The sequence below is a fragment of the Sarcophilus harrisii genome, chromosome 4 (assembly GCF_902635505.1).
Source record: "Sarcophilus harrisii chromosome 4, mSarHar1.11, whole genome shotgun sequence".
Classification (NCBI taxonomy): Eukaryota; Metazoa; Chordata; class Mammalia; order Dasyuromorphia; family Dasyuridae; genus Sarcophilus; species Sarcophilus harrisii.
This window is the reverse complement of record NC_045429.1, coordinates 133,922,963-135,076,395: the sequence shown is the minus strand read 5'-3', so window position 1 is coordinate 135,076,395 and position 1,153,433 is coordinate 133,922,963. Positions and strand designations below refer to the sequence as shown.

General features: G+C 34.7%; 3 protein-coding genes and 1 long non-coding RNA gene across 7 annotated transcripts; 3 read left to right on the top strand and 1 right to left on the bottom strand.

The window, feature by feature from the left end:
* Positions 1 to 276,856: 276,856 nt before the first annotated feature.
* On the top strand, positions 276,857 to 279,125 carry LOC116419130. Its single transcript, XR_004229397.1, has 3 exons — positions 276,857 to 276,983; positions 277,349 to 277,462; positions 278,429 to 279,125. It is a non-coding gene; the product is annotated as an uncharacterized LOC116419130 (long non-coding RNA).
* Positions 279,126 to 400,219: 121,094 nt separating this feature from the next.
* On the top strand, positions 400,220 to 402,498 carry LOC116423587 (AT-rich interactive domain-containing protein 1B-like). The gene is made up of 4 exons (XM_031968586.1): positions 400,220 to 400,493; positions 400,768 to 401,746; positions 401,777 to 402,171; positions 402,410 to 402,498. The coding sequence occupies exons 2-4, from the start codon at positions 400,887 to 400,889 to the stop codon at positions 402,496 to 402,498; spliced, it is 1,344 nt and encodes a 447-aa protein (XP_031824446.1). The 5' UTR covers positions 400,220 to 400,493; positions 400,768 to 400,886.
* Positions 402,499 to 402,761: 263 nt separating this feature from the next.
* On the top strand, positions 402,762 to 929,375 carry ARID1B (AT-rich interaction domain 1B). Of its 4 annotated transcripts, XM_031937579.1 has the most exons (22): positions 444,511 to 444,699; positions 463,324 to 463,518; positions 559,669 to 559,818; positions 605,358 to 605,468; positions 725,240 to 725,281; positions 803,117 to 803,360; positions 826,212 to 826,301; positions 843,230 to 843,406; positions 862,953 to 863,280; positions 865,157 to 865,285; positions 884,612 to 884,757; positions 893,033 to 893,142; positions 893,882 to 894,040; positions 899,589 to 899,798; positions 903,482 to 903,686; positions 910,006 to 910,144; positions 910,450 to 910,622; positions 915,599 to 915,746; positions 918,704 to 918,800; positions 920,963 to 921,746; positions 923,577 to 923,707; positions 926,253 to 929,375. In XM_031937579.1, the coding sequence occupies exons 2-22, from the start codon at positions 463,333 to 463,335 to the stop codon at positions 927,978 to 927,980; spliced, it is 5,487 nt and encodes a 1,828-aa protein (XP_031793439.1). In that variant the 5' UTR covers positions 444,511 to 444,699; positions 463,324 to 463,332; the 3' UTR covers positions 927,981 to 929,375. The 4 variants fall into 4 exon arrangements, with proteins under 4 accessions (XP_031793438.1, XP_031793442.1, XP_031793441.1 ...); XM_031937578.1 differs by lacking the exons at positions 444,511 to 444,699; positions 725,240 to 725,281 and adding an exon at positions 402,762 to 402,874; XM_031937582.1 differs by lacking the exons at positions 444,511 to 444,699; positions 893,882 to 894,040 and adding an exon at positions 402,762 to 402,874.
* A 171,978-nt stretch (positions 929,376 to 1,101,353) lies between these two features.
* Positions 1,101,354 to 1,152,636, bottom strand: TMEM242 (transmembrane protein 242). Its single transcript, XM_003769563.4, has 4 exons — positions 1,152,502 to 1,152,636; positions 1,151,615 to 1,151,715; positions 1,142,304 to 1,142,441; positions 1,101,354 to 1,102,907 (listed from the first exon to the last, which is right to left on the bottom strand). Exons 1-4 carry the CDS (start codon positions 1,152,575 to 1,152,577, stop codon positions 1,102,809 to 1,102,811), a joined length of 414 nt encoding a protein of 137 aa, XP_003769611.1. The 5' UTR covers positions 1,152,578 to 1,152,636; the 3' UTR covers positions 1,101,354 to 1,102,808.
* Between the last annotated feature and the right edge of the window lie 797 nt (positions 1,152,637 to 1,153,433).

Genomic DNA, 1,153,433 nt, shown 5'->3' with positions numbered 1-1,153,433 from the left:
TGTTTTCTTTCTATTCAAAAAGTTATTGAGGAGAGAAAAATAGTTAGAGGAAGCCTAGGGAGACAGACAGATTATTTGGGCCTGTGATCCACAAAGGAAAGTAGAAATGTGACAATTATCTATTCAATATGATCAATACAGAGTAAACCTAAATAATTCACACCAAATCAAAATCTACCACCCATTGTTTTATCCTCTTCAGAACAGAAATCTACAAGCTTGGGATCAATCATAAAAAGATGAAATTCTTTTGCCATCAAGAGTTAGTCTATACTAGAAGTGAAGAAAACTAGGGTTCAAATTAATCCTTTGATCCTCATTAGTTGCTTCATTATAAGCAAGTCATTTATCTTCCCAAGTTTCAGTTTCCTATTATAAACACAGGGACAATAATTGAACTTTTACTCCCTGTTTCTTGGGTTTTGAGATCAAATATTACAACATACAAAAAGTATTTGGCGAATATTGATTGCTGAACAAATTAGTAATTATTATCCTAATTTTTATATAGCATTCTTCCAAGGAATAATGAAAAGAATATTATAAGTAAAACTATAACTAGGACAGTGACATTGGAACTTTGTCCTAGAGCACTAAAACTTAGAGTGCAAAAAATTAATATATGCACTCCAATACTTGACTAAAAACTAATAAAAATGTTTTTAGTATTTTCAAACCATAAAATAAAAGTTGATTTGAGGATTTTTTTCATGTTTCTTGTCCTGGAACTTATAGTGCTTGCTCCAGAAAGTAAGACTGATAATTGAGCTTCTGACAAGCTCCAGGTAAGAACTCTATTTATGTATTCCAGGACAGCCACCCAAAGATCATCTGTTTTATGTCCAAGTCTGATAGTTCTTGAACCAATTTGGGACTAGGGGTAGGGAAGGAAGTGGAAAAAATTCTCTGGAAATGGAGAATGGTGGCAATCAACATAGAAATAACCAGAGGGATGATGTTGGGAATAAAACTGTCTAAGGTGATCAGAATTACTGTGGTGCTAACAAAATTAGCACTTTCCCTCAGAGAGGGAATAGAATCACCCTAAAACAAAGGTTCTTAACCTTTTTTTCTATAATAAAAATATTGTTACATAACTTTTATATAATAAGAATCACCCTAGACCAAGGGTTCTTAACCTATATGTGTGTGTGTTTGTGTGTGTGTGTGTACATAAAATGAATCCCTTTGCATTCTAGCAAAGTATATGTACTCTTTCTCAAAATAATGTTTTTAATCATCAAAAATATATAGAATTAGAATGGAAACATATTATGTTGAACTGTAGTTATTAAGATACTTTTAAAACAAATTCACTGACCCAAGTTAAGAATGGTTGATCTAATCTCAGAATAAAGTTTGCTCATTTTCTAACCCATAATCCTAAAATAGTCCTGAGGTTACCTAAAAACTCCATAACTACCCAGAGTTTCAACTTGAGTCAAGTATTATACCAGTGGAGTTGGCATTTAAAGGGCAATCACATGGATGAGGAATTATTCTTGGTTTTACTTGATCTACAGAAAAACAGATTTAGACCTTGCACAGGTCTAACAATTACAGCTATCCCAAAGTAGAATAGACTGCTTAAGGAAGCAGTGAGTTCTCCCTCCTTAAAGATCTTTAAGCAGAAGCTGAATGGCTTCTTCTAATATTCTGTTCTAAAATTGCTGAAGGGTTTTCTGGTCAGGTGCTAATAGGGCTACATGGGCCTCTAAGACGTCTTCCAATTCTGAAACTCTATGATGAAATTATTAATTTATTTTTCCACTTAAGCCTCATCAGATCTGTAAACTTAACAGGGAAAGGAAACAACAAATGATCAGAAGGATGCTGATAAACATTTAACAATCAGCTCCTTGGGAGGAGAAAAAGTATACATAATGAGCTTTCAGTTTTAGTCTACATTTATTAAAGTTTTCTCCCCCAATTTCTTAAGTCTAGACAATCAATAAAACACTCAATAAAGCCCTGAATTGTAGTATTTGTAGATGTCTCTGGCATAAGTGTTCACACTGAAAAGAATCATGAGAATCAAATGATAAAATAGAAATTAAAATACTTTGACAAGCATGAAGCACCATATTTATATGGAAAGTTAGTATTACTCCTTGGATAGCACAAGACTGGTCAAGTCAAATTAACTAGCTTTTCTTAAGTTCCTACTATATGCTAGGCACACTCCAGTGTTTATTCCATAGCAATTCTATTTCTACCAACTCTCTTAGGAGCCCTATAGAAGTAAACGGCCCCTAGCTTCTACTGATACTTTAAAATTTCCCTTCATCAAACACAATACTAACAACTGGCAAAGATTACAGTATATCATGAACTAGTGAACTTTGGGAGACCATTATGGCTTCAGACATCAATATCTACATCAATGAATAATAGCTGATGGTCACGTTTTGATAGGAGTCATGGCACAAAGGATCCGTGTGACTCAGATACAGGACAAGACTCATCCAAATACTATCATAATCCCTTAATTTGTACATACACTACTGCCTCAACTAATCACAAAAATTTGATTTTATTACATATTCTAGTGAATCTGCTGTGTGGGAGAAGTCAGAAGAAATACCCAATGTACCCAAGTTGAAGAAAAAGTCCTTCACACATTTCTTTTTTGATATATGATTTTGAAAATTTCACAAGCCAGGAAAATCACAAGAAAAAAGAAATTCATATCCTGTGGAGTAAACCTCAATACCTGGAAATTGCACCACAGGAAGCTGGATTTGACAGAAAGTGGCTAGACTAGTAACATGATATCACTTCACATACTCATGGATGAGATGATACTCTGAATGTCTTTTTCTCAAAAATTATGGTAGGGGTGGAAACTGAACTTTCAAGGACATTGAAGTCTTCCAGGCAAATCTCCTGCCTCTAGGCAAGTAAGCATCATTCTAAAATGTATGACATATATATGTGTATGTGTTAATATATGTGTGTTCCTCAAATTCCCTTTATGATCCTGGTAGTACTTTATCACTATTACCTTCATGAAGTTCCTTCTTAGGTTTGGTGGCACTCAGGGCCTTATATATTTGTCTTTTTCCTCTTTAATCTATTCCATCCTCCACACAGCTGCCAAAGTTACATGTCTAAGGCACAGATCTTACCATGTGGGTGGAATAATCTGAACCCTTCAAGATGTTGAAAGTTCATTCACATCTCTGGCAAAGATAATATGGCACTATTTTTTCAAATGGAAGTGGGGCTTTAGAGAGCCTGGTGAAAAATGAATTTTGGAAGGGAAAAAAAAGAGGAGGAAATGTTGGCTCCCTTTCCTTCCACAGCTGCACTTTTTGACAGCAATTTCAGTGGCTAAGATGCTCTTTTTCCTTCCTGGAAAAGGAGGGAAGAAATGAAAATAATGGAGATAAGCGGAGGTGTAGAATGAATGGGGTTTTTTTGGTTTGGGTTTGTTTTTTTTTTTTTCTTTTAGTAGCTCAACCCAGTGAGTTGGTGTGAATTCCAGTAAAAGGAGATACTTTAAGGGCAATATAAAAGAATTACCTGTTCATATTTCTCTCCTCTTTTCCCTCGTCAGCCAAATGTAACTACAGTCTGCTTCTGAGCTTTTTTCTTTAGAAATAATTTAGTTTTTTTTTTAAACAGCAACTTAGAGTACTTTGCCTAAATGTCTGCATGCAAATGACCCAGACACATGTATTTCCTTGTGTATATGTATTTGTGACATGCTTGTACAGTATGATAGCTCTTGCCACATAGGAGAAAAAATGGCTAGAAAACTATCTTCCTAATATAGGTCTGAAGACCCCTATTTAAAAAGGAAAAAAATCAAGAATACAGTTAGGCCTGTAATAGAGACTGTGGTCTTGCTTCCTAAGTTCCATTTTCTCTATCTGTTGTTCTTCTACTAAGGAGAATATGAACAGAAGAGACAGGTTTGAAAAACTAAGGAACCCCAAACTCCTCAGAGTTATTCAGTAGTACAAACAATAATTCTTAGGAATAATTGGCCTTCAGAGATGAAAGTTTTTGGAAACATGGAAAACTCACCTTAACCTAGAGTAAGGTCTCAGACGCAGGCAGATCTGGAAGGGTGAGACAAGAAGGACAGTCCCCAGTAAAAGGCTTAATCTGAGGTTATCTGCCAGGGGGGACTGCCTTATTCTATGTCGTAAAAAGCTGGGCACCCTTCTACTGAAAATCTCCTGCTAATGAGATCAAAGACTTTAGGAGCCAAAACTTCAAAGCAACAAAAGAGAGGAAATTTTTAGCTAGTTCCCAGGCAATGATTTTTGCATTTTTTTGCCCTAAAAAAGCTTGAGAAAGCCTATATGTTTTAAGCTCAGCAAGAATGGCAGCATTTCAAGGATGAAGAAGTAACCAAGGATTTTAGCTAAGCCAGAAGCTAGAGGGAATGGAAATTACAGAAGAGCTACCTATGTACAGAGTATAGGTTCCTACAGAGAAACATCTGGAAGTATTTGATTAAGTGATATGCAACAGATACTACATAGTAGATGACTACTAAATGCTTATTGATTGATCCAGTAGGGACAATGGAGACATCACCAAGATATCACAGTTGAACACATCAGTGGAGATTCATAAACTATAATTTTAGGAGATGGGATCCAAGTGGATACTTTGAACCTGGGGTCACTGTTTGCTATAAATGAAATAAAAATTTTATGATATATATTAAATTATTACATACTACCTCATGTAGCATGCTGCATCTGAGACTTGAGTTGCCTTTCCACATGAGACCACCCATGTTCTCTATGTGTGGCCCCCTCTACATGCTTGTTCTGACCACACATTCCCTATGTGGGTACCTCTCCACATGCGGGTCTTATTGTATCCCTCTTACTTTGTGTTTCCTATATACATCCACTCTTCCCACAGATGCTACATGTATGTGTGAGAAAGTGTGTTCCAGGGTTGCAGAACAATGGAACCAGAGCTAGAAACAACCTTGGAGGTCCTCCAATGCAAACCTCTGTTTTAGAGATGAGGAAATTCAGTCTCAGGGAAATTAAGTGACTTTCCATAGATGGTAAGCATCAGAGTAAAATTTGCATCCTCTGACATCGGCATTCTCTGTAATTTGGATGGTGAGGAGGTGGGAAGAGATAATTTTTGTTACCACTTTTCTTACTGCACTATTTCATGTCTTTTTTTAATCTAATTATGTCCTGTGGCTATCTATTAAAGTTGAACACGTCAGTGGAGATTCATAAACTATAATTTTAGGAGATTGAATCCAGGAAAATACCTTGAACCTGAGGTCATTGTCTGCTGGAGGACCATGAATGAAATAAAAATTTTATGATATATATTAAATTGTTATATGCTATGTTAATATATGTAATACACGTTAATATGATATATTTTAATATAATATGTAATAATACATGTAATATAATAGATACTTAATAATGTTCAATTACTAGAACACTAGAATAGGTGTTCTGCATCACCCCAAGTATGTATTGTTTTCCTAGAATTTAATTTCCTTGAGAACAAGAACTATTTCTTTCGTGTCTTTGTGTCCTTAGCACCTATAGCATAATTCCTAGTATATTGTAGGTCTTTAATAAATGCTTGTTGATGAATTGGTTACATGCAGGAATTAATTTATATCTTTATTTAGTGCATAATAAATGAAAATAAAAATAAATAATGATAAAAATAAATGATTGAAATTGAATAAATAAATTATCAAAAATGAAAATAAGTATATAATAAATCAGAGGTTCTGGAGATAGAAGAGATTTAGAAATCATTTAGACAAAACCCTTCAATTTGCAGATGAGGAAAATAAGTCCCAAAAATATTGACTTTTCCAAAGTCACACAAATAATAGTTGTCAGTCAGAATTTGTTCCCACATCTTGTGTTCTTTTAATCTTATGCTGAGGTCTCTTTCAGCAACATTGATTATAACTGCCCTAAAGCTTGGCCAAGGCTCCTTCAGGGTAGGTGGGACTAAAAAAAATTCAATTACAACAAAACCTCTGAAATGAATGAATCTTTCTAACTCAATTTTTTTTTCTTTTTTTTCCCCAATGATTACAATCCTCCTGATAAGCTAAAACTTTATCCTCTTAACACCCCCCAATCCACGTCCTGTTCTAAAAACACTGAAGAATTAATGGGCTTCTACTATTTTCTATCTTGTGCTTAGTTCATTCCCATCAACACATCTTCCCCTCTCTCTCTTGAAGTGAAGGATTTCTCATATACTTCAATCTAAATATCATAAAAACTTGGTTAAGTAAATATTCAAAGAATTTATGCGAATTTACCAAATTCCTCCATTCCCTTCCTGATCTCAGTGTTTTCTGTTCTGTGTTTTCCTTCTTTTCTTGCAGGTACCATTTAATTTTTTTTTTTTTTTTTTTTTTTTTGCTATCTAGAACCATTTTTTAAATTCAGAAAAATCTGTTCTTTTGTATACAAATCTAATCCAATGACTTTTAAACTTATAAATGTGCTTTGTTTCATTCCTTGGTCCTTGACAATAATAGATATGTAAATTTATACCCCCAAAAAAGTTAACATTTTCACATTTTCCATAAATGAAATAAATTATCTTTAATATCGTAACTACTCTATAAACTAATGGTACTAATGGTTCAAATTAAGATAAAGATGTAAAATAAAAGCAAAGACAACAGGAACCCACCAAGAAAAGGAGAGTTTGGGGATGAGAGTGGAAAACAGAATCCAGAGTCTCTAGCCAAAAAAGTTTTTGTTCTTTTGTCTATCCTAGGACATCTATGAAACTCGTGAAAACTACATCTTTATCTTAGAAGTCTAAAATCCCAATAGAGCTTCTACAATTTGTTACTGTGGAGGTCTCTTTCAGCAATATTATAATTGTTTTTTTAGCTTGGCCAAGACTCTAGAGTTCTAGAGCTAAAAAAAAATTCAATAACCTGCAGCCAACCCACTGATGAACTCTTACAAACTTAACTAAACTGGTTCCTGAACCACACATTTGAATTCAATGGCTAGGCCCATACTTTTAATTTCCCTCTATAAAATTTGAAGCCCTTGAGCATGGGGACTATTTCATTTGTCTTTTGTTTTTCCAGTGCCTGGCCTATTATATTAAGCACTTAACAAATGCTGATTGATTTTTTTTCCAAGTTAGTAAGACTATTAGAACTTTTGTCCAGTATCCTAGTCTCCTTTTCCCCCTTCTTTCTTCTTTCCTTCCTTCCTTCACTTTTTCCCTCCCTTCTCTCCTTCCTTCCTTTTCTTTCCAGAATAAAATTTTAGTAAACAGAAGATAAAACAGAAGTCTGTGTTCCTAACACAAAGTATTTCTCCTCTCTACTAAACTGTATCTTGTGCTGTCACCTTATTACCTGTAATGCTGCAAAGAACATTGAATATGTAAGTTAATTCAACAGCCAAGGAGAAAAATGAGAATCCCTTGGGACTGAATGAACAATTGGGCAAGGAAAAATCTAATCGCTCAAGTTGAATACATGTCTAGCCTTTATCAATCTAAATTTAGTATGGCTAAACTAAATTCCAATAGATTTAATAGTGCAAGTAGAAATTGTTAATTGGAAGAATATTTTTTAAAATACTTCATATTAATTTGAAGTGCCATCAATTTTAAAAACTAAGTATTTTCATTATGTTTGCCTATATTAAAAAATCTACAGTAATTATAATAACAAAATCTGGCCTATAGATATAAGTCCATACTGTTTTCTAGGATTTATATTTCTGAAATGAATTCTTCTGTCTAATAATCTTCATGTGTTTGGAATGCATGTATATAGATAGAAGAAAGAGAGACAACCAAATGACTTTATAAAAGAAAAAGAAAATACTAATTCTCCCCAGGTATCAAGCTAGTACTTTCTCATGGACCAGACTGCCTCCTCTAAACAAGTAGGAGTCAAAAAATAAAAAGGAAAAACTTTCCAACTTGGAAGTATAGAGAATGTAGTTAGTTATTGAAGAATTCTATCTATTGCCAATGTGACTTATTAGGCCTCCTTTGGTAAACTTGACCAGAACTTAAAATTTTTCCAATCACAACCCCTTTTTCACCCAAGAAATTTTTTTGCGATGCTATCTATAATTTTGAGCCGAGGTATTCCTGGTAGCATTTGTGCATGTGCAGTGCAAATTTAGCATATTGTGTTCAGAACCAAGCAAGGTTGCAGTGGAGGTAAGCACCTCTAGAAACACCTCAGAGTCATTACATGTTTGATTTTGAATTAACTTTTGGTTGTTGTGTTCAGAAGGCAATTTTTTACTGTTGCTAAATTTTTCATGAAACTCTAACAGGGAGCACAATCAACAGTTTAAGAAGCTGGGAACCACACCACTGTTCTCCATTCAATACACAATTATGGGAGGTAGAAAGATACATAAGTAAAAATATATGAGAGATGATACATTGCTTTGTAATTGGTAAAACATTTGACTGTGATGAATGAATTCTAGTATGTTTTTCTAGCCACTAGTAATCCTTACACAACAAATTTCATAAGTAAAATAAATAACAATAAATACCATTCAGTAATGCTATATAATGTTGTAGGATGAGTATAACAAGTAACTATCAAAGAATAACAAAATGAACAGAACACCTCCAGATGCAGAGTGACTTGCATTTGGTTTTTAAGGAAAAAAAGAAGTGACTCTTAGAAAGGGCACTCGTGTTGTCCTTTAGTACAAACACTGTCAGAGCACAAGCTCAAATATCATCCTTCACTTTCTGAAGACTTCCAATGACGGACAGTCCCCACCTTCTGAAGCACCCTATTCTATTTTTTAAAATCTCTAATTATTAGGAGCACTTTCTTTCCTTACATTAAATTTGTCCCTTTGTAATTTCCACCCATTGTTCCTGCTTCTATTTTCTAGGACTAAGACAAACAAGCATGACAAGCCTTTCAAATACTGAAAGAATAGTTATTATTCCTCTTAAGTCTTGCCTTTTCCAGAAAAAAAAAAATTCCCAGATCTTTTAACTGATTTTCATGTAAATCAAGACAAGTCTTTACCATTTTAGAGATCTCTGATAGAAATTTTCTGATTTGTCAATGTTCTCCCTAAAAAAAAAACTGAATACAATGTTCAAATATGGTCTAAGCAAGGAACAAATGAATAAATGAATGAATGAAAAGATATGTGGCTATATCTTATTAAGTAATTGTTATGTATCTTGATACCCAGGTACATAGATAATAATTAATTCAACAATAATATCAAATGCAAGGCTATAATCCATCTATATAAATTACTAATATATTATTAAATCATTGCTCTGTATCAAGTACTATGCTGTGCTACAAAAGGAAAGACAATATCTCCCATAAGAAGATTACATTCTCTTATAGGGACACAAGTAAAGTGGAGTAGGATCCAAAGAGAGGTAATATGGTTTTTAAAGTGTTAGGGATGATGGGTGAAAGCATATTGATTGACATATTCCTTCCATTAGCAATGGCAGTATTAATTTAATTATGGCTGCAAAACAGAAAAGCAGGAATGGGTATGAGTAGAAAGACAGAGCTAAGAATGTATGATCAGGGGCAAGGCAGCTGGTGAGAAGATGGCCAGAGAGTAAAGATGGCCAGGAATAAATGAGGTTAGACTGGCCTAAAATAGAGGGGTACATGGGATATTTACCACTCAGAGTACACACATAGAGAGGGAATTCAATAAATGAAAGGATTAGGACTTCTAGGACTTGAACTCTGGTCTATAATGGAAGAAAATTGTGGGACTTAGCTATCACTTCTTTATTTTTGGACTCTATCCTTCTTTAAATATTGCTCAAGATTACATTAATTTCCTGGGCATCTATAATACATTGTTGATGCTTGCAATCCATTCAAATTCCTAAATCTTTTGACAATGACCAAGCTTTTGGGAAGTTATTATTTAGATTTCAAGTATAAGATTTTATATTTATTCCTATTCAATTTCATCTTATTATATTTGGACTAGTATTTTCAATTGTAAACATCTTCTTGAAGACTTATTTTGTCATCAGTATAATACCTATACCTCTTCGAATTTTGCTGTTTGCAAATTTCAAAGGATGCTATCTAACCTTCTATCCAGGTAATTGATAGGAATAGTAAATGTCACACAATTGATCACAGATGCCTAAGGCAATCCACTGAAGTTCTCCTTTAAAGTTCACAGAGACTTGCCTCTTTGGGTACATCCATTCAACTAATTTCAAGTTTATTTAATTGAAGGAACATTTATCTTAGATCATTCCACCTTTTCTACAAAATAAATATTATGGGAATAAAAATAAATCAATTATGTTAAGTGCTTTAAAACCATAAGTTTTATATCATTATTTTGTTGTCAAGCTTGTTATTAAAGATTATTTAATCTCAAAGGTGGGCACCTAGAGTGCTGGGTCTTGAGTCAGGAGAACCAAAATTTAAAAATGATCTTGGAAGCTTACTAGCTGGATGATCCTAGATAAGCCACTTAACCTTGTTACCTCCTCTGTAAAATTAGCTGGAGAAATGGCAATCCATTCTAGTATCTTTGCTAGGAAAACCCCAAATGAGGTCACAAAGAGTTAGACATAACTAATCAACTAAACACCATCTTCACCAAAAGACATGAGAATTAGACCTTCCCCCTCCCTAAGGGGAAGAAAACCCTATCATAGACTGGTATAAATAGCATGAGAGAACTACAAAATCACAGCTATGGATTTTCTACAGTTTAAGTAAATTAAAATGTTTATCTTTTTTCTTAAAAAAAAGAAAAAAAAAACTTTCCCATGCCGGAAATTCTAAAAGCAATAGGTTTAGCTGTCCACAGCTAAACTTCATTCAGATGACGACTATAAAGAAGGCTTCACTTAAATGCTAGGGCTCAAAAAGAAATAAATATTTTTACCATGTTAAAAACTAGACTTATTGTTATACATATTTTCTTATACCCTTACTTGACTTGAAACCAATTTTTTTTTTTCTGTTTTGTCCTTTGGATACTAATAATGCTCCCTTGTCTCTATACTACCAAGTTTAAAACAAACCTCCCACCTCTGGTCATTTTTTTGTTACTTTTGTTACTTACTGATCCATTTGCCTAGAACAATTCACTGCTTATTTCTAGTCACTCATTACTAGAACTATTAATGGCATTCACTTCTCCAACCAGATTCAACTACATTGCCAGCATTATACCCTATTCCTTTGTCCATGGTCCCTAACTAACTACATCTGCCCCAAGGGCCAGTCCAGATAAAAACACAAGCTACATTCTATAATTTTGATTTCCCTTATCTGATCACTTGTGAGCACTCTCCATGTTAGCCAAGATATTGATCAGTCACAGTATAATGACAGAGTTGGGATAGTCCTAGCTTGAAATTTATTTGTCAAGTACTTCCTCAGTTTTCACATTAAGAAACTGCTGTTGGCAATGCTCCCCAGAAACTAAAATACTATTAGTGGACTTAGATTCACACATATACAGAAAGCAGTAGTATGCTATCCATAGAAAGGCTTTCAGATAATTAAATTGGACCAAACTGAAATATTACTGAGCAAGCATTTGCATTTGGGGTTGTAGATTTCAAAGGAAAAAAACTGATCTATTTTCATTAATTTAAGTATCAAATTAAGTGACCTGGATATGAACAGAGTATCTTTAAAGTCCAGCATTATAAGTGGTAAAATGAACATATTTAATGCACAAGTAAAGTTTATTTTAAGAGTATCTAAGAAACTCACCCAATTAAAACTACAAAATCTGAATGACATTGATGCGCACTGAACTTAATGTCAATCACTGAATGTGTGATTTGACATCTATTCTCCAGAGAAACACTTGGAGCTTGGAATTGCCCATTGTCCCCAGGTTTTCTCATATGAACCTATTGCCTCTAATTTGGGCTCCTTTTTATTGTAAGTATTTTTTAACCTGTTCTCTTTCTTTTTTTTTTTTTTTTCTTTTTTTGATTCATTGGTTTAGTTTTGTTAAAATGGTTTCTCCCATAGCTTCAATTGCTTTTATATACACAATCTAGCCGTTAAAAGGTACCTCAAAAGTGGGACTTTTTCTAAGAACAAAAGATGTGTCATCTGAATAGAGTTTAAATGCTAGTATTTCAGGAAAAAAGAAGGTAAGTGTTAAAGTGTATCACTTGTTAGATGTCATTTAGACAATTGGTCTGCTTCACATCTATATTCGGTTATAACCTTTGAGGAGGACTTATACAAAGGCAGGGACAAGAATTACAGAGGATAAGTGGACATGGATGAGATACAATCAGCACCACCAGAGTACCCATGCCCAATAATATCATAGCTATAGATAGAAAAAGCAGAAATTTCAGGGGCTAAGAGTTCCAACTACCTCATTTTACAGGGAAGGAAGTTGAGGCCTAGAAAGATAAAGTAACTGGCTTAATGTCAAACATAGTAAGCAGGATTTGCACTCCATAGTGCCCTTCTCTAGGGACAATCCCCTAACATTCAAGAATTCTGCTAAAGCCCAATATCAGTGTCTCACAATGATGTGAAGGTAATTCAAGATTTCAAAAACTAACAGAGTTAAGTCTCTAGAAAGGATTTGCAAATGGGAACTATGATGCCTATCTTTGATAATTAGCCACACATAATGCCAAAAGACCAAACACCAAAGAGTCAGTCATGTGGTAACCACATTTTCAGCTTTTTCAAACATTTTCAGATCAGCTTTTGAAATATAAAATAGTGGAGTACAGGGCCAAGATGGCAGAGTGAAGAAGGAGCCATCTGAAGCCCTCCCAGATTCCCATCCAAACAACTAGAAAACTGTCTCAGAAAAGATCTAAGATCAGGAAAACAGGTTTGTATCACTGGGATGGGGGGGGAAGCAAGGTCCAAAAGTATCAGCAACCACAGCAGCCAGCCTCACAGCCGGGGGTCTGCAACATGGCTCTGACACCAAGGCAACCCATCATAAAGGCTTCACCCTCCTATGCAGTTGAACTATAGCAGCCCAACCCATGAGCTACCCAACAGCAAGACCCTGCCATGGGGTCTACCAGCAAAAAGGTTGTGTTTCCATAGCAACCCAGAAGCAGGGCCCCATACCTAGGGAAAAACCAACAGAAAGACTGTGTTACCATAGCAACCCCTGAACCAGACCAACAGCTAACTCCCTACCTAGGGGAGACCCCACCACCTAGTACAAGCCACAAGAAAAGCCTATTCTTCAGAAGAATCCTGGAGCTAAGCCCTAAATTCCAGTGAAAATCAGCATAAGACTCAGAGCCCCAATTTAAAAAGCGTGGGACAGAGCCCAACTCTCATATAAAAACACCAAGTCACAAAAAAAGTCAAAAAATGAGAAGAAAAAAAAAGAGTTTGACTATAGAAAATTATTCTGATGTTGGGGAGGATCATAGGATAAGCTTAGAAAAGGATAATAGTATCAAAATAGCTTCATGTGAAGCCTCAAAGAAAAATGTAATTGTTCTCTAGTCCAAAAAGAATTTCTAGAAGGGCTTAAAATATTTTTAAAATATATTAGAGAAGTAGAAGAAAAATTGGGGTGGGGGGAATAAGAGTAATATAAGAGAATCATGAAAAAAGCAGTCAGTAGCATAGAAAAAGATATACAAAAATTTATCAAGGAAAATTACTCCCTATAAAATAAAATGCCCACATGAAAACATATGTGTGTGTGTGTGTGTGTGTGTGTGTGTGTGTGTGTATATATATATATATATATATATATATATATATATATATAAGCTCACTGTAGAAAATAATTCCTTAAAAATGAGAATTGAAGAAGTGAAAACTAATGGCTCTATAAGACATCAAAATAAACAAATTAAAAAGATAAAAGGAAGAAGAAAAAGAAGAAATAAGAAGAAAAATTATTTAATTATGTGAAAACCATAATTTTAAAAAAGCCTCCATGACATTTTTCCAAAATTTATTAAAAGTGCTTGATGAATCAGAGAGCAAAATAGAATTGAAAGAATTTACCAGTGGACCACTGCCTAAAAGAGATACCAAAATGAAAATTTCAGAAACATCATAGCCAAATTCCAGAGCTCATAGATTAAGGACAAAATATTGCAATCTGTCAAAAAGAAACAATTCAAATATGGAGCTACAGCAGAATTTCATAGTAGTTAGCAGGTTTAACATTGAAGAACTAGAAGCCGTGGAATATGATATACTGAAAGGCAAAGGAGTTGGGATTACAACAAAAAGTCACCTACCCAGGAAAATTGAACATAATTTTTCAAGGAACAAAATGGATAGGTAACAAAAAAAAAAAAAAAAAAAAAAAAAAAGAGGACTTCAAGCATTTCTAATAAAAGACAAGAATTAAATAAAAAATTTGACCTCTAAATGTAAGATTTGAGAAGATATAAAAAAGGTTCAAAAAAAGACAAGAAAGAGAAAACATAAGAAATTCAATAATGTTAAACTGTTTATATTTGTATATGGAAATATAATATTTGTAACTCTTAACAATTTGTTACTATAAGATCAATTAGAAGGACTATATATAGACAGAGGATGTGGCTACAAAATGACTTTGTTACGATGTCTGCCCCCCAAAAAATAAAGAGGTGAGAAAGAAAATTATACTGGAAGATGGGGGAGAATAAATGAGCTAAATTATCTCACATAAAAGAATTGTTGCAGTAGAGAAGAAAATGAGGAGGGAAGTGGCAGGCAAAGCTTGAATCTTATTCCCATCAAAATTGATTCAAAGAGAGAATAACATATACACTCAGTTGGATATAGAAATACCTTACACTATAAAGAAGTAAAAAGAAACAGGGATAATAGAGAGGGGGAACTGTTGAAAGGGAGAGTATATTGGGGAAAGTGATGATTAGAAGTAAAACACTTGTGAGGAGAGAAAAACTGAGGCGTAAGAAAGGACTGGAACAAGCAAAATAAGAATAGCGTGGAGAGAAATATATAGTTATCATAAATTTAAATGTGAATGAGATGAACTACCTCACAAAATGGAAGCACATAGCAGAATGGCTTAAAAACCAGAATCCCATAATATTTTATTTTCAAGAAACACATATAAAGCAAAGATGTATACATAATGATATAGGGTAATGATAAGGGGCTGGAACAGAAACTATTATGCTTCTACTGAAGCAAAGAAAACAGGAATAACAATCATGATCTCACATAGAACAAAAGCAAAAATGATACAATTACTAGAGATTAAGAAACTATATCTTCCTGAAAGATACCACAGACAATGAAGTCATATAAATACTATATAATATACATGCACCAAATGAAATAGCATCTAGATTTTTTAAGAAGTTGAATGAGTTACGGGGGGGGGAAGATAACAAAATTATACTAGTTGAGCACCTCGACATTCCCCTTCCAGAAGTAGATGAATCTAATCAAAATATAAACAAGAAAGAAATTAAGTAGGTGAATAAAATTCTGGGAAAATTAGATATGATAAATCTCTGGAGAAAACTGAATGGGAATAAAAAAGAATATACCTTTTTTTCCAACAGTACATGGCACCTACATAAAAATAGGTCTTCTAAGTATAACATCATATCATCTGCAAAGAATGATAGTTTTGTTTCTTTATTGCCTATTCCATTTCTTTAATTAAGGAGTCCTATTAAATGTGGGGCTGATGCCCAAACCAGAAAGAGCCAAAACAGAGAAAGAAAAGTATAGACCAATTGCCCTAATGAATATTGATGCAAAAAATGTTTAATAAAATACAAGCAAAGAGATAACAGCAACATATCATGAAGATCATATACTATGACCAGGTACAATTTATATCAGGAATACAGGCAGGCAAGGCTAGTTCAAGATTAGGAAAACTATCAGCATAATAGACTATCAATAACAAAACCAAGAGAAATCATTTCTCAATAAATGTAGAAAAAACCTTTCATAAAATACAGCACCCATTTCTATTTTTAAAAAAACACTAAGAAAGATAGAAATAAATAAAACTTTCCTTAAAATGTTAAGTATTATTTGTCTAAAAGCATTGTCTGGAATATGAATAAGCTAGAAACCCTCCCAATAAAATCAGGGGTGAAGCAAAGATGCCCATTATCATCTCTATTATTTAATATTGTACTAGAAATGTTAGCTACAGCAGTAAGAGAAAAAAAGAAATTAAAGGACTAGAATAGGCAGTAAGGAAATAAAACTATTACTCTTTGAAGGTAATATGATGTTTTACTTAGAAATCCTAGGAAATCAACTAAAAAACTATTTGAAATAATTAACAACTTTAGCAAAGTTGTAGCATATAAAATAAACCCAAAAAAATCATCAGTGCAACAACATATAACCCACAAAGCCCAGAAGCAGATAGAAAAAGAAATTCCATTTAAAATAACCGTAGAAAATATAATTGGGGTCTACTTGCCAAGACCAACCCAAGGACTATCTGAACATTATAAAACACTTCACACAAATAAAGTCAGATCTAAAGAATTGAAAAAATATGGGTAGGGCCTAACCAATATAAGATAAATATCTAAATCTGTCATCAGTGTCATACATATAAAACTATCAAAAATAATCTAATAGAACTAGAAAAAATAAAATTTATCTGGAAAAAATAAAAACTCAAGGATATCAAGGGAATTGATGAAAAATGCAAAAGACTGTAGTCTAGCCATACCAGATCTCAAACTGTATTATAAAAGTTTTAGAATATATATCAATACAATCTGGTGGTGGCTAAGAAATAGAATGATAAATCAGTGGAATAGATTAGGGACAAATTACATTACCAGTGTAAATAAAGTAGACAATGAACCCAAAGATCAAAGCTTTTTGTCATTTTTTGACAAAATTGCTGAGAAAAATAATAAACAGTATGACAGAAACTAGTATAGACCAACATCTCACACCAGATACCAAAATAAGGTTAAAATGGGTATACACATAAAGGATGATGCTATAAGCAAATTAAGAGAATGTGGAATGATTTATCTGTCAGATTTATGGATAAGAGAAGAATTTAGGATCAAAGAAGATATAGAAAGCATTACAAGATATAAATAATTTTGATTATATAGAAAAGTTTTGCACAAACAAAACTAATGCGAACAAAATTAGAAGAAAACCAGAAAATGGAGTAGGGATGGGGAATTCAAAATAAATGTTCCTGACAAAGGCCTCATTTCTAAACTATATAGAGAACCGAGTCAAATTTATTTTTTAACAAAGTCATTCCTCAATTGATAAATGACCCAAGAATATGAACAGGCAGTTTTCAAATGAAAAAAGCAAAGCTACTTATAGTCACATGGAAAAAAATGCTCTAAATTACTATTAGAGAAATGCAAATTAAAAAAAAAAAAAGCTCTGAGGGTACCACCTCACATCTATCAGAATGTCTAAAATGATAAAAAAAAGAAATTGATAAATGTTCCAAGGGACATGAAAAAATTGGGACACTAATGCAATGTTGATGGAGTTATAAATTAATCCAACTATTCTAGGGAGCAATACCCAAAGGGCAATCAAACTGTGCATAGCTTTTGATCCAGCAATACCACTATATAGTCTATATCCCAAGGAGATTTTTTTAAGGAGAAGGATTTATTTATACAAATATATTCATAGCAGTACTTTTTTTTGTGGTGGCAAAGAATTGGAAATCAAAAGTATGCCCAGGAAGTGGGGAATGGCTAAACAAGTTGCAATATATGATTGTAATGGAATATAATTATGCTATAAGAAATGATAAGCAGAATAATTTCAGAAAAACCTAGAAAGACATACATGAACCGATGCAAAGTGAAGTAAACAGAACCAAGAGGATATTGTACACAGTAACAACATTGTATGATGATCAACTGCAATGACTTAAGCTGAGAATCAGCAAAGATCCCAGAACATTGTAAATGACTCTTGATGAAAAATGCTATCCACCTCCAGAGAAAGAACAAATGGAGTTTGAATGAAGATCAAAGCATACTATTTTTCACTTTATTTTTGTCATGCTTTTTTTGGTATGTTTCTTCTTTTACAACATGATCAATATAGAAATATGTTTCATATGACTGTATATATATAACCTATATTATATTGTTTTTATATTAGGGAGAAATTGAGGAATACAGGGAGAAAACTTAGAACTAAAAATTTTAAAAATAATAATAATGAATATAAAACTTGGAATTGGGAAAAATAAAATACTATTTTTAAAAAGATAAGAAAAAATTAATTTGTATTTATGTAATGCTAAAACAACTGATTGAAAAGCTTAGGAAGCTAACTAACAACTAATTTTTTAACAATTGACTGAATTTTTATCACATTGATTGTTGTTGTTGTTGTTTAGTTCTGTTTGACTCTTTGTGACCCCATGGACAGTATCTATCCATGGAATTTTCTTGGTAAAAGTACTGGAATGATTTGTCATTTTTTTTCTCCAATGAAGTATCTGAGGCTGAATTTGAACTCAGACCCTCCTGACTACAGACCCAGTGATCTATCCACTGAACTACCAGCTTTCTCATCACATCCATTAGTCTCTTGCCAATAGCATCAGGCTCCTTGGCTTTGTTGGTCAGTAGTAATTTCTACTCAATAGCAGAATTCTCAACCAAATACAAAACCACTGACGTGATATTCTATGAATATAGGTACCACAAACAAACCAGTTTATCTCTGGCCACTTTACTTTCTTGACCAAGCAGAGAACTGATTGGCCTCTATGTGAATTGAAATGCCTTTTTGCATATATCAAAACCATAAGCAAGAATGCTATACATGACTTCCAAGAAGTAGAGAAAGTAGTTATAAAAATACTTAATATAACCAAAATCTGTTTTCTGAGCAAGTGGAAATTAAGAGTGAAAACTTAAGAAAGCCTATTAATGCATTGCTCCATACTTAAGCAGGGAAAGGTTTTTTATTGAGCCAAAAGTGCAACCCAATCTCCTGGAAGTGAGCTGGTACATTGTGGAAACTGACAGATAGATTTTTCAAACTCACTTACCCATTTTTACCTTCATATTTAGTGTGAAATTAATTTAAAGTCCAATGTGGACCCACCTATCAGGGATATTCTTATATATATCCCAATGTGGTTTCTCTGGCATATGTAGTGCTTACTTACAATGCAAACTGCTCTGTAAAATAGAGCGCACAAATGCAATCTTTCAGATGTGCAATCTAGTTTGTGCCATGCTATAATCATAGTACTTCTGAACTCATTTCACATGCTGAAGAAGTTAATTAGTCTCATTAAAAAGTGCATCCAGTCAAGTATGACTTGTGACCCAAATAAATAATTAAATGAACTTTTCTCCCCTCATGTTGACACCCTGCAAGGTTGTCCCTTTTCATCAGACGTACTCAACAATTGTTTGAAACATCTGACATTGACCACATGAGATGATTTTCATAAAGGTGTAAACCTACATGGCAGCCTAATAAACAACTTAAGTTCCACAGATGACATTGACTTATACATCTTCCAAAGAGATGATGCATGAAATGATCAGAACAGTCAATAATGCAAGCAAAATGTATGGGCTTGAGATAGAAGAAAAGAAAACAAAATCAATGCCTTCCAGCTATTAACAGCATGAAGTCGAGTTCATAATAGATAGCATTAAACTTGAACAAGTTGCATCATTCAAATACCTGGGAGAAGCTGTCATATTGAACAATTATTGCCAGGAGATTATTCACATATACAAGTGTATACAGCTTTAGCTTGGACAGTGAAGGCATTTGGCCAGCTACAAACACTCCAGACACATTATTTTAACCACATATATTGCCTAAAAAGAAGGGCATTCAATGTACTAATAACCAGCAGCAGATGCATACAATTAAGATAATGAAGAAAGACAAGTAAATATGAATATTTTCCTCTCTACCTCAAAACAATCTCATCCAAAGATCAGAGGAATCAAAAAGGAGTAACAGAGAAAATAAAAAAGAGAAGGTGGGGAAAGAAGAAAATGACCTGTGTATCACAATCCTAAAGCCAACATCATCAGAATTTATAATCTGTGGTACAAAACAACTGCCTGCCTGAGATCTGTGATAATATTATAATTTTAGAAAATACAACCTGCTTTGACCTTGTAACACATTCCGTAAGGTCTCCAAATTTATTATAGGGGCACCAAGGTAATGTAGCATCATGTTAGAAAGTATATATTTATTACTTATTAATTAAAATTAGGATATTAGATAATTAAACCACACATCTTAAGAAAGCTGAAGTTCACAACCAGCTTGTGTGTCTGTGTGTAATATTACACACAAAACATAAAAAGGCTCCTTATAATCCTTCCCTGCTCTACCTACCGTCTAGGTAAATGGGTATTTGCAGAATCTGTGACTCAAACTTTCAAGACGTGAAAGATTGGTGATTTCATTGGTAATCATTCCCTCCAACCACCAAAAATCTTTGACTTAATAGACAAGTCCTTGGGAATGGCAAGAGGTATGTAGAGTTTAATATGACTTATCCAGTGTCAAACAGATAGTAGGTATCACAGACAGAATTTGAACTCAGATCTTCCTGTTGCCAAACCCAGCACATTATCCATTAGGTCATAGGGGTCCTCACACTTTTTAAATAGGAGGCCAGTTCACTGTCCGTCAGACTGTTGGAGGGCCGGACTATAGTAAAAACAAAAACTTTGTTTTGTGGGCCTTTAAATAAAGAAACTTCATAGCTCTAGGTGAGGGGGATAATCGTTCTCAGCTGCCTCATCTGGCCCGGGCCATAGTTTGAGGAACCCTGGGACTGTCTCTCAGCTGATTACATAATCTCAAAATGGTCAGAAAGGATAGTGGTTTGGTTGCATATTCATACTTTAATATCTATACACAAATACCTTAGTCTCATTTTATTTCTATTACTACTACTACTACTAGTAGTGCTGCTAATATTTATAAAATGCTTTAAGATTGGCATTAAAAATATCATCTCATTCTTTCTTCACAAAACTGAGATCAACATGCTATTGTTATCCTCATAAAACAGTTGAGGAAACTGAGGCAGACAGGTTCAGGATCACACAGCTGAATTTGAATTTTAGTCTTCCTGATTCCAGACTCAGTGTTCCAAAGACAAAGACACCTAGTTCTAGTAAAACCAGTCACCTTAATAGCTCATACTTACATGGTACTTTGAGGTTTTCCAAAAGCTTTCTTCACAACCACCCTGAGAATCAAGTAGAGTAAGTATCATTATTCCCATTTTACTAGTTAGAAAATAGAGACGTGCAAATCCATTTACATTGGATGTGATTCCAGCATTTGGAATTTATACAGGTTTTGCCCATATTATAATTAGTGTCATCATATGACATGACACTAAGACCATAGACATACAAATTATCACATTTCTAGCTATATTTGTAAATGTTTTACACAGACATACAAATTATCACATTTCTAGCTATATTTGTAAATGTTTTACAATAGTCAAACTGTGTGCATATATTTTTTTGAAATACCATTCGTGAGAGAGAAAAGAAATGAGAAGATCATGGAGTTAACAATCCTTGTAACTCAACATCCAAGAACCACCAACTATACACTGGTTCTGTATCAGAGATCACCCATGAACCTGGTCCTTGGTCCTGATGAATTCCAGGGATTTACTATCCCGCAAGCAGAACTAGATAGTGACCTCCCTTTAAGCACATGCTTGATAATCCTGTTTCTTGTCTTATCCAAGTAATGAGGAGCAAAAATCCAGATGGGTAGCCCAAGGTGCCATGTTTGGTACATATAGAATATATATAGAACTGGTTACTGTCACAGCCCAAGATAGTTTTTCATTAAGAGGCTACCAGACCCTTCAGTAGAAAAAAACTTTTGAGCACATACAAGTTAAGAAAGATCTGACAGAGAATATAAACAGTAGATAGTCATTAAATTATCCAAAATGTTTTCACTAAAGACAAAGGACTCAAGCATTAATTGATTCAACAAGCATTTATTAAGCACTTACTATATTCCTGACACAGTACTATGCACTGGGTTGACAAAAAAAAAAAAAAAAAGTAGTTCATTGTCTAATGGGATAACTGAGCTGGGTTGACCATTTGCTTTGATTTTTTTAAAAAAACAAATATTTCTTATCTACCAACTAGGCATTCTAGGAGATACCACAAAATAGAATTTATTTATTATCTCTGACTTTAAGAAGCTACTGTTTTTGGAAGACAACATTCACAAAAATAAGATGGTAAGCCAACAACCACCACAAGGGTATACGACACACTGAGACAATGTGCTGCTGTGGAAAGAGCAAGTCCAAAGACTTGGCTTCAAATTCAGTTCTGAACCTTACTATCTACCTGATCTTCAGCAAATGCTCTATCTCTCTGGGCCTTGGTTTTTTCATCTGTAAAATAGAGGACTTCTCAAGTTCCTTCAAAGCTGTCAATCAATGATGCTCTGATTATAAAAACTAAATTATCTATTATACATTAATACAAAGAGGTCAGTGTGGGCTTGGATATTTGACCACATAGCACCAATGGGGGATTTTCTCCAGTGTGACTCCACCTTACTAATCCACTTTTACTTCTCAGAGTAGCTTTGCTTATTTTGGTAGGACTTAGTTGTGTCCACCAATGCTAAGTGACTCCACTTTTAAAAAGTCTCTGGTGAGAGCAAATGTAGCTTTATTATAAGATGTAGAACCACAAATTCACAGCTTGAAGGAACCAAGAGCAGATAATCAGTGAGCACTCTGGTCATTAGAACACCCAAGACAACGACATCACTATGTCCACATGGATAGATACCCCAGTATTTTGCACGAATTTCCAGTGCCCTCTCCCGATTCATTAGAGTATCAACCCACTTCAGAACAATGAGAAGTATTAAAAAAAATGTTCTGGTAAATGGCCATCTCTGTGTGCTTGGGTGATCTGTCTCTGCAAGCTAAGTAGGAAACTGTTGTGCCTGAAGTAAATGGCCATATCTATCACTTTATAACTAGACATCCAAAGAATCTCCCATCACTGGCTCTCCTGTTGCTGCTCCCCTCTGAAAACATTTGCTGCCTTTCTTCCCCAATGAACAAAAATCAAATGAAGTCAATAAGCATTTCTTTATTCGTTAAGTGCTTATTTATTAAGTGCTTCAATGAACCAATCAATTAACATTTATCGAGCACTTACTACGTGCCATGTGCTAAGCTAAGCACTGGGGACATTTTTTTTTGTTCAGTTGCTACTAGGGACATTAAGAGACACGAAATACTCCTTGCTCTCAAAGAAATCCTAATTTAATGGGACAAGGTGTAAACCATTATACACAAATGCTTTATATACAGGATAACTTGGAAGCAGTCTCAGAAAGAAGGCACTGGACTTTCAGTACTTCAAGGTCCAATACAAGTTCTAATTGCTCCATTAAGTTTTCCCAACTTTGGATGCTACTGAAAACACACTAAGAAACTAATAAAAGATCTAAGGCTAAAACTGAGAGAAGAGGAGAATAGGATGGGGGTAAGGGAAAGGAAAATTCTCCACGATTATTGTTTTCAAATAAACAACTGTTGATTGACTAATTGACTGACTTCAAATAACTGAAGAACCACCAGGAGGAAAAGGGGTTAGAATTATTCTGCCTAGTAGTTAGGATTTTCTGGGACGCTAAAAGGCAGAACTAGGTGAAAGTTACAGTTCAATACAAAGAAAAGCTTTCAAAAACAGAATAGAAATGAACAGCAGGAGGATTTTAGAGAGGCCTATAGAGATTGACATGAACTGATGCTGAGTGAAATGAGCATGACCAGGAGATCATTATATACTTCAACAACAATACTATATGATGATCAATTCTGATGGACATGGCCATCTTCAGCAATGAGATGAACCAAATCAGCTCCAATAGAGCAGTAATGAATTGAACCAGCTACATCCAGTGAAAGAACTCTGGGAGATGACTATGAACTATTCTATGTAATGGTTATTTTATTTCCTTCACAGGCTAATAGTACACTATTTCAAACTCCGATTCTTTTTGTACAGCAAAATAACTGTTAGGACATGTATGCTTATATTGTATTTAATTTATACTTTAATATACTTAACATGTATTGGTCAACCTGCCATCGGGGGGGGGGGGGGGGAAGATGAGGGGGAAGGAGGGGAAAAATTGGAACAAAAGGTTTGGCAATTGTCAATGCTGTAAAATTACCCATACATATATCTTATAAATAAAAAGTTATAATAAAAAAAGAAAAAAAAAACAGAAAAGAGGACCTTAAAAGGGAGAAAGGACCCTAGCACTGTCAAGGTTCAAGTAGGGACTGGGTTGATTATGGTCTTTCATTCTTGAAGAAGACCAAAATGACATCACTATGTCAGAGTCAAGATGTGTCCAATTATGACTGATCATCAGACCAACACAGGAACACTTGGGGTGAAATGTCTCTAAATTTGCATATCTCATTTTTCTTTTGAGTTATTGTGATTCTGCTTTGCTCACAGAACAGTGCCTTCCTTGATGTGGCAACTCAGGTGGGAAGGTCCTTTGCCAGTGTCTCTCATTATTAATTATGGAGATTGCAATAAAAGGAGATTCATCAAATGTTAGAGCTGGATGGAAACCTAGAGTTCATTTAATCCATTTCCTTCATTTTATTTTTTAATTAATTTTTTTTTATTTTCAAAACATATGCATGGACAATATTTCAACAGTGACCTTGTATTTCAGATTTTCCCCTCCTTCCTCCCATCCCCTCCCCTAAATGGCAAGCAATCCAATATATGTTATACATGTTAAAATATATGTTAAATCCAATATGTGTAAACATATGTATACAATTCTCTTGTTGCACAAGAAAAATCAGATCAAAAAGGAAAGAAAATGAGTAAGAAAACAAAATGCAAGAGAACAACATCAAAAAGAGTGAGAATGTTATGCTGTGATTCACATGTAGTTCCCATAGTCCCTTCTCTGGGTGTAGATGGCTCTCTCCATCACAAGACCATTGAACTAGTATCAGTCCATCTCATTATTGGAAAGAACCACATCCATCAGAATTGACAGTCATATAATATTGATGTTGCCATGTTCTGCTCATTTCAATCAGCATCAGTTCATGTAAGGACTCTCTGAAATCATCCTGCTGGTCATTTCTTTCAGAACAATAATATTCCATAATATTTATATACCACAATTTATTCAGCCATTCTCCAATTAATGGGCATTCACTCAGTTTTGTTTCTTGCCACCACAAAGAGACCTGCCACAAACATTTTTGCCCATGTGGGTCCTTTTCCCTTTTTTATAAATCTCTTTGGGATACAGGCCCAGTAGAAACACTGCTGGATCAAAGGATGTGCACAATTTGATAACTTCTTGAAATTCCTTTATTTTAAAAAAGAAGAAAGTAGGATCCAGAGATGTGAATTCATTTGCCCAGGGCCACCCATGAGGACATGGCAGAGCAAGGATTGCAACTTTGTTCTTCTCCATCTTGAGAACATTATTATTTCTACTGTACTACTCCATGTCTTTTCTTCCAGGGCAGGACCAGAGTTCGATTTCCTCTTTATAGCCACACAGTGGATACCTTTTTTGAGTCTAATTAAATTATTGAATCCAACCAGTTGGATTCATCCACATGATTTCAAGGTCCCACTGGACTGTAGGATGTTATGCTCCTCATGGAAATCTTCTTTCAAGATACAACAGAAGTGTCATTTTTCACAGGAAGTCTTTCCTGACCTACTCACACAGTACACACTCCCAAACTAACTAGTGCCTTTCCCTCCAAGGTCAACGTCCATCTCCTGTTTTCATCTCTTTTATAGAAGTATTTATATGCATGTCTCACTTCATTCTAATGTAAAATCTTTGAGGTCAGGGAATGTTTTTGCTTTTTCTCTATATCCCAGAACTTAATATAGTGCTTGGAATATAATATGTCCTTAATAAATGATTGTTAATTGATTGAAAAGCATCAGCTATGGGTCCTTTCACAGGGTGTGGCTCCGAATTTCAGTTCTGCTAGTTACCCCCCAGGTGACCTTCAGCCAGACAACATATTGGACAAATGAAAGGGTAGGATTTACTGATCTTGAATTTCTAAATCCTATGAAACCCATGATTCTACAACTACTGTAGTAGAAGTCAATTTGTAGGCAACTTTGCTGTAGGTAATTGTGGCGTACGATATGAACACACACTGTTCTGAATGCTGGAATTCGATATCAGTGTTTGTCTTCCACTAATCAGAGGTTTACTTCTGACCCCCTTAAACTTAGTTTTTAACTTCCCTGACTATCCCTAAAAAATACCCTTCCTCCTCCAATCCTCATGCACTTGTGACAGTAACATATAATGCTAGCAAAAGAGCTATGATTTTTTCCCTATTCAGTGAGCTGTTATCATCGGGTGTCCTGGGCTGGCCATGTAAGCCATTGCTTAAGCCCTTCCACTGCACTCCTCCTGATTTCCTTAAATCTTTTAACTTTTATCAACCACAGGGAATGGGGACACTTACAGGTAACAACTGACAATTTGAACCAAAAATACAGAGAAGAGCTGTGTAAAGCAAGTGGTTCAGATTATAGCTGTTGACTTCTAATATTATTTGATAGATGAGGCTGCTGCAATTATCTACTGCTCATGGGTTCCATTACTGGAACAAGAAGAGCACAAAATAAGGGCAATTTCCCAAACAATATATGGGACCACTTAACTTTGTCAAGAGCCATTTCTGCAAGTGAAGTCCTCCTTGGTTAAAGATCCAAAGATAATGTGCTGGCAACTTGACACAAGCATTTAGTGCATTCCACATTAGCTACCTTTTGTTATTCCCTCCATGCTCTGGTAGAGGCCAAATTGGATATTATTTTTAACTAGGCATTTGTTTAAAAATTCAGTCATGGATTCTACCATTTTCTTCCTATTTGCTTTTAAAAAAAAACTATCATTTTTTTTTTAAAAGCCTAAGCAATTGAATATACTTTTCATTTAGATTTTTGCACAAATCTTACCTTTTGGCAGCTCTGCAAGAAAAAAAAAAATGTGTCTGTTGTAGTACTTAAAAAAATTTACTCTGTAGTTTCACCTTATACTACTTTTTAAAGATCAAATGGAATTTCCATCTCCCAGGGGAGGAGGAGAAAAGCAACATATTCTTAAAAGAGGATGAAAAAATAAAATGACTAAGCAGTGAACTGAGTTTTTGTATAAATGTCACTTATTAATTCATTTCTGAATTTGGATTTGGATTGAACCAAGAGTAGAATAAATTTTTGACTTTCTAATTGTTTTATTAGACTGGTTTTGTATTTTGTCATTATATCCCCATTGTCTAACCTAATGCTGTGCATATTATAAATTCTTAATAAATGCTTATTAAATTACATTGGATTGGAGTGGACAAAATGATGAATAATGAGTCACACCTATTTTTATTATGCATCTCTCCTCATAATAATGCTCTTTCACCAATAAAAACAAAAAGAAAAAGTTGAGAGAGAGAGAGAGGAGAGAGAAAGGGAGGGAAGGAGGGAAGGAAGAAGAAAGGGAAGGAGAGAAAAAAGAGAAAGACAGAAACAGAGAGATAGACAGAAAAAAAAAGGTAAAAGACATATCTATATTTACACACATCTAGCCAGTCTCTGGCTAACAAACATGAGTCCACCGATCTTCTGATAAAGAAGGTACATACTAGCAGCAGCTCCATTATTTTTTTCCTGTCATATTTTATTATGGGATCACTGGCAGTGACCTAGGAAGGAAAAACTGCTTTTCTCACAACAAATGGACCCTGCTTTTCTTTTTAAAATTTGTACTGATCATGATAGAACTATCTCATTAGGTAGTTTGGCCCAGTTCACTCTCTTATTTTTCATCTTACCTTAAATTACCATACCCAAACAAAAGAGTCAGATTTTTTTCATTCTAAAGTCAAAGTTCCTTAAAGCTTGAGACCTAAATCCTGTTGATCTCTATGCAGCTTTTAGCTCTGGGAAAGGTGGTGAATTTGGAGTCAAAAGTTCCTGGTTTCAGATCCTGTTTGTCACTTCCTGCCAATGTAACTGTAGGGAGGTCTCAATCTCTCTAAACCTCAATATCCTGACCCATAAAATGAGAAAACTGGATTAAATGTCCTCTAAATTCCCTCCATCTCTAAACCTATGATATGTAGCCAGGCTACAAAGGTTCTCGTCTTCATCCCGTTAAGTGCCAAGAACAGCATAAGCCAAAGATACTTGCCTCATCTCCTAAATTAAAATAGTGTTCTATCTCTTAAATGAAAATTGCCTCAATGATTCTTCTTATCCTTCATGTTTGGAAGTTAATTCCAAGCCAGAATCTGAGACTGCTTCGGTGGTCAAAAAGTGGGGCACCCTCATTTCTGGTATAATACTCCCCTCTCAAACCTCTAGGGTTCCATTTCTTTTCCTAAAACTGGCCTCTTGCCTTAAAAGCAATAAGATAATTGTTCATTTATTAAGAGGACCAGTTTTCTCTCCCCTGTTTTTTTTTAACCAAATGCTTTTCAAAATCCTTCTAGATATTTGGCCCAGAAAGAAAGAATAAAGCCCCTTCTGAATCTGGGTCACAGGTAGCAAAAGGCCCTGAAGACAAGCCCACTGATATGGAGCTAGTCAAAAAAAAAAAAAAAACACCATTCCTTCTTTTGGTAATGTACTATAAGAACGATGGCTAAATCTGTACAGTTTAATTATAACATTCAGGTTTGGGGTTTGGGTGTTTTTTTTATTAATTCTTGCTCAAGCCCAGAAGTCTTTTAAGTCTCTTTAAAAAGGGGCTCCATACAAAAGGTAACTTCATCCTGGAGAGAAAGAAACTCAGACTTGGCCATACCACTTCCACTTGGGCATTGATTAGATGTCTTTTTTTTATAACAAATTCAAAAAGAAAGGGGACACGATTTAAAACTAAAATAGAACCAGGCACATTGCACAAAGGATTATTTCAAGTAATTCTCCTTGAAACTATAACAAAGGAATGTTTCCTGGGGATTAAATGGACTGTCAGGTAATCAGAAAAAAGTTCTTTTAGGTTTTTCCTCAGGAAGAAAAAGAGCACTTTGGATGGATTTTGTTTCTGGCATTTTGTGACACTTTACAGCTTATTCCCTGGTGTCACACCAATTTGTTTAATTATTCATGAGCACAGTGAAGGGAGGAATCATCTTAGAGGTCCCCAGCTGGACCATACTAATAGAACCTTTTCCATCCCTCCATCTCCTATTACTTTAATATGGATAAGATTGTTTTATTAATGAGAGCAAATGGGTTTTCTGAACATCAGTCCCTCTTTCTGGTCACTTTGGAATATGATACTTGTGATTAATTGATTTGAAACTTATTTCAGGGCCTGCCATATATTTGGCACTATACTACCAAAAACAAAAAGAAAGAAAAAAGAAGAAAAAAATAATAAAGCTCTGCCCTCCAGGAAGTTACATTCTAGGAAAATAGAACCAACCTCTGATGTGACCCCATCAAGCTACGGTACATTTTATGGATTATCTGTGCCCCTGCCAATCAAATGAATAATCTAAGACTTGACTAATTTCCCATTCTTCTCCATCATGTGTTCTATCTTCCAGCCAATTTGGACTAATGACTGTTCTTCATATTCAGCATTCCATCTCTCATGTCTATGAATTTCATAATCTATGCCTAGCATATACTTCCTCTTCATATCCATCTCTTAGAAGCCTTATTTTTTGGTAAAGGTTCAGTTTATGGGTTCCTTTCTCTATAATATCTTCCCTGATATGTCCAGTTGGTATCACACTGATGAATTATATTAAGTTTCAATAAAATAAGAACCCCAGATCTTTTTCAGAATGGTGGCTGTCTAACCATACCTTTAGCAATGTTGTACTTTGAATTTCAAACTGAAATGTACATGCTGTATCCTTTTTTCTCTTTTCCAGTTGAATGTAAACTCTTTGAAGATAAGAAATGTTTTTCTTTCTTTCTTTTTTTAACTTTATATCCTCAGCCACTTTATAGCCTGCAACATAGGAGGCACTTAATAAATGTCTCTTGAATTGAATTTACTAATTATAAAGTCAATTCCCATTTCCATATCTTTCTATTGGCTGTTGTCCATGCCTAGAATACAATCTTTCTACTTAACACAATCCCTTTTCTTCAAGGCTCATTTCAAATGGCACCATTACATGAAGTTTTCCCCCTATACCTTCCATTCAAAATTATCTTTATTATTTTTATATGCCTATGTAACTAGGGATCTAGACAATAAAGACTCAGACATCAGAGCATGCACACAGGGTTCTGCCTAAGGCTAATCCCTTTGAAGCCCCATATGGAGGGCCTGCTTCCAGAAATTTTCAATGACACAGAATGGAAAAATCTGGCTTCCCACTTCAGAGCATGCTCAGAAATACCCTAATGGTTTTTGGATGCTTACTGTGCAGTGAAGAAAAGTCCTGTGGCTGGTTGCTCAACTGAAACTGAGAGTGCTTCCTTACTGCTGAGTTCCAGAGGAACAGTCCTGGGGTTGGAGTCAAGAAGATGTGAGTTCAAATCCATCCTCAAACAGTTACAAGACTAAATGATGCTGGGCAAATCCCTTAACCCCAGTCTGCTTCAATTTCTTCAAGTAGAATCTGGGGATAATAATAATAATAATAATACCTCCACCACATGGCTATTGTGAGGGCTCAATTAGTCATTTGTAAAGCATTTAGTAGAAAATAGGTTCTTAATAAATATTTCCTCCCTTCTTTCCCTAAGTAAACCTGTGCCTCAAATTTCCTATATGTATCTTCTTTCCTCTCTATTTGTAAATTCTAGGAAAGTCTCATAAGAAATTGGAGGCTGGCATTGAAGTGAATGAGAAATCCAGTCCTGGGGAGTAGCCTACAGGACCCAGTAAATCTGATTATCACCATAACCCACTGTCCTGCAATCAGAGAAGCAACTCTATCAGCTATGCTAAATTTGGAAATGAAATTGGTGAAGTGAAGGCTTCATAACAATCATTTTAAGTTTAAGCACATTCTCTTTAGAATTAGAGGTGTAAAGGAGACAATGTTTCCCTGGGTCAGAGAGATACTTTGGGTCTTTCTGTATCTTTTTAGTATCCTGAGACAATATTGGAAAGACACTAATTACAATCATCAGTTTATATTAGGGAGAATTCCAGAAGTGAGGTGCTATTTTTTCAGGAGAACACGATAAGGAATACCCTAACAGAGGTCCTCAAACTACAGCCCACGGGCCAGATGCGGCAGCTGAGGACATTTAACCCCCTCACCCAGGGCTATGAAGTTTCTTTATTTAAAGGCCCACAAAACAAAGTTTTTGTTTTTACTATAGTCCGGCTCTCCAACAGTCTGAGGGACAGTGAACTGGCCCCCTATTTAAAAAGTTTGAGGACCCCTGTACTTTGAAGGGAAGATATAGCCAGCTATACTCTGAAGACCCAATTTGTCAGAGCAGATTTGAGATAAGGACCTCCCACTATCAGTCTATACTAATTGCACCTGTATGAGTTGTTTCTCCTAGATAAGTAACAAGATTCTTGAAAGGAGGGTCTGTTTTAAACCTATATGGTTATAGGTGCAGTAGGTATCTTGTACAATACCTTGCACACACACAAAAAATAAAATAAAATAAAATAAAATAAACATTTAAATGCTTGCTTGCCTAGTTGATTAACAAAGTAGGCAGCTCCTAATGCTATAGCTTAAGAGACATCATGGTATAGTAGGAAGAAGCCTTAAACTTCTTCCTTGTACTTAGAAGTCTTGAAGCCTTGAGCTCTAGGGTTAAATATTAGTTGTCTGGCTACAATCAAGATACCGAATTTTTGAATTGTCTGTAAAAGTGAAGGCTATTTGTATTTGCACAATCAACTATAAAGGAACATTGTTCCAGAACTGGAAGGAACCAGAGAGATAATTTAATCCAACTCCCCCATTCTGAGAGAAAAAGAAAATGAGGTACATGAAAATCATATGATTTGCCAAACATTACAGACAGTCATATAGAGCTGCGATTTGACCTGAGGTCTTTTATCAGAATTTATCAGGTCATTTCCAGAATTCATTCCATTACAAGGATCAGATGAGATTATATATGTAAAGCACTTTACAAATCTTTAAGTATTATCCAAGTATTAGTTACAATTTTTATCATTCTTATTATATTGGCTCTTCCAGTAGCCTTAGTGAAAACTTAAGAAAGGAACAGGTAGATTTTCATAAATCAATATCTACCTCAATAACAAAAATGCCTGAAAGAGGGTTACAAAAATACAAAATCCTACTAAGTTTACTATTTATGGATTTCAATAAGCCATTTGGGGTTGGCAAAAACAAAAAATATCCTTGAAGGCTCTCCTCACTCAAGGTGTCTGTCCCATACATTCTAAAATCATGCAAGATTCTTCAACTGATCTACAACAGCGCTTAATCAGAGACATATTTTGAGGAGATAGCTTACTAAAGTTTTTCAGTTTACAAACCTATCTTGCAAGTTCCCACTTAACCACCATTAGGACTTCTTGAATTAAGGTATTTTCTACAAGAAGTCTTTTATTAAAATAAATATTTTATACAGTAATAGAAATATTGTTTTAACAAAGTCATTTTGATTATTATAAATACCTAAATTAACTACAAAAGACATATAAAGGAAGATGCAATCTTCATCCAGAGAAAGAATTGATAAATTAAAATATGTGTAGAATGATTTTATATGTGTATGTATTTATATGTATATATAAACATATGTATATACAAATATATGTGTGTATATATAAACATATGTATATACAAACATATTTTTGTATGTATATATTCTGCATAATTGTAGATCTCTAGGGAGGAATGAGAATGGGGAAGAAAAAAAAGGAGAAAAAAATTTGCATGATATATTTATTATGTATCTAAAAGGAATCGCAAGTTGCACACACTAGATTTGCAGTTTCATGTGCAATCATCTTTTTTAAAATTATACTATGCTATGGAAATGTTTGCTTTATTCTATAAATTAAAATTTTAATAATTTTTAAAAAATAATAAAACTGAATGACCAATCCCTCAGCATCTCTGATATAGCAGTGCAAGGCAAGGGATGCAGAAAGAAGAAAGGTATAATACTACTGCAGGATTTTCCTCCCTTTCTGGGGATATTCCCCAACACACATTTGAATTGGTGAGCCATGTTGGCAGAGGATGACTGACTGACTGCCTCCCTAAAAGTTCTAGAGGAAACTATGAGGGTTTGGTATTTTTAGTATCATCACTCACCAGGGTGGTTTTCAGTTATTCTTACCCAGACTTTATTAGCTTTTAGAAAGGATATTTATTATGGAAATATATTTGAAAGGATTGCATATAAAATTGCTTTCTGTCTTGAGGAAGGGAAAGTTAGGGAAGGAAGGAGAAAAATTTAGATTTAAAACAAAGTTTTAAAAAAAATGAATGTGGAAAATATATTTGGAAAATAAATACCATTTTTAAAAAAAAAGAAAAGAAAGGGTATTTACTAAGCAAGTTCTGAATAGTACAGCCCACAATGGGGCCATCACACACCATCACTGGATGGTGGAGAGTAAAGGGTTAACAGACCACCCAGTGCTGAAATCTCTTTCCTGTATTGATAGAATCAGAAGGTGATTCAACAATAGGCCACTAGAGGCCAAGAATACAGTCCTTAGTGGAACCAAACTATGTCAGTGCAGATGCCAGAGGGACAAATGTCAAAGCCAGAGGAACAGAAAAATAACATAGTGACATATAAGCTGAAAGAGTAACCTAGGGATGGATGAGCACACATTGAAACTGAGCACCCGGCAAACAGACTGGGGATGCACAAAGCTCCATAGAACATGGGGAACCGAGACATGTTGCTATGCAACCAGTTGTGCCTCTCTGAGGATTTCTTTTGCTAGAGAATTGATCTAGGCTAATAAGCCTCCTTCTTGCCCCCTTACAGGGACTAGATTTCTAGAATTCAGCAAGTGGAAGAGAGAATAGAGGTCATATCCAGCTGACAAACTGGCTGTGTTCCAAAATTTTGTAAAATGGCTTTTTGAAATTGCAAATGCATTTCCTCATCAAAATGCTCCATGGTGGTTAGGTTTCCAGGATATCCCACCAAAATCTATTAAGTGCTTAATGTAGCTGAACATAGTGCTAAGGCTAGCCTAAATCCTGGGTCTTGAGACAAGGAAGCGAAATTTGGTGGGGGCGAAGAATAGGGGGAAGGAGGGATTCACAGCTTCTTTCCTAATACAATGACAGCCTTAGGTAAATTATTCTGAGAAAGTTTGTAATTAGTAGATTACTATATATCTCCTATTTTTTTTTGGTGCCATCTCCTTTTAATCTTCGCCTTTTCTTGTTGCTGTGCTGCTCACTCCCTCAACCCTACACACACACACACACACACACACACACACACACACACACACACACACACAATCTTCAGACTATCCGGAATTACTCACTTAAATCAAACTGCCCATTTCCCTCAGGAATACCTAAACTCCACTCGGTTGAGGAGAAAAGTAATGGAGTTCAATTAAGTCACACCTGAATTAAAAATGACTAATAACCCCTAATCTTTTTATCTATATGTGGTATTTTTTTAAAGTGCTTCTCAAACCCTAAACAAAACCTAGTTGATGGATTTTTTACATATTACTTTTTTTAAAAAGTGAAATGAACGCTTAGTGACAATATGTGAGGAAAATATTTGGGAGCAGGAGGAAAAAAGTGTAGGCAAGTGGACCATGCTAGATAGTCTATTCCTGGGCTGCTTTTTACCTAAAAATGAATATCTTAATATAGAGTGTCTCTGAATAGATTTCATGTAATCAATGATCTTGGCTGGGAAATATATTTGTTTGTTTGTTTGTTTATTTTTAATAATCTTTGCTTTCCTTTGTAGTTTTTTGTATTTCATTTTATGCACTGAAAAAATTTCTGAAAAAGGATCCATAGACTTGACTAGAATGTCAAATGGGCTAACAAATGCAAGAAAGGTTAAGAATCTGTTCTGTGGATAGTCCTGCTTTTCACAGTTTTATCTCTTCGCCTGCTTTCCTCTGCTTGGAGAAACTGCAGATCCTCTGGAAGTGCTGACCTTTTTTCATTGCAGCTCTCATACCAAAAGTGGAATATATGGGAACCTGGAGCAACCACAATTTGGATACTTCTATATATGCAGTCTAAGATTGTGCTCACTATTTAGATTTTTTTAATATACTACCATTAGGTCATATTGAATTTGTAATTAACTAAACTTCAACTTCTTTTTCATGTAAAATGCTCTTGAGTCAAATTTCTCTCATCTTGGACAGATATGATTGTTTTTTTTTTTTCATCTTATGACAAGATTTGACACTTATTTAGACTAAAGATAAAAAAAAATCTAAAAATTTAAGTGTACCTGGATTATTCAGGTTAGCTATTTACATTGCCCAGAGCATTAAATAATTAATGCTCTGAATGATCTTGGTTGCCAGATGTGAAAATCATGTATCATGAGTCATCACATAAAGAGATAGATGCAGCATTAGTTTTAAAATGGACATAAAGCAGAGGTTCCCATCTTAGAGCACATATAACTCCAGGAGGTCCATGAAGCTTTGTCAAAGGGGTATGGAAATAGTTGGCAAATAACTATATATTGAAATATTCCAAAATAGTAGTCACTGGCAAGGGTATGGGGGAAGTTTGAATTAGAAAAAGAATGTTGAGGAGGCAGAAGCAAGGTGGAAAAGGGAGGACAAGGATAACACATATGAAAAATCTGAAAGACAGTTGAAGGAATACTTCTTGGTGGGAAAAAAAAAACCTAGTGAATTAAGCTTGGTTATGAAACTATTATCATATTGAGGTAGAAAAAAATCAGCAACAGTGGCCCAGTAACAGATGAATTAAATGATCTCCTCATTAACCAGAATCTCCCAACTGATTTCCAATCAAAAAAGCCACAAAATTTTTGGCATATCCTTTGTAGAAGTTTATTCACTTGTTACTAAGGCTTTAATTCTGCTTACAATAACTTATCATTAGAGTCAGAATATTCTCAGTCCTGTTTTCAATCAAAACCAAAGCATGAAATAAACTGAAGATTGAATAGGATATTTCAAAAACTACACCAAAAACAAAATTGGATGGTTGATAAGAAACAGAATTAATGATCTCACTAATTTGATTGACTGTTCTGATTATCATTTAACAACATAAAACATTTTATGAATCCAACAAAGTTTTCCTTATGAAATATTTTGTCTCTTTTTTCTGTTTTCTTTCATATTATATAAGTCAAGAGAAACAGGGACACAAAGTGGTAGGGAACCCTTAACATAAAGTCTACTCCAGGGAAAATAAATGCAAAAAAGAATGCCCCGTGTATACACTAAATATTCTTTACAATAGAAAAAAAAATTCTTTACAATAGAAAAAAAACTTTGTTTTGGAAACAAAGTGGATGCACAGAAAATGAGACATGAATGAACAAATTATGGTGTATAGATCTAAAGGAACAATACTGCACTATGAGAAATGACATATAAGAGAAATTCTGAGAAACAGGAAGACATCAAATGATGTAGTTAGGTAAGAAGAAGCAAAACAACATGCACAATAACTACAATTTTATATGTGTGTACACATATATATGTATATATATATATATATATATATATATATATTAACAATAAAAATAATCAAATCTTGATTAACCTTGATCCTGGTGAGCTGATAGAAAAATATACCTCTCTATTCTCATTGGAGAGATTGGTAACTACAGATGTGGAATGTGATTCATTATCTAATACAATCACTATGTCTGTTGTTTTTGTTAAATTTGTTGTTTTTAGGAGGGAGGACTCCATGTGAGGATGGGGAGGGAAAGGAGGGGAAGTAACTGTGATATTAAAACAACAATCATCAATAACACTTTAAAAATAGACACATAAGCTCTGCAAGCTGTGGCATTAGCCAACTCTCTGCTAAATTTCATATTAATCAAGCCCAATTTAAATAATTCTAGATTTTAAAATGGTCTTTCACTGGAAAAATTAAAAAAAGATGACTGTGTAGACTTGGTCATAGTGTGGTTACTTGTATATCCCTGTACTGACCTTCAATACACCTACTATTCAGGGTTCCCCTAGGGAACAACAGCTTACTCTGCCAAGCTGGATCCCATCATGTGATAGTGAAAAATATTCCCTGTGAGCCAGGAGACCTTCAAATTAATTTTCTATGTAACCCTGGTTATTTGTGAACTAAGGTCTCTCTTAAAGTTAAAAATAAAACAGTGGCTAGTTCGGCAAGATAAATGCTTTTAAAAATCAACCATATATTTTGAGGTATTTAGAGAAGAGAGTTGTAAAATGCAGGTTATTTTGCCTCCTTTAAGAGGCTTTTCCTCAGTTTTTAGCATCCCCCAGTCTTTAGAAATCATTTTGTATTTATTTTGTACATACCTGTTTCAGGTTGAACTCAACCTTCCCACCCCATCCTCATTCCTAAATGAAAATAAGTGAATTCCTTGAAGTCAGAGTTTATCTCATTTATGCCTTTGAATTTCCAGCATCTTGCCTGATATATTAACTTCTTAATAAATGTTTATTAATGGAATGGTTGAATTCCTAATGACTCCTCAACTGTTGAGAAATGCCCATGTTTCAGGCATGAATGAGAGAGGGGGAAAAGGCATGTTTGCATTATTTTTAGGCTCCCTTATCCCTGAGGCTTGAATTTTACTTACAGATGCTGATTCAGGAAATCACACACCCTTCTTCTCTAAAGGTCTATTTTTCTTTCTTCCTCCTAAGCTCTCTCACTACCTCACACAGTGTAAAGTAATCCATGTTTATACGTTGAGTTGTTCACTAAAAGTCCTCCCCTAGCTTCTCCCATCTACTTTCTCTTAGCAGCAACTGCAGAAAAGTTTCTCCCTTTCCGGGTGGCCTTCTTGCCAGGGAGAGCTTCATTTTTCCAGAGAAAAACATCCCTTATCACCCTGACTACAATTCAATTTTCTCCCACGTCTAAACAGCAACATCCATCTCCTCATTGTTCAAAGGCTCAGTCATGCTAGACCCTCTGACAGTCTTGCCTACAGTCTACTTGCAGACTATGTTGTTGTCACTCCTCCCAAACATTTGTTCAGACAAAGGGAGATTAGGAAGAAAATTTCAGCATTATAGAACCCTATATCATATCTGAAAGGACCTTAAAAATCTGTCACTTTGTCAATAAATATCTACTGAGTGCCTACTATGTGACAGATACAATACTAACTCTAGGATACAAAAAAAAAAAAGGCAAGAGTCAGTCCTTGTTTTCAAAGAGCTCAAAATATAATGGGGAAAATGATAGATAAGCAGCTATATACAAACAAACTATAGAGAGGACAAATTGGGGAAAAGGACCAGAAAAAAACTCTTATAGAGAAGCTGATATTCCAATGGAGATTTAAGGGAACGACAAGTTCATTTAATCCAAACCCTTCACATTTCATTATCAGAGAAGAAAACAATGGATTCAGAGAGGTGAAGAAATGATTTTGCTTAAAGTCATAGGAGTAATTAGTAGCAGAGTTGGAGATCATCAAATATTTACATGACCTGTGAGATCTCATCAATTTGTTTTTCTTTGATGATTCCAAAAACAATCCGTCAGCCCATCCTATATAACACTTGTCCATTTCATTCGATAAGTACATCACAAGAGTATATCCAATGTCCTGGAGATTTTTCTTCTGACATTATGGGGTCACAGGGATATCAGTAAAACACTATGTGCCTGTCAACCCTTACCCTCACCACAGGACTAATGCATTTTCTCTACCTATCATATATTTCCCTCATGATATCTTTTATTCCTCTTTGAAACTTCAAAATCCTTCACAGATTATATATATATAATACATATTTTGTATATATGTATTATAAAAATTGTTATAGTTATATAGATGTGTATAAATATTTATATAGAGACATATAATCATCTATTTATATTTTTTAATTTTTAGTTTATGCTATAAAACAAACATTTATAAACCTGATATAATTTTATAAAAGATGATTGCACATGAAATTGCAAATCTATATGTACAACTTGCTATTCCTTTTAAATATATAATAAAGTTGTCATGTGATTTTTTTTTCTTTTTGTTCTTCCCTCTCCCCTCCCCTGGAGATGGCTACCATTGTTCTATAGATACTTCTATTTATCACTTCTTTCTCTGGATGCAGATAATATCTTCCTTCATATGTCCTTTGTAGTTCATATGAATATTTGTAATAGTCAAAATTACTTTAGTGCTCAAAGTTATTCTTAAAACAATATTGCTGTTACCATTTACCATGTGTCTCTCCATTGACCACTGAGAGATACTCATTTTCAGTTCTTTATAGATATTTATATTCTATGTCTCACAGCCCCACAGAAACACCAGATAATATTGGTATTAAAAAGATTGGTCTTTGTTTCCAGAAAAGTCGTCGACTCATTAAATTCCACCTCCTCCTCATATGGGGATATAGAAGTATTGGAGAACAAGGCATATCTACGTGTTCCTAAAAACAAATTAACCAATTTCTTCTACATGGAGAATTACAACAGCTTCCTTCTCCTCATTACAATTATAAAGGGAATATTTCCAAATAAATATAAAATGATTAAATATACACTGGAGTATTAGCAATTGAGAGAATTAGGGATGGTTTCATGGAGAAGGTAGTACTTGATCTGCAAAGGAAGAGAGGAATTCTCCTTGGTAGATGTGAGAAAAAGAATATATTCCAGGCTTGTAGAAAGGTATTAAAAAGGGGAAATGAAGTGTCATATATGAAGAATGGAGAGTTTGGCTGGATCATAGAATGAAGAGAGAATGAGATTGAAAAGATAGAATGGCAGCATGACTGTGAAGAGCTTTAAAAGTTAAATAGAAACAAAATTTTGTACTTGTTTCCAGAGATGACAAGGACCACTATAGTTTTGAGTAGGAAATTGACCTAGTTAATTCTATACTTAAGGATAATGATTTTAGGGAGAAATATGAAGGATGGATAGAAGGAAAGAGAGAATTGAAGCAGATCAATTAGGAGGCCATTGCAATTATCTGGGCAGAAGATGATGCTGACTGAAATCAATGTGTTAGCTGTTAAAAGCAAGAGAAAAGAGGACATGTGAGAGATATTAGAAATTTGTTGTGGAGGCAAGAATTGGCAACCAATTGGATATGTGGGGCAGGGAAAAGTGAGGAATCAAAGATAATGCTAAAGTTGCAAACTTGGAAGACTAAGAAAAATAGAGGTACTTTTGATAGGAAAAGAAAATATTGGAAGAGGGGGGAGGGTTGAGGAGGAAGAAATGGTGAATTCTATTTGGAACAGCTTTAGTTTGAGATATCACTGGAACCATCCAGTTTGAAATGTCCAAAAGATAATTGTAACATGAGATTGAAGTTCAGGGGAAGCATCAGACATGGTGGCACTAAATAAATCACCAAAAAATGAAATTATATTTTTAAAAAACAAAAGAGGATTCATTACCTATGTCAGAGTCATTCCCAAATCAGCTAAGTATAGTCTGAATAATGATTACTTAGAGAAAGAATCAAAATTAGTAAAGAAATATAACAAATAATAATCATGAGAAAAAATCTAGCACACAATTAGAACAAATCAGTTTGAAACTATTTAAATAACTGATCATGAAAAAAATAAATCATCAATATCAGAAATAGAGAGCAAATTATAAGAAAAGTATATTGAAGTTTAACCAATGTAAACCAATTGCCACAAGAAAACCAAAAAGCCCGGTAATGACCTTAGTCAGCATACATTTGATTTGCTTGCCAAGAGGGAAGTAATGGCCAAAAGCAATAGCAGTTCAGAATATAAACTCATTTGTAAAATATTACAAAAAAAGAATGGTAGATGAATATGAGTGATATCATCTCACAGAGCATACAGAAGCAGGAAAAGGTAAAACTAATTTTAAAAAATCTTGGCAAGAGATCCAACTAAGCTAAGTAATTCTGAGGGTGTATAAAGACAATAAAGGCATAGGTGGCACAGTGGAATAGAGTGCCAGACTTGGAGTCTAGAATTAAGTCCAAATCTGGCCTTGGACACTTACTAGCTGTGTGCCCCTTGGAAAGTCACTTAATTCGGTTTGCCTCAGTTTCCTCATTTGTAAAAATGAGCTAGAGAAGAAAAATCATTATTTTAAAAAATGGGGTCACAAAGACTCAAACTTGACTAAAAGGACTGAAATCCAAAATTAAGACAATATCAGAAGTAGTTGAGGATACAAAGACAAAAATTAAACAGTTCCCGCACTCAAGGAGCTTATATTCTATAAAGCGATCCAACACCCACATGAAAATAATGCAAAATAAATGTAAAATAATTTTGGGAGGTGAGCCTAGCAGTTGAAGGAATAAAGAAAGGCTTTATATATGGTTGAGGCAAACTTTGAAGGAAACTAAGGATTCTAAGGACATAGAAAGAAATTGTAGGTAAATGAAAGGACGTAATCAAAGGTCTCCTTTGGGCAGACAAAAAGATCCAAGAAACCACTTCAGTCAGCAAACACTTTAACTTCTTGCCAAGCAGATGTGGCATCTGAGGGCAGTGCTGATTTAGACTACCAGACCACTCACAAAACATTTTAGAGGCAGATAAAAGAAGACAAAATCATTAAAAGCAGGGGAGGAGAGAATGAATCTGCAGAGAACTTGGCAAAAGATCTAGCTAAGCCAAATCATTTTGGGATCATGGGTAGATAAAACAAGGGCAGCAGGCACAAAAGAGAATTGATCTACAATCATTTTTATTGTATCAAGAGTTCCCCAAAACCTCCCAGAAACTCTGTCTCTGGAACTTTTTGCTACTTTCTCAGGCTTAATATGGTATATCTTGATTAATCAATCATAAGTAACAGTAAGACCCTTAATCACAAACTAAAGAAACACAAACTCAATATCAAAATATTTAATTGGGGGAAAGGGTCTGTGAACCTCTCTGCGATTTCATAAGTTTAAAAAACTTCCCATATGAAAATTTCATTGGTTGTTAATTTATTTGTTTGTAGGGAGTTGCTTAGGAAGTTAATAGGGTTAAGTGACTTTTGCAGTCACAAAGCTAGTATGTATCAGAAGCAGGATCTGAATCTAACTCTTCTTAATATCAAAGCTAACCTTCCACTATATCATGATGTCTTTCTAAAGCATTTAAGACCTTAAAATAAATGTAAATAAGGACTACAACTTCCCTTCTCTCTCCTTTATATGCATTTAAAGTTATACTGGGAAACTACATTATAGATAAAGGCAATCCTTGCTCCTTAAATTAACTGTTCTAATGTCATTGTTGATCAGAGTAGTGCATTTTTATTCTACAATGCCTAGGCTTTATATATAATGTTAAGAAGAATTAATGATACCTAAAGGATATACTCAAAAATCAGAAATAGATTCTAGAAAATACATGTTTAAATACATCTATGCTAGAAAAAAATATGGTCTTGGGGATACATTTCCAAATCATTTTTAATAACTCTCCCTCCTACTTTCAACCCTTAAAAAATTCTTTGTAAGAAATATGAATAATAAAGCAAAATACATTGCCAAACTGGCCATGTCCAAAAATAAAGTCTTTCCCATTCTTCATATTTAAGCTTATCAGCTCTGTGTCAGGACATAGGTACTTATATTTTTGTCATTTATCCTCTGCAATGCTACTATGTTGGAAGAAATGATGAAATGGAAAGTTTTAGGGAAACATGGGAAGATTTATATGAACTGATGAAGACTGAAGTGAACAGAATCAAGAGAATTATTAATACTATGACATTTTTTAAATGAACAACTTTTGAAAGATTCAATGAAATAAGATTAACTTTCAGGATATTTCAAAGGGGAGAGGATCATAAAGCAGTGAAAACTCTAACATGCAACTATTAACCCCTGCCTAAAAAAAGAACCCAAAATTTGACCACTGCCAATTTGTTTTCTTATTTTTAAAAATCTTAATGAAGATGATGAAGGAAATAAAGAAATAGAAATAACTAGCAGGTGACAGGATGAAGAAAAGCCTTACATAGAAAATGGTGGTTGGGTTGAGCTTTGAAGGAAAACAAGAGTTCTAAGAACACAGAAAAAGTGTGTGTAAAGGAATGAGAAAAGAATAGCCAAGTTTTCACAGGTGATTTGTTTTTTATAGCAGACCATAAATTTTGCCAGCATACAGTACACTCAGAGGAGTAAAGGATATAAGAAACAAAACACAGTCTTGAAGGCTTCCCTCAAACAATGTCTGCTATGGATACATTAAAAATTAGGCTGGACTTTGACCACTGCAACTATGGAGATATTTTGTTTAGTGATCCACTAAGTACTGACCTCAAGTAATGTAAAAAACAGGAAAACATGATTTATAAAGTCTTCTCACTGATATCCACAGCAATATAAAAGCAAACAGTCCAGTCATCCACATTGGAAAAAAACAAAGTGAATGAAAACCACATGTTGTCCAGATAAATTCAAGTTACATGTAGTCTGTTGAAATAAATAGTACAGCAGTTTGCATATTAACAATCAAAACAGGGATACCAAGTTGAATTTGATTGTAGAAACTGTGGTGAGTTCAATGTTTCTGGCAATTCTATATTAGTAATGCAAAAATATGATAATACAATAATAACAAGAGCATAGACATAGTAGAAAAAGAACTAGCCTTGAGACCAAGAAGATCCAGGTTCAAGTTCTAGTTCTGACATATACTAGTTGTGTGACTCTGTTCAAATGACTTAATTTCTCAGTGCGCTAGACCAGAGCTGTCAAATTCATGGCCTGCATTATGGAACTGCATAATAAACTATATTAAATATGCAATTGTTAAATTTTTAACAAAAGAATTAAAAACATAATATAACTTAGACCAGTTTAATTTATGGCTTTGTGAGCCAATATGTGATTTACAGAAATCATTCCTATTTGAACTTGACATATGCTTTGGACAAATTATAAATTGCAGAAAAGTTACAAGTATACAATGATAAAGGGTATTTCCTCACCTAGAACTTCTCTGTACTACTGAAATTATAGCTCTAGTCTTCATAAAAGTAATAAGTATTAGTAGTAATAATAGTGGTGTTGTAGTAATGGTAGCTTTGTAATAGTAATAATAGTAGTTGTAATAGTAGGAGGAGTAATAATGTAATAAGAGTAAAGTAGTAGCAGTAATAGTAGGAATGTTAGTAGTTGTAGTAGTACTAGTAGTAGTGTTATAGGATTAATAGTAGTAGGAGTAAAGTAGTAGGAGTAGAAGAGCATACTAGTAGAAAACTGGCCTTAGAACTATGAAGACTCAAGTTCAAGTCTTACATCTGACTCAAATTAGCTATAAGAATTTAGTTAAATGATGATATGTACAGCCTATATCAAGTGGCTTACTGTCTAGGGAAGGGGAAGGGAAAAAAGGGGAGAAAAATATGGAACTTGAAATCTTATAAAAGTAAATGTTGAAAAATATTTTACATGTAATTGGAAAAAATAAAATAGTATTAATTTTTTTAAGAGTAAAAAAAAAAAAAGAATTTAGTTAAGTCACTTAAACTCTGTGCCCCAGGCAACAGGTACTAATCTGTATCCCTACGTTGATGAGATCACACATAAAATCAAAATAAATCCATATGTATCTAGATATGGACTGGAAATAGGATTTTATTAGCATAGGGAATTCCCAGGGAAGAGCCTCCTCAGTGTAAATTAGCACCTTCTCTGTAATTTATCATCTGAGAAAGTTGCCTGGGGCACTAAGAGATTGAGCCACTTGCCCAGGGTCACACAACCAGGATATGTGTTACAGATGGACTCAAACCTAGATCTTCTGGGCCCAGCTCTTGGTCCACTTCACTGTTATTACCTTTCCCTGAGGTATCTGCTACAACTATTAAATCCATTTTAAAGATGAGAAAACTCACAATCTGAGTAGTAAAATGCCTTGCCTATAGACACAGAAATGTTAAATTATAAAAATGTAATTTGGACCAAGTCCAATGTTCTTTCTGCTAAATTTTATTGATATAGGAAGATTCAAAGTGAAAAGAATTCAAAGGTCAAGAGAAAAAAATACACATGGGAAATAATAGGCTGCAGCATATTACCAATAATGGTTTGGGTATCAGAAATGGCATCAAAACATTGTCAAGGGGATGTAAGATCATAAAAGGAAGAGGTCAATCAGATAGGAAGAATGAGAGAAAACAGTCATTCCAGAACATTATCCCAGGAACATAGAGGATCTTAAAAGGTTGAATGAAACCTCTTTTGAAGGACTTCTAGAAAGATACAAATAAGAAACCCTGGAAAGGCTGTGATCTACATTAGAGAAAGAAGCACTCACACCAGCAGAAATCATGGACCTGCCAAAGTATCACTGTGTATGTACATACACCTACATTACATTTGTATATACATTTACATATGTATGTGCATATGCTTTAGTATTTTGTTAAATATACATATGCACATGTGAGCCTATATGTTTATATACTTTGTATCCCTGTTGATAGTCCAATAGCAATTCTAGCATCAGCTGAACATCAAGAACTTAATCTGAGAGACAAATCTGCTAAAAAATATATATAAATTTTGATATCTTGAAGGATCTGTAATTTCATTAGTCTGTGTATTCCCCTTCATCCATGCAAGGCATAAGTCATCCACACTTTCTCATTCTCAGCAATGCATGTCTATGTCTTTCCATAAATCCTGTATAGAAGAGATCTCTAGATGATTTCCTTTGGTTATTCAGAAAAATAAGCATAGATATAGGTATTAGACAGTATGGTCTATCACTTAGAGAGCTGGTGTTGAGATTCAAATTCCATCTCTCACTCTCCTATTCTCTTTCCTGTTCGTGTTCTCTTTCTCTCTCTCTCTCTCTCTCTCTCTCTCTCTCTCTCTCTCTCTCTCTCTCTCTCTCTCTCCCCCACTTCCTTTTTCCCTCCCTTCTCCTATCTTTCCCCCACCTCTCTTTCTCCCTGACTATTTCTTTCTATCTCAATCTATCTCAGTATTTCTCAATCTCTGTCTGTTGCTCTCTCTGTATCTCTCTCTCTCTTTCCCCCCCTCACTCTATCTTTCTGTCTGTCTTCTCTCTCTTTCTCTCTCTCTCCTCTATTTTGTCTACTCTCTTTTCTCTCTCTTTCTCTCTCTCTCTCTCTCTCTCTCTCTCTCTCTCTCTCTCTCTCACACACACACACACACACACACACAGAAAGAAAGAGAGAAACAGAGAGACAAAGACAAAAAGACAGAAACAGACATAGAGAGAGAGTTATCCATTATCCCAAAAGTTATCTCCAACGGATTTACAATGCTATTCTCCCCAATGATGCAGATCACAGCACATCCATATAAGTCTGTCTTACATGCTTCTCCATGTCATCCCATAAGGTCACCAAAGAGCGCACCAAACATTCTCAGGGCTCTTCTCAAGTTCTCTTGACATTTCTAGGGTAACACTGTATCATGCATGCTGTCCACGGGTTTATGTCTTACTCTTGCCATACAAACATTACCCCTCTTCATTTTCCACCATGAATTTCTTTTGTTCTGTTCTTCTGCGAATTTTTTACTCTGGGAATTGTTAGAGTCTGTTTCTAGAGTCACAAATTTGGATATACAATAAAGCCTCAGTTATCTGTAGATCAATCTGCCATAACCCTTAATATCCCAAAATGACTTCAGACACAGAAGTAACAATTCCCAGGACAGAAAGCTATACAGCAAAACAAGTATACATATTGAAGCCCCATGATAATGCTGTAGTAAAAAATGTGATTAGTCTGACACCAGGAAGATCTGCTTGTTTATTTTTCTCTTACAACTCCATGCTCCCGTTTGCATACCGCAGGTTGAATTTCCCTTGATTACAGTTGAGATACTGCAACTTTTTATTGTTCTTCATTCCCAGTAGAATATTCTGAAATCTTGGAGATGACATGACAGATAGCTCAGTTCTCTCTATATGATTATTACATCAATGTAAGCTTCAAAGTATGGACTCATAGAATATAGAAAAGTAGGAGAAATGTATTCCATAGTGAGGATATTTCAAAAAAAAATACCAAATAGAGGAAATTTAAACATATCCAATAAGGAAGGAAAAAATTGAAGTTTAGAAAGTAGTTTAAAGTTCAGCCAATCAATAGAAACACAAGAGAAGCAGCATAAAGATTTGCAAAGCACTTTACAAATAATGTCTCTTACAAAAACCTTAGAATCAGATAAGGAAACTAAGGGAGACAAAGGTTAAGGGATTGCCCAGAAGTTTTGTTGTTTTCAATCATTTAGTCACAACCAGCTCTTCATGACCCTATTTGGGGAGGTTGGGCAGGTTTACTGGAGTAGTTTGCCATTTCCTTCTCTAGATCATTCTGTGGATGAATATGCTGAGGTAAATAGGATTAAGTGACTTGACTAGGACCACACAACTGAGAAGTGTATGAGGCCAGATTAAACTCAACACTTTCTGATTCCAGGCCTGGCATTCCATATACTGCACCACTAAGCCGCCTAGAGAAGAATTATGGATTTGTAGTTAAAAGACCTTGGTTTGAAAAGTAATTCTGCTACTTATTCCATGCATTTATCCTCTCAGAGTCTCAGTTTTCTAAATTCTAAAATGATAGTTAGATTAGATGATCTTCCAGGCCTTTTTTTCTATTTCTTTCTGTTATTCCATTAGGGGAAAAAATACTCACTAAATGTTTATCCATTACACTGTACTTATTTGTCTAAGGACCTATTTCAGTTTAAAAAGATGCAGCAAAAAAAGAGTAGCCAACTGGTTAACAGGATCAGGAAGAGGAGAGGAGGGGAAAGAGCGCATTATTGTTTGGTTTGTAGAGATAGCACAATTAATGAGCACTATCCACTAAGGTCTTGAAAAGTAACAACATATATTAGTAGAACAAGCTGGGTTTTGAACCTGCTTCATTGTGGTCAGGCATATTTTGAAGCATTGCAATAAAAATTCATATGGATCCAATGTTCTTTTGCTTCCATTTCAACATAGCCTTATTATGGTCAACTTGATTGTTGGGGTGATTGATTCAGCAGCCTATTTCATTCTCTTTATCTTTTCAGTTAGTTCCCTTTTTACTACTCTTCTATTTAACATTACAAAAAAATGAATGTTTTAATAAACAAGAAATTAATCATTAGTGATTTAGAAGAATTCTTGAATCAGTTATCTATGTAGAGATGGACCAATGATTTCTGACAGCGAAGATCAAAACTGATCTGAAGCTAAAAGAAAGAATAAAAGAAAGAAAAAATAGGTATTTGAAGTTATTTTATTGAGGAGGGTGACAAGTGGTGTGTACACACCCTATTGCCTATTTCAATTAAGCTCTCTATTCTTAATTTACTACTAGGAGGGGAAAGAGAAAACATTCAATTAAAGCAACTCCATCTTGACCTATTTAACAAATTAGTGATACCCCCCAAAAGAGGGAAATGGATGGAGGAAAGGACATCAACACCAATTTCAGCAGTTTAACGTATATTTAACTGACATAAATCAACAGCCAACAAAAAGGATACCAAAAGAATCTGAAATCTGTCTCAATCAGTAAACACAATCTACTTGCCAAGCAGAAAGCTATGACAAGCAAGAACAGCACTTATTTAGAATAAAAATTCATAAAGCGACAAGAAGAAAAGGAGAGAAAAATAGTTCAGAGAAACTTGGGTGAGATACTCAACAAAGCAAAATCATCCTGAGAACATTTAATGATGAAACTGGAAGGATGATAGATGAAAGATGAAAATTAATCATTAGAATTTTTATAACAAATCTTTTTCACCATCAAGGCCGTACGATCTCTTGCCACATTTGAGCTTAAACATGACAATTCCAGTTGTGATTCTCAAGGAAGCTGGAGAGAAACTGAAGACAGCAAAAGTGAATTATATTAGCTATATTAAGATCAATTATACAGAGGAGAGATCTATGCTGGAGACCACAGAATGTTGGTGACATTGAAGAATTAATTCTTATAAAATATGTGGAGCAAATAAACTTACTAAAGAAGGTCCAAATAAGATTAGTTCCCTAAAAAGTGACCAATGTGCTTATTATTATTAGGGGGAACTAGGTAGAATAGTAGATAGAGCAATGGGCCTGGGGTCAAAAAGACCTGCCTCAGATCCTTACTAGTTATGTGACATTGGAAAGGTCACTTAAACTCTGTCTCAGTTTCCTCAAATGTAAAGTAGGGATAATAATAATAATAGCACCTTTCTCCTAGAGTTGTCAAGACCAATGAGATAATAATTATAAAACATTTAGCACAGTGCTTGGCATATGTAAGTGCTATATAAATGTTAGTTATGTTTTATTTATTATTATTTCATCTTTACAAAATTTGGAAGAATTCTTGTGAAGGGTATTTGAAAGGAATAGACAAGTGTCATTCCATATTTTTCCCAACCCACAATTGACTCAAAAATATAATATAAGATCCTATTGTACTTATTGCCTGTTAACTATTTTCTTTTAAAAGCCATTTTATTTGGTAGAACAAAATAGTACTTTGACATTTGTGTTCCAAAAAGGTATCTCCCACACTTACAAAAAAAATGATATTTCTTGAAAGATGTAGAAGGGATAACCTTGTTTGACTACCCTCAGATCATTAATGTCAGGCAAGAAATAAAACAAAGCAATATATGCTTACCAATGGCATCTTCTCCTCTCATACTGGGCCCAAGTCTTAGGGATGGTGAGATCTTCCAGATATTTGTGTTTGTAGACAGCATTGAATAATTAGATTAAACCCCAGAATTTTGCTTAGCCTCCTAAATGAGATCTATAATTAAAGAGTTTGGATTAACCAGCTGCCCAGGAAAAACCAAGAGAATAAAGAATGCTTATCAACCACATAAGAAAAAACAAGTTATAGAGAGATAGAAGGACAGAAAGACATATATCTAACATACATGTTTGTTCATGTACATAAACGTTTATAGATAAATGCGTATATGTATTTGCATTAACAATTTCTGAACTTATCAGTATATTGGACAAATGGAGAATGACAAGCCCAGAATGGAAAATAAGTTAGAAAATGAACTAGGCTATCTTTTGTAAAGTACAAAGTTCTTTTAATAACCCCATATTCTTCCCTGAAACAAAAAACCATTTTGTTATGTCACACAGCTGAGAATTACAAAATGCTATTCTCCAATGAACTGAAACTGAGATGCAATCAAACGACAAGAGGTACATGGTGGGCATGAGGAAGCTGTGATATCATACTTGGAGAATTACAAAGGAAAAGTGATATAAAAAATGTGATTTAGGGGTAGCTAGGTAGCCTAATGGATAGAGCACCAGCCCTGAAGTCAGGAGGATCTGAGTTCAAATCTGGATTCAGACACTGAACACTTCCTAGCTATGTGACCCTAGGCAAGTCACTTAACCCCAATTGCCTCAGGGAAAAAAAAAGAAGAAGAATGTAATCAAAGAAAGACCCACTCAAAAAAAAAAGTAGTGAGAACAAGGGACAATGTAGAGATAGTCTACAGACTCTTATCTTCCTTGAGATGCATAGATCCCCTATGGAAAAATTATTGAAGTATATGAACAATAGTCCTAAAGGATGGGCAGACATGAATAGGTTGCAATCTGTATTGCAGAAGGGAATACTTGCATTCAGGACACCACACATCTATTTAAGTATGTTACAGTATAAAATTACAGGTCCAGATCAACATATATTATTAATGTTGCTGTTGAGATTTTCTGATCATTAATATTATGACTGTGTATAATGGATCCATCTCATGAAGAGATTTAGGTAGGCTTCTCTTCAAACCAAATATAAAAACATAACTCTTATCCTTTGTAATGCTATGAAGGAATTCTCTTACAAGAGTAAGCTCTTTGAAAGAAGAGACTCAGAAAATGACAGGTAGTACACAAAAGAAGGAATACACAGAAATAGATAGGAGGTTCCTTTCAAAGAGTTATATAGTCTGTGAATCTAGCCCCAGATGTCTCATTTGGAAATTATGACATTTTTGCATCTACATGATACATAATCATATACAAAAGCATATAAACAGTCTTTAATCTATGTGTGTGCTGAGATCACACTGTGTACATAAGGACGGCATAAGAAAAATCTTCCACAATTGAATTAGAATATTTAACATGCTTATAAATCAAACATAATCTCTTTATGTATTGGTATCGTGGCGTGAATGTGCCCCAAAAAATAATTAAGCACATAGGAGGTGCTCAATAAACGCTTATCGTTGATGATGGCGATGATGACGGCCACACAGAGGGTCTCATTCATTCAGAGAGCAATGTTTCTAGAGATGGTTGATAACTCCTTTCAAACTCAATACTTACTGTATATACCTTTTACATGAATCACATTGAGTATAGGGCCATACTGAATCACTGTCACGAGCAACCTAAGAATAAAAAAAAATCAGAGTTGCAGTTTATTTTTCCTGCATCTTGTTAAAAACTTGTACCATGAATTTTGGAGAAATCTAATGCATAAATACATATTTTGTATGATTCAGTGCCAACATATCCAATTCAAATACCACCACGTTATAAAACCAACTGACTGCCATTATTCACTTATGCTTTAAATATCTGCAATTTATTTCATTTCCTTTTTCATTTTCCTTGGTGGGTCGAAACTGACAACCTAATAATCAATACTTACTCTTTCCCACCTTGAAGGAAAAATAATCAGAACCAATGACTTAAGAGCCACAAAAATTACCTGTTCTTTTTATTCATCTCATAGGCTCCTTAAAGCAGCCAGGTTCACACTGGCTTCCCATCAGCAACCTGAAGATCTACTGCAATTATCTGAAAATAATATGGGTCACTGATATGTTTAATTAGAAATGGCAGGAATTAGGTGTTTCTTTGTAATCTATTCATTATATACCCATCACTTCTGGCCCTTTTTGCTATGTTTATTTTACATTTAAGTATGGAACCTAGCAAAGTGGCTTCTCTTTTATTGACCATCAAAGAACTGCTCAAACATTCTTTTGTAGGTAGCGCGAAATGTCTACAACACAGAAAAAAAATCTTTTTCTTTTCTTTTTTTTTAGAAGGAATAAACAGTCATGGACAACAATGAATAAAAGAAGGAAGCACAAAATCTCTGCTTTAATTTAGTCCGATGCAGTTGGAATGACTGTGTGGTGACTTCAAACTAACTACAGATGTTTCAGAAAAGCTAGCCAAAGTTGGGTAGCTAATGTTGGCAGTGCTAGTATGCCTAAAATGTTATATGGGTCCAAACATTTCTGTTTGTTTCAGTTGTCTTAAAAAAGGAGTTCATTTGAGATACATTGCTGCCTACCTACTGTTGGGAAGGAGTAAGCAGAACACAGCCACCAAAACTTTCATGTTCAGGGCAGAATCAGGACATAGACAGAACTTTTGCAAGGAGGTAGGTTCCAATTCATCTCAAGAAAAAAAACTGTTATAACTATAACTATAACTTTATATATATGCTGTTTCTTCTTTTTCCTTATTCTAACACTTAAATAATTTCCTAAAGTCAGTTGTATTAAATTATATATATTAAGTATGTCTTTGGAAATTGAGTGAGGTCCATTTTTATTGTAGAATTGACAAAGATCCTTTCCTACTAATTTCCACTCGTCTAAATCCAATTCTTTTTCCAGAGAGAAACAAGGACATATGTTCTTAACAGTTTCTAAAAGTTCAGTGATCTGCTGTAAAATTATAATCAAACCTTGGCTTTCCATAACTTTGACAATACTCTCTAAACATTTTCCTTGAACAGAAACAGAAGGCTGTTTTCTAAACATCTGTCCCATCTTAGCTGAAATATATATATATATATATATATATATATATATATATATATATATATATAATTATAAATTCCCGATGTTGAGATAGACTCCTTCTCAAAGGGTTGCTATCTATCATGGGAGACTTTCAAGTGGAGGCTGTATAATCACTTGTGGAAGGTAGGGAGAAAAGGGCTAAGAACCTAGGTTACCCTCTTTCTTCCAATGAAATGCTGAGACTGATTCTAAAAAAGAATCATGAATTTAAGCTGAAAGAACCTCAGAAGTCATCTATTTCAACAGCTTCCTTTTTACAGAACTGAAACTCAGAACTGAATTGCCTACATCAAGTTTTCATAACATGGTAGCATTTGTATTGGAAATGTTGGCTCTGAATCGTACAGAATAAGTACTTATGTTGTTAGGTTTCTCCAAAATACATGGTATAGGTCGCACAAGTAGTAAATGTAGGAACTGGGTTTAGAGCTGAAGTACTCTGGATTCCAAATCCAACCTTCTTTCCACTGAACTGCACTGCCATTCATTCCTAACCCCTATCTTTAAGAAGTTCACATATCACTGTTATGTCAAAACAAGGAAAAAATTTCCAGCCAAAAGTCCCAGGAAAGCATTTGAAACATATAATCAAGCTGAGTTCTTCTACCTGCCTTAGAGCAAGCCTCCTGTGTGGGAAACGGTTCAAATAAGTCTTATCTAACAATCAAACAGAGCCAATTTGGAAAAGAAAGGACAAAAACAGGAAAACTGCCCACAGTTCATGATCTACATAAAGCCCTGATCTGAAAGCCTAAGGGTTTATGCCTCTAGGAGCCCTTTGGGACTGGCCTAAAGCCTGAAGAGTTCAGTGAGAGGGAACACATCCAGATAGAAAAATTGGGCAATCAGGCAAAATATTTTCCTAATAGATCTTCTATAGCAACATGTAAAAGGCAGAAATTATTCAGACCCTTGCCTTCTACTCCTTGTGCTACCTGGAATCTGCCCGTTTCACTCCTCATTAGTACTTCTATTTTTTGGCAGGATGAAACTCTTGATTTTATTGATGTAAGGAACTCCCAGTGAGGAAACTCCCTTTACTGAGACAGATCTACATCTATTCTGCAATGTTCTAACTGGGAGTTCTGAAAGGTTAAGTGATTTGCTTAGGGTCAGTACCTGTCAGAGATCCTTCTTCTTGAAGTTGTTTGTCCTTCTCTCTTTTTTTTTTTTTTCTCATTTTCCCTCCAAGGCAATTGGAGTTAAAGGACTTGGCCAGAGTCACACAGCTAGGAAGTGTTAAGTATCTGAGGCTGGATTTGAACTCCGTTGCTCCTAACTCCAGAGTCAGTATTCTATCCATTGTGACATCTATCCAGCTGCCCCTTTTTTACTTTTAAATTTTTTTTTGTCCTTTGTTCTCAAAAATGACCCTCACATTAGAGAGATGATTCCATAAGATGCAAGTGAATTGGATTTAAGTGAGGGAGGGCTGTGCAAATTCACTTGCCTAACTTTCTCCTCCAGAGCCATCTGGGTCTAGTGACCAGATAAGGATCAGGATGACTAGAGATGGCTCTGGGTGCAGTGAGAGACAACTTTTTAAGCTAAGGTCTTCAAGGGGTCTGCACCTATTCAGAGATGACACCCAATTAAGCCCAGATATTGTCTTTGAGCCCAGATTTCTGCTACTATGCTGTTTCTCAGCACTTCTACTAACAACTCGGAATGGAGAGAAAATTCCACCTGTCCATAATGCTATTGTGGGATAAGGGTTGGAGAGAGAACAAGTGAAAATTACTGGCTGACATGGTCATAAACAGCTATTTGCATAATCTAAAAGTGCCCATATTCATTTAAATAAGATGTCTCTACATTTGTAACTGTATTATACATAAGAGGGCACCTTCTAGAAAGGGGAAATCACAAATATTGGTATGGTATCAAAGATAAGATAGAAATAGAAAGAACAGAACATACAAGAAAGTCAATACAGAGTATATAGGATCAAACAAATCAACAAAATTTCTTAAGCACTTGCTAGATGCCAAATGCTAAAGTTATAAAGACATGCAAAAATATTTTTCCTATCCTCAAAGAGTTCACATTCCAATTAGGCAAAAGCATGCAAACAAGACATATACAATGTAAATGGCAGGTAATCCCAGAGGAAAGACACCAGAAATAAGGGATGAAAGAAAAGGCAAAAGTGTACAAAGGAAGACCTCTTGTAGAAAATGAAATTTAAGTTAAGTCTTGAAGGAAATCTACCCAAATCCCTTTCCCTAGACATCCTTTCTCCTTTTGTACATTTTATCCCTCTTTAAGTTATAAAGTCATAGTTCAGGGCAGGGATCGTCTTTCTTTTTATTAATTATTATCTCTAATGCTAGGTGGAGCTGGACCCTACATTGCATAGAGTTCAGAGCTTGAAGTCATGAGTACAAATCTGGCTTCAGACACTTACTAGCTGTGTGATCCTGGACAAGTCACTTTACCCTATTAGTTTCAGTTTCCTCATCTATAAAATGAGCTGGAAAAGGAAATGGCAAACCAATCTAGTACCTTTACCAAGAAAATCCCAAATGATGTCATAAAGAGTCATACATGACTTAAGTGACTAAACAACAACAATTTCTAATGTTTAGTACAGTGTCTGGCACTCTTTAGGCACTTAATAAATGTCTATTGAATTGAATTGGAAGCCAGAGCAGCCGGGAGATAAATGGGCAGAAGAGAGAGCATTCCAGGTGTGAGGAGGATAATAGAGTATGAGGTACAGAGAGGAGGAACACAGGTGTTGCTGGATAATGAAATAAATGAAGGAGAATAAAGTATATGAAAATTGGTAAGGTAAGAAGGGGCTAAATTACAAAAGGTTTTAAAAGCCAAATGGGATTTAATGTGTAATTTTATTTTATTTTATATTCAGTGGTTCCATTATACAATGTATATTATTTATATTATTATACTATATATAAAGTATTTTAAAATAAAATAGTACAAAGTAATTCCAACAAGCTAAGAGACCTGATGGAAGCAAATTACCTGAGCTCTGCTTTGAGGGAATCTAGAGATTTTATAAGGTCAAGGTGAGGAGAGCATGCATTTCCATACTCGGGTAGACCATTTTTGCAAAATCACAAATGTCAGAGAGTAGATGTTCTGTGCAAGGAGTAACTAGTAGACCAGTCTGGCTAAAACATAGAATGCATAAAGGGGAGCAAAAAAAAAGCCTGGAAAGGCAGATTAGAGCCAAATTGTGGAGGGTTTTAAATGGCAGTCTAAAGATTTAGTACTTTATTTTAGAGGCAATAGGGAGAGAGTCATTGGCAAATTTTGAATAGTAAGATGAAATGGTCAGATCTGAATTTTAAGACTATCAATTTGGTTACTATATTGAAGACAGATTAGATGAGTGAAAGCTTGGAAGTAGAGAGATTAATTTAGCAGTTATTTCAGTTGTCCAGTTACGAGAAAACAAGGGAACTTAAGTCAAGGCCATGTGAATAGAGAGAAAAGGATAAATGTGAAAGAAATTGTGATAGTAAATTGGCAAGGCTTTGCAGATGATTGATTGGTTTCTTCTCCATCCCATCGTGCACCACAAGCCTTTATCCCACTCTTACTTTTTATTTATTTACTTTCCAATTGCCATATGTTCATCTTAACAAACATTAAATCAAGCATGTACAGAATGTCCCAAAAGCTTTAGTGCAATTTTAGCTATTAAATTTAAGGTTCTTGGAAACTCTGCATTATGTGTAAGGCACTGGGGAAGATACTGAAAGACATAGTGCCTGCTCTACAGTCACATAGGGAAACAAGGAATAGATGTAGACAAATAATTATAATACATGGTATAGTGTGTGAGAGAGGTCCAAGAAATATTCTTATTTATTTGTCATTTCAAACATTTTCTTTATAATAAATCTACAAGGTTTGTAGTATAAGAATCTCTACTTAGCAAGGAAAAGAGCTAGACAGAATAAGTGACTTACCCAAGAAGACTTGGATGAATTGATGCAGAATTAATAGAGCAAAACCAGGAAATTTTTACAATAACCACAATGTAAGACAAATGGCTTTGAAAGTCTTAAGAACTCAGAGCAACACAATCTTCTATTCTAAAAGGCAATTCTAAAGGACAAAAGTATGAAATATACCATCCACCTCCTAGGGCAGTTAGGTGGGCCTGTAGTCGGGAATACTAATCTTCATGCATTCAAATCCAGCCTCAGAAACTTATTAATTGTGTGGTCCTGGGCAAGTCACTTAACCTGACTTACCTCAATTTCCTCATCTGTAAAATGATGGGGAGAAGGAAATGTCAAATCACTCCAGTATCTTTGCCAAGAAAATGCCAAAAATGGGGTCTTGAAGATATGACTGAACAATAACAACACCCTACTTCCTAATAGAGAGATGATGGACTCTGAAACCAGAGAGAGATATACTTTTCTTTTGGATGTGGCCAATGCAGGAATTTATTTGACTATAAATGTTCATAACAGGGGTTTTGTTTATCTTTCTTTCTCAAGTAAGAGAAGGGGAGGAAGTAGAAGGGAAAGAATATAGATCTAAAAATAAAACAAAAAATAATTTTTAAATGTCTTGCTCACAGTCACATAGCTAGTAGAAGTCAAAAGACAGGTCTCCTGATTTCAGATCCATGTTTTCCCTACTCTACCACAATAGCTCTTCAGAAAACAGAGATGTCACTTCTGGCTGGCAGAAATCAGAAAAGGATCATAGAAAGAAGTAATTGGGCTGATTTGGGCTGAGTCTTAAAAAAACAATAGCAATTACAAAAACTTTACTAGAGTCTTGATCATTTTTCTATATCATGCTATCATATATAGTCAGTCTCATTCATCAACAGATCCATTAAGATCCTTGATTCCTTCTATTTCCTCACTGCATAGGAAATACATTATATTTTATGAATAAAGTCTTCTAGTGGAGTTTCCATGCCAGACTGAGATATGCCTAAGCAAAAGAGAGGCATCCAGGTGCTATAATGTGATTTTTTTTATTGATAGGCTAAATGCCTTTTAAATAGAAAGTGCCATTAGGATAATGTTTCCATAACATTTCCAAATCTTGAGGGAAACGCATAAAGGTAACTCTATAGTAATTCAAGTATGTCAATCTTCTCATCTTCCTCATCACGATTATAATGTAGACATAACAATAATACAACAATTTGAGGCCTTACTACCAAAGTATTTCCATATCTTTCCACCTCATTTGACCCTTTTAACAAGCCTATGAGGTAAGTAGAATAGCCTCGTTCTCCAGAGATTTTTTTCTAAGATCTATATTCTTTCCCTTCTACCTACCTCATAGGGTTGTTTCAAGGGTAAAGAGAGATAAAAGACAAGAAGGGGAAAATGTGCTGAAACAGCATATTATCTCAAGGTCTGTCTGACAGTGTCACCTGTTGTTCACATCTTAGAATCTGCATGTGACCATCCCCTGAGAATCCTTGCTGCAGGACCATGTCACAGGTGAAATGAAGTTCCCTTAGGTATTCCCATTAATAAGCCCTCTCCTAGAGGTATCAGGCTGGACCTGCCTCACTCTGAATTCTGTGTGAGAGTGGGACTCCTCCATGGCAAGAATCCAGGAGAGTCAGAAAGTTATAATATCGAATTTAAATCTTTCTGCCAAAGTTTAAGTCCAAGTCCATCTTACGTTACCCTCAGTGGACACCAAAAATAGCTATTCACCAACACCCACCTTTTGTCCCTTCATATACCTGAAGACAATTATTAATTCTACCTTCAACATCCTCTCTTCCAAGCTATATAACTCCAAATTCCTTTAGTGTTTGCTCAGAAGCTTTATTTCCCAAACCTTTAATCATTTTCACTACCCTCCTTTGGATCCTCTCCAAGTTATCTAAATCTTGCTAAAGGTAGGTAGCAGTAGATTTACTCCAGCCTCATTTTTATCTGTTGTACAAAGATTTCTACCCTAAGCCTTTCTAGTTAGAGCTTAAATTCCTTTGTAACTCTAACACCTCCCACAAAGGAAAGAAGGGAGAAAAAAAAAAACAATAGGCTTTTTTTCCCCTATCTGTAGGATTTACATTTTTAGGTGTAATATTAGTTTTCTAGTATGAGTCCCTGTGGGTGAAATGTTTGAAATCAGGTTGTATTTCATCTAAAGTGGTTTTTTTTAATAGAAATCCTATTTATGGAATAAAATGAGTATCATTCAGCTTAAATTCTCATCCTTTAATTGCAAGGGGAGAGTAGGAGGGTAACATCTCTACCTTAAGAATTGCAAAGAAACATTCTGTCAAGAAATAAACAAGTGCCTAAGGATGTGAGCCATAATATTTACAGATATGGTTGTACCTACTAGATGAAAGAGTGAATTAAAGAAATTACCTCTTAGGATCATTACCTCTCCTTCCTTAAATTTTTACAGATAAATGAGGCAAAGAGAATTTTTTTATTTGTTGGTATTATTCAAGTTATTGCTTCAATTTTCTCTTTTATTTTATATGTATAGACTTAGATAATACCAATAAAATCAAGTAATCAGTCACTAAACATTTATTAAATATTTACTATACACCAGTCATTGTGCTTGACATGGGGATGCAAAGACAAAATTAAACAGTTATTGCCTTCACTGTGTTTATATTCTGTCTAGGGAGAAAATGTGCACAGTTTAACATTATCACAGAGTGGGATGGTATGGCAAAAATAGTAGTAAGATAATTTTTATTTTTTTCACAACTAATTATACAGTTCGTGGGCTCCAAGTAAACCAAATGATGACCAGAATAATCAAGCTGACCTTGCCATAATCTAATTATATTGATAGCCATAATATGTTGGGACAAATGCAGATCTTGCCTATAATATGAGATCTTCCTGAAAGGGGAAGAAACTGTAAACACACATTAATTATGAGTTACACTCAAGTTTTACATAAGCCAGATTCAGAGTACAAAGGAAAGTAAGTGAAGAGGTGAACAGAATGCAGATTACATTCAGAGCAATAGTGTTGTTCAGTAATATCTGACTCTTTGTGACCCCATTTGGGGTTTTCTTGGCAAAGTTAGTAGAACTGTTTGCTATTTCCTTCCTCAGTTCATTTTACAGATGAGAAAACTGAGGCCAACAGGCTAAGTGACTTGTCCAGGATTACACAGCTAGTAAGTGTCTGAAGCCAAATCTGAACTCAGGTAGATGAATTTTCCTGACTTCAGGGCCATTTCTCTACCCACTGCATCCCCTAGCTGCTCCACAGCAATACAGTATTTAGATATAAACAATCAAAGTCTAAAACACATACTCCATACAAACTGTCACAGAAGAATTTTCCTTAAGCCACCCCACAATCTGTAAGGTACTTAATAAAGTCAATTATTCATTGATTGATTATTATTTAATACAGTTGAACCTATTCATATCTCAATAAATGAAATCCCTATTAAGGAAAAAATTTGAGGCCACCAATGTCACAGGGGTCAAAGAACAGGACTTGGTACTGGGAAGACCTGTTTTGCAATTCTGCCTCAGATTCTAAGTGGCTGTATAATTCTGAGCAAGTCACTTTCATCTCCATTTGCCTCAACTTCCTTATCTGCAATATGGCTATAATAATAGCTCTCAGAATTATTGATAGAATAAAATAATGTTTGTAAAGTGCTGAGTAAACTTTAAAATATCATGTAAATGCTCACTGTTATTATAAAGTGAAAGTGCTTATTATATTGAAAGAGAAATTCAGTGTTTAATTGCCTTAATACCCTAAAATCTCTGACCTCTTAGGTTATCTGTTGTGAGATGATAGTTCTAAATTGCTTTGAGTCAGCATCTACAATCTCATCTGTACTCAGAGAAATGGATAAATTTAGACAAATCTTTTAACCACTCTGGACAGAGCTGTAACTAGGAATTATTGTACCTATAATAAGGACCACAAAAAAACCATCAAATGAGAAAAAGGGGTCTCAGGACACACATAGAAGGAAATTTCAGAATGGGAAAATAAGGTGAGCAAGGCAAAGGGAGGGAAGGAAGGAACTTTCCTTAGCTTACTATGTGGAAAATACTTCTAGTATCTTTGTCAAGAAAATCCCAAAGACAAAGACTTGGCCACAACTAAAACAACTGAAGGGAAGAAAGTGGCAAACTACTTCACTATCTTTGTCAAGAAAACCCCTGAAGAAGTCACAAAAAGTCTAACACAATTCTTATGACATATACATATATATATATATGCATCCATATGTATTTGTACATGTATACATTTAAATACACATATACACATTTTTAATTTTTATGTTTATATCTTTACAAGTAAAAAAACGACGTGAAATTGTCATTTTAAGATGTGCATTTACCATGAGAGCATGTCTATATATTTCTTCTCATTCAAATAAAGATGGGTTTTGATTTTTATTTTAACCATCACCTGTTCTCTTTTTACTCTTCACTTTTATTATCATTCTTTTGACAGAAGTCTGATTGAAGGTTACACTCAACTATTGTACAAGCCAGATCAAAGAAGAAATGTGTGGATCAATATAACTTGTCATTATATCAGTTCACTTCTGAGGAGCAGGTTTAACACACATGTTCCAACAACCATTTTGCTTTTGGAATATTTTCTTAGGTCTTATGAAATGTTCTGGAAAGGCTCAATGTAAATAAATACACAGGAACATGTTTCTTTTCTGCTTGTGACTAAATAGCCTTTCTTTGGTCCCAAAGCCTTGAGGAATTCATGATGACGGAAAGGCTGGATACTCTTGAATGCTCCTTGATGAGAGGCTTTTGCCAGTCCTCCCCTTAGTTTCCCTTGAACATCACATGCTTTTTAATCCAGACACAAGCTTTGGATTTGGTTCCCTTTTCTGGCTTTAGCAATCCTTGTAGCATCCTAGAATAAAAAAGCAACCATGACCTCTGCTAAGGTTGGGATATCAAATATCATCATTTTTAATGTCTACATAGTATTTGTGTGTTTACCTTGGAATATTGATTCACTGTCCTGAAATTCTGACAGCTCTTTTCCCTTACCCTTCTTGGCTTTTTTCTTGCCTCTCTGGGTTTTTCGGATTTGGTATGATTTGGTTTGGTTTTATTTCTTTTTTATTTAAATTCAACCTAACCCCACCCCACCCCCTTTTTTTCCCTTTCCTCTTTCATATTATATAATCACACTTCTGGGATTCAGTTTCAATTGCCTTTTGATCTTCTAGGCAGAAAGCCAGAATGTTTTCCTTGGTTTCTCTGGCATAGAATCAGGGCTCAGCCCTAGGCTAAGCCCTCAGATATGAGCCAGGACTACCTGTTAAACTGCTATAAGAAAGGCTCTAATGATAGAGTGGAAAAGAGCCCTGGTTCTGCAGTCAGAGAAGCTGGATTCATCTCCCAGTTCTGTGTGACTTTGATAAAGCACATAACTACTCTGAGTCTGCCTCCTCATCCTTTCATGGAGGTAGGTAACAGAGCAGAAGAGCCCATAAGCTCTATGTCCCTTTCCTGCTATAAGTCCTTTGAAGAAGAAGGGGGAAAAATGATTCTGAACATACATGAAGTTTTGAATTTCAGAGCCAAATGTTTATAATTATGCTAACTATAGATCTTTAATTTTCTGGGATAGTCTTAATTTTAAATATCTTTCCCATTGTCCCCATGAACTAAACAACAAAAATTGTTGTTGTTCTTCTTCTTTTCAAACCATGGCATCTCTATTTTTGTTTGAGGGAAATATGAGTACTTTATGCAAAATGTATATTTTTATTTATTCATAGAAACCTTGCTTCTAATAAGTCAAGATTCTTGCTACCACCAACAGAAAGTGAACAGAGCTACACATTCCCAAACCTGGTGATGATGCTTTTGCAATTAGTTAAAAAAAATAGCTACTATGTCAGTAAACACTACCTTTCTAAAGCCCCAATTTTGTAACTAGGGGATTGTAGATGAATTGATAAAGATAATAGGTAGCATCTTTAATGCATAATAGATTATTGGACTCAAAATCAGGAAGTCCCATGCTCATGTCCCACCTCTAACATTTATTAGTTTTGGGACCAGAGACAAGTCATTTTAGTTCTCTGAAACTCATTTTTCTCATCTCCAAAATGGAAATGACACTTAATAGAGTTTTTATGAGGCTCAGGCAAAATAATGTGCATAAGGCACTTTTCAAACTTTGAAGAGCTATATCAATCATTATTATGGAGTTAGAAATCCTAAACTTAACATCCATCATTTGGGGAATGGCTGAACAACATGTGGCATATGATTGTAATGGTATACTATTGTACTATAAGAAATGACAAACAAGATGATTTCAGAAAAAACCTGTAAAGACTTACACAAACAGATGCAAGATAAAGTGAGAGGAACCAGGAGAATATTGTATACAATTACATCTATACTTTACAATGATCAGTTGTGAGTCACTTAGATATTCTCAACAATAGGATGGTTTAAGACAATTCCAAAAGACTTATGATAAAAAATGCTAATGAACAAACTCTAGAGAAAGAACTGATGAAGTCTGAATGCAATTGAAGCATATGATTTTTCACTATGTTTTTGTGGGAGAAGGGGAGTTAGTCTGTGTCCTCTTTCATGACATGACTAATATGGAAATATATTTTGCATGATTGTAGATATATAATCTATATCAAATTGCTTACTGTCTCAGAGACAGAAGAAAGGAAGAGAGGGAAGAAATTTGGAACTCAAAAAGATTTTGAATGTTAAAAATTGTCTTACATGTAATTGGAGAAATAAAACATTTAAAAATAAAAAAGTAAATACAGTAATAAATAAATATCCTAAATTCAAATCTCACCTCTTTTACTTACTGGTCATGTAACTATGAGCAAGTTCTTCCATCAGCAAAATGGACATGATAATCCTCATATTTCCTACCTCAAAAGAGTTATTGTGGGGGAAAGAATTTTGTTAAAAATTAAAAATCAAAAACCTTTGAGGCACTACAATTCCAGAGTATTCATGGTAAAACATGTTGCCCATCTCCAGATGGAGAGATGATGGACTCAGAGTAAGAACAATAAAAAATTTTGTTTTTCTTTCTTTTTCAAAGGGACAGGGAAGTAGGAGAGAAAAAGATATTTTGTTCAAGAGTTTTTTTTTAATTTTGAGGCACTATATAAATGTGAGCTCTGATGATGATGATGATGATGACGACGACGACGACGACCTTGGGCAAGCAACTTAACTTCTCAAGAGCTCCATTTTATCCTATATAAACTGATGAATCGGGCTATACAATCTCTAAAATTCTCTCCAACTCTAATTGCCTCTTTGCTATGATCCCTTGCCTTGTTCCCCAACAGAGTCTCCCTACCTCACCATAGATATCTCAAGCTAAGCATCCTTCCATTATGAATTAAAATAGATCACTGAGTGAATTAACTTCATAAGCATCAATCCAGGCAGCTAAGCAGTAAAATAAACAGAGCTGAACTGAATCAGGAAAAACCAGATTCAAATCCAGTCTCAGGCACCTATGAGCTGTGTGAGCCTGGATAAGTCACTGAACCATTTTGACTGAGTTTCATCATCTATAAAAGGAGAGCATTGAACTTGATAATCTCAGAAGTTCCTTCTAACTCAAGATCTATAATCCTACAAGACTGTCTCTGAAACTGAACTACAGCATCAAGCCCAAGGTCTCAGACAAAAGTGGGAGCTAAAAGAGAGAAGAGAAAAAGAAAACTGTAACGTATGGATGGATATGTCTTTGACTGTGGGTGTCTGACTATGCTGCTGAATATCTGAGGGCATCAACTAGTCAACTCATAAGTAATCATTAAATACTTATAGTATACAAAACAGTGAGAATAGGAAAGAAAGGGATAAAAAATACAGGTCTTAATGGTTTCTCCTACAAAAAGCAAAATTATCTTTTATGGTAACATATATAATATATAAATGCATTTATATATCCTATCATGATAATTATAATACATAATAACATATTTTTAAACTCACCCTACTGATTTTATTAAGAATTTTTTTTAAAATCACACGATATGAGTATAGGTGCCCTTGTCTACAAGTATAACATGAAAACTATAACTGCTTGAAAATGTTTCCTTTTATAATTATGGGAGTCCAGAAAAAGAAAAAAAAACTCTTATTTCCCAGACCTAGACTTTTTGTGACAGGTTGTGTCTGTTTGAGATATATCCCTTTCTTCTTAGTTGGTTCCCTCACCCTACCTTAATTCTGGGGGTGGGAGAGGAACACTCACCTACTCTTTTCTGCTTCCCAGATGATGCATGCACTGTGACATCAGAGGCAGGAATCTAATCAGATATGTCTCAGTGAGGTCCTATTATCCCTTCCTGTTAAAAAAAAAAAAAAAAAAAAAAAAAACTTTCCTACTTTCACATCAGGAAAGAGCCTTATTATGTGGAAATTACTCTGACATGTCTATACTGAACTACAAAGTAAGCTTGAAAGTATGGCCTAGCCTGACTTCCAAGGCCAAAGGAAGCCATTCACTGGCTCATTTATTACCTGCCTCTCATTTTCTGTGACCTAAAGAACACCTAACCAAAGGAATAAGTGGCTAAGTTGAGGCTGTATCTGCCCTTCCAGAGATCCAGTTGTCTCTTGGCTATGATTCCTTCTCTTGTTCCCCACAGAAACTCCCCCATCTCCCATAGATGTCGAAAGCTAAGCACCCTCCCATGTCTGAGTTAAAGCAGGTCAAATAAACAGGTCTTTTGCTTTCAGCACGACTGACCAATTTGTTTTCTTTGTTTAAATCTCTAACCCCAACCCCACCCCACAAAAAAAAAAAAATTTTTTTTTTTAGTTGCAGTGAACTGAAACAATTATGCAATCCAGGTATTCATGTATCCCTGTGATGGTGTCATAGAATTTCCTCATAGGTACTTAAATTTTTAGAGAGTTTTACACTGAATCACCCAGATAATTGGGATGCTATCTTGAGATCTATTGCCGTATTAAAGGCAAAAGTCAGGAGGAAATTGCCAGCAGGTCCAATAAACCTCAAATGTACCCAAAAGTGACAAGGTTGGTAATGAATTCATGATAAATCATTTGATTCATCACAGTGCCTCACACACAGTAGGGTCTTTGTGGATTTGGAATAAAAAATGCTAATTAGCACTGGGAAGAACGTGAAGGAGACTAGGGCATAGTCTTTGCCCTCATGGGCCTTATAGTTGAGAAGGAAATGTTTACATGTGAAATTAGAAGCAACGATGATAAGTGATGAACAAAAGGCATTTAAGGCACTTAAGCATAGAAAATGTTATAATTTGTGTACTAAAACATAGATTCTACAAATGTGCACCATATTAATTGTAATATACATGATCACTGGTCCAGCATAGCCTATCCTAAATGAACAGTAAGACTGGTAGATATTAATTAAACTTATAGTTCTATTTATTGCAGGACTCTTGGGAATTAAACAGACAGCAAGTGGCAATAAGTGCTCCAGAATGTTCTCTTTGGTTTAATTACTGTTCTATAGTTAGTCCATCAAATTGATGTACAATCAACAGGGCTGTACTTACTGTACACTACACATTTAGAGCAAGAGTGCTCAAGAGTAACAAACATCTTTCCCATATTTCCTGTGTCTGCCAGAGATGCAGACAAGGCAAAGAAAATGAGGGGCCTTTAATCTAACATATCACAGCTGGGCACAGAGAGCAACTCTTCACTAGTCAGCATCTTTCTCTGTCACCAAAATCTCACTTGCCAACTGGATGCCTCTAGGCACAATATTGTATCAAGTGGACTCAACACCTGGTGAAATGCAGAATTAACAGGTGTCCCGTGAATCTGGACAGCAAACATGATTGAAGATAATTAGAAATACAAAGTCTGAGCACTCAGGGAGAGACCTTAGAAGCCTTCTAACCCAACCCTCTCTTTTTATAGATGAAAAAGCTGAGGCTCTGAGAAATATCTTGATCAAGGTCAAACAGCTAGTTAATGACAAACCCATTAATTAAGGATCTAATCCTGTTTTAAACAACTCACAAGCTGTGTAACCCTGGGAGAGCCACTTAAACTCTGAGTTTCAGTCTTCTCATCAGCAAAATGGTCATAAAGATACCTGTTGTTCCTCCCTTACTGGTTGGTGTAAGATCCAAATGAGATAATATACGTAAAGTATTTTGCGCACTTCAAAGAGTTACATAAATGGCAGTTACTCTCATTATTCATATTCCTTTCCTGACCTTCCTTTCATTCTGCATCTTTACATCCTCCTCATTCAAAGTAAAAGGCTTAAAACAATCATCCAGATAATTCAAGCAAAACATTTCCTGGCAAGGAAATTGGATTCATATCTTTGAAAAGAAAGTCGAGTTTCCACATGCCACCAAATTAAATTCATTGCTCTCTATCTCTTAAGCCTTGCTAGCCTTCATTGGTCATACATGCTCCCTAAGCTCCCCTTAGGTCAGGATCAGAAGGAATAAAATCATTGAACCTAAGAGCTAGGAGAAAACTTTAAAAATAATCCATTTCAACTACCTCATTTTAAAGACCAGGATATGGACTTCACACAACAGCAAACCAATTTGACCAAAGTCATTCAGGAGCCAAGTCAGCACTAAAGTACAGATCTCATGACAGTATGAGCACCTAGATATTGCTTTATTAGTAGAAATGACATTGGCTTTGCCTCCGCATCCTAAGAACCACAGGGCAATCTGACCTGTAGTTATATGTTATCAGATCCTTTTAGAAGGTGAACTTCTTGAGAACAAGACTGGGTTGCTTTTCTGTCTGTAACCCTACCACTTCATTCATAGGAAGCCGTTCATAAAGGTTTTTTCATTCATTCATCTTTCCATTACACAAAAAAATGGGCCTCGTGGACAATACTTACTTTGCTACAGTTATCTTCTTCCTAAGCCATTTCTGGTGAAAACCACTAATGACAAGGTGCTAATACCCAGAGAGGCAACCAGACTGCCTGATATAAAGCCACTCACTGTTGGCACTGGCATTTGTGGCTCGGATACTCTGTATTAAGAGGGCTTCCATGATATTGTCACAAAACTCCTTGCAGGCGTCTTCATTCTTAAAGAGCTTTATACTGAGCCACCTGGATGATTTGGACACTATCTCGAGATATATTGGTTGCAATCCGAGAAAGAGTTGGGAGTGAATTGGGTAGTATTGCTATTACAGAAAATAGTTTCATACCAGCCATGGTTTCATTTCAAGGGGCAGAGTGAAATGATTCTTATATGTGCTTCTAAAAGCACCATCAGCAGTCTACTGATTCCAGTTAATATGGGGAAAGAAAAACTACATTCACTTTTATTGGTTAGCACTGTATCTTGAGAAAATAACGGAAAGTTCATTTATAACCTATATCACCCAAGTCCTCAGATTTTTAAAAATAACTAGATAGTCATATCACATCCTATATATCATTTGTGTTGGGGGTGGAAGAGGAGGGGAGGCAATTTCTCAGGGCTATATAAAAATCAAGATTTTTTTTTTGCCAGCTTCAAACAAGCAGTGGGTGTCTGGGTGGGTGGGTTGAGTGACACATTAGTGAGAAAGCTTCCTCCCCTTGCAGAGCTCCTGGAAGGAGTCAGAAAGCCATCATCCGAGAAAGTGACAGGCAGATCATGTTGTACTAGCGCTGATGAAAAAAGGGTTTAAATCTGTCAGAATCCCGAATTCAGAACTGCACTTGTGCCCAGACAAGAGTGAACTGAACTTCACTAATCTCTCCCAACATTGCTTTTTAATTTCAGGCTCAGCCCCAGGAGAAGCATTTCAAAATGCATGCTCCTCTCTTTCAGCTTCTCACAACCAATCACACAGGTTGGCACAGCAAGAGAGAGGACATGCATCTTTTGTCCCCTCCCATTTGTTCCTGTGGAATTCTCCCCCTTTCTTTACCCTCCCCATATTGGCTCTGGAGGTCTTCCAATTATCTCCTTTACCTGCCACATGAGAAAGGAAAGTCTAGGAGGTGCCAGTCAGAAAGACTGAGGACATGCTACGGTGGTGCAGCCATGACATTCGAACAGATGGGAAACTTCTCAGGAACAAAATGTGAGCACAAAAATGGATCCTGGCTTTGAAGTGGGTATTCACGGTGCTGCTTTCAAGTCTTTTTGAAAAGCCCAAGCTCAAATCTGACCTACTTAGGCAAACGTTCTTATTTATGTCTCAAACTAAGAAGCTGTATATTTAGCAAACGAGAAAATTTCATCCACCACCATCACCACCCCCTCTACCACCTCCCGTCTTGTTTATAGAGCAAAGTCAAATTTGCTTTTTAATTCTTCAACAGATTTGTCTCTGTAAAAATGAATATATAAGCTACACACTTTTTTTTTTAATCTAGGAGTTCCAGGAACTCAGGATAAATGTATTCACATTTTTGTCTTAGTGTATATGTGTGGTGTTATTGTTTTAAAAAGAAATGTAAAGAATCAGACAACAGCTAACTAATGCTTGTTTATTTCCCCTTGGGTAGTAAGCTTGTGGCTGCTGTCTCCTAAGCTGGGGCCATTCAGATTTATCCAAAGTGCCCCAGACCTCTGACTGGGTAGGGTTGTGTCTGCACACGCCAAAAGAGAGAGAACAGATGAATCAAACCCAAAATAGACCCTTTTGTCTCAGTTATCTGGGTTTTTCAGGTGAAAATGCTTTTGATCTTCATCATCAGGATAATTGCCTAAAATCACTACATAGACAGAGGCAAAACCATGGGGTTTTAATCCCATGTGAGGGACGAGTCAGCTTCAAAAGAAATTCTGAATTCCTGTGACACAGTTTAAAGGATGGCCATGGAGAGGAAACATCCTCTAAGAAAGCAACCAAAGAAAAGGAGGCCAGAATATTGAACAAAGTCAAAACATTCTAGATCTCAGCAGAAACCAGCTAAGAATGCTTTCTTACTACTACTATTATTATTATTACTATTGTGTTTTGTCATTTTTTTTAAAAAATCACATTTGTTATCTCTTTTAATTCTCCCAATAGTCCCGTCAGACAAGTAGTATCAGTCAGCCAGTCATTATTAAGTGCCTGCTATGTGCCAGGTACAGTGCTGAGCACAAGGAAAGGAAAAAATACAATTCTTGCTCTCACACAGGCTAATAGGGGAGACTGCATACTAACAATTATATGCAAATAATTGCTGTAGGTTAAATGGAAATAATCAACAGCAAAGGCGCTTAGCACTGAGGGGACTGGGAAAGGCTTCTGATAAAAAGGGTGATTTGTTTTTAGCTGGGAAATGAAGGAAGCTGGAGTAGCCAGGAGGTGGAGATGAGCAGCAAGAGGATTTTAGGCATAGTGGGCAGTCAATGAAAACTCCTGGACTTGGAAAATTGGAGTGACTTCTTATTCAAGGAATAGCAGTAGGGTCAGTGTAAGTGGATAGAAACACAGGAGCGAGGAAGGAGACACAGGGAAAGAGGAGGAAAGAGTAAGATAAAAGAGGATTGGAAAAGTAAGGTGGGAGAAGGTCATGAAACTCTTTGAATGTCAAAGGGTTTTATATTTGATCCCGGCGATGATTGGGAACCACTGGAGTTTTTTGAATTGGGGGTTGAGAGGAGAGGGTGACACGTTCATACTATTCTTTAGGTAGATCGTTTTGACAGCGAGTATCATCAAGTTGCAGATGAGAAAACTGAAATTAATGGAGAAATTAATCGGGACTAAATAAATTGCCTAAGGCTACATATTAGCAAGCAAAAGAGTCCAGACTCAAATCCTAGTCCTTCTAGATAGAGCAAATCCACTAATTTTAATTTCCGTTTCCAGAGATATCCTCCAGTTATTTTCTTTGCACTATTCTCAAGTTGAATATGGAGGAGAGGCAAACTAACTGGTATGTAAAAGGATGAATAAAAAGTAGCTAAAAGAGTCATGCACTTTCTTTTCCAAATCTCAAAGCAAACTTGTGAGATTCTAGGCAGTCTTTTTTGTTCCAGCTCCCTTCTTTTCAATTAACCAATCAATTACAAAATATTGACTGAGCACTGAAGATGTGGTCAGCCTACATCTCCCAGAGCTCAGATAAAATTCAATTCGAGAAATATTCATTAAGTGCCTACTATGTGAAAAGGCACCAGAAATTCAAAGATGATTTTTAAATGGTTGAGACTTTAAAGGAATTGACATTATAGTATTGCAGGGGTTGGGGGGAGAAGAGGATGGAGAAGATGACATTTCCACACAAAAAAAAATAGATACAAAATAATTTTGAACAGAAAGTGTCTTGACAACTGCGCAGCTAGCCTATTATCTCAGACAAGTTCCTACCAGCCCCCTTTAACAAATTTTAAGTATCTCATTGCATAGATTTCTTGCACAAAAAATCATGGGTAAGGGGTGACAGAAAAAATAAAGGAATGCTACTCCAACCTAAACTCAGTGTCCACTCTTAGCTTTGTCCTGGGTCAAGTCCCTTTCTGCAAAGTTGATCCATTTCCTATTGAGATATAGACTCCTGACACCTCAGGATGGTTAACTGTCTGCTTTATTCCATGTGTTACTTAGGGCATTTTTGGCTATTTTATTTATATGAGTGGACAAAATCAGATATTTATGAAATAATTATCATGTATAAGTACTGTGCTCCAAATCAATCAGGCTCCACAAAATCCACAACACAGTACTTTTCTACTTGTCCCTTTCCCTCACATCCAATCAGTGGCCAATTCTGCTTCCATAATTTCTCTTGCATTTCTTTAAGTCCCATCACAATGACTTTAATGTTCATTATCTCATCACCTTTAACCTAGACCTAATAGATTCTAGCAGGTATTCTTACCTCTAATGTCTCTAGCTGCTAAAGTAATCTTAGAATCATAGACAGAATTGGAAGGGACTTTAGAGCCATCTCTTCAAACCCCATTATTTGGTGGAACAAGAAAATAAGTCCCAGAGAAGTTAAATTGTCCATGGTCAGATGGACAATAGTAGGGAAAAAATTTGAATCCAGGTCCTTTGGTACTACAATTCAGCTACAACAAACTTTCCAAATTTGTCACATCCTCTATTCTACAAAGAGAGAGATACACACCCTTACCATATAAACACACACACACACACACACACACACACACACACACACATACACACACAGCAACTATATAGCATCATGGTTTGAGTTCTAGGCTTAAAGTCAGGGAGACAGCTTTAAATCCCATTTCTGATGCTACTTGTATCATCTTGGGCTCTTGGATACTCTGTTCTCTTGTAGGTAAAAATCAGGATAACAATACCTGTAGAATCCATCCTTGTGCAATTGTGGTTCTAAGCCTAAAATGAGATAAGGCCCTCAAAGTGCTTTTCAACTTTAAAGCACTATCTGAATGTCTATTGTTATCATTAAAATCTTAGGAAATGTCCCTCAGATGATACTTTCTATTATTTTTCCTGAAACCCACCCTGAATATATTTGACAACAAGATAAAGAAAGCTATTTGAGGCCCCTTTTAGTTAAACAACTACTACGGCTATCTCTAGGAGCTGTTTATATTCCTTCGAACATCATCTATGATGCTGAGGTAAGGAGAGAGAAGTAAATGAAATACAGCTATGTTGGCTTCTGCTCCATTAGGAAAGGGAAAAAATCAATGTTTGCCAAATGTAGAAGGACAAAATCAATAAAGAAAGAAATTTTATTTTCAACCTTCTAAGAGCGTATTACAAAGAATAGAGAGTGAAAATTATTATTATTTATTGATGTATATAGCACCTTTTGAGAGTCTCAAAGTGTTTTATGGAATTACAAAGTGCCATTGTCCCATCCTGTGAGCAGATCATTTTGTTTCACTCATATTCAGCCCTAGGGTGGGCCAGTGGAGGAATGATGAGACCTGCAACATTAGACAACAGTCAGAGGATAATAGATGACTAAAGGATGCTTTATTCATGGAAAGTAAGAGAGAAATTCATATTACCAGAAAATACCTGACCAGGGCAATAAAAGAAGTCTCTTATATTCTTGTGGGAAGCGCTTGAGAAATAATTCCCTTCAAATTTGAGATAGCACTTCCTTGCATCCTTATCTAAGCAAAGCAAAAGAACACATTTGTGCCCTTTTAATGGTGATTTCCCACTGAAATATAACTAATGTTGAGGGAGAATGAACTCCCTATTGTTTTGAACCCATGGTGGTTTGGGGTGAAAGAATTTTTTGATGGATTAATTCTAAATCAGAGAGTCTTGACCTTTTTAAAAAAAATAATCATGTACCCTTTGGCTGTCTAGTGAGTTATATAGTTATTCCTCCAAAGAATATTTTAAATGAATAAAATAATATGCACAGAATCACAAAGGAAAATTAATTGTATTGAAACAAATTTTTTAAAATAAGTTTACAGCTACGAGATCAAGAACCAATGTTCTGAGCCATAACGCAAACCCACTGGTCATGTCTTTCAGGTGTATGACTCTTCTAGGCAGAGGTAGGGAATGGGGTGGGAGGAGAGTCAAGTTATTTATATCAGGACTTCTTAAACTTTTTCTACTGGTGATCACTTTTTGTCCAATAAAATTTTATATGATCTCAGGTATATAGGTATATAAAATAGGTACGCAAATCAAATATTTGCTCATAATAAATCATAAAGAAATTTATTTTAAAATAATTTTTGGTATACATGTAATTTTACCACTTATTAAAGATGCATACTAATGAGATAGATGAGCTTGTTTATTTTTACATAAAGAATTTAATCTTGATGGAATATTTGATATCTTTTACCACTGGCAAATTTTTAGGACCCCCACGTTCAGTTATATAATTCCACATAGGGTCGTGACAGTTTAAGAAGTTTTGATTTCTATAACAACTACTATATATCAGGCATGGTGCTTATTTTTTTACATATGTTGTCTCATTTGAGGCTCACATGAACTCTGATGTTATGTTACTATTATCCCCATTTTACATTTTAGGAAATTGTAGCAGAAGAATCCAAGATCTCAACAGCTAGGATCTGAAATAGAATTTGAACTCAAGTTTTTTTTTTTACTCTGGGCCCAATGCTCTATCTAATGAACTATCAGTTGCCTCTATTAGGGGAGGTAAGAAGATAGATAAGGGGAAGGAATGACAAGATGATAGATGTCACTGCCTCACACTTGTAGCATAATTTATGCGTCAGAAGTCCATTTTCTTTCTTTTTTACATTGGGTTCTTATAACAACTCTATGAGCTAAAGAAAGCAAGGAATTATGAACCCATTTTTTTAGATAGAGAAACTGAGGCTCAGATCATTTAAGCGATTTGTTCAAGCCACAAAATTATGTAGCAGAAGAGCAGATGAGTTCAATCCATATTCAGCAGGATAGATAGAAAATTAAAGGCATCCAACTGATACCTGTCCCAATTCCTCTAACAAAGTAAAAGCTAAACCCACAGGCCAATATCTAAATGTCTACTCTGATAATAAATACCCTGTGGAGATGGCAATGGGAGCTTTTGCATCAGGAAAATTGCTCCTTGTGATGCAGTTTCTGATTCTGATACACATGGTCTAACAAGAGTTACAATTTCTTGGTCACCCCAGTCAGTCAATCAGAAGCATTTAGTAAGCATCAACTATGTGCTGAACTCTGAATATATACAGAATGGAAAATTTGCTTTCAAGGAGCTTGATCTAATTCCCCGTTCCTATCTAGCACAGAGCCATGTAGTAAGTGCTTAATACAAGTTTATTGCATTAAATTGAATCATCCTGGATCACTCACAATCACCCACACCGACATGGACAAAAGAGTCTACTTTCTTTGAATCAATTTGTCTTATTCATGCTGAGAAAAGAAAGAGTAAGTTTCATTACCAGCAAATAGAATCATAAAGGCAATATGGTCTAGCAGAGAGAGAAGTGATGTAGAAATCAGGACACCCGTGCCTTAAATCTGATTGTGCCAGCATGCATAGACAGCCTTCTCTAAAGAACAGACTGTGAAAGGTCAAAGAGATATAGGCAATAATCTGAGGGGATGGTAGAGCCCCATAAAGATTTGCTAATGTAGGGAAGTGTTGTGCCCGATTCTTCATGACCCCTTTTGGGGTTTTCTTGGCAAAGATACTCGAGTGGTTTGCCATTTCCTTCCCAGATTCCTTCCCTGATGAGAAAATTGAGGCAAACAAGGTTAAGTGACTTGCCCAGAGTCATACAACTAGTAAGTTTATAAGGCAATATTTGAATTCAAGGCCTCCTAATTTCAGAACCAGTGCTCAACCCAGTGTGCCACCTAGGTGTCCTTAAATGTGTTTTTAAATCTTTAATTACAAGGGCAGGAATTGAGCTAAGGTAGAAAGGGAAACAGAGATCAATGCTAATTCCTTAAGCAAAATAATAATCTCAGCATCAACAAATCTGTCTCAGGAATCTGAATGAAATAGTATAGATAGGCAGAATGGATGACATAGCAAAAGAGGTTTCTGGGGGACAGTGGCAAAGGGCAATGAGGAGCATATCTACTCCTCTTGGCTCAGTGTATCCAGGGAACATAAGAGAAGAGACCCCTAGCACAAGGAGGGTACCCAGGGATGTAGTATGTCCTGGGAAGGACCCTGGTTCCCCATCAATTCAGAAAGATGGAAAATGCATAAAGTGAAGAAGTGCAAAGATCCAAGATGAAGGGGTGCTTGATAACTGTCTATGGTCCTACACTTGTCAAGGCTTTGTTTTCCTCTTTCCTATTAAGCAGAACACCTAGTATCAGCAAAGGCTCTTTTTTCGTTTTGTTTCAAGTATTTTTATTTTGGTTTTTGGCTTTTGTTTTTGCTTTTGTTTCTGGATGACCTCTGATCAAAGTCTATTCAATGGTTAAGAAAGCGTTAGTCAGAATCAGAGAATAACTCACAGTCCAAACTGATGGAATTGCATAGGCCAGGAGTGAACAATTTATAGTTTTTTAGGTTTGTTTGTTTGTTTTTAAGAAAGAAAAAAGGAAAGCATCAGAGTATATCTAATTATTGCAGTTGATTAGGGTCCGGGCTTTTCTACTTTATTTGCTCTTCAGAGCATGGCACGACCAATTCATGTGACTGTCACACTTCCTTCCATTTTTCTGCTCACATCCCACTCAGGTCTCTAGGTAGATACCTGTGACAATCACTTTGTTTCCAAAATCCGAGCCAAAATCAACTACAGCTCCCAAAGGATAGGAGAGAAAGCTCAGGTGAACTCCTCTTCACAGTCCTAAATTCAGTGATGCTCAACGAAACAGACCTAAAGCAGTTCTACCCGCATGGGGCTAAACTAAAAGCTCCTTGAATCTGTACTGAGAAGCCTACTTTCATCAGAGCCATTTGCTCTTGCTCCATATTCATCATTGCTAGACAACATTTACTGGCCACTACCAGATGGTAACCCTACTGGAATGAAAAAAGAACAATGTTCTTGATTCCACAGCACATTCCCAAAGATAATGTGTACCCAAAGGGTGATATAAAACATGTCACCCCACATATATACAACCCCAAAAGGAAGTGGATCAGTCATAATAATAGCTAACATTTATATGGTACTTAAAGTTTTGTCAAGTGCTTTGCTGAAATACTTCAGACCTTCTATGATCCTTCCTCTTGATGTTGCATCTTATGTAAATACCCTTTTATCAGAACAGGATGCTAGTACTGGCTCAGTCACAACAGGATGTGTGATTTTGGAAAAATCCACCTCTCTGGATTTCGGTTCCATTTTCAGATAAATGAAGATATTGAATTCAGTGATATCTAAAGCTTCCCAATTCTAAATGTGAAATATGACCTTATGATCATTGGTAACTTCAACACTATATGATTTATCTTATTCAAAAAACTATTAAAAAAGAAAAGGAATTACCCTATTAGTTCTAACAAAAGCCAATGGACCTGTCAAATATTTCTTCTGAAAAAAGGAAAAAAACACAATAGCCATATGTTGAAAAAATAACATTGCTTATAAGCCACAAACTGTTTTTGTTTGTTTTGATCAGGGAATTGGAGTTAAGTAACTTGCCCAGGGTCCTACAACTAAGAAGGGTTAAGTATCTGAGGCTGGATTTGAACTCATATTCTTCTGACTCCAAGGCCAATGATTTATCCACTGTGCCATCTAGGTATCCCCAAACCAGTTTTACACATCAAAATTTAGGGAGAGAGATAACCTATGTCTATAATAATGTTGTACATAGATGATTCTGCTTTCAGGTTGTTTACAATCTAAGAGTAGAGTTTTAATACCATGACATTCCAATGTATTCCTGTTCACATTAGTACTGATACTCCCACCATTGACATTTTTTAAATTAATCTTCACTTTAAAATGCTTAAAACAAGCCCTTTTGTGATGGCAAAGGAATTAAACATTGAATGGATGCCCATCAGTGGGGAATAGTTGAACAAGTTATGATATATAAATGTAATGGTGTTCTATAAGAAATGATGACAGGCTGATTTCAGAAAAGCCTGGGAAAATTTACATGAACTAATGCTGAGTGAAATAAGCAGAACCAGGAGAACTCTGTACAAAGTAAAAGCAAGACTGTGTGATGACCAACTATGACTAACTTAGCTCTTCTCAGCAATGAGGAGATCCAAAACAATTCCAATAGACTTGGGATGGAAAATGCCATCCACATTCAGAGAAAGAACCCTGAAAACTAAATGTAGATTAAAGCATACTATTTTCACCTTTTTTTCATTTTTTTTTCCTTTCTCGTGGTTAATTCCTGTTGTTCTGATTTTTCTTTCACAATATGATTAATATGGAAATATGTTTAGAATGGCTGGCATGTGTAACCTGTATCAGATTGCTTCCCCCTCTTGAAAAGAAGGAAGTGAGGGAAGGAGAGAGAAAATTAGAATTGAAAATTTTACAAAAATGAATGTTGATAACTATCTTTATATGTAATTGGAAAAAAATATCGTTAAAATAAAAAATAAATATTTTAAATGCTTACCACAGTTCTTAGCCCATAGTAGATGCTATGTAAATATTTATTCTCTTCCTCTTTTCTCTTATCCAGTGAAATTCTTGTCTAGGTATTTCCACAAAATCTCCATAAAGGATTTATCCAATATGCTGGAGGCCTTGCTCTGGTTCTTTTAATGTCTCATGGAAATTAGTCGAACACTTGAATGAGCTACTTGTTATCCTTTACCCAGATTACTGGCAACTCAGGGCCATAATGGACAGGATTCAGGTTTCAGATTAGGAAGACTTTCCAGTTATCTCTTTCACACTGCAACTTTCCCCATTGGGAGTTTTGTGGAAGCCACAGAAAATACAAGAAAAAAGGTTAGAAATTCAGAAATGCATTAAAAATATATTTATATTATTGAATAATATCAGATTCATAAGAAGAACCAGTTCCATAAAAACTGGTTGTTAAATAGTTATTAAAATGCCTCTGCAGAGACCCCTTCCTGCACTTATTTTTTTATCAATCAGTAGCAAGATCTTGAACTTGTAAAAAACAGAATAGTGGATGGAAAAAACTCATTCCATAGCAAATTATGGAAATATTTGAAAAGCACTTCTAAAAAATGGTTGCAAACTTCACCAAAGGTGGCCAAAAAAAAAAAAAAAAAACTCTAGGAATCCCATATATTAGCAACACAGAGAATGTCACGGGTTTCAGACACAAAAATATCAGTTCAGAGAAAATACTAAATTGGGGTAATGTCAAAAAGGGTTTTTTACTCTACAGTCTGGAGTAGAGGTGATTGAATAGGGCACTGAATTAGAAGTAAGGAAACTTGAGTCTGAAAATTTATTCACTGTTTGAATTTGGAAAAATCAGTTCATCTTGCTGAAACCCAGTTTCCTCATCCTTTAAATGGATATAATTATACCTGCATAACCTACAATCTCCTTCACATTTGTTGCTGTTAATCATAAATGCCTATATTAAGATGAGTCATTGTTATTATACATTATTAATTTGTGAGATGAAAACAGTTATTGGTCAGTATAAAACTGTGTGTCCCTTCATGAAGACTTGCTGTTCTTTTGTTATGTTCATCTAAACAAAAGATAAAGGAGTACATAGTATAACTTGACTGGTTGCATAATGCTCAAAGCCTCAGGTTTTAGGTTTGAGAATCCAGACCAGAACACCTTAGAATAACATACAACCTTTTTGAAGATCCTTATACAAGGTAGTATAGATGGACAGAGTGGATAACAAAGGAAAAAAGGGTCAGCTAGATGGTTCAGTGAATAGAGCACTGAGCTTGCAATCAGGAAGACTCATCTTCATGAATTCAAATCTAGCCTGAGACACTTCCTAGCTCTGTGATCCTGAGCAAGCCACTTGATCTCATGTCCCTCAGTTTCCTTATCCATAAAATAAGTTTGAGAAGGAAATGGCAAACCACTCCAATATCCTTACCAAGAAAATCCCAAATGAAGCCACAAAGAAGCAAACATGACTGAAATAACTTAATAAGAATTCTGTAACATAATAGGTTCAAGAAAAACCTAAATGAGATTCTGATGCCCTATCCCACCCTGCAATATTAAATATTTATGATGTTTAGTCAATGCTAATTTGGAAGAGAAAGTCTGCATAAATGAAGGCATGAAAGCAGATGAACATCAGACAGGATCTCTTGACTTCCCCTTAGCTGTCTGTTATTACTGAAATGTTAGTGCTGATGGGGCTGGAGAGAGAGCACCCCAAACTGTAATTCCTAGGAGCCTGGTCTTATAACTAGATTTTCATTCAATTACAATCTATATGCATTTTCATTCACCTCAACCTTGTATTTGACAGGATTTTGTCCAGCTAGTGGGCCTGCTGGGTTCTGTGATGTTGCATCCCTTGCTTACGTTACATAAAGAACACAACATATTGAAAAAATCCTGTCTTTATGAAGGATTCATGGAAGGATTTGTTAGAGAATTACACAGGATGAAAGAGCTAGGACAAGGTCTGATGCGTGCAGTGACAGAAACATACAGGCCAATGACATCACAGGTCCAGTTAAAGCATGTGCTGGCACACATTCTGTACCTATACTGCAAGAAACTTGGCATTTTGGTTCCGTGTTCTGACTCCCTGGAAGCACCAGCTTTACTCTTAGCTAAAGGTATGATATGCTTGATGTGAAAATAGAGGCAGTGTGGAATAATGGATGGGGTATAGGACTTGGAGTCAGGAAGAGTGGGGAGCCAATCAAGATTATTTCCATCCATTTGATCACCCAGATTTGCTTTGGCCCTCAGCTTCTCTGATTCCCTTTGAATCATGTGCCAGCCCCCACCCCTTGCACTATTGTGATTCCCCCTCCTGTCTCTCTCCCCACTTTCCCTACATCAGGAGCAAGGTCTGTGGAATGGTCCACTTGTAAAGCTAAAACTGTCAGTATTAACCACGTATTATTATTCAAGTAAAAACAAAAATAGAAAAATAATGCCTACTACCCTCAAGAAGCTTACAATCTAATAAGAGAAAACAATACAAAAGGAAGCTGAAAAGCAGGAATGAAGAGTTAGCAGGGAAAGTATCCAAGTAGGGCATGAAGGAAAAGGAAGAGAAGTATGTAGTATATGCATGTAAGAAATGAGATATTCTGAGATGAATTCTCTGATGAACTCGAGATATAGAATAAGACATATATTTTCAGACAAACATTAAATGGAGGTTTTCCACTTCATGACTCTACTCTCCAATCAGAGGGGATGGTGATAAGCTGGGAAACTAAAGCAATGGGTGAGGACATTTTCCAAAGAATGAGCTTCTTGCAGTATCATAAAGAAGCGAGAGAAGTCCCGACAGAGAGCAGCTAAGTGAGAATTGTTCTAGACACTATTGGGTCTTGGTGATACAATGGCCAAAAAGTAAAATAAAATGATAGATCCTGCTCTTAAGGAGATTACATTATTAATCAGAGGTTGAAGAACTCAAGATTTTCAATATGCCTCAAGAAGAGACAACTTAGGAAGGAATGCGATCATTGTGTTCAGGTACTTGAAAGGTTATTATGTGGAAGAAAGATTGGATTTATTCTGAAAAACCAGAGCAATGGATGAATCCAGTGCTCCTTCTGCATGGTCACTAAGTCCAAAAGGGCTAATAGTCTGGGGAGATAAGATCATTCTAAAATTTATCTAACAATCTTTGGGAACACATCTAGAAGAGAATTCTCAAGAGAGTGAGAGAACTGAAATTCATGCCATATTCATGAAATGAAGTAACAAGGATCTTGCAGGACAGTGAGTTACTATAGTATCAAGAATCTTGCAAGGTAATGAGTTATTTAGGTCATAGCAGAGAATACAGAGGAAGTCCCAAAGTAGAATAATTATGTAAGAAACAGTTCAAGGAACTGTTAGATAAGGGGATAAAAATGCCAAAAAAAATTTATCTACTCTTTCAAGAAGGTTATTTACATTCATTCTATTGAGCATAGGTAGAAATGAAGGAGTTTAGTTTAGAGAAATTATTTAGGAGGGGATGGATTGGAGTTGGGGGAGGAATGAGAGTATGTTATTGGAAAGCAAATTTAAGCTCATATAAGGTAAATTGTTCTTACAATGAGAACTACCAAAAAGTGAAAAGGATTATTTCAGGAAGCAGTGTATATATCCTTATGAGAGTTCATCAGTCCTCTAGGTGGTACATTAGATACAGTGCTGGGATCAGAGTCAGGAAGACCCAAGTTCAAATGTTCCCTTGATACTTAGTAGCAAGTCACTTAACCTTTGTTGTTGTTGTTGTTGAATCCCTGATCTAAAGTTTTCATAACAGTTACGAGGATCAAATGAGATAAATTTGTCAAGTGTTTTGATATAATGCCTATCACCCAGTAGGCAGTATATGAATGCTTGTTCCTTTTCTTCCTCTAAAGATTGAATGACCATTTATCAACTGTGAAAGCTATGAATCATCACAGATTTAATTTTAATCTTACACATAATCACTATGTGCCCATTCCAAACTGACAGACTTTGGTTTGGATCATATACACACGCTTTATATTGACATTGGAACAGAGTCAATGTTCTACAGGAATTTTATACTAATGAGATCCCAGGAATAGTTATAAGGCACAAGAAACTTTAAATAACTTGGGAAGGCTCTCAAAAAAATGAGCCATTCCCCCCAAATTCTCCAGTGTGATTATAGCCCTAGAAGCAGAAATTAGTATCGCGCCCAGCAGTACTACCTTAGACAGTAGTTCAATCCCTACATTTTACATTTGGGGAAACTGAGGTCCTGAGAAAGCTAAAGTGAAGTTAGTAAAGACATTTGAACCCAAATTATCTGACTCCAAAGCCAAGGCTTTTTCTACTAAACCATTACTAGCTCCTAAAATCCTCATGGTCATCCTCTTTGGGAGCCACCAGGGATGTTCTAGATCTCTCAGTAAGGTATTTAACCCAAGTGGTTATTCAACCTTTCCGTATCTTATTTTCTCTTATTTTTTTCATGTGTGTCTATGGACAAGGAAGGGTATTTCATCTCCCAGCCAATCAACAAGTTGTCTGGTGCTTGAAAAGATGACATCTAAAAATGAAAAGATAGCAAATAATATATATCCATAATTTGTGAGTGCCTAATGAGATATAGGCAAGCAGTGCTGGCAGAGTTCAGAGGAAGTAGAAGTCACTTTAGATGAGGTAAGATTTGCTTTAGTCCTAAGGAACCTGTTAGGCAAAAGAAAGGAGGAGCATCCCAGACCAGGGGACCAGACAAAGCAAAGATGTGAAGGTGAGAAAGTACTGAATGCTCATATTTTATGTTCATCAGATACATATATACCATTAAGCTCATTAAGTTCTCTTTTTTTGAGGGCATGTTATAAATTGTTTTCATTTTTATAATGTTTTACTTTTCCAAATACACGCAAAGATAGTTTTCAACATTCAACTTTGTAAAACCTTGTTGTGGTCTTCTCCTCTTTTTCTAAAATATATGATGGTTCTCTGTGAGCAGGTTTCTTGGGAAGGTTTCTGAAAGCAGCCTTAGTTTCAGTTCCAAGTAATAATCATCTCAAATACAGCCAGGAGTTAAAAATCCAGTTCTTTATTGTTTCTTCCAAAATAGCCCAGTTAGCTTTCTTTGGTTCCGAGAGCTCTCGTTGCTAGTCTTTTGCCTCTGCCAGAATCTACCTCTAACTCAACTCCAACTCCTGGCAATCTTCCGAACTGACTTCTGGCTCTGTCAATCTTCTGAACTGAACTCACCTTACTAACTCAGCTCTTTTTATGCTCTTTTAGAGGTGTAAAATCAAAGGTTGACTCCTCCTCCAAGAGTGGGATTATGGGAGGTGTGAATTCACAAAATGAGCTCTAATGTGTAAATTCTCCCAAAGGTGTGAACTCCAAAGGTGTAAACCCAAGCTCATAAGCATTGTTTCTATCAATTCCATTGAGTTAACACTAGGATTCTAACACCCTGTGTTCCAGATTTTTCTCCCTCTCTCTCCTCCTTCCCCTCTCCAAAACAGCAAGCAATCTGATATAGGTTAAACATGTGCAGTTCTTGTAAACATATTTCCATATTTGTTATATTATACAAGAAAAATCAGATCAAAAGGGAAAAAACACAAGATAGAAAAACAAAACAAATAAATAACAATAACAAAAGGTGAAAATGTTATGCTTTCATCCACATTTAATCTTCATCTGGATGCAGATGGCACTTTCCATCACAATTTCATTAGAACTGTTGTGAATCACCTCATTGCTGAAAAGAGTCAAGTCCATCGTAGTTGATCATCACATAATCTTGTTGTCACTGTGTACAATGTTCTCTTAGTTCTACTCACTTCACTTAGTATCACTTATAATTCTTTTCAGGCTTTTCAGAAATCAGCCTGCTTATCATTTCTTATTGAACAATAATATTCCATTATATATGAACATATTTACATTATATACACTACATCATTTATTTAGCCATTCCCTAACTTATAGGCATCCACTCAATTTCCTGTTTCTTGCCACTACAAAAAAAAAGGCTGCTAGAAACATTTTTGTAATATGGGTCCTTTTTCCTCTTTTATAATTTCTTTGGGCCTATTAGATTCTTAGAATCATGTATGCCTATTTAATCCCTAGTCCTAAAATATCCTGCTTATTAATCTAAAGTAGAGGGAGAAAATAACTGCATGGATATAAACACATTATAACAGACTTATTTAGCCTTCTTTAAAAAAAATTCAGGAGTATATCCCTGAGCAGATCACTCAAATACGCTGGACCTCATATTCCTCTCATCTCCTACAATGAGGGAGCTGAACTTAGATGATCTCTAATATTATTTCCAATTTCAAGATTCTATGATTCTATAGTTGAACTCACCCTTAGATGTACCTTTTATACATCTAATTTGATACCCTAAATCAACTTAAGAAACCAAAATACTCAGTATTTTTTAGACCTCCAATCAAATTGGTCTCATGACTGCCTCTCCAACCCTTGCTTTTTCAGTGTTTGTTGAAATTCCCAGTAGGAAAGAAAACATCTAACAAGAGTGGTCTGTCTTCCGCTCTATTCAGGACTTCATAGTAAAATAATACCATCTTTGCCCTTTGAAACAAACACCACTATCTCTCTCTCCCTCCTTACCAAGACAACTTCCATAACCCCCAGAGCATGCTAAACCTTTAAGGAAATAAAAATAACATGACCTCATAGAAAAGTAAGGAATGTCCTAGTTTAAATTAAGAGAATTTTCAAAAAGTAGCAAGATGATAGGAAAAATAACATAAAATAAGTAAGGGGAAAATCTCTTTTTTGATTGCTTGTCAAGAAAGGATCAGAGGCTTAAAATTAAAGTCATTCATAATATGAAAGTCCAATCACCTCAAAGTTTTGTCCAAGATCAAGTCCTCTGCAGCCACACCAATGGAAATGGATGGCTTCACCACCTGCTCACAGTAACTTATAAAAGGAAGGAGGTTGTCTTATAATAATAATAATAGAAATGAAAAAAATAACCTGCTCCTTCTTATTTTTGACCATCAGAGATAGCCTTCCTTATAATTACTTTGGCTATTGCTATTATTACCACAACTCTCACTATTTACTATTATGAGTATTTAGAGGCTCATAAAATGTGTGCTTACTCAACGCTTAACCAGCACGAGAGAGAAATCAGAGGCTCTCAGCATTGGCTGAAACGGGATGAAACCTGGCTGGGAACAGCTGGATTGCTCTCTTGACTAAATATTTACAAAAGCCATGATTATATCACTGAGTGACACTGAGAGAATATAACAATTTATCAATCATCTTGTTTAACTCTAATCCCTGCAGGAGGTATTGCATTCTCACTTAACAATGCGCATCTACTGTATGCTAATTAATTTACTTATTTTCACCTAAGGTTATTTCAGACTTGTATACCCTTGTGCTTTCTAACAGCACATTTCACATACAGATCAAACATTTTCTAATCAAAAAAATTTTTTCCACATTAATTGCAAACTTGGCACACACAAAATCTTCTGGGACTGGAATGAGGGATATTTCACATGTGGAGACATAGCTCAGTGATCTGGTTACAGTTTTTACACCTAATTTTGAAGGAAACTAAAAAATAGAAAATAAATGTGAAAATAAAATTGACTGGAAGATAAGGGGATAAAATATAGTGCTCAATCATTCAGAAGGCATTTATTAAACACTTACTATGTGCCAGCCACTGTGCTAAGACCAAGTAGCAAGAACGAAATAATTCTCTTCCCAAGGAGCATCTTTCAGTTTGGTGATAACAACATGTATACACATTTGGAATATAAAATATATACAAATTATAAAAAACAAAGTCACTTTGGGAAGGGGGGAGTCTTAACATCTGGGGAGAATCAAGAAGGAGCTTGAGATGAGTTTTGACAGAACCAACAATTCTAATAGAAGGAGAAGATACACATTCAGGCATGGGAAAAAGCTAGACACAAATATAGGAGATGGATTATGACTTTTCAAGAGACTTCATGAGAGCAGTATAGGTTACCAGTGGGACTGTAAGCCAATCAATTTAACTCAAGCAACCAATATTTATGTAACAATTTTTGCCTTAAGGGAAGAATATTATGCAATAGTGCAACCAGTTTAGACAACTTAACAAAGAAAATAGAAGATACTGGTAAAGGACAAAGTTCAGAAGCAAGCAATAGTACTGTGGTTCAGACTGCAGGAACAGAGCTGGGTCTCAGATTCATTGTCTAGACTAGGCCATCAAGGATTTATTAGGGCAAAAATCCCAGACCAAAAAAGTGCCTACAATTCTGCCACTCTGAACCAGACATACAAGTCAGGATGTCACTGGTCCCATTAAGAACAAAGGATGAACAACAGTAATGCTCTGAAGAGAGTTTTCTAACTGCCAAATAGGAGACTTACTCCAACAACATTTACTGTTACTCATATCAAAAGCCAGGTGAGGAATTTGTAAGGCAGAATAAGTGGAAGTAATCAGTTTTATGGTGTATTAAACTACGTTTGCACCACAAAGTTGCAGATCCCAAAACTATCCTTGAAATCCTGGAATGACAACTTTTAATACTGCTGACAAAGCAGCAAAAAATAAACCTAAAGCTTCCCTACAAAAATACTGAGGAACTCAGTCTTAATATCAAGTCAAAGTCAAGAAGTTGTCTAGAAAAATGAACAAACAAGAAAAAAAAATTCTACCATAAAGAGGTATCGTAGTGCCAGAGAAGCTTAAGACACAGACCCCAAAGAAAAGAATGACTTTACAACATCTACAAGCAAAGCCTCAGGAAAAAAAAACACAAAGCTTTTTCACAAATTTAACTAGGATTTCTGGAAGAGATAAAGCAAGGGTTGAGAGTTTTTTTAGAGTTATAATGAATATTTTTATAAATGAAGTGAGAGCATTGAGGAAAAATAGAAAAGAAGTAAATGTTATAGAAGCATAATAAATAGCTTGGCTAAAAGATACAAAAGATTTTACATAGATACTGCTAATCTTTTTAAGGAATACTCCCTTTATTCCTCTGCTCTCTAGTGTTTTTAATAGGAAATAGTGCTATATCTTCTCAAAAGCTTTTTAAATATCTGTTGAGATAATAATTTGATTTTCTTAGGTATTCTTATTGATATGGTAAATTATGCTGATGGTTTTCCTAACATTGAACCAACTGTGCTTTTCTGATATAAATCTCACTTGCTCATTATTCTTTAGAGGAAAATAACTAGTAAACAACTAGTAAAACTATGAACCCAAGGTCAAAGGAATAGCTAAAAATTGAGGTGACATATGAATGTAATGGAATGTTATTACTCCACAAGAAAGGACAAATATAAAGATTTCGAAGAAATATAGGAAAGTATATGAAGTGATGCAGTGACAAAAGCAGAATCAAAAGCATATAGATAACCACATAAATGAAAAGGATAAATTCATGTTAAATATACCAATGACTTTGTTACTATCATATAAAAGTTCATATACACATTATATGCCAAGCCTTATAATAAGCACAGAAGATATAAAAAGAAGCAAACAGAAAGATAGTTCCTCAAGGAACTTACATTCTGATTCGGGAAGATGTGCAATGCATAAAAGGTAGTTGAAATCAGTAAATAACAGAAGAGTGAAGTTGCATATACAATCATTTGCAATCACTTCTTTATTCCATTCATTTTTGCATTTTTGTTATTGCTTGTTTTGGTTTATTGGTTGTTACTGTTTATATATGTATCTTTATGCACGTATATAAATATACTTGTCAATGAAAATTAAAAATATATTAATTTAAAAAAAGAAAGAAAAGTGAGGAAATACAATCTCACCTGGTCATAGTATATAATCCTTGTGATATATTGCTATAATCACCTTGCTAGTATTTTGTTTTAAAAATTGCATCAATATTCATTAAGGATACTGTTCTATAATTTTGCGCTCCAGAATGGAGAAAGAATTTGGAAGTCTGAGCAAAGAGCAACCAAATTTTGCACACACTTTGACCTAGCAAAACCACTACTAGATCCATATCCCAGAGATCATAAAAAGGGGGAAAAGGAACTACATATGTAAAAATATTTATACCAGCCCTTTTTGTGCTGGAAAAATATTGGAAACTGAGGAGGTATCCATCAACTGGGGAACAGCTGAGCAACCTTTAGCATATGAATATAATGGAATAGTATTGTGCAATAAGAAATGAACAGGCAGATTTCAGAAAAATCTGGAAAGACATAAATTAACTCATACAAAGTAAAATGCATAGAACCAAGAAAATATTGTATACAATATTAGCAATACTGTGTGATAATCAACTATGATTGACTTAGCTCTTCTCAGCAACACAAAAAGTCCCAGATAAGTACAAAGATCTCATGAAGGAAAATACTACCCACAACCAGATAAAGAATTGATGGACTCAAAATGCAGATAAAAACATTTTTGTGCTTTTCCACTTATCTGTAATTGTTTGTGTTTTTTTTTCTTTTGATCTGTTTCTTCTTTCACATCTGTGACTACTCTGGAAATATATTTTACATGATAACACATGTGTAAACTATATCAAATTACCTACTATCTTCAGAAGAGGAGGATGGGGAAAGAGAGAGAAAAAATTTGAAATTCAAAATCTTGTAAAAATGAATGCTAAAAATCTTCTTGAGATGTAACTGGCAGGAGGGAATACTATTTTAAAAAAAAGAGAGTAACTGGATTATCTGAACACCATGACCAAAAAAAAATGGAGTCAACATATTATATTTCAAGACATCTTAAAAGAACCATCTTAGGAGCAGAGAGCAAAGTATAAATAAAAAGGATCCCTCCCCCTCGTTACCATCTGCAATAAACTTCAAGATAAAAATTCCTAAGAACATAATATTCAAAATTCAGAGTTTCCAGGTCAAAGAAAAAATTTTGCAAGCAGTCAGACAGAAGCAATGCAATGTAAATATCAAAGGATCATAGTCAGGATTACCCATGATATAGTAGCCTCCATAATAAAGGAGAAAAGAATTTGGAAAATGGTATTCTAAAAGGCAAAATATTTGAGAATAACATTCAAAAGTAACTCACCCAGAAAAAGTGAATAAAATGTTACAGGAAAAAAGTGGATTTTTGATGAAATAGAGGACTTCCAAACATCCCTGATGGAAAGATCAGGACTGTGTAAAAATTTTGAAGTTCAAAAACAAGAGTTAGAGAAATATTAAAAGTAAACACAGGTGAACAATGATAAAGTACCAAACAAGAACAAACTGCTGACATTTTAATATAAGGAGATTTTACTTGTGCCCCCTCTGAACTCTATCATCATTGGAGATCATAGAGGGAATCTAAATCACCAATACATGGGAGTAATTTCATTCTGGCTTAATTATTTCAAGACAATAATGAAGAAGGAGGAATATACTTGAAAGAAAGAGAGAAAAGTTAAAGAAAAAAATATTTCACATAGTCAATATATATAAATAAGCATCTATACAAAAAAGGGAGAAATTCTCAGCTGACAAAAACCTCTGATCTGAAATGGTTAAAAGATGGAAGACTACACACACAATGTTGGGTACAGAAATACATTTCATTCAAAAATAGAAGGGAAAGAGAAGAAGAGAGAGAGAATTAGAAAGAAGATAGCTTAAAGGAGAAATTAATTTTAAGCAGAAAAAACTCTCTAAGATATGCAAAAATATTTATAGCTTTTTTTAAGGTGGCAAAGAAGTAGCCACCCATCAATTAGGGAATGACTGAACAAGGTTTGGTATATAAATATGATGGCAAAGTATTGTGTAATAAGAAATGACTAAAAGGATAGTTTGAGAGAAATCTGGGACGACTGATGAAAGATTCTAATGCAAAGCAAAGTGAACAAAATTAGAATAATTTATACAATGAAAACAATATGGAAATAATATTAAATTAATTGCAAACTCTAATCAGTGTAATGACCAACCACAATTCCACAGGACTAATGATGAAATAATGAAATTACTACCTCCTATCACAGAGTCTTAAGTCTTTTACAACTAAAGGGGGAAAATTGGGTGGGGAAGGGAGGTGGGGGAGGAGTGAGGGAAGAAGGCAGAGGGGAAAACTTAGATATAGTCAAAATGGAAATTTGTTTTGATTGACCAACCATACATATTTGTAATAAGAGTTTTTTCTCCATGAGAGGGAGGACAGTTACAATGGAACGATAGTAAGGATTTTTAATGATTGAAACAAAAATTGACCCCAAAAGATGGAAAATAAAGGGTAACAAATTAGGGTCGTATGTTTTTGTCCAATTATATTGTGGGAAAGAAAAGACAGGACTCCTGACCAGAGAAATGGGGCAGTAATTAACTATAGACTACAAGTGCTTGATTCTTAATTATATTTTTTTTTTAGAAATGACAATGACTTTTTAGTTGGCATGGCTAAAATAAAAAAGAAAAGTAAATACCGTGTATAAATAATCCACAAATTGAGGCATTTATTAAGTGCTTATTATTGTGCCAAATACCATCCAAGATCCCAGGAATACAAATGCAAAAATGAGATAGTCTCCACCCTCAAGGAGCTTACATTCTACTAGGTCATACCACATGTTCACAGAGAAGTAATACACACAGGATGGATGCAATAAAAGCACAATGATTGGCTGGGAGAGGTGCAGTGTTAATAAGTGAAGCAATTAGGAAAGGTCTTTTGAAGAAGATGTCACTCTGAGTGTTCATTGAAATTTCTCGTGATGATCTTTTTTTGGGGTAGGTATAAAAATGAAGGATGGATGATAATACAATTAGGTAGATTATACAGGTTGAATGATTGAGAAGAAAGAGTAATCATTAATAGTCATATCAGTTTGGAAGGAAGTCTCCAGTACACTGTTCTATGGTCCCATGCAATTAATATTTTTATTAGTGATATGGAAAAAGGCAGAGGTGGCAGGTAGGATTAATGGACATAAATGGAAAGGGATGACTAACCTACAGGAGAGCAGTAAGGATTAAGAAATGCCATGATAAGTTATAATATTTGTCCAATTCTGGTGAGCTTTAAAGATAAAAATAAAGTCTTATCCTTGAGTTCAAAATTTCTACTTTGCAATAGTAAAGTCTAAATAGTGAGATGGATAAAGTTCTGGACCTGCAGTCATGAGGGGCTGAGTTCATATCTAAACTCAATAGCTATATGACCCTGGGCAAGTCATTTAACCTCTGCTTGCTTCAGTTTCCTCAATTATAAAATGGAGATAACATTACCTAACTTGCAGGGTTGCTATGAAAATAAAATAAAATAATACTTGTAGAAAAATACTTAGCACAGTGCCTAGTACCAATACAACTGGTACATAGGTGCTAAATAAATGTTAGCTATTATCAGCATTATCATCATCATAAAAATGGGGAAGGGTGGCTAAACAGCAGTTCATCTCAAAAATATCTGGAGGTTTTAGCTGAAGGCACTTTGAATATAAATCAACGGTTTCATTTAGCTGCCAAAAAACCAAGTGAATATCTGGTATTTGGAAGATGATCATCTCACTTTGCATTGCCCTGAACAGATCACATCTGGAGTATTGTGTTCAGTTAGAGGTACCATATTTTAAGAAGAATATTGATACGCTCAATGGCAGCTGGAAGAGGACAACTAAGATTGGGAGGGTTCTCAGTTTCATACAATGAGTTTGAAAGAACTCTTGTTTGTTTAGCTAAAAGAAGAGAAAATTTAGAAGGAAAAAAATAACTGTTTTCCAAGTATTTTATAGGCTGATACATAGAAAAGATAATAAATTTGATATTTTTGGTACCAAAGATGGAACAAAGTATAACATATAAAAGTTCAAAGAGAAAAAATTAGCTTTGATGCAAAGCAAGAGTTCTTTACCTGTAGTTCATGGATCCCCAAGAGGGCTACCTTGGATTTCAAAAGGTCCATGATCTCAGATTAGAAAAAAAAATTACATGTCTGATGTAAAGTATATGTTGCCCAGACAAGTATGTGTGTACGTATGTTTGCCTGGATATGGTTCACAGGAAAGCATGAATGTATTTCACTAGAGTATCTTCTGGCCTCCCTTCTCCAAAAAAGACATTGATTCCTGGCAAGAACTACTACATTAGCAACTCTTCTTTCCTCAGGTGGGAGGTTCTAGGCTAAAATTACATTTACCTGCCTTTTAAATACTGTAATTCTAGGGAAAATAATTTTTAGGTTCAAACTGTGCTCTTCATCATTATCCCTTTAATGAGAAAGAAGCATGTCAAGGCCATGTTCAAAGATTTGACTTCTTTCCCTCTAAATGTCAATTACACACTGACCATGACACAGAGCAAATAAATTCATTTATCCAACCTGATAGCAAACGGGAATCAAAAAAGTTATGCAGATCAGCAAATACAAGACAATACATAAAATGAGTTAGTTTTCCAAATGTCTGGGAGACATCTCAGCTCAACCAATAGAAAGAATATTTGACCTTATTCAAGAGGAAATTTCCCAAAGTGTCTAGGGTGATAGCCTAGGATTAGGATATTATTGAGGTGCCAGTTTTTCTATAAAGTGGTTTCCTCTGAGAATCTTTCTCTCCCTGCAATCATGTGTCCTTAAAGAGAACCTGGAACATTTTGTGCCCTCTCTCAAAGTTGAAATTCAGAAAAATCTAGAAGCTCTCCTCTAAATGTCCTTACCAACTCTGCCTTTCATGCATTAAATAATTGTTTTCCTAATGAAGAGAGTTTTGCATAAATGGTCAGATGATACTGAAATTCATCATTTCCTTCCATTAAAAATGTGGACAAGAAATCACAATAGTATGAGCCTCACCTGTGACTTTGTTATTCATAGAAATAACAGATACTTTTGTTCAAATCATGGTTGATATCTTAAAATTTAAGTTATGCTAATCATTACTTTGAAATTATTGTAGTGATTAGATAATCTATTATATCACACATTCTCACAAGCTTCCTGCCTGCAAATCATATTTCATTAAAATTGGTTTCTTTTGTAACCCTATAAATTTCATTCTGTACATTCAAAAATGTTCTTCCAAGAAGGGATCTTTAGGCTTCATCAGAATGCCAAAAGGATCCATGACATACATACCAAAAAAAAAAAAAAAAAGTTTAAGAAGCCCAAATATAAGGGCTTCTAATAAGTACAGATGTCCAAACATACAGTGGATTACATAAAGAAGTAGTAAGTAGGTCCTTCACTGGTCTTCAAGCAAAGACTAAATGACCACTTGTAGTATATGAAATAGAGAGGATTTTTGTTCTGTGAGGGGTTGGAGTAGAAGGATTCTGAGGTTCTTTCAAACACTAAGGTTTTTAGTTCTTTGTTTTGTTTTCAGGTTTGGTTTGGTTTGGTTTTTGTAGACTAGAGTGACATCAACAGTCAAGTAACAATTGAAACCATGTTGGGGATGATCTCTCCAAGGGAATCAATACATAGGAGAAAATTATGAGACTCAGGACAGCATTTTACACTGGTAGATAATGGAGCTGGAAAAGAAAAGAAATCAACCATATTGATAATGTATGATAAGATACATGAATTTAAATCTCCACAGAAAGAGATGCAGGAGTAATTCTTATGACTTTAATAGTGAAAAATAAGTGAGGTTTTATGAATCCTTTTTAATCTGTGTTCAGATATTGTTTCTCTGTGAAATGGAAACAAATTCATAACTTCAAGAATGTGTAGTTTACACTTCCATGATTCGTCTTTCAAATTCTTAGGGAAGAAAACATATAAAAATAGTACTGCACTATTATAAATGGAGGTTTTTTTATTCTAGAAATCTTTCTACTGGGAGGCCCTTCTTTGTCAAAGCTTTCTATTGATTAAGTAGTAGAAAACATACAACCAACCAACAAGCATTATTAAGCTCCTACTATGCTATAGGTACTTTATTAGAAGCTGGGGATATAAAGATAAAACAGTCCCTATTCCCAAATAGCTTACATTCTTAAATAACATTCTAAGAACTCTTAGCTTCAGCCAGTAATTTGTCACAGCATAAATGTCGTAAAAATCCTGATCCATAGCTACAAAGTAGCAAAACACAATAGAAAACTAAATATGTGATCTTTTATGGATATATTTATTCTTTAGGTCTTCGCAAGTTTGAATCAATGCATATTCTCAGTGGCATTGTCTTTGGGGGGTTGTTTGTTTTGTTTTAAAGGTTTTTTTTGCAAGGCAATTAGAGTCAAATGACTTGTCCAGGATCACACAGCTAGTAAGTGTTAAGTTTCTGAGGTGAGATTTGAACTCTGACTCTAGGACGAGTGCTCTATGCACTGTGCCATCTAGCTATCCCAGTGACATTGTCTTTTAGGAACATAGCTCTAGAATATAAATTGGCGTCCCACAAAACTTCATACACAATGAGGCAATAAACAAAATTTATATAATAGTAATAACATATTTGGGGACAGCTAGGTAGCATAAGGGCAAGTCACTTAACCCAGTTTGCCTCTATTTCCCCATCTGTAAAATGAGCTGAAGAGGGAAATGGCAAATCACTCCAGTATCTTTACCAAGAAAACCCCAAAGAGTTGAACACAACTGAAAACGACCAAACGACAACAAACAAAAGTTTATATTTATATATCCTCTTGAGATTTTTGTATTCCCTTCCTCACCCAAATAATAATAATAATAATAATAATAATAATAATAAAATGATAGGAAGTGAGATTTAGTGCAGAAATTCTTACCCCATTTCAGAGACTCGGGTCCCACAGCTTGGAAAAATCTAAGCTTAGATTTGAAGGCAAATTTTCTCATTCAAAGTCAAGGATTTTTCCACTAGATCAGGAAAACAACAAAAAATGTATAAAATCATCAGCTCAACATTTCTAGATGTTCTATCCAAACATTAAAGTGGCTACTTTCCAAACTACTTTATTATTGTTCAGTGTGATGTCTGATCTTTTGTGATTCTGTGAACCATAGGATGCCAATACTGTCCACGGGATTTTCTTGACAAAGATAGTAGTTTGCCATTTCCTTCTTCAGTGGATTAAGGCAAGCAGAGGCAAAGTGACACACCTAGAATCATATAGCTAATCACTGTCTGAGACTATTTTTGAACTCAGGTCTTTCTTACTTCAGACCCAGCACTCTGTCCACTAAGCCACCTAACTGACTCTAACTAGAATTTATACTCTATCAAATAAGAATGATTAAACATTTTTGTGATCATCAATTTCTGGTTAAGTGTCTATGGCTTTTTTTCCATGGATATCAACAGAACCCCAGATATGCTTGATGCATTATTTGAGAATACAAATTTTATAGTGTTTTCAGATTCATTCAAAAATCTACATGAATAGTTTTGAAGACAGTGAGAAAAAATAAGAGAGAGAGAGAGAGAGAGAGAGAGAGAGAGAGAGAGAGAGAGAGAGAAGAAAGAGAGAATGAGATAGAGAAAGGTAAAAAGAGAATGAGAAAAAGAGAAAGAGAGAATATGAGAGAGAGAATGTGAATAGTTTCCCTTTCTGAATTACTCATGCTTAGTAGAAGATATAGAGCATTATAAAGTCTCTTCTCTTCCTTGATTTTTCCCTTTGAAACAAGAGACAAAACTAATTCAAAAAGCATGTTCTTATTTCTAGAGAGGAATATTTTTAAATATATCCGCTGACTTCCTTTCTGTTTAGGATGGGTGAAAAAAATCAAGGAAAGCAAATAATTTCCTTCACTTTGCATAAGAAATACCAAATTAAGAGGAGAGGAGCAACAAGGATTAGAAACGATGTTTCACCTCCCTCTCCCTCCACAGGGTGCCAGCTTGGCTAGGATAACCCCATGATCAGCTGATACCATGACTCACACAGACCTGCTACTTCTAAAGATGAAGAATTCTTCAGATTTTATCATCTGAGAGGGAAAGAAACCTATTTGAAAGGGGGGAAATGTTAAATGTTGTTAAGGTGTCTCTCTGTTTTACCAAAAGCCCTTTTAGAAGGTTATTAACTTCAAAAGAAAACTAAATTTATCCTAACTTCTTTTTTCTCTCTGTGTCTCTCAAAGAGCACTTGCTGGGATTGTCTGAGCCATCAAGGGCTCCTGGAAGGATGGCAAAGTCCTTAGCTCCCATTGCTATATGCCTACCGATTTCTAAATCCACTCAAGAAGAAGGAAGGTGATTTTTCCCCCTTCAGAGGTACATGGGTTCCATAAGTTAAAGTGCAATTATTATTCCAAGTTCCTACAAAAAGGAAAAAGAATTATCACTGCAAGAACAATGCTGTCAACTTTTTAGCTTCTCGAGTCCTCAGATTTTTAAATTATTTTTTTCCTGTTTTGAGCAATTCTAAGTAGCACCCTCTCAAGACTCTCACTCTTCTAACACTGGATGAATTAATAGATTGGGTTATCAAAGGAAAAAGACTACTTCTCTCTTTGGCGTTTTAAGGGTAACTGTAAAGGGTTAGAATTTCTAATAGTATCACTCATGAGCCCCCCATCCAATGTGCTCTCCATTGTTTATTAGTCAATCAGGTTTAATTAATTTTTAGAAAGGGTATATATTTATGTGACTGTGTGGTACAGTATTAATGTGGCAGCTAGATAACACAGTGGATAGAGTATACTAGATTTACAATCTTCGTGACAAGCTAGGTGACTTGCTTTATGACTTACTTGGACTAGCTAGGTGAACCTAGGTAAGTCACTTAACCATGTTTGCCTCTGCTCCTCATTTGTAAAATGATTTGAAAAAAGAAATGATAAACTACTTCAGTAACTTTTCCAAGAACACCTCCAAAATGGGGTCACAAAAAGCCAGACACAACTGCAATGACAACCACAACCACAATGACAAACCACAAAATATCTCCCCAGAAGTCTGGGGCCTACTCTCCCTTGCACACTTAGAAAGCACATATGACTAAAAGATAAAAATCATTGCTGCTAGTTACTGAAATCTTCCTCTCTTTGTAGAGTCCTCATAAAATTCTCTATAGATGTAACTCTCTTCAATACTCCAAGAGTCTGTGCCTCACAGAGTCTGTGTTTATTTTCTCCTTCATATATCCATCTCCTTTGATTTGTAGTCTCCTACTGGTCCAACCTCACTAATACTGGAGTAGTTAGCCATTTCCTTCTCTAGTGGATTAAGGCAAGCAGAGGCAAAGTCAACTATATCCTATGTGTCATTATGTACTTTCATAAAATGATTAAAGCACTTCACTCTTCTCAAACTAAACTATTCAGATTCTAAAACTAAACACACAGTTACACCTATGATTGGTTGACTAATTTCAGAGAAATCTTGGCTGTATGTATTTAATTGGAGTAGAGTCAACCCCTGCCTTAATATATATATGAGAAGATTTGCTTGCAAGACATGACAATAGAAAGGACAAGCATGGGGATAAAGAAGGGTATAAAGCTATGTTGAATACAGTCTACCCAGAGTATCTTACAGAAGTATTTGCATTCCCCTGGAAAAGAAACATGAGAGCATGACACCTACCTTTATATGTCAGTCTCCTAGGACCAGTCCCTATTTGCCCCCATGTTAGTTAAGGTCCAATAAAGAAAAAACTTTGCAAAAGGTTCTCTTGTTCTCCTTCCATTTAACTGATGAAGAATGTTATTTGGCATTTAAAGTACTTTCAATAAAATTCCTCCAAGGTGGAGGAATAAGAGGTACTTGATGTTTGTTGAACTGAATCAGACTGAATAGGCTAAATAGAACACTATTTAGAGCACTTGAGGAGATAGGGGGGAGCCCATTGTCACAATATGCTTTACCTGAAGCACAGGTAGCAGCCACCAATACTATAACCATCCATCTTTCTTTGCTGGATAAGGATCATGCTTTAAAAAAAAAAAAAAAAAAAAAAGCAGAACTAGAAGGTGATAACGGGATAAAATTGCTACCATTCCTAGGGCTCAATTTGCATGTTGCCAACAATTGGCCAGTAGTTGTTGCTGCTGAGTGGGCCCACAGTCCCTTTCTCTACAATGATTCCTTCCTTCAATCATGTCTACCCCTTCCTGGGTGGATTTAGATGATACTGCTATTTCCAGGACTCTTGTGTTCAGACTCCTAGGTTATCTCCATCAGGGTCTGAGGAGGGATAGTTATAAAAGTGGTATTGATGTGTTTGAGATTCAGCACCAAATGATGAAATTTAAAAAGCAATTGGCATCAAATGTTGGGGTTTGGCACAAATGTTGAGGTTCAGTCATTTGACAAATTCACAAGAGCCATTATCTTTGGCAAAAGGTAGATTTATTTATGAGGAGAGAGAGATAAAATGAAGAGATAAAATAAGACACCAGGAATGGTAAATTTGAAATAGATTTAGTATAGTTAGACAGAAAAGTGGTTTTAACAATGGAAAAGACAAGTTTCCTGGTGGAACTCAATTAATTAGGAGAAAAGGAATATACCATGAGGTGGGAGTATTCCATTGACTAGCAGGCTAGTTTAACATTGAGGAGTTTAACACTCTAAAAGAGATAGTTACTATAAGATGGAGAAAGACAACATGAGGCATGAGGAAGGGGGAGAAGAAAGACACCAAGAGGCAAGCCAACCCAAAAGGATTCAGCAAAGATGCTGTGGGCCATGACAGATTTGTAGAGGAAATTTGACCTCAGGAGTTTAGCTTAACTTGGCTTTCTGCTTGAATACATTAAGGTGGGGTTACTCAAGACCTCCATAGGGGGTAGGACTATAAAGTTAAACTGATCCCCATTAGTACCCTTCCCTGTTTGCCTCGGGGACTAATTTTATCAATACTTCAGGCTTTTCCTGCCAACCCCAGGGACTCTGAACCTCATCAGTATTGGTGATTTGACTTGTCTCACATATGTTATCTCCTCTCTCTCCCTCATGATAACCATGACCTCTAAAGTCCCATTTGATTCTAAGCTCTATCAACCTAGGGACAACTTCTTTGGGTACTAATGATTATAGAAAACCATTCTTGAATTGTGTTAAACCTTTCTTGTGGTATTCATTCATATTCATGAATATTCATGTATAACATTATAGGCAGATTTACATTTAAATCCTGAAGAAAAATACAATTATAGCTCACTTTGATAACTACATGAGAAATACCTTAACTACAAAAAGGACTTCAGGGGAAATAAATACTCTTTGGAGAAAGAAAGAGGCAATATCATCAATCTGTTTGATATTGGAGTTATGTTTTACGTTTGGATAAGATTTGTATATGTAAGTGTGTATGTGTGTGTATATAGAGAGAGAGACACTTCAAAAATAGCCAAAAATAGTCTCAACTAAAGTGAAATTCTCTTCCTCTTTTTACCTTCAGTCTCTATTTATGTTGAGTATAGAAATACATTTATTAAAAGTTGTTAACATTAATATATTCTCCTCTATATGATTTCAAAATTTTAGGGGTTTTATCCCAATGTTACTATAATAAAACAAGAAAGAAGTTTTCTGAAAATCCTTCTATAATTAACATAGAAAAAGCTAATAGTTATAACAATAAAAATATTATAAATAAGCACCTATCTCGACATTTCCTCTAACATTTAACATTCTAAATATATTACATTTTTCTCTACCAGAGTGCAAAGAGATCTAGGAATTATTTTCCATTTATATTTCATCCACAGGGTTATATATGTAATAGCAATGCTGTCATTTATAATCTTGAAACAACAGTCTTAGAGCAGAAGCCTTTTCTTTTTTCTTTTTAAATTATTTTGCATTGTCTATTGATATCACTGACAAATTTTAATAACTGTATCTACATGAAGAAAAAGTTTCCAATCACAATGTATCATATAGTTAAAATAGTTTTACTACATTTGTCTATACATTGTTGGGAACGAGGAAAAAAACCTTATTTAACAAGAATTTATTGAGCACAATTTGAGATGTGAAAGAACATTTTAAGGCTGAAAGATTGGTGTATTAACATAGACCATGACTAGTTTTAATGTGCCAAGGAAAGGACAAATATTTCCTAGTCACAATACATTCAAAAGACGAACCATAATGAGTCCAGTGAACTGAATGTTTTGCCCCTCTTCCATATAATAGGGTTTATAAAATATTTTGCATTCTTTATGTACCACCATCTGGTGAGAGAAATAGAATAAGCATTATTTTCTCCATTTTATAGATGATGAATCTGATGATCACAAAAGCTACATAGCTTGCTATCATAACATAGCTACTATCAATCAATGATAGAATTTAAATCCAAATCTTCCTGCCTCCAGAGGAAGAAGAGGAGGAAGAGGAAGAGGAGAAAAAGGTTCTGCAAGCTGGTATAAATGAATTATAGGATCAAACCACCTCATTTTACAAATAAATTCCAAAAAAATTAAGTGTCTTTGTTGTAAGTACTTAATAAATATTTATGACATGACAAAGGGATCTACTTGTAGTTCCCTAAGACTCTCCTAAATAGAGAAAAACAGTCAAATTATTAAATACTTACTCTACACCAGAAACTTAGCTAAATACTGGGAATATAAATACAAGGAAACCAAATGCTTTTCCTTCCCTGGAGCTAGAACCCATTTCTTTCAGTCTTGTGTTTTCTGGACTAAATTCTCAGCCATCAAGCAAAAATTTCAGAAAGAATCCCTTTGGCCATTGCTAATCACAGAATAAATTGTACTAGAGAAGACCAATATTTCCTTCATTTTGTGGATCCATTTAAAATGTAACAACTGCCTTTAACAACTTTATAAGAGGTACAATGTCAAAATTATTAGGGTGGAGGACCCTGAATAAACAGAAGGATCAAAGGAATTTCTGGTGGACTCCATGCTTACAGAGATTTTTCTTCTGCTAGAATAGAAAGCAGAAAGTTTGGGAAACTTTTCCTTCTTTTCTGACACAGACAAGGTAAGCAGAATAAGTAAGTAATTTGAGAGAAAGAACAATTTATCTACAGCATATTTCTAACACTTCAAATACTCTGAGGTACTACCAAAGACTTTAAGAGTACTTAGAAGAACTTAGCAAATGCCTGAAGGCTGGTCAAGTAGACCTTGCCCTATTCTGAATATAACTAAGGCACTAAATTAAGCATCTTTAAATTAGAAGTTCAGTTTTTCTCTTGACACAGTCTTCATTATTGGATTTGATCCTGTGGTCAGCCAGGATAAATAAAATAATTTAAGACAGTAAAACAATCACCCATGAATTAATTAGTTCCAGCCATCACTCAGTAACCATTCTTCTAGTTAATATGACATGTTAATAAAAATTAATTTTTGTAGTCAACATATTGACATAAACTAACCAAATCATTATATTATAATCATTATTATAATGCCATTTTGTTCATTCTACTTCTGGCAAATGCTTCTTTTTTTAATTTTCTTTTTCCCTTCTTTTTATGCCTCATTGTAAGTAATAAAGAAAAGAAATCCTTAAAGGCCATTTATTTTTAACAAGGCATAACCACTTTCACTCCTTCCCTATGGATTGCCACATTGGAATTTCACTGTAACTCTGTCATCATTGGGTTGTCATCCCTAAACAAAGACATTTTGGGGTATTCTTAAAAATCAGGTCACCTTTGTCAACTACTGATTAGTCTTTTTGTCTTATATATATATATATATATATATATATATTATGAAGATATTTTCCTACATTTTAGAAGAGTGGATTATTTAATTTTTCTAGTCCTGATTTTACATCCTGGATGTGCCAGATTAGCTCCTCTGAGAAAATATATCTGTATTTATCCTTGTAAAATAGCCCTGTATATTCATATACTTAAATGTTGTCTCTCAACAAAAGGTAAACTCCTTATGGGCAGAAACTATTTTATTTTTTGCCATTTTTATTCCCGGTGGTCAATATATAGTAAGTGCTTAATAAATGCTTCTTGATTGATTGAAATTTATTTCTTATTTCTTAGCCTTTTACCAAAATAAATTCTAATTTTGGCATAGTGGGAGATAAAAATATATGATAGTAAATAACTTCTCTCTACCTTTCTCAAAAAAATAAAATGGATTTTTAAAAGCTTTCAAAAATCAATGTGCTTATTACTTTAGCAGTTCTTTAACTGCTCTTATTGCCTCTCAGAGGACCAGTTTTGAAAGGAAAAAAAAAACAATAGTCTGTGGGAGAAAGAGGAGAATTAGACTCTTGGCTAAAGTGCTGTCACCAGTATAATATTATCTTGTGTGGTCTCTGCTACTTCCAGTCAGCTGGTTAAAAAACCCAGCCAAAGTTCCATCAGATCTATGGCTTAAGATTCTTCATCCCAGCCTTAAATTCTGCTGCCTCTGTCCCATTAAGTATCTCTGAATAGTCAACTGTTCTTAATTCTGTGCAATACTCCCATGACTTTCAGAAGACACATGAACATAGCCATAAACATGCAACTATATTTCAAGTGCCAAAAGAGTCAAATAATGAAAACCTAGGCATGAATATTCTTGCTGAAGTACTTAGGAGATTTCCAATGGTATTAGAAGGAATGTTGAAAGTCATTTGTACTGATTCCTTTAAGTCCAGTCTCTTGAGAGTGTCAGAGTCAAAGTTATTAAGGACTTTAGGAACAGGGTATATGATATGAATGAAACCTCAGTTTGATAAATGGGGGAAATTGGTATGGGATGGAACAGATAGATCAATCAATCTAGATGGATTTTAAAAGATATAGATGTGTATATATACACATGTATATGGAGATTGGAACCATAACGTAAGCAAACTCTTTTACTATTTCATTGAGAAGAGATTCTAAAGCTTTCTTATATATGCAAATTAGGGAAACTGATACTCTTTCTGATGACATTGTTCTTTTGTGTCCTTTAGCACTTTGGATCTTTTGAATTACCATATTTAAAGGCTACTATGTGATTCTAAGATGAGATTTAATATATATTAATTTTTCAAATAATGAAGTAATAAAATTGAAGGTCATTTTGTCCCTTTCCTGTTTTAGATACTGAAACAATACCCCTTCTAGCAATAAAGAGAAAGAATAGTAAAACCCGATACTGAAGACCATACAGTAATATTCTAGCAAGCATTTGAATATGGCCTCTACCTTGGAACACAAGACCATTTCTTAGAATCACGATTAGGGGGCATAATTAGAAGCCTGATATTCTGATATAGAGAAATTATGCTTCTCTTCTCTCCTGACACAATCAAGTTCAAGGATAATAAACAGAAGTATAATATTCTTCTGACAGTAAATGGGACCTCCCACATGGAATAATAAGAGTCCTTATTGCTTCTATATCACCTAGAATGGTGTATATATAAATTAATTAGGATAAAGTAAAATAATTGTTTTCATATTTTAAAAATGTCTTTTAATATGTATGTCATTTTGCTATAATCAATTATTTTACAGAATTTGGCATGGGCATCATAGGTTTTATTACATTTTTTAAAATCATCATCATAGAAACCATACTCATCACTTTGGATATTAAACATGTCTTTCATGAATAGTCCATTTTCTCCAAGTCTAACACTGATTGTAACCTTCAAATTTTCAATGGGATTTAATTTAGATGAATTCTTGGCCACAGAAGCATGTTCAGCTTCATATTTTAGGTAAATTTCTTAACTTTTCATTTTGCATGACATTATACAAGTTTATATTCCATTTGGGATTATTTTTGTAATTCCATTTATACTTCTGCTCTTCAATGTATCAATACATTTAAAAGAGTTTATTATTCTCTCTCTGGGGATAATTAGAAAAATTTTAATCCCTCAAACATTTTTCATACTATAGTCTGATGATAAACAGGTCCAGATCTTTTAGACTCACCTGGTTTCCTTCTGACAATTTATTTATATTTTATATTGTTTAATATTATATGTAGTATTATATTTTATTGTATAATTATTTATATTATATAGTTCTACATACTATTTATATGTGTACTTATATTATTAAATAATATGCAATATTCTATATTGTATATATGTTGTTTTCAATAAGTATTAAATGACAAATTAATTTTGTGGATACTATTTTTCTAATTATCCAATATCTGTATTATCTTGATCATAACAATTGTTTTTTTCTTCTTGGCAGTGATTAATAGTTGTTTTGAGTTTTTTTTTTTTAACTGGTCTTCTCACTGTTCTTTAAACTTCAAGAAATCTCCACCATACTATAGATGAATCAGTAACACATTCTTTTACTTCCCAGTTCCCTCTGAAAACCATGGCTTCTTTTGGGGGGATTAATTAAACTGTTCTGCTACAACAATTTGTCAGTTCTTGGCACTATTTTTTTTACTATACTTCCTTTTGTGCTTTAGTATTCCTGATCCCATTTCATTTTACTAGCCTTCCCCATACCAACAGCAACTATAATATTTTTTTCTAATAATCACTGAAGTAACATATTTGCACATTTCCTAAAAATAGAATCTATTATTAAACAACATAAAATTAAAAACACAAGAGAAGAAGGCAATGTGACATGTATGACACAAAATAGAAGTCACTGAAGAATGAGAAACCAGCCCATTAGGTTGCATCTGGTCAAGAGCAGACATTTCAAGTCAATAGTGTCAACAGCAGCAAATGATCTCTTCCACAAAATGAAACCACATCAATATTTTGTTTGTTCTGGGTAATTTGCAACCCAGAGTAACAGCAAGAAATCTGATAAATTTTTGAGGTTATTAATATCATATTTTTTTAAATCAACAACATCAGGCGCTCTTCAACAATTTATATTTCAAACACTAGTTATTTCTTGCCTGGTGAGCAAATTATATAAGAAATTTCCTTCTTTTAGTTGTGAACATGAGTGGTACCTCAGAAGTAATGCTTATTACATGAGCCTGAGACTATAGTATTACATAGCAAGCAATGGCAGCAGCTTTTATCCTCCAATAATATGTCTCACTCAAGAACCATTCCCAGATCCTGTTAGGTATCCAAAGATGTCCAGAGAAGTGGGATCCCTACAAGAGAAGTCCACTTTCTCTGAGAACAAAGAAGATACTCTCTAAGGAAATAGAACATTCACTCAGAAAATAAGAAAAAGGAGAGGCTAGTCACCAAATGCTATGGAACCAACTTCTCCTATGATAAGAGTACATTCAAAATTATAGTAACAGTTCACTATTATCTAACTTTCTAACATTTACCTCAGTGTTACAGTCAATGAAATGAAAATTCCTAGTGATGGAATACCTTGTCCATAATCACACAGTTAATTAAGCATCATTAAGAAATTGAGTCTAGGTTCTTTCCACTAACACTTGCTATCAAAACCTAAAGTCACTACTTTGTGGAAAAATCTCCCCAAAAGGATCCAAGGTAGTGGTTGCCAAGATATGTATTTCCTTTCTGGTGCTATAGAAATATGTAAAATTGTTACTAGAAAGATGGGCCTCCAACTATGTGAACCGACCACAACTATCTACTGTGACAGATTTTGATTTCTCATTAGCAATATGTAGAGCTTTCAGATACTAGACAAAATTGTCCTTGCTTTGATATGTTCAAAACTCCAGATAGCACTAGAACATTGTCAGCTTGCCGCATATATTGCAATGACTGCACCATCCATTTCTGCACTGCCATGTTGGAGATAGTCTAAATAACATGTTATGGTATAGTATCATTTCACAAAGCCCTAAAATGACATCTTTAAACTGAACAACATTTGATGGCCAAAAACAAAATCCTCACCATTGTGACTAAATCACTGTACATCACAGAAATGAAAAGGACAATTTCTGATGTAAATGTTGTCCATGACACCCAGGCAGTGAGAGAGTTCTTGCCTACAAGGTAGTCAAGACACAGAAATTTATATGCTGCCCACTCCACTAATCAATTCAGACACGGCAAACCCTGCTCAGACTGCGGAAGGAAGGGCTCATTGACATACTGTTTGTAGATTCAAGAATGTAGAGTTCAGGTTTTGTAGTAATAAGGACCAAGTTAACAGAGTAGACCATTCAAAATCCATTGGAGGAAAGCCCAGGAACAATCAGAGTAGTTCATGTCAACTACCATTAAATAATCTTGATTTCTCATATGACGTTAAAACTTTGGCATTGTATCCTATGTTGAGGGCCAATGGCAAGATGCCTCAGAATACTGTAGCATTTACAATACCCCTCAAAGGCTGGGAGGGCAAGAAAGACACTGGATACAGTTGCAATATAAGACACTTTCTTAAAGATACTTTCTATGATTTTTCTTTTCACAAAACCAGTTGTCAAAAGCTTTGAAGTCACCATTCTTCAATATTCAACTCAGTTCAATAAACATATTAAGTACTAAATATGTACCAGTTAAGTGGTGCAGTGGATACAATGCTGAGCCTGAAGTCAAGAAGAATAATATTGCTGAGTTCAAATTCAATCTCAGGTACTTATTAGTTGTGTTACTTTAAGCAAGTCACTTTAATTCTGTCTGTCTCAGTTTCTCTGTAAGATGAGATGGAGAAAGAAATGCAAGCCATCCCAGTATCTCTGCTAAGAAAAAACTAAATGGAATCACAAAGAGTCATACCCTACAGAAAAATGATTGTTCGTGAACAACAATAAATGTAAACAGCACTGTGCTAGGACACCAAGAAAAGGATGAAATAATTAATCCCTGTTTTTAAGGAGAGTTCATTTTTCTGGATTATAATGATTACCCAGTTCATTGATGGAAACTGTATAGTAAATGTATGCTCTGGCTCCTTATATTATCTCAAAGGAATGGAGGAAAAATTCTCAGAGGAAAAAAGGTACTCCACCCATAGAAACTCAGCACACATGATATTGATGCCATTAGAACAACCAGACCATAATAAATTGTCAACAGATTTCTTAGGATTTAAAGACAGAGGACATTGGTTCAGATGCCATTTTCTTCAGGTATGATACTGGTTGAATCCCTTCAATTCTCAGCACTTCCCTTTTCTCTTCTGGAGTCTCTGAAGTCCATTATATATCTAAATCTCTGATTCTGTGAATAGGAGGCTGTGAATAGGATTGACTATGACAGGAAACAGTCAGGGATTAATCAGATTTTGAAAATCAAGAGAACCTAAGAATTCTACACTTATAAATTCTTTATTATGGCAAAGGTAACATTTCTCTTAAGCTACTCAGGTCTGAATGGGGTTCCAAATTGGTGGAAAGAGGTATATTTATGAGTGTAAAGTTTGCTAAAAGGTAAATGTGTATCTGTGTTAAGTCTCAGGGCCTGAGGGAGTAACTCTTGAATAGATCATATTACTGGAGAGTAGAAATTGTTGCTGATAACTGCTACATAATATATTCATCTTGGGCTCCTGGCTAAGCATCACACTTCAGGAGTTCTATCAAAAACTCATGAAAATCTGTGTCCTCTCCATTTTAGGGGAAAATGCCTAGACTATCTGCCAAGGGCAAGTTAGAGGTGAGGGCAAGGAAAAGGACAGGTGGTACAGTTTATTCTGGACAGAGTAGCACTCAAGTAAAAGATAACAAACGAAGGAACAACGTGTGCTCACTACCTTTATAGATGTAACTCTTAAGGAGCCTCAAGGTCTATTCTTTGGGCTGGATTCTGAGGAAGAAGTGTAACTGAAGAAGAACAGAACTAGGCTGCTTAAATCAAGAGAAAATAAGCCAACAGTCTTCTCTGGGTGCCACAACTAACTGTAACACAGACACTAAATTCCAAAAAAAACTTAAAATTATGTTATCTAGGTAAGGGTTGGGGGATCTACAGGGCAGAAAGGATTTTGTATATGTATAATAGGGATGCTATGATGCAATGCAGAGCAGCTAGATGGTGCAGTGAATAGTGCCAGGCCTGGAGTCAGGAAGAATTGTGTTCAAATTTCACTTCAGATGCTTCCAGCTGTGTGACATTAGACAAATCATTTAACTCAGTTTGCCTCAGTTTCTTCATCTATAAAGTGAGCTGAAGAAGGAAATGGCAACCACTGCAGTATTTTTGCCAAGAAAACCCCAAATGGGGACACAAAGTTTTGGCCACGACTGAAAATAATTGAACAACAATGATGCAATCCAATTAGATTGTTTTTATAGGATCAGAGACTTCAAATGGAAAAAGGTCACCTTATCCAGCCTCCTTCCACAGATGAAGCTATTACTTAGTTGGTGGTGGTGATGGTGGACTTTCATTTTTAAAGAAGACTAACTCAAACCCAGAGACAATATAATTTTTACCTGAAGTCACAGAGATAAGTGGTATAGCAGGATTAGAATACAGGTATGCCGATTCTTCTTAAATTCCTTGGTGCTTTCGAACCTTTTTGTTAACAATAGCTGAAAGCTGCTTTAGGATTCTAAGATGGGATTGTGAATACAGATTCCAGGTAATAATAAAGCTAAGCTACATGGAAGCCTACTGTTCAAGATTTGTCTCTTACTGATACTGACTTAACAAGCTCAGGAGGCCATTTGAAGTAGGCATGTGAACCCCTGAGGTTTTATTCCAATAGGCGTGAATCAACACAGAGCAGGCTGGCTAGATCACAGAGCCTGAAGTCACCAGGAGGAGATAAGTCACACCAGATGTTTATGTAATATAATGGCCATTACAGTAATAGGAATTGTATTTTCAGTGCCTGGTAAGACAGAAGATCGATCATAGCGATGATAAAATGATCTGATCATCAGCTGGTGCAGGGAAACGAGGCTGCCTTAGCCAACCTAGCTTCCCAGATCTGCAGCCTTTATTTGATTAAACCCTATCTGGGGACCATCACTATGTACAGACTCAAGAGTCTAGAGAACAAGGGCATGAGAGATTGAAAATAAGGCTAGGGAGGTCAGAAAACGTCCAAAGAGATAAAATAATAAACAAATAACACACTTAAAGAGCACGAGGGATGATAGAAGATTTTTTTCACACCAACCCCAAGATACAGATAGTATATCTTAATTTGCAGATAACAAAATTCAAGCCTATGTGACTATGCCCTGGTCAAAAAATAGATTAAGTAGGATTTGAATCCAGATGTCGACTTCAAACCCAGCCTTGTTTTCACTACAATATTCTGGTTTTCATCTCAGAATCCTTTTTCATTATTCAAGAAATTGGATAATCCATGTGAGCTCCTTAAAGACAAGAAGCTATCTTTTGTCCCTCTTTGTAATCCCAATGCTTGGCACAGTGCCTGACACAGAATAGGTACTTTAAAAAAATGTATGTATATGTATGTGTATATATGTGTATTTGTTTATATAATATATGTACGTATGGAGAGAGAAATTAATACATTCTTGGTGGAGCTATGGATTGGATCTGCCATTCTAAAATAATTTTCAATTCTGCAAGAAATGTGACTTGAATGATGAACCCCTTTAACCCATCATTATCATTAGTGAATATATCCCTTCATATATACATATATACACCAGGAATGTAGAGTATGTCCCAAAATATTCATAATAGCACTTTTTTCATAATAAAACGTTGAAAATGAAATGGCCATTTATTCATTGGGGAATAGGGAATATAATAAGATATATTGCATAATTAGAAATATTGAATATGAAAGATTCCAATAAATGTAGGAAGACCTGCGTGAATAATTGGTTTAAAGTGAAGAAAGCAGAACCAAGAAAAATCTATACTATGACAACAATAATGTAGGTAGGTCCAGATTAGTACAAATAATGAGTCTTGTGAAGTGGTGGCACATGTTATAATTCACACTCCTCAAAGTTATCATCATGTAAAATATTATAATTAGCTTCAACCCAATGGAACTATGCAATGAGAATTCAAAAAAAAAATGCAACCATTTCACAGACTTCATTATTCACACTAATATGTGCCTGGCGATAAAGGAAAGCAATACAAAAGACAATAGAATTTAGAAAAATGCAATGATCAGAGAGATTGTAGATTTGGAATGTTATTCATATTGTCACACGTGGTTGATATGTCAGTTTGTTTTAACTTTTCTTCCTTGATTACAGAGAAGGGTTCAGTGGAAAGTTTGTGATATTGGGAAATAAAAAGATCAATAAAAAAAATTTTTAAGAAATTTGGTGGGGGAAAAGGGAAAGGAGGCCAGTTCCCAGGTCCAAATTTTGAAGCCCTCAGTGTCTCCATTTTCACTGCCCCAGCTTTTAATATCCCTTAGAATCATTATTTAACAACAAGGAATAAGAGAAGAAATATAGAATCATTACCTATGCAGAAACTGCAAAATCTATCAAAAAGATTTTCCCCCCGGGTGACCTTTGTCAATTCCCTTTCCTAAAGTAAATTCCATCTCTGCTAATCTCATAGGCTAATATTAAAATTAAATATGGCATCCTGCTTAATATAACAGTTCTCTTTTATGCAGTGATCTTCAGGGTTGTATATTTACCTAAAGAATTCCCATTGGACTTTCAAAATTGGACCAGACCTGGCAGTCCAAGAAAACAGGATTACTGGTATTTACACATGATTTAATCACACTTGCAGCCCGACTGTCCTGTAGGTTACAACTCACTTCCAAGTAGATTGGTATAGAATGAAGTAGATTCCCTAGTGACTAAATAACATACTATCAGCAGCAACTTAGTAAATAATTCTTTAAAACTCAAAAGAAAAAAATGCATATTCTAAAGTCTCTTGATTTGCAGCTAAGGAGATACTAGTAGAATCTGGCTCAGCATGAGCTAAATATGAAATATAGTTGTAAAAACTATTTGAGATCTATTTCCTTACTTCTAAGAACTATAATTTAGATATAATTCAAACTGGGTAAGGATTGAAATTCTAAGAAAAAGTTTTCCTGGAGAAAATAGAACATTGTGATGGGTGGGAATAATTGGAATTTTTGCCAGTGTATCCATCTGCACTTTGATTTAAATAACTTAATTGGAAAAATACAAATATTTCTTAGAAAACTGAATGAAGGTGAAGGGAAGGATTATTAACTAAAGTGATGGATCTGATTATCAAAAATGATTTAATGGGAGGAGAAAGAAGGAAATAAGACAAACATGCAAACAAGAGGGACTAAAACTAAAAAAAAAAACAGAAAAAAAGAAAAAATAATATTATAAATTTACTGTTATTTTAGATATAAAAATGTTAGTGAAATGCAAAAAAGATTAGCAACTTTGTGAGTAACTCCCTGTGTATTATATTTAACCTCAAATTTAATGCACTGCCTCAGGGATACATATGTTCAAGATCATAGGAGACTGTGCCATTTTCCCCATATATCTTTTAATAGAGCAATAATGATTATCAGTGAGTACACCACAGAGAAGAGAAAGGGAAATTCTTGGCACTCCAAGGAAAGCAGAAAAGATCAAAGTTGATGACTCATTTTTTCACATCTAAACAATCTTTAAATTAAAAAAAAACTAAAGAAAAGACCTGTTATGAGACTGAAAAGGTATGATGTCACCTCATCTAGTCTGTCACTTTGCCTGCTACCCATTTTCTGGAATGCTAGGCTTTAAAGAAAGCAATTTCCCATCGGTGCTTAAACTTCAAAAAGTACAATCAACATCAAAATCGATTTATGGAACCAAATTCTCCTGGTGCCTAAACTACTCACTAATGATTAACTAGGTGTTTTGGAAGCTGTACTTAGTAATAACTATCTAAATAAGTATACAATAAACAAGCATTCCTCTGTTTTATTCCAACTTTAACATCTTTGTTTCATTCAGTACAGCGTTATTTTTTAAAGAACTCAGAGGGTTTTTGTTTTATCCAACATAATGAGCCTGTGCTATATATATATATATATATATATATATATATATATATATATAGTCCCTCACTATCATTTTATAGATAAGGAAAATAAGGGCCGGAAAAGTAAACAAAGCCACACAAGAATTAAATAATAGAGGCAAGATTTGAACTAAGGCTGTCTGATTCCAAAACTACTGCACATCCTACCATATTGTTCTTGGTTCACAAAATCACAAAATCTCAAAGCTGGAAGAAAACATCTAAGCAAACTTATATCTTGACCATCATATGACTTACAATTATCCAGCCTTTGCCTAAATTTATTTGCTGATGAAAAACACAATATGATCTTCCAAAGTTATCCATTCTTATGAACAAACAATTTTCAGAAGATGAAATTGGAACTATTACCACTCATATGAAAGTGTTCCAAATCACTATTAATCAGAGAATGCAAATTAAGACAACTCTGAGGTACCACTACACAACTGTCAGATTGGCTAAGATGACAGGAAAAAATAATGATGAATGTTGGAGGGGATGCGGGAAAAGTGGGGCACTGATGCATTGTTGGTGGAGTTGTGAACAAATCCAACCACTCTGGAGAGCAATCTGGAATTATGCCCAAAAAGTTATCAAACTGTGCATACCCTTTGACCCAGCAGTGCTACTACTGGGCTTATACTCCAAAGAGATACTAAAGAAGGGAAAGGGACCTGTATGTGCCAAAATGTTTGTGGCAGCCCTCTTTGTAGTGGCTAGAAACTGGAAAATGAATGGATGCCCATCAATTGGAGAATGGTTGGGTAAACTGTGGTATATGAATGTTATGGAATATTATTGTTCTGTAAGAAATGACCAGCAGGAAGAATACAGAGAGGCTTGGAGAGACTTAGATGAACTGATGCTGAGTGAAATGAGGAGAACCAGGAGATCGTTATATACATCAACAACAATACTGTATGAAGATGTTTTCTGATGGAAGTGGATTTCTTTGACAAAGAGACCTAACTCAGTTTCAATTGATCAATGATGGACAGAAGCAGCTACACCCAAAGAAAGAACACTGGGAAATGAATGTAAACTGTTTGCATTTTTGTTTTTCTTCCTGGGTTATTTTTACCTTATGAATACAATTCTCCCTGTGCAACAAGAGAACTGTTTGGTTCTGCACACATATATTGTATCTAGGATATACTGCGACATATTTAACATATATAGGACTGCTTGCCATCTAGGGGAGGGAGTGGAAGGAGATGGGGAAAAATTGGAAGAGAAGTGAGAGCAAGGGATAATGTTGTAAAACAGTGCCCTGCCAAAGTTATCCATTTTACTCTGGGAACATTCTGGTGATTAGGAATTTTTCCTTATGTCTAATTGAAGTTTTTGCTTGTTGTTCCTGTCCTACTCTCTGAAAAATGAGCAAAATACATAGAATCTTTTTCCACATGACAATCTTTCAAATACTTTAAGAAAGCTATCACTTTCCCCTAAGCCTTCTAAAAATCCCAAGTTTCTTTAACAGACCCTTGGCTGGCTCCAGTAGTCTTACCATTTATGTATTCCCACTTAGTTATTTTCTTAGCACCCAAAACTCAATGTGGTCTACATGTATTGCCACCAGAGCAGAACAGAGAAAATACAGAAGAATCATTGCTTTTCATGCTGTTACATATCATTTCCCTGTAACTATAGCTAAGAATAGCATTAACTTTTGGAGGGAGTCTCATATAACAATATATTGAATTCAGTCCTTCCTGACTCAAAGCCTAGCACTCTAACCACTGCACCACATGCCCCAATAATGAATATTTGTATAATTTGGTAGAACATGCAATACCCTTGGCATATAGTCTCATTTGATTCTCACAAAGAGCCTACAAAGCATGTGGAGCAGGTAATATTATCCCCATATCAAAGATGGGAAAAGCTGAAGTAACTCTAAATATACAGCTACTATGTCAGAAAAACAAGGAAGAGTAACAATAGGGAGTACACAGAAGACATTTCATTTTTAATTAAAACTTTTTATTTTCTAATCAATGACTATAGTAATCTAGTGTTTGACAAACACTATATTTTGGGATAAAAACTGCTGAGAAAATTGGAAACTAGTATGGCAGAAACTAGGCATTGACCCATACTTAATACCATACACCAAAATAAGGTCAAAAGGAGTTCATGATTTAGACATAAAGAGTGGTATTATAAACAAATTAGAAAAACAATAGTTTACCTCTCAGATCTGTGGAGAAGGAAGGAATTTGTGGCCAAAGAAGAACTGGAATTCATTACTTAACATAAAATAAATAATTTCAATTATAATTGGTTAAAAAGTTTTGTACAAACAAAACTAATGCAGACAAAATTAGAAGAGAAGCAATAAACTGGGAAAACATTTTTACATTCAAAAGTTCTGATAAATACCTCATTTCTAAAATATATAGAGAATTGACTTAAATTTATAAGAATTCAAGCCATTCTCCAGTTGATAAATGGTCAAAGGATCTGAACAGACAATTTTCAGGTGAAGAATTTAAGCCATTTTTAGTCATATGAAAAGGTGCTCTAAATCATTATTGATCAGAAAAATGCAAATTAAAACAACTCTGAGATATCAGATTGGCTAAGATGACAGGAAAAGATAATGATGAATGTTGGAGGGGATGTGGGAAAACTGGGACACTAATACATTGTCAGAGGAGTTGTAATCCACTGTAAGTAATCCACAGTAAGTAATCCAACCATTCTACAGAGCAATTTGGGCAACTATGCCCCAAAAGTTATCAAACTGTACATACCCTTTGATCCAGCGGTGTTTCTACTGGACTTATGTCTCAAAGAGATCTTAAAGGAGGGAAATGTTTGTAGCAACCCTTTCTGTAGTGGCAAGAAACTGGAAACTGAGTGGATGCCCATCAATTGGAGAACGGCTGAATAAGTTATGATATATGAATGTTATGGAATATTATTGTTCTGTATGACACGACCAGCAGGATAATTTCAGAGAGGCCTGGAGAGACTTACACGAACTGATGTTAAGTGAAATGAGCAGATCAGGCCAGTTCCAATGATCTTGTGATTAAGAGCGGCATCTACACCCAAGGAAATGACTGTGAGAACTGAGTGTGGAACACAATATAGCATTTTCACTCTTTTTGTTTTTGTTTGCTTGCATTTTATTTTTTCTCATTTTTTCTTTTTGATTTGATTTCCTTGTGCAGCAAGATAATTATGTATGTATGCATGTTAGATTTAACATATATTTTTACCATGTTTAACATATATTGGATTACTTGCCATCTAGGAAAGGGAGGGGGAAAAGGCCCATGAAAAAATTATCCATGCATATGTTTTGAAAATTAAAAAGCTTTAGCTTTTTTATTCTCAAAATATATGCATAAATAACTTTCAACATTCACCCTTAAAAAACCTTGTGTTTTAAAAGTTTTTTCCCCTCCCTTCTCTTCACCCCCTTCTGTAGATGGTAAGTAATCCAATATATGTTAACCGTGTACAATTCTTCCATACATATTTCCACAATTATCCTGCTGTACAAGAAAAATCAAATCAAAAAGGAAAAAAAAATTGAGAAAGAAAACAAAATGCAAGCAAACAACAAAAAAAGTGAAAATATATGTTTGTGATCCATACTCAGTCCCACAGTCTTCTCTCTGGGTACATATGGCTCTCTTCATTACAAGACCATTGGAACTGACCTAAATTACCTCACTGTTGAAAAGCTCTATTGCTGTGTAAAATGTTCTATTGGTTCTACTCAGGTCACTTAGCATCAGTTCATGTAAGTCTCTCCAGGAATCTCAAATCATCCTGCCAATTGTTCCAAAAGATATTTCATTCTCTTACTTACCCATCATTTATAACAGGATTCCAACATATTCCAATAAAATTGTTATTCTTGATTTGACTATACACTTTGTACTACAGAATTTAGAAAAGGGAAAGGAGATTATATTCGTTAAACCACAATGTCAGTCTCTTACTTACCCATTATTTATAACAGGATTCCAACATATTCCAATAAAGTTAAGTTGTTCTTTATTTGACTATACACTTTGTACTACAGAATTTAGAAAAGGGAAAGGAGATTGTATTCAGTTAAACCACAATGTCATTTCATGAGAGTAAGAAAGAGTATGTTTTCAGACCATTGACACAAATGGAAGCTGCCTTAGGAAGGGAGGCCATCTGAACCAAACTAAAACCTTGCCAGCATTTGCCATATCCCTCTATAGTGCTTTGATCCTCCCATATTTAGGCTGAGTTCATATGCTTTTGAAACCACCTGGTTTCTCTCTCCTCTCTCCTCTCACCTCACAGAACCCCAGAATTTGAGCATTGGAAGAGATCTCAGTCATCCTCTAGTCCAACCCATACTTGAAATCATATTATATCAAACAAATAAAAAGCCACTCTCTACTTGGAGACCTACTAGGAGGGGGAACCTAACACCTTTCAAAGCAACCCATTCCTTTACTGGATAGCTTTGAACTTTAGCACACAAATGCCTAAAATCATGTTTAAATGAGCCTTTTGCAACTTCCACCTGACTCCTGTTTCTGGAGGCACAACAGAAGAAGTCATTCAAACAGAAGTCTAATCTCTATTCTTTCTGAGAGCCCTTCCAACAGCTGACACCTAGCTATCATATCTACTGAGTTTTCTCAATTCTAGATTAGAAATTCCAATTTGCTTCAAATGATATCTGATACAATTTGGACTTTCACCAAGCTTCACTGTGTATTTCATGAACACAGACCTCTTGGGAACTCTATTGAAGACTCTCTATCAAACTGACATTGAAGTTTTAATGATTAGTTTCTGAGTCCAACCATTCTAGCAGTTCAGAATCCTTCTGCTTCTAACTTTCTAAGCTACATTTTTTCTTCTCCAGTTGGTCAACTAATTTATTAAATGCAATGCACTGTGCTAAGTCAAGGGCTACAATGAAAGACCAAAAAAGGTCTTTGTTCTTAAGGAGATCACAGTCTAATGGAGGAAATGTATGCAAACAACCATATCCAAACAATATAAATACAAGATAAATTAGGGTTAATCTCAGAGAGAAGGCACTAAAACCATGGTGGACTGAGAAAGGCTTCTAGAAGAAAGTGGGATTTTAGCTGAGACTTAAAGAAAGCCTGAGAAACTAAGAAGCAGCTATAAGAAGAGTCAGTGAAAACACTCAATGGAAAGATGGAGCATTACGCTGAAGGAAGACCAAAGAGGCCAGTGTCAATGATTTACAAAGTATGTGCAAAATATAAGAAGACTGGAAAGATATGAAGAGACTGGATGATAAAGAGCATTGAAAACCAAACTGAGGATATCATATTTGATCTTGGATGAAATAAAGAGCCACTAGAGTTTAGTGAAGAAGTAGCAACACGGGCAGACCTTTGTTTTAGGACAGCCGAATGGAGGGTAGATTACAGAGAAGAAGACTTCAATGAAGACCAATCAGAAAGTTATTGCAATAGTCCAGGCATGAAGTAATGAAAGTCTGCACAGAATGGTTGAAATGTCAGAGGACAGAAAGAGGTATATATAAGAAATATTGTAAAGGAAGAAACAACAGTACTTGACAAGTGCTTAGATGTGGGTAGAAATTGCAAAAGGCTAAATCTAGACTTGATGTCAGGATAGATGTCCTAACAATTAGATTACAGAGTTGAAGATGACACAGAGGTTATAAGCCTGAATGCCTGGGAGGATGAAAGGGACGTTAAGAAGAAAAAAAGGGTTCTCCCCAAGAACAGAATGAGATATTTTATCAAATACTTTACAATAATCTAATTAAATAATGTATACATTTCTCTGATCTACCTGTTTATCAACCCTATCAAAAAAGAAAAAAATAAAGAAATCTACTGAATCGATATGAATTGACAACCCAATGAACTTTTGGCTCAATCCTGACAGAACTCTTATTTTCTTTCTTGGAACATAACTCAAAACATCCCTTCTTTTCCCCAGAAGGGTCTTTGTTTCTTATTGACCTTGATTATCCACATCCATTGGCCTCATCACTTGTAGGGGGCAAAAATATGATCCAAGACCCCAGAGCAATAAGAACAAAGATTTATCTTTAGTGGAACAAATTTTGTCCATTTTCCCCTTGTAAGATGGTATAGACACATTAGACTAGGAACTATAAGGGATGAAAAAAATGTCCAAAAAATGTTTAATCACATCTTCTCCACCCTATTCTTACCCTTATCCCCTGAAATGTAGTTTCTGCTTCATCCCTGTGCTGAAATGTTACTCTTAGAAGTCAATGGATATTCCTTTATTACTAAACTCAGACATCTTTTTTTCCATTCCTATTATCGTAGATTTCTCTGTAATATTTACCAGTGTTGAAATCATTTGAAAATCATTTTCTCCTTCAGCTTTATTACAATTCTGAATTCTAGAACTCAAACAAACCAGCAGTTTTGGGCTCGTCAATAATAGGGAGTTTACAGTGTGTGCCACTATGTCAAGCAGAAAAACATCTGTTTTTAATCATGAGGTATATTTGTGAACAATATGATGTTTCATGCTTTCAAATAATATGAAGAACTTAAGAAGAAGTCTAGAAGAGTTCTCTTAGTCTTTTCATCAGTAAATTAAGGGGATTGGGCTACATGAATGGTTCTCAAACTTCTGTTCTCATTATCTTCACACTATTGAAAAATTATTGAGAATCTATTCAAAGACTTTTTGTTTATGTGGATTATATTTATAGATACTTAGCATGTTAGAAATAAAAACTAATTTTGAATTTGTAAGTCCTTTAAAAGGGTTTCAGAGACCTCCTAGGATCCTTAGAACCACCCTTTGAGAAGCACTGGACTCAGTCAACTATATGATACCTTCTCACTCTGGATCTGTGATCCTATAACAAAAGAGAATTAAAATAATTTGAGTAAAAGAATAAGAGCTATGAGGAAAAATTTTAAAGGAGAAAATTTTTTTTAAAATAAAACTGAAAAAGTATTTCAAAATGGCTTGAACATATACTTTGTGGTGAATGTTTTTAAAATTCTCCACTAAAGGGGAAGCTAGCTAGCACAGTAGATAGAGCACTGGCCCTGAAGTCAAAAGGATCTGATTTCAAATCCAGCCTCAGACACTTAATACTTCCTAGCTGTGTGACCCTGGGCAAGTCACTTAACCTCAATTGTCTCAGCAAAAAAATAAAATACAATTCCCCACTAAAATGGAACAAAGGGAAATGGAATTATGATGGACCTAGAAATGTACATTCTATTCTATGGATTATTATAGAGGTAATAAAATTTCTTTCCCTGAAGATCTTGAAAATAGAATGACTTTTTTTTTTGTCCCTGGATGGTTCAATTCCATCCTGCCTGAAGGCAAGGAATTGGACTAAATGATCTTTGAAGTCTCCTTATGATGAGTCTCTGAGATAAACCCAGTGAATTTCTCTAGAAACTAATTCTCAGGAAAGAATCTTGGAGTTTTTCGATTCCATTCCTTTCATTTTATATATGAACTGAGACCCAAAGAGGCTAAAAGACATCCACTTAATATTAAGTAGCAGACCATGAATTTGAACCTGCATCAAATGACTCCAAACACAGTGCTCTTTCCCTGTGCTTCTCTGTAGGCTTACTTCAGACTAGACTGGGTAGAACACATATCTTGTTGTTATTAATTTCTTTTCAGACATATACAATTCCTTGTGACCCTATTTGGGGTTTTCTTGGCAAAGACACTGGAATGGTTTACCATTTCCTTCTCTAGCTATTTTTACAGATGAGGGGACTGAGGCAAACAGGGTTAAGTGATGCCCAGGTTCATATAGCTAGTAAGCATGAGAGACCAGATTTGAATTTAGGAATGAGTTTCCCTGACTTCAAACCTGGTCTTTTATCCATTGTGCCACCTTGATGTCTCATATTAAACAAATATCTACATTTTTATCATTCCACTCAAAGTCTTTATTGATTAGAGGTCAACTTTAGCTTGTGCTACAATGAATTCCCTAAAAAATCAACTTCGAGTTGCATTCATTAATCCAGACCAAGCAGTGGATTTGCATGGAAGATGTTAGCTTTTCATTTTAATGTGTTACATTTACTGCTGATCCTAAAATCTGTCCTTTCAGAGGACAAGTTTGTCAACACATGCACACAAAAACATAGAATGCGTTTTGCTCTGGATGACCCAGTCTTATGAGGCAGATTTAAACTAGTAAAAAGCAACCAGCATGCCACATTGCATCAGAATGTCCCTGGGAGAAAAAAATGTTAACCAAAATGCATGACCATTCCAAGTAATGAGAGGCATCTAAGCAGCACAGAAATCTTTGGCAAGAAATCTATGATCTGATCAGAGTTTTTGCTCTTGCTGGTATATCTATTACAAATATACAAAACACTCCATCCTAAATAAAGATGATGTAGATTAAAAAAAACCTTTTTATAATATCCAAAGGCTACAACAAGAACATTCTTTTCCTTCTGTAAACTTTCAATTTGTTACTGAGGTAGGACTACTAACACTATTGCATGCCCCTTTTCTCCTTTGATCATTCAAACAGGAGTGGAAAAGGCTCTGTATTTGACTCAGGATTCAGACTTGAAACTGAATCTTGACTCTGCTACTGTTCTGCTATTTTTAAACTTTAAAGTACTCTATAAATGTTTGCTGATGTAATTATCACCATCATCATTATGTGCTGTGTGATGATTTCGGACAAGTCATTTCACTAACTGATTTCCTTTTCCTCCTCTATTAAATGACAGGGCTAGACTAGATTTGTTTTAAGGTCAATATAATTCAAAACCTTATAATCCTAACCTTACCTCTGATTGACAACTTAAGACAAGCCAAGAGATGGATTTACAAACCCCCAAGAAAGAATGCAAATTATCTTTTAGAACAATGAGCATTCTTCGACAATGTAATTTTAGTGACCAGTCAAATCATCATAGGTAAGATATACTGTTTCTATTTCTATTGGTCAAAACTGGGAAGGCACTTGATGATCTGGTCCAGAATTATCTGGAAGGAAAAGAATATAGTTTATGTATTCACTGAAATAGAAAAAAAATGAGTTTTCACCTGCAAATCTTGAAATGCTTTTTTGCCTAGTCTAAACCTGACAATTAATGTCTTTCTAGTATTCTTCAGAGCAACTGAGGCTTATAGGATATTACTCCTATAATATAGAATGTTTTAGTTCACATTCAATGTATTGATAATTGCTTTAAGAGGTTCCTGATCTATTGACATTTTTTATATAGAAGACTCAAACCACATATACACATAACCACCCAATTAACCTTGACACAATCAATCCAATTATTCCACCTCTCTTAGGAGAGAGAAGGACAGGGGAGGGGGGGAGGAAAAGAAAGAGAAGAAGAACAAAGAGAGAGAAAAAAAGAAAGAGAGGGAGAGGGAGAGAGAAGGAAGGAGGGAGGGAGAGAACAAAAGAAAGACAGACAATATGAAGTCCAAATGTGTGGTAATCCATATTGAGCATTAATTTGACTGTCATTACTAAATCATCCTTGATATGGTCAGGAATTTTGGTCATAGAAACATACTTTGATTCCCCCTATGAGTTCATTAATGAAATTTATATCAGTAAACACCATCTTTCACAGTGACCTCTTCATTGGAACTAGACATTAACAATGAGAATTTAGCTAGATTGTACTCAGGAAACGATAGAATCAATCCCTGGTCTATATATGAAGCATTCATGAGATCATTCACCTAAGTTTCACTTCTCCCTCCCAAAAAAATCCAAATAGTGCTTTTAGAACCCAAGCTAGTATGCAAAGAGTAAGTGGAGAACCACATCCCTGGTGTCATTGCTGACCTTCCTAACTGCTTGATGCAATATCTGTCTACACTGCAATGATAAAAGTCATCACAGGAAGATGTCACCTTTAGCCACAATTCTGCTTTAAGACTACACACATCAGGGTATATGAGAGCAAAAAGCCGGGCACTTCTTTCCAACGGCTGTATTATAGATTTTCTTTGTTCTCATATAAAATGATAAAGGCTGCACTCCTTCTGCCATTTTTTAATAAACCCAGTGTACAACCTATAGATCAGAGGACAAAGATCACCATCATTACTATTATACTACAGCTACACTCTGATCTCCACCTCCTGGCTTCCTTTGAGATTAAGCTCAAATTCTACTTTTCTAGGAAACCTTCCCAGTTCCCAATCCTTTTCCCCTTCTTTCTGGTGTTCCCTCCCGTTTTTACTGCATGTATATTACATGTACATAGTTGTTTGCATATTCTCTCTCCTAATAGAATGTAACCTCTTCAAGCTGTTTTTGTTTGCCTTCTTCTTCCTTCCTGTCACTTAGCAGAGTCTAGTACATAGTAAGCAGTTTATAAATGCTGTTGATATTAAGGTTGTTAGAGTGTAAGGATACCTGGATTGAAAATCAGAATAGCTGTTCTCTAGAGGTTGTGCTGAAATGCAATTTCCTGAGAATTTGCAGATGTATGGCAGTGATATCAGGATCTATCCTTGAAACCAACATTAGGTATTTGGGTCCTGAATTTTGTGGAAAGAGAATTAGCATGAGGTTGGTTGATTGGCAAATTAGCAGAAGGACTCAGAATAGAGGCTCAGAGTGTGGTCAAGTAGAGCAGAGTGTGTTTGAGAGAACTGATACATGTGGAAGACTAGCTAGAGAGACTTGGGTTCAATGTAATACAATGGCAGTCAGAAGCCTTCAATTTGCAACCTTGGCAGGGCATTAGAACTAAACACAAGGGAAAATGTGAAGGAAGGTTGTACCCTGTTGTTTATCCTTATTTGGTTCCCTACTCTAGTCCCCACTCCACCTCACCCCATCCTACACACACATTAATACTAGTGCTAAGGAAAAATGATGAAGAGATTGGTCAAGTTTTATACTGCACATTTCTGAATAGTAAATTCCTGAGATCCTACAGTCTCTATAAGGAAAGAAAAAGCTCTCTAAGGGGATCAATCCTATTCTGTGTACAAATCCTATGCTGAATGGATCGAGCACTGAGTCTGGAATCAGGAAGACCTGAGTTTAAATATAACCTCAGATTACTAGCTATTGCTGTTGTTACTGTTTTGTGACCACTTAACCTCTGTTTGTTTTAATCCACTAGAGAAGTGTCCTTGCCAAGAAATGCCCATGTACAATGCTGGCGTGCTATATGTAATAAGGTCACAAAGAGTTGGATATGATTAAACAACAATCTATACCCCAACTCACATTGACACATATATACAAAGACATAGTCAATCACAACTCAATAATAGATAGCACTAATTTCTAGAAGATGTCATAATCTCCTTTAATCTATTTATTTCAATACTCAATCACTTGAAAGGCTTAATATTTTATCAATGTTGGCTCATCCTCCACCGAAGCAGATAACAAACCCTCTACATCTTAGTAGATGGTCTTCATAAATTATTATGCCAAAAAAAATATTACCTGCCCAAACTTTTGATAAAGTCTCTTAGAACTTGGCTGGACTGATCCTCAGAAAACAGACAGAACCGATCCCTGGCCAATGCAGGAAGCTGACCAGCCTCATAACCTGTACTCAGCTAGCTGGTACAGCCTTTGAGAACCCAGGGTCATCTCCATGCTATGATGAGGCATCAGAGAATATTAGTAAAAATGTCCTAATTATAAAAATTGAAAAAGAAATAGTTGAAGTGAGGATCACAGTAACAGAGGAGACCAGGTCTGCTTAAATGGCTTTGAACAATACCTAGCAGCATTTCCTGTGCAGTTATAACCTTAAATATTGTGTGATGATTAAATAAGCTCATTATTATCATGTATGCATTCCTCTTGTCTTCCAAGCTATAACATAAATGCCTTATGGGCAAAAACTATGTCTTTGATTGCTCTTTTATCCCCCACAGTTTCTAGCACACTGCTAGCTCTCCATAGATATTTGATCAAGAATGGCCTGATTATAATAACAGCATCACTTGAACCATAATAGAGAGTAACAGACAGCAAGATGTGTCTCCATTTAAGCCAAAATGCTAATCTCAAAAGCAAAAGGACAGGCTCTCAGACCCACCAAAGTCCTTGAAGAACAACCCTGGATTCTAATCAGAAGAAAGATCATTCATGATCCCAGCAAGAAGATGACAGGTCACATATACTCTCTTAGCCATACTTCTAAACATGCCATGATCAGGTCAGATATATTCTTTTCAAATACATAATGAAATATACAAAGGGAGAAGGAAAGCTCACAATATAGGGTCCATATGTATACTAATCCTGTTCTTATCTAGGGGTTTTCTTGAGGTCACAGTGTAATTTGACTATCACAGAGTTTAAATATTACAGCAAACACCCTAGCCCGCAAGCAATGACAAAGCATTGTCAGTTCTTTCCCTGTTCACTGGGTGAGGAGAGATTTTTCATTTCATACATCATTTACAACTTGCTGCAGTGATTCCAAAAAATCAGTGGGCTTTATCAAGTTAATGAGCAAGAAAAACATATTTTGTGAGTGTGTTAATTTCTTGAAGGTTCTGCAGAGCCCAGGACATTAGGCAATGTGCATTGGGCAGTTGGGCACATTGGGGGGTAGTCCCAACCCCCAATTTCATTTTCATTGTATTGTTAGAAATAGCCATCTTATTTACTAATAAGTTAGGAAATCTATTTCTTTTAAATGGCTAACAAAAAAAAGAAAATAATATGGTTTTCTTTTATCACTTTGACTGTAGAATCATGACCAGAATAAAGATTATTTTCACTATTCTGATCCCTTCTTTTTTTGCTATATTCTTAGATTATTATTATTATTATTATTATTATTATTATTATTATATTATTGCTAATCATCTTGGTAGTGGGTAAAGTGTTGGATTTGAGTTTAAATCTCAGTTTCTTTACTTACCACCTATGTAATCTAAGTCCCTTTATTTCTTTGAACATCAATTTCCTCATCTGTAAAGTAAGGAGATAAGAATAGATGATCTCTTAAGATCCCTTAAGACTCTAATGATCCTATGATCCTATTATTGTTATTACTTTAATGAAAGATAGAGTAATACAATGAATAGAGAGCCAGCCTTATAACCAGAAAAATTAGAGTTCAACCACAGCCTCATACTGACTATGTGATACAGCAGGTCACTTAACTTCTCAGTCTTAATCAGTTATATAAGATTCTGAGCTATAGAAAAGGTGTTGATCTACATCAACAGAGGTAGTTCCCTTATTTGGTAGCTCCCTATGCCTATGAAATTGTGCATCCAGTCCCTGTATCTACCAATGTTCATCAACTGAATTCCTATACTTGCATTAAGTTTACAGAATGCTTTCAAAAACATATATATATATATATATATATATATATATATATATATATATATATATCCCCAAATAATCTTTGAGGTAGATAGAGCAGTTACTAATTATCAACATTTTACAGATAAAGAAACTAGAATTTGGAAAGGTAGATGATAAATCATCATCACTTATCTAATTAATGCAATATTAGGACATGAATCCCAGTTTTCTAATTCTAAGTCAATTAGAAATGTACTTTTCCCGCAACTTCTCTATTCACTTGTGTTCAAATATCAAATCATGTGCCATTTCCTAGGCAAGACAATATAATGTGAGATGAGTTTTAAAAAAATAAAACCACTTTATAAAACTATATATCCCTCCTTTCTAAAATCAACCTAAACACAGGTGGGCTTCTCCTTAAAAGAAGTCAGGAGTTGTAGAATAATAATTTATGTGGAATTCAACATACTATAGAGATTAATAGCAATTAAACACCAATGTGAAGTGAAATGTGACACCACAGGATTTCTTTCATTCACTCAACAACCATTTATTAAACATCTAATATGAGGCAAATACTGTGCTGGATACTGAGGACACAATGACGAAAATAAAGTCCTTGAACCCAAACAGCTTACCTTCTATTGGACCTCCATCCTTTATCTAATGTTTTTTCCTCAAAGCCAAAGTAAATATAGTTGGAGTCAATCCCTTCTACACTGACCCCTAAAAGAAAACTATAATTACCAAGTTAACAAAGGAACAAAGATGAAAGCCACAGAAACCTGGGTTAAAAAGAGATACCAAAATGTCTTGATTTATTAAAGAATACTTTTAAGATTACTTTTACCTAAAAAAAAACACTGAAATCTGAAGTTTGTTTTTAAAAAATATTTCATGCTAAATCTGTTCCTAAAATTCCTGGACCAGAAGCTACATGTTATATTTAAGAGAACACAACATGAATGGCTGAATATATTGTGTTACATGATTTTGATGGAATACTATCATACTATAAGAAATGACAAGAGAAATGGCTTCAGAAAAACCTGAGAAGACTTACATGAACTGATACAAAGTGAAGTGAGCAGAACCAGAAGATTATGTTTAGTAATAGCAGTATTGTAACAATGATCAACTGTGAAAGACTTGGTTACTTTGATCAATACAACAATCCAATTCTAACAGATCCCTGATAGAAAATGTTATCTATCCCCAGAGACAGAACTGATGAACTCTGAGTGCAGATTGAAGCATACTTTTTTCACTTTATTTTTCTTGCTTTCTAGAGGTCAATATGGCAAATATGAAAATGTTTTATATGATCTCAAATGTATAATTGATATCATTTTGCTTGCCTTCTTAATGGGTTGGGGAGGGGTTGGAGGAAGGGAAATAAAATAATTTAGAACTCACCATTTTTCTAAATGAATTTTTAAATAAATAAATAAAATTTTTAAAGTCCCTAACACTTGAATTACATGTTAAGTTGAGTTGGTGACCCCACATAGCAGAATCAAGTAAATTGGTATCAATTGCTTTAATGTTGCCATCCAAACTAACAAGTTCAGCCGGAATTCCCAGAACTCAAACATTCAGTCAATAAAGTGTTTTCTTTTCTCCCTTTGGTAGAAACATTCAGTTGGAGTGTGCTAACAGGGATTAGTGAATAGCACTGCTCTTACTGAAAGAAGCAAAATGAGAATTACTTCCCCAGGGCTCTCAATATTACCCTCCATCAGAACTGAACTGACAGTGGGTAGGAGGGACCACCATGCTGAACAGACAGTAATTTCAAATATGTTATGAAAACTAATTTTTAAGTGAGACCGTTTCTAGATTTCCATCTGTATAAAATATTACTACCTATTCAAAAAAAAAAAAAACGCACACAAATATTTCCCCCCTGGAGAGAGCAAATAGAGTAGATCATTTGGATTAAGGAAAAGCACAGAAGATAGAATGCCTTTTTTTTCTGTGAATTGTTGTGCTAAACTGGTTGTTTTCTAGATAAGACAAAATGCAAAGCAGCAAATTTGAGAAAGGAAACAAAATAAGCATCACTATTTTGGAGAAAAATATAATTATGTTTTCTTATGGAATATAAATCCAGGAAACACTTTTGCATTCTGATATTTAATGGTATTTTTTCTTCTTCCTTGCTGTGGGTTATGGTAAACCTTTATTTAACAAAGAGAAACAGTTTTCAGAAACTGAACTGTAAGACCTTTGCTAAGCTATTATCTCATGAAGATGGAGACTCATTGCACATACTACAAGAAGAAGACAACAAATAGGAAAGAAATACTTCATGAATTTTTAAGAATGTCATTGAAAAACACCTTTATTTAGGAATTAAAACTGCACTGAAATGGAGAAGAATACTAGAAAGGATTCAAACTAGCAAAAATGGGCCAGAGGGTAATATACAATCAGTTCAATTCTCTTAGATGCATTTTTTAAAATGTATAAGGAAGATGACATGCATTTACATAAGACTAAATTGTTGTAACTGCATTGTCTCAGCAATAACATCTTACCACAGTGGAGAATCCCCGAGGCCAGCAACAGCCAGGTAGATGAGCTGTTGTATCTTAGCATGGTGCCTAAAGAGGGTAGAGCAGACTAGAAAAGTTCTTCCTTCTTTTCCCAGTTATGCTTAAGCAGTAACAGTTGGGGGAACATCAGAGGTATTTTTTCAGACAAAAGCTGATTTATTCTGATCTGGGATCAAGTTCCATTAACGGCTTCTGCTAGTAATCTGACTGATGAAACTCCAGCCTTGAAGAGATGTTCATGAGGTAGTACACCAAAAGGTCCTGGGCGGCTCAAAAAAGAGAAGTATCAAACATGAAATCTTGTTGTACGAGATCAGAGTTCACCAGCCCCATTCCCTATACATCAGACCTCTGACCTATTTGCTGGTGTGTATTTGTCTTTGTTTTTCTTTCTTTATATCTTGTATGTCCTTACATGGATATGTATTATCACATTTTTGTCTTTTTCTCCTCTGTGACTTATTCATTGCTTGAGACAAAGGACATAGTAAATGCTTATTGACTGACTGAATAAGTATAATGAAGTCTCCTATTAATGACCATAGACTGTCCCTGGTTTTGTTTCAGATTTTTCCCAGTGTCTATATTGTTTCCTTCTAATATTCTTTTGATACCTTCCCACATATGTTTGAGTTTGTTTGATCTTTGATTCTAGCTTGATTGGTCCACCAGGTTCGGACTACAGACCACAAACTATGGACTACTAAGTCCCCTACTAAGGGAATTCCATTCTCTCAAGAAAACATAGACATGTTAGCTCTCTATGTCAACCCAAAATGAGAGACTCCAAGGAAGTTATACAAACTCTCACATATGAACAATAAACAATGATACACACCTATATGAACAATATGGCATGATACATCTATGGTCCCTAGTTTCTATAGTCCTGTAATGAACACCCTGCTTAATACCATAATAGTCAGTCTGGCTAAAGCAAAGCTAGGCCTGAAACAAATATTTTTGTCAGGGTTTTTCTAGTCACTGAACTTTACTGTTTCATATTATTGTGGGAAAGGGAAGGGGTATATAGGCCAAGGTATCAATAGTTATCAACTATAGCTTGTTCTTGGGGAGAAAAAAAAAACAGAAGATTTTTGAAGACTATGGATTTTGATGAAGGAATATCATATATGCATGTGTGGAAGACAATTCTTTTGTTTGTTTTGGTTTGGTTTTTTGTTTTGAGGCAATTGGGATTAAGCGATTACACAACTAGGGAGTGTTAAGTGTCTGAGACCAGCTTTGAACTCAGATCCTCCTGAATTCAGGACTTGTGTTCTATTCACAGTGCCATCTAGCTGCCCCAAAGACAATTCTTAAGATTGCATTTTGTTTTCCAAGTCAAACACTAAATTTTCATTATCAACAAATCTACATAAAGTAGGATCTTGTATTTTCTACAGCACTCAGGTAAAGTATATATATTGAAAACATGGGCTAGTATAGAGAAGCATATGTGAAAACTTGTCCAGTCACTTCTCATGTTTTCTTCAAAGATAACCTCAATGAAACATTTGACTACACTCAAAAATATTTTATAATAATAAGCAAGTGGGCATGCCATGCATTGGGGTATCTTTATGATATCTTATATCTTTATGGTAATCCTTTGTGGGGAGAAGAATTAATACTGTCTATGTCCTTTCCCATTCTTTTGGGATTTTCTTCTCTTTGAGATAATTTTAAAAGCACTCTGGAATCAGTTTTCAAGCTATGTCGTCTTCAAGGCAATTCCAATAGATTTGGAATGAAAAGAGTCATCCACATGCAAAAAGAGTACTATAAAGACTGAATGTGGATCAAAGCATAATATTTTCACATTTTTGTTGTTGTTTCCTTGTTTTGTTTTTCCTTTCTCATGTTTTTTTTCCCTTTTGATCTGATTTTTCTTGCACATTACAAATATGTTTAAAGAATTGCTCATGTTTAATTTATATCAGATTGCTTGCTGTTTTGAGGAGGGAGTGAAGGAAGGAAAGGAGAAAAAATGGAACACAAGGCTTTGTAAAGGTAAATGTTATGAATTATCTTTGCATGAATTTTAAAAAATAAAATACAATTGGGGGAAAAATAAAAAATAAATAAATAAAATTGTGTCACCTCCAACAAGTATATTCAGATCTGTCTGCTCTTCTTGACATGCCATTTTTCATGAATGTTATTTTTATTTCCTCCTATAGCACATAGGATATAATGGAATTAGAGCATAGATAGAGTAGCTCCATTCATAGTAATAAGCATGAAGCTTCTGATGAATCAAGACCTACAGCCTCTTTCCTAACTTAATCTCAAACCATATTTTCATGATTGTCCCTTCTCCCTACCTTCACATTGAAGTCCTCAAGTACAAAGTTCTGTGATTTAGTTTGGAAGATGACAAAGTAACAGAATACAATAGTTGGACCTCAATGACCAAATATTACAATTCATACTCAAGAAATAATCCTCACCACAGCACACCTGACAAATGGTCATTTCAACTTTTGCTTAAAGACCTTCAAGTGAGGGGAAACCCATTGAGGTAGCCCAGTCCTAATTTAGAGAGCTCTCTACTAGTTAAGCAGTTGTCTTCTTTGTTTTTTTTTTCCTTGAGATCAAACCAAAATTTGTTTCTTTATAAATTCTACCTATTTCTTCTAGTTCTGCTCTCTAAGGCAAAGGAGAAAAAAAATCTAATTCCTTTTTTACGTGACAAGTCTTTAAATTCTCTTACAAAGCTATGTCTTTAATAAAATTATGTCTCCCCGAACACTTCTTTTTTAAAAAATAAATTTTATTGATGTCTTTTTTATTACATCATCATAGTTTTTCCCAGTATCCTTCTCCTTTCCCCTCCTACAGAACCATTCCATATAATAAATAGTATTTTTGAAGGGAAAAGAAGAAAGGAAAAAAATTAGCACAACTAATCAATAAAGTGGGGAAAAATGATCCAAAAGTGTGTAATATAAGACTTGTTTTTTTCAAGATAAACATTTCCAATTCCTTTGACCAATTCTCATATGACACAGTCTCCAGCCCTGTCACCATTCTGGTCTTCTTCCTTGGGAAGTGCTCTAACTTACTAATGGTCTTTCCTAAAATGGGAGGCCCAAAATTGAACATAATATCCCCAATGCAGTCTACCCAGTGCAAATATAGAACAACACAATGACTACTCCAGAAGCCATATCACTTTGACTATGGCCTGGAATCAGATTCAGTTTGGGGACTTCTATGTCACCTGATTAACTAATACTGATCAAATAATCAACAAGCATGTGTTAAGCAACTACTATGTACTAAGCAGTTTTCTGAGGGCTAGAGGTATAAAGACAAAAGCAAAATTATCTTGCCCTTGAGGAGTTGACATTCATCAGAGGAAGCAACATTCATGAATCAAGATATATGCAAAACCACATAAAAGAAACCTTAAAAAGAAAGCACAAGATGTGAGGGAGATGATAAAAGATCTCTCACAGAAAGTGGTACCTGAGCTGACTCTTGATATTGACTCCTGAATCCACAGAAATGGTCAGATCTTTTTCACATGAACTGGTCTCAAGCCACATCTTTTCCATTTATACTTAACAAATATTGGTACAGTGAAGAGTGCTAGACCTAATTATGAAGACCTGAATTCAAACCCAGCCTCAGAGACTTACCTAAGCAAGCCACTTCATTTATATCTTTCTCAATTTACTTAAATCTAAAATTGCGATGATAATAACACCTATATCCCAGGGTTAAGACAGCAAAGTGGTACAGAAGGTAAAAGTACAGGCCTGAAGTCAGAAAGATTCATCTTCCTGTGTTTAAACCTGGCCTTGACACTTACAAGTTTGCATCAGTTTCTTATTTGTAAAATGATCTAGAGAAGGAAATGACCAAGCACTCCAGTATGTTTGCCAAGAAAACTCCAAATGGGGTCACAAAGAATCAGACATGACTGAAAAGAACAAACACTAAAATAAGATAATATTTTCAAAGTTCCTTGTAAACCTTAAGGTGCTTTAATAAATGCTAGCTAACTGTTAGTATTATGGACTTGGTATCTTTAAATCTGAGTTCAAATTCCACCTCAGACTCTGGTTGGACAACCTAATTAAATCCCTTGACCTTTCTCGGCTTTGCTTTCCTCATTTATAAAAGAGAGATAATAGTCTGAGTTGCTGTGAGAAGAGACCTACAAACCTTAAAATGCAATACAACAAGTTGATTTCTGAAACAATTTGAAACAAGTGTTATTCTTATTAAATTTCATCTTAATAAATTTGTCTTGGTCTATATTATTGTCTCCATTTTAGATCCCAACCCTGATATCCATTGCATTAGCTGTCCTTCTCAAACTGACATTAGTATATATGACCCTCAGCCAAAGCCATTGATCAAAATATTAAACAACAGAGAGCAAAGGATAAATCTCTGGGTTCTCTAACACTGATCTCAATACAAGTTAACATTAAGCCATGTAGATCTAGTTTAAAAGTCATCTAAGTTCAATACCATCTTTTCCACATCTTTCCATCTGCCTACAAGGAGAGATCTAAACTTTGCTGAAATCTTGATTAACTTTATTTCTCTTTTCTACAAGGATAGTAATGAAAGAGAGAGGGGGATGAAGGGAAGGGGGAAAGGACAGAGGTAAAGAGAGAAGAACAGTTAAGTAGAAAGGAAGGAAGAAAGAAAGGTAGGAAGGAAGGAAGAGAAAGGTAGGAAGGAAGGAAAGTAGAGAGGGAAGGAAGGAGGAAGGGAGGGAGGGAAAGAGAGAGGAAAGGAGGGAGATTCTCTGATCTTTCTTTTTCCTTTGTCCAACATAAATAAAATGTCTTCTTCTTGTCTTTAGGACAAATCAACATCTTTAAGAGAGTTTCTTTACTACCATCAGAATATTCATTCTCTATTCTCTGACTTTGCTTCCATATTCTATACATGTTTTCTTAAAATCAAAGTTTATCAATAACATATTATTGATATATATTAACATATATATAACATATACAACTGATTTTCTTAAAATCAAAGTTGATCAATAATATATTATTGCTATATATTAATAACAAATATATATTAAACATAAAGTCAAAAATGAAACAATTCCAGGCCCAGCAAACCTTTTATCTACTGGGAGTATAGAATAAAGTAGGCAAATTAGTATAGTAGAAGGTAAATTGGGGCATTAGAGAAGACTACCAAGTGGATGAATCAAGTAATGCTTTCACAGAGAAGACAATCTGAGCCTGGAAGAGAGACAGATTCTGAAAAATAGAGATAAGGATAGAAATCATTCTATGTATAGAACCTGGAATTCATATGTATACCCTCAAAATGTCAACTCATGTTCGAAGTCTGTTGTGGGTTTGAGCATCCACTAAAATCCATAGGTCAGTAGCCTCCACCAATGTTTTTCTTTTATTAGTCAACCAGAGGATACATTGTTCACATTAAGATATCCCTGCAATAGTGGTACCTTCTCATTTTAAAGGAAGAATATTCTTCCATGTATGACTCATAATTAGCAGAGGATGTCATTACATTCCAGTTATGTTCATAGATGAAACATACATGATGGGGATACATTTGTAACTAGTAAAACTCATGTCTCTGCTGTTGCTTGTTCCTTCCTACACCCCACCTCCTAACTGTTGATATATTCTGCTATTCTACTTTCTTTACTGAGGATTTCTGTTGCTGCTGCTTTCTGTTGGGTATCTCTTCTGAACTGTTTTGGGCTTTTTTTGTTTGTTTTTGCTGATGATCAGCTACTATGATCTTCACCCATAGAAGGAGATCTTCTTTTATAATTCTATGTGGATTCTCAAAATGTCAACAGTTGTTCAAAACATGTTGTACAATGTTTGCTTATAATTCAAGGGCTGTTGTGCTATTTCATAGTTTTGGATCCATCACTTCTACTCAGATAATAGAGAAGAAACTCTTAAGTATTTGTCTTTTAAACTACTTTTCTCCAGCTGCTGCTACAGCTATATGGATTCTCTCATTCTAACTTCTTATATGAGCAAAGGTCTGAAATTCCTTTTTACCTTTTAATATAGCCATAGGCTAATAGCCTGGGTTGACTTTAAATCTTTCCAGGCACTACATCTAGAAAATAAAGTGGAGCTGAAATGTAGGTGCCCATGGGGCATCCCCTTGAATGTCATGCAAATCAACTGAGGAAGAAGGCTGAAAGGGCCAGGTGGAGCTAGTAAAGTTGACAATTTTGCCCTACTGTCCCCAACAGTCAAAAGCATTGTACATTGCACAAACTAAGCCCTGAGGAAGTCTCCTTGCAAAAGTACAGAGGAAGGAAATAGAACAAGTTTGAAGAAGAGTCTATTGTCCATTGTGGTTGGGATATGATATTCATAAAGAAGACTGTGAAAGAAGGAGAGAAAGATAGTTAGAAGTCAGATTTGGGAGGGTTTGAAATAATAATTTTCTATTTTATCTGAAAGCCAATAGGAAAGATTTTAAGGTTTTGGAAGAAATGAGTGGTATGATTAGATCTTAGTCTTAGAAATATCATTTTGTCATCTGTGTGGAAGGTAGATCATAAAGTCATAAATTTAGAATGCTAAGACATCTCCAAGATAATTTAATCTGACCCGCTTTTTTACAGATGAGGAAAATGAATCCCAAAGAAGTTTCAGTCGCCGAATTGGGATCCTTTGATTCCAGATCTGGAACGTAGTTCACTGGATGTCTTAGAAAGGAGAAATTAAAAACAAAGAGACCAGTTGGGAAAGGCAAGAGAATATACCTTCTTCTCTGGGAAAAAAAAAGTTCTAAAAGAACTCCTAAAACACTTTGAACAAAGGCAAATGTTTGGATAGGCAGCTAGATGCCACGGTGGATATAATGTAATATTTGGAGTCTGGAAGACCTGAGTTCAAATGTAAACTCAGATAATACTAGCTGTGTGATTCTAGTCAAGTCACTTATCTTTTGTCTGCCTCAGTTTTCTAATCCATAAATTGGAGAATATATTATTATAACACCTACCTAGCTGAGTTCTTATAAGAACTAAAAAAAATGGCAAATGTAAAAGCATTTTTCAAATCTTGAAGGGCTACATAAATGATAGTTATTCTTTTTATTATAAGTTTTTACTCTCCCAAGGTAAGAACTTTAAAAGAGATAATACTTATCTTTATGTATTTTTCTGAAATGTTTGTTGAATTGTATGACATGATAAGGGCACTGAGTTTGGAAGCAGAGTGCCCAGAACTGGATACCAGTGTTACTTATTACCTAATCTTGGACTAAACATGTCATCTTTCAAGTCCCCATTTTTTTCATCTATAAAGAAGTCTAGAAGTTAAATTGGGCTGGATGATTCTGAAGTGTCCTTTTGTTTTAGAATGCTAGCCAGTTTTGTGAAACTGGATTCTATGTTATATGATCCAGTTAGATTCACACTATTTAAGTAATTTCTTCTTCATGTGCATATTTAAGTTATTATCCTACTGTCTACTGTCCCCATTCAAAATTCACACAAACTTATCTCAAAATGACTCTGGAAGGTTAAAGGGAAAAAATAGACATGGGTACTGAGTATGCAATTTTCTGACTCCCCAAACTTTGTTTTTTTTCAAAGGCAAATTCCTTCCAACAAAGTAAAACTGCTAGTCTTTAGTCAGTATGCCAAGTCTGAAGTCTAAAAACAAAGCTACCTTTAAGTTATCTAAACAAAAAAGGAAGGGAGATTTTTTTTTTTAATCTCCAAAGGACAGAAGAATTCTTTTTGTGTTCAAATGCAACCAAAAATAATTTAGGTAAACCATTCCCATGAATACTCCTCAGGGAATGAGACTAGGCAACAAAAAAATGTTAAATCTGAAAGTTGTCATTTTGACTTATACAAAAATTTTTTTTAAAAAAAGAAAAGTTGAAGGTGTCTTTTTGAAGAGTTTAAATGTGTTTAAAATCAACTATAAGTATCTGATATTAATTGTGCTTTCAAAATGAATTGTTCATAATTTCTTGTTAAATGTCACTTTGGGATCCATAAGATAATTGTAGGGGGAATCACTCATGTGTCCATGAAACATAAGTCACTAAATCTTTAACCCATTTCCATGTGAAAATGCATTATTCTGATGATTTTAGCACTTTGCCTTCCCATGGCATAATCTGGAGCCACTTCTTTCATCTCCCTGCAAGAGTCCCAAGTGTATTATTTCCTAATACCTATATGCAATTATCAGTGTTATTGTAATAATCAATTGCAATTTAGTGATAGGATTTGCTTCGGTTGCATTTAAATCATAATAAAGCTCAGTGAAGAGAAAATTAGAAAGAAGAAGGAAAAAAATAACAGTCAGAAGATTAACAAAACACTCAAACAAAGGGGGCCTTTTTAATTTTCATGACATGATAAAGTGATAGCCCTTTGAATAGACAATTAGGCTCATAAACCTGATACACCAAGGGCTTAATTCACAAACACACACACTGCGACTAATACATTTCCAGAGAAACTGTATGCTTAACAGGATTAGAATACAGCAAATCATTCATTATTAATGAAAAACTACAGCGCTTAGCTAGTCATCCCACAATACACCAGTGTTCACAACCAATAATTTGGTACAATTTGGAGGATTTAATTCTGTCCATATTTTGCTTCTGAGTGGGGACCTTTCCCTTTGGTAGGGAAGAGGATCTCCATTGGGGAGTTTGTTTCACTGCCCTTGTACCACTGGTACAATTCACACTTTTATAATCTAGAATTATTGCTCCAATACATGCCCTACTTCTGGGAGGGCAGCACATTCTAATCATAAATTTGATCAAAGTGGGGAGTTTGCAAAGAGGAAAACCCCTTTATTAATGCAGATTAGTGATTTTTATGATTTTTAAAGAATTAGAAACTTGCCTGGAGCACTTCAAGGTTAAGAGGCTTATCCAAGATCACATAGCCACTCATATCAGAGACAGGACTGGAACTCAGGTCTTTTCTTGTTAGACCACCACTTTGAATCTTTAAAAATACTATTATCAATGTAAATGAAGGAACTACATAATTTAATTACCAGGTATGGATGTCATGTTATTGCCTACACAAAGGCAAGCAGAAACAATTACCCGCGTGCTATAAAATGAGAATGACAGAAGAACAAAAATATCTCCTCCTCTAGTTTTTTCTGATACCTACAATTCATGTAGTAAACTGTACCCTTAAAGGTCCAGGATAAAAGATTTATCTGACTCTTTTTCTCCCCTACCCTACACTCCATTGGAAGTCTACTCCAACTCTAAATTTTCAAGGTACTTATAAGCTCTTTTGTATTATGCTTATATACATATATACATGTCATCTTCTCCATTTATCAAAGAACCTGACACATAGTAGGTGCCTAATAAATGTTAGTTGACTGACTGACCTAACAGATTACAAGTTTCTAGAGAGCAATGTGAATGATGATGTGTGTATGTGTGTGTATATGTGTGTGTGTGTGTGTACACATATGTAAGAGGGTATCCTGCCTGTATCCCAACAGTACCAACAGTATAACCCCTCACATGGGGGTATGATTCTCCCTCCTTCTCCTTCTTCTGATCTTCTTCCTCCTCCTTCCCCATCCCTGCTCTTCCTCTCTCTCTCTCTCTCTCTCTCTCTCTCTCTCTCCCCTCTCCCCCTCCCTCCTCTTCTCTTCTCTCCCTCTCTTCCTCTCTCCCCCTCCCTCCCTCTCTCCTCTTCTCTCCCTCCCTCCCTCTCTCCTCTTCTCTCCCTCCCTCCCTCTCTCCTCTTCTCTCCCTCCCTCCCTCTCTCCTCTTCTCTCCCTCCCTCCCTCTCTTCCTTTCTTCCTCTCTCCCTCTCCTCTCTCCCTTTCTTCCTCTCTCCTCCTCCTCTCTCCCTCTCCTCCTCCTCTCTCCCTCTCCTCTCTCTCTCTCCTCCTCCTCCTCCTCCTCTCTCTCTCTCTCTCTCTCTCTCTCTCTCTCTTACACACACACACACACACACACACACACACAGTAGATTTCAGTTCTCAAAGATGGACAGCACCACAGACAACCATACTCAAATTCTCTCCCTGTTCCAGGGAAAATATATTCCCCCATACTCACTATTATACTGAGCATCAATTGGTAAAATTCCATTTGCCCAAAATTCACAATGATAATGATACTATTAGATCTTAAACTTAACCATCTACTTAACAATAAGGCAAAAGTAATAACAATGAATCTATCACAAATTATCAATATAACCAAGTGTAGAAATAATCAGCATATCATAGTCTAAAATTAATTCTAACCAGAGTCACTTTTCTCTACTATTAGTACCTGTGGAGAAGAATAAGCACACATTTGCAGAAAGTAGCATGGAAACAGATAAGTGAGAAAAACCCACATAGTTTTAAGAGTAACTCACAATACTGGACCACAGATTTTAATAATGCTGGTCCATTCAGGAACATCTGTACCACATGAAACCAATTTTCTGCTAACTGCTGTCCTTGTGGTCCTCACTACTTTCCTGCCAGTCAATTCTCTTCTCTTCTGTTCTCAAATTGTTGAAGCATTGACAAGACCATTTAACTCACAGTTACCCTTAAAAGGACATTAAGAAAATATCATGATATTGTATTAGCTAGCAGTTCTCTTTAATGTAGAAAACTGAAAAGCTCAGTAAGCTGGTGCTCTCTAGGCAATGCATACAATTCTATTCAGTTCATTGCTCACCAGAAAAGGCAATGTGGTATGGTGGAAAGAATGGTTTAAAAAAAAAGAATACAGGACACTAGGATTGTTATAAGAGCTCTATGAACTAACTAATTTGCTATGTGACTTTGGGGAAATTACTTCACTTTTCTTGATGTCAATTTGCTCATTGGTAAAATGATAGGTATTAGAATAGAGGATTACTAATTCCTCTTCCACATCTGAAAATCTAGGAAAGTAAAATACCACTAAAAAAAGCAGTGTATTTATTATTATCATCATTTTCTCATTGATAATATAATTTTAAAAATCATGTGAACAAGATGAAGAACTAGATTATTTTCTTCAATCCTCAGAATTTCTGAAATTCCTTCAAAATAGAAATTATGTTCCAGAGATAAAGCAACTTCTGCTTTCTCCTCATTATGGGATACCAAAATCTCCAACACAGTTCAATGAATTAACAGCAGAGAAAGCTAATCCCTAAACTAACAGTTTATTCACTCAACATCATCTGTCTTACCACCACACCTAGAACCCTTAGGCTTCCAAAAGAATTAAAGTCTACATCCCATCTTTGTTTCTCAAAGAAAATTAAATGGCAGAAACTTATTCTGGCTGGGTCAGCACTGAGACAGCATTGTGCTACAAAAGAGTTCAGCCCAAAAAATGGAGGATCTAAGAAAACTGGAGTACAACATATGTGTTGTAACATGGCATTTCACTAAATCTAAAAGGAAGAGCTCAGTATCCAGTTAAGGACATGTCTGTCCCCATAAAAGACACATGGGGCAAAGTGTGAAGAAAGTGATCTGAAAATTGCCCAGAATTGGAAGAGATTGAGAGTTTTGAGGTCCAATCCCCAGGAAAACCACCCACGAGAAAGGAGTCAGAGAGTGAGTGATAGAAAAATCTGGGGCGGGGGGGGGGGAATGGGGGGAAGAGGGAAGAGAGAGACTGATACTACCAAAGATCTCAGGAGAAGAAATACTCAAAGTATTTAATTGAGTTAAGTAGAGAAGAAAAATATTAGTAACAAGAGAATATGGGCCATTGATCAACTAAAAGAGTCCAGATACTTAGGAATAAATGTTGCAAGTTAAAAGAAAATGAATCAACATCTGATGACACAGTTGCCCTATGGATTCCTAAGAGAACATGGAACTATAACAGAATATTCCTGAAAGGTTTAAAAGAAAAGAAACAAATTATTAAAGCAGATTTTATGGCTTGCAAAGGAAAAATAATTAGCAGAATGAAAATACTTGAATCCTGAGTTGCACCTCAAAAGAAAAAAGAAAGAAACAAAAAACAATAATTAATTGGGAATGCAAATACAAAGAAGTGAAGGACAATCTGGAAAAAGAAAAGCAAAAAAGAATAACATTGAAAGAAAACATGACCTTTCTGCAAACAAAATGCATTGATCTCAAAAACAGTATGCATAGTGACAACCTACCCAATGTAGTTCTCCCAGAAGAATATGACAAGTCAAAAAACCTGAACACAACCAGATAAGAAATAATACAAGAAAAATGCTTTGAACTTCTGAACATAGAAAACAAAGTGCCAATCAAAAGAATCCACAGGGCACCTCCACAGAAAATATCCTAAACTGCAAACTCCAAGACGCAGTGGTTGAATTTAACAATTCCAATGACAAACAAATTTTGCAAGGAACCAGGAGCAATGCCTTCAAATTTAAAGAAAAGGAAATTCAAATAAAATCAAACTATTCTGTATCCATCAGAAACTGTAGGAGGTAATGGAATAATGTATTCTGAAGATCAAAAAGTTTAAGATGAAACCCAAGGTGACATGCCTTGAAAATATAAGCCTAACTATTGATGAAAAATAAGATGGAAATTTTAATAAAAAGGGGGACATTCAAAGCTTCCCTAGAGAGAAAACCAGATCACAACCTGAAATTATTTGCTTTTCAAATACCCAAGACAAAAGAGTTACAAGAAAAATAAACAAATACACAGCAAGCAAGGACAACAACAAGAAAGATGAGATTTCTTCCAAGTACACAAGTAGATAGAGGTAAAAATAAAAGTTAAAAAAATAGTGATATTTGAAGAAACTGACAGCTATGACAATAATACAATTATAGCAGGAGATTTCAATGTCCCTCTCTCAGTTCTGAATAAGTCTAACAGGAAGATAGACAAAAGGAAAATATAGACTCAAATAAATTCCTGGAAAACCTACACCTAAAAGATTTTTGATATATTCTACATTATGACTGCTACCTTCCTGGGACGCAACTTCTCTTACTGATAAAATGAGAAAGTTGGACTAGAGGAATTCTAGGCTTCCTTCTAGCTCTAAATTTATAATTCTTGATTCTAATGGTTTTTTGTTTTTGTTTTTGGATTGGACCTGAAATTTGTTTGTAACAAGAACTCCTAGTGAAAAACTCCCTCAATTAAAACCAATGGACAACCAGTCTACAATTTCCTTTTACTCTTAGGACATTGACTGAAGCACTGACAGTTTACATAACTTGTTAGTCTCAATATATGTCTAAGGTAAAAATTGAATTCCCATATTCCTAGCTATAAAACCAGTTCTTTAATATCCATCATACAACCTCTCTATTAATTTATTAAAATAATAATTTGTTATGGTTTTAAAATGTACAACTTTTATGCTTTTAAAAGTTGTTGCTGTTCAGTCATTCAATCACACCCAACTCTTCATGACCACTTGAACCTTGCTATCCTGAGTGGTTTGCCTTTTCTTTCTTCAGTGGATGAAAGTAAACAGAGATTAAGTGACTTACCTAAGGGCACAAAGTAGGTATCTAAGGCCAGATTTGAAGTCAAATCTTTCTGACTCCAGACCAAGCTCCTTAGCCACTAAACTAACTGCCACTTTCCAAAGTAATCTCATATATATTAACTTGAGCTATATAATAACTCTGTGAGGTTAGTAGGGCAGCAACTTAACTATATTACAGGTCAGAGAACTTTGACCCAAAAAAAACATGGATTTATTAAAAATGGACGTGAAAAATGGACATTCAATGAACTTGAAAATTTTCAGGATTTTCTATCAACCAAACCTGAACTTACTAGAAAATTTAACATATAAGAGCCAATATCAAAGATCAGTTTTGAGAAATTTAACATGGACAAATGGTTTATGTTTTTTTTTTAACATGGGAAATATATAGCATATTTAAAATTGACAGCAATAGGGCAGTTCAAAAGATAGATTGGGGCACTTAAGATAAAAAAAATAGTAATTATGGCATACAAATGAGGGGCAGCAATATTAGAATTGAGAGGAGGGTTCATAATTCTGAAAATCCATTCACATTGGGAATGGGTTAAATAGGCAATACTACATATATACTATGAAGAGTATAGTACCTTCCAAAATCTATAAATAAGGGGGAAGGGATGGGTGGACAGTGAAGCAAAAGGTGCAGGAAAAAGACATAGGTGGGACCCATGGGTAGAGGAAGGCTAAGTAACAGCAAGGCAAGTTAGGAACAGAATTAAAGCTAAGAGTCAGAAGGCATGGGAAAGATGTGTGTGTCTGTATGTGTGGGGCTATGTGTGTCTGTATGTATGTGTGTGTATATATCTCCATATTATATATAAATAAATCCTTTCTTAATCATAGCCTGCTTAAGGGTAAGAGAGATAAAAGGAGGGGGGGGGAATAAAGTTTTTAAAAAGGTGCACAGCAGAGAACAAAAGAACAATTTACAAGGAAGTAAAGAAAAGATGGACATTCATGAATATAATTTATTTTACTATTACTTATGCTTTGTTGAACTGGTATTTGTTATTATATATTTTGAATCCTCCCTGATGTTCTGTTAGACATATGACAGTGTTCTTTTTTTGTTTTGTATTCTTTTTATGTTTTTTCCATATTCTGTTTCTTTAAATAAATTTGAAAGATGAGGGGGAAAAATGAATAGTTTTTAAAAAAATACAGTAAGCCAAATGCAAAAAATATCCACTGAGAAATCAATTCCTTAGAAAACACAATTGGCCAAATGCAAAAAAAAAAAAAAATTCTAGAAAGAAAACATCATCTTGGATAAAATTATTGTTTCTATGACTGTTGTTTGACTGACTTATCCTTTAGAATTAAATTATTTAATTTCCAGAATGACAATAATGAGACAATATATCAAAATTGTAACCAAAGCAATCCTTAGGGGAAATTTTTATAATTACATGTATAAAATAGAGAAAGAAGAGATGAATGAATTGGGTGTGCAACTAAAAAAAAAAAGCTAGAAAAAGAACAAATTAAAAATCCGCAATTAAATACCAAATCAGAAATTATGAAACTCAAAGGAGAGATTAATAAAATGGAAACAAAGAAAACTATTGAACTAATAAATTAAACTAAGAGTTGGTCTTGTGGGGAAAAAAAACAACAAAATGAATAAACCTTTGGTTAATTTGATCAGAAGAAAAAAGAAAGGAAAAAAATCAAATCACCAGCATCAAAAATGAAAAGGGTGAACTTACCACCAATGAAAAAGAAATTAAATCAATAATTAGGAGCTATTATGCCCAACTGTATGGCAGCAAGTTTGACAGTCTAACCAAAATGGATGAATATTTACAAAAATATAAAATTCCAGGGTTAACAGAAGACAAAATAAATAGTCCCATTTTAGAAAAAGAAATTGAACAAGTCATTCATGAATTCCCTAAGAAAAAATCTCCAGGCCAGATGGATTTACAAGTGAATTCTATCAAACATTAAACAACAATTAATTCCAATACTATGCAAACTATTCAGGAAAACAGGTAAAGAAGAAGTCCTGCCAAATTCCTCCTATGACACAAATATAGCATTGATACCTAAACCAGTAAGAGCCAAAACAGAGAAAGAAAATTACAGATCAATTTCCCTAATGAATATTGATGCAAAAAAATTTAAGTAAAATATTAGAAAGAGATTACAGCAACTTATCAGCAGGATAATACACTATGACTAAGTGTGATTTATACCAAGAATGCAGGGCTAGTTCAATATCAGGGAAACTATTACCATAATCGACCATATCATTAACAAAACCAACAGAAATCATATGATAATCTCAATAGAGGCAGAAAAAGCTTTTGAGAAAATACAGCACCCATTTAAGAGTACAGAGATAAAGAGAGCTTTCCTATTAGAGCAATAATTAGGAGTTATTTCCCCCAACTATATGCAAATAAATTTGATAATCTAAGTGAAATAGAGGAATATCTACAAAAATATAGATCACCCAGATTAACAGAAGAGGAAAAAAATAAATAGTCCCATTTTAGAAAAAGAAAGAATAAGCTATTAATCAACTCCCTAAGAAAAAATCTCCAGGACCAGATGGATTTACATGTGAATTCTACCAAAAACTTAAAAAACAGTTAATTCCAATATTATATAATATATTTGAAAAAATAGGGAAAGGACTCCTACCAAATTCCTTTTATGACACAGATATGGTACTGATACCTAAATCAGGTAGGGAGAAAACAGAAAAAGAGAATTATAGACCAATTTTCCTAATGAATATTGATGCAAAAATCTTAAATAAAATATTAGCAAAGAGATTAGACAGTCATCCCCAAGATAATATGATATGACCAAGTAGGATTTATACCAGGAATGCATGGCTAGTTCAATATTAGGAAAACTATTAGCATAACTGACTATATCAATAACAAAACTAACAAAAATCATATGATTATCTCAATAGATGCAGAAAAAGCATTTGATAAAGTCCAACAACCATTCATATTAAAAACACTAGAGAGTATAAGAATAAATGGACTTTTCCTTAAAGTAGCAAATAGCATCAACAAGCATCATATGAAACAGAGACAAACTAGAACCATTCCCAATAAGATCAGGGGTGAAATAAGATTGCCCACTATCACCATTACTATTCAGTATTGTATTAGAGATGTTAACTTTGGCAATAATAGAAAAAAAAAAAGAGAGATTAAAAGAATTAGAGTAGGTAATGAGAAAACCAAATTATCACTCTTTGCAGATGATACTATGATAACCCTAGAAAATGAACTAAAAATCTACTAGAAAAAATCCATAACTTTAATAAGGTAAGATACAAAATAAATTCACAGAAATCATCAGCATTTTTATATATTTCCAATAAAGTCCAGCAGCAAGAGATACAAAGAGAAATTCCATTTAAAATAATTATTGATAATATAAAATATTTGGGAGTCTACCTACCAAAGGAAAGTCAGTAACTGTATGAACACAACTACAAAACACTTTCTACACAAATAAAGTCAGATTTAAACAATTGGAAAAATACCAAGTATTCATGGATAGGCCAAGTGAATATAATAAAAATGACAATACTACCTACATTAATCTACTTATTGAGTGCTATACCAATCAAACTCCCAAGAAATTATTTTACAGATCTAAAAAAATAATAAAGTTTATCTGGAAGAACAAAAGATCAAGAATTTCAAGGGAACTAATGAAAAAAAAATGCCAATGAAGGTGGCTTAGTCAGACCTAAAACTATATTATAAAGCAGAGGTCATCAAAACCATTTGGTACTGGCCAAGAAACAGAGTAGTCAATCAGTGGAATAGGTTAGGTTCACATAACAAAATAGTCAATAACTATAGTAATCTAGTGTTTGACAAACCCAAATACCCCAGCTTTTAGGATAAGAACTCACTATTTGACAAAAACTGCTGGGAAAATAAAAAACTAGTATGGCAGAAACTAGGAATTGATTCATACCTAACATCATATACTAAGATAAGGTGAAAATGTGCTTATGATTTAGACATATCAGATGGAGAAGGAAGGAATTTGTGACCAAAAAAGAAATGGAACTCATTATTGAACACCAAAGAGATAATTTTGATCATTTAACTTAAAAAGGTTTTATAACAACAAAACTAATGCAGACAAGATTAGAAGGGAAGCAATAAAACGGGAAAACATTTTTACATTCAAAGATTCTGATAAAGGCATTTCTAAAATATATAGTGAATTGACTCAAATTTATAAGAATTCAAGCCATTCTCCAATTAATAAATGGTCAAAGGATATGAACAGACAATTTTCAGATGAAGAAATTAAAACCATTCCTGGTCATTTGAAAAGATGCTCTAAATTACTATTGATCAGAGAAATATAAATTAAGACAACTTTGGGAAACCACTACACATCAATCAGATTGGCTAAAATGTCAGGAAAAGATCATGATGAATGTTGGAGGGGATGTGAGAAAACTGGGACACTAATACATTGTTGATGGAATTGTGAACAGATACAGCCATTCTGGAGAGCAATTTAAAACTATGCTCAAAAAGTTATCAAACTGTGCAATACCCTTTGATCCCGCAATGTTTCTACTGAGCATATATCCCAGAGAGATTTTAAAGGAGGGAAAGGGACCCTTTTATGACAGCTCTTTTTGTAGTGGCAAGAAACTGGAAATTGAGTATATGTCCATAAGTTGGAGAATGGCTGAATAAGTTATTATATATGAATGTTATGGAATATTATTGTTCTATAAGAAACAACCAGCAGGATGATTTCAGAGAGACCAGGAGAGACTTACAAGAACTGATGCTAAGTGAAATGAGCAGAAGCAGGAGATCATTGTACACAGCAACTAGAAGATTATATGATGATCAATTCTGATGGACATGGCTCTTTTCAACAATGAGATGATTCAGATCAGTTCCAATAATCTTGTGATGAAGAGCGCTATCTGCACCAGAGGATTGTGGGAACCGAGTATGGACCACAACATTGTATTTTCATTCTTTTTGTTGTTTTCTCAGTTTTTTCCCTTCTTGATCTAATTTTTCTTGTGCAGCAAGATAACTATATAAATATATGCACATATGTTGAATTTAACATATATTTTAACATATTTACCATGTATGTGATTATCTATCATCTAGGGGAGGGGATGGGGGAAAAGGGGGAAATTTGGAACACAAGGTTTTGCAAGGGTCAAAGTTGAAAAATACTCCATGCATATGTTTTGTAAATTAAAAGTTTTAACAAAAGAATACAAAATTTTTAAAAGTTCAAAAGAAAAAAGAGAGAGCTTTCCTTAAAATAATAAGCAGTATTTATCTAAAACCTACAACAAGCATTATTTGTAATGAAGAGAAGCTAGACACATTCCCAAAAATATCAGGGGTGAAACAAGAAAAAAGATCCAACAAGAAAAAGAAATTAAAGGAATTAGAAAAGGCAATGAGGAAATAAAACTATCATTCTTTGCAGATAATATGATGATATACTTAGAGAATCCTAGAAATTAATTCAAAAACCTACTGGAAACAATTCACAGTTTTAGCAAAGTTTCAAGGTATAAAATAAACCCACACAAATCATTTGCATTTCTACATATTACTGGCAAAGCCCAGAAGCAAGAGATAGAAAGAGAAATTCCATTTAAAAATTACTGGAAACAAAATAAAATGTCTACCTGCCAAGACAAACCCAAGAATTATATGAAGACATCTAACAAAACACTTCTCACACAAATAAAGTCAGGTCTAAACTGGAAATTATTGGGAAAATATCGGTTGTTCATGGCTGGGCCAAGCTAATATAATAAAAATGATGTTTTTGCCTAAATTGGTCTACTTGTTCAGTGCCATATCAAACCACCAAAACATTATTTTATAGAATTAGAAAAAATAATAACAAAATTCATCTGGAAGAACAAAAAATCAAGAACATCAGGGGACTTAATGAAAAAAAAATACAAAGGTTGGTGGCTTAGCAATACCAAATGTAAAACTATATTACAAAGCAGCAGTCATCAAAACCATTTGCTTCCTACCTATTTGCAACAGAATACCTAAATTTAATAAAATGATCAAATGACTGACTAGGCTTTCCTGAGGTAATGTGATGATAGGGTGAGAGTATCAGTGTCAGAGTCAGCATGACTTGAACTGAAGTTCTATATTCACACATAGAGTATAGAACCCTGGTTAAGTCACTTAAATTGTAAATGCCTCAAATATTGTATAGCAGAGCAGCTATTGATATACATTGTTAGAAGGAATTCTCCATCCTAAATAAATCATATCCGGGCAAAAAAAAATTAAGATCTTTCCTACAGAAGCATGTGGCTCAGATCCAAAATAAGAGGATATGAAGGTAAAATATAAGGAAAATAACACTGGGTGGCCACCTAAATAAATGGGTATGTTCCCAAATATATCCCTTAGAGACAATTAAAAAAAAAAAAAAAGATCACTTTCATAGATATGCACAAAGGCCTTTTTTATACAGGGAGGGTTGTATAATCTAACCAGACATAGTCTTCTGGTTCAATAATGGAGCTTTTCACTGAATCTTAGCCTTTAAGAGTTTGGAAGCAACTCCTCAGCAGTCTTACTTTTCCCTTAACAAAAGCCATCCATGTCTGGCATGTTACAAAAGTTCAAGGCTGAGTTGTAAGAGCTAGTTCTCACTGGCAGAGAAAGGCCATTGTCTGCTCTTGCTGTCCTTTAGAGACGGGAAGCTTAAAGGACAGAAGGGGCAGGCACTGTGACATTACTAGGAGACACAGATGGCAAATCATGCAGTTGCTGCCCAAGCCTGTGAATCACTTGCACTCACCCCTCTGGAGTAAAGGGGGAACTAAGTCGTTTCCATAGTGCTGGTGGGATTGTAACATCTGAGGCTCTCAACCATGTACTGGAGGGGTGAGAGAATGTCAAGTCCATACCTTTAACATATATATAAGCCCAGGCTGCTTATGGACCACCAATATCATCACATACTCACCTTTGCAAGAAATTGGTCCCCTACCCTAGAGTGGGCAGCTTGGTACAATGGATGGAGCACTTTGGGACCTGAAATCAGCAAGACCTGGATTCTAATTCCACCTGACAAAAACTATCTGAGCAATTCATATAAATTCTTATAGACAGTTTCTCCTTTAAGTGAACTGACCAGGGTCCTAGAGTCCAGGACTTCAGTCCAGATCATGCTGCCTCAGAAATTAACATTCTCACCCTATTACACTGCTTCAGGGACACCTACTCGGTCATGTCTAAACTAGAAATAGTAATATCCCCACCACTGGGGATAGTGACTCCCTACCACCTCCAGGATCTAATACAAAATCCTCTGTTTGGCATTCAAAGTCCTTCATGACCCACCTTCCCATCTCTCCAATTTTCTTATACCTTACACCCCACAAGTGACACTGGCTTCTTCGCTGTCCCACAAATAAGACAGTTCAACTCTGCTTCCAGGCAGTTTATCTTTCTCCCATGCCTGAAATATCTTTCCTCCTTATCCTTCTCTAGGCTTCCCTGACTTCTTACATGTTCCAGCTAATGACTAAGACTTCTCAACAGGACATCTTACCCACTCCTCTTAATGCGATTTTCTTCCCTCTGTTAACCACCTCCTATTTGTTCTTTTATTATAAACAAATTTTATATAGATATAGATGTGTATATAAATATATCATACACACATACATATACACAAGTTTGTATTTATATATATATATTATGTTTTTATTATAAACAAATTATGTATCTATTATATGTAACAAACAATATCTATTATATATCATCATATATAACATTATATATATAAAACAAATATTATCAACAAATGGCTTATTTGTATATATTTGTTCGCTTATTATCGCTCCTATTAGAGCATGAACTCCCTAAAGGCCAGGTCTAGTGTCCTTTGCCTTTCTTTCTATCTCTGGCACTCAGCATAGTACATGGTACATAGTAGGTATTTAAAAAGTTCTTATTGACTAATTGACTTAGGGTTGTTGTGAGTCTCCAATAAGAACATACTCAAAAAATGTTTTTTACATGTTAAAAAATACCTGAAAAATAGATACAGGAAATGGGAGCGTTATTGATTGTGAAGAGCTTGGAACGATAAAGGAAGGGAAGAGGGAGAGAGGAGGAAAGGAGAGAAGAAGGGAAGGAAGGAAGAAGAGAGGAAGGGAGGGAGGGAAAGAAAGAGGGAAGGAGATCAGGTGGAAGGTACACACATGGACAAGCACTTTATGCACACACACACACACTAGCACCTCTGTGCATGCATGTGTACCATTTGCCTTTGTGGGCATCCAATACAGCAATAACACATGAAACACTTTTGTGGGAAAGGCACACAAATATACTGCAATTGCCCTCATGCTGCCTTCCCAAAGGGTAAGGGCATAGAAAATACCAACAAAGGGAACAGCTTTCTGCATTGCCCACACACCTTCCTTGGTTCTGATGATTCAAATCAGCTACAACCTCCATGGCTAAAATAATTCTACCCAAAAGCAATAGCCAGCAACAGAAACCTCCCTTTCTTGTCCATAATTGCCCCAGATAAATGCCACCTTTACAAACAAAAAGTTATACAACTTTTCACAATGTACCTTAGTTGCCTACACTGACTTTCAGTGTCCCATTGATTTTACCACTTACTATCCTAACAATATTTAGGTAAAATCTGGCAAAAGAGATTGTGGAAATTCTCAACTCAAAAATCATCACTGTCCCTATTGCCTTTAAAGGGAAGTTCCAATTCCTTTGCCTGGCTTTCAAGCTCCTCCATAATTCTGCCTTTTCAAACCTTTCTAGCCTGTTCTCATATTATCTCCTTTCTACCTACTAAACACCCCTTGTACCCTTCAATCTTTGTGTCTTTGTTTAATCTGTTTCCTATAAATGAACCATCCTTCCTACCCTTTACTTATTGAATTCCTGTCTACCCTTAAAGCCAATTCAAATATCACCGCCCCCAAGGTTTCACTGACCCCTTCCAGCTGGTAAAGACTTTTCCCATTAGGCCTCCTTTGGTTTCCTTTTCCTCACTGCTCTCTTATGAACTTATTATGTAATACTCTCTATCATAATCACCTTTGTTTTTATCTTATTTCTGTCCCTCCACTCACTAGACAAATTTCTATGACAGTATGGACAAAAAGTTTATTTAACCTTCATATCTCTGAGCAGACAGACAGAGAGACAGACAGAGTCAGAGGCAAAGAGAGACAGAGTCAGAGACAAAGAGAGACAGAGACAGTGCACCCAATAGTAGTAATTGTTGGGAGGGGAGGGTTAAGTCTATTAGTTGTGTGAAAAAAATGAAAAGAAGTGACAAAAGAACAGCTTTGGGAGAGATGGAATATACTTGAACAGGAAGAGGTTGGTTTGTTTGTTTTAATACCCAGCTGAAGGAGCTGCTTTCTTCTACATTGTCTGAATCCCCAGAAATTCATTCAATTGCCAGCAACTAAGAGTAGTTCCCTAAAACATGTTAACCTTCAATTTGCCCAAACTTATAAGTGATAACAATGGAAGGTAACCTATGATATCTTTCCTTGCACTGAGCTAATTTCATTCTTTCTTGCTTTCTCCAAACTGTACCTTTCTCTTTCTATCTCCCTAACATTTTTATTCTTTACCAGATTTTTTATCTGTTCCTATCTGCCTTTCACAGATATCTAAGCCTATCATAGAATCATAGATTTATCACTGAAAGAAAGCTCTCCTCAGAAGTCATCTGACCTAACCTCTCATTTTAGAAATTGAGAGCTAACTTAAACATCTTATCTAAAGATATTAAGGAACAGAGACAGGATTTAGAGTCTACTTCCTCGGTTACTAGGTAGCTCAATGGATAGAGCACCAGGGGTGGAGCAAGAAGACCTAAATTCATACTGAGATTATATCCCAAAGAGATTATAAAGAAGGGAAAGGGACCTGTATGTGCACGAATGTTTGTGGCAGCCCTTTTTGTAGTGGCTAAAAACTGGAAACTGAATGGATGTCCATCAGTTGGAGAATGGCTGAATTGTGGTATATGAATATTATGGAATATTACTGTTCTGTAAGAAATGACCAACAGGATAATTTCAGAAAGGCCTGGAGAGACTTACACGAACTGATGCTGAGTGAAATGAGCAGGACCAGGAGATCATTATATACTTCAACAACAATACTATACGATGACCAGTTCTGATGGACCAGGCCATCCTCAGCAACGAGATCAACCAAATCATTTCCAGTGGAGCAGTAATGAACTGAACCAGCTATGCCCAGAAAAAGAACTCTGGGAGATGACTAAAAACCATTACATTGAATTCCCAGTCCCTATATTTACGCCCACCTGCATTTTTGATTTCCTTCACAAGCTAATTGTACAATATTTCAGAGTCTGATTCTTTTTGTACAGCAAAATAATGTTTTGGTCATGTAAAAAAAAAAAAAAAAAAAAAAAAAAAAAAAAAGACCTAAGTTCAAATCTGATTTCAAACACTTACTTGTTTGATATGAGACTTTGGGCAAGTCACTTAACCCTGTTTGCCTCAGTTTCCTCATCTGTAAAATGAGTTAAAGAAAGAAACGTCAAACCATTCCCATAACTTTGCCAAGAAAACACCATGGACAATTTGATCATGAAGAGTCAGACATAAATGAACAACTGAACAACTACAGTTTCTGACTCCTCAAACTATTACTACACATCTTCAGGTGGCACCCAGAGACAAAAAAGATTTACTGATCTCTGTCTGAAACCATTTCTTCCCAAACCTAATATTCTCCCATTCAATATCTAATCCATTGTGGTTTTCACAGTAAAAACAAGATTACTTTCTGTAACCAAGTAAGTTGACAATCACGATGTTGCCATGAGTAGCATATGCATACTTTTCCAAATAACTTCATAATTTACATCACTTTGTCCAGCTCCTCTGAATATTATGTCACTTTATTCATTTTTCTCATTCCAACTAGAAAGTCATCGGTCCTCTCATCTCAAACAAGTCCTAAAATGATGCCTATAAGCATGAAAGAATCCTTTAGAGTCAACATCTCTACGAACAGCAACATCAGAACAAGTCACATAAATGCTGAACTGTCTCCCCGAATCAGGAATCAGGGAAATTGGTGGTCAAAACCAATATATATTGCCATTTCCAGTCAAGAAAGATACAGGGTCTATTGTAATGAGATTAGGAAATATTCCACCCTGTTGGTGGAAATCCTATTCCATAAGGAAATCCAGGTCTATATTTCTCCCCCCCTCCAATTTTTGAGTCTTTATTTCTCCCCCACCAAAATCATCTCATATCTATTTTGTTTGCTGCTTGTATGTACATAAATATGTGTATACATATGTACATGTTTTCACCTCTGATGGCATTCTTGCTGCCTGAGGGCAGGGTATGTTGCCTTTTTATTTGTCTATCCCCAGTACTCAGCACAATGGATGGCACGTAGCATATATTTAATAAATGCTTGTGAATTGATTGATAGGGGCTCAGGCTCCTCATCCACAAAATGAGAGTTAAGACTAAATGATCTCCAGCAGAACATGAAGGAAAGAGTACCACATTTAAAAACAGAAAGCTTGAGCTCTGGTTCTAGCTACTTTGAAATCTAGCCGTTCAATCTTGTCATTACACCAAGTCTCAATTTGTTTAATAATAGAATGGGAATGACACACTAGAATTATAGGATTATAGATTTTACAACTAAATGAAACTAAATTGTATCTAATACAACTCTCATTTTAGAGCCTACCTCTATTTTGTGAAAAGCATCTTATCAGAAAGTATATATAAACAGAAACTATCATTGTAATTATCATCATTGTTGTCATCTTGAGGGCTTCTTCAAGCTTTAAAAATTTATGATTCTACTCAAACTTCTTCCACCATCCCCTGTTCTTCCCCTTGACATATTCCCTATCTCTTCCTTTCAGAATTCCATAGGCTCCCAAGCAATTTCCAGCATCATTAGCTCTGGCAAACATTCAAAGAAAGAAAAATCAGAATTGTCTTTGGTATCATTATGGATGTTAGTCCACCGGCACAGGTGTGGCACTATGCTTAGTCAGCTCTCTGTAATGCGTGGCATTTCCTTGTCTTCTCAAAACGTGTGCAAAATGCGAGATAAAGCGGATGGGCTTGTAGACTTTCTTCAGTGATTCATTTCCTTATACTCTCTTGAGTTTCCTTATAGAATGATACTTATCAGAAGTGAAACATCTGTTCCACTTTCCTTTATCTCTAATTTATCTAATCTCCCTTTGTAAAAAGATATAGTCCTAATGAGTGAATTTCTGCCAAGAACAAAAAAAATTGTTTCAGTTTTCCAATTTACTTCACCTTCCATACTGCAATATCATATAACAGAATAAGTGAAATTCACACTTTACTCTGACACCTCCATCATTGGCTACTGCTAGTGATGGGATTCCAACATGGATGTTTTTTTGGCAATCCTCTTTACCTGATTCTGAATTTAATCATTTTGCTTAGCAGGTTCTTTCCCCAAACAATTGTCCTCATTCACCTCATCTTTAATTGAATGGCACTGCTATGAGCTTCTTGCTCCAAGGAGGTATATGAAAAAGTCTCCAACAAAGATGTTCTCATAAGCTGGTGACCATGACATTAAAAAGCCACCAGAGGGTGCAGATGAACAGTAGAGCCTCCCCCCTCCAAAGACTTACTGTTCTTGGATCTTTGCCAGGATGTACAACTGTGTTCTCTGTAAGTCCCTTGGCTAGACAAGTTTGTTTTTTCCTTAATGAAGAGAGATTCTCTCACACACTTCAACCATTTTTTTTTGTCATTGTTGCTGTCATTTTTAAATTAAGGAGGGTGAACATAATAATGGACTTGTTCACACATACTTGGTAAATATGATAGAAAATATAACTTGAATAAACTGTGTTGCATAAGTTATAAGAAAAGTTAAGAGAAACTTTGGAATATTCTATTTGGAAATGGGCTTTATGAGTTATATAATCCATGTCCAAAATTTTATAGATGAGAAAACTAAAGCCCAGTGAATCAAAATCACTAACTCAAGGTCATGTAACTAGGAAGGAGAAAGTCTCTTGATTCTCAATTCGTTGCTTTTTCCACTATCCCACACCACTCATAATGAATTGCCAATCCAAAAAGTTTCAAGTGATCAACTCAATGGTTTCAGTCATCTCTTTTACCCAGTCCTCCAATTTTTTGTCTCCAATTCAAAAAGAAAACATTTACATTTTAAGTTCATTTTTGCAACTCTACATTCATTTCATGACAATTTTCTGTCTATTTCTGAAGAAAATCTGGACCTACTCTACTATCTTCCCAGAATTCTAACACCATCTCTTTCCTTTATCTTTAAAAGATAAAGCCAATGCTTGGAGTAGATGGGACAATGATAACTAATACAGAGAGACAGTGAAGTTGCTTTACTCCTAGGATCCTTCCTTTCTGCCTGCCAAGGAATTATTTCTAACTTGGATAAGACATAACAAAATTTTCTAATAGGGAGTTGATTCTCAAACTAAGAGAGAGTAAGAAAGTGTTTAGCTACCTGATAAATTCAAATTACCAAGCCCAGATGAAATAAATGCTCAAATGCTAGAAGAACTAAAATACTGCTGAGCCACTGTCAATAATCTTTGAAAGATCATGGAGAATAGAGAAGAGCTACCAAATTGGTGAAGGACAAACATTGTCTCAATTGCTTAAAAAGAGAAAACAACTAGAGGTCAATGACTTTGCTTTGATTCTTGGCAAAATTCTAGAGTGAATTATTAAAGGGATGGTTAGTGAACATCTAAAAAAGGAAGTAATGATTACAAAGAACTATTATGGCTTCACAAGACCAAGTCACCATAGATTGATCTCATTTCCTTTTTTGGTCAGACTGGTAAATCATAGAAATAATAATTATCATAATTATATAGCTAACATTAATATGGTACTTTGAAGTTTGCAAAGCATGTCGCAGATATTATCTAATTATATCTTCACAACAATCCTGGAAGGTAAGTGCTATCATTATCTTTATTTGACAGAATAGGAAACTAAAACAGATAGAGGTTAAATGACTTATTCAGGATCACACAGTTAGCAAATATCAGAGAATGGATTTGAATTCAGGTTTTCCTTATCCCAAATCCAATGTTCTCTCTGTTGTGACACCTTGATGTCTGTAAAATATCATAGATATAGCTTACCTAGATTTTAGTGAAGCACTTGGTAAAATTCATCATTCTATTTTTGTGGACAAAATGAAAAGATATGTGGTAGACAATAGTACAAATAGGAGGATTAGGACTGATTGAATCAACATGCCCTAAGATTAGTCATTAATAGCTCAAAATCAGCTTGGAAAAGAGTCTCTAATGGAGTGTCCCAAATATGTATCCTTCACTCTGTTGTTTAATATTTTTATAACTGATTTGGTATAAATGGCAATGCTTATCAAATTTCAAGTTGACATAAGAAACAACTAAATTATTATAATACAGAATGAGGATCTTTAAAAAGATCAATAGGATTGGAGGTCTGCAAACTATGCCAATGAGCTAAGAATAATACTTACATTTTAAAATAATTTTTAGCATATAAAAATATAAAAAAGCATTCTTAGCTTATTGGCCTTTAAAAAAAAATAGAAGTAGATTTAGCCCTTGGTTTATAGTTTGCCCTAGGCTAAAATGTTGCATCAAATTTTATAAGATGGAATTAAATAAAGCTATCATAATTGGGTTCAAAATTTCACACATACAAAATTAGGTAGTCATTCTAGATATTATTTGTCTAAATGGGGCAGGTAGGTGAATAGAGTAGTGGGCTTGGACTCAAAAAGACTCCTCTTCCCAAGTTCAAATCTGGCCTCAGACATTTACTAGTAGTTGTGTGATCTTGAGCATATCACTTAACACTGTTTGCCTCAGTTTCCTCATTTGTAAAATGAGCTGAAGAAAAAAATGGCAAACCACTTCAGCGTCTTTGCTAAGAAAACCCCAAACAGGGTCACAAAGAGTTGAACACAACTGAAAATAACTGAACAACATTTGCCTAAATACAAAGCAGGAGTATGAATCAGTTATGGAAGCCAAACAAGCTGATTCAATCTTAGACTCTGTTGGATAGTATAGTGCTAGTCTTACTGTCTACCTTGGTCAACGCACATCTAAACGATTTAGTTTTGTTCTGTTTTTGTTGTTTAGTCATTCTCAGTTGTGTTGACTTTTCAATAATCCCTTTTTGAGGTTTTCTTGGCAAAGATACTAGAGTGGTTTGCTATTTCCTTTTCCAGCTCATTTTACAAATGAGCAAACTGAGGCAAATAGGGTCACAAAGTAAATGTCTGAGGTAAAATTTGAACTCGGGTCTTCCTGACTCCAGGTCTGGCAATCTATCTACTGCATCCACCAATGACAATTTTCCCCTTTCAGATGATCATTTAACATAGATGATGAGTGCTTCACTAGTATGTGAAGGGATGGGGGAATGAGAGGGGTGTGGTTTGCATGATAACTAAGCTAGAAAAAGAAAAATTACAAATTATTATCTTAGCTCATTCCCCAAACTGGTAAAAGACTCTATGAAACCCTGCTTTGCTATAAAGTTTTGGTCGGAATCTTCCTTAATCACTGGGTCCCATTTTTCAATCAAAGCTTTTTAAGTAAATAAATATTCATTGAAGAAATTCTATTGATAATTGCAAACCACTTTTTGAGATTACTATTTACTGTGCATATATTTTATAATTACTTATATGTATACACATTATTTTTTCCCTTAGAATATAAACTGCTTGAGGGTCAGGACTATTTCATTTTTGCTTTTGTTTCCCCAGCAATTTGCACAGTGGCATTCACATAATAGCTGTGCAATAAATGCTCATCAATTGACTGATTGGTAAGGTCCACATTATTCCTCAAATCTACTTATGCTTTAAAAATTGATACCTCTTTCAGTTGTTACATTCCTGTTAAATGTTTAATTCAGTTATTTCCTGGCATTTGAGGGAAAGTTGTCCTTGCAAAGGAGAAAGTATCAACTCCCCTTAAATCAGAGCTTAATCAATCGAATCAACAAATATTTAGTGAGCATCTACTATGCTTAATTGGAGGAATGTCATGGAATTGTAAATTTACATCCCTTTTGATAGATGGAGGAGGGGACTAGAAATGGGAAGTAAGAAGAAGTATAGAACTCTGAGACTTTTATGTTTACTTGTAAAGCTCTGCCAAGCTTAACAAACCTCCCTTAAAGTTACAGTGATATCTACCATTCCATAAGATTTCTAATCTTTAGCAATAACTCCAATAGCCCATTTTTTAAAAAAAAGATTGCATTGATTATAGCTATAACCTGGAACTAGGAGTTAAAAGCAAGGATTACTAAACTTATAGAGAAAATGTCTTTAAACAGCAAATGTTGATATGTTTACTGATGCTAAATTTACTAATGGAAAAGAAAAAGTGAGCTAGGAAGAGAGAAAAAAAATCCTGACCCATCATCCTGTCCCATATGATAAATATTAGGTCTTCTTGAACTGTAATCATTTACATAAGATGAAGCAATAAACAGAAAAGGTTGGCTGGTCCTAAAAGGATTAGAACATCCCTCAATGCTCCAAAAGCCCTTTGTAATTTCAGCTGCTCATCGTCCTTGACTATATTTGCCAATTTTCTGACATTAAAATACTGAAGGTATTCAGCAGTGTGCTTCAGTCCTGGAGGTAGACAGACAGCAGCAAGAGAGAGATGCTGTCTGATTTTTACACTTCAATTCCCTTGGCTCTCACCCTAACATGTTACCAAGGAAAAGAGGGAGTTTTCTCTAAGTTTGCAGTGAAGCAGGAACCATCATCCATTGTACAAATATGTCAGAAATATAAAGGTACAGTATTTCTCTTATACAAAGATACTTGTGTCCAAAGTAGGAATAATTGTTACCGATCACAGTCTGTCCTCTAAAGTTCATCTACTGGGGAGGGAAGAAAATGCTGATATTTTTCTAGCTTTCTCAGCTAAGAAAATCTATACTCATTCTAGCTCTTGGGGAGAATGCCAAAGGGAAAAGAAAATAATATATATATTATAAAAATATTACATATATAATATATATGTATATATAGAGAGAGACAGAGAGAGACAGAGAGAGACAGAGAGAGAGAGAGAGAGAGAGAGAGAGAGAGAGAGAGAGAGAGAAAGAGAAGCACCCAATGCCACCACTGACAAGTCTGTCAGTTAAGATAAATGATGAGAGTATGCTGAATTCTGTGACATTCTGAAAAAGTTGAATTTAGATAAAAAGAACAAAAACATGTCAGAGAACAAGGCTTTGGGTGCGACATTGGGAGGGAAAGACTAGGCCTTACTTCTTAAGAAGCTTCAAGCAAACACAGAAGGTGAGCCTTTGAGTATTTGTCTCATCAGTAACTGGTTCCCCTTGATGTTCATTGTACTAATCCTTTCACTCTGTACTTCCACGGCTCCAGAAAGAGGACATAAATGATGATTTTTTATCATGCTCTACTGAATACACACACATAAACCATTCTACAAAATGGCATACAAGATATTTTACTATTTCATGAGTTTCTTGCTGTTTAACATGTGACACATATGATATAATTGAGTAAAGGAAGAACAATGATCCCCTTACTTCTACACATGAAGAACTTAAATTCAACACATAAAAAGGGATTTTCAGAAAGATATTTTGAAGGAGGAAAGAAATAATGCAGGACAAGCAGGAGTCAAGGTCAAGTCTTATAAATGAACTTTGTTTTCCTTGCCTCCAATGGGCCTATTCCATGGTTTTTCCTCCCCTCTCTTCAATTACCAAATGTCCCTGTATTCTCTCTCTTCCCTCCTCCTTATTAGAAACAACTCTCAGATTCTTTATTCCCACTAGTATAGGTTAATGATGACAGCTTAAAGTGTTCTCCTCTCAGGATTAAGGGATAAAAGCCTTAAACTAATGGAATTCAGTTCTCAGGTAAATTTCAAGCAATAGACTTTAGGGGAATCTTCCAAGTCACTGAAAATCACATGACCTACATAGTTCCCCTATCTGTCTCAGAATAAGGCAAGATCTAAGAAGAAAGGAAGGGATATATGAGAAGGGGGAGTATCAGAAGATGTCACACACTGAAAAGAACACAACAGAATTTAGAGAAAAGGGACCCAGTTCTACCAATTACTAACTGTGTTACCTTTGGTAAGTCATAACCTCTCTGGGCCTGCTTCCTCATCTATAAACTAAAATATTTGAACTTGATTAGCTCTGCGATCCCTTCCAAATCTAAATCTATGATCTTACAAGGCAAGAAGAAAACAAAGAAAAATCAAAGATTCTTGAAAAGATTACAAGATCAAGGAGTCAGGTGGAGGACAAGGGAGTCCATACCCTGATTCTTTAAGGGAAAAACAAATGTTAAATCACATTACAGGATAGCTATAATGGCATCCTGTCTTGCTTTAGCCAGGGTTTCCAAAGTTGACATATTATCCCTGTCTCCCTGGCATTTGGATTCTTATTCCATTTCATCTGTTCTCTGTACAGGTATATACCTTGTTTTATTGTGCTTCACTTTATTGTGCTTCAAAACTATGGTGTTTTCTTACAAATTGAGGTTTTTGTCCATTGAGAGAGTCCATTGGCACAATTTTTCTAACAGCATGTGCTCACATTGTATTTCCATGATATATTTTGATAATTCTCATCATATTTCAAACTTTTTCCCACTATTATCATACATGTTATAGTTATCTGTGAGTGATCTTTAATGTTACTACCGTAATTATTTTGGGGTAGAATAAGCTGGGCCCATATCTGATAGTAAATAACCAATAAATGTTTTACATGTTCTGAGAGGTCCACCCACCAGCAGTTCCTTCATCTCTCTCCCTCTCCTCAGGCCTCTATACTCCTTAAGACACAACAATATTACATTTGGGCCAAATAATAACCCTCCAATGTTCTTTAAATGTTTGAGTTAAAGCAAGAGTCATGGCAAACTGGCAAACTTCATTGTTGTCTTATTTTAAGAAATTCTCACAGCTTCAGCCTTCAGCAAACATCACCACACTCAGCCAGCAGCCATTATTAAAAGGCAAGACCTTTCCCCAGCAAAAAAAAAAAAAAAGATTATAATTTGCTGAAGGCTCAGATGATAACAATAAAATGTTTTTAGCAATAAAATGTTTTAATTAAGGTGCATACATAACACACCTAGACTACAGTATAGTTTAAACACATAATATATAGTATAGTATAGTATAAACATAACTTTTATATCCACTGGGAAACCTAAAAATTCACATGTCTTAATTAGTTTTATTATGGCGGTCTGGAACTAAACCCACAATAACTCCAAGGTATGCTTTTCAACACCCTTTGGTGGATTTGACACTGGTGATAATCTCAACAATAGTTAGTTCCACTTCTGGCTTCCCATACCCACAATTCTCCACTCTGAGTATTTTTCAGAAATTCCAGAGCACTTACAACTCCTAGCCTAGTTGTAAATATTCAGTCAGTCTAGAGACATAGAATTTATTTATCTGCAATTTAGTCATTGTTGAAGTCTTTGAAAAGAAAGGGTTTCTTTTCTCTTGGGTGCAGTCAACCAATGTTATTATTCCAAAAATTCTTATTTATTTGACTAAGTCTGAAACCATGGAAAATGAAGATAATGAACTCACCTTTGATATCCTCTCTTTGGATGACTAACCCCTGACTTCTTACAGCTTAGTAGAGGGACATAATAGCCCAAGTCTAGGTAAGATCTTTACAGTATAACGACACAACTAGACAGGTAGCAAGGGTACAGAAAGTCATCACCTAAGTAAGAAAGTTGCCATATAGAAAAATATCAAGATAGTACTTTATCTCTGAAACCCAGAATTCAGGGCTTCTAAAGCAGGAACTCTTACCCCCAGGGTCCAGAGAACCCCCCCCAAGGAATTTGTAGATGTACTTGAATGATAAAAAAATTTTCATCATTATTTTCATTGACTTCTAGCTGACATTTAGCATTTTCTTCAACTATGAATATAAGAAGAAAAATGAGTAATGATGATGAAAATATAAAAGTATATATATGTATATGTGTGTATGCATATATATGCATATATACACCTATGTTTGTATACACACACACACACACACACACACAAAATATGCCAAACATTGTATTTAGTCCTTTACAAATATTACCTCATTTGATCCTCAGAACCCTGGGAAATAGGTACTATTACTAACCCCATTTTATGCTTGAGGAAACTGAGGCAAATAGATCTTAAATAATTTGTCAAGGTCACATAGCTAGTAAGTATCTGAGGCTAGACTTAAACTTGGGTTTTCCTGACTCAAGACACAATTCTCTAGATATTATACCACTTAACTGCCTGTCTAGTTCAAAGAAAGGACCTACACAAGGTTCAGCAAGCTGCCAAAAAGGTTCATGACACACACAAAAATTAAGAAGCTCTAATCTGACATAGAAGTAATGACTCTATACAACCTGTATCATATTGTTTACTATCCTAGGGAGGGGGAAAGTGAGGGAAAGCAGAAGAAAATTTGGAATTCAAAAATTTTAAATGAATATTAAAATTTACCTTTACATGTAATTAGAAAAAATAAAACCTTATTTTACAAAATAGTAATGATACACAAATGAATAGAGGATCAGTGTTTCAATATTGAAAGTTCCTGCATCCCTTGATTACTGAAACTTCTTATGGAAGTCTGAAACTGAACCTACAATATTTCCAAAGTGTATATCTATACTTGTAGTTCTCAACATCCTTTGGTGGGTTTGCCACCTGGTGATAATCTCAAAAATAGTTGGCTCTATCTCTGGCTTCCCATACCCACAATGTTCCACTTTAAGAATATTTTTCAGAAATCCCAGTATAACTTTCATCTTCTAGCTCAGTTATAAGTATCCAATCAGTCTTGGCTGAGCCATCCAAGAACAGGCAAACAATCAAAGACTACTATCCATAAGCCCTGACATCCTACTGTTTTTAAAAGACAATTATGTATGTATGCAAATATACATACATACATTATGTATATTAGATCTTACCTACAATTCCCTTCACACAGGTAGATGCTTCTATTGGTATCACAGCTCTGCAAATTTGAATGAGTACAACAAGATTCGAAGGACAGAGGAACTAAGGAGGGAGGGGCAGGGGGTAGGCAGCAATAGAGTGTCCTTTTGTAGAATTTGCAAATACTGCAGAAATTTCTCCCCTCCTATCAGAAGCTACTACAGTTTTGTGGAAGATGATGTGTTGCCATTGGATAGTTTGAAGAAAACATGAAAATTAGTCATAAGCAAGAGAGAATTTTTACAGATAATTTTCTGAATTAACAGTAAGGAAATGGTACAGAATAGAGGAGGAGGAGTAATCTAATTGGAAGTGAATAAGATATGAATCTGGAATTGGTGATGGATAAAAGAGAAAAGATTGGCCATGAGCATTGATCTGATATCAATACATTAAGCAACAAACATTTTAGGAAACTCAAAAGATTTTTATGTTCAAGAATATTTGATTAAGGAAATCCATTATATGGAAATCCTGTTCTAGGGAAATAAGCAAAAGGGAAAACAAATGGTTTGAATTTTGTTTGTTTGGGTGTGGTTTTGGTTTTGGGTTTTTTTTTGGGGGGGGGCGTAGGATATGAATACTCAATATCCTACCTTGCAGAAGTTATTTGACAAAAACATTTTATAAAAGATACCAGAAATAAATCAACAGAAAAAGCACAATCTAAAGTATTCTATAATAGAAAGTCTTGCTTAACAAGCAAACACTTAAGAAATACAAATAAGGAACAGTTTAAAATAAACTAATCCCCTTTAGAATAGACAGAACCTTGAAGAATTTCTTGCATTTGTCTGTCTCTGCCTTTAGCCCTCAGCTCCCTTCTCTCCAATCCACTCATTTTATCAGAAATAAATAGATCTAGTCTTCTTACCTGTTGTCCTCTCATATTCTTGTCCTTTTCATGCACTGCCCAGAACACTGAGAAAAGCTTCCCACTACCAATACATTTCATGATAACTTCATTCCTAAATTCAGAATTTTCCTTCTATAGGAAATATACTCAGAAGAGTTGAATTCAGTTCTGACTTCCCATTACTTTTATCAGAGGCTTATTTTTGTATGGTAACTGCATCTATTTGTATTTATCTGGACCTATTATTTCACTGCTGTAAGGAAGTCCCAGTGTGGAAATGACCTATGCCCATGAAAATCGCCAATGTAAAAACTCCTTAAAAAGTTGCCAATGTTTAGATACTTCAAAAATTCCTACAAATATACATTGGTAGAGGAAGCTCATCATTAGAATTCCTCATACTGATAAAATCTTGAGGAGAGGAAAAAGAAAGATAAAAAGAAAAGAAAAAGGAGGGGAAAATAGGGAAAGGGAGGAGCATTTGTGGTGATCATTTATAAATATTATGAGGTGCCTGGAGTAAGAGTTATTCAAAACTAAACATCCCAGATATGCTGTTTAAGACACATTCAGGGAAATTAGTTTGCCTCAAAACTAACTAGTTTTCTTTGAAAACCTCATGAGACCAAGTCTCTGAACAGACTCTGATGGAATGAAGCCGTTTTTCAGTTCAAGATAGATCTGACAAACTTCACAAAAGGTCAATCTCACTGGGGTGAAAAGGGTGTTCAGCCCAACTAGAGTCTGGGAAAGGCAGTGAGAGAGTCTTAATCACAGCAAATCAGTACCTGAGACCCACAATCCTGAGTTAGTAGAGCAGTAGATTAGCGGGGCAGCCTTCAATCTCAAATCAGAAGCCAAATTCTTAGAAACCAGGCTGTTTCCTGAAAATAGCAAATAAAATTAAAATTACTCCCTGTGAACACAAGAGACCCTGTGCTCAAAGCCAAAGTTTTGCTGCACAGAAAGCTGGGGGACAGCGTCACCTATAACCCAGGAACAAAGCTCAACTATAAAAGCTAAAAGAGAGGAAATACCAAAAGAAAAGGAAAAAAAATAGTAAAAAACAGAAAAGAACTTTGACCATGGACAGGGACCATGTGACAGGGAAGACCAAAACACCAGCTCAGACAAGGACAAAATGTCCACAGAAGAAATCTCAAAGAGTGATATGAATTGGTCTCATGCCCAAAGAAGCTTCTTGGAAGTGCTCATAAAAGATTTTAAAAGAGAAGTAAAAGAAAAAATGAAAAAAAAATGAGATGAAGGCAAGAGAGAGTCAACAGCTTGGAAAAGGAAAGAAATTCTTTTAAAAATACAATTGGCCAAATGCAAAAAAAAAAAAATCTACTGAAGAAAATAATACTTCAAAAAGTATATAATTAACCAAATGAAAAAGAGATACAAAAGCTACCTGAAGAAAATCACATGTTAAAAACTAGAATGGAGCAATGGAGCTAATGACTATGAGACATCAAGAATCAGTGAAACAAACTAAAAAGAATGAAAAATGGAAGAAAATGCAAAATACCTCATTGGAAAAACAGCCAATCTAGAAAATAGAGCCAGACGACCAGAACTAAACAGAAAATTTAATCTATAAACATAGGACTCAAGAGAAGCATAGAAAGATAAATAGAGGAAAATATATATGTATATTATTTAAAGGTTAAAATGTTTACATCCCTAGATGGGAAAATGATATCTATAACTTTTGAAAACAATATCTGTTCTGGGGTAGACAGAGGAAACCATCACACAGACAGAGGGTGCAGTTATGAATAGACTCTGGTGTGGTGATATCAAAGAAAAAAACATTAAGGGGTGGGAAAAGGTCTGTACTGGAAGAAGAGGAAAGGGGGAAGGTATAATGAGACAAATTAGATCACATATAGAAGTACAAAAGACCTATTAAGATTGAAGGGGAAAAGGAAGGAGGATGAACAATTTCTGACTCTCAATCTCATCAGTTTAGCTGTAAGGGGAAATAACTTAATCATTCAATTGGGTATAGAAATTTATCTAACTCTATAAAGAAGTAGAAGGAGAAAGAGGAAAGAAAAGAGAGGGGTTAGATAAAAGGGAGTGCAGAAATATTAGGAAAGGGGTAACAGAAGGGAAAATGGTGATAGAAGATAAAGTAGTGAATGGGGTAGGTCCAAAAAACAAAACAAAGTGTTACTAAAGAGAAAGAAAGTATATACAGGAGAGAAAATAGGATGGAGGGAAATACAGAGCTTCTGCTCATTACTGTGAATGTGAATGGGATGAACATTCAAAATAGAAGCGAATAGCAGAATGAATTAAAAAACAAAATCCTGCAATATATTGTTTATTAAAAAAACACATTTGACACAGAGAGACACATATATAGCAAAGATAAAAGGTTGGAATAGAATTGATTATGCTTCAGCTGAAATTTAAAAAAGCAGGGGTAGCAATTTTAATCTCAAAGCAAAAGTAAAAATAGATCTAATTAAAAGAGAAAAGGGGAAAAAATATCTTGATAAATGATATTGTAAACAATAAAGTATCAAAAATATTAAATGTATATGCACTAAGTGGTAGAGTATACAAATTCCCGGAGAAGGTATTAAGCCAGTTACAGGAAGAAATAGACAGCAAAACTATATTAGTGGAGGACTTCAACCTCAATCCCACAAATCTAACAACAAAATAAACAAAAAAGAAACTATGGAGGTTAATAGGATCCTAGAAACCTATATGTGATATCCCTTTGGGAAAAAAATGAATAAAGATAAAAAGCAATACACATTTTTCCTGGTAGTACATGGCAAATACACAAAAACTAACCATGTATTAGGGCATAAAAATCTCACAATCAAATGCAGAAAAGCAGGAATAATAAATGCTTCTTTTTCAGACCACAATGCAATAAAAATTACAGTTAATAAAGGAACAAGGAAGAATGGACAAAAACCAATTGGAAATTAAATAACAATTCTAAAAATTGAGAGGATCAAACAACAAATCACCAAAACAATCCATAATTTTATACAAGAGAATAACAATAATGAAACAATATATCAAAATTTATGAGATACAAAATTTCCCCTAAGAACTGCTTTGGTTGTATCTCTAAAATAGCTACATGGATAAAATAGAGAAAGATCAATGAATTGGGAATGCAACTATAAAAGCTTGAAAAAGAACAAATTAAAACCTCCCAATTAAATACCAAATTAGAAATCTGAAACTCAAAGAAGAGATTAATAAAATAAAAAGAAAACTATTAAACTAAGAAATAAAACAGAGTTGGTTTTATGAAAAAAAAAAAAAAACAAGAAAATAGATAAACCTTTGGTTAGCTTTTTTGGAAAAAGGAAAGAAAAACCAAATCACCAGCATCAACAATGAAAAGGTGAACTTACCACCAATGACAAAGAAATTAAAGCAACAATTAGAGCTCTTTTGTCCAATTATATGGCAGCAAATCTGACAATCTAACCAAAATGGATAAATATTTGCAAAAATATAAATTGCTCAGATAACAGAAGATGAAATAAATAACTTATATAGTCCCATTTTGAAAAAAGGAGTTGGACAAGCCATTAATGAAATTGCTAAGAAAAAATCTCCAGGGCCAGATGGATTTATGAGTGAATTATACCAAATATTTAAAGAAAAATTAATTCCAATATTAGGTAAGCTATTTGGAAAAATAAATAAAAAAGATGTGTGTACTGCCAAATTCTTTATATGACACAAATATAGAACTGATACCTAAACCAGGAAGAGCCAAAACAGAAAAAAAAATTACAGACCAATCTCTCTAAATGAATATTGATGCAAAAAATTTAAATAAAATATTAGCAAAGAGATTACAGCAATTTATCAGCAGGATAATACACTATGACCAAGTAGGATTTATACCAGGGAAGCAGGGCTGATTCAATATCCAGAAAACTGTTATCATAATTGACCATATCAATAACAAAGTCAACAGAAATCATCTGATAATCTCAATAGATGCAGAAAAAGCTTTTGACAAAATATAGCATCCATTCCTATTAAAAATAGTAGAGAACATAGCGATAAAGGGAACTTTCCTTAAAATAATAGACAGTAGCTAAAACAAACAGCAAGTATGATTTAAAATAGAGAGAAGTTGAATGCCTTCCCAGTAAAATCAGGGGGACAACAAGGATGCCCAATTATTCAATATTGTACTAGAAACATTGGCTTTAGCAATAAGAAAAGAAAAAGAAATCAAAGGAATTAGAATAAGCAATAAGGAAATAAAACTCTCACTCTTTGTAGATAATATGATGATATACTTAGATAATCCTAGAAAATCACCCAAAAAACTTACTCAAAACAATTAACAGCTTTTAGCAAAGTTACAGGATATAAAATAAATCCACAAAAATCATCAGCACAAGAGACAGAAAGAGAAATTCCATTTAAAATAACTATAGACAAAATTAAATACTTGGGGGTCTACTTGCCAAGACAGACCCAAGAACCATACTTATCATACAAATAAAGTCAAATCTAAACAATTGGGAAAATATCAATTGCATTTGAAAAATGCTCTAAATCACTACTGATTAGAGAAATGCAAATTAAAATAGCACTGAGGGACCACCTCATACCTCTCAGATTGGCTAAAATGACAGGAAAAGATAATAAGTGTTGGAGGGGATGTGGGAAAACTGGGACACTGATGCATTGTTGGTGGAGTTGTGAACGAATCCAACCATTCTGGAGAGCAATCTGGAATTATGCCCAAAGGGCTATCAAATGTGCATACCCTTTCACCCAGCAGTGCCACTACTGGGTCTGTATTCCAAAGAAATCATAAAAGAGAGAAAAACACTCACATGTGCAAAAATGTTTGTAGCAGCCCTTTTTGTGATGGCAAAGAATTGGAAAATGAGTAGATATCCATCAATTGGGGAATGGCTGAACAAGTTGTGCCATATGAAGGTAATAGAAGACTATTGTTCTTTGCTTTGTTTCCCCTTCCCCCCGCCCCCAGGCAACTGGGGTTAAGTAACTTAACAGCTAGGAAGTGATAAGTGTCTGAGACCAGATTTGAACTCAGGTCCTCCTGAACTCAGGGCTGGTGCTCTATCCACTGCACCACCTAGCTACCCCAAAACTATTGTTTTATAAAAAATGATGAACAAGCCGATTTTAGAAAGACCTGGAAAGATTTTCATGAACTGATGTTGAGCAAAACAAGCAGAACCAGGGATACATAGTACAGAATAACAACAAGAATGTGCAATGATCAACTATGTAAGATTTGATTCATCTCAGTGGTTCAGTGATCCAAGGCGAAACCAATAGACTTTGGATATAAAATGCCATCTGCATCCAGAAAAAGAACTATGAAGATTGAATGCAAAGCAACACATGCAATGTTCACTTCTTTTTTCTGTCTTTTTTCTTTCCCATGACTTTTCCCTTTTGTTCTGATTTTTCCCTCTCAACATGATTCATAAAGCAATATACATTAAAAATAAATTAACTTTTTAAAAAAGGAATAATAAAAAAGAGACTATGCTAAATTACATAGAGGATAAGATAAGAATGGATATAGTAACTGTTTAGCTTAAGCATATTCCAACCCAGGGGGGTGAACAATGTAGTAAATAGATATAAAATGGTAAGATGGAATAGAGTCAAGAGAAAAATCCAAACAAAGTGCTAAAAACAAGCAAACAAAAACCTGAGAAGGGAAAAGCCACTTCCATCTGGAACCATTAAAAATTGTTTCCTGGTGACACCTGAGCTAGACATTTAAGGAAAAAAGAAGTATCAATAGTACTATATTTTAATACAAGAAGCAGGGTCTATGTGAATTCATGAAGAAAGAAGACAGCAGGATAAAATGAGGGAACAGAGAGTTCCATTGAGCATAGTCTGTATGAAGGGTAATTCATGATGTCCAATACTGTAAATACTGCAAACATTAGGATAACTGAGGAAAAGTCAATCGATTTTTTTTTGCCAATTCAGAGATTTGGGGTAAAGAAAGAAAGAAGGAAGGAAGGGAGTGAGGAATTGAAGGAAGAATGGAAGAAAAATTTTAAAAAATTGAAAAATTATGTATTAAGAGCTTACTATGTAGAAAGCACTATACCAAGTCCTGCAAATTGTAAACAGTTCCTATTCTCAAAAGAAAAAGAGAGACATATTTACATATTTAGTCAGTCTAGAAATACTGTATATCTACTGTTCATTCATCCTTAGTCCCCTGTCCTTTCTTTTTTTTTTTTTTCAGGTGAAATCAGATCATATATTTTTGCTGCTCCAAAACTTCCTGATTTTTAGTACAAGCCACAAAACTCAGGAAGTGAAAGACAATCAACTCACCTTTGACTTATTCTCTTTTGACACATAATTTCTCCTTATCTGAAACCTTTATTAATGTCATTGGAAAGTCACCTATACATGTAGCAGACTGGAGAGAATTGTAGAGGAAAAGGGAGGGCCAAAGCAAAACATTTTTTTCCAAATTTAACCTTGCACAAAATTGACTTGAATCCCCCAAATGTAAGTTTCTCACTTAATCCCAATTCTTCACACTTGTTTTAGGATATGAATTAACATGAAATGTGAAATATTTACTTTGTGACACTTTGGTTCATTCTGTCCCTCAGTTTGGCTGTGTTAATCCCCTTGGAATTCTGCAATTTAATACTGTAGCTGGCAAAATGCACTTTCCTCCCTGGGGAATAGCAGCTCCTTCTCAGGAAAACCTGAGAGACTGCAGAAAGCAGGAAAGTGCAGTAATGAATGAGAGATAGCCAAACAGGACAGAATTCAAAGAAAAAGGATGTCTGAGAACTCCTGCCCACAGCCACCATTCAGTGTGGTGAACTTAAATTCAGAGTTCCCCATTTTATCACCAACTATCCTTCAGAGGTTTAAAAAATCTTTTCAGCATTCTTAGATAATATCCTAATATCCCTCCAGTTTAATGCAAATTATGCAAAATTATCTATCATTATGCTTATCCCCATTTTACAGATGAAGATGCTAAAATATATAAAAAAAAAGAAAGGTTCTTGATGAATAGAAAAATCAGTGGTAGGATTATAATTTTGTCTTCCACTTCACTGTTCACCAATACCAAATAAAAGTCACTTTTAGGAAATCCCCAGAGCTAAACTGAATAGAAGCATAACAGGAGCAGTAGTATGATAATAGCTAACATTTATATATTTTAAGGTTTACAAAGCACTTCACTATTATCTCATTTGATCCTTACAACAACCCTGAAAGGCAGTTGTTGTTCATCTTTTAATTTGGAAGAAGACCAATGACATCATAAGGGTAATGTCTTGACTGGCAAATGAATTGGATTTAAGTGAGGAAGAACTATGCAAAATCATCAGCCTCATTCTCTCCTCCAGAGTCCAGTGGCAAGACATAGATCAGGACGACTGGCAATGATCCAGGATGCAATGGGAGACCTTGGCCTTTTTAATATAAGGTCTTTTTTTGTTTTCATTTAACAGCATTTTATTTTTTTCTCAATTATATGTAAAGATAGTTTTCAACATTCATTTTTGGAAGATTTTCAGTTCCAAATTTTTTTCTCCCTTTCTCTTTATCTCTTCCCTCCCCAAGACAGCAAGAATATGATATGAGTCAGATATATACATATATATTCAATCATTTTAAACATATTTCCATATTAGTCATGTTGTGAAAGAAAAATCAGAACAAGGGAAAAAATCAAGAAAAAGGAAAAAAAAGTGAAATTAGTATGCTTTGACTGGCATTCAGTGTCCATTTCTTTCTCTGAAGTGGATGACATTTTCCATCCCAGGTCTATTGGAATTGTCCTGGATTACCGTATTGCTATGAAAAGCTAAGTCTATCATAGTTGATTATGATGATAAGGTCTTTCCCAGATCCCAGTTTGTCTGAGACAACACCCATTCAGTAGTTTCAATCTAGGTAAGAATGATATAAACAATGGTCTACTTGGTCTCCACAAAAGAATCAACAGCCAAGGGAAGACCCTCAGAATTTCTGGCCAGAAAAGAAACAATTGCTATTTACAATCACTCTGAGCTATCAAAACCCAAATAAAGAGCAAGTGAGGTTTGGGCTGGGACCTATTATTGGCAACCATTATCCACATTCTGTACAAGAGAAAACTGAGGCAGACAGGTTAAATGCTTTATCCAATATCATGCAGTTGATGTCTAAGGCCAGATTCATACTCAAGTTTTCCTGACTCCAAGTGGTTAAGTCCTGGGTTAGGTGGGATTAGCAGAGAGAGGGCCTGAAGTACTGATAAAATTATTCCCCGAGGCAAGCAGGGAAGGACACTGATGTGGATTGGTTCAATATTATAATCCATCTTCTGTGGAGATTGTGGGTTGCCTTACCTTGCTGTGTTCAGTCAGAAATCCAAGTTATGTCAAATACCTGAAGTTAAATTTCCCCTATAAATCTGTCTTTGGTCCATGCCATCTTTGCCAAATTCCTTTTGATTTAGTCCAACATGGGTTCTGCCTTATGGTGTCTTTCTCCTTCTTATAGCTAATTAACTCTTTTAGGGTACTAAATTCCTCTATGGATATAGCCTGCCAATCAATGGAGTACTCTCACTTCATGGCATATTCCTTCAATGGAATTTCTTTTCTTAGTAACACTATTGCACTCCCAAATCTCTTTCATATTTACCATTCCATTTCTTTTCCATGTCTATTGCATCCTTTTCTTTTAGTATAACCTTTTCTCCTAAATAAACCTGCCTTTTGGCAAAGAGAATAACCATTGTGAATTCTTCACATGACTGAACCCCAACATTTGGTGCCTACATCAATCACATCACAAGCATATCACTTTTTTCCTAGCATACAATCAAACATTTACCATGATACCCCTGCATATGCCCAATGATAAGACTGCGTGGTCAAAATATATGGACAATTTGATCACTTTTTTGCAAAATTACAAATGAATACAATAATAATAATAGCTAAAACATATAGCATCCATTGAGACAGTTAGCTGCTTTCATTTCTTAGTTCTTTATTTAACAAAGAAAAGGAGGTTAAACTAGATGCCCTCAAAGGTCCCTTAAAGTTTTCCACCTATGATTTATTGAAGATCTATTCAACTGAGCTAGTAAACTGGTTGGGAGTGACAAGGAGTATCAAAAATTAGAGACTGGTAAATTTCAGAACACTATTACTGAGATGACAGCTCTGGGTAGGAACATAAAAGGCCCCCCCTTCCTCTTCCTCTTTGTCTCTATAAAATGAAGAGGTTGGGTTTATTGGCTTCTGGAACCCCCTTCCAGCTCTAGATTTGTGATCTTTATGATCTTCATAAAATTTTCTATTACTCCAAGTTCAACTTCCTTTTAGTAAGCCTTTTATTTACATTGTTGCAACTATTGTTGTATTATTACCTCAATTTTATTCTGTTCTACATCAATTCACGTCTCTGATTTCCTGATATTCATAATTTATTACACAATAATACTCTGACACATTATTATAAGTTTTTATAGACATTCCCCAATCAGTCAGTTCCTACTTTGATTACAGTTCTTTGATATCACAAAGAGTGCTGCTATGAATATTTTGGTATATATTGGATCATTATTTTTGTTTTTGATTTCTTGAGGGGATATACCCAAGAGTGTGTTGTTCCAGTCAGCTCATATTAGCTCAGAAGAGCCAAATTGTTAAATTTTCAGTGAGAGCATTTACAACCCTAGAAACCAGCAAACACTAAAAAATCAGGGCTTGATTTATTGTTTTGTTGATTGACTAGATTTAAGAAAGTGATGAGAAAATGTTAATGCACATTAAATTTTCAAGTGTGTCATAGGTACATTTTCTTTTCCTTGCATACGGTCAAACATTTACCATCCTACTCTTGCATATGCTCAGTGATGAGATTGCCTGGTCAAAGTATATGGACAATTTAATCACTTTTTTGCAAAATTACAAATGAATGTAATGCTAATCATAGCTAAAACATATAGCAGGTATCTAGGTGGCACAGTGGATAGAGTATTAAGCCTGAAATCAGGAACATTCATCTTTGTGTCCTCAATTCTGACCTCAGACATTTATTAAATTTGTGACTGGGCAAGGGTTGACAACATCAACAAAAAAACATAGAGCATTTTAAAGTTTGCAAATATGAGCTTTATGCACATGTGTATATATGTTTATGTGTGTATATATCAAGTTCCTTAAGAAAGGGGTGAACCAGACCAGGTAGAAAATAGGAAGGTAGTCTAAGATCATCAGTAGTGAGATCAAACCCTCCACTTCCAACCTGGCCAAAATAGGGAAATCCAGGTTTGTATGTTTTCATTTTTTGAAAGAGGATAAAGAAGAAAACAGTGAGCAATTGTCAGAGTTGGGATACATAAAGGAATTGAATGTCTTGGAAATCAAGGGAGAAGAGAATATCTAGAAAAATGGAACTTTATCAATCAACTCTGTCAATAACTGGAGAGATACAGAAGGCAAAAACTGAAGGAAAAAAGATCATTGGACTTGGTCATCGGAAGGTCACCAGCAACTGTCAAGAAAACATTTTAGTAAAATGATGGCTTCAGATAATTATAGAATGAGTAGCTGGAAAGAAACAAAAGAAACTCAGTTGTCACAGGTTCAGAGAGATTTTCCTTAAGGCTTTCTGGGTGAAATGTTCAACACAGACACAACAAGAGAATGGGACACACTGGAACATATATTTCTCCCCCATGTTCTCCGTACCTAAAAGGATTCCTCTTTAAAGGGAAATGTGTTGGCATCCCTGTCACTAGGTGGTGAAAACAAAAGTGAACAGCTCACTGTTTGTAAGCAGGTAGCAGAGAGGCACTGTGAAAATGGATGGGCATTTATTTGGTTTCCAGTTATGAAACTCAAGTTGGAGAAATAAAACAAATTAGAAAACTGAAACACATAAGGACATCAAAAAAATAATCAAGGGTGGAGGTTACCTTCTCCCAAAAGAACGTAAGTTCTTTGGGGGAAAGGACCGACTTTTGTGATAAGGGATGATGGCCTGAGATTTGAAAAGAATCTTTTGTTCTTTCCCTTTAGCCCTCCTCTTTTAGCTTCTCCCTTCTAAAATGGAAGCCCCTTTGGGGCAAGAACTGGCTATGTAATGAGGAGTAAACTCACATCATGTAACTTTTGTAACATCCAATTAATGGGACATCAGGGGAAGGACTTGTACTTCAGGACAGGAAATAAAATGCTGCCTTTGGAGTTTCAAAGGTGTGTCTACTCACCTAGGCACCCATTCTTGCAAGAATGTAAAATCTTTCCTTCATTCATCAATGAGTTCTTGATAAGATATTTTGTTTCTTATAAGCACTAACTAGCTGTATAATTTATACTCTAAGCAAATTGAGTCAAAAGATAAAATTATTAGTCTTGATTCTGAAAACTTAATATAAATGGACTTTGGTAATGGTCGCATAGAGGAAGAAGAGTATGGTAGAAAGAGGCCTGGATTTGGAGTCTGCAATCTTTGAATTCATTAGGACCTTAAGTGCTTAAACCAATCATAAGAAGACCTGAAGTTAATCAATAGACATTGTATTTGTCATTAACTTCTCTCCCTGACTACTCTTACTGTGGAGAATGTCTCCATCACTTGCTCCAGATATAGAGATGGAGATGATGGAGGGAGATGATGATAATGGAAGGAGATGATGATAATGAAGGGAGATGATGATGATGGAGGGAGGGAGATGATGGAGGAAAGAGACAGACAGACAGATTCAGGAAACTTTCCTTCCTACTCAAGCATTACAGCTAATTTCATAAATGTTGACCCTTCATTAACACTACTCTGATTCAGCCAGGAGTGAGCTAGAATTAGTTCATGTTGGCTCCTGAGAGCTGATTGTTGAATGTTCTGTTTGAATATTGAGAAATAAGAAAATGCTAAAAATTGGAGCTTACTTTGTTATTTTATTGATTGTCTAGGCTTAAGAAAGTAATAGAGAAAATGTTAACATGCAAATTAAACTAAAAAGTGTATTTTTTTTTATTTGGGGGAGCCACTTGTTAAATATTTATCAGCACATCACTGCATATAATTAACTCATCTCCAATTTATCCATTTGATATCCTTTGACCATCAGTCTCTGCAGTTTCCTTTCCCCATATAACACAAGACTTTTCACCCATATAGTGAGAGATAATAAGGACATGAACAAAGACTTCATATATACTCTCTGTTCCATCGAATTGTCCATCTAGCTTTTGCAAGGGCTGCAACAATGACCTAAAGATTTATGGTACAACAGAACATCCAGATGGATTTCAATGAGACTTCCCTTTGGGCAGAGGAAATAGTTTGAAAAGTCAAGCTGGGAGTTGTAGTCCTGGAAGGCCTGTATTCCCTCTCAGTCCTGAGAGACTGGATCCTTCAGTCAAATTAGGAGCACAGGAATTGTTCCGCAAGAGAACAGGGAAGAAAGTCTGCCTTTAGGAGAGAATCAGAGAGGAGAGGAAAGTCAGTAGCAGTGGCAAAAGCACCTGGCATTTTACAGCGAGTGCTGCAGCATTAGAACAAAGTAGTTGTTGGAGAAAGGCAGAGTTTTCACTCTACAGAGCAAAAACTCAAGACTCCAAGCTGCCAATTATAATTCTCCCTTTAAGAACTAAAGAAAGCTCTAAAAGGTTTTAGTTTCTTCAATTCCCTCTCCCCCTCCCATTATGCCTATTTTCTAATGGATGCTTCTATAGGATTTTTCTCACTGTTTCTTTAAGCTATTTAAGCTGATTTTGTTTCATCTAAAAATCTAAGATTGGTTCTAAATGCCTTTCATTGAATGTCTCTCTATTTATTCTATCTGGGAAAGGGAAAAATTGAAAGATATCAGTATCCCTATCTTAATGGTGAGGATTTGATTCTAATTTGGGAACTCCAAAACTATATGTGTTAGAGAACCATGTAGCTATTGTTTTTACTAATAATTTTTAATATCTTTTCTTGAGGCAGCTTGGTAGTTCAGGGGATAGAGCCTGGAATCAGAAAGACTCATCTTCCTATGTTCATCTATAGCCTTAAACACTTAACTGAATGACCTTGAATGAATCACTTAACCTTATTGGGGGGAGGGAAGGAGGGAGAGAGGCAATTGGGATTAAAAGACTTGCCCAGAATCACACATCTAATAAGTGTCAAGTGTCTGAAGCCATATTTCAGGCCCTCCTGACTTCAGAGCCTGTGCTCTTTTTACTTTGATACCTAGCTGCCATACACTTAACTATATTTTGCCTCAATTTCCTAATCTGTAAAATGAGCTGGAAAAGGAAATGACAAATCACTGCAATATCTTTGCCAAGAAAACCCCAAATGGAATCATGGAGAATCTGACACAACTGGAAAATGACTGAACAACAAAAAATAGCTTTCTCAAGAGCCAGAATTTAAACTTGATCTGAGGCTTTCTTTTCACACTTGGGCTCAAAAAGACTGAGCCTTTGTTATAGCAAGTGTGGCTACTCAGACCAGAAACACCTAAAGCAAATCTCTAATTTCCAAGTGAAAGAAAGTCACATGCACAGAGCTACCCTATGAAAGAAGAAATGTGGGAAATGAGAGGAATCTTCTTTCCAAATTCCTATCAAAGGAGGGAGAAAAAATAAAAATAATTAAAAGAAAAGAAAAAGAATAAGTGTCCAGCCAAACTTTGTTCCATAGTGACACCTGTGGGTTACAATAAGACAGTATGAGATCAAACAAAAGTCCCCTGAGACTTTCTATTATTCATTCCATTTCCACTTCAATCTCCTGCCACTACTATAGTATTATTTTAGTGGCATGCCCTATCCAGGACTCAAATAAGTCTTCCCTAGGACTTATATTAGCAAGAAAAATGCATTGTGATATACTTCACTTCTACAACGGTAATTTTCTGATATCTTTGGATATATGGAATACAGATGAGAATCTAGAAATAACAACAAGAAGAAAAAAGAATTCTGTGACATCTCTTTGTATGCTCAAAATCTTTTTTGTGAAACTTCAAACATTTTATTCCTAGCTGGGTTTCTCAGGACCCCATCACAGATAGTCTAGTTACTTTTATTCTAGTTATAACTCTAAAAAACATGGTAACTGGGTTATCCAGACCACGTTAAAGAAAAAGATTAAATTAGGAAGAGGAAATGAGATTGATAGAGGTAAGCATATTGCGAGCGAGAACAATTAATAGCATATATATATAGTCACATAAAAATGCTCTAAATCATTGCTGATTAAAAATGCAAAATAAAAGAACTTTGAGATATCATCTTATACCTTTTATATTGGCTAAAATAATAGCTACCCTTCAGTTCGAGAATGGTTAACCAAGTTATGGTACATGACTATGATGGAATATAACTGTGCTATAAGAAATGATGAGTGGTTGATTTTAGAAAAACATAAAAAGATTTGCATGGAATAATAAAAAGTGAAATGAGCAGGATCAAAAGAATATCACACATAGTAACAGAAATATTGTCCTAAGAACAACTTTTAATAACTAATTCATCTTGAGTATCATAAATATTTAAGCCAATCACAAAGGATTTATGAAAGAAGATTCTATCTACCTTCAGAAAAGGAACTGATAAATAGAAATATGTACAGTATGGCTTTATGTATTATATTCATACACACAGACACATGAACGTGCATACATATTTGTGTTAAACTGTAACTTCTTCTAAGGTAGAGTAGGGAGGGAGGAGGAAAATTTAAAAATATACAGCATTGAACAAAAGAAAACAGAAGCACAGAAAAGCAGAGTAGTTTTGAAAACAATGTGTGGTCTTTATAACATAGGTTTGTTTGTTTGTTTGTTTGTTTTTAAGGAAACAATCTGATATAAAAATCCATAGTTTTATATTGAATTCTCCTCTTATGTTGCACTGTGTACAAAGAAATATTCTTTTTGGTTTTTTGTTAAAAATGATTTTTTAACTCTTAAAGAATAAGTGGTAAGTACAAATAAAAGAACATAGAACAATTATACAAAACAAACATAAGGATATCAATCTGGGATCATTTAATTTAGAGAAATAGTCTTATCTATAAACTGGGCTGTGTTGGAGCAAGAGCTGATTGATAAATATTCAGTGAGAGTATTTATACCTCAGACATGGGCAAATGCTACAAATCAGGCCTTGATTTATTGTTTGTGGATTGTCTGGACTTTAAGAAAATGATGAATCAGGTGCTACAAATGCAGATTCAATTTTAAAGTGTTTATTTGTAGATCTGGTTGTTAAATATTTGCCAGCCCACCTCTGTTCTTTTCATAATAATCTCAGAATACAGCAGAAGGTGATAGCCTACCACAATCACTAATTAACATTCATAATTATTTCCATTAACCATCAAGAAAATGTTCTATAATATTCATAATGCTCTTTTTAAAATAATAGCTTTTTATTTTCAAAATATATGCAAAGTTTTCAACATACACTCTTGCAAAACCTTGTATTCCAAATTTTTTCTCTCTCTTCTCCACACCCCTCCCCTAGACAGCAAGTAATCCAATATAAGTTCAATGTGTGCAATTCTTCTATACATATTTCCACAACATAATACTCTTTTTAAGAAGTCACAGTCTTAACATATTTTAGAAAATATTTCAGTCCTTAAAGGAGCAAACTTGATTCTTAGCTTGAAAACTTATTTATGGATACACTCCATTCCCAGCTGATTACAGAAAAATCAAGTGTTACTATCAAGCTAATATGGAACCAAAGAAAAATGCTTTAGGCCCAATACAACAAATCTTTTATTCCTCTAGTACTTTAAATTTAAACAAATGGGATTCTTTTTTAAATATCATAATTTTCAACCTTTTGAAATGAAGCATTTGCTTTTAAATTGAAAAATGTTCATTTCACTATAAAGATCAAATATAACATTGAATACTCAGTTTTTCTTCTGGTACATTTTTACATTATATGCTTAATATGAACCAATAATTAGGTACAATCTTAACAGGAAGATGGATTAGGTGATATGATTTTTAGGGTCACCCTTATCTCTTTAAAAATGTCTTTACCATTTGTTGCATGATATTTGAAATTTCACAATAAATTTCTTATTCATTCGATTAAATAACATAAATTTTCATCTCCCTTTGAAATGTAAATATTCCTGAGAATAGTGACACATTAAATCTTATCAGTTGCTTACTTATACTGCAGTACAGATGAGTTTGTTACCTCCTTTTCTAAGAACAGGTTTTAATACCAAAAAAATAGAGTATAAGCTTAACAAGTATCTAAATTAGTTGGAAATGAGAGTGTACCAATGTCTCCAACTAGGATCATAGCTAGGGTGAGATAACCAGATTTTGTGCTGCCATACCTAAATTTGGGGGGCAAAAAAATTTAAAGCATTCTCCTTCAGCAACTGACCTTAACATTAAGTATTAAGGGGGGGAATAGGATTTTAAAATTAGAATTTTAAGATTTTCAAAGCACAAATATTATTTTATCCTCATAGAAACTCTGGAACATAAATGCTATTATTACCCCCATTTTACAGATAAGGAAACTAAGCTGTGTACCTCAATATATAATAAGTTCACAGTAAGTGAATTGACTAAGGTCAAAAAGCTGTTAAGTGACTAAGGCAGATACTCCTACTAGGCAATTCCATACTCTAGCTACTATCCCGCCTAACTGACTAAGAATGGAACTGAATCTGTGGATTTATTCATATGGGGAACTCACTTTAGCAGTGAAAGTAACTACCTTTTTTAGGATACTAAGAGGTTGAGTGACTTACTGAAGAGGGTCAATATATTAGAAGCGAGCCTTGAATGCAGGTCATCTTGAAAAACAGCTCTCTATTTTGCCATGCTGCCTTCCTGATCATAATAGGAATAATTAGTTAAAATAAGAAACTACCAGGTGGTGTACATTATTGTTAATAAAACCCATCTGTGGGCCACTGTGGTACAACTAATTAGTCCCTCCCACTCAATTGAATTTGTCTATATGATTTCTTGTATAATTTTCACAATCTGAATTACAAAGTAGATTTAAGGGTCTATTTTTGCTACTTGCCCTGAGACTACAGCTTGCCGCCAGAGTCAAAATTTCTAGTTACAGACCTGCCAAGAAAGAATGGAAAAAAAGATTTTTAAAAAAGGATCAGACTTGCAACTCCAAAGAAATACGGCCCAAATCACAATTTTGTTATAGGCAGGCCATGGTAAAGATACAGATGGGACCAAAATGATTGCAAGAAGAATAGACTAGATGTAAGCAAACCACATCTAAATCATCCCCAAAGCCTGTTTTTGTGTGCCCCCAAACTAAGAATACAATAAAACTTTATTTTAGAACATGAGACCATGCAAAAACAGGCAGTGAGCTGAATTTGATTTTTGGTCCATAGTTAGCTGACCGTGGCATAGGCTACAGTCATGTCCTCATGTAAAAAGTGCTAGACTTGGAATCAAGAGAGATCTGAGTGCAAATTCTACTTTAGACACTTACATAGGCAGTCAACTCATTTAACCCCCTTAGAATATCAGTTTCGTTTTTCTGCAAAATAGACATAATATGACTTATGTTGCCTATATCATAGGGTTGTTGTGAAAAACACTAGAAAAATATTATTCAAAAAATGAAGATTCTCAGTAGAAATAACATCAGATAATGGTCTGCTATATTGGTTCATTTACAACAATGATCCAAGGCATTCACACTAGAAACTCTTCTATGGCACATTAAGCAATAAATAACTGCCCTGTTTGCCAGAAATATATATAATTTTCCTCTGACAACAAGCATGTGAATGTTTATAGCATTATAGGTTTGTTTATTTAGCAATTCAAAACCATCAGGGGCTTTTAAGGGAGAAAGTTATCATTGTAGTTATTATAATTGATAAATAAACAACCGATATATTGTAAATAAATTAAATAATAAATTATATTAGTACTAATCATTAAAATGATCTTAACAAATAAATAAATCTAAAAGTATTATGAGTAGTCTATTATATTTCCTGGGGGTTCACAATACACTCTGTTGTTGTAAAGAGGACTTGACCAAAAAAAAAAAAAAAAGAAATGCTGGAAAACAATTTTTCTAAAAGAAACAATAATGGATTTTTAGTCAAAAGGAGTAGCTCAAAACCCTTACTCTGCTACTTTCCAGCTGTGTCCATGTCTTGCCATCACATACTATTGTAAGTCCATCAGTACAGAACAGAGCTGGGTGTAATGTTTGCATATCACTCCATGTGCCAAGCCTCTCAATGAATATCTGAGCCTTCTTGGCTTAGCTTTGTACTTTATTGATCAGTGTGTCACTGAGAAGTAACTTGCCTAACGCCCAGTCCCCAGCATAATAATCACATAAAAGACTGGATATTTGGGCATGAACATTGAAGAAATTCTTGTACCTGTTAAGTTTATTATCAATTAAGTAATTAATCTTAAATAAGTTGTGTAATTCATTATATGATATCATAGAATATATGTTAGTGTTTTTTTTATTTTATATTCAAAATATCTTCAAAGTCATTTTAGTGCCCAGATATGTATGCATAATTGATCTGCAAGACTCTTTTGTTAATTCTTCTTTTAAAAAAAGTTGAAAAAAATAAAATTTTTTTAAAAAAAAAGAAAAGAAAAAAATTTTAAGTTGACCAGAAAAAAAAACATCTAACAGTTTTTTTTTTTTTGCATGTGTATTATCTGGAAAAAGATCACCCTAATAGAATAGACATGAATTTATCTGTCTTCAAAAAAGCACTTTGCCAAAAAAAGAGAATTAACAAGTATATAAAAATGTTTATAGTTCTTTATAAAGTGATAGTTTATCATGTTTGTTTCTTTACTGTTATAAAATATTACCTGAATTTTTTGGAGTCATGTTGTAGTTATGAATTTACAGCTGAAATGTATTTTGCCCTTAGGCAAACCAAAGGATGAGAAGGTCATGAAATCTCTTTGAGCCTCAAGTTCTTAATCTGTAAAATAATACTTGTGCTCCCTACTTCATAAGGTCAATGACTGAGAAGTGTTCTGTAAACTTTAAAGTGCTATAGGGATGTGAGTCATTATGATGTAATTAATGTTACCAGTAAAAAAGGCTGCCTGGGGTAAAAGGTCTATAGCAAATGTAACAATGAAACAGTCAACCCAGAGATGGCTTCTCAAATTGCAATTCTTTTGGAAAAGGATTCTATGTTCCTTTACCTTAATTATGAAATTGCTCACAGAGATTTTGAAAGTGCTTGCATAATTCATTTCTAAAAGAACAACAGAAATCTACTGACAGATGCTAATATTAATAGGTTAATTGGAAAAATCTGTTAGCAATATTAAGAAAGTGGGCACATTTTCATTTAGATGGACAGTATTCTCCTAGATACAGACATAACTAGTCCTCATTCAAGAATAGTAAGATATGGCCCAGAATCTGTCAGAGGCTGCCAGATTTCTAATCCTAAATCAAGTCTGTCAGAGGCTGCCAGATTTCTAATCCTAAATCAAGTCTAAGAAAAATACATTCCAGATTACCACAGAGACTCTCACATCTCATGTATTTTTTTTTTTGACAAAGTGAACAAAATGCTAAATTGATGGAAATTCTATGCACAGACACTAGCAATAGTGAAAGAAAAGATGGGGAGGGAGTGTTAAAGTTGATTTGATCCCAGTTTTTAAAAGTCACTGTGCTAAAGATATATTGCTATTCACCCATTTTGAATGTGGCCATAATAACTGAAAGAGGAGTACTAGAAAAGTCTATTTGGTGGTTTGTTTTATCAGTTTCTAGGCTGGATTTTTCAGCAGATCACCTAAAAGAATGGCTATTTGGCAAAGACTGCACAGAAATTTATATATGTGGTCACTGGGGAATCTAGGCACGTCTTTGAAAAATGTTTTTGGGTGAAGGCATGAAATTCATTATTTATGAGAATTGTAAATTTTTAGTAGAATCAATTTCCCACATACAGCTAGGAAATAGAAGTCCACCCCTCATCTCTCCACATTAAGCAGATTGTCTTTTGGAAATATATAAGAAAAGATTGATAAGAATCACACCATATGAGAGAAAGTGTATAGGTTGATATCTGCCCTGATGAAGAAAATACCCACACTAATGAAATCATGGGATCCCCTAAGTATACAAGACTAAAATGATAATAATTATTGAACAGACTTAATGCTAGTCTTAATATACAATTGTTTTCAAAAACTTTGAGAACATCAATATGGATGAAATTGTTGTCCCAGACAATAAAACCCCACCCTCAGGCAAATATTTTCACCAAGAATACAGGCTTGAAAATTTTCACCAAATTCTGTATCTAATGGCACCTTCTAGTGAGTGGTATACAAATCAACAAAACAACACATTCTTTGGGAGTCTATAACAGAAAATGTAATATAAGTATAGAACTGAGTCACACACCAGACTGGTCAAACCTGACTTTATATGGCATATGATTGCATAGCACAAGTCTATCCCAACTTCATCTTCATCAACAGTAATATAAGCTCATGAAAAGAGTACCATTACAATCTATTCCCAACACAGCTGGTCTTTCAACTATAGGATGGTGCAAAAGTCTTAGGTACCCTGTTTCCACTTCCCCCAGTTCCCATTTCTTCAAAAAATTTACTCAACATTAGAATTTAATATGAAAATGACTCCAATGTGGGATATGGGAAAATTGGGACACTAATGCATTGTTGACAGAATTCTGAACTGATCCAACCATCCTGGAGAACAACATGAAATTATGTCCAAAGGGCTATAAAAATGAGCATAGCCTTTGTTCCAATAATGACATTACTGGGTTTGTATCCCAAAGAAATCATAAAAAAAAGGGGGGGGGGGAAAGGAGCCACATATGCAAAAATGTTTGTAGCAGCTCTTTTTGTGGTGACAAAGAATTGGGAAAATGAGTGGATGTCCATCAATTGTGAAATAGCTGAATAATTTATGGTATGGTAAAGTATTGGAATATTATTGTTCTATAATAAATGATGAACAGACTGATTTTAGAAAATCCCGGGAAAGATTTACATGAACTGATGCTGAGTGAAACAAGCAAAACCAGGAAAACACTGTACACATCAAGAGCAAGATTATGTGAAGATCAGCTATGATAGATTTGGTTCTTTTCAGCAATTCAGTGATCCAAGGCAATTCCAACAAATTTTGAATGGAAAATGCTACTCACATCCAGAGAGAGAATCATGAAGACTGAATGCAGATCAAAATATGCTATTTCACTTTTTTTCCCCTTCTTTTCTTTTTTTGAGGATTTTCCTTTTGTTCTGATTTTTCTCTTCTAACACGACTCATATGGAAATATGTAAAAAATGATTGGTATAACCTAAAAATAAATAAATAGCTACCAATAGCCATATTATAGATATAACTGTGTCTCTTTTTTTGATAAAATCAGAGGTGGAAAAAAAAAGAAAAGAAAAAAATAACTCCAACATGTCCATCTCTCACTTGTTCAGAAGAATTGAACTCCAAGGATAATAAATCTAAAGCTGGAAAGGACCTTAAAGATAATTGATCACTAATATATTCCTCATGTATAATGAAACTGAAGCCCAGAAAGGTTAGTCGTTCAGTCAATAAACATTTATTAAGCACCCACTATAGACAAGTCACCAAGGTTATAAAGAGAAGCAAAAAAAGAAGATAAAATGGAAATAACTATAGTAACAACAGCAACAATATACAAATAAGCTACCTATAGGATAAATAGAAAATAGTCAACAGACAGAGGGAAAAAGTCAACAAAAGTAAGGAAAAGTTTCCTGAAAAAGTTGAGAATTTAAATGAAACCAGGAAAGCAAGGAAAGTGGAGTTGGAGGGAAAGATGCTGAAAGCCAAAAAATGGGAGGGTCTTGTTTGTGGAATAGCAAAAAGGTCAGGTTCACGGTGAGGGATAAGACAGAAGGCTGCAAAGATTGGGGAAAAGAAGCAGTTAAAATATTTTGAACACCAGAGAGAGAACAATAAGTGAAACATTTTCTATACTAAGATTTTAACCCTCTTTTATGTCAGTAAAATTATAGGTGTTAACATTTAAAAGACATGTTCTGGAAATGTAATGAACCAATCCATTCATTCAACAAGCATTTTATTAATCAGTTTCTAGAAGTCCTAGTTCTAGGAATCTAAGATTATCATTAATGGGTAATGAGGTCAGATCTGCCCTTCAGTGAAAGCTGTGACTTACCTAAGGCAACTAATTGCTTAATTGATAGAGCTAAAACTTAAACCCAGGAGGTGTCATGGTGGATAGAGGAATGCTGAGTTTGGATTTAATAAGGTCCGAGTTTGACTCCTGACTCAAATACTAGTTGTGTGACATTAGTTAAGTCCCTTAATGTCTCCCAGCCTCGTTTGAAAAAAAAAAATAAGGGAGTTGGTCTCCATGATCTCTAAAGTGTCTTTTAGTACTAAATCTGTGAGCCTACAATCCTCTGAATTCAAACCCATTGCTCTTTCCACAAAACCTTATTTCCTTTTTTTTTTTAATTAATAGCCTTTTATTTACAGGATATATACATGGGTAACTTTACAGCATTAACAATTGCCAAACCTCTTGTTCCAATTTTTCACCTCTTACCCCCCCACCCCCTCCCCTAAATGGCAGGATGACCAGTAGATGTTAAATATATTAAAATATAACTTAGATACACAATAAGTATACATGACCAAAACATTATTTTGCTGTACAAAAAGAATCAGACTCTGAATTATTGTACAATTAGCTTGTGAAGGAAATCAAAAATGCAGGTGTGCATAAATATAGGGATTGGGAATTCAATGTAATGGTTTTTAGTCATCTCCCAGAGTTCTTTTTCTGGGTATAGCTAGTTCAGTTCATTACTGCTCCATTAGAAATTATTTAAAACCTTATTTCCTAAAGGTACATGCATAAGATAGGAATTGAATGCAGATCTCCAAAGGATGTGGTACACAAAAAAAAAATCTTCCCACTGAAAGAGCCATATAGTGTAAATGACTATATGGAGATCAGAAGGCAGACATAACATCAATAGCAGCTCTAGAAAGGTTTTGTATTTGTACCTTTCCCATCCCTCCACCATCATGGCTTTGTGAGGGTTACAGTAGGTTATTCCAGTTAAGCACAAGCTCTAGCAGGAACTATCCAGCTAGAAGGACATGGTACTAGGAGACCCAATGGTTGATTGTATATCTGTCATCTAAGGAGCAACCAATCGCAATTCAGACAAACTCATCACCAGGCTAGCTATAAGGTGCAACCATCCCGCAAATCACAGAAAGATGGCAATCTGCATCAATGGAGGGGGCACCCACATTGACAAAATCAAGTTTCTAAAAGTCATAAAGTATTAGAATATCTTTCCCACTCAAGTGTTCAGCTCAGTCCCTGATCTCTGTACTGAAACTAGGGTAGCTATGAATTTTAACTCTAGCTTTGATTTCTGAAACGAATGTTCATGTTCAGTGGTATATGACATGCAAGTATATTCATTTACAAGGGAAATTTGCACCAGAGTTGTTATATGATCTAAAGGGTCCAATGAAGGTCCACTTTCAAGATGGAAAACATGTTTTATTAGGATCCACTAACGATAATACTAAGTTCCTAGGACAGTCTTCTATAAACAACTGTTGCTTAATAAATGCTTATTGAGTGAATGGATTGGTTTACTATATTTCTAGAACACACCTTTTAAATGTTAGTACCTATAATTTTGTATAATCCTAACATAAAAGAGAGTTAAACTCTTAGTGTAGGAGATGTTTCATTTACTGTTCTATCTTCACAACATAGTGATTTATTTCAGCTTTAGCTAAATGAATTAAAGAATCTAGTTCACCACTCTCTAGGGAAAAACCGTAGTTTTGCAAACTGTCAAATTCTGACACTACCAAATCACATCATATATCATGAATTTTTTTTAACTTTTAAACAGTAAAAATTGTTTAAATCAGACCTATTACCAAAGAGCATATTTCAATCCCTTGCCATGGTTTTTCAAACTGCAATGAAAATAATCAGTTCATTGAATGGTTGCTCTCTAGATATTTGTTTTTGTTTAGTTGTTTTTTCAGTCATATCCAACTCTTTATGACACCCTTTTGGGGTTTTCTTAGCAAAGATATTATAGCAGTTTGCCATTTCCTTTTCCAGCTCATTTTACTAATGAGGAAAATGAGACAAACTGAGTTAAGTGACTTGTCCAGTATCACACAATTAGTGTTTGAGGCTGGATTTGAACTCAAGTCTTCCTGACTCCACACCCACTCTTCTATCCACTGTGTCACCTAGCAGCCCCTCTCTAGGTATATGGACATAATTAGCAAATATTTAGTATCATTGCATTTAAATGGAAAAGTGATTACAATGAGACAGTATGACATATTCCAGGTTGACTGAATTATAAAATACAGAGACCAAGCCTAAAATAAAGCCAAAAATAATGGTTTTGCCAGGTGTTGCCAAATTAGAAATGCAAGTCTTGAGTACCAAAATGAAGAGTTTTACCTTAATTCAGAAGATACTAGGAAAACATTGAAGACTTTGGAGGAGAGAAAGGACCTATATAAATAGGGAAAATTAATGTAACAATAGACTGATCTATAAATTGAAGAGATTGCAGATCAATATTTAGAAGGGACTTCAAAAACCAACTATTTCATTTTTTTTAATTATTTTTTTATTTTATTTTTATTTAATAGCCTTTTATTTACAGGTTATATGCATGGGTAACTTTACAGCATTAACAATTGCCAAACCTCTTGTTCCAATTTTTCACCTCTTACCCCCCCACCCCCTCCCCTAGATGGCAGGATGATCAGTAGATGTTAAATACATTAAAATATAAATTAGATACACAATAAGTATACATGACCAAAACGTTATTTTGCTGTACAAAAAGAATCAGACTTTGAAATATTGTACAATTAGCTTGTGAAGGAAATCAAAAATGCAGGTGGGCATAAATATAGGGATTGGGAATTCAATGTAATGGTTTTTAGTCATCTCCCAGAGTTCTTTTTCTGGGCATAGCTAGTTCAGTTCATTACTGCTCCATTAGAAATGATTTGGTTGATCTCGTTGCTGAGGATGGCCTGATCCATCAGAACTGGTCATCATCTAGTATTGTTGTTGAAGTATATAATGATCTCCTGGTCCTGCTCATTTCACTCAGCATCAGTTCGTGTAAGTCTCTCCAGGCCTTTCTGAAATCATCCTGTTGGTCATTTCTTACAGAACAGTAATATTCCATAATTTTCATATACCACAATTTATTCAGCCATTCTCCAACTGATGGACATCCATTCAGTTTCCAGTTTCTAGCCACTACAAAAAGGGCTGCCACAAACATTCGTGCACATACAGGTCCCTTTCCCTTCTTTATAATCTCTTTGGGATATAATCCCAGTAGTAACACTGCTGGATCAAAGGGTATGCACAGTTTGATAACTTTTTGAGCATAGTTCCAAACTACTCTCCAAAATGGTTGGATTCGTTCACAACTCCACCAACAATGCATCAATGTCCCAGTTTTCCCGCATCCTCCAACAATCCATTATTTTTTCCTGTCATCTTAGCCAATCTGACAGGTGTGTAGTGGTATCTTAGAGTTGTCTTAATTTGCATTTCTCTGATTAATAATGACTTGGAGCATCTTTTCATATGGACTAGAAATAGTTTCAATTTCTTCATCTGAGAATTGTCTGTTCATATCTTTTGACCGTTTTTTAATTGGAGAATGGCTTGATTTTTTATAAATTAGAGTTAATTCTCTATATATTTTAAAAACCAACTATTTCTAATCCCTCACAGAGGAGGAAACTAAGGTCCAAGGAGATGAAGACTTGCCACATCATATACATAGTGAGCTCCAAAAACAGAATTTGGATTCAAAGGCATAGCTATTATTGCTGTTCTATGATGACTCTCGTTAGTACAGTAAGAAGAGAATAGACACCAGAAGATTTTGTTGTGAAGCTATTATGATAATCCAAGCAGGTGTTAATGAGAACTTATATTAAAGAAATGGTGGCAGGAACAGAGCACTAGGACCAGGTGTAAATACTCTCAGAGAACTGATCGAACAGGAGTACTGATTGAATGTAGGAAAGAGGTAAGGGGAAGAGAACAATGAAAGTAGAGGAAACCAAAGTTAACATCAAGATTTCGAACAAAGGGGACTGGGGAAATAGCCTGCCCCAAATAGAAATGTGAAGTCACAAGAAAAAATGGGTTTTAGAGGAAAGATAATAAGCTTAGTTTCAGTGGAATGTGAATTGCTTCCACAAATGCCAAACTGAACCTCAAAAAAATGTCCATCAACACTCACCTAAGCTGTGGAATGGTAAACAGCAAGGCAGGATCACTAGTAGTTCATCATTGTGACTAGCCCATCACTAGTATAACTACCCTCCTAGCAATGAAATAATAGATACCCAAGACAAGTGATAGATCGTGGGTCTTCTGCTGTTCTCCCTTCTCATTCATTCCATTTCCTGAGAAAATTCACTAACTGTAGAACTTAAGTGACCTTCCTTGTATGAGAATGACTTCAATACTTTCATCTCCAACTCATCTGTTGAGGCATCCAATTGGAAAGATCCCATAATTAGTTGAAAGTGTAGCACTGAAGCTAAAGGAAAAAGTCAAGGCATGGGATACCAGTTTGGTGGCAGAAAGATGATAGTTGAAACCATGACATTAAAGGAGACTGCTAGATATTAGAAACATGAGGAAAGGTCAAGGATAAATCTTTAGAGAATGCCAACATTAAAGAGTTAGGAAGAATTCAAAGAAACAGCAGAGAAAAAAGAAAAGGAATAGTCAGTATGCTTGGAAGAAACCAAAAGAGCAATGTATCTTGGAAGACAAAGTAGGAAAGGACAAATATGTATTAAATGTATTTATATGCCAGGCAATATAGTGAGTATTGGGAATTCAAAGAAAAGCAAAAATAATCCTCCCCTCAAAAAAAAAGGTTACATTTATAGTGGGAGAGAAAACATATGAATAAATAGATTATATAAGATATATATCAAATAGAAGGGAATATTTGAAGGGAAAACTATAGTAGCTGGAGGGATCAGGAAATACCTCCTAGCTGTTCCACCACCAAGACACTACATCTCTCAATTGTAGGCATGTTTTTTTTCTGAGGCAATTGGGGTTAAGTGACTTACCCAGGGTCACACAACTAAGAAGTGTCTCTGAGGCCAGATTTGAATTCAGCTCCTCCTGACTTCAGGGCTAATGCTCTATCCACTGCACCACCTAGCTGCCCCAATTCTAGGAATTTTCTCTGGCCGTCTCCATTCCTAGAGTCCTCTCCCTCCTCCACAGAAACTGCTGATTTTTCTGACTTCCTCTGAGTCCCAACTAAAATTCCACTTTCTATAGGAAACCTTCTTTAACTCCTTTTAAATGTTTCTTCTTTTAATCATTTCCTATATATCCTGTATAATGCTTTGTATACATCCGTTTGTATGGTGTCTCCCTCAATTTGATTGTAAATTTCATAAAGGTAAGACTATCCTTTGCCTCTTTTCATATCCCCAACATTTAGCACAGTGCCTAATACATTGCAACCATCTAATCCATATTTATAGACTATATAAATGACTTGTTAAAAGATATAAATGAATCACTGGGGGGGGGAAACTGAATGAAGATATGAGAAAAATATAAGGAAGATAGCAATGCTCTCACTAGCTAATTACAGACAAAATAGAACTCTATAAGAGATAAGAAATAAGAATTCATTATTGATAATAAAGAAAAAATTGTTGGGAAAACTGGAAAGCAGGATAGCAAAAAACTAGGCATGAACTAATACCTCACACCATTTACCACAGTAAGTTCAAAATAGAAAAATGACCTAGATATAGATATAGGTCATTTTTCTATTTTGAACTTTTTTGAACTATTTTGAATTATATCTATGTAGATATAGATATAGAAAATTAGAAGAACATGGAACATATTACTATTGGATTTATGAATAGGTGAACAATTTGTGAATAAACAAGAGAAAGAAAGCAAAGTTAGGTGTAAAACAGATAATTTCAATTACATTAAATTTAAAAGATTTAAAAAGTAAAATACATATAGCCAAGATTGGGAGGAGCAGAAAATTGGGGAAAATGTTTATAGACAGTTTATCAAATAAAGGTCTTATACTAAAATATATATAAAACCTTTGTTAAGTATATAAATATATGAGTCATTTCCCAATTAATAAATGGTCAAAGGATATGAACAGGCAGTTTTCCAATGAAGAAATCAAAACAATTTTAGTCATATAAAAATGCTTTAAATAATTATTGATTAGAGAAATACAGATTAAAACAATCTTGAGATACCATTTTATACCTATCATATTGGTTAAAATGATAGAAAAGGAAAGTGATAAATGTTGGAAAACTTGGAACTCAAATTCATTGTTGGTAGAATTGTAAAATGATCCAACCATTTTGGAGAACAATCTGGAATTATGCCCAAAGAGTTATTAAACTACCTCATATATACCCTTTGACCTAGAAATATTTTTGAGGTGTGAGAAATGAGGGGTGAGAGATCCCTAGGCCAGTGTCACAGATTCTTGCGAAAGAATTTACAGGTGAGGTTTGTGGCCAAAAAAATGAGTTTATCACACTGATAAACAACTTCCCAGTGGGTCAAATCCAGAAAGGAATTTTAGCAAAGATAAGTTTTTAATAAAGATGGGTTTACACTAAGAAACAACTCAGTGGGCTTTCCTTATTAGGAATTAGCAAAGGTTTGGGGTGCAGAGTCGTTTTTTTATTAGCCTTCTAAGGTTTGAAGCTAGTGAGAATACGGGCTAATTTTCAATTCAATAAAGGGTGGTGATTATGCCCCAAGCCAAGATCTCCAATTGAATTATAGGTGGAGATCACCATGAGAGTTTCTCCTATGAACAGGAGAGTGGGGCCCCTCCCAAAGGTCGGGAGGGGTTGAGATTCTAGGGTTTCTCTAATCCAGGTGCACCCCCCCAAAGATCAGGGAGACACAGTTTACATCAATATGGCCACTTGGTCTATTTCCATGGATGATTTTGGAAAAAGTAAAAGAACCTATATGTTCTAAAATATTTATAGAGTCCTCTTGATGGCAAAGAACTGAAAATTGCAGGGGGGGGCCCATTAATTGTGGAATGGCTGAATAAGTGATGGTATATGATTGTGATGGAATACCACTGTGCTAAAAGAAATGATGAGCTCAATGGTTTAAAAAAAAATGGAAAGAGTTGCATGAAATAATGAGTTGCAAAATGAGCAGAAACAGGAGAACATTGTATACAGTAACAATATTGTTTTAAGAATGATTTTGAACAAATAAATTATTTTGTCTGCTGGGATTACCCAGATTATAAAGGACATGTGAAAAAAGATGCTATCTGTATCCAGTAAAAGAATTGATAAATAAAAACATGTACAGAATAATTTTACATAAACACACTTTATACATATACACACTTATTTGTATCTAATGATAGCCATCTCTAGGGTGGGATGGGAAGAAAGAGGGAAGGGAAAGAAGAAAAAAAAGAAACTTACATGATAATTTTGTTGTATATTTGAAAGGAATAGCAAGTGGTACATAATCAATTTGCAGTTTCATGTATAATCATCTTCATTATTGTACTATGTACTGAAAATGTTTCTTTTAATTCCATAAATTAAAAATAAAATTAAAAAGAGAACTAGCCTTGATAAACAGATTTAAAGAAATTGAGAAAAGAAAAAGATGGCAATGGAATATATAGCATTTTGCTCACCCTCTTAGGACACTTGCCTTTGAGGAGACTCCATTAATAGACAAAGGCTAGTTCCTTTTGGAAAAAGTCAGAGACTCTGTTCAATAGTAAAATTACATAAATCTTGGAGGAATACTTACTGGAAGTGAGAAAAGTGAGATCTGCAGAGTCTAGTGATATAAAATCAAATCCCTGATTGCCTTATAGCCTGACCTAGCAAATGCAGACACTGGACATATGTGTGCATTCCTATATTTATAAGAACAGCTCTTTTTACATGTAAACTACTTTTGTTCAATTCCCAAAGAGCAGTTCTTTGAGGTATGGTCTCATCCCAGGTCTGAGAGAGGAGAAAGAGACAAGCCCAGACAGAGTTTCTGCCTTTGAGAAAACTATACCTACCTCAAGATCTACTTCAAATCTCACCTTTGTCAAGAAGTCTTTCCTGATTAAACTCATCCTGATCAGATCACTCTTCTGTTGTTGTTTTTTCTCAGAACTTGTATTTTCATGTTCATGTTCAATGTCTGGTAAATCAACAGAAAATCTATCATCCAAAGCATGATCTGCCACTGTATATAGCCCATATAGTTAGTCCATCAAAACATATACCTTGGAGAGACACTGGACAAGCAATGAACTGGGAGGCTAATATCTAGCCCTCAGCCTTAGGAGTTCCTCATTATTTGTGCGCTTAAAACCTCAAAATTCTCCAACTCTCTATTTCCCCTAAATTAAGTACCAAGACTAGACAAATTTATTCACAAGATCACAAATTTTCAATTTGTGCTCAAAAAAGGAAACAGAAGGTCTAAAGCAAATGGCCAGTATTAGATTGACATCAGGTCGCCTGAGTAAACATAGACAGTTAGTCCAGCCTATACTTTTACTAATTACATTATCTGCTCCTCAGGGATAAGGAGAAAAAGAAATCCCCTTTGTCCCATACTTCATTTTGGTCTGGAAGTCCAACAAAAAGCGAAAGGTGAAAAGAGAAGTGTCTGAACCATTTCACAGCTTATTTTTACAGTCCACAGAGAGGGAAATTCCTCTGACAAGTTTCTATCTCCTGAGATTTAGCCAATCATCTGGAGACATTTTCCAGTCTCTGAAACCCAGTCACTGAGATGTCATGGTACAAAGCGACCTCCACTAGGAGATGCCTGAAATCTCATCAAGTTGACTAGAAGTCATCAAATTGATCAGTGATCAAACTGTTATTTCATGTCTTTGTAACCCCAGTGTTTTGGACATCATAGGTACTTAATAAAATCTTGTTGGATTGGTTGATTAGCTAGACCTGTTCTCAGATGATGTCAGTAAAGCCCATCTCCACTGCATTACCATCATCAGGTCAGTATTTGATACTTTTCCAGCTTGTAGCATCTCCAGAGCTTGAGCTCTACAGACAGAGCCTTGGATCATCTTCCCACTATGATAAAGCACTGGAAGAAAACTTTATAGAAAATCAGACAATACTTAGACAAACACATGATTGGAATCAGCAACATTAAATTAACCTTCAAGGACTTGGAGAAAAAATTGTACGAGATTTTTCTGTCTTAAATGTGGCTTACCAGATAATTGACAGTGTATTATGAATAAAAAGTGGGGTTTTTTTAACTAAAAGTTTTTCCCTTTCCTAAAATGGCAACTCATTGCATCATAATCTACCTTATTTGAATGTAACTTTTTTCAAAAGTCTATCTGGTACTGAACCAGCTATACCCAAGGAAAGAACTCTGGGAGACTATGAACTACTGCATAGAATTCCCAATTCCTCTATTTTTGTCCACCTGCATTTTTTATTTTCTTCACAGGCTAATTGTACACTATTTCAAAGTCTGATTCTTTTTGTACAGCAAAATAATTGTTTGGACATGTATACATATATTGTATTTAACTTATACCTTAACTTATTTAACATATATTAGTCAACCTGTCATCTGGGGGAAGGAGGGAAAAAGCTGGAACAAAAGTATTTGCAACTATCAATGCTGAAAAATTACCTATGTATATATCATGTAAATAAAAAGCTATAATAATAAAAAATAAAATAAAATCCTATGATCAAAACAAAAAAAATTAAAGTCTATCTGGCTACTGGTTTATATTCATATCATAGGCATATAGAGTCAGGAAAACCTAAAATCAAATCCAGCCTCAAATAATTACTGTTATGACCTCAATCAAGTCATGTAAGTGGTCTCTGCCTCAGTTCCTTTATCTGTAAAATAGGATCAATAACAGCACCTATCTCCCAAGGTTATTTTGGAAGGTAAATTGAGATAATAATTATAAAGTGCTTTGCAAATCTTAAAGAATCATATAAATGTTAGTGACGATGATGATGATTTTTATTCCAATATCTAGGTCACTTTTCTTATAATGTAGTGCCCCAAATGTAATGAATTATACCAAATTATGCCAAAATAAATTCAGTGAATTTATATTATCCTACTAACCCAAGAGAGGACATAAGGAGTTACCAAGGAAAAAAAAAGTATATTCTTAGCAGAGTTTTTAGGCTCATTAGGACAGAATAGTGCCAAATAGCTAGATTCAAGAAAGTAGGTCACTGGCAAAGAGAGATATGTGTCCAAACAGTGGATATTTTTCACCCTGATATAAAGCTATTCTGGAGAGCTAGATATGAATTATTTCTTTTCGCTCTGCATCATCTTCTAAGTGCAAATCAGCACCAAATAACCACATTACACCACCACAAGATGGAAAGAGAACACTTTAGCCCTCAAAGCTGTGTCAAATTCAGTTCACACAGAGCAAAATTAATGCTATAAACAGGAGCCAAAGTTCACCTGTGAGATCCTTGATAATGGAGGATTGCCTTCCTTTCCCTTTGCTTCCTCTTACTTCTCTCTCTCTTTTAAACAAGCATTAGGATACAACCCACAATAGGAAATCAGAAGGAGATTGTAGTTTTTAAAGTCTGGCTAAGAAGGCCCTTTTTTAATGTGTTTTCTGAGATGTGTATAATTACAAGTGTGGTTAATATGCTTAAGAGCTTAGGGGAAGCAATCACATAGGAAAGATAACCTTCTAACAGATGGCTTCATTACTAGAGAAGCCAGCACTGTCTCTCTCTACCTGAGATGGGTTAGCCATCCTTTCCCTAGTGTCCAAAAGGTTCCTGGGTAGGTCAAGAAGCTGTATTTAGTTCCTTGTATCAGACTGAGAATTTGGATAGAAAATGAATGTGTAGCTAGACACATACATGGAGAGAGAGAGAGAAAGACATTTTCTCAAGCCTCAGGAGGTTTCCAGATGAAAAGAAGCTTTGGGGCACATTGGAATCGAAGCAGTCACCCTTGTGGGAATAAAAAGGATGAAAGAGCCTCATAACTGATACCTTACTGACAATTGTCGGCTACACATCAGGATTATTAGAATTATTATCCTTAATTGAAGTCCATGTTTACAAAACAGATGTAAAAGCTCCACTGGAGCCATACCCAGGCTTATTTAATTTGTTAGTGAATGCAGTGTTCTATGAAAATATGGCTCTAAAGTGAGGGAGGTTGGAGACAACCTTTTTTCCTGTAGAATTCTGCTGTTACTGCACCTTTTCAATTAGATCCTAGCCATGGTAGATTAAAAGGCTACATCTCCACAGGGCAAGCAATTCCACCTGTATACATTTATTCCAAAACACTTTTCCTCCTTTACATCATTAGTCTATGTGAGGTTGGAGAACCTTTCCAACTCGATCATACATCATTCCCCACAATCCAGCCAAACTGACCTCCTCACAACTGACACTTCATCTCTAGTTTCCTTGCATTTACCTTGACTATTCCCTGTGCCTAGGATGCTCTCTTGCTTCTGCTATACTTCTTAAAGTCATTGTTAATCAGTCATTTTGGTTGTTTCCAAATTTTCATGATCTCTTTTGAGTTTTATTGATAGAGATACTGAAGTACTTTGCCATTTCTTTTAGTTCACTTTATAAATGAGGAACTAGGGTGTTTACCTGTTTACTTGTTTAGTGTTAAATGACTTGTCCAGAGTTGCACAGCTAGTATCTGAAGCCCGATTTGAACTCAGAAAGATCAATCTCACAACATCATAACCACTGTATCACCTGGCTGCCCCTTTCTTCCTTCAAAGCTGAGCTCAAATATACCTTCCAAATTCCCCTGAGCTAGAAGTACCTCTCTGTCCTAAAATTACCTTACTTTACTTTGTGTGACTTTTGTTACAGGTTTTGGGACATGCTCAGATCAACTAAGGCAGAAGCATCCACATGGGAGATATCAATCTTACTACAAGAGAGTTTGGGTATACAAAAAAGTAGATTAGTGAGAAAGATATAAAACTATTTTGGAGAGCCAATATGAGCTATTACTTTTCACTCTGCATCATCTTCTAAGTATATTACACTTACATTTGAACATGTTGTCTTCTCTTCCCTGTCACCCACTCTTTGAAGGGAGAACCCATTTCATTTCTATGTCTGCATTCATCATTCAACACACCCACGCAATACCCTGAAAGCAGTAGGTATTTAGTAAATGCTTACTGACTGATTCAACAGGAAAAAATAATCTTGATCAAGTAACATATGAATGAATAGTTAAATGGATTCTGCTACATTTTGCAACTAATTGAAGGGAAAGAAGGCAACAAAGGAACATAGAAGAAAATGGGGGGAGTGAAAATTGAGAACAAGAGAGCGAGAAAGGAGAAACGGGAGACAAAGCTACAGGTACCATGTCATATAAATATACATTTAGATCCACATAAATAGAATAATGGAGATACAGAATAAAAGAGACACAAAGGAAGAATGGAATTTTTTTTCATCACCTTCCAAGAGGCAGGAGAGAGTCGTAAGTAGAATATCAGACTTGACCTGTGTTCAAATCGCACTACTGATACTTAGCAGCTGTAAGGGAAACCACTGAATCTCATTCCTTAAAATAATAACTACAGATAGGCTGAAACAAAATCAAAATTCTTTAATTTATTTTTTTATTCTTTTTAGGATTTTTGGCATGAACAAAAATCTATTTCTTGGTCCTTGCCCCTAGAACTTGATGAAATTAAGCTTAAAGAAGGATATGTCCCACAGGCTAGGTGATTCCCACTCAAATCCTGCAGAGTCCTGAAACAGGTAGGTGTTAATGCCTATGAACTTTCATGTGAACCAGGTCTAGGACAGAGATCCCATATAACATCCAGGTAAAAGGGTCGCACCTGACTTGTCTTAACATCAATTTTCAAAACATTATCATCGTGTTAGCCATACCAATGTTGTTCTAGGTACATTTACATATGGATAAATTCATGTATGTATATGTGTGTCATAGTAACATAGTTATGTATGTATGTCACTTTGTGTATGTATATAAATATATGTATATATGTGTGGGGCTGTAAATGGGTGTGATTATATATTATACATGTGTGGATATATGTGAGTATGTGTGTATATATTAAACATATCTATGCTTAACTATACCCTACTTGGGGATGATGAGGGGATGAAAGGGAGAAAAAAATAAAGTTAAAAAAAAGGCGTGCAGAGGAGAAAAAAAGAACTATCTACAAGGAAGTAAAGAAAAGATGGACACTCATGACTATAATTTTTTTTGTACCATTATATATCTTTTCTTGAACTGGAAATTTTTTATTATACATTTTTAATCCTCCCTGATGTTCTGCTGGGCATATGACAACATTCTGTTTAGTTTTGCTTTGTTTTCCTTTTCTGTCTTTCTTTTTTCTATTCTGTTTTTTTAAATAAACCAAAAATTTTTTTTAAATTATCATTTTTGTATATTAGAAATAAATAATGGTAATGTCTTTGACACACTGATTTTCTTCTCTTTTGACCTCTCTTTTCATTTGCTATCTATATGGGATCTGTAGAGCAGCAGCTAGGTGGCAAAGTGATGGATTGCTGGGTCTGGAGGTGGGAAGACCTGAGTTTAAACCCAGCTTCACTCACTAGCTATGTAACCTGGGTAAGTCACTTAACCTCCCCTCTGCTTTAGGGGATATCTATAAATGAGGAGATTTTATATATACATATATATATATATATATATATATATATATAATGAGGATACCTCCTACAGCTACTATGAGGATCAGATGAGATATTTGTAAAACACTTAGCACAGTGCCTGACACAAAGTGGGTGCTTAATAAATGTTCATTTCCTCCCTCTCTTTCAGCACGACCATTTGTCTGGAAGCAGGTAAGTGGCACTGCAGGTAGAGAGCCAGGTTTAGACTCAGGAAGCTTCATCTCCCTAAATTCAAATTTGACTTCAGACACTTATTAGTTGTGTGACTCTAGGCAAGCCACTTAACCCTGTTTACCTCAGTTTCCTCATTTGTAAAACAGCTGAAGAAGGAAATGGCAAATTACTCTGGTATCTTTGCCAAGAAAACCCCAAATGAGATCATCAAGAGTCAGACACAACTGAAAAATGATTGAACAACAATTTTCTGGAAAGTCTTTCATCCACAAAGTAAAGCTATTTAAAGGAAGATTTGGTTAGACATTTCCTAAAATAAAACTCATTAATTTTTGCCCAATTTATAATCTCACACAAACCCCACCCCCTACCCGCGAAAAAATTGCTGCCTTTATTTAGATCTGGATTGCCTGGCATAAACAAATGGAATACACAATGACTTGAAGCTGTCCTTTTTTAATGCCCTATTAAGGTTTATTGTTTCTTAAAACCACAGCTATTTTCTAGTAATTATCTTCCCCAGAAATTCCCTTATAACAAAGAAAATCAATATAGCCAAATAGTTGAAAGGGCAATGAATCTGAAGTCAGAGGACTTAGATTTAAATGATGGTTCTGCCACATTTTATCTGTGTAATCTTGGCAAAATTGCATAACCTCTCTGAGTCACAGTTTCATCATTTGCAAAATGAAAAAGCTGAATTTAATATCCTTTGGTATTCCTTCTAGGTTTAAACCTATTATCTTTTGAACTGATCCAGGGACCATTTCTGACAACATATGCAATATTGCTCAACTATCACTTACTACCTCCTACTATAAGGAAGAAAGTAAAGAATAAAGTTACATTGACTTAGAGAATGTATCAAAGAAGATTATTCTTATTGCCTAATTTGTTACCTCTTTACATAGGGAGAAAAGACTAAAGACACCTTAGTGGTAAATTATCTTGATAAGGCTATAATTTATCTGGAAGTTTAATAACAGATTGTTAATTACTTAAATGTTAACAAATATTGCCATTCATTAGTTTCTTCCTATTTGAAAACTTACATATTTTAATTAATATTTGTTCAGCATAAGAATTTACATGTATGTCATAATTCTGACCCCACCATTTGAGTCTTTCCTTCTAGTTGGGCAGATCACATCCAATTTACACTTTCTTGCCCCAGCTATTCTTGGATACATTTTTCGTTAAATCTTTCACCATTCTGCTGATCAAAGCACTGGAGGACTTCTATGTCTTTTAATGCTTCACAGAGCTTATGAACTATCACATCACACAACACTTAAATTAAACATCTCTTATGCCTTACATCTAATAAAGATAGCCCATGCCTTTTTCTAATATGTTTTTGATAATATTATTTTGTTCTACTTTTCATATGACTAAAGCACTATAAATTTAGAGATGGAAATAACCTTAAACTACTTTAATCTAATCCCTTTGTTTTCTGGCCCAGAGAAGTTAAATACCTCCTCACTCACATTTAAAGTACCTACAAAAGTGACCTAAAAATGGTGATGAGCATCTCTCTCATTCGCTAATGATAGTCCTTGTAAAATAGTTTCACCGTCTTTCTAGGACCTCACTCAAAGGTTCTCCAGAATCATAGCATCTCCCAGAACTTGTACTCTAATGTCAAGAAGCCACAGTAACCACCATGAAATAATGATGCATCAGACTTAGATTTTATGTAGGGTGCTGAAAATACAAAACAAACAAACAAAAGGAAAAACCAAAGCTGCTTCTGTCTCCACAAACTTAACACCCTACTAAAGAGAATGTAACATGTTTAAGGTAAACATAAAGTACTTTCAAAGAGTAATGATAATAGTATTTATCTCTTTGCAGTTGGCAAAGTATTTTATGAATATCTCATTTGATCTTCATAACAACCCTGGGAAGAAGGTGACAATTATTATTATCTTAATTTTATAGATAAAGAAACTAAGGTTGAGAGCATGACTTACTCAGGTTCCCAAAGTTGTTAAGTGTCAGTCAGGTTTCAGGCCTTTATTCCTCTCCAATCTGTACTCTAAACTCTGGAATTTCTTTACAATAGCCCAGAAACTAAGCTTTCTCTACATCTAGTGTTCTCACAGTGAAAGTATTCTCCACCTTTGTTGCATCCTCCTATGGTTCATACCAGATTCTCCATTTTAAGGAAAATGTCCAAATCAGCTCTGTCTTCATTGTCCTTCAATCTGCACTCCTGGTTCTAGATTTTTTCTAGTAATTCTCTTCAAAGTAGCTTCATCTGAGCCATCCATTCCATCTTCAGCTTCTTTTTATGTATTTCTTTCTCCATTAGACTGTAAGCTCCTTGAGGGCAGGGACTGTGTTTTTGTCTTTCTATCACACATACTTACTTACAAACAGTGGTTGGCACATAGTTAGTGCTTAATAAATGAATTCTGGCTGACTTAATTTGATTTCTTTATTCCAAGTTCAATGCTCTGCCCACTAGAGTGTCTACACATATAATAGCAACTTAAGTTATCAGGAAAGATTTTGCATGGGATATGGTTCCTTAAAAGTCTTGAAAGAACCTAGGGAGTCCAAGTGGTAGAGTGGAGCAGGGAGAACATTCTTAGCATAAAGACGAGAGATAAAATGAAATATATTAGGGATAGCAGTTAGACTTGACAGCTGGAATGGAAAGTCCATGAGGAGGGGTACACAAAAATACAGTTTGTGCAAAGTATATTACTTATCAGTGTTTTAAATTTTACTTTAATTAAAAGTAATTCAATAAACTTCAAAAAGCCCTTATAAGTATAATAACAATTTTAAATTACTATAATATCAAAATCATAGCAACTAAAGTAAGGTCACATTTAGTTTTGGTCTGTGCTATGTACATATTCCTCTTGGTTTATAGTTTACAAATCCCATGATCACTTGCATGGTTCATAAGTGAGAGACCTAAAAGTAAAGTTTCATAAACTGTGGGTAGCAACCCTATATGGGGTTGCATAGTTGAATATGGGTCACAAAAAATTTAGCAACAGTAAAAGGTATCAAATATTGTGCCAAGATTTAATTCTTTATGTAAAAATAAACAAGCACATTCATCTCATTACTATGCAAATTTGCTTTTGTTTTTAATTAATGGTAAAATTATATGTAAGCCAAAGAATTGTTTTAAAATAAATTTATGATTTATTATCAGTCAATGTTTGATTTATATGTCTATTTTATATACTGATATGCTCAGGGTCACATAAAAATTTCTTGGGCAAAAAGTTTAAAAAGCCCTTCCTAAAGTACAGGAAGACTTACAATTCCTTAACTACAAACACTTAACTTTTCCCTTAACCGTGAACCCTTAAACCTCAAAGGGATCACACAGAAAAACTGCAAACTCATAAAAAGAACAGCTCTGCTTAGGATATGTTTTATATCATTCTAAGATATGATATTATCTAGTTTAACCTAGAGAAAGAAACAAGTAAAGAATTGAATAGGGTCAAGGTAGGAAAACGAGCTAGTTTTCTGACTTATCCCCATTGAAATCTTCATAGGTTTTCATCATCCTTCCAGAATCAAGATTAGCCTTGGGCAAAAATTGAGAAGTTAATAAAGTTTTTTTTTGAGTAACACGTATCTACCCTTTTTCCTTTCCTTTCCTCCCAGTTTTTATTTTACTTTTCCAGTTCTCCCAAATAACCAGTATTTTCATGCTACCTCTCCTGCTGTAGAGGAAATAAATCTAATAAACTAAGTCATACTAAGGTGTTAGTAACTTCCTGAATCACTCCCTCAGGAAAAAGACAATACTTAATATAACAAAATTTATATCAAATAGAACTTTTTATGATACTTTTGTGATTATTTCCCCAAAAGGAATTAATTTTATATGGGAGATGATCCTAAATTCTCATCATTGCATACAAATGACTGTCTATTGATATTACAACTGGTCTTACCCAGAGATATCAACAACCAAATCTGGGTTAAATATTGGGGGTCAATCAGGGGATCAGAAGAAATAGCATAAGAATCATTCTAAGTCAGGCCATTAGAAGGTATCCAAGCCTGTAGAAGGAAAGTCAGGTCCAGTTGCCTCTTACCATAACATACCTTGAATCCTTCATTCTGGCTTTCAAGTGTTTATAAAACTGTCCTAACAATTCACACTTTTCTCTTTGGTTCTGATCCTTAACCTTGTTGGTCCAGATGCCATCTCCTATTGTGTGTTTAATTTTCTTGTTTCTTAGAAGTGCTAGGTCCCAGGCTTCTTTTTTTCTCCCTATGCTACTTGGGCATCTGTCTGATAATTTATTCCCTGGAAAATCAGATAATTTTGACACTTAAAAGAATTTACCATCTAAAGACCTTCTCAAAAATCTCCTCTCTGCTTCCCTCTATTGGCCTTACACAATATTACAAGGTTCCCCTGTGGATTCATGACCTAGTGAACCCTTTGGAACCCTGACTACTCTTCAGAAAACACTGGGTGTTTTTATTCATTCATTTATTCATTTATTTATTCATAAATAAATGACAAGGGGTCTGCCATTTTGTACCACCATGACATTTCTCTAATGACAGTAAATATCTTAAAAGTGATAGTTTAATACTTAACACTTCCTTTTTATCAAATTTTCTCAAAGAAAATGACTTGAGTTACTGGAGTAAAGCAAGCGCTTAAAACATAAGTGGAATAATAGTATAAATCTTGAAGTCTTGTGGCCATGAGATCTTCAGAAGTTCAGAGCCTAAGGTCATAACTTACAGTTCTTAGGAATATAGAAGGAGGACCTCAAGTATGACCAAAAGGAGTTTATGAATCCTAGAGATATTATGACTGAAGGATCCCTGCATAGGCTGAGGCCCTTTGCTTATAGCCAATGGCTCTTAATGGGCAAGGGCCACTTTGTGGTTGGTAAGTCCTAAATGAGACTCTAAGCTCTTTGAGGACAGAGAGTATTGTTTTTCCCGAGGACAGAGCAGTTATAAATGCCAGTTAAATTGAAGTAAGTTACATCAGAGAGTGGCAGTGAAGTATAGAAGAAAGTATCCTGTATTCTGAGTCACAGGGACTGGATTGGGATCAAATCCTAGATCTTCTTTTTACTGATGTGATCTTAACCAAGTCATTTAACATATCTGGAGCCTCATTTCCTTTATCTGTATAATGAAGGGGTTGCACTGGATGGCTTTTAATGTCTTTATAGCTATAAATCACTGATCCTATGATTGTTTTGGAAGTAGAGACAGTCAATAGGAATTTTATTGATCAGACTTTTATTAAACTGCCATGTTTGCTTGGGGCACTATACCTAAAAAAAGGAAATGAACATGGAGAATCTCCAGAGGGAAAGAGTAGAGATTATTTGAAAGACTTAAAAATAGGCACTGAACTAAGAACCAATATAAAGTAAGACAAAATATAGATCAGGGACACGGAAGAATTTTTTTTTGCTATTCTGAATTTAACAATCACCACCAAATATAAACATTTTTATATGTAATGTTCAATAAGAGGAGTTAATACAAAAATTTTAATCTGTTACATATAAATTATTTTTAAGTTAAATACAAATTCACCAGTTTGGTTTCAAAGCTATCCTGCCTGTCTGTGTTCCCCTCTAAACTTCCTTATAATATCCCTTGTGTGTGTAATTTTTTTTAATGATTCAATGTCACTTCTTTCCTTGCTATACTTTTGGGAGGGGGGAAGGCATCACTAGCACTAGCTCCTGCTTAACATTCCTACTCCTCTTTCTAAAATAGTCAAGCATATCAAATTCATTCTTGGCCATGTTTGAAATTGTATTTCTCATTCTGTATCTCTCTAGTCCATTGCCTTGAGGTCAGGAAGTGACTAACATGCTTCACCAGGGTCCCCTGAAGTCACAGTTAGTCATCGTATTGATCATTTTCAAACATTTTCAAAAGCTATTTTTTGAACATTTTATAGCATAGGAATGTAATAAAATATTATTGCACTATAAAGTAGATTCAGAGAAAAGAAGACTTAGGTTTCTGAAGTGATACAGTGTGAAATAATTAGTTTCAAGATTCTCTCTCTCTCTCATACACATATACATACATATACAACACTGTGGTACAGAAAAAATACCTTTTGAAAATGTTTGAAAATGATCAATACGATGACTGTGACTTCAGGGGACCCTGGTGAAGCATGTTAGTCACTTCCTGACCTCAAGGCAATGGACTAGAGAGATACAGAATAAGAAATACAATTTCGAACATGGCCAAGAATGAATTTGTTATGCTTGACTATTTTAGAAAGAGGTAGTAGGAATGTTAAGCAGGAGCTAGTGCTAGTGATGCCTTCCCTCCTTTGTTTCTAGTTCTCTGCTACTACATAAAGTGCTGCAATAAGCACAAACCTTGAATTCAATATTCAAAGACCTGAGTTCAAATCTGGTATCAGACATTTAACAATTCCTAGCAGTGTGAACCTGAGCAAGTCACTTAACCCCAATTGCCTCAAGGGGGGGAGGGAAAGAACTGCTATAAATATTTTTATGCATATGGATTTTTTCCCTTTTTCTTACATTTTTAAGCTATGCATATATCAATAGCATTGCTGAGTAAAATGGAGAGTAGAGAATAGGGATGCACTTGTAGTTCCAAATTGCTTTTCAGACCAGCTCACAGCTTCACAAACAGCTTCACAGCTTCGTGCTCTCTAACAATCAACATTTCCCCATCCTCCTTTTTAAAAATCATCTTTGCCAATCTAACAGGTGTGAAGCATAAGCTCAGTGTTGTTTTCATTTTAAAATATTTTATTAGTGGTGATTTAATGGATTTTTTCAAATGATAGATTGTTTTTCTTTTGAGAACAGCCTATTTATAATCTCTGACCATTTGCATATTGGGGAATGACTGTTATTCTTACAATTCTCTGAGAAATTTGCTGCAAAGATTTTCCCAATTGTTTCTCTTCTAATTATAACTGCATTGATTTTAGTTTATATAAAATCTTTTCCAATTTACAATACCAAAATTGGTCATTTTATCTCCTATAATTTTCTCTAGTATTTGTTTGGTCAAAAATTCTTTTTCTAGCTATAGTTTCAAAAACTATATCCTTTGGGCAGCTAGGTGGCATCGTGGATAGAGCACCAGCCCTGAAGTCAGGAGGACCTGAGTTCAAATGTGGTCTGGCCCTTAAGTCACTTAACCCCAATTACCTCAGGGGAAAAAAAAAACTGTATCCTTCCCTACTCTATTTATTTTTGATGTGAGCTTTTAAACCTAGGTCTTGTACTTTATTGCAGGACATAATGTGAGGTGCACATTCTTATGGTAAAGTTTGAATTCAAGATAGTACAGAATAAAGTGGAAATAAGGTGAGAAGATATCAAATGACTTCTCAGTACGATGCCCAAACCCAAGATTCTATGATATTGCTGACTTCAGCCCTCTTGTTTCTTTTATCCCAGGGAACACCCACTTCACTCTTAAGGAACCACTTGTATAAAACAGATAAAAATTAATCATGCCCATTTGTTTCTAACAAGTGCCTGTGTGCATTTGGTCCATTTCCTCTTAGAGAATTGAAATCTTCTAACATAGCAAATCAGGAGACAAAAACCAGAGTTTGTTCAGCACTACAGTTCCATTTTTTTAAAACAATTACAGCCATCTGTTCTGCAGATATGCCACAGTGCTGTGGGATACACAGTAGCCCCTCTCTCTTGAGGAGCACCAAGTACATTTCAGACATATTAGTAACAATGCCTCACTGCATCCCTATGGGGGGAATAATATTTCATTTACTGATGGGAAAATTAAAAGCCAGGACAGGGACTCACCCATTAGCTCATAGCCAGTTAGGGAAAGAACCGAACTTCCCCAACTCTTAATATTTTCTATAAGCGCCACAAACACACTCCCCTCCAGAGCCAGAATCATCCACGTTACAGCTTGGAATCTCTTATTTTTAATTGCTCTTATTTTTGGTGATGAGTTACTTGGTTAGGACAGAGACAGGAGAAACCACCCAAAAGAAAGCAGAAACAAAAAAATCCTTTCTTTCTTAAAAGGAAAAAAGTTGGCAATCCTACAAGGAGCCCACAGAAATGACAGAATGCCTCTGTCTCAGATCATCCCTTTCACCACTGATTAGCCCCTTCAGGCTTTAAAGGGGCTTGTATAGGTTTCGGTTAGTACTGGTGAAAACTGAGTCTGACTTTAGGCTCTGATATTTTGGTCATGAAAAATAAAATTTTTCACGTTCTTCCCTGTGAGTCATGTCATTTTCAGTGGCTAAGCAGAAGCTAAGAGCATCTCTGAAGGAAAAGGGCACTGTGGGTTTAGTACAAATATAGCAATATACCAAAGCCTCCCCATAACACAACATGCAATAGCACGAAATTGGATCTCCATCTTGGACATGATCCAAAGAGGTTTAAGTTACCAAAAGAAGCAGAAGGCCCTCTTTATAATATGGTCTCATGTATAATAGAGTTCAGCCAGAGGGACCCCGGGGTCAGTAGCAGAATGGTGCTACTCAAAAAAAAAACAGGCAAAATTGTCACTACTTTTATACTGAGAAGACCTATCCTAGGCTTTCCCAGTTTGTCTATGAGCTTTATTCCTAGAACTCCATTCCCCAGAACTTCAAATCATTTTTTTCTATCTAAATTAAACTGATCAAAGTTATACAAGATAACACGAACTGAGGTCTTTTGACATCTAAAAAAGGCAGCTGAAATATATCTTGCCAATCATTTATTTGTACTTTCTTCCCCACAGCTTCTATAAATGTATCCTATATTTCAGTTCAATTCAATATATTTATTAAGTGCCTATTGTGAGTCTGGGCCAAGAATGGCATGGATGCTGCTGAACAAAGATGGGCCAACATAAAAGCTGCCTTAAAAGAATAGTCTGGAGGCAGAGATAGAGCATGAAAGCAATTATTTGTCAATACCTTGTTCTTTCCTTTTTTAAAAGTTATTTATTTATTTTTGCCCTGAGGCAATTAGGGTTAAGAGACTTGCCCAGGGTCACACAGCTAGGAAGTGTTAAGTGTCTGAAATCATATTTGAACTTAGGTTCTCCTGACTTCAGGGCCGGTGCTCTATCCACAGTGCCATCTAGCTGCCCCCACCTTGTTCTTTCAACAATACAGTGTAGAGGTAAGAATTCAAGACTCGAATTCAGGAGACTTGGGTATTTTGATTTTGATATTTCCTGATATACTATCCTGGATAAATCAGTTGACCTCTCTCTAAGCCTCAGTTTCCTCACATATAAAATGGAGATGATAATGCTTGCATTCCTTGGCAGAACTATTATAAAGAAAGATCCATAAAGCACTTCATAAATGTGGATTATTCTTCTTATAACCCTGGCATCAGTTTTCCTTCCTGATACAAGAACTCAGGTGTAATTTGGGAAATCATTCTCACAAAATCTCTAGTTCACAGGCCTCTCCTGCTCAGATACTTTAGCATATGGATTATTTTATTTCCCCAAAAGGGCCCTCAAGCACTCAGATTAAAAAGCATATTAACCATAGGAAAGGTTCTAATTCTACAACAAAAATAATGAGGATTCATATCTAAGAACATAGAGGGTCAAGAAAAACTTCCTCCCAATTCTCTCTCTCATACATCCTCATAGAGATTTAAGCAAAACTTTCTATTTATGACACTACTCTATGTGGCTTAGGGTCACTAGAGATTCAACCTATTCACTAATCATCTTTATGTCATGTCTTCTATTTCCAATCTGACTTCCAGCTCCAGCTCTGGGTTTCTGCACTCTTATTGGTGAGAATTTTCCATACTTAGTCTGATAAAGACCCACCATGCTGCTCTCCTTCAGATTTGTTCATGCCATATAACTGCCCAATATTCTGTGTGTATACCATTTATCCACTTCTAGCTTTGGGAATAAAAATCAAATCAATACCACCATTCCTGGAAAGGCCATGTCAATTAATTGCCCTATGGCTCTCTTCACTATCTTTGTGACTTCCCAGTCCAAAAGAGCCCTCCCTGGTAACCATTCTCTTACATGTTTTCTCTGCCTTTATTAAAATGTAAGGTCCTTGAACATAGGGACTTTATTTGTTTAATTTATTTCCTCAGCACTTAGCACAGAGCCCAACAACAGAGAAATGCTTAATAAGTGCTTTTTCATCTATTCATTCATTCAACCTTCCCAAATATACATTGATCTGATCGAGTCCATATTTGCGATACCAGAAAAAGGCAAGGTACCAGTTTATTACTCCATATTGTAACTCTGTACCTTGTTACTCTTTAGCTCCAATCCTTTCTTGCATCTTTGATCCCATAGTTCCCTGCTGAACCAATCTTTTTCCACCTGTTGATGATCCATCATTCTGTTGCTCATTTGGCATCTTCATCTGACACCATTTGCTCTTTCAAAGGATGTATGTAGCTAAGCATTTCTGACTCATAAGTCCAATCTGCACCTTCTGCTGCCTACAGATCTGTATGATATTGCTTACCATCTAGATCTTCCCTCCCTAATCTACACTGTATATCTTAGTTTACATATGCCTCAGTTTTGTATATATGAAGTGGGGAAGGCTTCACTCCTCTTCTGGCTATCCTCCAGACTTTCTCCACTATGCCCCAGAAACTCTTTCTCCCTGGAAGTTCACTCCAGCCTTGGAATTCAACCAATGAAATACCCATTGCCCCAATGCATCCTCTCACTTTGACTGAATTTCCATTTAAGGGAACAAACAGATTAGCCAATCTTCATTTCTCTCCAAACATCACTCCTCACTTTTCTTATGATGCTCTATGTTCCCACCATCAGATATCCCTTTCATCCCATTTTTAGCTTCCACTTATATGTTGTCTTCTCCTATTCTCATATAAGCTCCTCAAAGGAAGGGGCTGAATTTCTGCTTTATTTTTACTTCTAACACTTACTACACAGTGTTGTTTGAGTGATTACTATTCCTTGACTAATTTAGAGGCCAGCTCTCAATGCATCACAGGACAATGCATCTCAAACAAAGGATAGATATGATTATAAAAGATTTTCTTAAGAGACCATTTAAACTATACAAAATGAAAAAAGGTTTTATAAACAAGATTTTGCACAAAATCAATGCCATAAGAAAGAAGCAGTTAATGATGGAGGATTGAGGGGAAAGGGGCAATGATTTTCATAACAAATATATCTGATCAAAAGTTTGATATGCAAGATATATAGAGAAATAATGCAAATATCTAAGATAAAAGCCATTTATGTTCAAAGGACATGAAGACACATTTTATTTTCAAAGTCACTTATCACTTACAATCTTGTATATGGAAGTAAGAAAATGCCACTTATGATTCCATTTAAGCAGTACCAAGAAATTCCCTGCCCATGTTAAGACTCTCTTCTTCTTCAAATTGATATGTATTTTCTTATCCATCTACATGCTGAATCTCCTTAATAGGATATAGGCTCTTTATAGGAGGGAGGGACTGCTTTTCGTGGACTCACAGATTTAGAGAAAAAGTCTCAGAGACCATCTAGTCCAATCATCTCATTTTAGAGATGGCAAAATTGAGGCACTAAGTAACTTGACCTTGGTCACATAGGTAGTAAGCACCAGAAGTGGAATTTGAACCCCTTTGGATACCATAGTCAGTATTCTGCACTTTGTATCTCTAATACCTTATACATTGCATGTGCTAATGTTTATATTAGATAGAATTTGTTTCCAAAAAAAAGTTTCTCCCTCAACATCTTGCTAAAATTCTATCATGACATATATACCTTTACCAAATGGTTTATTCACTGTTCCAATGCTTATATCTCAGAAAAAGTAACATGTTACTAAGTAACACTTCTCTCTCACTGAATCTTTTTCAATTGTATATTGAAGAGCAGAAGTAAGTTATTAGGAAGATCTGAGTTCAAATCCAGCCTCAGATTCTTTCTTTCAATTTATTTCAACAGCCATGAAGGTGACTGAAATAGGCATTATGAAGAACTTAGAGCTTAGTTGGACATTGAAAATCATCCACTGCATCATGGATCATCACCAGTCACTGAACTTTAATGACTCAGGAAGAGTGACCTTGTACAATTGCCTCACTTAAGACCAATCCACTAACAAATCAAACTCGTCAAGATGAAGGTTTGGTGAACTTCAAAGACAAGGACAAACAACAACAGATTCTTATTTCTGTGTGATCCTAGATGAGACATTTGTTTCTGTCTATTTTAGTTTTCTCAGCTGTAAAATAGAGATCATAATGGCACCTATTTCACATGATTTTTGTGAGGGAATCAAAAATGAGAAATGTATAAAGCACAGTGCCTGGCACATAGTAAGTATTTAATAAATGTTTATTTCCTTCCCTTTAAAAAAATAAAAGAAGGGCAGTGAGGTGGCACAGTGGTTAGAGCACCAGCCCTGAAGTCAGGAAGACCTGAGTTCAAATTTGGTCTCAGATACTTAACACTTTCTAGCTGTATGACCCAATTGCCTGAGCAAAAAATAAATAAATAAATAAATAAATGAAATTGATAGATAAATTAATAAATAAACAAATAGATAGATAGATAAATGAATAAACAATAGATAGATAGATACATAGATAGATAGATAGATAGATAGATAAATGAGTACCTCGTGCTTTCCATGCCCTTGTTTCATGGCCTTACTAAAGGAAGTGTAGAATCTAACCAGAGAAATGACTGCTAAGCAAACCACAGATATCTGCATTCTACCCCATCCTATCCCAAATTTCCAGGCTCTAAGTTCTCTATCTTGACCAGATGCTATTATATTGAGTCTCTCTTCCATTTCCTTAGTAGGAACTATATTTCAGTTTTAATGTTGTTCCTCCCCCGTCCCAACATTTCTACTACCTAGTGCCAGTGTCTATAAAAAGCAGTATTCTGACTGACTGAATAATCACCTCCAGGCCATGGGTCTTATAGTAAGTTTTTTTTAATCTTTTAAATATAAATAGGGAGTGCTCAACCTCCATCTGACTCCTGCAACAAGTTAAGAAGTAGGTGCTGAAGACCTAATAGCTGTAAAGATCAATTAGGATCCATCAGGTCAACAATTCTCTTTCCATCAACATAAAGAATAAAAAGGTTTTATGTGACAAATGAGCCACTCTGGTCCATCAAGTAATTATCTGTTTTTAAAAGTGTCTGTGTTCACATGTAGAGGATAAACTGAAACCTGGGCATCGTTACTGGCTTTGTGGTAATTAATGGGAATTTTAAAAAATTGTCTGAATATCTATTTAAATGATTTATATAATGGGCCTTCAAATGAGCTGCTACAATCTATCACAATGTAAAAAACTCATTTAGGTGTGAGTCTAAACCTCTCGCTTTCTTCGATAAGATAGGGTTGCTTGGATAAAATTATTCTCCAAGTTGGTCTGAAGGAATTATTCACCTGAAGTTCTTTTAAAAAAAAATCAATTCAATTTAATTCAACCATTATTTAATGAGTCCCTACTATGTGCTAGGATAATGAGACAAAAACAAGTAATTCCTTGACTCCAAGGAAATTATGTTCTACTAAGAGAATACAGGAATACAGATATGTAAATACAAATTATACCAAGGAATACAAAGGAATTTCAAGAAGTACAGAACATCAACAGAAGAAAGGATCTGGCCATGTCTTCAGTAGTAGGAAGCAATTGAACTCAGCTTTGAAGAGTGCTAGAGATAGCTAAAGGGGGAATAGGAGAAGGAAAAGATAGGGCATAAGACAGATTTGATGGTGAAGCTTTCTTTATAGAACCCAGCATCTTAGTGAGTGAATTTGATCTGTAACAGAATCATTATAAAATAATTTATAGTGAAAAGATCACCAGTGACTTGGATTCTAGACTTGTGACTCTAAATCAAGTCATTTCAGCTCTCCAAAACTCAATTTCTTTATCTGTTATTTTATTATCAGGGTTGTTACTTTCCAGCTGAAAATTTAAAAAGGTTTGGGAAATTAGATCTTGTATATACTAGAAATGATTTTTTTAATAATATTTAACATGTTCATTTTCTCTTAAAAGTCAACAAAATTTTGGACAATTGATTCTCCAACTTGGCCAAGAAAAGAATTTAGAAAAAATGTCTCTCTCCTTCTTCCTTCATTGTAGAGGTGGGAAACTAATGGCATGGAATATTATATATATTATTAGTCACAATGTGTTAATTGCTTGTACTAAATTGTTTTCTTCTTTTTTTGTTGTTTTAATCTGTCATAAGGGAGGATTTACTGAATGGGTAGAGAGGACTATTAAAAAATGAATATGATGTAATAATAAAAGGCCTGAATTTAAGAAAAAAGAATTAGGTCTTAGTGGCTACAGAGAGAATTCTTAACCAAAGGAGAAATAAAGAAGATCATAAAAGAGAAAAGAGACTATTTCAACCACATAAAATTAAAAATCTTTTTGCAGAAATAAAATCAGTATAGCTAAGATAAGAAGGGAAACTACTCGGTGAGGAAAATCTTTGGATCAAATATCTCTAATAAAAATCTGCTAGCCAACATACAGGGAATTAATATAAATAAATGACCAAGAGCCATTCCCCAACAGATGATGTATTAAGGATATGAATAGTTATGCAAAAAAAAACTGTAAACTATTAACAACTTTATGAGAGATCGTGCTAAATCATTACTCACAAAAGAAATAAAAATTAAAACAAATCTGAGGTTTCATCTCATTCAACAAATTGACAATGATAACAAAAGATAGAAATGGTCAAGATAGAAATAACAGGATGACAAGAACATGAATATATTACCGTTGAAACTATGAATTGATCCAATCATGTGGGAAAGCAATTTGAAATTATACAAATAAGTCATCAAACTTCCTGTGCCCTTTAACCCAGAAATATCATTATTAGACAGATATTCCAAGGAGTTCAACATCAGAAAGAAAGTCCATACATATATTGAAATATTCATTACAATGCTCTTCTTACTAAATAACTAGAAACAAAGTGGTTACTCATCTATTTTAGAATGGCTGAACAAGTCATGGCACATCAGTGTCATAATATGCTGCTACACCATAAGGAATGATAAATGGGAGAAATTCGAAGAACTAGGGTAACATTTGAATGAAACAAAATTAAAAAGCAAAATGAATCAGTAATAATATCTAGAAACTGTTTATAATACAAAACACCAAAAAATATACTTTAAAAAAAGCCAAATGTTCTATAATTACAATGACCAAAATGGCCCTAGAGAGGAAATGAGGAATCCCACCTCTTCCTTTCCTTGGAGAAACAAAGAATTATGAGTATGAAATATTGTATAAGCTGCCAGAATAACTTTCTATATCCACTAGTTTGGGTTAGCAGTTTTTCTCAATTTTAAGGGAAGACTTCTTGGGATTGAGAGATAAAGAAGTATAAATAGAAATAATGCTGTTGTAAAAGCACCAAAAACACTGAAAAATTAAAAATCATAATTGAACATTAGAAGTCAAGTGCAAGAATAAGAAAGAAACCAGAGCTACAGAACCTCGATTATGGATTTTTAAAAATAATTTCAAGGATACAAAATTTCATCCACAAATACAGATCACAAACTTCTATACTGTCATATGCAAATTTTATCATTAATTTCTCATACATGAAAGACCTTCTTATTTTTTGCATGATATCTACCTTCTCAGGTTTATTATACATTAATTACTCTACATCAAGAACTCTATGGTTCAGACAAATTAGCCTTCTGGATGTTTCTCACATACATCACATTCCCTATCCCCAGGTCTTTGCATAGGCTTTCTTCCCTTCTCACCACATGCCTGAAATGTTCTCTCTCATCACCATCACCTCACAGAATTTCTACCTTCCTTCAAAAATCAGCTCAAGACGACCTCCTCTATGAGGACTTTCCTTTTCCCCTTAGATCCTAAGGTCTCCTATGATCTAGTACTGACTGTTATGTATATTCCACATATAATTTATAAGGGTATATGTGATTTTCCCTCAATAGCATTTAAGGTCCTTGAAACAAAAACTGCTTAATTTTTATCTTTGTAATCCTCTAAAAAACACTTCATAAGTATTTTTTTATTAGCTGACATATATTAGAGTAAAAAAAGTGCCACTTAAGCTGTCCCATTGTCCTTCATTCTTGTTAACTGGTCAATCCAAGTTCTTTTCTGGGAAATATGTCTTCCATGATACCCTCTACACAATTTCTTGCTAGCAAACTATGTAAGACAATATGTAACATGGTACTAAAACTCATCATCCTCCATGTTCTGAACTATTTTGGACAGAACAAGGCAGATCTTATTTTTCTTTATCAAATCTAATAGGCAACAATTCTGTGGTGATAGGGTTAAATTATTCACAGTTCTTGGAGACACGGACATTTTAATAGATTTGGGAATTTCTTTTAAAATATTTTTGAAAAACTGACATAGAGGTTTGACAAGAATTGGGTAAGGAATCTTATGCCATTAATTTTATTAATTCATTTGACCAGCATTTAATATTCAAAGTATAAATGAGAACACAGTCACAAAAAATGAAATAATCCTCTACTGCAAAGAGCTACATTACTGAGGAAAATATATACATACAAGTGAATACAAAATATATCAAAGCAATTTCTGATGGAAGGGTACCAACACCTAGAAAGGGTACAAATCAAGATTTGTTTTCTTTAGAACTTGGCACTGAGCTTGAAAATGGAGATTGAAAGCAGAAAGATCTGAAGTGAGGAGACCAACCAGAAAGTAATTGCAATAATCTAGGCAAAATATGAAGACCTAGATTAGGGTGGTGGTTATATGAATGGAGAAAAGAAACAAGATATGGCATATACTGAGGAGGCAGACTCAGCAAGACAATAACTGATTGATGGGAAAATAAGGAAAAGGAAACAGCTCAGGTTAATTCTGATCCTATGAACCTTACTGGCTGTAAGAATGGTGCTGCTCTCAAGAGAAATATGGAGGCTATGCTACAATAACCTCTCAATGGATATATAGCTTAAATAATAACATTTTAACAACAACAAAAAAAAAAAGATTAGTGGAATGGAATAAAAGAATCTAATGGAAGAAAATACCTTTCAAATCCATGGTTAGGAGGAAAACTCTTATCCAAGCAATACCTATGATCATAAAAGGGAAAATGAGCAATTTCACTTATATAAAATTAGAAACCTTTTACACAAACAAAAATCAATTTTTACACATACACACACAAAAAAAAATCTTAGTAAGACTAAGGAAAACTATCACTTGGGCAACATCAATGAAGAATGAATGGAAAATAAGCATTTTTTTAAATTCCAATTATTTGGCTGACACTGTGCAAAATATTACAGATACAAATAGAAAAAGTAAGATAACCTTTGCCCTCAAAGAGCTTACATTATAATAGGTTAAAACAAACCTAAAGAGTAGGTGGAGAGGGGAAAGAATCTTAGAAAGAAAAACCAGAGGGGTGGTAAGTGAAGTCACAGAATAATTGATTGACACATCTTTACCAGAGTCAACACTGTTGATGTTAATATTTGGAGAAGAGGAGCAGAAAGGAAGGAGGTTATACAGTGTAGTAGCCTACATTGAAGATAGTCAAGGAAACAACAACATGAGTATGAGTTGAATTATAAATGACAAGAGTTTCCCAATAAGAAGCCAAGGGATCCAGGGCAGTTTTTTGGAGTTCTAGAAAGAAGTGAAGCCTGAACGCAGTATCATGGAGATAGATGGCTTATATCTGATAATCATTTATTAGAAATTAACTTTTTTAAAACACACACACACACACACACACACACACACACACAAGAGCCATTCCCCAGTGGATAATCAAAGGATATGGTTTTCAGAAGAAATGATAGGGATAAGCCTATGTATTTATGAAAAAATATTCAAAATCATTAATAAAAAGGGACTGCATTTAATAGGTTTCTAGGAAATGCACTTTGGAAGGGTATGCATTAGAAGGAGTTCTTACTGCTATTGTAAGAAAATGGAAATACAATTTTAAGCAATTATGCATAATTAGACAAGGCTACGTTTTGATTCAGAAGAGACTAAAAACAAGATACTAAAATATGAATCTTGATAAAATAGTGTTCATTGGCAAATGTAACATTCGAGATATAAAATGCAGCATATGCATAAGCCATGATCAAAATTATGCATCTAGTGTTACTTGTGGAAATGATATATTGTTTATCTATTCCACAGATTAAATTCGTTGTGCCTCTTTTTCTTGCCTTTCATATTTGTGGACTGTCACACCTATGCAAAATGGAGCATTTTCATCTAATACAAAAAAAGATTGATTACAAATGAGACTACAATGTACCCTTTGATCCAGCAATACCACTAATAGGAACGTATCCCTAAAAGGTCATTTTAAAAGGGGGGAAAAGACCCACATGTACAAAAATATTTATAGCAGCTCTTTTTGTGGTGGCAAAAAATTGGAAACTGAGGGGATGACCATCAATAGGGGAATGGTTGAATAAGTCATGGCATATAAATGGAATGAAATACTATTGTTCTATAAGAAATGATGAGCAGGGTGATATCAGGAAAAACCTGGAAAAACTCATTAAACTGATGCTTAGTGAAGTAAGCAGAAACAGGAGGACATCTTATATAAGTAACAGCAACATTGTATTATGATCAACTGTGGTAGACTTAGCTCTTATTAGAAATGCAATGATCCAAGACAATTTCAAGGGACTAGTGATGGAAACTATTGAGAAAGAACTATGGAGTCTGAATGTAGATCAAAGCATATTATTTTCAGCTTTTTTTTTGTTTGGGTTTTTTTTTCTTGCTTATGGCTTTTCTCTTTTGTTCTGCGTCTTCTTTCACAATATTACTAATGTGAAAAAATGTTTAATACAATTATACATATATGATCAATATCAGATTGCTTGCTGTGTTGGGGGTAAGGGAAAGAAGAAAGGAGAAAAATTTGGAGCTTAAAACCTTAGAGAGATGGATATTGAAAACTAAGTTTACATGTAATTGGAAAAAGATAAAATACTATTAAGTAAAAAAAAAACTGAGAGCACAAAAATAGAATAGGATGCTAGATGAGTATTAAGGAACATCAGTATAACCCAAGTCAAGCAAACTGGTATGCAAATGAAGATTTACAAAACATAAATTAGGAAATGATTTCTCACATTTCAACTGGATTCACAATAGCATTAAGCTTCCAAATCTTATTGAAAATGCCATTTAGTTACAAAATTATGACTTGTTCACTACTTTTCAGAAACACACCAGTTAGTGACTTACCTTTAGTTGCTTCGAATCTCATCTTTTCTCATCTCATTCCTTGTGAGTCTCATCTCAGTTTATTTATTTATAAAATGAGAAATTTATGATTAAATGATCTCTAAGATTCTTTCTTGCTCCAAAGTTCTATTATCTTAGTACAAAGTCACCTACAAACATGTGTTTAAAACAATTTTATAAGGAATAGCAATGTTTTTCAAGAAAACATTTTCTTATATGAAGTACATTCATTCCAATTGCAAAATAACTCCACAATATGAAATTCTTATCTTTAAGGAGCTGCAGTTTAATTGGGAAGAGAAAGTTCAGACACAAACATGTAAAGTGTAAGCATCAATGAACAAAACATAGAAACATTATACACAATCAACTACAGCTATGATGATGATGATGGTAGTGGTTACACAAATATAATTTTAAAGTTTACAGAGTTAAATAAAGGTGGAAAAAATGTAACGTCACAAGTGCAAGCATATTTTTCCTCAACTTCTACCAAAATGTCAAGTTTTAGTTTAGCTCTATCACTTCCTAATTTTGCGTAAGTTCTTTCTTGGGTAAGTTCAGTTAAATTCAATTCAGCAAACATTTATATGATAGGCACTGTGCTAAACACTGAGGATACAAAAAGAGGCAAAAGATAGTCCCTGACCTCAAGGCACTTACAATTCAATGGGGTAGATAGCATGTAAACAAATATACAAAGCAAATTACTACCAGATTGTTAGAATCTTTACAAAGTGTTAAGTCATTAGAGTTGATAAAACCAATGTTTAAATTAATACCTTTGAGAGTTCACACATTAGCTCACACATTAATTGACACATTTGGGAGATTTCAGGGTTCAGTATGAGATATCCAAATTCACACCTCCCATAATCCCACTCTCAGAGGAGGAGTCAACTTTTGAGTTTACACCTCTAAAAGAACATAAAAACAACTGAGCTCAGTCAGGAGAGTTCAGTTGAAAAGATTGAGAGGGGAATGTCAATTGGAGATTGAGAAGCCAAGAGTCGAAGTTGAGCTGGAGGCAGAAGCTGGCAGAGAAGTTGCAAGAGCTCTTGGAACCAAGGAGGGAGATAGGCCACCAAGAAAATTAACCGGGCTATTTTGGAGGAAGCAATAAAAGATCTGAACTTTTAACACCTGGCTGCATTTGAGGTGATTATTACTAAGAACTGAAACTAAGGTTGCCTCCAGAAAACCTCCCCGAGAAACCTCCTCCCAGAGAGAATGATCATATTATACAAAAGAAGAGAACACCACACAGGATAAATAGGGAATACTTAAAAGGGGGAAATCACTGGAAGTAAGGGGGGGGTGGAGAAATCACCCAACCTTTCAGAACTTCTGGGTTTTCAGATTGAGCTACAAATAGTAATCAAATTCTGTGAATATAATTTTTTGAACTACAAATGATAACATCTATATGAAAAATCTTTTTTCTTTTCTTTTTTTTTAAAGACTGGGTCTCCCTCTCTTGCACAGGCTCAAAATACCTTGCAACCCAATACCCACTACACATCGATGATTAGCACTGAAGCTTTGACCTATTCAATTTCCAATCTGAGCCAATTTGTCCCTCCTTAGGCAGCCTGATACCCTGCCACTCTTGGGGACTCACCATGGTGGAACTAGACTTTGTATGGATACTTCAATCTCCAGTTAGTATAGTATATATAGTATAGTATACTTCAAATCTCTAGTTAGACTCCATCAGTTCTTTCACTGGAGGTGGATAGCATTTTTCATCATAAGTAATTTGGCTTTGTCTTAAATCTTTGTATTGCTGAGAATAAAGTCATTTACAATTGATCATCAGACAATATTGTTGTTACTATATACACTATTCTCCTGGTTCTGCTCACTTCATTTTGCATCAATTCATGTGTATCTTTCCAGTTTTTTTAAGGGATCCTATTCAACATTTCTTATAGCAAAATAGTTTTTTGTAACAATTATATACCACAATTTGTTCAGCCATTTCCCAATTTATGAGCATCTCCTCAATTTCTAATTATTTGCCACCACAAAAGGAGCTGCTATATTTTTTGTACATAGAAGTCCTTTCTCCCCATTTTTTAAAATGTCTTTAGAATACATACCTAATAATGATATTGTTAGATCAAAAAGTATGGCCAATTTTATAGCCCAACCAGAATGGTTGAATTAATTCACAACTTCACCAATAGTGCATTAAGGTCCCAATTTTCCCACATCTCCTCCAACATTTATTATTTTCCTTTTCTGTAAGTAGCCAATCTGATGAAGGTGAGGTGGTACTTCAGAGTTGTTTTAATTTCTCTAATAGTGATACAACATTAAGTTTTTATTTCTTCATCTGAAAACTATGTTCTTGATCAGTTTTGAGTGATGACTACCTTATAGGCATCAGAATCTAGAAATGGATAAATAAAATCTGCTCTAGAATGATGTTTTCTAAACTTATCTCTAAGACTTGTGGGAAGGAGAATTTGGAAGAGTTTCTGTTTTGAAAGCTACCTGGAAGAAGGGCAAAACCAAGTTGGGGTGATGAAATGGAGATAAAATAAAAGGCGCTTACTTGCATTTTGAAGTGATTTGAACTGTCAGGGTTGCTTGGACACTTCTCACTCCCACTCCCACTAAAAAGATTGCCTAAAATCCTCCTCATTCCCAACTGAACTCTGAACATTTGTTACTCGATTCTTCACATGCTAGTGAATGCCCATGTTTCTGATAAATTGAAGATCAAGTACCTGTCTACACCTTTGTTGTATGTCTAATGTCAACATGGATAGAAATTTCCAACAATATTTAACCCTTTAAAGACACAAGAAATGCCATTGCTTAGCATGCTTAATAAATACTTTTTTGACTGGAACTTTTCCCAGTAAGATCAAGAGTGAAACAAGGTTGCCCATTATCACCATTATTATTCAATATTGTATTAGAAACACTAGCCTTGGCAATAAGAGTAGAGAAAAAGATTACAGAAATTAGAGTAGGTAATGAGGAAACCAAACTATCACTCTTTGCAGATGATGTGATAGTATACTTAGAGAACCCCAGAGATTCTTCTAAAAAGCTATTAGAAATAATTCAAACTTTAGCAAAGTTGCAGGATACGAAATAAATCCACATAAATCCTCAGCATTTTTATACATCACCAACAAAATTCAACAGCAAGAGATACAAAGAGAAATTCCATTCAAAATAACTGTCGATAGCATAAAATATTTGGGAATCTATCTACCAAAGGAAAGTCAGGAATTACATGAGCAAAATTACAAAACACTTTCCACACAAATAAAGTCAGATCTAAACAACTGGAAAAATATTAAGTGCTCTTGGATAGGCCAAGCGAATATAATAAAGATGACAATACTCCCTAAACTAATCTATTTATTTAGTGCCATACCAATCAGACTCCCAAGAAACTATTTTAATGACCTAGAAAAAATAACAACAAAATTCATATGAAAGAACAAAAGGTTGAGAATTTCAAGGGAATTAATGAAAAAAAAATCAAACGAAGGTGGCCTAGCTGTACCTGATCTAAAACTATATTATAAAGCAGCAGTCACCAAAACCATTTGGTACTGGCTAAGAAATAGATTAGTTGATCAGTGGAATAAGTTAGGTTCACAAGAAAAAATAGTCAATAACTACAGTAATCTAGTGTTTGACAAACCCAAAGATCCCAACTTTGGGGATAAGAATTCTTTATTTGACAAAAACTGATGGGAAAACTGGAAATTAGTATGGCAGAAATTAGGCATGGACCCACACTTAACACCATATACCAAGATAAGATCAAAATAGGTCCATGGTTTAGGCATAAAGAATGAGATTATAAATAAATTACAGGAACATAGGATAGTTTACCTCTCAGACGTGTGGAGGAGGAAGGAATTTGTGACCAAAGAAGAACTAGAGATCATTATTGATCACAAAATAGAAAATTTTGATTACATCAAATTAAAAAGCCTTTGTACAAACAAAACTAATGCAAACAAAATTAGAAGCAACAAACTGGGAAAACATTTTTACAGATAAAGGTTCTGATAAAGGCCTCATTTCCAAAATATATAGAGAACTGACTCTAATCTATAAGAAATCAAGCCATTCTCCAATTGACAAATGGCAAAGCATATGAACAGACAATTTTCAGATGACAAAATTGAAACTATTTCCACTCATATGAAAGAGTGTTCCAAATCACTATTGATCAGAAAAATGCAAATTAAGACAACTCTGAGATACCACTACATACCTGTCAGATTGGCTAAGATGACAGAAAAAAATAATCAAAAAAATTTTAAAAAATCAAAAAAATAAAACAAAAAAAATTGTGGGAGGGGATATGGGAAAACTGGGACATTGATGCATTATTGATGGAGTTGTGAACAAATCCAACCATTCTGAAGAGCAATCTGGAATGCCCAAAAAGTTATCAAACTGTGCATGTCCTTTGACCCAGCAGTGCTACTACTGGGCTTATATCCCAAAGAGATACTAAAGAAGGGAAAGGGACCTGTATGTGCCAAAATGTTTGTGGCAGCCCTCTTTGTAGTGGCCAGAAACTGGAAAATGAATGGATGCCCACCAATTGGAGAATGGTTGTGTAAATTGTGGTATATGAATGTTATGGAATATTATTGTTCTGTAAGAAATGATCAGCAAGATGAATACAGAGAGGCTTGGAGAGACTTACGTGAACTGATGCTAAGTGAAATGAGCAGAACCAGGAGATCATTATATACTTCAACAACAATACTGTATGAGGATGAATTCTGATGGAAGTGGATATCTTCGATGAAGAGAAGATCTAACTCAGTTCCAATTGATCAATGATGGACAGAAACAGCTACACCCAAAGAAGGAACACTGGGAAATGAGTGTAAACGGTTTGCATTTTTGTCTTTCTTCTCAGGTTATTTTTACCTTCTGAATCCAATTCTCCCTGTGCAACAAGAGAACTGTTTGGTTCTGCACACATATATTGTATCTAGGATATACTGTATAACATATTTAACATGTATAGGACTGCTTGCCATCTAGGGTAGGGGTGGAGGGAGGGAAGGGAAAAGTCAGAACAGAAGTAAGTGCAAGGGATAATGTTGTAAAAAAAATTACCCAGGTATATGTTCTGTCAATAAAAAGTTATAATAATGAAAAAATAAATGCTTTTTTGTTCATTCACTCAATTCTTTCTCCCCCCTGATTTTAATGTGAGTTGATGCAGAGGGAGAGGGATCAATGTAGATCCCTTTTGGATTTACCATAAGAAAGAGAAATGTACAATAATCATGGACAGAGAAATAGCACAGTAGATAGAAAAAAGCACTGAGGCTGGAGTCAGGAAGGCCTGAGCAATAAATCTAGCCTTATTTTTTTTCTCTTAAGTCTGATTTTTTTTTTTTTGCACAACATGACAAATATGGAAATATGTTTAAAAGAATTGCACATCTTTAACCTATATCAGATTACTTGCTGTCTTGGAAAGGGGAAAGTAAGACAGGGAGGGAGAGAGAAAATTTTGAAAAACAAAATCTTACAGAAATGAATGCTGAAACCTACTGGCTGTGTGACTCCAAGCAAGTCACTTAACAGGTTAAGCTGTTTGCCTCAGTTTCCTCATTTGTAAAATGAGCTGGAAAAAGAAATGGCAAACCACTCCAGTATCTCTGCAAAGAAAATCCCAAATTGGGTCATAAAGATTTGGACATGACTAGAATGACTTAAAAAAAAATAACCATATGTTCTAAATTAACATGTAGTACATATAAATAAATTATTGCATAAATAAGAAACATAATTTAAAAATCTATAGATAAGTCCTTCCTTGAGGAAAATACAAGACTAAAAAGGATAAGCCCCACAGGTGGTGATAATGGTGAATCACAGGGAACATCTATTTAAATATGGGAACTTATGGTAATTTCCTTCCTCCAGGATTTTAATGAACCAAATCTTATTTATATGTGATGAGTTTTTATTTTTCTCTTATTATTTACATATAAATGTGGATAGTTATGCTTCAAAAAGCCCAGTAACTTGTACAAACACAGTGTACACACAGGCCACAAATATCGGCAGAATTTGAACCATGTCCTTAGCCTCCTAATGAACTACCTAGTTCAAGTTCAGTGCAAGATGTTTCTCACATGCCACATTACCTTTTCCAGAAAACCTTCAAGAAAGTAGTAAAGCATAAGTAGATTTATTTTCAAAATAGAAGGAAATTCAGGGCAGTTGGATGTGCAGTGGGTAGAGCACCAGTTCTGGAGTCAGAAGAACCTGGGTTCAAACTGGCCTCAAACACTTACTAGTTGTGTGAAATAGTAACCCATTTAACCCCAATTGCCTCAACAAAAACAACAACAACAATAAAGGAGGCTGATTTGGGGCAAAGGAATTAAAAAAAAAAAAATAAGAGGCAGGAGCAGACAAAAGCTTGTTCAAAGATCAATAAGTAGAACTATAGATTAGGACTCAGAGACCTAGATTCTCATCCTGCCTCAACCACAAATATTTGTGACTATAAGCAAATCACTTTGATTCTCTATGCTTCACTTATCCCTTCTATAAAATGAGAGATGGTGATCTCTTTGATCTCTCCCAGTAGGTCTTCCAAAATTCCGCTGAAAGATAAGCTGGCACAGCAATAACAAGATTATGTGATGATCAATTGTAATGGACTTGCCTCTTTTCAACAGTGAAGTGATTTAGGCCAATTCCAATAGACTTGTGACGGAGAGAACCATCTGCATCCAGAGAGAGGACTATGGGGCCTGAATGTGGATCACAACATAGTATTTTCAATTTTTTTTTTTGTTGTTTGCATGCTTGGTTTTTTTCTATTTTTTTTCCTTTTTTGATTTGATTTTTCTTGTGTAACATGATAAATATGGAAATATGTTTAGAAAAAAAAAAGATAAGCTGGAGAGTTGTGGCAGACAAGAAGACTGGGGTGAAAGGAGTGGCCAACTGAACAAGAGTCAATTTCAGTAAAATGTAGTAGATTCCCTGATCTTTCTCCTCAAAACACCTTATTTTGGTGTTTTGGGACTTATTTGTTTGAGACTTATTTGTCTGTTTACTTGTTATGTAGCCACAATAGCCTGTAAACTCAGAGCTTAAGGATTTTCTTTTTTTTTTTTTAACATGAACTAATGCTGAGTGAAGTGAGCTATTATGGGCCAGAACTCTGAATTTAAAACAAAGGATTCTTACAAGGTACTAAGTCAGTGGAATTGATAGAGACAATAGATATCTAATTTAGCATGGTTCAGTATTATTAATTTAATCCTACAAGGAGATGTTATGATGCAGAACTTGAAACAAGGTATTACGTGGAATTGAGGAGACAACGGTTAAATCTAGTTTAACATTGATTTAATCCTACAATAAATAATGGTTTCCTAGTGATATAATGATTGGTTTGTACTCAGTGTGGGATATATAAGCTAGAAGCTCTCAGGGCCAGAAAGGACAAGCGCACTAGAAGTACTAGGAGGCTGAAACAGATTCATTCCATCGTCCACCTTTGTAGTGGCTGGAGACTGAAGCAGAAACATTTGGATTTGGGGAGATTCAGAAGCCAGAGAAAGCAGGCGGGAGCTCAAACTCTCAGAACCAAAAAGAGAAATAGGTCTTTAAGAAAGCTAACTGGGCCCCAGGAAAGGAGACAAGATTTTGAAAGAGATAATAAGGAATTTGGACTTCAACTTCTGGCTAGTCTTGTGATTACTGAATTGAAATGAAGGCTGCTCCCAGAGAACCCAAGGAAACTGAATCAAAAGAGACCATTACAGTGACCAGAACCAGAGCAACACTACACAGTAACAAAATTATGTGATGATCACTTGGCTCTTTTCAACAATGAGATGATTCAAGACAATTCTAATGGATTTGTGACAGTCATCTGCATCCAAAGAGAGAACCATGAAGACTGAATGTGTATTGAAATAGTGTTTTCATCTTTTTTTTTTTCATTATTGATGTTTGCTTGTTTTTTTTCTTTCTCAGGGTTTTTTCCCTTTTGATCTTATTTTTCTTGCACAACATAACAAATATAGAAATATATTTTAAAAGGATTGCACATATTTAACTTATATCAGATTGCTTGCTGTTTTGGGAGGGGAGAAAAAGAGGGAAAAAACTGAAATACGAAAGTTTTACGAAAATGAATGAATGTTGAAAACTATCTTTACATGTATTTGAAAAAATAAAGTACTATTGATTAAAAAAAAAAAGGCTTTCACTTTTGTCCTTGTACCTTCTCAGTGTCTAAATTTTGCACATAGAAGGTACATAATAATGCTTCTTGAACTGAAGAGAAGCCAACTCCCATTATCAGGGAAGACTAGAAACTTAAAGGTTGAGAGATTGGGAGCTATAAGAGACTTTTAAAGGTCATTTAGTCTAACATTATTCTTTTACAGATGAGGGGATGAGGCTTAGAAAAGTTAAGAGAATAACCAAGATGACACAAATAGAAAATCTCCAAAGGAGAATTGGAACCTAGATAGTCCCACTCAAACTCTAAGTCTATTGCTGCAGCTTCCTGCTACCCATCTAGCTATTCCTTCTCTAAAGTACTGCTCCTTTGGCTCATGGTGTGAAGATGACCCTGAATTCTTGAAAGCTATGCCAGCAGGCTATAAACTATGTCATCTTAACAAAATTGAAAAGGCTTCAAAGTAATACCATCCTGCTATGAGAATTGACAAAAGGGATAGTTTCAGGGGAAACTGGGAATACTTGTGTGAACTAATTCAGAGTGAAGTGAGCAGAACCAAGAGAACAATTTAATACAGAAACAACATTATGAAACACCTCTCGCCCCCCCCAAAAAAAACCCACCCTTTGAAAGACAAAATTTACTCTGATCAATGCAGTGACCAGTCATGATTCCAAGACAAAGCATTCTATATACTTCCTGGCAAAGAGGTGATGGATTCAAGATGCAGAATGAGACACACACACACACACACACACACACACGTGAAATTTTTTTTCATCCACAATAATCCATGAAGACCATCCTTTAAATAAAGTAAGAGGAATTATTCTCTGCAATAATAAAGAAAACATGCATCCTGGTAAAATATTAAAATATTGAAGAGAAACAAGTCATTTCAAGGTTCCAAGTGGAGTGACATGATCAAAATAAATCAAGACTTTCCCAACCTAATAATGAATACAACATGAAAATATATTAAGGATACTAAAAAGCGCTTGACTATGTGATGAAAAATTACCTGGCATCAAGTAATGGAATGTGACCCATGAGGATGAACCAGACTGTGCTCAGCCCCCTGCTGTGCCTGCTGATCACGGCACTCCAGCTCAGCCTGCAGTGGGAGCTGCAATGGGGACAAGTTAACATTTTGTTAAAATGTATCCTTTTATTGAGAATTATCAGGTCTGTCGTATCCTGCAGGGTAACGTAGTAAAATTCTAATAATGTGCCTGAGTGTTTGGACCAGTTTAATTATAAATGTCTCAAGTGACACGGCAGCATTGTTACATTGCTGGTTTTGGCTCTGTGCTTATCAAAAACAATTAGTTCGGATAGCCACAGTCTCTGGCTGGGGCAGCACTTTCCAGATGTCTACAATGTTACTCATCATTTTTTCTCATCATCCCACTGGTGTCAGTCACTCTCTGAGCCCAGAACAAGACACCCCTAGTAAGGAAACAGGAATTTATTACGCTCCTACTATGTGCTGGGTACTGTGTGAAGTGCTTTTGCAAGATATGATCCTAGCCATAACCGTAGATGCTATTATGTCCCCATTTTACAACTGAAGGAACTGATGTAGGCAGGGCTTAAGTGACTTGCCCAGGCTCAGACAGCCAATAAATGATGCGATGAGATTGATGGTGGGGCACTAAATGATGAGATTTTTTTGAAGAGCAATTGGCATCAAATGTTGAGATTCGGTCATATGACAAATTCACAATGGACATTCTCTTTAGCAAAAGGTAGATTTATGAGGAAAAGGTTACAGATAAAATGAAGAGATACAATAGACAACAGGAGTGGTAAATATGAAATAGATTTGGGAGAACGTAATGATTAGACACCATGAGGCTTGGGGGTGGGGATGGAGGGAAAGATACCTCAAGGCAGAACATTGTGGCAAACTAATCCAAAAGGGATTCGGCAAAGATAGTGAGAGTCATGGAACGATTTATAGAGGAAATTTAACCTCAGGGCTTTGACTTTCTGATTGGATACAGCAAGGTAGGTCACCCAAGACCTCCCATAGGGGTGGGACTATAAGGTTGAGCTGATCCCCATCAGGGGATCATCCTATCAGGGAAGTATTCTTCCCTGATTGCCTCAGGAAATAATCTTATCACTACTTCAAATTTTCTATGCCAATCTAGTGACCCAGGACCTCATCAGTAAGTATCTGAGGTTAGATTTGAACTCAGATCTTCCTGGCCCAGAATTCTATCTACTGAGCCATCCAACTTGCATATATGGAGGAAAACAACTAGTATATGATAATGTAAACAATATAAACACAAGGTAATAGGGGTTGAGAGATGGGGTACCAGTAGTGGAGGTATCAGAAAAGGCTTCATGTGAAATGTGGTACTTAAGCTGACCTTTGAATGAAACTAGGGATCTTAGGTGGAGAAAATAAGGAGGGATCATGTTACAGGAGGTAAACTGTCTGCAAAGAAACATCAGTGGATAATCTATCTTTCACTGATGAGACCGTACAAAACCAATTTGGCTAGATTATACAGTTCATGGCTGTTTAATACAGGAAGGGAGGTATAATGTTTTACACGTCAAATAGAGGTATTTGTACTGGATCCTAGAGATAATAGGGAGCCTCTGGACTTTATTGACTTGAAGGTGAGGTAGGACTGCTCAGCATTGTACTTTAGGAAATCCATTTTGATGGCTGGTTGGAGGATGAATTGGAGAGGAAAGAGATTTGAAAGAGGGAAACCAATTAGGTGACTATTGCAAGAGTGTAGAGAACTCAGTGGTATACCACTGGATTATAATGGATTATAATCCATGCCTGTCAAATTTAAATCAATCTGAAAAAAGTATTAATTAAACACCTACTATAATCTAAAGAAAGTTCTTACTTATATTAAAATACTTGAATGATATATTAAATAGAATTTTAAATTACTCTTCTCTTGTAAAGCCATCTTTTTTGATATACTACCACACTATACTAGAGCAACATGAGGGAATGACAGGGACAAAATTACTAAATGTTAGCACACAGATCATTTTCTTCAAGCACTGAAGTTTCTCCTTGAGATCCAGGATAAATTCTGCAAAAGTATAAACAATGATGGAAATCTGATTCAATGCTTTTCCCACTACATAAAGCCAAAATATTTTAATAGGAATCTAGGGGTAAGCTCTTTATCTCCATTTATGTAGACTAACATGAATAGAGGTTTCTAAAGAGTACTATAAAACATTTATCTTGTTTGTATAAAAATTGTTGGTATATAATTTCCCCCCTTTAGACTGTATACTAGTGAGGGCATGCTTCATCTTTTTTTGCACTTAGCACAGTCCCTGACACATCATAGGTGTTTAATAAATGCTTGTTGGCTTGTTTTGATTTGACTTTCCTTCACATCTATAATGAGAATAAAAGTACTTTCTCTAAGTTATACTCATGAGGTCCCACTGACAAAATAGTAATCATACTATTTTAAATCATTTTAGTAAAAATTAGCAAACCAAAAAAAAAAAAAAAAACCAACTTATCTGACAAAGCTTTATCTCTTCAAGAATTATGTCAGAAGCACAATGCCCCTAGGGACATTCAACAATGGATATTCAACTATTTATTGTTGATAATTATAGTAATGGTGCTCACAATCAATCACTCAAGGATTTTGGAACATAGTAAGAAATACTTCAACCAAATGATTAAGAAGCTTAAAAGGAAAGAGAGATTTGTATTTTTTTTTAAGTCTTCATCATATATGTGTGTTTGTATACATATGTATGAATGTGTATATGTGTGTGTGTGTGTATGAATGTATATAGATATAGAGATTTATCCCTTGACATTCAAGGGGATTAGCTTACAGGACCCCCTCCCAATGTGAAAAACATGAATCTAGGCCCTATCCCAAACCTTTATTTTCAGTCATTCTGATAATATGTATTTTAACACACAAAACAAAAAAAACAACATTAAAAAGTTTCTATTTCTACACGAGAGATTAGTATCACAAATTCTGAAGAGTCTTTACAACCACAAGTGTAGTTGCAGCAATTGCTTCAAAGATTTCTTTCCCCTAAGAAAAGTTCGAAGGTTCACTGATCCCAAGGTAAGAAGTCCTATTTTAGACAGACTGTTCATTTGTGCTTTCAGGTACCACACCCCACCTAGTATTCACAGTTATTCATTTTTGAGCTTGAACACCAAGAGAATCCATAGTCCATAGTTCTTAAGAGCATTGAAACTTTTAACAAAATTAAATTACTTATAATAAATTTTTATATGCATATTTATGGCAGTCAATAATAAAATAGAATAATATCATATTTATGCATTTATGACTTACTAAATTTTTTTTAGTTTTCTTTACATATGTGTATCATTCATGATTTTCTATAACACACTACAAATATTAAAAAATTCCCTTTTAATTAACAAAGACCAATATTCAAATAACCAAAACAGTGAATGTAAAATATGGAGGGAGAGACTGACAAGAGACCAAGATAGAGAGAGAAATAGTGGCAAATTCAAATATAAGGGCCACTAAGCCAAACATAAAGAAGCCAAAGGGCCACATATTTGATTTAGTTTAGTATTACCTATGTTTTATTGTACTTTTATTTATTTTGTTAAACATCTCTCAAATACATTTTAATGGGGTTCAACTCATTCAGTTGTGTTATAGGCCACATATAAGACACCTCTTGTCTAAAGCTAGCTAGCACAAGAGGACTATGGGACATAGTTTTAGATAGAAGGGTCTTAACCTTTTTGTGTGTTTCAAAGTCATTGCCTTTTGAAAGTGCAGTGAATCCTTCCCTTTTCAGAATAAAATTAGCAAATGTAAATTAGCAAACTTTGGGAATTGGAGAAAGGAGAAAGGGGGAAGGGGAAGATTCATTGATCCCAAGTAAAGAAGCTTTAGACTTTAGACTAATTGTTCATTTGTGTTTTCAGGTGCTATAACCTACTAGTATTCATAAAATTGTTTATTTTTGAGCTTGAACACTGAGCTTGCAGTAAGAACCCTACCCCAAGGCAGATGACTCTTGTTTTCTTTATAAACACATAATATAACTTTGGTTCAAACCCATTCAATTCTAATTAGATAGTGTCAATTATCTTCATTAGGATTGGCAAGCCCTAATGTTTGTGTACAATTAGAAATAATGCAATATTTCATCTCTATTGAGACATTCCTCAATGCTATGAAGTAATTGAAACTAGATTTATGATTTTTCGCTGACTAATATTGTTGGAAACTGTATAAAAAGCATCCACTTATTATCACCAATATTGAGTCACCTCAGCCTAGACACTCAGTCCCAAGCTGTGCCTGGCAAGTTCCCAGTTGGTGAATACTGTGATGATAACTGTCATTACATATCCCAAAGTCCAGGATTCTATTATTGGGGCATGGCTGAAATGCTCTATGTGTTCTATCCTGGTGAACAGCTATAATCAACCTAACCTCTAACCTAATGAATAACTTGAATTAATAAGTCCTGGTGATGATTCCTTAATTCAAACATCTATACTTGAAGAACATCAGCCCCATTGATATGTTGGAGCTCAGTCACCAAAGATAGAGACCAGATAATGTTCAGAAGGGTTGGCAGACCCACAGAGCAGATCAGGATCTTCAGCAAAGGTCAGATTTTAAAATATAGAAGCAAGGATAGGGGAAAGCACATAGGGAGAACATTAGGGAGAATTGAAGGCTGATCTAAAGTATAAGGGGTAGGCACAAAAGCATACCTATGTGGTTGCAGGTGAAGAAGTACTGCCTGCATTATAAAGAATATTAGATTGTTGAGTCATTTCAGTCAGGTCCAACTCCCCATGACCCCATTTGGGACTTTCTTGGCAAAGATATTGAAATGGTTTCCCATTTCCTTCTGCAGCTCATTTTACAGATGTAGAACTGAAGCAGAATTAAATGACTTGCCCAGACTCACACAGCTAGTACCTAAGGTGATATTTGAACTCAGGTCCTCCTAACTCCAGATCCATGATATGGGGTTTTGCACCAAAATTGTGAAGAATTTACAAGGCCATTCTCTTTGGCAAAAGACATATTTATTTAGGGAAGACAAAATGAAAGGATACAATAGATACCAGGAATGGTAAATATGAAATAAGTGTTGAGAGATCACATGAAGGACAAGTTCTTTAGTAGAATTCACAGTAACCCAATAGAAAGGGAACATCCCATGAAGTTGGGCATGCCCACAGCTAACTTAGCTAACTAAAACTTGAAAGAGACTTAGCACCCCAAAAATAAAGTTAGTCAGTTGTAAGGAGGAAAAGTGGGATTGGGAAGCATGGTGGAATTAGGAGAGAGATCACATGGCATGGAGGAAGGGGAAATACACCAAGAGGCAGAGCATTGTGGTGGGCTGACCCAAAGGAAGGGAGCAGCCATGGGATGGCCTATAAGTATATTTTATAGGGAAAATTTAACCTCAGGAACATGACTAGGATTTCTGACAGGGCATGGCAAGGTGAGACTGTTCAAGGCTTCTACAGAGGGTGGGTCTCAAAAGTTTAACATAACCTGGATTTCAGACTGGATGATCTCCCCAGAGGGTGGAACCATAGTACTAAATTGACTTCTATCAGTACTTTCTGCCTGCTTACCTCAAAGATCAATGCTTTAGTTTCTCTTGGTTCAAAATACTATTCAGGACCTCCTCACCAGCACTCTATCTACTATACCACCTAATTGCCCCAGAATATTAGATTATGGGAGGGAAATATATGATAAAATAAGAGTTTCAATATTAAAAGATACAAACCAGTCACAAAGACTAGGATGCTCAGACAAAGAAATGACCAAAAGAAATAGATCAACAGGGATTCAAATAGCAGATAATCAACAGAATTCCTATAAGACAAGTAATCAGTGCTGAGAAAGTATAACCTAAAGGATATAAGCTTCCTGTCTGGAAAATACACCAAATTTAAATTTAAAGTAAAAGTATTCCCTATGTTTTTAAAATCCTAAAATCCAGCAGCAAGAATTAGTAGTCATTCACAGGGAAAGAAGCCAAGTAGGTGATTAATATGTTCTGACAAATCTACTGTAGAATCTGGGCTGACTTTTCTTTATCTTACTGACAAAGAAATTCAATAGAATAAGCATTCTTAAGTACCTACTGTTTGCTAAGCATTGAGAATAATATAAAGAGAATATTGGAAATTGTAAGATTTCCTGTAATCAGAATCATCTTTTATGAAGAATACTAACCGCAAAGGGGAGGGGAGAAGACTGGGAAGGATCAGACCCTGAGCCCCAGGAACATTGGTGTTTTCTTCTAATTCCCCTGTCTCCTTCAAGCAAGTGAAAATATATCTGGACAGAAATGAGTGAGTGGGCACTCTTTAAATATCATTGGGGTAGCCAAACTGGGTGAATTGAACTTATTCTAGTCCTGAGCTTGCCCAGCTGTAAAGCCAGCAGAAGTCCCAGCCCTTCAGTGGATAAAAGACTGCTCTGGACTTCTTTCTGACAACTGGTATAATTCAAGTCTCCAGGGACTGTAGCAACGTTATTCCTGTTTATCTTTGACCTCAGAGCTAGTTAATAGATTTCTCGGTTCTAAACCATAGGTGTTCAGTCTCTGTTCTCTACTCCTGTAGCCTCTCAGAAACCAGCCCAACCTCCCCAACAACAGTAGTGCTTAACCCTTCACGAACCCAACCATTGTCCCCCGCAGTCAGTACATCTGTCTCTGAACATAACAATGATCTACCAAAACACTATTAACCAAAAATATCTGGGTTTCAAAGATGCATCTGTGAGTAAAGTCTTGAAGGAACAAAAGAGCAAGCTCATTTTCATGGGTAGGATGTGGGCTGCCCATGTTTTTCTATATGAAAGAAGTTTCTTAATGATTCTAAAATTAAATTGGTGAAAGTTAGTTAATGCAATATAGATTTATAGAACTTGTCAATGTAAATTAATTCTTTAACAAGATTGGGCCCAACAAAGGCCTTAAGCCCTTTTTTTTTCCTGATCACTGACAAAGGTCAAGTATACATCAGGTATGATGAACACTTGGGTCTTTGGATGTTTCTGAGATCCCTGCCTGATGAAAGGCTAAGGATGCTCATATTACAGTGGCTCTATTCCAGTGATGAGAGTAGCATTTGGAATTGTTCCATCCCAGTGGAATAATTATAATACTGGGTCACACAGTTACACTGAGCATATTGGAGCTTTTTTTTAAAGCTATTTTAACCTCCATAAAAAGGCAACTTGGTCTAATGCATAAAGTTGTAGACTTAGAATCAGGAAAACCTGCATGCAAATCTGGCCCCTGACATTAGCTGTGCTACCATAGGGAAGACAATTAAATTCTGAGCCATGGTCATGTTCCAAGACATAACTATTTAGTGATAAGGTAGGAGTTCCCACAACAAAGAAATCTTTCAAATCATGCTACAACACACAAATGACAACCAGTTCTAACTGGACAATCTAAAATAAAGGTCCAGTTATCCAATAAGTTTATAGCAGGTCTAGTTAATTCCCCCTCTCTTAACTCCATTTAAGGCACAATTCAAGAGCTATCATGACACTGAAGCCTTTCTTGACCTTCCCCCACATGGTTACTTCCCCTCATCCTCCAAATCACTTTGTTTTTGCTTTGCATACATTGTTCCTCTACTTCTCTGTATAGCTATTTCCCCTTGGTAAGATGTAATCTCCTTAAGACAGGAATATTTTTTCTTTTTTTGTTTTTTTGTTTGCTTTTTGAGTACAGTCATTTGAGGAAGTTAGTCTCAAAGCCAGGAAGTCCCATCTCTGATACATGTTGGAGATACTAACCTTGAGCAACTCACATAACTTCTCAGCTATGTAGTTCTGCAGGCCAAATTGTCATCTGTCACCTATTTTGGTATGGCCAGGGAACTAAGAATGGTTTTTACATTTTTAAATACTTACTTTAAAAAATTTAAAAACCATCCTTTGCAAAAAAAATAAGCAGTAAGCTCTCAATAGTTTGCCAACGACTGCTCTGAACAAATCTCTAAGACTATAAATTACAAAGAAGGAGCCAACCTGTACTGGTAGAGAGAATTTCCTCATCAGGGAATTTCTCCTACTAGTAAAATTACAGGTTCATTATCAGACCCTATTTACAGTTTATTTTCTGGAGGATCCCAGTTCATTAGAAAATCAAGTCACTCTCTGTTTCCCTTAAATTATGCATAAATTACCTAAAATGAAGAATGCAAGAATATTGTATAATCTTTACCTTAAATATGGCTTTATAAGAATTGGAATCTTGCTGACACTCCTGCCTTAATCAAAGCTTCCGTATGCTTCCTCAATGAAGGTAACACCTTCTTTCCCAATTATATACTCCCAGTTGCTCTGTGCTTGAACTAAACTAGACTACTTTCTGTCCCCCAAGCTCAATCAGTCCAGACTCTGCCTTGGCTGATATTGATCCGATTCCTAGAATGCCCTCTCCATTGAAATTTCACCTATCTTTTGAAGTCCAAGTCACATGTCACTTCCTCACTTTGTTTTATGTATGTCCTATGCACTGGTCATATAATATTCTGTATCTTATTTAATTGTATATGTAGTTTTACCCCTCCCAGCCAGTAACCTCTAGAGCACTATATATCTTATCTAAATGTCATCATTTCTCACCTCCACCTTATTACCTACCAAAGTCTAGGTATACATGAAGGGCTTAATAAATGTTCATTGCATTTTCTTGGTTTGGGATTATTGTGATTTCCAAATCTATCTTTTTTTTTTTTTTTTTTTTAACTGAGGCAATTGGGGTTAAGTGACTTGCCCAGGATCACACAGCTAGGAAGTGTTAAGTGTCTGAGAGCAGATTTGAATTCAAGTCCTCCTGAATTCAGGCTGATGTTTTATCCACTGTGCCACCTAGCTGCCCCCAAATCTACTTTTAATCTAGGTATTATTAGTGTAACTCTGGGGGTGGGGGGGAGAATATTTTACATTTTCTAATTTCTAGTAGTTTTAAAATTATATGTCTCAATGGGAAAATGCCAACAAAAATAGGTCTCTTTTCTCCATGCTTTGGGGGAAATAAGGCTTTGATGGGGATGTCAACTAGGAAAGATTGGGGCAATCATTTCCCCTGAATTAGAATTTTCTGTTCAATTCTCTGCATCAGATTAAGGAACAAGTCATTCCTAGCAAATAAAAACCAGGTCTGACTCTCCAAAACAAAATCAAGGGCTATCCCATTATCCAGTGAATATGAATGTTTAACCAGTCCTAGTCCTTAGACCCAATACTATGATCAATATAAACTCTATATCAAAGATCAAAAATAGTGGAAATAACATATATACTAACTGGAAGGACTAAAAAAGGGGTGTTGCCATATTATCCAACAAATTTAGAAGAGTCTAGATTAACAAATCCTAGTCTTAATACAATGATAGATACAAAAAATCTATAAGAATAATAAATTCCATTTAAGGCCCAATTCAAAAGCTATCATGACACTGAAACCTTTTTTGACCTACCTCCCACACAGTTATTTCCCTTCATCCTCCAAATCACTTTGAATATAAGAATAGTGTAAACAAGGGTTTAAAAAGGCAGGGATGAAGCTTCCATTTTATACAGTAAATTTAGAAGAGTCTTTCAACCACTGGCAAACTATGACCTTCAGGATACCACCTGTTTTTATATATAGTTGAGTGCTAAGAAGAATATTGACATTTTTTAAAATAAAGTTATATTTTTGAAAGGAAAAATGAAAAAAAAACCTTCTTAAATCATGAACCATGCAAAAAACAGGTGGTGAGCCAGATTTGGTTCATCAGTCATAGTTTATAAATTCTTGGTCTAAGTTAACAAACCTAGCATTGTGATAGATATAAAATCTACTAGAATAATGTGACCAACACAAATGCTAACCAGAAGAATTTTAAAAAATAATAATTACATTGGGAGATAACTAGGTGGTATAGTGGATAGAGCACTGGCCTTGGAGTCTAGGAGCTGAGTTCAAATCTGATCTCAGATGTAAATTATTTATATGACTCTGGGCAAGTCACTTAACACAATTACCCTCAAAAAATAAAATAAAATAACATCAATGAATTCACAAATGAAGGATGGTAGAACTAGAGAAGAATTTGTGTCAAAAAAAAATCTGGGCATTTTAATAGATGATAATAACTCCATGAATTTATGCTAATATGTTTATCCTAGACTACACTGAAAATAGTTTTACATCCAGGTTGAGGTCAATGGTAATTCCTTTATACTCTACCTTGGTCAGACTGTATCCAGAATATTGTATACAGGTCTATTGTTACAATTTAGAAAAAGGATTAATAAATGGGGCCTGTTCTGAAGATGGTGGATGGGATGGTGAGGGAACTAAAGACCAGTCTTATATTGATCAATTGAAGGATCTGAGAGTGGTGAGCCTGGAAAAGAAATCATTTCAGGACACAAAAGCTTTCCTTTCATTGAAATAGGTATTAGATTAGTACAGTTATTCCCAAAGAATAGAACCAAAAACCATGAAGGGTAAATATTAGAGAAGCAAATTTTGACTCAATATAAGAAAATAATTTGTACTAATTAGCAATGTCTAAAAATGGAATGAGTTTCATTGTCATAGAGTGGGTTCCCCTTTGCTGGAGGCTTCCAACAAAGGCTAGATGACCACACAACGAGAATATTGCTTGGGGTTTTTCACATAAGATTAGAATTGATGGCCTCTAAGGTCCCTTTCATCTCAACAGACTGTGTCCTACTAACAACAGTGTTTCTGAAAAGAACAACAACAAAATCAATGTCATAAGGTATTTCCACAGCTTTGTGAGGAAAGCCCAAATTAATTAGAAGAAATGAGAGAAACGGACTGATCCCAAATGCACAGAATTGTAACAGTAGGCAAAAACATAAGGACATATGTTGGAATACTAGTGATACTTTAGCCCCTAAAGCTATCAACTGGAAAGTCTGGTTCTAAATAATGTTTCTTTCCTCAAAGTAGGTCATCATTACTATTAACCCAAACTTTTTATTATTATTATTTTATCCTCACTGCCTGCAATAGTCCCACAAAATTCTTGATTGGCTTCTGGTCTGGTCCCTTCTTTGCTTTTTATTTTTCCCACTACCTGATGGTCATCTATAATTAACTGGGCTGCCTCGACACTGTTGTTTTGGCTACAAAACTTGTACACAGTCTTTTAAACTAAAGTTACATTCAGCTTGGGCTTTCACTCCTAAGATTTTGACAAGTTGGCTGTCCTGGAACCCCTATCTCTGCAAATATAAGGTCTATTGGAAATCTAGAGGTTGTCACTTTCTTCCCCAGGGCAATCAACTGTACAATCATAAGGAATGCTTCCTATTACCATTACTGTACCTCTCAAGATAGTCACTACAGAAATGCATGGGGGAAAAAAAATGAACATTACAAGAAGCATCTGCGTTTAGAGTTTGGCCTTCTGAAGCACAGGACTGCTGAGTTACTCATTTGTCTGAAGTGCTTCGGTCTGAAAGGAAACATAATATATATTAGCATTATCAGCAAAAGCAGCTTAGCTGACTCCATTTTCATACTTCTCAACCCACCTTCATTTGAAAATGAAAATAAAGTCATGCTCCTTCCACTTTTTTTTTTAAGACCTTGAAGTTTGGGTTGAAGGGAAAAAACATTTATTCTCCTAACCTTCACAGAGGTATCAGGGGGGGAAAAAAAGTTGATTTGGATGGGGATGTTTTCTTTTAATTTATTAATAGTGTTTTTTGCCTGAGCTTTGTATATTTCCTTTCAAACTCACCAGTTTGCTCTTGTAGCCAGGCTTGTCAGTTTTCAGCACTAATGGGTTGTGATGCCATGTCAGGGGAAGTCAACAATCAATGTTGGGGGCTGGGGGTGAGAGAGCCTATCACTGCTGACATAGCCAAGGATGGAAATACAATGGTCTCAGTTTGTGGAGAAAGAAAAAAGAAATTGTGCTAGGTTTTGCTTTTTAAGATTTAGTATAGATTTTTATCCTTTGATGGCTAGATGGCCCACCCTTCCCCCTTTAAACTGGCTATCGAAAAGGTACATTGCTGGTTTTTAAATAACCACTTTATAGTGCAGTTGGAGTTGTAATTCACCTCTGTGGTTTATGATTCTTTCTTGCAAGAAAATGTGAGGAAAATAGGGAAATGTATGCTAAAACAGAGGCATGAGAGGAAAATATGCTTAAATGATAGGGCCTACCTCCTGAAGAGGCCCTTTTAAGAAAAACTCATTTAGGCCCCAGTGTTGTGTGACACAAGAATGCCATTATAGTAAAACTCATTGGGAGGATGTTAATGTAAAAACATCACTGCCTGGCAGCATTTTACATTTGGGGCTGAAATTTTCATTTAAAATGTCTTCAATAATAACACAGTAGAACCCCATTATAACACCAGGGCAATGGGACAAGGATTATAGTTCCTTTATAAGTTTTCCATTATTATAGTGATATGTCCCATGAAAAACCCAGGGAATGTGATTTGATGCATAATAATAACTAATATTTATATTGCGCTGAAAGCTTTGCCAGGTGCTATCTATTTCATTTCATATCCTTACAATAAACCTGATAGTTCAGTGACACAGGTATTATAATCCCATTTTTCAGATAAGAAAACAGATGTTAGAAAGTTGTGTTTTTTTCACAGTCACACAGCTGATATGTGATTGAGGAAAGATTTTCTAATTCTTAATCTAGGGGCATCTAGGTAGTTGTGTCATAGAACATAGAGCACTAGGCCTGGAGTCTGGAAGATTTATCTTCATGGATTCAAATTTAGCCTCAGACACTTCCTGGTGTCTTACAAATTTGTAAGTGTTTTATACTTACAAATACTAGTACTGTCTATCCCCCAGATTATCATGTATTTATTTATGTACCTATAAGATCCCTTCCAATTCTTAATTATGAGCCTTTGATTATATGGATTCTGCCCACATGGAACTTAAAATCTTCATGAAGAAATAGGACCCAAACTCAAACAGTTATCAGTACTACAGGGTATATGATAAATTCCACAAAAGTAATAAAGATTGTAAGAGCATCTAGCATAAGAGCACTATAGTACATAACGTTCAGGGCCTGGAGTCACAGATCTGGTCTCAGACACTTATTAGCTATGTGACCATGGGCAAGTCATTTAGACCTGATTACCTCAGTTTCCTCATCTGTAAAATGAGCTGGAGAAGGAAATGGCAAACCATTCCAGTATCTTTGCCAAGAAGATCCTAAATGGCATCACAATGAGTCAAATACAACCGAACAGCAAAAAATATATCCAGTGTTGATACAGAGTATACTCTGAGCCAGATGTTCTCAGACTTTTTGGTCTCAAGACTAATTTCCAGTTTTGAAAATTATCAAAGACCTTCTCTTCCAAATAGCTTTTTTTATATGGATTATCCTGTTGTCATTTGTCATTTAGTAACTAAAATATTTTAGTATTATTATGAAAATATCTTTGACCTCATGGACCTCCTGAAAGGGTCTCAAGAGAATTCTTCTCTGAAGGAACTTTAAGGTCAAGTCCTTAATCTCTCATTACCTCTAGGTAATGAGATACTAGGTATCTCGGTAATAGTAGGTAAATATATATAATAGCATAATTTTCAGATAAGGTTAATTCTACTTAGACATTGAGAGTTTTTTCCATCAAAAGTTCCCCACATTGACAAAACCCTAAATCCAGACCAAAAATAAAACAAAACCAAAAGCTATAGTAAGAGTTATAGTACTAAATGTAATACTAAATGATAAATTACATAGTACCTACCATAAACTAGGTACTATGCTAAACACTTCTTACAAATATTATCTCATTTAATCCTGACAGCAAACCTGGAAGGTAGGTAGGTACTACTATTATCCCCATTTTTACAGATGAAGAAGGTTAGACAACTAGAGATTTAGATTTACTCAGGGTCACATAACTAGTGTCTGAACCCAAATTTAAACTCAAGGATTCGTGACTTTAAGCCAGCACTTTATCCACTGCACCATCTAGTTGGTTCCCAAAGAGTAAATACTTATGTAAATACTTATGTCTGAATGTGATTCCCCAAAATCTGGGAAAGACTTACATGAACTGATAAGAAATGAAGTGAGCAAAACCAAGAGAACTTTATACATTGTAATAGAAATCATGAATAACAACTATTTTCAGCAATACAATGATCCAAGACAATTCCAAAAGACTCATGATGAAAAAAACTATGCACATCCCCAGAGAAAGAACTATGGAGTCTGAATGCAGATTAAAACATACTATTTTCATTTTGTGTCTGTGTGTGTTTTCTTTTGATGTTTCTTTTTTCACAAAACAACTAATATGGAAATATATTTTACATGATTGCACATATCAAATTGCTTACCATTTTAGGGAGGGGAAGAGATGAGAAAAAAAGGGAGAAAACTCAGAACTCGAAAAAATTTTTAAATGGATGTTAAAATTTGTCTTTACATATAATTGGAAAAAATAAAATATTTTTTTAAAAAGAAAGAAAATGTGAGTCCCAAACATGGGAATCCCAGAACAATAGGTTTATGTCCTAACAACACAGATAAGTTGCCCAAAAGGCACATGTTATACAATGTTTTGCATGCAAGAAAGAAGTTCACTCTTTAAAGAAAACCAAGGATGAGCCTTTTGTAAACTGAAGAAATTTAATAATCATCTCATCATTCATTCCATTATTCCATTCATTATTCCAGATTTTAATATACCAAACATAGGTAAAGGAAGTTATATCTATAATACAAAGATAGCCGACAATCTGTGATTTCAGTGGCATAGGGAATTACCAGGTGAGAAAATTCTCTACCAGTGCAGGTCAATACCTTCTCTACAATTTATATTCTTAGAGTTGCCTAGAAAAATAAGAGATTAAGCAATTTCCCCAGGGTCATGCAGCAATATATTTCAGAGATAGACTTAAAGGCATCTTCAAGACAATGGTCCTCATTGCCTTCCTTCCCTCTTAATTTGGATATCTTCCAAGATATCACCCTTGCTCTTTTCTTCCCTATCAATCTCATTCACTTCCATCATTGCAGCTATCTTCTCTATAAAGATGATTCCCAAATTTATATCTCATTTTGAGCTCATTAACAAATTCTAGATTCAAGTATTAAAACAGAATGTCTTACCAGTATCTCAAAATCAACATATACTCTAAGATACCACTACACACCTGTCAGATTGGCTAAGATGACAGGAAAAAATAATGATGATTGTTGGAGGGGATGTGGGAAAACTGGGACATTGATTCATTGTTGGTGGAGTTGTGAACGAATCCAACCATTTTGGAGAGTAGTTTGGAACTATGCTCAAAAAGTTATCAAACTGTGCATACCCTTTGATCCAGCAGTGTTACTACTGGGATTATATCCCAAAGAGATTATAAAGAAGGAAAGGGACCTGTATGTGCACGAATGTTTGTGGCAGCCCTTTTTGTAGTGGCTAGAAACTGGAAACTGAATGGATGTCCATCAGTTGGAGAATGGCTGAATAAATTGTGGTATATGAAAATTATGGAATATTACTGTTCTGTAAGAAATGACCAACAGGATGATTTCAGAAAGGCCTGGAGAGACTTACACGAACTGATGCTGAGTGAAATGAGCAGGACCAGGAGATCATTATATACTTCAACAACAATACTAGATGATGACCAGTTCTGATGGATCAGGCCATCCTCAGCAACGAGATCAACCAAATCATTTCTAATGGAGCAGTAATGAACTGAACTAGCTATACCCAGAAAAAGAACTCTGGGAGATGACTAAAAACCATTACATTGAATTCCCAATACCTATATTTATGCACACCTGCATCTTTGATTTCCTTCACAAGCTAATTGTACAATAATTCAGAGTCTGATTCTTTTTGTACAGCAAAATAATGTTTTGGTCATGTATACTTATTGTGTATCTAAGTTATATTTTAATATATTTAACATCTACTGGTCATCCTGCCATTTAGGGAGAGGGTGGGGTGAAGAGGTGAAAAATTGGAACAAGAGGTTTGGCAATTGTTAATGCTGTAAAGTTACCCATATATATATATCCTGTAAATAAAAGGCTATTAAATAAAAAAAAAAAATCAACATATAACTTCTCAGTTCACTATTCCCCCTCTCCATTATCTGTTTTCTCCTTATTTCACTAGTTGTCTAAGACATCATCATATTTACAACCTTAAAGTAAAAGCTAACTCTTCCCTTCTATTTGCCTCTCATAGCCAATAAGTCACTGACAATTCTATTGCCAATATTTCATATCTATCCCCTCCTCTCTACTCTCACTTCCACCAGAATACCACCCACCTGGAGCATTACAATAGCCTCTTTTTTATTTATTTATGGCTTTATTTCCCCCCCCTACAAACCATCTTTCTTCTTGTTGCCAAAAAAATATTTTATATATATAGATATATATGTATACAGAGCTGTCTCCCAGTTCACTAGTAACTCTATTACCTAGCAAGTTAATATCAAACCCCTCTATCTGGCATTTAAGGGCCTCCATAATCTGATACCCTTTACTTTTTCAATTTTATTTCACATTACTACCATCTACATGCTCTATGCTCTGCCAAACCTAACTACTCTGCTTTCTTAGGCTCATACTATACTCTGATTCCTTCATGCATTTGCTCAGGCTATATCCTATGTGTGGGATGCCCTTTCTCCCTCTTTTTTTCCTGCTAAACTCCTACCCTGATATTTCTAATATGTACCCCCAGTCAGTATGGCTCTATATCATGGCTTTGCATATATGGCTCATATTCCCTCTATGATCACATATTATTTTGCTTTGTCACCTTCTAATCATGGATATAATATCAGATATTCTAGCTATATTTCTATCATTTTACTTCAACACTGGAAGTTAGGGGAAAGGGGAAATAATCATATCATAGCTAAACTTTATATTTTTACTAGAGCTTATGATGATGCTCTACACACAATAGATGTATAATAAATATTTGTTGCATTGTATTATATTGCATTGTGACAAGGTTTCATAGTACATCAAGAACAGATATGGAAATAAGAGCAAGTATTTCTGCCACTACTCCTTTACTGAAACACTAAGTAATTCAGGTCAACTCCAGTTACAACAAAGTTCAATAAGGGTGTCTATACTGAACATTGTTCAAAATAAAAAGACCATCTACTTGGGCTTAATAATTCTTGCATTACATTTTCATTATAATAGAATTCATACTAATATAATTTGGCCTCATTTGCTCTCTAACTTAATAATCCAACAGGACAAGCGAATATAAGTTTAGTACACAAAGTCACGATGTTAAAAAATAATAATAATAAAGTTCAATGATGTTCATTCTATCATGATTTCAGTTGCATGTTTGTTGAATGTTATTGAATGGAATAGAGAACTATCTATAAACTCTCTAGCACAGAATAACAGTGGTGTTGTTTATGTCAGACTTAAAGTTTGGTTAGCACTAGCATGAGCTCTTGTAGAAAACTAGGGTACCAGGCAGGCAGGGGCTTGTTTGTAAGGAACAAAGGAGCAGGCCAGTTCCTAAAGCAGGGGTACAAGGCTGGCTTGATGCTGAGCTGTCTGACCTCAGAAGCCAAAGGTTCTTATATTCCCTTTGCCCAAAGGACCCATTGCCCCAGAGACTGAGTTGGAGAAAAGCCTACAAGTGGGAGTTGAGTGATCAACTATAAGAACAAAAGTGATGAGAGGCAGAGGCAGAACAATTATTAGACCTTTTACCCTCCAATATCATGGCTATGTTATTTTCTAGCTAGTTTTTTAATCCTGATGATTTTTCCTTTGTATTTTTTTTTTATTCTTCCTTTCCATTCTCACTGCTCCCATCTCAGTTCAGGTTTCTTTATCTTCAACTGGTTTCCCTACTTTTACTTTCTTTTCAAACCTTCTCCTCTCCTCTGGGTCAACCTTTGCACAGATGACACAATTTAATCTTCCAATGGCAGTATTTTTTTCAATTACTTGTCTATTTGAAAAACTTGCATAGCTATCCATTGCTTGTGAAAGTACAATCTCCTAGTCCTACATAATCAGATTGCTGCCTGCCTATATGGTTTTATCTTACATTAATCCTTATCACTGAAGGCAAACTGGATTAACTGCTGTTCTAGGAATCTAGTGAATACTTTTCCATGGCCATGTTTTTATTCAGATTGTTCCCTTTACCTAGAAGTTCCCAATCTCCCCACCTCTTCCATGAAACTTTCCTTGATCATATCAGATAAGAGTAACTTCTTCCTTCTCTGAATCTCTAGAGCATTTTCTTTTTTTATATAAAACTTTTTTTAATTTTCAAAACAAATTCACAGATAATTTGACAACATTGACTCTTGCATAGCCTTGTATTTCAGATTTTCTCCTCCTTCCCCCCACCACCTCTCCTAAATGCCAAGCAATTCAATATATGTTAAACATGTTAAAATATATGTTAAATATAAATGTATATTTATACAATTCTCTTGCTGCACAAGAGAAATCAGATCAAAAAAAGAAAGTAAATGAATTTTTAAAATGCAAGGGAATAAAAACAAAAAAAAAAGCTATGTTGTGATCCACATTCACTTCCTACAGTTCTCTCCCTGGGTGTAGATGGCTCTCTTCATCACAAGATCATTGGAAATGGCATCAATCATCTCATTGTTGAAGATATTCACTTCCATAAGAATTGATCATCGTATAATATTGATGTTGCCATGTACAATGATCTCCTGGTTTTGCTCATTTTACTTAGCATCAGTTCGTGTAAGTCTCTCCAGACATTTCTAAAATCATCCTCCTGATCATTTCTTTTAGAACAATAATATTCCATAACATTCATATACCATAATTTATTCACCCATTCTCCAACTGATGATGATTCAGTTTCCAGTTTCCTGCCACTACAAAAAGAGCTGCTACAAACATTTTTGCATATGTGGGTCCCTTTCCTTATTTTAAGCTCTCTCTGGGATATAGGTTGAATAGAAAACACTGCTGAGTCAAAGGGTATGCACAATTTGATAACTTTTTGAACATAATTCCAAACTGCTCTCCAGAATGGCTGGATCTATTCACAACTCCACCAACAATGTATTAATATCCCACTTTTCCCACATCCCCTCCAGCATTTATCCTTGTCTTTTCCTGTCATCTTAGCCAATCTGAGAGGTGTGTAGTGGTATCTCAGAGTTACCTTAATTTGCATTTTAGAACATTTTCTTTATGCCATTTGAGGGGCACATTACATACTGTATGTTTTATATTACCTGTTAGGGTAGAAACTCCTCAATTGATCAATAATATTCATTAAGGATCTCTATGCTCCAGATATTGCCTTAGAGGACTGGGAATATAATGCAATGGCTGAAAATGATCATTAGGAACTTACAGTCTAATAAAAGAGACAAGAACCAAGTAACAGAAAGCCATTAAGAGTTGATAGAATGGTATAGTCAAGTGATCTGACTTTGTACTTTAGGAAGACTAATTTGACTACTGAGTGAAAGATGAACTGGTTTGGGAAGAGACTTGAAGCAAGTAGCCCCATCAGGAAGCTATTGCAATACTCTATCACCTGAGGAGTTAAAGGTGACGGCTGTGTCAGAGGAGAGCAGGGGGAATATGTGGAAGATGTTAAGGTAGAAATAACAGATGGTGCTTCAGATTTGTCTCAAAGGGAGGAACAAAGAAATATAGAGTGAGTGCATTCCAGGCATGGAAAACACTAACATAGCTTGTTTTTCTCTTTATAATTCATAGTATTTTATCAGTACCTTTCTGTTGATGGTATTCAATAAAATCTCATTTAATGAATATGCAATTGATGTGACTGATGATCTCTGCCTCTTACAACTCTTAACTTCCATCAAGTCCCAAATTGTGTCCTTCCTACAAGAGAAACCTTTCCTGACCTCCCTAACTGGTGGTGTCCTCTCCCTTCTCAAAATAACCATGCATATACTTATGGGTTCACATATTGTTCTCCCTTCTCCACCTTTCAAGAATTTAATCTCTGTGAGGAAAAGGATTATTTTTATTTTTATCTTTTGTCTTCATTACCTGACACCATGTCTTTCATTAAATAAATACTCATCGGATTGGACTGGATGGGAATCCAACCTTTTTTTCCTCCTAACTATAAGACCCCCAAGCAACACACCTGACATTCCTCAGCTTCAATTTCTTCACCTATAAAATATTCTGTTTAGTAAAATATAAACTACAATATGAAGAAATAGGTTATACATGAAGCTCTGACTCACAATGATCATTATGAAGATTAAATGAGAGACTATCTGTAAAAACACTTTCCAAACTCTGAAATCTGTAAAAATGCCAACTATTCTTATATCAGAATCAAAGAGAAATACACGATGGTTTGCCTAAGGGTTGACTTCTTTCCCTCTTTCCTAGTATTTGCTTACCTCCTTGAGAATTTTGAAACCTCTATTCTTCAGAGCAAGACACAACAATGCTCTGCAAGACACCTGGACAAGAAAGTGGGTGTCCAGAAAAAAAAAAAAAAAAGGAAATTTTACTGGAATTCCTGCTACCCTGAAAACAGTTTAAAAACCATGGGTGTTTTAGAGCTAACTTGAACTTGCGCATTTACACATTGGAAATCAGCAAATGCTACAAATCAGGGTTTGATTTATTGTTTTGTTGAGTGTATAAGTTTAAGAAAATGATGAAATAAAAGTTAACACAGATTAAACTTTAAAAAAATATGTTGCCTGGTTAGAGAACTAGTTGCTAAATATTTACTAGCACACTCATATTAATATAACCAGGTCAGCTTAATCATATGACCATTGTCCTCTATGTCACCATAGGGGCAATAATATTATTTGTATGCCCAGCTAATGATATTGAAAAGTCAAGCTGACAACTACACTTAACAAACATCCCAGTTGCCTGCTCAGTGTCAAAATGATATTTTCACTGATGCTTAACTAGATCAAGGACTCAGGACTAAATGTTAGGTATATAAAAATTGTGATCTATGATTGTAATGGAATATTATTGTGCTATAAGAAATGATAAGCTCAAAGATCTTAGAAAAACATAGAAAGACTTGTATGAAATAATGAAGAGTGAAATGAGAAATACCAAGAAAACATTATATATACTAATAGCAATATTGTTTTAAGAATGACTTTGAGTGAATGTTATTTTAACTATTTTAACTATTATAAATACCCTCATTAACTATAAAGAGATAAAGACATATAAAGAAAGACGTTATCTTCAACCAGATAATATAGAAGTATGTATAGAATAATTTTGCATATATACATATTTGTGTGTAAGGGTAGCCATGAAGGGAGGGGGAAGAAGAAAAAAGAAATTTGCATGACAACTTTATTATACATTTCAAAAGAATAGGATTTACAGTTTCATGTGCAATGATCTTTTTCTACTATACTTATGTCATGGAAACGTTTGTTTTATTCCATAAATTAAAAATAAATAAATGTTGAATAGGGGATTGGGGAAAGAAACCTCATGTTACATCAAAGTTGTATTGTTGAGGGCAGAAGATTATAATATCATATTCTACTGTAAGGAAGTACTAGAAAGGAACAAACATATCACTGACACCTGGGACATGAAGATCTCAGAAGATGAACATATAAGTCCTGAGATAATTATGAGGCTATTCAAGACGGGAGATGTTGTTCTGCTGTGCTAATATCAAGCCTCTAATGGATCCTAACTGCAATCCTAGAAATGAAAAAGCTATCTAGAAAACAGTCATTCAAGTAACAAACAATAGGTAATCCCATTAACTAATCTGAAGCATGGATTTGAAAAGAAAATTGTTGATATTGCATAAAAACAATATTATTATCTCAGAAGATGAGATATAAAAGGTAAATAGAGCTGATCTTAGAATCAGAAAGATCTGAATTCAAGTTTTTCCTCTAACATATATAGGTTGAATAACCATGAGCAAATATTTTAACGCCTTAGTGCACTATAAAATGACCTAAGTAGCAGAACGGGAGCTTATCTGTTTTGTTAGAGGAAGTTTCCTTACTGGAAGTAACCTTCACTAATGAAATTACAGGTCTAGTCCAAGATGATGAGGATAATGATGTCTCATCTTTATATGATACTTTGAGGTTTGCTAAGTACTTTACCACATTTGACACTCACAATCACACTGTGAAGTAGGTGTTGTCATTATTCCCATTTTATAATCAGGAAATTGAAGCAATGAGAGATAGAGAGGAGGCTTCTCAAAGATAAACTACTATTAAATATTTAAAATAGAATTTAAACTGGGGCAAGGGGGAGGGAGGATTCTGGAAAGATGGCAGAATAAGTTGGTAAATTTCAACCTTTCAAGATTTCCCCACAAATAGAACAAATTTGTGCCTCAGGGTGAACAGAGACTAGTGAAAAATCAAAAAGACTTGAGATAGGACAGGAGTTCTTACAGGTACAAAAGAGAAGATCCAAAGAAAGATCACATGGGATTAACTCATGTGTTTGCATTTCACAAAGTTAGCCTCTGGGCTAACCTCTCAGAAACACCAATGGGGACCCCTCGGGCTAGCTGGGTGTGACTGGAGCCTCCACAGAAACCAAAGAAACTTTCACCTCCTGCACTGTTTGCAGAGTCGGATCTGGGTCTGAGAAGAGAAGAGAACCTCAGCTGATTAGGAACACTAGGTTCACCTGTGCTGCAGGGACTCCATCTTGGGTGAGAAGGAGCCAGCCCACTAGGAGTACAGAGGCAGGGGGACAGGGATGCTGATGATGATGCTACAGGTATTGCTGGAGGGTGGTGCTCTTGGTTTAGGGTTCTTGATCAGAGGGAAGAGCTGAAGTGAAGCCAGAGACACCATCCTGCCCACTCCCAAGATTAGAGCTACTTACTCCAATACCTCTTATTTAAAAAAAAAAAAAATTAACTTGCAAAAAAGAAAGAACCTCACTATAGAAAGACCAGGGTTCATCTTCAGAGTAGGTCAATGAAGTAAAAAAAAAATCTACCCCAAAAAGTGAAATGTCTCCCTGCCCAGAAAGAATTTATAGAAACTTAAAAATCAAATGAGAGACATTGAGGAAAAACTAAAAGTTAAAAATAAAAACCATCCAAGAAAAACAAGATTATGAAAAAAAAAAGTTTATCAACTAGAAAAAGAGATGCAGAGTCTCAAAGATGAAAATAACTCTTTGAAAATTAGAATTGGGCAAGGGGAAGCCAGTGAAACTGAGAGATCAAGAAATAAAAAAACAGATTATAAAGAATGAACAATAGGACAGACTGTGAAACATAAGAAAAAGGACAGATCTGGAGAACAGATTAAGAAGAGGAAATATAAAATAACTGAACTGCCCGAAGTTGTGACCAAAAAAAAAAAAAGGACCTTGACACGATAATACAAGAAATAATCCAAGAAAATTGTCCTGAAATGATAGAACGTGAGGGAAAAGTAGAAATAGAAAAAAATCTACCAATTACCATCTCAACAAGATATTTTGTGGAAAACACATAGGAACATTACTGTCAAATTTCAAAACCTCATATCAAAGAGAAAATTTTGCAAGAAACGAGAAAAAAAATTCAAATATGCTGGAGCTACAAATAGAATTGTACAGCATTTGTCAGCAGCCACAATAAAAGACTACAGGTACTGGAATCATAAATACCAACAATCAAAAGAACTAGGTGGCCAAAAATATCATATTTGGCAAAATTATCTCTAATTTCAAATGAGAAAAAGTAGACATTCAATGAACTTACAGATTTTCAGGACTTTGTATCAAACCAAACCTGAACTTAATAGAAAATTTAATATATAAAAGCCAATATCAAAGATCAATTTCAAGAAACTCAACATGGACAAATTGTTTATGGTTTGTTTTTTGTTTTTTTTTTAACATGGGAAATTATAACAAATATTTTAAATTGACATCAACAATAGGGCAGCTCAAATGAAAGATTGGGACATAGTTAAGGTAAAAAATAGTAATTATGTCATACAAATAAGGTACAGAGGAAAAATAGACAGAAAGGCATTAGAGGAGGGAGGAGGGCTTGTAGTCTACTCACATTGAAAATGGGTTAAATATATACTATGAAGGATATAATATCCTCCAAATATCTATAAAGAAATAAGTGTAGAGAAATGGATAGATGGGAAAGCAAAAAGTAAGGGAAGAAAACAAGGGAGGAATTCATGGATAGGAGGAGGTTAAGTAATAGCTAGGCAAGTTAAGGAGCAGAATTAAAGCAAAATGTCAGCAGGGATAGGAAAGATATGTGCCTCAATGTGTGAAGGTAGAATGTGTATGTATATATCTACATATGTATATAAATATATCCTTTCTTAATTATAGCCTGCTTTGGGGTGGAGGTGGGATGAAAGGAGGAAAAAAAGAATAAAGTAAAAAAAGTACATAGCAGAGAACAAAAGAAAAATTTACAGGGAGGTAAATAAAAGATGGCCGGTTGTGAATATAAATTTCTTTTATTAATATATATTAATAAATATATATTAATAAAAGAAATTCAAGAAAGGTCAAGAAAGTATATATATACTTTCTTGAACTGCTATTTATTATTATATATATATTGAATCCTCCCTGATGTTCTGCTGGGAACATGACAATGTTCTCTTTTGTTTTGTTTCATTTTGTTTTGTATTGTATTTGTAATTTGTATTGTATTTTCTGTTTTTCTTTTTTTATTCTGTTTCTTTAAATAAAATAAATTTGGAAAAAGAATTTGAATGCAGCTTTTACTGAATCAAATTCCAATGCTCTAACTGGCACTCTATTTGTATGATAATAGGAGAAATGTATACAAAATTTTAAGTTTTGAAAAATACTTTATAGCAAACACACGCATATAACATCTCATTTAATCTCCCAATGACCTTGAGAAGTAAGTGGTCTAGGTATTTTTATCTTTGTTTTGTAAATAAGCATAGTGGGTAGAGCAATTAACTTATGACTAAATTCAGGGTTCAAGTCCCACCTCTGACATTTACTAGCTTTGAGACTGAAGAGGCCATTTAACTTCTCTGAGGTTCAAATTCCTCATCTAAAAATCAACCAATAAGCACTTATTAAGTACCTACTATGTGCCAAGCATTGCTACAGGTGCTGGGGATTCAGAAACAAAAATGAAACAGTTCCTGCTTCAAGGAATTTACATTTTCTCAGGTAAGACAAGAGGAACTTGTAATTGTATATTCAAAAAAATTACAATTTTTCTTTTGTGGAAGGGGATAGAAATCAGCATTGAAGGGGTCAGGATCACATCCTGTTGTTAGTGCTTTGAGCTTAGTCTCCAAGGAAACAAAGAAGTCTAAAAAAATGAAGCTAAGGGGGGCAGATAGGTACTGCAGTGGATAAAGTATTGGCCCTGAAGTCAGGAGAACCCAAGTTCAAATGTGGCTTTAGACACAACACTTACTAGCTGAGTGACCCTACGCAAGTCACTTAACCCCAATTGCCTCACCCTCTTCCCCCAAAAAATGGTTAAAAGGAAAGCAGGAACAGCTAATAAAAATGCCAAAGTTAGAAATGGAGTTGTCAACACCTCTGACATCTGTGGTACATATGTTACACAGAATTGTCATGAGAATTAAATAAGATAATACACATCAATTGCTTTATAAGTATTGTATTGTAATTGTAATGACTGAGTTACAACATATTCTAATTGCTTTATAAGCGTTAGAACACATTGTAACTCAGTTATTACAATTATTATTATTATTTTGTCAGCACTCAAGTCTAAAACAACCCACCTTCTCTGAATAAGTGTAGAATTATTCATTCTTTGAAAATAAAAATGTTATCAATATTACAATACTTGTTCCTATGAATAAAATCTAAAAACAAACATCAACATCCCTCTACATTTTTCTACAACAGAAATCTATCCCATTTTTAAGAAATTAAAGCAGCATGAGGGGAGGGAGGGAGAAAAATATAGAACTCAAAATCTTACAAAAAGGAATGTTGAAAACTATCTTTACATGTAATTGGAAAAAATAAAATAATACTATGTGAGGAGAGAGGGAAAGACATAAAGGATCTCTCTCTAATTTCCCTTTATATCACCATTGCTCATTGTTCTTTGAATGGACTGAAATTTATATAGTGAAGATAGATAAAATACTGGAAGGGAAAAGGTACAGAGTTAAAGCAAGTATCCCCCCATCCCCTTGTCCAGCGATAATGCTACTGGTTTTCATTTCCTGATAATCATTTGTTCAAAATATGTCATATAGCCATGATGGGATATAAGTAACAATAGGATATACTGAACCAGCCTACTTAGTATGTGGCTAAAGAAAACCTGGTGTATGAGAGAAAAGGACATGTAAAAACCACATCAAATGAAAAGAGATGGTAAAAGTGGCAAGCCCTTTGCTTGCCCTTAAAGATGAGCTGAAGATTCAAGATCCAGAATATTTAATGTTTCCAAGCATGATAATAAAAAAAAAACCTTATATGTTTATTACCTACATGTTTTACATTCCAAATAAAGATTCAACATAAGCAAATGCCATCAATCAGGAAAAACAACTAGAATATTAATTAACTGTTCCATTGAATCTTTGCTTTGGATGCTAATCATTTGGAACAAGAGGATTTTATGTAATGATGTATTAAAAGGCATAATTTGGGCAAGGTTTTCTAATTTGAAATGTAAGACTTGTAAAATACAAATAGAATTTCCCTTATTGATGGTTTTAATCAGTCATTCATTACTAAGCAAATGATTAGTCTTGGAAATGGAAAAATAACCAGAAACACAATTCCCATATTTTTGTAATTATTATTCCTCACTAAAGACAGTAGTTAATATTAAGGCTGTATAAAAGGGTAAAAAGATGTTAATTGACCAATCATCTCACCACCCTTAGTCTTGATGCCCTTATCATTTCATAACACATCTTTATTAAATCATTCAAATAAGAGGTGTGAACTAGATCTTCTCTAAATAATCAATCAGTAATCACTTTAGGCTAACTGAAAGTTATTGGATAAAGTAAAATATGTCACGTAGGAAGTATGTTCAAAATTACTGGGAAGAATATGAGTTTTGTATAAAATGGACCTAGAGATGCAAGTGTGAAAAGACGGAAAGGAAGTACTTAGGGACCTCAATAGCTGAGCAGAGATAACTGATAAAGGCTTTGAGCTTAGTCTCTTCCCCTGTTAGGAAAAAGCCCAACCAGCTGCATCAGACATAATCAAGTCCCAGACTATCTTGTTTGTACAGAGGGATTGTAAAAATGGAACTCTTTATCAACTTCCATTGCCTATCCCTCAAACCTCAGACTTTGAGATGTGAGATTTGGTCTGCCTGCTCCTCCTTGATCCCTCCCTCTGAGCTACCAAATTCTTCCCTGATACTTCCCCTCCTCCTCTTAGAACCCCCTAAGATTGTATTTCTCCTGTAAAAGATGTGCTCTTTTTAAGATCTTTACTAAGTTCTTTCCAGGACTAAGCCCACTGTGAGTGTACCACACTCTCTTCCTCTCACAGTATCATTCCCTTTAATGTCACCTTTCTCCATACTATAGCTAACTCTGGTTAGTCTGCTAAACTTCTCTACAGATTTAACCTGCCAGTAAATGGTATACTCAGGTCTCATGGCATATATTCCTTTAATGAATTCTTCCAATTTTCTTTCCTTGGTAACCCTATTACTCTCCCAAATCTATTTCAAATTTACCATTTTGGGTGCCTATTTTACCTTTTCTTTTTATCAATAACATCTTTTTCTAAATAAACCTACCTTTTGACAAAGACAATGGTCACTCTGAAATTATCATATGTTTATCTCAAATTAGGAATTGCTACCCTGACCTCACCACAATTCTGTGATCATCCTCTCCATTCTCACCTAGGACTTAACAAGCTAATCCAAAAAGACATGATAGCACAAGGGCAATGGGAGGAAAAAGAGACAGAAAAGTAGGACTAAGCTGCAGAAGAGAAAGGAAAGACTAAGGATGGCTATTGGTCTTATTGACATCTTAGAGTAGAAGATGTGAGTTCAAGCAAACTGGTTTTATCTACCCTGCAAAGGTCTGATCTTTCCCAAATTTCCCCTGTACTAAGTATGACATACTTCCCTCAATTCTTAACTCAAACCTTACCAGTAACCTGAATTTTTCCCTACTATAAAAAGACCAGAGGGTAGCTAGAGATGAATATAGATTTAAATTAAAGCAGAGATCCAAACTACTGTTTTAAATGTAACCTGAGTAATTATGGAGTATATTTCATTCCAAAATATGGAATTATAGCAGTTCCATAAAGGGGCAGGGGAGAGACCCCTTTAGACCTAAAGGAGCATTATATTATTTTTTTGTCCTGACTTAAAAAAAAAAAAAGCCTAATTGTTGCCATAGGGTGTAGCTGATTAAATCTCCAGAGACAAAAGGAGATAGAAAAGAAAGAATACTGATAATTATTACTTTCCATCACTTCCCCATCCACCAGTCTTATGCTTTGATAAATAATGGTCAATGTCTTGAGAAAAGAAGAACTAATTACAAGGAAGAAACCAATCTATATAATCTTTTCTGAAAGATATCAAAGATATCAAGATATCAAAGCAATCTGAAGAACATCAGAAAGAACTAGAAACAAAGTAGGCACCCATCAATTGGGGAGTGGCTGACCAAATTGTATATAATATACAATAATATATATATAATATAGGATATTGTATATAATATACAATATTATAGTACCATTAAAAAAGACTCATATGAAGGATTTAGAGAATTGATGCAGAGTGAAAATGAAAGAATGATCAGGATAATTAACACAATGACCACAGAAATATAAAAGAAAGTACATTTGAAGGATTTATATCTAAACAATGCAAAAAGCAATCATCATCTCATTAGAATATTGATAATGAAACTTGCCAATTGCCTGTTGGCAGAGAGGTGAGTGACTACTTTACAGCATAGTATATAGGCTTTCAGACATGGTCAAAGTGCTGATTTATTTTGTCTTTGCTATACCTATTTGTTAAAGGGTTTTGAGAAGGGCCTTCCTATGGGGGAAATTAGTGAATAATGACAGAAAGGCAAAAAAAAAAAAGAGGAAGAAAAGAAAGAGATTATTCATCAAATAGTCTTCATATGTACATAAAGAAACAAAAAGAAGTTCAGAAGGAAACCCAAGCAAAGCAGTTTTTTGGTTATTGTTGCTTGTTTTTTAATAGCTTGTGTAGATGGTACAGTGGGTAGAGTATCAGCTCTGGAGTCAGGAAGATCTAAATTCAAATCTAGCCTCAATCACTATAATCTATGACTACTCAGATCTATGTGATCTATGTGTCACTTAATCCTGTTTGCCTCAGTTTCCTCATCTGTAAAATGAGCTGAAGAAGGAAATGGCAAATCATTCAAGCATCTTATCCAGGAAAACCCCAAAAGGGAGACACAAAGAGTTGGACATGACTGAAAAAAAAAAGATTAAACAATAGCAACATCTTTAAAAATTATGTATAATAGAATTACATCTATGCATATACAATCTTCTTTATTTGTTCATTGTGTATCAAAATGTGTTTGTTTACTAATGATTATTAAGCTCATGATTTTTTTTAAAAAAGTATTGAAAAAACAGAGGCAAAGAACACATGAAGAAAACAGGTTCCCCTCCTCCACAATCTGATATAAAACACATGTCTCTTCAAAGTAGTATTGGGAGATAAGGGAAGAAGGGCAATGAATGTCAAATGTTAACTACATGACATATGTGATAATTTTGTGAGTTGGTTTTGCTCAACAGTCCTTCTTTGTTCTGTGAGGTAGGGGCATATCAGAAAATTATTGCTGTGGTTCTTTTAAAAAAAAGAGGCATCAATAAAATATTTTTTAAAAACATCATCTGATAAAGTAATTGGCCCAGGCTCTGGAAATGGAAGGAAATGGACTTAAACCAAGGCCTTCACTTAAAGGAGCAAGAGATGTATATGGGTATTTTCATCTCATCTTCCAATAAAATGGATAATAAACATCAGGTTGAAAGTCACAACAAACAAACTGTGGTACCCACCATTGACCCTTCCTTGAATGTGCTCTCCTTATAGATGTGCATGTGTAAATATATAATTGTCATTCATATTCTGACATCATTAAGAGTATTCCATTTACTTCTTTACAGCTAATGCAAGTTCTTCCTTCTATTAAGAAAGAAATCTAATCTAACTAGTATCAGAAGACTAACTACAGAAAAGATATTATCTTTGACCATTCTAAATTAAGGGAAAAGCCTCAAGATAGGATGCCAATGTTTTTGCTGGGGATTTAACATGATAAGGTCCAGATTTTATTCTTCATTTGACTGATCTCACTGATCCATGGCCCACCAAGAGGGCATCAAATGATAAATGGCTTTTCCTGAACTAACCCAGATTTATTCAAATTAGTTGTACATCCTGTTCTCTCTCCTTCCATCTGCTGATTACTATTCAATTATTGTGTTTCACTGTAGCACAGAGATACCCTGAGGGACTAAAGAGGTGTGAAGGGCTGTTCCTCTAAGCTAAATGGCCTCAAACTGCTATGCTTTTTGAATCAGACAGTTTGGTTGGATTCCAATTCCTCACTATGGTCAGAGAATAGACTATAAGGTAACAAGAACAACCCCTTACTTAAATCAGTTAGGGACTTCCATAAGGGAGTATCAGAAAACGTTGGAAGGTGCTATGGGAAATTCAAAAGAGATTTTAAAAAATACAGTACTTGTCCTTGAGATTATTTTCTAATTGGGGAAACAGAGGAAATACATTTAAGAACATCTATAAAGCAAGGCATCCCCAAGTGATAATTTCTAAAATTTAGTACCAAGGACAGAAGAAAAACAAAGAATTAATAATTATATATATATATATATATATTATTTAATGTGATCCTCTCAGCCGACTAGAAAGATCAACTGGGAAAATATCCTGGGACTCAATATAAGAGATTTTTCTACTTACAAATACTCTGGATTCGAGTGAGGATTTGAACCCTAGTCTTCTGATAACAATGAGCTTCTAAAGATCATTTTACTACACCATGCTACCTTATTTGAGTATGTATACTGTTAAATAATTTTTATGGGAGTGCCTTGTGTTCTTTATCTTTGTATTTACCCAAAAACCCAGTACCAACGTTCTAAGTATATTAATTGCCTAACAATTTTTTTGTTGAATTGAATTGATGCAGTTGTTTTTATTACAGTTATGGCAAATCATTCTGGTCCATCTTCTAAGAGTCAGGCTCCTATATCTTCCCTCTCAGAGTTATAGAGTACTCTGAGGTTTTAGAGTTCATCTTCTTTTCTGCCGTTGCCTCAAACTCCCATCAGCTGAATCCTTGCCCTCCCCCCCTCCATTGGGCCAGTGACTAGCACTTAAGCTTCATTGAACCTTTTAATACTAAGTCATTTTTACAAAGATATATTTACTTTAAATATGTAGAAAAAATAGAATACAAACTCTCCCCAGACTGAAACACCTCAGAGGCATACTTTGGAGACCCTATATTATTTCATTCTCCAGAGAGGGTAGTTTCAACTTATTTCAGTTCTTGTCCAGCCTTGAATACACCAAATTCATGCCTAGAAGAAATAAAACTACTTAATAAGCCTATATTTCAGTTACCACTAACCTAGGTCTTGTATGTAGCTCCCAAAAGTTAATCCTCATTTCTTGAGGCATAAATGCCACACTAATTGTAAAATCTGAACTCCCAGGTTCCTGTGGCTCTCTCTACATTTAAAGACTATCAGGGTTAGAGAACTCTACTCCCTTTACTTAGAACTAAAAAGGATAAACAAAAAGAGCAAAGACTTAGATAAGCCTGTTTTTCAAGTTCACATGGCCTTGGAGAAGCCTTAATAGCATGGTCTCAGCAGTGAGCTAAAATGAAGTCAAAAGACAAAGTGGCTAAAGCTGATGAGCTTTTTAAAATACATCTATAATCCACCAAAGAGCTTCCTCTTCAATTCTTTAGCAATACTAACCAGTTACAGAATTTATAATCATGTTCCACGGTCTTTCTCAGATCATGATTCTTCTTGAAGTAAATTCTCTAGCCTCTCCACATGGAGGTGCTCCAACCCAGGTGCCCTTCAAATATTCCAGACCCCCATCTCCTTGTAATGATTCATTTGTCTAGTTATTTCCATCACTGAGAACATAGAAGAAAACTAGGAAGTGTTCTAAAAGGTTCAAAAGTTTGTGTGTTGTAAAGTTCACACTCTTACTGTAAGAGAACTCCTCAAGTCATCACTCAGAGCCTATTTACTCTCATTTTAGATATAATAAACTTGGTTTTCTGATTTGCTTTCCAAGAGCCAGGTAAATGCCAAAAATTAGAAGGGGAAAAAATAGGATGCTATTGACAACAAAAGAAAAGTAACAGCTAACAGACATTACAAGGAAGACAGAAGAGAGAGTGACAGAGAAAGATAGAAAGAGACAGAAACAGAGACAAAGATAGAGATGGAGACACAAACAGACAAGGAAAGAGAGAGAGAGAGAGAGAGAGAGAGAGAGAGAGAGAGAGAGAGAGAAAGGACAGCCCCACATACCACAAAGGGCTCCACTGAAATACTGAATAAAAAAAAAACAAAACTTGATGTTTATAACGGTATCCTTTAAGTCAGAAAAGGTTAAATGATGTCTACATACTCAGCTTAAGAAGTATAAGTGTACAATATATTAGTGAAAGATCGTCTTCAAAAATGTTTTGAAATTCTTGGTTAAAGGATTTAAGTTCCAGTTGAAAAGTACACCCAGAAAAAACAGTTCTTTCCTGACAATGCTAGATAAAGGAGGTACTACATTATTGTTGTTATTAATATTGTCATTATGAAAATCATCATCATATTATATCTCCAAAGATTAGAATGTGCTAAAAGAGGAGAAAATTAAAGAACTGAGAATGGTCTTGATTTTTTAAAATCTTTATATATATATATATATATATATATATATATATATATATATATAGGAAAGCATTTTAGAGAATCCACTTCATTATTTTCAAAGAGAAGCCTGGATCACTTGGGCCGAAACCATTTCCTTTGTACTATGGCTGACCTGAAAGCTTGAAGTCCAGTGATACTAAGATCATAGTGCATTTCCAGGTAATATATTTATTCCTTACAACAAACACTTGACTATTCTGCTCTACAAGACCATTTCTGAGACCCCTGACTCTGTGTTCCTGTGGACCTTGGCGCTGATGGCATTAGAGAATATATATGTGCTGCAGCCTTTGTGTAAAGTACAAGACTGTAGTAAAAGCAAACTGATTCTACTTGTCTAGTATATTTATGCTTTGCAGCAAAAAACCAATAAGTGCATGACCTTGTTCCACACACAAATGTGTTCTTTTAACTGGCGGTTCCTTTAAGGCAGCTACTCTGTACCAGTTATGAAAACAGAAGTTTTTGTTTTTGTTTTTTTTTAAGAAATCTGTTGTATCAGTTCTCATTTTTTTGAGTCAATTTTCTCTTTTATTTCCTGTTTTTTAGAATTGCTTTAAAATATATGCCTTTAATGTTATTACTGAGCATTGTGATAAAGAGCTTTTCCTTCTCCTTCCTCTGGTTCTTTTTGGTGTGTTATGGTAAGGATATCTATCCCTGTCACGGAGATTCACTAGAGATTAATCTTTTCTCAGCTCAGCATTAGAAGCTCTATATTTCTGGCTTTGTTCCCATCTGACCTCATAACCAGAATGGACATATGAATGGATGGAACAGGAGAATAATGAAATCCTCTCAGTTATTGCCTACAAATGTGACCACCATTAAGAAAACATTGGTTTGATTTTTTTTTCCTTTCCTTAATAACTCTTATTGGAGTTGTTCAACATTATGCACAGATGAGCAGAGACGGGTTCATGTCTTAGAATACCATAAATAAGGTTAATGGAGAAGGGAAATATGGTGAAATGTATTGTATTTAATTGACAGAAAAGTCAAGCAAACGCTTTCTCTTTTGCAAGCTGCCATGAGCTTGAGATTGTGGCTATCTTTGTTCTACATAGCATCTGGCATAATGTCAATGCTGAATAAATGTTAATACTATTACAATGCATTTTTAAAAACCAGTTGGAACATCCTGCTCCATTCTGGACAGAAGTCCCCTAGGAGAAGCATACTCCTACCAGCTTTCTCCAAATAAGATGTGCTCAAGAACAAAGGAAAGTGTTGTGAATTCTGCCTTTCTTCCACAGCACCTTGGGAAGAAGGGCCAGGTGCAGGGCCAAGGAGAAAGAGAATTTTACTGAGGAAAAAACATCACCCTGTTTGGCTTTGATGAAAAAAGGAAGCAACCTCATGAAGGATAGAGGCGTGAGTGATGTAGAGGAAAAGAGTGTTTGCAAGGATGATTGCCATAGGCAAAACAGCAGAGCTAATCAAAAGCACTACACATATAGAGGGAACCAGCCTCTGGGAGAAGGGAACTCCTCCCCACATAGTATATCTAAGAATATACTTCTTTAAGTTGCTGCAAAAGCTACATCAGCCTGAAAAAAAGCAGGCAGATTTTCCAGTCCAACAACAGGACAAATCCTAAAAACCTCTCTCACAGTATTTGTTCTTAAATAATCCTACAACATAATGATCACTAGATATGGTAGAATCTTCTCACCATGCTTCTCCTCTATTACACTGTATATTTTTCACTTCAGGATTATCTAATTTTGCAATTAGGGTCAGAAAACAATTTGCAAGTCAAATGAAAGCTACACTTTTCAGCATTTAAATATTCACTTGCTTCCCTTTACAAAGAAAGACAAGCCATTTATTCCCAAGTAATAAAATGTTCTTATCTCTATTATACAGGTGAATTTTTGGTAGGGAGGTCTACTAGGTTCAATGCATATTAGGAGACTATCCATCTCGACTTTCTGGAACCACAGCAGCTCCATCTTGATTTGAGGAAATTACAACTTGAGAGATAAATCACTCTCCATCTTCTCTCTGTCTTCTCCCCCAACTTGCCCCTCTCTATGATTCTCTAACTAAAAAACTGATTTTGCAGCAGTTAATCCCTCCCTGAGCCCCAAGGTTTGTAACTGGAATATGTGCAGCTGGCCAGCCAGTAACCTCTAGAGGGCATCCGTATGCTCTCTAGACTGGCTTAAGAAGTCTTCCAAAGTAGGTCACCCAAATAAGTTCCTTTCCTTCCCACACCTTCTCTAGGTGCAGGGTTGCCACCTTTTGGAAGGACTAAATACTGAACAGGTCTGAACAAGCAAAGGTAATGGCTTGGGCTGTGAGAACAGATAGGGCTTGGAGTTCACAGAAGCAGCAAAAATGTTGAAAAGGTGTTCTCAAAGGGCCAAGATCATGGCAGCTGACTAAGTGTGTGACCCTAAAATGAAACAGAACCTAAACTAACCCAAAGAGAATAAAAGTAAAGAGGAAAGAACCCCTTTAAAAAAAAAAAAAAAAAAAAAAAAAAGCAAACTCCGTCTGGTTCAAGAATAATTCAGAATTTTGATTAAATTATGATTTTTGAAATAACAGACTTATTAAGCATTTCTACTTTATTAGAACTTTCCATAATACATCCCAAATGTGGGCACTTCAAAAATAAGATCCACACCTACTCAAATATCTTTCTCAGGAACATGAATTGCATGAAAGGGACCTTAAAAGAGTTTTTTAGGTCAATCTCCACCCTCGTTTTACAGATACAGAAGCTGAGGCAAAGAGCAATGAATTGATTTGTCCAAGATCACACAATCACTGAAATAGGATTTGAACTCTGATTCTCACTCCAGATGCACCTGTTGTGCTCATTACCAGATTTTCTGAGAGACAATTTACTTGGAAACCATAAGGACTTTGTAATAAACCTCTAAAGTTAAGCTTGAAAATGGACTAGTCACCTTAGGTACATGCTGTTCAATGGAAAACTGAAAGTGCTTGCTACATACAGGGTGTGTGGGAAAACATAAAGAACAGGAGGATGAGTTAAGGCTTGTGGTGCTTGAGGGAATCCCCAGTTTCACTAGGAAAAAGAGCGTGAGGGATAAAGCTATGAAATCAACCTCTGACTAGAACTGATTTCAAATTCAAGAGTCAGAGCTGAAAATATATAATAGATTTTTCAACCAATTTGATCAAGGCCTGAATTAAGAGCTACAGAGATTCAGAACAAGATTACCTTTTCTATTAGTATCCTCCTATTTTCCCTCCTCCTAGCAACTTGCCTGAATGCCCCCAGTCTGAAATGTTGAAGGGAGTAAACATGAACCTTATGTGCTTTCAGTGTTATTGGGCTCACCAGGGCTTTCTACCATGCCTTCTACATCAATAGCTCTGGCCTGAAAATGGCAGGAACAGAGGGCCTCAACCCCTAGAGCAAGCATTGTTAACTTGGTTTTCATGGATGGTTTTCAAAGGGTCCTTGAACTTGGAAGGGAGAAAAATTATAGCATTATTTCAATATGATTGATTTTCTTTGTAATCCTATGGATTTTTATTTTATGCATTTTAAAGCATTCTAAAAGGCTTCAGCAGACTACCAAAGGGGGCCATGACAGGAAAAAATGTTAAGAACAAATGCTCTGTAGCAGTGGTCCCTAAACTTTGCAATTGCACGAGACATTTACATGTTTAAGTTTTTGAAAACCCCAAAGAGCTTTTGTTTATGTGAGTTATGTCAATAATTACCATATTAGAAATTAAATATGATACATCTTAAATGCATTTATTAGTTGTTTTAAAAATTGTAATAAATAATAATAAAGTCGATTTCAACATAAATAGGGTAAAGCAAAATAGGGTTAAGAGACTTGCCCAGAATGAATAGAGTCCTTGAGTCAGGAAGACTTACCTTCCTGAGTTCTAATATAGCTTTAGACACTTACTAGTGGTGTCACCCCAAGAAAGTCACTTAAAGCTGTTTGTCTTAATTTCCTTATCTGTAAAATGAGCTAGAAAAGAAAATGGCAAACTACTCTAATATCTTTGCCAAGAAAACCCTAAATGGGGTTACAAAAAGTCAGACATAACTGAAAAATGCCTTAAAAAATGATAGAACATGTTTTAATGGCAATAACTACAATTTACAAAGCAAAGAATTAGAAGAAAAGGTGATTTTGTTTTAGATCTTGTTTGCAAATCTCTTGAATGTCTGGCTTCATAAAAGATAGTTTAATCAATCTGTTGAAATCTGTTATTTAAGTGGAAGTATATGAAGAAAATGTGGCTAAAAAAGGGAAGAATATTTAACAGATACTAATATTTTAACACATATTTAATAGATAAAATATCTTGGTATTATTATGAAAATGATCTTGATGTCATGGATCCTCTGAAAAGGTCTCAAGGTCCCCCAAGAGTCTGCAGATTATACTTGGAGAACTTTTGCTCAATAGCACACAGCCTCAATTTCAAGTTGTAAGGAGGATTTCAGTTATAAATTTCGGTTACAAATAGAAGAGAAAAGGTTATTCTGCAACAAAAATCCTGACCAGAACTAAGCACAACTCTACTCTGTTGGTCAAACTTCAATGAGCCTGAGAGAATACTAAATACACATGCTCCTACTCTATCCTTCTATCTTATATGAAAACACTTGGGATCATTTATACTTGTCCAAATCTAGTCATCATTGAATATCCAACTCATCATGAAGACAGCTAAGTATTCCTTAATTACTCTATTCTTTTATGTTAACTATGGGACAAAACCACATATTTTAGGGCATTGTTATATCCATTTGTTATTCTTCCATATTTTGTCACTTTAATCTCAATTAGAAGGAAGCTTATTGAAGACAATGACCATATCATCTAATTATCAGGAAAGGAGGGGGATCACCCCACTTAAGCCTGATCCAATGCTTAATATATTGTATTTATCATATATATTGTTTAAATTTTATTGGTTGATTGATGGGAAATAGTCTTAAAAAAAAAAACCAAAAATCCCCTCAGTCAAACCTATCTCTAAAACAATATGAATGCATTCTCTCATTTGCACATTCAGAATATTATATTAATTACTTTTCCATTATAATTTGAGGTCAATCATGCTTGATTTATAGGGTTCAGTTCTAATTCTTTCTAAATAAGTAACAGTACTAAATTCAAACCAGTTTACATCACAGAAAGGCAGTTGTTAATGTGCTGCATATTTCTGAAATGAAATTATGTCAGTGCTTTTGCTCCCCTCCAGAAGAAATCATATAGCAAAATTGCACAACGGAATGGCTGGTTTTCACGGGGGTGAAATTGAGATCTTCCTGCTTAAATGTTTCTTTTTCTTTCTGCCAGCATCCTTACCCACTGATGAGCTCAGAGGCTGTTGCATGCCAACCGTTGATCAGCTGGATAGATCAAAGAAGCCACTGTGGCCCAAAGTGTTACAAAAAACTGGCAAAAAAAAAAAAAAATTGTCACTGAGGTAACAAGCTGTCTGGCTGCCTTGGGCAATGGTTTTCCATTGCCTGAATGGCTGGATCATCCTCCTAAGAGCTATTTGGTTCTCCACCCAGCTTGACCCTTAAGTCTTTGTGCCTTGCCTAAGGGATCTGGGTCTAGATCAAAAGCTGAGTCATCCCGACTCTTTAAGAGTTTGAGGGGTGAGGAGAAGGTCCCCTTGCCATGAATGTAGTAGATAAATCAACTTCTAGCCTTATTACATTACCTGGAAAAACAGTGAAGTTTGTCCTATAAAGAGGCAGTGTGACAGTAGAATAAGAGCTGGAAAATCATGAGTTCTTCCCTTGTTTTCCAATTTTGTCTGACTCTTCATGACCCCATTTAGGGTTTTCTTGGCAAAGGTAATGAAATGGTTTGCCATTTCCTTCTCTAGTTCGATTTACAGATGAGGAAACTGAGGCAAAAAGGGTGAAGTGACTTGCTCAGAGTCACACAGGAATCTTCCTGACTCCAGGGAAATCAATTACTAGCTTTATTGCATTACCTTAAAAAGTAGTCAAAAAGTTTGTCCTATAATAGGATGAGGGTTGAATGAAAAGCCAGAAGACCTTAGTTCAAATTCCAGCTGTTGACACGACCTAGGTATGTGATCATGGGCCAACTACTTTGCCCTTCTGAAACTCAGGTTCCTGACATGTACAAAAATCCTTATGCAATCTACCTCAAAGGGTTGCTTAACAGAAAGTGTTTTCTGAACTATATAAAAGCAAGATGTAATAAGCAGCATTTCTACTGACTAGCTCCTGAGATACCAGTAATTCTGAGGCTCCATCTGATCTAAACAGCCTGAGGACTAGAAAGGATAAGCTCATACCTGCTGAAAACATGCCTCCCTCCCACCCCTAACCCCTTTATTTTCCTCTCAGATGGATTTTTGATCTTGTGGTACAGACCATGCAATGACTAGGCAAGTAGACACAAAATGTCTTGAGAGGTTGCTAAGTCTTTCATCTCTATTGTGGAAGGCAGAGATGGAAAACAGAAATATTCACTACTCACTCTACATAATTTTTTCCTCTGACTGTTGAAGGGCTCAACTATAAGGCAGGGAAGATGGGATGACTTGCTACCTGAAATTTAAAGATGAAGATAATCATAAACTACAGAACCTTCAATTAGAGAGGAGGAACTTTTTTGTAGGTGTTAATGAGAGAAGAGAAAGTTATGGTGGTAGTGATACTTATTTTTTAATATGATGACTTAAAATTAAATAAATCCAAAAAAAATTATAATTTTTTTGAATATGCAAAATTTCTGGAATGAGGCACTATGTTTTTTAATTGAGATAATAGAGAGATTGGCCTGGGAATTTTTTCCAAATCTTATGATTGAAATTTAGGTACTGTTTTTCTATAGTTTGGTTTCTGAAAACTAAATCCATTCTATAGAATAATAAGGTTAATCCCTACCACCATTACAAAATATGATATAAAATGGAAAGGAAAAAGATTAAGGTTCATTCCATACTTTATTTACAATTGGTTCTCACATAACCCTTAGGTTTGAACTATAGTCATTATTATCTCCATGTTATAGGTAAAATTCAGAGAAATTACATGACTTAGTCATGGTAACAAAGCTAATAAGTGTTAGAGCCAAGATTTGAAAATTTGAAAGGGGAAAACAAAATAAAATTTTAAAGGTGTGCAACAGAGAACAAAAGAACAACCTACAAGGAAATAAAGAAAAGATGGACTCTCATGAATATAATTTTTTCTACTATTCTACTATTATATGTCCTTTCTTGAACTGGTAATTTATTGTTACATATTTTGAATCCTTCCTACTGTTCTGTTGAGCACATGGCAACGTTCTGTTTTGTTTTATTTTGTTATTTTGTTTTGTATTCCTTTTTTTTTGTTTGTTTTTTTAATAAAATAAATAAAGAGAAATTTTTTTTTTTATTTTTTTTTTTTGCTGAAGCAGTTGGGGTTAAGTGACTTGCCCAAGGTCACACAGTTAGGAAAGTGTTAAGTGTCTGCAGTCAAGTTTGAACTCGGGTCCTTCTGACTCCAAGTGATGCTTTACCCACTGTGCCACCTAGCTGCCCCATGCTCAGATCTTTCTGACTACAAGCTCTATACTCTCTGCTGTGCAAGCAAGAGGACAAAAATTAATGATACTGAATGGGACTAATTGGATGAAGTATTTCTCAGTTTTGAGTTACATGATGCCTGTTCCTAGAACTGGGACCCTGGGAAGGTCAGTTGATTCCTAGAGAGATGAATTTTGAAGCCTGAGATATAGGAAGTTGCAGGAAGTGATGTAACCTGTGGGAGGCAGCCAGCATTGATGATTATTGGTCAAGGATGGTTACATCCTTTTAATATATCCAATGAAAAAGCTCTGGTCTTTTGTTTTTAAACCCAGGACAAGCAAGAAGCTGTCCAGGTTCCAGGAGCACATAGCAAGTTGGGAATCTCCCAGCTGTGTCTGAGCCTCCCTCTGCAGGGATTAAATAAATGCTTTCTCTTTGCACCTGATGATGTCTCTGATTAGTTCATTGGGAAGGGGGGCTTGCGCCCCATCTGTCCCACCGGGTTCACAAATATTTTATAGGTGGAAAACAGTACTTGTTTATTTCCCTAAAGCTTTGAAATATACCTGTAACAAAATGGAAAGTGACAAAATCAAGGTTTCTAAGTGAAAGGAGCATAAGCATTCACTTCTGGCCTAAGCTATATACTCCTTCTGGTATCAAGGTCCTGAAACCTAAGAAAGATGGACCATGATACCGTTTTTGGCCCCATTGCCTTTTCCAGTGGAAATGCCCGCAAGTTCCAGAAAGGGAACTAATTGAGCATTTTAATCAACCAGTTGTGAATACTCCTTAGAGTGAATCAGCTGAGTGTTTTCTTGTCCTTTATTACAGACAACAGGATTATCAGGAACCCCTACACTTAGGGTGAGAATATATGTGGATTTCAATCAGGCATGTGCTGGAGGCAGCTCAAACCAGCTCCAGAGTTGATACTTAAATTTTTGGTGTGAACATTTATAACACCAGAAATCAGCAAATGCTACAAATCCAGGGTTTGATTTATTATTTTATTTTGTATATTTATTATATAGTATATTATATAGTATATTTATTATTTTGATTTTTCTAGGCTTAAGAAAGTGATAACATAAAATGTTAATAATGCAGATTCAACTTAAAAAGTGAGTCTTGCTTATGTCCCCCTCCCCGCAAGAATCATTTGCTCAAACATTTACCAGAACACCCCTGGTTTGAATATTTGTTCCCCTACTTAGTGGCAGTAAACAGTAGGTCAGTAGTTCAGCTTCCCAAGCCTCAGTTTCCTCATCTTATAAATGGGGATAATCATTTTTACTATCTCTTTTTGAGTTGTCGTTGGAGAGACCTCTATAAACCTTCAGGCTGTATGTAAATCTGAGCTTTTGTTACTCCACTTCAATTGTAATTCAGCAGTGACAAGGGCATCCTGCTATCATTCATTCTCCACATATCTCTCAATAGAATTATGTTATGATGAATGCGCAAAATTGTTCAGCATCTCCTTTTATTCTCATAAATGAAATGCAAATTCTCATTGAATGTTCCTCTATTTGGGAGATTTGCAAATATATCCACAATATGATTTTAAAATAAGAAAACAAACCCCCCAAAAAAGTGCCTTGATTTGAAATCCTGAAACTCGCTTTCCTAGTTTATTTAGATAAATGTAGCTTAGTCATAATAATTTATGATCGTATGCTCGAGAATGGCCTGTAGTATATTTGGCAAAAGTAATGAAGTCTTAGTGATTTGAGATTTGCCTACAGCTCCTGGCTATAAAATGTTTCCTGAGAAGTGAAATGATATTGCTGAGGGATTTTTGTGGAAATTATAGGGTTTATGGATTAGCAAAGTGAGAATTAATGAGGTTCTGCTGTATTTACTACCACATAAGAACTGGAATTCCTGTAAAGAAATTAGTTCTAGTAGGAAGAGGGTTTTTTCCCCCCATACTGCTATTGCAGATGCACTACATTGGTATAAAAACAGGAGGCTAGAAAAGCCTGGACTTTATCATCAGCTACTTCATTTTTCTTAGAGAAGATTTTTTTTAATCATTTAAAATCAGGGTAAAGAAAATTCCCCATTGGTAATTTGTCAGCAAAATTATTTAGAAGCAAGTGCAAGTCTATCACTTCATTTTGTAATTTGGACCCTGAAGAATTAGAGGGCCCATTTTTCTATATTTATTTTCCGTGATGACTACTAATAATACTTTTGTCTGCAAAACAGAGAAGCAAAATATTATCTTTACAATTTATAAAATCTTCTTCTGGGTTTATTTATTTGTTTTTGCTCTATATTCCTGCTCTGATTTCATTAGCATGAGGGTATTCCTAGATAGAAAGTTTCCACCACTAAAGTACATCAAAAAAGTCCACTCTCAATCATAGTCCCTTTTTAAAACACTGTTTTATTTGTAATTTATAGAATAAAACAAGCATTTCCATGACATAGTATAATTCTAAAAGAAATGGCAAATATTATCTATTTGCCATTTCTTTTAAATATATAAAAAATTATCATACAAATGTCTTGAGTTACCTGGGGCACAGAAAAGTTTAAAACTTACCCTGTACGTAGTTAATTTGTGTCAGGGGCAGTATTCGACCCCAGCCTATGAATTCAAATATATTTTTTGATAACCCTTGCTCTTAGTAGGCATCTTGCATTATAAAAAGATATAAAGTCAAAAGATCTGGATTAGGACCCCCCATTTATAATATGTGACACTGGACAATTCAATTCTTCAATTCACCAAAATGTATTCATTGTCTTTCTAGGTACAAGATATTAAGTACGTATTGGAGAGATGATAGCTAAAAAAAAAAGTGAGAAGACAGTCCCTGTTTTATATTCTACTTGGGGACACAAGTGTGGTACAGTAGAAAAAACTAGTTTTAGAATCAGGGTATGTAAGATCATTTTCTGTCTCTGCCCATTTGTACCTATTTGAGCCTTAGTTTCTTCAGATATAAAATGAACACATTATACTGTATGACTTCTTGAGTCTTTGAGGGCCTTGAATCTAAGATTATATGTAAACAAGCAAGTAAATACAAATATATAAACATAAACTGATAAGCAAATCCAAACTTTTTACTTCTTGGGCCTCCATTTGTTCTTCTATAAAATAGAAGTTAGACTGGATTGTTTCTAATGTACTTTTCAGCTCTAAAATCCTCTAATCTTTCACTCCAAATCCAGAATGATATAATAAGGATAAATTATAGCACAGATTCCTTAAATACTTTGTTTTACATACATAAGAGATACAATTCAATTAGATTAGATAGAATCTCATGACTTAATTTACTTTGCAGTCATACAATCAGGATTGTTCAATAGTCTTTATCAGACAAAACCTATTGACCCCCTAGATAAGGTAGGTTGTACAGCCAATACCATAACACACCAGGCATTCATGTAAAATGAAAACCCTGTGTGGGTGTAAAACATTTACATATATTATGCATTTAAGTAATACCTCCAGTATATATCTTTCTCTAGCACATATTTTTTTGCCTTGTTAGCTATTTCTACTCTAAAAGGTCAAAAAAAATTTAAATGAAACCAAAATCTTATTAAGCACAAAATAAAAATAAATATTTTGGGATATTATGTGGGACAAAGGAAAATGACTGGAAGCACTAACCTAAAAATGACATTTGTAGTAAATTAAAGATGGAACATCAAAGAAAGTCGAGAAAATATATTTTTCTTAAAATGATTGCTAGAATCATTACTAATTAAGAGGGTTAAGAAGGTCACACCAAAAAGAACCTAATGTTGAGAAAATAACTGAAGCTGTGGAGCATGTATAGTAAAATATGTCTTTGAAACATTTCATGGCAAGTTCCTATCAGTGGTATTGTGGCCACAGTGAATGAGAATAACAGGCCCAACAATAACTTCCCAATAGAATGGTACAGCAGTGTACTCTATCCTATTCAGAGACATTATATGAAGATTTCCTAGGGGTATTTGAAGAATGTGAATAGTGCTTAACCCATTTATTTGTGAAGGATATTTTTCACCAAGTATGGGAGGGAGAAAAGGGAGAAATCTTAATATACAATATCTATCAGAAATAGAATTACACTGAAAAACCTTTGAAATGTTCGTGTCAAACAATTTTCAGTTATTGGAATATTATTAATGTACTAAGGGACAAAAATAACAAGATCAGTCAGAATTTTTATGTATAGGCTCTCCCAGTATTAAGATACAGAGCAAAATATCCCTAATTTCCTTCCAATACCTCCTTCTCCATAATTTCCTGCCATTTCCCTTTCAATATATGTCTCGAGTATATAATCAACTTCTGGAACTACCCTCATCAGTTCAGAAGTTATACCACACTGTAACCCCAAATCTAAAGATTCTATCAAGGTCTTGGGCAATGATGATGACCCGCCCCCCACTTCTATATATATACCTGGATCCACCACCAAGAGATGACCCAGACCTTGAGGACCACACCTGGATTTGCTGAGAAAAATTGAATTCTAAATGTATTCCCTTTAAAGTCAAAGTAATTCAATACCCTGCTATATTGTCTCACCCTGTCATCTACCCAGGACATCAGATATTATCCAAAATGAGCATCATGCTGTATTTCCCCTGATACAGAGAGCTTCTCTCCATAAGGAACAACAGAGCATCCCTCCAATCCTGCTTATTAACTTCTAGAGACAACTTCCTCCCAGTTAATCCACTCAGTTTGGGACTGTGGGTGAATTGCCCTGATTATTAGGTGAGTGGAAAATTTACCTAAGGTACTCCAGGTACTAAGATCTCCAGGACTGCAGACTATCCTTCACATCCTATCCAGCCATCCATAAGTATACCAGACCTTTCCAGTTAAGGTACCTTGCCATCTGCTCTGCTATATCCATCACATATTATGCCCTGCTCATCTTTTATCTTCTGCCTTTATTCTGATAACAATTATATCATTATTCTATTAACTACTGGAAAGTTTATGACAATCTCCTTCTCAAATCATTTTTGTCATAATCCCATAATAGTACCCATTTCAGAGTAGGCACTTTAATAAATGCTTCTTGATTAATTCTTTCTCTATTCACTTCTTTCTACCCTCTTGTTTTCTCTCTTTCCTTTACTTCCTCCACTTCCAACTTTTTCTCTTAACTGATCATGTTCTGCTGTTCAGTTATGTCTTCATCACCCCATTTGGCGTTTTCTTGCCAGAAATTGGGAGTGGTTTGCCATTTTTTCTCCAGCTCATTTTACAGATGAAAAAACTAAGGCAAAACAGAGTGAAGTGGCTTTTGAGGTCATATAGCTAGTGTCTGAGGGAGGATTTGAATTCTTGAAGATGAGCCTTCTGGATTCCAAGCCTACCGCTCTATCTACTTTGCTATCTAGTGCAACAAATTTCTTTATTTGTTGTATTTAATCAACAATTTGCTTTCCTCCTGTGTTTGTTTTTCAGTGGATAAATGGAATGTTTCATATTTTTCTTTAAAGTGTTTCTTTTTACTTACTGTGAACCTTAATTAATTTTTCCCCTTTTGGCGAAGTGGGTCTTGCCAAGGGAGCAAAAAGTCCCTTACTAGCGAGGTGACGTGAAATAATGAGGCAGTAGGCAAACAGATGTGGCTGCATAGTGGCTCTTGTTACTGCCAGTTTCTGATACTCTTAACTATGAAATGTTAGAATTATATGCATATAAAATGTTCTTGCTCCATTCCATCGGTGGGTGATTAAAAATAAAAAAAAAAAATGAGGGGGATGAGGAAAAGATGAGAAAAGCAGGGGCCAGAAAGCAGAAACTTAATGAGGAACAGCCTTGATAAGTTAGTGCATGTGTTTGTTATAGAGCTCTTTAAAAAGGATTCCTTCCCCCCTTCCCATTTCCCACTGCAGTATGCAGATAGATAAATAGTCCTGAACCATTTTATTACGTTGTTGATCCCTATTTCTTCCTACAGGGTAATCATTTTCCACTCTCTAACCCAATCAATATGATGTGTGCCACAGTTCACTCTCCTTTCCTATCCTCTATCTCAACTTCACATTAAAAATAGAAAAAAAAATTTTCTAACAACTTTTTAAAACATAGGATATTCAATTCGGTAGGAACACTACCTTTAAAAGTTGTGACTCTCACTTTTGAAAAGCCAAAAAAAATTTTTTTTCTCTCAGTATCCATTGTTAAAGGCCGGGAAAAGCTTAGTTTAGTTTTAAGAGTGTCAGAGAACCCCTTGGTTTTTTCCCCTTAAGTCATGATAACTGCAGCCCTAGGTGTGTTGTATAATGCATGAATGAACCCTGGTTAGACTCAGAAATGCATTTTCAATAAGTATTTATTATGTTGTTTAGAGCATACAGCTTTAAATTTACCCGCTGTAGCTTGCAGCATTACACAAACTGTTGGTCTGCTGACTGCTTCTCTGGCACCAACACGCACAGAAAATAGATTGCTAGGGCTGGGTTGGGTTGGCTGTTTTTTTCCCTTGTCCCTCCCCTGCCTCCCCCTCTCCTCTCTTTAAAGGTTGCTTTTTCCTTTTTCTTTCTTTCTTTCTTTTTTTTTTTTTTTGTTTATTTTTGTTTTAAAAAAAAGCAACCAACACTTTTTAAAAATCACATGGCATTTTTAATCAACACGTATTTCCTTCCAGGACCTATGATCCTCTATTGATTCCCATTAAAATGCTTTTCTTTTCTTTGCCCCCTCTGCTGATCGAATTTCAGATCAGCCACAGGATATGCAACTAACCTTCCGGCACAACTGAACCCGACTGACTCAGGAAGATCAAAAGGCTTGATGCATTCATTAAACATTCCCACCGCCCAGACAGGATCTCTAATGGAAGATATCTTTGCATTGCAATTAATATTTTTTTCCCTTTTTTTTTTTTTTTTTTTTTTTTGTCTTTCCCCCCAAAATGTTTTTGCCTTTGATTGCAGATGCGAAAGGGGGAGGGGGAGAGAGAAAATGAGAACAAAAGAGACATATCTTTTTACCCAGGGCTGACGTCAGTTTGATTTTAGTGACAACTATTGATGCTTGTGGAGCAACTGAAAGCAGCTCCTTCCTCCCCCCACCCCTTCACCTTCCTTCCACTTTAAAGCTGGAACAGACTTTTAGCAGCTCAGAAACACGCACCCTGGAAAAAAAAAAAAAAAAAAAAAAAAAGCCCTTCCCTCGCTTCCCTCGACCAGCTCCAGCTCCCTCTGCAAAGGGCATTCAATGCTGATTTTGTTGCACGATCTTTACTAGGGCGGAAAACATGCAGCAGGGGGAGGGAGCCGGAACAGCTAATAGGCAGCGAGCAGGGAGCGCGAGCGCCGCAGCCCAGGAATGTTGTTCATTACGGGCGGCTAGGCGAGGAGCCGGGGAGAGAAAATAGTCCCTGCTCCCCGCCCCCGCAGGCATCGCGGCCCAGGCTTCCGGCCCCAAGGTCGGCTGCTTTTCCCCGACGGGCCCGCCTTTCTGGAGCGCGCGCGAGGGAGCCCGAGAGGGGATGCGCGGGGAGGCGAGCAGTCCCCGCCCGCGCGCTCCAGCTTAGGAGGTGGCGGGGTAAGGATCCAGAGAGCCTGCGATGGCGTGTGATGCTGCCTCGCGCACTCCCCGGGCTGCAGGAGCAGCCGAGGCCGCGGAGGCTGGAGAGGGATTCGGCTGGAGGAGCGGCGGGCTGCGAGCAAAACCCGGGCTGGATGCGCCTGGCACACGGAAGCCCGGGCCCCGGGGCGGAGCGGAGAGGCTGCCTTCCCCATCCCAGCTGAGCTCTGCAAACCCAACAGGGAAAGAGGAAAGCCTGGGTGGGAACTCGGTGGCCTTAGGGACTGACGCCTGGAGAAGTTGCAGTTTGGGGCGTTGGTAACCGTTCTGATACTCCCTCCCTAGGGAAACTAGAGAGTAAGGTAGGACCAGACAAGAGCATCCTAAGAGCCTTAGAGACGGAAAGGATGCTCACCTGGGGTTCCTGGACCACCGGAGGCCATGAAGTTAAACGGGGGGAGGGGGGGAAAAGTAAATATTTTTACCCACAGAAATCCAGCATCTCCTTTTTAAACAGTCTCCCCAGGCTTCCAAAGACTCACAAAAAGGTTCCAAACCCTGGATCCACTTTTGTTAGACCAACTGGTGAAGTTGATGGATCTCTTAAAAGGTCTTTAGATGCATAAAATAAATAAGGTTGTAATATCAGTCATATTGAAAGATATAAAAATATTCTTTTTAAAAATAAGTTCATCAGAAGGTTTTGCAAGGGTCAGTGTTGAAAAATTACCCACGCATATGTTTTGTAAATAAAAAGCTTTAATAAAAAAAAAAAAAAAGTTCATACAAGAGATCAGTCTATACCCTAACAGTAATACTGTAATGATGATGAACCATGAAAGACTTGGTTATTCGGATCAAAATGATCCAAGAAAATTCATTCCAATGGACTCATGATGAAAAAATAATACCCAACTGCAGAGAGAATTGGTGAACTCCAAAAACAATTTAAAACTTATTTATTTGAAAATTCAAAAAGTATTTTAAAATAAAAGTAAAAAGCAAATTCATTGAATCCCAGATCTTGATCAACCCTTTTATTTACAGATAAAGCAATTAAGATCCAGTCAAATAATTTACTCAAAAATACATAGGCATAGAATAGCAGAGCAAAAATTCAAATCAAGGTCTTTTGAAGATAAATTTGAAAAAAAAAAAAAAAAAAAGACAAATTTGTTTCCCAGGCATCACCAAAAACCAAGCCATTTGTGGAAAATCTATCATGAAGAAAAAATCTGCTGGGCCTGTCTAATGCACAATACATTTAGGAAAGGACATTTAATTAGGGAGAAAAAAACAAAACAAAACAAAAAAAACCAAACCTTGGTCTAGTTAGTTGAGTCTGTCTTGGGTCCACTCCAAACTTTGCTCAAACCCACTCACCCCATGCTGATGCCAGAAGACACCAAAGATATCTGAAGCATTTCCTTCTGAAGTAGTAAGGATGAGCAAAAAGAATATGAAGAAAGACAAGAATAGAGGAAAGCAATTTTCTTTTTTTTTTTTCAGAGGCAATTGGGGATAAGTGACTTGCCCCACAGCTAGTTAGTGTTAAGTGTGTGAGATCAAATTTGAACTCAGGTCCTCTTGACTTTAGGGCGGGAGCTCTATCCACTGCACCACGAAGAAAGCAGTTTCCAAGGACATTGCTGAGAAAAGAAGAAAGGAAATATGTGCAACTGATTTTATTACAACCACTTTCAGGTACAATTTTTTTTAAATTATGAAAAAAAATCTTTAAAAGAAAATGTGGGATTAAATAGGTCACGTGGATAGGAACAAGCAGTCCATTAACAAACTAAAATTCTATTTTATGATTAAACTGACCACTGTAACCCTGGAAAATTCTTTCTCCATTGCTACCTCAAGTTTCCAAGTCTGTTAAACAGAAGCAATACCAGTGCTGTAGAGATTATTATTGCTTATACATTCTGTTTCCAGGACTGATGAGCTTGTACTGTGACCATCTAAATAAAAATTATTATTGACATACAGATAGGAGATAGTAAAGAAGATGCAAGACAGGGAATCTCATTTGGATATTACTGATTATCTTGTTTTCATTGTAGGGAAAGAAGTTGAATTGCCAAGCATACAAGCCAAAAATTGATTTAGCAGCTGCACAGCCAGCTAAATCCATGTTTTCTACCCAATCTAGAAGAGACTTGGTCTAAAATCAGGAGGTCAGTATGCCTTAGGGGAATAGAGAGAGTTCCAGTGATGGAAACAATACAGGTTTGAACTGACTATTTAATAGTGGTCCATAACCAGTCCTCCTTTCACCCAAGTGAAGCTTCTGTTGTCATTTCTTGAAGGCTCCCACAGGAAAGGTCACTCAGGATTTACCTGTATAAAATGTATTCTTCTTACAGCTGAAATTCAAGTGGGTTCCCAATTGATGACTGTCCTGCTTTTGGTTGGGACAGAGGACAAGGGGGAGCATGTTACAACAATAAGGCTGATTTTTCAGGGCATAGCAAACTATTGTTTCTGTTGTTAACATGGCATGAACACAATGGCAAATAAAAGAATTTCTGGTTAGTCTAAGGGTCAATCCAAAAAGGTTGTAAAGGGAGGGTCAGCTTTCCTTTAAGAATCAAGAAAGGTATCACTGCACTTCTCTAACTAGAAAGGGAGATACAAACATGCTGAAACTGTCAGTTAATACGTAAGAGTTCCAATTACCAAAATTTCAGATATATTCAAGTGAAAATAAAACACTTAGCCATTCTCCCTTTTGAAACAAAGAAAAAAAGTGGAATTCTAAAAGAAAGAGCATTAAAAGAATATTTACTGCCATTGTGTTCTTATTTAGTTTACATATATTAATATATTATCTCTCTTCTGTAATTGGAGAGGTAGTCAACTATGAGAAAAGAGTATTGTATATGCAGGAGTCACAGTAGATGTATTGGTTTATTGAACGGCCCTTTTTCATTATTCTTTGTTCTTTCTGACAAAGGAAGTTTTGCTGGATTTTGAAGTATATTGGAATTATTGTGATGTAAAAAATAAAGGATATCAGTACAACTTTTAAAAACATGTAGTTCTTGTCCCTTCTGGCTGAAAACACTTATATCAACTCAGTGCCATGATTGACATATGTTAGGTGATTAATGTATGTCTCTTGAATTTACTTGAATCCATAGGAATGGAAGAGGACCCAATCAGGAATCCCAGCTCTGAATCCTAGCCCTAATATTTACTATCTGTGTGACCTTCAGGAAATTACTCCTCACCGTCACCACCAGTTAAGTTTCCTCATCAGAAAAATGAGGGGATTAGACTAAATTAACCATAAAATATTTTCTAGCTTTCAATTGTGTCACCTTATTTTCTAAAGAGTTTTGAAATAAAGGTCTTTGGGAGATGAGAGGGAGAAATTACATGATATTTGTATTGCCTTCCTCCCAATACAATGATTGTGCCTTCTCTGATTCTGAGTCCTCCCGAGAAGTCTTACTCTAATGCCATGGCACAAAAATAATTATGGGCTCCCAAATGGCTATATTCGCAATACCAAAGTTCCAATATTCTCAGCAATTCAACAAATTCAATAGATACATATTGAGCTCTTACTGTACTTTGTGCTGGGGAATACAAAGAAAAAAAAAATGAAATAGCCCCTTATACTGAAAATATAAGGAAGGGAAGATTTTTCTCAGAATCAAATAAAGATATTCTGCAAGCTGACCACAAAATACAACACAGTGAAAACTAAGCACATTCTCACAAAGAACATCTTCCAAATTTGAGTATTTTTCCATAACTGGAATTCTTTCCTTTCTCATCTCTGCCTCTGGCTTCCTACATATCCCAGCTAAAATCCCATCTTCCACCAGAAATATTTCCCAGTCCTCCTTAATCTAAAAATGAGCTATTTGTAAAGCATTAACTTAAGTCCTGGCAAGTTGTTAGTTTTTGTCCTTCATTTTCAAGAGGACCAGTGACGTCACAGGTGATGGCTTGTCTTGCAGAAAATTGGACTTAAGGAAGGCAGAGCTACACAAAGTCATCAGCCTTACTCTTTCCCCCAGAATCATCACAATCTAGTAATAAGACAAAAGTCAGGACGACTGGCGATGGCCTAGGATGAAGCAGATGACCTTGGAGACTTTAGTGTCTGGCCAGCTTTCATTGCACTCATTTCACTGGGAGACTGTACATGCTGTACCTTCTAGGAACTAGAGGTGAGAATTGGATGACATTAAAGGTTCATGAGCTAAAAAGGGCTCAAAACCCTCATTCCAGGGATGCTAATACTCCTGAACATCCCATTTATCCCTGGTAAGTAGTAGGTGATACATAAATGTTGATTCCCTTCCCCCTTCCTTAATTTAATGCCTTTCTCTGTGACTATCCTAGATATAGCTAAGTGTATATCTTGTTTGTACATAGTTGTTTGCAAATGGTCTCTCCTATTACACTTGAAGACAGGGACTGGGTTTTTTGTTTTTGTTTTTGCCTTTCTTTGCATCATCCTGGCTTAGCACAGAATCTGACACAGTAGGCACTTAATAAATGCATTTTGTTGGCTGACTGACATTTCATACAACACTTGATCATCTTGGTTTGTAGTGTAGATTAATATGTGGGTTTTATATAACAAGATATATAAAGTATAATAAGACATAGGTAATATTAATATATGGATTTCTAAATCAACATGTGCCTCTCAGTGCTCTAGGTCAGTGGAGTCAAACTCAAACGAAAATGGTTCCCAAAAGAGACATATTGACTTAGAAAAGCACAGGTTAACATTATGTATGACGTACCATATTTTTGTTTATCTTGTTAAACATTTCTTAATTACATTTTAATCTGGTTCAGAGTATGATACTTGGGTTCTAGGCAACTCTCAAAAAATTAAGTTGGAGATTGCATTCGTGCTGTCCTGCCTTCGTGAAGGAAATTTGCTCACTTGGGATTACAGGTCCAGGTCCTTCATTCTGATAGTAAAATCAGAGAAGAACCAACTAGATAATTCAAGTAGATGATGATAATTAAGCATTCATTGTTCTCAGGCTATAAAAACAAAAATGAAAGTCCCTGACCTCAAGAAGCTTGTGTTCTATCAAGGAAAACAACATGTACATAAGTTAGTCTATACAGAATTTATTGTCCAAGCTAAATTTATTGTCCAAATGAGTACATAGTGTTGAGGGAACATATCCATGAGTCATTAGTACATAAATCTTGGAAAGGTACCACAATTAACTGAACAGAATTAAATAGGAAGGAAAAGGTAATCATATATGAGAAATTGTCCAAGACCTGAAATGAGTCTAAATGTCATCTTCAAACTATATTCCATCTCTTTAACACCAGTATTCACCTGGGCATACTGTATTGTGGTGAATAATGAAATACTGCAATAATAAAAATAACTTGCATGGGGCCCAAAGAGAAATGAAAAGATAGATGACAATAATAAGTAGTCTACCAAATGTTGTCAGTGCTTATAGAAGGACTATAAAGGATATTATCAAAATCTTATGCATATGACAAAGACAAGACAAGTAATAATAGCAAAGTTTAACTATTGCACCTCAAGTATATTATTCTGGTATCCCAGAAATAATTAAAAAATTAGAAGGCACATTAAGTAGATCATCCAAATTTATGCATACAGACAAGAATCATACAGTATGGGAAAATATAAGGAGAAAGGGAATAAAGATTTGTTAAGCAACTACTGTGTACCTAGGTTTTTCAAATAAGATCATCACAACAATCCTGAAAGGTAAATACTGTTTTTATCCATTCTTATTTTACAGCTGAGAAAACTGAAGCAAACAGTAGTTTAGTAACTTGGCCAAGTCACACAGTTAAGTATCTGAACTCACATTTTTCCAACTCCATGACAGAATTCTGTCCACTAAACTGAGCCACCAAGCTACACCTAAACAGTAATAAAGTGTAACTGTCTTGTTAGCTGCATCATTGGAGAGAAGTCTTAACGCCAATAAATTAACAGTATTTCAAGTATGCAATTGAATCTGGGACATATTTTTTACTCTTGGTTATAGATTATTTTCTATTTTTATTTGGTTCTCTAGTTCTCAAGCTATTCTTAACTCATCAGTTAAACTGTGAGTTACTCAGGAGCAAAGATCATATCTTCTACTTCTTTTGTATCTACAAGGAGTGACTATTAAGCAGACATCAAACACATGAAATAGTTGTTGACTTCCCTTGATTTAATATGACAGAAGTATGTACACAGGAGAGTGACCAAGTTATAGAGAGAAGTTAAAAACATGCCATCTGAGAATCATTTGAATACATAATTAAAAGTATTTTACCTGGAGAAGAGAAGATATGAGGTAGAAAAACATAATTGCTATCATTAGTAATTTGAAGGCTTATAAAAAGGAATAGAAATTTATTTTTCACAGTCCCAAGTATGGTTTTTTATAACAGTTGTCATCTTCAAGTGATATTGAGACCTGTGTCTCAAAATATATTTTGCTGCTATTGCCTTCTTTCTCTTTGCTTAGTTAAATATCTTGTTAAGCATTCCTTAAATTGGTTTCTACCATTACTACATCTCTCTGCTTTATGAGATGATACTGCTTATAATTATCCAACATACTATTTAAGATTTTACAGATGAATTTTTTTGTTTTACATAGCAATCAACAGTCTTCTATCTCTATCATGTTATTCATTTATTTGTTAAACATGGCACTTTATGTCCTTTTATAATCTTTTTATTATGGCAGTTAATTTACATTTTTAACCTTCCAGATGAATTTATTATAGTGGGTATCAATATCATTTCTGTTGTCCATTTCCCATTTTTAATTTTTGGTCATTTGGTTCAGATTGTATGTTATATTTTTTTCATTATTATTCTCTGTGTATATACTAGTTATGATCTTAGGTCTGATGAGTTGATGGTCTAACTGTATAATTTCAACATTAATAAAATCTTTTCCTGTCTATTAAAATATCTATTTCATGCTGTATAGTGCCATTTGGTGCTCACAATGTTAGAACTTACTTTTTTAAAAAACAAAATATTCAAGAGATAAAATAGTAAGGCTTCTGTGCAATCTTTAGCCTCTCTCATCTTTCTTCTCATATATTGCCTTTCCTAATTATATTTTCCCACCTTTGCATTAAGGTCACTAAATATTAAAGTATAGATTAAGTTTATTTGGAAGTTCTAAATTCTTTGTTGAGTTTCTCTACTTCGTTCTTAGCGACTGATGTTGGTACATAAGCTATAACTATCTCTTTAGTAGCCTTTTTGCAAATATTTATCATTATAACCAAATATCCCATGAAAAAATATTTTGTGTTCCTTAGGGGCATGTGGGAAACCTCACTCTGCCAATTCCTTTCTTTGCTTCAATAAGGATAAACTGTGAGGCATTCTTCCATTTAGTGGCAATTTCCTTATTTCTTACATCTAAATTTATAGTTAGACTCTCAAGATTCTCCAAGAATATGTCTATTCATTAATCATTGAACAACATAGTCACATACAGAATATAAATAGTCAAGTTAATGTTTATTGATAGTCTAAAAAGCTTATTATTCCACTTTATCTTTTACTGACTCCCCAAGTCAGGTAGAATATTCCTTCATGACCCACACCATTTCTCCTTTTGCCCTCACCTACAATTTTGCTAGTTTATGACAGATTAATCATGTATTATTTTGTGCTGTAGATCTGTGGATTTTTGTGTGTCTCATATCATTCTATTTCACAGGAGACTCTGCTAGAACAGAGACTATCTTATCTAAATTTTGTATCTCACCAAGTGCCCTGAAAAGTACTATGCACACAGATGCTTATAAATGTCTGTTGAATTGGTTTGAATTAAATTAAATTGGACAAGGACAAATTTTAGCTCATTAAAAAAAAATACATCCTGACAATTAGAGTTTGGAAAAAGAGAATAGTATGCCTCAAGAGGAAGTGAGTTCCCCATCAATTGAAAGTATTCTAAGAGAAAGTGGAAGATCACTTTTGAGGAATGTTGAAAAAAGAAATCAGGAGTTATTCAATAAATTGAATTAGATGATCTTGGGGCAATCTTCCAGGGAACGTAACCAATTAAATAAAGGACTAAGCATTTTCTCTGATTTGCATTCCCTCTCAAATTTCATCATTTTTCTCCATAGTCTAAGATATCAAGAACCCAAACAAGGTAATAACTCAAAGAATTAAATACAAGACCTAACTCCTCACAATTCATTTAATAAGCACCCCTTCCTTCCCCATCCCCTTATCCCCACGAGCTATCATGCTATGGCAATAGGACTGTACAAGGCAACCTAAAGACTTCTCAACTTAACCCTGCCCCATCTTCTAGTTTCCTCAGAGATTCAAACACTTCTCAGGCTGTGACAATAATGGGTTGTTAGTTGTGAGATGAATGTGGCAGCACTGTGTTTGTACAACAACAGAGCAAAGTAAGAAAATGGTGGAACAGAGGAAACTGGAGCAGTATTCTTGTGGGTCTGTGTAGCACCCCATAAACCTGAAGGAAAGAGTCCAGGATCCACTCAGGATCAGTCTCTACTCCTGGAAGTTACTTGGGGGAAAGACCAAAGCTGTTCACCTGAATTGCCCAGGATGAAGAGGCTGACACAGCTTTGAGTTCTAACCCCCAAAGAAATCACCCTCAAAGGGGAAGGAGCCAGAAAGTGAGCAATAAGAAAATATAAGGAAGAAACTCTGACATTACAAAGGTCTGAGGAAGAAGCTGATAAAACAATAGGGAAGATATCAATAATAGGAAGGAAAATAGTCTCTAGCTAAGGTAAAAGAGTTCAGGGCTTTATGGATAAATATTGCAATCAAAGAAAATGAATCAAACCTAACAAGAAACAGAAACAGAAGCCCCTGTGGATTCCCAAGAGAAAATGAAATCACATCAGATTGTTTCTAAATGGCTTAAGAGAGAAATAATAATTGTGAAAGTTGTATTTATGACTTGCATTGCAGAAATAATTGGTAGAATAGAAAAACTGGAATCCACAGAGCCAAGCCTTACCAAAGAAACAAAAGAGACAATAATTGATAATAAAAAAATGAAAATGCCCCAAAGTAACAGACAATTTGAAGGAAAAGAAGCAAAAAATAATAATGTAAAAAGGAAACATGATCTTTATACCATCAAAACAAATTGATCCCCCAGTCAAGATATACAGAGACAGCTTAATGATTCTATGTCCCTTAGAACAACATGGCAGAGTATTACAATGGAAGGAAATAATACAAGAATCATACAAGAGATAGAGAGCATTATGAAATGTAAAATAGATCATTTTAATTATAATAAATTAAAAACTTTTGTACCAACAAAACTAATGCAACCAAGATTTTTTTTTAAGAGAAGAAAGCTGGGAAACAATCTTTACAGCAAATATCTCTTATAAAAGCTTTATTTCTAAAATATAGAGAGAGAACTGAGTCAAATTTATAAGAATACAATCCATTCACCAGTTGATAAATGGTCAAAGGACATGAACAGCCAATTTTCAGATTTCTTCAGATGAAATCAAAGATATCTATTTATAGACATGTGAAAAAGTTCTCTAAATCACTTTTGATTAGAGAAATACAAATTAAAGCAGTACTTCACACCTATCAGATTGACTAATGTAACAAAAAAAAAAAAGAGAGAAATAAATATTGGAGAGGATGTGAGGAAAGTGGGACACTAATGCATTGTTGGTGAAGTGTGTACTGATTCAAAAATTCTGGAGAGCATTTGGACTGGGACCCACGGGGAACCAAACTGTGCATATATTCTTTAATCCAGCAATTCTACTACTGGGTCTGTATACCAAAAAGATCACATTTTTTAAAAAGGGGAATGGGACCTATATGTACAGAAATATTTATATCAGTTCTTCTGGACATTGAGGGGATGCCCATCAATTGGGGAATGGCCAAACAGCTGTGGTGTATGAAGAGAATGGAATACTATATTGTACAATCACAAATGATGAGTAGGCTGATCTCAGAAGATACAGAAGATCTGCTTCAGAGGCCATCAGTTCATTTTCTGGATATGGATAGTATTTTCCTTTATAAGTTTTTTGAACTTGTCTTGGATCACTGTGTTGCGGAAAAGATCTGAGTCATTTCATAGGTGATCTTAATGCAATGTTACTAATACTGTGTATAATGTTTTCCTGCTTTTATTTATTTCACTTTTCATCAGTTCATAAAAGTCTTTCCCAGTTTTTGTATTGTTCTATAAGGAATGATGAACAGGCTTATTTCAGAAAAGCCTGGAAAGACTTTAATGAATTAATATAAGTTCAAAAGACTCAATGAAGAAAAATACTATACATATCCAGAAAAATGAACTGATGGATTTTACATGCAAATGAAAGCATATTTTTTTACTTACTTTATTATTTTTAATGGTTTTTTTTGTTTTTTGATGTGTTTATTTTTTCATAACTGTGACTAATATGGAAATGTTTTACATAATAATACATGTAAAGCCTATATCAAATTGTCTATTATTTTCAGAAGGAATAGTATAGAGAGAGGCAGAAAAATAAGGAATTCAAAGTCTTACAAAAATGAATTTTTAAATTGTCTTGACATGTAATGGGGAGGGGAAAAAAACAATTTTATTGAAGGAGTAGTGGACTTGCCATTTACTGGAAGAGTAGTGAACTATGGATGTATACTGTGGCATACATTATCTGCCAGCATTTAGCACAATACCTGTACATAGTACACACTGACTAAGGAAGAAAGAAATCATACAAGAAACTATCCAGAACTTCTAAACACAGAAAACAAAATGTCAACCAAAAGAATCCAGTTTGTCTAAGAAAAAAATATACATATATATATATATATATATATATATATATATATATATATATATACACACCACAAAATTAAAGACTCATAGTGGTCAAAATAATAATTTCATTGACAAGATATTCTACAAGTGACCTGGAGAAAGACCTTCAAATATAAAAGAAAGGAAATTTGAATAACACAAAATTATTCTTCATCCACTAGTAATTACTGGAGGGAATGAAGTAATCTATTCCAAAGAGCAAAGGAACTTAAGATGTAACCCAAAGTAACCTTTAATGAAAAAGATGGACATTCATAAAAAGAGGTATTCAAAACATTCTTAGGAAGAAAATGAGAACTGGAAAAATTACTTGTTTTTTTTAATAATAAATAAACAATAATTAAATAAATAAAAATAAAAGAATAAATAAAACAGAAATAAAAGAATAAACAAATACAGCATCCAAAAACAAAAACAACAAAATAATAATAGAGAGCTCATTAGATGATTTTTTTCCCCTAAATGCAACCAAGATGATCATGATGAAAGCAGAAGTCAAATAGAAGTGATGCTAGAGAAACAAGCCAGCAAAATAATGAATTAAACCTTATAAAATTCTGAATACAGTAAAATCAAATTGGGTAGAATGGAAGGGTGTGTAAAGGAAGAGGGAAAAAGAAGACAGAGAGGAATGTATGATGTAGCCTAATCAACACAATAACAATAAAGTCTCTCAGGAAGAAGAAAGTGTAAAAGAGACTGGTTAAGGAGGCAAAAAGAGGAATTGAGGGGAAAGAAAAGAAAGTCTTGTTTCAATTGTGAGAAGGGAGACCACTGAAGAGTGCTCATATAGGTTAAGAGAGATTCTATAAAAGAAGATGAGGATCTTAAAAGGGATGTGACCTGCAGATATTTGTGCCTAAAGAGATGACTCATGTTGCCTCAGGAGAAGGGGAGTCAGAGGTCCTGGAGGCAAATGAAACCCAGAAAAGAGGATGAATCTATGGAAGATATCTCAAGATCAATGTGGAAAATGACTATAGGGAAAGCAAAGATTAGTAATGAAATGCACAATAGCGACATAGGAAAATTCCCACCACAGAATAAAATCCAACACAAAATGGTATTTCTGAGTGAAGCAGGTAGATGGATTCATCTTCCTAAATTCAAACCAGACTTCAAGCACTTACTAGCTATGTAATTCTGGGCAAGTCACTTAAACTTGTTTGCCTCGATTTCCTCATAGATCCTATGAGGAAGGAAATGTCAAATCACTCCAATAAATTTGCTAGAAAAAACAAAAACAAAAAACCCCAAATTCAGTCACAAAGAGTCAGACAGGACTGGAATACTTGAACTACAAAAAAAAAAAAAAAAAAAACACTAAAGAAAAAGGAGGCTAAGGAATAAGATCTTCAAGGTGATAACAGAATTTACAAGAGAAAAGCCAAAACAGGTACCTTAAGAACTCTAATTCGATGAGAAATACAGAAACTAAAAAAGGGACTAAACATGTATAAGTGCTATGAATCAAAGAATAAAAATCTAGAATAGATGACAATGGAAGATAAATAATAAAAAGAATGAGGGAGAGATAATCTTTAAAGTATATTTGAATTCTAAAATCATGATCCCAAATTTGAACCAAAGCCAATGGTGAGTGATAACTAAGTCTGATTGACTTTTTGAGGTAAATCAGACTTGTTTGTACTATTTAATTTGAATTGGCAAATTCTATTGTATCCTACTAGGTTTCAGTTAGACTTAATTAATATCTGGCTTCATCATTAACCTCTAAGGATAACATTCTAGAGAGAAATTACCACATTATCCCACAAAGACTCTTTCATTGTACAGAGACAGAAATACTGGTCTGAATGACATTTCTTATGTTTTTATAATCAACTAATTATTAATGTTAAGCTCTTTCTTGGATGCTACAAAAAGTAAGGCAAAGACATGCTCCCTAAACCAGAAAAGCTTAAAATCTAAAGTAGGAAAGATTCAAATAGGCAAATTCCATTATTTTTTTTATTAGTTCCCTAAACTGTTCTAGCTCTCTACCACGTGTCTGATAGCTTATGCTCTGTGTGTTCCCCTCCAGGCTTGACAGGCATGCACTGCTTAGTATTACTATATCTTTTGACACCTCCTGTTCTTGGATGCATAATGATAGTACATTTTATGAATTATGTGGCACACTTTGCCATACTCAGAGAATAGCAAATACACATGTACAATTTAAACTTCCTATTTCCCGACTATATAGCTCGATTTTAAGTAGCTTTGCAAGATGAGCCAAGCCATCATGAAGGCTGTGGAAAAGTTGATGGGGTAGCAAGCCTCTGTTAAGTGACATTTTCTTTCTTGTCTGTTCTTTTCACAAAATACTACTGTCTTTTCCCTTATCTAGTAAACTGACACTGTGTGATTACTATAATACTAATAAAGTGCTAATAATAATGGCTTACATTTGTATCGTACTAATTATTTGGGACGAAGAATGGGAACACTCCTCTCTTGTCCAGAGCTCAGCAGAGTATCAGGCATGAGTAATAGCAGGCAGAATGGTAGTTCATGACAGGCATGAGCAGGCTGCAACACATTTATGAATAATTGAAGATTTGCACAAAAAAAGAAACATAAAGGATGCCATAAGAGAGACCGCTGGAAAAGAGGATGGGCTAGTCATTTAGCAAGAGCAAAAGATAACCAGAGTAGTAGCCCATGTGCTCTACTGAGATTCATGCAATTTCAAGAAAACACTCCCTTCCCACACACATACATAAATTTGGGTGGGCTCCTTGAAGGATTTATGAAAGGACACTGACAAGACTCATTCAGGACACACAGGATTGGATGGATTTTGAACTATTATCATTTGGAGGAAATATTTAGATTCATATTATTATATGTCCCTCTATAGAAGTCAGTGGTTCTCAAACTTTTGTTTTCAGTCTCTTTATCCTATTAAAAATAATTGAGAATCTCTCCAAAGTGTTTTTGTTTATCTGGATTATATTTATAGATATTTACCATATTGGATATAAAAACTATTTTTGAATTTGTAGACCCTCTAAAAGGATTTCAGAGACCACCAGGATTCTCTAGACCATACTTTGAGAACCACTGCTCTAAGTATTAGAATGGATCTCTGAGGTGGGATTCTTCCAATTATTCAGGGGTCTGTTACCTGAAGTAGTTAGAATCCTCTCTCTAGATATGGCTGACTTCCAGCTGTTTCTACTTCCATCCCCAGACGGAGGTCTTGCTATTTATGATCACTCCAAATAGAATGTTAGGTCTTTAAGGGCAGAGACTGTTTTGGTAGGAATTTTTGTTTGCTATTTATCTCACTAAATAGAATGTTAGGTTTTGAGGGCAGGGATTGTCTCTGGAGGGCTTTTTTGGTTTATTTTTGGTTCAAGGTGTGTGTTTATACCCAGTGTTCAACACAATTTTTTGTACATTGTAAATGCTTAATAAATGATTTTATTCCACGCACACACAATAACCCCTTGAAACAGGCACATCTGATACTTCATCCCAACTTTGCAAAAGATGGAATTATGTATACTCCATATTCTAGGGACAACAAAAGTGCTATTGGATCAGCCACCCACTCTCCTAATTGGAACATGATAGTCCTTCCATTTTCCTCTCTGCTTCTTTGTCTTCACTCTAGAGAAAAGGCAATAGAACTATGATTTCACTGGTTTGGGGAATTCTCAGGTGAGAAAATGCCCTCTATCAATGCAGGTCAGCATCTTCCCTACAATACAGGGGTCTTAGAGCATTGCTCAGTCACGTGGTTGGTCAGTATGTTTCAGAAGACTTAACCCAAGCCTTCCTGTCTTTGAAGTGAACTCTCTATTTAAATGTAGCTGCTTCTCTTCACTCTGGTAACAGAAATTGAGATTCAAAAAACATTTGTGATTTGCCCAAAGTTATACAGAACCAGAGTGGAGTTCAGCATTAAGATTCTTAAACCAGATTTCCCCCCTCCCACTCTATCTACCCTCACATTCATTCTATACAATTACAGAAGAACCTCAGAATTCTGGGTAGATAAATTCTGGAGAAGAAATAATTTTCTGGAAATTAAGGATTTATCCCTTTGTTCACCAAAACTTCTTTTTTAAATTTAAAAGCTATATGCCACTTTAAGGTTTGCAAAGTCCTTTACATACATTATCTCATTTTATCCCCATAATAACCCCAAAAGGGAGGGGCTGTTATTTCCACTGAAGAACCTAAAATTTAACAGATTAAGTCATTATCCAGAGTCACAGAGCTTAATTTGAATTCAGATCCACCTTGACTCCAAGTCCAGCATATTATCTATTATGACAACTAAGCAGCTTCCTCACATTATGCAGTTTGGATAGACATCTGTTATATGCTTCTATGAGCAAACATTTAACTAACTTTTTCTGTATGGCTTGGACTCATTATTATGAACAACAATTATCATATTATGCTGTAATGAGGCAATTCCATTCTAGTCCATCAAGGAGTCATGAGGTCTTTGTCCTTAAACCAAATGACCCCTCAGACTGTTTGAGTTGAGATCCTTAAGTCTGCTTTTGAAAGTTTTTCAGGATCCTCTCATGATTAAGTTGTCAGATATCACTTTTTGCTATTGCCTTCCTAAAGCAAGCAATTTTTTTTTACACTCCTAATTTACTGCTTTTACGATAATCAGCTGTAGAATGGGAAACCAGATAGAACTGTTAGCATTCTATCTAGCTCATTATAGTTTTGTTACAAGCTTGTTAGAATTTTTATCAGAGTCAGTAGCTCATTCTTTGTAGCTTACTATGTGCAAAGTACTATTTTCCTATAAAGTAAGTGTAGTCCATGTGTCAAAGCCACTTAGAGCGCAAAGGTCTTGGGTTAACAATTATATAGACCAGAGATGTCAAATGTAACTGCATATGCTACAGAACTCCAGAGTACAATGAACTAGATTAAAATATAATTGGGAAATTTTAACAAAATAAATAAAGACACAACTCAACAAATAATTTTAACTTGTGGTTTTGTAAGTCAATACAGCATTTCTATTTGAGTTTAACACTACTGATAGACTATAAGTACCTAAGGCACTATTTTATGAGGAAAGTCATTAGCCTTTTAACATGTGGACTTTATAAAATCCAATTATAATATTTATTTTGGGTTGCTCTGAGGCCCAAATAAAATAATCTATGTAAAGCAATATGTAAGCTTTAAGGCGTTATATAAATGTCTATTACTATTATTACTACTCAAAGGCCTTCAGAATTATTTCCTGTTTGTTGGCTATGTTCTGATGAGTAAAGATTGCTAAATAGAGGAGATCTGAATAAGTAAAATATCTTTTAATTTTTGCTAAGAGGTAATTAATGAAAAATTGAGGATTTTTTTTCTTTTCATGAGATAATTCATCTCTCTGATTATGTAATAGCCTAAAACAGTGATATCAAACTCACATGAAATCCCAGACTACTATATCATACATAAGAAACTACTATACTATACTACAGACATTATACTGACTTAAATATCATGTATATTCTATTCTATTTTTATTTATTTATTAAATATTTCCAAATTATATTTTAATCTATTTATTTATTTATTGAATATTTCCCAATTAAAATTTTTTAAATTTTTAATTAATTATTTTTTTATTATAACTTTTTATTTACAAGTTATATGCTTGGGTAATTTTACAGCATTAACAATTGCCAAACCTTTTGTTCCAATTTTTCCCCTCCTTCCACCCATCCCCTCCCACAAATGGCAGGTTGACCAAAACTCCCAATTAAAACTTAATGTGGTTCAAGATAGTACCCAGTAGTGTTGCCTGTACCATGTTTAACATCACTAGCCTAAGACACACCAAAGTACTGCTTTAGTCAGAAGTATGCCGATAAAGTTTAATGATTAGTTCTATAGGAGGAAAAATACACTTTTTAAGTTTAAACTGCATTATTAACTAATCATATCTATCACTTTTTTAAATCTAGATAATAAACAAAATCATAAATCAAGCCCTGGTTTGTAGACTTTGGGGGATTTCATACTGAAAAAAAATTTAACAATTGGCAAAAGCACATCCCTGACTCTACCTCCTAGCTTTTCACTTCCCTTGTTTGTTCTCCTCCTAGAATGTAAGCCCCTTGAGAATAGGAACTGTCTTGTTTTCTGGGTTGTTTTTTTTAATCTCCCAGTGCCTAGTATTGACTGGCACATGGTAAGCTCTTAATAAATATTATATTTATCTTTCTTGTCTTTCTGTCATCAATCTTTCTCATCTTATTTATTCATCTGTCACATAGTTTAACTCTATCATCTATCCATCTATGATCTACTCCATATATGTATCATCTATCTTACCTCTACCATTTATCTAATCATCTTTATGTTTCTATCTTATCTCTATCATCTATTCATCATCTATCTATATGATCTATCTTAACTCTGTGTCATCTATCTATTTCTATCATTAATCCATCTATCATCTATCTTCTCTATCGCTCTATCATATAACTATCTTTTTAAAGCTGGAAGGGACTTGAGAAGCCATTGTGTTCAGTTCCCTTATTTTATAACAATTAAGGAAAATTGAGGAAAAGTACAATACCTTGCTCAAAGTGACACAGATAGGAGCAGAGCTAGGATTTGAAGCCAGACCCTTTTATGCCGTTACCTAGAATTTTTTCTACTGCACCTAGCTGTCACAAAGCAAAACTAGAATTTTTCCTACTGCTCCTGGCTGTCACAAAGCAAAAACAGTTATGCTTCACTGTATGAAGAATGAGGTTACAATTCATAGCTTTGTAATAGTGTATCATAATAATATTTATTCTTTTTTATTCATTCCTCTCCTTCCTTAAAGCTGTCTGTGCATAGCACTATCTTTAATTCAGTTCTTAAAAGGGTTCCTTTATCCTAGAGCTGAACAAGTCACTGAGTTTAGTTGCATTCATCTTGGCTGTAAATGATTCATTTACCTCTTTCCTCCAACAAACCTTGTTCCTTCCACCAAAACATGGGCGGTGTAATGTGTTGTTTCCTCTTTGCTTTTAGCACATCTCTAAAATAGGTTGCCATGTGAAAGATTCTCTTGCAGGCTTCCACCCTGCTGATTTAAACCTTTTCATATGGCTATCCATTGGCCTCCTGGAGTTTGTTGACCATTGCTTTCCTACTCTTAATTCATTTGGATCTCCCTTATTTATCTGTGGTTTTCAGTTTTAGGATAATCGGCTTTTGGAACACAAATTTTCCCCACTCCCAATAACTAGGTTTCTTTCCTTCCAATTTGTGGAGAAATTTCAAAATGAACATTTTCATCATAGTTATGTATACAGCATGACTCATTCAGAACAAACTCGCTCAGAGGACTAAATGAGGTTTGTTTAAATTATTCGCTCTATATAGAAAGAGGGAAAATCTGCCCACTCAATGTGTGCAGTTCTCTTTATTTGAGATGCTTGAATTGGGCTCTTTGCCCTAGCAGGGCCCATCTATTCTAGAAGATGAAGCTGAGAAGGTAAATGGAGAGAATACCTTCTTCCCTAATAGTTATGTGCTGTATGGAACAAGGAGTGAAAAGGAATAGCTGTCCCTGACTCCCTGTTAATGGAATCAGTGAAACCTTAAAAGAATGCATTTATTTAACAAGTGCCTCCATAACAAGAAAAGCACTCAACTGAATACTTGACGCCTACCTTAAAGAAACTTCCAATTTAAGCCGAGTGATCCAATATAAAATAAAAATGTTGCAAGGAATATCAATTTAAAGAGCAACTGCGTTATGGACAGCCCTGCTTTTGGAGAAATAACTGATATTCATCAGGAAATATGTCTACCAAGGATTTTGAGTCATTTGAATGATAGTATAACAAGAATAACTCCTCAAAGGGCAATGTTGTCATTTGTAGTTTGGGTGATTTCTTCAGATAGATGAGCAAGTCATTTCCTTTCTTGGTACTCAAGGCAGCTATCTTGAGGCTATAAATTACACAGGGATTTCTGATATGCAATGAGATAGAATTCCATGATGAGTCCCCTACAGTAGTGAAAGGACATATCTATGCCCAAATAATAAGAACAACAATATTGCATTTGCATAAAAAAGGCAAAAATATCAATATCTATGGATCACAACAGAATTTTCACTTTTTGTGTTGTTTGCTTGAATTTTGTTTTCTTTCTCATTTTTTTCCCTTTTTGATCTGATTTTTCTTGTGCAGCATGATAATTGTGGAAATATATATAGAAGAATTGCACATGTTTAACATATATTGGATTACTTGCTGTCTAGGGGAGGGGGGTTTGGGAAAGGGAGGGGAAAAATTTGGAACACAAGTTTTTACAAGGGTGAATATTGAAAATTATCTATGCATATGTTTTGAAAATAAAAAGCTTTAATTAAAAAAGGAATATAAATATCTTAACCAATAATTTTTTTCTCTGTCATATGGTCACCAGATTCAAATATGTTTTATTTTTGTTTTTCATAATCAGAGTAATCTTTTCTGAGGGTGGAATTCATTGGTTAGACCATTGGTATAATAATGATTATAGTAGGAAAACAACACTGGGCCTGGAATGAAGAAGTCAGGATTTGAAACCTGGTTTTGAACTTTACTAACTCAAGACTATGACCGTGAGCAAATCATAAAATTATCCTAAAACTTCATAGTTCCTAGGACATAGAAAAATCCTAGAACTTTAAAATTGAAAAGGAATTTAAATGATCATCTCATTCAACTCTTATTTTTCAGAGAAGGAAACAAAAGTATGAAACAGAAGGTGGTAGTTTCAGGATCACTCATAGTATTTATAGTAGGGGAGTTGATTAACAAATTAATCTTAATTCATCACAAGAATGCCACCTGACTTTCAGGTCAGATGAACAACAAAATAGAGGATTACATGTTTTCTCTGATCTTTGTGTCCTTTTAAACAACTCCAAAATAATAATTATGCACAAAAGATAATGCAATTTTAACTATGTCCACAGTCTACATCACAAAGACCCAAAATGAGAAAAAATCTGATGAATAGGAAGAGAAAGTTGTACTATCCTGCCTCTCATCATATCCTTAAGATCATAATAAAACTTATCTCTACCAACCCCTCCTTGGGTTGAGAAAAATCAAAAGGCAGAAACTTGCTGAAACTATTCCAGGAAAAGCACAGTGATTTGTGTTGCAACAAAGGGAACTGGGAAAGGACACCTATTTGTGGCTGTATAATGTTCCTCTAAGCCTGAAAGTAAGAACCCAGCTTCCAGTTGAGACTGACTGGTCCCCCATGCAGTCATTTGGGATACTGACAGATCTGTGAAACGTGAATCACTTAGCACAGGAAAGGTTTAGAAAGTGAGCAATAGTAAAACATATGGAAGAAAGACTGAAATTATTAAAGATCTAAGAAAGAAAAAAAAAAACCTCAAAGATCTAAGCATAAGCAGATAATCTGAAAAGAAAGATATTGATTACAGAATTGAATATAGTCTCCAGGTCAGGTAAAAGAGTTCAGGCCTTGTTGTATAAATATTGCAGAATAAGGAAAATTAATTGAAACATAATGAGACAGAAGATTCTATGAGTTATCAAGAGAACACAGCAGGGTTGTTTCTGTATGGTCTAAAAGAGAAATGAAAAGAAAAAAAAGAAAAAGAAAGAAAAGAAAAAAGTTATGAAAGCAGAATTTATGGCCTGCCATATGTAAATAGCTATTAGAATAGAAAAATTTGAATCCATAGTGACAATTCTCACCAAAAAAACAAAAGAGACAATAACTGATAGGAAATGCAAATATGCAGAAGTAAATGACAAAATAGTAGAAGAAACATTATTAAAATAAAATATGATGGCCATACAATCAGAATAGATCTCAGAAACATAAAAACAACTTAAGTATTATAGGTTTTACAGAATACAAAGGAAAAAACTTTCACTAAACACCAAGAAATAATACAAGAAAATTAGGTAAAACTTCTGAATTCTGAAAATAAAATGTCAAACAAAAGCCTCTACAAAATATCTCTTGGAAGAAAAAACCCCTATCCTACAAATTTCAACACCTAGCAGTTAAATTTTAAAATTCTAATTACAAACAACAAATTCTCCTAGTAACTAGAAGAAAGATATTCAAGATTAGAGGAAATTCAAAGAACACAAAACTGTTCACTGTAATATTCTTCTCTAAAATATAATGTTCTCTGGGAGCAGGTTTCTTGGGGGACTTCTAAAACAGCTTTAGTTTCAGTTCAGTGTAATCACCCCAAATGCAGCCAGGAGTTAAAGTCCAAATCCTTTATTGTCTCTTTCCAAGTTTTGTCTCCTTCACTTGGAGCTTGGCTAGTTTTCTGGAGGCTTTCTGTAGTCTTTGTTCTGAGAGCTTAAGCTGCCTTCTCTGGCTTGTGAATCTCCTCAACTGAATCCTGGCTAGGGCTCAGAGCTCCTAGTGGGTTTCTGTATCTGGCCTTGAGAGCTTCTTGCTTATATGCTGTACATCATTACATCAACTGGGAAACCATTCTTTGTTGTAGGATTAAATCAATGCTAAACTAGATTTAACCATTGTCTCCTCAATTCCACTTACTTAGCACCTTGTAAAAATCCTAACATCTCCCACTTTCTTTTGATTTAGAACATAGGTGGTCATGACCTCCTTGACTTCTCAAGGAGGTGAGAACCCTCAAAAAGAAGGTGATCATGCCTTCCCTGACTGCTCAAAAAAGGAGTGAAAACACCATAAAAAGGAGGTGGTCACACCCTTCCTGACTTCTCATGAAGGGAGATGAAAACACAAAGGAAATAGGAAATCAAATCAGATTAGCGGGTTTCTGAACGGGCTCACTCTTAAAACAGATATACATTAAATTGTTTGCATTTTTGTTCTTCTTCCCAGGTTATTTATACCTTCTGAATCCAATTCTCCCTGTGCAACAAGAGAACTGTTTAGTTCTGCACACATATATTGTATCTAGGATATACTGTGACATATTTAACATGTACAGGACTGCTTGCCATCTGGGGGAGGGGGTGAAGGGAGGGAGAGGAAAAGTCGGAACAGAAGTGAGTGCAAGGGATAATGTTGTAAAAAATTACCCAGACATGGGCTCTGTCAATAAAAAATTATAATTATTTAAAAGGAAAAAAAAAACCATATACATTAATCCATCCATATGGGAGGTATTACACATAATTACATAAATTACATAAGCACATAGTAACATAACACAGGCTAATAGTGATGTAACAAATAACATGAATCAACATGAGGAAATTATACATATCCGTAAGTCCTAGAAATAGTCCAAAAGGAATGTATTGTCCATTAGTTCATGTGCCAGGAATCCAATAATTCCTGCAAGTTTTGAAGTCCTGAAATAATCTCATCAACCATTTTTCATCTCAAGGAATCCACCACTAGTAATTGTGGTTCAAATGGAACTCAGGGCTTCCTAATTCTAAGCCTAAATCTTTACTTAGAGGCATTCCTCTAAGTAATTTCTGAAACTTCCCAACACTACACTTATAGGTGAAACAATATTTTGGAGGTTTTTTGTGGAATTAAATTACAGAACTTGAGGGCATGTAAAAAAAGGGGGGGGGGGGAGAAGATAGAAGGATAGAAAGAAGAAGAATTTGTAATATATCCTAATCAACTCAAAGATTAACAATGAAGAGAAAATAACTCCTATAGTATCTCAAGAAGAAAAAAGCCCAAAAAGAATGGGCAAATAGGCAAAAGGAGAAATTAAAAAAGGATAAAAAAAGAAAGAAAGAAACTTGTTTTAATGATAAGATGGATTGCACTGATGGATTTTCCCATAAATAAAGAGAGATATCTCATAAAGGGAAATGAGAAACTTAGAATGGGATAATATACAGGAATTTGGCGCTTAGAAAGACCACTCATTTTCCCTTAGGATGAGGGGAATCAGTTCCTGGAAGCAACTGAGGTACAGAAGATCAGAGAGGGCATAGACCCATGGAGATCTCATGACAACTATGGGGAGGGCAAAGGTTACTAATGAACTACACAATCAGGGAAATAAAAAGACTCCACTAATGAGGCAGTATCTTCTCTATTACCTGCAAGAATTGACATTTCTAAATATGAGGCACACAAAAAATGGAACTACAGGACAATGTAAGTCAATAACACAGCAACTATTTAAAAGAGAAAAATGAAAATAGATATCTTAAAAGCTTTATTTTCATAAGGAATATAGGAATTACAAAAGGCCTAAATAAGTCTAAAATTCATGAATCAAAGAATAAAAGACTAGACTAGATATAAATAAAAGATGTAATGAAGAAAAAAAGAGAAAACATGCTTTTTAAGAAAACACAAAAATGAAATTTAAAAATTAACAAAACAAGTTAAACATGAAAGGAATTAAGATTTTAATTGACTGAGATGGGGGAAAGGGAGATAAGAACTAAATGTTTTTTTTAAAAAGAAAGAGAAACTAATAAATTTTAAAACTCCAAGACAAAGGAGAGGGGTAACAAATGAGAAGGGTAGGACTTGAAGAGCTTGTGGGAATAGAGTTGCCCTTAAGTAGGCTTTAAGTGGGTAAAGATTACTGAAGAGATTTTTTAAAGTAGTATGTTTACATAGGAAAAGGAGAAAAATAGTAATTTTGAAAATATATTACATGAGATAAATGGAAGAAATATAAATCTAACCTTCATAATTTTAAATGTAAATGGATTAAACAATCCAATAAAAGGGGAAAGAGTAAAAGACTGGATATCAAGCTGTTGCTTACAAGGAACACATCTAATAAGCAAAGGCAGGCACAAAATAAATATGAAGATCTGGGGAAATTTTTTTTTTCCTATGCATCAAATGAATAAAAAAATCCAGACTTTCAGTTACTTTACAAAGTAAAACCAAACATTCACAAGATGAAAATAGATACACAAGCACATTATTCATAGGGGAAAAAACTATAGGCAACAAAACAATATCAATATTAAATTTATATCTTACAAATGCATTGGCATCTAAAATCATAAAGGAAAAATTAACTGCACTACAAGAAGACCTAGATAATAAAACAATAATGGCAGAAGAATTTAACATCTCTTTCTCAGTTTTGTATAAGTCTCATAGGAAATTAAACAAAAATAGAATTGAACAAATTGCCAGAGTAATGAGAGCTAAATGACTGATGGAATCTTCTAAATGGAAATACAAAAGATATATGTATTTCTTAGCACTACATGGAACTTCTACAAAATTTGATCATATATTAGGGCCCAGATATATTACAAACAAATATAAAATGGCAGAAATACTAAAAACATCTTTTGCAAACCATAATCCAATAGAAATAGTTATCAATTCAAGGAGCACAAGAAAAAACATCCAAATGAATATTTAAAAATGAAATCCTAAATAATGAGTAGATAAAAGAACAGTTCACAGGAAGAATTAATAATTGTGTAAAAGAAAATTATAATTAAGAAACAACATACCAGTTCTGCTAGGATGCAATTAAAGTAGCCCTGAGGAGAGGAATCATTAACAAAATAGAAAAAAAACAAAGATTGACAAATTGAATATTTGTTAAAAGAAAAATTTGGAAATCAATAAATAAACATACCTAAAATAAGCACAAAAGAGGAGGCATTTAAAATAAGAGGACAAATAGGTAAAAATGGAACAACAATAAAATAACTAAAGAAGTGACAAAAAGAACTACAAAGTGATTCCTTTAAAACAAAAACTAAAAACTGATAAAACTCTGGGGCAATAAAATATTTTTATTAGAAATTAGAATAATCTCTTCATTGAGATTTATTTTTCTTACTTCAATGTACAAATAATATATCTTCCCCTGCCAAAGTGGAAGAGATTTTGGAGTTATTGAAAAGAAAGAAAAAGATAGAAACTAGACTTATGGTCTTAAAGCTACTTTTATGACAATGGATCAGCAAGTCATCTGCAACTTAAAATCATAGTTTCCTAGAACACAGAAATTAAGAGATTAGTCCGAGGTCTTATAGATATGTATTAGTGGTAGGACTCGAACTTAGCTCTTCCTGGCTTTAAGACCAGTTGTCTATTATACTAAAGTGTGTGTGTGTGTGTATAGATGGGGGGAAACTTTGTCAATTTTAAAGCACTATATAAATATGAGTTACTTTTATTAGTGAAGGGATGTGTGAAAGTAATAAAGTTATGATTAAGCATATTACAGACAGAAAATCTTTCCAAGGCTCCAGCTAACATTAGTTGGTACCAGCCAAACCTGTTTTAATGTTGTTTTTATGCAGCTTGCTCTTTGCCAGTGGATGAAAGTTCTGTTCACTGTGATTTAGCACAGTGAATGAATGACTTCACCTTAAAAGAAAAAAAAAAAAAATAGTAACGTGGTAGTAACAAGCCAAACTATAAGTGTTGTCAGTAGCTGTGATTTCCCTTTATTGATTCTTGGCTGTGAAATGTGAGACTCCTTATTTAAATCATTTGTATAGGTGTCATATTGGGTTAATTGCCAAGCAATTGAATCTAATAATAATATAACAGAGCATCCATGTTTATTGATTCTTGGGATTGTGTGCATGTATATTACACTGATCATGGAGGTTATGATTCTCAAAGTTAAGGGGGAGGCAAATCCCAGGCTCATCATGGAAATTTAAGCTGCCCAGGGGTGAGTTTCAACTTACATGCCAGTTTGGATTGATATTGTAATTCTTTATACAGCTAGAACATGATTGGTTGTAAAATGGCTGTCTTTGTGCTTGGGCAATTTCTAAAATGCATGACTTTTTAAAAAAAAGACTCGATGTTGAGGTAATAGCAGGTTGTTAAGGTTCAGTACTGATGTCAACTTGGAAAACAATATTTCTATTGGTTCCTAGGTCATAGTGTATTTCATAGTTATTGATAATTTCTTTTTTAAATTAGGTTGCTTTGTGTCTTTTTTTGTTTGTTTGTTGTTTTTTCTAGTCTACTAATAAGGAGATATTTAAAGTGAGCAAGAACAATGCATTCCATATAAGCAAAAATCTTACTTTGGGTTTAATTACTTTAAAAGAACTAAGCCAATTAGTTGCTGGTTATATGGTTGGAAAGGCCATAACAAGCTTAAGATATTCCACTCAGTGAGAAGATTAAGGCACTTCTCCAGTCAAATTTGACCAGAGATCAAGAAGACGTATTTCAGCCTCTCATGAAAATAACTGTGCAAACTAGGAAGCATCAGGGTGATAGTGCCATGTCAGGAAAATCATCAATGAAAATGACCTTACCAGCTCCTAGAGTTGGAAAGATAAGCTATTGGATGTTGTCAAACCAAGGAACATTTATTGTGTATATACTATGTACCAGAACAAAGCCAAGCAAAAAGAAAGGAGTTTACATTCTAATGGAAGAAGACAAATCATAAAAGAACCTGAAGAGTTGGGAGGGTGTTAGGAGAGGAAGAAAGAGAGAGAAATCTAGAAAATCAAGAGCCACAGATAGAGAGAAATGGAGGGATGAATATGGCTAGCCTAGCCACGTTCCTTAAAATGAAGTTTCAGAAAGGAACTGAGCAATTAAAGAAGGAGATAAAAGAGGGAGAATTACCCATTCAAGGAATGTGCCCTATCATCATTATTCCTTTCAGGCAGAAGACTGAAGTTTTCAGAATAAGAGATCATTTGAGGAAAAGGAGACAGGTAACTTTAGGCTTGGGAGATGAGCTTATTTCCAGCACAAGTATGTTGTAAGAGTAAAAGATAAGTCAGAATGTCTTAGGAAAAAAAAATTATATACAATGCTGTTGTTTGCTTGCAGTTGATGGTGGTTATTATTTTGAGATATTGTGGAAAACACTCAAATTGAGGGAGAAACCCCATTTACATGAAATATCTTCCAAATAAATCTCTCGGTTGAAATTCAAATAAATTCTCCTCCACCCTCTCCATATGAAGAGAACACATTGCATGTGATCTATCCAAGAAGGCAGCAACCTGGGGAAAATCTAACATTTCATGGGAAAGCTATAGATCTAAATAATGAAGAAAAGTTAATAAGAAATCCAGAGGCAAATTTGAATGGGAAAACTTAGTGAGTTTCAGGTGTTAAAAAAAAGAAAATAAAAGAAGATCAGTGGGAGTGGATAGAAGGTGAGCCTTGGAACCATAAAGCTCCGACATATTCTGGATCTGTGACCTTGGACAAAACATTTCATCTCTTACTTCTCTCAACAAATATCTAAAACAATAAAGTTGTAGAGTAGTTACAAATCTGTATGCCTAGAAGGAGATTGTTCACTGGAAGTTCTCTGTACCAGTGATATCACAGATCTGATCCCCACCTCACTCCCTATCCTCTCACCAAACAAAAACAAACAAACAAACAAACAAAAAAAGAAAGAAAGAAAAAGATAAAAATGGAAGTGATTCAGAATAAAAAGAATGAGAGAATCAGTTAGAAAAAAAAAATTATCTTTAAAATATGCATTCTCCATAGCTGTCTTTGTCTTTTTTACACTAGAGATCTCTATTTTGGTGGAAGGAGAAGGACAGAGAAGGGCTTCTTTACTTGTCATTTCAACACTGTGGATGCAGATTGGCAATTGTTGATAATTTATAATCAATCATCAGCCATTGAATAGATATTTATTACATAACTGAGAACACAAAAGCAAGACAGTCTCTGCCCTGAAGGTACTTACATTTTACACAGGATGTTCACAGCTAAGTGAAAAACTGACAATATGTATGTGAATATGCATGTATATATATATACATATGTGTATTGTGTATACATATAGATATATTACATACATACATACATACACATGTGTGTATGCATACAATACACCTAAATGTATATCTAATACATATATGTATGTATATACAGACAGATAGATAGATAGATGGAAAGATTTGAATTTGGAGTTAGAAAAATCTAAGTTTAAATATATCCTCAGATACTATCTTTGGCAAGTCAATTAAATTTTATTTGCCTCAGTTTCCTCAGCTGTAAAATGAAAATAATAACAGTACCTACTTCTCAAAGTTATTGTGAGGATCAAATGAAATAATATCTATACGGGCCTTACCACTGTGCCTAGCACATTGTAGGTCCTACATAAAATATATATATATATACTCACATATCTATCTTTGTATATACATCATATATGTATAATAGATGTGCATAAGTATATCATACAAGCGATACACACATATGTTTAAATACATAGTGATGTTCCCCTTGATCCCCAATTGAGGAAATCAGAATTTGTCATATTCTAAGAGTTCAGTGATGTCCTCAGGTTCACAGAAAAAAATATTCATCAAGAACAGAACATTAACCTAAGTCTTCCTAACTCCAAGATTGGATGTCTATTTACTTTGCCATGCTATTTCTCACCCTCTAAATACAAGTTCAAAACTCACTTTAGCTATGGCTGAATTATGCCAAGGTGACATATTCACCAGGACCCACTGCCATTTGATATATAACTCTGGTAGACAGATCTAGATAACTGCCATAAAGCACTACCCACCTTCCCCAGCACCCCGAATCCCCCAGAGGGAACTGGTATCTTCCACTATTCATCCCACACTCAGAATGTGACACCTCATGCATTCCACATACAGTGAAAACTGATGGTTTTCATTTCATCCAAAAACCAAATAAATGACTTTTGGTTCAGCTAATTTTTCACCATCTAAAGATTAATTGTGTGTTATGTTAAATGCATAACTTAATATATACACTAAGTGCATTTACAGAAAAGATGTTTAACTGTACTCTAAAAGACTTGTACTTACTGATCATACAGATCAATGTAGAAGATTCGATTTTATTATTTTAATTTAATTTTTTTTTCAGATCTTCAATTTTATCAGTGTATGATGATGCTGATGAGGTATTTCCTCCACCAATGCAGAGCATGTGAATCACTGAGATGTACAGACTTTTCTACATGATAATGAGTTATAAGTCCCATGTGTTCTGAGCTGCTTAGTGCTGGAGCTGACAGCTGATTCAACAGAAAGAAAAAAAAGCAGGATAGAAGAAAGAAATGGTTACTTTTATCTTTTAAAATTGTTTAATTTTTTTTTTTTTTATTTAACATGGCTATAGGAACAATACCACTGGTTGAGAGAGGGCCAAATAAAAATGTCATCATTTCTACAAGATATGAGATGGGTGTGAAAAGGGCTATATTATGGATACAAAAGGAATAGCATTTGGTTTTTTAAATAAAATTAAGTATAATCTAAAGAGAGGGATGTGGGAACTGTGGATCACAATATAGCATTTTCACTTCTTTTGTTGTTGTTTGCTTGAATTTTCTTTCTCATTTTTCTTCCTTTTTGATCACATTTTTCTTGTGCAGTAAGATAATTGTATAAATACGTATACCGATATTCGATTTATATATAGTTTTCACATGTTTAACATATATTGGATTATTTTCCATCTGGGGGGTGAGGGAAAAGGAAGAAAAAAATGGAATACAAGGTTTTACAAAGGTCAATGTTGAAAAATTATCCTTGCATATGTTTTGAAAATAAAAAGCTTCAATAAAAAAATAAAATAATGTATATAGGATGTTAGTGTAATCATGATAAAGGAATCATATGTTTTCCAAAATAATAACAAATTTCTCTATAGTATTTGGGTTTAGCCGTGGAACAGCTAGGCAACTGGGGTTAAATGACTTGCCCAGGATCATACAGCTAGGAAGTATTAAGTGTCTGAGGTCAGATTTGAACTTCTGTCCTTTTGGCTTTAGGGCTGGTGCTCTATCCACTGCACCACCTAGCTGCCCCTGATTATAGAATTTTTAAAATATATCTTAGTTTTCCACCAGTTACATGTTAAAACAATTTATTTAACATTTGGGTTTTTTTTTTTTAAGTTTTGAGTTTCAGATTCTATTTTTCCCTCCCAAAATCCTTCCCGGAGATATAAATCAGATATAGATTACATATGTGTAATCATGGAAAACATTTCCATATTAGTCATTTTAGATTATAGAACTTTTAAAAAATCAAATTCATTGTCTTATTTATCACTATATATAAAAGAAGCTAAGTTATTTTAGAATGATAGTATAAGATGATTGAAGCAAAAGAAGAACAAAAAACAGGTAGTGAAAAAGTGGTTTGGGGACTTAGTATTTAAAAATTCAAGTACCTTATAAAATTATCATATAGTTTATTAACAATAAGGTATAAAGTGATAATTTTAACATTATGAAGAAATTGTTTCAGAAATTAAATTTTAACATGAGAAAAGACTAAAAGGATGATGTGTTTTCCTTAATTCCAAGAGGATATTATTTCTAGAATTGATTTCATGTTATTTCTTTTAGCATGTACATCATATTCAAATTCACATTTAAAAATTTTGCTTAGAAATATTTTATTTGAAATAATTAGAAACAAGTCCAAAATCCCTTTTATTTTTTTATATTTCTAGTTAGACTTTAATTATTTCCTATTTTTCTTCTATATCTTCTCTAGTTTCACTATTCTTATAATTAGAATGTAAAACAAACACACAACATCACTGCAGTCTCAACCATTTTGTGTTTATTATTAGAACCCTCTACTCCAGAGTGTACTACTCACAGTATCCTAAATATTCCGTGTACACATAGACCTCTTTGGTCTCACCATTCCCCTTTCCTCAGATGCCCTAAATCCCTCTTCATCTTTCTAAATTTAATTCATCTTTCTAGATTCCCTTCTCCTGATTACTTCAGCCCACACTGATTTATGCTTGCTCAGAAACTCTGAATGAATGAATCTTAGTTAGAAAGACAAATCTGTTTGTCTTATATATGTTTATATATGTAAAACAAAGTCATGTTGTAAAATAGTCTGGCTTCCTTGAAAAAGGTCAGGCTGATGATTCATTCACACAGAGACAGAATGGGGGAGTTTGTTCATTGAAAACTTCTGGGGCAGACAATGACATCACATTTCCTCTAGAGAAGACAAGAGAGGAACAAAATCACAACTGACATTTATATATCATTTTAAGGTACATAAAGCACTTTACATAGATTATTTCAGTGGGTTGGTTGGTTGTTGTCCTTTATTCTCAAAGAGGACCAAAATGACCTCACTATGTTGCGTCCAAGTATAGTGTGTCTGACTATGGCTAATCAGATCAATAAAAGCTAGGAACATCCTACCACTAGTGGGGTACAAATGATCCATAGGAACATCTGAAGTGGAGATGGCTCTAAATTTTCACAGCTCACATTTCCTTTAAGCTAATGCACTTCTGCTTTACTAATAGAGCATAGTGCCTTCTTTGATGTAGACATTCCTGTCAGTGTTTCCAGTGTCTCACAACAAATTCCAAAGTTCTTCAGAGAAAACTTGAGAGCATCCTTGAACCATTTCTTCTGAATACCAAATGAGCAATCTTCATATGTGAGTTCTCCACAAAACAATCGTTTATTATCATTAAAGGTTTTTTTAATTTTTATTTCATTTAAGACTCTAAGCCCTTTGAGGTCAGGAAGCTAAGGGAGACCAAGTGACCTGCCTATACTCATACAGAAAATAAGCATCAGTAATTAGTGTAGAATGGTATTAAATATAGGTCTTCCTGAATGCAAATTCATCACATTATCCATTATATCAAACTGTCTCAAAATTGGGGTCAAGGGATTTGCCCAGGACCACAAAGCTATTAAGTTTCTGAGGCCCAGTTATAAAGATTAAAATTAAATAAGTAATTAAACTTTTTTTTTTCTGGAGAGCTACTTATTAAATAAACCTTGCTCTCAAGAAACTTACAATCTAATAATAAAGAGAAATATTGAAAGATATTATAAAAAAAAGAATTAAGTACAAAAATTGAGCCAATATCACATTCATTAAAAGGGAGTAGAGATAAGAAAAATTTTATGGGAGAAGTAACACCTGAATTAGTTCTTGCAGAGAAGAATTTCAAAAATCAGAGATGGGGGTGAAAAGTCAGTTGCAGGTATGGAAAACATCATAAGCAAAGGGAATGGAGAGTGCTCCAGCAAGCTGAAATAGAGTGAATGAAGGGAAATGGTATTAGATAAAACTGTCAAGGTAAGTTGGAGTCATATTATGGAGGACAGATCACATTTTATGGAAGTCTTTCAATGCAAGGATAAGGAATTTGTTCTTTATTCTGTAGGTAATAGAGGGACACTAAAGGTTGCTGAGTAAATGAGTGATGTGATCAGAGTAACACCTCAGGAAGATTACACCGGCAGTTGTGTCAAAGATAGATTGGGAAGGCAAGATACTGGAAAGAGAAAGAGCAGCTAGGAAGTTATTTCAATATTCATAGAATCCCACACTGTCAAAGTTGTAAAGGACCTTAGAAACTATCAAATCCAATCCAAACTTGAGCAAGAAACCATTCTACATCCTATCTGATGAATAGCCCAAAGAAGTTCATTTCCCTTTTAAATTACTAATTATTTAATTAATAACTAATAACTTGGAGTTTTTTTCCTTACATGAAGTCTAAACTTGACTCTGCACTTCCACCATTGCTCCTGGTCCTATACTTTATGTGTAAGCTATTGTTGTTATTTGCCCTTTCAAAGAGAACCAAAGACATCACCGTGTTAGGGTAAAATAATGATGGGTAATATCTCAACTTGAATCTGATTTAAGTGAGGCTAGTTGTAAAATTGCCAGCCTCACTCTCTTGCAGTTCTCCAAAGTCCAGTGGCAGGACATAAGCCAAGAGAGCTGGCAACGGTCTGGGATACAAGAAATGACCTTGGTGCTTTCAATGTACCACTCCATCAAGCCTGCTTCAGCTGCCTTTGTGGCTACTGGAATGAGTTCTATGTATCCATCCATTCCACCAGGGAAATTTTTCATATATGGGGATATCTAATCCCCCTAACTCATTGATGGGTTTGAAATCTGTTGGTTACCCTAAGCTTGGTTTAGCCTATCTGCCATGACAGTTTTAACATACTACACCAAGTCTAAAGTCCTGTTCTGGGTCACTACCTTGGAAATTTTTGAAGAAATTGGATGCCCATTGAAATCTACCAGACAAGTGGTCATCCAACATCTGCAGGACAGGGCTCCAAGAGAGCAGAACTCACCATCTTTCTAGACAATCCCTTGTGCTTTAGTAATAGTTAGCAAGCTTTTCCTGTCATTAATCCCAAAGTGACCTCTTCGTCATTTCTACCAATTGTTCCTAATTCTTCATTTTTGTTCCTTCAGAACAAATCTAGTCCTTCTTCAACATAAGTATCCTTCAACCCACTGAAGATTGTTACCATGTCTTACTTGAATCTTCTCTTCTCCAGACTAAACATGCCTGATTCAACTGTTTCACCTATGACATGTTTCATGACCCTTCACTCTCCAGGTATCCTTCCTTGATGTATTCTCCAAATTATCAAAATCTTTTTTTAAATGGTGACACCCCAAATGGCATACAGTACCTAGATGAGGGTTAGCAAGAACAAAATACAGGTAGATTATCACCTCTCTGTTCCTAAAAGCTTTGCCTCTCTTCATGCAGCTAAAAATTACATTAGCTTTTTTCAGCTGACACATGATATTGTTGAATCATGCTGATCTAATATATTAAAACCCCAAATCTTTTTTATGACAATCACTGTTTACTCAAGATTCCTACAATATTGTACTTGTAAAGTTGGTTTTTGATATACAACTAAAAGACTTCCCAATTAACCCTCTTGAAATTCATTTAATTAAATTCAGCCAATGATCTAAATTATCAAGATTCTTTTGGTATCTGACTATCATCATCCAAATATTAGCTATCCCTTCCAATTTTGTATCATCTGCAAATGTAATAAGTATACCATTTATTCCTTTCCCCAAGCCACTGATAAAAATATTAAATAGCAAAGGGCCAAACACAGGTTTCTGAAATACTACACTAGAGATCTCCTAGTACACTGATATTGAACCATTAATAACTATTCTTTGAGCTTGGGTCATTCAATCAGTTCTGCTTTGGTCTAATTGGATTTTCCTCTAATTCAATATCTCCATCTTCTATGCAATTTTCTCTGCTTTTGCCACTGGATTTAATCTCTCCTAGCATGTTTCAACTCAGAGCATTGGCTGCCTTTGGTGTTCTGAGTCCAAACCCTCTGGGTGGCTGTCCTTACCAAGAATGTTGTTAAGGGCTTCTACCCTATAGTTTCCCTGGTTGGGGTACTGCCAAAAGCTGCCACCATTCCCCACTTAAGTTGGAGCACTGCCTTAGTCTTCTGACCTATTCACCTGAGCATGTGCTGACTTTCCCAGAAGGACCAATCTTCCATCACAATGACTTAACTGTCTTTTTTTTTTTTTTTTTTTTTTTTTTTGCATTACTCAGCTGGATGGAGATACTTTCTAATATCTGTCTTTAAATTCCTTCATAATTTTTCATTCTGGAGCCATTTTTAGATCATTACTAGAGTATATAGATGAAGCAACAAAGTGTCCTTTCAATCATTTCCTACTGCCATCTTATCTAGAACTCCTAAATCCTCTATTCTGATTAATACAATATTTTTCAGAACTGGATGAACATAGAAGAATCAGAAAGGAGATGTTTGAAAGAGAGGAAAAGGTTTCAATCCTGGGTAACTTGAAAAATGAAAGTTAGCATAGATTTTTTAAAAGGCTTGGAGATACTTTATTAATTCAGTTTGAAATGCTGACTTCATGATACCAGTAGTATAATAAGATGTAAATATCTAGGAGGAACTTGAAGATATAGAACCTATATCTTTTGCAATAGATTAGACCTCAAAATTAAAATGTTGAGTCATTGGATGCCCATCAATTGGAGAATGGTTGAGTAAATTGTGGTATATGAATGTTATGGAATATTATTGTTCTGTAAGAAATGACCAGCAGGACAAATACAGAGAGGATTGGCGAGACCTACATGAACTGATGCTGAGCAAAATGAGCAGAACCAGGAAATCATTATATACCTCAACAACGATACTGTATGAGGATGTATTCTGATGGAAGTGGATTTCTGCAACAAAGACAAGATCTAACTTAGTTTCAATTGATCAAGGATGGACAGAAGCAGCTACACCCAATGAAAGAACACTAGGAAATGAATCTAAACTGTTGGCATTTTTGTTCTTCTTCCCAGGTTATTTATACCTTCTAAATCCAATTCTCCCTGAGCAACAAGAGAACTGTTCGATTCTGCACACATATATTGTATCCAAGATCTGCTGTAATCTATTTAACATGTATAGGACTGCTTGCCATCTTGGGGAGAGGGTGGAGGGAGGGAAGGGAAAAATCGGAACAGAAGTGAGTGCAAGGGATAATGTTGTAAAAAATTACCCTGGCATGGGTTCTGTCAATAAAAAGTTATTTAATTAAAGATAAAATAAAATAAAATGTTGAGTCATCTATGTCAATTTTTTTAATGAAGCTATAATTATCACACTAAAAAATAGATTATAAAGAGAGAAGAGGTCCCAAAAAAAATGTGAGGAACCCATGTATAATCTAATGGGGAGACATCTATGGCTAAAGATCATGATCTGGAAGAAGATCCAGCAAACTAGATGGGGGTAGTCAGATAGGTAGAGTAGAACCAAGAGAGAGTAATGTCCTGAAAACCTAAAAAGAAAAAAGTATCAAAGAAGAGAGTAAATAAAAGTATCAAAATCCACAAAGAGATCAGGGAAAATGGGTGTTGAGAAAAGACCATTAGATTTGGCAACTAAGAGACCATTAGTAACTTTGGAAAGAGTAGTTTCAGTGAAATGATAAGGTCAAAAACTAGATTGGAAGGAACTAAGAAGAGTGTAATAGGAGTAGATGGAAGTGGAAACAAATTTAGCAATTATAACTTTGAATGGTAATGATTTTAACTCACCCATAAAATGAAAGAAAGTTACAAACTATATTAGAAAACAAAACTGAATAGTTTTCTGTAAGGTACATGCAAAAAACAAACCTAAAAAAGTAAAAATGGGAGGTTAGAATAAAGGGTATCAAATCATCAAAATAAATCAAAGTGGAAGTTATAATTAGAATTAGGATTTAGATAAAAAAAACAGTAAAAATTAATATTCTTGGGAAACAAAAAACTTTAAAATGCCATCTATGACCACCCCCCAAAAGACTATTTAAACACAGATTACCAAATGTGACTAAATGATTAGAGAAAAAATTAAATACAATCATCATAGATGAAGTTCATTGAAAGGTATAAGGCGAGGCCAGGAGTCTAGAGGTTGAAGAGGATTCTGGGAAGATGACAGAATAGGTTGAAAATTTTCACACTCTCCAATTTCCCCCACAAATAGAAAAAAATTTGCCCCTCAGAGCAACACAGACTGGTGAAAAATCAAGATTTGAGGCAGAACAGGGATCCAGGTACAACCCCACAAGATCTAAAGAAAGACGCTAAATTGTGAGCCTGAAGGAGTGAGAGAATGGTATTGCCCTGTATAGTAACAGGAAAGGTAGGAGGTAGGGATTGTTTAAAGGAAAAGTGATCAATTATTCTTTGAACATAATGAGTTAAATATGTTTACTAGAAATCCGATTTGAGATGTCTAAAATACTACCTTGAGATGCAAGATTGAAGATGAGCAAAGAGTTGGGGTCTGAGTCTAGAAAGACTGAGTGAACATCAGCTCATTAGGAACACCAGGCCCAGTTTCACTGCACAGATTCCATCGGGGTAAGAAGCAGCCAGCACACCTGGTGAGTATAGAAGCAGTGGGGCAGGGACACTGCTATGGGCACTTGCTGTAGGATGGAGCTCTTGGTCTGGGTATCTTGATCAGAGGGTCAAGCTAAAGGGAAGCTTGAGGCTCCACTCTATGATTAGAGGTGCTTATACCTATAACTCTTTTTTTAAAAAATGAACTTGCAAAGAAGAAAGAACCCCACCATAGAAATTTGCTATGGGAACAGGGGAGACCAGGGCTCATCTTCAAAGGAGGACATTAAAGTAAAAAAACACTTCTACCCTAAAAAGTAATGGGAAATGGCTCCCTGCCCAGAGAGAATTTATAGAAGAACTCAAAAAAGAATTTAAAAATCAAATGATAGACATCGAGGAAAAACTAAAAAAATAAAAATTATCCAAGAAAAACAAGATTATGAAAAAGAAGTTAACTAGCTAGAAAAAAAGGAGATACAGAATGTCAAAGATGAAAATAACTCATTGAAAATAAGAATTGGGCCATTGAAGCTAGGAGAGACCAAGAAATAACCATTTTATAAGGGATGAAAACATAGAACAGAATGTGTAACATAAGAAAAAGGACAAATCTGGAGAACAGATTAAGAAGAGAAAATATAAGAATAATTGAACTGCCTGAAAATTGTGACCAAAAAAAAAAAAAAAAAAAAAAAAAGGACCTTGACAAAATAATGCAAGAAATAAACCAAGAAAATTGTCCTGGAATGATAGAACATGGAGGGAAAGTAGAAATAGAAAAAATCCACCAATTACCACCTCAACAAGATCTTTTGTGGAAAATACATAGGGACATTATTCCCAAATTTCAATACCCACAGATCAAAAAGAAAAATTTGCAAGAAATAAGAAAAAAACAATTCAAATATGCTGGAGCCACAATTAGAATTGTACAGGACTTGTCAGCAGCTAAAATAAAAAACTGCAGGTCCTGGAATCATATCTACCAATAATCAAAAGAACTAGGCCTGTGACCAAAAATATCATATCTAACAAAATTATCTATAATACTGAATGAGAAAAAATGGACATCCAAAAAACAAGCAGATTTTCAAGAGTTTCTATCAACCAAACTTGAACTTAATAGAAAATTTAATATATAAGAGCCAATATCAAAGATCATTTTTCAACAAACTCAGCATGGACAGATTATGTTTTTTTTTTTTAATATGGGGAAACATATACCATATGTTTAAAATTGACATCAACAATAAAGTAGCTCAAAAGAAAGGTTGGGACAGAGTTAAGGTAAAAATAGGAATCAAGTTATACAAATGAGATGCAGAGGAAGAATAAACATTAGAAGTAAAGAGGGGGAAAGAGGGATCATAGTTCTGAAAGCCTACTCATATCAGAAATGAGGTAAATAAGCAACACTATATATATTCCATGAAGGGTATAGCACTCTCCAAAATCTATAAAGAAATAAGGGGGGAGGAATGGGCGGACCAGGAAGCCAAGGTTAAGGGAAGAAGACAAAGGAGAGGGATCCATGGGAGGGAGGTTAAGTAATAGCAAGGCAAGTTAAGGAGCAGAATTAAAGCAAAGTCAGCAGGGATAGGAAAGACATGTATGTGTGAAGGAGTGTGTGTGTGTATGTGTGTGTGTGTGTGTGTGTATGTGTATGTGTATCTACATATGCATACATAAATATATCCTTTTTTAACTATAGCCTGCTTGGGAGTGGGGGGAGTTGGTGAAAAGGAGGAAAAAAGAAAAAAGTAAAAAAGGTACACAGAAGAGAACAAAAGAACAATTTTCAAGGAAGTAAAGAAAAAAAATGAACACTAGGATATAATTTGTCCTACTAGTATATATACTTTCTTGAACTAGTAATTTGTTATTATATACTTTAAATTCTCCCTGATGTTCTGCTGGGCACATGATAATGTTCTCTTTTGTTTCGTATTCCTCTGTTTTTCTTTTTTTCTTATTCTGTTTTTCTAAATAAAATAAATTTTAAATAAATAAATTTTTAAAAAAGAAATTGTGTTGACCTTGTTTTAATCCATAAGCAAGGTAAAAATTAAAAAAAAAAACAAACATTTCCCTTTAGGACAGAATCTAACAGAAATATAAACAAGAAAATTGTAGACTTAAAAATATTAGAAAAACTTTGCTAGGCTATGACAGTTATTGACAAAGAATTCCAGAGATTATTTATTTTTAAGCATTAATGAAACTACAAAAATGTGCTAGAGTGTAAAAAACCCTAAAATAACTCAGAAAGGCAGAAATAATAAGCACATCCTTCTTGAACTATAACAAAAAAAAAAAAAAAAAAAGTAATCAGTGAAGGAAAGATAAACAAAAAAGTTCAAAGGAAGGCCAGGTAGGACTGTAGGAAAAGAAATGGATTTTGAGTCAGAGGACCTGAGTTCAAATCTTAGCTTTGTCATTTGTTATTTTTGTAATCATTCTGGGCCTCAGTTTCCCCACGTGTAAAATGAGAGGAGTCAAGGCAATGACTTATGGAGTATTTATAATTCTAAATCGGTGACCCTCTGATTTGAATAGAGATATAGTAGTATACCCTAAAGCATGACTGGATGAAAATATAAATCATAAAAATAATACAAAAGGTATATTAAAAAGATTAGCAATATTTCAAAATTGATAACTTGTAGTTAAGGTGGTCAGAGGAAAATTTATATTCCTCAACATTTATGGTTTTAAAAATAAAAAGTATGGCTAATTAAATATGAGATTTAAATTTTAAAATGTTTCATTGTTATCTTTTATTTTTATATTATCTTTATTTAGGAACATATACTACTTCACTTCTCTACTTAATGTTTTATAAAAAAGAAAAATAACCAGATACTCCCCAATTTATGCAAAAAAACTCAAGTTGGTCGGGTATGTAGAAAATCAAGAAATGATAATCCTAAAATGAGTGTAAAATAAAAAAATTTTTTAAAAGTACAAGAGAGTTCTTCACAGGTTAATTGTACACTATTTCAAAGTCCTATTCTTTTTGTATAGCAAAATAACTGTATGGACATGTACACATATATTGTATTTAATTTACTTTAACATATTTAACATGTATTGGTCAACCTGCCATCTGGGGAAGAGGGTGCAGGGAAGGAGGGGAAAAATTGGAACAAAAGGTTTTGCAATTATCAATGCTGAAAAATTACCAGTGTATATATCTTGTAAATAAAAAGCTATAATAAAAAAATGAAAAATAAAAGTATAAAGTATAAGGGAGAAATAAGTAAAAGCAAAAAATTTAAAGTATTAAAAAATTAAAATTATTTAGGACTTACAAACCATTAGACAATATGATTTTTTAAAGATTGAAAGCAAATTATCAATATCAAAAATCAAGAAGAAACATTTATAGAAAATAGAAATTTAAAAACTATGAGAAGCTTTTGTATCCAATGACATGTAACAACTAAAAACTGAAAAAAAGATTAATATCAGCAAAAATATTCAGTGTAAAAATTAACAAAACAAGAAATACAAAAAATCTAAACAACTTAAATATAGAAAAATAAAATTTCCTAGTCATAAATAAAGCCTTACTAAACAGCAGTAATAGACCAGAGGATTCCAAAATATTCTATTAACCATTTAAAGTATTAAAACCTCTGCCATATACACTGTTCTGAAAGAAACAACAACAAAAAAAAAAAGCATTATGGTCTTGAAACCCAAAGTAAGGACAGATAAAGTAGATAGGAAAAAACAGCAAAGAATAAAAGATGGAAAGAAAACTACCACTTAAAATAACAAGAAAATTCATTAAGTTTTTGGGAGTTTATCTACCAAGAATATATACAAATGATATAATTTTCATAGTCATAAAAGAAGACTAAAATAATTAGAACAATATTAAATGTTCATGGTAGCAATCTATTATTTAATAAACCCAAGAACGTGAACTCCTTACTTTGAAAAAAAATTTATTTGGATTATTTTATACCATGTTCTACATATTCATTCTATGCCTAGATAAAAGAATTTTATATAAAAATAGCATTAAAAATTTGAGGAAAATTAAGCTATGTTTGTCCATGAAGAGGAACAAAAAATAGTAGCCAAATCTTGGATATTGGATATTTTAAAAGATAAAATATACCATTACAGTAGTGTAAAATTTAAAAAAGGTTTTACACAAATAAATATCAATGCCACTAGAATAAGAGGAGAATAAATTGGGCAAAAATGTTCTTTAAACATCACTGATAAAAAACTGACATCTAAAACCTCTATGTAATTGTCACAATTCTATAAGAATAAATCATTCTCTCACATGTGTGATCAAGTTATGAACAAATTGTTTTCAAAAGTAGAAATGTAATTATCAACAACATCTGAAAAAAAAGTTCCAAATCATCAATATGAGAAAAACAAATTGAAACAACTTTAAATTATCATCTTATATAGATCAAATTAGCAAAAAATGGTAAAAGATGGAAAATTCAGCAATGAAAGAACTATAGAGAGGCTGGGATCTCTATGGCACAGTATCAAGTCTGGTGTCAGGTAGACTAATCTTCCTGAATTCAAATCTGGCTTTTGGTGACATAGACATTATGTGACCCTAGGCAAACACTTAGCCCAGTTTGCCTCAGTATCCTCATTTGTAAAACGAGCTGGAGAAAAAATTGACAAATCACTGCAATACGTTTTCCAAGAAAATCCCAGAAAGAGTCACAAAGAATCGAATATAATTGAAAACAAGTGAAGAACAACCAAGATTGATGGAGCTATGTATTGGTCCTTGTGTTCTAGAAAACAATTCATAGCTAAGTTAAAAAAAAAGTTACTAAATTGTTAATTCTACTATATACTGGTTTATACCTCAAGAACAATGACAGCAAAATCTTTATAATAAGCACCTTTATGTAATGGAAATAAAGTTTCCATTGGCAAGTTATATGGCATAAATTGATTTAATATTCATTACTGTAATATTATATATTTTATTATACAAAATTTTATTTAATATTTTGTTCAATTTAACAATAAATAAATAATAAATTATATGTATTATAAATAAAAATTAAAATTAAAATAATATTTTGTTTAATTTGATATTATTGTACTCTAAGGAGACTTGAATATGATTAATATAAAGAAGCATAGTAAGATTTACATGAATTGCTACAAAATGAAGTAAGTATAACCAGGAAAACAATATAAACAATGACTCTAACAATAGAAATGGAAATAAAACAAAGCCAGAACAATTGAAACTCAATACTGCACAATTATAATGACCAAGATTGACCAAAGAAGATTTAAGAGACAGCATCTTCTTCCAATTCTTTTCTGACATGAGGTTCAAGGCATGTGGAACACTGTATATAATGGCAGCCTTTTTTCCAGTAACTGGAACTGTTTAGTTTTGTTCAATTATTCTTTGTCCTGTTTCTTGACAAAATGAGAAAGGTAGGTGGTATAATAGCAAAAGATTTCAATTTTAAATAGATTCACACATGCAAATATACTTATGTCTGCACAATCTAAATTTTTTAAAAAGCTGTAAGCAAACTGTATAGGATATGGCAGAACAAACTAGCCTGTGAAAGTAATGAAATGAAAATAAATGAATTGAATGACAAATATGAAGAATTAGTAGAAACATGGGAAGACATACAAAGGGATACAGAGTGACTAAAGGAGAGTCAAAATAATATCACAATACACAATGACTTTAATAATGTAAATGAGGACAATACCAAAAGGCAACAACACTCAAGCACAAATAACAATGTTGGTACTATATCATTAGAATTTAAATATACATCATTCCTTTGTATTAATAACAGGCAAATTACAAAAGTAGAAAACGATATGCTTATCAATTATAATCACAATGCCAGGCAGTTTTGTTTAACTGTTTGCAAGAATGTACTTCATAGAAGTATTTGTTAAAGAGAAGGCATCATTAACGCTTTTTTTGTGTTACAGTCTCTCTATCCAGGCCATATCATGAAACTCTGGAACTCTTCTCAGAATAATATTTTTCTTCCTTCCTTCTTTCCTTCCTTCCTTCCTTCCTTCCTTCCTTCTTTCCTTCCTTTCTTCCTTCCTTCCTTCCTTTCTTCCTTCCTTCCTTCTTTCCTTCCTTCCTTCCTTCCTTCCTTCCTTCCTTCCTTCCTTCCTTCTTTCCTTCCTTTCTTTCTTCCTTCTTTCCTTCCTTCTTTCCTTCCTTCCTTCCTTCCTTCCTTTCTTCCTTCCTTTCTTTCTTTCTTTTTTTTTTTTTTTTTTTTTGCTGAGACAACAGGGGTTAAATGACTTGCCCCGGGGCCACACTTAGGCAATGTTAAGTGTCTGAGACCAGATTTAAAATTCAGGTCCTCCTGAATTCAGGGCTGATGCTCTATCTACTGTGCCACCTAGCTGCCCCCAGAATAATAATTTAAGTACATAAAATAAAATATGTAGGATTTTAAAGGAAATCAATTATAAAGAAATAGTTATCAAAATATTTTTAAACCAAATTCATGAAGCCCCAGATGCAGAATCTTCATTATAGATAACATTTCTTGAGATATATCTGCTAAGTAAAAACAAAGTAGATCAATTTTTAAAATTAAAATTAAAATCGAATCTACTCTAATTGTTAAGGTCTAAAAATCACTATAATTGTATCATGACCTAGAACAACAGAAAAACTTAGCAAAATCTACAGGAATAAAATAAACAAAAAACAAAAAACAAAGATTCTTCTAACAATACACACTGCGGGGGAGAGGAAATAAGTAAATGAGGAGAAAATCTATATCGTCCAGACTATCATGCTTAACTGATAGACCAATCAGTTATTCTATGTGTAGACATATTCTATATGTCCCTCTACTTTTTGTGATTCAGATACTTGTTACATGACAAAACAAAAAATTAGGCTTATAGTTTGATGGGTATAGACTCAATGAAAGGCCCAAGTTCATATTAATTCTTCCTTTGAAGGTTTATTTATGGAACTTGTGAACGTTTCATAATTATGCCCAGGAAGAGGGAAAGATTCTTAAAAGTGTTGAGAGTTGGAAGCCCAGCCCTGCAGTAGGAAAAGTCATTGTATCCTAAGCGGCTCTCAGGGCCAAGCCCTGTACTCTAATGCTACAAAAGAATGGACATAAGCATCTCCCACAGAAGTTTATGAGGAGTAAGATTTAAGTCAGTAAAATCCGGACTTTAGCAGAGTGAATGAACAATTTCAGATCAGGACATCCTCACCTAAAACAGGGCAGACGGTTAGTCATCCACATTTCCCCACAACATATGTGCTTTTAAATATGTTTTCTAGCTGCCTAAAGTGAGCAGCCCCAATAAAAATAGTATTATACCTTGCCATATCCCTCAGCTATCACTTCTCCCTGGGGGATTGGGGAGAGTTTCTATATTCTTTGTGTTTTTTCTTTCTCTTTTAAGGTCTTTTCATAAGAGTTTCCCCATTGCAAAGCTATGCCATATCTCCTTATATTAAGGAAAGAGTAAAAGCTATGAAGTCTGGAAGTCTATGAGAGTTCAGGTCATTTACACACACACACACACACACACACACACACCTATCTTGGACAGACCCTTTTTGGACAATGATCTGGCTCATAATTAAGCAGAAAGAAGTCAGTCTCGATTACATTTATGAAATTTGGAGATGATTTGCTCAGTATCACCAAAACTCATCTCGTATGGTTATCTGCCCAGTGATGCAATGTAGCTACAAGTCACAGAACACCACGATCTCAGAAGAATCAGAATGATAAGTAGGACAGAAAGGACAATAGAAAGATCCATGGCAGAGATAAGGAGATAGTAACATATGATGTGTGGTGAATGACATCTGAGAAGTTTTGTAAAAGACATTATTAAGGACATTTATGAGTAGAAAAGAAGGTGTTTTGGTTATACAAATTGGAAACAGATGAATCAGAAGAAGGCCTCAAAGTGTAGTCCAAAGAATTGTTGGGGTCTCTGAAACCCTTTCAGAGGGTCTACAAATTCAAAATTATTTTTTATTTCTAATATAGTAAATAGCTATAAATATAACCCATGTGAACAAAAACTCTTTGAACAGATCCTCGATAGTTTTTTAACAACATGAAGATACTGAGAACAAAAGTTTGAGAACCACTGGAATGACTCTTCCTTGTCTCACTCATTCTCTCTCTCTTCCTCTCTTTTTCTCTCTCCTTCTCTCTCTCTCTCTTTCTCTCTCTCTCTCTTTCTCTCTCTCTCTTTCTCTCTCTTTCTCTCTCTCTTTTTCTCCCTCCCCCTTCTCTTTGTCTCTCTCTCTTTCTCTCCCTCCCTCTCTTCCACTTCTCTCTCTCTGCCTCTGCCTCTGTCTCTCTCTCTCCTCTCCATCCCTCTCTCCTTCCCTTCTTCTTCTCTCCCTCTCCCCCCCTCTCTCAAATGTGTGTGTGTAAGAGAGAGAGAGAGCTAGGATTAGTTAGCTTGTTCATCCTATCTACACTCTCTTTGAGATGTTGAGTCATATCTATGTAGGAAATATACTTACTTCTCAGGATTCTGGGGATAATCTTTCTGGCAATGGGAAAAGACCAAGTGGAGAAATAATATACCCTATTATTAACCACTATAGCTCCTGAGCCCCATTGGTGCACTTCCCATTCATTCAAAATCTTAAATATTACTCAATTATTAAACTATAAAGCAAAAGCAAAAATAGTCATAACATACACCCAATAGGAGACAAAAGTAGATATCATAAAAACATTCCACCCATAATCCTGAATTATATACTTCTCCCAAATCAAGCAGTATCAATGAAGAAGAGTGGCCACATGCTTGTAGAAACCTAGCAGAAAAGCTCATGAGTAAGGGAATCCACGTTCCCTGGAAATCCACAGCTCTGGACTTCCAGTTTTGATATTTTTGGTCTTTACCACTTCTTAGCAAAAGAATTTCTCTGCTATCTTCCCTTTCTGGTCTTCATAGTTCTATTCTTGAGCAAAATCTCTTCTCCAATACTCTCCTCCTAACACAATTTCAAGCTGTTTTAGCCTATAGCTGCCCCCTGGTAGCTATTAGGATAGTATTAGGCTCGTTTAGCAAGAATATATCACTGCCGTGTATACTGGAAGCTAATTAAATTTATTCTCTATGGATTATGAGGGGTTTCCCCTTCTCAAACCATAGAGGGCAGTAAAGGTCAACATTGGCAAGCCCCTGAGGGGTTTCCTCTCTTTCAGATTATAGATAGCAAAAAAGGACCTATAGCCTTTCTCCAGCCAACTCTTCAAAAAGCTGAGGATTATGTTTTCTCTCCATAGATCCTCATCAAGCAATGCCTTTTCTCCAAGCCATGGAGGGCAGAAAAGGACAACCAAGAAAAGGACAACCAAGGCAAATTCTCGAGAAACGTCCCCTTTTCTGGGTGTAAATGGTGCAAAATGGCATTAAGAGCACTTCCTACAGGAATATTCTGCTTTCCTCCAACTAGCTCTAAGTCATTCCAGGGTCCTCCTATAATCAAAAAGATGCTTTAATCAACCATTAAACCAGCTTGTGAGCAGAGCTGAGCTCCTGTCATTTTTTGCTTATATAATCATCCCATATTCCCTATGGTAGGTCCTAGATATACAGTGGATAGAGCACTGTCTGGGAATTAGAAAGAAGAATCTTCCTAAGTTCAAATCTGGCCTCTGCTATTTATTAGTTACTAAACCCTATTTGTCTCAGTTGCTTGATCTGTGAAATGAGCTGAAGAAGGAAAATAGCAAACCTTACCAGTAGCTTTATCAAAAAACCCCAAATCGGGTCATGAAGGGTTGGGCACAGTGGAAACCGTCGAATAACAACAGATATTCCCTAAACTGTTGTGGAATTATGTTTTCAGTCAAAACCTTTAAAAGAGGAAGTAAATGAAGTGATAGACAACTTGCTGTCACCTCCACATTAATTCAAGGCTTTTGGCTGTAAAGGAGACTGTGCTCTCTCTGATCCTCTCAGAACAACCCATTTTATCAGAGGATCTTCTCCTATTATTCTATTAATATTCCACACATAAACATTCTTTTTTTTTTTTTGCCCCATTCAGCAACAAAAAATATCCATATAACAAAAGGGCAGTGCCTCTTTAATTGAAAACTGATGAAAAAATGTATTCAAGACTCACCCAGGATAATACCATAGAGAGGAAGAATAAGATTAATGGAAAGAGTACTCAAACGGATGATGATTCTTATTTTCAGTTATCATGTGTCTGTTTTATCTAAATTCAAAGTTCCTTGAGGGCAGGGCCACTTTTTGTAGCAGTGGTCTCCAAACTTCTCTGTCCTCATAACCTCATCAATGAAAAAAAAATTTTTTTTAAGTTTTTAAGCACATACAATACAATAACCAATAATGATGAAATATACCTCCCTCTCATCTATAGGGAGGTGACTGACTATGGCTGTGGTGGGAAGTAGATGTTGACAAACATGGTCAATGGGACAATTTATTAAATTTACAAAATATATGCATAGACTATTGTATTAATATATTATAGACACTGACAAATATATACAAAAATAGACATTAGAAAAGGAGGGAATAATGGTGAAATAAGCAATACTTTTGAAAATTGTATTAATATAAAATTTTTTATCCTCTCTAAAGTAATTAATAATAATATTTTAGTGAGAGGACTGGGATTGAATGTGCTTAATTCTTTTTAAAGATCTTGGCTTAAGGGTGTGTGATACAAATCAAAGGTATAGTTCATTTCAATACTTGGTTCTAACAGCTGTCATAGCTGGAAAATATACCCCCCACAAATCATAGGAGCATAGATTCATAGCTGGAAGGGAATTCAGAGGTCAATTAGTCCAACTTTCTTATTTTATACATGAAGAAACTAGAACTTGTGCAAGATAACACAAGAAGTAAGGGGCAGATCTAGGACTCATCATTCAATATAACCCAGTTGTGAGACCCTAACTAACCCTTGACAAATAAGACCAAGTTCAGTCTTGGATGTTAATTCTTTTTATCACCCAGTGTTTTACCTTGAAACATGAAAATCTATCTTATGTCCTTCAATGTATACTCAACTCCCCCTACAAGTATAATTAAACAAAAGCATTAAATACTGAGCAGATTTATTTAAGACAATAAAAAACACAGAAAAGACTCATATCTAAACACTTAATGAGACAATCCTCTTTGAGAGATTCAACTGAATCTCCCCAAATTCATTGCACCATAACTACTGCTATCCATGATTTATGAAGAAAATTTCAGCCCTTATTGCAAGCCTAGGTTTGATCCCTCAGGTACTTGTATTGAGTGAGTTGACTTATACTTGAGTGACTCTTATAAGCCTCTATCTGTCTCTAGCATTTCTCAAGGGTTCCATTTCTCTGGTTTATGTCTAGCTCCACTCCATATTCTTGGTGTGGCTCTCAGTCTGCCCCATTGACTCCTTACCTCCCTCACATGATATCCCAAGCCACTACAGTCATTGCAGATGAACTTCCAATTAGCTTTCTCTTCCTTCATGATCCTCCAGTTTAGAAGTACCAGCTCAGTAATTTTTATGCATGAATCTTTTCTGTGCATAACTGTCCCAAATGTAAGGGAGGGAGGGGAGAGAAGAGAAGAGGGAGAAAAGGGTTACTTCAACTACTATTTTTGAAAGTCCATCATGCTTAATTTTAAATCATTTGCATTTTCCAATTTGAAGACAAGTAGTAAAGTTACACACTGAACAATTTGATGATCATAATCCTAAATGTTCATTGAAAAGTGGAGATTAACTGGAGGTCAAATATAAATTTGGAAAAACGAGAAACATTTATTTTGCCTGGAGAAAAGAAGGCTGAAGGGTGAGTCAATGACAGTCTTTGTCTTCATTTATATGAAGACATACTGACATAGGCGAATTCTATCCTGGCAGAGGTTAGAATAGTAAAAAATGTACTTAAATTACAAAGAAAAAATGGTGACTGGCTCTAAGAATTATTTTTACAAGTTACAAAAGATATTGGAAATATATGGCCATGAGACTACAATCTGAGTGTTTTAGATATATTCTTTTCAGCAAGCAGGAGGATAGACTAAATCTTTAGCAATATCAAAAGACTTTTGATCAGCACAGTGACATTCTAAGATTTAAGAGGGAGAATGAATTTTTCCTCAATAATTTTGTTATATTTTAATTTCCAAACTCCTTCTTCCCCAAACTGCACTAGAGAAGGGCACCATTTGACACGTTTAAAATAGATATAAAACATACTATATGTTCTTCTATTTATCAATTATTTCTCTGAAGATGTATAACATCTAACTTCATGAGTCCTTTTATATTGATTTGAGTATTTATAGTCCTCAGAATAAATTAGTTCTTCATAATTATTCTTCAAACAAAATTGCTATTGTTATATATAATTGTTTTCTTGGTTCTATGTACTTTACATTTCATTACTTCACACAAGTTTTCCCATGTTTTTTCTAAAATCAACCAGCTCATCATTTTTTATAATGCAGAAGTATTCTAGGGAGGAAGAATGATGAAGCATTCTATCCTTCTAACAGAGGCAATGGATTCAGATTTTTTTTTTTATTTAATAGCCTTTTATTTACAGGATATATATATACATGGGTAACTTTACAGCATTAACAATTGCCAAACCTCTTGTTCCAATTTTTCACCTCTTACCCCCCCACCCCCTCCCCTAAATGGCAGAATGACCAGTAGATGTTAAATATATTAAAATATAACTTAGATACACAATAAGTCTACATGACCAAAACATTATTTTGCTGTACAAAAAGAATCAGACTCTGAATTATTGTACAATTAGCTTGTGAAGGAAATCAAAAATGCAGGTGTGCATAAATATAGGGATTGGGAATTCAATGTAATGGTTTTTAGTCATCTCCCAGAGTTCTTTTTCTGGGTATAGCTAGTTCAGTTCATTACTGCTCCATTAGAAATGATTTGGTTGATCTCGTTGCTGAGGATGGCCTGATCCATCAGAACTGGTCATCATCTAGTATTGTTGTTGAAGTATATAATGATCTCCTGGTCCTGGTCATTTCTTACAGAACAATAATATTCCATAATTTTCATATACCACAATTTATTCAGCCATTCTCCAACTGATGGACATCCATTCAGTTTAATGGATTCAGATTTTTGAGCATATAGAAAATTGTTTTGATTGCAAATTTTTACACAGATTTTTTTTCCTGTGGGGGACGGGAGGAAGAGAAATTTTATTTATATTCATTAAAAAATTACTGGAAAAATACTTCTCAAACTACCTATTCTATATGTTCTTGTTTATATCATCACCACCAACAACGCAATCCAATCTAAAACTTTTCCATAAGGTTGTGATTTGTCCTGTATTTTTAAGAAGATCAATGTCATCACAAAGTGATATCTTGACTCATGTGTAAATTGGATTTAAGTGAGGCAGAAGAGGAAAAAGTCATCAGCCTCATTCTTCCAGAGGTATCAAAATCCAGTGCCAAGACAAAGTCAGGACCGCTGGCAATGGCCGAAAATGCAGTGGATAACCTTGGTATCTGCAAGTTTTAAACATTACAGTGTACTTCATCCACCCTCATGGCCATTGAAACAAATTGTTCTCATCCACTCATTCCACCTGAGCAAGTCTTCTCATCGCCCTCACTCACCAACAGATTTGTGGCTTATCAATTACCTGGTTTAGTCCAACTACTGAAACAGTTTTATTGTACATGCTCTTGGAGCCACAGGTGAGAAATGAATCCCAGTGGACACCAAAAGTGGGAAGATGGGAAGCTCTCTTGATAAGCCCTTAGAGCTCCAGGTGAGAAGTGAATGCCAGTGAAAACCCAAGTTGGAGGAGAAGCTCTCTTGATAAGCCCCTGGAGCCAGATGAGAATTGAATGCCAGTGAACACCCAAGATGGATGAGAAGCTCTCTTGATAAGCTTTGGAGACACAGGTGAGAATTGAATTCCAGTGAACACCCAAGGTGGGAGAGAAGCTCTCTTGATAAGCCCTTGGAGGCACAGATGAGAATTGAATGCCAGTGAACACCAAAGGTAGAGGAGAAGCTCTCTTGATAAGCCTTGGAGACACAGGTGAGAATTGAATGCCAGTGAACACCAAAGGTGGAGGAGAAGCTCTCTTGATAAGCCTTGGAGACACAGGTGAGAATTGAATGCCAGTGGACACCAAAGGTGGAGGAGAAGCTCTCTTGATAAGCCCCTGGAGCCACAGGTGAGAATTGAATGCCAGTGGACAACAAAGGTGGATGAGAAGCTCTCTTGATAAGCCATTGGAGCTATAGGTGAGAATTGAATGCCAGTGAACACCCAAGGTGGAGGAGAAGCTCTCTTGATAAGCCCCTGGAGGCACAGGTGAGAATTGAATGCCAGTGGACACCAAAGGTGGAGGAGAAGCTCTCTTGATAAGCCTTGGAGACACAGGTGAGAATTGAATGCCAGTGGACACCCAAGGTGGAGGAGAAGCTCTCTTGATAAGCCCCTGGAGCCACAGGTGAGAATTGAATGCCAGTGGACACCCAAGGTGGAGGAGAAGCTCTCTTGATAAGCCTTGGAGACACAGGTGAGAATTGAATTCCAGTGAACACCCAAGGTGGGGGAGAAGCTCTCTTGATAAGCCCTTGGAGGCACAGATGAGAATTGAATGCCAGTGGACACCAAAGGTGGAGGAGAAGCTCTCTTGATAAGCCTTGGAGACACAGGTGAGAATTGAATGCCAGTGAACACCAAAGGTGGAGGAGAAGCTCTTTTGATAAGCCTTGGAGACACAGGTGAGAATTGAATGCCAGTGGACACCAAAGGTGGAGGAGAAGCTCTCTTGATAAGCCCCTGGAGCCACAGGTGAGAATTGAATGCCAGTGGACAACAAAGGTGGATGAGAAGCTCTCTTGATAAGCCATTGGAGCTATAGGTGAGAATTGAATGCCAGTGAACACCCAAGGTGGAGGAGAAGCTCTCTTGATAAGCCCTTGGAGGCACAGATGAGAATTGAATGCCAGTGGACAACAAAAGTGGATGAGAAGCTCTCTTGATAAGCCTTTGGAGCTACAGGTGAGAATTGAATGCCAGTGAACACCCAAGGTGGATGAGAAGCTCTGAAAAGGGCTTGACAAACCCTAATACTAGAGGTGCTAGTCCTTCTTGAATATCTGTACACCCCTTCCATCAGCCACAGAGCCTTCGGAACTATTATGCTAACCCTATTTATTCCTGTCATCTTTTTCATGCAACATGAGATAGGAGGATGCCAGATATAATCTCTTTAAGTGAAGCTTTCTATATCTCTTCTCCTTTCATTTCTTTCTTTCTGTGCCTGCAAATGCTTCAGCTACGGTAGGATTCATTTGTATTATTTCTGATCCAAGCAAACCAAAGTCATGAGGGCATTGTGGAAACTCTGCCCAGGGAAACTCAAACATACAAATTCGTTGTTGATAGAATCATGAATTGATACACTCTTTCTCAAAAATAAATTAAAGCTGGACCAGAAAAATGATTCGAATTGTTCACATCTTTTGACTCAGCATTACCATGACTAAGCATATTACCCCAAGGAGGTTAAAGGAAAGATCTCAATACATAAATATTCATGTCAGCTTATTTTTGTGGTAGTAAAACACTAGCAATAAAGAGGGGACCCATTGATTGAGCATGCTGAACAAATTGAGTGTGTACACTTAATGGAAAATACTGGGAGACAAAATAAAAGAATACAGAGAAATTTGGGAAGACTTGTTTGTACCAGGAAGAGTATATAGATATAGATATAAATATACACAACACAAACATATATTGTATGTGTGTATGTGTATATATACACAATGACTACAATAAAATAAAGTAACAATGCTAAATGGTATTAGAATTCAAGTAAATTGGTCAGTTAACTAGTATTTATCAAGTATCTACTGTGTGTCAGGAAGTATGTTTTGTGGTAGGGATACAAGTACAAAGGATTGAACAATTCCTATTCACATAGAATTTACATTCTACTGTGAAAAATAACAAGTAGTGTGTCTCATAAAATCTTAGTGCAGTGCTAAGAGTTTTGGGTTATCATATATAAATACATTCATAGTAAATTCAAAGTTGTTAAATACAAGTTAAGTTGGGAGGGTGTTAAGGGTGGAGATTCAGGGAAGCTTCATGAAAAGGGTGATGCTGGAGCTGAGTCTTGATAGAAAAGAGAGACTCTATGAAGTAGAGATAAGGGAAAAATACATTTCAAGTATGAAGAACATCCAATGCAAAGACATATAGATGAATGATTGAGTGTCATATTTGAATAACAGAGAGAAGACCGATTTAACTGGATTGTAGAAGATAAGTAGTGGACAAGTTCAAAAATAGATTGTGATCAAGTTGTGAGGGTCTTTAAAAAGACTTTTTATCTGACAGAATAATAGATCAATGCAATAATCAATAATGATGAAATATACCTCCCTTTCATCTATAGGGAAGTGACTGACTATGGCTGAGATGGGGAGTAGATGTTGACAAATATGGTCAATGGAACAATTTATTGTGCTTAACTCTGTTACAAGGGAGTATTCTGGAGGAGATGAGTATTGAGAGGTAACAGCAATATTTATAAAATATGAATTAAACTTTCTTTTAAAACTGTGCTCTCAGCAGAGTTTGGAGCAGCAAACAAAATTGTTCTTTCTTCTTTGGTTCTGGTGATGACTGAGAACCTCTCCTAAATAGTAACCCAACTTCTTCCCTCACATTTTAGAACAGCTCTTTAGATCACCTGGAGATTTTTCCTAAATAACTTTAATAAATAAATCACTTCCTAAAAGTGAAAAGGTTATATTTTAAGGATCATGGTGAGGCAGCTAGATGGTATAGTGGATAAAGTGATCAGGAAGATTTGAGTTCAAATTTAACACTCAGATATTTAACACTTATTAGTTGTGTGACCCTGGGCAAGTCACTTAACCCCAATTGTCTCACACCCCCCCCAAAAAAAATGAATAAATAGAGGATCATGGCACTAGATGATATGTGTTGTTCTGTGTTTTTCTTAAAGATCATGGTGTATGTATCTAGTTGAACACTTTCTTATCTGTTTTAAAAACTTTTCTTTGACCTTTGAGAACTAGTAATTCAATTTTGAATCTGATGAGAAGATATTATATAGAAGAGTAGTGATCATTAGTCAATTTCTAGGAAGAGATTTATTTTCAAAAGATTTATTTTCCTCTAGATAGCAAAGTAGTTAATATTTAGCGTAGAAGTCTGTTTTAAAATATTTGATTCTGTATGATACAAATCTCACTCAACACAACAGAGTGATTCACAATTATTTTTCTTTTCTATTAGAATTCTTCTATATTTCTTCTTTTAAAAGCCTGAAGGAAAAAAATAATTTACATCCTACATGGCTACATTCCAGACTAACCTACTCCAGCAACCAGGAACACATAGTCACTAATAGTTCTCTAAGTCAAATGAAAATAATAACAGACCCAAAAGTAACCTATTCTGAAATACTTTTCTTTTGTCCTAAACCTTTCTTACAGTCAATCTTTGGATCTTGGAGCACTATTAAATGATCATGCTATTGATTTTTAGTGCTTAGCACTGGTTAAAATTGAGTGACTTGAAACCCTAATGGCTAAAATCCACTCTTTGTCTAAAGGACAGGTTTAATGGGATAAGGTGTATTTTGAGTTCATTTCCATTACCATTCTTCATAACTGAGATTTGAACCTCCTGAAAATAGGACAAGTGGGAAATAGGAACCAGAATTCGACATATCTCTCTTACTTAAATTTGGCAAGGCTGTTATTCCTGGTACTCATCTTGGGAAAATTTATAATTAATGGTATATTCTGCTATTAGGATAGAACCTGCTTGCTTCATTTCTCTCTTCAAAATCCAAATTTCTAAAGGCCTTGACCTTTAAGAATAATTTCCTTACTTGCAGTCTTATCCTATCTGGGCTATTTACTCATGAAGTTGAAGCATTGAGCAATCAGAGACTATGCTGTGGATTTTCAATACTAGTTGCCAACTCTCTTGAGAATATGAGGCTTCACCTTACCCTTAAAACACTGAACTCATGCCAATATGAAAAAATTGTTTGAGTTGCTATAGTCATCAAGAGCCAAACTTTTTAGCTTAAAACATCATTGTGAATAATTGAATAATAGAGATAACCAAAGGCTCATAGAATTTAGAGCTAGAAAAGACCTTAGAGATCATTTTGTCAAACTTTATTCTATAAATGACCAAATTGTCAGCCAGAAGCAATTTTCCCAAAGACACACAAATAGTGAGGTCATAGGAGAACAGGATATTTGAACCAAAGCCTAGCCCTAAGAGAAAGAATACCAGGTTATAATTATATGTATCAACCCCCCCCTAAATATTATTAATTTAAGGGAAATAATTTTTAGATTCAAGCTGAGCTCTTTATCACGATCCTTTAACAAAGAAGGAGACACATCCAAGGCTTGACTTCCCTTCCCACCAAATGTTAGTTCCACAATGAACACACATGGCAAATAGCCATCCAAGCCAAAAGCAAAGAGAATTCAGATAAAGTATGCAGATAAGAATATATACTAGACAATATACAGAGTGAAGGAGGACTATTCTTGGAAGCAAAATATATCAGGTCAGGGCAACCGAGAAAGGGAGTCCCAGGTCTCTCCCAAGGGTAAATTCCCCAAAGTCTCTAGTGTAGGAAGCTGGATATGATCCAGGTGCTGGCTTCTCTGTATGTCAGCTTTTTCCAATCTCTCTCTCCCTTCAGGGATCCAGACCCACATGTCTTCTTTCTCAAAGCTAGAAGCCATAAGCCCGGGTTCTCTACTCTTCCAAACTCCCACCAAATTTGGCCAGGAGACCAGACAAAGGCATTGAGTAATTAATTTCTGACAATGAGGAGAGTGTTATGGAAATTGATTTTAAGGGTCATACCTTTAATGTTATAAGGCATCCATTCTGTTCTTTCTTCTAGGGAGAATCTACTTCTAGGAGTTCTAGAAACCCTAAGTTCAATTTTAGAATCTTTTTGGAAGAGGTATAAAATCAATCATAAAACTAATTGTGACTCAATAACTCCCAGGCAGGTATTTTAATCTCCTGCATCAGAACTTAAGGTTTCTAATATAATAATGTATAAAATATAAAACTTAACAATGGCCATTCCTAATGCATAACCTGATCACAAGTACATACAACAAACAATTGTAAAAAGCAGAATCAAGCTTAGAAAGCATCAGCAACAATAGAGGAATAGGAAAATAGGAGAAAAAAATTGAAAGGGGTGAGTTTCAGCTTTTACTTAAACTCACAAGGGAAGGATAGATATAAAGGGAGAAAAAGACATCCTTCAGATACTAAATTTCTTAGCTAAGGTGGGGGGTGGGAGGTGGAGAGTTTACTAACACTCAGACCCTTAATGCATTTAGGGCCTCTGGAATCCCATCTGCCTATCTTGATTGATGTCATTGGTTAGCTAAAAAAAGTCCCTCGAGAGAATAGGGACCATTTCATTTTTGTCATCTATATTTCCAAGGCACTTAAAAACATCTAAGACAGTATAGAATTTGTGGACCAGGAAAGATCTGCTTTCAAATCTAGCCTCCAACATTTCCTAGCTGTGTGATCTTAGGCAAGTCACATCTGTCTCAGTTTTTTTCATCTGTAAAACAGAATCCATCTTTCAGATCTGTTGTGAGGATCAAATGGTACATTTAGTAAAGCACTTAGAACAGTGCCTAGAACGACAGGCATTTAATAAGTACTTTTCTCCCCTTCTTTCCTTCCTTTCATTTGTTGGCTTAAAAAAATGTGAACATATAAGTGAATGAACAAATTGTCATGTTGCATCCCTCCTCAGCCTCAAATCAATCACCTAACTGTAAGAAAGACTAGTGAAAAGTGATAGTAATTGATGTTTCCATCTGCAGTCCTAATTGGTTGAGGATAAGAACTCCTCTCAAGATAATAAAGACTCCAAAGAAGCACAGTTCATTTATAAACAAGAGTTCCCACACTGATATCCCTATACTAGGTAAATAAATATACAAGATATTTTATTTACTTTATTCTATATTCTACCTATACTATATTTATATTACATATACTATATTTTACATATATATATATACTACATGTACACATATATAGTATATATCATAGTATATATGATTATTATCATATTAAAATATATACTATTTCTCTCTATATATATTTTTTGGCAAGGCAATTGTTTTGAAGTAACTCCACCCGAAGCTAAGAGCCTCTTTATATATGATCTCCCAAGTTAACTCCTCCTTCTGGAGGCAGGGTTTAAGGGAGGTGTAAATTTGGATATCTCATATTAAACCCTGAAATCTCCCAGATGTGTGAACTCCATTGAGTACTTAAATACTTCTTGCATCTATGAGCTCTCTAAAGGTGTGAACACAAGCATTGTTTCTATCAGTTATACTTAGTACCTTGTTTCAAGTTCCTCATAGGATCAGATTAATCATACACAGCTATACTCTAATTCCACGTAAACATTATGCATTCAGTTTTTACTATACATAGTATACAGTACATACTAGCTAGTCTATATCTACTATATTCTATATATATATATGATCTACATATTCTATATATATTAGAAAGTCTATATCTTCTCTATATATATTAGTCTATATATACTCTATTCTATATATAATTTATATATTCCATATAACTAGATATCACATATCTATTCTAGATATTCCATTTATGCTAGATATTCTGTATATATATATATTTTATACTCTAGATATTTTAGTTATATTCTATTTTATATATTCTACATATTTCCTATGAGAGAACTGAGGAGAAATATCTTTCCATTGTTCTAAGCGATAAAATTCTGCAGGTTGAAATCATCCCAAGGCAAATTTTGATCTGGATCATAGAAAGTGATGGGTCACATTTTTGAAATGACTTTTTATAAACAATATACACATACAGAAAAGTTATCAGTTTACACATACAAAAGATATTGTTAAGAAATTAGCCCTCCTTTCATGTTAGTCTTTCCCCAAATGTAGCTACTGATATCACTTGTGACCTGTTACTTAGTTGTTCTCCAAGGAAAACTAAAATTGAAAATGGTCTGGATGGAAATTTAAATTGAGTGTGCCTTCATTTTCCTGTTTTTGTTCTTCAAGTACTTTCTTGTTTTTCTTTCCCTATTTTCTTCTCTCTTTTGGCTTTTTCCCCATTCTTAAGATTCTTAAGATTGATCTGGAGGAAATCACTCTTTTCTGGTCTTTTGAAGGACACAGAAAAGATAGAATTAAAGACCTTTAGGCAGGAGAAATCCTATTTATTAAGAAAGGACATACCAAGTGCAGAACAAGGGACTTCCGTCCTTTTCCTGCCAAGGTAATATAGTAAGGGAACTAACTGTGTCTAGTCTGTACTTGCTTTTCACTTAGTCTGTTTGCTAAATTCCTGGTCACTCTAATTTCAATGATCTTTGGTATCCCTGAAGGCAAGCAGCACACCTGAATTGTAAAGCTGCAGATGTGTTGAGTTCAAAGTTTTATTTTCAACTTTTAAAGCCCTCAATAAATTAGGACAAAGGTAGTTGGAATACAGCCTCTTGCCTGATGTTCCTCCGAGACTATTAAGATTGGCTAGGCAATCTGCTCTTGAGAAACCAGGTGTAACAAGACCTGGGTGGAGGGGCCCGGGTGTTGTTTGTGGAACTTTCTCCTTCTATGTGACATATGCCACAGTCTCTCAGGAACTGCCTTTAACATTTGCCACAAAATTTGCTGGTTGAGAATCAAGTGCTTTTCATACTTAGCCACCTCCTAACAAAGAGGCTATGTATTAACTTAGTACAGAAGAGATGTACATTTTTGAATATGACCAATATGTGAATTTCCTTTGCTTGACTATATATCTATTATAACTGAAAAAAGAGGGGTAATGAGAAGAAAGGAAAAAAAGAAAAGATAGTCATTGAAATTTTTTTTAGTGCTTAAAAGAATACATAAGGAAAATGAGAAGGAAACGCAGTCAAGCAGGAGAGCTTTGAAAGTAATAAGTTGAATTTATTATATACTTAAAAAGAAAAGCAATCTATACATAATAGATTCACAATTTCATACACATATATAAAACAATTCTCTCTCTATTCTACTTGTATATGAAAATGCTTGTTTTATTGTTATCTAAATTCCAAATTAAAATAATAAAACTGGGGGTGGGAAAGAATTTGAATTTTTTGTTGTTGTTATTCTAAGTCTTGAAGCACACTGCCACTCCTTATTTACTATATAAATAGATAAATAAAGAGAAATGGATCAGTGTCAGTCTAAGATATAAGGTTTAGTAATTATCTTGATATCATCCCCATTTTTAAGTCTGCCTTTTTCTTCTCATAGAGAAATAATGTATCAGCCCTTCAAAAATTTGAAAGCAAGGTCTTCTATTAAAAGGAAAGAAAGATACAAGCATTTTTTAAAACGTTTTCTATTTGCTAGACATTATAGTGAATGCCAGAGATCCAAATACTATCAAAAAAGAGTAGGCTCCTGCCCTCAAGCAGCTTATAACCTAATGGAGGAAGACAATACAAAAAAATGGAGCATTCCCTGGGACAGGATCCCAGTAAACTAAATATAGCTCATAAAAGTAACTTATTCTTGGAAGAAGGGAGCAAGCTTTATAGAGGAAAATTGCAGGTTGCAAAACCAAAGGGGAAGTTAGATGTTCCAGGGAAGAAGACCCTAAGCAATGAGGGAAAATCTGGAAATGAAAAATATTCATACATAAAGAATAGCGATATAAATTAAATATTTCACTGACTAAAAGGGATGGAGAAAAAGAGAGAGATTACAGTGTCTCGGTTCTAAACCACTTAACATCTGGAGGGATGAAGTCATTAGGAGAAATTATTTCAGGGGGATGGGGAAGAGGATGGCTTGGTTGAGGAAGGTTGGAGAAGAAGATCCCTTGAACAAGAGACAAGCCAATGGCTGGAAAAGGCACAGATCATCTACCAAGAAATTTAGCCTAATGATTAGACATTTTATTAGTTAAAAACAATAATGAGATACAATGTTTAGATATTAATTTAAGTATTAAATTATCAATTAATGTTACACATTTAATTAATGATCGATAGATATATTATTATTATATTACTAAAACCTCACTAGACATGTGTTTATATTTCCCCCCCACACCCTAAAGGTGTTAGAGGTAAGGAGGAGAAAGCAAACCTTAAGTAATTGATACAGGGTACCAATAACCTGAGTTTGCACTTGAGATGTTAGAAATTGCTCTCCTAAATCACATCATCCTGTGTAACATCCCAGGCTATTGGATTTTGAGGCAAGGTACAGGAATGATCAACATGATTTCCTATGACATTGGTGCCTTGGAACAAAGCCTTGGTCTCCTTATGTTAGTTTTGATTCTGCAAGGGTCTTCATCATACTAGAATTCAAATGTTTCCACAAGAAAAAAAAATACCAATTATAATGATTATATTATGTAAGTATAATATGACATATAATAATGGGGTCAGGAATATGTTGTATACAATGGGCTTTGTGATTAAAAAAAAAAAAACAACTAACCATCAAAATGTGAATGAGGCTTAGAAAAAAAATATAGACACACATACATATATAAATGTTTCTAGCAAGAAAACCAAAAAGAAAAGCAAACAACCAATTCCCCAAAACAAAGAATGGTTCTCTTTCCCTTAACTTCTTCCTTTGCAAGGTGACCTATAGCTACTGGAAATGAGGCCTGAAGAATAAAGAATCCCAAATTGATAACGACTCCACACTGTCGGCTCCATGGGATATAAAACAAAATAGGAAATTACCCCACTGATAACTCTCAATAGTGTTCATACGTACTCAATAGTGTCTACGTACATATCCCTGTTACTTACTGGTAGGTGTTCTATCTAGATGAACAAAAAGGATTCCAATCTACTTTGTCCCAATAGAGCTATTATTTATATGGCACTTATCTCTGTAGTTCCCAAAGCACTTTATAAAACAAACTAGATGTCTGTTATTCTGGGAAGTATATGGACTACCAGGTTCCTGAAACAAGAAAAATCTTTAGTTGAAATCACTTATCCTTTGCTGAACAGAAACTCCCTCAGAAATATAATACCTATGTCCAGATGGATAAATAGATTCATAGATAGCCTAAAAAAGAAGATGAATGTGAGAATAATCCATTCTTCTATTTTGTATTTCTTCCTTTGTTATGTCAATGATATTCAAGGTAGCAAAGTCCACTGTCTGAGAAGCTAAGATCAATATATGTACATTAAAAAAATATAAATAAATAAAACCATAAGGTTCACCATACTTTGTTACATCATTCAGCTAATGACCAAAAGGACTATCCATTCACAGTATAAGTACTAGAGAGAATGGGGGTAGAATTAATCTATGTAAGAATCATTCCCTTTCTCAAACTTCTTTTCAGCAAGGATATAAATTGTGCCAAATATCTATCAGTTTTATGATGACAAGACCATCAAACTTGTTTCATTAAAAAAAAAATCCTCCCTTCACTTACAACTGTCTAAACAGGATTTTCCCATTTAGCACCTTATCAATCCAGAGTTATGATTATTCAGTGACTGAGAAGATCCCTTGTATTAAATATTAATATTTGTATAGTTATTAAAGTATCTGATGATTTGTTCAGGGATACTGTAAAATTAAACATAAGATGTCATTTAGAATAATTCGGAAGGCTTTAATAAAAAATTATTTTCTTGGCTTTGATTATATACTTACTATTGTGCTATTATTATTATTATATTGTGCCACTTACATTATGGCATGACTTAAGGGATAACTTGTACTTTATTTGGTATAATATTATAACATGTAAATAGGATATTAGACTATTCTGAGAGAAAGACTTTTTTAGGCCTTTTTATTTTATGAAGCAATAGAAATCATTGAATCATAAAAATGTAAATATATGAAAGATGCTATTTAAGATAGTAAAAATTTCCTTATAACTGTGTATCTGAATACTTGTGTGTTCTTCTGAGTCATTTTGAACTTTCTAAGGCATTTGAGCCATTCAGTTAATAAGCATTTATTAAAAATTTATTGTGTGCTGGATATCATGCTAAGCACTGGCTTGGGATACAAAGAAAGGCAAAAACTGTGACTGCCTTCAGAAAGTTCACATTCCATTGAAAGAGGCAACATGCAAATAAGTATGAATACATAGAACAATTGAAAGGAAATTTTAGAAGGATATCTTAAATGAAAAGGTAATACTAGTAAGAGAGAGAGAGAAAGAGAGAAAGAGAGAGAGAGAGAGAGAGAGAGCAGAAAAGACCTCCTATGGAGGAGTACTTTGATCCAAGTATTGAAAAAGATCAGGTTCATCAGCATTGAATCTTTCCCAACATTAACGTCTTGTCTTATTTTATTTTTTGAAAGTGTAATTTTTTCTTTTCTTTTTTTTTTTTTTTGGTAATTTTCAAATTTATTCATTCATTTATTCAATGCAAAAGGAAAATAAAATGGCAGAGGATAGATGGTGTCAGAAAACAATAAACATGAGTTTGGATAGACTTTGCGGGATGGAAGAAAATAGAAGGGCCAGACATGTTATAGGAAATGGGGGTCACAAAATGTTAGATACAACTGAATAACAACTCAACTTCAAAGGTATACTCATTTCTGAAGACAGCTGAGATTAATGAAAGAATTAATCAGGAGAACTGAATAGACTGAAAAATCAAGATTAACAGTAGAAAAAGATTGCTAAGAGAAGTCACGGTGTGGGAGAGTTTGGAATAAAAAGTTCATATATAAGGATTGATCGTAATAATGCAGAAACGAAGGAAGAGAAAATAAGGAAAGATGTCTGAGTAATATGTGTTGAGAAAGGGGAAAGGGAGAGCTTTAGGCAAAATAACTTTTCTTTTCTTTTTCCTATTTTTTTTCTTTTTGGTGAAGTCTAAATGGAATTTTTCAGCTGAGTGAGTAGGGAAAGGCAGTGCCATGGGAAGCTTGAGAAAGAATGAAAGAATTTTAATATTGTGGCAGTTGGGATCTCAAATTGATTAGAAAGAAATAGAAAAATTACCTTGCAGCAGTGAGTGCTCCATTGAAATTGGGTCATATAAATTTGTAGTGGATTCAATCAAAACGTTTTTGCGATTTCCTCTTACTCTGTTCAGAAGCATGAGAAGAATAAAAGAATCAGATAATGGGAATAATAGAGTTGAGGTTTGGCAAGAAATAACAAGAAATAGGCTAAAAGGGCAGAGTAGTCTGAGGGATCAGGATATTTTGAAGTTGAACAGGCTCCTCCAAAAAGAGAGTAGTGAGTGGAGAAGCAAAGGCCTTGAAGAGTACCGAAAGAATGGGGATTATAGTGAAGATGAAAAATAGAGGTAGAATGATAAGGATTAGGGAAAATAAAATGATAGATGATTATGAACAAATAAAGGAATTTGGGAGTTCACTGTAAGATAATAATGGAACACTTGAGGGTATAGTTGAGGTAATTAGAAGGGAGGAGCATTAGTTTATAGGTTGAAGACCTATTTAACAGAAGTTAAAATAAAGAGAACATTTGAGGCAAGCCCTGAACTTTTTAAGGAAAAAAAAGGAGAACATCCTGGGATTGAAAGATAATGATTACTCAGTTATAAATGTGGATTTTGTGAACTCCCAAGGAAGAAAGGTTACTAAGTAGTTGTAGCAAAAGACAAGTTTAGAAATGGGAATAGGAAGGAAGAATATTCTCACTCCCACTTTGATTAGCAAGTCAAAGGGTATGGAAAAAATGCATAGGAAATGTAGTCAGGGAAGCAGTGTGAAAATGAATGAGCCAGGTCTCAGGGAGTGCCAGATGATGGAAGGAGTTTAAAAAAAAGAAAAAGAAGTATAATAAAAGCAAATTTATTAATTATGGAGTACTTATTCCAGAGGGCAGGATAGAAGGAATAGGAAAATTTATAGTAGCACATTGACAAGGTAGGGTTTACAGGGATAGGACAGAATCAAGAAATTGGGCATGGGAAGAAAGGGGATTTATACATTGGTACAACCATTAGGACAGGAAAAACATAAGGTGGTAGTATGCTAAGGACTGATGTTCAGACAGAATATCAGTGTTTGAAGAACAATCCATTGAAGAAAATACATGATTGATCTGTTACAGATTCTCCTTTGAAGTCCAGTATTGAGGCAATTAATGATCTTTTGTCCTGTGAGTGCTAGCAGCCAAGACTACAGGAGATATGACTTAGGGAACCAAAGAGTTTGTGAAGAAAAAGGAGCTGGTAGTACAAGGTAGATCCTATGATAGAGAAGGTTATCAGAGCCAAAACAGATCTGGAGGGGTGCATGCATGCACACCCAGAAGCTTGCATTCATTACCTATATTTTATTTGGATAGATCTGGAGGGAGGGGGACCTGGACCTGTCAATTCTCTGATTTAGGATATTTTCTACCAATGTCGATCAGCAACTCTTCTGTAGGATACTATCTAAGAAAATTGGCTGGGGCAGTGAGAGCCTAAATGGATCACACATCCATATCAGATATGGGATTAAATGAATGTTATTATAAATATATATAAAAAAACACAATATGCACAAATTATATTAATAGCTAACATTTACATAATACCTTAAGCTTTGCAAATCACTTAGAAATATTAACTCATTTTATTCTCACAACAATCCTGGAATATAGTTACTATTGTTATCTCCATTTTCCAGATGAGGAACCTAGGACAAATAAGGTTTAATAACTTACTCAGAATCACAGACCAAGTAAAATTTTGCCAGTTGAATTTGATCACAGGTCTTCTTTACTCCAGGTTAAATAACTTATCCAGAATCACAGATGAAGTAAAGTTTTACAGGTTAGATTTGAACTTAGGTCTTCCTTACTTCAGTTCACTTGGCTGTCTCTAACGAAGAATATAAGGAGAGCAATAAAGAGATATAATAAAGTGCTATGAGAAATTTGGAGAGGATGAGCTCACTTTCAGGGTTTTAGTGCATTATGGAAGCAGTGGCACCTGACTTGTTCTGATCAAATAGAAGAATTTCAACAGGTAAAGAATGAATAGGAGGAGGAAGGAGGGGAATTTACTGCAGGCATGTGAGATAGATCAAAGGCACAAAAATAGGAGAGTATAGGATAATAATGGGGTATAATAAGTAGTTTGTCTGGAAAGGAATGTGTGTTAAGGAGATAAGTTTAATATAAAGCTGACAAAGTAGATTGTAGTTAGATTTCTGAGATCTTTGAATGGCAAAATAAGTTATTTAAACTATATTTGATAGGCAATAGGTAATCACAAAAGGCTTTTGAGTAGCGGAGTGATTTGATCAGAGCAATTCTTTTAAAAAAAAATACTCCAACAGCGTTGTGATGGATAAACTTGAAAGCAAAGAGAGTAAAGGCAGGAAAATCAGTTAGGAATTTATTCTAAGAGTTCAGACAAAAAGTGATGAGCTAAAGTAGTAGAAATAGAAAGGAGGGGCTGGATGCAAGAGAAATTAAAGTGGAACTGACAGTATTTGGTAACTGATATAATGGGAGAAAGTACATAATTAATGAAAAACTTAAGATTTTATTTAGTAGATTGGAAAGATGGTAGTACTATGAACAGAAATAAAGAAGTTAGGTCTTCAGGGAAAGGTGTCAATTCCAGACAGTTTAAGTTTAAGGTGCCAGCAAATCATACACATAAAAATAGTTAGCATTCAATTAGATAATATGTGATTGGAGACATAGAAAGGGCTAAGGATGAATATCAAAATTTTGGAGTCATATACTTAAAGGTAATCACTAAATCAAAGAAATTAATAGCCAGTGGGCATATGGAAGAGAGAAAAGGGAGGGAAAAGATCTTGCAGAATATCTAGGCTTAAGGTGGTAAGAAAAGGAAGAGGAGTTAGTCAAGACAACAAGGAAAGATCAATTAAAGAAGTATAAAGGAAAAATGGGAGTTCATTATCATGAAAGTAAAAAAAAAAAAAAAATGCATTACCAAAGAAAGAGTAGTTAATAGTTGCAAATGCTCAAAGAGAAAGCTGGGTGATCTGGTACACAGACTTGGAGTCAGAAGAGCTGAGTTCAGATATGGCCTCAGACACTAACAGGGTGATCTTGAACAAGTCTTTTCACTAATATTTGTTTCCATTTCTTCATCTGTAAAATGGAGATAATCATACCACGTACCTCTCATGGTTATTATAAAAATAAAATCATATAATATTTGTAACATGCCTTGGAAAATTTAAAGCACTATGTAAATTCTAGTTATTATTTTTTGTTTTTGATAAGGCAATTGGGGTTAAGAGACTTGACCAGGGTCACATAGCTAGTAAGTGTCTGAGTCCAGATTTGAGCCCAATTCCTCCTGACACTAATCTATGAACTGTGCCATCTAGTTGTCCCTAGTTGTTGTTATTATCATTATAGTAATACTATTATATTCCATATTGAAGTGAAGGAAGATAATACCTTTAAAAAAAAGGCATTGGATTTGATGATGGTAATTACTCCTCCTTGGATTTATGTAGGTTTATTTTATGTCATTAATACTCCTTGGAAAGAAAAGTTTCAGTAGATGGGGATGAAAGTCATATTTCACAGCATTGAGTAAAAGGAGGTGGAGCCAGTCTAGAAAGGTTTCTTAATTTGCTGATGTCATGGAATCTCTTTGACAAGTTGGCGAAATCTATAGAACCCATAAGTTTTAAAGGTTTTTAAAAACTGAAGGAAATACTAAGGAAGGAAACTGAAACTGAAAAACTGAAGGAAATACTAATTTTCAGTTAGAAATTAGTGAAAATAAAGATATAGATTTTCCCATCCACATTTACAAACTTCCTGAAATCTATTCATTACTTCTTTAGAATTTGTGGATCCCAGATATAAGAATCCCTGGTCAAGATGATTAGCAGTAGAAGGAAAATGGAGATTAAAGTTGTTTTGGGTTTTATTTTTTTAAATCAAAGAGCAAATCTTCATCCTAGATTGAATTCTAGGTGAAAATAGCTTGCAAGTATTTTATTAGCATGTATCAGATGTAAAAAAAAATCTCAGGGCTACTCAAAGTTGGTCACAATAAATACAAAGTTGGTGACTATAAGAAGGTGTAAGATCCTTATTCCATTCTGTAAAGTAGAAGTTTGAAGAATTTGATTTTATTTAATTAGGAAGGAATGAACAAACTTATCAATGGCTATGTTCCTAACACATGCAGAGAAGAACATTTTAGGCTTGGCTAAAATCCTCATTCCCAAATATTTGTAATGTATTCTACCCAAATATAACCCTTGGTACTAGAAATGGTGGAATTAGGCAGTTGTATGTGAGATTTTCCACCAAAATCTTACAACTTCTTTGCGCTATCTAGACAAAAGAATTCTGGTTCTAGCTTTCTTGCATATATGTAATTGAAACAGGGTACATCAGTTCACCAGTGTTTTCTGAAGCAATAATAACTGGGGAGAAAGAGACTAGGATGATTTCCATTTTGGAAATTCTGTGGTACTTTCAGAAATTCCACGCTTCTCCCTGACACAAAACCACATTTTTTTAATGTCAGTATTACACCAGTAATATAATAATTAAATAATTATTTAATAATAATAAAACTACGAATCATGGAACACAGCCTCCAGAGAATCTAAATTGTGGAGTTATTAATGATAACATATTGCTAATGATAAATAACATATGAGAAGAGGTATAAAAAGAGATATCTACAATAATGATTCTCAAGGTGTAGTCTAGAGAATCCTGAGGGTCTCTAAAACTCTTTCAGAGGATCTACGGATTCAGAATTAATTTTTATTTTTAATATGGTAAATATCTATAAATATAACCCACCTAATAAAATAAAACTCTGGACAAATCCTCAATAATTATTTTCAATATTTTTAATAGTGTGAAGATATTGAAAACAAAAGTTTAAGAACCATTGATCCACAAAATGTATTATTAAAAAAGAAGGTAAACTAATAACATAGCAAAAATGAGTGACAACAAATAGACAACCCAAATGATACACTAAAACCTACAAAACTTTTTTTTAATCTAGAAGAAGTCTCTTAAGACATTGGATAGCTCCTGTATTAAGAATTAATGAGAAGATATGGATGAGTCACAAAGAATAAGAAAAAATGAATGAATTGTTATGTGTATCAGTGGAAGTGGTACCCACTTTGGTAAGATTGTGGTATTGAAGTATCAAATAGAGTGTGAACGTACAGCATACTATTTCAAATTAAGTAATATTATTTATTTATAAACCATATTCTTCAAACATGCCCTATTATAGTCTGGGTCAATTTGGAAACAGCTGGGGTTTTTTTCTGAGTTTTATTGTTTGTTGTTAAGTTCCATTTGAGATTTCAACAGAAATATTGAAGAGGAACATGGTGTAAATCAAGTTAATACATTTAATTCCACTTCTTTGGCAAGTAACTTTCTACTAGGGAATATCGGATCATGTAATGTTAGTCAGCATGTGCCTAATTGGATGTACAATTATCTCATATGCATTACATTTTAAAAGAGACCACTTTAGAGTGAGAAAAAAATCTACAATGGGTTTGAATGAGAGTGCAGAGACAAGTGAGTAGGTCTGGAGGTGTGGTCAAATGTACAAGCCTCTTTTCAGTATACTGTAATTAGGCTTCTAATGGGGGGATCTAAATTTAGTCTGCATGTTGGTAAATGGAAGTTACTGATCTGTGTAAAAGCATTTGGGGGTACTTTGGTCAATGATAAAGCTTTGTTGTACATTTTCCTCAGATGACATTTCCCAAAGATAGCCTTTTTAAAAACGTATTATGTTCTTTGGAGATTAATAATATTTACACAATAATCTACAAAGTATCTTCTTTACAACAATCTTGTAAAATTGTGAAAGTGGGGGGGGGGGAAGAATTCACTTTTTTTTTTTTTTAAGGTTTTCAAAGTAACTTCATTGAGGCTGCACAATGCAGGAGAAAAAATGCTGAATTGGAAGTAAAAAGCCCTGGGCTCAAATCTTGTCTAGTTGTAAAAAGCAACGAGGTAGATGGTACAATAGATAGAGTGCTGGAAGAACAGAATTCAAATCCCTAGTTATAGGACCCTAGACAAACTACTTAATGTCTCAGCCTTAGTTTCCTCATCTTTAAAATAAGGACAATAGTAACATCTCTCAAAGATTTTGTGAAGATAAAATGGAAAATGTCTTGCAAACCTTGAAGTGCTATATAAATGTTAGCTATTATTATTATTATTATTATGACTTGGGTAAGTATCTTAATCTCTTAGTCCCTCAATTTTCTCACCTGTAAAAGGAAGGGTTTGGATTAAATGATTTCTAAGATCTTCCAACTCCAAATCTTTAATTTATCTACAGACTATGGTCTTCTCAATTTATAGCCCCAGATTGTTTAATTCAACAACAAAAAGCTTAAAATACTATCCTTTGAATCACATTCAGTTTCCATAGTTCTTTATCTAGATGAAGATGGCACTTTCCATCCCAAGTCTATTAGAATTGCCTTGAATTGTCTCATTATTGAAAAGAGTCAAATCCATTACAATTCATCATCATATAATATTGTTGTTCCTGGCTATAATGTTCTCTTAGTTCTGCTTACTTCACTTAGCATCAGTTCATGTAAATTTTTCCAGGCTTTTCTTATGGAACAATAATATTCCATAACATTCATATACCAAAACTTATTCAACCATTCGCCAACTGATGGGCATCCACTCAGTTTCCACTTCCTTGCCACTAAAAAAAAAGACTGCTACAAACAATTTTGCACATATGAGTTCTTTTCTCTCTTTTATAATCTCTTTGTAATACAAACCTACTAGAGATAATGCTGGATCAAAAGATATGCAGTTTTGTACCCCACCATAGTTCCAAATTGCTTTCCAGAATTGTTGGATCATTTCACAACTCCACAAACCATACATTAGTGTCCCAGTTTTTCCACATCCCCTCCAATATGTATCATTATCTTTTCCTGTCAGTTTAGCCAATTTCAGAGGTGTGTAGTGTACCTGAGATGTTTTTTTTTTACTTGCATTTCTCTAATCAATAGTGATTTAGAGCATTTTTTTCAATGCCTCGAAATGGCTTTAATTTCTTCATCTAAAAATTGTCTATTCATATCCTTTGACCATTTATCAGTTAGAGAATGGCTTATAAATTTGAGTCAATTCTCTATATGTTTTAGAAATGAGGCTTTTATCAGAAACACTGGCTATAAAAAAAAAAAAATTCCCCAGGTTTCTGCTTCCCTTCTAATCTTTGCTGCATTGGTTTTGTTTGTGCAAAAACTTTTTAAATTAATGTAATCAAAATAATCCATTTTGCATTTCAGAATGTTCTCTACCTCTTCTTTGGCCATAAATGTTTCCTTTTTCTACAGATCTGAGAAGTGGATTATCCCTTGTTCTCCTACATTGCTTAAAGTATCAACCTTTACATCTAAATCATTAAAACATTTTGACCTTATATTACAATAGGGTGTTAGTTGTTGGTTAATGCCTAGTTTCTATCATACGATTTTCTAGTTTTCCCAGCAATTTTTTCAAATAGCGAATTCTTTTCCCAGAAGCTAGAGTTTTTGAGTTTATCAAACACTGGGTTACTATAGTCATTGACTATTATGTCTTATGAACTTAACTTATTCCACTAATCCACTACTCTATTTTTTAGCTAGTACCAAATAAATGGTTTTGATGACTTTGGTTTCAAATTTAAAGTTCTTTCTACTATATCCTGCTGATTCTCAAAACATAGTTAAAAGAAAAAAATAAATTCAAAATTAGATAGTATATAATATTTTATATATTTATGACCCACTGGTGATTATTACCTTTCCAATTAATCTTTTGGAATAGGAATTGGAATGAATAATTTTTACATACCATCTTAATTTCAAAAATATATAGAGATAGAAATACTGAAGTGTAATTTATAGTCCCAAAAGACAGAATTTAAGTTATATACAGGAGTTGCACAGAATGAAAAGTTTTAGATGGCGTATAATCTGTCCTATATCAATTAGACCATATATATATATATGTATATATATATATACAAATATTTAAAAGATGTCTTTCATTTATTTTAATTAATGAAAGTCATTAGGCTCTTAATCATCTACTGTTTTGTGATATCTCTCATGTTATTGTTTCATTTTATTATTTAGCTTTAATATAATAATTTAATGTGTTGTGTGTCCCTAACAACATCTATACTTACTTGCTTCATGAGATCATGTGTCATACATTGTATATACCAGAGTACCTGGCACAGTGCCCTGTTCATAATAGATGTTGAATAAATAACTGTTGAATGAATGAATGAATAAAAAAATGTTCATCACTGAAAATAAATTTTAGCAATCCTTTTTTCCTATATTTTTTAAGGGAAGAACACAGTTTCAAACCTGAATAGGGATTATGAACAGTACATATATTCACAGCATATCATTAGCTTCCACTCTCAGATATATTGACTTTGACCTTTTATTCTATTATATTAAACTTTTTAGAAGGAAATGCATATTTCAGAGTAATAACTTAGACAAAATAACTTAATAATTGAAGAAATTTTTTAAATGATCTAAAATAGAAAAATTAATATTTAACAGTAATTAACTGGCTTAAACAAAATAAATCCAAAATTTTAGGCCTTTCTTCCTCAAAGACCTCTAAATTCTCTAACAAAAATAGGAAGAAAATTGTTAATTATAAATAGGCATCTTGCTATATATATATATATATATATATATATATATATATACACCCAAATATATCTGAGAGTGGCAGGAAACAAAATCACCCATATTCTGGCCTTCACATATGAGATGTAAAATTTTAAATATAAATGTGCATATGAGTATATATTAAAATATATAAAATAATTTCCTTCATAACTATTAAATAAACAGAGAGGGGGGAAAAGTTTTGAGTCTTTCCTGGAAGCATGCCAAAGAGATACACTTGAGAATATTTTAAGGTAATTAGCATTTTTGTCTCAGTGTCAGTAAAAATAGGTTTTAGCCTGCCACTAATTTTCTTTGGGTTACAGAGACCATTGTATAAATGAAGGACTGTTAAAGGCCATTTATATTGTGCAAACAGAGGCACAAATTAGACAGAGCATGTTAATAAGGAAAGGGGGCACTGAGTGTTCAATTATGAGCACAGAACCTGTTTCTATTTTGGGGGGATAGAAAACACATCAATCTTGCTTTTAGAATATTTTCAATTAAAATGAATAGCACACAGCACACATGCTAAGAGCCAAAAGAGAGGCCAGAGCCACGTGAATTATGAATAATTTTTACATACCATCTTAATTTCAAAATATAGAGAAAGATAGAAATACTGAAGTGTAATTTATAATCCCAAAAGACACAAATGTCCAACTTGCATCAGAAATTCTAAAGTAAAAAAAAAAAAAATAAAACAGGATCATCATTTTTCCTTTCCAACATTAACTCTTTACAATTGAAGTTTGGAGAAAGAACACAGTTCAAACCTGAATAGGGATTATGTATAGTACATATATTCACAGCATGTCATTAGCTTCCACTCTCAGAAAGCATAAGCAATGGAGTCCACATCAGTTCTGCATATTTAAAAAAAAAAAAAAAAAAAAAGGCACAATGTTCACTCTGCAGCCAGATTTTACTCTCCCTACCCATTCTGTTACAATGGTGAGTAGGTTACTTTTTGGCCCCAGGCAATGCTAGTTGCCTAATTGGAGTAAGCAAGGGGAGGCATCCACACTGTACTATCAAGTGTTTTTGAAAAATCTAATTGCTATATGCAATCAAGATTGCTCAGAATTGCACACACTGTATTCCCTATTTCCAATTGTAAAGTAATATGTATTCGGTGTGTAATTATGAAAACATCCCAAGCTATTGCACATGCAGCCTGCCTTATTTCCATACATGAAATGCCCATTTAGTGAAGGATCCATGGCCATGTAGCATTACTGGTTCCCCATAAATCCTTGATAAGTTATGGGAAATGGAAGAAACACTTATCAAAGATCTGAGGGGAACCAGAAATACAGAACATATCAATGCAGAAAATCCAAATGTTTCTGAAATGGTTCAATTGCAGCAAACTTGAACCTCCTTCAAACTATGCTTTTTTTCTCCCCTTTTCTGGGGTGGTAATACTTCTTTTCTTCAAATCTGAACAGACTTGAAGGCTGGTTTGTTATTTAAGGGGAAAGGCCAAGAAATGGCCTTCAAAAAAGATGAGTCAAGGCAGGCTTCAATGTTATTCTCTCTGGAAGTCATGGAAGAGTAGATTTTAAAATGATTGAATCATGGACTTTATTTTAAATTTGTCTGTTGAAACTTAAAAAAAAAAAATTTAAGGGAAATAGATAGTGTTCATGCTAGAAATACAGTGTCTGTTACCAATGAAAAGTTTGTTCTTCCCATTATCACAGTTTTCTGATGCAAGTAAGAAAACCAGGATATCTACCAATTGATCTTTTTCCCCCAACTATGTATTTTGCTCAACATAAGCAGCTATGTGTACCATATAAACTCCAAATATTAAAAAAAATATATATCTCCTTTCCAAATGGTCTGTATTGAGAAGATAATGGAAATTTGATCCATTTATCACTTTTCCCCCAGAAAATAGTTCCATCAGTATAGATCTCAAAATGCTTCTTCATGTGTCATTCTAACCCCTATCTGAGGTTTCCATCTCTAAATTCATTTCAGTATTGATCTCTGTTCATTTCCCTTTGGATATTCTGCTGTGAACCGCAGAAGAGCCATGTCCTTTAGTTGTACTGCCTCCTGCTCCAGAGCTCAGTGAGCCCTTTGAGCATGTCATTCTAAGAAAGAAAAACATGAGCCAGGGCTTCCCTTCTGCTCCTGCCATTGTGATATTAACATTTTTTGGTTTCCTAGAAAGAAGTTTCAATTACTGAACATCTGAGTCTAGTATTTTCACGCTTCTATTATAACTGCTTTTTGAGAGTGAGTTTTTTAAAGAAGTCTGCTCCCCAATGACCAACTAACTAACCATCTATCAGGTAGTACAGTCCTAAATGGAAAGAATTCTTCAAGATAGAAGTGAGGAGAGAGTGCATTCCAGGCACAGAAATGGCCAGTGTGAAGGCAAAGAGACAAGAGCAGTACTCTGTGTAAGAAACAAGAAAGTGTGTTTGCTTGAACAATAAATAGAATGTAGAAAGAAAAGTGGTGTATAATGAGACTTTTAGATGATATTTGTGGAAATATGTATAGAAGACTTGTACATGTTTAACACATATTGGATTATGTGCTGTCTAGGGGAGGAGTGAGGGAAGGGAGGGAAAAAAGGATAAATGTTGAAAACTTAATCATGTATAAATTTTGAAAAACAATTTATTTTTTTATTTAAATTTTTTTAATTTAAATTTTAAAATTTTTAAATTAGAAAAATGTGGCTTAGTATTTAAAAAAATTACTAAGGGCTTTCTTTAAAAGATAAACAAAGGATTTTACATTTGATGTCACATGCAATAGGGAGGCACAGAATTGTTGAGGAGGTGACATGATCAAAGTTATGCTTAAGGAAAATTACCTTGGCAGCTCTGTGAGGAAAATGGACTGGTATAGGGAGAAATTTGTGAAAGGAAGAACAATTAGGAAGCAGTTGTTTCAAGCCAAAAAGAGGTGATGAAGGTTGCACTAAGATGATGACTGTGTGAGTAGAAGAAGGGATCATGAATGATGATGTAGATTAGAAATGAAGAGATTTTATAATTTATTGCAAATGGATATTGAAGGAGAATGAAGAGTTGGGAATAATACTAAGAAGACAAACCTGGGAAATTAGAAGAATGTTAGAGTCTTTAATAGAAACTGGAAAATTCAGAAGAGTTTTGGGTTTGGAGGAAAAATAGACATTTTGTATATCTTGAATTTGAACACATTCAGAGATGCCAAATTCTCCAGATCACATGGAGTATAAAAGGCTCCAAAAAGGGGGGCAGAGTGTACTTATCAGGTAGTTGGTCAACAAGCAATTGTTTTAAGGGGCTTACTATGTACTACTGTGTTGAGAATAGAAATACCAAAACATAAAGATTAGGATTTTTATTCTTCGTGTATGTAATAATTAGTACTTTGGTTTAAGTGATGTCTCCTCCCTCTGAACCTCCTCCCCCAACCTTTGGTTTATAACTTTTTATATGGAATGTTTTGTGTTATAACTAACACTGAAGTAATATATCAATGAATATCTAATTCTAGAATTCTTATTCCTATATTTAGAATTTGACCTTCGATATGTAATAACAATAATCTGTAAAGGGCTGAAATTCTGAGCAGATGCACTTGGACAACTGAGCACTTAAGGCTAATTACTTATTGGACAATACTCTTAGCAGATGCTTGGAAAATGGCCTGCCCCACTATTCTGTGCTGGCTTGATCTTTTGGTATATACAAAGAATTGTAAGAGGAATTAGAGGGTGGAGTAAGACAAACCAGAGTTTCTTTTTGGGTGGAGAAGAAGAGAAAGAAAGTGTAGAGATTGCTGTGTCCATTCCCTTCAATTCTACCCCTAAAACTAAGAATAAAGACCAAGGACTTTTGCTTATCCTGACTCTGGCTGATTCTAAGGCATCCAGGGTGCTAACTCGGCCTTCACATGTGGCGCCCAACATGGGGCTAAGGACCCTACTTTCACTGAAGAAGTCCCTGGTGACCAGGAAATTGGGTGAGTATTTTAATGGACAAACAGGGAACTTACTTTGTTAAGGGCTAAACTAGTAACCTTTTCTAGCTGAAATGGGGGCAGATGTTGGGAAAAGATTCTCCCGGCTGATTCTAAGGTATCCAGGGTGCTAACTCAGCCTTCACAATAATCTTTTTTCATTTAACCTCCCACAAAATTTCTTTTGGTTTTCATTGGTTCACTTTAATCCATGGTTTCATCATGTGTACATCACAACCTCTTCATATGGAATCACTTGGAAGTAAACTCAAAAGCTATCTAAAGTGTACATGAACAAAAATCTACTCTTTACATAACACAGTGAGCAAAACGCTTTACAAATATTATCTTATTTCATCCACACAACAACTCTGGGGCTATTATCACCATTGGCTATTGTTACCAATTGAGGAAACTGAGGCAAAGTTATATTAAGTGATCTGCTCAAGGTCACATAGTTAATGCTTGAGGTTGGATTTTATCTCCAGTCTTCCTAATTCTAGCTCCATCTTCAACTCCATTGTACCACCTAGCTGCCAATAATCATAACATACCAATAATCATCTTTTGTTTAAACATTAACAATATGGGAGGGATGGACCACTCCTAAGAAAATCCATTCTGATTTTGGCTTATTACGCTTCTTTCTCTTCTTTTTGTCAATATGCTAAAGAACTTCATATTACAACATATTTGCATATATAAACATATATGCAATATATATTGCATAAATATATATACACATATATTTATATCTTGTGTGTGCACACATATGAACTTGAACACATAAATGCCCCTCTAATAAAGTTCCCTCCCTTGTCTGTTATAATAAAGAGATTGGACTGGATAATCTCTAAAGGTTCTGTCCTAATCTAAATACATGATCCTAAGCTTTATATACATAAACATACAGATACACACACACATAAACACACATGCATTTGCATATATTTTATATATATGTAGATATATACATATATACTCACATACACAAATTTTAAATATAGAGACAGAATATTCGTGGACTAATTAGAGAGGGAGAGGGAATGATGTTAATGGTCTAATTTGATGGGCCATCAGTTGAACTGCAAGTCACAGTCTTGGCAATATATCGTAATCATTGACTTGGTTTTTCCAGGGGGGATCATTAGACCAAGTTCTTTCTTATTACTATAGATTTCACTGGGAAGATTCCCAAGTATACTAAGGTCCAATGCAATTAGCAAAATATCGTGTGTAAATAGGAGCATGTGGAGAACCTTGTAATTAATAGGAAATTTTTCTTTTGCTTGGACTCTACACAAACATTCTCAATGACACTGGTAAATATCTATTTAGTGAATTCTTTCCTTTTTTATACATAACTAACCGATCTAACTTGTATAGCCCTCACATCCATCACTTCCATATATTAGATAAAATGCTTAAAGGTCAAAGGCCAATTTTACTCCACAATCTCTATGTCTTATGTAGATAGGAGCTATTATATTTTCAGTGATGAAATGAAACGATGCTCTGTGCTTAACCAAAGTTTCACTGTTATCTTGGGTTTAATAAATGTAGACATGCAGAAAAAGAGCAGTGTCATTCTTTTTTATACACATCTAGGGCCATCCTTGTTATATTAGCCCAAATCAGAAATTTGTTGTAGCATTTGACATTTATTCACAACTGGTGAAAGTGCTATTAATGCTGCCAAGTCCACTTAACTAAATTTGGATGGAAATGAACTTTATCTAAGCATTTTCCCTGAGGTAGCCATAGAGGCTGTACTTCCTAAATCTCTAACCTATGAACCTAACATCACTACTAGATTCACAGTAAGCTCAGTGAAGGCAAGGCCTGACATCTAAATTTTTGCATTTTACTCAGCAGTTTTAGACAAGGAATTCAGAAAACAAGAGGGGGCTAATCATTCCTTGAACTGAATCATTAAAAGATTGGAAACATTTGACCATATCAAATAATCTAGACTAGGGAGTTTAATACTAAATGCAAAAGGAAATATATAAAAAATATCCAAAATTGAATAACTATATACCTTATACATACAGCATTTTAAAATTGGAAAGTACTTTACATTGCTTTTGGTATTCAACTCCAATATTATTGCGATTTGTATATTATTCAGCATCACAATAATCTTTTCATTCATAATTTCTCCACTTTATTAGAATATTTCTTCCTGTTATCAGTCCCATTTTAGAAATGAGAAAACAAGGTCAGATGTTAAGTGACTTTCCCGTATCATAAAATCAGTAATCATCTGAGGCAAGATTCAGACTGAGGTCTGTCTGGCTCCAAATCCAGCATTCTTTTCACTGCAAAATGAAGGTTAAGTATCTTCCCACCTTTGAAATGTGTTGACTGAAAGGATTTTTAAAAAGTGGAATGTCTTATAGTGATTAAGTAGATGAAAAATCACCATCTAATCTAAATTTCTCCTCATAATTACAATATGTTGAATTACCAAGCCCAGGAGAATCTACTTATGATCTATACAAATGTTTTCCAATACGATTATAGAATAAATTTGAATTTGAAGATGTGGCTAATGTTCTAGAGACCCAGAAGGAGCCTTCATTTGATAACTTATGAGACATTTCCTTAAAAAAACAATTTAATAGCGGTCACTGTATTGCAACAACCCAGATCTCCCTGGCCCTGGCATAATGTCTCCACTTCATTATTTCTATTTGGGGGGGAATAGACAGGGCCAACCATAGTGTTCAAGTAGCTCTTGTCATCTGTGATCCTTTATTGTTTATTCTCTTCGTGTATTATGCCGGCTGCTTTGTTTTGGTTGTCAAAGTTTGTTATTGAGACAAGACTAAGATCATCCCACTCAGACAGTCCCAAATTGACTTGGCATGACACACCATGAGGTGAGTCTAATTGCTGTTGATATTAGAAGGATGAATAATCCTATTAAGAAAAAGAACTGTTATTTAAAAAAAAAATAACTGAAGGAAGGTCTAGTTTACATGAAAGAAGGACAGTTTGATGAGGGGAAATCCATTAACCTGAAAAGAAACAGGTCCTAGCTTCTAACTTTAGCTTTTATGAGTAAGGTTGTATTTATGTATAATGGAAATGGAAAATACAACTGTCTGATTCATTCATAGATTTAAATATTAGGTTTTGTTAAATCATAGTATCAGAGAGAGAGAGAGAGAGAGAGAGAGAGAGAGAGAGAGAGAGATCTTCCTAGTAACTGAATATCACTTTGGGTTAATGGAAAGCCTCCATCTTGCTTGATATTATTAATGACTAAAAAGAGAGAGCTGTACTGTTTGATTAATGGAAGTCCACAATGCTGTAGACAACTACTTAAGGAGAAAATTGGTACTAAAGTACTATGTCTTGCTTTGACAAAAGTCTGGCATCGATGTGGAATGATGACCAAATAAAAGGCTCAAATGATGATATCGCCCAACTGGATATACAAGTGGATAATCTGAGACCTACTACCTACATACAGCTTATCCATCTCCTCTACCTCCCAGGCTTTTTGTATAACATAAAATACAATACTGGTAAGAATCAGTTCACCCTGGGCAAAACCATCATCTATTTCTTAGGGACAATCATTTAAGGGTGTCTGCAATGACAACAGGATAACAAAGTCACTGGTTTACAGAAAATGAAAATGGGGTGAGTGAGTTGAAGAAATGCTTTCAAGGACACTTAAAGAACAGGTTTAGTCAGCTGGAATACCCACATAATAGTGGTATTGAAACATAAAGTTCTGGGAAATTCAGTTTAGTATTTACATCCAGTCCAACAAGCATTTAGTTCCTATTATGTTTTAAGAGTCTGATCTAGGGAGGAGAGATACAAAGACAATTTTAAAAAAAAAAAAGAAAATAGCCCCTATCCTCAAGAAGGGAATGTGACTGCAACAACTAGATAAGTATGTGGTCTCCTCCCTCAATCTAATTGCTGTACAACTCTGAGTTTTAAAGAATTACTAGAAGAATTAGAACTTAAAGTACCTTGCCAACTAGCTCTTTCTCCCTCAGAGGGAAGTTCTTTATCCACTGCACCATTTTACTTTATTCTATTTTATAGATATAGTCTTTTCTTTTTTTTTTCTTTGAAGTAATGAGAGTTAAGTGACTTTCCCAAGATCACATAGTTATTATCTGAAGGCAAATTTGAACTCAGGTCCTCTGGGCTCTTCTCTATCCACTGTACCATCTAGCTGCAGCTGATAAATATACTCTTGGTAATTTAAAAAGAGAGAAAGCTTGGCAAGCACAGGGCTAAAACTCCACGCCTTGCTTGGAAGTGGGTCAGATCAATGAAGGATCCCTCTGGAATTATAGGCAATTCATGACCAGGGAAAGGAAATCAAGACCTCAGAGACAGGACTTTAATAAAGAGGAGGAAAAAGAAAAAAGAAGAAAGGAGGAGGAGGAGGAAGAAGAGGAGGAGGAGGAGGAGGAGAAGGAAGAGGAGGAAGAAGAGGAGGAGGAGAAGGAGGAAAAGAAGAAGAAGAAATATAAACATACTATGAAATAGCACAGAGAATTTTTGTCACAGTTGTTTTGAAGAATTGAGGTATATAGCTAAGACAAAGAAAGAGAATATGGTGATATCAGAGACTGGGAGACTATATATGGAAGGCAGCATGTTGAGAAGTAATGAGGAGGTAATCCAAATCGTTGCACCATGAAGTCTGCTTCTCTGGCTTTCTTTTAATGACAAGTTAGCAAATAACTCAGTCTTGATCTCCTCTACTCAGCTTCTTAAGTCCTCCCCAATCTGGTTCCAACCTACCTCACTAAACTCATTTCACACTCCTTTCCATTCCGGCCAAACCAGCTGACCTGCTATTTCACTAACTCAGCATTCCATCTCTCACATGGGACCCTTTGCACAGACTGTCCCACATTCCTAGCACTGACTTATTCCCTCCTCCTCTTAGAACCTTTAGCTTCCTTCAAGGTTCATCTGAGGTTCTATTTCCTAAACAAGTGTTGTCTTGTTTGTCCCTTTAGTGTCCCATTCTCAAATAATTTTGAATTTATTTATTCTGTTGACATGTATCACCAAGTAGAATGTAAACTCCTTGAAGACAGGATCTGGTTTTTTGGATTTTTTTTTAAACTTTGTCTTTGTATCCCTAGTACTTAGCACAGTACCTTTTTACACTGTGGGTGCTTAATAAATGTTCAGTCAGATTGAAATGAATTTTTCTGTAAGGGAAAAAGTATGATAACCTGTTCAGGAATCAAAATAGTGCTTCAAATGTGCCTTTGACTCTACTACCTGCGTAACCTTGAGCAACCTTTGAACCTCAGTTCCCTTATCTCTAAAATGAGAGGCCTCTAAGGTCTTTCCCAGCTCTACCATACCCCTACTGTGATCCCCAGGAAAAAAAAAGCCTTCTTATGTATGTATCTCCAGAAAACTGATATAAATTTTCTTCCTCATTCTGCTGCAAGCCAGAATGGCTGAGAGAAGTTAGCAAAGATCTCATAACATGTGCATATCATCCATTAAATCTCAGGCATGCTATTTATTGGTGACTACATCCTGGTAAGATCTTCCGAAGTCTCTCAGCATGAAGCCTGATGCTGTGGGCTCTTGAATGCATTAATCACAATTAAACCTGAGCTAGCTGAATAGGAAAGAAGAACATTGAATTAGTTTAAATAATTAAGGGTTAATTCAAGTCAGGGAGAGCTCATAAATAGAGAAAATGGTCTTGAAAGGGACTTGACCATATTCTGAATGCTGCAAATTTTAGGTGATCAAAATGGGATTGATTTGATTGTGCTATCTAGTGGTTTGAGGATTTGAAAGGTAATACAATATGATATTGTGAATAATAAGAAAACAGGCCTTACAGTCAGGAAAACTTATTTTTTAATTCCACTTCTGATTATATTGATTTTATGACCATGGGTGAGTCCCTTAATATTTCAATGTTAATCAGCAATTCTTGAGAGAGCTTGCTTACAATGATCAAATCACTAGTCTAGACCCAATCTCCAAAAAAAAAAATTAAAATGGGGTAAAATGCTAAAAAGAGATTTTAGTATTAGATTGGCTTATTTCCAAAGCATAAATCTAGAGTTGTCAGCCAAATAAGTATGTGTGTGAAAAAGTATCTGAAATACAGCTTTGTGTAGGGCATAGATATAAAACTAGACTATGTATAATTTCTATATGTGTATATATTAATACACATATTACATATGTGTGTATATGTACACATACAACATATACATACACAAATATATACTTATATGTAGAGGTCTATGGAGTTCTTTCTGTGTGTCATATCATAAACCCTATTTTATGTTGGTCCTAGCCGGTAACACTTTGACTCGTGCAAAGAGCTGGGGCAAAAATGCTAAAGGACTGGGCAGCATGTGGACTTTGGAAGAAGAGAGAGGGACAATGAGAAGACAAAATGGAATCATCATGGAGAGAATCTGCCTCTAGACTAGCACTCTTGGTTCAGTAAGGAAACTACGATAGCAAGTCATTCATTGCCTCTGGGCTCAGCAGGTTTATGCAGACTAACAGGGAAGCCAGAGGTTAAAAGCTGTGGCCAGATTGGAGCAGCCTGCCTCAAGTAAAACCAACTGGAGAAGTCAGTTTATGAATATTTATGTCTTGGAGGAGCCAAGAGTTGCCCTGGATTACCAGTTCCCTCAGCTGACTGACCATTTATATACTGTAGACCACCAGTGGAACAACAATAAGGGATGTTCTTTATTCTGCCTGAGAGCAGCTGACAAGAGTTGCTGAGTCTAAGCATCTAAAACTGTGTTCAGGAACTTCTACTTTGGGGTCATCCCAAGATATTGATTAAAGGATGATGTGTTTCTGCAAATAAAGACTATATAGTTAAACCATGCTTATAAGATACACCCCATGTTGTCACACTCAAATGATTAGATTCCATTAAAATATAGTAGGAAAGGAAAGAAGATTTCCTGGTGGGTGGAAAGATAAGTCAAGAGTTGAATTGGCTCAGCTGAAGAAATCATACCCATTGACTAGAAAGACAAATCCTATGGGCAAAGAAGGATATAAATGAGAGATAGATTTTGCATCTGTGCTGTATGAGAAGCAAAGAACTTGATATTCCCTCAAAACTCAAATAGAAATGGGCCATTGAATTATACACAAAGATCAATGTGGCCATACTAACTTCAACCACAGTGTAATATTATCTATGTTTTATTGTATTTTTATTTATTTTCTTAAATAATTCTCAATGACATTTTAATTATCTTTTCCTATCAGCAGTAGGGAGTAAATTGGCTTTTGACACCTCTGTCCCTTTATCCCAACAAAAAAAAAAACCCTTATTGTTGAGTAAGCATGGGACTAGCCAACACCTACTAGTGGTTTTCAAAGTCTGGTCCAGAGCATCCTGGGAATCTCTGAAATCTTTTCAGAGAGTCTACAAACTCATAATTAGTTTTTATTTTTAATGTGATCAATATCTATAACTATAAACCACATAAAGAAAAACTCTTTGGACAGATCCTCAATCATTTTTAATAAGATAAAGATATTGAAAACAAGTTTGAGGACCACTGCTAGACCCTCTCATCACTACAAAAAGATCAGGTAAATAGGCCTTAGTTGCCTGTGATGGTTGGCTATGCCAACTGATTTATAAATAAAGTTTTATGACATAGTGCTTTGTATACTTTATTTCCTTTGATCCTCATTATCCCCTATAACAGGTATCAGAGATATTACCATCTCCATTTTTTAGATAAGGAAACTGAGGCTCAGAAAGGTAAAATGTATTACTCATGGTCATAGACCCAATAAATGATGGAAACAAGATCTATGAACAAAGAAAAGGGAAAAATATTCTCTCTATGTTTTGGATAATGTTGTTCAGTCATTTCAGTCCTATTTAATTCTTCATGATCCCTTTTGGGGTTTTCTTGGCAAAGATACTAGAGTAATTTGCCATTTCCTTCTCCAAAAAGGAAATGTCTTCCCCTTTGTGACCTTATTTGGGGTTTTCTTGACAGAGATACTGGAGTGGTTTGTAGTTTCTTTTTTCAGCTCATTTTATAAATGAGGAAACTGAGTCAAACAGTATTACATAACTTGCCTAGGATCATCCAGCTAGTTAAGTATCTGAAATCATATTTGAACTCTGGTCCTCCAGACTCCAGAGCTGGCACTCTATTCACTGCACCATCTAGTTGCCCCCTAGCTATTTCAGATGATAGGTAGATTATTGAATAATTGTGAAGGACTTTGGCACAAATAAAAAACACTTCCTTCTTGCAAAAAGTAGACTTAATATAAGAGAAAATAATTAAGTCTCTCCAGATAAGGAATGAGTTTGTTCAAGTATGTTCCCTGTTGAGGAGTTGAAGTTGAAAGTCATCAAAAGAAGTCTGGATGAACACTTTTTGATGAATGTTATGAAAGTGATTTGTGTTTTGTTTGATTTGAACCAGATGATCTGTGACACACTTCTAACCCAAAGATGTTGTGATTAAAAATTACTATCTATACTAATTAGCCTTTAGGCAGTGTCAAAAGAAGCCTGGAAAAGTGAGATGTAATTAAAAACATTCAGCTAAGCAAAGAACAGCTCTGCTGAATGGGTACATTTAACAAAAATGAAAATACTAATGACATTACAATTTCATTTTATACATAAGGATGGAGGGATCAGTCAAGTGACACAATGCTGGGCATAGGAGGAGAAGCTGAGTTCAGATCTTGTCTCAGACACTTACTAGTTGTATGGCTCCAGGCAAGGCACTTAATCCCTTTTTGCCTCAGTTTCCTTACCTTTAAATGAGCTGGAGAAGGAAATATCAAATCACTCCTGTATTCATGGCAAGAAAACCTCAAATGGGTCATGAAGAGTTGGACATAATTCTCTTTGCCTTATATCACCATTCTATAATAAAAGGTCTAAAACTTTGGTACTTAAATTTTTAATACCTTCAGATGTGAATGAGTATAGTGCAATGATAGCTATAAAACTTAAAAATATGATTCTTGATGATACTTTCTTCAGAAAGTACCACTGGTAAAAAGATGAAGCTAAGTCCTATTCTAATTTCTCCTTACATACCTACCTCAAAAATAGTTACAATTTACAACCCCACAAATATTTCTAGCAGTTCTATTCCCCAGAGTTGAATTTATATCTGAACTAAATATTTTCATATAATAATCCCTCTTCCAAATAAATTGTTGTTGTTCAGTTCTGTCTGACCCGTTGTAACCTTACTTGGGGTTTTCTTGACAGAGATACTGGAGTGGTTTGCTGTTTCCTTCTCCAGCTCATTTTACAGAGGAAGAAACTAAGGCAGAGTTAAGTGACTTGTCCAGGGTCACACAGCTAGTTAATATCTGAGGCTAAATTTGAATTTAGGTCTTTCTGATTCCAAATCCTACACTCTACTGAATTATATAATTGCATCAAATGAGAGAGAGTTCTATATAATAGCATTATTATTGCACTTATTTTATAAATTTGTAAATAAATTGCATGGTGAGGAACACAAGCCATTTTGAATCAAAAATTAGACTATAAATATATACACATATCTATTTATTTATCAATCTCTATTTCTATCTATATATACCTCAAACCATCTTGTTACCTCATTTTTTAATACTAGGGCAAATGTTTCAGACTCCCAAATATATGGCTATATGTGCCATTTCAAAATTTTATGTTTATCTCAATAAATTGTCTTTCTTCGAATCAGCAAGATCTGAGTTCATAGCCAATCTCAGACACTTAGTAGCTATGTAACTTTAGTCTAATCACTTACCCTTTGGTATTATTCAATAAAGTGAGGATTATAATAGCATAATAAAGGTTTCTGTGAGGATCAAATAAGTGGCTAATACTTATAAAGTGTTTTAAAAATCTTCAAGCACTGTAAAATACTAGTTATTATTAATATTATCATTGTTGTGGTACTAAAGCTATTAACTTCACTCTGATTTCTCCCCTCTAAGTGACTGAAACAAAGAGTAAATTTGTGAATTCCAAGACTTTCTACTATGCAAATCTTTCACCAATATGCTTGATACTTATGATATGATTGATACTCATTTTTAATGATTTAAACAGGGATTTCCTGTTGAATGATTTTCATTTTATATGCTTTCACTTTGTTTCCTTAAAGTTGGTGTAGTCAAACAACCAGAAATGAGTTGAGAGCACTGAGGATGGGGTGGTTTGGTCAAAAGTTGCATATTTGGTAAAAATAGATTCATTCAATCATCCATTCATTATTAGAGGCTTCATTCCTATTTGTTTCTGCATATATGAAACTATAGAACATTAGTATAATTTCAAATAGAGGCAAAGTCTATAAAATCAATGAATTACATTTACAATGTATTATTTTTAATTTAAGTTGCATTTATAAATATAATTATTTTAAAATAAAGTTGATTGGCTGTTTTAAGACCATCAGAGATAAAATCGGGGCATAAGGAATATAGTCACTTACCTTTAAAAAAAAATTACATTAATAGGTCAGTAGTGATTTCTGTCACTGAATTCTTCCAGAAGTAAATTCTATAAAGACCAAGTTTCTTTTTTTTCCTTTTTTCTTAGTATCTGAACCATCCAGCATAGTGCCTTGTACTCTGAAGTAGGTGTTTAACAACTATCTGTTGGAAATTCAAGGCTAGTGATTTAGAGCAACCTTCTTCACTTTGAGGGGATAAGGATGGGAGAGGGGATCATGAATCTTTGTCAGTTAAAAAAAATGAAGTTTGAGTTCTAGCATTTGTATATTTATTTTAAAATTATATGTGAACTTCCATATTAATAATTATATGCATTATAAAACATGAAATAGTGATTTTAAAAGGATGAGATGCTAAAATATTATCTGATCCTAAAGTCAAAAGAGTATCATGGGAGTTATAGAGGTGAGTAAAGAATTAATTGTATAGGGAAGGGACCTGAGGTGGAAAGACTAAATAGGAATTTGTAGTATAGGCAAGAAACAAGGGTCTGAAAAACTGCTAGGAAAAGTGGAAATTAGAATGGCAGAAACTAGGCATTGTCCCACATCTAACACCATATACAAGATAAGGTCGAAATGGGTCATGATTTAGACACATAGTAATATTACAAGCAAATTAGAAGAACAAAGAATAGTTTACCTCTTAGATATGTGGAGAGAAAAGCAATTTGTGTCTAAAGAAGAACTGGAGTATATTATTGAACACAAAATGGATAATTTTGATTATATTAAGTTAAAAAATTTTGTGCAAACAAAATAAATGCAGATAAGCAATAAACTGGGAAAAATGTTTATAGTCAAGGATTCTGATAAAGGCCTCATTTCTAAAATATATATATAGAATTGACTCAAATTTATAAGAATTCAAGCCATTCTCTAATTGATAAATGGTCAAAAATATGAATAGACAATTTTCAGATGAAGAAATTAAAACCATTTCTAGTCATATGAAAAAGTGCTCCAAATCACTATTGATTAGAGAAATGCAAAGTAAGACATTCTAAGGTACCACTACTTACCTTTCAGATTGGCTAAGATGACAGGAAAAGACAATGACAAGCGTTGGAAGGGATGTGGGAAAACTGCAACACTAATACATTGTTGGTGGAGTTGTGAACTGATTCAACCATTCTGGAGAGCAATTTGGAACTATGCCCAAAGGCCTATCAAACTGCAAACTCTTTGATCCAGTCGTGTTTCTACTGGGTTTGTATCCCAAAGAGATCCTAAAGGAGGGAAAGGGACCCACATGTGCAAAAATATTTGTGGCAGCCCTCTTTGTTTTAATAAAAAACAAATATGTCAGAACAATAGAAAATGCCCAGAAAGAATTGAGTCTCTAGATCCATTCTAGGTATAAAGAAATGTCTTTGAATTCTAAAGGAACCACTGATTGATCCTAATAACCAATTAGAGGCTGGGAAGGTGGGTCACAGTCTATGCTCTTCACAATAACCAATCATTGGGCTTGTTCTCCAACACAATCAATTAAACTGATTCTCCAAGGATATTCCACTTGACCCCTCCTCTATCTATGTAAGTTCAAATCTCTCCCTACCCATTTCTGAGCCCTTAGAGTAGTAATATTACGAGGCTATCTGGGCATCCAATCAGTTTAACTGGTTTTCTTTTTCATTTTTTCCCTTTTTGGTCTGATTTTTCTTATGTAGCATGATATTTGTGGAAATATGGATAGAAGAATTAATTACACATGTTTAACATATATTGGATTACTTCTCATCTAAGGGAGGGGGTAGGGGGAAGGAAGGGAAAATTTTAGAATACCAGGTTTTGCAAGGATGAATGTTGAAAATTATCCATGTATATATTTTAAAAATAAAATATATATTAAATCCAATATATGCATACATATTTATACAATTATCTTGCTGCACAAGAAAAATCTAATCAAAAAGAAAAAAAATGAGAAAAAATAAAATGCAAGAGTGAAAATACTATGCTATGATCCACACTCAGTTCCTACAGTCCTCTCTCTGGGAGTAGATGGCTCTCTCCATCACAAGATCTTTGGAACTGACCTGAATCATCTCATTGTTGGAAAGAGCCACTTCCATCAGAATGGATCATTGTATAATCTTGTTGTTATTTCCTACAATGATCTCTTGGTTCTGCTCATTTCACTCAGCATCAGTTCATATAAGTCTCTCCAGGCTTTTCTGAAATCATCCTGCTGATCATCTTATAGAACAATAATATCTGGAATCTTCTACTATGTGAATTGTGATTCTTTGGTTTTTAGTTTCAGAAATCATGAAATAAAAGTTTATTGATGTGATCTTCCATCAAGCATGATTCCTGAAAGTCAGCATTGAGCATATAATCCATCCAATTATTTTTTCTATAAAAGTATGATTAAACTGGTGTTTAAAAAATAATTGGATGGTGACTTAAAAACAAATGCAAACACCTGAGCACATAGACAGGTATCACTTCACGTTCTAAAATTCACCTATTTTTATCCAGCTTACCTGAATTGAATTGAAACTGACCATACACATCTAGTACATCCATGGAGAGGTGTATAGTCAATATGAATAGGTCATAGCACATAACAAGGAACTACAAAGAAGAATTGTAATAAAGGATTTTATTTATTTCATTTAATAGAGGATCATAAAAAAATCAATAGGCAGCCTGGGTGTGATTTTTTTTCAAGATGTCAAAAGGATGCTGGAAAACCCCCCAGCATATCTAATGGACTTCTTGTTGTGAACAGATAGAAGCACATAGACAAGACTCACTTGGGATGGGTAGGTATAGATAAGTGGTAATATGAATCATAGGAGAAAATGTCCACACCAATGAGATCACAAATCTATTTCAGTGAGTAACTGAACCTTGATTTCTTTCTAGAATCAAAAAGCTTCTAGTATCTATTGCTAAGAGCTTTATGTTTTTAGGGCTTCAGAAAAAAACAGTATGATTCAGTGTGAAAGCTTAAGGCTTAAGCTAGATTTCTCCTCTCCCTCTTCCTTTTTCCTTTTTACCCCCTTCTTTCCTTCAGGTGTTAAAAACCTTTCATTAACTGTTTACCTTAATTATTGTACTTTATTCCAGCCTCCCGCTAACCCCAGTGCCTGAAGTCTTTTTTCTTTCACCAGTCAGTGTAAAGAAGAAGAAAAAAATGTATCCCCTCAATATTTTTTAAAAGCCTTCATGATGACTTTTTTCTAATCAGGGAAAAAAAAATACTTTGGCTGCCAGGATCCCAACCTATTCAGTTAACATCTTTATTCTTTGGATTTTATCAACTCAGTGGGATAGAGTGTTGGGTTTGGAATCAGAAAGACCTAAGTTCAAATTCAGCCTCAGACACTTACTAGCTGTGTGACCCTAGGCAGTCACTTAATTTTCCATCAATTATAAAATGAGCTAGAGAAGGAAATGGAAAATCATTCCAGTACCTTTGCCAAGAAAACTCCAAAAAGCATCATGATTGAACAACACTACAGTTTTACAATCTGTGAGGAATAACTTGCTTCTTAAAGGTCAAACATCATCCTCATCCTCATCCTTATCATTATCATTAACAACATTGACAGAGAGCTAGTTTAAGAGTAAACAAGAGCTGAGTTCAAACCCTGCCTCTAATACTGGATGCAACTCTAGACAAATCATTTAAGTTATCAGTGCTCCATACAATTCCCTAAAATTACTTGCATTGTGAATAGTTACCGACCTACTTTGGTAGAAGGCTTTTCCTCACCACTAACTACTAAACTAATGAAATCATGCAGCTCTGAACTCCCTTCCCTCCAAAACCCCCCCAACAAACCCCTTTGACCATTATAAACACATAAGAACAGTTTTTAAACAAAAACAGCTATATGGTGGTGGTTGTTTTAACAAGATCACAAATCTTATGGGGTTTCCAACTCAGAAAAATTAAATCAATCTACACTTACTGAATGAAACACTAAAGCTTAGTTTCAGTTCTCAGAACTAGAAATATCATGTTTTGTTAGCATTATGTTGAAAGATAAGGTAAGGTAAGTCAAGAAATACTTAAGTATCTATTCTATACCTACTACCAATCAACCCTATTCTTGAGATTTCATTCACTCTTTAGTGACTAACTAAATCAAGCTGGTTTTTTTTAATGTTCTTAAAAAATACAATTTCTAGAAAAAAAGAGAATTGATGGAGAACATAGTAAATGTGGAAGTGAAGGGTCTGAAAATCTGGAGATAAATTTAAAAAAAAAAAAAGAATTATGCAGTAGAACCAAAAAAAGAAATTTTCTAACCACAATATTTAAGAAGTTTTCAATGAAAAATTCTGAGTTAACTTAAAGTTCTCATGAATGTTATCAGACTATAATTCTATCCTTCACATTCTTGACATTTTTCCTAAAGCTTTCAAGAGATATAAAAAGAGACCATCATTATTATTTCAAGCTTTTCTCTCTTCTCTTCCTATTCTTCTTTTGGTTTGAAATGTACATATATCTCTGAGATTCAAAGATTATACATGAACATTAAATCAAATATCAATATTGAGGTTATATCAAATAATAATGCCTTTTTTAAAAGAAAATTGATTAAATCAAGTTTCATGAACAGTGATTTAAAGCAATATGCTCTAAATCAAATCTACACTAGGCACAAAGTCTTCTTGTACTGAATTTTCCTCCCATTTTTAAAACACTTTCCCTCTCCATACCAAGTCTTTTGAGAATGATAAAATGTTGTGTAACTGTAGGCTGTAGAATTAGGAATTATTCAACCTTGGAGACTCATGGTACAGTAAAGAGAGTTCTGGCTTTTGGAATCCAGGCTCTGTCATTTATTACTAGTGTGATCTTGGAGAAGTCATTTAACTTCTCTTGGCTTCCTCAGCTATAAATAAACCCTTCCAACTCTATGTCTATATCCATAAATCATCCCTTTTCACTAACTTTAATTTAATCCATAGTTGGGAGAATCATCATAACTCATGAAACATTGGGGAGGGGGTAAGAATAGCATAGAGAATTGTTATCTTTCAAAATCAAGTCAGGGAACTTAAAGTGGTCCTTACAAACAAAGGATTTCTTACTTCTGTTTTCTAATACTTGTTTTGAACTAACTTTTTCTTCTATAATTTTTTTTCCACTTAAGGGTCAAAACTATTGAATGGATTGAAGGGTTCATAAATTTGTAGCTGGAAGGCAGATGACCTAAAAGGTCCAAACTTGACATTTTACAAATGAGGAAACTGAGGTCAAGAAAGGTTAAATTACTTGCCCAGAGTATGCACTGATGGTATAGTACAAACATTCAAGCCCAGATCTCATTTAAAGCCAGTGCTCTCTTTACTGTACCACAATGAAGATGGATTTTTTTTAGGCATCATGTTTTTTTTTTTTTTTTTTTTTTTTTAAGCAAACATTGTGATGAATTATCTCAAAGTGGAGATCGAATTCCCACTAGGACTTATGCCTATTAGGGCTGGTTTATTCCTTCTGAAAACATTTGTTTGCTGTTGTGTAGACATTGGCTATCACTTGATAAAAAGGATTCATATGATAGCAAAGTGGCCTCAGAGGGATGTAAAGTAATTGGTATATACTGAGAAATGTTTCTTTAAATTAGATTTTCTGCTATTGTGTACTGAAAAAAGAACAGAGTGAAAAAGATTCTCTACTAATATCTGTTTTATTTCCCTCATTTTCCTATCTGATCAAATGTACTGATAAAGTCATTTGTGACCCGATGTTTATTTTTGTTAAGAAGGTTCATAGATTGATGGTAGTGTTCATGAATTGAGCAGGAAGTGGATGGATTAAGTTACTCTCTTGTTAATTGCTTCATGATTTCTTCCATCCCTAATCCCACTGCAATTTCTCAAGAAATGAGGCACTTACGTATCCCAAGTGGTTCAGAGAAACTTCTGCAGCAGAGGGTAAACTAAGGGAGTTGTATGGCATGAATCATTGAATAACATCAATCATACATCCACTTGACCAAATAAACTTCTGTTGTACAAAATAAAGGAGCACCTGGGGAATGTTTACTTCTTTGTGAGTGATTTCAATATGCTCTCTTCTCCAGTACCTTGGGAAAAAAAGACTTTTGAATGTAGAAGATATATTCAAGTGCAATCGTGCTTAATCACATAGTAGGTATTCTAAAAGTGTTTCATAAAATCTCAGATTTAGAACTTAAAGGAAATGTACAAAGACATTTGGTGCAACATCCTCCTTTCACATATAAGAAAAATACTTGTCACATAAGTAATAAGTACCAGAAGTAGAATTTGAACTCATATCTTCTGGTGTAATATCCAGGACTCTTTATTTACACTGTAGTATGCTAATTCAACTCTAAGATCTCTGGTAAAAAATAATTTCTGAAGTGAAGGATTAACTAATTAGAAGAATAAATGAATAAACTTGATTTGATAAGCTGATAAGTAAACCATTACAACAATAATTCTATGAATGTTAGGTACAGAGATATTAGATACAAATATAAAAGTGAAATAGTCCCTGATCTCAACAAGTTTACATTGTACAAAACGAATACAGCATATTCACAAGTGAGTACACACAATGTATGATGTGTGTGCAATTGTATGTGTAAGTATGTCCACACAGACACAAACAAAATAAATATGGTGTTTTGGATGATGCTAATAAAATAAAACTTGAAAGGTTTTTTGAAGAAGACAGAAGTTGAGCTCTATAGGGAGCTAGGGGGACTGAGGTGAGAAGGATTAACATTTCAGGCATGGGAGACAGCCTGTGTAGAGACATTGAGAAGAGGGATGGAATTTTGTACAAGAAGAAAAACAACTCAACCAGTTTGGATGGAACATGGCACACTTAAAGGAAAGAAACATGTATTCTGGAAAGATATACTGAAGCCAGATTGTGATAGGCTTTAAATGCCAATAGAGAAATTAGTTTTTTTTTATCTTTGAGGCAATGGGGAGCCACTGAAGCATCTTGAATTTCAGTATAACATAGTCAAAACTGCACTTTAGAAATATCAATTTGGCAACTTGTAGGAGATAATTTTGAAAAAAAGTAATTATAAGTAGGCATATAAAATTAGGAACTATTTCAATGATCCAGGGGAAAAAAAAATGAAAAGAAACCAGACTGAAGTTGTTGTAGTGTGGCTAAGAAGGGATCAATGCAAGATGAATTATGGAGATAGACACATCAAGACCTGACCACTGATTGGATGTGAAGATTAAAGAGAATAAAGAATCAAGGGCAACTCCAAGGTTTTAAATCTGGATGACTGGCAGAATGGTGATATATTTATACCAAAATAAGGTCAAAATGGGTACATGATTTGGGCGTTGAGGATGATACTATAAATAAAATAGGAGAGCAAAGGATAATTTACCTATCAGGTTTTTGGAAAAGGGAGGACTTTATGACCCAAGAACTACAGAGCATTATAAAAAGCAAAATGGACAACTTTGATTACATTAAATTAAAAAGGGTTTGCACAAAGCAAAAAAAAAAATAAGATTAAAAGGGAAGTACAAAACTGGGAGAAAATCTTTACAGCCACTGTTTCTGATAAAGATCTCTTCTCTAAAATATATAAAGAGCTGTTTCAAATTTATAAGAATATAAGTCATTCCCCCAATTGATAAATGGTCAAAGGATATGAATAGACAATTTTCACATGATGAAATTGAAGCCATTTATACTCATATGAAAAATGGTCTAAATCACTATTGATTAAAGAAATACAAATTAAAATAACTCTGAGGTACCATCTCATACCTCTCAGATTTAAAAGCAAAGGAAAGATAATTAAATTAAAATCTGGGAAAAGCAAAAGTTGTTTGGGGAGGGAAAAAAATCCAGCATTCTGGAAAAATCTTTCCAAAAATATAAAACTTTCAAATTTTATTATCCATTCATGTATGATCCCAAAATATAAAAGGAGAAAAAAGGCCATAGTCAAAAATGTTTTAACACTTTTTTTAGAAAAAAAATTAAAAATGAATAATCTCATATTGGGAATGGCTAATAACGGAAAAGAAATGGAATAAATTGTAAAAAACTGGGAAAGGGCCTTAAATTGTGGTAATAGGAACCAGCCCAATCGGGGAACCCATTCCTTGTTAAACTTAGCCTTCCGCGTTACCTACAGTATTATCCCAAGTCATGGGAAAAAGATAACAATTGTTTTAGAAGGCTGGAAAGATTTTGATGATGTTTAGTGAAACAAGCAGAAAAAGAATAATTACCAAAACAGAAGAAGGGAGTAATATAAAAAGACGGCCTAGTGGATGATCAAATAAATTCAATAGATTTTGGTGAAATACATCTCATACAAAAGGCTATGGGAAAAGTAAAACCCATTTAATTTCCTTTTTTCTGTTTTTTTTCCCAAGCCCTTTTTCCTTTGCCAAAACAGAAGGAATGTTTTTGATGAAAAACTTAAAAACTTTGTCTCATATGGGATCATCTTCTCAAAATTTTTAAAAATCTTCTCACAACTTTTGGCTTTTTTCATTCTTTTTCTGTTTTTTCCCCCGGCCCTCCTTTACTTTCTAGTTTTAAGAGTGGCTCCCTTTTTAATGATTTCTTTGTCTCTCTATCGTCTCTTCTGTCTCTTTTTCTCTCTTCTTCTTCTCTTTGTCTTTTCTGTCTCTGTCTCCTCTGTTTTCTTTCTCCCTTTTTCCTTTTCTTGTCTCTTTCTCTGTCTCTCTTTCTCTCTCTGTCTTTTCTCTTCTCTCTCTCTCTGTCTCTTTTCTCTCTCTCTCTCTCTTTCTTTTCTCTTCTCTGTCTCTTTCTCTCTGTCTTTTCTGTTTCTTGTTTTCTTTTTCTTTTCTTCTTCTTCTTCTTTCTTTTCTTTCTTCTTTTTTGTTTCCCAGTATTTCTAATCCTGAACATAATAATATTTATAAATTCTTGTTGACTCTCCTCCTGTTTTTGGTTTTTTTGTTTTTTGTTTTATTTTTTTTTTTTTCTACCTCCTATCCTTGAGGTCCTGGAATGGTTTCATCAAGTCATGACCCTAACAAAATTCTCCAAAAGGTCTTTCTTCTTCTTCTCTTGGAAATTTCATCAGATATCTGAATTTGCAATATTTGGTCTATTTTCCCTTAACTTTCTTTGAATTAAAACCCAACTCCTTGAAATATTGAGTGATGTCCGAACCCTTCAAATTAAAATGCCCAAAATAAATTATTTTCTACTATATACACTATAATCCTTCCCCCAAAAAAATCTTTCCCTTTTCTGAACTCTATCATTGTCAAAAGTACTACATAACATGATATATTAATATATATCATGTGTGTACATATTACATGCATGCATATAGGTATGTATGTATGTACACTGGATAATTGGTACCTTTATTATAATAAAAGTACCTATTACCAATGTAGATATATATTATTAACCAGTATATATATAGCATATAATACATATTAACCAATTACATATTATTATATTATGTGTTATATATGCCTATTACATATTTTTATTATATATTATTGCATTTTTTATTATTATAGGTATACGTATAATAAAGGTACAATTACCCAGTGTATATATATTATTACTCAATATATATATAATATGTTATCCAGTTACATATTATTGTGTTATATTATATATACCTAGTATATATATATTATTACATTTGTTATTATTATATGTATTTGTATAATAAAATTTTTAATTACCCATTTGACAACTTGGTGTCATCTACTCCCTTCTTCCTTACCCACAATTCTAATCTCTTGCAAAGTTTTAGTGTTTCCCAAATAGATAGTTTTAATTATATTGATTATATTAAGTTAAAAAGGTTTTGTGCAAACAAAACTAATGCAGATAAGATTAGAAGGGAAGTAATAAATTGGGAAAACATTTTTACATTTAAGGGTTCTGATAAAAGCCTCATTTCTAAACTATATAGAGAATTGACTCAAAATTATAAGAATTCAAGCTATTTTCCAAAAAGATAAATGGTCAAAGGATATGAACAGGCAATTTTCAGATGAAGAAATTAAAACCATTTCTAGTCATATGAAAAGATGCTCCAAATCACTATTGATCGCAGAAAAGCAAATTCTGAGATACCACTACACTCCTGTCAGATTGGCTAAGATGAAGGAAAACAATATAATTTGGAGGGATGGGAAAACGGGGCACTGATGCATTGTTGGTGGAACTGTGAAGTGTCAACCATTCTGGAGAAAATTTGGAATTATCCCAAAAGTTATCAAACTGTAAACCCTTTGATCCAGAGTGCTACTACTGGGCTTATATCCCAAAAAATATTGAAGGAGGAAAGGAAATGTGCATGAATGTTTGTGGCAGCCCTGTTTGTAGTTTGTGGAAAATGAATGGATGCCATAGTTGAAATGGCTGAATAAATTGTGGTATATGAATGTTATGAATATTATTGTTTGGTAAGAAATGACCAGCAGGAGGATTTCAGAAAGGCCTGGGGAGGTTTATACAAACTGATGTTGAGTGAAATGAGCAGAACCAGGAGATTATTATACATTTCAACAAGAAGATTATATGATGATCAGTTCGATGGGGAATCTTCAATAATGGATATCACCAGTTCCAATGATCTTGGTAGAGCCATCAGAGAGAGAGAACTATGGGAACTGAGTATGGATCACAACACAGCATTTTCACTCTTTGTTGTTGTTTGCTTGCATTTTTTCTTACTCATTTTCTTCTTGATCTGATCTTTCTTGTGCAGCAAGATAATTACACAAATACATTTACATATTTTGGAACTAACATATATTTTAACATGTATAATATATATTAGATTACTTGCCACCAAAGGAAAGTGGTTAGGGGAAGGAGGGGAAATTTTGGAACACAAGTCTATGCAAAGGTCAATGGGGAAAAATTATCTGTGCATGTGTTTTGAAAACAAAAAGCTTTAATAATTAAAAAAAAGTTTTAGTGTTTCTACCTTCACGATATCTCTCATAAACGTTCCCTTCTATTCACTTAACCAGCTAAGCAGGTGCACTGGCCCTTATCACCTATCTCATGCCTGGTTTAATAATCTTTTGATTGGTTTTCTTGTTCCATTTCTCTTCCCACTCCAATTCATCCTCTATTCAACTGTTAAAGTGATTTTTTCTAAAGAGCAAGACTCACCACTTTGTTCCCCTCCTCAATAAACTCCAGTAGCCTCTATTACCTCCAAAATCAAATATAAAATCCTCTGTTTGACTTTTACACCTTTATAACCTGTCTTCTCTCTAATCTTTTTACACTCTAGTCCCCTTTATGTATTCTGTAATCCAGCAATACTAGCCTTCTCATTATAGCGAATAAGGTACTCCATCTTTCACTTTGTACTCTCTCACCAGTTGTCTCCATTCAAAGAATTCTGTCCCTCCACATCCCTACCTAATGGTCCCCTTTAATACTCAACTTAAATCCTACTTTCTATAGGATAACTTTTTTGGATCTCCCTCACTGCCAGTACCTTCTCTCTGATGATTATTTCCAGTTTATTCTGTATATAGCTTGTTTATACATAGTTGTTCACATTCTGTCTCCCCATTAGACTGTGAGCTCCTTGAAGGCAGGGACTATATTTTACCTATCTTTGTAACCCCCAAACTTAGCATTGTGCCTAACAGATAACAGGCATTTAATAAATATTCATTGATTGGCTGATTATATTCTATATATAATTTCTGTACAATATCTTATATGTTGTCTCCCTCACTAAATTGTGAGCTTCTTTTAGGGCAGTGATCATGATTTGTTTGTTTTTGTTTCCTTTTCTTTTACCAGGATTAGCATATTGCCTAGCATATAATAAGCATTTAATGAATATTTATTATTTTTGTTTGACCCATATTAAGCCTTTAAAGAATGCTTGTTGACTAACAAATCAAGAAGTTTAGAAGAGGATTGGGTTTTGGGAGGAAGAAAACAATTTCTAATTTTGGGCTTGAGTTTTAAGTGCCATATGGGACATTCAGATGAAGATGTCAAGGAAGCTGTTGGAGATCTGGGACTGGACCTTGAAAAGAGATGAAAATTGGATATGTAAAATTTGTAATTATTTGTGTAGAGATGATTACTGAATGTGAAGGAACTGGTGAGAAAATAGAGAGAGGAGTAAATCAATTCCAAGGCCACAGCCTTGAAGTTATAGCCCCAACTCCTATATGTAGCAAGAGTTTATTCTTTGATCATGAGATGAGAAACAGGTATTATGTAGTGAAAAGAACATTGGAATCAGAAGAATCTAGATTGAAGTTTCCCAACTATTCTATTAACTATATGCCAGTCTTTTTCACTTCCCTGAATTTTAATATTCTCATTTCCAAAATGGCAGTAATACCTGCTTTACCTACTTTATAAGGCTAGTGTGACCATCAAATGAAATAACATATGTACAGCTCGTTCTCTGTTTTATTACTTTCAATATACACACAGTAAATATTAACAATGTTCTCTGAATGGTCATTAACACACATACTTTAACAAATGAATAAGAATAGCATCATTAAAACATCACTTGCTTTATGTGAAGAAATATAACATAATAGAAAGGACATTAGAGTTGGAGTGAGGTGAATAATATAGATAGAACCTGAAGTCAGAAAGTTCTGAATTCAAATCCAGCCTCAAATACTCATTAGTTGTGTGATTTCTGGTCAAGTTAGTTAACCTCTGTCTGTTTCAGTTTCCTGCCCTATAAAATGGAATAATAACAGCAGTGACCTTCCAGAGTAGTGAGGATAAAAATGGGCTAATATTTATAAAGCACTGTATAAATTGTGAAGCTCTATATAAAGGCTAACTATTATTATTACTAATCATGAAACTTTGAGTGAGTGATGAGGAAGAACAAGAAGGAAGAGAATATCCCATTTTTAGAACCCTGCTACAGTTGACCAGTTATATCAAATTTCATTTACTGTATGATGGACTTCAAGATCTATCAACAGTTGATTCCCTATTACATTGCTACACTTATATCCCCATCATTTTTCTCAGTAGTATTTTATTTTTCCAAATATATGTAAAGATAGTTTTCAATATTAATTTTAAGAATATATATATATATAGTTTTCAATATTAATTTTTTAACACTTTGTGTTGCAAAATTTTCTTCCTCCATCTCTTACCTCCCCCCCTTCCTCAACACATCAAGCAATCTAGTACAGGTTAAACATGTTTAATCTTTTTAAAACATATTTCCAGGGACAGCTAGGTGGTCCTAACTCTGACCCTGGGCAAGTCACTTAACTCCAATTGCCTCAGGGAAAAAAACATATTTCTATATTTATCATGTAGTGCAAGAAAAATCAGACCAAATGGGAAAAAACACAAGAAGGACAAGGTCAACAAATAAACAAAAAAAGATGAAAATACTGTTTCAATCCACATTCAGTCTTCACAATTGTCTCTCCGGACATGGATGGTATTTTCCATCCCAAGTCTTTTGGAATTGTCTTGAATCACCACATTGCTGAGAAGAGCCAAGTCCATCCCAGTTTATCATCACATAATCTTCTTGTTTCTGTGTATAGCATTCTCCTGGTTCTGTTCACTTCATTAAGCATCAGTTCATGTAAACCTTTACAAGTTTTTTTAAATCAGTCTGCTCATTCAAACTCCATAAGACTTGATTTCTTCATTAGTAAAATGCAGATAATAAGACCTTGAACCCACTCAAAGGGGGTTTGTGAGGATCAGCTAAAACTATGCATTTATACCATTTTACAAACCTTGAAATGCCACATAAATATCAACTATTATTGTAATTCTATTTTCTGAAGTTCCCAGCTTGGAGCAGGACCTCCATTCTCTTTAGCTATTGCCTCTATCCCTTATCAGCTCTGGGATTAGAATTTCGTAGAGCAAAACTTCTTAAACTGTGGATCACAACCCTATATGAGGTCAGGTAACTGAATGTGGGAGTTACAAAATGATGATTTATTATCAGTAAATGTTTGATTTATATACCTCTTTTAAATACCTACATACACAGGTCACAAAAATTTCTCAGGTGAACAGGGATCATGAGTAGAAAAAGTCTAAGCTTTGTACTAGAGCACCAATCTACCAATTCATTAGTGTATCTATTTTCCCTCATTCCCTCCAGCATTTGTCATTTTTGAAATGTGAAACGATACCTCAGAGTTGTTTTAATTTGCCTTTCTTTAATCCATAGTAATTTAGAATAATTTTATGACTTTAGACACTTTTAATTTGTTCTTCTGAAAATTCTGAAAATTTGTTCTGTTCTGCCTATTCGTATCCTTTGACCAATTATTAATTGGGGAGTGGTTCTTATTTTTATAAATTTGACTCAGTTCTTTACTCAAGATATCAGAGAAATTAGCTGTAAAAATTTTTTGATATTACTTCATTGTCTGTGATACCTTTTAGCAAACCGTAGTTTTCCTGATTATCTCTTTTTTCTGCTTTGATTTATCTGAGATTATTGAACGCCATTCTGGCTCTCTTCACTTCAGCTGAAGCATAATAGGCTGGTCCAGCCCTTCATTTCATTCTATGTGTGTTTCTGTCCCAAATGTATCACTTATACACAATTCTTGTTCCCAATCCATTCTGCTATCCACTCCTGTTATTTGAATTAGCTCATCCCATTCATATTTGTAGTTAAATTCACTAACTCTGTGTTTCCCTCTAATCCATTTTCTCTGTTACTTCTCTCTTTCTTTTTATTTTGTCCCTCCTTTGATTACTGCTTCTCCCAATCGGCCTTCCCCTTTATCACCCCACCCCATATTTCTTCTTCCCTTCCCTTTCTATCTCCTTATTGGATAAGATAAATTTCTATACAGTCTTTGAGCCACTTCTGAGAGAATGAGGCTCTATTGCCTCCCTCGGTACCCTCACCCCTATAAAAATTGTTCCTCTAGTGCTTCCTTTATGTGAGAAAATTTTCACATTCTACCTCTCCCTTTCCCCTTCTCCCAGTGGATGTTTTTCTTAACATGACTTTTTTCTTTTTTGGAGATTATCCCACCATAACTGACTCACACCCATGCTTTCTGTCTATGCAGACTCCTTCTCATTGCCCTAATAACAACAGGGTTCTTAGTTGTTACATGCATAATCTTTCCATATAGAAATGTAAACAGTTTTTAACTCCATTGAGTCCTTATAATTACTCTTTCATGTTTACCTTTTTATGCTTCTACTTGAATGTCAAATTTTCTATTCAGCTCTGGTCTTTTCATCAGAAATATTTAGAAGTCCTCCATTTCATTAACTATCCATTTCCTCTCTAAAGGATTATATTAAGTTTTGACGGATAGGTAACTCTTGGTTGTAATTCTAGCTTCTTTGCTTTCTGTAAGCCTCCCCTGTCCTTTAAATCTTTTGTACTTCTCACTGTGGTGCCATGATAATTGAATTGTTTCTTTTTAGAGGCTTGAAATATTTTCTCCTTGGAGAGGATGCTGGGGAGATGGTGGAGTAGGTTGGTAAATTTCAGACTCTTCCAGTTCCCCCCACAAATAGAACAAATTTGTCCCTCAAGGTAAATATAGACTAACGAAAAATCAAGAAGACCTAGGGCAGAATAGAGGTCCTTCAGATACAAGCACAAGATAGAAAGACCCTGGGCCAGGATTAACCTGTCTGAAGTGCAAATATCTCCAGGCTAGCTCTGCAGAAACTTCCAGTGGGGATCCCTTGGGCTAGCTGGTTGTGGCTGGAGCCTCTGCAGGAACCACAGAGACTTTCACCTCCCGGACAAACACTGTCAAGTAGGGGTTTAAGTCTGGAAAGACAGAGTGAATCTCGACTAATTGGGAATGCCAGGCCCAGTTGTGCTGCTGAGACATGGCCCTGGGCAAGAAGGAATCAGCAGAAGCAAGGGGCAGGGGCACTGCTGACTGTGGGCACTTGCACAAAGGTGGAGCTCTTGGTTTGGGGTTCTGGCCAGAATGGAGAGCTGAAGGGAAGCTTGAAGCAACTTCACCCCCCCCAATCCCACAATTAGAGGTGCTAATGTAAATTAATTTCTCTTATTTAAAAAAAAAAATCAGTCAAGAAGAAACCTACCTTTGAAACATATTATGGGAACAGGGAAGATTGGAATTCATCTTCAGAAGAGGACACTTTAGTAAAAAACAACAACAAAAAAAAAACCACAAACTTCTACATCAAAAAGTAATGTGAAATACCTCCCTGCCCAGAGAGAGAAAGCATAGAACTCAAAAAAGAATTCAAAAATCAAATGAGAGACAGTGAGGAAAAACTAAAGAAAAAAAAGTAAAACCATGAAAGAAAAACAAGAATATTATGGGGGAAAATAGATAACCAATTAGAAAAGGAGATACAGAGTCCCAGAAATGAAAATAATTCTTTGAAAATTAGAATTAAGCAGCAGTGAAACTATGAGAGGCCAAGAAATAATAACCAGTGATAAAGAATGAGAAAATAGAGCAAAATGTGAAACATAAGAAAAATAACAGCTCTGAAGGACAGATCAAGAAGAGAAAATATAAGAATAATTGGACTGCCAGAAAGTTATGACAAAAAGAGAACCTTGACATAATAATGCAGGAAATAATCCTAGAAGATTGTCCTAGAATGATAGAACATGAGGGGAATGTAGAAATAGAAAAAATCCACCAATTACCACCTTATATTATCACCAAATTTCAAAAAAACAAAAAACAAAAAACCCTGATCAAAGAGAAAATTTTGCAAGAAACAAGAAAAAAGCAATTCAAATATGCTGGAGCTACAATTAGAATTGTACAAGATTTACTAGCAATTACAATAAAAGGTCACAGATGTTGGAATCATACCTACAAACAAGCAAAAGAACTAGGCCTGTGGCCAAAAATATATCCAGCAAAATTATCTATAATTTTGAATGAGGAAAAATGGACATTCAATGAATTTGCAGATTTTCAGGACTTTCTACCAACCAAATCAGAACTTAACAGAAAATTTATCATAAAGGAGCCAATATCAATATAGCAATATATGATATCAATATGATAAATATATCAAAAGATATATTTAGGTATATATGTAGATATATACATATATATACATAAATATATATATATATATATTTTAAACTGTAGCTTGCTTTGGGATGAAGAGGGAGGGAAGGGATAAAAGAGAGATGTGTGTGTGTCTCTCTGTGTGTGTATGTATATATCTACATATCTATATATAAATATATCCTTTCTTAACTATAGACTGCTTGGGGGTGGGAAGGATGAAAGGGGGGAAGAATAAAAGAAAGCAAACAAAAGAACAATTTACAAGGAAGCAAAGAAAAGATTGATACTCATGAGTGTAATTTCTTCTACTAATATGTATACTTTCTTAAATTGGTATTTGTTATATATTTTGAATCTTCTCTGATTCTTCTGGGCACATGTTCTCTTTTGTTTTGCTTCATTTTGTTTTGTATTGCTTTTCTGTTTTTATTTTTGCTTATTTGATTACTTCAAATAAAATAAAATTGGGGGAAATTTTTAAAAAATATTTTCTCCTTGATTTGGGAACTCTGAAATTTAACTATAATATTACTGGGAGTTTTCATTTGGAGATCTCTTCCTGGAGGCTATTGGTGAATTTTTTTTTCAATATCTATTTTACTTTCTGGACCTAAGGACAGCTTTTTATAAAACAATCTCTTTAAATAAAATGTGTAAGCTCTTTTTTATTATTACTATGGTTTTCATGTAGTTCAATAATTCTTAAATTATCGATCCTCAGTCTGTTTTCCACATCAGTTGTTTTTCCAATGACACAGTTTACTTCTTCTTCTTCTTCTTCTTCTTCTTCTTCTTCTTCTTCTTCTTCTTCTTCTTCTTCTTCTTCTTCTTCTTCTTTTTCTTCTTCTTTTTCTTCTTCTTCTTCTTCTTCTTCTTCTTCTTCTTCTTCTTCTTCTTCTTCTTCTTCTTCTTCTTTTAACTTTGTTTTATTGTTTCTTGAAGTCTTATGGAGATATTAGCTCCCATTTGCCCAATTCTTATTTTTAAGGAATTATTTTCTTTCTTTTGTAGTTCTTTTTTTCATCTAGCCAATTCTACTTTTTAAGGAGTTCTTTTCTTTAGTGATTTTTTGTGCCTCCTCAATTTGGCCTATTTTGCTTTTAAAGAATTTCTTTTTTTTTCCCTCTCAGTGAATTTTTTTGCCTCTCCTACTATTAGGTCCATTTAGGTTTTTATGTAATTTATTATTTTTAAAGTATTTTTATTCCTTTTTTTATCAAGCTAGATTAATTTTAATTTTCTTTTAATAATTAATTTTTTAAATAATTTTCTTGCATCACTCTTATTTCTTTCCCCAATTTTTCCTCCAGCACTCATCTTTTTCTTTAACTCTTCCAGGAATTCCCACTGATCTTGGGTCCAATTAGCATCTTTCTTTGAGGCTTTGTTTGTAATTGTTTTCACATTTATGTCTTTTAAGTTTATGTCTTGGTCTCACTGTAAAACATTTTTATGGTCAAATTCTTTTCTGTTTGGTTTCTCATTTTACCAGTCTGCTTATTCACTGTGAATATTATGATAAAGTTGGATTCTGCTCACCTGGAAGTGGGAAGGCATTTTGTCTTGCTGTTTTCAGAGGTATTTCTGAAGATGTGCAAATTTTTGGTGCTTCTAAGGTGGTATTTTTCTGGAAGAGGTGTGATCACTGCTCTCCTGCTCTTCAGTCTAATCTTTGCCTAAGAAAGGTCCTTATTCCCCAGTAGCTGGAAGCACTAATGATACTCTTGGCCTAGTATCCTGGCCCCTGCTCCTTTGTGACTCATCACAAATGCTACTCTCTCTCCTGAAACTCTGACACTGCTTTCAATCAATAGAGATGCCAATTAGTAGCATCTGCAAAAAGTGCCCGCAAAGGGTCCCCTGTAATCTCTTTTTTAATAGTTGACTGATGCCCCCTAATATTTCTGGACAGAATTCTAGTATGGAGTTCCTAAGTTGTCTTATACTGAAAAAATGTCTCCCTCTGACCTTCTGCTGCTTGTGCTCCTCCAAAATTTGATTTGAGGCATTATCTTAAAATGGTTTGGAAATGTTGGAAGAGTTCATCTGAGTCCTGTACTAAATCCCATTATTATGGCTCCACTGAAATTTTTTTAAATAAAGTATAATATTTTTCATTTATTCCTATTAAATTGTTTCTGATTGAATTTGGCTCAATGTTCTACCTTGTCCAGATCACTTTTTATCCAGACTATAATTTAGTATATTAATTCTTCCTCCAAGCTTTTGTCATTTGCAAATTTGATGTTTTTTTTCCATATATTTTCCTATTGATAAATTTATCATTGATAAAATTAATAAAATGGATAAAAAATAATAAACATCACAGGGCTAAGCATAGATTTCAGAGAGCATTCCCAAGACACCTATAGTTTTCCAAAGATCTTTTAATTGCCTCCACATTGGTTGCAAAGGATTTCAAAAACATTTTCATTTAAGAAGAAAAAGGAGGAGGAGGAGGAAGAGAAGGAAGAAGAAGAAAAAGAAGGAGAAAGAGGAAGAAGAGAAGGAGGAAGAGGAGTCTTGAGTTTAAAGCCCATGTCAGACATTCACTAGCTATATGACCTTGAGCAAGTCATTTAATCTCTCTCAACTTCAGTTTCCTCAACTATTAAATGAGAGGTAATAATAGTATCTACCTTACAAGGTTGTTTTGAAGCCCCAGTGTCCTCATAAAGCTTTGCAAAGCTTAAAACTCTCTCTCACTCTCCGCATACATATGTATATATACACATATGTTTATAGCTATTTATGTATGTATATACATACATGTATATGACAAATATTTCAATATACACACTATTATTGTAACACTCTCTAAATTTTTATCATACTAATCTCTGTGTCAACAAACTACAAGTTTCAATTAGGACTTCTTATGTATGTGTGTTAAACTATGTGCCTCCATGTCAGTGAAATTAAAACATTTCAAAAGAACATGCTTATTAGTATCACACCAGAAATATTTGCTGTATTAGTTTTGCTACTATATAGGTCAAAAATAAACTAAAATTAAATATTGCTATTTAATAATTTTACACTTCAAAAAGTGATTTAATTTAAAAATATTTAAACCTAAGGGGCAGCTAGATGATGCAGTGGATAGAGCTCCAGGAGTCAGGAGGACCTGAATTCAAAGCCAGCCTCACTCACCTAACACTTCCTAGCTGTGTGACCCTGGGCAAATTAACCCCAATTACCTTGCTCCACCAAAAAAAAATTTTTTTATACTTTTACCTACCTACAAATACTTTCTGAAACAAGGGTTCATTAATAAAAAGAAATTCATATAAAATTGAATTTAAGACAGAACAATACAGAATTTATTTAACTATTCTGTTTTAATTTCCTTCAAATTCAAAATCAAGAGACTCGGCATCTAATTCTGTTTCTGCCTCTGCTTAGCTGTGTGACTTCAAATAAACTATCTTACTTCTCTGGCTTCAGTTTCTCGAGTTCTGTGTTAAATGAAAGAGTTTTATTCAATTCAAAATTTATCAAGGTTTTTATCTCCCATGTTCTTGGATTACAAATATTAAAAAAAAATTCACAGAGTTTCTATTCTCAAGAAGCTTATATGATATATATATATATATATTATACATACACACACACACAAGATGTATGATACAATCGATCAGTCTATCACTAAGCATTTATTAAGCACTTACTGTGTGCCAGGGACTGGGGATACAACGAAAAGTAAAAGATATGGCCCCTGCCTTCAAGGAACTCGCAGGAGAAAAATATCATTCTTTCTAGTTTTAAAGTTCTAGAATTCAAAAAAGTTTTTTAAATTTATTGTACATAGTAACCACTGTATATCAGGTTTCAAGCATTTTGGTAGACATTTGCTTTTCCCTAAAACTTAAAAACCATTACCATTCAGATTAATGGTTTTCCTAATTTAGCTACATGATTCAGTTAGTTTCTGTAAAATCAGTTCAAAATATCAGGACTATGTCTGAAAATGAAAGTCTGCTAGGGTTTGGAAGATGCTTGAAAATCTAGTCACTAGATTATGAATGTAGCTTGTGGCTTGCCCTTCAAAGAAAAATGTTGGAACCTTCCTTTTTAGACACTGTTAAGTGGCTAGACCCACTGACTCTTTAGCTGGGAATCTTAGCAAGAGCTAAAGTGATTTTCAAGTAGAAAAGGTCTGAAACAAAGGCAAACTGATCGTTTTTTTAGGGGGAAATGAAGGAAGTTGGGAAGTTGGTGAGACATGCCTGAGATTCAATGTTATACAAAAATCCACAATGCATCCATTGTAATTGCACTAATAGTAAATTGGCTCATTCATTTCATGTGTGTATACCTATATATGTGTATATATAAACATAAATACACACAGATATATTTCAAATAAAACTGTACTAAGACCTAAGAAAGATGCTTCTTCAGTTGTGTCAGACCTTTCATGACTCCATTTGGAATTTTCTTGGTAGAAATACTGGAATGATTTGTCATTTCTTTCTCTAGCCCATTTTATAGATAAAGGAAACTGAGGCAAAGTGACATATCACAGATCACACAGTTGTCTGGGGCCACATTTAACCTCAAGATAAGTCCTCCTGACTCCAGATCCAGCACTACCCGCTGGACCACCTAACTACCTACCCTAAGAAAGATGCTTACCTACTACCTTCAAAAAGATTACAGGCTAACTGGGAAGAAAAAACATGTAGAACTCTTCCTAGGATTTAATGCTAGAAGTTCTATTAAAGATCATCTAAAATGATATTTTTACAGCTAAGAAGTGATTTCCCATGATCACACAAGTAAGAAATAGTAGAGTCAAGATTTGAACCCAAATCTTGGTGAATCCATATCTAATATTATCAGTGGAAAGAACTATTTTACATGGAACAAGTAGGAAATAGTTCATCAAAGCTGTAACTAGCATAGGGCAAATGGAACTTTGATCCAGGATTCTACATCTGACAAATAAAATACTTCCTTCCCATAGCAACCTTTGTTCCGACACCTTCCCTCTCAATCCTTTGCTGACCACAGATATTAGGTGGATACCAACAGTATCAGCCACTATTTCCAGAGACCCGTTGCTGTGACATTCCTTTCTGGTATTCTCCTTTAATTCCCAAAATCCAGCAGAGAAAAAGGGCTAGAATCTCTGGGGTACATGCAACACTCGGTCTCAAAAAATTTGTTCTAAGTGAAAACATTTCTCGTTAGAATCTTGCATGGTCCAACTTAAATGCAAAATATGGAGGAAACATAAGTTGTTGATCAAGTTGTATTGTTAGGTGATGAAAATGATCCAGGAAGAAAGTGAGTTGAGGCAATTTTCAGAGGAAATGATGGACTTAGCAGCCTGACTAACATAAGCACAGGAACAATGACATTTTTGGGAAATGGAAAGGAAATAGTTCTGTCTAGAGATAAGGAGCCATTTGACCGTAATGAAAGATGCAATTGGACAGAGATGGAGGGGTAGACAGCTGGATGACTCCCTCAAATACTGGACTAAGTGTGAGCTAGTAGAAATAAGGGGTACCAGATAAATATTGAGAAGGGGAGGGAAACTGCAAAAAAAAAAAATTTTTTTTTGAAGACTAGTGGCCACAGAATGCAGGATTTACTAACATAGGAGACTAGAGTTAGAGGTACCAGGTAGGAGACTTACATTAATCATAAAGGTCATTGCTCTAGAAAGAGATCTGGGGATATAATTCCATCCTGCCCCCATGCTAGTACTGTGAATTTCTAGAAGTCAATAATAGGATTCTTAACTGGCTAAACTCCACCAAGGAAACATAATTTTGTTTATATACGTGCCTTCAGGAAAAATTTCTAGCTTAGAGGTAACATGCAAATTCATTTAAAAAAAAAAAAAAGAACTACATAAATTGAGAACATACTCTTATCAGTGACCCTAAAGACATGGACACCTAAATATTCTTACAAGTAGGATGGAATGATATTACCAAAAGATACCTGTCCTGGGCCTCCCAGTTGTACTTCCCACACAGAAACCAGAGAAGTAGGGGAGAGCCAAAGGGAAGAGTTTGCTGCTGCCAGATTTTTTTTTATTTTTTTGCCAGGGCAGAACTGTGCCATTTACTCTGCCCACCATTGAGAGACAGCAAGGAAAGAGCTGCCTAGGAGATCTTTTGATAATTGTCCTTCCTGATACTTCCAGTCTAGTCAAATCATGTGTAAATTGCATTCCTTCTTACTAGAGTCTCCATATCCTGATTTTGCAGCACCCCAGAGGGTTAGAGACAAAAGCATATTATGTGATTTCTCTTCAAGATCCTAGGATCATTGGAGGTCACTCTTGTCAGAGCATTCATCAGTTTTATTTTAAGGTGAGCCAACTCTGTTAACCACAGAATCACAGGAATATAGAATCTCAGAGTTCAACCCAAACCTGTACAAGAATCCCTATTAGGACATCCCTGAAAGTGGGTCATTTAGCTTCTGCCTGAAGTCTGGGTAGGGAGCCAGGGAACCAAAGGTTCAAACAAACCCTAACTTGCCCACTTAATATCTGACTCATTTTACTTCATTTGGCATTGATTTTCCTCATCTATAAAAAGGAATTGAATTGGTTGATTTACTTCTCAGTTTCCTTCCAATTCTAAATACCTTGTACTATGAACCTCCAGTGAGATGGACTTTACAATTTCCCAATTCTAATTTTAAATTGCTCTAATTTTTAATCAAGCCTGAATCTGCATCTCTGCAGCTCCTAGTTCAACAAATCTAATCCCTTTTCCAAAAAATACCCTACAAGTAGACCCTTATATAGCATATTTGACAAATCACTGTCCATACTCATTGCCTTAGTTTTGATATTTTCTCTGTTCTTCCTAAAATGTGGCATCTCTTCTACCCTCCACAGTATTTCAAAGATCTTGAACAGTTGTCTAGCAATTATAGCCATCAGGTTCCCCACCCCTCCAACCCCCACCCCCAGTAACTAAGGATATAGTTCATTTGGGCTTGGTGACTTTAATCAAGAACAGGTGCTCTGTTCATATTTCCCTCTTTATCTTGCATCTTGACTTCCAACCCATTTTTTTTGTTTTGTCTTTTTCAGCCCCAAAAAATGTTCCCCTTAACAAAGAAAACCAGAGCAAAATGAGTTAAAGAATTGCCTTCTTTAAGTCATCTGTTATAATGATATCACCCACTGTGAACTGTGGGCTTGTGGCTTTTGGATCCTCCTTTTAAAATTTATTTTATCCTTTTTTCACTAGTATAATTAAAGACAAACAAAAATAACCAATCCCTTTTTGTTGTCCTTGATTTTGGATTTGGTCTCAAGAGATTTAGTTCAAATCTCAATTCTGCAATTTATTATTTGTGTAAACATGAGTGTGACTCTTATTTTATTTTTTCTGATCTTCAGTCTCTTCATCTGTAACACTGGAGAGCTGACCTCAATGATCTCTCTGGGGCTGTGGAACTCTGTATTCAATATCTCCTATGGACAAGGGCAGCTTCTTCTGAATTTTAGCACTCTTCTGGTTCTATTCTTGCATGGTTATGCTACACTTTTGTATTTAGTCTTCATTTAGGGAGATAAGGGGTGAAGTGAAAGGAAGGAATAAGCATTTATTAAGTATCTACTATGCTCCAGGCACTAACTACAAATATTATTTCATTTAATCTTTACATCTATCCTGAGAGGTACGCATTATTATGACCCTCATTTCATACTTGAGGAAACTGAGAAAGACAGAAGTTGTGACTTAAGCATGTTCACACAACTAGTAAATGAAATTGAATTCCTAACTCAAGGCCCAGCACTCTATTCACTTTTACATTTACTTTTTTTTAAAGTCATTACATGACCTTATGTTTATCTTGTGTGGAGATAGGGACTCAAGGAGTGATTTTGTTGGTATAGAAAACACTCAGATAAGGGGACGCCCTCTACCAATGCAGCTTGATACCTTCTCTTCATTTTGTAGTGTTAGGGGAAATTGCCTAGGGCACTTAGAAATTAAGTGATTTTTTTCAAAGATCAAATCACAAACCAGTATATGTCAGAGGTAAAAGATAAATTTAAGTTTTCCACAGCCTCAAAGCCAGCTCACTAGCCACTATGCATTAGTGCTTTGTTCATTGAAAAAAAAAAATCAAACCTAATCACTACTATCTCATGCCTCCATACCAGATTGATGCTTTATTTTCCAAACCTCCTTATCAATTTCCTTTTTCTGGACCTTTTCATAGGACCACAAGAGCAGGACTTTGTCAGAAAGATGAGTTCAAATATAACCTCAAGCATTTACTAGCTGTAAATGGCTACTCTGGACAAATTATTTGGGCCTCAGTTGACTCACCTGTAAAATGGGAATAATAACAGTATCTATCTTGTAAAGGCATCTTGATGATGATGATATTGGTCAAAAGTTTAGCACAGTGCTTGGTGCATAATAGGTGCTATATAAAATGTTTATTCCTTTTCTCTCAGCCCTTTTGTCTAGGTAGCCGGTATTATCATCCTAATAAGAAAGAATGGTTTTTAAAAAGGCTTTGGAAAATATGGTCCAAGAGGAAGAAATGAGAGATCAAAGAGTTAGACGCTAAACCTCACACTAATATATCATTAATATTTTCAAGAAATGAGTTATGAAGGACTAGATGTGACTAGAACCAGTAGTAGCATCTCAAAACATGAAAATGATTATATTTTAACAGTAAAAAGCAAGAGATTTGTGACATGTTAATCATCCCCAAATCAGGTGTCCATGTGTAATAAGAACATTGGTTTAAAAGAAAGAAAGAAAAGGGTGGTGGAGTAGAGGACCTGAGTTAAAATGTGGTCTTATACACTTAACACTTCTAGCTGTGTGACCATGGGCAAGTCACTTAACCCCAATTGCCTCAGCAAAAAAACCCAAATAAACAAACAAAAAACCAAAACATTGGTTTTATATATATAATTAGAAAAAATAATAAAATGACAAAAAAAGGCACACAACTGAGGCAACTCTATCCTGATCTATTTAAACAAGTTTTTGATTCCAAAAGCAAATGGATATAAGAATGGACATCAAAACAGACTATCATCATTCTTAAGGAAATTTAAGTGATATAAATTGTCATAATAAGAAGGGGAGGGAGGAAACAAGCCCCAGCCAGCAAACATTTATCTCCTTTCCCAACAGAGAACTATGGAAGCTATGGTCAATGCTGGTTTAGAATTATAATTTCATTTGTAAAATGTTTAGCTAGAGGGTAATAGAAGATTGTGAATTTTGTCTCATAAGATAGCAAAAAGGGGGGGGGGAAGAGAAAAACACATTTACAAAACATTATTTTTATATAACTTTCTTTTGTCAATATACTAGTTCACCCTTCCCTATCCAGAAGACATTCCCTTATAGCAAAAACTAAAAATAAGTTCTGCAAAATCAGCACCACATTGATCATATCCAACAGCATATGCAACATTTAATACTCATAGTCCCTCACCTTTTAGGTAAAAAGAAGAACATGCATTTTCTCATCTAAATTTTCTAGGGTCAAGCTTGATCATTTTAATTAGAGTGTCTAGTTTTTCTTTTTCTTCTTATGTTGTAATTATTATATACATTGTTTTCTGGTTCTATATCAGTATTTGTGAGTTTATATAAGTCTTCTCCTGTTTTCCTAAATTTCTCACATTTGTTATTTCTTATGTCTTGATAGTATTCCATTACATTTGTGTACCACCCTTTGTTAAGCTATTTCTGTATCAATGAACATTGATTCTTTATTACCACAAAAATACCTTTTTCACCTTCTTGAGGGCAGGAATTGTTTTTGTCTCTCTTTGAATCTTTAGAACCTAACTCAGTGTCCCACACGTAGTAAAAACTTAACAAATTGTTAATTGACTAATGAATATTGATTAGTCAATAAACTAAGGTATATGTACAGGAGTAGGATCTGAGTCCAAGGGTATGGATATTTTAGTCACTTTCTTTTTTTTCTTAATTCCAAATTCTTTTTCAATAAAAAGATTTTACAATTCCACCAACTATATATCGATATGAAAATCTTCCTGCAAATCTTCTGCCATTGACTATATCCATTTTTTTGTAATCTCTTTCAATTTGTTTGGTATGAACTAAATCCCAATATTGGTTTTCATTTGTATTTCCCTTATTAGTTATTTAGAGAAATCTTCTATGTGACTGTTAACTAGCTTTTAGTTCTTTTTAGAACTTTTTTTTTTTTAATTTGTGGATGACAGCATTGGAAAAATGTCAAAGTTAAGAGGTAGCAGGAGGAAGATAAATTGATGAAAGAAGATGAGCATTTACAAGTTAAAGGAAAGTCATGATATTATAGAATTATGAAAAACAAAAGAAGAAAGAATTCCAAGAAAGAGAAGGTAATTGCAGAATTTTTATTGGTACCCTGAACTTGAATGTATTCCTGATAACATCTGTGTAGATATCCCTCTCCTCTAATATAGACCTTACCATACCTATTCATCTTGAGGCATTCTTACCACTGTTATTTCATAAAACTTCCCTAGAGGATTTCATCTATTAGGGGTATCAATGGACCACTCAATTTGTACATCTTTTCTCTATCACACTCCTTTTCCAGTCATCTCTTTTTATAGTTAAACATGTCTTCTTATATACAGATCATCAATAACAATATATTGCAACTTGTTTACATCTACCAGGTGTCTTTCCATTATCCTTTTGGTTATTTGTAATATTTATTTCGTTTATTTTTATTTATTTTGGTTATTTGTAATTTTAATCCTTTTGTGAGTATTATATTTCATGATTTTCAGCCATTTGGTATCGCTAAGAGAATATTAGTATTAAAAGAAAGGGACTTTTTCAACAGTGCATGCTTTAGAATCATTAAAACAACAGTTTCATTCTTAAATAGTATTTAGTTCAAACTCTTCTATTTTATCCTGGGTCCAGCTCATTATCCACATAAAGTATTTGTCTAAAACATACTTATAGATTAATGAAATGTGCTTTTCATTTAGAATATGTAATCATATGGGGAATATGCATTTTTTTCATCTATAGCATTTTTAGGTTTAATGATCTGATATAATCATATGGGGAATATGCATTTTTTTCATCTATAGCATTTTTAGGTTTAATGATCTGATAACTTTCATATTATTGTGGATTTCACAAGTATTCTAATCAATAAATGATTGCTGCTGGATTGACACACATATGTAGGTATATTTTGCATATGGATATATTGATGAACATTATTGGATCTCAACATCAATAAAAAAAGATTCTTCTTTTATTTGGACCTTATACAAAATTTTTTCTATGATACTATCCAACACTTTGGTAAATATAAAGCCAGAGGCACCTTGATACAATAAGAAAAATATCCCAGCTCTGCCATTTACTATCCAAGTGATCTTGGGCAGTATGTTGATCTTTCTAAGTCTCAGTTTACTTAAATCTAACATAAACGTGTTATGAAGGGTAGTGTTGAAGATCCCTTTCATCTCTAAACCCCTGATCCTATATATCTCTCTAACATTTTGCAAGCTGATGATTGAACAAAATTATCTCTGTAATTCTATCTATTGCAGTCTTTTGTGATTTGTGCTGTATGACTTGTATGACTGTTACAAGAGTAAAAGTAATTGGCTGAGGATAGCCTTGAGGCTGCACTTTTACTACCAAGTCAACACTTTCTTTTCAACACTTTCTTTAAATCAACAAATGCTAACTTGGTCAAGCAATGAAATTTCATGTTTTAATGAAAGAACAAATATGACATTAGCTCTATGAACTACAGGATCTTTTCACATATTTTTACACAAAATAAAGTTATCAAAGGACTTAAAATTATCACTATTTTTAAAACATATCAAGAATGGTAAGTACAAATAGGAATAAAAGAATAGGCTTCTTTCTAATGGGGAGAAAAACAATTAAAAAACTATGAAGTCTTAGTATGAAATTTTGGCTCTCCACAGCTTCCAAAGTGATTGTTAAAACACAGGTTTGACCATGTCATTCACCTATTCAATAAATTCTAATGATTTCTTATTAACTCTAGGATCAAATTAAAGGTCCTCTGTTCAGAATTTAGATCTCTTCACAATATGGGACTACATTTCCACCCTTTTAACACATTATACTAAGGCCCAGACAGAATGTCCACCTTTTCTTTACATAACACTCCATCTTCCATATTCTGTGCCTTAGCATTGGCTTTCCTACAAGTCTGAGATGCATGAGTTTCTCATTTCCAACTTGATTACACCATTTTTGTTTATGGTGTTTCTTCTCGGTCTTAAGTTTCTTGAGGCTAGTGATAATTTCACCCTTGTCTTTGTATCCCTAATCCCTAGCATAGCGTTATGATATGAAGTAAGCACTAAATAAATGATTGGTGTTGGACTGACACACATATGTAGGTATATTTTGCATCTGGACATATGTTGTAATTAAGGGCAGAATTCTAGATAATTTCCTAACTGGAAAAAAAAAGTCTAGTTAAATGATAAAATCTAGAAAATAAAAATATACAACATTTGTTCTTTCTAATAATAATGATTATAAAATAGATATAATATATAATAAAGTAATGAAGTAAAAATTTTATGAAATAAAATAACATCTCCTCCTGATCCCCAATACCTGCATAAGTGTAGGATTCTCTCACACCCATCTCTTCTTCTTTTCTTTCTTAATTCCAATGCCTTTCTTTCCGTAAATACAATCGCTGTGGTTCTGGGCAGGCATCAGGTGCAGCAAGATCTCAGTTCTTGAGACTTCACCAGATCCCTGACAATGCAGTCACAAAAAGCCAGGATTTCAGCAAGAGCCAGAGGATTAGGGGCTAGCTGACTCCCAGTCTCCTACTGCGCTTCTCTCTTTCCTCATGCTGCCATGTAAACATCTCCTTGTACTGAAGATAACTCAAATACAGAAAGCAGTGTATTAGTACTTCATCATCATCCCAGAAAGTAAAATTGACTCTTTTAAATGGGAACTGACTAATCACAGATTCACAGAAACTAAATAGAGCAAGAAAAAAAACACAATCACATCGGGCTATTGACTTCATCTCCCTGCCAGGGCCAGAGAGAGATCCTCGGGATTGTCTATCAAGCCTGGCTTAACTCAAGTTCCAATAATCTTGTCCTTTGGGAAACTATTCCACAGTTTAGTAGATTGTAATGTTAGGATGGCCAGGAACATTTTAGATATTTGGCTTTATATTCCTTTTTCAGATTTCAACTTATGATGAACATTTTTTTTCTCCTTAATGAAAATATTTATGTTCAGATCAAGGGAAAATTGAGATATGGATAACAATTAATATAGCTTAGTTTCCCTTTATTGTGCTTCCTCATTATATATACCCTTGCTGATATCCCCTCCCATCAGATCTCCTCTCCCCCTTTCCATTATCAGTACCTGTTTACTCCAAGATAGAAATATACACTATTTTAATTATTATCATTCACTGAGGTGTTACTTTAGTATTGTCCTTCAAGTATTATAGGGATCAAAGTCTTAAGATAAAGGAATAAAACTCTAATGACAAATATTGGGACTACCAGATAAGAGGGGTTTTTGGGGGAAGGAGAGGCACATAGGGATAATTGGATTTCCTAGAAGTCCTAAAATCAAGCCATTTAGTACTGTTTTTTTCTATGAATATAACCACTTTGTTCAGCTACCTTCAAGTAGCTGAAAGTAGTTTTGCTTTTTCCATTTTTGCTTAGCTGAGCTATACACAAGTCTCTTAAAATCTTTTCTCTCTCACTGTTGCTGCTCCTCTCTGAACTCCCTCCAGTTTGTGTAAAGCTCTTTGGTAATGATGTGCCCCAAAGTGAACACAGTAGTCTAGTCTATTTTCATTTTCCAGGCGATACAGAATGCAAAAAATAAACAGCATATGGTGAAAAGTAAATGAGACTTAAAAAAACCTTTCACTTTAAATAATCCAAGGGCCTCCACATGAATTCCTAGTTTGGCTTCAAAATCACAACAGTTTTGCTGTGCTTTTGTATAAGGGTAGATTTTCTGCATTGTTACAATGAGGTCAGTGGCAAACCAACCTCCAACATCTATTTACAATAAGTGGGCTAGTATGGGCAAGGTCGTGTGTTTATTATTTATTATGAGTAAAGGCTGAAACAATATAAAAAGGCAAGCTTCTTCTTTCCTCCTGCAATTATATACCTTTTTTTTTTTTTTTTTTTTTTTTTTTTTTTGGTATGTGGAACTCCTTTTCATTAGCAAGGGAATCCTGTCTATAGAAGTGGGATGGAAATCTGCCTTGAGGAATTTTTAGCTGCCTTTAGCAATCAATTCTCTAAACGCCATTCAATACTTACGTTGTCATAACAAGTGTTTTCTGAGTTATTTAAGAAAAGATACCACTGATTTTAAGACAGGAAATGTTTCCCCATTTTAAAGTGGTAAGCCCATGAGTATGTGAAGTCTCTTAAATATATATTCATTCATTCTTTAAACCTGGAAATAACATTTGTTCAGAAAATCTCAATAAATGCTTTAATTGAACACATATCTGAGCCTCCAACACCCTATTGGTTAGAAAACATTTATTAAATGCCTACTGTATATAGAGCACCAAATGCATATAGGAGACATAAGACTATGAGTCTGGGAAAGTCATAAAGTCTCTCTTTAAAATGGGGAGGATAAAAATGACCCTCAACCTCACAGGGTTATGGTAATCAACTGAAATATGTATATAAAGTGATTTGAAAACCTTAAAGTACTATATAAATATGAATTACTATCATCATATTGCCATTATTACTCTCATTACCACCATCATCACCACCATCTTGATCTCTTCTGGAAGAAAATAAGCACTTTAATATTAATAATAATAATCATCATAATAATGATAGTTAACATTTATATAATGCTTATTTGGTCCCAGGCACTCTGCTAAGCACATTACAATTATAATCTCATTTGATTCTCACAATGTTGGGGAGGGAGATGCTATTGTTATCCTCCTGGTTTTACAAATGAGGAAATTGAGACAAATGGCAAATAAGTGACTTGCCCAGGGTAACCCAGCCAGTAAGCATCTGAGGCTAGGTATGAACGTCAGGGTTTTTTGAGTCCAGGCTATCTATCCATTGTTTTTCCTAGTTGCCACTATCATTTATGAAGCCAGTGCCATTCTGGCAACTTTTCTATAACATATATTTTCCAGCATAGCTCATAGTAAGCTCTTTAGTAAATGCTGATTAATTAGTTGATGATTAACCATTCAACAAATACCTGTGAATTGAATTCTACTGAGAGGGAAATCTCTCAGGAGAGAACTATATGCATTGTAGTTAGAGGGAATATCCCCTAACTTAAATGCCTCTTATGTACTATATGAACTCTTTGTCCCTGACCTGTGATAGAGACTTACTGGCTTGTATTGGTCAGATCAGCCACAGTTGGACAATGTACCTTGACCCCAGCATAGTGATGTCATCTTGGTCCTCATTGAGAATGAAAGACAACAACCATGTGCCAGGAATTTGACTATGTGTCTTAAAAATATTACCACATTTGAGATCACTTGAGAGAGAGGACAAAAAGAAAAAATACAGCAGAGGATGAGTCTGGAGCCAGAGCTCAAAGCATCTAGACAGTACAGTAAGTCAAAGAAAAGGAATCATAGAAGATAAACAGGCTTTAGGTGGCAGGAAAAAAAGAAGGGGAAGATCTGGAGCTCTGGATAAGGCCAGAGGACAATTTCTGACCAGTCTCATCCCTTGGAAGTGGATGGTTGGCGGGGAGTTTTTATATGTAGGTTTTTAGTGGCTCACATTTTCAGAGCACTTCATATAATAGTATTTTATTTATATATTAGTTTATTTCATTGCATTTATCTCTTTAATAGTCCTGGGAGTTAGGTAATTTTGTCATTTCCATTTTTGGATGAGAAAATTGAGGTTTACTTAAATAATTTGCCCAAGGTCACATAGCTAGCTTGTAAGGTGAAAACTGTACCCAGTACTTCCTGAATCTAAGGCTAGTGTTGTATCTGTTGTACAGGGAGGTTCTAAAGGGGAGAGCAAGATGCCTCTTGTGTAGTATGGGATTTCTAACCACTGCGTAGCATAATGGGAAAAAAAGAAATCCAAGCTGTCAGATCAGAGTATATCACATAGTAGATCAGTGCCTTATAGAAAAATTCTGCAATGTGAATAATCTATTGTGCTTTGGTCTATAAACTAAGGAGACAAAACCAAAATGATTTGTGTGACGTCCTCCAAGTATATGGCTTCAAGAACTTGATAATCACAGGAAAAATATATTAATGGATACATTCTCTAATGAAAATAAGTGATTTTGTTTAGAACTAAGTCTAGTCAAGCCCTTTTGTACCTTGGCTCTTATTAGAGCAGCCTGATGACAGTCATTAATGGGCCCAGAGGTTGCTACTGAATATCTCAATAAATTAGGGGCAAAACAATTGACTATAAGTGGGGTGAAATGAAAATCATGAATATATTACTCTAATGTGTATAAATGATTATTGTTGTTTGGCTTATTAATGTAGTTGATAAGTCCAACTTTATTAAAAAAATATATGGTCAAATTATGAATTACAGGTAGGAGAGGAGGCTGACCTTCAAATAGAATTCAGAGAAATCATCCTGACAAGTAAGATGATCTTGTCCTCCAGAATACAGTTTCATATACCTACCTGCTCATACTCTTTTGCCACAAGTGAGTTTAATATTCAGATGTTTGTTTTTATAGATGTTGGAGAGGAATTATCTACAAAGTACTAAAGGAATGATAGAGAAGCAATATGGCATAACAATTAGTGGATCAACAAGCATTTATTGAATGTCTATTATTACTGGTAAGGCATTGTGCTAGATAATAGGACAAAAATCAAGTCTATCCTTATGAAACTTACATTCTGGCAGAAGAGACAATATGTACAAATATAAGTAGATGCAAAATAAACACAACATAATTTTGTGGAGAAGCAATAATAGCTAGGAGGTTGGCATTTGGAGAGTAGATAAAGTTATCCTTTCCACATTTCTGGGTCTGGGGGCATGGGCTCTGTTCTGAAATGGAGATTCTAGAAAGATAGGTCTCCTTTTTCCCAGTCAAAGAGAGGGAGAGGTCTCAGGTGCAGAGCATACTGACAAGATCTGAGTTCCCATGATTTTGTAAGATGAAGAGATTCCTGGGCCATGATTTGGAACAGAGGTGTCAAATATGTGTAGAATGCACACTGTATTACTGTAATACTGCAGAACCAGATTAAAATGTAACTGGGAAATATTTAATAAAATTAAAAATATAATATAGATAATGTTAGCATGTGGTTTTCTAAGTCAACATATAGCCTTGAGGGATCTTTATGTAACATTTAGTAGCTCCAATTATCTTTGAGTTTGATGCCTTTTATATAGAAATCCAAAGACTGAATCTGGGTGAGAAAACCATGACCCATCCATTAGAAAATCAGGTACTGATTACTTCACAAGGCTGTTGTAAGGATCAAATGCAATTAGACCTATAAAACATTTTCTAACCACAAAGTGCTATATACATTTATTATAAAAAGAAATCGTTAGTCATCTAGTTTGTAAGAAACATCATGAACACAACTAGACCTAGGAAAATGGCAAAATGTATTCTAGTAGAATGTCATTCTTTACATGTTTTTTTTTAATAGATATTCTATGTTTTTAATAAGTTTTTTTTTTAAAAAGATACCACTATATCCAAAAGAATTCATAAAGGTAATCCTGTATTTAATAAACAAGAGATAGAAAACTAAGTTAGGTGTAAAATTTCATTTATATTCTAGATTTACTAACAACATGCAGATACTATGGATTTGGTCACATCATCAACATTAAATGGTCCATTTGAGTTCAAATACTGCTGGCGTCCAGTGGTTGAGTCTTAACTCTATTTTTGTTCAGAAGTATGCTCTAAGATAGGGATAATTTTGAGACAAAAATCAAGATATAGTTGTAAAATTAGAGCATCAGGTATTAAATGCAGCCTACTCATTTGCCCATCGCCCTTGACCTTTCAGGACAGTGGAGGGTCATTTATTGGCTCAACTAAGGTCTTGAAACTGGGAAGTTTAGGTGTGGAAGTTAAGATGTGGGTTGTTTGCCAGACTGGAGATTTGGACCCTACACACTGGCACACACCCTTCCCTGTATAGCAGGTTACTGTTCCTCTGAACTTCAGGTTTAACTAGCCCATACACTTTCTTTATATTGTAACCCCACCCATGCTTATTAGTACCATAATAAAGATGGTAAGGAAAAGCAATACTCAGAAGATGCATAGTAGTGGGCTTTAGTCATATTTTTTTTTACTTTATTAAATTGCTTTTTGTCTCTGCCCACATATTTTTTAAGGTTTACTTAATGACTTCAAAATATAAATTTAACTACTAACTTGCATGAATGATATAAAGCAGCTGAAACATACTGTATTCATATGTATTCCATTTATAACTGAAAAAGGCAATTGTTTGGTGCTAAAAAAAAAAAAAAACAAACAAAACAAAACAAAACAAAAAAAAACAAGCAACAAATAAAAAATCCCACTTCCCTAACCATTATTAGTAGGGAAATGCCATAAGCTCCATTCATTGAAATTTTTCATCACTCTATGAAGAGAGTATCCAAAGCTATTTTTAAGAAATAATTCTCATTTATAATACCTTAACAGTATCTTATTTCAAATAGCTCTCAATTACATACAAAAATCTGAGGGATAGTGAATATATAGTCATCGAAAAACCAAACAACATAGCAAAGAGGGACTAATCAGAAACCAAAGAGAATAGTTAAGGGGGTACTAACAACATTAAAAGAATAGAGTTTTGAAATTCTAAAACTACCATCTGGCCCAAATGTTCTTTATGTAGGCAAATTAAAGGATGCTTTAGGCAGTGTCCTTAAAGTGATTCAATAGGAGCAGTATTTGAAGATTAGTTTTTTTTTTCCTGTATCATAAGTAAATATGAGTTTGTAATAAAATATGAATAACAACACAATAATGTGCAATATCCTCATTCAAATGAGAAATTCTGGGACCTAAAGCTGGGCTGAACACATTGAAGGACCAGAAGTTGAAGCATAGTGTTATCTTTATACTGTTTTCAGGTTGTTTAGTGATAAATTGGTTAAATGTTTCTGGTGAGCAGGAATTTAGGTAGAAGAGGTGAAGATAAGGGAATTGGTATAAAAATGGATGCAGTGCTTACCAGTGCTTTAATTTGTGGAAAAGAAACTAGAGTGAAGAATGTACCATGACTATAAGCAAATTAAGGAAAATGAAGCAGTATAAATTACAGCACAAAGTTGCAATTGTGTTTTGGTGGACTTTAAAATATGATTTTGTCACTTTCTAACAGATCAGTGGTGATTCTAGTTTTGTTTAAGATACTAGGTTTTAAAGAAGGCAACAGATTTTTACTTCGTTTTCTTGGAAAAGTGCATTTGAAAAGCCCAAGTTGAATAGAATATGGGCCTTCTCATTTCAGCAAGGATGCTGAAAAGGTTATTGGCGAATCTTTCGTGGTCTAAGACAAAACTGAGTCCTCAATGCTTTGTGTTGGGCTTCACTTACACAGACTGCAGTGCCTTCTGTCTGCTTTGGGTGTGGCATCTGCCATTGGGGAGGAAAAACTGGCATGTGTTGCCTTTTATAGCAGACCGATTTCATTGTGCTGAGGGCCTCTATTTTATAGCCTCTTGGTTCCAATCTTCTAGATGACTTGCTGAAGCAAATGGAATCAAAACAACTCCAAAACTACAAACTTCTTGATTTTTTCCCCCAATTTCATGATTTGTCTACATGAAATGTTCTTTCACCCCCTATCCCCCCTAGAAAAGAGTAAATAGTAACTTTGTGACTCATTTTCCTTCAGGATTAGTTAGGAAAACAAGCCACAAAGTAAGGATAATATAATTTGGATTTCTTTTGATACATTTTATCAGATTTTTAACATTTAAAAATAATGAATATGTGTACATATTCAAGTGTGAGCATAAATGTCTAAAACATAAATATATAATGGATTTTTAGAATATATATGTGGGCATATAAACATATACATAGACATATATTTATATTTGCATCTGAAAGACTTTTAAAAATTCAACTTATGGTGTAATTTGTATAATTAGTATGTATTTGAATATAGAAAGGAAGAAAATCCAGGGGAAAAAATGTCAAAAAGGCACAGTAACAAAGATGTAGTATTCTCTTGGCAAAAGCTGATGAATGATTTGGCATGAATTCATCTTACAGTTCTGTTATTCTCTCTTCTACAAGATGATATACCTCCCTCTTTCCAATGGTTTGCATAGAATTGCAATTTGTTGTTTCTACTAGTCTATAATGACCCTTGGGTATGCACCTGATTTCCCCCCACCACAATTACTCACCAATTTTTTCCACTCTATCGTTTTCTATTAGTCATGTAACATATTTACACTTGGTCAAACAAACAAAAATAACTACTATAGTTGAAATAAACTGGAATACTTATATGCACAGTTGAAGAATTAGGGAATTTATGATAAGTAAATTCTATGGAATGGTAAAAAGTATGCTCATATTTTTTAAGGCAGGAAAAGAAATCGAAAAAAAAAACAGTTCATAGTGGTTACATGGTATTTATTGCTAGTTTTAGAGTATTATAATTTTATATTACCTAATGAAACTTGTAGTTTTAAATATTCTTTTCCTACTAGTGCTCTAGTACAGTGATGCTGTTTTTCCCATCAATGCCAGGATATTCAGATTATTCCTAAACTATAAAACAATTAGCATTTTCCTGAGAACAGGGCATGAAACATTTGTGTTTAAATGATCTTCTTATAGAAACTTCTTCCTGTCTGATTTTGCTTTTCTACAAAAATAACTTTTTTGTTTCACATCATTGAGCAGGGAATTCATATTAAGATGATTATTTTACACATTTTCTTTGGAAATATGATGAAAGGTGCTACAGAGGTGTTCTGATTGTGGATGTGTGAGCTGTTGCTGTTATGACTGGCAGTCAAACTTTCTTGTAACAGTGCTTTGGTTCATACAACACAACTTAATTATTTCCCTTTAAGAAGTGGAGATAAAAATGCCTAGAAGAAATACAGATATGACCTAATACATGTCTTTCTAAAACTATTTTAGATTTGGGTGTTTGTTCTTGTGAATAGCAACATATAATGTATGTAAAATATATGTATAACATGTGTATAAATAAAAATACATGAGTGTACATGCAAGTATGCATGCATAGGTACACACACAAACTCATGTATTTAGGGAAAGTTATGGATACAGAAAACACACATGTGCATATATGCATACATGTGTGCATTTGTGAGGGAAAGTTGTGCAATGTATGTACACATGGAAAACATTACATATACACAACATGCATATATGTAAAGGAACACATGTCATGGGTATATGAATATATGAAAACATACATGTAACAAGTGTGATCATGTGTATATGTCCCCACATTTGTATAAGAAATGAACTTTTTTTTGTTGATAGCTTTTCATACAAATGTAACAAGATGCCCCATAAACAACGATTACATTAATATAATCTTTGGGGGTAGATATGGACGGTTAGTAATTAAACATTTATTGAGCACTTACTGTGTACAAAGCACCATCAGCTGAGGACAGAGAGCTACACTGTGCCACTAGTATAAAATAAATATATGATATCCCATTGCAAACCTCCAGAAAACTCACTAATCCATCTCATTTTGTAGCCTGAATAAAGTTGTAGAAATTAAGTTGACTAAGTGCAAACCAACGCATAATGGGTTAACATTCTGCAAATTACATAATGAATTCTGAAATAGCTAATGCTTTCCCCCTCTCAGATTGCCCAAATATTTTTATTTTTAGTCAGCTCAATGTAACCTTTGAGCCAGACAGACAACTTTGTTCCCCAATCCGTCTCTTTCTTTTGTCTGCCAGTCAGACCCGTTTTCCACCTTTGTATCGTTCCTTTTAAACATGAAAACAAACACATTAATGCCTAGTTGGCAGGGAAACAGATGCAAAAGGGGAGAGTGCAGGCCCCTTTTGCCCCACGCTGTTGCATTAGAAGCGGCTGCTGAGCTTTGTAGAAAAGACTCCCCCGTCCGTGCCTGCGCGGGTGAGTCTCTGCCGTGTGCCACCGCTAGAGCAGCCGGAGGAGCCGGGAGAAGGTAGTTACAGCTCTGGAGGGAGTGGTGGTGATGGTGGTGCTGAAGGGAGGGGGGGGGGGGAGGGAGAAGTCCAGTCCGCGTTTTGCAAGTGCACAGGAGTAATCAGAGAGAAGTGGATAATAGTTGTTAGAGCTCGCTCTCTCCTCTCTCTCTCTCATGCCATGCTGGGCCAGATAGGCTCAGTCAGACGTGTATTTACCCATATCCGGGTTAGAGAGGAAAAGAAAAAAAAAGTTTCATTTAAACCTGAACTAAAAACTTTCAACATGAAATCCCACAGCAAGAACAGACATAGACCGTAAGATATTCTTATCATTTCTAATCTCAATCCAGGACTTTGGGCGGGGTTAGGGGAAGGGGAGGTAGAGGGAGGGATGTTTTATTTTATTTGGGGTATGTGGACTACAGACCGAGAGTGGCTGTTTATTAAAAAAGTGTTTTTATTGTTTTCTCCCTCTCCTCTCTCTCTTCCCCTCCCCTTTCTTTTGTTTTATTTTTGTTTTTGGGGGGGTGGGGGCTGGGGAGGTCACATTTGACTCGCGATGTTGCAATGATCATGGCCGCGCAAGTAGCATCAGCCCCGGCGGGTGCGGACCACAGTGATCGGGGCGCCCCGCTCTGCGTCCGTAGCCGGCTCACTTGACCCAGGATCTCCCGGCGGGGGGGAGCCGGAGCGGCGGTACCGGGATCCATGCTAGGGGTCGGCGGCGATGGGACGAGCGGCGGCGGCGGCGGCTTGAATAATGTAGCTCCCCATCACCTCCACCACCATAATGAACTGAACATGGCCAATAATGCGAGCTCTGCCGCTGCCGCCGCCGCCGCCGCCGCCGCCGCCGCGGTTGCCAGTAATAATAATACGAAGAGCAGCGGCGGCGGCGGCGGCAGCAGCGGCGGCAGCAGCTCGTCCGAGGCGGCTCAGAAGGAAGGTGGGAGCGCCGTGGTCTTATCCTCCTCCTCTTCGTCCTCCTCCTCCTCCTCTTCGTCCGCCCCAGCCATGGAGACGGGACTGCTCCCCAACCACAAACTGAAAAACGTTGGCGATCCCCCCGCTGCACCTCCCCACCACCAGCAGCACCACCATCATGCCCACCACCACCACCACCACCACCACCATCCTCACCATCTCCTCCACCACCACCATGCACTACAGCAACAGCTAAATCAATTCCAGCAGCAACAGCAGCAGCAGCAACCACATCCAATTTCCAACAACAACAACAGCCTCGTCGGCGGCGGCGGCGGCGGCAGCAACAACGGAGCGGGGGGCAGCGGCGCTGCTGCTGCTGCTGCTGCTTCTGCTGCTGCTTCTGCTCAGCCCAGTCCTGACATGGAGCCCCAGCAACATGGAGGAGGCAAAGACGGTGTTTTGGGAAATCAGGCCGAGACCCAAGCGCAGCAGTTGCTGAGCAAGTCAGGCGAAGAGGAAGAGCTCCCAACTAAAATGGGGGAGCAGATGGGCGGCCGGTATGAGCACCCCAGCCTGGGAGCTTTGGGCGCGCAGCAGCAGCAGCAGCAGCAGCAGCAGCAGCAACAACAGCAGCAGCAGCAGCAACAGCAGCAGCAGCAGCAACAGCAGCAGCAGCAGCAGCAGCAGCCGCCCCAAAGCACCGGGAACGGCAGCGGCGGCGGCGGCGGTGGCGGCGGCAATGGTAGCCTCGGCAGCGGTGGCGGCAGCGGCGGCGGCGGCCCCTCCGCGTCGGTGGGGGTCTCGGAGTTTAATAATTACTATGGCAGCGCTCCCCCTGCGAGTGGCGGCACAGGCAGCCGAGCCGGGCCTTGCTTTGATCAACATGGCGGACAACAAAGCCCCGGGATGGGGATGATGCACCCGGCCGCCGCCGCTGCCGGGCCCCCCAACAGCATGGACTCCTTGCAAAACTCCCACGATGGCTACCCCAACAGCCAGTACAACCATTATCCCGGCTACGGCCGGCCCGGCGCGGGAGGCGGTGGAGGCGGCGGCGGCAGCGGCGGCGGCGGCGGCGGCGGCAGTGGTGGTGGAGGAGAAGGAGGAGGAGGAGGAGGAGGAGGAGGAGGTGGTGGAGGAGGTGGTGGTAGTGGAGTAGGAGGAGGAGGAGGAGGAGCAGGAGCGGGAGCAGGAGCAGTGGCGGCGGCGGCCGCAGCGGCGGCAGCAGCAGCGGGGCGGCGGCGGCGGCGGCGGCGGATGGGGGCTCGTCCTCGGGCTACGGGGTGCTGAGCTCCCCCCGGCAGCAGGGCAGCAACATGATGATGGGCCCGGGAGGCGGCGGCGGCGGCGGCGGAGGAGGCGGCGCAGGCGGCGGCGGCGGTGGGGCTGCTAGCCTGGGCAAGGCTGCCGCTGCTGCCAGTTCTGCCGCGGGAGGTTTTCAGCGCTTCGCCGGGCAGAACCAGCACCCTTCGGGGGCCACGCCGACCCTCAATCAGCTGCTGACTTCCCCGAGTCCTATGATGAGGAGCTACGGCAGCAGCTATCCCGATTACAGCGGCAACCCCAATGCCCCAGGCCAGCAGCCGTCCCAGGCGCAGGGAGCGGCGGGGGCAGCTCCAGGAAGCCAGCAGGCGGCAGCGGGCATGGGCATGGGCAAAGATCTGGGTTCCCAGTATGGAACTGCAAACCCCGGCTGGGCAGCGGCACAACAAAGAAATCATCCAGCTATGAGCCCTGGAAACACTGGACAGACCATTAACAGATCCCAGGTAACTACTAGAAAAAAATCAGGGCCTTCTTCTAGGGCTTGAAATACACCTAAATCTGTGGGCAAGGTTTAGTTAGTTTCTTTCTAATTTACTTTTTTCCCCCTCTCTTCCCCCCTCCCCCCCGGGAGGGAGGCGGGGGTAGATTCCCAAAGCCATTTTAACTCCTAGCTGCCTCTCTAGAAAATGTTTGGTAACACACAATGTCTGACTCCGATTAGTCCGGGGGCATTAGAAGGTTGGTTTCACTGAAGAAATAACTGCTATTTTATTTACACAATTGATTAACTGTGTTATTCCAACCCTTTAGCTTTGTATTATAAAAATAGAAAGAAATACAGGGCTGTTGAAAACATTGGGGACGACTGAAATCGCTTTTGTAACAAATAGTTTTTAAAAGCCAGTAAATTCTAAAAGTGGATCTTGACTAATCTTCTCTTAAATACTTTGATCCAGTAAAGGATGAACAGTTCTTTCTTTCTGACTTGTTTGCTCACCTTAGACTCGTTGTGCTCATAAGTTGAAAAGTTGGAAATTGTGGGGAAAATAGCCTTGTTTTTTGATAATCGAAGTATTTATTATAGTTGTGAACATATTACATGATTAGCTTAGAGTTGCTTTTGATTTTATTTTGAGTTTGAATGTTTGATAATACTTACCGAAAATTTCCAACTAGGTGGATGTGAAATATATTAAAATATTTTATGTTACATAACATAAATAGTGAAAGCCACAAATTATTTTATAGAATTCTTGAAACCTGTAATTTTAAATGACACGCTGACCTCAAGGACTACATTTCGAATGAGTTGTACTTGTTTTCATCATTGAATATACACATAACATATTTGATGCACTTAATACAGTAATAAGCTATCAGATCAATAGGAAATGGATCATTTTGGAACCTCTTTATAGGGTTTTCCTTTTGGGAGGTGTGGGTTTTTTTTTTTTTTTTTTTTTTTTTTTTTTTTTTTTTTTTTTTTTTGCCACCAGTCAAATCATATGGGTTGATTAGGGAGCGTCCTGCACACTTGCTGTATCTTGCTAGCAGACCGAGCCTAAAGACTGACTTGATCTCCTTTGCAAGGTTTGGAATTTGAATTGTGGAGGTAAACTGGCTGTAATAGTCTCCAGACAGCTGCCTCTGAGTTGACATCTAATCTGCCATCTGATTGGCTCCCCTCTCACCATTGGGCATTTAGCACTGCTGATGTAAATAGAAGTGCTGAGCAGTACAGTCACAAAAATTCTTACAACAAATAACTGAGCGGTATTACTAGCAGATGCAAGGTTGAATACTGTTAGAAGTTTAAATTATAAGGACTAATTTTCATAAATGAAAGGATTAAATGAACATCAAAAATAGTATGTTCACATTAAGGGGGAACCCCCCCCCCCAGCTTTGGTGACTTTGTATTATGTACGTTTCTATTATCATGTACTTTAATTTTAAAGAAGTGGAGTTTTAATAAAAAAAAATGCTTTTTGAGAATTTGTTAATATTAAACCAAGTGATATTTTTACTTTTTGCCCTTTTAGTAAATTAAGCTGCTTCACAGCAGATATCAGAGCATTTAATTCCATCAGATTTTAATTTTGAAGATGTAGCAACACTGGAGGTATAATTTCAGGTGCCTTTATGAGTAATTGTTTTACATATATGGTTCTTACCTGCTTCAGTATTTAATAACAGAAGAGTTTTTATTTGGGGTGTTTGTGCAGGAGAGTTTGGGCTGGCTAATAAATGTCCATCAGAAGACAGACACAAACATGTTAACAGTGAAAAAGGAATGACCATTTTAAGTGTTTAAAAAACATTTATCATTATTTCTGTGTGAATCTTCTCCACTGAAAGTATTCTTTTTCTGTTTTAAAGACCGCCCCCCCCCTTTCCCTTAAAAGCAAAAAAGCACTGAGTTGGTTTTAATCTGATTATTTTGGTATGTCAGATAACTTGAGTTTTTTTTTTTTTTAAATAAATTGTTTACAGGATAATTTAGGAAAAAACAACACTGCACATATAATGTATTTTCTTTCGTTTTAATTTCTTTTGATAGCTTAATTATTTATATATATATATATATATATATATATATATTTTAGGTTAAAATCCAATGTAAATACATACCAAGGCATACAAATTTTCATTTTTACTTAGTTCGGGTCAGTAAAAAAAGGGATATATTTAAAGAAAGATAGTCATGGAGGAAATGATAGACTGATCATAATAAATAATGGTGAAAACTTTTGACAGACTAAATACTGATTGATATTCATACTCTGTGTGTCTTTACTTGTAGATTTTACTTTGTAAGCTTATATTTTCTTTATTCTTGATGAGAAAAAAGAAAATTTAAAGGATAATAACTTTTCCCACCACTTCAATGAAATTTTTACTGGTATAAAGGTTGTAAGGATGTGTTTCATGGGTATAATCTCATAAAAAGCAAGCTGACAAAGCAAATCTATTTTTAAAGAGATAGCTTAAAATTCACAACTTTTTAGAAACTAGAAACAATTGTACTGTAATAGAAATAGATGTAGGTACATGTTATTTTTGGCTGAAATTACAAGTATTTTATTTTTATTGAAATGAAAATAATTTCATTGTATTATTAGCATATCTCTTGGGACTACTTTAAAATTATATGTGTATATATATGTTTATTATGCACTAATTCATACTGAAAATATAGTTATGGCATTATGACTTGTCTCCTGGTTACAGATTTCTTTTAAGGGTGTTTTCTAAGGACTCTGGCAAGGATTTCTCGTTAGTATTTCACATGATAGTTATAACAAGTCAATTGTCATATTATGTATGTGTTACAAAATATATTAAGTAAGTTGTAATATGTTGAAAATTTCTTTTGGCTTCTTATGGTACTTTAGTTTCATTTTTGTTTTTAGTAAAATGGATTTTGTTGAGTGGCCTATTTTCTTGTGCTTGGTAGAGGTTGATTTCTGGGAGATACCCCAGAAAGTAAAATTGGACATTTTACTATTTAATTGTATTGATTTCTTGGATTTTTGTGTGAGAAACTGGATTGATCAGTTTCCTTAAATGTACTTCTGTCTTCATGCACATAGCTAAGATTTGCATTCTGTCTGTATTTGTCTTGCATTCAGTTAATGTTAATGTAACTTTAATTTTATAAAATATAACATGAATCAATATGAAAATCTGCTTTGCTCACCCATCATTTACCTTTATTTCCTCTCACTTCCAAATACCCTCCCCCTAGAAATAAAGGACAGCATCCTGGTGGGTCCCAGAGAGTGAAACTGGGCTGAGGGAATTTGACAATTGACTACATATATAGGTGTAAGTGAAAAGATTTCCACTATTAATCCTCTCAATTCTCCAGTTAAGCATTAGACTATCTTGTCATAGTAAATTCTATAAAGAACTTTTTGTGCTTTTATTTTTCAAACAGTCAACATATAGTTATTATTTCTTGGTGTAGAGAAAAGGAGTTGATATTGTAATTAAAAAGAAAGAAGTTTGTTTGTAGAACTTAGCTCCCACCCCAAAATTTAAGTTGACATAATAGGATATAACTTCAAGGCAGTCAGTACTGCATGTCTTAGATAACAACTATTTCTGGGTCACTTAATTTTGAGCAAGTAACGTCACTAGCAGATTTTTTTTCTTTTGATTTTGACCTTTTCAGTCACTTACCATGAATACTTAGCCATATCTGACATTCAGTTCCAGAGGACTGGTACCCTTAGGATGTTAGTAAACATTAGGAAATCTTAACTTTTATTTCAGTCTCCTTTTTGAATTTTTAGCAGAGTAGTTCATATCGTACCTAATTTTTCTCAAATCCAAGTTGCCAAAGTAGAAAAATGTCAAAAACCTGTAGATAGAATAACAACTTTACCTAGGTTGAATGCTGAATACTATCACTAATGTACATGAATATTTGGGTTTATTATCTTTACTAATAAGTTAGGGGAATTGACATATTCAGGATTGTAAAGAAATCTTTGAAAATGGTTATGTCAAAACATGTGACCAAATGTATATTATGACAGGCTAAGGATTTTTAATAACTGGAGATTTTGCTGGTTCCAAATCAAGTTTTCCTAGGCATATTTTTAATAGGCATCTTAGAACAGAGTTGTACTTTCACTTCTAGTTGTATACCTTCTTATTACTTAACAATGTTTGGGGACAAATAAAGGTGATTTTCTTGGTTCTTGACCTTAGAAATAGTGACCATTACAAGTCATGAAAATAGTAGAGGACCATGTATAATGGGGAGGGGGGGGGACATTCAATCTATTATACTACACCTATTTCCACTAAGAAAGGAATGGGTTAATCAATAATTGTGTAACTTTACTAAATGTTGCTACTTAGTTATAAAATGGTTTTAGAGATCTGAACTTCAGTTCATTAATGTTAACTTGGTATTTGCCTTTCCCCACCAGTGGTCAAGCTTTTATCAGTCCTGCATTAGACTTTTGACAGCTAAACAGTTAATGGGGTGGATGGTGCTTTGATCCAAATTTGTGAGAAGAAGGATTCAACAGTCCACCTGTGCTTCATTTTCAATTTCGGGTGTGCATAGATTTGTATATTTGGGGTTGCTAGCAGGTGTTTGACAGAACTGTCTTATGTTACTTAAAACAACAAATTTATAGAGGATATGGCTGCATATTAATAACACTGAACATCTGAGTAATTTTGCTAATGCTTAAGTTTTCAGTATGGATGTTATAAAGCTGCCTGTGACATTAAAAAAAAAAGAAATCTGTAGTTATACTTTAGGACACATAAATGTCTTCATTATTTTTGGACATATGTATACAATCTCAACATTTCCATACCTATTCAAATGGGCCATTTATCGGGAGATTTTTTTTTTTTTTTTAAAGAACATTCTCTGTGGATATGTAAAGCAGTGTTACCACTCTTGCTGGGGATGCGTGCTTAAGGCTTGAGAATCCCAGGCTGTAGCTCCCTGTAGCGTTAAGATGTATGTGGTAGGCAGAACTGCTAACTAACCAGAACATATTTCTGCACTGTAGATATAAGCATTTTATATGATATTGCTTTTCCAATATAGGGGCTATTTACATAAAAGTAATTTTATGTGTGTTTGTGGGGTTGATTTGGGTATTTGAATAAATTATAATTTTAAATTTCTGGTATATCTTGGTGATTTAACAAATCATTTAAAATTTATAAAATAAAATTGGGGATTGAGGGAGTAGATTTATTTTATTTATTTATTTTTTGCCCAATGGTGAAATCTTAATGAAATCTCTTTAGAGATGACTTCTTGAGAGGGGGTTAAGCTAATATTTTTATTTTATGTATCAATGTTATTATTCTGACTGAATTAAGTATATGAAACCTGCATAAATTCACATGATATCTTCTCTATAATTATGTCCAGCAAATTTTGGTTATTTTCTATCTTTAGAAAGGAGAGAGTAATTGTACAACTTGTGTGATGCTTGTAAACAAACTTAAGTATTTTTTCTAAATCGATTGAAACTTTGTTGTGCTTGATTGAGATCCATTCTTAAAAGAAACATAAGTCATTTAATCAAATTATTTTGCTGATGGCAAGGTAACTTCCCTTCACTTAACTGGATCAGAGACCCTTTACAAACCAGTCTTTTAAATGTCTACACCTTTCGGTCAGCTTCGAGATGAGCTTTACCCAGCTTGGCCAGGACTCAAAAGCTTTCACATCTGGAAAGTCCTGCCAGAGCTTGGGGTCTGTTAGCATAACTTTTCAACTCCAAAAGCCCCTCAGTCCATCATGAAGCCTTATAGTAGCTCTAAGTGGAGGAGTCTCAAAAGGTAGTTTTAAAAATGTAGACTCTAAATCTTTAACAGTGAGAAGGGGAACAGATATTTCTAAGAAATTTATTTCTGTAGACATAACCCCTGCCTAAGTTAACAATTCATCTTTAGACATGTTTTATTTTATAATAATGGTTTTAAGCATATTTAGAATGCTACCATGTTTAGTAACCCCCCCCCCCCAAAAAAAAGTTGAAGAAAATAGCCATTTCCTTCAATGGTGTTATTACAGAGTTGGATTCCCCTAAATTTGGCCATATTCTATATACAAATACTGATTCTTAACTCCATTGAATAAAGTTAGATGGATGGCTGCAGAATCTAGAATAGATATGTCACAGCCAGGCAATCATTATGAATTAAACTAAAATTCTGCCTCTGCTGACGGTCCTTTGTAAGAGATGCTTCTCAGTATCTCATTTGTGGCCTTGATAAAAGCAGGATCTTGAGAACCAGACAGGAAGTCATTCCTTATTAGATGACTCTGGAAAGGAAGCCTCATTTGATGAAGATCTAGAAGAAAAATCTTAAAGCCTAATGCCACTTTTAGGCCTCTGTAATGGCATGTTAAAAAAAAAAAAGTTGCTTTTTTTTTTCACTTCTCACTCTTCATGTTTCATTTTAATGATATGAGCTGTTAACATATATAATAGGCAAAATGATTTGTTTTTATAATCGAGGATCTTTTTTTTCCCCCTATAATGAATTCCTTAACTTCTTTCAGAGGAAACAGTAGAATTGTGAATGGTCTTCATACTTAGAAGCCCCAGATCTCTTAGGGAGCAGCACAAATTCTTCATAATTAATTGGTGCTCTGTATTGGTGTGCTATAAATCATAGGGTCATATTGCTGTCACCGTATTTTGTTGAAAGTTTAAGAGATCATGTCTTTTGAGTCTGTTTGCAGAAACTGCAGAAACCTAGGATTTAGTAGAAAAAATATCGGTAATGGAATCATTAATTTGTTTACTCTTTCCCTCTCCCTCTTTTTATTTATTTCCTGTTACCTTCTGCCATTTATTTACATTGTATTTACAATGTTACATGTACATTTTCTTTTATAAAATAATTTCTGTGTTTTTGTGTGATTTGGATATCTTGGTACATGTTTACATGCCCTTTCTTTTTTTCTTGTATTTTCATGTTATTCCCTTTTCCCCCAAAGTTTTTTTTGCTTTTCCCTCTCTTTCCCGGCTCTCTTTTCATGGCTTTTGGTTTTTGAAAGACTGTAGGAATGCTTTGCATATAGAAGGCTCCTAAAAGATGACTGGTTTCCTAACTTTAAAAAATTGGAGCTTCAAAGGGACTCTTACTTAGATTCAAGTCAGTTTTCTCTGTTGAATATATTCTTTGTGTAAAACATTGGCATGCTATTTTAGCTGCTGGTGGGACAGAAATGCAGGCCTGTCTTTATGCTGTCAGATATGTGCATCAAATTTAAAACTCTTTGCCACAGTAAGTATGAAGAAAATCAACTATTTCTGAGAGTCTGGACTTTAAAAGATTATTTCTTTTAATGTAAACATTTCTTTTTGCCTTCATAGCTGGGAGGCAGGCATAGGCTTAATGTCTATACTAAGGTGATTGATTAGCTAGCTTAGTTACATTCACATACCAAAGTTGGTATTGGGTGCTGCTGGTGTCAGGAAGATTTCTTCAAAAAGAAAGTCAGTACTGGATATGAAATCAGAAACACTTGGGTTCAGATCCTACTTCTCACTAGCTATGTGACCATGGGCTAGTTCCATGGGCATGCAGATTCCTCATTGGTAAAATGGGCTCATAATTCCTCTAATACCCATCTCATGAAGCTCAAATGCTATAATGTGTATAAAAGTTTTTTTTCATATTTTTAAAAATACTCTATATATACCAGTTATTTTTGCTGTTATTCAATATGAAGAATTTCTAAATAGGTATTTAAGCAAGCTTTATTCTGCTTCTATTTGGATCATGGTATTTTTTAAAAAGAACAATCATAACTGAGTTTTAGTTAAAATTTGCTCATATGAATCACATGTGATTAGTAATCTGGTTGATATATACTATATATCCTGCTTTATTTTGTGGGCTAAAGAAGTATATTATAGATCCTCTGTTTTCTAACTGTTGTTATTATTTTTCATCTCTAACAAGAAATATCTACTAATCTTTTGCCAGAGAAAGACATAGGATGCAAAAAAGAAAATGGTAAAGACAAAAAGCAAAACTCCTTGCTTATGAATTTTGAGTTGAGTGGTCCTTTTTATTTCCTTTTCATTTTTCACATAGTACTGTCGATGTTAAAAAAGTTAACAATTGTCCTAGGTTTAGGCAGGTGTCTGTGATGTAGGATAAATTCTGGTAAAAGCTCAAATGAGTTACCCTGGCAAATCTACATACTTGAATCCTTATGGTGAAGTTATGCGTTTGTACAAGGAGACATTTGTGATTAGTGTTAAAATTTTCCAATATTTTTTATTTTTGTGGTGAAGCCCTTTTATTTTGAAAGCATCTTGCATATTTCCAAATCCTTCTAGAATTTTGCATGTAATTTGTGAAACTATAAGGATCGTATTTCTTAATTCAGTAACTGCCTTGGTTTGTAATGCCCATTTTAAAAGTCTGTTTTAGAATTTCTACTTATACTTTTTTTGTTCCCCAGGAAATTCAAATTGCCCTCTAAGCTTTAAGTGACACTGTAAATCATAAAGGTCATTATCGCTGAATTCTGAACAAGCACCTTTTTAACAAAGCAGGTATCATTTGAAAGAACAACTAGATTAATAAGATTATAAATCCATATAAGTTCAGATGTAAAATTTTAGATTAAAAAAAAAACTAGCATAGTAGTAATGCAAAGTCAAATTATGGAGTGTTGGGTTGATAATCAGGAGACCTGAGTTCTTCCTCAGTCTCCTGCTAACAAGCTGTATATGAGCTTAGTTAAGTTATTTAACTTTAAGAGAGCCTTTGTTTCTCAATTTCTAGAGTAAAGGCATTGAAAGAGATGAGAATAGATGAATCTTTAGAGGATCTTCTCTGTATGGTATGTATCTATGTATGGAATAATCGTACTGGAAATAGGTATTTTATAATGTGTAATGCAGAGTGTTTATTAAGCTGACATTTACAGATTCATTGGGACTAAAATTTAATTTCTTCATCATCCTATTTATGGAGCATTTATTTTACGAGGACACTGTATTAAGTATAGGGATAAAGCAAGTATAAGCAAAGTTCCTTATTTTTCTTCATTAATTATCTTAGACCTTTACAATAATTCTTGGAATGTTACATAGTGGGATGGAAGATACAAACAAAATATTTACTGTATTCCTGTGATTCATATGAAAAGATGAACACTCTTTTATAATGCATCATTCAAACCTTGCCCTCTGCCATCTTTTCACACTCACTTGCCTTGCCTTTTGGTACTTTTTTGTTGCTAAGAAATATCTGAAAACTTTCCATTGATATTCAGAACAAACTTGTATTTTCCTGATGAATTTATTGAAGACCTCTAGTGTCATATTCTATGTTAGGATGTTTAACCAGAAGCATGCCTATTTGTAGGTGGAGGATCAAATAAATCTGGAGACTTTAAAATTGGTTTCCTTTGATGCAGTAACAATTTATCTAAAGTCAAAACTTTTGTTGTTGGCATTACCTTTAGGCAATTGTCAATTGAAGGAAATTGACTTGTATTATTAATAAGAGGAATTTTGCTTACATAGAAAGTTTCATTGTTCAAAAGGATTTAAAGCCAATGGAATAGGTGACTGAATTGATAACTCTTTGCCTTGGTATTTATGAAAGCATGATAAATATACTATTATTTAGTGTGATTAAGGTATGATCTATATTCCAGCTTCTTAAGAAACTATGATTCATTGGCCCCACGTGGGGTCTCTCAACTGAATGTGGGAGTTGGAAATTATCTTTTAGTATTTGATTTGAATAGAAATTTTATAAATCTGTGTAACTGGAGACACATAAAAATTTCTTGGGCATAAAGGGGTCACAAATGGAAACAGTTTAAGAAGCCCAGATCTATGCTACTTAATCCAAGTAGAAACTCGATCTGTCATTGTTTGATTTTTGGAAAAATAGGGTCACGTTTAGATCTTGTTTCTAATCTAAGGAAAGTTACTTCTTCAAGTCAACCCCCCTCCCTCAGAGTTTTAAATGACATCGTAAATCAGAAAGGCCATTACCATCTAATTTTGACACTTTTTCTAATAAAGCAGTGTCATTGCAAGGAATAAATAAATTTGTTGCTTATAAGTTCATATGTAAAATCTTACAAATTAAAAAAAAATGCATGTTAACATAGTACAAACTGGAGTTATCGTTGTGACCTTGTCATGTATTTGGGAGAAGCTGATCATATTTGTATCTTCAAGCTTTTCCCTTTTTTCCCTTAAAAAAATCAAATGAAACAATAACTAAATTTTCAGGTTAATGTCATACCAACAATGCAGGGCATTGTATTGGGTGTTAGATATAAAGACCCAGGAAACTTAGTTTGCATACACAGTATTTAAAATTTGTGGTGTTCAGTATCTTACAAAAAGATGTCTACTTGTAAACATTTTACAAATTATTTACAATATAGTGAGTAATACATATAATATCTTTTTTATTCTGATACTTTAAATTTTTCATGTTCAAAATAGAAATATAGATGGGATTGTATTTTCCTGTATTCTGAAAAGTTGGTTTATAAAAATTCCAATATTTTGAAAGAATCTTAGCTTCTAGTAGATGGACAGATAGACTTTTTAACAAGAAAAAAATTGTTGGTTCAGGCTGTTTCAAAAAGTGATTTATGTTGTTTCCTACAACAGACTATCATTTGTTTCCAGTGCTTTTCTCATTGTTTATTAAGATTATGCTTTTTTTTTTTGTTGGGGGGGGGGTAAATGGTAGTTTACTTTATTGTCCTACCTGGCTTTTATAAAACAGTACAAGATTTATTAAAGCTAGAAACAGGCCAAAACATGCTACGATGTGCTTTCCAGAGCTCTCTGTTTCGCTCCTTTTCAGCCACGATGCACTGTGTGTGGTGAGACTTGGTCCATGCCTTCTCTTCATTGTGACACTTGACAGGGAGGCAAAGGCACACAAAAAACCATGGGCATTTTACCTTTGATTCTATAATTAAACTTAATTGGTGGAGCCAAGAAGTGAAAAGCCACTTTGTATTTGGAGAGACTGGCCTGTAAAAAATGTAAAATAAGTGCATTAGGCACCAGAGTTGCTGTAATTTCAGCAGAATTCTGTATTAGCAATGAAAAACTAATTTTTCTTGACAGATGCATTTTATTAGAAACAACTGTACAACCTGAAAAGTGGAGTCTCGGTTTTTTTTTTTTTTTTTTTAATGTGTGTGTATGTATGTGTGTGTGTGTATGTTCCAATACTGAAAACCTGCTTCAGAAGACATAATGAACTGTTGGGGTATTTGGCTAAATTGGCTGTCAGTTTGTTAAAGCTGAGCTCTCTGTGGATATCGGCATCTTGGGGGGCGGGGGGAGATGCATTTTGTCAGGTGGGTTTTTGTAACGGGAAGGGCTGGTGACTATAGTAGCAAACCCGAGTCTGCATTTGATTTGCACGTGTGTTTTTTTGGGGGGAGGAGGTAAGGGAGAGCAGAGGGGTCTGTAAAAGTTTCACACGCAAAGCAAACTGGTACAGCGTCACATGATCAAAATATTTTTCCCTTCGCTGCTGCCAGAAGCTATCTATTGCTTTTCAACAATCTCACTTGTTGGGCATCGTGCCAAGATGTTTAAGACAGCCCCTTACGTGAGCTGTTCCATTCTTAACCTCTTTGACTGAAGTGCCATGACCTTCACATATGTAGATTAACCATGTGCTCTGTGAATTGAAACTTGCTGCCTCAGGAAGAAAGGGTTTTTCTTTTTATTCCTCTGGGAACTTGACAGCCATTCATCCCTGACCTGGGCAGAGGTAATGCCAGGAAATTGGATTCAAATGGAATGACTATAGATAATACTTGGAGTCAGTGGATGGGCAGACCAGGAAGCTGCTCCCCACCTTGCAGAGAATGAAAAAATCCAGCAGCGCAGATGATATGAATATTAGGATTATGAGGAAAACAGCATCTCTATTGACAAGTTCTGGAGCTTTGAAATTCGAGGTTTGAGAGCTGAGCTCGATCTCTCTTAGGATGAATACATCTCATCCATTTGATTCCGTTTTTGTCTAGCTACAGAAGTCATTCTGACTTCTCTTGTTGGTTTTAAAGTAATTTTGGTCACTGAAACCTTGCTAAATATCTTGAGGTTTATGGGCTAAGATCAAACCCAGTTTACTCTGGCTCTCTTTGAACAACTTTAGGTCCTGGGACAAACCCCACTTTATTATCTTTTGGACCCTGATTGGTTCAGAGTAAATGTAAATAGCTGTCTTGGCCAAAACCCCGAGGGAATTCTCTTCCCACATTTCTTTCCTTCCTTCCTTCCTTCCTTCCTTCCTTCCTTCCTTCCTTCCTTCCTTCTTTCCTTCCTTCCTTTCTTCCTTCTTTCCTTCCTTCCTTTCTTCCTTCCTTCCTTTCTTCCTTCTTTCCTTCCTTCCTTTCTTCCTTCTTCCTTCCTTCCTTCCTCCCTTCCTCTCTCCCTTCCTCCCTCCTGGCAGTAGAGGTTAAGTGACTTGCCTAGGGTCACACAGCCAGAAAGTGTTAAATGTTTGAGACCAGATTTGAACTCAGATCCTCCTGACTTCAGGGCTAGTGCTTGCTCTATCCACTGTATCACCTAGCTGCCCCAATTTTCTTTATTTTGATGAGCGAATTTTGCCTCATTTCTTACTCAAATCTTCATCTCTGAATGGCTATAGCCATTGAGACCTGTTGAAGACTTTAGCTTAAAAAAGCCTAGTCTTCTGCTGCATCTAGGGCTGTCTCCTGTTGTCCTGATCTATATCTTACCTCTGGACTGGAGGAGAAAGTGAGACTGGTGATTGTCCTCCCTCAGTAAAATCCAATTCACTTCCATGTCATGGCATCAACTCCCTGATTGAATCTTTGGGATGCTGATATTATAAACACTTGTATTCAAGGCAGCGAAACTTGAATATTTCAAAGGTAGAAAGCATGAGAAAATAAGAAATAATATATAACCTGTTTCTGGAAGAATTAGCATTTTCTGCCTTTTATATTGTAAAATTTGAAATGAATTGTGATGTTGAGACATCCTTGTCTCATTTGTGCAGTTGTACAAATTCTAGTCCAGGTTGGTCAGTAAACAATAATTATATAGATTATGACTCTTTGGAAGATAAAACAGATATTCGTTTAATGTATATGTGACCATTGAAATGAGTTGTAGAGCAGTTAATTGTATATATTACTGACATGAAACATATTTTCCTTTGCCTTGTTGGTAAACACTTTTACAGAAATTAAATGAAATTTCCAGGATTAATATAACATAACATAACATATGAGATTAAATTGATATTAGATAAATAGTATGCTAGTGAAAAAGTTTTCTTTGTAAACATAATAATAGGACTCAAAATAGGACTCATCAAACAGGCTTTTTGACTGCCTATAATACTGTTTTTTTTTTTTTTTAATTGAAAGAAGGATGTTTCTGGAGCTGGATTCATTCTTATGAATTGTAGTCTTCATGATATCAGTCATAGGCATACTAGGACAGGCGGATATAAAAGGTATAGAAACCTCATTCCTTCCTTTGGATGGAATAGATTTTTTCTTTTTCTTTTTCTCTTCTCTTCTCTTCTCTTCTCTTCTCTTCTCTTCTCTTCTCTTCTCTTCTCTTCTCTTCTCTTCTCTTCTCTTCTCTTCTCTTCTCTTCTCTTCTCTTCTCTCCCCCCTCCTCGTGTAAAGGAGTTTACCAAGTTAGTCAAATATAGAGTGGTTTTTGGGGGGTGGGGGGAAGATTAAGTCATGAAGGGAAGTCCAGACCTTTGGTTTCATTGACATAGTGAAGGTAATCTCTGAGAAGAGGTAGTGTTGAAACTCTCCCTTGTCTGTAATTTCTTTGACTTTACATTCTTAGGGGATTGCCTGGAGACACTTCTAGGTTGACCGGTCTGAATGTGACCACTCTGCTAATATTTGTCTGAGGGAAGAGATAAACACAGTGTTACAAACTCCAGTATTACACCTCTAGGATAAGTAATCCATTGATTAAATTGAAGAATATAATCAAAGTCTACTAGATTGCGTTCTCTGCAAGGGCAAGTACTGAGAGCTAAAATTTACCATTTTAGAACTTTGGGAACCACCAGCAAATACCTGTGTTATTATGCACTTAATGTTTTTAAAAGATTGAATTGACCACTTGGGTGATTTACATAGCTAATTAGTAGATCATAACCAAAAGTATAGTATATTTGGAGCTATCTCAAGTGTCAGGTTTGGGTTGTTAGTAACATTTATTAAGCTCTAGATTTGTTCCAGATACTGTTTATAAGCACCCGACAAAGAAACAACCCCTGTCCATTGACTAAGTCTCTAATAAAGTTCATGGTACTAAAATCAAGCTTTCAAGAACTGGTGTGGAGAAGGATAGCATATCCATAAGGTCATAGATCTGTGGCTAGAAAGGATTCCCTGTCATCTAGTCCATCTGCCTCAGATGAGTTTACAAATTAGGAAACTGAGGCCCAGAATAGTTACATAACTATCCCGAGGTCACATAAAACATCCCAAATAGAGCTTTGTTTTTACTTTAGAGCCAGTGATTTTTGTTTTGCTTTTTTTAATTTTTAAAATGAAATTTTCTTTTTACTTTGACTTGATAAACATCAGCAAATACAAAAAAGAACAAGAATTCAGCCTGCAAAAGAAATTGTGAATGTTTATCAAGTTTATCTTTTTAAAAAGACTGTATATGTTATATTTAACAAAGTAGTACTACAAGTGCCCTTTTGTTTTTCTTTTTTTTAATGTGCTTTTAAATTATGTGCACTGAAAATTATTGATCTTTTTTTTATGTCTATCTCTACCTAATAACCTTTCCTAACTTGTAACAAATATATCTATGTACGGAATACATAATGTACATATTCTAAATGCATACACACATATGTTAGATAAAAACAAGCGAACTTGTTGGTGATATCTGAGAACGACTTTCTCATTTTGCATGCTAGAGCATTAACTCCCTGGCAAAAGGTTTTGGAATGGGGGGAGGAAGGTGCTGTTTCATCACTAGTTTTTTTTGTTTGTTTGTTTGTTTTTTTCACTTTTGGTGAGGCAATTAATGGTTTCTGATATATGGTTCACTATTCTGAATACTATAACTGAAGAGGGAGTGGGAGGCAAATTGAAGGAGAATCACAGAAATAATGGAAGAATTGGAAATGAACATTTAAGAGTTATAAGTAAACTGAGATGCTTCCCTATAGAGATAAGAGAGTTGTGAATTATATTAATATTAGTTTTTCATCGTATGAAAGACTTCTTGACAGTGGATAATGCCCAGCATTTCCTCATGGCTGCTCTTAACCAGAGAGGACAAAATTGACTCAAACCATGTTATAAGGGAATTAAGCTGGATACAAAAGAATTTTCTTACTGTGAATGTTCTTAAATCTAGAGTTGAGTTGTCAGAGCAGCTTATCCTATTATAGATCAAGGGTTCTTAACTCTTTGGGTATCATAGACTCCTTTGGCAGTTCAGTGAAATCTAGGAACCCTTTCTCATATTCATGTTTTAAAATGTGTAAAGTATATAAGATTACAGAGGAAACCAATCATATTGCAATGTAGTTATCAGAATATATTTTTAAAAGTTCACTGACTCCAGATTAAAACTCCTTTTCTTGATATTTAAAAAATTAGGATTGATGCTTAATTTTGGCTTAAGTATAGTCTCCTTTGAAGCTGGATAGTGGTGCAAGCAGTGGTATGAGTAATCTCATGATCTTTCTTATTAGTATTTTAAGAATTCCATGGTGGAGTGGCTGGGGGGAGGGGAGGAGCAGGGGGAATGTGTGTAGTGGCAATATATCTATTTATAAATATGAATTAAGAATATGGGAAACAGAGGTCAGATGATTAATGCTGATATCATTAAGTATTGGCAAGGATAGAAGTAATTGAGGGAGAAAGATGAATGGAATTATATAACACCTAATGAAACTGGCTATATTTAATTCTTATTGTGTCAAAATAGTTACCTTAGAGACATAATGAATGAGATGGTTAAATGCTCAGATGTAAAAATTTAAAAACACTAAACAAAATCCGCCAAAACATGTAGTTTTCTTTTGGACCTGAATCAAATGGAAGAGAATTATGATTTTTCTATCCATCTTGCCATATGGAAATGTTAGAACCAAATTAGTGACACTGGAAAAGTGTCATTACAGCCAAATAACCCCTGAAGATAACTTCTCTTTTCAGACAATTTTGTCTTTTTTATTTTGCAACTTTGACTTAGCAACTCTAGGCTAAGTGGAGATTATAAAGGTGTTTGAGAAACTCTTCAATTGCCACACTTGTGGTTTTTATGTCTCTTAGAGGATGTTATTCTTCCCACACACAAAATCTCTCTACTTCTTTATCTCATCTAGGTTTTGCATTTTTTTTAAATCACTTTTAATGATTCAGCTTTTGCAAGAATGTAATTTAGAGATAATGGAGAATTAGGAACTTGAACTGAATTAACTTGAAGCCACTGGACCCGAGTTCAAATCATGGATGGCTCTGCCACTTGCCATCTATGAGCATAGGCAAGTAATTTGTCCCCTCTGTGCTTGAGTGTACTAGCTCATTTGTAAAAAAACAGGGAGGTAAACTAGATGACTTTGAATCTCTCATCTGGCCCTAGGTTTGTGATTGTCTGATCTTAAGAACTCCACTTAACTAATTTTGAAAAGGGAGCATTCAATAACAATTTCACAAGGGCTTCAGGATTGTTTCAAATGACTCTTGCCCTATTCATGAAAGAAATGGTGGTTTTTATATTGGAACTAAAGAGTTTACTTCTTTTCCTTTTCTCTACTCCCCTCTTCATCGACTTTCTGTTATTGTTCTGTTCTTTTTTCTGTCACTTCAGACACTTTGTGACCTCAGTTGGAGTTTTCTTGGAAAAAGTAATGGCCATTTTCTTCTAGCTCATTTTACAGATGAGAAAACCGAGGCAAACAGCTTGCAGAGGGTCATATAATCTGTCTGCAGCCAGATTTGAAGCTCAGGAAAATGAGTCTTCCTGATTTATTCCATCTACTGTGACACTTCACTGCCTTGCACTTTCTATATATTTATAATTTTTACTTTATCAAAATAATATCTTTGCTTTAATAACAATAGAATCTGAGAGCTGTAAGCATATGAAATATTCTGTGCAGGTGTACCTAAACCATTTCAAGCTGAAATTTCACGTGGATTCTTCAGACATCCTTATTCCTGAGAAGATGCAAGAAACAGCTCTAATCTCTGCTGATAGGCTGTTCTTAGAACAGAGGTGGTTTCCTTATCTGTAAAATGGAGAAGGTAAGTTTGATTTGTTAACCCTTGGAGGTGGAGTCCCCAAAACTCTTTTTGGGGGTGTATATGGGCAAAACTTTTCATAATAAGTTAATTTAATTTCTGATATGAATATTGATGTAAATAACTCATTAAAAAAAGTTCTCTGTGAGGGAAGGAATCCTCATTTTTAAGAGTGTAAAGGATATGCAAGACTAAAAAGTTTTAATGCAACTTAAGCTTTTTCCCGATCTTTGAATCCTTATTGCTCCCTTTTGGCTTTCTTTGCTTTTCAGACTCATTTTCTTTTCTTTTTTTAATTAAAGCTTTTTAGTTTCTTTTTTTTTTCTTATAGCTTTTTATTTACAAGATATATACATGGGTAATTTTTCAGCATTGATAATTGCAAACCCTTTTGTTCCAATTTTTCCCCTCTTTCCCCCCATCCCCTCCCCCAGATGGCAGGTTGACCAGTACATGTAAAATATGTTAAAGTCTAAGTTAAATACTATATATGTATACATGTCCATACAGTTATTTTGCTGTACAAAAAGAATCAGACTTTGAAATAGTGTACAATTAGCCTGTGAAGGAAATAAAAAATACAGATGGACAAAAATAGAGGGATTGGGAATTCAATGTAATGGCTTTTAGTCATCTCCCAGAGTTCTTTCGCTGGGCGTAGCTGGTTCAGTTCATTACTGCTTTATTGGAACTGATTTGGTTCATCTCATTGTTGAAAAGAACCACGTCCATCAGAATAGATCATCATATAGTATTGTTGTTGAAGTATATAATGATCTCCTGATCCTGCTCATTTCACTCAGCATCAGTTCGTGTAAGTGTCTCCAGGCCTTTCTGAAATCTTCCTGTTGGTCATTTCTTACAGAACAATAATATTCCATAATATTCATATACCACAACTTATTCAGCCATTCTCCAATTGAAGGGCACCCACTCTGTTTCTAGTCAAACTCATTTTCTATAAGAAGCTTCTCCTTCCTATCCCTCTTAATGCTCTGCCCTTCCCTCCTTTGATTTATCCTATGTGTCCCTTGGTTCTTTGTAAATAGTTACTTATATATTGTCTCCTCCAGTGGGCTGTACACCTTGAAAACAACAGAGACTGCTTTTTTGCCTTTTTAAAAAATCCCCAGTGCTGAACACTGTGTCAGTAAATAAACATTTATTAATTATTATGTGCCAGGCTCTGTTGTCAGTGCTGGTAACACATAGGCTTTATATATTAAGGCACTAGAATTAAGAGGGATCAGGAAAAGCTTCCTGTCTAAGGGGACAGTGTACAGTTGAGCAGGGTTCATTAAAGAGTCAGGCTAAAGTAGGGAGGAAACTATAGCTCACTCAGGGCCTGCAGCCCTGGGAAAGAACTAATGGATTGAGGTATTTAGCTCTCTTTGGGGAGAGAAGAGCTTTGCAAAGGGAGAAGTGGAATGAAAACAGATGTTGATCTGATTAGGGAACTTCAAAGTAAGAATAAGACCTGCCTTTGATTAGCTCTCGTGTGGTGGAGGTCTGGAATGTAGTAGGTGCTTAATAAATGCTTGTTTGCTGATTGGGAATTTCCATATCAATGAGATCTCTTGCGTTCCCTTGAAGTATTTTAGGGACACTTTGTAACTCAGGTGAATTAATTCAGGTTTGTTACCTGGCCCATAAAGGTGAACAAGCTAGGTAGTGTGGTAATGGAAGTCTACTTGAGTATCTTGAAAAGATCTTTTAAAATACTATCATGCATTATTCTCTTCCCATTGCTCTATAGTCCAGACAACTGGAATATCTTTACTTTGCTGCCCTTGTTTCTACTCCTTTGCTTTTCAGCCTTTGTATCTTTGTTCAACCATTTTCTATCTCAGAATGCCTTCTCTTCTGTTTTTTACCTGCTGAAATTGTGTCCAGCTCTCTGTGACCTCATTTGGGCTTTTTGGGGCAAAGATTTCCATCTCCAACTCATTTTACAGATGAGGAAACTGAGGCAAACTAAAAGTGACTTGCCCAGGGTCACACAGCTGGTACGTGTTTGAGTTCAAATTTGAGCTCTGGTGTTCATGACTCCATGTCTGACACTATCCACTTATTGCGCCACCCAAATGGCTGAAGCCCTGTTTGTTCTTTGAAGTCCTGCTAAAAGTCACCTCTTTGAACAGTGTTCTTTGATCTCTCTTATTAGCTACTTTGCATAGCACTTGCTAGTCTACCTATCTGTATAATACTGTATATTATTGCAGTGTTTATAAGTATTGTCCATTCCTCGAGTATACTCACCTCTCCCCTTCAACTTAAGGTTGAAAACTTAATGGCTCTCTTGTTAATCTTGGTATTTTTCCCAGGACCTAGAATGTACATTTTTCTTTGTTTTATATGGAACAGTACATATTTTGGGGTGCTTAATAATAATTAACATTTTTAATAGTATTTTATTGTAAAAATAGTTTTCAGCATTCATTTTTGTAAGACTTTGTTCCAATTTTTTTTTCTGCCTTCCCTTAACTCCCTCCTCTCCAAGACAGCAAGCAATCTGACAGAGATTATACATGCATAATCATTTTAAATATATTTCCACTCACTCACAGCTAAATTTAAAATCTCAGACTGAAATCTTTGTGCTGGTTTTGTATTTTCATAATCCTAGACTTTTGAGGTGTTCTTAGCCACGTGTTCAATGCCAGTGGAGGTTGTGTTAGTAGCCTGTGTCTCATATGATAAAACATTTGTAAAATACTTAGTGTGGTGACTGACGTAGAGCAGGCCCTTGTTTCCTTCCTCTCTCGCTTTTGAGAGCCCACGTTTTAACTTTGGTGTTTCCAATTGGTCACAGACCAACCCGGCAACTCTAAATAAAACATTGGGATTTACAGATTCTAATCACTTCCTCTTTGACATAGCTATTGTAACACAAGTTAACCTATACTATATTGTGTCAGTTCTTTGATTATAATGAGGCTGCTATGCTTTGCATCTCAATCTACTTTTGATCTTAAGGATTAGAAAATGGTCCAAGAATAAGGATTTTCTAGTGAGGATGTCTTGAATTTTTCATTGAACTAACATTTAATTGTATTGAATGTTGTTTAAAGTAGGCCATTGGTATGGTTTGAAAATGTTTGTAAAAAATAAAGTATAGAAATGTTAAAAACTGGAATAGGAAATTGATGTTTAAACTTGATAAATGTGTGTGTATTTTTAATAGCAGATCCTTTATTTAGCAGGAATGATGGAAGAAACTGCCCCATCTTCGTAATGTACTATTTAAAGGAATATCCAAAATGTTTTCTCTCAAATGTCTCTTTATGTGCTGAAAAACCAGATGCCAGGAGTCATTTTCTGCTATTTATTTCTGCTATTATTTATACTTTTCACAGAAAAGCTTAAGTTTCTTTATTTCAGGGATTTTAAACTATGGTTCCCAACATAGATTTCAGAGGGTCCTTGGCCCTGACTTTGGATGGGGGAAAAAAACAAACCAAACATTAGATCTTTATTTTCACTCAGTAAGCTGAAGGTTAGTTTTTTTTTTTTTCCAGTTATGAATATAGGCAACAATAATCGTTCTGAGGTATCTATATTGGGGTCAAAGGGGCCATGTCACAGAAAAGGTGAAGATCCATTACTCTTTCCCTTTGAAAACCTCTTAAAATTATTGTTGTCATGTGTATTCTTGGAGAAATGGGCAGGGAATCTTGAAAGTTGGCTTAATTTTATTAGTACAAAATTTTCTTTAATAAAATCTTAATTTTTTTTTAACATGTTCTATCTACTCTGATTTCAAAATCATGTTGCATGTGATGGGCCTGGTAAAATCCCTTTCTAGCAAAAGGGCATTTTAAAATAAAAATCACATATTGGAGTTACTTTGAATTGCACCTTTTTCTTTACTTTTCTTTTAAACAAGTTGACTAATATTACAAACAAACTATGGACTTGTGAAAAAAAATAAGCTATTTGTATTCTGGACTGTGTTTTATAAAACATGTCTTTTTGACTAATAATGAGGAAATTTATTTTGGTATTATACTTAGGTACTTATACAATGTGGTCATCTAAGAAATAACCATTTTTTCCCAATGGTAATAAAAACAATGTTATAAAAATTGATCCCACCAGACTCAGTTGCCATTGCAGAGCATTTGGCATATATTCTGAAAAAACTAAGAATTGGGATTCTACTTTTCTGTCTTTTTGTAATATAGCTTATTTAGTAAAAGGAAGACTCACTTTCTGTTGGGGTCTCATTAAACTTTGAAAACAGTGGTTTGAATTGTTTTTGATTGAAATGAAATTTAAGGCCAGAGACAGTTTGTTTTTTTTCTCTCTTTCAGCATTTGAGGGATAATGCCTGATTTCTATCTGTGTCACAGTTTGAACTTTAACCAGTGGCCTAGTAGTTAAAATAGGTTAAGCATTTTTTGGTGTAGAAAAAAAAAATCTGAATTGCTTTTTCAAGGTTGACTAAAACGTTTTAACTCTTGGTAGCAAATGAGGCGTGAAACAAATTGTCAAAAGGATGGAGACCAAATTATTGCCGTACTGAATGTTTAAACTGGCTGGTGATGTTCTATCCAAGGTGTGAGCCTAACAGATAAATAAATGTGTAAGCGGCACCTTTGTTCCTCCTCCTTACCTAGTTTTTCATAGCTTGCCTTGACTTGGAGGACCTGAATCTCTGTCAGCAAAACCACAGTACTATTCAGAGTGCTGTTACTTAGAATATAGTGGTGCTAGGAGGAATAATTAAGTGTTCTAGACCATGAATTAGCAAAAATAACATTTCTGTTTAAAAATAATTTATTGTACTACTTTCATTAAATAAATAAAAAGTAATCTTTTGCAAATGTTTGCATATAACCTAGTTTATCTGGATCTTTGTGTCCATTTGGTTTTTTGGATTTAAACAGTATTGTAGAATCTTCAGTTTGATATTCTTGTTCATTGCTGTATTTAACCAAACTCAGCCCCTTCTTTGCAAAAGTAGGGGAATGTGGGTGTAAATATTGCATTTCATTGAGATGCTGGCTGGTTCTGCTCTGCTGCCTTTTTCCCCTTTTCTTTAAATAAAAATTGATACAAGAATATATACATGCAAAAGAGATGTTAATAAATGAAAACGATATTGATTGCACATATATAACCTATATCTGATTGCTTACTGTCTCAGGGAGGAAACAGAAGGGAAGGATAGAATTTGAAACACAGAACTTTTTTAAAAAAATGTTTAAAAATTTGTTTTGATATGCAATTGGGGGGGGAAAAGAATATTATATTGCAAAAAACATTTATATGAACACAGATAACATAAAGGAAGAAATAAAACAATGCTTGGTTTTGGAAAAGGGTGAAATATTTAACTCATATTGTCAGGGGTTTTTAACATGGAATGTTTAAAAAAATTTTAAATAATATTTTGGCAAAAACACAAAAAAGAAAAGAAAAGAAAGAAATCTTTGGGGCAGCTAGGTGGTGCAGTAGATAGAGCACCAGCCTTGAATTCAGGAGGACCTGAGTTCAAATTTGGCCTTAGACACTTAGCACTTCTTAGTTGAGTGATCCTAGGCAAGTCACTTAACCCAATTGCCTCATCAAAAATAAAAATAATAATAATATTTTGACAACTATATTTCAGTATAATTGGTTTCCCTTCTGCTCTTTTTTTTTTAAAATTTATGCATTTAAAACATTATTCTGAAAAGGAATTCCATATCCTTCACCAGACTGCCAAAGGATCTATGACATAAAGAAGTTAAGAACCTTCTGCCTTTAAAATAAATTAATCTAAACCAGAGGTATCAATCACACTCACCCTCTTGCTTTCCAAGTATCTGCTGAACCAGATTAAAATGCAATTGGGAAATCTGTAAAATGTATATTATAGAACATAGATAATGTTAATATGTAGTTTTCTAAGTTAATATGCTGCTGCAGTGATCATTAGGGATCTTTAGTTCAGGACTTCTATTTAGCATCGGTGACCTAAACCATTTCTGGCTAGGACATGAAGATAATACAGACACTATTATAGGAGAATAGAGACTGGATCTGTTGTTTCATTGATTAAAAGGAACTGCTGGATGAAGAAATATCCTCTCTACTTAAGCAGGTTCTCCCCTTCTCAGTAACTTAAGAGTAGCTTACACTCCTGAACCTTTTTCTGATATTTATAATAAGTACACATTTTTCCATGTGATGTTTTTTTTTTTTATACTTCTGTAACAGGATATTTTTATACTGTAGATGTAGACCAAAAGGAAGGTTATTGAACAGATTTTTTTTCTTTTCACTTTTTCTACTTTCTCAGGGTTTCTGCCCCATTGAGGTTTTTTTAATATTCAAACATGGGTCAAGAAATAACTAAGATTAATGTTTTTTACTGAAGGCAAGGGGAGAAAAGTTTAAATTAATCAAGGGAAGGGAGTTTTTGGGTAGTGAATAGTTCTTTGTTTTCCTGTTGTGTCCTATCTTGATATTCCTAGGTGCTTTCACCAGCTAATAAGTGATGTGTTTTATAGTCAGTTTAATAAATTGATTACACAGTGTGCATTTTTGGAGTTGCATGTATAGTGTTGTATAGATCCTCTAACTGAAGGATATATTGGAAAACTAGGGAGAATTCTGTAGGATAAGGATTGTGTAAGATAAGGAGGTGTGGGAGGAGGGGGTTGGTTGCTTTTTTAATCAGGGGAAGGGGGACTATGAAGTAGGGGATTGCCTTTTTGGTCAGAGGAATGGGAGAAAACCCCACAGTCCTCTTAGAGTAGAAGGTATTTTTCTTTTCCTTTGGTTAACTGGATTGACCCTAGTATGGAATAGGGGCGTTATGGGGCTGTAAATTTGTGTAATTATTAATCTTTTTCTACAGACATTTCAAGAGTGTTCCCCTTTATTTGTAGAAAGCTGTCCAAATTTCTGAGGTTATGAAGCAATGTGGTGAATCCCATGACTTTTATATTTAGAGAAGAAAGATATGGTAGGAACTAAAATGCATACGTACCTCTTTATGAAAAGGGAGCCTACCTGTTCTACTCTTTTCTGCTCCCACTCCTTCCCCAATAAGCTACTGATTTTCCTTCTCATAGCAAGATTTTTATTAGGATGAGTATACTTGGGTATATAACTTTGTTGTGTGTGTTTTGTTTTGTTTTATTTTGACCCTCTCATTTACCTGAAGTCTTTACTTTTTCTTCCCTTTACTTACATGTTTCTTGTTTTATTCCTCAAAGTATATTCCTATCTTTGTGTTTACCATTAAAGATTCTTTTTTTTCCCCCTCTTATCTCTTTTTTGCTTTTGGATTTCATCTTCTGATTCTCAGGTCCTACAGGAACAGTCCAGAGATTATGCTTCTTTGCTGTCTTTTTCTTTCTTTCTGGACCCTACTAGATGAAATAAGAACACAAGGATAGGAAAGAGAAATAAATTACATTATTTTCTTTATGGTATTCTGGAATAAGTGGAAATGAAGAAAAAAATTTCTAAAACGAGAAGCCTCTTTAGGTGGAAAGGTTGTCACAAAAGACCTGTTGCCCAATATAGTTCTTCAGGAAACATAGATACTCTATTTTGCTTTTATGAATGAATCTTGTATGTGTCATCTCTTTTAGGAAATTTCAGATGTTTCTCATTTCAGTCAACCAAAATGTATAGTAAGCAAGAAGGCTACTCCAGCTGGGTCAGTGTGAGAAAGGGGGCAATGTATATAACCAAGCTAGAAAGGTATGTTTGACAATTGGAATAGGAAGAATTGGATTTTATATTTGCAGGTAAAAGCCAAAGGGAGTAATGTGGTCAGGTCTGTGCCTTAGGAAAATCATTTAAGAAGAATTGCCAAAGATTGAAGGAGTGAAAAGAGAGGTAATGAGGTTTGGCCTAAAATGTTGGTAGAAAGAAGGGAAGGAAAGAAATATTTGGGTTTGTTTTATTTTCTTTTTCTTTCCTTCCTTCCTTCCTTCCTCCCTTCCTTCTTTCCTTCCTTTTTTCCTTCCTTCCTACTTTCTTTTTCTATTTCTTTTCTTTTTAAGGAGAGAGATTTTGGAAAGGAGAAACGACAAGATTTGGCAACTTTCTGGATATGGATGACTGGGGTGATAGAGAAATTGAGAAGTCAAGGAAGGATAAATTTGAGATTATTGACTTTGCTCATTGGAAGAATGGTGGACCTCTCCACACTAATAAGGAACCTATTCTGGACTTGCTTTTTGCTAGTGCTTTCTCAGTGTCTAGTATAGCTAAGTGCTTTAGGTTCCCTTCCCGCCATTATTTAGTTTTGGTTTTCATCTATGTATACCTACTGCCTAATACAGTGCTTTGCATGTACTTCAATGGATCTGTGATCTCTTTATTGTAGATAGGACTGGGCCAGTCAGTGTAAGCATTTATTAAGTGCTTACTGTGTACCAAGTACAGTGCTAAACCCTGGGAATACTAAGAAAACAAAAGGCAGACCCTGCCCTCCAGGAGTCTACAGGGAGCAACAACACCATAAAAATCATATTCTTTCCATTCTGCCCAATCTTCTGCCTTCTCTTCAGATTTTTATCCAGGATCTTCCATAATATTTCTCAGAGGTACCACCCAGTGTGCTGGAGCCTTTTCTTAGGGTCTCTTTACATTTTATAGCTACCAAGTGGAACACTTTGTTTATTTATATCCCTTACTCTCACTTCTTTTTTAATCATTCCTTTCATTTAGTTTTGTCCTTAGATCATTGTTGGTGCATATACTTGGTGCATATACCTCACAGTTGATACTGAAAAAATGTTTGAATAGGATATGTATGTATGTACCTATTGTCAAAGTATTCTGAGGGTACTAGGAATGCCCAGGATTTATTTTGACACTGAATCTTGGTATAGTAGAAATGCACTCAATTTGGAAGTAGGAAATGTGGATTTGAATCTGTTTTACTGACTCTGTGGAATCTTGAACAAATTACTTGACCACTTTGGGACACAGTTTCTTCTTCATGCAAGATATTATAATCTTTAAGCTAAAAGGAATCAATGGTTTCAGTAAATGACTTTTGAGGCTCCTTCTAGGTCTAAATCTAGTATCCTATGAGAAGCTAGGTGTTCAGAATGAAGGCTTTCCTAATGGACTAGAACAAAGAAGATCAACTTCTCCCCTTTAAAGCTTAATAAATATATGAACAAGGTTTGTCGTACCTTGAGAAAATTTATTCTCTTAGTAAAGACTGTTTATTTTCTTTTAAAAGGTAATAAACATCTGGACATAGGAATACTATTGAAGGACAAAGTGCAGTTCAACATTTATTAAGCACCTAACATTCTAGGCATTGTGTCAAATGCAAATGACGTAAAAGACAAAATCAGTAACACCTGGCTTCAAGAAGTTTTCATTTCATTGGATGGAGAAATTACATATAACTCCTAGAGAGAAATGCAAGGCAATTTGAGGAGGAAGATATCATTTAACAATGTTGGTATTTGATAAGCAGGTTTCCAAAGAGGTTAACTGAGCTGATCTGCAGGGAAGATGAGCATTCTCCCAGGTCTGGATAGAGAAAGTATATTCCAAATGTCTAGGCCACCTTGGGCAAGTATTTATGTGTTGGATATATAATGTTGAATTTCAAAGAATATTTATAAAATGATGTAATTCTCAGGGCTCTAATGTACTTGCCAAAGGACTAGACTGCTTTAGAATTAGACTTCTAAATCTCAGCATGCATTTAATTGGACCTACTCTTTGTTATTTATAGAATTGATTTTTTTAGGTCTACCCTTAAGAATATATTTGTATCTTCCTAGGTATTATACATGCTATGAAGGTAAGCTATCAATATGTAAACTGTGTTGTATTATCTCTGACCAAATGGTCTGAATAGTGCCTGCCTTCCTGTAGGCATAGTTAAATGACAGGAAGACTCAACAGTTTTCCACTTAATTATTCCTTTTTTTCCCCAGAATAAAAATACAACACTTAATTGAAACAACTAACCATAAACATTAATCAGTATTATTAATAAGCATTTTTTTTACATACAATCAGATCATGATTTAAAGAAATATGAAGACATGGGCACAGTTAAGTTCCTTGCTCAATAATTCTTAAATTTTATTATTCATTTCTTATTTTTTGTTTTACCTCCACTTGAATTTGAATTCTTAAACTCACCTTTAATCTTAATAATTTAGTGTTTACCCTTGTGTCTTTTCCTGGTGGGAACTGAATAAATATTTATTAAACTGAATTTAATGTTCTATGGGTTAAATTTGTGATTAAGTCTTTCTAAGGCTTCTTTACATTGTAGGCTCTGGGCTGTGAGCTTTTAGACTGAATTGCCATCAAAAGCCTTTTTCTGCTATGAAATGCTTTCTATATATGAGACACATGTAGCGCTTTGCAAACTTTAAATTCATTCTATAAATGTTAGCTGTTATTTTTATTGTTATTTATCTTTAAAGAAAAAAACAAAATACCAGTTTGTGATTAAGCAAAGAGAAAAGCATTAGTTTGCCTTCACTAACACATTCTCTTTGCTCCAAGCGTTCTTGCCATCACTTAATTTGGCTTGCCAAATGTTTCCTCTTTTCTCTTAACTATCATGAATGATTAGTTGTGAACTTGCTTCTTTTTATTATTTTATTTTATTTTGATAAATAGTATTTTATTTTTTTTCTAATTACATGTGAAGACATTCATTTTTTTATAAGCTCTTGAGTTGCAGATTTTTTCTTCTTCCCTCCCTTCATCTCCTTGCCCAAAAAAGGCAAGTATTCTGATATATATTATACATGTGCAATCATATAAACATATTTCCACTTTAATCATGTTGTGAAAAAAGAAACAGAACAAAAGGAAAAGTTATGACAAACAAAAATAAAGTGAAAATAGTATGTTTTGCTCTGCATTCATAGTTCTTTCTCTGGATGTAGATAACATTTTCCATCATGGAGTCTTTTAGAATTATCTTGGATCATTGTATTTTTTGAAAAGAGCCAAGTCAATCATAATTAGTCATTGCCCAGTGTTGTTGTTACTGTGTGTAATATTTTCCTGGTTTTGCTCACTACAGTATCAATTTATGTAAATCTTCACAGGATTTTCTGAAATCGGCCTGCTCATCATTTCTTACAGAATAATAGTATTCCATTACATTCATATACCACAACTTATTTAGCCATTCCCCAATTGATGGGCATCTCCTCAGTGTTTAATTCTTTGCCACCACAAAAAGAATGGCTATAAATGTTTTTATACATGTAAGTCCTTTTCCATTTTTTAATGATATCTGTGGGATATAGACCTAGTAATGATATTACTGGATTAAATGTGCAAATTAAGAGTTTGCACATTTTGATTTCCTTTTGGACATAGTTCCAAATTGCTCTCCAGAATGGTTGGATCAGTTCATAACTCCACCAGCAATACATTAGTGTTCCAATTTTCCCACATCATCTTCAACATTTATCATTTTCCTTTTTTTTTTTTTTGTCATATTAACCAATATGATTGATATATGACTGGATAGTTTTAATTTCTTCATCTGAAAACTGTTCATATCTTTTGAACATTTATCAGTTGGGAAATGTTATCTATTATAAATTTGATTCAGGCTTGAGAAAGGAGGCCTTTATCAGAAACACTGGCTATAAAATTTGTTCATCATCTTTTCCTTCTAAGCTGGGTTGTATTAGTTTTGTTTGTACAAAAACTTTTAGATTTAATGTGATCAAAATTATCCATTTCAGATTCTATGATGTTCTTTCTCTCTTATTTGATCATAAATTCTTCCCCCTCTCCATAGATATGACATGATAAATTATTCTTTGCTTATCACCCTTTATGTCTAAATCATGTACCCATTTTGACCTTATCTCGGTATAAGATGTAAGATGTTGGTTTATACTTAATTTATGCCATACTGCTTTCCAGTTTTTGCAGCAATTTGTGTCAAATAGTCAATTCTTAGAAGCTAAAGGCTTTGAGGTTATCAAATAGTAGATTGTTATTGTCATTTACTACTGTTTTTTTTATATGTAATCTATTTCACTGATCTACTACTCTTGTTTCTTAACTAGTGCCAAATAGCTTTTGGTGGTTGCTGCTTTATAATATAGTTTTAGATTTACTTTTGTTTTTCATTAATTCCTTTGGCATTCTTGACTTTTTGTTCATCCAGATGAATTTTATTATTTTTTCTAACTCCAAAATAATTTTTTTGGTAATTTGAAAAGCATGACACTGAGTAAGTAAATTCATTTTGGTAGTGTTTTCATTCTTGTTATGTGCCACCTACCCATCAGCAATTGACATATTTTCTAGTTGTTCTAGCAACTAGACTCCCAAATATTTTATATTGTCTACAATTATTTTATTTTATTTATTTATTTAATAGCCTTTTATTTACAGGTTATATGCATGGGTAACTTTACAGCATTAACAATTGCCAAACCTCTTGTTCCAATTTTTCACCTCTTACCCCCCACCCCCTCCCCCAGATGGCAGGATGACCAGTAGATGTTAAATATATTAAAATATAAATTAGATACACACAATAAGTATACATGACCAAACTGTTGTTTTGCTGTACAAAAAGAATCAGACTCTGAAATATTGCACAATTAGCTTGTGAAGGAAATAAAAAATGCAGGTGGGCATGAATATAGAGATTGGGAATTCAATGTAATGGTTTTTAGTCATCACCCAGAGTTCTTTCTCTGGGCGTAGCTGGTTCAGTTCATTACTGCTCCATTGGAAATGATTTGGTTGATTTCCTTGCTGAGGATGGCCAGGTCCATCAGAACTGGTCATCATATAGTATTCTACAATTATTTTAAATGGAATTTCTCTTTCTATCTTTTGCTGCAAGGATTTGTTGTACAGAAATGCTGATGATTTATGAGGATCTATTTTATATACTACAACTTTGCTAAAGTTGTTAATTATTTTAAGTAGTGATTCTCTAAGTGTATCATTATGTTATCTGCAAAGAATGATGTCTATTTCCTCATTGCCAATTCTAATTGGTTTAATTTCTTTTTTCTCCCTCTTATTGTTAAAGCAAACATTTCTAGTACATTATTGAATAATAGTGGTGATAACCGCCATTGTTCTTTCATGGTTGATCTTATTGGGAAGGCTTCTAGCCTATCCCCATTTCAGATGATATTCGCTTATGATTTTAGATAGATACTACTTATCATTTTAAGGCAAGGCCCAATAAATCTTATACTCTCTAGAGTTTTTACTAGGAATGGGGGCTGTATTTTGTCAAAAGATTTTTCTGTATCTGTTGAGGTATTAATATGATTTCTGTTAATTTTGATCAATTAATTAATAGTTTTCTTAATATTGCACTAGCCCTGCACTACTGTATAAATTCTATTTGATCATAGTGTATTATTGTGGTGATAAATCTCTTTGCTAATATTTTATTTATTTTTGCTTCAACATTCATTAGAGAAATTGGTCTGTAATTTTCTTTCTCTATGTCAGCTCTTCCTGGTTTGTCTCATAAAAGTAATTTGGAAGTACTCCTAATTTGCTTAGTTTTCCACATAGTTTATATAAGTATGGGAATTAAGTATTGAAATGCTTGATAGAATTCACTTGTAAATCCATCTGGTTCTAGAGTTTTTTTCTTAGGGAGTTCATTGATGGTTTGTTCAATTTCTTTTTTAAAATGGGGTTAAGTATTTTATTTCTTCTGTTAATCTGAGCAATTTATATTTTTGTAAATATTTATCCATTTCACTTAGATTAACAGATTTATTGGCATAGTTGGGCAAAATAACTCCTAATTATTGCTTTAATTTCTTTTTCATTGATAGTGAATTTACCTTTTCCATTTTTTTATTCTGATGATTTATCTATTATTGTGTTTTTTAAAAAATCAGCTTATACTTTACTATAACTTTTCTTACTTTCAATTTTATTAATATCTTCTTTGAGCTTAAGAATTTTTAAATTGGTATTTAATTGGGGATTTTTAATTTATTCTTCTAGCTTTTTAAATTGCATGCCCAATTTATTGATCTCCTTTTTTTCTTTTAAGTGTTTAGAGATAGAAAATTAATTCTGAGTATTGCTTTGACTGCATCCCATAAATTATGGCATGTTGTCTCATTATCATCATTCATTGATGCTATTATTGATTATTTCTGTGATTTGGTTGACCCACTCATTCTTTAGAATTAGATTTATTACATATACTTTTTTTTGCATTGTGATCTGAAAAGAATGAATTTAACATTTTTGCCTTTCTGCATTTAATTGTGTGTTTTTTTTAATGTCCTAATACATGGTAAGTTTTTGTGTAGGTGCCATATATCACTGACAAAAGGATATATTTTTTTCTACACTCATTTGATTTTCTTCAGAGGTCTATCATATTTAATTTTATTACAATTTTCTTCCCTTTTAAATTTTTTTTCATATTTATTTTGTATTAGATTTATTTAGCTCTGAATTGGGGAAGTTGAAGTGCCCTTTTAGTATAATTTTGCTCTCTATTTCTTCCTGTAAGTGACTTAACTTCTCCTCTAAGAATTTTGATGCAGTATGGTTAGTATTGAGATGTAATCTCTTTAATTAGATCCATTTTTGCTTTTGCTTTGTCTGAGATCAGGATTGCTACCCAATTTTTTTCTTTTTTTTCTTTTTTTACTTCAACTGAAGCATAATATTCTCCTCCAGCTTTTTACCTTTACACTGTGTGTCTGTTTGAAATGTGTTTCTTGTAAATAACATATTGTAGTATTCTGTTTTAATCCACTCTTCTATTCACTTTCGTTTCATGGAAAAGTTTATTCCATTCACACTCACAGTTATAATTACTGTGTATTTCCTTCCATCCTTTTTTTTCCCATTTATGCTTTTCTTTTTTTCCTCCTTTACCTTGTCCCTTCTCACCAGTGGTTTGCTTCTGACTACTACCTTCCTCAATTTGCCCTTCCTTCTATTTCCCCACTCCTTTTTTCCCTTTCCCTTCCTACTTCCTTATAGGGTAGGATAGATTTTTTTACCTGAGTCTGGATGTTATTTCCTTGTTGAGCCAAAATTAGATGAGAATAAGGTTCAAGAATGCTCACCTCTTCCCTTTTTTCCCTCAATTGTTATAGGTTTTTCATGCCTCTTTTGTGATATAATTTACCCTATTCTGTCTCTTCCTTTCTTCTTTCAATATCCTTTTTTCCCCACTTCTGAATTAACTTTTTTATTATCACATTAAAAAAAAAAGTCAATTTATAACCACATCCTCTATTTAAAGTATACTCCTAACTGTGTAATAGAGATACAGTTTTTAAGGGTTACAAGTATCATCTTCCCATTTAGGGATATAAACAGTTTAACTTTATTGAATACCATGTTTTTTTCTTTCCTGTTTACCTTTTTATGCTTCTGTTGAGTCAATCATTTGAAGATCTGATATATTGTTCAGTTCTTGTCTTTTAATCAGGAAAGTTTGAAAGTCCCCTATTTCATTAATATGTAGTAAATATAACATTAATTTAATAAATGTCTGTGGGTGAGATTTTAATTTTATTATGATTTTAATTTAGAAATATTTGCATAAATATCAAATAAAATCATTGATTCCATTAGATATTCTATCATAGAATCATATAATTCAGTAGGACCTCAGAAGTCATTGAGTACAACTACTTCATTTATGGGGGAGGAAATATAAATGGAGAGTTGTGACATTAAATATCCATCTTTTTCCCTGAAAAATTGGACTCAGTTTTGCAAGGTATATGATTCATGGCTGTAATCCAAGCTTCTTTGTCTTCTGGAATATCATATTCCAAGCCCTCTGATCCTTTAATGTAGATGCTGCTAAGTCCTGTGTAATCCTGACTGGTTATTTGAATTGTTTCTTTCTGACTGCATTCAGTGTTTTCTCCTTGAACTAATAGTTCTGAAATTTGGCTACAATGTTCATTGGAGTTTTAATTTTGGGATCTCATTCAAGAAGTGATTGGTGGATTTTCTCAATGACTATTTTACCTTCTGGTTCTAGCAGATCAGGCTCTTTTTCCTTGATAATTCCCTGAAAGATGCTGGTTTTGATTGTATTCAGGTAGTTCAATAATTCTTAAATTTCACCTTTCCTGAAGCTATTTTCCAGGTCATTTTTTCCCCCAATAAAATATTTTACATTTTCTTTCTTTTTTTCCCATTCTTTTGATTTTGTTTGACTGACTCTTGATGTGTCAGAGTCATTAGTTTCTATTTACTTGCACAATTCTAACTTTTAAGGAATTATTTTCTTCAGTTACCTTTTGTACCGACTTTTCCATTTGGCCAGTTCTACTTTTTAAGGAGTTGTTTTCTTTAGTCGATTTTAGTGATTCCTTTTCCAAACTGTTGACTCTTTTTAATAACTCATTTTCCCCCCAATTTTTTTCCGCCCTCTCTTACTTGATTTTAAAAATCCTTTTTGAGCTCTTCCAGAGGACTTTTCAGCCGGGAGGTCATTTTCATGTCCTCTTTCCAGTCTGTTTTGATTTGCCCTGTCACTAGAGTAGCATTCTGTGTTCAGGGCTCTCAATTTTTTTTAATACTTGAGCTCTGGAGTGCAGAGGGCACAATCCCAAGCTTCACAGTGGGCTTGTTGTGCCACTGGTCTGCTAAGCCATAATGTCATGGCCTTAGTTGCTGATCTGTGCTGTGAATATAATTTTATACTGGCTTGCCTGGATACTACCAGCCGCTAGGTTGATGTTTTACCTAAGTGAAACAGTGCTTTCCTGAAGTCCTTCTAAATTAACTTGGGCTGGAAAATTGTTTCACTTTTGTCTCTTGTGGATTCTCTTGCTCCAGAATTCTTCTAGAGGTGTGATTTAATATTTCCAAGGGAAAATTCTACTTCCACATAACAATGAAGTATTGGAATAGGGCTTTACTAGAATTTTAAAATCATTGTTTTGCCTCTGATATGGACTGGCTATGAAAGTCGCTTATTTTTTCAGTGATCCAGCTAATTCTTTCAGTAGTATAAAAAATTACAAACTAGATGCCATTTGGAATTGGTAGACAAAAATTTCCTCATCTGGAGTTCCTTTGGGGGAAAAAATACTGTCAAATAGTAATTTTAAATCTGTAGTAGTGGTAGGTCTTTTAAAAAACCCTTAACTTCCTTAGGGATGATGACAGCTTGCTTATATTTTAAAGTGCCTTTTAGTTGCAAGTGTTAATTTAAGAATCTTATTCATTAACTTCATTAATAATCTTGAGCAAGTATTGTGACATACCCCATTTTATGGATGAGCAAACTGAGGCTCAGAGTTGAAGCTCATTGGCCAGAGTCTGGTAGCTCACAATTAGTGGGGCTATTACTTGGAAGTGGGTGTTCTAAGGCCAGCATTTTTTCCACTATTGCCTGGCTGACTATAGTTTTTTATGTGTCCCTTAAAAAATGCTAGTGGAAATAGTTTGGTTCTCCTATTCGATGGGTTTTTTTTTTTTCCTTTAAAAATACTGTACATACACTTTTCTTTTACATTAAAACTTGCAACATGTTATTCAGAATTGTCTTTTGCTGTGTATAATAAGCGAGCAACAGGCTGGGGCATATTAGATAAAGTCCTTCAATGTCAGGAAAGCCTAATTTAAAATTTTTCCTCTCTTGTTTACTATTGTAACATCCTTTGTAAGATACTTGATCTTGGTGAGCCTCTCTAGTATCTTACTAAGAACTTCACTAAGTTAGACTCTCTCCTCATCTCTACTTTTTGACTTCCCTATCTTTCTTCTGGCCCTCAGTCAAATCCTATCTTCTACAATTCCCTTAATGCTAGTGATTTCCACCTATTTTTGGATCCTTTGCCCATAGTGTAGTGTAGTACACCCTAGGAACTTAAATGTTTATTGCCTGACTTGGTTAGATTGTTGTTAAGTAGTTGATGTGGGGAGCTCATCAGGTTAAAAAAAACAAAAAACAAAAAACAAGATTAATTCATGTTTATTTTTAGATCCTCATTATTTTTCCATTCCTCACTACTCCTTGAAAAAGTAAAAGAAATAAAGCATGAATATTATACACACGGATAACTAAGCAAAACAAATTTCTCTCATTGGCCAGATCCCCCCCAAAACTTGTCTCTATTAACTCTATTTAGAGGTGAGTAGTAGCATGTTTCAACACTCCTCCTCTGGAATTGTGGTTGGTTATAGTATTGATCAGATCTCCTAAATCTTTTAAAGTTTTTGTTTAAAGTTAGTACATGATGAATGCATTACTTCTTACACTTAAATCAATCTGGGGATTCATGGCTTGGTGCAAGCTCTTCACTGTAAAGTCTAACCTGGGGTCTTTCTAGGACTCTTGGTTTTGTAGGGGAAACCAATGGAGGATGTGGCTATCCCTTGCTGCTATCCCTCAGTCTTGCTGCATGATAAGGATACTGTCTAACGGGATTATTTCATGCTTATGATATGAAATATCATATGACATTATAATATGAAAATAAGTTAGGAATTTGTCTTTGTTTGTTTTTTTTTACCTTGGTTTCTAGATTTGAATATGTTGGTAAATGTTTTTAAAACCCTTTTCATCATCTTTTCCCCTCGCTATAAAATCAGAATATTTTCTGATTTTATCAGAAAATCACTGCATAGCCCAGAGTATCCCAAGAGTCTGGTACAGTTTTAAATTTTAATAACTTAAGAAATGAAAGTACCATTTATTAAATGCCTGTAATGCATTTAACCAGCATTTATTAAGCACCCACTATATTATCCTTTTCTAAGTAAAAGTGCAGCAGACAAAAACTTTATAGATTAATCACTTAAGATTTTAAAATACTTCTAGATTATTCAGATTCATAGTAAACACTGCCTTTTTGCTTTAAACATCCCTCTATTTGATTTTCAAACTTGAAAAGTAGCTTTCATCATCAGCTGCTGCTCCGGACTGAGAGGATTGCATTTGTAATCTTAGCCTTAAGATCATTCAAAGAGTGAGTTTTTGATGCATACTTGACTGTGTTGAAGTGATCCCACAAGAAAAGGTCAAATGGAGATAGATCAGGTGACTGAAGTAGCTCAGCCAGAAGACTTCCTTTACTGATCAACTGATCTGAGAATGTTTCTGGATGAAACTGCCATACTTGAAATTCAGAATGACAGAGTGCCTTTGTCTTGTTAAAATTAAAAATTTATTATTAAAAAGTTCACAAAGCTAAATAAGTATCAATGAAGTTGAAAGAATTAAACTTTCAAACTTTTAAAAAAGTCTTTAGCTTTTTTACTTTGAAGGTTATTAAAGCTTAAAACAGGGACAGCCTGTTTCTCTTGAAATACCGGTGAAGGGAGAAGTCTTTGAAAATTGATAAAATTCACCCTTTCAGTTATTGTATTTGTGTATGTGTGTGTGTATGGGGGGGAATGGGGAATCATTTGCTTAAAAATGTGCTGTTTGGGATCTTTATATAGAGAGGAATGTGTAAATAGTGTTATCTCAGTGACTGAATCCTATATCTGGAAAGGAGGTCACCTAGTCCCACTTCCTTATTGAAACCCTGAGAATACTTGAGAGTTTTAGAATTTAAAAGATTTATATAAAGTCACATCTGTAGTTTTGGAGGGGTGAGAGGAACTTAGGTCCTCTGCCCTGGGCCTGATTGTGTAGTCTTACAAAGCTGGCCCCCACCCCCAAATAAAAAGGGCTACAATTTATGGAAGTCAGCTGTGCTGGGCTTGCCGGGGGAGGTGCAGAGTTTGGTTTTTTTTGGGGAAAGATATCAGCTTTTTAATGGTCTGTTTTGCCTGGAAGGGAAGGGGGTGAGGGAAGATTGGCGAACTGAACTACTCTTTTTGAAGATTTCACCCTTGGGGGTTCACTGGGTCCCTGCTTTCAGTTGTAAAACAGATTTTAGGGCCTTGGTGCACTATCTGGAATTCCATCCCATTCTGTGGGATTAGGCTGGGAGGAGGTAGGAGTGATTGAAACTGGTTTGGTTTCTTGGTGTGGCCTAGCAGTAGTATTTAGTCAACAAGTGACTTTTAGGCCCCATATAAAAAGGGGAAGGAGTTGTTCATTCTCCTCCTATCAATCACATCGGCTGTTTAGATAGTATTTCCAGATATTTTTATAGGGTATCTCATCAAGTCCTAGGGTTCTGGTAACAAAAATTTTCAAGTATTTTCTTTTCCTGAATACTCCTAGTAGCTGAAATTATTACTAAGTGATTTGGATGGAAAGGGCCAGTTTACTCACTAGTCAATGACCATTTATTTATTTCTCACTTTGGATTACATGATCAAACTCTATACAAATGTGTTCTATCATTATTGTGAATTTCAGAGGAAAACCTGGATGAGTAAGGTTCCAAAGTTAGAAGGCATCCAGGAGCGTGGAAAGATGGATTTGAAGTCAAATTCAGTGTGTGTCCATTGCTCTTTGTATTTCCTGCTAAGCACAAGGCCTAGTACATTTATTAAGCAAAGGCTTATAAATGATTATTGACTGACTGACCTTGGGCAAGTATTGTAATAGCTGTGGTCCTCAGTTTCCTCGCTGGTATAATGAGAAGTCAGATGAATGGCTTTTCCAGCTCTGATCTTGTCATCCTTTTTGCCTGCAAGAAGATTTGTTTGGTGCTTTGAGGCATTCTGGCAACTGAGGGTTGAGTTGACTATTTGCTGGGCCCTTTTACATCCCTTAGGTTCTCTATCAACAGGATCTGATAATTAACTTGTAGGACAGTTTTGAATGTGGTGTGAAACAAAATATGACGAACACCTGCATTTTTAAACACTTCAAAGATCTCATCCCTCTTACAGGTATTAAATTATGAAAATAACTGGGAGGCTATAAGTACACATTTTTTAAAAAGTGCTTTTTGAGGAAGAAAAAATTGTCTAGGAACAATAACCAATTCTTTGTACGTAGGGATTTTAGACTGGTGCATAACATCTTTCTTAAATTGGACATGAGTTGGAACAGCCCAATTGCTAAAACCAATACTTGTAAAATTCTTTTTTTTTTCACAGCCTTGCAGAGTTCTTGAAATCAGACATCTTGCTCTCACAGGCAGGTGTGCTTGCAGGATTTTTGGTTGTAATGATTACACTTTTAAGTGTCACTATACTTTTGTAGTTAACCATCTCCTAGACTATGTTTAGGGCCAAAATAAAAATTGTTTTAATGGTCACAGAGTGGCATTACATATTAGTAAGGGTTTATTTCATAGCTCTGTAAACCAGAGGTGTCAAACATGTGGCCAACCACACTACTGAGTGTGGTCTAAACCAGATTAAATTGGAAATATTTAACAAAATAAAAGTAAAACAGATAATGTTAAATTTGTGGTTTTCTTTGTCAATATGGGGCCCACAGGAATGTGTTTCTATTTGACTTTGACACTACTGCTGTAAACTATTGATTTCTTCAGTTGTGGGTTTTGAGCAATATTTTAAAAAATGTATGTTTTTGGTGGTGGTGGGTAAGTCTTTTAATTACACTTAATAACAGCTAGTATTTACATAAGGCTTTAAAGTTTGCAAAAGTGCTTTACATATATTATCTCATGTTATCCTAACAATCATTCCAGGAGTAGGTGTTCTTAAAATACCTGTTTTACAAATGAGGAAACTGAAGGTGCCAAAGGTTAATAAGTGACCAGGGTAAAACTACTTTTAAGTATTTGGGGAGGATTTCAGATATATAGATAGGTGTGTGATATATGTGACATATTATGTAAGATATTAAGTCATCCATTTCTCCTTAAAAGGATTTGTAAACATGCTTTGGGAAATTAATATGCCAATGGTGAGGGTACAGAACATTAGATGATAAAAGACATAACTTTTTCAAAAGCATCTTATCCCATTCTTACTCCCATGGGCTCTAGAGAAATTTGTTCAGGTATTACTAGTTTTAGCTATGTGAATACAAAAGTTGCAGGACTCCAAATCATCAAAATGTACTTGCTTTTTTTAAAAAAAAAAGTTTTGTTTTGTTTTTTTTTTAAAGCTTTACTGTTCCTTTTTTTAAAAAATGACTAATTTGGTGTTAGTTTAAAAAATTAACACAGGACACCATCAAGCAATAACCATGTACTTGCTTTTTAAAAAAAAAGAGTTGTTTTTTTTTTTTTTAAAGCTTTACTGTTCCTCTTTTTAAAAAATGACTAATTTGGTGTTAGTTTAAAAAATTAACACAGGACACCATCAAGCAATAACCATGTACAAGCTTTGAGGTTTGCAGTCTCCTTTGTGTTTCTTATTTTATAGCCTGAGAAACCTAGCATATTTGAAAGGCTAAATAAAACCCTTTTTGCTCTGTGGGCTGTTGGGCATCAGCAGTAAGGCATGACTGACCCTCTGATTCATACAGTCAGCACATGATAACCACATTTTTTTGTTTTTCTGTGTTTATTTCCCTCAGATGCATCTCTTATGTTCCTGACTTGGTAATGGGCTCTTGAAATTTTACTGATCCAGAAATGTGTGTGTAAACAAAGCCGCCTTTCTTCTTTAAAAGGGAGATTTACAACTGTCAAATTTTAGTCCTTTTAATTTTAAAATCTAGATGAAACACAATCCCAGGAGTATTCCTTCTCCGTTGCTGTGTAATCTTTTCATAGGATACATGATTTAGTTGGAAACAAATTAGCAGCTATGCATGCCTAAAGAAAGCAATTTAATAAACAGGTTTTTAGTGAGACCTAATCAGAATTGTAAAGTGATACCAGGGAATCAGTTGCATTATAAAGAATTACTAGAGTAGCTGTAGCTTTCAGTGAGTGCCTGTTCTGCACTACTGTTCTCGAAAGCATTTTGAAAATATGACCAGGCTCACTTTTCAAAAGATTTATTCATCCTTTTCCCTTTCCTATTCTAAAAAAAAGATCGAAGATAGTATTTGCAAATCTGCAGCAGCCGAGTTGCAGGAAGCTATGTGGTCTTCAGGTCAATTGTTGCTGTTGGTTAAGTACTTTGGAAAAGACAGTCTTAATAATGACAATTGCATATATAAAACAATATAAATCAGATACTCCCTTCTTACCTTTACTTATTAGAATCCCTTGTTTCTTCAAAGCCCTGCTGAAACTGCAACTTCTTAGTGAGACCTTTCCTGATATTTCCCTTTCTCCTCCCAGTTTGTATTTATTGTATATCATAAATATTTAGGTTTACTTTTATTTATTTCGTTGTTGTTCAGTGATGTCTGACTCTTTATGACCCCATTTGGGGTTTCTTGGAAAGATATTGGAATGGCTTGCTATTTTCTTCTCCAACTCATTTCACAGATGAGGAAACAGAGGCACACAACTAAGTAAGTTGTGTCAGAGGCTAGATTTGAACTCGGTCTTCTTGACTCCTAGCTTGGCGCTCTGTCTGCTAAACTACCCTAACATATGTTTATATATTTTATCTTAGCTAATAGTATTTAAGCTACCCAATGCCTGTCTGAAATGCACAATCTCATTTGATCTTCCCAACTACAAGTTATTGCTATTATCCTCTCTTTCCAAAGGAGGAAACAGGTACAAATGGCTTTATAGCTAGTGTCTGATCCTATATTCCAACAAGATCTTCCCAGCTTCAAGTCCGGCAGGAGAGTCTTGTAACCAGGTATAGGTGGTTATTAGTCTGAGACTCTCTAAGGTGTCAGTAAAGCAACAGAGCAGGAGGTTGAAGGATCTTCATGGTAGAGCTCTATAGAATCTCAGCTTTAGCAGTAAAGAAATATCCTTGGCAGTTCTTATCTGCCTCTTTTTTCAGAACCTAGAGAATGATGCAAGGCTCTTAAAATAGCTGGGGAATAGAATAGCTATAGAAATGGAAGTGAAAGCAATGGCTCAAGTGAAAAGTTAGTAGAACGAGCATCGAACTTGATTTCAGACCCAGCATTCTTGATATCATTGCTTTCTTGCTTCCATAATTCTGTAATTTGCCAGGGTTGTACATAAACATGACCATAGGGACCTCAGCAAAAATTCTTTCAAGCCAGTCTTAAGTTGCAAAGTATTTCTTCTCTATACTCAGATCTTTTACTAATTCTGTCTTAGGAATTAATCAAGTAAATAAGTGGATATATTAAGAAGTAGTTTTGTTTTTGAGTTCTTGCATTCATTTAAAAAAATTACATTTAACCCTTTCACCCCTTAAAGAGCTATTTTGGAGCAGCTAGATAAAGCCAATAGAATACCAGCCCCAGAGGCAGGAGGACCTGAATTCAAATCCTGTCCCACGTACTTAATCAGTTTTGTGACTTTGAGCAAGTCACTTAACCCTGATTGTCCCACTCCTTCCCCAAAGCACTATTTTTTTTTAAGTTCTAAGTTGATATCCACTTGGGATCAAACTGCAGCTGTGTGACCCTGAGCAAATCACTTAACTCTGATTGCCTCAAAAAAAAAAATGCAATTTTATATTGAAAAAAGGTGCTAAATTAATATACACTTAGAACTGATCTATAGCCATAGACTAGTTGCTAGCTGCAAGGGTAGCTGAGATAGAACCATAATAACAGGAAAGCATTGTTTATATATAGTGCCTTTCTCTGAGGAACTCCAAGCACTTTATGGAAATCTCATCAATTCGTGGAGAATTCCCTATGAGGTAAGTAGAAGTCAGGGCTCATTAACCTCATTTTGTCAGTGAGCAAAGTGAGGCAGAGAGAGGTTAAGGATAAGCTCCACTTAGAAAGGTACTACCTTTGCGCCTGCATCTCCTCGGAAGGAATCTGTCTTCATGCTCACTTAATCCTTAGTTTTTTATCTTGGACTGCCAGCGTGGGATTCAACACATTTGCGCAGAAAAAGAACTGAAATAAGACCACTGGTTCCCTTGGCAAAGCTGATAGTTACAAACACCTCTCGGTCATTGTAGATATAATAGGGCAAGTTTGTAAGGTGAACTTTCTTTCCGAGGAACTCCGGGCTTGGAGGCTTCTGAATTCTCTTTCTTGAAAGGTTGGTAATGGAAGTTGATCTCCTGAGGATGCCTCTTTTAAATTCAGAGTGACCCATTTAAAGGAGGCTCTCTTTGGAACTGGATTGCATTGAATGGGGCCTGCTTTAATGTAGTCACCTTCTATACTAATGCTAATTGTTCTAATACTGCTCTTTCAAAAGAGCAACTTTTTCTAAGACTGATCCCTGCTTTTGTGAAATTCCAAATGTGTAGGATGCGAGCTAGGGCCTGCTGTTTGAATGTTTCTTTGAAAACATAAGGGGGGGGGGGGAAAGCCCTTTTTCTGAGGTTTTTAGGACTTTACTTTAGAAAGCAAATTCAGGTTAAATTTTTTAAAAATTCCTTTTTCACTTGTTAAATGCTAATGTAACTCCTTTAAAATATGGATACTTTGGTGGTGAATTTTTTTAAGGCATGGTCATTTAAAAGTCATCATTTTTTATATCTTATTTTTGTACCTATATTCTTTTATGTGGGAGACAAAACATTATTTAAATATTAAATAATAATGCTTCTGTGTGTCAAATGTGGTACTAAATAGCTAGGTAACATTTATATAGCTCTGTGGTTTATAAAGTGTAAACAAATACTATTTTATCTTTCTTAACACTCTTGGAGGAGCGGCTAGATGGCCCAGTGGATAGAGCACCAGCCTTGATGGCAGGAGGATCTGAGTTCAAATCTGGCCTCAGACATTTCCTACTTCCTAGCTGGGTGACCCTGGGCAAGTCACTTAACCCTGATTGCCTCAGCAAAAAAAAACAAAACAAAACACACTCTTGGGGAGGTAGGTGACTTGCCCAGAGTCATATAGGTAGGAAATGTCTGAGGGGGTTATTTGAACTTGTGTCTTCCTGAGTCGAAGTCCAGTACAGGGCTGCTTATTTCTATGGATCATTGATCCCATTTGATAAGGATAATTTTACCGATGGTACCAATTACAACCCAAGTGTGCTTTTCATACTGTGCAGTTCTGCTCAACAGCCTCTCACAGATTTTCCCCAAGGGGACCTGTCAGCCGGCTGGGAACTTTCCTTTGGACCCCCTCTCTTTGCATAGATGTCAAGTGGATCATGTGAGGTGCCCCACATTGGCTAGGAGTTTCAGCCTTACTCATTCCTATCATGTGACTTTCCATTGCTCTTCGGGTGATTAGCAACTTTAATCCTTTGGGGGACTTGTAATATTAAGGTGGAAAGTGTGACCCTTTGTCTTAAGGAGAAGCTTGGAGATCATTTATAGAATGATGAACTCCCCAAAGGGAATCCTACCCATTCTGAACCCCTGTTCAATTCTGGATCCATTTGTTGGCCATTTATTGTGATTTTCAAAGAGTAAGCTATATAAGTGGATGAACTTTGTGGATTATCCATAAGCATTCATCATCCATTTGGCTTTTTCTTTGAGGAGATGTGAGATTTCTAGATGATAATCTTTTGATTTAAGAAGTTTACATTATATTGATGATGGCAAATCCAAGTATCATGTTCCTTTTTAAGGTTACAGACTGCTGTAAATCTGTATACATTTAAATTTTATAGGTTTAAATTGAATTTCTGCCATGATCTATCAGTTCATCAATAAACATTTGTAATGGCCCTACTTAAAAAAAAAAAAAAAGTTTACATTATAAATTTACATTAAATTACATTATAAAGTTTACATTATAATGAGAGTTGTGATATGAATACAGAAATAAATACCGGAGTAGGGCATTATGGATCTCTCAATTTAGCTATGTGTCTCTGATCAAATCACTGAACTGTTTGCCTCATTTTCCTTATTTATAAAAATGGCCATGCTAGCACTGACCTCTCAAAAAGATCCAGAATCCTAGGATGTCTGTGTTGGAAGGAGTTTGGAGGCTATCCAGTCCAAATTGCACTTGAACAAGAGTTCCCCCTACAACCTACTCAATAATAGGAGCTAACTTGTATATAGTGCTTATTACTCTGTGCCAGACACAAGTACTTTCCAATTATTACCTTATTTGAGCTTCACAACAATCCTTCCAGGTAGGTGGTATTATTATCCCCATTTTTAAAAATTTTTATTTTATTTTATTTTATTTTACAAATGTGAGGCAAACAGTTTAAATGACTTATTCAGTTCTTCCTCACTCCAGTCCTAGGACTGTTATCTGATGGTCCAGATAAGTTGTCATCCAGCTGTTTGTTGGTTGAAAAGTTTCAGGGAGAGTTGTCATGACCTCCTCCAGCGACTGCTGCTTAATCCTACTTTTTGATATTTTTATTATCAGGTAGCTAGATAAGGGAGTAAGAATTTTAAACTTGAAAGTCTAAGACCAGAGTGCAAATTCTACCTCAGACACCTAGCTGTGCAAATCTGGCCAAGTCACATCATCTGTAAAATGGAGATACTAATTAGCACATACCCCCGCTAGGTTGTTGTGTGGGATCAAATGAGATGACGTGTATGGAGTGTTCTTTGAACCTTTAAGTGCTATATAAATGCTAATGACGATGGTAGAAGTTTTTCCCTGCATCAGACTTGAAGAGAATTAGTTTTAACTTCTACCCAAATAATGCCTTTTCCACATGACAGCACTTCTAAGACTTCAGGATCTGTCATGCTCCTTCTTAAATCTTCTCTTTTCCAGGCTAACCATCCCTACTTTTTCAGCTGATTCTGATGTGGTATGATCTCATGATATGGTTCAGAATATGTTATAAATTATCAGTGTCCTTAAAATATAACACCCAGAACATATTTTTCTGATGTATGTTGGGACTATTTCTTATCTTGTCCTGGAAACTACTTATTATCTTTTTAAAAATTACTGACATATTTTGTTTTGACATAGAAGATATTTCTAAGCTCTTCTTTCCTCCTCAGGTATTTACCAGAAAATAGATTTTATTTTTGTTTTTGTTTTGATAACACATTGTAAGGCACTAATATTTGATCATAGTTTGGTATTTATTTTTGCATTAATTCATGTTGTCCTTGTGCATTGTTTTGATTTTCTTTTTTTCCCCCTACTCCGAATCACTTTACACAAGTCTTTCTATGTTTCTCTGAATTTTTAAAATAAGTTGTTAATTTTCCAAATACAATGCAAAGGTAGTTTTCAGCATTCACTCTTGGAAAACTTTGTGTTCCATATTTTTCTCCCTTCCCTACTCCCTCCTTAGAGAGCAAATAATCCAATATGTTCAACTTCTTCTAAATATATTAACACATTTTTGCTGTACAAGAGAAAAAATGAGAGGGAAAAAAAGCAAACATGTAAACAACAACAACAACAACAAACTGAAAGTACTATGTTGTAATCCACTGAAAAAAAATTTTTTTTTTTATTTGTCAGCTAAGTGCTCGGTGGATAGAATGTTGGACCAGAATTCAAAAAGACTTCTTTTCCTGAACTCAAATATAGGGGTTCAGACACTTAATTAGATGTGTGACCCTGGGCAAGTCACTTAACCCTGTTTGCCTAGTTTTCCTTATCTGTAAAATAATCTGGAGAAAGAGATGGCAGACCACTGCAGTATCTTTGCCAAGAAAACTCTTAAATGGGGTCACAAAGAGTTGGACATGACTGAAAAATGACTAAACAACTAAACAAACCTTTGTATCCCTGTTTTTCTATTTCTCAGTGGTTGGGCATATACTTTCTTTCTAGCTTAATGTTATTACAAATAGTGCTGCTCTGAATACTTTTGTACCTATTCTTCTTTTCTTGCTTTTAATAAATTCTTGGGACAGTTCCTTTCTTACATAATTTCAAGTTGACAAAACACCTTTTAAATAAAATTCTGTTTTAGTTGACTACAGTACTTTGGACAATGAAACTAATAATATGCAAATCAAAAAGTATACTTGTGTTTTTGTCTGGACATGTTAAAAATGAATAGACCAAGTAAAGTTGGAGATTTCAGATCTTGCCTCTTAATTTTTATTGGAGAAAAAAAAATTTAAGGGAAGAGGACGAGAAATTGAAACGATTAGAAGTAGACAAATTCCTCTGTCACTCTAATCTATTGCTGTGTATTATCTGATCTGTATTTTGTAGCATATATTAAAATTTAGGTCTGGTGGTAGATGTATTCATTCTGGTTATTATGTTGGGTCAGTAAGAACCTTTCATGCCCCAAATTTTTTAGTAAATTAATTCAGCAAAAAAGTGTTGAAACCAGTCTAACTAGCACAGGGAGGCCGAGGAAGTATTTTTTAAAACAATTTCTTCAGTTCTCCTCACCCCAACCCAGTAGCCTTCTTCCTCCCCTTCTTGCCTTCTCTACCCCCATTTTTAAAATAGCAGTGCTTTTCATACTGTCAGAATTTCATGTTGTGACACCCCTACTCAAAAGTTATGACAGCAATGCCATGACAGCCACTGCCTCCCGAGAATCAATCAGGCAATTAATTTTGTAAATGAAATGCTGATTATACAAAGCTTCACATGAGAGGCCCAGTGATTAAAATCAATTTAACAAATTGTTTCAGGTGGGACTTGATTAATAATTTGCTGTAAATGCTAAGGATATATGACCAGCATACTTTTTTTTTTTTTGGTCGTTGTTAGTAGAACTATTATTTGGGTAGGTAGAAAAAAAATCTGCAGGTAAGGTGTGTATGTATATATGTGTGTGTGTATACACACACATATAGATATGGAGGGAGACAGAGGCTTCTGACCTAGTTGCTGTGAGTGTAAAGCCATTTTCATATTAGGGCATGTTATTCACTTTTTCGTTATTTTACTAACTAAACCTACTTAATACTGAGCACCGGATACTTTAGCTATTACCATAATATAACTTAAAGGACATTAGAGATAATGGAATTGACCTGCAATATTCATTGAAAGTATCCGTGTTTGGAGGAATAACTTTAATTGAGCAGGAAATAGATTTCTATAATATTTCTAAGGGCTCCACATTTTGTGTGCTATTTCTTTGGAATAACATATTTGGAAAAGGAATATAATGCATGGAGGAGGGTAGCCTGGTAGGGAAAAGAATGTTATTTCACTTGGTTTTCTTTTCTTTGGGTTGCTAATTTTACTCAGTTGATTCATGATATTATTTTTGTGCTCAATAATCTTGCCTCTTGGATTTTCCCTATTTTGTGCATTTTGTTGCTTGGTATCCTATTGGGTCTAGTAAAAGGATGAATGGGGGGAGTATGTTGACCAGGAGCTACAGAATGTTAGAACAGGAAGTGACCAAAAAAATTTGGACTAATCAGAATTTGGTGAGTGCCTACTGTGTGCCAGACACTGCCAAGTCCAAGAAATACACAGTAGAAATTGGAGAAAATCTTAAAGGGAAGGCACTGATATCAAGGAGGAACTAATAGGAAGGGCTGCCTGCAAGAAGGGAAGGTTTTAACTGAGGCTGAATAGAACCCTAGGAGAGGGATGGAGTGAGGAACCAAAAGGAAGCAATATTATTGGATCACAGAGTATCATGGGGAAGGAAGATTTAAGACTGGAAAAGTAAGAAAAGGTCAGAAGATGAAGGGCTTTGAAAGACAAATATAGAGTACTTTTTATGCATCCTAGAGATGTTAGGGAGCAGATGGAGGAGTCCCATAGTCAGACTTGTACTTTAGAAAGAACTGTCTTGACTGAAATGGTGACAGACTTGTAAAGAGACCGACCAGCAAGAAGTGTGGTTGGAAAGGGGGGTGGGAATAACTGCCCCAGCTTCTTACTCAAAAATCTAGTTTCAAATTCAGTCTCCAATCCTTATAGACTGTGCTTATCTGAACTTCAGTATCCTCATCTGTCAACTGTTGTTGTGTCAGATGATCTCTGTGGAATCAACTCTAACTTCCTCTTGTTATGGATCCTTGTAAAGTTTTAGATCTTATTTGATTTGTCGACTGATGCAAATTACAACTCATCTCCACTTTGTTCTCTTTTGCTAGTTTTACCCGTGAGGATTCATCCTTTTATTGTTATTGGGTGGATAATAGTCCACCAGTTATATATGGAAATTTAAAAAATCTCATTCTAAAAAATGAGTGGGTCAAACAAAAAAAAAGCACAGAAGCAATCCATAATTTCATCTAAGGGAATGGCAATAATGAGACAACATACCAAAACTTGTGGGATGCAGCTAAGGCAGTTCTTAAAGAGGAAATTTTCTATCTCTGAATAGCTAAATGAATAAAAGAGAAAGAGGAAATTAATGAATTGGGCATGCAGCTAACAAAGCTAGAAAAAGAACAAATTAAAAACCCCCCAATTAAATGCCAAATTAGAAATTCTGAAACTCGAGGAAGAGATTAATAAAATTGAAACTAAGAAAACTACTGAACTAATAAATAAAACTGGGAGTTGGTTTTATGAAAAAACCAACAAAATAAAAACACTTGGTGAATTTAATTGAGAGGATGCAACAACATGAGTTTATTTGAATACTTTAGTCAGTGTCTGATGCAGTACTTCCTTGAATCTTAGCTTGGGAGACTTCTCAATGGGTCCATAACTGATAAATGTCAGAAGAAGAGATTAAGCTATGGGCAAATAATATGTTTCAAATTTTGACAGATTTTTCTTTTCCTGTTTTTTCTTCTCTTCTTATCCCTAAATGTGCTTGAGATCTTAATAAATTAGGTCTTCTGCCAAGCATTCTATAGTCATTTTTCCATCTACCCCTTCTTTGCTATTTTGTGAGTGAGAGTGATTGTTATCTTCTAGCTTCTTTTTCTGTAAGATTTTACAAATGAGCTTATATTCTATACTGATGCTGCCATATCTCTCCATGGCAAAATGATAAAGTATTTGCTAGCACAAGCAGTTTGTAGGTTCTTTTAACCTTCTTGTAGTGATTGTTGTACATTGATTAAATTTTCACAAAACCTGGTAAATTGTATTGTCTGCTTTTTCTATTTCCCATCTTTTGGGGGTATCAATAGTTAACCCCGTAATTTTGGAGGTGTTTTTACTGTAATCCAGTTTTCTTGTCATTTTTATTTTTAGGATCCATAACATCATTGATTTGGAACTGGAAGGGACCTTAGTGGCCATCTAGTCTGTAACTCCCTCGTTTTATAGATGAGAAAATCGGGTACAGAGACAAGAAGGGATTTTTTTCTTTCAATATGGTATCAATCTTTACTCCCAAAGTCAATGGTCTGACAGTACAGGAAAAGCTGATTTGGTAATGACTTCTGCATTGCCAAACAGTTGCCTTTTGTTTAAGATTCAGCCAGTTTGATATGTGTGTATATGTGTGTGTGTGTGTAGTACATATGTGTGTATATGTATATATTATGTGTATGTATGTGTGTGGATTTTTTTTGGGGGGGTTTCTGTTATTGATGCTAGCCATATTCTGTGTTTTTCACTCTCTTCCTATAGAAAATATTCAGAAGATATAGGGGAGATTTCTTTGCATTATAGAGGTCTCTGACTTATTTCCTTTCTTAACTTGAAGTATATTTTTCAACATTTTTTGCCTTTTTCTCTGTATACTTTTAGTTAGTCAGTAACCTTTTGTCTTCTCTATAGTAGGCACTGTGCTAAGTGCTGGGGATACTTTGCCTTCTCCTCTCTCTTCCCAAAAGACATTTTTTGTTCTCAAGGAACTCACAATTGAATGAGGGAGACAACATGTAAAGAACAATGTAAAAACAATCTATATACAAGAAAAATTGGAAGTGATCATTTGGAGGAAGGTGACACTGGCATTAAGAGGGACAGGAAAGGCTTCTTGTAGAAGGTGGGACTTTTAGCTGAGACTTGAAGGAAGCCAGGAGGTGGAGATGAGCAGGTAAAACATTCCATGTATGGGGGACAGTCAGTGAAAATGACCAAACTTGGGAGCTGGAATATATTCTTTGAGGTATAATTACTTTTTACTTTAGATTGGAAAATCTTATTAAATTCTTAATTGTTGTTCAGTTCAAAGCTTTATCCCATTTGACAAAGGTAGTGGGATATTTGCCATTTCCTTCTCTAGCTCATTTTATGGATGAGGAAACGGGCAAAAAGGGTTAAGTGATAGGATAGCGTCTGAGGCCAGATTTGAAATAAGGAAGATCTCAGGCCTGGTACTCTGCCACTGAGCCACTGTCTACGCCTAAATTCTCAATAGATTTCTCTGTTTTCTCATCTTCAGCAACAAATATTGGTGTTTATTTTATGATTATATTCAGTTTGTTTTTAGTTATTTTTTTAAAATACAAATATTCACTCATCTTAAGCACTGCAAATTGAGGTGACCAAGTATCCCATGAAATGTTTTTCATTGCTTGTGGAAACATAAAACCAACTCAGCCAGCTTCTTTATTTGTCTCGTTTCTCTGAGAAGATCCTATGAGCCATTTTTCTATTTAGCCACAATTTCCTTGTAACTTCTAGTTTCACTTAGAACAAGAATGTCATTGTTGAGAAACAAAGGAGTGAGTGCAAAGAGAAGTGACTTTGTAGTCAGAGGGCCTGATTTCAAATCCTACCTTGGCTGCTGATATTCCTTGTGTGACTTTGAGCAGGTCACTTCAATAATCTTTGAACCTCATTTCCACAGACAGATATAAAACGAACAGTTGAGACTACATGGCCTCAGGTTCCCTTCAGGTTTTGAATCTGTGGTCCTCTTACTTGACTCTGTCATCTGTTCATCTTTTTGTGATTGGTCAAGGATGTACCATTTAGAGTAATGATGGTTAAGTTAACGTTTATAAATGGTCTAAAAACTGATTCATAGTTTCCTCTACTGCCATCACTGCAGAAATGGAAAAAAGTATATCAAGTATAAATATATCAAGTATAAAGCCTTATTTTTGTTTGTTTGTTTGTTTCATAGGTTGCTCTGGCCAAGAAATTTATTAGTGTCTGACAGAGACATCAACTCAGTCCACTTTAAAACTTTCTAGTGTGGAATAACCTGCTAGGACTCTATGTCCCAAAGATATAAAAAGATATAAGTATGGGACATAGGCAGAGTGCTCTGTAAACCTGTACATTTGGATAATATGGCCATAAATCAAGATTTTTCATAATCTCTTTGGTGTGATGATCCCCTTTTGATCCCTTTTGACATCCTGGTGAAACTTTTGGACCCCTTATCAGAATGATATTTTAAAATACATAAAATTAAATATGTGAGAATACAAAGGGAAATTATTATTTTGTAATGCAATTTTATATATTTATACATGTGTGTATATATACACATAGACATGTGCATAAACATACGTGTGTGTGTATATCTACACACATACAGACATATATAGTTTATAAATCCTTGGTCAAGAACTGATAAATAAAAACAAGACAGCTTGAGAAGATAGAGATGGAGTTTACTAACACTAGGTCTGGGTTGGACTCCTTAGCTTCTGGGGACCTTTCAGACTTGCTGCTTTAATAGTATGAACAACACCTGGGGGAATCATGGGAGAGTTTTACTTAGGAGATTGCACCTGGATTGAGGCTTGCAGGATGACAGATGCTCTAAATAGAGGAGATAGGGGAACAAGGGTGTGCTTGGGAAAGGGATTGTTGTATTGGTTTTATGAACACCTAACTAGGAAATGGAATGGTTTATATCAGCAACAGCTACTAGTCCAACTTGACTGGAACCATGAAGGGAAGTAATGTAAAATGAAATGAAAATTGAAACCAGTTTGTGGAGGGCCTTGAAAGCCATTTGTGATTATGGTTACTTGTTTTTTAATCTTACAAGCAATAAGGAGTTACTGCTGAAGGTTTTTGAGAAGAGGAATGGTATTGGGAGACTTTTGGTTTAGAAAGGTAATTTTGATAGCTTTGTGGATGATAGTTTGGAGAAGGGAAAGATTGTGTAGAGAAACCAACTCTGAGACTATTAAAGTAAGCAGGTGAAAAGGGATGAAGGTCTAAACTAGATTGAGATATTGACAGGATATCCAGGTGTCTGTGCAGAAGGGAGTTCATGTATATAAAGTTTTGGGAGGATTATCTCTGGAGAGAGGTTTACTGATAATTATTTCAAGGGAATGGATAATTATGACTACAAAAGGCAATATAGCAGATAAAAAAGCCTTGGTGGTTTTGCTGGGAGAAAAGTACTATGAGAATTTGAAAGTGATCGATCTCTCTCTTTCTCTCTCTCTCTCTTATATATATATATATATATATATATATATATATATATATATAATCTCCAAGAGAAATAACATCACCATATGTGTATATATATGTGTATGTATATATATATATATATATATATATATGTATTTTCTCTTCCTTCTCCTTTTCCTCTTTCTCTTTCTTTTCTTGGACCTGAAGCACATTTACTGACATGTTATCAAATGAGGTTGAAGGTAGTAATAGCAAGAGTTTGCTAGGAGAATTTCATCAATGCCAGAATTCTTTTTTTTAATTTAAAAAAAGAAAAAAATTATTAAAGCTTTTTATTTTCAAAACATATGCATAAATAATTTTCAACACTCACCCTTGCAAAATCTTGTGTTCCAAATTTTTTCTCCCTTCCTCCCCCCACCCCCATCCCCTTCCCTAGACAGCAAGTAATCCAATATATGTTAAACATGTGTGTATTTTGGCTTTAGTCTTCTCTCCAAGATGAAGCCAATATACAGAAGCATTGATTTTCATAGCTGAGAAGAAATAATCTTCAAACTTGGAAACAGTTTTTGTCTTATGAACTTCTGTCTAGAATTCTAGTATTTTAGAGCTAGAAGGGACTCTGTCTTTCTGACCAAAGCTCAACATCTTGGTAGAACATGTTGTACCAGATGAAGTCTAGAAGTCCTCTGAGAACTATCTCATCTGTCTTCCATAGCACCTTATAGTTGACTTCTGTTCGTGAAAATGAGTACCATATGTTTTCTGAAACTTTAATACTACATTGCTGACTCATTACAACCCTCAGATCCTCTTGTTAGCCCATAACTAGTTTTCCATCTTGAAAGTTTATTTTTTTCCAAGGTATATTTTATTGCATTTGTCCTCATTAATCTTTATTCTATTTCCCCCTCTTCTTATCCCACCTTCTATTCACTAAAATTACTTTTGTCATTTTCTTATTTGCAACTTGTGCCTTTTGTCCCATCCACCCCTTCACTAAACCAATTATATGAATATATTCTTTATTCACATCACTAAAAATAACTATTAACACATGGGGCTCAGGACAATGTTCTGTATATTCTGCACATCCTTACTTAAATGGGTACTTGTCTCTTATGTTAGAAAGTATGTTCTGTGAGATTAGACATTATTTCATTCTTTGCACTTGTATCTAAGCATAGTGTCTGTAAGTATAAATTAGTAATAATACAAAAATAAAACATTAGCATGGATAAATTAACTGTAATCTGAGGCAAATCATTTAATCTCTTTAAAGTTAAACCTTCTCATATGTAAAATATTGATAGTCATACCTATACCCTTTTATGTCCGGGTTTTCATAGACCTTAAAGCAGAATCTAAGTCACTACTATTATTTCTGAAGCATCTGTGAAATATCATTTGCTTTCTCTCAGGTTGGTACTTAAAGAGGCTCATTTTTCTAATTGCCAACATTTTCTACTTTTTCTGATACTTAATTCTTATAATTGTCACTTCTGCAAACAGGGTTTCTTTAGGTTGATGCAAGCTTCCCCTTTTCTGGAGCAGTGAACACTGAACCAAGAATGAGGTTGGAACTTTAACATTAGCTAGCTTTGTGGTATTGAGCAAGTAATTTAACTATTTTTCTGGTCTTTAGTTTCTACATCTGTAAAATAAAAACCCTAGACTAAACAAACTCCTTTAAGGCCCCTTTAAGTTTTGTGATGCCGTGTATTGCCTTATTTATTTATTTGTTTGATTTAGTGTGACTATTTCCCAACAAAAACAGAAAAGCTCTTCCACATGTTGCAAAAGATGAAGGAATCTGAAGCATGTTGGAAGGACAAGTGAGGGACTAAGTTGGACAAGAGCTGGAATATGCCCTGATTTTTGAGAGTTGTACCAGTAATTTGCTCTCATAGCGTAGTCGTTGCTGTGATTCTGTGTCCTGCAGGTTGTTTTAAGTTTAAAAATAGTTCTGATTGTAATTTTCTGCAAATTAAAAAAAACCCTACAATTTATCTTAAATGTTATATTTATTTAAAATTAGTCACCCAACATTTTGGCTTTGTTTCCTTTTGGAACCCCGATATCCACTGTTTCATTCCTATTTTCTCTTCCCTCCCTTCCCCCCCCCCCCGATTTTCTCTCCTGTCCTTAATTTTGTGTTTCCCTTATGAATCTTCATTTTTTAAAAGGTGTAAAATGTTGCATGTTTTGCTAGAGAGACTCTGAAACAAATAATTTAGGTTCAGTTTGCCCCATCTAATCTGGTAGAATTCTGGTTATTTTCAAATCCCCATTTGCCTAATTTTCAAATTAGTCAAATTTTCGTTGGTTGAGCAAAATAAAACTCTTGATCCTACAATTAGGAGGACAAATATTGATTAATACTGTACCAAATAGATGCTATTGTATTATTAGTATAAATCAAATAAACTTGATGTTTTGAATGTGTTCTTTCCTATATTTCTAATAATTATAATTTGGTTAGTGATTTTATTCTAAGAAAAACATATTTCTTAATAAGGGGAAGTAAATATTCTATTGTGATTCTCCTCCATTCTTGACTTTAATTGAATTTATTCATAACGAACAGAGTATTACTGAACCTAATGGTGTGAGCTGAGTACTCATTGTTGGAGTCTTGAACATTTTTGTTTTCTCTTTCAGAAGTTTGCCTAAAACTGTTGTAAGGAATTAATAACTATAGCCTATACAATTCTACTTGGAATGAAAACATTTAATCCTATTATTTATATCGATTAAAAAAAAACTGCATTGTGTCAGTTGACACAGATTGATTCATTGAGGTATTATTAAGTTCTGAGTTTTCTAGTGTTAACTTTTGGAACTATTCAATTCTAAAAGTATTTATTGAATACCCATGCATGATGTAATACATGACACTATCCTAGTTGCTGTGAGGGGGAATACACAACTGGAAATGTATCTTTGGCTATAAAAATTTTTATGTATATAAACAGAAGCAAATTTGAGTATAACAATACAAGAAATTTCTTAAGTCAATGTTAAATGTTACATGTGTAGTGTGGGTTACATTTCCTGTGGCTATAATGAACTCTACTATATTATTTAATTTCCTCTACTCTTTCTATTGAAATCCCTCATTTATTTTAATGCCAAACTTAGGTATCTTCTCCTGCATGCAGCTTTCACTTTTATCCTTAGATGAAAATGATTTTCTCCTCCTCCAATTCATCTGATTTATTTTTTCGATGTAAATATTCTCTCAGTGATGCTATATGATTGCAAATTTTGAAATCTCTGAGGTGTTACAGTTATGGTTGACTCAATAAGCAAACAGACGACACATGGAAGGCTCAAGTAATCTCCAGCATATTTCCTGGAATTGATCTATGTTCAGGAATGTAAGAGTTACTTATCATTGAAGATAAAAAATTGGAAAAATAGGGTGCTGGAAAGAACAGTCCAAATTTCCCTTAAGAACTCTCAAAAAATAGCAACAGACCTTGAGGAAGATGTCTGGCATCTTCCAGTGGATACTTTCTGAAGGATGTATATGGAAAGTCATGGACAAGAAATAAACATGGTATTCACAAACTCTTATTGTAGTTTTAAGCTTATTAAAGCTTGATACTTGAATAAGCATGGTTTGGTTGAAATCAGACTTCTTTTGAGATCACAGATCCATCGCAATATTGTGTACCTTTTGCTCTTATTATTACTTTTGAGATGTCTATATTTGTATTCCTTAGGGCTTACTATTTAGCTTTTGGGAATGGAGCAGGGAGGTAGAGTGCTTTTGGCTTTCAGTTTTTATTAGTTTGGAAATTTCTTCCATCTATGCAGGTATGTATGCTGGGTCTTAGGAAAAAATATGACTTGTACTTGGTCACTTGCACTGGGACTTCCTGATTCCGTTCAATTTTTTTTTTATTCATTATATCACTTCCTCTAATTTAGGGTATATTAAGTGAGGATATTTTTAATGTCACAGCTGATCAAAAGATAGAATATAAATCCCATCTGTGTGTGTGTGTGTGTGTGTAGTTTTATATATGTATATGTATAATTTTTAAAATTTATTTATCATAAAAAAGCATTTGCTTTGGTAAAGAAAAACTCACCTCAAAGACTCATGCATACATCAAAATTATTAAAAATTCCTTGAATCGTATGTATACTACAGAGGTAGTCTTAGTTGGCCCATTGATCATGAATATCAGAAGAAACATAAAACGAGTAGCTAAGGTGTTAACCAAAGATGCTCACCACCACTCTTTTTGAGGGCATTTAGTGCAAAGCTCAATCTGTAGAAGGATTCTCTGTAGATGGCTGGGTACTACCTGGTGGTCTGGATTTTGAATGATGTAGTCACTCTTTGTATCAAACCTTGGAAAACTGTGGAGCCTTCTAAGCAACTCCGAATTTGGCCTAATTGTCCCTAGGGGAAAAAGACAAATGAATAAGAATGTTTATTGTCCAGATTGTTGTTTGTGGTGAATTTAGGTGGATAGAGGTTTTGGGCAGATATTGCAAATGGCAGTGTTGGGGTTAGAGTAAAACAAGAGGAATACAGTAGTGTAATTGCCTATGGGAATTGCAGAGTTGCTTTAATAACCCTCAACTTTTCTTTGAAATCAAGACTCATTTTTTTATTTTATTTTATTTTTTAACTGTAGAAGTAATAGTTTAAAATCAATTAATGTAAAAAGGTAATGATCCTTTGAGTTATTCTTAAATTCTGATTTCTTTCAATTCCAATATTCAACTAGTGTTTTTAATAATTGTGAGAATTAACATTTAGTATTTCTCAGAAAGCAATGGAGAGGTGCTTTTGTGAGTTGGATATAAAACATAAATAAAGCTTTTTTTTTTTTTTTTTTTTTTTGTGAAAAATACTGTAGTTTAACCTGAGACACAGAATATTCCTTTGTGCTTGCAGCATTGGCTTCACCTCCCATTGAAATTTTGGTGGTTAGTAGTAGTTTCGGAGCTCAAAAACTGACTAGAAGGAATAGATTTCTGTCATGTATACACATAGTATATAACTTTGGTGTTTTCTATAACTAATTATAGAAACCAACCAAGATAATGCTATCCTAAGCACTTAATGAAAAGAACAATGTTCACATAGCAAGAAAAAATCATTCCACTGAACTTTGTAGTCCAGACCACACTTGAAGCACCATGTTCATTTCTGGGTGAATCTTCCTGATTCTGTTTTGTTTTTTTTTTTTTTTTTTTTAAATCCACTATATCACTTCCTCTAATTTAGGGTATATTTAGTGAGGACATTTTTACTATCACAGCTGATCAAAAGATAGAATATAAATCCCAGTGTACTTAATTTTTTTTTTTTATCATAAAAAGCATTTGCTTTGGTAAAGAAAAACTTATTTTAAAGACTCACCTTAAAGACTTAAAAAATTAGAGAGTTTTAGAAAGGACAGAAAGAAGTCTTTTCTAAAGAGTATCCAAAAGGGCATCATGATCACATAGTGAGAGGACTAGACAGAATATCGAATTAGGATCTTTTGAAGGCCCTGGGGATATTAAGCCTACAGAAGTGAAGACAAGGTGAAAATGTGGTAACAGTCTCAAAAGTATTTTAAGGGCTTTTATTTGGAAGAGGGGTTTAGACTTAATTCTTTTTTAGACCTAGGGTGGGCAGCAATAAGGAATGGGATTTCCAGGAGTATATTTTAAGGAAAAACTTAACTATCCTGACAATTGGAGCTGTTCAGAAGCAAATGGGAATTTTACAAAATGATAACTTTTTTTTATTAGATATTTTTAATGGAGAGATTGGATGACCACTTGTTGGGGATACTATCAAAAGGATTGTGGGTTGAGTTAGGATTAGAGAATTTCTTGCCAGTTTTCTCAATTCTTAGATTCTGTGATATGTGAAAAGCCAATAACAAAGCTTCTTAAAAGTACTTTGAAATGTATACAGTAATATGAATTAGCCTAACTTCATTTTGCTGTTTAGTTCTCTTTGAAATGGCTTCCACCCCAGCCATCCCTCCTCCTCGCTCAGCATGTTTTGTGGTATTCAAAACCACTTGCCTATTTCCACCAAATTGGAACTCAAATCACAGCTGTCATAAGCATGCTATCAAGATTAGAAAAACAGATGTTTTGGAAATATTTGCGTAAAGAAAGATTCAAGGACCATCAGAAATGCTAATGATCTCTTTAAAAAATATAGCATAAACCTTTTGCTTAAAAGGCTTGTTAAAAATGACTAGTGTGATGCTTGGAAGTAAAGCACCCTTGGAAGAGGAATGTCTGGTTAAAAAATACAAGATCAGTTTTAAGTTGAATTGGGAGTAGGGGAAATCACTAATCTCATGAGTTCTTGGTGAGTTTTTTTTTTTTTTAACCTATCCTAGAATAGCCAGGGATTTAATTTTTTTTCCTTGGAAAGCATATGATGGCAGAGCAGGGTTTGAGATGCTAATTTTGGACATTATAATATTGAAAAAAAAATTTGCTCTGGGCCAAATTTGTAGATTATGAAGCAGCATTTAATAGAGGGCTAGAGAAAGAGGTTGAAATGAAATGTTTTGTATGGTTTGCCTTACCTATTTTGAAATTTGGGCTGTTAGTTTTTAAGGTACTTTGATGTCTTTACAGAGGCACATAGTGTAGGTATTTCAAAAAGTGTGCTTTTTTTTTTTTGGAGTTTGAGAAATTCAATATTAGTTCAAATTAACTTTGCATTAAATAAGGTTATGGAAGTTTATGGCAAGATGTCCCAGATTAGAAAAAAGCAAGTCTAAAGACTGATAGAGGAAATTGCTACACTGTTATCAGCAAAACTAAAATACAGACATTCCAAGCATTTCCCCATTTTTAAATTTCCGTTTTAATTAAGCCTGTTTTGGTAGTGTACTGTTTAAAATGAAATAAATGGACCTTTCCAGTGCCCTGGGCTAATCCAGATTGAATGATAAGATAGGATAGTTGAGCATCCAGGAGAGTTAATGATTTTGTATTGGAAATATATCCTGTTAATCTGGTTTGCACAATTTGGGTCTCTGTTAGGGCTACTAGCTTATTTCTACGCTTCCCAAATTCCCTATGTGATCCATTTTTCCTTGTAGTCTGAGAGAATATTTCCCTTTGACTCACTCCTGGATTTCCAGGCATATTTTGGAACTCTCTGAGTCACCCACGGAACTACTCGGAAGATTAGTCCCTTTCCTCTTGATGCAGAAAATCATGATGTGTCTTTGCCTTATTCCCCCTCCCTGCTAGTAATTATCTCTCTTATTTCTCACCAATCAGAGGACACCTTTTCTTTCTCATTGCTTATTTCCCAGTGATTTGTTGCGTCTCCCTTTCCCTTTCTAACATGCATATCCATTGGTGCTGGGGAATAGTAATCTGATTTTTATGGGTTAGAGATGTTGTATACAATTGCCTCTATTCGCTTTGCTTTGTGTGTGTAGGTGATTAAGTCCTGCATGCTAAATTCTATATCTAGACTCATCATTTTGATTTTCTATGTCCCAGAAGTTGTACTGGACTTGAAACAAGTGGGCTGCCCTAAAAGAATCAAAACAAAAATCTAGTTTAGAGTTTTTGTTAGATCTGACAGGAAGCTCACTTTATTAGAAAGGAATCGTGGTTTACATTATAGCTTGGTGGCTTATTTGTGCACATGTGTATTATGGAAAGCCTTGACATTTTCTTTCCGTGTCATTTTTTTTCCCCTCTAAAAGCCTACTTTCTCACTCTCTTCAACTAACTCTGTCACAAATGTTTGACTGGGACTTGCAGGCTGAGACAGAAATAAAATTGTTATTATTATGAGACTACTTTGAAGGCAGAAAGTATTGCTAATCACCAAACATTGAAGTGTACTTCATTTTTTAAATACTATTAAGCTAAAAGGAGTTGGGTGAAATTAATTATCTTGCTCACTTCCTGAATACATAATAGAAATTCAGATGTAAATTTTTTCTCTGCTTAGGGTGCAAAATCTTTCTTTATCTCTGACTCAGGGCCCTTCCAATTTAAAAAACCTTTTTAATTAATGAGAAAAAAAATAGAAAATTTGTGTGTAACGTTGCTGTTAGTTAACATTCTTCTGCATTTTAATTTGTCAAGTAATTGTTCTTAATGTTTTCAAAATAGAGGTTCATTGTGTTGAACATCTCTGATGCTTATATCTGCTTGAATAGATTTTTCTCTCATCTGGATGCAGAATATTAAAAAAATTTTTTTTTTTTAAATTTTAATAACAGGGTAGTCCAATGGATCCAATGGTAATGAAGAGACCTCAGTTGTATGGAATGGGCAATAATCCTCATTCCCAGCCTCAGCAAAGCAGTCCATACCCTGGGGGATCATATGGTCCCCCTGGCCCACAGCGTTATCCAATTGGAATCCAGGGACGGACCCCAGGTGCCATGGGAGGAATGCAATATCCACAACAACAGGTTTGTGGTGATTTTTACTTACTTTTGGTGGTGGTTCCTGTTACTTTCTTTCTCATTTTCTAGGAGTTGGGAGAATTTGGGGAATCATATGAAGGTAAGTGATTATAAGGCTTTGAAACTACTCTCTTTTAATTTCTTCTAGCAAAAGTCTTTGGATGTAAACGAATTCCTTATACATTTTCTTGAAATAAATTATATAGGTTTTTAGTTATTTCTTTTACCTATTTGTCAGTGAGCTTTAAGGACATTTGCTGAATGCCTTGTTGATGGGCAGGAGACCAGTCATGGCCATACTTGAAATATAAAAAAGATATCATTACCAAGTTGAGTTTTCTGCTTAACTTCTTGTGTAGTTTTGCTTGCATTAAAAGGAAAAAAAAAAGATTTCTCTGAACTTTTTAAGTAGTAGTTTCTTAGAGCTAGATCAATTTCTTTCTATCTAAGGATCTTTAAAAAAAAAAATAAATTTCCTTACTCTTGTTTAAAAGTGCTATTTAAAGCTCCTTTTTGCTTGTTTAGTGATAATTTTTTCCCCCTAAAGTATCACAACAACTATGTGTGTATCAGACTTTGGCTATTCACATTTTACAGACAAGGAAACTGAGATGGAGGGAAATTAAGTGGTGCCCAGAAACAGGATTGAAAAAGAGTCCTTCCAGGTCCTGCATTCACTTTGATGTGATGTTTTCGTTTATCAGACTCATGGAAGTTTCCTTAAATGCTTTATCACGACCGTATCCAAATCATTATGTAAAATTGAAACTATTCTATATGGAACTGGGAATATAATCAAATTTGGCCCTAAGTGGGATTAATTATTAAAAGAGCAGGGAAGTTGAACCTATTTATCTCAGCAAAAATTTACTAGATGCAGGATGTTGTTAGATGTTGGGGATACAAAGATGAAAAATTATGTCACTTTCCTCAAGATGTCTTAGGTTAGAAAAATGTTTTGTTGGTTCTGCTGTTCTAATTTTGATTTAAGGTATTATTTTAAAGTTATTTGAGGGGAATGTTGGGAGAGTTGGCTGCCCTAATCTGCCATCTTTGAAAGATAAATTCTGTATCAAACATTGTCAAACATGATCAGAACATAAGTTGTGATCATACAAGATGCCTATAGGACATGAAGTTAGAAACAATGAAGAGGTCCATGGTGGTTAGGTACTGGAGCTCAGATGAGAAACTAAGGTCAGATAAATAGGTCTGGGGTCATGTGTCTGCTTAGCTGGTTATTACGAATGTAACTTTGAACAAGATATTTAAGAACTCTGAGTTTCTATTTCTTTATCACTAAAATAGGCATTGAACTAGATTATTTCTAAGGTTCCTATAATGGGCAAATTCTATCTCTATATATGTTAGGGGGCTAAAGGAAGAGGAAGAGTTGGGAATTCATTCTAGATATAGGATATTGCTTGTCCTTTGTTATTTTAGTAGAAAAAAAGTCCCTAATGGGATAATATGAGTTCAGGGGATAGTGATTTGAGTGTAGAGTATGTTAAAGAGTACCATGAAGTGCTATGGGAAGGTAGGATGGAGCCAGATTGTTGAAGTCCTTGGATGCCAAGTTAAGGAATTGATGTTTTATTTTGAGTCAAGTCAGTGAGAAGTTTCTGGAGGTTAGTGAGAAGGATGTATTAGACAGGAGAGACTGGAGTTAAGACAACCTGTTAGTCAATGTGGGAGAGACTAGGCAAGATATAATCAGAATCAAGACTGTGGTGAATGATGAGAGTGGAAAGGAGAATCATTAGAATTTGGCAACTATTTGGGGAGGGAGAGAGGAAAAAGAAAGAAGGATGAGTCACAAATGGTCTTAAAATTCAGTATGTTGGCTTAGATCCCAAGAATTTTGTTCAAGATTATTGCAGTTAATAAAGCTTTAATGTTTGCACAGCTTCATTTTGATATTTCTTATGGATATACTGTGTTTAAAAACATTTTAGGCAGGGTCTGCCTCATGCCAATCTCCAGATTTGGTATTTGATATTTGAAAAAAATGAGGTACTTTTAGGTCATTTAGCAGTTTACAAAAAAGAGATTTACTTGGCCAAAACTGAAGAAGAATTTCTTGTTTTTGTTTTCCATCTTTAATGACCTCATCAGAACATCTCTGGGGCTCCTCCTTCCTCACCATTTTTATATCCAGGAAGTGATCTGAATCTTTCTCCAAGCCAGCCAAGACTAAAGGATGGTCTACATAACTTTTAAGAAAAAAAATTATCCTAACTTGCATGGGATGATAGGAGTTTACAATATTGCTCTTACCACAAATACTTACAGAGAAGATACCATAAATAATCTTAATAGCCTATTCTAGTCTTTAACAATATATCCTTAAGAAATTCTTCCCAATATCTAATTCAAATCCTCCGTGATGCAATATAAGCTACTTACTTCTTGCTCTGTCACATGTGGACATGGAGAATATCTATATACTTTACTGTTATTAAGATCCTTTCTCAAAAAAGACTCAGATTTTTTTTTTTGCTTCTTATATAAGTGGAATATAATATAATATTATATTCCATTTATATAGGAAGTGGAATATATTATATTATAATATTCCTACATAAGTGGAATATATATATATATATGTATACACACACACACACATTTTTCCTTTTCTAAAATACTATAAAACGGGATTGGATAAAGATGAGAAACAGGAATAAGTTTATATAAAAACTCCATTTACTAAACAAAGTGACTCACTGAGATATAGAAAAATTAGTAACAAAGGTTATATTCTTGATTTTGAATTCTTTCATGAAAAATTGTTTTGAGTCCGATTCTTTTTGTACAGCAAAATAACTCTTTGGACATGTATACATATATTGTATTTAACTTATACTTTAACATATTTAACATGTATTGGTCAACCTGCCATCTGGGGGAAGGAGGGGAAAAGTTGGAACAAAAGGTTTTTCAATTGTCAGTGCTGAAAAATTACCCATGCATATATGCGGTAAATAAAAAGCTATGATAATAATAAAAAAAGAAAAATTGTTTTGAGAAAGAAAGACAGATAACAGAGACAGACACATATAGGGGTCTGGGAGGGAGAGCAAAAGGAAGGGGGGAAAAAGAAATGAGAGGCATTTAAATTGGATTAGGAGAGCTTTCTGTCTAGGGACAAGTAGTTGGTACTTTGCTGCTTTAGTGCAATATTATCATAGACCAGCTTCCTGGACCAAAAAATATAATTGGGAAATGTTTAACAAAATAAATAAAAGTACAGTACAATATAGATAATGTTAATCTGTGGTTTCTTGAGTTAGTATGCCAACTTCTGTTTGAGTTTAATCCCATTATTGTAGAGGATTAGTCATTTCATCATTGTGGGTACCTCTTCCATTCATTCAGATTTTGACTTTTCTTTGGCAGTCAGGTTGGCACAGTGGATAAAATACGGGCTTGGAGTCCATCAGTCAGGAAAGACTTGAATTCAAACCCAACCTCAGATGCTTTCTAGCTGTGTGATCTTGGACAAATCAATTAACCTCAGCTTGCCTCAGTTTTCTTAATTTACAAAGTAGGAATAATAACTTCTTTTCTCCCTAATTGTGGTGAGGGAAAAAAATAACATTTTTAAAGCACATGTGTGTAATTAATTGTTAATATTACTCATTTCCTTTGAGAAGCACTGTTGGACCTGTCTCCTAATACTGGCTCTATTTTTTTACTACTTGTGACCTTGGGAGAGAATTTTTTGGATTCATTTCCTGATCTGTGAAACTTTGAGGCTGCACTAGACTCTTGGACCCCCTCTGCCTTAGAGTGCTTGAAAAGGGGGGAGTAGAATGTAACAAGAATGGAAGGCCATGTTGTAAAAAGAATTCCAGAGCTTTCTATTTTGTCCTGGAGATAACATGGAATTATTAGACATGGAATGGAAGACGGAGGGAGTGTGTAACTTGGGAGGACCCAGGCTTTAAAAAAATCACCTTGATAGCTGAGAAAATGAATTAATGTTGGGGAGACTTTTGAACCAAGGAGCCCAATTGGAAGGTTATTAGCAGTTAACTAACAGGTGAGAAATGATGAAAACCTAAGGCCATTGTTCGCTTTTTCCCATAAGTCCTTCACAGAGTTTTTGCCCAATGCATCTGAGAATGTTTTCTTGTTTAAGTATTTAGGGTAGCCTATTAAAACTCCCCTTATGCTGTCGATCTGGACAAATTGAATTCCCGTAGAAGTTTTTGCTGATAACTAGTTGTAGTTGTTTAAAAGTAAGGAACTTAGGAGACGCATAAAGGGGTAAAGAAAACATTTTCTTGATTTATTTTTCTTTCTTCAAATGACTGTGGAAGGTTCACATAAGGGAAGAGTACCAGTCATATGCAAGTATATGTCATAATCTCAGTTTCTTTAATAATTTTTGGCTATTATATATTAGGAAGATTAAATAGCTCTGTTTTGAAGGGGCCAGAAAGACCATTAGCAAATTTCTGCTATGATTTCAGATTAAATTTCTTACTGCCAACTGGAGGTATGTTGTGTTGCATTTAAATAATCTTTTTGATAATGAAAGGAGAGCAGTGTTGTTAGTAAGAGATTAAATGCCATCGTATAAAAACTTAACTTTTATACTGGGCTAAATATGCTAAATGGTTAGAAACAGTGCTTATTCCAATGCTTTTATATAATTATAAAAACAAATCATCTTTCTTATAAATTTAAAAAGGAAAAAAAATTGAAGTTTGAAGTCATTGTTAATTAAATAAGCTTAAAAAATTTTTTTTGGAAGAGTTACTTTATTTTCCACTGAGGTGAGTTTTGCATTTTTTTCACTTCATTTACTAATTTCTGGATAATTGTGAATTATCAGTTAACTGGTAATAATCTGGCACAGTGATTGGCTGCTGGCCCTATCTGTCTTCTCATGGCACTAATATAATTGGCTGAGCTGTGTTATAGTTATGATTACTAATACTCTTCAGGGGAAAAGTAAGAGGATAATTATGACATTGAGTTTTTATTGAATGGACATCACCACCTAGCTATGATTTTGCTTTGGACAGCCTCCAAAGCTTTCGTGTGTTTGGTTTGTGAACCTCTAATGATCTGAATCCAGTTCATTTGGTATTGCTTATATATTTCGGCAAAGGATTAAAATGCAGGAATTCAGGTTTGTAAATTGAGTTGCCCACTTACCAGCTGAGTGGTAAGTTGTCTTTGGCTCAGGGGTCACGGTATGATTCCTGGCTGGCATTCCATTCCTGTGACATGAATTTTAAATGACTATTCCATTAGAGGAGACTTGGAGTGCTTGTTTGAAATTAACTGTGGGTAATATTGTTGCTTGCTTTTTGTTTTTGACAGTCTGAAGGAATTGACTGTCATAAGCTTCTGTTTTGGATAAATTTGATTTGGAGGGTGATTTGTGTATATGTGTATACATATATGTTTGTATGTATGTGTGTATATACACCTATGTGTATTTATATGCACATGTGTGTATGTATGTATATTTGTGTGTATATATATATATACACACAAATATATATACACACAAATATACATACACACAAGCATATGTATATATACGTACATATAAACTTTTAAAATGTGTCCATGACTGGGTCTTTGAAGCATGTACTGATAATCGTATGCCATTTTGGTATTTATTAACTGGAACTAGATTTGTGGTCTTTCCCTTGCTGATCCTCCCACATCATCAGGCAAATACCTGCCTAAACAGATTAGCTTTGCATGGTGCCCTAAAAACTAGAACACTTGGGTTTTATCGAACTAAGAGGGGAAATGAATTTTATATGCTTCTGTGGATAACGTTCTGCCTTCAGGCTCCTGGAATTCAAATCTGGGGACCGTTAACAGAAATGCTGTGGTTGGTTTCATCTAATACAATGGTACATAGAGGATATGTAATCTTTTAAGTTATCAGAATCTGACTCATTTTGGATTTTTCAGATTTAATTTTATACAAGAAACACCAAGCTCTCCAATGTTGCCTCCAAGACTTTAGCAATAACCTTTGTTTTATTTTCCTTTTTCTTTAGGAATTTAAGTGTATATAGGGTCCTGAATAAGCCACCTTTTGTTATTCTTGCTATCTTTGTTTTGCCAAAGATTTATTGGCAAAAGCCTTGGTCCCAAGAAACAAATAGACAGCTCAGGTTACATTTGTTTATGTCAGGCAGATGACGGGTGACTTGCCTACAATTATCCAGGTATTTCAGAGCTGTTAATATACATCACTTAACTTTTCTTGTCTCACTGAAGATTAGGATTGCCTTTTCTTTCACATAAATAGTAATCTAATGAATGTGACTGTTGACTAATTATGAGCTTGTTTGTGGAAAAGAGTAAGAGAATATTATAAAAATGTATGTATGTGTTTACAAAGCCTTTGAGCTTGTGACTTTTTAATGTTTTATTTTGGTGCATTGTTTCTCTATGAGTGCAACTCTACCAAAATCAGCTAGACAAAAGCGGTATATACTCTCTTTAAATGCTATGCTGGCAAATGAAAGTATAAATTATAGTTTTGCATACATAGGCGATTCAACTGTCCTTATGGCTTTAGAGTAAATAAAAACTAAATCAAGTCTAAGATAGTCTCTTAAAAAAGAACATTAGAATTTGGTAGGAATTATAAATTATTCTTAATCTAATGCTGAGAGGCTTATCTTCTTCTATACCCTTTGGCCATGTCTATATTGCCAAATGTTTTCTGTGTATAATATCTGTTTTAGAACACAAGCATTTTATTTAGTACCATCTTAACAGCCAAAACATTTGCTTCCAAAACAAATGTTTGTTTTGGCAGCAGATGTTTCCAAAAGGAGGCAAATATTTCAATTGTTTTGGCCAAAATAAATGTTTTCTTTAGGGCTGTTAAGGCAGCCAACAATTTCTAAGTCTTTCTACTTATATTATCTTAGAATGTTAGAGGACATATTTTTTTCCCATCTTAATTGTGGTGAAAATGTAAATGTTTTGGAAACATTTTCTTTGGGTATTTCAGGTTTTTTAAAGATTCATTTTGAGAGACTGTCTCTTGTAGTGAGTAGAGGCCAAAAGTTTGGTTTCAGAATTAAAAAGACCTTAATTGAAGTTCTGCCTCTGACAAGCTTTGTGACCCTGGGCAAAACGCATAACCTCCCGAAGAATTCTTTAAGATTTTGAATTGCCAAATAGTTGCACATCTACTTTGGCAAGCAGAATTTCCATCCTAGGTATCCCCTACACTAATAAAAATCCACACATTTGGACCAAAAGAAAAGGAAGAATAAATCTTTAAGTTTAGCTTTTCAGAAGTTTCGGAAATTAGTTGCAAAGAAATAGAAAAATAAGTTAAACTTATGTAGTCAAAGAGTAAATTAACCCAAACATTCGGTATTTCAGTTTGGTTTAATTTCAGAAGAATTTCAAGTTTTTCCCTTTTTTTCAGGGCCAAGGAGAAAAGGGCTCCATTAATACGACAGGTAGAGGCACTTGATACCCATCATTTTTCATTCAAGTCTTAATTTGCTTAATAGTCTATAAAGTTCTACTCTGATGCCTCAGAGTGGGGAGGTGACTCTGTGTTCTTGAAAACTGTGCCAGGAGAGCACAGGCTCTGACAGGCCCTAACAAACTGAAAGGACTTTAAATGTAGGAAAGGTGAGATTGCCTATCTGTCCTGTGAGCACTATGTTCAGAGGTTGGATATTGGCCACAAATATTTATGATTGAGTTTTAAAAATCCTAGTTCATCAGTCTGTTAAAACTAGGGGAGATGGGGTTGGTTGAGGTCTGGATTTGTGGCAGGTACACAATAATAAACCACAATGATAAAATAAGAGGTCTTTTGAAATATTGAAATGATAGTCAGAAACTCCCACTTGTAAGTAGCTATATGATACCTTTACATATGTACCAATTATGTACATCTCTATATACATCTATCTGTGTCTGCATAAATGCATATTAGGTGCTAGAAGCAATAAGTATTTTTAATGGTGATAATTATCATCTTGGCTTAGATAACTGAATCTTTATATATATTATTTATAACTTTTCACATATTACTACTATTATTCATAATACTATTTCACATATTACTACTATATTACTATTACTGCCATTAGTATTATTAATGTTACTATTACTGATGATAGCTCACAATTACAGAGCACAGAGTGCCTGAAGACCCCCAATTTTTCTTTTCACTTAGGATGAAAGTATTTGAGGTTTACTAATAGAATATATTTGCACCTCTGTTTCCAAGTAGAAAGCTGATATTACTGGCTTTGATGATAATCTTCCTTGATACAGATTCTCTAGTTATATTGGTCATTTTTTTTCCATTTAAATTTTTTCATTTCTTATTTTTGTCATTTATGAAATAAAAACATAGAGCACTAAGGGAAAAAAAAATCATAAACCATCACAACAAAACAAAAACCCCAGAACTACAAACCTAATGTTTTGCTTATTCTTTTGATATTATTCTCAGCTTATACCATTCATTTACCAAATATTTATTATGTATCTTCTGTGTAATATGTGACTGACCTAGGCCTTGTGGGGATTAAAAAGATGACCACAATGTCCCAGCCCTTCCGTAGTTTATGGTTTAGTAGAGGAACTAAATATGTAATAAATAACTATAATCATGGCATTTCATAGATTTTTAGACCTGAAGGACATCTTGGAAATCATGTAGGCCAGAAATGTCAAACTCTCAGACTACACTCCTGTGGGCCTGAATCTGATTAAAATGTAATTGGGAAATACATAATAAAATAAATAAAAATACAGTAGGCCATAATGTTAATATGTGGTTTTCTAAGTCAATATTGGGCTAACAGGAATCCTTATTTATGGTTTAGTGGCCCTCATTTCTATTTATATGACATCATTAATGTAGATCATTTTACTTTTTCCTCTCTCGTTTTTATAGTAGTTGGAGATTGAGCCCTAGAGAGAGCTTAAATGATTTGTCCAAGTTTTATACACCAAATCAATGGAAAAGTCATGATTAGAATCCAGGCTTTCTGACTCTAGTTCACCTACTTTACATAGCTCTGTGCTGTCCCTCATATAGTACGGCATAGCTGTTGGAATTGGTCACTCTGGTATGTTTTAAAGGAAGAGATGGTCTCATATGCAGAGTACATTTCATCATTTATTTGCAGTACTATGTCATTTTAAGCCATCATTTGCAAATTATTGCTCTGTGGAGAATTGTTTTTTAATTAATATAATTATGAAAATTCTCTAATGTAACATAAAACTGGAAAGATCATTTTTTGTTGTTGTCAGTTGTGATTAGCAAATAATTTGAAACTGTCTGTCTGTTACTTCCAATTTTACATTTTTAACAACTCTTAAAGAAAAGCTTTCTTGTCTTTTCAGGTAGACAGGTTTAAATGACTTATCCAGGTCATGTCATTGTATTGTATATGTATGTGTGGTAGATATGTGGACTATTGAGATATGTAGGTATTTCAAAATTAACCATAAATAGTGCTCCTGATAAATTTATTTTGAATCGCATGCTTATTGAACTAGAATACATTACCCAAGGTGAAATTTAGAGCAAAATTTGAGATTACAGATTTGTGGTTTTCGTGTCCTAGTTGTTGCTTCCTACCTTTACAATTTTTTTTCTTGTTAACTCCTTTGTGGTGGTACCATAGGGACAGTTATGTCCTTACATACTAATTAAAATGGAATGGGATGGGACAGGCTACCACAGATGGGGGTATGATGAAGAAAGAAATGAATAAGATAGAAAAGAGGAGTAGAGAGGGGAAAGAAGGAAGAAGAAATGCTATCAATATAAAGCATGAAGATTTTCTAAATGTTATTTATTTAAAGGGAGGGAAGGTTGTCAAGAGAGTGTTTGCATTCTATTAATTGATTAACCAGCATCTTCCCTGTGTGCATCTGTGGAGAAAGTCCTTTGGTTAAACTCTATCAAGCAAGATTACCTCTTTCTTGTGATAAGTCTTCTTTTTACTAGAGTATCCCAAGTTAAGACCTTGGGAGGAGAGGGCTGGTAGGGCAAACTTTTCATGGCTCAGGGCCATGGGGACTTCTGCCACTTGTAGACTGTCTCAGGGCTCGTTTATTTGAAGTTTATTGGAGATGTCTGTATATTTTTTTGGTGAGTTTGGGAAGAAGAGAATTGGAGAAACCAGGATTTTTGAAGCACAAGCCTGCCTTTACAACATAGACGGTTAAAATTAAAATTTTAATTTTATTATTAAAATGCAAAAAAAAAACAAAAACCCCAAAACAAAAAACAACCTTAAAATTTGCCTAACTCAGGATTTTGTCATGGATGTCCTACTATAACAGTAGATGTCATTCAACCTGCTAATTCCTGGATGGATTTAGGACGTTTAATCAATCTAGAAAACAAAAGAGGTACATGTACTGAGATAGGCACAATTGTTCCTTTTAATTAATTCAGTAAGAACATAGGTTTCACTGTATAAATTAGCAGAAATCATTTGTTATAAGTAGTTAAAGGTTACCATCCAGGTCACATGGTAAGTTCTAAACATTACATATTCAAAGCCTAGTAGTAATAATAACTAGTACATCAAAGATGCCAAATTTAAAAAAAAGAAAAGGCTATTAAAATGAAAGTATTAGCAAGTAATCAAGTGTGGTTTTTTATAATCTCCAGGCTTATAAATTCTGAGTGAGAAGGAATTTTAAAAGAGGCCATTTAATCCAGTGATGTCAAACTCAGAAATGGATCTCTGCTGGCCACATTGACTTAGAAAACCACAATTTAACATTATCTATGTTGTATTTTTACTTATTTTGTTAACCATTTCTCAGTTACATTTTAATCTTGTTTGGACTACACTTGGGGTTTTTCAGCAAGTTTGACCCCTCTGATCTAGTCCAGCAAACAGAGACTCTTTAGAGTTAATTTAATTGACATCACATCAATCAAGCACTTAAGAAGTCTTTATTATCTGTTTCTGTAATAATAAAAAAGGGTAATAATAAAACTTATCATGTCCTATTGGAGTTTTTACAAATTTATTCAGGGGAGACAACGTTGTATGGATATATATCCAGTATAGGTATATGTGTCTATGTATGTCTATAGAGATATTGATGGTGTTTTTGGTTAAACCTGGGATTTCTTTGATATAGTGAAGTCTCTGAGAGGAAACTGACTTTGTCTGAACTAGTTTAAACAAGTTTGAAAATTTTTAGTCTTTAGGAAATAGGAGCCTGAGAGATTTAGTGACTTTCCTAGAGTCACTGTGCCAGAATGTGTTAAAGCAGATCTTGAATTTTGCTTTTATACCAGACTGCTGCTTCTGTACAAAATAGGAACAGGATAGATTCTATTTGAAGCAACGTTGAAGGACTAGTTCTTGAAAGAAACCAGGGATTTCAGGTGGAAGAGCTGGGATGGGAAAGTGTGGCTAAAGGTAGAGATGAAGCCCTGGCAAGGGGTTACTAAGAATGGACCATGCTGTTTGTGGTGTGGAGGAGTAATATGTAAGAAGTCTGGAAAGGAAGAAAAGAAAGAAGAGAAGAAATTTTTTATTCAAAGCCGCATTAAAAATATACTTTCTTCTATTGAAATCTAGACTGCCCTGAACAATCTGGGATGAAGCCTCCTAGGATTTAGAAAGAATAGGGCATTTTAGCCACTGGGAAACCCAGCTCCAGTAGTATATTATATTTTGTTTTTATTTTTTTCTAAGACAGAGAAAAGGAACAGGGGCAGGGATTTTCTTCCAAGCCAGCTAGAGGGCTGTCTAAGAAAGCGATTTCTTCTTCCTCTAGCCTAGCTCGGGGCTGAGATCTCCCCACTGTGGTAGCATAATTCAAGGGTGAAAATTTGGCTTGACATAGCTTGAACTGTAATCCTTCATGACATACTGATATATATCACTGTGCTAGTTAGTAAGGAAGCACAGGCCTAAGCTCCATTTTATCCCTTAACTTTAAATTAGTTTGTCTCTGACCTTCTGCAACTCTTGAAGTTGTAAGCATTTTAACTTGGGTCTCTGCGCTGCATTTGAACTTGTGAGTAATACCCAAAGCTGTGGAGAAATTTTTAAAAATCCCTGGGAAAATGGAGATTTGTTCTAATGGAAAGTGCAAGTCAACCAGAACTCTAGCCGCCCCAACGCGATTACTTCATTTCGGAAAGAGGATAGAGTGCTCATATTTGGTGAGCTCCCAACTTGGTAATGTCGGCCCTGTGCCAACAAAAATCACTTGGCTCTTGGCTTAGCAGGTAGATTTCTGAACCTAGTAAGGGGTGTGTGTGTGTGTGTGTGTGTTTTTCTGGAAGACGGAAAAATAACCATAAAAATAGTCCCCAATGGAATGATTTGGACTAACCTAGAACTTTGCCATCAGTGCAGATAGAAAATTATAAAAATGCTATATTTTAGCATTTTATTTCAAATTCAATGGTAACGCATGTCAAACCTTGTAAACCTTAAGCATTTATAAATTCTACCCATTTGCTATCTAAATTGTATCTAAATGAGTTAGTTCTCATTCAAGTTCCTCCCCTTCCCCTTTGTGCCTAAGAGAAAGATAGGTCCCTATTCTTAACTTCCTAAAGAATTATTGCTACCTAAGAAATGATTACAGTAGGTTTTTTTCCTTGTTGTTTGCAAAATTTGCAATTCTGTTCCTGAAGGAAAGTTCATTCTGAAAAGCTATCATTTAATGCTGAAGGCATGAGTTTCCATTTGATGGTTTGATTACTGAATTCTAGCTGTGGTGTGTGTGTGTGTGTGTGTGTGTGTGTGTGTGTGTGTAAGCTCAATCATTCATTAATTCCATCAATTTATTAATTCATTCAGTAAGTGCGGATTGGGGCAGCTAGGTGGTAGGATAGAGCATGGCTTGGAATTAGGAAGATGAGTTCATATTCAGCCTAAGACCCTTTGTCGCTGTGTGACCTGATCAGATCATTTTAACTGTTTGCCTCAATTTCCTCATCTGTCAAATGAGCTGGAGAAGGAAACGCCAAACCATTCTAGCATCTTTGACAAGAAAACCCCAAATGGGGTCACAAAGAATTGGATGTGACTGAAACAACTGAACAAAAACAAAACATTAATTAAGCTCCTACTGTGTGCCAGGCACTGTGTTACTATATATAGAATTAATAGACATTAAGTATAAAAGGTAAACTGATGGAATTAGAAGGTGTTAGGGCAGACTTCTGCTATAAGTTTTTAGTTGTGACTTAAATGTAGCCAGGGAGATCAGAGTTGAGGAGGGAGAACAATCAGAAAAAAATTTGGGAGCCAAAAGATGGAGTGTCTTGTTCATGGAGCAGCCAGGTAGTCAGTGGTACTGGCTGGAAGGAAGAGTATGTGTTGGGGAGAAGAGTAAGGTATGAGAGGACTGGAAAAGTAGGAGGTTATAAAACTGGAGGCAATCGGGAGCCACTGGAGTTTATTGGGTGGGGAGAATGACTTGATATGGGACTTTTAATGGCTGAATGGAAGATGGATTGTGACAGACAGACCCACTGTAGGCTCTTGTATTTGCATGCAAGTTTTTTCCAGACCTCACTGGGATGTCAGATAATTCTGCTGGGAAGGCAGGGAAGCCTAGGATTCCTGTTTTTAAAGGCTGGCTGTACCAGCTGGGGCTTCCTGTGGGTCACTTATTTGCCGGTGTCAGTGTGAAAGTCTGTCGAAATATTTTGGAAAATATTTTCACCCTGTCCTTAGCTTCCTAAAGAATTCATACCACCTTTGAAATGATTACAGCAGGTTTGTTTTTTTTTTTTCTTGTTGTTGTTTGTTTAGAATTTCTGTGAGTGTGAGATAAAATGTCTAGTGGTCTATTCTTTTCTCTCTGCTTCTAAGCCTCATTGAGTAAATTGAAGAAGGCTGCTACTTTAGTTCATGGTTGGATGAGGCTTCCTCGACTATTGTCTGTCTTAGAATTATCCCTTCTATTGTGGTAATTCAGTGAATGGGGGAGGTGAGCCTAGATTATAGATAATAGCTGAATCAAATTTGACATAAGTTGGAATCTTCATGGTAACTCAGATCTTCCTCTTAACACTGGTCATTTGATAATGCATTCTGAGGAAAATCCCTAAAGTGGCTAAGTTCCATTATTATGCAAACCAAAGTTCTCCCACCCCCCCTCTCCATTCCTTCAAAATCCTGCCTAGCTAGAATAGTATTTGCCTGCTATTTCTAGGTATATAAAGCCTTCCCGGTGGAGGCAGATAAAAGTCCAAAGTGGAAGGGGGTAGCAAAGCCTGCAAATAATATTTAAAGCTTTTTATTCATACTTAACGTCGATGGAATTGTTTAAAGGTTGGTATTTATTAAGGAGGAGAAAACTTCACTTGTGACATTTAGTTTTCGATACAGAGAAGCTGATGAGTTGAACCTGTTCTTGGCAGAATCTTATTTTCAGATATGTTTAGAAACTTAGAGAACTCCCTTGAAGGGGGACCTTTATAAAGGTTAGGCTATGGGCATAGATTCGGAATGGCTTCCATATTCTGCATTGCATTTAAACTCAGTTCCCAATTCTGAGATGCTGGACCATTGTGTCTCACACTTTTAAAAATGACTCTTATGTTACTTTTTGGGAAGTCAGTTTCTAGGATAGAAGATAGGGATGGATTTTTGATTGCATTTGAAAAACAGATGATTTTTTAGAGTATATTCAAAAACCAATTTTTTCCCTGTGGGAAATATGGGAAGATCATTGCCTTGAAGTAGAGTTAAAACATCTAAAAAAAAAAAAAAGAATTTTCTTTAAGAATAGTCACAGATATATATATCTTAAAAGTCATTTTAGACCTAACTAGTAGAAATGGTTGCTAAACGTGTTTTATGGGAGTAGAAAGTGCTTTGACGTTGGAGTCAAGACATGTGGTTTCCAGTCCCACCTTTGTCAGTTTTTAAAACGAGTGGAATCCTTGCTCTGTCATTAATTGTGTGAGACCTTCTGCAGAGTGCAATCATCTCTTTATCCCTCAATTTCCTTATCTGGAAAATGAGGGAAAGTGGACTAAATAATTTTTGGTACACTTTTCAACTTGAAAAATTTTCATCCTACTAAAATTTCATCATACTAAAATTGGAATTTCTGTTATCATTAAGATTAGAAATTACAGAGTGAGTTAGTAAATAGGCTGTGATTACAGTTAAGATTGACCCATTGCTGACTCCCTGAGTATTGGAATTTCATGCAATGCTTGTTCTGGTCTTTAATAATTAAGCTACGAACTAAAGTGGTTTTGTAGTCTATCTTATTTTTCTACTAACTATACTTATAATCACAGAATCTCAAAAGGATCTTAGGGGATCATTTAGTGTAATTTCATTTTTTTAGTTGGAGAAACTGAGTTTCATGAAAGTTTTAAGTTACTTTTCTAGAGTTACACAGTTAGTTAGTGGCAAAATATTGGGCTATAGAATCCAGGTTTCCTATTTCTCAATTCAGTGATTTCTCCAATTCTCCAGAGATTCTCCAATACTTGGGAAAAGTAATTGAAAAAGTATATGTAAAGTAAAGTCTAATCTTAAAATAAAAAAAAAGGACCAAAACCACACCTATTAACCTCTATCATCAAAAAATTAGCCAATTGCAATGGAAAGAGATATAGGTATTAGTAAGACCAGTGACATCCATCAGCAGATATTACTGAGGTAATTCATAGGTTTTATAGTCTGAGCCTGTGTTTTGATCAGTTTAGGCAACTATACTATATTTGATTTTATAAAATGAGATTAGGTGTGCTAAAGTTAGAAGTTAGGATTCCAGACTGGGGTGGGGGGAGGGATACAACTTTTAAAGAGATTATTATGATAAATGAAAGGTTACTTTTTTTTTTTTAACATAAGGGATAGTCTATAAAAATTTGGTTACAGTTCTGAGATCGAGGAGTTGTCAAAGCTGATATTTTCATCATAAAGTTATGACTTGCTTTCTGAATTTTTTAGCCTATTTTCTTTTAGTAATCTAAATTAAGAATTACTTTTTTCTTTTCTGGCATAGCAGGCCACACTGCTGTTGAGTTTTGCTTACAGAAATAGAAACCATGTCAAAAACCTCAAGCGACAGGCAAACGATAACTTTGCTAAAATAGACACAATCAAATATAATGTGTTTTCATCATAAGAATGGGATCTTTGCCTAGACATAACATTAATGTGCTAGAAATTTAAGAAGTTGAATCATGAATAAATTTCAAAAATAGATTTCTTCTTAAAATTCAGTTTACTTGGTTTCTGTAACCCTCTCTACTTTTTATAAACGCAAATAAGACTTGGAATAAAGGCTTATCAGATTTGCAGATGGTATAAAGCTGTGGGTGGGAGTAAGCTAGTTAACACACTGTATAACAGATTACAGGATTCAAAAAGGCCTTACACTGGGTTACATTTAATATGATCCAGTAAGATGAAATTTAATTAGGATAAATGTGAAATTGTAAGCTCGGGTTTTAAAAAAAATCAATTTTATGTCTACAATGTGGGAAAAATATGGTTAGATGGTATTTCACTTGAAAAAGAAAAAAACCCTTAATATGTATGAGCCAGTGCTTCAATTTGGTAGCCAAGAAAACAGTATTTTTAGGCTGCCTTAGTAAGAGAGGAGTATCCTGGACTAGAAGAGGAGTTGATAGTCCTTCCATGCATTTGACACAGTAAGACTAAATCTTGAGACCAATACTAAGAGCCACATTTTTAGTAAGGGCAATGATTAGCAGAAGAGCATCCAGAATAGTGTCAGGAAGGTCTTAAGTTCATGCAATATGAGTATTGTTTGTAGACTACTTAGCTCTCTGAGGTCCCTTCCATTCCATTTACATTAAACCAAAGTTTAGTCTGAAATGAAGAGATTGACTTAAAGCAAAGACCATTTATTATTGGCTTCGGTGCTTTCGTGGTTACTTTATTTGGTTTACTAGGCTGGTAATCTGAACACAATTTTAGAATCTGTTTTCCTGTACCTGAGGCATGCACATGTGCTTGTTTATTGTTGCTGTTTTTTGTATTAAAGTGTTGTGTGTGTGTGTGTGTGTGTGTGTTTTGATTCACTGTGTTAATATCTTTATTAAAACAAAAGGCAAAAAAAAAATATTGGAGCCCATTTGATTGTTAAACAAGATCTGTAAAATCCTTTTACTTTGTGCATATATGGAAAGTTGTTTCCTCTCATGTGTTTTCATTATTTTATTTGTTATCAAAGTATTTTATTATTAGCATTAGGTTGTTAACGTTGATCTTAAATTAAGAATAGGACATAAGATTACTATTAATGTTATTATCAAATATACATTTTTCTGGATATATAGAACTGCAGCTGGAAAAACGAACTTCACACACTTCACACAGGTGTTTTACTAAAAAGTGAAGGTGTGGTGAATGACTGAGTTATCTTGTGATCACTGTCTTATTAGGTGATGCTTTATTACTATATCATCTACAGTGAGATGAAGCAAACAAGTGAACTTGAATGACTCACCTGCTTTTGGAAAAGCTGATTGTATATTTGTGTTTTGATTATCTTGCATATTTTGACAAGGCTTTTGTAGTACCTCAATGTGTTCATTATAAAATCCAGAAATTTGATAGTAAAGCTTTTTTCTTTTTTTTCTTTCTTTCTTTCTTTTTTTTTTTTTTTAAGATGGGGGGGAAGATTTAAGGTTTTATGGTTTAAGATCTTCAGGACCAGCTCTGCATTTTGCTAGATATTGGAAATACAGGAGTCATGGCCTAGGGAAACTGAATTCTAAGTGTGAGGCTTTTAAAGGCATAATAAATGAAGGAAAAAATATTAAGTGTTTACTACGTGCAGAGGCAGTGTGCCAGCACAAAAGTAAGAATCAGCACGTTTTTTGAGAGCTCACATCCTAATGCGGGACACAGCACACATAGGAGTGACCCGCCCCTGTAGGGCAGGTGCAAAAGCCCACTGGTCTTTAAACCATGTTTTTTTCTGATGTTGAACCATACGAAGATACCAAAGATTTGGGCAGTGAAAACTTTTTTTCTCTGACTATTCAGTAGTTGTGGCTACTAAGGAACTTGGAGGCTGCAATAAGTGAAGAGACAGTTGCTAGGTCATCTTTCTCATCCCTATCACTAAGATTGCTCCCCTGGAGAGTAGTTTTATGGTTGCACTGGAAGCAGAGGTATTGGTCTACAACAGTGGTCCTCAAAGTGTAGTCCAAAGAATTGTTGGGGTCTCTGAAACCCTTTCAGAGGGTCTACAAATTCAAAATTATTTTTTATTTCTAATATAGTAAATAGCCATAAATATAACCCATGTGAACAAAAACTCTTTCAACAGATCCTCGATAGTTTTTTTTTTTTTTTTTTAACAACATGAAGATACTGAGAACAAAGGTTTGAGAACCACTAGTCTAGAGGAATGACAACTGGGGAAATGCTACTATTTTCCACTGGTCTTGGATTTACCTGCCTATTAGTGGTAAATTAATTGGAGAATGGTGGTAGTGGTAGTATAGGACCTGTGCTGGAAGCAAAGAATATCTCTTGTCTGAACATCTATATTAAGAATTGTAGTGGAAGGGAACAATTCCAGAAGCATTTTTTAAAAGTTTCTCTTTTGTGGCTTTAGACACATATAGCCATCCCATCATGGAGTTTGGGGGGGGGGGGGTCAGGATATAACATGTACAAATAAATAAATTCCTTTAGTTGGGATGTTGAATTTCCTTGGTTTAATTGGAAACTTAAGTGCTTAGACACTTTCTTTACGAAGAGATCAATTTTGCAGCTTACAATCTTATTCAAGATGTCCCAAAAGACAGACTTAGTTTGGTTTTAAGCAATGTCTGGGGTCTCTTGAGAAGTTAAGCGACATGTCTAGGATCACTTAACTGATAAATCATTTTGCATTCTACTGGGAAAGAGGGAAATGGGAAGGAGTAGCATTCATAGAGATATGAAACACAAGATAATAAATTAATAAAGTATAAGGAGATGCACTATGCAAAATAGTTTCAGTGGTAGTACACTAAAAATTGGAAGAATAAGGCAAAGGGAAATGAGAAATATTCAAGTAGAATGGATCTAAAAAAGAGAGAGTTCCAATGCATGAACTCTCTTGTCTCCAATAAGTGATCAGTATCTGTTTGAACCCCACCAATAGATAAGAACTTTTCATTACCTTGGAGACGATTTGTGCCATTGCTAACTAGCTTTAAGTGTTAGAAATTAGGAATTGTTCTTGTATTGATCTGAAATTTGGCTTCCATCCTACTAATTTCTTCTGGTTCTACAAGGAAAGTATCCAATCACTCTTCCACCCTTATATGTGACAGCCCTGATCATGACTCCGTTTGTCACCTTTCTAAGCAGAACAACCACTCTTCTGTCTATCTACCATTTTAATTCAACAAGCATTTATTGAACACTTATGATATGGAAGTCACTGTGCTATATATCAGAAAATGCAAACACAGCTTTTCTTTTGAGAAAAACTTCCTTTTCTCAAGAAACTTGCATTCTATTCAGGTGATACAACATTTGCAAAAACTGATCCAGACAGGTAAATAAATTTAGGGGTAAGAAATTGAAATGATGAAGAAAAGCTTTCTATTGTAGGTGATATTGGAAATAAGTCTTCTAGAAAGCTAAAGATTCTAAAAGGAGAGATGAAGAGAGAAGAGCAATGCATTTTAAGCCTATGGGACAGCCAATTAAAAGAAGTAGGAGAGATGGGTTAAGTCTGGGCAATCACAAATAGACTGGTATAATGATGATGGTGTTGATGAGCATTTTTATAGTGCTATAAAGTAAATATTTTCTTATTTGATTCAGGAGATGCTATTTTATCCCCATTTTACAAAGGAAGGAACTGAGGCAAACAGAAGGGTAAGTTACTTGTTTTTAGTCACATAGTTTCTAAGATTGGAATTAAACTCGCCTTTCTGATTCTCAAGTCCAACTGTGTCAGTTAGCTGCCTCAGCAGATCTGTATTATAGAGACTGTGAAGGGAAATAATGTGGCATAAATCTGGAAAAGGGATGTTAGGTATGGGACTTTGTTTTCATCTAATTCTTCGATAAAAATATTAAACAGCACAACATAGTGTTTCCACCTTTTTTGTTGTTTGTTTGCTTTTTTTTTCTTTCATTTTCCCCCCTTTTTCATCTGATCTTAATTATGTTGCATGATAAATGTGGAAATATGTTTAAAAGAATTGCATATATCTAACCTACATTGGATTAATTGCTGTCTAGGGGAAGGGAATGAGGGGAAGGGAGGGAGAAAAATTTGAAACACAAGGTTTTTCAAGAATAAATGTTGAAAACTATCTTTGTATGTATTTCAAAAATTAAAAGCTATTATTAAAAATATATTGATCAGATGAGAGCTTGAGGGTATAGTATACCATTAAAGACTTTTCTTCAGGTTGAAACCAACTCATTAGTCACTTCTCTTAGCTTGTGTTGTTTGTTGCTAAAGCATCATGTAATTAAGTAGTCAATCTCTCTAATTTGTTTGTGAAGATGTTATGAGAGATGAAGAACTCCATGTGTATTAACCTACTGTCTTCCCTATCTTTCCACTCTCATAATTCTGATAAAGTAAATGGTGGGTCTGACTTGACTTCTTTGTCAATGGACAAAGGACAGGACCTCCCTGTCCTTAAGTGGTTACCACTTCCTAAAGCAGTGTTGTAAAGACCTCTGTATTGGGGATTCGGCCCCTAGCATCACTTCCTAGTCTGTAAAATGAGAAACTTGGACTAGATTGTATAAAATTCTTTCCAGTTCAAAATCCCTTGCTCATCTAAAAGCTTAGAATCCATTTCATAATTTCATCTAGTCATTACCTAGATGAAATTCCACATGCTACTATGGATTGTAAGGGCACTCCTAGCATGGATGTACCGTGTTTATTTTAGCTTGGAAAAGTTTCCTGGAAGAATTGAAATGGAAAGAAAAATAGGTTCTTAAAACCTATGCTTGGAGTGAACTTAAATAGAGAGAGGGGTTGAAGGGAGGAAAGTTGGTTGAGAGATTTCCCTGAGATATTATAGTTATCTGCATAATATGTCATAGTAGGGATTGCAAGTTAGAACAAATTTTACGAAACAGATAAGGGGAAATGAAATAATTTGAGGGTTGATTGGATGAAAGAGCTGATTATATAAAGGAGTAAAAGATAATTTCAAGATCTTGAATCATTGGAATAAAGAAGCTGATATTTTACATAATAAAATAATGATTAATCTAAATTTCCAACAAGATATTTTTTCCTTGCTGCATGTGACTTTTAGGGAAAAAAGAGGTAAATTCATTCAGTGAAGGCTTATTACTGTGCCTACCATGTGCCAAGTAATATGGGAGGTATTGAAGATGGTACAATGATAGGGCACAGTGTCTGCCTTCATAGAACTTAAAATCTAAAAGAGAAGTAAGAAATAAGCATAGTAGTAATAGATATGTTGGTGTGTTTGTTTTAAGGGAGGGGGAGGATGTCCAAATGTAATTGGGGATAGGAAGCACTTTTGGTGTGACAATTCCCTCTATACCCATGCACACTGGCAACTCACCTACAATTTAGAGCCTTGTGAGTACACTAGAAAGATGCAAAGCAAAATTCTTTGTGAGAAGGAAAAGGGAGGGAATTTGGTGAAAACTATAGGGAAGATGTGATTATATTATCTAGTGAGCTTTACAAGAAAGATGGGAATTTGGTATATGAACAGGGAAATGGTGATCATTGGAGTATTGAGAGCATAGGGAGAGAGTAAGATAAGAAAGGATTTCAAAATTTGTTGTATGGTTTTAGACTCAAGGGCTTGACTACTTAAACTAAGCAGTTTGATTTTGATTTTTTTTTTTTTGGTGGGAGTGGATTGACCATAGGTGATAGTGAAACAAGATCATGCTAGTGATGTAGTAGGCAGGGACAAAATAATTTATGGGGATTTTTTTGGAGTTAGTGCAGATTCATTCTTATCTCCTATGTCTACATCTTTATTACTATGCAATCAGAATTGATATTCAGAATGGTGACTCTGAGGCATCAGTCATCAAAGGAAGATTAAATGATGGATAATGAAAGGAAAAAAGCAAGTAATGTGTATGTTAGAATTTCAACTCTACAAGTTGAAATATAAAAAGATTTTCTGGTTAACCTTCATTTAACCAGATAATTAAATTAGCTAGAATACTCTAGTCTCTGAGCATTCTACTTCATCATGATTATTACTGTGGTTCAGCTTTATCCAAATGAACAGCATTGGTATTATAAATATGTTTGGGCTTCTGCCAGCAGCATCTTGGATCTTTTAAAAGTGTAAGAGTCAGAAGTCCAGTTCTGTAACACTGCAAGGCAAGGTCAGAAATTAAGGGAGATTTGTGGGGCTAGTGAGTTAGAACATCTGTGTTCAGTAATGGAAACCATTCAAAATACCGAGTTTGTGCTAATTTGGACTGCTTGTGTACTCTGAAAATGAAATATCCACAGAAGTTTTAACATGCTTGGTGATGTCTAACTAGGTTGCCATCATCATTATTGTTTGGCAGATACATTAACATAGTTGAGAAGAAAATTTTGTATTCCAACAAAGCTTCAGAAAGAGCTCAGTCTCCGTTGGATTACCTCAGTTTTCTACTGGCTTTTGTGGGAGCAACTGATTTATTGCTTCTTGTTGGATATATTTTACTTGATGCCCAGAGAGGAGGGATCCGCTCCCTAGGCCTTCTTAAGCCCTGTGTCCTGCCAGCTGGCAGTAGGCCAGACTTTTATAGTCACATGGAGGTGGAGGGGGGGAAGGTTTGGGCTCAGCTTGGATGTGTCCTGGTAGCTTTGATAGATTCAGCCATGGCTTTTCAGGCTGTAATGCCAACATGTTTCTGGCTTTACCCATAGCTCTAGGCTTGAATATTAGAGTAAAATATCAGAGACATAATAACCAAAAGAAATAATGTCTTGTTAACTTTCTCTGATATCTTTTGACATTATGTTTGTAATGATAATAAAGACCACTTCGAGTGATTCTCTTCCCCCCCACCCCCTCACTATTTTTGATTAGCTTTATTTGTGCCATCTGTGAGGGAGGAAATTCATTCCCCTAAGTACTGTTTTACTAACCATTTGAGCATCAGGCTCTTAGAGAACATACTGAATAAACACCAACAATTTGGGGGACATTTAGTCTTTACTTTTAATCTTGTATATCTGGTTGGCTTTTTTCCCCTTTAAGTCATGTCCGACATGTTTCCGTGGGGTTTTTCACATGGCTGTTCATTCTGAATGGTTTCCATTCCTCTTTATTTCCTGTGATGGGAACCAGCCAACTTTTTTTTTTTCTTCCTTAAAACAACATGCAACAGCCTCTGTGTCCTTCCCTAACACTACAGCCCAGAATAAAGTGCTCTATATTAATACTGCAGGGCCTGAACCATAAATGTCATCACAGCTATCTGTGATACATTGCTTTGTTTTGTCATTAAACATTGGCAGGCAATTTGGTAAAGAAAAGGGTGATGTTTTAGGGTTTCCTTTACCCAAGACAAATAATTTTTTCAGGCTGTGGCCTGGGTCAGTCCAGTTGGTCTCTTAGTATTCAAAAAATTAAACAGTAATATCTTACTTAAGACTACAGAGAGAAATCTGTACATTTACATAGTTTTAAGAGTCAAAACATAAATATTAGTTAATACAAACCATTTGTTGCTTTAAGAAATTAAATACAGTAACACTTTCACTGTTTTTTTTTTTTCCTTTCTGAAGATTAACACTGTAATGGTAATAATTGCTAACATTTATGCAGTGCCTGTTGTCTGCCAGGCACTCTTAAGCATTCCATAACCAATTTCATTTGATCCTTACAACAGCCTCTGGGAAGTAGGTGCTATTATTGTCCCTGTTTTGCATTTGAGGAAACTGAGGCAAACTGTGGTGTTAAGTAACTTACTTGTCCTGAGTCATACAGCTAATAATTGTCTGAGGCCAGATTTAAACTCATTCTTAAGAATTATGGTAGAATATTTATTCTCTTCAGTTCTTTTCTCGTTCCCTCCACTCAGCTATTTTATGGCAGACCGGGAAAATGTTTAGAATGGTGGGTGGTGGGAAGGCGATGATAACAGTAGGTATAGACCCCACAGAAAGCAGTATCAGCAGTCCTGACACTTGATTGTAGAAGGATGATCATTTCCTTCCTGCCTGCCGATTAAAAATGCAGGAGAGCACCTTTCTTGACACTGGGTTTGCTGAAACATCACTGCTGTCTTTTTTGTAATACTCCTGTGGGGATGTGTTTGCACAAAGTGGTATCTGTCAGAGCTTGAAATATTCTTGCATAGCTCCCTTTGAACAAGTAGTGCAGGACAAGTTCTGGCCCATAGTTGCTTGACATGAGGCCGCCTACCACTGGGAAAGAATGTCTTGCTTACATAGATCTAAATTGATGTGCTAAGAACTTTGCCAGTCATTTTACAGTTTACATACGGGGCTGTAAATAATTACTGAACTTCCATTTTGAATCATGGGTTTTTCTAAGAATGAGAAAGGGGGTAGAGGGTAGTGGGAAAAATTGAGAAGATGAGAACAATTTGTGATTAGCCTTGTAAGAGACTTGGGATAACACTGCTTCCCTAAATCTGTTTCTCTTCCTTCACTCAGCTGATTTTGGGTTCTGATTTTTTGCTCTCTTCTATTCAGTGGCATTTATCTTTTTCAAGTGTGCACACACGCTGTGAAGGCTGTGAAATTTCTCTTCGGGTGTGAGACTAGTGAGCCATGGTATCCAGTGAGGGAAATGAATGTTTTCTTTTTTTAAGAAAATGTCCCAAAAATCTCTACAGTTGGATTAATTGTAATATTAAAGACATAAAACTACTAATTTTAGAGGTCTATAAAGCCTTAAAATAATCTTTTCTTTTTTAACCGCTTTCTCCTGAAATTTGTAACTTCAGTGCTAGCAAGACTTTATAAACAAGAATAATGTAGCCTGACCCCATTTTCAGATATAGTTTCAACAAATAGTATAACCATCTTTTAAAATAAGAAGATGCAGTGGCAAGTAGAACAAGTGACTTTCTAATAAATGGTGAAGTTAAAAAAAAATCCTTTGGAAACAGTATTTCCAAAAAAAAAAAAAAAAAAAGCATAACTTGCTTAACATATATTGGATTATTTGTCCTCTAGGGGAGAGGGAGAAAAAAATTTGGAATGCAAGATTTTGCAAGGGTGAATGTTAAACTATTAACATATAGTGCGTATGTTTTGAAAATAAAAAGCTTTTTTTATTGTTGTTGCTGAGGCAATTGGGGTTAAGTGACTTGCCCCAGGGTCATACAATGACTGAAATCAGATTTGAACTCAGGTACTCCTGGCTGGTACTTACTCACTGTGCCATTTAGCTATCCCCATAAAAAGACATTTTTTTTTTTTTTTAAAGCATAGACATAAACCAATACAAACAAGATTAAAAGGGAAATACAAAGCTGGGTGAAAATTTTTACAGGCAGTGTTTTTGATAAAAGCATCATCCTTTATATATTTTAGGGACTGTGTAAGATTTATAAAATGTACGCTATTCCCCACTTGATAAATGGTCAAAGGATTTGAACAAATAATTCTCAGATGATGAAGTTAAAGCCATCAGTAGTCATATGAAAAAATGCTCCAAATCACTATTGATTAGAGAAATACAAAACAACTCTGAGGTATCATCTCATACCTCTCAAATTGGCTAAGATGACAAGAAAAGATAATGATAGATGCTGGATGGGATGTGGGAAAACTGGGACATTAATGCATTGTTGGTGGAGTTGTGAAATGATTTAACCATTGTGGAGAGGAATCTGGAACTATATCCAAAGGACTATCAAACTTTGCATACCCTTTGACCCAGCAGTACCACTACTGGATGTGTATCCCCAGGAAATCATAATAGAGTGGAAACAACCCACATGTGCAAAAATGTTTGTCCCAGCTCTTTGTGGTGGCAAAGAATTGGAAAATGAGTAGATGCCCATCAATTGGGGAATGGCTGAATAAGTTATGGCATGAAAGCAATTATTGTTCTATAAAAAATGATAAACAAGCTGATTTTAGAAAAGCCTAGAAAGATTTACACAAACTGATTTTGAGTGAAAGATGCAGAATCAGGAATACATTGTACACAGTAACAGCAAGATTGTGCTATGATCAACTATGAAAGACTTGGTTCTTCTCAGTGGTTCAGTGATCCAAAGCAGTCCCACTAAACCTTATAAATAAAATAAAAATAAAACTTTATAAATAAAATATAAAGATTAAATGTAAATCAACACATTTTATGTTCACTTTTTTATTTTCCTGGGTTTTTTCTTCTTCCAACTTATCTCAAGTCGTGGTTTTTCCCTTTTCTGATTTTTCAGAACAAAATCAACATGATTTATAAAGAAATGTATATTTAAAAGTTAATATACTGTCTTATATCTATATCTATGTATGGGGGGAAGTATAGGCTGTCTCTCAAGTTTGTTTTATTTTATGTGGAAAAAATGGATATCTACTAGGTTCATCAGTATTACTATTTTTAAAATTACGTTAGTTTTGATTCCTATTTTAGTATAGATCCTGTCCTCAGGCAGTTTTCAGTCTAATTGGGCACACATGATATTGAATGATAACTAACACTAAAATGTAAAAGGTAAAGGATAACATTGTAATAATACACCACAGAAACATCTAAATTATAATTATTTAATTCCATTTTCGCCCTCAGCCAGTTGTTAATGTTGAATGTCAGAATTTGAAAGTCATCATCACATTTAAAAATTGATTAACGGGTATCTCCTCTTTTTGCTGATTTGGGAAATTACCATGGTCTCTTTTTCTGAAACCTGATTTTACAAGCAGATGATGATTTTGGCTACATTCTTCCAATACCTGTTGTTTTTTGTCCATTGTTCTCGAAGAAGACCATGACATCAGGGTGGGTGATGTCCTGACAGTACAGATCACTGATAAAACATCTGAGAAGTTAGAACTTAGTGCTGCTTTGACCTTGTGACTTCTATCAGGGTTGATAATTCCTCAAACAGGAATTTCCATCTTAGTGAGAAATTAGAGCTCTCCTTTCTCTTCTCTCAAACTCTAGTTAGGTTTCTAATTTTTTTTTATTTTTTTATTTCCATGTTCCTGTTTTTATTGCTAGGGAATTTCTTTTCCCCCTTTTTTAATCTCCTGCCAAATAGAGGGACTCTATTTGGGATTATTCAAATCTTCTAATTGAGCTCTGGTGATCTATATTCCCATAGAACAGAAGCTCCTCAGTTTTCTTGGTTCATAGTGCCCTTAGAATTTCAATAATTATTTTCTCAGGTAGTTAAAATGAGTTCTGTTTATTAAGTACTCATGTCTCAACAACTTAATAAATATTTATGTCTTAACAACTTGTAGCCACTTGAAAAAATAAAACACATAAATGGAAAGAAAAACATTTTTATTTTATTTTTTAAATAATCTCAATTACTTATTAATGAAATGGTTGGACCTGTTGGACATTGTATTCCTTCTCAAGCCTTGAAATCAGATTGCTATCCCCTCCCCTCCTTGCCATTTCCAGTGATTTTCTTGCAGCACTTGCTTTTTTTTCCCCACAGAAAACTCTGAAGAAAAAATAAAACAAAACCCAGCTTCTCAAAACATAGAAGGTTGCAGATGGAATTAGGATTTGCCGAGATTTAGCACTTTCTATTGAAAATTCAAACCATCTTACTGAAGCCCCTATGAGTTTGTGAATTTGCTGCCTAGGGTTTGGGAACTGAGGCTGGAATTTTCAGCCTCAGGCTGTCTGAAGTGAGTCTTAGTTAAACCCTAGATACTGAAGTTTGAATTATTATTATTAAAGAGAATACAACAGAGTTCAAATGAGCAAGTACAGTCAAGTATCCAGATAACACAGATAGTTTATTTTTATATTAATGTATAGTTGAATGGTTTAGGCTCAAGTCTAAAATACTAACAAGGCCTTGCCTGTGCTCAGAACAGATTTTGATTTCACCATTATTCAATATAGATAATGGCTCCTCTGGCCTTTAGCAAAGTAGACTGGCAGCAAGTGCTCCCTATGGACTGTGAGTTTAATGAATCTCAGTTTTTCAGAGTGTTTTGCTATTTTCCAGTTTTAGATTGATTTGGATATTTACTGTTAAGGTAAATAATTACATTTTATAAATTGTCACCCAAACTTGGAAAAACATGGCATTCTACCTAGAATGTGTTGCTTCCTTGGAAGAATATAGAATGTTTGAATATAAATATTTTAGCCATAATATTTGTAGGTGAGTAACTAAAGTTAGCTTTTTATTTTTATAGTATATGGATTTAAAAAATTAAGAAGCAAGGGGGTGGATAGGTGCAATGATGTCAAGAATATAATTACTGAGCATATGATTCTCTTTCTCCAATAGAAATATACGTTTTTTCCTTGAACCAAGAATTTTCCAATTAGCAGATGATTTTCTAAACCTGACCACAAGGAAGCAACATGTCAAATCTAAGTCACAGAATTATATGGAAGGTTAAACTATAATTTAATTATAACAACTTTCAGTTTCTATTAATAGTTAATGACTTGCATTTATTTCTCTAGTGTCCATGAGCTAAATTCTAATATACTGTAGATCTTTCAGATCTAATCTCTGCTTTCACAGAGGCTAAACTTGAAATCACATCCTGCCATTTCATTTGGAGTTTATTTCACTCACAATTTACTTTTAACTAGCAAAACTTGGAGGAATTTTCTTTGGGAAAGCAGAAGAGGGAGAGTTGTCCAAAAAAATTGGGCAATTTTGTTTTGGGCAAGGTGCTTCATGTATTTGTCTTGATCCTTAACTAATTTGAAAAATAATAGTGCTTTTCTATAGTTATTCAGTCCTGTTGATTCAGCAATTTTGTACACTTCCCTTTCTCTCCTCTGAGGCCTGGACTACTAGAACATCTTGCTGGATGGTCTTTCCTTATTGTAAGTCTCAGGATGCCCATTATCACCACTCTTATTTAACATTGTACTAGAAGTGTTGGCTTTAGCAATAAGAAAAGAAAAAGAAATTATAATAGGCAATGAAGAAATAAAACTGTCACTCTTTGCAGATGACATGATGATATACTTAAAGAGTCCTAGAATCCTCCAGGATCCTCCTACTGGAAACAAGTCACCGCTTTAGCAAAATTGTAGGTTATAAAATAAACCTACACAAATCATCAGCATTTCTATATATTACTGACAAAGCCCATCAGCAAGAGAGAGAAAGAGAAATTCCATTTAAAATTACTGGAGACAAAATAAAATACTTGGGGGTCTACCTGCCAAGATAAACCCAAGAACTATATGAACATAATTACAAAACACTTTTCAAACAAATAAAATCAGATTTAAACAGTTGGAAAAATATCAATTGTTCATGGCTAGGCCAAGATAATATAATAAAAATGACAATTCTGCCTAAATCGGTCTACTTTTTCAGTGCCATATTAACCAAACTGCCAAAATATTATCTTATGTAACTAGAAAAAAAATATATATATAAAATTCATCTGGCTTCAAGTTTCTCCCCAAACCAATCTTCATTCCATTCAACTTAATCTTCCCATAGCACATGGCATTCTCCATTCAGTCAGCCTGAGTCATTCCCTATCATTTTTACCATCAAATATAACATTCTTTATTTGGTTTTTAAAGCCCTTTACCACCTGGCCCATCCTCCTTTTTGGGGTTTTATTGAAATTTGCAAACTCCCCTCCAAAACACATTTTGTTTATACATGTTATTTGCATTTGGTCTCTTCCACTGGTTTCCAAACTTCTTACGAACAAAACCTTTTCCTCTTGCCTTGTATGTTGACTTGGCAAAGTCTTAACTCAGAATTTTGAGACATGGATTTATTTTAATAATAATAATAATGCCCCAGTTTTTTGTCTTTAGGTCCATGAATAAACTAAGAATGGGCTTTCTCGTTATTTCCTGAAAAAATAAAGCAATGTGTTTTAAGAGCGTGGTCTCCTACAGATTCATAATTATAAATTCATAACTTCTTAAATTGTGAGATGGTCAGTTGGAGAGGAGGCAGCCTATGCAGTCACTGTTCATCTCCTTCATTGCACTGCTACTGAGTATTTCAAGTGGCAGCTTGAAATTCTATAGGCCACAGGTGAGAGGAAAGAACAGTGACATAATATCTACTCCTAAGGGCATGGGAATCGACATTTTAGCTGTCCAGCATTTAAAGCTATGACACCTAACCTTTTTTAAGTTTGTACACCAATTTTAACATGGAGAAATTTTTGCATACTTCTGTTTGTATTATTTGCATTTATTTATTGAGGAAAATAAATAAATACTAAAAAGCGACTATGAATTTGTTCATTTTAAAAATCACATTAGTATCAACCTACATTTAAAAATAGTAATATGTCTATGTGTGAGACATCATTTAGCCCGTCTCTTGTTTACTGAACTGACAGTGAATACTTTGTTGGCTCTAAATTAAACTCAAAATGAAATTCTTTGTGTGTATATGGATTTGACCAAAAAAAACAAAAACAAAACTCCCCCCCAAACGTTGGGGACCTCCCTGAGAATCTTATCTCTTTATCTCTATCATTTCTCTCACTCACTTCCCTAATTAACTAGTCCAAAAGAACTAGGAGGCCTGTGGGGACTAACCCTTGCTTATTGCCTACTGCTACCATTTTAACTAACTATGCCAGGTGTCATGCTAGCAAGCTTGGATCAATTAGCAATTACAACTGAATGTATTTATTTATGTAATTGAATTCATGGCGCTCTCACATATGGATTCTGATTGTTTGGCTTACTAGTTAGAGAGTTAGAAGGGGAGGGGGGTGGTTTGACTGGAGGCAATTGGCAGTTTAACTCTCAGCTTCTCAAAGGTATTTCTGTTGGGTAAGTGGGAGTGTGGTGGGAAGTCTGGCTAAAATGGGCACAATGCTCTAAGTAGAAAAACCGACTTTTTGTCCTTTGTGCCCGTTTACCCATTTCACCATGAGGGTACCATCTTTTATTTTCTGACCACCTTCATGGAGCTTCTCTCCCTACTTTTTCCAAGGTCTTCCCCGCCTTCCTTATCTCAGGGATGTGACTTTGGATAAGAAGAGCTTTCTCTTAGAGTGAAAAAGTTATCTTTGAGTCACAAGAAAGATATGAAGCAGCAAATTAAGAAAGGCCGCTTCTAATTTAGTTTGTATTAAAAAAAAAAAAAAGAGTATTTCTGGCTTGGAGTAGAGAGTGAAGAGAATGATGCAGGAAGAAAAAGTGAGTTGGACCAGTGTTAGGTCAGGTCAGTGGGTTTTAAAAAAAGAATTATGAGTTTTCAAAGGTCAGACAAAGCTGTCTGTGCTCCACGGAGCCTCTCCCTGTAAGGATTTTCAAGTGTGAAGTCAGAGTCTGTTAGAAAAAAGGTACAGGGAGTCCCTCTAGAGCAGTCTGTTCTGAAGAGGAGTCCCTTCCATAATATGCCTGTAGGCATAGGGGGATGGATGGGACAGGGTTGAGATTTCTCCAATCTGAGGCTAGGCCTAAGTCATGTGATCCCTGTTCCCAGAGCCTGAAGAGCAGATCTTAACTAAGGTGGCAGGAAGTCACATGATTTCTGGGCCTAGAGAGCTCTAAAAGGTTCAGCTGCAGGGAGTGACATGAGCCACAGGAAGTGACACGAGCCACAGGATGCAGACAGCCTTGGTGATCATTGGTCAAGGATGATTACTTCCTTTTAAAGGCTATCCAATGAAAAAGCTTGGGTCTTTTGCTATTTAACTCCCTGCAGGGACTAATAAATGCTCTCTCTTTGTACCTGAAGATGTCTCTGATGAGTTAATTTGGGAAAGGGGGTCTTGCATCCGTCCCACGCACAGAGAACTGAATAGGTCTGATAATTAGTGTGTAAATGGCTCTAGAATCTGATGCAAATATGCTTTGGATGATCTACTTTGGGCATTGGCTGCTCTTAGGCTCATAGTTTTAGGATTGAAAAGAGGGCTTTAGGAGATCTTGTAGGCCATTGCTAAGGGCCCACAGAGTTTAAATGATTTATTGTGCAGAGTCTTACAGATAGTAAGTCGTTGAGTTGTCTTGACTGAAAATGTAAAATGCTGTTTTCTGTACCATATTGAGTACCTCATCCTCAAGCAAGCACTTTCATTAGAGTGGCTAATTGAGATTAACTACGTTTAAAAAAAATCTTTTCTTTATAATCTTTCTATATATGAATATCAGTTCTCCTAAATAATGTTTTCTTAATGGTTCTACTATTCTTTTTTAGAATCCACTTCTCTAAGAATTTTCTCCTCTTGGTGGGCTGTTTCCTAGAGGGGGGCCAATTTAGGGTCCTATTGGGTTGGGTTTCTAATGCGGAATCCCCACTGGTATTCTCCTGATTGACTGATTTTTTTTTTTACCAAAAAGGATTTATTGAGGTGGTATAGGAATAGCAATTGTTGGTTCATTCTCTCATAAATGCATGCACATTCATGGGAAGAACAGGTTTAATAGAGAGCAATTGTGACAAAGTTGTATCTTCTAACTCCTGGCTCTGGACATCTTTTTATTTCTTTGTGGAATCCTCCTGAAGTTGGCTGTAGGGCTTGGCACCCATGGATAAGTTGCTCCACTATCCTGGCTTCCTCACTGGGCGTGGTATCTCTCTGAATAGATTTAGCTGCTGCTGAGCTGGGCTCATCTGCTGTTGGACCAGTTTGCTAAGCCTTTGTCCTGAAATCTCCATAACTTGCAATACTTAACAAGGCAGTTGCTTAGTCATTTTCTGACTCTTCTGGCTTCTTATCCCAACTAAATTTCCAGATGAAATTTCCATTTGGACTTCTGGATCTTTAAAACTTAGATTTTGTTGTTACCTTGGGATATTCTGAGATTAGGAAGTATAAAACCAGACAGTTATGTCCATGTTCTTATAGCCTTCCTAGCCTGGGTGGCAGATACCGTAGCCACTGTTTGTCTGAGGCATGTTTCCATTGTCCCCTTCCAGATAAGAAATTTAACTTCTTGGAAGGATATTCTATTCTTGTGGTATATATTTCTTTGTTCTTGGTTGGATATGTTGCTCCATGTTTTGGAAAATTCTGTTATTAGAATAGCATGGTCACTGAGGATGAGGAGAGGAAGAGAAATATCTCTCCCCAAATGATTTCTTTCTGAAGAATTGTCTTCCATCTCCCTATTTTACCACTTGATTCTGCTTATCATAGGCGGAATTCTTTTTTTTATAGGCCAAAAGGAGTGTTGATCTTCAAAACTAATCATAGGATATTTCCTCTGTGGCATCATCTCCCTTTCATCTGTTAGCCAAAAGCCCTATTAATTAAGGGCTTGTCTCCACATTAAAATGTGGTTCTAACAAAAATGCTAAATATTCAGTTTATTTTATTGCTTCATTAATTGGAAGTAGAAGTAGGGATTCCATTGTTATATATGTGAAGTTATAAACTCTATCAAATTTATTGAATAAGTGGTTTTGAAATTGTAAATTATTAGATTATTTGGATTTAGAGTAATGTGAAGAAAATAAAAATTCATCCCCTTTCTGAAAAAAGATACCATTCTTAAAAGAGCTATCAGTCCAACAATTAAGTCGACCTTTTTTTCTTTTCTTTTTTACTCATTTGCTTTTACTTGAATGTGTGATGTTTTTGTTTCTTTAAAGCTTAGAAAAAAATATGATGTGTTTGAGGTGATTTATTGTTTTGAAAGGTTAGAGGAATAATCACTTCATTTTCTACTTTGATTTTGTTGCCTCTGGTGTGACCCAGGGTAGCCCAGAATTCAGTATAAAGGTCCAAGATTCAATCCAGGGAGACTTATTATGAGAAGTACTGGAAGAACACTGTAATAAACACTTGTAATAAAAACAGGCAGTTGGGAAGACCAGAATTAAAGTCCTGCCTCAGAAAGTTTCTAGCTGTGTGATTTAAGACTTGAAACAAATCCTTAATTTCCCCATCTGTAAAATAGATGTAGCCCTAGCTTTTGATGAGTTCTTTATTCCTTAAAGCCTCCATTTTAAGGAAATGTCTTTATTTCCCCCTGGGTGCTATTCTTCATTCTTTGAACTTTCTCTACCATACCTTGGATCAGACACCTTTTAGTCTCATTTCATCTTTCTTCTCTTTCTCCCACCTCTTTTCTCTCCTTCATCTTCCTTTGTGTTTTTTTTTTCTTTCTACTTATATTTCTATTTCTTAGCATTTAGTATCATGTTTAGAAGATAGTAAAGCTTTAATATAAAATGCTTGTAGTATATATATAAAGTATATAAGTAGTAGTATATAAATAGCATATAAGTATATAATAATAATATAATATATAATATGTGTAACAATATATAATATAATAATATAATGTGATAATATAAGTAGTACCATATAAATAAAAAAGACTTGAATAGTAGCTAGACCTTTACAGGATTTTGAAACTCAAGTGAGATAATGTATCTACAGATCTACAGCATCTTGAAAGTCTTAAAGGGCTTTTTAAATGGTTAGCTACCACCACCATCACAAATTTCATCTCTAACACAGGCTTCATACTTTTCTCATACCAAGCCAGTTCATTGAATGGAGTGAGCACAAGTGAACTTGCTCTACTCTTCAGGCCAGTCTTATATATCTAAGGACCATTTATGTTTCTGTATCAAGACTTGAATATTCTAGGAGATTGCAAATTCTTTGAGGGTAGGGATTGTTTCTTCTTCCATGTTAGTACAGTATTTACTAAATGCTTGCTAGATTGGATTGGATTCTTGAAATCATGATGCTAAAGGCTCCAAGGAGACTTGGATATTGCAGTGTCCTTTTTGGAGTTCACATTTTGTTGTCTGTTTAGATCAGGAGTCCCTCATACAGTTGACTTGTCCCTTGCCACCTGAAACTCTCCTGGAAGTTTCGGTTTTCTTAGGACTAAGGAGAAGCAACAATCCAGATTTTTCAGGGCATGGATGATTGAAGGTGGTTTTCTTGAGGCCCATCTCGTCTGCTCCTGTTCTGAATCCATAGGGTTCGTTATAGAGGATTCGGAATAAAAAATAGTTAGCCTCTTGAGAGAAATAGACCTTAATTATCTTTGTATTTTCTCCTGCATCTGTATATAGTAAGTATTAAAAATTGTGGTTGAATAAGTGAATTGCTTTTGGGGAAAAAAAAATAACATGCTGTTTGTTTGCTGCATTTTCCTCCATTTGTCACCAAAATTGAATAATGGAAGAGGATAGGTAGTTTATATGATACTGGGACATTTCCTTTTGTAGAAATGTGACAACTCATTAACTGCTATCATACCTATACATGATTAAAGCTGAAATGTGATTATCAAAATAAATCAACAAAGTGCTTTTTTATTGTGCCTTGAATTTCTTTATTATGCTTGCTATATAACTACAAAAGTCAGCAGTTCTTAGTGTTTTTAGGCCAGACCCAAGAGATACTTAACGGTGATAGGTTTGGAAGATAACATAAGATGGACTCATAGTGAATGAGTTACAAAATGAATCTAAATTGGGGTCTGTCAGTCCAGCAGTTATTTATTAAATGACTTCTATCCTACAGGCCCAGTACTGGGTGTTGGGGATTCAAAACTGAAAAAAGTTTCTATCCTTAAGGAATTGATAATTTACTTTCATCTAGGAGCTTAATAAATGTTGATTGATTGGTAAAAAAAAAAAAAAAAAAAAAAAAAAAAAAAAAAAAAAAAAAAAAATTGGTTGGTTGATTGGAGATACTATTCACCCTGCCCCACCCTACCCCCAAACATTTTTTAAGCAAACCATGTAAATGTACAAATCACTTTGTCTTTTAAAAGTCTAAAAAACATCCACACTTAGATTGGAGTTTGGAATTCAGCCACAGTATTTAAAAATGCACATATACATATTCACAGGCTCTATAGATTGTCTGTTTTGCAATTGAGCTAGAGCTTAACCAGAGGGGTGTAACTATTGGAGGTGAGAGGCAGGACACTCATTACACATCCTCTTCATGGGCTGTCAGGCTTCAATTTGGTTTATTTTGCAAAAGATGAGCAATTGAGCAAACAACTTTATATTATTTTTAGTTTTTATATGTTGACAAGACAGAAAATGTTTTAAACAACATTTCTAGCGCTTTTCATGGTTCTAATGGAAGTTGTAAAATAATCATTTCATAATATGTATTAATATGAGATATTAAATAAGAAAACTAAAGAACGAATTAGATGGAGGACAAATTTTAAGTTCATTTAAGAGGAAAGGAAAAGGCTGAGCACAAGGTGCTATTTATCTGTAACCCTCTGATCCTTGTTAGGCATATGGGGGTGTCCACATTAAATCAGAAAAAAATATAGTAAGCCTGGGGTGTGTGTGTGAAGAGCTTAACAGGTTGGATAAACAGAACAAATTAAATGTTGGATTGGGTTATAGGGCCTGTGACTGTCCCCTGTACCTCTAAGCTTGGGTAAATAAACCATCTTGGGAAGAATAAACCATTTCCCAAAAAAAGAGGAGGGAGAGACTTTGAGAGAAGGGGCCTCCATTAACTTATTTCTCCACATCTAAACAGTCAGTATTCAAAATAATGGCTGAATGAGTGAATGTTTCTAGTAGTAAAGGCTTGGAAAGAATTCATAAGTTGAATTTAGACATTAAAGATGTCAAATAGCCTTTGATTAAATTTTCCTTATGTATTTTGTTGAGTATAGCTGTGACCCGACTTTTACATTGAAGAGGATTTCACCCTCTGGCAGCCGTCCCTCACTCCCTATCTTTGAAAATTGGGTCAGGAACTGGGTCACAATCATAGGCTATCCTTAAGTTGAAGCCAGATAACATAGGCACTGGAGTGTCCAAATGTCAGCTCATCCAAGGTATCTGAAATCTCTGGGGGATAGGGAGAATGATGTCCAGTCAGTTGACATGCGGGCAAGTATGGACTTGGCCTTCTACCACGTTTAGTTTTTATGATTTGATCATGGGGTGCTGGCATATTCCCCAGTTGCTTCAATGTCTGAAGAAGTGTATTGTTACCATCTTCTGGTTTAACTGGAAATGCAAGGGTGAGCTTAGAGGCTGGAGAGAAGTTGGGGAGGGGGTGGATTTATTGAAGGGGAGTAGACATTTGGCTTTCAGTCTACTTTCTGAAGTTCTCATTTTCAATTGGGTTTTAGGTATGTGAAAAATTGTGGACCTTGTCAGTGAGGTGGATAGAGCTTTGGACCTGGTGATCAGGAAAAACAAGATCAAATTTGACCAACTGTATAAGACTCTGGGCAGGTCACTTAATGTTAAGTTACTTTAAGTTTCCTCATCTATAAAATCAGGATAGTAATGGCACTTACCTCCTAGGGTTGTTATATGGATCAAAACAAGGAAATATTTGTTAAATACTTTGCAAAATTTTAAATGTCATAAATGCCAGCTGTTAGAGTTAATATCGGGGAGAAAATGGGCTGAAAAAGCATTTGAGGAAAACATTCCCCTCTTTTGTCATTCATGGAACTTTTTTTTTTTTTTTAATCAAATTTACTTGCTTCTATGCCTCCTAAAATTTGTGTTTTAAACTGGATTTAATTTTGAGTCTCAGTATAATAAATATTAAGTTCCTACCTCAGGGGAGGCACTGTGGCAATAGGTTGTAATGAAAGAGACCTGAAGACAGAAAGCTGAAATTTTACATGTCTTAAGTCTGGGAAAGCCTCCTTTGCTTCAGTAAATTTGGTACACTTTTTATTCATCACTTCCTATGTGTTCTAGGCAGTGAAGATGCAAAAATGAGTAGGGAGACACAGGCAGACTCTGTCCTTAGGTTATAGTCTAATACTAATAGTAGTGGTGGGAGTAGTCACTCTACTTGACTACTCTACTTGGCATTTTAAGGTTTACTGAGTGCTTTCATTCCTATGAAGTGCATAAAACTGGAAGATCCTTGAATAAGTCAAGCTGGTTCTGGATCTTAAGAAAACAAAAATAAAATAATCCCCAGTTTGGGAAGCACTATGGTATCCTGGAAAGAATATTAAAGGATCCCAGTTAGTTCATTTTCCGCATCTGTCAAATGAGAACTGAGACCAGATGCCCCTAAAGCTCATTTTAGCTTGAGGTCTCTGATTGTAATCTAACTGAAGAGTTGATTGGTAGCATATAAACCAATGGCAGAAACATTGAGTACCAGTCTGGTTCTTATTCTGGGAAATGAAAAGACAAAATGAAAGTGTGGAGAAGTAGATAGAGTGCTAGATGTGGAGTTAGGAAAACCTTCACCTGAGTTCCAAAACTGCCTCATATACTTTCTAGCTGGGCAAATTGCTTAACTCCTTAGTTTCCTCAGCTATAAAATGGGGATAGTAATGGCATTTCTTTTCTAGGGAATGGCATTTCTATTCTGGGGTTGCTATGAGAATCAAACTTTACAGTTGTAAAGTACTTTTCCCAATCTTAGAGTGATATGTAAGTAATAACTTATAACTATGACCCAGGGAATTGATTGGCTAAAAACTACAGATTATTTTGGAGTGGCCAGAGACCAAGCTTTTGTTAATTAGCATTTTGTATTGAGGTACACTAAGGGAACTGGAGTGCCTAGCCAGACCTTTTGGCATCCTTGAATAAAGTAATTTTGAGTAGTTAGATAAGGATTTATCTCAGTTGCTGGAATTCCTTTGGTATTTTAGGACTACACCCATGGACTCATCTGTCTTTCTAGCCTTATCTGTTTATATCTCCACCCTACCCCTAAGGAGATCCAGCAATCAGTCTTCATCTTCAAGTTAGAGTTTTAATTTTTATCCTATTAAGTAAAGGATAAGTGTGTGTGTGTGTGTGTGTGTGTGTGTGTGTGTGTGTGTGTGTGTAGAGTGATGTGATTAGATCTGAAAGACATTAGAAAGACCACTTTGGCTACTTTGTGAGGGCTTTTGGAGGGAATAGAATACCAGTTAAAAACCCACTGCTGTTGGGAAGAAATAGTGAATCAGAATCTTGAAAGTAATGACTAAGGACCACAAATATAAAGAGACCTAAGAGATTTGAGAGCTAGTGGATAGAAGCTGGACTTGGGATGTGAATGAGAGTCCAAGATCTCAGATTTTGAACCTAAATTAGGAGAAAGAGGACGGGCTAGTAGAGAAGGGTCTGATATATCCAGGTATATGGGACTGCAGCCCCATATAAGGGGAACTGGGGCTATGGATTTGTGTGTCTACGTGTATAAAGAGAGAGGGAGAATAATTCAAGCTTAAAGTGGAAATCAAGGAGAAGATCAAAGGTAGAGATATGACGGAGAATTGAAGGAAACCAAGGAATTCAGAGGTATGAGGAGAACCAGGATAGCAAAACTATAAGGAGACCAAGGGGTTCAGATGACTAGGAGAACCAGAATAACATAGTGTAAATTCAGGGAGAGAAGGGGATGGTTAACAGTGAGTGTCCTGTGCCCTTGAAAAGTTGAAAAGTCACAGATGATGAGATTTGTGAAAACTCCACTAGATTTGCCAAATGAAAGATCATTAAGTGACCTTGGGGAAAATATTGTCAGTAGAGTTGTAGGGTCAGAAGTCATTTCAGGACATGAATAGTGAGGAATTGCAAGCTAGTTGTAGCCTCTTCTTTCCAGAAGATTGACTAAGAAGAGGGATTAGGTAGTGAGAACAATGACTTGATTAAGGAAAGCATTGGACTGACCTCTCAGCATGTTTGAAAATAGGAGAGAGGAAGGGAGAAAGGAAAGGGGAGGAAGGAGAAGGGAAAAGGAAGAAAGGGGGTAGGGAATGGTAGAGGGAGACAAGAGTGAAGATGAGAGGGAGAGGGAATGGCTAGTGAAAAAAAGAGCAGGGAAATCAGATCAGACTCCAAGTTGTGATGAAATTAGCCTTGGAGGGGAGGAAGGCTCTCTTCATCTCCAAAAAGGAAGATGAATAGAGATACCGAATGGTTTTAATATGTATAAGACAGAATATGAAGAAGCTCATGAAAGACGGGTCTTTATAGAGGAGGAGATGGTCTTAAAGTCTACCCTAGAAGGATAAGTAGAATTTCAGCAATTATATATAGAATGATGAGTAGAATGTAGTCTGAGTGGAAGTAGAGATGGGCAAGTATCTGTTTAGAGAATGGTTAGTTTTGATTAATATTATGGAACAAAAATTGGAATAGGAAGTAGGTTGGTGCCAATTATGGAGCTTAAACAGTTTGGATGTTGGTAAGCAATAGGGAGCTATAGAAGATTTCTGAGCAGGGGAATGACATAATCAAACATGTCCTTTAGGGAAATTATTCTGACAGTGTATGAAGGAAGAAAAAGAGGAAACTGGAAAAAATGAATTAGAAAGGTACTTTGGTACCAGAGGGAAAAATGTAATGAGATCCTTGGAGGTAGAAATGAAATGATAGATGAGACTGATGTGATGTGAGATTGCTATTGGAATGACAGTCTGATTACTTAAAAATAAAAATTGAATAGCTAAACTTGTACAAAAGAAAATTGGGAGAAAGGCCTTTCTTTACTAATGTAAAGCAGGAGGATTATCTTATTTTTTTTTAAAAAGTAAAAGCAATATTCAGAAATTTGCTTCCTTTTAAGAGTTTATTTCATTTTGGTTTTTTTCCTTTCTGTATTTAATTTTTTTTAATATTGAGAATTTTTGTTGTTGAATGCATTTTAAAAGAAAGCCTGATAAAGAATGTGTGTGTGTGTGTGTGCGTGCGTGCGTGTGTGTGTGTGTGTGTGTGTGTGTGTGTGTCTGTGTGTATAAGCTTATACCCAACTGGGATATAAATAGTCAACAAGTATTCATTAAACATCAATAATGTGCCAGGCACCCTGCTAAGTCTGAGGGTTACAAAAAGGGCAAAAAACTGCCCCTGCTCTCACAGATCTCACAGTCTAATGGGGAGACAACATGCTAGCAACTGTACAAACAAACTATATATAAATTGAATTGGAAACAATCAACAGAGGGAAGGCACTAGAATTAAGGGGATCGGAAAGGCTGCTTGCAATTTACCATCTGCTCTCCTACAATATGGAGAGGGCACAGTAATATTAAGGTGAAAAGCTGTCACTTCTAATGTTTTCATTCAAACTTTCACACTCTTCTTTTCTAGTTATACTATGGCACTATAGCAGGATTTGTATTTAGACGTTTGGTCTCAGCCTTATTTAATTAAGAAAAAAAAAAGAGATGCCTTTTCAAAAGATTGCTTACATTTTGAGAAGGTAGTATTATGGCATCAGTGCAGGCCTGTGACTGATCATGCTGAGGAAGTGGGTGGTTAGTATTGAGTCTTGAAGTTAGGTAAATCTGATATTGAAGTCCTTGCTAACATGTAGAATGAACAATAATTATTCAAATAATCTCTTAATTCCAGTAGTTTTGTAGTAGGATATATATTTGTATAAATATAAATCTGTAGATATATACCTCTATCTATTGTTCTATAGCTATAATAGTTATTTATGTTATGAGAGCAAATATTATTGTATTTTTCTTTAAAAAGTTATAATACCTTATCTATTTACCTTTTGATAATGTAGGAATTTAACAGCGCAGTAATTTGTTGGTGGTTCTAGATTCTTTTGGAAGGATTTTAATTTGCCCCATGTAACTAAAATAAATTTAAGGCTCCTTCTCTCCCTCACTCCCTTTAAAGAAAAAAAAAAAAATTCAAAGCATTGCATCGATGACCTGGTTTGATTTTATTTTGAATAAAATGCCAAAAATGGTGTTTAGAAATGAAACATGACGGAAACCCGTTAGTGTAAACTGCCCAATAATTTCTTATAGTCAGGAACAAGAAGGCCATTAAAAAATTGGATTTATGCCAATAAAAAGGTAGTAAGATAAATTGATAGTATTCCTGTATTGCAGAGATATAAATTTTGATCTTCCTGCTAGTTAATTATCTTACATCCATGGTAATTCACTTTTATTAAAACATACGAATGGTCAAGAGCAGAAGGAACCAGCAGTAATATCTTACCATCTGGAAGTTCTGTAGTTCAGAAAGACCCATTTCTCATAAAATATAGATTCACTTCAGCAGTAGTATTATACCCTTAAAGAGGAAGGAAGTATATTTTGAGCAGTTGTTGCCACTCAGTGGAGCCAAGAATATCTGAGTTCAAGTATTAGTTCAGATATTGCAAATCATTTAATCCTTGTCTATCTCAGTTTCCTAATCTCTAAAATGGGACTAATTATAACACCATCTCCCAGGATGCTTGTGAAGATAAAATGAGATAATTAAAGTGCTTTGCAGTCTTAAAAGCTCTATATAACTGCTAGCTGGCTATTATTTTTCCCAAGATAATTTACTATCTTTTTCACTCGGATAGAAAATAAATGTTTCTCAACAGCTTCACATTGAAGACTATATAATCATTTAGACTAGTTAAAAATGAGTGAATTTTTACAGCTGGACTTTTATGTCTCATTGACTGAGCTGGAGAGACAGTCCTAACCACTTCCACTTTTGTGGTTTGTCAGATTGACAAAGGGCTTAGACAGAGATCCACATTAGAAGACAGGTGTTTTACCTGGCTGCCACTTCTGATCCATGTGACCTTGGACAAGTAAGTCCCTTTGCCATTCTAGACTGGTAAAATACTGGGATTAGACTAGCTGACTTTTAAGGGTACTTTCAGCTCTTATGTTTAGTCTCTGATCTAAAGAAATTTTTGTTTAAAAAAAAAACTGAATGTAGATACCTATTATTTTAATAGAACTGAATGAAATTGTTTGGGAAAAGCACCAAGATATTTCTTGAGGAAGAGAGGCATTATGGAGTGTTTCAATATTTCCCCTTCCCTTTCCCCCTTTCCTTCTTTTAGAGCACCTCAGACTGGGAAAAGGCATTAGAGCAAAAGCATATGGCAGCAAATAGGCATGCAAGTACATGCAGCCTGAGACAGGAGCTTAAGGGCACCATTCCTAATCCTCAAGAAATAGGGCATTTTGAATTCTGTAGGCAGAATAATTCTGGAATCTTGCCCAGAGAAAGGAGGTTTCCTGGGCAGCATCAGCTTTGATAGTTGTCTCAATGGTAACCCCAATTTTGGGAGTTCTTGTCTTTGTCATTATATCTTCTGGAGTGGAGATTTTTTTTTTTGCCTGTAGTCCCCACATTGGCGAAAAAATCGGATGTTTTTGGATAACAATTTCAACATATTTAGTTTTCTTTCTAAAGCCAGTGTATTAATTAATTTATGCATTTAAAAACATTCTGAGAAGGGGGTCTTCCCTAGATTACGAGGACAAAGACCCAAAGGTTAGAATGCTCCTGGTATAGAAAGGAAGATTTGTGGGTGTTGTGTGCCCTGTGGAGAAGGAGACCAAGAGACCAATCCATATAGTTCCTATGTAGCATGTGGCCTTTGACAGCAAAACTGGAATCTGGAGCTGATTTTGGTAAATGAAAGCAGTCACTTTGATAAGCGAGCAGAGGTATAATTCTAGTGATGCTAAGGGCTTTGCTCATACAGAAATGAGATGTGGTTTTTAAGCCTTTGGGATGTCCATCTCTTATCAATGTCCCTGTGCAGTCTAATTTTTGGTACTAGATTTTTACCTGTTTCATTGGATATTGTTTTGGCATGGTGATGAATTAGCTTTCTGGGATTGTAGACTCCGTGGATGAGGAGATAATAGTTGTACTAATTATTAGTCAAGGTGCTAAGGTGAAATGCCCTTCTTTCATATATAAAATTACTCTGCAGAAATCTCTTTGACAAAAAGGGATCACTCAAGCTGTCTCCTATAGGATCTTCTGCCATTGAATATTCTTTGTCTTCCTTTCTGCCTTTTTTTCCTTTAATTTCTACCTCTTTTCTGGCTCCCTCCTCACTGTTGACTCATATTTTCAGGTCATCTTGATCCTAAGAATACTTTTTCTTTTCCCAGCTCTCTTCAAACTACCAGCTGCTAATTCTTCTCCTTAATAACTTTTAATTCCTAGAAAGAGATTTCCTTTGTCTCTCTGATTTTGTTTCTTCACCACTGACCCATTCTTCAGTCTTCTTTCCTCTGGATCCTAACCTTAACACTTTAATCCGTCTTTCTCCCAAGCAACCAATTCCTTAATTGTGAAATCTTTTGCAGCCTCTTCTCATTATTTATCTTTCTTGATTATTGATCATTCTCTCTTTTGGGCACTCTGTCTTTCTCTTATTCCACTGCCCTCATACAACCCCGTATGACATCTCCTTGCTTTCCTTCTTGGGGTCAACCTCCTCCTTATTTCTGAAGTATGAGTATCCCCCAAAATTGTAATTAATTACCTCTTCTTTATCTCCTTCCCTGCCACCTTCCCCCATCCACTTCTTTTTCTTTTCCTTTCCATTCCACTGAGATTCCCCTCAAACTCTGTCTGAGATAAAATACAAGCTCCTTGAGGATCCCATGCAAGGTTTTGACCTGTATCCCTTTGTTTCAAACACAGCATAGTGATACCTGGCATAGAGTGAGCTCCTTGTTGCATAAAGTTTGTACAGTGATTCCTGGAATTGTTTACAGCCCCTAAAGGAAATGTTTTATCTTACTAATTGGATACTAAGTATTTCAGGGAATTAAGTGGGATGTGCATTCTATATGATGTACATGGTTGCTTCAGAGAAAGATCTCCTAGAGTTAGAAAGCAATTTTTTTTTAATATTTTGTTCTCAGACTGGTTGGATTTTAATCTGATACTAGTTCTTTTACGCAGCCAAGAAGTTGCAATCTCCTTGTTATATTCAGCCAGGATCTGCAGGGTAGAGGAGATAATATAGTACCTTTGTATTTATTTAGCATCTTTCTCTAAGAAACTCAGAGCGGTTTATATAATTCATTCTCATAAAGATCACTGTGGGATGCAGTAGTGGAGGATCCATATTTTACAGATGAGGAACCTGAAGCAATTGAAAGACTAAGTGGCTTACCTGACTGAAGAACAAAGCTGGAAATAGAACCGTGGTTTCCTCACTTGCAATTCTGTGCTTTAGTTACATGGTTGTATGACTTCATGGTACAGCTAATATCACTTGAGTTTGTCCCAGAGGTTAACGTGGGCTTTCAGTGTTATCTTGTACAGAAACTTAAAAAAGAAAACAAATGAAAAACTAGTGTTCAGTCCATAGCAGATGATTTATTTTCTATCCCTCCTCCCCCTTTCTTCAAGTAGAGAATGGAAAAATTATGTGTATAGTGGCTATAAGCTGGAAATGGTTTGTGAGAACTAGTTTTATGTTTTCTTAAAACTAATCTCCCTCCCAGCTAAGCCTCATATACTTATAGTAATTGAATGGGCTGCAGGGTATACTGGGAATTGTAGTTTTTCAATTCTTTGTGTTCCGAAGATTAATAATCTTGCAACCCTCTGAGGGAGATAAGGAGAAGGACGCTCTTTGACAAATTGTTATCTTGTCTTTCAGAAGTGTGCTTTGAGCAGTGAATATACCCTCAATGCATCCCTTGGGTTTTTACCTTGATCCTAAGTAATGGTAAAATATGGAGCATACTTGTTTTTTTTTTTTGTTTTTTTTTAATGTGTGTGTGTGATAGCTAGTGGGAGGGAATGTTGTCTTTTATGTTACTCATTCAGTTGGAAACCTTTTGGCAATCTAAATATTAGCTATGGAATTAAAATGTTTTAATCAAAATCACATAAGAAAGCGAGACAAATGTTGTCTTCTTGGGCATTTCTATGATTGGATCTGTGTATGGAGTATAATGCCTGCCCAATAATTAAAAAAAAAAAAGATTTAATGAGGGGCGAATTTGTAAATGATTTCATTTAGTTCTGTGATAGTTCATCTCTTCTTCCCTCTTTTCTGGTTTCTTAGATAAGTCTTTATTCTAGAGGCTTTTGAATTGGCAGTAAATTGAAAAGGTATGTGCACATTAATTTGGTTGAATGAAGCATTCAAGTTTAATTGACAGTTACAAGAACTATCCATTTGCCGTGATCTGTTCTGGACATTTTCCCTTGTGTGGACAAATTTTATACAGTTTGCAAGAGACTAAAAAATCCCTGACACCACAGTAGTAATTTCATTTAAATGAGATTCTTTTAAATAGAATGCAGTGCATTTCTTTTCCTTTTTTTTTTTTTCTTTAAATGCAGGCATTTAAATGTAACTTGCTTATTGTCATGTTTTCCTACAGATCTTGATAGAGTGACCAAAGGCTTGTGCTGTGTTAGATGTCTATATTGACAGGAATCAGTACTCTTTGAATCATACCAGCTTAGCTTTTGTGGGTTTCTACAATATGAAATGATATCTTTGGGCAAAAATAGTTACCACTGTGAATTATTTTAGTTGATTTGGTGGTTACTTATGTGTGTAGATATTTTTCTCTACATTGTTATTTTTGTTAAATTACTGATTCCATTGTTTTAGAAAGATTTGCCTACTCTGGCTGACAAATCAATTTCCCCATTTTTGACACTTAAACAGTAACTAGCGATGTTCTGTCATTGCAGAAGCAATTGGAGTTATCAAGGGAATGTTGCCTCATAGATCCTCCTATACTCCTTCTGTCTTCTCTTGGACAGTAGGAATGGATATCCTGCAATTAACCCTATATTCACAGATATATACTTTGGCTCATTCATCTCTTCGGTTTTTGATACTGAGAAGTGGATTTTAATAAATTGAGGATTCCCCCCACTGGGCCTTGTGGCATTTTTATAGTAATTGCTTCAGAGTTGTACCCTTAGTTCATATGACTTATATAATTTTTTTTTTCATTCAAGAAATTTCTGTATACTATAGAAATGTGAATTGCTGAATTCAATTTTATAATAGATTGGGATGCTAATGAGTGAACAGTCATTTGTTAGTTAACACTAAACAAAAAGTGAGGCTATTTATTACCCATCAATAAAAATTTAGATGTTCAGTGATTTCAGTGGATTGGACCCCAGGGCTTTCATGTAGAAATTCTATACAAAAGTTACATGAATGAAAATCATTTAGTTTAATTCAAGGATGATTGTATAAAAACCACTACTTTTGGCAATGGTGTTCATTATTTTTAAAGTTTTTAGTGGTATTTATGGACTTTTAAAGTGCTTTAGGTTTGTAGACCACATTGAGGCCTCTCATTTCCTTTTCCTCGAGAGGAAATGGCAGTTGATGTGATGGTACCAGTAGTGTTGCATGAAGGTTGGAGAATAGTTGAGAAGAACAAACTGAAATCATACTTCAATGACATAAGACTGTAATGACAGATCATTTTCTGTAGGTCCAGACATTACTAAAGACTTAACTTGCTATATAAGTTTCTTTTCTCCCCCTTTAAAATACTATCCAGGTTACAGCTATATTGTTAGGGGCACTTCTGTAATTTTGACTAGAAGTCTTTCCCATTTTATAATGAGCTTATATAGGCATTTGAACTTTAACAACTTTTGGAAGCAAAGTCTTATGGTTCCTCTCATACCACTAGCAATATTAACTATAAAATTCTTACCATTATCTTTTGGATTGTTCTTGAAAGAAATAATTACCTAGTAACAGTTTCCTCAGGGAGAGCAATATGGTGCAATGGAACTGTCTTTTGTTAGGAATATGGGGTTTGGATCTGTGTCTCTACTTTTTGCTAACTTGTGTGACTTAGGACAAAACATTTAACATCTCTGGATCTGGGTCCCTAACTGACTAACAAGAATATTAAAATAAATGATTTCATGATCATTTCCAAATTTGCTATTTTATCTTAGGGAAAGTCCCATATCAGGTTTTTTATTTTATTTTATTATTATTATTCCTCTAGACCTAGTACTGTAGGAAATACCCAAAGCCCTGTAGAAGTTGACTTATCAAGAGACATGTCTTCCCTTTTCCCTACTTTTTTGTAGGGCTCAGAGGTTCACAGGGGTGGAACATTGCATTTATTTTCAAATTGTTTCTTTCGATATATTGATCATTTGTACTGATTGTTTTTTCACTTTCCCTACAAATATTCTTTGTTATCTGGGATGGTTCTCTGGTGGGGGAAATGATAGAAATTTAAGTGATGTAAAAAAAGAATCAATACAAAATTATTTTAATAAAGGAAAAAAAAGTTAAAGGATCAAATCAAGTTGTTTTCAGAGTAGATGGCACCTTGTTGTTGTCTTAATAGCCAGTTTGAACTTGACTCATCAATTTCCAAACTTGAAAATAGCCATTTTTGTAAGCCCATAGCTATCTCTTTCATATTTTGCCTGTGGTAAAACTATTTTGAGGCAGATTTTTTTAGTCATCAGATGCGAAAAGTTTAAAAACTGGTGCCATATCCTACCTTTACTTGCTTTCATTTGGCTAGGGCCTAAGCATTATTGCTTCTAAACTTACTGTACATCATTTCACCTTATGGAAAATTGAACACTGAGGCTGTTTTATTTGGAAGTATTTTATTAGTGACAAAAGTTACCTGCTGTGTTAGGTCATATCGCAATATGTACATTTTTGTATAATTTTCTCTTTAGTTTTGGCTCATTTGTAATGCATGGCATACACTGAGAAAGTATTTTAAAGCTTTAAAATAAGGCTTGGAAAATGCTTTCAGTCTTTTTTCCCTTTAGGCTTTCTAGATGTCTTTTCAGATTTAGAATCGGAGAGACAGAGAATACTTTTGACATGACTTTGTTGCAGCGTTTCATGTCAGAAGTATTTTGGCAGACCTCATTCTTGCTAATCTTCTCTTCCCCTCATTCTCTTTCTTTTTAAATGGCACTCTGTTCGGCAGGGTCCAAAATATGACTCATTTACAAAGCAAATCATCTTTTCTAAAAAAGACAGATGGAGAAAGCAAATGTGTGTTTTTAAAATTAATTTAATGTCTAAATTGAGTAGTTGCATTAGTAGTAGATAAATTGTTCATTTTATTATTTAGCATTGCTAGGCACTCTTATATTCTATTTGCATAGCACTTTGCAGGCATTAGTTATTCTTTACAATATCCTTGTAAAGAAATAGGTCATTATAATCTCTATATTTTGGAATGAGGAAATTGTAACAGTGAGAAGCTGGATGACGGAAGCATAGAAGGAAGACACAATTAGGAGGATAGTCTCAAGTTTATTTTTCCAAGGGATTTTAAAAACACATATATGAAAATTTCCACTCAAAAGATAGGATTGTCGGGGCATAGAACTCCCAATTAGAAAAGCAGCTTTATCCAACTTGTCCTTTTGTAGATGAGGAAACCCAAGGTGAACTTGAATCCTCTGGCTTCTGAGGTAGTAGACTTTCCTCTGTATAATACGGCCTCCCTCTTCCCTTGCCTGGAAGAAATATAAATGTAGATTAATTAGGAATGGTGGAGGTAGTTAGGTGGCTCTATGGTTAGAATGTATTTTCAGCTAGACCTTACTTCAAAGCCAGCTTTAACTGCTTATTAGCTTTGTGACCCTGAGCAAAAGCTTTAACGTCCGCTTGCTTTAACCCACTGGTGAAGGAGATGGCAAAACATTCCAGTATCGTTGCCAAAAAAAATCCCATGGACAGTATTGGTGTGCCATGGTCCATGGGGTCACGAAGAGGTGGAAAGTATTGAACAACAACAATTAGGAACAGTATATCTTTGGGATCTGTTTGTGTAGATCTGATCTGTTTGGGATCAGTTTATAAAAGATATATATATTTATGGTTATACCACAGAAATTATCTGTCTCTTTGTTTTCTACCCATGAGGAAACTGAAGCATAGAAAAATTAAGTGACTGGAAAGTTATTCACACTGTGAGTGGAGCATTGAACCAGGACTAAAACCTAGGTCTCCTGGCTCCTGTTCCCTTTACTATATATACCATAACTTTTTGCTCTCAACATTAGGAGCAAATATTGAGCATCTGAAATTAGTAATGAAGAATAACTGGCTTTTGAATGTTGAAAAGTCATTCTCAGAATTATGGGCATAAAAAAAGGGGAAAAAAAAACCATGAAATCTTCCAGAACTCCAAATTATTTCTCTTTAGAATACAGGATGTAAAGGCCATCCTTGTCAGTCTTTATTAGAGCATTCTACTTGGCATACCCTGTTTTAATATGATGAAATTGAAAGACTACCCTGAGGAGCTCAGTAAATTGAGGTGACAGAATGAATGAGAGTGAATAGTATCTCTTGAAGGTGTGGGTCCTGTTGGAAATGGGAGGGGGAAAGCTGTGACACTTTGCAAAACTTTTCTATTACTTTTTCCTAATTTAGTTTTCAAAGGAAAGAATTGAGGAAGCCAATTTTCTTTTTACAGCTAACACATTAAATTGACAATGTTCTCAATTAACATTTCCTATTTTATTCAAATTGGTGTCCTGCGTAGGTAGCCTTGTACTTAATTTTTTTGTTGTTGTTGTTGTTGAAGATGTTAAAAGCTGGTTTTATGTTTTTATGTGTCCGAATAATACAAATAACCAAACTCTCAGACCTGTCAATTAATGCTTCCTGTGATGCTTTTCCATTGACATTTCTTCCACGGGCAGTCTCTGTTTTAAAGTCTCAGCCTTAGAGTTCAGAGTCTGATTTTTTTTTTTCCCTAGTTTACATCACTGGTCTGATCTCTGGAAGATCATTTTGCCCTGTGTGCCCCAGCCTCTGTTGGGGAAAATAGGAAGAATTCTTATTTTTTAAAAAATGTAGTGAAATCTTTGGATGAAAGCCATTATTTTAGCAGCAGATAGAAATTAGGGAGTACCCCTGGGTTTAATATCCTTCATTATAAAGATTTTCAAACTCATGTAGATGGACTTAAGTTGTCACTCTTGGAACATTTGTCTTTTCCCAGATACAGTCTCTCAGAACCTGAGGGAAATCAATGCAAAGTAGCAAAAAGCAGCATGGTATAATGGAAAAGTCACCGAATTTGGGGTCTGGAGAGACTGGCGTTTGAATCCTGTCACTGGGACTTAACTAGTTGTGACACCATGTTAATTGAGCTCTCTGAGCCTCAGTTATTCTATCTGAAAAATGGAACTCATAGCTGTTTTTTTTTTATCCCTAACCTTTTCTTTATACTAGGGTTGTTTGAGTGATCAAATGAGAGAGAACATATAAATATTTTGCAGACATTAAAAGAGTCATATATATGTTTTCCACTATTGCTACTATTATAATAATTAATAACACAATAAAAATATCTTACCTCAAAATACTTACATATTTATGCCCTTTGTATGGACCTATATAATAAGAAGATAGATAAATGTGGAGACTTGATTTTTACTTCTTATGTCTCTGGTCCCTTGCCCACTGTTTCTTTACCTTGACTATAGGCTTACAAGAATTATAGGGAGAAGATGTCTCTAGTCATTATGGGTATACATACATGAATATTTGAAGTAGATGGATTCTTTAAAGTTGTCTTTGAAGTTAACTTCCTCATGTCAGATCCTATATATTTATTAGGTTTGGTTAGAAAGTCAGAGATGCATCCTTGCAGATCACAGGATCTTAGATTTAGTATTAGAAAGAGGTCATTATTAGAGGTCACCTAATTCATTCTCTTTCCTTACTGATAGAGAAACTGAGGCCCCGACGGTGCAATGATTTGCTGAAGGAAACAGATTACATCTTAGGCCTGAGAAATAGATCACTTCCAGTAAGTGAATTAAAGCTTAGTTGTGAATATAGCAAGTTTTAAAAAACTTTAACATTGCTTAGAATGGCTAATTTTTTGATAACATTTTAATAAAGTTAAAAAGTAAAGCAAAAACAGGAAAATTCTAAAAACAAGTAGCAATACAGAATTGGAAAGTAATTGGAACAATTTAAGTGTCTTTTAAAAGAAATGATCACTGTTGATCTACAACAGCATAGCAATATTATTTCCTATTTGTATGTATGCTTAGCTGTTGAACTGAAAAAGTTTCAATTTCCATGATCTTTACAATTGCAATTAGCTTTGGAAAATTTTAGTACTCCAATAGGTCTATTATCTCATCAACATGAGTACTTTTTCAGGTTAGATTGCATCCTCTGTGTCTTTTTCTCTTGTTCCACACTTGACCATTTCCTCTTATAAATACTTTACAGGGAGAGGTGGGGTAGCTCTCTAGCCTGCTGGGAGGAGGCTTCCTTTAGATTGTTATGTGAGGTTTTCAGTCTACTAATTCTTGGTTCCTCTTTTTCTGGTTAACATGTTTCTTTGAGGTCCTTCTTATTACTTTTAACGGACACTTCTTAGATGATAACATGTTGCCATCTCTTTACATTCACCAAGCTTCTTCTCCTCATAGACCTTTGGGTAACCTACAATGTTAGGTCTTTGGACAATGAAATATATTTCTTTCTCTCTCTCTCTCTCTCTCTCTCTCTCTCTTTCCTCTCTCTCTCTCTCTTTATATATATATATATATATATATATATATATATATATATATATTCCCATATAGCCTCACTGGAAGCTTCTTGATATTATATTATCCTATTGTTTTAGGAAGCAGCTTGTTGTCATTATAATAACATTCTACTTCATTTCTTCACCTCATATCTCATCCTCATAGCCATACAGTTTACTGAAAAGTACAGGGGATCTATGATCCCCTTGGTCATATTCTATGGATTTTAAAAAAAATATTTGATCCTGTAGGGTAAAACATCTCCTTCACAGCTCTTCTTCAAGGTGGTATCGCCCCTGTGTAACTTAAAATCATACAAGATCACTTCAGAGGTTCAACCACAAAATTTTATTTAATCACTTGTATCATGAAAGACATCCAATATAGAATTGAAATAAAAAAGGATTCTCAATAGATAGTTCCTGATATAATAGTGGGTGATTAATAAATGCTTGATGTTTTATTGATGATGAGAGTCTATAGATGTTCATGTTTATTGACAACATTGTGTTGATTAGGTCAGTATTTGAATTGAATTGAATATTTCAGAACCTTCTCAATGGCATTCCATAATCATTCAAAGATTTTGGCTTTAACCATCTACTCAGGAAAAATCTGCATTGGCAGATCTCATGTTTTGGTATTGCAAGACATTTCTTTATAATGATAAAAATGTGTAACATATTTATTACTTTTCAAGGTTAAATAGAGGCAGCTTTCAGAACAGGCATTTAATTAGGAAAATTATTTTAATAAATCCATCCTTGAGTTGCAATAATAACCAACTATCACCATGTATCCAAATGGAAATCCTTCCCAGAGCTATCATTACCTCTCTACACATCCTTTATTTGTGTTATTAGTTTTAACTGAGACCTTTGTTCCTTTAGATAAATGTATGATACTCAGCTATCTTTACAAGGTATTTGCTGTTTATCCTATTAATTTTTATATCTGAGAATCTTAATTTGTCACTTTTGTAATTACTTTAGAAAATGAGCTATTCATTCTTTTTGATTTAAAAGTAGGTTTAAACTCATCTTCCTTTCATTATTTTCATTCTTGATGCTGTTAATGTTTCTGTAATACTTGTGTTCTATCTACAGGATAAAAAAACAGGAAAGACTAGGTGAATCTCAACTTTATAGCCCAGTTTACATAGACAGCAGAATGGCACAGGGAATAAAACAGTGTACCTAGAGGCAGGAAGATCCAAATTCAAATTCAGCCTTAAACACTTAGCAACTTTGTGATCCCAGATCTTAAAACATCATATAAATGCAAGCCGCTGTTATTTTTAGCTGTCAGTTATAGAAGTGCAGAATCATGGCCCACCAGTTGTAGAATTTGGATCCTTTAGTTAGTTTTATTTAGAGGCAAAGTACAGAATTTCATAGTTGGAAGGAGCTTAGGAGGATTGTCTAATTGTCTCTGTGATATCCTCCCTCAAATGTTCATCTAACTTTTGATTGTAGTGCTACAGTAGGGCATTTACTGTGTCCCATTACCTAATAACTTTCTCCAATTACTCTTTCTTCTTTCCTTTGATTATTTTTAAGTTTTCTCATCCACCTGGTTCCAAATCTACCTGATTACACAATTTCCTAGCCCATGTCTTTATATTTTGCTCACTAAGATAGGAAACTACTGAATATTTTGCTGAAATCTGAGCATACTGTATGTATTACACAGATCTCAAGTTCTGAAATATTCATATTATGTCTATATTTGTCAGATCTTTTGGATTCTATCTCCATAATGGCTCTAGTATAGCTAACAGCCATCACCATTGTATAGGCCCCCATTGTCTAATTACTGTATGTTTCAGCAAAGCTGTCCCCTCCCACCTTCCCATGTCTTATTACTAATTGTCTTCCATTCTTGGAATCATTTCTCTCCTTAACTGTGCATCCCGAGTCCCCAGCTTTCTTCTAGTCTCAGCTCAAAGCCTACCCTCTGTAGTAGCCTCCTCCTCTCCTCAGATGACCTTCCATTCTTATTCATTCTCGCTCCTTCTCCCTCCCTCTCCCTCTCTCTCTCCCCCTCTCTCTCCCCCTCTCTCTCCCCCTCTCCCTCTCCCTCTCCCTCTCCCTCTCTCCTTCTCTCTCTCCCTCTCCCTCTCCCTCTCCCTCTCTCTCTCCCTCCCCCTCTCCCCTTTTTTTTCTTTTCTTTTCTTTCTCTTTTCTTCCCTCTATCCACAAAAGTTATCATACCCTTATTTATGGTTGCTCTTCTCAAAGAAATGTAAATTTTAATTTTTGATTGTTGAAGCATCTCAAAATGTTGGGGGCTTACCACCTAGATTATTTGTTAAGGACTATGCCTTAATTCCATATGCTTTGGCATATTTGTTTGCACGATAAGCATTTCTTGAGAAGAGGGGCCACATTTTGATCTTTTTAAAAAAAAAAATATCTTCAACCATAGCACATTGCCAGACCATAATATCTCTTGATAAACACTTATTGATTGAATAGTACACAGGTTGTAAATAATGGTAGGATAAGTATTATATGACCTGTGCTTACTTGGTAATAACTTTTTTTTTTAAGTGAAAATTGTTCTTTCAAGATGCCCCGCATGACCATTTGATCTCAGATGTGTGTTTGTAGTTTTTCTGTTTCTACTCTGATCTACAAGATGTTTCTTACTACATAACATAACATCCACTAGTTATATTTTTAAAAACCTGACAATTATTTCTCATTTTTTCACTTCAATTTGAAACCAAATGCATTTATTTACTTTTTTCTATTTTCAATTAAATTGTCTGTTTGACTATTAACTTTACAAGGGCAAATGATTTTATCCGAGAGCTGTTTGTTAGTGTCTAGGATAGTTGCTTCAGCAAAGTAGGCTTTCTTAGGATGTTGTTCTGGATACATGGTCCTCAAAGGTTTTCATCACATACTCTCTCCTGATTGTTCTCTTACCTCTCTGACCTGTTCTCCTTAGTCTTTTTAGCTGAATCATCATCTAGGTCATGTCCATTAATTGTGAGTGTGCCCTCAGGTTGTATCTTCAGCCCCCCTTTGTTCCTCTGTGCCTCAGCTTATTAATCTGTGATTTGCAACCCCACAAGCGCCCTCTTAACTGAACATGGGAGTTGTGAAATTATGATTTATCAGTAAATATTTAATTATATATCTATTTTATATACTTCTGTACTCCAGGTTACATAAAAATTTCTTGGACAAAAAAGTCTGTCAGTGGGAAAAGTTTAAGAAGCCGTTTTCTTTATTGTGCCACTTGATTTCATATTCTCCTATTGATTGAATTGTTATTGCTATCAGGATACTTCTCAGATCTATCTATCCATTTCTCTTGATTTGTAATCTCAATTGGACTTCTTGAATTGGATATTCCATTTCTCTTGATTTGTAATCTCTAGTCACTAAGCCCAATTGGACGTCTCACAGACATCAGTTTATGCAAAAACAAAACAAAACAAAACAATAAACTATCTCATTTACCTCCTCAAACCTCCCTCTTGCCTCTTTTGAATTTTGTTCTTCTAGTTGAAGGCATCACCACTTGATATGTTACCCAGACTTACAATGATTATTCATTAGCATTTCCTCCCCATCTCCATCCAGTGTCATTCACATTGCCTCTAGTATATGTCCCTTCTTGCCCCACCCGTAGTCAACATCCCATTACTGCAGGCTCTTCATAGCTAGACTAGTACAGTAAATAGCCTTCTCTCTCTGCTTGCCTAAATTCTCTCCCCACCCCTGTCCATCCTCAACTCAGATGTTTCTTCCCTCCTTTGGGTCAGGTTTGATTCTGATACTGCTATACTCCGTAAACTTCTGTAGATTCTCTTTAGCATTAGATACAAACCCTCTTTGCCATTTAAAGCACTTTTCAGCCCGACTCCTTTGTTTCTAGTCTTGTGAAACCTTCACCTCTTCCATTAGTTCAGTGGTCTACAAACACTGGCCTTGCTGTTTTCTCACAACTAACACGCCTCCATTTCCTTACTCCTAGGCTTTTCCCCTATGCCTTGAATTCTCTTCTTCCTCACTTCTGCTTCCTAGCTTCCTTAACTAGCTTTTTCTAGAGAGATTACTTTCTAATCAAACTATAAATAAATTGTGTGTTATCTTCCCTACTGAATGGGAGCGCCTTTGAAGCAGAATTTTGTGGGGATTTTTTTCAACCTTTGTTTCCCCAGTGCTTAAGTATGATGTCATCAAACTATAGCACTTAATAAATAGTTATGATTTATAATAAATTATTATAGCATTTAATAAATGTTATTATCTGACATGCTTTTATAGAACTTTAAGACTGATACAATGCACATATTCATCAACATCATCATCTCGATTTTACAGTAGGGAAAACAAGTTTTGAGTGAATTGAGCATCTCGGCCAAGTTCACATAAATAGCAATTGACAGAACTGAGGACTTGAATTAGGATCCTCTAACTCCCAAGACTGGGGATTTTTCTAGTCTACCACAAACATGGTTTTAGCTGAATACTTCTTGTGACTTTAGCCCTGAGTCAGATATAAAAGGAATTTAATAATGATTCAACCCTTCAGGTCGAGTTGTACTGATAAGTTGCAGACTTGGAGAACAGTTCACTAATAGTCCAAGGGAGAAAAACAAGATTAAATGCTATGGTAAATGGTATAGACAATGAGTGCTGTAGGGGCTCTGAGAAAGGAGGGAAGAGAAGGAGCTGGAGCAGGCAGGCAAGCTTTTCCCAGCAGGTGACTCCTGAGGGAACCTATGCCCCTATAGACACACTTTACTTTCTAACTTTAGCCTTTTGAACAAAAATATGTATTACCTCTGTGTTCCTCTCAGGAAGCTCAGGAGTTTTTATGGTCTGCATTTTTTTCAATGAGATAATATTAGCTCTAATTTGATGACCTTTCCTTACCACACTGACCTCTTTGTTTTGGATGCTGTTTTGTGCCAAGAGGAAGAGTGTCTAGTAACAGCAGCAACAACAATTTTAAAAATCCATGAATGTGATTTTCTTTTGAATCTTTATCATGTCCTTTATATTGGAGGCAGGGTGCAGCTGTAAGTCTGCTTTTTTAGTCATCATTTTTTTCTTCATTAAGCTTGGTTCTAGCAGATCCCCAGTGTGAGGGTCATGATGGACAGACATAGTGGTAAGTAGGCCAGTTTGGCTGAAATCTTGTATTTGTCAAATGACATATTATGAGATCAGGCTGGAAAAGCAGGTTAGAGACAGATTCTGGGGGAGCTTGGAATGCCAGACCTAGGACATCTTTCTTGGTTTGACAGACAACAGGGCATCGTTGATGCTTTTAGAGCAGAAGGGTGTATTGAGCACTGGAATTGTGGTACATTAGAGAGACTGCTTAGGCAGCAGTATGGTTTGGAGAGGAGATTTAGAAAGTTATTAGAGTAGTCTAGGCTCTAAGTAGAGGGTGATAGAATTTGAGTGGAGAAACAGGACAAATAGTGTGAGAAATTTCAGAGTTATAATAAATGGGATGTGTGAGGTGAGAGAGAAGAAATAATAAAAAGTGATGAGATGTTTTGAGTGTGAGTAGCTGGTAGGAGGGTGGACCCAATAATAGAAACAGAAAAATTAGGAGGATAGTGTATGCAAAGGAAGACAAGTTATTCAGATACATTGAAATTGAGATCCAACTTGGGCAACCTGATGGAAGGGGTGTGTGTGTGTGTGTGTGTGTGTGTGTATCAGGGTATCTTTGAGCCACCTTGAACTGGTTTTTAACGCTTCAGTGAGAGCATATAGTTACCAAAGAAAAGAAAGAGCTACAAATTAGGGCTTGTTGAGTGACTTAAAGTAATGAGAAAATATTGATAATGTGGATTAAAATTTTAAAATTTGTCTTTTTTAGTCCTGGGCGCTAAACATTTTAGGATAGCTAGGTGGTGCAGAAGATGGAAATTCTTGATTCCAAGAATGGTATTCTAACTTACAAATTTAGGCTTAGACACTTACTAGCTTTGTACCCCTAGGCAAGTCACTTAACTTCAGTTTCTTTATCAGTAACATGAGGTGGAGAGAGAAGTGGCCATCTACTCCAGGATCTTTGCAAAGAAAACTCCACAACTGAAATGACTGGACAAGAACAACAATTAAGCATTTACCAACACACAACTATCAGATAATTAGAAATGTGCAATTGGATTTTTGAGGACAGATTGAGTGTAGCTCTTCAAATTTGGAAGATGTGATAACCGAAACCATGGAAATGAGACAATTCTGCAAGATTATGAATAGGTTTTACTTTTATTCTTTCTTTTTTTGACAGCTTGAAGTGTATGCTCATTTCCCTATTATAATTGAAATCTTAGTTTTCTAGGCTTTTTTTCTTCTATTATGCTTTGAAATAATTTTTCCCTCTTAAATTGTGAAATATTTGTCCGTTGGTAATAGTACTAGTAGTGTATAACTCATTAATAATATATAGGAAACAAAGAACCCAATCTACGTAAGACAAGATTCCTTATCTCCTTTTCTTTATGGCTTTGGTATAAATTCTTGAGTTTCCTGGACTCTGATGACATCAACTACTGTAAAAATTGGCACTTCGTGTAGGTATAGGAGAGGTATTATTATGTGTGTGTTTTGCTTTTGAGGGACAAACTTAATTTCTTTGGTCATTTTATTCTAGGATTTTACAGTGGTATTTGGGCAAAATAAAGAGGCTGAAAAGGACAAGTGTGTCCCAAGTGAGCAGCTACTAGTAATTTTTTTTTTTAAACAGACATTTCTACAGAATTGTGCTGGGAGAATAAGAATGTGAATAACATTTTAGGACTATAAATCAAAATCTTAAAAGGATTGTAGAAACCTGCTAGTTTAACCCATTTATTTCACATATGAGGAAACTAAGACTCAGGGAGATTATTTGTCCAAGGTCACTAACATATATAGTAAATTTTAGAGGTAGAGTTTAAGCCCAGGTCTTCTGATTCTAGCTAGTGCTCTCTACTGTACTATGTAAATTAGTTGCATTTAATTCACTGATATGTTTCACAGATTTATGTTTGTTTTCCTTTGAATTTTTCTTGTAGATATTTTGAAAAGTATAATTTACTATTGTACAGTGGAAAGAGTGCTATCTTTGAAGTGAAATGATGTAAGTTTAAATTTTGGCTGCAATAGTTTCTGATTTTGTGACCTTGGGCAAAGATCACAGATGTTGTGGTCTCAGTTTCCTCAACTGTAAAAATAAAGGGGTTAGATTGCGTAGCTTTTCAGGTTCCTTCTAACCCTTTGTGATTCACACTCTGTGTAACTGACATAAAGAGCTTAGAAATACTAATGTATGAAAAAGCATTTATTTCTAGAGACAGCTAGGTGGCACAGTAACTAAATAGAGCTCTGGACCTGGAATTGGAAAGAGGGGAGCTCAGACCTAGAAGCAGATACTTCAATCAATCAATCAGTCAGTCAATTAATAAACATTGATTAAAGGCCTTTTGTGTGCTGGGTATTATGCTAAACACTAGAGATAGAAAAAGAAATACAAGACAGACCCTCCTTTCAAAGGGAAGACCACATGCAAAATATATATAAGAAACATGATATAGAGGATAAATGGGAAGTAATTAACAGAGAAAGCCCTGATTTAAGGGGAGTTGGGAAAGGCTCCTTGTTAAAGACAAGCTTTTAGTTGGGATTTAAAGGAAGCCAGGGAAGTTAGTAGGTGGTGATAAGGAGGAAAAAGTATTGCAGGAACAGAATTCATGTGAGAAAATGCCCTGTGAAGTGAGATATGGAGTGTTTTGTTCAGAAAAGTCAGGAGGCCAGTGTGACAGAATCCAAGAATATAGGTCTTTAAGTAGTAAAGTGGGAGAGGACAGGAAAGGTAAGAGTAGGCTAGATCATAAAGGGCTTTGAATACCAAATAGGGGATTTTGTATTTGATTTATATTTAGGATTTAGTTAGGAGGGGTCTAGGTTATGAAGGACTTTGATTATCAAACATGAGTTGTATTTAGTAACTGTGTGACCCTTAGCAAATCACTTTTCCAGATTTTCTTGAGTATCTCCAGTGGTAAGATAGGGATAATCATAGCTAGCACTTATCTTCCAGGGTTGTTTTGAGGACAAAATGAGAATAATACATAGGAGGTGTTTAGTAAGTGCTTGTTTCCCTTCCCTCTCTCCTCCCCTATATATTTCCTGTGGATCAAACATTGTGCTGAGTGCTAGATATACAAATAAAATGACCTATGTTCTTAAGAAATTCACTTTCTAATTGGGGGAAACCCCATATATAAGAGGATTCAACAGCAGGGTGGATGATAAGGCAATGGGCTGGGACTGGAAGGCATTGAAAAAGTTTGGATTTTAAAATTTGCAGCCTGAGAATTTAGGAATAGTAAAGATCTTCTTCCTTGTTACTAGAAGGATTATAGTTTATGACTTATTTGTTAAGTAAAGCCGTATTAGTTACCCGTGCCTAATGTCATTTTTATAGTCCTTTATATATTTTAAAAATATATAAATAAGAATAGCTGCCATTGATATAGTGATTGAAGATTTACAAAGCACTTTACAAATATTACCTCATTTGATGTAGGTGCTATTATTATCTCTATTTTTACAGAGGAGGAAACTGAGGCACATTTTTAAAGAAGAGGAAACACATCTCCTAAGTGTCTTAGCTCTAGAATAGAATTTGTCATCCTGACTCCTGGGTCCTGGATAGAACATAGGCTCTTCTGTTACCAGCTGCCTCTTTGATAATCTGATTCTCACAACAACCCTATGAGGAATACATTAGATATTATTGCTCTCATTGGTGTAGATTAAAAAAAAAAAAATAAAACTTGGTGACTTGCCTATAGTTAAAAGAAGCTAAGTCATGTTTAAGCTAGAATTCAAATTTTTGACTCCTCACTTCAAGACCAGCCCTCTATCTATCCACTGCACCATGCTGGCTTTTCTTGAATGGTAGAGCTCTAAGCTTCAGGAAACCATGTCTTTTACAGGAACTCATGAACTAGTATTAGAACCTTTCTGTAGAACCAGTATGGGCGAGAGGATTCAATTGAACTCAGGTTCTTAGGGCATCAAGGAAAGCTGTCTATCTGTATCTTTATGGTACTTCTGTAAAATATAGTGGAATATAAGTTCAAAAAAGAAATTTTTAAGTTATAAGATGATGCTCCTAAGTTATAGAAAAAGATTGCCTGGGGTTTCCTCAGAGATATAATTTAATTTTCTTGAGCTTTTCAAGACCCTTTGGGGTTCCATTTCACATGGATTATCTATCATGGGATCTTCTGAAAAGTGGAGAAGATAGATAGAAGGTGCTGAACACCAGTCCTGAAGAATAAAGTTAGAACATTCATGTGAGATGATCCCCAAGAATAATCAAAAACGAATCAAAAAGTATGGAATTGAATATTGAGCCTTTGTTTACATTTCATTATGGTCTCATTGGTATTGGGTCTTCTCTTCATTTCTTAGTAATATTGCCTGACTTTAGAGCTGATAGGGGCTTTAGTATTTTTATCTAAAGCCAGTTCCCATTTTTAAAGTGGAAAACTAAGATCCAAAGATAAGCCATGCATTTTAAGCAACATTTCCTTGTTGCTTCTATTGGGAAGAATTGTGGAGAGAAATAGAGATAGAAGCAATGTTGTATGGTAAGGCAGAAGTCACAAAATCATGTCCCATTTTTCCGTGAACTAAGGATGAAGTGATAGCAGGTATAAAAAGAGGCAGTGGCAGTAGATGGGGAACCAACCATGTTAGGCCTGGGGCTTTCAGGAAGGAAACTAATGGGTTATATGCAGCTGACTCAGAACTGTGAAATATTTTCTTACAGTTTAACCTTAGTAGGAAGTCTTGTGGCTTCCTTCAGAAGGGTTGCTAACGTCAATCATTCTTTTATTCTTTTTTTTTAATGTAAAAAAGTATTCCAACATAAATGCAAACCATTCACATTTTGATTTTTTTTAAATGAAGATAATGATAAATTTCTTAAAACGGGAAATAAAAGAATAGCTAACTGAAAATTTTAACCAAAGGAAAGGGAGAGGGGAAAGCGGAGTGCTGAAAATTTAAAAGTAATTCTTGTGAAGACCACTAAAGAAACAGCCTTTTGGTGTGGTTAGAGGTTTTTAACAGGTTGCAGTAGTGAGAAATGATTTATGAAATGCAGTTGAATCTTTTTGAAAGTTGGGGATTACAAGCTGTTTGCTCTAAGAATGTTGTCTTTTATAGCTGTTTCCTTTATTAGATGCAGGTTTGCTACTGTGAATCCTAAATGAGTGCGAAAAATCCGAGCCTACCTGTTGGAGCATGTTGTATTACAGAAATTCAATTTGTGTTTCTCCAGAGCATGAGCACTGTGATAGATACTAAAATAATTAAAAAAATAAAAATAAAAGGCCTGTCCTCATAGGACTTACAGAGTGGCAGGGACTAAGGAACATAAAAGGTTTATCATAAATACTTATGATTAGGACTTAATGCTCATATGACCTAGGCCAAATGCCTTCTCTCCCAAGACATACCTCAAGTATCACCTTCTGCAAACTTGAAGCTTTTCCTGCTAGGTTACCCCTAAGATTATGGAAGTGTAATCTTTTTATCCATAGTATTCTAGAACATAGTAGATGCTTAATAAATGCTTCTTGAATTGAGTAATTTATACATAAATGTGCACAATTTATATTTAAGTGGTATAGAGGTACATGAACCAAAAAATTGATGAACACTGACCTAGAGAATAAAGTGTAAACTCTTTTGTGTGGCATCCAGGGCTCTTCATAACACAGGGCTTACCTTTCTAGCCTATAGCCTGTCCCATATTTATGCCTTTATCTCACATCAAAATACCCTATAGAACTATTTGGCTCTTCCTTATAATTGGAATTCCCTATAATTGGGATCCTTCTGTCCTTTCTTTCATGGACCTTCCCTTATTTGTCCTCAGACAGTAAGGATCTTGCCTTACTCATGTCCTTAATAATACTCTGTCTATACTTCTCTTGTTCTTCTATTTTGCATTTTATCTATCATAAGTTTTGGAATTATATTTTTATAGTATATATATTATATATATACGTAGAATTATATCGTATATATAAATATAGTATATATATTTTATAGTATACAAATAGTAATTGTAATTACTATTTGCAATGCAATGTTCTGTTTTCAGTTTGGGCTAATTTTGATTGTGTTTGTGAAGTCATTGCAGATGCTCATGGGATTTAGAATCAGGAGATAGTTGTTTAAATCCTGGCACATCTCTTTAGCTTTGTCTTGCATTAGATCCAGAGGGCTGATCTTCCAGTTGGCCAGTCCTATTTTCAAGAATGTCTGCTGATAGATACTATGTGACCTTGGGCAAAACCCTTAGCTTCTTCATCTCTCTAAAATTATATAAAGTTACAATGAGATTGCTGAATGGATTGATGATCAGTATTTCCCTAATCAAGAGTTCCTCACATAAATGAAATCACAGGTCTAGACTAGAAAATAATATAAAAAACATTAGACAGATGACATTAAGGTCTACTGGAATACCAGATTACATCCACTGGAAAACACATCCTATTTTCTAGACCAGCTTACTTTCTTCTAAGAAAATTTCTGAGAATTTAGACTGGACAAAAAGTGTTTGACTTAAGGCACAAAGAAAGTATATATTGATCCAGCATGTATGCTGCTTTTCTTTTTTCAGTTTCTAAAAACCAAAAAAAGTTTTCTAAAAAGTTTTTAATATTTTTATTTTCCCCAGTTACATGTAAAGCAGTTTCCTTATGTTTATTTTTCAAATTTTGAGTTTCTGATTTTCCCCCTTCATCCTCAACACGCCCCTTACCCATTGAGAAGACCCATGTGAAGTTGTACAAAATATTTCCATAAATCATGTTTTTGCTGATTTTTTTCAAACTAGTTGTGTAATTTATTTTTTTTTAAATTTATTTTATTATTATAGTAACTTTTTATTGACAGAACCCATGCCAGGGTAATTGTTTTTACAATATTATCCCTTGCACTCACTTCTGTTCCGATTTTTTCCCTCCCACCCTCCACCCCCTCCCCTATATGGCAAGCATTCCTATATATGTTGAATATGTCCTAGTATATCCTAGATACAATGTATGTGTACAGATCCAAACAGTTTTCTTGTTGCACAGGGAGAATTGGATTCAGAAGGTAAAAATAACCAGGGAAGAAAAACAAAAAATGCAGTTTACATTCATTTCCCAGTGTTTTTTCTTTGGGTGTAGCTGCTTCTGTCCATCATTGATCAATTGAAACTGAATTAGGTCTCTTTGTCAAAGAAATCCACTTCCATCAGATTACATATTCATACAGTATTGTTGTTGACATATATAATGATCTCTTAGTTCTGCTCATTTCACTTAGCATCAGTTCATGTAATTCTCTCCAAGCCTCTCTGTATTCATCCTGCTGGTCATTTCTTACAGAACAATAATATTCCATAACATTCATATACCACAATTTACCCAACCATTCTCCAATTGATGGGCATCCACTCACTTTCCAGTTTCTGGCCTCTACAAACAGGGCTGCCACAAACATTTTGGCACATACAGGTCCCTTTCCCTTCTTTAGTATCTCCTTGGGGTATAAGCCCAGTAGTAGTACTGCTGGATCAAAGGGTATGCACGGTTTGATAACTTTTTGGGCATAATTCCAGATTGCTCTCCAGAATGGTTGGATTCGTTCACAGCTCCACCATTAGTTGTGTAATTTAATTCTCAATTTCACTCCTTACTAAAAAGGGAAACATTCATTTTTTTAATAGAGAATAAACTAGGTTTGAATGCTTGACTCTAAAAAAAAAAATGATAATAGGTAGCATTTCCATAGAGTTTTACATGAGTTACTAAAGGCTCACTTTATAAACATTATCTATCTCATATCTTCACTGTAATCTATTGAGGGAGGTATTCTTATCACCCCCATTTTACAGATGAAGAAAATGAGACAAAGAAATTAAGTGACTTGTTTAGGCTCTCAAAGCTAATAAGGTTGGATTTGTACTGGGGCGTTTTGTGACTTCCCGTCCAGTGTTCTCTTCAGTGGGGCACTTAGCTTTGCCATGCTGAGAACTGAGTGATTAAAAAAAAAAGACACTTGGCTAATTGGATTATGTTCTGGATTAATGTTTTTGACAAACTTGTTTCCTATTTTGTGTGCCAGTTATAGAATAGCAACTCTTTCAAGTTACTGTGGTTTTTCTCCCTGCCAATCTCTCCTTCCAAAATTGAGGTGCCAAAGAATACTAGAGTTAACACAGCCCTTATGTGTTTTTGCATTTGTTGCTGTAATGTTACCAAAAATGAATTCCTTAGTTAAAGAAGTCACCTACACAAAACTGGGCTAAGACAAACTAATCAGATGGTCACTCTCTTTCTCTTCCCCTTCTCTCTTCCTTCCCTTCCTCCCCCCTTGGATGGCTTACTTCCACTTTAAAAAAATTTAAGATTATAGAGGTTTTAGTACAGCTCTGTTGGTGATTACTAGACTACTATATTTTGGCTAACACATGAAATAAATGCTTTGGGAATTTCCTGTGTTGTACATTTCAGTGAATAACATGTTTATAGAACATCCTAAACACTACTGTGGAAGAAACAGCTTTTCATGAAGAAGGAAAAGTATGTCTTCTACGTCTGACTTTTCATATTATTAGAGGAAATTAAAAATGCCTTTAAAAAAAATAGCCCATTCTTTTATTGTTTGTTTTTAAATTCAGAGCTTGTATGGTTTTTGTTCTTCATTTATGGTAAAGTGCTAATTACTTATCCTTTTTGACTGAACTTGGAACTTTAGAGGATCTGTAGGGTCATTTATTCTCTCCACCTTATTTTATGAATGAGGACACTGCTTTCGAACTCACCTGAAATTATGGAGGTACTAGGCATTAGAAATGGCATTTGAACCTATATTGTCTGATTTCAGAATGGATAATAGTGATGTAAATATGTAGACTCAAAAAAACAATCCGACATGCAGAGCTACAACTTTGGGGTTGCAGTGTCAATAGTGTGGGCTCACAGATAAGTCAGTATTTGGAGTTTCATAGTTTGATTAATTTAGAACCATCAAGGAACTTTGAGATAATCGAATTTGACTCTCTCCTTTTACTGCCTGTAGACAAAAATGACAGCCTGTCATTTGAACTCAGGCCTCTTGAATCCACCAGTAAGCATTTATTTAATAATTACAGTTATCCCTTCTACATCTCGACTTTACTTTCCCTATCATGACTTGACTTTCCTCATCTTGGTTTCAATTTATTAAGGGTTAACATAAGAAATTAAATGGGAATTTTTTGCAAGTGTTGCAGAAGCCTCACATGGCATGTGAAGACCAGAAGATCACACAGGAAAAAGTTTAGAAACTCAGAAGTGCATAAAATATATGTATAGCATTATATAATATCAATATTTTTTCTCTCTTAATACTGTAAACATTCCATAAAAGAAAAAAAAATCAGAATTCTTCTCTGGGAGGAGGTAGAGCCAAAAAATGCTAGTCTTAGTGCTAAATATGAGCAATGAAAAGCAAGGCAAAAGAACACTCTTGCTCTTTGTCAGCTCACAATCTAATGGGGAAGACAACATGTAAACAACTATGTATCAATAAATTACATACAAGATAAATAGGAAAAAATCAGTAAGGGGAAGGAATTAAAATGAAAAGGAATTGGAAAAGGTTCCTATATAAGGTGAGATTTTAGCTGAGACATGAAGAAATCCAAGGAAATCAGGACACAGAGATGGAAATGGAGAGGAGGGGACATTCCAAGCATGGGGGACAGTCAGTGAAAATGTTTAGAGCTGGGGAAGGTAATGCTTTATTTGATAAGCAGTCAAGATCTGGTGTCACTGAAACACAAATTACTTGGGCACTTGTACTGTAGAAAGGTAGGGGACTTTTAATTAATTAATTTATTTGTTTGTTCATTCATTCATTCATTTATTTAAAAATGATTCTTTAGCTTTCTTCAACATTCAGCTTGATATTACTCCCTCTGGAGGCATTTACTAATTCTTAATCTTTTCTCCCTGCCCTTAACCCCTTCCTTGAGGACAGGGACTATTTTTGCCTTTCTTTGTATTTCCAGTATTTGGTACTTTTGCTTTCTGGCATAGAAAATACTGTTGACAGACATTTAGTTCCTTAGTTCTCAATTTGTGGCATATGAATGTTTAAGTTGACAAGACTATGGCAGGCCAGTCGATTTGTATATGTGAAGTTTCCCTTCAAAGAGAAGTTTTTTCAAGTTAAAGTCTGAAGAGGTTTGAGGTTAGTGTATGTGATTTTTGTGAATAGTATACTGAATATGTATTATATACGCCGAGTAAGTAAAATTTGTATTTTACAGAATCATTTATAATTTTTCTCTTCTGTGTTATAATATGACATCTAAAATTTCCCAGCATACTAGAACACCTTCCACACAGTATGTGCTTTGAAAACCCACTCATTTTGTAGTCAGTCAGATCCAGGGAATTGACTTGTCCACAGCCACACCAGGAAGTAACTATTGTGAGACATTATTTTTGGCAGGATTTGCCATCAGTTTGAAGGTGAAAAGAAATAAAAGCATGGGAAAATAAGAAATAGTTTTCAAAAAAGAGTTGGTTCCTTGGCTTTTGTGAAGCAACACTTCAAATAAATGTATTTGTTTTTAACAAGTTGCTGTCTTTTGTACTTATCATATTAAGATATTGCTGCTGACAATGTGATTCTCCCCATCTGGAGCAGAAATGACATTTTTAGGCACATCTGTCTTGGAAGTCTGATATGGATGGCTTGTGATTTTCTTACATAGTTATAGATTGAACATGATTCCTGATTGCGAGCTGTAATCTTTCTGTTTGGATTCCTTTTATCCTATTGTGATTTTGCAAAGGTAGCAAACCTTTTACCTCTAATTTTTCTGATTTGGGCAAACCTATTAGTAGTGCCTGCCGCTGCTGCTTCTTAACACATGGCAGCATCTGTGCTGTTCCCATTAGTTTCCCTTGCCCTACCTGCCTTAATCCCTCTTTAATTTACCCTCTAGAATCTGTTTGGTCCATCGTGTAGTTATATGGGATAATGTATAAATAAACTCTCAATCTATTCTTATAGATTGGGTGGATTTCAAGGTGTCATTCTTGGTGAGGCTATCTTGCCATCTGCTAATTGTATGGCACTTAAGGGGGATGATGTTTGTATAGTCTGCTATGGATAACTTTTATAATACCAGGCCAGGCTAAATAAAATAACCTGCAAAACGATCCAACATGTACATTGGCCTACACAGTCATATGAGTGTTAATTTGGCATTTCATATTCTTGTTCTGTCTATGTGGGGTATTTAATGTTCTACATCTCTTTGGTTGGTTGAATCCATATGTCATTCAAATGGAACCTGTGCTTTGGCATTGACCTAACAGTCAGTCAGCCATGGAGCACAGTGATAAAATTATAAAAACGGTGTCTCTGTTCATTAGACCAGTGGAATTTACAAGTGTTTTTCCTCGATGTGCTTTGCCATTTTTCCTATTCTGTCATGTAAGAGAGTTTTTGGGATTACAAATACCTGCTGAAATACGAAAGAGTATTTTTGTTCTTGTTTCTCTTCCCATATCTCCCACTCTTACATCTTCTCTCCCCAATCTAATGAGTTATATATTTGTTTATTTTAGATGGATTAGAGAAATTAGGTAGCTGAGCACTTTAGAAAGTTATAAAAATTTGGAAACTTTTGGAAACAAATTGTTAAACAAAATAAAGCAAATATACTTTTAATAATGAGAAGAATTTGTAATTCTATTTCTTTTTTTTTTAAATGTTAAATTCCTTTTCTGCAGACTTACTATTAAGATTTTTTCCCTCCTTAAACAGATTGAAGTAGTGATCTATATAAAGAGAAACATCCTTGTTTATATCTTGTTTCCAGTTCTGTGTATCCAGCCCTAGTTTCTCTTCTCTGAGCATCTCCAATTGCCTATTGGACATTTTAATCATTCACTCAGTCAGTGCATATTAAGCACCTACTATATGCACCTGGTTACATTTTATCTCCCCAATGTCTCTCCATTTTTCTTCTCTCTTGTCACATAGTCATCACATTAGTTTAGGCCCTTATCTCTCACTTGAATTACATTAGTGTTTTTGAAATCTAGACTCTCCTCCTCAGTTCATCTTTCACATAGCTGCCAAATTGATCATTCCTAAATCATAAATCTGACCATGTCATTTTCTTTCAGTTATCTGCCCTTGACTCCCTATTGCCTTGGAAGATTACTATAGACTTTTCCGTTTGGGATTTAAAACTCTTCACAGTGTAGTCTCTCTTTCCAGGATTTTTAACCCATTCTTAACCTTCCAGCCAAGCTGCCCTGCTTGCTGTCCTCAGCACATGGCATTTCATCTAGACTTATGCTTTGAATGAACTTGGTTCTTATCTGAACTTCCTATAATCCTCTGTTTCCCTGAAAGCTCAGCATCAAATTTGCCATATCCTATGGGAGGTTTTTCTCATTTTTCCAGTTTTTTAGGACTTCCTACATCTTTAAAATATATAATTTTAATAATGTATAAACATTATCTCTTGGTAGAATGTAATTTCTGAGGTCAAGGACTAGATTCATTTTTTCATGCCACATATGTAGGATATTTCATGGAATATAGTAGCTACTTAACAGATTACTTGTTAAATGAATAATATAGTTTTAAATCTATCTATAATGTGAGTTCAACCTAGGGTGTTGATGCATTAATCTAGAACTCATTTAAGTAGTACTTTAAGCTTTACAATGCATTTTTTCCTACTAACAAATCTGTAGGATAGTCAGCACATCTTTTATCTATGTCTTATGGGTAAAGAAAACTAGGTTTCAATAGTGAGATGATTTGCCCATAGTTATGTTGCTAGAAAACATCAGAACTGAAATTCAAGTTCTGATTTTCCTGGTGTAGCCTTCCCCCCACTCCTTTGTGTGGCCTTAAAAAAAAAAATCTGATCATTTTCAGTTTGTATGGCAATCTTAGAAATCATTTAGTCTAACTTCATTTTATATAAAAAATGGAGATTCAGGGAATGGTTATGATTTCTCCAATATAATAAATAGTTAAATGAAAGGGACAAAACCCCATGTTCTTAGTTCCCAGACAAGTGATCATGTTGTGCCATATTATTTTACAATTGTGGACTTTTTTTTAAAGAAATATCTGTTTGATATGAAATCAGCTCCTAATTGGCTTTCACTCCCGTGTGTGTGTGTGTGTGTGTGTGTGTGTGTGTGTGTGTTTGATGCAGGTAACCTTGCACAGTTCTCCCTCGCTTAAGTCCAGTTCACTTGCATGCCTCAGGGAGTCTTCACCTCCCTGATGTCATGGTCCTCTTTGAGAACAAAGGACCAACAACAGTTCTTTCTCATACTTTGGTTTTTTAATTTGTCATATCTCCTGAGAACATGGTTTTTTGGTTGATTGTTTTTTGAGGGTTGGGACAGTATGTGTGTGTGATGGACTACTCAACAAGAATAACAAAAATTCATCCCAGCAGCAGATGGCTAATATTAATCAGAGAAAGAAAAGTCCTTCCAGTACAAGTGGATTTCAGTGGTTGTTTCCAGCTAGGGTTGCTAGCTAGGATGCTGCCCAAAACAGTACAGTGGAGCTGGCAGGTAGACATGCCAGGTGGTGGGAGTGTACAAGTTAATGCTAGCAAGAGGAGAATTGAGAGTTTGAGAAGAAGAATAACCTTCAAGAACTAGGTGGCAGCAAAAATGAGAGGAGGGAGAAAAAGGGTGTAGGAGGAGGGCTTAGTCGTGAGAATAACAGTATATTAATAAAAGGGGGTTGAAAAAAAAGAAAAAGCAAAGAGAAAAGGGAAAAATAGAGAAAATAGAGCAAGGATGACAAGGAAGAAGGAAAGAATTGAAATAATATGTGAAGAGACTGTAATAGTCATTAAAATAAATGCTTATTTTTGAGCATATATTACACATGTAGATCAAATTTCTCTTAAAAATTAATAGATTTAGTTTGCTTTGTAGCAAATGTGATACTTTTCTGAACAGCCTGCAAAATCTTTGGTAATTATAGATATATTTTTAAAATGTCTTGAGTAAAGCTCCTATAATGAAAAGACATTTAAACTTAATAAAAGCTTGATGAATCCCAATTGGTGATGGATATGACACTTTTATTCTTTTTGAGAGGCCTTGTTATCCTTTTTATTTGCATGGAATTATAATGAAGAAACAAAATTATAAAGAAAGAAATTTCCTCACACATCTTACATCAAAAAAATAGAGGGCCAAGAGTTTTCCTATTTCTGTTGGGCTAAGAGCAAAGGAATAAGCAGTGCTAGAAATGGAAGAAAAAATAGCATGTACTCTTGGTTTTTCTATGATGTTGAATGCTAGCTTATGTTCCTTTCTCTAGCATCTTTCAGGGTAATATGTGAGTTTGTAGAATGCTCAGTTACATGCCATTGTGTAGTTGGAAACTTCTATCCCAAAAGGGATGTGTTATTTACCTTTTGTGATGAAGCAATTGGCATTGAGGGGAGACAGGTTCTCTCATATCATTATTAGTCAAGCATTTATTTATCACTCAGTGCCAACTTCTGATGATACAAAGACAAAAATCAAACACACTCCTCCATCAGGGAAATGAGGAGGGAAAACGTTCAGCCTTGGGACACAACTGTGTCAAAGAATGGAGATAGATGGATTAAATTATGGGAGTAAGGGACTTGCATAGCTAACTGAACCGTAGTTCCTGTTCACTTTGAGTCAGGAGAAGAAGGAAACAACTTCTTGGAATTTCATTTAGATGTTCTTTTCACCTTATTTCCATGAGAATTCCTTAGCCCTTTCCCTCATCCCTGTCATCAACCCTAGGATGGATCTGCAGATGTGATGTTTTCTGTTAGTTCTGAATAATGGAAAGAGGGAATTGGAAAATATGGGTAGCAATACTTTTTGTGCCACTTACTAGCTTTGTGATCTTGGTAAATCATTTCCTTCTCTTTGAATATTGATTTACCCATCTATAAAATGGGTATAAAGATCTTTGTAAAGTAGGTTTAATATTATTATTAGATCAATTCTGGATTAATATTATTATTATTATAAGGGCATTGTGTGTGTGTGTGTGTGTGTGTTTGTGTGTTCGTTCCAAGCTTGTTTGCCTTGTATAAAAGAAACAGCTATGAGTATCTGGTTTATTGTAAGGACCAAATGAGTATGCAAATTGCTTTAATTTTAAACCATTTTTGAGGGCAGCAGGAGGGGGGCAAAGGGTATATTTTTGACTGTTTTATTTTTCAATTTTAGTCTTTGTTATTTGATAATAGGGGCCTAAGTCTTTGAACACAACATTGTGGCAAAGTACTATTGTAAATGCTTCAGACTTTTACCATCCTGCTTGTCTTGGTGTCCGTCATCCTCCATAGTAGCTTGTTCTATTTCTGTCATGTATTTCTTTATTTCTATCATGTATCATCTATCTCTCTATCTTTCCAGCTCTCCATTTTATCTCTTGGTATATACTTATCCTCAGAAACCTACAGTTTCATCAAGATGGGGACTTTTCCCACTAATATAGGTAATCATCTATCTATAACTTGTTATATTATCTTTGATCATTGTTGTATCATTCTTCCCTACATCCCTCCCACTCCCCCCCCCCAAAAAAAAATGATCCTATAGCCAGCCTAGTAACAATTATGGACAGAACACTGGGGTCAGAAACAGTTGCCTTAGACATTTAGTAGTTGCATGACTCTTGGCAGATTGTATTATCTTTGTGAGCCTCAGTGAAACCAAGGGATGAAGTGAAAGGGGAGAGATGTTATCACTTAACCTCTCTTAGTACCCAACCATCTTTTCGAGTATATAAGATGTAAAATTGTTGCTGATCTGCATTGTTCAAGCTTTTCTACTCAGAAAGTATGGCTCTCTTACCCTGCCATCAATAGTATTGACTTTTTCCCACTACCCTTATGTTAAAATGAGGGGTTTGGATGACAGGTCTCTCCAAGTTATTTTTTACTTCTGCATATGTGACCCTATATCTCTAACTCTACTTATCACTGAGTATTATTTTTGATAATGTGTCCCATCCGCCATACATCTTTCTATTATTTTGAAGGTTACCTAAAATTTGGTTCTTCTTAGATTTTGCCTTTTCCATTATGTGCTAGTATACAGTTTTATGTGGAGAATATTGGTGTTGAAGAGATGAGTTTTTCTAGTCATAAAATTGCAGCTAAAGGAAATTCCAAGAATCTTTTGTTTCTTTTTGTATCCCTGATGTTTAGCACAGTGCCTATCACATAGTAGGCACTTAATAAATGTAAGAATCAGGCCTGAAAGAGTTGATAATTTAATTCACAGATGGGTTGAAAATATTGCAAAGATTAATTCCACACCATTATTCCATTACTCAAATTTGAAATTATAATTCTATTAAAAATTTCCAGTTCAATGCAAATATGTAATTAAAATTAAAAATTAAAAAAAAATATTTCTGATTTAGGATTATTACAAAGCAATAGAATATTGAAAGCAAAATTTAAAGTTTAAAAAGTTACTAAAAATCATATACAAAAAAGTCTAAGTTTTTTACCCTAGTGATGTGATGAAAATGTCATTTAAAAAAGGACTTCAGTGACACAGACTGAATAATCTTTTCTTTTAAGTATTCATGATAAATATGCTGGTAGGTGCAGTCAAGTTTATCCAAGTCTCAGTGAATTTGCATGTTTCCATTGATGTTTCAGTCAGTATCCCTAATGTTTTGTTTCAGCTCTTCAACAACTTGAAAGATATATTCACTTTCGTTAGGCATAATCACCTTCATTTACCCATCTTTTGGGGTCATTGTTAACTTTCAATACTTGTTGCTTATTATAAATGAAGAAAATGATTACCATTCAGTTTTTCCAAGTATAAACTGAGCATTGCTTAAATGTTGCCATTTTCTAGTTAATCAAAACACTGTTTCTATTTTCTTTTTGTCCACTTTGTTAAGTGCCGTCTTTAAAAAAAATTTTTTTAACATAATGGTTGGTGATATATATAACACACTGCTGTAGAACATTACATCCTCCCTTATTAAATTGTGAGCTCCTTGGGAACAGAGACTATCTTTTACCTTTAAAAAAGATTTTTTTTTAAAATCCCCATCACTTAGCAGCACAATTCCTAATGCTAAGTCCTGATTGTTGTTCATTTATTTAATTCGTGTCCTACTCTTTGTGACTCTATTCTTGGCAAAGATACTAGAATGCTTTCCTATTTCCTTCTCCATCTAAGTTTACAGATGAAGAAATTGAGGTAAATAGAGTTAGATGACTTGTCCAAGGTCCAACCCAGCATGTAAATGTCTGATACTAGATTTTGAACTCGGGAAGATGATTCTTCCTGACTCCAGGACCAGCACTCTTATCTTTCTAACTAGCTGCCCATACAGTGGGTGCTTAATAAATGTTACTATTGTAATCACATATGACAGGCAAGGACAGAGCATGTTAAAACTCAACTAAATGATGTGTATTGCATTAGTTGAATTTTTGCTTGTATTAAATTAAACCTGGAATCATTTTATAATTTGTATTAAATCAAATTTTGCAATATTTTCATTTGCATTAATCATGACCTAGTTGTGCTCAGTTCCATGCCTTTAATGTTTTCATTTTTATTTTGCCATAATTTTGTGGACTCTTGTCTTGAATTGCACAATTAGCTTTGTCTAACATTTTTGGGACTTTGTTTCTTTTCAGTATAACTATTATAGAGATGTTAATCATAGTTGCATATGACATTCTACCCTCTCCTTTAGTCATGTTAATAGAGGGAAAACAATGTTACCAATGATTCTAGGAAATAGTTATGCCAAAAATATTTGAGTTTTAACTTTGGCAACATTTTCTTCTCTCCCTCCCCCCTCTCCCTCTCCCTCTCCCTTTCCCTCTTCCTTCCTACCTTTCCCTCCCTCTCCCTCCCTTTCCCTCTCCCTCTCTCCTTCCCTTCCTCTCTCTCTCCCTCTCTCTCCCTCCCTCCCTCCCTCCCTTCCTCCCTCTCTCCCTCCCTCCCTCTCTCCCTCCCTCCTTCTTTCCTTCTTTCTCTCCCTCTCCCTCTCCCTCTCCCCTTCTTCCCTTCTCCACTCCCCCCAGCCCCCCACTTACACACACACAGAAGAACAACATGCTTTTCTCCCTAACCCTTTTTTACTTAGGTTAATTATTAATAATAGAGATTTATACATGTATATTTTTTGATCTTCATAACTACTCTGTGAGGAATAGGTAAAGACAGTATCATTGTCCATATTTTACACAATAGTAAATTGTGGTTCAGAGGCAGGCAATTTTACTTGTCTAAGGTTGTAACCTGGGGCTTAGGGTCACAATACTTTGAATCTTATTCCTGGATCTGGTATTAGTTAATTGTGTTGCCTTAGACAAGTTATATTTTTTTTTCTTGGAGGATTTGGATGTAGGAGCTTTGATTTTGTTATCTTTTCCTGAATGTTTTGATCTTTCTTGTCATCATAGTAACTTTCTATAGTCAGAATCTTTTTCTGTTGTCTGTTCATTTTCCTAACCTATTACTCAGCTTTTAATACTTTGTTAAAGTAGGGCTCTGTTTCCGGTGTGGAGGGTGCACTGTCCCAACCTTCAGGGGTTTTGTGCAGCTGTTTTCAGGGATCCTTCTAGGGACCTGCCCTGGAATTGTTAGGAATATCCCCAACACACGATACCTGTAAGAGCTAGTGTGCTAATTAACAGAATCCTCCTTCAGTGCTATTAAAGAGACCTCCTGGTGAGCTAAGGCCTCCAGAAGCTGTCACCCCTGCTCACGTCCATTCCTGGTACATTGGTCTCCTAAGGTTCTCTCACATATCTTTCCTGCTGACCTTCCAAGTTGCCTTTGGTGTCATTATTTACAGGCATTTCGAGTGGTTTGGGGGAGAGCAAAGGGAGTTCCTGCCTTTACTCTGCCATCTTGGCTCTGCTTCTGTCCTTTAATTTTCTCATGTGTAAAATGGGGATTTTTACACCTACGGGGCACACTTTTCCCCTTCTTGCCCTCATACACGTCAGAGCTTCTGTGAAAGGAAAATAAGGTAATTAAACATGAAAGCATTTGTGGAAGGGTTGTCTTGTGACACATTAGATTTGTTCTGTTTGATTTCAGTATGGAGAGCTATATTGATGATGCAAAAAAATATATTTTTGTCCCAAAAGCTTCTTAGCGATAGATATTAAGAAGTAGAGCCAGCCTACCTTATGATGGAGTTGGTAATTCTTTGATGGAGAATTTCAAACAGGAGTGATAACTTGTGGAGATATTATAGTTTGCCACAATTCTTATTTTGGCAATTTGTGAAGTGTTTTATAGATATATTACTTGATCATTACAACTACCCTGGGACAATTATAGTTATCCCTTTTTACAAATGAGGAAACTGGGGCAGACAGATTGAAGATTTATGTAGGTTACACTGCTGTTACATATCTCAGACTGAATCTGAACTCCAAAGTGTCTTGGCTCCAGGTCTGGTGTTCTATCCACTGTTGCACTGAGATACTTCTGTAGAAAGTTTTTTTTTTTTTTCGGTCATAGGTTGGACCAGCAGTAGAAATACATTAAAGTTCCTTTCAGTTTGGAGAATGTGTACTATGCAATATTATGTATTGTTATTGGTTCTCCCCCACCTCACTCCCCCACCTCCGTGGCACTATGCTCTTAAGAGAAGTGACATAATGAAGTCTGCCTACCTTAGTTTCCTCAAAATGAAAAATGGAATAATAGCATATTATCTCTCAAAATTGTGGAGAACATTATAAAATATTTTGCAAACTTTAATGTGCTATGTAAATACTATTGTTATGATTTCTCTTCCTCCCCTTACCATTCATTATTACCCTTATTCCTGAGCAAAATGGGCTTTAACTTAAAGCAGTTTGTTTTTGTTTTTGCTTTTATTTAGCATTTGCTCTAAGTTCAGGCCTAATTTACTCTTATTCAAGTTGGTTGCTGGGTCTCAGCTCCTTACAAGGCTCAGCTGTCTGTAACATCTGTCTCTTTGTTCCTTTGACATTTCAGAGGTCTCATTCTAGTCTGATACTTCATCCTCTATAAGCAGAAAGGAATAGACACAGCAGAGACTGAATAACTACAGGGTTCTTGGCTCCTAAGTCCAGATGGGGAGAGAGCAAAGAAGACTTGAAGCTGAGATTTAAGGAATATTTGCTTTTTTTTTTTTTTTTTTTTTAAACTCAAACACAGTCAGAAGACAGGAGACAGAGCCAGAGAGTGGTTGTGTGGTGGTTGTATGTGTATGTCGGACATGGTATTCCCTCTCTCTGCCTTTTTAGTTTTATGAAATTTCTTCTTTATTTTTCTGCTTTACTTCTTTGATAACCAAGGTTCTATCATGCTCGAGACTGGTCCTCCTCAGATCTCCCCAAACATCTCCAGGACATTCTTTGGTCCTTTTCCCCCATGTTCATTACCATGTTACTCTTCTTTTAATTTCTCCAGTTTTTTCCTTCTCCAGTCACTTCTTATACTTATAAGAAATTATTTTTTCTTACTCTGATCACAGTGATTTGAGTCCTTTCAAAATCCCTATCCAATATATAGGTAAAGCGAGTTCTTTCTTTGGAAATTTACCTTATAGGTCTTAAGTGAGGAAAGGTAGCTTGACTCTTGATTCCTTTGTGACCCAGGCCAAAATCAATCAACCTTTCTCAATGAGTTTCTTTGGAGGGGAGGAGTTGGATTAGGTGATCTCTCAAGTCCCTTCCAGGGCTAAAATGGATTTTCTTTTCTTAAGAAAGCTTAACTTAGGTCTTACTTAGAGTTCATCCAGCTCCTTCCCCCAATTCTGTTCTTTGACTATCTGCTGTTGCTTGCTCCTGCCAGGACAGGTAGTGAAATGTCTTCCTCTACTAATGGCAGCAGGTAACAGGGTCACTAGCAGGTAGGCAGGGGGTAGATTGGAGATTTGCTCTGATACCGTATCACCTGAAATACTTCTTTCTGACACAGACCCCCCAAGCAGGAACATTCTCTGATGGATCCCTAGTGTAGAATTAGTCTCCTTTTACTGATGGAAAAAAATTAAACCATAGGCTAAGTGGCCCTAACCAAGATCAGAATCAGTGAGTGTCAGACCAGTCTCCTCACTTCTGCTACATTAGCCAGTACCAAGTCCCAGCAGGAGGCAAGAGCCATTATTTGTGGCCTGGAAGTCAGTGGTGGGAGGAAGGCTGGTGCTAAGGTTCCTCCTTGCATAGGTGGGAGTTTCCTCAAAGGTTTCATTTGCTGGAGGTGAGAGGGTGGGAGGAAGTGGTATAAATAGGGAAATCTTGGGGGAGGGGGAAGCAATTTTGTGTAAGGAGGGTGGGTCTAAAGCCAAGTAGCTAAGGTACACAGCTTGTGTACCTTAGCATCATCTCAATGCCCTGCCAGGCAGTGGTAGAGCTGTTTCTAGGTTTTGTATGAGCACCAGGGGAAGAAGTTTTGAGAAAAGATGTTTGGACATGCTGGATTGTAAGAGCCCTCTTTCTAATATCTACCACCTTTTCATAGCCTCCCTATTAAAGGTAACTTTGCCCTGTGGGCTGTAAGAAACATGCTAGTTTTAAGTATGAATGAGTGGTTATACTTGAATTTTAGGCCTAGCACATTCCTCCCAGATCTAAAATATTCAGCATTTCTTGCACAATTCTTTTCCCCTTTTACTTCGGCCTAAGGAAATCCTTCTTGCTCTGTGTCTCATTATATCTTATCATTGCTCTGATGGGGCTTTCACTGTTTATGAAAAACTGAACTTTGCAAGAAACATTTTGGAAAGCACAGCTAAACATACGTCATAAATTGCTGAAAAAATAAAAATGCAACTCCCAGCTGAGACAGTTAAAGATGTACAATATGTCTTATAAATAAAAAGTTTTAATAAAGTGAAATTCTTTTGGGATCCTGTTTGAAATCTTGCCAAAGGAAGAATATATTTTTTTCTTTGCACTCAAGTGGTACTATAACAAGTTGTTTTCTTACATTTATGATAAGACAGAATTATTTTAATGAAATTGCTTTCAGGAGAAATAAAAAATATATTTATGTACCTGATGGCCCTTCTTTTTACTAGCCTGGGAATGTTTCTCAAGGTAATTATTTCATGTCCTGTAACTTCTTAGGAAGATACCTAAATGGTTATTGCATGTCAGTAAAATTCAGGCATGGATAATTTGGGATTTTGTCAATACCTATGTGAGAGTAAAATAGAAAGGGCGGGAATAGGATTCAAATGTCTGGTTTTGACAGGCAGGAGCATGCTTTCTTGAAATTTCCAAATTGGTAGCTTTGCAGCTTTTTTTTTTTTTTTAATCATTTTCCATTGTTGGAAATAAGGAGGGAAAAAAGAACACATTTGTTTGTTTGAAAGTTGACTGTTTTGATTTTCTCTTGAATTTCTTGATGGTGTCATTCCTTTAACTATTTAAAAAAAATAAATGTTGAATGTATAGTTGTTCAGCCTGGGACTCTTTTGTACATATTGCTTTAACTAGAGAATGATGTATAAAAAAAAAAAGATTTTCAGTTCATTTTTAAGAAGGAAATCTATTAAGTTATTTTGCTTTTCCCCCACTCTCACCTTTACATAGTATCCTCTGAGATAGTATTATTTTTCTAGGACTATATAATTTTACCTAGAATATTCTTGTCTCACATTTTTAAAGCACAATTTTACCCTGTCCTCTTTTCCCCTGCCACCCTCAGTTAACTTCTGGAAAATACATTCCCTTTAACTATTTATACAATGACATTAACTTATCTTTTAATAAATTAATGTAGAAAACTCCTGTCTATTTTGTTTTATATATGAGCGATTGTGTGTGTGTGTGTGTGTGTGTGTGTGTGTGTGTGTATCTATGTGTCCATCTCAGAATAAATTGTATGTGAGGAAAAAAAATAATAATTTAATAGTCTCTTGTTAAATACAAATTACAAATCTTTTGTTCATTATAATCTAGCTAAAGCAATATGTGCTGAGGAGTCTTAGACTGCTGAAAAACTGCACTGGCTCCCTTTTCCTCTATGACAAAATGCAAAACCCCTGCTATTGCAAGCTCTTCACAGGCTCACCCCACCTTATGGTTCAGGTTGATTTTTATACCACTCCTTCTTGTGGATTTAACATTGAGACCAAACTAGACTACTTGCTTTCTCATATTTCACTCCATTTTTGGTAGCACTCTTCTCTTCCCCCCCCCCCCATTAGTATTTTATTTTTTCAAATACATGTAAAGATAGTTTTCAGTGTTCATTTTTGGAAGACTGTATTCCAAATTTTTCTTCTTCCCTCCTTTGCGTGCCCTTCCCTGTCAAGACAGCAACAAATATGTGCAATTTTGGTACCATTCTTTGCCTTGATTGTCTTCCATTCCTAGGATGGCCAGCTGCCATACTCTTGTCTTCTGGAGTACTTTTAAGGTTTAACTTGGTGCAGCCCCTTATTCAAAGCCTTTTGTGATAATATCTAATGCTTGTTTATGTTGCCCCTAGCCCAGTGAATTAATTTTGTATTAATTTTATACATTCTCCCTACTACTGCCAATATAATGTAAGAATATGGGAGGCGTAAAAATATAAAAAAAAATTTAAAATATATATTAAAAATGGTTGTTGAATTTAATTGAAAGTGGCACATCTATTTCTGAATCCAAATTCCATTCCATTTCATCTTCTTTCTCTCCTGCTCCCCCTCCCTCCTACACTACTCAGGGCCCTTATGCTGCTGACTAGCTGTCTGGAGACTGACTTCAATCAGCTCTTTCTTCCCCCTCCAAAATTTGCCTTCTCTACTTCCATCTCAATCAAAATTCTTGTTCCTTTTTGCTAAGTATTGAACTGACTTGAATGTTTTTATCAATGGTTTGAGTGAAGGCATAGAGATTGCCTACTTAGAAAAATTGGAGATGACATAAGCTGGGTGAAATTGCTAATGTGTTAGAAGACAGAATCAGGATCCAAAAAGATCTTGACAAGTAAGAAGGATGGTCTAAATGCAACAAACTGAAATTTAAGAAGGGTACACATAAAGGCCTATGCTTGGAGTTGGAAAAAAGAAAAAGGAAAAAAGATAAAAAGATTCTGTACCAAATCAAGATGGGGGAGTTGTGTCTCGACAATAATTCTTATAAAGAGGACTTTGAGCTTTCAGTGACTTCTTGCTTTCAGGATATACTTAAAAGTATTTTCCCAGGGACATTTCCATTTCTAAAAGAAATGAGTGATTCAACATGATATCTAATTAAGGGTATGTGGACACCTACATTTTGCTTTTTATGTCTTCTGGCTAACTTTCTCTAGGGGAAAAGAAACTCCGAGGAATCAATATTTCAATTGCTTACTATCCAAGAATTTTTTTCTGCATTTTTTTTTTCCTCCAGAGTTTTGCTTCTGTTTGAAATGAATGCTGATTATTTCTCGTTCCTATAGTTCCTATGGTGTTCACCAACATCTTACTTAAGCCTAATTAGGTCTGGATGGATTCATAATTATGTATTCAGTTCAGCAATTTAAACATTGATTAAGTGCATATTATGTTCAGGGCACTTTGTGAGGTGATGGGCACACAAAGCTAGGTATCACATGGGCTCTTCTTGAGGAACTTACCACATAATGTGAGAAATAAACTATCCATAATGAGAGAAAAGGAGAGGTTCCAACAAGTTTGATGAGGAATTTTTGGATGAAGTCAGCATTTTTACCTGTGGGAGTTGGTTGTGCTTCATGAAGGAAATGGCATTCTCAATGGCTTTTGTTTATATAGGTTGTATCTGTTAGCATTTATCTTACTTACTAGAACTTAAAATCTTGTGAATTGTGAAAAATTGTGAAAATTTCTTTCTTGAGGATTCTGGACCACACTTAGAGAACTGCTGTTTTAATTGTTAGGCAATAGAAAAAAGCCTTTGAAAGTTTTTGACTAGTGATTTAATTGGGGAAGAATGGGTAGAGTTAAAGATAACTTGGAATGTATTAAAGAGGGGGTAAGCAAGAGGAAAGAACAATATACTGATAGTTAGCACTTACATAATGCTTTAAGATTTTCAGAGTGCTTTATACAGATTAATTAATTAATTGATCCCTGTGAGGTAGGTACTATTATAATCATTTCCATTTTATAGGTGATGAGAGTAAAATTGAGTGAAGTTACATGACTTCTCCAAGAGATATAGTTAAGTGTCTGAGACAGGGATGGGCATTCAAGAATTTCTGCCTCCAAATCTTACATGCTTCTGGATACCTGGATGTATCATAAGATTAGGAGAAACTAATGATTTCAAAACATTCAAATCATTGAAAGATAATTAAGTACTGTGCAAGGAATCTCCTGAGCAGAATTTTGAATAAAATTTAAGAATTGTAAGGATCATAGACAAAGGAAACGTAACTTTTTGGGATCAACGTGCTTTGCCCAAAGTTATACAGTTAATAAGTAGAAGAGTTATAATTGGAACCCAAATTCCCAACTTCCTGTCTAATCCCTTTTCCATTATATCATGCTGCCTCCCTTCAGATAGTCTTTAAATTTATAGTATTTGAAGTACATCGTGGTTATGTTCTTTCCTCTCCATTAGCACATTTGCCAAAATGGCTTTCAGTAGCCTGGAAATGTGGAGAAAGGATAGAATATATTTTTTTAAAAGACTTAGACAAGTATTGTTAGACATAACATTTTGCTTCTCTGTCTCTTTTTCCCTCTCCTGCCTTCCTCCCACCTTCCCCCTTCTTTCTCCTGCCTTCTCCCCTCTTTCTTCTGCCTTCTCCCTTCTTTTTCCCGTCTTCTCCCTTTTCTTTCTCTTCCCATCCTCCATACTTTTTTCCCTTTCCACTTGTATCTCTCTCTTTCTCTCCCCATTTCTCCCTCCCTTTATCTCCTTTCCTCTTCCCTCTCTCCTCCATCCCCTCCCATTATCTCTTTTTAAAAAATTATCCAATGATGTTTAAAAATTCCTCTTGTTAATCATGCTATAATCTTCCAAATGGCTACCCTTCCTATCCCCACTGCCCCATTCCTTTCATATATATATATATATATATATATATATATATATATATATATATATATATATTCCTGTAATATAATTTGTTTATCTCAGCATTCAGTGCTCTTGTTCCAGTCATGAGGTTACAGGGCTATCATTGTAGCCTCAGCACAGGTTATCACTTTAAAATTCCCTTTTGGCACATCCACTTTGGCAGCTGGATTTCTATAAGAAAGTGGTGAAAGCTGGTTCCCTCCTCATTCTCTGTGCTTTATAAAAATTAGAAAACTCTGACTTAAAATGTCAGATGGGCACAAAGCTTCCTCTAAAACCCGCAACAAATTAGCTTGCTGAATGCAAGTATTTCTGATTAAGTATTCTGATACTTAAAGAAAAGATTAAACAAATAAAAAACCCAAACCCTCTTATTCTTATTCTAACATTTGGTTTTTGGAATTAATTAGTAAATAGAAAATATTCCACAATTCTCTTCTTTACATCGTAAAACAAAGAACTAATTTGGAATTACTGATAGGAATTTAAACAGTATAAAAAGAAAAACAAATTTAAAATCTATACAAAAAATTTTTTTTACAAGAGGTTTATTTCTAGATAAATATTAAATGTATCTTTGAAGGTTTAGTTTCTATAATGGAAACACCTATGTACTAAAATCTTAAAGCTTGTTTTATTTCATATTGCTTTTTATAGGGACATGTTACTCCAGAATACAAATGTGACCTAAAAGATTTAGTGCTTGAATACATTCCAAACCTTTGATTTTTCTGTGTCTACTATGGATTCTACAGAAAGAAAATCCATTTATATGCATTTTTATACTTAGAGTTTTCTAAAGTCAAAGTGGGAATTTATTATGGGAAACAAATTTTGATTTTAAATGTAAATTTTTATTATGTTTTGTTGTAAAGTTTGGATATTAAGCATATCCACTACCAATTCAACCTTTTTTTTTTAACAATGAAAGAATTTCACCTGTTTTTGTTGTGCTGATAAATAAGAATTCATATGATTCCTTCCTGAAACAGTTTGTAGAAAATCTGGAAGTTTTCTTATTTGATGAGAGTTCTGTTTTATTCAAGAATGGTCATTTTGAAATAAGAGCCCCCCAGCCATATCTAAATATATTGGAAATATATTTCCATTTTGGTTAAGATCTCTAAAAGTAAGATTTATTATTCTGACTATAGTTCGGTTATTTTTCTCTCTCAAGCTGAATTCTTTCTTTTTATGCTTCCCTTTTATGTCAAAAAAAGCACATTGTAGACTTTATGGATCTGATGTATTGAACTGCCCTCAATGGATCTTTGGAAGAAAGTGTTTTAAAGTATGTAATTAGGGCACTTGAGCATAAAACTACAATTATATACTTGTGTGTTAATTTTGTGTACAGTAAGACTGAAATTCAACACCAGTTGTAAATAAGAGGAAGTTTTTTACTACCACTATAAGACTGCATTTTATGAATAATAAAAAAGAATTGGCTTTAATAGGCCAACCTGGCAAGAAAGGTCAAGTGTTTGTAAGTAGTGAGTGCAGAGAGGACAAAAATAAGCATATACATATTACAAATAGATAGATACCCATACCCACATATAAATGTGTAAGCTTTGATTTGAGATGTAATTACAGGGAAAAACCCCAAAAACTTCTAGGATCAGGCGGGGGAACTTTTTTTTTTTTTTTTTTTTTGCCAAGGGCCATTTGAATATTTATGACATTTGCAGGCCATACAAAATATCACCTTAAAAACTCAAGCAATGGGAGGTGGTTGTGTCCAGGTTTCAGCTCATCGTCATCTGTGGTTTACATGGCAGGAGTAGATCAAATGATTTCCTGGGCCTTATTTGGCCTGTGGGTTGGATATTTTCCCCATGGTCCCTTTCTCCTCCCCCCATCCCCATGTAACATTGGATAATAGATTTATACCAGGAAAATATTTGAGTGAAATGTCACTTTTTAAGAAAGGACCTTAACAGAACTGCTTAAAGAACCAAAATAGGACAAAATAAATAGATTTTTATGTATATGAAGAATTATGATAATGAATTTAAATGGATTATCAGGAGAGAAAGGGCCTTGGAGAGTGAGGTGAGGTGAAATAAGAAGATGGTAGAGATATGATTGAAATCTATAAAGTTCGCAAAGTGTGTTGGTAGGTTGAACTAATTCTTTATAATGGATTTGGCTTTAACTTAATTGTTGAGCTTGAAGATCGTAGTTTTATGATAGGGAATATTTTTTTAAAATCATGATTGATAACAAAATGATCCAATAACACTAGGATGGAAGTTTGGACTCAAGATACAAAGGCATTCAAGTAGGATTTAAACGAGTTCATGGTTGATAGATTTGTAATGTTACTCTGAGGAAATTAGGGATGTTTAGGCTAACTCCCCATCTTTTCTTTTAGCATCTGGAGGTCATAAAAGACATTGACTGCCCTACTCCATAGTAAGAGAATATTTGTCTTTGTCCAGGGACAAAATGTTTGGATTCATTGTGGCATTCCTGTTTTGATGACTGAGCAGAATATACTATTCTAGAGTAGCAGCTTATTCACTGGGAAGTTGTTACATTCTGTATGAACTTGAAGAGCAAGCAGTAACATTTTGAAGACAATTATACATTTTTTTTTTAAGCCCAACAAAACATTTGGCTGTTTATAAATTTTATTGTATATATTTCTAAAATAGCCATTGTATTTGTTTGCTGAAGAAGTTTTTATAAGGCAGATGGTGTGAAACTGACCTATGTATTATCACCATTCTTTGATAATTCTTCAACATTTAAAGTAATAAATCAAAAATATGGTCATTTGATAAGACTTATTGCACTGGGAGATGAGGGAAAGACTATGTTTAGTGTGGTTAGGTTTGATATTTTGAGGCCTGGACATAATTGGGAACATGGTTCTATTGGCAAAATAGGTTTGTGTATTTCATGGAGTTCATTTTTACATTTCCTAGGTATTATCTTCTATCAAGAAATTCTTCCCTGATAGTTATCTTTGTCATGATGGTGAAAAAAGGGAAGAGAGGAGATAATTTGTATTTAAGCGTTGTTTTTGTGCTTGGTATATGATAGATATCTAAAACTGCTTAGTAAATGAATGAAGGAATAATTTTGGGGAATTTTAAAGCCTTTCTTTTTCTCTTATTCTTTTCTATATGCCTGAGACTTTTTTAAAAAAGAAAATGAATTCAGATTATATTGTGAAGAAGATGATAAAGCACTGGACTTGTAGTAAAGAAGATTTGAGTTTGAATGCTGCCACAGTCACTTGGGTAAATCACCTAAGTCAGTCAGTCACTACAAATTTTTTAAGCACATACTAAGGACCTACTATGAACTATGACAAGTTCAGAGGATATAAAGAAATCCCTAAACAGTTTCTCTCATGGAGCTCTTAATCTAATAGGGAAGGTGACATTAATAAAAGCAAATATACAAACAAGTTATATACAAGATAAATTTTATCAATAATTCATGCTCAATGGAGCAAAGACATTCAGAGTTAGAGGGATTTTTCCCAGTTTTCATGAAGGTTGTATTTTAACTGGAATTTGGAAGGAGAACAGAGATGAGGAGGGAACAGTGATCTAGGCAGGGTGGGTATTGAATGAAAACATCAGCTCTACTTGTTCTGCTATAAAATGCGATAATGATATAGCACCTACCCCCTACAGGGTTGTTGTGAGGATCAAATAGGATTTTATATATATATATATCTTAAAGTGCTTCATATGCCTTGAAAGTAGAGCAGCATGCTGTAATATAAATGTTAGCTATTTCATTTGGCAAGTAAGTCAAGTATTTGCTGACTAAGGGAGTTTTTAGGCTCTTTTGATGTCTTCCTTAAGGCACTTGATTTATATTGATCAGACTTCTGCATGAAATTGTTCTGATCAATATTGAAGTCCTTTTCACCATCCATTTCCCAATTTTTTGCCATTAATAACTCACTTAAATAGGTCAGGTTCGAGTTCTGTACGTTTTATATCCTTTTCTCATTCTTCTAGTTTTATTGTTCTTTTTAAAATAAAAAGTTTTAAAAACCCTTAAACTCTTAAATGGTTTTTGCTTAAAAGATATCTAATATAGCTAGTAGCAGGAACTTAATAAATTTTATTTATTATCTTCTAGTTCAATATGTTCACCTGGATTATTGATATAATCTGATTCTCTCATCTAGTTGGTTCAGCCAAATATTAGCATCTGACTTTCTTGTCATGTGGAATCTTTAATCTCTTTCCTAAAGTATGAAAAAAACATATATATTTGATGTATGATTTATAAAACCGAGATAGTTCAGTTGGGACAAATCACATCTGTCCCAGAAATCACCCAAAATTGTATCCAGTGGTTCGGGGAACTAAATGTATTCTCTTAATGTACGCTGACCTCCTATTTTGTGATATTTCAATGGAGATCTGAATCTTAAAATGAGAACATATCAAAACAAAACTTTCAGAGCTTTTCTGCTGTAGTTAAGTAGTTAACTGTCATCTGTGTTGGAAGTTTTTCTCTTTGAGAAGTAACCCAAAACAAACTGCAATGGCCTGGAGCCCTAGGCACATTCAGCTAATTTAGAGGCAGGGCACAGGGGGAGGGTAAAACAGTCATGTCATATTTCTTTGTTTTGGATTGCATGTAGTATAATTATAGGAATTCCATGTCAAGCCACAAAGAATTCAAAGTTTTTAACTTGTCAAGTGGAAAGACTGTGCCTAGTCAGTACAGCAGAAATGGTTTTGATGCAGATTTATGGTATGTCTATTGTAGCATAAATTTACGAGATGGTCAGGGGCAGGAGACAGGACACAAAGAAAACGAGCTGTTTAGTATAGAAAAAAATAAAATAAGTAATTTTTCTGATCTGGTTGTTGATAACTATTTTTATATATGTCTGCTTTCTCTTTATTCACATAGTCAGCATACACTTGCATTATTTCAATAATCTTCTGGCCTCTTCACTCAGCCATCTTTCAAGGTGATTTTCTTAAAAATCTGTCTGATCTTGTCACACACCTTGTGCCCCCAAATCTCCCTGCCTTGTCTTTATTCAAACTCCAGGGACTCACTGTTACCTCTAGGATTAATTATCAGTGACTCTTATTTGGGATTTATATTCCTGGCCCCCTTTTTAACCTCTTCATTCTTCTTATACTTTACTCCTTTTCATGGCACTCCATTTCTCAACCTTATGCCTTTTTATTGGCTTTCTCCATTCCTGAAATATCTCTCTTCTCATCGTTACCTGCTATTTTCTCTGGTTCAATTCCCATTTCCATAGAGTGCCTTTCTTTGACTTCTTCCTTGCTCTCCACACTCTGCCTCTCCCCCAAGTAACTGCTGAGGACTTCACAGTGAGATTACTTTCCTTTTACTCTCCTTTTTCATTTTTATTCTTTTCTTTTCCATTAAAATGTGAGTTCCTTGAGAGCAGAGATCATGTCTTTGCCATTCCTTGTATGCTCAAGGTACTTTAAAACATTGTCTGGTACATAGTAAGCACTTAATAAATGTTTATTGATTAACTAACTTAATCCTAGAGCTAATAGGAAGCCATTTGGATGTATCTATCAGGAAAGGTGACATGTTCAGATCTGTACTTTAGGAAAATCACCTGGGCAACTGAGTAGAAGGAAAGATTGGAGTGGTGAGAGAATGAGCAGAGAGACCAGTTAGAGTGACCAGTAACAGGTGGTAAGGGTCTGAAGTCATAGGGTGGTTGTGTGATTGGAAAGAAGGAGCCATGTTTAATTCCTTTTGTCAGTTATCACCCTTTCAGCTTGAAACAATTGTCTTCTCTCTTCCTTTTCCTCTCTTAAATTAAGTAAAAATAACAAGAAAAAACCTCAAAGCCTTCTTGTCATTATTAGCTTTTCTCATTCTTACTTTTTGTGCTGCTGATTCTTCCTGCAAGATCATGGCATACTTTCTTGTTCATCTGTTGTTTCTTGTTCTTGCTTTCATCTTTTCTACATAAATCTAAGTTGGTTTATGGTTGTTCTGTGTATCCATATTGGTCTTTTTAGACAACTTCTTCTTTCATTCTTATTAGACTTATTTGCCTTTGAATCTCTAGAATTTAAACAATAAGAATTTTAACACTTTTCCCATCTCCACTTCATCCCCCCAACCTTAGAAATTTTATTCCATGGATCTTACCTATGCTTCCTTGGAGTTCTTTGAGATATGCTTCCCCAAAATCCAGGATACCTTTCTTACTTTTGATCACAAATTCCAAGTTGGAATGGTTAGTTTTGCTCAGGAATCAAGTTCTTCCATTTGTTCAGAATCAAGTCTAGAGAAAATTCTTTTTATTGTTTTTAACCTTTTGACAAGCCAAGAAATTATTGTCTTATCTGCTTTTAGTTGAGGGAACATGCCAGTAGATATTTGGGTAACTGATTTTTCCTGTATTATTCTTGTAACTACTCTATCATTTCTCATTCCTCAGATTTCTTGTAATCTTGTTTTACCTTGGGGATCATTACCTTTTCCTTGGTGTTAAATGTATTTATATGGACATTTCTTCTCCCTCTATTTGTTTGTAATCCTTAACTGAACACTCCTGGACTGCCCCCATCCCACCCACCACCTCCCTGCAACAACATTAAAACAAACAAACAAACATCTAAAGTGAAAGCAGAAGAAAGGAAGCAGTACGTTGGGTGCTTGGCTTGAGGCCTCTAGTCATTTATAGAGTAGACCGTAGATGGCTAACATTAATATATTATTTACAAAGGTAGCTGGCATTGCGCTGAGAGCTTTATACTGATGGAGTTTTTTATTCTCACAACAACCCTGAGAGGCAGTTACTATTATACTTTCCATTTTGCAGAGGATGAAACTGAGGTAAACAGATTAAATAACTTGCTCACAGTCATGCATCAAGTGACAGAAACTGGATTTGAATTTAGGTCCTGACTCTAAACTCTGCACTCTATCTTCTGTGCCTCCAAGCTACCTATCAGTTATGAATAAAAGCCTTGAATAACAGTTGCTTTCTGAAACTTATTCTGAATCTTGTCTTTTATTCTGAATCTTGTATGGAGATTTCCATTTATAAATCAGAGATTGCATTCCTTATTATGTACCACAGAACATAATAATTTCTTATTATATACAATAATACTAAAGTCGAAGGTTATTTTTAGAAGATTAATGAGTGACTAGGATTAATAGTCAAAGGCACAGTCTTGCTCTGACCTGGAGAAGTTTAATTATTGGATTAAGTTGGGTTGTGAGTGTTCTACTGCCCCACACATGCTATTTTGGAATGATCACTGGTACTGTGTACATAGATGGCAGTATAACAGTTTTTAACTAATGAATAAGATTAAAATAGTGAATAAAATAGATAAGGGAATATCAGACTTTTGTATACATGTTTAGTACTCCCCTTTCCCCATTTAAATGATTTCATTGTTGATTTCTTGTGAGACGACTCCTCCTAATGCAAACTAGCTTCTTTTCCTCAATTTATATTTTCAAAGATATTTGATGAGGATAGTGAGAAGTTCAGTGACTGGCCCAGATTACACAACTTTGTGCCAGGGATTAAGATTCTTAAATTCAAGTCTTCTGACTCCAAGCCCAATTTTAATCATAGTGGACTCTCTGAATACTGTACCACACTTGTGATTGTATATATATTTGTATATATGTATATAGAGGATAGAGATGAGATTGCTATGGGGAATGTCAAAGATAAGGAAGTCCCCTGTGTCAGGGCAGATTTCTCTAAAATTTGTATCAAATTATAACTTGAAGTACTCAAATTGAAGCACTGAAAAATTGTGACTTGACTAGGGTCATATGGTTAGTATTTTTCAGACTTGTAAGACTTCCTGCTCAACAGATATCTCTGTATTTACCAGGCCTCACATAAACAGGCACATATCCATTCATACATGTATATAAATACATTTATATTGTTATTTTAAGTATCTTAGATATTAATCTGTCTTAAGCTAAATCAATTCTTACTGTAACATTGTAGGACCTTAATTGGAGTAATACCTCATCTATATAGGAATTTCTGTTTCCCTCCACTCAAGAGAAAAAACCACCCACCTCTACTATACAAAAAGAAATTCATGGGCTTGGATTCCCTTCCCCACTCTACTCCTGCTTTCATTGGGATGATCTTCTCTTTTACAAGAATTATCATCTTCTACATAAGCTGTATAATGACATCAGTTCCATCTGTTTATATATCATAATTCTAGGCAACCCTAGGATGAAACAGGGCTTCTTAAATACTTCCCACTTGTGACCCATTTTGCCCAAGAGATTTTTTGAGTATATAGGTGTATAAAATAGGTATATGAATCAAACATTTACTGCTAAAAATCAGAATTTTGCAATCCTCACATTCAGTTATGCAACCCCACATAGTGTTAAGACGCCAGTTTCGAGAGCCTTGGTATAGAAAAAAGGCCATTGACCAGCAAAGTTGGCCTTTTCCCCCCCAATCCTCAACTATGTTACCATCTCTAGCTTTATCAGCTGTATCTAATGCATAGTTGAGCCACTAAAATTTTTCTGAAGCCTATACATGATATACTCAAAACTCATCAATAAGTTTATTTCCTTTTAGGATACAACATAAATGTCTCAATCTAGCTTTTAAATTCTTCTACATTATAACTTTAGGCTACATTTATAGACTTAATTTCATATTTCTGTCTTTCATGTAGTTTACATTTTAGTTGTGTTTCTTACTAGCTTTTTTTTTAAGTTACCATCCCATCTCCAGTCTCCATGACTTTATGCAAATGACCCTTCCAGGTATTTCCACCTTCTCTTTGTAATTTAGAGTCCTCAGCTTCCTTCAAGGCAGTTTTGGGAAACTTTGGCTTATCTTTCTAGTTGTTAGCATTCTTTCTTTTCTCATATCAGCTTTAAAAAATGTACACACCTGTGTACACATTCAATTCTCTATTGGAAAATGTATGCTTTTTGATGACAAACATTGTTTGAATTTTGTCTTCGTACTAGAAAGTAGACTATTTTGCACATAGGAGGCATTTAAGAAACATTGAATTGAACATTATTGGATTACGTTGTTGCCACAATGCTTGTGGGTTACTCCTATAATTTGCTGTGTTTGTATATAAAACAGAAGGCTTTTTGCCCAAGATGATCCTTCCATATTGTTTGTGTGTATTCATACAAACTGAAAAGTCAACATGTTAAAGCATAATTCATAGGGGATTTGCTGGCTGTGTTCACGGAGCTTTACAGTCTTTTTAACACTGGTAAAAGTGTTATCCTAACTGCTTCAAATGAAACTGCAAAGATGCGTGTGAAATATAGTATTAGATATCAAATCAAAACATATGGGTGTTGAACAGGAAGGATATGTGTTGTGGCGGTATACAGAACTCTAGCTAGCATGTGGAGTTGTGTTTTATGGAAATTCTTTGGCTGGGCTCATGGTAGGGACATACATTCATTATGAGATATCAAACTGTAAAATAAATAAAAGCAGAGAATTCAGGAGTGCCGTTAAGTGGTTTTTCAGTATGAACTTGTCTGCTCAACTAATGTTGGCTTTGTGCAGCGAAAGACTTCGGTGAGTCATTTTTTACTGATTGCAACTGAATTATTTGTGATCCTTCCTGGCAGTTCTGTGAATGCTTTACTCTAGATCCAGTCTTGAGGGATATAAATGCACTTCCCTTTCCCACATTTCCCTTTTTACCCTTTTTCTACTTGTTTAGAATGATTATTTTAGTGATTCATACTAGAGAGGTATTTTTTGTTTTACAGGTATTTGTTGTTTTCTCCTTGTCTATTCTGCAGTGAAATACCTTTTTAAGTTTATATTTGGTACTTATCATTTCTTTCTTCAGTTTACAGGCTAAGTGGACACATATTCTTAGAGTTCTTGATGGACCACATTGTAATATTAACAAAATTACTTCAACTTCTTTTCTGGAATAACTTTTGTCCCTATATTTATTTTCTTTATCTACCCTCTTCTGCCTCCACTTAAAGTACAAAAAAAAAGTATTTGTGTTGATCATCATAAAATGCATATTTCTTTTATTTATATATAGTTGGGAGTATTATATTTTATTGTCTAATACTAATTTTTATTCTTCTTTCACTCATCAAGTATTCTTGTTCTCATATAAATTGGAGATGGGGAAGATTTATTTTGGTGATCTTTCCCTATTAGTTTTTAAACAAAGGATTAGGCAATTTTCTAGACATGATTGACTCTTGTTGATTGAAGAAATACTATTATAGTATTAAGTTGTGTTTTTTTCTTTTTCCTTTAGCATTTCATATAAATGAGATAGACAGTTCAAAATGAATTTTTTTTGTCTTTTCTAGCAGTTTGCACTCAATATTTTGCTTCCTCCCTTGTTTTTTCTGTCATTTCTAATCTATCTCATCTCTCCAAGTTTATTGGTTCTTATCCTGCTGCTACAGTCATGTCTTTGCCATCCTTTAAAACAACTGAACAACCCTCTCCCCTTATTAAAATATGCTATTTCTTTAAGCTATTTTCTTTTTTTTTTTTTAACATTTATTTTCCCCAGTTACATGTAAAAACATTTTTTACATATCTTATGAATCATGTGGAGAGAGAAAAATCAGAAAACACAAGGACAAAAACAAAAAAGAAAAGAAAAAAAGTGAATGTAGCATGTGATGATTTACATTCAGTTTCCATAGTTCTCTCTCTGGATACAGATGGTGTTTTTCATCTAAAGTTTATTGGGATTGCCTTGAATCACTGAACCACTGAGAAGAACCAAGTCTGTCAAAGTTGATCATAGTACAAACTTGCTGTTGCTGTATACGGTATTTTCCTGGTTCTGTTTGTTTTGCTCAGCATCAGTTTCTATAAATCTCTTGGCCTTTTTAAAATTAGGCTATTTTTTCTTTTATCAGCCAGATTCCTAGTCAAAGATGTTGGTTGCCTTTTCTCCTTTCCCCAAATCTTTTCAATCCTCACCATTAAACAGAAACTGCCCTCTCTAAAATTGCCAGCAATCTCTAATTGTCCAAATTAGACATTTGGTCCTTGAATTTAACACTGTTGAGTCTTTTCCTTGATATTGGGTCCTTTTTCAATACTTTTCTCTCATAATTTACTTTGTACTCTTTTACTTAGGGATCTCCCCCAATCCCATCAGATTAATGTTCATTTTTTCATAGATGAGTCTAACTTCTAAGTTATCTAGTCCCCAGTCTCTCTCCTGAGCTGATGTAGCTCTGCATCATTGACTGGCTTTGGACCTTTCAAATATAACTAAAACAGAGCTCACTATCTAACACCCTTCCCTCAATCTACCTCTCTTTCAAAGTTTGTTATTTCTGTTGAGAGCACCACCATGCTTTCAGCATTCCAGGTTTACCACCTTAATGTTGTCATCCGTGACTCCTCATTCTTACTCAGCCCTGCCACCTGCCAAATTCTGCCATTTCACAACATCACGTGGCCACTCTCTTAGTTCTGACCCTCATTACCTTTTGCCTGGTAATGCTCCTACCTTAAAAGTTTTTCATTCCATTCTGTCTTGCACAAAGCTGCTAAAATGATTTTCCTAATCATGTTCTCCTACTAAGTAAACTCCAGTGGCATTTCATTTCCTGTAAGAGAAAGATGAAACTAAAATCCTTCCATAATTTGTTCCCAGTTATGAGAATCTTTGGAAGCTTGGTATACATTTATGTCTCTTTATTTTTATATCCTGGCCACCTTCACATAGCCTTTCTTTTGTCTTTCTTTTGGCCATCCCTCTCCCATCTCTTAGGATGCTCTCTTTCCTTCTCTCTTCTGCAGAGAATCTTCTATTTTCTACAAGATCCTGCTCTAGTATCACTAGCTTGTATTAATTATCCAACCATTTACTAGTAGTAATCCATTCTCTTCTGAAAATATATTGTCTTTATGTTTCATATTATAAATGTGGGCAAGTATATGTAATCTCCCCTGACAGAAATATAGGGTTAAGGAAACCAAGTACTGTTTAATTTTTTGTTATTTATTATATTCCTGAATGTCTAGCATAGTGCTTGACCCATAGTAGGCATTTAATAACTGTTTAATTGATTATTTGATACTTTCATAGTCAAATTTATGCTTTATAGCTTGTTGTAGGTATATGCAGTACTATAGTTTTATGGAAGGTCCTCCATGTGGGAGAAAACAGATTTATTGTTATAGATAAATTAGTGAAAGGAATTTTAATTTAATTTATTTTAACATTCCATCTCTACCATGAAGTTGAAGCACATGCGTGCCACAATCATACCCATTCTTATATACCACATACTTAGCTGTTCTTGCATTATATAAAGACTATATTTAGCTTTGGCTTGCTAGGATTTACTTTTATTTGAAATCTTGCATTAAAGTGGTTTTTATCACAATGCTTCTACTTTGTTCTCTTTCTGCTGAAATTTCTGTGTAGGTTAATTTTATGCTTAAAAGACAGTAGCTGAGCCTTTTAAATTATTTTTCAAGTCATTATTAACAGAGTTTTGTACTTTGGACTAGATTTTTATTAAATTTTCAATGCTTTATTTCTACTAGACATAACTGTTCATCAAAGTGAAGTCAGACTGTATTAGGACTATTATTGATACTTGGCACATTGATGTCAGTGTATCGGTTCTTAACTAATGAATAAATGGATTAAAAATATTGGATAGAAGATGAAACCTGCTCTTGTTTAACTTTGATATCTTAATGTAGACTCTTATTTGGTTTTACTTAACAATATTCCTTGATTCACATGCTTGCTCTATCCATTTCTTCCAACAGATGCCACCTCAGTATGGTCAGCAAGGTGTAAGTGGTTACTGCCAACAGGGCCAACAACCATATTACAACCAGCAACCACAGCCTCAACACTTACCACCCCAGGCACAATATTTGTCAACACAGTCCCAGCAGAGGTACCAAACACAGCAGGTAATCTTCATGATGATATTCATCGTGGGTGTGTACGTGTGTGAATGCCTCATTTTGAAGTCTTTTTTCCCTGATGGCTTAAAAAAAAATCTTAATTTGTACATTTTCAAGTTATATGAAATGTGGGAAAAAATGCAATTAAATTGACCATAACAATAAATAGAAGATGACTGTTACTATATTGGAGTACTGTTTCCCTTCCCTAGGGCACCATGTTCATATTTATTTTGATGTCATTGTATTGTAGGTCACATTGAGCCAGAGAAACCGAAGACTTAAGAGTTAAATTTTACCTAAGCCACATCATAAGGATGTAGCAAAGCTAGAAAAGCACTCTCCTCTTGCTGTCAGACAAATGAATGAGCAAGGGGAGCATTAAGTGGCTGATAGCTGTCAAATTTTAATGAGTCCTACAAAATAAAGTTGAGGTCAATTAACAAAGGGAGGGTTATGTGTGAATTTACTATGAAATGGTAGCCAAATAGACTGGACTAGAAAGCTTTTCATGATCCTTCCAAGTTACAATGAGCTAGCAGAAGGAAGAACTAACTCTTGTATAATTAGGTCTTTCTGAAAATGGGATGAAATGACTCTTGGTGTGATGAACCTGATGCTTCTGGTCAGGAAAACTATTGCAGTTGGAATTGGAAGAGATCCAACCACCTACTAGTGGTATGATCTCTTGGGCAATTCACTTACTCTGAGAGCCAAAGAGATTTGTAAAATTTTGGACTACCTCTGGGGTTCTTAAGCTGTCTCTGAAATTTTTTTTCTGTCAATAACTGAATTTCAGTATAATTGATTTGTTTTGTAACCCAGTGTATTTTTATTTTATGCTTTTTAAAGCATTATTCTGATGAGGGGTCCATCAAATTTTACCAAGTGGCCAAAGTGACATACAAAATATGTATATTTTGATATACATAATGATATACAAAAAGTCAAGAAACCCTGGATTTGGTTGCCTCTTTCATGATCTAAATTTACTCTATGATCTTTTCTGATTATGACTTTTAAGATCCCTTGTAATTCTAGGATTCCATGGAACTAGATTTCAAGATCCTCTGTACATCTATTTATTTATTTATTTTTACTAATAACAGATACCCAGAAATGGAATTTCTTGAGGGAATAAATTCCCTGTCCCTGGAACAGTTTTTGAATGATGGCCTGTCAGAATTGTTTATAAGAGGACTCATTCTTTGCTGAAGGGGTTAACCTGGAGAACCTCTAGGGAACTTCCTATATCTGACATTCTGATAAGCCAGAATTGTTGACTTTGTCTTTATGCCTATAAACTGGAGGTTGGAGGCTATTCTAATTACTTAATTTTTATTTTGTAAAATAAATTTTTTTTCCTAGAAATTGCCTGACTCCTCAGCTAATAGATGCATGCTGATCCGGACAGTTTAAAACTGTACTGTTTAACTCAACCTGGCACCTTAGAATTCCAGTGATAACTCGTGTAACAAATTGAAATGAGGTGGAGGGGTTTTATGGTAGTGAAGGGGGGGGGGGGCACTGTCTCTTTGAGATTGTCATTAGAGCCCAGATATTTGTGAGGCATTGAGATTGATCAGAAATTGTAAGTTTTGTTCTTTCCCCTAGCTTAGTACCTTAGCCCATAGTAGTTACTAAATAAAAGTTTGTTGGATGAACTAATTAATCCTTTAGGAAAGAAAGACAGAACTTCTGTCTCCTTTTATAAGGAATAGCTGTACTTAGGTGCATGCTATTACCACTTGTATTGGCAAATACAGAAGACATTTTCTTTATCGATCCTCACACTTAATGCTGTGTAGTTCTGATAAAATAAAATTCCAGTAGAGGTCATATCTAAATTATTTATGTTCTCCCCTCCTACCCCTTATGAACCGTGTATTGGTGGTTAGGAAAGGGTTGTTTGGATTACTGGGTAGATAGCAGGAGTGATGTCAGTCATTTCATGTTCTTTGGCATTTGAGTTCAGTGCCATGTAAAAATCATTAAAGAAAATACTTTTGTTCAGGTTTATATTTGCGAATAGTTTTATTGATCAGAAGATATTGCCAGTTGGCACATGTAGTGTCTGTTTTTAGCCTTTCAGGTTTCTTCATTTTTTCTTTTTTAAATGGCAAGCATTTCCACATCAACACATTGTTGCTTCTGGCAATGTCATTTTGTTGTGTGGTGGCATGTAAATAAACAACTGCTTCAGTTGTTTTTAAAGTATTAATGTTCTAAAAGTAATCTTATATTTTTAATTTTTAAGGAATTGCTCCTTTTGTTGTTCTTCACCAAATGGTTATAGTTCAGTGTTAATTCTTAAGACATGTAGGAGTAAAACCAAGAGAACGAGGTTACAAAAAAACACATCCAGGGAAAGGTTGAGGTCTATAGTTCTGTGATGCAAAGAGGTCAGGAAGGATGAGGATTCAAAAAAGACCCCGATTTTGCCAATTAAGAGATTCCTGGTAACTTTGGAGGGAATGTTTTTAGTTGGGTGATGAGCTGAGAAGCCAGGTTGCAGCAGGTGTGGAAGAGAATTAGAGGCGATGCTAAATGGTTTTCTCAAAGTTTGCTTGAGGAAGTCAGAAGAAATATCATATGATAATTAATGTACATGGAGATATATAATGAGGGTTGTTGTTTAAGGATAAACTGATCTTAGGTATGTTTATCAACACCAGAAGGGACCAGCAGATAAAGATGTTGAAGATTAAAGGGGGGGCAGGGTGTCAGAGGGAATGAGAGTTGGGGCAGTGCAGGATTGGCTGTCCTCAGAGGATGAAAATGACATTACTACATTGGGTTCGAGGTACACTGTGTTTGACTGTGGTGGCTCAGATTGCTTAACCACAGGTCAGACCCAAAGTGAATATGAAAACTGCTGTCTGTATACCTTTTAGGTAGCATAGGTTTGGGGATTAGTCATCTTATTTCTAAGAGATGCTCACAACTTGTTAAGCCTATTTACAAAAGTTTATTTTGAGGGTGTTTTTATAGTGACTATTGAAACTACTTGTTTTTATGACAGCTTAATTCTACTAAGGACATCCCTACTGCTTTGACTATCATGCTGTAATATGCAAATGATAGATTATATTTTGAATGGGTTTTGAGTAAATTTTACCATGAGGCTTGGTAATTAGCTGACAATTTAAGTATAGTTTTCTTTAACACAAAATGAGTAATGGATGCTGCATTTTTATGTTGACAGAATATCTTTATTGCTCTATTTTAAAAATTATATGTGTTTCTTTTAATATATTTTAAACCAAATGTATAACTTTAAATAATTTTTCCCCATATATTTAGAAATGGCACAAATCTGAAAACTAATGTATTGATAGATGATTTTAAACAAGTTATAATTATTTGATGGCTCATTGATATTATGGCACATTATGTTGTTTTTCAAGTTATGCTTTTAATGACGGTAATGATTATAACAAAATATTTTCAGTGTTTATGTGTATCTCTAATTTAAACAAAAATATTTAGTATTTTTCTCAAAATGGAATATGTAAGAGCAAATCCTGCATTGAATAAGTATTTATGATTTATTCACTGTAGGAAAAAAATACAATTCTTCTAGCAGTAGATTTGTAGTTTGATTCACAATTTTTATTATGCTTTGGATCTCCTTGGATTCAAGTTTTTTTTTTTCCCCTAAATCACATCATTACTACATAAATTATAAAGTGCCAAAGAAATGAAAGTTTACTATTTTTATTGTGACTATTATTGTTAACATAAGACATTTCTCATCTTTTCAATGGAGTTGTGATAGAAATGATTTTAGTCACTATTGTTGAATTATTCTTTTACTTTTAATTTTCTAAGGATTGTTATACAGCAATTAAAATTGCTGCTGATTGAAGTTGAACATAAGAATTACAATGTAAAATCATCTTCTGTAGTCTTACTGAAACGCTCCTGTAGATTTACATCCTTGGTAAAATTCTATAAGTGGACAGGTCAGAAAGAATAGTGTGTTTTCACATAATTTTGACATCTTCAAGGGGTGTGTGTATGTGTGTATCACATATTAGCAAGGCAATTGGGGTTAAGTAACTTGTTCAGGTCACAGAGCTAAGCAGTATTAAGTATCTGAGGTCTGTTTTGAAGTTGCCAAATTTATGTATCTTGTATCAGTATTTTTTTTCCATGAATCCACCTCCTCCTCCTCCCTTATCCCCAAGGCAATTGAGATTAAGTGACTTGTCAGGGTCACACAGCTAGGAAGTGTTAAGTGTCTAAGGTCAGATTTGAACGCTGGTCCTCCTGACTTCAGGACTCTCTGCTGTGTTATCTAGTTGCCCCCATTATCGGTATTTTTTTTTAAACCATTCCCTTGAATTACTGGCATTGATCATGAATTTGGTTTCCTTAAGAATATCTCTATTCTATAATACTTGTCATAATTTTTATCTCTAATTGCCATCTCTTATTTCCACAAAGAAATAGGATGACTCAACTCTGTTTAGTCTTTTTTGTTTACATGTTATTTGCTGAATACCTGTGATTATTGCTTCTCCAGGGCCTTTTGATTCTTATGTTTGAGCCTAGGCATTCCACATTCTTTTTCCTGAAGGGAAATCACTGAGGTATATATTTGACAAACCTAGCGTCATATAGTTGCTGTCAACCTTTATTTCAGTCTGGTAAAATTAAATCTTGTTAAAAAATTAAATCTTAAATTTTTTATTTCTTATCTTATTATGTGTCCTTTTTTAAAAAGTGCCTCTTAGTTCCTTCTTTTTCTTTCTTTCTTTCTTGTGTGAGTGTTGGGGGGGGGGGGGGGGGGGGGGGGGGAGAGGGAGAGGGAAAGGGAGAGAGAGAGGGAGAGGAGGAGAGAGAGGGTTCAACTTTTTCTAAGTGCCTTTGGATGATGAGCCCTGTGCTTTGTTATTATTTTATATTGTTTTGTTGGCATGCTTTCCAACAAACAATAAATATTTATTGAATGAAACAGATGAAGCCTGGTATTGTGGGTGTTAATTGCTTTTTACATGTTCTTTCCATTAAACTTTGATTTCAGGATACCAGTAAGTCTTTTAACATATTCAACCATGGCTTGCTTATTCCTTGATAGTTTTATGATCAGCTTTTTTTTTTTTTTTTTTTTTTTTGCCTGGAGGATCCCAAAATCTTTGTAAGCGTTCCTTTTGTGTATCACTTCTATTTGATTCTGCCTTCAGGTTTGAAACTTTAATTCTCTATCTTTTCTTGGTCTATGTTTAGAAATTTACATTTTACAAATCTCAATTATATTTTTATATTATTGGGAGAAAGATTCCAAGATATTCAAAGGCTGTTTGGTATAGCCAGATAGCTTGATCAGGTCAATAATCAGCTGTTAAATGCTTAAAAAGATATTTTGAGTTCAGTCCCTCTTTAAAACTAGTTTGGTTCTGGTTTGAATGTAATTAAGGATAAATTTACCCATAATGGACTTTGACTACTTCAGTGAAAATCCCATGTTTTACATTAGTTGTTGGTGACATGTTTTAAATCTGGAAGGGTCTGTTTTGTTGCTGTTGTTTTGTTATTTTTATTCCCATACACAAACATGCTATGAGTACTGAACTGAATCCAAGTCTTTGTGAGAATCAATAAAAAGTATACTAATGTTTCAATGTTTTGTTTAGGTGGCTTGTTCAATTGTTAGTAAATTAAAAACAACTCTTAAGATGTTTTGACATACACCCTTTTTTGTTCTTGATCTAATGTATTTTTAGTTTTTTGTGAGCACTTTTTTTGGAGGGGGGAAAGAGGGTATTCAAATTTCAAATACTTCACATAAAGTAAATAAATGCAAAATTAGCTTATTGTAGGATTCACTGCTGTTTTTATCTTTTGATGGCTTTAATGATCTCTCTGAAAAAATGTCATATTTTATATTAGTTCTCTTGAGCATGATTGTGTTTTGGTTTATTTTACTTTTATATATATAGTTATTTGTTTTTGCAAGGCAATTGGAGTTAAATGACTTGTCCAGTGTCACACAACTAATAAATGTTAAGTTTCTGAGGTCTAATTTGAACTCAGGTCCTCCTGACTTGAGGACTTGTGCTCTATCCCCTGTGCTATCCAGCAGCCCCTTTTTTGGGTGTATTTTATTTATTTTTAAAGTAAAAGCCTTTTATTTTCAAAAAACATACAAATATAGTTTTTAACATTCACCTTTGCAAAACCTTGGGTTCCAATTTTTTCTCCCTTTCCTGACCCCCTCCTTTATACATACAGAAAGTGTGCAATTCTTCTATACATATTTCTACATTTATCATGCCGCACAAAAAAAATCTGATCAAAAAGGGAAAAAATGAAAATAAAAAGCAAGCAAACAACAACAAAAAAAGTGAAAATATTATATTGTGATCCACATTCAGTCCCCACAAACCTCTGGGTGCAGATGACTCATTTTCCCCATTTGCAGAACTTGGATGATATCTCCAACAGAAGTTGTGATATCATCAAAAGTTGAGAAGGATCAATTCATTTTAGTTTGATCAACCTATATTCCAGATTGAAAAATAAGCTTTTCAGAATTCTGTCTGTCACTGTCTCATTTCCTACATAACTAGATAATATACTAGACCTGGAGTCAGGAAAACTCACATTCTGATCTAGCTTTAGACCCTTTACAAGCTATGACCTAGCCAAGTCACTTAAGCTCACACCTCAGTTTCCCTTATAAAATTAGAGTAACAGTAGTACTTCCTATCTCTTCAGGGTTTCAGTACCTAGAAGACTGGAGAAGCTTAATAATACTTGTTCCTTCCCTTCCTTTCTACTTCTTAGAAGACCTAGCTCAAAATTCATGTCTGTGAGGAAGTTCTTCCAGATAAATTTCACTATTATATTTACTATTCCTTTAAAATCTTTTGTGCTTTACTTAGTGCTGTCTGTTATATGTTTTTTAGTTTCCATTACATTCTTTAGCTCATTTAACAGATGAGGAAACCGAGACAAACAGGGCTAAGTGACTTAGTCACAGATCTAGTAAGTGTCTGCAGCCAACTTTGAACTCAGTAAGATTTGTGTTCCTGACTCTAGTAGAGCTTTTATCTACTATGCCACCTGTCTGCCTGTATGTTATTAGTAGAATTCTGTTTTAATGAATGTCACTTTCTTGGTCAGATAGACATAAACTGGTTGGTTTCTACCAACTGCAGAAATTAGTGCTGTTTTTCTTAAGGATCTAATGATTTCTGTCATGTGAGAAAACCTATATTAATGGCTTTGTACCAAAGTCACTTTCATCCATTTCATGAAGATACTCTGATTTTGTTATAGTTCCTAAGTATAATAATTTAATTTGGATAGCTGTGCAGTGTTAAATATTTCTTAGAAACCAGACATTCTAGAATGTACTGGTAATTTTAAAAGGGTATTTTTCTTTTTCTTTTCTTTTCTTTTCTTTCTTTCTTTCTTTCTTTTCTTTTCTTTTCTTTTCTTTTCTTTCTTTCTTTCTTTCTTTCTTTCTTTCTTTCTTTCTTTCTTTCTTTCTTTCTTTCTTTCTTTCTTTCTTTCTTTTCTTTCTTTTCTTTCTTTTCTTTCTTTTCTTTCTTTTCTTTCTTTTCTTTCTTTTCTTTCTTTTCTTTCTTTTCTTTCTTTTCTTTCTTTTCTTTCTTCTTTTTCTTTTTTTTTTTTTAAGAAAAGAATACTTTCTGGATCATAGAATTATTTAGAACCTGTAAAGTGTGATGAAATAGTTCATGGGAAAGGGTGAAGTGGTTCAAAGGTTTTAGTAAAATCAAATTTCAAAACACAACCAGATGTTCTGCTATGAATAAGACAGACCTGGTTTGAGTAATTGCTATTATTGAAGAAGTTACCAATTAATTTCCTTACCATTCATTCCATGGTAAACTCAGAATTGCTTGTGTGGAGGGCACCTTAGGGTGCCTTCCAATTGCCTGGTCTGTGTTCCAGGAAAAGAGTCTCCAGAAATTATCACCATCACAATTTTAAGAAATGCTAATTTCAGTTAATGCATCAGTTCATGTAGATCTTTTGTGTTTTGCTATATTTATAACATTCATTATTATAATATCCATGTAACACAATTTGTTTATCCATTTCTCTTCCCAATTGTATCTATTTTGTTTCCAATTCTTTACTTTCCCAAAAAGTGCTACTATAAATATTTTGATTTGTATGGAGAATTTCTTCTTATCAATGCCTTTTAAATATATTAACTTTCATCGACTATTGTATCTTTGCTTTCAGATATGTTGATAGTGGAAGAGTGAAATCTAGGTTCAACTATGTTTGTTGTCCTACTTGCTCAAACCTTAGAACAGGCATAAATTTGCCCAGTGGCAACTAGCCTGCACCATGGGTAGTGTTAGAATTTGAATCAGGAAGAACTGAATTCAAGTCTGCCCTTAAACATTTGGTAGTTTTATGATCTGGGCAGATCATTACTATGTTTTGCTTCTGTAACCTGTAAAGTTGTAGTCATAGCATCTATCTCATGGGATTGTTGTGTGTATTGAAAAAATATTTGTAAGTGCTTACTTAGCACAATGTTGGTATATTGTAGACTCTATGTAAATGCTTATTTCTTAATAAGAGAAGCCTCTCCCATTCATTTCGTAAATATAGGATATTTCAAATAATGAGTTTATTGACATAATAGCCATTTTCTCAACATCTGTTGTGTATTAGTCAATGTGCTAGATGCTATGGAGAGAAGCCCACCTTAATATCATTGTTACTGTAATGAGAAGCATGTGATATGCATACATTGTTACCAGATGTATTGTAAAATTGTAGTAATTAAAGTACAGATTACTATAATGGTTGCTATAGGGCTTTAAGCTTGGGAGGTTATAGAAGGCTCAGTGGAGGAGCTGGTCCATGAACTGAGACTTGAAAAACTGATGAGAACAGAGCATTGTGAAGGGGAAATGTGGGACTGGGAAAATGTCTTTAGGAAAACAATGAACAGTTCTATTGTTATGGGGAGTAACCATAATAAGGATGCTAGTAATATAGTTTTGTATATATATTCAAAATTTTGCACTGTCCTTATATCACAATGAAATAAGTGGTATAAATATTTCCCCTCTTTTATAAATGAGCAAGTAGGATACATATTGATTCAAGGACATTTCTGTTTTTTTTTTTTTTAATAATTATAAATTTTTACTGACAGAACCCATGCCTAGATAATTTTTTTTACAACATTGTCCCTTGCACTCACTTCTGTTCCGACTTTTCTCCTCTCTCCCTCCACTCCCTCCCCGAGATGGCAAGCAGTCCTATATATGTTAAATATGTCATAATATATCCTAGATACAATATATGTGTGCAGAATTGAACAGTTCTCTTGTTGCACAGGGAGAATTGAATTCATAAGGTAGAAATAACCCAGGAAGAAAAACAAAAATGCAAACAGTTTACAATCATTTCCCAGTGTTCTTTCTTTGGGTATAGCTGCTTCTGTCCATCATTGATTAATTGAAACCGAGTTAAATCTTCTCTTTGTCGAAGAAATTCACTTCCATCAGAATACATCTTCATACAGTATCGTTGTTGAAGTATATAATGATCTCCTGGTTCTGCTCATTTCACTCAGCATCAGTTCATATAAGTCTCTCCAGGCCTTTCTGAAATCATCCTGCTGGTCATTTCTTATGGAACAATAATATTCCATAACATTCATATACCACAATTTACCCAACCATTCTCCAGTTGATGGGCATCCATTATTTTCCAGTTTCTAGCCACTACAAACAGGGCTGCCACAAACATTTTTGGCACATACTTTTTTTCCTTTTCCCTTTTCCTTCTTTAGTATCTCTTTGGGATATAAGCCCAGTAGTAGCACTGCTGGGTCAAAGGGTATGCATAGTTTGATAACTTTGGGGGCATAGTTCCAGATTGCTCTCCAGAATGGTTGGATTCGTTCACAACTCCACCAACAATGCATCAGTGTCCCAGTTTTCCCACATCCCCTCCAACATTCATCATTATTTTTTCCTGTCATCTTAGCCAATCTGACAGGTGTGTTGTGGTATTTCAGAGTTGTCTTAATTTGCATTTCTCTGATTAATAATGATTTGGAACACTCATATGAGTGGAAATAGTTTCAATTTCATCATCTGTAAATTGTCTGTTCATATCTCAAGGATATTTCTGAATTCCCATAGGTAATAAGTGTCAATTAAAAGTTTGAAACCAGGTTCTTCCTGGCTTGAGATTCTCCATTATTTTTAGCATCTCCCATTGTGAGAAATGTGCTTTCTCAGACTGCTTGAGAAAGCAGGATGAAGTCAAATTAGAGCGAACTTTACTGTTCATGAAGAACTTAAATTTCATGTTGTAGGTTTGGAGAAACAATTGAAAGTTTCTAATTAAGGTAGTGAGTGAATGACGTCATGTTCTTTTGAAATATGGTTCTAGCAACAATCTCTCTGTTGAGATTAATCAGAATGACAGAGAAAGTGAAGACATGAAGTCCAATTCAGAAACTTTTGTAGTTAGCCAGACTCTGTCAAATTTGAGAGCATAAATTGGACAGATGGCAGTAAGAAATGAGAGAAAGGGGTACTTAGTGATAGTGGTGTGGTAAGTAACATTTATATAGGATTTATTTTGTGCCAGACACTGTGCTAAATGCTTTGAAAATATGAGGATCATCTAATCCTCAACAATAAACCTAGAAGATAAGTGTTGTTATTGTTTCCATTTTATAGATAAGGAAACTGAGGCAAATATGCTAGAGGCATTGTGGAAGTAGAAACAAGGTTTAGATTGAATGACCAGGGAACATATCCTGTCCAATTCTTGCCATTCCTTGTTACTATAAAATATCCTTTTTATATCTCTATATCTACATGTAGATATATAGATATCTTTGCTTCTTACTACTTACAGACCCATAGTCTTAGTATACATTTTTCCTGAAATATGAAAATAGCTTTTTAATTGGACTCATTGTTTCAAGTTTGTCTACCATTTTGGTTTTCCTAAAGTACAGCTAATTGTATTTTATGCTCCCTGTCTAGTAAATTTTGGTGATACTGTGATTACCTATAGGAACTGTCAGTCAGTAAACAAGTACTTTTTACACACAAGCACAAGGCTTAGTGCTGAGAATATAATAAAATATGCCTCACGCTCAAGGATCTCACATTTTAATAGGGAAGACCACATGCAAAGAAATATAGCCATTTAAGATATAAACACGGACACATATAATGTTATTGGGAGTAAATCTAAATGCTGGGAAGGGGAAACTAGTAAAGTCTACTGTTACTAGATTGAAAGAATATACAGAGAAGATTAGAAAGGTAGGAGGGAGCTAGATTGAAAAGGCTTTAAATGGCATTTTACTTGATCTCAGAAGGTAATATGAAATTACTGGGGGTGATATAGTCAGAATATTGCTTAAAGAAAAAGTTTTTAAAATTAATAGTATTTTAATTGTTCTAATTGCATATTAAGGCAATTTTTAACATTCCTTTTTTTTTTTTTTTTTTTTTTTGAAAAGATTTTGAGCTGTGAATTTTTCTTCTTCCTCTTCTCATTCCCCAAGATGGCAAGTAGTCTGATATTTACATGTACAATCGTGTAAAACATTTTCATATCAATCATGTTGTGAAAGAAGAAATAGAACAAAATGAGGGTAAAAAACCCACAGGATAAAACCAACAAAAAATGAAAATAAGAAGCTTCCAATTGCATTTAGATTCCATAGTTCTTTCTCTGTTTGGATAGCGTTTTCCACCATGTCTTTTGGAATTGTCTTGGATCGTTGTATTGCTTACTGAAAAGAGCTAAATTAATCATAGTTCATCATCATGCAGTGCTGCTGTTAATTTGTATAACATTAACCTAGTGCTGTTTATTTTACTTAGCATCAGTTTATATAAGTCTTTCCAGGTAGAAAAAACTTTTATATCTGAGATTCATGTGAGGAGACACTTAAGGCAGGGAGAAAGCTCTTGCAAGTGATGCAATATGGTGACTGTGTAATTGGAGAGAAAACACACAAAGATATGCTACGAATGTAAAAACAAGAAGACTTAAACCCCTCAAAACCCATGTTCCTTCTGTCATTCAAATCACCTTATGCTTTATTCATCTATCTGTACTCTTAAATCTAGTGACCTTGGCTTGGCTGTTTCTTGAGCAAGACTTTCCATCATTTGGCTCTGGGCGTTCTCTCTGTCTCCCATGTCTAGTATGCTCTCCCTGTTTTGACTGCTGACCTCACTGGCTTTCTTTAAGCCCTATTAAGTCCCACCTTTTCCAGGAAATCTTCCCTCTTAATTCTAGCACCATTCCTCTCTTGATTATTTTTTTTATCCTATATATAGCTTTCTTTGTATATATTTGTTTGCATATTAGATTGTCACTCCCCTGATAGCAGGTATTTTGACTCAAAGGGCCTGATGTATAGTAGGTATTTAATAAATACTGATTGATTGATTTACTTTGCAATAGTTAATATACTTGGGGCTAGAGTTAGAGAGGAGTCAATGATAACACCAAGAATATGGATGATTTCAGGATGATTAGTACCCTTACAATAATAAGAATGTTAGGAAGTCAGAAAGGTGTGGGGTGGGGGTAAAGGTAGCAATAACTTATCTTTTTGGGTTATGTTATTCTTGTGATGCTTAGAGAATTTTCGATATAAGGTGTCTTAGAGGCAGTTGGTGATAAAAGACTAGAAGTTAGGAGATCAATTAGGGCTAGACATAAATCTGAGAATCACCTGAGAATCAAATCATAGATATGATAATTGAACCCATGGGAAGTAATGAGATCATCAGACAGTATAGAGAAGAGTGCAGAATGTAAAATCTTATGGGGACATGAAAGACTAGTGAGTATGACCTACGAGCATATCTGGCAAAGCCTGCAAAGACCCAAGTGGTCAAACTGGTAGGAGCAGAGCCAGCATTGACCATCATCATGAAAACTTAATAAGAGAGATCCAGAAGAAAAGGGTGATTATACAAACAACATCAAAGGCTATAGATAGGTCAAGAAGACTGAGGGTGATTTGCTTTAATTTTTCTCTCCCAACATAATTCATAAAACAATGTATATTTTAAAAAGTAAAATTACTATAATTTTTAAAAAATGAGGATTGAGAAAAAGCCATTACATTTGGTCATTAAGAGGCTATTATTCCATCCCTCTCCTTCCTTCCTCTTATTGTTAAATTGGGGGGAAGGTGTGGGGATGTTTAAAATTGTTGACACTACAGTCTTGCATTTTTCTCAAATTCTCAAAACCTCTCTACTCAACCTTTTGTAAATCTAGTTACTGTTTGTCAATGATGCTCCTGTTCTCACTGCTCTACTAAAATTTAGATCACCAATGGTCTAATATTTCTGAACAGGACACAACCAATGATCTTTTTCTTTGCTGAATCCAGTCTTTTTCCTTTTCTCTCCTCCCCACATCTCTCCTCATTCTTCACCTATCTGTTGACTAACCCTCATTTTTTGCCTGACAGCATAACAAAAGTGTTCTTCAAAGGTTTTCCCTTCATTTTCTCCTCTTTTTTTTTCTCTCTATACGCAAATTTATGCTTAATAGTAGTATTGTTATTATTGGCAGTTTTGTCTTTTGGGTACAGTTCTAAATTGCTTTCAAAAGTGGTTGGACTAATTCACAGTACAGTCCTTTCACAGCATCTCCAACAATTGTTATTTTCATCATTTGTTATCGTTGCCATCCTGATGAGTATAACGTTAGAGACGGTTTAATTTTTTTTTTTTTTTTTTTTTTTTTTACTATTACTGATTTGGAGCATTTTAAAAAATCAGGTTGTTTAGCTTCATGGGGATTGTTCATTGGACTATGTGTTTTTTATTGCTCTGCTAATTGTCTGACCTCTTTGTAACCCTTCTAATTTGATACTAATTTTGCTTTTTCATAACATAATGCTTGCAGAATAATCTTTCTTTCCCATAATTCATTTTGTTATTGTATAATCACAAAATTCCTGTATATAGTAATAATAATTCTTTGTCTCTTCAGTGAATTCTTATAATAAATTTCAAATTTCTATCTGGCCTTTTATGTCTTTCTTCTCTCCAGATCAAGGTGGATAACATTTTGTCTACTTCTCCTTCTGTGCTCTTCCCTTTTACACCTTTTTCATTCTTGCCCATTCCTGAATTGTCTTCCCTCTGTCACCTATTGTATTCCTATTCCTTTCTTAAAGCCTACCTCAAAATATAATTTTCCTCCTAGAAGTTTTTCCTGATACACTTAAATTCACAATGCTATTTTCTGCTTCTACTTCATACAGTAATTTGTTTGAAACCCTTTTCATATAAATTTACATATTTTTCATTAATTAAATTGAAGTGTTGGAAGTTGGTTCTTCCCTCCATTAGTCCAGAATGTGTTCTTATCTTGTGTGACTTGGAAGTAATATTAGGTGAGTTTTCCCTCTGCACTAATAAAATCCCCTAGAAGAATGAAACTGTCTAAATCAGTACCTAGCATAGTGTTTGAACCATAGAGGTTTCAAAAGTGATTATTAGTTGAATAAATGTTTTGATTTGATTTGATCCTGCCAAGCCAGGATCCTATCTATATTTCATAGAACTACATGTCCGTGCTGCTCCCTGTTTTTCTCATGAGATCTTAAAGGGTATATTTGGAGCCACACTGTGAATTGTTAAGCTTTATAAAAGCAAGATAGTTTTTAATAAATTTCTGTTGACAAGAGGGACCCTAAGTCAATATTTATGAGATCACTTAAAAAGCCTAAAGTTAAAGTTCTAATCTATGCTTTTATGACTTTTGAGATTTTTTTGGAATGGGGAAAGTGGGGGTGAGGAGGGTAGTAGACTATTACTGATTTTTTTTAAACTTAAAGTTCAAGTAAAATGGTTTTGGAAGTACCACAAAGACCATGATTAGGACATAAATTCTAGCTAATACTTCCTTTTGAAAAAATAGATTTAATTCGCAGTCATTTGGCTACCTGTGATAAGTAATTCAATGCTGAAAAGAACATTAGAATTTCCTTTCAGCTACAAAGTACTTTGATTTAAAATATAAACTTTAAAAAGATAACTGATATGCGCTTTGAAATATGCAATGTGTTTCATTATTGTAGATATTTCCATAAGGTACAGCCCTCCTTGGACAGCTCTTGCCTATATCTTTTCATAAATTCCTCATTGCTTTTGGGTGATAGTGGTAGAAATCCATCTGTTAGGTTGAGAACCTCCCATGGATACCAGTGCTATACCCGAGCTGCCCATTAGTTAATTCTTGCCATTGCTGCCATATATTCCTTGACATAAGTATCTTCTCTTGCACAGTTCTTAATATCTTGCTTATGCCTTAAGCCTGCTTATGTTTATAATGAGTCTCTCTGTTCCTTTTTGGACAACTCAGCTTTTATTTTTCAGAAGTTGTGATATTGTTTGATGCCTTAGTAGAAGAATCATTTTGTTTAAAAGATGTACCTTTGTGTTAGCAAGATGATAACTGGTGTTTTAGGGTGCACTGCACTATTTTCTCAAAGGCAATTCAACTAGTCTCTCTTCCTATTCAATTCTGACTCTGCTCACTGTCCACATGAATCCTAGAGTACATTTGAATAAATTGGGTGGTTTGTTCAGTCAACTATATTATCATAATCTGAACAGTAGGCATTCTTCATCCACTTGTTATTATCATTGTAGCTAGTATCACTGAATTATAGGGAAAACAAGCGCATAATATGTCAGAGTATATACCTTGTTGTAAGAAACCTTTTCTTTCTAAGGTTATCATTTTATGAAACAGAAAAAAGATATCCAAGTAGACATTTATATATTTTTGAGTTTGAGATATAACAGATTCTGCCTTGATAGAGTGAACTTGGTTTTATTAACTTTTTTCTACCATATCTACCAATATGAATAAAACATTTATCAGTTGTTTTTATATTCTCATACTACTTGTTTTTGAGATAAAGGAAAGGATCACCAAAGCAAGAACCAGGTCTTTTTTTTTTTTTTAAGTAGTACTAAAGGAGTAACTAATTGAGCACAACAATATAAAGGCATTCACCATCAATTTACAAAATGATTGTTTACTCAGTATTTGTTTTATAAAATTTTCTTTTCTTTTAAATATCTTTTCTTAAGCTATTTTTTCATTGACTGACACCTGTGTTTAATAAGTTCTTTTGAATTTAGTTTCTCTTTGCATCCCAGTCTACTTCCTCAGACTCCATCACTAGAGAGTCAGTATTTTCGAATCAGTGACAATCTAAGGCTACCTTAATGGAAGAAATTTTTTTTTTTTTTAAGTTCCAGCTTGTCCTTCATCTCTCTGTTTCTCAAACACAGCTGCTAGCATGTCAGCATTTGCCATTTGTAGGTCATAGAGTGGCAAGCTCAGACATAATTCCTGGAACACTATTGTTTCTCTGCCTGCTATCACCATGTGTTCTGCTTTGCTTCCTGGCCTTTCTGGAATTAGTGTCCCTCTACCTCAGGCCTCATATTCTTGCCTTCTTCAGTATCATTCCTTCTCTTCCTGCTCTCCTCCATCCCCCACCCCTTTCTGAGATACTGGAAAAGGCGATCCAATTATCTTTGTGGTGCACACTGCTTCAGGAACTTCCCACACAGCGCATCATAGCAAATGCCAGCCTGTTAGGTTTCCTGGGCTCTGTTCCAAGAATCGAATAACCTGAAGGGAGTAGACTCCTGTACAATCCAGGTTGCCCATCTATGAAGTCCGAAAGGGAAACAGTGAGGACAGACCCCTGCCTATTAAGCTCAACTTCTAGAGATTGTAACAATTTTGTCAATGTAGTAGAATCCGCTTTTCCCCTCCACCCCCATCTTGCCCTCTGTCAAGGAACTGGGGGACAGACATAGCTTGCTTAAGAGGTTTAAACCATATTGGATTTGATTCTTGAACCTTACTAGATTGAATAACTATGATTGCAATCCCTGCCGTATATGAAATAGAGGAGTAGAAAGAGTAGAAGATCCAAATTTAGGTAAGTTTAGAGTAGACAATTTTATTCTTAAGTGAAAATCGAGAACTTATTCTCAAGTTAGAGGGGTAGGAAGAAGGAGAACAATAAATGTGTAATCAGAAAATCCGTGTTCCAGTGTACACTTTGAACTGACTTCCTGCCTAGTCCTGGGGTAATTACCTGATCTCAGTGAGCCTAAGTTTACTTATCCATAAAATGGGGATAATTATTATAATTACTGTCATTTAGGTTTGCTAGGCATTTTATACATGCTCTTTTCAATTGTTTCTTAAAGTGATCTAGTGAAAGTGTCGATGGGTAGTATTATTCCCATTTTGCAAATGGGGACTCGAAGCATAATGATTAAGTGACTTCTCCAGGGTCATATGGCTATAATCAGACTTGGAATTTGAATTTAAATTTCTTCTGAGTTCCAAGTTCAGAATTTTTCCCATGATACCACACTCTGTTATTACATTATTAACCTTGTAAAGTTGTGATGATGAAAGCCTTAATGTAAGGCTTTTAAAGCACCTTAGAAATCTCTGCAGTGTTTATTTTCTGTTTAGCAATGATAACAGCATGTAAATGATATTTCTCTATTTACTCCTTTTATTTTTGGTGATGAAAAAGGAAGGGATCTTCTTAATTAGGTATCAGATAAACAATGATTACTTTGGAGAACTTGATTTTAAGAAAACAGATGGAAGGATTGGGAGCTTGAAAAAGAATGAAAACTTAAGGATTTTCTCCCAGAAGAAAGTAGTATATTCCAGGCAATGTAGCTATGAAGAAAACATTTTTTTTTCCTCCAGAAACTTAACAAACTTAATATGGGAGAAAAATATTTTTTTACGAGTTTACCATGCAGTGAAAATATATTCATCCTGGATTTAAACTTGTGATAATTTGCCACCCCAAATAAATAAGTTAAACAACTCTAAGAAATTATTGGCAGCATTTTGGCTGTGATGTGTTTTTGCCTTAATATTTCTTTATTGTTACTGTTATTATTTAAATGTCTAAACTATGTTTTCTAGTATTTAAATTATACAAGGTTAATTAAAATAGCTCTTTATTCTGCAACTGCTTGGGAATATTAACCTTAGAAAGTCTGTGTTAAATCACTGAAGTGATAGATTTTCATTTGCTTTATAAGATTTTGCTGTGAGAGCAAAGACAAGGCCATTTATAGTTCAGTGCCATTAATTGCTTAGCATTTAGATATTAGCACAGGAGTCTATTAATTAACTGGATAATAAAACTATTGGATTGTAGGTTGATAAAAATGATTTTGTTTTAAAGGAGATTACTAATCAAGCCTCCAGGTTATATTTGAATTTTTGATTCCTCTTCTCTTTTTTGTCTTTTGCTATTTGCTGCATTAGGATATTTCTAACTGCTGGAGGGTTTTCCTTTAAGTTGAAGGAGTCTTTTATCCTGGAGGGAGGGATTTTAGTGTTAATTACTGATAACATTTGAGGAAAGGCAGAGACAGAGACATGATTGGGGGAGGGCAAGATAGACAATAATGATCTTTGAATGGATGTTTCAGATATGGTCTGGTTTTGGAATTTATAGCTATTCATCCTTCTGGTACTGACTAGCAATTGAGCTTTTGACCATCAGGATACTTGGGGAGTATAGATGCATATTTTCATAGTGTATAATATAGATATACAGTTTTGTCATTGGAGTTAATAATTTAGTTGACACCATGCTCCACCATATTGGTTACCGACATGTCTGTTCTGGTCACACCTAAGAGTAGAAGTCTGGATGGCTATCTTTTTGAGGCTAGGAGTGTTATGAGTCATTCACCCAGCTGGGTGCCACATCTATCAGACAGCTTGGGCTACAGCCTCCATGTAAGAGTTTGGCGTCAGGGATCTTCAGATGAAGAAGGGACCCTAGTTCTTTGCTTTTCTTCATGATTCAGCGTGGAGCACGACATGTGGATCTGATTCTAAACACAAGTTTATTTAAATTAATTTATTTAAATGAATATTCTCAGACAATAGTACCCAGAATCATAATACTAATTTTTAAAGAATTCCAAAGTCTCCTTGAGGAAATACAGTTGGAAAAAGATGAACAATAGTTGTGCATTGGCTGTCATTACTTTTAAATTTTGGTCTTATCAATTAAGAGAATCATTGTTCTTCTTGGATCTTTTGTATTTTTTTTTAATTAAAATTTTTCATTTAAAAAGCATTTTTTTGTCCTTTTTCAAAAACCAAACCAAACCCTTGAATCACATATGCACAATCAGACAAAACTAATGTCTACTTTGGCCATATCCAAAGCTGTCTATTTAGTATATTACGTCTATGTCATTTGATATATTTGTAGTATTCTTCATCACTTTTCCTCTGTAGTCATGGTTGATTATTTTGTTAATAAGTCTTTCACCCTTAAGTGTTAATACAATATAAACTTGTTCTCCCAATTTTACTAGCTTTATTCTGTAGTAATTCATACAATTTTCCCTAGTTTTCTCTGTAAGTGCCCCTCTGGTTTTTGTTGTTGATGTTACAACATAATAGCATTACATTACATTTACATATCCTAATTTATTCAACCATTCCCCCAATATGGAGTATCCTTTAGTTTCTATTTCTTTGGCAATATAGAAAGAGGGGCTTTAACATTTTTGTATCCTTTCTTTCTTTCTTTCTTTCTTTCTTTCTTTCTTTCTTTCTTTCTTTCTTTCTTTCTTTCTTTCTTTCTTTCTTTCTTTCTTTCTTTCTTTCTTCTACTTGGGGTTTAGGCTTAGTAGTGCTATAGCTGAGTAAAAGGGTATGCACAGTTTATTGATTATTTTGGTCATAATTCTGAATTGCTTCCTTTGACCAGTGAATAGCTTCACTTTCTGTGTGCCTGGTTTTTGTTTTTGTTGTTCCAGCATTTGTCATTTCTTTCCTCCCTCTCTCTTTCACCTCCTTTCTCCATCCCTTCCTTCCCTCTTATCCCCACTTCCCTCTCTTTACCCCTTTCCTTCACTTCCTTCCTTCCCTTCTTTCAGCTTTGCCAATCTGATCATTGTGAGGTGGAATTTCAGAGTTGCTTTTGTTTTCATTTTTAATTGAAAAAACTTTACTTTTGTTTGTGGTTTAATAATAATTTTTAACCTGTTTATTGGTAATGTTATTCATCTCCCAGTGAACACATCTACATCTCATTTATAGCACTTATTTCTGTGGTTGCTGTGTTTGGGGGGAAAAAAGTTTTTAGGTGCTTTTCACTATGTTTTAACTACATCAGGTTTCAAGAAGAAGCAAAACCAGAAAAGGACAAAGAAACAAAGAAAATAATTTGGTTAGGGTTTGAAAACATATTACTCTGGCATCAAGAACAGAATGGAATAAAGGAAGAAGTTCTTGAATGAATCCAGCTTGCAAAGTCACATTTTGAGCTACTCACTTTTGGCCATACGTGTATCCCAATTCACAGTACTCAGAACTTTCCTAAGGCCAGGATCTTATTAGCTAGTCATTACTGAATCAACAGTGAGGACTAAAAAGGAAAATCTGACCCAAATGATTTTCTAAAAGGCTAATGAAAAACCACAAACACTTTTAAAAAGAGCAACATTTTACCAGGTGTCTACTGGAGGGCCAAATCCTGCTTCCCTCCCTCCCCCCCACCCCTTTTTTTTTTGTACAACTGCCAGTTAAGATTGGTTTTTACATTTTAAAGTGAAACATAATGATTTAAAAATGTAAAAGCCATTTTTACCTAGCAGATTATTTGAAGACTGCTTGAAGACTAAATTTAGCCTCATAGTTTGTAAAGTTCTGACTAAAATAATGAATTATAACACCATAATCAGATTTTTTAACATGCCCTTAAAACCCAGTTAAGTATCCCTTAAGGATAAAATTGTAAATACAAGAGATAGTTTTATAAAATATAGTTTATTAATTTAATATATACTTGGGTGGTTTTGTTCTATGTTCCTGAATCCTGAACCCACCAAGAATAGTTAATTAAAAAGGAGTGGTCCTTTTTTCATTCTGGAACAGAATGCTTACCTCTTTGTATTTTCACTGTTCATATTCACTTGCAAAAAGATTTTAAAAATCTTTTTTTCTCTCTCCCAGTACCTACCACATTGTGCCACATGTAGGAAGTGCTTAGTACCCTTTTGTTCAATTAAATCAGGGAATAATTGCATTGTACATCTAGAATAGGTCTAGACTCCTGATCTCAGCTAATGCACCAGTTTTATTGTTTGAGATAAGGTTCCCTTTTATAAATCTTGGTCCTATCCTACAAGTTTATCAATAATTCTCTTTGTAAACCTTAAATTTACTGTGATGAGTGGATTTCACAGAGTAAGCTAGAGATAAGAAGAGAGAAGGGAATGTAGGTTTAAATGAGTCAGATTTATAAATTCTCATACTTTTCTCCTTGATTTTCAATTTAAAACAATCACAGGTTTTGTTATTTGTTTATTAAAGCTCTTTAAAAACGAGTACATCTAGTCAAACGATTGCACTTTTTAAAATGAGGACTATAGAAGTGCCTCCAGAAGTAAAATATCTTGCCTGAAGATTGCGGTAAGATTTGTGCACCCAGTGACTCCAAATTGGTTCTTTTTCCAATATGATACTGCTTTGAAACCATATATATTTTCAGCCTCTAGTCCCTGTTTATTGGTGAATTTAGAACAGGGCAGATTTACTGGAATCTAGATCATTTAGTATTTCTTCATTCATGAGTTTCTCTTTTTTATTTTAGTATTGCTTAGAAACTCTGTGGTTACCATATTTTTAAGAAGACAATGATGGGGTGATGATAAACAGATGACATTATTTGTATTTTTAAAGATTTACTTTCTTATTTGAGTTTGATTTATAAGCAGCTACTACAACTCCTAATTCATTGTTTAAATCAGGACTTCTTAAACTCTTTATACTTGTCCCTCCATTTCACCTGAGAAATTTTTACATGATCTAGGTAAAATAGGCATACAAGTCAAACATTTACTGATAATAAACAATAATTTTGTGACTCTTACATTTACTTAGGAGACCATATAGGGTCATGAACCACAGTTTAAGGAGCTGGGATTTAAATTGGCTGGGGGCAGAGATTCTTAACCTTTTTAAAGTTTAAGTTATTTTGTCTCATGGAACCTTTAGTAATCTTGTAAAACCCATGTACTACTCAGAATGTTTTTAAGTGTATAAAATAAAACATATAGGATTGTTATATTAAAATATGGCTATCAAATATTAAAAAAAATTTTTCCCCCCTAAATTGAAAACGTTTGTCCTTGAAGGTAGATTTATTTTCAGGACAAGAATATATAGAGGGAATTCTAAAAAATATTAATATCTGCCTATAAGAATGAGAAAAGAGGCTGAAACAAAGGGGGATAGGAGTGAGAGGCTGTTGGGTATTAGATTGGAGTCCGTTTTTACACATTTCCTTTTTTTTTTTTTTGGTCCTGAATTTAGGCATTTGGGAAATATAAACATTTCAGTATATAATATATAAGACAAATAGGTTCTGTATGAATGAAAACTCAAAGTTTCAAATACAAAATATGTACAGTTTATTTTTTAATTACATTAAATGAAATATGGTTGCAAGAAAATTTCCCTACTCATGAATTTAATGTTTTACTCTTTGTACTTTAAAAAATACTTTTGATATTCTGTTTTTTTTTTTTTTTTACCACTCACAAATTCGGTCTCCTCCCTTATAATAGATATATATATAATCAAACAAGCAATTCAGTACATTTGTCATGTCTAAAAAAATGTTCATCCCATCCCATACCTCAAGTACATCAGCTTTCTGCCAAGGATGAATGAAATATTTCATTCATCATTACTCTTCTAGTCATGATTTATCATACATTCATCACAGTTTTGAAGTCTTTCAAAGTTGTTTTCATTTATCTGATGGCATTATCTATATATTATATTCTATATTAGTGCATAAAAGTCTTCCCAAATTTCTTGGATTCTCACATTGACATTTTCTCATGAAGTCAAGAATATTCTGTTATATTCATCTACCATAAATTGCTTAACTGTTCCTCAATTGATGCACACCTATTTTGCTTATGGGTTAGGTTTTTTTTTTTAATAATAGCTTTTTATTTTCAAAGATAATTTTCAACATTCACTCTTCCAGATTTTTCCTTCTCCCTTCTCCGCAGACAGCAATCCAATTTATGTTAAGCATATGCAATTCTTACATATAGTTCCATACTTATCATGCTGCACAAGAAAAACCAGAAAAAAAGAGGGGGAAATGAGAAAAAGCAAATAGCAATAAAAAAGTGAAAATACTATATTATGATCCACATTCAATACTATAAATATATTTTTGTGTGTATATATATATATATATATATATACACACACACACACACACACACACAGGTACACATACACATTTTTCTTTTTCCTTTTCCAGAACACCTGAATCATTTCATAGCTTAAGCAACATTAAGTGCATCACTGTATTTTATCTTCTCCTGGCTGTCCTTTGTAATCAAAGATGACCAGATTGACATTATGATGTTGGGGGCAGTGTACAGTTTGTCCAATTGTAGCTGATCAAATCAATATAAGCTTGTAATGCTCTCCTATGTGTTGGACACAAATAATCCATATAAACATTTGAGAAGGAGAGATTTCTAAATATGCACATTTCATGAGTCTTATAAACTGCTGCCACTTCTGCTTTGTTCATAGAGTAGAGCACCTTCTTGTTGCAGGCATGCCATGCGAGATGAAACTTTGCCAGTGTCTCCCATGTCTCAGATTCAATTCCAAAGTTCTTCAAAGAGACCATAAAAAAGTGTCTTTGTATTACGTCTTCTGACCTTCATGTGAGTGTTTGCCTTGTGCGAGTTCTCCCTAAAATGATCTTTTAGACAAATATATGTTCAGCTTCAGAACAATGTGATCAGCCCATTGGATTTGTGCTATTTTGCAGTAGAACTTGAATACCCGGCCATTCAGCTCAAGAAAGAACTTCTGTGTTCAGTATCTTATCTTGCCAGCTGATCTTCAGAATCTTCCCAAGACTATTCAGATGGAAGTGATTTTTCCCATAGTGTTTGATATCTTTTATTAGCTCTTTGCAAAACTCTTCTTTCACATCATTTGATTTCAACTTATTGGGGAATGATTTTAATTCGTGTGTGTGTGTGAATTCTCTAATTGACTGTCAGACCTTCTTAAGAGAAATTTGATATAAAGATTTTATCTTCTCTACCAATCAACTGTTTTGCCTCATGCAAATGCCAAATGCCTTTCAACATCTTACAATTGAAGTTGCCTATTTTATTTCTATGATCACCTTGTTTTCTTGTTTAGTTAAGAATCTCCCTCTAGCCATCATTGAGAAAGTGATTTCCTTCCTCTCTCCTCTAGTTCTTAAAATCTCTCCCCTCTGGCCAGCCACCAATGGCATAAGGAGTTATGGTCTTTATATGTAATCTTTTATCTGTCCTACCAAGGGTAAAAGAGAATATTTGCTGAAAGAGATCTTGGGTAATCTATTGTCTTTCAGGGTTAGGCAACTAGGCTTCACTTAGTATTTACAGTGATTTTATAATAGCTAAAGAAAAGTTGTAATTGTATTTTAAAATGTAACAATACACCTTTCACTCCTTGTTAGTTTAGAGGCTCTACAGAAACAAGCAGATTGGCGCTATGGTTGTAGTTGGCCAACTTCTATGTATCTGAGGAGAATCTTCCCTTGCATCCAAATACTTAACATATTTATAGAAGCTTATCATGTCTGTTCACACCTTATTTTCTCTTCCTTTCCCCCAATTATCTCCTCAAAAGAATATACAAATATCTTCAGTGTATTCAACTGATCTTTTGGAATGGTCTCTAATTCCTTACCATCAAGATCATCCTACTAGATATGTTGGAGTTTATTAAAGTCCTTCCTAAAGCAATTTGCCCACAACTGAAAACTATGGATGTAGTCTTATCTATGCAAAACACAATGAAACAATTGCTAGCCTTTTTCTTATTACTCTGTATTATTAATTAATATCATTAGGTGGTTTATTTTTTTGTAGATATTATGTCATACTCATCACTCATGTTGAGCATATATTAGTCAACTAGAACTCCCAGATTTTTTTTTTTTTAAGAACAGGTGGCCAAGTCACATTCTATAATTTTTGTAAGTTTTTTTTAAAACTCCAAAACAAGTCTTTACATTATTCTCAATACATTTAGTTATTTAATCTTTAGATAATTTTTTTTTCCTAATGAATCTTGGTTTTATTATCCAATATACTTATCTAGAAAGATTTTTGTTTTCTGTACATTTACTTAGAGATAGATTTGTGGGCCATGTTAGTGCTATTTCAGTTAATAAAACTGTTAATAATGATAGCTGAGATATACATACCTATCTGTAAAATGAGTTAGAAAAGAAAATGGCAAGCTACTCCAGTATTTTTTCAAGAAAATCCCCAAAGGGGTCACAAGCCAGAAAGGATTGAAAAATAACAAAATTTACATTTAATTCTTTAAAGATAGTGAAGTGCTTTGTATATCATCAGACTGTTTACAAGCAACCAGTAGAGTTCAGCATTCTAGCCCAAACTGATTCCCAGTGGATGGTCAAATGTAAATAAATACCCTTATTTGTGTTCTGTACATTAAATGTATACATACAAGCTCCTTCATTCCCCTCATAATGCTTTATCAGCCATGCAGTCACATTAAAAGATACTACAAATGTTTGTAGTTTTGTGAATATTTATGTTCTTCTGACACAAATGTCAGGGCTTCTGAAAACCAGGATTGGTGAGCATGTTTACTATCAGCCTTCTTGAAACCACCACGGACCATCATAAAGCAAAACTTTTTCCTCTCATCACAATATTAAAGCTCTTTTCTAATTTAAATTTAATCTTCCACTTATGCTACTTTTCTTGTTTGGCAGATTTTCACATAAACTAACTCACAACACTGGTCAGTCGTTTATTTGAATTTCTGTTAAGAGTGTAACTGGTGTGGCAGGGGTAGAAGAGAAGAAAGTAACATCTAAGAGATTTATCTAAACATTGTTTAAAAAACAAAGCAATATATTCACTTGAACTTCATTCACATAGATTCATCATTTAATACAGTACTTCTCCATAGCTAATAGAAAAGTAAATATTTTATATGGATCCTGGTTATTTGTTTTCATCAATTGGTACAGTGGTTAAAAGTTTTTTTAAAATGAATTTCTTTCTGTCAGGCACAGAGCTTATAAAATTCTCCCACTACATAATTATGTGAGCAGGCATTTATACTTCATTTGTATTTTCAGTCACAAAAGAAGTAAAATTCAGTATTCAGCCAAATATGAGACACAGTCTGATGTTGAGACAGATATTATAAAGCTAATCCAACCTCAAAATTAAGTTTATATGAAATCATTATACTATGTTAATATTTTTAATGTGTAACATTTTTGAAATTATCATTTTTATTCAGCAATATTTTAAAAGTAAATTGCATATGAAAAATTATAAATAATAGTATATGCTGCCTTGCTGGGTTACTCTTCTTACAGAATGTACCACATAAAAATTTAAAATTAGAGTTTTATAATTTTATATTTAAAGTTTTCAAAGTTAATGTAGAATCAAATTTTGTACTTTATAATTATATTGTAAATTTTAATTTAGAGCTTTTGGAAGCTAATTTTAGTTATTGTAAGCATTTAACAAATTAATATAAAATGGTGTTATGAATCATATATTTGTTAATCTTGGGGTTTCACAATACATATTTTTGTTGGTGTTGAAAGGGATTTATGAAACAAAAAACATTGTTAAAAACCTTTGCTCTTATCTAGCTCATGTAAATACTCAGTAATTTGGGGCAGACTAGGCACTAGGTGCTAAGTAGATTGTGAAGGGGGTTGTGACAGTAGAACTGATGCTAGAAATTCTAAAAGGTAGAATTTAGGGATTGTGCTTAGAGGCATGGGGATACATGGATGGACTAAGAATCAATGGGTAGAACAGTTTGGCTGAATCTGAGTATGTGAAGGAAAACAAAGTAATGTGACTAAAATGGTGGTCTGAAATCAAATTATGAAGTAAAGAGGTATGTTTAGAGGAAGAAAATAAGCATTTGAAAGAGATGAGAGATATAGGAACTTTTAAAGGGATGAAATGGCTTTCTTTATTTTTACTTTTAAATTAGAAAACACTTAAGAATTGTAAAATGTCAAATAAACTATCAACTCCATGTTTCTTCTTTTACCGATGTAGAAATTGAGGCTCTGAAAGGTCAAATACTTGCTCATAGTCACATTATTAGTCTAACCAAGACTTAAACTTCAGACTCAAGTTCAGTCCCCCTACACCACACTATCGGTATGGGTGAAAATCAACAGAATAAATTCAGTGTTTTCTGGTCATCTCTTTGGAAAATTTCAGTTCTGTCCTTTGCATTCTGAATATATTTTCTTAGGGCCCCATAGCTACTTATAAAATTAACAATGATATTCATAATGGCTAACATTTATGTAGTAATTATTTTGTGCCAGACAAAGCCAGATATGCTTTACAGTTATTTCTTTTGTCTTTTGACCCTCATCATAGCCTCAGGAAGTAGGTGTTTTTGTTATCCCATTTTTAGAAATAAGGAAACTGAGGCAAACAGAAGTTAAGTCACTTGTCCATTGTCACACACCTAATATGTGTTTGAAGCCTGATTTGAATTCAAATTTTCCTGCCTTTAGACCCAGCTACTTAAAAGCTCACTTCATCAGCTAGTAAGTCTAACATTTTTTAAAAATTACTTTATTATACAATTGATAAAGAGCAATTCTACAACTTTAGTGTTTTTTTTTTTTTTCTGCCTGGGAAAACTTACTCTCTATATCTTTGTAGAATTATTCCTTCTTTTAAAGGCAACTTTCTTGTTGGTATCAACATAAATCTTAATTCTCACAAATTCTGTTTGAAACTCCAGTGCTCTTTTTTAGATAAATAGAGGAAAAACTGACCATAGAGAAAACTCACCAGAATTATTTGCCCATTTTTAAAAGTCACTAAAAGAGTCCCTGAATATTATTTTTTAATTTATTTCCTCTTATTTCTTAACAAAAAATTCAGTTACTAGCATCCTATTTCCATTTAGGATCAATAAAGATCTTAGTAGAATGATCTTTATGATCTTAGATTGTTTTAGTTGTCCTTTCCTATCTAATGTAAAATGAACTTACTTTGAAAATTAATGGGAGGATTGGGAAAGAGGGACTCCTCATCTGAAACATCAAAGAAGCTATGGGTTTCTTTGAGGTAAAAAGCATGATTTGTGTTGCTATTTAGGGGAGAGATTTTTTTTTTTAATAATAGTAATTTCTTATGGTAGTTTTTATTCTTTGTTCCTCTTCTCTGCCTGACATTCCTTTGACTCTCATTTAAATTGATTATTTACCCATTGCCTAGGTAAGTGGAAAAATTCCCAGAGGCACAGGCCTGTTTCATCTTCATGACTTAGTTGGCAAGACAGTCTGAAAGGTAGTTAACTAGTTCCACTGTCTTTGGCCCAAAAGAGAAAACAAAAAGACATCCTGTACTTGTTTGTTCACATGGATTTCATAAATCTCATTTCAGCTGTTTGACATCATACAACTCACGTTGCTTCTTGCTCCTCTTCTAATTAGAAATTTGAAGAATAATTCAATATGGCTTGATAACATTTTTAAACCCAAGTAACATAGTCCTCATTAGTTTTTATAGCATTTTTTATTTTGACCATAAAGCTTTATGCAGCTTCTTTTCTTTTCTTTCTTTTCTTTTCTTTTTTTTTTTTTTTTTGGTTGTTATCAAATCCTTTAGGTTTTGAAGAACTTAAAAGAAAAAGTCGGATTTTAATTTAGTTATCACAGTAAATTTTACTTTCTAGATCTTTGTATAATGATTTCCTCTTTTTAAAGGTAATTTTATCTTTGATATCATTAACATAAATGTTAATTCTCATTTGTTGTAAATGCACCCCCTAAGTCCAAAAATTTTTTTTGAATGATTTATTAATAGTTCCTCCTTCTTGGCACATAACCATTTTCTGTTTTGGCAAAGTTCATATGGCATTTTTCTTGGTACAATCTTGTTTATTTCCTCCTACTAGAATTCAGGTTCCTTAAGGGTAGGATTTATAGATTTTATTTATAGATTTATTTTATGTATAGATTTATCTATAGAATTTAAAATTGATTATTTATATAGATTTATTTTATTCATGTATTTAAAAGAGTTAGTCTTTCCAGTCTAAGTCCCTCATTTTAAAGGAGAAGAAACTGAGGTAGAGGATAATGAAATGCCTCTCCCGGGTCATCCAGTAAGTAGTAAAAGCAGAACCAGAATGAATCAAGATGTAATTCTAAATACACTGTTCTTTTTACTATGTCACGTTGCCTCATTCATTCAACTCCTTGCTGGTTATATAGAGTTGGTACTCAGTAAAGGTCCTATTGAATTGACCCTTCCCTGCTTAGAGGGAATTTGTGCTATTCATCCAGGTGAATAGAACTTGTTTCACATTCTTTCTGGGCATAGAATTGTATTGAAATCCTGAACCAACTTAACAGGCATGTTTAGGTGGATATTTTTTGTCATTATGTGAAGTAACGCTTTCAATTTCTAATATTGGGTAGAAGGGAGAAGATGGGAACCTTAAACATCTCTTACAGCATCTTTTTTGATTCCTAACTTCATAAAGTGGCTGCATTTTCACTTGGCTTTCTCATATGCTTTCTTTTAAAAACATATAAATGGCAACTTTAAATGTTTTGGTGTTTTTAAGTTTGGATATTTTCTTGTATCACTGCCCTATTAATTGCCTTTCACTCAAATTCTAATCTTTGTTATTTCCACAAAACTGGGTTGAAAAGAAAAATTTAATCATTTTAGTGAAATTTTGCCAGGGAATAATTTTGGACCTTTTCTGCAGCATTTTAGAAATTTAAAACTGAATTTAGAAAATCATGTCTTTTTCCTTCTCTCTTCCAACTGTTACTTTAGGAAGGAACTCTTGAGAAAATTGGGGGTGGGGTGGGGTAAGATTTCCTTAAGTTTTGAATGAGGTGTAGTAGCAGCCTTCAGGTACCTTAACTTGATTACCCTAGTGAAAACAGATGCTGTTGGTGCAGCTTTTCTCAATAGTCTATAAGCTCCCTTCAGGGTTTCATTCTTACTTTATGCCTGGGGCACTGCTATAGCCTCATTTATGCTGGTAAGCTCTGTGCTTTGGAGATATTCAGTTGGTGGCAAGTGATTTGGGAAAAGAGGAATCTGCTATTGATGGCACTGAAATGAACTACACTTGCTGTAAGAAAATACCACAAAGCAGCTTGTTAAAGATTGGTCTTGGTTGAAGAATAGTGTTTAAAACATTAAAATAACTTGTTTAGGTGATAACTGAAAGCAGCACTTAAAGCCCAATCTTTGAGGTGATCAGGAAGTCAGGAGGCTTGCACACTAATCACTCCCTTTTCTTCTCTAAGACGAAAGGATTCAAACTCATGTTCATATGATCTTAAAAAAATTGTCCAATTAGAAGTAAATGAAGTAAGATGAATTATATTGGATACCATAATGAAGGCAAATTTTCATACCTTGTACAAATATTCTATTTTATTTATAGTTACTTAGCTATAATTTTATATATATTTAGTTAGGCTATAGAAGTCATATGAAATCCATTCTGATTTTTAGCTTCTAGTCTATAAAATGGTACAGAAAGGTGGTATGACCAAACTCATGTCACTACAATAAGAAGTAGGATTTTACCTAGAATTCTACTCATATACTCTGTTTAACAGTATTCCCCTACCAACATTATTCACTTTTATTGAACAGATTTTAAAAGTGCAGTATTTTAATATGTGTGGAATTTTTTGCAAAAGTGTTAACTTGCTTTTCTTTAATATTGGCTGGCATTTATCCAGGCAGTCAAAATAAAGGTATATCTTCATAATATCAATAATATTACCCAATTGATGGTCAGTGTATTTTGATTCCAGTTCTTTGTTACTAAAAATGAGGGTGTAAATTTTGGGGGGGATTATGGAACCTTTCTTTTTTGATCTCTTTTTGTGCATATACCTAGCAATAGAATCTATTGGTAAAGATATAGATATTTTAGTCACTTTGTATAATTTGAAGTGGCTTTCCAAAGTGGTTGTACCAATACGCTGTCCCATAAGCAATAATATTAATTTGTAAGCATGTCTTTCCAAAACATTTCCCGAATTGACTAGTATGGTCTTTTTCCATCCTAGCAAATTTGCTAGATATGAGTTGAAACCTTAGTGTTTTTCTGATTTACATTTGTGTTGGTCAAAAGGAACATTTTTCATAAAATTATTAATACTCTGTAGCTCTTTTAAGAACTATTTGCTCAAATACTTTGACTTTTTACCAGAGAATTCCTTTGTTTTTTTTTTTTTTCCCTTTGTTGTTTTTAAAGAAATCAATTTTTGACATGATTGGTACACTGGATAGAGCTTGGAGTCAGAAATATCTGAATTCATATCTGGCTTCAGATACTTAATTAGTTTTGTGACCCATGGCAAGTCAATTAATATCCTTTTGCCTCAGTTTCTCATCTTTAAAGTGGGGCACACTGAGGAAGGAAATGGCAGACTACTCAAGCATCTTTTGTAAGGAAACTCCTTTTTCTTGGCATGTAGAGTTAAATGTGGTTGAATGACAATGTCCACACATATTTCGGACATTCTAGGTACCTGTGAGGCTGAGGCTGACAGATTTCTTGAGCTTTGGAAGTTTTGAACTGCAGTGTAGGGGAGAGACATCAGATTGCTTAAGGAAAGGTAAACTTTCCCTGGTCAGAATCAGCAAATTTTAATTCCCATGTATTGGTCAGACATGGAATTTGTGAGTATCTTCTGAATTTCCACACTGGGCAATATAGGACAAATTTAAACCTAGATTTTTTTTTTTTTTGTGGGCTGAGATTGGTGATGGTGATGATGCTTCACGGTTTTATTTTTTTATATCTCTTTGATTTTCTACTATGCTCTTTTGGCTTTTTTGTCTTAAAGAATTATTTCCTATAACAAAGCTTTTTAAACTGTGATTGAATGTGGGGAGTTGTGAAGTTATGATTTATTTTCAGTAAACATTTGATTTGTATATCTATTTTATATAATTCTACATGTGAGATTGCATAAAAATTTCTTGGGCTAAGAGGGATTGCGAGTATAAAAAAATTTATATTTATAAAAAAAGCTTTGCTCTATAACAAGAATTTTGAACAAAAAGAAAAGAAAATACAAGGAAAGAATCTGCCCCAAAAGTTGCTTTGAAAGATCTTGATATTTTATTTCACTCCAAATTTTTTTTTTTAAGATTTGAAGTCTGCTGGAGAAGGGAGATAACATCTTATTATATCTCATTTTGGTAGCTTAACTTGTTTATTATAATTTAGCAGCATTCAATTTCAATTATTTTGTGTTAAATCTTTCCACTTACATTATTAGTTATTTTATCTAAGTAATTTCATATTTTTTCCTGAGTCTCTTTACATCATTTTGTAACTGTTTATGTGAATCTTTTAATGCTTCTCTATATTTGTTGTTTCTTATGGAGCAGTACTATTTCTTTACATTCATGAACTGCAGTTTTGTTTTGAAGTTTTCTGGTTGAGGGTTATTGATTTGGTTTCCAGTTCTTTACTGCCACAAAAAATGCTGCTATAAATATTTTGGACCTTTCCTTTTGTCATTCACCCTCTTGGAGTATGTACATAGCTAAGAAGTTTCTGACTCTCAAGGTTTGGTTATTATTTTTTTTCCCTTTTATTTGTATAGTTTATTTATTTTCCTAGCAGGGTTGTAGCAATTGAATAGCTCCACCAGTAATGGTAAATGCACTTGTCTTTTCACTTCAGCATTGAATTCCCTTGTTTTGTTGCCTGTTGTTTTGTTACCTGTCATCTTTCAATCAGATGGTGTGAATAGGATGCTTCATTATCATTCCTCTGAAGTCCAGATTTGTCATTACATTGATCAACTTTCTTAAGTCTTTTGTAATTGTTTGTCTTTGTATTGTACTATGATTTTTGTATCAATTGTTAGTTTACTTCCACTTCTTTTATTTTGTATCAGATATATATCTTCAAAGATTTCTCTGGAGAACCTATTGTTTAATGTTATAATGTTACATTATATTCAGATACCATAATTCCTCAGTTAATGAGTATTCCCTTTGTTTCCAGACCTTTGCCAACAGAGAGGTAACTGTATAATATTGTTTGTTACATAAGAGTTCTTTCCTTCTTTCTTTGAGGTATAAGCCAGTAGTAATAACTTGCAATCAACTAGTTTTCTGTACTTAGTTCCAAGTTTCACCTATGTTTTCTGTGTACATAGTTGCTTTCCTGTAGTTCCTCCAGTATATAGCATTTGTCTCCTGTCTCTTTCTGGATTGATTTCTTCCTTTCTCCTCTGGTTTGTTTGTAATACCATCATTTACATCTGAAGCTATATTATCTTTTTGGAGGTTATCTTGGTATATGATATGATCATTGGTCTCTGCCTATTTTCTTCCAGATAGCTTTCTATGTTTTCCTTTTATAAGTTTTTGTAATATATTGGATTTCTTGCCATCTAGGAGGGGGTAGGGTAGGGTGAAGAAGGGGAAAATCTGAAACACAAGGCTATGCAAGGGTCAATGTTGAAAAATTATCCGTGCATATGTTTTGAAAATAAAAAGCTTTTTTATTAAAAAAAAAAGTTTTTGTGAAATAGTGATTTTAGTGCTTTCTTACCATAGTAATGGGGTATTCGTTTCATTTATTAGTTTTGTGTTTATTTATTCATTTATTCATATATTGTGTTTATACATTTATTCATATATTCATATATTGTGTTCATTTATTAGTTATGTGTTTTAAAACAGATATAATCTACTGGTCTAGCTCTTTAATTTGCAAACTGTTTCAGATCTTTGTGATAATTAACCTCTTTATAATATAGTTTAGTATTTGGTTGTAAGAGGTTCTTGTCTCTCCTTTTCCTCCCCCCTTTGTTATCATTCCCATTGAGATCTGTGACCCTTTTTTATTCCTCATGAATTTTGTTACTGTTTCTTCTGATTATAAATTACTTTCAGTAGTATTGTTGTTTTTATTATTTTGAGTTGGCCCATACATGACCAGTTAACATTTCTCCAGATAATTATCCATGTCTTTATTGTTATAGTGTATTAATAAAGTTGCACTTATACAATACATTTGTGTCTTTATAAATTGATTCCCATATATTTTATGTGGTGTCTAGTTATTTTAAGAGAGATTGTATCTCTTCCTGATGGATTTTGTTGGTAATATGCAGAAAGACTGATTATGTAGTTTTATTATATTTGTAATTTAGCCAATGCTAGTAATATTTCAATCACAATTTAGTGAACTCTCTTGAATTACCTAAGAACACCGCAGAAATATTTATTATTTACTTTTTGGGGGTTAGTTAAATGCTTGAAAAAAAATTCCCCCCCTTTTTTTTTTCTTAGGGTTAGGGTTTTCTAGCTAACAGTTCAGAGAGGCAACCTGAGGAGCCAAGATGAAAAAAAAAATGTGGAAAATATATTTGTCTAGATCTGTTAGAACCAGAATAGAAAGAACCTATTTTTCATCTTCGTAACAACCACTGAAAGGAGACAGACCCAGGAAGCATTACAGGTAAAATCCAGAGAATATATATTATATAGCAAGAAATGGGTGAAAGTGATAGGCTCTACTCTAGCCTCACTTTGATTTGAAATATTCAAAGGAAAGCATGAGATACATACACAGACAAGATTTAATTTACAAATACATTCAGCAAAAAAAAAAAAAAAAAAAAATTCAAGGAAGGATTTGTTATAGGATGACAAATCATGAAAAAGAGTTTAAAAGGAAACAAAGCCTAAGAATTTTCAATTATAGTCTAGCAAAGAGGAAGAGAACAATGAAAATGAAATCTAGTGTGCAGCTCAGGTGCTGGCCACATTACTTCTCTCATCACTTTTTTTTTTTTTTGGTAAAGGGGAGGGTCAGGAAGCAAAATAGAAGAGAAATATAAGAAAAGGGGATAGAAATACTTGAAAATTTATCAATTTTTAATCAGTCTTTTTTACTTTAATATTTGTTTCTCACAATGATTGATTTCTATTGGTCCTTTTTAATTTTCAAGGCATCTGTTACTTATGTAAAATGTTAGACCTCTTGCATTTGGATATGGATTTTCCTAAGTTTTTCTTCCAGAGTTCTAATTTCTATTCTAGTTCTTTCCTTTAGAGCTCTCACTTTAAGTTTTGCTTCATTTCTTACTACTTGAATTCTACCTGGTCTTGTCTGTAAAAGTTGTACATATTATGGAATTAATGACTTTTGGTTGTACCCTAATTTTGTGTTGTTTTGAGTCCAGAACAAGCAAGTTCTAGCTATTGATATCTTTGGTCTTGCTATGATCTTGGTGTAAGTGCTTTAGTTCTTTTCTTGTCACTGATTCTCTTAACTGTCCAGGTGTCTAGAGCTATAGAGCCCTCTTTCCATGGCTCCTTCTATCAACTAAATTTGAAATTCTGATGTGTTAATCTTGGGTTAAAGTGATAAGAACTCTGGGATTCACCTTGTTCTTCATTCCCTTCCCTAGTTACCTATTTTGGGACATGCTTCACCAGTATGCCTCCTTTGGTTTCCTTGCCACTTTTTGGACAAGACCCTTTCTTCTCTCTCATTTTTAAAAAAATATTTTATGAATGATACTTGGTCACTACTTTTTCCAGTTCTGCCATATTTACTGATTTCCCGAACTAGTAAAATACTCTAATACATCTTAGAATATTGTTTACATATCTTTTGACTACTGATCATTTTTTTATCTCTATTGAACAATTGCTTTTTTCCCCCCTTTTTTCTTTATGTATTTACTCTCTTTGTTATCCAACCTTTGTCAAAATATTTGAAACATTTTGTAATCGTTCTAGCATAAAGTCTTGTAGTGATCTCTTTTGTCCATATCTTTTTTTTTTTTTGCTATTTTTTGAATCTTAATAACTTATTTCCCTGTCAAGTGAGTTTTTAATAGTAGCTAGTTTTAAAAACATAGTTCAGACACAAAATGACCTATTATTTCATGAGAATTCTTTCCAACCACTTCATTGAATGTTTATTAGGGGAATTTTTATTGAGGGGAAAGATGTTAAAATATTTCTTCAGTATAACAGTGTAAAAAATTGTGAACAAAAAAAGAAAAACCAACTCTAATGATACTTAGCTTTGTATTTGTATTTTTTTCATAATTCTATGGTATTTAAATTTCTAGATATTTTGTGGTTTATACATAAGCTTTTCCTTCCCCCCCATTTTTATTCAGCAAATATATTTTTTAATTCCTAACAGTATGTTAGACACTCATTAGTGTTAAAGTAATATATGATCATGACATTTCCTTGAAGCAGTTTATAGTGTAATTGGGGAGACAAAGCAAATTCACAAAAAAAGTTAAATAAAAAATAGGGACTGCAAGAGATAGACCTTAAGGTGAGAATGATCTTAGTTCAAATCTAGGCTCAGATACTTAATAGCTCTGTAACTTTGAGCAAGTATTTTTAATCTTCATTGTCTTCCTGCTCAAAAGATTTTTTAAAATAAAAAATAAAGTAAAAATAAGGTACTGTATGTTTATAATTTTTTAAACCACTTAATTTATTCTAGAAATGAAAAAGCTAGTGTTGAGGGATGGCTTAATCGGACACCTGCTTTTTAAATAGATTTACTGAACAAGAAAAGACATTAGATATTATATAGTCTAAATTCGACTCAGTATATAATCTTTTTCTACAATTTTTCTAACAAACACTTTTTATACCTCTTCTCTTACCTTACAGTTCCTGTGACCCATTTCTTACCCAAGACAGTTCATTTATTTAGTTTTTGGACAGCTCCCATTATTAGCCATTTTTCCTTATATATGGCAGAGATCTTCTGACTGGCAATTTCTGTCCATTGGCTTTGGTTTGATTTTATAGAACTGTACCAAAGAAGTTTAATGTAATCTCTCTTCCATATGACATTGCTCCAAATATTTAAAGACAAATATTATTCCTTTTTAAAACTTATTTTCCTCTTAGATTAAACATACTGAGCAGTTCCTTGTATGGTTTGGTTTCAAGTCCATTGTGGTTACCTTCTTATAGTTACCTTCCTAAAATGTGAACTAGAAAGGAATCTGGCCAGATCAGAGTATTACCTGTATCATTCTAAACAGTTTTGATTGAGACCAGTTCTGGAGCTGCATATACTGATGTACATTGAGCTTTCAATGTACTCTAAGATTTTTTTCTTTTTAAATATGAATTGCTTTTTAGAATTTTTAGCTCCTTTTCCTTCTTGATTAGAGATTTCTTTTTGAATCCAAGTTTTAGAATATATTGCCCTCTAATTCCAACTCATTTTTCTAGTCTTTAAAGTCTTTTTCTGATCTTATTTCTTTAATCTAATGTATATGCTATCCTTTTTAACTTTTTTAAATCTACAAATATGTTCATCATAGCATTTTTACTTTATTCTAAATCATTGAGAAAAATTCTAATGCAAAAAGGACATCAGAACTCTTAAACTCTATTAGAGAGCTCTATTTAGAATCCATATAGGAAGACTTTTCAAGTGTTATAAAACTGTAACACACACATATATAAGTGTTTTTCTTTTTGAACAACCTGCACTTCCCTCAGTACATTCCAATCATGATTTTAGTTCTACTACATCCTAATGATATTTTTTCAAGATCATTTGCAATTTTGTTTATTCCAAATATTTTGTACTTTGATTTGTATATAATTTGACACTTATAAGTATTTTTCTGAATTTCCCCCCCATCATTGAATTCAAGTAACTGCTGTGGTTTGTTTGTTTGTTTGTTTTTGTGGAGTTTTTTTTTCCATAAATGGTAAATTGTTTAACAATATATTTTCACCTTTTTAGTTTAAAATTTTCTTATTCACATCAGCTTTTTTTTTTTTTTTAAACTAGCAAGTAAATGCTTCTTTCCCTGGATAGTTGCTTTCCCCCCTTGCTCTAGAGCCAGTCATTCCTCACCGAAACTTTCAGTATTCCAGTCTCTAAGATTACAAATTGTAAAGCAATTCATTGGTTGAAGAGGTTTGCTTTTATTGGAAGCTGTCTATAGTAGTAGTATCACATAATTTTTTAAAAAAAGAAAACATTTTCATCTTAAAGAATTTGTAATGACCAATTTCTGTAAAAATTTTATCAGGGACTGAGAAATATGTATGTTCTTTAATGTTCCCCTCTACAGTATATTATAAGTCTTTTAGTTCTAATTGATCCACTATTTGTTTAGTTTCATATTTTCCCTTTTGTTTTATTTTTATTTTTTTAGATTTGTTCAACTCTGAGATAAGAACTTTAAAGTCTTCTAATATTATTCTAACCATATTCTTCTTTTTAATCTCTAATTTCTGTTCTGTTTATATCTCTGCTTTTGAGAAGTTTCTTATTTGAAAATAAAGATTTAGGGGTTTTCTTATCCAATCTATCAGGCTTTTTGTTTGATTGAATTGTTTAATCCATTCACACTTAAAGTTTATGAGTTATATTTTCTTCTATGTATCTAGTATTACTTTTTGTTCCTGAATTAGATTTAAAAAAAAAATCTTTCTTCTTCTCCTCCCCACTCCTCCCAAATCCATTCTTTGTCTCTATGGTCAGTTTTATGATTACTTTAATTATTTTATTTTAAAATAAATTTATTTCCACAACTTCTTTCTTCCTGACCCACAATTCCCTTAATCCTTTATTAAAGTATTTAGTAAGCATTTTAGTCAGTTAAAAAAATATTATTGTAACAATCAGAGCCTGTCCTCTCTAATCACTTTTTCTATCAGTTTACATTTTATACCTAAGTATTAAAATCTCTGTTAAATACTTTTCACTATCATGTGGGTTTCCTCAAGAAACTGCTTTTTTGTGGCAAACGTAAAATGTTCTTCACTGTATTCAAGGCTTTCTGCCAACATATATGTCTCTTGACTCCAACCTCCTGCTAACTACTCTCATGTCTGCATTACAGTTTCAAGTCGAGTTCCATGAATTGTTATTGCCTATCATATTTTTATATGATATTCTACATACTATTGCATCCATCCCCTTGTCACCACCTACTTAACTCTATCTATTTCTGGAAGATAGTTACTGAATGAACTTCTGAACTATGTCTATTAGGCTTCTTCCCCCTCCCCCCCCCCCCCCCCCAATATGGTTGAGGCACTTAGGCTTTTAATCTTAGATTTTGTACTTGTTCTAGTGACTAGGATAGGGGATTCAAAAACGAAATTTTATTGTGAGATTTTTCTCCCAGGACCCTCTCTTCCCAGATATCTCACCTTCTAGTTTTGATCCATTTCTATTTCTGAATCTCATTTACTTGTTAAATATGATTATTGCTGTAGTGATCCTGATTCATTCTTTATTTTATTGAAATTAAGATGCAATTAAAGTTTAAATTTAATCTTAACCAATGTTAATAGAAAATGGTATCTAAAATAGAATGATTTCTCCCTCCTCTCCCCTATCCCCCATTCAACTTCACTAACCTCATAGTCATTTTATCTTCGGCTAGTCGCATCTTTTCTTAAAATTGGGAAGTGAAGATAATTTTCATTTGACTATTTAAAGATTTTCTTTGTTGACTGAATTATATAAGACTTTGTTACAAAGTAGAATAGGTTTGTTCCTGGGTAAAAAAGATGATCAAAAAAGACATAAGAACTATTCTTGGTATTTGAAGATGAGATTATGGCACAGATGGCCATTTTCCACCTTTTCTTTTCCTCTGGAAAGGACAGAACCTTTCCACTGAAAAGAACAGAACAAAAATGTCTTACAGGAAATTTATTAGCCTTGCAGAGAGACAGTATGAGAATGTCTAGCGACCCTTGATGAATTCAAGTTACTTCCCATAAGAATCTACATATAAAATCAAATTTTTTTTTTTTACATTCTACCTCACAAACCCATTATGTCTTCTGCTAGCTATATCTTTTCCTGAAATTGAAGTAAAGATATTTTTTATTTGACTAAAGAATTGTTCCTGAAAACTTGGCAAATAAGATTACTTAGCCATTTTTGTTGAATTTGAAAAAAGGTACCACACATTGTTAAAGTGAAAATGTCCTGATTTTCAGTGAGGACACCTGCAAACCATAGGCCAGAAAGCTTGATTTTGATTCTCGGGAAATTTTAGAACAGATTATTAAAGATATGGTTGGCCAGGGTATAGCTAGTAAAGCAATGACTGTAAAGAGCTAGCATGGCTTCAACCAGAATAGATTATGCTCTTTTATAAGCTATTTTCCTTAAATAAACCCTTTTAAAAGGATTACTGTGTTAGTAGGTAAAGGAATCTTGTGTATATGTTTAGATATTTAACAAATTATATATTTGTTATTGAGTTGTTTTCAGTTGTGTTTCGACCCTTTTCTAGGGGTTTTCTTGGCAAAGATACATTTCCTTCTCCAGCTAATTTTACAGATGAGGAAATTGAGGCAAAAGGGGGTAAATGATTTGTCTCTGGGATAACACAAATATCTGAGTATCTGAGGCTTGATTTGAACTCAGGAAAATGAGACTTCTAACTCCAGGCATATTGGTATATCCACTGTACCACCCAACTGACTCCTTAGCTTTTAATAAAGGTTTTGTTAAATTTGTTAAATTATTTCATATTATTCTTAGGGAGAAAATAGAGTGGTATGAATTGGATGATAATACTGTTAGATGAATTCAGAACTAGTTGGGTAGCAGAATAAAAGAAATGTTTTTATAATGCAGTGTCAATATGAAAGGATGTCTCCAGAGATCTGTACTCTTTAATTTTCATCACTGATTTGGATAAGGATGGTGTTTGTTCAGCATCAAGTTGGGAAGTGTAGCTAGCAGAATGAATGGTAAAGTTAGTCTCTGAAAGCATTTTGTAAGACTAAGAGCAATAAACTCTAATAAGATAAAATTCAGTAAATAGATTTATATTTTGGTATTAAAAATCTGTTCCCTAAGTACAAAATGGAACAAAGGCAGAAGTTTTAAAATCAAGATGAGGGCTTTGATGAATTGCAAGCTTTTTTTTTGGGGGGGGGGTTGTTTTTAAAAAGCATTTATTGATATGTTCTGCTTCTTTCATTCACCAGTTATTCCAAGTAATTCTCTTCTTCCCCTTCCCAGAGTCATCCCATATGACAAATAATATATTGAAGAGGAAATAAAAATAGCAATAACTGATAGATATATCAAATAAGTATGAAAACATGCATAATATGTAATACCTGTGGACTTCCACATCCAAAGGAGTAGTTGGGAGGGTCTCTTCATCCTTCTTTATTCAATTCATTCTGTATCTTTATTGTTTTGTTACATTTAATTTTGATTTTTTTGGTGATAATTCTTTCCATTTATATTGTTTGTAGCTTTTGTGTATATTGAACCATCAGTTTATATTGGTCCCTCCATATTTCTCTGTATTCTTCACACATTGTTTCTTCTAGCTCAATAATCTATTACATTCACGAATCACAATTTGTTTAGCTATTGCCCAATGATAATGTACTTTAATTTCAATTCTTGGCAACACAAGAAGTATTGCACTAAATATTTTTGGGCTCATGAGGACTTTCTTACTGATGATTTCTTGTAGTATAAATCCAATAATGAAGTCTCGTTCAAAGTATATGAACACATTTGTCACTTTATTTTTGATAATTCCAAATCGCTTTGCAAACTGCAAGTTTTTAAGATGAGTCAGCAAGCCCAAAATTAAGAGGAACACTGCTTCTAGACAGTTGTACTGTACTCTTCCCTTGTCAGGTCTCATACATTGTGTTCTGGACAGCACAATTTTGGCACAACTTTCATAAGCTGTAGAGTATTCAATAGTGGACAGCCAGCCTTGTGAAGGTCCTTGAATTTCTTTGCATCTATTGCAGGAACTGGAATTCAGAAGAAACCATGATAGGCTTCTTTAAGTATTTGATGGTTGTCCTATGCAGGAGAGATTAAATTTGGTCTTTAGCTTCAGAGTGATAGGTTAGAACATGTAAGTGGATACATTTATGCTTGATGTTAGAAAAATGTTTACTAAAAATTAAAGCTATCTAAATATGGAATAGTTTACCTGAAAAGAAAGGTGATAAGTTCTTTACCATCCCCTAGACATCTTTATGCAGAGACTGGTTATCCACTGGTTGGAGGTTCTATATTGGGGATTCTTTTCATGTATGAGATGGATGGCTTGATAACCAGAGTTCTCTCCCAACTCTCAAATTATGTTTAGTCTGTGAAAATTCTTCACCATCTCATTTGGGCATTTGGGAGTACTATTTTCACACTTCTAGTTTGTTTAAAACATTTCCTTTTTAATTCATGAAAAGCATGCTTATGAAAGCTGTCGTGAGTGATCATGAATTTGCAAGTTTGTTGATGAAATGAAGAGAGAAATTACTTTGCTTAAAAAAAAAAAAAACCCTCAAAGTAAAAACCACATTCCACAAGCTTGGTAGTATTCTATTTCTGTATTATAATAGTTTATCATTCTGTTTTGTATCTGTCTTTCTGTGTGTTGAAAACAACATTTTCTCTGTCTTTCCTGATGAACTCATTCAAATCTCTGTAAAGATGCTTTTTTTTTTTTTTAAAGAATTCTTTCCATCTCAGTCGATTGTTACTCTCAGTTGTTCAACAAGTAATTGTTGAATGTATATGTGTGCATACAGTAGGTACTGTGAGGGATAGAAAGACTGACTGAATGGAAACTTTAGGCTCTTAGGAATAGATGAGATGTTCATGTGCTTTGTCACATTTGTGCTTATTTGTTTGTGCTCATTTATCAATGTTCTCATATCATATGCAAAAGTAAATCCTAACATAAAGATGGCCTTGGAAACAGATTTCTACATTTTAAAATAGCATTAAGAGTCATTGTTTCTGAGTTGATTTCATATGTTGTATTTGTTCATGTATATGTATTCACCAAGTAGAGAGGAGAGAAAAAAATTACAGACCATTCATGAAATTATGATTTCTGTGGAAACATTTGATAGTGAGGGGTTAAGGCTGTGATTTCAGTTGGTATTATTGATCATGTCAATGCTCTCCTGTATTGTCTTAATTTAATCTTTATTTTTGAGCTAATTATCTTGAGGGAGAGCAGACTCCCAATACCTAATCAGTACTTAAATTCCACTTTGGGTCATTCTGATGAAATTTATTTTCTTGGTTTTATTTCTGAATGCACTATCTAAAATGTTCTTGGCAGTTAGAGTGTTGGCAGTTTTGGAAGGAGCTAATTATTTTGAATTTTGAAAGCATGAAATGTCATTTTTAATGTCTCAGGAATATACTCTGATGTCTTCCATATTCTGTCAGATTAGTGAGGGTAATCTTATGTCTGAAAGGACAGCATCTAAATTTCAATTTGTTCTGATTCCTCTTGTAATGGTCTTTTTTCCAAATTCTCTTAGAAAGCTGGAATTTATTTAGTTTGCATAGGGAGTAAAAATGAAGTTAAAAGGTTGGACATAGGACAAATCTGTTGCTACTGTTTCTTTAGATGAAGTTTATTATAAGGGTCTGAACTGTCACTAGATAGTGTGTGTGTGTGTGTGAGAGAGAGAGAGACAGACAGACAGACAGAGAGAGAGAGGAAAGCAGAGGTTTGTTCATTTGTTTGCCTATTGTGAAGCTGTCTTTTGCACCTTTATGTGCTTTTGTAATAGGGTGAAGTCTACTGAATGGAGGCCTTGTGCCTTCTGTTGATTTTAAGCCTTAGATGTTAATCCACAGGAACCTGCTGGTCTACACAGCAGGGAGGGCTGTTACAAGTGGAAATCTGGGATTGGGAAGGGGAGAGAGAGAGAAAGAGAGAGTGAGAGTGAGTGAGTGTGTGTGTGTGTGTGTGTGTGTGTGTGTGTGTGTGTGTTTTGGGGGTAGGAGAAGAGTGATAATCATTTAGCAATCAGCTTTTGTCATCGGTGAGCCTAATTGTTACCCTCTGTTGATAGCCAGATTGAGAAGTTGCCCTTTTAAGTATACCTTGATTTTACTTGACATATGTATGCCCATGATAGGGAACTTTATTGTTGTTCTAATACTAAAGAACCTAAAGTAATTTAGTTCTGATGCAAGGAAAGGCGGCAAATTTTTAACACTCAACTGTGGTTTTTAATTCTGATTTGTCCCCTAATCAATATCTATACTGTTTTATTCTGAAGGAGAAATGGTTGAATATAGAATTTTATTGTTTATTTGGTATGTTTGGATTAATCCTGACTGTACCAATACTTTAACTAGTTAAGTCTAATTTAGTAGAGTTTTTATTCTGATGAGTGTAGCTATTGGACCAGAGTTTCTTGGCTGCAACTACCTTCTTTTTAAAGAAGCTATGTAATTTAAAGTGTGTGTACTGTATGAGAAAGGGGTGGGGCATGGAGACGCTTTTTATAAAATTTTAGCCGAAAAATATTATCTTTATAAATAATATTTAAGTGACACGAAAATTGGAAAGGAGAGATATAAAATGTGTTTCATTTCACACAGAACTGAACTGTTTGGGAGACTGGGGGACAGAAACTTTTAAGGTGTGATGTTTTCTTTCCCCTTTTCATCTCCATAATCAGAAACTGGTTCTTCAAGTTGTAGTGCCAGTTAGACGTGCTATAATGAGTATTTCACATTCTGCCCTCCTCCTTGACTTCAGGTGTAAATGGCGGTAATACGAAATAAATATTTAGCGTTTTGGCATCGTTCTTCAGCTAGAGATCTGTAATGAGCAGGAACTTGCTAATATAAAGTAAGTTTTATACATTATTGTAGCTTGGATTGCATAACATTGTTTTAGCAAAAGGCTTAAACCATATACCATACCTTTGTAAAAATGTTTGAGGACATGTAAGACTAGAATAAGGTTATGTTGTAACAAATTTATGAGACCTACCCAAGTCCCAGCACCCTTATTTTCCTTTGCAATGCTTAAAAACACTGCTAATTAAAAAGGAATAGTTCTATACAGTGTATGTGTGCGTGCACATGCGTGCACGTTAAATATTGAGGACACTGAGTTTAATAATATTTATAATGGTATTTCAGGCAGGGATTATGGAAGACAAATGAGTAACAAAATGAGTTGCTGAAGTTGCTGATTATACTAATGTTTTTCAGAGGAAATACTACAGGATAATCTATCTAAATTAATATTTAGTTATGGGATATGACTTTAAGACTTATTGGAGAGTTTGGTTACAGTTCTTTTATTCTTTTGCACAGCCCAAATCTTATGTAATTTTATTTGTTCTTATAATTAAATTGTACACTATTGTTGAGTAGATCTTTGACCATCTTTTCATTTTAAAAAAAATGTTGGAAGTCATAATAGGGATGGCATATATAGGATTTTGGCAAAGTAAAACTTGTCAGTGTACACATTTAAAAACATTATTTTCTAATTTACCAATTATGTCATTACCAATGAAAGAGATTTATGTTTCTTTGGTTTTGTATTTATTTAGGACATGTCTCAGGAAGGCTATGGAACTAGATCGCAACCTCCTATGGCACCAGGAAAGCCTAACCATGAAGATTTGAGCCTAATACAGCAAGAAAGACCCTCAAGTTTACCAGTAAGACATTAATCTGCCTGTTGTGGAAGTGTAATTAATGTATTGAAAAATGAGCCATTGTTGATTTCGCCTATGTTAATTTGAGAGATAAGAAGAAATCCTTGAATTAGAAATCTGTTTTTGGAGTTTTAGAGTCTTTCTTTTCAAAGGACTTTTTTTTTTTTTTTTTTTTTTAAAGAAGGCAGATACCATTAAGTAATTACCATTAATTCTGATGATAGTTTTTCTTCAAGGAACTCTCACTGGTAATTATTTTAGTTGCTGACTTTTCTATCATTGGTCATAATCAATAAAAGAAAAATGGATGTATACTATCCATTTTTTGCTGATTTGCTAATGCTTCAAGTTGCTTTTCACTTTGTACACAGAAACACAGATAAACATCCCCACCCCCTTCTATGCTCAACCTCTTCCCCCCTCCCCCCTTTATTTCCCCCAATTTCATTAAATCTAAATGATGACATAAAAAAAATTAAGGTATTCTTTAAAGTTTTAGCTCTCTTTAACCTTTTAATAGTGGGAGAATGGCTCATTTACCTTATCCCATTTTTTTTTTTTTTACTCCAATGAAAGTTTTTTTCTTTTACTAATAAACATGAAAAATTTGTGAAATACGTAAGTATGCACTCGGCGTGTTTGCACAAAACTCAGTATTTGTGTTATTGGATTATTCCTTTGAAACTCTTAAATTAGTAAATTTTCTTTTAGTTTCAGATTATCCTTTTAGGCAATTTTATCTCTACTTGATTTATTTCAATTTCTTGTAATCTGGAAGATAAAAGGCACGTTTCTTAGTTAACTTTCTTTGTTAAAAATATCCTGCTACATTCATAGAACAGTCAGTATGGCTCATAAACTCCATTAAAAATGATTGTCAAAGGATGGGAATTAACTAAAAAGCTGGATAGCATTTGTTTTTATTTGAGCCTCAGGGATGAATGAACCAAGAAATAATGTATTAGTTTATGAATAGTCAAGAATAAACATTGGTAATGAGATGGTTGTTAAACACATATACTATACCTTTCCTTACATATTTTTGAATTAATGATAGTCACTTAGCATTGTAGAAGGTAGGTAGGTGCTAGCTACATGGTTTACATTTTGTTTAGATCTTCTGTTTTGCATATATTTTTGCTACCTCTAACAGTTTCATGTCTGAAAAATTAATGGAATGTTTATATTTTCAGAATATTTTCTTGACTCTAGCTGTTTGACTGTGATTAGAAGTTAGCTGGTGGTTTGAATAGGCATATGCCTGGTTATTGCGTTTTCCAAGTTTTTTAAGGCTTTTGTTGATCAAATGTGATCTTTGCTGAATATTAAGAAATTGTTTTATGAAATTTTAATGGCTTCCTAGGATAGACTGCAAAACTTCTTAATTTTTTTCTGATCTATTTTTGTCCTATGCTATATATGATTTCTCATTGAATTTTCTTTTGTTGAACTAGTTGTCTATTTGTGCTGTAGCTGGTTGGCAGAGAATTCTTATTGGCTACTATATGTTTTGTACAGTTGACAAGTGTGTTTTGCATCATGTAAATGTTTTTTATGCAATCACTTTTATATTTTGCAGTTACTGAATATGTTTTAAAATTCTCTTTTCTCTTGTTCTTAGATTAAGGGTTTCATAAATGATGGTTGACAACCAACTGTAAAGAACAGCTAATGAGGAAATGAACTGTTATAACATTAAATAATTGAAAAGCTTTGCTATGGGAAGTTTGCTTGATTACCCTCCTTATCCTTGAATACTTCTATCTCTATGTCCAGTATTATAAAGAGGGAGCTGCTAACATTCATTATTGACTAATTGTTTTCAATTAATAATTCACAGTCCTTGTAAACTGTTTAGCATTTCAATTTTTTTTAGGTTATTCATATTTGTATTGTATTTGAGATCTTTTAGTATATGTTTGTCAGGTTTTTTTTTTATTTTAAGGATATTGGCTCATTATGAATATATATATGCCTGTTGGTTAGATTTAATACAATAATCTTTTTTGGAAAACAGAATCTTAAACATACAATTTTCTGAATGGTTCTAAAGCAAATAATTTAAAAAAATTTTTTTTTGGTTTTTATGAAAACTAGCTAGCTTGTCTATGCTGAAACCATATTTTCTAAAATGGTAAGTGACTTTTATATTCATAGGGTCATAAATTTAAAACTGAAGGTGATCTTAGAAGTCTTATGTCCATTTTCCTCATGACAGAGGAGGAAACTAAGGGTTTTAGAAGCTTCTTTCTCCAATTTGAGGCTAAAGTTATATAGCTTACTCAAGTTATATATAGCTAATCAGTACTGGAGACAGAATTCAAGCCAAGGGCCTCCTTAGTTCAGATTCAATTCTCTTTCCCTTATGTATATATACTAACATACTTTATTTCCCCATATATTTTAACTGTGACACTGGAATATATACATACATACATACATACGTGTGTGTGTGTGTATTTTTTTTTCCTGACATGCCCTCTCATTGTTTTTTTTATCATTATATTCTCGTATAATTTTCTATTGTGGCAAAATTCCATTGTATTTCATGCTGGTTGTTTGTTTTAAAACAATTTTAGGATCCTGCATATGAACTTCTATTTATCAATATTTATTTGGAGGGTTGTTGCTTGTGTAGTCTACTATTATTTGAAAAAGCATATTAGATTTTAGGTCAGAACTGAGTATAAATCCCAACCCTACTCATTTATTTGATCTCAGAACAGCTAGTTCATCTTTATGACTCTTAATTATTTCATCTATAAAATTGATGGATTGCTCTATATGATCTTTCAGGTCTCTTTCTACTTTAAATCTATAATCCTGTGATTATAGATTTAGGTTTAGGTAGAATCAACCAGAGAGTTATGATACATCTCTACCTATCCTGAGGTTTCCTGTTTTGGGTGTGCATGAGATAGCTTTGGCATTCACTCCATTCTACAACAAACCCAATTTTTTTTATTAAAATTTTTTATTTATAAAACACATGAAAGGGTAATTTTTCAACATTGACCATTGCATAATCTTATGTTTCAATATTATCCTCCCCTCTCTTCCCCCTCTCCCCCACTCCCTACCCAGTCTGTCACCTCCCGTAGATGTTAACATGGTAAAAATATATGTAAATCCAACATAGACATACATATTTATACAATTATTTTGCTATATAAGAAAAATCTGATCAGAAAGAAAGAAAAATGAGAAAGAAAACAAAATGCAAGCAATCAATGACAAAAAAGGTGAAAATGCTATGTTGTGATCCATACTCAGTTCCCACAATCCTCTCTGGATACAGATGGCTCTCTTCATCAAAAGCCATTGGAATAGCCGTCAGTCATTTCATTGTGGAAGAGAGCTTTGATCATCACATAGTCTTGTTGCTGTGTACAATGTTCTCTTGATCCTGCTCACTTTACTCAGCATCAGTTCATGTAAGTCTCTCCAGGCTTTTCTGAAATCATCCTGCTGGTCATTTCTTACAGAACAATAATATTCCATAACATTGATATGCCACAATTTATTCAGCCATTCTCCAACTGATAGGCATTCACTCAGTTTACAGTTTCTTGCCACTACAAAAAGGGCTGCCACAAACATTTTTGCACATGTGGGTCCCTTTCCCTCCTTTAAGATCTCTTTGGGAGACAGATCCAGTAGAGACACTGATGGATCAAAGGATATGCACAGTTTGATCAAATTTTTTTGAGCATATTCCAGATTGCTCTCCAGAATGGCTGAATCTGTTCACAACTCCACCGACAATGTATCAGTGTCCCAATTTTCCCACCTCCCCTCCAACATTCACCATTACTCTTTCCTGTCAGCCAATCTGACAGGTATGTAGTGGTATCTCAGAGTTATCTTAATTTGCATTTCTCTGATCAATAATGATTTGGAGCACCTTTTCATATGAATAGAAATGGTTTCAGTTTCTCCATCCGACAATTGTCTGTTCATATTCTTTGACCATTTATCACTTGGAGAATGGCTTGATTTCTTATATTTCATATATATATATATATATTTCTTATAAATTAGAGTCAGTTCTCTATATATTTTAGAAATAAGGCCTTTAAGAGGCAGCTATGTGGTGCAATGGATAGAGCATCAGCCAGCTGGACCCGAGTTCAAATATGGCCTCAGGCACTTAACATTTCCTAGCTGTGTGACCCTAGGCAAGTCACTTAACCCCAATTGCTTCAGCAAAAAAAAAAAGAAAAAGAAATAAGGATTTTATCAGAATTTTTGAATGTAAAAATGTTTCCCAGTTTATTGTTTCCCTTCTAATCTTGTCTGTATTAGTTTTAAACAAACCCTTATTAGTTAGCTTTTCTTCTTTTATATATATCTAATATGGAAATTTAATGTTTTAGCTACCCCAAAGTGATTCATACAGTATTATGCTATTAGGTCATTTGTAGATTCATTGCATAGTTTTTACTAATTTTTTTTTCAAATACTAGTTATGTCAATCTGTGATTTGATGATTATTTAAATCATTGATGCCATCTAAATGTCTGCCATCTTCTTATACTAGATGGAAGGATGTTTTCTGTTATAATTCTTTGGTGATGTGTTTAGTGAAACATGCGTGAAGATCAATGGCTTTCAGAGATGTATACTAGATAATTTCCTATACTTCCAAATCAATATATTACGGTTGAAACTGTTATAAAAATACTCATCACACAAAACTAGGTGCTTCTTCCATGAAGATAAGTTTGTAATTCCTCCCTTTTACCCCCCATCTATATTTGATTTAAGTATTTTCTTTGGCTTTTTCTTAATTGTGGTGTGAATTATCTGTCTTCTTTATAAGAAGCCAAAATATTTAGATTTTTTCCCCTTTACTAGTTTAAAAATATACTAATCTGTCTAGGAAAATAATCTTTTGTATTGATTTTGTGTGTCTGTATGTGTACATAGGAAGCTTCATTATTATATTCTCTTTTTAGTTAGTGTTGAATTTTAGTAGCTTATTAGGTTCTGTTTTAGAACTTGGCATATAGTTTCTCATGTTCAATATAAGACTAATGGCCAAATGATATACTTTTTTTCATGTTGTTCCAGAGCCATGGTTAATATGTCTTTTTCTGTTGAATAGATATGCAAACCTTAGAAGAATAAGAGATTATCTATTAAATATCTTCTTGTTTTTATGTAGGGCAGTTTTCCTTGTTGAAAACTAGGATAAGGAATTGGATCAAAAAATGTAATATTTTATTTTATTATTACTACAGCATTAACTGGCTTGGGAGTCCAAAAGATCTAAGTTAAAGTCCTAATTGTTATATCTGTTTGGGTTAGTCACTTATGTTCACTGCTTTATTGGTCTGACTCTCCTATATCTTCATTACTTGTGGATTTCTGTTAGGGGAGAGTTTTCATACTGTAATTCAGTCCACAGCTGTCTTTCTTCACATTCTACCCAATCCTGACCCACTAATTCTATTATTAATTACGTGTTTGTGTGTAGTATCTGTATCTCTATCTAATGGTGATGAAGCGAGCTGTTGGATTCCCTTGGTACATTATAGTTCACAACTTAAAAACTTACTGTAAGGTGAATTCACTTTGGATTTGGGTAGAAGTAGTCAGAATTTATGGAACTCTGAAATTTAAAAAGAACCAAAATATGGTGAGAAGAAGAAAAATATTTTTTGTATAAATTCCTTGTGTATGAATTTCATATTCTACTTCAAAAGCTCAGCTATGCCAATCTCATGGTTTTTTACATAAAACAAAACAATTATGACAAATTTCTTTTTAAAAAGAATCTATATTTTTGGAATTGGAAGATATTTTGATTTGACTGTGTCCAAAATAGATGCACCGAAAGGTTCTATCCTAAAAGTGATGCTAAGTTAAAGTGCCTGAAGAAATGTAGGGGTATCTCCTTAGGAAGATATGCTTTGTTTATATTTTGGGTTTTTAGAACACTCTTGTTTAATGTACACCCTCATGTTTTCGCTATTACTATGCTGATATAATGTTATAGATTGCATAATTATGGATAAAAGGAACTTTAATTTTTAGAATTTAAAAGCTTTTGGCCTCTCACTTCTTAGTAAAATGGTATATTTTTATGACTGTTAGCAATTGTTGATTTCCTTGATTTCTGAAAATAGCTAATTTTTTTCCTTTCAGAGAGAATTGCCACCAAGTGTTTTTTTGTTTTTTAATCTAAAGAGATCTAAGTAAGCACTTAAAATGATTACATTTTCTATATCTGTTAGGGATATCCTGATGCCAATAACCCATAAAGTTCAATGTAAACTTTTTATTGTGCTTTGTTGACGAATATCTTGGATATTTAGATAGTGAGAGCTTGATTGATTGTTCATGGGGCATTACATAAAATAGGTATTTGGCTTTAGGAAGGAAGCAACAGATGAATATTATTCTGAAAGAAGATATAAAAACTATATATTGGATGAGAATATTTAGAAAATTGTCATTGTCAAAAGAGACTTTTAGGGGGCTTAAGATTAATAACAAAGAGTAGGTTTTTTTCTTAATTCTTTCATTGAAACCTAAAGAAGACTTTGTTTTTCCTCATTTAATTCCTTTTTAAATGGCATTATGTTATGAACTAAAGTATTTTGGAGGGAGTATTGAAAAAAATATGCTATAATGGTTATTTTTAACCATTTTAACCACCTCATTAGTCTAGTTAAAAATAACCAGTTTGATTAGGTGGTTAGTATGATTTAATTGAAGCCTCTGTTTCTTACCATTTTGTACAATAAAAATTCTTTGGTTTTGGGAATACTAATCTACATCTGCACAAATTCTGAAATACTGAATACTTTATAAGAATCAATATATACAGCAACTTAAAATACCCAGAGACTGTTTCTAGGGCAAGTTCTTTTGACCTCTTTTAATGAATAAGAAAGTAATCCTTATTTGTAGTTAACAGTATCATTTGCATTCCAGTGATATGCCAAAATTCTTTTTTTTTTAAGTCAACAAAACCTTAAATGGGTTCAACATGCCCCCAGCAATCTTGTTTATACAACTCTTTCATTGAGACTGCTTTTTTTTTTTTTTTTTTTTTTTTTTTTTTTTAAATAAAAGCTGGTTTGGACAAAAGTGGATTTTCCAGCCAGCTAGAATGTGAATTAGTATAGTCCAAGTGAATATGGACAAGAAAAAAAATGCTTTTAAAGAAATCCAAAAGGTTAGAAATTTACAATGATCTATATTGTTTTAGTAACAGAATAAAGAAACTAACTTTAGAGGAGATATATAAAATACTCATCAATATGTATAATTGGTTGATTGATTTAAATTAACAGTGCCTGTCTTAAAGTTAGCAGGCACAATTTTTCTAAGGTACATTTTATAAAACAGGACATAAATTTAACATAATTTATCAGAAGATGAAAAATTAAATATTATCTAGTGTCCATGGCTTCCTTGTGTTATTTTGGCCCTGGTTTTAAGACTTTACAACACAGACAAGGTGGAGTTAAGAATAGCCACCAACAGTGTCTGGGAAATCCCTAAGTACTGTCTTGGTTTTCTAAGGAAAAAAAAAAAAAAACAGTGAAAAAAAATAAAATAAAAAATGACATTCACCCTGTGAATACTGGCAAATGTAGAAGTGTCTTGAACATCTGTGTCTCAGATATTTTTTCTCTCTTTGGAAATTAAAAAAAACAAAAACATATACTAGCATGAAGAGATAGAAAACCTTTCTCCCTATTGCACTGCCTTTCTACCCCTATGACTACAGTTCCTGGAATGTAGCACTGAGACGCCTGGAGAGAGAGCTCCTCCCTCTTTCTATCTTTGTGTTGTCCTTTGCCTGCCTTGGCTACCACCACTGACATGCCTTATAGTCAAACTTCTTTTCCCAGTATTGCTCATGGATTGACTATTAGGAATGTATTTCTCCTCATGTCATCTAAGTCAGAGTGATCCTAGAATTCATTTTGCAGATTTTCACTTCACAGTCACCTTTTGAGGAATGTTTCTATTTTATTTAATGAGGGAGCGATATATATCCTGCTGTAGTTCATGATAGTAATTGCGGACTCTGGGTATTTGCTTTTATGGTTCTTTACAATGGAAGTAGCTATTTTGAGATATGTTAAATCCAGACTGTCAAGTTACGAGGAGAAATAGTTCCTAGAAGTCTTTACCTGACAATGAAGTTAGCTATTCTTCCTTACAGTATAGAATTTGAGAGAACTCTCCTTTTTTTTTTTTTTTTTTTTTTCCCCCATATATTTTTTTCTTTTTGTCCTTTCTGCAGAGTTGTAAAATAACTGAATGGTCTTGTTTTCTTTTGTTTGGGTCAAGAAATTTTAGCTGAAAATTGTTACTCTGTGAAAGAAGATTATTGACTCAACAAGCCTTCAATTTTCAGTGAATAACACTCCCACCCTCTAGCTTTAGGAACATGTCGTGCATGCATTCTATTTTAAAATACAGACTATAATTTAAAACAGGCAGCTTGATGCCCCACTGAACTTTGTTTAAGCCTGGAATAAGGGATGGAGGGTGGAGCTTCAAGCCATGAAAAATGACTAAGGTTTCTCGAATGCTTTTCTCACTATTATACATCAAAAAAATTTAAAATATTATATGATGTTTGGCTTGGAAATTGAAAGAGGTGTATGTGTAGGATGTGTGTAATGGTTTGTTTGCCCCAATCCCCAAAATTTTATTTGATAAAGCATTCTTTATGTGTCCATTTGATTGGTCCCCAGTGCATATAAAAGTTAGGGGTGAAAGGAGAATCACAATAAAATTACATTTAGATATGACTGCAGGAGATGACTTCTTGTGTTGATCAGTTAATTTATGTGATTCTAGATAATTTAGTTTTCCATACAAATATTTAAAGCATAGCATTTTCCAGAGAGATATAAAATATACTTTAAAAAACTATTTGAAAATAATTTTATAATTCTTCTCTTTGTTTCTTACCTCAATCTATTAAAATTGAATTACATTTAGATTTCAGTAAAGTTTAAAGGTCACTAATATAAACCAGGGATTCTTACAAATTTCTTCAACTACCGAACTCCTTTTATCCCAAGAAAGTTTTACATGACCCTGGGTATATAGATACATAAAATAGGTATACAAATTAATCACTTACTTATAATAAATCCTAATTTTGCGACTTTCATATTCAGTTACAAGATCTCATATGGTATCATGAACCACAGTTTAAGAAGCTGAGATCTAAATAACTCCCCATAAGCATGTCCTTTCTAGCATGTTCATTACAAATGGTGGTTGAAACCAATTACAGTGACAAAGTCCCTTTCATCAAAGCAGTGTTAGAGAATTCTTCTCCACTCATTGTTCCTAGTTAGGGTTCTTTGGAATTTCAAAAAATAAATCATATCTTATTCCTTATGATAGCCTTTGGATATTTGCAGATAGCTATTATGTTCCCACTTTGCCTTCTTATATTTAACCTAAATATCTCCAGTTCCTACAGTTCACATGATAAAAGTTTTGAGTCCTCTGACAGTTACCATTGTATTCCTCTGGACCTTAGTGCTGCTTCTGTTAAGCTGTCTAGATGTCTTTTAGAATACTGGATGCCAGCTCAGAACAAACCAATATGACATGAAGTAGGACCATCACATCCTTCGTTCTGAACATTACTCACAGACATGAGTTAGTATTTTTTTTTTTTTTTTTACTCATCTTGTTAGATTGAGCCTATTGTTCCAGCTTTTAAATCTTTTTAGCCCTGATTTGGAAATTTAATAACTATCTAGAAATTGTGTTATCTATAAGTTCCATATGTATTCACAGTGTAGTAGTCGGAATAGTGGAAAGAAAAGAATCCATAACATTTAGTTCCATGAAGGAAAATGGAAAATTGAAAGATGAACAAGATTTTTGAACTAGGTGACTGATAGGATGCAGGAACCATTGGCATTATCTGGAACTTGATTGTAGAAGTCGTATGAAGAAAGGCCCCCTTTCTTACCTTTAATGGATGGACTCATGTGGTTAATGTGGAGGACTAATGGTGCCTGAAAGTGCTGTCCAGAGGTTGATGGGGAGGGGGAAAGGTCAGAGGGTCAATGGTCTTGAAGTGTAAAGTAATCAGAAACTGGTTTTAAGTAAGCCAGAGAAAGTGAATGGAAATAGTGCAGGAAGTTGCGTTTTTATGGCTTCTTAATTAAATAATAAAATTATTTTAGGTAGAGATGCTTTGTGTTTTATCACATGATAATTTTTATTCTGTGATTTAGTTTCCTTCCTTTCATTTAGTTGCTAGTGATCTTCCTTAAAAAAAAAAAAAATCAACTTCTAAGAAAAAGGGAAAACATGTCCATGTTTAAACTAGGAGAGTCATAGTAGTAGAATTATTGTACTCTAGCAGCCAGCCAGGGTTTTGTGGAAGTATAGAGATACAAAATGGATTCTTGGGAATGTAAACTCATAGTAAGGTTGGAGTACAAGCCAGAGAAGATGAACATCCTCATCTAGAACTTACTAAACCCGCTAGTAAGAATAGTCCATTACGTTAGGTTTGTGGAGGAGATACAAAGATCAGAAAGATATATTCCCCAAAGAAATTAATATATATAGTCGGCTTTAGTTTAGTTACATTGGTCTTGCAAGAACTCATGATGTGACTTTAAAATTGTCTTAATATTAGAAGTTGAAAGGTGCAAAAAAATTAACTTTTAGAGAAAATTTTAACGATTGAGTATAGCATTAGACATGTCCTATAACATAAGGAAAATTACAATGAAATTTTTTTTTCTTTAATGTACACCCAATGTCTTTCTTATTAGAAACTCCATGAGGGCAAAGCTTTATAATCTTTTTCTCTAACCAAACCAGTTCTCCTCATATCCCTGTCTAATCTTATCCCTTGCATAGATCAATTTGTATTTATGGAATGAATGTACAATACATTGTACATAAAGAGTTCTTGACTGTAGAGCATTTTTTCCCTAACCTGAACTGAGATTGGAAGAAAATTTAATTTAATTTAAAAATTAATGAATTTTATTGTGTGAATTAAAGTTGAATGTTTACTGAGACCATTATCAGAATAATGTAGTGTCATTCCTTGTACTATATGACACATTCCTCATACATATTGGATATTATTTTATATTGTTTTAGTATCCCTTTGTGTGATTCGAGTGTTTTGTTTTTCCTGGAAATTTTTTCCTTTGGAGACTTTCTTTTATTGTTTATTCATATTATTATCATCATTACATCCTCTCAACCTTCACCCCCCTTTGAACATTTTCCTTTGATGAATTTATTTCTTCTTAGTATTCTGAATATTTCTGTGAGCTTGAAGACAGAGATATGGCAAATTTTTTGGACTTGGCATATCTTATTTTTTAAGATAATACTGTCGTTAATTGTTCATATTATTGCCATCTATACACTGAAATCTTTGCATAGAGAATTAAGGCCAAGGAATTATTTTGACTCATGGTTAGATACTTTTATTTCAAAACGTGTGTGTGTGTGTAAATAACAGTACTCGCTAAACTGCAAACATTGAATGATAATTTCTCATCCTGTTTAAAAGACTGAGAATAGGAATAAAGAATATGGTAGGAGGCGAAGAGAACCTAACGTTTGATATAATTTGTGACAGTAAATTACCATAGTACCTAAGTACCAAATATTAGCTAATTAGGTGAATCCATACAAGAGCAGTTTACAAATTAATGACAGGTTTCTATTACATTTTTATTAGGGTTTTGTTTAAAATTCTTTATTTAAAAAATAACCAGTTTGTTTTGCTTAACATTAGTTGTCTACAATAAATTAAAATGTTTGAATCTCTCTTATTTTTGTATTTCATAAGGAATTTTTGTATTACAAATTGAAATCACCAAGCACTTTAATATAACAAGTATAATCACAGTACCATTTCATTTCATTAACTTTTTATAATAGATGAATAAATGTTCATTTGGAGGCAGGCATTAGTATTTTATTTCTAGGGTAACATTATTTATAATGTACTATACATATGATATATTAAACATCTAAACATATTAAAGCAAACATAAAATTTGAAAGTGTTCAACATACTTTTGATCACTTATTTAATTTGATCCTCACAACAATCTTATGAGGTATTTTTGATGGTCCTGTTTTACAGATTAGGAAACAGTCTGAGAAAAGTTGATTTGTTCATCACAGCTAGTATCAGAAAGCTTTGAATCTATATTATGATAGAAAAATTAAGACCAGTGGTAATAAAAAACAACTTAAATTTTATGGGCACTTAAGTATTTTTTTTTTTAAAACAAACTAATAAAACTGGAATAGATTCTCTACACATGGAGAGAAAAAAGTCCCTTTTACAAAAAAGTTAAGGTCTTCAAAAGAAAATGTTTTAGGAAAAAAGAGTAGCTATGTCAAACACAAGCCTGTTCTACTTTTTTTTAACTGCTAAATACATTTTTATTTACATCAAACCTAAGTTTTCCTTTTTTTGAAATTTCGTTGAATGCTTCTAATTTTCCCCTCAAAATACTACGTCTTATCATGTGTTATCTTCAAGCAGCTTAATAATAAGTTTATTTGATTCCAGTTTTCTTTTAATTTTAAGAGAATTTTGTTTTGTTTTACCTGCTGCATAATTAATTCCTAAACTCTAAGAGTTCTATTATGGCAAAAGACTTGAATCTGAATGGATTATATAGGTTTGCATTATCACAATAGAATACTACAGAATGAGTTCTGTCAGTGTACTTTTAGATATACATGGCAATATTCTTATTTTCTCTTCTTATTGTCTTCTAAGGAAGGAAAGTTAGAAGTCTTCTTTACAAGGCTTTTGCAAGCAATGATAATCAATTTGGAGGGGTACCACATACTTTGTTCCTCCTAGATAATGAAATGTTTCTTGTGCTTTCAGAATTGTTGTTTTGGCTGGCCAGATTTCTTGATTTTTTTTTTCCTCTATTGTAGTGAAGAAGGAATTATAAAAAAATCTTTCTGTCTCTGATGTAATTCTGTAGGTTACTTGAGGGTTATGAAGCCCAAATACCTGTGTTACCTCTATGTGGTTATCAGTGACCTTTGAAATTCTTATTAGCCAAGGGACTGCTGATGCTGATAGCCTTACAGTCTGCCAAGCAAGAAATAAAGCTACAAGCCATAGTTCTTGCCAAGGTTGACTGCTGTTAAAGCAACATTGCTACATAATTTTAGTATTAAAGTAGCTGCAGAAAGAAGTAGGAAATGTTTCTTTTGACTGTGATATACCATTCCCCTTTTACAGACAAAGAAACTATGACATTCTATTAACTATTCAATATCAGTGAAATACACTTGTGATTCACTCAATGAAATGAACAGCCAAGTGTTAAATTGTACAATTCAATAAATACACAATTTCATGTTCTTTTTGTCCTTTCCTATTTCCTCCCCCCCTTTTTGTTATTTACAAAGTCAACAACTTAGTAAACTATTTAATGACTGAGCCTTGATCAGATCCCAGTTCTCATGAATGTTAATTAAATATAAGTCCAGTGTTATGGACTTCTTCCTTGCCTATCTTTCATTCTTCTCATCTCCAATTTCTCCATCTCCCCCTTGCCCCTGCTACTGCTATAGACATCTTTATTTTATTTCTTGGTACTGTGTATCTAGAAATGTGTATAGCATGGCAGACTATATAATTGATCAACATATGGGAAATGCTGAAAATCACATGTTGAAGGAACCACCACAGTATCTTGCAGTGTCCTACCTTGCCCAGGTCAATCTTAATAGCATGAAATGTAATGACTATTTAAAAATGAAACAAAACAAAAAAACCACTGTATAAGACTACAGTTTAATTAAATACACACCAGTTAAACTTAGGAGCTAAGGGCTACAAAGACAAAAACTGCAATTCTTACCTTCAGAGAGTTCATATTCTCTCAGGTATGTACATGTGCTGATATTTAAGTTTGAGCTAATTTGATAGAGGGAAAGCATCAAGAATCAAGATGAAGACGGGAGTTGTATTTCATAGATGGGGAGAAAGGTGCTATAATAGTTGGGATACATTAATTTTCTCGGTTATCCTGAACTCTGCTTTTAGATTTTGTGACTTCAGATGTGGAGGAAGAATAATTTTATCAGATAGCAGAATGGACTGACAAGTTGACCTTCATTTTACCCTTTTTGTATTCTCATTGAGATTAAAATAACCTGGCAGCCTGAGCAAGGAAAGAGAATTAGAAAAACCTAAAATGAATATAGTAAATTTTCCTCTGAAAAATTAAGGTTTTGCAGTGTGATAGAACCTCATAGTTGAAAGGGACTTCAAGGTCATTTCCAGACCATCCTCTAGAAAGCTGCTACATTGATATTTTTAAGGACAGATCTGACCATGTCTTCTTGCAATGTAATTGGTCTTTATTGCATATCACATTAAATATAAACTTTTCATCCTGACATTTAAAGCTTTCCACAACCTAGTTTTCCATCCATCTTTCCAGTTTATTTCATATTATTCTCTTTATCTTCCAGTCAGAATGACCTACTAGCAGCTCATCTATGTCCACAACATTCCATCCCTTCCCTCTGTGCATTTCCCAAGGTGTCTGCCATGTCTGTTGTTCACTCTGTCCTTAATTCTGACTCATAAAATACTCAGTTTTCAGAGCACATCTCAGGTGAAGGTTCATCCGTGAGGCCTTTTTCTCTCACTTCCGTCATTAGTGTTCTCTTTCTTACTCTCCTTTGCTCTGTCTTCCCCATTAAATGTACATGTATCCTTAGTAGAATGAAAGTTTCTTGAGAACCGAGATTGTTCTCATCTGTACATCCTGAGTATCTTACAAATGCTTAATAACTTTTTGTTGAATTGAAACTGGTACCCTAGATGACATGTCATTGGAAGAACCATAGGTGAGTGAGATCCTACTACCTCCTTTGCTTCCTCATTCTGCTTTTCATTGGCTCTCATTGCTACGATTTTCCTTAGATCAGATTGATATCACTTATTTTCAATTTCAACCTCTTATTCTTAGTTCTATTTTCTTAGATAAAGCAGAGCAGGGATAATCCTTAACATGAGAAATTTGAAACTTTTTCATCCCCAAAGTGGTATCTTTTTAGTCCAGGTATTCCCAACTCTTTCAGCCTTTCCTCCTTTCTAAACTCTTTTAATTTATCAATGCCTTTCCTTAAAATGTATAATCCAGAACTGAATAGAATTCCACAAATAGAGTATGACCAAGAGACAGAAGGATAAAATGATTATCACTTCCCTAGTCTTGGAGTTTCATTCTTTCAATCTTTTTCACTTTCTGAGGAAAGTTTTACAAGAATATGAAATTATTTAGAAATATCTACAGCTGACTAACTGAAATTTACTTGAGTGAAAAGGAGACCAGAGATAGCAAGAGTCAGTCATCTTTTATATCTTTTCAAGACAAATAATGACGACCTCTTGGGTAACAGACTACATAGTTCAGAAGTATTTTACTAAGTCAGTAAGAACTAAATTTTGAGGCCTGTCTGAATAATTGAATTAGTATAGGAAAATATGTGTGTTTGAATTTTGCTTTTCACATCCCAATTGATTAGATGACATTAATTAAAGGAAATTTGTTGCTTCCTGAATGAGGTCATTTTCAAGGTGGTAATTTGGTTGGAGAAAATGCCTTTCAAGCATTCTTACCCTGATTATTAGTGCTGTTCTTTCAATCCAGAGGTGGTTGTGCTTATTGATGTGTGAACTGTACACAAATCCTCCAATGGTAAAATTTGTAAATGACCGGTCTAGTATTCACTATGCTCAGTAAGAGGAAATGAGACGGTTTAGGTCAAGTTGTACCCTAGAACTTTTAAATAGGTTAATAAATTTCACCTGCCCCCACTGTGTTTTTCATTGACTATTCCTGACTCATCATGCCATCTTCACTCCTGCATAGCATCTCAAAATCTCAAGAAATTGAAAGGGTCTCTGAGGTCATCTAGATGAATCCATACCTAAATAGACATTCCCCATGCTCTCTCCTCTCCCATTATAATATCCTCCTTAGATGACCTCCATTAATGGGAAAGAACCTCATTGACTCTTTGAGACAGTTTATACCCCTTTGGGACTTTTTTAATTTGTTTGGAAGTTTTTTTCGTAAAATGAGTTTGTATCTCCCTCTATATACCCTACATACCCATTGCTGGTGCCAAAAAGTACAAATCTCCTTTATTTTTCCACAAAATAACCAGTCATATCTTTAAGGATAGTTTCCCAAGCCTTCTCTTACTAGGCCAGATATTCTCAGTTTCTTTATTTAATCATCTCTTCACATGGCCTCCAGTTCCCTTCATATTCTGGATGCTCCCCCTACATTACAGCCTCTAAGTGATCTTTTAAAATGTGGATATCTTTTCTTTTCTTTTTAAAGATTTTCCCATGCTATTCACCTTTTAAATTCTAAAAGCTGTTGATCTATTTGTTGGAGTCTATCTCCTGTGGTTAGATCACTGGGTCTCTATGTAGTAGATACTTGACGAATGTTTGTTGATATACCATAAAAAGATAATAATTTCTCCCACAACTTCTCTACGTTTTTCCTGGAAGCTGTTTTAGGGATCAAATGAGACACTAAAATTTAAATGTAAGTTTTAAGTATTACTATTCAGTAACAATAGTGACATTTATATATCAGTTTGAAGTTTATTAAACATTTTGCTTGCATTATCTCATTTGTTATCTGTAACTGTAAACTTCTAGACCTTTGGTGACACACTTACTGGATCCCTGTGGATCCCATATTGACTCAGAAAACCACAAATGCAAGTTGTCTATGTTATATTATATTTTTGTTCATTTTTTAAAAAGCTTTTGACATTTTAGTTTCCTTGGGGCTATACTCAAGCCTATTTGGTGCTAGTTTGGCACCTTTGTTGTAGAGTACAAAGTCCTCGAAGGCAATGACTGTCCAGGGCAAATTCTGTTGAATTTACTTTCTAGTTATTTAAAATAGGAGGGAAAAATCTGAGAAACTGACAGAAAGCACACATGAAATATATTTTTAACAATCTGCAGCCTGATTTCTGAGGTAATTTGCATTTTGACACTAGTTAATTTGCATAGTTGAGGTATAGGACTTCTAGATTTTCTTATTGGAATACATCTGCCTTCAACTTGGTATTTGTTGATAATGTTTCTCTTTGCAAATGCAAATTTTCAGTACTGCTAGATTCAGTTTACTACCACTGTGATCTAAAGTACAGAAACAGAAAATGAAAACTGAAATGATTAAAACCTCAAAGATATGTTGAATCTGGGACAATAGAATGGTGCAAGTCTACTTGCAGGTGTACCTCACTTTACATAATAAATGTGTTGATAACGATTTCATTTTTATTTTTTTCTAAGTGGAACTCCCAAATTGTGACATACTTCCATTGAGAATTTATTTTTGAGGTCTAAGATATTTTTATATATCTCAAGTTAACTAATTTGTTTTTCTTGTGAATCTGAATTTTCATACATTCTATAATATATGAGATTGTCATACTGATGGATAATGGCACCCACATATATACAATTCTTTATTTTTGTAGTGTGTAATAAATGGATTTTTATTTTGGGGTTGCTAAACTTGGCCCAAGTTAAAACAAATTTCACATGGTCAAAATATTTTTTTGGGAGAAGTTACTTTGTTGTCTGAATTGTCAGTACATCATCTTCAGAACATAATAAGCCTGTTAAAGCTCTAAAACCCATGGAAAATGAAATTCTCCTTAATTATTAAAATATCCTTTTTTTTTAAACAATATCTTATCAAGGTTTGCAATGATTTCAATGTAACACATTCTAAGTAATTCAACATGAAAAGAATTAATATCTTGCACAAGATCTTCCTTTTGATGTTCATATTCACTGATATCTCATACCTTTTTCCCCCTTTTCTTTTTTTTTCCTGGCAGTGTAAATAGCCTCCCACCATATAAAACTTAACTGAATGCTCCAGTAAACATCAGTGCTGTATACCTCATGGGAAAGCCTGGTGTCCTTCCTAAAACTGGGCAGCCAGTATTTCATTGTTTTTGTTTTTGGTCCAGCAAGGCCTTCTGAGGGCCATAACCATTCTTATTCAAACAATTTTTAACATGTAAGTGGCAGTTCAAAATCATCTTTCTGATAAGTTCTTTCAAAAATAATTATATATAATGAATCCTCTTCTTTTTGCAACTATTAAAAAAAAATCAAAACCATACTAGTACTTTTTCAATAGTATCTTTATATTAAATGATTGCCTTTCTCCCCCCCATCCCCCCCAAGTTTGAAGTATTTAATATATGCCTTTGCTAGATCACAGTGTCATGGAATTGCAACTTCATTCCTCTCCTATTGAGTTTACATAAACATCATTAGACTTTTTCAAGCATGATAAAAATCCTTGTAGTGGAAAAAAATGAATTGTGAAATAAGGAACAGAAAATTTGATAATAAAAATTTGCTATTTTGAAAATTATCTTTATTCTTTCTTGATGTAGGGAGGGATACACTGTTTATATGTTTCACACACACACACACACACACACACACACACACACACTATTCCTCAGGTCAGAAAATTCTGGATTCAGACTTCCTTAGCTAGATTTATACAACCAATCAGTTCAGGCTTTGTATCACAGTTGCCTCATGATATTTTTATTGTTGTATAACTGTTGATTAAACTAAATTCTTCATTTAATTCTTTTTTCCTAGATGCAGTATATTATAAAATAGGTGATGTGTTCCTTGCAGGATATAGAAATTTACCTTGTATCATGAGAGATTTATCTAACAGACATTTGGCCTTTCAAGTAGCTTGTGATCTAGCATGTTTTACTAGAGAGTGCACTAGATTTAGAAATGGATCTTAGTTTGACAGAGGTAGAATAAGGGAGGAAAAGAGAAATTTAAAAGCAATGTAAAATTGTTAATGTTGTTATTATTATCAGAGATGATGGCAAACAACATTTCCAGTTGTTTCCAACCAATGAGCTCTATCTAGACTCCAGAGTAGCGATGACATTATATTATAAGAGGGTCTACAGATTCTTAAATAAGCAAAAATGTTGTGTTGCATTGAATAAACAATATTGCACACATTCACATAATCATTTTATCAAATGTGTCTAGAAAGTTATGATTAATAAAATTATATTGATTTAAAAGGAATATTGAGTTCTTGGTAGCTTTTTAAAATGTATTTTCTCATTGGAATGAACAATGATATAATTGTGTGAGGCACAAAACATTTTTTAAAAAAATTTAATAGAAGACATAAAATAATTGGCAAGTACAGATAAAGTCCATCTTTTCCTTGATATTTTTACTGAATACGTTGTTTAGGTAGCATGTTTTGTGGTAGCATTTTATCAGTTATACTTTTTTTTTTTTTTTGATCTGCTTAAGATGCAGATACAAGGTAGATGGACAGAAAGCAGAATAGATAATACTGACTATTTACCAGTTGTTTGATCACAGACAAGTCTCTTAAACTCATAATCTCAGTTGGAGATGAGATTTCAAGAGAAAGTACTTTGTGTTCAAATATATGGTATGTATTACCATTGTGGTATGGACAAACCACCTATGTTTCTGGGCTATCTTTAAAATTGGGGGTGGGGGAGTTGGACTAGGTGACCTCTAAACTCCATTTTGACTCTGTTTATTATCTCCATCTGTCAAATGGTAGTAGGAATACTTTTACTGCCTCCTCCACTGTGTAAATCTGAAAGTGCTTTATTAAGTGGGAGTTTTTTTGTTTGTTATTTTAGTTTTGTCCTTTCTTTGTAGACCCAGCACTTAACACTGTGTTTAGTAAATGCCTCTTGACTTGATTAAGTGAGATGTAAATGTGAAATGATTGTTGTTACTATTTTCCTGTTTTCTATGGGACTTGTTTTTTGAAGCAAAGGTCACATGAAACTGGTCCTACTCCTCACAGAGTTCCAAAGAGTTCCTGCTGCTGCCCCCCACCACTCTGACCCATAGGGGAATAAAGGTTCATTTAGAGCAAGAGTTAGCTTTTTCTGTGCCATAATCCTCTTCGGCAGTGTGCTGAAGCTTATGGACACTTTCTTAGAATAATGTTTCTAAGTACCAAATACAAAGGAAACCAATTATATTGAAATAATTATCTTTTAAAAAATACAAAATATCTTCTTAATAAGAACTTTTGGTAGAGGGAGGAGAAGGGAGGAAGCGAGAAATGGAGAAATAAGGAAAAAGGAGAGAGAAAAACATGTGGGAGAAAGAGAAGGAGAGACAGAAATGGAAAAAGTGCAGAGGGTAAGAGAGATAGAAGACGGAGGGAGGAAGGACAGAGAGAGAGAGAGAGAGAGAGACAGAGACAGACAGACAGACGGAAGGGGAGGAAGGGAGAAAGAAGAAGAGGGAGAAAAGGAGACAGATGGAGAGGGAAAGAAGAGACAGAGGGAGGGAGAGACAGAGAAAGGGAGGAGACAAGGAGGGGAAGAGAGAGATAGGAGACCAAGGGAAGACAGAAAGAGAAATGGGGAACAGGGAGGAAGGGAGAGGGAGAAAGAAGGAGACAGATGGAGAGGGAGGGAAGAGAGAGAGAAGAGACAGAAGGAGTGAGGGAAAGAGAGAGAGAAGAAACAGAAGGAGGAAGGGAGGGAAAGACAGACAGAGAGAGAGAGAGAGAGAGAGGGAGGGAGAGTCAGAGACAGATGGAGAGATAGTTAGGGAGAAACTGGGGAGGGGAAGAGAAAGACTAGAGTGGGGAGAAAGAAGAAGAGATACATAGGGAGAGGAGAGAGAGCACACCAGAGAAGAGAGGAAGAAGGGAAGATAGAGCAAAGAAGAGAGAGAAATAAACCAAAAGAAAAAATGGTAAGAGTAGAAACAGGAAGAGAGAGAAAGAGGGGAGGAAAAAGAAACAAAGAAACAGATGGGAAGAGAGAAACAGAGAGAGGGAGGAGAGTGAAATATTGGGGTGGGAGAGAGAAATCCTACAGAATGAATCAGGAGGTATCTGTTCTTTTCATAGTTTTCTTAAAAAGAAAACCCCCAATATCTGTACTATAATTCTTCAGAGCGTAGCTTCTCCAAGAGAATTTAAGCCTCGACTCAGTTGACCGTTTTTGTGTTTTATTGCTCTGAGAACACACTTGCTACTTCCTAATAGGATTTTGTGAGGCTCTTAGCTGGGGCCGATAGTTACTTTTTGTTGACTAAGAGCCTGTCAGTGACAGCCTGTAACTTAAACAAATCTGCGTGGCTTCATCTTACAGTTATTTTTAGTCCCTAGAATCTGTAGACTAGCAAATTCAAAAGTTGGCAGTGGATGGGCCTTTTGTGTTGCACAGGGCTCCTCTCTCTGTGTGTTCACCCCCCACTCCTACCCCATAATAATCCTAACTCTTGACTCTTTGGAGATGGGAAGCTTATGTAACAGGGGTCAGAATTTTAAAGCCCCCGACGCGAGGGTCTCTCCCTAGTGGCTCCCATGCAGAAATGGACCCCGTTCCCTTAGCTGGCTCGTTGGCATTTGGCAAACCGAGAAAAGCAGGCTCAGAGCTAGAGCTGGCCCCTGGCACGGGCATGCAGCAAGATCTGCAGCCGCTCTCCATCCGAATGAGAAAGGGGACATGAGCCTGGCTATTTTTACTTCCTGGGAATGGGAGAAAAAGGAAGGCAGAAAGAACTCTGCACTGTGTAATTTAAAAAAAAAAAAAAATCCTGACTCCATCGAGATTCTTTCCTGTTTACTTCTCGACTCTTTGCTGTCCCTGAGTGTGTTTGACTAATGTAAGTCTCCCCCAGGAATATGAATTCTGTGGTACAATCCACCTCCTAACCTTCCTGGATATTTTTATAATTTATCATCAGCTGACACCGCCTGGGTAGAATATTCTTACCACTCCCTCTGGCTGCTGGAAGTCTGAAATTACATCTTTGTCTTTGAAGTCAGGCACACTGTTAGGGTTGCTATGGAGACAGGGTGGGTAATGGCCTCCACGGACAGGAGATTGGTATTTAGCGTTTGAATGCTGCTGTACACAAGGCCTTGATTTTTAGAGTGGTTACTGAACTATCCCCTTTTAGTAAATGTTTTAAAAATTACATTTTTACATGGTCTTACTAGATTAATAGTCATGGTTTATTTCATTTTAACTGCAAGGATAAAAGCATTATTCCATTAAATGGGTGGCTTTTTTCTCCTTTGGTTTATGCATTATTAACACAAGCTTTCCTGTTTTGCTTGTAACATTTTATAGGCTTTTTCAAACATGCAGTCAGATTTGCTCCATTGCTCTTTTATTTGGGGTTTTTTAACCCCTTCTCTCCTTGATCTTGCCTTCCTATTCAGTTCCCCAATTTAGAGTTACAGATCAAGGACTAAAGTTTTTATTTTTTTTTATTTTTATTTTTAGAACTGCAGAAGGTCACGTTGTTAGGTCTGCTTTTTAATTCAATTCCGTTGGAATCAATAGACGTCGAGGAACTATGTGAACTATGTTCACAGCATGTTGATCAGCAAGGACTTTTATTTCAAAATATATTTTTTGCTTGAAGAGGCAATTTAATCTCAGCCCCTCCTCCCTCCATAGACCAAATGTGCTGGGAGCAAAGAGGGTATAGGGTTATAGGAAACTGCAGGTCATCACAAAGTAGCTTTAGTAGGGGCAAATCTTAGCAGTGACATGTTCTTCCTCATTGATCTGTCTGATCCTGTGCCAGTCGGTTTTAGAGAGATGTAAGTAGTCAATTTTTGACCATTTGGGGATTAATTATATGTTTTTCTAGGTTCTACATGCTTCTTATTCTTACAGTGAGATAATAAATGTAAAAGTATTTGAAAATTACCAAATCTAAAACATTATTTTTAAGACCATTTTAGTGTTCTCATTACACTGTAGGTCAAGGAGAGGTGGCCATATCGGGAAGCTAAGTGGTAATATTAGCAACTCTTTATATAGTATTGTATGACTTAGAGTGGTTATCTGTATATATCTCTCCTACCCTACACCCTCATACTCCCTGGAAATCTCTTTGAAGGAAAGAACTGGCTTTTTTGTATACTCTGCTCAAAACACATTACAGCTACTTAATTAATATTTGATTCGAATTTAATTTTGTATACATAAGAGATCATAGATTTACTAGGTACCCACTGTACTAGTGGACAGCTAGGCAACATAGTGAATAAGAATACTGACCTTGGAGTCTGAAGGACCCGAATTCAAATTTGGCCTCAGACACTTCCCATTTCTGGGACTGGTCAAGTCACGTAACCCTGTTTGTTTCAACTCCTCATCTGTAAATTGAGCTGGAGAAGGAAATGGACGGTCTATCATTCCAGTATCTTTACCCAATGGTGTCATTAAGAATTAGGCATAAATGAACAAACAACTGTTTGTTTCTGTACTAAAAACTGGGGGTACAAAGAAAAGCAAAAGATAGACACTACTCCTGAGGAGTTCACAATTTAATGGGGGAAGATGAGAGCAAATATGTACATAAAGACATATGTCAAATAAGTAGAAAATAATTCAAAGAAAGTGCTAGAATTAGTGGGTTTTTAGTAGGATGTTGAAGGAAGCCGAGAAGCAGAGATAGAGAGAGAGCTTTTATAGGGTATTAGGAACAGCCAGAAAAAATGCCTGGAACTGAAAGATGGAGTTTCTTGTACATGGAAGAAGAGATACATAGTGATGGGAGGAGGGAGATTCTGTACAAGATTTTGTATTTGATCCTGGCGTTGATTGAGTTTTTTTTTTTTTTTTATTTTACAGTGAGAGAATATAAATAATACAAATATTATAAATCATATTTATTTTACAAATTATATAACTAAGACTCAGAGAGGTAAGTTAATTTGAATAACTAAATATTTTGAACTTGCATTTTCTAACTTCTGAGACTATTGCTCTTTACCACATACCAGATGCCTCATTAAGTTGGGGAAATTATTCATGATTGTCACAAAAATAGTAGAAATTTGAAAGTAATGGCCAAAGTAAGGTTTATGGATAAGATGAGGATTTTGGTTACCCATGCTATCAGTTTTCTAGGACCTGAAATGCTTGAAAGTTTGTTCTCAGTAGAAGTGTCCATCTTGAGCTTAGTATATAGTTTTTGTCTTCTCATAGAAAACCCTAGTGAGCAATATTAAGTAATTTGGCAGAATATCCTAAATAATAAGGTAATAGAGTACTTTGTATATAATTGCCTGTGTTAGAATCAGGAAGACCTAGTTATTTCCTCTTCAAATACCTTAGCTTTATGACCTCTTAGTCTCATATGCAACTTTTTCAGATTAGGAGATGATTTGAAAGGAATCAAATGGATTTGTAAATCTGGACCACAATTAAGAGAGTTAAATACTGTTGATTATTTTCTGTTAAGCTGAGTTTGATTCACATTGCTTAAAGTATTATATTAATATATGGGGATATTCTATAAAGATGTGATCTTCTACCTAGTCACCCAGAAGACCTGGAATAAGTTGTGTCTGAGCAAACCTTCCTTCTGTTTTGGGTTTCAGGCACTGCCTCAACTGAGACCAAGAATGAGAGTTTCAGTTAAGTGACAAAAAATAATGGTAACTGTAAGTTGGTTTTTGATCACTTAGCGTGATCATGTTTCAAGTACTTCTAGCAGGAAGAATATTGCAAGGTCACTTGAAAATCTCCTTGGACTGTGAATCCTATCTTATAAAAACTGTTAAAAGAAGTATATTTTGGTGCAAATAAATGGAGTTTTTCATCTTGCTTTTTGTTACCTTTAGAAACTTTAAGAATTCTCTCTTACCAAACATTGATGAAAATATATTTTAGCTTTCCATTCCACTCACCCATATCTTACAAAGGTAGTAAGATAGAAAACTATGAATTCATTTATTTCTTCATGTGAGTCCAAAGGATGAAAACCAGGCTTAGGGATCATTCCTGATAGTATTTGAGACCAAAAACATGAATTCATACAATTGTCAGCTGTATACTGTAACAATCTTAGTCTTTGATTGAGTCATCAAAAATACAGAAATTTTGAAAAAAATTGAAATCCAGTTATCCAAATTTATTGTAGGTACCTGGGGATTCTTTTTTGGGAAGGTGGTAGTTGGGAGAAGCTAGTGGTAATATAACTTCTTCTCCCTTGTGGCTGCTTCTAATCATTCTGAGATTCCAGTGATGGCTACTATGGGTGCTACTATAGGGAATCTTTTAGTACCTCAACTGGAGTCTCAAGTGCAAATACAGTAAATTACACAGGGAACTTGAAGTAGCTGCTGGTGCCAGCCCCAAGGGAGTCCTAGACACATTGCATTTGGAAAATCAATCCCTTCACCTCCCCACAAGGCTGTCCCAGGACCCTGGTTTCTAGAGATATAATACTTTTTATGGGAGAGAGGGACTCAAAAGAGTCCCAAGAGACACTGTTTGGCTTCCTTCCCAGTTCTGTAATAAGGTTGCTCCTAAGCTTTTCGGCTATAGGAACATTTAATGTAGTATATAAAGAATTTTTCTCGTGTGTGTATGGGGTATAGTTTCTGCTGATAGTATTAAAGAACCATTGTGACTTTCAGTAGAGTGTTGGGGCCTCTAAGACTTACTTCTGCTCCATTAACAACTCTTGCTTTACAGTTGACAAAGCATTTTCCTCACAACAGCCCTGTGAAGTAGATAGTATGATTATTCCCATGTTGGGGGGGTGGGATTCTCCTGAATTAGCTTAAGTAACTTGTCAATGAGCCTGCTCCTAATGTAGTAGAACCAGCACTTGTACCCAAAGATCCTAACTCCAGTTCTAATTTTTAACATATTATACAGTGACATGAATTAAAGTCAGAACCTCATGACATGAGATTTTAACAATCAACCATAAAATTAATAGTTTGTGTTTTTGACCTGACTTATTCACCAATTAGCTACAATTTCTCATACACAATAAGTACTTAATAAATGCTAGTTAATTACTATTTGAGTGCTTTCCTTCTTTCCCCCCCCAAAAAAAAAAATTCAGTTAAATATATGATCTCATTGATGTATTTTTCCAGTTTGTATAGCTTGTAACCCATCTATATTTTCATATCCTATACTAGATTTGTCTGTATTCTCCTGAAAACCCTTGATTGAGAGAGAGGATTCAGTATCCTGGACTCCTTCCTTCTCATATGTACACAGACACATACACACACTTGTGTGCTCAACTGTGTGTGTGTATTGCTTGTCAGTGGTATGCTCAGTCAGTCCATCTGTTACTCATTTCTTTCCTCATATGACTGTCCCACCTCCATTTCTGAGTGTATATTTCTGAAATGAGACTGTGAATGTAGGCCATCTCTGAACAGTGTGAGTATAAATTATATAAACAATATAAAAGACACCTCGACTCTTCGAAACATCCAGGGAATAAGTAGTTCAAGATTAGCCATTTTTTTCTCCTGAGAGTGAACAGTTTACCATTTCAAGCAATGCAAACCTATTATTTTAAGTATTTTAAATGGAAATCTTTCTAAAGTCCTGAAGTATAACATTAATGTTCTTGGGGGTCCCTGAGGGGAATCTTGGCAGCTTTGCTCCTATGCTGAATGACTCTATGGTGTTTTGTCTTTTTTTTTTAATTCGTTTCTATTCACTATTATCAGCTATTATTATATTTAAACTATGTTATATATATATTGTAATTATATTTATCCACATAATCATTATATATTATAATAATCATAATTATTATTACTAGTGTCACTATACCTGTTTACCTCTTAGCTACCTTCAGTATCTACTTTTTTTGTTGTTTTGTTGATGTGTTTTGTTTTAATATTTAGACATTTGCCTGTAAGTTCTAGTCAGTTGAGAGGTCTCTGGAAACAAAGTAAAATAATTAGGTTAAACTAAGAATAACCTCATCTGAGAGATCATTTCAGATGATCTCATTTGATCCTTATTCAACTCTTTAAGGTAGATGCTGTCATTCCCATTTTACATTTGTGGAAACTAAGTCATGCAAGAAGTTAAATAGCATGTCTAGATTTACATGCTTAGGAAGAGTCTGAGGCTAGATTTTGAAAGTCTTACTGACTTCAGGCCCAGTCACTGCTTTATTCACTGTGTCCTCAAAAGAAAAGCAAATTTCTTGTAAGAAAAAAGCAAAATTAATTTCCAAACTGCCTGTGTGTGTGTGTGTGTGTGATTTTGCATCCCAAATATCATAGTGGCATTGTTTCCATTATATTGATTATACTTGTTACATCTTGCAAAATTGTTTTTTACAGTTTTTGTTAGTATATAAATTGTCCTCCTGATTTTGATTATTTTTATTCTTCCTTATATAAAAGGCTTCAAAAATTTTCATTTTAATAATATTAATATTAGAAATTGGTCTTTTATTTTGATTAACTTCATTTGGCATCACTCATAAGAATCTTTTCTTTTTAATAAAAATTACTTATGTCCTTTCTTATAGCAAAAAATATTATTACATTTATGTACCATAATTTATCTAACCATTGCTCAATTGATGGACTTCCTCTTCATTTTCAGTTTTTCTTGCTATCAAGAGCTATTGTAAATATTTTTATGCAGGGCCTTTTGACTTTTAATGTTTTTTTTTTTTTTTTAATAGTATTGGCCTAGCAGTGATATAGCTGAGTCAAAGTCTGATATACTGTTGAGTAAATTTTTGTGTATAATTCCAAATTGCTTTTGAGAATGACTGTATCCATTTACAATTCCAGGAATACATTGACGTGTGCTTTCTCACAACCCTTCTACCATTTATTCTTCTTTTTTTTTTTTTTTAATAAATTTTGTCACTGTGATAGCAATGAAGTGGAATCTCACAATTGGTTTAACTTGCATTTTTCTAATATTGATTTGAAACATTTTTTCATGTTATGAACCAGCCTGGGTTTCTTCCCTACAGAACTGCCTATTCCTATCCTTAGATGATTTATCAGTTGAGAAATGACTCTTATTCTTATAAATTTGAATCAGTTCCTAAAGACCTTTATCAGAGAAACTTGCTTAAAAAGATTTTCCTCTAGTTAATATTTCACTTTTAATTTTTATTATGTCATATTTGTTTCTCCAAATTTTAAAAAATGTTATATAATCAAAGTTATCTATTTCTTCTTCTGTGATCCTCTGTACCTCTTGTTGGTTTAATAAAGCTTTTTTCATATTCATAAATATAAGGCATAAATCTAGGTCTAAATCTAATTTCTTCCATTTTTGTCAGATAGTTAAGTCCTTATGCTGGTGTTTGGGATGTTTGTTTTCACAGGATACTAAGATACTACATATATTTGCTTTTTAAAAATGTATATCTAATATGTTCCTCTGATAAATATATTTTTTAAAACCAGAACTAAAGTTTTTTGCGATTCACCACTTTTGTAGTATATTTTAAGATCTGGCACTGGTAGGCCTCCTTCATTCCCACTTCTTTTCATTATTTCTCTTGAGATTCTTGACCTTTTTCCTCTACATATGAATTTCATTATTATTTTTTCTAGTTCTGTAAAGCAATCTTTTGGCACTTTGGTAAGGTATTGAAATAAGTGAATTTAGGTAGTCTTGTCATTTTTATTATATTGATACATCCTATTTATGAGCTATTTATATTTTTTCTTTTAGATCTATCTTTTTGAATCACTTGTTTCTAGTTTACATTTGTATAATTTTTTTTCCTATCCTAGAAGATAGACTTTCAAGTATTTTACATATTCCAAATAATTTTAAGTGGAGTTTTTTCTTTCTTTTCCTGCTGCTTTTTATATAGAAGTGTTCATGATTTGTGTGAATTTATTTTATATGCTGCAATTTTGCTGAAGTTATTAATTGTTTCAATTAATTTTAAGTTGACTCTTTAGGGTTCTTTAAATACACCATCACCTGCAAAAAATGATAATTTTATTTCTTCTTTGTTTATAGTTATTCCCTCAATTTCTTTTTGTTATTGTTATAACCAGCATTCCTAATATTACTTCAAATAGAAGTGATGACAATTCCTAACTCCAGGCATTTTCTCTGATTGTTTCTCATGCCTGGAATGCTTCCTACTGACTTCCCTATCTCCTCCAAATTCCGACGGAAATCCCATATTCTATAGTAAGCCTTTCCCAATACCTCTTAATTCTAGTATCTTCCCTTTTACTTATTCCCTGTTTATTCTGTGGGTAGCTTGTTGGGGCTGCTTGTTAGCACACTGGATAAAGTATCGGACCTGGAGTCAGTGAGATCTGAGTTCAAACATTCTCTGTGACTTTGGGTCACACAGTATCTGGCATATAGTAATAAGTGTATCTTGTTGAGTATTGTATTATTAATTAACATTAGACATCTTCCTTGAATTTATTTGAAAAAGCGTTTCTAGTTTGTGTCTGTTACTTAGAACAATAGGTTTTGGATCATATGTATATGTAAACACATGTACGGACTCTCATTTTAAGAAAAGGTTCTTTTATTTCTGTTTCCTAATAACTTTTTTCTTTTTTCTCAAAGTCTTTTTTTGCATCTTCTGTTATATAATTATTTGTTTTGAAAAGTTTATGGTTAGCATTAAAGCAACCTTACATCCCCTTGCCTAATGTCACACTCCTAATGCCTGAGAAACTAGATAACCAAGTTTCAGCTCGTTAGAACTGTCTCTAAAATTAGTCTCTGACTGAAGGCCTGAGGGGCTTTCCTATGAGTAAGTACTTGAGCTTTAAAGCATGAACATTTGATCATCTCTTCAGCTGTCCAGAGAAAGGTCTTTTCTCCTCAGTTTCTCTCAATTTTGAATATATTCTCAGTAAATGAAGTTTAGAATATACTGGGTATTTACTCCATAGTTATTAAACATTCCCAAATTCATTTAGCATTCTAAATAATTAAATAGTAGTTATATGCTGTCTTCCAAACAACAACAAACAAAACAACTAGTTTCTTGGATAAATCGCCATTGAGGTGGTCTTGGCAAGGCCTTTCTGTTGTTTTTTTCCAAGAGATTTATGTAATATATACCAACTACCCCATTGTTGAAATGGTGTTTAGATTTCCTTTTAGCATTAGGCTTCCCTTTTCTTACCTATTCTAGAAGGTCAACAATGAGAAATAAACAACTACATATTTAATTAAAAACAAATACAACCTCAGAATAATAAAAAAAACACAACCAAATTTTAAAATGGTCAAACTCTTATGTTATAAATAGTATAAATTGTACCACAAATTCAGGGATAGAATGGAAGGAAGTTAAACTGCCTTTTCAGCACCCTCTTCTGATACTCCTGCCTTTATTCCTACTCCTGAGCCTTCATGCACTTGACTATTTAATGCATGATGAACTTTCAAAAGAAAGATTTTGCTAAGGTAATCCCTTATGTGGAACAAGCTCATGGATATTTTTTTCCTTATTGAAGGTCGTCTATTACTTTTGTCTTGATGATTGTATAGATTAATTACCTTCTTAAGAAGATCTTCAGTATTGATTTGAAATTTTACTTAGGTCACAACTGTTTTTGAATCAATCTCCCCACCAGCATTTATTTAAAATATACTATGTGACAGACACTGCTTTAGGCACTAGGAAAAAAAAGAGACAGTTAAATCCTATATGATCAGAGGAAAGACTGCATACATAAATAAATATGTGAAATACAAGTAGATGCTACACCTTTCAGTGGAGTGGAGAGGACACCAGTAGGTAGGAGAGCAATCGGAGAAAGATTCATGGAGGAGATCTCCTGTACAATCTCCTTATATGATATCCTCTACTTTCACTTACTCCAGCAAGGTAACATTCTGCTTCTCTATAATTAATTTGCTGTCCTGCTCTACAGAATGACACTTCCCAGACTTCTTTCATCAAACCTCCTATGGCATCTTTCCCAATCTTTTTATTTGACTACATAACTTTGGTTAAAAAATTGAGGGAATTTGCACTTTTCTCAACCATTCTCCAGCTTTTTCTCTTTTCACATCACCTGGCATATCTTTCCCCAATATTCATTGTCTCACATGAAGAGATGACCCTGTTCCTTGCCAATGTTAGTCTCTTTACACATATCCTTTATCCTTTCCCTTCTCCTCCCAACTTCTCTGGCATACTGTTTCCATTGATAACCATATTCTCTTATCTTTGATACTTGCTTCTTCCTTGATTCCTATAGTCCTGCTCTTGTCTGCTATTTCTTTTAAAATAAAACAAAATCTCATTTCATTCTATTAAATAGACTTACTATTACCTTATATTGTTATTCCTTTCTGTAGCTAGTATCCAAGTCATCTACTCTTTCTTTCTTTCTCTCTCTTTCTTTCTACAATTGGGGTTAAGTGACTTGCTCAGGGTCACACAGCTAGGAAGTGTTAAGTGTCTGAATCAAATTTGAACTCGGGTCCTCCTGACTTCTGGGCAGGTGTTCTATCCACTGCGCCATCTAGCTGCCTCTATTCTATTTCTTTTCTTCTGAATCCTGTGCAATATGGCTTCTAATCCTATCATTCAACTGAATGACTCTCTTGACCCTTCTGTAGTATTTGACACTTACTGTATCTTTTCTGGTTCTCCCTTCTGCCTGAGGGCTTCTTCTTAGTCTTCATTGCTGGTTCTCTTTATCCATATTATAGCTTCCCCTCAATGCTCTATTCCTGAGTTCCATTAGCATCCTTATCTAAGTGATTCTCACATCCCTTTATATCTATAAGTAGCTCTCTTTTTTTCCCCCTGACTTGTGTCACTAGTTTAAGCCCCTGGTGCCGTTCACTCACCTTTCCCAACTTCCTATTATTTTCAAGGATATCACTATCCTCCCAGACATGGAGCCTTATTGTCATCCTCTGCTTCTCACTCTCACCTCACATATCTAGTTGGTTGCCAGATCTTGTTATTTCTACCATTACAACATCTCTTATGTTTTTTCTTCCCCCTTTCTTTCTGTTCACACGACTTTAACCCTTATTTAAGTTCCCATCACCCCTCTCTTAAACTATTGAAATTTTTTTTTTTTGATCGATTCATTTCCTTCCATCTGTTCTTCCCATTTCAATCTATCCTCCAAAAAGCTACTGAGGTATTTTTTTTCCCTAACTTGGCTTCTTCCCACTTTTCCAGTCTAATTAACATTACTCTGCTCCAACCCTTCTATTTCCAGTGAAGCTGCTCCTTGAACATAGCACTCCATTTCTCTTTTTCTGGCTGTCTCCTATCCCTTAGCTTCTTTGTTTCCTTAATATTTTTAAGACTCAGTTGAAATCCCATTTACTGCCAAAGATTTTCCAAGTCTCTTACTACTCATGCCTTCCACTGATTTCACAACTGAATATGTTGCATGTATATTTAGTTGTTTAGCATGTGATCTCCATTAGAATGAAAAGCTCCTTGATGGCATGGCCAGTGTTTTTATCTTCCTTGTTTCTGTAAGGCTTAGCACAAATGCTTAATAAGTGACAAAGATAAGGGATTCTAAGAGGAAACCTTCTGTACTCTGTGTGTACTGGTGAACCCAAGTCACAACACAGAGCTTTAAACCTGTGGCAGAACATGGGTAAGTCCTAAAAAAATGTGGGGAAATCACAAGAAAATCCTGGAGTTTCCCTGGCAGCCTTTTTAGTTGTAATATTCTGTCAGTTACCAATTTGAGTGGCTCTGAAGATCAGGCATGGTGCCAAGTTAGTGATTTTTTTTTTTTTTTTATGGTGATCCTTTTGTCATCCTGACTTTTCCTGCTTTCTTTCCAGTGCCTCAGATCTGCTCTATGGCATTTGGTAATTGACAATTCTTATCAATGTTTAGTTTACAAGCTGTAATTCGATGAGTTTAATCATCTTGAGACTATAAGAGACTATAGATAGTTAATGTTCTGCTCTATTGTGCACAACTTAAAATTGCTAGGATACTGGCAAGCAAGTTATGCCTTACATTTATTTTGTAGTGAAGGCCAGTACTTTTGTTAACTACATATCAGTGTTCTACAAACTTGATATTTTGTGATAACTATATTTGTAGGCAAATAATATAATGATAATTGGAATATCCGTATTTTCTATGCATATTTTTGCTCTCCTTCAAAACTCAAGTTTCATTGTCAACATTTACATAATTAAATAACATGCTTTTGCCTGAATAATCCATTGTAACAGTATTGTAATGTACTCATCTCCTTTTAGTCACTATATTATACCACAGCTGGCAATACCTTTTTAAAATTCATTTTTCCCTTTCCATATTTGAAAAAAAAATTGAAAATTTGAAAAAGGCTGATATGGTCCAATACACAATTTCTCTTTAGATTTCTTAATATTTCTTTTATTTTGCAGCAGACAATATTCTCTGGTCTACAGATAAGGTAGTAAATTATAATTCACTGTATTATCATCTCTATGCTTCTTTCCAGTGCTAAATCCGATGGTTCTGTGATGAAAGAAGGTGAATTTGTGGATTCATTTTGTTAATAAATTGACAATGTGATATAGCAATAGTTGAGTATTAACTGGAAGAGGGGAAGAGCTGTGTTCAAATTGCTCTAATACTTTTGAGACCTTGGACAAGCCTCTCAACATGGGTTTACTTTAGAAACTTTCCTTGCTCATCTCCTTAGATTATAGCATCTGCCTTAGAAGAGGGAACTTTTGTCTGTCATATTCTCTATCCTGAAGAAGTCACAGGTCTGGGTCTTAATTTTTTACTTAGATTTGTTTAAAAAAAAAAAAACTTTTATAATCTCATGTTGAAATTGGTATCTCTATTTTCTGGAAAGAGAAAAAATAAAAGTTCACCCAAATTGTGAAACACTTTAAAATTATGTCCTCAGTGTAGGGACTTTCTCTGTATTCACTATTTATCTACTTTGATAGGAGGGATCACAATCTTCCTCAGTTTCTCTGAGTAAAAAATTCATCACCTTTTAATAGTGAGCCTCTGAACCCAGTCTTGCTGCTGGTCCTCAGACAATGTATATAATCTGTCCAAGGCCTTTAATTGAAAAAGCCTTTCCATCTTGATAAAGCTTAATAGTTTGTACTCTACTGGAATAGCTTTTGTGTTGGAGAGAGGTGGGTTGGAGGCCTAGGTCATTTCCATACCCTAGGCAGAAATAGGATCAGTTGTACAATTTAAAACAATTTTAAAAAAATACAACAGTCTTTTGAACAGTATTTAAATGCTGTCACCAACCCTTCTTTCAGGTATAGAGCTGAATTCATTGTTTTGATTTATTTCATTTTTTAAAGTCTGATGTTTTCCCTGTGTACTTCCTCTACTGATGCCAGATGCAGCACCCTTTCCCCCCCAAAAAATGTGGTACATTACTTTTAATGTTTGAAGTGGTAAATTCTAATTTCTTTTTATGATCTGTATTTTTTGATTTCCTCTTTGTCCTTTAGTTTAGCAGCACTAGTTTTTGTCTTTTCCCTCAGAAAAATTTTAAAGCTACATTACTAGAACCGTAACACATCTCTAACTGCTGTGTCTATTTAAGAAACTTCTTCTAGGTAAAAGAGTTAAAGAGGGAAAAGGGAGTTATGTAATTTCACTAACCAAGCAGAACAACCTTTAAAGATGGGTGAGAAATTTCTGAAATTGAATCCTCCTTTCCCCTCCTCCACACTTCCTAACCCAGATGGTAACTATCTGGGGTTTCCAGTTCAGCAAAAATCAGTAACTATGACATATGTCTCTACTTAAATACAAAATTCTGAAGTGTGTTTTGGTTTTATTATAGCAACAAGACCATAGAAAAGTTGTTAAATGGGGACGTGAGATTTCTATATTAAAATACTGTACAAAATAGACTTCTTTTCTCTATAAATATAAATTTAACCTGATGTTTTTAATAGTGTGGTGTTATACCATGCTACTTGGGATTCTTAGTCTCTAGGAGAAAATGATCATAGATTTAGATTGTTGGCAAGGTCTAGGTTAATTGGAACTGATTTGTTGTTATGGAGGGAGGTTGATTCATTAAGATAGTATGCGGATTGTTATAGAATCTGATTGTTAAAACACTTTTCCTTCCTCAAAAATACTAGCAGTCCAGTATTTTATGAAAGATCCTTGCAGAATATTGCAGCAGTATGGTACCTTTTTTGAACTATATCTGGCTAAATAGATTACTTTTATCTTCACAAATTTGGGGTTTTAAAGACAATGGTTATTTTCTACTCTAAACAAAGAGAAGTTAAACTCAGTCTTAGATCCCTGCTGTGCTGGTGAGAGTGGGTCAGCATTTGTGTTGATCTATTACTTATTTTCTTAGGAGGATAAAGATTGTAAAAACATTCCCAAAAGCCGGAAACAATTTGGTTAACACATTTATTTGAGGCTTTTGGTCTTTTATCACTTTTGCTTCTAGTAAAACTAAAGTAAGGACTTTGAATAAGGAGAAAGGCTAGTCATACTTTCTGCTTGTGATAGCTCTTTGTTGATCTAAAGGGGCACTTTTAAGAGAGCTAGGTCATTTTGTGTGATTATGGAGAGCACTTGTTTCTCTCCTATTCTAGATGAAAAAATAATAGTTTTTGAATAAGAGTTCAGTTGAGATGACTTCCTGTCCCCTCCACCCCCCTTCTTTTTAGTCCTTTCCTAGTAGTTAAGAGATCTACACTCTGAGTGGCTTCTTTGAGCTAATACCCTTCCCTTTTAATGTTGAATATTTACAATCTCTTGGGTTGTCCTTCCTTTTACTTCTAAGCATAACGTTCACGTTAAATCACAATCAAGACCTTGTAGAATGTATTTTTATTTTGTTTGAAAATCTATAAATTTTTGGTTAAAATTTTTTCTCCAGTTGGATAATTGGACTGTGTTCTGTGCATGATGTGGCATCTGTTTTGGTGACAGATGTCCTTTCCTGTTTGGTACTAAGTTCCCTTGTTCATTGTTTATGGACTTATTGCTCCTAAAATAATTATCTTAATTTTCTAGTAAGCTAAAATTATATTTCTTTCACTCTGTAATTATTGTATTTCAACCATAATTCCTTCCAGGAAATAATTTGTAGAAATTTTGTTTCTATTGACAAAGTACTACTCTTTAAAATACTATTGTTATTTATGAGCAAATTTAGTTGAGTCTGAATGGGCTTTGAGTGTATCTTCTTTTGAGTCAATTTTCATAGTAAAGCAAGCTAGAGAGGTTAAGTGCCCATTTCTTGCCTACTCTTCATGATTCATTTTTCCGTCTAAAAAGCACTTGTCAAAAGGTGAAACCCCCAAAAGATTCGTTCATAATGAATCCAGGAACTAGAATAAGATTCACATTATCTAAATGGCACCATCTCTATCATTGGCTTGTGGTTTTTTTCATTTTTGATATCTAGGTAAGTATAGCTGTGTGTGTGTGTGTGTGTGTGTGTGTGTGTATACATACATCCATGATTATAAGGTTTTTGTTTACAAAAGGAGAGTTTATTCCCAGAACCAATAGTGAAATCTAGAATCAATCTTTATTTTCATAACTAGGCATACTTGGTAGTATATTTTGAAACTTGTCAAATATTCCATTTAATTAATTTGCTAAAAGAGAAAATAAAAAGACCCCAAAATTGAACATTAATGATGTTTAGGAGAAAGGGAGAAAGTGGCTAATTTTTGCACCCACTACTTTTGGAACTGTCACCAGAATGCATAGGATATTACCATACCTCTAGACCCAGGAAAAAACCTTAGAGGCCTTCTAGTCCAACTCTATGGTTATATAGACATGGAAACCGATACCCAGGAATGTTAAGTTACTTGCCCAAGGTCACATGTGCAGTTTAGTATTAGAAGGGAGACATAAACTCCTGCTTTAAGAATGTGAATAATCTTAGCCAGACTCTGTCCTGGTCATTATTATAATGCAATGGGATTATAAACTGCTAGCATAGCCTTTTCATTCATTTAACTCTTTTCCGATGTGTTGGACATCAGGATGTAATGCTTTTTTTGTGTGTGTTAGACTTTTCAAATCTCTGGAGCTATTAGTGGAAGACATAACTGAGAAAGAAATTGTTTGCTTAGTGTCTGCATTGTGGATTTATATAGAACTGTTAAGAATATTGATAGATTTCCTTACCTGCCACTAAAAGTTAATGGGGGGAGTTGCTGAGCTACAACCCATTCCTTCTCATTTAAAACCTTTGTCTTTGCCACAGAGAGATTTCAGAAATCTGTTCTTAAAGAATGTCAAAGCAAAGAAATTTCAGGGAAACAAAAAAATTGTAAAAATATTTTAAAAACATTAAAAGTTCAAATATTTCAGAATTTGAATACTGAAATTCAAATAATACTGTTCATTTTTTTGCTTTGGTGTGTCTATATATATATATATATATATATACACACACACACACATATAAATATATATTGTCTTATTCCTTTTATTTCTATGTCAGAACCAATTACATTGTGCAGTGGTGTGGGCAACATTTGTTAAGTGGTAGTGTTTTTGAAGGTTGGCATCCAAATGCCTTGTCTTCTTGGTGAAAATTTCCAAGCTGTAAGTCTAGCTTTAGCCAGTATTTCTTTTATTTTTTTTAAATCAAATATTAAATGTATATATCAGGATTTAATTTTCTTGATGTAAAAATAAATGGATATATAAAGTTAAGTAACAACCATATACCTTAAGACTTAAGTTTACTTTTTATTGTTATATATTCTAAAATGGAACAAAAGTAGAATTTATAATTGAAAAAATTCCACATAGCCAGTCTGTCTCTACTAGAAAATATTGTCACATAGGGTGGTGGTTGTTGTTGTTTTTTATATCACCATTTTGAATGTATATCTACTGATTTACATTATTATCAGGTTAGGTATATAGTGAGAGAGTATCGAGAAATCCAAATGAATTTTACTCCACTTTGATAATTATCTTTTGTGCAGTATTTTTTATTTAAGTGTTCTTTTCATAATGGAAATGCAACCTTTCCATCCTCACTGACTTTCATATAAAACAGTTATGAAATGGTCATGCTATCTTTTCTAGTTTGCTTTTTCTTATCCATATATGTAGAACAATATCACTTTCTGATTCAAATAGCAAGGTAAAGATAACCATAGGATGCTTTTAGTTAAGAACACTGGATTTGGAATCAAGGATGCATATTCAAATCTTACCTCTGATACTGGACTTTAACCATGGGCAAGTAATTTTCCTTTCAGAGTTCCAGCTTCATCATTTGTGAAATGAAAGGAAGATATGAATGATAGAAAGCATAGTTTTCAGTATCCAGCTTAACAAAAATTAGGCCTGATTTATATGTTCAATATTGCCCTCCTTTTCCAGTTTTTCTTCTAGTTTCTTAATATTGTGCAAAGTATTATAAAGCAAAATTTGGCCAATAGTGTACCTATTGAATCTTTGAGATTAGACAGATTTTTCAGTAATAGCTAGGTCCTGATTGGTGGAAATAATGCATCCCTTGAATAATGAATCCCCTGAAGTGATCACATGTATTTGAGTTCACACTAATCAAAGTTTCAGTTATGTAAAATACAGTTGGTTCTAGTTCAATACACAGTAGAATTTTGAATAGTTCTACCACTTAATAGAATTCATAACTCATGTTAAGCAAAACTTAGATGTACTTTTCCCATTTTACAGACTTATGTACTGTTAAGCCTTTTTTGCTAATTTTTAATTGAAGCATAATCTTAAATACGTATCGGTTGCCTCTAAAATCTAAGACTTTTGGAATACCATATATAGTTGCAAGTTTCTTCTACTCTTTCAATGTTCAGTAGAAATTTAACAGAGCAACCTAAACTCATTTCTTTTTGTACAATATAGCAGGTGCACATTGCTTAGTGTTGGATTTAGAGCTGGAAGACCTTAAGTCAAATTCTGCTTCAAATACTTCCCAGCTGTGTGACCCTGGGCAAGTCATTTAATAATCTGACAGTTCCTGTGAGGATGAAATGAGTAACGTGTAAAGGGCTTTGCCAACCTTGAAGTGATATAAAAATGATGGAAGCTGATGCTGCTACAATCCCTTGACATTTTCCTAGCAGAGGTGCATTTTTTATGGTTTGTCTTGTGCACAAGAAGTCCCTGGTATGTTCAGAAGGATGTGGAGGTCAGAGAGGGAAAAGAGACTATTATAATAACTTTTGTTCCTATCTTGTGAATGACTACACATTGTTAGTCATGGAACTATGTGTTTCTGACACCTTTCCCAATTAAGATGCATGTCATTTGTGGAAAGAAATGCGTCCTTGAATAAGTGGCCTCTCATATTTTTAAAAATTCTTTTATCAGACTAGGAAGAAGGTTCATGATTTTGCATTTTATCTTGCCCACTTATGTGAAAGGTTTTCTTTCACAGCTTTTCTGTAGCCATGGACTCCACTGCATGGCTTATTAACTCATCTTGTGACCTTTGACTTCCTAGACGATGGGGGCTGTCAGGGCTTTTTGTGACATCAGTAGTATGTTGCTTGAATGGGTATGTTATAATTGCTGATTCAGCTTTTTATTTACTATTCAATATTAGAATAGCAGGTGTTAAGACTAATTTTGAGAATTTATTGTTATATGCTGGTGATGCTTTAGAGACCACTCTGCTTACTAGCCTAATAGCCAAATGAAAGCTAATAGTCTGTTTTGGCCATTGAAGCTTAAAATCCTGCTAATTCCTTCCCCTAATGAATAATCCTTTTTTTTTTTTTTTTGTTCTTTATGTGCTGAGACTACAGAAGAGCTAATTATCTGACATCCTATGTTAGGAAAATTAAGATAGGATTATTTCAGAGTTTCTGAATTAAAAAAAATCCTTGCATATCAATGTTTGTTTCTCCAACAAGACACAAGAATACATACGTATGCTTTCTGTGTAAAATTATGTAACCTTGTAGTTATATCCTTTCAGAGACAAGCAATCTGACACTCCATATTGGTTGCATGGGATGAATTTTTTGATGTATACGCATTTTATAACGTGCAAATCTTTTAGATGTGCTAAAATTGCCCCAAGGGAGGAAAGGTCTTCTAAATCCCAATTCAAAATACTTTGTTATTCTTTTGTTGATACACCCTATAAAAATGTAATTTGGCTGTATGTGGGAGAGAAATATTCTTGGGCTGTTTTAAAATTTCAGCTTTTAGGGAAAGAAAATATATAAATAACACAAGTATCAAAGTGGATGAGGTGTTAAATAAATTGTAATAAACACCAGAGGACACAGAATGTGTTAATCTCCAAGCTGCGTGATTACTTTGTGTTGTGAAAGGTTAGCTTTTCAATTGTGAGGCTTAATTACTTTTCAAATGAATATTTCATAACAGTTATTTTTTCATTGAATATACACTTACATGCTTATTTTCTTCCCCATGTGGTAGACATTAGTGATCAACAGCTTGATATTCAGTTGTTTCTTTCCATTTTCTTCACCAGAGGTATTAAAGCACTGGGTGGCAGCAGGGATCATGAATTTTTTTATTTTTAAAAAAATGATTTGTTTCGTTACAAAGTAATAGCTCAAATAGTTGGGTGATATTTTCATTGGTATTTAGCTCATTTTTTAAGTTTAGTTGTTGGTTGGGCTGAATATGCTTGCAGAGCAGATTAGATTGTGTTTCTATTTAGATGTGTAAATTTCAAAGTATGTAAAGTGGATGTTTTCTACTCTTCACCAGAGCACTTTTTAAAATAGAAACTTAAATTTCTTCTTTCAAGGGCTATACCCTTCCTGTATTTTCATCTCAACTTTACAGAAACCATCTTCTATGTAGGTTGAGGTGTATTTTAAAATGAACATTGACTCTTCTGTTGCTATTAGCCAGTCATTTCTGTCCTACATAGTACCTTTAATGAGAAAAGATTGTATCTGAACTTTAATATGCAAATATTTACACACATCTGCTTGAGGAACTTCATGACATTTCATATATATATATATGTATATATATACATACACATACACATACACACACATATATAATGCTATATGTATATATAGCTTATATATAATGCTTAATTTTTTAAAGTATGCATTGAAGTGTTTGATTAATTCTCTTGGAATTTTTGAAATTTCTCATGAAAACTGTTTGCTTGTACAACTAGTATGTTCACATATGAACAGAGACCCTTAAACTTTGTTACTTTTTTCTTCACTGCTGATGTAGGACTCAGGTGATGTCATTTGTGGGCAGAAACTGATCCTTTGTGTGTATGTGCACTGTGACCATAACATCTCATATGATACAGTAATTTTCTTTTGTATTCAGTTAGTAATATGAGTCATTTTTTATCCAGCCATGAAGTACTATTATTTTATTAGATTTAGAAAATAAATTCACTTACTTAGCTTGAAACAAACATTGAAAGTTTAGAGTAGAGAGATAATATACACATATGTTGTATGAACCTGCCTTAGTACTATAAAAGTTGAAGAAGTCATACCATTAGTTTTAGGAACTGTGATTTCAGTGTGAGCTTAAATCTGGGGAATAATCATTTGCAATACAAATACAGATAACTTTAAATGGACTCTTTTACTAGCTCTTTTAACAACTTTTATTTCCTTTCCCTTTGTTCTCTTTCTTGGTGAATGTTGACATTGTTGTGTCTCTTTTTTAATTGCCTCTAAGTTGATTGGAATTTTATTTCTGGCATTATTGAGCTAAAAATGCATATATTAAATCCAGTCTTTGTTGAGGTGTTCATACTTCATCTCAGAGTCTTCCATTCAGTTGAAATGACTGTGTATATGATCTAGATTGGACTAATATACGAAACTTATGTTAAATGTACAGATATCAAAGTATTAAGAGTAAATGAACAAAGCCTGAAAATTAAACTTCTTTGACAATAAGTTTGTGAATTTATAACCTGGAAGCCTACTTGTATTCTGGTTTCATATTTGTCTGGACTTAATCTCACTTCATCTAAACATGTTTATGAAACAAATATTTTTGTACTTATTTTAAAGGACACAGGGACTTTATCAGTAATTTCACTCCTAACTAATAAAACTGCCCACCTGGCCAAGTTGATAGTTTTCTTGCAACTTTTATTCTTAGAGTTTTCTAGAGCCCAACTTCTTAAACTGTGGTTGTATAGCCCTATCTGGAGTCTTGTAGCTGAGTGTGAGGGTCATAATATTCTAATTTATTATCAGTAAATGTTTGGCTGGTTATACCCATTTTATATATCTATATACCCCGTGTCATATAAAAATTTCTCAAGCAAAAAGAGATCTGGAATGGAAAAGCTATTCTCTAGAGAAGTGGTGTTAAACTCACATTGAAATGGTAATTACCTGTTGGAATCTTTACAAAGTGTTAAGCCATTGGAGTTGATTTAATCTTAGAAAAAGTGATTTCGGGCCAGAACTTGAACTAGGTACTAAGTACAACTGATTGAACAATGCTTGTGTTCAAACCTTTAGAGAGCTCATAAGTATCTAAGTACTCAATGGAGTTCACACTTTTGGGAGAGTTCAGGGCTAGTATGAGATCTGAATTCATACCTCCCTTAGAACCAGAGAGCACTCTGGGAGATAACCCAGAATCCCTCTCCCTCCAGAAGGCGGAGTTAACTTTTGGGAGATCACATAAATAGAGGGAGCTCTTGGAGCTTGGGACAGACTAGAGATTGAAAAGCCAGGAATTGGAGCTGACTGGAGGCTGAAGAAAGCAGAGGCAGAAGCCAAGGACAAAGCTGCAAGATCTCTTGGAGCCAGGCAGAGAGATAGGCCTCAACTAACCAGGCTAAATTTGGAAGGAGAAATAAATGTAATAAAATTTCTTATTATATTATAGAACCCCTTTGAGGGCAGGGGCAATTCTTTTTTTCATCTTTGTAGCTTCATACTTTGACAACACTAAATTAATATTTACTGAAAGTTTGTTGAATTTCATTTAAAGTATAGCAGTTCTTCAAATTTAGCTTCTAAAATGGTATCTGGGTTGCATTTATTACAAATTTGTAATATTCTTGTATGGACAAATATAATCTGTTCATGTTCTTTTAAAAAATATTTATTTTCATTTCCAAATTGTATTCCTTTCACTAACTTTTCCACTCATTGAGAAGACCTAAAACATGCAATTCCAATTAAATTTTAAAATCATGGAAAACATTTCCAAATTATCCATGTTGGGAAGTAAGGGGGGTGGGGTGGGGGAGAAAAGAAACATTAAAAAAAATATGAGTGTGGACAGAAGCAATCAATTGGTTTCCTTTCTCTAAAGATACACAGCATTTTTTTTTTTTTGCGCCTTTTGGAAATTTTATATATCATTGTATTGATCAGAGTAACTCTTTCATAGTTATTATTGTTATAATATTGCTTTTACTGTGTACAATGTTTTCCTGTTTCTTACTTTACTTTTCATTAGTTTTTTTTTAAGAATCCTTTTTATCATTTCTAATAGTTGAAAAGTATTCCATTATAATCATATAACTTGTTCAGCAATTCCCTAATTGGTGGACATCCCTTCAATTTTCAATACTTTTCTGCCACAGAAATAGTTGATATGATTGATATAAATATTTTTGTAAAAATTTTTGTTCTTTTCCTTTTTCTTTGGTCTCTTTGGAATACAGACCTAGTAGTGGTATTGCTGGGTCAAATGCTGTGCACAGTTTTATAGACCTTTGAGCACTACTCCAATTTGTTCTTTTCTGCACCAACAGTGTATTAGTATCTCATTTTTTTCCACATCTTTTCTAGCATTTGTCAATTTCCTTTCTTTCAAGTTAGCCAATCTGATAGGTATGAGGATGGCATCTCAGATTTGTTTTTAATTTGCATTTCTTTAATAAGAAGTGATTTAGAACATTTTTTTATGTGACAATTTACAACTTTGTTTATAGCTTTGACAATTTGTCATGTGGCAATTTTTCCTTCTGAAAACTGTGTATTTATATCCTTTGACCATTTCTTTTCAAATTATTAAAAACTCAGTAATTGCCAACATGTATGAATGTTCTTACTACTTGCAAGGTACAGGAACTTATAATCCTAGCTACATCACCATTTTTGTTGTTGTTGTTGTTGTTGTTTCAGCTCAATTTCTGTACCTGGACCTACCTAGCATCCTACCACATGTCTTTATCCCTGAATTTATACCCTTAGCTCCTGTCCCCTTAATGGGGAGTATAGTCTGAAGAATGGGAGGAAGGGAGCAGAAGAAGAGTGGGAGAAATTTTAGAAATATATTTTGATGATCTTAATTAAAACTACTTTTAATAATTTGTTTATATGTGTCTTAAATAAATTTTTGAAATCTGATTTGACAACTCTAACACTGATTTCATGTGTCAAAAGGTGTTCAAAACTAATTAATTTACTTAAAATTTTTAGCATGAAAAACTGCTAAGTAGTTTATTCTGGAATCTACAACACACAGTAAGCTTGCAATTCAGTGACAACTGATAATTCAGTGTATGTTTTATGTGATATCAATATTATTACATTAGAGCCTATATCAATATGAATTAAAATTGTGAGGTTTAAAAAAAAAAGCTACTCTCTTTGTTAATTTGGTTGTGCCTTTAACTTAAATTATACATAATAGATATCATTTATAAAATGCTTTATGCTCTACAACGCTGAAGAAATATCTTATTGTATTATTTCACAACAGCACTATGAATTAGAGGTACTGAAAGTGTATGAGAAAACTGAGGCTTAATAAAAGTGAACGACTAGCATCTAGTAAGGGGCAGGGGCCAGAGTTGGATCCATAGCTTGCCTTGTTCTTTCCATGCTGCCTCTTACCTAATTGTTGCTGCTTTGCTTAAAATGATTTTTAAAAATTAGAATTAAAAAAAACCCCTAATAAAGTTCTTTTCTTATAAAGACGATATTGACAGGATGACTCGTGAGTATCTAGTAATGAGTGCAGCTAATATTTGAATGTGTTACTGTGTTGCCAGACTTAGCACTCTACCCCACTACCTCTCTCTACTGACCATTTTTAGTAGCATTTGTGTTTTTACTTGTTCTTCCATGGTGGTGGACCTCTCCACTCATTTTGGTCCTCCTTTCTGTGGTCAATAGCACAGGTTGTAAATAAATCATTTGCTGGGGGAAATATGGGTGCATCCCATTGCCATGCTAAGTCATCTCTGTGGATATGGAAATCTCTTTGATTTCATTACTACTATGATCATCAGTCAGACATGTTCAACCCCTGTTTTGACCAGCACATATTTTGTTTTTTTTTTCTTCAATAATTTAAAAGGCATGTTATGAAATTCTAGAATACTTTCCTCCAAATCACATCTTAGGTATTACCCGAAAAGGTCACCAGACTCTAGATATTTGGTGACTGGATAATCTTGGACATTAACCTCCATTTTACCTCAGTTACTTCAGCTGTAATATGGGGGTACTTAATAGCATCTGCTTCTCAGGGTTGTGGTGATCAAAAGAGACAAGAAAATTTGTGAAGCAATTCTGGCATAGTGCCTGGCAAGAATAGGCACTATGTAAATGCTAGCTATTCTTATTTTAAAATAGATACTGCAGTCATAAAATGTGATCTGTTCTTATGGGTCACTATGTCACTAAATTCAGTAATAATAGGCTGTAGCACTGTCAACACTCCAGTGAATCTGTGATCTTTTTTATGTGTTAGTCCCTCCAGTGATGGAGACTGTAATGTATCTATTCTTCATAAGTTGGGGGTGCTACTCTTGTCTAAGCATTCTGTCATGTTCTGGGGATGGTATCTCTACCCAGTCTACTTTCTTGAATTTTCCTTGATATATTATAGATAGATTCCAAGGAAAGATTTGAGATTTTTCTCTGTCATTCTTAATTCTTGCTACATGAATGATTTCATTTGAAGTTAATATTCTGACTCAGTACCTCAATAGCGCTGTGAAATACATTTACCAAAACAGAAGGTTAGGGAGCATATTTCAATATGATGTCCTGACTTTGCCTGGAAATTTTATTATTAAAAGGCCTTTTACAACTGAATAAATGCTGAAGAATCTATGTCATTTTTTTTTTCTGTTCTTACATTGAAAGAAAGAGGTTTAAGAAAAACATCTGAGTTTAAGAAAAACTCAAGTCAAAGGCTTTTTAACATTATAAAGGAAAAGAAGTAGGCACTAACTGGTGATTCATGGTATGTTGATTCTGGAAGGGATGTCTAGTTTTGTGAGCTTATTATGAGTCAGCAATGTGATGTAGCAACGGAAGCAGCTATGGTAATCTTAGCTTTCGTTAATAGAGAAGTAGTATATCCAGAGCAAAAAGGAAAGGATAATCCTGCTAAACTCTGACATGGTCAAACTGCATCTGGTGTATTTTGCACCATTCTTAGATAGCACATTTTAATATGGAAACTGGATCATATTCAGAAGATGGCAACTGGGAGTTTGAGTATTAGAAACTATTAGAAATTTTATCCATTTTGGGGTAGGTTTAAAGAACTAGAGGTGATTCAGCTTAAAAAAAGGTTTAGTGGGAGCATGTTAGTAGGTTAGGTATTAAATATCTGCGTTTGTTATGTTTATTAAGTTTGTTATGTAGAACAAAGGTTATACTTGGCTTGCTAGGACCCAGAGGATAAAATCAGAAACAATGGATGGAAGTTAGAAAGAAGCAATTTTTGACTCAACATAAGAATAAATGTCTTAATAATTAGAACTGGTCAAAAGTGAAATGTCTTGCCTTGGAGGTAGTGAATTCCCTATTAGTGCAATTGTGGAATATAGATGACTACTTCCTAGCATATTATAGACATATTCCTAATGAAGAGCACATTGATTACATGGCATCCGAAGAGCCTTTGGCTATATACAATGCACATCTATTCTTAAGAGAACTGACTTATCCATCATCTTTTACAGTGTAATCTCCCACTCACCACCCTCAACAAGATCATAGAATTTTTCCATAAATCCATAAAATAAACCTTAGAGCTAGATATTTGAGATGTTTACTAGAGTTCCACTAGCCCTAAAAGGCTATATGTAAATGCATAGATATTAGGTAATGAATTTTATATGCATACAGTTCCCAAAGTTTAAGAGCCATTGGCTGTTTTCACTACTTAGTATTTTGAGAGTAATCATTGGCAAAGTAGAATATATGAGGCTTTAACCAGCATTGGGTAGATGGCATTCAGTTGGTAGCTATTGCCTATATTTGTCATTTTTGATCTTTTCATATTATGGCAAAGCCAAATCGTTTGAGAAATAAGATTGAAATAGGTCTATGGATAATTTTTGTAGTAATCTGTTGACCTGATTTGGAATGATTTGTCCCTTTTGTAGGATTAATCTAGGTTCAGAATTCACATTTCAAAGAGCATAATCTTAAAAGAGGGTGGGTACAAGTTTATTACTGCTCAGAACCTTAATTTAAATAAAACATAAAAAGAAACTCAAAGTATAAAATGTATTACTTTATTTACTTTTCTTTTACTTATTAGTTACTTTTTATTATTTATATAAACTGTGTGTTTGTGTGTGTGTATGTATATTTGTGTGTATGTGTATGTATATATATTTATATGCATATATATACACACATACATACACTATATATATTACTTTAATTAATTAACAAACATAGTGGCTACTATAAAAATCAACATACACCATGCATCATCACTACTCTGAGGAAGCACCAACATCTGAATTCCTTGACTAGGAGGACAGTCACAGTTATTCTGAGTCTTAAGTGGGAGCCATTGCTAGGCAAGCTGTATAAGTACTTCCTAGCCCAAATCTTCAAAGTCCCATTCCACTAAGAGATGAGAACAAAGAAGGCACTACATGAGACATAGCAGCCTCCCAGATACAGGATGCTCTGTCACAAAAAGCCCACCAAGGAGAATATTTGTTCATTCCTTTAAGAGGACTGTATTTACTCAAGGAACTGATCAGGTTTCTGGAGTAAACACAGTCCTGCAGTAAAAGATACTCATTGATTAATCCACAAGGAAGAATGGCCTTCCAACTTTTATGCTTTCCTGTATTCCATCAGATAATTTTGCAAGCATGTTCTCATGTTTTCAGCAAAAATGTCTACATAAAAGACATGGCTAAAACTTTCTTAAGATTCCTCATTCATTAGGAATCCTTATACCCTGGTACACTAGCTCTGGTCATTTATTTGACCCCCTCACAGACATCTTGGTTTTGGCATTGGAGCAAGCAAGATGAAGAAGATAATGAGTAAAATTATTCTATATTAGTGTATTTTCATCCTGTAAGAAAATGAGTGAATCACGAATACCATTACAGTTTTGGAAAAGCGAGTATGTATTTTTTCAGCTGTGTCTAACAAAAATCCTTCCTAAATGTTTCACCATTCTGTTGTAGGTAACTACATTCTCAAGACTTTGTCATTAGGATGTAAACTGGCCATTTTATCAAGCTCGAAAGGCACTGAGTATGGGTCCAAAAATGATGACAGTCTTATGACTCAGTTTAGAGGGTATCATCAGCTACCCAACAAATTTCAGGCTATCTACTAAAGTGTTGAAGTGATCATGTTACCTGAAGGTGAAATTGTGGATTTTAAAAAATTCTGAAACATAAATTATTAAGTTATCACTGATGAAGTAAAAATATGGTACATTAAAAGAGAATCCAATGACTTCAATTTTCTTCAGTTACAGTCTTTATAATATGTTTTACTATAATATATATATATATAATACTACAATATGTTTTATATATATGTTTATATATATCTCTATATATATTTATCTATATATCTATATATATATAGATATATAGATATATATATAAATACTATAATATGTTTTAAAACTTTCCATAAGTTCAGGATTTATAAAGAAGTAGTAATACTACTTAACAATTGCAGGAATATACTTGAACAAAATGAGATTCTTCATTGTGACTTTAAATTAATTTAACAATATAAATGTGATTTTTAAGAGATTATGCATTATTACTCATTCAATGTGAAATTTATATACCATTCCTGTCACACCCACTGAAAATAAGCAAAAGTCATTACTAATTTTTTTGTTTTGTTTTTAAGTAAAGTTACTGATATGTATTCTTTATAGTCCATTATAAAGAAAAAAACCAATAAGATGACTTAATTTTTTCTTACATAATTGTTTCATTCCTTGTGTTTGTATCCCTAGCACCTAGCATATCGCCTATAGCAAACAAAAATCTTAATAAATATTTATTGTTTAATTTTATTTCCTTATGGATGTAAGTTTTATGGTTTCTCTGAGAAAGACTTGTAGAACTGTTGGTCAAGGGTTTTTAACCTTTTCTTTTGTCCTGGATACCTTTAGTAGTCTGGTGCAACTTATAAGTGCAATTTCTGAATATGTTTTAAATTTAAATTTAAGGAGATAATACATTTCTGTTAGAGATTAGTGAAAATAAAATTGTCATTTTCTCTATACAAGTTCAATGGACAATTCTCCTTTTCCCTCCTGCCAACACATTCATGATCTCATGTTAAGAATCATCATAGAGGAAAATATTCAAGAGGACTAAATTTTGAATGGCAATTTTGGAGTATTTTGTTTTTGAAATTTAATTCAAAATCAATGCATTTCATTTGTGATAATTTTTATTTCTAGGGATTGAGTTAGTTATAATAGATATTTTAAAAATTCAAAGTTATGCTTCTGTATCTACTCAGGCTTTTTCATCATGTAACTATGATATTCTGTCATCAGTGACTATTTAAGTTAGAACAGTTTTAGAATATTCAACAAAAACCTTCTGTAGACTTGTAAAAACAAGAAATAGGTTGAAGCATTGCTTATAAACTAGAAACTTACCAACCATTACAATTTGCAGCAACAAAAATTCTGCCCTACATATCTCTTTCTTTCCCTCCTCCCCTGCAGTCATAGAACATCAAAATATAGGCATGTAGGCAAAATCATATAGGAAATATCAATTGAAAAGTTTTCTATAGTTTTATGAAAATGATCATTACAGGAGTAATATTAAGAGGCTGTATTGTGTTTTAAATTACATTAAAATGTATTTTAAAATTTTTTAAAGAGAGTGTGTGTTTTCAGAAATTTATTTTTTATTTTTCTTAACCAATTAAGAATGTATTGATTTGTTTGCATTGGCATACATTAATACCATAATTGTGCAGGACAATGAATATCTTCTGCTTTACTAAGAGTGTATGGAACACCATCCCCCTGATCTCACATCCCTTCTGATCACCTGAAATAGCTTCACCATGCTGATAGTCTCATTTTTTGATACTCAACAAAAGAACAGAGCTTTAAATTCCTTCCAGAGCCTTCCTTTATAATAGGCTCATTATGTTCCAGCTAGCTGTATTCTCCACCAATACCTCTTCTCAGACACCTGCTAGGTACGATGCCTGATAGTCACTCCATCTCCTCCCTTTCCTGCATTCAATATTGTATGCTCATTGGGCAGAAATTGTCTCTTTTTATTATTTGTATCTCCAGTCCTTTGCACAGTGCCTGGCACATGCTTAACCACTGTTTATTGAATTGATTCCTTCTAGAGATTTAGCATGATTTCTACACTTAGATCCTGATCGCAGGCTTTTAAGTTTAAGAGATAAAGATGTACTATATGTTCTTGCAGTTTTTTTCTAGCATTATAACTGTTATATTTTCTGAAATGTGAACACATGCCATGAATGGAAATTGAATTGTGACTTTGTAAATTAGTATATTTAGGAGGCCCATCTTCTTTCATATAGTTGCCTCTTTTACTTTTAAAGGAAAGTAATTTTTAAAACCTTAGGGAAGACTCCTGTTATAAGCAGTATCTGACTATTCTTTAATATAATAAAGATGACTTAAATTTGGTTTTCTCTTTTTAATCCTCTGGTGCTGCTTTATATTCTGAAAAAATAGAATGTGGTTTATTTTCTTTAAATTACTTCAAAACTGACACATTTTATTAGGTGAATTTCAGCTCTTATACAGTCACAGTATCCCAGTAAATGAACAGTCCTGAAACATTATTTTTAACTTCATTCTTAGACTTCTAGTGACATGTTTTACTCTAGCTATGAATAAAGAAGCTGAGAGAATATGTTGTAATGTATGTGTTACGATTATAATGGTAAAGAGAATTTCTCCCCCTACAATACAGCTTGCTTGAACTGATTAGTTTTGGCATAGCTTGAAAAGAGATATTTCTTTGTATCTGAACAACATTAACTTATGGAACATTTTCCTATCCTGTTTTGTGGGGCAAATTTAGGTGTGATTTCCCAGAGGGCATCTGACTTACAAAGTTATTTTGTTCGTTGAGGGTCTGATAATACTCAGAATTTTAGGGGAAAAGGGGATAAAGTGGGGGGGGTCTAAGATTTTGCAGTGTGGTAGAAAACATAATATGGCTTTGCATTAAAAAAATAAAGGTTTTACTGTGGATACTTTTGAATTTCATATAAATTTTGTTTCTGTAGTCTGAATAAGGATCTTTAATACAAATAAGTTCAGATTGACTACAGTTCAGGTTTTTAAAAGATTTTAAATCTTATGGGAGCTTTATCTTATAAACCTTGTAATAACAAAGCCATATGAGTTCTCAAATTATTATTCATTTTCTTTAGTGTCTCACAAGGGAAGCATTATACACTCTTCTTTTTTTTGCAGAATGGCCTATTTTAAAATATGTCATTGAGGTGTTCAAGTAGTTTTTCTGGTAAATAGTCTTTATGGTTAAGGTATATAAAAGGTTAGTTGTGGATAAGAATAGAGGAAATTGTTAGCATTCTAACTAAGAGTGGAAAGAATGATGATTAAATTGGATTTTACTTCTATGAAATACAGAGCAGTTTTACTTGGGAAGTCAAATAAATTGTGACCCAAAATATATTTATTTCTCTACTTCCTAACAGAAGGTAGAAAAATAAATCCACTGAAATTCACTTATTAAAATAAATAGCCAAGGAAAGTTGTATGAAAAGATTGAATCTTTTAGCTCACCTCGTAATGGATAGTGATGGATTTGTTAAAATTCCATAGATATGTAGTTATAGATGGAAAGTTTAAAGAGAGCAGAAACAACACATTGAATATAATTGACACTGAAAAAATATAACTTGGATAGCTGTGATAGAAAGACAGAGACAGACAGACTTTTTTTGGACTTGAACTCAAATCTTTCTAACTTCAGGTCTAATGCTGTAATCATTTTACTATCTATTTGCCTAAAATATGCCCTTAGCTAAATTTTTTGAGTTGAGGGTGGTCTCACTAGCATTCAAGTTGAAAAACTTAAAGTTCTAAAAAGTAATAAATTTATCATGTACTATATTAATATTTAACAAAATTCTCATGCTTAGACTCACAGTAGCTCTATATCTGTTAATTATTGTAATTTATTATAGAAACATATAATATAGCAGATATTTTGTAAGAAAATACTTTTAACATTTTAGTAATAAATGAAATCTGGTTTTTTAAGGAGGTTCTCTGAAAACTGTCACACATGTCACTTCTGGTTATCCAAACAGAATAAAGAAGAACAATGGTATTTACTACATTTGACAACTGACTGACTCAGCTTTCCCAGTGAACAGGACAGATGATGCAGTTCTTTTCATTTTGAAGTCTTTTCCATTTCCTGAGCTGGTTTCCTCTCCCCTTTTTACCCTCAAACTACCTATAGCTTTCATCCCTATAGGGGTGGCAATTGAGTATATGCAAGTGAATTATATTTACAAAGGAGAATATAGTGAGAGAGGAGCCAAGAAATCATCAGTCATCCACATTAAGGTTGAAAAGGATACATGTAGAAGGAAAATGAAGGGATTGTAATTTTTCAGAAAATATAGTAAAGGAGAGTAGGATCAATGCAAAAATGACATACATTTTCTGATATAGCCAGTATACAAATTGTTTTGCTTGACTGTATTTATTTTCTTCATTATTTTTTGGCATGCAGCCCTACTGAGTAAGTTGAGAGAGATTAATGCAAAAATAAAGAGAAGAACCTTAGTTAAATGTGGAAAGCCTGGAAGAGAGCAAAAAGATATTCAGGAGAGGGACATAAATAAAGGGTTGTTTCTACTGCATTTAATTTAATATGTTACAAAAAAAAATTTAGGCTAGATCTACATCTTCTGCAAGAAGCCATTCCTGTTTCCCCAATTATTATTGTAGTTTTCTCCATTTACTTTACTTTTGATTTACTTCTGTTCATACCAATATGTACGCCATCAGAATGCAAGATCCTTTAGGGCTGAGAGTGTTTATTTCTATTTTTATATTTACATTCCTAGCACCTAATGCTACAGGTGCCTGGAAAAATGTAAACATTTAATAAATGCTTCTTGATTGAATGAGGTTACACAGGTAGCATGCAGCAGGCATAGGATTTATACTTTGTTATGTTAACTCTATATTCCTAGTTTTAACATGGTGAGGGTGGTTGCCAGATTGAAATAGAGAAAAGTCCTTTGTATTTGATGGTTGGATGTATTCACTTTTGACAAAACAGTAAACCAAGTTGAGTTCCTCTAACTAAGCAACTAAGTTGCTGAGTTCAACATTCGCTTTGGAGCACAAGCTATAATGTAGCTTTTAAAAATACAAAGCTGCCTGTATTTATAAAATAACTTAAATCCTTCAGGGAAAGTTGTATTTTCATTGATTCACATGCCACATCTACTTTATAGACCTTGGGCAATTAGAGACTGACTGTGTGATCTGGTTCAATTTAAAATTAAGAGTGCCTCTTCTACTCCGTAATAAAGTTTACCCAGAATAAAGTTACAGATAGTACCACAATAGAGTATTTTTCTTTTGAGACAGTTTACAAGCTCAAGTTTCCAATGAGGAACAAAATTCTATCTGTTTGGCTAAGTGCAGCAAGACCATATAAGACCACAAAAGGAAGATTTTTGGTGTAGTTCTTTATAACTCCTATGCGAGTAATTTGGATGCTTCCTTGTAGTAACTGAGGGACTTGGGGACCTCATGTCTTCTTAAATAAGACTTCATGAATTCTTGTAAGCTATCAAGTAAAAGTTTACATTCATTGATTCAACAAATACTGTGTTTCAGCTGTTCAAAAACTAAGGAAGAAATTGTGTTTTCCCTGTTTGCCCATTTTATTTAGATGTATTAACATATATATATATATATATATATATATATATATATATATATGTATGTATGTATATATATATATATATATATATATAATACGCTTAGTTTGTGAATATAAATAACCAACAAATGAATCAACTCCTGAAGGTTGATGTTGATTTGAACTTTTAATGTATTAAATGTATCCATAATTATGTCATCCATTGGTTAAATATTCACATGAAATAATAGGTTTAAACTGGATTGTTTAGTACAATATACATTGTAAATGGAATGAACAAGAAAAATGCAACATTGTAACAAAAATTATAACTAACATTGTTATGATCAATATTTACCCAAACTGAGAAAATGTAACTTTTCTTTAGAGAGTTGGAGGATTATATAGGTACAGAAAATTGCATATACTATTAGATTCATTCAGTTAATGTATAGGTTAGTTTTATTGATCAAGTCCCCTCTGTACTCCCTTCTCCCCTTTTAATTCTTTACTAAAACTGTTGATTTCTGTGGAGAAGAGATGGAGCAATTATTAGCAGTTACTATGTTCTAGGAACTTTGTACTAAGTGCTAGGAACACAGGCAATTTTTAAAAAAAGATTGTTCCGACCCTCCATTTGAATGGTGGAAAACAACATGTAAAAAAAAGGAAGGGAATAGGCTAGAAAATTCGAAAAGAACAGGCAGCTCGAGTCTTAGACTACTGGCTGGAATTAGGAAGGCCCGAATTGAAATCCTGCTTGAGACCTTTAGCTATGAGATCCAGGGCCAATCACTTAATCTCTTAAATTGCCTCTTCTTTAAAATTATTGATAATAATAACCCTCTATATCCTAGGATAGTCTGGATCATATGAGACAACATATCTAAAATGCTTTATACATCTTATATATTTTAAGAGTTTGAAAATGCTAGTTGTTTGGGGAAAGCAAAGGTTAGCAATAAACTTTTTGAATTATTAGAGATTTGAGAGGTAAAAGGTAGTAGAGGTAGAAATTTTGAGAGGAATAGAGCAGATGCTGGATGTTCTTTGAGGAAGGATAATTGGGAGAAATTCTTGGAAATAATCTCGAGAAATATAATTAGAAAGTATAAAGCTTAAATACAAAACTCAAAGTCAGCAAAATAGTAAGTTTGCTATTACTAGTCTGCTTGAGGGTAGGATAATTTTTTAAACTTTCTGTACAATTTGTAAAAATACATTTCTTTTAGTGTGTCCACTTAAGGTTTTGAAATTTCTCAAGCACTTTGAAACTCCTATGATGCTAACCTTTTTGTGTGCCCCTTTAGAAATATAATGTAATAATGTCTCATGCACTGAAGCATAATTACCAAAAATTCTGAACAGGTACTGGAGGTTGGAGGTAGGGGGATAGTTAATGTTTGAAAAATGGTAAAAAGATCAGGAAGAAGCAAAAGTAAATCTTTGAATTCTAATTGTGAGGCTATCTGCTCCTGTTTAATTGGTATACATTTAAACACTAGCTGTAATGGATTGCTTGCCATTTAACCAGCATTAACAACCTTAGTTAATTTGTACCTCTTTATAATTCTCTGGCTTCTTTATTTTATGTTAATTTCTTTTTCATATTTAGCTCTCCACACACTAAAAGTTTTTTGTTTCAGAGACATAATATACAATGCATCTTCAATCTATTTTTTAATATTAAAACTTGTGCACTTATTTTTGGTTTAATTGCATTTCCTTCAAATAGGGACTTTCCTGATGGTAGATTAAAAAACATCTGCATTTCCCAGTGTTCAAAGTTTCTAGATTTCAACTTGTAGCTGTGAACATGGGAGATTTCATCTTTAATATTGATTTGAATTGGCTATTCTCTTTATTGAGTCACTACTGTGGTCTTTATTATCATTTTTTCTTTTTTTGAAATACTAAAAAGTAAAACAAATATTCATAGTAACAGCAAGAAAGATTTTGACCTTTTGAAATGATAGGTTTCTTATTCTGGATGATAAATTCATCCAATTTTTATATGTTCTTGATAGCTTTTAAATATTGCATGAGGTTTTTATTCTGTAAGAATCTGGGCAAGAAATGTTGGTTATACTCTCTTACTCTTGAAGATGCATGTTTATATGTCTGTCACTGGTAGCACTGTTTACATGGAAATTTGAAGGGTCCTTCCAGAGTCTTTTTCCTTCTTTTTTTCCCCCATATATATGACCCCATAAAGCTTTCCAGAAGTTGAAGTGTAAGATCTTAGGCTTTTACTTCAATTTCCCTTTCATAAGGTTTAGCTATTTTCATTATCTCTTTTTGAAATAAATGATTTGTAAGTCACTTCTCTTCAAAAGGAACAGTATCAAGGGTTGCACTTGAGATGAGATGTCCTTTTCTGATACTTAATAGTTCTGTGACTCTGAACAAGGCATCTAATCCCATTGAGACCCAGTTTGCTCATTTATAATATGTGAGTAATATTACTCAGATGAGTTGCTTCAGAGTTTTTGTGGGAGTCAAAAGAGATAAAGAATAAGAAAGCTTTTAAAAAAACTTTTAGTGCTATAGAAAGGTCAGCTATATATTATTGTTGGGATTCATTTCTTCAGTTTATATTAGCACTGTTGAATATTCTTGGTTTGTGAATACTTCAAAGAAGAGCAGTTGATTGCTAAGGGCCAATATGAGTTCATTGAGAGCATATCTTGCCATTTTAAACTTTATTTCTTTTTTGGATTGTATTATTTGAATCATACATTTGGAGAATGTTGTGGACTCAGCGCATCTCAATTTCCACAAGGTATTTGATAAAAGTTTTTATATGTTCATGCTTATGCACTGTATAGAATGATGTGAATGAGGTGATAATATGTTTGGATTTGGTTTGAAAGAATGTTAATTAAGAGATCAAAGTAGATTTCTTATAGAGATCCACATAGTTTCCCCCTTAGTCCTATACTATTGGTATTTTTATCACTGACTTGGATAAAACATAGACATTATAAAATCTATCAATTATGCTGAACTGATAGGTAAAGTTAATGTACTGGGTGACAGAATTGGGATTCCACAAGATAGCAGAAGAAAGCCAAAGCTAATAAGTTGTAATTTAATGGAGTTAAATGTCAAGTTCTTTACTTAGTTCAAAAATATCAACTACACAGATGGAGTGGCAGAAAAACAGGTCATATGAACGTAGGGGTTCTAGTATTCTAATAAGCCCAATATCAGTTGTCTTATGATGCAGAAACCCAGAAAATGAAAGCCTTTTTAACCTGTATTTATAGAAATACATGGTATCCCCAATGTTTTACTGCAGTTTTCAGGTCTCATGGTTTAAAACTGCAGTACCCTGTGACTTGATAATTACTCTCTTCAGTTCCTCTGAGGGATTTGATAATCTCAGTTGACAAAATCACTTGTAGAGTATTATTTTTGGTCTGAGAAGGAAATTATCCTGCTAAATATTTAAGGGACATAGGAAAATCATTTAAAGGATAGAGAATTAGAGGGAAGGGGAAAGATAAGACAGGATAAGAATGCATAACAGTTGCAGTGTAAAGCATCACCCTTTGCCATGTGCTGTAGAATAAAAACCATTACTTTCAAACTTAAGCATTGGGCAAAAACCTTTTTTTTCCCCCATGAGCCTCAGTTTACACATTTGTTATAAGAAGAGGTTTGACTAGACCTCTGAGTGCCCCTGGGCTCTGACAATCTCCCTTTAAAAACTAGGTTTCTTACTCACTTCTCACCCACTATTACCTCTTCTGTTGGAGAAGGGAGAGTGGTGCTATATTAATTTAATTTTTTTTTTGTTTTTATTACACTGTAGATATGTCTTACCAATGTAATGATTTTAAAATTAAATAAATGAAGGAGTGTGTTTTAAATCCTATAAACTAAAAAAAAAATGTTCATGTTGAAAATTTTTTCAAGTTCATATTGAAAATATGTTTTTTAATAAATATTCTCCACTTAGTCCCAATAAGAGTAATTGTTAGTAGCAGTGATGCCCCAATAAAACAGTGTCTTGAAATACTTTCTTCTGCTCCTTCATTATGAGCTTGGGAGCAGAGCACCTTTTATTTTCACATTTGGGCACTTGTGATTGATCACTGTGTTGATCAGAATTTCAAAGTCTTTCAGAGTAAACACACAGTGCCAAATCTAGAGTCATTTCAAATCTGGTCTCAGACACTTCCTAGATATGTGGCTCTGGGTAAACTACTTAAGTTCTGTCTGCTTAAATTTCTTTATAAAATGAGAATAATAGCACCAACCTATCAGTAATTAGTGGATAAAATTATATAATGTTTAAAAAACTCTTTTTAAACTCCAAAGCACCAAAAACCAAAGAGCACTCTAAAGCAACATAAAGTGCAAGCCATTGTTAATATTGTGTTTGTTTTATTATGTGATTTTTTCGCAGCCTTTCTCCCTTTGCTTTGTATAGGTTCACAGAAGTAAGAGTTTCCTCTGAAAATTTGTTTCATTATTTTTTATTGTCCATTGATATTCCACTACTTTTATATGCCACATTTTGTTAATTTTCCCCTTGTACTAAGATATTACTTTGATGTGTGATTTTTGACTACCCCAGAGAGAGTACCAGCCACCGTTTCCTAACCATGCTATCTCTTCTCTGTCATCCTCACCTTTGATTTCTAGTGCTTACCATAGTGTTTGGCACATAGTAGGCAGATATTTTTAATTCTCAACTCATTACAGAATTTAACAGTTGTACCTCTCATATTACACAACATTTGTAAATGTTTGCCAACTTATTCTCTGCCTAATTAATACCATTGTATTTATAGATTTAGTATATATTCCTTTAATGTGGATTACAGTTTCTATTTTTTATTTTAACTAATGATTCATTGTCCAAAATTGTATGTTTTTTGATTATTCATAGTTCATAATAAAGGTATTCTTTAAAACATGAGACTAAAAATTAGTTGATGAATTCACTTGGAAATCAGTCTTTGTCAGAAGGCAGAAAGAAGTATAGCAGAAGAAAATGTGTACATTTTCTACTTTTCTCTCTTTTAATATATTTTAACAAAATTTTGGTAGAGATTATCATGAAGCTATAATTCATATTAAAGAGAAGTCTCAATTTCTAATGTGTATAAATGTAAAATAAGAACTTAGATTAATCAAAATGACTTTATTCTCTTAAATGTTTTAAGTCATTAAAAAAGTTCAGCTAAAGTAAACTGTCTTTGTTATATGCATCTTTTTGTTCTGTGTTAACAAGGATAATTTTATAAAACACCCTAAATTTCAAAAATTATTAAAATGGGATAAAGTAGTATAATAGATATTTTAATTGATCAGTAAAGAAAATAATATATTAGCATTGGCAGAAGTCAACATCAGTGATTCAGTTTATCATTTACTATAAAAAATTATTCACAACTCTGAAATCTAAAATAGATAAAATTTAATTTCCTTACCAAAAAGCAGTATGAGCACAAGTTCTGTTTAGTTACATATAAAGACCTTTGAGGGATTCTTCAAATTCTGTTAAGTTTTGTTTTCCCTTTGTGATTTACATTTATTTGTGAAGCAGCCTTCACATGCAAATGTTCAGCTGGTTGACAAGTCTATTCTAATTCTTATGAAGTTTTGCACATTTCTGGCAAAGGAAAAGAATTATAGAAAAGTATACATTTTCAGGCATATCTTTTATGCTATATATTAAAAGCTGTTCATCTCACCATGATAAAAAAAAATTATTCTTACTCAAATAATTTACTTTTTCCTTCAGAACCTTGCCATTTGGTAAAAATTAACTTGATTCATTTGGTGATTTGTCCTATGATATATTCATTATCTTACAAAAGAGTTGTTTTTGCAGGGTGTCGTTTGAATTAAACGATAACAAACTAATGGAAAACAAATTTTGCTCTACAAAACAAAAGATGATATTTCTGAACATTCAACTCTGACAATAAACCATTGTTCTGATAGAAATGGAGAGATGGGAGAGAGCTAAAATGAGAGACAGGGACACTGTAAGAGGGAGAGAAGATTGGGATGGATGGGATAGTGGGAGGGGGAGATATTGAGAAAGATTTGTGTGTTCTCCTTAGAGTGTATTCTATGTCTGCCTCCCTGTCAGAGAAGCCCAAAGAACAGAAGGCTAGCACCAGGCCCTTGCTTACTGTAGCAGGAGGCTTTCAGAATGGGCTCCCATCTGTTAGGTCTGTGTACTGATAAAGCTTGCAACAGCTGGCTTGGCTCTCATTTAATCCATTCATTCCATCTACAGATCAGAAGGTGGCCTGTTTCTGCTCAGAGGCCATTGGACCTTGGAGACTTGCCTTAGCCCTATAGCGTTCCCATTAGTCTTACAAGCAAGTGTAATGATATGGCAGAAGGGTTAGGAACCTAAGTAAAGGGATATAGAGTGAGATGACAGTTGTAAGAAAGTATTGTGTGGAACACAGTAAAGCATCTTCTTTTCTACTTTTGTTTTGGAGAAAATCTGTTTTTAACATGAGATTTTAGCAATGATTAAGATAGCATTATTTTATTGGTTAAAAAAAAAAAACTTAAATAACTTGTCTCAATTCAAATGCCTTTTAAATCAAAAAGACTGTGTATCATTTATAGTTAGTCCCTGTAAGTCACAGGGGCATTAAAGATGTAAGGAGATCCAATCAACAGGGAATTTTATTTCTCAGACAAAGCTTCTTTTTCGAAGAAAATGTTATTCCATTTCAGGCCCTTAACAAAAATACTAAATTGTACACAATGTAGAAAGATTAAATCTAACATGTAAGCAGTTATTTCTTTGAAAATGTTTTGCATGATGGTCATGTGTGTGTAAAGTTAGTATAGTAAAACTAAGGTAGCATATAATCTTAACTATATGTTTGTAGATAGAATTAGTTAAAAAACATTTTCTAAAGTATTCCTTTGAATATCAGTACTGAATTTGTAGTTTCCAGTCTTTGAAATAACAGTATATAGAGTAATGAAGTTATTTAGAAAGAACTGCCTTAAATTGACTAAAATTGATATGTACAAGTTGAATTAACAAAGATATAGCATGCTGCTCTTTCAGCCTCTCCACTGATTGGTGATATCAATTTTTATACATATAAACTGTCAAAAGAGGAAAGATTTTAATATTTGGATTGATTATACATCCCAGAAAGAGAACTATGTTGAAAGTTGTGTTATCGTACAATTTTAAAATTATCCTACTTCCAAATAGTCTCATTTTTTATTTCTAAATTTAAAATAGATAATAGCCACTGATCTTGATGTTTGTAAGGCTGATAGAAGTTCTGAAAGTTAATGATTGCTAATATGTATACCACATCAAATATTATCTTAACATCTTACTATAATTAATGAACATCAATATATTTAAGTCAGCAAGTCAATATTTTTGATCATCTACTATAAGCTTGCATGAAAGTAGAAATGAAACCATAGATGCTGGTGGATTTTATATTTAAAGCTTTTGGATTCAGTTGTATTCAAAATTTTGTATGAGGATTTAAAAAGTAATAAACATGATAATAGTGATTGTCTTCCATCTGTCACTTGTTTTGAAGGGATAATTTATAGAAAATGTGTATATACAAAAACTAAATTATTTCCATGTTGTGTGAATATACAGTAGACTAGAATGACAACTGAAGAACTGTTTTTAGTCCCAAATTACTTTGTGACATCTAAAAAAGTAATTTTAGTGAAACTTTGCTGGTTCTCTTTCTTGTGCTGACTTGGCAAGTAGGTGCTTTAAATTTGTGCACTTCAGGGATCTACTAGAGGCAAGTGAATATGAAGAACTTGTTTAAATAATGATACTATCCTAATAAGAAAAGCTTCCTCTGCATTTAAGTGACTATAAGGGCAAATATAGGCATCCATATTGCTCTGGAGTTAAAACTTATCAGAACATGTTACTTTTTTCTTTTAATCCTTTGGCCTCCTTTGTAAGTGATGACCTTATCCAGGCACTGTTATACAGGACTTAGTTTTTGTGCCTTTCTGACTGTATATCCTTTGGATATAACTTTAGTCTGTTCCTCTATTCACCCATAAATTGCTAGGATCGGGAACCTTGTCTCTTCTCACATCCCCATTCCATCCCATCCCCACCTTTGTCTCTGGAATAAAATTCACACTATTCTTTTTGACTTTTCAGTCCCTCCTGTCTAGCTACAATCTGTATTGTCCATTGAGCCTTTCCCCTTTTGGGAATATATTGCTTCCTCCTTATCTCAACCTCTTTGGATTTCCAAGCTCTCCCATGTACCACTGCCTTCTGTAAGGCAGCTCTCCTAAACCCACTCACCACCTAGTGATCCTGCATAGAACCTCTTTTTTTATTTTTGCATATTTTGTGTTTGTTTAGGGATAGGATATTGTTTCTTTGTTTCCCTTATAGTACCTTTTTGTACCCTCTTTTCTTTGTACAGTATCTGGCATAATTTTCCCTTTTGGGTTGAAACCTGTCATTTCATCATTGTAGAAAATTTTGAGTATCTAAGTAAGCCCAAGGCAGGTGTACTCTGCAAGTTGCTGTTTTTCTAAAACAAAAAAAGAAAAGTTACCCTGAGCACTGAGATGTCTATGGATGTAAATGGTCTAAGACTTGAACCCCAAAATCTGTGTGTTTCCTCCCCCCGTGATGCACCATCTACTTAGGCAGCATCTGCCCAGGACGTAGTAAGTACTTAATACATATTTGTTGGCTCTTTAGGTAAACAGCCAGGAAGGAGAGAGGATGAAATATGAGTATCATTTGTTCCTTATGGTACAGATTGAGCAGTGACAGGAAGGCAATTTTTGAAACAGCCATTTGGAATTATTTTTTGGCCAGTGATTGGCTTGGGTGAGTAACAGAGTTGTTGAAAACCCTTCAGATTCAGAGCAAGCAACCTGCTTGCAGAGATTAAGGCTTTACTCACCAGAAACATATGGTAATCAGTCGTTTTGATAAGAGATCCTTAGTCAAAGTTAGTATAATATTGCCAAGGGTTGCCATTTGAGTGGGATAGAAAGGGATACCTCTCACTATGTGGAAAGATATCTCTTTCCCATGAGAAATGAACAAGAATAGTTTAAAACCCCAATTTTCTGGTGTAAATAATTTCAAGCCCAGATCTTTTCCCCTTCCTCAGCAAATTTGCAAGAATCAATGGGATAATAACTCCTTTGACCCTGTAACAAATTCAGGCACAATCTAGACAAAGGAAATACCCACAGTCCAGTAAGGGGCCTTGTTTTCCTTAGTTCTGTACCAGATCCTGAGAAATTACATCTTTATTTCAAGAATTTAGCTGCTGGCTTTCAGGTCAATATGAATGTGGATCAAGTTGCCTTTAGTAATGATGAAATTGGATTAGAGTCTGGTGTACCAATTTTATGTTTTAGTCAGTCAGTCTTGCAAGCCCATGTATCTTAAGAGTTTTGTGGGACCATAGCAGTACATACTTTTTTTAAAATACATTTTATCCAGCTATAAAATCAACAAACTTCAAGCTAATGGGAATCTGGTAGTTTTTTATTTTGTCTTATTAATATCTCCTACTCAGACAGATTTTTGATGCACTGACATTTATTGAATTTTAAATTGTTTTCTTATGTCAGTAAGGATTGTTATGTCATACCTATATGTGATTAGTCCATAGATTATCAATATATTTTTATGAAAACATGTTGTCTTTTCTTAATTGTCTTTTTTGTCAATAACTTGAATAAAGAATAAAACAATAACTATTTAGGTGACTTTAATAAATATAGTCTAGTATTTTGTCTAATAACTTTGTAGGCAAGCTTAGCTAAAATTAATAAGACACTTAGTTCTGTAACACTGGATGAATCACTTAACTTTCATCTTCCTCAGTTTCCTCATTTATAAAATGAAGATGATAATAGCAGTTACCAATCTTGGGTTGTCATGAAGACCAAATGAGATAATATTTGTAAAGTACCTGGTTCATAAGCAGCATATAAATAAATACTATTAGTAGTATTTAGCAATATTTTATCTTCAGACTCATTTCTGAATTGTGTAGCCAATACTGATAATATATAATGTTTCAAATGTTAGACATAGATAATCTTAAAAATAAATTATTATTGATTAATAGAGCAAAATATTCTGATAGAATTGATTTTTGCCACAACTGATGTCAGGGAAATTCTTCAGTATTTAAAACTTCGAGGAAATTATTTATGGAATTGATTCAGTTCTTAAATAGTAAAGTGTGATAATTACAGAAGAAATAATATATTATTATTACATTATATATAATGTAGTCTTGGAAAAAATACCTGGGTTCCAAAAAGGGCTTTATTTTGATTATTAGGTCTATTTAGTCCTATGTTTATTTGCAAATTATTTCTTCTAACTTCATTCCCTTTAGCTGAGATGTCAGGTAATGATGAAATATTACCTATTTCATGCTCTTCATAGTTAAATAGCTGGTTTTTCTGATACTGACCAGGTAAATACTGAGTGATTTGTGGATATTTTTGTTTGAAAACCTAAATTTTTTTTTTTGTTTGACATAAAATTTCTCTCCAAACATTTTCTCATGTTTTTACGTATTTATATCCATATATGACTTTTTTGAATATCTTGTGTTCTAGTAGATAGATTTAAGAATGGATGATGATGATAATGAAATTTTAGATTTCTCATGTCAGTCTTGTGAGGCAACTAGACAATAGTAATGTAGTTTATTTTAGTTTCCAAAGTATCACATTTTAAATCATTTGAATTATGTAACTATTGAATGAATGAAATCTAGTAAGTAGCTTTACAAGTAGTATAGGTTAGTAAGTATTTGTTTGAATTCTTGTAATATAGGAGGCATTTAATTGATCATGAAGAAGTAAATTAAAATAAACTAGCCTATTCATAATTTTTTTGGTTTTCCATTTTTTAAATTCTCCTAGATATAAGTTTTCACATTCTAAAACTAATGAATAAAGTTTAACATTATGAAATCAATTATAAACTGATCAGAAAATGCTTGTTAGTCTTGTTTCAAACTCTGAAGTGATCATAGATAAAACACTATAGGTAATCTTGATTTCTATAGCTTAGGTAATAAAAATTAAATTAGACATGCTCTAGGAAGAACAAATAAAGTAATGAAGGGATGTAAAGTGCTACCTATAAATTCAGGTTTTAAAAGAATTAGACCCTTTGGTCTAGAAATATGTAATCTGAGAATAGGGAATAAACTGGAATTCTCAGTCTTTTTTATTTTTATTTTTTGTATGATTGACTCCTTGGGTTGGGAGGGTGATCGTTACTCAGAATGTTTTCAGATGCATAAAATAAAATACAGAGAATTATAAAGGAAACCAATTATAGGAAATTAAAATACATTTTTTTTATTTACCCAATGTCTTAGATATCTAAAATCCATTCATGGAACCCTAAAAGGGTTAAGAACACCTATTCTGGGATAATATGATCTATGTGAAGATGAGAAGTTTTTAATGAAATTTCAATATTGAATCCTAAAAGTTGGGACTCTCCATTAAACTTGATAGTGATTTTGAGTAAAATAATAGAAAATTAAGTTAAATTTAACAAGTATTTAATAACTAATTATTACATGTTAGATACTGCTAGTTTCTGGAAAACAATAGAAACAAAAGCTCACTAATCCTCAAGGAGCTTATATTTTCTTGGGGGTAATGTAAAGGGAAATTCTTAACATCTCAAGAATAGCAGCCTGAACCTTTTCTTGTCTGGATTTTCAACTAGGAAGAAAAAGAAAATGTGTGCTTTCTTTTTAGAAGTTGCATTCATCCTGATTATAAAGTTGTTCCTTTCATGTTAAAAATATTTTTTTGAAGCAGAGTTGGAATTTGAGCTTTTATATTTGCATCTTTTTGTATTTGTTCAACTATGTTACCTGACATAGAAGGGTAAATGTCATCACTGGAGAGTAGTAAATAAAATATATACTTCCTTTGGACCCATGTTTAATGACAGAAGAGCAATTGAAGCTTTACATATTCATCCAAGAGAAGAAAAAGGAAGAGTTCACTATTCCAAGATTAAACGTAAATATTCTTGAAAGGTTACTTTGGTGTTCTTTGCTAAGGAAATAGTATTAGGAAACAAAGACTATGTTAAAAGCCATTAATTATACTTCCATTTTATGAAGGGAACAAGAAAGTAGGATGAAATTCTTCAGTTATTATCTCAGCCTTCTAGATAGTGAATTTATCATGTTTTGAAACAAGTTCTGTATCCCTAGAAAGAGTACCGGTTGGTGCGTCTATCTGTGTTTACAGTTGTAACTTATATAATTTCCAGTGAAAAAGCCTAGCAAGATTTTCATGCCAGTGGAGTGACTGTCCCAGTCAACATCCTTTGAAGAATTTTAATAGTCGTTTAGTAATTTAATTTGTGTATTGTAAATCATAAAACTAGGTTTTGGTCTTTAGCTACATTGCTTCTCATCACTTCTGTTTCCTCTTGGCCTTGATCAGACCATCTCCTATAAGTGTTTCACATTCCAAATCTAGAATTCTCAAGTTTTTCTCATTGACCTGTCGATCTGTTGCTACCCATATCTGGTCTCATTTCCTTCCCTTTGTTTTCACCATATGGTCAATCAGTTTAACTGCCCTTAAATCCCTTGTTATTGTAACTTCTTCAACATTATGTCTTATCCCACCATGAACCTTTTCCATTTATATTCAGTTTTGGGCATCTCCACAGAATCTGAATTATGCTGTTTCTCTCTCTACATTCTGGTAAATCCATCATCTTTCATAAGTTTAATATAACCAGTCAATAGATCAATATCCTTACTATGTACCTGGCCCTGTTATAGACACAGGGGATACAAATACAGAGAAAGAAATAATCCATATTTGCATTGAAGTTACATTCTAATGGTAGGGGTCAGGGTGGGAGAGTGTGCACACACGCATGCATGACATAAATATAAAGTTAATAAATACAGATAAATTCTTTTAAAACTTTTTTTTGGAAGGGAAGGCACTAGTAGTTTGAATGGATCAAGAAAGACTTCATGGAGACATTGGTGCCTTAGCTACATCATTAGGTAAGAGAGGAACTTTAAGAGGGAGAGATGAGAAGGGAGTGTATTCAATGATTGGAATAAGCAGAGGTGAAAAAATCCTGTGGTAGGACTGAAGTCCAATAATTACCTCTGCTTTGACATAAATTGATTTCCAACTATGTATCTCTGATTAGATTTCTTCTCTTTGGTACCATATTGCCAGCTACTTAGTGGATATCAGATTGGAGCTGTGAGTAGAATGCTGGATTTTATTATATTTTTTTCCAATCCTATCCTTCCTTCAGAATTCCCTATTTTGAAGTACCATTTAGGATTAGTCATTGAGGATACATCTTCTTTGATTCTTTCTGGTTCTTAAGTTCTTACAACCAAACAGGTTCCCTAAGTCTTGATCCTATATCCATATATCTTTTGAACCTCTCCTTTTCATTGCATTCACACCTCTACTCTAGATCACTGTCACCAGAACTCTTGTAAAAAATCTGCTGCCTCTGGGCTTTCATCTCTCCCACTTGTCCATTAGATATTCCTAAAACATAGAGACGTTGTCATCTGCTGGCTCATACAATCTTCACCGACTCCCTATTGTCTCTAGACTAAAATATAAACTGAGTAGCCTGACATTTGAAGTCTTCTATAATCTATTTTCTACCTGTCTTTATCTTTATTCTTGAAAACATTCCTCATTTTCCCTACTTTGCATAAAAAATTCTTTTGTTTTCTGCCTTCCCTTGCCCCAGTCATTAATGTCTTTTTCCTCTTGAAATTACTGTGCATTTTGTTTATTCGTAGTAATGTTGGTACTTCCCAGGCAAAATGCAACCCTATTGATGTTACAGATTTTTGTTAACATTTTTCTTTTATTTTACAGCAACTTGCATGATATTACCATTAGGTATTTAATGGATATTCTTTTGAATTGAAGCCATCATCAGTTAAAAGAGTATCATTTTTATCTCCCTATGATAGTGGAAAGAGTTAGCTGAAATAATGAATATAATATGGGAAATGGAGTTGAGAAGATCTGATTTCAACTTCAGTCTTCTGATAGCTATGTAACATCAAGGATATCTTTCAACATCATATCTTAGGCAGTTCCTTTTGCCTTATAAACTTTAAATTTGTTTAGTTAGACTTGGCTTAGAGGGAGGGATTTCCCATATGGGAAATAAATTGACAAAATCAGATTAAGACCTCACAGGTCAATTATATCCCTCATTTGACATATGATGAAATTGGGGTCCAAGGTAAATTGCATGACTTCTACAGTATCCAACAGTTTATAAATATTCTTGGCAAGATTTGTACATAAGTGCTTTGACTTAAAAGGCAATGCTTTTTCCATTGTTAACCAAACTACCATCTTCCTTTTGGTATAATGAAGACTATGAAGTTAGAAGGATATATTGAGTATCACAGATTTAATTTTCTTATTGTTTAGTGATACTTGATAAAATACATGGAAGACATGTGCTGGGATTCATCTCCTAACATGTTTCTAACCAATCAGTAGAGCATTTGTTTTGAGTTGTTTTTCCAAATAAAGGAAAGAAAAGAGAATGAAAGATCTCTGTCGACCTTTTCTCCGTTCTCTCTCCATCACCCATGCCTCTTGTCTAATTAGAGTTTCAAATCTATGACTTTGTTCTTTATTTACTTTATGAATCTTTCAAATATTCAAAGTAGTTTCTGCTTTTGTGAAAAGTATATTTTTAAAATAAACTTTCCCTTTTAAAAAAATTTGCTATTTTACCTGAGTGTTACATGTATCTCCCTCGGGGAAAGATATCTTTTTAGGAGATTTGCCTTGTTAGGAGATTAGTTTTATGGATTGAATATGAGAGCAAGTTCATTCATGTACCTGAATTCTCCGTTTGCCCAGAATGTGTGCACACTAGTTATAGAAATGGTTTAAATGATTTGAAATGTGTATTTGAGAATTCAAGCAGTAATCTCAATTGCATTTGGATAATATATATATTTGGAGTGACAAAGTAAGGAGAAATGAGAGGTATCTATTTGTATTCCTGTGCTTATGAACACTTGAAATGCTAGCTGTGAGAATAGTTAAATGAAGCTTGCTCTGCTAGTCCTTTTCTGACTCATTATTATTTCACCCATAAGTATTATTATTTCATCATAGATAATAGGGTAAAAGCCAGATTGAAAATGATAAAACTGAGGGTAGAGGTAGAACAGTTTGCGCTTCTCTCTCAGTCCAAGTTCCCTTTAAAAGGAAATAAATTAAATATTGGTGGCATTTTACAAACTTCTGGGAAGTAGTATTGCTATTTGCTTGAGTCTTCAGGATTATATCCTTCACTTTAGGTCTAAGGAATAACTATTTTTTTTTCCTAGTTATACATGTACATTAATTTTTTTTAAATATACATTTCTTTATGAATCATGTTAGGAGAGAAAAATCAGAACAAAAAGGAAAAACGACAAGAGAAAAAAAAAAACAGAAGAAAACAAAAGTGATCATAGTATGTGTTGATTCAGTCTCCGTATTTCTCCATATCTCCATATTCAGTCTCCATAGTTCTCTCTCTCTGGATGCAAATGATATTCTCTGTCAAAAATTTATTGGAATTTTCTTAAATTCTTCACCTGCTGAGAAAAATCAAGTCTTTTATAGTTGATCATTGCACTGTCTTGTACATTGTTGTGTATGATGTATTCCTAGTTCTGCTTGTTTTGCTCAGCATCAGTTCATCTAAATCCATTCCTTTCTAAAAATCAGCTTGTTCATCATTTTTTATAGAACAATGATATTCTACTACTTTCATATACCACAAATATTCAGCCATTTCCCAATTGATGGACATCTACTTTGCTACTACACAAAGGGCTGCTACAAACATTTTTGCACATGTGGGTCTCTTCCCCTCCTTTATTATTTCCTTGGGATACAGAACCAGTAGTACCACTATTGGGTCAAGCCGTATGCACAGTTTGATAGTCCTTTGGATATAGTTCCAAATTGCTCTCCAGAATAGCTGGCTCATTTCATAACTCCACTAACAATCCATCAGTGTCCCAGTTCTCCCACATCCCTTCCAACATCTATCATCCTTTCTTGTCATTTTAGCTAATCTGAGAAGTTTGATTTGGCATGAGGTGTTAACTTTAATGTATACATGTTTGCAGGTGTATAATTTATTTTGGATTTTCAATAATTATTTCCATAAGTGGAATTTTACAGGTTAATGCTGATATGTATTTGCCATGTAAAAATAAAATTACTTTTGTAACTAGGAAGAGGAATAGGGACTATATCTGAGATTTCATCTGTATAGGGGGCTCTTCCCAGAGAAAGGAAACTTTATCTAATTTGGTCTGCATGTTCTGGTAAGATGGGCTTAAAGAACTGAAAGGGTAAGCCATTGTCACATAGACAGTATTTTTCTTACCTTCTCTTCCTACTTCTGAGGCCAGCTTTTTATCCAATATCCCACACTACCTCTTTGTTATTGTGTTGTTTCTTTCATAGCCAATTAGACCAAATGGTTCTAAAATGTCAAAGTAAGAAGGATGTTGATATGGGCATATTAATAAATTTTCTAAGGCCAGGTTGAATCCTAGTGCCAACCCTAGCTGTCATTATAGCAGCATGCTCTATTTTGGAAAGTGCTTTCTTATGAGGTAAAGCAGTGAAGTATTATTATCATATGATTTTTTTTTTCTAGTTGAGGAAACTGAGGTCAAGCAAAATGAATACCTTACTTCAAGGTCACACATCTTGATTATCCAGGATCATAGTCAGGCTCTGAACTCAAGACTTAACTGAGACAATAGTGCTCCCCACCTAAAGCAATATTGTCTCACTGTGAACTAATATTTGACATGTATTTCTTAAGACTTTTGAGTGTAATATAAATGGCAGTGTTACTATTAACTGTTTTCCCACAATCATATAACTAGTAGGCAGAAAAATTGATATTTGAATTCACCTTTTCTGACTCCAAGCCCAATACTCTCTTCACTACATCATAGTGCTCATAAAACTCATCCCTCGTTTTTAACATTAAGGCTTACATTTAATGTTTTTCATTCAAAAACTGTTGGAAAGAAGATTGTTTGAAACTCTTTAAAGTTTCACACACATTTTGCAGTATTTCATTTTTAATACGATTTCAGCAGGAAAAATCTTGATGGACTTAGCATTTTCCTAGTGTTTTTATTTTTTTTCCTCTGTTCTTTGTTTAACTTGTTTATAAGATTCATGGTTAGTTGTTGACAGACTTTATTTAGTGTGGAATATTATACTTTTAATTCTGGTAACATTAAACCAAACTCACTATTGCTTCTGTAAATTACCTCATCTCTTGCTACTGTTGTTGTCATCCTTGTTGGCCCTGATTGTCCTTCTTTAAGACATCTATGACATCAGGTAGGTGATGCCATAACATGCAAATGAATTGGCTTTGAGTGAGGGAAGGCTGTGCAAAGTCAACAGTCTCACTTTCTTCTAAGGAATCATAATCCTTTGTAATAGAATTTAAAGGAGTAGGTGTGTGGAAATGTAAAGTACTGTAATCTGTTTTTTAAATTCTTGGAAATTGCTTAAAATTTCAAAATCTGAATTGACCCATTTTAGTAATCTAGTAGATCATTAGTGTTTCATATTGACTCTGATGGAAAGTAAATTTAAAGAAACAAATATTTGTATCTTTATGTAAATGATAGATAGCTGCTAAGCTAAGTAATGATCTGGCTTTATGTTCAATGTTTCCTTTTATCATCAGTCCAGGCTTTTTCCCAGAGTCAAATCTATTGATTAACATTAGTCTACTTCCCAGGATGCCTGCTTTTCATTGAAATGTCACAAGCTTGGGATACTATACATATGCCAAGAAAGAGCCTGAACTCTGTCTAACGCTGCCTTGTAAATTATATGTTTGCTGAGTGTTTAGCAAGTGTAATAGCTTTGCAACCCCTAAAATGTTGAATGAGGTCATCTTGTGCCTCCTGTGAACAAATATTAGAAAGAAAGGGGTAAATTATGGGGTCAAATCTAACATTTTGCTTTAGCTTCATGGATTATAATCTTACTTACACAAAGAAAACTAAGTAAGAGTGAAAGAAAAATTTAACTTTATCTTTACTATAAGTTCTTTAAAATTTGTTTTTATTTCAGTGGTATATTATTTTTTAAATTATAAGATGGATTTTCAACATTCATTTTTGTAAGATATTTGAGATCCAGATTTTTTCCTACCTTTCTCTATTATGTCCTGCCTCCCCAAGACAGTATGCAAACTGATTATATTTATCATAAGTAACAATTAACAAAGTAATTGTTTTCAAAAATGCCTGTCAGTTTTAATCTAGAATTTAAAAAAATAAATTTGGGAGTGAGAATTTCACTTTCTTCTCTTCTGGGTGATTTTTAATGGTACTTATGGTGGTCCAGGTGCAAGCTTTTAAATACATATGGTCAGTTGTAAAGCACAAGCTTTTGTGTTATTCAGCTTGGTAATTATGTTAATTGCATTGATGGATGCTACTAAGAATCTAATTGAAACACTCAGACTAGGAGGGAAAAATCAAATGGACAAATAGATACTACTTTTTTATCCCTAGTTATTTCATATTTTCAGAGTGTTATATACTTGTAATGGTAGCCCTGGTGGAAAACAAAAAAGTTTACCAGACAGTTAGACAATTTAAGGATTATAACAGAGTGGTCTGTATCTTGTTCTTTTATCTTCTTGCTTTGCCTTTTCTTTGGATCATAAAGAACATTGATAATAATGGAAAAATGTTAGATTTTATTAGAAATATTAACATATAGATGGGTGAGATAAGGGGAGTACATTCCAGAGGTGACCTTGTTAGGATGAAGAAAAATTATTTTTCCCTTTTTAACTCTGCTGCTTTTTGAAATGTTTATGAAAATGTTTTTCTGCATTTTACTCAGCTCACACTAGACTTTGCACTTATAAAAAAGATTATATACATTTAAATATTCCTAAAGAAACATAGAAAATTTGATGTTTGAGGGGCACTTCAAATAAATTGTTGTTTATATTTAAATCTTTACTGACCACTCCTTTACTTTTAGTAAAATAAATCATATGCTTTTCTTCATGTTTTTAAATTTTTCATAAATATTGAATCTTTAATTTTAAATTTTCTGTTATTGGGGATATCTTTTTTTGTTGCTCTTTTAAAGAAAAATAAATTTGGCAAAAACTTTTTTGTCATTAAATTCCATTGAAAATTTATCATTGCTACAATTGATTGTTATCATACATTTCAAGACAGCCTTGTTAAAAATCTATATCATAGATGAAATATTGCTAATAAATTTTTAGATGTGTTAATGTTTCAAACATTTAAATTTCTTTTTTCATTGTAAGAAAAACTTGAAAATATATTTAACATTGTTTTTAACCATCTTTAGGTTCCTCTTGGGTTTCATTATCATCCCTCTAAGCTAAACACTACAAATTAAGGGTTGTCCAACATTTTTTTTTTGTACTGAATCCTCTCAATACTTATTTAAATAAAGTGTGTTCAAAACAAAACAAAAAAAAATCACTTACTGAAGCTAATAACAGAATTAAAAGTATAATACTGAACTCCATTCTGAATATTAAGTCTGTCAACAACTACCATGAATCTTATATAAATAAGTTAAACTAAAAGAACAGAGAAAAAGAAATAAAAACACTAGGAAAGGGGATAGCAAAGAATTGGATCAATATATTGTATCTATTCTTAGAAGTAGCAGTCTTGGTGTTCTACATGGCTTTCTGTAGCAACACTCACTACCACTACCACCTTCCACCCTCACCCCTTCAAATGACAAAATCTGGGAGTTGGGAAGAGTGAATATTTTTTTAAGTACTTAAAGTAACATTGTTACCTACTCTGGAAGAAAAACTGTAATATTAAACAGCAACATTATCTTTTTGAAATAATTAAGTTTAACTCAACAAGCTTCTGTTAAGCCCTTACTGTGTTCTTCTCTCACTGTTCTAGACATTGATGATACAAAGGTATGAGTGGAATGATCCCTGCTTCCTGGAACTTACTTTCCATTAGGGAGAAACAACAATACATATAAGTTAGAACATAAAGTTCTCATTCAAATGAATGAAAACCTGAACTAGAATGATTAACAATAGGAATATCTAGCCATAAACTAGAGAAATCCCTGGTGAGGGCATACAGAATTGTGAAAGGGATTTGAGGCCATATCACATGAAGATGAGCAGAAGTAACTGGACTGGAAAAAAATGACCAACTGGACAGATAAGAGCCATCAATATTTGAAATATAGTGAGATGCAAGAGAGAACTTATTATTACTTGATCTTGGGTGACAGAACCAGGAGCAATGAATATAATGTAAAAGGAGGTATATTTAGACTCTGTGTCAAGAAAGAATTCCCAACAGTTAAAGCTGGCCAAAAGTGAAATATATAGAGAAGGGAATTGTTAGTCCTTCTTAAATGTATTTAGAAAGAGGCTAGATGACCACTTGTTAAATATTTATGTTCAAAATAGCTTTTTATTACAGTATTTGGATTTGATGGTCTCTCCAAGATACTATGAATAGAAAAGGTTGACAGGTATATGGATTTTGGGGGTTGAACCCAATTAGACTTGGCAACCAATTAGATCTGAAGGAGAAACGAGTTGATGGCTACTATTAGATTTTTATGCTAGTAAAAATGATAATGCCTTTAACAGATATACGGTAGCCAAATTTTTTTTTTAAAAAAGGTTTTTTTTATACCCATTGAAAATAATTTCATAACTAGACCAATAAATTAAGAATAGTGCCTTTTGTTATTGTTGTCAACATCATGGACTTTGTTATTATAACTTATCCTAGTTAAACTTTTGAAATGTCTAGTAGTTGAAAGGATAAAGTTACTGGTTTTCAAAAAAAAGAGATTTTTTTTCTTTTACCTTCTTAAAAAACTGGAGTAATCATCTGTTATAGTAAAGTAGAAATTAATTTAAGTAATTATTTAAAAGAACACATTGTAAAAACATGTTTTCTAGATTGTGAAAATTTATAATTTATAATTAGAAAATTTGTTTCGACCAACAAGGAAGAATGTTCTGATATGGTATTATTAATTTTTGTTCATAATTTATTTGACTGAAATAAGTTATGCTTGCTAATCAATTATTTTAAAATAATGCTTTGGATACTAGATGCCATGATTTTTTTCAGATTCATTTTTGCAGTCAGATTACTATAAGACCAGAGAACTTTCAGATAGTCTTATACATCCTTTATTTCCCTTAGTTACTTTACTATCCAGTGATTTAGAAAATATAGAAAGATTTATTAATTTAAGATGTATTCCTATATGCTGGATGCATTCTCACATATAAAGGCAGGTGAGTGGCACAGTGGATAGAGTGTTACTCCTCAAGTCAAAGACCTGGGTTCAGAAATTTCCTAGTTCTGTCACTTGGCCCAGGTCACTTACCCTCTGCCACCAGAGAATGAAATATAAACCAGTCTAGTTATCTTTGCCAAGGAAACCAAGGTTATGGAGAGACAGACACAATTCAATTGAACAACAACAAAATTCTTATTTTGTTATTGTTATTAAAGAAAAAGTTAGAAAATTTGAGAGTAATATATTTTATTATATACCCTGAGAACATATGAGAAACAAAAAATTTAGTGGATTCATAAAGAACTGCATTCAACTTTTGCTACCGGCAAATGATAAAAATGCAAGAAAAAGAAAAAAATAAGAAGAAACTTAGAGATATCAGGAATTAAAATGGGATCACTTTATGAAAAATAAAAAAGAAAGGGGAAATATTTCTAGTAATTTTTTTAAAGTTGCAAGAGAAAATTGTTGGAAGAGTACTTGAAATTCAGAAAAGTTGGGAGAAGAAGATGAAATGTATTTTTGAAAGTAATTCAGAATTTTTTTCAGAATTTGAGAGTTTTTTCCCTAACAGGTAATTTAGGCTTTTAACTAATGTCAGCTGAAGTGATTAATGAACAGACATTTATATTTTCAAAAACTCAAATCTGCATGATCAAACTGAGTATGGATTTGCCCTAGTTTCATCAAAGCTTGTAAATTCAAAGTAACTATATTATTTATTTTGTATTTATTTCTTCCAGCAATAGTTGTGGGTTATGTCCATTGTCAAACTGTCCTGTGTTATCACTTGTACATTTGTTGAATAAATCCAGACTTTACAGGGAATGGTGGAAAGTTGATCCAAGTTTTAGGCTATTGAAATTAGACAGAAAAAAATTACTTTGTGTGCCAAATAAACCTTAGGGTGTGGTCATATTATCACATTGTATTAAATGGATTCTGATACTCACAGGCAGGTTTAATGACTGAATTACCTAGTTCTAGTAAAGCAGCATAGTGTAATTGAAGAAACAAATAGAAACTTTGATGGCTGTTAGGATCTTGTATAAGTGGTATATACAACATGAATTGAGTTAAAATTTTGAAACATAGCTGTTGTAATCTTTGCATGCTCCTTTTTTCTTGATTTTCTTTGTATGTTATGTATATATTCTATGCATAATACCTCTAGAAGAAGCAATCTTCCATAGACTTTGTAGATAGATTCTTGTATTGTGTAAAATTATTTATTCTCTTTAAAATGTTAACTTTTTCCATGATTTAATCACCATTAGAATTTTATTTTAAAAATCTTATAGAACTTGCATAAATTTAGCACTTGTTTGAATTGGTTTGATCAGAGCTGCTTAAAAATACAAACTGCTAGGTATTATTGTAGTATCAAACAGATATGGTTTTAGGGTGATTATGTGTTTTGTTTTGTTTTTCTCTCTAGAAGTAACAGAAAACTACCTGGAGAAAAAATTTAATATTTTAAAGTAAAATTTCGGAACTTTTTTCTCCAAATGGAGTCATGAATATAAGTTGGAAAAACAGAAGAAATTGCTGACGTTCCATAAATGCTAACTTTTTTTAAAGCACTAAATTAAATTTTATGTTGGAATTTTAGAGCACAGGATTATGCAAATCCTAAGGAAATTTTTAAACTTGGTTAACTGTCGAAGGGCTACTAGGTAGTTCTGTAGTACAGTTTCATATTATTTCTTATTAAAATTGTCATCTTTTATTTCACTTTAGGCTATTACTGTCTAGGACCTCTGATATGTAACAGGATATGTTTTAAGAACAAAATTTTAAGAATAGGCTTCCAGAAAGTAGGGTGGATTATTTACTAATTGGTACAAACCATTTAGGTTCTCTTTATAGCTGATCCAAATACATTTTTTCCTCCAAATCTATCAGATTATTCTCATTTACAAATGTTGGTATACACACCTCTTTTTCAGTCTGCTACTAGTATAGTTGATCTGTGGATATGAAAACATTACTTATCAGCATGTTGTCTGATAGATCTGTCATAGTGTAGTACGGTTTTGCCTGACCTTGAATTGTGTGTATCTGTCTGTTTCCCCTTCCAGCTCTTTGTTTCTCCAGAATCCAAATTTGAGTTTAAAAGTACTGGTAATTTTCATTGTGACTTCCTATTTATATTTAAAGACTACTCAGGCTGAAGACCATTATTTCTAGATGAAAAACCTCATTTATTTATTTTAATTTTCTTAACATTTTAGCAGCATTAAAGAAGTAAAGAAAGTAAATTGGGCATTCTTATTGAAAGTGTCACCACTATTCCTGAAATAGTCCTGTATCACAAAGTGCTAAAGAGCATTATTAAATTTTCATAAAACATCTTGTAAACTGATGTATAGTGAGGAGGTTAATGATAGTATTGAGTTGTTGCTTTTTTTTTTTTCTTTAATTATTAACATTTTTTTTAAACTTCTTTTTCCCCCAATTCTGTAAGGTTTCGATTCTTCTCCTCTCCCTAATTAGACTGCTCCTCCTGTTAAACTCCCCAAACTAGTAATATTCATTTATTCTGGATTTAAGTTATGCTTTTATGGTCCTGTAGTTGGAGAAGATATGATTAAATTGAATAGTGTGTTTATCTTGGGACATAGACAATTGTCTCACCCCTACCCCACAAAGAATATCTTATTTCAGCATTCTTGTCTTTTTTCTCAGACATTAATTACTATGTTGGTTTATAAAGTTATTATTCTATGAAGTATAGTTTTAGATTGTTTTGTTAGCACATTTTAAAGTTTTTATTTTCCATATTTGTTTCTAGATGAATTATTTAATGCACAGTCTATATTAGATCAACACCTTGTTATTATTTAAGTTTGCTTTGGAAGGTTGCCATTTAACAATATAGAATATCCCTGCTTGATTTACAAAAAGTAGAATTTGGATTTAGCATATTAATTTGAAAGTTATGGTGAGACTGATGTTTGGCCTCCCCTTTTGTTAAGAATCAAGAGTGAACAGGGATGTCCTGGTTGTAGTTACTGATTGAATTAATAGCATTTGTCATTTAAAGTTCTCATTTTATTAAAAAAGAAAGAAAGAAAGAAACTGAAGGCATGAGAGGTTATGGGCCTTATTCTAGATCAGACAATTTAGTGATGATAATAATGAATATTAATAGAATAGCCCAGTAAGGAGGGAAATCTTTTCCAACGTAAGTCATAAAAGAGACCAGAAATACTGGAAACCTTTGTGATTATAGGATTATAAAATGAAGCCTTTAAAGGGTCATCTAGTCCAGGATATTAATCACTTCTTATGCTTATCTTATACATTGGATCTAAATAAACTTCAGATTAAAGACCTACTGATAGATCTCTTCTGCCATGACCAGTTCCATTTTTAACAGTTCTGGTTATTAGAAAATTCAGCCTTGTGTGGAACCCTAATTTGTCTCCTCATAATTTCAATCTTCTGTTCTTAATTATATCCCTCTGAAAAAGAATCTTATAATTAGAAAGAATCAGATGAATCACAAATATTACATTTATCCTAAAAACATTCAAAACATGGACTTGAAACTACTTGCTTAGTTAGTACAATAACAAAGACCAAGTGAGAAAATTAGTCATGAAGTGTTTCAATTTAGACCACGTCTTCATATCACATTGTTCCAGTCCTATAGCTTCTCCTTCTTTGATCTCAATTGCTTCTGTCTGTCTGGGATAACCCCTCAAACATGACCCAGATTAATCCTTTTATTCTCCTTTGTTTGCCTGTTTTCTACCTTCTATAACTTCATCCTTTACTGCTGACCCCATGGTAATTCCCTGTAATCATTTTGCCTCATTTCCCCCCATAACACTTTTTCTCTCTCTTGCCCCCATAACTATTTCCAGTGCATTACTTGACTGATTCTGTAAGCCTCATCAACAATAAAAAAAAAAAAGCAGACATTTATTTGTATTTAATCTATGACAGTAAATCTGCTAAGAGTTAGAGATTCTCTCTGCCTCCCTTTAAAAAAAAAAAAAAAGGTAAAGCCATTCTTCTAGCCATCAAGGAAGAATTTACTTTCTAAAGGGAAAGACAACTTTCAAACAACTTTATGTATAGTTTATGTGTAGTGTAAATTGAAGGCTCTGGGGGATGTTCTGTCATAGTCCTAGTTAGGTTCAGACTTCAAGGAATTTAGGTTAGAACATGTTCCCTTTCTCTTTGATTATAGTGGCCTGGAGGCATTAACAAGTAAGTGACTTAGTTAAGTCCTGTGTCTGAGGACTTTCCTAAATCTAGAAATTTCTTGAGTCCTATTAAGTGCTTTATTTTGCTCAGAAAAGGAAGGTAGGAGCTGACTGCAGTGGAGCTCCCTTTCCAGCTGTTTCTTACTTGGTATTCTCTCCCTCAGACAGTTATTTGGAAGAAAGTAATTTGTAAAATATAAAAAGTGTAAGCTGCTTGTGAATAGTAAAAGAGACTCTGAATGCCAGCTCTGATATTTATTCTGGAGAAGTCAAATTGCCTTAAGATACGACAAGATCCTTCTTTCCAATCATTCCAACTGCCTTCCATGTCAAAACCAAGAATTAGACTAAGCTTCTACCCTTAAAAGAATCTTTTGAGGAGAAGGACTAGTTTTTCTTTGTTCTTGTATCCTCACTATGGAGCACAGTGCTTTGCACTTAGTATATGCTTAAATGATTGCTTATTGGATTGGATTTTAGTGGAGCAATTACTGCCAAGCACTAGGAATACAAAGAAAGGCAGCTCTCCCCCACCAAAAACAAACAAACAAAAAACAAAACAAAACAAAAAGAACAACTGCCCCTCCCCTCAAGTTTGGAAGACAGCATGTAAATAAGTACATATATAAGAATAGATGGAAGGTCACCCTAGATAGAGGAGAGAGGTCTCTTGGTGGTGGTGGGCAGTTGGGTAAGGCTTACTATAGAAAATGGAATTTCATTTGAGTCTTGAATGAAGCCAGGGCCCCAAATTAAATACCAAATTTGAAATTCTGAAAATAAAAGGAAAGACTAATAAAATTGAATTTAAGAAAACTATTTAAGTAGTAAATAATATACTTTTATGATTAAAACTAACAAAAAATAAACCTTTAGTTAATTTAATTAGAAAAAGAAAAGAAAAGAAATTGCTAGTATCAAAAATGAAAAGGGAGAACTTTTCACCAATGAAGAGGAAATTAGAACAGTAATTTGGAGTTGTTTTGCCCAACTGTGTGCCAGTAAATCTGATAATCTAAGTGAAATGGATGAATACTTATAAAAAAATGTAGATTGCTCAGATTAACAGAGAAGGAAATAAATTACTTAAATAGTCCTTTTTTAGAAAAAGAAATTAAACAAGCTATTAATCAGCTCCCTGAGGAAAAATCTCCAGGGCCAGATGGATTTCCATGTGAATTCTACCAAACATTTAAAGAACAATTAATTCTAATATTATGCAAACTATTTGGAAAAATAGGGAAAGAAGGAGTCCTTCCAAATTCCTTTTATGACACCTATATGGCACTGATTGAGAATAGGCAGGTTCAGCACAGTGTATTTGTATATAGTAACTGGTGCTTAGTAAACCAGGTAGGGTCAAAACAGAGAAAGAAAATTATAAACCGGTTTCTCTAATGAATATTGAATGAAGCCAGAAATGCTAAGAGATGGAGGCAAGGAGGAAGAATGTTCCCAGCATGAAGAACATCCCATGCAAAGCCTAGAGGTAGAGATGGAATGTCATATGCAAAGAAGAGCCATTAGAGCACTGTTGCCAGATTGTTATTAGAGTTCTTGAAAGGAAGTTAAGTACAAGAGGACTAAGAAAAGGAAGAAAGAGATCTGGTTATAGAGCTTTAAATGCCAAACAAAGGATTTTATATTAGATCTTGGAAGTATTAAGGAGTAATTGGAGTTTATAGAGGATGTGGGTGACATTGCGGAAAATAACTTTTGTAGCTTTATACAAGAGCAATTCGAATGGGAATGACTTGAGACAGCAAGCCAATTAGATGGTTATTTCAGTACTTTAGGAAAGTAGTGATGTAAACTTCAACCAATTTGATGGCTGTGTGAGTGAAAAGAAAGGGGTGTGTATATTGGGAAGATGTTGTAGAATTGACAGAATTTGGAAAATTATTGGATATCTTGTGAACAATTGGGGACTAGGAAAAGGGTGCCCTTAAAAGTAGTAGAGAAGTTAGGAAGATGGAAGGAAAGTATTTGGAGATAAAAGAAAATGAATCTGAATGGCTTCATTTTAAATGGCTTGAGTTTGAAATGGCTATAGAACATTCAGTTGAAATAGCTATTAAGTAGTTGGTAAAGCTCAAGAGAAAGATGAGGTCTCCACATGTAGTTCTGAAATTATTTGCTGAGCGGTGACATTTGACTATAGTAGATCTTATGAGCTCATTAAGTAAGATAATTTAAAGGGAAAAAAAAAAGAGGATCTGGAACCAGGCCATGGGATATGTACCCACAATTGGTGAGGATAAATGAAGATCCAGCCAAGAAGGCAAAAGAGTAGTCAGTCCTGTTTGGGAGGAGAACCAGGAGAGAAGAGCCGAGTAATAAAAAGCTAGAGAAGACAGTTTCCCTTTCCAAATAAAGAAAATTATCAACAGTATTATGATGGATAAGAAGATGGAGGTAAAATATTTACATAATAGGCATCATGACAAGGTAGGGAAAATGTTGAAAGCAGGGAAACTGGGTTCAGATTCTGCTTTTGATGTTTATGACCATTGTAACCTCCTGCACTTAAGTTTTCTTAGGTAAATAATATGGAATTGAATGAGATGTCCTTAATGTTTCAGAGGAAAGCCATGTCTCATAAGAAACCACCAGATCTGTAGCTTTGACCTATGGAAGGTAGACTTGAGATTAGTGATTGCTTCATAAAGCAATTTCCATTTGAGCTAGGCCTGAAAATATGATTTATATTTCAAATAATAGTGTTTGGGGTAGAGTAGTGAGTCCAAGGAGGATCTTTAAGAAAGGTATAGATAGGAAAAATAAAAGGAATATTTGGGTTTTTTTTAATTGATTTAGAGAAGTTGAAGAAAGACTGGGGGAGAAAGAGAAATTTCTGTTCCATTCCAAAATAAAATATACTAATAGTTGAATTGATTTTTTTTAAGCTTTCAGCATTCACTTAGAAATTTACCCCCATTAAGTTCATTAGATCCTATTGGCTTTTTGCATACACATTTAATTTACTTGTTTCGTGACAATATTAGTTCATCATAAGCAGAACTTGAATAGTCAGAACTATTCTCATATATCAATACGGAATTCTAACCTTGTCTAATTCTGCACAATATTAATATGTATTCACTCTTTTATTTATAAGAATAACCACTTATTTCAGATGCGGTAAGGCTGCCTATTAGTTTAGTTAGAGCAGCTTGTGTGAATATATCCAGACCTACACATGAGCATGTGTGTGAAAATGAAAAATCTTTTCTTAGAGCATTTAATCCCTGGCAGTGAGGAACTAAGCTTGGTTTCTTTTGTTTTTAGCTATATAAATAATCAGTGGTGTTTCCCAATAGGCTATTTTTCAAATCTTGGTAAGAAAAAGAAGAAACTACATATTCCTTTTATCCTCCTCCCACCCTTTTAAAAAATAAATGGCCACTTCATTATATGTGGTACTGCTATAGATCTATAGATTATGATCTACAATAGCCTCACCATGGGGAATTTAGGAGCCCAGAATTGGTATGGAGAAAGGGAGAAAAGGGAGAGCTTAGCTGTTAATTGCTGTCTATTTTTTCTATAGCTCAAAGAAAATCCCAAGGCCAAAATACCATTTAAGACATTACTTTATAATGCTTCTTCTTTCTTTTCTTTTGTTCTTTTTCTTCCCTCCCTCTTTGGCTACCTCATTTTTTAAAAAGTAAAATATATTGAGCATTATTATAAGACACTATCAGTGTACCATGGTTAATTTAATTGTTCTCATGGACAAAGCCATGAACTGTATATGAATGACCATTTTTCAAATGATTTGACTAAAAGTGAATACCAGATGTATACTAAAGATGAGCTTAAATTTTGATCCCCTTAATTAAAGCAAGTTAGAAATAGCTCATTCTATAGCGCCTTACATAGTTCTGCACAACTATTTCCTCACAACCTTGTGAGCAATACTGTGCAGGTACTTTCATACCTGAAGAACCTAGTGCTCATAAAGGTTAAGTGCCTTGTCATGTCTAAGCAGTAGACCTGAAATATATTGTAGATAACTCACATTTATGTAATTATTTTAATAAGTACATTTCCCTCAATAGCTCTATTCAATGAAGAGTGCAAGACTGGGTAAGCCCCCTTTGACAGCTGATAAACAGATGTTTAGAGAGGTGCATTGACTTGCCCTCTCCATCTATCAGTGTCGCATCTTCTGACTCGTAGAAAAGCTCCCCTTTGACTATACAGTCCTATCTCTGGTTAGCAAGCATGGGAACGCCATCAATTCCTCTCTCTCCTTTTGAATTCATATCTTTCCCCTAATCTAACCATGCTCAGTAAAATGTAATGACAGCTCCTTGATTGAGAATAGGCAGGTTCAGCACAGTGTATTTGTATATAGTAACTGGTGCTTAGTAAATATTTGTGGAAATTAATTATGAGCAGTGATTTTAACTTATTTTCAACCAATGCTATAAATGACAGCTTTCAAAAGAGGGGACAAAATATGAAAATTATAACTGCCAAGAAATAATGAATATGAATAAATCAGAGAAATATGGGAATATTCGTTTACATGAACCGATGCTTAGAGAAATAAGCTGACCCAGGAAAACACAGACACAATGACATATTCTGTATCAGACTCTTGTAGGGCAGAGAGAGCACACACACAACTCGCAGTGTGACCCAAACCAGATAAAAATTACACTTAGGAAATATGTAACAATCCCAAAAAAACACAATAAAACATAGATATTGTTAATATGTGGTTTTCTAAGTCAATATGTGAACTGAAGGGATCTTTAGGTATAGTTCAGTGGCCTCTGCTTCTGTTTGGTTTTCGTTACTTTCTATATCTCAGGAGAGGAAGCTCTTTCTGGTCATGAAGATTACCTACTAATTACTTGGCCCCATATGCAACCATCTACAACCAGTTTGTATCAGAAACAAGAATTGAATCCAGGGCCTAGCTGGCTCTGTGTTCTCTATGATCTTGTTCCTATAGGCAGTACTTTCAAGAATTAACTGAAAAGGTCTCTGTGAATAAAAAGAACTCTAATGAAAAACAGAATACAACAATAATAGTCCCAAGAAACAGATTACAAAGCAAACCTTTCTCCTCTAGGTGTAAGGTGTAAGGCTCATACCATAAAGTGGTTTTGCTTAAGACAATTTCTTTGTTAAAGGAGGACTCAGTTGGCAGTTGGGGGAATTTTACAAATAACTGTGATATAAAATAATAGATATAAGTGAAACATTTTGCTACCTTTTATTTCAATAAAGAGTTATTAAATGCCTACCACATGCAAAGCATTTTTCCTTATGGAGGAAAAATAATCTTTATGTTTTATTCCTATTAGAAATTATATTTAACTCAAAACTATAGAAAAAGGATACATGTTTTTGGACTAGTTTCATATGTTGAATTCTTTTGTTGCAGTCAAAATATCATTCTTCCACTGTATATAGACATATATTTTATAAGCAGTATCAATTTTGTCATTTTGTCTTTGTGGATAGGTACTTTAAAAATAATAATATAATATCTTCAAATATAATGTTAAGCCCTCAGCTCAAATTTTAACTCTAGTTCTTTTAAATTGCTTCATTAATATTACTGCATTAGTATAGTAAACCTTTTTGTTTTTCCTGCATAAAGTTCATCTGAATTTTGTACTATTTTCATAATTATTATTATGAACCCAGCGACCATTAATAGTAGTCAGAATCTTGAAATTACTAGGCCTCACTTCAGTTTTGTGGTTTTTGCTGTTTACCAATCTAGTCTTTAGAGGCAGGGTAGTAAAATGGAAAACTGAATTTAGAGTTATGAGACCTGAGTTCAAACTCCACATTGACTTCTTAAATGTCCAGTCTGTAGAACGAAGTTTTGGGGTAGATGTTCCATCTCTCCTTTTCCATGCTTAAGTTGTTGTTCTCGTGATACAATTTAATAGAGAATGTGTTTCCCTGAATCCTTGGCCACAATGAATTTTGTCATTAAATTCCCTCCCTCCCCCAATTTTTAACCAGCTTTTTTAAAAAATCAGAATTTATTTTCATAATGATCTTGAAACACTGCAAATTTCCTGAAATTTCACTTGGAACATTATAGAAACTGTTTGACATTGTTTTGGTATTAAAAATATTTCTTTTCTTGCTCCTTTGAATTCCAAAAAAAATTTGGCCTGCACTATACATATATAAGGCAGTTTTATATGATTTGACTTTATGTGTGTGTGTGTATATATATATATATATATATATATATATATATATATATATATATTAACCATTTATTGAAAATTCACCATTGATGTTGATGTCAGAGGTAAAACTTTCTTTTTTTTTTTTTTTTTTTTAAATTTAATAGCTTTTTATTTACAGGTTATATGTATGGGTAACTTTACAGCATTAACAATTGCCAAACCTCTTGTTCCAATTTTTCACCTCTTACCCCCCACCCCCTCCCCCAGATGGCAGGATGACCAGTAGATGTTAAATATATTAATATATAAATTAGATACACAATAAGTATACATGACCAAACTGTTGTTTTGCTGTACAAAAAGAATCAGACTCTGAAATATTGTACAATTAGCTTGTGAAGGAAATCAAAAATGCAGGTGGGCATGAATATAGGGATTGGGAATTCAATGTAATGGTTTTTAGTCATCTCCCAGAGTTCTTTCTCTGGGCATAGCTGGTTCGGTTCATTACTGCTCCATTGGAAATGATTTGGTTGATCTCATTGCTGAAGAGGGCCAGATCCATCAGAACTGGTCATCATATAGTATTGTTGTTGAAGTATATAAAGATCTCCTTGGCCTTGCTCGTTTCACTCAGCATCAGTTCGTGTAAGTCTCTCCAGGCCTTTCTGAAATCATCCTGTTGGTCATTTCTTACAGAACAATAATATTCCATAATATTCATATACCACAATTTATTCAGCCATTCTCCAACTGATGGACATCCATTCAGTTTCCAGTTTTTAGCCACTATAAAAAGGGCTGCCACAAACATTCGTGCACATACAGGTCCCTTTCCCTTCTTTATGATCTCTTTGGGATATAAGCCCAGTAGTAACACTGCTGGATCAAAGGGTATGCACAGTTTGATAACTTTTTGAGCCTAGTTCCAAACTACTCTCCAGAATGGTTGGATTCGTTCACAACTCCACCAACAATGCATATGATTTGACTTTGTGATGTCTTTTGTCTTATGATGGTAGTGGTAGGGGCTTTATCCTTTTTGTTGTTTTTGTTGTTAATTTAGTCTTTCTTACATTCTCAACTTAAACTGAATGATTCTTGGCCAGTGCTTTTAATGATGTTTCGCTTATACCAGATAATCATAGTTTTTAACTGAATTATTTGGTTCTTTGAAAATTGACAGTCTGTATAAGATATTGTATTTATAAATTAATCCAAATATTTATTTAATCATATATTAATAGTTTGTCAAATAATAGAAAATTTGTTTTAATAATAAAGTATCATATTAAAATGTTTTATAATTTATCGGTGCACAGGCATTTATTAATTCTCTGCTATGTTCCTAGCACCAAACTTAGTACTAGAAATACCAGAGAAAAATGAAATGGTCCTTTCCCTCAAAGAGTTTACATTCTTTTCAGAAAGCAACCTGTATTCATATATAACCCAAAATACATTCATTGGCAAAAAAGTAAACTTTTGGGGAAATGGATAAGGCATTAATAATTTGGGAATCAGGAATCAGAGGAATTAAGAAAAGTGATTTCTGTTTATATAATAGGTTTTCTGTACTATTTCTACATTATTCTATTCTGAATTGTCATTAGCATCCTTAGTCTTTTAGTATAAAAGTTCTAACACATCTGTAATCTTTTTATGTAGATACTCTTCCATGACAGACAAAAATCCATCTATACTTTTTCCTTTTCACCCTATGGCATTCTTTGTTATTTTCTTTTGTAACATTCTACAGATGATCTAGTCAGTTATGTTAAGGACCTTGATCTATGTTGGTGAAGCACACAGGCCCCTGTTATGCAGCCCTTTTACAAATGACTTCCCATAGCTCCTCTTCCATCTATATATTTATTTGATAATATGTTTGGTTATTTCTACATAATTGGTCATTGCTAATATGCTATAACCTACTTAAGTTCTCTGCCTTTTAGTTCTAATCTTTTAGTTTTATTTGTAGGAAGAATTCAAAATTAATATACTTCCATTCCTTTAGTAATATTGTTTCTGTTTATGGTTATAAGACAACAGTCTCAGTTTAGAATACTTGGGAATTTCAGTTAAATGTTCATGGACATTCTCAAAATTGTTTCTTTCACTGCCTCTGCCATAACCAATCTTGACATATTGCTTGGATGGGAGGTGGGATGAGGCTATTGGTGATGTAGTCCAAAACTTAAACACTTTTTAGCCAAACTAATAGTAATGATGCTCTTAATATTTAGTGAGATGGGTTCTTGGAAAACAGACAAAAGCAATGTTTCATATACTCAGAGCCAGTAGAGAAGAGGCTGCTAGCACTTGTATTCTTTTGGTTCTAGTCTTTGAGACTCCAGGGTCCCTTCTATAACATTTGGGGACCTTTGATTTCAATGAATAGGGAGCTCAGTCTCCAAAAAGTAAATTTTCTACCAATGATTCAGAACCTTTTTCATGATATAGTTTTTAAACTTACTGTGTATTCAGCAGTTAAGCTTCTTACATTACTCCCTATTTTCATGTAGATCCAACAATGTGTATGCCAACCTCTTACTATTCCTCTTCATGTAAATCTTTTCTCAATTTATTTTAATAACCCTTACCATGTTTTAACTTTTATTAATTTTTATTAAATTTTTATTAAATGTTTTAGTTATGAGGGACTTTAAGATATTATGCATCTCCTTTAAGATGTGTTATTTTTGCTCCTGTTTTCACTTGAAATTTTTCAGCAAATATCCATGTCATTTTTCAATTATGTTAAGTATATAATCTATATAATTTATTGAAACATGCTAGTTTAAAATTTTACATATTTAAAAAATTTTAGATCTGTTTACCACTATCTCCTCATTAGAATACATTCTTCCTCAGGACTGTATAGCTTTTTATCTTTGAATTTTTTTTTCCTTCCTCCCCCCCCCCTTTTCTTTCACCTTCATTGTTCATTGTCTGTCTCTGTCTCTTTCCTTTTTCCCCCTTTGTGTCTCTCTCCTCTTCTTTATTGGTATATTCTTAGTGCTAAACAAGTATTTTACACTTAAGTTACTTGATTTTATCTCCAGTAGAATTAAAATGCTAATAATGTCTTCATATTTATATCATTATCAAATATTATTAGAAAGACCTCAACAAATTTCAGTTTTGATGAGAACATTTTTGGACTTTTGATTTTTATTAGAGCATGAAAATACTCCTTCTACTAATGCCCTCACTTGTGTAATTTTTTTTTTTTTGGTTAGATTTGTGATTGTGTAATTTTTGTTAGAAGCATCTAGAGGTTCACTGATCTTATGGTGTGCACCCAGAAAGAGAAGTTAAGACCTTCCTGACTCTAAGTCTGGCACTGTTCATTGAGTTAGCCAGCCCTTTTTATTGACACTATGCATTGACTTTTTTCTCCCCAAAAGCACCTAAGTCTTTCTAAATAGGAAGAGGTAAATATCAATATGCTAAATCATCCCCAAAATTAGAGTTGTTCTGATTAATGAGGCTTTTTTGTTCTTATATGTGGCTTGTGCTTCTTAATAGCTATATTAATGTGGTGCCATGTGCTTTGGCTTGTGTATTTTCTTTGGTTGCATTAAAAGAAAAGTAGAAATATAGATCTTGTAATATGCTAGAATTATGCTAGAAAAGTGAAAGTAGGATATTCTTGATGCAGTTTTTTGAACCCAAATTACCCTCTTCTCTTTTCCTATTAATTTTTTGTAAAGGCTGAATGATAGAAATGATTTCTAAATTAGGTTTTAGGTTATTTTTAAATGCCTCCTAAAGATATATTTACTTTTAAAAATGAAACTGTAAATCAGGGATTGGGGTAGAAAATGACATAAATTAGGTACACTATGATTTAAATATTTCTTAGCTATAGTAAGGTTTGCTTTCTTAATTCTTAAGGCAGAGGAACCAAAATTTGCCTGTGTTAAGTGACCTATGATCCAAAATCTTAGAAGTCCCAGCTCCACACCCATTGAACCACCTGCCCTTCTCCTTTCTTCAGAACAGAGGTGTGACCTGGAGACTCCTTCAGGGGAGATAATGCACTACATGCTCAAACCTGCTGTATTTGTGTGCTCCACCTTTACTTTGTTAAAAATGAGGGAAACTCCAGGTCAGATTATAACAAAACTGATTTCTACTTTGGTATAATAAGATATTATACCAAATATTTGGTAAAAGAATATATCCCAGAATCACTGATTGATGTAAGGACCATGGGCTCATTTACCTTAATTTTTATTTAAAAACTGAGCATGCGAAATGATAAGAAATGGAAGGAAATGATTGCACTTCCCTAAATCTTTGTTTATTTATTTTTTTTTGCTTGTGGTTCAGATCCTACAAATCAAGAAACAACAAAAACTTTATTGCCATATTTGTTGCCATATTTTTTTAAAAATTAAAAAAAAAGGTTAGAGCTTTTAAGAATCAGGCCAGGAGTTCTCTACAGAGCATTTCCGTAACGCAGAGAAACTTTTCATCAGGGCAAGAGGAGTTTCCAGACAAACTAGGGCATATTCAAATCCATATTGGGGCACGATAATGGGCAACTTCATCCTCCATCACCCAGGTTTGGGTCCCAGATCCAAGCAGACTACAAAAAGGGCTGAAGTTCACAGGTAGGGAAGCACTGGTTGGTAAGCTGAGAAAGTTCACAAGGTTATTGTGTGGCTCAGATGCCAGAAACAGAGATGGGTTTCAGTTGGGAGATTAGAACGACACATTTTATTTATTGTGAGAATTGTCTAGAAACTTGTCTAGACCCAAGCCCTTGAGGTGCAAGAAATCATTGCTAGCTAGAGTTAACCTGTCAGTCCTCATCTTAGTGGGAGTTGTTGATATATCCCCTTTCCATGGCACATTAATTATTTGGGTTTTTGCATATGGATCTGTCTCCCCATTCCCCTCAACCCCAAGTAACTTTGAACCTGGGGGTCAAAAACTCCTAAACTCTACCTCCTAAAACTACCTCACAAATTTACTATTCACTTGCTTACCTTTAATAGCTATTAAAGTTAATTAAATATTTAAACTATTACTATATTAACGGCAGCTACGTGGCACAGTGATTAGAATCCTAGGCCGGAATTCAGGAAGGACCAGAATTCAAAATAGATCTCAGACATTTATTAGCTTTGTAGCACTAGGATAGTCTCTTAACTTCTGAAGTTTGCCATAGAATAATTGAACTGGAAAAGAGCTTGAAGTTTAAATAGGATACTCATTACTACCTTTATGACCTTAAGCAAAATATTATCCCTCTCTGCCCCTAAATAAAAATATTAGACTAAATTATTTAAGGCTTTTTCTAGTTCTGAATCCACGACCCAAGGATCTCATAAAACATGGAGATTTTTATTTTTATTTTTTTGGCCAAAAAACCCTCTAATTTCATTTTTTGTTTTGTTCAAAATTAGTGGATTTTATGTGTGGAATGTATGTTTCTGATATTATGATCTGACTATCGCAGAAACACAATTTCTGAAAATAAAATGAAATGATTTTTTATTCATTTATTTGATTAGAATGTTTTTTGGTTTTTTCCCTGTATGTTAGCTTTAGCAAATATATACTTATGAATCTCATTTGAAACTGCTTCATAACATTTAAGAAAAAAAACACATGCAAAAGGTTCTATTGTTGTTCTTTTACCTTGTTTTAGTGGAAGGAAAAAAGACCACATCTCTGCACTCTATACTAGTATTAAAATGGAGCAAAAAATACTCTTTCCCACAAGTGAAGATTAGAAACACAACCACATATGGTATTCACTTATTTGAATATTTTAATTTTAAAGAAAATGTCATTTTTAGTTTAGGAGTCATTAAACTATATTATGTTCTGCATGGTCATCAAATTGTTCTTCTTGGTTTTCAGGAAAGATAAGATTTTATAACATTTGTGGGATCTCCTCTGGACGTATTTACTTGCAGAATAAATTGCAATTTATCAAGAAAGATTTGAATCTAAACTTCTTCAAGTTTAGAATAAAAGATAGATGACCTTTAAAGGTCTGTGATTCTATTGAACAAATCAGCTCTAAAATTCTATGGAGCTCTCTTCTGTTTTTAAAGATATCCCTGTTAGCATCTTCAATAAATCTCTGTAATATTGAAGAATCCTTATAGTTTTTGTTGTATTTAATCTCAACCCCTTGAGTGGTAAGTAAACATCCCTTTGGTCAGGCATAATGTCAAATACTTAAAGATACTTCAGTTTCTCCCTATTCTTCACTTTTATAATTAGTTTTTATAATTATATACATAAATATAAAATAGGCAAATTTCATAATTTGCTTATATTTTATTTTTCAATATTCTTGTCATTTAAGTGTTTTGATTTTCTTTAAGTTAAATATGAAAACACTTTCAAAAATTAAAAGTATTAAAGAATTGTAAATTCTCTTTAGCATTATAGCATTCTGTAGAGAATATAAGGTTCGAAGGCAGAATTTGTCATTCACTAGTTCATTGAGTATATTGAGAGTGTACCAAGCACCAAGACAAAAGCAAAGATCCAGCCTTTTACAAATTACTTTGTGTCAGGAGAGACATATCCATAGATGAGTGGATATGAAATATATACATATAAAATACATGCCAGCATGTTGGGAATGGAAGAGCAAGAATAACTGACTAGCGCAATGAATCAGTCAAGAAAGGCCTCCTGGGTGGTGCTGGTGGTTGAGACTTGCTTTACAATTCTAAAGAAGCTTAGAGAATTCATTAGGATCCCCAATTGGGAGTGGGGGAGAAATATAATATGGTAGTCAACCTGGATAATATAGTATCATGGAATGGGAGTAGTCTGTAAGCCAGTAAGTTGTCCTGGAATGTAGATTGCATGAGGAGTACTTATGCAGGATCAGTCAAGAAAGAGAAGTTGGATTCAAATTAGACTGATGAACTTGTATTACATTGTAGAAGCCCTAGGAAGACATTGAGGCTTCTTAAGTAGGGAGTATTATAGTCAGATTTTTTTTTAGGGATCTAAATTTGGAATTTTGTAAATTATGTCTGTCCAGCATCGGACCTATTGATGACAGATTATTTGTCTGCTACCTAATGAGTAGCCTAAGTTTTAAGAAACTCATCATTGTTAGCTTTAAAAATAATAATAAAAATAAGTGGTAAATTGTATTTGGTCCTAGCAACTCTTGAAATCATATTACAGAATACAAAGATACTCCATAAATGTTGTTGGAGGAAATAACCACAATAATCTTTTAGCAGATGCAGGAAATTGTGAAGTAAAATACACCAGAAAAAATACATATTAAAAAACTGAGTGGATCTGGGTGACATATCTTGTCAATGTCTGTGGCTATGGTTTCTTTTCTACCTTTGTGACAGGAGAAATCTTCAATAGCTTGTAATAGTTGAAGTAACCTCACTGAAGCCCTATAGTCTTATGATGACATACAAGGTAATGTATCCTGTATGTGTGCTTTCAGCTATTGATTTTGTCGTCGCCATTCTGCTTCTCTAAAACGACTCCAACTGGAGCCATGAGTGCTATTCATCCATCTTTAGAACCAGCATTACCTGAAATCAACAGACCAAATATATTTGGTCAAGTCAGCTTGATATTAAATAGTGCCAACAAAGGAGTTGTTACTTTTGTAAAGGGGAGAGAGAAACTTTAATACAACCTAAAACAGTTATACACACATAAATATCAATAGTTTTTGTCATGCTTAATTACTTCTTTGGATTGGTTAAATGATTTGGTCTATGTTTGTAACTGATATTGAAAGCAATGATTATAAACCATGAGCTCTGAGAATTCCCATCACATATATTTGCTTTAGTTTATTTGAACAAAATGTCTGACTATTAGGATTTCAGTTTTAGAAAGATGTATGTGTGTAGGGTAGAGATGTTTATGTATGCATTGTTTCTTGATAAAAAAGAGTACTTGTTCAAATTTTGTTATGAAGTGATATCGGCAGGAATCCTAAAAATGACTAACATCAACAAGAAGTCCCAGCTACATGGATGTGTTCAAGGATATATATTGTGTATATCCATACAGGCAATTAAAAAGTACTGTGGATATAACCCTCAGCCTGGAGTCGGGAAGAACTGAATTCACGTGCACAATATTTGCCTAAATTTAAAGCCTTCCCTTTGTCCTCAATAATTCAAGGTGGACATAGAGTTTCAAGCCAATGTTCCCTATCAAAAGTTCCAACAGCAACGTAGGTAGCTTAATTCAGATACTATGGAGTACTTAAGAATGTGGCCTGACATTGAAGATTCCAAGGTCATTAACTGCACCCTGGGCCATTGCCTATCATCCTGACTTATGTTTTGCCACCATAATTTAATTACTCTGGAAGAGAGAAAAAGGCTGATGCTTTATGCACCTCTGCCTCATGCAAATTAAGTTCAAAAGTAAGTCAAGACAAAACCCCATGATGTTGTTGATTCTTTTCAAAATGAAGGAAGAACAACTTATCAGAAGTTAAGATTTATTTGGGAGAGAAGTTGTTGGTGATTTTTGTGCCTGGTATAATGTATTGTGAATCAAGAGACTTGGTTTTCTTCACTTGAATGAACTTTAAATAAAGGGATCACAATGATTCTTCTTTTAGATTTAAATTTAAATAATGATGTACAAATTTTCTTTCAAGACCCCATCAAAGTGTTTTTCACAGAAGTAAGGATTTGAGCATGCAAATACTTTTTTCTCAAATTGAAGTGCTTTGCAACCTCATCAGGACACAGGAGTAGATTAATTTCTTTCCATTTCACTCCAGTATTATTTGACTGACTTCGTCATTTGGATCATTTAATGCAGTTTACACATGTATTTTCACTAAATTGTAATTTGCTGTTTTTTCCTTACAAGGCAAGGAATAACTCAGTCTTCTTGCTGATGTCTCCCCACTTCCATTTTGCCATGCGAATTAAATGATTGCTAAACTAGTGATTGTGTAGCTATTAATTTAAAAAACAAACACAAAATTTCTTTATGCCAAAAATTTCCATTTAAAAATGTAAAGAAGTAATTTGTTATGTAGCTCCTTAGTTTCCTTCCTTCCTTCCTTCCTTCCTTCCTTCCTTCCTTCCTTCCTTCCTTCCTTCCTTCCTTCCTTCCTTCCTTCCTTCCTTCCTTCCTTCTTCCTTCCCTCCCTCTATCCCTCCCTTCTTCCTTTTTGTAGTACTAAATTAATATTTTTAATGGCAATCAAAAGGATACTAATAGCTAAAATGATAGATGAACATTTTTATTTTTAATCTCTTTTCATTTTCCTTCCTCCCTTCCAATCTTGTGGCATTATTCTTTTATTGTTACTATTCTCCAGAATATTGAAAAGGTGGACAAAATATTGGATTTTTTGTAATTTAATTTAATATTATATTGGGATAAAAGCTCATTTTTTACAATTTCGGTTACACTACAGAATATACTCTGGTAATATATAGCTTACATAAAACTAGGGATTCAACATTGACTTAATATGGAATACAGTGGATATTTACATCCTCCACAACATGAATGAATATATAGTTATAGAAGTCATAACAGAAAATGTGAATTGCTTCTTTTTAAGAAATGTAGCTACAGCAATAATAAGTTTAATTTATGAGAGCTATTAGAAGAGAGAGAGACTATCAGTCAGAAAAAATTCCAGCAAGTAGTAGTTAATTCTTAAGAATCCAGTGTCATCTCCCAGTAATAATTCCCTTGTTCTTCCTAACATTCCCACAGTCTATACGGGTGTTTGTTTGTAAGCATAAAAGTATTAAGTCCCTTTAAAAGATAGCATAATAAATAAAGAAAATCACTGATCAGAATCTCACACTCCAAAATGTGCTTGTATGTAAAAGAAAAAACCTCCCTTAGTTTCAAGGTGAATTTCCTAAAGTGAAAGACATTATTTATAAAGAAATATAGACTATTGCAAATAAAACTTTATTTCAAGAATAAACTAAGTTTTGAGAATAAGCTGTTTGCTTTTTATAGCAACAGTACTGAAGTTTTACCTGTTTTAGAACTCCTAGAGGTGGTTATTACCGTTTTTGTGGTTTTTGTACTTGTAAATATTTTAGGATTAGCTTCCTAAATTTTCAGCACAGATGGAATACCCAGAAATTTTTAAAAAGTTTATGTAATGGATTGCTTCACTTAGTTATTCTGATTAGCTTAAGCACCAGCTAAGGTTACTAAAAAAAAATTTTTTTTAAAATTTTTAATAGCTTTTTATTTACAAGTTATATGCATGGATAATTTTACAGCATTGACAATTGCCAAACCTTTTGTTCCAATTTTTCCCCTCCTTCCCTCCATCCCCTCCCCTAGATGGCAGGGTGACCAATACATGTTAAATATGTTAAAGTATAAATTAAACACAAAATAAATATACATGTCCAAATAACGTTACTAAATTGAAAAAATTATATTCGAAGTGCTCACAAATACTGTCTCCAGGCTTCCCTCCAGTCCCAGCTAAAATCTTACCTTCTATAAAAATCATCTTTCCTTATCCTCTCTAATGTGTCCCTTCCTTCCGTTGAGGGCAGTCTGTTGAATGTCTGCAATTTATCGCATCTTAGTTATACATAGTTATTTGCATGTAGTCTTCTTGCATTAGACTATGAGCTCCTTGAGAGAAGGGACTCTTTATTTTTCCTTTCTTTGCATTAGCAGCACTGAACACAGTTCCTGGCACATAGGAGGAGCCTAAAAATGCTTTTTAAATTTTGACTGCCTATATTTCAAATGTAATATTACACTTCTTTTATTGAATTATGTAACAAAGAAACCCCTCTATTGCTTGAACAGAATATATTCCTATCTATCCCTTCTCTTATGAAAAATTTAATTTGTCTTGAAGTGCCTAGTAATGCATATTGACTTATCTTTATGCAACAGATTTAAATAAGTTAAGGGCTCAGTTACATAGAATTCTTATAGAAAGGGACTATCTTTTCAGGTCTAGTCAACACTTCGTTCTTATTTTGTGCCAGATACAGCACTGTGACGGGGGAATCCAAACACAACCTAAAAGGAAGATCATCCCTGACTTCTGGGAGCTTATATTCTGTTGGAGAATGTCAAAATGTAACAGGGAACTTTGTATAATAAATCTCTAAATATATCTGGCTAAAATTGTCTCTTATTTTTCAAATTTTGATAATTCTTATCTGTATTTCCTATTCTCTTCCAACCAATGCAAAGAATTTTATACTATTCTGACATCCTTCCTGCTTTGTCCTTCTCCTTTTTATTCTTTAGTCATTATCTGCCTCTTTTAGTTGTGAAGACTGTACTTTTTCATGAGTCATAATTTTATAACAATCCCTTGGTGATCTTGAGTGTGGATAGCAGTGTTGCTTGGAAGGAAACGGGAGGAATATTTCTAGTTACTCTATGTAGCGTTTTTTGGAAATCTAAAAGCTTTTAATGCCTCAGTTAACTTGGTGGGAATTAGCAAGTTCAGTGCATTTTCATTCTATCTCAAAAGTTGTTAGTTCAAAGTTAAAACCTTTTAGTAGAATCAGTTGGACCAGTTATCTTGGATTTAATAAGAGACCTGGTTGTTTTTATAAATGGAAACCTTCAATGGAAGTTGCAGGTGATTCAGTGGGTAATGGAGACACAGTGAGTGATAAAGGCTACAGGATATTTCTATTGATGATTCACTTTCAAGAAGTCTTCTAAAGCATATCAAGGAAACGTGTGATTGGAAAGGAAGACTGAATTGTGAAAAAGGAAAAGCAAATGGTCCCTGGGTTATCTTTGAAATTTTATAAGATCTAGTGGAAGCATGTGAGATCTTTCCTCTTTAGAGTGACATGGTTTTCCTGAATCAAAAGTCATGGTTGGCATCAGTGTAGGTAATCCATGAAAACCTCGATTTTCTTGAATAAAATATGTAGGATACAAGCATTTGCTTACCTACATGACTGTGGCTTTCAATTAATCAATAAACATTTTATAAGCACCTACTATGCAGGCACTCTGCTAAGAACTTTACATTTATTATCTTAATCCACACAATAATTGGGTTATTTTTATTGTTGAGTCTTATTCTGCTCTTTCTGATCCACGTTTGACCCTAGCACGCTAATATTGTTCATGGCTTTTCTTGACAAAGATACTGAAGTGGTTCCCATTTCCTTTCTATTGGTTTAGGGCCGGCAGAGGTCAAGTGACTTGCCCAATTTAACTCTGGTCTTCCTGACTTCAGGCCCAGTTCTCTCTGTATTGTACAGAACCTAGTACTGGGGATACAGATAAGAGTCCAAAAAAACATCTTTCCTTTAAGGAGTTTATACCACCTAAATAAAAGTAGTAAAGATGGTGGATGACAGTTTTCTGAAGTCTTTGCGAGCCAAAGTATAAAGCTTATGTTTTGTTTTATAATAATAGCTCACCTCTATAGACCTTGACAGTTAGAGTGTTTTTTATATGTTACGTAATTTGATTCTTGGAATAGCCTTTTTAGTAGTTAGAGTTGATGCTGAGGGTTATTCAGCTGGGGACTGGGTGATCGTGCCTAGATGTTACAAAGAAATTATTTTGACAGTGGGGAGATGAAAGATATTACAAAGGGAAGAGAGAAAAGGTTGGGAGGTTAGGTAGGAGAAATTACTATTTAAGGATGATAAGGGACTGATTAATCAACATTATATCATTAGAAGTCAAAAGGAAGGGATGACTGGAAAGGACATTTCTGAGGTAGTTATCCACAAGCCTTGCTATTAATTAAGGTGGAGGGATTGGTAAATAAGTATAGGTTTTGAGCCAAAATTACTTCCGCAATAATTGACCAACAAAAATGGGAAAATTGGGAAAGGGCAGGTTTGAGTTGGGGTGGGAGAGGAGTTGTGTTTTGGACCTACTGAGTTTAAACCATGTGGGTAGGACATTAACAATCGCAATGAAACATGGAATACTAATCAAAAGCTGAAAATTTGAGTAGTTAGTATAATAGCTCACATTTACATTTACATAGTTCTTTTTGTATATATAACTTGGTTCCTTTATTCCCATTGAATTCATATTTAAGTTTTCAAAAACATTCCCTCTCTCCATACCCCAAGTTTTAACTTTCCATGTTATTTTGTTTTATATATGTTTAAAGCATCTATATTTTATAATAGTAATTTGTGTGTGTGTGTGTGTATATATATATATATATGTGTGTGTGTATATATATATATATCCCTTGTGTGTATATATATCATATCCCTATATATCTGATCCCTTAACATAGTTGAAGTGCTAGCCTGGCATAGTACTTCTTATGTCCATAGGAAGTTACTTAAAATTACATTTACATACATTAATCTCATTTAATTCCCTCCATAATAAACTTGGGAAGTAAATGATTGATCATATGATTAATAAATCTAGAGCTGCCTTAGACATCATCTGGTTCAAGGATTAACCTGTTTTTGTATCATAGAATCTTTTGGTAATCTGATGAAGCCTTTGGACTTCTATTCAGAATCATTTTTAAAAATTCATAATTGATGAAAATGTTACATTTTTATTAGAGGTTAATGAAAATAATGGTTTATATTCCATTCAGAATGTTCATAACACTCCTGAAATTTATTTATGAATTGCAGGTTAAGTCCTTTCTGCATCTATAGTCAAAAATATTTGAGCTTCAGATCTAGCCTCACACATTTATTGGCTGTGATTTTAGGCAAGTCACCATCTGCCTTAATTTCTTAATTTGCAAAATGTTGATTTTTTTAATAAGCACTTACCTTGTAGGGTTGTGAAGATAATGTATGTACAGTTCTTTGCCTACCTCCAAGAGACATATTAGGCCTAGTAATAATAAACATTATTTAATTTTTTTCACTTCCTAGTATTTTATTTTTCTCCCAATTACATGTAAAGATAGTTTTCAGCATTCATTTTGTAGTTCATTTTGAGTTTCAAATTTTTCCCCCTCCCAAGACAGTAAGCCATCTGATAAAGGGTATGCATGTACAATCATGTTAAATATATTTTCACATTATAACTAGCATTTATATAGCGATATGTGCTTGGTACTGTGTGTGCTCAGCATTTTACAATTATCATCTCATTTAATACTTAGAACTACCCTGGTCCTGACTAGAGGCCCTCTGTACCCTTTAGGGGCATTGTTTATTATTATAATAATTATTATTGTTAGTTCAATCCTTTATTTTACAGGTGAGAAACTTGATACTTAGATCAAGTGATTTGCCTGAGGTCACTCAGAGTAGTAAGTTCCAGAGTTGGTATTTGAACTCAGGGTTAGTAACTCTATGTTCAGCATTTTTTGTACTCTCACTTTACTTTCCTACATTATCTGTATGTGACTTTCAAGTCTGTAAATGACTTCACATTATTTGAACAGCCCAGCAAGTGAGATATGCATTATAAGGTATTATAATTTACATTTTATAAAATGAGAAAAATTACTTGCTTATTTAGCTGGGAAGACTTGGAGCTGGGACTTGAAGCCAGGACATTTGATTCTCAAATCACTAGCCTTTTTATTTGGCCTGAATATTTTGTTCTCCCTTCAATTTTCTTTCCCATTTCCCCACAGTCCAATTCTCTTTCTTACATGGTCTCCAAAGAATCTTATATAGAATTATTCCTCAAAGTTACTAGAATGTTAATTATCTTTTATGTTTCTTCTTCTTGATAATCTGAGTGGCTCCGGATCTTTTTTCCCCTCCCCCAAGAGATGGAAGATTTTACCAAAGATCAAATTCAACATAACTTGGTAGAACTGTTTTTACTTCTGTATCCAGAATCAGAAATTTGAACTTGACATATATTTGGGAAAATAAGACTTTAAACACCCACCCTACATGAAATGCCAACTACGTAGGTCGGACCATTGTGAATTGTTTTTGAGTTGTTGGACTGGATTCTCCCTTAAAGGGCCCCTTCTCCCTCCCCCCATGTGTATCTGTATATGTCTCTTTCTCAGCTATCTCTCCTCCCACTTCTCCTCTTTCCAGGCTGGCCTTGTATGTCAGCTTCTGAGTTAATCATTCATCAGCCTGACGATTTTTCTATTTTTATTGGTTGCCAGGGAATAGGTTTAAGAGAGGGCTGAAAATGTGTCGAGAAGACCCCCTGATTTGCCACCCACCCCCATATATTTTTGTTTCACTTCTGACTGGGTGTGTGTCTGTGTGCCTGGGCTTGCTTTCCTTCTGTTTTTGTAACAAGAATGTGTTCAATTAACCATTTGCTCGTCAACTGATTTGACTTGGCAGTTACAGAGGAGAGATAGAGGAAAAACAGGAGAAAGAAAATGTTTCTAAAAAAAAAAAAAACCAACCCACAACCCACCAGGAAAAAAGGGCAAGCAGGAAATATAAGTAATGATTAAACGGGACGTAATTAAGACGACATTATATGATATGCCTTTCCTTGTCTTGAACCTTAGGTCTAGTAAATAGAAACCAAACAGAACTACGGAGATGTTGTAGGGAAGGAGTGGGAGTGTTGTGTGTTTGGTAAAGTAGGGATTGCAACACACACACACACACACACACACACACACACACAAATATGTTGAGAAAGAAAGCACAAGAAAATTCCCAGCAGGCTTTTCTCCCGGCTCTTCCCCTCCCCCTTCTGAGCTCTGGAGGTTTTTATGGCAGCTTCTCTCCCTCCCCCCCTTTCCCTTCCACCCCATCTCCCTTACCCACTACCCTCCTCCCCTGATACCCTCCCCCTCCCCAGTCTTCTCCTCTGCCCCCTCCCCCTGCACGTAGGCTGCTCATGGGGGAAAAAAAGTCTTCCAGCCTGACTAGAAAATCAGCCTTGTTTCCTCAGAAACCGCAGCTGCTGCGAGCAGAAAACACGTCAGGCTGGCCCTCCAACACGCACAGATGTGCCTTTGTAAATCCCTCTAAATGCTGAGGATTGCGTGCTGAGGGCACATAGTCTCCTCCCATGCTAGCCGAGGCTCCAGTGCAAATGGCCGGGCCTTTCTCTCTCGTCTTGGAAAGTCACCTCTCCCTCCATTTTCCCAGGTTTTGACGATTATTTCTCCCGTAATTGTATTATGTGGTGTTGGCAACCACGGGGGAGGAGGGAAGGGGGATAGAATGGAAGTGGGGAGAGGGTGACGGGGAAGAAAAATCAGGCCCAACTTAAAACACAAACTAAATACTCCACTCCCATTGACTTTTAAAAAAATGTACATATTTTACCTTAATACTAACCAAAGCCCGTGTGTGCATATATAAAAATACGTCCCCACACGTGTATTACACAGGAATGTGTACACATGCATATTGCGTACGCACAATATACCTGGATACATATTTTTGCACCTTTTATGAACGATGGTTGGTCAGCCCTTTAGGCAGATAATATTCAAGCCTGTTGAGCTTCTAAATATAATTTGCTACAACTTCTAAAACCATAGAAACTGGCACCCGGATCGGGATGTGTGTGTGAGAGAGACAGAGCCCACTTGCAAAGGCCAGGATTAGAGGAAGGAAAGTAAAAATGATTTTAAAAAAAGTTAGGACATAGGCAATTATCATGTGCCTACGATGCGCAGTGAATTTGGGGAGGGCGGAGTCCCAAAAACTAAAGCCCAAAGGCAGTCCTTGTTCTTGAGAAGCTCTCAGGTCTTAAGTCAAAATGATCCCTGAAAATTTTTTTTTTTGGGGGGGAGGGCGTTTTACCCAGTGCCACCCTCAGATTGCTTCTTTTGTGGGGTCCCCGGATCTCCTCCCCCACGATTTTCTCCCAACCCCTTTCTCTAGTGACCTCTTTACAAAACAAAAACCAAACCACCCAACTTCGAAGGCTGGATGAGTCGCAACTCGTTCTGCGTAATTAAAATGAGTGGATGATGGTTGAAAAGGGATGGAAAAGCAGAGCAGGGGAGGGAGGAAGCTCCGAGGGTTGGAGCACGCTCCTGCTGAAGCAGACAAAAACAGGTCTGGCGGATGGGCTGCGGGGGAGGGGCGCGCGCCTTGCCATTGGCTGGTTTCTAGGCTCCGGAGCAGCTGTGGGAGCCCGGGCGCGCAGGATGGCAGTTACTGCTCAAGCACTTTGCTTCCATTTGTTTAATAGCTGCTAGTCGGAGCCAAATGCACGCTCATCAACCTTGACTGGCGGGAAAACCGACTCAGGGCTTCCCCCCCACCCCACCCCCCTTAATCTAAAGCAAAGGACAGTCTTAAAGCTAACAAACTTTCCCCCCCTTCCTTTTCTTACTCAGCGGATTCCAGAGGATCCGTGCTGATTTTTTTTTCTCCCCCTTTCACCTTAGCCCACTTCCGTCATTGAGATTCCCCCTTTAATTCTTGTCATCTGCTGGAAGTATTTTAAAAGCCTATTTTGTTGTGTTTTGAATACTTGACAAGCTGGGCAGCATTGCTAATGTTCCACTGTTGCAATCAATCAACATGCACTTATTAAAGTGCATATGTGCCAGGTATTGTGTTGAGTGCTGGGGGTTCCAAAAAGGGAAGAAGGAAGAAAAATACCCCACTCTTAGACAATGCAATGTTGTATAATGCAAATACCGGGACTCGATTTTTAATCTTTTTGTAGTTAGTTTAGGGCAATTTACTATAGAGTCCTCTTCAAAGCAAAGTTGCTATCATTTCTGTTATAGCCCAAATAATAAAAGTTAGTACTTTCAAAATTAGATCACGTCCTTTTTTATTATACATGATATTAATCTGGTTAGTGAATTCCAGTGAACTTAGTTTGGGGTGTAAAAACAAAGGTCCTTAAGTAAATATTGATTTGAATTAGTGTATTCAATTCAGCTTAAGACAAGAAATTTAAGAAAGTGTGTTTTTGGTGCCAAATTGAGAAGAGAACATTGAGTCATTAGTTGTCACTTTTTTAAAAAAAATCAAACTCTGGCAATTTATGGTGAATGTGCAAGGGTTAAAGCTGAGAAGTCATAGCATCTTAGCATGTTAAAACATTTTTTCAAATGAAGCATTTAGAAATTTATTTTGGAACATTGCGGTTTGGTGATGAGGATACTGATGATTTTCATTTTAAATTGAGATGGTCCTATAAGGTGCCTGATTTGAGAATTTTTTTTTCATTCATTCATTCATTTTCATGTGACCAGAAATAAATAAGCAATGAGGTGTGTGTACTAGGATGCAACTATACATTTTTTTTTTCCTATCTAAATAATGAAGATGAGTGGCAAATGTGACAGAGGAGGGACGCAGTAGCTGTCATCATTCTGAAAAGATTAGCATCTATTTTTAGGATTTTGAACCTCTGGAGTAATACTGGTTAAATTGGCACAGGTTAATAAGTTGGGGTCCACAGAGCCTCTTAGCTCTGGCACTCTGAATTCTGAATTAAGTGGAAAACCTCAGTTCTGTATCTCAGAAGATATGCTTACAAACCTGAAAATAAAACAGATCCAATTGTTAACTTTGTATTGAGCTTTTTGAAAATCTGTAAGGACAACTTAAGATTGAACAAAGATTCGAGTTAGAGAATGGGACCTAAATATTGCTTATAAAACAATTTCACCTACATGTGTTCTTTTATTTATTTTCTTTTTGATCCTCCTCACCCTAAATACTGTTACACTGACCCCCACTGGTTAAAGTTGGTCTGAGATTATTTCTATAGTAAGGTATTTGTGTAAGATATCATTTTATACTATTTCAAATAGATTTTAAAGCAAATAGAAATATATCAAAACCCTAAGATACTAGAACTTACACTTACAATATACCTATTTCGATAATGATTTATCTCAATCTCTAAGGAAATACAGTAACTCCTAAAGGTGTACTTTAGCTATTTGATGGTATACTAGATATAAAGTATAGATATTACTCTTCTCTACCAATTTGCCCATTCCAAGGAATGCTTAGTGTGAATGATTATGCTAGAAATTCAGTCATGTGGATATTGAGCTCAGATTACATCTAAATAGAGGCATGTGCCTTTACCCTATTGTCATTGAACTGGAGGGCTCATATGTTGAAGGGACAAAATTTGTTTTAAGCAATCTAATGTGGCACTGAAATCCATTTTGGAACTATGTGTGGTTCCATAGCTTTGTCTAGCATGGAAACAAAGACATGCAATTAAACTGTTTCAGGAACTGAAATCAGCTTTCTTCCAACACTCCTATTATATCATTAGATGTGTTCCTATTAATGAAATGATGAATTGAAGACCTTCCTATGTTTATGTTGTTTGCTTAGCAGTAGCTTGGGTTTCCCATGTCTAGACAAAAATTGCATCCATTGGAGATTCCTGGGACAGCTGTTTGTAAACTCTTAGTAAGACATGACATAAATGAACTATAGCTAAATCTGTCACTGACTGGTTTCCTTTTAAATTCAGTTGTGCATTGTTTATTTCAAAAAAAAAAAAAAGCACCTTTTGTGGGGAAAGCTGTAAAGCATTTGTATGCTGGAACAGAGTTCACATTTCTCAGAAGTGTTGAAAAGGCCTGCATAGATTGAGTAGCATAGAGTACAGTTTAAATCCTTCATTACATCCCAAATAAAATGAGCTTTATGACATAAACTTAGTCTTTCTTTCTTAGACCACTATTTATATAATTGAGACTCAATTCTAACAATGAAAGCCTAGAAACGGGAATTTTTCTAGAAATTACTTTAGAATACATTAATTTGATTGTTTTTAAATGTAGAATTACAGAGATCTAAGTTGCAGAGTGTGGTGATGGGCTTCAGATTTAGAAGTTACATGATATTTTCATTTTTGAACAGGCACTGTGTGTGTGTGTGTGTGTATATATATATATATATATATATATATAGTTGTGTTGATAATTCATTTCCTCATATATCCTTTATCGTTTAATTTTTAAGGTTTTTACTATATTATTAAACACAGGAACTCACTGTTATACATATGTTGAAAATTTATCAGCTCACTCAAAATTGACAAATCTTTTGAAATTATCATAGTGAAAAATTAAGCTTTAATATGAGAAATTGAAACACTTATGTATGTACTAGTCTATCCTAAACAAAGGTAAGCAATTTAAAACAAGAGAGGAATAAAAAGACATTTTGACCAGCAATGATAGAATTTCATTTTAAATTTCTGGCCTTTTAAAAAAAAATGAAAAAATGACATGATGTAATTTTAAAAATTTAAATGAGTGAACATTTTAAAATACTAACTTAGCTGTAAATAATTTCCTTGTTGCTTGACATCATGCCAATTATGAGTGCTTCCAATATTTAACTGTTTTTATTTCATTTTATTTCTGACGATTAATAAAATTTGTAATATATATGTTGTTTTCTTGTCCCTTCTCCTTGAAAAACTTCTATAGTTAAAATTATTTCATGATGTGGGGCCAAATATAAAAATTAGCTGTCTTTTATTCTCCTTTAGGACAGTTGTTAAGATTTACTTTTAATATATTCCCAAAAAAGAAAAGGTTGACCTGATTTTGCCAAGCAGTATTGCTTAGAGTTTGACTAGAAAATCACTCATCCTTTCCAAGTTGGTTCCTCAGGGAAGGGAAGAAATTATATGGCAACGATCATCCTATCCAATGATGTTCTCTAACATTGTTGTTTAACATCTAAGAGCCTGCAGTATTCTGGGTGCTATCTAGGATAGATAAAAGAAGTGGTCCTTGATATGAAGCAGTTTTCTTAGTAAGGCAGATCTGCTGATCAAGGGCACTTACTTTTTTAAAGTGAGTGCCAGTGAAGTAGATGGCTTCTCCTTTGGGCTAACTGCAGTCCCCCTAGCTATTCAACTTTGTTTCCCTTTAATTGTAGCCAGAGATTCTAGCCAATCAATTCATAGTTCTAAAATAGAGAGCTAAGTGTTTTTAATTAATTCTTTGGTTGTACAAAGGTACATAATTCCTTCATTTTTTTCAAGAGGGCTAGATGTTTAAGGAATTAATGTTGGTCAGTTTTTGAGCCCAGAATACGCTTAAAAATAAACTTAAATTGTGAAACATTTCTGACTGAACAAATCAGTTTCCTAATCTTTTCTTTCTTACTTATAAAATGTTAACAAAATCTGTTTTATAAGATAAAGTCTTATAGACGCTCCACTGCCATCACCCTGCTTTGGAGGGTGGCATTATGGGAATTAAGAGATTGCTTGTCTTTGAGCACACTGACTCATGTCTTGAACTGTCCCGCCTTTAACTAGCTAGTTTTGTGATACTGGAGAAATCTGTTTTTTTGAGTTCGAAGTGAGCATGACATAACAGCACATTGCCTTATGTGTTTGTCATAAGGATTAGTTAAGATAAAAATATATAAGTAGATTTGCAGACTTTTTAAATGCTATATTAATACTTGCAGTCACCACTATCAACAACTCTTTTTTTACCCATCCAGTTTACATATTTCTCAGTATTTTTTCTTTGCTTATTTCTTTTCATGGCAACCTGTTTCAACTAATAAGAAATATCTTATCTTCATGAAAGAAGACAAAAGGGTATTATAAGGAGTATACATATCAAAGTAAAATATCATTTTATTTTTCTAATCCCGAATTAGGTTTTGTGTACAAATAAATAGAAAATGATTAAGAGATTCTGGAGTTAGATAAAGCCACCATATGGATTTTACCTATTCTCTACCACAGCTTCCACCCTCTTTTCTTAAGGATGAGGAAACAAAGTTCCAGACACATCAGATAATTTACCTAAAATCCCTTGTTTAACGGCAGAACTGGAACTGGTCTTGACATTCAAGCTAGTGTACTCTGCTATGATGCCTCTTTTCACTTGTGAGTTCCTTCTTACTTTTAATTATAGCTTTTGGTTAACTCAAAACAATATTCCTTCCAAATTGATCCCACTTGAATAATTTCCATTTTGAACAAAAAAGTTTTTGAGATTAAATTTTAACTGTATCTAATCATTCATTTTCATAAATTTATGGAAGTGATGAAATGAGGTGACTTTCCGTTCTAATGAGATAACAAAATCTTAAATAATGTATTTCAAATACATAAAGTGCTAAATAGATGACCACCAGAGAATTTTTAGGGGCTGACTCTATTTGGGGCAAGTACTGTTGAGAGTTATTTTGACAAAATGTATGAAGTTGAAATTGTGATTCCCATTCTCTTAAAGCTAACTTGTTTGTGCAATTTCTTATAAATAAGAATATTTCAACCTGATCCCTATTAACACCATTTCTCCCACTTCCAAATTTAAATCAAAAAAGTACAAACCAACCAACCTACCAAACAGTATTAAGGCCTAAAAGTTTTAACTAGATACTTCTATATACTGGAGATCTTTGCCTGGAATAGCAAACAACTTCTGCTGCTTTCTCATTCTAGAATATCCCTCCACAAGGTTGATCCACTTCTTTATGCTATTATTTTATAAATTTCATCATTTCACCATTTTATGAAAGGGCCTCCTCCCATCACTGTTCTTTAATTTAGTGACTTCATTTTCCTCCTCTCATTCTTTTCCTCAAGGTTTGTTGTTGTTGTTGTTGTTGTTTGATATTACAAAATAATTTCAACTCTCAAGGGATGTTTTCAACTTCATGATAATTTTTATACATTCTTTTTATTTGTTTTGTGGTTCAGTCATTAATATCATGTCTGACTCTTTGTGACCTCATTTGTGGTTTTCCTTGCAAAGATACTGGAGTAGTTTGCCATTTCCTCTCCAATTTATTTTGCAAGTGAGGAAACAGAGTCAAACAGGATTAAGTAATTTTCTGAGGGATAGTAATAGCTAGTAAGTGACCAAGGCCAAATTTGAAATCTTGAAAATGAGTCTTCTTGACTCCAGGCCTGTCCTTTTATCCACTGTATCTCTTGGCTATCCTGTTTATGTTTATTAGATTCTATCTAATATATAACTACATATCCTAGACATTGAAGGGCAAAAATTTTATGTCTATTCTTGTGTGTAATCTTTCGAGCCTTCACTGTGTGTAGTTTTGTTTTGGTGGATGTGCCTTAAATCTTCTAATATTGAAATCTATTTAGCAATTACCCAGTTATAATTTTTTAATACTTTATAATGATGAAGGATAGGTATTCTTCACTTTGCTTTTTGGCCATTTGAAGGAAACTTTTGAAGTAAGTAAACTCCAAGTGAGCAGCTCTAAAAAGATGGAAGAGACAGGTTGGTTATACACATAAAATGAGTGAGATTCTGCCCTCAGTTATTGTATGTTCAATGAAAATTCCTATTAGACTCCACCCCTTCATGGTGCCAAAATCATGATTCAGGAATGAGATTACAGCCTAGCCTCATCATTGCCCCCTAAAGTCCTCTATATCATTCCAACCTCTGAGTATACAAAGACATTTTTTTTTCCCCATTCTATACTAAAAATTTCTTGAGTACTTCTTCAGAGGTAGAATAAGCTTTATTTGCTGTATAAAGTTCACAAGGCTCTCAGTTTCTTACAGTTTCAGCAAGTTCTTTACCTGTTTTCTATAGACTCAAAGGGTCTTTCATTTTTGTTTTTTTAACCTATTGCTTAGCATTGTGCCTTACAATTTAGGAGCTTAATACCTGCTATATCAAGAAGCAAATCTAGTGCATTGAAAAAGAAATAATACTACAGTGGAAATTGTCAAATCCCTCGTAATAGACCAGTACTTGCAGTGAGAACAACAGAAGTGATTTTGGATTACTTAGTTATATTTGGCACTCATAGGATTAAAATTAGAGCTGTGTTATTTCATCCTTTTTGAGGACTGTTCCTTTCTGTGAAAGCCTATACTTTCTCCGTCCCTTAAAGCACTGAGTGGTTGTGACTTACCTGAGGTCACAAAACCTATAAGTCCCAGGCCTTTTTGGACATCGAAGCCAGCTTTCCCTCTACCATACTAAATCGTCTTTCCTTTGGTTACTGTTAGTAATTATTTATTAAGCCTTCAATATGCTCAGTATGATATGGGGAATATTTTCTGTTAGAATTTATTCTGCAAAGCAAAATAAAACTATATAAGAGATCATTGTATGTTCTTTCAACAAGCTGTGTCCTGGAGTTCCTGTGTTGTCTGTACATGCTAATAAGGAAAATGAAGAGAATTAATAAGCAAGGGTAGGATGCCAGGAAGGTTTTATATGGTTTCTTGAAAAGCCTTCCAGCCCTCTTATGGGCTAACCATAAAAATTTGGAAAAAAACAAAGCTATTGCCTCAGTTGTTAGAATTCAAACTTGGTACTTTGATTTGGGCTGAATGTCATGATGGAAGAAGTGAGTTGATTGCTCTGAAATTTGTTTTCCTAAATTCTTTTTTGTTGTGTATGAACTTGGAGATCTAATGAATTAATTTTTGTCCACTTTTCCTGATTAATATGCTCAGAAAACATTTTTAAAAATATGTACAATGTGGAAAGAGCTTTTGTTTGTGTATTAGTGGTTTCTATAGCCACACCCACGCACTGTTGTCAGTAATGATGGCTTTTTGAAAAAAATAAATCTTAAGGACAGTTTTTCATATATGAAGATTCTTTGATTCAGTATAAACACAAATTAGTTAATTTAGGTAACATTAACCATTTCATATGATCCTGGGAAGACAAGGTGAAAGACCTGCCTCTTCTAAGCTACATAGTGTATAGTTTGTATTGACTCCTGTCCGTCCCTCTTTTTTTTTCCCATCCAGCCATGTTTGGAACTTCATATCATTATTGATATTCATAACATTATTGATAAAAATTCCCTCCCTTGAATATATTATATTCTCTCTTCTTTTTTCCTACCCTTTGGACAGGTGTGTTGATTATCAATATGGTTCCTTTTGGTGGATATACTTGACCCAGAAATAGATAAAAACTTACTTCCTTAAGCAAGAACCATTCCCAGTCTTCCTTAATCTTAGTGACTTCTGTTTGAGGTCATTTCCAGTGTATGGGGGAAGTCTCTACTTTGTGTATAGGTGTCTGCATATTGTCTCCTTCTTTAGATTGTATGAGAGCAGAAACTGATAAGTTGCTGTTTCTTCCTTTCTTTATAACCACAGTGTTTTTAGTTAGTGTTTGACACATACCATGCATTTAATAAATGCTTGTTGACTTGACTGATTCAATTCTTTTCCTTAGCTTCCAGCCTCCAATTAAAAGCACAAATTAAATATGTTACAGTTTTAGTACAGTTTTTGTCCATTGAATTAAGTTGTAAGCCTTCTGAATTTCATTTTTCACATCTACACATGGGTAGTGCTCTACCTGGTTCTTCTTCCTGGCATTCTCCAATTTTTTCCCACCAATGCTATCAATTTTACCTCTGAGACCCAAGTGTGCTCCTGACTGATGAGATTTAACCTGTTTACTTAGACCTAGCCCCTACCACGCCACTTTCTGGCTGTGCTGTGTCTTAAAGCTTTCTTTTCCCCTCTTTACATATATGCTGTTTTTTTTCTACATATTTGTCCAGTTCTCGAGGTTGAGATGTCAGTCTTTCTTGTATTTTAACTTAGGGCAGATGTCAGAATGCCTTGCATATATAAAGTTCACATATACTTTATCATTCATTTCCACTCATATTTAACAGGTGAAGGAATTGAAAGAGAAAATATATTTCTGAGTATTTAATAAAGAAATATATCATTATAAGTTTATTATAAAATCAGGGAAATGGTTTAAAATAAATTTTTGGAAATATTGTCATAATAAACATAGGTGAGGTTTGTAATTTAAAGGAACTCTGTTGTGAATCATTTTTTAATACCAATAATCAATCCCTGGGTACACTATTTTGTGTAATAATAATTTACATTTATTTGTCATTTTAAGGCTTAGAGTGTGCTTTCTTTACCACAGCTCCATGAGGTTGTATATTTTCTTAATTTGTGTGAGGGCAACATCTCTAGAAGAGTGTGAGTGTGTGTGTGTGTGTGTGTGTGTGTGTGTGTGTGTGTGTGTGTGTGTGTGTGTGTGTAAATTCCCACTATCAGTTTTAGAGATAAAACAAAGGTGCTGCTATATGCATTATATTTACATATAAAAAAGGAATTTTGAAATTAAGTATGGAGTTCCTCTATTTATATTTTTTCTTATTTCTGTTTTCATGAGTGATTAGAAAATTTAAAAGAATTTTTATGCTCCTGGTGATAAGATAGGATAGAAGGTAATTGCTGAGGGGCAGAACAAAAGAACTTATATAAGTTATATATAACATATATATATATATATAACTTATATGTTATAGTTCAAATTTACAGTATAAATTTCTTCCACAAGAATTTAACCCTAGAAAAGTATTTTGCAGATTTCAGGAAGACACTTTATTTAAGTAAAGAGAAATGAACAATTACTAAGGGAAAATCTGATCTACTGAAAAAAGCACTTAGATGTCTCTTAAGATTCTTGGATTCTATACTTGTTTTTGCTAACTGATCTAAGGGTATTATCTTAGGTGAGTCACTATTCTGCCTATAGTTTTCTTATCCAAAGTTTACTTCTCTCCCAAAATAATTTGTTAGGATAAATAGTAATTCTTCATACTCATATACCTACTTCTTTCTGGAAATTAAAATCTTTTTATGGATAACATCTATTCGTGCAACCTCTTTTCTGTCAGAGAGAGCTTGATCATTATTCCCTCATTTTTTATATTAATAGGACCCTAGAAGAAATGAATAATTTGCTTCTTGGCATAAAGTTCCATCCAATTCTCCCAATTCAAGAATTTCTTTCACGTAACTATCTTAATTTATGTTTAAGTGATAATGAATGAACAGTCTCTTTTTGGTCTGTAAGAAAAATCAAGTGATGATCTTGTTATCTTTGAATAAATAGAAATGACCCTTCTATTTATATTCAAGTTTAATGCATACCACCTGAAAATTACAGCTGGTTGTTTACTGTATTCTGAATGGTTAATAATACATTAATGTATTGAAGACAGCACTGTGCAGTGGGAATAGCATTGGATTTAGTCCCTAAGGACCTGGGATTGAATTTTGTGTCTTCTAATTGATGTTGTTCAGTCATTACAGTGTGTCTGACTCTTTGTGACCCCATTTTGAAGTTTTCCTGGCAGAGATGCTGGAGTGGTTTGCCATTTCCTTCTGCTCATTTGACAGATGAGGAAACTGAGGCAAATGAAATTAAGTGATTTTGTCAGATTTGCATATTTAGGGTCTGAGGCCAGATTTGAATTTGGGGATATTAGTCTTCCTGACTTGAGAAGTACTGTTATCTTCTATATTTAGAGCCTCTGATGATTTGCTGAATTAAGTTACTTAGATCTTAACAGTAATTGAGCAAGTTCTCATTGCTTTGTATTTGTAGAGCATTGCTAAGACTCCAACTCTATCCCTTTTCCCCTCAGCAAGCATCTACAAAAATGATACAGGACCTAAACTATGTGCCTATACAATGCTGAAGTCTAACATAATTTTCATTGTTGGCGGCATATCTTTTTTTCATTTTTTAATACACCATTTTCTAAAGTTGTTTTGAAAGCACATGCTCTTCTGTATTTGTTCACAACAACAATCCTCCTCAAATTACTGAGCATTCAGTGATTTAAATTTATATTGTATTTGAAATTGTTTAAAGATCTTTTTTGGTATTTTGTAATTACCTTCTTAACTATTGATACCTCATTGTTAATCTTAGTTTATAAGTAAATGCTAATAGGCTACTCCTTTTGGTCTTTGAGAAAAGTTGAGTAATTTTCCTTCTTTAATTTAAAAAATAAACTGAAAAATTCTGAAGCGTACCTTCACCTGAAAATTTTAACTGGATGCTGAAATACCTTCTCACTCCCACTAGAGGGGGATTCCTTCCAACCTACATGAACAGGCGTTTGAAGAAATGTTGTGGGATAATCCTTAGATGGTATTGCATCTTACTTTAATATTAAATTTAGATTAATATTTAATTAATAAAATAAGTTATTATTTTCTTTTGCTTACCACACAATCTAATTTATAAAAATAGAAAATAAAGTATGCAGAAATAGAATTGCACATATTAAATAAAAGCAATCAGTTTATAAGTTCAAAACCCTTAATGCTAGAAGGGTCTTTGTATAGCGTAATATACTCCCTCATTTTCCAGCTAAAAAAATTGATTATCAAAGTGATCAGTTGACTTACCCAGTATTATTATACATCTAATTAGTAATATAGTTGATTCTAGAAACTTGGTATTCTGGCATTAGTTCAATGCTCATTTAAAAATAGCACCATTGGATCAAATACACTATTTTAAAGAGAATATTGCTACTTTTTGAAAATTGCTTTAGAAGCTTGATACTTCTTCTTTGATATGTGACATGCGGTAAGGGAGGGTGTTCAATTTTTTTTTTTTTTTTGATAAAGAACAAAAATATTGTAGTGCTAATGGGGACCTCAGAAGGCATCTCCTTCAAACTCCTCCTGTTTATAGAAATTAAGTTGATTTCCTGAAAAACTAAATGATTTAGCCCAAAGTTACATTAATAGTAATAATAATAGTAGTAGTATCATAATCTGCATTTGAGGTTAGAGCTCCTGATTCTTTTGCTTGTTCTATTTCTATTACATCATGCTAGGTAAGGACTGTTTTTTTCCTAGTATATATAATTAGAATCATAATCTAAGATATTGTGATCACCAAAGTTATCTTCAGTTCCATTTGTAAACTTTTTTAGGTAAAACTTAAACTTACTTAGATAATTTTGAGTTAGTCAAATTATAGTCAACTTCAATTTTTTTATGTCGGTTTATTGATCTGCACATCATGTAGGAAATATGAAACTAGTGTACAATTGCATATTTGCATGTATTTGAAAATGTATTTTAATATATTTATTAAAAAATCTTATCTGCTTTAAGAGATATGGTAAATATGGTGTACCTATTATGCTCTTGGAACACTTTTAACACTCTTGGAACATATGGAACACTGTAGAAAAAGTATGGTTTATTCATTTGTTTTTTCAGTCACATTATATTTTTGTGACCCTATTTTGGGTTTTCTTTGCAAAGAGACTAGAATTGTTGTCCATTTATTGTCCATCTCCCTTTCGAGATGAAGAACTGAGGTATATATGATTGTGTCACCAGGTTTTTTTAAACTTATAAAGATGTCTTCCTCATTCCAAGCTCAGTGCTCTATCCATGGTACCATTTAATCATCCATATAATAGTATATAGCAAGCTTATTTCAGAGGCAGCAAAACTTGAGTTCAGATTTACTAGGATCCAGCTGTGTGAGTCTAGGTAAGGCACTTAATTCTTCAATACTTCTAAGCAAATTTTTAAATTTCGAAGCATTTCATATACACATTGATAGAGAAGGAATTTTTTTCAATGGGAGTTCCCAACTATCCTGAAAACCCACAATCCCCTCAAAAGTTCTCTTCCCTTTTATTCAGTCTTACAAATAAGTGTACTATAAGAAATGTCTACTTAGTGACATCTTAAATTCTACATTCTAGTGACACCTTAAATTCAACATGTCCATAATGGAGCCAATCACTTCCCCTTCATATTATCTCTGTCTTAATTAGCCTGACGCAGAATTTCAGTTATCCTTGATTCTTCCTTTCTTCCAACTTCTCCTGTGAGTTCGACCTCCAAGGTAGCTTTAGAATTACTGTTTTTCTACTCCCAAATCTAATTGACTTTCTTCAGTCATTTCATTAAAATTACAAAATGCACACACGCACACATCATTCCCAATCTTTTTACTGGTTTTGTTCATTCAAGGAGATCTATTGCATTCCACTTTGGATGAGATCTAATTGTTAGGAAGTTTTTCCTGACATTCATTCATTTTTTTTCCTTTTTTTTTATTATAATAACTTTTTATTGACAGAACCCATGCCAGGGTAATTTTTTTTTTTACAACATTATCCCTTGCACTCACTTCTGTTCCTATTTTTCCCTACCACCCTCCACCCCCTCCCCTAGATAGCAAGCAGTCCTATATATGTTGAGTATGTCATAGTATTTCCTAGATATAGTATATGTGTGCAGAACCAAACAGTTTTCTTGTTGCACAGGGAGAATTGGATTCAGAAGGTAAAAATAACCTGGGAAGAAAAACAAAAATGCAAACAGTTTACATTCATTTCCCAGTGTTTTTTTTTCTTTGGGTGTAGCTGCTTCTGTCCATCATTGATCAATTGAAACTGAATTAAGTTTCTTTGCCTGACATTCATTCTTAAACTGACTTTTTACAGCTTCTAACCATTGCTTCTTATACCCCCTAGGGCCAAACAGAACAACTCAAATCACATTGAAGATAACTAATCATGTCCCTTTTCTTCTTCATACTAACATTTCAAGTTTCTTCAACCCATTGAGTTTCATTTATGACATGAACTCAGTTCTCCCATCTAAGGGATAACTCAGTTCTCTCATCTTAGGAGTACCCTCCTGCATATTCTCTAGTGATTTTCTATATATTTACACAGAAATGACCATAGTATTCTAGATGAAGTCTGACAAGAACATGGTATCAATTCTGTATTCCTGGAAGTCATGTATCTTTTAATAGTAACTATGGTAGTGTCAGATTTTTGGCTGTCTAATTTTGAACTTGTAGTCCACTAAAACCCCAATATCTTTTTTTTTTTTTAAAGAACAGTTACTGTCTATCTATGCCTTTATACTTCTGAAATTGTTAGTTTCTTTTTTATTTTTCCCCATGGAGGTGACTTTACATTTAACACTATTGAATTTCAATTCCAATATATCAGAAACCTTTTGAAAACCTTTTGATTATCCTTTTCAGTTTTATGCCACCTGCAGATATGATGATGATGTTATTTTTGTCTTTATAATAAAACATTGGTATGAATATCAAATAGCATAGGACTAAGCACACAGCTCTAGGGCAGTCTACTGAAGATCTCCTACCATATTGGTATATTGGTATTTGAATTATTAACTTGGAATCTAGCAACCCAATCAGTACAGAATTGATTTGATTATATTATTGTCTAATTCATATGTCTTCATCCTTTCCATAAGATAGTGAGTTATTTTGTCAAAAGCTTGTTTTACAAGACATCTTGGCCCCCATTATCTGGCTTCCACCTTTCTTTTTCCTCCAAATATTGTTCATTCAAACTTAACTTGAGATAGAGCCAATAATGGACTTTTTCATGCCCTTTCCAGTCTTTGCTCATTTGCCTATACCTATTCCTAATTCTGGGGGTTTAGTCAATACCCAGTTTGTACTTTGCATTGTGTGTATTCTGAGAATATAACAATCAAAATGAAACTGTTTCTGGCCCCAAATAAGGCACTTACATTCTACTGGGGGAAATGATATTATGTACACATAGAAGCAGAAACAAAATTTATACAAAGTAAGTATAAGTTATGGGCAGGGGAGATGTATGTATCTAAAAATGCTTTTTAGAGAACTCACTTTAGCTTGATTTTGAAGAAAGGTAGGCTTCTAATAGTTGAGGATAAAAGCAAAATGCCTCTCAGGAAGGCTAGACAGTCTGAGTAAAGGCAGGAACGTGAATTTTAAGTACAAGCAAACAACAATATTAGACCATTTTGACTGGGAATGTACATAGTGAGAGAATAGTATCCAAAAAGCCTGGAAAAGCAAAAGAGAGACAAATTATTGACTTTAAAAGTCAGAGATGTTTTTATGTTATCTTAGAGGCAAGTGAAAAATGACATGAATTCAGTTCTCCCATCTGAGGGGTAACTCAGTTCTCCCATCTTAGGAGTATCCTCCTGCATACTCTCTAGTAAAGTAGGACAACTAGTTGCAGTAGTCCAGGTAGGAGATGGTAAGGGCCTAAACAAGCGTGATGTGGAGTGAATTGGATGGATGGAGAAAGATTATGGAGTTAAATCACTGAGACATGGCAAATTATTGTACACAGATTGTGAGAGAGAAGAAAGAATTGAGAGTGATTTTTAGGTTTCAAATCTAGGTAATTGGAAAATACCCACAACACTCACAAAAAGTTAGATAGAAGGAAGATATATTCACAAATTAAGAGAACTAGAAGATTCTCATTATATGTGATGAGCCTTCATTGACGGCTGTTCTGGAAAATGTAGATAATAATTTCATGATTAGAACACATGGCTGAAGAGATGAAGGGGAGGGCTTGTACTATAAGTTATGGCTATGTGATCGGAGAGCAGGGAATAGATTGGAAAGATGTGTCAACGAATTGTCAACTGATTGGATATGGTGTTTGGGGCCATGAAGGAGAAATCCTTCTGTTCTTTCTAGGTTTAATGCCTTAGGGGCCACCTTTTTCCTTAATTGTTCCCTATCTTCCTGTAGAACAAAAACTTCCCCTACTGAATGTCTCTATTTGGTCTTTTTAAAAGCATTTTAACCTCTATTTATATTTATTTGTATATATATATCTAATTTTATCTAGTAGTTCCCTGAGGCCTGGATCCTTTTTGATTCTCTATTTATTGATACTAGTTTATTATTTTAAGATTACAGGGTAGATTTTGAATTGCATGTTATTTACTGTCTAATACAGAAAAGACTTAAATTTTTTAATTGTTCTTTTGTCTAAACTTTTAATCTGTATCTTCAAAGAGTTTATAATTTTGAGTGAATCTGGATACCTAATAGGAAGTGTTAGATTCTCTCAATTCAAACATTTTCATAATTGAAATAGTTATTATTTATTAAGTTCATAGTATCAAAGCACAGTTTCTGGACTTAAGTTAGCTTTGGGAATTAAAATGTAAACAAGTAGAATTCATTATTTTGCTTTACTATGTTCATTGATGCAACAATTTAATCTTTAACTAGATGCATCTTTAGTATATGGTAGTGAATCATTTTCATTTTATCTAATGTTTCTTCTTCCTCTGATCATTACTTAAATCAAATTCTCTTTGAGCATTTTATACTTTTAAGTACTAGTTATCAGGTAACTGTTTGCCTCAAAGCTTTCAGAAAAGCACCTGCAAAATAAAAAACTCACAGACACATACACATATATACCAAAGCAGTCTGTAATTGATTGGTTTCTGTATGTTGTTTTAACCAATCTTCCAACTGGATTCAGTTCTTAATGGAATGATTACCTTTTTACTTTCATTCCTTAAGAAGAGAAATCCAGTTTTGTTTTATGGCATATGCATAGGGATATTTTAACATGGCATATGAACTGTCAAAAACTCTCAGCTATCTTATTTATCTTCACATGTTGATTTATCTACTTATTCATTCATTCATTCATTCATTTTTAATGCAACTGCAAATGACTGTTTGTTTGTTTGTAATTGATGTTGAAACCTACTCCAGGACAAATTTTGCCATGCAGACCCTTGAAGCATTTCAGTTTATTAAACATTCTTTTATCCTTATAAGCACTAGTTCTCTTTAGATTTAAAAAAAGAAGAAGAATCTTATCCACTAAGCAAGAAGATTATGGTGCACAGGAATAGGTATTATTCCTCCCAGTTCTGTCAATTAATGAGTTGTATCTTAATTCACAAGATGACCCATAAGCAATTACAGTTACACTGTTCAAATTAGTTGCTTGTGACTTCTTACCTACCAGCTTTTGTTCTAGCTTTGCCTTTCTAGTCTGCCTCGGGAAGTCTTGCTCTGCAACATTCCAGAGTTTCAGGACAGTGTATTTTGTTCAGGACAGGACAAGAAACTACTGGTTAGCTTTCAGATGTGATGAAACTTTTTCTTGGAGTATAAATCCCACTTATAAGACTTATATTCCATATATTGTGAAGGCAAAAGAACATAGTCAGCACATTTGTGATTTGAATGAGGGATAGCAAATATTCAAATAGTCCTGATCCTTCTTGACAGTTTTGGTAGTAGATAAATCACTTTGATTTTCTCCGTTCTTATAGGAAGCTAATATCAATGATTCAGATCTGTTAGTTTAGCCTCTTATTCCTTTGGCAGAAGTTTACTGTGCTATAGCTAAAGCAAGGGCCTATGGAACCCTGGCCTAAATCCACAAGTGTCTTTATATTCAATCTCTGGAAAAGACTGAATGACACAAAAATTTACTTCTGGATGTCCAATTTGGATCTGGTCCTTTTCCTATTGCAAGCTTACAAGTTGTATCAGAACTCTTAGTGCCAGACTGAGTCTGTGTTCTGAGTTCTGTGCTTAGGCTCAGAGAAGACTTTTGTTAGTTCCTAAATGATTTTTCTCCTTATAATTGCAGGTTGAAGTCTTGGCCTCGGAGGATGCTGCCTTTGGACTCAAGGTGTGTAGTTTGTTATATAGGTCTCATTAGTTTAGCCAGTTAGATTTGATGACCTTGAAACAAAGGAATTTCTCATTTAAAATTTAGGTTCTATTACTTAGATCTTTAGAATTCCATTTTTCCCCCCTTTTGAATTGAATTCAGGGTGAGAGGACCTAATATTTTCTTTTTTTGTTTTCCTATTAAGGGGGCAGGGACTGTCCAGGTGTTGAAAGGATTACAATAATAGGTTGCTTTTATATAGTATTTTAACTATATATCAAAGGCTTTACATATATCATCTCATTTGATTCTCTCATAATCCATTTGATTGTGATTAGGGAAAGAAAAAAAAGAGGCTACTGATAAATGACATTTAAATTTAGTTGCCTCAAGTGGTAGTAATTAAGTGGCAATCTATAGTTTTCCATTTCATCCTGATTTTCAATAATTTTGAGGATGAACAATCAACAATATAACATTATATGATGTTATAGCATATGAGAGCATATTTTTAAGGAACTGGTTCAGTTGTACAAGTTTATTGATCTTACCTAAATATCAATAGTGAAATGATATAAAGATGTAAATGGAAATTTAAAAAGAGATGCAAATGTAAAAGATGTAAAAGAATTCTTTGTTGTCATAATTTCTTAAGTACCAAGTGGTATGGTTATTAGTCTTTATCTTTTAAAATAGGGTCATTTTCTGTTTGCAAAATGAAATGGTGGGGTACATAGAGGCACTAATTAATCCCTGCTTTTGAGACCAAAAAGTTGAGAATTATATAATGCTAAATAACTGATTGGAAAATGCAAAATTCAAGTCTCTTATTCAGGCAGTTATCAAATATCTAGATATATCTATGAAACGATGGCAGCCTAATATTTGCTTTTAATCGTTTTTCTTATTTTTTGACTTAAGTATTTATCATGTAGACCAAACCGACATATTGTACTTTTATTTTAAATGACCTGCTACAGTGATATGACCAAATGGCTGGTATTCTGGGGTTAATAATAACTCTTTGGAGCTTATGAATATTAGAAACAATATTAAACCAAGGGAAAAACAAGCTAAATTAACACCTGGTAAGAATCTAAATATTTGATAGAATAACTTAAGGTTATGCTCTTAATATATGATTTTCGTGTTGTGGTATCTGACAAAATGATTTAAAATAAATTATTTAAAATGGAGCTACTCCAGTATTGAAATATTTCACATATGGTAGTCTACTATATTTTCCATTTTTTATTTAATGCCCAGCATGCATACAGAATATTCATTGAATATTTAATAAACCTAGAGGGTCAGCTCTTGTGAACTCATTTCCATAATCCTTCAGACTAGCTGGGTAAACAGAAGTATTACTAAAGATTACTGTAGCCAATAGCTCTCACAGTCTGACCCATCACAAAAAGGACTGTTCTTTTGTTTTTTAACTAAACTTCTAAGTTATCTGAATAGTCTTAAAATTCAGCCTAATAGAATTTGTATTCTCTTTATAATAATAAATAAATTTGGGAGTGAAGGAATTAAATTACATAAATCTAATGTCTTCAGTATGTGTGTGTGTGTGTGTGGGGGAATCCTATGTTCCTATTATTTTGTGTGTTACAAAAAACTTTACACAAAGACTTGAAAGTTACCTTGACAAATTTATATACTGAAACTTTTCATTTTTTTAAAGGTTTTCCTTTTTATTTGGATATTAACTATCTACTTAATCTTTCTTTGTTTATAAAGTTTTTAAATTTATTTGGAAAAAGGACTCACTGTTTGACCTGGTGATAATATCATAGTTGACATAAAAGTGACAGCTTATCTCTCTATCTCTATTCACCCCTCTCAGATTTTTAAAGAAATGAATTCAGGGTGAGCTTTTTTGTTTGTTTCTTTTATTTTCTTGTGTTCGTCAGCTCTTCACTACTTCTAATACTACCTTCTCCTTATCTTCTCAATATACAAAGACAAACTTCTTTAAAGCTTAACATTATAGAGAATTTTTGTAGAGGTTAATTTGTTATTGCTCATTTACAGATGAGGATGGTAAAATTAACTTGGCTTAAATTCAGAGAATTTTGTTACTTTTCAGTGATAGGGTCTCCTATTGAATTTATCACTTCCCCATCCCTATCCTATCCAAGTCACTGGTGATTCCTAATTTAAAGTAGTGTAAACCCTATTTATTTCAGAGTTTACTGGTACATGCATGTTTGCAGAACTCCATTCCTGAGAGTAAATAGGCAGGCTTCAACTTACAATAATTTTCACTTGTAAAATTCCAGAAATTATGCTCATTTTCATATGATAGGCAAACTGAAATGTATTTTGCTCAATTTCTAAAGTCTTTAGATTTCTTTCAACCTTGGTTTGACTCTTTATCTTCTAAGTTTTGAGGATTTTCAGTTCAAGAGAGAGGGGAAATGGTGACATAGAGAAAGGAGAATTAGAAAAAAGTAGTAGAAAATGGCATTTTTAAGGTAACTTCCAGGTTTTGAAAAATTAATATGTGTATTCCTTTGATTAAAATAACGATATTGATTTCATGTGATTGGACTCTTAAAGTAATTCTAAAAAAGATAATTCCCCTAAAACATTTTTAATAAAGTGGTTATTTTGAGAAATAATACTTCTGTGGTATATAGGGACTCTTACTCTCTTTTCATAACATCTCCATAAATATGAGTCCTTAAAAATGAATAATGAAAGAAAAAGCAGTGTGTAAGTGATGGTTATACTCACCTAGTATAATGGATCAAATAACATTGTGGCTGAAATAGAAATACGTTAGATTTTGTGCTTGTATGCCTTTTTTGGCCACCCTTCAAGACAAAGTCCTGAGATTACTTGACACGCTGAACAAACAACATAGTAAGGAATCAAAGGATAAAAAAAAAATCAGTGCAAGTCAGTTCATGCATTTCAAAAACAAATAATCTTTGCATACCAGAATTGTAAAAAGATAAACTGCTTCTTCTGATGAGACAGCAGCTGAAGAAATTAGAAAGACATTCTGCTTTTAAATGTAGAAAGACCAACAACTTGATTACTTTGATTATATTAGATTTGATTAGATTCTTTTAGATTAATTTGTAACACTTTTACTATTCAAGACTTGATCCCCTGTCACTACCAAAAATACTTAAATGAAATAAAGTTCATTTTCTTAACAAGAATTTTTTTATTTTAATTTTTCAATATTTTTAATAATAGCTTTTTATCTTCAAAATACGTGGAAAGACAGCTTTCAACACTCACTCCTGCAAAACCTTGTGCTCCAAATTTTTCTCCCTGCCTTCTCCCACCTCCTCCCCTAGACAGCAAGTAATCCAATATGTATTAAACATGTACAATTCTTTTATACATATTTCCACATTTATCCTGCAAAAGAAATATCATATCAAAAAGTTAAAAAAAAAAAAAAAAGTCCTCTCTCTCTGGGTGCAGATGATGCTCTTCATCACAAGTCTATTGTAATTGGTCTGAATCATCTTGCTGTTGAAAAAAGCCAACTCCATCACAGTTGATCATCCCATAATCTTGTGTACAATGTTTTCTTGGTTCTACTCACTTCACTTAGCATCAGTTCATGTAAGTCTCTCCAGACTGCTCTGAAATCATCCTGCTTATTGTTTCTTACAGAACAATAATATTCCATAACATTCATATACCATAACTTATTCAGCCATTCTCCAGCTGATGGACATCCACTGTTTCCATCCAGTTCCTTAACAACTTGATTTCTAATGTATCGATCTTTCCATAGGAAAAATGATGAGAATAAAAACAAAAAACATGAACAGAAGTATTCCCAGACCCAATTTTTAAGGCATGATCATCAGGTGCCCCAAGTCTCTCCTGATTCTTCTTACTTAGCTTATTTAAACCAACTTAGAGAAATTTTAATAACTTCTTTGTCCCTTATGTTTTGATATTTGCCATACTTTGTACAATCTTAGATAGTTGGTTGTTGTATATCATTAAGAAGAAACAATAAATAGTGTTAATCAATCTCGGTCTTTTCCTACATGCGAGCTCCTTTTTTTAATGTTATGTTAAAAGATTCACAGACATATCCTGTCACCTCTACTTCTACCTACTATGATCGTAGTAAAGTTATAGTAGTAGATTATTTTAATAATGGTAAAACAATGACAAAAGACTATCATTAAATTAAATAATTAAAGTTGTATCAATTTGTAATTTATTATCATTAATCATAATAGTATTCATATAACACTTTAATCTTTGCAAAACATTTTATAAACATTATATCATTTTATCCTTACGAAAGCCTTGGGAGGTAGTTGCTATTATCATCTGCATTTCACCAATTAGGAAACTGAGACAGATATTAAATGTTTCCCAGAGTCACACAAGTTGTAAGTTCTGACACTGAATTGCCAAATCCAAGTCCAGAATGCTATCCTCTGTGCACTTACCTAGGTGAATTATTTATTATTACAGCATTTATTGTATTTGTAAAATGAAATCTGTGTTTGTGGAATTGTAGAGGGTATGTTTGCTTATTTTTTTAAATTAATTTTATGAATTTAATTCCTGCTTCATATTTTGGTAGAACTAAATAAAATGTCAGGCTTCACACCTTGAAATAAAATTGGGAATCCAATGGTTTGGTGGAAGTAAAGCTGGACTAAAAATCAGGTGATTTTGTCTTGCTTCTTTTAGTTTACTAGGTTTTTTTTTCCTTGAAGAATTATTTTAGTATTTTTGACTTTGGGAATTATTATCTCCAAAAATGAGGAAATTTTCTCTTTGGATTTTGAAATTTAATGTTTTTATAATGGTTAGTGGAACAGAAGTTAATGTAATTTTCTTGTTTGTGGTCAGACTCCTAAATGGTAGGTATCATAATCTGCATTTTATCATTCTGTTCTATGGGAAAAATCAGTTGAGGTTTATAAGAACCTCTTATAAAGAACCTTCAAGCAGCTCTTTCAGGAACATAAACCTTATATATGAAGACTGTTGCTAATATGTTAAATTTTACCCATAGCTTATAATTAAATATATTCTAGGATTACTTTGAGATAGTTAAGTGGCATAGTACCATGGGTACCATGCACAGATGTAGGAAGATTCCTCTTCCTGTGCTCAAATTTGGCTTCAGACACTTATTAGATATGTGACCCTGAACAAGTCACTTTACTGTCTCTGTCGTAGTTTTCTCCTCTGCCACTTGAACTAGAGAAGGAAGTGGCTGAACCAATCCAGGGTTTGTCAGGGAAATCCCAGAAAGGGTCATAGAGTCAAAAAATTAATTTGACTAACAACAACAAAACATAGTTTGATTTCTGCCTCTCCCCACCCCTTTTTTTTTTGGATAGTAAAACTATCTATTCCCCCCCAAGCATTTCATGTTTTTCTTCAAGACATTTTGAAAATTGATCTCTTGTTGTTGTTACTATATAATATATTATGTCAACTCCAGCTCAGACTTCTTGAGCATTTGCTAAGTCTTATTCAGCTCCACTTTACAAATTTTTCCTTTTTCTTCTAGTTTCATTCTTCTTACTCATGTTAGCACATCAAAGTCAAGGTAACTCCACTGTCAGTAATTTGTTACAGATGTCCTTATGAGTTTTTTTCATTTTTCTCTGTTCCCTTCTTTTTGGTTTTATTCTTAAATCTTCTTAGGATGAATTATTTCTAAGAGAGTCTCTCACCAAAAAGCTTCTTGTTGGCTATTTTTTCCATTGTTTCTCATACTTTGCTTGTTGGTGGTAAATCACATAGTAATTGTGATTTTTATTTAAATAATTGCATTCAAAGACTAGTGGTACTAATACAAAATCTTATCACATTTTAAAATATTCTAAATGTTGTAATAAATAATAAATGGAGATAACAGTTTTAGAATTCTTATTGTAAAATACTAGAAATTAAGCCTTTTCAATGTCAGTTGAGCAATTAAGTTTCAGCAGAAATATATATATAAAATGACTGAAAATATATCTTGAAAATTATAATGAATCCTCTCCCAATACCTTTCCCCATACTGAAAAAATTATTTCTCCTTCCTCAAATTTGTCATATCACCTTGCTCTAGTTCTCCCTTGTATATTATCACATCTCTAAGCTTTTGAGGTCTTGTTTCTCTTTCTAGTACTTTGTTTATATTTTTAAAAGAGATTTAATTGATGTCTTTTTCTTTCTTACATCATTATAGTTACCCCAAGTATCCCTCCCCTTCCCAGGGAGCTTTCATATATAAAAATACATATATTTTTTAGAAAGATAAAAAAAGGCAAATCAAGTGATTGTTACATTTTAAAAGCCCCAAAACATGTATAAGGAGAACTGGAGGTGTCCTCATATCATTTCAATTTGGATTCTGTTTAATCTTTATGATTTTTAAAAAATATTTGCTTTTGAATTTTTGATGTGTGGGTCTTTCCATTTACATTGCTATATTTATGATTTTTTTTTCTTAGCTCTGCTGACTCTACATTTGTTTATATAGTTCTTTCTTTCCTTCTATATATTTATCACTAATATAAATTTTTATTGGCTAGTGGTATTCCATTATATTCCTATACCATAATTTTGTTTAACCATTCCCCAATTAGTGTGTATCTATTTTACTTCCATTATTTTTCTATTACAGAGTTCTACTTATAATTATTTTAGCATATGTGGACCAACTGTGTTATTCATGGCTTCCTTGGGGTATAATCTCAATAAGTGAATTTGCATCAAAGTGTATGGACATTTTGGTCATTTACTAATGCATAATTTCAAATACTTTCCAAAATGTTTGTACCATTTCAAAGCTTATATTTCTATAAGCTTTCCAACTTTGACCATTATCATTTTGGGTTTAGAGGTAAATTCTCAGGATTGTTTTAATTGATATTTTGCTTAGTATTTGTGATTAGATACATGGTGAATGCTTAGCAATTGTCTTTTTGAAATCTATTCATATTCTCTTATCACTTATCTTTTGGGGAATGACATATATAGTCATATTTTACTTTTATATCTGGGAAACTAAACTCTTATGAGGTAAATTTGATGCAAAAAATTTTTCTCCCATTCTATTACTTCCTGTATCTTAGATATGTTGATTTTGTTCATACAAAAGCTTTTTAGTTTTATGTAGCCAATTATCTGTTTTATCTTTTTAAAATTCCCTCTCTTTGTTGCTTGATTAAGAATATCTATAGCATTGAGCTGTAAGTAATCTGCTTCTTTTCTCATTTTTTATTATATGATTTTTAATATTAACTTTCTATCTGATATTCAGTGATAATGTCTTGTGGAGTATGGTGTTAAAGTGTTAGTCAAAGACAAATTTCTGTCATAGTGCTTTCTAGTTTTCTCAGCAGTTTTTTTCTAATAAGAAGTTTTTTCCTTAAACCATTTGTTTCCTTTCACTACCTTTTATGGCTTTATGTCATATTTCTTTTATTTTATAACATAGCTTTCTAATATTGTTTATCTGCTGTAAACAATTTCTATGCACCCTATACTACATTCCCATGCTATTACTTTAGGACAGAGCTACTTGCATCTTTTATTCTTCTCATATCTTTAGCAGTATGTGAGTGCTTTAAATACTTATTAAAATGCATGTTTGTTGAATTACAATATTAATTTTTAACTCTTTCACATTTAAGTTTGGGGATTAATTAATTAAGCAAAATGTATTGTGAATTGATCTTTATGAATTAGCATAATCTATTTTAAACATTATTAATATTGTTCTTAAAATCAAAATTAAGATATTAAATATATCTTATTTAAAGATTTAAAAAACTATGGTTAACTTCATTATGTAGTCAAAGGTTATTTTTTTTAAAAGCCACAAATTTTATGTATAGCTTTTGTTTTTAACCTTCTGTTCTTTTAAGAACAACTAATTTACAAGTCAGATGATTGTAGCTATATTTGTATGTCAGTACTTAAGAAAAGGAGGAAGGAAAGTATATTTTAAAATCTACTTTTCACAGCTTTTCTTGGTCATTATTCATGTTGTTCATGCATTTTGTTATTCTTTTTTTTTCTTCTATAGTTTTGTAGTCTATGTCTGTTGTTTTTTTCTGTTTCTTTTTTTTTCTTTTGCCTTTTTATGTTTTTTCATATTTTATGATGCAGCAATATTCCATTGTTTACATGTCCCACATTTATTTAGACATGTCCTTATTGATGGGCATCTACTTTGTTTCCAGTTCTTCATCACCATGAAAAATGATTCCATTAATATTTTCATGTGTGTTCCTTTTTCATACTCCTTATGGCCTATGCCTAATGAGTAGTATTTCCAAAGTCAAACTTTTGGACTTTTATCCATTTTATTAAAATATTTCCATATTGTTTTCCAGAATGATTAAACCCATACTTTCTACTTAAATCAGCTGCTGTCTCATTAGTACTAATGCCCTTCAGTCTTTTCTGTCTTCTTTTACTTTTTTTTCCATCCATAGCCTTTTTGTTCAGTGACATTGGCCTCTAGAAAAAAGACATTCCAAATCAGTTTGATGCATTTTTTTTTAAGCTGTTCTCTATGCCTAGAATGTTCTTCCTCTTCTTCTTTACCTATTGGCTTCTCTGAAATCCCAGCAAAAATCCTACATTATACAGGAAACTTCCAATCTGTTGCATTTCTAGTATTTTTCTTTTCTTTTTATTCTTTATTTCATATTTTACATACCAGCAAGTCACATAGATATATTTGACTTGTTAATATGTATTTGTTTACATGTTGTCTAGACCATTATATTGTGAGTTCTTATGGGACAAGTACTATTTTTTGCCATTTTGTGTATCCCCTGCCCTTGGCAGCAGAACTTGGCACATAATCAGTGCTTAGTGAATGTTTATTGACATACTAATTTTATATTAATATGTTATTTAAAAGAAAGAAAAGACATGCCTTTGCTTTTATGCCACTCAGATGTGCTTTAATTTTAGAATTCTTGATAATTAAAAATGGGAAATACATGGGTTTACTTATAATCATTACATTTTGAGTATAACTCTTTTATGAGTAAAAAAGTTTTATAAGAGAATAATTGTCATTCATTGATGATTTTTATGAATAAACCATAATGGAACTCCTTTAGTCCCATAAGGATTCTTTGAACTGGTCTTTCAGCAGCTATGCCTACTAAATTGAGTCTCAGGAATTAATGTGTATATAGATATAAGGGTTATTGTTATAATTTATCACATTTTGTTTAACTTATTAACCTTCTCTAATTCTGCCTTTAAAAGTTAGATCTTCAAAATTTAGGAAAGTGTAGTATCACAGTCCCCACTATTCTAATTATTATCTTTCAAGCCTTTGTGTTGCATCAGACAGAAAGTTGTCCTCAACAGAAAGATCTGGAATCCAATGAAATTTCTCATATATATTGGCACTCTGATTACTGGCGAGTCCCTTAATTTCTGTATTCTAGTCAACTCATTTAAGACTTGTACTGATGTAAGGTGTCTCCTTATCTTGAACTTGCCGTTGTCAGTGAAGTCACACTGTGCCCCTATCCTACTTTAATTGTCTTAAAACCTTCCTCCGTGGGCTAAATTTTATAGGAAGTAGAGACAAAGATCCTTTTATAAACCAGTTATTCTATACTTAGCAATAGCCATGGCCAAAGAGATAATAGTGAATGGTGGAGAAGGACCAGAAGTCCATACATCTAATTCAGTTATCTTCTAAAATTCTAAGGGATTCTAACTAAGTTATAGGTTTTTCTTGAGTTTTTATATTTCATATCCTATCTTTTCATTCTATTTCTCTTTGGCAAGCAATTTCCATTCCTGTTTTACTCATTTTAGGAGCTTCTGAGTGATACCCAGAATTTTAGACTACTTCTTGTAGCTTCTAATACCTTTTCAGACCTCTTAAAATCTAATATAAAAGTACTGATAGGTACCACTTTACAGAGTAAAACAGGTTCAACCTTTAGACTACATTCCTAGACGGTGATCATATAGAAAAATCAACAATCATACTTGATATAACCTGAAAAGACTGAGCTTCAACAGTTTGTAAGATTATGTGTTGGGGAAAGAGAATCTGACCTTGTTTGCTTGAGTGTGTGTGTGTGGGGAAACTTTTGAAGGAATTTGGAAATTAACAGAGAATTTCATTTCATTAGCCACATGGAATAATTTTTCTTTGTGTGTGTGTTTTCTTTTAATAGCATCGTTGCTTGTAGATTTAAGTTCAAAAGAGATCAGACAACTTGAATTGAATTATTTATTTAAAGCTAGGCATTAATATGAAAATATGGTAGAATTTGTAATTTTGCATTTCCTGGAGAATAATTTGAATATGCTTTGAAATCTATCATTTCTATCATATGTTTTCCTTTGATTTATAAAATGTCATTGATTGAAAAAAATAAAGATAAACTGATCTATTTACTGTCCTTTTTTTCTCATTGACTTTTCTACTGTTAATCTGGTCATTAAAGTTTTTAACATTTTGCATTGAAACAGAGTTAAATTGAAAATATTTACTTGCTAAGACCATCAGTTACAAAAGAAGTGGCCTTATTTTACCATAACTTAAATATTTTTGTCAGTGGCACTTTTTTGGATATATACATTAGGAGAGATAACAACTTTAATTTTGTTTTATTCTTTTGTTTTTATACCACATTTATTTCCAAATATACTCCTCATTCCGCCATTTACCTATATATTTCTATAACAGATATAAAAAAGAAAAAGAAAAACCAGTTCAGTAAAACTAACCAATAGAGAGATCCCTTTAGAAAAGTGAGATGCTTATAGTCCTCCAGTGGGATCATTTCATGAATAACTGGAATGCCCTGGTTTTTTAATCCCGCTTTCATGCCTTATCATAAACTGTCTTGTAATGTAATTAGTTTAATCATTCCTTCTATGTTGCTTTTCTTGAAATGGAATTGGGATTTCAATTTGATTTATGAAATAAATGGCAATTTTGCAGGTATGTCAAATAAAAGAATCTTTGTGAGACACTTTTTTTTAAGGGTGAAAATAATCAGAAGACAACTTGAGGTAGCCAAATTGTCTTTGATTTCACATTTAGTGTTTTAAGGAGTACTCTTCCAAATCTGTCTAATCTACTCTTTCCAAACAAACTCCAAATAAATGATAGTTTTCTTTTTATATATAACTGACAAACCTAGACAGCCAAAAATAAAAAAGTAGGAAAGAATCTTACAAAGTTACTAAGGCCAAAGTATTCCAGGGAAATTATTGAAATATGAGCAGATGTGGCTTCTTCTCTACCTCCGTCCCTGTCTCCTTTTCCCCATTTCCTTTCTTTTTTTTTTCATTTCTTCTTTTTCTATGATAAAAGTTCATTTCACTTTTTCAGCTTTAATATGTAGAAATTGACATGAAAGAATTTAGGTGCTGTGCTTTTGTTAAGTCATGCAGTCTTTTAAATAAAGATGTATTATAACTATCTTGAAAAAAACAGTTGAAGACATTTCTTGAAATAGTTATATGGGATAAAAACACAAACAAATGTTTAAACCAGAGAGGTTATTTTCTTTAGCTGAACTAGAGGGATTCTTAACTTTGAATCCATGGACTTTTTTTGTTGTTTAAAATATTTTGTAAACATATTTCAACATAACTGATTTTCTTTGATATTCTGTATAATATATTTTATGCATTTAAAATATCATTCTTAGAAAATCCATCAATTTCACCAGACTTCCACAGGTTTCATGATACAATAAAGTTTAAAATCAACTGAGCTAAAACGTCATTTTAATTGACATTTCTAATGTGATAATAACAAGCTTTAGGCAGTGGTCAAGACATCAGATGTCTTTCTGATGGGTCTGTATATGGGTTGCTCATCATGGATTTTTTAAAGTTTTTGTCCAGTTGTTATATATTGTATATACATTGTTATCTTTTATAAAAGACATTGATTTTGGTATGCTGAATGCTGCTTTTTAGAATTTCCTGTTGTTATTTAATATACCCAAGTGAAAAGCTTACATTAATATTCTAAAATGACTTCTTTTTTCTTGTAAAATAGCATTAGTTCCAGTTTGATTAGTCCTGTTAAATACTCCTTTCCAATTTCTTCTAAGTAATAGGATTATAGATTTAGAGCTAGGAGGGGAGTCTTTGAGGCTATCAAGACAAACCAGTTATTTTGTAGGTGAGGAAATTGAGGTAACCAAGGTTAAATGACCTGACTACAGTCACATAGCTAGTAAAATATATGAGATAGAATTTAGGACTTCCTTACTCTCTATTCTCTTCCCACCCTCCAATCCCCAGTGTCTTCTAGGGATTAGGTCCTAATTTAATCCTAGTACCATATCAGATTTCACTTTTCTGATCAGACCATATGCTTATTAAAATTTAAAACCATGATGAGGTTATAGTTTTCAGTTTTATCATATGAATTTAAGGTGACTATCTCTGAAGATTCAGTGGAATCTGAAGTATTTTGTGCAGGATATATGTCTATAAAAACACATGTGCTCACACATGTATATACTTTTTGAGAAGTAAGAAGGAATGAATATTGCTTGTATTAAAAATATGTACAAGAATAAACATATCATTAGCAACTAACCATTATAGCTGAGTTAATTATTTTCTATTGTATATAATTTTAAGAAATTTGATTATTTTTACTAACAGCAAGATTTTTTTTCTTTATAGTTTAGTAAAAGCTTTCAGAAAATCTTGGAAATGAATGTCAGGTTCATTCCATGTGGTTTTTCCATTTTCTTTTATATATACTTTGGTACTCATGCAAAAGAATTGGGCTAGCTATTTTTCCTTGATAATTTGGTACAACAATTAAAAACATCTCTAACATTTCAGAATTTTACTTTGGTACTCATGCTTAGTTTGAATATTCTTTTCTTTTGTTTAGAACTTTACTAGCCACTGCTTCTGCCATCTGCTGGTTATTGAAGTACTTGCAGCTTTTGTTTTGAAACAAAATTGCCTGTGTTGTTACAAATTGATTTTCATTTGGGAATGACTTTGACAAAATATTTCATCTTATTCCACCGTATTTTGATGCGGTTACTAATTCAAAAAATATTTTGAGATATCTTAAGTTATTCTTTGAATTCTTTGTGGAGAAAGAAGATAAATTAATGCCAGAGAAGATGGCAACTATAAAATAATTTATTTAAATATATAATGATAAACTTAGGTGGCAGATAGCTGCTTTAGTGAATAAAGCCCTGGGTCTAGAGTCAGGAAGATATGATTTCATATCTGTGCCAACCTGGTTGAGTCACCCCTGTTTTCTCAACTGTAAAATGAGTTGGAAAAGGAAATAGCAAACCATTCCACGATTTTTACCAAGAAATCCCTCTGGACAGCAGTGGTCCACAGGATCATGAAGATTTAGATAAGATTGAATAATAACAATTACAAACCTAAAATAATGCATTAGTAAAATTGTTTTGTGCCAGGTTCAAAAATTATATGTAATTCATTAGTACCTACCCTCCTTTGATAAATGCCATATACTAAATCATAGATTCTATATAGTATGGGTACTATTGGCTTTAGAGTCAGGAATGTTCTGGTTTGCATTCCATGAAAGTTGTTTACTAGCTATGTGATCTTAAGAAAATGACTTTATTTCTCTGATCTTCAGTTTCTTAACAGTAAAATGAAGCTATCAAACTCAGTAATCTGTTATTGTCACTTGTGCTGCAAATCTATGAATCTTTAATTTATTTCCTAACATATAAACCTAAAATTGAGATAAAATATTTGTTAAACTAAGTACTTGACGTGGAAATACAAGGAAAAAGACATTCAGCCACTATCTTTTCCAAACTTATATTCTATTTGAGGGAGTTAGCTCATACAAAAGAGGTGGCAAAGAAGAGTTGGTAAGAAGAGAAACATAGAAGATAGCAACATAGTAAAGGAGCTTAGGCTCTTTTTCAAAAAGGAGTTTCCCTAGGGAACTCATCATTGGAGGAAGAGGTCATATGGGCAGAGGCATTCTTCAGGGGTGACATGGCTGCTAGGTCTTAGGGGAGAAGACCAGAAAGTTAAGAGCAAAACCATGAGAAGGCATTTATTTCTAGAATACTTAATCAGATGACCTAACATTGAAATAAATTATAAAATGTTTGTTATTTCAATACTGAAAGGGGAAGACATAGCCCTGCAAGAATAAATTTTATAGACTAATAGCTTTTCAAAATATGCTCACATCTGAAATTGTAGTTGGAGGGAGAACTACATACATAACAAAAATAAATGTAGTATTTATCTTTTTTCTATACTAGCTTTCTAGACTCTTCATATTATCACAGTGTATTTTTTGAGAATTATAGGAAATGAAGGAAGACCAAATATAAATCCTAGATTTCTAGATAGAAAAATTGAAGAGTTCTGCTTCATTTCCACTTTGTATCATCATAATATAAAATGAGTCATCCATCTAGACCTTTTCTCTTATTTTATTGATGAGGATACAGGGTCACGGAGATGCAGTGATTTTTCCATTGTCATATAATTAGTAAACATTAGAAGTGAAATTTTGACCCAAATTCATGACTGCAGAGATATTGCCAAATCTTAAATTGGAGAATTTAAACTTGTAATCAAGAGGAAGCAATAGTTTTTGCTCTATGTTCAGAGTTCTGGCATAATTCAATAAAATCTTATTAGTGTAAGCTTATTGAATAACTTGGGCATATGGTCCCAGCATAACATGTAGTTTAAGCTGAATATAATGTTGTTTTAGGTTGCTTTATGCATACTTTTCAGAGTCCAGCATGTTTTCATATGTTCTCTTTAGAATTTGTAGTTTAAGAGAATTTGTTCACTTTAGAATATGTAGTTTAAAAGAATCTGAAGTTAAGCACTAGACTGGGAATTTGTGCCTGAGTTCTAGTAATTTACTGTTTAACATTTAACCAAAGTTGTTTATCTTTTCTGACTCTCAATTTATCTATCTTTAAGAGTGGTTCTCTGATGTCTCTTCCGCATCTCAATTTTGTCCATGATCAAATGAAGCCTAAGGTTGCTTCCACTGCTGTTTTCAGTTTGTCTTTTTTTATTGTTGTTTTATCTTAATTTTCTAGAATACTTAATCAGATGACCTAACATTGAAATAAATTACAAAATTTAATTTTGAAATTATTAATTTAATCTAGAAATATTGGGGAAAGGACCAGAATGTCAAGTCTCAGGCTTTGCCAGGCTCAAAATATTTACAAATTTATTTTAAATGTTAGTGGAAAGTCATAGCTCTTAGAAAATAACAGTCCAGTTGTTTGAACTCAGGTCCTCCTGACTTCAAGGCTGGTGTACAAACAAAATTAATGCAGGCAAGATTAGAAGGCAAGTAATAAACTGCAACAACATTTTTACATTCAAAGGTTCTGATAAAGGCCTCATTTCTAAAATATATAGAGAATTGACTCAAATTTATAAGAATTCAATCCATTCTCCAATTAATAAGTGGTCAAAGGATATGAACAGATAGTTTTCAGATAAAGAATTGAAATTATTTGTAGTCATATGAAAAGGTCCTCCAAATCACTATTGATCAGAGAAATGCAAATTAAGACAACTCTGAGATACCATTACATGCCTCTCAGATTGGCTAAGATGACAGGAAAAGATAATGATGAATGTTGAAGGGGATGTGGGGAAAACTGAGACACTGACACATTGTTGGGGGAACTGTGAAAGGATTCAACCGTTATGGAGAGCAATCTGGAATTGTGCCCAAAAAGTTATCAAACTGTGCATACCCTTTGATCCAATAGTGTTACTACTGGGCTTATATCCCAAAGTGATCTTAAAGGGAGGGAAAGGGACCCACATGTGCAAAACCATTTGTGGCAGCCCTGTTTGTAGTGGCAAGAAACTGGAAACTGAGTGGATGCCCATCAGCTGGAGAATGGCTGAAGAAGTTATGATTATATGAATGTTATGGAATATTATTGTACCATAGGAAATGATCAGGAGGATGATTTCAGAAAGGCCTGGAGAGACATATGGATTGATGCTGAGTGAAATGAGCAGGACCAGGAGATCATTATACATGGCAACAACAAGACTATAAGATGATCATTTCTGATGAATGTGGCTCTCTTCAGCAGTGAAATACTTCAAACCAATTTCAATTGTTCAGTGATGAAGAGAGCCATCTACACCCAAAGAGAGGACTGTGGGTATTGAGTGTGAAGCATAACATACCATTTTCACTCTTTCTGTTGATGTTTGCTTGCTGATTCATTACACTTCACATTTTCTTGACTCAACACTTAAATCCTGTGTCTCCTACCTATGTCAATATTTCTCGCTGGTTTTAGCAATATAGGCAGGGGGGGAGACATCTTCCTTTTTTCCTCATTATCAATTGCAAATCTTTGTATTCTGTAGCTTGGCAATGTTATTGAAATTATTTGAAGCTCCTTACTGAAACATATAAAGGAAAAGAGAAATAATCAAATATTTATAATTTTAATTATGTCACATTGATTTACTATTTTACATTAATATACTATATTGTTCTTGTTGTTCATATCTGACTTTTTATGACCCAATGGACAACATAAATCCTTTTCTATCCTTCACTATCTCCTGAGGTCTGTACAAGCTCTTGTTTGTTGCTTCCATAACAGTCTTTATCCATCTCATTCTCTGTTGTCCCCTTTTCCTTTTGCCTTTGATTTTCCCACTTTCAGAATCTTTTCCAATACATCTTGTTTTTCATTATGTAACTTCAGTAGCTAGTCTTTATACATCACAACTTCCCCTATGATGATTTTGATATATCATAGTTGGCATAATAAATTAAATGGGAACTTTAGGGAATTTTGTGGAAGCTATAGATAACAAATGAAGGCCCATTGATAAACAGTTTAGAAACTCAGAAATATATAAAATATATGTGTGGTATAATATCAACTTATTTTAGTCTTTTAATATTATATACATATATTTTCTTTTTTAAAAAATTAAAGTTGGAATTTACTGGCCAGGGGATGGAGCATGAAATCCAGCATTTTTATTTAACATTGACCAAGATATAACCTATGGCTAAATACTTAATCCAAATTTTATAATAAAGTATTGTAACCACCCCATAAAAGAAAAAAAAAATCTTTTTACCCAAATTTCCCAAATCGCATGTTGCCAGTGCTGCCAGTTCATAAGATGTGAAAGGCATAACTGTATTTGTCCCTCTCTACAAGACCCTGTCTGATACATCGTTCTGTAAACAAACTACACATATGCATTTATTTTTGAGATTTCCTGCATTCATTTATTAAAATGCTATTTTGCTTGAATTTCATCTTAATTTTTGTCTCAGTGAAAAGAATAACTATTGTTACACTGTCATAATTTACTCCTATCCAGAAGAGAAACAAATTAGGAAAGAGTCCCTTTCAGTCTTCTCTTATAGATAATCAGAACAGATTCCAGCTTTTCTTTCTGAGTTACTTTCAAAATTTAACCCTGCTATCAATGTGAAAATGGAAAGTATAGTGGAGGTAATAATCATTGCTTTATTCTTGATTGTTCATAAAATCTCTGTAAATATCTGAACAGGAAGTTTAATTTCAGTACTATAGGTAAGTTGAATTACCCACCTATAATTTTTTAAAACTAAAGAGTTTATAGTTAAATTACTGACCATATGATCTACATGCTTTTTTTTTAATAGCATAGACTGCCAAATATTATAAAATATCTTTTCTGCCATAAATTATGACAAAGAAATTGTATATATGGATGTACATAGTGTTTCTTCAGCCCAGGTTCATGACTGATTTTTGTAGATATTTTGCTATATTCATGTACAAAATGAAAGAGAAGAAAAATTGTGAAGGAAATACTGTGCCTGTAGATTTTTTAAAAATGAATATTGCATGGTCAAATGTCTGGTACATTGTTGGCATGAAATAGTTTTATTACATTTATAACTTATTCATCCATATTTTACCCTAGTGCTTACATTTGTAGAATCATCAATCACATTCAGAAATAGAAAATACTTATTCCCTCTACTAGGATCACTTAGTTTGATATCTTGAAAGATAGTACAGTGCAAGGGAAAGTTAACTGACCCTTTATTCAAGAGACTTGGCTTCTAGCTTGGTTATTATTTTTAATCTCTTGGCTTTTTTTTCCCTTCTCTTCACCTACAAAATGAAGGGAGTTTGAATAGGTGATTACAGAGATTTGTTCCCACTAGTATTTCATGTTAACTACATTGGGGAACATTTACTAGCCCAGGCAGCTTGCACAAAAGTACTAGTTGATATACAATTAATTTATTCACTGCCTTAAGATAAAGTTTTTCAATTGAAATCATACTGGTTAACATTTCTATAGTATTCTAAGATTTTACTAGTTCCTTTAAAAATCTCACTTAAATACATAAAAAAGCTATTAAATCTATTCAATTATAAATTGTGACTCTCTGAGGAAAATATTAAACACGTTTAACCCCACACTTATTAAATTTAAACTTCTGTTTAATAAACCATCCTCTTAAAAAGTAAAAGCTAGCCATTAAAGGGGAAATAAGTAATATTAATAATCACTTATATTTACATAAGTACCTTATGATTTACAAAACACTTTACAAACTTTAATATTTGATCCTTATAATAAGATAAGGTTAAACTAAAGTGCCATGCTCTATGTTGATATCATCAACATCATCATCATTATGCAGGTGGAAAAATCCCAGACACTAGTAGGTTGCATCCCACTGTAAACTGCAGTGCTTTTTTTGACTCCAATCATAGTCATAGTTATCAACTTTTACATTGTGTTTGGAAGAGGGTAGAGAAGCATAAATTCAGGTAGACAAATAAACATACCCTTCTCTTCTTTGTGTAAACTAAACTTATTTTGTTTTGAGGTTGGTATCATCCAATATTTTACTGCAATTCCCAGGTTTTAGTGATATTTTTAGGTTTTTCTCTAATTGAGCTTTCTTATTTTCATCCTATTTTGAAACAGGGCCTTAGTTACTTGTTACATTTAAATACTCCAAAGCTTCTTTCTCTTTCCTATCAAAAAGTTAAGCCTGACAGCAAATTCTGAGCTGTGCTTAATCATGAAAACCTTTTCTTTTCCTATCATTATTTTCTAAATGAATGGGAATTTATTTTCCATTACACATTTTTGTGTAAGAATTGGGTTATGTTATTTTGTATGATACTTTCAAAAAAACACTTGCAGCCTAAACTTAAAAGACTTTGTTATCCAACTATGATGTTTTCCTTTTGTTTAAAAACAAAAAAAAAGATAAAATAAACCAGAATACATTGTAACAGAAAAGCTATTTTATAAATGTGATTTGTCAGATGTTCTTCTGGATAACAGCTGGCGTAATGCTTGATATTCTCTAGAAATTGAATGGAAACTCATTTATCATTTTCTTGATGAATTCATTGATGGTTGAATCTAGATTGGAAATAAAATTAAAACTTCTCCCACATTCTTATCTTTACTTCCTTTTCATAGAGATTTTGAAAATACTGTTGTTCATCCCTAAATTTACCAGCATCTTCCCCAATGGTCTCACAATGTTCATTATACAAAATACCTTTGATATATATACATACATATATATATATACACACACACACACACACACACACACACACACACACATACTGAAATGAGGAAATGAAATAAAGTAGGATGGATCTTAAGCATTAAACTACTTATTAACCATTGCAATTTAAGGAACTACCCTTTAATAGTCCCTTTTCAACATCTATTTCTTTTAGTCCTTGTTTAAATCCAGAATTGAACTATTAAAAAAGTTTAATCAGGATAAAGAGAAATAAAATAAAGGGGCAACACTTTAATCAGCAAAAAATTTTGACATTTTTAAAAAGTGGTTGTTTTTATTGAAAGCAGTAGTTCCATGGAGTGAAGATGTGTTTTACTTGGTTTATTTCAACATGAAACAACTTTTTAAGTAGACAATTATATATAAATATATATACTTTTTTCTTTTTCTGTTTACAATATTCATTTTACATGTTTCTGATTCAGGAAATAGTGACTTTTATGCTGTAATAACTTGTTTTAAGAGTAATTTCCTATGGATGTATTTTCATTTATCAAGGGCTTTCTTTTGTACTGTTGTTATATATTTTAAGATTTTGTTGCCTCCAAAAAAGCACATTCAAAAAACCTGGGAACATCAGTTTGAAAGCCTTCAATCAGTTGTAATTTTGAAAGTGCTAATGTGGTTGACATTTTTTAATTCTTTAAAATGATGTAATCAGGTAATGACAAGTACGCAACCTAGAAGCAGGACTACCTTAGGGTCTTGATGAATGCTCGAACCTACCACTTTTCCCTTACTTTAAGTAAACAAAACTGAACAGAGAAAGTAAATCCTTAGGTGCCAATTTTGGGACAAATTTTTTTCAATCAGTTATTGTTTGATTATATTTTCAACCTTTTCTGATTTAATTTAAAAAATATTTCTGTATCAATTCATATATAGTTCTTGAATTGAATAAAGAAAGAAATTCAAATTATTTTCTTTTTTTCATACATCTCAATTTCTTCCTTTCCATGATTACTTTCTCCCTTTTCCATCTCTCTACAACTCCTTCCTTGCATTATGAAGAGTTAGTTTCTGAACTTTACCCTTGGATAAAGTATATAGATCCCATGCTTCTCAAATTTTCGGTACACACAAAGATTGGAAGGGATGTTGGATGACAAAATTAGGCTCCAAAAATATCTTGAAAGGTTAGACCACTAAATTGACTGATAAAATGAAAATCAACAGGATAAATCTAATGTTCTATACTTGATTTTAAAAAATCAGCTCAGGTATATAATTGGGGGTGACATAGGAGAGGGCACAGAAATCAGTTCCTTCTGAAAATATCTAAGCATTTTGGTATAAACCGCCACTATGAATCAGAAGTGTATTGTGGCAACCAAAATACCTATTGTTGTCTTAAGGCTACATTCAGATATCCATAGTGTCCAGTAAAAGCACATACAGAATGCTGTTTTAGAAAGGATATTTTATAAGCTGTAAGATAGTAAGAGGAAGGGGACCCAGATTTTAAATGGCCTTAATCATGTTATATACATAGATCAGTTCGAGGATTGGAAAGAGGTAATTCTTAAAGGAAGCCAGGAATTCTAAGAGGTAAAAATTTGAACAAAGAACATTACTGGTATAAGGAAATGCCACTCCATAGACATAGAAGCAAATGATCATAAAAACATATTTAAAGTTTGAAGGGACCTTTTAGAGCTTCATATATGGAATGAATTTGGAAGAGGATAAGTTTTGCAAAGGTTAAGAGGAGAAAGTCATCACTTTTACTAAAGAAAATCTCATGATTATGCCAGGTTTTTGAAAATAGCACTTTATAAATTTATAAAAGTGTTTTTATTGTTCTTGTTTTTCTAAAAGTCTCCAATATTGATCATCTCCATCTTTTGATGTTTTTGCTGATTAACTGAGAAATGAAACCTCAATGTCTTTTCAATGTACATATCTCTCATTGTTGATGATTTGGAGTAGTCTTTTATGTGGTTGTAAATAGTTTACATTTCTTCTTTTGAGAAGTATTTGGTGATGCTTTTTGATTTCTTTTTCTTTGGAAAATTCACTTTGCTCATTGCATCCTAGTTACATTGATTTTGTTCATAAATAATCCTATGAGCTTTTAAAAATTGTTACTTTGGAATTGTTTTTCTAAAAAGAAATACAACAGTTTCTTCCTTTCTATTAGGAAAGTTAGCCCTTTTATTGAGGATTTTGAACAAGTTTTGTTCACATGGGGACACAAAAATTCAAATACTCACATAGAATAAACACTAGGTTTTTTGTTTTGTTTTGTTTTGTTTTAGAAAGAAATGTTCTTAACAGTTGGATTGATTGGTAAAGAATATGTGCAATTTTATATGTTCATATAAATAAGAAGTATGTAATGCTAAAAAAAATGGAATTTTTGAGCAAAGATTTATATTTTATATTTTACCATTTCATTTCTGGAGATATTTGATAGCATTGCAGAAATCCTATCAATCATTCAGTAAGTGTTATTAAGTACTTACATAATGAAATTTGCTATAGTTCTATTTTATACTAGGTGGTATTTGTTATATATAGTAGCATAGTGTTTATTTTATTTATGTGTGCGTATGTATATATATTCCACCTCCCAGGAAGTATGTTCTTTGCCAGTAAGGACTTTCATTTTATCTTTGTATTTTATGGTTTATATATACCATAATTGGCTTATTGTAATAATAAATAATTGTTAGTTGATTAATTGATATGACATCATAAGCTGGAGTGATAAAACTAAAAATATAGAATCATTTGGGGTATTTACACATTGTGCATATTAAGTGACTTTTTAAATAGGGATTTCATTGGCTCAAATTTTACTCACTTATTAGCTATTCTTATGGTCATCAGCCTCTTTATTCTTAGGTAGATGAGTTTTCATTCAGCAGATGCAGTCTGTCACAGGAACTGTATTTCGGGTCCTTCTTAGTTGGTAGAATTTGGCAGATCTTAGGCTCTACTGACAGCTTGCAAAAATGCAGGGTCACCTTTATCCTCCCCAGTGCCTTTCACTTCAGGTAAAGGTATAGACCTCATGACCTCTAAGGTTTCTTCCAGTTGTTAGATTCTTTTATGATAGGTTTTCTTTACGAGCCAGGATAGAAGCAGGAGAAAAAAAAATCCTTTAGAAAGAAGCTATTGATATAGGTCTTGGTTTTTAGCTTCTTTTTAGCAACAAGCTTTCTGCATAGTAGGTGATCTAAAAATATTTTTTGAATTTAATCTTTTTAATTCCATTTTTATATCTCCATGTATTTATTTAGGAAAAAATGATATTTCTCTAAATTTAAGAAGTAACACAGTCTAATATATTCCTTATCTTCTCAGATCCTCTTCACTACTTAAAGGATCTATAATTTTGTCAGAATTCATTCCTACTCCCCTCACTGACATTAATCACAATCCCCTTATAGTAAAAAGTCTTTGAGATTTGTTATGGTAAACTTGAGCATCTCAGAACTTTAATAAGGCTGATCCTCAGACAAAAGACATGCAAGTCATTGCCATACACACACTCAAAAAGCTTTACTGTTTTGAATCTGCTTGTGATTGTACTCTACAGGCATAATTTCAAGAACCTGAGGTCAACTCCATGAAAAGAGAAATCATCAGAGTAGGATGTTAGCAAAGCTATAACTTCTCCGTATAAAGAAAATACTATTTTTATTTGAAGAGTTGTTTATCCTGACTTGTGGTGACAGTGTTTGCTTGAACTGAGATGCAAATATCAATAAATGGAATCAGCCTACATAATTCAGTATTGCTTGTGCAGTGTATTTGGAATATGCTGTGATATGATATGAAAATTAGGAATACACTTTGTAAATACAAGAAGTTAGAATGTTTTTCTTTTTGATAAATACAAGTATGTTTTATTTTTCTATTATATGTTTAATTTTCTGAGGCATTCCAATATCTCTTTTTTTTTTTCCTTCAATTTATTGACCTCATAGTTTAAGTTCATTGCAAAGACAAAATTCCTCACATATTCTACTCCTTGGTTACTTTTTGAAAAAGATGTCAGAAATTGAAATGTGACACAGTGTACTGATTGCCAAAAAGTAGTAAGTACTTTCATGTCAGGGTGGAGTTAAGCTGAAGGAAAGCTTATTTAGCTTCATAGTCTGAGGAATGAATGAATAATTCTAGTCTTCTGTTCTCTGGGGACATTATTTTGGCACTGTTTTCTGAGGACTTAATTTTCTAGTAATAATAAAAATAAAAACGTGTGAATTCTCCTCTTAATTCCCTCCCCCACTCATCCTACTTATGTGAGTCTGATGTATAGAACTTAGGCTTTTTCTTTTTAATTTTTTTCCATTCTTCCTTCCTTTCTTTTGTGGCTTAAGAAATACTTTATAGTTGAACTACTTGTGAACATGTTTTTATGATTCAGTTGAGAAGAGAGAAAGTTAATATTCCTAAATTTAAAAATAAGGACATATTTTATCTCTTCTGTGTCAAGTTTTAGTCAAGCTTCTTAGAATGGTTGTCATCCTTCTCTTCTCACCCTGAAACACTTCTGTCCCCGTCTCCTCCAAAACAAAACAAAACTGGACTTATTCTCAAGGCTCTTTTATTAGTGAGTCAGTTGAGAATGTCTGATGTTGCTAGAGCAATATGTTGAAAACTACTTAAAAGCAAGTATAGCATTTTTCTTAATTAAATAAAATATTAGGTGATTATAAAAATCAGATTAAAAAAAACTTGTTGAATTAATACTTACATACCAGATGTATTCCTGATAAGTACTTGTAAAAGATATTCCCAAGTAAGCAATAAAATTACCATTTTACAAGTGGAGTAATGTATCCTGTGGGTACATTTGCAAAGAAATGCCAAGAAAAATACATGGAGAGTTCTTGAAGTAACAATGCAAATAAAACATTTAACCCCTACAGATGCAGAGTTTTTTAACTTAGAGAAATGCTTGAATCATTCAGAATTCAAGTTACCTTTATACTGTATTTGTGACTATTGGCTCTTTCTTTAATCTTTTAGTGTATTCATTTCTTAATATATAAAACGGAGTTAGAATGGTCAGACTGGTTTATTGGAGTGTAAAGTTATTATTTAGAAAAACATTTCTTAAGCATTTCTTTTGTGCTAAACATGTTGCTAAGTCGTGGGATACACTTAAAAAAAAAAAAAGCTAAAACCCTAAAGATTTCATTTTACTCCAAAGGATGGGAGGTATAGTCAGTTAAATGCAAAAATAAGTATAACTTGGGATAGAATGTGACCAGAGCAAAAAAAAAAACAAAAAAGAAAAAGAAAAAAAAAAAGCAATACAGTTAGAATCTTCTAGGAAAATTTGAAGAGGAAAGTGGACACTTTTATTTGGAAAGCATATATTTGCATATTGGCACTAGGAAATGCAGTGAATAATAGAGATAAATCTTGACTCTAGTAGAACTGAATTCAAATCCAGCTTTAGGTACTTAATACCTCTGTGAGTGGAAGCAAGCCACTCAACTTCAGTTTGCCTCAATTATTAAGATAATTTTGACATCTATCTCTTATTCTTGCCATGAGAATAAAATGATATTTTATTTGCAAAATATTTTGTGAATTTCCAAACACTATATAAATGCTAAAAGTCATCGTTGTCACTATGGAAAGCTTCAGGGAGGAGATGGAACTAAAGAATGGGAAAATATTCTATATGAGAAAATGTGCTGATAAATGTTTAAGAACCAGTTTTCCAGAAAGGAAAAGGTAAGCACAATATATTAAATTTAATTTGTCTTATTAACCTTTTCTTAAACACTTTAAATTTAGATAATAATTAAGAAAAAAATCTTAAAACCTTGGTTTTGAACATGTGCTGGTTTCCAAGATATAAAACACTTACACTAAAAACTTAGCTATTAGCATGTATGAATCAATAGGTATTCCTTCCTCGATACTCCAATCTATGAACATGGGAATTAGCATGTTTATTTTTTTTAATTAAAGGTTTTTCTTTTTTTAAAAATATACCTGGATAATTTTCAGCATTCACTCTTACAAAACCTTGTTTTTAAAATTTTTTTCCCTTCCTTACCCCTACCCTCTCCTTAAGACAGCAAGTGATATGTTAAACATGTACAATTCTTCTATACATATTTCTACAAATATCATAACATGTTTAATTTAAAGAACAAGTTATAGACCACTTTTTCTATATTGTGAAAAGAAGTACTAGGAAATTAGGCCAAGCAGAAAAATTATGCTGGAAGCAGAAATTCTAGCTGTGGATGCTGGAAGAAGAAATTTCACTCCCAGCACTCCATTTTCCTTATGGTTACTGGAAGATACTCTTTTTTTGGGGGGGTGTAGCTTATCCCTCCAAGTACGCCTAACCTGACCATTCTCTTGCACTGAAGGCTCAGAACTAAAATAGGATATAGCAAAAACAGTGAAGCTTCAGTGAAATATCCCCATCACTCAGCATCTATCCTTTCTCTTTCTTAGATTATCTTCCTTAGATTAGTGTTGCTGCTATCTATGGACCTCTAGCTCATCCTCTTTCTCAATAAATAAATTTTCTGTTTCCTCCTTTACTCTATTCAACAGCAATTTCCTAGTTTCTCAAACCCATCTTTTACCTGCACCCCTATCTCTAACATTTATAAACTACGCAGACATTCCCTGTTGGGGAATTTTCTTTAGATTCTGAAATTCTTCTGATGGCTCTCCTCAAAAGCTATGTTGGAACTAATCTTTGGAAGGTCTTTAGGGTACTAAGCAAAGGAGTTGGCCAGTTATCCTGTAGAAAGTAGTTGAGTGACATGATTCATGATTTAGGAGGATTATTTTGGCAGCTTGGTGAAAATTAGGATAGATACTGGAGAGACTTTAGACTTTGTGAATTACTAAGAATTTATTGTGAGTAGTCAAAGTGGACTAGTAAAAGGATGATGGCAGTATTAATAGAAAGATGGAAGCACATTCAAAAGATGGTATAAAGGTTCAGGACCTGATAGCTTATTGTTTGGTACTAGCATGATTGAGGAAAAACACACTCAGTGACTTAGAGCTTTTCCTCCTCTGTAACTGAGAGGTTGGTGGTGACACAATAACAATGATTGTCATAGTAATTATTCACAATGACCTTTTATTCATTAAGCATTTATCAATCCCCCACTAAGTTCTCGGCTCTGTGCCAGGTCTAGAAAATACAAAGATAAAAATATTTTTATATCCCCCAAGAAGCTTACATTTGATTGAGGGAAAATATCATGTTCACATGTGGTACCCCTTACTTGCTATCTCCTACCTCCCACTCATGGGTTGGGTCTCTGAGAAGTTGACCCCAGATTCAGTGATCCCTGTGAAACTATGTTCTTAAAAGTATAGCTGCGGCATCCATATCAGTATATTTGCCTTTGATAGACAACCAGAAAACACAGTTAGTTTGACACAGAAGTGTTTACTGAAAGAATCATAGAGGAATATTGGAAAATCATCCCTCATATCCTGGAGTACACACTCAATTTACCACCAAGTATGTATTAATCATTTAGTATATGCCCGGCATTGTGATAAATTGTTAGAAATTTTTAAAAGATAAAAATGTTTCCCTCCTCTCATGAACATAACATACAGATTAGTAAGTATTTAAAGTAGTTGGAAAGTGTAGAGTACTAATAGTGGAAAGAGTAGACACACATAAGGAATTTAAGTGAGTAACAACTTTGTTCTTTCCTCCTTATGCTGCTTCCCTAGGCTCAGAGCATTTCTGGTGGGGAGGTTGTTGAGTTTGATTCCATTGACTTGCTATTCTGCAAAGCTAACTCATTTGTCTTTCTTGACTTGGGAGGGAGTAAAGGAGACATTATGATGGAAATAAATCCCTTACTCCTTTCTTGAACACAATAAAAGAATTCCTGATAGTTCACTCTTGTGATTAATTCTTTAGAGAAAATGTCTTGGGTTCACAAAGCTAGCTAATTTTGGGGGGGCGGGGGAGCACCAGGGATATAGGTGATCTTTTAGTCATCCAATGGCTTTAATTTCTTCAAATTGATAAAGGGGCTTTTTTAAAATTTCCTTAAGGCAGCAAAGTATAAAACGTCTTTATACTTTCATTACAAGCTATTAATGGGTCACTCCCAACTTTCATACCCTTTACAATTTAGTTCACAGACTGTTAAGTCATCCAAAGTCTAACACCTTTTCCTAGATGAAAATGATCCATTCAGAATCTGAAAGATGATATATACATCCTATATACATGAGGTAAAGTGGGAAGCTTAACAAATCATTGTCTCTATAACCTGTTTTTATTGGAGTTTGGGGAAAATTATGATTTCTCCCGTATACATGTTAGTAAAAGATGATTTGAAGGGGGGAGGTAGGTGCTGGAGAGTCCTAGAAAACATCTTGTAAGAATTATCTCTTGAGCTAATCTTTGAAGTTACCTTGGGATTCAGTCACAAGTTGAAAAAGAATTCATTTAGAGAATAGAAGACAAACTGTGGGTTGGGAGAGATAGAATTGTGTGTTTGTGTCTGTGTGTAACAGGAGGTCTATCTTGGATAGATTTATAGTATTCAAAGAGAAATAATAAATAATCAGTTCAGCACATGAGAGCTATATTGTGAATTCATATGCCAAACAGAGTAATTGATATTTGATGTTAGAGGCGGTAGGAAGTCTTTGGATCTTACTGAATAGGAGAGAGCCATGGTCAAACATGTTCTTTAGGGGGTATCGCTTGAGAAACTGTGTGGAAAATTCATTGAACAGGTGTGATAAAAATTTGGGGTTAGGAACTTGTATGAATTTGTATTTGTATGAATTTGTAAGCATTTCAAGCACTATTTTATGGGTGAGGTATCTGAAACTCTGATCACAACAATTAAGTATCTGATCCAATATCTGAACCCAGATTTCTTGACTCCAGATAAAATGCCTTCTTCAACTACTTTACATTAGAAACAAGAAAATTGGAAGATACGGATCCCCCTTAAGAGAGAAAATAATAAGCTCAGTTTCAAAAATAGTACAAAAATTGGAGATGCAAACTTGTTCATGGAGAAGCTAAATGTATCTATATAGATTTGGGTGTTGTCTCTACTGATAATTGAAAATATCTTATTTACAATGAAAACTTTTTCAATAGTTATCTTGTGCTTTACATGTTTCTTTGACTATTTATAAATTCATTCCCATTATTTCTGGTTCTCTTACTAGTTTTTACCCCGCAACTGAATTACTAAAAAGAGAGTTTACTATGTATTTTTCATGTGGGTACATACCACCAACAGAAGTTAAATGGTGTAATGAATGGAGCCCTGGATCTGCTGTGTGACCCTGGGGAAGGAAAATACTCTAGTATCTTTCTCAAGAAGACCTCAAATGGGCTCATGAAGGTTGAGACACAACCTAAATGACTGAAGAGCAACATGCTATACCAAAAAACTCTAAAGCCTGTGATATTAATGTCAATGTTTGCCATGTCACTGACCATTATTGTCACAATCTTCTAGCTCACTTTGCTCTTCAAAGCAAAAAGTGAAACCTTGATTCAATTAAATAATTTACAGGATCTCAGAATCCAAAGACTATCATTGATCTAGTTCAGTATCTTACTTATAAAGTTCTAGATGTTGGGGATATAAAAATTTAATAAAGCATACTTTCTACCTTGAAGTAACTTAATCTTTTTGAGAGAATAAACATGTCCCCAGAAAACTGTAATGTAGGGTAGAATGTAATTGCCGTAAAGGATATTCACAGAATCTCAGATTTTTTTTTTGATATTCATTTTTTAATATATAATTATAACTTTTTATTGACAGAACCCATGCCTGGGTAATTTTTTTACAACATTATCCCTTGCACTCCCTTCTGTTCTGACTTTTCTCCTCCTTCCCTCTCCAGATGGCAAGCAGTCTTATACATGATAAATATGTCACAGTATATCCTAGATATAATATATGTGTCTAGAACCGAACAGTTCTCTTGTTGCCCAGGAAGAATTGGAGAATCTCAGATATTAACCATCTTGTCCACCCTGATTAGGAATCAGTCTAGAGTGCTTGCAACAAACAGCTTTCTCACCTTCACTTAAAAAATTGAAGTGAAGGGGACAGATAGAACCATTGCTTTGTGAAATAGACAATTCCAGTTGTGAAATATTTTTCCTTATATCTTCTCTAGCTTCTACTCATTGGTCTAAATTTTACCCTTTAATTCTTAAACTTGGAAGTATTTAATATAGTTGTCACATGTCTCCATAAAGTTATCTCTAGAATTTATCCAGTATCTTCAGTGTTCTTCACATGGCATGATCTAGTTCTTACAAAGTGTATACATTTGAGTTGACATCTGCCTCCAATATTTACTAGCCCTGTGCCACTGGGCAAGACTTAATTTCCTTAGCTGTAAAATGGAGACAAAAATAGCACCTCCCTCTTAGGGTTGTGAAGATAAAATGAGGTAATATTTGTGAATCATTTTATAGTTAAAGCACTCTTTAAATGTTATGCTAAGAAATCAGACAAAATGCATTTTTAACAGTAAAAAAAATAAGGCCATGACTAGCAGATCATTTAGAAAATTCTATAAAATATTTAAAAATATGATTTTAAAAATGAACATTAAAGTAAAATAGTATTTTAAAATTTGCAATAGGATCACTTGAAATAATTCTATTACTTTAAATTCTTTATTATTTTCTTCTAGTTCCTGTCCCCATTTCCTCTATTTTCATTTTCTCATGCTTCCACATTAACTACATATTTCTGATATATCCAATTCCAATTTTGTTTTTCTGATAATTTTTTTCTCCTTTTCTTTTTCTGCTCTGTTCAAGTGAATATAGTGTTACATGCTCCATTTTTATTAAGTACAAATTTATTCTGTTGGCATAGCATACATAATTGCTTAATTAAGGTCATGTATCAGTTTAATTTAAAAATGGGGGAAAGTCCCTCATTCCCATGTTTCTAAAGAAAAAGTTAAAAAGTAAAAATAAAATTATTTTGTTTTGTTTTCAATGTCCTAATGAAAAATGTATAGATTGGGTGCATAGGTGAGAAATCTTGACATTTAAAAAGCCTCAGCGAACACTTGCTAGAAATATAAAAGACGTCAATTTTTATTATTAAACAAGAAATATTTCTTCTCTCAAATATAATGGTTATTATAAAAAAATTAAATAACCTATTTCAACTTTAATATAAGCCATGAAATAGAACATATAATGACATCATATCTATGAAATGAGTTTTTTTTTTCTTTTCTGATTGACAGAATTTTTCATTATATGCTGTTTAACAATCTGTAGAGTCTTGAAGAAGTACAAGTGTATGACTGTATACACATGCAGTAGTACATATTTTCTATTTATATAAATATATTTTCTCCTGTATATAAGATTGATTAAGAAGTTTATCCCCCAAAGAATAACTTTTAAAAGGAAGAAGAAAATGGAGACCTGCCAAGCTTGTTGGCTAGAGTCATGGACAAGAGCAAGGCCTGTCTGAACTGCCACTCAGTTTTTATTCTGTGAGTTTGCAGGGTTGGTGATTAGAGTGGCTTTCGCCCAATTATGCTGTGATTATTCCGCTGCAGTGTAATTGACTGGGGAGATATGCTAATACCTGTCATTTGGGATGATAAAAGATGAGCGGAGGACGCAATGCATTATTTAGCTGGCTGTGTGATAGATGAGGGATGCGCAGAGTGCTTTAATTGCTGAGAAGAGAGGTTAAGCTGAACGAACAGATGAATTAGAAATGAGTTTTTTTTTATGGCTTGTGGAAAAGTGAAATAAAGGAAAATGTGCCTTAAAACTGAAACAGCAGATAGAAACAAGCGCAGCCATACTAGATCTTCCAGGCAGCTCCTATTATCAATTTAAATATTAAAGAAAAATGCGGTTTAGAGTTCAGTAAATAATAATAGGAAGAACAACGTACAGTTAAGTTCTCATACTGAGTCAAAAAATCATTGTTAAAGGAATTGTTTTTATTTGACATGACAGTATATGTCATTTGAAACTGCTTACATTCAAATTATAATTCCAACTTGAAGTATATTTTAGATTACATTGAAATATAATTTCTTAAGCCAATACACCAGTTGTGAGTATTTTGCTTTGTTCTTTAGATATACCATGTGGATACATACATTTCTTATATATGCATACTTACAAGAAAAATAAGCAGAGGAAGGCAAGATAAAATACATATTTGTAATCATCGGAAGAATATAACAATACAATTACTGAGCATATGCAGATAATTTTCAAGTAATAAAGATTACAGCCATTTAGTGATTATAAATAATACACTGCATAAAAAGGATTTTTTTTTTTTTTTACTTTTGGGGAAAAAAAGTTTTGTTTTTAATCTCTTTTTTGATGTTTGTGACTCACAAAAACACATTTTGTACTTTTTTGGGAAATCAATTTTTATATTCATTATTATAAGTTTACATAATTTTCATGTAATTAGAGTTATATGTTTTGGTTTTTTAATTTCAGTTGTATGTTCTTAGCAGGTAGTCAATTTATATTTTAAAAATGTAGTAATTTGTCCTCTTGATGATTGTGAGACTTAGAGATACATCAGACTTTTTTCCCCCTAGTGATGTAGAAGAGTGCTATTTCAGACTCACAGATGACGCAATGGAAATGCAGGTTGAATGGCAGGGTTGCATTTTTATAAAATGGGCAAAATGACCCACGTAGATTGTTGAATTATAGTCAGGCAGCTGCACTGTTAGAAGGCTGTGTGACTTGTCCAGAGTAGTACAATTTATCAGGAAATCGCTTTCAAACAAGTTATTGAATGGTAATGGATCTGTCTAGAAAAAACATGCTTGTTGAAATGGATGTCGGCTTTAGACAGATGCTATATGTCTGCTACCAAAGTGAGTTTTGTGCTAGCTAATCACCTTTCCCCAATATAATTGGTACCTTGTCTTCGAGAGTTTGCAGCAATAAAGTAAAGTTTCTGGGGAACCACCATAGTCAGCACTGAAATTTTGAATCTCAATACTTCCTCTTATCTAAATATGGTTTTCTAAGTCAATTACACTTATAAACAAGGATGAAAGTCCAAAATACTGCAAAATATCCAACTAAGTATTGTGTGAATTTGTTAAAAGAAGATCCAATTTTTTCCTCAAAAGAACTTAGTAAAATAGGCAATCACATCAGCCAAGAAATAAATTTTAAAGGCATATTGTGATTGGTTATGTCTGCACACCAAAGCCACTGATTAAGTAGAAAAGATATTCAGATTTCTCAACAATATGATTTATGGTAAATAATGATATAGCATAAAGATATTGTTTTGTCATTGGTCGTAGTGTTGATTTTTGTTTCTTTTTAATACTATATCAAATATATATATTGCATCGCTTCGGCTAGGTCTGCTCTGTTGTAGAGTTGGTTGTAAGTTGTAGATTGGCAACAAATGCCAACCATTCAAAAACTGAAGTAGGATAAAGATTGGGAATTCAAGTAAGCAAGATAGAAATAAGTTGAAAAGACTAAACTTCTCTGGAAGAAGCAATACTAGTCAAAAAGTTATGGAAAATAGAGTTTGAGGGGTGTGGGTTAAAATTCTCTCTATATATATTATTATTATTATTATTATTATTATTATTTACTAATTTGTACTATGTTAAATAAATTATTTAACTTAGATCAAACCTCAATTTTCCTATCTGCAAATGACTGACCCCTAAGGCTCTTCCAACTCTAAATCTATGAATATTGAATCAAGACATTCATTAAGCAGCTACTGTGTCACACATTGTTTTACATGCATGTTAATTTTTTTGCTATGATCTTAGTGGAACTGGTTTTTAGACTGAATTTTTAAAAATGAACGTGATTTTACTGAGAAAATTTTTGAAGTTTTTTTCCTTTTATTTGCTTATAAAGTTCCAAGTGTGTTTAATGCATTGAGTTAGAAGTTTGACAAGACAAATACAATCTATATAAATAACCTGGTCCCTGGGAGGGAGAAAAGGTATAATAAGTCAGATATACATTAATATAGGTCAATTCAATTAACGCAATAATACAGAAATAACAATATAGAAGGTTCCGTTTTATTTCACAATCTGTTTATTTGGATCCTGAGAATCCTAGCCACTATTAACATCTTGGTTCAGAGTATTTCTTGAATTTAGAAGTGATTCTTTCTGGAGGATAGCAATATTTTTGTATTTATTGCTTTAGTATTTAATTTCTATACTCTAAACTTTAATTATAAATAACATACCTGATCATGACATAGAAATGACCTTTCAGGAGAGTACAAATTCTATTAGAGCCCATCAGGTTTGAAAGAACTTTAAGATGACCCTAGAAGGAGACGTGTTGTCTTTTGTCCAGGAAGAATCTCATCACTATAAGGCTGACTTCCAAGTCATGAATTCTTTTACTTCACAACTAATAGAAATTGTCTATTAAGGCAAAGAGATACTATGATCCATGCTGTTTTGGAGGCTAATCTACCCAGATGAAATCACGATCTTTGAAACGTTCAAGTAAATAATAGCATGAAATAATTCTTTTACACTCTTTTGAGGTAGCAGTTGTGTTTGTCAGAATTTCTTGTTTAAATTTTTTTTTCTTGACTGTGTAAAAATAGTATCTGTAAAAGCCAAATTTAGAAAGAAAGCAGCAGAAAACTATTTTGAAATTTATCAAATTTCTTGCTCCTTGGAACTAACACTCTCTCCTACTAGTAACATAAATTTTGGTGCTTACATGGTATCTTAGGGATCATCTAACCCAAGTCTAACTTCCTCATGTCATCTGTAAGCAAATTGAAGCCAAGATCCCTCCAAGTGATTACAGTCTTAAGTCATAAAGCTGTTTAGTATCTGAATCAAGAATGGAGCTGATATATCCTGGGCCCCTGTTCAGCCCTGCTTTTTCTTTTAGTTTTCTTTAAAAAAAATTTTTAAGTCTTTATTTAAATATACACAGAACACACAAAAAAAGGTTCTGTATGAAACCATGGATCTGTTTCATATGCTTTACTTTAAATATGTGTTTTATTTATATATTCATATAAATAAAAGAAATTCTACACTTTGCTTTCAAAATACTTTTGATTATGTTTCTTTTTGACCTTTGGTTCTCATCAATGAATATTAAAAAGTAAACCTCTAGTGCCAATTTTGTTTATATAACAGCTAAATTTATCCCTTTATTCCCCTCTCACCCAAAGAATAACACTACTATAAATAGAGGTGGGGGGAAAAATCAGTAAAACTGATCATAAACATGTAGAAAACAAGTTATTAATGCAACATCTATACTCATGGTATCCGTACCTTGGTAAAGTAGGAGGAGGAGGAGGTAATTTTTAATGTCTTTCTTGGGGAGGTCATATTTTTTTGCAAATTTTTATTAGTATGTTCTTATCTTCTGAATTTTCCTTTCAGCTTGCCATTTACTTGGATGCAGTCTTTCATGTCTGTTTTTCTAACTTCGGTTTATATCAGTTGATATGTCTTCTCATGCATCTCTACATTCTTCAGATTGTTTCTTTTTGTATAATAATATTGAATTATATGAAAGTGTTAAAAATTTATTTAGCTATTTCCCAATCAATGGGCAGCTAACTACTTTGTTTCTTTTTCTTTGGTACCACAAAGTGGTACCACTGTGGAATCACTGTGCTAAAGAATATGGACATTTTAATCACTTTATTTTCATAGTTCCAAATTGCTTTCAGAATGGTTGTACTTTCAGAATCAAATCTTCTCTTCTTTTGTCAACTCTGTTCCCCCCCCTTTTTTTCTCCCTTTGTTAAAATGTTAGCACTAATTTATCATCTATCTCCTGTTAGATGCTCAATTAAATTTACTTTTCTAAGCTTTCTCTTGACTCTTGTGTTTGTATTTTCATGTTTCTATTTTACTCTGTTCTTTTCATCAGAAATGCATTAAAGTCCTTTATTTCATTAAAGGCTCATTTCTCCCCTTATGTTGGATTAGAGATATATATAAAACCAGTTTTGGAAGATAACTTATTTTTGGTTGTATGTTTTTACCGTGTTTTTTTTTTGTTTGTTTGTTTGTTTTGAGTACGGTATTCTATGCTTTCATTCATAGTAGAAGCTGCTAGGTCTGGTGTGAACCTGACTGTGGTTTCTCGGTAACTGAACTGGGATGCTCATAGTTATTTTATTTTATTTTTTACCTTTCATATGGGAACTCAGAGTTTGGGCTGACATTGTTGGGGTTTTTCCTTTTGTGGTCCTTTTCAGGGCCTAATTGGTTGAACTTTTTCTTTTCTTTTCTCTCTCAACCTTTGACCTGAATTCAAGTTTGGTCCCTGACACATATTCACTGTGTTAACTTGAAGAAGACGTTTAACTTCTTGTACTTTAGACAATTTTCAACCAATATAAGTAGCAAATAAGGGCCTAACCTACAGTGATGAAGAGTTTCTTTTTCTAGTAGTTCCCTATGTCACTGAAATCACAGCTTGTTTCTAAACCTTACTCTAGACTAAATAATGGCCAATATACCACTTTAAGTGATATAGATTATTTTACCCTATATTAGGCCTTCATTTATTAATTGGGTTTATTTTAAATATATATGTTTTTATTGCCAAGTGCTTTTCTTCCTTTCAAAATCTAATGGCTAGAGTTTATTTCCTTTCTAATACTGAAATCTGAATTCTAGGTAAAAATTGCTCCCATTGTATTATGTGGTTGTTGTTGGTTTCTCTGAAATAATCATTAATATAAACTTGAAATAGGAAATGTGTCCTTTTTTCATGTTCTATATATATGTAAATATATATATATATATATATATATATATATATATATATAGGAAACTGACCTTTTTTTCAGTTGTAAAACTGAAATTTTTGCTAGTACTTTTTGTACAAAAGAGGGAAGGTATAAAAAGATGTTAACTGATTCTAGATAATTGGTACATAGTTGCTTTCTGGTATCAATTGACATATTGGTCAGTTCTTGGATAGGAATAGAGGAGTGAGGAAGATAATTTATTCTATATCTACACAGAAATGTATTTAAGGATTTTTTTTTAATGTGCAGTTCTAGATACATGCAAAAATGTTGGAAATTAGTGATAAGTATCTTTATTGGATCTCTTCATCGTGTCAAATATTATCGACTTCTGAGTCTTTGCTATAAAGTAGGAAAGGTAATTTCTTATTGTAGCCTTTTCTTACTGTGTACTTGATGTACTTCTAGGGAATGCTGTACATTTCATTTTTGTTTCTAGTGTTATTGTCGGGAGATTTTGATTGATCTCAGTTTCTTATTCCAGCAGTTTTGTGTGACACTGATCTCAAAAATCTTTTTAGACATTGGAGTATTAGAAAACAAAGTCTGTAGTAAATCAAGCTTATTTTATAACCATAAAATACTTATAAAACATCCAATCGTGTTTAAAAAGCCAGCATCATTTAACCACCTCAGTTTTGCTTGTGCTTTATGACCAGAAACAGAAATGTTCAGCTTATCAGATTCATATGTAATTTGACTGACAACTTAGATGGAATATCATTTCTGCTAATTGTGCAGATCAGTACTCTGTATAATGTAATATATGACCTTCCCCCCAAAAGACTTTTTTCGTAAGTATAAATGATTGTCATATACAGCATCTATGAAAAATTAAGCTGGGCTTCAAAATCCTTACTTTTTTTTTTTTTAAGACAAATAGGATTTGTCTATAAAGAGTAAAAGATGATAGTGTTAGATACTGTACAGTAAACTTAAGTGAGTGCTACTGATAATTGTTGGGAAGATTCAGCTGGAATTAATACCCAAAGGAGATCAAAGGGGCTTGGTCCTTTGGAATGCTTGACATTCAGACAATCAATAAGAAGGGAATGAGAAAGAACTGGATCTGGGAGAACATGAGTTAAATCCTTAGTATATGTGCTTTATTTTGGAGATTTGAATACACAAGTTTGGCCAAAACTGAGGGTTTATGTTATGGAACAGTAGGAGATGATAACACTGTTGAGAAAAAATATCCTGGAGTTAAGCTTTATAAGGTGTTGAATGTCATAAAATGGCAGTTTGTCCTTTACTTAAGGCTTGTCATTTAAGGTTTTTAAAACAAGCCCTTGTTATAAATGAAGTAGTCCTTTAGGAAACTTGGCAACAGTGGGTAGGATAGATTTTCAAAAAGAGATAATTGTGATTGTGCTTTTAATGAATAAAATTTATTAAGTGGTATATCTGAATCCATGCAATAATAAACTATGAAAAAATACTGGGTTTTTTATATTTTAAAGAAAGAAAGAAACCTCTACTAAAACTTTTGGAACTCCTGGAATGGAGAAAATGATTTATAAAATATTCTAACAAATATAGAAATTGAGTTTGTTATACGTAATTACAAACTATACACTGATTGGGGTTTTTGTTTCATATTTATATTAAGTTTTGTTATAGACTAGTTCATATAAAGATTGAAGGATCATTGAATAGTGTTTAATAAAGACAGTTGCTCTTTGATTAAGATGAAAATGAGCACTCAGGAGAAGACTGTATACTTATTTTGAGGTTTTCAGGAAAGTTCATATGCTTAGGACTTTTCAGGCATGTTACTGGAAGAAAAACATCACTTTTATATTTGTGACTACTTTTGGCGCTCATGTTTCAGAGGTAATAAAATGCTTTCTAGTAGTTTAAATGAGATGTAATGAATTTGATTTTAGGGAGAGTGATGAGGGGCGAAATTTATTTCAGTGGTTGTTGCTTAATCAACATCTACTCTGCCACTTCACATCAGCTTCTGTCCTTTCCGAGTGAATTAGTTCTTGTGGGCAGCACGTCAAGAGGAAGTGTATTGTTCTTGGCAGGGCACTTGAATTTCTAATTACCAGATTCCTGACTTAATTGCAATTACCTGGACACCCAGGCAGGGTGAACTTTTGGAAAAGAATGTAATTAGTGCAAAAGGAACCTTGCTGCCAACTACTTGTCTAGATACCAACACTAAACAGAACATTGATAAGTTCACATCTATAAAGACAACGATCAATCCATTTTTAAAAGCTCTTGAAGAAAATATTGTACCATTGAACTAGAGCTAATGTGTGAGAGTTAAATAGAGAATTCTCATCTTGATTTATACTATGATAGAATGTTCACATGTATGTATCTTTAAGGACGAATTATTTCTTCCCATTAAACGTGACCCTCAAGTTGCTATTGTGGTACTCATTTTAATATTCTGCAATGCCAATTTATTCTTTGATTTTTATGAGGATTTATTAAAGTTAATATTTGATCAAAAGTTTAGATCTGGTAAAAAAATTTATCATAATCAGAAATACATTAAAATCCTATAAATTACACTAAATTTTTCAGATTTCCTAATTTGTTTCTGCCTACTTATCTCATCACCAGCTTTAGATTTTTACCCTGTTTTTTTAATAGACATTTGGGTATGAGGAGATAAGCTGCTAGCTACTTATTATGTTATAATTATAATAAATTATGTTATAATTTTCTCCAAATAAAACTTCAACCTCTACTTTTTAAAAATGTTTCAAAATTCATTAATCTTTTTCTTTCCTTACATGCTAGAAAAAATTGTGACAAATTTGTATGCAATCTATCTTTACTTCAATTTCTTTATTTAGACTGTCTCCCTATAGCTTGAATATTTATCCTCCTGCCCCCATCCTATTTTTAAATTCTTTTAGATCTCCAAACAAAATAAACTAACAAGGGTGATCTGATAACATTAAAAGGGTCACTGAAGTTGGATTTAGAAGATCTGACAACCATGGATAAGACCCTTAATTTCTGAGCCTCAATTTCTTCATCTATAAATTGAGCATAAGAAGTCAATAGCATTTATAAATTACTATGTACTCGACTCTGTGGTAACTGCTCTAGATTGAAAACAAGGGCTAAAACAGTCTCTACCCTCAAGGAACTCACAATTTAATAATTCAGGGATAGGATAATTGTGGAAAAGTACATTGTAAACCTAATATACTGTACAAATGGCTTATTATTCAATTTTATGTACCTTCTTTTCCCCTTAATATTACAAAGCATTTTGATATTATTTTTGTAGTTACACATTTATAAATATATATAGAATCTATATGAAGTATAAATATTTGTCAAGTACTTATATTAATTTAAATTTTTTATCCTATGATCTGAAGTGTTTCATTGCAGATTTTCATATCTACATATCAAACTCCAATTTCTCTCCTGAGCTTTATTCCTTCCATTACCAAATGCCTACTAAACATTTCTTTATATGTCTTGTAGTTAACCTGTCCAAAACAGACTTATCTTTCCTCTTAAACTCCCTCCTCTTTCTAATTTCATCATCTTTCTAGCCGTCCAAGATTATTATCTCTGGATCATCTTCAACTCTTCTTTTTTTTTTCTAACCTCTCATCTATATTAAGTTGCCATGTCTTGGCAGTTTTCGTTCGTTCATATTCCCTCCACCCCATTCTAAGCCTTTGTCTCTTATCTCACTATTTCAGCAATCTCTTAATGTGTCTCCCATTCTCCAGTCTCTCCACTATGTATTCTATCTTCTACTTAGTTGCTAAAGTGATATTCTTAGTATAGATCATACCTTTTCATTCACTTTTTTTTTTTTTTTTAAAGAAATTTCCATGGCTTCTGTTGCCTTTATGGTAAAGCATTTTTGGTTGCGTTTATGGTACATTTTGTTTTCTATTTAGACCATTTTATAATATGACTCTAGTCTTTCAAAACTCCCTTGCCCTCTCTATATCCCAGGAAAAGTGGCCAACTTGCTGTTCCTTTTCATGAGTATAACGTGATAATCCATCTCCCTTCCCTTTTACTTTACTGATATCATGCCCATATATCCTCATTTTTACCTCCTAGAATTCCTAGGTTCTTTAAAGGTCAGCTCAAGTGAACTCATCCAAACCGCCTTTCCTGAATCACCCTATTGTCAGTACTTTCAACATTTATATATGTTTATTTTTGTATATGTCCAAAATTATTTTGTATATTGTGTATATTATTATATGTATACATGCTTTTTCTCCTCTCCCAGTAATGTGGTGGTTACTTGAGGTTAAAGACTTACTCATTTTAACATTTATTTCAACCATGCCTTCTAGACAGAGGCAGAAATATATAGTAATATGAATGCTTGAATTGTTTGTTTTTGTATTATCTGTTGTTCTTATCAATTCGTTCATTTATTTGTCTTTTGATTTATTTTTCTACTACACCATAAGCTTCTAAAGAGCAGAAACATTCTGATGCAAATTATTAAACTGTATAATACATATTACAGTACTTTTGATATTCATTGGATTTGTTATCGCTTCAGAGTAAGGGCAGGTTTCTTGGAGAATATGGAATTTAAATTGACCTTTAAGAGAAGTATAAACAGAGTGAGGGCAAGGATGTCAAAAAAAGGGGGGAATACTGAAAAAAATGGGGAATAGTATGAACAAAACTCAGGAGGGTTATAACTTATGGTTGGAAGTTCAATTTTATTACCCAGTAAACAGAAATTTGAATTTGATTAATTAAACAGTGGAGAGCTATTGGCAGTTTTTGAGCAAAAGTGACTTCATTTGTCCTAGACATAAGAAAGCAAATATGTGTCTTCTAAGGTACCTTACTAATATCTGCATTCGTCTTTTAGATTATCCCAAGCCTTTCTTTTGCTTTTTGATGTGCTTATCAGGGAAATGGAAATAGCATTAAATGGAAGAAAAAGAATATGCTTCATAGATTCCTTATTATGATTGCCATGAGTGTATGTGCATTTAGTCATTTTTCTTGATTAGTTCAGTTTGGAAAGTTGAATTATTGCTTAAGAAATCCTTAAACGTTAAATTCAGTGTAGTACAAAGATCATATGTAGCATATTTGTGTTTATTTCAAAGGAGAGCCAAAAATAGGTTTACAATTGACCCATCGTGATTGGGAAGATAATTGTAGTCTCTGTGGTAGGATCTAGTTTCAGCATAATCTGTGTTGCTTATTGAAAGACTAAAAATAAAAGAAGCTATCTCTGTTTATAGAGCAAGGTATTTTTTAAAAATCCTTTGCTCTTTAAAGTGCAGGTAAGAACACTTGAAATGAAATGTCCATGTCATTGGAGCCCCCAAGTCCACATCATGATGAAAGTAGAAAATGTTGTAAGAAAAGGGCACCATAGTAAATTTAGATGGTAATTTTTAAAAATTGTAGCAAAAAGATGTACCATATGATTCACTTCTTAAAGTGATCTGAAAGTTGATTACTTTCCATGTACATGTACATGAACTTTTTCTTCCTGGTCACTAGGATAGACATGGAAAATCTGTATTCTTTCAAATGCCTTACACAATACTTTATCCAAGTAGGTACTTAGTAAATCTTCATCCATTGAATGTTTCTCATTGACGTCTGACATATTCATAGACATTTTACTTCTCATTTCCTATTTCTCAACTCTTCTTACATGAGTCACCTCCCTCCAGCACAACATAACAGATCATAGACTCCTAGGAAATTTATCCTAGTTTTTTTTTTTTTTTTTTTTAGTCTTGCAGATAAAAAACCAAAAGAGATGAATAGTCCCACTATTTCTGTAGGTCTAGGTGAGCTTGAGATTTATTGTGATTCTTTCTCCTCTTTACCAATTTAGAATCATAAATTTTGAAAGAATCTTGGACATCACCTAATCCAACCTACGTACCCCCATGAATAAAAATGTTACTGTTCAAGGCTTACCAGTTTCTTAAACTGTGGGTTGCAACCTTCATAGAGGGTCTCATAATTGAATGTGGGAGTAGTCACAAAATTATAATTTTATTATCGTTATACGTTTTATTTGTATACCTATTTTACATATCTTTATACCCTGGGGCACATAAACATTTCTCAGGTAAAAAGAGATTGTGAGTGGAAAAAGTTTAAGAAGCCCTACCTTAGAGGAGGCTTTTCCCAGTTTTCTTACCTAAATGATAGTGTTCTCCTTCCCTAACTTCTTCATATGAGTTATATTTATATTTATTCTGAATACAAAAATATAAGTATTCCTCTTCGCCACTTGAAGAATTCCACTCTACCCTCCTTGAGTATAGGAGTTGTTTCATTTTATATTTTGATCTATAGAACTAGCATATTACCTGACACGTAGTAGAGACTTAATGCTTGTTGATTTGTCAATAAAAATGAAGACTTCAACTATAGTACTTCCTAATATTTTTCTTTCTTTTCTGGTGCCAAATAGTATAGGTAAATGAGCATTTGTTTTTTTCTATGCATTATTTTTTTTTTTGGTCTTATAACAATCTTGTAGGGCAGACAAAAGTGTTATTATCTTATTCTTCTAAGAAGACAGACATTTGATGTGGAGAGGAAAATAAAAGATATTCACCAAAAATAAAAGTATTCAAATTGAGCATGTTATTGGCAATGAAATTGGTTTTGGCAATAAATTTTATCTTAATTTTTTTTAAGTTATGAAGAAATAATAGAAATGTAATGCCATATTTTACCAGCAGCTGTGTTTATGGATTGGTTAATGAACAGAATAGTACATTCATATCCCCATAGGGAGTGATTAAGTGGCTATATAATCTTATATATAAGCTTCCCCTGCTACCTCTTATTGAAAGTGTTGTCCCCATATTTTTTTCTAGAGTATTCTGTACCTTTCCATTGCTCCTCTTGCCTTGTATTTTGTACGTTACTTTCCTCCTGGTAGAATAAAAAATTCTCAATGGAAGGGATTATATCCTTTCTGTCTCCCAAGATCTTGTATTACTCATTTTAGTTATTTAGTTGTCAGGAAACTGATGTTCAGTCATGTGGCAAACACTCAACATTTTCTGACTTCAGATTTATTCTCTATTATATTTGAGCTGCCTTATTATCAAATATTTTCAATCATGTCATGATAGCTGAGATTGCATATATAAGTAGGGTATCTGGAGAAATGAAACTTTGATTGGGATGGAAATAAATTATTTTAGGTATTCATGAACTTGGGGCAGCTAAGCGCCAGCATGGGTAGAGCACTGGCCCTGGAGTCAGGGGGACCTGAGTTCAAATTCAATCTCAGACATTTGTCACTTAGGAGCTGTGTGACCAGGGCCACATTGTACCTTCTTCCCCTTCCCCACCTTCCTAATCACTATCACTTTGATACTTGAGTATTTTTAAAAATCTTCTCAATGTTGTGAGTTCTCCCTCTAGCAATACAGATCATAAATCCATATATACCTTCCAGTTCTTTGGGACTCTTGTCTTTGTCTTCCTATATAAATCTACCATAGGGCTGAAGTTTACCTGTTTTTTTTGGAAGCTTTCTCCTGAATGATTTGACATTGCATAAATGCCAACAGAACACGTGAATTCATTTCATTTTTCTAATGTCATCCATCATTTCTCTTTTCCTGATAGGTCTTCATTTATAAAGTAACGTGTTTCAGCCTGTTCATACCTGAAAACATCTCTCAGTTGCTAGTTGGATATTCTGCAGCTTCGTTCTTCAGAGACTGATGTACAGTGACTTGTAGCTGTTTAGCATCACTGAAAGAATATTCTTTTTTTTTTAATCTTTGTTTCAGTGAGAAGCATGAGATTATTAAAAGCTCAATGCAATTTCCCAAAGGCACCTAACTCAACTTCATCTGCTCATTTAATAATGATGGGCCTTTTCTCATTGTCCACAGTGAGACTCATTTAAGATGCTCTGTGATATTCCACAACTTGATACAATAAGTACAGTGTCATCTACATCTACAGCAGGCATCAAAAATTTATACTCCCTCATATATGATGTGTAGATAATCACAAGTTTTAGAAAAGCATTTGACAAAATCTCTCATGCTTTTTATGGAAGAGATGTGAACTAGATAATAAGAACATAGTAGATGGAATCAGCAAAAATTAAATGATCAGACCTGAAATTTGATCACTAATGGTACAGTGTCATTTGGAAAGAAATTTCCATCATACTTATTTCTTTTTTCTGAAATGAGACCCCAAGTCACTCAGTAGTATTTGTCCTAAAAAGTCTATACTGGAAAAACTAAGTGTATGGTTAATACTTACTCAGACTATGATATGTAGTTGAGTGGGGAAAAAGCCTCCAAAACTACAGACTCACCTACCAAAATATATATCTAGGACATAATTTGAAAATAATCACTTAGCTAACCCCCTAATTGAACCAAAGGGGAAAAAAATCCATCTGCATAATCCTTCACAAAATGTATATGAATGTTTTAACCACATTCAAGTTTTTTTGTGGAAAAAAATTCTCCTCTTTTTAACATGAATATCTTCTCAGTGATATTATATGGTTACAAAGGAAGAAGATGGGTGAATAAATGTATAAAAATATGTGCATACAATTTGAAAGCATTATGCTCAGCACTTGGAATACAAATAGAAAAGTAAGACAGTTCCAGTTCTCAGGGAGTTCATATTGCAATTGGAGAGAGAATATATGTAGAAGGTTTTAGCTAAAAGTCAGATGGGAAAATCTTACGGCCCTTGAGGTACACTAACAAAACAGTTGTTCATGCCTTTTTTAAAAACAATGGTGGTAATAATGTCAACCCTAAAATATGTGCCCAGAAAATAAGAGAAGATTGTCTCTTGAGGATAAATAAGAAAAAGGCAAGACAACTTTCTCCTTTGGTAGTCTTGCAATGTACACACTACAATGACTGTGTAGGGAAAGCTCCCAGCAAGTTAAGTTAGAACCTTCTGGAGCGAATTTATGATATGGCAAGAAGAAAACGGAATAGGAAGGAGGAGGTGGATTGTGATCTGTATCCTTGGAATGAATGCATGCATTGAAGATCTGTTGACAAACTGGAGTATCTCTGAGTTGCATAAAGGTAAAGATAGCAGTAGTGATATCATTAGGTCCTAGACAATTCATTAGTGCAATATTGTGTTTAGTTTTAGACACACATTTTAGGTAGAATATTGAAAACCTGAAGTAGTTTTAGAGGTTCAAGTAATAGTCTTCTATTAGATATTTGTCTAATCTTGTGCAAATCACATAACTTTTCTGCAGTACAATTGTGTGCTCCTCCACCTCTCCCCACCCTCACCCCCCAAAAAAAGGGGGGAGTTATCTATTGTGGCTTTCAGCTATGTGGACAATTATTTGACTCCCATGTGTGCTGATAAACACTATAATTTTTCCTGTTTCATATCATCATCTGAAAAATAAACATTTCCTTTTCCTGCGTAGATAGGTGCAATTCTTTTGAAGTTAGAAGTCTGCAATGTTTCATATTAGTGATAAACATAATAGTAAAGGATTACATGGAGATCCCTTTCTAAATGGATGGTTCATATAATATTTTGATGTCACAGAAGTATTTTTTTTTTGCCTTTCTGTTTTTGATACCACTAGGAAATTTTTTGCTTTTTGTATTTATTTATAAACACTGGGAATTTTGAGACAATTTCTCCCAGACAACATCTTTAGCAGTGCCCATTTAAGATTATAAAAATAAAAATTAAGCATTTTAGAATTGCAATTTGTTTTCTGAATGGTGAAAAAAATAAATTCTTGTTAGCATTTTTCATTATTTTCAATCAGAATGTGAAAAATAAACATTAGACATATTTTTCCTGTGTTTCTCATTGGGAAACTTAAATTCAATCAATTAGAACATTACTGATACCATGTGGGCCCATAGAAAATTATTCCAAAAGCTTCCTTAGCTATCACTACTAACCTGAGAGTTGTCATTCCTTTTCATTCTTTTATCCTTTAACCCACCATCAGGTACAATCCCATTTTAAAGATGTCATTCATTGATTATAATCTCATTTCTCATTTGAAGTTTCTGAATAGTTTTATAATCCCATTTTTTTGGACATTTTTCCTTCCTTCTCCCAACATCCCTCTTGCCTTCTCCTTTCCTTCTCCACATGTATACAGACTTTAAGGAAAGAGGGAAGACAAAAAAATCTATTATATATTCTTCCCTCAGTGGTAAAAAAACATAGATTGGCTTTTTTGTTTTGTTTTCTTTGTGATTGGTAATTTTTACTTTTAGCAAGTTACTCTTCCGAAGTTTCTGCTTCAGTTTATGCTTTTCCAACATAGTTGCTTGTTTAGAATTTCCATATACCTCCCAGAAATGTATAAACATATGCTCACGTGCACATACACAGAGACAAAATCCTTTCATATATTCCAGTTATACCTCATCAGGAATACAGAATGGTAATAACACCACAGAACATTACTCATTTTATTCAATCAAAAAATAAAGGGTCATAATTCTAAATAAAATTCCCTAAGTAATTCTTTGAGCTGAAACTAGACTTTTATAGTTTTAAAAAATCATCTTTGTCTTCTCCATATCAACCTTCCTAAAATCATAATGTACATACACTAAAGAGGTCCCAAGCAATGAAGACACTTTCAACAAAATATGCAAGGTTCTTTCAAAAAACTATACTATTAGCAGTAATAAAGTGAGATCATCTCTTTTTAAATCGATTCTCATTTTGAACCCAGGGCTGCTTTGGCCCCAAGGGATTGTTGGTTCTATAAGTAACCATGGTATATCATGTATGTCTGTGTGTTTGGTAACCTCATTGGAAGAGGCTCTGTGCTTTATACTTCACTTCCTTTCATTTTAAATTCAAGGGCCATTTCTAATTGATGAAGGGTGCCTTTATGGTCCAGTTATTTTCAAATACATCATGCACTGCTTGTATTGACCCTTGTGTTCATGGACATGTTGGTCTTTGACCCAGAACTGGTAAATGAACCCTGCGGGGAAATCATTAGAGAATTGGAACAATTGTGGTAGCAGGATCATGGGTCAAACTATTACCTCCCCATAGGAATGTCAGTTTAAATTGGACTTCTTGCCCTTTTTTTTTTTTTTTTTTTTTTTTGGTTAAGTAGGTTGTATATGTTTGAGATAACTAAGAAAGAAAAGATTAGAGTATACAAGTAGCATCCAGTTGATGTGAGGTCTCTGCAAATCTTTTAATGTTTCTGGTAGTTTTCAAAAGTTTGTTGTTTTAATTTGTTTGCATTTGTAAACATAGAAGCTATATTATAGAGTCAAAATTTTGTTCATTCGTATTTTTCCATCCTTATTTTTTCTTAATCATCATCAATATATAAACAATAATTATTTGATTTGGACAATCCTATCATCAGTTTACTTATCGCTAAGGTGTAAGGCCATTCTAAATCTTTAGTATGTGTATAGAGATTAGACTACAATATTAATATTAATAGGTTTGGGGGTGTTTTGTTTGATCAACTATATACTCTATTTGGTAGTTTCATGTTCTAATACTAGACTTACTATCAAAAAAACAAGTCAACAAATGTTAGAAAAATACTTTCTTTATTATATTCAAAATTAGTTACTTGCCAGTGTTCACTAAGGAATCATTACTTTGTCCAAATTATAAAAACTTTACATCTCTATCATAAACTTTCTTCAAAAATAAGAGAAAGAAAGAAAGGAGAGAGGGAGGGAGAGAAAGAAGGAAGGAAGGAAGGATGGATGGATGGATTTAGATGAAGTTGACTCTTCAGTACACTCAGTCACTCCCTATTACGACGACGACCAAGATGAAATATAAAATTCTATTTGACTTTGAAATCTTATAATTAGGCCATTTTCTACTTTGCCAGTCTTCTTATACCTTATTCCCCTCAGTTCCCTTTATTGTGGCCTCCTTGCTCATCCTGGAACAAAACACACCAGGCTCCTGGCATTTACTCTGCCTGTCTACCATACCAGGAATGATTTCCCTCCTCAACTCTTACCTGCTGACTTTCTACCTAAAATCCTAGTTTTTATATGAACCCTTTTCAGTCCCCTCTTTATTCTTATGCCTTTTCTCTGTAATTTCCTATTTATCCTACATATAGTTTCCTTTGTATATATTAGTTTTGTCTGATTTCTCTTTGTAGATTATAAGTTCCTTAAGGATATGGACTGGTTTTATCTTTATTTTTATTCCCAGTAATTAGCATAATGTCCAGCACATAGTAGTAGGTAACTCTTTAATATTTATTGGCCATCTATTTGTCAGATATAATAAAGTAGAAGACTAATAATGAAAAAAAAGACAGTTCATACAGTTGAGATAATTTGACCCCAAATTATTTAAGAAAACAATTGAAAATAAAAAGAAATAGCAACAGAAATGACACTGACACTGAAATAATCATTTTTTTCTAGAAATTATAGCAATATAAATTAATTTCTACAAGGAATTTTTTTTAAAGCCCAGGTAATACAAAGAAATGGTCCTTAGCCTCAAGAGGCCCACATTCTATGTGGGGGAATGTAACAACTGTGCTAGCACCCAGGACACCCCAGAATCAGCTGGAGTCAGGATAAGCAAAAGTCCGTTTTTATTCTTGGTCTTTAGGGGTAGAAGTGAAGGGGATGGAAGAGAATCTCTGCAAGCGTCTTCTCCTTCATCTACTGCTGAGAGTGTGTCCCTGGCTAGCTTTCCTGCACCCCCTAGTCCCTCCTACACTCCTCTATACACCAATCATTGAGCCAGCATGGATAGTGGAAAGGACCATTTTCCAAGCATATGTCCATAGAGTATTGTCCATTCAGTAGTTAGCCTCAAGTGCTCAGCGGTCCCCAACTCAGTGCATAGTTCCAGCCCTCTACAGGGGAACCTTGGTAACATATACAAATATAAATAGTTACAAATTAATAAATGGTAAATTTTTTTTAAGGAATAGGAGGCAGCATTTAATTCCAAATAGTATTCTAAAATGGCCTGCCTAATTCATAAGTGCACCAATTGTGTATTACTGCCCTTGTCTTTTTTTTTTTTAACATTTTCAACATTATTTTCATCTTTTATTATCTTTACCAATTTGATGAGTTTGAAAGCCACATTGGATTACAGGTATTCTCTTCCCAGAACCCCTATTCCAATTTGCCATGTCACAGGTAGAAATTTTTATGTTTGGAAAAATTTGTTTACACTTAAATCTAAGTTTCTCAGTTATACAGACAACCTACAAATTAATAAGGACATGACCTACAACATCCTTTTAAGTGTTTTTCAAAACTTAGTTCTTATAATAAAAGCCTGACTAGGATTAATAGGAATGTAATGTCAAACTAGATGTTATGTTAGGGACTGGAATTCTCTTGAAAATGATTCTCTGAACTTCTGAATTGTTTCTAAACAGATCTGAATTAAAATGTTTTTCCAACACAATTTTCAATAAATAGCTAAATTAGAAGTTCTTAGTTTGAAGATATTCTTGAATTACATTTATGTAAATGTCATAGGCAAGACAAATCATCTAGGATGAAAACTTTTTTTCCCTTCAATTTCATCTGAATGCCTTCTCTACAAGCTAGGATTTAACAGTTAAAAACTCACTGCTTACATGTATATAGGAAAACCTAAAAGAGATAAACAATATGTGAGCAGTTGAGGATTTTGTTTTATTTTGCTTTTCAGCTCTCAGGAATATGTTAGCTAAGAAATGAATAGTACTGTAATATCAGTATTAGAGTGAAGATGTTAATGTTAGTATTAGGAGTTTGGTTTTGATCAACATCCAAGTGGAAAAAACACAGAATTAATTATAGTGAGTGTGTTGTTATCTTTCCAGTAGAGACCTAAAAAAAATATTTTCTGGGAAGAAAGATCTGTAACACAAAATCAGTTTTAGTTGGTGTGATCAGGAAAACCTTGATAAGAAAGCATTTTTAAGAGGTAAGATGGGGAGGAAGAGGAAAACTCCGATTCTCAATTATTTTTAACACTCATAGGTGTTGAGGTAAGTTGATTTCCTTTTCTTTCTCAGGTAGATGACAGATACACAGACTGAAGACGATTGTCTGTTTTTTGGTATGCTGGAAATGAGAGACAGAATGAAGGAATTGCTCCTGAATTCTTAAAATGCTAGGAAAGAACCTTCTCTTCTCCCAACCCCCAGCTGGTGAGAACACCCACAGCTCAGCAATGTTAAGTAAATATACCATTTATTTGCTGTGAAACTAAGCAGAGGAGCATTTTTGTACAAATTGCTAGTGAGTATTTAGCACTTATTTTGAAGAGTGTTTCTGGGCTAAAGAATAAAGTCAATAAGCTCTGGGGTATGTAAGTAAGCATTGCAAAAGGGAGAACAGTAGATTTTCTGTTAATAGGTGAGGAGTTTCTAGAGAAGTTAAGCCACATCTAACCCTAGAAAAGTTAATAGCTGTCATAATCCCTGGAGTATGCATTTTCCTTTCTCTCTTTTTTTTTTTTCTTTTTCTAGATTCTTATGCCATATCTGTGACATTCCATGCATAGGGTTACCCCAATATAGCTGTTATTAGTAGGAAAGTTTTTCTTGGAAGCATTGGGCTTAGTACTATACACAGGCTCGGTGCTATACAACAGTATAGATTCTACAGAGCTGATTTTAAGGGTCTGAGACCAGATTTGAACTTGGCTTCTCCTGATTTCAGGGCTAGTGCTCTATCCGCTGATAGAGCGCCACCTAGCTACGCCTAACAATGGAGGGGTTTTTTTTTGTTTTTTTTTGTATTTTGTTTTTTGAATAGCATAATTGTTCTTCAGCTTCTGCTAACTTCATCTTGTATCAAATCAAAGTAAAATGGCAAGTACTTTATGCTTTCCCAACTCCACTGTGGTTTCCATAGATTTCTACTTGTGTCCACAATTGTGCAAGATGTTTCTTTCCATTTCACATCCCTTTCCTTTCTTCTTTCAAAATCATCAAAATATAACAAAATCCCTCCAGATTTTCATCTTATCTTATACCCTCTGTGACCCTCTGCTGACCCGATTCTAAAAAAAAAAAATGCTTCTATTATATTACTCATTCTCTCAATTCAAATGTAACATAATCCTAATAAATTATTTTCTGATCACTCACCTCTAGTTACCTTTTCGTACAAATACAAATATGAGAAAAGTTTCTAGTCAGTTCTAGTCTTTCACCAGAAATGCTTAGAATTTTATTAAAGGTCTATTTTTCCCCCCTATAGGATAAGACTCATGGGTTGATACATTATTCTTGATTGTAAACTATCTTTTGTCTTTCAGAGTATCGTTTATGTTCTCTGCTTTTTTTTTTTTTTTTTAAACATGGTTTTCATATCCAATGGTATTCATGGTCCAATAATTCTTACATTATCCCTTCTTAGTTCTTTTCCAGGTCAGTTGTTTTTCATGTGAGATATTTTACATTTTCTTCTTCTTTTTTGCAATCTTTTAAGTTTGTATTCTTATGTAATCATTAGCTGCTCTTTGATTCATTCTCATTTCAGAATGTCTTTACTCAGTTGAAGTTTTGCACTTCTTGTGTCAAGCTGTTATTTCTTTTTCCAAATCTCTCTTCCAGATCTATCATTTCTTATTCAATTTTTCCCTCTTTTCCAGTAATTTTAAAATAACATTTAACTCCATTTTTATTTTTAATTCTTACATAATTTCTCATCAGAATTCTAATTGATCTTGTAGGAAAATTATGATTATCTTTTTTGGCTTTACATGTCATTGTTCTTGTTTAAATATCAACTTTTAGGGTTTTGTCTTAGGCATTCTTGCCCTAATAATAGTATTTTATTTTCTTTTGTTTAATTACTCTTTGAGCAGTGCTGCTTTCTTGGTCTAACTGCAGTCCTGAGGCTAAATTTGATCCTGCAGATTATGTCTTTAATCTCTTTCTTGGTCTGAGTCTCTTATGTTCTGCTTTTCTTGGAGACTTTGCTGCCTTCTTGAATTTGTAGGTCTCATTCTGCTGCTGGCCTAGCTTGAAACTTTGAGTCCTGAAACCATGATCCTTTTCTATCCCTGATCCAGAGTTCCTGTCTGGTCACTTGCCTGTAGACAGATATGTTGTTCTGGGATTGAACAGTGTTCCACTTAAGCTTCTTCTTTGATTTTCCAGTCTTTACTTGTTAATTTATTTGTAGAGAGGAGCTTCCTCCTAACTCAAACATCTTGGTTTGTCTCCATATATAATTACCTATTATTCCTCTGTCTTCCTTTCTTACCTGTTTATATTTATATATATTTAAGAAGGAAAGATTGTTTTCTGTTATGGTGCTCAGGAAATGGTTTGTGTACATGCATCCCATATGATCCTTTGCTTTTCCACTAAGGAAGACTTGTGTGTTATTAGACATTAAAAGTAGATATGAAAATTTCTTGAAAAAAGCTAGATTTGCAGTTAATCAAGTGTTATGTTCAAAACCTCATGTTTCATTATTTCATAATCTAATATGAGAGAATGTCTTTAGAGGAAAGACGGAATAGAGTGAGAGCAAAATCTGTGGGCAAGGTCAGAGTGAGAGACAGTTGTTAGTTTTGTTTCACTGAAGCATAATGGAACTGTGGGCAAGGCCAGTACTTTAGAGGTGAGAATGGTCAGCTTTATGAATTCTTCTCTTATAATCTCCCCTGTTAAACTCCTTATCCTTTACCATTCTTTAACCTTCTTCCCTTTGTTTTCCTAATCTTTTCTGACACTATTTTTAGAAATCTAATACTCACAACTATGTCCATACTACTTTACTTCTTCTTTACTTCACTTCTCTCCTTAAATCTGTTTTCCCCCTTGACTTTGAAGAACCCATCTTGCTTTCTTTCTTTCCTTACCCTTGTCCTGTCTTTCCCCATCATCCTCTTCTTGTTCCCCTTCTTGCTCCTATCCCCTTCTCTAAAACTTCAGTTGTTTGTTTAAAACTGCCAATTTTTTACTGCTCTTCAATTGAGTTTGCACCACTACATAACAGGAATCTAAGGCAGTCTCATCTAAGAACTATTACCTGACTAATGTCAGCTTTTACATTGACACATATATAGTCACAATTCTCAGAAGTCAGGCTTTAGAAGCTCAGAACTCTGAAAGAAATTATTTATCATATTCAATGGCACCAGGGATTCATTGTTTGACGAGAACTGTGCTAGATCACAGATGGTATACTTCATGGGTTATGATTTCACAAAACGGGCTGTCTTCACAATTTGGTTCTCTTATATGTCACTCTTGGGAATCCTGTGGATAAGCAGCAGACAAAATTTTAAAACTGGTATTTTATTAGTTTAAACAATATTAAGATTTTTTTTTCTTGCTAGCATCTTGTTACTGTTCAGGTTTTTTGTTTTTTTTTCTCTGAATTAAATTATTCATTCCTTTGTTATATTGGCTGTGGGCTTTTTGCCCAAATCAAGTAGGGATATGAAGAACATATTGTGTCTAGAGACAGTGTGAGTTAGCAGCACTCCAGTGTCTGCTTATAGCCTTTGCATTTATGAACCTGTGCACGGCAGCTGTCGTCACTCACCCGCAAGGAGAAAGGAGCGAATAAGTTTACAAGTCCAAGAAATTAGAGAACTCGAGAAAATACTGTGAGACCAATTGTTCGAGGATGGAGGGAACAGACCTAGAAAACAACATGTGTGTTTTAAGCCTTTAGAGAGATTGTTAAACCCTATATTTTTTAAAGTTTATTTGGATAAGGAAAATAAACCTTCTTTAAATCAATACTTTTCTTTGTTTTTTTTTCTGTTACTGTATATATTGAAGTTCTTTGCTTTAAATGAAATAATTTAGTATTAAAATGTTTATTAAGTCACATATGGATATACCATAGAAATATACTGAGAAATAATAAGTGCTGGAATTAAACATTTAAACACTTCTCATTGTCCTCGTTTTTGAATGCTGCTGCAAACAATGCTAGTCCAGTGTTAACAACCCCTCTCTAAGATTGATGTGTGAACAATCTTATTTCCTAATACAACTATATTTATACATATTAATTTGGAGCTTCTGCAACAGTTTGGGCTGCTGGTAACTTTTTACTCTCCTAACATCATTTGATCATCAGTTTTCCTTAAATTTGAACCAAGTACTGTTGTTTTGGATGATAGTATTGATTTTTATATTATGAAAATTCCAAACTGAAAAATTGTTTTCAATTTGACAGGCATTTATTAATTAACTGCTATTTATAAAACACTGATATCACAAAGGCAAAAACAAAGTTGACCCTCTTCCTGTTGAACTTACCTTCTATCATGCTGAGGGGAAGAGGACCAGAGAGTTACAAAAGATGAGTAATTCAAAATATCCCATCACCTCAAGTTCCCACCCCCCACCTACAGTCCCAGGGAACTATCACAGTCTCAAAACAAAGAAGATTGTCATTCCCCCTCCCCCCCATTCTGGTTTTAATAATGTTACCTTATCATAAGTTATCTATTTCCTGGTCTACCTTTTCTCCCCTTCCTCCTTCCAATCTTTTCTCTTTATATCTCTCTCACTAATAGCATTTTCTTTCTGCCCTGACATTTCCATAGAATATTGTGCTTGTGTGTTTGTGTCTGCATGCACACACCAAACCCCTCCCCCCCCCCCACACACACACACCTAGAATTTACCTTGCTAGAAACTTGTTTTTTCCTTTCAGCATTTCATTGGTATTTGCCTACTTAGAACTGGGAAATTATTTAGACCTGCTGAAGCTACTCTGACCCATGAACCACCATGACCCTTATCTCATAGAGTTAACCCACAACAAGCTGATGAATCAGTCTGCTCCTGGACTTCGCCTGTGTCTCCCTGGAATATGTCCTTACTGAGTCCTAGACCATCATGGATGCCCATACTCTTGCTATGGTCCAATGAAAGTCATACCAAATTTTTTCCTGATAATATCCCTAGTTATCTCTTTCTTTCCTTTTTCTAGTCCTACTTGGATAATTTCCATTTTCATTCTAGCATGAATGAAAACTACTCTTGTTTTCAAGTATCATACGTTTCCACTTTTTGATGAAGTTGAGGACCTTGATCGGGTTTACAGCTTTCAGTTCAGTTGGGATTATTTTTTTATCATGATATTTTTATACAGCATTGTGGATGCTTTCAGTGATTTTCATCATCACAATTGCTTGGGCAAACAGAATGTTTAGAAATTGGCTTGAGGTTCTCAGAAATTCTGCTGTTTTTTCAATTCAACTCAAATCCCTGACTGTCCTTTATGCCTTTCTTTATTGGAAAAGTGAAATGTTTAAAAAAAATTCAAGGGCCAATAATATAAGAAAGGCAGGAAATACATATGGCTGTGCTGCACTCCACTTTACACCCAATGCCACCCTTGTCCATCAGTCACTATCTGCCTTCTAGCCTTCTATGGTTTTATTTCCCTATTTGACTGTTGTTACATGAGAACCTTTGATTTTATTTCATTACTTGAAATTCTTCCCAACAACTACTCCTTGGTGACTACAGTCTTTGACCTTCTGAAATGTGGCAGCCACTGCCTTCAGCTTCCTAACAGCTACCCTGGCCTTTCTCAAGACTTTATCTTAGTTCCTTCAGTCTTTTTTCCTCCTCAACTGACATGCTGGACATCATCAAATCTGCATTGTGGGGTGTGAAGGTACAATAAGTCTGATGTTGTACCCAGATGCCATCTACAACTGACGTGAAAGAAATTATAGGAAAGGAGTTATTTCAACTTATTTTCCAACAGTCACTTGTTGATTGTCATACACTTCTTGGTGGGCAAAGTGATGAACTCATTACCTTGCCATCCCCTGTTTTGCTTCTAAACCCTTCTAAAGCCTATCGGCATGACTTCTGGTCTGCCACAGCACCTTAGAACTAACTTGCTGTTTTCCCTTGACCTAACCCTTCCTGTATTTCTTTGTCTTCTATTAGAATTGGACCTATTAAGAATATTCCAAATCACTAATAGTAGGAGAAATGTAAATCAAAAGAATCCTGAGATTTTATCTCATACCTGCTAAATTAGCAAAGATCACAAAAGATAGGAAAAGAAAGGTTAAGTAACTTTTGTAGGGCGCAAGTTGGAATGGGATTAAAATGTGCATGCCTTTTTCCATTTCTCCAGTGGTGTAGATTGCAACCCATCCTTGGCTTTTTATGTGGTGTGATTCTTATTAATGTTCTCCCATTGCCACACAGTAGCAGATCCATCCAATGTTCTGACATCTTCTTTTATATCTTTTTTTATTTTTCATGGATTTGTATACCCAACCTGTGATCTTTATATCTTGCATGACTGGATCATCTTTCCATATTTTGTTAATAATATTCCTTTCTGCTTTCCTACACATAGAGTGTCACTGGAAATCGGTTATTACCTGCTTGCCCTCTGCTGGCTTTTCTTCAGTGTTCTTAAATGATCACCTGAAATTATGAGTCTTCTAAATTTTTAGTAAGCATATATGGGATTTTTCAAACTGTAGATGAATAGTTTTTTTTTTAATTAAACAAGTCTGTCATATCAGTCAGAAAAAGACTAAAAAAAAAGGTAATCAGTGTTTTTTTTGATAATTCAGTTTGTGATTTCATTAACATTTATACTCTAGGGTTGGAAATCACAATCTCCTGTTATCTTCTCATTCTGTGTTTCTTTTGCCTGTGATCTCCTAATTGTCCTTCACAGAGTCTATTTAAAATGAGGTCAGGTAGAGAAAGTCTTATTCTAGCTTTTGCAATGTGATTGTGTGGATACCAGGGACGGACTCCAATTATTGTTAATTCTTTTTCTTGCTATGTGCTATCTTCATTTTCAGTTATTTATCTCGCAAATGGCATTCTCTTTGCCATTTGGGGAGATGGGAAAGTAGTGCCTCTCAAAAACATGACTTTGTGTTATAAGCTTCGAGAAAAATGAGGATAAATCTTTATTATCCATTTTTAGTGCCAAACACTTTGGGGAAGTAAATAATATTATAATAATTATGCAAAGCCACCACTACTTTTATATGCTTTTATTTTTAGGTTTGTAAGACTCAGCCTTTATGAATATTCACTAATAATTCTAGTGAAAAAAGACCTCACTACCATTTCACGGGCAAGACTTTCCATTTTGGATAGATCTCATTGTTGAAAATAGTGTCTTTGTCGTCACACAAAGTGTGTTTTTCTGTTACTTTCATCTATTGGTGTTAGCCCTGTCATCATGGAAGAAGCAAGACAAGTAAGTGGTCATCAAATATTTAAAAACAGATTATGTCCAGTACTCTCAAGTCATCCCAGTATGACTTGTACAAATAAGGAAACTGAGGCAAACAGGGTTAATTGTCTTTCCCAGGGTCACAGAGCTGGTGAGTGTGTGTCTTTCTGACTCCATGCCTAGCACTCTATCTATTGTTCCAAGTAGCTTCCGTTCATCCCTTTTAAATATATCTAAAATGTTTATTAGAATGAATAATTGTTTTTATCATTATTAGTATTAGTATTTACCATTTTAAGCTTTATTCTGAAGGAAATTAAAACAACTGATAAGCACAAGTTACTATAAGAATGGAAATTTTGGGAGGAATTATACAAGGCAAGGCAGGAAACCTAGGAAGGAGTACTTCCAGTGTGAGTAGTTGTCTGGAAGTAGGGTGAGCTTCCAAGGCAGGTGTGGAAAACATCTGATCTGTGGGCTATATAAGGCTGTCAAGGCAACCACAGGTGATAACAACATCCCACTGTTGGGATTTCTTTAAGTTGATAATTTTCTATGACCTGCAAATGATGTTTTAAATATCCAAAGAGGCTTTGGCAGAAAAAAAGGTTCTCCACCCCTGTTCTAAGGTGAACTTTCTGTGTGGTCATCCTGTGGTCATCCTGTTTCTCTTACTACATCCTTTCAGATTTGTGAATTTCCATGTATCTCTATAGATCCTTCATAAATGCTGCTTCTCTGAAGTCTTTTCAATCTAATCTTTTGTATAAACTATATGCCTCCATGGCAGTCTTATATGTTATTTAGACACAAGTACCATCTCAGTCAGTGATATCCATGAAGTCATATTTGCTGCTTTGTGTTTTTACTCTTTTATGTTCAGAAAACTAATTTTTCTTTTCTGTTAGCTTTAATATTATTGTCTTAATGCTCCTTGTATTAAACATAATATAAGTATTATTTTTGGTAAATCTAGAATCAATAGCCTCTCTAATTTTCACAATTGGTTGAATATTCTTCAGAGTTCCTATAGTCTCCTTATTTCGAAATCATGTGCTCATTGGACACAGGGAGTGAATTTAGATTAAAGTCAGTTGAAGATGACATAATAGTAGCTGCACTTCCACTGTATCAACAATATTAGTTTCTTCCATAGTGGCCAGCTACTAAAATTGCTTAGCTATTTGAAAAATTTTTTCTAGCAAATCACTTTTTTTTTTCTTTCCTTCATTTAAAATATGTCTTGTCTGAATTTCTAACTGCTGTTGAGCATTTAAACTGTTCTCTTTGGGGCTTTTCTTCATTTTCCTACTAGTCAGGAATCTTATGTTGTTATTCAAGGACAATCCAGTTTGAATGCTGAGAACATAGACCAATTGACAGTGTTTAAAGCAAACATGGAGAATTTTTTCTCTGAAAGATTCAACTCCAGCTTCTGACACTAATAATCATGAGTGGTATATAATCAGAGGCTGCAACACAGCAGAAAGCAATTCTCTGAACATGTATTCCATTGCAACACATCAGAACTTAACAACCTAGCTTTTCTGACTGACTGAAGACCCACAGTTCTGCATTTTACATTAAATCCTACAAAAATAGCAGAAATGGGAGGCTTTAGTCCTGGAATCCTAATTGTTTAGTTAGGTGTGCTTCATGTGATCATGAATTTCAACCTGCAGGGAGCCTCAGAAATCATTTGGTTCCATTTACTTTGCAGTTGAACATAACTTTAATCAACTTTCCCAGGACCACAAAAGTAATAAACAGCATGATCAGTACTCCATTCCTGGTCCTCACATTCCAAATCCTGTGCACCTAGCTTCCTCTGCTTAAAATCAATGGTAGAAAGTGGCTAACTGTTCTAATAGCAAAAAGCCAGAAACAAAAAAGTTGGGTCATGTCTGAAAAAATTTTGGCATATGAACATGATAGGATTTTCCTGTGTCATTAAAAAAAAAAAAAAAAAAAGCTTGGAGAAAGTGATCTAAAGCCTAAAAACTAACACCACCCGGAGAATGATACACTCAATAACTATAATCATGTAAATTAAAATGCAATAAAAGGCATTTGAACTTCAATGAAATCTTAATCAGTAATCTTGATTCTGAATAAAACAAACATAAAATCTCTCAGGGAAGAGTAGAACTACAAGTACAGAATTTTGCTTATGCTCTTACTCTATCATAGTTATTCTGTTGGTCAATTTTGCTTAACTGGTTTTGCCTTTCTTTATATGCCAATACTAACATATAGTAACAATTTGATAAATATTTATTTACTGGCCTTTTTTTTTTTTTAAAGAGTTCCATATTGGGGAAGGAATGTAGGGAAATGAATGCTGTAATAAAGAGAAGATATCAATCAAACAAAATAAAAAAAAAAAGAAAATTGTAAAATCAATAGAATCACATTTTAAGGTACAATAATTCAGTATTTTCCTTGTTTGTGGTTTTTGAGTGAGCAAATTGCCACAATATAGATTGTAGAATCTTTACATTAAATGGTAAATAGAATAAATATCTTTATGCTATAAAAGCTGTATAAATTTAGCTATCCTCACTGTTGAACTACAATCTTTTTCATGTCTTATTGGCTCTTAGAATCACAATTCTTATAATTCCTATTTCATAATCTTTCTATTGTTCTTGCTTATCCAACTCCTGTTTTTTTACTCCAATTTCACTAGAGTACTTTATTGTTTTACTAATATTGAAACAATGTGACATTAATTTTGTCAACTCCTATCTTATGTTCTTTAAAAATTATCATTTGGTTTTCCTTCTGGACTACCCAAGAGAATATGTATTTCATATAGTAGATATTTAATAAATGTTTGTTGCTTTGAATCATGTTTTTATCTGCCTCAAACACCTTTTCTTTACATACTCTTTTATTCACTTCCAAGATTTCTATTGACTCTATGCATGTAACTCTCATGTATTTAACTAGAAGCTCATACAAAACTAGATTTTATCCTTTCTGTAAATAAGGTTTTCCCTTTCCCTTCCCTTCCCTGTTCATTTGAATCTTATGCAATAACAAATCAAATCAAGATTGTAAAAAGAGACATTTAGATTACATTTAATTTTATATGAATGATATTTCTTCATAAATACAATTAATAATTGTAATAATAATTGACTTCCTGCTTCCTTCTTTAAAAATCCAATGACTTTTCAAGTCCTTTAGGTGTAATTATTTAGTATCTCTACTTATTGTTTCCATTTTCATGAAGCCATTTAAGACTTTTATTACCTCTTGGAAGCAGTAAGTTTCCTTCCAATTTTCCCTCTTTGAATCTATCTTCCCTTCAACTTGCCAACAAACCACTTCTAAATAACTTCCTAATGCAAACCAAAAATCATCAATGACTTCCCATTTCCTACTAATAAAATTCAAACCCTTTAGTCCAGCTTATAAGGTGTTCCACAGTTTGTCTACAATTTTGTCCCACACCGTTCTCCCTAATATATTTTGTGCTTAACTAAATTGGATTACTTTCTTTCCTCTGTTTTCCTAGTCTCCATTCCTTTGGCTACCTCAGTTCATTTCCCATACTGAGAATGTGCTAATTCTCCATCCCCACCTGTGGAAAAGTTACCCATATGTCAAAGTCCAATTTAAATGCTAGTTCTTCCATGATGTGGCCACTGACTAAATCAGTTTTAGAGCAAGAAAAAATTACCTTAGTAATCATTTGTCTTTCCATTTAATTTTAAAATGAGAAAAACTGCATAAAGAATTTAAATGATGAGTGTAGTCATGTAAATAACAAATAGAAGAATTGTAATTGTAACCAGGTTTTCGGGGACTAAATCCAGTGATCTTTACACTGTGTCTTAAGGTCTCTTCCTAGTGGTTTTCTTTCCTTCCTATGAACTCTTGAGCCCATAAGTTCCCCATGTGTTTATTGCTGTTTCATATACTTTGCATTTTGCCTTTTGTGCCTTATTGCATCTACTGTTTTGTATGCTCTCTGAAGACAAAAATTTGCCTTTCATAATTTAGAAAATGTAATCAGTTGTTGAGCAAATGTAGAATTAGTTGAATTTTAGTTTGTCAATTTAGGATTTTCTTTTTTTTTTAATAATAGTAGAGAATATATCTAAATGTAATAATAAAATTTCACTTTTTACCTTTCAAAAAATTTCATACCATGACAAATCTTATGCCATGACATTTCATATTTATAGATTTCTGTTTTACTGTGCAAAATGACTTTCATCCACTCAAGACTTTGCCTATGTTTCTCAGAGATGTTTTGACTCAAAATTTATTCCTTATTGCAGTCAACTAGTTAATAAGTCTCTACCTACAAATAAATAGCCTTTCCTACTCCTAATATCATGATATCTCTTTTCTTGACTACTTTAAATTCTTCAACAAAAGAAAGTTAACACTGAATGTCATTTCATAATTGCAGTAATGATCACACAGCTGCGCTTTCCTGGTATTATAACACATGTCAGGATCAGTTTAGGAGCCCAGCTTCATTTCCTGCCCAGATGTAATTCTGCCCACCATTATTGTGGTTAGAAAGTGCAGCTTTTTGTTGGTTATTGCTGAAGTGTGACAGAGGCCAGAAAGAATTAATGAAAGCCCAGTTAGGAGAACAAGGTATTTCAGGTTCTGGGGAACTCCGACTCAGCATTAGCATTTGGGCACTCTTACTTTACTTATTGTCCATCCATCTGTCTGTTCATTTATTTGTTTACTCTTCAACTATTTCCCTAAGAAACATTTTATTTAAGAGCTTGTGAATTTCTAAGGAGTAACTCTTACACTTAAATGAACCTGTGAGAACCCCATAGCAAAGCAAGTGCCTACAGTGCTAATAATGAGATCTGACAAGGCAGGCCTGCTGTGTTTATTTATGACCTTCTGCCTTTGTTAGCCCTTGTGAGAAATTCCTTCCTAACCATAACAATATTGTTGGAGTTTGGCACTGTACTGAGAGATCCTACCGAGCCCGAGGGCCCAGAAGCTGGCATTTTTTCAGCACATAACAGATTGGCATCATTCTTTCCTTTTTTAGTCCTCTTTTACTTAATTCATGAGTTTTCTTTAGCCTTGACATTCACGTGATCTTTAAAATTTAAAGAAAAAAATGCTTCTTCAAATGAGAATCGACTTTTGCTTATTTTACTATGTTTTATAATTGAACCAACACTTGTCTGGTAGTCTTGCAAATGAATATAAAAAGATGACAGCAGGAGTTGGAAATATAGAGAAGTAAGGGGTTGGGTAAATTCAATAGAATTATAAATAGGAAGAAGAAATAGCCACATCTAATTTCATAATAGTGATACATTTACAGACTAATGGGATAATATGAAAGGCTGGTGTTATCTCATATATTTTTCTCTCCCTTTTTCTTCCCTTCCCTTCTGTCCCCCTCTCTCCCTCCATTTCTTTTTCCCTTCCTTCCTCCCCCTTTCTCTCCTTCTCCCTCTTCCCTCAGTAGTTTAAAATGAATTTAGTAGAACTAAATTCTTTCATTGTAATTTTCTAGTTGCAAAATTGCTTATTTTTTAGAACCCCATTTCTTTTCTGTCTTCACTTGTCTTTTCTGCCCCATTTTCCAAACTGATATTGAATTTTTAAAAAGTATAATGGAATTTGTTTTCTCACAATTAAGAAGCTATATCATTCAGAGAAAGTGGTCATTTTAAAGCATAATCTCACTAGTAGGTAATTTCCAGATTGCATTTGTTTAGCATTATTCAGAAGAAAGATTTTTGTAAATATAAAACACAAAGAATTTTAAAGGTACAACATTAGAGATTATCTAGTCCAAACATATTTTATAGTGAAATAACTAAAGCCAAGAGGTCAGTGATTATACCCATATTGTAACTGCTTAGTGAAAAAGTTTAGAATGAGAATTTAGATCTTTGACTTTCAAAGCTATCTTTTTGTTCTTTTACCTCAAAGATGTAGGGATTATTGAGTCAAATGACATTGAATTTTAAAGTGTTGGAGATATTACAAGACAGGAGAAAGACTGACATTGCCTCGATTTTCAGAGCTTTAAAGCAAGTTATTTTCACTTTGAATTCTTGTAGAATTATAGAGTGTACTATTAGTGAGTCGGTATATAAATAATTAAAGGACATAATGTTAATTTTAACTAGTTTGTTGTTCATTGCTATTATCCAGTGGTTCTAGTCATGTCGTGACTTTATGGTGCCATTTGAGGTTTTCTTGGCAAAGGTACTAGAGTGATTTGTGACTTACAGATGAGTAAACTCTTGCTGAGGGTCATATCGCTAGTAAGTGGCCAAAGCCACATTTGAACCAAAGGAGAATGATTATTTGGATGGTATTTTATGACATTCTGCCTGTTCCCCCAGTTATATGTAAGCCATCACTGGGCATCATCTGATGGAGACAGAATATTGTTCTTTGTATTTTCTAATTGAAATCAAAAAGTTATTATAATATCAGCTGCTACTTCTTACTTCATAGAGCCCATTTCAGCAAAAGAAACTCCCAGAGAGTCAAGTCCCACTTCTGATGCCTATTGGATGTATAAACCTGTGCAAGTCTTAATCTCAGTGTCCCAGACAACTCTCTAAGACTTGCAAAAGTACTTGCTAACCTCCATTTATAGAGGAGACTTCTCAAACTGAATTCCATATTAGAATGAAATCATAAGTCTGCAGCGGAACGTTAATGTATCTTATAAATGACCATTAGACACTTAAAAGATATATTAAAACTAGTTATGAATAGATGCTATGTAAAATGTTAACCAGTAAGTTTGTAACATTGAAAGTGAATTATATTTTACTTGCAGGAGGCCTTTGCAATTAGAATGTTTTCATATATCTACTGTGCCTTCTAGTCAATGTTCTATTGGTCTCAATGCTGACCCTTCTTGCTGAAGATGGTTCTATGTATGGCAGTAAAGTCTGGACAGTCTAGTGAAAAGAGCATCAAATATGAAAAGTAAGGATTGGAGTTCAGATTTTGACACCATTAGACACTTCCCTATGTAACTTTGGTCCAATTTCTCTGAACTTCAATTTTTCCTTCTGTAAGGGAGATAGAATAGATGGCCCTGAGATACTTTCCAAATTCTAAATTCAGTAATATCCTAAATTAATTATCTAATCTTATTTTTGTTGTCTTGCTCAGTCCTGTTTTGCAGCCAATAATGCTCTTTGAAGAGACAATTGAATCCTTATCTCTATATTAGAGAGACTTTAAGAAGTGGTAGTTTTTCTTTCCCCAAACAACTTATAGATATCCCATCTTCCCAGCATGTTCATTGATACTCAGATATTAACATGAACTTTTTATCACAGAACTAGATTGCATTTTGACCTATTATTACCTAAAAATGTTTAGTCGTTGGAGTTATCTCTTTACCAGAACTGCATCTATAATTACACAATAAAAGTCAGGGAAAATAGAGATTTGATATATGAAATTTTACTATATAACTTTTATTTCAAATATCAGCTTGGTAATGACTTTCTCCTTATTCATAGATCATATTAATAGCTTTAAACTTCCCTAAGATATTTTGGGATACTCTGTGTCTATAAAGTGCCATGCAAACCTTAAAAGATTATTATATATACATGTTAGTTGTTAATAATAGTAATTGTCTCTATGTAAAATTATCTATCATAGCTCATGCTACATTGGTGGTTTTGCCTTCTACTAAATTATAAATCTTTTAAGGATATTATTCATTTTACAAAACTCTGTGGCTTTTTCATTACCTCATTAGAATATACATACACATATATATATAGTATACATACTATATATATAGTAGGTGCTTATTAAATGTTTCTTTATTGACTGTTTAGTAAGATTACAAATAAATCCATTACCTTCCCCTCCTCCCCAACCCTGCTACATTTTTAAGGAAGCATGTTCCAGGATCATAAATTCATACATTAATTTGTCTGCATCCTGATAGAAATTCTTTTATTAGTCTGCTAAGTAACATCCAGTAAACAGGAATATTAAACACCTAGTAATAAAGGAATGCTTTTATTAACTACAGTTTTGGTGAACTTAGCTACTTGGAATAATTTAATTTGTTATAGATAAATGAATCATTTGATATACATAAATCAAACTTAAAGCACAAGATTTTTTTCTTTTTAATTTAAGTCATTTAAAAAAATAACAAACAGGATCCTTCCCAGATTAACCATAGCTTGTCATTAATAGGATGTAGGTCTTGGATCAGGAGAGTACCACCAAATTAAAACAGCTCTCTAGTACAGAAATTATTGCTGAAATACAATGCACTTTATGTAATGTAATGATTCCTATTATTCTTGCATATCCAACAATAAGCATTACTGTCCTATATCTGGGCAACTAGGTGGTACAGTGGATAAAGCACTAAGGCCTTACCGTGTCAGGCATGTGCTGGAGATTCCCCTTCTCCCTCCCTCCAAAAAAACAACCAACAAAAACTAACAACCACCAAAAAAATCCTCCAAATTCCAAAATAAAATACATAGTCTCAGAACTCAAGTTGCTCATATTTTAATGGGAGAGATAATATTTAGATAACTACATAAGAGTGTACTACATGTAGTGTAAATATAAGGTAATTTTCTATTGAATTAAAAAATGTAGTTGGACACTCAGAAGAGACCTCCTGTAGAAGGTAGACTTTGAACTGTGTCTAAAGGAAGCTGGGAAGGCCACAAGGCAGAAATTCCAGACATGGTGCATACTCACAACAATCAGGACTAGCATATAGTCCTGGGTCACTAGGTCCTAGCTTACAAGGAAGGTGGCAACCAAGTGTAAGAAAACTAGAAGGTTGGAAAGATAAGAAGGGAACAGGTTGTAAAGAACTTTAAAAGCCAAACAGGAGGTAAGAAGTCACCGGAGTTTATTAAGTAGGAGTGATGGGGTGAGTTGTTACATGTTACCTATGCTTTAAAGGAAAATCTATTTGAATGGATTTGAGTAATGAGAGAGTTGACCCAAGGAGATCAATCAGAAAAGTATTTCAAGAAACCGAGTGTGAAGTGACAGGGGCCTACCACAGGACAATCACTGTGTGAGTGAAGAGGAGGGATACATATAGTCAAAGGTAAGTGAGAAAGAGAAAACTTAAGTGTGCACATAATATTGAAAGAAGTGTAAATGGAAAAATAGAATGTCAAAACAATCAAGTTTTAGTATGGTCCTTGTACAAGTGCAACTTGTGTTTCCTTCCCAATAGACTCAGTGCCATTTTTATTGGGGGGGGGGGGTTTCTTTCCTATTCCTAATTTTTTTTAAAGTTGCTAATTTATTGGCTGTTACTAGGGCTTGCTGCCTGAAAGTATTTCATTTCTGTAGTCCTGAAGAAATGAATGGCTCCTAAGGGTTCTTGCCTTTTTGTTTTTAAATTTTATTTCCTGAATTCCTACGTGCTAAGCATTGCATTTCAGAGATAAATAGTAAAGTTTGTACCTGAGAGATACAAGAAGTGTTGTTCTATTGTTTTTCTGTTCTAAAGATTAATGGTTCTCTTTGATTGTTTAAAGAAAAAATAGAAACATCATACAACCTCTAAATCTTAGCTGTTTATAGTTCTTGTTAGTTTGTCAATTTGCTCTGAAAGCATATGGATAGTTAGTATTTATTGTTTCATACATGGAGTTGGTATTGGTAAAACATCAACTCATTTCCTTCTTCACTAATCCTTTGTCTTCTGCCATTAGGGAATGAATGAATGAATGAATGATTAAGTGCTTACTATGTACAGTGCACTATACTGATCACTAGGGATAAGAATAGAAAAAGTAAGATAGTCTGCTTTCAAAGAGCTCATTTTCTAGTGGGCAAGAAAATATATATAGTAAATTTCAATTGCCAGTCAGACAGAAAGGTCCTATGGTCCTTAGGGTGCAATAGGTGTTAATGTCTCTTATTGAATGTTACTCTATAATTTCACTATTCTTATGGCTATTGGGTTCAAGATGCTAGATGTGTCCCAGGAACTAAGTAGAGATGGTAATTGCGGACCAAGTGATAGCTGAAATATCCTTTTTAAAAGATTATTAGGGTTTTTTAGGTACTACATTATCATTTTAAAGATATAATTAACAACCCTATCTATTTTCTCCATTTAAGACGTGTATGTGTTTATATGTATTTATATTTATGCACTTTATATAGGATATATTTACTATACAGTATGCATATGACTTGTAGATTATACATTCATCGTAAATTTCCTGTGATGATACTATATACAACCATCTGGGAAATTCTCTTAATCTCTCTAAGCTCTCTGCTCTACCCTATTTTCTCCATTTGTAAAATGAGGGGTTAGGTTAGAGTAGTTATTGCCAAAGTTTTTGATGCCAGGACCCTTTTAACTTTAAAATTTTTTGATGGCCCCCCCCAACAGTTTTTATGTTCCTTATGCCCATTGATTTTTGCTATATTAAAAATAAATCATGATAGATATTTTTAAATGTTTAGTTATTTAAAAATAAGGAGCCCATTTCAATAATACTTTTATGAAAACTATAATTTCCCAAAAAATTGAAGTGGTATATTTTTCATGGTTTTTTAAAATGTCTTCAAAGTCATACTTAATAGAAAACAGTTGTGTCCCTATATATGCTTCCATATTCACTCTGTTATGATACACCATTCTGGCTAAAGTATATGAATAAAATTATTCAAATATCATCGTTCAATATCTGTTTGGAAAAGGAGGGAGTATTTTAATTGGCAAATATCCTCTTAATATTATTATGAAAAGTTTTGACCTTCAAAGACTCCTAAAAAGGTCTTGGGGAATTATCAGAGGTAACTTTAACTTTAGCCCAATTTGAGTACTCTGAGAATCATAAGAATCCTCCCATCTATAACTTCATGTATTTTTGTATGGCTCAAATGAATAAGACTACCTTGTTGAAGATTTCTCCAGTGAAGAAAATATTATAGCAGTAATTGAAATATCCTAATTGAAATATCCTGGCTAACCTATATAACAGAGAAATATTTTTATATTTAACATGAGCTTTGATAATTATCTTTTCAATGTGAAAGTTCCTTGAGCATGAAGATCACAAACTATACTTCTTGCATGCCTTTTGTTCAAAGGCTCTCATTCAATAGAGAAAACATGCCCACTATGCTTCTCTTTGAATTCTCTGAGTGAACCACATGAAAAGTGTGGTATTCCACAGCATAAGATTTAACATAAAATAAAACATTGAATAGTTTACTAACATGTCAGCATTTGGAAAAATTACATACACATTTTTATGTTTGGGTTTTTTTAAAGTGTAACATGAATGTAAACTTTTTTAGTGTGGTTCATGCCCCATGAGAAATGAAAGAAAAAAATTTAAATATGAATCTTTAATGATTAGCATTTGAAGGGCTTTAGTATTTAATGAGCTAATATATAGTATATCTTACCTACAAAAATCTGACTTTCAAATGAACCAGAAGAGCAAACAGATTTAACTGTCCATGTTCAACTTTACTTTGTAAATATAGCCAAAAGGAACCCCAATGCTACTGACATGAAAGCCACTGTGTATATGAGTAGGTGGATGAGGTGAGAGATGGGGAGGGGACAAGGTAGAATTTTTATAGAATCTTATCTAATACCAAAATATTATCTTTAAAGCTTATTCTTCTTCCTGACTTCCCTATATCTGTCAGTGGCACCCAAATCTGCCCATTTGTTCCTACTGTTTATCTTATAGTCATCTTTGATATCACCCATGACTCTTCCTTCCTCATCAGTTACTTATCTTTGTATTCCATTTCATGTTACTTTTCATATTCATCCTCTTCTCAAATCCCAGTGCCCTCACCCTCATTGGTACAGACTTTTTTACATCTCTCTGGAAATATTGCATTTGTATCATAGTTCAGTCTGTTTCCTTCCAATTCATTATATACTGTAATATCAGAATAAAGCAGTTTAATTATCCTAATTCTCTTCTAAAAAGTCTTCCATTGTTTTCCTGTATTTTACATGATAAAGCCTAAATCCCTTAGTTTGATATTACCACTTACATTTTTTTTACTCACTGCCTTCTGAGCCTTGTTTCATATTACTCCTTTTCATTTATTTTATCTTTTATTCAAATATGCTTCTCAGACATGCATGCCCTTGTCCTTGATTGAATATTTTTCCTTATGTCCTTTCCTACCCCTAATTTCCCCCACACCCTTCTTGTTGAAATTATCTCCATTCTTTTAAGACCTGGGTAAATATTTCCACTTTCACTAATCTTTCCTAGATTCTAGAATTTATCTCTTCTGAATAGCCATTTATTTGAAATATTGTAAAGGGGATTAATAACTTGGATTAAATAATATCCAAGGTCCCTTCTAGCCTCTGACCTAACTATATTAGCACCTTAATGGTACCTCTATTTCTCTAGCATATTCTCTAAAGCTATTTCCTCAGCTCCTACTGACACTTTATATGAATATAAAGGTTACATTTTGGTGATTGGTGCTTATCATTTGTGCAGGTACTCCCTCCATTGAGTTTAGACCTTTCAGCTCTAAACTATTGTGAATCTTCTGGTCTTTTCTGCCTTTGCAAGCAGTTTTATAAATTACTATTGTTAAGAAAAAAATTCATTATAAGCTGATAAGCATTCTGGTGATTATATTGTTGAAACTAGTCTAAATAATTTATAAATAATGTTTTTGTAATAACAATAATATTTAGCATAGTTTAGTAACACACTGACATCTTCATAATATCAAAGGGGAGAAAAAAACTTTAAAAGAATGCTACACCTTATCTAATGATTCATAAAGCAAAATCAGAACACCAGATCTGGAATCACAAAGCAAATTGAGACATAGACACATAATCTTTGTCTCAGTTTCCTCATAGATAAAATGATGAAAATTCTAGCACCTTATCTTTTAGAGTTGTGAGGATCATATGAGATAAGAACTTTGCATATCTTAAAATGGTATGTAAGTGCTAGCTACTAATTATTATTATAGTTATTCTTACTATAATGGCATCGACTTGAAGAACTTAAGGTCACTTGTACACCTCTTAAAGAGACATGAGAGGTGATAGGGAGCCAAGAACACCTGCAAATAACAAATTGTATTTTCTTGAGACATATGTGGTTATATATGTACAGTTGTATGTTGACATGCCATTTTGAGTGATTAAGGCTCCATACCTGTGATTTCATCATGGGAATTGTCCATAGCAGAAAATCCCTTCTCTGATTGATCTCAGCAACACATCCTTGGTAACTTAAGGTTATGAGGAATTGTCTTAGACACTGAGAGTTAGTGTGATTTGTCTCTAAACACAGAGTTAATATCTACTGGAATCAAAATTGAACCCCAAATGTGCTAAACCTAGGATCAGCCCTCTATCCACTCCACCATCATGCCTTTCATATAATTGTAAAAGTTATATGATAATTTTTTTTGAAGAATGTAATGGTTGTGACTTCGAAAGTTTTCATAAATGATGTTATTCTCTCTCATTGCCTGAAACTCTCTCCTTTCTCAATTCTACCTACTGTCTTTCCTGATTTCCTATAAATCCCAACTAAAATCTCCTCTTCAGTAGAAAGTCTTTCTCTACCTCTTAATTCTTTTGTCCTCCTTCTCTTAATTTTCTCCTATTTATCTTGTAATCTACCTCCCTCCCTCCCTCCCACCCTCCCTCTCTCCCTCCCTCCCTATCTGTATTTGTTTCTATGTTGTTGTTGCTCTCCCATTAGATTGAAAGCTCTTTGAGAACAGGTATTTTTTTGCCTCTTTTTTTTTAATCCATCTTCCTTAGCACAATGATAGGCACATAGTTTCACAAATGCTTATTGATTGATTAAATTGATCTTCAGAAAGCTAACTAGTGATAAATTGAATACCATCATACCAGATGTATATTTGACATGTATCTTAATCATATGACAAAGTAAAATATTCAAGAAAGGAATGTGATTATATATATATATATATATATATATATATATATATATATTAAGACATATGTGCTCAGATGAAAAAAATATTTTCTGTCCCTCATTTTGTCTGATGGTTACCATATAACTTGCCTTTCATAGATCCCTTTGCTGGTTATGTTGCAAATACAGATTTGTGTGCTAATTCAGAAATGTCTCTCTTGTCAGTCTGATAAAATTCTACCACCAGGAAAACATAGCAGAATTGTAAGCACAATGAGATTTGTTTTACAGTGTACAAATGTACAAAAATAAAGGTTAGTTGTAGGCAAAGGGTAAAGGAAAGTGGTCAGAGATAGGCATTTACTTGGAGACATAATTCCAAACACAGAGAAAGTTTTGCTATAATTTGATTTTATCTAAATCTAAATCGATAAAAAGTCAGGGTTTTTAATGTAAAGTATCAGTGTATAACAGAATATTTTATTTGGTGAGAGTTGGAAGAAGTTCAGTTATGTATCAATTTTTTAAAGTCTTTCATGAGAAGCAGCAAGATTCTTTCATCAAAAACAAACCACTGGGGCAAAATTGTGATTTTTTTTTTTTGTTTTTTGTTTTTTTTTGTTATACTCAAGCCCATAGAATCAGTGTCTTAGCAATCAGCCCATCAAAAAAGGAAGGATTTAAGGAATGCCTTGGGACATGGGGACTTCATCCCCTTAAAAGGAGTCCTCCCTGCAATTACCTTACCTGCCAACTTTCCAGCAAGATAAATGGAAGCACTGTAGCTTGAAGGTGCCTTGGTTTGAATGAGATGCAGTAAGGTCTCTCTGTTCTTTCCAGGCATCATAGATCTGATAGTCCTTATAAAAGAATAGGGTTGGTGCCCTGCTGACTAAATTGTCCTCTAGAGGAGTATTAGTTACAGAGCTTCTTTGTTAACTAGGCTGAATGCTTAAAGCACTGTTGAAGTTCTCTTATTAACACATTTTTAAATAGCTCTGCATATGGATACCCTAACGAGTGTGAATGTATCTGTATAATTTACATATAAAAGTTATGTGTGTATATAACTGGAATGTAGAAATCCTATCTTTCTTTTATTACTGTTCTGTTACTCCCAGGCAGTGAGCATTGAAATGCTGATGACATATGAACAATATGAAGGCCACTGTTTTTATATTCTTCTCTTGGTATTTTCTTCAAGTTGAATCACAGAAATGCTTTTGATGGGTTTGTTGTTTGATACACAATCTCCTAATACTTATCTCCATTTTTTTTTCCTACTCCCCTCCCTTTTCTTAATATGGCAAGGGATTTTAATATTGGGTAGAAAAGGAATTTTTTTTTAATATTAAGGAGGCAGTTGCTGATTAGCATTTTTATTTTATAAACAAAGGCATATAGGATGCTGACTACAATCAACAGTGATTTTGGGGGGAGGGGATGGTTTGTGTCCAATTACAAAGTTGGAATAAAACATAAGTAACCCACAAGTAAACAAAAATCAAATCAAGTAAATGCCTACTTCAGAGTTGAAAACTCTGAATTGACTCCATGTTTTACTAGATGATAATTAAAAATACTTTTGAATTTGAAGATAATTTTTGTTATTGTATTTTAAAAGAATCATTGTTTTACATTTTCTTTCCCGAGTTATTTTCCATTACATGACTTTAAAATACTCATTTTGTTAAATCATTTTGTCTTATTTACATTTATGAAATTCTAGATATTAGCTCTCAATCACAGAGATTGGGCTTTACTTTAAGAGAAGTGATGTTGACCTGCCTAGTTTTTTTAATTTAAAAGGAAAAAAATTAAGTTCAGATTATTAATTTGTGTTTTTCTAGGTACTTCTGTAATAAGTAAAGAGTAAAATCCTTCTGGTTCATAAAATAGGTGTATTATGCCATTCTAAAGCTATTATTGAGGGCAACTAAAGCCTATCTAATGTGTGGTATCCTGTCCTCATTACCCACTCCTCCCTTTCTTCTCTAGGAACAAGCCAGCCACATTTAGTTCTCAAAGTAGATCAGAATCACATGTATGCCCTTGTACTTTTATGAATGAGTTGCATCAGGTTAGTGAGGAAATCCCTTGAAGGGCATGTGCTTCAAGAAATATCTGGGTACTGTCAATCATTGTTTTCCCCTAGGGGATTAGCAAAATGAGAAGTTAGAATGCAACCTATTGAGGAAGGAAAAAATGAACTTGAGTCTTATCTGCTCTTAAACACACCAATATACCAGAACAAGTATTTATATCCAGCCAATCAATTGGCTTTGGTTTTGTCATGTTGATCCCAAGCATTTGACTTGACTGCTGAATTAAAATAAAATTATCCTAGTATGTTATCTACTTATAAAATGCTCCAAATACTATATGGTATCACAAAGCTGTTTGCAATTCTGAAAATCTGAATAGGTCAGTTTGACTGAAATATCCATAGTAAATATATTATTTTACCAATTCTGTGTTTGTAGATTCATGTTTCTAATATGCCCCAAACTGAAATTTTTATGTACTTTATCTGTTTAAGTTCTGAAAAACTGATTCCATTCTCCCAGTTTTATTTTGGAAGCTTGATATGATACTATTTCTAGGGATGATATTTTGAATTTACAGTGTTTCTGCTACATTTGTTATTCATAGCAACAGTTATCATTTGACTCTGCTTAAGAATGCCCTCTATTTTACTTAGAAAAGTATTACTCTTCCTAATACAAGATATTCCTGTGTCTCAATAAGTAAACTATAGTAGATGTTGATCTTGGAAGATTTTCATCAACTAAGCCGCTACAGAGGTTGGGGGGTGGGGAGGGAGGAAGAGAGAGAGAGAGAGAGAGAGAGAGAGAGAGTGAGTGTGTGTGTGTGTGTGAGTGTGTGTGTATGTGTGTGTGTTTTAAATTATTAATAGTTTTGCTTTAAAGTGGGTTATATGGCAGAAGCCACAATAGCAGGTGGAAATTTGAAGAGAGAAGCAAAATGCCTCCTAGAACAGTTCTAGCTGTGGTTTGACTTACTGAGACATTGCCAATTATACTGTGGAGTTGGGAAAATTTCTTTATTGCAGTTTCTGTAGACTATCTCCTATTCCATTCCCATTCTCACTGTCATTTTTTCTATCTCCCTATTTTACTACCATTGAGGAATAACTGAATTTAGCACTGGATTCAGTATTTGTAGCAGTAGTACCATGCCATAATGCTGATTTTAAAAAAATACAGAGAAAGTTTAAAGCACTGATTTAAACTACAGTAAGTAGAACCAGGAAAACAATCTACACAGTGAATAGAATAATGGAAACTGAGAACAAAATATTGAACCTACAACTGAAAGTCATGCAATTATAACAACCACATCTACTTCATAAGAAGAACTAAAAAGATATATCCCCTTTCCTTTGTGAGGTGGTGACTATGAGGGTGGAACAGTGCATGGACACAGTCCCCACAGTACATTTTTCCTCTACCCCACAGATACATCTACTTCTTTTGACCTTCAGGTCAACACTTTCCTTCTAAAAGCTGTTTGACCTACTCCAGTTGAAATTTCCTAAGAACCTTACTCCTATCTTTCTCTTCTAATCATACTGGTATGCCTTTCTCAGTTTAGTTTCCCTTGACCAAACTCCTCCCATCTCATTACACAGTCTTAGCCCTCTCTCTTTTTTTCTTCTTTTCTTTCCCATTATTCCCTTTAATACTTTTGTAATTAGATTGATTCCCTTAAATATATTTTTTCACTTGGCCACAACTGTTATATTATCTCTCATTCTACATATCTCATTTTAGGGAAATTACAGTATTGTTAAGCTATAGGGTATTGAGTAAGTGGTAACAAATTACATAACGATGACTTATAAGGATTGGTTGAAGGAATTACACATATTTTAATTTGAATAAATGCAGATGGAAGACACATGACAAACACTCTCAAATATTTGTAAGTTTGACCTTTAGGAAAAAAGATTAGATTTGTTATATTTTGGCTCTAGTAGGAGAACCTAGACCCAAAAGAGAGACAATTCTTTGACTATGATAATTTACCTTCCCTTTTCCAGTCTTCTGGGCTAGCAGAAGGGTGCTAAGTAAGAGACAGTATTGGTAGGATCAAGAGAGAATTTGGTGGGAAAATATCACTCCATAAATTATTGGTTGAGGAAAGTACTTTGGAAGACTTTAATTATACAAATATGAGTTCTTGGCAAAATTGCATATAAAATTTACCCATTAAAATATAGAATTAAAAAACTTTATATGGGTTTAAAGTCAACTAAAATTGCTTTTTATTGCATCTGGTATTTTATACACCTAGGTGGCATCGTAGATAGGAGTGCCAACTCCAGAGTCAGGAGAACCCGAATTAAAATCCAGACTGTGACTCTGGGCAAGACACTTAACTCTGTTTGCCTCAGTTTCCTCATTTACAAAATGAGCTGGAGAAGCAAAAAGCAAACCACTGTAGTATCTTTGCCAAGGAAACATCAAATGGGGTCAGGGAAAGTTGGATTGAAAGAACTTGGATTGAAAGTTGAAAGAACTTAACACCACCACAAACATAAAAACACTTTCAGTGAAAAATTAAGTTAGACAGACTATTCAAGCTTTGCCATATTAATAAAGCAAACTTAGAATTTTCAAGCTCTGCTATATTACTGAAATAAAAACAAATTTTACTTCCCTAAAGGAACACACTAGGGGATCTCTCAAAAACCACAAATAGTCAAGATTTTAACTCTTAGCCAAGTGCTTAATAATTTGAATGAAAACTTTCTCGTATACATACCTCATGTATCGTCACAAGACTGGTTTATTTCTCCAGAGCTGTATATTATAAGAAATTAATACTATCAAGTCTATAAATAAAATATAAGTAAAAACTCATTATAAAGATCTCCTGGGACATCATAGTTATTTTGTTGTAATGGATCTTTTTCTAGCAATGAATGAATTGCTAATAGTTACTTTACTAGTCTTTATGTCCTAGGGACAGAACTGAACTGATGCTTAGCAGCTAATTAGTAAGTAAAAAAAAGTGTATTGACCTCTTAAGAAAGGGAAAATAGATGGTATCTAACTTTTACACATTCTAGCTTTCTCCTCTAGATTTACTTTGTTTGTTAGACTGAGTATTTAAATGGTTTGATTTAGTTGCCTCTCTAGTTTGAAATTGAGAGAAGTGAGTAGAATTGCTACTTGTTGACAGAAATAAAACTTTTGATTGTTCTGCTTTCTTTTTCCCACCTAAAGTGTAAACAGTTGTTTTGTTCAGATTATGTTGTGACACCAAACTAGTGAAAATACTTGTGTTGGTTAGAAAATGTATTACATAAATTTCAAGCCAGATAAACTTTTTGTTATACTGAACCTTTCTTTCTAATGGTATTTATTTATTACAATATCATTTTGACTTTACTGTTGCAATTTATCTGTTGATTCTTCTTAATACAATGATAGAGTACATAATGCTGATCCAAGAATATAATGTAACCAAAATAATGCTATGAATTTGATTTGCAATTATTTTTGGCCTCTATAAGAATAAAGCAAGAGTTTCTAAATACGGGGATTCATTTCACATATATTCATAATGAAATATAATTCCTTAAACAATTTTATAATTACTTCAAATGTCCAGAAGTTCTCTTCTTTCTATTCAATCAACCAGTAAGCATTTATCCAATGACTTGTATGTTGCTAGGTTCTTGGGATTCTGGGAATCACCAACATCTGGGGAGATGAAAAAAGGTCTTGTATGTTAGGTAACACTCACTAAACTTGGAAGGAAATTAGGTATCTCTACAAGTAGAGGGGCAAAAGGAATTATATCACAGACCAGGGGAACATTCTGTGCAAAGGCACAAAATCAGGAGGTTGAATGTCACATTCAAAGAACATTAAATAGTCACTTTGGGTGGAACACTGAGTACATAAAAAAGAATGACATGGAATAAGTTTGGAAAGATATGGAGTTATTTTTACATATTTGTATTTATACATATATTTGCCTGATCTCTTTTCTTAATTTGAAGATCAGAGGATATAGTATGAAAACAACCATGTTCCCAGTCCACAGTTTTTAAACTCAACAATATCTTTTGTTACTTCAATATTAATAACTTCTTCCACCCAATCAGTAGGGATGGGTGAATATACCACATTGCCATCCAATGCTACCTGTGAAAAAATTGAACTGATTTATTATACTAAGTACTCAAAGAATACTCAGAGATGGTTCCTGGAAAAAAGGGTAGCTGACTTTGAAAAAAATGGTCATTTTTTATTGATGTAGCTTATGAGACCTGATAATATCTTTAGTTGACAAAGTAGCAATAATTTGAATGATTGCTTTTATAAAAATCTGTTATAACTAAATTCTGTAGGTGAACTTGGATTGGGCAATGAACTAGCAGTGTTTTAACTACATTAATACATATTTTCTCTCTTTTCTTCTCTATTCAGGACTTATCTGGCTCCATTGATGACTTGCCCACAGGAACAGAAGCAACTTTGAGTTCAGCAGTGAGTGCATCAGGCTCCACTAGCAGTCAAGGGGATCAGAGCAATCCTGCACAGTCACCCTTCTCTCCTCATGCTTCCCCCCATCTTTCCAGTATCCCAGGGGGCCCATCACCTTCCCCTGTGGGCTCTCCTGTTGGGAGTAACCAGTCAAGATCGGGCCCAATTTCTCCTGCAAGTATTCCAGGTATTACTGATTTATTTTGATTTTACTTGGATAGCAAAGCTGGATCTGGGCTTAATGACTTAGAACAGTTAGATCCACATCAATGAAGTATTTTGCAATATTCTATTGGGAGATCAAAATGTCCCAGGGATCTGACAAGGAAGTTATCAGTGATAAGTGCCCAATTCAAAAGTATAGCTAATAGTCATTACAACAAAATAAATATGATGTCCCAGGAGATCTTTTTAATGAGTTTTTACTTATATTTTATTTATAGATTTGATAGTATTAATTTCTTACAATGATAGCTCTGAAGAAAGAGCTAATAGTCTCTTTTCTCCTCCCTCATACCTACCCCAGGAATTGAGTTAAATGACTTTGATTTTTAATGTTCCTCAGTTTACATGTTTGTTTGCTTTGCCAAAGCTAAATAGTCTTCCTTTCTGCCTACATGAATCTTTACAATGTTTCTGCTTAATCAGAACATTGTATCAGCATATTCCACTAAACTCTTTTGTCAAGTAGAATGTTAACCAGTGGGTTTGTTTTTATGACTCTATCTCAGTATAAAATGTATTCTTTTCAAAAACCTTATAACTTCATGTTTGTAGTAGGATGTTAATTCATTCATCACAGTATATTTGAGAGCTTTTTTCCAGTGTGTAGTTCTACCCATCTCATACTTGTTAGCATCTCATGCAACTTCTCAGAAATGCAGTTATTTTGTTAGTCACTTTATATATCTAATGACACGATTTCTTTTATTAAGTATATGGAACAATTTTTTTTTGAATCAGACAATCAAGGAGCTTTTAGTAAGTACTTACTCTCTGCCAAGCACTGAGGATACAAAGAAAATTAAAAACAGGGTCCCTTCTTTTAAGAAGCTCATATTCTAATGGTTGAAACAACATGAAAATAACTGTGTGTGTTTGTGTGTGTGTGTGTGTGTCTATGTGTATGTGTGTGTTTTATCAGATACATAAAGTATAAATGGAAGCTTAGTTGTGGTATATAGTTCATTATTTCAGCTATAGATTAGACATCATTTTCCTTTTATATATTACTTTGGCTAAAATTATATAAGTAGGTATAATGGAATATGCTTGCCTCCTCTTCTGAACTTGCCACTGGTTCCTTTGTGAGTTTACTGGTGGATGCTGATTCCCATATCATAAGTCTTATTGTTTTTAAGAGTGACATTTCCATACTGCTTTTCCTACATGATAGTATGTATTTCTTAGTGCTGGATACTCACTGATAATGATATGTGTACAAGGATGTTACCTAGGATAAACTTTCTTTGTCTTTGAAGCCTATGCTCAAATTTCACTTATGGTTTTACTCTACTGTTCCTATCAAGATGAGACTAAGTTTCTAAGGATATTTATTTTTTATGATTGTATGTTTCATAAAGAAGAAGTCTTGAAACACTCAGGAAACTAGATACTTGCTATGTCTAAGTTTGGAAGTACTGCTCTGAAATAGTTTACTTTGTAGAAAATCTTCTAATTTGGCCAATTCCATTTCAAAAATAGTGACTGCATTTCAGTCACCTGTGACTTCCTCAGTGTGAGGACTGCACCACTACCAAAAAAGGCTGTAGCCTTGTCTGCCATAACTTTGATGGTGGTCTTTGTACATTTCTGTGCCCCAAAATTCCTTTCCCCTGGGCTATAATCTTCTCACAGACAAAGCTCTCCAAAAATTATACTAGTTTTCCTAGGGTTATATGAGGCATCTTATGGCTGCTTTTGAGAGATTTCACTTCTTTGAATTTTGTTCTTTTGAAATGCAGGACTGTTGTCAATTCTTTATTTTTCCCCAACACATGTCCTTCCAAGTTTGACATCTGTCTTGTGGCAAACATAAGTTCTGATTTGAAATTTTGTGAATGTTAGGAAGTCAGGTAGGAAATACCTATTCTAACTTGAAAATAAGACACCAAGATAGTACAGCAGTTAAATTTCACATAGGAGTTATGTGGAAAAGGATACAACAAAGAAGGTACCGATGTCAGATTAGAAGAGAAAGCTTTATAAAGACTGGGGAAAAAATAGACCTTTGTTGATGATTGGATTTTTGAGAGGAGTATTAATTCTACTTTCTAAGCACTAAAAATCACTTGAAGCTGTATAGTAATCACCAATCTAAAATAGAGCTACAGAAGGAATCTCCATTCCAGCTATTTTAACAATGTTAATTATATTTTGATTAGTATTGATAATATGGAAAAGCAATGAGGTATTAATTATGGAGACGAGTATCAGTTTTGGAGTCAGTAGGGCTCAGCTTCTTCCCTGACTCTGATAAACTGGTAAACTAGCTGAACTTGGACCATCCCCTTATGTTTTCAATGCCCTCTCAATACCACCTTTCCAGAGGCCTTGCCAGACTCTGTCAATGCAAGGAGATTCCACCTACCCGTGGAACTCTCTACACTGATAAAATCTCTGGTCCAAATGCCATCACCCAAAAGTGAAGATATTCTTAGTATCTTCACATTCCCCTTATCTCAGAATGGCCTCATTCCTATTCAGGTTCTATTTCTATATAGTTTCCGATGTTTTTTCTCTCTATCCTTCTCCCTTCTGGTTCCTCAACAAATCTAAATATTAGAATATATGAAAATGAGATCTACCCTCTGAAATTCTTAAATCAGTCAGATTAGATTCACTTAGAGACCCCATGTAAGATGCAGCTTCATAAACAAGAATTTAGTTCGTTTCTTCACTTTTATTTTTCTCCACTTTCTTTCTTTCTCTTTATCCCCTATCCTTAACACGTATATCCCCCCCCCCTTTGATTTGGTTTTTTTCTGACCTCACTTCTGTCCCATTACCTCCTGCTATATCTTGCTACTGCCTCTCCATGTGACGCAGATTGGCTCTTTCAATCATTGTCTCTCCAGCAAGTCATTGTAAAATGAGCAGCTGTTATGTAGCTGATAGCCATGATGAGGAAAAGCCAAAATATTGGAGGGGATTCTTGCTGGGAAGACGGTTTGAATAAAGGTGTTGCTTTCCCAGTGTTTGTTGGAAAAGAACCATCATTTTCTCCATCTCTGCTCTGGGTAAATAAAATTGACAACTAATGAGAAACATCACAAAGGTAGATAAACAAACCACCTACAATAAAACCTCCCAAATGGCTGATTCTGTTCAGTGCCTGTTTAAACTGTTTCTCCACCCACTGCAAATTTGCCCTCCTATATTGCCTTCTGACAAACATTTCCAGTTTCATGGGAATTGCTACCATGATGCACTTGCATAGCATTGGCACTGGCATATCCCTAACTCAGTGGGGCATTTCCTTCCTGCATTCCTTTTGAAAAGCAGGATGGAGATTTTCTATGGTAAGTAGCCACATGGATCAGCTGCCTTTGTTTGCACATTACTGGGTTCCAGCATTGTAGCCATCTATAGTTGGGGAAGGTACAGAAATCTGCTTCTGACTGTTTAATTTATACATGTATTTAAGAACAGAAATACATGTGCTTTTCAGTACCATGTGGTAGTATAAATTCTTGCATTCACTTGTTCTCCTCCCTTCCTCCCTTATACACAATCTTTTAATCCCCCTACTTCGTATTGCTAAAGTTTCATATGGGGAATGGAAGCCATAGCTCCCTTCCCCCACGCCCCTCCCCCACTGAATTTCTTGTAGTTGTAGTTAATTAAAGCCGCCCCAACGCCTTAATGTAGCCATTCCTGCCATTTATGGGTGCCAAACACTAATTTCTTTGTAAAAAATTAATTTCTTTTCTTCCTTAACTTTTTGCTTCATGTTGCAGCCCAGATCTCTTTGATTGCTTTTTTGTTCTGGAGCAGGAGCCAAGGCTGCCTCTTATCTGGTGTGGGTCTTACTCTTTGCCTCATTCTACCTATCACACTCGTAGAAGCTGACACAGCACATCAAAATGCACTGCTATTGCCAGAAGATTTAGTGGATGTTAATTTCACTTGTCTTGCCTCCTGTGCCAACCGTTCCAGTTTACTAACAAAGCAAAAATGTAAATAAGCCCAACAATTTTTTTTATTTTTATTTTATTGGCCAAAGGCTTTTGTCAGCTTTTTTCTCCTGTGCCATGTAAGCAGCAACAGTGTTTAAATATTAAGAAGGGTGAGTTTACTGTGGGAGATCGCTTATGGGCTGGGCAAATATTAACCCATCAATATCCAATAGAATTTTTTTTGGAGGGTCTGACACCATTTTTCTTTATAAAATCTGAGGGAATTTTAAACTACTCTTGATAATTCATCAATCAAGTGTGTTAGAGACAGAAAGTAATGACTTCATGAACTTTCCATTAATTATTTCCCCAAAAAATATTTCACTCCCTTGTCTTTTTTCTCCCTTATCTTTTAGCATTAGCACCAAAGCAAATTTCAGATGAAAATAAGTATTTTTTTCCTGAAGCTAGAAGTTCAGTGACCATTGATTGTAAAAATAAACGAAAAAAAGAGTAGATATCCTGTGTCACTATTACCAGATGTTTAGTTTATATTGTACCTATTCTGCCCATATAAGCATTAGATAAAATGAGCATGGAGACTAATCAAAAACAACATGTTTCCTGACATCATAGAAAGTGTATCATTTTATTAATGTCATATGACATATCTGCATTTTTATACATAGTATCTTTTTTAAAAGCTTTTCATTTTTAAAATATATGCATAGTTTTCAACATTCACCTCTGCAAGCCCTGTGTTCCAAATTCTTTTTTCCCTCCCTTTCTCCATACATGGTAAATAACCTAGTATATGTTCAATATGTATAACTCTTCTATACCTATTTCCACAATATCATGCTGCACAAGAAAAATCAGATCAAAAAGTAAAAAAAAAAAAAAAATAGAAAAATGTGCAAGCAAACAACAACAAAAATGTGAAACTACTATACTACTATACTGTGATCCACACTCAGTTCCCACAATCCTCTCTCTGGGTGCAGGTGGCTGTCTTCATCACAAGGTTATTGGAACTGCCTAGAATCATTTTGCTGTTGAAAAGAGCCAAGTCCATGAGAATTCATCGTTATATAATCTTGTTGCTGTGTACCATGTTCTCTTGGTTCTACTCACTTTACTTAGCACCAGTTTATGTAAATCTTTCCAGGCTTTTCTGAAATCATCTTACTGATCGTTTCTTATAGAACAATAATATTCCAAAGCATTCATACACCATAACTTATTCAGCTATTCTCTAACTGATGGGTATCCACTCAGTTTCCAGTTTGCACATAATATCTTTCTAGTTATATGTAAAACATTGTTTTCCAGCATAGAAGATAGGGGAAAAAATGAGTTTTTAAAAGTTTGATATGTTTTCTTCTTTGATTCTTTCTTTTCCTTTTTTGGGGGGAGATCATTGCATTCTCTGTTTCCTTCTATCCTCTTCTGTGCAGCTATCAGAGTAAATTAAAGAATTTTGGGAGAGCAGAAAATAAGAACTGATGATGTGGTCATGTGAAATGTAAGGCCCTGGGGAAAAGGGAATATTATTATAAACTCTTAGTTGGACGAAGGCAAATGTCTTCTCCCCTCCCCCACCAGCCTGAGATCTATGTGCATAATACATAGGATGAAAGATGAAGTTCCACCCTTGTATTCTCTGCAGTTTTCAAACCATTTTAGCTTCCTTCAGCTTTTTTGAAACTAAAATATTACAGATATCAAAGGTTTTTATCTCCATTATAATGAGTATGGCAAAGATGTTTACTTTATACTAGTTAATTTACACTAAGTTTATCTCTCAAGAACTTTGCTGACAGATCAGTTCCTACAGGATGAGAGAAAGAGCCCTAATGACAGCTAGCTATGATGTTCTTCATCAACTTGAGAAAAATCTTATATGCTACAAACATGAATGGAGGAGAGTGTTTACAAAAGTAAGAGTTCTCTCTTTCTTTCTTTCTTTCTTTTTTTTTTAAACAAGTGAGAGTAGATAACAATCTACACTGACATGGCTACAGATACATACAGGAAAGTAATTTGGTTATAAAGCTAATTCTCTTGGTTAATTTGACATTCAGACAAGCAGGCATTGGAAGGATGCTTAATGGAAAAGAGAAAAATGAAGAGCAGTTAAGAGGCAGTCATAGGCCAAAGTGAACAGGAAGGTTTTAGGTGATAGGAAATGATAGTTCCTAGTCTAATTTGTCACAGTTAGTGCTCATAAGATGAAGAATGATTGTTACAAATCTGATTTTTTTATGAAGACATTTCAAGACCTAGATCTTTTTTAGATGTTTAGGTATCCATTCTTTCTAAATGGATAGGTATCCAGTACCTGGCTAAAAACTTTGTGTGAAAAAAATATAGAAATTTTACTTGATTCATAGCTAAATATAATAGTAATAGCTGACATTTACAGGCTTTAACATTAGTAAAGTGCTTTTACAATATTATCTCACTTGAACCTCATAAGATCCTTGGAAGATAGGTGCTATTATTTTCCCCATTAATACAGATAAGGAAACAGAGTTTGTGACTTGCCCAGGATCATACAATTAATATGTGTCTGGAGCAGAATTTGAATTTAGTTCTTTCTGAATATGTGGCTACTGCACTTCCTAGATCCCCCCCATGAATCCATCGCATGAGTAACTTCCTTCCCCATGCCTTACTGCTCTTTAAAAAATAGCTCCTTAGACTATGTGCCTTAATGGACATTTTTGCCCACTAACTTGACAATCATATTCTACTCTTGCCAAACTTCTTATGTATTATTGTGTATATGTCTGCGAGCCAAATTTTAATAGAGACTGATAAACTTCCAGCAGAAGGCAACTCAAATTTGAGGGAGAGCCAAACTTTATCATGAAAGTGGCTGAAAGATTAGAAGAATACACAATGGCTATCTATAAGTCTTTGAAGGGTTTTCCAAGGAAGTCAGGGATAGACTTATTTTAGTAAGGGAAGTCAGAGCTAGAAACAAGAAATCGAAGTAAGGATGAAGTTACCTTAATTTCCAGTCAATAAAAAGAAAATTTTTTTAAAGGTGAAGTGAGTTACATTGAGTTTTCAAGATCACTGGAAATTTTCCAATAGAGACTAAACATTTGTCAAAGATTTTATAAAACAAATTTCTCCACAGGAGAAGAAATTGGACAAAATTACTTTAAAGACCCTTTTTAATTCAAATAAACTAACATCTATGCATTGCTTACCACATGCACAGGAATATGTTAATTCTTGGAGCAATAAATGTAGTTTCGTGTTGGTTGTTTAGCAGAGGGATATGATAGAAATTGCCCCAAAATTGTATAAAAGAAGAGTGTTTTATGAGGTCAAAGAGAAGAAAGATTGTTATTAAGACCATCAACAAAGCTTTCACAATAATATAACTCATGTTTATCTAGCATGAGAGAGAATTTTGAGATCCACCAATCATCTTGAGTTTCCCTGAAAGGTAGATAGTCCAAGTGTTATCTTCTTTTTTCAGAGAATTTAAGTGACTTGTCCATGATCACACATCTAATAGGTTTTAAAGATGGCAGATGAGACTTGAATGCAAGGCTTTTTATTCAAGTCTAGTACTCATTTCACAAACAAGACCCCCCTGCAGATGAATGCATTTAAGTTTAACTTTAACAGCATGGATAGAATTTCAGCAGGTTGGAATGAGAAGAGAATACTATTAACAGCATGAAGAGAGAGGAAGTAAAGCATAAGGCTTTCATCCCATTTGGCTCCAGCATGGAGGCAAAGGGAAAAGAAGCATGAGAAGGCTGGAAAGATTGGGTGGGGTTGGATTCTTGAGAGTCTTAAATGCCACTCAGAAGTTTGAACGTTCCTTACTAGGAAATAAAGAGCCAGCTATTGAAGAGCTGTAAGTAGAGAAGTAGCATTTAACCTGTCAATGGCATGAAGGATTCTTTGTGGTTGGGAGAGAACAGAGGCAGAGGAACATTGCTGAGATGATGACAGTAGTCCATGCAAAGAGTAATGAGACTCTGAATTAAGAGTGGTAGCCGTGGTTAAACTGACAAGATCTAGCAGCTGCTTAAAGGTGGGAACTGAGAGCAAAGGTAGAGTTTTTTTTTTTTTTTTAATTTTATTTAATAGCCTTTTATTTACAGGATATATACATGGGTAACTTTACAGCATTAAAAATTGCCAAACCTCTTGTTCCAATTTTTCACCTCTTACCCCCCCACCCCCTCCCCTAAATGGCAGGATGACCAGTAGATGTTAAATATATTAAAATATAAATTAGATACACAATAAGTATACCTGACCAAAACGTTATTTTGCTGTAGAAAAAGAATCAGACTCTGAAATATTGTACAATTAGCTTGTGAAGGAAATCAAAAATGCAGGTGTGCATAAATATAGGGATTGGGAATTCAATGTAATGGTTTTTAGTCATCTCCCAGAGTTCTTTTTCTGGGCATAGCTAGTTCAGTTCATTACTGCTCCATTAGAAATGATTTGGTTGATCTCGTTGCTGAGGATGGCCTGATCCATCAGGATCATCATATAGTATTGTTGTTGAAGTATATAATGATCTCCTGGTCCTGCTCATTTCACTCAGCATCAGTTCATGTAAGTCTCTCCAGGTCTTTCTGAAATTATCCTGTTGGTCATTTCTTACAGAACAGTAATATTCCATAATTTTCATATACCACAATTTATTCAACCATTCTCCAACTGATGGACATCCATTCAGTTTCCAGTTGTTAGCCACTACAAAAAGGGCTGCCCAAAGGTAGAGTTAAAGATAACAAATAGCAAGGGTTTTAACAGGGGAGAGATCATGAACAACAAAGTCATTGGTAGAAATGATGAAATCAGAAGAAAAAATAGGTTTTTAAGAAAAAAAAGATTAGCTCATTTTTTAAAAATGTTGAGTCTTAATTTTAGGATTTTAATTCATTTCTATCTAATGAAATTCTAGCATGTGAATTTTAGTGAAAACTAGATAATTTCAGAAATTGATTTTGAAGGCAAATGGGTCTTGGATATATTCATTTTCACTGTAACTTTGGTGTAATCTTAAATGTTTTAAATGTTATAGCGTTAGATCATAGGACTTATTTCACTTAAAAACAAGCATTATTACTTTACCTGGAAAACTTTAGGGAATCTATCAAAATTTTTTTCATGGCTTCGCCTTAGAACAGCTTGTTCTAAGGATGATGCATGCTGGTTATTGGCAAACTGAGCAGAAAATATAAAAAAGTAACACACACGCACACCCCACCACCCCACCACCAAATGTGGCTGCTCTATCCATGTTTTTCTTCCATCGTGTTACACAAAACTGATTTAGCAATTTTGCAAAACAAGGATACTGATAAGACTATATTTCCCTTCCTGACAAGGAAAATATTTACTTGTATGCTGCACATAAGAGTAATTTTATATCCTTTCCAACTGAGGCTTTCCAACAATATGCTTTTTTCTTGAGAAGAAGAAAAGAAATGAAAGTTCTAAATAGATTTGGTGGATTAATAATGAGGTTCAGAGCCTTTTACCTTTCTTAATGGTTCAAATTCAGAATTGGGACATTTTTCGTTGTTGCTTATCTTCTTCTTACTATTCAGCCATTTTCCAGTCATGTTTGACTCTTCATGACCCTATTTGGGGTTTTCTTGGCAAAGATGCTAGAGTAGTTTGCCATTTCCTTTTCCAGCTCATTTTACAAATTAGGAAAGTGAAGCAAATGGGATTGTGACTTGTCCAGGACCAGACAGCGCATAGGTACTTAAGGATATATTTGAACTCAGATCTCCCTGACTTGATCTACCCTTTATCTACTGCATCACTTACCTGTTCTAGCTGATTACCCTCAGTGATAGTCTCATCTGGGCTTCCAAAAAACAGTCACTTATATTGCTGATAATGCTATTAAATTGTAGTTTGGGTACTGATACTCTTAGGCATATTCATTTTTATTATTTTATTCCTTCATCTGGGTTAAATCTTAAGATTTCTTTTGTATTTAACAATTTTTTCAGTATTATCTACATAGTTACAAATATTGCCATATATACATATTTTTTAAACACACACACACACACACACACACACATGATAGTCTTTGAGCATTTTTTTCTCTCAAAGCAAACACTAAGCACTTATATACAAAGTCTCCTGTCAGGTGTTAGAAACTGATACAAAGACAAAATCTAGCCAGTTCTTCCACTGTAGAAAGATCAGGAAACATTATTGATCCAAATTTAGTTAAAATTTAGAATATACTAGATAAGATTTATATAGTGCTTTATTTCATTTGATTCTCACAACATCCCTGGAGGCACGTATTATACACACAAATATACACATATTCATATGATATAATTATATAATAATATCCCCATGGACATCTTGTTATCTACATCTTACAGATTTTTTTTTTTTTAAATTGAGGCTAAAAGAGTTAATTGCCCAAGATTACACAACTAATAAGTGTCTAATACAAAATTTTGCTCTGGTGTTCTAAGCTCTAAATCCCATATTCTAACTACAGTATTGCATAACTATCTCCAAAAAAAGGAATAAAATTGAAATGTCTATAAAAGTAGATGAACCTTTGAAGGGCATGCTGAGAAATTTTCATTTCTCCTAGAGATAATGAGAAAACCACTGAAGATTTTTGAGCATGCAATTGGCATGGTTAGGTCTCTTAAAGGATTACATCAAATTCAAATAGAAACATATTTTTAGAGCTGCATATTGACTTAGAAAACTATAAATCAACATTAATACTGTGGGATTATATTTTTTAAAATATTTTTTCAATAGTATTTTCATTCTTGCAGAGATGGGGGAGGCAGGAATTTGACACTTTTGCTTTAAAGTATTTTAATCATAATAATCCTGTGAGGTAAGTAGGGCAGATATTATTAACTCCATTTTACAGATTAGGAAATTGAGGCTGAATGAAATTGTGACTTGTCCTGGGTCAGAGGGATAATTATGTTAATAAGTCCTAAAGCTGGAACTAGCACTTATTTTTCTTAATTCTCTGTTTTATTTTCACTATGACCCATTTCCTCCTATTCTCTATCCACCCAATAGAAATGAGCATTTAGATTTTATACAATTTCATGTGGTTTTACTTATATTGTATGATTAATTTCTTCCTTTTTTCTATCTTTTGTAGATTAAGCATAATGCCCAGTGTCACAAACATATTGTTTTTTGTTTTTCTCCCTTTTTTTAAAGCTTGGTAATATTACCAGTGACTAATGGTTTTTTTTTGCTATATATCTGGCAATCCTCTTATCAGTTACTTTTGATGCTATTATCAGGTACTACAGAAAAAGCTTTTTAAACACCCACTTTAGTATTTGCCTTTTTTTTTTTTTTTTTTTTTTTTTTTAAATTGGACAGACTGTCACCACTCTGAGCTTATGGTAAGATTGAACTGGCAGTATGTCTTGAGTCAATGCAACATGCTTTGCAGTTTAGTTGCTGTTGGCATTGAACTCAATTGTTGTGTCTTTTCACTGAGAAGTCAGAATGCAAATGAAAGTATATTGCAAAACCTTTAAAAAGTTCATTTTAGTCTAGAGGAAATCCACTCATTGACAATATTGTTAGCGATGGAGACGAAACAAAATATAACACCTGGCAACTTGTTATGGTCTGAATATTTCCATAGGTTGTATTTAAGTCTTTGTGCAGATGACTAAATTTTCTAAACATAATGCTTAGTATTTAGAGGAGAAAACCAAGCCTTTTGCAAAGGGAGTTATGTTTATGTCCTCAAATAACTGTGAAGTGAAATTATGATGATGCATTGATTGATTACAGCCGTTAAGTCTCTTAGTCATCAGTTTCATCCCTTCCTCTCAATTCCCACACTTGCACCTTTGATTTCTCTTCCACAACAGGGTGATGTGGGTTGTCATTGACTAATGAAGAACAGAATTGGTTTCGGCATGAGACAAACGGAATGCCGACACCAATCCCAAAATGCATTAATCTTTAATAATCCACATCTGCATGTTTATAAATGATATAACCAGGGTTTGTTAATGTTGATATTCCCCCTTCCAAACAGAAAGTGACATAGGAGTTTGTACTTGCAAACTACATTAAAGGCACACAGCTCAATGCTCAGAGTGTGACCTTGCTGAGGATACCAAAATTAATGAATCTTTTAAGTTGATTAAAAAATGTAATGTGTTGCAAGGACTCCCAAAGCAATGATTGGGATTTACTGTTATTGGATAAGCTAGGTGATTTTCTAAAGAAGGCCAACTCGCCCAATTATTCCCTTAAACTTGTTTCCTTTCTTGTTTTCTTAATTCATAATTCCCTTGGCTGGCTTTGGTCTCTGCTCTCGCTGTTTGTGTTGGCCAATTTAGAAGGCACTTTATATTACACATATGCATGAGGATGTTTATTCATAATCATATATGACCATATTAACTTCCAAACTAAAGTTTTCAATCTTTTTAGGTAACTTAAATTTAGGAATTTAAAGGAAATGTTTCTGTGACAGAAAAGTTTGAATAGAATGTTGCCTTAGTTGGTTGACTGTGGTGTCGCAAATAAATCTTGACTTTCTGCTCCACCTCCCATTTTTCTGCTAAGCATGTCCTAAAATGTGCTACTTCCCTTGAAGAAAAACAACAATAAATTTTCATAATTGATGATATGTAGCTATGTTTTTAATCTCCTTCAAAGAATAGATTTTTCCCTTCATTGGTGCATGTTTGAAGCCCTCCACATACTCTAGTCCTTTGTCTCTTTTATTTGTTTCCTTCCATGTGTCCTCCCTATACTCAGTAATCTAAAGTTCTGCTGGTTCTTTTCCACTTAAACTGTCTGTCCAGTCTCTTTCTATATGACCACCACCTTCTTTTCCAAATGAAAGATATCCCTGACTTTGTTTTTCCTTTTTCTTTGTTTTCCATAAGCATACATTACTGTTTGAAATATTTTGTACCCATTTTCGCCCTTTATGTACTTCTCATTTTCCTTTTGGGAGCTTACAGTTTTGACTTCTTTGAAATTGTTCCAGCATCATCATTAGGCGAATCCAGAGAGAGTACTTTAAATGAAATTCACAAAATCTAAAAATTACATAGAATTGAAACATCAAATTTGTCTCTCATTTCTAAATTTGGGATTGTTTTTAAGTGAATAAAAACAAAACTCAGTGTACAAATCTGTTACTAAGCCAAATAGATCATTTAGATAAAGTATTACTCCTGGAATTCTCACCATGTATAGTTTTTTACCTTTGAAAATGGAATTAGAGTGGTATCATGAGCTTATCAGAAAGAAAAAAATTAATAAGGAAAAACTTACTGAATTGATAACGTGAGAAATTTTTCCTTTTTACCCTGTTTTCATAATCTTTTAAAAAGGAGAATGACTACAGTTCCACATTTTTGAACTATACCTCTCCTACAGCAATTTGATTGGGGGTGGTAACATCCCATGAATCATGATGTATATAAATCTCTTGAGTTGGATCACAATTCAAGGTAGGAGCAGATCCAGCCATCCTTCTCCCCCTTTTTGAATAATCTAAAGCTTCTGAATCAAAGTCATTTCTCCATCTGTGTAGTTCTGCATAGCCCTTGTATGGTGAATCCCCACACAAAGTGTTTAAAATCCTTCTGCTATGAGTTATACTATAACAGGAAAATAGCAGAACACCCCAGAGTTATGCCTGTGTATTAAAACTTTGATGATAAAACATATTGGGATCCTGTTCTATTGACAGGCTTATTGTTTGAAAAGTCTCTTGATTGACACCAAGAAATTTGAAGTAAATGATTAAAAAAAGAAAAAGTTTTATTTATTTTTTTAAAGAGGATACACATTTCACTTTGTAAACTTTCTCATGACTTTATTTTTTGCCTTATGTTGTCTTGCAGTGGTATAAACATTGTCCAAGTAGTCATGTAGATTGGTTATTATAAATTGAATTTATTTGATGGTTTAAAAAATTAATAGAGGCTAAGTTGGGAAATAAATAACTCCAAAGAAAATATGATTATCTCAATCACTTTGTACATTTTAAGTTGAACTAGCCCAGTGGATAGAATGCTAGACAGGAGTCAGGAAGATATGAGTTCACTTATTATTTCAGACATTTATTAGCTGTGTGAGATCCCGGACAAATCATTTAACCTTGTTCTATCTCTCATCTATAAAATGGGGATAATAACAGTATGACTTACAGGGCTATTGTGAGAATCAAATGAGATAGTATATATAAAATGTTTCACAATCCTTAAAAGCACCCCCCCCTCAAAAAAAAAGGTGACCATTAACATTAGAACAATTACTACTACCACCACTATCTGTACTACTGCTACCATCACTACTACTACAACGACCACTACTATTGCTGTTGCTGCTGCTACTACTACTACTATCCTACCATTAACACCATCACCATCATCACTACTACTATAGCTACTACAATTGTTGCTGCTGCTGCTGCTACTGCTACTGCTACTGCTACTACTAGTAGTACAGCAATCTCTTTTATCCATTCTTTCCTGAGTACTTTGCACAAAATTTTTTTGCTCTTTTAGCTCTTTTAGAATATTGACCATCTTAAAATTCAGAAGAAGTCTTTCAACATGCTTGGGAGGATATCTTCTATAGGTTACCAACCAAGAATCTATAGGAAACTGTAAAGATTTATTCAAAACATTAGCCAGGTAATGTTCATATTAGCAAAACAGCTGAAGTCAGCATGAGCTGATGAACATTGACTTTGACTTTTTTGGTACATGTTGGACATTAGCCAACCAGAATTTCAGAATTTAGGAGAGATAGATACAGGCATTTAACATACATACATACATATATATATATATATGTTTGTCTATCTATATAAACATACTTATACATATAGTATTTATATGTGTATATATATTCAGTTCATATATAGTTATATTATTTAGACTAAAAAAAAGTCTATAGAATTCCTAGTCAAATTCCCTTGTTTTATGGTGAGGAGATTGAGGCCCACAAAAATTTAGTAGTTTTTGCCAGTCACAAAGCTAATAAATACCTAGCAAAGTCAAAATTTAAACCCACTTCTTCCAGTTCCCTGTCCTTTCTCTATAACATGCTCCTTCATGTCCTGTGCATTTGTAAGTAACTTAAAAACATAGCAGTTTCATTATCATTGCAAGTTGTCATTCAAAACTTTGTTACCAGAGAATGGAAACAGAAAAAGAGATGTCAGGATGCATTTTAGGACATAGATTGATTGCCCTTTTGATGTACTTCATCTCGATGCCACATCTCTTGGGATGATCAATGAATAATGCCAGGGTTACATTTAACTTTGGTCTAGCCAACAGTACTTTTTTCATTCATAGGACTGTGTGGTTCTTCCCTTAGTATGTAAGCAATATAGTACGTTGTAAAGATTTTAAGTGACCTTTGAAAGACCATCTCCTCTTCTTTCACCTCTTCCTCACGCACCACTAGCACAGACCAAGTGATCAAAGTTTTCCCAACACCAAAGCCTCCAGTCATTAAAAAGAGATTTGTTTATAGAATATTTATTTTCAAAAAGAATTCCTATATAGGTATTGGAGTTAGCAAAAAAAAATTTATTGACATGCTATATTGTGAGTTCCTTTATAAAGCAGTTTAAAATAAAAAGGTATTTGTCTACTTTTTTTAAAGTTTGCAGATAGAGAAGAAATTGAATATATTCACATAAGTTGGAATACTGTATAATTTTCAATGTTTTCCAGTTTTCTAACAATGGCTTACAGTTTACTTCTGATTATCATTTAATAATATTTTTAAACTTGAGAGTTTTAGTCACTAAATAGGACTGTACACAGTCTTTGGTTTCTTGGAAAAGTGGAACAATCTTTGTAAGTCTAAATTAGAATTGTTGAGAGGAAATCTCCAGACTTAAATGTCTAAAGGGTATGTAATTTAAAGGTTGTGTGCTTATACAGCATATTTCATCTTATGATCTGAACTATTAATTTTTTCAAATATGCATCTTTAAATAAAAAAATCAGCTATAGGCTAGGTGTAAACTTCTTTAACATATTTGTGTATGAAATAATATCCCAAACTCTATTCCTGAAGGTTTGGGGTTTTTTGTTTTTGTTTTTGTTTTGTTTTTTTGGTTTGTCTTGTTTTTTTAAACAATAATTTCTAGTAATATTGTCATTGATTGTCTTCATGGAATTATAATGTGTTACAACACAGAAATGTATGACAGAAGATAGAGACAAGTGAAACTTTTATTAAAGAAGGGGGGAAAGGCAGTGACTTGGCTTTGAAAAGGCCTCTCTCTATCAGGCAGTATAGAACAGCGATCAAATGGGAAAAAAGGGAGCAGGCAGGCGCCTCATCTAATCTTTCTCCTGGGGGCCCAGGTGGACAAATTGGCAACCCTGTTCACAGCTTTTTTTTCCTTTCCCCTTTGTACCATAAGAACTGCTAATCGGATCCATGCTGCTGCAACTGTGGTTAGTTATTAACAGAATAAAAGCAGATTTCTTCAAAAGAACGGGTGGGGGAAACGACTATACAAAATTGCAAGGTTGTTAGAATCTTAAATGCACAGCAGTCGATTTTCCCCCCTATTCTGAATTATAGGATGAATACAAGTCTTTCATCTGTCACTGTACCCATTTCTTCACAAGGCAGCCAAATATTAAGCTTATCCAAAAAAAAAAAAACAAAAAACAAAACAAAAAAAAAACTTAGAGCAGAAATATTGGGGAGAATCAATTAGGTTTTGTTTTAATTAATTTGTCCTGGTGAGAAAAATATAAACTGTCCCATCTCTTCAGTTTCCATTACTTCTCTCTTTTACCTAAAGTTAAAGTAGGGATTAGAAAAGACTTAACTGATAGTCGTTCATTATTGAATATCTAGTGTCCTTGAACGTAGTATTGTTTTCATGGCTTTTCTTCCAGTTATCAGAAGTGAATAAGAAGTGTTTCCCCAGAATCTCCCAAGAATTCATTCCTGTCCACCTACTACCAACAAAAAAGAAAGGACAATTTAGCTTCATGAAAAATATCACTGTGATTTTTTTAAAAATCCCTAATAATTCTTTTACACTGCTAATTTTAGCTTTCATTTTACTCTTTAGAAGTTAGGTATTCAAAAGAATGGTGTACCAACAGGTGATATCAAGTTCTGTGATTATTATATCATGTAGAACCATATACTGCTTAGGTGTAATATGTAAGTGCAAAATAAAAGACCCTTTTTGAGGGTCCTAGTTTTGACTTACATCAAAAACTTTTATACTCTGAAGGGTAGGCTTTTTAATGGTGGTTTTTAGGAAGCTTAAGTTCTATTTTCTGTTTTGTAATTTAATTTGTAGCAAACTTCATATGTCTCAATACTGTTATGAACTTCACAGTGATAATGCTAATATTTACTGGCCAAAATAGTGGACTCTGTATGAAAAAGTAAATCATATGTTTAAGATGTGGAGTAAGGAGACAAAGAACAAATTCTCATTCCCATTACAGAGCTGGACCTTTGTGAAGCCTGAGGCTTCTGAATTGTCATTATCTCTATTTGTTCTTTATTATCAGTATTGATGTGTAAATCATAAATAGTAATGTTTCTAGTCCATATTCTTGTGTTGGGCATATGCCAGCTGTCTTTATTTATTTATTTTTTGGCAACTGAATGGTGTAGAGCAGGGATCCTCAAACTTTTTAAATAGGGGGCCAGTTCACTGTCCCTCAGACTGTTGGAGGGCCAGACAATAGTAAAAACAAAAACTTTGTTTTGTGGGCCTTTAAATAAAGAAACTTCATAGCCCTGGGTGAGGGGGATAAATGTCCTCAGCTGCCGCATTCGGCTGTAGTTTGAGGACCCCTGTAGAGGATGAATTTCCAAGTCAAATCCAGGGGACTATGCTACTGGCTTTGCCCTCTTAAGACTGGGGGAGGGGGGAATCTCTGAATTCATGATGAGGTAAACATTAACCTTTGATCTGAGGGAGGATGCCAGCTTCCAAACTTAAGGAAATTTATGAATGTTAAAGCAACACCAATTTTACTGCCATTTGCTAAATAGGCTGATAAAATTTTTTCTATATTATGGTGTATCGATAGAGGCAATTTGCTGGTCTTAACACATTTTGAGAGTTTTTTCAAAGTCTTTTTTACAGTTACCTTTGAATCAAGTCCTTTAAGAACAAGGACCTTTGTCCTATTCATCTTTATATTACAACACCTCACACATACATAGGAATTAAATTGAACCAGATTTAGTCTTGGATTCTCCTATGTCCTTCCCCACAGCTTAGGTACATTAGATTGTCCTCCTCTCCTGCAAAGAACTCTGCCCTTTTCAATTCAAAACAAAGCTACTTTTCAGAATTCTGTATTGTAATTAGAAGTATTAAAATTGGAAACCTGTACTGTGCATGCCTGATCAAAAAAGAAGGCACCCAGGGACATCAGGACAGAAATCCTTGTGCTTATGTTCAAGAGGTAACAAGAATGTTCTTTTCTCTCTCCCAAGTGCTGATGTACCTCATGAGGCTAGAAGGAGGAGAATACAATTTTAATTCTACTTCATTAAGGGTTCAGAGTTTCTGGGCTTGATTGTTCTGTCACAGCCAAAAGTTGGTAATTGGGTATGTTAGTTCATCAAGAGCAGCAGTATTTCCCTTCAGGACTTAAACATAATTACCCTTATTCTTCAGCCAGAGTATTAAGTAATAGAATGAATCTGTCCTTCAGGCTTCAAAGATGACTACCAAACTAGGATTTAAATAAATAAAAAGGGTCAATAAAGCTGTCCATTACAAAACAAAACAAAACAAAACAATTTTCCTATTTTTTCTGAACTTAAAAAGGGAGAGGGGGAATAAAGTTATTATGATTATTCTTTAATACATTTTTAATGTTTTAGCAAACATATTAATGAGAACCTGGGTCAAGAAGTGGGGAAAATAAAGGGGGAAAAAGTAGTTTATATTAGGAAAATAGTTAAGTCCTAAAACTATGCAGATATAAGTACTTAATAAATAATATATCTTAGGGGAGGTTAAGAATAGTATTTTTTGTGTCAACGTTTGTGTGTCTTATTCTTATGTTTATGTTTATTTTTCTAATGATCTATTTATTTAATTTCTTTGCAAATGCAAATCACTATTGGAAATTTTCTTTACAAGCAGCATAACCTAGAATCATGAGACCAAGCTGCACTGGTTATAGATGATTTTAGCTAAAATTATTATATCTTACTATTTTAATCACATTTCTCAGAGTAATTATTCAAGTATTAGTTATCTACTATGCATTCATTCATCCATATACTTGAGATAACTGGATGATAAAAGAAATAGAAAGACACTAATTGTATTCACAAATAATCTAGATCTTGTTGAGTGTTTTTTAAATGCTGTTTTCTATTACCTAAAAACAAAACAACACCCAAAACAAAGCACCTTAGTTCTCTCCTTGTAAGTAATACAATAAATTATTTGTCTAATTAACTAGTTACCAGATGCTTTGGCAGTTATAAAGTTAAATGATAATTAGGCCATTATCTGTCCCCCTGCCAGTTTGGGTCCTGCTCTGTCATATTTTAAAAATCCAATTCTATATTTTCAAATGTTTAACCTGGATCATTTTTTTTGAAAACTCTCTGTGTAAAGTAGGAAATATGGACTTAAAACACTATCTTAACCAAACACTGAGATGTTTTAATGAAGAAAAGATTATGAGTCAGCAGAGGCCTTCTTGAATCTTCACTCTCATTGTCTTTGCACCAAATGTTATATAGAATGTAATATATTTTGAAAAATCATTGGGGAAAAAATTCTCATTACTAAATGTCCAGCTAATGAGGGACTTGGGGTGCTGTCTTCATGTTTCAGTTTTAACTCATAGCATTGTTTTCAGTCTTGTATTTTACACCGATGCACTCACATCTCCACAGATGTAGGTGAGTAAAATGTGGGGCTCCCTTGCAAAGCTAGCTTTTAATTTTATAGCTCCATCATATAGGTATTTTTATTTGTTTGGGGGTTTTTTTGTGTGCATATCAATATTCTCCCTTAGTGGAATCACCAAACTTTGTTTGAAAGATTTTACTTGGGACTAATAAGTATCATATAAAAACATTATTGGTTTTAGGTGTTCATTTCATGTAATTCCAAGAGGACCCAAGTTTTCATTTGTTTGGGCCTTAGAAAGAATTAATTTTAATTCCATAACTCCATCATTTACCTACAACATGCTTTTAAATTCATCTTCTGCTAGGGCTGTGCCTGCACATCTGCTGGTGAGGATAAGGTTCTCAACAGCCAGAGACAATACTATGTGTGTGTGGGATGGTGGGGTTTGCAAAATGTGGGTTTAAAATTCTGTGTTAATGCATGCATGTTTGCCATGAAAACGTCTTTTTTTTTTTTGCTTTTGAAGGATTCTCCAAGGAATTAAATAGTGTGTTAAAGCAATACCTGTCTTGGATGCTTTGCTGGACAGCTAGCAGTATCCCAGACTGTGATAGTAATTTACAAATTCGTGGATAGTTTTCCTAAAGCATTTTTTATTTTCATTTGAAATATTCTATCCAAGAGCAGTGCCTCAGGCATACGCAGTGAAAATAGTAGTGCCCTGTGTTAACATAGAATTACTGTTTGTTTATGGTCTTGAGTCACTGAATTCACTGAAGTCTGTCATACAGAAGTGTTCATTATAATCTAAGCACTTACTGTTTTGCTGCACCTGATTTCCTGAGTGACTTTTAAAAAAAAGGGAGAGAAAGAGAAGGCAGTTTTTGATGATAACATGCCTTAGAGTTTCTAAACAGACTATAAATCCCCATGACCTAAGGGTATTCCATAATAGTCTTGCTAGTTGACATATGGTAAGGTGAAGAGTCAAACTTGAGTTCATTCTTTTTATTTAAAAGAAAAACCCATCATATAAATTGAATTGTGTTTTTTAGATATTTTTATCCATATTTTTTTTATTTTCTATTCAATTAGTATTAAGTTCAGATGTACTTGCAAAGGGACTTCCATGGCTAAACATAGCTTGTGCTTTTTGCCCTACTGTTTCATCTATGTAAGTTTTGTTCTAATGCAAGAGCAACCCCTGTTGTCTTCATAGAGCAACAGTTCTCAGGGGCTACCAATTCAACTGTTCAGTTTTCACCTCATTTGGGAGAAAGAGTGACAGTTGAACCCCAGGAACACTCAGAAACCTCTTTCGTTCATTTTGCATACTTATTTGAAAGTAAGAAGAAAACCCAGAAAACAATTTGAGAATGATTTGTAGTGTAAAAATGCTCTTCACAACTCTTTATTTGTGTTAACCTTAAACTGAAAATAGTTCTTCAGCCTCTCTGGCTGTCACAAACTCAGTGCTATTTTAGAATTAGCTATGAAAGACAGTCCTGGGGGACATCTGGGATTTATTCTCCTTCCTTCTTAGCACTCTGGCACATTGGTTGCATGGCATGACAGAGTTGCCATCTTGTAGAAACCCAGGAGAGTTTCTTTTTAACTGTAAAACACCAAGATCTGTGTCAGGGGTTGGGACATGATCCTTTGCCCAGATGAATTGGTGATATTCCTCAGTACATTAACATCTTTCTTTATTAAATTGTGATAATTTAAAATTATGAAGGTAATTAATGAAGACTTGGCTCTTAGGTGGCCAGTAGTGATGGGTATCAGCTTGATCTCTCAGTCACTTTCCAGTCAGAGCATAAGATAGAATTGAGCTTCTCTTACTCTCCCCCTCACCCCCACTCCTTCTTATTTTATTTTATCTTACTAACTTGTTTTAATGAAGATTTAAAAAAAATAGGATAGTACCTTGTCTTTTTTCCCACCAGTGCTATATGCCTTTGCAATGTCTGATGTATTCTTAGTGTTCTATAATACTTATTGGCATTACAGTTAAGATATGGACCTCCTAAGTCAAAATATGGATTAGAGTAAACTTAATAAATACCTCCAAAGATTCCAAGATTTCTAAATATAAACCTCTGCTTGCTATGCAGCCCACTTTCTATAGTTATATTGCTATATTTTTCTTTGGTTCAGTTAAACATTAGGAATTGTTTCTTTAAATTCCTATTTTAAAAATCCAAAAGCTAACAAAATGTTTATCACAAAGTGACTTTTATTCCCCAAGTGTTTATGGAGTGCCACAAAAATGATTAAGATTTTTTGCTGGATGGTAAGAAGATACAAAGAAGCATATGTGGTTCTTATTCTTAAACAGTCTACAGTGTAGCTGAGGAGACAAAATTAATACATGTTAAACAGTTAACAAGCCATTGTGTTCCAAAATGAGTAGATGAAAACGCAGATCAAAGGGGAGGGTTGTGGAAAATTAAATCCCCTTCTTTTCTTTAACCATGAACTACTGGTGAAGCTTTTTTTACACATTTTCCTACAAGGTCATGTTATGCCCATTGATTGAAAGATTCCTTAAATCTGTTGATATTAATAATTTCTGTATTGACTGAATATTACCAATGAAAAATTCTTGGCAGCCATCCATGCCTGCCTGGTTGGAAGCCTATTTAAACTCAGCTAGATGGGTCCTATTGTATTGTTCAGCAGACTTGGATTTCCTTAAACCCTCTTGCAGAAATGTGTGTCAGGAGATTCACAGCTATAAATTGGATCATGTCAGTGAGGTTGGGAATTCACTCAATAAGAAATTGAACATTGCAGCCTGCCTGTTGCTAAATAATGTTTATGCATGCTCCCTCTTCAATTTAAAAGGAAAAAGAAAAATGCTGGAGAAGATCAAACCTGTTGAGCTGGGTTGGTGGGTGGGTTCTATATAAAACTAATAAATCTTAAATTACCAAGATTAAAAAATGAGGTATGTTGATTTTACACAATTGCAACATTAATGCAAAGGGTTCCCCCCCCCCCCCACTTTCCTTCCTATGTTTTACAGGCAGTCAGATGCCACCTCAGCCTCCTGGTACCCAATCAGAATCCAGTTCCCATCCAGCCTTGAGCCAGTCACCAATGCCACAGGAACGAGGTTGGTCTTCAATTTATACCATACACCCTTATTGTGTTTCGAGTATTTAAGCCTTATCAGAATTTTCTTAGCTATCTGATTCTTTGTTCGTTTTTCTTTTCTTCTTTTTTTTTTAATGGTAACCTTTCTCTCTCCTGTTCCAAGTTGGTTATATAATAGCAGTTTTGAGTTAAGTAGCTTAGATATGGGTATTAATGAAATAAAATGTTTTAAATTATACTCTGAATTTCTCACCATCCAGATGCATACCTTGTTCACAAAATCATAAACTAATTATTTTAGAGATAAGGAAGTGAAGTCAAAGAAATTTTAAGACATATTCAAGATCACATAGCTAATTAATAATAAAGCTATGACTAATACCCATATTTCCTGGTTCGATCAGTGATTTTTGCAATAGAATCCCTTTCTGAGAGCACTGGTCAACCGGTTTCTAGAAGGCTAACCTCCTTTTGCTGGCCATGTGCCCTATATATTTCTGCCCTAGTCAAGGCTTCTTTCCCCCTAAACTAATTTTTCTCCAAAATGCTAATTGATACTGTCATAAAGAAAGAAAGGTTGATTGCAGTGCAAACCAGGGTGGACCAAGGACAGGTCAGCATCACAGCAAAGTCTCTGTATATATTCAGAGAATAACTATAGTTATTCCTTCTACACTTGCTTCTCTGATATTTGGCTTGGTCCAAACCTGTTCCAATACTTTCCATGTATGGTAGGAATTGTTCATTTGGCACCCTACTTCTGCAAGATATCTGCATTTAAGTTATAGATTATAGATTATAACTTATAGTTTAAAACATTAAACTTGATTTTGTTTTTTTTTTAAGTGAGCAAATAGAATGACTTTATAAAAACAGCAGATACCTTAAATGTTTAAAAATTGTTCTGTATTTAATGAAGAATAAAGAAGTTCTTCAGTTTTCAGTAAAGAAAAAAAAAAACATTAAAATGAATTGGTCATCTAATCATTAATACATTGTTATAAGAATACTATTATCTTTTAATGATCAGGACATATATTTGCATTTTTTTTTCTGATTGTGTATGTGTGTCTGTGTGAGAGAAAGACAAAGAGTGCAAAATCTACAAATGTCCTGTCTTTATTTTTTATTGAGCACTGTCCAAATCATTTATTCTTGCCCGTGGCTTTGATCCCATGAAGGTAATACAAAATGTAATGAAGAACAATTAGAATAAAAGCAAAGAATTATAGCTCTTGCTAGCTGCCATCTCCCTCCTCATACAAGTGAAGTAATCCCCCAAACTAGGCAGTTAAGAATGTCTGGTTACTGTGATACTTACCCGAGGGTAAGAGAATCTCTTCTGAATTGTTATACTTCGGTACCTTAAACTTTGAGCTATCACTCCAAAGGAAGGAAAAGAGAGGAGGGAAGGGGAAAAATTCTAGAAAGCTTTCCAGGAAGGTTTTTTTTTTTTCTATTTTCTATTAAAGTTACAATCTCTCAGGACCTTAAATTTCTCATTTCTAAGATGCTAGAGAAAGTTATAAGTTTAAAGGTCCCTTTCAATTATAAATCTATTATAATACATAATGAAATTTCTATTGTGCTTTAAGGTTTGGACAGATTATTACACTTATTATCTTATTTAATCCTCATAATAACCTTGGGAAGTAAGTTCTATTATTACCCGATTTTACAGATGAGAAAACTGAGGCAAACAGGTTAGATAATCTACCCAGATTCAAAAAGTTAGTAAATATCAGAGGCAAAACAGAAGCCTCAGGTCTTGACCTGAAGTTCCTCACTCTAACAACTTCCCTGCTTAGCTGCCTCTAGGATCCTTTGATTCTCTTGACTGCGAAGATTAAAGTTTAAGTTTGTCTCTTAAGTTTTTATTTCTCCTGACCTCCAAATGTTGTATATGACATTTTATTGTGTTTGTGAATTGATAGTTGACAATGCATAATATATAAATTGTTTGTTATGTGTATAGCAAACAACAATCACCATTCACTTTTGAAAGATAAAAATATGTAGCCAGACTTATACTATTGAATTTTATGAGCAAGTGTGCATTTTGAGTTCATCCTCTTTAATATTCAGTTCTTGACCAGGCAATCCAACAAACTGGAAAGCTTCACGTCATAGGAAAAACTTAATTGATACTCAGTTTTCTTGAACTTATACTTAGCTAAACTTTAGGAAATTGTGTGTTGAGGGAATTCCAAGGGTAACTGTGCTTATCAATTGCTGATTTAAAAATGAAACAAATAACGAAATTTAACCCAAACATAGTGTTGTTACTATTGAAGCCACCTGATCTTCAGTCATCTGTTAGTCATTTAAAAGTTTAGATCAATGATAACACTGATCTCTCATTCATTCATGCATGCATACATTCCAAAAATACTTACTGAATGCCAACTATGTGCTAAGCCACTAAAAGAAAACACATAAAAATTGAATCTCTTTTGTTGAAATGTGATTTAACCCATTGTACTTCTGTAATTAACATTTCTTTTCTTTGCTTGGTGATTTAGTACTAAATAAATGCAGAGAAATTTTCTTCTAATACATTTATTATTATATGGAATCCCCCCAAAAGAGTTCACATTTCTAAAAATTCATTGTCAAAAAGCCTGCAGCTTGATTGGCAAGGTAGGATCAGAGCTATTATGATGAAGTCTAAAAAATCATGTTTACCTATTGAAAGTATTTTCTTGCATTTTATTCCTCATTCCTTGACTATTCAGGACTCTGATTGGGATTTCTCATGTTTGTCAGTCTAAGGCTACCCACTCCCTCTGCTCAGGAATAGTGTATTAAGAATTTTATCAAAAATTATCTCTATATAAGAGCTTCTGATTGAATCTGCAATTAGGTATGTCTCTATCTGTGAAGATATATGTTCTGTTAAACATTTAGGATGCAAAGGGAAATGACTTTTGTATTATGACCCATTTTCATTGGTTATATATCTTTTATTTGTTTTTATATCAAATTTAATTCCTTATTTTAAAAAAAAATGTTACTCTGTCAGCATAAAGGGAAGGAGGAGCATAAAAGGTAATTCTGTCTAAATGGCAGTTTGAGGGTTTTTTTCACCACCTTTCATTTCATCAATGTAGCTATTAGCATTTTCCCTTCCAAATATGGAAAACTATACACACTAAGTTATAGAGAATAGTGTATATATCATGCACACACAATTGCTGTTAGAGCAAAATTAGAAAAACTCAAAATATACTTTATAAACAATTTATTGTTATCTTTTGTAAAAGGAGAGAAGATAGGTAAGAAGCTAAAATTTAAATTTATTGACATTAAAATGTTTTGTTTTTAACTCCTTTCAAGTGTTAACATAAATGAAAGCAATTAATGATCTTAAACTAGACCACTATTTAGGGAAAACACTTGAAGAAGGTTTATTTATTAGGGCAAATGTATAGGGGTCAGAATTAATTTTTTTGAAAAGCCGCTAATTGTTTTCCCCTTTTAATTTTCACAGTGGTATGTAGTTAAATATTCATGATGATGCTGATGGTATGCTAAAGGTCTGAAACAGATCAGGAGTCTCAAAATCAACACAGGTTATTTAACCCTTTTCATCTAATGTACCATCAGGGACTTGCTCAGTGAATTCCCAGAGTACTAGAATAATTAGAAGATAGTAATGAGGATTTAATTAGTCCTTGAGATATGCTGAAATAGGACCACTGAGAACTTTTCCGTTTGGACATGAATTGCACGCAGAATTGATGCCATTGCAATTCTGTGATGTACTGCAAAATGTATTCTGTTGCTGGAGGCGGTACTGGGGCACCGTTCTGTGCCTGTCAGATCTACATGGAAAGAACCCAGGATGAGATCTTCCAAGACTCCTGAACAGCAGCCAACCCACTCCTCAGCTAAGCCCTCCTTTCTGCAAATGGCCCCCACCTCTTAATTCATTTTCCTCCATTTTTTAAAGGAAGAATAATTGTCATCAAATTAAATAAAGTTTTAATTGTTTTCTTATACCTGATTAGAAAGAAATTACAACTTATGTAGACTTCTATGGTTACCAAACAAAGTGACATATATATGAGAGTAATATTTTGTTTTTTAATTTGTGTCCAACTCACCATGACCCTATTTTGGGCTGTCTTGGTAAAGAGATTGGAGGGGTTTACAAGTTCCTTCTCTGGACCATTTTATATGGGAGGAAACTGAGGCATACAGGATGAAGTGACTTCCCAAGAGTCACACAGCCACGAATAGTCTGGGGCCAGATTTGAACTCAGGAAGATGATTTTTCCTGATTCTAGGCCTGGCACTCTATCCATTGCACCACCTAAATGTCTTGTTGAGAAAAATATGACATGCTGATTAGTTACAAGAGAGTAAATAAATAAGTTGAATAAGGTTTAGTGATTGGGGAAGGTGGAAGTGGTTAGCTAGATTTCTTTACAAGACATTGACTACTATGTCGTCAGAAATCTATCTACTTCATAGAAGTGAGTCTTCACAGAGTGATAGTTATCACTGGCTATTTTGTAGTAAATATAAATGTCATTTTGTCAGTAGAAATGTTATCAATCAAAAGAGTATAATAGATGTGTTCAAGCATTTTAGAAATTTCCTTTTGTATGCCATTTAAAGAAAGAACAAAATCCAAAATAATTTGAATATTTTTTCCATAAATGTCTGTATTAGCTTATTTGTAATTTGGCATTGTGAAATATGTTTTCAAGTTTCTTTATCATCCCACATGCCTTTGCAATATTTAAATTCTGTCCCAGGACTTATAATGACTATATTCTTTCTTTTCTATTGATCAGGCAGCTCTTACCTTGCTTCATGAAATCTGCATGAAATTTCTTCCTGAAATTTCTAATTAGATTCTACTTTTTAATAACTCCTATCAACCTTAAATCTTTCTTTTTTCACTTAAGGAAAAAAAAAAAAAAAACCTCAAAGATGTTCTCCTAAAAAGTAGAGGGATATAAGCCTGCATTTGAATTCTGAGTTCCATACTAATTATGTGTCTTTGGTCAAATTACTTAATCTCTCAGATTAGTTACCCTTCTGCAAAATGGGAATGATACTAATACATATGATAATGATTATATATATATATACACACACACACACACACACACACACACACATACACATACATATAAAAGATATATAATACTTATAACTGTCTAGTGGATTATTGTTAAAGATGATGTCATATATATATATATAACTTCAAATACTATAAAAACCAATCAATTAATACTATTTTAACAGAAATTACCATTTTTTATGAAACTTAAAAAAAAAATCACTTTGTCTCACACTTTGGTGATGAGAATTTCATTCAAAGCAGCCAAATAAAAATTATTCAGGTCATGAAAATTCTTGAGCCTGCCATGTCAATTATACCCCATAAAGTTAATTCATTTGGGTTTGCTTGTTTGCAGGGTGAAATATTTTTCTCTTTACATAACTGCCACAATCCTGAACTTGTATCAGATTCAAGCCACAGTTCTGATCTTATTTCTTTTACAAACACCGTTTTCCAACTAAATTATACATATGATTAGTACAATCAAATGACATCATTGGAAAAGGGATATGAGTTTGAATCCTGAGATTCTGGTGATTCTGGACAACTCAAAAGTATTTGCTCCAGCTCTAAATCTGCAGTTCTATGAACCTATGTAAGCAGACTAGAAAAATACAGGAGATTTTGAGGCAAGAGAGGACAGTAATTAATGTGAGAGGATTAGTAATACTATCCATATAGTGTATCCTCTGAATTTAATCTTAAAGGAAGTAAAGGGATTCTAAGAGGTATAGGGGAAAAGGAAATGAATTCCAGGCATGGAACAGCCTGTGCAAAAGTCAAGGAAAAAGGAGATTGAATTTCAACTTTGAGACATGATTTGGCCAGTTTGCCTGGAATACAGAGTACACGAAGGGAAAAACTCTGAAATGTCGTAGAAAATAGGTCCAGATCACATTGGGATGGAAATTTTTTCTTGTTTTAAAATGAAAAACAAGAATTTGTATTTTCTCCTTCAGAGAGAAGGGAACCACTAAAGATTTTTTAGCTAAAGAGTAACACGATTAGGCTTGTGCTTGAGGACAAATTATTTTGGTGGCTACGTGGAAGAAGAATTGGAGAGGGGAAAGACTATTAGCAAAGATGCCAGTACTTGCTTCATCATAAGACTTATGTGAAAAATAAACAATAAAATTGGTTTTCCCCAACCACTTAATAGCTTTGCCATTAATTTGAGCACCTGATATTACCTTGAAAAAGCCCCATACTCCCTGACCTTTATGTAGAAAATAAGTTTTAGAGAGTTGGAAGTGTTTTACAAAATCTTAAAGCACTATATGAATGTTAGCTATTCATATTATCATTAGCTTTGACTATTGTGATAATATTCTTAGGAAATTATTAAATGTTTTTTTATAACTTTCATTTTGGGCTGCTAAGTGATGCCATGCAGAGTGCTAGGCCTGAAGTCAGAAAGATTCATTTTCATGAGTTCAAATTTAATCTCAGACACCTAACTGGGCAACCCTGGACAAGTCAACCCTGATTAGCTCAAAAAACCAAACAAACAAACCAAAACAACAAGAAAGGGTGGGACTAAATGGTCCTGAAGGCATTTTTAATCTATATCTTCACTAATCTTTAACTAAAATTTAGCATTTCTTTCATTTATGGTCTTTTAAAATGTATTTTAAGAAGGGATCCATAGACTTTACCAAATTTTACCAAACATGATATGGAAAGGTAAGATAAATTACAGTATTTGTTTTAATGACATCTAGTATCATTACTTTTTATTCAACATGATTATTTGAACCACGGGTTAACAAAGTGTTGCTAAATAAAGGTTGCTTTAATGAGTATATTAGACTAATTTCTAATCAGCACTTTATGTTAATAGAAAAGCTTGACTGATGCCTTTTTTTAAAAAAGTAGATTGTTAAATGTCCTCCACATTATTATTTACATTTGCTTCACAGATACTTCCTTAATTAGTAGTACAAATGGTTAACTTTAGTCCAGTTTTATCCAATTATCACATTTTTTCCAATTAATTGTGTCCAAAGTACTGCAGTCTTATGGTATTTCAAACAATCTGATTTTTCTTTCTTATGAATACTCCTTGAAAGAGGAAAATCACTTGTATAACTATAACCCTCGATTTCCTTTCAAATTAAATTTCTAGGGAAGTCATGTGCCTTCTAAATATATGAAGGAAATGATTTTTCGTCTTATCCCCATTTATTATTTTTATTAGTTGACATTTTCTTGTTCTGTCATGTCATTTATGAAGTTGAAATACTACTTAGCTAACTTTTCAAAATTCTATCAAAGCTCTCATTAGAGGAATAAGTTACTTGATGAAAAATATCAATACAGGTTTTAGTTTAGTTTTATTATAAAGTATACTCAATCTTTATTTGTAGAGAATATCAATAAGTAGTAGGTACAAAGAGTTGTCCATCAAAACATTCTACCAGAGCTAGATCTAATGTGACGCTGGAAGATGAATGTTTTCTTTCTGTTTCTGTTGCTACTGTGACCTTGAACAAATTGCTTTACCTTCCCAGTTCTCTTTCTTGCCCTGTAAAAAGAGAAGGTTGGGCTAGAGATTCTTTACTGTCCCTTTGAACTCTTTTTTTTATTTTATTTTAATAACTTTTTATTTACAAGTTATATGCATGGGTAATTTTACAGCATTGACAATTGCCAAACCTTTTGTTCCAATTTTTCCCCTCCTTCTCCCCACCCCCTCCCCTAGATGGCAGGATGACCAATACATGTTAAATATATTAGAGTATAAATTAAATACAAAATAAGTATACATGTCCAAACCATTATTTTGCTGTACAAAAAAATCAGACTCTGAAATATTGTACAATTAGCCTGTGAAGGAAATAAAAAATGCAGGCAGCAAAAATATAGGGATTGGGAATTCAATGTAATGGTTTTTAGTCATCTCCCAGAGTTCTTTCTCTGGGCGTAGCTGGTTCAGTTCATTACTGCTCTCTTGGAACTGATTTGGTTCATCTCATTGCTGAAGATGGCCAGGTCCATCAGAATTGGTCATCATACAGTATTGTTGTTGAAGTATATAATGATCTCCTGGTCCTGCTCATTTCACTCAGCATCAGTTCCTGTAAGTCTCTCCCAGCCTTTCTAAAGTCATCCTGCTGGTCATTTCTTATAGAACAATAACATTCCATAACATTCATATATCACAATTTATTCAGCCATTCTCCAATGGATGGGCATCCACTCAGTTTCCAGCTTCTAACCACTACAAACAGGGCTGCCACAAACATTCATGCACATACAGGTCCCTTTCCCTTCTTTAAAATCTCTTTGGGATATAAGCCCAGTAGTAACACTGCTGGATCAAGGGGCCTTTTGAACTCTTAAGTCACCGTGTTTTAGGATGGACTGGGAGACACACAGAAAGTTGATAGTGTGTTTCTACCAGTTCATAGGTCCACAAAAACATTTGTCTCCGCCCTGAGTATCTAGCTTAGAACTGGCATCTCACAGAACTTGGAGATTTGCATAAGGAAAGGTTGGATATTTTGTCCCCAGCTACCATCTGGGTATTCAGTCACATCTCTCCCTTGATTCCAATTTATCAATGATAGATGATGTGAATTTCTGTGCTAGTCAGTAGCTAAGAGGGCCTTGTGGGGGAGGCTGGGGAAAACTTTAGATATTACTACATCTCTGTATATACAGGGTGCTGGAGGATCAGGGAAAGAAGTGGGAACAGTTCAGCCCGTTAACCTAATAGCACAGCTGGTAGAACACTAGGGGGCCTGGGTTAAAGCCTTGAATGAGTCATTAATTTCTGTCTTCCTCAGAGCAATTGATGTTTTGAAGAGAAACAGGCAGACAAATAAACACTGAACATATTAAAACGTAACAGCAATATTTTCTTAATTCCATTTTCTCCTCCAGTATCAACCTGGCAGCTATTTCTAAAGAGCAGTGTCTTTAACTTGCCTTTATAGTCAGACACTCTCTGCTTAGGTGGTGCTATGTGTGACCATTATTTCACACATGTGGCGAAACATCTTTTGTTGAACTGGCGTGAAGAAACAAGGCAGTCGTTCTGTGAGTTTCAACAGATGCCAACATGAAAATAAATTTTGCATGTGCCAAAGGGAAAATGTGCTCTGCTTTTTGGTGGCTCAGAGAACTTTGAGTATTTTATTGGTACCCTGACAGTGCTTAAATCTTTGCTTACTAAAGAGGCATCTTTGATGAAAAAATTCAGTTTTGTACTGAATATTTGAAATTTCTGTCTTCTTTCTCAGTTTATACTTCCTCCCTTTTTCCTTTTTCACTTATTAATGATTCAAATCTTATGTTTAAACTCCCTCCCCCCCTTTTTTTCCACCATGTTTTGAGGTTCCCTAACACTAGGCAGTGTTTGGTGTTCTGTATGAAATGGAAGAAAGATGTCTTGTGCAGGCTAGTAACCAAGTAATTGCCCCATTTTCATTCTTTGATTGTCTGCAGTTTTTGACTTTGCCAAGAATTATTCCTCTAACTTGGCTTTCAAATCTGTTTACTAATGTTGCTACCTTTTAATTAGTGCATTTTCAAAAGAATATCTGATTAAATTTTAACCCAGTAATCATTTTGGAGATATTAATCACTGTGCAGTTCATTACACTTCGCTATCTAAAGGACTTTTGCCTTCTTATTACCATTATCTCCCTCCAAATAGCATATGTACATGTATATGTGAGCTTGTAGATGAATAACAATGGCCATGTTTATATAATAATGATGATGCAATATATATTTTATATGATATGTTATTAACTAGAATGTTGTTCAGTTGTGTCTGAGTCTTCATAATCCTATGGACCATACTGTCCATGGGGAGTTTTTTGCTCAAAGATCCTAGAGTGATTTTACATTTCCTTCTCCAGTAGATCAAAGTAAGCTAAAACTTAGTGACTTGGTTAGGTTTGAACTCAAGTCTTCCTGACTTCATCTCTGGAGCACTATCCACTGAGCTGTTTAAATGCTGCAATATTTAACTTATTTAATAACTTAATAATAAATAACTTATTTAATATAGTAGAATAATCTGATTCTATAGCATCTACTAGTTGCAGGCATTATGCTAAGAACCTTTAGAAAAATTATATCATTTGATCCTTGCAACAATTCCAGGTTGTAAATCCCTTTTTTACGGATGAGCAGAATTAAGTGTCTTATCAGGGTCACACAGCTAGTATGTTTCTTTAAAGGAATTTGTATTCAATTGGTTCTGACTCCCAGCTCAGTGATCTATCTACTTCACCTTTCAAATGACCCCATAAACATAAATAAAAATATAATCGATAGTATTATATCAACTATTATATATAGTATTATATCAGTATATTATAACAACTCCCAGAGTTGTTGTGAAAATCAAATGATAATATATGTACAGCATTTTTAAATCTTAAGGCATTATCAGAATGCTTGTTGTTGTTGTTGTTATTATTATTATGAATCATTATTATATTCAACTCCTTTTGGGACACTATATAGAGTTTTGTAATAAGCATTGAACGGAAATTTTAGCAACTGGCCCTTCTTCCTCTAAACCAACAAATTTTAAAATTCATGAAATTGGAAAGGAAAGGAAAACTTTAAAAATGAAGGCATATTTCTTTGATGTATTTTCATGTTATTCCCAATTTTTGCCTCTTTTTCTCTCTTAAAACACTTGCTAAAGCATATTTCCTGTAATAAATTGAGAATTAGGAAATGAAATTTGGGATGTAAATTTGTAATTTGGTCTCATCAATGATTATAGTATTACTTTAGGTAAGTCATTTTTTTTTAATGCAAACCCAGGATGAGAGTATTGAAGATTGATGCATTTGACTGAGGATGGTAATAGACCATGAGTAATGGGTACACAGTTCTCCACAATCTGTCTCACTTTCAATGTGAATAACTGGAAGAAAGTTCAGATATGCAGGAAGAATCATAGAACTACAATGACACTTCTATTATCTGTCACTGAAATCACTCATATTAGTATGTTTTTCCAGATGAATACAGTTTGCTGGTTGGAATATCATTTTTAGAATTATTTTGAACAATTTTTTATTAAAGCTTTTTATTTTCAAAACACATACATGAATAATTTTTTGATATTGACCCTTGCAAAACCTTGTGTTCCAGATTTCCCTCTCCTTCTCACCCCCTTCCCTAGATGGCAAGTAATCCAATATATATATATTTAATTATAGCTTTTTATTTACAAGATAGATGCATAGGTAATTTTTCAACATTGACTGTTGCACAAATCCTTTTGTTCCAACTTTCTCCCTCCTATTCCCCATCCCTTCCCCCAGATGGCAGGTTGACCAATATACGTAAAATACGTTAAAGTATAAGTTACATATAAGTATACATGTACAAACAGTTAATTTGCTGTATAAAAAGAGTTGGACTTTGAAATAGTGTACAATTAGTCTATGAAGGAAATCAAAAATGAGGTGGATAAAAATATAGGGATTGGGAATTCTATGTAGTGGCTCATAGTCATCTCCCAGAGTTCTTTCTCTGGGCGTAGCTGGTTCAGTTCATTACAGCTCCATTGGAACTGATTTGGTTGATCTCCTTGCTGAGGATGGCCACGTCCGTTAGAATTGATCAACCTACAGTATTGTTGTTGAAGTATATAATGATCTCCTGGTCCTGCTCATTTCACTCAGCATCAGTTCATGTAAGTCTCTCCAGGCCTTTCTGAAATCATCCTACTGGGCATTTCTTACTGAACAACAATATTTCATAATATTCATATACCACAATTTATTCAGCCATTCTCCAATTGATGTGCATCCACTCAGTTTCCAGTTTCTGGCCACTACAAACAGGGCTGCCACAAACATTCTTGCACATACAGGCCCCTTTCCCTTCTTTAAAATCTTTTTGAGATATAAGCCCAGTAGTAACATTGGTGGGTCAAAAGGTATGCACAATCCAATATATTTTTAAACAATTTTTAGAAAAATCTTTAAAAAACTGATCACCCTTTGTGACTTTCTAAATAAGATTGTTTTTGACATAATTGGACTCTTAATGTTACATAGCTAGGTCTAAAGGGGGGAGGAGAAAAAGGGAGAGAAATTGGAACTTATTTTTTAAACGAATGTATTTGACTTATATATGATTGGGGGAAAATAAAATATTATTTGGGTTATCATTAAAGAGTATTAGTTATTGTATTTAATAAAGTTGTGACCCTAAGAATTATTAAAGTCTTCAGTGCCATTTATTTCTACCATAAATGGGCACAGAATGCTGTGCTTATCAAGTTCTTGTGCCAGGTTTATAAAGAGTTCCTCAGTCTTTTCTTTTGCTGTCACCTCTTGGTTTTTGTTGTCATTATCCCTACATAGGGATAATAGGTACCTTCCCTAATCCTCCTTCCCACACTAGTCTGTTGTTTCTAATTTGCTTTGATCTAACATAATAAGTAAAAAAAACTTTTTGAATCTTTTTAAAAATAAGGATGTTTGGGTTCTGATTAAAATAATATGGTTATGTACTATGAAGAAAGTGCATAAGCTTTGTTTAATGATTATTGTATTTCTTCTCACCAGTATTTCTTTCTTTATTTTTATATAGCTTTTTATTGACAGAGCATATGTATAGGTAATTTTTCAACACTGACCCTTGCAAACACTTCTGTTCCAACTTTTCCCTTCTTTCCCTCCACCCTCTCCCTTAGATGGCAGGCAGTCTTATACATATTAAACATATTAAAGTATATCTTAAATATATGTGTATATATTTATACAGTTCTCTTGTTGCACAAGAAAAATCGGATTTAGAAAGGTAAAAATAATTTGGGAAGAAAAACAAAAATGCAAGCAAACAACAACAGAAAGAGTGTAGATGCTATGTTGTGTTCCACACTCATTTCCCAGTGTTCTTTTGCTTCACCTGTATTTCTTAAAGCTAAGATTGATGACTAAGTGGCCTCTACATAATAATTTCTAGATGATTACATATTGTTTAATATCCATACTTTTTTCATTTTTCCACGTTTCATGTAAAAATTTATGTACATTACTGACCTGTTTTACCCCACATATACATATTCATACATACACACAAATGCACACATATACACGTTTCACAATTCCAGTATCCCCTAACACATTGCTCTGTTTTATCACAAAGAAACAAAATTTTTGTTTTTGATTTTGAAGTCCTAGATAAAGAAATTTTTTAGCTCAATTTTTAAAAATCTATGATGTAATCTTAAATTAAAAAAAAAAATTTCAGCTTACCAAGATATTTCTTTTCAAAAATCCTATAAAATGGTGTATTGTTCAAATATTTCCTCAGATACCCACTTGATGCCCATTTAGTTGTTTCTGTACTTACATGGCAATTGAAACAAATCTTTCAGTCATGTTGTATTCTATGCATGAAGATAGAGCATTAATTAGACAGAAGAGAACAGTGTAGCTCTTTGTTTGCATATGCCAATTGGGTTTTGGGGTTTTTTGGACAGTTTGAAAATTGTGTTTAATGCATCTGAAATAGTCAATCAGTTCAGCAGACTGTCTGAAAATATAAGTTGACCTGACTTTATGAATTAGATGTGTTTCTTGAAATGTACGGTCAAGATGAAAGTGGCATTTTAAAGTTCATTGTAGTCAAAACTTTTTTAAGGTAAACAAATGAAACCAACAGAGAAGCCCATTTCTAATCATTTTGTTGTTGTTATTGTTTTATTTTGGTGAGTTTGGTTATTTTATGGGATATTTTTCTTTTAAAGTCTTTTTAATGGAACAAGTAAATACTTGAGTAATATACTATGGTATTTAATGTGTATACATTTTGCATTCCCATCTGTAGTTATCTAGAAGGTGTTTTTTATTGTTTTTATTTTGTTTAGGTTTTGTTTTAGTTATTTTGGGGGGGTTATTTTTTAATCATTTTTTTATTTTTGCTTACTAGAAAGTTTTGCTTTTATTAAAAAAAAAATCAGATGGTTTGTAATTAAAGGAAAAGCTTCACACCTTTATAAAATACAGCTGGATTCTCACAGCTGTCATTCTGTCTATTCAGAAGCCATAGTACAAGTTGCTATTTTACAACAGCTTTGTAAATGAAACAAACAGTGCCACATAAGCAACTGGCACATCAGTAGAGATAGAAAAATCTGTTTTAAATTTTGTTTTCAGAAATCATTTTAAGGGCAAAAAAGACTCATGTCTTCCATATTAGTAAACTAAAGATATCAGAAAACAAATAACAACCAGGATATGCACACACATACTCACACAAACACATAACTCTAACCATAATTAATAATCACTGGAAAATCAGGAAGAACACGTTTTGAGGAGGAAAGATGACTTTGGTTCTAAGCAGGTTCAGTTTGGGGTTATTAATATTACCATTTATGTTCACATATGTTCCTATGTGATAACACTTAACAATCCTTTGAGCAGGTAGGGTAGCATAAATGTTATTACCATTTTGTTGATCAGAGAACTGAGCCTCTACTAAATTAAGACATTCACACACATGTAATTAGTGATGAAGACAACACTAAAACCTCAGCTTCCTCAGATTCTTAGTCTGTTGTCCTTTCTTTTTTCTTCCATTCTAATTTATTTTTAGCATTTTTCTTTTTAATTTTTGAGTTCCAAATTCTTTCTATCCCTTCTACTATCTGTCATTGCCACTGAGAAGACAATCAATATTAAATTAGTTATACATGTAAAATCATGTAAAACATTTCTATATTAGCAATATTTTCTTTAAAATCAAGAAAAATAAAATAGAAAAATTATGCAATTTTGCACCCAGAATTTTATCAACTTTTTCTCTCTACATATGGATAGCATTTTCACATCGTAAGTCCTTTGAAATTGTCCTAGGTCATTGCATTGATCAGAGAAACTAATTCTTTTAAAGTTGAACATCATTACAACATGGCTATTACTGTGCACAGTGCTTTTCCCATTATTCTTACTGTACTTTGCATGAGTTTGCATAGGTCTTGCCGTATTTTTCTGAAACTACCATCTTTCCCCATCATTTTTGACAGCACAATAGTATTCTATCACAATCATAATCAACAACTTATTCATCCATTCCCTAATTGAAGAGCATCTCCTCGATTTCCAATTCTTTGAAAATCTTTCTTTACTACAAAAAAAGCTACTATACATATTTTTATAGAGTGGTCTTTTTTTTATCTCTTTAAAATACAGACCTAATAATACTATTACTAGAATGAAGGGAATACCCAGTTTTCTAGCCTTTTGGCCATGTTGCTTATCATTCTCCAGAATTGTTGGACCAGTTCACTACTCTATTAGCAGTTCATTAGTGTAGCTATTTTTCCCTATCCTATCATTTTAAAATTATGATAGGTATGTAGTGGTATCTCAGAGTAGTTTTAATTTTTATTTTTCTAATCAATAGTGATTGAGAGCATTTTTTCATATAATTATAGATAGCTTTGATTTCTTCTGAAAACCTTATATTCTTTGACCATTTCTCAACTGGGTAATGGTTCTTATTTTTATAAATTTGGCTGTTTTATACTCAGGATATATTTGTGTAATTAGGCTTTTGTCAGAGGAGAAACTTGCTGTAAAAAATATTGTTGATATTACTTCATTGTCTATGGTACCTTTTTAGCATAATGTAGTTTTCCTGATTATATCTTTTTAATTAGGTCTGTTTTTGCTTTTGCTTTGTCTGAGCTCTTGATTGCCACTTCTGTGTTGGATTTTGTTGTTGTTGTTGTTCATTTGAAGGATATTAGATGCTCCTCTAGTCCTTTATTTTAACTCTGTGTGTGTCTTTCTGTTTCAAGTGTGTTTCTTGTAAATAAATATTGTTGGTTTCTGATTTCTAATTAATTCTTCTGCTTCTGTTTTCTGAGTGAATTCATCCTATTCTCCACTACTCTTTCTATTCATCAGTATAACTATGAACTGAAAAGGGCAAATATTAGCTATTGCTAATGAAGTAATAAAAGATAGCATTGGGAGTTTTGTGCCAGTCAGCTTTAACTAAAATACCTGGAAATAATAGAACAAATCATCAGTTTACTGACCCTGGGAAGAATATAAGGTTTTATGGGCAAATAATATCAGGTCAATTTAATTCCATTTTCTCTTACAGGTCTTATTAATAAGGGGAAAGAAATATATGTAACATAACTGAACTTGAGTTAAGCTCTTGATTCAGTTCTACTTGATTATCTCATTAATAAGCTGTTTTAGTGCCAAATTGAATGATATATACAGCAAATTTGATGGAGGTTCAGAAAAGATCATTGTTAAAGAGAGTAGTTGAATAATGCTTCCTACAAAAAGTAATATTTGAACTGTCTCTTGGAAAGTAAGGAAGGTTTCATGGAAGAAGAGCTGGGGGGTAATGATCATATAAGTAAAGTGGTCACAGTAGAAAAGTATGGCATGTGTATGGGACAATGAAGAAGAAAGAAGGGATATTCAAGGGGTTTACCACATTCTTCCAAAAAGCAATTTAATCCTTGCAGTTTTTTTGTTGGAGCTTCAGATATGATAAAATATTGATTGAGTTATTAGGTCTCCCACTATTCTTTTGTCCTTCTTTATAGTGTACTGAGTTATACTCTAGACTTCTGGTACAACCTTTAGGTTCACTCCAACGGTTCAGAACTTGAGCGTGACTTGATCTATCTTAGATGACCCTCAATTAAATCTTGATTATCTGCTACTCCAGGAGATTTCCAAGCAAGAAAGTTGGTTAGAAATTGACCTTGGCACATTCTCAGGATTCAGGAACCCTAAAGAAGCCTCATATAATAGGAAAAACCCATCCTAATTCAAGATTTATATTTTATATATGAAAGCTTTCTGATATGTGAATTTATACTTTTTTATACTCATTTTTTCTTACAGGTTTTATGACAGGCACACAAAGGAACCCTCAGATGTCTCAATATGGGCCTCAACAAACTGGACCATCTATGTCACCTCATCCTTCCCCTGGAGGACAAATACATCCTGGAATTGGTAGCTTTCAAAGTAACTCTAGTGGGGCTTATGGTCCTCAGATGAGCCAATATGGACCACAAGGTAAAAAATTTTAAAAACAAGCAAACTCTGTGTGTGTGTATGTGTATGTATGTAAATATATCCACACATATAACACATAGTTCCTGAACTATTGATGTAAAACTCCTGAATAATCTTAGTCTTTATGCTTTAGAAATATTTTGTTAAAATGCTTCTTTTTATGTTAAATCTGGAAGAATGTAAGATCTTTCATTGATTCAAAGTTAAATATTAAGAGGAGAGAGAGAGAGAGAGAGAGAGAGAGAGAGAGAGAGAGAGAGAGAGAGAGAGAGAGAGAGAGAGAGAGAGCGCGAGAACGAGAACACGAGAACAAAAATTATTTTGCTCACAAAACTTCTGTTTGACATCCCTAGTCTGACTCACAGATTCAGGGACCTCAGAGACCATCTTTTTCAGTCTTCTCATTTTACAAACAGAGAAACTATGGCCCAGGGAAATTAAGTGATTTGTTCAAGATGACACAGCAAGCAAGTCTATAAAAATGGAATTGTTCTTGGAATATAAAAGACATAGGTCCAGCTTCCAAATAGTTTATAATTTAAACTTTAATTTTATTGTTCACATCCAAGTTACTTTTTCCTTCTACTGATATTTATATATTCTTTTTTCCCTGTGATACAAAGGCAAAGCTTCACCTTCATATTCCTTTTTAATCATCTGTTAGACATTTTCATGAATTTCTGACCTTGATAGAAAAATGAGAAGTTCATAGCAGTAATTTTCTCCTGTCTTTCAAGGGAAAAACTGAAGGATGTTGCAGGACAGTAAAGGTCAAAAATACAAATTCTATTGTGTTTGAGGTATCTCAAAGGCAGATGGGTCATAGATTTAGAGATTGACAGGATCTTAGAGACCATACAGTCCAAAGTTCTCATTCTAAAAATGAGAAGATATGATGGCACTCATTAATTATTCTTGTTAATAGGAGATGCTAAAGCCTCTCAATTGCTTGAATTTAATAGTTTTCAAATGCAGCAGTGATAAAGATCATCAAGTATCCATACAAAGTCTGTGGCCAATATGGGGCACCATTTAATATCAGATGGTCACCAAACTATGCAAAGGGAGGGGCAAACCAACTAGGTCTGCAAAAATATAGCCAGACACAACTTTCATTTTGATCAGTATTGGTATCAAACCTGTGATACTGCTGCATTTCCAGCCTGTGTGACATAGGGAGACCTATCTTCAAAAGAAAGAGGAGATCAGCATTGAATATGTGCAAAAATAATTTGCAGAGGGATAACATGATTCATTTCCTATAATTAACTAAATTCTTCTAAAAGTACTAGATATTTACCAGATTAAGATGATGGGTATGGAGATATGAAGTTCTTAGTCTTAAAAGCATCGCAACAGAGTTAGAAAGGGGTATCTATTTATTTTAAACACTTACCATGTTCAACACTATTTCATGGGCATTGTTAAGTAGAGATTTATTGAATCATTTTAGTGATTATGATATCTTTGAAGAAAGATTTAAAGTCAAGGAACCAGGATTTGACATGTGTGACCTCTGATAATTCATTTGACTTTTTGAGGTCTCATCTCATCTGTAAAAAGAGTACATGATTCCCAAGGTCATTTATCCCTCTAAATCCTATTCCATACTAATTTTGAATCCTTACAGATCTAACCTTTTCATCTTACTGACTGGAGTCTACCTGATCCATAAAGTTAAGATAGTATTCTGAATACTTGTAACATTTCCTCTTTTTTTATTTGTTCCTGTGTGACCATAAGAACAATGAACAATGCTACAGAAAGAAACTATGTTCACAGTATAAGTTTAAATCAAAAAATATTTTCTTTTCTTAAGTCTCAAAGTTCTTCCCTATCTTTGTTTAAGAAATTATCTTTTGAATTCCATTTCATGAAAAACTACCTGGGAAAACAAAACTTTCTGGTGGGATAAATGGACTAAAGTATTATTTTAAAAGGACCAGTCAATGTCAATAGATTTTAGTGTATTTCTCTGTTATCATGAAAAAAGATGATAGATAAATTGGGAGTGAAAACTCTCAGTTGATTATCAACAAACTCCCTGATATTTTGCTCTACAGCTTTTCACCTCAGCTAACCAAAAAAAGTCTTTCTTCTCTGAAAACTTACTCACAGAACGTCCTTTGTACCTCGTTTGCAAAATAATGTTTTCTACCTTGCATTAAGGCTCTTATGTTGCATGTTTTATCTTACCTACTAGATTGTAAACTTCTTCAGAGTAGGGGAATGGTGGGTCTGTTTCATCTTTGTATTTCTATACTCTGAGTGTGGTAGGTTTTATGTTGGCTGAATGACCGAATTAATAAACTTGGCTATTCCTTACTTAACATTTTTTCCAGGTCATTGATTCCCTCTCCTCCATTTGGACTATAAATTCTCACATTTTTATGTATTATGAAGCAGTCTGTATAGTTTATAACAATATAGAAGATCATATTACTCTAAAGATCATTTCTTTTCACAGATTTTTTTGAAAGTTATTTTTTATCTGAGTAATTATCTCCTCACATTGGACCAGATTATTTGTATTCTGTCCATCCAGTATCCTGCCACAATCCCTTTCTAGGAAAGCATAAGCTATTTCTGTGTCAAATAGAGACATTTGGTATAAAGATGTGGAGCTACCTTATGCCATGCCTGACTAGGGGTTTATCAACTTATTGTCATGACTTCTTTTGGAAACACTGTTGCTTCTATAAGGTCTCCAGAAAGGGATCATTCAGCTTTCATTTTAGTCCCACAAATGACAAGGAACTGATCATCTCATAGAGCATCCTGTTTTATTTATCTTTTACCCACCTCAAGTTCCTTCCCTTTCCCCTGGTTCTTTTCCCTAGACTAAATATTTCCTTCAACTGATTCTTATAGGATATGGTTTCCTGATTACTCATTTCTGGATACACTCCAGTAATCTGTCTCTCTTTAAGATTTGGTACCCAGAACTGAATCAGGTAGTCCAAAGATCTTGCTTGTAATTAGACTATTTTCTCCCTCACCTAGAAACCTTAATTCTACTATTGCAGCATCCATAATTTAGCCTTTTCCATGAGTAAATCATACTGTTAACATATTAATCCTAAAGTCTACAGAATTCTTCAACACTTTTTCACATGACCTACTATCTAGTCATATTTTCTCCATTTTGTACTTGTGTAAACTATTTTTTTTATAATTTTTGTACCAAGCCTATTTAGATCTTTTTATATTCTATTTCTTCGGCTGTTCTATTATCCATCCCTTTCAGCTCAGTATTTCTTACAAATGTTAAAAGGATGCCATCTCTGTCTTTATCCAAATAATTTACAAAAATGTTGAGCAGCATATTGGACACTTTTCACCCTGCAACTTAACAAATTTAGACTATTAAGGTAATAGTAAGGTAATAATGCCTAAGAACAGTAATTTAATACATATTGCTGTAGATCAAAACATGTGCTGAAGTGCTCCCAATTTGCTTCTCCCAAATAGTAGAATTTAGTCCCTTTTGTTTGGTCAGCTTTTATTTTTAATAGTAGAATCTGTTTTGGAAGTCTAAAGTAGTCCAATTGATTTCACTCCAAAAGAATAATAGGTCTGTTGCATGATACCTGTAACTCATTCTGAATAACTTCCTAAAAATGATGTAACTATAAAATTCATAATTTTGGAATGCTTAACTAGGTTTTTTTAGTCATTTTTACAAGTCATAAATGTTATTAAATATTTTTATTAATCATTATTAAACACTGATGTAGCATATCAATGAATGAAAATGTGTTACGTATTTTTTGTACACCAAACCCTGGGAATACAAATATAAAAAAGACAGCACCTGCTAATTATCAATAGTTGACGATATATAAAAGAAAGTTCAATTCCTGGGCAGATAGAAAGGTCTAGGTGTTCTAAAGATCTGGTTGTGGGGTGGGTACCAAGGTCCAAAGGTCCTTAGGTTATTTCAGTGCCAAGAATCTAGGGAGTAGAAAGTCAAAGCAGGATGGTAAGGACTGTTGATTGTGCCAATGGTCTTTCATTTCCCTGGAGGGAATAGAGTTGGGGATTCCCATCTCTTCTAAACCATGTGAGCAATTAAGAAACTTTGCAGGAGTTTTGTAGAAAGTGTTGAGTAAAGTAGTGAGTTACTGTGCCAGTGATCTTACCATCTCTTGGCTGTCCATTCCAAATGGGTTCTTAAGATCTACTTTTAATCCACTAAAATCTTTGTCAGGTAAGTAGTTAATCATTTCATTTTCTTATTCTTCATAATATAGAATAGAATGATCTCAGAAGTTACCTACCCTAACTCCTGCCTAAAGAGAAACTTCATCTGCAGCATCCAAAGCAAGTGATATTTTTTAAACACACCTCCTAAATGGCACTGTGCTAAATGCTAAAGATATAAATAAGAAAGACAGTGCCTGCCCTTGGTAAGCTTATCATCTAGCGGGAGAAGGCAGCACAGAAAAGGGAGAAAATGAGGGAATAGTACCAGATTCTTCTTTGGTCTAGAATCTCAAACTCCTTCCACATAATCTAAAATGGCCTTGTTTTTAAGTCCTGTCACCAACCAGTTTTAATGTCTTCCAGCCTATCATTGTGCTTCCTAAAACAAATGATTCGCCCTAGACTAAACATAAGCCCCCAGATATGCTCTGGGGGGAAAGGTGCATATTGGAACAATAACTTTCCTTTTCTTAATATTCTTCTTCTAGTAAGGCGTCCTAAGATTGTGTTAGCTTTTTTGGCTACCATGTCACAATGTTGATTCACATGGTCAGACATGGAGTCAAAAAACTTGAGTTCATGTCTTGCTTAAGATGCTTACTAGACTCGTCATCCTAGATAGTTCACTTAATCTCTCTCAGGTTTGCTTTTCTCATCTGAACAAAATTGGGATGATACACAGAGGTACTTAATATGAAGCACTTTACAAATCTTAAAGTACTACATAAATGCCAGCCATTGATGCTGTTATAATTATACTACGACGACGATGACGACGTCTGGATGTTTTCCATGTAAAATGTTATTTAGCCACATTCTCCATTCCTTTGATTACAAAATATTTTTACATTTGGGTCTAAGATTTTGTTTCTGCCTATATAGCTAGACCATTGGGATTTTTTGGTGCTGCAAGTTTCTTGGCAATTGAAGATTTTACAAGCATTCCACTAATCTAATTAATTGACCAAAATGTGGATTAGAACAATACCAAGAACAGAGTCATACGCAATCCTCCTGGTTGGCATTATTTCATTAATTACTACTCTGTTCATCTAATTTCAAATCCACAAAGTTGTACAGTCATTTAGATCATGTATTTCTATTTATACATAAGGTTGTCTTAATGATAAATGATTTTTACATATAAATATTTATCCTATTTATTTCAACAATAATCCTCACATCATTGTGTTTAAGTGCTATGGCTATTATTGTCCCTTGTTATGTATAACATAAAGGATCAATTAGCAGGTGATTTGCCTGTCTCTACATATTAGTAAGTGACAGATACAGGACCTGAACTCAGTTCTCCCTTTATTCCAAAGTCCAGTACTTTCCATTATACCATCCTGCCTTTTGATATAGAAGAAATGCCATAAAATCAGGTGCTTTTGGTGTTCCCTGCCTCAAAGCCATATTCTGGGCTACCATTTTTCTAAACCAACTAAAAACAATGACTGATTTTGGTATGTTACTGCTATGACATGGTCTTGAGAAAACCAAACTAGTTCATATTGATCATCAGTTCACTTTCTATACCTTCAAGCCATCCCATTGTGGCAGCTAAGGTGGGGTACTGCTAATAGCCTCAAGTCTGGAATCAAAGACCTGAGTTAAAATTTGACTTCAGACACTTACTAGCTATGCAACCTTGGACAAGTCACTTAACCTCCTTTTGCTTCAGTTTCTTTACCTAAAAAGTGGAGGTGACAAATAGCACCTACCTTCCAGGATTGTGGTAAAGAATAATTAAAGTAATATTTGTAAAGCATTTAGTATAAGGCCCAGCACATAGTAGGTGCTATTGCTCTTGCTTTCCTTTAATAATATTAATTAAAATTACAGTACTGAAATTTTTCCAGGAATTGAAATCAAGACTGCCAAGCTTTAGTTTGAACCAACTAATTTTCTTTCCCTTTTGGTAATGAATATTATTTGACCTTAGTGCTGTAACACTTATTCATTTACTCTGCAAGATTTTCCAAAATCATCAATGGTGACTCACCTGTGCCTATCCACTGGTTCTTTCTGTGCCTTGTGTGATACAGTTCTTTCAAATTCATTGAGAATACCTGCAGGGCCTTCTTAATATCTTTTATCATCAGTTCCTTTTATTAGCCAAATCAGAAGTTGATGCTCTCCTTTTCAAGGGAAAAAAAAAGGCAAAGTAAGAATTGAATAATTCTGCCCCTATCCTTTACTGTTGTTTGTCCTTTTGGGCTTACTGTAATTTTTTTTTAAATAAGTAAATTGGCCCTTTTTGTTGTCTTAGGCATCTTCAGTGCTTTCTGAGTATCAGTGTTCTTGGTATTGCTTTAATGGTGCCATTCCACTTTATTAATCCTCATTTATTATCCCTTATTTTGTCTTCATCCTTTTTTTTTTAAATCATTCTATGTTAGTTGATACAAATACATAAATTCTATTCAAAAAGAAAAATTTCTTGTTCTCATCTTAGACATCTTTATATCCTCCTTGGCAGGTTATCATCATCCTTCAACCCATGAGGCATTCAGATAATGATTTAATATAATATGCAAAAGCTAATAAACATTTCATAAATGCTTACTTATGGATCGGATACCGTGTCAAGTGTGGGGGATTCAAACCAAAAGAAAAAACCTCTGCCTTCAAGGAGCTTATATTTTTATGGGGGAGGCAACATATATCTATAGTTAGATAGCCTAGATAAATGGAAGAATGGATAATTAGAGAAATAGAGGATAGAAAGATACATATATTCATTAAATTGAGGCATGGGTGATAAATACCTAATAGATGGAAAGTAACCTTAGGGGGGAACTAATAGATGAGGGGACCAGTAAAGACCTGTACAGGACGTGACATTGTAACTGAGACTAAAAAGGAAGCTATTCTAAGAAGTTTGGTTGAGAAGGGAAAACATTTCAGAAATGGACCAGGGACAAAGAGGGAACCAGTTATATGTGTGGTGATAGGAAATAGAATAGTATTTGTCAAGAAGAGAGAGAAGGCCAGTTTGATTGAATTGTAGAGGACATAGAGGGATACAGTGTATATTTAAAACAAGCAAACAACTAGGAATATGGGAAAGTTCTGCATTATAAGTGAAGAACTTTAAATGGCAAACAGAAGTTCATGTTTAATCTCAGTGGTAACAGGGAACCCCTGGAACTTATAAAGTTTAAGAGAAGGTATGGCCAGGGCTAGGGCAAGCAGACTTGCATTTTATTGTGGAGAATGAATTAGATTTGAAGTGCTGGGGGAATTTGGGGTAGTGAGTCTTGTTGGAATGTAAAAGGGAATGAGAGCTTGAAGTAGAGTAGTGGCTATTTCCAGAGTAGTAAGAAAGGGGTATATGTGTAGAGGCTGTAGAGGAATAAATTATAAAATTTAGCAACTGCTTTGATATGTGGAGTGAGTAAGATAAAGGAGTTCAGAGGACCCTGAGGCTGATGTTGAGAGCGACTCAAAGGATCATAGAGCTCGTGACAATAATATAGAAGTTCAGAAAAGTGATTTTTGAGTATAAGTTTTATTCTTGATATTTCAAATGTGTGACACTCATTTCTGAATCTCCAGTCTGTAAGTGGTGATGTGGGACTGTAGTTTGGGACAGAGACTGGGCCTGGATTTCTGAATCATCTATATAGAAATGATCTTTGAACCCCTGGGAGCTGATGAAATGACCAAATGAGATTCTGTAAAGATAAGGGGGCTCAAGACAGGCTTTTAAGAGAATGAATGAATTGGATAATGCTAGGGTTGTATTACTGTGGTGAGGACACCATTGAGATTAGAAGGCATAATACATTTAGAGTGGACCCTTGTAAGTGTTGGCAAGATTGAGATTATGACTATCTCTCTGGGTAACTGAGATTTATCATAAATCTAGTGCAGGAAGGGACCTTAGAGTCTACTCTTCCTTCATTTTACAGATGTTTAATTGTAAGGAAATGCTAAAGGAACCGATTTGCTTAAAGTTACGTAGGTAACTTTAATTTCTGATTCGAAAGCCAGTGCTATTTTCACCAAAATACAATCTTCCTGCATGAGCCATAGTTTGTGGAAGTTGATTAGAAATAAGGAATAAATGGAAAGTTTGGGAATTTTGAGGGTTAAAAAAATTCATGATTTGTATGTTGAAGTCCCATAGTAAGAAGGCAGAAATTGGAGTGGAGAAAAAGACTACGATCTAGGTATTGAATGCATTAAAGATGGAGGGATAATTTGCTGTGCTTGAGTAAATAATGGATGTCAGCATCTAGGATGTATAATTAATCTAGATACCAGAGGAAAAAGAAGATGGTATACAAAAAATATTCAAGTTCTAATGCCACAAGTGGGAGTTGTAGGGAGCAGGGATGGATCCAGAAACATTATATAAGTAAAAATTTAGCTAGTACTGAAACAAATAGCCTGAGAGTCAGTGTTATCTGGAGAGACCTTGGTCTTAGTGAATACCAGAAGATAGGAGGAGAAAAAAGGAAGTAAAATAGAGTAAAAGAAATTTGTTAAAAATTCATTGGACTATATGTGAATTTGTCACATGGTGAAGAGGAAACAAGGATGAGAATAATGGAAGCAGAAAAATTATGATTGGAAATATGGCAGAGATCTGTGGCAGTTAGGATTTCAGAATCACAGGGAGGAGGAAAGTGTAGGGTAGAAGTATTACCATTAGAAAATGAGTCCAAGTAGAACAAAAATAAGGTCTCCAAATGAAGACAGGTGAAGATTCAGGTTCAAACCTCTTGGATTTCAGAATAGCCCACAACTTCTATTCTTTCCATGCTATGAATTCTAAGGTTACTTTTTCCTAAGCAGCTTCTGAAACACCTTTGGGAAAGCCTTAGCAGGTATGGTGTGTCCCAAGGTTAATTGGGGGAAACCTCCATCTAATTATGGGTTATCTAGTCCTAGTAAGGAGGTTAGAAGTTCTTGGCTATTTTAGCCCTCAGGGAATAGGGAAAATTGGTAGGAAACAATGTGTTTCAGTCTCTTTAGTTTTAACTCTAGAGCATCAGGAAGTTTAAGGAGGAAACTGAAGTGTTTTGCCCTGTCTTTCTCAAACTAGCCCTAATCAGATCCTAGTTGTGTTGAGGCGCTCACGCTGGTCTGGAAATATAATTATTGAGGAAGAGTTGATCCAGCCACCTCAGCCCAGGTATTGCTCTTGGGCCTCCTGAAACCTAGTGTGAGATGGCAAGCCAGTCCAGGAGCAGGACCTTGCTGTATCATGCCTTTATGTGCCATTGATTGTATTCTTCCAAAACCAAGAAATTATTTAGTTCAGAGTAAAAGAAGCTACAGCTAATTTAAAGTTTCTGATAATAGCAATCCTTCAGGTTTGTTTTGTATATTAAATGAAATAAGATTGATCATTTAATTTTTCTTCTCTTAAAATTATGATAGTGATTTTGCTAGGAATTTCAACTAAAGTATGTTCCATTTATGCCTAAATTTAATTCTAGGTAGGTTGGAATTTAAAATCAATTGGTCATAGGGATAAAGTAGGCAAAGAGTTCATACATTTGTGTTCCAAAAGCAACTGTGCCAGGCTGTACCCACTTGAAAAGTGTGGGCTTTCGGACTTGGCTGCCTGACATGTCCAGCTGATGTAGGCTGGCCCAGCATCTGCTGCATTCATTGTGTTTAATGCTGGATCCATCTGTTTTCTGTCTAAGCTATTGCCAACAAATTACTGATCTATTAGAGAAACATGGAAATAAGATTGTACTTCTCATTCCTGGCTTTTTGTCTCATATTTTGTTTGGCTTTTATAGAACCTTACATTTTTGCCGTGTGTGTGTGTGTGTGTGTGTGTGTGTAACTTCCTAGTTGGCATATAGCATTAAATTGTTTGCTTTACAAAAAGTAGTTTATTTAAAAAAAAAAGAAATATAGAGCATTCTCCTACCTCTTTCCCTCTCCCCTCCAAAAAAAAAAAATCAAAATTCATTTTAAGCTTTGAGGACCTAGTTTTACCCAGGTATGTAAGAGTAAGGAGAAGTCTTACTAATTTCAAGGAAAAGGAAAGACTTTTCTGTTTCTGCTACTGAATAGAGGCCTCTATAATTATAACTTATTTCCTTGACATGTACTGCTGAATGCCAAATCATGAAACCCATTTGATTGAAGAAGGAAAATAGAGATTGGGTACACAGTATAATCTTTGTGTGTGCATGTATATGTGGGTGTGTATAGTTATTATAGTCAAACACATACTCCACCCCGTTACTGTATGCTTTCTGGTATCCAACGAAGAGCAGCTGCTGAATTAAACAGAGCTATTGAAACTGAGTTCTTCCCTACGTAGCTACATCATTTGAACTGAAAAGAGATTGTAATAGGAAAAAAATACAGGCTAACCTATGAATCTGTCTTATTTTTTTTCTCTTTTATGTTCATAGAGTCATTGATTGCCAAATCTAGATGAGGTACAGGAACACAGAGTAATTCAGGAGACCTCCTCTGTTATCCCATATTGCTGGGATATTCTCTGCAACAAAAAGCATAAATGTTGGATTTCTAAAACAAGATTAAAGTGTTATTTCATTTCCTTCCAAAGGAAAGGGCACATGTGTTTTCACTGAAGAAGGTTTCTAACCAAATAGGACAATTATGAAAATTTGGGGAAGGATGGAAAGTGGCTACAAAGTAACAGCATGAATGTATGAATTAATTATGTGTGCATTCAAACAACAAATTAATTTATTTTTAATAAAAAGAAAGTGAGGAAACAGGTCTGTAGTTCTACTCTTGATTTTAGGAGAGTGAGGGGGAGGTGAGGTCATGGAGGAGGAGAAACGAAGGAAAGATGTCTTTTTTCTGTTCACAGGAAAACTGGGATGACGCATTATTTAAATAAGCCTGACAATATTGAGTAGAAGCCAGTATATTCCACTCTCCATACTCCCCCCCGCCGGACAAAAATTAGGACACTCTTTCTATTAAATCGGGGTGATGGTTTAAAAAAAAAAAAAGGCTACAATTCATATATTTTACATAATAAAACTGGACTTCACAAATTACTTTTTAAAATATCCTGCCATCAGAGAAAGCAGGTAGCTGGCTCAATGGAAAGAATGCCAGACCTAGAGTCATGAAGACCCCAGACAACTTATTACCTGTGTGATCCTGGGCAGTTCACTTTCCCCTATTTAACTTTGTTTCCTCATCTCTAAAATGAGATATGGAAGGAAATGACAAACCATTCCATGATCTTTGCCAAGAAAATTTCAATTGGAGTCCCAAAGACTAAGACAGACTGAAAAATGACTGAACAACAAAGACCATCAGAAGTCTTATAAAAGTACAAAACACAAAAAATGCCAAATACATGCAAATTTATTTCTGGAGGTTATGGTGGGCTTTAGCAATGGAGGAAATTGGGATAGGCTTCCAGTAGAAGATTGCCTAAAGCTGGCCATTGAAAGGTGGAGGCTCTACAAAGCAGAGTAAGTGTGGAAAGATTCCCATTCATGGGGAACAGCCCATGCCCAGGCACAGACATTCAATATGGGACATTATATGTGAGGGACAACAAATAGTCCAGATTGGCCAGACTCAGTTTGCAGAAGAATTATTTGTAGTAATCCTAGGAGTACCAGGATTGTAAAGGGCTTTAAATACCAAAATAAGTTTGTTATTCCAGAAACAACTGGAAGCTACTGGAATTTCTTAATTAAGGAAGTAATATGGTCAGATCAGTGATTTTTAAGTATATAAGCTTTGACTGCTGAGAATAAAGTATGGTTTGGAGAGACAAGGAATGCAAGAAAATCATTTAGGAGGTTACCACAAAATAGAGATGAGAGGTGATTAGAACCTGAAGTAATATTTTTCTCCGGGCAATTCAAACATTCTGAATTTTATCAAGGATGCAAATGCAGTGAATGAGCTAAAAAGATGCAAAAGAGTATGCTTTTCCTGAAAAGTCAGGAAACTTTTATACATTCTATTATAACAGGGACACTTGAGATCACTTCCAAAGGGGACTTTCTCAGATGCCAAAATGAATGATACTCCTAAGTCCAAAAAAGAATAGAAAAGTCCTCCTGTCTTGGAAGATACAATTCTCATTAGACAATAAATGGCTAGCCAACTTATAAATCTGAGATCTAGGAGCTTAATTAGGAAGATATGAAATTCCATCAGTCCTTTCCCTTTTCTACTTTGTTGCCTGTACCAAGCTAGTAAAGCAATTTGTTACTATTTCTTCACTGTGTCAGATAGGGGTTTTGAGTTATCAAGGAACCCAAATAGAAACCGATTTCATTTTTATTGTCCAAGTTACCACTCAGTTCAAGATTTTCTGTGAGTAGATAGAACACTGGCTTGTAGTTAGGAAGACCTCAATTTGAATCTGCCTTAGATGCTTCCTCTGTGACATTTTCAAATCACTTGAATCAGTTTTTTCATAAAATAAGGATAACACCTCATAGAGTTATGAAGATCAAATGAGATTGTGTGTATATTTATGTGTGGGTATATGTACACATACATATATGTAATGCTTGTAATCTTTAAAGGACTATATTTAAGTTATAGTTATTATCATCATCACTGTTATTCCTTTCAGTTATCAATGTCTCTAGCTATAAGAGATAGTTTCTTTATTACAATATTTTTATCTTTAGAGTTTGCTTTCTCTCCCTTACATTTAAAGTGAACCTCATAGGTCTTTTAGCCATGTTCTTTAGTCCTCAATTTTCTCTTTGTTTATAGCATTTGTTTTAGATTAAATAAAACTAGAATGAGATTAAGAGTTGTGACAGATTTCTGGAGTTAGGATTCATCTCTAGTTTTAAGGCTCAGGGAGAGAAGTAGCACCTAGGCAAAGGCAGGAAAGGTTTCAACAGATGAAAATGTGAAAAATATACATGCCAGTCAGAGGATAAGCTACTATGTAAATGCCAAATCAGTATTATCCAGAGTTATAAAAGACAACGTGATAAGGGAGAAATTGTATTGAGTTATAAATGATACAGGTTAATTTAGAAAATTTTCAAAAATTATTAGGCTTTTAAAATTAAATGATCGAGATTTTAAAAGTTATAAAATTGAATCCCTGCTTGGTGACCCAAAATATTTTCTGAGATGTTCCATTATTAAGTATGTAAGTGTCATGGAAGTAATTAATTCTAAATTGGTATAAAAAAACAAAACAGTGATAAAATGTTGTGGTTATTGTTTTCTTTGACTGTTTACATTATTTAAATATATATGTACATTAAATATATTTCATGTACATTCAAAAGTCGTAGTGTTCTGGGAGCAGGTAGGTGGGGTAGTAGATAGATCACCAGCCCTGAAGTCAGGAGGACCTGAGTTCAAATCTGGTCTGAGGCACTTAACACTTCTTACCTGTGTGACTTTGGGCAAGTCTCTTAATCCCAATTGCCTCAGGAAAAAAAAAAGTGATAGTGATATACAGAAATATGTGAATGAAGGAAATCATAAAGTGTGATATAAATGTAACAATTTCTAAGTTTTCTTCCTGCCTTCAAGAGTTGTGACAGTGCTATTAAACTTAGAGAAATATAGCCACTAAATTTTACCTACAAATGCCTATGGGGCCACATGTTAAATTTATAGTCATATTATCTAAATTCTATTTATTTACTTTAATATTTTCTAATTCATTATAATGTGGTTTAGGCAAATGAGTCTCTTGTCTCTGTTCTTCCAATAACTAGCTGTATTACTGTGGGCTTAACCTTGAATCAGTTTCTTTTTTTTCTAAAGTGGTACAAATAATTCTTGTTTAAGGATGTCTTTTTAAGGTTATCATCGGTATCAGTTGAAACTGTGTGAATGTACTTGAAACATAAAAAAAAAATTAAAATGCAAAGTATATTATCTCATGAGATTGATTTTTTTCCGTAGAAGTAACTAAAAATCATTTCTATTCTTAAGTGTGTGCTTATTTTTTTTTTAGTAAACATATAGTCACACCCCCACATAAAGACTATTGTAGTAGTATGTCAGATTAATCTCATTTTCTTGAAAATATCCTTATGATTTCCCATGACTGTCAGTTTTCTTGTGTCTTAAATGTCTCTTTCCCTCTTTATTGGATTTCAACATCTCCTTTAAAGCTTGACTCAAGTGTTACCTCCTTCAAGAAGCCTTCTCTGATGCCCTTAGTTGGTAAGAGGCTTTCCCCATTTCAGACTTCACAGTACAATTTATTCTCTCTCATTATTTTGCATTTTATAGTGAATGAGTGAGTTCAATAGCATAGGTGCAAAGGCTAGCTTTAGAAAATGGGAAAGATGCATCTTCTTTTGAGATGAGAGGAATAGAGAACAGATGGAGATTTAAAAAAAAAAACTCAAGGCAAAAGAGGAGGAAAATTGTGAATATTATTGTCAGATGGCCTTAGCATCAGTAATTAGTGAGCAAGATCATCTTCAAGTTAGGTTGGAATTGGGGGGGGTTTGAAAGAGTGCATTTCGTCTAGTGGCCTAGAATGGCCACTGAGAAAAACATGATGGGAAATCACCAAGCAGGGAGCATTTTTAATATGTGTAAATGCAGTGAGGGATAAACAGGTTGGAGAGCATATATCTATTAAAGAGCCAAACAAGCACAATTTGGTAATTTTTATCTAACATTACACAGCAGTCTAAGAGCAGAGAAAAGGGTCAATAAGATTTTCTCAGAGTTGGGGATTGACAGCCGACAGTAATGGATAAGGGATTCTAAAGTACCAGAGCATCATTAAAATAATTGACATGAAAACTAAAATGGATAGAAAGGGAACTAAACCAGGAGTCAGCTTTTTAATCTGAGGTCTATGAACCTGTATGTGTTTGATTGTTACTTTAATGCAATTAGTTTCTCTTTTACTCCTTAATAGTATATTTTATGCATGTAAAAACATTGTTTTTACAAAGGGTCCATAAACTTTACCAGGTAGGCAAAGATGTCCATGACATTATTAAGGTCAAGAAGCCCTCCTCTAAGAGAATAGAGAAAAGCTGGGTTTGATTTAAGGATACATGTGGTCAAGGCTTTCTCCCCAAATGTTTTATCAATTTTCAGAAGTAGATAGATGGATAGATGTGAGTTATAGTTTCTCTGTATACATACATGTGCACACATATGTGAAGAGTGTTAGGGCTTTATTGAGTTTTAATGAACCAGCTTGATTGTTCCTTTTGAGTAAATGTCTATTCTTGGCTCAAATGGCAATCCCTGTCCTGTTTCAAATTTTCTTTTTTTTAACCAAGTATTGTGATTAATGTTTATTGTGCCCTGGGCAGAAGGAATAATGCTTTTAATCCAGTCAGCGTTCATCATAAAAGACCCTTAAGAAGGGCAAGAAAGCCTAAAAGTCCCTCATTGATTAAGCCAGACAGAATGAGATTTCTGACAGACTTATATGTATCATACTAGACATACTTCTTCATCTTTTTTGCAGTCTCAGAAGACAGGAATAGATCTGAATTTATAGAAATATGATCTTGCTACATCACTGGTTGTGGGTGGTAACTATTCCTTCTCACAGGCCTGTTTTTGCTTTTTAAATACTCTTTATTCTTTTGATAACAGAAGGGAAATATATATATATATATATATGTATATATACACATGTATTTACATCTATACATATTGCCTTTAACTCCTTTTCCTTTTTTTTTTTTAAACATCTTTTATACCTTCAGCAATCTCTTCTAACAAAAAATATGTATTGGCTTTGACACCTTTGAGCAACACTAGTCATTTCCTGATGTTTCCAGTTGTTAGTGTGTTAATGTACTGCCATGTAGTTATTTAATTAGTGTACATGTTGTATTTCTTACCCATAGGAAAATGTAAGCTGCTTGTGAGTAAGAGTAGTAGTAACTACAGTGGATAGAACACTGGCCTCCAGGGGTAGTTGTGAAGTTCAAATCTAAAATATTAATGAAGTACTTTGTAAAACTTAAAGCATTATTGCCAGTGATTAGTATTATTATCTTTTATTATTGTCTTTGTTTTCAAAATGCCTACTTCAGTGTCTCAGGCATGGTAAGTGTTAAAATAATTTGTGTTTTTTATGTTCAGTAGCGTTGTTTTTTAAAAAGTCATTCAGAGCAGTCTCTTTATGTATAGTAGCATCTTAGTCATTAATCAGTACACATTTATTAAGTACTTGCTATGGACCAGATGCTGCTCTAAGCACTGGGTATGCAAAAAAGAAGTAAAAGACAACACCTTCCCTCAAGGAGCTTACAATCTAATCTTAAAGGTGAGAATATCAATAAAATTTCCTTCTTTTATTTAACACTTTGATATGTGCCATTTGAATTTTTTTCAAAACAATTTATTATTAAGAGTTATCAAATAATATTAGACCAATTAATGTTAATGTAAAATGAGTTCAGGACAGCTAGATAGCACAGTAGATAGAGCACTAGCCCTGACATCAGGAGGACCTGAGTTCAAATCCTGCCTCAGATACTTCCTAGCTGTGTGACCCTGAACAAATCACTTAACCCCAACTGCCTCAAAAAAAATTTTTTATAGATATATATGTATGTGTGTATACAATTATTTTGCATACACACACACAACCCCTATATAGATAGAGAGAGGAAATATTTGGAATTATCTCCTTCTATAATAGAGAGCAGCCAAAATAGCCTCAATGATCAAGAGTAGCAGAGATTTTTATTCTGAGCATTTTTTGCTTTATTTTTCTAACATGTCCTTTTCTCTTCAAATATACATCTTCTGATGCAGTTTACATTGTTGCCTCCATGGCCAAGGTCCATTATCTTTCACACAGCCTCTGTATATAGCCAAGCCCTGACACTGAATCCATTCTTTATTGTGCCCATCCCAATAAACAGGTTTTTAAATTTTTCCATGCACATTTCCACCAAAACAAAAGAATAGGGAAAAAAAAAAAAAAGCTTGCTTCCCTCTGCCATTTCACAATTATTCCATTCAGTGTAGCTGGCTAGTAAGAGATGAAGTTGGCTAATGATTTTGTACAGAATTTTAATACCAACTCATAAAACTGTCAGTATAAAAAATATTGTGTTCTAAAAGTTTGCTTCTAAGTGCAGTATTTGGACTTTGAGACAAATTATTCCCGTCATCAAAGGTTTCTTGGTTGATTCAGATAAATCAATTGACTCCACAAATGTGGCTGAAATTATATTCATTTATAATACTGTTATTTCTTACTATTTTTTCTTTGCAAATATAAAATATTTTAGCCATGTTATGGATTAAATAGCATTTAGGATTCATTCTCCTCTAGGAACTTCTTCAAGAATCTGCTATTTCAGAGGTGCTGGATACATCTTGGTGATAAAGCTTCTCCAAATTAAGTTAGTCTAATCATCATTGGCCCCATATGGGAGCTGTTCCAGCTTAGTAGGATCTGCCAGAGTTTGTACTGTTGTATAGCCTTCAGGAATATAGGGTAGGATGCTGAGCTTTGGGCACGTATTACTGAAAGCTCAATTAGATTTTCAGAAACTAGAAACTCTACCATTTTGTAGTGCTATTTTCCCAGTTGAAAATCCAGAGTAATACATCTGTCTTTCATACATCTTTTCACAGTAAAACAAAAAACTCAACCATCCAGCTCTTTCCTGAGAACAGAATAGTTCTAGTTTGCCAGATTTTCTGGGAACTTGAAGTTTTACTGTTTAAAGTACCAAAATAGTTGCCCTTTAATTGACATTTATATAGCAGTCTTTCTGAACCTGCCATAGTCATCCATGCAGACTTAAAACAAGTATTCTGAACATAATGTTTAACCTTGTTTTGATGATTCAGGATTGTTTTTTACTATATCAGTTATTGTACTTCACTATTATTAAGCCATTTTCTGAGAGACTCTTAAGGGGCATAAGGCTATTTGACCATGAACTGAAGGGTCCTAGATTGCTGTACTTTTTATATAATTTTCTTTTCCCTCCCCATCTGTGAAATGGCATTTCTCGTTGATGAAAATAGGAGTCATTAGGGAGTGATCTTATCTCCTTCACTAATTCTTATTTCTAATTGATTGTTATGGAATTGGAATCCAGAAATCTGACTTCTTAGACAAGACCCTGATTGAGAAGCACAGTTTATGGACTTGGCCATGTGGCTGGGCCATTTTTTCTTATTCCCTTATTCTTGTAGGTCAAAGTAACAGGTGAGATTGGTGCCAAATTCCTGAATAGATGATAAGTTAAGGTATATAAATGATAATGATCCGATATTTCTTTGCATTTATATGGGTCCTTGATATATACAGGTATATATACTCTTAAAATTTTGTTTTCCTAATTAAATAATTTTTGAGATAATGTGTGGTTATCTATACACATTTCCTTTTTTCCACAGAAAGGGAAAAGTATTAACCATAATATAAAATAATATCTCTATAAACACAAGATTGAATTATACTTCTGAAATTATTTTCTATAAAATGTTTAAATCAGAATATGCATAAATTATTAGAGTTGTCATTAAGAACTTTTTTTACATGGAGAAAAGGGGAAGGAAGGCTATGCAAGACAGTACTATGAGGAGCAGTAAAAGTCATGAGGAGCACAGCAACACAGAAGAAAGACCCTTAGTTCTCCCATGTCCTGCAATTGAAGGGGAGTGGGGAGGGAGGGAGAGGGAGAGGGAGAGAGAGAGGGAGAGAGAGAGAGAGAGAGAGTGTGAGTGTGAGTGTGAGTGTGAGTGTGAGTGTGTGTCGTGGTAGGACTTTAGATAGTCCAACAAGAATTACGGTAACAGTGAATGATTCATCTTACACACTTACACACATCTTACACTGGGTCAGAGACCCAGTTACTCTGACCCCAGGAAAAAGGAGTAAAAAAGGGGAAAATGAGCTCACTGAGAGAGGAGCAGAAGACATAAGGATGCTGAAACTCTGCGATTGTTGGGCACTGCTGCAACACAACAACCATCTTCCTTCCTCTTCCATGTTAGAAGCTCAGGAATAAATCCTTATGGGCCCTTCCTAGTTATGACCCCACCATTTAAGCAGACAAGAAGTTAGAAATTAGGGAAAAGAAGGCATAAGGAATCTTATTTTTTGAAACCATGCAAAATAGCGGTAAACCTTAAATATTCCCAGAGGAAAAATTGTTAAAACTTAAATTTTTCTTGAAAGTTGCAGTAATTATATTTGGTACTTTATCATCTGAATTTATTGTTTAGGCATCTAAGATTTGTATGGATAATATCTGTGTAGATAATATTAGTAGTTTGAATAGGGCCAAATGAAGAAACACTTAATAAGGGTAATAATTAAATGTCTTATATTCTTCAAATTATTAAATTTCAGCTTTCCCAATGAATTTTTTTTTAATAAGTTGCAAGATTAAACTTCTGTTTGCTTTTTGTTTAGGTAACTACTCCAGACCTCCAACATATAGTGGGGTACCCAGTGCAAGCTACAGTGGCCCAGGGCCTGGCATGGGTATCAATGCCAATAACCAGATGCATGGACAAGGGCCAAGCCAGCCATGTGGGACCATGCCCCTGGGACGGATGCCATCAACTGGGATGCAGAGCAGACCATTTCCTGGAAACATGAGCAGTATGACACCCAATTCTCCTGGCATGGCTCAGCAAGGAGGGCCCGGAATGGGCCCCCCAATGCCAACTGTGAACCGTAAGGCACAGGAGGCCGCAGCTGCAGTGATGCAAGCTGCTGCAAACTCAGCTCAAAGCAGGTATGCCTTAAAGCAAAAAATACATATTTTTTTAAAAATAGGGATAGAAGATATATTGCATAATTTTCCAAGATTATAGTATAGTTATAATTGAATGTTTTTTTTTTAATCTTCTGACTTCAAACATGTTTTATAATATAAAGAGTAATGAAGTGAATGACAGACTACCTTCCACACTGAAAACAAAAAAGGAAAAGGATAGTGGTTGGCAATCTTCAAGGTGGAGATAGAGATAATTTTTATGAGATTCATCAGGAAACAGCAAAACTAGATACAGCTGCTGAGAGAGTAGACTTTGTAGCCAAGTAGGATTCCATTTTCAATTATGAATTTAAAACAGCAAATATTGAAGACTAAGAAAATATAAACTAAATGAACCCTCATTTCTATCCCTTTTCCTATAAACATATATACACACACACACATGCCACAAAACCTTTATGAAATGGAGAAATTGTGTGTGTGTATATGTGTGTGTGTGCATATGTGTGTATACGTTTGTCTTTGTGTAAATGTGTAAAGTTTATATATTTTGTATTTTTATGTTGTTTTGTTTAACCAACCATACCTCTCAATCTGTCTGAGCCCAAATGTAGTTAATAAAACAAGAATGAGGTCTTTTAACTTTGATTCCTTTAAAAAAAAAAAAAAAACAAACTTGTTTTGTAAGTATAGTAAGAATTCTAGAATTTATTTTACGCTGGTGAAAGTTAACATACCTTAAAAATACAGCCTATCCCAAAATTTTAATTGTACTAAGACTTTTGGGATATCTTGTACCCATTTGATTTTGTAAAAGGGTAAATTTAAGTTTTAAATGAAGACCACTCTTCAAAACAAGGGATGGTTAAGATATATGTATCTGAACTGCATTCTTAGGGGAAGGAAATAAGATAGAGTTGATTATGATTTCTACTGAAAAAAAATAGGGTCTAATTTGTTTTTTAAATGTATTACGTTGTTACTTTTCTTCTAAAGTGTGCTACTTTGGGAATGTAGGGACCCCTGCTGTCATGCTGTCTGCCTCAAATGATAATAAATTTTCCTTCAAGAATTATTATGATAGCTCATCTGTTTTTATCTACATTATTGTTATTTAAACTCTACTGGATCCAAGAAGTATTTCTCTGAACTCCCATATCTATAAGATTTTAGAGGTTCTTTCAATTAGATTTTCTATGAAAAGTCCGATTTTGATTGTTCCAGTTAATGTTGAGGACTAAAGTATTGTTACCCATTAATGCAAATCAAGAAAAAAAATCCCTTTTTTTTGAGTGATAGTGGATATAGAGAACCAAGACAATTTTAAAATTATTAAAAAGAAAGTAATTGAATTCATTAAACATGAAATGTTGAATAGTGATCTGCCTGATACTTCAGTAAGTGGGAAACCATTAGAAGGCTGGGATGTCTATCTTAGACTAAAAAATTTAAAACATTAATTCATTCCATATCCAATAATTACTTTCTTGAATCTGTTTATATTTATGTATATAAGTACATAATAGGCTCCCTCCCAAATCAATTTATATGTGTGTGTCTACACACACATCATTATTTGCTTTTAATTTATATCTTTAGTTAGTTAAAAAGTACACATTTTCAAAGCTTGCTTCCCGTTACTTTATCCAGGAACTGAGAAAGGATTACATAGTTAACAAGCCCTTAAAGTGTTTAATTAAAAAAAAAAAAATACAGAATAACCATTTTCTTTAGTCCTGCTTCTGTCCAGCTGTGTGGTGCAAAATATTCCATTTGAAGTCATTCTGCAAACCTTCCACACTTGAAAGATGGACGTGAACATGGAATGGACAGGGTGATACTTTCATGTACTTCAGAATAAATCCAAAGAGGCTGTTCTTCTGTTCTACTTTAGGCCACCATACATTAGGTCGCCTGCTTATCCCAGCCAGTCTGGGGCTGGCGGACGTCCCATGTTTTCTTCCCAGCACCCCAACTATGGCAACGCTCAGGCTCCCATGATGCACCAGCCTGACCAGTACGGGTAGGTAGTAACATAAACTGGACTTGCTGTGGGACCTTTGCAGTTTTTGTTTTTGTTTTTGTTTTTGTTTTTGTTTTTTTGGTTTTTTTTTTTTTTTTGGTTTGTTTTTTTTCTTTTTAGCAATTGTTTATGACATGCCATATGGCTGCTGAAGAAATACCAGTTCCCCCCAAAAGTGAAAAGATTTATGAGGAAATGCATCATAGAAGGGGTGGGGTTTTTTGTTTTGTTTTGTTTTGATTATTTTTGTTTTTTGTTTCAGTTTTTCATTCCTACTAACAGTTCTGTAATAGTGTGGTGAAAATCTGCATGTCACCTACCCCCATGTAGATATTGCCTTTGCACGGCTTTTGGCATGTTGCTTCCCCCTTGTGCCTGAAAGGGAAATAAAGAATTTTATCAATGGAAAAGAAATGAAATCACCCAATTCAGGCATCTTTTTTATCCCGTTGTTGTTGTTGTTTTGTCTAGGAACTGTACTGTGTGACATTGTTATCATTAGTGTGCTGTTATCATTATTATCACTGCAGTGAACCCTTCCTCCTCAACCCTTAATTTAGAGTTCAACTGTCCTGTTGGACAAGAGACTTAACTGCAGTAGAGATGACAAAGGTTATTAATGGGACTTATCAGGGGTTCCATTATATCATTGTTGAACAAATGTCTGTTCAAAAATTTTTATTAAATTTCCCTTACCCAACTGCTGAAGTAACTAAGGGGTATCTAAGTTCTCTGCTGTGCCATTATTGTCAGTTGCAATATAAGAATTAGGTATCACATCATTTCACTTAGGAAAATACCTGCAATTTCAGTTGTTTTTTCTCCCATCTCTTTTTCTATGAGCAGGTACCTCTAATATCAAACACTATCTCCATTTCTAACCCACAATATATTGTTACTAAATCACTTGGGAATTTTAGTTTTAGTTGTCTTGAAGATAATCTAGATGTAATTGTTCTTCATGTATAAATAATATACATGAAGTTCAGTGGCTATTTAAAGATGAATGGAATGGAGATCTTTAATGATTTTTTAAGTTGGTGGTGGGGATTCTTTAACAAATTCTGTTTATGCTCAATTTAATTCTTGCCAATTATCAGAAATACTAAGTTTTGCATTTAAGTTAAATTTAGAGACAATAACTTTAGTTGCAAAACTATGTTCTGAATTATAAAAACATTTCTAAATGAAGACTAAAAAAAAGACATAAAATTTATTGTAGCACAACAAGCTATAGTAAGAAAATTTTGTTTCCTATAGCAGTATTCTTCCAGGTCAATTCCTCAGTCAGAAGGAAGAAATCGGTGGGGAGAAAGAAGCATTTATCATCAGCTAGTAATCCATAGGATCTGTCCTTTACCAACTCAGGAGTCCCATTTAGACGCACAAAGCTGGTTTGGGTGTTCCTTGCCAAGCCACATTAAGCAGCTGTGTAAAATGAATTTAAATGGCATGCATCAGAGTAAAATCACTTCCACTGGGGCAGAAAATCAATGTTAGCTAACCAGAGCTGGAAGATCAAGATTTGAATTTCAGCAGGCTATCTCCAGGTATAGTCCTTATAATAGAACCACCTCCTCCTTAATTAAAAATGAGAAAAAGGACTATTCCTGGAAAGCCTTCCAGGTGACCCTCCTAACGTATGCCTAACAGAGGCATATAATCTTACAGCCTGACCTCTGAGAGCTGTGGGTTTTTCTTGTTGTATTGTAGATCCTTTCTCTTCCTTTCCCTCCTACCTCATCCATTACCCATATGTACTATTTGCTGTCACTTTAAAAAAGCATGTTTGATGGCCCCTGTCAGACTGTGCTTTCAGAAACTTAGATTTTTAAGAAGACTTCCATTTTGCCTGTTTATCACAATTTAATAAGTGCAACTCTTTAGTAACAGTTCCCTTCTACTTAAACATACATATGCACAGAGTCTGCTTGCTCCATCACATAAAGGTAATTTAACTAGAAAATCCAGTTTTACTAAATTCTAGTCTTTGTTCAAATTGTAAGAATTGCTGGCCTTTCAGAAACTCCCCATTCAAAGTACTTGTCATAATGGCTCTTCTCTCAAGTCTGAACCCCAAAAGGACTGCAATCGGGGAAAAAGACAAATGAGTAACAGAGGTGGAGAGTGAGCATGTGCACGTATGGACATCTGCAATTAGATGGAAACAGAAAGCTCACTATAAAAATGAAATACTATGGCAATTATGCTTCAGACCTTCTCAGCTTGTTGGGTGTAAGGCACCATAAAGGAAAAACACATAAACTTAGCCCGTTTACGCAAGCAATTTTAGTACATGCATTACTAGGAGTGGACGCAATCTGGGGATAATCCCCTCTCTGCCATGTTGAGTGGGTTAAGGTACTATTTTATGCCTTTTTTTTTTTTTTGCCTTCTCAATATATTTTGAAGAAGAAATAAGCTCATTATTTATGGCTTTCTATAATATGATCTAGTGGATTTTTGGTGTTTAGAAACTTGATCAACCATGACATTGAATTTGGTCATTATAAAGATGCTCTCTTTCAGATGTTATGTATAAATAACTGTTTTGTTCCAATTTTTACTTAGAAGATGAATTGCTTAGTTCAACTGTCCATGTTAATTTACATACATGTGAAACAAACTTTAGACCCTATAATTTGTGCAGAACACCAGGAAACTTTGTGTCCTGATCTTTTGCACCATATCACACCAAATCTGCATTATCCATGTTATCTACTACATACTAGCTCACACTTCTTGTTTGTTGTTTGTTGTTGTTGTCGTCAGTGTTTTTGTTCAGTAATGTCTTACTATTCATGGCCTTGTTTGGGAGTTTCGTGGCAAAGGTATTGGAGTGGTTGGCCATCCCCTTCTCCAATTCATTTTACACACAAGGAAACTAGGCAAACTGGGTTAAGTGATTTGTCCAGGCTCACACAGCTAGTACATGCCTGAGACCAGATATGAACTATGGAAGACCAGCACTCTATGCACTTGGCTGCCTCCTAGGTTATATTATCGGTACATTGTACAAGTTAATGAAGATCTCAGTTATTGAAAAGATGTTTATCCTACTGATCCTGTATATGTTTTTAATATTTTACCCAGTTCTAAAAGAACTGTAGACTTTAAATTTGGTTTGCCTCTAAGTACTAAAAATTGACCTTGTTAGAAAACAGTTATTACTATAATATAGTCACTTCCAGGCAGTAAATCTGAATACTTTGCATCATTCAACTGTGCTTTGCCTTCTTAGCTGCACCCTGGAAGGAAATGATGGCTCTTTAGATTCTGATTCAGATCACTCTGTGTAGTGTAGACACTTTGCATCTGGAACCTATCATCTTGTAAGATGAAATGCTGTGATTGTATAGTTACTGCCACTCAAATGTGTTTGGATTCTTTTTTCCCCCTTCCCTCTCTTATTCATCTTAATTGGTAGTGCAAACATATCTTTAAAAATCTTCATTGTTGTGTCTAGCTATTACATAAGAATTTGGTCTCTGAAGAGATGAGTTGTTGCAGTTACTCACAATCTTACATTTGGGAACTCCTCTTCTATAAAGAAGAAAATGGCTGGGGACTTTGGGGTGTTTTGAATGACAGATAGAAAAGAGCTACACTAGAATGATGCAAACTGTATATTGCACCATGCTTAATTTTAGCCTAAAAGCCAAGTACTCCCTTTTTCCTGAGTCTCAGTAACTCTTGAATAGAAAGAGCTAATAAGAAGAATCATAGGTATATGCAGGAAAGAAATTATCTAAAACAGAATAAGATGATCTGCCTCCATTATTATGATTTTATCTCAAGATTCTTAATATGTTTTATATTTTAAAATCTTAGTGACATGCCTAGTTCGGTGCCCTGGGTTGTTGTTGTTTTCCTACATTTGAATTTCAAAATTGCTTTTTGACCTGTTTTGAAAACATAAAATGCATGACTTGAGCTAAATCATCTCCCTTTGTGTTATTGCTGAATTTAGTTCACCCAGAGCTGCCCATCTTCTAACTTGTGAATCAAAGCATTTTTCTGTGATTTGTTTCACTGTTCAAAAACATAACAAAACAAAAAACTCTCTACCCAGAGAACATACTCTAATTTAATACTTTAACTTTTTGTAAGTTATAATATTAGGTGCCTTACTCACTGAAATAATTTACTTTTAATGAATTAAATAATTTATTTTCCCAATTTTGACCACATCCACAAGCTGTTAGGCTTTTTTTTTTTTTTTTAACTTAATAGGTAGTTGTGAGGATTTTGGTTACAATTAGTTAAGTTTAAATTCCTCCTCAGATGAGAAATAGTCTCTAGACAACAATGGGAGAACAATCATGGTGTTACAGAGAAGTCATTCCATGGATATGTAAATTAAATGAACAGAAGTTTGCTTCCATTCCAACAAGATTTAATTTTTAAAAAATAAAAATAGGAGTAAGCTAGTGAATCTTATTGTCTATACAAAGTTGCTTATGTCTCTGTCTCACACACATATTTTACAGATAGATATATTTTACATACACACACATCCCTTTCATCAGCCTTTCTTCAGTGTTGTGCATTTATAATTCATACTCCATGTTGTTGGTGCCAGCAAAGCACTCTTTCTATATTATTTTCTCCCTGGCCAAGATAATGCAGTATTGCTGATGGACTAGGAGCCACTGGCAAGGAAATATATTAATGGAGACAGTGCATTAAAATGTCAAAGGGAAAGGAGTAAAAAAAAAATCTTCAAAACATTTCAAGCCCTAGTTATAGCTAGTTTTTCCCATAATGGGTCCACATGCTCAGAGAATAGTGAGTGGTTGCATTGCTTAAGAGTTTAACCCTTTGCCTCTCAGAAATGATAGTAATCTTTGAAAAACATAATGAAAGTCACAGTTGTAAATACAAAAGATGAGGAAGACTATTAAAGAATTTTCATTAATTTTTTGCAGTTAAATACATTGCTATGTTCCTCCCTTAATTTTGAGATATTTAAATTTTGGAATCTAGAATGGTGACTGTAGCATATTGGGGATAATGCAGCACTTCTATATTATTACATGCTCATTTTGTATAGAATATCCCAGAAATGGCCATTTCTGGGCTTTGCGAAGGTAACCCAAAAAACCTTCAATCTATCAGCCAACTAATATTTCTTACATCCCTGATGTGTGCCTGGTATTATGCTAACCTTGGTCCTGACTGACTCATAACCAAAGCTCCAACAGAGTCTTTAATAACAAATACAAAATATCAACAAACACAATGTTTGTTGACCACCACACACACACACACACACACACACACACACACACACACACTCACAAACAGGATTGTAAGTGTGCCTGCCCACAAATGTACACACAGTATCTTCAGGAGAGACCGTCTCTGTGAGGGGACTACAGATTGCTTCAATGTTTGCATCCAAAGGGCAGCACTTCTCTCTTAAACTTCTTTCCTTAAACATTGTTACTAATAGGTTTCTGTCTAGGAGGGTTTTGGACTTGAGGGTGGGAGTTTTTCTTTATCTAATGGTTAATAGTAAAATATGGTGTGAATGTGGCTAGAATGCTTGTGAATAAATATAGAATTGGAACCAACCTTCAGAGCTTTTCTAGTATAAAGATTCTCTCAGGTTTCTGCATGGAGATTCAGGCTAATGAACAGAACAAAATCCCCAAAGACTCTCCAGGCCCTTCTTGCTACTCGTATTCAGATACAAAATTAGGTTTAAAATTCTGAATCTAATCAAATCTCTTAAAGTTGTTGGATACAAAGATATAGAACTTATAAATTACAATCAGCCTATTAGAAATACTAAAGCATTAATTTGAATCTTATGGTATGAAAAAGTACTATATTTAATAAAATAAATTTTAATATCTGCATAGGTAGCAGATTCAGCATTCTGAAAGTCCTGTAAATTTAAAAAAAAACAAACATCTCAGAATGATAGAATAATAATAAAGGAAAAACAAGAAATAGAGGCCAGTGTAAAGAATGTATCCACTTAATGTTCCTCCCTCCTTCCTTTCCAGGCTGGGAATTGAATAGGTAGCAACCAGATTTAACTTGGAGCAGCTGTACTGGACTGATTGGGTGAAAGTGACATTTATATTCTTCCAAATTGGTCCTGTTCTTTTAAGTCATTCATCAACCATCTCAGAACTTTTGTCAAGACTGAAGTCAGAATTTCAAAAGTTTGTCTGTTTTACCTAGAATCCCCAGTTCTGTCAGCCTTACATGCCTTGCCACCCCCTCACCACCACCACCCCACTGTATATTCTGGCTATGCAAAGCCTTCCACATAATGAAAACCTATTCTCTCTTAACCAGAAATTCCCCAATAGTCCTTCCTGACCTAATCAAAATTCACATTCCCTGAATGTTGTGAGCATCATGGCTTATAATAATTCAGGATAAAGATATAAATGAGACTAAAGGAAAATTTTGATACTACTTATTATAATAACAAATGAATCTTATTTGGTAAAAATATGAGGGAAATATGTTTGACCCTATCAGTGTGTCCAGCTCTCTCTTCTGCCTTCCCATCCTGCCATTTTTCAGGGAATAAATTACTATTGGACTCTCCAGTAACACCATTTTTCACCCGCACTTACTTGGCACGCAGAACCCTCAATTCTCTGTTTAAAATAAAACCCATAAGAAAAAAATAGTTGTTGACAATAAAATTATTGGTTAACCCAGAGAACCCCTCACATTTGACATCCCAAAGTCAATGACATGAGCCTTTGGTGTCAACTTCTAAGACAAGAAGGCTTGCTGCTAAAGGTAATCTGTGCCTTATCCCCACACATTTATCTCTCCTAAAATTTAATAGTCCTGACAATGATTCAGAATAGATGGAATAGTTGGTGTATCTTTTGAAAAGTATCAGTACACAGCATGATTATTCTGTCATTTGGGAAGACTTTGGGAAGTAGACGCTTTTATCATCTCCATTTTGGAATTTGGAAACTGAGGTAGAATGCTGTTAAATGGCTGAGGATGTATTTGAACTCAATTCTTTTAGACTTTGGATCCTGTACTTTATCCTCTGTACTACCTAACTACCACAATTTTGAACAAATTTAATTAGTAAACTAATAATGTTTCTGACTAGACACTCTTTGGTGTATAAGCTATGTTATAAAAAAATGATTTTTAAATGTCAAGTGACATCTATTCATGCTGCAGCAAATCGTTCTATGTAAGTAAGTACTTAAATCAAATTTGGAGGTTTTGTTTTGTTTTGTTTTGTTTTTCAAAGTTAGGAGGAGTGTAAGTGGTCTGGATTCATGATTTCTTTAGTTTGGAGCCTTCCCAGAAAATGGACACCTTTTATCTAAGTAGAGCTTACATTCTCAGAGATTGTCTGGGGCACTGACGGATTAAGTGCTTGGGATAACCATCAAATTCTATTTGACTTTGATGATGGCTTTGTATGAGGTAGGGTTCATCATTGCTGGAATGACAGAATGTATAACTGACAATTCAAGGCAGATTATTCGCTTCTTAAAGACTGTCAGATAATGATGACTCCTTAGTGCAACTGTTCTTAATTGAGGTTCCATTTCCCCCCTCTACCCTATACTCAAAGAAAATGAATACATTTTCATCAGAAAAGATATACATCTTTATTTTAACTATCTTTTGATTTCCTTTGTAATTTTATGTCTTTTATGCATTTAAAAACAGTATTCTGAGAAAGGGTCCAAGACACAGGAAAAGGTTAAGAACTTCTGCCTTTGGGTAAAAGAAGTATGTAAATATAAAGATATAATCTTATTTATTCAGTCTTACTTTCTAAATGTTACTTTCCCAACAGTCATCTTTGTAAGTGAACTCCTTAAGCCAGGGTATCTTAGGGTAGTAAAACCCTAAACAAATGCCATTTTTAAAGTAATGTCAATCTTTACGTAGAAAGCAATTGAAATAAAGACTTTAAAAAGGAAAAGATTTCTATGTGGAAATGCAGCAGAACTGATTATAGCTTTATCAATAGTTGTTTTTCTTCCCAGAAAGTATTATGAACTATATTTTACGAGGCAGAAGTATTGTGCCATTTGCACCTTGTCAAAACTGCATGTAGTCATGAATGCCTCAATTCATAAAACTTGCAAGTTTAATTAGCAGGAAATTAATAAATAGCTTGGAATTCTTGGGCAAGATATGCTCATGGAAAAACTCGCCTATGAGAAAAAGACGGCACTTGGCTGTCTGGTGCTGTTCTCTCCCTTGATATGCTGCTGTGTCCCACATTGCTGTTGTGAGCTTTCTGGCAACTAAAAGGAAAAATGCTTAAGATCCAAATCTTTGGAGTGCTTTTGGAGATCAGAATTCTGGTTCAATTTCATATGGCTGCCAGTATACAGAACAACACAGTGGAACCATGTGGCCAGGAGACAAGCCAGAGTTCACAATGGAGAGAAATAGTTATCAGCTCTTAATTACTGTAAGTCAAAGCCCAGCTTATGTGCTTTCTTTTCTCACTCTGAAAAGGGAGTGTCTCTCCCTCTAAAACACTCTAAGGCTCTGTTTTTCAAATAGCTGTGACAGAAAAGGTGAATATAATTAATCAATACTTTGGGAACAGTTTCAAGAAAAGTCCTTTTGGTAAAGAAGTTAGTTACCTGAATTAAGTGAAAAAGTGGGATTAAAGGAAGTGCCTTTCATAGTTTCTTCTATCTCTAGAATTTATACATGGAAAAGAATCCTTGTCTGGACCTACCTTATGAATGCATATGAAAGAAAATATCTTCTTTTGGATGAAAGAAGTGTAGGGCACGATGAATCTGGCTTTTTAAAATCCATATAACTTGTTGCAGTCATACATGAAAAATAATTCTTCTTTGAGGGAGCAGAAGGGGAAGATAAGTCTAAAGAATAAAATCTTTCATAAGACACAGAAAAGAGTATGATATGAATGTTGGGTTTGTAATGCATAAACTGTGTCCTACTAACATTTCAGAATTATCAGCCCTACATTAAAAGGTAAAAATGAGAAAGGGAGTATTTTTTTTTCAGATTCCTGATAATCTCATTAACAAATGCCACAGAATATTACAATGGTGTTTTTAAATCTCAAGAATCCAATTTTATTTTATTTTTTTACTCTGCCAACCCTCAATCTTAAATTCACCACTGTTACATTCCTTCTGTAGTTATACTCCCATGGTTCTAAATGACATCGGGAGAGGTCGTATCCACAACACCACATGCAAATTGGGCCACAAAAATTTCTGTTGTCTAGAATGAGTACTTTTTGATGTTTGTCAAAACTTTTATTCTTCCCTTCTAATGTCTATATTGCACTCCCCTCCCTCTGTGTTTTCTCTTTGCTCCTAAAGCTCATTATACCTCTCCACTCTATTCTACTCTTATCCCCTACAGAGGCTATTAGCAAAGTTTAGATCATCAAATCATAAACTCCTTTATCTTCCCTACTCCACATTTACAAAACTCTTCCAAGTATTTATTATTCATCCTTTTTTCTTGTCTCTGAGGAAGTGATGACCATTTTACTTGCTAATGTCAACTACTTTACCTGTGTCCTCCCCATTACTTCATCTTTCTTTTAGGGCTATTAATAATTCCTTTCTTGTTTATATTCAGTTTCTTCCTTCCTATAGACTCCATCTGCCCCTTCTAGTAAAATTCTGCTTCAGTCTACCCTATCCATAAAATTTTTTTTGGCCTGCTGTCCTCTCAAACTCCACTTTGATTCTTTTACCTCCAGCTAATTTGTTGTTATAACCACTGAACCAAAAATTATCTCTCCTAGGTTTTTGTTTTGTTTTGTTTTGTTTTGTTTTTTTACTTTCTTATCTCAACTCCTACCATGGTCTTATGAATAGGAAATGTTTTCTTGAATTCAAGTAAATTCTCAAACAAGATCTGGGACTTGAGACTAAAAATTTTGAATAAACATTTGGATATGGGTGATAAATATTTATACCAAGAAGATTAAGGATGAATTAGGCAGGTAGGAGAACCAAGACAGAGCACTGTTGGAAGGAAGGATGGAATGAAAGGGAAAGAGACACACACAAAGAGACAGAAGAATAGGAAAAGAGTTAGCCAGTCAGAAATTTTTTAAAAAGAAGAAAAATGTCTTTTTCTTGAAAAATAAATGTTATTTGTTATATGAAATATATTGAGAAAAATTCTATAGATATAAATACAAAAGCTATGAGGAAAAAAAAAACAATCTTTTTTTTTTTTTTTTTCCCTTAAGTCACAGCAGATGAGAACTGACAAGAGAGGCATCAATTTTAGCAATGGCTTAAGTTAGATTTCCTCTCCTTGGATCTTAGGGCCTAGCTGAGCTGATAACACAAATTACTGTAAGTTAGAAGTAGTCAAACACACCAGGGAAAGAGAACAGTCATTTTGAGTGTGAATTGTGTCTGTGTATCTGTGTATGTGTATATGTATTTCTAATCCATCCATTCACCTCAAGATTATTAGGGAAGGTTTTATTTTTGCTTTTTTGTTTGTTTTTAATTGAATTCCTTGCTTTAGAACCAAAACATATCATCACTTAACATCTGGAGCTCTTCCTATTCCATCCTTTTCAGTTTTAGACAAAGTATTCCATGGATAAGAGCAATGGACAGCAGTTCTGTTACCAGTTCAAATTAAGACATGTGCCTTCTAACCACCTAATAGAAATAAATGAAATATCATTTTCTTATATTGGTGATAAACTATTAAGTGATATTTTAAAACTGAGGTAGTATTAACTCAAAATTATATAATTTTTAACAAAACAACATTGGCATTTAATTCTCAAAGAAACCAGCTAATATAACCCCCAAAATATGACTAGTAATAAGAGAACTATGGAACTATGTCACACCTAGGACAAATTAAAAAATATGGAGCCAAATAGAAGCAACTGCTGACTAACTGCTATTTCTTTCCAATATATGTCTATGGGTAAGGTAGACTTGTTCAAAAGGAAAAAAAAGTGCGAGAATGTACATTATATAATACTAATTTATAATTTGAAGTCAAAAGCTCTTCCTTTTTCCTTCTTGTATCTGGCCAAATGGCAGCCAATCCCACTTCACTTTCATACAGGGCTTGATTTCCAGCCAGAGCAACTTGCATGTCAAGAATAACATGCTATTTTGCCACCAAGGTTGCTATTCTCGTGGTCATTATGGGCATACTAATGGATTAGTCACACAGAAAATTGGCTGAAGGTTGGCCATTCAGTTGTGGTTGTTGTGTTTTTCCCCTCCTTTCACAACACTAGATTTCATGTTATCTAGAATAAATTATTGATTAAATTCTCCTATGTATTTCTGTAGAAGAATATTCACCAAGTCAAGCATTTGGAAATCTGCCTCATTCCAATGTGTGTGTAAAATTAGTTGGAGTTTGACAAGAAGATCTAAAATATGTAATACAATAAAAGGTTCTCTCTCTCTCTCTCTCTCTCTCTCTCTCTCTCTCTCTCTCTCTCTCTCTCTCTCTCTCTCTCTCTCTGTGTGTGTGTGTGTGTGTGTGTGCGCATTGAAAATGCCAGAATAAGAGAACTTGAAACAAACATGACCGTTTGGTGATCTTGAGTTCTTGATTTACTGATTACTTAGATTTAAATAAGGATGATCAATTGCTTTTAGTTTCAGTGTTAGCCTGTTCAGTTTTGTTGATAGACGCTCTTATTTGAGTGAGAATGAATTGTGAGTTTAATACATGTATTGGGATCTGTGACAAATATTACATGTGAATCAACGGTTATTTGGCATGTTTTCCCCAAAAAAACTTCCTTTCCAGTGAATATAATTTGCATGCATACTTTTCAGACCCTGTCCTAGCTCCTCCCTTATTTTCCTTCCCTCTCTCTCTCTCTGTTTTTCTCTGTGTATCTCTGTCACCTTCTTTCCCCCCTTCTTTCCCCTGTTCCTCTCTGTTTTTTCTCCCATGGGTTTAATTATTATGTCTATATTTTCCAGTTCATAATTCTATATATTCAGCCCCAGTCTCTTTACTTTTTTCAAACTGGATATTCCAGAAACTTTCAACCTTAATATTTCCAAAACAAGACTCATTATGTTTGCCTCCTAATTAATATCTACTGTTTTCTTAAACTTCCTAATGTCTCTAGAAAGCAAAAGCTCTATTTGCCTATTTTTCCAACTTCATTGTACTTTTGACTGCCTGCACTTCCCCTTCCCATTCTGCCATCCAGCCAAATGTATCCTGTTTCTCACATTTTTTTGGCCCTCTCCGTTCTCTTGTTCTTTGCACTCAGGTACCCATGGGCATGGGTACCATGCCCAGCAGTACTGCCTCATGTCTCATAGATTCCCTTTCTTCCTTCAAGTATACATAGTCCAAGAACAATTTTCTTCTAAAAAACCTTTCCCAATTGCCCAGCTGTTACTGCCTGCCCTCCCTTGCTATGTTGTATTTATTTATATATGTTCTCTTCTTATTTATTCTGCATGTACCTGTATATGCACTTGACTCTCCCCTCCTCCCCATTAGAATGCAAGCTATCTGAGAATAGGGATTGTTTCATTCTTTCTCTTTTTATCCCCCAGCATATACAAGACACTTAATAAATGCTTGTTTATTGATTGATGTATTCTCAAATACAGTATTTTTGGAGAACATGCAAAAATTCATCAGAATGGAACTTCTTTGTTATAAAAGCATCTTTCCCCCCACCTATTTCTAAAGGTTTGTGGTTGTCAGTGTATCACATTGCTTCTCTGCCTGTGGTCCTCATCCCACTCACCATCCAATCAATTGCCAAACCTTCTCAGCCTCCTTTCCTCAACTCTCACTTTATAGTTGACACCTTTCAGGCCTTTATCATCTCTCATTTGAATTATCATCAAGCATCAACAAGCATTTATTAAGTGTTTACTATGCACAGGTACTGTGCTAAGTACTTTACAATTCTTTTCTCATTTGATCCTCACTACAACCTTGGGAGATTGTTACTGTTTTCCATTCATTTGGGTGGTTCGTTTGTTTTGGCATAGTTAACTAGAGTGATTTGCTATTTCCTTCTCCAACTCATTTGACATAAGAGGTAACTGAGGCAAACAGAATTAAATGTCTTGCTCAGTTAGTAAGTATCTGAGGGCAGATCATGAAGATAAGTCTTGCTGACCCCCAGACTTAGTGCTCTATCCACTGTACTACCAGCTGTAAGAATTCATTTAGAACCACAATATATTTACAATCAATGAATTGACAATTCAATTGACATTGAAGCCCTTCTTCCACATTGTTGGAGAGAGGAATTGCCTATTCTTTCAACTCTTAAGACTTCAGCTTCCTCGTTTAAAAAGTGAGAAAAAAATTGACTTTTTATTTAAGTTTAGTTTATTTAGTTTTATCTAGTTTACTTTTACTTTAAATACAATTTTTTCCAAATATATTTATAATACATTCTGTGGATTTTTAGAGTAATATCTTCACCTAATAAATGTCGGTGTCAGTGGAAAATCACTCTTTCCTTGCTGCCTTCACTCTGAACCATAGGAAATGGTCATTTAAAAATTGCTGTTCATTCCTTTTCCTCATCAGTGCCATGTCCTTTGTTGGCAGATGAATGTGTGCTGTTTTAGGTAGCTCCTATGTGGGTGAAGGGAAAACCCATAAAAAAAATTATGTGTGTGTGTGTTTAGACTAAGAAGGAGGAGAGAAGTCAGGAAAATGCATTTACAGAAACATACTCCTGAATTACTCTCATTATAATAACCCATTTGGTGTCATAGCGTGACAGATTATAAACACTTACATCTAGTCTCAACTCAAGACACATTTAAATAAAGTACTTCTGGCTATTGTGCAGGTCAGTGTGTTTAAATAACAAACCCCCAAATCATGCTTTTGACATTTAAAAGAGAGAGAAAATATTGTCATTCTGTAGACCTGGCACAGATAAGCATAGGGCAATTTGGTCAGTACACTGTGATTTGTGAGTGCAGCCTAACACAGTCATTTTCACAGTGTGCAATCAGTAGCTACCTTAGCAATGTGTCAGCATAACAACAACAAAAATTCTTTTTAAAATGTTTACCCCAATTACCCCCCTGAGATACTTCCATGCATTCACTGCCATAGTCATTGTAGGTTAAGGTTCTGGAGAATCAGGACAGCAGTAATTTATTACAAAAACCATATAGGCCTAAACACTACTGAAATTGAAAACCCAATGTTCACAACCCAAAGGGTCAAGCTACAGCATATGCTGCTTTTGAAAGAGCGTAGTTGTGTTTGGGGAGAGGTACTTTTTTGGTTGATTAGCTAGGTTTTTCAGTTTGGGATAGAGGTATTTGTTTGCTCCTCTTTCTCCCCATCCCTTTCCTAGTCTTACCTCAGACAGATTCTTTGATCCCTAATGGAAAAAATTAGCTGTGATCCACTGGGCTTTCTTGTATTCATTTGTAGAATTTTATTTGTTACTATATATTAGAAAGAAATTTTGGTCTACCCTACAGATGATAATCACATCTGTAACCTAGCTAATACTTAATAAAGTCAAGTTAGCAGCTGTCTGAAGTTAGAATGAATAAGAAACTTTCATCTTGAATCAAATAAATCATCCATTGTAGCAATAACCGTAAAGGCTCTGAAATACTCAGTTATTCACAAAGTCATGTTTCCTTCCATGAAATAATTTGCTCTCAATTTCTGAAACAGTTTATACAATGTATGGTTGTGCTTTTTTGTTTTCCATTGTGTGCCCCCTCTTGCTTCTTCACATTCACCAATCATTTTTAGCAAACTCTTCAAAAGCTATATTTATGCATACATATTTAGTGATAGTAGTCCATTGGCTCTTTTCTTCATTTTGATTTATAATTGACCTTAGGAATTATGGGGTTTAGAAACATATACTTTTCCAAGAAGAATCATTTCCTCCTGTGTACCTACGAAATCATCCAAACCGAAGGTCAAACATCCTTCCTTTAAAAAGAAAAAAGTTGACAAGGATCTATTCAATATTTTTGCTTTCACTTCCCATTGCCTGCCTAGCATCATGTCCCTCATATCCTACTCTTGAAAAGTCCAAACACACACACACATACACACACACACACACACACACACACACACACATACACATACATGGATCATTTTTTAGATGAGGAAAACAAAGATTATAGTGAGGAAGTCAATAGTCCAAACTAATGAAGTCAGTGAAGAAGCTTAAAGTAGAATACAAATTTACCTTTATTTAGTGCTTTAAAATGTTTTCTTGACAATTCTCCTATGAAACAAAGAGTTCAGTTCTCTGGATCCTCCCAAACTACTTTTTCCTGCCATTATTCTAGTATTGTCTCCCATTTCTAGGGGATGACTCACATGAGGGTCACTAAAAGGAATGACACCTATTTCTGTTAGTATCAACTACTAACTGTAGTCCACAACTAGTACACACCATAAAGACTATCCATTTTTTAATCTTGTTTAATGATTTTAAAAATTCTTCTTTTATCCTGGTATATATTTCCTTAAAAAGATCAAATTATGTTAAATGCTACAATGAGAAAACTGGATCTAATAAGTGTAAAACATCTTTAATATCATTATTTAGAGGAGAATAAGTGTCAGAAGAAAGACAAAAAAAAAAGAAAGGGGGGAAAGAGAGAGGGAGAGGGAGTGGGGGGGGAGGGGACTGTCCATTCACATGTTGACATAAATTTCTTCCCTTGTTTCAGGATGATTAAGACTTTTTTCCCCCCTCTCTTCTTCTATCTTTTATTAAGTTGCAAATCCAAATGAAATGCTTCAATAACAAAGCAAAATGCAGACAAGTCTGGCTTGTAATGTACTGTGGCATTTTAAACAGAAAAGAGGCAGTAAGAGTTGATCCTTGGGAGTAGACTGTTCAACTTTGGGAGATGATCAAATAAAGAAGTATAAACCAAAGTTCAGTCATGTGGTGAGATTTATTAAATATGGAATAAAATGAAAAAAAGAGGATAAATTCCTTTTTGCAGTGAACAAGTCTATATGCAATGTTCACCCAGATAACATACAGAGGAGCACCAGATCTTGCCTGTTTTATTTAGCATGCTAAATAAATGATCCTGAAGGCAGCATCCTTTCTCTATAGTGCTAGTGATTGAAGTACCTTTTTGCTAGATACACCGTACTTTCCACCTTTAGGGAACTTCAACAGAAGGAAACTACTTATCACACTCCACTGAGGGAGACAAGACAAATTGCAATCTTTCCAATTACAAGTGGCCCCTACCAAGCCTGTCCTCTGGAAATAGGAACAGCAAAGTATAGTAACTTGGAAATTGTTCTGGCAAACACTAGGAGATCATCTTTCCTATTTATATACTTGGCAGAAATTTCATCCTGACTAGTGGCTTACCATCTAGATTACCAGTAATTAAACACTGTATTTTAGATAGATTAAAGATAGATATTTATAGATGTATTATACATATAATTATATATTTATAAATATAAATGTAGTATATGTATCCAAACATACATATGAAATATCTGTAAATATATATTTTACTAATAAATATATTATACATTTATATTATATAATTATATATTTTTATATATGGTTTATATAGTTTGATCCTCACAATAACTATAGAAGATAGGTTATATTCTCTTTTTATAGATGAGAAAACTAAGGTTTAAAAGAGTTAAGGCACTTGCTTTCAAGGACATTTATTTTTAACTATGGGAACTGGAATATAAATATAAGTCTTTTGACTCTCAGTATATTGATCTTTAGTATTTATTGTTCAGTACTTATCTGCATTCACTATAATTGGCATGCATTTTCTAAATAAGAAAACTGAGCCTTACAAAAGTTAAAGTGACTTATCCAAGGTTATACAAGTGGTTAAATGTCCTCCATTTTAAATGAGGGAATATACCTTATTATTCTTCACTTCTGTTCTGGTACTTTTCCTCACCCTGTTCCACTTCCAGAGCTGCTGAGATTATAGTCTCCTAGAATCCAGCCCCTTCCATGGAAAGCTCAATGCTTGGGGCTACTATTAACTAACATAACTCAATTACTTTATGGATTAAAAAGCATTTTACAGGCTAGCCAAAGAACATGGCTCTTATTTATAGCATTATCTTTGTAGGAGAAATGTGTCCCAAGTTCCAACAACTAATTTACAAATGAACTTTTGGAACACACCCCATTCCTAAATTGAGGACTGCATGTACACCATTCATTTCCCTAAGAAAAAACAGAAGATAAATCCTAAAGCATACCATTTGTTTTATTTTATGACAGCTGCTTAAACAGTATATCATACATTTTGGGGTAAAAATATCAAAGAAGCAGAACAAATATTTTTCAGTTAACTCCAAAAACCAACATGATGATGCTCTGACCTTAAGTGTATAGAAGTGTTTAGCAGCTGCTGTGAAACATATTTATAAGTGTTTAGTGACCTGGAGGTTAATCAAAATGAGTGTGGTGATCTCAGCTCAGTTCCTAATGGACTATAGTTTGTATTATTCCACTGATTCAGCACAGTTTGTCATAGTCAGGCAGTCTTTAATCAAAGAAGCTTATCAATGGAATTGAAAGGGAAAGAAGTAAGGATTGACTCATTTCTTCCCAACCCCCTCCCTAACCATCCTTTTACCCACTCCCCACCTTCAACATCATCATTCTTTGGTAAAAAGACTTTTTGGCAAAAGAAAATAAGTTTAAAAGATTTGCAAAAGTTACACATTTAAAAATACAGAGTGAAACCCTCAATTTTACAAAATCTCATTCATTGTCATTGGTTTTTTGTTGTTGTTGTTGGAGGTTTTTTTGCAATAAATGATCTACATCATTTTAATTTTTATTATAATCTAGAAATGTAAATGCTTCAACTAAAATAAAATTAAGGCTTTGGAATACAGACACAGATTTTTAAAACCTAGTTTATCTAATGGCTATTGATAGCATTTTTTTTTTCATTGTTTGCTTATATAGGAAGAGATACCTATAGCTGTCTTATCTTTCTTTTTTTGTGCTTTAATTTCTGAAGACTTGTCACATTACTTCTTTTTACGAGATAAAACAGTACTATCCAAAATTTGGAAAATTTTTTAAAAGATATGATATTTACATAAGAAAAGCTTAACTATCACAACTAGAATCTTTAAAAGTTGTTGCCACGTGACCATCATCTTTCTTTTTGCTTTGTAATTTTTCCTGTGAGAGTTGTACCACTCTGCAATTTAAATTCCTTTCCTCCCCACGTCTCATTAGAAACAGTCAGAGAAATGACACTCTATGATGGTGTCTCCTTCATATCAAAGAATACCCTTTGCCTTTTTACACAGGGAAGAGAAGCTTCTCTTCAGCAGAGCAAAGGACAAAACTTTTTTAGGGGAGAGCTGAGACAGAATTAAGGTTTTAGATGATGGGAACACCTTTTCACAATACCATTGGACTGCTCTTTAGGAGAAATTTATTGAGTGGACCAAAAAAAAAGTAGAAGAAATCATCTCCTAAACTACACCACTCATAATTCTTCTCAAAATTGCTGAAAATCAAATGATTTTACTATATAATTTTTAAATGTTGAAGCTAAATCATATAATTACTTTTTTTTTTTAAAGAAAAAAGTTATCTTGGAAAAAAAAAGTCCTTGTATATTACATCTGAAAATCTGGAAACATTATGGCAAATAACTGCATGACAGAAAGAAGATCAAATAAATTAATTCCTCAAAATAACAGCCCTTTTCTTCTCTGAGGGGGAACAGGGTTTCAAGAGGCTATTTAGTAACTGCAATAGAGGATGAGATGAGTTTGTCTGGGTTTTTAATATAACTTATTTTGCTTTTGACATTTTTCTACTGATTTTGCATCTCCCCTTCCCTCATTTTTCTCCTGTCCATTCTTCCTAATTTTGAACATCCTGAAACACTTAATAACTGCCACTTAAAGATTTAATAAGTATTATCCTCAAAAACCTTGTAAGGTAGATATTAATACAAGTCCTAGTATCTCCATTTTATAGATAAGGAAACTGAGATGTGTAGACATTAAATGATTTACCCTGTTATATAGCTAGCATATTTTGCTACCTGGATGTAAACAGGTCTTCTGTCTCTTTCTTAAAACTTAGGTATTTATTTATGTCGCTTGTATGAAGAAGTCTTAGCTAAAATTATTAAATACTTTATAAACCTGCTTAGTTACCTGAAAATTTCCTCGCCACCCTTTCTTCATTGTTTCTATAAGAATGTAGAGGTAAAAATCACTGCTCTTGTTTCTGCCATGGGTAAATTTTCCTGTCAAACTTTGTTAAACTTTTCTATTGTATCTTATAAGGCATGTGTTATCGACATTCATGTATCTGTGCTTTCTCTTTCATAGGCAAGGCAGTTTTCCTGGCATGAATCAAAGTGGACTTATGGGTTCCAGCTCTCCTTATACCCAGCCCATGAACAACAGTTCCAGCCTGATGAATCCTCAAGCTCCTCCCTACAGCATGACCCCCAACATGGTGAATAGTTCAACAGGTAATAGTGTACAATACTATATGATTTCTGAAGGCAGTACTTCTTTTTAGGAAACTGCCAAATTTAAACAAACACACATACATAAACATACACATACACAAAATACACAAAAAACACACATACATAAACACACCCATGCATAAAATTCACCTTTCTAGGTTTCACCAACATGTATTTAAAAAAAAATGCACACAAAAGAAATTGGGTCTTTTGGTAACTTGAAGAAAATTCTGCATTTCTGCTTTTTGGAAATCTGAACAATGAACCTACATCTGGGAGGCAAATAGAACCTTTTTATCTTTTCAAGACTAGCAGGTCCAAAATTTAGCTAATGTTTCAGAAATTACTTATTCATTTTGTTTTTATTGGTAAAGTATATTGTTGTCATCAGGAACTAAGTAGATATGCCTTTTAAGCACTCTTTTTCTTTGACAAACTTAAAATTGTTGCAGAAACTTATGGTAAATTCCATAATAAAACCCATGCTTATGCCATATGTCATGTAAGAGAAATACATTTCAAAATTAAGTTTTGTTTTGTTTTTTTTTAATAGCTTTTTTTTTTACAAGAAATATGCATAGGTAATTTTTCAGCATTGACAGTTGCAAATACTTTTGTTCCAACTTTTTCCCTCCTTCTCCCCACCCCTTCCCCCAATACATGTTAAATATGTTAAAGTATAAGTTAAATACTACATATATATATATAGAGAGAGAGAGAGAGAGATACACATATATATCCAAACAGTTAATTTGCTGTATAAAAAGAGTTGGACTTTGAAATAGTGTACAATTAACAGCAAAATAATGTTTTGGTCATGTATACTTATTGTGTATCTAAGTTATATTTTAATATATTTAACATCTACTGGTCATCCTGCCATTTAGGGGAGGGGGTGGGGGGGTAAGAGGTGAAAAATTGGAACAAGAGGTTTGGCAATTGTTAATGCTGTAAAGTTACCCATGTATATATCCTGTAAATAAAAGGCTATTAAATAAAAATAAAAAAAAAAAAAATAAAGAAAAATCTTTCTGTCATTCTGGAAAAAAAAAAAGAAATAGTGTACAATTAGCCTGTGAAGGAAATCAAAAATGCAGGTGGACAAAAATAGAGGGATTGGGAATTCTATGTAGTGGTTCATAGTCATCGCCCAGAGTTCTTTCATGGGTGTAGCTGGTTCAGTTCATTACTGCTCTATTGAAACTGATTTGCTTCATTTCATTGCTGAGGATGGCCAGGTCCATCAGAACTGGTCATCATATAGTATTGTTGTTGAAGTATATAATCATCTCCTGACCCTGCTCATTTCACTCAGCATCAGTTCGTGTAAGTCTCTCCAGGCTTTTCTGAAATCATCCTGTTGGTCATTTCTTACAGAACAGTAATATTCCATAATATTCATATACCACAATTTATTCAGCCATTCTCCAATTGATGGGCATCCACTCAGTTTCCAGTTTCTGGCCACTACAAAGAGACCTGCCACAAACATTTTGGCACATACAGGTCCCTTTCCCTTCTTTAAAATCTCTTTTAGATGTAAGCCCTGTAATAACACTGCTGGATCAAAGGTTATGCACAGTTTGATAACTTTTTGAGCATAGTTCCAAATTGCTCTCCAGAATGGCTGGATGTATTCACAATTCCACCAACAATGTATCAGCGTCCCAGCAAAATTAGGTTTCTAAAGAGTCATTGAAGGGTCAAACAAGGATGAAAACAAATTTAATATTTGGAAAAATGCAAATGTTTAGAAATAGGCAAAAAAGCAGGATCTTCAGTAAATACAACCCTGTGTGCTATCTCTGTTGAAAAGATTATATGAACTCTTTTAAAAATTATACAATTTTTTACAATTCTCAGTTCCAACTCATTTGAATTTGTAATTGCTGAATTTTCTCAGGGTCATATCTTGTTAATATAAAAAGATAAATTCCTTTCATTAGAGTTTCTAAATTGTTTAGCAAAAATGTTACAGAATCTTAAGATAGCTGAAGTTTAAGAACCACTCACTTCAACCATTCCATACTTATACTACATTTGGATGAAGAACATTTCTATTCTAGATATGAAAACTCACTGCATTTCAAGTGATATTATTAACTATATTTTGCACTTTGAAAGATCACATTTTTGGATGGGATTACTCTCCTTTGAGGTGACAGATTGTAACTTAACCTTTTGTTAACTGCACCATGTTTTATAATAGGTCAAAGAAAAACATGGTGGAATTAAAGATTGAGAATTCTTGAAATTCAGGTTTTTCCACACCTTTTGCCTCCTGGGCCTTTACTGTAACCCTCACATTAAGGGAGAGAGAATGGACAGTGAGCTCCCAACATGATATCCCACCTAATGTTTTGCGCTCTTGTTTTCAAGGAGCTCATCTAATTTAAAGGTAGTATTACTGAACTTCTTTAAATGTTTTCTCTTACTAGGAATGAAAGAATGAAACTTACTGGTCAAAAAAAGTGTTAGATTTTAGGTTGGTTTGGGTTTTTTGTTTTGTTTTGTTTTGTTTTAAGATAAATAGACCTCTCTTAATGTTAAACAGGAGGCCATTTCTTTCTCCCAGAAACATACTTTTATATTTGAGATGGAAAGTGAAAAGCTATTGAGCAGTGGCCCATTAGGAAAAGGGTTTACTTTTCTCCCTACTAGTGCTGTCCCAGGTAATGTTGTAGTTGGATTTTGTCGTTATATGTTTTGTCTGGCTTGCTGAAATAAAATTACTTCTGAGCATTGAAACTGCACTATAAATTCTGATGCGCTATTAGCAGTAGTCATTTTCCCCCTTTTTTCTTTGGCCCCCAGAGCTGTAAAAATAACCCACAACAAACAGATGGCACAGTGCCCTGCCTAAGAAGATTTATGTATTCCTAAGGAATAACCAGTTTAAAGGAAGATTCACAGAGAGGGGTGTTTTTTTTTTCTTCTCCTGTTCAGATAATTCAGCCATTTGTTATTTCATACAGAGGAAATCTGTTCAATGCAAGGCCATTTATCCTCCCAGTCTTTTGTATGGGATAGTCATACACTTTTTATTGCTTTGTGCATCTTGAAATATTGGATTTTTAATAATTTAAACATTTGTCAAATTTTTTTGCCTGCCCATTGGTGAAATTTTGTTCCAGTTTTATTAATTCAAAGGCTACCTGATGGAAAGCAGAGTAATTATAAGATGTATCAAGAGTATTATGTGTTTAACATTTCCTGTGTATCTCTGTATACATTCTTGGATATGGAGTGTGTTGAAATTTCTGAGAGAGAACAGAAAGGACAAAAAGAAACCTGGAACATGCATTGCAAATGTTAGGGTTTTTTTAAATGTACATAAATTCTTTTAATGGGGGACAGAGATTAATTCTTCCCATCCCAGAATGGCAGAGATCAGTCCATCAGTCTTTTTTGCCAAAGGCACATGGAGATGAGCTGCTAGTGGTAACAGAAAAGCAGTTTCTGTTTCAAAGGGCACATTTAAAGAGAGGAAAGCATATCCAGATGACGACTAGGACCAGAAGTAGGATTTTCCTAGATAGTGGCTTAGGTGACTGACACTTCAACAATTTCTTTGCTTGGTTAAAACAGTATGGCAGTTTTAAAAAATGTGCTTTAGATAGTATACAGGGCCCCCCCAAAAAAAGCCTCTTGTGTAGTGACAAATTGTTATAGGCTTCAGTGAGCAAGTAATTATTTAAATAGAGTCAGTGTGAGTACAAATGTGACAACTATTTCTTCACTTATAATGCCAGGGGGGAGAAGGATGGTAAGCAGTAGAGATTTTTTTTACCTATAAAGGAGGTATTCTTATCATTTGGGGGGAAAAACATAATTGTTAATAGTCAAGACAAAATTGCAAGTCCTTTGAACCTTGTTAAATACAACCTTGTATAGCACTTATATTGATTGGTTTCTGTTTATTTTTATTTCGTTTTATAGTGTTCATTAATTGAAGCCTTGTCTGAATATAAGCTATCATCTTAAATTAAGCTCTATCTAAATTCTACAAAATGTAGTTCTTTCCTGTGGTTCAGCACTTGGTCCTCTAGAAATCACCTTATATACCAAGTAGAGCACACTTTGATTGAGGGAGCTTATAGATAGTAAATAAGCAGTACTATACTTGTATTCCTCTATAGCTGAACCATCTGGTGTGGACCCACTTACTCATGCCTTTCAATACAGCTGAATCTCAATACTTAACCAAAGCACTTTTCAAATCTAAACATGACTTAAAATGTTGAATGACTTAAGTCACCCTCTGTTAGAAAAACTCAATTCTATTGTTATCTCTATGGTGTCTCATTGAGGAGACTTGTGGCTTAGTAGACTTTCTAGAGTCATGACCACTAGCTTTGCCTACTGGTACTTATAGTGTACTTTGAAATATGAGAAAAGTCTGTCAATAGGACATGTATCTCTGGGAAATGCATAATGATTTTCATCTTAAGGTTGTCAAGTACCTCTTGTAAAGGATGATGGTGGTCGCCAGAATATTTCCAAGTAGTTTAATGTCTTACCCCCTTCAATAAAAGAAAAAATAGAAAAGGTACTTGACAACAAATGAACTTCAGTAAGAAGGTAAACCACTTGATTAAACATGGGGATGAAACCTCTTACCCCAAGGGGAAAATAAATGTGCTGATACATAGAGTATGTTAGTGTGGAAAAGAAGAGAGGCTTTTTCCAGTGCTTGCTGATCCAGTGAGAGAGAAATTTTTCTCCTGGGCTATCCAGGCTTCTTTGTAAGCAATACATTAGCTTTACTTTATATTTGCCACATATAAAAATAGATGAGAGGGATATACACACAAAGACAGATTCTTTCTGTTTTCAAAAAGAAGGAATTTTTTTTTTTTTTTGCAGAATATGGTATGTTGTATTATTGTCCATGTAAAAGAAAAGAATGGTCTGTATATTTCTAAGCATGTTTCACCATCTTTAGGGAATGCTATTGTAGCCTTGAGGAGGAATCAAGGGAGTTGGAAAGGAATGAATGTTTAGCTTCAGTTTTACTCATGTCTTATATTCTTTATGGTCTTTTTGAATATATTAAATCCAGAATGGAATAGCTACTTTAGGACCTTGACCCACACTTTCTTTATGAAATCATTCTAGCTCTTAAATTTCAATGGTAAAGCCAGAGGCTAGTACTTGAAACCCAGTCACTGAATGCATATGGCACTTTTTTGCAGTCACAAAATTTTTACTGTCCTTTTTTATGCATGCACTTTACATACTAGATTACTTGTGTCGATAGTATAAGGGAGACTGTGCTTTGATTTAACATACCTTTATATAATGGTGGTGGTCTTTTTCTTCTGGGAAGAGGAAAAACAGTTTCCCTGGAGTACCATTACCCTAGGAATCTTAAGGATGTTTGCTGTGATTCATTGAGAATTCTGGTAAGAAGTCACGAATAAGCATTTCAGTAGAAAGCACTTAGAGAATCCACAGTAAAGAAAGACCGTGCTATCCATTTTACAAAAATACAATTTACATTTCAAGGCAGGTGTGCTAATTATGGCACATTACTCAAAATTAAACTGTATTCTAGTTCATCTCAAAATAAGAAATTGGGGCAACGAGTATTTTTCTACTTTGAGAGCTGCATTGTAAAAGGCAAAGAAAACCTGGGAAAACTCAAACTAATCAATTGATACTTATTTAAATTGTTTTTATGTGTCGGTATGATTTAATATATAGACATGATTTGTGGCAAATACTGACATGTTTCAAGTTTTATAATTGGTCGATATTGAAAGGATTAAGTTATAACGTAAGAAAAACTGGACTTGTAGAAGGAAATGCTTCCATGACCTTACCACCCTGTAAAAGTCTAGAATTGAATTTATTGCCCTTTATATGATTTCCATTCAGTGAATAAGTAGCAAGGCCATCTTTTACAGTACATTTGGACACATATAAGCCTCTCATCCTGCATAGTCACCCTGCCTTTTTCTTCCTCCCACAAGAAAGGGTGTTTCTTTAATGTACAGACTTAACTAATTCATATCCTGCTAGACCCCCCAGAGATAGTTTCCAAAGGATAAAAATGCACAAAAGCGATCCACTACTCAGAACAGCTAGGCTTCTTCGTGTAATATCACTCAGCTGCTTTTTTGAGGTTTCACACACATTCACAAAAATAACAGCATTTTTAGCTGATCCCAATAGATTTTTCTCTGCAGCTGCATCACTTGAAAAAGCTTTTTGTTCCAGTTCTTAAAGTCTAAGTATTGAAAGTAATTTGGAGGGGGGGGGGGAAAGGAAAAATATCTCAATTATGATTTGTGTGTGTTGTGATGACTTTAAGGACTGACTGGGCTGCAAATGGGCTTTGAAAAAGAAGCCCATATAGCCATGGAAAATATAGGCCGTTCAGAGCTGAATATTGAACATGCCGTTGTAAACTCTCATGGCACGTGGCTGGGTAGGCTTTTTGGCAGACCTATGGTCTCAACCTGCAGTGATGCTAAAGATATTAGCAAATTAGCACCAGAAAGCTTGCCAACTTATTCACCAGAGTCCTGCTCACTCTCTCATTGCTGTAATTAAAACTAATTATTTTCTAAAACATAGTAATACATGAATATGTGCAATAATCATTTTGTAGTGGGCAATCTGTGAAATAGTTTAAGGTTTAGGTTTTTTTTTTGTTTTTGTTTTGTTGTGTTGTGTTTTGTGTTTTGGTTTTTGGTTTTTTTTTAATTTTCTTTTTCTTTTTTGGCACATTGTACTGCATGTGTGCTGCTTGCTAAGGACCAGCTTTGCCTTTTGCAGAGAATATAAACAAGGTCCTGTGCATTGTGCTCAGGTTTGTTTCCTACTTTAAGTAAGAATTTGTTTTTGTTTTTTTCTGATTTTAGCTATTTATAAGTTTTATCCTTCTATCTCCTTTCCTCTTGTTATTCTCATATATTCCTCATTCTTACTTTCCCCTTTCACATTTGGTTTGGTAGTCTCCTAAATAGTCCCAGTAGTAATCCAGTTTTATGCAGCTGGTTTTCACAGGGGGGTGCTACGGGATTCAGCTATTATTCCCCAGATACTTATACTGCTTCACTGTTTGGTTTTACTTTTTCCTTTATAAGGAATGTAACACAATAAAGCCACATTTTAACCTAGAAATATCAGTTTGTATTTGCATCCAGTCTGTTGATACCAAGCACTTCTGAGAGGAATAATTTCTATCCATGAAATGATAAAGTCTAGATAGATATTAGTGAGTTCTGTGACCCTGTTATTTGTAGAGAATACCTACAGCACATATTTTGTATGTTGAGCTTTACATAAGTATGAACCTATATCATTGATCTGTTGGGAAATAGTTGAGGGAATGGTAAGCCAAAGTGCTAAATTGGAATATAAGCCATGTTGCAAAAAAAAAAAAAAAAAAAAAATCAAGTTTTATTTTTTTTTAATTCACTTGTGTTTGTTGCTTAAATGTAACTGAGATTTTGCAGTACAACAGTGTAGAAGTTGAATTATTATGAAATATAACACGGTAATAGTTAATTTTATTAAATTATATATTTTTTTCTTTCAAACAGCAAATAACCACTTTTACTCTCTACCCCCTCAACTCCTTACCCCCCAGTTGAGAACAAATGAAAAACAAAACTCATTACAAACATGTATAATCAAGCAGAGCAGATTCCCCCATATCTCCACAAATGTATGTCTCACACTTCATTCTGAGTCCTTCATTTCTCTTTTCTATTTCATCAGTAGGCCTCTGGAATTGTAATCAGTCATTATGCTGACCAGGGTTCATTAGTCTTGTCATCTTATATGGTAATTCATTTTAAAAATCTTCCATTCTCCAACTATATCACCAGCATTTTACTAGTTCTTTAAAAGTTTAAGAAAACTTTAATTTAGTACTTTGTTTTGTGTCCAACCACGGCCTACTTCTCTTATTGCTATGACTGTGAAAGAAGATAACAGATGGATGGATAGGTAGGTAAATAGGTGAAAGTGAACACTTTGATCTGATGATGGGTAGATAAACTGATAGATTACAACAGACAGACTGACGTGATGATAGATTAGAAAAGTACAAATTGGTCTTCAGTATGTAAAGATGATTTCTAATTTTTGTCCAGTAAAGATTGCTTAAATATAGTGTTTTCATTTCGAGGGTACATGTTTTCCAAGGTTACGTATTTTTTATTTCTTCCAAGAGAAAATATTCACTTCACAGCATGCATTAGCAGACAGCGCTTGCAAACCATATGTATAATCCTAAACTTTTTCTCCTGTTTTCGATTAGCATCTATGGGTCTTGCAGATATGATGTCACCTGGTGAGTCCAAATTGCCCATGCCTCTCAAAACAGATGGTAAAGAAGAAGGCACTCCTCAGGCTGAGAGCAAGTCAAAGGTATTTTCTCCCTCTTGTGCACGTGGTGTTGGTTTGGCCGAGCAGGAGGCTGCCATGTTGTCCTTTCTTCTCTGGAGCTGGTCTCCCCCTTTTTGTTTCCTTTTCATTTCTTTCTCTCCCGCATGTCTTTTCCATTTGTGTGCAACCTATTTGTTTTATTCTTTTTTTTTTCCTCATGGTGTGGATCTGAAAGTTACTAGTTCTTATGGCATTTAACTCATGGGGGAGGAGGGAATAGCAAACCAAAGAAACGCTTGGGAGTTTGGGGGTGGGGGTAAGAAGGGATCTTGCCTGGTTTCGGACTTGCAGCCATTTTTCTCTGCCTTTAGTTTATAGCTTCCTGTTTTGGCCGCCTCAGCAGCAACAACATACTTAATATTTTGCTTTCCCACCTTATTTGCCAAATAAGGTGATCAGCTTTTTTTTTTTTTTTTTTTCTTTTCTTTCATAAGGGGAAACCCATGCTTAGCATTCCATATTAGCTTGAAATAAGCATGGTGGCTTAATGGACTTTATCCAAGCATCCAGCAAACTTACCAAGTTATACTAATTAAGAATGTTGTTTTAATACCTTTATATATTTATGTGTCTGTGTCTGTGTCTGTATTTGTCTCTCTTTATATATACATATTATATATAAAAATTGGTCAGTCTGTTTTACTGGATGTACTTTTTTGTTATTTTAAATAAAGTTTGCCCTGCCTTTGTCATATTTTTTTTTTTTATTCCTCTACCACAGGATAGCTACAGCTCTCAGGGTATTTCTCAGCCCCCAACCCCAGGCAACCTGCCAGTCCCTTCCCCAATGTCCCCAAGCTCTGCTAGCATCTCCTCATTTCATGGAGATGAAAGTGATAGCATTAGCAGCCCAGGCTGGCCAAAGACTCCATCAAGCCCTGTAAGTGGCTCTGGTTTTTGTTTTGGTTTTTTGGGGATTTTTGGTAATTAATTCTATTTTAATGCTTGCTTGTTTGTTTGTTTTATTTTAAATATATAGTATTTATCCATGAAAGGATTATATTTACTTATAATATATTGTTAATAAGTGAATAAGTTTATGTATGTCATAGAAGCTTGAATTCTGCTAGTTAAGTAGCTGTTATAAGGAGGCAAACATTCTTCTCATGATTCACCTCTGTACAAAGCATGCTGAATGTGTTTATAAGGAGAATCCATTTTTGTTACTGGGTCCAAACTCCTTCATACAAGAAACTTCATTAAGTGTTCAGTTCATTGTGCACTTAGAGAAGGTTTTTAAAATGAGGTGTTTCTTCCGTTATAGGAGAACTAATAGCAGCCATGGTGTAAATTACAAGCTCGGCATCTGAACTAAGTCTTTTATGGGCAGTTCAGCCTCTGAAACATCTTATTTCCAAATTGCCTATCTGAAAATGCAAATATTACAATCTTGGGGCACAGTTTAGCATAATATCAGTTGTGCATTGTTTCAATCCATTTGTCTGAAATGAACAAAAAGGCTGGGGAAAAGTTAATGCATGTGTATTTTTAGAATGTTACTTTTTAGATGAATAATGTTTACGTACATTAGAATCGGGTTAGGTAGAAAAATTTGTATCCTGCATAACAATGCAAATACCCTTGAAATTAAGCAATGGTTGCCAGATGAAATACAAAGAACATAAATGTTAATGTAAGTTCAAGGGAATTTTTTCATTTTTACTTTAAATATTCATTTGGCCATAGGTAGGTTTAGGACATTTTTTTTTCCCCAACAGAAAAATTAATTTTGTGCTCTCTCTAGAAGAATAATAGTTCTGTTATAACATTTTATTTTATATTCAGATGAAGAATAAAAAGCACTTTAAGAAACTTTAACATGCAATTACCATATGAAGATGTCTTAATTAACACCCTAAGTTTTGTATGAAGAGCACAGCTCATGAAGAGCAACTTGGAAATGATGAAAAATCTAACTGTAGATTCTGGCAATCTAGTCAAAACCCAGAATGGAGGCTGCTATTAATTATCTCATTAACTGATTTAAACAGAGTTGAAGGTTAAAGGAGTTGATTATTTTAGAAAGTGTGTATAGAATTCACATGGATCGTCACTGTAACCAGAATTTTCCTTTTAAGAAGAAGAAGGAAATGGCCACAATCTTGGTCACTTTATCCTAAGAGACATGTTTCATTTCCCAAACAATGGAGAAAAAATGGTCCTTGGGAACCTCCTTGGGAAAACTAATAGCCAGGGAGAAGAGTGCACCTCCTTAATTTTGATGTCTTTGTGTTATTTGCTTTGAGTCTCAGAAGGCAGTCAACATTGTGTTTGGTTTTTCCATCTTCTTTCCTGTCTTTTTTTTTTTTTTAATCTTTTAGAATCAATAAAGCTGTAAGCTTTCAAATGGAATTTATACTTTATTTTTAGAAATTGACCCATGGTATGAAATAAAAAATACAAGATGATAGCCTTATAAACCAAATAACTAATAAAATATACATTGATAGATCTATGTATTCAATATTAACCAGTGCTCCCTTAATAGTAAGCAAAATGTACTATTATTACTTAATTTTTATAATATCCCTGTACAGGGATGCTGGAGCAAAAATGAATTAAGAACCACAATTTTATCCTGCAGTCTAAGAATACTGAACAATTATTTGTTACAACATCTTGTACTAATAGAATACTTTCTTTTTGCTTTTTCAAAGAACATTCCATTATTAGTCACACCATACCACAAATTGTTGCTGTTTATAAAACTTTATAAGAGAGTTCTTAGCCTTAGTGATAGATAAAAAGACCTTAGAAGCACTGTTCAATAGTGAAACCCGGGGAGAGAGTGCTCCATACTCACAATATCCCACTTTTTTGAATGAGATGTTAATATAAGAACAGTAACAAAGTAGATTATAAATGAAATGCATAGAATTATCTCTAATGTCAAATAATTACAAATGTATGCAATTCATTAGTTCTTCAACTGCAGACTCTGACCAGCATCTCATGTTTCCAATATCCCTTAATCTAAATGGAGGACTGAAAATGCAACAAGTGTCAAGATATTTTGTGCAATGTTATGTAACTAATGCATATTCTAAAAATGAAAATTTTTACATTCACACACACACACACACACACACACATTATACACACACATATGAATACCCTCCCTCCCCAAATGATCACATATCTAGTGGAAAATGCAGAAGTATCAGTCTATCTTTAGAAAGTATTTAAAGTCTTACAGACTTAATTTAATTATGATTATATTCTCCTTCCTCTCACCAAAAAAAAAAAAAATATGCTAATGTCTTGTAATTTTTCAATATCTTCTAGCTTTGTGTCTTCACATCAGATCAGTCCTAAAAAATGTGTTAGTTTTTTGTTTGTTTAGTCAGGTTTCTGCCAAAAGACATTATTTCAAGGCAAGTGAGTACAATTTAGGATACTGAAATAGTAATTTGGTAAATGCTGCCTTAATGGCCTAAAAATTTAAGTCATTCCAAAAAGATTGTTCTTTGCTCTCTCTGCCTAACCAGATATATATTTTATTTATACCATGAAAAAATGCTAGCACCAAATAGGTATATGTTGAGCCTGATAAATTTTGATATGGAGTTGCTCTTTGAATCCCCAAAGTGTTATTTTTATAATGCTTTTTTGGTGTGCTGAATCCCTAATGAGAGTGGTCACTAGTTTGTTAAATAAGCAGACTTAAAGGTTTCAACAGACACATGGTTATTTAGAGAACATTATCTATTCCCATTCTTCAGCCATTTATGTTATCTGATCATTATAACGCTTTTATGTACACCTGATAAATCAAGACCAAATATTTTTATTCTATTTTTATCTGTATTTCAGTAATGTGCATAACTTCATTCTCATTTTCAGACCAAATTAAATTCACTTTTCAAAGTACAAAGATATTTTTATAATGGTGCTATGGAAATATTTTTGCAAGTATTAATTTTTTTTTACACAAATCAAAACCAGCAGCATTTTCCTAACTCTATAAGAAGAAAGTTTTGATTTACACAAAGTTTACATGGCAAGTTGATGCAAGATAAGGAAGAGCCAAGATTAAAACTAAAAAATTCGTAATTATTTCTATTAGGTTGCATGACCCCATACCTTTCATGCCAGGATTCCACTTTAGCCGTAGAATGAGATAACACTGTACTTTGTTAACCGTTGCCTAAAAAATATCACAGGGCACTTATAAGACAATAGAGAAGCTGAGTCCTAAACTAATAGTATACTATTGAAGCACATCAATAATATATTAGTCAAACTATTTGCAGGACACATAGCTGAAAATCAACCCTTTAGTTCTATTGCTTTCATAACTCTTTATCAAGATTTTGGATAGTCAGACTAGCAGTTGGAATGAGCTAGAACAGAGGGGTCAAATATAAGTTAGTGCTTCCCTCAATATTCCCAATTCAATCAGAACCAGGTAAAAATGCAATTGGGAAATACTACCAAAATAAAAATACAGTTGCTATTGTGGTTTTCCAAGTCAATATGCTGCCTGCAATATCCCACTATATAAGATTTAGTGCTCTCATTTCTATTTCTGTTAATATCACCGATCTAGAATTTTCAAAATCAATTTCTTTTCTACCATGATGCTGGATTAATATCAGGGATTTATTTGATCTTTTTAAATATACCTTTGAATAAACCATATGAAAAGGCATATAGAAAATGGTATTTTCTCTTATACTTAGATCAACATAGAAATAGTACCTGAAAAAATTAGAAGTTTAGCTTCCTTTTTGGCAGTGTAGTTGTACTCCTGTGTCAGAACCCACCTTTTATTTGGGTGTGTTCATCCCAAGGAAGGTATCACCTAGCAGTAGACTTCTATTTTTTAAAGAGAAATGACAATAATTTCTTAAATTAAAGAGATTCCAGTGAAATGTTTAACAATCCAAAAGATAATGGAACTATGTTAAGAAGTATTTATTTTAAAACAGTGGCTGTTCATAAGTAAGCTACATTTTAAATCGTATATTATCACATTATAATAATCCTCTCTAAGAAACTCTTCAATAACAATTCAAAAGAACTTTTGTATTAGCTGTCTGGAGCAGCAGGCCAGATACTATGGTCTTAATTTCACCAATATAAAATCAATCATTTTCTTTTCTTAGATCATGCAGTCCATTTGTGCAGATACCAAATTGGCCCAAAATGCCCCTTTGACATTTTAGTATCACAATTAGATAGCATAAGATATCAGGTATCAATGGTATAAATTAGACATTCGAAAAAGATAGAAATGCATCACTGTAATAATAATGGAAGCACTAGATTTTCATTCCATTTTATGCTGCTATGTGTATAATTGGTAAAACATGGTATTTTGGGGGAGAGGGTATTTCGATCCCCAAAAGAGAGAAAATGATTAGCAAAATAATAAAAATAATTACACATTTATAAAGATCTTCAGGCTCACAAAAATGTTTGACTCATAAAAGCCTATAAGCTAGGTGTTGCAAGCATCATTGCCTAAATAGAGAAAGAAGAAAAAATTAAGCAACCAGGGTCACATACCTAGTAAGAACATGAGAGTATTTCACTATCTCACATTACCCAGCTAAATTTCAAGCTCACATATCCAGAGAATTCCTACTCTGAAACTCTTAAACCCCCCAGTTACAGTTATACTTTGTTCTCTACATTGGTTTTTCACTTAAAGTACTTTATTAGCTTTATTTTCTCTCCCCCGCCCCCACCCCCTGCCAAAACACATACACACACATGAGTTTAGCTCCTCTCATCTTGACACAGTGGTCAGCCAATAAAGGTTTATTAAGAACCTATTGTGTGTCAGGCAGTGAGCACTGAGAAAAGCAAAAAGCAACTCCTGCCATAAGGAGCTCACACTGATAGGAGAAAACAACATGAAAATAACCATGTACAGAAAAGTTATATGCAGACAAATTGTAGATAATCACGAGAGAGAAAATTTTAAATGTGTTAGAGAAGTAGAAATAAGGGGGGGAAATTGTGACAATCCTGTCATATCAGGCCATTGAGTGGTGATGTTTTTGTTTGAGGGAAAGAAGGAAGGGAGCTCAAAATTTTGGTTTATTGATCAGAAGTTTGGTTTATTGCAGTGAGCCACAATTTTTTTTTCCATTTAATCAAAAAAAAAAAAATGACATGAGGCCTTATCAAAAACTTGCCTTCTGGGATTCAACGCTTTTGTATCAATGAGATAAAGTTATTCATTTCATAAACAGGGGAGTTTGGGCCCTTTAAAACCAAATAAATTCTTAATTAAGAAAATGTATTGTTTGTGCCTGAACTAGTAGCCTTCATTCCTAACTGTTGTGTGATAGCAGTAGTTTGTTTTATATATCTTCTTCTTCTTATATGTGTTGTGAGTTCCTTATTTTTGTCTTACCTCTTCCCTTTTCCCTCCTCCTGCCCTCACCCCACCTCCAAATGCACTCTCTGTGCTTTAGAAATCAAGTTCTTCTACAACCACTGGGGAGAAGATCACAAGGGTGTATGAGCTGGGGAATGAACCAGAGCGCAAGCTATGGGTGGACAGATACCTGACTTTCATGGAGGAGCGAGGCTCACCTGTGACCAGTCTGCCAGCAGTGGGCAAAAAGCCCCTGGACCTGTTCAGACTCTATGTTTGCGTCAAAGAGATTGGTGGTTTGGCACAGGTAAGGAGAGACAAGATGCTGATTTTTATAGTGTCTCAGGGACAAAGAGGTTTATGTTCTCTGGTTTTCTGTAATTTTATCAAAAGTAGGATTTGGATGAAAGCATTGATGGCACACTGATCAAATCAGGTGACATACAGCTGGAAGACATAGATGGCTAATATGTTGGATGAGAGGATCCAGAAATTTCAGCTGGCTTGAAAGATGGCTCTATTTTAATAAGATAACATTTAATTATATAGTCTTTCACTTGATTTGAAACTAGTCTAAGAGTGGACTAGAAATTTTCTTTGAAAATTATCTAGGAAACATTTCTTAGTGGATTACAATTTCACTGAGTTTACGTCACATGGAAGTATTAAAAAAAAACTAGCACCATTTTAGGTTTTATTAAGAGGCATGTTATCAAAAGAAAGAAATTCACTATGGTTAGCCCACATATAGACCCCTGTGGTCAGTTTTGCATGCATGCTCAATGGAGAGACACTATACCACCTGAGAACTATTAGAAATAACTTGGAATATTTAGCCTAGGATATCATATATGGAATGTTAATTAAGAACTTTTCTTCTTAGCTCCAGAGAGCAAAACTGGGACCATTAGGTTGAAATTGTAGTAAAGACAGATGAAGACCATTATAAAACTCTGACAATTAGCTACCCAACTATTCCTAGCTTGAGCTTTTCAAATGAAGTCCAAATGACCACTTTTTAACCTTATTATAGAGAAGCATCCGTACAGATATAGACTGAATTTGACTATAGATGGTCTTCTCGACCTCTTTCTAATTCTGAGATTCTGTGATTTTTCCATTTGCTTCATTGTTCACCTGTATATACACACACACACAATCCCAAAAGTTTTAGTGCAAATGGTAAGCTTCAAACTACCCAGAAGAGGCTCTACTCCGTGTGTACTCTACATAGTAATTTGCAAAGACATGAAAATGGGAACAAATATATTTTTGTGAAAAAAGGAGGATACTGGCCTGACTAAAGAGAAATGAGCGTGATATTTTTATGGATTGGTAAAGAGTTTGAAGAGTCCATTGAGAAAAAGAACCAAGCCAGATTTTAAATTGTTCCTTAAGACAGACAAAGGAGTTAACATGTAATAAAATGGGAAATGGAGAAACTTTGAGGATTTTAATCAGTTGTTGTTCAGTCATTTCAATTATACCTAACTTTTCATCACCCCATTTGGGGTTTTCTTGGCAAAGATACTGGAGTGGTTTGCCATATCCTTCTCCAAGTCATTTTCTAGATAAAAAAAGAGGTAAACAGGATTAAGTGACTTGTCCAGGGTCACACAACAAGGAAGTGTCTGAGATCAGATTTAAACTAAGGAAGATGAATCTTCCTGAGTCTAGGAATTATCTACTACATCACCTATCTGCTCCTACCTCCCTCCCCTTTTTGTTAATCACTAGAATGATCATTCCAATAGCATTATAGAGGATAGATTGAAGAGTCCTTAAGGTCATAAATGGTGTTTCTCCAAGTATTACAGTAATCTAGACAAATGAAGAGAAATAGAGGAATGGTAAATGAATCTTGAAGGAGGAATTAATTGGTAAGACTTGGTCACTGCTGAATGGAAGGTACGAATAAGAGGCATCAATCAAAACTAACATCTTGGTTTGTAGCCTTGGGTCACAGGCAATATGATTTGTACTATTGATAGAAACAAAAAAATAGAAGAAATTATTTTTCAGAGGAGAGAGTGAATATGTACCATTACATAAAAGCTCTAAGTAAAGACTGTGATTATCAAACCATCAGAGCCCCCCCCCCAAAAAAAAAAGAAAACATGTTTATGAGTATATTTCAGTAGAAGTCAAGGTAAAGAAAAATAAACGTGTGAAGATTTAAGTTTCTGAGATTTCTATCTGATTTCTTATGTTGTTTATTTTTATGAGTTTTAAACACTTGTCATTGTTTTAAAATGAATTCTTGGAATCAATCTTTGAATGGAAGTATATAGCATGTAAAGTTTTTTAAAACTTCAGGTCATTATCATTGAGGTTTAAGTGGAATGAAAAGTTGCATTTTGAGTTATGGATGCTTAAAAAAAAAATCAAGGTCCTCTCGGGAACTCCCTTTCCCTTTTCCATTTCCCCATTCCAGTTCTTCAGTCACTTTCTTTTGAGACTTCTAAGTACACTTATAGACTAAAGAAATAGGATCTGCCCATAAGTAAATGTAGAAATTGTTGGAACACCTCACCCTAGCTATTTTCAGCAAACAGTATGTATAACCAACTGAAGTCTACAAAGGGAAGTCCTTGCTGGCCTAGCTAATGAGGCTTATTTGAATGTAGTTGGATGGCACAGTGGTGGAGAACTGGGCTGGCACTGCCATCTTCCTGGCATGATCCCTACCTAGTGGGCCATCAGATATGGTTGGGAGCAGGTGCTGCATATTTATCAGTTCGCAGCTTTGCATTTCAGGGTGTCCCAAGCAGCGTTCTGTTTACCATTTCTGAGGCAATCCACAGGCCTGCTGTTTGTAGCCTTGTTTTAAATGCCAAAATACTGGGCATTTAGACATTGAGCATTTCTCTGAGCATTATGCAGTTTGTTCATTATGCGCCACTTAGAGCTAAGTAAATGGGTATAAAGAGCTTTGTGACAAGGTTTGGATCCTAAAATTTAATATTTTATGAAAAACTGTTTCCTTAACCCTTCAAATACTGTTGGGTATAACAGATCTATCAAAAGACCAAATATTCTCCAAGTTATTTGCAAATCCTCATGTTTTATTTATTGATTTGGATAACCTTTCATAACTCTACTCCCCAGAGGCAACTAAAAGGTTAAAATATTACCCAAACCTTTTTTTAATCATGATTTTCCTTGCAATTATATTCTACTTTGGCCTAAATTTAAAAGGAGAAACATATCATTCCTTGGTTTCACATGATAAGGGATATAGCAGCAATTCTCTCCACAAACATAAATTGAACCCACCAACCACACTTAAGTTGACAATTTTAATAGAGCCCCACTCAGTGCATTAAATGGTATATCACTATGTCTTAAAGTCACAGTTATTTAGTAAAGGGCCCAATTCCTGGTGAATCTTGTCTTCAGTAAGGCATTGATCAATCCCCCAAGAAAGCCTCAAGTGGCAGGACATGAGCCAAGAATTACAGACTTATCCTTCTGGCAGCTTGTGGCTATTTGGGAGGAAACACTGTTTTTTCATATCAATGCTCAAACGCTTAAATTGCAGAATAGTGCTGCTGTTATTGCTTTTTTAAATTAGTTTTTAGAACTTTTTTTTTTTAATTAGAAGAGGGCGGGAGTGTGAGAGCATACATTTGTTCAGAGATAAATTGCTCGCTAGGAGCAGCACAAGCCCTGGATGAGTGCAGAGCATTAGAAGAAGCATCAGGCAGAAGGCTCAACAAGCAAAGCTTTTTATGTAGCTATCAGCAGGTTCCTTAATGGTTTTATAACTGTAAATGCTGTCTATGCACTACTGAGTGGGAGTAATGAGCATTAGTTAAAAGAGGCAAATAAAAAAAAAAAAGTAAACCAAGACATTAAGTGCTGCTTATTTTTTAAAACTTTTTTTTGTGTGTAGTATTTTGGGGGGGTTGTTTTTTGGGGGGAGGGTCTTCTTGTTCTAAACAAGCTCCTTCCCTGAAAATCAGTGATCTTGCCATTTATTTTGTCTAGGTTAATAAAAACAAAAAGTGGCGCGAGCTGGCCACCAACCTGAATGTGGGCACTTCTAGCAGTGCAGCTAGCTCCCTGAAAAAGCAGTATATTCAGTACCTGTTTGCTTTTGAGTGCAAGATTGAAAGAGGGGAGGAGCCCCCTCCAGAAGTCTTCAGCACTGGAGATACTAAGAAACAAGCTAAGATACAGCCGCCATCTCCTGGTAAGTAGGAGAACAACAGCCGTTTGTGTAAGAATAGATAACAGCCATCATGGTTGATTACCCCTACATCACAATGGAGTACCTACAATGTATTAGGTGCCATAAATATCCCCCCAAAACCAAAATCTCTACCTTGGATAAATGTGTACTGCAATAATCAAGACCAAAAAAGTGAAATGAATACATTTTCCCATATTATATAGGTTGTGATTTCGGGATAGTGGTCTTAGATTTGGGAATATGAGATTTTTATTTATTTATTTATTTTTGGTGGTGGTGATGGTTTCAGTTTGTTTTGTTTTCAGTTAACTTAAATCCTGAAGAAATGATAGAGAGCAGAGATATAGAGCACATGGTTGGACCCATGCACTACCCAGTGCCCACCACTCCCGGTGAGACCCAACCAGATTAAACAGATTTTACAAAATAAATGAAAATACAATGGATCATAGATAACATTAATAGACAGTTTTCTAAGTCAGTATGCTGTCCGCAGGGATCCTTATAGGGGTTCAGTGCCTGAGTCTGATACCTGTGGTGTGAAAAGAGCTTTAGAATTTATAATCTGGGAGTAGTTCACAGTTTAATGCTATAGGCTTTAGAGTTATAGATTAATAAACTGTATATTCTTATTCCTTCATTCCCTACCCACATTTTTTAAATATTCTGTCAAAATTCCTCTATAAAATAAGTGATTGTATCTTGTTTCTCATTAAACTGCTTTGATACTTTTCTCTTTTGGATCATTTCTGTTTCTGAAAAGACCTGAAGAATTCTAATATCTGGGGAATTAAGCCACAAGGTTGCTATGGACAAAAAAGTCTGCTGAGCTATGAAATAAGTCATTTTCATCGTCTTTCTTGGCGGGAGATTACTGGCAAACTAAAAAAGTGGGCCTAGCCTGATGGTCCCAAACCATCAATGCAGTGTTTCTTTCTTTTCTTTTTTTTTTTTAAATATAGCAAAGAAGCAATTTTAAGGAATTCAGTACACTGCCCTGGTGAAATGCCATGAGGCCATTTTAAACATTGTTCTTGTAGTTTGGTTTTGTATTATTTTGGTTTTTGAGGAGCACAGTCTTTGACCTAGATCTCAGACATTCTGAGTATCATTCTTCATCTGGCCATCTCATCTGACTTGGGTCTCAGTCTTGTGTCTTTTTCTTTAACTAAAAAGATTTTTATCAACTCATTACCTGTGATCAAAGTGAAGTCATTTGAGAGCCTTAGAGGTATTACAAGAATATAAGTTGGCAATCACGAGCTTGTAATCTGTAGTAGTAACAGCAGCAGCAGCAATAATAGTTTCTCTTCTCTTTCATAAGGGAGTTTCATCTTTTTTCTTAGTACTTTCTGTTCTGTTGTCTTTTGTTGTCCCAAGTTTTGAGAAATGATATTGGGTAAGGAAGCATCTTCTATTTGGAGCATAGTATTAGAGGATTTCCTTAAAGCATCCTCCTTAAAAGAAGCAATAACAAAAAAGTAAAGACATTAAGTGCTTGGGGGAAGGAGAGCTTTAAACGAACCACTTAGCAGCAGACCAGAGATCTTGCCATTTATTTTGCCTAGGTTAATAGAAACAAGAAACTAGCAACCAAGCCAAATGACCTTAATAGAAATTTTCAAACTTTCTCAAGCAAAATGTCTTAGTATTTTTTCATGACTTTTTTTCTGGCCATTAAGAATTAAAATGGTGCCAGGTATAAAGAGGATGCTCACATTTAAATTTTGTCCTGTACCACCTCTTCCCTGAACAGTTTTAAACAATTCTTACTATCTGGTTTTAATGTGTTTCATTTTTGAAGTCACAACCTACTATCTGAAAGACAGTATATTTTTCCACTATCTCTTCTCATGCATTACAACTTTTAAACATTAAACAGTATTTTTTTTTAAAGAGAAAGTAAAAAGGGAAAATAATCACCTGTTGAAAAGGCAATTAACTATTTTTAAACAGGCAATTCTTCTGGCTGCCATTTTGACACCTAAAGTTATAGCTTGCGTAGGACCATCAGGAGATCTTAACGGCCACTCTTGATTTGGAATAAGAGTCCTTTAATTTTTAATGACTAGGCCCTAAGAAAAGTAGATCTTCCTCCTACTTCCAGAATCTCCGAATCTTTATTCATCATGTAACACCTTAAAAACTTCAAAATCTAATTTAAAATTTTCCACAACATTACATTCAGTTCACAGAGTAAAACAAGCTGCCTATGAACAGCCCTGAAACTATTTTTTCCAAAATAATAACCCAGCAGGACATAGGGACCAAAGTGGGGATGTCTGCAAAGATCTAAAGGTTTGTTTTATTTGCCAGGAAAGAACTTGTGTCACTGAATGGTCTGCACTTGTGTATGGAGAATGGCTTTCCCAGTGTGCATCAGCTTTAGTACAAGAAATCCCGCTGAGGTATAGATGCTTCAGAAAGTATAGGGCCGGTTCCCTTAACAGTCAGCCTTTTTCTCTTTTCCTTTTTTTTTTTTTTTTTTTTAAACTGCAGTTTATGGCAACATTATCGTTTTAACGCCACAAAAGAGCTAGGATTGCAGGTGTACTTCAGATAATCCATCCCTTTTAGTCGTCTAAATGGAGCTGAAGCCCTCTGGAACAGGAAGTAGACATAAAGGTTCCTGGTCTTAACCATTAAGTCGATACACATGAGGAAAAGCGCCTTACATAATGCACAAGCAGGCTAAATGGATTGAGCTGGGAATTGTGCTGCTTTCAAGACACTGCTTGACAGAACAAAGAGGAATGCTGGCCCTATATGATGGTGGTCTCATTAACAATTCCATTGGTTTCTTTCCTTTTTATGAATTTGTTTCCCCTCAGACAAGAAACATGTTTTATGTTTTAGTGCAATATACAGATGCTCATGGTCATTTTTATGCCATGAAATTTTAACCCAGAAAGAGACACCTAGACCATCATCTAATCGAACCTTCTTATGCTAGGGAGGATGAAATCAAAAACCCCAGAGAGTTGCCAAGTATTTTGCCCAAGAGACCACACAGGGAGCTAATGGATGAACCTAGGGACTAGTACCTGTATCTCTTAAGTTTTCTTTGTTTGGGCACTTACTGGTCAGTGTACTAATGAACTAATTGCCATTCAGGGAATTGATTAGGGTTCTGAACATATTCACTTGGTCAGAATTTCATAGGTTGGACTTTTAATTTTCAGGCAGCTAGGTGACGCAGTGGATGGTGCATCAGCCCTGAAGTCAGGAGGACCTGGGTTCAAATATGACCTCTGACATTTAATACTTCCTGGCTGTGTGACCCTGAGCAAGCCACTTAATTCCAGTTGCCTCAGCAAAAAATAAATAAATAAATTTCAACAAAAGTGAAATGTGTGCTATACAACCACCTTTTGGACTTGTCTTTACCTAAGACTTATAAAGAAATAAATATATTTTATGTATAAATATAAATATATAATCATAAAAATAAATATATTTATAAATATAAATATTTTTCCCCAATGTGAGGTCCATTTTATATTTGTCTTCCTCTAGTTTATTCTGATTGATAATCATAATTTTTTTCCATATACTCATACCACAGTTATTACACACAAAAAATGTGTTGAAAATAAAACTAAAATACTCTGAAGTATTATTCTAAGGAAATAATTAATGGTCAACCCTGCTAATTTTCAACTAAAATGTGTGCTATCCATCCACCTTTTAGACTTGTCTTTACCTACGCTTTAGAAATAAATAAATGTTTAAATATAGATATGTTCTATATATATAAATATGAATAAATATAAAAAATAAAATAGAAATATATTTATAAATATAAACATTTTTCTTCAATGGGAGAGCCATTTTATATTTGTCTTCCTCTAGTTCATTCTGAGTGATTTTTTTCCCATATACTTATGCCACAGTTATTACAGACAAAAATTTTTTTGCAAATAGAATTAAAATATTCTAAAGTATTACTCTAAGGACATAATTAATGATTTACCCTGTTAATTTTCAACTAAAGAAAATGTGTGCTGTCCATCCACCTTTTAAACTTGTCTTTACCTTTAAGCCTTATAAATAAATAAATAGATGAATGTTTAAATATATATGTTTTATATATACATATGAATATATATTAAAAAAAATAGAAATATATTTATAAATATTAATATAAACATTTTTCTCCAATGGGAGAGCCATTTTATATTTGTCTTCCTCTAGTTCATTCTGAGTGATAATCGTGATTTTTTTTTTCCCTATGTACTCATGGCCATAGTTATTACACACACAAAGTTTGTTGCAAATAAAACTAAAATTCTCTAAAGCATTGTTCTAGGGAAAGAATTAATGATCACCCCTGAACATATATGGAAACCACCCAGTTCCATTCCCAGTGTGTTCTAGTCCTTTTCTGAGTTTAAGTTGAGGCGTGTTGCATAGATCTCATATTGAATTCCGCTCGCCCCTAGAGATCCATCAAGACAGAGTCAGTCTTTACCCATCCTTTTGGACACCAGCAGCCAAAGGCACAAATGTAGCCACTGCTGAGTGTCTGGGTATTGTGGTGGTGTTTTTTATACCGTGAGACTCAGATGGCTGCTTTCAGAGAAGTAGAATTAGTTGACAAGGATAACGAAGCCCAAGAAGGGCTTTGGGGGCATATGGTGGTGTCCGGTGGGGATCTCATTATAATAAATGCATAAAAAGTTTTTGCTGAAGTTGTAATGAGCAGAGCCAAGGACCAGCTCCTAAGGTTGCCTTGGTAGCTAGGCTTGGGAGAAGGAGCCAGGGATGGGGTAAAAGAAGCCAGTCATTCAATTAGTAAGTCTGTAACCAAAAACCCATCCATCTTTGCTGGCAGGTGGCTGCCTGAATTTCTATTATTAGCTGACAGGTGATGTCACAGAACCTGTCATGGATCCAACTAGGGAATCCTCAGTGGAAGATAAATGAGAAAAGGGTCTGGGTTATAAACAAAGATGGCCTCTGATTGACCTCCATTCACTGTAGACCTGTGACATACCAGGCTCTCCTTCCCTTTCCCCATCCCCCTTTCCCCAACCCCAGTCAGAACTAGGGCACTGGGTTCGTGCTGTGTAAATTATCTTCCCAGCGTGGAGTCTGGCTGTTCAGTCTGAAGTATGTGAATGTACTTAACCTTCAATAACCTTTCCATTGTTTACTTTAGAGTATACATTTGTAGCTTCTGGCAAAAGGTAGGGATATCCTAGAGAGCCTGCCAGCCTTCTCTATTAATGGAGTTTCAAGAGGTTGCATTCATTTTTTTTTTTCTTTCCTAAAAGGGGAAAAGAAACCATTAAGGGAAAGAAAGAAATACTGGCAAAGGGGAAGAATTTTCCCCCTTTTTATTAGCTGTAAATTTGAACAGTTGTAAATAAGGGTCATTCCCAAATCACACAGATTTGTAAGCCATCTTTCCAAGGAGTTGTGGATGCTATTTGCTCCTAATGATTTAAAAAGCAGGTTTCTTCTCTGCCACGTCTTAAAAGAAGGGGGATGCTGCTACTGCTACTGTTCTTTCAGATTTATGAAGGATTCCCCATCTTTCTTTCATTATTGATGGATCCCTCCTCTTTGACCCTCCCACCTTGTTGTCATCTTTCTTGGACTTTTTCCTCCCTGGTAGTCATCCCTTAATAAAAAATACAACAGAAAATTAGTAAAATGTTCTCTCTTCATTGGCCAGGATCTCCTCATCTCATCTTTCTGTTCCCACTGGTGCAAAATTGCTATGAAGGAACTGAATAAACTTTGTTGGGCCTTCATCCACATACACACATACTCCTCAGGGCCATAACTAGCTTTTGTCCTAAGTCCAATAGAGATAAATGTGTAGGTTGCTAAAGATTTCTGAGTAAAAGTAATGATTTCCATTTTAGCTCCTAACTTTCATTGATGATATGGTCTTACTCTGAGTTCCTTAAATTCATTTTCCCCAAAAGTAAAATGTGAATCTCCACGTGAAACAGAACCACCTTGATACATGATGTTTTATTTTATTAGTGACCCATCACATTTCCACTTGTTTCAGTTTGGATAGTAAGAAAGTAAAGAAGAGTTCATATATTTTTCCAAGATTCTCCTTGTAGTTTTGAGAAAGCAAGGTCAAGTCAGAGCCCTCAAAGTTTGGTTATTAAAAATAGCATCTTTTGCCTCTTCATATAGTGTTCAAAGGTGAAATGACTTTTCAACCTAGAGATTGAAAAGATACTAAAGTATCAGTAGGCTTGTTACGAAACTCATTTCATTGCTCGTTTCTGTGGGCTTCTCTCATGTTGGCTAACCTCTCACCTTTCCTTTCCTTTTATTTTGGTTCCATCATCAGCAAATTCAGGATCCTTACAAGGTCCACAGACCCCCCAGTCAACTGGTAGTAACTCCATGGCAGAAGTTCCAGGTGATCTGAAGCCACCCACACCAGCTTCTACACCTCATGGACAAATGGCTCCAATGCCTGGTGGCAGGTACGTTAAGACTCACAGGCTACCCTATACAAAGTCACTTATTGTCATGCTGTTTATAATGAAGCTGTTCCTAGCTCATTATTTAACTTTCCTAGAGCATCCTCCCTAGAAAAAGAAATTAACAGTTTGTATGGTATTAACTCTTAGAAGGCTAGTAACAACAAAATTCATTCCCACAGGCTGTCCTGAAGGATTTTTTTTTTCTACATCTAAAAATAAAATTCTGTGTGTCCTGATTCATTGCAGTGCTTTGTGGTGGCAATTCCTACCCTGTCATTGAGCTTTCATTTCCCCCTTCTGTCTAGGAACAGTGCAGTCAGCGTGCATGACCCCTTCTCAGATGCGACTGATTCCTCATTCCCCAAACGGAACTCCATGACACCAAATGCACCATACCAGCAGGGCATGAACATTCCAGACATGATGGGAAGGATGCCCTATGAACCTAACAAGGACCCCTTTGGTGGAATGAGAAAAGGTATATATTTAATGTAGCCTTCACTGATGTTACATCCTTTATCTTCCTGTCATACACCATCACCCGGCCTCTCAAAAGGAAATACATTAAGTTGTTAACACACAAAAATGTTTTATATACACATCTATATTGTAGTTATATTATAAGAATGTTCATAGAATAAATACATAAATATTACATGTATATATGTTTTATGTACACATATGTATAAACATTTATATAATGTATATTTTTAAATGGATTGAGTAGCTAAGTGGCCCAGGTAGGACTTGGAATCAAGAAGACTCATCTTCTTGAGTTAAAATCCAGCCCCAGACACCTAATAGCTGTATGTTTCTGGGCAAGTCATTTGACTCTATTTGCCTCAGTTTTCTCATCTGTAAAATTAGCTAGAGAAGGAAATGACAAATCTCTCCAGCATTTCTGCCAACAAAAATCCAAATAGGGTCACAGAGAATTTGGACATGACTAAACAACAGCAGCAGCAACATATATAAAACATTTTTATAATGTATACTTTTGTCACATACCTATGCGCACACACACACACACACACACACACACACACACACATAAGTTATTCATCATTTTCCACTATTATAGTAAGTGCTAGACAAGACACGGTCATCTCAGTCAACTGTTCCTTTCTAGTTTCTATATAAGAAAAAGGAATCTCATTCACCATTTTCTGTGACTCTCTCCTACCTATAAAGTATGACTTGCCTTTTTAAAAAAATAGCCCTTTTTTTAGCAGAAAATTCTCAGAATAGATATTAGTATTTCAAATACACTTTTCCATGCGTCTTTAAATCATATGTTCCCTAGTGCATTTAAGTATTCCCTTGCAGATCCTGAACTGCTTCATATCAAGTCTGAAGATCAGAATGACATAGTACTGAAATGTTAGGTATCTCTATTTAACCAATCAGAAATGAAGAACAAACATCTCCGGAATTAAAATGTAAATCAGTAGGCATGTAGGATTTGATTTTTCAAAATTACAATCACATTTTTACAAGGATGATATATCTTCTGCTCTCTTGTATAAAGTGAAAATACAGCTGTCTTGCTCTTTATAAATTCCACTAGCTCCCTATTATCTTGAGGATTAAATACAGACTCTTCTAGTATTTAAAAAAACCTTTCAGGTTCTGACTCCAAACTGCCTTTCCAGCCTAATAACTTATTCTACTTCATATGTTCTGTGATGCAATTAAATTAACATTCTTATTTTTTCTCACAAACTCCACCTTCTGTCACCATATCTTTGCACAAACCATTCCCCATTCCTGAAATGAATTCCCTACTCACCTCTACCTCTTAGAATTCCTATTTTCCTTCAAAACTAAGCTCAAACATCGTTTTACTGATTCCCATCAGCTTTTTGGCCTCCACTGTCTCAGATTACCTAGTATTTGTATATCTTTTGAATATAGCTAATGTCTTGAAGTATCTTGAAAGCTTCCTGAATGTAGTGTAAGCCCCTTGAGGCCAGGGTCAGTTTTATTTTTGTTTTCATATTTAGTACAGTGTTTGATACCTAGTGAGTGCTTAATAAATAATTGTTAATTGATGGATAATGGGTACTCCTTTGGTGGTATAATTTAGACTAGTTGGGTTCTGGGATTCCTTCCAACTCTAAATTCTGTAATTCTTTGATTTTGGAAAGAGAAGTAACTAAGTATAAGCAGAAAACATTTGGGAGCCTAGGTTTGGAGTTTATTGTAAAGTAAACCAATTATCTACCTATACTGGGCCAGACAGGCTGTTTTCATATTCCTTTTATTTCACAAACCCTATACTTTTTATTTGTTAGAGAGAAAAATCCTTACTAACAAGGTTTTAGGTTGGTGAAAATTTTCAGTCCTATACTGTAACCTACCTAGAGAGAACTAGATAGAATTTAAGTATCATTTAATGTAATATGTTGCTTTCATCTACTAAGTGACACAGTGACTTTAAATGAACCCTTTTTTCTCAAGGTTTTTTTTTTTTGTATTTTTGTCTATCTCTGTATAAATTCACTTTTAAATAATTGGGAGCAAATTAAAATAACACTCTTTCCAACCCCCCAAGAATGGAAATTTAGGTATTTTCTAGTGAACATATATCCCTGATCCAAATGAAGGGGAAACTGTCTTTCTTTCCTACTGCATCCCATGTCAGTTTTATTACACCAGTGAATGTGCCGAGTTTTGGCAAAGAATAATTATCATCAAAAGTCAAAGGAGTCTTTTATATTTTCTTACTTGGGAAAAAAATGAGGCAATGGATGGTCATAGAAAAAGCATGATCCTGAAATAAAGATCCTTGGGTTGTTAATATTGATTTCATGACTCTAGCTGAGTAATCTTTCTCAACTACTATCTACCTCACTTTTTCATCTCTCTATGAGACGATGTTGATAATGTCTACTGTATCATCAGGTTCAAATAAGATAATAAATTTGTAATTTTTTTCATAGGTTCACAGATCTAAAGTTGGAAGGGATTTCAGAGGCCAACATCCTCATTTTAGAGATGAGCAAATAATGCCCAAGAAAGTAAAGCAACTTGAGAAATGATTTAAAAATTTTTTTTAAACTGTTAACATTGTGGGTGGTATAATGTAGTCTGGTTCTGAAAGGCCTTTTCTCAGTCCACAGCCAGTTTCTGTCTTCTCGATATAATCCAGGTTTGTGGGTGACCCTGGTCTTCTTGGTTCTCCTTTTTCAGGTCTGTCTCCTCTCTGACCTTGCTTACTGCCCTAATCCATGCCCCGCTCACTTTCCACCTGGACTAATGTTAACCTTTTTACTTTCTTAGCTCTTTCCACTCCAGACCATCCTCTACTCAGCTGTCCTAAAAAGCAGCTCTGACCAGGTCACTCCCACTCCAGACCAAATACTTTTAGTAAACTCCAGTGGTAATTCCCTGACAAAATAGGAAATCCTTTGTTTGGCTTTTAAAGCCTTTCATGTCTGGACCTCTTCTTATTTTTCCAGTCTTTGAACATATGCTGTGTGAAGCAGCAACTTTGGGGGCTTCTTCCTTGCCCAAAATACTCCTCAACTCCAAGCACTTAATTTCCTGGGAGCCACTTCCTCCAAATATCCATCTTCTGGCTTTCTTTGGGTCTAAGCTAACATTCTACTTTAAATATGAAGTCCTTACCCTTCCTCAGAGCCTTCCTCTGAAACTGTCCCCCATTTATCCTGTATGTATTCTGTTTATATAGAATTGTTTACATATTGTTTTCCCAACTCCATAATCTGTGAATTTCTTGAGAATAGGTTTTTCTTATTTTTGGCTTGCTTTGTATCTCTAATACTTGACATAATACCTGGATAGTAGGTACTGGCAGGTAGTAGGCATTTAATAAATGCTAATTGACTTAACTTGAAGCAGTATTATAACACCTATGTGAAGCTAAAAAAGTAAACAAGTTCAGTTTCTAGCTGTAAAATGGGGCAACTACCCCTTTAATGCAGTTGTTATAGGAAAAAAATATTTTACAAAGCTTAAAATATTTTAAAGATATGATATCAAAATGAAAGATACTAATATAATATGCTAATACATACATAACAATAATACAGCTAATGTAATTCTAACTTATACATTATCCAAATTTATCACTTTTCTATTTTTTTTTTTACCAACTTAGAAAATTTTCATCAGACCTTCTCATACTTATGACAGAATAACCATCAATAGACTGAAAAAGCTCAATATTAATACTGTAGGTCAATTAAAATTTTTATTAAAATTCTTAATTGCCTTCAGGCTAGTTTCTTCTGGGTCTGGCCTAATTTCCTTCAGGTCCTAGGCCTATGCTAATTTGCATATCTGACCTAATTGGAACTCTACTCTCTGTTATATGTACAATTGTTTCTCCTTTCTTTACCTGGAATTACTACAATTCTGTAGCTATTTTCTTTAACCTGATTCTGTAAAGATCACCACTTGGATAAGTCTACTAGGTCAGAAAGGATTTTTTAAAAAGGATTTCTCTTTTTTTAATAAATTACCCTCATGTAGGAAATCATACCTACCTACATACCTGTCTGTTCTCTGTTTAAAAAATAGATTTCAGCTTACAATCTTCTTCCAATGAAAACTAGTTTAGAATATACTAAATCTTGAAATAGCATGTGCTACTTATTAATTCTCTTAGAACTCAGTTTCAGAAGAGTTCATTGATGACAGCAATATGTCTGTGAGTGTACTACTCATTTTCCATTAGAATTTCATAGGCCAGTAAATTTATAAATGATGTTTGCAGAACTCCCCTCAAGGGTGTGGAGCTCTGGTTTGGAGTATGACTAGTAGTCTCTGTATTGGATGCTGCTTGTGTCTCCTGAAACCAGGCCTTCAGTTTAGGGGTCTTCATATATCCAAGTATCCAGACCTGGAGCATTGCTAAGCTTTCTCCTCACTGCATTGTGTCAAGTTTTTGGGAAGAGTGTAAATATATGGTGATGATCAAGAAAATGAGAAGCCAGGTCCTTCCTACAGCTGGCCCATCCCTCCAACTCTTCTGCCACATCAACGAAGTGGCAGGGAAGGGAGAACATAAGGAAATAACAAAGAACTTTAGAAGCTAAAGCCTTTTGGTATTCAGGCTCAAGATCAGAAGGCTTTTTATAGATAGTTATCTAGCAACTTGGGTAGCACAGGGAACAGAGATGTGATTTTGTTGACAAAACGAACTCTTCCCACTTTAAATACCCAACAGGTCCCCAAAACTCATTTTGAACTTGAAATTTAACAACATTCAAAGTACTCTATTCTGCTTTCTCAAGCTTGTTGCTTTATTTTGGTGTGGGATACCAGAGGTCATTGTTGGGATGGTTCATCTGGAATTATGAGGGTTCTGGATATTATTTCCTGCAAAATAATTCACAAGGTAGTGGGAGTTTATCTTGAAACCTTTTGTATCAGTGCTTGATTGTCAGTCTTTCCTTTAATGATTATTCTTTCTTTAAAATATTCCAGTGTCTGGAAGCAGTGAACCCTTCATGACACCAGGACAAATGCCTAATAGTGGGATACAGGATATGTATAACCAGGCCCCAGCTGGAGCAATGTCCAACATGGGAATGGGCCAGCGACAGTTTCCCTATGGGGCCAGTTATGACAGAAGGTAAATTTTTTTTTTCCCCCTAAGGTGAAGGCAAAGAATACTTTCATAAGAATTCTCTTTTCTCCATATACATATGTAAGAGAGAAGAGCAGATCAGTTCATATACTCTAGCCACTAATGATCACTGTGTTTCTGGTTTCTTTGGAGATTAATGAGGTAGGGAGTGGCCACTCATTCAGTGTACTGTTGATCAACAAGTGGGTGTGTTAGACAGCTTCCTTCTTAGGTCTGACTCCTGATGGATGTCTAGGGCAGAACAGAATACTCACCCTAGTGTTTAAAATACAAGTATATTTATGTAGATGAAAATGCCAAACCACCCAAGTTACAAAAATGTGATTCACTTGGTTTGAATGCGTTAGAAATCTTTTCTCCAAGTACACAGTCTTTACTGTTTGAAATGAAAAAGCACATTTCTCAAAACTATCATTTCAAAACTGTTTTCATTTATTGTATTAACTGTGAGGCTTATTGCTACAGTTTGCAAAAATTCAATTTTAAAATTAACTGAAACAAGAATTCAACTTTCTTTTTCTCTCTCCCTGCCTTCTTTCCTCCTTCCCTCTCCCTCTTTCTCCATCTTTGCCCCCCCCTTTTCTCTCTCTCTTTCTCTTCCTCCCTCCCTTTGTGTCTTTCTCTTATACTCCCACATCCCTAGTCTCTCATCTCCTTCTGAAGTAGCTTCAGGATATACCCCTGCATTGAGAAAATTACAATGGGAACTAACCTATAGATTGTTTTTTATAAGTCCTCAGGTGTGTTTGAAAATCTTTAGAGGTAAACTTGCTATAGAGTCCATTTTTGCCATAGAGTTTTAACATAGAGTCCAGTATTAAATAAAAAGAACAATAAGAATTAGAGAACCCAGGTGTTTCTTCCTTGGTATCGTTGAAAAAGAGAAAGCTGTAATATCTATCTAGATTTATTTTTACAGTTACAGAAGGAAAATAATTCAAAGAAATGTATGTGAAAGATAAAAAGATCAGTAAAAGTATATTTGCATTAAATAAATATTAAAAGAGTTCATAGTTGAACTATTGAAAAAACTGTATTGGGAATGAAGTATTTCCCAATAAAGTCTAATTCCCAGCCTAAAATAGATGCTTAGAAAAGTTATCTTTTTAAAGGCCTCATTATTTACGTATGGGTTTACCTCTTTCACTGAAAATTGCCTCTCTTAGTCAATAAATTCTATATCTCCACAACAGAATTGAATTTAGATGAAGCTTTTCTATATTGGGGAGAGAGAAATGTTAAGGGGAGGGAGAAGCACTTTTAAGACTATTCTAATTAAGTAAAACACACTTGTAGTATGGCTTTTCCCAGAAATGTTTAAAGGATTTTCTTGAATTAAAGAGTTTAAGATCCCATCTGTTGTAAAATTTATAGTCTGTCAATTTATAGGTCAAATTATAATGTGGCTCCTGAAAAGGCAGCATGGGACCACCTGCCCAAAGCAAAACAGATATAGTGCCTTTTAACACTGACCCTAGCTATGTCTTCTGATCATTATCCTAGCCAGCAAATGAAAGTGATGGCTTCTCTGAAGTATCTGTATTCCTAAGATAGCCATTATAGTTCTAATAAGAACAAGGATTTGGTATACAATGTTGGACTTGGCTTAGCTTGACTTTGGCTTTTGGCTTGGCAGTTTGGTGTGGAACAGGTAGGTTTAGGGGACACTGTTCACTATCCTTAGAAAGTGAAAAGATGTTTTTAGAATTCCATACCATTGCTTCTCTGAAGCAAGCATTTTTCCCCCCATGTTTCTTCTGTATTTTCAAGAACTTTGCCTGGCCTAGTTTTAAAATGTCAATCTACTGGCTTCTACTATTTGGTTGGGAGATGAGAAGAGCAGTTTACCTACCCATAATAATAGAGTTCCTGGTATTTTTCTTTATTTCCTTATTCCTAGAAATATCCTACTTAACTTCCCCAGCATCCATTGTTGAAACAAATTGAGCATTCCTGATCCAGACGAATTAAAAATGTAAGCTCTTTGAGAGCAGGGACTATTTAATGTTTTTGATTACTGTATCCCCAATGCCTGGGATATACTAGGTGTCTAATATAGAGTTGTAAATTTAAATTGATTCCAGATAAATGTGTCTTTAAGATCCTGGGCAAGTCATTTAACCTTAACCTATATTTCTAGGTAATTCTCTAAAGAACACCAGTTTCAGCATTGGCAGTGAGCTTTTCCCCATCCAGGACTTTGTCTTCAGTCCCTACCCCTGTTCCTTTCTTATTAGCCAATTTCTCCTATGCCTTTGTCTTTTATTTCTTATTAAACACTAAGATTAATAAACCAGATTAGAGCCAACTAGCATACGCTTCAATCATGCTATTTTTACCGAATGAAATGATTCATCTTTACATTGCAGTGGAAAGGAATACTACAGTGCACAAATTTAATAACATTTGAAATAATTGTTAAATTTATTATTAAGAAAATAAGAACTTATTACCTTGACAGAGAGTAGTAACAGAAACTGTGTGTATATATGCACACATACATATACATACACACATATATGTGTATATATTTCTTTACTTTTCTGGATCCCAGTTTCTCCTACCTTCATTTAACGATATTGCAAGTTATATTCTTGTGTAACAACTCCTTGGTGTAGCAAATCCATTCATGTAGTAGGTGGAGCTTCAGCTCAAAGGCCAAGGAATTTGACCGGCGTCATGCAAGGTGCTTGCTTGTTCAACCAGTATTCCTATGATACCTATTAACCAGCAGCTCTGCCAGCATCATTACCTGAAATGGGTGTTCCCATCCCTTTTACTAAAAATGAAGTATTGCTGCTATGAAGTGCTTTTGTCTAGAAATTAAATGGCAGATTTAAAAGAATGCAAGTTTGTGTTTTGCAAAACTGAAGTAGTGCCTTCTCCCTGGTCCTGAAGCTTCTCTAGTAGTTGATGGTTTTCTTTGAATTATACCATTGTAGGCATGAGCCTTATGGGCAGCAGTATCCTGGACAAGGACCTCCCTCAGGACAGCCACCATATGGAGGACACCAGCCTGGAATATATCCACAGCAACCGGTAAGGCAGAAAGGAGATGGGAATCATTTTTCCCCCTCTCTCTTATATAAACTGGTTTTCCTCAGTCATGAAGCTTGATTCATTTAATTAGCATTAATATTTCATCAGATTAGCTTACAAAGTTTAACAAAATATTTAAATGTCTTTGTTTCCTTTTTATGAATTAGAGGTATGTTTCATATTCAGTACCATAAGACATGGTAGAGATTTTGAAAATTCAAAAATAAATATTATTTGTAGTTTCATGAAGCATATTAAAACATCTCTGACACATTGTATAATATTTTATAACAAGGGGATTTTGAATGCATGTCATAAGTTTGTGTGTGTCACATCTACTTCAGATTTTGAGGCAGAAACCATACCCTTTCTGTGTGCTGAACAGAATTTTTAAATGTCTAGTATAAAATAATAAATGCCTATACAAGAATAAAATTAAGCAGTTATTTCCAATTTATTTTAATTTTGTAGTTTTTCTGCTTTGCTAGTTAAACATAGTGGTGAAGATCTGTGCATCTCATGGTATGATTTTTTTATACTCATGGATACAATATCTTTTTGGAAAGTTTAGCAAATCAAAGAGGCTTTTTTTTTAATTTGAGGTTTCTTTTTTCTTTTTTAACATTTATATTAATGAAAACATTTATATATTTATTTATTATATATATGACAGGGATGACTACTAATTTATTTTAACTAAATTTCCTTTTTTTAAAAATTAAAGCTTTTTAATTTTTAAAGCATATGCATGAATAATTTTTCAATATTAACCCTTGAAAAAACCCTGTGTTCCAATTTTTCTCTGCCTTCCCCTTACCCCCTTTCCTAGATGGCAAATAATCCAATATATGTTAAACACGGTAAAATATATATGCTTAGCTAGATTTCCAAACAAAAAGGGAGAACATACTACCTAAGAACAATCATGAATGCATTGGCTATTCACCAACTTAATGAAAAATCACTATAGGGATATATTAAGCTATCTAAAGTGTCACCTAGGGAATACTTTAAAGAAAAAACTGGACCAGAGACTTTATTTCTGTTCATACCCCTTCAGAAACTAAAATCAAACCAGGATTTCACTGGAGCTTTTGATATGGACTTAGATGGTATCAAAGATGTTCTGCCTAACTGGAATAGCAATGGGGATGTTCATGTTAGGTAATATTAGCATAGCCTGAAAAGTTACCTAGAGTCACACGTAAATGGAAGCCTAATCTTAGTACGGACCAAAGAATTTATTTTATTATGAGACTCTTCCAAGCCTTGCCTTCCCCTTGATGAGATAATAGATAGATAGAGATCACTTTTCAAAGCCCAAAGTACTACCTATCTTTATCTATCTCTCTATATTATATTATCTATATATATTCATATAGAGAGAGGTAGATATAATACTTTTCAAAGCTCAAAGTACTATCTATATGTGTATAGATAAATATATATCTATATCTGTATGTATATATATATATGTATGTATGTGTGTATATGTATATATATATAAATATATATATATATATATATATATATATATATATATAATCTTTAGATAGATAGCTATAGCACTTTTCAAAGCCCAAAGTGCTACCTATCTCTATCTATCTATCTATGTATATCTATCTCTAGCTATATGTATAGGTAGATCAAGATAGATATAACACTTTTCAAAGTCCAAAGTACTATCTATATGTATATGTATATATAGATATATCTATATTTATCTAGATAGATAGATAGATATAGCACTTTTTAAAGCCCAAAATATTATCTATTAAATGTCAATTATCACTATTGCAACATTCCCTTACAAATCATGTCCTCAGCTTTTTCTGCTGAATTGGTTACCTGAGAAAATTTCAGTGTAAAAGGGACACATTTTTTATTTAATTTGTTTGATTTAGTTCCATGGAAGTTTTAAATATCTAAAACCTCTTAAGTGTTATAAAAATATCTTCATCAGGCTTACTATTAGTATTGAGAAATAACCATAAATTGCTATTACTCTTACTCAGGACTTATATTAGGCTTTCTCTCTTGTAAGTGAATTTTCCACTTGAACAGATCTTTTTTTTTTTTTTTTCCTCCATAATTTGAAAGTAGATGTGTATGATTATTACCCTAAGATCACATTTATATGTTTTATTTTAAATTGATTTCAGAACTACAAACGTCACATGGATGGCATGTATGGGCCTCCAGCAAAACGCCATGAGGGAGATATGTATAACGTTCAGTATGGCAGCCAGCAGCAAGAGATGTATAACCAGTACGGCAGCACATACTCTGGACCAGACAGGAGGCCCATCCAGGGACAGTATCCCTATCCTTACAACAGAGAGCGAATGCAGGGCCCGGGTCAGATGCAGCAACACGGAATACCTCCCCAGATGATCGGAGGCCCCATGCAGTCCTCCTCAGGCGAGGGCCCTCAGCAGAACATGTGGCCCACCCGCAATGATATGCCTTATCCGTACCAGAATAGGCAAGGTCCAGGAGGCCCTGCACAGGCTCCCCCTTATCCAGGAATGAACCGCACTGATGAAATGATGGTACCTGATCAGAGGATAAACCACGAGAGCCAGTGGCCTTCTCACGTCAACCAACGGCAGCCTTACATGTCTTCTTCAGCCTCCATGCAGCCCATCACTCGACCTCCCCAGTCATCTTACCAGACGCCGCCATCGATGCCAAACCACATCTCCAGGGCGCCCAGCCCAGCATCCTTCCAGCGCTCCCTGGAGAACCGCATGTCTCCAAGCAAATCCCCCTTCTTGCCCTCCATGAAGATGCAGAAGGTCATCCCCACGGTTCCAGCCTCCCAGGTTACGGGGCCACCGCCCCAGCCACCCCCCATTCGACGAGAGATCACTTTCCCTCCAGGGTCTGTAGAAGCATCACAACCTGTTTTGAAACAAAGAAGAAAGATTACCTCAAAAGACATTGGTAAGCCTTATGAAGGTCTTCTTCCATATTTAATACCAGTATTTGTTAGAATTTCGGATAAAACCTTATAAAGGAAACTTCACTTTCTGAGTGTGAGGGTCCCTTCTGAGTGTGAGGGTATTGTTTTACAGAAGGAATTGCTGGGGGAAAACTGACTTAAATTGAGGAAACACTGAAGGGGAACCTGAAAATAGCATTTTAATTGGTGAATGGCATGTGCTTCGGTGATTAGAGCACCAGGCAGCAAGTCAGGAGCTGAATTATTGACTGCATTTTTACTTAACTACTGGGTGACCTTAGGCAAGTTGCTTAAAATGTATTATGATAACACCTACTTAACAATGGTATCAAATAGCTTATTAAAACTTGAAAATAACTCCAGACATCTTAAAGGAAAAACCGCTCCTTCATTTACAGCCTAGGAATTGTTCTAAGGATGAGAAGACTTTCGTTAATATACTATAAGTAATTGATATGATGTGTATGTATACATACACATACATACAGGTACATGTATACATTCATACACAACCCCCCGAGCCAAGCAGCTTTCTGGCTTTAATACTGACCTGTTTAAGCTTCTCTGAATTTTTAGATAACATGGAGTGCACAGTTGTTTTTGTTTTGTTTTGTTTTGTTTTTGGAGTTTAAAGGACGCTCTTTCAAATATAATAAACACAAAAATGGAGAATGCTAAATTTAGAGATTTCTAAAATCTCTAACTCACTGCGGTTGTCTGAAATGATTGTTAACAATGAAATGCTTTTCTTAGAAAGTAGTAGGAGATAAAATAGGACGTTTTATGTCAAAGATTGAGTTTCCTTATAGTAAGAATCAGTGAGACTGGTGAGACTTTGCTGCCCCAATCCCCATAGCTTTCATATCTCATATCCTCTCTTCTTGCCCCTTTACAACAAACTTCTCTTTATTACCATCAGAAGCAGCTTTTCATATACCTTATTATTGCTGTTGTTTAGTCATCCATGACTCTTTGGGGGGTAGGGGGTGCTTTTCTTGGCAAAGTCACTGAGCTGGTTTGCCATTCCCTTTTACAGCTCATTTTATAGATGAGGAAACTGAGGTTTCAGGATTAAGTGACTGGTCCAAGGTCACATAGTTACTATCTATCTGAGACCAAATTTGAACTGAGAAAGAGGAGTTTTCCTGACTCCAGTCATAGCACTCTATCCATAGCTACCCCATACCTTAATAAGTCATGTATAATTAGTCTGATTAGTTGCAGCCTGTTATTTCTATTTGATAAACTCTTCAAAACCATGAATTCCCCAAATGTGCTTGCATTCCTTACCTTCCCATTCTAGAAGGAAATGAAAGAGGACAACTGAGGGATTGGGGAAACCCTGTTCAACCTGAATTATTTTTTTCAAGATATATTTTTGCCTATATTTTCTATAGCTAGTATAGTCCTTCAAGGATATATAAAAGGAGAAAGCAGCAATAAGAAAGCAAATATTCTTTAACTTAGCTCTTATTGTTGACTATGAAATCATTAATAAACTCATTATTGAGGATCATTCTATACCCCACTCCCAACAAGAAGAAAACAAAAAAGAGTAGAATGTTTGCTCACTACCAGGAGAAGTGTATTTAATTCATGTTCAGCCTATAAAAAATACTGGAAGCGCATCTGAGCTATAAATTGATCCCTGGTTCTGCACTAACTTTGAACCTGAAAACTTCAGGCTTATCTCTGGCCTTTCAAGTTAATTTTGTTAGCATTTGGGCTTCATTACATATTTCTTACCCTTCAGCTCATTTAATCTTTAGACCATCACAAATCACTGATGTTAATTTTGTATCTTTTCTCAGTAACTCCTGAGGCGTGGCGTGTGATGATGTCCCTTAAATCGGGCCTTTTGGCTGAAAGTACATGGGCTTTGGACACTATTAATATTCTCCTCTATGATGACAGCACCGTGGCTACTTTCAATCTCTCTCAGGTAAGAGGAATAGCACTCATAGCCAAAAAGGGGGCTAAAGGAGAATTCTGGAAGATTTAACTCATGCATCATTATGCTAGAATTGATGACAAGGTTAATTATTGTGAGCCTGGCTGGCATTTTTAATCACCTTTGCTGTCACAAGCCACCATTTCTGATTGCAGTAAAATACAGCAATACAAAAAAAATACTAACTTGACATCTGATAGAGACAAATTTCAGTCTCTTCAAATTATAAATGTTTTTTATAATTCTCATCCTAATCCCTTTGTGTTGTGGTTAATATTCATTAATAATCAGCAAATTATTTAAACTATGTCTGTGTTGACATTTCTGTTTTCAATCCAATAGTTTGTTTATTCATTAAAGGTTATTAACACATTTTGTTGTGTGTGTTTGCCCTGCCAGAGTGATTAACTATACTTGTACTTAGCCTTTTTTCACCAAAGCTAATTGTTGGGTTTTTTTTTTTAAGAGACAATTAACCAAAACTATGAGGCTGAGAACAAATGTGTCAACTTATTTGCTAATATTGAAGACACTAACCAGTGGATGGACATTGATCACAGTATAACAAAACTCATAAAGTTGTCAGTGTTAGGAATTGAAATGGGAGGTAGAATTTTGGCAGACATAAAACCATCCCAAAGGAAAGGATCAAAGCATATAAATAAATATATAAAGCAAGAAGAAAAAAGAAAAAAATTTGATATGATAGGCAGAAGAGATCTAAAAAGAGAGAATCTGGAGTATATTCTACTATTAATTTTTTTTGAAAGTTCATTTTAGAAACAACTCCCAACTCTGCCCAAAAATCTAAATCTTAAGGTCCAAAACAAACAAAAAGCAAGACGAATAGGTTTTGCTGCTTGTTGGGGATACCTCATATGAGATCATGCCACATGATGGAGTTTGAAGAAATCAGGGGAATGTAAAGTATACTTAGAAAAGGTCATCTTAGAGGAAATATCATTTTCTTCAAATATTTGAAGGACTATTATGTAAAAAAGGAAGTTGTTCTGTCATCCCCAGAGTTCAGAAATGGACACAATGAGTGGAAACTTCAGATAGACTTATTTAAGTTCCAGATAAGAAAGACTGTCTAAGTAAATTCAATCTCCAGACATGCAGTAAGTTGCCTTGATAGGTGGCAATTTGCCCTTCCTTGGAGTTTTCCAAAATAAGCTGACTAACCACCTGTTAGAAGTGTTATAAAGGATCTAGGATGAATTGGACTAAATGATTCTTGAGGGTTCAGCCAACTGAGATTCTGTAATTCTTTGACAGCTGGAATGAGCCACTAATCTTGTACTCGTAGATAAACCATTTTTTCCCTTAATTCTCTAGTTGAAGTAATAAATAAAGCATCACATTTGCTTTTCCTTAAATTACCCTAGGCACTGACTAATATGGAAATACAACTTTTTCTCTACTAGTAAAAACAATGTAAAAATTACACAAATTTTCTTCAGTAGATAAGTATGAAAAAAATGCGTCTTTACCAGAAAACTTAAATTTCATACCTACAGTGGATAAACTGCTGATTATCTTTTTTCATAACTAAAATTACTCTACCAGTAACTCCATTTTTCTCCCAAAATAAAATTTAAACTTACACACACAGACACACAGACATACATACACATACAGAGTTACTAGAATGTTCTAAACAGACCACTTAGAAACTTAGGGGTACAGTGCTTTTCAATAGTTGTGCTTTTGACCTTAATTTGAAGAGATGAAGCATATATAGTGTGTGGAGAGCATGATTTCTATACCTTTATTTTTGCCAGGGGGAATCTTTGGTCGCATCACCAGAGGTAGTATTTTTCATTCAAACTAATATAAATAATACAATAGTAAAATAGCAGCATTTCTCTGGAATTTTTGTTTCCACCAGCTGAAGTTCAATATAAAGAAACTTAAATGTGAAAAGTAATTCTGCCTAACTTCCTGGTTCATTTATCAGGGCCTAAATTGGTTTGTTTTCATTTTTTCAGCGCTTACAAGAAGCAGTTTTGCTAAGATATCTACTCTTAAAAAGAAATATTTAAGGAGAAAGCATATATTAGAATAACTTATGGTACCTGAGGCAAAATAATAATCATAAAATGATAATAATAGCCATAAAAATAAGGACAAAAACATTCCTATAAGTAATGGAAGTGAAGAAATCACCTTAAGTGAATGAGTCTATGAAATTCAAGCCTTCACCTTCTAATAATAAAGGCTGTGTATAAATTTAAAAAGAATGATGTGTACAACATTTCCCTTTGAGAGTATGAAAGCTTAAAGGAAGCAAAGTCATCACGTGAGTAGTCTGTGAAGGTAAGCAACAATTAGAAAGCAGAATAAAGGTACACTTAGACAAAAGTCTTAGACTTGACAGTGCACTTGACCACCCCTGGCCAGGCAATCCATAAATTGTGGGATATATGAAGATATTCTCATAAATGTGAATTTATTGCCATTGAAAGCGTCCTTCCTTTTGGTTGTAATTGGACATTATGACACCATTTCCTATTTTTCTTCTTTTTTTCCTCAGTTATCTGGATTTCTTGAGCTTTTAGTAGAGTACTTTAGAAAATGCCTGATTGACATTTTTGGAATTCTAATGGAATATGAAGTGGGAGACCCCAGTCAAAAAGCACTTGATCACAACACAAATAAGAAAGATGACAGTCTGACTTTGGCAGATGACTCTGGGAAGGAAGAAGAAGCTGAATGTATTGATTATTATGATGATGAAGATGAAGATGAAGAGGAGGAAGATGAAGAAGACGAAAAGACAGGAGCAGAAGATAAGAGCACGGTTCTTGCCTCTCCCAATGCCAGTATTGATCTAAAAGAGAGGCCCAAGCAAGCAAGTAAATTTGACAAACTGCCAATAAAGATAGTAAAGAAGAATAATCTGTTTGTGGTTGACCGGTCTGACAAACTAGGCCGTGTTCAGGAATTCAACAGCGGGCTTCTCCACTGGCAGCTTGGGGGAGGCGACACAACTGAACATATCCAGACTCACTTTGAGAGCAAGATGGAAATTCCCCCTCGCCGGCGGATCCCTCCTGCCCTCGGCTTCCTGGGAAAAAAGAAAGATCTGGAAGGAAGAGGTGAATTTGAGGACCATCCAGAGAAAAGCATAATAGCAACCATTGATGATGTCTTGTCGGCTCGGCCCGGAGCATTGCCTGAAGACTCAAACCCTAGTAACCAGGTCGAAAGCAGTAAGTTTCCCTTTGGTATCCATGAAGCCAAAAGCCACCGGAATATTAAACTGCTGGAGGATGAGCCAAGGAGCCGAGACGAGACTCCACTATGCACCATTGCCCACTGGCAGGACTCTCTGGCCAAGCGCTGTATCTGTGTGTCAAATATTGTCCGTAGCTTGTCTTTTGTGCCTGGCAATGATGCCGAAATGTCCAAACATCCAGGCCTGGTGCTGATCCTGGGGAAGCTGATTCTCCTTCACCATGAACATCCAGAGAGAAAACGGGCGCCTCAGACCTATGAGAAAGAGGAGGAGGAAGATAAAGGGGTGACCTGTAGCAAGGATGAGTGGTGGTGGGACTGCCTCGAGGTCTTAAGGGATAACACATTGGTCACATTAGCCAACATTTCTGGGCAGCTAGACTTGTCTGCTTACACGGAAAGCATCTGCTTGCCAATTTTGGATGGCTTGCTACACTGGATGGTGTGCCCATCCGCAGAGGCACAGGATCCCTTTCCCACGGTGGGACCCAACTCAGTGCTGTCGCCTCAAAGACTCGTACTGGAGACCCTGTGTAAGCTCAGCATCCAGGACAATAACGTGGACCTTATCCTGGCCACCCCTCCATTCAGCCGTCAGGAGAAACTCTACGCTACTTTAGTTAGGTACGTTGGAGACCGCAAAAACCCGGTCTGCCGAGAAATGTCCATGGCGCTCTTATCGAACCTTGCCCAAGGGGATGCGCTAGCAGCAAGGGCCATAGCTGTGCAGAAGGGAAGCATCGGAAACTTGATAAGCTTCCTAGAGGACGGGGTCACGATGGCCCAGTACCAGCAGAGCCAGCATAACCTCATGCACATGCAACCTCCACCTCTGGAACCACCTAGCGTAGACATGATGTGCAGGGCGGCCAAGGCCTTGCTGGCCATGGCCAGAGTGGACGAGAACCGCTCAGAGTTCCTTTTGCACGAAGGCCGTTTGCTGGATATCTCGATATCGACTGTCCTGAACTCTCTGGTTGCCTCTGTCATCTGTGATGTACTGTTTCAGATTGGGCAGTTATGACATACGTGAGAAGCCAAGCATGTGTGGGTGAAGATTAGAGGGTCCCCTATAACTGGCTGTTTTCTGTTTTTGTTTATCCAGCATAGAAAGAAGGAAAAGAAAATCTTTGCTCCTCTGCCCCATTCACTTTTTACCAATTGGGAATTAAAGAAATTAATTTGAACAGTTATGAAATTAATATTTGCTGTCTATGTGTATAAGTACATCCTTTTATTTTATTTTTTTTAACCAAAGTTGCTGTCTAGTACATTCAAGGGTCACTTTTTGTTTTCATAGAGTTCCTTTTCAGTGTTTTTTTTTTTCCATGTTTGTATTGCATATTTTTTGGGAAGCAAATTAGTGACTTGAAAAGTTGTGGCAAAATGTTATATGACCGGAAAACTTCACCATGTTGAAACAAAAAGGTGAAAGCAACATACCAACTTCCTGTGTGTCTTATTATTTTTTTTTTCCAGAAGAGAAAAAAAATACCCGTATCCCATCACCCAAACCTCTGTGCAATAGACACTTCTAGTGATGTAGGTATAGGGATCAAGGCAGTGTGTCAGTCAGTAGTCAAACTATGAAATGATATCAGTTTCTCCACAGGAGAATGGTTACATTAGGCTAGGGGCAAAACCATTTTTTTTTTTAAAGTTAAGATTGAAAACATATACCTGATGACGATCAACGTAAATTGCTTCCTCACCACTACTGTCATGTCTGCTATCTATTGTTTGACCTTCCACAATGACAGTTCTTCACAATTCCTTTAATCATTTTTTAAATATTTTTTTTACTGCCTAAGGGCCGTGATGTATATAGAAGTTGTACATTGAGCATACCCTCATTTTTTTCTTTTCATTTTTTTTTTTAGTACAAAGTTTTTAGTTTTTTTTTTTTTTTTCATGATGTGGTAACTACAAAGTGATGGTAGATTTAAATAATTTTTTATTTTTATTTTATATATTTTTTTCATTAGGGCCATATCTCCAAAAAAACAAAAAACACAAAAACAAAAAAAACAAAAAACACACAAAAAAAACTTGAGGGTAATGTACAAGTTTCTGTATGTATAAAGTCATGCTCTATTTCGGGAGAGCAGCCGATCACAATTGCTTCATGAATCAAGGTGTGGAAATGGTTGCGTATGGATTGATTTAGAAAATGGTTATCAGTACAGACAAAAAAAAAAAAAGAAATATACAGAAAAAAGGAAGAAACACAACTTCAAAGATTTTTCAGTGATGAGAATCCGCATTTGTATTTCAAGATAATGTAGTTAAAAAAGAAAAAAGAAAAAAAAACTTGATGTAAATTCCTCCTTTTCCTCTGGCTTAATGAATATCATTTATTCAGTATAAAATCTTTATATGTTCCACATGTTAAGAATAAATGTACATTAAATCTTGTTAAGCACTGTGATGGGTATTCTTGAATACTGTTCTGGTTTCTTTAAGGATGTATGTGGCAACAAAGCTAATTATAAAAAGAATATTGAAAATTACAATAGCATGCCCACCAACTCCCTCATTGAAGAACCAGAGACTGGAAAGTACCTTTAAAGGTCACCTACTTCTTAATGGGCTGAGTTAGTTTTAGACGTAGCCAGCTTGTTCAGACTGGTCAGTCATCCTCTGAATCAACAAACTCTTAATTATGTGGAGCTGGGATCCTTTTTAGTTTAAAGGGGAGAGGGCCACTAACTTTAAAAATATTCAATATATCCTTGGATGTGATGAAGAAAGCCTCTGGAAGCTTGCTGGTTGGCCCAGAAATATATTCTCCCTGTTCTGAAACCTGCTCTACCTTAATGAAAGTTAGACCTGTTTTGGGTTTCCCTCACATGGCTGAAAATTCTTAGCATGTGTTCATTCCAGGTTAACACATCCACCCTACACTAAGTGTGTACCTTGTTAAATGAATGTGTTCATATTCAACACAGCGAGAGATTAGCATTTACATTTCAGGGCATGACAAGGTTTCTAATACATCCACATTCTCACCCTCCCCCTGGCGCACATTAGTTTTGAATACTGTTTTTAAAAAAAAACAAAACAAAAAAAAACATAACCACCTAATTTTAACTTCTTTCTTCCTGGGTCATTGACTATATTACTCTGTAACAATCAATTTCTTTGAAATTGCTGCATGGTGATACTGTTGGTGGGCATCCTTCTTTTTCCAACTCTACCCTTTACATACTTCCCTTGCAATCACAATGTACTCAAGAATTACTGATCCCACAGGCGTACTGATTATCTTTCCCTCCCCCCCATAACTCACTGTAATATATGGAAGAGTTAGACAAGTATATACAGTTATAATCAGCGTGAAACATGATTCTCCAGTGTCACGAAAAAAGATAATTTTTCTTATAAGAAACCTCATCATCTATTTACTCCCACATTACTTTACTTATTACATAATAATGCAGTCAAATATGTGTTGAATTAAAAATTTATTTATAATGCTACTTTAGATATGTTTACTAAGAATAGGATTTGATGCTCAGCTTTAAGATCTGGAGGTTTGTCAGAGAAATTCATTATTATTCTAGCTTCTCTTATAGAGCACAAGAGTGGAAGGTGTTAGCCAAACCCTTAAGTAATCTGACATGCCAGTTCTCTCATCAAACAAGTAGAAAAAAGTAATAATGACTTTATTTGATATGATTTGATTTATGATCAAATAAGATCCTGGATCAAACCTTTTTATTAATGTGCCTCTTAAGTATAGGTATATATACAAAACAATTTCTCAAACAAAAAAAAATTAAATTTTTACAATCTTTACCATATACTAAGAAGTTTATATCCCTAGAATTAAAATTTCCTGAAATCCTTACAGACTATGCAGCCTATTTGAGAGCTAGCTAATAGCAGTTAATTAGCTTTTGTTAGTTGGTTTTTGTCTTCACAGATTGGCAAGATAACCCAAACTTACTTTACCACCCCCCAAAAAAGATAAAGATGCAAAGAAGGGTTTAATATTTTGAAAATCTGCTATAAGTTGAATCTGCTGGGTTTTGAGTGGATAATTTCTTTAACGTCAGGTAAGAAAGTGGCATCTGCTGAGAAAACAGGTTTTTTTTTTCCTTCTATTGAGAATTATGTCAAGTCAGTTTATTCTGGTAGAGTTGTTCTCTCCCATCGCTGGCTAACAGTTACAATGGTTTTGTTAAGGGAGAATAATATAAATCCAGGAATCTAAGCTATTAACTACCTCTTTTGTGAAAAGCAGATGGCCTTCACACTGAAACCCATGCATTTAAAAATTGTTACTTTTTTTTTTCATTGTCTACTTAGCAGTAGCATCTCTTGCAGGGAAACAAAAAAGCATATTCTACTTATACCAGAAATAATTAATTCAATAACATTTACTGAACAATAATATGTGCAAGGCACTTTAGGTGGTGCTAAAAAGGTCATACAGATGAATAAGATGCAGTATCCCCTCTCCCTATCCAGGACTTCAGACTAGTGGTCCAAATGACCAATTTTCTTCTTAAGATTTCTGTTTTACATCTCATCCTGGGAAGACTCACCAGCCCTTCCACACAACTTTCTTCCTCTACTCAAGTACCACCTGTAGAAAGTCAAGAAAGTCTCATGTAGTATTTCGTACCAGATAATGACTCCCTTTTGCCACCCACTCAACCCTCCTTTTCCCCTCTTCTCCCACAAAAAAATTTGGGCCAGATCTTTGCCTTGCAAACTTGAACCCACTAAGAGCATCACCCATGTATTTTGGTAATGCACTCAATTTTGGGAAACTTTTTAGTGAGGAATAAATATGACAGTTCACTGATAACAAAAACTCCATTTTGTCCATTTTTCAACTTTAACATACTTACTTAAAAATAATAATATTATTAATGGGGAATTGGACAATACCAGATTGGGAGCATGGATACCTGGGCTCTAGTTCCAGCTTTGCCACCTAATTGGCTGTGTGGTGTTGGGTAAGTTCCCTAATCTCTCTGAGCTCCCAGTTTCCTTATCTGTAACGTGGGGATAACTGCCCTACCTACCTCACAGGGTTGTTGTGAGGATCAAATGAAACAAATGTATGTGAAAGCATTTTTATAATTGTAACATGCTACATAAATGTAAGGTATTATTCTTAATTCGATACTTGGAGGATTCTGTATTTTCATCGGTGTGAGCATTCCCTCCACCATTGCAGATTGCAACCACTCTACGCCTTAGTAGACGGTCTTCTTGAGTTGCCGCCAAAAAATAAAAAATAAAAATAAGGTCATTATCTGATGACCTATCTCTGGGGATGAACCTTACTGAACTTAGCTAGTCTGGTCTTTGGACAGCAGATGCACAGTCCTGTCACCAGGCCCATACTCAAATCCTTTCCAGCTTAGTAGAACCTGCTAAAGTTTGTACTCTCCTGGAATAGCCTTCAAGGAGACATTGAAATAGACTTTACTGTAAGGTGTTGTCATTATTAAAATGAGGTGATTGAACTAGATAATGGGTAAGAGGTCCCATCCAGCTCTAAAATTCAATGTTCGAAATAATAAAATTGACTGTTCTGAATATTATCTCCTTTTCCTTCCCCCCTGCTCATATGCTGGTGGGTTAGGGGGTGTGGGGTAGATTTAGTGGTCTATGGAACAAGCCAAGAGCAGGGGAAAAAATGGAGAAGTAAATGGTCCTAGATAATTCCCCAAACTAGATTCACAAGACCTTGAATAATCATATAACTATATGTGGAGGCTGTCAAGTCTGTTCTTTTGAAAACCCCAAAGGGAGATTTTGACATTGATAATATGACCATATACATCACCATCTATTCAAATCTGGCAGCTGTTTTTCTAGCCTAAATATTCCCAAATCTGATTGATATTTAACACCTATGACAGTATCAAGGGGCATCATTATGTTAATACTCAGAATCAGCCTTAAAACACATACCTCACAGTACTTTAGTGGAAGAAAGCAGTGGGAAGGTGCCATGGAGCCAAACCAGCAGCAGCAAGTAGGGGAGTAGCCCCAGAAACACCTTTAAGAGGAGAGATCTTACCTGATTTCTGTTGTCCTTATATAATTCTCTGTCATTCTTTACCAAGAGAGCATATTTTTGTTTAAATTGAATCAACTTCCTTGGATGCTTCACTTTCAGCAGATTTAGCACTTATAGAAGGGAGATGGAAGGGAATTCCATTTAAAAGAAGTTGTCTTTGAAAATTCCCAGAAGTTTATCTAATGTCAGTGTGTCAAATCTTTCCATCTTTTCTAATGAATTGCCAACTTTTTGGTCTGCTGTTTCTTGATTATGTTGAAGACTGAATAAATCTGGTGTTTTGATTGCCATATATATATATATATATATCCAGGAATAATTTCCCATAAGGATTATTACTAATATTCCATAAGGATTCTTACTAACATATTTCAACACTACTAAGGTATTCAGAAGCCCCTTATTTTTGTGTTGTAAAGGTGAGTAAAATTTGTCAGGGTCAAGTGTAATAACCTGGACTATTCCATGGCCTATTAAAAAAGTGTCTATGCCACACCCTTAATTAATGAAACCTTCATTTCCTACCCCTGAAAAAAGTATAAAGTTAAACACCAAAAAAGATGAGCTGCCAGATGTGGAGTATAAGAAGTCTAGGAGATGATGACATTGAATCTAATATTCTTTTCATCTGAAGTATCGGCCAGAGCAAGTTTAATCCCCAGAGAAAACAAGTTAAGTCTTTTACACTTTCCTAGCAAGAGTGTTAACATTTTGGAAGTGGGCCATATTTCAATAGGATATGGAAGTGGAATTTAAGTTATTTTTCCCTCAAGCGTAGTAAGCTTAAGGTCATGTAAATAGAAGAAGCTTGACAAAACAGTCTCTCCTTAGATCCTCTGACAAAGCTCTGTGTTGAGCTGGCGCAGACACCGTAGGCAACCCCTAAAAACTAGAGCCCAGGATCTGGCTTCATCTCCTTGAAGACAAACTTGACCAAAAGGTCGCTCAAGCAGTTTCTGAAGGTAGGGTTTGCCAAAAACTTGTTGGAAGAATCATGTATGTGGTATATGGTGAGGATTTCGTATTGATATCCTTTTAAAACTTATTTAAATTTAATTCCTTTTATTAATTACTCTTCACAAACAGACAAAGGGAAAGATAAGCAATGACTATTTAGACCCTTCTGACTGACCATCATTTCCAGGACTACTTAAATCAAAGCCATCTTTTCAAGTGGTGGTTGTTACAAATATATAGACTGGGAGTGGCAAGTTCTTTTATACAGTATAATGGTATCAGTGGCACTGCAAAAAATACCAGGCCTGGAGTCCGGAAAACCTGACTTCAAATGTGTCCCCAAGACATGAACTAGCTGTGGGACCCTGGTTAAGTACACGTTAGCCTGCTTGTTTCATGGGCTGGAGAAGGAAATGGTCAACCATGACAGTATCTTTGCCAAGAAAACCCCAATTGGGGTCATGAAGAGTCAGACAAGACTAAAAGGAGTGAACAAATGAATTATAGTAACAGAAAACCTAATTAGCCATTTGTTTCTGAGCAAGTCATCCAAACCTTTCCTGCCCATACTTTCCTCCTCTTTGAAATACATTTGGATTAATAATAATAATATGTAGCGCTCTAAACACAGCAAAAGTCTTTGTCATGATGTATAGTCACTAAGCTTTGTTATTCCACTTTAGACTTGAACAAACAGGATCACGTTAAATGACTTGATTTTGAACACAAATGTCTAGGCCACATGAAGTCAAACCCAGATCTCACCTCTTAGTCTAATACTTTAAGATATACTCTATTAAATTATCTCTGAGATGTCTCCCAGCCCCAACATTCTGATTCTATGGAGCATCACAGTCTATGCCATCGAGTTGAAATGTTTTAAATGGAAATAATCTAAAAAGTTCTATACAAATGCTTTATATCTAAATAGTAGTTTCTGCCAAGGATGTTAGCATTTTATAGAAATGGAAGAAGAAATGAACTAGCTGAGCTTTAATCTCCCTTCTAGCTCTGAAATTCTAGAAGTCATTCTCATGACTCCTCACAGAAACCTGCTGTACTGAGTGGACAGAGTAAATGCAACTACTATCCAACATCGTCTCATATCTTACATACCTACACCTTTAATTCAGAAGTTCTTAACTTTCTGTGTCAAGGCCCCTTTGGTGATCTTGTAATACCTATGTATCCCTTTTCAAAATAATGCTTTAATGAAACACCCAGGGTTACAGAGGAAACCAGTTATACTGAAATATGGTCATCAAAAGAACTTTAAAAGAAAGCAAGTTTACAGACTCCAGACTAAGCACTCCAACTTAACTTCCCTTCTCTTCATGCATATCGAGGACAAGTAAAAGTTGCTAACTTATTGGCAAATCAGCAAAAATTAATTTAGCATCTACCAAGTGCATTTTGTTCATTGTAGTGGGCAGTGCAGAGAAGCGATTAAGACATGGTGTGTACCCTTGGAATTTAGCTTATTTGATTCAATTTACTGGTGGCTCAATTAAAATTGCTTCATATTGCTCTTTTTGTTGATTTGATTGATTTAAAGCATGCATTATGTGCAAGGCATCCTAGGGGATATGGCAGTGGAACCCACTCTTCTGTGGAGCTGTGCTTTTCGAGTTCACCAAAACCTAATATTCAATTAATTACTTTGGAATATGTAGTTTTCCGGGGATTTGTCTTCCCTAATAACAACTAGTATGACTCGGGGCTGGATTCTCTGAGTACAACTATTCCCTGGGAATAAATTAGCACATTTGATAGCAACATTAATTGTCAAGGCCATTACATTATGCTGTGCTAAATGACCACTTTGTTATACTCATAGACTATCCATTCTCCAAAGTAAGCTTTTAATGTTATTTCTGAATCTTTTCTTCTCTTCCTCCTCACTCTTCAACTTTCCTTTGTCTTGATGCAGAAGCCTCTAATGAACAGGAAAAGAAAAACAAGCAGGAATGAGGAATATCCTTTGGAAATTACCACAGTGTGAAAAGTGCTAAAAGACATCATTCCAGTGTTTATTTAGGTTTTAGTAAGCGAAAATGGCATGATATATTATTCACTGTTAAGATTAATACATATTTAGCTTGGTAAAATTTCCCCATAGGCTTGTTTTGTTGGTTCATTGTGTATTTCACCAAATGGTGTGAACATACTGACAGTACTTGTTTTGGCTTTAAGATTTTATGGGAAATGTCTCATGATGGAAAAAAGCCATAGTAATTTGTCTAGTCAAATTATAAGTCCAAATGAAAACCTTAGAGGAAAAACTTTGTTCCTACAAAGATTTTTACATGTGATTCCTCTCTCCCACTTTTATAACATTTGATATATGGTGGAGAGAAAAATTTTAAGTAATTTCATTAATTAGCAAAATTTAATTCTGTTTTTTATTTGAAAATAAAAGTATATTAAGTTGAGAGGACTGAGCAATCAAATGCTGTTATCAAGTGACTTCTTTTCCTCTCAATTTTTTTTGACAAGACTTATGATTTCATTGGGGTATGAAGAACACACGTAGAAGAAACTCGCTATGCTAGTGAAGAGCAGCACCTACTCCTAACAGTCTTAGAGATTTGGCGAGCCAGCAGGAGCTTAAGTGACTTGCTTTGACAGTGATAGAGCCAATACAATTCAGAGGCAGCATCACACCATGCTGTCTCCCTAACACATGCCAACCCACGACCTGCCATCATCAATGTTAAATGAGAAGGTGCTGAAGTTATCCATAAGATGCTTTTTTTTTTTTTTTTTTTTTTTTTTTGCAATATGATGCCAATGCAGAGAACTGATCTGCAATTCTATAGAACTTGGGTTTTTCAAAACTTTTTAAAATTATGTTTTCTTTTGAGCAGCAGAGGAGGAAAAATGACGTTTTCCCCTATTTTCTTTAGATTACTGATGAAATCCAGATTTACAGTTTGTTTTGGGAATCGCTTTAGGAAGTGGCCAAGACTTCATAGGGTCCCATCTGCAGGCCACAATTTGTAAGGATTTTGCTTAGGGATCTTCTCAGAAGCAGAGGTATCAGTAATAATATTGTACATTTGTATGATGGTTTGCCCTTTAAAAGCATGGTCTCCAGAGCTCTTGAGATCTTTGAATGTATTTTCTCTATTTCATAGATAAAGAAATGGACTTGGTGAGGTTTAAGTGAGTTACTCAGCTATGAAATGTCAGCTGCAGTTCAAACACAGGACTTCTGACTTCATGACAAGTACACTTTCCACTCTATGCTAAGCTGTGTTGACAACTATTTTGCACTTTATGTCCAACACACAACCCCACCAAGTCCATAGCTAAGGATTAAGGTTACCTATAGGGGAAAGAATTGGATTTTTTTCTCTATGGCTCTGCCCCTCTACTCTTAGAAGCATAATAAAAATACAAAATAAGCCAATAATTCTGACACTGAAACTCAACAATGCTTATACGTAGAATATTGATTAAGGAGCCTGTCTCCTGCCATGCCTTTTCACATGTCACAACTTTATCTCCTTAAGATCTCTCATAGAAGATTTTTTTCTGATTATTATCTCCTTCATTTACTTCCTCAGATACTCAAAAATATGTTGTAGCCTTTGCAGCAGTACAAAAATATGAGTTGTTATAGTTGCCCTATTATGTAGGGCTCTGTGTTCCCTCTTAAATTGTTCTCATGTTGTTTCATACATGCATAATTAATATCCCAAGTAGACTGCAAGTTCTTTGAAGAATACAACTCATTTTGGGGGGGATCACCCCCTAGCAAGGTGCAGTCAGTTCTTGACAATTATTTGTTGATTGGCTAGCTTGACACCTTGAGAGTAAACTGCAGTGACTGTAATACAGCCCACAGGTCACACGGGATGTTGGATTTCAGAAAGAAGACCCAGGTAATACTCTCTTGGCATTGGAAACTGATAGAAATTTTACCCAGAAGAAAAAAAAAGGATCAAGAGGGGAAAGAGATAGATAGATAGATTAGATAGATAGATAGATAATGATTTATCTTTACATAATGCTGTATAAAATACAATCTTATGACCTACTCCCAGCATGCTTCATACATGATAAGGAATACTCTTCTGTTTGATTCTATCCTTCTCCCTTTGCATTTCTCCTGCCGATTATGAATTTTTAAAAATATGAAAATAATTAAATCTCAAAAAACCTCATTTAATTTCAAATGTTCCTCAGTATATTCAGAGGCCTTAGATTTTGACATAAAAATATCTATTCTACTCATTCAATTGTGTTGGGGTTGGGCGTGGGGGGAGGAGGAAAGGGTACATGGGGGCATGGAGTGTATTTCTGTATATTGCCAACAATGCATTTAGTTCATTTTCTCTTTTTTTTTTTTTAAAGGAGGAATTGTTCACACCGTTATGTAATAGTCCTTTGCCGCTACAGCTGAAAAAAGGTTTCTTCCAACAAAGCTTTCCCTATTTTCTCCAAATCACCTTTAAAGAGCACTTATAAAGGTCTCCCTTCCCTTTCTTTTGAAGACTATCTGATAATTAGATCTTTCTCAACCTTGAGAACATTTTTCCTAATACGGAGTTTAATGAATATATCAGAGCTAATACAATACTGGAGTGAACAAATATTACAAACAATTTAGTTAAAAACAGGAGTTTCTCTTTACACTACAGTCACACATACTATTGTCTTGAATATCACAGTTTCCCAGTAACATTTTAATACATTGTAACCCAAACTCATCACACTGTTGTAAAACCCCATTGTGACATCATTTGGCTGATTACTTAGGATGCAAATCGGAGGATCCTAACTATGAAATTTAATGTGACATTGGTTCATCTAAGCAAATTGTTTTCACAGAGCCAATTAATGCTGTTGGGCAGAGTGTGCTTGTATCTCAACCAAAAGAATTATTTGATTTTGTTCATTTCTGGGAGTTGTGGAAATGTTTTGCTAATAAGTAATCCCAAACAAAGCATAATACACATTTTGTATTTCCGTTGCTAAAAATCCTTTTACCTCAAGACAAAGGGAGAAGGCTCATCATATCCGATTCCCTGCTAATGTGCTAACATTTCTAAGAATGGTCCTTGCTCACCAGCCCTGAAGTCAGGAGGACCTGAGTTCAAATGTGACCTCAGACACCTAATACTTCCTAGCTGTGTGACCCTGGGCAAGTCCCTTAACCCCAGTTGCCTCAGCAACAACAACAACAAAAGACTGGTCCTTGCTGGTCTAAGAATGTTTTCTAAGAAAGTCCTTGCAGCTGCTTTCCCTTTTCTCTTTCCATAGTCTCCTTGAGTGATCAACTTCTCTTTCCTTTTCTCCAACATCTCACAAGTAAGTGACTATTTTTGAACCACTCATTGATGCTCCTTACTACCAGCCATGCTTACTTCATCCTCGTGCAGTCTGATTTCTGTCCCTGTGACTACCCTGTGTATGAGCCATCCTTTGCATCCATCCCCTTCCCTCTATTCTCATTATTCTGTTCCTAGTTTTATTTTTCTCTTGAAAATACAAACCCTCTTAACTTTCCCTGTGTTTTTTCTCCAATGCATCCTCCATGATGCTACCAGATAATTCACCTAAAGGAGAGTAGCACAGTAGATACAGCATGTGGAGTCAGGAAGACTCATCTTCCTGAGTTCAAAGCTGGCCAAAGACATTTATTAGCTGTGTGACTCTGGACAAGTCACTTAACCCTATCTGCCTGTCAAATGAACTAGAAAACAAAATGGCAAACCACTCCAGTAGCTTTGCCAAGAAAGCTCCACAATTGAAATGACTGGACAAAGTGACTTTTTTTGTCACTTTCCTTCTCAATAATCTTTTTTGGTTTCCTGTTGCCAGCTGGATGAGATATAAGCTCAATGCTCTTCTTAATTTAACCCCCATCTATTTTTCCAAACTTGATTCATATTCCCTTTCACAGTCCAGCCAAGCTAGAATATTCTCCCATTACTAAATATACCTCTCCTACTGGAATGTCCTTGCCTCTAATTTCTGCTTATCTAATTATTATATTTTAAGATCCAGCTTAAATGTTATATGCTCCATGAAGTCTTATATTATAGCTTTATGTTATCTACCTATTAAATTCAACACTCATTTTAGACCCTAGCAATTATTTTTACATCCCCACATTCAAACTCCAGTGGTATTCTTTGCTTCTTGTGTGAGCCTTTTCCTAGGATTGAAACAAGGAGCCTTGTTTCCTAGGATTCCTAGTTGTTGAGTTGTTTCAGTTGTATGTGACTCTATTTGGGATTTTCATGGCAAAGGTACTGGAGTGGTTTGCCATTTTCTTCTCCAGCCCATTTTATAGATGAGGAAACTGAGGCAAATGGGGTTAAGTGACTTATCCAGGGTCACATAGCTAGTAAGTATCTGAGAACAGACTTGAACTCAAAAAGAGGAGTGTTCCTGACTCAGAGGCAGGCATTCTATCCACTGTACAACTTAGCTACCTTTTCCTAGGATAGGGATTAAATAACTGCCTTCTGTGATAGTCAAGTCAAGGCCCACATAAGCTACTTGCTGTGATACTGGGGGGGAAAAAAAAACCTGACCATTTGTAATTGCTGAACTGCTGTTAGTGATCTCTGAGAGGTTATGAATAACAGGGGATATAGTCCAGAACAACAGGAAAATAACAACGTCCTGATTTTGACAGAGACAGAGTTAGACAAAGAGAGCGAGAGCCTGGGGAAGGAAGAGGGAGAGAACAGAATGAATTTTGCAAATAAGAGACCACAAACTTTAACATCAGTTCCTGGGGAAAAGTCTATAAGATTCTTAAAAGTACAATTAGTGAATATTTAGTAAAAGAAGTATAGATTCCAAAGAGCCTCATCAGGAGGTTCTGGCAGACAAATCTTTTTTTTTAAAAAAAAAACAAGATTAATAAAGTAGCAAGCCAAAAGAATGTTGTAGTTATAGTCTACCTTGAAGAACAGTTGAGTCTTTCATGTTGTTATGAGAAACATGAGATGATGTTGACTAGATGACAGGACATTTAGATAAACTTGGATTTGGTTGAATGATTAGATCCAAAGAGTATTTATTAATGGTTTCACGTTAGCTTACCAGAAGGTCTGTAGGAGTGTGCCTTAACAGTGTGTGCTTAGTCTCCTGCTATTAAATATTTTTTTTTATCAAAGATGTGATTATAAGCATGGTTGATATGCTTAACAGGTTTGCATATATCTCCCATCAGAATGGGATAATTAAGGCAATGAGTGACAAGATTCAAGAAGATCTTGACTGGCTATTGGAGAAACTTATAAAATGTAATACAGAGATAGTCTGTAGTCTGGATCTGGAGTCAGGAAAACCTGAATTCAAATCTGGCCACAGACACTTACTAGCTGTGTGACCCTGGACAAGTCATTTCAACCTGTTTGCCTTAGTTTCCTCATCTGTAAAATAAGCTGGAGAAGAAAATGATGAACCACTACAGTATCTTTGCCAAGAAAATTCCAAATGGAGTTACAAAGAGTTAGATATCACTGAAAAATAACTGAACAACAACAACAATCAAACAAAATTTACTTGCAATGATCACCACTATGTGCTCCCAGAACTGGAGATCAATAATGTCCCCATTTTCAGAAAAGAAAACAGAATTAATTATGTACCTGCACTTTGGTTCCAAAAAGGCTACTTCATAAATATAAAACTTAGGAGGTGTGGCTAGAGCACAGATTATCTGAAAAGCTATTGGGAAGTTGAGGGCACCACAAAAATATGACTCAGTGGTGTGATATGGCAGCCAAAATAAACTTGTATATTCTTAGGTTTCATTAAAAAGCAGAGCTTACAGAACTAAAAAAGTAATCACTGACTTTTTATATATATATATCTTGGGTAGACCACATAGCTCTTTGTTCAGCTTCACACACTCCATTTTGAGATGTTGCTAAACCGGAAAATGTATGTATTTGTTGTTCAGTCATTTTTAATTGTATCCAACTCTTTGTGACTCCATTTGTCATTTTCTTAGAAGAGACATTGCCATTTGCTTCTCCAGTTCATTTTTACAAATGAGGAAACTGAGGCAAAGTTAAGTGATGTTCCCAGAATCACACAGCTACTAAGTGTCTGAGGATGATTTGAACTCAGACAAATGAGTCTTCCTGACTCCAGCCTGACAGCCCACTCATTGCACCATGTAGCTGCCCTGAGAGTGCAAAGAAGGCAAACAAGATTGTCTAGGAACTCTAGTTTATGCTATATGAGGACCAATTAAAGGAACAGGAAGTTTAACCTAGAGAAGAGGTGACAAAGTGGATGAAGGTAGAGGGAGTAAGATTTTTTTTTCAAGCATATGAAAGACCCCTAAAAGAAGGGATGAATTAAACTTGTTTTAGTATCAAAGCATAATGGATAGGAATTACAAAAAAAAAAAAAAAGGCACATTTGGCCTTGATTTCAGGGGAAAAAAAATATTCTATATAACATGGCTTGCCTTGGGAAGTAGTGGGCTCTCAATGGGGACTTCAAGAAAAAGTTGCAGGAAACACTTGCTTGTCAGGAAAACTGTAGAGGAAAAGTGTAACTCCTTCAGGTAAAAGTTGGAGCACATAACCTCTAAATTTCCCGTGCACTTCTGAGATTTTATAATTTGTTGTGGTCCCTCACTGATTATAATGTTCTTATAATAGGAATAATAGATTTTGGCAGGAGATGGAGTGCAAAAACAAAACAAAACAAAAAAGAAAGCACTAGTAAAAACATTTACCTCAAGACCTCAAATAGAATTAAGAGGGTAAAAAAATATATAGAGAAAGAAACTTGCCTCAATAGAGCTGATAAGTCTGAGAGAATATTTCATGGTATACAGCATACAAAAAGAAATCCAGCAATAAAACCCATGATCTCAAATGAATATGCAAATGAACAAAGTAAGGGTCATGAAAATGTAGCAGGTCAATATTAGACTTCTGGGAGGTGTAAATTCCCCAGTGTTTACCTCCACTTTTTATCCTTAGCTAGAGTCTATTTGTATGTATGTTCAGTCATTTTCAGTTGTGTCTAATTCTTTAGGAACCCATTTGGGGTTATCTTAGGCCCATCAACCTTTGAATACAAAAAGATGTTTTATAATCCCCAGGATACCTGTCAGGAGGGCTAAAGGGCAGAACAAAGGGAGGTTGATGAAAAGTGGAAAGTCAAACACAAAGAGTTATCAGTTTAGCTTTTTTTCCTCCCTTAAATTATGCTCATAGTAAGAGAAAGATCAAAGTTGGGACAGGCCTGGTGCTTCAGGTAAATGTTATCCCGAAAACAGACGCAGGTTGAAGGCTAAACTACTTGATCTTTATTTTGCTTCTGTTTTCTTTTCCAAAGAAGGACTTTAGACTTGAAAGGATAGAACAAAACTGATCAGCAGGCAATGGAAACACAAGGTAAGCAAGATGTCAAGAAGCATGCGGCTGCCCTCAGTGAATTTAGATCACCAGGCCATGATACACTACATCTTAAAGGAATCTTTTTTAAAACTGGCATATGTGACTGCCAAGCTGATGTTAATCTTTGAAAGAGCTTGGAGAATACAAAAGTACCGTAAACTGGAAAAGAACAAATATTTCAGTGGGGGAGGGGGGGGGAATGGAAAGGAGAGGAAGATAGGGTAAAACTACAAAAACTACAAAACTGCAAATAGGAAGTTTGGCTTCTGTTTCTGACAAAAACACATTTATTATGGAGTTGGTTTGTGAGCTTTTAGAAAAAGAAAGAGGGATTACCAAATGCCATGAAAAGCAGGTCATGACTAGGTTATTTTGTGTTTTTGACAGGAAAACCAGACTATTTGTTTTGAAAAAAACTTGTTTCTCTAAGAGACCTGACTTTTTTGGGGGGGAGAAATGCCATAAGCATAGTAGATTTAGATTTCAGCAGAGCATTTGACAAATTCTCTCTTCTTATGTTTGTGAATAAGATAGAGATATAGGCTAGGTGATGTACATTTAGCTAGATTTGGAACTGCTTGAATGACTGGACCCAAAGAAGAATCACTAATGACTCTGTCAATCTGGAGGGAGATTTCTGTTGACATTCCCTCAGGGCTACCATCTTATCAATGACTTGAATGAAGATATAGGTGGTAAGCTTGTCAAATGTTCCGGTGACAAAAGGCCTGGAGGGACCACTACAACATTAGAGTACAGGGTTCATACCCAAAAGACCGGAGAAACTTAGAATCAAATAGGATGAAATTTATAGTTCTATATAAAAATCGGCTTCCAAATAAAGGGATGTGTGGCTAAGCACTAATTCTATGAAAAAGACTGAAGTATTTTTAGTGAGCTACAAATGCGACATCACAAAAAAGTGAAAATTATTCTAAACAACAGTAAGAAATGCAGCATTCAGGCTTGAGGGTACAGTAGTTCCATTGTACTCTGTTCTAGTCAGATCACATCTGGGACTCTGGATTTCACTTTTATCACCACATAATAGGAAATCTCAGTGTATCTAATGTATCCAGAAGAGTGACTGTATCCAGAAGAGACCATTAAATGGTGGATTCAAGATCCCTGGAGAAGAAAGAACAAATTTAGAGAGAACTTGATAGAGATCTACCAATAATTGAAGACCTGTTAAATGGAATAGGGGCTGGTCTTATCTAGCTTGTCCCTATAGGACAAAAGAAAGTGTAATGAATGGGCAAAACCTTTCTTAATGATGAAAGCTATCTACAAGTAACCTGGGGTGTCTCATGAGGTAATGAGTTTCCCTTCATTGGGGTAGAGGGAAATCCTGTAGAAGAAATTCTTTTTAAAAAATGTTTGTTTGTTATACTTTAACATATTTAATATGTATTGGACTACCTGTCATCTAGGGGAGGGGGTGACGGGAAGGAGGGAAAAATTTGGAACAGAAGATTTTGCAAGGGTCAATGTTGAAAAATTACCCATGCAATATACTTTGTAAATTAAAAAGCTATAATAATAATAATAATTTTTGTTTGTTTTAGAAGGGATTCTTATAGACATAAATTGACTTAGATGATCTTTGAAGTCCCTTTCAGCTCTTATATTCTGAACCCACAAAGGATAAAACTTCTCTTATCTCACCCTAGAGGGGAAAAATGAAAATAAGATGGAGAAAACACATCTCCCTCACAAGTAATTCTCACAAGAATAGATATCCCTATATTTAGATCCAATGACAAATTTCACTGCAATTGTTTCAACTTCTCTCTCTCCAGCTCCCAGGAAAATGGATTCTATGGAATGAGAATTCCTCAGGATAACTGTACTCCTTTTTTTTCTTTTATAAGGCATTGAAAAAGCAAAATCTTTTTTCAGTAGACACTTCAGCATTCCAGTTATTTTTTAATTTTCTCCAGCTCTTCTCTTTAACAAGTCCAGGAATCCTTTAACAAGTCCAGGAAGCCATATTTCATTGAAGCACATCAATTCTCTTAGCCAAACATATCACTTGTCTTCAGGACTCATTGAGTCAGAGCTCAGAAGCATAAGGGACAAGGCAAATAAGGCAGTGTCAGTTCCTAATGGGGACAATAATGGTGCAGTGGGAAAGTGCTTGAATTGGGAAGACAGCACATCTGGGTCAGATTTTTCCTCTGTAATAACTTGTGTAGCTTTGAATAAATTACTTAAATTATCAGGGTCTTAGCTTCTTGGTAAAATCAAAGTAAAGATGGAGTTTTTTATTCCAACCCTAAAATTATGTTTATAATAGCCTAATTCATTGATGATCTATGTGCCTGTAAAAGACTCCAAACACTTGGATGCTAGATTGTTATTACAACCCAATGGGCCAAAGTCTAATTTAGTACCAGAATTAGATGAATATTTCCCAATTTGCCCAACCCTTACATCTTTCTCTGCCCAGTGTTGGGGCTTTGGGATATTACAAAGGACAAGACAGAAAGAAAGGACTCTGAAAATCATAAAGAAGAAGAGCATCCAGTAATAATTCAGAGTAATCTTAGGCAGAAAGAACAGGTGAATCAAATGGGTAGGAGTAGAACTAAGAAAACAACCAAATTTCAATAACAGATGTCAAAGACCTAAATAATCTTTGAGGAGAAGGACAAATATGTTCCATTTATTGTTCGGTAAAACATTTTTTCCCAAATGATTGAGGAAGTCTCCAAAATAAAAATGTTTATTTTTATACTAGAAGCAAAATGTACATACTGGCACAAATGTATACAAAAAGATCCCCTGTATAGAAATGATGGATCTAAAAAATGCTGCTTATAGAAGGGCTATAAAAGAATATGGTATGATCTGAAAACTTTAAATAGGGAAACATCGAAAATTTTAGCTATGAATACATTGGTTTCTTAGCACATATTTAACATGCCAATCTTTTCATAGCAAAGCAACATTTGACGTGTTCTAATTTTGAAGATTTCACTTTTCTGAACTTTTCTTTCTCCAGCCTTTCCTACAATGGGTACATAGATCTCAGTAATTTGGTGACATCTGCTTCCACTATAGCCCCAGAGTAAAGAAGAGAGGAGGGTCCTCAGAGGCCAAATAAAGTGCTATAGCAATGGGGAGAGATTCTTTCTGTCCAGCCTATCAATCAATCTATAATAATTAATAAATGCTTAATATGTGCTAAGCACTCTGAATACAAACTTCAAGACACGGCAGTACCTGTCCTCAAGGAGCTTACCCACATTCAACTAGGGGAAAACACTATATATATATATCTGTAAGTATAAGCAAAGTTAATACAGGATAACTTGCTGGGGAGGGACGAGACGCTAGCATCTGGGAAAATTTGGGGGAAAATGTCTCATGAAAGGAAGCACTAGATCTGAACTGTCAAGGAATTCTAAGAAGCTTAGATATGATGTCCTAACTAGGAGAAAACTCCAAATTACTCTTTGCATGATCAAATGATAGCTAAGTTTATTGAGTAAAGGAAGAGGAGCAAATTTGACTCCTTCTTCCCCAGACTCTTTAAAAAAAACTGCAGGAGATATTAATACTACTTGAAAAGAACCCAGAGAAAAACAAAATACTGTGAACCTTCTTTTAAGAGATTCTCTTGTCTTGAGCTGTTCTCTTTTTCTAGAATATAATGATAACTTGCCTTTATGTAGAGTTTAAACCCATGCAAAGTACTTTAAATATATCATTTTAATGGATCCTCACCTCAACTCTTTGAAGTAGGTGCTGTTATTATTCCTATTTTACAGACAAGGAAAACCGAAGCTGAGAGAATGTCTGAGCTAGGATTTGATCCCAGGATTTCCTAATTTTGAATCTACTGCTCTATGTACTACCATTAGGAAATCTTCAGAGAAGCAGCATATCCTTGGTTCATTGAAGGTAGCCAAGAGAATTCAAATGATACATAATATTTAAAGAAAATCCTATAGACACCTTATGATATTTAGAGTTTATAGAGGGATTAACCCTCTTAACTCATTAATTTAATCAGTTAATAAGCATTTATTAAGCATCAGCTATGTACACCAGGCACTGTACTAAGTGCTGAGAACATGAAAAAAATCTTAAAAAGAAGCAGTCTTGCTCTTAAAAAGCTCACAAAATAAAACAAAACATAAATGCAAACAGCATCTTGACAATGGGGAGATTTTGGTTTGTGAATAGATGCAGTTTTCTGCCTTCTAAATGTTTTTTGTGGAAGAAACCACACAGAAGCAAACTCAAAATTTTCATAATGCTCAAAACATTATGACCCCCCAGCCATATCTTCCAGAAGGCTTGTGGAATCATAAACTTTAGAGTTAAAGAGACTAGAACTCATCTAGTTCAGCACTTTATATTTAGAGATGAGGTACAAAAAAAAAGTCAATGACAACTTAAGGTCATATTGGTAATAAATAGCAGGACCAAAGTTCAAACTGAGATCCTTTGACTTCAAATATAACACTTTTTGTATTAGATCATGATGGGACAGCAAGTAGGCAAAAACCAAGCAATCCATTGTCAACAAATATTGTTTTAGATAAGTGTTCCATAAAACACAGTATGGGACACATAGAGGTGGAAGATATTATCATCACCCTTGAGGAATCTATAATCCAGACATATATCTCTGTAACCCTCTATACCAGTCCAGTCTATCTTCAATGAAAGATCATTGAAAGAAAATTTTAATAAATCCCATTTGTAGGACACTTTGTGCTTTCCTCACAATAAACTTTGTAAGGTAGGTAGCAAGTGTTATTGCTTTACCGGAGAGGAAATTGAGGTTCAGAGGGGATGAGTGATTTAGCCAAGGGTGCACTGTTCATAAGTATCAAATTGGTATTTTAATTTATCCTGATGTCCAAGGCTGAAAGGGTAGACTGGGGTTCAGAATAGTTGTTTTTCAATTCCACTATAACACTTGTTTCAAAATGAATTTGTTCCAACAAGATGGATATGTTAGAGAATGTTTTGAACATAATGAGAATTTTGAATTTGCTTCTTTGTGGTTTCTTCTACAAGAAATATCTGGTAGGCAGAAAACTACACCTATTCACAGTAGCTCACAAATTGCCACTTTTGTGGCAGTTTTTTGTCAAGGGAAAATGCCATATTTGCTGCACATCATCTGATATAGTAGGAGTTGTGGACAGAGAAGAGCTGGTCTACGTCACCACCGCCCTTCCACCATGGCCTCCAAATGTTCCAGGACCTGATTAACAGCCTGCCCAACTTCCAAGAGGTTCTTGAAAACCCAGTAGCTCTGGGAAGGCACTCAGAGGCTAAGTGGCAACCCAAGGCCATCTGCCACTATTTACTAGGGTATCTATGTATGTATTAACCATTTAACATATAAAATAGCGCTACTGCTCTTACTAAGTTCTTTTTTGTTTTAATGTTTATTGACAAAGTTCTTGAGCTTTGTACCCATATCCCCACTTCCTCACAAGTTCTATGGTTTCTATCAGGCAGTTTCGGATAGCATGGAGCTTTGGAGGGAATGTATATGGGGTAACAGCAGAACTGTTTATGCTTCTTATGAACTTCACTTCATTAACTATTCTGAAATCATCACCTTTATTTGGAGGTAGGATTCTTTTGTAGCTTAAAAAGTGATGATGACAGCAATAAGTCACCTTAAGCACTTCCCCTCAAAAAAAAAAAAAAAAACTACTGAGCTGTGTAGGTTGTGGAGCTTGACTCACCTCCATTTTTAATAGATCATAATAGGGTCGTAGATGAGAAAGCTAAAAACCAGTTAAGTGATTTGCCCAAAATTATATGGGTAATGATAGGAGGATCTGAACCCAGCTTCTTTCAATCTAAAAAGAGGATCCTTCCTACCTGTCCCATCAATTTATCAATCAATCAATCCATAAAGCTTTTGTGAAATATTTTTTCACTGTGTTGTGCTGTCTGACTTAAGGAAAACAAAATTCAGAGAGATGAGCATGACTTTCCTAGATTCATTCCATCAATAGGTAAGGCTTGAATTCTAATCTTCTGACTGCAAATATTCTGGAAAGGAGGGAATTGGAAGAGGATGAGATCTAAGAGTTCAAGGATGGGGGGTCCATTACTCATACTAAAGCCAACTGAAATTTTCCAGATTATATGCAAAGAAGGATGGTATCTAGAAATAGAAACTGGAAGTAATGGAGTGTGGGAGGTGGGAGTCATTTTGTAAGACTTAGAACAGAAACATTTGTGCCTGGGTGACAGTGAGTGAAGACATTCATTCTGAAGGAAGGCTTGGAACAGACAGGTGTTTGAGTGTTGTGGAAAGATGATGATGTTATTTTTGACAAAATGAAGGGAAACATTCAGAGAGTCATTAGGGAGCATGGAAATGTGCTTGTCATTTGTCCTCTGTGACAGCTTTACCATCTTATAATTTCTCCCAAACCTGAAATTACCTTCCTAAAGAAGGTCTGTCCCCACAGCAAAGGCCTCCTAACTCACTGAGGCATGTGAAGAAATGGAATCCATATATATTCCACAATCATCTCTTTCAGTTGGACAATAAATGTAGTGAAAGGTCTGGGAAATAGCCGGCAGTAGTCTGGCTGGGAGGTGAGGATGAGGAGGGAGGAGAGGGACAAGTTAATAACAGCTTTCAAATTTAAGAAAGGAGACTCATGTGAGTAAAAATAAGCAGCTGCTTTCTATTTCCTCAGAGAAAAGGACAAGAAAAGACATAAATTCCAGCAGCATGGAATCCATTTAGATATGATGAAGATCTTTACTTCAAGGCATTTTTTTTTAAGATAAAAGACTCCATTGCCAGGAGACTGTGTAATCGCTTCTGGAGATTTTAAAGAAAGGAGGAAATGCATTTATCCTTTATAGACTCAGTCCTACCAGAGGAATGAACCAAATAACTTATGGTGGTTCTTTCCTACCTTATGATTGCATGAAGTCAGAGCATGAAGAGCTTGGATTTGGTTTATAGCACTGTACCTATACACATTTTTATTTAAGAAAGGTGGGTGTAAAGTTCCAGCTGGCTGAGTCTAGGGAACCTACTTCTGGGCTTGGGTTGTCTTAATAATAGTCTTTGTTTGAGAGTTACAGCACCTTTAATCCTTGGAGCTCAAAGCAATGAGCATGACTGCAGTTGTGCTTTGAGGTAGGTCAGTGGTTAGCCATATTATCCTGATTTTATGAGTGAGAAAGAGCAGTCAGCTTGACAATGAGTCAGTAACAGAGTCACCTGTAGAACTAAGTTCTGGGTCTTCAGGATCATGAAATTAAGAACAGCTAGATATTGTGTTGGAAAATATACACATATGATTTTGGGAAATGGAACAGATGAGCAGTAGGTGGTCAGGTTAGTTGTAGGGACTGTGAGGGGTGTTATGAAAATTGTGTCCACTTATTGGAGGTAGTAGAATTTTTCTCTTTAAATTATAGAAAAAGGAACTTGTTTGTGGCAGGAAAACTGAGGGAATATGATAGTAATAGTTAAAGAAGCCAATTTTGTAAACTTACAACATTTGTCAGTCAAAATTTTCAGTTATTAGAACTCATCCACATGTGGGTCACCCTTTACCACCTATACATGGCTTTCCCATGCCACGTTGTCCTAGCATGCTCCCCTTCTAAGAAGAATCTAGATTCCTAGTGGTTAATTAAGGATTTACTTGCAATATTTTTTCCCCTAAAGGATGCTTTTATTAGAAATGTGGAAAGACAAGTTTTACGATCACAGGTTTTACTGCTCATGTCCCAAGGGCCAGGTCAGAGTTGTTGCCCATTGCAGTATCTCCTGCCATTAGTAAAACATGGTCTTAAATTTAATTAAATAAGTAAATAGAAATTCCTTTGCCATTTCTCTTATGAGCCCGTTTAAAAAAATATTGTACTGACATTTTTAAATCTTAGTTGCATTTAGGTAGCTAATCATGTTGGATATGGAGTCGAGAAGACCAGAGTTTGAATTTTGCAAAAGATATTTACCTGGGCCACCTTGGGCAGGTCCCTTAATTTCTTATAAACTCACTTTCCTCATCTGAAAACTGGGGATAACAGAGGCATCTATCTCACATGGTTGTTGTAAGAATCAAATAATATAATATTTATAAAGTAGTTTGCTTACTTTAAAGTGCCATGTAAATGCTAGCTATTATTATAATAATTATGTTTACCAATTATTCCTTCTATCCTCCTCCTCCCAGGCCATCTCTTACATGAAAGAGTTGTAGAAATAGTTAAAAAAAAATAAACAGTGCTGCAAAACTAACACATTAAAAACTTCCACATTCTATACAGATTTAGACCTATAGTCCCATATTTCTTCAAAGAAGGGGCAGGAGTTCCTTTTTTCATGAAGCTATCTTCTGGTCAAATAAAGTTCACCCTTGAGAATGATTTTTGTTTGGTGTGTGCATAAGCACATTTGCTTCCAAATTTATCCCTTTATTCTCCACTAAATTGTATTCTTTGTGTTTCTGGTCTTCAAGTTCTTCATTGTTTGTTTTCCCATATTTTCACTAATCACTTAAGTTTTAGTTTGCAGGCCTTTTCTCTGAATGACAGGTTATTCTAGAGGATTAATTTGTTGTCTCAATTTTGCTGTTAATAGTGGGTAAACTGTTCAAAGACCCTGGCAATCTGTATTTTATCATTTTGCTCATTAGACAATCTCTCTTGACTTCCAGCCAGCGTGGTCATCTTTTTCTAATTCCTTTTCCATCTGGTTTTTCTCACCTCTAACAATATCTAGAAATTTAATATTTTTGGAATTGTAACAAGTTAGCAAAGCAAAACAGCAGTCTTTCCCAAACATGAGAGAATGAACAAAAAGAAAAAATGTTGAATTTGAAGTCAAGAAAAAAACTGAATTCAAATCCTGGCTATGAGATTTACTAGCTATGTGACCTTGAACAAATTATTTCACCTCAGTTTTCTCATCTGTAATAAGAATAGTTACTTTCTGCCTATGGTTCTTATCTTTTGGAGTTTTAAGATAATATATACAAAACATTTTGCAAGTCTTAAAAGGAACGACAGTTAATACTATTATTACATCCTCCAATGCCATATATTTCTTCTACTAGAGCTTATTTGATTCTGATCTCAGAGTTTGCCGTGATAATATAAACACTAGCAGATCTTACCAAGCTGGAAAGATGTGTAGTTCAGACATAGTAACAGACTGTCTTACATTTAAAAATTGGTCTAGCATCATTTCTCAGAAGCTTGGTAACCAGGTGATTCATTTTTCTGACCACATACCCTTCCCTCTTTCCCCATCCCCAGGAAATATCTTCTACTAAGAGACAGAGGATGTTGGGTTTGTTTGTTTTTTAATATATATTTGTCAGCAAAGGGAGTATGAATGCTTGGAAGACATGACATGCATGATCAGCCTTGAATGTGAATTATATTATAGGTCACTCATAATCTATTCACTCATCGCTTTTCAATTACTTCCTTCAGTAACATGAGCCATAAGTCATCTGATCATTATCTTCAACCATTTTTTTTATCTTATAGATCTTTTTTCCCCTTTTCATTGCCCTCCTTATTGTTTATTAGATTTCCCCTCAATATACAAATGTTCTATGAGTCTATCTTCAATCTAACATTTTCCACCTCTATCTTTGTCTTGATTAAGGTCTAGTTTGGACCAAATAGTCTTTTTCCTTTTCTTTTCTTTTTTTTTTTTTTCTTTTTTTTGAGGAATGAATCTAAGGTGAAATCCCAAAGTGGAATTCAGAGTGCTTTTGTTATTGTTATACAGTAGTTTTAGTCATGTCTGACTCAAAAATATGGAGCAGTTTGCCATTCCTTTTCCCTCTCATTTTATAAATGAGGAAACTGAGACAAATAGGGATAAATGACTTCTCCAGGATCAGACAGATAGAAAGTACCTGAGACTGTATTGGATTTGAACTCAGTAAGAGGAGTCTTCCTCACTCCAGACCTGGCCCTCTATCCGCTGTACCACCCAGAAGCAATTCATACTAACTCCCAAAGTTACTGATATGTCGTGTGTGTGTGTGTGTGTGTGTGTGTGTGTGTGTGTGTGTGTGTGTGTGTGTGTTTTCTCCTTCAATAGAATGTAAGCTCCTCAAGGGCAGGACCTATTTAATCTTTGAAACCCAGCACTTTACTGTTCATCCTTTGTTTTTGAACCAGGATTCACTGATTGTTGATATATTGCTCTTAGAATTTTTGATAGAAAAGGACAAGTGCACTCTAGAACTGAGGAGAACAAATTTCAAAGGGTTCAGAGAAAGTACATTTAGGAATCCATGTCCTAAAATGCTACTGAGACAGCCCATCTGGAATGAGAAGATCTCAGGATGAATTTTTCAAGATGTATGGAGAGTAAGTTGCCATCAGCAGAAAAGGAAAGAGCACTTAGAATAATAGTAGCTGATATTTATCAAACATTTTAAGACTACAATATACCTTACATGCATTATTTTATTTTATCATATATTTAGAAGGTTATCATAGATTTTCTAGACAAATTCCCCATTTTATACCTCACAAAAACTATGGAGAATTATTTCTCTTCGCATTTTATAAATGAGGAAACTGAAGCTCAGAAAATTTAAATGACTTTCCCAAGAACTCACAGATGGTAAGATATTCATAGTTCAATGTCAACATATATGAAGCTTTTCTGTTTTTATTAAAACTTTTTATTTTCAAAACATATGTATGGGATTATTTTTCAACATTGACCCTTGCAAAACCTTGTGTTCCAAATTTTCCTCCTGTTCCCTCCACTCCCTCCCCTAGATGGCAAGTAATCCGATATATGTTAAACATGTTAAAATCTATATTAAATCCAATTGGATTTAATTAATGTGTTTATTTATATTTTTTATATTTTTATATAATTTTATTTATGTATAATATTTATACAATTATTTTGCTGCACAAGAAAAATCAGATCAAAAAGGAAAAAAATGTGAAAAAAATGCAAGTAAATAACAAAAAGAGTGAAAATGCTATGTTGTGGTCCACACTCAGTCCCCACAGTTCTCTCTCTGGTTGTATATGGCTCTCTTAATCACTGAACAATTGGAACTGGTCTGAATCATCTCATTGTTGAGAAGAGCCAATCAGAATTGATCATCACATAATCATCTTATTGCCATATACAATGATCTCTTGGTTCTGCTCATTTTCCTTAGCATCAGTTCATGTACATCTCTCCAGGCTTCTCTAAAATCATTCTGCTCATTGTTTCTGATAGAATAATAATATTCCATGACATTCAAATACCATAACTTATTCAGCCATTCCCCAACTGATGGGCATCCACTCAGTTTCTTGTTTCTTGCCACTACAAAAAGGGCTGCCATAAACATTTTTGCACATGTGGGTCCCTTTCCCTCCTTTAGGATCTCTTTGGAATATAAACCCAATAGAAACACTGGATCAAAGGGTATGTATAGTTTGATAGCCCACCACAAAAAGAGCTACTATAAACATTTTTATACATGTGAGTTCTTTTCCTTCTTTTATGATGTCTTTGAGATACAGACCCAGTAGTGGAATGGTTGGATCAAAAAAGATATGTACAATTTTGTAGCCCTTTTGGGCACAGTTACAAATTGTTCTTCAAAAATGGTTCCATCAGTTCACAACTCCACCAATAATGCATTAATGTCCCACTTTTCCCAATTTCCTCCAACATTTATTATTATTTTTTCCTATCATCTTAGCCAGTCTGATAGGTGTAAGGTAGCACCTCACAGTTGTTCTATTTTGTGTTTCTATAATCAATAGCGGTTTAGAGTATTTTTTCATATGACTGTAAATGGCTTTAATTTTTCATCTAAAAATTTTTCATATCTTTTGACCATTCATCCATTAAAGAATTAATTAGCATTTTTATTAATGATTTGGTAAAAAAACAAAAAGACGCATTATTATCAACCTTACCCATACCAGGAAGCTGGGAGGAATATTTGACACAGTGGATGACAAGAATCAGGATTCAAAAATATTTTAACTGGCTAAACACTGGGTTAAATCTAATTAGGTGAAATTCCGTAGAGAACATTGCTAAGTATTCCATTTAGGTTCTTTTTTTTTTAGTCCTCTGTGTAAGTATAACATGGCCTAGACATGTTTAGAGAGAAAACTCTGTGAAAAATACCAAGAAGTTTGAGTGAATTTTGAACTTAATACAAATCAGCACTGGAAGGTGACAGATCAAAATAGTAAGAGAGTGTTAGTCTTTCAGTCAGCTGGCATTAATATTGGAAATACAAATACAAGTAAAAAGAAAGAGTCTCTGATCTGAACGTGTTTCCATTCTAATAGGGTAACACAGCTCCTAAAGGAAACTGCAAATTTGGGGAGAGGGATGGAAAATCTAAATAGGGGAATTTGGGAGGAAAATCCATTGTAGTCTGGGAAGGAATGAGAAATGGCTGGTCTGGGCTGCCTCTTTAAAAAACTGGAGCTTCTGGGAAAAAGCCAGAATGAGTGGCTGCTGGGGCAGAAAGTACTGGTATTGTGAGAATTCCAGTACTAGAGTGAGCTTCAGGACGAAGAGATGGGACTCGGTTAGGCTTTGGAGGAGAGACTGAGAAGTAATGAAACAGGAGAAATGTCTGTTAATTGAGGTATACTGTCCAAAGCAATAAGGAAGTTAGTCCTGCTATATTTGGACCTGGCAGAACTGGATCGTGTCCAGGTCTGAGTCCCACGTTTTAGAAGGGACGGGAACTCACCAAGAGGAAGACAGACAGGCTGGTGAAAAGAGAGAAGTGCCTTACTAAGATTGGTTGGAGCAACTGGGGATGCTTAGAAAAGAAGGCGTGACTTATGAGAGGTCCCTTCAGATATTTGAAGAATTGTCCTAGGGAAGGAAGGACTCGGCTTGTTTTGCAGATACCACAATTAAGAGCAAGTAAGTGGAAATTACAGGAAAAAAAATTTCATTCCATAGAGTCACAAGAAGGAAAGACTGCTTGGTATTCAAGGGTCCTTCACAGCCTTGCCTCATCTTCTCTTTTGGACTTCTTACACCTTCTTCCTTCTGTCCCACACTGTGTCCCAATGACATGAAGGGTCTTGCTATTTCTCCAACAAGACACCCCATTTCTAGCCTCCAGACACTTTTACTGACTGCTCCCCTCATCTGGAATATTCTCCTTCCTTATCTCTGACTCCTGGCTTCAGATCTCAGCTAAAAACTCTTATCTTCTACAAAAAGTCTTCCTGACCTCCATTAATATTAATGCCATCACTCTGATATTATCTCTGATTTTTCCTGTCTATATCTTTTTTTTTCATATTCTCTCCCCTATTAGATTGCAGCCTTCTAGAGAACAGAGACAATCTTTTGCCTTTCTGTGTATCTACAGAGTTTAGCAGAGTGCCTGGTACTTATTATTGACTCATTGACTATCCTTACTGGTCATTTAGTTAAACCCATGATCCAAAATAGGGGTCCTTAGCATTTTTGTGTGTATTAGACTTCTTTGTTGGTCCGATAAAGTCTATGAAACCCTTCTCTGAAAAATGTTTTAAAGTGCATAAAATAAAATATATAGCATTACAATAGAAACCAAATAAATTAAAATAAAGATGTTATTTTTTATCTAAGTTCACACACTTACTTCCTACCCCCCAAACAATCCGTGGATCCTTTGGAAGTTTGTGGACCCCAGGTTAAGAAACCATGCTCTAAAAAAATCCATATTATAATACATTTGACAAGTGGTTCACTCTTGAGACCCCAGGAGGAACCCACTACCTCTCAAGAACAGCTCCAATTAAATTTAACTTTGCCTCATTGCCTTTCACCTAGTATTTCTGGTTCTGAACTCTGGAATCTAATAGGGACAAATCTAAGCCCTTTTCCACATTTTAGGTTGTTTTCCAAATTATTCACTACTTTTGTGCTATAGCAATGTTTTAAGAGCCAAGATTTTTTTTTAAAGAAAATCTCCCCAAATCATTAGTTTCATCCAGAACTGGAATGGGCAGTTCAGTAGTGCAATGATGTGTCATACCAAGAAGTCTCATGTTCCTGAATTTAAATTCAACTTCAGATCCTTACTAGCTGTATGACCCTGGACAAGTCACTTAATTCTATTTTCTTCATCTGTAAAAAGAACTAGAGAAGGAAATGAAAAACCACCCCAGTATCATTGCCAAAAACAACAAAAAAGGAATGAATTCCCTGTCACTACATTCTTCAGAGGCTGGAAAACCAGTTGGGGATGTCTACTAATCAAGATTTCTTGCTTTGGGCAGGAATTGGACTAAATGATCTTTGAAGTCCACTCCATCTCTCTCATATTTTAATTCTATGATTCCTCAAGGGAAATGATAAATGGATATGGAAGGAGCAATGAGCCAAAAAGGCAGGAAAGCAGAATTCTATCCGTAACTCTGGCAGAAAGGAGCTGTGATATTGGGAAAGTCATTTTCAATTTCTTAGAGTCCATTTGGGAGTGGGAATATTAAATGGCAGTATTACAATTTGACCTACAATACATTGGGATTGGACTGACTCATCTCTGAGACTCCCTCCCAAACTCTAAAATTCTGTGCATTCTACCCAGGAAGGGATTTATTATAGTCCTGCTTCATTTGCATCCAGCTCATGTCCCAAACTCTATTAACATAGCTACTGGAAAACTTGAATTTCAAATGTCTGCCTGTATTGCATTTCACACTTGACTAATCAAGTCAAACTTGGTCTGCTAATCAGGCTTACAGGTGTGAGTGTGAGTCAATCCCCAGGGAACCAGACAAAGGGGTCAAAAACTGAGGAATCTACTATTTTATCAGGAACTGGACCAAGAATGCCAAAGAATCTGGTGTTCCACTCAATATGTCTTAATAAAAGCCAGTGTGTTAGAGAAATGTATAGATAAGAGTCAACTTCTCTGCTTTTTTCTTCTTTCTTTTTCCTTTCCATTTCTCATTTCTTTCCCTTGCCTCTCCTTTCTCCTCATTTTCCATACTCTCACTCCCTTTCTCCCTTTTTTCTATCAACTTTCTCATTCATTTTCTTCTTTCTCCTCCCTTCACCAACCTCTCTATTCTTTCCTCCCCTTTCTCTCTTTTCTCCCTCTTTTTGTCCCTTCTCTTTCTATCCCCCTTCTCCCCTCTCTTTCACTCTCTCTCTCTCCTTCCTCACTCTCTTTTCCCTGTCTTCTCTTTCTCTCTCATCCCTTCCTTTATCTTTTCCCTTCCCTTCTCTCTCCCCTTCCCCTCTGCTTTCCCCTCTGCCCACTCCTTGTCACTCTTACACCCCTTCAAAATGGATTGCTCTGAGGGCAGCTGCCCCACTGAAATTCTCTCTCCTCACTCTCGCCAGCATTGCTCATTAGTTTCAGATAGCTCTGGGTGTAACCTCATTAAATTACCTGCTAAATCATGTCAGACTTTGTCAGCACTTGAAAGTTAGACTTAAGAGTCCAAGTTCACTGATGTGAATTGAAATTTGTTAAAGGAAAATTTTCTCTCAACTGTGTTTTTGCTGTGAAAATCCCTGTCCTTCAGAGGAAGGAGGAAACTCCCAAGACTACAGGGATAACAGCTTAGAGTATCTATACCCAATAAGCATCATTGCCTCCCCAGTGGACCATCATGACTGGCTCCAGGTAATCACCTTTCTGGCTGCATTGCCCTTCACTGTTTCTTGTAGCCAGGCACATTTGAGCCTTTTTGATGTAGAATTCATCGTACTCAAGGCTGCAGCATCTTTTTTGGTGAGAGGGGGTAAGAAAAACCAAGCTTTAAACCATTTGTTTGTAAAATAATAATACTGACTCACATTTCTTTAAGATTTACAAACTGTTTTACTCTCAGCAAACCTGAAAAGCAGATAGTGCAAATTGTAATATTCCCATTTTTCAGATGAAGAAACTCAGAAAATTAAGCCATTTGTCCAGAGCACAGTGCCGGGCACAATGTCAGATTCAGAATACAAACTTGAATCTTTCCTAATTTGTCCTGAATACCTAAAAATTTAAAGGTGAGTTGGTTAAAAGTCATAGAGTTATATAGCTTTCAAATGAAGAAAAGGGATTTGATCTGCTTAGAAGTCACTCCTTTCATTAACACACAAGTGCAAACTTGTTCAGAACTGGTCCCCAGGGAAGTATATAGCTCTGCTTGAAATATAATATTTTAGGCTCAACCACTTCAAGACAATTCATGGCTGCATTTGCAATGAATGCCTACCTGAGATTGCCAACCTGCTTATAGCCACAAGGTGTCCAGAAAGGGGCCTATTATGTACGAGTAAATTTTCAGTACCTTCAGGAGAAGCCATATGACAATATATTTTGTGTTTGGGGAAAGATCACCCATATTTAAGATTCTCTGATGAGAATCCTTGAAATCTCAGAGAATGAAAAAGGCTAATCTACTAACCAATGTGAGCTAATCACTAAACTAAAATTGCTTTATTATATCTGGACAAAAAATTCTAACTATTTTACCCAGGGTTTAAGTTAAAAGGACTTACTTATAAAGATTAAATAAGTCCTTTTAACTTAAACCCTGGGTTTATATATATACCCATTGCTATAAATGGGTATATATTGCCCATATATAAATGGATATATAATATCTTGCTATAAAGATTAGCAAGAGATTATCATGAATAAGTGGGAAGTGTTTTGGGGGGGAAATCATTCTACAGTAACAAGTCTTTTTAGAAATACACATTATTTAAAATAATAATAGTTCCTAACATTGGAGATTATTATGACTTCTCTCAAGAAAGTGCTAAACACTGGGGATAAGAAGAAACATGAAAAGTTCCTGCCCCCAGAAAGCCTATAATCTAATGAAGAGGACAATAAATGAACAACTATGCATAAACAATATAAATACAGGATAACTCAGAAATAATTTTTTATTATAACTTTTTATTGACAGAACCCATGCCAGGGTAATTTTTTTACAACATTATCCCTTGCACTCACTTCTGTTCTGACTTTTCCCTTCCCTCTCTCCACCCCCTCCCCCAGATGGCAAGCAGTCCTATATATGTTAAGTATATCCTAGATACAATATATGTGCAGAACCAAACAGTTCTCTTGTTGCACAGGGAGAATTGGATTCAGAAGGTAAAAATAACCTGGGAAGAAAAACAAAAATGCAAGCAGTTTAGATTCATTTCCCAGTGTTCCTTTTCTGGGTGTAGCTGCTTCTGTCCATCATTGATCAATTGGAATTGAATTAGATCTTCTCTTTGTCAAAGAAATCCACTTCCATCAGATTGCATCCTCATACAGTATCATTGTTGAGGTATATAATGATCTCCTGGTTCTGCTCATTTCACTTAGCATCAGTTCATGTAAGTCTCTCCAAGCCTCTCTGTATTCATTCTGCTGGTCACTTCTTACAGAACAATAATATTCCATAACATTCACATACCACAATTTACCCAACCATTCTCCAATTGATGGGCATCCATTCATTTTCCAGTTTTTAGCCACTACAAACAGAGCTGCCATAAACATTTTGGCACATACTGGTCCCTTTCCCTTCTTTAGTATCTCCTTGGGGTATAAGCCCAATAGTAGCACTGCTGGATCAAAGGGTATGCACAGTTTGATAACTTTTGGGGCATAATTCCAGATTGCTCTCCAGAATGGTTGGATCTGTCCATAATTCCACCAACAATGCATCAGTGTCCCAGTTTTCCCACATCTTCTCCAACATTCATCATTATTTTTTCCTGTCATCTTAGCCAATCTGACAGGTGTGTAGTGGTATCTCAGAGTTGTTTTAATTTGCATTTCTCTGATTAATAATGATTTGGAACACTCTTTCATATGAGTAGAAATAATTTCAATTTCATCATCTGAAAATTGTCTGTTCATATCCTTTGACCATTTATCAATTGGAGAATAGCTTGATTTCTTATAAATTAGAGTCAATTCTCTATATATTTTGGAAATGAGGCCTTTATCAGAACCTTTAACTATAAAAATGTTTTCCCAGTTTGTTGCTTCCCTTCTAATTTTGTTTGTACAGAAGCTTTTTAATTTGATGTAATCAAAAATTTCTATTTTGTAATCAATAATGATCACACAGATAATTTTGAAAGAAGGCACTAATATTAAGAAAGGTCAGTAAAAGCTTTTTGTAGAAGGTGGAATTTTAACTGGGATTTGAAGGAATCCAAAAAGAATTGGAAAGAGGAAGAGAATTTTAAGAATTGAGGGATGGGGGCAGCTAGATGACATAGTGGATAGAGCATCTGATCTCACTTAACACTGCATTGCTGTGTGAACCTGAGAAAGTCACTTAACCCCAATTGCCTCAGCAAAAAAAAATAGTAGAAAAAGGAACTAGAAAAGAAAAAAAAAGAAAAAGAAAAAAGAATTGAGGGATGGGAAGAAGAGAGTATTCTATTCTATTCAGCTTTGGTCTTCTCATCACAAATGCTTGAAAGTTTTCTTTTCAATTGACTGTTCACCTTTTTCCTGAAAGGATCATACTTATTTTTTCTAGATAGATAATTCTTGGTTGTAACCCTATCTCCATCACTGTCTGGAATATCATATTCCAAGCCCTCTAATCTTTTAATGTAGAAGCTGCTAAATATTCTGTTATCCTGACTGTGGTTCCATTATAATTGAATTGTTTCTTTCTGGATGCTTGCAATATTTTTTTTCTTGACCTAGGAGTTCCAGAATTTGGCTAAAATATTCCTGGGAGTTTTGATGTTAGAATCTCAGGAAGTGATCAGTGGATTCTTTCAATTTCCATTTTACTTTCTGATTCTAGAATATCAAAATAGTTTTCCTGGATGATTTCTTGAAAAATGAGGTCTAGGGTCCTTTTTTGATCATGGCTTTTAGGTAATTTTAAATAATTTTAAAATTATCTCTCCTGTTTCTATTTTCCAGGTCAGTTGTTTTTTCCAGTTCACATTGTTTTCTATTTTTTTCATTCTTTTGGTTTTGTCTTGTTTCTTGATTTCTAACTCCTTTCCCATTTGGCCAATTTTGCTTTTTAAGGCATTCTTTTCCTCATTAGTTTTTTGTGTGTCCTTTTGCATCACTCTCATTTCTCTTCCCAAGTTTTCCTTTGCTTCTCTTACTTGATTTTCAAGATCGTTTTTAGGTTTTTCTAATAGCCTGAGACCAATTTTTATTTTTTTAGAGGCTTTGATATAGGAGCTTTTACTTTATATTCTTCTGAGTGTGTATTTTGATCTTTCTTGTCACCATAATAACTTATATAGTCAGAAACATTTTTGTTGTCTGCTCATTTTCCCACTCTATTACTTGGCTTTTAACTTATTATTAAAGTAAGACTCTGTTTTCATGGTGGAGGGTGCAATGTCCCAAGCTTTAGGGGTTTTCTGCAGCTGTTTTCAGATATCTTACTAGGGACCTATAAATTTTCAGTTCTTCTAAAGTGATATGATGCAAGGAGAAGTGTATTTACTCCTTTCATGGACTGTGTTCTGGTTTGTGAGTGACCACAGGTACTCTCTTTAACCCTGGAACTGTAAGGAGTTTCCCCAATCCACTCTGGCTTTAAGTACTAGTGTGCTAGTGCTCCTATTCACTCTGGGAATGTGGGTCAGTGCTGCAGTCCAGATCATCTATGAACTGAGATTTCCAGAAGCCACTGCTGCAACTGTTGTTGCCACTGCTAATTCAGACCTGCTTCTGATTTACTGAGGCTGGGACTCGGCTGACACTACTTGTTCTTGGACTGAGTTCTAGTCCCGCCTGGTGGAATAGACCTTTCCTGTTGACCTTCTAAGTTGTCTTTGCTGGAAAATTATTCCCCTTTGTCTTTTTGTGGGTTCTGTTTAAAGTCATTATTTAAAGGTATTTGGAGGGATTTTGGAGAGAGCTTGGGTGAGTCCTTGCCTTTACTCCATCATCTTGGCTCTGCCTCCAAAAAAGCATCCTAAGAATAGAGGGATTGGGAAATCGCAGAAGAGTGTTCTAAGAATGGAGGGATTGAGAAGAGGAGGGAGAGCATTTCAGACTTGGAGGAGCAAGGGTCAACCAATTTAAGGAATCAGAGGTCACAAATGAGGTAGAGCATTACAGGTATGGGGGCAGCCAATTAATGGATCAGAGGAAGGCAGTATAACCACCAATGAACAGATGGGAAACTTGAAGCATGGAGAGACACAAAGACAGAGATGGAATTGCCTTTCCTATGAGGAACGAATCAGTGCCAATGACAAGAAAAGCAAAAGAAGGAATCCAGCATTCATATTCTCTTCCCTGGCTGCAGCTTTTGAATGTATGTAAAGTACTTTGCAAACCTTAAACAAGTATGTAATTGTGAATGATTAGTATCATCATTATTATGAATATGATTCTTGCTTTCCAAAATAAGCTGAATTTTAATATGAAGCTGATGCTGAAAAATAGATGGCTAAAATGTTTTTCATTAAAAGGTTTGGGAATTTTGACTATGAAAGAAACTCTGAAGCAAGAGTGACTTCCTAGTCCATCCCATCCCTGTAGTGGTGGTTTTGGAACTTGTAACACACCCTAAGTACAGCTCATGCTATTTTGAACACCTGTGACATTACAGTATTGGGGAGACAAAAGACCCCAACCACTTACTGTTGGTGCAATGTGTGAGGGATCCAACTGTCTAACCCTCTCACTCCCACTTCTTCAACCATTATTTCTTCTCATCTGCAGCCTGAGTTTGAAATTCTACCACAAATATGAATTCCTCTGCCAGACCTCTTCTTAAAATCCTAGGATATTAAATAAATTCATACTAATACCTAGCAATTGTATAGCCCTTTAAGATGACCATGTTTTATGTGTTTTACATGTCATTTGTTGTTCATAATGAGTCTGTGAGATAGGTGATATTTTTATGGCCTTTACAGATGAGGAAACTGAGATCTAAGTGATTTGACCAGAATCACAAACCTTGTATTTCAAGTAGAATTCAAACTCCCCATCTTCCTGACTCCAAGTCATTGCAATCATAGAATATCAGTTGTAGATTTAACTACATCATAACCTTAGTATCTCAATGCTGCTTCTAGAAGAAATTACAAACTCTGAAATTAGTATATAAATACCCTATCTAGCTCCAGACTGAATTGAGTCTACTCCCCTTAACACATTCTATATTTCAACCAGATTGACTATTAATCTATTCCTTGAAGTTAACATTCCATTTCCTAACTCCAGGCCTTTTTCTAGGATGTGCCTCATATCTGGAATATAGTCTTTCCTTATTTCTGCCTCTGAGAAGCCCTAGCTTCTTTCAACAGTTAGTCCTTGTAAAACCCTTTGTATAATGGATTTTTTAATCTTGGGTCAATGAGATTAAAGGTATTTGGAGGAATTTCAAGAGGTATGTGAATTTAAAATTTTTTCCAATAATATTTTATTTTTCCAATTCATGCAAAAATACTTTTCAACATTCATTTTTGTAAGACTTTGTGTTCTAAATTTTTCTCCCTTTCTGTCTTATCTTCCCCAAGACAGTAAGAAATCTGATATAGGTTAAATATGTGCGATACTTTTAAACATATTTTTACATTTGTCATGTTGTATAAGAAAAAATCAGATCAAAGGGGGGAAACATAAGAAAAAAACAAACAAAAAAGTGAAAATACTATGCTTTGATCCATAGTCAGTCTCCATAGTTTTTTTTTTTCTGGATGCAGATGGCATTTTCCAGCCTAAATCTATTGGAATTACATGGAATTACCACATTATTGAGAAGAGCCAAGTCCATCAAAATTGATCATCACATAATCTTGTTGTTACTGTGTACAATGTTTCCTTGGTTCTGCTCACTTCATCATCACTTAATGCAGGTCTTTCTAGGGTAAAAATACTTTGATAACTGTATTTCAATACAATTGGTTTCCCCTGTAATCTGAGATGCTTTACTTTATGCTTTTAAAAATATAGATTTTTACCAGACTAACAATGAGTCCATGACATACAAAAAAAGATTAAAAATCTTTCCCTACTTTATAAGAAGCCTTTCTTTATCCCTTTGGTTGTTAGTGACCTCTTCATTTGAAAATTATTTTGTATTCATTTAAAAGATATGTGTTGTTCCCATCTTCCCACACATACATGAAAGCCAGGATTATTTTGCTTTTTTCTTTATATTTCCAGTCTAGTACAGTATCCCTTCATAGGTGCTTAAGGCATTTTTGTTGAACTGAATGGAGTTGACAGGTGAAAGAAGGCATTTTCTCCAATTTCCCACAACAGGTAGTAATTCTTTTCATAAATGTCCTGAACAGATAGCCATTTAGCCTCTTCCCTAGTTTTCCTGTGGAGAGTCCCCATACTTCAACACATCTTCTATTGGAAGCATCTGTAAATACTAGACATTCTTTTATGGAGTTGAACTAAGACTCTGAAACTGTCACACATTGGTCCTAGTCTTGTTGTCTGGAATTTTGCAGAATAAATTCATCTCCTTCTTTCCACTTATAAAACCATTACTTTAGTTCAGGTCCCTATCACCTTTCACCAGGTCTACTGCAATTGATTCTTAATTGCTGTTTCTAATTCAATCTCCACTCTGAGTCATCTTCCAAAGTGATATTCTTAAAACACAGGTCTGACCAGCTCTTGTTAGTGCTTAGGAAGTTTCATGAGCTTCCCATTGATTCTAGAGGATATGGTACTTTGGCATTTAAAGACTTTCCCATTATGACTCCAGCCTATCTTTCCTAGCTCATTTCCCACATAATATGTATGCTCTGGCTCCACTCTTCTAGAGCCAGGAACACTTCATTTCACCTCAGGGTTCTAAGACAAGAGTATTTCTTTTGCCAATGGCTTGGGTCCCCCACTTTTTGTATTTCCCAATTGTTAGAGGACCAATAAAAAACATCCTAATTTCACTTTAACTTCAATTAGCTTTTATAAAGGGATACTTATTTTAAAGATATAGCAAAAACAATGTACAGATATTTCCCCTTAGTACCTCTAAGATTATAGTCTTTCCCTATACTTACACACACACACACACACACACACACACACACACACACACACATAGAGTATATCCCTATACTCAGATGGGGATTATGCTCATAATTCAGTTCTGTAGCTACATTACATTGATTTTATCAATCACGTCCAGATGTGACATAACTGCTGAGTGATTCCCTCCACTGGAATCCTCCTGACCAAAGGGGAGGAAAACACAAGAAAGAAAACAAACAAAAAGGTGAAAATACTATGCTTTGATCCACGGTCAATCTCCATAGTTTTCTTTCTGGATGCAGATGGCATTTCCCATCTTAAATCTATTGGAATTACATGGAATTGTTCCTTGAGCATGTGGCAACATTAAACCTGGATTCCAGGCTCATGCTCCTGACCAAGTTCAGAGACTCCATTCCCTCTACCTAGAATGGAAAAGAAAACATGAAAAGTCCAAGGACAGACAGCCATTTCTTGGGGAAGAATAAAACTTTAGAGGGGATAAAGGCCCTCTACAGCAGAGTCTTTCACCAGACCACATGACATCACTAGAGTGTAGATTAAGACAACAAAGTGAAAAGATGGCCAATGCTAAAGCATATTTGAAGATGACAACAGTTTTAGCTATGCAGTAAACAGAAAAAAAAAAGATTCTTCAAACCACATAGTTAGCCAATCAGAATTAGTCAATAGTCAATCAATAAACATTTATTAAGCCAGGCACTGCACTAAATGCTAAGGATTACAAAGAAAGGCAAAAGACAGCCCATGTCCTGAAGAAACTTACTATCTAATAAAGGAAGACTGAATGAAGGAAGCTGAAAAGTAGAGGAGAAAAGGGACATGATGAAGTTCAAAAGAGTACAGCTGGGTAGGAGATGAAGAGATGGTTACCTCTTGCCCTCCTTAAATGGAGAATCTGAGAAAAGCTCCCTACTGTCCCCCATCCATCCATAGTTATACCAGTTAATTTACAACCACTGCTTCTCCAAGAAACTTGCTTAACATGTCACCAGGATTTTCCCAAAAGCAGCTACTTGGTGTCCTATAATCTCCACATCTGAGATCCCCTAAGCATGGACCAAACCCCATTCCAAACATTATTCCTTTTCAGACACTTGACACTCCAGCCAAACCAATTGTTATTGTACATTGCATTATCTCCTACTGTCTTCAATGTCTGAAGGATCTTGTTCTTCATCCTTGTCTCACAGGACTCCCTGTTCCCTTCAAGGCTCATCTCAAAGGGCACCTCCTTTAAAAAGCCTTTCTTGAGGAGAACCCTCAGTTGTTAGTATCCTTCTCCATGCCATCATCTGCCTTACTGTTTTCTTTCCTGAACATAGAGAACCAGAATATGGGCAGAAGATTGCCTCCATACTAGGCTTCTTAAAAAAATATATAACTGTTGTCAAGATCCTCCTTCAGCTGAAGAACTTTGAAAATCCATGCCCTAGCTAACTAGCCTGAAGATCTAGATATTGGGAGTGGTTTGGACAGTAAAGTTCTCAGGGGAATGAGAAATATTTGTTCCATTATCATCATTTCAGGGGAGAATAATAAGTACAAAAGGGTATTTTACATGTTTTCTATATTTCTTCATGTATCCTTTACATCTTATATAGATTATGTGACATAGAAAATAAATAGTTTTCCTACTTATACTTTTTCTAAAAGAGATCCCAATATCCATGTTTTGGGAGAAACCAAAGCTTTGGTTTGGAAATGACCTTGGAGTTACTGTGGGGTAGGAAGAGAACAGAAGAAAGATCCCCTCTTTGGAGTCAGGCCTCTCTCCGAATTGAATCCAATTTTGTAGATCCCTTAGGCTCCCGGATACATACATATATACATACATATACATATTTATCTATATATACATATATATGTATGTATACATATGTGTGTGTACATGTTTATCCTCAATAAACTGTAAGGTCCTTAAATAAAGGGTCATAATTGTTTCTGTCTTTATATTCCAGTTTCTAACATGATGTCCTAGAATATGAGCTCAAATTTTATTAAGACAGGTACTATTTTTGTCTTTCCTTGTAGCTTTAGCACTTAATATAGTCTCTAGAATTCAATAAATGCTCGTCAACTGACTAATATAATAGGAATCAATGAATGCTAAATGATTCATTGATTCTAGACTCAGTTTCTGGACAGATCCCCAAAACTCAGTCACAGTTCTGAAATAGAGGTGAGTTCCTCCCAAGCAACAGTAGCCATATTCATGGTAAGATGCCATGTCTCCTTCAGAATAAATAAATACATTGAATGAATAAAATGTTCTCACAATACCATGAATAAAAAAGATCTCATAAAAAGAAAGAAAGAAGGATGCCTAATTCTTTTTCAAATTGTTAGTGACTTAGCAACTTTGCTCCTAAAAAGAAGGATCTGGGCATCCTGAGAACTGTGGCCTGGGAACATGAAAGCCCTACAAGTGAGAAGCAGCATAAATACAAACTTTCCTCTATTTATCTATTTCACAAAAGGTAGACTTGTTTCTAGGAATAAAGCTACTCAACAGAATTAAATCTTTCTTTGGAACATTTCTAGAAGGCACCTTATTATTCCCAGTCTTATTTCCTTTGGTAAACCACATATGGCAGAAATGGAATAGGTTTATGGTATCAGACTACCTGATGCCTATTTCCCCAGAATGAGCTCCCTAGTGTATCTGGATCTAGTGGAAAATAATAATAATTTTCCTGTGAGAAATTATTCCATAAACCCATGAATCTTGAAGATCCTGGGATTTTGCTTGATGTTTACCATCAACTTTTTCTTAACAAAAACCATCCTTTGTAGTTATAGTTGCATCTTGTTAAATAATTCCTCTCCTGCCTAAGTATATTTTAGATATTTGAATGGCCATCTCTACCCTCCCTAGTCTTCATTTAGAGAAGTTATGTATATTTAATTTGCCGCATCCTTCCTTGTAAATCTATTCTTGCAGCTCCTTTAATCATACTTTTCTTAGGAGTTCCTCATGTTTGTCTGTATCTTAGTGGTAAATGAGGCATGCATAATGGAATGTCACATTTGCCTCTGGAGTCATACTTTAGCCACCTCTTTTCTCGTGTTTTGTTACCTGTTATATCTCTATCCAGTCAAATGGTATAATGGGAAAAGTGTTTTGAATTAGGAAGAACGAAATTTCAATCCCACTTTTGCTACTAACTTTAGGACCATGGACAGCTCAAACATAGATTCCTCATCTATAAATTGAGGGTACCAATAGCATCTATTCCACTGAATTGTGGTGAGGTTCAAATGAAGTAACATACGCAAAGTGCTTTGTAAGCCTCTATGGGACATGCAACTGTTCATTTATATTATTTTAAACATTGTCTTAATATAGAAAAGCAATGTGGTACAAAGGAGTCAAAGCACTTGGATTCAAGTGTTCCTCTCATTTACTCCCTATGTGACTTTGGGCAAGCCTCTTGCCTTCTCTCATGCTCAGTTTTCTCATTTTTAAAAGAGAGGTGGATAGAGCTGGATCAATGGCCTTTAAGATAATTTTTAGGTTAAAATATATGAGCCTATGATTATTACCTTGCCTATCCTTATATGCCATTTTAAGTCAAAAGTCATTAACTTTGGACATTAATTCAATGAGAAAACATGGCATAGTGAATAAGAGGAATCATGACTTGGTCTTCATGATTCCTCTTATCCACTATGCCGTGCTTTTTCTTGATTTATTAAATAGTAGCCTCAATGCTTGGATTAAAATGTTACACTGAAGTAAGAGTGTGGCAAAACTCTTGTTACAGTCAGATTCTGAAGTTAGGCTGGTACCCACTTTAAAGAGACTTTCAGTCTATTAACAGCGAAAAATGGTGAACATTGGTCTATCATTCTGTCTGTGTTCATACATTTGGGGATGTTATGTGAAAAGGTTAGAAAAGTAAGATAAGAGCTTTTCACACCTGGATCATTATTTACTATGATTCTAAGGATGTGTTCAAATCTTTTCCTTTCCACTATGACTACCCTATTATTCCAAGCACCATCCCTGTGATATCACAGATTGAAACTACCTTCCCTTGCCCAATACTTCCTGATATGGATTGTTACCCCCTTTTAGAAGATAAGGATATTGAATGAAGAACAAAAATTCATTGAATAAGGGGTACTATGAGGTAATACTGTGCTAAGCACTCACATAGTTCTTGTCTTCAAAGAACTTATATTCTAATAGGAAATTGGAGTGTAACAGAAATAGATAATAAGGGCTAGAGGAAGGGTACTTGGATTTAGAAAATTAAATTGATAGTGAATGAAGTCTTAGGGGATTAAATTTTTTTTTATTTAATAGCCTTTTATTTACAGGATATATGCATGGGTAACTTTACAGCATTAACAATTGCCAAACCTCTTGTTCCAATTTTTCACCTCTTACCCCCCTACCCCCTCCCCTAGATGGCAGGATGACCAGTAGATGTTAAATATATTAAAATATAAATTAGATACACAATAAGTATACATGACCAAAACGTTATTTTGCTGTACAAAAAGAATCAGACTCTGAAATATTGTACAATTAGCTTGTGAAGGAAATCAAAAATGCAGGTGGGCATAAATATAGGGATTGGGAATTCAATGTAATGGTTTTTAGTCATCTCCCAGAGTTCTTTTTCTGGGCATAGCTGGTTCAGTTCATTACTGCTCCATTGGAAATGATTTGGTTGATCTCGTTGCTGAGGATGGCCTGGTCCATCAGAACTGGTCATCATATAGTATTGTTGTTGAAGTATATAATGATCTCCTGGTCCTGCTCATTTCACTCAGCATCAGTTCGTGTAAGTCTCTCCAGGCCTTTCTGAAATCATCCTGTTGGTCATTTCTTACAGAACAGTAATATTCCATAATATTCATTTACCACAATTTATTCAGCCATTCTCCAACTGATGGACATCCATTCAGTTTCCAGTTTTTAGCCACTACAAAAAGGGCTGCCACAAACATTGGTGCACATACAGGTCCCTTTCCCTTCTTTATAATCTCTTTGGGATATATTAATGGACATTTTCAGTAGCATTGGCAGCACTGATTTGATTATGGAAGGGAAAAAAGCACATATGTAATGGGAGAAGATGGGCTAGTGAGAAGATGGTTAGGAGTAAAGGACTGCCTTGTTATTGTTTGTTTGTTTTTTTTGTCTTTGCACCCTAGTATTTATCATAGTGCCCAGCACACAATAAATGCATAAACAATGTTTTTTAAAAAAAACTCAGTCATTTTATGTCAGAAATACATCTTTTTATATTTTATTCCTGTTAAAAAATTTTTAATTGAGGTAGGGACACTTATCAGTCATGTAAGCATGTGTGCATGTGTGTATGTGTGTGTGTGTGTGAGAGAGAGAGAGAGAGAGAGAGAGAGAGAGAGAGAGAAAGAGAGAGAGAGAGACTGAGACTAAGAGACATACAGAGAGAGAGACACAGAGACACACAGAGACAGACAGACAGAGGAAAGGAAAAAGGGAGGGAGGGAAGGAGAGAAGGAGGGAGAAAGAAAAAAAGGAAGGGAAAGAGATCTGAGATCAGAAATTATAGTTTGATAGGGTATTGGGAAATGATCTTCACAGTACTGAATCAGAGATATTATGGATGTGGAAAAGAGGGGAGGATTGAAAGCAATTAGAGATTTTCTGTTATTTCAAACTAAATAGAAAAGGTGCTGTCCCGATCTTGAACCACATATAGTTTATCCAAGGGAGACAAAGTCTTATTCATAGTTGTGACTAATTAATTAATCTACTGCCCCACTCTCTATAGAAATACTGATCAGACAGAATTTTTTAAAAAGCCTGAAAAAAAAAACACAACAACTCTATTATCTGGATACTAAAACTTCTTCTAGGTTCAATGGAGAAACAAAGTGTGGCAGTGGAAAAAGGCTGTTTATCTTGAAGTCACATAGAAGGGAAATTAATTCCCTCCCTTCCAATTCTTTCTAACTGTATAACCAGGGGCAATGATAGGTCTAGGTGTGGAAGGGGGATTAAAAATCATCAAATCCAATCCCTTTATTTTATGGGTGAGGAAACTGAAGACCAGCAAGTTGGGATTTGCTCAGGATCATGCAGATCATAAGTAACATAGATGAGATTCAAACTCAGTTTCTATGATAACAAATTCAGTTCCCTTTCTGCTCTACCAAGCTGCCTCTTATAGGTTTTAACTTATTCTTGAACCTATTTCCTCATCTGTCAAGTGTCAATAATAATACCTGTAATAGCTATCTCATATTGTTGTTGTAAGACTCATATGAGATAAAGTATGCACAGAACTTTGCAAACCTAAAGCATTATACAAATGTCAGCTATTATTAGTCTTATGATTATTATTGTTATTAAAATAATTATCCTTAGAAGGAGCTCTATATGCATATGCAGTGAAAGCAAGCATCTGTTTATATGGGACTTATAAACCTTTAGCCTGCTTTTTTTAGTGGCTAACTCTTCTCACTCTGTGTGTGTGTGTTGTGTGTGTGTGTGTGTGTGTGTGTGCGTGTCCATCCAGTTCTTTTGGAATTATCTATATGCCCCAAAAAAGGCACATTTCTCGGAGAATTCCCTGTGAGGTGGGGGGGAGAGGTACAGAGGGTACAGTGAAAGAAGAAACAGGTTCTAGGTCAATCCAATGAAGAGAAAATGAAGTTACCTATGCATACCTTAGGTTCTGCTCAAGTTTGACCTTCTTGAGTTTGAAGTGCTGACTATATTCCCTGTGAGATGATACCACCTAGAGCAACATACAGAAAGCAAGATACCTCTGAGTAAGATATAACTACATGGGGGGGGGGGGGGGGGAGAGAGGGAACTATACCTTCCAATTTTGTCCAGGACTGAATCTGATCCACAGCATACTCTAATCCATGGCTGAGTGAGGCAGTTTTTGCAGTACTTGGTAAACAGTAGGGTGTTTTGTTTTCCAGCACCTTAAAACAAAATTTTAAATTTTAAATGAGCGCTGTGTCCATAGTGGCTATTTGTGGCTACAGCCTCTAAAATAAATCTCTTTTAGTGACATGTAAGAGCACTGTACATAATGAAATATCCACATGAAACTTGATTTAATGTGCCTTTTCATTAATATAACAAATGAAGTGTACCAAAATTTGCAAATATATTCCTTTGGGCCTAATTAAAATACCTAACAATATACATATATATGTATATTTTAAATGAAGACATTCAGGAGCTAGAATTAGCTCCAAAATTAATTCAAATTGAAAAATACATTATGAGCGTATTGTTGTTATTAACATATCAAATCCAATTCATTGTAAATATATCAAATAATGCATTGTGATTTACTGTGAGCATGAGATGATAGGTAGACTTTGCATGTGAAATACTACATTGCTGAAGGGTAAGTAATCTGGAGCTGTGCATGAAGAGGCAGCATCAGATTAAGTAAGAATCCTCTCTGCTAGAGGGTGCTTTCTCTATATCCCATGAACAGATAGGCTACAATACAAAGATGCCTTCTTTCAGTCTATATCAGCTTACAGCTTTTTTCTCTCTCTCCAATCCTAAAATATCTCATTAGCCAAAATTCTTTGTCTAAACCCACAATACTATATGATGGCACCAAGGAAAGTTAAAGGGAGAAAGTAGCTTGTCACCAAAATGAGGAATAATAACTGAGGGTCTTTGGAATGACTGGGTTTAGCTAGCTTTATTTCTTTAAGTTTGAAAAATGATGGTAATTTCCACTTTGGAATAGGATTTTAATTAAAAATTAAGAGGTGGTCTTCCAGTGCCAAGATAAGGGAGTAAGGAAAGAACCTTCTGAAGCCCTCCCAAATTCCCCTCCACACAACTAGAAAACCACCTCAGAATTGATTTAGGGAGTAGAGAAATAACTTACCAACACAAAAGAAAAGATCTGTTTCACTGTGGTGGAAGGAGAGTGAGGTCCAAGAGCAGCAGCAGCCAGCCAGCCAGCCTCTCAGCAAGAGGACTGCAGCAAGGCTCCAAGACTGGGGCAATCCAACAATGAGACTGGGCCCTCCTGCAAGCCCGCAGCCCCAATGCAATGGAGCTGCCTGTGGAGAACCATAAGGCTTTACCCCAGCTACCCCAGCATAAGCCACCAAGGAAGCCTGGACTCCATTACTGACCAGTGGTCAGGCTCTGTCCCAGGCTGGCCAACAGCAAGACCTTGCCCCCTGGAGCTTTCCAGCAGAAGTCAGTGTTTCCAAAGCAACCCAACAGCAAGGCCCCTTGGGCCAAATCAACAACAAAAGAATCACGAAAAAAATTAATAGCAAGGAAAACAATGTACAAAAACAATGTACAAAAACTTACTGAGAAAAATAGCTCCCTAAAAATAGGATTGGCCAAATGGAAAAGGAAGTTCAAAAGCTTACTGAAGAAAATAATTTCTTATAAATTAGTATCAATTAGTATAAATTAGATATCAAGATAAGATAAAACAAATTTTTTTTTAAAAAGAAGAAAATGTGAAATTTCTCATTGGAAAAATGACTGGGAAATAAATCCAGAAGAGATAATATAAAAATTATTGGACTACCTGAAAACTATGATTTAAAAAAAAAAAGCTTAGACTATATCTTTCAAGAAATTATCAAAGAAAACCATGGTGCTATATTAGAACCAGAGAGCAAAATAGAAATGTGAAGGAATTCACTGATCACTGCCTGGAAAAGGTCCTAAAATGAAAACTCCCAGAAACATCATACCAAATTCCAGAGCTCACAGACCAAGGAGAAAGTATTGCAAACAGCCAAAAAGAAACAATTTAAATATCTTGGAACACAGTCAGGATTACCCAGTATTTGGCAGTTTTCACATTAAAGAACTGGAGGAAATGGGGATAATAGAAGGGGATACTGATAAAAGGGAAGGTTTATTGGAAAAGGCAGTGATCAAAAGTAAAAAAAAAAAAAAACTTGTAAGAAGGGAAGGGTGACGTATAAAAGAGGGGGGATAAACAAGCAAAAAACAGCATGGAGGGAAACACACAGTTATCATAACTATAAATAGAAATAGGATTAACTCACCTCTACAATGGAAGTGGATAGCAGAATGGATTAAAAGCCAGAATACTACAACATGTTTACAAGAAACACATTTGAAGCACAGAGATATAAATAGGGTAAAGGTAAGAGACTGGAGCACAATATATTATGCTTCAACTTAAGTAAAGAAAGCAGAGGTAGCACTCATAATCTCAGACAAAGGAAAAGCAAAAATATATTTAATTAAAAGATGAAGAAGGAAACTACATCTTGCTGAAAGGTAGCATAAACAATGAAATCATATCAAAACTAAACTTATATGCACCAAATGGTATAGTATCCAAATTTTTAAAGAAGTTAAATAAGTTATAGGAGGAAATAGGTAATAAAACTATACTGGAGCAACCTCAACTTTTCCCTCTCCTAATTAGATAAAACTAACCAAAAAATCAGCAAGAAAAAATTTAAGGAGATGAATATAATTATGGAAAAGTTAGATGTGGTAAATCTCTGAAAAAATTGAATGGTAAAAAAAATGGAATGTATTTTTTCCAAGCAGTACATGGAACCTACATAAAAATTTACCTCGTATTAAAATATAAAAATCTCACAACTAAATTCAGAAAAGCAGAAATAATAAACATATCCTTTTCAGATAATAATGAAATAAAAATTACATTCAATAATGGACAATAGAAAGAGAGATTAAAAATTAATTGGGAATTAAATAATCTAATCCTTTAAAAAAGTGGGTCAAAAGCAGAACTAGAGATCATTACTGATCACAAAATAGAAAATTTCAATTATACCAAACTGAAAAGTTTTTGTACAAACAAAACTAATGCAGACAAGATTAGAAGGGAAGCAATAAACTGGGAAAATATTTTTACAGTCAAAGGTTCTGATAAAGGCCTCATTTCCAAAATATATAGAGAATTAACTCTAATTTATAAAAAATCAAGCCATTCTCCAATTGAAAAATGGTCAAAGGATATGAACAGGCCTGGAGAAACTTACACGAACTGATGCTGAGTGAAATGAGCAGGACCAGGAGATCATTATATACTTCAACAACAATACTATATGATGACCAGTTCTGATGGACCTGCCATCCTCAGCAATGAGATCAACCAAGTCATTTCCAATGGAGCAGTAATGAACTGAACCAGCTACACCCAGAGAAAGAACTCTGGGAGATGACTAAAAACCATTACATTGAATTCCCAATCCCTATATTTATGCCCACCTGCATTTTTGATTTCCTTCACAAGCTAATCGTACAATATTTCAGAGTCTGATTCTTTTTTATACAGCAAAATAACGGTTTGGTCATGTATACTTATTGTGTATCTAATTTATATTTTAATGTATTTAACATCTACTGGTCATCCTGCCATCTGGGGGAGGAGGTGGAGGGTAAGAGGTGAAAAATTGGAACAAGAGGTTTGGCAATTGTTAATGCTATAAAGTTACCCATACATATAACCTGTAAATAAAAGGCTATTAAATAAAAAAAAAAAGTGGGTCAAAGAACAAATCATAGAAACAATCATTTTATGAAGAAAATGACAGCAATAAGATGACATGACAAAATTCAAAATGGTAGTTGGGGAAACATTTATATTTCTGATTGTTTACATCAATAAAATGGAGAAAAAGCAGATCAATGAATTGGGCGTGCAATTTAAAAAACTAGAAAAAGAGCAAATTAAAACTCCCCCATTAAACATAAAATTGGAAATCCTGAAAATCAAAAAAGAGATGAAGAAAACTGAAATTAATAAAACCATTGGACTAATAAAACTAGAATATGACTTTATGAAAAAATAAAATAAATCATTGGTTGATTTGATTTTTAAAAGGAAAGAAGAAAACCAAATTATTAGTATCAAAAATGAAGGGTAAACTCACGAAGAAATCAAGAGAATTGTTAGGAGCTATTTTGTGCAATTATATATATATATATATATATATATATATATATATATATAAATTTCTCAGATTAACAGAAGAAGAAATAAAATACTTCAATAACCCAATCTTTGAAAAAGAAATTGAACAAATCATTAATAAATTAAGAAAAACTTTCCATAACCAGATGGATTTAGGAGAGAATTCTACCAAACATTAAAAAAAAAAATTGATCCCAATACTATAGAAACTATTTGAAAAAATAGGTGAAGCAATCTTATCAAAATTTTTTATGAAACAAATATGGTGCTAAATACCCAAACCAAAAAGAGCCAAAACAGAGAAAGAAAATTACAGACCAGTTTCCCTAATGAATATTGATGCAAAAATGTTAAATGAAAAACTAGCAAAGACATTATCACAAGGATGATACACTATGACCAGGTGGGATTTATGCCAGAAATTCAGGGCTGGTTCAATACTAGGAAAATTAATCATATCTATAATAAAATCAACAGAAATCATATGGTTATCTCAAATAGATGCAGAAAAAAACCTTTGACAAAACACAGCACCCATTCCTATTAAAAACATGAGAGAGCATGGGAATAAATGGAGCTTATTTTTAAAATGATAATTACTCTATGTAAAACCATTAGCAAACATTATCTGTAATGGGGATAAGCTAGAAACCCTCCCAATAGAATCAGAGTAAAGCAAATATGCCTATTATGACCTCTAATATTTACTTTAATATTGTACTAGAAATGTAAGCTATAACAATAAGAGAAGAAAAGGGAATTAAAGGAATTAGAATAGATAACAAGGAAGCAAAACATAGCAGATGATATGATGTGATACTTAGAAAATCTTGGAAAATCAACTAAAACTTACTTGGAATAATTAATAACTTTAGCAAACTTGGAGGATACAATATAAACCCATATAAATATCAGCATTTCCATGTATCACCAACAAATTCCAGCAGCACGAGATAAAAAGAGAAATTCCATTTAAAATAAGCATAAAATATTTGTGAATCTATCTGCCAAGATAAAACCCAGGAACTGTATGCACACAATTATAAATACTTTTTACACAAAAAAAGTCCAATCTAAACAATTGGAAAAATATTAATTACTCATGGGTAGACCATGCTAATATAACAAAAATGATTAATTTCACCTTAATTAATCTATGCAATACCATAACGAACTATCAAAAATTATTTTATGAAACTAGAAAAATAAATTTAAAATTCATCTGCAAGAACAAAAGCTCAAAGATATCAAAGGAATCAATGGAAAAAATGCGAAAAAAGGTGATCTAGTCCTATCAGATCTCAAACTGTATTATAAAGCAATAATTAGCAAAAAAAAAATCTGATATTGGCTAAGAAATAGGATGGTAGATCAGTGAAATAGATTAGGTACAAATTACATTATAGTGAATGACCATACTAATTTAATATATGATTAAACTCAGAGATCCAAGCTTTTGGAACAAAAACTCATTATTTGACATACCCTGGGAAAATATTATGACAGAAAACTAGGGATATAAACCAACAATTCACATCATATGGTAAGATAATGTCAAAATGGATACTTGATTTACATATAAAGGGTGATACCATAAGTAAATCAAGAGAGCATAAACTGTTTATATGTCATATTTATGAATAAGGGAAGAATTTAGGATCAAAAAAGAGAGAGCATTACAAAATGTAAAATAGGTAATTTGATTACATAAAATGAAAAAGCTTTTGCACAAATAAAATTAATGAAATCATAAGGAAAGCAGAAAACTGGAAGGTAATTTTTGCAACAAGAATCTTTGATAAAGGTGTCATTTCTCAAATATATAGAGAACAGAGTCAAATCTACAAAATTACAAGTCATTCCTCAATTGATAAGTGGTCAAAGGATATGATCAGCCAGTTTTTAGACGAAGAAATCAAAACTATCTATAACCATATGAAAAAAAAATTGTTCTAAATCACAATTGATCAGAGAAATGCAAATTCAAACAACTCTGAGGTATCCTCTCACAACTATCAGAATGGCTAATATGACCAAAAAGAAAAATGTTGAATGTTGGAGGGAATGTTGGAAAACTGGAACACTAATGCACCATTGGTAAAATTGCAAATTGACCCAATTCATTCTAGAGAGCAATTTGAAGTTATAAAACATGCATAACCTCTGATTCAGTAATTCCCCTGCTAGATCTTTATCTTAAAGATATCTCCCCAAAAGGAGAAAAGACCTGTTTGTACAAATATTTATAATAGCCCTTTTTGTGGTTTCTAAGAATTAGAAATCAAAGAGATGTCCATTAATTGAGGAATGACTAAAGAAGCTGTGGTATATGATAATAATGAGATATTATTATGCTATAAGAAATGACAAGCAGGATGATTTCAGAAAAACCTGGAAAGACTTATATGTACTGATGCATAGTGAAGTGAACAGAACAAAGAGAACATTGTACACAGTAAAAGTAATTTTGTTCAATGAAGAATTATAAATGACTAAGCTGTTTTCAGCAGTACAATAATCCAAAATAATCCCAAAGGAGTAAAGAGGGACCATACTATTTGCTATTGCTATTATACTATATAGAGAAGGAACTAATATTAATTGATTTGGACTGAAGCATGATATTTTCCCTTTCTTTCTTTCATCTTTAAATCTTCTTATACAAAATGATTACTATGGAAATATTTTACATAATTACACATGTGTAACCTATATTGCCTTCCATTTCAGGGAGAAGGGAGGGAGGAGAGAGACCAGGGATAGAATTTAGAACTCAAAGCTTTAAATAAAAATGTTAAAAATTAAAAAGAAAAAAATAGTTAAGAAGTGCTTTCTTGGCAGCAAGAAAATGGGAAAAAAATGCTTATTGATTGGAATAGAAGGAATAGATTTGAAAAATTCAGAAAACTATGAGAAGACTTGTATGGAACTCAATGAAATAAGAACCAGGAAGATAATATGCCCTCTGACTACAACAAAAACAAAGATGACCCTATGTAATGACCTGTCTTGATCCCAGAAAGAGATGGCAAATTCCTTCCCATGCTTGCCTTGAAGAGATGGTGGGATTGTGGTACAGAATGCTACAAGGCGTTACTAATGCTTAACTGTTTTTCTTTGTTACAAAGGAAATTACTCATGTGAAAACACAAGACATCAATAAAACTTTCATCTTAAAAAAAGGAAATAAGTATTGATGACATAAACCTGTGTTCTAGGTTCTGTTAATCATCTGACCAAATTTGTGAATAGAAATCACCAGTGAGGTCAATCTAAAATACCTTACAAACAAGGGGGTCAATATGGTAACTCTGCCAACCAATACAAGCCAGTTACAGCCACATTTATCTCAAGGGGGACTTTTTATGACCATAAGGACCCCATCCACCTTCTTTCCATGTCCTGCTGGATTAAGGGCTTTAGTCATTGTTTCAAGTCCCGGTTATCTCATCATACACATGACTCCAGAATATAGTCATATTCGAGCACCCTTCCACCCCATACGGCACCAGAATCTGTCATTCTTATAAAAGATGGTGGAAGAAAGGGGAAGAGTGCTGGTTATGTTAGTGAAAAATCACTGGTGAGTCTGTGATGAGCTTTGCTCCCCGACTAGTGCCAGACGGGGCAATTTGAGACATTACCTTTACTTACAAATAGGAAGGAAAAGATCAGGGAAACCAGCCAACTGTGATGTAACCCATATAAAATGGTCAGAAAGCAACACAAAGAGAGTAACCGTATAGGAAATTAGTTGAACACTGATCCTTTGTAAATTGTAATGATGTGTTATCCTGATCTCTTCAATGGCAGTAAAATAAATTAGAATACAATAAAAGACTCTGCATGATGTCTAGAGAGAACCTAGGAAAGGAATTATGAAGGAGTAAAGCTAGGAATGGATATCCAAAGGTGCACTATAAAAAAAAAAACTCCTTTGGTAGAGATATTTGGGTGTTAAGAGAGAAAAATCCCTGGACCCCGACATTCAGAGCCAACATGAACCAGCTGCGAAGAGAAAACACTGGCATTGGAGATAGATCAAGTCCCACATGTGATGTTTACTATTAATGTAGTTTTGGGCACTGAATTCTTTCAAGGTAGTGATAAAAACACTATATATGGACTATATATCACATATATAAAGTGATACTTTAAAGCCATGCAAACAGATGAAATTCCTTAGAATTGAGCCTTAAAGGAAAAAACGGGTCCTTCGATAGGCTTGAGACTTTGTAGGTTAGACAGGATACTGTAGAGCAGAGCAGAGCAGGTAAGCTATTATGTACCACCCATCCTCCCCCTTGCTGCTTTCATGCAGTTTTGTTCTTATAAAAAATGTTGGTGATCTCACTGTGTTGTTGCTGTGCCACAGGCAACCTTGAAAGTTAGGGCACATCTTGAAAGTCTGACTCCAGATCTGTGGGTAGAATATTTTTTGATTTTTTAAAAAACATACCTTGAACTTGCTTTATTAACTTGCTAATGGCCCTAGGTAGACCCCAGGGCGAGGGAGATGGCCTGTGATCTATGGCATTGTGTCTGAGGACAAGAACTGCTCTGTTTCAGCCCCAGCTCATTGCCAGTAGCAAACAACCTAAATCCCGCTGCAGTCTCTTGTGGGTGGTGGAAGAGGGGAAATTGTTATTCAGTCCTTGCAGGCTGCCTTAATGTAGACCACCAGGTGGCACAATTATAGCACTGGACTTAAGAGTTAGGAAGATCTCAGTTCAAATCTTAGGATATGGATATCCAATACTTATCTGTGTGATCCTGGGCAAATCACTTAATGTCTCTCATGTTCGTTTTCTCATATGTAAAATGAACATCCACATGTTCATTCTGAGACTTTCATTTTTCTAGCAAAAAGTAGATAGCATGTTTCATTATTAGCCCTCTGGAAGTGTGGTTGATCACAGTACTGATATGAGTTCCTATTTTTTTTTTTTTTTAAAGTCGATAGTCTTTTCATATATTGTTTTCATTTTATAAGTTGTTCTCCTGGTTCTATTCACATCACTGTGCATCAGATCATACAAGTCTTCTTAGGTTTCTCTGAAACCAGACCCTTTATCATCTCTTACAGCAAAATAGTATCCAATCACATTTATATACTATGATTTATTCATACATTTCCCTGAATTTAAGGACATCCCCTCATATTTCCATTTCTTACTATCTCAAAAAAGCCATAAATATGTTTGTACCTCTTAGAATTTATTTTGCTCAAAACTAATTCCTCCCTTAATTTACCTTTCTCTAATTCTCTCTTCTGCTTTATACCCTTTCCCACATATTTCAATTGAATGAAATATATTTCTGAAAGAACTGTTTATATATGTATATTTTCTTCTTTTTTAAAATCACTTCAGACTGAAATTTAAGTGTCAGCCATCACTCCTCTCCCTATTCCTTGTTTGAATGGACGTCTATATGACCATCCTGATTATGGGGAGTTTTCCTTGACTTTCATTTCCCTCCCTCCCCCCCTCCCCCATGTTGTATTCTTCTTATTCCTTTCTCTATTATCTCTTAAGATCATCAAGACAACAAAATCATTCCCAGGATTCATCTAATTAGGATCCTTCTGTGAGAACCTTGAAAAAGATACAATTCAGAACAGGCACATTCTCGTCTCTCCATAGCTAAAAGTATCCTAATATAGTCTTCCACCATTGTTCATTGATGCTAAGCTTTTTATTTTTCTTTTCATTCTTGAATTTGAACTTCAAAATTTCTCTGAAGTTCTAGTCTTTATATCAAGAATACTTGGATAGCTCCTATTTCTTGAAAATCTACTTCCCCCCCGCCCCCAGCATTATCCTCATCTTTGCTGGATAAGTAATTTTTGGCTTGTGGGTGATGTTGGCTATGGCTCCCTAGTTCCTAATTTCTTTTTTTCTGGCTATTGGCAGTCATTTTTCTTTGACCTGGAAATTCTGGATTTTGCCTACAATGTTCTTATGAGTTTTCATTTTGGTATTTCTTTTAGGAGGTAATCAGTGAAATCTTTCTATTTACACTTTGTCCTGTGTTTTAAAGAGATGTAGATGGATTTATATTTTGCTTCTTCTCCTTTTCATTCAGATAGTCCAGTTACTCTTAAATATTTTTCTTCTTGATATGTTTTCCAGATCAGTTGTTTTTGCTTTGAGTACTTAAAGTTTTTTCTTGTTTTTTTTAGTATTTTATTTTGATTTAATATTTCCTGTTATTTCATCACATCATTGTCTTCTTTTTGATCTATTCTAATATTTAGAGGGAGCAGTTAGGTGGCACAGTGATTAGTGTGCCAACCCTGAAGTCAATAAAACTCATCTTCCTGAATTCAAATTCAGCCTCAGATACTTAGGAAGTAGATATTAAATAATTTATATGATCCTGGATAAGTTATTTAATCTCTATTTCCTTAATCCAGTAGAGAAAGATATGGCATACCACTCCAGTGTTTTTACCAAGAAAATCCCAGGAAGAGAGAGAATAGTCCATGGGGTCTTAAAGAGTTGGACACAACTGAACAGTAACTCCATCATCTTGGTTATGCTTTCCCCATTGTAACTTTTTTCCAATTACATGTAAAAACACTTTTTTAAAATAAGATTTTTGAGTTCCAAATTTTTTTTTCTTCTTCCATTCCTCCCTCCAATCAAGATGGCAAGCAATCTGATATAATTTATACATGTGTGATCATGTAAAACACCAATATTACTTTAAACTTTTTTCTGTTATTTACCTTCTCCCCAAACTCAGCTCATTCTGAACTTTAGTACTCCAGAAACTATTCTCATAGAACCATGCCATGCTTTGATATTTCCAATTGTTCCACTATTACATACTTTTTCTTCTGTCTTCTGTACATCTTTTTTTAAAGTCCACATAACTTCCCTCTTTCCTGGTTTTTAACATTATTATCTTTGTGCTGTCATTGCGGAGAATTTGCTAGGTTCTAGGATCCTACATATTTTTTCCTGAGTCCTTTTAAATCTTACTCCATCAATCTCAGGGCCATACTGCACTTTTCCTTTTCTTCTCTAGTATACATTTTAAGATGGCATAATAATTTTCCTGGACATTCTTGGGAGTTCTGTTTTTATCTCTAGTTATCTTTCTTAGTGAGACTCCCATCCAGAATAGAACGTTCCTTGTTGCACTGCACTTTTTGTAGGATGAAAACTAAAGCTGAAGAAGAAAGTAATCACTGTTCTGCTTTGTCCAGAAAGAGAAGATCAGCAGCTATCCAGGTAATCCTCCATGGCTCCTAGGTCATCCCTCTAGTCCAGCCTTGTGTTTGGTTTGTCTAAGTCTTCTCCCATTTCCTTTTTCCTATCTAGAAGGTGTAATCTCTGATACCAACATTGTTTTAGACTGTCTCCATTGATATTTACCTATATTTTTTCTACTAGGCATCCTTGCTTTGGTTCTTAGACATCCTCATATGAACATAGCTTTTTAAAAATATAATATTACTTTCCCCTTCATTTTATCCACCCTTTTATTGTTTTTTCTTTAAAAAGATATTGTCATAAATATGAGGCTTTGTCTTAGATCACTGAATTTAGAGGGTACCAAAAAATTGCATCAAACATAGTGGGACCACATACTGTCAGCCCTAGATAGGGGAATTGGCAAGACCAAGAAGGTCTCGAATGTTGGTGACATTGCTGTATATTATAGTACTGCAAGGAACTTGAGAAGAGCAAGCATGGTGGGAGAGGGGGAGAGAAGAGGTCTGACAGCTTTCCTGATATACAAATGTTATTGTTCCCATCACCTACCCAGCCCACACATGCCAATGAAACTAGGCAGCCATCTCTCTCTTCTTCTCTCCCTCCATTCTTCTCTTATTCTCTCCCCCCTCTCTCCCTCCTTCTCTCTCTCTCTCTCTCTCTCTCTCTCTCTCTCTCTCTCTCTCTCTCCATGCAGAAAGTGGGTGAGGTCTGGCCTCAGGAAAGCAAGTCAGCCTCTTTAAGCCTCAATTTCCTCATCTGTAAAGTGGGAATAATAATAACAGCATCTATCACAGAAAGTTATTTTGAAGAGCAAATGGGATATTCAATGAGATATATAGGAAGTGTTTTTCAAACTTTTTTGATACAATATAAATATTAGGTTCCAGAGTAATAGTCTCATTGTGGGTCCATTTTGGGAGAGGAGGGGAGAGCTTCCTTTTTAAAGGAATAGATCAGTTTTGACTGGAGTGTCCAATTAATTAAGGAACAGAAAACTTTGAGTTCAAGACAATCATATGGCCTATCTTATTCTGGTGGGAACTGAGGTACATTAGGCAAGAGGTACATTAGTATTCAGTTCACTCATTTTTCAGTAGGGTCAGACTCATTTTGACCCCATTTTGGGGTATCAGTTTCTTCAATTGAGAGTTTCTTTTGCCAGTGATCCAGTCCCTATCTCCACAGAACAAGAAAGGGGATGATTTATTTGAATTTTTCATTTTTTCAATTAATCTTGTTGCTACAGATTTATTGAGCCAGATTTTCCATTGGCTTGTGGGTAGCATGCAATTCTAATAGCATACATTTATGTTGTATTTTAAGGGTTCCTAAATTCTTTCCTCACAACTACTTTGTAAAGTAAGGCAGTGTAAATATTGCTGCCATTTGACTTTGAGAAATTATGCGATTTGGCCACTTTGTCATAGCTAGTTAATTGACCAGGGTGGGATTCAAGTTCAGGACTTCTGACTCAATATAACATTATATTGTGTCTTATTGCTTAACTAGATGGAGAATGCATTTATTAAGTATTTACTTTATGCTGGATATTTTGTTGAGTACTGATACATGTAAAACAGAAAAACAGAAGAATCTTACATTTTAATGGATGAAAACAATAGATAAAAGGGAGCTAAAAGGTAGGGGTAGGGAGTGGGAGTACCCATTCAGAGGCAAAGTGAAAAAGTCCAGAGACTCAGGAGATAAGCAGGGAGAAAAATGGGCTGGCCAGGGTACTGTCTCACCCAAGTGGAAGTTTCAGACAGAAACTCATCTCCTGGAGGAAGTACCACAAGGGAAAAGGCATCTCCAGTGGGGGTGGGAAAATCTATATAATCAGGAGAACCTGGAGAATCTAAGTTCAAATCCAATCTCAGATACTAGCTGTGTCACCTGAGCAAATCACTTAATACTGTTTGCCCTCAGTTTCCTCATTTATAAAAAATCTGGAGACTGTCACAGAAATATCAAATCATTCCCCATTACAGGTAGGGTCCTCTTGAAATATAAAGGATGATTAGAGATATCTTACTGGGATGCTAACTGTTTATTTGGGAGGAGGAGGGGGTATTGAGTTGTCAGGCAAAGCTGCATAAAGTTTCTGCTTCTCTCTCTCTTCCAGGGTCACCAGAATCCCAGTGGGAAGGTAAAAGTCAGGATGCTTGGTGTTGATGGCCTGGAAGACATGTCTGACCTTGGCATTTTCAATATCTGACCAAATTTTAAACTTCCATCATCTTCATGGCCATTGGAACAAATTGTTCTTATCTATCCATTCCATTGAGGGGAGTCTTCACATGCATAAGGTAGACACTCCCTGTCTCACCAATGAGTTTGAGGCTTTTTGGGTTATCCTTGACCTTCTTTAGATCTGTCTACTGAGTCAGTTCTTCCAGGAAGTAACTGCTATTTATGTGAAAGCTTCTTGGAGCCACAGTTGAGAGTTGGGTGACAGGTAGTCAGCAAAGGTGGATGAGCAGCCCAGAAAAGGGTTCATCAAGCCTTCATCCCAGACATACTAGTCTTCCTTGAATACTCCATACACTTCTGTCCTATTTTATACCCAGTTATTTACTTGTCTCTCCCCTTAGAGTGAGAGCACAGAATGACTTTCATCTATTTTTTTCATTCCTAGGACTTAGCCTGGCATCTAATAGATACTTAATAAATGTTTATTGACTGATTTATCTGTAAAGCAAAGATAATAATAGTATATACTTCCCAGAATTGTTGTGAAGATCAAATAAGATGACTTTTATATTCTGCAAAACTTAAAGCCCCATGTAAGTACTATTATTATTGTTATTATTCTTGAAAGAACTTCAAAGTTTATCCTGTCCAGTCCTTTTCTGTATAAGTAATCCCTTCTATACAATCTCCAGCCAATGGCTGTCCAGTCTCTTCTTAAAGACTTTAAGTGATAGGAACTTCATTAGGAAGCAGTATAATCTACTTTTGCTTGTCTGGTTGTAGGAAAGTTTCTCCCTATATTTAGTTAAAATCTGCATTGGGAGTAAAAGAAATAGGGAAGAACCACTAAATGAAACTACTTCTATTTACATCGCTCTTTTTTTAAAAATCCTATTTTGTTTATTTCTCTCCTACTTAAGCTTGAGATTCAGTCTCTTGGGAAAGACAACAAAAGACCATCTTAAGAAAAGAGAAAGTGAAAGTTGTTCTGGGGAAACAATTACTCAAAATTACAAAAAATTACTACTAGCTTCAATGCAGAGCCTGAGGATTCAGATAGAAGTGTTGAATTTGAATTTGATGGGGAACAGAGGGATGCTTCAATAGTTACCTTTAATTAAATTAAATTTGATTTTTGAATCAAACTTCTATGACCTTGTTAAGTTCGATCAATTTTATATAGTTTGCAGTAAATGAGTAATGGCATAATAGAAAGGGCACCAAACTTGACAACCAAAAGATAATTTAGACATTGGCTTAGTATATAACTTGTATGACCTAAGTTGGACAGCTGGGTGATTCTGTGGATAGAACTCTAGGCTGGGAATCTGGAAGACTCATCTTCCTGAATTCAAATTCCAGCCTCAGACACTTATTAGATGTGTGATCCTGGGGAAAACCCTATTTGCCTCAGTTTCCTTATCTGTAAAATGAGCTGGAGAAGAAAATGTCAAACCACTCCGGTATCTGGAGTATCTCAGATGGGGTCACAAAGATTCTGGAACATGGCTTTACTAACAACAATGGCTTTAGCTAAACTATTCAATCTTTCCTAATCTTGGTTTTCCTTTCTATAAAATAGGGATCCTCATAATCACTACCCTGTAGGTCATACCCTATCTGTAAAATAGGGGTATAACCTACAGGGTGGTGATTATGAGGATCAAATGAGACAAGCCTAAAAAAGAAAGAACTTGTTCTTACAAATTGCTCAATTACTACATACAATAGAGATTATAATTATCAATTGTGATGTAAGTATAAACTATTAGATTTCAAAAATACACTCCTTGAAAATGTGATGATGTACTTGTTTCCCCAAATAATTCAGACCAAGTCAAAATTCACCTAAAAAAGATTTTATGATCCATGATCATAAAATTTTAAAAATTATCTAATCAGGTGGAAATGGACAATGCACTGGTCTTAGAGTCAAAAAGTTTTAATCCTTTCTTGATACTTATTAGCTGTGCTGGGCAAGTCATTTGATTTCTCTTTCTGGGTATCAATTTCCTATCTGCAAAATGAGGAATTTGGACTGCAAGACTTTTAAAATTGCTTTTAGGCCTAACTCTAAATGGTCCTTGAATCCCTTGACCTCTCTGAATCTGTAAAACCAGGCATTTAGCCTATGATATAAAGACCTTGCTCTAACATTCTGAGTGTTACTTGTTCACTATGTGAGATGTCGGAGCTGGACAAATCGGTCTGAGAATTATACACATAAGAGATGATATCTGAATCCATAGGAGCCCAGGAGATCACCAAGCAAGCATAGCAGTAACCTCAAAGGCATTAGGGAAGTTGGGAAGAAGGGAAGGATTTGGGGAAAAGACAATGAGTTCCGTTTTGGATGGTATGACTTTAAAACAGAAAGCAGGATCCACAGCTTATACCTGTATTCTCGAGACCAATGCTCAGGCCACTGTCTCATACATACTATGAGAAGATGTGTGATTTAAAGAAATGAAGACATGAATATGATTCTACCTTCAGTCCTTTTCGAAGCTTTGGAAAGCCAGTTAACCTCAAATTCCTTATTTATAAAATGGGCATGACATTATGTCTCTCTTTTCTATGCTAGAGAAACTGTTTCTCTTCCAGCATTTAATAGTATTTTGCTCAAGTCTTTAGTACTTCCATGAATAGGGTATCATGTTGATGAAGAACAAGGATCTGAGAGAATGGTTTGGAAGATAAAAAACTCAACAAAGGCTTCTCATGGCCACAGAGTTCTTTATTTCATGAAGGAACGTTTCATGAAAAACATAGGTTTTTAGCAGGGGTTGTGAGTGAAGAGATACTCCTTAAAGTTTGAGGTAGGAAGGGAAAGGGGAAATGAAAGTGAGTCTAAAGAGTTAAGGAGGAGTTCTGGAGGATCCTAATAGAGAGCAAACTCACATGGATATTAGGTCTATATCAACAAGTGTTTGATGGGAATCCAGGAAAAATGATATGCTAGTTTACGATAATAAGGGTGTCTTCCTCAAAAAGGGTATTTGCCAGGCTCTCCCCTTTGAGTGAGAGCACAGACTGATTTTTGCCTATTTTTTCATCCCTAGCACTTATCCTGGCATGTAATAGGCACTTAATAAATGCTTATTGACTGACATCTGTAAAGCAAAGATAATAATAGCATCTTCCTCCCAGAATTGTTGTGAAGATCAAATAAGATAATTTTTATGAAGTTTTTTTTTTAATAAAGTATGCTCTAGTGTGCCAGCTCATGGGAAGAAATAGTCCCTTATCTGCAGGATCCTTACTGATTTGGAGGGTTGGGCAAGCCTTGGTCCCAGGATTGTGGCCTCCTGTTTGTGTGAGATATAAACAATGGGAATTGGACAGGCTCTATAGAAACACTGGAATTCACACCAATACCTGAGGGTGTGTTATCCAAAGAAATATAAATTTTCATCCCTGAAATCTCATAAGATGTCCTAGGATTTAAGGGCTAGATTTCTTTTGTAAGCACCATGCCTTAAATCCAAATCACTCTGGCTCTCATTGATTGACCAATAATAGGGCCCAATTCTTACTTGGTCATTTTTGGGGTTCTAATGTCCCTGAGTGAACGTAAATAACATTTGTTTTTCTTTTGGACAGAACCCTGAGGGTCTTCAAAGTCTTCCCTTACTGATTTTTTTGACTAGCTAATTCTTTGTGTCATTTCTTACCTAGCCTTAATCATTGAATGGGTGTTGCTTTAGTCAAACTGACAATAACCTTAAACAGGCTAAAGTCTCCCACTACATCCAGGGTCAGTTCTAGTCATCTTGATCTATATCTTGCCACTGGTCCTGGAAGTGTCTGGAGGAGAAATTGAGGTTGGTGATTTTGCACGGCTCTTCTTCCCTTAAATCCAATTCATGTGCATGTCATGGCATCAGCTCCCTGAAGTCATGGTCCTTTTCAACAAACAAATGACAACAACAGTACTTCCATAAATCTGTGATACTAATAAGACTGTTTCCTCAACTGATAGAGATGGCAAGCCCTCTAGCAGTTTTATCACAGTAGGTGTTTAATGAATGATTATTGAATTGAAATGGGGAAAGCATTTTGTAAAACTATAAAATGTTATTTAAATGTAAGCTGGGAGAAATTGTAACAGGTTCTTAGAGATAGCTGGAACTTGAAGGGTCTTTAAAGAATACCTAATCTAACACACATTTTACAGATGAGGAAACCAAGACTAACTGACTTGTCTCAGTTGTTGTAAGCTAGAATCAGGACTAGAGATGAAGCTGTTCTAGCTGACTGCAGAAGACTACTTCCCAGTTTATTTCATTGACTGAAACACATCAAGAAAATCCATCTTTAACTAAATTTCTTAATGGCCGCTAAGTAGTGCTATAGTGTGTAGAATGCTGAATCTGGAATTAGGCTCATTTTTCCAGAGTTCAAACCTGACCCTCAGACACTTACTAGCTGTGTGAACCTGGGCAATCATTTAACCCTGTTTGCCTCAATTTCCTCATATGTAAAATGAGCTGGAAAAGGAAATGGCAAACTAGTCCAGTATCTTTGCCAAGAAGACTCCAAATGGGATCACAAAAAGTCAGATAGGATTGGGAAAATGGTTGAAAAATTAACTATTTGCTATACCTCAGAGCTAAAAGTAGAAAATGCCTAGCATTTATAATAAGAAAAGCAGCATGTCACAGGAAATGAATCCTGAATTTGAACTTGAGATCTGGATTCAAATCTTGACTTTGCCACTTTCTAGTTTTGTGATCATGTGCTAGTAATCTCACCAATCTGTTCCTCTGTCACCTTATCTATAAATTGGGTATATGGGATAATACTTGCATTATTTTCTTCACAAGGTTGTTAGAAGGAAAGCAATCAATGTGTTCAATCTCAACATTAACATGAGATATTATTCTCTGGCTAAAGAGAAGGAGAGAGTGACAGAGAGATGTGAGGATGTACTGTAATTCTGTTGTCCTTTATGGCAAGTGAATGTGAAGTATGGAAAAATTCATTTTTTTGCAAAGCAAAATGTCATGGATTTTGTTTCAAATCCACCCTCAGCCCTTTGGTATTTTACTGTCTTTATCCTTGACTGTCTGTGATTCCCATGTTTCAAAGAGAGAATTTTAAAGGTTCGCAAAGCTCCAAAGATTTCAAATGGCTCTTCTAAAAGCACTTTGATGATTTAAATGAAAGCACATGAATTAAATTTCTCTTAAATTACGCTGAGTTTTAAGCCTAAGAGAAAATGTCTTTGGAAAGATGCATTTGGGGTTTGTTGTGTGTGTGTTAAAAAAAAGTTAATCCTAACATATTTAGGTCATGAGTGGGAGGAAGGGATAGAATTTAAAACTCAGCTAACAAACTGTATATATAGCTGCTTTCCATTATCCTCCACACCATTCCCTTCCCTTCTTGGATCAATTCATGTCCAATGCTTGCCACCATCTCCTGCCTTGGGCAAAGTGTTCTGCCAGATTCACAATGAAACCCTCACCACCATCTTGTTCCCACTTCATTGAAACTTTAAGATCTACAATGCACCTCCCCCACAACAACTTTTCAAGTCAGATAATGGATGTAATACCTATTTTCTTTATTATAATTGAAGATAGTGTGACTCGGAGACCTAAGCAATTTGCCCACACTCACACAGCCATTTAAGTGTTAGAGCTGAGACACAATCGAAAGTCTCCTTTTTCTAAGTTAGGATCATCTCCTGTGGTTGCATCTCGATATCATTTGTCTGAGTTCCACGGAAAAATCAGAAAATCTCCAGGAATAAGATTTATTTGTATTAGTTCTTATTATGTGCCAGGTTTGTTGTTCAATCATTCTCAATCACATCCAATTCTTCATGACTCCACTTGTAGTTTACTTCTCAAAGATGCTAGAGAGGTTTACTATTTCCTTCTCTGGGTCATTTTTACAGAGGGAGAAACTGAGGCCATCAGGTTTAAGTGATTTGCTAGTCACCCAGCTAGTAAGTATCTGAGATCAGATTTGAATTCAAGAAGATGAGTCTCTTGACTCCATACCCAGTGCTCTAACCACTGAGCCACCTAGATATCCATGTGCCAGGAACATGTGCTGAGCATTAGGAAAGCAAAAAGAGGCAAAAGATAGTCCCTGGACTCAAGAAGCTCACAGATTAATGGAATAAATACATAAACAAATATGTATAAAATTAGTTGTATACAGGAAATCATTAAAAGTATGAAGGCAGCAAAATTAAGACATGTTGGGAAAGCCTTCCTTTAGAAGATGAAATTTTAGTTGGGACTTGAAGGAAGCCAGTAGGTGGAGATGAGGAGGAACAACATTCCAAACTTGGGGAACTGCCGGAAAAAATGGCTGGAGCTGAGAGGTGTTCTGTCTTGTTTAGGAGGCCAATGTCTCCAGATGGAAGAGTAAGAGGTAATGTCATTTCAAAATTAGGGGAGGTTGAAAGTACTGAAAGAGATCAGTGATGATAAGTGTTTTCTGGGACCTGAAACGTAGACTTGTGTTTTTGCCCTGTCTCTAAGGGAGAGCACCTGGAAGCTAGTCTCCCATAATTCTGTGTGCTAAGAGAAAAGTCTGGGTCCTGTCCTGCTCAGTTAGTGAATTAATTCTATTCACTTCACCAGATATTTGTGCATCTACTCTGAACTATGAATTGTCTTAAAAATGAGGGGGTTGCTAAGATGAATAGAGCACTGACTCCTGTCCTCATGCAGCTTACCTTGGGGGGGGGGGGGGGGGGAATAAGAAATATATACAAGCTAGGTATAGTACAAAACAATCCATAAGAATCATTTATTTAGCAGTTGCACAGTAGAAAATAAAAATAGTTCCTGCCCTCAGGGAGCTTACATTCTAAATGGGAGAGGATATGTATATATAGTACTTACAAAATAAATACAGAATATATGGAGGGCAATCTCATAGGGGAAAGGAGAAAGCAACCTGTATTCCTTATGGAAGGACCTGGAACGCCTGCTCCAGGAGGTGGAACCTGGGCTTGGTATTAAAGGAAGATGCATTAGCTTCTGCTCCCTCACCAGGAAGCTGTGATTTAAGCAATCAATAGTACTTTTTGTCTAACACCTAGGCCAGCCAGCTTTCATCCTAGACTCAGAGGTGCTTCCAGCTTCTAGCTTCATGACACACAAACTCTAAAAGTGCAAACTCTTGATTTAACTGAAGCCAGAGATTAGATGCATGATGTGTGATACGTTTGGGCAGGGGGGGGAAGAAAAGGGGGAGGGATTGAACTGAAACAAAACAAAATGAAATAAAACCCCTCCATTGCCCTAATCTCTCACTATTACTGAAATGGAGAGCAAGGCAGGGATTACTGCAGCTATAAATCAGCTTTGTGTTTGGGATAATCTACTGCATTTTTCAAGGGTTGTTCTCTCCATTTGGCATTCTCGTAACTGCTGGGTTGGCACAAAGTTGGCTATCCATCTCTCCCATCCGCCTTCGCTCCCTTCCTTTTCCTTCCTAATATTTTATACATCCAACAGTTTGAATTCAGAGGGCATTCCGGCTTGTAAATGCTCTGAAGATTCATCTTTATGGACGAACAGCCAAGCACTGGAGAGCTCCAGCTTCTGAGAAGATGAAAAGCCGTTCGATTCTGTGTATTAGGCTGCTAGCAGAGTGCTTCCGCTGCAGGGGTGTTACTGCGGAGGGGATAACCACATCCCCAGGGAGGAGAGGAAGGCGAGCCAAAGTGAGATTCTGAACAGTGGTTGTCCTTTCACCTCATTTCCTGAGAAGATGCTCCCAACTGCGCTTCCTGGATCTTGCCAGCATCCTGCGGAACCCATTAGGATCCCTATGGCAGGCTTTGAGCAATCAGCCTGGGGGGGGGGGGGGGGGGGGGGGGGGGGGGGGGGGGAATGAGGGGGAGAAGAGGAGGAGGGGGAGATTTTATTCCACCCAGCTGGCCATTTTTGTCCCACCCTGGCCTTGTGGAAGGGGAGTTGGGTCAAATGGCTAAAGACCCTTCTTTGGGGGATGGGCCACGCCCATGTGAACGGGAAATAAAAACCAGCCTTGCAGTTTCATTTGCTTTAAAGCAGAGCACTTGGTAATAAATGTCCGTTGCAAATGTGCTGAGCAAACACCTCAGCATTCATCAATATGCGGGAGCTGTTTATTGCCTCATAAACTTGGAAGCAAGTGATATTGTCTCTTAAATCAATGGCTGTATGGACATCCTTGGCACCGCTGGAGAATAGTACATCCAAGAAGGCACGTTGGCCTGAAATTAATGGCTGAAGCAGTGAGGGAAAGGTGCTTAGTCACCGCTGGAAGGATTTGGAGGCCCTCCAAAGGACGGACAGTCACCTTAGTATGGATCTGTGTCAAGATGATGGGGACATTGGTTTGGCTTGGGAGGGGAGGGGATGGGGCTCCACCTCAGGGCAGAGCTTAGAGGAGAACAAATTCTTAAACTCCCTGGGTCTTGGGTGTAAATAAGAGCTTAAGAAGAGACCCGCAGGGAGCTGCTAGGTGGCACAGTGGATAGAACACTCGGCCCGGAGTTAGGAGGACCTAAGTTTAAATACCATATCAGACTCTTGACATTTGCTAGCTGTGTGATCCTGGGCAAGGGTTACCCCCTCACCCCCACCAAAAAAAAAAAAAAGTCCAAGAAGAGATGGATAGAAACCTACACCTAGAAAGAAAAGGGTCCATTTTGATATATTTTACAAGTAGAGAACCTGAGACCCAGAAAGATTGTGTGGCTTGCTAGTGTCACAATGGTTAAATGTTAAATTCACCCTCAGTTCCACTGATTCAATAGCCAGCAAATAGTCCACTGCACTGCATGGTTAAGTTGATTGCTTGATGAATAGCAGAATATGAAATCATTTTGCTGCCTGATATGTACAAGACAGGAAAGAACAATGGAGTTGGTGGGTCAACCCTGGTTCTGTTAGGTGCTGATTTCATGACTTGGGGCAAGTCATGAAACTTAAAACTTCACTTCCCTCATCTGTAAAATTAGGGAATTAGACTGAATTATCTCTAAGAGTCTCCCTGGTTCTAATATTCTGTGACTGTGGAGAAAAGGGAGAGAGGCCACTTATTCATGAAGATGATTCAGCTTACTGGGATAGTGGGAGAAAAATGAGCAAAATAAGAGTTTGTGGTATGACTGAAACTTCACAGAAATGGCTTCTTCAAGACAAAAGATTCAACAAGCCCTGTCAGGGTGGTTTCTTAAACAACAGTGAAATTGACTGGTATTGTTTGAATATTTTCAGTCACTCCCCACTTTTTGTGACCCCATCTGGGGTTGTCTTGGCAAAGACATTGAAGTGATTTGCCATTTCCTTCTCTGGCTCCTTTTTACAGATGAGGAAACTGAGGCAAACAGGATGACTTGCCCCAAATCACACAGCTAGGAAGTGTTTGAGGCTGAATTTGAACACAGGTTTTCCTAACAGCAGGCCCTGAGTTCTACAAACTAGGAATGGACTAGCTCTACCCAGCATGAGAGACATTGCCTAAAGCAATAGGTGATAGTACTTCCTTTTGGAAGCTAGACTAGAGTAGAGCTGGTTTTTGAAGAAAGTTTTTTGAAGAAAGTATTTTGTAAAGGCATTTATTTGGGTATTCATGGGAATGTGTTGTATTGAAACAAAATATTCCAAAGGTATTTCTTTCTAGACAAAATGCATCAATAATTTTTTAAAAAGAAGAAATTTCTATCAAGTGCTAGCCCATTTTATAGATAGACATACAAAGGTCTACAAAGAGAAGTAGCTTATCGATAAAAAAAAAAAAGAAGTCCTTATATTCTTTTTCTTATTGTAACCAGTAGTCTCACTGGCTTTCTCTGTCCTGATTTTCATAAGCATAGTTTTTTCTTACTTCATAAAGGGAATGTTTTTTAAAAAATATTTCCTACAGTGGCCTAATTCAAAGTTTTACATTCAAATTATTCAATTTCTCTGAGAACACACTAAGCATCTGAACTATGGGTAGAAAATGCCCTTTTTATATGCTTCAGTAAGTCCAAAACAGCTTAAAGGATTTTCTTCGAGGTTTCCAAAAAATAATTCATTTTTGTATCAAGAAAAAAAAATATGACAAATTCCCCATCACAAGCAACGCTTTAAGGGAGTAATAACTTATTTGCCTGTAAAAATGAGAGGCTTTATAGGAATGACAACCTAAACTATAAGGGTGGCTTTCTCAGGACCAGATGTAGATGTCAAGGGTGTTTACCTCATACATAATGTCTAGAGATGTGGAGTGCTAGTCAAAGGCAATGTGGTATAGGTGAAAGAACAGTGATTTTGAACTAAGAAAGTCTAGGTTTAAATGTCACTTATGATGCTTGTAGTGTAGGTGAGTTTGGGCAAGTCACATAATTCTCTAGGTTTCATATTTCTTCTCCGTAAAATGAAGAGTTTAGACAAAGTAGTTCCTGAGCTCCTTTCTAAATCTTTGATGTCCAGATTCTAGGGTTTCTCCTTGACAACATGGATGTGCTTTCTGGAAGAACAAGAATCAACCTCCCCCAAAACAAAATGTTTCTTCTTAGACCCATCTTAAAGTATTCTAGAGTTATTACTATTTGTTTTTTTATCACTGAATATAAAATGAAAACTCTTCCTTTTGGGACTAGTTGTTATGACAGTTTGAAAACAGCTAATAGAAACCTTCTTAAGATTTAAAGATGGCCCCAGGGGCTTCTTTTCTTTTTTTTTTTTTTCTCCCTGGTTGTGATAGAAAAGAGATTCTGGATTGGAAGAAATTTCTATTAACTGCTTCAGAAGTGGGAATTGGAGTTCATGGTGGAGTTTGTGATTAGCTGAATCAATTCACCAATGCAGTTTCAAAAAACCCCTAGGATTTAGGCCAGAAATGGATTGACAGATTGGTATCTTCCTCACCCTTGACCTGAAAGAGGGAGTGACTTTGTCCATTAATTCTGAAGTGAATGTGGTTGAGGAAATGTCTTCTAACAACCATTTAAAGTTTGAGCCCACTCTTCCCAAAGAGGTGATATAAAGGAGAGAATGGCTCCCCTAATTTGGAGAAATGTGTTATACTTTATGCTGTCTTCATAAACATCCCTCTGGAAAAGCTACTTTTCCCTTCTCTTTCTGACATTGCATTCTGCTGTTGAACTATTTTCCAAAAATCCTTACAAGAAATAACCAGCTAAATGATGGCTATTTACTCAATAAGCTCAAAATTCTCCAGCTATGACCATAAAACCATCAAAAATCTGGGAACTATTTACTGTTCCTGAAGTGTGATTCTCTCTGGAACAAATGAAACTTGACTTTGTTTCAGTTATTTGCAACTAAGCCAGCTCTGGTGTCAGGAAGATCTGAGTTGACTTTGGATTTAGATTGATTATATGATCTTGGGCAAATCACATAACTCTTTGCGTTAGTTTCCTCATCTGTAAAGTGAGTCAAAGAAATAAGTGATAAATCACTTCAGGATCTTTGCCGAGGAAACCCCAAATGGGGTGACAAAGAGTGGGACACAAGTGAAGAGACTGAACAATTGGTTTGAGTAGCAAGAGAACCTACAATTTTTTTTGTGGGGGGAGGATTGCACGCTTGTTGGGGCATAAGCAATCTGTGATAGCTGACATCTGGTTCTGGGTAAAAAGTTTACCATAATTCTTCTGGGGCATATAGAAGGAAATCCTTATTGTTGGGAAGTTCCTTAACTGTAATTTTGCATCAATTTCGTTTCCAAAAACACCTTTTCCCTACCCCTTCTCAGAGAAGTATTTCTTGTAAAAAAAAAAAAAAAAGAAGAAAGAAAGAAAGAAAGAAAGAAAGAAAGAAAGAAAGAAAGAAAGAAAGAAAGAAAGAAAAGGGCTAAAAGTAATGCTTTTATCTGTGCTAGTAATCTGAAGACATGTGATCTAGTCTTAGCTCAGCAACTAATTAGCTAGGTGACCTTGGACATGTCTAACTTCCCTGGCTTGAATTTCCCTTGTTTATAAAAGAGGTGGCTGACCTTTCAGAACCTTTCCATCTCTAAGATTTGATTGGAGGTGGATTTTTTAAAACGAATCCAAACTAATCTAATGTTGTATCTCAGTTTTTGGTTTGCCCTTTAGAGTAGTTTGCAGGAGATCAAGAGCCCAAATGGAAACAAAATAGATCCTTATCAATGAAGGAATGCTCATGGCACATGAATGTAATGGAATATTACTGTATCAAAAGAAACAATGAAAAGGAAGAATTCAAAGAAATATGAGAAGACTTCTACAAAATGATGTAGAATGAAATAAGTAGAATTAAGAAAACAATATAAATGCTGACTATAACAACATAGATGGAAAGAATGGCAACAACTAAAACAATGAAAACTGAATGCTGTGTTAGTATAATGTCCAAATTTTTCTCTAAAAATAGAGGAGAAAAAGAACCTTCCTCCCTTTTTTGCAATCTAGGGAGTGACCGGGGTGAGGGGGAGAAGAGATTTTTGCATATGGACAATGTCAAATTTGGTTGATACATTGGTTAGTTTTGGTGAACTACTTTTAGCCCTTTTCTTTCTTTCTTTCCTTCTTTCTTTTTTTTTTTTTTTTTTTTTAAACAAGGAATAGTTCTCTGAGAAACGGTAGGGAAAAGGTGCTTTTGGAAACGAAACTGATGCAAAAACAAAAGATATCAATAAAACATTTTTTAAAATAAAAAGACTCTGCAGACCCCTTGATCCATCCACTCCTGCTCAGCACCTCTCCCCCCACTCAATCCTCTTCAGAGTTCATGGGAGCAGTCAAACTGCTTTTGAAAAGATACCAATAAAGTAAAATATCTGGTTTTTATTAAATAGCATGTCAATTCAATCCAGAAATAAAAATATAGATACTGTCATCTTATAAATATTAATATGACCTCAGATCTAGATGGATACCACCTGGAAGACCATCACAGACATCTCTCTCTCTCTCTCTGCTTTCTAAGGGCACTTAGACTACTGTCTGAGAATTTTTTCCTTTATGCTTCTCAGTGATTTTAAGCAGGAATTAAATGCTTTCTGGCTTGGTGCTTGGAAAATCTTTAGCGTATCATTTGTCCAGAGGAGCACCAAAATGAAGTACTTCCAAAAAATGGGCTTGGAATTAGGAAGTCCTGAGTTAAAATCCTGCTTTGGATACTTACTAGTTACATGACTAGGGAAAAGTAATCCACTTTTCCGAGCCTCAGTTTCCTCCTCTGTAAAATCATGGCGGGAATGGGTTGGACTAGATGGTCTCTCAGGTCTGTGCCAGCTCTCAATGTCTGGTCCTGTGAACCATTTCCATGTAACTTAATGTCTTAACCATTTCTCCAAAGTGGCTGATTCTCAAACCTAAATCAGCTTTTTCTCAAAGCATCTAAAAGGGCAGACCTTCAGAACGGGATGGAACCTAGCAACTGAGCGGCGGCAGATGACTTGCTCCAAGAGCTTGGGCCAAAGCTGGGACAAATGGCATATCCAAGAATATGTTTTTCACGCCACAGAAGTGATCTTCCATGACTTCAGTCAGAGTACACAGTTACTCCCTGTGTATAAAGCTGGCAACAACCTAACCTTGCTACCTGAAGCCTGCTGTGAGCTTAGGACTGTTCCAGCAATGCCAGGGAGGCAGCTTGAGCTATATATAGATTCACCCATCTCTGGAATCCGGAGGGAGGCTCTTTTCCATGCCATCCTTCTTGGGCACCCAGCCATTCTTCAGGGAAACCTGGCTAGCTACTCACAACCCACCTTTGGTTGGCGTTTCCTACATCTGGCTCTTCATACAAATGGGGGTGGGTGGGGAGGGAAGGCCCATCTGAAGAGTTTCCTCTCCCTCAAAAAAAAGGGGCGGGGGGGGGGAGGGGCTCTGACATCATTCAGCATACAGGGAGCTGCAGGGGCCAGAGATGGATCAGTGCATCTGCAGCCCAATCACAAATCCAATGATTTTTGTCATAGCCACGAGGCCCTTCCAGTTAAACATAATCACCAGTGGGTGCCAAGCTCTGATTCTTGCCAGCCTCAGCTGCCTAGTGATGCTCACATGGAGCAGTGTCGTTTGCTGGGAGAGCTCTGCTTTTCACGGCTGATCAGAGCAGCATTGTGAAGCACACACCAATGTTGGAAGGCTTTCAAGGGTCGTTGTGATCGTATTATCGTAAGCCACAGGGCTGAAGGAGATGCAAGACATTTCTTCGCTCCTAGCTAGAGACCGCTGGGAGTTGAGAATGTAGTATGGTCCTTAGTGCTTTTTTGGAGGATTCTGAAGATGCAGCAATCTCTGCCTTTGAGGGTTTATGAGTGGGTCCCCCAGAAATAGTGGGCAGAGAAAATTGTAAATAACTGGGTAAAGGGAAATCCTGATGGGTTGAATCTTTCTAACAACTAAGTGTAGTTACTAGACTGAGAATGGGGTAAATCTCTCTCTGTCTCTCTCTGTCTCTCTGTCTCTATCTCTGTCTCTCTCTCTGTCTCTCTCTCTCTCTCTCTCTCACACACACACACACACACACACAAACACACACACACACACACACACACACACACACACAGTATGAAGAACTCCTGCTTTGGGGAAAGGGATTGGACCTATTACTTTATTATTTTAATGATTGCCAACATACATATAATATTTTAAAATGTACACATCACTTTGTGTATATTTTACATATATATAGTTCAAGTTTTAGATATATACATGCAATTCAGATCTGGCCTCGGACATTTACTAAGTGACTTTTCACTTAACCTTCATCTTCCTCAGTTTCCCTATCTGCAAAATGAGAGTAATAATAGCATTAATATTTATTATTATTATATTAATAAAATAACCTCCCAAAGTTATCAAAGGATCAAATGAGATACTATTTATAAAATGCTTTGTGAACCTTAAAGCACTGTATGTAAATGATACCTATTATTGTTGTTGTCATTATTGTCCTTAAATAAAACCTTGCAATCAGCTTCTTATTCTGTTGTCTCCTAAACCACTGAATCCAGTATCCTAATGTGCCCCTTTCTCCTCTCCTGTTCCAGCAAGCATTGCAGGGACTATTTAAACTCTAGTAATACCATAGACAAGGTCTGTGGAGAGAGCTTTAACTAGGGTGGGATAATCTAGAAACTGGCTGATTAAATTAAATGAGAGAGACCAAGTAACTTGGCTTTTCTCAGAGTACTGGGGGTAGTCTATCATTCAAACAACCAATGAGCATATATTAAACACCTATTATCTGTCGGGTACTACACTAGGTGTTGAGTCTACCAAGACAAAAATGAAAGTTTCTTCACTTGAGAAACTTACATTCTATGGGTGAAGATAACATGAATATAAAAAAAGGATCTACAAAACATAAACAGTATATAAATACAGTAGGTAAATATGTGGTCCAGTGAATAGAGTGATAGACCTAACATCAGAAAGACCTGAGTTCAGATGTAACTTCAAACAGTAATTGTATAACCTTGGGTGGGTCACTTAATCCTGTTTGTCTCAATTTCCTCATCTCTAAAAAATGAGCTGGAGAAGAAAATGGTAAATCCCTTCAAATCTTTGTTAAGTATCTTTGCTAAGAAAACCCCAAATGAGGTCACAAAGAGTCACCTATGAATAAAAACAATTGAATGACAACAGCAAAAAATATTAATCTAGGTTTCACATGCATAGAAACTATAACTAAAAACATAGGAGTTGATGAGAACACCAAAAGAAGGAGGGAGGGACAGGAACAGGAAGGGAGGGACAGGGAAAGGAAAGAAAAGAAAAGAAGACAAGAAAAGGAATCAGGATAATTTTTGGTTACATTCAAACTTAGGTTTAGAAAAAGAAAAGAATACTGAGGCGAGTCAATCTATTTCTGAGATCAGCCTATATCTGGGAGTTGAGGGTGCTTCTTCAACCACAAAACAGCCATCCAGCTATCTTCATGCTTCATTTCAGTCTCCCAAATGTTTCATGTCACATGGCATGACTACAACTTCTTTTTTCTTGCCCAGTCTCAGGTTGTCTCTCTCAAAGGCTCTTTAATAATACTACTACTACTAATAATAATAATAATAATTAACATTTATACAGTGCCTATTCTATAGTAGACACCATAGTAAGCTCACACAGTTAAATATCTAAGGCCAGATTTGAACACAAGTGACCTGATTCTAGGTCTAACACTATCCACTGAGTCATAACCTGCCTATCCCTATGGCCTTTATTTCCAAGGATTCATCTTCTTCCTATCACTGTGCCCCCATCTACTCCCTCCCTTAATCTTTGCCTCCTTTCTGGAATCAATGAGTTGCAGTAGTCCCCACATTTGCCCCAAGCTCCAGAATTACAAAATCCCAGATTCCAATTCTATCCACAGCAGACCAGAGCTATCATTCTCCTGCCTCTGAAATCCACTTGCCCAACACATTGGAAGGCCTATGTGGATCCTCTCCGAGCCAGGGCTTGCCTCAATGTATATTAAAAGAGTTTTGACTTGTAGGAATGCCAGTTGAGGCCCTTTTACCAGTACTAAATTTTCTAAGGAATTGAGAATGGAAAAAGAACAGTCTCATTCCCCATATACTCACACACAACACTCTCCAGCTCAAATATCCCAGCAGTGTTCTCAAAGTACTGCCAAGTTGGAGTAACACATTAGAAGGATCTTTCCCCCTTCCCTCAACTCCTGAAAGACTGGAAAACTACCAAAAGAAAAAGATTGATTAGCAGAAGATACCATATGCCCTTTGGAAACAATGAAAGTTAAAGCAGGCTGGCTGACTTGGCTGGCTACTCTTTCTCCCAGCTGTCTTGGGAAGGCTTCAGAAACTAGTGGGAAAAGACGTCAGAGGTAGCCTTTGCTTACTTTCCCCTTTCCAGCCTTTCGGAAAGAACTAGCCCTATCCAGCACTGACTTGGCAAGGCACCTGGATACAATAGAAGGGTTAATAAAATGATTAAGTGTCTGGACACCACAGCTTCATTTTATTTATTTAACTTTTATTAACCTCCACTGAAAGCCTGCCAAAATCCTCACGTGGTACAGGAAAGCCATGAGAGATGCAATCTTTCAAGCAGGCAAGATTCTCACTGACCTTGTATTTCCCACCATTCTCAAGGCTGAGGGCTCAGCTCTATCATTGGCTCTCTTTGAGTCATATCCCCCATAGATAGTGGAAGGGGTTTTGAGCTGGGGGGAGGGGGAAAGAAAATCAATATTTGACTTGTGACTAAATTGTACCTTCTTCATAGAAGATGTAGATCAAAAGGCCAGGCAACATAGGAACTCCATTCCAATATTTCTAGGAAAGATGAGGCAGTCGACATAAGCAGTCAGTGTTTGGAAGCTAGTGAACCGAGGAGATCACAGTAAATATAAATCTCCATGTTCCCATCATGGGATCTCTGAAGAGATTTTTTGCCAATTGGTATTTTCACCTGATGGGTGAAGTTATATTACCAATTTTCTTGTCTAAAAAACTTGAACCTTTCTCTATATCCAGAAAAGTGCTCAAACATATATACACATATATGGATATGGATATGGATGCATATACACATACATACATACATACCTAGGGATATATAGAGATAAAATCCATGCTTTCCATTTTATTGATTTCTTCTGGAAAAGCTTTTAGATGGTAACTTGTTTACTTTTTTAAAAGATATTGCTGAATATTGACTAATCCAAATGCCATATATATGATTTTATGGGCTTTTAGTAGTTACTGTCTGAGGAAAGGAAAAAGTACTGCAAGAGCAAGAAATTAGAGTTCTAATTAGGTGATATAATGAATAGAGCACTTAGTCTGAACCAAGTTCCACTTCAAATGTTTACTATTTGACCCTGAACAAGTTACTTAATCTCTGCCTCAGTTTCCTCAGCTCTAAATGGAAATTATAATAGCATTTACCTCCTGGGACTGTTATGAGAATAAAATGAAATGATATTTATTTTAAAAGCACGTAGTAGGTGCTTAATAAATGTTTGTTTCCTTCTTGTGAATAGTGTATTTCTTAATTATGATGTCATTATGTAAAAAGTCTTAATTAAACTTGAATCACTATTATGAAATGCAAGATGTTCAAAAATACTTATGAGAATTAAAATACATTATCATAACTCTGGGCAATAATAGCTTAAATGAAATATCACCTTCAGCCCTGCTTCATCAGTCTGGTGTGATCCAGGCAAGTTTAAAAAGCAAATGATTCCCAACAGTCCTTGAACAAGCAAAACATGATTCTCACTCTTCCACGCTCAGTGAAATCCTCCTCATTTCTATTGAATTTTTTTGTGTGTTTTCCTGGACTGTTTGACTAATTGTTAGCTGCCAATTCTGCTTTCCCCCTCTCCTAGAACTTTGCACCCATGCAGCTCCCCTCCTATACTGTATGAATTAATTCCCATGATCTCTTTACTTTATACTTAATAGCTAGCAATAATAATAGCTAGCCTTTACATAGCATTTTAAGTTTTGCTAAATGCTTACAAATATCATTTTAACTTCACAACAATCCTGAGAGGTAGTTACTATCATTTATACCCTTTTTACAGATAAGGAAACTGAGACAAACATTGGTTAAGTGGTTTGTTCAGGATCATATAGCTAATAACTACCTAGGGCACGATTTGCCCTCAGGTCCATTTAATGCCAGGACAGCTGGGTAATTCAGTGGATAGAGAAACAGACCTAAAATCAGGAAGACTTCACCTTCCTGAGTTCAAATATGGTCTCAGATCCTATCTATATGACTCTGAGCGAATCACTTAATCCTGTTTGCCTCAATTTCCTCATCTGTAAAATGATCTGGAGAAGGAAATGACCAACTACTCTGGGATCTTTGCCAAGAACACCTCAAATGGGGTCACAAATAGTTGGACAGAACTGAAACAGACAGAACAACATACATCAAATATCAGGTACAGTTTCTATCCATTCTGCCACCTTGAGATGCCCAAGTTGCTCCTTTAATAATTTCAAATTGTGATTCAGACCTTCAATGCCCTTTCTGCTTACTATTTGTGGCAAGCACAAATTATTAAATGTTGCTTTCATGTTCCTTACAATAAGCAGACATTTATGAGAGAAATATAATGCTATTAACTATGCCAGGGTGAAATAAAGAAAAGTAAATACAGGCCCATGTCACTAATAAATATCAATTCAAATATTTAAAATAAAATCCTAGTAAAATAAGCAATTAGCCTTTAATCATAGAAGTGAAAACTGTGTCTTTAGCAATGAATTATTCATTGTTGTTCTTTATTTTGAGCATTAGCAGGCCACCAAGGATTCTATTTGCCTCTGATTAATTTCATCAACAGGAGCTGGTTAGTTAAAATATAACAGCCTATCTCTTGGATCAAGATAGAACTCACCTGTCTTTTGTAATGAGTGTCCACCTTGCTTTCATCTGAAACTTCATGGCTGACAAAGAAACTGATGTTCATTAAGCCAGGGGAGAGGAGTTTGGAGTTTATAATAAAGGGAAGGGTCTACTTTTGTGCCTGGGGTCTAGGGAAAGAGCCAAGGTGGTTTTGTCCCCCAAATAACACTATTAGAAAAGAATTCCATTGTATCCCCTTTTCCCAAATTGTCACTTTTTGATTTTTGTAGAAATGACATTGGGTTAGAGGGGAAGGGTCACTATTACATTCATATAATATGAATATATATATATATATATACACATATATATACGCATTCACACACATCAAAATTCAGCACAACTTCCTTCATTAGCATATCTTTAAAACTCATTACTTGAATGATTTTTATTTTCTCTCTGTTTCTGTTCCTTTTTTCTTCTTTCAAAGCTCAACTCATAGACTGCCTTCTACAGGAATCCTTTCCTATTACATATAAACACACACATCCTTCCTAGTTATTAGCTCTCTCCTTTTTTTTTTTTTAATTAAAGCTTTTTATTTTTAAAACATATGCATGGATAATTTTTCAACATTGACCCTTGCAAAACCTTGTACTCCAAATTTCCCCCCACTTCCCCTCATTCCCTCCTCTAGATGGCAATATGTTAAACATGGTAAATATGCTAAATCCCATATATATATATATATATACATAGTTGTACAATTATCTCCCTGCACAAGAAAAATTAGATCAAAAAGAAAAAAATGAGAAAGAAAACAAAATGCAAGCAAATAACAACAAAAAGAGTGAAAATGCTATGTTGTGATCCACACTCAGTTCCCACAGTCCTCTCTCTGCGTGCAGATCTGTCTCTCTGCAAATCATTCCATATAGACATGTTGCAACCCATTGCCTCCAGGGAGAATGTAAACTTATTGAAGGTAAGGGTCTGTTTTTCATCTTTATTTTCGTATGCTATCCAGACAGCTAGGTGTATAATAGATAAATTACTGAATCTGGTGTCTGGAACACTTCAGTTTAAATCCTTCCTCACTTATTAACTGAGTGCTCCTGAGCAAGTCATTTAATTTATCTGCTTCAGTTTCCTCAACTGTAAAATGAAAATAATAATAGGTTGTTATGAGGCTCAAATGGAATAATATTTATAAAGAAATCATAGGTACCATATAAATGCTAGATATTATTATTTTTAATTATTAATTAATCATTAATAAATCAATAATAATAATTATCATTAATGGCAAGAAAGAGCCTAGCGCACAGTGGGTGCTCAAAGATCTGCTGGATTGGATGGATTGAGTCTGAATTCGGACGAAGACCTCTTCTTTAAGAAGGTTTTAGCTCCCATTGAGTTCTAGGACTTATCAGTTGAGACCTTCTTTGCTCCCTTGGCTAGAGCATCCTAGCCACAAGTGCTGAATTAGATTCTGGGCGGATACGTCAATTCTCTCGCTGTGAAATAAGCTCTCCAGCCCGCCAGGAAACAGATTGAAACCACAGAGTCAGCAGCTAAAGCTTTGGTTCCTGTTTCCTTATTCCCATCGTGCCCATACAATGCGCTAGCTTGTCACATGGAGCGTGTGCATTCACTCTCCTTTCTGCCTTGTTATTCTGTCGATTTCTTAATCTATTTACACTGACTTTATTTTTAGTGTGTCTATTGTGACAGCGAATCCTGGAATTGCCTTGGCTGTTTTCTGAAAATGGCCATTACCAAATCATAATGCCTATCCCAGATAAAAAAAATGGAAAGGCTCCAGGCAATTTCTGGGAGTCCTTAGCAGCTGTCTGCTGTTAGAAGTGCGTATCAATTCCCACCTTAGAAAGGCTTATTATGCTATGATAAGGGAAGGGTAGCTGAGAAGAGAACAGCAAAGGTTTAATATTTGGACAAAACTCTCCCCTGAAATGCTAACTTGTTTCCTCTTTCAGAGAGTTTTTTCAATAGCTCCTCTCCCCCTTCCCAATCTTTTGTTGGCAAACCACAGAAAAATGCAAATGATCCAGGATCCAATTAATTGCTGGAAGGTTGCAGCTGGCTTGGACACCCTCACAAAGGCTTGGTGAAGATGGGGGTGTGTGTGCACACAGACACATGTGGAAGGCATCTGATTGCCAAGAGAAATCAGGGCTTGTTACTGAGGCATTGACTCTCCTGATCCAAGTTATTGTTCATTCACAGTGTCCATGCAAACGGCCCATTTTTAGATTGTAGCCCGTGTCAAAAGAGTTGGCAGAAACCCCTTCCCCAGCTCAAACACACACACACGCCCTGCACACACATTTGCCTCTTTTCAGTAAGGAGTACATAAGAGAAATAGTGTGAGACAACTGTAATCAAGTCATATACCACTCTACGCCTCACTTTTTCCATCTATTTAATGAGGGAGCTCATGTTCTCTAAGGTCCATCCCAGTAATGGACAAGGTTCTTTTCAATCAATTCAACAGATATTTAATTCATCAACCATTCTTACTATGTGCCTTGTGGCAGGTATTATGAGAACTGATGACAGTGGAATTCTGAAAAGATATGAATCTTCATAGAATTCCAAAATTTACTTGCAATAGAACAGATTTCAAAAGAGATTTGTAAACAATGCTCAAGCCAAGGCACTTGGGGAGGTCACTCGGAAGAACTCAAATTTTAGCATGCAAGAATAACAGTCTAGCTCAGCCATCAGTTTAGAAATTCAACAGTTCCATTCAGGGTAGTAAATATTTATTAGGTGATTTTTACAAGTTAGATACTACAAGTGCTAGACCTGAGGGATACATAGTCAAAATGAAATAATCCCTACCTTTAAGACTTTTACTTTACATTGGGGGTGAAATATGTATGAAGATTAGTAAAAGGTGATTTGAAGGCAGAATGTGTAGAAAAACTAAGGGCACCAGAAGAGCCTTCTTGTGGTAAGAAGCACCTATACTAAGATGTGAAGGAACCTAAGAATTCAGAGGAAGCGAGGGAAGAGTGCATTCCAAACATAGGAAATACTGAAGCCCAGAGGTATAAAAGATGTACCTAAGTAGAGTTCAAAGAATGACTACTAAGTTTGTTTGATGAGAACAAAGAACAGGCAAAGGAAAGCCATATGAAATAAATCTGGAAAAATAGGTGGGCCCTGAATTGGGGCTGACTTTGCATGTTAGCCTAAGTAGTTTGTATTTTAGTTTAGTGCTAATAAAGAGTCTGGGAAGATTTTTGAGCAGGGGAATGATAAACTCAGACCTGTGTTTGAAGACTATTCATTTGGCAGTTGTGAGGAGTGTGATTTGGACAGCCCAGAAATTAAAAACAATCAATCAACAAGGATTTATTAAGTTGCTAATATATATTCAGGTACTGCGTTAAGTAGTAGGGATACAAATGTACAATTAAAACAGTCCTTTTCCTACAAAAATTTCTGTACTATTAAGAGTGTAAACTTTCAGAAATAAGTAAATTAAATTACATATGCTGTGAATAGGAGAAGAGGTACCAACAATCTGGAGGCCTCTTATGAAGGCTCAGGAAATTAGGAATATATTATAATAGTTCAAGAAAGAGGATATGAAGGCCAGTGTAGTGCCCATATGTGTAGAGAGAAGGGAACAGTTGTGAGAGATATTGTCAAGGTAGTGTAATGCTGGAGAAACTGAGGCAAGATAGAGATCAGAGAATATTTAATAATTTAGTTCAAAGAGAGATATTTACTGGGACCCAGTAGATCTATGATTTGGTCCCAGGGCTTAATGAGACTGTCATCTCCAAGAATCCAGCAAACAATGTGAGTTCTCAATGACCTATATACACATGGCTCAGACTCAGGGGATAGACTGAGGCAGGGGCAGAGTCAGGGTGCTAAGAGCGGGAATGGGACTCTGACAGGGTGGAGTGAGCCACTGGAGATGGGGGGGGGGGAGGAATCCTGGAGATGGGGATGAGGCATCTTGATAAGATGGTATCTAACATCTGATAACTTGGGATTGGGAGAGGCATTCTGATATTCTAAAATGTAAGATCTTTTATCCTTATCAAATATTCTGATAAAGAGGGAGGAGAGGTTTTGCAGGACTGAGCTTTGAGCTGATAATTATAAACTGAAGCAGAACAATTAGAGAAACTGAGTAAGGACTGGGTCAGGATAATTAGGGAAACTGAGTCAGGACAATAAAAGACAACCGTGGCATAACAATAGAATGGACAGCATTTGACAATTGTGGATAAAGTGTGAGTCATGGGTTATAGTTTGAAAGAATTCAAAGAGATTCTCTTAAAGTCACGAAAGATTTTATTTATACCATAGCTTATGTAGCCTCTAAAGGAAACCTAGCAAATTAGAACTTGTTTAGGGAGAGCTTTATATACTGAAAATGGGGGGGGGGGGGGGGGGGGGGCGGTGTGCTTAGTTAGCAAGCTAACAACTTATAAGGTTGTAAATTATGAAAGAGAAATAAGAAGGTACGGAGACAGAATGCCTTTTAGTAAGATATTGTCAATCTACAGGATGATTTTGTTTTGCTTTTGTTTTTGTTTTGTTTGCAGAGATAAGAAATTTTATTGCTCCACATTCCTTAGCTAGGTAGTAATTTTGAGTAGACCCTTAGGTCTGACCCTTCGAGGAGATATGGAGGTTTTGAAGAAGAGAGAAAAGTCAAAATTGATTCCAAGGTTTCAACCCTAATTGAGAAAAATGCTCTTGATATTCTCCACAAAAGCAGAGAAGTTTGAAGGAAAATGAATTCCATTTTGAACATGTTGAGTTGACATCAAGATGCAGATGTTCAGCAGGCTGTTGGTCATGTGGAATTGATATTCAGGAGAAAGACAGGGGCTGACCATATAAATTTGGGTCTTTTGTGTAGAAATGATCATTGAACTCGCGGGCATTAATAAAATCATAAACAGTGTGGAGAAAGAAAAGAGGACTCAAGACAAAGCCTTGGGAGATACCCTTGCTCACTCAGATGGAGATAAATACAGATCTAGCAAAGAAGCAATAAATAAGAAAGGAGGAGGATCAGTAAAGAATAATGTTAACAAAAGCCAAAGGGAGAAAGTAGGAAATAGTCAACAGTAACAAAAGTTTCTTAAAAGCCAAGGAGAATTAAGACAAAGAGAAAAGGGACATTTAAAATCAATTTCAATTGACTGGTAGATCTGACAAGTGAACAGGGAAGGGCATGAATATGGTAGGGATAGAAAAGTCTAGGAGCTGGGAAGGCATGCCATGGAAGGCAGAAGAGATATATAGTACTATAAATTGAGGGTATAGAAGGGTCCAGTGAAAGCTTTTAAAGGGTCATGGAAACTTGGACATGTTTGCAAACATCACAGAAGAAGCCAGTAAATAAGAAGTTGAAGACTGTTGGTGAGTGGGGCATTATCTATTGAGAAAACTAAAGCAAATAAATCAAAGACACAAGTAGAGAAGTCCTCTTTGGCAAGGAGAAGAGCTAACTTTTCAAAAGCTGAAATGAAAAAGAGGACAACTGGGAGGAGACTTACGTTTCAAGGTTTGGGGGAATGGACTAAGGAATAAGAGGGAGCTCATGGCAGATATTTTACATTCTCATTAAAGTAGAAGGCAAAAATCCTCCGCCATAAGTGGGAGGGGGATGTCTCATTTATTTTGAGTAAAAAAGAGGTTTAGCATAGTTGCTGCAGGAAATGTAACAAAGTCGATCAGGGAAGAATAAAAAAGAATATTATGCAATAGTGATGATCCAATTCGGCTTAGACAACAAATTTGTAGTGGCCTCATGGCTATTTCACTTTGTACAGCAGTGTTTAGCAGTACAAAAGTAGAAGTGGAAAAGTTACATGGTGGGAATAACCCAAGGCTGGAATTCAACAACATCTGAACAGCAGCAGAAGGGGGCAAAGAATTCAGGGTAAAATGGAATGCCGAGTCAAACTGTTTGACTGTAGGGTGAAGACAGTAAAAGAAAAAAATCGATCAATCTAGAGCAGAGATGATGGACTAAAAGAGGTGAGAGTGAGAGTCATATTGAAAACAAAGACTACATTTAAGAGGCATGAGGCAGAATGAGATATGAAAGAAACGTTTATGATAAAAGAAGTGAATTTTTGGATTCAGGATCATGGAAGTGAGCCAGGGAGAGTAAGAGTTGTGACCCTCTCTATTAGTGACCACAGTGAAATGAAAATATGCGTCATAGAGGTTCAGGAGGTTGATTGCTGATCTGATAAGCTAGGCAGCTTCAATGGTAAAGTAGATGGAGTATTAGATTTGGAGTCAGGAAGACTCCAGTTCAAATTCTGTCTTAGGGACTTACTAGCTATGACACTTAGCCTCAGTTTCTTCATCTGTAAAATGCATTAAAATTCTCAGAGGATTGTTGTGAGGATCAAATGAGATTTAAAGTACTTTACAAACCTTAAAAGTACTATATAAATGCTAGCTTTTGTTATTTGAAGTGATATCAATATACATATTTTGATGTCCCTATATATGAGATCAAGGACTGAGGTACAGAGGAAGACTGCAAATCCAATACTTAACTCCTTGAGAAAGGAAGAATAAACCAGAATCCAGGCAATAATTATACACACACACACACACACACACACACACAAGATCTGGACAGAGAAATAGAGATATGTTGAAATAAATCTCAAAAGAAAAGAAGTTGCTGAATAGCCGTGAAAGGATTGGAGAGGAAGAGAATGAAAGAAAGGAATAGCAAATACAATAGAAAGTATCTTTCAAAGAAATCAAAGTTCCCATCAGCATCAGGACAATAGAAAGTGGGAGATGAAAAGATGTAGGAGGGAGAGTAGTTTGTTAATAATAGAGTATGAGCTCCCAAGAGCAAAAATTCAACTGACATCCAATCCAACCTAATCCCACATGCACGCCTGCTAAGCGTTCATCCTGGGGTATCTAAAGACAGAATGAAAAATAGTTCGTGCCTCAAATTACCATAAAGAGAGCCAAGAGGAGAGGAAAGAGTAGGACTATATTTGGGATTAAATGAAATAGATGATTGCCTATGATAGTAATTACAACTACTCACATTCATAACAGCACTTTATAGTTTCCAGTATAATAGTTCAATTCAACAAACATTCTTTAAAATTTAATTGATGTCTTTTGTTTTTATACTTACTAATGTCCAAATATACTCGTTACCTGCTCTTCTACCCTGTGAGTGTTCCTGTGTAACAGGGAAAAGGGAAAAATAGAAGAAAACAAATCAGTTTAGCAAAATCTACGCCCATACACAACTGAAAGGAAGATGTACTTTTAAAAAATCTCTTCTCAGTGCCAAGGTTAGTAATTAAAATTATACCATATTCCTTTCATTTTATTATTCTGTTTCTTTCCCCTGTTGTAATCATGAAAATTTGCTTTGCTTGTTCCACTTACTTTACTTTGCATCAGTTCATTTGTCTTTCTATATTTCACTGAATTTATCATTTCTTGAGGCCTTATCTTCCATTATGTTGATGGGCCACACACTTTGTTCACTGTTCTTTGCTGCAGTAACCCTAACCATAGCAAAATTGTGACATCAACCCCCAGTTCTGTCTAGGTACTTTCTTTCTGGGCTGGGGCTGGCTCCACTTGTATCCATGCTGGCAAGTCGAAGTGGTTCCTCAAAAGAACACGATTAAAACTCACTCTCAAGATCCTTGGGGTAATGCTATTGCTCACAGCTACATCTCCTGAGCTATTGTACCAATGCAATTCCTCTTTAAGCAAATTGTTAACTCTTAATCATGAAACATATACTAATGGGAAGCAAAGCGATAATAATCACAACATAACAGTCTACCTGTAAATGTGAGACATACTTTCCTATCAATGTATACAGTGCTCATGGGGGAAAGTAAACAAAAACATACAGAACTTTTTCTTTGACTCTGCTTTCCTACTGGGCAATGCCCCTTCTTTGCTACATGAAGTTATTGCAGCATTGTTAAAAGTTCTTGTAACAAATGGTACTTCTAAGCTTGGGGTCTACAAGCTTAAATCTATTTCTTAAATCTATTATCCTGACTGGGTAGTGAAGTCACATTACAGCCTTTCAGTGAGAAACAATTAAGATTGGGATCTAAAAAGCTATTCAGGTCTGCTTTTAGGGTTTTGTGGAATTTCCTTCTCTTGAGTAAAAAAGGGCAGTAAAGAAAAAAATAGACAAGCTTCTGAGGGAATCCTTCTCTCAAGCTAAGGATGGTGCTAAAGAGCCTTTCCTTTCTAAATACCAGAATAATCAATTTTCTCCAATCAGCTCCCAGCATTTGAGCTGCCCTCAAATCAGACCAGCTCCCAACAATTGCAAAACTTTCCCATCTCTAATCAGGAAGTTCCAGCAAGGATTCATCAACTCAAACAGTTGCTATTCTCTTCTGTCTGCATTCTGTTCCTGCTTACTTTTCAGCTCTGTTGGCTTATCTGTTCCACTGGCTTCTGGTTTCAGTCTCCTGGCTTTTGGTTTCCATATGGAGCTTCTAAAATCAGCTTCTATCTTCTAACTCCCCAGTTTTTCTGTCTCTCCTCTCTCAAATTAGCTCCTCCTTATGGGAAGTAAACCACCTCTATATTTGGTTAAAAAAAAAATCCACATTTCTGTCAGATATGGCACAAATAGTCAATATATAATTGATCCTGTAACTGCTAAATATTTCTTTGATACAGTTTCCTAGCAGAAACTTTAAAGTCCTAAAAATAGTCACAAGGTGAATTAGCTACTTGGAAACATTAGACTTCAGCTGTCTTTACCGTCAGTCAAAGTTTTTACCTCTGAGTGTAGATCTATTTTGCTTTCACTCTAGGCCCCTCGGAATCTGTTTTTCTCTTTGTTTCTCACACAAATATCATTTTTCTATTACTTTCAGTAAGTAAAGTGTACATGTAAGAAAGGGACAGTGATTGATATCACAAAAAAATGCTACTATGGATACTTTGATTCATATGAGGTTATTCTTTCTATCTTTGGTCTCTTTGGGCTATATATAGGTCTAGCAAAGGAATCTCTGGATCCATCAAAGGGAATGGATATTTTAGTCCTTTTTAAAATCATAATTCCACATTGCTTTCCAGAATGGCTGGGACAATTTATAATATATGACATATAGTTATTAAATATCTTCCATTTAAAGAAGCAGATAAGCATCAAGAATATATATGGCAGCTGTGAGGAGCATGGTTTGGAGAAACCAGAAGCCAAAAACAATCAAACAACAAACATTTATTAAACAGCTACTATTATGTCAAGAACTGTGCTTGGGGCTAGGGATACAAATATAAAATTGAAATAGTCCTTTTCTTCTATATATCTTTTGGAATGTCTATTATCCATATTTATTATCTATATTTCTGTGTATTTATATCTGTCTGTTTCTCCCTCCTTCCTCTCTCTCTCTCTAGCTCTATCTCTCTTTTTGTCAAAGTGGATATAGTTGGAATGTTGGACCTAGAATCGGGAATGCTTGAATTCAAATTCAATCTCAAATACAGCTATGTGACTCTGAACAAGTCACTTTAATTTATCTTCCTCAGTTTCTTTAACTGTAACAAATAGGGCTTGTAATAGCCCTTACCTTCTAGGGTTGCTGTGAGGTTCAAAAGTGTGATAATATTTGTAAAACACTTAGCATGGTACCTAGCAAAATGTAGATACTTACTAAATCTTATTTCCTTTATTCCCATTGTGCTAAACAATAAAAGAAACAGAAAGTTTAGATAAGAATCAATCCCTGACATGAAACTTGCAATCTAGTAGAGTGATGGTGATGTGTGTAGGGTTCAGTACCAAATGACGAGATTGATGTTCAGACACCAAATGATGAGATTTAGGAGAGCAATTAGCATCAAATGTTGGGATTTTGCCCCAAATGTTAGAGTTCAGTCATGTGGAGAATGGTCATTCTCTTTGGCAAGTTAGGTTTATTTAGGAAAAGAGGTTATAGACAAAATGAAGACACCAGAAATGGTAAAATATAAAACAGATTTGGGAGAGGTAAAGTTAGATTGTGAAAATATTAATAAATTCTGGTACCTAACTATGCCACAGTGCTATATTTTCTTTACTTTTTGCTCTAGATATATACTTTTAATAAATTTAAAAATTATGCATTTATATAATAAAAACTTGTAGAAAAAAAAGTTTTTCCCTTTGGATTTATAATGAAGGTATCATCAGAGACTTTTATTAACCATATCTATATCTATTCAGTTCATAATACTATAAACAAGAAATATTATCCACTTTCTGGCCCTTCTAGTTGTCTTGATCTATATCTGGCCACTAGACCCAGATGGCTCTGGAGGGGAAAGTGAGGTATATGACTTTGCACAGCTCTCCCTCACTGAAGTCCAATTCACATGGCATCCCTTCCTGATGTCATGGTCCTCTTGGAGAATTAAGGACAAACAATAACAACCTGCAGGCTTAGTGCCCAGGAGGAATCAAACAGCTCCCTACCTATTAATTAGCCTTGCAATCCTGAAGCTATAAAAACCTGCAAAAATCACATCATTTCAAATGCAAATGCCACTGAGAGTAAAGCTCTGAGAGCTGATTGTTAAATTTTCAGCGTTAGCACTTATATCTCAGAAATTGGCAATGATACAAATCAGGGCTTGATTTATTGAACTGCTAATTGTGTAGCAATAAAGTGTCAATAATGAACATTAAACTTAAAAGTGTGTGTATATGTTTATTTTTCCCTCTGGAACATCCGGTTTTTAAACATTTATCACTGACTCAAAAGACCCTAAACAGATATTTCAGTTATCATTTAATACCTTGGCACTGTTGACATAGGCTTGGTAGTTGGAAGAAGAGATACCAGGAGAGAAAAAAGAGAATTTCACTAAAGGAAGATAGGAACTTGCTAAAAACAAGCTTTGCCTACTTAAATTTTTTCTTTTCCCCAAGGCCTGGCCTGACCCTGGGAAGCCAGTGGCCCAGGCTTTCTGTCTTATATTTCAAAGTCCTGTTACTCTTTGAAATACAAGACCAGAGGCCCAAGAAGAATATGCACAGGCTGACCCTGTTCATAAACATAATTTAACAGCGCAGATGTTGGAATAGTGCTCCAGCTTTAAGCCCTGAGTTTTTTCACAATCCTTTCCTGTTAAATGTTTGTGACAGAAAGAGAAGTTGGCTGTATTCTGCAGTCACAGGAAGAACAGAGAATGTGCCATCCAATGGTGGGTCCATCAGCCCCGGAGGCCTATTGCTTTCAGGTAAAATGAGACTTGCTCAGGAGGTTCTTGGCCAAATGGACTGAAAGATGTTTCTTGACCCTTGCAGTGATCCCTGAACTTTGACACTGTGATTACCCTTGTCTTAGCAGATATAACTCTAAGTGTTATTCCTGGCGATAAAATTATCCAGCCCCTTCAAAAAATGCAGCTGTGATATTTGATTCCTTTGCCCTCCCAAAGCAATGGATTCCACAAGCTTTTCGCCTGAGGAGTGAAGAAGAGTTTTCCTGTATTTGTTTTAAATTTACAAGCCCTTAACCTTGACTGATGCCTTGTCCTGGCCCTACTGCCTCATTTTCATTATTCCCTGCCTCTTTTCAAGACTCTTTTCTAGGCTAAGTAGTTACTGCTTTTTTCTCCCTTTTCTTCTGCTATTTTTTAATGCATTTCTCTCTTTGCCATCATCAGTCCAAGTTCTCTGAGGATTGTGACTTATGGTCACTCACTAATTCAGAATGTGTTTACCTTCAGAATTGGACTGATATTTGTCTTTCCTGTTATGCTTCAATACTTGGAGGATCTGTGAATTTGAGTGTGAATAATCCCACTCCTGACACAGCTCACAACCCTAGAATCTCCTTGAGGGCAGTGACTCTTACCTTCTATCTCTGTAACATTAACACAACTCAGTGCCTACTACAGTTTTAAAAAACTAATAAATGCTCTTGAATGAATGAAAGAACAAGTGAACTAATTAACTAGTTAATTAATTGATATGACTTAGTAGACTACCTCTCTTTTTAGTGGTAGCCAAACAAAACAAAACAAAACAAAACAAAAACCTTACACATAAAGCTGTAGTTAACCTCAGAATTAGTCAACTCAGATTTAAGGTTGAAGAGAGAATCAAATGTTGTTTGTTCTTTCTTCTCAGACAGGACCATGATGACTTGCAAGTGAATTGGATTTAAGTGAAGGAGGATTTTGCAAAATCATCAGCCTCATCCTCTCCTTCAGCACCAGAGTCTAGTGGCAAGGTATATCAGGGGTCCTCAAACTTTTTAAATAGGGGGCCAGTTCACTGTCCCTCAGACTGTTGGAGGGCTGGACTATAGTAAAAACAAAAACTTTGTTTTGTGGGCCTTTAAATAAAGAAACTTCATAGCCCTGGGTGAGAGGGATAAATGTCCTCAGCTGCTGCATCTGACCAGAGGGACATAGTTTGAGGACCCCTGAATAGATCATAACAACTGGAGATGGCTCCAGATACAGTGAAAAATCTTGGTCTTTTTAAACTAAGGTTTTTTAACAGGTCTCAGTTTGACTGAGGCAACATCTATTCAGTGATTAAAACTAGGTAAGAAATGAGGAAAAGAATAGCCTCTTTTACCTAGTTTTTTAAAAATTAAGGAGGGGAAGACCCTCAGGAAATGAGAGAATGTATGAAAAGCATTTTGCAAACCTTAAAACATAAATCCTAGCTATTTATTAAATGGCAGGTTTATCCTCAGATGAGAAACCTACAGTCTGTATTCACATCCAAACTTGGAACATTTCTAGCGGATCATGAAGGAAAGTTAGTCTACAGTTCTTTCACAAAATGAAGGTTCTGGGAAGAACTCATCGGCGACAAGAGAGGTCCTTGTGCTTGTCAAAAAGGTTTCCTGTTCTTGGGGGATGATATCACGAGCAAATGGAAAACTCCCAGAGGATGGTAAAGACATCTAGATATAAATGACACTTCATTTCATTCAATTCAACAATAATTTAGTGACTGCTATGTCCTAAGTACCATGTACTATCCTCAGGTATTGGATATTTGAAACAATCCATGTCCTCAAAGAGTTTATGTTCTACTAGAGAAAATAATACATTATATAGTATTATAATGTCTATATTTTATACATATACTTGTACAAAATATATATATTGTATATACAGATAAACATACTAAAAGAGTAAATACAAAGTAATTTCAAGAGAGGGAGATTTAACTACTTTTTGGGGAAATAATTGGGGAAGTGATGGGAGACTCAGGCTCACTCTAGGAATTAGCTCCTGGAGATGTGCTAGGAGGAAAGCTAAGGATAATACAAGATGGAAGTGAAGATTGCATGGGAGAACAGAGGCACAAGATGGGATGCCATGTACAGAACAAGTTGTTTAGAGAGAGCAAAAAATTTCCCCTTGCTGAACCTGGATTCCTATAGTTCCTTCTCCTGCTTCCCCAGGGGCTGGACCTGAAATCAGAAGGACCTGAGTTCAAATCAGTCTCAGGCACTTACTAGTTATGTGACCCTGAACACATTATTTAATCTATTTACTATAGTTTCCTCAACTGTAAAATGGGGATAATAACAGTACCTATTTCTTTTTTTTTCTTTTTTTTTATTATAGTAACTTTTTATTGACAGATTCCATGCCAGGATAATTTTTTTTACAACATTATCCCTTGCACTCACTTCTGTTCCGATTTTTTCCCTCCCACCCTCCACCCCCTTCCCTAGATGGCAAGCAGTCCTATATATGTTGAATATGTCCTAGTATATCCTAGATACAATGTATGTGTGCAGATCCAAACAGTTTTCTTGTTGCACAGGGAGAATTGGATTCAGAAGGTAAAAATAAACCCGGGAAGAAAAACCAAAATGCAAACAGTTTACATTCATTTCCCAGTGTTTTTTCTTTGGGTGTAGCTGCTTCTGTCCATCATTGATCAATTGAAACTGAATTAGGTCTCTTTGTCAAATAACAGTACTTATTTCTTTGAGTTGTTGTAAGAATAAAATGAGATAATATTCATAAAGCACCTAATACAGTGCTTGGCATATCATAGGTACTTAATACATGCTTAGTTATCGCTTCTTTTCTTCCTTCTCCCAGGACCAGGGTTAAACAGGGTTAACTGGCAGGATTAAAGAATGAGTATCACCCTCAGTAATGTCCCATAGATCTTTAAGATGAAGCCTGATGAACTGGATGAAAAAAAGGTATGAGTTGGATCATGGGACCAGAGATTTAAAGTCAGAGAGGACCTTAAGATATTATTTGTCCAACCCCCACTATCTTTTGTTAATGAGGAAACCATAGCCCAAGTGTTTAAAAAAAAAAAAAAAAAAAAGCTGAATTTTGAACTTATGTCCTCTGATTCCAAGCTCAGCATTCTTTCTACTTTACCATTAGTCTAACCAATTAATGGATAAAAATTCATTAATTTCAATTGAACAAGCATGTTTTATTAATGTTTTCACTGTGCAAAGCAGTCCTGTAGGTTCTAGGAACATCTGAGCCATTGACCTTATAGAAATCATTTGGTTCCTGTCTCTCCTCTCCCAAGCTTTTGTTTATCCACAGTCAAGGTTCTAGTTTCTCAGGGCTCTTAATTCTTCTTTGTGTCATGGACCTCTTTGGGATTCTGAAACCCATGGACATTTTCTCCTGAGAAATGTTTTTAAATGTTTAAAATAAAATAAACAGGATTACAAAGGAAATCAGTGGTGTTTAAATGCATTGATTATAAACTGGAACAAGTTTGCAGACCTCCAGGTTAAGAATATCTGAGTTAGAGGAATACTGGATGGCTTCTTGGGTTACGACCTGCAGACTTACCTGTAGACCATCCTGGAAGGTAAGCTTAAGGTCAACCATAATGGAGCTCAGATAACTTGGGTTTTAGTCTCTGCTGTGTCTTAAATGATGTAGCTGTGGGCAAACCCACTGACCTCTCTCAATTTATTTCAGTTTACTTTATCTGTAAAAATAAAGTGATTTTTTGTCAGAAGAATCTCTAATCTCATATTTATTCTGATATGTGACTAAACTCATCTGTTTAGCAATCCAAGGTGACCCTGGATACCTGCATAGGTAGGGACAGACCTGGAATCCAGCCCCCATTATGTAGAGCTGACTTTGTGACACAAGAGTTTCCTCTGCCAGTGAAGGTTCACAGTAATAACCTAAGCCAGGTCAAAAAAAAAAAAAAAAAAGAGGGTGGCCTTTTTTTTCTCCCCTTATTATCACCTCATTAAATTGTCAGGTCCCTGCCTCCTGCCAGGAATGGCTTAATGAGGTGGAAATGGCCTATCACTATATCATCTCCTAATAATCCACATTTCTCTTAAACTTCTTAATTGATGATTATTTATTTTCTATAATAATCTTGTTAAAAAAATGTTTTTCAAGAGCCATCTTCTGCCTTTATCAGCGGAAATGCCAGAAGCAGGTAAATACCATTAGTGAGATACACTCAGGCTTGGGCCAGCTGCTGTATAATTAGGCTGAGATTAACGAAGTTGCTATTTATGGGTTTTGCAAGCCTGGAGGTATTTTATACAGTAATACGCTCTCCTCAAACAGGACATGCCTTCAGCTGGTGAGTGCACTGAGGCCTTCAGCCATGGGGTGGTAGCCAACTGAGTCCCAATGGCAGAACAAAGGAGACACCCAGGGCATCAAGGTCGAAAACGCTTCTTTTAAAGCCAGGGTTATTGAGAAGTAAAACCCTGCTATCCGAACTTTAGAAACATGGGGATCCTGGGCTTTATGATCTCAGAGGGCAATAGAAAAGAGAAAGGTAAAATATTTCTGGCTTTTGGAGAAGCTAGACCTGTGAGTTCATGAGTGGATAGGATTCTGAGCAGGAAAAATTATTTAATTAATACAAATCAGCACCTTCTCTGCATCTTAGAGAGAATTGCCAAATGGCCCTGAAAGGGGCTCCCTGGGTGCATGGTTTAGTGAGAGGGAAATCTATAGTTCAAATCACAAAGCTTGGGAAAGATGAAGAAGGTCCAGCTCACATAGGCATAAAAGCTTTCCATAAATGAAGTGACATAGTACAGAAAATAAAACACTCTCTGGGTGTGGAAGGAAGAAAAAAAAGCAAATTGGTCTCAGACACTTGCTAGCTGTGTGACCCTGAGCACACAGCTCTTAATTCTATTTGCCTCAGTTTTCTCATCTGAAAGATGAGCCAGAGAAGGAAATGGCAAACTGTTCCAGTATTTTGCCAAGAAAATTTCTTGGCAAAGTTATTGGAGTGGCTTGCCATTTCCTTCTCCAGTTTATTTTACAGGTGAGGAAACTGAGGAAAACAGAATTAAGTGACTTGCTAAGGGTAATACAGCTAGTAAGTATCTGAGGTCAAATTTGAACACAAGGTTTCCTGATTCCAAACCTGGCATTCTATCCACTCTGCCTCCTAGATGCTAGGTTCTCACTATATAAAGAAAAAAAATATTTCTATCTTCAAGGAGCTTACATTCTGGTGAGAGGGATACAAACTCAATTATTTAAGATCTTAAGATTTGTAATTGAAACAGATTTAGTGGCCATCCAAGAGTATCCGGCTCCATCATTTTTCAGATAAGGAAAAAAAGATGTATAGTGGAAGTGACTTGTGTGGACAAGAGAAAGAGGGGAAAAAAAATCAATCTTTGGTCTCCTCATTCTGCAAAGTTCATAGTCTTTCTTCCACACCTTACTGTTCCTAAAGCAGCAGCAGTGCAACAAGCTCTGGAATATTAGAGGCACCCCTTTGAAGTTTCAAAGAAGTAGCTTTAGGACAAATAAAAGAAAATATTACTTTACACAGCAGGGAGTTAATTGAAGCAACACTACCATCACATGGTGCAGGCTTCCACAAGGACTTCAGTAAATCCATTAGTCCACAGGGAAACAAGAGGTTCTCAAAGGAAAATGGAAACATTTTGTTGAGAGTTCTGTGAACAACATGGGGAAGGGAGAGAATACTCTATTGCTCATCTTTGACTTAAGACCAACCCATCTTCTATTTGGATCATACATTTTCTGGAGAATATTTTTTACTTATGTTGTTTTATACTGGTTATATATGGCAGCTTGTCCATACCCACCATCTATGCATTTTTCCACTGGAATATTCATTTTTACTTTCCTGGAGATTGTTATGTTTCATGTCAAAGTCATATAACAACACTAGTAGAGTAAAAATATTTTTAAAAAATGGTTCTTTGTTTAAGTTTGGGGTCCTTAAAAGAGTTTTGCAATTTCCTCGAAGCAATTCACCGTGATTCTGGACCTCCTATTTAATTCTGGACCCAATATGTTATCTATTTGTGCAGTCTATTCCAATTATGCATACTGATAGATAAGCTCTATGGGTTATCCATCTGACTTCATGTCATTATCTGAGCAACAGACATTCATCTTTTATTTGGTCTTTCTTATGTAGATAATTGGGCTAAAGTTACATAGAAGGTGCTAAATAAATATTTGTTGAATTCAATTGATCCCCAAATCACTAATAACCAGGTGCTACTCATTCAGAAATATTTACATTTTAATGGCAGATATTTGTTAAGTCAACTAATCAATCAACAAGCATTTATTAGTCACCTACTATATGCCATGAACAATTCAAGTTAAAGGAATGGTCGAATTTCAAAGAACTCGATAGGCTAGTGGGAGATACACTTTCAGTCTGGGTATGAGGTCTTACTGATTGATGCCCTTCAAATGATAGTATGCAGGTGAGATTATATGCCCTGCTTATATATAAAATTAGCCCTGTCCATGAATTTAATGCAGTGTGGGATGTATTTTTCTTTGCCTCTGATATCACCTAAATGTGAAAGAAGTCTTAAAAAATGGAAGTGGACACAATACAGGGGAAGTGATATAGATTGCTACTGCTACTTTCTATTAACCTTCCCCCACTATCTTTCAGGCAACCTCTGATACCTCAGGTAACACTTCTCCTTTAGGAATCATGTCACCCAACTTATTTTACAGACTGAGAAGGCAAGAAACAAAGAAGTTGTGATTTACCCCAGTCACACAGATAATAAATAAGTCATAGTGGAACCAGGATTTTAAATGAGGTCCTCACATGTTTGGGTCTAGGGGTCTTTCTGTTTACAACTCTGACACTGACCTACAGAAGTATCCCACTGGCTTTTGCTGCTAGTAAATCACTTACTCCCACCAGCTGATCAATTGGCTAAGGATGTCTATAAAGTTCATAGAGTTGTAGATTTAGGACTAGAAGGGACCTTAGAGGTCATCTGGCCTAACCCTTTCAATTTACAGAGAAGGCATCTGAGTCATAAAAATGATGTGTCTTCCCCAAGGTCACACAAGTAATAAATAGCAGAGCAGAGATTTGAACCAGTTCCTTCCGGTGACATGTCTCAGGACTTTGGGTTAAATTTCAATGACTTGGCATCTGAAGTGCCTTTCAAATGTGAGATTCCTCAGCTCAGTTGTGTTATTGTATAGATGGTTCATCTGAAAAATTTTCATAGTGATATGACAAATTAAATGTTCAAGGGCCATTGCTCTTCCTTCTTGCATTTGCTATTACTATGAGACTCAACTGCTATTGACAGTATCTACTATACCATACTGCTGTTATGATTCATTTCTAAGAAACAATAGAACAGAATTTTTTAAGTCACCAGTAATCTTATTTAAAAGCTAAACCAAGAAATTAAAAACATAAAATAAAAGATTAAGGCTAGAACTTTTGGAACGTTAATACAAACCCTCAGGGCATAAGACCTCTTCCCAAAATGAAAGGAGAAACTGGAACATGAAAATTTTCCTTTGTTATATCAGTATGATAAATGTTTCAGATAATCTACAAAATAATTGAGCTGAGTTATAAAATCTCACAGTTATGAAAGATATCAGAGGCCAGCTAGTCTAACTTTTACTTGAATAGGAATCCCTTCTTACACCCCACATTTTTGAAAAATGGTCATCCTTTGGACACTTGAAGATCTCTAGTAAGGGGTAACCAGCTACAACCAAATTAACCCAATTCACAATAAAGATATTCTAATTATTATTTAATACCAGGGCCTCCCAGAAAAATCCAATATATTCTGAATATCCTCAAAACCATACTCATAAACCTGAGGAAACGCCAAGCCATTTAATTAAAAGAAAACATAATTTAAAAAGTAGCCACAATTTCTTTGACAAAGAGAAGATCTAACTCAGTTTCAATTGATCAATGATGGACAGAAGCAACTACACCCAAAGAAAGAACACTGGGAAATGAATGTAAACTGTTTGCATTTTTGTTTTTCTTCCCAGGTTATTTTTACCTTCTGAATCCAATTCTTCCTGTGCAACAAGAGAACTGTTCAGTTCTGCACACATATATTGTACCTAGGATATACTGTGACATATTTAACATGTATAGGACTGCTTGCCATCTGGGGGAGAGGATGGAGGGAGGGAAGAGAAAAGTCGGAACAGAAGTAAGTACAAGGGATAATGTTGTAAAAAATTACCCAGGCATGGTTCTGTCAATAAAAAGTTATAATTATTTTTTAAAAATCATTATATTGTATTATATTGCATTTTATATGCTAATTTGTATGTGGAAATATTTTTTATGAAATAGGTTCAAAATGTTTCCATGTTATAAATCAGAGAAGCTTAGTATTTAAGAATGTAAAAAAAAATAAAAATAAATTTAAAAACAAAATAAATAAATAAATAAAAAGTAGCCACACAATTTGTGGCTCGTAAGCCCAGGGCATGCTCTCCTATCATAGAAAAGGATAGACTCAGTTAGACATTATGCAGAAGTGTGTGTTATGGAAGTCTGGGTCATACCTAGAGATTTGGACATATGTATGAAGAAAGACATGTAGAGAGAACATGAACGAGCAGCAACACAGTCCTATGGCACTGAGAAGCCATTGATTATGGTGAAATCCTCGTGCTGATTTCCCTAGACGTGTTCCCTTTTAGATACTATTCTTTGCCAGGTTTATACCTGAGTATCAGACTATACCTCTGCTGTTCTCTGTCTCTCTCTCTCTCCAATGGGCTTCTTTGCTTTCTGCTGGGCACATCATTCTACTTGTTTCATAGATGATGCTGGGAATTGTTCCCTATTACCAGCTTCTGAATTTCATCTCTTTAGGGCTACACCTACCAGGGACTTTTCAGCTTTAGTTTGCTAGAGTGTCGTAACCAAAAAGCCTCTTCCTGATCAGAAAAAGTTGTTAGCTGTTTAGTCTTAAAAGTCACCACTTGCAGCTAACAGAAGCAAGCAGAGTGCCCCCAGGATAATATTGAGTGTTATTCCTAGTTCTTCCTTTGAAGATGAAGAAATAACAACACACAATTCCTATTCTACAGGATAGTCCATCAAATTTCTCTCCCCACTCCTCTTGTCTGGACAAATCACTTAATTCTGTTTGCCTCAATTTTCTCATCTATAAAATGGCTGGAGAAAGAAATGGCAAACAATTGCAGTATCTTTGCCAAGAAAATCCCAAATAAGGTCACAAAGAGTCAGACTGAACAATTACAAAAAACTGATAAAATCATAGCTATGTATATTTTAATTATTTGAAAGTACCAAGAATATTGATATTTCATGTTTAACCCATATTGCTTGCTATCTTGGGAAGAGGGAAAAGAGGAGAGGGAGAAAATTTAGAACATAAGAATTAGCAAAGGTGAATATTGAAAACTATCTTTGCATGAATTTGGACAAAAGACAAAATAATATTGGTGATGAGAACATTTGGGGAGAAGGTGAAGGTCTTCAATAGATGAGGCTCTAGTAGCATTCAAAAAAAATAATTTCCAGGTCACATTTCCACCTGGGCTTCTTACAGAAGGATGCTGAAATCAACTCATAGTAACTCAAGAGAGCTAATTGTTAAAATTTCAGTGTGAGAATTTATACCTTAAACATAGGCAAACACTACAAATCCAAGCTTGATTTATTGTTTTGCTGATTGTCTAGACTTAACAACATGATGGATGTTAAATAGTTCAGATTAATTTAAAAGTGGCTCTGTGGGTGTATAAACATTTTACCAGCACATCAATGGTTGCTTCACAAACTAATGGCTACAGTCAGAAGCAGAGCTGGTGATCTGAGCAGCAGTGCTATTCCCAAGGCTTTTGAATTCAAGATCTCAGTACAGGTTCCCTAGTACTCTCCGACATCAAGTATTATGAGGACCTTTTCAGCTTCAGTTTGCTAAGGTATAGTTACCAAGAAACGTCTCCCTGATCAGAGAAATCTTTCAGCTGTTTGGTCATAAAAGTCACCATTTATAGCTTACAGAAGACATGCTAGACAACCTCTCCTGAATTTTCTATTTAATTATATACATTAGAGTGGAAGCTTCAGGAGGGCAGGTACTCTGATCTAAACTTTGTAATTTCCCCAGTGTCCACCATAGGGCTCTTCCCATAATATAGTCACAGGGGTTAAATATGTATCAAATGAATGGTTAAAATGGTATAATGGCTTGGAGTGGGTAGAAGGGACATAGAAGGTATTTTGATTCAAAAAAATGCACCAATATGAAAGCTAGACAAGGAGACTGAAAGCAGTTTCATAGGAATCAAATTTCCACCTTAAAAATGACTGACAAAATCTTCCACTTACAGCTTTTTTGCACTGGGATGCTTGAGACAGTATTTAAAATACATACAACACCTCTACTTCTTTCACACACTCTGTGGTTTCATGTCAGCACTTTAAAAATAAGTTCCCTTAGGTTGGCTTTGATTCCTTTTTACATAAAAGTGAAAGTTTATAGGAACCTTCCCCCTTCCTCTCTCCACACTCCCCACCCCCACCTCAGATTTTAAAGACAAATTGAGTTTTTCTCAGATTCTTTGCCTTTTCTCCTGTTTCAATTTTGGGCATATATGCATGTATCCCACACCAGTTGTCTTGACTTTTGTCCTGTCACTGGCTTTCATTGGCTCATGGGCTGTGGCTCAGTGGATTATCAGCACAAACAAATGACCAGTATTACCAAGGTCCTGTAGGAAGGAGAGGTCCACTGTATTGTGAGATAGGTGCAGGAGACAAATCCCAGAGAAGAAGTAGATATTAGAGCTGTGTGGTGCCCTGGGACAACTTCTTGTGACCCATATATATTATAAGTATTTAATCTTGGCAAACATGCTTGAGATCTTATAAGTATCCAAAATTATTTCTGATGACAGAATTATTAAAGGATTATAATCAAATAAATCACAAGGCAATGTGAGGTCATGGTAAAACACATTAGACCAAAAGTCTGCAGGCTTGAGTTCTAATTGTGTCTTTTCTACTAAGTGACTGTGATCTTCAACAAATCAGTTTACCCATACAGGTTTTAATTCACTCACCTGTTAATTCACTCACCTGTAGAATGAAGACATTGGTCTAGATCAGAGGTATCAAACATGTAGCTCACAACAATTGCACTGCCCAAATCAGATTAAAATATAATTAGGAATACTTGACAAAATGAATAAAAATACAATAAAACATAGATAATGTTAATATTTGGTTTTCTGATTCAGCATGTGTATCCACAGGGATTTTTATGTACAATTTAATAGTTATTGTTTCAATATAGGCTTGATACTATTAGTCAATATCAGGGTTTCTTGAACTTTCCCCCCTTGTGACCTCTTTTCATGCAAGAAAGTGTATATAAATATATAAAATAGATATACAAATCAAACATTTACTGAAAATAAATCATAAAACTTATTTTAAAATAATTATATACATACACATATGTGTATGTATACATACATATAGTTTTGCCATTTATTAAAGATGAAAGCAAATTTGCAAATTAATGAGATCGATGTGCCTGTTTATTTTTATGTAGACTTAAATCCTGTGAGCAGGCTGATTTCAAAAAACCTGGAAAGACATGAACTGATGCTAGGTGAAATGAACTGAACCAAGAGAATATTGTACACAGGAACAACAAGATTATGTGATGATCAACCCTGATGGACTGGGCTTTTTTCAACAATGAGGTGATTTAAGGCAATTTCCATAGACATGATGGAAAGTGTCATCCGCTTCTAGAGAGAAAACTATGGAGCCTGAATGTGAATCAAAGCATAGTATTTTTTTTACCTTTTGTTGTTGTTGTTCTTTCTTTCTCGTGTTTTTTGACTTTTGATCTGATTTTTCTTGGGCAACATGACAAATATGGAAATATGTTTAGAAGAATCACACATATTTAATCTATATCGAATCGCTTGCTGTCTAGAGGACAAGAAAGGGAGGAAAAGAAGAAGAAAATTTTGGAACACAAAATTTTTCAAAGGTGAATGTTGAAAACTATCTTTGCATTTTTTTAAAAAACAAAATACTATTTTTAAAAAAGAATTAAATCTTGGCAGAATATTTGATATCTCTGATTGTTGCCAAATTTTCCTCAACTCCAAATTTAAAAAGTTTTGTTCTAGGTGATCTTCAGAGTCAGAGTATTTGTTAGAAACATCTATACTTGGAAAAAGGAAGAAGAGACATGGAGATTGAAGGACTAGAGCTCATCTAGGTATTATTTGCCCTTCATTTTAAAAGAGGACCAATGACATCATGGGGGGATGTTACAACTTGTTCTTGAATTGGATTTAAATGAGGTGGAGTTGCCTAATGTCATCAGCCTTATTCTCACTTCCTGATTCAATGAAGTCCAATGACAGGACAAAGGTCAAAACAACTGGTGATGGTCTGTGATGCAGTGGATCATCTTGATGTCTTTAACTCTGAGCAAACCTTAAATATGCTACAGCACCTGCTTCAGCCACCTTCATGGTCCTTGGAACAAATTCATGGTCCTGCTTATTCTGCAGGAGGAAATCTTCGTATGCTAGAGGTAGACATTTCCCTAACTTACCTACAGGTTTGAGTCCGATTTGGCCTATCTGCTGAGACAGATGACTGAAGTTATGGTCACTGTCTATGCTACATCTTCTTGGAACCACAGGTGAGAATTAGGTGACAGGTGGACACCAAAGGTGGATAAACAGCCCAGAAAAGGGCTCAGCAAGCCTTCATACCAGGGATGCTAGCCCTTCTGAACATCCCCAACACCCCACATCTAGGATATAGCTACAGGGAAATGAAAAAATATTCAGGGATATTGTTAGGTTTTTGTGATGTTGAAGGAGTAGCTCAGGTTTAGGACCAAGGTATTGTAGAAGAGCAAGCCTCAGGACAAAGTCATTATCCGAGTGTTGGAGGAAATCAGCTGGAGCATAGCCATGGAAGGTAAGAAGGAAGGAAGCATCCCAGAAATATGTCAGGTGTCCTGGGGCAACACCCAAATAACTTTGCTCTAGTTATTAGTACTCTGCTTCAAGGTTCTTCCCAATGGTTGAGTCTAACTTCTTTTTACAGAATAGATTTCTCAAATTACTTGGGTCATTTGAAACTTGAATTAAAAAACTATATTCATAGTGTGATTGAACCTTCAACTACAAACAGAGATTTTCACAAAATTACAGTATTAGAGTTAGAAGAGACTTAGTTAAAAGTCATCTATTCCATCCTGTACTCCACTATGACATATTTGACAAATGTTAGTCTTCATTCAGCTCTGCTTGAAGACCTCCAATGAGAAGAATCTACCACATGTGGCTGGAGGCAACCTATTCCATGTTTGGATCTGTGGTGGGGAGCAATATCCCAAGGTACTACCCCATGAAGGTCAGGCTAATTTTTCCTCAAAAGTATTAAAACTGTCCTCCATGTACATGAATTGATAACAAAGTGAAATGAGCAGAACCAGATCATTGTACACAATAAAAGTAAAAGTGTACAATATCAATTGTAAATGACTTAGCTTTTCTCAGCAATACAATAATTCAAGACAATTCCAAAGGATTCATGATGGAAAATACTATTCGCATCCAGAGAAAGAACCTGAGGGGTTCTGAATGAAGATCAGAGCATACTATTTTCACTCTCTTTTTCATGGTTTTATTTTTCCTTTTGTTCTGTTTTTTCTTTCACAACCTCTCCTCTGCTATGGTTAAGTAAACTTTAAAAAACAACTATCAGATTTATGAATGTTTTGTTACATTCCAATCTTGAATGTGAACCACTAGACTAGTTTTAGTCAGACTTGGCCTTTTAATGACAAGAAGTCTTTAATTGTTAGGAAATTATTTTTTCCTGCCATTAACCCTAAATTTACCTCTTTTCAACTTCAACTCTTTCCATTTCCTCTTTCTGAGAACCAAACAAAATAAGTCAAATCCCTTTTCCACCACTTAGACATTCAAATATTTAAAGCCCCGAGTCTTCATTTCTCCAAAGTAAACAACCTTAATTCCTTTAACTTTTCCTTCCTTTTTGTCATAAAACCAAGGTTCTTCATCAGCCTGAGTGACTCTCCAGTTTAACAATATCCTTCTCCAAAGGTAGTGAAGTTCTCCATATGCTATCTGACCAGCATTGTGGGATATTCCCTTATACCTGAATCCTATACCTCACTTTATACACCCCAAGATCCCATTTGGCTTTTTGGCTTGCAAATCATACTATCAACTTATGCTGATCTTGAGGTCTATTTAAAACCCCAGATCTTTTTCAGACAAACTGTCTTACAATGTTGCTTATTGTTCTGTACTTTTTGAACCCAATTCTAAAGCTATAATTATCCCCATTCAATTTCATGTTGTTAGAGTCATCCCAATGTTCTACATATTTGCATGTTCCTTAAGGATTGGGACAATTGTTTGCCTTTACTTTGTATCCCTAGTCCTTAGCACAGTGCCTGAAACATCATAAACACGATATTTGCTGATTGATGCAAGACTTAATGCACTTAATGAATAGTGGTTGACTGATGTCAAGACTTCATTAGATCCTGACTCTGTTATCTAGTATCTTAAGTAGCTAAGTATTTTAAGATTTAAGATTTAGTATCTTAAAAATCTTTACTTTTGTGTCAATTGTAGGACTATTCAATCATAGCCAGACTCCTCATTATGGTATAAAGATAGCTTTGGATTCTGGAAAGCCCCTGATTTTTTTGAAGACACAAAGTCTTTCCTGGTTCCACCAGCTGCTAATTTCCTCTAACTGTCCCCCAAATTACCTGATTTGTGTTTTCTATGTGTTTTGTATATGTCTATTTATATGCATGTGTTTTCTCCCATTAGAATGTAAGTTCCTTGAGGGCAGGAACTGCTTTGCTTTTGTCTTTGCATCCTCAATACCCAATGGTATTGGTTACAATACCATGGTATACATGATGGGTGTTTAATAAATGGTCTTTGATTGATTAAAAATTTTAGTAGGCCCAAAAAAGCTGAAAAGGCTTTGAGAATGGGCTCCATAGAATAGAATTTTTTTTTTTTTATTTAATCCAATAACTTGGCTAAGTACTAGAAAGCTCACCACCAGAGGAGTTGCCCATTGTGATTTTTTTAAATTTCCTTTTTTTTTTTGACAATAACAATTCACAGACTCTGTTGTCAAGCTACAGAGGCCTGATTACAGTTCTTCAAACAGGATACTCCATCTTCCACCTCTATATCTTTCTGATCCCTGGAATTCTCTTCCTCTTCTCCTCTACGTCCCAGCATTTAGGGTCTCCCTATCTCAGATTATCTTCTATCTAATCTATATTTATTTTGTATATATCCAGTTATTTACATATAGTCTTCTCCATTACAACATATGCTCCTTAAGAACAAGAACTATTTTTCGTCTTTCCTTTGTATCCCTACCCCTTAAATTGATCTGTTGAAAGAAATGATTTTTAATAAGGGATCCAGGCTTGATTAGTTGGTTGTTTTTTAAACTTTTCTATTTCTTCCTTCAAAGCCCAGCCTTTAAGGACATTTCTGACCTTGCCCAAAGAATTTACTCCACCTAGACCACTTTTTTCTAGGTGGAATTCTTACCTTAATCCAGCCATTTTTCTCCTAAGGTAATACAGGTGTCAAGAGGGAATCATTTGAGTAGAGATGAATTTCTTTGTCCAAGAGTGCCAAGATCAGAGTCACCTACCCAACCCTTCATTAGAATAAGCCCATTTCTCATTGTAATATTTATTCTTTATTCATTACTTGTTAACCAGTCTACCTTTTGACCCCCTACTGGGCTTATATACCAAAGTAATCTCAAAGAAGGGAAAAGGACTCAGGTGTGCAAAAAATATTTGTGGCAGCCCTTTTTGTAGTGGCTAGAAACTGGAAACTGAGTTTATAGCTTTCAGTGCATCAGTGGGAGAATGGCTGAACAAATTGTTGATTATGTGAATGTTATGGAATATTATTGTTCTGTAAAAAACAATCATTGGGAGGATTTCAGAAAGGCCTGGAGAGACTTACATGAACTAATGTTAAGTGAAATGAGTAGGACCAACAAGATTATACAATGTCAATTCTGATGGAAGTGACTCTCTTCAACAATGAGATGATTCAAACCAGTTCCAACTGTTCTGTAATGAAGATTATCAGCTATCCCCAGAGAGAGGACTGTGAGAAATGAGCATGAACAACAACATAGCATTCTCACTCTTTGTTTTGTTGTTTTGCTTGCATTTTTGTTTTCCCTCTCAGGTTTTTTTACTTTCTTTTAAAATCCTATTTTTCTTGTGCAGTAAGATAACTGTATAAATATGTAGACATATATTGATTTAACATATATTTTAACATATTTAACATGTATTGGACTACCTGCAATCTAGGGGAGAGGGTGGGGGGAAGGAGGGGAAAAGTTGGAACAGAAGGTTTTGCAAGGATCAATGTTGAAAAATTAACCATGTATGTGTTTTGTCAACAAAAAGCTATAATTAAAAAAAAGGAAAAAATTTGTTAACCAATCTGAGTGGCACCCACTCTTCCCAGGGTATTTAAATATTCAGTGGCTTTTCAAGGTTTGTTTTTGACTTCCAAAAGGACCAATAATCGCATTTTATTGATTATTTGCTAGCCACAACTGATTATTTGGTTGTTTATTACTCAGAAATTGTGTTTCAGAGTTTTCATTATCACAATCCTAAAGGTGTTGAAATCTCTATATCTTTATAGGGAAAAACGCCCCCTTGAAAGGAGGTATTGAGGTTTAAGATCTAATTCAGAATTATTTAAGCTCTCCTATTCCCTCTTCCATAAGTGAATTTTTCTTGTAGAATAATATTAACATATTTACATGGGCTTTGGGGCTGGGATTTTTTTTTTTTTTACATAGACTACCAAATCCTTTGGGGGAGGGGGGATCATCATCACATTTGTTAAAAAAAAAAAAAATTAAAGCAGGAATGGAACATGGATATCTAAACAAGGATTCTCAAAAAGATATTCTGTAGGAATCAAATTATAAATTCCCTCCACCATTGCCAATCACAACCCACCCATTACCTATGGTTTTCAACCACCACTCTCCAATCTTTGGAGGCATCCAGAGACAGCAGTGTACTATGTTGTAATCTTATCTAACTTCAGTTTTTTGCTCTGATGTTCTGCCTTGATTCTTTAGGGCCCCTTCCTGTTTTTAATGCTGGTCTCAGTCCCTGACAGATTTACTCAATGAGCATGGAAGGTTCTCTCAGTCTCAGTTCATTGCCAATGGCATAGAAGAGAATTGGGTATTTTGCAAACATAGGATTTAGATCTTGAAAAGAATTTAAACATCTTTTATTTCCTACCTTTTTATACCTATAGAAAGAGACAACAAATATTTTGTCTCTGAAATCATTCTTAGAAATTGGGAGAAAGTGCTAAGGGGGAATCAGGGTAGTCCTTCAGAGAGGAACATGTGGCTTCTCTGCCCTCACCCTGTAGCAATTTTTCCCCAGCATGTAGGAAAACAGAGCTGTGCCAATGGCAACAGGATGGGCTCAGAACATGCTGAGATTTTTTTCCCTTGGGGAAAGAATGCAAAACACTTTCCTTTCTGAAGGAATTAAAAGTAGCTCATCAGTTTGTCTTTTAGGATTAGTAAATAACTTTATCCCTTTGGGAGGAGAAGAGGGAGGGAGCAATAGAACTCCATTCACTTGGTCCTATTTTAGCCCTTGCTTTTTATATAAATAGCATGGGAGAGTGGTTAGAGAGCTGGCCTTGGAGGAATGAGAGCTTGAATTCAATTGTTGTCTCCAATACATATTGACTGTGATCCTGGACAAATCCTTTCATTTCCCAATGCTCTAGAAAGTTATCTAAGACAAGAGGTTACAGAAAAAGTACTGATTGGCATTGATGGAGGAAGTTTTCTCATCTAAAAGCTCTTTATCTTAATGAAATCTCAAGCCCCTTTCTATTATATATATATATGGACCTTTGGACTCAATTGATTCCTTTCAGTGTGGAACCTTAGAAACCACCTAAGCCATTTGTTCAGTCATTTTCAGTCATATCTGACACTTCATGACCCAATTTGGGTTTTTCTTACAAAAATACTGGGGTGGTTCGTCATTTCCTTTTCCAGATCATTTTACAAATGAGAAACTGAGGTAAAAAGACATGTGACTTGCCTAGAGTCAGCTCATAAGTATCTAAGGCTGAATTTGAACTCAGGTCTTTTGGAGTCCAATGCAATATTCTATCCACAGTAACATCTATCTGTTCTCATCTAGGCAAGAGGTTATTCAATCTATTTTTTTTTTTTGTATTATGGACTCCTTTGAAAGCCAGGGAAAGTATACAGACCCTTTTTCAGAATAATCTTTTAAAATTTTAAAATGTATAACTTAAAAATTAAAGAATTATAAAGGAAACCAGTTATATTGAAATGAAAGTCAGAATATTTTTTAAAAATAGGTTTACCTATCCCAGGGTAAGAACCCTTGATCTAGGTCAACTCTTTTATTTCACAGAGGATGAAAGTGGGCAGAAAGTGGGCAATTACATAAATTGTCCAAGGACACATAGTTCAGCAAACAGAAGAGTTGGCAGTTGAATCCTGGCTCTCTAACTGCAAAATGACCACCCCTTCTACTGTATCATGCTGCCACCCTAACAATTCACCTAGGTACAGCAAGTCTGCTCTACCAGATCAAAACCTGTCTAGCTTGTAGAATAAAGTTGAACATGAGTATTTGGGGTACAGTTGTTCATTCTAGTTATATATGAACCACCCATCATTCAACTAATCATGCCCTGGAACTGTTTTAATGATAATAATGTTATTCATTCACCAGCAATTAATTGAATGTTATTTTTTGCTTTGACCCAGACAAATCTCCCAGCCAGATAAACTGGTATTTTATGTTTAAAGCAATTATAGTGGGTAATTATAGAGCTGGTTGTCATTAAAAAGGTGATGTTCTAGGAATACTCTCAGGGGATTCTGGGCACATTGTCCCAGAATGCCTAATTGGGAGTCAGACGGGTGCTTTTTATAACTGCCCCGTTCATGAAGCCATTTAGCTTTTGTAAAACAAACCACGTGTGTTCCAGATGTCATCGGTGATTTCCAGAGACTTTTGGAGGAGATGACTTCCACTATTTCAGACTATTTAATTGTTGTCGTGGATTGCCCTGTTTCTTTTTCATCTTCTGATCTAAAATCTATAAGTAAATGGATAATTGACTTTGATTTGGGACAGTTGACCAGTCTAATCTCAGGGTAATGGGCAAAAATTTTAGGCAGCGTGCTTGAGAGGAATGATCCTTGGACTAAGATTGAAGAGCTCTGGGGATTCTAGTTCTGTCTGTTTTGTGACCTTGATTAAGCTCCACCTTATCTCTGAACCTGGGACTATTCATCTATAAAATGAGAGGGTTGAATAGGTTGATTTCACAACTTTAAGATTCTATAATTCTGCACAGTGAAGTGAACAGAACCCGCATAATGTTATATACACAGTAAGAGCAATATTGTTCAGTGAAGAACTGGGAATGACTGAGCTCTTCTCAGCAATACAATGATCCAAGACAATCCCAAAGGACTAATGATGGAGTGTGCTATTTACCTCAAGAGAAAGAACTGATATTGTCTGAATAAAGACTAAAACCTATTTTCCCCTTTCTTTCATTTTTTTTCTTTTATTCAAGTCTTTTTATATAAAATAGCCAATATAGAAATGTTTTACATAATTGCCCACGTATAACCCATATCTATTTTCTTACTATCTCAGAGAGGAAGGAGGAGATGGAGGGAGGGAGGAATAGAATTTACAATTCAAAACTTTAAATAAAAGTGTTTAAAAGTAAAAAAAAAAAAATAATAATAATTAAGAGGGCTTTTGTTTGCTGCAAAGAAATAGAAACAAAGATGATGCTTATTGATTGGAAAATATCTGAGTTCAATGTGATAAATGAAGAAATAGATGTAAGGAATTCAGAGAAACATGAGAAGTGAGCAGAACCAGGGGATCATTGTACACAGTAACAGTGATATTGTACAATGATTGACTGTGAATGACTTTGCTATTCTCAGCAATACAATGATCCAAGACAATTCTGAAAGACTTATGATGAAAAATGCTATCCATCTCCAGAGAAAGAACTGATGGGGTCTGAATGAAGATCAAAGCACACTTTTTTTTTTTACTTTTTTTCTTGTTTTTTTTTTTTGTTTTTTTTTTTTTTTGTCAGTGTTTCCTTTCACAACATGACTAATGTGGAAATGCTTTGCATGATTGCATATATATATATAACCTATATCAAATTGCTTATTTTCCCAATAAGGGAAGAAAAGAAAGAGGGAGGGAGAGAATTTGGAACTCAAAAAAATTTTAAATTTATTTTTATATATAAATGGAAAAAATGTATAAAAAGAAAGTTGCCTAGTTTCCCGAAATGTTAATAACCTACACAAGCTCATACAGCCAATAAGCTTCAGAGGTAGGGCTTGAACAAATGAAAGGATTTGGACAAAACATTCTATGAAATGTGGTATAGTAGCTAATGCCCTGACTTTGGAGACCAAGGATCTGATTTTAAGTCCCATTCTGCTATTTTGTTTCCTTGTATGACCCACTTTACCTTGATGGATGCCAGTTTCCCAATAAGATTGAACTAGATCACCTTGAAGGTCACTTCTACTTTTATCTATTCTCCTCATGACTCTAAGGCAAATCCTCTAATTACAACTCTATTCTACCAATATATCTTTATTTAACTTATGGGGAAGTTGATTCTAAGGAAACCCAGCCTCCTTAACCCTCTCCCCCAAAACCCCAAACACAAAAACTAAACACATTGATGAGGTTAAAAAAAGATTAAATGATTTCTACTTCTCTTTCCTTCTCTTTTTTGTCTTGTAGAAGGTATTAAAAAATCATATGCATATTATTTGTTTCTACATCCCCTACATTTCTCTAGATAGGTTTTTCCCCTCATCTTTCTCACAAAGATCCATCCTTATAATAAATAATAGCTGGCATTTATATAGCACTTTAAAGTTTGCAAAGCATTATATCATATTATCTCGTTCGCTCCATAGGATCTTTGATGCACGTCCAATGTACATCATGGTTCTAATACTTTCAGATGTGTAAAATACCATAAAGACTTTGTTGTAACTCAGTTTTGCCTCTAACTTAGTCTTTATGTCATAGACCTGGAAGACAACATTTCAACAAAGCTTCAAACATAATTATAAGTAACTAATAAAAAATTAACATTATTAGTAAAAAAAAAATATTTTCACTCATCACTTTCTTTTCTTTTTCTTGCGAGGCAATTGGGGTTAAGTGACTTGCCTAACATCACACAGCCGCTGTTAAGTGTCTGAGGCTAGATTTGAACTCAGGTACTTCTTTTCATGGCCAGTATTCGATTCACTGCACCATCTAGCTGTCCCATCAGTTTCTAACTTTACAATGTGACCAAGTCTCAAATATATTTTCTAATGAGAGATTAAAATATAGCTAGCAAAATAACTGACATTCATAGATAATCCCAAAAACTTATATTGTTTATCAATAACTTCTTTCCTCTCCCTAGCAAATGTTATGGGATAAATTGACAGATTTTCATTTCATTTCCTCTCAATGCCTTTAGTCATCCTTGGAGGTGTTAATGAGAATAAAAATGCAACAGGTGATAAAAATGTGTGTGTGTGTGTGTGTGTGTGTGTGTGTGTGTGTGTGTGTGTGTGATATGAGCGGAAAAGGAAGGGAAGAGAAAATTAGCAGGTGATGAAAATGATTATTTAAGACCAAGAAGTTAGGCTAAAGTCTTTTGAGTCCTGCCTATTATTCATTCTATGATTTAGTAATGATTCTATGAATTAGCTAGATGAGAGTTTTGGATCTGGAGTCAAGAAGACCTGAATTCAAATCTAACCTCTCACACTTACTAACTGTGTAACTCTTGGCAAATCACTTAATCCGGTTTACCTCATTTTACTCATCTGTCAAATGAGCTGGAGAAGGAAATGGCAAACCACTCTAGGATCTTTGCCAAGAAAATCTCAAATGCAGTCACAAGGAGTCAGATCTGATTGAAAAATTACTAAACAATGATGCTATGGTTTGTAGTCTTTTTCACAGGAAATTAGTGCAGAAAATATTTGATGTAAAAGGAGAACAGAAACATTTTAAGAACAATTAAACCTAGTCTTGAGTGTCTGAGTTCCTGGATTTGGCCCTTCCTTCTTTACAGAAAACTAGAGATTTCTAATGGCCAATAGCTGGTTAACCAAATTGTGATACATGAATGTGATAGAACAATATTGCAATCATAGGAAACAATGAATATGAAGACTACAGAAAAGCATTAAAAGAATTTTGTTCTTGTTGAGTTGTTCTCAGTTATACTTGACTCTTCTTGACCCGTTTGGGGTTTTCGTGGCTAGGTTAGCCATTTCCTTCTCCAGCCCACTTTACAGATAGGGAAACTGAGGCAAACAGAATGAAGTGACTTGTCCAGGGACACAGTAAGCATCTGAGGAAGAATTTGAACTCAGTTCTTATTGACGCAGAACTGGCACTCCATCTGCTGCCCCACCTAGCTGCCTCTATTAAAAGAATTAAACCATCTTTTACGGTATGAAGTGTGGAAAACTACCCATAACGTGGGAACTAGTGACTGTGTTAGTTAATTCTTCTAAGTCGTTTTGTTTTCTCTCTTTTTAGTCCTCTGCTAGAATAAGCTGAGTGGTCTAGTGGACAAGAGCATTGATTTTGACTCAGAAAGACCTGATTTAAAATCCTGCCTCAGATACTTAAGGATATGATCCTGGACAAGTCATTTAAACTCTCCCACTCTCACTTTCCTCATCTGTAAAATAGGGACAATAACAGAACTTGCTGTAAGGATCTATTGAGATATGGTATTATAGTGCTTCGCAAATTTAAAAATACTATGTAATTGTTATTTTTTATTTTTTTAATTTATTTTTTTAAAAATGATCCTATGGGAGGAGGAAGAGAAGATGAATATATGGAGAAACATAGGTGATATAAAAACAAATGTTATTAATATGATTTTTTTTTAAATTTCTACAATCTAAGAAAAAGCAGAGGGGGAGAAGTGAAAGTAGCTTTCAACTTAACATCACTCAATCTCAAAGTTGAGAGGATGTCCAGAGTCAGCTAGTCCAAAATATACCTGAAGAGGCATCTTCTCTATAAAATATATGACAAATGGTCACCCTGCTTCCAGTCAAATACCTTTGTAGGAAATCTGAAGTTACTCCTTCCATCACTGGTCAGCCCTTAGGGTCAGGGATTTCTCCCTTATTCTGAGCTTTTCAAGCTCAGATTTTTATAGCCAGGGACGTCACACAAGGGACCGGAGGATATTTGGTCATTAAAAAAGAGTCTGTCTGTTGATCAGAAGGGTATATTCAGATGCCAATGGAAGGAGGGCAGACAGATTTGTCCCCGGGCTTCCATTTCAATAAACTTTATTTCCATGACAAGGCACGCAGGAGGCTTGCCAATGTCAACATGTAAGGCTCTGGTGTTTACCACTGTGACAGCCTGCTGCTCAGATGCAGCCTGGTTCTGTTTTGCACATATTAGTTTTGGACAGAGGTTGCTGTGAAAATTTTTCTTCAGATTTCTTGTGGGGGAGATTTAGCATCTGGCAACATGGTGTCCGACTGTGAGGAGTTTTCTAACAAGCAAGGGCCAGCAGTTGTCTTTACTCACTCGGTAGAGATACCCTTCAGAGAGAAGAGCTAAAAGGACATCTGCTGGGTGAGCTAACGGGAACCCCTTCCTGGGAAAGGCGAGTAACAAGGAGGTTCTAGCATGTCTCAGTTCTTGGTCTGGGAGAGGCCACTGAGGAAGTTACAAGGAGGCTAACAAAAAAGGGAATCAGAAGCAATACCTTGCATTTTAATTTGCTCAGGGAGGGGAAGGGGGAGGTCATCTGAAGGGGACAAAAAATAGCACGAGTGTTCCTTTGGTGGTATCCATGCTGACTGCTCATTGGTTGCAGCTAATTTGGTATTCTGAATATTCAGTGAACTGATCTAATGCTTTAATAAAATTAGGAACTGAGGTGAAAGGACGATGCACAGAGGAGGATTTTTCTCCCCAGTCATTTTCTGTTGAAGGCAGTGACCTCTACTTTTAATGAGCTGAAAGACACTGTGCCATCATCTGGGTGACTGGAGAGGGAATACCAGGGTGAAGCCAGAATCTGACAAGATTCTGAATGTTCTGGGCGAATGCTTGGGTGAATGCTGCTTTGCCTCCTTGCTGACCCCCAATTTTCCCACTTCACCAATGCCCAGACCAGCCAATTCCATTCCACTGAATTGGGGGAGGGAGAGAGGGAGGGAGGAGGTCACAGTTTCCAGATAGTAATAGCTCAGTAAGATTTGGTCTAGTCCCTCGTGAATCACCATTGGCACACTGGATGAATTCTAGAATCAAGGTCACCATTCAGGTTTTCTCCAAGGGAAACAAGGAAAGCAGTGGTCTTTATATTTTGGAAGCAAAACAGAAACCCTATATCAAATTTAGGGTGGGCTTTTCCTTTCTCAAGCTTCCCAACAAACGTTGGTGCCCAAATCAACTTGACTCTCAGTGATATTTTGGGACCAAGTTGGACCAACCATATAGGTCCCCTTCAGCACTAGAATGGGATCCTCTGTCCTCAGGGAGGGCAAGGCCAATGCCTGTAATTCATGAATCTTGCAAAAACCCAGCACTCATGCTCAGGTGCTTGACATTCAGGTGTTTTCCAAACACAATAGAGTCATTAGGAGTAGATTAGAGACCTCTTCAAGAATAAAAATGATCTAATTCAGCAGGGTTTCCAAGGAACATATAAACAAACTGCCCAGTCCACAAGAAATGTCCACTTTCCAAATGGCCCATAAACAGTTTGAAACAATGGGAATTTCTTCATGTTCTACTAGAATAGGTAGGTCTCCCTCAATAGGAAAATCTCCTTGGTTCCTTCCTTCTCCTATCATTTTTATCTCACTACCCAAGAAGTCTTTCTAAAGCACATTTATTTAAGCACATGTTGACTCCTGGGTGGCTTTGAAATCTTTTATAATTTCCTTCAACCTACCTGCCCCCCTTTACTCATTCTCCCCTTTAGCCAAGCTGGATACTCCTTATTCTCCATTTTGCCCTGTCTTCTCTCATCTCTTAATGGTTGCTTCTATTGTTTCCCATGCTTGGAATGAATTCTCCCTCTCCAACAGAGATCGCTATCTATTGAAGATGCTTCCAGGCCCAGCCCAATCAATCAACAAGCATTTATTAAGTGACTGTCCCAAATCACAAGGAGCTTAATTCTAATGGAGATAACCCAACTAGCACCACCTCTATGAAGGCTTTCATGATCCTTACCATCTTTTCTATGATGGTGATCCTTCCCTTTTCAAATTTCTCATAGAATTCACTCTAAATCTCTCCGTCCATTTCACTTTTCCTTGCACCATTTTATGTTCCTGTCCTTCATCCTACTGGATTGTAAGTTCCTTTATTTTTTCAATATGATACCATGCTGATACATTGCAGGTATTTCATAAATATTGGTTAAGACATTTGTTATAGAATTTAAAGAAATGCCCAAAGAACCCCAGCTCATACTCTGCCTGTTTATTGTGAGGAGATGTTTGGAGTGTTCAGGAAGGAGCCCTCTGCTACAAGGGCTTGATGAACCCTTTTCAAGGCTGCTCATTTACCCTTTGAGATCCATCTATCACCCCATCACCTGTGGCTCTAAGGAACTATAGCATGTGCAGTGACCACGGCTTAATAAATCCTCTCCCTCATCCCAGGCCATCACCAATTGTCCTGACTTTTGTCATCACTAGACTTTGATGACTGAAAGTAAGACTGATGACTGCAACTCTGCCTCAGTTCATTCACAAGTCAGCATCACTCTGTGATGTCGTTTGTGCTCTTTGAAAATGAAGGGTGAACAACAACAAATTATTGTAAGAAAGCATCTCTCCTTTGGTCTATATCATGAGATGTTCAAGATTTATGGGGAAACTTTCTTTGACTTCCCTGAAAAATACCCACCTGATGAATATTTGGTACATTTGTATATGGTCCATTCAATTAACGAGTTTATTGGATAGTTCATAAGATTTTGATTTTAGAACTAGAGAGTTCATCAGAGATCAGTTAATCCAACCCCTTTATTTTACAAATGGGGAAATTGGGGTCTAGAGAGGAGAAGTGAGGTAAAAAATGTGTCTTCTATTCAAATAAAACCTGGATAACCAGAAATCTTAGGCTCAACATGTCCAAAATTGAACTCAATAGCTTTCTAGCTAAATCTTCCCTCCTTGTGGAATTATTTTTTATTACTGTTGAGCGTACCACTATCCTTGGTTCCCTACCTTATGAGGTAGCATAGTGCATAGAGTGCTGGATCAAGAAACCTGAATTTAGATCCAGGCTTAAATACTTTCTCTGGATGATAAAAGTGGAAATATGTTTAGAAGAATTGCACATGTTTAACCTATATTGGATTACTTGCTGTCTAGGGGAAGGAGAAGATGGGAAGGGAGGGAGAAAAATGTGGAATACAGGGTTTTGCAAAGATGAATGTTGAAAACCATCCTTACATGTATTTTGAAAATTAAAAACTTTTATTAAAAAAGGAAATTTCCTCAAAAATACTTGCTATCCCTGGGAAAATTATTTAATCACTGTTTGCCTCAGTTTCTTTAAATGTAAAATGTGGATAATAACAGCACCTATTTCACAGGATTGCTGTAGATTGATTTTTGTAAAATGCTTAGGACCGTGCACATAGCAGGTGTTTAATAAATGCATATTCTAAAAAAGTTCTGTGGAGCCCCCAGGTAGACCAGTCAAGAAGATATGATTTTGCCTTCAGAGTCAGAAACCAATCATTCTTAAGGAGATGAAAATTAATATTCAGTTCAGTAGGGATTCAAGCCTGCTACCAACACTTCAAAAAGAATCAGAGATAGTAGAATAGATCTAGACAAAAGAAAATAAAAAGTAATGATACCCTAGCAAAGCCCTAGAACCATAAAAATGACATTATTCCAAGAGAATTATCCAAAATATTAGACTATCGTGTCCTTTAAATTCTCTCTCACTCAGCAGTCCCTGCATCAAGGCTTGACTTATTGCTTCTGCAGGATTTGGATTTCACTATCTTGACTTCTTGACATCAACTGCTTTTGATATCAGGTTTATCTGTCCCAACCACATTCATTCATTGCCAACCATTTGCCCTGCCCCATGCCTAACTGACTTGGACTAAGAACCTCCGAGCTAGGCTTCTGACATATTCCAAGATTTTTTAAGAGCTTACTATGAATTTATTAAAACCGAATCTCTCTAAATGTTCTTGGAACTATTTGTATCTCAGTCTGCCTTACCTTTTAGGGCAATGAAGTCATTTAACCTTAACATAACTTTGTCTGGTTTCAAGTGCCATCCTTTAGATCCTCTGAATAAATCCTACTCATTATACCTAAACTCTTTCTCCTAGAAGATACTTAGAGGAAGTTAGGTGGCTCAGATAGAACATTGAACCTGGAGTCAAGAAGACAAATTCAAATCTAGCCTCGGAGACTTACTAGCTGTGTGATTCTGGGCAAGTCACTTAACCTTGTTTGCCTCAGTTTCCTCAACTGTAAAATAGGGGTAATAAGAACTTTGCAGGGCTATTGTAAGAATCAAATGAGATAATATTTGTAAAATATTAATCAGTCATTAGTTAATCAACTATTACTTATTAATAAAATATTGAGCAAAACCCAGAATATTTTGTTGCTGCTAACTGTTTCAGTAGCGTCTGATTATTTATGACCCCATTTGGGGTTTTCTTGGTAAGTGATTTGCCACTCTCTATTCCAGCTCACTTTACAGTAAGAAAATTGAGGCAAACAGAGTTAGTGAGTTGCACAGACTCACATAGCCAGTAAGTGCCTGAGGACAGATTTGAACTCAAGATGAGTCTTCTTAACTTCAAGCTCATCACTCTATGCATTATGGCTCCACCCAAGCTATTCTAGAATATCCAGTACCCAAAAACTTAGCTGGTGCTTAATAAATTCTTGTTTCCTTCCTTCCTTCACCACCCTATTAATGTCATTCCTATCTCTTCTTGTACTTTGTTTTTCCCGGTTGAAGTGCTATTTTTTTTTCTTTTTTCTTTCTTTTATTCATTCATTGATTTATTTTGGAGAGGCAATTGGAGTTAAATGACTTGCCCAGGGTTACACAGCTAGTCCAAGGTTGGACTTAAACTCAGGTTTTCCTGATTCCTGGGTGAATGCTTTATTCACTGCACAATTTTTTTTTTTTAATGTTTTACTCTTTTGAAAGATGGAAACATCTTTGTTTCCTAAATCATTTCATTTGCCCTTCTCTGAGACTTTCATTGATTCTAATAGGTTTATTGTGAAATATGATAGCCACAAATGCATATACTAATAGTCTACATTCAAATGAGATGTGGTTGATAAAAAAATTGCCTGATGGAGCTCTCAGTGAAATAGATCCCTTCACCAATGTAAATCAGCATGTGCTCTGTAGCTTAGGGTCTTAGGCATTTACTTGGGGTACAGAGGTGATGAGTAACTTAGCCAGCATGCATCAAAAATGAAACTTGGAACTAATTCTTTCCTTCTGATTCTTTTATTATGTTTCTTTTATGGTTAAAAAACACAATAAATCACTTCAACAATAAAGGTAATGAGAATATAAAGAAAAAAGGGGAAAAAATAATCCAAATTCTCAAGGAGTTCACGTTCTACTTCCAGTACTGTTTCTCCTCAGTAAATGAGACTGAATTGAGGCCTTTTTCTGACAGTTGACATTCAGTAGGTGACTCAGTCCACAGCCTGCATTTTGAATACAGTAGGGAGGGAGGGGAAAAGGGGAAAGACCTTCACTTTCAAAGCAGCTAGCATTAGAGGAGGAATTGGCTTCTCATTCAGAGTTAAGAGACTATTATGACCTCCCATGTTACTCCTGGTTCATTTATAATCAGCTTTTTCATTATCTTGTAGTGAAGCCAGCCCAGAATCACATTAATTGCCTATAACTACAGTCGGGTGGTTCATTTATTCTATTAATTTGGAGTATCCAAAACGGTTTAACCTCTATTTTTGTTTAAAATGCTTTTCTTTGGCTTTGTAACCTCTAGTGTAGCTGGAGCTAAACACCCATAAACACACACACACACACACACACACACACACACACACGCGCGCACACACACACACACATATACACTCCAAGTGGATGGAATAGTCAATGTAATTGGAGAGGTGCCTGTAAGGACATTCAAGTATACTTTCTACCAACCAAGTGTCCAAAATTCTATCCTCCCCCTTTCTTCTTGTAAACATTACTTTCCTCCAGGTATCTTTGTGGGACATGTGATCCTTCTGGAATGTGGTCCTCCCCCAAATTACTGACTGAATACTAAATCAAGAAACCATGTTTCTAGATTTGGTTCAGCCATTAAGTAACAGTATGACCCATTGAACTTCTCTGGCCTTTGGAGTTCTCATTGATGAAATGGAGACAATATACCTTTCTTACCTTTCTCTTATGGACCTTTGAAGTTCAAATGAAATAGTGTATGTGAAAGTCCTTTGAAAATTGTAAAGTATTATACGGATATAAGGCATTAAGAATACTAATGAGGAGAAGAGTTTTTTTCCTTGAAAAGAGAAATCTTGGGGTCACATGGGAAATCAAAGAGAGTGTTAAAAGGGGAAAAGGATGTTGGGAGGAAAATCACAGATCCCCTGTAGTGGAACATATTCACACACAAAAATAATTGAAATAAAAATGTATATATTCCTGTCCTCATGTGCATGAGGCAGTGTGTCCAAGTGGCTAAAGAGCTAGCTAGCCTTGGAGTTATGTACTCAAGTTCTTCCTCTTATAATACTGCCTGTGTAGCTTTGGGTAAGATTTATACTCTCAATATCACAGACAACTGTCCAAACCTATAAAATACCAAACAGTTGCAGGTCAGCATTATCCGGGAAGTTCTCTTACCATGAGCTATTTACCACCAATGAAATCACAAGTCTAGACCTCCAAAGAGTATAAGGTGAAAGGCAGTGTGGTCTAGTGGAGAGATTCAGGAAGACAATTTCAGGTCTTGCCTCTGAACATGGATAAGTTATTTGACTATTAAGTGCCCCAGCCAACTCTCTATTGCATTGGTAAAAGAAATTTTTATGCTGGCCCTCTGCCAACAAAATCACAAATTGAAAAATTCTTTTTTAAGTTACAAACCATTGTAATTGATTCTAGGGAGACTAAGAGATATAATGCAGACGTTTCTTTTGGGCTTATAAACATTGAGGAGGGTGAGGAATTTAACACATATGCAGGGAGTATAACACAAGACAGAATGAGGTAGGGGTGAAAGAAGACTATAGACAAAATGCCCCAGGAAAATTTGAGCAGGGAGGGGATGCTTTCAGCTTGGTAGATCAGGGATATGGCATCTGAGATGAGCTTTGGAATAAGAGAAAAATTTTAACAACATATCTATCTCCTCTTATGCTTTTCTGGACTTGGAATTCTCCATAGCCTGTAAACATGTTTCATTGGTCTCCTCTGAGTTTCATAATGGAAAATCTTCCCATGCATGGGAATTTCAAGTCAAACAAATTAATTACAGCCCAAGGCCAAGGGCTCTTGCTTTGCTTGCAATGGGAGGCTGTGGAATTGGCCTAGAGGAGGCTGTATGCACTTTAGCAATGAGTGCCAAAGAAGAATCCTAGAGTTACCTGGGAGACTAAGGAAGGGTGGAGTGAGTGAGAAGAGAAAAAACAAGCTTCTTTTTATGTTAAATACGTACAATTCTTCCATACATATTTCCACATTTATCATGCTGCACAATAAAAATCAGATTAAAAAGGAAGAAAAAATGAGAAAGAAAGCAAAAAGTAAACAAAAACAAAAAAAGTGAAAATACTATGTTATGATCCACATTCAGCCCCCCATAGTCCTCTCTCGGGACGCAGATGGTTCTCTCCATCCAAGTCTCTTGGAAGTGGCTTGAATAATCTCATTGTTGAAAAGAGTCATATTAATCAGAATTGATCATCACATAATCTTGTTGTGTAAAATGTTCCCTTGGTCCTACACACTCCACAGCATCAGTTCACATAAGTCTCTTTAGGCCTTTCTGAAATCAACCTGTTGGTTGTTTCTTATAGAACAATAATATTAATTCATAACATTCATTCATTCATGACATAACATTCATATCCCATAACTTATTCAACCATTCTCCAACTGACGTTGTCTCCAGTTGGCATCTATACCAGCATTTCTCAGTTTCCAATTCCTTGCCACTACAAAAAGGGATGCTACAAACAGTTTTGCACATGTAAGTCCTTTCCCCTTTTAAGAAACAAGCTTCTAAATTTTGTTTATATCAAATTAAAAAACCTTTGTACAAACAAAACTAATGCAAACAAGATTAGAAGGGAAGCAATAAACTGGGAAAACATTTTTACAGTTAAAGGTTCTGATAAAGGTTTCAGTTCCAAAATATATAGAGAATTGACTCTAATTTATAAGAAATCAAACCATTCTCCAATTGATAAATTGTCAAAGAATATGAACAGACAATTTTCAGATGATGAAATTGAAACTATTTCTACTCATAGGAAAGGGTGTTCCAAATCACTATTAATCAGAGAAATGCAAATTAAGACAATTTTGAGATACCACTACACACCTGTCAGAGTGACTAAGATGACAGGAAAAAATGATGATGAATGTTGGAGGGGATGCGGGAAAACTGGGACACTGATGCATTGTTGGTGGAGTTGTGAACGAATCCAACCATTCTGGAGAGCAATCTGGAATTATGCCTAAAAAGTTATCAAACTGTGCATACCCTTTGATCCAGCAGTGCTACTATTGGGCTTATACCCCAAAAAGATACTAACGAAGAGAAGGGACCTATATGTGCCAAAATGTTTGTGGCAGCCCTGTTTGCAGTGGAAATGAATGGATGCCCATCAATTGGAAAATGATTGGGTAAACTGGGTAAAATGTTGGGTAAATAAAATGTTATGGAATATTATTGTTCTGTAAAAAATGACCAGCAGATGACTATGAAGAGGCTTAGAAAGACTTACATGAACTGATGCTGAGTGAAATGAGCAGAACCAGGAGATCATTATATACCTCAACAACAATACTGTATGAGGATGTATTCTGATGGAAGTGGATATCTTCGACAAAGAGAAGATCTATTCAGTTCCAATTGATCAATGATGGACAGAATCAGCTACACCCAGAGAAGGAATACTGGGAAATGAATGTGGACTACTTGCATTTTTGTTTTTCTTCCCAGGTTATTTTTACCCTCTGAATTCAATTCTTCTTGTGCAATAAGAGAACTGTTCGGTTCTGTACACATATATTGTATCTAGGATAGACTATAACATATTTAACATGTATAAGACTGCTTGCCATCTAGAGGAAGGGATGGAGGGAGGGAAGGGAAAAGTCAGAACAGAAGTAAGTACAAGGGATAGTGTTGTAAAAAAAAAAATTACCCATGCATATGTTCTGTCAATAAAAAGTTATAATAATTTTTAAAAAAAGAAACAAGTTTCTAAACAGTAATCTGTACTACTTAGCCCAAGTTTCTATTTTATGAGGCACAGAGAAGATTATGGGTCTAAATAAATAAATGGCTTATCTAGGTTGTAAGAAATAAAATACTTTCAAATTTCATCTACTACCAAAAAAAGAAACAAAATATCTCAGTTGCATGGGCTGATTGCCAAAGCCACATGGTGTTTCTTTGTTGAAATCTCTTTGTTCTCTTTGTTCTTTTTAATATCATTTATTGTATCATGAAAAAACAAAGTTCAAACATTCCCCCCAACTCTTTTGCAATTGGATGGTAATGAGTAGAGGTTTTGGGGTAAGATTAACATTCGTGTGTTTTATTTTATTTTTTTAATAATGAGGCTGAGGATTAAAAGAAGCATTTTAAATTTTCTTATCCCTTGGAAAAAAGCTAACAGAGGAAAACCATTTCTAGAACAGATGGGTAAAGAAGATGGGGGACAGAAATGAAATATAACCAAAAAAAGGATAACAAATCTTCTAGAAGAGAAATCTTAGGTATACTTTGGAGGATATGAGAAGGATAAAGTAAATTGGAAAGTAAGAAACATTAAAGTCATCAGATCTTCATAGTGGGGGTGTGGAAGTCACATAATATTGGCTTGGTCAGAAAGGGATGTATTAGAAATTCACAGGAAAATAGGATCACAGATTTTTGAGCTAAAGGAGACTTTTGAGGTCATGGAGTCTGACTTGATTCATAGATAAGAAAACTAGGCTGAGAAAGTTTAAATGACTTGTTCAGGAAGGAAGGAATTAGAATTTATTAGTGCCTACTATGTGCCAGGCAGTATGCTACGCACTTTTTTTTAGCCAATATTATCTCATTTGTAATTCACCATAACCTGCAAGGTAGATGCTATGATTATTCCCACTTTGCATGATCTAATTGCTCTATTCCCAAAGGAAAATAAAGTGACTTGGCCCAGTGCAATGCCCAAAATATAACGACATACTCTATATATTAGGACTATGGTGCAAGGGTGGGAGTTGGGGCGAGACAGAGGTGGGAAGAGAGGTATTTATTATCATAACTCTTAATTTGTACCAAGTCAGTTTCCCCAAAGCAAAGCTGGCTAGCTGCAGAGTTCTAATGGTGCCTTTAAGGGTTTGGAGTATCTTTAAAGTTAATGGCTCAAAAATCTGTTTCCCCCAGTATCAATCACCAGTTATCTCCTCAATATCATCTAACCAGTGCCAGTTAAAAACTTCTTGATTTCACTGAATAATGCTTAGAATAATTTAGCCAATTAACATCAATTAACTTTTACAAAAAGGATTTTGACAGAGAAAATATAGCAGAAGCAGAAATACAAAAACATGGGGGTACATTCACCCCTCTATCATTTCAGTCCTTCCTGATTTCTCACCAGGTCTCCCTCCTCTGGACAGCCATGCGCTGGGCACCCCTCTCCATTTTTAGCTTTTTTAATGTGTTTTTCCCCCATTAGATAGTGAGCTTTTTGGAGACAGATTGCTTTTTTTCCCCATTTCTTTCTCTCTAGTACTTACATTGTGCCAACCACATAGTAGGTGCCTAATACATGTTTGTTGATTGACTAACCAACTGACTAGGAAGAGAATATTCTCACCTTCTCCATCCCACCAAGTTCTCTTTTGAATGTAGCACACTTGATGGACAAAGTCGCTCCCTTACTTACAATATTTCATGTGCTAAGGTGATTCATTACTACATTAGGTCAAGAAACTTTCTTCCAAGAATTGTACTGACTCCTCGCTGAATTTGCCTCCTGAGAAATGCTGGTATAGATGCCAATTCATAGATTTTTTTTTATGTATGATCTCAAAAATCCATAGCCAACATTCATTCATCAAGAGAATTCAAAAACAAGAAAAAGCAAGCATAAAGAGACAAAAAAAAATTTACACTTCCAACGATCCATGAGATCAGCAGCCAGAACAGGTGGTCACTGCTGCCACTGCTACTACCAGTCTCCCCACCCAGAAGCTTACAACAGCCCTGGTCTCAATCATTGCCAGAAAAAAGAGCAAGGTTGAATTATTGGAGAACTTAGTATGCACACTCAGTTCTGGCTTAGCAGCCAACCAAAAAAGCCCCCTTTTGACATGTGGTAAGAAGACAGAAAAAAAGCCATGGAATACTTGTGCATGCTCTGAAGTCCACATGGGGGATTGCCTCAGGCAGAACATGCTATGAATACTCATAGGCTTTCACTGACTATTCCTATGTTGCAAACAATACCTGCTACTTGGGAGTCAGATGGAGAAAAGGACTTTGGGGCAACTAGCAGTGAACAAAGAAATACTTGAAATTAGATATTTTGTGTACAAAGGCAGGCTTCTTGACTCTTGAAATACAGAAATAGGGAAATGTTAATAGCAGTCTAGACATCTGGGGACAGTAATAGACCAAAGCTCAAGAGATTTATCAAAGAAGCACAAGCAGAGTAGAATTTCAGTAATGGGAATAAAGTGAACAGTCTTTTTTTTAATTTTCTCCTTAAAAACGTATTTTAATTGATTGCCTTTATTTTAACATTACCTTCACTTCCAAAAATGTCTGTCCTCTCTTTCCTCCCAGCAAGCCATCCCTTGTAACAAAAAATTTTAAAGATAAAGAGAAAAAAGTTCAACAAAACCATCCAGCATATTACATGTATTGATCAATGTCATTGCTATTTGGTTATTTTTAGTTAATATTTGACTTTTTATAACCCCATCTGGGTTTTCTTGACAAAGATACTGAACTGGTTTGCCATTTTCTATTCCAACTCATTTTTACATATGAGAAAATCGAGGCAAACAAGGTGAAATGACTTGCTCAGATTCGCACAGTTAGTAAGTATTTAAGGTCAGATTTGAACTCATGAAGATTAGTCTTCCTGTCTCCAGAGCTGGTACTCTATATGCTATGGCACCACCTAGCTACCCCTATTGGTCAGTATAGGCAATACAAAAATCTTTCCAAGTCGGGTAAAGAAATATGAAACCTTTAAGAATGAAATTCTGATAGTATAGTAAAGTTTGATTAAATCAAAGAGGAAACAAAAAAGATGATGTCTAAAGAAGTTGGTCCTGAGCTCCAGGTCCATATCATCAATTATTCATTGGACATTTCCATCTTAATATGCATTGGGTATGTCAAATTCAAACATTCCAGAATAGGATACATTATCTTTTCCCTCTGCAAGCCATCTCTCCTCCAGACTTCTCTTTTTCTGATGGTGTATCACCCTCCTTTCAAATCACTTTGTCTTCGAGGACAGTCTTTCTTCTTCTTTCTTCCCATCAGCCAATCAGTTGACCACCTGCTGATCCCACCTCCCCACCTGTTTTTCATTCCTTCTTCATTCTGGTGCAGATCTTGGTCACTTCTTGCCTGGATTATTGCAACAGTCCCTTTAATTAGACTCCTGGCTTCTAGTTTCTCCACTCACCATTCATATGGCTGCCAAAACAATCTTTGTCAAGTACAGTTTGGATCACATTATTCACTGTCAAGAAGTATCAGTGACTTCCTGTTGCCTGTAACATATATACAAATTCCTCAGTTTAGCACCTATATCCTATTACAACATGGCTCCCACTTTTCCAGGGTTATTTTACGTTATTCCTTTTCAAATACTACTGTTCAAATATTCAGAAACTCCCTAGCAATTAAATGCCCCAAAGTTGAATGGGCTGCCTTATGAATCATCCATAAGATGAAGCTAGATGTCTTATTCTTAGGTGTTGTGATAAATGGTATTCAAAGATGACCTCCACAGCTCCTTCTAACCCTGTGAATGATTTTATGAGGCTCTATAAAATGTAAAGGCACTGGTAATAGTTTATCTTTCATGTTTAGAGTCTAGTACAGTGGCTGGTACACAATAGGTACTTAATAAAAAAAAAAAAAAAAAAAAACATGCTGATTGGAGCAAGTAGGTGGTGCAATGTATTATGTGCACTCGCCCTAGAGTTAGGAGGACCTGAGTTAAATCTCGCTTCAAACATTTACTACCTGTGTCATCCTGGGCAAGTTATTGAATAGTAATTGCCTCCAAAGAATAAAAATGAGCTGATTGAATAAACTCACTCTTTTTTATTTTTTCTCTCTCTAGTTTCATTCATGACTTTTCTTTTTATATTACAAAGATTTACAGATTGATAGTGACCTCATCTAAAAGTGCACACATTTTACATTTGTAGTATCCCCTATTACTGCTCTATTATTTTAATTAATGGAAATCTACGTTCTCTCACTCATCACCTCATTGGAAAAGAGAGATAAAAGAAAACAAATTTCTTATAAAAATATGTATCACCAGGCAAATCAAATTCCCTCGATGGCTATAGAATATGAAAATATGTAGTTTCATTCTGTACTCTTGTCTTTTAAAGGAATAAAACAACATTCATTGAAAAGAGAAAAATGTTACTTGATGGTACAGAAATTTAAGTCTGGAACTTTGTATTCAGGGCTAGTCTCACAAATATACAAAGTAGGAGGTCACCTGCATAGTATATTTAAAGAGTATCAGAGGCCCTGTCCCAAAATATCTCCCATATACACTTCACAATCCTTGACATTCATCCTTGGAAGTTCATTATTTTGTATCTTTGTCTTTTCGAGTACCCTATCAAAAATTCATTAGTGAGAATAAATAGTAATTGTTTCTGTTCTGGTCAAAAACTTTGAGGATCTTCCCCTTTAAGACTGATTCTTTTGTGAAGGCAAACTGAGCCATCTTTTACCTCGATTCTTACCTATCCTTGAACTCCCGAATGGTTGTTGCATCAGATAAACTGGGTCGATGAAAGATCTTAGCTTTAAAAAAGGCCAAGGTCTCCCACTGAGGCCAAGAGGCCATTCCCTGTGGCCTGACACTGAACTAAAATGACTGGAGGAGAGTGAGAATGGTGGTTTTGTGCAGCTCTGCCTCATTTAAATCCAATTCACTGGCAAGTCAAGACACCATCTTCCTGATGTCATTGGTTCACTTTGGAGAATGAAACACAGCAATAAAAAAAAAAGTAAAAAATCCAAGTACCCCTTTTCCCAGTAATACCTCTTATCTTTTTCAGTCACCACCATAGTGGATCAATTGACATCAATTGAGAACCCATTATCAAAGAAATGGAATATAGGATAAGTGTGGGAAGACCCCAAGCAGAAGGGGAAAGAAGGCCAAAAGGACCCAAAGACAAATTTCACCTATCTGCTTAGGACTTTAATTTATTTAAATGATTTTTAATTAATTTCATCAGTAAAATATTTTGTGTATGTCTTAAAAGTTTTTCTTATTATTTTTCTCAACACAATGCTTATCATAAGAACCTATTAGCTAACAATCAAACTACAAATGTCCATCAAAACACCAAGCTTGGAAACATGTACAGATGTGTGTGTGTGTGAGAGTGTGTGTGTGTGTGTGTGTGTGTGTGTGTGTGTATTTCCCTTTGGTTCCTCTGTGCCTATGGAACTGCATTATTTATTTATTTTTTACATTTTTTTGAGTTCTAAATTCTCTCTTTCCCTCTAGCTCCTCTGCTACCCATTGAGAAGGGAAGCAATATAATACCCATATTATACATGTGAAGTCATGCAAAACATATCAGAAACAGGTACATCTTAATCAGAGAGAGGAAAGACAAAATGGGCCTGGAACATCTTCTGAGCTTATTTTTCATCTTCCACATTTTACTAAATTTCCTTGGAATTTCATGCTATTCCATCACATGAATGAAACAATTTATTCAGTCATTCTCCACCAATTGGACATATAAGGGACCTCCAGCTTGTTTTTGCTATTGAAAATAAAGTAGCTACAAATACTTTGATACACATTGGTCTTTTGCTCTTTTCCATGATATTTTTAGAATAAATCCTGAATCAAAGGGAGCCTATTCTGTGTTTGTGGGATATTGCCAAATTGCTCTCCAAAAAAGCTTGCCCCAGAAGCATCTGGTACTATATTACAGATACTATGTTATATTATTACACTGTATCAGCAATATCCATAATATGGTACTCGACGTGACTAAGTTACTTAGTGAATTGAATCCTGTTAAGGACCATGCCTAAGTGCACTGTAAGGGGCAGGTCAATTCTCCGAGAGCCTCCAGAGCTGTGGATCACAGCATCTGAAGGAGCTGCAAGGCAGCCTTTGCTGGCACAGGTATTGCGGACTGGGAATGAGATAAATTGGAGGCAGAGGGAAGAGGAGAGAGATCAGACAACGCAGCAGCCTCTCAGTGGAGGAGGTCAGAGAACAGCAATTGCCTCTCAGTCTCCTTGTATCATCATCATCGTCATCTGCTCACAAGAAGAGATAAACCACAAAAGCACAGATAACAGAATCCAAGACTTGGAGTTTTTGAAAACCTGAGTTCAAATTCTGCCTAAGAATACTATTAGCTGGATGACTTGAGAAACAGTAAATTCTTCTCCCCATGCTCCTTCAGAAACTTTAGAAATCCACAAATGTCCCCAGGTGCAAACAAATTCAGTTTCCAGTGAGCAAAGACAAAATAGCAGAATTTCTTTGCCTTTTGTTTACTCCCTGGAAGATTCATGTTTCAGCTTTTGTCACTCTTCTCTCTATATTTTGGGGCTGGTGATGACAGGAAAAGAATCCCTAGAATCAGCCTTGGAATAATTTGGAGGACATGGCCCCTTCTCTCTTGTGTCAAAGAAGGAAGAATATGTGTGAGTTACGTGGAATGATGGATTCATAGAGTTAGAGTAGGAAGAGATCCAGGAAGTCACCCAGGTGAGGTCAACTCCTTTAATTTACAGAAGAGGAAACTGTATCAGAGGAGGTTCAGGGAGGTGTATGTGCAAGGTCATTCAGGTAATAACTGGAGCTGGAACACATCAGTATTGAGAGAGTGGTCAGAAAATACCAGAGTGTTTGAAGGCTTCCTCTGTTTCCTTCCCTGATACAACAGGGACTATCCACGTTCCTTTATATGCCAATATAGATTTATTTTTATGTCTTCTATTTAAATTTATGGAGGAAGGAAAAAAACCACTATGCAAATTACAAAGTCATGATAACAGACCGAGAAGCACATGACTGACTAGAAAGAAAGGGATGGTTTCCCAAAAGTAATGGGATTTTCTACTTCAAAGTGTTTTTTAAATGACGCACTAAAACTCCTTTAAGAGTGAGAAGAGAAGAAACCTCAAGACCAGGTGACTGAACACTGAAGACCCAAGATTCTGAGTGACAGGTTGCTAGAGTTACTGTGGGGATGGCTCTGTGGGGGAGCCAGATTGGCATCCAGCAATTCTGGGTCTCCTTTCTGTCCTTACATATCATTTCCCTCTCCCCAGCTAATATTCTTCCTTTCAAGAACCCAAGGTTAATTACAATTGGGACTTTTACTACAGAAGCAAACATTGAGTACTAAGTGAATGTGTAACTGTGTGTGTGTGTGTGTGTGTGTGTGTGTGTGTGTGTTGTACCTCATTGAAAGAAATGACACTGCTTAACCACAAAAAGGTAATATGGTGATATGGGGATGGATGGAAAATAATCGCTTATATATATGTTTATATATTATGTATATATATATTATGTATTATATATATGTATATATTATGTATATATAATATATATATTTATATATATATATAATGTTTATATAGTACTTGAAGGTTTGCAAAGCACTTTATGAATATTATCTTGATTTGTCTGAAGTCAGTGCTAGTTCCATTCCCCTTTTCCAAATGAGAAGGCTGAGGCTGAGAGGCTGTTGCTAGTTTAAGGCATCAGCATCCTAGGATTTACCAGGCTAATCCAGAATATGTCAGCATTCTTCACAATTCTGCAGTGACTTTGGCTCCAGGAGAGGTGAAAGGAAAACATGACAATCCTTAAAGAATTTATTTTGAAAAGGTTTACTATCTGTAGTGTACTTTATTCATTAGAAATAGTGCTAGATCTGAAGCCATAGATTGTTGTTCAGTCATCTGCAACACTTTGTCACCCTGTTTGGGATTTTCTTGGCAAAGATACTAGTGTGTTTTGCCATTTTCTTCTCAATATCATTTCACAGGTGAGGAAACTGAGGTCAACAGGATTAAGCAATTTATCTAGATTCACAGAGATACTGTTTGAGGAAGGATTTGAACTCAGCTCTTCCCAATGCCATGCCTAGCATTCTATCCACTGCACTACTTAGCTACCTTGGAGTCATTAGGTTAAGTTTCAAATCCCAGCTTTACTACTAGCTATCTATCTGACCTTGACTGAGATCTTTGCTCCTTAGTTTTTCAAAATGGCAAAATGAAGAGATTGGACCTTCTAAATGTAAATCTTTCCCTACATCTAAATTGCCCTCTCCCCATGTCAGCTTGGTAAAATCTTTTCATGTGTCTCAGTTCAGATTCTATCCTTTCCATGAAGCCTTTGCTGATCCCCCCCCACACACACAGTTAGAAATTATTTTTCCTCCTTCAGATTTTCCATAACATCTCATTGGAGCTTATTCATTACTGATGATATTCCATCTCATAATAGTTATTTGTTATTAATTTTAAAATTAATTTTGAATCTTGAAGGCTTCATTGGATTCTTTCCAATCTATTCCAATAAAGTAAACATTTATTAAGTACCTACTATGTGCCTGGAACTGTGCTGAGTACTGGAGATACATTGTTTTTTTTAAAAGACAAGTCTCAGCCTTCAAGAAGCTCACTATCTAATATGGGAAGATGATAGCCAAAAGGAGCCAGAAAAAAAAAAGTGGGGGGAGAGCAGGAGACATTTTGTTCTGTGGAGCTAAAATCAGGAAGGACAGAAGAGTAGAATGAGCCAAAAAGTCCAGTTTCTGCCCACTATAAAGGCAGACATTGGGAGCAGTTTTGTTATTCTACCCTCCAACCCTCCCACCAGAGAGAAGTCTGAGGGAAGTGGTATCAATAAAGCTTGAGTTAGCTGCATGGTGATGAAATTAGAGGTGATGAGTTTAACCTGGGAGGGGCATCATGTGGAGTTGAAACCAGGCAGGGCAGCAGATGCAGAGTGGAGAATCTGAATAACTCTTTGCTTTGCTCCAGAGTTGAAAGCCACTCCTTGCTGAGATGGTGTGTACCAGATGTGCTGAGCTGGGGCTAGGTTATCTGCAGCTCAAACTGGCACAGCTATAGCAACCTTTCATGTGTGGTGAACTCCATGAGAATAGGAACTGTATCTTATTTATCTCTGAAAATCCCTTCCCCTTTTCCCCAATGCCTGGCACAGAGCTCTGCATTAATAAATATTAAATAATACTGGATTCATTTCTCTCCTTCCCACCTGCCCCTGGTAGTCCAGGGCAAATCTAAACCAAAGATTGCCTGCCTCCCCACCATGAAAGTGAAAACTTGTTTGGGAGATTTCTTAAGGCGGCAGGAAATAAAGGAAAGAATTCTGATTTTAAATCAGGAGACTATGTTTCTAATCTTACCTTTACTATTGTATGACCTTGAACAAGTGATCTGACCTTTCTGAGGTTCATTTGTCAAATGAATATTTTTATAATAATAGTTTTTTTTATTTTCAAAATACATGAAAAGTTTTCAATATTCATCTTTGCAAAAACTTGTGTTCCAAATTTTTCTACCTTCTTTCCCCCCAGTTTAGAAACCTAGACAGAAAGTAATCCTATATATGTTAAACATGTGCAATTCTTCTAAACATCTTTCTACATTTATCATGCTGCACAAGAAAAATCAGATCAAAAAGGGGGAAAAAGGTAAAAAAAAGAAAAAAATCAAATAAACAACAACAAAAAAGGTGAAAATACTATGTTGTGATCCACATTCAATACCCGTAGTTCTCTCTCTGGATGCTGATGACTGTCTCCATCACAAATCTATTAAACAAATGAGTATTTTTTAAATTGTTGATTTTTTTATTTTTTGAACAAAAATGTTTAATATTAACTTGTCTCTACACATTGAACAAATTAAAACAACAATATCAAATTGTTTATACTAGCTACATAATCATCACCTCTCTGTCAAGAGCTGATAAATCTCATTTCATTTTTTTGGACTCCTATTTTCTATTTACTTTGATCAGAGTTCTCAAGTCTTTTAAAGTTGCATTTCTCTATAATGTCATTATCATTGCATCAATTATTCTCCTAGTTCTGCTGCTCACTTCACTCCACATCAGTTCAAAAAGGTTTTCCAAATTTCCTCTGAAGTTGACCATGTCATCATGTCCTATGGCACAATAATATCCCATGAAATTCACATGCCACAATTTATTTAGTCATTCCCCAATAAGAAGCTACCTCAGTCTTCTAAACATATTTTTGTAATACAGACTTTTTTTTAATCTGAGCAGGTTCTTAATCTGTGATCTTTTTCAAATTTTTATCTTTTTCAATAGAATTTGTTTCCTTTGTGATTCTGTATATTTTATTTTGTGCATTCTAAAATATTATTGTAGGGAATAAATAGGTTTCATCAGATTGTCAAAGGGGTCAAAGACAGAAAAAAGATTAAGAACTCCCCAAACTAGAGAATTTCTAAGGACTTTTCAGTTCTAAATTTATGATCATCTCCAGAATTGCACCTGGACCATTTGAGTGAAACCATACTGACTAAGTATTTACAGCTATCTCTTGCCTCCCCAACTCCATGCACACAGTATGTCTATCATTCCTTGTAAAGAATACCCCAATGTAGATTTAGGCAGCACTATTCTTCAAGAAATCTGGAGAGAAGCTTTTAGTTAAAGCTATATTCAAGCCTGAGAGGCCCAAATTATGAATATGTAAAAGAAAAGAAAAGGAATCAGTCCCACCATCTTCTGCAAGGCATACCAGGAAATAGTTGGGCGACCTGCTGGCGTGCTTTTGCTTTCCCCTGTTTCTTGTTCATAGGTTGACCTCTGCTGGGTAAATGTAGAATCACAGTGGATTTTATTGAAATTAATGTGATTATTATTATTATTTAGCTCTTAATTATTAGGAGTGTTAATATATGGCATGGAAATTTTAGTTTGCTTTATTGGGGAAAAAATTACTAGCCTGAGATTCTATTTTTTAATGTCCTTTACTGGGAAAAAATGAAAGAACATATTGTAATAAGGGTATAAGGATGGCTTTTTTAGTTATCTTATTGTGGAGGGCAGTTTTTAGACATATTAGGTATTTTACCACTTACTGCCTATGTGATAAAAGGCAAATCACAACCTCTCAGAGCCTCAGTTTCTTCATTTTTAACATGAGGGAATTGGAAAAAAAAAAACAACAACTCTGAAAGACTTTAATACAATGATCAATACAATGAAAAATCATGAGACCAGAGCACTGAAAATGAAACATATCAGCCACCTACTGCCTAAGAGGTCTATAACACAAAAAGATTAAGAACCCCAAGACTAGAAATATCTAAAATCCCTTTCAGTTCTAATATGATGGACTATGGTGATTGAGTTAAACTGGTGATGAATTTAAAATGAAGAATGAAACATTACCCTTTTAGACATAGTCAACATAGACACATATTTTGCTGGGTTATGCAAATTTATTATGAGAGTTTTTTTTTATTGTTAAATTGGGAAGAGAGTGAGAGAAAAATAATAAATGCTTATAGAGATTAAATAATTAGTTAATTGAAAGAGTGATTTGGGAAGGATAATTTCAAAGGTCCCTTCCAACTCTGAGTCAATGAACTTATAACCATGAGAAAATTGGGGCAGTAGTAGTCCTAAATCTAAGGGTAAGAGGAGCTGAGTTTAAACCCCAGCTTTGCTACCTACTACCTTTGTGGTCTGAAGCAAGCCATTTGAGCTCTGTGTAGATCAAAGTAGAAATTGATATATCACTGACAAAATGAGGAGGTTGAACTGGATGGATGATATTTGAGGTCTTTTCCAACTCTAGACCTGTGATCAATTCAATAAGCATTTTTAAAAAATTTTCAATAAGCATTTATTGAGCACTATTACATGCTAGACACAAAGTATACAAAAAGAAACACAAAGTCTGAGAAAATAACACTCATACACAGTAAATACAAAATACTTTTAAAGCAAACACAATTAATTTTGAGGGAGCAGGGAAATGCATTAATAATTGGAAAGGTGGGAGGTAAAAAGGGGAACATTTTAGGCTCATGATCCTTTAATCTATATTCTCTTCACATATATTAAAGTAGCTAAACAGGAAGATAAGAACAACTTGAAATTCAATGTGTACTATGGTTGGATGACCTCCAAAAGACAGAAGGGACAACAACAGATATCAGAGAATTATGTTGAACTTTGTATCAAGAAAATCTGATTTTGAATCCTAACTCACTGGGATAGAATTTAGGCTGACCTATACCTAATATATAGATTGTTCCTTTCTCTCCAAGTGTAGAATGATTACACTTCTATGTATTTGTTATGTTTAATGCTTGTACATGATCTGGGACAACCGATACATATGCTATATAAAAGTTCTATTATGAGATTTCACAGCAAACTATAATATCTATTTTGGCTTCTTCATCCCAGTAAATTCATCATTGGGATATCCCATCATCTTGCAAGATCTAATCAACCTTGTTACTCATTCCTTATCAATATCCTCTGCCCCTATTGTTATTGTTGTTTGCTCTTTATCTGGGAGCTGATGCTATGACACACAAGTGAAATGACATTTAAGTGGGGGAGGGCTGTGCAAAGTCACCAGCCTCACTTTCTCCTTCAGAGCCATGTGGGTTCAGGGGCAAGAAATATAGATCAGAATGATAGAGAGCTATCTCTACTATTCAATCAAACTGAGAACTGTTAGTTTAAAAAGGCCCAGGTTTCCCACTGCATCCAGAGCCTTTTTAAATGAACAGTTCTCAGTTTGATTGAATAATAAAGTCTAGGTAAGAAATGATACAAAAAAAAAGCCTTTTTTAAAACCTAATTTTAAAATATATATATATATATATATATATATATATATATATATATATATATATATATTAAATCTGGGAGGGAAAGACCTCAGGATTTCTGGCCAAAGCAGAAACAATTGTTATTTATTTCCAGGAGGCATTGGATACCCAAACAACGACCAAGTGAGATTTGGCTGGGATTTGATATTAGCCAATCAATAAGAAAAAGAATGATTTGGGTTTAAGTTGAGGTATTTAAGAAAGAAATCTAGCCAAGAAACGCCAAAATATCTTATAAGGTTTCAGCAATCACAATTTACATTGCTTGGGGCAGAGCACCTGCAGGAAGGGAAAGGGAAAAAAGAGAAAGAGAAACCGAGAGATAGAGACACACAGAGAGATAGGGAGATAGAGAGATAGAAAAACAAAGAGAAAGACATGTAAAGAGACAGAGAGAAACAGACAGGGAGATAGAGATGGAGAAAGACAGAGGGAGAGGAAAACAGGGAGGGAAGGAGAGAAAGAGAGAGAAAGGGAGAAAGAAGAAAGGGAGGGAGAAAGTTATGTTACTTGGTCTTTAGTGTTAGCCTCTGTCCTTCTGATTAGAGAATACAGCTATAAAAACTCCTCCATTTAGGGAGAAAAGAACTGGCAATTCCTCATTGCCCACCCAGCAGCATTCATTTTGGACTTTTCTGGAAGCACTTATTTTGCACTTCTTTGACTTCTCCACCATGTCTTTGTGTTGCATGACTTCTTCTCCCCATTTTTTCTTTAGTGTGTTGTCTTCTCTCCCTCTAACTCTTCCCTCCCCCCGCCCCCCATCCTTTGTGGCAGCTAGGGAGTACAGTGGAAAGAACACCAGGCTTGGAGTCAAGATCTAAATTTATATTGGTCCTTAGACACGTGTTGGCTGTGTGATCCTGGGCAAGTCACTTCTGTTTGTCTCAGTTTTCTCATCTGTAAAATGAGCTGGAAAAGTGAATGGCAAACCACTCCATTATCTTCGCCAAGAAAACTATGTACCAAAGTACTAAACAGCAACAATTTCCCCTTTTGAGTATAAGATCTTTGAGAAAAGGAACTACCTTTTTAATTTGTATTCCCAGTTCTTAAAATTCATAGTGCCTCCTGGCATATAGGAGGTGTTTATTAATGTTTATTGACTGGCTAATTAGATAAGGGCATAATGAGCCAAAGAGAGTTATGAATTTTATCATAGTCCCTGAACTCAGACCTCAATCCAGGTAAGCAGAGTAGAGACCACAGTTTACAGAGGAAATAACTTCATGATGAGATCAACTGTCCATTAAAGTGCTGAATTATTCATCTTAGCCAAACAAATGGTTTTGCACAGAACAACCAAAGGCAGCCAATTTTCTTCAGTTAGACTGGGCAAAGAGACCTTTAGTGCCTAAGTGAGAGTAATGTATTTGATTAGTTATCATCTTACTCAACCCACTATACATATACCCCCTAAAGAAAAGGCTAGCGAGAGTGAATTGAGATGAAGTTCAGAAAATTTGTGTGTAATCTGTTTAACACTTGGGAATTTCAGATGAAAAATTCAGGATTACATTTCAGTCCATGAAAGCTAGCACTGGAGAACCCCTAGGGCTGAGATAAGAGAACCTTCCAAAGTCAATTAACAATGTTTCTAAAGATTGCATAAAATTCCCTAGTACTATATGGAACTGGGTGGGAAATAGCCCAGTCCCTTATTTAGTTAATTTTGGTGTTAGTGACTCTTTTCTCCCCAAATGGAGTCTGTCTAATTTATTTCTTCTACAGAGACTGTGGAATGTGCAAGTAAAGCCCCATTTTTAGTGCTGATCTACCATTGAGAGATGAAGAGAATTCTTTGTTTTTGGAGCTATTGTCAATCAGCAATAGCTGATTCATATTCATATGGAAATAAGTGATTGCTTCTAGTGCTTCCCTATTGCTTTTAAAGGAAAAGGTAGAGTGGTAGAAATATAACCATTACATTTTGAATCTGCCATGAATCATACCAGAAATCATACCTGGAAATATATATATATATATATATATATATATATATATATATATATATATATTATGTCTGATATATGTGCATGTGTATGGCACCTGCATATTTACATGTATATATAGCACATATACTTAATAAGAAAGCCATGAATATTCAGGAATAAATTAGGCTTTGATTCATTTGTATATGTGTGCATATATGTATATGTATATATGTATCATATATACATATATGTGTTGTGTATATATATATATGAACACATATATGCACATGTATTTAATGAAACATAAATATCCAAGAATAGATTAACCTTTGATTCATTTGCATACACACACATATATATACACATATGTTCATACATACATATATTTAATAAGAAACATAAATACCCAGGAACACATGTGACAGAATCTTTCAGTTATATTGGCTCCTTATACAATAGGTAGATTCCCGTTAAAGTAAAATTCTCAAAAGGTTAAATGAAGGTTAAATGTATGTCCTGGGTACATCTTTTCCCCCCCAAAAAATGTGTCAAGCATTTAACAACACACTGCCAGATATATCTTCTAATTCACTGATTTGATCATTCATCCATCCAGCAAAGATTTATTGTGCATCTCCTCTGGGCAAGAGTACTGTGATGTGCTTTTAGGAAAGGGAAACAAGACTTTGATAACAGTCTCTGACTTTCTCAGTCCAAGATCTTTTAACTTCAGAGCCCATACCCTTTCCATTGTTTCACATGTGACCTTTATTCTCTGATATCACAAACTATAGAATTGGCGCCAAGTATGAGTTCAGTCTGGTCCTGAGAAACTGATTCCTAAACATTTTACTGACCTAAATGCTTGGCCAGAATTCCTGGTCACCTCTACCCCTAACTCCTTTTTTGATATAAGCCATGGAAATTTATGTTACCATATGTTTGATAAATCAACAATATGTTTGATAAATCAATTTATGTTACCATGCTTGGTACAATACTTGAAACACAAATGATTAATAAATGCTTCTCACTAACAACCAAATGCAAAGATGGTGAGTTCCACTTTTGACATACTGAATTTGAAATACTGGTAGAATATCCAGATAGAAATGGAGAGTCATAACAGGAGTTTAAAAAAAAGAGATAAAGATTAAACATACAGATTTAGAAGTCATTTCTATAGAGTTAACAACTTTACCTGTGGCTATGATGTTGTAATATGGTTGTATTATCATCATTTCTATATATGACATTTTAAAAAATAGGTTGTAAATTCCCTTAAGTCAAGAATTGTGTCTTTTACATCATATCCACAGTAACATTTAACACCATCCTGATTATCTAGTAGGTGCTCAATAAATACTGGATTGGACATGTAATAACCTATAATAGATTGCTTGTTGTCTCAGGGCAGGGAAGGGAAGATAAGGTAGAAAGGATAGAATTTGGAACCCAAAACTTTTTTTAAGTGTTAAAAAGTTGCTTTAACATGCAGTTGGGGAAAAAATTAAATATTATTTAAAATTAAAATAAATACAGGATTGAAGAGAGGCATGTTGGCACAGAGGAAAGAGTGTTAAACTTCAAGACATAGGATCTGAGTCTTGTTTGAATCCACTTTGCTATCGGTGTGACATGGGCATATTACTTAACCTCTCTTGTCCCGATTTTCTTATAGATGACCCCTACCATCCTTTCTAGCTTTCTAGATTTATGACCTTATTAATGAGTAAATGAAACATGCTATAGTACTGAGAATATTCATCATATTCAAAACATTTTTGGAAGATTTTAAAATTCAGTTTATTTATTTTATGAGGATTTGAAATCTATTTTTCCCAATTGAGAGAATAATAATTATTATCACAAATAAAAATAATAAACATCACAAATGTGCATAGTCCAGAAAAACAAATTCCAACAATGGCCATGCCTGAAAATGTATGACTTGGCATTTTATGTTCATCATCTCTCTGACAGAAGGTGAATGACATTTTCATCTTTAGTCTTTTAGACTTGTGGTTTATCATTGCTTTGATGAGAGTTCTAAGGTCTTTCAAAGTTGTTTTTCTCTATGATGTTGTTATCATTGTGTAAATTGTTTTACTAATTAAGTTCACTTTACTCTGCATCCATTCATAAAGATCTTTTTAATTTCCTTTGAAATTGTCTGTTTCATCATTTCTTATGGTACAATAATATTCGCTTATATTCATAAACCACAATTTGTTTAACTATCGCTAATAAACCCTTTGGTTATTTTTATATATTTTTTTATAATTTTATATATAGACTTTACCTCTTTCTCTGATCTCTTTAGTATACCTAAAGGTATAGCTAGGTCAAAAGTTATGCATAGTTTAGTAACTTTGGGAGCATGATTTCAAATTGTTTTCTAGACTTAGGAGATTGTAAGAGAGAAATGTTATCACTTGGTGCACAGAAAGGCTCTGAAGAGTACTTGCCAATTTATTTTTCAATTTAGTGAATACAGTTACCTCTGGTTTTTAATATGAGGTGCCAAGAGATAGACTGAGACATTTCTACCTACTTAAATAATTCTAGAATCATACGAATGGGAAACTTCTACCAGCATTTAAATGACACATTTTCTTGTCAGAAATTCCATTACTAGTGGTAGAAATAATAGAAGATATGGAACTGCATTCCAGCATGTCAGATAAAGAGACATTACAGGAAGGAAAATCAAATACCAACTAAAATGACAACAATGCCAGAAAACATAAAACTGGAGGGCCATGGGTGAAAAGAGAGCTTGGATTAAGGGGAAGTGTGGGGAAGGTGAAAAAGGAACATCCTGTATCCTTGCAGGGAAAGGGAGAGTCAAATCATGTCAACATGAATTTATTAAGTGCCTACTATATGCCAGTCATTGTACTAAGCACTGGGGAAATAAAGAAAGGTAAAAACAGCACCTGCCCTGAAGGAGTTTACAATCTAATTGGGGGAGGCAATACGAAAACAGCTGTGTACACATAAGAAATAATATAGGATAAGGGATTACCAGATGCTGTGCCAAGGCAAGGCAGACTCTAGGTATTTTATAGATAGTATCTCATTTGATTCTCACACCAGTCCTGTGAAGAGGTTGCCCTATTTTACAAATGAGGAAATTGAGGCTGGTCAAGGTGAAGTGACTTGTTCAGGATCACAAAGCTAGTAAAGAGCCTGAGGCTTTATCACTGTACCAACTACAACTAAGGAATAGGTTTACAAACTTTTTAGAAGTTTTTTTTGATCTATATGACTGTGAATGGTTTGTTTTTTATAATTATATATTGAACTTAAACATTGTTTTATTATATGATCCAGTAATGATTGAGTAATTGAGTTATATATAATAACTGCTTGATAATTTTTAATTGATTATAAGCTTGGATGTGGTTTGGCAGATAAAAAGATCCCCAGAGAAGGAGAAAGAGAGAACAGGGACAAAACAACAATGATGATGACAACAATAATAAAACCTTTCAACTAAAGGATTTGAAAACCTGCAAAGAATGAAACTTACTTTTCTTCATCCTATAGGCTTATGTAAGAAAATCCTGTTCCAAGGAGGGCAAGACAGAAAACATGGTCCACAGTGGAAGTTGAACACAAGAAAGTATATGGAATATCTGTTGAAAACGGAATCCACAAAAAGGATGAAAAGACTAAGATGTCTTAGGCAGAAAGACTTAGCGGGGAAAAGCTGGTAGCAAAACCCCTTTGCACACATTGCATTGAAAGATCACTATTCAATGCATTCTTATTCTGACAAATAAAAAAGGCCAAATAAGGCAGATCTGTTTGCCCTGGTATTAACATGATGAAAATATAATAATAATAGCTAGCATTCACATAACATTTAGGGATTGCAAAGCACTTTACAAATGTTATCTCATTGGATCTTCACAACAATCCTAGGAGAAATTATTATCCCCATTTTACAGATGAGGAAAGTGAGGGTTAAGTGATTTGCCCAGAGTCATATGGCTACAAGGTATCTGAGGCTGAATTTGCACACGTTTCTTCCTGACTCCACTCTGACTTTCTTCTATCAGCTAGTTGTCTAGGTTGGTACCCAGAGCTGTCCCTGAATCAGTGTGTCAGTGTATTCTGCAGGGAACCACACACCAAAAATCCAGATCACTGACCAGGATCCCTGAATTTTTGAGACTGAATGCTACTGAGAGTTTCAGGAGATTCCTCCCCACTCCCACATCTCCCATATAATATCTCATTTGAACATCCAAGGGAATGGTGAGAAATCATTGTGACCTAAAGGAATATTAGGGGAATACTTTTTCTTTCAAGACAGAAGTTTGGGATTATTTTCCTAAATTCTGATAGTGAAATAATTAAAGTAATTGAAAAAATAATGACTTTCAAAGTTCCCAAACTTCACATCTTGCTTCATTGGATCTTCAGTGTCTTTTGGAAGATGAGAAATATAACTTCCAGGAACAAAGAGGTGATAGGTCCCATTGTACTCTGCTCTGTCATAACACAGCTGAAGTATTGTGTTCAGTTCTGAGCACTATATTTTGGGAAGTATATGGATAATTTGAAATGCATCCTGAGGAAACCAGGTTGGTGAAGAGCTTGGAGTCTTGATTATATAAGTATAATGTTGGCACATTGATCCTCATCATTTGAAGACCACCAGTAGGCTACATATCATTCTTCTCTCAGGATACTCTGGGAAACCCTTAGGGAGGATCAGTGTCTTTCCACAAATGGCTCCAGCCCCCATTAATAGTGTTCTATTTTAAGAATGTTTTCTCTGTACCCCAGTTCCATTTAACTACTAACACTAAGACTAGTTTTTACAAAAAAAAAATTACTTTAAAAAGCATAATCAAATATGCAAATTTATTTCCCCAATATATGGGACTTAATTTTCTTCTGTGTCCCTCTCTGGAGAGGGAAAGGGGATTAGGTTCATAACTTAACCTAGTTCTTATAGAATATACAGTCCCATTTTCAAGGCCTAAACCCCTTCAGGCTAAAGTCCCAGGCAACCTGGCTCCTTCAGGCTCTTCTGCCAGCTAGATGGCTCCAATATCCTGCTGGAAACCTGGCTTTAGGGTGTCTATGGCCCAGATTCCCAGATCATTGGGGAATTGCTGCCAGCTTCTGAAATTGAGGACAAACAACACAGATCAGAGACCTGAAACCCATTTATTGTAGATGGGATAAAAGAGATAGAATAGGAGAAAGTATTCCCCACTCCTGGTTCAGTTCATACCATTTACTTTGTGGGTAAACTGGGATCTTCACTCTTTGAAAACAGCAGGAAAGAATATGTAAGAAAGAGCCTAAAGGAAAAAGGGAGCAGGAAAAAAAACCTAAAAACATCTCAGCTTTAAAGTTTTAAAGACAAAGCCTTTCCAGGCATTTAGTCAACAAAAGGAGGCTGCTTCGATCCATGCAGTAGGGGATATAAGAAGACTCCACGTTAGACAATCTGGTCGTTGCCCATGAAAGCCTGGGACTGGTTTAAAGAGCTGGGGATGGTTCAGTTGTTCCTTTTAGGTTTCAGAGGATGGAACTAGACACAGTGGATGAAAAGTTGCAGAGATAAATTTATGCTTTATGTTAAGAAACACATCTTATCAAGAGCAATCTGTACGTTCAGTGGGTCGCCTTGAGAGGTGCTGAGTTTCCCCCCTCAATGGAGGCCTTTGAGCAGAAGCTGGATGACCACTTGTAAAGCAGGTTGCATTGAAATCCCTTTTCAGGGATGGGTTAGACTAAATGGCTGAAGTTCCTTGCAACACTTACACTCTGTGATTCTATAAAGTGGTTGCCTGAGGATAAAGCACAGACCACGACTATGGGGAATGGAATATAACCTTTCTTTGATGATACTGGGGGGAAAGTGCCTTCAAGCTAAGGTAGAAGTGAGGGGAGAATGATGAAGAAAACCTTAGGTTCCAGCATTTTTCACAGGCTGAAAAGGTACAGCTTTGACCAGGCTTGTCTAAAGATTCAATAAGATCATGCACATGGGCTGTTTAAGCACCATACAAACAAAAAGCCATCTTATTTTTACTCATGGAATCATGTTTGGCCTTGTGCTTACTCTGACAGACTAGAACCATTCACAGACACACCTTGATTAAGGGCTAGTTTTTTTTCTTTGTACATGAATTTGGGGATTAGTCATGGTTGATCCTTTATGACTCCATTTGGGGTTTTCTTGGCAAAGGTACTGGTTTGCTATTTCCTTCTCTTATAGATTAATGTAAACAGAGGTTAATTGACTTCCTAGATCATACAGCTAGTATATGTCTGAGGCTGGATTTGAACTCGGGTCTTAGCTCTAATACTCAATCCAGTGTGTCACTTAAAAAGCTATAACAAGAACAGTGTAAATGAGGTTTCATTTCAGGGTGCCATATTCAGAGATTGTTGCCAATGCTTGCAGTCCTTCACCAGCAGAGAAACAGGACTTAACCACTAATTAGGAATAAAATTTTTTGGATTGTACTTCTGATTTCACTGATACTAGGAACTCTCTCTACTAATGCAGTTCAGTGTGTCAAAATGGATGGAGAGCTTGTTTGGGTTCAACTCCTATCTTTAACACATCCTGGCTCTGGACAAGTACCATACTCTGTCAATGTAACTCTCAAATATAGCAAGAACAATACATTAAAGTATGGAGCTAAGAGGAGCTTAATTAACTCCTCACTTATCTGATTGCTGGAACTCCAAGTTGTCTCTCACCCACTATTCTACTCTGCCCCATCCCACAACTGGGGACTCACTTCATGCTACTTATTCTGGGCAGGGTTTATGGTTTTTACTTCACATGCAAAAATTCTTAGTTACAACTGTGACACTGGTTGGACTGGTGTTGAATTCCAGGTGCCACATTTTAATTTATTTTGAAGGCAATCGGGGTAAAAATGATTTGGCCAGGTTCACAACAGCTAGTGTCTGAAGCCACATTTGAATATAAGTCCTCCTGACTCTGAGGCAGGGTCTGTATTCATGTGTCACCTGGCTGCTCCCAGGTGTGAGACCTTGACAAAAGTAGCATATTTAGAAAAGGGTGATCAGGACGGTGGAGGATCTGTTTTTATATTTTATGAGAAATACTTGGAAGAATGGAAAGAAGATTTAGAAGATACACATTAACTATTTCAGATATTTGAAAGGAAGAGGATTCATTTTGCATGGTCTCTGAGGGATGAATTATGAGTGATAGAAGAAAGTTGCAGGAAAGCATATTTCAGCTCAATTTAAGGAAGATTTCACAATATGTGCAGTCTCTAAACAGAAGGAGATACCTGGTAAAACTATGCTGTCCCTATTGCCAGAAAGGAAAGAAGATTTCAGTACATTAACTATTTCAGTAATTGAAGCCTGAGATTCATTCATGTCTCTAGATGAATTTAGAAGATAGAAAGTTGCAGGAGCTATTTCAGCAATTAGAGAAGATTTCTTTAGGATCTCAATAGAAGGAATCATGAGAAGACTATCGTCTAGTGAGATTGTTTGGAGGAAAAAAGCAGTCACATTAGATTAGTAAATGCTGTAACAAGTCCAAAGTATCTAAAGAAAATGTAGCAGCTGCTGTCGAAATGAGAACTAGTGTGTCTTAGATTCATAGAACAATGCAGGAGGAAGAGACAAAGATGAGAGTGAGAAAGCCTTGGTGTCATGTGGAAGCAGCAAGATCAACTACAATATCATATGACGGCCTAGGCCTGTCTTCACTGGTGGAGAGGGAGGGCAGATTACCATCACTCTCTGCTCTCAATGCATTGGAATTCTTAATTCATGACTCCACTAGACTCCTGGCCTGAGAAGATTCTCCTTCAGAAAGTCTAATGCAGAGAATGTTATTAAGGACCACTAGACTAGCTGAGGAGATGCTTTCAGAAAATCAGAAGAGGGTACAAGTAAGCATAGCTAAGCCAGAAGGCAGACTGGAAAAAAAATTCAAAGGAAAACACATGAAGGAGGCAGGAGGAAGAGACTCTGGGGATGAGAGAAGTGTCACAAACAAGGAAGAAAGCATCAAAACCAGCTCTGCTTCATTAAGCTGTCTAATTTGAAGTAACATGTTCAGAAAATATGTGCACCAAGCCATCTAATGGATTTTACAAATTTTTATGGGCTACCAGCCACACAAATGCGCATGCTCTCTCCCTGTCTTTGTCTCTCTATCTCTGTGCTTCTGTCGGTCTTTTTGCCTCTATCTCTATGTCTGGCTCTCTCCTCTCTCTCTCTCTTTCTCTCTCTCTCTCTCTCCTCTCTCTCTCTCTCTCTCTCTCCTCTCTCTCTCTCTCTCTCTCTCTCTCTCTCTCTTCTCTCTTTTCTCTTCCTCTTTTCTCTCTCTCTCTTTCTCTATCTCTCTTTTCTCTCTCTTTCTCTTTTCTCTCTCTCTCTCTCTCTCTCTCTTTCTCTTTCTCTCTTTCTCTCTTTTCTCTCTCTCTTTCTCTCTCTCTTTCTCATCTCTCTTTTCTCTCTCTTTCTCTTTTTTCTTTCTCTCTTTCTTTCTCTCTCTCTCTCTCTCTCTCTCTCTCTCTCTCTCTCTCTCTCTCTCTCTCTTTCTCTCTCTCTTCTCTGTCTCTCTCTCTCACTGAGATCGCCATTAGTGGATGGCCACAAGTAAATCATATTGCTAGAAACTGCAGTCTTAAATCACATCTTTTCTTGGAGGAGAAAGAAGTCTTGGCTTCATTTACCTACAGATTTGATTTTATCCTTGACCTGAAGAATAAATCCTTCTTAGCCCCAATCCTCCAGAACATTATAGGCTCTTGGGATCGTGTAGACTTCATGCAGACATAATGCTGGCCATCTTCGTTGCTATCATGAGATGGTGATTTGAAAATGTGGAGCAATTGATAATGAAGTTAAGACACACACTGCAACCAGCCACGATGGTCCTTGGTCTATCACATTTTCAGCTTAAATCACACACTTGAGAGAGTAGTTTTTAATTTCTGCATTTGGAGCCTAAACACGTATTAAAGCACCACAGATTGATACTGGGAGGCATGATATTAACCTGCTGGCCTTAACTTTTCTAATAAACCCAGCTGCCGTGCTGCAGATGTAACCTAGGAAAACTAGCTGACCTGGGGGTTCGTCATGCTACGTAATTAATGTGTGCTGGCCCCCAGCTCAAATTAATTTAATGATGAAATAAAATGCGAGAAATAATGCCTAAGCTCACATCAAAGGCACAAATTGGGTGGATTAGGGCTGTATTATCTGACTTTTTTCTAGAGCACATTATGTTCATGGGAAAGTGGAAGCCGTGTTGGTTTCCGACTGGATTTTTCATTCAGCAGCTGTGTGACCAAAAGCAAATGTGCCCCTTCATGCCCTCTTTTATCACACTCTTCCAGTTCACCTCCCAGGTTTGCTTTAAATGAAACCTTAACCCTCATTACCTATCAACAAAATGAAAATTTCCACACCTCAGAGAGTAGTTGCCTCCATTTTCAGCTACTATTTCTAATGCTGAACTTGCTAATGAAGCTAGTGATGTGCTCACCTAGTGTGAATGAACCAGTGGCACTCACCTAAGTCTGGGAGAGTGATTTTTATCCTATCACTACAGTATAAAGTGGTTTTAGAATCTGAGATGTCTGTCCCTTACTACTTGGATAACCCTAAAGAACTCACTTCTCACCAGACATCAGTTTCTTCATCTGTATTGAAATTGTTGGGTGAGGTATGCATCTAAAATTCCTTCCAGCTCTAAATATAAAGCTCATAGAAATTATTGTACTTGAAAGTCTAGAGACCTCTTTGCTATGTGGAAAAAGCATTGGTCTGAGATTAACAGATATAGAGTCCAGCCTTATATATCAGATCTCTGGGAGGGGAAGGAGGAGGGATACCTAAATAACTATGATTATGCAAGAAACAGAAGATAACTATAAAAATATTTTTTTATAAAAAGAGTGAGCAAAAATAAAGATGTTATTTTTTCCTATTCAAGTCCATGGATTCCTTGAAATGTACTTATAAATCTCTTGGGAGATCTTGGACTCTAGGCTGACATATAGAGTATCTATAATGAAATACAAATAATGATTGAGACACTGAGTTAACAAAAAACAAAATTTCCTAAGGGCACAATAAAACCAATTAAAAAGCCAATGGCCTTAGACTACTTTATACAAATATATTTAAAATATGGTTCATAAGAAATATGAGCTAGAAATTCTAATGTAATGAGACAAATTTGATCTCATTTATACCACTGAGATGGTAGAATTAGATCCATAATTGGAATATGGCTTTGAAAACTTTTTACAAACTAAATTTTAAAAAGTGAGAATAACATTTTATGTTTTATATATATATATATATATGTATGTATATATACACACTCCTATCAAGAAATCCAGAAACTAGAATGAGGAAACCTCATCAGGAAACCACTGAGTGAAGCTCAGTGGAGGTAGAAAACTATATGGTGATCAGAGAATACTACAGACCACCTGGTCAGAAAGAAGAAAATTCAGGAAACAGATTTCAAGTCTGGCACAGAGTGATGGGCACTTTAATTAACTAGACATCTGCTGGAGCTCTCTCTCTCTGTGTGTCTCAAGCAGAGAAACTAATAATTTATGAATTTTTCTTAATAATTTCATACTTCAAAAGATGAGGTTGCCAACAAGAAGAACTTTTATTCTGGATTTGATTCTTAATAACAAGGAGGAACTGTTTGATAAGGGGAGAAATGTAGGAACCTTCTTGGGAAGGGACCACTCCATTTGTCTAAAGAAGATCTGGAAAGTTTTAGTGGATTAAAAGTTTGAAGAATCAATAGTGTGATTTAGCAGCCAAAAAAAAAATGAGTGTGATCTTAGGTTGCCTTGAGAGGCCTTTCCAAGAATAAGAAGGTAATAGTCAAGCATTTAAGTTAATAATTACTTTGCATTTATTAATAAATAAATATTTTTCATAGTGTTATTATGTATCTATATGGACTGCTGAGAATACAATGACAAAAATGAAGAATCCTTCCATTTAAGTACCTTATATTCTATCAGGGAAACATTATGAAACATACTAGTATATACAGAATGTACAAAGCAAATATAAGGCAATTTTCTCACATCTAGCATGGGGAGGTAGAGAAAATCAGGAAAAATCCCATGTTTTTTACATGAACTAAACATTGAAGAAAGCTAAGGATTCCAAGAGGCAGAGGTAAAGATGGAAAGAATGCATTCAATGCATAGAGGACAGATTCTGCAAAAACATAAAGATTGAAGTAGATTGCAAAGTTGAGGGAAAGTGAGGCAGCTAGTTTATCCAGACTGTGAATAATGAGAAGGGAGAGTAATTTATAACATGCCTATAACTCTGTTTTAATCAGATCCCCATCTAGAGTACTGTGTTCAGTTTTGGGTACCACAAATTAATAAAGATATCTAGAGATGGACCACAAGGAGGATGAATAGTCTTGAGGCCATGCTATTTGAAGATCAGCTAAGGGAAAAAAGCAGGTTTATCCTGGAGAATATATTTAGGCTTATAATAATCATCATATTCAACTTTTTTTAAGGTTGTCCTGTGGAGAAAAAAAAATTAATCTATTCTGTTTGACCTTACCAGAGGCAGAACCAGAAGAAATTATTGGAAGTTATAAAGAAACAAATTTAGGTTCAACTTAAAGAAGCTCTTTTAAACAATTAGAGCTATCCCAAAGTGGAAAGGGATGCCTCAGTAGAAGCTAAATGACCATTTCCTGTATATGTTATAATGGGGATTCCTTTGCAAATTTAGATTGAGGTAGATGGCAACTTAATAACCCTTTCAATCCTGAGAATTTTGAGATGAACTGTTTAAATGTGAGATAATCAATTTTAATATGTAGGGAATCTCCATGAGCTTTGTATGAATAAAAATAAGCCAAATATCAATTTTTAAACATCTACTATGTATCAGTCATTGGGGATACAAAGAAATAGCATATCTAATGCTACTAGGAGATGAAGCAACCAAATTTTTTAAAAAATGTATTAAATGCTTCTATGTACATAATACTTTGTTAGGGACTAGGGATGCAAATAACTAAATTCCTGCCCTGAAAGAGCATTTGCAGAATATTTGGTTCATCCCTTGATGAACCATTTTTTGCTTTTACCATATTTGCTTTTAAGTGAGCACAGCTCCATCACCATCATAAACTATTTAGTACTCAGCTGAGAAAGTCTATGTCCAGGGCTTTCTGTGTAATTTATGATAAAAAAAAGCTACCATTTTGTCAAAGAATCACTGTCAGATGTGAGATCATTTTTGCTAATGTTTTTGTCTGCATATATCTTAATTTTACCTGTGTCTTCTACCCAGTAAATTCCTTTATGAACATTTAAAAACGTAATTATCAATAGATTTTTTTCTTAGCCTAAATGATTACAGAAATGTTAGGTTTTTCCTATATTGTCACATTGCATATCATTGCAAATCACCTTGTAAGTTCACATTTCTTTTATTACATTTGTTACATTTTTATTACATTTAAGTATTTCCCATCCCACTGGATTATAGAACTCAGATCAAAAATTATCCTTATTAGCACTGCTTTCTCAATTCCAGTTCAATTCTCAACACATTGCAAAATGGCTTTTGACTTCACTACTCAACTGAAACTATTTTTTCAAAGATTACTTTTTTAAAAAAAAAAAAGTATAATTTTCCCCCAATTACATATAAAAACAATTTTAACATTTTTCTTTAAATTTTGAGTTTTAAATTCTATTCCCTCTTCTATTCTTCTGCCTTCACTGAGAGGACAAGCAATTTGAAACAGGTTATGTATGTTGAGTCATGCAAAGCATATTTTCATCTTAGTCTTGTTGTGAAAGAAAACAGATTTTAAAAAAGTAAACAAAAACCAAGCTAGTAAAAAAAATTAGTTTGCATCAGTCTACATTTAGACTCCAGTTATTTCTCTGGAGGTGGATTGTATTTTAGATCATAAGTCCTCCAGAATTATCTTGGATCATTATATTTCTAGGATTTGATAAGTCATTCACAACTGATCACCATACAATATTGCTGTTATTGTGCATGCTTTTCTTCTAGCCGTGCTCACTTCACTTTGTAACAGTTCATGTAAGTTTTCCCAGATTTTCTAAAAGCATCCTGCTCATCATTTGTTATAGCACAATAATATTTCATCACTATCATATGCCACAACCTGTTCACCCATTCTCCAATTAATGAGTATCCTTTCAATTTCTTTTTTAAAATAGTATTTTATTTTTCCAAATACATGCAAGGATAGTTTTCAACATACACCTTTGCAAAAACTTGTTTTCCAATTTTTTCTCCCACTCCTTTTCCTTCTTTGCTCTCCTAGACAGCAAGCAATCTGTTATAGGCTAAACACATGCAGTTCTTCTAAACATATTTCCACAGCCATCAGGGCTATGCAAGAAAAATCAAATGGGGGGGGCGGCGGAGGGGGCGGGGAGGAAGGGACATGAGAAAAAAAAGCAAACAAACAATAACAAAAAAAGATGAAAATACTATGCTTTGATCTACATTCAGTTTCCATAGTTCTCTCTCTAGAATGTGGATAGTTCTTTCCATCTTTCCATAAGTCTATTAGGATTGCCTTGAATCACCTTATTGTTGAAAAGAGCCAAGTCCAACAAAGTTGACATCACATGATATTTTGCCATGTACAGCATTCTCTTGGTTCCACTCACTTCATTTAGCATTAATTTATGTAAAATCTTTCCGGGCTTTTCTGAAATCAGTCTGCTCATCATTTCTTATAGAACAATAATATTCCATTACATTTATATACTATAACTTATTCAGCCATTCCCCAATAATGGGCATCCCCTCAATTTCCAATTCTAAAATTATTCTTAAATTTTTTAAAATTCAATTTTATGTTTAGTTCCAAAGCCTTTCTCTTCATTACTTATGTCCCTCTTCATTTAGAAAGTGATAAAAAAAAATCCTAGTTATAAACATGTATAGTTATGCAAAACAAAATTCCACATTAGCAATGTTGAAGAAAGAGAAAGAAATGAGAGGAGGGGTGGGGAGGGAAGGAAAGAAAAAGAAAAGGAAAGGAAGGAAAGGGAAGGGAAGGGAAAAAAAGAGAAGAATGTTTTTTTTATCTACACTCTGAATTCATCAGCTCTCTATCTGGAGATGGATAGTATGTTTTACCATAAGTCCTTTGGAATTGTGGTTGGTCATTGGGTTGATGTCACTGTGTTGATCATTGCCTTGCTTAATGTACATTCTTTCTTATTCTCCTCCCTTTCTCTTAACCTCTTCCCCTCCTACTTCCCTGTTGTATAAGGTAAATTTCTGTACTAAACTATGTTTATGTGTGTTTTTCCCTTCTCAAACCAGTTCAGATAAGAATGAGGTTCAAGTGTTGCATGCTCCCCTTCCATTGTCAACTGTCTTGTATAAACTTCTCTTTTCATATCTCATTTAATTCCCTCATTTTCTTCCCCTGCCTTCTCCTTTCCAGTACATTCTTCTGCCTCAATTTTTCATTCTTCTTTTGAGATCATCCAAACATGATAGAATTATTGGCTAACTAGATTCAAATTAGAGTCCAGTTAGACTTCTTTTGAAACCCTTGGTGAAAAAGGTTTTGAGGGGTAATATTTATCCTCTCTTCATGTAACAGTGTAAAGACTTTAAATTTGCTTTTTTTGTCCCTTTGGGATTCTCACTGATGTTTTTCTTTTTATGCCTGAGTTCTATGTTTGGAAAATTTTTTTATTCAACTCTAGTCTTTTCATAAGGAATGCTTGAAAGTGCTCTATTTCATTAAATATCTAATTTATCTCTATAGATTATACTCAGTTTTGCTGGGTAGATTACTCTTGGCTGCAGTCCTAGAATTTCTGCCTTCTGGAATATCATATTCTGTTTCTTTTTTTGGCAGTTGCTAAATCTTGTTTGATCCTGACTGCCACTACATGGCACTTGAATTGTTTCTTTCTGGCTGCTTGTAGTATTTTCTCCTTAATCTGGAAACTCTGGATTTTAGATATATGTCTGAAAATTTTTATTTTGGGGTTTCTTGCAGGAATTTCCTGGTGAATTTTTAAAATTTTCTATTTTATTCTGTAGTTCTAAGATGCCTAGGTATCTTAGAACCCTCCTCCCCCAGAGGGTTTTCTTCCTAGCTTCTTTGCATAGCTCTCATTTTTTTCTCTTTTCCCCTCTATTTCACAAACACACACACTTTTTTTTATTTCTTTAGGTTTTCTGGATTTGTGTCCAATCTGGATTTTTCTGTGAGGTTTTGCTTGTAGACATTTTCAAGATATTTTCTTCTTCTGTGTTTCTGTCTTCAGCTTCCTTATCACCGTAGTAGCTCTGGTTCTTTTTTGTTTGCTCATTTGTCCAACCTCTTGACTGTAAGACTTTGTGCTAAAGCTGGGATCAGCACACTGTTGTAGGAAGAAGTAAAAAAGTAACTAGCCTGAGATTCTATTTTTCAATGTCCTTCTGCTGCTTTCACAGTTTGTTTTTGGAGCCTGTGATTTTTTGGTGCTTCAAAAGTGATGTGATCTAGGGAGAAGTCTGTTCCCTGCCTTCCTAATCCAAGCCTTGCAAATTCATGACCTAACTGTGAGTCTGTTGGTTTGTGTGCAGTTGAACTTCAGGAGATTGTTATTGGACTCAAGTGATAGCTCACTAGGGGGTTCTGCAGATTCAGAGCAACTGAACTGCCAGCTCCCTTTGGTCCGGAACACTCCTGTTCTGGTTATTCTACTTCATACTTACATGTTGGATTAAAGGCTGGAACCAAGTCATCATTCTGCTCCTGTTAATTTCCAGAATTTGTATTCCATCCAGCATTTGGCTAGGACTCTGCTTGCTCAGGACTGATCTTCTCTGCCCTTATCTGTGATCAGAAACTGGGTAGTGGGTGATATATGGCATTCATTTCTGTACCTGATGCTAGTTCAAATATCCCCTTGAAATGTCTTTTAAGTTCTGGTGTCCTCTATACCAGCACCCTCTTGCTTCCCCTTTATGACTCTAAACATAGAAATGTTCCCCTGCCCTACCCATCCTACTTTACTATTGCTTCTTCTGTCAAAGAATAATCATCCTCTTGGCTAGTCCCCTCCTCACTGTCAGATTTGTCTGTTTTTCTAAGCTGCTCTGGGCTAGAAAAAATGACTTACTGTGATTTTTTTTTTTTTTTTTTTTTTTAGCTTTTCTGATCTATTCAGACTGGCACATTTTCTAGGTTGTTGTGGAGAAAATGTGCTTGGGTAAGCTAAGTAAAAATGTTTCTTCTCATTACACTATCTTGAATCTGCCCCAAAAGTATTCTTGATAGACATACCCTATTGTGATGACCGAGTTAGCACCCAGGGTACTTTAAAACCAGCCAGAATTAGAATAAACGAAAGTCCTTGATCTTTATTCTTTGTGGAGGTGAATGAGAATGGTGATACGAAGTGAGAACGAATCTGGCCAGTAGTGCCACTGGCTCTCACACTCCACCCACCAAATCCTCCACTCAAACTCCTATACAACACATCAAACTTGCACAGAGAGTAGGCAAGGCCATTCTTTCTCCAAGCCATAAGTGCTCAGACCAGATCTCAGTGCATCTGCTCAGCTTCAGCCCATTACATCTCCCTCTTTCTTTTGTTTTAGAACACAGGTGGTCACACTATCCCTGACCTCTCAGGGAGGTGAAAGCCCCCAAGGGGAGGTGATCACACCTTCCCTGACTTCTTACTAAAGGAGGTGAAAATACCCAGAAGGAAGTGATCATGCCCTCCCCCACCCTCGACTTCTCAGGAAGGGAGTTGAAAGCACTAAAAAGGAGATGACCATGCCCTCCCTGACATCTCAGGAAGGGAGATGAAAAGCACCAAAGGGAAGTGGGGGTTGCTAGCGGGTTTCTGGGCTGAAGGGTCTTATTAGAAACAGGTATACACAAACCCATCAGCATAGGAGGTATTACATGAGCACATGGCAATAATGCACAGGCTACTAGGGATGACCCTTCCCTCAATCAGTAAAGGCTCAATGTGGTGTAACAAACATGAATTTTACATGCAAGTAGTGATATAACAAACAATATAAATCAACATGGTGTTGTAAAAGATTTCAAGAAGTTCTATAAGGAGGGTATATAAACAACAGTCACACATACACCTTCTTCAGGAGCCGAGAGATAGTCCAAAACCAATCTATTGTCCATTGTTTCACATGTCAGGGAATACAATGATCCCTGCAAGTTTTCGAAGTCCTGCAACAGTCTTTTTATGTGTTAGGGAATCCAATGATTCCAGCAGATTTTGAAGTCCTGAAACAGTCTTATCATTTCTCAGAAAATCCAATGATTCCTGAGGGTTTTCAAGTCCTACAACAATCTTATCATGTCTCAGAGAATCAAATGATTCCTGAGGGTTTTGAAGTCCAACAATTTTTGATATCCATGAGTCAAACACCATAACTGCCAGGCACTTTCAGTGGTGGGCACAGTCAGCGACAGAACCACCCGATGTTTCTTGGGTCTTTTCCTTTGTTTCAAGAGCCTTCTCCATCTCTGATGGGCAAGGTGAATATGGCTCGTTGGCACCCATCTGATTCCTTCTCCACCTGTAGAGATACAAGCAAACCCTCTCCCCCAAGCAGTTAATCTACCTCGTCCCTTCCATTCACCACTTTCTGGATCTCTCCACATCACCTGGCGATTATCTAAAGATAGTGGAGCTCTCCCACTGGACACTGAGCTTCCGGTGGGTTATAAAACCTGTCTGCCGGAGCCAGTGCAACTTTGTCAAAAATCAAGAAGTTAATAGTATAAAGGGCTAGATTTAGAAGTTCTCTAGGGTTATCTGTGATTCCCCCTTTCTTTTGCTTTTGGAGGAGTGTCTTAATATCTCTGTTTCTCCTCTCCACTATTGCCTGTCCTTGAGGATTGAAAGGTATGCCCATGGTGTGTAAAATCTTATACTGTGCACAAAAGTGTGCAAAATGTTTAGAAGTATATGCAGGTCCATTGTCTCTTTTTATCGCTTGTGGCACACCCATAATTGCAAATGCTTGGATAAGGAACTCAGTGACCATTCGCGCTGTCTCTTTTGCTGCTGGTATTGCAAAAGTGAATCCTGAAAAGGTGTCTACCACAACGTGGATAAAAGACAGGCGACCAAAAGATTTATAATGGGTCACATCCATTTGCCAAATTTCATTGGGTCTCAAACCATGAGGGTTCTTCTCTGGAGGCAGTATAGGAGTGTGGAAAGGAAGGCAAGCTGTACAGGCTTTTACTATGCTCCTAGCTTCCTCTCTTGTTATTCCAAATTGTAAACATAAAGCTCGAGCAGCCTGATGATATTTAGAATGAGATTCCTGGGCTTCTTGGAATAAAGGAGCATTGACCAACATAGTTAGAAGGCTATCTGCCTTTGAATTACCATCAAAAAATAGGACCTGGAAGTCCACTATGAGAATGGACATGCAAAATACAAATCTTACCTGGATGCTTTCTCACTTGTTCTTAAAGTTTCTTAAACAGCTGATATATATTAGAGGCTACAAATTTTATTTGGGCTGTGGCAATTCTTTGTACCACACCTACTGAATAGGCCAAATCAGATATTATATTTATATCTCCTGGATAATAAGTAAGAGCTAGAATGATTGCATACAATCCATTCTGCTGAGTGGACTGAAAAGGAGTTCTGACTACTCTATAGTTAAGTTACGAGAGTATACAGCACAAATATTATGTTTGGATGCATCTGTAAAGATATTTGGTCCTTTAAGAGGAACTTTAGAAACCTTTCTTCAAGAATCCATTGCCAATTATGTAATAGTCTGCTTATCTTTAATGGAGACCCGTGTGTAAAATTTGGAGCCATGGCTAATAAAATTTGCCACTCTGGGATGGTTTCACAGCATACATTAATTTGTGCATTAGTATAAAAGGTGTATATCTTGTCAGGTCTCATTCTAGATAATTGTACTGCTCACTTAATGGTCTTTAATAAAATTCTAGCCACAAACATTGGGTAAGGAGTAAGGCTTTGTTCTGATTGTGCCGGGAGGTTCACCCACTCTATCACACTGTCTCCTTGATGAAGGACTGCTGTGGGTGCCTCTTGTGTAGCAAAAACTGATATTTCCAAGGGGTTTTGAGTGACTCTTTCAATCACATTGGATAAGCCAGTTCAACTTCTCTCAAAACCTCTTGAGCTTTTTTTGTAAGTTGATGTGGTGAATTTAAAGCACTGTCTCCCCTTAAAATGTCATATAACAGTTGCAATTGATAAGTAGTCAAGCTTAACACTGATCGCATCCATTGGATATCTCCTATCAATTTCTGAAAGTCATTTAAGGTGTTTAGCTTTTCTGTTCTTAAAGACAGTTTTTGTACTATAAGAACCTTAGGGTATACTTCATATCCTAAATATTGAAAAGAAGCATGTCTTTGAATTTTTTCTGGAACTATATGCAATTTGTAGTTCCTTAGTGTTTCAATGGTCTTTTGCATACACGCTTCTAACATTTGTTCCTCAGGTGCACATCCCAATATATCATCCATGTAATATAATAACATAACTTTTGGAAATGCTTTTCTTACTGGAGTAAGAGCAGCAGCAACATATATTTGATACATAGTAGGGCTGTTTTTCATTCCCTCTGGCAAAACTGTCCATTCATATCTTTTATAAGGCTTGGCTAAGTTAATGCTGGGCACTGAAAAGGCAAATCTTTTCATATCCTCCTTATCCAGAGGGATAGAATAGAAACAATCCTTAATGTCTATAACCCAAAGAGGCCATTCTCTAGGCAATTGAGTAGGAGATGGAAGTCCAGGCTGATTTCTTTTTTACAACAAATACTGGGGAATTCCAAGGACTTAGAGAAGGTTGTAAGTGTCCTTGGTCAAGTTGCTTCTATATTATATCTAATAAGGCCTGAACTTTATCGCTACCTAAGGGCCACTGTTCTATCCACACTGGTGTATCAGTTTTGCATTGGATAGGAACAGGTGAAAGTATTGGCAGGCCTTCAACAGCAACCCTGCCTAAAAAACTGAAGTACTCATTTTTAACCCTAATTGTTGTAAAACGTCTCTTCCCCACAGATTGATGGGGATTTTTCAAATATAAAAGGAGTAAAAACTCCTGTTTTGCCTTCAAAAGTCCATCTCATAGGGGCAGGACTAACTTCAGCTGCTATTGATCCCCCTACACCAGACATGTAGGTGTCTGCCTTAATCTTTGACCAGTGACTGGGCCAGTTGACTATATGAGCTGCACCTGTGTCTACCAGTCCTTCTAATGGTAGGCCATTTATATAGATAGTGAGCATAGGTCGGTCAGCTGTCACAGCTGCTGACCTGGATTTTGTGGGTCTAGAATCAGAATCTGGGTGACTATCACCAGGTTACTTATTAGGAGTCTGTATTAGTAAACCTGATGCTACTACTTCTCCTGGTTGATAAGTCACACATTTTCTACCTGTATTGGTGACTGGGATATTATCTACACATTCCCCAGTTTCCCACATCAGTGTGTGGATGGACACTGTTTTGTAAGTGCTCTTAGGAGGTGAAATGGTCAGGCCTACTGTGCTTGGAGGCAAGGGATCCATAGGATGGAGAGGAACAGATTTCACTTCTCTGGGGGAATCTCAGTTGTCCCCAGCTGCATACAACTCTATTCTTCCAGGATTTCTATATCAAAAGGAGCATATTTTCTACTTTCTTGACTAGAAGAGTTAAACTGTTGAATCACAGGATAAATTTGTAGTCTTAACTGAGTTACATCTTTCCCTTCCTCAGTGGCTTTCAGTAGTGCCTTTTGCAGTCTACTCATAGGAGGGGGTAGTTTCTGGGGGGGAGGTGCTGGTGATGTCACTGCTCCTCTCACTATTCCTCCTTCCATCCCAGAAGGTGGAGTTGATGGAAAGTCACCACACCCTTGAACCTCACTTAAATCTCCATGTCCTGTGGGGATATGGTCATTAATCTGTTCATTGTCTTCCTCTTTTTCCTCAGGCTTCCTCATCTGGCTGTTCCTAGAACTTTTCTTTTTTCCATAACTTGCAGGATTTTTTAAGGCCAACTGTATTATGTTGTATACATAGAATACTTTGATGGAAATTGAAGGAGGACCCTTTTCATTGTAATATTGTAATTGTAATAGTCACAGAGTTGTTGTCCTACTAATTTCCAATTGTCTGGCGAGATTTGTTCTTCCTCTAAGAACCAAGGGGAGGTGCATTCTAATGTACCCAAGAGCGATCTGTTACCAAGTTATAATTAAGCTTTGTCCCTTGGTCAACTTAAGCATGCTTTCTATAGTGCCCCTTCAGAGTGGGGATGGGGGTGGGGGTAGGGGTGGGGGAGAATCTTTTCCTGACATCTGCCCCATTTCAGCCAGAAAAGGTTACTAGTTTAGCCATTAACAAATTAAGTTCCCTGCTTGTCTATTAAAATACTCACCTAATTTCCTGGTCACCAGAGACTTCTTCAATGAAAGTAGGGTCCTTGGTTCCATTGTGATGACCACATTTAGCTCCCAGGGTATTTTAAAATAAGCCAGAGTCAGGATAAGTGAAAGTCCTTGATCTTTATTCTTTATGGAGGTGAATGGGAATGGTGATAGGATTTATTCTTTGTGGAGGTGAATGGGAATGGTGATAGGAAGTGAGCAATCATGACACAAATCCCGCTAGCAGTGCCTCTGGCTCTCACACTCCATCCACCAAATCCTCTACCCAATCTTCTATACAACCCATCAAACTTGCACAGAGTGGGTGGGGCCATTCTTTCTCCAAGCATATATTAATAGAGTATTGTCCAATTGCTAATTAGCCATAAGTGCTCAGACCGACCTCAGTGCATCTACTCAGCTTCAGCCACCCTACGGTTTTTTCTGGGTCCTCATCCTTCTTGTTAACATTCTTTGGTTCTCTGCCACACACCTTTTTTACTTTATTATTTACCCACCCTTTCCTCACCACTCCCAAGCAAGCTGTACACATACACACACATCCCCTATACATCCCAAATACATGTTTTTCCTATCCCTGTTGACTCTTTAATTCTGCTCCTAATATGCCTTGGCCTCCCTCCACCCAAGGATCCCTCCCTTATCTTCTTCCCTCATCCTTTGTTTCCCATCCACTGATCCTTCCCCCCCTTATTCTTTATAGATTTTGGAGGATGCTATATCTTTTATGGTGTGTGTGTGTGTGTGTATAGTGTTGCCTATTGAGCCCATTCCTGATGTGAGTAGGTTTTCCGAACTATGAGCCCTTCTTTCCCCCACCAATGCCTCTGTGTCTATTCTTCTTCTGTACTTCATTTGTATGACATAATTACTATTTTACCTTAACTCTGTCAATCTTTCTTTTGAGCTGTCCTACAGTTGATGTGAATCTTAAAAATATACATTTCCCATGTCAAAAAACCCAAAATTTGTTCATGTTTAAAGTTTGTTCATGTTAAATTCCCTAAATTTGATCTTTGATATTGGCCCTTATATGTTAAATTTTCCATTAAATTTGGGTTTGGTTGATAGAAAGTCCTGAAAATCTCCAAGTTCATTAAAAGCCCATTTTTTCTCATTCAAAATTATAATTTTGCTGGGATATGATATTTTTGGCCATGGGCCTAATTCTTTTGATTGTTGGTAGATATGATTCCAGGACCTGTGGTCTTTCATTGTAGCTGCTGATAAGTCTTGTACAATTCAAATTGTAGCTCTGGTGTATTTTAATTTTTTTTCTTGTTTCTTACAAAATTTTCTCTTTTATCTGGGGTTTTGAAATTTGGCAATAATATTCCTGTGTGTTTTGGGTCCAGTCATTTTTTCTCAGTTTCTTGTTACATGATTATCCATGTGCCATTTCTTATGGATCAGTGGAGCTCAGGACTGTGTCTTGAATCCTCTTTTCTTTTTTCCCCTCTATTATCTCTCAGTGATCTCATCTGTAACCCCAAGTTCTACCAGCTCTGTGTAGATAATTTAAAGATCTATGTATTCACTTTAGTTTCTCTTAACTCTAATCCAACATTACCAATTTGGATTTCTGTTGGGATTTTAAAAGAACACATCTTTTTCTCCCCAAACCCTCCCTTCTTTCTAACTTCCCTGTTTCTGCTGAGGACATCAGCATCCTTCCAGTAACAAAGGTTTGGAAACCATGGTGTCATGGTCACTTCTTGAGAGTAGAAAATGTTCAATTTTTATCTTTCTGTTTCAATTCTTAGAAAAGTACATGGCCTACATGGCAGATAACAAGCACTGAAGAAATAAGTAATGGAGACTTGTGATTAGGGTTAGAGTGCCCATTCTAATCTCAGTACTCAAACACTGATTTGTAAGGCCTTGGACACATGGAATATCCAAGTGTCTCTTTCATGGTAGTGGAAGGGTTGAACCCAAACAAGGTCAAAGCTATGGTGTTTCTTCCATGGGCTCTGGATCATCATATTACATGTACCCAGTCTTTTGCTTTGAGAACCAGATGCAATTATTGGAGCTGATGAGTAATTACTGTATTCCCCTATAAACCAATTAGATCCTTTCCCCTCTCTGCTCAGCCCAACTTCCCACCCCATCATCTACTCAGTTCATCAGCAGGCATTTAATAGATGCCAAATTTTAGTTATTTTGTCTATGGAAACCCAGAGTAGGATAGCTATTTGGCAAAGCAAAGGAAAACAGGGAAAAGTGAGATTTAATAAAGAATAAATAATGCTGGGGTACTATTCTTTACTCCAAATTTTGGTTGAGTTTTACTAAAAGTCACTTAAGGACATTATAAATGCCATTCTTACTCTTGACAACTGGTTGTCTTTTAATCCTTATCAAAAGATTTTGTATACGAATTAAAATGCATTGCAGTGGCTGAGTATCCCTCATTACTTAATATCTATGCATAAGAAAAAGCAAGTCTTTCTCTTAATTAGGTGGGTAAGTCGATAATGCATTCTTCTATCTTGTAACAATAAAATTTATGTAAAATCATCCTTGAGTAGATTAAGAGCTAAATGCTTTTCCAATCTTATTTGATGACAGCTTTTATTTTAGCTTTGCATGAAATTTGCTACAATGTGATAATTTTTTTTTTAATTTTGTGACCCCATTCTCTCTAAGAGAGAGAAACAATAGGATAAGTAAATGGAGGCTGGTTCCAGTGCCCAGTTACCTAGTAACTGGTAAGACCCTGTAAGATTTCCATATGGTGATGTATGAATGTCTGCATCTTGCTCAGCTTAGAAAACAGATGGGGGATTCAGATGGTATACAGTCACTACAGAACAAAGTTGGAGGATCATGCTGACAAACTGCTGAAGATATTCAAGGCTCAAAAATCTGGTACTCATTTTGGCAAGATAGGTATCAGGAAGAGAAATATGGGTTTTCCTAAGCAAAATTCTCATTACTTAGGGCTGGATTATGTCCTTGAGGGACCTCTGAACTAAAATTAAGGCCAGAGTTTAATGGAAGTTTTATATGAATGTGAATCATCTAAATTGTATGTAAAGAATAACAAAAATAAAATACTTCCATGTATTCAGCAGGACATAAAAAAAGAAACAAGTAACAGAGATTTGGAGTCTTCAATGATTAAAAAAAAAAAAAATCAAGATCTCTTTGTCTAAAGCCCTTTCATGTTCAAATCATATTGACTAAATCACTATACTTTTTGAATACCTGTTCTGTATTAATGGAGAATTAGTATCTAGAAATAGGAGCAGAGCAATGGCAAATGAGTCCTGAGAATGTTCTACTTTCATATTCAAATGTAGCTATTTTAGATACTGATTCTACTCCCCTATAAAATTGGGACAATACTCTTGAGTTGGGAGTGGCTAGGGAACACTGAGTATTTCCAGAGCTTTAGCTATCAAAAAGGTGTCAGGTTCTGCACTTTACCTGACAATTTATCACTCAACTCGATAAAGGATAGTCTAACATTTTTTTTTCAGTTTTGCTTATCTGATTTTTAGAAAGAAAAATGTGCTAAGATGTTGAAACTGTAGGATTCCAATGAAGCTTATCCCTGAGCTCTCCCAAATTCATCTCCAAAAAATTTCAAATAATGCCTCAAAACAAAATCTAGAGTGATAGAGCCCACAAAAGGATGGGGTTTCCAGCCTAAGATAACTTAAGACTGACTGCAGGAAAGTTCTGTCTTCCTAGAGTAGAAGAGGAGCACAGCTCAACACAGGCAGGTAGGACAGCAGGAGGCCCCTAGCCCTAGCACAGGATGATATCCAAAACTCCACAGTTCCAACACAGCAGGTCAATGGCACAAGGTGGCAGATGTGAGATCTCCAGCCATGGGAGCAGCAGATGAGTGTCTAGGCTCAGAAGGCCCAGTACAGCCTGATCTAATGATCGAGGGGCAGCCTAGTGCAGCAGGTTTGGCCAGGCCCCAGGACCAGGTGAACTATCAGGTCTTAATCCCCCAGGACAGAAGGTGAGCCATCAGGCCTGGAGAACCTGCTGCTGTAGGCCAGGGAGCAGGTCCCTGAGCTTGTGACAGTGTTTCCTGAATCCGAGGAGCACAGCTCAACTTTAAAAGTCATGAAATAATCTGGAAGACGAGGAGGGAAAAAAACCCTAACCACATAAAGCTACTATGGTGACAGAGAAGATCAAATCAAGAACTCAGAAGAGAACAACAAGGTCAAAATGTCTCTATATTTTCTTTTTTTATTATTATTATAGCTTTTTTATTGACAGAACATATGCATGGGTAATTTTTCAACACTGACCCTTGCAAACATTTCTGTTCCAACTTTTCCCTTCCTTCCCTCCACCTCCTCCCCTAGATGGCAGGCAGTTTCATACATGTTAAACATGTATATCTTAAATACAATGTATGTGTACATATTTATAGTTCTCTTGTTAGACAAGAAAAATTGGATTTAGAAAGGTAAAAATAGCCTGGGAAGAAAAACAAAAATGCAAGCAGTCTATACTTGTATCCCAGTGTTCTTTTGCTGGGTTGCCTCTATATTTTCAAAGAAATATGAGTTTGTCCAAAAAGAATTCCTTGAACAGCTTGAAAAGAATTTTAAAAATCAAATAAGGGAGATATGAGAAAAATTTGGGAAAGAAATGAGAATTTTGCAAGAGAATAATGGAATAAAGGAATCAGCAGCTTAGTAAAGGAAGCACAAAAAGTGGAAACATATGTACAAAAATTAAATGAAGGAGAAAATTCCTTAGAAAGTAAAATTGGCCAAATGGAAAAAGAGGTACAAAAGCTAAGTTAAGAAAATAATGCCTTAATTGGGCCAGTGGAAGCCAATGACTCCATGAGATGTCAAGTATCAATCAAACAAAAATCAAAGGAATGAAAAACTAGAAGAAATTGAAATACCTCATTGGAAAAACAACTGAACTGGAAAATAGATCCAGGAAAGATAATTTAAGAATTATTGGACTAACTGAATGCCAGAACTTTCAGATCAAAGAGAAAATACTGCAAGTACTCAGAAAGAAACCATTCAAAATGCAAAACCCCACAGACTGGATTACACAAGACTGGATTAGTAGTTTCTACATCAAAGGATCATAAGATTTTGAATATGATATTCCAAAAGGCGAAAGAGCTAGGATTACAACTAAGAATCACTTATCCCATAATCCTTCAGGGGAAAAAATTCACATTCAATGAACTAGAATAAATATTTTTGATGAAAGGCCAGAACTAAACAGACAATTTAATTTTCAAAAATAATACTCAAGAAAAGCATAAACAGAAAAGGAAAAAAAAAAACCCAAATTATTCAATAATGTTAAATTGTTTAAATCCTTACACAAGAAGGTGATAATTATAACTCCTAAAAACTTCATCACTATTAGGGCATTTAGAAGGAGTATAAATAGGGGTGTGGGTACAAGCTGGATGGGATGATATAGAAAAATTAATTGATGAATGAGAAAGGATTTATACTGGGAGAAAAGGGAAGGGAGAAGAAGAGTGGAATAAATTATCTCACATGAAGAACCACAAAGTATCTATTATGGTGGAAGGAAGAAAAAGGGATAAACATAGCATGAATCTTATTCTCATTGGATTTGGCTCAAAGAAGTAATAACCTATATACTTAGGAGAGTAAGAGAGGAGAAAGAGAGACAAGGAAAAAGGAGGGGGCAGATTAAGGAAGCTGGTGGTCAGAAATAAAAAAAACCAGTGGGAGTGGGGGAATGGTGAAAGAAAAGGAAGAGAAATATAAACAGAATTAAAGTAGAATGGAGGGAATTAAACAGTTGGTAAATACAACTGGGAATGGGAATGGGAAAAGAGGAATTCACCTATGTAAGAGAAGCAGATAGGAGAGTGGGTTAAAAACAAGAATCCCAAATATGTTATTTATAAGAAACACATTTGAAGTACAGTGACACAGAATAAAGGTAAAATAACAGAACAGAATTTAGAAGGCTTCAACTGAAGTTTAAAAAAAATTAGGAATAGCAATCATGATCTCAGACAAAGCAAAAGCAAAAATAGATGTAACTTAAAGAGCTAAAACGGGAAACAAAATCTTGCAAAATAAAAGGTGGTACAGAGAATCTAAAATTTTAAAGATAAGTTACAGGAAGAAAGAGCAAAAGCATACTAATGAGAAATCTCAACTTTCCCCTCTCAGAACTAGATAAATCAAACCATAAAAATAAACAAGAAAGAAATTAAGGGGGTAAATAGGATTTTAGAAAAGTTCTATATGACAGACCTCTATAGAAAACAATGGGAATAGAGAGGAATATACCTTTTTCTTATTAATACATGGCACCTACATAAAAATTGACCATGTGTTAATGCATAAAAACCTCATGATCAAATGCAGAAAGGCAGAAATATCAAATGCATCCTTTTCAGATAATGTGCAACAAAAATGTTTAATAATGTGTCATGGAAAGATAAATGAAAATTTAATTGGGAACTAAATAATCTAATCTTAAAGGAAGAATGGGTCAAAGAACAAATCATAAAAGCACTCAAACATTTCATTAAAGAGAGTGACAACAATGAGACAACACACCAAAATTTATGGGACACAATTTAAGCAATACTTGGTATAAATTTTATATCTCTAAATGCCTATATCAATAAAAAAGAGAAGGACCAAGTCAATAAATCAGGCATGCAACTAAAAAAATTAGAAAAAAAAAAAAACCTAATTAAAAATCCCCAATTAAACACTAAATTGCAAATCCTAAAAAATCAAAGGAGATATTAATTAAATCAAAAGAAAATCACTGAACTAACTTGAAGCTGGTTTTATAAAAAAAAAAAAATACAACAGATAACTTTTGGTTACTTTGATTTAAAAAAGAAAACCAAATTACCAGTATCAAAAATGATTGTGAAAAATTATTTTTACATGGAACTGGGTAAAAAAACATAACATTTTAAAGTTATTATATAATGCAATATAAAAAAACACTTCAAACAAAGTCAGATCTAAACAACTGGAAAATATTAATATTGTTCATGGGTAGACTGAGCAAATATAATAAAAATGATAATTTTACCTAAATTAACTTACCAGTGACATACCATTTAAAACCACCAAAAATTATTTTATAGAGCAAGAAAAATATGAAATTCATATGGAAAAACAAAAGGTCAAGAATGTCAAGGAAATTAATGAAAACAAATGTGAAGGAAGATGACTTCACCATACCAGATTTTAAACTGTATTATAAAGTGGTAATCATCAAAACTATCTGGTACTGGCTAAGAAATAAAATGGCAACAAACAAACAAAAAAGTCACAAGAAGCAGGTTTTATTTGTTTTGGGGAAACAGAAAAACAAACAAAAAGTCACAAGAAATAGAATGGCACATCAGTGGAATAGATTAGATATACATGGCTCAATATTAAAGGACCTTAAAAAGGGTGATACCATAGCAAATTAAGAGAGCAAGGAGTAGTTTACCTATCAAATCTATGGATAGTGGAAGAATTTATGACCAACTAAGACACAGGGAGCATTGCAAGATGTAAAATGGACAATGTAAAATATAAACCTGATTCAACTGAATTTAAAAGATTTTGTACAAACAAAACTAAAGCAGCACATTAGAAAGAAAGCAAAATGCTAGGAAACTATTTTTACAACAAGATATCTCTGATAATGGTCTCAATTCTCAAATATATAGAGAACTGATTCAAATTTACAAGTATAAAAGTCATTTATCATAAGTGATGATAGGATATAAACAGGTAGTTTCAGATGAAGAAATTAAAACTTTTAGAGTCTATTGAAAAATGCTCTGAATCACTATTAGAGAAATACGAATTAAAACAACTCTAAAGGACTACCTCATATTTATCAGATTAACTAATATAAGAAAAAGGAAAAGAGAATAAATATTAGAGGAGATGTAGAAATTTTGGGGCACTGATACTCTATAAGTGGAGTTAGGAAATGATGCAAACCAGTATGGAGCAATTTGGACCGATTTCCAAAGAGCTGTAAGACTGGGCCTATCCTTTGATGCAGCAATATGACTACTAGGGCTGTATACCAAAGAGATTTTTAAGGGAGAAATGAGCAAGGAAGAACCTATTTGTATCAAAATATTTATAGAAGCTCTTTTTGTGGTGGCAAAGAATTGGAAATTAAAGGGTGCCCATCAATCTGAAAATGGCTGAACAAGTTATGGCACATGATTGTAATGGAAGATTACTGTACTGTAAGAAATGATGAGCAGGCTAATTTTAGAAAAAACCTAGAAAGTCTTATATGAATTGATGCAAAGTGAAATGAGTAGAATCAATTGAACGTTGTAAACACTAACAGCAATATTGTGTGATGATCAGCTGTAAATGATTTAGCTATTCCCAGCAATTCAATGAACTAAGACATTTCCAAAGAGCTCATGATGACTCCAGAAAAAGAACTGATGATGTCTGAATGCAGATCAAAGCATACTATTTTTCACTTTTTGCATTTTTTTCATGAATTTTTTCTTTAGATCTGTCTTCTTTTACAACATGACTAATATGATACTATGTTTTGCAGGATTGAACCTGTGTAAGCCATATCCAATTTGCTTACCATTTCTGGGAGGAAGGGCACAAGGGAGAGAGAGAAAATTTAGAACTTAAATTTTTTAGATGAATGTTTAAAATTATCTTTATGTGTGTTGAAAAAAAATAAAATGTATATATATATATATATATTTTTTTTTAAACTATATAACTATATATTCAGATTGCATATTCTTACCAATTTACAGATGAAGGCAGCTAAAAAATACTTTCCCCTTGATTCTTAAACTTTGGTATTTAACAATTTTATCTTCCAAACTTTGGGAATTATTCATATCCCTGATCAAGAAACTGGTTAATCCTTAAAGGCAAGATAAGAAGTGAAAATACTGGCTGTTGGCAGACCTGGTTTCTAGCCCTACTTCTGAATATACCTGTATGAATGGACAAGTCTTCTAAAATGAGACTTGATCAATGTTAGATGTTCTTAATCTTTTTGTGCTATGAACTAATTTTTTAGCCTAATGAAATCTATAGCCTTCTTCTCAGAATGTCTTTTCAAATACTGAATTTCATAGCTTGCAACTTTGGAGTCAATCCTGGATTCCACACTCTATCTAAAGCCCCAATCTCTTGCCAAGGCCTGTCAATTTTACCTTTGGGACATCTCTCCATTATGTCTCCTTGTCTCCTCTGATACTGTCACCACTATAGGCTCTTCTCACGTCACATATGGACAATTGCAATAGCCTCTCGGTAAATCTGCCTGTCAAGTCTCTCCCTCTCCAATCCATCCTTTATCAATAATCAGTCATTCTCTAAAGTGCAGGTCAGATCATGTCCTCATTTGATATACTCTAGTGGCTCCCTATTGCCTCCAAAATCAAATTCAAAATCCCATTTGACATTCAAAGCCCTTCATAGCCTATCCCCCTTCAGTCTTTTTACACTTTATTCCATGACACAAACTCAGAAGCCAGTGACTATCTCAACTTGGGGCATTCTTTTCCTCTCTATGTCTCCCATGCCTGGAATTCTCCTTGCTTTGCTCTGACAAAGAACTTCCCTAGCTTCAGTCCCAAATAAAACCCCATCTTCCCCAAATCCTTTTAATTCTAATGCCTTACTCCTGTTAATTAATTTCAATTTATCTCAACAAACTAATGATGATCTTCCTAATAATGCTCTCTGAATTTATCTAGTCTGGACTTTATCCCTGGAGTCCTTACCTGAAAGCTTTCCATCTTGGAAGAACATGTAACATCTCACCACTCCACTGACAAAATGTTAGTGATTTCACAGACACCTCTATGACATTAGGAAGCATCAGAGGATGCAAGGTCATCAACAACAATTTTATAAGATTTCGATCACGTCTGACTTCATAATCCCATTAGGGGTTTTCTTAACAAAGTTCTAGAGAGGGTTTGCCTTTTCCTTTTCCAGCTCATTTGACATGAGGAAACTGAGGCAAATAGGGTTAAGTGACTTGCCCAGAATTACACAGCTAGTACTGAGGTCAGATTTGAACTTGGGAAGATGAGTCTTCCTGACTCCAGCTCCAGTCTTCTATCTACCTAATATGCCCAACTAAACACCAAAGAATTAAATCGTCCTAATTTCTTTTGACCATATGGTTTTAGGCTTTTCTCCAAAAATTAGGTTGGTGATTGAGAAGCTTTAGGAACTTGATCGAGTACTGGAGTGACCATCTTATCTAAAATAATAGAAATGATTGCATTTTTCAGAATAAGGCTTACAATTCACTTGAAGCTAATCAAAGTTTTCAGTTCATTTTCAGCTAAATTGACAGGTGGTAATTTCTTATAATCACATCATTAGCTTTGTCAGTATTTAGCAACAGGTTCTATACTTTGTATCCTTATTAAAATCCATTTTGTTTTGGTGATGAATCGGTATATAAATATGTATGTGTATGTATATATGTGTGTATAGATATGTTACATATAACTATGTCACACACGTTACATATATATATCAGAAGCATACTAATATACATTATACACACACACACACCCATATATTGGGCAGTTTTTGGCGTAATAGATTGAATGTTAGACTTTGAATCATTAAGTTCCAAATTTAAATCTCGTCTCAGAAACTTAATAGCTACCGCCATGGACAAAACACTTCTCTTTTAGCCTGTTTCCTGAGGTAATATTGTAAAGCACTTTGCAAACCTTAAATGTGTTATATAAAGCATATATATATATATATATATATATATATACACATAGAGTATATATATATAGTATATATACAGTATATATATAGTACAAGGTTGTTTCCAAGGTCTGTTTTGCATTCCAAAGTTGTTACAAGATTTTTCTTTTTATGCTGAAAATAACCAGAGGTCCATGGACAAATTTCTACTTGAAAGCCATAAATAACAAGAGTTAAGTATTTTCCTTGAATGAATGCAGAGTTCTTGTAAACATTTCCTCATATTCTTTCAGTTGCTTTAGATGGCAACCCTTTTGGGTCAATGAAATTCTAAATTTAGAGTTTAACCCCCTAGCCAACATAAAAAAAAATGTCCTTAGTAAAGTCTCTTTAATGTTGGTTTAGATGTCTAAGGGAAATAACTTGTGTTATCCATCCTTTTAAAAATTTCTAGTGCTCAGCTTCCATGAAATGGATTGCTTATGGAGATATAATGTCTGCTCTGTTCCTTTTTAAGTCTGTGAAAAATGTCATCCTGGTTAATAGGGTGATTAAAACTCTTTATGCTTCAGGAGATAAATGTGATTATGTTTGTCATATACTACCCAAGATAAAGACAGCAAGGAAGGCAAACTTGAAATTCCATAACATTTCCCTCTTCCATATCCAGGAACATTCAGAGCTCAATACACAGATGGTACTCCACATAAAAGAATAAGATTATCTGTTAAACATTTTTCCCTTCCATTAACCAATTTAACAATATGCTTCTGATATAAAACGAACAAATGACAAAATCTTCTGACATCAAATTCTGCCTATATTAAGACACTTTTATTAAGATAGTAGGATTTTCACCTGTAATTTTTTTTTTTTTGCCTTTAAAAAAATTCAGTCAATGAATGGATGTCCATCAGTTGGAGAATGGCTGAATAAATTGTGGTATATGAAAATTATGGAATATTACTGTTCTGTAAGAAATGACCAACAGGATGATTTCAGAAAGGCCTGGAGAGACTTACACGAACTGATGCTGAGTGAAATGAGCAGGACCAGGAGATCATTATATACTTCTACAACAATACTAGATGATGACCAGTTCTGATGGATCAGGCCATCCTCAGCAACGAGATCAACCAAATCATTTCTAATGGAGCAGTAATGAACTGAACTAGCTATACCCAGAAAAAGAACTCTGGGAGATGACTAAAAACCATCATTGAATTCCCAATCCCTATAGTTATGCACACCTGCATTTTTGATTTCCTTCACAAGCTAATTGTACAATAATTCAGAGTCTGATTCTTTTTGTACAGCAAAATAATGTTTTGGTCATGTATACTTATTGTGTATCTAAGTTATATTTTAATATATTTTAACATCTACTGGTCATCCTGACATTTAGGGGAGGGGGTGGGGGGGTAAGAGGTGAAAAATTGGAACAAGAGGTTTGGCAATTGTTAATGCTGTAAAGTTACCTATGTATATATCCTGTAAATAAAAGGCTATTAAATTAAAAAAAAAAAAAATTCAGTCAACAAAGGGAAATAATTCTAATTGTGGATAACATACCTTCCCATCATCTCATCTCATTAGGCCTCTTGATTCATGACCATTCTTAGAACGTTCATAATCTCAAACTGTTCTTAACATCTTTCTTATTCCTGTTCCCTCTTCTTGAAGTTCTGTTAATATCAATTAGATCATATGGGTGATATTTGACAAAAGTGAAATTTTGACAAAAATCTCCTAATTAAAAAAAATTATTCTGCGTGTATCCTCAATTGTTCCCCACTAAAAGAGTATAGTAAAATCACATAGTACAAAAAGGTTATCAAAAATCAATCAAATCAATCAAAATATATATATATATAACTCTTTCACGGGTATGGATTTAGAAGAAACATATGATAGTAAATGAAAAGCTGGCCTAGAAAGCAGGACCTGATTCCAAGTCTCATCTTTAACGTACACTGGCAACGTAAATCTAGGGAAATCATGATACCTCATTAAACTCTCAGTTCACTATCAATCTGCAGCTGCTGGTTTTCAACTCCCTAGAAAGAGATGCTGAATACCCTCCTTCACCAGTGTCTCCCTTCCCATTGCTCTTTCCAGATTTCTTTTGAGTGTTGCTTTCTCCCATTAGATTGTAAACTCATTGAGGACAGACTCTTTTTTTTTTTCTTATTTTCTTAATAATATTTATTCAATTCAAAATGTTTATTTAAATAAAAAAAAATTTACTAAGCACCTACCATTTGTGAGGTACTGTGCCAAGAGCTACTCATACAGAAAAAGGCAAAAGACACTCTCTACTCTTAAGGAATTTATAATCTAATGAGGAAACAACATGCAAACAAAAGTAGTTGCTATATACAAAACAAATAGATAATAATTAATGATGGGAAGGCCCAGGGATTAAGAGAGATTAGGGAAAAATTCCTTTAGGAGGTGGATTTTATTTAGGATTCAAAAGAAGGCAGGGGGAGGTCAGTAATTGGAGCTAAGGAGGGAACAAGTATTCAAAGCATGAGGGAACATCCAAAAAGAACACCCCAAACTGAGAGACAAAGTAACCTGTTCACAGAACAGACAGGAGGACAGTGTCACTGGCTTGAGATTGTGTCATGGAATAAGGTGTAAAAAGATTAGAAAGGTAGGAAAGGGCTAGGCTATGAAGAACTTTGAATGCTAAATGGGGCATTTTGTATTCGACCCTAGAGGCAATAGAGAGCCACTGGAGTTCACTGAATGGGGGCAAGGGTCATATGACCTCACCTGTACTTCAGGGAAATCGGCTTTAGTGGATAATGGAGGATGGACTGGAGTGGGGAGAAACTTGAAGCAGCTAGACCCACCAGGAAGCTATTGCAAAAATTCAGGTGTGAGGTAAGGAGGGCCTGAATTACAGTAGTGACAGTGTCAGAGGAGAGAGAAGGCATAATGTCACAAAGGCTTGGCAAGAGATCTGGAGTTGAGAGACGGTGTAGAGTCCAGGATGATTCCAAGGTTGTAAGCCTGGAAACCTGGAAGGATTGCCCTTTGCAATAATAAGGAAGGAGTGAATAGGGGCAGGACAGGGGACAGGGAATGTTAAAGGGAAAGAACATGAGATCCACTTTGGGCACACTAAGTTTAGGACGACTACTGGATTCCAGGTATCTAAAAGGTAATTAAGGATTCAAGATTGGAAAAAGAAAAGTAGATCAGGGAATTTTCAGCACAAATAAAATAATGTTGCCTCCAGGCAACTCTCTAGCACAGTTGTATCAAATGTTGAAGAGCTTCATTAGCAAAGGAGAGTTCCCTAGACCAGTAGTATCAAACATATGACCATACAGCTCACAGTACAACCAAATGTACTCAAAGCAGATTAAAATGTAATAAGGAAACATGTAACAAAATAAAAATATAGCAAAACATAAGATAAAGTTAAGATTGTTTTTCTAAGTCAAAATACAAACTCACAGTGACCTGTATCTTGAGTTTGACACTACTGTCTTATACCAATGAAATCATATTACCAAATTTTTTCAAACTGGCATTGATTGGTTTAACATTAAAAGCACATTATTTGAAGCATATTTTATTTCCTCCATATCATCTGTAGATGTCCATCACCTTCGATCTACTTTATACTCATTTTTAATATGTCTTCAATAAAAGCATTTATGAAGTTCATTTATGCAGGAGTATCCACGATATATGCAACATCTACTCTGCCATTTATTTTGCCAATTAATACAAAAAACATTTTCTGCACTGGTTGTCATCAACATTAAGAGAGAATATATATATCACACAACTTGTAGCATACTGAAGGAGGTGATACAGTGGGGTTTACAAAGAATAAAGGATACTTCCTGTACTCAGGGGCTTACAGTATAAAAGTTTATTTCAAGCCACGGTCATTTAAATAACTAATTAACCAATTATGAATTACAGCTCTATTTTCTTAGAAAACCTTGACTTTTTCCCCTTCTCCCAAACTCCTTCTGTGGATCTGCATCTATACGCAAAGAAAAACAAGAAACTTGAATTCTAGCTATAGGTGGTTACAGGTACTTCCAGGACTGCTTACTCTATTTTTTCATATAGACCTAGATGCACACTAATTCATTTATCAGAGTTTGTAACCCTGATGCATATTTTAAAAACTATCACTTCAAATGATTTTCTGATCTTTGTATTTATCTTCTCCAAACTTTTCTCATTTATGTTATTTAGTTTGAAAGATGAGTGAGATGAACCTTGAGACTATATAAATGTAATATTATAAATTTTACTCTCAATTTCTTTTTAGTCTTAATTTTTGTAATAAGTTGCATAAGAAACCCAGATACTGATTACAACCTGTTTAATCACAATTCAGCAATTTAAATGTGGCATCATGGTTTAGAAAAAAATGCTAAATTATGCACTTGACATTTAATTTTTTATTTTTTATTAGAACTAAAAGGTTTCATATTAACAAATAAATTTCAAATGTACTTTATTAGACCTGATAGCTGACTAATTAAAGCTTAAGCAATCATAAAGAAACTTCAAATTTACATTTTCAACCAGATGTTATTTCTCTGAAAAATTTACATACTAAAAAATATTTTTCTTGTTCTTTTTAAAACTTTTAAGTCTGATAAATACAGTGATTGCAATTAGACACTGTTCTCTATTAGTTTCTATAAGATACCACAGAGCAACAGAGAATGTTTTCTTAATGATGAATTACTTAGAAATTTGCTCACAGAAAATTCATTAGAATTATTAGACTAAATATTGAATGTTAGACTCAATACCATGCGAGTTTGGGTTAAAAATATTTGTTAGATGTGTGGATTTAATATTATGCTATTTTCACTTTGATGATTAAGGTAAAATTATAATTTAACAGGTTAGTGTTTAGGAATCTAGTATCAAATTATTTACTAAATGTACACTTCATATTAGTGACAGCATGACAAAGAACAAATTACTCTCAAATTATATTAATCTGTTTTTTTATTTTCTTCAAAACATAAAGACATGTAGAAATATACCGAGTGGCCTTTAAGTAGGGCACTGAATGAGTGAATGGAGGGCACAAAGCAAAGGAAAAAATCATTTCAAACAAATGATCTAATATTATGATGTGTACCAGAGGTGAATATTGGACAACTTAACTGGCTCTTATTGTGCCAGGTACAACCAGATAATCACACAACAACATGAGAGCTTCCTGGAATGAACTCATTTAATTTCAAAGAATGAATCACTATTATTTCATTACTATCTATGGCCATGCCAATCAATGAGCATTTATTAAGCACCTACTACATGTCAGGCATTACATGTCAGTTCTGGAGATAGAAAGAAAGACAAAAAATAGTCCCTGCTCTCAAGTAACTTATTTATGGTCTTAATTTTTTTTTTTTTAAATGAACCACCTTTAAGTTTTAGCTTGGTCTTCCAACCTGGTGGTGAGAAATAAAGGTTTTTAAAGATTTTTGTCAGCATATTTATCACACAATTTGGCTTCTCAAGTGAGAGACTTGTTTTTAAAGTTTATAGAAATATATCTAACTTTCTATGCCAGTATATTTTCCACAAAGGAAAGTTATTTATTTACTCACAACTAATGTTCTTTGAAACAACTCTCAAATCTTGGAAAACATGTAATCCCATTTGATTCCAAGATAAAGCAAACGCAGAATGACTTTGAGTTTTCAAGACTACAGTGAAGATGCTGAAAGCCAGAGTCCATGTTCTACCAATGATTTGTTCACTTTTCTGAATAGAAATCAATTTGATCTCTTTTTCCTTTAAAGAGGATGGCTACTTTAGCATGTCCAAGCTACTTCACTCTAACAATCTCTTTGGCGTTCTTTCATGCTAATCTCATTTGGATTTCAGTGCTTCCTCCCACTCGACAGATGACCCAGGGTTCTTGGGAATCACTGGAAATATTGATTGCATTTTACTCTGAAAGTCTTTCATCTAAAAGAAGAAAAAAAAAATCAGTCATCAAATGTTAAAAGAAGCAGTAAATATCCAAAGCTCTTACAGACTGACATCTTTGCTGACTAGATAAAATTGCAATGCTCATGGATAAAGATCAAAGAGTAACACCTGAATATAAATAAAATCTAGGATAAAATTTTGGTTCTTCATATATATATATATATTTAAATTCAATGGAGTTATATGTAAGACTATAGTTATATTTAAGAACTAGGATTACAAAGTGATAAAGTTTTTTTTTTTTCAACCCTAAACAAACATACCACAATATATTCCTCTAAGTGACTGTTTCCCCTTTTACTGAAACCACCTCAGCTGGCTATACAATTACTTCAATGATGTTTCCTTTGCTTAAAACATTCTGGAAACTCTTTCTCCGATAGCATCTTTAAAGCTTTTGGGGTATGTATTTCCAGAATATATCAAGACTGTATTTAATTTTTGTAAAAAGGCAAAAGCTATTTGAATCTAAGTCTGATGAATAAGATAAATTAATAACTGATTAATAACATTTTTTGTTAATATACCCCCAAGTGTTTTTTGGAAAGAAACATTCTGTGTGATTTAAAAACTTATTCGAAAGGTTTGAAACAAGTTTCAAGAAGTTTCAAACCTCTAAGAGGAGGTTCCAGAAATATTTTAGCAATAGAAGAATCATTAAGGGAAATTTCAAACTTCTAAGGTAATTAGAATAATGAATGAGAAGAATACTGGAAAGTCTCAGAATCTTTGATGTGTTCTTCAGTCTCCAATCTTATGCCTCTTCAGAAACTCTTTATTTCTGAGGAGTATATATCATCTTTCTTCTAGACTCCCAGATTTTCAAGGCTGGCATTATTTTATTGTTCACTCTAGAACCCCATATATCCAGTCAGTTGCCAATAGTTGTAGTTTTTAATTCCACAATATCTTGATTTGACTCCTCTCTAGTCACAGGGTAACCATTCTAGGTCAGTCCTGAATCATCTCTCATTTACACTACTGCAATAGCTCAGTAGATCTTTTCCTTCTCTAGGCCATTACAGTTACCAAACAACAGATATAAATATATCACTCCCATCTTACTCTCATTATAATTGACTCAAATTCCTATTTGAGTCATACATACATAGACATTCAATATGGACAGAGAGATCTATCTTACCCAGAAGAAAAGCATGAAGGGAAGGGTAGAAAGGGCAAGGATGATAGAAGGGGGGTACACTGCGGGACAGGACTGGTCAGAAGCAAAACACTTGAGGATGGATAGGTTGAAAAGAGAGAGAATAGAATAAATGAGGGAGGGGGAATGTAGTTAGCAATAGTAATTATGAAAAGAATTTTCAAGTTAAGTTTTTTTGATGAAGGTCTTTTTTCTCAAATGTATAGGGAACTGAGTCAAATTTATAAAAAATAAGAGCCATTCCCAAAATTTAAAAATGATCAAAAGATATGAACTATGACCAAAGGGTTATAAAATTATGCATATCATTTGACTTAACAATACTACTACTAGGCATGAATCCCAAGAGATTTAAAAAAAAAAAAAAAAAGGAAAAGGACCTATATGTATAATAATATTTACAGCAGCTCTTTTCTCAGGGTAAAGAACTAGAAAGTGAGGGGCTCATCAATTGGAGAATGGTTGAATAAATTGTGATATGTGATTATAATGGAATACTATTGTTGTATAAAAAATGATGAGCAGACTACTCTCAGAAAATCCTCCATGAGCTCATGCAAAATGAAATATACTATGTACAAAGTAATAGCTATGTTGCTGGATAATTAGCTTTGAAAAAGACTGCTATTCTCAGCAAAAAATGAAGGACTTATGATGAAAAATGCTATCTATACCCAAAGAATGTGTGTGAATTCAGATTGAAGAATACTTTTTTTAAACTTTATTTTTCTGAAGGCCTTTTTTGGAGGGAAGGAATGAAGATCTATGTTTTCTTTTACAACAAGACTGTTAAGAAATGTTTTGCATAACTTCACATGTGGCTGCTCAGTGTGGGATACAGTGTACAGGGAGGAGCGAGAGAATCTGGAACTTAAAAGTTTTAAAAATAAATGTAAAAAAAATTGTTTTACATGTGACTGGAAAAATTACATACATGTCTATAATACACACATATACATACCTATAAATATATATATGTGCATAAACAAACAAAAGAATAAATAGGATAAATAAATAAATAAGCAAGCAAGCAAGCAAGCATGTTACTCTCTTGCTCAATAAGCTAAAAAAGTTTTCGGGGGTGGGGGGAAGAGCCAAGATGGCAGAGGACACATGCTTCATTCTGAGCTCCCTTCTACCGTCACTACTGATTACCAAATTCAGCCTCTGAAATAGTGCCTGACTGGTAGAATCCTCGAATATTGGGAGTGCAACAAATTACCAGCTGAAGATAACTTGGAAGATCGCCTGAAAAGGTCTGTCTTGATCTTGGGCTGGAAGAGGTCAGTGCAGACAAGGGAGGCAGAACACAGAGGCTAGCATATACTGAGCAGATAGGGGAGGAGGCAGTCTCCACAGGTGAGAGTTTGCAGAGAGGACTCTTACCACAGGTTGGCTGCTCTGCTTTGGTTGCAAAGCAGTAGATCAGCAGAGAAGTTACACAAACGCCAAAGGTAGAGTGTACTCCAAAATGCCAGAGTTTAACAGGACCTGGCCACACCCACCCAGCACCAGGAGTGTGACTCAGCAGGACTACAGCGCAGCCACATTACATAGCACCGGGCTTTTGCCCAGGTCAGTGATGCTTCTGCAGGGTGGCTGCTATTCCTCAGATCACAGCTCTTCCCCGGGCAGTCCTTCTTAGCAGCCCGTTCGCAGGACAGGTACTGTCCATCTGTCCCTGTTCTGTAGAGGAAGCTGGGAACCTCCCTGCCCTGAGGGCAGACCCCAAGGGCTTTTAAAATATGAGTAAAAAAGCAAAGCGAGGTCTAACTATAAATAGCTTCTATGCAGAAAGAGAACAAATTTCCAATCCTGAGGAGACTAATAGCAGATAATCTCCAGACAAAATCCCAAAGGTGGATGTAATCTGGTCCCCATCACACAAGGCTCTCCTAGAAGAAATTATAAAAGATCTTAAAAGAGAGCTAGAAGAAAAATGGGGAAAGGAAAGGGAAGCTCTGCAAGAGAGTATGGACAAGGCATATAACTCACTAAAAGAAAATTTTGATAAAATGGAAAAAGAAAAACAACTTCCTGAATGTGAATTGGAAAAGATAAAGAACTCCCAGGGAAACAGAATTTGTGAAATGGAAAAGAGAAAGGACTCCTAGGAAAGTAGGATTTGTGAATTGGAGAAAGAAAATAACTCAGTTAAAAAAAAATTAGTGAAATGGAAAAAAATTCCATAGAGCAAAAACAACTCATTTAAAAACTCAATTGGACATATATAAAAAGAAGTTAAAAAAAATTAATGAAGAAAATAACTCATTAAAAATCAGAACTGAACAAATGGAAATGAATGATTCATTGAAACACCAAAAATCAGTGAAGCAAAACCAAAATAAATGAAAAAATAGGGGAAAAAAAAGTTAAATATCTACTTGGAAAAACAACAGACCTGGAAAATAGATCTAGGAGAGATAATCTAAGGATTATGGGGCTCCCTGAAAACCATGATGAAAAAAAAGAGCCTAGACACTATTTTCTAGGAAATCATCAAAGAAAACTGCCCAGATGTAATAGAATCAGAAGGTAACATGTCATTGAAAGAATTCATCGAACACCTTCTGAAAGAGATCCCAAAATAAAAACTTCAAGGAATATTATGGCTAAATTTCAGAACTATCAGACTAAGGAAAAAAATATTACAAGCAGCCAGAAAAAAACAATTCAAATACCGAGGAGCCACAATCAGGATCACTCAGGATCTAGCAGCTTCCACATTAAAGGATCAAAGGGCCTAGAATCTGATATTCCGAAAGGCAAAAGAACTTGGAATGCAGCCAAGAATAAACTACTCAGCTAAGCTGAGCATTTTCTTCCAGGGAAGAAGATGGAACAGGAGAATTCTATTTATTCCTAATGAAAAAAACAGAGCTAAACCAAAAATCTGACCTCCAAATATAGGACTCAAGAAAAGCATAAAAAGATAAAAAGAACTCTTGAGAACTGTATTTCTGTTACAAGCATACAAAAAGACTGCGTGTATAATTTGATTTTACTGTTATAATATTTTAATAAAGGGAATTAGACATGGAAAGGGGATTGTATCAGAAAAAGGGAAAAGTGGAGGTAAAAAGAGGGAAATTACATCTCACAAAGGGCAAAGAAAACCTTTCATATCCGAGGGAATTAAGGGAGAGGGAGGAACACTGTGTGAATCCTACTGTTATCAGATTTGGCTCAAAAAGAAAATATTAGACATATCTGGTTTACAGAGAAACTTCTTTCACCTCATTAAAAAGTGGGAGAGTGTTGGAATCCTAGTGTCAACTCAACTTGAAACAAGGTGAAAACTCAAGGGTGATGTCAGAATCCTGGTGTTAACTCAATAGAATTGATACAGTGCTTATTGGTTCACACCTTAGAGTGAATCCTTACAAGGTGATAAGTTGCTAATACTGATGGAAGCAATGCTTGTGTTCACACCTTTAGAGAGCTCTAAGAACTCCATTAATGGAGTTCACAGTTTGGGAGATTCAGGGTCTAGAAAGAGATATCTGAATTCACACCTTCCTTAGGACCAGAGAGCACTCTGGGAGATAACCCAGAATCCCTCTCCCTCCAGAAGGTGGAGTTAACCTTTGGGAAATCACATAAATATAGGGAGCTTTTAGCTTTCTTCTTCTGGTGGAACTGACTGAAGGTACAGAGAGATTCATTGCATCTTCCAACTTGGTGCTGGCTGGAGGCTGAAGAAAGCAGAGGCAGAAGCCAAGGACAAAGCTGCAAGATCTCTTGGAGCCAGGCAGAGAGATAGGCCTCAACTAACCGGGCTAATTTGGAAGGAGAAATAAACATTTGCATTTTTATCAGCTGGCTGCGATTTTGGAATAATTATTTATTTCAACTGAGACTAAGGCTGCCTCCAGGAAAACCACCACAGGAGAGGAAAAGGGAAAAGGAAAAGAGAAGGCTAAATAGAAGGAAATACAGAAATAATAAGGAAAAGGTATAAGAAAGGGGGAGGGACTCAAAGGGGGTCAGAGGGATTCTAGAGGGAGAGCTGCATAAGGCAAGTGGTGCCCATAAGTTTAATACTGGGGAAGGCGGTAAGAGGGGAGAGAAAAAGAAATGTATAATCTAGGGATAATAAGATAACAGTAAATATAGAATTAGTAGTTTTAACCATAAATGTGAATGGGATGAACTCTCCCATAAAGCAGAGGCGGATAGCAGACTGGATCAAAAGCCAGAATCCTACAAAATGTTGTTTACAGGAAATACATTAAAGTGATACATACAGAGTAAAGATAAAAGGCTGGAGCAGAATCTATTATGCTTCAGGTGAAATTAAAAAAACAGGGATAGCCATCCTTATCTCAGATCAAGGAAAAGCCAAAACTGATCTAATTAAAAGAGATAAGGAAGGAAACTATATCTTGCTAAAGGGTAGCATAGACAATGAAACAATATCAATACTAAACATATATGTACCAAGTGGTATAGCATCTAACTTCCTAAAAGAGAAGTTAAGAGAGTTGCAAGAAGAAATAGACAGCAAAACTATAATAGTGGGAGATCTCAACCTTGCACTCTCCAAATTAGAGAAATCAAATCACAAAACAAATAAGAAAGAAGTTAAAGAGGTAAATAGAATATTAGAAAAGTTAGGTATGAAAGATCTTTGGAGAAAACTGAATGTTGACAGAAAGGAGTATACTTTCTTCTCAGCAGTTCATGGAATATATACAAAAACTGACCATATATTAGAACATAAAGACCTTAAAATTAAATGCAGAAAGGCAGAAATGGTAAATGCATTCTTTTCAGATCATGATGCAATAAAAACTACATTCAACAAAAAGCTAGGGGTAAATAGACCAAAAAGTAATTGGAACCTAAATAATCTCATCCTAAAGAATGAATGGGTGAAACAGCAAATCATAAGACAGAAATAATAATTTTACCCAAGAGAATAACATCAATGAGACAACATACCAAAATTTGTGGGATGTGGCCAAAGCGGTAATAAGGGGAAATTTTCTATCTCTAGAGATTTACTTGAATAAAATAAGAGAAAGGGAAGATCAAAAAATTGGGCTTGCAATTTAAAAAGCTAGAAAAAGAGCAAATTTAAAACCCCCAATCAAATACTAAACTTGAAATTCTAAAATTAAAAGGAGAAATTAATAAAATTGAAAGTAAAAAAAATATTGAATTAATAAATAAAACTAAGGGCTGGTTTTATGAAAAAACCAACAAAATACATAAACCTTTGGTAAATTTGATTAGAAAAAGCAGAGGAAAATCAAATTTTTAGTCTTAAAAATGAAAAGAGAGAACTTTCCACCAATGAAGAGGAAGTTAGAGCAATAATTAGGAGTTACTTTGCCCAACTTTATGCAATAAATTTGATAACCTAAGTGAAATGTATGACTATCTTCAAAAATATAGGCTGCCCAGATTAATAGAGGAGGAAGTAAATTGCCTAAATAGTCCCATTTTAGAAAAAGAAATAGAACAAGCTATTAATCAACTCCCTAAGAAAAAAATCCCAAGGACCAGATGGATTTACATATGAATTCTACCAAACATAAAGGAGGGGAAGGGGAGGAGGAGGGAGAGAAGGCCTACTATCCAGTCTATTCAGCTTTAAGAAATTCCAAAAAAATTTTAAAACTCCCAAATTCCCACTGAAAGAAAGATTTTGCTTCTTAATATCAATACCCTATAAGAATAGTCATTCTTAATTGATATTAAAGAATATGAACAGTTTTCAGAAGAAAAAAGCAAAACTAAATATAGTCACATGAAAAAATGCCCTATATCATTATTGTTTAGATAAATACAAATTAAAACAACTCTAATGTACCATCTTAGACCTAGCAGACTTTTGGTGGAAAAAAAAAATTAATGTTGGAGATGTAGAAAAATCACTCATTGCTGATGAGTTGTAAACTGATCCAACCATTCTGGAAAGCAATTTGGAAGTATACCCAAAGAGCTAGAACACTATGCATACCCACTGAACCAACAATACCATTATTCCCTTTCACCCCACCCCTTCCCACTTCCAAAAGGGAAAGGACCTATATGTATAAAAATATTTATAGCAGCTTGTGTGGTGGCAAAGAATTGAAAATCGAGATGCTCATCAACTGGGGTTTGGCTGAACAAGCTGTAGTTTATGATTGTGATGGAATACTATTGTGCTGTAAGAAATGACAAACAAGATGCTTTCAGAAAAACCTGGAAAAACTTACATAAATTGATGCACAGCAAAGTAGGAAGAGAACTTTATATATAATAACAACAATTCTGTATGATGATCAACTGTGAATGATTTAGCTATTCTCAGCAATACAATGATCTAAGATAATTCTGAAAGACTTGTGATGAAATATATTATCTATCTCCACAGAAAGAACTGATGGAGTCTGAATATAAACTGAAGTACACTTTAAAAATTTTTTCTTTTTGTTCTGTTTTCTTTTGCAACATAATTAATATGGAAATATATTTTGCATATTAGAAATGTATAATCTTTATCAAATTGCCTTTTCAAGGAAGGAAGAGGGGAAGAAAAAAGAATCTGGAACTCAAAGTTTTAAAAAATTAATGTTAAAGTTGTTTGCAATAGAAAAAATAAAATATTAAAATTTATTTCTGCTAAAAAAATAATCGATACATCACAGTTAAATTTTTAAAAGGACCAATGAAGAGCATGAACATACTGTAAAACACTACAAACAGGGAATTATAAAGAAAAATGAAATAAAGAATTTCACTAAATAAAAGTATAAGTGAAGAGTAACCTATTTATGTGGCAATAGTATGACATAATTGTTGGACAGCTCATGTATTTCTACTTATAATTGAAAGCTTTTGGTAAGAAAGTGATTAAAATAGTTATCAATTCTATAGTATGTAAATATTACTGTTTTACCATTACTTAATTTTTATGACTGAGATATCCTCTCAATTTTTAGCTATCTCAGATTTTTCTCACACCCCTAAGAATATTACCATCTTATTAAAAAAATAAGATTTACCATCTTATTTACTATCTCTACATTCATGGTCTCCTCTAATTTATTTTTTCTTGTTCAAGTATTTACAATGTTCAGTAATGCTGAGTAGCATTAATACGAGTGGGCTTAAATTATATATTTATAAAATTCTTTATGAAAGTTCCTTTAGAAATGTAATTACCAACCTTAAATTTCTGATAAACAATAATATATCTTTATATCACAATAAAATCCCATTGAAATGCTATCACCGATAGAAGAAAATAAATAACTTTTTTTGAAAATTAACAATGCCACAAATACTACCTATTTATATTTATCATAAATAAATATTTTTGTGGAGGAGCTGAATCTGTACATTCACTGATGTAAGGAAATACTAGTGATGAAATGCTTTTCTACCAATGCTGAATATGCTGAATGGCAGTTCTGCAGTTTATATAGTCTTAGAAAGACAGATTATACAAGGTCACATGGCTAGAGTATGGGTAAGGTAGGACTTGAGCTCAGTCTTTTCTCATTCCAAAGTCAGCTCTCTCTCTCTACTCTGCTATGTTGTCTCTCCAATACTTTTGTTCATAGGGCATTATTTGACCAAAAGTATATTATTAGCTGTCTGAACTGTAGCCTTTACTCAATATAATCACATTTCGATGCACCAACTTTCATTGACATTTTTTAAATTAGAGAAAAACATTTGTTGTTCAGTCATTTAACTCTGCCTGCCTCTCTATGACTCCTTTAGGATTTTCTTAGCAAAGATACTAGAGTGGTTTGCCATTTCCTTCTCCAGTTCTGAGGAAACTGAGACAAGCCAAGTTAAATGAAAACCAGTCACACATTGGTTAGAGTTTGAAGCCAGATTTGTACTCAGGAAAATGAGTCTTGCTGATTCCAGGTCTAGTACTCTATTCACTGTGCCGACTAAAGGCCACAGAAAATATACTCATTTGAAAACTGTGAATGGGTGCCATTTTGTTTCAAAATGCTGAATAACAAAACCAAAACATAAATGTAAATTGAATCTTAACTTCACTATTTTCAATAACATCTTCCTGATTACACAGGTTTGTACTTAAGTGTTATCTTCAATTCCTCATTTGAACTTGTTCCACATTTTCAATCAGTTGCCAAATCTTAATCTGGCTGTTCTGACAACTCCAGAATACTCTTTCACCTTCCCTCTGCCTTCAAAAGCCACCTTCTACATGAGACCTTTCCTGAGGATGTCCCATCCCACCCCACCAGTATCCTTCTATTACCTTCCATCTATTTTGTATACATATATTATATATACTTATATATGTGTATATTGTCTCCCCCAGTAAAAGGGATAATCAATTTCATGTTTCCCTTTGCATTTCTGAATGGCTAGTATTTAGCAGAATTTTTAAAAATGCTTACCAAATTTGGCCAAAGTAAACTCATTTTGATAATTTCATGAAACACATAAATACAAAATGTTAGGCAGATAAAAGACTTCATTTTCATTCAGCCAACAATAAACTGCAAAAAATAATGCTATAATATATCACTAGAATACTTGGTGTTCTGTTCCTAAATATTGTCACAATTTGACATGAAATTGTTTCATAAGGAAGTTATTTGAATTAGCCCATCTTCTCTTTACAATCTTTCCTTAATCATGGTACAACAGAATATTTTTCTATCTTCACAATGAAATATTGTGATAAGCTCCTCCATTCAGCATGGCAAGGTAAATGCTAATTTCAAGGAAGTACTACTGACAAATGTCAGCTTGATATAGTTTAACTGAGAACTGCTGTTTAGTTTACAATGCAGATGCCAGAGCCTTTCACTTCTGAATAGGAGTTAACATCTACAGTACTCCTGAGATGAGAGCTACTTGAACATATTAATTTATTTCTATTATTATATTAGCATATATAGTAATATAGGACATATAATCCCAGCTTTCTATTTTTCCAAGTTGCCCTAAGCAGCCTCTTTTTTATCTAATGATATCCTCTTGAGAATCTTTACTCCCTTCCAAATCCCTATCATCTCACATGCAGAAAGCTTAGAATCTATACTCAAAGTCAATTGATTTAGAAATAAAAGTTAATGTGTAATGTTCTGAGAAATACAATCTTTGAAAGTAATCATTCAAACAGCCAATTTTTATTATAGTGAATAATATTACAGCACAATTCAAAAGTAATCTTCTATTAACAATGAAGTAAAGTGAGCAACAGGAGTTGATTCTACAGCCCTTACTTAAGTGTTAAAGCAAGGTAATTTTGCTTGTCCCAGAGTGTTGCTAAGACCCTACCCAATAAGATCAATTTGTAACATGTTTTGATTTAACAACCCAATATGCTCAGTACCCAGAGGCAGTTTCTAAAGTGATTTCACTAAGTTGAGTTTTATTTTTAGCAACTGTAAAATTTAGTGACACTGTCTTTTGCTGCCAAATAAATTACAGTAACTGTTCCACCTCTGTCAAGATTCTTTCTAAAAGCCAATCATATACTTTATTGCATTAAATAATATCTAATAGCTAAAGATCACTATTATTTTCCTATCTTAACCTGATGATTCTACCTCATCTGGCAAAATCAAGAGCACCTAAAAGCAGCTTCCATTTCATAATGTCTTTTTAATGTGCACTGCTGACAGTATGTCACGGGGAGAAAAAAAAAGCTTTAGGATTGCTCCATTAGGGAAAGTAGTTGTTAAGTCTTGCTTGGAGTAAAATGACAAAAAATAGGTTTCTTGAGCAAGGGAATCCTAGAGTTAAAGTTTTCAAACACATGTACTTTCCAATATTCTTGCATTATTAAGTCAACCTAGATTTCCAGAAGATTTAGTTTCCTATATTTAGGTCATGTGTCAATAAAAAAAAAAAAGCTTGTATTAATTTCCATATGATAATTAAAGTCTCTAAAAAGAAATATTAATTGGTAGCAAAATATGGGATACACATCTTGTCCTTCAACATTTTTATACCCCACATAATCTCTGCTCAGTTCTGGAGTATTCATTTTTGTGTAAGTGAATAGGTACACTGTACACTCTTACTCCAGTCTTCTTTCTCATCATTAATGTCACTGAGAATTCTGGAGATATGATAAAAAGTGAGCAAAGCTGAGAATAGACATGCTGTGAAAAATTCACTAAATGTTCATTTTAGACAGTTATAAATGTTTATATACAGTAGGGGCAGTGTTACCTTTACCCATAATTAAAAACTATGCTTTTGAAATTGAAGAGAGACCAGTGGTACCTTCTGTTAAAATAGAGAATGATTTTAAATAAGCATAAAAATAAAACCTTTAAAATTTTTCAGAATTTCCTTTAGATTTAGATCACTTATTACAAAAAACAGAAACAAAAAAATGAGCCAAATCTACCACCAACGACCACATAAATCCTGAAGGTTAAATAAATAATAGTATAGTTAGCATCTAACATTATTATATCATACATGGAAATGCTCCTCTAAAATCTTACTTTATGGTTCCCTTTGACATGGAACATCTCAAAAGTTGGCTCATTAGAACACATGTCCTACATTTTAATAAGGGAGTCCATCAAAGTTCTATGCATATTGTCTAAAGACAGACTAAATTCTGAAAGTATCATTATTAGAAGATTGGATGCTAGGAGATGAATTTTTTTTAGTCATAAACATAAAGTTACAAATACAAGCATATTCAAATTAGTTTTAAAAGGTGGTTTGGGAGAGAGAACACTAGCAGATGAGAGGGAGGGGTCAAAAGAGGCTTCATGTAGAAGAGGCTATTTGAGATTCATCTTAAAGGACGAGAAGGACTCTGAGATAGAGAGGAGGAGGAAGGCATCCACAGCATCAAGTGAAAAGGAGATGAACAGTTGTGCAAAGAACTAAAAAGAAGGCACATTTGGCTGGACTGCAGATTGCAGGTTACAGAATAATGTTCAATAAGGAAAAAAAGACTGAGGCCAGGCTGTGTAGGGCTTTAAAAGATAAATACATGGTTTACATTTTATTGTAAAAGCAAGAGAAAGTCACTCAAGTTGGTGAATGAGATCTTTCCAGACCTTCAACTCAATATGTTTAAAACTGACATCATCTTTTGAACAAAATCTGCCCCTCCTCTCAAAACCACAGTAACCCAAACTTCTAATTTCTCTTCCTCAATCTCTAACATTCAATCAACTGTCAACTGTCCCAAAGACTCAACCTCCACCACATCACTTTCATACACTGTTTTTCTCTCTAGTCACATTATTGCCACTTAATTTAGAACTTTGCCTGAACTATTTTGGAAGTTTCAGAATCACTGAATTTTAGTTAGGAGGAAATCTCAGATGCTATCTATTTTATAACCCATACCCTAAAAGGAATCTCCACTATTCAAATCCTAATAATAATAATAATAAATAATAATAAACCTGGTAGAAACAAATTAGATCTGTAAGTTGAAGAGAATAGTAGGCCCCCAGATTATCTGCCTTGCTAACAGCTCGGTCTTTGCAGCCATCATTGAAGGGAACAACCTTTGTAGAGGAAGGACTTCCTCATGCCAACAATACCTATCACCAACTGAGGACTACTGAACAACAACTAAGTCAGTGACCCTGAAGACCAATAGTAGCCACTGGACTACCAGCCTTGCTTCCAGCTTGGCCTCTGCAATCATGGTCCAGGAAAGAAACGCCTGAATAGATGTGACCTCCTAACTTGTTCTGCAGGTACTGCAGCCTCAACCTCCTTAGGAGTTTCAACTAGTAATGTCTTAAAAAAGAATTTCTTGCAAATACAAGTCTTTGGCAATGTGAAACATTAGAAACCAATGTGATTTTATTAACGAAAATTATTCACCATAGCACCAAAGGACTATGGGGCTTTTCTATATTACTTGAAGCTAAAAATCTCCAATATATATACATTAAAATCTTGCAGAAGTGAATGTTGAAAGTTGTCTTTATATGTAACTGGAATAATAAAATACTACTGAAAAGTAAATAATAAAGATCTCCAAAGACCAGTACCTCTAGAGGTAGCCCATTTCATTTGGTTCAGCTTTAGTAGCTTCCTCAATAAGTTCAATTCCTGACTCAGTCTTTCTCTATACTCCCAACTCCTGCTCTCATATTTGGACGCTTCATCATACCTACTGATAATCTCTTAAATCCCCTAACTTCCCAAGCTCTTTTCTCTTCTCAACTGCCAGGATCTTCACTTTAGGTATAGATTCAGATATATTCAATTCAGACATAGAGATGATCATCTCTTAATCTAACCATCATCCCTAAGTGTTCTACTTCCATATTCATGAATTCTAAAATTCTTCTATCTTCCATCCTTCTCAATGATTAAACCTATTCTCCACCCTCTCTGTAAATTCTCTGGTCTCTTGTTCAACCTTAGACTTCTGTCATTATCTACAACCTTTGTTCCTATTCACAAGCTACTGAATAGAACTGGGGGAGGGGGAGAAATCACAAAACTATGCTAAATCCACTACAAATTTGTTATCTAATCTCACTAAACCTTGATTTCAGCAAAATAATTCTTCTACTCCTCCCTAATTGATGATAATAATAGCATTTATATAGTATCATATGACTTATAAAGCACTTTATGAATAATTATTACATTCTCCATACCAGCATCTCCAAACCTTTTCATCTCTCTTTAAAATTTCCATAGCACTTTACCTACACTCTTCAGGTGAAGGCTTCATCTGACCTAATTTCACATTTAACCCAAAAACCTGAAGTCATTCACCAACCTCCTTCTCCCTTCCTGTTCATTTTATATCATTTGGACTTTGCTCCCACCCCCCCCTCCATCTCCTCCTTCCCTATGGTCTCTTACCTTTGATTCCTACTCCATTTTCTGCAGAAGACCCCCCACTATTGTCATAGTCTAACTTTCAATCTCTGTAATAGCTTCTTCCTCTAGACCTAACATGTCTCTACTATCATTAAAATACTTTAATTTGTTCCACTTATTCCACTTTTTATCCCATCTCTCTCTTTTCCTTCATGGCTAAACTCCTTGAAAAATCCCCCATATTCCTTTCAATTTTCTTTTAAAACTTCAATCTGATTTCCAACTTCATCATTTAACTGAAAATAACTTTCCAAAGTTACAAATGAACTCTTGATTGCCAATTCTAATGGGCTTTTCTTGATTGAAATCATTCTTGACTCCTTTCTCAGCATCTGAGATAGTGGATCACTTTTTCCTGGATACTCTCTGCTCTCTAGATTTTCACAACAGTATTTCCTTTTCTTGTCTCACCACTGCTTGGTCTCCTTTGCTTAATTATGGATCTTCATCCATATCATGCCCACTAATCACAGCCCTCAAGTATCTGTCCTAAGTCCTAGTAATTTTCTCTCTATACTATCTTACTTGGTGATCTCATCAGCTTTCAAGGGTTCAATTACTATCTCTACACAGAAATTTACAGATCAATATATTTAGTCAGTCTTACTTCTGAGTTGTAATACCAAATGCCTTTTAGCTATCTCAAAATCATGCCTCAGGGCAGCTAGGTGGCATAGTTAATAGAGCACCAGACCTGAAGTCAGGAGGTCCTGAGTTCAAATCTGATTTCAGACATTTAAAACGTCATAGCTGTGTGACCCTGGACAAGTCACTTAACCCCAACTGCTTTTTTTGGGGGGAAGATGTCCTATAAGATCTTGTATACAAACCACATTTTATTATTTTTCCCTCCAATCCTTCCATCTCCCCAACTTCTCTATTATAGTGGAGGGTACTACCACCACTCTAAAAATCCAATTTCACAATCTAGGCTTACTTCTTCTCTTATTCTCTCTCCCTTTCCTCCCCCCATCCCCTACCACCATCTACCATCACCCCTAGTCAAAATGAAAGAGATCTCTCTCTTCAAATTTCTTCTAGTACTTTCTCTGGACCTTTCTTACCTTCTTACAACATAACTTGTATCCAAATCTTACTAAATTGTGTAAGGTATGGATTACAAGAAAATTCTAAAAGACTCACAATGGAAAATGAATGCTATCCACATTCAGAGAAAGGACATGGAGTCTAAGTGCATACTGAAGTATACTATTTCCATATTTTTTTCTTTCTTGTAATTTTTTCCTTTTGTTCCAATTCTTCTTTTACAACATGAGTAGGATGGAAATATGTTTAACATGACTATATAGGTATAAGCTTTATTAAACTGCTTGCTGTCTTGGGGAGGAAAGGAATGAGGGAAGGAATGGAGGGAGAAAAATCTGGAATTCAAAATCTTACAAAAATGAATGTTGAAAACCATCTTCATATGTAATTGGAAAAATAAAATATTATTAGGTGCAAAAAAATTTTTTAAAGGTGTGAATTGTGTTGTTTTTCATCTTTGTATCCGCAGTGCTATAGACATAACAATAAATGTTGAACTGAATTTCCCTTCTGTTTCAACTCAATGATGTCATTTATAAAAATATTTTTCCCCATAGGAAAAACCCAAAATTAAAGATTTCAATTATGGAATCATTATCAAGCACATTAATTTAATTCTAGCACAATGTTTTAGCACAAAGTAGACACTTGATACATGTTAACTGACTTGGGTGGTTGAGTCAAATGGGCTAGCAGACTATACCCTCTAGTACAGCACTCTTCTCAAAGGATAAGATTCATTTAATAGTAATCATTACTTAAAACATCCTGAAAATTTACTTCATTTGGTTGTCTTCACTTATTATTTCTCCATCTTATTCTTGAGTCCTTGAATTTTTTTTCCCCTAATGTTCAATCTTAACTCTATACTACTGTGGCTTTTTTCATTGAAAAGTCATATTCTTTCAAGATAAATCAAGATATCTTTCAAGATAAAAATATGGTATATAAGATTCAAGGGCATGAAGACTCTTAACTGGATCATTTCTTCCTACAGTGGCTTTCTGAAACACCTGAAGCCTTTTCTGTTTTTTTTTTTTTTTCCTCATAGTAAATACCAAATCAAATTTTTTAAGGCCTAAATAAGAATCTCCCTAGATAAATCAGATATATATTTACACATTAAGTCTCTACACAAAAAAAGTTGTAAAAAACAAAAAAGTCAATATCATTTGAAGTGGACTTGGATCTACTGAAAAAGGCAAAGAAATTCTAAATGTTGGAAATTAGATGATTCATATTCCCTCCCTTATAGCAATTAACAATTCAAAATTCACTACAAGATTAGAGTTAATGGTATGAATGTCACCCCATATTTATGGTTATAATGAAACCCATTTTAGGGAAGAAGAAGCAGGAGCTGGTATAACAATGTGAGACTTTCTGATCTTAGGACAAGAGACTATCGTATCAAAATCAAGTCTGTCCAAAGAAATATGCTGGTTTGACTAGCAAATTGTGAGATGAAATTAGTTTGGGTAAGGGGAAAAAATATGAAGGTAAGGCTTTGGCATATATGACTTAACCCCTGGGTTAAGGGGTGAATCTTTGAGTGGAGCAAAATACAAATTCGTCAACTAACATTTTACTTATTTTATTCAATAGTATTTTATTTTTCCAATTACATATAAAAATAGCTTTCAACATTCATTTTTGTAAGATTTTGAGTTCCAAATTTTCTTTTCTCCCTCCTTTCCCTTTTTCCTTCTTCCCCAAATTAGCAAACAATCCAATATAGGTTATAAATAATATTTTATTCTTAATAACTTGCAAATTACTTTTTATTTTATTTTATTTTGCTGAGGCAATTGGGGTTAAGTGACTTGTCCAGAGTCACACAGCTAGGAAGTGTTAAGTGTCTAAGATCAGAGAGAGCTCAGGTCCTCCTGAATTCAGAGCTGGTACTCTATCCACTCTATCCACAGCTACCTAGCTGCCCCAAGAACTTGCAAATTATTTTTTATTACTTTGTTTAAAAAAAAAACAAAAAACAAAACCTCCTTTTTAATAAAGAAAAAAAATAAAGTTTGGTAGAGATTTTTGCCCCCATTCCAAAATGTTAAAAGTATTTTATTCTTTGAAAAGTTTCTTAACAAAATTAGAATGTGAAATCTTTGATTAGCAAAACAAATTAGAGTAGATTAAAAAGCAGTCAATGAATATTTAAGCTAAACTTGAAGGAAAAAACTTTCATGAAACCCCCCCCCAAAAAAAAAATTTCTACTAGAAATTTTTTTTTCCAAGTCTTCATTATAGGTTGAAAATCATAAAACATGGCACAATGGATAGAGGACTGGTCTTGGAGTTAGGAGGACCTAAGTTTAAATCCAGCATTAGCACTTAACACTTCCCTAACTGTGTGACCCCTGAGTAAGTCACTTAATCCCAATTGCTTCAAAAAAGAAAGAAAAGAAAGGAAAAAAGAAAGAAAGAAAATTAAGGAAGGAAGGAAGGAAATGAAGGAAAGGAAGGAAGGAAGGAAGGAGAAAATCATAAAATATAAATTGCAGCTTTCAGTTATGTTTGTAAGTTTTATTTCTTTCACTCAGTTACAAAAAAAGAAGCTGATAATGTATAACATCTATAAGTTCTATCACAAACTCCAAGGTCCTGAAATTATTCCCCTTGCCTACAAATTAATTTGAACTACACGTTTATAGTTAAAGCTTAAAAAAAAAAAAGGATCTCATTATACACGGCAATAAGAAGACTATATGATGATCAATTCTGATGAACGTGGCTCTCTTCAACAATGAGATGATTCAAATCAGTTCCAATTGTTCAGTGATGAAGAGAGCCATCTACACTCAGAGAGAGGTCTGTGGGAACTTAGTGTGGACTACAACATAGCATTTTCACTCTTTCTGTTGATGTTTGTTTGCATTTTGTCTTCTTTCTCAGGGTTTTTTTTTCCCCTTCGTGATCCGATTTTTCTTGTGCAGCAAGATAACTGTATAAATATGTATACATATACTGGATTTAACATATTTTAACATATATAACATGTATTGGACTACCTGCCATCTAAAGGAGGGGCTTGGGGGAAGGAGGGAAAATTTGGAACAGAAAGTTTTGCAAGGGTCAGTGTTGAAAAATTACCCATGCATATCTTTTGTAAGTAAAAAGCTTTAATAAAATAAAATTTTAAAAAAGATCTAAATCTCTTCTTGAAAAAGAGAGAGCTGGATGCTGAGTGTCCTCTACACTGCTCCAAAGAGCTGTTTGTCCTCCAAGGAGTCCCACATACCTACTCCAGCAAAAACCTGAAATTCACACCAGATCAAAATAGCTGATAAGAAACTAGAGTGACTTCAATATCCCAGATTGTTATCAGCCAGAATCCTGCAGGCAACAGAAAAGGGTCTCTAGCAAAGCCAGCACCAGTGCAAGCAAACAAGATCAGCCTCCCAACATGAACAGCATAGAAAAGACCAGAAAGACACACATAACTTAGAAGGCCCTGTGTGTCTAGAAGCAGCAGAAATTAAGGGCCCTCCAAGAAAGTGCTAGGGAACTTAGATAACCCCAAGTATTAGAAGCAGCCAGAGTTGACTGACTCCAACCAGGACAGACAAAGCATCTTGGACTCTGAGATGCCAGAAAGGGCTCTGAAGAACTGGAGTTCTGAACCTCAAAGATTCGGCTGGGGGTGGGGTGGGAAAGGAAAAGGAAGGAAATAAGCATTTATAGGTGCATACCTTCTTTGTGTCTGGCACTGGACTAAGCACTTTACAATTATTATTTTATTTTCCCCTTTACAATTATTATTTCATTTGATCCTCATAACAATTCTGCAAATAGGTACTATTATTAACCCCATTTTACAGACGAGGAAACTAAGGCAAACAAAGTTAATTGATTTATCCAGGATCCAACAGCTAGAAAGTGTCTGAGGCTAGATTTAAACTCAGGTCTTCCTGACTCCACAGACTGCACTCTATTCTTTGTACCACCTACCCTTGGGGAGGCAGAGGTCAGTTCAAGAACTCTGAGAACACGGGGCAAGAAAAAGCAGGGCTGACTACTGCCATCCAAAAGCCCAATGTAATATGGCACCCAGACCCGGCTAGCCCCTATTTAGGAACTAATACTAGAGAGATGAGTAAATCAAAGACTACAGACTAGTATAAAATACTATTGGAAATCTAGAGATTCCCCCAAAGAAGGAATAATTAACAAATTAAAGCACAGACATAAAGGGGGCAACTAGGTGGCACAGTGGGACTTTGAAGTTAGAAGGACTTGAATTCAAAACCTGCCTGACTTACTATGTGACCTTAGGTAAGTCATAAGTCATAATTTCCTTGTGCCTCAGTTTCCTCAACTGTGAAAAAAGGAATAATAGCACCTATTTTATAGGATTTTATGAAAATAAAATGAGTCAACTTATGTAAAATACCTTACAAACTTTAAAGTGCTTTAAAGTGAAACAGGAAGTTCAAAAAGGAAAAAATTAAAAGAATAACAAGATTACAAGAGAAAGCAGTAAACCGTACCCAAGTTATAATCAGGCTGAAATTGAAATAGACCAAATAGAAATCAACGATTCCATGAAATATCAAGAAATACTGGAATAAAATCAAAGGTTGAAAAAAATAGAAGAAAATGTGAGATATTTGTGATATATATCTCATATTTTCTTCTGTTTTTTATATCACAAACAACATGGAAAATGGGCAGAGAAAATTTAAGAATCACTGGGCTACCTAAAAAAAGTATTTTTTTAAAAATTCTGGACATATTTCAAGAAATCATAAATGAATACTACCTAGATCTGTTAGAACCAGACATAGGAAGAATTCACTACTCACCTTCTGAAAGAAAAGTTAAAAGGAAAAGTCCCTAGAATATCACAACCAAAATCCAGAGTTCCTAAATTAAAGGAAAAAATACTTCCACACATCCAAAAAAAAACAGTTCATAAGGAACTACAATTAGAGCCAAAAGACCTGGAAGATTCTTCTATAGGTGGGAGGAATATAATATTTCAAGAGGCAAATTAAAAGGGAAAAAAGAAAACAATCTTAAGGGGATTCTCATAAATTGGGAAATGGCTGAATCAATATGGCATCAGAACATAATGGAATATTATTAAACTATAAGAGATACCTGCAAGAATCCTGGGTAGTATGAACAGATACAAAAGAAAGTTACTAGAACCAAGAGAACAATTTATACAAGACCAACAACAGTGTAAAAAAAATATCTCTGAAAAACTTAACAATTCTGATCAATGAAATGACCACCTATATCTTTAGAGCAGGGGTCCTCAAACTATGGCCCACAGGCCAGATGCGGCAGCTGAGGACGATTATCCCCCTCATCCAGGGCTATGAAGTTTCTTTTCTTCTTTTTTTTTTTTTTTTAATTTAATAGCCTTTTATTTACAGGATATATACATGGGTAACTTTACAGCATTAACAATTGCCAAACCTCTTGTTCCAATTTTTCACCTCTTACCCCCCCCCACCCCCTCCCCTAAATGGCAGGATGACCAGTAGATGTTAAATATATTAAAATATAACTTAGATACACAATAAGTATACATGACCAAAACATTATTTTGCTGTACAAAAAGAATCAGACTCTGAATTATTGTACAATTAGCTTGTGAAGGAAATCAAAAATGCAGGTGTGCATAAATATAGGGATTGGGAATTCAATGTAATGGTTTTTAGTCATCTCCCAGAGTTCTTTTTTCTGGGTATAGCTAGTTCAGTTCATTACTGCTCCATTAGAAATGATTTGGTTGATCTCGTTGCTGAGGATGGCCTGATCCATCAGAACTGGTCATCATCTAGTATTGTTGTTGAAGTATATAATGATCTCCTGGTCCTGCTCATTTCACTCAGCATCAGTTCGTGTAAGTCTCTCCAGGCCTTTCTGAAATCATCCTGTTGGTCATTTCTTACAGAACAGTAATATTCCATAATTTTCATATACCACAATTTATTCAGCCATTCTCCAACTGATGGACATCCATTCAGTTTCCAGTTTCTAGCCACTACAAAAAGGGCTGCCACAAACATTCGTGCACATACAGGTCCCTTTCCCTTCTTTATAATCTCTTTGGGATATAATCCCAGTAGTAACACTGCTGGATCAAAGGGTATGCACAGTTTGATAACTTTTTGAGCATAGTTCCAAACTACTCTCCAAAATGGTTGGATTCGTTCACAACTCCACCAACAATGAATCAATGTCCCAGTTTTCCCACATCCCCTCCAACAATCATCATTATTTTTTCCTGTCATCTTAGCCAATCTGACAGGTGTGTAGTGGTATCTTAGAGTTGTCTTAATTTGCATTTCTCTGATTAATAATGACTTGGAGCATCTTTTCATATGACTAGAAATAGTTTCAATTTCTTCATCTGAGAATTGTCTGTTCATATCCTTTGACCATTTTTCAATTGGAGAATGGCTTGATTTTTTATAAATTAGAGTTAATTCTCTATATATTTTGGAAATGAGGCCTTTATCAGAACCTTTGACTGTAAAAATATTTTCCCAGTTTATTGCTTCCCTTCTAATCTTGTCTGCATTAGTTTTGTTTGTACAAAAACTTTTCAGTTTGGTATAATCGAAATTTTCTATTTTGTGATCAGTAATGATCTCTAGTTCTGCTTTGGTCATAAAGACCTTAAAGTTTCTTTATTTAAAGGCCCACAAAACAAAGTTTTTGTTTTTACTATAGTCCGGCCCTTCAACAGTCTGAGGGACGGTGAACTGGCCCCCTATTTAAAAAGTTTGAGGACCCCTGCTTTAGAGGATCCAATTTTCAGGGAATCTAAGCTATCTATTGTCCTTCTAATTCTTTCTTAAAGAGTTTGTAAATTCATTTAAAAAATATCTTTACTCATTTCTCCTGAGAATTCATAAAGTTCTTTAGAAAATCTATATTTGGAATATTATGTTCAGTTTAGGGTGTCATAGATTAAGAAGAACATTGATAAGCTGGAAAATGTCGAAAGACAACCAGGATGATAAAAAGTCTGGAGTTCATGTCATATGAAGATTAGTTAAAGGAGCTGGGGACATTTAGCCTAATCAGGTAGGACATGATAGTTTTTTGTTTTTAAATATCTGAAGGCCTATCTCATGGAAAAAGGATTCAATTTGTTCTATTTGGCATAAAGCAGAAATAGAGGTAATAGACATAAATTGCAAAGTGGTAATTGCAGGATTTAAAATCAAGAATTTTTTTTTTTTTAAATAATTATCACTGTTTAAAAGTAGAATGTTTTCCCCTTATTGGAGGATCATCAGAGGATGTTGGTCAGTGGGGATTGCTTTCAGATATTGGTTAAAACCAACCAGATGGGTTGTCAAGGGCCCTTAAAATTCTGTGATATACAAAATCAAAATGCCCCAACATATGCTTAATGAATAGAAAGTTATTTTTTGAACCCAAAAGCATTCTCTTAAATAAAATGAACAGTAATGAAACCAAATTCTTTAGTTGTTATTTAAAAATCACAAAATTAACAAGGAGCTTCTGTTCAAAAACCAAATGGAATAACTAAGCAATAACTTAAATATAAGTCATAGAATATGTCTTTTTTCAGTGAAATAAAAATTTTATGTGCTTTGAAAAAGTTACTTATCTTAATTAGTTAGCAGATTAAAAAGAAATAAAAAGAATTTGAAAAAGGAATACTATAATCCTTCCCCCCAACAAGAAAATTTTATTTTGGGGCCTTAGGCTTTAACTAGAGACAGTGCTTATTGATTAATTTGTCCCTTTCCTTGGTATTTACTTTCCCTATCACAATTCTATCTATTAATAATTTGAATCCAAGGAAACATACATGGATTAAGTGATTTGTGCATATAAATGATTTTCTTTTTGAGAAGAGATTTTAGTTATTCCATCACACAAGAATATGTAAACAGTCATTTTGAAACTTAACTACTTCTGAAATATATTATATAATTTGTCCAAGATCTAAAATATTATATTTGAAAAAAAAAAAAAAAACACTTTATTCCATGATACATTTTATTAAGTTAATCCCCCAGTTACCTAGAGATAAGACTTTCAGCAACCCCAACTATTTAGAAAAGGCCACGATCTCACAAGAAAATGAAAAAGATCTCTAAAGCAAAGCTATCACAAAGTTCAAGCACTTCATTCCATAAGAGAGGCTAGTTCTACCCTAAGGCCTTCATCAGACAATTGAACAGTAAATTGTTTTACTGTAGATAAAATAAAATAGGCTAGCAATGACACAAAGGAAAGATAGAAGGAGGATAAAAAAGTAACTATAAAAAATAGTCTATTTATTTTTATATGTACAAGGCAAATTGTATTAATATACCTCAATAGTTCTTAAGGGCAATGTGGTACTAAAGTCAAGTATAGTAAGCCATGCTCATAACAATATTTTTCAATTACCAAGGAACTTTATTCAATAGATACTGTTTATGCCAAGAAAGTATGTAAAACATTTGTAAATAATTTCAACCAAAAAAGTATACAAGATTTTTTTTACCTAAAAAGGTGACATTTCAATATCTGGAAAATTTATTTGATATTGAACACCTCATTTCCTGATACCATTATTGTATACACATATATAGAAAAAGGAATTTTACTGTTATTTGTATACATACAAAAAGGATTTTCTCATAGTTTTAAAATTATATTTAACAATTTATAAGTATAGAAGTGTAACCAGTAACATTTTAAATAGAACTTGGGGAAAAGTATCTTTTGAAAATATGTATCATTAGATATTCAGCTCACTTCTCTAGATCTCTTTCCCTCCATATGTTCCTTTTCTTTTTTTTAGTGAAAAGTTATGTAAGAAACAAGGAGAAGTCATTCATTTTAAGTTTTTTTTTTTTTAATTTTAGGATAACAAGCATTCTTAGGATGATTAAACTCAATTTATGCCAAGCATGATGTTTTTAAGGTTTTTATGACCAAGTTTATCTTTTTTATTAATTTCTATGTTTAGATCCAAAAATGCATAGGGCTCAGTTCCTCTTTGAAAAGAAAACTAGTGGTTTAAAAAAAAAAAAAGACACTTGGAAATGTTCCCTGAATGGCTTAATTTTTCATGAACATGCAAACAGTTGCATCAATCATTGCTTCTTTTAAAATTATTGCTTATAATTCAGCCTCACATTCACCAAACTTCTTCACATTTATAATAAGTAACTTTCCTCACCAATATACTATGCCAGTTATAGTTAAAACAGAATTTGAAATAAAGGTTACAAAGATATGTTCTTGCCATCACCGTTTTTAATTTAAAATAACTGATCCATAACACTAACTTTAAATAGTTAAAAAGTTACTTCAAAAACAAATTCCATAAGCCTTAAATTTACAAAATATCCAAGAGCACTTATAATGGATAGAGCTGTCCTCTGATGGAACAGTCATTCAAAGATCACTGTGATTCTATGTTCACTGATTTCTAATAAGTGCTATCAAGAGTCAGAACAAGAGGGAACTAGACAGGGCACTCTGATATGTAGTAATCAGAATATGAGATTCAAGTATGCACCCTGGGAAGCGAAACTGGTTGGGAATGCCTTGAGAGTACAGTGTTTAGGAAGCAAAGAAGAAATGTAACAATCATTATTGAGATTCCCTCTCCAGAAGCAGTGAAAAATCAAGGCCACTCAGCATCCTCTCAGTGTTAATCTTAAAATTTCAACTTTCTACTGTATAGTAAGTGGAAAATGATCTTTTATAGGCCCCAAGGCAACTGACTGATGAAAATGAGAATTTTGGTAGAGTGTCAAGGAAGAATTATCTGGATAAAATTTGAAGAATGGCAAAAAAAAAAAAAAGAGGAAATGAAAGAGGGCTGGGGAATGTAGGTAGGGAATTCGAGGGTGGGGGAAGAAGAGAACAAACATTTAATAAGTGCCAACCATATGTCAGACACGTGTTTTACAAACATTATCTTATCTGATCCTCACAACAACTCTGAATATCCCCATTTTACAGTAGAAGAAAATGAAGTAGAAGTTAAATCACTTGTCCAAAGTCACACAGCTACTGGATTTGAACTTGTCTTCCTAATACCAGGCTCTATCACTATACCCTATCTCCTTAAACTGTGGTTCTCAATCCCATATATGGTCTCTTAACTAAATGTAGAGGTTGCAAAATTGTGATTTATTATCAGCAAGTGTTTGATTTGTATATCTATTTTATATATCTCTATATCTGGGGTCACATACAAATTTATCGGGTAAAAAGAGGCCACAAGTGGAAAAAATTTAAGAAGTTCTGCCCTATACCACCTAGCTGCCAAACATTCCACCAAGGATTAAACATAAGGAAAGGAGACTGGAAAGGGAAAAAATCTTTGTGGGGTATATCTAGTGACCTCTAGAGAAGATAATCAGAGGTTCTAACTAAGAATTCTTGCACTTGAGAAAAATTCAGTGGAAATGGTCAAGTGTCTACTTAAGTAGACAGGAGAGAGAGGTCATGGAATTTAAGGAGAAATCAGGAGGGCAGAATGTTCAAATATTATGAAATATTATATTTAAACATATATTAATATTGTTACTTTATGTGCAAACATTCTGAAGGTCAGATGAGATATCTGTAATGCACTTAGCATAGTGCTTGGCATACAGCAGGTGCTATATACTTATTTCCTTTCCCTATCAAATTTGGAAATGATTAGAGTACAGAAGAAAACTGTAAGTTAGATTTAAAATTTATTAGACAGGAAGAAGAGTGAAGAAGTCCATAAATGACAATAAAAAAGATTTGTAAAGAATATAGTGAAATTTAAAGCTTCTAATACTTTAGGACCTCTTTCAAAAGATGTGTAAGTTCAAGAGTTTGGTCTAATTAGTCAATCAACAAGCATTTATTGTCTGTGTTGTAAGTACTAGAGACATGTGTATGTGTGTGAGAAAAGAAACAGAGAGAGAGAGAGAGAGCAGGAGAGCGAGCGTTCCAGGGAAACAGAGAAAGACAGAGAGAAAGATGGGGAAGGGGGAGAGAAGAAAAAGAGGAGAGAAGGAAAAGGGGTGAGGGAAAGAAAGGGAGGGAAAAAAAGAGAGAGAGAGAAAGAGAGAGAGAGAGAGAGAGAGAGAGAGAGAGAGAGAAAGAAAATGAATATATGAATTGTTGCAGGTGGGTCCATAGAGGACCATCCCAGGTTCAGGAACCCTCCTTCTTCACACCTTAAGAGCAAACTGCTTCTGAGCATTTTCTGATGAGCTGACCTTCAATGTCAGCCAGACACTGATTGTGTCTCAGCAAAGAGCTGAACTAAAATTGCACTGCAAGAATAGTAACAACAAAAAACTCTAGATTCTCCCATAAATACAGACACTATTAGGGGAAAGAGTGGCTCGCCAGTGGACATATGCAGTGGGAACACACACAGCCAAGGCAATGTAGATCCCTGCAGGACTCCTGCCACCCTTGCTCTCAATCTCTAATGATGCTTCTTTACACTTGGCTCCCGGCACTATTTTCTCTAAAGCAGGGGTCCTCAAAGTACGGCCCGTGGGCCAGATGCAGCAGCTGAGGACGATTATCCTCCTCACCCAGGGCTATTAAGTTTCTTTATTTAAAGGCCCACAAAACACAGTTTTTGTTCTTACTATAGTCCGGTCCTCCAACAGTCTGGGGGACAGTGAACGGGCCCCCTATTTAAAAAGTTTGAGGACCCCTGCAAGTATGGACTAAGCTTACATAGGACTACTAATAAAGCCCACATGTTAGCACCAAGAGGATCTTAGGGTGGCTAAGCAGGATCCTAGCTCCAGGTACCAGATTCTTAACTTCTATCAACAACTAGCATCTTAACACCCTGCAGACAGACTCCCTTCTTGAGTGCCACAGACAACTCTCCTCAGAGATAACTTGCTTATTATTTAACATAAGCCCAAAAAGCACAGCTAATTCTTTATGCTAATTGCCAGGTATCTCCACTCAGTTTTCAGCTGTCTTCATCTAATGATCAAGGCTGAATAATCCATTTTAAGTTGGTTGAAGAACTTTTCATACTTTCTAAATGAGTAAAAGAATAATCACTTGTAGTAGACAAGTTTCTATAATTTTCTCAGGTTGATTTATTAATTTCTTGACATCCTGTGTGGTTTTTGGAAAATCCCTTAATATTTTCATTTTACAAAGTAATTTGGGGAAGGGGAGGGAACTACTAGCAGTTGGGGGGATACACAAAGACCCCAAGATGGCCCCTGAGTTGAGTTCTGAGGAAAATCAGGGATTCTGAGAGGCAGAGAAGAGGAGGAAGTATATTTAAAGCATGAAGGACAGTCAGTGTAAAAGCAAGTATCATAACTCTGAGATACCACTACACACCTGTCAGACTGGCTATAATGACAGGGAAAGATAATGCGTAATGTTGGAGAGAATGTGGGAAAACAGGGAAACTAATACATTGTTGGTGGAATTGTGAACACATCCAGCCATTCTGGAGAGCAATTTGGAACTATGCTCAAAAAGTTATCAAACTGTGCATACCCTTTGATCCAGCCAGCATTGTTACTATTGGGCTTATATCCCAAAGAGATCTTAAAGAAGGGAAAGGGACCTGTATGTGCAAGAATGTTTGTGGCAGCCCTCTTTGTAGTGGCCAGAAACTGGAAACTGAGTGGATGTCCATCAATTAGAGAATGGCTGAATAAATTGTGATATATGAATGTTATGGAATATTATTGTTCTATAAGAAATGACCAATAGAATGAATTCAGAAAAGCCTGGAGAGATTTACACGAACTGATGCTGAGGGAAATGAGCAGGACCAGGAGATCATTGTATACTTCAACAACAATATTATACAATGATCAATTCTGAGGGACCTGGCCATCTTCAGCAATGAGATGAACCAAATCAGTTCCAATGGAGCAGTAATGAACTGAACCAGTTACACCCAGCGAAAGAACTCTGGGAGATGACTAAGAATCATTACATAGAATTCCCAATTCCTATATTTTTGCCTGCCTACATTTTTGATTTCCTTCACAGGCTAATTGTACAATATTTCAGAATCCGATTCTTTTTGTACACCAAATTAGACATGTATACTTATTTTGTATTTAATTTATACTTTAACATATTTAACTTGTATTGGTCATCCTGCCCTCTAGGGGAGGGGGTGGGAGGAAGGAGGGGAAAATTGGAACAAAAGGTTTGGCAATTGTCAATGCTGTAAAATTACCCATGCATATAACTTGTAAATAAAAAGCTATTAAAAATTTTAAAAATGAAAAATAAAAGTTACATATCTGCACAAAGAAAAAAAAGCAAGTGTCAATATAGGAACAGCAAGGATACTTGCTGGACACAGAGTGTGGGCAGGAAATTAATGTGTAACTTAGAAGGGAAAGCTGGAGTTATATTATGACAAGCAAATGTGAAACTGAGAACTTTATAATTTAAAACTACAGGTAGTAAGAAGTAACTGAAGTTTACTGAATAAGGAGGGGTGGGGAGGGTGAAGATATAGATAGACAGACACTTTAAAGGAATTGCTTTGGAAGCTCTAAAAATGGATTGGAGAGGGAAGAGACTTAAGATGGGAAACCAATTAGGAGACTATGAACAATTCAAGAAAGAGATCATAAGTAAATTGATCATAATGGACCAACTGGTTTGGCCATTTCCTAACTTATTCAGTAGGAGCAGAGGAGATGGATGATGAAAGTAAGCCAGGGTTGGGTCTCACAAAGCCTGAGCAGTGACACAAAAAGGGGGGATAGGATCCAAGAGGAGAGGAAAGTGTAGAATTGAACTAATTATCTGCTAGATCCAAACAGGAAAAACACAATCTTTGATGAATATTTTATTTTCCTGAAAGACGGACAACTCATAGTTAGTCCCCAAAACTAAAAAGGATGAAGAGAATAGCCTCAATATTCTTTGGGGAAATTAAGTAACATTTTTAATGACACCAAGATCTTCTCTGAAACAAAGGTCACTTTTTTAGTGGGTGCATGCAAACAAAGAAGTGTATAGAAAATGTACCAGGGAGCAGCTAGGTGGTGCAGTGGAAGAGCACCAGCCCCGAAGTCAGGACGACCTGAGTTCAAATATGGTCTCAGACACTTAACACTTCCTAGCTGTGTGACCTTAGGCAATTGCCCCAAGCAATTGCCTCAGGAAAAAAAAATGAAGAAAGAAAATGTACCATAAAGGATTTTATCAAAGAAATATGCACAGAAAAATCAAAGAATAAATGCTTTCTTGGTATTATAAACAAAGTATTACTGATAAACAGCTCATATGCTCCATTGGTATCCAGGGAATAAGCTGAATTTAGAGGAAGGCTCCACCACTTTTGTTTTAGGTTAATGAGAGGACATGAGGAAAAGTCACCCATGAGAGGCTAGCACTGATGTGCTATCTGCTTCACAAGATGGAATATTTACATCCACAGATCCACTGACATCCCTTTCTCATACATTTGTCACATATTTTGCAATTTGTGTAATCTTTTTACTAGATTGCAGTTCATGTGTTCTTTTTATGAACTCCATAATGAAAAGGACCAGATCTTTTAAAATAATTATATAAATCCCAGTTCTTAGCACAGTGATCACAGAATGTTATAAACATTTAATAAATGCCTGATTGTTGAAAATCTGCCCTATTATTATCTAGGTTTTCAGGGCAGATCCCCAGTGAAGAAATCAAAAATGTAAACTCAACTCCTTTTGAATTACAAAAGGACTGTATATAACAAGGGATTCACAAAATATGTGTATGTACAGATAATCAAAACTCACTCTTTGGGTTTTGGCAATCTGAAGCAGAAAATCAATTTTCCCCTCACATTAAAAAAAAGTAGATCTGGGGGAGGGGGTGGGGAGTAAGAGGTGAAAAACTGGAACAAGAGGTTTGGCAATTGTTAATGCTGTAAAGTTACTCATACATATAACCTGTAAATAAAAGGCTATTAAATAAAAAAATAAAAAAGTAGAAAAGGAATGGGAAGGTAGAGAATGCTAATTGTAGAAAAACTTTTTAACATTTTAAGATTTCAAATTCTCTGACGCTCTCAAGTTTCAAAATCAGAACTAGAAACTCTATATGCTTTCTGACTTTAAGGCAGAATTCAGTATAAGTTAAACATTGTTTTTCTGTTTGTTTAATTTTACTGAACTCCACAAAGAAAAATCAGGACAGTTTAAAATACTGGATCATGAAGAAGAGACTACTTGATTGTTCCTAGGTATCTGTTCTTCGTTAAATTCTATTTTAAACCTTATCAATTAAGATAATTACCAAAAATCTTTTTTAAACTAAATTTTTAACAGAAAAGAACGCTGATTTGTAAAAAGCACTAGCTATACCTGGTTGTAGTTATTATCCATCTTGTGTTTTACATTAGCCATTTAGATCATATGACCATGCAAGCTTCACTGCTCACCTGGGTGACAAATTACCTTGTACGCACAGAATTTAGGAAAAAAAAAAAGTCTTTTGAGAGTTAGTCTTGCCAACATAAACTAAAAAGATGGGAAAAGGTCACACCATTTAAAAAACCTTTTAGATTTAAATTGGCTTTCTCTATGATTTCCTACTGGGAAACAAATTTACTACAGGCTGACACAAATATTGCAATTTCTATTGTTAAATTATTTCATCATAAAATAACAAATTGGTATTCAGGTCTGTTGATTAACTTCCTATGAGTCTGGTTAGCTGAGTAATTTGAGAAAATGGAGTTTCGATGTTATATGGCTAAGTGATCAGATCCTAGAAATCCCCAGACTTTTAAAAACTTATACATCATCATAAGATAGTTACTTACATATATGGAAAAATCTTTTTTAAAAAGTGCTGGTTTTCCTCTGTGACATCTCAGAGCTTAACAAAGCAACACTTCCATGGTAAATGATTAGTTTATCCAGAGTAAAGAGGAATGGGAATTGGTTCTGTGATTTCACTGATATAGCAAACTCTTGTATGAAGAATTCCCCCCCCCCCCCCCCCCCCCCCCCCCCCCCCCCCCCCCCCCCCCACACACACACACACACACTCCTTACCAATGCAGGTCAGCATTTTTGCTACAATTTGTAGTTCTAGAGTGCTGCCTACAATACTGAGAAGTTAAGAGACTTGCCCAGGGTGCCACAGACAGGATGTGTCACAGGCAACACTTGAATTCTGGTCTTCCAGACTCGTAAGTCAGCTTTTTCTCCTCAATGCCCTGCAGCTTCTTTTACAAGGTAAGGTTTTAATATAATGAGATTGAAAATCAGTATCATTATTTTCTATGTCACATTTTGCAAAGTCACGAAAACTAAGTGAAACTATTTTTATGTCTTAAAAATGTTCCAATAACGTTTTGTTTTAAAAACAAATAATGAATTCAAAATAGCCCAGAAAACAAGTAGGTTAAATATGGATCACAGAATGAGAAGAAAACATTACTTCTAAAATATTTTTTCCTTAATTGCAGAGACAATTTTCTAGTATTTCATAATAATTTTAAGTTTTAACATAGATTGAAATATATTATGAAATTATATCAATTCTTTATTCCACATTTTCTCTTATCCTTGAGATTTTATTAATTACAGTCTTCCAGATGGCATGAATTGTGTCTTTATAATTTCCAATCATATTCTCAACAAATGTTGGCAGTGAAAATGATATGAACTTTCATTTTTGTAGGGGGTATTAATCTGAGAAACAGAATGTAATATCAGACTAGGTGCAAAATAATATATTATTTTAATATCATAATTGCACTGGAAATTTGCTTCCGTAAAATTGAAAAAAAAAAAAATCTACCCCGTTTATTCAGCTATATTTAACTATTACCTATAGCTGAATAAACAAATAGAAACTACTCCAGAAATATTTTCAAGTGTCATTAACTATGGGTCATTTTATTTATATGTTCATAAAAGGAAAATAGTCCTAGGTACAGCTGAAAATTATGAAACTACAATCACAGTCCATACCTTCAGCTTAACACCTTGATGGCAAAAGAGTCACTCGAAATTACAGTTATATAACATTATTCATTAATAGCATGGGTTTTATTTCAGCCCATTTAAAAGATTTTAAAAATGAAAGATGCTGATAAATTATTTTAAAAAATAGTTACTATAATAAGATATTTTTTGCTTTTAGAATGTAGTAAAAGCAGAAAAGGCTGAGTTAGAGTCTGTCTTGATGTGAGTTTCAGTTCTCCCCTAACTAGCTTGCCTCAGTTTCCTCATTTATAAAGAGGAGGCAATTATTTGTACTAATTTTATTATATTGGATGTCCAGCAGACATTTTAAATTTAATATGTCCAAAACATAACTCAATGCCTTTCCCCCTAAACTTTTGCACTTCCCTATTATTGTCCAGGGCACCATTCCATCCTCCCAACTCTCACTCACAACCGAGGCTTCATATTTAGCCTCTCACTGTCTCTCCCAGACCAAATTGGTTGCCAAGTCTGATCAACTTCATTTCTGAAAAATCTCTCAAATACTCCCCCTTCCCCCACCCTCCCAGCCTTCTGACACCACCCTGGTGCAGGCCCTTGGCTGCAGGCATTTTTTCTGTTCTCCATGCCTGGCATACTCTCCTTCTTCATCACTGCCTCCTGACTTTGTTAGATTTTTTTTTTCCAAGTTGGAAGTCAAATCCCATTTTCTAAAAGAAGCATTTCTCAACTCCTTTTTTTTCCCCTAGTGATGCTCTGTTAATTATTTCCTCTTTATCCTATCCACAACTTGTCTGTACAAATTTTTTGGCTATGCAACCTTTTTTTGTATACAAGTGCTTAGGACAGTACCTGGCAACATAGTAGATATTTACTAAATGTTTACTGATTACAGACTAATTGTTTATTTCTTTTAAAGGAGTTTTTATAAAGTGGAAATGAAAACACAGGATTGGATTTCTAATTTCCATCAGCTCTTAAGTTCAGTAAGCTTATTTTTTTAAAAAATGACCAAAAAACAGAAATGGAAATATCTTTATTCTTTTCAAAGAAATAACCTTAAGGTTTGGCTTTGTCTTCTTCTTCTTCTTTTTTTTTTTTTTTTAATAAGGATTAAAAAAAATAAGAAAACAAAGCCAAAACAGAAAAAATAGTCTGAAAGAACTTGAAATGTGTTTACTTCCTTTCATGGCCAGCAGATGTAGCTGTGGTTTAAGATAGTGAAAGTAAACTTTTTTTTTTTTAATTATTTTTATTTTTTTATTAAGAGCTCTCCAGGTCAGTCATCAGATGGCACTTTTCCTTGAGCTAGATCTATATTACAACCTGAAGTCAGCAATTTCACATTGAAACATAATTAGATTTACTGTGTGAATTACTCCCCAAAGTGCCTCAATTCTCTATCTTGCTTTATACACACAGACCTGTCTTATTTCTAAGTATATGCTAATGTTTATATATTAAACATGTTTTCCTTATTCATAGAGATTGATTTTTTCCTAAGAAATGGTGGTGTTGATAAAATTTGATCACAGACAACTATATATTTCCCTTTTTCTAATATCATAATTACCACATATATGTATATACTCTCTTGACCAAAAGGTAGAAACTTGAATCCCTCTGATTTCTATGCATCTGTGTGGAGAGAGAACTGAAGATTAAATTCTCTCACTGTGTGACTGACTACCGGTAAAGAACTACACAAGAAAAGTGACAAAAAGATGTATCATCAGAGAAATGTTGAGCCTAGAAAATAGAGGGCTGGTCATACCGGTCAAGAACGGGACTGCCTGTATAATCCACTATACCCACATAATGTCAGTAAATCCAGAGAGTCCCTCTAGAACTCTGAATGGCTCCCCTGTGGAGGATTTCGAGGATATGAACATCAGTTGCACAGGAGGAAAGACCATGGATGGGTTCTGACCTACAGTACTAGATAAGAGTGTCCATGTAAATAAAATCACAGAACTAGTGACCAAGTATTATACAGGTTATGTGACCAAATGATGGAAGATGAGGCCTTTTCTACAATGCTCACTGAGTCCCAAATACTCTTCCAAAAGAGAAAGTATGTGCCTGAAGAAAAGCAATTACAGCTGTCTCCACAGACCAAAACATTAAAATATATAACAAAGTAACACCTAATAAAAGCAGAGAAAATTAATCCAATACTTGTTCATTCAGCAAATCCCACCACAAGCCCCCAAGCTCTTAACAGCTAACAAAACCCAGCCTTCTGACGTGTGCTGGGATCTACTTAGAAAATTTCCAGCTGCAGCCTTGGTTTCTGCTAGCATAACCAGCCCTTGTCCTCACCCCATCATCTTGACAACAGTAACAAGCAGAATAAGATCTCAACTCTGATTGATATAGAAAAGCAGACCCAAATCTGCCAAGGGATGCAAAACTCTCCCAGAGAACAAAAGATAGAAGGTAGTCAGACAAGGTACCAGCAGTTTGTATAAGGGCGGGATGAAGAGGAACTGAGGCTGGGTCAGCTGAGGTCAGGTTCAGGAGTCAAGGAAGGAGTCAGAAAGTGAACAAAAGGGGATATAAGAAAAAATGAGTAAAATTTCCTTTTAAGTAAAAATTCCTTTTAAGGAATGAGGCTAAACAAATACTAATAGCCAAACAATGGCTAAACAAATTGTGGTTTAGGAATGTATGAAACATTATTGTGTTAATAAGAAATAATGAAAAATCAGTTCAGAAGAAACTGAACTGATGCACAGAGAAGTAATCTGTACTAGAAGAGCCATTTATACAGTAACATTCCAGAGAAAAACCACTTTGAAAGATTTTAAAATTTTGATCAACATGATAAATCACAAATCCAAAGAATGAAAAACACCTTTCACCTCGAACAGAGAGGTGATAAAATGGAGAGGGAGAGAGAGAGAGAGAGAGAGAGGTATTTTTAGACATGATCAACTTGAGAATACACTTATGTATCCAGGGCTTTATTTTTCAAAGTTTTTTGTTTTTTGTTTTTAATTATTTGCTCAATGAGAGAGTGAAGGAATATATTGGGATGTTCAGATTAATTTTTAAAAAAGAAAATAAAATCCAAAGAATGTTTATGTTGTGATACCCAATTATTATTTCATGATAATTTACTGCTATATAGTGGTGTTGCTCTGAATTAAATTTTAGGTACTGAACCACACTGCCAAAAAGCAATAATGAAAATATACTCCATCATCTTGTTACTAAAAAAAAAAAAAAATCTCAATTCACTGCCTAAATGGGGTTAGGACTGCTATTGACATTACTGTTATTGGGAATGAATGAGTAAATACTTACTGACAAAAATAGTGTGTTTAGTGTACAAAATTTAAAGTGGACATCATGGGGTGGAGCCAAGATAGCAGAGAGTAGAGAGGTCTTTGAGCTTTTCCTAGCCTCACTCAAAATCAACACCAGATCAAGTCTCTAAACAGTAGTGATAGAACTCACAAATATTTGGAGGGTAACAAATTTCCAGTAGCAGGTGATGATATAAAAAAGAAAATAGGGGATATCTTGGTGGTACAGTGGATAGAGCACCAGCCCTGAAGTTAGGAGGAAATGAGAGTGAAAGAAAGGAGAGAGATGAGCATTGTGTGAATCTTAATCTCATTTAATTTGGCTAAAAGAAAGACTATTAGACATATTTAGTTTGATATAGAAACTTGTCTCATCCTATAAGAAACAGAAAAGGAAAGGATTAAGTAAGGAGGAGGTTAACAGAAAGAAGAAAAGAAGTAGAAGGGGAAAGGGATAAGAAAGGCGGGGAAAGGGCTGTAAAAGGGAAGGGAAGATTGAGACATGGTGATCAGAAGCAAAACACTGATGAGAGAAAGAAGAAAAGGAAAGAGAAGCATCTAACTTGAGGAAAATAAGATTATGGGAAATACAGAATGAGTAATTTTAACTGTGAATGTGAATGGCATGAACTCTCCCATAAAACAGAAGCAGATAGCAGACTGGATTAAAAGCCAGAAATACCATATGTTGTTTACAAGAAACACATTTAAAGCAGAGTGATAGATACAAAATAAAGAATCTATTATGCTGCAGCTCAAGTAAAGTGGACACTAGTGTTTTTAAATCATTTCAATGCACTACTTGACTTCTTGAGAAGATAGAAAATGAATAGGAATAGAGAGAGAGGAAAGACATGAGTACAGAGCTTGAATGGCCAAGTGGAAAAATAGTAATTAGTGAGTTAACTTTTGTTAATAGTAACTTATATTTTACATATATGTGTATGTATGTAAAACTGCTAAGTAAGGAGAATCTCAAATGAATAACTGACAAATAACAATTTTGGCAACCCTCTACCATTATAATTTTGTTTACGTAATTACTAAGTACAAAAAGAATGACAATTTTAGATTAATGCTTCAAATTTTTTATAATGAAATGATTTTACTGACCAAAAGAATCATTAGAACTGACTACTCTGAACATATAAATTATTCTCTGGTGAAAACACAACAAAACCAAGTCAGGCCCTTATTAATTCCTTTATTAACTCTGGGCCTAATCCCAGCTACTTTATGTGCCTGGAAGTACTTTTGTCCAAAGAACTCTGAGTCCCAGGGCTGGTGCTGATATTTTTGGCTACAGTGGGTTTTCAATAAGCTATTTGTATTCATCAGAAAGGGTAAAAGTAGAGCTGCAGGTACACTTCCATTGCTCCACATATAAGACAAAGATAGTTTGATAGATTCTGCCTGCATAGCTTGTGTTCAGAAGGCATTAAGACAGCCTGTTAGCTACTACATTTTCAAGAATACCATCATTTCTTTGTGATCAAAGAAACAGTCTGATCAAATGAGGCTAACTAACATATAGGGGGTTGCTAAGGTAGTATCACAGTAACTGTTTTACATTTCTGTTTCTCACTCTATAATACCTTAGTTTAACATATCTAGGAAAGTACAATGCCCAGATGGTGATTTTGGTCAAATAGTGCTGAGCTCACAGTGAAGCCCTCAGGACAGAACAGGAACAAGGAAGGACTTTGGACAAGCAGAAAGAGGAAGAAATAAAAGATGAAAAAATTAGAGGCCAAAGACTGAATACAGAAGATACATATAGACAGATAAATGATATAGATATATAGATGAAAGTGTTGAGCAAAGTAAATACATTATAGGAAAGCAAAATAAAGAAAGGACCTGGATTCAAGGGTTGGAAATCATGGGACAGAAAAAAGGTCTTCCTGAGAAGTCAGGGGGCAGTGACAACCTGTGTTGCAATTGAAGTAGAGTGATACCAAGTGGCAAACCATGTACAATAGCAAGTTGTTTATGTGGTCCCACCTGCGCAGTTTATACTGCATGTGCAGTGTTGCTTTGGTTATATAAGGGTATTAGGGGATATAAGGGTGAAACAATTGGGAATAAACAGACTCCAAATTTTCACCATCATCAGGAGTCTCCCCTCCACTCTTCCACTAAGACAGTATGCTTTTGCACCCTGGTGTGGGGCTCTAGGAAGCACAGTATGTTGTCATTCTAACCTGGGGGCTCTAGAAAGCAGGACACAACAACATCCTACTTTGATCAATGGATTATTTGAGCTATTTCTATTCATTTAGAAAGGGAAGAAGAAAGGAATAAGCAAACTGATGTCTAGAGAACAGCTAACATTAATAGCTGATAGCATTTACGTTATCATATGATAAATGCATTAAAGAGTTGTAATCCTAGTGTTACGTAAGATTCAAAGGGAAAGTTGTCACCACCACAGGAGGTCAGGGAAGGCTTTAAGAAGGAGGCAGCATCTGAGTGATTTTACAGGATGAGGAGAAATCCAACAGACAAAGAGAAGAAGGATATTCTAGGCAGCAGGAACAAGACAAAAAGTTGGAATCTCAGGTACCGAGGGCAAAATAACAAGAGGAGATAAAGAAAAGTCGATAGCAAATTGTCATGGGTATTGAATACTATGGTTGAGACTGTGAACTTTACTCAGGAAGCAAGTGAGAAACTAAATATTTTTGAGCCAAGGAGTAAAATGATCATATCTATGTTTAACAAAGATTATTCCAGCCATGCTATAAAGGATAGAATCACGAGGAAGAATGGTGATTTAGGAATCTCACATAATTATTGAATTTGGGGACTATGGAAAGCTTCAGGAATATTTTAGCCTGACATTCATTTTACAGATGAAAAAATGAAGATTTTTTCAGAGGCTAAGTGTCTTATCCAGAATCACACAATCTCTAAAAATAAAAATACTGATTTCAATGACTATAGTGGTAATGGGAAGTTAGGAGAGCAGACCATCAACTTGAAAATGTTTACCTCATTTTAAACTAAATTAAAAGCATTTGTAATAAGGAGCATGTAGTCATGGAAGGACTTAAGCAATTTTATAACAATATGACTTTTGGGGAGAGATTTTTCTTTTGTTTTCAGCAATGTTTAAAGAAAAGAGGAATTATAAAAATCATTACAATTCCATTACTTTTATTCACATATTAACATATAAAATTTATAAAATATGAAAAAAATAAAAATATATTGTCTTTTCGAGAAAACTATTGAGAAACTATTGTGACTGCATCTAGAATTCTTTTACTTTTTTTGATACAAAATTCAAACTTCAGAGAATTAAGAACAGTAATTTTTGTGGTGGAATAACTACGAAACTCTTTCTACTTACATAAAAAACCACCACAACAAATTTTTACATCTCCTTAGGTCGATTTATCAAATAATTTGTATGTCTTAAAGATCACTAAATAATATGGAATTTTTTAATGCTTTCAAAATGCATTAACATACTTTTAAAGTATGCTTGTGAAATCTGAAGTCAAGTGGCATGCTTCACAGAATTTTATAATTGATATATGTAAAAAGCCTTCTAGTCTGGGAGTGTGTGTGGGAGGATATGGTATATGAACTTGGAAGGGAAAAAAAATTACATCTTTATGTATAGCATTTTTTTCAATTATTTAAAATCATTATTCTGAGAAAGAGTCCAGATTCTTTACCAAATTGCCAAAGGGATCCATGATATAAAAAAGATTAAGAATTCCTGACCTATAGTACATTCTTTTACAAACTAAGGTTTAGTTAAGTTGGTTAAGCAGCTTGCCCAAAGTCACAGGATTACAGAGAGGCAGAAATAGGACTAGAACCCAGATCATTTATCTCCCTTGCTATAAGAAAAATTAAAATTTTTAAAGGATCATTTTATCACATTATATATTATATTCAATTACTTAAATCATTGTCTTGTGTCAGCTTCATGTGCAATGAGCACTAGTGAGAATTTGGCCAACTTCTTCACCACTTTATTCAGTGGGCTCTGCATACATATGTGTGTTAGAGGGAAAAAAACTAAAATTAGCTAAGGTTTTTAAAATCTGCAGCAGATAGAGTGGCTATGCATGCTAAGTTTTAGTTCAAAGAAAACAGTGATGGTACTTACACTGTGAACTCCTAAAGCTTTCCAGACGGCAAAACTGATTACACCAACACCACACCATGCGTAAAGTGACCCCCAACCCAACGCTCGCAAGGCAAGAGAAGAACCACTCTCTGGTAAAGCAGCTGTGGCAGTAATTCCCTGGAAACAAAAACAGAATGGTAGAATGAATTGAATCAGAAAGAATCATAGATAGGAAAATTAAACCAAGATTAAGAATTTACAAGCGAAAATCATAGACAGCACTACTAAAGACCTCACAGGCCCTTGAATGCATTTTACAGATGAGGAAATGAAGTCTTAGGGAGATTAAGTGGCTTGTCCAGACTCATACAGCTAACAAGTATCTGACCCTAACCCTAAATTGAGGCCTTCCTGACACCAAGTCTGATGTTCTATCTACTATGCTACTGGGAAAATGGCCAAGGGAGAGGTTATTCCAGGGACAGCTTTCCACCCATTAAATAAATAATACAGTAATAGCACTTTTAAGGTAGGTGAGGTGTTTTATGTATGTTATCTCATTCAATCCTCACAAGAACTGTGAGGTAGGTGCTATTATTATCCTCTTTACAGATGAAGAAACTGGAGCCCAATATATGAAGTGAGCTCTCTGGGGTCACACTGCTAATTTCTTAGTGGGAGCAAACTCAAGGGTTCCTTACTACAAGATCAACCTTCTAGCTACTAAGTCAGCTAGCTGAAAGGGCTCAAATCAGAGAATCCACCACAAAGTAACTGCTAGTAGTAGTAGTAGCTGTTTTTAACTAGGCCTTTCGATCTTGCCCAGGCTAGAAGTACAGTGCCCACTTGAGCAGGAGCCAATCCCAATGAACTGCAAAGAAGGCTTGGCCTGCTCCATTTCTAACCTTAAAGCATTCAATCTTCCCTGGATAGTTGGGTTCCTCCCCCATCCCTTTACCACACTGCTGCCAGACTTAGTACAGACAGCTGATGGGGTTTTATCCCTACTGCAGCTCAGATTTCCTAAGTTCAAGAGATGTGTCAGTCTCAGCTTCCCTGGTAGCAAGGATTACAGGCACATGCAATCACGTCTGGCCCACCAAGTTAATTCTTAAAGAAACAATCACTGAAGACCAATTTACCATCCTCAAATTCTTGCCCTCCTACCCACTCTCCTCTTCTCACACACCCAAACAATCAGCTTCATATAGTGGAGGTAGGGAGAAAAGTGTCTCAATTTTTCAAATATTTGGCATCTTGTATTAATAACTTTCTTATTTGAAACTTTTTGTAGTTCTGTGTGTTATCATAATGTTTGCATGAAAGTGTTCAATCTTCCCTGGGTAGTTCCTTCCCCATCTTTGGTTGGTTACTAATTTAAGGCAAGAACTCCAGATTTAAACTCTCTCACAAAGACCATATGCTAGCCCTAGCAACCCTAAATTCAGCAAAGAGAAAATTGGCAGTAAGTAGAAGAGATGAGGCTGGAAAAGAGTGTGCAGGCCTCTCTCTTTAATGTCCTGATGCACCCTTCTCTTCACCCCTTCATGATCAGTTCCCAGAGGAACAGCCAAAGAACCAATGAAAGGGAATCAGTTTAAAGAAAAAAAGGTTGACAAACAGGTAACTCAGAGTCTCCTAAAATAAGATTCCAATTGCTCACCCTTACCTGCTAAGAGCCAGAGAATATATCTAGTCTTGGTGAAAGATGACAAAGAACAAAAAGGACTGGAGGAATAATACAACAGCACAAGGCTTTAAGAAGGAAAAGAACTGGCATCAAGAAGAAAATTTTTAGAAAGTAAATCATAAAAAAGGCATTGATAAAGAAACACAAAAGTTGACCAAGAAATGATCAGACTTTCAGAAAAAGAAAAGTTTCAGTGGTAAAGTACTTCATAACAATGGAAAATGAATCAAAATTTCTTGAGGAAGAAGGTACCACAATCAGTTCCATAAGACTTCTTCAAACAATGAACCAATTCTAACAATCTAAAAAATGATTCAGAAGAGCATTCAGAAAATTGGTGGCTGCCTTTCATATTCTTTAAGACCCCTTAAAATTGATATCACTACATTAAAAAGTCAAGTTAACATGTGTCTGTGACTGCTCAGCCACACTGAGTTCAATGTTCTACCACAGGTCAGGCACAAAAATCCAAGTAAACATGTGGGATGGATTTTCTAACTCTGTACATCACAGACCACAGCACTCTCGCTGATGGGCAAGCTGTGCAGTCCTGTGCCAGTGTTTCTCATGTCAAATAATCAATTCCAAAGTTAAGAGACACCTTGAGTGTCCTTGTATCATTTTTTTCTGGCTACCATGTGAATGTTTGCCCTGTATGAGTTCTCCACAAAAGTCTTTTTTGGCAAGCATAAGTTAAGCATTCAAACAACATAACCAGCCCATCAGAGTTGCACTCTACAGTAATTTAAATACATGATGGGTTAGTCTGAGAAAGGATCTCAGTGTCTGGTATCGTATCCTACCAGGTAAACTTCAGAATTTTCCTAAGACAATTGAAAAGGAAGCAATTCAGGTTCCTGGCATGGCACTGGTATATGATCCAGATTTCATAGGCATGCAACAGTGAAGCCAGCACAACAGCACTTGCAGACCTTGGTAGTTGATCTAATACCTCTTCTCTCCCACACATTCTTTCAGAGCTTCCCAAACACTGAGCTAGTTCTGACAATGTGTGTGACAACTTCATTATCAATGTGTACAACCCTGGAAAGTAAGTGAATTTATCCACCTTATTCAAAAATTCTCCATTTCCTATAACCTATGGTTTCATATATGGATGGTGTAATGCTGGTTAATGGAGCACCTGTGTTTTTTGTTTTTTTTGGGTTTTTTTTTTTGATGGTGATAGGCCAAAATTAACACATGCAGCAGGGAATTAATTCATACTTTATTGTATCTCAGCTTTTGAGGCTGCTTTGAGTGTATAATGATCTGCAAATGCAAAATCATCCACCAATACTCTCTCCACTTTAATCTTGGCTTGTAGCCTTTTCAAGTTGAAGAATTTATCATTAGTGTGGTACTTGAATTTGATACCATACTCATCCTCACTGAAGATATTTGACAACATGGCTGGAAAATTAAGTGAAAGTATAAAGAAGAGGAGAAAATTAGAGCTCTGGCCAGAAACTAAAGAAGTTAGAAAAGACAGAGAAGCATGCTGCACGGCATTCAATTATTTCCCCTTCCCCCCCAAAAGGCCACAGAATTGGAATACAAAAATGCAAAGGAAAAAGGAAACAAAAGATTAAAAACACACATGAAAACTCTAAAAATCAAAAACACAGAATTTGAAAGAATGTAAAAAGATCCTACTGAGAAGAAACATTCCAGAAAAAGGAAAAACTATAATGTAATGAGTTCAAAAGTTCAAAAGACTAATAATGAAATTAAACTTTCATCTTTTAGAAGAGAGATGATAAAGTAAAGAAAAAGGGATTAGCAGGTATTGGCATATATTTAAAAATCATTAAGGAGACGAGAGCAATTTTGTTATTGTATTGATAAAATGCATATATACATACATATATAAAACAAATTAAGCATTTTTTATATAACTAAGCAATAACTGACCATGTACCAAAAACTAATTTTATGTCAGGCAGTGTGCAAAGGTGCTAGAAATGCAAAGGAAAAAAAAAAAAACCTCCATCTAGTTTTCCACATATTTGAAAAGTCTGTTGAAAAAAAATTTTTTTTAAAATAGCACCTTGAAGATGAAAACTTGAATACCATACTCCAAGAAATCATTCAGAAAAATTGCTCAGAAATAGTGAAAGAAGCAAAGTGCTGATTTAGAGCAGTTTCTTAAAATTGTAGATTTACCAGGTTGAATAAATGAATATGGAAATCTCAAAAAATTTGGCAACAATAAAAAATAACTAATATTCTGCCAAGATTTAATTCTTTATATAAAAAACAAGCACATTAGTATGCAAATTTGCTTTCATCTTTAATAAGTGGCAAAACTGTATGTATACCAAAGAATTATTATAAAATAAATTTCTTTATGATTTATCATCAGTCAATTATGACATATAGCTATTTCATATTTATAAATTTTTATTTGCATACTATATACCCAGGTTGCATAAAAATTTCTTGGGTAAAAAGGAGTTATGAGTGGAAAAAGTTTAAAAAGCCCTGATAGAATTTCATACATCTATTGGTGACCTACAGAATACCAACAGAAAATTGAAATAAAATCCTGTCTAACAGGCTACAAAGATTTATGCAAGAAATCATTCATTAGAACGAAAATGGATTTATACTAGGAATGCAAAGATGGTTGAAAATTAGAAAAATAATTTAGTCATATTAGAAATAAAATCATTCAAAACTACAATTATTTCAATAGATGTAAAAAGTATTTGAAAAAACACCATTTACTTGTGCTAGGAACCTAAAAAACAAAGGAGGGAACTTTGTTTAATATCACTAAAAGTATCTAAAACCCAAATCAAACATAACATGCAATGGAAATACACTAGAATTTTAATATTCTAATTTAAAAATGTTGACAAGAAAAAAATAAGACTGACAAGGTAGAAATAGGAGAGATAATATTTGAATGCCAAATAGAGCATTTTGTATTTGCTCCTGGAGGCAATATAAAGCCATTCCTGAAATGAAATGTCATTTGAAACACTAGCAAGAAAAAAGTAAATAACCATATATTACATACATATCCATGGTTCTGTCTGATTATAATCTTTTTTGTTTAGGTTTTATTTTAGCAATTCAATTGTCCTTATAACTATTTTCCTTTATTATTTCCCAGAACTTATTTTAAAATTTAAATATCAAAAATTCTTAATAAGATAATGAATATTTGCATATAGTGAATTCCCAAACCATGTTGTAAATATTGTACTACACTTTACAAGACTCTCCTGCATATAATTCTATATTTAGTATATACTGCTATCTCAATATTAGTATGTATTTCATCTTCTTAATATTTACCTATACTTTTCTGAGGAAGTAGCTCGCAAAAATTAATAATCCCTTATACAAGTATAGAAATTAAAGGACAGGACCATTAAAGAACTTCTCAGAATTAATTGAAAGTCAATAAGACAGTGAAGAATAAAAGTTCAATAACTCTCATCAATCTCATTTTTAGAGAACATTTAAATTAAATCAAACTGATTTAATCATTAACTCAAAAGATATATTTTAATCATGCAATCATATTTCCCTTACATTTTTGATATGTTATAACCTTAGAAATATAATTTTCATTTTTATAAAATTAACACAAAGTAGTGATGTAATTTTTTTTTTCAGCCTGACCTTGCACTTATATCAGAAAACTGAATAATGTGGTTCTTTCTTTTACCTAAAAGTGAAGCAGATACTTGAGGAGTTATTGGGAACTTAGTCACTTCCAATCGAACAGATTAATAATGCCTATTGAAAAAATTTGGGGAATTTAAGGGATGTTTTTCCTCCCTTTGGTCATTCTACAATATGGGGCAAGATGTTAGTACAGTGGAAAAAACGCTGGATCTTGATTCTGAGAATCTGAGTTCAAATCCCAACTTTTTTACTTACTACACAGGTGACAACCCTCTTAGACTCAGTTTCTTTACATATAAAACAAAGGAGTTGGATCATATGGCTTAGGAGATCCCTTCCAGTTTTATGTTTGAACAACTACCATTGTGGAGAATGTTTTTTTTCATTCAAACCTAAAATTCAATGTGGTAAGCTCCTACTGTGAAAATTCCTTCCACTAAAGCAAACTAACAGTTAAAGGGACTATGCCCTGGCCATATACCTAGTTTGTGTCAGAAGTAGACTTTGAATCTAGGTCTTCCTAATTAAATAATTGCGAAAACTTATAAATTATCTACATAACTAAAGCAAAAAACAGATATTTTAAAATTTCCTTTCAACAAACATGCCATTTAACTATAATTTTCAAATATTAAACTAGTCACTAATTTAAAATACATGGGGTCCTTTTTAAAAAATCAGATTTACTCTGTCAATCAGATCACTGAAAGAAATTTAAAATAATGTATTAATCAGCACATTGTCTTTTTTTATTATTATTATTCATATGTAGGAAAAGAGAGATAAGCCTTCCATCAACCAACATTTACTAAACTACTAACCTATTACTCTTTTAACCTTCCTAATTACTCAAGTCACTTTGAATGAACAAAAATATTCCTTCTACATTTGTGCAAGAAACTATTAGTGTTAAAAACTGTCACTTTAGTAGTCTCTAATCATATCTTTGCTTAAGTTCATTCTTTCTAAAACCTTGTTAAGTATTAATTTCTTGAATGATTCACCCTTATCTGAGAAAAAGATTAGAACTTGTATCCATGAAAAGATAATGCTGTATAACCTTTTTGTTGTTCAGTGACTTTTTACTTGTGCCAGATACTTTGTGACCCACAAAGATACTGGTTTGCCATTTACTTCTCCAGATCTTTTCGAGATGAGGAACTGAGGTAAACAGGGTGAAGTGATTTGCACAGGGTTATACAGCTAGTAAATGTCTGAGGCAGGATTTGAACTCAGAAAAATGGGTCTAACCGCTCTATCCACTATGCCACCTAGCTGCCCTACATAACCATATAGCAAATTATTCTTTAGCAGTTAAATCTACTAATTAGTACCAAGTTAAAAATAGTCTCCAAATGACAGATCAGTTAATGTAAATACAGGGTATTATTTCCTCAAGTCAAGTTAATTGGTTGCAAAGTTAAGACTAGAAAATCCAGTCTCTTCGGTTCTGATCTGGTTCTGTTCCTTAAAAAGCAAACCACATCAATTTCTCTCAAAGTTCCTAGAAAAGTAAAAGCTAAAAAAATGAGTTAAGCATTATCCTAAAAAATACAATAACCCCATGAATGGGTTGTGCTTCAAAAGCTTACTTATAAGTCAACTGCTTGGAATTCATAACATTTTCCTACAGAATTATTATAAATGATGATTAAGTTCTCAGTCTAAACCACCATGTACCTGAAATAGTCATAAAAAGTAAGGTTAAACCTGGATCCCAGATTCATATGAATACTGAATCCTTGAAGACAAGCTAGATTAAGGAACCAACCCCTTGAAAGTCCAGTAGCATTCATGAAAGTTACAGGATCTGAGCTGAGTCTTTACAGGAAGCCAGAAAAGCTTGGAGGCAGTGGTGCTTAAAGGCAGCATCCAACCATAGGGGACAGCTCTAGAAAAAGCATGGAATCAGGAAAAGGAATTCTGTGGACAAGGAACATCAATAAAATACTTGTTCTTTGACTGAAAAGCACAAGGATAAGAGCCAAGGGCAAGGAGACTGGAAAGATAGAAAAGCCAAGGTTATGAAGAGTTTTAAATGCCAAACCAAGGTTTTATATTTGATCCTGGAGGTAATAAGAACCTGCAGGGCTTTTAGCAGTGTCAAGGGTAGATCTGAAATCCAGGAAAACCTAATGTGAATCACTTTCTACAAATCACCTGACCTCTCAGTCTTAATCCCTGATGTGTAAAATGGGAATAACACTCACCTCACAGGATTGTTATATAGATGAAATGAGATAACATAGAGTGCTGAACAAATCTCCTGAAGTACATGTTTGACCATGCCACCTTTCTACTCAACAAATTCTAGTGACTCCCTATTATCTCTACAAACAATTATATTGTGAGCTAATCAATCATTCTGGAGAACAATTTGGAACTATGCCCAAAAGACTATCAAACTATGCATACCCTCTGATCCAGTAGTGTTTCTACTAAGGCTTGTATCCCAGAAAGATCATAAACAAGGGAAAAGGACCCACATGTGTAAAAGTGTTTGTGGCAGCCCTTTTAAATATGTTTTTCTGGTGATTAAGAAGCCACTATTCCTAGGAACAATTTTAGTCTTAAACAATTTAAGGGTTTATACCTTTAAGCAATTCCAAGTCCATCTAATTATAAATATCTACATGACATCTCTTTACCTTGTATTAGAATTGAAAATCTGTTTGAAAACAGGATATAAATTTATCCCCATTTTAAAAAAGTGTTAAGGGACAGGTTAATTCTCTGAGAGCTTCTGCAGCTGGGGATCATAACATCTGAAGGATTTGCAGGGCAGCCTTGCTGATACAGGTGTTGTGGACTGGGAATGAGATAAATTGGAGGCAGAGGGAAGAGGAGAGAGGTCAGACAACAGCAACTGCTTCTCAGTCTCCTTGCATCATCCTCTCACAAGAGAAGTATCCATTCTGCAGGTCTGGGTTGGATCTCCAGCAGCCACTGTCAGGTGGCTTCTGTGTATTCCAACATAAAAGCAAGAACTATTTTTTACTTAAAAATCAAATGAAATAACTGCATACCCTTTGATCCAGCAGTGTTACTACTGGGCTTATATCCCAAAGAGATCATAAAGAAGGGAAAGGGACCTGTATGTGCACGAATGTTTGTGGCAGCCCTTTTTGTAGTGGCCAGAAACTGGAAAATGAGTGGATGCCCATCAGTTGGAGAATTGCTGAACAAATTGTGATATATGAATATTATGAAATATTGTTGTTCTGTAAGAAATGACCAACAGGATGATTTCAGAAAAGCTTGGAGAGACTTACATGAACTGATGCTGAGTGAAATGACCAGGACCAGGAGATCATTATATACTTCAACAACAATACTAGATAATGACCAGTTCTGATGGACCTGGCCATCCTCAGCAACGAGATCAACCAAATCATTTCCAATGGAGCAGTAATGAACTGAACCAGCTACGCCCAGAGAAAGAACTCTGGGTGATGACTAAAAACCATTACATTGAATTCCCAATCCCTCTATTTATGCCCACCTGCATTTTTGATTTCCTTCACAAGCTAATTGTGCAATATTTCAGAGTCTGATTCTTTTTGTACAAGCAAAATAACGTTTTGGTCATGTATACTTATTGTGTATCTAATTTATATTTTAATATATTTAACATCTACTGGTCATTCTGCCATCTGGGGGAGGGGGGGGGTAAGAGGTGAAAAATTGGAACAAGAGGTTTGGCAATTGTCAGTGCTGTAAAGTTACCCATGCATATATCCTGTAAATAAAAGGCTATTAAATAAAAAAAAAAAATCAAATGAAATAATAATTATAAAGCACTTAGAATAATGTCTGGTACATAGTAGATGCTTAATACTTCGCTTTAATAATTAATACTTAATAATACCCTTTGAAACTAACAATAACAAAAAAAAATTTAGATTCTATGTATATATTCAAAGACCTCTTAGAAACACCATCAAAATAAAAGTCACTCCATCCTCATTCCATATAGCAAAAATAATACCGATGCAAATTAACTTATTAGATCACAAACCTTATTGAACCACTGAGGGCTTTTCTTTTTAGCTAGTGACAAAGTTGTAAGAAAACCAGCCAGCATTCCTGCAGCACCGACTGTACCAAGAAAAATTCCACCTGCCAAAGAGCAAATTAAAAAAAAATTTAATAACTTCAGAAAAGTTTAAATAAAGATGAAGGGAAGATTTCCAAAGAAAATTTAAGACACGCTCTGCACTCATTTATTTAACAACAATTCAGAAAGAAATGTTTAGCATCTATCCTGCAAAGGAGAAAACAAAGTTAATACAACTGTGGAGGAATCTATACTTGCGTAAAGCCATAGTGAGAAAAGTGATGTTTTGTTTTGTTTTGTTTTTCTCATTAAAATAAGCTCATTCTGAAAAGAGCAATAACGGTCAGTTTCAGGCAAAATGCACTGCATGGAAGCCCCGGTTTCAGATCTCGATGCAAGCCGCTTAATTTCCCTGAGACTGTTCTCTTCTGCTGCGGAAGATACCCCAATATCCGCAGTATCGCCAGGGACGGCCCCTGACCTACCTCCTAAGGGGGCCGAGAATACTCTAAGCCTGCGAGCCCTAACAAAACGCGGGAGAGTATCCCATCTAGCGCGCCTTCCCCTCCCCAGCCCGGCTGCTCGCTCTGGGCGTGGTTCCGGGGCGCTCCCAAGGGCTTGGGGCTGCTTTCTCTGGCCCTGGGATTGGCGGATGTCTACAGATGGCTCAGGGCAGAGAGTTCGCAAGCTGCGGTCGTTCCAGAGCCAGGCGAACCACGGCCCCGAGAGGAAGGGCGTGGCCCCGCCCAGCCTCCGCCTCCCACGGTCACAAACATGACCTCCAAGGACGGCGGAGGCCGGGCCCGGCAGAACGCGGTGCGGGCCGAGTCAGGCGCTGCCGCGCGCACCTTTCACCAGAAACAGCCGATCATCCGAGGCTGCGCGCTCTTCCAAAGCCCTGCTCCCGGAGCTCACGGGCTCCATCGCTCGATGGCGGTCGAGCCGTCCACCAAGTGAGCCCGGGTGGAAACAGAACCAAGAGAAAGAAGTTGCAGGTGAAGCGGAACACAGTAGCGGGAGGTCCTTGCGTGGTGCCGTTTCCACTTCCGGAGACTGAGCTCCGCGTGCTCTGGCCCCACCCCAATCTGCCTCCCGGCTTCTGCGCACACTCGCCATCGCGCCGCCGCTGGGGCACGTGGCGGAGGCTGTGTTCCCTTGAGAGGATCCTACTGGGTTGGGAGTGAAGAAGAGCTGATGTATAAACATAAAGTTTATTTATTGAAGTAGACGAAAATTCTGGTGTTATTACTGTTCGTTGATCCACTTGTTGCCGATCAAAGAGCCCAAGATATCTTGAACTCCTAGCATGGTTTACTAAATGTTTGATGGATGAATAGATGGATAAATGGATGGATGGATAAATGGATAGATGGGTGGAAAAATGGATGGATGGATGGATGGATAAATGGATGGATGGGTGGATAAATGGATGGATGGATGGAAAAGGATGGATTGGATAAAGGAGGAAGGAGGATGGAAGGATAAATGGATGAGGATGGATTGGATGGAAAATCATGGATGGATAAAGGATGGATGATGATGGAGGATGGATGGATGGATATGGGGATAAATGGACTGGATTGATGGATGGATGCCGGATGGATGGATGAGGATAAACTGGATGGATGGATGGATGGAAAGGATTGGACTGGATGGATGGATAAATGGATGGATGGATAACGATGGAAAATACGGATGCGGATAATGGAGGATTGACGCGATGGATAAACGTGATGGATGGATCAAATGACGGCGGATGATGACGATAAAGGATGATGGA

Excerpts from the sequence above, each read along its gene's own strand:
- LOC116423587 (XM_031968586.1), top strand. The coding sequence starts at position 400,887 with ATGCTAGGGGTCGGCGGCGATGGGACGAGCGGCGGCGGCGGCGGCTTG. Across the intron at positions 401,747-401,776 it reads CAACAACAGCAGCAGCAGCA|GCAGCAGCAGCAGCAGCCGC; the intron begins GCAACAGCAGCA and ends GCAACAGCAGCA. Across the intron at positions 402,172-402,409 it reads AGGCGGCGGCGGCAGCGGCG|CAGGGCAGCAACATGATGAT; the intron begins GCGGCGGCGGCG and ends TCCCCCCGGCAG.
- TMEM242 (XM_003769563.4), bottom strand. The coding sequence starts at position 1,152,577 with ATGGAGCCCGTGAGCTCCGGGAGCAGGGCTTTGGAAGAGCGCGCAGCC. Across the intron at positions 1,151,716-1,152,501 it reads TCGGCTGTTTCTGGTGAAAG|GTGGAATTTTTCTTGGTACA; the intron begins GTGCGCGCGGCA and ends GCTCTTTGGCAG. Across the intron at positions 1,142,442-1,151,614 it reads GCCCTCAGTGGTTCAATAAG|GGAATTACTGCCACAGCTGC; the intron begins GTTTGTGATCTA and ends TTTTGTTTCCAG.
- ARID1B (XM_031937578.1), top strand. The coding sequence starts at position 402,833 with ATGAGCCCTGGAAACACTGGACAGACCATTAACAGATCCCAG. Across the intron at positions 402,875-463,323 it reads AGACCATTAACAGATCCCAG|GGTAGTCCAATGGATCCAAT; the intron begins GTAACTACTAGA and ends TTTTAATAACAG. Across the intron at positions 915,747-918,703 it reads GGGGCCAGTTATGACAGAAG|GCATGAGCCTTATGGGCAGC; the intron begins GTAAATTTTTTT and ends ATACCATTGTAG.